Source organism: Eublepharis macularius, chromosome 9 (assembly GCF_028583425.1).
Source record: "Eublepharis macularius isolate TG4126 chromosome 9, MPM_Emac_v1.0, whole genome shotgun sequence".
Classification (NCBI taxonomy): domain Eukaryota; kingdom Metazoa; phylum Chordata; class Lepidosauria; order Squamata; family Eublepharidae; genus Eublepharis; species Eublepharis macularius.
This window is the reverse complement of record NC_072798.1, coordinates 13,677,651-14,831,083: the sequence shown is the minus strand read 5'-3', so window position 1 is coordinate 14,831,083 and position 1,153,433 is coordinate 13,677,651. Positions and strand designations below refer to the sequence as shown.

At 44.3% G+C, this 1,153,433-nt stretch overlaps 1 protein-coding gene and 1 non-coding gene across 3 annotated transcripts; one reads left to right on the top strand and one right to left on the bottom strand.

Moving 5' to 3' along the window:
* Nucleotides 1-236,658: 236,658 nt before the first annotated feature.
* TRNAV-UAC (transfer RNA valine (anticodon UAC)) lies at nucleotides 236,659-236,733 on the bottom strand. The gene has a single exon. It is a non-coding gene; the product is annotated as a tRNA-Val (tRNA).
* A 119,175-nt stretch (nucleotides 236,734-355,908) lies between these two features.
* Nucleotides 355,909-965,592, top strand: SOX5 (SRY-box transcription factor 5). Of its 2 annotated transcripts, none has more exons than XM_054988760.1 (15): nucleotides 355,909-356,025; nucleotides 522,259-522,490; nucleotides 575,285-575,495; nucleotides 681,668-681,754; nucleotides 713,466-713,638; nucleotides 716,273-716,341; nucleotides 777,366-777,486; nucleotides 795,578-795,663; nucleotides 844,252-844,398; nucleotides 889,442-889,619; nucleotides 899,193-899,365; nucleotides 942,708-942,816; nucleotides 947,654-947,827; nucleotides 954,663-954,879; nucleotides 961,676-965,592. In XM_054988760.1, the coding sequence occupies exons 2-15, from the start codon at nucleotides 522,260-522,262 to the stop codon at nucleotides 961,980-961,982; spliced, it is 2,283 nt and encodes a 760-aa protein (XP_054844735.1). In that variant the 5' UTR covers nucleotides 355,909-356,025; nucleotide 522,259; the 3' UTR covers nucleotides 961,983-965,592. The 2 variants fall into 2 exon arrangements, with proteins under 2 accessions (XP_054844735.1, XP_054844734.1); XM_054988759.1 differs by lacking the exon at nucleotides 355,909-356,025 and adding an exon at nucleotides 450,322-450,435.
* Nucleotides 965,593-1,153,433: the final 187,841 nt, after the last annotated feature.

Sequence of the window (1,153,433 nt, the reverse complement as noted above, 5' to 3'; positions counted from 1 at the left end):
AACTCTCGGTTCCTTTAGTTATTTATTTAATTTCAGAACAATTGGCCAGGGGTCATCTGGTGTAACACTCCAATGATTGTTCCACCACTTTTCCTAGCCATCCCACCACCGCCTCCAGGAGTTATATGCTAAAGTATATGCTCGTTTCAGGGTTGTTGCTGGATTGTACCTAGACAGATATTTTTTGTGTCTTGTGGTGTAGTTATAAGCTTGTGATCTTAGCTGGTGTTTGGTGGTTACTCTTAAAATGATAGGCAGGTTTCAGCTCAGGCCACAAAGAATCCCCTAATAGAATTTCCATTTCCTTGAATTCCACTGTGGGCTGAAAACTAGTAGGAGATTAAGCCATGGTCTCCTCCAGGTTAATGCAGCTGTCCCAAAGTGTTCTCTCTCTGTCACCAGCAGGAAAAAAATGCCATGCCATCAAATTATTACTGCGCATGTTTTTGTAGGGGTGTCCTTATTTGCACTTTTTCATTTCCTGTTGATCTTGGGTCTGTGGCTCAGTGGAAAAGCACCTGCTTTGCCCTCATAAGGTCTCAAGTTCAATCCCCAGTATGTCCAGTCAAAAGGATCAGATAGCGGGTAATGTCAGAGACCTTTATCTGAGACCTTGGTTTGCTGATCTTCTGCTTTTCCTCTGAGCCACAGTCACTGTCATTTTTCATGCACCAATCCAAAATGCTGCTCAGACTCTGGCAGTTTGATCTTTGCAACATTTGTGCATGTGCAGAGATTACAGGCAACATCTAGAGATTTTTTTAAAAAAACTCTACTAATCTTTTCCCTGCCTCACAATTTTAGATTTTCTGCTAATCTAGGGGTTCCTTAAATGATAGATGTGGCAGGATTTGTTGCACGGATTTGGCTGTGTGCATAAGGGTGCACATTAGAGGCAGCCCTTTGGAACTAGAGAGAATGCTCTTTATGAGAATGGACCAAGAAAGAGGGTGTGTGTGTTCAGTAAATGGTTTCTCGAGTGGCATTTAAGTTTTCCCACCTGTCTGTCTTCTGGATATATTGGGCCATAGTGCACATTTAGAACAACTGTGACTAACAACTGTTAACAATGGGAGCCAGAATAATAGCCACGAGCCAGAGGCTTGAAAGATCTTGAAAAGCATTATTCTTTGGTGTTGGGAAAGGTCAGGACGAAACTCAATAGAAAACCCATTCTGAAAAGCACGGGGAGAATTCTGCTTTTATGTTGCTGTCAAGATTGGGATTTGTTTTCTTTTCACTCTGCCCAGCGTTTGATTTGATTTTAATTTCAATTATTTCAATCAGGGCTGATGCGCTGTTTAACCCCACATGGCTACGAAGTAAACATCCCTTTCAGATTATGTACTCCTCCCCCGTCCGCATGCATAGTTAAAGAGAGATATTTTCTAAGATTTTAAAAAAATTCTTCAGGGTCCAAATGGCAGTACCCGTCGTAACAAGAATACAGTACTTTCCCAGATACGTTATAAAAATTCGCTTTAGACAGAAACTAGTAGTAACCACTGACTACAGCCAGGGCCTAGTTACACAATACTCTGTTCCCAGGTGCGGCCGAGGAGACATGTACTGGGAGCAGGGTTGCCAACCTCCAGCTTGGGCCTGGAGATTTCCCAGAATTTAAATGTTTTCCAGACTACAGAGGTCATTCCCCTGGAAAAAACGGCTGCTTTGGAAAGTAGACTCTACGGTATTATCCCCCACTGAAGGCCCTCCCCTATTTTTACTTCCAAACCTCCAGGAATTTTCCAGCTCAGAGTTGCACCCCTAGCTAGGCATTTTCAGTCTCAGGTGTGTGGAGACTGATTCCGATTGGACATGTTGCACATGGGGAAAAGAGGCTTAATCTGTATCCCCTCCCTATTGTTTCCCTGCCCAGAAATGGCTCTGATCTGTCACTGTATGCTTTGCTGGTGAAACGTCCATGGACTAATGGGCTATGTTTAAGCTCCAGTGGGGAAAATTGCAGCTTTCCATGGTCATTTCAGGTTGGGAATATGGAGTGGAGGTGGAAGAGGCTTCTACCCACTCTCCCCTTGTGCTCTGCTTCTGATAGAAATTGGCCCTCATGCAGCTAAGGGTCCCTGAATGCCATGTTTATCCCACTGTTTATCCAAGGAGTTGTGGATGGCATATGTGGCTCTTCCCATTTGATCCTTACCACCACCCTACGAGGTGCCTTAGGCAGAGGGCCAATCCAGATGAGATGGTAGAAGTTCTATGATCTGCCCCCCCCCATGTGCATGATAATTGCCTTTTTTAAAAAAGTTAGCATCTCCAGTCACAGAATTCTCCTCTCGCCTGTTTGGGCTCCAAGAGACAGAATAGCGTGGCCGAGCATATTTATGGCCGAGGGAGGATTTTGAACCCAAGTTTGCCCAGTTCTGTACCGATCCTTGAACTACAACACCATTCCTGTTTGTTGCTTTAAAGTGGCCAAAATGGTATTTCAAAACACCACAATGCTAAACTGTCTCCAATCTTATCCTTGTGGCAGGCTCATTTTTCGGTATGGTTCACTCTTTTGCAAAGTACTGCAATCTCTATCCACGCCGCATCAGGTGTTGATGGGGACTGCAGTGACATCCCCCTCCTGGGTCGATTTATCACTCCGACGACACTACAAGCTGTAATGCCTTGTTGGTGCAGGAGTTCACAAGACTGGGCAGGTAGGGGTGGGGGAGAAAAGCCCTCTTTTAATGTTTCCAACTTCTTGAACAATTCTGCTTCACTGTTTTATTCTGTTGCTGATTGCAAAGAAAAAAACCCATCAGCAACCTACAGCCTGTCTCTTGGGTATTTATGTGTGTTTTACTTCAAACTGCCAACAGCAGAAACATGCTGGGAACCAGTTCTTTTGCTTGAAACAAAATGATTATTCTTCTCTTTTCAAAGAGCTGGAAAAGGTGAGGGTCTGTTTTGTTCTGCCAAAGTTAGGAAATAACAAATGGAGCCTAGCTCCTTGTCATCTATGGGGGTTGCGCTTGTGTTGTCGAAGCCTCTGACTACCAATTGGCTGAATTTGTGGAGGAACTGTCCAACTGCGTGGGGATCAGAGTAGTTGGAATGCTTGCAGTCCAACTATTGAGAGAGATCAGAGAGTTGTCAGTTTGTCTGGGATCAAATGCCTCATGCATGCATGTGTGGGGGTAGGCAGATGGGAGAAGGCCACAGAATGGCAAGGAGACAAAAGGAAAAAGCACGGGTCTGGGAGATAAGAAATGGAGGCAGGAAGGGGTAATTGGGGATAAAGATACAAGAAGAGATGCAGAAGATTCTCAAACTCAGATTTGAGCTAAATCCAAAAAACATGCTTTTAAACATCCTACCAACCAATGTTAGAAAAGAACAAGGAGACCTTTCCCATTAAATGGTGACAGCATTAAGAGTATTATATGCAGTGGAATGGAAAACAGATATATGTCCTGATGTGTCAGAGTGGATAGATAAGATTTATGAATATGCATCAATGGCGAAATTAAGTATTTATCTACATAACAGACCAATAGCTGAATTTTGGGGAAAATGGAAGGATTTCTTTGACTAATAAATTAACATTAATTAAGGTAACTTAGTGTAAAGATAAGAAGATAAAACACAGGGAAATGATTAATCAAAAAAGTTGTTATTATAATTTATATAAGTATAAGTAACCAAGGAGGGGGAAGGAGAGCCATTATACAGTTACGTTTAGTTATGGCAAATTTTGAATGTATTTTTCTATTAGTTTAATGTAATTTTAAATGCAGTGTGTGTATACGTCTTAAATTAATTCCAAATGTACTGTTTATATCTCAATCCAATTTCAGATGTAATAATAATAATAATATGTTTATTGCTTTTCCGGCCGAAGCCATAAGCCATACAAACAGCAACAAAATATGAACTGTACACTTGAACATACCCAATTCACACAGGCATAACTCGTCATTATCACTTTAAACTATCTAAGCTCATGAAGATTTTGTTTCTTTATCACCGTGGCTAAAAAGGAAGCCACTATAGCAGAGGTTTGATTGTCAGGAAAGTTATCAGACAATAACACTGAGATTGCCCAAGGAAGGAAGGGAAGCTTTTCTTTTAACATAATAGGAATAATAAATCTCTCTCTTTCCTTACTCCACTTAGGGCAAAATACTATTATATGATCCAAGGTCTCTAACTTTCCTTGTCCACAGTCACAAACTCGTTCAGAATAAGGGAGTCCAGAGAAACGACCAGAAAGCACTTTAGAGGGGAAGGAGTTAAGTCTGGCCAATGTGAAGGCTCTGCGTTGAGCTGGAATCTTTAAAGAATAGCAATAAGATGGAATAGCCTCTGGAGGTGAAAGTCCCAGGGATAAGCTCGAACATGTACGTCTGGCTCTCTGGAGAGTACTGCTGTAATCGAGATCCTTTAGTTTTATTTTTATAACTCTTAGGGCCTCATTTGTCTGTAAAGATGTTATATCAATATCCAGAATTTTTAGTTTCTGGTTAATTAAATTAGTTCGGCTACTCTTATAGGTATCCTGCGAGATCAAATGTGCAAAACCTACTTTCCCTGAATTGTCCTTGTAAATTTCCTTGTTCAAGAACAACTTAAAGGCTGTAATCCATGCTCTCTTCTCAATTGAGGGTTGGGCGAATTCCACCCTAAGTGCAGTACCTGCTACGCATCTCGGGACTGCCGCTATCTCCCTCAAAAATGTGTGTAGAGGGGTGTCAAGGTTGTCGGATACACCTTCAATCCACACTCCACACCCATAAAGTATCTGTGGGATAACCTTAGCATTAAAAATCCTAATGGCTGCTGGTATATGTTTTGCTCCTTTGGAGTAAAAGAATTTTTTAATTGCCATTGATGAAATGTTTGCGGCCTTCAGAGCAGCCTGGATATGTGGTTTCCATGATAGATTGTAGTTAAAAGTGATACCAAGATAACTAAAGGAGGGGACTCTCTCCAAAGCCCCTCCCAGTACTCTTATCGATTTGGAGCCGTTATGGAAGGACCTGGAAAATCTCAGGACTTTCGATTATTTCAGATGTAGTGTTTCTATAACCTTTTATTATGCACTTTCTATTTTCATACCTTTTCTTTTAAATAAAATGTCTGTAAAATAAAAAAGGAAAAAAGAAGAAGAGGCAATTGGAGGGAGGATCTGAAGAAGTGTTATAGCATCTCTACAACGGGTTGTAAGTGGTGAACAGCCAAGAAGGGTAGGAGTCTGGCAGTGGTCAAGAAAGAGGGTGTAAAAGGAATACCACTTACTCAAAAAACTAAGGTTACCACAGGCAACGGAGAGCTAAAGAGCTAACTAGTAATAAAGCCTTGGGGCTCAGATAGAAACAGAAGAGAGTGTATTAGGGTTGACAGGTCCCCTTACCTCCCTGGTGCGGGAGGGGGACTGGACACTTCTCTCCAGTTTCTTTTTGCATGTGGATGAAAAGACGTGGGAATGAGCCTCCCAAGGAAGCTCTCCTGGCATGGTGTGATGATGTCACTTCTGGGAGTGCTCTCGGGCTTCACGTCAGGCTGATTTGGGACCCCAAATGGGCTGAATTGGCCTGGTGCAAAGCCTGGGAGTGTTCCTGGGGCCTGTGCAATGATGTCACTCCTGGGAGTAACGTTGTCATGCCATGCCGGGGGGGGGGGAAGAGTCCTGGGATGCCTGTTTCCATGCATTTTCCCAGGCTAGGCAGGTGAGTCGTGGTGGGGGAAGGAGGCTGGGAGCAGGGGATCCCCTGCCCCCACTGGGGGGTTGGCAACTCTCGAGTGTATCCTGTTCTTAGGAAGGAAATGAGCAAGCATGGTGTATTTGGAGAGCTAGTGATTGTGGCATACGCGAGTATTGCTAAACCTCAATATGGTGCCCGCTGCCTCCTTCAGTCTTGAAAATATCAGGGGAAAAACAGGGACCTTGGGGAAAGGGGGCTCCCTACCAACTGACTGACTAGCAAAGCATTGAGTTCATACCAGGCATATGTGTCACAACCGCACACCCTTCTCTTGGCCATGGACACAGACTCTTTTATGCTTCTTGATGTGGCTTCTCAAGCCTCCAAATCTGTCCCTTTCTTTGGAAACTGAAAGCAGCGAGCAGATCTTGTCTTTCTTCCACCTCTTGGCTTGGAACCCCTTGTCTTTTGGTGGACCCTCTCAACAATTTGTGATTGGCCTGGTTGTGAATGGCCTGGCAGCCATTTTGCAGTGATGCATGCTACTTTTTCTTAAAATTCCAAAATGCCCTCAGCCTCCACAAGAATGGGTACCCCTGGTCTAGAAACTAGCCCTGGAGGGATGGTTGCTGTTCCTTTCCAAATTGTATAGAAGAAAGATTCCAACAGAGATGACTTCTGCTGTGATTATGATCTAGCAACTCTAATTTGATGACAAAGAGCAGTGTGTGCAAATTTCATACAATGATTTACCAGCCATTTGGACAGCTGCAGGTGTGTAGTAACTCTCAAATACTTTAACAGATACTTTAGCAGTATGGTGAAAACAAAGTCTAGAATTGGTGCCACGACTTCCCTTGTCTTGTTATTCAGAAGCTTTTTGTAACTAGTCCAAGTAGGGTTACCAGGCCTGGCAACTAGTGAAAGGGTCCAGGGTGGTGACATGGTGGTGGGGCACTGAAAGGAGCATGATGATATCACTTCCAGGGAAAACCTGGAAGTGACAGGGGTAGCTCTAGGAAATGCTGGAAACTCTATGGTAAAATCACAGTGTTTCCACTAATTCCTAGAGCTACCACCATCGCTTCCAAGTTTCCCCCAGAAATGACATCATTGTGCTTTGGATGCTCATTAGTTAAAAAAATTATCCCCTTGCTGCTGCTTGGAGTGGCAGCAGGCAAAGGGAGCCTGGGGGGTCTGACATTCCCTGCCCTGGCCAGGGTCTTGGTAGCCCAGGGTCAAGCTTACGTTTTTGAGGGTCTGAATCAAGTGGCTGCATTTTGTTTTCACTCTGGAGCATCCAACTGTTTTGATCTGGAATAAATTCTCTGCCTGCTGTCCTCTGTCTGAAATTACTTTTAAAGTCCACCCACATACCCTTCTCGAGCTGAACAGATGTAACACTTGTGCTGCTGGGCTGGAAATGAGGCAGGGACTCCAGCAGCAGGGATGATCAAGCCACATCAGACACTCGCTCCTTCCCAAAAATAATGAGGTCTGTGCTCTGACAATAAATTAGCGCGCATGGCAATCAGAAATCAATCGGAGGGGAAGCATGAACCCTTGGGGTCTCTCGTGGGCTGCCGATCTAGCAGTTAGTAGGTATTTGCTCCAAAACCTGGAATACACATGTGCAGTAGTAATAATACTTCTGCTGATAGACCCCTGTCACTAGCTAAAGCATTTACAGACATTATTGATGCAACTTTTTCAATACCTCTGTGAGATAGGCTGGTCAGTACTATTATCCTTATATTGCAGATGGTGACTTGAGACAGAACATCTTTAGTTATTTATTCGGGAAATGTTTATGCTGTCTCTCCAGGAATGTGACTAAGATGGCTTACAGTTTTTTAAAGAAAAGATATGAATTAAAACCCAGTGTTAAAAACCCAGAACAACATTAAACAAAATAGACTAGAAAAACAGACCGCTGGCAGCTTAAAATAAGTTTTCAGATTGCTATTGGACTTGAACCTTGCTCACTTTCCAAACTACAATTCTTTTAAAAAAAAATCAACTCCTACCTAACAGAAATGTTTTGACCTGGGGCCTAAAAGGAGAACATTGTAGGTGCCAGAAAGCCTCAAAAGAAAAAGCATTCCGTAAGCGAGGTGCCTCTGTTGAAAAAGCCCTGTCTCTGTTTGCCATTCACCCCACCTCTGAAACGGCCACAGAGAGCAGGCCTTCTGAGGGCCAAGCTACACGTGACGAATGACACAGGTTGGACACTTGTCAGCTTCCCTCAAGTTTTGATGGGAAATGTAGGCATCCTAGTCTTGCAACTTGGCTCTCTAACTGCTATCCAATAAACCTTTTCAACTGTCACTTGTCCAACATTCCACCAAGCTGCCTACATTTCCCATCAAAACTTCAGGAAAACTGACAAGTATCCAACCTGTGTCATTCGTCACTTGTAGTTTGGCCCTGACACAGATCTTAACTGGCAGACTGGACAATATGGAAGGAGGCAGTCCTTCAAGTACCCTGGCTCCAAGCCTTTTAGGGCTTTAACGGTAGGGTTGCTAGGTCCATATACCCTCCATGTGGGATGTGGGGTGAGTGTCTTGGCCTTACCTTGTATCTTGTCTAGGCTTCTTTTCCAGGAAGTGATGTCACTTCTGGGAAGTTATCTCATCATGCCGACCATAGGTGTGCTCCTATGCTGTGAAAGCATGCCTGCAGCAGTGTGACAACGTCGCTTCAGGAGTGACTTTGATGTGCCCCCTTGTGAATGCATGTGCTCAGTGTATTCCCAAAGTGCCAGTCAGTGGCAGGTGTTCTTTGTGGGTGACCCAAAACCTCCTGCAGTAGGCTGTTGTTCAGATTTGTTGGTTCCAAACTGTATAGGGTTTTAAAGATCAACACCAGCCCCTTGATTTATGCCCAGAAACAAATTTGGAGCTGATATAGATGGGCCAGCACTGGATTCTGCACCAATTGAAGCTTCCAAACCCTTTTTGGGGAGCAACTGATTTAAAACCAATTTGCAAAACAAACAAGACAAAATAAATTTAATTTAATTTTGTATGGTATTCTAAAAATTAATGCATAGAATACATAACTTTATAAACTCTTAGACTGACTTACTTTTTGGTAGTAATTATGAATTTGATCCTTATGGAACACAGGTTGAGCATTGGTTTAATTAATCTATCTTAAATTTTTTGCACATTAAGTTTGGGATCGTCCCTGAGGATGTTTTAACAGATGTGATCTATTTTGAAATATTGTCAATATTGGATTTAACATTTTCCATTCTGTATTATAAAACTACTAGAATCATACTGCTGACCAGTGATGAAACTTTGGTTGCCGAAATGCTTCCCTTCTTCTGTCTGAAGTGATCTTTTATAAAGCACTTGTTTACAGCATTTTGGGTTACTTTTAGATTTATTTTTGTGTATACATTAAATTATATTTATTATGTCTAGACAGTTTGATGTATTTGTTTCAGATCCTTTCCTTATTATGTGTGTTGCCTCATTGCTCATATTCCAGTGTTTTTGCTGCCTAGCCAGGCAGTTTGTATTTAAAACACATGAGGAGAGGGGCTTATAATATTACATATTCATAAGCAAGGGTGTGTAATTCAGGTTTCTGATTCAGGGTAAATATCCGAATCAGAGCTGATTAGTAAAGATTCGAGATTTACGAATTAGGCCCAGCCCCAATTCGGAAATGCTGAATCAAAGCTTCCCAAAGCAATTTGGGTGGCTTCAGAAAGCGTTGAGGTGCTTTCAAAACCCGTAGCTGGCTTCAGCTGACCAGGGGTGAGCTCCCTCTTTCGCCAGTTAGCTGGAGCCAGCCTCGGGGTTTTAATTTAAAGCTCCTGAAAGGGGCTGAATCTTCATGGAGCATGCCGAAGTTGGTCGATAAGTGATTTCGGAAGCTGCTTCCGAAATTGCTTATTTCTGACTTTTTCCCACTCAGGAAATTCCAAAGTGGGAAAACTGAATCTTTCTGGCCTGCACACCCCTATTCATAAGTACCTCCAATATCATGAGAGCAGGTCTGACCACTAACATCCGACTGAGCTCTCCACTTTACTTAGCCATGGTATCACTGCTACAAATTGGCTGGGGAGAGTCTGGCCCCATCAGAAAATGTGGCAGCCCACCTGCCTCTAGTGAGGAAGGCTGTCTGTGGCTCTGTGTTGGGCATGTCTGTTTGTACCTGAAGTGACTGTGGAATCCACTTGAGAACTGGAATGGGGTGGAATGGAATCATTCCATACCGCACCAGTTTTCTAGAATGGAATCATTCTGTTCTTCTCACCGTTGCAAGCTGTATGTGTGAAAAAGGGTAAGGCCATAATGGATGGAATGCTAGGCCATGGAGAGATGGATTCCAGTTCCTTCTCAGCATTTGGACAGTTGTTATTACTATCTTATCAGCCTTGAAAACAAAGTTCTAAGGATAAACAGACATGATCTTTTGGAAATCTCCTTATCTTCTTGGATGAATTACTGCATACAGATGGGTTAGAGAAATTACAATTAATCAGATGTTGAATACTTTTACGGAAGAATGTTCAGAGTCTCTTAAAAAGCACCAGTTTAGCCCTTCTGCTTATCATGTTTCTATTTTTCTCCCCTGACACCCCCTGAGAGTGTTGCATCAGCTCATAATAAGTGTCAAAAAATGACAACAGAATTGACTAATGCAAGGAAACAGTGCCTGCCTTTTTAGGTGTTTGCTAAAACAGCCTTTTTGCGCCAAACTCTAAAATCCTCATGAAAATCCATGTTAATATCTGGCAGTGGCAATTTGGATTATGTGTCCCTTTTAATGATCTAGCTACTTGATAAACCTGAGTATGACATCTATGGTAGGTTTGTTTTTCAGTTAGGTCTGCCAGGTCTCTGGCTGTAGCCGGAGACCTCATGCTGACAGCCCTGAGCCCTTATTGCCACTCAGCAGGGCAGCAAATCACCGTTACTCTGACAACATGATGTCATCAGATGTCAACTTGGAAGTGACATCATTGTATTGAGACAGCCCTCCAGTGGTATCTTAGAGCATTGCCCTGACATGATGATGTCAGTTTTGGGTTTGTTGCAAAAGTGACATCATGTGCTTGGAGCAATGGTGATTTGCATCTTCTGCCCAACCAGTTGTCCGAGCTCGGCTGGCATCCCTACTTCCAATAACTAGCAAATTAATTATCTAATGGAAGAGGAACTGACTCCTGAAAGGCTTGAACTAGATGTTATGACCACTCTGTACCTGCTGGTGATGGTTCCTCCTCCACCATTGCCTCTGTCACGTGAAGCATTGTGTAATGTGTTTATTTTTATTTATATTTGATGTATATTCTGCCCTCCCCACATCAGTGGGCTCAGGGTGGATTACGTCATATACATTATAAAAAAAGTTAACATTTCAACCTTAAAACCAATAGACAATAATATATAATTTAAAATCTAAAATACAGAGTACAAAATGCAGCAGCACAGAAACAATTCCTATAATCCATCATCCAACCGCCCCTAAAAGAATATCACAAAGGGTTGGGTGGTAGCTATTTCCTAATAGGGAGGGATGATCCCCTCTATTCAACCAGTGGGGGGCACTGCCCAGCACCACCATATGCCTGGCGGAACGGCACAAGGTCCATCATGCTGTATATGTCCTTAACATTGATATCCATTGGAGGGAAGGGAAGAGACACATGTGACGAGATAACGTTATCTCCCATGTTTTGAATTGCTAAATGTTATGGAAGAGAGAGAAGGAAGACATGTATTGGCCATGATGGCCCTATACATGGCTGCCGCCCAAAACATCAACCCCTTGTGTCCTTCCCCCATGTAATGTTTTGAGATCCAAAACATATGACATGATATGGGGCTGGAGACATAGGGGGCATTGGCATTGTGTGTACCATGATATCACTTTTGGGAAAAAGCAGAAGTGATGTCACATTGCTCTAGGAATCACCAGAAACTCTGTGGTAAAACTATAGCGTTTTTCTGTCACTACTGCTCAGAGTGGCAGTGGGCAGCAAGAGTAGCTGGTGGAAGATCTTCTACCCCAGCAACCCTAGATCTGGCTGAAGTTAATTTCCTTTGCAAGGAAGTTATGTCATTGTTTGCATTATAGGTAGCTAGCTTTAAAGAAGACATCATGGAACGACTCACGAGGCTGGTCTGAATGATAGAGAAAGAATGTATAGTTTGATAATGGCTAATTTGATGCTGAGCCAATCACAGCATATTTATTAATCTTAGAGGGGTAACTAATCTGAATGAAATTTCCTCTGATTTTTTAGCCTGAACCAACTAGGGCACTTCTGGCTATTCTTTTGTGCTTGCTTTGATATCTGTGGCTGAACTCTGCTTTCGTTTACCCACGCTATCTTTAAATTTCCGTTTCCCTTTGGCTTTAGTGGGGAAGTAAGGGGAGTGACTCAGCAGGTACGTATCTGATATGGACCTCATCCAAACAGAACGTGTAGCCTCTGTTTGCACCAAACACCGTTGTCATTGACTGGCATTTCTTGGCTTAGTTTTCCCTCGATTGTATTGCAGGCTCGTAGGCTTTGGGAAGGCAATATGATGAGTGGGATCACTTGCCAGACTTATTCCAGCTATTTGGAGTTAGCCTGCATGATGGACAATTTCAAGTTCCAATTCCTTTTCTCTGAGGGCGATATCTCTCTCCAATTCTTTTTCTTTGAGAAACAGCTTTCATGTCCATTTCTTTTTCTCTAAGGGCAGCCTCCCTCTCCATTCTGGCCAATTCCAACTTAATTTTCCAGATTTCTATCTGACTTGTATCAACATTCTCTTCAGCCATAAATCCATCCTTTCTCTTTCTGCTCTTTCATCCACTTTCTCTATTGCTCTATCCTCCTTTGGAGGCATCCTGACAAACCTTCACAAACTATTTTATGTGATTCATCGAGGTATTTGCTTTAGTGGATACACAAAATAAAATTTCACTTCAGCTCTGACAGTGTTTCTGATCTAGATTCTAAATTGCCTACTCTGGAATAAGCTCTAATTTCAAACCAAATCCCACTGCTGCCATCAAACTATAAAATGATGTGATGACAGCCCGTCTCATGATCTAGAAACTAGGGGCTTAAATTTCACACTCTATAAACTTCTTTCCCCCCTCTATTCTATACTTTTATTTTTATAATCAGTGGTTGGGGGATCACACATCTTCTAATCCTCAGAAGGACGGTTCTTTGACTTAAGATGCCACCTGGCATTCATTTGCTCTGTTATAAGAGGGCTTGAAGGAACCACGCAATAGGCTTGAAAAAAGCAATTAAGAAACAGGTTGCCCTAAAGTTATTCTCTTTCATCTATGGGAAGACTCAAAAACCCAGCAATATGCAAAGAATTCATCTCTATTATGTTGGTAGCCGCTAAAGCTATCATTGCAAAATTCTGGAAAGCAAACGCAGGGCCGGATCTAGGGTTCCTGGCGCCCAGGACAACCCACGTCTGGCCGCCCTGCGTGTGCGCATGCTCCTGGCTCTGCGCCATGACATCACTTTGTGATGTTATCACGCAGGGTGGATGTGCTGCCAGTGGAGCAGCGACAGCGCAGGCAGCTGCAAGGCCGCCCGTGTCACTTGCCTGCCCCGCTGAGGGGAGTGGCCAGCTTGCTGCGCGCTCCCTGTCCTGCGGGGCAGGTGAATGGCGCGGGTGGCCTCCCAGCCCTCTGTGCCACTCGCTTGCTCAGCAGGACAGGGAGGTCATGGCAAGCTGGCCGCCCCCTCAGCTGGGCAGGCAAATAGCATGGAGGGCTGGGAGGCTGTCCGCCCAGCAGGACAGGGAGTGCATGGCAAGCTGGCTGCCCCCTCAGTGGGGCAGGCGAGTGGCATGGGCGGCCTCCCAGCTTTCCATGCCCTTCACCTGCCTGGCTGAGGGAACTGCCAGCTTGCCGCGCACTCCCTGTCCTGCAAGGCAGGTGAATGGTGCAGGCGGACACTCAGTTGCCCGCACTGCCACCGGCACGCTCCCAGCGGCTGGCAGCTGTGCCCAGTGCCCCCTCTTTGGCAGCGCCAAGGCAGATTACCCCCCTGCCCCCTTGATCCGGCCCTGAGCAAAAGCTCTACCTCCCATTCAGCACTGGTACAATAAGATATGGGAATATTTTATTATGGACAAAATAACAGATTGTATCTCTTCAGAAAACTGTGCTTTTCATTCAGAGTTATTTGAGAAATGGCTTCCCTTTCTGGAACATAATGATGGTGTATTAAGTTCAGTTCCTGATAATCTTAGAGTTATAGCAATATGTTAGTTACTAAATGTACTCGTACATTACTCCAAACTTTTGTGAACTTCGCACCTTTTTTTCTTAACTGTTAAAGTATTCTGCATTTAATCCTAACTGTTAAAGTTTACTGGGGGCTTTCTGTAAGTACTGAACTAGTTGTTACTGTTGTATTTGTTAAAAATCGTTAAAAATTAAAAAAATTAAAAAAGAAAAAAAAGAAACAGGTTTATTTCACTGGTATGTGTGGCTTAGCCATTTCTTTGTTTTAATTTTCTCCAGCCCTCTCAGAAGTACAATAAGAAACCTTCTAGGGAGCTGGGGCCTGAGAGCGTGTAACAGTTACAAAGCACGTTTCTTGCTTAACTGATTCAGACCCCATCAAGCGGAAGAGTTCTTAGAGTTGCCAGCTCCCAGCTCTTCTTTCCTGCTCAGGGTGGTGGTGAGAGATTTTTTTAAAAATGGCCATCACACCTTTTTAGGAATCACCAGAAACTCGATGGTAAAACTTTGCCATAGAGTTTTCTGCAATTCCTAGAGAGGTATGATGTCATTTCCGAGGTTTCCCTGGAATTAACATCATGCTATCACCAATGCTTACCCCATTTCCCACTGGTTGTCAGGCTTTGTTATTTTTTAGAAAAATAGAGCATACAGGTAAAAAGAGGTAAGGCCTGTACCCTTTTGAGCCATAGTTCAAGCATTTAATTTTCCTAAAGCAAGCCTGCCCACACCTTGATAGGGAGAGGAAAATAAATTAATGTAAGCTGGAGGCCAGGGTTAATTTGTGTTCACATGGTGTGGAACTCTGCCCCCCCCCTTTTAACGAATATCGGTTTACCCACATTCCTTGCCAACATCAGGAATCCCATGGTGGGAAAATAAAATCTTATTTCTATGCCTTTAAGTGTATGTTTTTCAAGGAGGAATGTTGATGGTGTATAAAATGGGGGTGCTTTCGGGAGTAATTCTAAGCAGGTTTACACAGAAGTTTTGATTTCTAATGAGGTTTACTCCTAGGAGAATGTATTTAAGATTTTAGCCATCTCCTTTTTTGTCAGGAAATGTCCCTTGGGAGAGGGATCCAATCGCTGTGAATACCAATTGGTTTGAAGACAAAAATATTATAGAGAGGGGACCTCTTGACTGCCGAGTCAAAGTTGATTATCAATCAAAAACGTTTTTTGTTGAGAGAAACAAACCTGCACCCAAATAGAAGTGTCTGTAGGCATCCCTACTGCAGAGTGTAATATTGCTTATCCTTACTTCTGAGCAGGCATACCTAGGCTTCAGCCATACGCTGACAAATCCATTATGCAGAATTAACATCTACTATGCACCTCAAATTACCCATATTCTGAAGTCCAGATAAATTGATTTCAACCAGAAATAGTTAGAGCCCTGGAATAGGGGCTCAGCGCAGAGGTCTTCTCTCTCTTTCTTAGAAAAATTGAATTTAGGAAAGATGCCACATTGATTGGGTCTCTCACCACTGATGTCTTGCAGTGGCGAAACAGCTAGAAAGGAGGATTTAGTAGCAGGGAGTTCAGTGCATTAACTCTGCAGTCCATTTCCTTGTCATAAAGTGTTTCATACTGAAAGGGTGAGTTGAAATGGGTGGGAGGGGAGGGAGGGGGATGGTAATCTGCAAACATCTCCACTTCCCTCAGTAAGAGATTTAGAGCGCTCGGTTGATGCTGAAAGGTCATTTTGGGCCTGAGGGTTCTGACATTGTTCCTTTAAGTTAGACCCTCAATGTAAACTATTTTCAACACTTGCCATGAAGAAGAAATGACCTTTAGTAGCTTGCCCAGAAGAGAAATGGTACATTAACACAATAAATATACTTTGTTGGTCGTGTGCCTTCTGTTTTAATTTGCAATTAGAATTTCTCTTTTCTGTATTTGCATACTTTGGTTTGCTGAAAGATTTTTTTTCAGGTCTTTGTCCTCTTTTAGGATTAGTAATATTCGCTGATAATTACGGAGTGTACAGTCGATTTCCTTGTGTTCAGGGACAATGTGTCTTGTTCTCCTCGGCTCAGAGTAGGCTGGATAAACTGTGGGAGAGAGGGAGAGAGTTAGGGTAATTGTTAAGGCACCACAATGCTGGTCTGCTCTCCACAAGCCACGCACGAGAGAACGCTATTCAAGCGTTAGTGGGTAAGTTGGTTTTCGTTTCCTAACCACGAGAGCAGCAGATTAAATAGTGGCAAGCAGAATAGGGATATTCTGTTTGTTTGTTTTTTAGTCTGTTTATGTCAGGCATTGATAAGAGCTTGTGTACATATGATTACTGAAAGTGGTAGTAGGGTTGCCAGCTCCAGGTTGGGAAATTCCTGGAGATTTGGGGGCTGGAGCTTGGAGAGGGCAGGGTTTAGGGAAGGAGAGACAGCATTAGGGTATAATCCCATAGAGTCCACCCTTCAAAGCAGCCATTTTCTCCAGGGGAACTGATCTCTATGGCCCGGAGATCAGTTGCAGTTCTGGGAGATCTCTACTTTTTCTCTTCATTGTTCCCATTCTTTGGATCATCTGATACCATATATCTATAGGATGACCTCCTTTTAATGATATTTGGTTGAATGGTTTTGAGGATGAGGCATATACCAGATAGCCCTTAAGTCCAGATGTTGGATTAATATTCACACCCACAGATTTTGTGCATCTCTTCATGCCCAGCTGTAGAATGGATAACTGGTGCCCAACTGGGTGGGCCCAGAAAGTAGAAGAAGTTTAGAAGTTCAAGAATATTGAGGGACTCAGAGGCTACATTATAAATCAATACAGGCAACATCTCAGTAGCTGACTTAGCTTTCTCTAAAATGAGATTTAATTAATTTTCACATGACTTTCCTATCTGCAGTTATTTTAACATATGGGGGGTATCACAGAATGTTGATAACTATGACTATATCAGTTACTGGGCAGCCATGTATTATACCTGATTTATCTTTGCAGTAACCAAAAGATTCCCAACTAGGTCTCTAGCTGGCCTTGTCCTCCCATTGCTCCAGAATAGTTGTCAAGTAAGTTGGTAATTCCCTCTGACCCGGATAGCCCAGGTGAACCTGACCTCGTCAGATCTCAGAAGTTAAGTTGGGTCGGCCTTGGTTAGTAATTGGATGGGAGACCTCTAGCAAAGACCAGGCTTACAGAGGCAGGCAATGGCCATGAAAACTCCACTGGGAGGTACCATAAGTCAGCTATGACTTGAGGGCACTCTTTACTACCAAGTTGGCAATTCAGCAGATGCAATTTCATGTAGTAGAAGCCATGAGAGAAGTGCCCAGAAGGCTTTATTTTGAGAGCATGCGCATCAAACATAGTGGAAATTTCCCGCTTCATTATATACCAGCAGAGAAAATTTTAATATGTGTATGCAGGTGGCAAGTGACTTGTGTAGGCATTTTCAATATTCACTAACCTAATAGTGCATTTCTTAAATAGGTTATAGATCAGTGGATAGATCATACGCTGTGCCTGCAGAAGGACCTGGGTTCAGTTTCTAGATTTAGGTCGGAGGATCATGGGTACAAAGGTTGGTTAATGCTGGTTGTTGTGGGTTTTCCAGGCTGTATTGCCGTGGTCTTGGCATTGTAGTTCCTGACGTTTCGCCAGCAGCTGTGGCTGGCATCTTCAGAGGTGTAGCACCAAAAGACAGGAACTACAATGCCAAGACCATGGCAATACAGCCTGGAAAACCCACAACAACCATCGTTCTCCGGCCGTGAAAGCCTTCAACAATACACCGTTGGTTAATGCCTTTGCTTGCTGAAGAGCCACCACCCATATTTGATCAGATGTATCAGAGTTCTGACTTGGTAGAAGCCATCTTCATATGTTTAATGTACACAGAGTGAGGGAAAGAGGGCAAATAAAATACCTTCTGTAACTTCTCATGAGGCCAGGGCTGGCTCATCCACTAGGTGCACACAGGCTGATTGCTTAGGTCACCAGAGGTGGAGAGGTGCCTTCCAGCTCTGCTGCTCACCTGCAGTGTCCAGGTCTGCCGTGACAAGTCTGGAAGGCACTCCCTGTTCTCATGGGTGTTTGTGAGAAGCCTGATCTTCCCCTCCTTCCCTCTGGCAGGAGGGGCAGGACAGGGATGAACTCTTCCTCCTGCCCTTGCCGCCTGGTTGAGAGGTGAACAGTGGCAGCTTCCTCTGTGATTGGTTGTGGTTTAGTGGCCAGGCCCAGATGGTGCAGGAGAGTGAGAAGGGCAGGAGCTCCATCATCACAGCTCCTAGATGCTGTGTCACCTTGCCTTCCCTAACTGTGATGTGGTGTGGGTGTGTGTGTAAGCAGGGTGGGTGCTGCCTCACCTTGCGTCGCCACAGGCCTTCTCACTTAAACGACTGTGCTACAGCAGCTCTCAAGCAATGGAGCCTTTATCTGATCTCTTCAGATCTTGGTAGCTAAGCAGGGTTGGCCATGGATGGGAAAGCACCAAACAAGTCCAAGTTCAGCAAGTACTATAATGGAAAGTGCTGTCAAGTCATAGCTGACTTATGGCAAACTCTGATAGGGTTTTCATGGCAAGAGACTAACAGGTGGTTTGCCATTGCCTGCCTCTGCAACTCTAGTCTTCGCTGGAGGTCTCCCATCCAATTACTAACCGAAGCTAACCCTGATTAGCTTCCAAGATCTGACAAGAGCAGGCTCACCCAGGCTATAGAGGTCAGGGCAAGTACTATAATGCATTACAAATAATAATGATGGTGTGCTTATATATCACTCTCCTAGATAGATTAGTGCTTCATTCAGAGCAGTGAACAAAATCAGTGTTACTCTTATCCCCACAATACAACTGGGGAGCTGTGGCTCAGAGGAGCTGTTGTTGAGCTCATGGCAGTAGTCGAATTCGATCCAGCAAAGTACTTATTTGCAGTCCAGCCACTTAACCATAATGCTACAGCAGCTCATCTTGCAAAGCATCATACTTATCAAGAACACAGATACATGGAACCACAGTAAAGTGCAAAAATGTTTAGGTCACCTGAATTTATCACTTTTTTTACCTGGACGGGCTCCTGTGCCTTTAATATATGACTGACCATCGAAAATTGTACCTGTCAGTCCTTGGCAGGTAGAATCCCCAAGTTCTCCTCAGCAAGCACGGAAGTGTATTGGTTGAAGTAACTTTATTAGAGATCCATCAGGATCAAGGTGCTCAGACAACTGAATTGGCAGAAGTGATGTGGATGGGGTCGGTAGTGTTAGTTATAGGGAAGGTTCCCGCCATCAGGATAGGGACCATTAAAGTTTGGGCGCAGAGGAGCCAGGGGGGTGCAGAAGAAAAGCTAGGTTTAGGCTAGACAGAACAAAGAATGAAATCAACTCAGTTCCCAAGAAGGATACATTTCCAGCTGGCTGCAGCCGGCCTTCAAGGACACTTGCTGGAGGCAGCGTGGAAAGAGAAAGTAAATACTTGCAAGATAATCTACTGCCTTAACATCAGTAAGAAACTTCTCATGCCCTCAGAGGACCAGTACAGAATACAGAATACATTCATGGAAGATATGCAGACAGGCATATATGACAGTACCGATGCACCTTTTAACCATCACCTTTTAACCATCAAAAGGTTAGAGTTCCTCCTGTTAACACCATTGTGTAACCCCTGGAGCTCAGTTTGGAGGAGGGAAGGTGGGAATCCTTAGGCCTTACACTGAGAGAAGCTAATGTTGTGTCATGGGTTAACAATTGAGGCCTGCAATGAACAGGAGCTTTCAGAAGCTGACTTAAGCATTGCGATGGCCGGGTTGGGTTCCCTCATCCAGTGTTTGACCGCAGCACAACTTGAGAATTCTTACTCATTTCCTTCGCTGCTTAAAATAAAACACACCCTGCTGCCCAGCATTTTCCCTGGTGAGACACGTCATCCCTGTTTTGCGAGTAAGAGGAATACAAATGACAGAAGGGGATTCCCCGCGACGTTAAGTTTTCTTTCTTTTTCTAAAAAAAATATTGCTGCTGCTACAGCAGCCGCTGCCTCTGAAACAGCTGCCATGGACTGCTGCTCCGATAGGAAGTGAGAAGCGACTAAGTAATGATAAAAAACAAGAATGAGCTCACACGCAGGCTTCTCTCTTGACTGGAAGCTTGTGAGTTTTCAGTAACGGAAAGGAAGAGGGGAAGAACATGCTGAGAGAATGATGTCTGAGTAGAAATGAGGAGGCTTACTGAACTGTGTGCTCGTGCTCTCAAAAAAAGGGAGAGAGCCAAGAGATGGTGATTTGTGAAGGAAGGTGGAATTGTGGTACACAGTTGTACAACAATCTGATATTTTAAAAAATGGTTAAGCAGCTGTGTGTGCCACTCTTTCAGGGCTTAGAGAACTCCCCTGTAGAGATGGGCACAAACCGAAATATGAACCAAAATTAAGCACGAACCAGGCCAGTTCGTGGTTCGTGAGCCAGCGGTTCGTCAGATCCCATTTCTGACGAACCGCTATGAACTTTTAGGCTGGTTCATTTGGTTTGTTTTTTGGTTTGTCACTGCAGACAGCCTGGTGCCAATCAATAAGTTTCCTAGGCAACAGGGGATGGAATTCCTGCAGACCTTCTGCTGACCTGGAAATGACCTTCTGCTGGCCCGGTTCGTGAACCAGGGGCAGGTTCTTGAAAGTTCGTAGTTTGTGAAATTTGATGAACCACGAACCACATGGTTCGGTTTTTTTCTGGTTTGTGTCCATTTCTACTCCCCTGTTCTCTGTTACGACAATAGGGTACATGGAAAGTAAACGTTTTCCATTCTCTATCCCAAAGGAATTCCTGAACTAGTGAGAGGTTTTACCCAGCTCCCTGAGATCTTTTTCGCTGGACCTTCCAGGGACTGATCCTGTGACCTTTTACATAGAATATGTGCTATATCAAAAATTCGTGTCCTCTTGCTTTTGAGGAAGAGAAGGGGAGCTGAAACTGCAACTTGAGGAAATTAGGAATTACCATGATTAAGCTGGTGCACCTCAACGGCAGGTATTTGGTAAATCTTGATATTTACCAATAACACTTTGATGCTTATTGAGTTTTTCGGAGGCCAGTGGCAAGTGTTGGGAAGTTCTGACATTCCCTGGTAAATTTCAGGACCAACCAAGTTCCTCTATAGAATCGTTTTTATTCTTTGCTGATAAAAGGACATTTACTACAGCAGATGGGTGAAGTATCCCAGAGCAGCCTTTGCTTGTGTATAATGGTTTAAGGCTTCACTTGCTTGTCTATGATGTTGACTCCTTTCCTCTTTCAGTGGGAGAAATGGAGATTCTGCGCTTACATAAGCCAGTTTGGCTTCTTGATAATAAGGAACAAAAGGCCAACTTCTGCTGTGTGGTTCATGGGCATGGCTGCCATTGACATCAGTGGGAGTTTTCTTAGGCACATCCAGGGCTGGAATTTCATCAGCACTTTTTATGTAAATCCCTTCAGTACAGACTCTTCCCCCACCCAAGATGCTAGCCAAAGGCTGTGTAGAACTCCTGGCAGCAGATGGCATGAGGCAAAGGAGGCCTTTTCTAGTTCTCTCTAGCAATGCTACCTTTTAAAGCCTTTGAGACAGCAGGGTATTCTTCATACACCTGTTGCCCAGTTTTGCAGTGGGTTACATGAAGCTGCCTTCAGCTGAAGCAGAGCCTTAGCCTATCAAGGTCCGTATTGACTACTCTGACTGGCAGCCGCTTTTGTGAATCTCAGGTTAGAGATCTTTAACATCAGTTATTATCTGTTCCTTTTTATTGGAGATGCTGAGGATTGAACCTGGGACCTTCTGTGTGCCGAGCAGATGCTCCACCGCTGAGCCACAGCTCCTTCCTCTTTGCATTCCTTTTCTGCTGCCACTCTAATGCAAAGGTTGACATAACTGTGGCAGATTGATTTATCTGACCCCATGATATAGAAAGGAAAAGGCATCATGGAATCTGATTGAAACTGCAAATGGAGTGCCTTGGTGAGGACTGCAGAATTCTTCCCCTGCCTATGGCTTCTCTCCCTGCAGTCTGTTTTACCAAGTACTACTTGGCCTGGCTTCGCTATCAGGATGAAGGTGGCTGGGAGACAAGCCCTTGGAGAGGAGGGCTAAGGGGAAGGAAGCTGCTGGCACAGCAGTTCTCACCTGGGCACCCTTTTTGCTGTCTGAATTAGACTCTTCCCCCACCCTTCATACATAAAAGGTAAAGGTAGTCCCCTGTGAAAGCACCAAGTCATTACTGACCCATGGGGGAGACGTCGCATCACGACGTTTTTTTGGCAGACTTTTTACGGAGTGGTTTGCCATTGCCTTCCCCAGTCATCTACACTTTACCCCCAGGAATACAACTTTTCACGGCATGTAATAGTCAACTATTGAGGCTAACAAAACACTCTATACCCGACAATAGCCCTGCAGAGAAGGTTAGTACATCAAGCACCAATCCATATGCAAAAGAACCTCCTCAGGATACAGTGAAGCCTCCCTCCATTAGCATTCCACACCCTGGAAAATTCTTACAGAATGACTCAGGTCAACCCCACCCCTCCTGAGTAGATATAAATGACCTGCCAACATCTTTTCCACACTGTGACACTGAGAGATCTCTGTCTTTTGGTGCCACACCTCTGAAGATGCCAGCCACAGCTGCTGGCAAAATGTCAGGGACTACAATGCCAAGACCACGGCTATACAGCCCGGAAAATCCACAACAACCAGTGTGTTTTAATGGTTGTTGTGGGTTTTCCGGGCTGTATTGCCGTGGTCTTGGCATTGTAGTTCCTGACGTTTCGCCAGCAGCTGTGGCTGGCATCTTCAGAGGTGTAGCACCAAAAGACAGAGATCTCTCAGTGTCACAGTGACACTCAGTGACACTGAGAGTTCTCTGTCTTTTGGTGCTACACCTCTGAAGATGCCAGCCACAGCTGCTGGCGAAACGTCAGGAACTACAATGCCAAGACCACGGCAATACAGCCCGGAAAACCCACAACAACCATCGTTCTCTGGCCGTGAAAGCCTTCGACAATACAGTGTGTTTTAAGTTGTGTCCGAAATGACTCTGTGGTGTAGCTTGGGTTGCCAGGTCTCTGCCTCTGAGGGTGGAGGAAGTGTCGTCATCACAGAAGGGTACAGAGACACGCCGATTTGCCTGGGCTGCCTGCCAGTGGTGGGCAATCACTGCTCCTCCTGCTGATTGCCAGGAATTTGCAGGCAGAGGGGCAAACTGCTTGGAGCTTGCCTGTCACTGGTAGGCACCCAGCAACCTAAGGTGTACCAGTAAAGGTGCCCATCAAATCTCTGCTGTGCCATGAAGCTTCCAGGGTGGCCATGAGTGAGTCATATTCTTAGCCTAAACTACCTCAAAGAGTTGTTTTGTGGATAAATGAGGAAGGAAGAACCATGTATCCTTGGAAGACGGACAGGATAAAAATGTACTTTGTAAACCAAATATTTCAATTATCCTGATTCTTTTGCCTGGTCAGTGCATACACTTGGCTAGGTATCATTTTAATGTTTGCAGTTGTATTACCATGAATTAAATGCATATCTCTGAGATTTTGGTGTCATGATTTTGCTATGATGACATGTTAAATTACATTCTGCCAGTCCGTTTCTCAGAGGTTGTACTTCTGTTGGTTGATTTTTGTGTTTACATACTCTGTACTGGTGGTTGTGGTTGTACCTCCGCTGGAACCTGTTTTTCTGTGATCCAGCCTTCCCTCTCATTTGCTCACTTTCCAACTCAGTAAAAGATAGCTTCATCTGCTTGCTTTCTAGCTCTGGCTGCATTAAATGTTTGGCTATCTAGGTTTTAGGACTGAAAGGATTTTTTTTGTGTATATTGGTGTGTGTGTGGGCGGGGTGGGGGAGAGATATGTATTCCCTAAATACCATCATCATACATTTTTCATTCTTCATTTGTTTAGTGCATCAGTGCATTGTTTTTTTAAAGAAACAGGGTTATCTTCTTGTTCCCGGAATTTTTCGTCAGGAATCATGAGGTGAGTGTGGTGATGTCATGACTCCACATAATCAGTAAGAGTTGGCTGTATGATGACTAGAGATGGGCACAAACAGCAGTACGAACAAAAAAAACCTACAAACAGCCCAATCTGCTGTTCGCTGTTCATGAGGCCCCATTCTAAACGAACAGGTGGTCGTTGCAAGCCTCGTTCATTGCTGTTCGTTGTTGTTCGTCAAGCCAGACAATCTGGCACCTGCAATCAATTCCCTTGGCAACTTAGGCAGGGGTTGTCTGAACTCTTTCTGAACTCCTGCTGTTGCCCTGGAAACCCCAATCTAAGCCCAATTTAGCTTGATAGACAGGTCTTCCTTTCAAGTGTAGAGCTCTAAATTTGTTACAACAAGGGAGCAAAGAGCAGGTTGGAGGGGGGCTCCCAGCTCTGACTTTGCAGACAGTGGAGAGAGAGTTGCTGTTGGCATTTTGATAGAGAGAGTGTATTGGAGCTTGAATTTTCTTTGTGTGTGTTGGGATAGGGATCTACCCCTTCAAGTTCCAGGGCTGCTGCCAGGCTCTGGGGCCAAGCTATTATTTATTATTGGTACCTTTTCTGGTGCCTGCTCAGGTCAGGTTTTTGGGCATGGTGCAGTAGGGATCTACCTCTTCAAGTTCCGGGGCTGCTGCCAGGTTCTGGGGCCAAGCTATTATTTATTATTGGTACCTTTCCTGGTGCCTGCTCAGGTCAGGTTTCTGGGAGTAGTGCAGTAGGGATCTTGACTTGGATGATGGCTGAAGGAGAGCCTGCTGGCCCCCATGAACAGCCAACCATGAGCATGTTCGTGAACAGGGCCATGTTCGTGGTTGTTCGTGAGTCCGTTCATGGATGGCAACGAACAACGAACATCATGTTTGTTTGTTTTTTTCTGTTTGTTCCCATCTCTAATGATGACATCACAAAGCCGGTTGAGAGTGAAAGCAAATTATTACAAATGTTTCCGGAATCAGTCTTGTCCTTACTTTGGGAAACGAAATGTGGCACATTCAGGAAAAAAAAGTATTTACCTATTCAGATAGTTTCCGGTGGTTAGCTGTGTTGGTCTGCAGCAGAAGAACGAGATCAGAGACCAGTAGCACCTTAAAGATCAACAAAATTTCCAGAGTAAAAGCTTTTGAGAGTCAAAGCTGTCTTTGTCAGACATCTTTGACTCTTGAAAGCATATACCCAGGAAATCTTGTTAGCATTTATGACTCTAATCTTGCTTACCTATTAAGAGTTGATTTAGGGAGCTGATCCTGAAGTGTTGTCCTCGTTTTGAATGGGTGAACCCTTCTGTCTCTTTTTTCAGGATACAATCCCCATAACAAATTGCCTAAGGGAGTGAGTGTTGTGGCCTTCTGAAGCTTTCGTTAAAAGCAACCGAGGTCAGCCTTTTATGCTTATCTGGAAGCTGAGGCAAGGTGGTATGCTGGTATTATGAAAAAATCTTTCCATTGACTGCTTTCTGCCTGTGCGGCACCGTCTTCTTAAGAAAGGTATCCCCCGCCTTTATAATGATTACAGATTACAAACAGTGAATAAGATAGATGGGTTAGTTAAGTATCTCCTTATATATTCTGGTCTGTGCTATTGATTTGCATATTATAGGTCATCATAGCTCAATAACGATTCATCTATACTTTTGATATGAAAATAGGCTGTTCCTCAGGACGCGAGGCAGTGCGCTAATTTATTTTTACTCCTGTATTTGAAGTCATATTATGCTGGCTTTGTTATCGAGATGCATTTATTCAAGCACAATCCAAAAGTATACAGTTCAGAAATATGTAGCTGTCTCTCCAGTTCCAGGCATGGTTATAAATTAGGCAAAAGGTATTGCTGTTACTATTGTAACTCAATAAAGAGTACCTTTGCTGAAATGCATAGCACAACCCCATTCCTCTGACCGACTTGAAGGAGACCTGAAACTTTCAGAAAATTGAATGCAAGGAATTGCTGTTTATCTCAAGCTACATTTATTTATCATCTCTCATAGCAGATGTGTCAAAGTCAGCGTTTGGATGAGCTGTATGTTGGCTGCACCTCAGAGGCTTAACAAATAATATATTGAGAGTTTTTTGAAAAGTTTTGCCTCCGCTCTTGTTAGTATCTATGCCCTGGACAAAAAGTCAACTGAAAGGGGCTTCTCGGGGAAGTGATATATAAAATCAAAATGCAGTTGACTGTTGTGTCTGTGTGTTCAGTTCCCTCTAGAGCAGAGCCCTGAGGTTAGCCGCTTCACTCGGACTTCCTTTCTTGAGTCAATCCATTTCATGTTAGGTCTTTCTCTTTTCTTACTTCCTTCCCCTTTCCTGAGCATTATTGTCTTTTCCAGAGAGTCTTCTCTGCTTGTGATGTGACCAAAGTACAATAGCCTCAGTTTAGTCATTTTTAGCTTCTCGGGAGAATTCAGGCTTGATTTGATCTAGTATCCACCTTTTTGTCTTTCTGGCTGTTCATGGTATCTGCAAAACTCTCCTCCAGCAGCACATTTCAAATGAATCAGTTTTCTTCCTGACAGCTTTCTTCACTGTCCAGATTTCACATACATACATAGTAATGGGGAATATCACAGTTTTGGATTACCTTGATGTTGGTTCCCAGAGATACATCTTTATTTTTAGGGATCTTCTCTAGCTCCCTCACAGCTGCTCTTCCAAGTCTCAATCTTCTTCTGATTTCTTCATTGTAGTCTCCCTGTTGGTTGATGATTGAGCCAAGGAATAGAAAATCTTGGACAATTTCAATTTCTTCATTCTCAACTTTAAAATTGTGTAATTCCTCAGTAGTCATTACTTTTGTCTTCTTGATATTCAGTTGTAATCCTGTTTTAACGCTTTCTCTGTTAACCTTCATCAGTCGTTGTTTCAAGTCTTCACTATTTTCTGCCAGTAACGTGTTGTCTTCTGCATATCTCAAACTGTTAATGTTCCTTCCACCAGTTTTCACTCCAGCTTTTTCTAGATCTAATCCAGCTTTCTTTATGATATGCTCTGCATAGAGGTTGAACAGGCAGGGAGATAATATGAATCCTTGTCTGACACCTTTGCCAACTGGAAGCCGTTCTATTTCTCCATGTTCTGTCCTGCCAGTAGCCTCTTGTCCAGAGTACAGGTTGTGCATCAAAACAATCAGATGTTATGGCACCCCAATTTCTTTTGACTATTACAAGCCGTGAAAAGTTGTATTCTGAGTCAGGCAGTTGTAGATTTTGGCTGCACCATCAACTTTGTTTTATTTGGATAATTAAAATGCTCTTTAGTTGTTGTGGGTTTTCTGGGGTGTATTGCCGTGGTCTTGGCATTTTCCGGGCAATACAGCCCGTAAAACCCACAACAACCATCGTTTTCCAGCCGTGAAAGCCTTCGACAATACATAAAATGCTCTTTAGTTAGCCTTCCTCCATGCTTCTTTGCCATGAGTCTATTTTTTGCTACATGCAGATATGGTTGTGCTTTTAGAGGTTTACACTGGTTGTATTTTCCTGTTTTTTGGCATTCCACGTTAAGATTGTTATATCTCTATTAAATGCAGTCATTCTCCTATTTACGTCTCCTCCATATTGAGCCCTTGCCATTTCACTTCATCTGAAAAATCAAACTAGATGTTTGAGAGATACATCATTAGAGACTCCAGCTGTCATAAGAAAGCTAAGGGCAAACATGGAGAGGCTCAGTTGCTGGAGAAGGAGAGATTAACTCTTACCCCTGTAATAGTCCCCAAATGGGTACTTGTGTGTTTTCCCCTGTGGAGCAAATAGTAGCTCTGTATTTGTTGTACGTGTGTGCGTAAAATATGCATCAAGGAAAATGTCATCTGCACCATCAATCCAAATCTTACCTTTTCATTAGCTGCTTTTAACCATTTCAAAAGCATGACGGATCTCTTCCCTCTTGACTTGCTAATTTCAGAAGGCCTTTGAGTGAACAGTGTTTTTACACTGATTTTTATAGCTGTTGATTTGGTTTTAGGCCCTGTTTTTCATGTGTCATTCCTGTTGTTACTATTTATGCAATTTGTATTGTAATGACTTATCACTTTACCTGTTTCATTGGTTGTTGTTGGTGTTTATGATTTTAAGCCACCTTTGGTACACTTTGAAAGCAGAAAAGCCAGATATAAATTATTCTCCAGGGCATATCTTGGCAGTCCTGTATTAGCAATATAAATTTGCAGGACTTTCTTGCAGCTGGAACGCGGTGGAATGGAGTTCTGGCACCTCTTGAAAATGGTCACATGACTGATGGCCCCACCCCGATCTCCAGACAGAGGGGAGTTTAGATTGCCCTCCGTGCCATGCGGTGCAGAAGGCAATCTAAAATCCCCTGTCTGGAGATCAGGGGGCAGGGCCACCAGCCATGTGACCATTTTTGCCGAGGGTGATTTAAACTTTAAAAAACTCCCCCTTTGTTCCAGCTGACCCAAAGTGATGTCATTGTGTGGTCAGTGGGAGCGTGCACTCACTTTGTGCATGTGCATGTTGTACCAAGGGCACTACTTCCCGCCAAGAGTTGCCCCCTGTGCTGGCAACTCACTGAGTTCCACCACCTCTTTTCCCGGAAAAAAAGCCCTTCAAATTTGTATCCAACCCTTATTCTAAGGAGTTGAGAGCAGTGTGCATTTCTTCTGCTCCTCCTTTATTCTCATAACAATTATCGGAGGTAAGTTAGGCTGAGAACAAGGGCTTCCATAGACAAAATTCTCAGGAGAGCGGGAAGCTCTATTCTTTTAATTGCAGATCACTTGATGCATATCAGTAAATTTAATGCCCTGAGGGTTCCCTATGTAGGCTCTGGTATGATCTTGAGTCTGATTAAGGAGTGAATGAAGAGAGTTTATTCAGGAACTACAACTTTGATAGAAAGCAGAGGAACAGAACAGATACTAACTACCTCTCTAAACAAGGAGAGAGGGACTTTGGGAAGAAGCTGGAAGTAGCTGAAGAATACCAATCTGGAGACATGCAAGAAGGACGGAAGAGAGGCAGAAAGAAGGATCTTATTTTGCTATCTAATTTTCAGATTTGCTGCCCCCTGCAGGTATTCTGTGTCGTCTGCCTTCTCTGTACACAAGACGTATTTCCAATAGCCTATATCCTGACCTGGGGCGATTTCACATAGTGCTGTACTGGTGCAACAAGGACATCTTCCTGGCGTGATTTCTGACATTATCGCACCTTGAGAGCTGCATCGAGGCGCGATGACGTCAGAAATTGCGCCAGGAAGATGCCCTCGTTGCGCGAGTATAGCATTATGCCAGGACATGCAGAATTTCCCCTGGATAGCCCAGGTGAGCCTGATCTCATCAGATCTCAGAAGCTAAGCATGGTCAGCCTTGGTTAGTAATTGGATGGGAGACTTCCAACCAAGACCAGGGTTGCAGAGGCAGGCAATGGCAAACTACCTCTGTTGGGGTTTTGCCGTGAAAAACCCACCAGGGGTCGCCATAAGTCAGCTGTGACTTGAGGGCACTCTCCACCACCACCAGGGTTCTCTTCACTGCTGAGGCATGCTGGGAGATTTGGTTGGTGGTGCCTGGGGAGGATGGAATTTGAGGAAGATGTGATGTCACTTCTGGGTAGGTTTGTCAAGTCCTCTCAAGTCAAAACTGGAGTAGTGGTGGGTGATATGGAGGGCAACAAGTACTTAACTGTGTGTCCCCTGGCGATTACATCATTTTTGGTGTGATAGATGGCACCAGAGGCTGATTGTTTAAAAATCGGCCCTGTTGCAACTTGTTGCTTCCAGGTTGCACTGAAAATGGTGTAATTGCTGTGGGACACGGGCACATGTGTGCCCGTTTCATCTGCATGCCTGCTAGCCTTCCCTCTTTCCTGACACCTCCCCCCCTGCCATCCAGGTGAACAGTGGGGGGCACAGCTGGATTGCAGGGGATTCTCTATCCCTAGTGGGAAGCTGGCAGTCCTGCTTCTGGGTGATGCTCGAGGAGTTTCCCCAATCACCATGGTAAACACCATAGAGACTAGAGGAAATTCCTAGATTTTCATTGCAGGGGGCATTTCCCCCCTACTTCTCAGTTTCTTAAGGGCGGGAGATTGGGGCTGGGTGTGAGAAATTCCCCACTGGTCCCAGGTAACTGGAAATAAAAAGAAATAAAAGAATTCACTCACCCCTATACTCTAACCATGATGATGGCTACTTTTCAGAATGAGGCCTTGAATGGGAATTGGAGCTCCTTCCCCTGACCCCATTCAGTCCCCTTTTCTTTTAGCTTCCCTCAAAAAAGTTACAGATATTTCGTACAAGCAGGAAAATTGCCTTGAATTTTGCCTGAGGCAGGGATCTGATGACGACTCTCTTTTATGGCTCTATCCAGAGTAAGATGTGATGCAGGATATTGCGGCTCCTTTCTTCGAGAATAAACAGGCCAAAGTTTGGGCAGGGCCCAGATGGAAGCCTTGAGTAAGCTACTCAGAGCTTACAGGATACACGTGTCTAAACAAATGTAAAACTTCTTGCTCTGTGGTTTTGCTACTGTGCCGTTTAAGAGCTAAATTCCACCTTTACAGATGGCTGTTGTGTTTAGCTTTTGGGGCTTCTGTACGAGACAGAGCAGGCGATTAAACATGTTCACAATTATGGTTAGTCATTTCCAGTTTCCTGTCTACCTTGTTCCACTTTCCAGTTGTTAGAGCACATCTGCTTACCTCCTTGCCGGAACAAAAATGTACTTGACTTGAATCCAGTGTGTCAAACAGACTCCAAAGTAAGATATAGGAATAAAAGCCTGGGGAATAGCATTGATTGTGCCTCCAACTGCTCAGCTCTTCCCCTTTACTTAGTATTTCTCTTTGACAAAAAGGGAATAGAATAGCAGGAAAGACACCAGGAAAAAACCACACACACTATTTCGCCCTTTATGCTCATTTCAGCTTCTGATTCAGTGCGATTTAGGGGTAAAAATGACCCCCGCACCGTCACAGCATATAATGAAACGGAGAAGAAATTACAAGTAGGGGCGCATGAAACACCATGGAGCAATTGATGTTGTTTTCATACTCTGCTTCTAGCCTCAGACCTGTTTTATAAGACTCAGTTTATGCTAGGTTTTAAATAGTTCATGAACAACTCCTATTGTTTTACGTTTTATTATGCTTTGCTTTGCAAATTGCCTGGAGAAGGTTCTCTGGAGAGGCAGCACCGAAATTTTCTAAACAAGTAAATTAAAGATGAGGAGTACCCAGAGTTTTGAGGTGAAGTTATATCCATTTTCTTTCCCTTTCCGAGGTCAGTTTGACCCAGTCTTCGGACAAGGGTTAATGAAAGACGAGCCCTGAAATCAGCATGGATGCCTTGGATATGAGGTAGAGCAGTATAGCCATGTTTTAAGCAAATAAGTAAATCCCAGTGCAATGTTACATTTTCTGTTTTAATGTTTAAAAAAACTTTTGACTTTCAGATAGCATAAAGCAGGTAGCATTTAAACTCATCTAAATGGATATTTGTAATGGTCAGCTCTTGAGTATCTAAAGCTCCTCATCTATGCTGTCTCTGGAACAGAAATCCACAACCTTTTTTGAGTCTGTGGGCACATTTTGAGCTCTAACACAGTGCGGTGGGTGCAGCAACGAAATGGCAGCCACAAAATGGCTGCCGCAGGAGGCAGAGCCAGCCACAAAATGGCTACCACAGTTTACCTCCAGTCACACAGTGAAGATCCTTCTGCTGTAGAAGCAGCTTCTGCCAAAGCAGTGTTTTTAAAAATCTGCAAAGCCAATAGAATCTCCAATAGTCAATAAGAAACTATGCTGGGGAAAAGCCCCATCTGGCCACACCCACGTTCTAAAAACACTTAGCGGGCATCAGGAAAGGTTTGGGCAAGCACAATGGTGCCCACAGGCACCATGTTGGGGACTCCTGCTCTAGCATATTGCCCGAGACCAAACCTTACTCAGCAAGTGGTTAACCCTGGCCCTGACTTTCAGACTGCCAACGGCTCATATGGCCATCCTGATGGCAAGAGGGACCGCACTGCCAAGCCAGGCTGCATGTGACTCCCATACAGCACTGAGTGGCTCCTTGAAGGAGCTCTCAGCAGCAGCTGCAGCTGGGCCAGACCAGCCAGACTGTTGGGGAACTGGTGTAGGAGTCAGGGATGGCTGTTGGGCATGTGCGTGGTTAATCCTGGTGCGTGGCCCATACAAAGCAACAAATAGCAGGCCATGGTGGAAGCTCTAGGTCTTCTCCAGGCTCCGGGCTTCTCAACCGGGATCTCAGCTGGAACCATGAAGGCAGATAGAGGACCAAGCAATCATGGACTGATAGTTGTTCCTCGGCATCTCTCAAAGATGTTTGAGAAAGATATTTCTCTGCTAGGGAGAAATTTCTGGGCATAGTAGATAGTACTGAGGCAGATGAACCCAAGGGTGTTTTTTGAGGTTCTGGGGGTCTGACCAAAAGTCCAGTATGGGGTCTCAGAATCACTGCCACCCACTGCTGCTCCCTCTGCCAGGGCCGAGTAAGGGGTGACCATCTCCCATGTGTGGTGGGTGGGAGCTGCTGCTTCCGTAGCCCCAGATGGGATGGGCACAAGCAGCCACTGTTGCAAGCATGCTGCCTGAGCCCTATATGGGGCAAGCCTGAGCGGTAACAGAAGCTTGCTCTTCTTCTTTCCCCCCTTCATAAGGGGTGGGGCCGTGGATGGTCACTCAGGGCTCCTCCCAGTACGAGGCATGGAGTAGCTGTTCCCGTTGCCCATTGGTGAAGACTACCCCTGGATGAACCCAGTCTAAAGGTGTTTCATACGATATTAGGCAGCATCTGCTGGGATTACAAGATTTGAGTCCAGTAGCACCGTAGAGACCAACAAGATTTCCAGGGGGTTAAGCTTTCAAGAGTCAAAGCTTCCTTCGTTAGATATCTGCTGGGGACTGTGCAGAGATGTGGCCAATCGGAGTAACCAGTGCTGGATAATTGGACCAGTCCAAGAGTCTGAGTTGAATCTATATCAGTTTCATACATTCATAGAGAATAATGGCTTGCCTAAGGTTCCCTAGAGAGGTTGTTGTGGGTTTTCCGGGCTGTATTGCTGTGGTCTTGGCAGATATCTGCCAGATATGCCAAGACCACGGCAATACAGCCCGGAAAACCCACAACAACCATCGTTCTCCGGCCATGAAAGCCTTCGACAGTACATCGTTCCCTAGAGAGTTTGTGGCTGGTGTCAAAGAATGAGGAGGTGGTAGAAAAGTGAAGTGGTAGAAAACTGGAATGCAACGTTTTGGACCATAGGTGACTGATTCCAGCTTGGAATGTTGTTTCACATACAGAATGCCGTGCAAATAGACTAGTAGCATGGCAAGGGAAAAAAATTCTGGGATCGTTGTGTTGTTTCATGGAATTTTAACTGCATGGGATCCATAACGTGATCCTGCATGATCCTTTGCCTGTAATCTGAAATGGTGCTGTTAATTCTATTATCTCCAGATTCTCCTGTTTGCTTCGCTCCATTCTCCAGAATGTTTAAATCGGGTCTCAAATGGCTTTAACAGGGGTCCAGGCACATTCGTGGAAGACAGGTCTATCAGAGGCTCATAAGAACTAAATCTTTATGAGCGTTGAGGGGCAAATGAGAGGGGAGGGCTTTCTTCTCTTTTCATGTCTGGCTTGTGGGCTTTCAGGGGGCATCTCCGGAGGGCTACTCATTCCCAGAAGCAAGATACTAGATCGGATATTCTCTTGGACTGGTCCGGCTGGGTTCATCATCTCATATTTTCACGAGGCTGAGACTGTTGGTTCCGTCGCTTTTCTCGCAGTCTGTCCTCGATCTCGAAAGTGCCTCAAACTTCATTTGGTCTCCTTTTGCACAGTTCTTGCCTATCAGCCCGAAAAGCCGTCTGTCTGATCTTATCTTTTGTGTGTGTGTGCACGCTTTCACTTTTAAGATCTTCCCTTTCTTATGTAAAAAAGGCAATTAGAATGGTATCTGTTTATTTTAAACAAAATGGCTGTTAATTAGCGTGATCAAAAACCCTGCCATTGTACACTACGGGTTTCACTTTGTAGTCACACTAAATTGCATACGGTTTGGTGTCGGCTGACATGATAGCAATGCTAAGTCTGGGCACCCCCTCCCCTTTTTCTCCCTTAATGAACAACCTGATTTATGGGGCTTTGTTATGCTCTGCTTCAGATCTATAGGTTCTCAATGCATCATTTAGGATCCTTGTTTACTTAATGACTTGTGTTGTTATTGTCTTATACTCCTCTAAGATTCCTGAAGAAGTTCTCCTTTAAAAAAAATTATTTCTCCCACCTGCCTGGTTTTCTTTTCTTGTTATTTATGGACAGTTTACATCAACTAAACAGTCCGCTTGGCAGTGGTTTGATCCAGGCGTCAGGCTGCCAACTTTCTGCCAGCCGCTATTCCTTGCTGTTTAGCAGCGGTGTGATGCACTGTTTACTTTTACTTCCAGGTTGCAGAAAGCTTCGGCTGCTGCATTCAGCTCATTGAACCCCAAATTAAAGTGAAAGGTGCTAGAACAGTGGGAGCCATTTCTTGATCAGTTGGCAACCTTATTCAGGATTCCGTTTTGGTCAAATGCCAGCCCTGATGTGGATATATAGATCGCCATACCAATGATTCCAAGAACAAGGATATTTATTGCTGCAGGATACAAACACATGGCTCATATACCCCCCCTCCCCCAGCTGCATTTCTAAGGCATCACAGGATTCTTTTGAAGCAGGGTGGCCAATTTTTGAACTAGTGCTTTAGCTGTGTCTAAAACAGCCTTTGATCTGCAATAATTAGCAGGTGATAATCTTTATATCCCCATACTGTGAAAAGCTTCACCTGCTAATTCCAGCTGCTGTTAAAAGCACCAGATTAAGCTGGGCTGCTGTGTTGCTTGCCTGGCAGCTCCCCTATCTTTCAAGGCTGATTTTAGCATCGGTGTAGAAAACCTGGGGAGCAGAGGTGGGGGGAAAAGGGTAAATAATTGGCTCCAGTTACAGAATTTTGGAGGGTAACGCTATGATGTGGGTAAGCCTTCCAACTGACCAGAAAATAAGTTTGCCTGCCCTGCCTTGGTGGCTTACAGCAACTCGGTGTGCAGAAAATCAAGAGGTGAAACTTATTGAGGAAGCAGGTAGATTATCACTTGCGAATGTCTTCAGGTCAACAGACAACTACAGGCACAGTACCAGCAGCTGGTTGAAAAGTTGGCAAGAGTTAAAGGCTGGAGAAAGTGGCAAGAGGAAGCTTTTTCTCCTTCTCCCAATAAAATTGTTGGGAAATAGGTTCAGGACCAACCATGGGAACTACTTCATAACTCAATGAATAATTAAACTCTGGAATTTGCTGCCGGTGGAGTTAGTGATGACCACAAGCATAGATAGCTTTAAAAGCAGGCCATACAGATTCATGGAGGGAGATGCCTATTAACGGCTGGTAGCCAGGTTGATAAAATACAACTTCTGTATACAGAGACAGAAAACCTCTGAGTACCAGTGGTAGGTGGCAGCATCAGTGGAGGGCCTCAGCCTTTCTGCCCTATTTGGTTGGCCCTCCAGGACAACCAGTCAGCCATTTTGTGAAACAGAAAGACAGACTAGATGGGCCACTGGTCTGATAGAGCAGGCTGTTCTTATGTTCTTAACCATAGGTAACTTTTTTAGTCATTTACTTCATTTCTAGTCTGCCTTTCTCTGTGGGAGTCTCTCTACACAAGAGAGAGGATGGTCAAGTGAAGAGAGACGCAATGTTAGCTGAGAAGCGTAGTTGCTCTGTCAGTTTCACCTCTCTAGAGCTGGCAGAAATTGCTCCTCAGAGGGTTTGTTTATTTCATCTTCTTCTCCCAGAAGGCTCAGTCAATTTCACCACTCCTTTGAGGAGGCAAAGATGAAACAAACCCTCAGAGGAGCAATCTATGCAAGGTTTAGAGAGGTGAAACTGACAGAGCAACGATGCTTCCCGGCTCACATTGCGTCTCCTTTCACTCGATTGTCCTTGTGTAAAAGGTCTTGTGTAGACTCAAGGAAAATTTCAAAAAATTCTTAAAAATGCAACAAAACATTACAATACATACAGCAATGCAGTTGACTAATAGTAAGATTAAGTTTAGGAAGAGACAGAGTGAGGTGCTTCTTCCTCCTCTGTCACATAAGGTAAAGGTAAAGCATAAGGTAAAGGTGCAAGCACCGAGTCATTACTGACCCATGGGGGGATGTCACATCATGACGTTTTCTTGGCAGACTTTTTATGGGTGGTTTGCCATTGCCTTCCCCCGTCATCTACACTTTACCCCCAGAAAACTAGGAAGGATGGAAGGCTGAGTCAACCTTGAGCCGGCTACCTGAACCTGGCTTCTGCCAGGATCAAACTCAGGTCATGAGCAGAGCTTGGGCTGCAGTACTTCAGCTTACCACTCTGCGCCATGGGGCTCTACCTCTGTCACATGTCTCCCTTGAAAATACATTTTTATTGATTGGAGTATAATATGTTCATTTCTCAGCAAAGCATCCCAGAGAACAATCTGCTTTCATGAGATCTCCAGTTTGGTAGATCTTGTTAAAATATTTGCATAAAATGTATTTTATGTGTTCATATGTATGCATCAGGTGCCATACCTATTAAATAAGGAGTCTTGTTATAAAAGTGGTGCAAGTACATTGAGAACGAAATGAACTCAAGAGTGTTCAGTAAGGCAAAGTTAGGCTGACTTTGCGATGGATAAAAGTGCCTGATTTGGAAGCCAGATATTCAGTCAATTCACATATCAACCATACAAACACTCTCCTCAAAAGCCTTCTCATATTAATACTGGCAAATGTTAGCTCTTCAAACAACATAATGATTTCTGTGGGGACATATTGAGACATCACTGTGCTTTTAACAGGCACACAATAGCAGATGAAGCAACACATCAGCAATTGAATTTTTGGCTGCTAGTGGTATCACATACAAGGTCCCCTGTGCAAGCACCAAGTCATTGCTGATCCATGGGGGGACGTCTCATCATGACGTTTTCTTGGCAGACTTTTTACGGGGTAGTTTGCCATTGCTTTCCCCAGTCATCTACACTTTACCTCCAAGAAACTGGGTACTCATTTTACCGACCTTAGAAGGATGGAAGGCTGAGTCAACCTTGAGCTGGCTACCTGAACCCGGCTTCCGCCAGGATCGAACTCAGGTCGTGAGCAGAGCTTGGACTGCAGTACTGCAGCTTACCACTCTGTGCCATGGGGCTCTCACATGTATGGAACCTCTTTCTGGAGGGATGTGGCAGATCAAGGCAGATTTAATGTTCTACCATGCATATATACATCCTGGTTTTTCCATGTCCTCCTAGTCGGTTTCACCTGAGCATCTTCCAAGTGCATCTTTCAGAGATCGCTCCTCAGAGGGTTTTTCATTTGGTATTTCTGAATGATATTATTGAGTTAGAGGAAGGTTGAAGGTCTCACGTTCAGTCCCTGGCACCCTTTATTAAAAGGATCATATGTCCAGGAAGGACTTCATTCCAAAACTTTGGAGAGCCAAAACTTGCTAGAGTGTCTACTATTAAAATGCCCTTGTATAGATCTATGGCGCTGTCAGAAAAGAATCCAGCAATCTTATACAGTAATATAGTGTCCCAACAGATTAATCTTATGCCATGGAGAGCTGGCATCATTGTCTAAAGCCTTGATACTAGGGATATGACACCAGCAACTGGCTTAGCCATTTCTGTACTAACTGAAGAACCAGTGTTGTGGTTAGAGTGTCTCACTAGAATCTGGGAGACCCAGGTTCGAATTTCCTCTCTGTCATGGAAGTTTGCTGAGTAAACTTGGGCCAGTCACACACACACACACCCAAACCTATCTCACAGGGTTCTTATGAGGATAAATGGAGGAGACAAGAACTATGCTGCTGCAGACTGTTGTCTGTAATGCAGGTCTGAGAATTTGTTTTCGTCTCCAAATTTGCAAAACATGTGCAAGTTTTATTGTCTCAGTAAATGTTCTCACTGTTCCATCCTTGGGGCGGGGGATAATGTCGAATAGATGAATGGATGTCCAGAATAATCTCTGTACAAATTGAGGTAACAGTATACTGTTTTAATACATATATTTCTATGAAAAATTTCTTCTAAGCTCAGAGAAGCACTCATACCACAGAAGAGACAAATTGGAAGGTTTTGGTGTGGTCATGTGGGTTTCACATAACTGAGCTTGAATAAGATAGCGACCCCTTAAATACCCCTGAATCTCTCAGACTTGGTTTGGTAAGAATAATAGAAATTGTATTTTATTGTTTAGATTTAAAATAGGTCGGATAAGAGATGACATGTATGCTTATCTATTTCTAATATCTTTGACATATGCAAGTGCTTTTTTGTACCATTGTGACTCTTGTGTATTTCATCATTTCAGGAGTGAGTCTATTGGTTTTAAATAAAAGACAATATCGAATGATTGTTGGCTGGGATAAAGGATTTTCGTTTGACACCTGAAATAAATACACTTCTGACTTCTCTGCTGTTAGCCCGATAAGAGAGAGACTGCGGAAGGGAACAGTCATTTCAATACAGCCCTGTGGTCTAGTGGTTAGAGTGTTGCTTTGTAATAGAGAGACTCTTTGTTTCCACTATTTTGAAAGGAAGGCTTCCCCCACGTGTAAGATAAAACACCATAGCAATGTAAGCTGTTTTGGTTGCCCAATAAGGAGAAAGTTACAGTATAAATGAACTGATTTAATAAAGTTGCAATGATTAGAGATGGGCAAAAAAATGGGGAAAAAACGAAATGAGAATTGTGCATTTTGTTGCATTCCATGAATCATGAAACATGAATTTCCATGAAATTGTCCCGTTTCGTGATACGATTCGTTAGTTTCGTGATTCTTCAGAACCCAGGGCACTTCAATGGCCCCCTTCATACCCAGAGAGACTGGGTTTGGGGGGAGGGCCCAAAACCACCACACAGACACCTGCCCAGGTAACAGAGATGCACAAAATAAAACCAAAGGAAACAACAAGAATGTGAGCCCTCAAAAGAGCAGAGAAAGAATTAAGAAGTAATAAAGGAAAGAAAAAATAAGAGAGGCCTCAGTCAAGCTAGGCCCCAGAGCCAGGCAAAGGCCTGAAACTAGGGTTGGGTGGGGTGGAGGAAAAAAGGCACCCTCACCCAAAGACCTTCCCAGCAAGGCCAAGAGCTAAAAATAAGAGGCTTTTCAGTCTCTTTTAAAGCAGCAGCAGCCAAAAGCTCAATTCCACTCTCTCTCATTCCAGTCCCAGCAACAGATCTTCCCTCTCCTTCTGTCTACTGGGACTGAAAAGCACGAGGCAAAGAACTCTGCCTTATATAACAAACGCTTGCATAGAACAGAACAGGAGGGCTGTGGTTGGCAGACAGACCTGCCTAACAGGGGCCGATTCCAGATGACTAACCTTAAGTCGCTTCATGCCGGCCTCTTCCGGATCGCGACGGGGAAAATGCGAAATATCGCGTTTCCTCGCGCGAGTTTTGCGCGACGACGCGCAAAACTCGCGCGAGGAAACGCGATATTTCGCATTTTCCCCGTCGCGATCCGGAAGAGGGCGGCATGAAGCGACTTAAGGTTAGTCATCTGGAATCGGCCAGGGTTTGGAGGGATGAGATTGGTGTTCCTATGGCTACAGAAGTTCCATCTCCTCAGTTGCCTAGGGGATTAACCCCCCTGCTTCTCGCTGTATGAGGAGAATGGAAACTCTCCAGTTGGCAAGGAGAGTTGCCTATCAAATTATGTGGGTTTCCAATCGAAACAAAAGGTCTGCAGACATTCCGGGCTTAATGGGAATCAACGGATCAGTGCCAGCCTGTCTGGCATCACGAATCGTTCATGAATTGAATGAATCAGGCCAAAAAGTTTGAATTTTGTGAAAACCGCGGCCCCACAAAACGTGCTTTCGCGAAACACGAAGCAGCCTGATTCATCACGAAATTTGATTTGTATTTCGATTCGTGCCCATGTGAAGCAATGATATGCAAAGTTACCCAAAAATAAATCCCAGTGAACATAAGAGGTCATATTTCTGAGTAATTACCCTTAAAGCTGGGCAAAGCGGATAAAGCCAATCTAATGTAGTGGTGAGGCTAGGATCTAAGAGATTGAGGCTATTCTGCCATGAAGGTTGCTGGATAACTGTGGGCCAATCTCTCTTCCATTTTGGTGTAGTGGTTAAGAGCGGTAGGACTCTAATCTGGAGAACCGGGTTTGATTCCCCACTTCTCTGCTTGAAGCCAGCTGGGTAACCTTGCATCAGTCACAGCTCTTGCGGAACTCTCTCATCCCCACTAATCTCACAGGGTGATTATTATGAGGATAATAATAACATTCTTTGTAAACTAATGTGATTGTGGCATTTTTGCCCTAAGGGGCGATATATAACTAGAACGTTGTTGTTATTGTTCCTCAACCTAACCTACCTCACAAGATTGTTGTGAGGATAAAACCAAAAGAGCTTGATCTCTTTGGAAGAAGGGTAGGATAAGAAGATAAACATGCACTTTCTTAACCATCATGACCTCAATCTGCACTAGCTCTTTGTAAATTTTTTTTAAAAAGTTGTAAGAACCATTAATGGATCTCCCAGCATGTTATCTGGTTTGGCCCCAAGTCTTTAAGGCTTAGGAGTAAATCACTGACTAATAGAGCAGAAGCCTCACCTGTTGGAGCCCTGTTTCGAGATGCACATGGTGTGTTACATTGTCATTCACATCAACCACATTGGATGTAGACAATCGGGTTATTTCAATCTAGATGTGTAGTGGCACCTTAAGCATATTTCCTTGGAAATAAGTCCTGTGGCGTTTCATGAAACAGACTTGGACTGCAGCCTCCAAAATCCAGCAGGAATTCATGCACATGCTCCCTAAGTACAGTTTGGGCATTTCGAGTATTTTGGGTTATTTTTTTTCTCAGCAGGGTTCACATTTTGGGTCTTGTAGGAGGAGCAGAGGAATACCTCTCTGTCCTTGACGGTACAAAAGTTAGTAGGCGGTGATGTCCTCTCCTCAAACTGTTGCAATTCTGGGGTTAATTCCCAGACCAGTTTGCATAGATCCTGATTCAATAAAGTCTGAGGCTGTTTCCTTTGCATCAAGGAAGCCGTCGAGAGGCCACGACAAGAGTCAGGAAAAAATCAATTTTCCATGCTCTTTTGGGGTCCTTGAGTGAAACCTGGGACATGCTTTATAATGAAATTGACCGTTAACTCTTTAAATACTGGTGCCTTCCCCATATTCAGGGCAAAGATGGCAAAAAGTTTTATGATGATTAAGAACATGGAATACTAGAATGCATAAATATGTGAACATCCATAAAGCATGCCATGCTTAAAAAAAACACCTTAATTTCTCCTGTCCCTGATTGTTTTGTCATATTTTCAATCAATGATTGATTGATTGATTGATTCGATTTTTAGCTCTCCCTCCCCGCAAGCAGGCTCAAGGCGGGTTACAATAATAAATAAGATACAATAGATAAAAGCAGTAAAATAACAACTCAGAGCAAACATGAATATCAGCATTCCAGATGGGGCACCCTTCCCCCTTCCCCTGCCCACCATACACATGGTAAGAAAAGGGTGGAGGTGTGGGTTGGTGAAACTCTAACTCCTCAGGCATGGGGGGGGGCAGATGAACCATATGCTCCCCCCTCACTGGCAGGAGACCGGCAGGGAGGCTAAATGAGATGGATCCAGTGCTGGTATATCCTTCAATTTCTGTAACTTTTCTGCTCCCTTCAGTCCAATAAATGACATTCATTATTGGTACTCCATACGTTGAGCATGATGTGCCACAAATAACACACATGAAGCTGCCTTATATGGAGTCCGACCATTGGTGCATCAAGGTCAGTATTTTCTACTCTGACTGGAGGTGGCTTTCTAGGGTCTTGGATGGAGGACTTTCACATTATCCATTATGAGATTCTTTCTTTTGGAGATGCCGGGGATTGAACCTGTGAACTGCATGCAAAGCAGCTGCTCTACTACTAAGCCGTGGCTGCCCCCTAAATGAAGCTGCTTTTTATTGAGTCAGACCAGTAGTCCATCTAGGTCAGTGTTGTTTACTCTGACTGGTAGCAGCTCTCCAGAGTCTCAGGGCCAAACTACAAGTGACAAATGTCCCAGGTTGGACACTTGTCGGCTTCCCTCAAGTTTTGATGGGAAATGTAGGCAGCTTGGCAGAATGTTGGACAAGTGACAGTTGAAAAGTCCATTGGACAGTAGTCAGAGAGCCAAGCTGCAAGACCAGGATGCCTACATTTCCCATCAGAACTTGAGGGAAGCTGACAAGTATCCAACCTGTGTCATTCATCACTTGTAGCTTGGACCTCAGGTAGAGGACATTCTCATCATCTTTTACTGGGTTGAATGTAGGATCCGTTCTGCTACTGACCCTTAGAAGACTAAGATGTTGTTGTTGTTACTATTATTATTATTACTATTATTTTATATTCTGACTTTCTCACTGAGACCCAAGGCTGATTACACACCACAATACAATATAATCAATAGCTAAGACTTTCTCGGAGCAAAAGACAATATTTAGGACATTCAATTCTTAATGTCCAACAGTTGGGACATTCAATGAAAAACAGATCCAACAGGGTATGATAGCAGTAAATTTAAAAATAGGTATAAAGCTGATGGGACCCCTGGCTTCAAATCCTCATTCTGCTGTGAAGTTCTCCGTTTGGTCCTCTGCAAGTTGCGCTACTTACTAACAGTTGACTAACCTACCACCACAGGGTTATTGTGAGGATAAAATAAGATGGAGATAGTTATGTACACTGCCTTCAGCTTCTTGGAGGATAGTGGGGGGGAAGTATGACATATTCACACCCAGGACTCTAACCATTGCACCACACTGTCTTTCCTGCAAGAATAGCCAAATTGTTCTTGACCCAATTACATGAATTTCAGAAGAACATTCTAGAAGCCTGGCAAATAAATGTTTCGGCATCCCAATCCTCTTTAATTCAGGTTATATCACTCCCCTGCCTGTATACAGTTTTTCTGGCACTGTATCGTAGAGCAGTATCAAAGAGCAGATGAATTTCACATAGCTTTATTTATTTTACATGTAATTTTCTATATAAAGAGGGTTTGGGGGGGATGGTGCGTGTGTGTGTATGTATATATATTTATACGTACACGCTTACATGTAAGCTTCAAAATATAGTGACAAAAAACCATCAGATTCAATTGGACACGCTTTCTGCAGATTTGTTAAGGATTTACGCAACACATTTGTAGCATTTAGTTGCCATGGCGATGACCTCCGTGGCAAGAGGGAACAGCCTTTAGGTTGGACCACAGATTTCCCTTTCATTTCCATTTAATTTGATTTGACTGCAAAATGTCACTTCCATTGCATTGATTAAGCTTCAGCTCTGCCACCAGCCCTGTTACAAAGGTTAAAGGGCAAATTGGAAGCTGTTGGTTTGTCTCCCTCCGCCTTTCAATTCTGACATCAATACAGATGAGTGTTACAGATGGAGAGGGAGGGGGGAAAGAGAATTCTTATCTGTATAGTTTTAATTTGAAAAAAGCAAATACCCTCGCCAGTGCTTTCCGCCTAGCCTAAAAAAGGGCACAGATCAATTGTTGCTAATATGTAATTCAAGGTGTATAAATCTTTATTATTGAAAGAAAGATGCTATGACTTGAAAAGTAAAGGATTGAAACCTACAGAACTTTTTTTCTGCCCGAACCAGACACCTCTGTTAGAAACAGAAATAGAAACATAGAACTGGAAGGGATACCCAAGCGTCATCTAGTACAGCCACCTGCACAGTGCAGGAAATTCACAGCTATCCCCCTCCATCTCCTCCAGTGGCTCCTGTCGTATGCCCAGAGGAATACTTTCAGGTAGGTAGCTGTGTTGGTCTGCAGTAGAACAACAGGATTTGAGTCCAGTGGCACCTTAGAGGCCAACAAGATTTTCAGGGTGTAAGCTTTTAAGAGTCAAAGCTCCCTTCTTCAGATCATTGAAGCTTTGACTTTTGAAATCTTACACATTGAAAATATGTTAGAATATTACCTAGGATCTCCCAGAAATATGGCAGATCTCCAGACTTCAGAAATCATTTTTCCTGGAGAAAATGGCTGCTTTGAAGGGTAGACTCCATGGTATTATACTCTGCTGAGGTCCAGACCATCTCCAAACTCCACCCTCTCCAAGATTCAACCCCAAATCTCCAGGAATTTCCCAAGACAGAGTTGGCAACCGTAATCCAATGGTGGTGGACTTTAACTGGCAAGTCCTGGTTTTACGTTCCTGCTCATGTATAAAGCACCCTAGGGTTTGGTTCAGGCATCATATAAAACTATTATTTACTTTACACTAATTATGGTGAATGTGATTGTTTGAATGTGGCCCCCTCCATTAATTATGGTTAATTAGGGTACCTCAAAGCAAAATCTGAAACCATGGTTTCAAGTTGTTTTATTAGCTATAGTTGCCTTGACCTGTATAGCTCAGGCAAGCCCAATTTCTTCAGTTCTTAGAAACTAAGGAGGGTCAGCCTTGGTTAATTATTTGGATGGGAGACCTCCAACGAAGACCAGGGTTGCAGAAGCAGGCAATGAAAAACCACCCCTGTTACTCACTTGCCACGAAAACCCCTCCAGGAGTCACTGAAAACCAGCCGTGACTTGATGTCACTTTCTGCTCCACCAGTATTAGTCTTAACTACAGTTCACACAATACACAGGAGGTTTTTTCTAGAGTTGCCCTTGCCACAGTGTAGGGTGGGATGCCAGCTGGGGCATGAAAGGGAAAGAGCAAAGGCAATGAAACCAGTATTTGTCGTAGCAAATCAGGAGACCAATACCGGTTTTGCAAACAAGAATAAACCATGGTTAGCTGGATAACAACTTTATCTTGGAAATTGGTGGAACTCCCTGTTGAAACAAGGGCCTGGCAGGATTTATTATCTTTCTGCCAGACTTGTAAGACGGAGATGTTCTGCCAGGCATGTGGCTGAGGTCGAGGTACTGGCGGGCTTCCATGCAGGTCTCCTATGGGGGGAGACCAGCATGGAAACCAGACCCCTTGCCCTGGTTTCCACTGAAAAATTAATATATTCTGCCTGTTCCCACTTCATGGAATGTTTTTGGATGGGAGTTAAGCAACTTGGGTTGCCACCCAAATGTATTGCTACTGTATTTTATGATTTTAATGCTGTTTTTATTGTAATTTATTCATGTTGTAAACTGCTCTGAGCCCGTTTATGGGGAGAGCTGATTTTAAAAATCCAATAAATAAATAAATAAATTTGGTGGAATAGAATTGATTGCTTTTCTAACTAGCTGGTATTCAAGCCATTGTTTTTCCATCACTACAGGCATTTGTATTCTGTATTACTTTTAAATACATTGCAGGAAGTGGAGTGAGTAGATGGGATAAAACATTTTACATGGATCGTGCCAAACAAATGAAGCTTATTTCATTTAGTAAATTAGTGGTTTTTTTCGGTATGGTGACCCGCAAGTCCAAATTTACTTCATACTTTGACCCATTCAGGGCTGGCCCAAGAAACTAAGGTGCAGGAAGGTGGAAGATGTTGACAAAGAGGCAGGTGGCAAGTGGCTCCGTGCAATACGTCTCCTACAGCAGGTAGAGGGTAGTGAAGCTCTACAGGGGGCTGGGCAAGATGTTAGGTGGCTAAAGAGCAGCGCCGAACAGAGCCTATGCTTGCACATGCCACTTTCTCTCCTCTTCTCACTTTCCCATATGCTGAACAGCTCCTGCCCACTCTCCAAACTGTCTTTCTCCTATTAGTTGCCAGACAGCTCCCCCCCCCTCATTATTATTGCAAAGGGGGAGGGCAGGGCAATAATGTGAGAAACTAGAAAGGAAAGCTAGGTGAGAAAGAGAAGAGTGCAAAGGGCAGGAGCTGCCATTAGCGATGGCTGGCCTGCGACCCACTTTCAGAGGCTTTGTGACCCACGTTTGGCTCCCGACCCACAGGTTGGGAAACGCTCTAGGAAATGATTCCTCCGATCCCCCTCCAGCAAAACGGTTTTGGTTTTGGAAACTCCACAGGCCCCAATCATGAAGGAGCTTACAATTTAAATCATGACAGTGAGGAAGACTATGGGGGGGTAGCTGGGTGGGAGACACGAGCCCTTTATGTGTGACCTCTCCATGTGTCGACTGAACATGCAGAGAGGGAGCATGGGTGTGCTGGCCTAATCTCCGCATGATTTCCAGCTTGTGAGCACAGGACTGATGTTCAGAGGTCCCTCCCTGTGATCGGGACCCTCCTTTCTGAACATTTCCGATCATGGGGAGGGACCGAATCTTCACACGGAGGCAGTTGGCTTTTGAGCCAGTGGTCAAGTGGACTCAGCACACTCACATCTGCTCTCCTTATCCAGCGGTTCACTCAGTGAGCAGAGGGGTCATGAGCTAATGTCAGAAAGAGATGAATGAAAGAAAACGGAGCTATACATACTAGGGGGCCCAAGTCCCCTTGGTGAATGGAGGAGGGACGTACAGAGTTTGGGGAGATCTTGCTGGCAATATCATTTACATGTATCAACAATGCTGGTGATGAACCCATGCCAGAGTGTCCCTGATGTCCCCCAGCAGTGCACTGATGTCACTTCTTCACGCCCCTAAAAATGATGTCAGCACATCACCAGGGGTGCCCTGGCATTTGGGCAAAGCTCTATGGTTTAACCATAGAGTTTTGCTCAAATGCTACAGTGTCCCCAGTGCTCCCTGGTGACATGCTGATGTCACTCCCAGGCCCACAGAGAGTGATGTCAGAACATGAGGACGCTGCTGGCATTCCTTGTTAGGAATAGAAATCAAGCTAAAATTTTCAAGGGAGAAATGGGTTTTGGGGCAGGGAGACTGTTCTAAGCGCCACGATGGACTGTTGGTATGGTGTAGTGGCTTGAATGTAGAATTACAATCCTGACATGTTCGAATGCCTAACCTGGCATGGAAGTTCGCTGGGTGATGTTGGGCCACGTTCTTTCAGCTTGACCTATCGCATAGGGTTGTTGTGAGGATAAAATGGAGACCTATGCCTACCATCCTGAGCTTCTTGCCGGAAGGATAGAATAAAAACAAGATAGATAGCATTCCTGCTGCGGTCCTGATTTTGTGTGAAGGGATGCCAGGTTGACTCCCCCCACGATTATCATCACTCCAAAAATGAGAAGAACAACAGAATTTATGCTTGAGCGTTGCTCATAGCTGGAATCCTTTTTAAAAAGAGTGTACGACCATCTTCTTATCAACGTCATCTTTATCCACAGGGAGCCTAATGGTTTGGCTGCCGACATTTGCCGAGACTGGCAATTAGTGCAAGCTTAGAGCTAAGCACTCCCTTTCTGGACTGACTGTTTTCTGCTTGTTTTGGCATTTGCTGTTTACACAACAGGAAATCAAATGGATACAGGATTTTAATTCATTGGGTGGGAGGAACCCAAAAATGAGAGCAAAGTCGGAACTGTAATCTGTTAAACTAACCAACAGTGTTCCTTGGGGGGTGGGGGGGAAGCCTAGCAATATTATATCCTATAGTCTGGCTTATTATTATTTATTATTGTTATTTTATGATAACAGTGCTGAAGGGTTCATATTTTTTTTGTCATAAAGATGTTTCCTTCTCCTAGTTTTTTTCTCCATCTTTTCCTCAAGGAGTGCTGTGAATGCTGTGAATGAGGAAGTTCCTAGTCCAACTCTTACCATAGTCATAAACAGGGCTTTTTTTCAGCTGGAACATGGTGGAACGGAGTTCCGGCACCTCTTGAAAATGGTCACATGGCTGGTGGCCCCGCCCCCTGATCTCCAGACAGAGAGGAGTTTAGATTGCCTTCTGCGCCGTGGCAGATATGCATGTGACCATTTTCGCCGAGGGCAATTTAATCTTTAAAAAACTCCCCCCTTGTTCCAGCTGACCCATTGCGTGGTCTTGAGTTCCACCACTGAGTTCCATCACCTCTTTTCCCAGAAAAAAAGCTCTGGTCATAAAGTAAGATACCTAGAGGATAATAGATACAGAGGAGTTAGCCGTGTTAGTCTGTAGTAGCAAAATCAAAAAGAGTCCAGTAGCACCTTTAAGACTAACCAACTTTATTGTAGCATAAGCTTTCGAGAATCACAGTTCTCTTCGTCAGATGCATGGAGAGCAAGAAGAAACTGGTCAGATATATAGGTGGAGAGGGGAGGGAGGTGTAGATGCAAACAGTAGCTTCTGATATGGAGATCAGTTTGCTTCTGTTAAGGAAGTCAGTTACTTCTGATAATGAGATAACCATTCATAGTCTCTATTCAATCCCAGCCCGACTGAGTCAAATTTACATATGAATTCCAATTCAGCAGCTTCCCGCTGGATTTTGTTTTTGAAAGGTTTCTCTTGAACTACAGTGACCTTTAAGTCCTTGATGGAATGTCCTGATAGATTGAAGTGTTATCCCACTGGTTTCTGGATGTTGCCATTTTTAATGTCAGATTTGTGTCCATTCTTTTGTGCAGAGGTTGGCTGGTTTGTCCAGTGTACAGAGCAGATGGACATTGTTGGTACATGAGGGCATATATCACATTGAAGGGTGAGCAGTTGTAAGAGCCAGAGACAGTGTAGTTGATGCCATTGGGTCCTGTAATTGTATTTCCTGGGTAGATATAAGGGCAGAGCTGGCATCTGGGTCTGTTGCAGGGCCTGGTACCTGTGCTGGTGACTCTGCTAGCCGATTCATGATTGTAAGTGAGAAGTTGTTTCAGGTTGGGGGGCTGTCTGTAGGCAAGGAGAGGTCTTCCACCCAGGGCTTCTGAGAGAGAGGCATCATTTTCCAGGATGGGTTTAGATCACTGATGATATGTTGGATGGGTTTGAGCTGGGAAGTATAGGTGACAACCAGTGGTGTTCTGTTGTTAGTTCCTTTAGGTTTGTCCTGGAGCAGGCTGTTTCTGGGTACTAGTCTGGCCCTGTCAATTTGTTTCCTCACTTCATTTGGTGGGTACTGTTGTCCCAAAAATGCTTGTTGTAAATCTCTTTAAGTGGGAGTCCCGATCAAGATCTTTATTTATATTCCACCTTTCTCATTGAAACTCAAGGCAAATGGCGTAGTGTAAATTAATGAAATTAATAGGACAAAATGTCTAATTAGCAATGTAAGCTTGATGTGAATCACTGATTTTTATGGGAGCACTAGGTCAAGGGTGATAAAGACCTCTTTTTCTTCTGAGCAAAAATAGCACAGATAGCATATTAGGTTTTCCACATGTCTGGACAGAGGTCTCACACCAGAAGGGGAGTCCATTTTGCTCCCAATTTCATGATTTGTTGACATGCTACAATTTGACCCCGGTCCCAAGTGAGACCGAAAGATTTCAGGATCTATTTCAGTTCGCAGTAAACTTAGATAAGCCTTCTCAAGAGTCTTCACCCAAATCTGAAGGGGAAAGCTTTATCATTATCCATTTCTGAATGCAGAAGCTGAGATATAAAAAGGGTTTCCAATGGACCAGTATTTTATTCATCTGTCTAAGAAAATAATGTTTTGTCAAGTAATCAGGAGGACTGAGATATTCTGGGAATCTAGAGAACACTAAACTCTGTTAGGCTGTAATCATGATCCAAATTCTGCTTTATGATCGCCAACTTCAGATTGGGAAATTCCTGGAGATTTTGGGGTGGAGCCTGAGGAGGGCAGAGTTTGTGGAGGGGAGGGACCTTAACTGGGTTAGTGCCATAGTCTTCACCCTCCAAAGTTGCCATATTCTTCAGGGGAACTGATCTCTGTAGTTTGGAGATTAGCTGTAATTCCAGTAGATCTCCAGGCTCCGTGTAGCAGTTGGCAACTGTCTGTAGGTTCTACTTATAATTTAACGTCTTCCAGCCTCCATCTACTCTGCTCCCTCCTCTGTGCTTGGCCCTGGCTGCACCATCTTGCCCTGCCCTGAAGGGGGCAGTGTTTTTAAATATCCTAGATATATGGGACGTTTTCTTGTTCCCATTATGTCTTATGGAGCTGTGGTATTCTGGAATTAGGGTGCTTGCTTAAAATAAAGGACCTTTGACAAGAATATGCTATATGTGTAGTCACACACACTCAGAAAAAAGCTACGTTTTGCACTTTTGTCAAACAAAGTGTTTCATTTGTGCTCTACTTAACCTTTTTAGTGCCCTATTTAATTTTCAGACAAGGTGTGGGTTTCATGCTCTACTTAATATCTTACGTTTGGGGAGGGGGGCGGGAACACAGGGTGATTAGACCAGAACAAGAATTTGTTGCCCCTGTTCATATTAGGAAAATACACCTGATTGCTTAGTACCATGCAGATGTTCAAAGGACATATTGATGACTCAGAGGAGTTAGCCGTGTTAGTCTGTAGCAGGGCTTTTTTCTGGGAAAAGAGGTGGTGAAACTCAGTGGGTTTCCCTCGGAGAAAATGGTCACATGGCTGGTGGTCCCGCCCCCTGATCTCCAGACAGAGGGGAGTTTTAATCAAAGCTCCCCTCTGTTTGGAGCTCAGGGGGCGGGGCCACCAGCCATGTGACCATTTTCAAGAGGTTCCAGAACTCTGTTCCACCGCATTCCAGCTGAAAAAAAGCCCTGGTCTGTAGTAGCAAAATAGTAGAGTCCAGTGGCACCTTTAAGACTAACCAACTTTATTGTAGCATAAACTTTCAGGAGCCACAGCATCTGATGAAGAGGGCTGTGGCTCTCGAAAGCTTACTCTACAGTAAAGTTGATTAGTCTTAAAGGTGTTACTGGACTCTTTACTGTATTGATGACTGCTACTTTAGATGACATTAAAGGGGTTTTAGAAATATTCATAGAAGATAGGTATGAGGGAGCCTCCATGTTCATAACCTGTAACTTTCTGAATACCATTGTGGGGAAGCAATAATAGAGGAAGGACCTGGCTTTCATGCCTTACCGGTGGGCCTGTTAGGGTAGGGTTGCTAGTTACCCCCTGGGGGCAAAAGATCTCTCACCACTGGCTCTCATTGCCTGCTGCTGCTCTGGTGGCCAGCAGGAGAGAACTAAATTTAAAAACTACTGCTGGGACAACAACGTTGCATCAGTTCCAGGGAACAGCCAGAAATGATGTGACACCACTTCAGGAATCAACAGAAATGTATCATAGAGTTCCTGGCTATTCCTAGAGCAGTGTGGCATCACTTCTTGGTTTCCCCGGAAGTGATGTAATATTGTTTTGCCAATGTCCCATATCCCTGCCCCCCCTTGATTCTGGCAGACTTATGTCAGGGACATGTTGTAAGCCATTGTGTGAAAGATGACATTGGACTCAATGGACTGCTGGTCTGCTGGTATAGTTTAATGGAATGGATGAAGGGGAAAAGCTCTTGCCACCTCTTGCAAGGTAGCAAGCCTGCCAAACTGATTGTGAGTGCCTGCCCTGCCCGCTGCGCTGGCCCCGCCCTCCGTCATGACGAGTTCCAGGGAAGGGCCCTCCCTCGGCCTCAGATATGGGGAGGGGAGGGGGTTGAGAGCACCCTTGCTCCCCCTTCTACCCTGCTGGGCTCTGGTCTCGGCTCTCTCTCTCTCTGTTCCTTGCATCAGTCGCCTCAGCCGTCTCCTTCCCGGCTTCCTTGGGAGGGCTCCTTTTATTCCCTTTTCCCCATCACCACAACCAATGCCTCCACCTTCTTTCCTCCGTTCCCTCCCTCACTGTTCCTGGAACCTTCTCTGAACTGTCTCTCCTCTCTGTCTGCCAATCCACTGTCTCTCCCATTCCCTCCAGCCCTCCCTCTGCCTGCCTCATCCCACCTATCGCCTGACTAGGCTCGGCCCGCCCCTTTCCAACAGGGCATGGATGCTCCTGGCCTGGCACAGCCCGGGCCTCTGCTGCCTGGTTTGGCATGTTCCCCGTCACCGGGCCAGGCGCTGGGGCCTGTGGCTTGGTGGCGAGCGTCAGTGGCCAGGCTTCTCCCTCTGGCATTGCTCACAGCCGTCGCCTTGGCTGCAGTGCTGCCCCTCAGCTCAGCTGGGCGGCGGAGGGCGGCATCCTTGGACCATCCCTTGACTACAGAAGCAGAGAAGCCTGGGAAGGCTAAAGGACTGTTGGCTGACTGAGGGAAGAGGGTTGCTGAAGGAAGCCGTGGTGAGGCCTCTCCTGTAACAGCCATCTTTGAATAAACTAAACTAAAGTAAACTTTTAGGCTGGCATTTGATTAGTTTGATCTGTTCAATTATTGGTAGCCTTGAAACTGTGACTTAAATTGTCCCCTATGTATTTGTTCTTGATTGTTGTGTTCTTTATATTGTAAGCTTCCTTATTTTATTTTATTTTATGCCATGTTACGTTTTTTTTTTATTATTTTACTTCATTTATATCCTGCTTTTCTCCCCAATGGCGACTCAAAGTGACTTCTCTTCTCTTCTCCTCCATTTTATCCCCATAATAACCCTGTGAGGTAGGTTAGGCTGAGAGAGTGTGACTGGCCCAAGGTCACCCAGCGAGCTTCCATGGCCGAGTGGAGATTTGAACCTGGAGTCTCCCAGATTCTAGTCTGTCATTCTGATCATGACACTACACTGGCTTCTCAAGTACTGTAAGGCAGAAAGGCAGCTAATGGATGGATGGATGGATGGATCGATGGATGGATGGATGGATGGATCGATCGATCGATCGATCGATCGATCGATCAACTGACCGATCAACCTTGGGAATTCTATGTTCAGATCACCCAAGCAGTTTTATTTTGTAAAAACCAGGCATGCAGGACACCAATTTCAAGTGTGATCATGATGTGAGAAGGGTTTTGTGTGTGTGTGTGTGTGTGTGGGTGGTTGTGGGTGTGGGTGTGCGCGCGTGCGCTTGGAGCTGCTATTTGTAAATCTGAGAAATGCTTGGAAGTTCCAACCATGGAATTCCCAGCATCTTCTCTAGTCTGTCCCTTTTACATCCTCCCAGCTGGGTAGTAATATTCTCACTTGGAGTATAGCTACAACCTTACCTGCTGTCAGAATATATTAAGTACCCTGTTAATGTGCTTATGAAGTGAAATTTCAGTGGTGCTATTAATAACCACCATGCAGATAAATAATGGGGAAGTTGCTATGTAGTCACTTTGGTTGCTGCCGATTCACAGAGAGCTTATCGAGTAAGCAAATGGCGTGCAAGGAAAATTAAATTTAAAATGCATTTAATCGGCAGATCCTATTTCTCAAACATATGATAACTATACAGTTCTCAGCCAGACATTGGGTGCTTTGCTTGTTTAATACACTAGATAGATGTACCAGAAAGTGCGCTGCTGGGGCAACATTAATTCCGCTGGAGAATAGGAACGAAAGTATTAGTCTGTCTTTCTGGCTACTTTCTCCATCCTCATATGGACTTTGCCTGGCCCACTGAATCCCCATCTCCCCCGACTTCCCATAAAACTGTCTTACAATTAAACCAGCTGATAGCGAGCCTGGGAGACATAACACAATGCCACGGTAAATAGATAAGATGTATCGTTCTATATATTGGGCCACAAGAGAAAGACAGCTTCATCACTTTTAGCAGAATGCTAATCGGGTTGGGAGAGAGGAATGGTTTCACTTTATTTTTCCCTTCTTTTCTCTTGTATTTTGCTATTTGTAGCGCTGTAATATCAGAGACATTTTTACCTTTGGGGCCCTGTGCAAAATGTTTACTCTCAAACGTGGTCTTGAGGAATGACAAATTTATCTTGATGTACTTTGGTTCCCACAGTCCCCAAGAAACAGGGAGGTATGAAAGCCAGAGAACAGGGGAAGACCCTACAAGAACCTTCCCAATTATTTTAAGGCTTTGCAAACTTGTCAATCAAGTAAGATATTCCTGAATTGTTATTTCGGATCCTGGCATAATAATGGCCCAGTTCTCAATACAAAGAAACAGAGACCTGCCTTAATTATATATCTCTCCTTCTCTGAGTAAGCTTATATGTACGATATTTTTATAAAGGTATGTCTTTCCTTCATTAAAAAAAATCTGTTCTGAGCATGGGTAGAGATATGACCAAGTGGAACATTATTCCCTATCCAAAGCAACTTCTCTTTTGCTAGCAGAGTTTGACTGGATCAGTTCATTTTCATTTCTTTTTGATTTTGCCTGTTGTTGTTATCACTGGCTTCAGTTTGCCTCAGTTTCATTGTTATTGTCAATTATTCTTTTCCCTCGTGTGCCATTTTTAATGTAATTTTTATGCAACTGAAGCATCAATGACATTGAAGTGATACAGTGAATTAGACAACAGAAATTCAGCTTGAGGAAAAAGAAACTGGTATGAAAATCAAGAGTTGCAGTGGTGTTACGAAGGAGAAACAAAATTGAAATGAAGATACTCAAATAGAACCAGCCAGCTTTCAAAAGGCAGTTTCATCTCTGTTTGATGTTGATCTGGCTGCTTGGATACTGCTTGCTGTGATGTCACGTCCAGTTTGTACCCAGAAGTGATGTCACAGTGCTCTAGGATTTTACACATGTCTATGGTAAAAACCACCAAGATGAGTGAATTTCTAGAAAAACATGATGTCATTTCTGGGTTCAAACCAGAAGTGATGTCATGTGTCATTGTGCAACATCGCTTGCCCAACAAAAAGGTTCCTGAGGGCTGTCCATGCTAGGCTGCCAACCCTAACCCAAAGTGATCATTTTAAAATTGAAGCCATGTCCTGGGAAATCACCTCCTTCTCTAAATTAACAGAGGGTATTTCACAGATATGTTCATGAAACAGGTATTGCTCTACTAAGAATCCAATAAGGTTCCTGTGATGGAACACAATTTAAAGAGAGGTTTCCACCGTGCAGCACTCAGAAGGCTGGAGAGGAAGGAGCTGATGGAGGCCTGAAATAAGAACTGGATTTGGTCGGCTTCCCCTTTCTCTGTTTGGCTGATTAGAACCCCACCTTCAGAATACAAGAGTTGCTGACAGGACTGGGTAGTTCAGTTGGGATTTGAAGAGAGGGTGTTTAAGTGTCTGATGGGGAAGGTCAGACCGGTACCCATCTGAAGTGAGGGAAAGGATGTCAGTTGCCCTACTGTAACAACTTTGTTTGAGGGAGAATAATTCCCAGTATAAAACCTATTTACACAGGAGCAATAGAACTGGGGGTGGGTTTTTGGCTCAGAGGGAATTGAGTGATAGTGGAGACTCCCATCCAAAGGAAAGGGTTATGTCTTCTCAAGAAAGGAAGAATAATTCCTGTCCTGTCTAGAAAAAGGGGGTTGGCTCTGTGGAGGACCCCAGGCCTGGTGTAAAAGGAAAACAGTGTTGAACTAAGATCCAGAGGAGTTAGCCGTGTTAGTCTGTAGTAGCAAAATCAAAAAGAGTCCAGTACCACCTTTAAGACTAACCAATTTTATTGCAGCATAAGCTTTCGAGAATCAAGTTCTCTTCGTCAGATGCATGATACAAACTGGTCAAATACAGAAGAGGAGGGGGGAGAGGGGAGAGAAGGAGAGGAGGGACAAGATGCAATTAGGGGGGAGGCAACCAAAACATTCCTTTGCTAGTAAATGTAAACATCTCCTTTTGGTGTGTAGTCAGTTTGCCGTGTTAGTTTGCAGCAGTAAAAGCATCCAATTTCTATGTAGTATAAGCCCTCGATAACCACAGTTCTCCCTGCCATATGCATCTGACAAAGAGAACTGTGGTCCCCGAAAGCCCACACCAGGCGTCACTGGGCTCCCCCAGACTACGCCGCTGTAAAGGAAATCTGTTACCTGTGATAATGTGATAACCATTCATAGTCTCTATTCAGTCCCAGCTTGACAGTGTCAAATTTGCATATGAATTCCAATTCAGCAGCCTCCTGTTGGATTTTGTTTTTGAAAGGTTGCTGTTGAACCACAGCGACCTTTAAGTCTTTGGTGGAATGTCCTGGTAGATTGAAGTGTTCTTCCACTGGTTTTTGGACGTTTCCATTTCTAATGTCAGATTTGTGTCCATTTATTCTTTTGCATAGAGGTTGGCTGGTTTGTCCAATGTACAGAGCAGAAGGACATTGTTGGCATATGAGGGCGTATATCAGATTGGAGGATGAGCAGCTGTAAGAGCCATAGACAGTGTAGTTGATGCCATTGGGTCCTGTAATTGTATTCCCTGGGTAGATATAGGGGCAGAGCTGGCATCTGGGTCTGTTGCAGGGCCTGGTACCTCTGCTGGTGACTCTGCTGGCCAATTCATGATTGTGTGTGAGAAGTCATTTAAGGTTGGGGGGCTGTCTGTAGGCAAGGAAAGGTCTTCCACCCAGGGCTTCTCAGAGAGAGGTATCATTTTCCAGGATGGGTTGTAGCTCACTGATGATACGTTGGATGGGTTTGAGCTGGGAGCTATAGGTGACAACCAGTGGTGTTCTGTTGTACTGTTACTGTAACTCAAGGCATAAACAAAAAACCATTCACTAATAAGATCTAAGAATATTGAAACTAAGGTGCAAGTAAACTGTTTTAGCTGTTGTGGGTTTTCCGGGCTGTATTGCCGTGGTCTTGGCATTGTAGTTCCTGACGTTTCGCCAGCAGCTGTGGCTGGCATCTTCAGAGGTGTAGCACCTCTGAAGATGCCAGCCACAGCTGCTGGCGAAACGTCAGGAACTACAATGCCAAGACCACGGCAATACAGCCCAGAAAACCTACAACAGCCATTGTTCTCCGGCCGTGAAAGCCTTCGACAATACATTAAACTGTTTTACCTTTTACTTTTAAAGGATTCTGTTCTACCAACAAGTTTTACCTCAGCTCTTTCATTCCCTGAATGCCTTTATGCCATCCCTGCCTGTTCAATAAAGTTTGTTTCTTTTGAATGTTATTCAGTCTCTAGTGCCATTTCATATACAGAAGGAAGAAGGCTCCTGCTCCCCGCCCCCCACATCAAGCCCTGGATTGGGGTAAAAAGCCTAAAATACCACTGCTTATCAGGGAGGGACAAAAAGAAATTTAAACTATAAACAGAGGCATGCTACTGCTCATCCACAGTGAGCAAACTTTAGTTTTGGCGGGAAAATCTGCCTCACAGTGAGAGAGTGGGGGGTGGGTTCCGTCATAGTTCCATACAAAACTGTCTCACAGTTAGCTCACAGTCGAGGAAATGAGGCGGGATTTGGGCTTTAAAAACTAGAATTGGCATTTTTTCCCTTTCTGTTCCCCCAAAGCCCTTACTCAACAAATACATAATCCTTCACCAGTAGAAGGCCCAGTGAAAATAGGACACCAATACATTAAAGTAGTAAAGATTCCAGTAGCACATTTAAGACTAACCAACTTTATTGTAGCATAAGGTTTTGAGAGCCACAGCTCTCTTTGTCAGATGCATGGGCCCATGCATCTGACAAAGAGAGCTGTGGCTCTCAAAAGCTTATGCTATATTAAAGTTGATTAGTCTTAAAGGTGCTACTGGACTCTTTACTATTTTGCAACTACAAACTAATACGGCTAGCTCCTCTGGATATAATACATTAAAGGATGCTGTTAAATTTCAAAATATTCAGAAAACTTCAAGAATGAGAAATTGATGAGAAGGCAAATCAGATTTTAAAAGTAGAAGAAATTAAATGTGCTTGTTATTAGTTTTGGTATACATGGCACTGTCAGTTTTGGGGAGTTTGAGATGTCTGACAGGTCAAATAGAATCCCTGTCTTAAAGAGCCTTCCCAAATGCCATCACTTATCACAAGGCAATAATGTTCAGTTCCTCAAACAAGGTGGGATTTAGAATGGGAAACCCCCATCTAGATGCTGACTTGAACTTGGCAGGATAATTCCTCCAGAATTCTGTTCTGTTCTGTTCCAGAACAGTAGTGAGTTTCTTAAATGTCTGCAAGTCTTGGCTCCTATGGAGCTTGGAGAAGCCCTGGAGCTTTGGAAGTGGAACTTTGTAGGTTTGGGGATGAGAGTGACCTCAATGGGGTATAATGCTATGAAGTTCACCCTAAGGTAGCTAGGCCATTCCTAGCAACTGGCAGGAGTCCAGAGGGTGGGGACATAGGGGTTGCCATCAGCGATGGCATGATGTCACTTCTGTGGAATACCCAGAAGTGATGTCACTCCTTTTCTAGGAATTGCCAGAAACTCTCTGGTAAAACTATGGAGATTCCAGCAATTCCTAGAGTGGACTGACATCACTGCACATTTTCCCTGCATGTGACATCATTCCAGCAGCATTTTTTTGCCAGTTGGATTAGCATTGGGAAGAAAGGTTTCCAGCAGAAGGTATCCTGCCATAGTGGAAGACCTGACAACTAGTTCACCCTCCAAAGCAGCCATTTTCTTTAGATGAACTGGTTTCTATAGTGTGGAGATGAGTTGTAATTCTGGGATAGTTCCAAAACTCACCTGGAGGTTGGCAACCATAGATGCCACCTTGGGTGGGGCAGAAACTGGTGAGAGTATCATGGTGGTGGGAGGTGCAGGTGCACCACCCAAACTGAGCTCAAGGTTACCATCAGTGGAATTGTTGTGGTTGTGGCAGGCTTGGGTGCTGCCTGAGCAGACCTAGCCTCTTTGAGATATGACAGCCAAATTTAGGAGTTCCTTCTGATGCAAAATGTCCAAGGAATCTAAGGACTTTAAGGAATGCAAGGTATTTCAAAAAGTGACATTTCGCATGAGGGTGTCTGTGTGTCTCCTCTCTACCCTGTTGATAGCAGAACATTGTGCATGGTCTTCTGTATGCTATTCCCATTGCGTGTGTGGTTTTTTTTAAAATAAAAATAATCACACTTTACTGAAGCAAATGTCAAACATTTAGGTGTTGGAGGGCTGAGAGCTCTCAGACACAATTCATGTTTTATTATTGAATGTGGTTATAATAATACCTTGCAGGCCCATAAAAATGCTTTTATGTTCAAATCACTTTACAAACATTATCTTATTAATAGCTAACAATTATATCTTTAGTGGTTTGAAACTGCGGCATGGAAAACTGCCAATTGAGAAACCTGATATTAGCATGAGACACTTTACAGTGATTAACATGATTCTCTGCAGACGATTACGTTGTCCTTTTTTCCAGTGGGAAAGTATTTTTTTCTCTCTCCCCAGCATTTGCAAGGATATGAATCTTTCCCCGCTCACTACCCCCACAATGAAAGGAAATGTTGGCAGATGTTCCAACACCTCTTGAGTTATTCTGGGAGAATGTACATATCCCCAAAGTTTCTTTTCATGTGCCAACTCAAAATGTATCCCTTCTTATTAAGGCCCCCTTTCCCCATAAGAGACTTATTAGTAGCATTAACATGAATAATAACAGTGTTACCCTATAGACAACTCAGTGCCACAAGTGAGAAAGGTATCTTTCAGTTAACATGGCCTATCTGTATCAGAAAACTAACAACTATAGCAAGCCGTATATATAGACATCATATTGGTATACTTTAGAGAAACATTGGCTGGAAGTAAATGACTGAGAGAATGCTTGTTGCAGAATTTGAATTCTGTCTGCGGGCAAGTAGAGTCTCAGGAGAAGGTGAATGGGGGAAGGCATGATATCCTATGTGCCACTATATCAGTTATGGGGAAAACCAGAAGTGAAGTAGGGTAGCTCTAGGAATTGCCAGAAACTCTATGGTAAACCCATAGAGTGTCCAGCAATCCCTAGAGATGTCCTATGCGACTTCTGGGTTTCCCCAGGAAGTGCTGTAGTGCTGTAGATGCTGAAGCTTTTCTCCAAGCTGCAGCAGGCACAGGATTGCCAGGTCCCCATAGCAACTGGCAGGACAGGAACGCAGAGGGCTCACCAGCTGCTGTACATGGTCCCTGGCAATATAATGGCATCACTTCTGGAAGTGATGTCATCACATAGCTGTCCCTCAGGAACTGTTCTGGTTTGGGAGCAAAATGTCTTTTCTGGTATCCCAAGTGGCCTCCCCTTGGGTTCCTGCGCTATAAAGTTGGCCTTGTCCTCATAAGACAAAATCAGACCAACATGCTTACTAAAGTTCCCATTTTATTTTCACTGAGCGAGTGACTTGTAATTCTGCAAGATACTGGTGCTTTGACCAAAACAGAAGGTGCTCAGTTGCAACCAAAAGCCAGCATCTTTTCTTACTGCCTCTCCACTAAATGCCTGCTTTTGATATAGCATCTAAGAGCTAAGCTGCTCTGAAGGTTTGTTTATTTCCTCTTTGCCTCTTAGAAGGGGAGGTGAAACTCAGGGAGGCTTCAGAAGGCAAGGAGGAAATTAACAAACCCTCTGAGCAGCAATCTCCCAGGCTCTGTAGAGAGGGGAAATTGACAAAGCCTTCTGATCTCTTTTAAAACTCAGCATCCGGGCTAACATTGTGACTCCCTTCACGTGCAAGTCCTCGTGTAATTCGTCTCTTGTAGCTTGGCTCTCAGTATTCACTGGCTGCTGCTATGGGGTGCCAGGGTTCTCAAACCTGGAATTCTTATACCAGCCTAAAGTACTTTCTGCACCCCTATAGAATCGCTGCAGTGATTTCTGCTGCTCTCTCGCACCAACAGATGGCCAAGTTTGGTAATATAGTTTCCATCACACCAGGAATCAGGAGACAGAAGGAACCAATAGGGCCCCTCCCAAGATGACTCTATAAAGTTGTTGATTCTGTGCTGGCTGTTTAGTCCGAGCTATTCTTCAATCAGATGCATGCCAAGATGGTTCACTGTTATGGCCGTGTCTGCCAGCTCACCTGTAGACTCGATCCCCTGCTCCACCATATTGAGAACCTGCTTTGAGAAGTTTTTCCTGGCAGGAAAACTCCAAACACAATGATGCCAATTCTTCATGTACTACACATTATCAGAAGAGAGAGGAGGAAGTTATGAGGAGTGGCTGTTTGGGAACCAGGTAGTGGTTAGAGTGGCGGAATATGGAAACCCAGGTTCAAATTCTACTCGGCCGTAAAGCTCACTGGCTAACCTTGTCTCTCTCTTTTCCTAAACTACCACACAAGGCTGTCATTAAGGCAACGTGAGCTCACTTTGGAGGAAAGATAAGACTTAGTTCTAAAGTAGAATCAGTGTGGTGTAGTGGTTAGGGTATTGGAATAGAACTGTGAAGACCCTGGTTGAAATCCCCACCATGCTATGAAGCGCACTAGGTAACCTCGGGATTTGCGTCCAGTGGCACCTTAGAGACCAACAAGATTTTCAGGGTGTAAGCTTCCAAGAGTCACAGCTCCCTTTTTCAGAGCTCTGATTCTCGAACGCTTACACCCTGAAAATCATCTTGGTCTCTGAGGTACCACTGGACACCAACATCGCTGCCTATCTGAAACTAGGTATCTTTGGGGCACTTTCTCTTTCTCATCCTAATGTACTTCATAGGGTTGTTGAGAGGGAAGAAAGGATAACTGTATACCCTGCCCTGACCTCCTTGCAGAAATGCCTGGATTCAGATGCGACAGACAGTAAGCAAACTACAACCACAAAATGCCCGTAGCATCAAGTTCTAGCGTTTGTTGACAGCAGGCCGCTGTGAAATTTGGGTTGTCCTCTGTGTTTGCCTACACAAGGCAAAATTCACAAGTAAGACCATGAGGAAGACAAGGTTAATTCTAGTCTTTCTCTTTATGGGAGCATGGCGTCTGCAAATACTAACACAGTCCTTCAGTGGTGTCATTTGGAGGTATAAATGAAGTATGACTTCTGTTTCGCTTTGGGTGCCCTGAAAATGGAATGTCAAACAGCATATAATCATCTTTCTCTGTACAAGGGACAAAGACCAAGCAAGAGTCCCAGTTTTCTGTTTGTGTCAATTTTGGGATGGCTTAATATTCCATCTTGTCTAATTTTCCCACAGAGCAATAATACGGTGCTTGTCAAATTAGAGGTTGCAGACTTCTCAACCCTGTGTCAGCAGAGAAAATAGCATATTGCTTGTTATTGCCGGAAGTGTGATCAGAAGGGGGAAAAAACATTTAGTTTCTAATACCGCTACGCTGGCTAGAAATATGCCTTACATGGATATTATTGAACTCATTATAAAACTGATTTGAAAATATGTGGCGGGTATGATGTCCACCACTCTGTCTGGCCTGTAAAACCAATTCCTTGAAAGATCAACTTGCCTTGGCACAATTGACACTGGTGAACAGGACTCTTGCAATTCCCGCTGATGGTCATAAGCAGGGCTCATTTGGAGGTGGAACACACCGGAACAGCGTTCCGGTAGATCTGAAAAGAGGTCATGTGGGTTTTGGCCCCGCCCACATGATTCCTTTTCCTCCGAGTGCAAGCTGAGCGGGGCTGGGCTCCAAAGGAACATAAGCTGCTTGGATTCATTCTGCTCTGCTGCTTTACTTTCATTTGTGACTCGTGAGAGAGGGGAGGGGAGAGAGAGAGAGAAAATGAGTGAATGAGTGCAAGCCGAGTGGGGCTGGGCTCCAAAGGAATGTAAGCTGCTTGGATTCATTCTGCTCTGCTGCTTTACTTTCATTTGTGACTCGTGAGGGGGGTGGAGAGAAAGTGAGTGAGTGAGTGCAGGCCGAGTGGGGCTGGGCTCCAAAGGAACATAAGCTGCTTGGAATTCATGCTGCTTTATTTTCATTTGTGACTTGTGAGAGAGAGTGAGAGTGTGGGTGCAAGCAGGGCTGGCTCTCCAGAGGATGGTAAGCTGCTTTGAATTCATTCTGCTTTAAGGAAATACCTGGAGATTTTTGCGGAAAGGGGCCTGAGGGGTGGATGTTGCCTTCTGACACACTTCCGGTGATGTCAGGGGGTGTGGCATATGCTAATGAGATATGCTAATGAGTTATGCCAATGAGTTCCTGCAGTTCTTTTTCTAGGAAATGACCCCTGGTCATAAGGCATGGGCACTGACAATGTGCTAAAACTTGTTGTCATGGCAAGAACTGACTGCAGAATAGGCAAAAGTAGATTGCAAGAATTAGATACTTGCTTATTTAAAAAGGCCTATAGTCTGGATGATCTAATGCGGAAGTCTTTGGTCCAGAGAGGATGGCTGTAGTCTAAGAACTGCTATTCAGGTGCAAATGATTTTAAGATCATTGTTGTAGCTCCCAAAGAACAAAGTGGAACAATTGCCCAGGGGCCCGTTTCCTGCTTTCTGGTAGCCTGACACACTGATGTTCTGCTATGTGCTTTGCTAAATACCTAACAGATATAAAGAGACTTGTGACTCTAAAACCTGCAGTGAGTGTGCGTCAGAGAGGCATAGCAAAAGTACGGCTGCCCAGCATGAGTTCTTTCATATTTATCATACAGACTGAGACTTGGAAGAGCAGCTGTGAGGGAACTAGAAAAGATCCTTAAAGAAAAAAATGTCTCTCTTGGGACCACGATCAAGATAATCCAAACTATGGTATTCCCCGTTACTATGTACGGATGTGAAAGTTGGACAGTTAAGAAAGCCGACAGGAAGAAAATTCATTATTTTGAAATGTGGTGCTGGAGGAGAGTTTTGTGGATACCAGGGACAGCCAGAAAGACAAATAAGTGGGTACTAGATCAAATCAAGCCTGAATTCTCTCTAGAAGTTAAAATGACAAAACTGCGGCTATCATACTTTGGTCGCACCAAGATTCTCTGGAAAAGTCAATAATGCTAGGAAAAGAGGAAGACCTAAAACAAGATGTCTTAACTCAATAAAAGAAGCCACATCCTCCAGTTTGCAGGATCTGAGCAAGTCTGTTAATGATAGGACATTTTGGAGGTCTTTCCTTCATAAAGTTGTCATAGGCCGGAGGTGACTTGACAGCACATAACACACACAAGCAGTGCCTTGCACTTATGCCATTTGATGAAGGGAGTTTATGATTTTTATTTCTATAAATTGCCCCTCAGTGGGAGGAGGGTCTAACTGCTAACAAACAGTGAAATCATAGAGAACTGGGAGATTGCTACAGTGTTGAGGGAATATTGCATCATCACTGGAAGTGATGTTGCAGCACCTCGTGTTGTGGGAATCACTGCAACATCACTGGAAGTGACGTTGTGGCATCTCATGCCTAGCCCTGTGCCCCAAAGCTCTCATCCTGTTTTCAAGCCCGCCTAAAAAAACTTTTTTTAAAAAACTTTAAAAATAAAGAGTTGCATCATTGGCATACGTCTCTGCAAATCAGTCTGTTGCTGCAATCTGTGTCAACACTGGCAGAGAATCTGACATGTATAAGGATTAGTGACGAGCTAAAATGACAAAACGGAGACTATCTTTGGGCGCATCATGAGAAGCAGGGCTCATTTGGAGGGGGAACATGCTGGAACTGTGTTCCTGTAGAGCTGAAAAGAGGTCACATGGGTTTTGGCCCCGCCCACATGATTCCTTTTCCTCTCCTCTGCCTCCCCTCCAGAGGAGGGTAAGCTGCTTCAGTTCATTCTGCTTTATTTTCAGGAAATACCTGGAGATTTTTGGGGAAAGGGGCCTGAAAGGTGGGTGTTGCCTTCTGACACACTTCCGGTGACGTCAGGGGGTGTGGCAAATGCTAATGGGATATGCTAATGTGTTATGCTAATGAGTTCCTGCAGTTCTTTTTCTACGAAATGACCCCTGGCGAGAAGGCAAGATTCTCTCTTGAAAAGTCAATAATGCTTGGAAAAGTGGAAGGCAGAGGAAGACTTAAAACAAGATGGCTTGACTCAATAAAAGAAGCCACATCCTCCAGTTTGCAGGATCTGAGCAAGTCTGTTAATGATAGGAAGTTTTGGAGGTCTTTCATTCAAAGGGTTGCCATTGGTCAGAGGCAATTTGAAGGCACGTAAGACACACACATGCTAATGGGCCACTGATTTTGCTCTAACTCAAGGCCATAGTCAGGATGGGACCAGTCCATGTACCGCCCCACCTGGAGCATTGATTTGCCCAAGCTGAGGCATTATTATTATGCTATAGTGATCATTCACAACTACAGTTCCCTGTGTGCCCAAGACAAACCTAGTTGCAAATAACTGCTGTGGCAAAACAATAGTGTGGACGTAACATAAAAACTTCAGAGACAGGCTTTCATGTTTGTAACACGGGAGCATCCCGTTAAAGAACGCAAGCTTTTTGTCCCCCCTGAACATGAATATTTCTGGTTAAAAAGAATCTGCCCTTGTTGGTGGCCTACAAAATGGTCAGTGTTCTAGTCCAGACCCGTTCTGTTGCCCATTGAAGATCTCCCTGATTCGAGGTGGATTGTTTAAGATCTCAATCACCATTATATGCCATTATACCTCATGGAAGTCCTTGCTTTCACGAAACCCTGCTTTCCCTAGACCCCATCTCCATGATTTCCCAAATTGGCCCACTGTGAAGTGTTGGAGTGCTCTCAGGGCAGAGTGATGCTGTCACTCCCGAGAAGTATCGTTGTCGTGTTGCCCCGGAAGCATTCCTGGGAGGCCCATAATTGCACCTCCCCCCCCAGCCAGATGAGTGGTGGCAGGAGGGTAGAGGGTGGAAATGGGGGATCCTTAGCCCAAGGCCCTCCAAAACCTGGAGTCTCCCCTGATGAGAGGGGTAACTGATGCAAGTTCTTATTTGTTGATTGGAAGTCTTAGAAATCAATGAAATCTGTTTTTTAAAAAAATTATTTTGTTCAGCTTTGCTGGTGCTAACCATTGGTAGACATTAGAATATCCATGGAACTTATCTACAGATTTATGAGTTCTTCTGTGGTTTAAGTGGCTTTTCTTCTTCAAATTCAGCTGCCAGGATTGCTTTATCAAGAGCAGGGTTTGTTGAGGGAAGCGGAGCTCAGCGGGGCATAATGTCATAGAGGTCACCCTCTTAAGCAGCCTTTTTCTCCAGGGTAATACACAGGCGTCATTTTGTAGAAAAAGAGCGGGAGGAACTCATTAGCATGACTCATTAGCATATGCCACACCCCTTGACATCATCAGAAATGTGTCATTAGCATAACTGATTTGTATATGTTACGTCCCCTGACATCACCTATCCTGGCTGCTTTGGACCCAATCCTGGCCATTCAGGGCCGAGATTGGGCCCAAAATGGCAAAAAGGGGCTGAAAATGGCCAAAAAGGGGCCCAAAATGGTCAGGATGCTGAATGGAAGAGTGATTTACCACCCGTTAGAGGCCTGATCCGGGCTGTTTCGGGCCCAATCCAGGATGAAACAGGCCCAAAATGGCCAAGAGTCAGGTGGGCAGGGCCACCTCACATGTAACCTCTTTGGGGAACTGCTGGAACTGTGTTCCGGCGTGTTCCCCCTTGAAATGAGCCCTGGTAATACATAAGCATCACAAAAATCCTGGCTGGGAGGGAAGTGGGTCTTGATTGAAGACAACAACTCCGCCCCTCCAGCATAAAGCTCTTATTTTTTAAAATTTGCAACTCATTCCTAAAATATTTTCTTACTTAGCTGGAGAAGGATTAGCTGCTGTCTCTGGGAAACATCACCTCGCCTTTCTCTTGCCTGCTTTCTCTCCGCATATTGTCTCTCTCAGCCACAATATTTCACACCTTGTTTAGACTTGCATGTTTACCATGAGTCCGGTGTTTTAAATTCCTGGGCTCTTTAAGACCACAAAGCCCCTTCAAGAAAGGATTTCCATGTATTATATTGTTCAGAAAACCTTATCTCATATGGACATATTTGCCCAATTTCTTTCTGCTTTGAAACTTAAACGCTTTCGCTGTGTCCATCTCAGAGTTCCAGAACCGTTGCGCACTCTCTTCTGGTGCCTGAGGCAAAATTGCATATTACGCAACATTTTTACCTCACAGAAGAACTAACAATGCATCACAAGCTGATGCTGTGTTTCAGCACCCGTAATTATTTCTCTGTCTTGATCCCCTTCCATTGTTTATTATCGTCTTGACACCCCTCCATATCGTTCCCCAGAATGCTTTGTGCTGGGTTTGCTTTGAAAATTCCTTTCCTCTGAACTTACCATGAACTTTTCTGAAGCACACAGCCAAAACAACACAACCAAAGAAGAACAAAAAGGGAGAAATGCTGTGGAGTTGGTCAATTATTACATTTGCCTGCACTTTTCCAGGGGAACAATATTCCCCACATTTCCAATAGCTTTTCAAAAAGAGAGGACATGATAGAGGTTTATAAAATTTTGCACGAGGTGGAGAAGATATAGAAAGAGAGCTTTTTCTCCCTCTACTATAATATCGGGACTTGGGGACACTCGATGAAGTGGAGGGGCAGTAAGTTCAAGTCACACAAAAGGAACTATTTTTTTACTCAATGTGTAAATAAACTGTGGAATTCGTTGCTAATGGACGTATTCAGGGCTTTTTTCAGGGGGATTGCAGGGGAACGGAGTTCCGGAACCTCTTGAAAATGGTCACATGGCTGGTGGCCCCGCCCCCAGATCTCCAGACAGAGGCGAGTTTAGATTGAGTTTAGATCTAAGCTCCCCTCTGTCTGGAGATCAGGGGGTGGAGCTACCAGCCATGTGACCATTTTCTCTGAGGACAATCCACTGAGTTCCACCACCTCTTTTCCCAGAAAAAAAGCCCTGGACATATTGATAGCTTAAATTGTTTTAAGAGGGAATTAAGCAGATCATGGAGCAGAGGTCGATCTATGGCTACTAGTCATGGTGACGAAAGGGAGCTTCCATATTCAGAGGCAGCAAATGTATGAATAGGAGGAAACATACCCTCAATGTCCTGTTGTTGGCCTTCTAGGGCAAATGGTTGGCCACTGTGTGAGACAGGATGCTGGACTAGATGAACAACTAGTCTGATCCAGCGGCGCTCTTATGTAGCAATTAATCCTGTCCTACACTGTTGGACCTAATTCTCCCCTAGGCCTGTATAGACCTCAGTCAGGGAACTGTACATGGGAGAGACAATATGAACACATGGAGGTACCTTATATTGAATCAGAGCCTTGGTCCATCAAGGCCAGTCTTGTCCTTTTGGACTTGTACAGCTCTCTAGGCTTTCACCCCCTACCTGCTCCTTTCAAGTAGAGGTGCTGGGGTTTGATTCAGGGACCTTCTGCTTGCAAAGGAAATTATCTACTACTGAGGCACGGTCTGTTCTCTAAATGTGGCTCTGTTTGCATCCCTATAGCTACTTAGAATTAGAGGTGGGCATGAACAGCAATACGAACAAAAAAAGCCACGAACAGCCTGATCAGCTGTTCATGAGCAAGCTGTTTGTGAGGCCCCATTCCCAATGAACATGTGTTCATTCCAAGCCCTGTTCCTGGTGTTCATCAGCTGTTCGTCAAGCCAGACAGTCTGGCGCCTTTCAATCAATTCCCTTGGTAACAGTAGACAGGACTTTCTGAACTCTGTCTGAACTCCTGTTGCCCTGGAAACCCCAATCTAAGCCCAGGGGCACTTCACCCCCGACTCTGCCGCTTGTCAGGGAAAACTCTGCCAAGGGCTGATTGCAGCCTGCCACTGCTGGGGTTTAAATTTCCCTCTCCCTGCTGCTGCACAGCGCAGGAAGAGGGACATTTAAATCCCCCACTCAGCTGCTTGTCAGGGAAACCCCTGACAAGCAGCTGAGTGCAGCCTGCTGAGGTGAAATGCCCTTTTCCCTGCTGCTGTGCTGCAGCAGGGAGAGGGGCACTTCACCCCCAACTCAGCCACTTGTCAGGGGTTTCCTGACAAAGTCTCCCCCCCTTCCTCCAGCCGGGAGGAGACTTTGGAGACTTTGAAGGGAAGGAGGTTCCCCACGCCGTTTGCAAATGGCATGGGGAACCTTCTTCCCTGCAGAGTCTCCCCTCCCTCCCTCCCATAAACAGCCAACCACGAACATGTTCGTGAACAGGTTCATCTTTGTGGTTGTTCGTGATTCCCTGTTCGTGGATGGCAACGAACAACAAACATCGTGTTCGTTTTGTTTTCCTCTTCGTGCCCACCTCTACTTACAATATGCAAGGCCTCCTTCATGCCAACAGATTACTGGCCTGTCCCATGATTAATTTTGGGAAGGGGGGAGTTAATAAAACTGTGATTAGGTTTAGTCTGAAAATGCTGTCATTTTGACACCCTTCTCTTTAACAACAACAACAACAACATTTGATTTATATACCACCCTTCAGGACAACTTAATGCTCACTCAGAGCAGTTTACAAAAGTGTGTTATTATTATCTTCACAACAATCACCCTGTGAGGTGGGTGAGGCTGAGAGAGCTCTGCAAGAGCTGTGACTGACCCAAGGTTACCCAGCTGGCTACAATTGGAGGAGTCGGGAATCAAACCCGGTTCTCCAGATTAGAGTCCTGCTGCTCTTACCCACTACACCAAACTGCCTTTTTGGTGTTAGGTAGTGAAGCACAGACCCATGGGATGTGCTTTTGTATTGACCTTGTGGGCTGTATTTTTTCTTCTTCAACAGATAAGTTTTTCATTCCCATCACAGAGTACTTTAGTTACTATATTTAGCATTATTTAATTATGTCCTAAGAGTCTTGGCACAGCGTGACATCCCAACCAAGAAGGGCACATTCTTATCCTTTAGTGAATGTGTGTTCTTGTCAACTTAATGTACATGTATTTTTTTCTGCATGAACTGTTCCCTCATCTCTTACTTACATGCACACATGCACTTTCTACTGATGCAGTTTCGTAAAAAGAGCATGTAAAATTGATAGTTTGTCATACAGGAAGGTTATTTCAGGAATTCTCCAGTTGATATTCTCTCTCTCTCTCTCTCTCTCTCTCATCATTAAAAAAAGTGTTTGGCTGCTTGCTTATAGGAATTTGCAGATAGTTAAGGTATATTCTCAGGGACTTAATGCCACTGAAACTTGTGTGGAGTTTCTTCAGAGTAAACATAATTTGGATCATTACAAAAATCTAAGAATGGGATTTGTGTACCATTCCCCCTCAAAAAGGGCCATGAAGTATATCCCAACTAGTTAAAGAACTTCAGTGGGAAAAGCTGAAATTGGTATTTACTTCTAACAGTAAACACTCAGTACGTAGAGTGCACATCATAAGAGAGAACAACACTGTAATGCAGAGCACATAAAACCATGCAGATGTATGTTCACAGACATTGCGGTTCAGAAACATGAATTGGCGTAGATGGAGGAGGAAACTGATTTATGTCATAGTTAGGAGAGCACATGCAGAAATCAACCAGAATTAATGATTAAATAGAGACAGTTGGGATGATTCATGGAGTTATTAAGAAAAATATTTGGTGTAGGAATTAGATTGAATGGGGTTCTAGGAGACCCAGGTTCTAGGGTTGCTATTGGCATGCTTCCAGCAGGCGATCCCCTGCCAGCACTCCTTGCCCCCCTGCTAGTGCTCAATGAGGCAGAGGGAGTAGATTGGGGTGGTGGCGGCGTATGAAATACTGTGTGAATGGCTAAGAAATCAGAAGTGATGTCATATGACACTCTAGGACTCTTCCCAATTGTTATGATTTTACCATAGAGATCGGGAGGATTCCTAGAATGTCATGCAACACAGTGATGTCACATCCATCTTTTTGGCCATAAATGATGTTGCATGATGCTATTCCTGCATGTCTCTGTCCCCAGTCCAAGGGCTGAAAAACCCTACCTTTGCCATGAAGCTCACTTGCTCTCTCTCAGCCTAATATACTGCACAAGGAAAACCATGTACGCTGGTTAGATTAAAATTACTGGGGCACTTGCCTACCAGCTGGACTGCTAACGTTTGGAACACACACAGTTTGTGAATAAGACACTTAACGATAGGATATGCTTCCTTGAAAATGAGGGAGATTAAGTTCACCATAAAACAATTACAGTGTTTTACAATAGCTGGACCACTGAATCCTCGTAATAGTTGTCCTCATAAAGGGGTAAACTAAGGTCCACTTCTTATTATTAAGCAGTAAAAAATGGGTTTGCAATGCAGTACACACTCAACAGGCAGCTGTAGCCAAGTCCTGATCTTGTTTTGAGGCCGCATAAAAATATCCTGAATGAATGAATCCTCAATGAGAGAATCAGTATAATGCATGTATACATACATAGTTTTTCATGCCCACTGGTGCAAGTGTGGTATAGTGGTTAAGGTCAGGCTAGAATCTGGTAGACCCAGGTTCAAATCCCCACTCTGTCATGAAAACTTGTTGAATGAAGTTAAGCCAGTCATTCTTTCCCTCAGCTTAACCTACCTCATAGGGCTGTTGTTAAGATAAATTGAAGGAGAGGAGGGTGTTGTAAGTCACTTTAGGTCCCTATTGAGGAGAATCATGTGGTATAAATATATGAATAATAATAAATAACAATAATTTTTTTAAATTTATTTTCGATTTTTATTCCACCCGCCCCTCATTTCCAGCAGGCTCAGGGCAGATTACAAAATACATAAAGGTTAAAATGTATACAACAGTTATTATAGTTAACAATTCTAAAAACACAAAAATAAGGTTGTGTGTTTATATATTTATGTTTTTATTGAATGATTTTATATCTTTTAAATGTTTTAATGTTCAAATTTTTCAAAGTTCAATTGTTTGCTGCCTTGGGGGGACCCTATTTGGGTAAGAAATGGCATTAAAATGTTTTAGATAAATAAAATTAATAAATTTTATTTATTAATAAATAAATAAAATTTCCTCTATAAACTGTAACATGTACGCTCTCCTCTATAAACCGTAACATGTACACAGGGCTTTTTTCTGGGAAAAGAGGTGGTGGATCTCAGTGGGTTGCCCGCAGAGAAAATGGTCACATGGCCACGTGGCGCGGAGGTCAATCTAAACTTCCCTCTGTCTGGAAATCAGGGGGCGGGGCCACCAGCCATGTGACCATTTTCAAGAGGTTCCGGAACTCCGTTCCCCCACGTTCACCCTGAAAAAAAGCCCTGCATGTACACAATTTAACACATCTGCTCAAGGCTTCTGTGTATTTGGAAACCTCTGAGATCTGGCCTCTTTAGGCTACATGTACACGCTTTTAATGTTACCTAAAGAGCGTTTAATATTTAAAACGCATCTTAGAAATATCCTGGATCGTCAGAGTTAATGTTCAGCTATAAAATATTCAGCTTTACCAAGACCTTTTAACGCACAAGCAGTTTTGCCTCCTTCCTTTCTTTTTAAATCATGTCAGAGGCACAATGAAGTTGTATTTGAAGAAACCATAAATACATTGCAGTGTCTGGCATTTCTTGTTGAAAAGCTGCTAAATGTTTCTTCTGGCCTGATGAAGTTGTCAGTCTTCAGCTAAATCCACACCGTTTTCCTCCCACTCGGCTTTCTTTCTTTCTTTCTTTCTTTCTTTCTTTCTTTCTTTCTTTCTTTCTTTCTTTCTTTCTTTCTTTCTTTCTTTCTTTCTTTCTTTCTTTCTTTCTTTCTTTCTTTCTTTCTTTCTTTCTTTCTTTCTTTCTTTCTTTCTTGATAGATAGATAGATAGATAGATAGATAGATAGATAGATAGATAGATAGATAGATAGATAGATGAGCTTTTTAGATAGGTATAGATGAGCTTTTTATTATTATTATTAAAACACGTTTGTTGCAATTGTTACCCAACATGCTTGTTTTCACGTGCCAGGATTTTGACTGCAATCCAAAGGACTCTTTCCTAGGAGAAAATGCCAGCGAATCACATGGCACTTGCTTCTGAGTAGGCTTGCTTAGGCATGCTTCTTTAGAGGCGGCCGTTTCAGGATGTGTTGCCAAGGTGGTACCCGTCACATCTCGCACCAAACTTGCTCACGATCTTTATTCAGGGCACAGCTCGAAAACAACAAGATCGCACAGCTGCTGCAGAAAATGGCAGCCCAGAGCAGGGCTGGTCCAAGGTTGTGGGGGAGCCCAGGCAGAGACAGGAATGGGATGCTGATGCTGGCCCTGGCCCATTGCCTTCTCCTCTCACCTCTCTCTGCTAATGTCTGGTAAAAGGCCGTGCGTGACAGCACCAGGTTATGTTTCTTCACCTCTTTGGTCTGGTTTGCACAACCGCCAGATAGGAGCACATGGGGCATGTGCTTTCTTCCCTTCTACCCCCAGTGAATACAGGCATACAATGAGATCGTCAATTAAAATGTTAAAGACGCCTCTTTTTTGTTCAGCAGGGGCTGCCTGTTGCCTCTCTCCATCATCCACATTTCAGCTTGCACACTTTCTGTTTAGGTCCAGGTCATGGAAGGCTTTAGCAGCTGATGTTCTGCTGGGTTTGCCAACCTTCAGGTGGGGCCAGGATTCCCCCCACAATCTCTAGACTATGAAGATCATGGAGGAAATGGCAGCTTTAGGGGGAAGACTCTATGACATCACATCCCTGCTAAGCTGACTCTCCTCCCCAAACTCTGCCCTTCCCAAGCACTGCCCCCAAATCTTCAGGAATTTCTCAAGCACGAGTTGGCAACCCTGTGTTTTGCATTTCTGACCCCATTTAAAGGGATAGGACCTGGCCAGACTGGATTTTGTCTTGGTCTCTCAAATCATTCATTGGTCTTTCAGTTCGATGGTTGTCGTGGATTTTCCGGGCTGTATTGCCGTGGTCTTGGCGTTGTAGTTCCTGATGTTTCACCAGCAGCTGTGACTGACATCTTCAGAGGTGTAGCAGTTCAGTCTTTCAGTTCATCACTCTTTCTTTCTTTCTTTCTTTCTTTCTTTCTTTCTTTCTTTCTTTCTTTCTTTCTTTCTTTCTTTCTTTCTTTCTTTCTTTCTTTCTTTCTTTCTTTCTCTCTCTCTCTCTCTCTCTCTCTCTCTCTCTCTCTCCCTCTCCCTCTCCCTCTCCCTCTCCCTCTCCCTCTCCCTCTCCCCCTCCCTCCCTCCCTCCCTCCCTAATGGGGACACAAAGTAGTTTACAATGAGCCAAGCTACAAGTGACGCCTGACACAGGTTGGACTCTTGTCAGCTTCCCTCAAGTTTTGATGGGAAATGTAGGCAGCTTGGCGGAATGTTGGACAAGTGACTGTTGAAAAGTCCATTGGACAGCAGTCAGAGAGCCAAGCTGCGAGACCAGGACGCCTACATTTCCCATCAAAACTTGAGGGAAGCTGACAAGTGTCCAACCTGTGTCAGGCATCACTTGTAGCTTGACTCAATATCATTCTCCTCCCCTCCATTTTATTCTCACAACAGCAACCCTGTGGGGTAGGTTAGGCTGGGTGTGTGTGACTGGCCCAGTGTCACCTGGTGAGCTTCCATGGCAGAGTCGGGATTTGAACCTGGGTCGCTCAGATCCTAGTCAGACACTAAGTACTACCCCAGTCTGGCTCTCTGCTCGGGGCTAAGGGGTGCTTTTCTCCTATTCTAGGCATCTTTATCTGGCTATTATAAAACCAACCGATTGTGTTAATTATTAATTTTAATATTGTAGCATTCTTAATTTTGCTTTACTTATTATGTTGAAGATAACCTTAGAAGTTAGTTCAAGATTGAGAGTCAATTTGACAGCATGTGGTTTAAACGTCATAATAAATGTTAAAAAAAGGAATATCTCAGTGATCAGATCCTTGAATCTCTCCCACATGGTGTCATCCAACTCTCCACCAACTTTCCAAGCAGGCTGCCTGTTGTGTCTCTGCATGCTTCCTCATTTACCTCTATCCAATCAGAGGGCAGGTCAGTGTCATGTAAGAATTGGTAATTCTTCTTCTGACTCATTCTATAAGTAACACTTTTTAAGGTGCCAGTATGAATAGTGCTTCCAAATTAAAAAAAAAAATACCCGGTGTTTCTCAACTGTTTGGGAGATTTGCTATAGAAAGTAGCAACTTTGCCGTTGTTCACACGATCATTTCCCCTCTAGAATGGCAGTCAGATGAACAAGGGACTTCAGCTTTGTTGGGGCAGTCAGTTTTCTAACTTATGCTAACCTCAGCACATAAGAAGAGTCCTGCCGCATCAGATCAGTGGATCATCTAATCCAGTTTTACCCAGTGGCCAACTAGTTGGTGAGCCAACGAACAAGGCATAGGGGCCGATGCCCTCTGCTGGGATTGCATCCTCCCTCTAGATCCAGAGGAATTAGACATGTTAGTCTGCAATAGCAGAATATCAAAGAGTTCAGTAGCACCTTTAAGACTAACCAAATTTATTGTAGCATAAGCTTTTGAGAGCCACAGCTTTCTTTGTCAGATGCATCTAATGAAGAGAGCTGTGGTTCTTGAAAGCTGATGATGCATCTGACGAGGAGAGCTGTGGTTCTCGAAAGCTCACGATGCATCTGATGAAGAGAGCTGTGGTTCTTGAAAGCTGATGATGCATCTGATGAAGAGAGCTGTGGTTCCCGAAAGCTGATGATGCATCTGATGAAGAGAGCTGTGGCTCTCGAGAGCTTATGCTACAATAAAGTTGCATCTGACGAAGAGAGCTCTCGAACGTTTATGCTACAATAAAGTTGCATCTGATGAAGAGAGCTGTGGCTCTCGAAAGTTTATGCTACAATAAAGTTGTATCTGACAAAGAGAGCTGTGGTTCTCGAAAGCTTATGCTACAATAAATTTGCATCTGACGAAGAGAGCTGTGGCTCTCGGAAACTTATGCTACAATAAAGTTGGTTAGTCTTAAAGGTGCTACTGGACTCTGCTATTTTGCATCCTGCCTCTGAATCTGCTGTACCCCTTTCAAGGTGTACACTTAAAGTGTGTGCAAGCAATGATCATAGACTCCTGAGATGGCAAAGTGGATCATGCCACTTGAGACTGCAGTTGGTGGGGATCACGTTTTGAATCCATTCCTCTCCCATCTGACAGCTCCTTGCAAATAAAAAACAATATTTCCCATCATGGAGAAAGGGAATAGCCCTTCATATGCTGTGCTGGTTTTCCACTTTCAGGGAATTAGGATTGTAGGGGAACTTTGAAAAATGACATACCTCCCCTGTGGTCTGAAGTGGAATGGTCCATTTTATGATTTCAGCACTCTGCTGCTTCATTACAACCTGATCGTGTTGCTTGTGTAAATCAGGCCTTGGTTTAGCATTGCCTGCTACGGTCTGGCAATCAGTAGGAGATGAGAGGGGCAAGGACATTAAGCAGGGCCACTGTCAGTAAGGTCACTTCTGGGGAAAATCCGGAAGTGATGTCAGTCTTCTCTAGGATCGCCAGAAATTCTATGGTAAAACTTTTCAGCCTTTCACACCAAGTTAGCTCTCAGACAATGACCTGAAGTTTTGAGGTCTCCAAGGGAAAAAGTAAAGTATTAGGGAGAGGGAACACAGTCAGGAAGGCTACTCCACTTAGATTTTGCCACTCACTTCTGTGCCACCTTGTCCACACCCCTGTGGTACTTGGCACATTCAGTTTTTTCCCCTGACCTGCCAGGGTACCATCCAACCAAACATCACTCTTGATTAGAGATGGGCACGAACCACAAAAAACCTGAACCATGAGGTTCGTGGTTCATGGGTTTTCACGAACCAGGACCACGAACTGGCACAAACTGGGGCAAGTTTACAAACCAGTTTGTGGTTCGTGGTTCATGGGGTTTAAATGCCCCTTTCTGGCCGCTTAGCAGTGGCAGGGAAAGGGGCATTTGACAGTTCAAAGGGCCCTTTCCTGCCTTGCAAGTGGCAGGCCCCTTTAAACTATCAGCTGGCAGGCGGATGGGGGGATCTCCCCCTTGCTGCCTGCCAGCTGATAGTTTAAAGGGACCTGCCGCTTGCAAGCGGCAGGGCCCTTTAAACTGCCCAACCTCCCACCCTCCCAGCCCCAGCCTCACACCTTGCCCTGCGGGCATCCTCCCTCTCCTCCCACAAGGTTCAGGAAGGCTGTTTTTGGCCTCTTCTGCCACTGCGTGGGCCTGCAGGGTGGCGGAGGAGGGCGAAAACGGCCTTCCCGCCCCTCAAATGGCTGCCACGATGGCCATTTGAGTGGCGGAAAGGCAGTTTTCGGCCTCCTCCACTGCCCACGCAGCAGTTTAAAGGGTCCTGCGGGGCAGTTTAAGGGGACCTGCCGCTTGCAAGCCACAGGAAAAGTTTATATGGCCATTTCCCCAGAGAATTAAATTTAAATTGCCCCTTTACGACCCAAACGAACCAGTAGACCAGTTCGTGGAAGTTCATAGAAACGAGCTTCCATAAACCATTGGTTCGTGAACCACAAACTGGCTTGGTTCATGCGTTTTTTTGGGTCGTAGTTCAATCCGTGCCCGTCTTTACTCTTGATCTAGCAGTCACCATACTTGTCAGGCACAGAGGCCCTCTAGTCTCTCTAATTTCAGAGATTGAGGTTAGGTCCAGATTCCAGTTCTCATTCTGCCATGAAGATCCATGTATTCCATCTTAAGTTCCTTGGAAGAAGGGTAGGACTAAAAGATGAATACCCAGACACTTGCAATCTGAACCTGGCAACACCATCTTTTCTGCTTGTTCCCCTTTGTTTGCCCTAACACCTGCTGAAAATTCAAGAACAGTGGATCTGCAAAGCATTTACTATTGCCTTTAGAATCAATTTCAACATTATGGCTCTTGCCACCATGATAAATTATATATCAATGCCTTCCATTTATGGACTGGACCATGTCATTGAACCATAAATTAGCCATCAGCTATCTGAATTCCTCAATATCTTAGGCATCAGAATGGTGCTGTGTATAAAGGGAAGTTATCACAGCTTATTTTAACCTATGTTCTCGGAGACTCAGATGGTGGAGCAGGCGGTCTCTTCTGTGAAATGCAAAGAAAGACCCCCCCACCCCCTGTCCAGGACCCAAAAGTGGGTTGAAAAAAATGCATGTAACCACAAGTATATTAAAGAAGGAAAAGCTAACAATTACAGGGAGATTTTCTCTTTTTTCCCATCCTTATTAAAGAAATGGCATTAAAGATGAATGAACATTTATTTGGGATAATTGTGTTTTAAGGTAGGTAAGATTAAAAGGTATTGAATGGAATATCGACAGTTCGGTAGGAATTGTAATAATGAGATTCCTGGCTCCTAATCTTACGATAATTGGGTTATTACTATGCAAATTAAGGTATTACCTTTTTTTTAAAAGGTGAAGCAGGTTCTAGAGACAGCTATTTATCTATCTAGCCTTAAAGCCATGTTACCACTCGTCTTTAGGCTGAAGATCCCTTTTAAAACCATTTGATGATGTATGTTTCATTAGGTTTTTTTTTCATCCTCATGTCCATTAGCTACTTCCCCCCATAGTCTCTCTAGGTAGCAAATCTTTAGTTGCTACTCTTACCCATTTCTTGCTTGAATCTTCTATGGATAATTGTAAAGAGTCCAGTAGCACCTTTAAGACTAACCAACTTTATTGTAGCATAAGCTTTCACGAACCACAGCTCTCTTCATCAGATGCAAGGATAATTGTGGATAGTTAGATCCTATAGGGTGGATCCAAGCACCTGCAAATGGAAATGTTTGCAGAAATGGATTTTTCCGCCTTCTCCAGTAGTCCTCTGTGCCCCATGCTTTTGTATAGTTGCCCCTGGGGGTAGAGAATCCTGATCATGTTGCATGAAAGGGGGACTGGACAGCCCCTTCTGTTGCATAAGCTCTCGTGCTGTTGATGGATCTTGCACAGCTTGTTTCCCCAAGCACCCTCTCTTTGCAGAAGGTTGGAATTGGATTCAACCTACTGTTCATTTATTTGTATTTAATTTAAGGTATTTGTACCTTGTTGTTTACAACCAAACAGATCTTCTGGAATGGTCCACAATATTATAAAATATGTAAAACCGATTAATAAAACACAGAATAATCCAACTAAAAGCCTGCCCAAAAGAAAAGCACACCGCAGTTGCTCAACCAAAAAGAAAAGTTAGCCAAACCCCACCGAAAGCCTACTGAAATACTATGATTCTATGAAATACTATGATTCTATGAAATAAACCAATCATCATTTGTTTCAAGAATGACGTTGGTAAATGGAACAACACCTTTCAGAAAGATAATATTTGTGTCTTGGGGTGGAGAGGGAACTGAAAAGAAGGGGGTGTATGCATGCATGTGTTTTGTGACTGTCTTAACTGAACTCTCAGGGCCAAGCTACACATGACGAATGACACTTGAACGGCAAGTGGATTGAGTGGAGGGCAAGTGAACAGGGAGAAATACACTTGCTGTTCAAGTGTCATTCGTCATGTGTAGCTTGGCCCTCAGAAATGCCTTTTGAGTATTTGAGTGTTCAATTTGGGATTGTTGTCTTTGTACTACATGTAATCTAAATGGCAAAATCATAGATCCAGAGGAGTCAGCCGCGTTAGTCTGTAGTAGCAAAACAGAAAAGAGTCCAGTAGCACCTTTAAGATTAACCAACTTTACTGTAGCATAAGCTTTTGAGAACCACAGTTCTCTTCGTCAGATGCATGGAGCCTCCGTGCATCTGACAAAGAGAACTGTAGTTCTCGAAAGCTTATGCTACAGTATAGTTGGTTAGTCTTAAAGGTGCTACTGGACTCTTTTCTGAAATGGCAAAGTGACTCCTTCTGGAGATCATAAATAAGTTTTCAATCGCTTATTGTGAATTTATTATGTGCAGTGGGATTAAATATTGCAGGAATGGCTAACCTCTGAACTCTTAACACATTGAGGGGACCAGTATGTGCAATTTTTGCCAATTCAGGAACCATAGGTGGATATCAGAGACACAGTAAATGTGTTTCCCTTCTAAAACTGATGGTTTCAGAAACATGTAACTGCTTAGGATTGAATTATTAAGGCACACGTTGTCCATTGTGTTTAATATGATTTGCATTCTAACCAACATTTTAGAGCAACTATTCATGCATAAAAGTGTTTTTTTTAAAAGCTGGACTGGGGCATATATATTGTGGTGGTGTGCCTATGAAAAGGCTTGACTTACTTCCTGTATACACAAACATCTACAAGGAAGGGAAGCAGCCATACAATAACCGATCCGCTTATTGTGATTTCATGTGCCACAATGCAACATGGGACTTTGAATGCTCGAAGTACTATGAGTGATCTCTAGTAATGTGTTTCCCTCTTCAGTTTCTGCAGTCCCCTTCTTTGATGGTAAGCAGTTACCTCTTTCCTCCTGCCCTCTGGCTTTTGGTCAAGTTGCTAGCAGGCAGATGGGCTGCGTAGCACATGACATTGATTGCTCTTCTGTCACTAGGCTGCTGGCATAGTGTTGGAGCAGAACAGCCGTTGAACTCTCTGCCTGAAAAATGTTAACGGGCCTGGCCTTCATTGGCACGAGGCTCAGGGACCCGGGTTAGTTGATGCCCCCATGCCTCTTCAGGGAAAGACTGCAATGTACTTGCTGAGCCATTAGGGTCAGCTGTTAAAAGCTGATTTTTAAGTCAATTCAAAACTCTGTCCATATGAAGATAACGTTTTAAGTGGGAGTAATTTGGACATTTAATCAAACACACACGCACAATTCATTGCAGCATAACAAGAGGAAGGTCTTATTATAAATTCACAGCACTGTGTTTTCGTGTGTATTCAAGGATAATAATACTGGGATACGTTTCAAAGGAAAAGAGATCTGCAAAGGTAGAGATTTGGAGGGATTTAAACCTGTGTAAATGAAACTCTGTTGTTTTAATTACCGAGGCTGGCTATGAATACAGTGGTGGGATGTGAAGCCTTCTTCTTTTGGCCTACTTACTTTGTTGCCTTTTAAAGGCACAGCTATACTTGCCCAAAATATAGATGCTTCCAGACATTCATGGTTTTTTATAGCAAGATAACCGGGCTTCCCTTTTTGATTTCTTTTATCATTTTTTGATGTCAGAAGTAGAGATGGGCATGAACCAAAATATGAACCAAAATCCAGCACGAACCAGGCCGGTTCGTGGTTCGTGAACCAGCGGTTGATCAGAGCCCATTTCTGACGAACCACCACGAATTTTAGGCTGTTTTGTTTGGTTTGTTTTTTGGTTCATCACTGCAGACAGCCTGGCACTGATCGATCAGTTTCCTAGGCAACAGGGGATGGACTTCCTGCAGACCTTCCGCTGGCCGGAAGTGGCCTTCTGCTGACCCAGAAATGGTGATTTGCTGGCCCGGAAGTCACATTTTCACAAACCAAAACCAACCAATTTGCTAACCGGGGCAGGTTCATGAAAGTTCGTGGTTCGTGAAATGTGATGAACCACGAACCGCACGGTTTGGGTTTTTTCCGGTTCGTGCCCATCTCTAGTCAGAAGCAGCCTGATGCTGTTGGAAAATGAGTGAACAAGCAAGAAAACGGGTGCTGGGAAGGTTAGAATCAGGCCGTCTGCAGGACTGCAGGTGCTTGCAACAAATGGTTCTGAGAGCTGCTATTATAGTCATCCAGTGTCTTCTGTATTGATTTATCGATTGATCTGAGAACCACACTTTGGTTTCTATGAGGTTTCAGTAAGGAGAGAATTATAGTATTTATAATACTGAGCTTTTATTGGCTTCTGAGGACTGATTTGGGTGCTATAGTGATATAGCATTGTAGCCCTGGAAGGTAACCCAAAATTGCTGGAAGTGTTTCAGTAAGGCATAGCAGCTCCTTCCCTTAATGTTATGGGAATAGGTCCTCTTCACTTGCTCACATGAATCTCTTTCCATTTTTGTGTTGCGTGGTTTCATGCTTGATGAGTTTTTCTATGAATTCAGAATATACACAGGTAAACACTCAAAGCAAAACTTTACTGAAGCCAGCCTGCTTTGCATATTTTCCACCTCCAGAGCATCAGTTGGCACAGTTAAAATTCAGCCCAGATGTATGTATACCAGAATGTCTGTAAACACTCTGAGATTTTTCTAGGCTTCTTTGATGGGCTATTCCCCCCATCTTAGTTTTTAAAGCCAAGATTTGAGATTGACTATAGAAGATTGACTTTGAGTAGGTGCCAAACCAATTTACAGCATTCTAGATAAGTCAAGAAGGATTCTACATGCACAGCTAGAGCACCTCACTTACAACAACAACAAAAAATCCCTAGACAATACCCCTGAGCAGTTGCAGAACATGTTTCTTTCACACTGACCTTTCTATGGTTTCTTATCTAAAAAACATTTCCACTCACTTGTGAATAACCAGGTGGCTTCTGTACATTTAAAATTTGGTATAAGTTTCTAGGCAAGACACCTTCTGTTTCTGGTCAGGGTTGCTTGAATGAGCATCTTTTCAAAAAAAGCTTTTTAAAAATATAATATTAAAGAGACCAGTAGCACCTTTAAGACTAACCAACTTTATTGTAGCATAAGCTTTCGAGAGCCACAGCTCTCTTTGTCAGATGCAACTTTATTGTAGCATAAGCTTTCGAGAACCACAGCTCTCTTCGTCAGATGCAATTTTACTGTAGCATAAGCTTTCGAGAACCACAGCTCTCTATGTCAGATGCAACTTTATTGTAGCATAAGCTTTCAAGAACCACAGCTCGCTTCGTCAGATGCAACTTTATTGTAGCATAAGCTTTTGAGAACCACAGCTCGCTTCGTCAGATGCAACTTTATTGTAGCATAAGCTTTCCAGAACCACAGCTCTCTATGTCATATGCAACTTTATTGTAGCATAAGCTTTCGAGAACCACAGCTCGCTTCGTCAGATGCAACTTTATTGTAGCATGAGCTTTTGAGAACCACAGCTCTCTTCATCAGATGCAGCTGGCGATGCATCTGACGAAGAGAGCTGTGGCTCTCGAAAGCTTACGCTACAATAAAGTTGGTTAGTCTTAAAGGTGCTACTGGACTCTACTGTTTTGCTACTACAGATTAACATGGCTAACTCCTCGATCTATTTACATGATATGTGGATGTTGTACACTGTATTCTGGTTATAGTAAGCAGACCATTCACATTAGGAATGGTCAAAACCCACTGTTTTTTCTGCCGTTAGAATCTTGGTCATAACGCAAATCTACCCAGAAACCCTCTTCTCCATTCCCTTCAATACACCCCCATCTACCTTAAAATTTTGGCAATGTGCAAGTTTAAATTGAATCCTTCACTTCAAGGCGCACAACAAAGCAATTGTAATTCTTGCGTTGATTGACACAGCCCCAGTCTCTGCACAAAGTCAGCAACCCACACAATAGTGTAATAGTGACAACCTTTGCTCCCCTCTGCTTTCCAGTTCTGCTTTTTCTGTTTTCAGACTGATAGCCAGCTCTGGGGGCAACCTCTGCAGGCCTCACCTGTTCCAGCCCGGAAGCGCCTGGCTTGAGCAGAGCGGCTGCAGAGGCGTTCCTTGGGCTGGGTTCCATGGAGATAATAATTCTTTTCTAATAACATTTGATTTATATACCACCGTTCAGGACAACTTAACACCCATTCAGAATGGTTTACAAAGTATGTCATTATTATCCCCGTAACAATCACCCTGTGAGGTGGGTGGGCTGAGAGAGCTGTGACTGACCCAAGGTCACTCAGGTGGCTTTAACTGGGGGAGTGGGGAATCAAACCTGGCTCTCCAGATTAGACTCCTGCCGCTCTTAACCACTACACCAAACTGGCTCTCAGCTGGCAGCTATACCCTGGAAGTTTGGGGCATGATGAAAGCTGGAGACATTCAGACACCTTGGTTGTTGTGGGTTTTCCGGGCTGTATTGCCGTGGTCTTGGCATTGTAATTCCTGACGTTTCGCCAGCAGCTGTGACTGGCATCTTCAGAGGTGTAGCACCAAAAGACAGATCTCTCAGTGTCCTGAAGATGCCAGCCACAGCTGCTGGCGAAACGTCAGGAACTACAATGCCAAGACCACGGCAATACAGCCCGGAAAACCCACAACAACCATCGTTCTCCGGCCGTGAAAGCCTTCGACAATTCAGACACCTTGTCTCTGATCTTGGTGGGTAAGAGTACTTTATGTGCTCACTTAGTTTCAGCAGATACAGCAGCCTCCCCCAATTCTTTGTGGGGTTACAGCAACCCCCCTCTCAGTTTAAAGTTTGTTGAGGGGTTCTACACAGAGAATGTCCACCTAAGGATATGTTCCCAAGAAGCCAATTTCTGTTAGAAGCAACTTTCAGGCCTTTGGCCTAGCTGCCAGCCCTAATCTCTACTGCCACAATTTGCTGGCATATTCACTTGGGCCTGTGTTGCTGTTTTTTTTAAAAGGAGGGGCAATTTTTCCAAATCCACAACTTTGGAAATCCTCTCAGGATGCAAGAAACTCCATCCTGTGTCCCCCCCCCCTTTTCCCAACCACCACATCCTTTGAAAAGAGTGTGAGGAAATAATAGCCTGCCAGGCTGTTGGAAAAATTACTGTGGCAATTTCCTGAATTACTGGACATACGCTTGAGAGCTAAACCTGGTACCTAGTAGGTTTGAGAGCCAGTTTGGTATAGTGGTTAAGAGCACGGGACTCTAATCTGGAGAGCCAGGTTTGATTCCCCACTCCTCCACTTGTAGCCAGCTGGGTGACCTTGGGTCAGTCACAGCTTCTAGGAGCTCTCTCAGCCTCACCCACCTCACAGGGTGTTTTGTTGTGGGGATAATAATGACATACTTTGTAAACCACTCTGAGTGGGCATTAAGTTGTCCTGAATGTTGTTGTTGTTGTTATTATTACCTTGCTACAATTACCAGTGTGGTGTGGTGGTTAAAGTGTTGGACTGGGAGACCTGGGTTCGAACCCCCACTCTGCCATGGAAGCTCACTGGGTGACCTTGGGCCAGTCACGCACTGTCAGCCCAACCTCCCTCACAGGGTTGTTGTGAGGATAAAATGGAGGAGTGGAGAAGGATGTCAGCCACTTCGGGTCCTCATTAGGGAGAAATGTGGGGTATACATGAAACAAATAAATAAATAAAATTACAAAGGGGTGTATGTGTGTTTATAGGGTGTATAATTAGCAGGCCTCCTCATGCAACTTGCTAAGGGAAACTTGAAGACAGAATCTCCTTTTGAGCTCAGTGACTAGCTAGAAGCAGCCGTAAGGGTTATCCTTATCCTTTGCCTTGTCATGTATTTAGTGAAATGCAGGGAAGAGGCTGTGGCTCAGTGGTAGAGCATCTGCTTGGCATGCAGGAGGTTCTAGGTTCAATCCCCGGCATCTCCAGTTAAAAAGACCAGGTAGTGAGTGATGTAAAGGATCTTCTATCTGAGCCCTGGAGAGCTGCTGCCTGTCTGAGTAGACCGCACGGACCTTGATGGACTGATATTCTGATTCAATATAAGGCAGCTTCATGTGTCTATCGGGCAAGTCAGCGCTGTTAGATAATGCTCACCTGCAGCAAAATCCGAAGGCGGCTGCCCAATTTTATAAAGGCTGCGATGAGAGAACTTGCCTCTGTAGCTATTCTGAAATTTTTCTCATGCAAAACGGCACCTGCCTCTGCTCAGTTTTTCTATATCCAACATATATTTTATTTGCTAAAGCCTCAATTATTCCACGAGCTGGGAGCATCAGTGTTTATGCCCCCCTCTTCCCCGTGTATCTTCATTTTCTTTTCTTTTGCACAGACTAATTCAGATTCCAGAAGGAAAGCCGGGTGACTGTTAAGGAATTCCTGACGTTTTCCTTTGCTGATAATTCAGCGGAGGAGGGTATTAAGAGGCCAAGCTGGAATGTCTAATCTGCGCCTCTTCAAAATTCAGGGGATTTTAGGTTGGCTGCCTTTGATCTGAACAGACTTTGAAGATTCTGACTCAGAACTGGGAGAAACCAATTTCTGTGTCTGCAGGGGTCGGTGGCCCAAGAAAATACGAATTGTCCGTCTAGCAATTTTCCTACGTGGGCCAGCACTGAGCAATTATTTCTTACTGCACTGGAGCCCTCGTTCTTTACCAAACATTTGCTAAAACTGGAAATACAGTTCAATTACAAGGAGGGAACTTTGAGTTACTTGTTGCTGCCTTTGATTGCTGTGCTGGTTTAGCAAGCAGATTCCTTGTTCTTGCTGGGGAGCTCGAGAAAGTCATTCACAGCTGGGTCTTGCTTTGATGGTTCGGGAGCAGGGAGAGAATCCTGATGGACTGAAAGTCCTACCAGTTACCACTCATTCATGCTCCTAAGCTGCTAATCACAACAGAACTGTGACGTAGGTAGCATATCATGTTCTAGTCAGGCTAAAAACCTCTAGAGCAGTGATGGTGAACCTTTTTGAGCCCGAGTGCCCAAACTGCAACACAAAACCAACTTACTTGTTTCAAAGTGCCAACACTTTGCATTCATTCACTCTCCCCCCGCTCACGAGTCACAAATGAAAACAAAGCGGCAGAGCAGAATGGATTAAATGCAGCTTACATTTCTTTGGAGCCCAGCCAGGAGGAAAAGGAATCATGTGGGTGGGGCCAAAACCCACGCCTCCAAATGAGCCCTGGCTCACGTGCCCACAGAGAGGGCTCTGCGTGCCGGCTGTGGCACGTGTGCCATAGGTTCGCCATCACTGCTCTAGAGCATTGAGCAAGGAAACTGACCTAGAATGGGATTTGTCTGAAGGCACGGAACAGGAATCAGTTAGTATCTGGGAGCGCTCCCAAAGGTGCACCCGGCATTGGCGGTCCATCTAGAATCAACTGCTGTTATCATTGAAGGATTGGAGGAGTTGGCTTTGCGACCATATTTTGAGCAGCAATTTTGGGTTTTACTAGGAGTAACCAAATGTACCTGTTCACTTCACATGTTACATCCATATGTTACACACAGAATTGAATCCGCACTAAGGTGCTGACCTTCAACAGTGTTGCACATTGTGGGGTAAGGAGTAGCCCTGGTTTGGATTGGGTTCGATTTCCCTTGAAAGAACTAGTTTGCTACTGGGGGAAGGTACTATTAGATCTCTCAGTGGAGGTACAGGTGTGCGCTGTGGCACATAGTACCTTTGCTCAACTTTAGTTGATGCGCCAACTGTTGCATTTCTTGAGAGGCGTGATCAGCCCATGAGTATTCATGTCATAGTCCCATCCAGGTAGATTAATGCACTGTCTGTGATGCTCCTATTGAAGCCATTTTGGATGTTTCAGCTGGTGAAAAATTCAACAGCTTGATTATAGACTGGCACACAGTATTGAGAACTTATCTTGCCAGGTTTAAAGGGTCCATATTGGCTATCTGTTCACCCTTAGACACAATTAGTATCTTCAATAAAAGCCCCTTTCTGGGTGCTCCAACTTTCAAAGATTATGTAGGTTGGTTACTGTTACCAAAGGGAAAGGGGAAAGTACACATTCATAGCCATTCACACATCATCCAACTCTGGGTCTTTATGAATGAATCTCACAGACTGCAGACTGAGGCTGGGTAAGGGCGGAGCAGCCAGTAACGGCTCAAGGCTCCGCCCCCCCCCAGCAAAGCCCCGGATGCCCGGGAAGGGAGACTGTCTCCTTTCCACCGGGCGGGGCTCCAAAGGACGGCTCCCAGCTTAAGCAGCGTTCTGCCGCGCTGGGAGAGCTGCATTCTCCATAAATGAAAGGTACCATTGTTGTACAAAGGTTCACTTTGATCAATTATAAATGGATACATTTCAAGGCAAGACAGAAAGGAAATGGTAAACAACGACAACATTCGTATACCGCCCTTCAGGACAAGTTAATGCCCACTCAGAGCAGTTTACAAAGTGTGTCATTAAAGGCAGTGGCAACCCGAATTCTTGGCAAGTATAGTACTTCAGATGACCCCACTGGCAAGTCCTAATCAAACAACTCGAAATTTTTTGATAATCAAGATGGCCGTGTCTCACTCATGGCTAGTCTCTGAAGAACATGGGAAGAGGACTGGGTGGGAGAGGGAAAGAGAGTCAAAGATAAAGAGTTAGCTTGAGGATTAGGGTTGCCAACTCCAAGTTGGGAAATTCCTGGAGATTTGGAGGGAGAAACCTGGGGTTTGGGGAGGGAAAGGACCTTGGCATAGCATAATTCAATAGAGTCCACCCCTCAAAGTAGCCATTTTCTCCTGGTGAACTGATCTCTGTGGCCTGGAGTCCAGTTGTAATTCCGGGAGATCTCCAGCCACTACCTGGAGGATGGCAACCCATTGAGGATCCGAGAGGGAGAGTTAGGCCAAAGGCATTGAAAATGGAGGTTCTAGGAGGAGAAGAGGTTCTAGGAGGAGCCAACGAACCTGGAGATGGGCTTTGGGAGAGACAAAGGGAGGTTTCGTGGCAGGAACCAGGAACTGTATCAGTGCAATGGAGAGGAACACTGTAGGAAACATTGCCCATAGTGAGAGAAAGAGGGAGAGATTCAGAAAAAGGGAGAAGTTAGCTCAGAGCCACCAGTCTTGAAATATTCATGTTCTCTCCTTAGTGGCGGAAGTAGGCTTAGATGGAAAAATGGGACCCACCTTTATGGGTAAATCACAGATCTTTTTCTAATTTCCTGCATTTGTGTGAGTGGGGGGAAGGGTTCCTGTGATGGTTCTGGGAACCAAATTACCTTATCTGCTAGTTTCAGGCTTCAGATAAACTTATTTCCTTTACTAGTATCTGTTTGGAGCCAAAGCTCACTGACAGGAGACAATTCAGACACAGTTGTTGGGTCTTGTTTATAGAGGTGTTGGGGCACCAATACAGGAGACGACTTTTGACATTATGATTAACTCAGGAAGGAGACTAGATTGCTCTCTTGAATGTGCTAGGTATTGTCCTAAAAATCCATTTAAGTCTTCTGTAATATTTGTCTTTCTCTGTTACAAACTCTGGCTGTTCTTTGTGTGGCTGGAATCAGAAATGGTCTTAGATAGTCGGGAAGTTTTCCTTCAGGATGGACCTTCTTGCAAAGGTACCTGAATAACTTACTCTGCATTCTGTCCATTTTGGTTAGTATTTTATTTCCTTGTCAGATTCTGGGTCTGATCAGGGCTAATTCTCCCCTGAGAGGTTCTCTACGCGAGACATCTAACATGTGAAGAACATGTGTCAGGAGATGCAATGTTAGCTGGGAAGGGTAGTTTAAAAAGACAGAGCCGGTGGCAGAGCAAAGGCTTTGATATACACTGGAGCTGTGGAACAGGGCTGTGAAATGCCAGAAGGGAAGCTTCAGCCCATTATAACCTCTCCAGGTTCAAGCCCAGCTCTGGAAGGCAGCTCCAGCCCATTTCCATTCCTCGCTGCCCTCTGGTTGTGATCCCACACAATTTTAGACTAGAGAGGTGAAATTGACAGAGCCTTCCAGGAGGCAAAGATGAAATTAACAAACCCTCTGAGGACCGATCTCTGCCAGCTCTGTCTTTTTAAACTACCCTTCCCAGCTAACATTGTGTCTCCCTACACTTGATGAACATAAGCTGCGGCGTCCCGAGAAGAGAGACTCTGAGCCTTTTGGTAGCTCTGGGTTTGAAAGTGAGGGGGGTATCTTTAAACATTTCTTTCCTAGGGTTACCAGGCAACTTGGCAGGAGGGATAGGGAGTGGGGACATGCGGGTGGGTGTGACATCACTAATATTGCTGATGTCGTTATGTCACTTCTGGGTACAACTAGGAAGTGACAAAGGGTAGCTTTAAGACTTACCAGAAACTCAATGGTATTCCTCCTTTGTCCAGGCTAAGACTGTCTCCAGAGCTTTACAATTCTGTTTTACAGCTTTTCTAGAAAGCCTTGAGCATAGGAGCTGTTTTAATTGGAAACTCTGCTGGTTTTTTTCATCATTTTTAAGACATTATTTTTAAGGTGTCTTGGAATCTTTACATTCAGACTATTCTGGGTATAATATTGTTTTAAAATAAAATCCGCCCCTCCATTCGCATGGGGAAATTTGGGAGCTGCTGGTGTGTCGCTCAGGCATACGGTGTGATCCTCTTTTTTCATTACATCGAAAAGGTCAAGCACGAATTTGGCACAGCGATCATACTTTAGGGTCTGTTTCCTCAGCCCTATTTTGGGAATATTTCCATTCCTTTTTTTTTGTTTTTTAGTTTCAGTCCTTTTGGCTTTAAATCCTGAGCAGAGGAATGTAATGTCAGAACCATCCCTTTGATGAACAAATAGAATCCAGAGGCTTAAACCTCAGACCGTTTTCAGTAATACATTGAAATCATTTTTTCCTTCATGTTGCTGGTTCGGTTATTGCGCTTGATCTCGTGTCTCCATGAAATGCGGTTTGACTGTAACATTCATCCTAGCAGGATTTTGTTGGAGCAAGTGGGGGAGATGGAGAGGCAAGGAAGCGACTACAGACACCAACGAGGGTTAACCAGCCCTGCCAGCTTGGAACAATGGAGACAAGGGCAGCTTTAAATGAAATGAACTGAATATTTCATTCGGCCACTCGGTTGCCTGCTCCAATTGCCTCCTTTGCTAGACTGAGTTCTTAATCTAAAGTGACAACAACATCAGTTTCTGTGTGCACCAGTCACACAGAACATGACTTCCTTAGCATAAACACTATTTACATGCAGTGTCTGGCTAGAGCCAGGAAGTCGGAGCGTGCCCAGCGAAGGCGCAAGGCTTACAATGAAGGACGGTGAACAGGCAGTAGAGAATTAACACGGGCAAATGAAAGCGTGATCCTTCGAGGGCACATCTCTGACACCGTGGATCACAGAGGAACTTTACACTGCTAACCTCAGTCTGGTTTAAAAAGGAAAAAAAGTACCTTTTCATTTTCAACACTTAACCAAATGCATTTATGCCTGACCTGCTTTCCTACTCTACGTGACATAAGAAAAAAAGATCTGTTTGGCAGTAATTGCGGAACAGCCTCGGACAACTATACCCGATAAGCTTCTCACTTCTGCTCTTGTTCTCCCATTGGTAACATCTTATGCCTCCCAGTTCCTTAGGGGGCAGAGAGCTTAGTGATGTTGCTGTTTTCCTTGCCAAGGATGGGGTCTGCTCAGCAGAAGATCATCAGGACAAGACTGGTGGAATTTTGTGTGAGATTTAAGATTTGACCTCAGAGTTCATAACCTAAAGAAGATTCAGTGGACCTCAAGTAGATTTTGTGTTCTTTATGAAGGGAGACCATATGCTAAAGGCAAATCATCATCATCATCATCATCATCATTATTATTAACAACAACAACAACAACAACAACAACAACAACAACAACATTTCTAACCCGCCCTTCCCGCAAGCGGGCTCAGGGCGAGGTACAGCAGTTATAAAAATGTAATACAAATATTAAAAACAATTCATAAAATGAATGAATAGCTGATGTAGCGCTACAAACAGGTCTCCCTCCCTGCTACGGACTTCAGTGGGTATTTCCGTTTCCCAATCTGCTGGTGTTGCATGTATAGGTCACTTATCTGTGGTACTTTCAATTCATATCCAAATCATTCGGGACATGCACATAGATATTTCCAGTCTGATAATATACCCATAAATAAATTATTGTATTTTTAGGGTATATCCTGGTCAATTAATTCCCAAAAGCACCTGGGAATATGTGGAAATATCTAGGACTGCCATTTTAAGGATTTTTTTTCTCCCATTTCTCAGGGTTCCCAGGGAATGGTACGGAGTGGGGAGGGATGCAGCTGTCCTAGGCAGTAAGATCAGACATTAATTACAGATTAACGCAGGACTCTAATCTGGAGAACCAGGTTTGATTCCCCACTCCTCCATTTGAAAGCCAGCTGGGTGACCTTGGGCTAGTCACAGTTCTCTGGAACTCTCTCAGCCCCACCCACCTCACAGGGTGTTTTGTTATGGGGATAATAATAACATACTTTGTAAACCGCTCAGAGTGGGCATTAAGTTGTCCTGAAGGGCGGTATATAAATCAAATGTTGTTGTTGTTGTTGTTACTTAATTTATACCCCACATTTCTCCCCAAGGTGGCTTACATCAATCACCTCATCTCTATTTTATCCTCACTACGACCCTGTGAGGTAGATTAAGCTTAGAATATCTGACTGGCCCAAGGTCACCCAGCAAGCTTCTGTGTCAGAGGGGGGATTTGAAACAGGTTATCCCAGATCCTAGTCCAACACTCTAGTGACTACACCCCGTTAGCTCTCTAGAAGGATATTAGAGGGAACACTTGAACTGAGCGCTCAATCGTGACAATTCTCGTATTCCTTTTGCAGGGGCAAAGAAGATAAAAGCAGCTTGACTCCATTTCAGAGCTAGATTTTTTGGAGAGTGCTGCTGCTTGCTGTTGCTAGTCTGGTCTGCTTTGCATTTTTACTGCCTGCTGCCTGCCTGGGATGACCTTCTTATCCTCTGGCTGCGGGATATCCTCAAGATTGGTAGAACTCGTTTCTCAATATTATGTCAAGGTTTTCAGCATGTGAATATAATCTGCCTTTCTTATCGCGATCCAAGGTGGATTACACAGTGCAAGTAAAATACAACAGAATCAACAGCTAAGACATTCACTGAGCAAAGTATAATCATAAACCACAGTTTGGACATTCAGTGAACAGATTCAATAGGGTGGTGGTGGTAGAGAGCACCCTCAAGTCGCAGTTGACTTATGGCGACCCCTGGTGGGGTTTTCATGGCAAGAGACTAACAGAAGTGGCCTATCATTGCCTGCCTCTGCACCCCTGGTTTTTGTTGAAGGTCTCCCATCCAATTACTAACCAAGGCTACCCCTGCTTAGCTTCTGAGATCTGATGAGATCAGGCTCTCCTGGGCTATCTAAGTCAGGGCATACAATACGTTATGGTAGCAGAAAATGTGAAAGCAAGCATAAGATCAAGCAGAGATGAAATCTTTCTGAAACAACACATGTTTAGCAACATGGAAACTCCCTAGCAGGCGCATATCTACGCCAGCAGAAAGAAGCCAATAGTGTAACATATAGTCACTGTCTCAACAAAAGTATCTCTCTGAGCTATTTCTTATGACACAGCCCTATAATCTGGGTAGAAGGCCCTCCTCAATAATTCAGTTTTGCATAATTTGTGGAAAGCCAGGAGAGTAGGAACTTCCCGGACCTCCTCAGGCAGGCCATTCCACAAGGTGGGACTACCACAGAGAAAGTGCGTGTATGGGAAACTGTTGATTTTGCCTAACTGAAGGGTGGTATCTGCAGAAAACCTTGTTCAGGTGAGTGAAGCTGCCGTGGCAGAATATAGGGGGGAAGGTGGTTGCACAGAGAGGAAAGGCCAAGGCCATGAAGGGCTTTAAATGTGGTGGTCACACAACCTTGATTTGAGCTGTGTGTGTGTTTATGTGTGTGTGTGTGTGGGGGCGTATGGTAAGGCGGGAGGCATTCTTTTTTTTCTTTCTGGTTCTTTAAAAATAGTTTTCATTGGTTTTGTTTTGTGCTAGTTTTCAAAGGTTTGCATTTGGCTTTATTCTCTCGGCTTGTTTTAGAATTCTTAATTGCTTTGCATTTTTTCTGTTTCTAAACACTTTTTAAATTTTAAGGAGTTTGTTTGTTCTTCGGTGTTGGGAGTGGATTTTCTGAGAAGTTAGCTTTTTGCATTCTTTTCGTTCTGGTTTTACAGTTGTTCTGTTGTAAAGATCTTCCTGTGTTGAATTATGGGGGGAGTGGTTTCATGGGGTTTTGGTTGATTTTTAATATTTTAATTGTTGCAGCAGGTTCAGAAGAAAATGTCTGGATAGGTTTGAATAATAATTAACTGTAGGTGAGGTTTAGGTATTTTTAAAAATAAAAGGGCCATTTCCACACAGCTTACCTTATTCTGCAAAATAGCGAAATCTCGTGCGAAATCTCGTGAGAAGACGCTGTTATCGTGTGAGAAGACGCTGTTATCGCATCTTCTCATGCAACAACAGCGTCTTCTCGCATGATAACAGCATCTTCTCGCGAGATTTCGCACGAGATTTCACTATTTTGCAGAATAAGGTAAGCCGTGTGGAAACGGCCATTGTTGTTCGGCTGGGATTCTTTGGTTCTGTGGGGCTTGCGACAGTGTCCCTAGCATCAGTTGGGATCTCTAGTTCAACACTGGTTGTGTTGAGCTTGCCATGTTGGCATCTGGCTCTTTTGGGATTGGTTCTGTTCGGATTCCTGCTTCTGTTTGCACTTGGAAGCTTTTGGCCAGTAATCCAGAGGAGTTTGCCATGTTAGTCTGTAGTTGCAAAATCATAAAGAGTCCAGTAGCACCTTTAAGACTAACCAACTTTATTGTAGCATAAGCTTTCGGCAGCCACAGCTCTCTTCTCTGGACTCCCCGATGCTACTGGACTCTACTGTTTTGGCCAGTGGTTGGTCTAGTGTGTTGGATGTTGGCTTCCTTGAATTTTTCCCTTGGAGACAAGTAGGGTGGCTGGGAGCACCTTGTTCAGGGGCCCACAGAATGGGACGCCTCAGTTCAGTTGGCTTGAAACCTGGGGGATCTATAGGGCAGCATTAGCTGTTTATTGTTTTAATGATTTATGATTTTATATAATTCCATTTTAAGTATATTGTGTACTGCCTTTGGGGATCACATATGGTTGTAAGGCAGTCTAGAAATATACTAAATAAATAGAAATATGTATTGCATATATGGACATAGCTTTTTAAATGAATTGATGGTCAGACCTTTTTGATGTTGGAGCACTTGTCTGTAATAGTGAGAAGCCCAGGATCCCTCATTCTTCATATTTCCATTGCTATATGTGTGAATTTTGGCTAAGTTTTTACCTAGCTATGAGGTAAGGATTCAAGGTTACAGTCAGGGCTGTTTTTCAGGGGGAACGCGGTAGAACGGAGTTCTGGCACATCTTGAAAATACTCAACAATAGTGCTTGAAAACAATATTATTTTAAAGAATTCCATGTGTTTCTTCCTCATTTCCCTCTTGAGAGTTCTGTCACCTCTTTTCCCAGAAAAAAACCCCTGGTTACAGTTATACATAACAATGAGACTGCCACCATTTAACCTGGAATTCCATCTCTTTGCTATCATGAGTTGGCTGTCAAACGGCTTCTTGCAACCACAACAGAATCAAAGTTATATTGTAATCTAATTGTGTGTGTGTAATGTGCCATCAAGTCGCCTCCAACTTGTGCCGACCCTATGGTTGATAAAGTCAAGACATGGCTTGCTTTTATGTGAAAAGCCTCTGGGGGAATCTTCAGGCTGCTGTGTTGCCTATTCCTCCTCTCTCCTCAGATGTGGGCACATAACTAGGTATCTTTGGATTCATGCCAAGCTATAATTCGCCATTATATCCGAGCCAGCAAATTATGGGTTATCTAAATCCAACCCCTATACAGTGATGTGCAGTGATTAGAGTTTCAGACTAGGATCTGGAAGACGCAGATATGAATCCGTACTCTGTCATGGAGGCTTGTTGAGTGACCTGGACCACGGTGTTGTTGTGAGGATAAAATGGAGGAATGATGTAAGTCACTTTGGATCACTATTTGGGAATATGTGTTATGTGCCATCCAGTCTCCTCCAACCTATGGCGACCCCATGAATGAAAAACCTCCAAAATGTCCTGTCATTAACAGACTTACTCCGATCCTGCAAACTGGAGAATGTGGCTTCTTTTATTGAGTCAAGCCATCTCATCTGGGGTCTTCCTCTTTTCCTACTGCCTTCCATTTGTTCCTAGCGTTAATGACTTTTCCGTGGAGTCCTGTCTTCATAATCTATTTACGTTTTTAATTTTTTAGTATAGAAAAAATTGAGATTTTTTAAATTACAAATAAGTCGGAAAACAAAAACAAATAACATTTGACCCAGGGGTTTGCCTCCTTGTCCGCTGATCCGCCAGTGATCAGCAGGAGGTGGCAAGCCCCCTAGAGGTCGCTCGCCACCGGCAGGCACCCTGGGAACATGCACGGTGCATGCGCTCCTGGGAGGGCGCAACAATGTCATTTACAGAAGGGACGTCATCACGCCAGCCATGCAAGTGCTCTCATGATTTGTTTGGGGCTGATTTTGGCCCCAAACCGGCCAAATCAGCCCTGCACAGAGCATGGAGCTGCACATGCACTGGAAGCATGCATGTGAAGAGGGAAGCATAAGCAGCATGAGGTAAGTGCCAGGTCCCCCCTCCTGCCAGGAGGGAATAGAGATCTGGCAACTCTAGTGCCAGCTTTAACCATTGGTTATGCCAGTAATCTTCAACAGGGTGTCTGTGGGTGGCATGGTGCCCACAGTGTGTTTTTTTGGCTCCCAATTGCACATGGTTTGAGAACTACTGACCCTAGAATGGATGAAGAAACTGGGCCTCTAAAGACTTTATGCCATAGTTTGTAATATTGTAAACCTTGCCAAGTGCACTTATTTAACATGTAATAATAATCGCACAATCATAATATAGGGGTTATTTTTTATGTTATACTGGCTCTCATACTTGAAATGATGACTGTCTATTACAAGTAGATTTATTGAGGATTAACTCCTAATAGAACAGTATCTATTTCATGATTGCTAATCCCCAATGAGTGTTTTTTAAATAATTAATTGGCACTTAACGAAGGGATTATGTTCATTGTGGTGGCACAGAGGAAGCAATAAAGGGTTCTGTGGATGATTGAATGCCAGGGGGAGTAGTCTCGGGATAAAACGGGGAAGATGATATGGAGAGAATATAGAGGTCTGAGAGCTTTCCTGTTACTAATAATGCAAGCAGGAGCAAAGTTTTTATTAGCTTGCTTTTTTTATTAGCTTACCTTAGACCACCCTCTGGCACTGTGACATAACCCCACTCTTGAAGCTGGCATATCCATTAGTGCCCCGTCTCCAAGCTTCATTGGACTAGGAAGTAAGAGGAAGGTATGGTTGGGAGATGGGATTACCTGTCATCAGGGCTTTTTTTTCTGGGAAAAGAGGTGGTGGAACTCAGTGGGTTGCCAGCACAGGGGATAACTCTTGGCGGGAGGTGGTGCCCCTGGTACCACATATGCGCGAGCAAAGTGCGTGCACGCTTCCAGGACCAATTATATCACTTTGGGTCAGCTGGAACAAGGGGAGTTTTTAAAAGTCCAAATTGCCCTAGGCGAAAATGGTCACATGGCTGGTGTCCCTGCCCCCTGATCTCCAGGCAGAAGAGAGTTTAGATTGCCCTTCACGCCGGCGCGAAGGGCAATCTAAGCTCCCCTCTGTCTGGAGATCAGGGGGCAGGGACACCAGCCATGTGACCATTTTCAAGAGGTGCCGGAACTCCGTTCCCCCGCGTTCCTGCTGAAAAAAGCCCTGCCTGTCATTCATTCGGTAGGACCATTGCTTTGAACCTGACAGATTATGGATGGAGAAATCCTGTCCCCAGCTGTTGTGTACCAGGGCCTAATTGGGCGGATGTGCCTTCCCTTGGCCTCAGACAGAGATGGGAAGGGGTTGAGTACCCTCCTAATCCATTTCCTCTCCCCTAGCTCTGACCCCTTCTGAACTAGGAGCCTGAACTGGTCTTCTTCCTTGGCCTTCTCCCTAGGGTTGCCAGCTCCAAGTTGGGAAATTTCTGGAGATTTGGTGGATAGAGCCTGGAAAGGGCAGGGTTAGAAGAAGGAAGGAACCTCAGCAGGGTATAATGCCACAGAGTCCAACCTCCAAAGCATTTGTTCTCTCCAGGGGAACTGATCTCTATGGCCTGGAGATCAGTTGTAATTCCAGGAGATCTCCATCTGCTAGCTGGAAGCTGGCAACCCTACTTCTCCCTCAGGCCTTCTGAAAGATCTAGCCAGTCCTTGGGCCTACCCAGTGTCTTCTTTCTACCCAGAAGCCTTATGGGATAGTGGTCCATTCTGTGAGCAATTTCTGCCTTCAAGATGGAGCTTCCCAATGGCTGATTGTCTGACAGCTGGTTGTCAAAAGGCCAGCTGTTGGTGGGCACCTGACTCTTAATGTGCCACCGGCCATTGATCAGCTGGCCGGTGTGCAGCTCTTTATAAGGTGCCTCTGTCACCCCACTGAGCATGGTGGCTGCTGGGCTTGAGAAGGAGGCTGAGAGGGAGTGGACTATAGGGGGCTGAGAGGGAGTGGACATGCTGTTGTCTCCAACGTCTCCCCCAACACTGGTCTTCATAAGAAAAAAAAATTATTAGCAAGATTCAAAGCTCAATAAAAAGGGCAAAGAAATAAAAGAAAAAAGTAAAGAAAAAAGAGTACCAAAAAGAAAGACAAAGATTAGAAATAACAAAGATCATTAATATGTTTCTGTTTCCATTTTTCTCTACAACACCTATCATATTTTAACAAACATTATACTTTTAGTTTTGATATCTCCAAAATTTACCTTTTCTAATACTGCTCCCCTTCTATTTATTTTTCCCAAATTTATCTTCTTAAAAATCAAATCTTAAAAATCATCTGTTCATTTTTCCTTGTCTCACGCAGAAAGTCAATAAAGGGTTTCCAGTTAAGCATAAAAATAGACAATGTTTTATCTCTGATCAAAGCTGTAAGTTTAGCCATCTCCACTAACTCTGACATTTTCATAATCCAGTCCTCAGTTGAAGGCAATACTGCACTTTTCCATTTTTGCGCATATAACAGCCTAGCGGCCGTGGTCATATATAGAAATAAAATAAAATACCGTGTTGGTTTTCCAACTGTTTATCCATTGATCTCAACCCAAAGCCCCAATACTGGTCTTCAGAGGAGCAAGCTTTCTGGGATGTCAGGGAAAGTGCTTGTTGCCACCAGAGTATAAACGAAGTTTCCATTTAGTCAGAATGTTGTAATTACTTTCATTATTCAAATATGGAGTCTGCTGAAGGGTTGCGGGGGAAGGCCACATGGTATGGTCAGATCTCTGAAGTTAATCAATGTTAACCCAGGATGGTACTTGAGTGCAGGGCTTTTTTCCAGCGGGAACGCAGTGGAATGGCGTTCCGGCACCTCTCGTGTCCGGTGGCCCCGCCCCCTTATCTCCAGACAGAGATCAGTTCCCGTGGAGGAAATGGCTGTTTTGTAAGGGGGCCCGTGTGTTTCTCCCTCATTTCTCTCTTGAGAGTTCCACCACCTCTGGAAGACGCAGATATGAATCCGTACTCTGTCATGGAAGCTTGTTGAGTGACCTGGACCACTGTGTTGTTATGAGGATAAAATGGAGGAGAGGAGAATGATGTAAGTTGCTTTGGGTCACCGTTGGGGAGTGTGTGTTATGTGCCGTCCAGTCACCTCCAACCTATGGCGACCCCATGAATGAAAAACCTCCAAAATGTCCTATCATTAACAGACTTGCTCGGATCCTGCAAACTGGAGGACATGGCTTCTTTTATTGAGTCCAGCCATCTCGTTTTGGGTCTTCCTCTTTTCCTACTACTTTTCCTTATGCTATTATTGTGTGGTCTATGACCGTAATAAAGATTGACTGACTACTACTTTTCCTAGCATTATTGACTTTTCCAGAGAGTCTTGTCTTCTCATGATGTGACCAAAGTACAATAGTCTTAGTTTTGTCATTTTAGCTTCTAGGAAGAATTCAGGCTTGATTTGATCCAGTACCCACTTATTTGTCTTTTTGGCTGTCCATGGTATCCTCAAAACTCTCCTCCAGCACCACATTTCAAATGAATAATAATAATATTATAATAAGATTCGATTTATATACCGCCCTTCAGGATGACTTAACACCCAGTCAGAGCGGTTTACAAGGTATGTCATTATTATCCCCACAACAAAACACCCTGTGAGGTGGGTGGGGCTGAGAGAGCTCCTAGAAGCTGTGACTGACCCAAGGTCACCCAGCTGGCTTCAAGCGGAGGAGTGGGGAATCAAACCTGGCTCTCCCGATTAGAGTCCTGCTGCTCTTAACCACTACACCAAACTGGCTTTCTCCCACTGGCTTCTCCCTTTCCAGGCTCTACTCCCAAAATCTCTAGGAATTTCCCAACCTGGAGCTGAGAGATGAGATGTTCAGCGACTCCACAAAAACTCTATGGTGAATTCAATTTGAATAGCTCTGCACCCTAAAACTCCCGGCAACCCTAGTCTTGGGTCTTTCACATCACTTCTGATCTGATCCTTTTAAGTGATGATCGTTTCAGGAGGGTAGCCATGTTGGTCTGTAGTAGAAGAGCAAGATCCAGGTTCCAGTCGCACCTTAAAGGCCCACGAGATTTCCAGGGTACGAGCTTTCGAGAGTCAGAGGTCCCTTTGGCAGATCTGAAAATCTTGGTCTTTAAGGTGCTACTGGACCCAGATAATTGCTCTTTTAAGTGATGATGCTGGGCACTGAACCTGGGATGATCTACGTGCAAAAGAAATGCTCTATCTCTGAGCTAGAGCTCTTCTCCAAAGCCAGTTCCCTTCGCTATTAGAACAGGGGAAGAAGGCTAAGAGTGAGATGCAGCATGTGAAGAAATTGTTGTTCACCCAACCTGTGTTTTGGAAGAAGGTTTACCTTTGTGTACCCTTTTTGTTATTCCCCACCAAATATATTTGCATGCAGTAAATAACCTCCAAAATCTCTCTGAATGTATGAAGAAGACTTCAGAGGTTTTTTACATTACAAACGTGTTTCCTTAAATCCATCAAGGTGTGAGTGGTGGTATGTTTTGACAGAAGTGCCTTTATGAAATTGCAGACTTTGCAAACGGAGTCCAAGTCAATCACAAGGGAACCGCTTCAGGAACCTGGTCACACCCCTCCTTAAGGATGCCGTTTGATTATCTGACATCCAAACTGGAGAATTTCATTGATAATCTTTGTTAAAGACTTAAAAAAAAGAAGCCGTTTGTTTCACAGATCTTTGCATGGTGGGGGAAGGCCATAAATGGGTGTCAGCACTGGGCCTTAGGCGATGGAACACCCACAAGGAGTGGAAGTGAGTGTGCCGGCAGGATGGGGGACTAGACCTGAATGGCCGTAGGGTTAGATCAGGCCAGGTGGAACCCGTTCAAGTGTGAATGCAGGAAGCTGAATTTTAATAGCTCTGTATGCACAGCCCTTGCACATGTTAACTGAACATGTGGAGAAGGAGAGCGGGTATGAACTTGCTGGCCCCTCCCCCTTCCACTGCATAATTTTATTTTATTTATTTATTTATATTTCAATTTGTATACCGCCCATCCCCAGTGGCTCTGGGCGGTGAACAGTTTAAAACCAATAAAAACAAGAAAACAACAATACTAAAATCAATATACAAAACAATAATGAAATAAATTAACCAAGTGCAATGGTGGGGAGAACCCCCCCCCCCGACGGTGGGAGGACGACATGGCACCGCCCCCTTCAACCACCGAACGCCTGGCGGAACTGCTCTGTCTTACAGGCCCAGTGGAACGATAATATGTCCCGCTGGGCCCGGGTCTCCGTTGACAGAGCGTTCCACCAGGCTGGGGCCAGGACTGAAAAGGCCCTGGCCCTGGTTGAAGCGAGGCGGGCTTCCTTAGGGCTGGAGACCACCAGTAAACATTTATCCGCTGATCGAAGCGGTCTCCGGGGAACGTACAAGGAGAGGCGGTCCCGAAGATATGCCATTCCCAACCTGCTCAGGACTTTCAAGGTAAGAACCAATACCTTGAACCTAATCACCATCTTGTCAGCATAGCGCTTATGTGCAAAGGAAGTATTACCTGATTAACAGGTCATAACAGCAACTTCATTGAAGACTGGAAGCACACAGACAGAATGCAGGCTCAACAGCAGCCAATTTATACATCAGAAAACCACACCCCTTTTTAGCAACAACCAATACAAAACAAGTAGCTAGAATCCTTCGTTTGCATAAACCATATACATAGTAACTTATTTCCAGTATGGTGATTGGTCTTTATTATACAGATCTGATTGGCTGCTGCCAGCATTAAACAACCAATAGTAACGAAGGCTTCAGGAGCCTTAGCTCAGCCAATACGTAACAGGAAGTGTCTGCGCTTAAGCTAGGGTTGCCAGCTCCTGGTTGGGAAATCCCTGGAGATTTGTGGAGTGGAGCCTGGAGAGGGTGGGGTTTGGGGAGGGGAGAGACCTCAGCAAGGTATAATGCTTTAGAGTCTACCCTCTGAAGCAGCCATTTTCTCCTGGGGAACTGATCTTTGTGGCCTGAAAACCAGTTGTAATTGTGGGAGATCTCCAGCCATCACCTGGAGGCTGGTAACTCTAGCTTAAGCAGTGTCTCTAAATATGTGGAAGGAGCCGGGCTCATTTCGAGGGGGAATGCGCAGGAATGCAGTTCCGGCAGTTCCCCAAAGAGGTCACATGTCAGGTGGCCCCGCCCACCTGACTCTCGGACATTTGGGGCTTGTTTCAGCCTGGATTGGGGCTGAAACGGCCTGGATCAGGCCTCTGACAGGTGGTGGATCACTCTTCCACTCAGCAGCGGCCCAATCCTGACCATTTTGGGCCCCTTTTTGGCCATTTTCAGCCCCTTTTTGCCATTTTGGGCCCCTTTTTGGCCATTTTCAGCCCCCTTTTGCCATTTTGGGCCCAATTTCAACCCTAAATGGCCAGAATTGGGTCCAAAACAGTCAGGATAGGTGATGTCAGGGGGTGCGGCATATGCAACTCAGTTATGCTAATGACCCACTTCCAGCGATTGCAAGGGGTGTGGCATATGCTAATGAGTTGTGCTAATGAGTTGTGCTAATGAGTTCCTCCAGCTCTTTTTCTACGAAATGACGCCTAGGAAGGAGTGTATGTGTGCGCATTTGCATTATGCGCATGACACAGCGATTGAGCAGAAGTAGAGGATGCCCCCCCCTGCACATTCAGTCAACACACAGGCTCGATAAGTGAACTGTGTAGAGGGTTACTGAATCAAACCTTTGTCCCATTAAAGTGAGTGTTGTCTATTCTGACTGCCAGCAGCCCTCTAGGGTTTCCTGTCACCTGCTACCCAATCCTTGTCAGGAGCGATGCACAGGGTTGGACCTGGGGCCTTCTGCATACGAAGCAGGTACTCTGCCTCTGAGCCGCAACCCCTTTTGCAAGCCAGAGATTGATATGAATCCTGTATCCACAAGTGGGGTTGGTATAAGGATGCACCTGGGCAAGTGGGTAGTTAAGAAAGCTGGGAGAGGCAGAGAGGGGAACTGTTAGGTAAAGATATCTTGATCATCCAAGCAAGTCCATTTTTTTTAAGTCCCTTCATGTAGAAACTCATGAGAGTGAGAAGGCTAGGTTAGAATGTTTTCCCTTGACATGCTAGCTTTTCACATGTAAGGTGTGTTCGAACTGGGAGAATGTTCAGTCATGCAACCCTCCTGCCTTCATTAGTATTTATTTTAATTTAGATTAATGTGTTTGCAAGGGTGTAAAAAGGGGTGTACCTGGAAGGTCCAGGTAGCCCAATTTGGCCAGATCTCAGAAACTAATCAGGGTCAGCCCTGGTTAGTATTTGAATAGGAGACCACCAAGGAAAGCCACAGTTTCTACAATGAGGCAGCCATGGCAAACTACCTCTGAACATCTCTTGCCTTAAAAATCCTGTGGGGTCCCCATAAGTTGCCTTCGTTTTGACATCTTAAACACACACACATCCACTCTTAGCTGGGCCTGGGACTTTAGAAAAAATGATGAAAGAGGGTGGACGTGGCCGAAGTTTATAAAGTTATGCATGGGGTAGAAGGAAGCAGGGAAAGGGGAGAGGAAATAGGGCCTGCCTGGCTGATGGAAAGAGAAAATAGTAGGGGTGGGGATACGGAGGAAATGAGATGGAAGTCATTTTGGGTCCCCCAAAGAGCCCCGTGGTGCAGAGTGGTAAGCTGCAGTACTGCAGCCCAAGCTCTGCTCACAACCTGAGTTTGATCCTGGTGGAAGCCGGGTTCAAGTAGCCGACTCGAGGTTAACTCAGCCCTTCCATTCTTCTGAGGTCGGTAAAATGAGGACCCAGTTTCCTGGGGGTAAAGTGTAGATGACTGGGGAAGGCAATGGCAAACCACCCTGTAAAAAGTCTGCCAAGAAAATGTCATGATGCAACGTCCCCCCATGGGTCAGTAATGACTCGGTGCTTGCACAGGGGACTACCTTTACCTTTTTTTACATGTACAATCTTCTTACCTGCCTCAGGATTGTACATCTCGTTCTGCCTCAAGTGTACACTGGCTGGGACTTAACCCAGCAACAGCCTCCCTAGTCCATTGAAAACTGCCTGTCGTCATGGGTGGATGTTTGTAGGTGTGGAAGGATCCTCTAAAAGCAATAGGGACAGGCTGGAACTGAGGGAGCACTCAGAGCAATAAGTAAAACACAGCTGCGCTCTGTTTATGCTTAGACTACGATAAAAAATAGCTATAAAATTTGAGATGTCAGAGCGCCACTTGGCTTTATTTATACTGTTTGCTCTGAGTTCTGTCACCCTACGCATTCATCTCCAGAGCTCCAGCGAGGGGGGCGGGTGGGGCTGGGGTGATTAAAATATCACAGCTGAAAATAGGAGCGGAGCGAAAGAAGATTCATCACAGTCCTATTAAAAAAATATGTAGATAGGATGATGAAGTTGGTTTACTATCCTACGGCTCTCCACTGCAATGGACCGGAGTATATTGGTTGGGGAGGAGGGAGTTTGAAGGTCTGGAATGAACGATGGATTATGCAAAGAGATTTCGTTGCAGATTTTGTGGGGGTTTTCCTTGTCCAGCAAAAAAATGCACTCGGTAAGTGTGTGCGGAGATCAAGTCGCTTTTGCACACTGTGTTTTAATACAGAGGCATTCTCAAAAGGGGCACCTGAGCAAGAGGTCCAGGAGCACCTATAAGGCTAACTAAATTTGTGGTGGGTTATGAGCTTTCATGAGTCACAGCTTACTTCTTCAGATACAGCTAGAATGTGAGTCCATCTGTCCTTATATCTTGGAGAGTGGAGTAATTTCAGAAGCTGAATGGCTATAGCAAGTAAATGACAATAGCCGGTGAATGACAATAGCAGGTGTGATTGGATAAGGTGGGATATACATAGGGGTGGTAGGTGTGGAGAAATCAACATTGGTAATGAGGCAGGAAGCCTAAATCTTGATTCATTCCAAGGGGATGCATTGTCTTGAGCTTCATTATCAGTTGTAATTCAGCAGTCTCTCTTTCTAATCTCTCTTTGAAATTCCTCTGCGGGATAGAGATTAGGAGAAACTCCTTGAGCGTCACTGACTCTGGCATCACTTCCAGGTTCCCATCTGGAAGTGACATCATAGCATCAGTGACACTCCCTGTTCCTAGCTGTGCTCCCAAACACACTCGGAAGGAGCCAGCAAAGGGCTTGCAATCCTATCTATTACTGAGCCACAGCCTCGCCCTGAAAAGCCATGAGAGATTGCACCATTATTCAAATTCGTGTCCCCCTGTGTTGCCCATGGCGTCGTGATGCCCACTGACACTTCCTTTGGTGCCCTCCTGGGGAGAATGCTGAGGCAGGAGTGCAAGCAGGGGAGGGAACTGGGGCAGGTTTCATGAAGGCACCCAAATAAACTGCCTGGCATTTCTCTCTATCTGCATCCACTGGAGCACAGCACAGAGAAAGCTAAGCGCTACTTCTCAAAACCAGGACAAGGAATGAAGTGAAGGCACTTGCTGTGTTTGGTTGGCTGCTAGGGAGAGAGAGAAATGTCCAGCGTCTCTCCCCACTTCTGTAGCCATCCAGGCATAGAACAAGCAAGTCACTCTTCACTTTATTCCCTGCCCTAGCTTCGAGGAGGAGTGCTTCGCTTCCTCATGCTGCACCCCAGTGGCTGCAGAAGGAGAGAGAGAGAAAAAGGAAGGAAACAAAAATGCTAGGCAGGGAGTAAAACACTGCAACCTGCCCCTATGGCTTGTGTGTGTCTTTTATTCCCTTGTTCCACCCCCTTTGGCTTCCTGTGCGTGAATATTTTATCTCAGGTGCTTCTCCCCTTGAGCTTCTTCTGGGATGTGTGCATTTTAGTTCCTTTCCCTTCCTCTGGAGTTGTTGTGTGTGGGTTTATATTCCCAAACCCTCCTTTGTCTTGTATGAGAGTGTTTGGACTTGGCTCCACCTCCATTTTGTACATGGTAATACCACGTGCAACGTCCTTCTCTCAAAATACCAAAGGTGCCTGCAGGTTCAGAAAGTTTGGGGATTCCTAACAGAATGTAGGAATTGGTATTTCCTACTTTGAAGTACATTCTTCACAGATAACAGCTAAACTAGTCACGTGTTTTCCTTACTGACTGACTGACTTAATTTATACCCTACCTTTCTCCCCAACGGGGACCCAAAGTGACTTATATTATTCTTCTTTCTTCCATTGTATCCTCACAACAACCCTGGTAGGTAGGTAGGCCTGAGAGCATGCGACTAGCCCAAGGTCACCCAGCTAGCTTCCATCTCAGAGTGGGGATTTGAACCTGTGTCTCCCAGATCTTAGCCTGACACTTTAACCACTACACTATGTAGAACATGTTGGGTATCCTATGATTTTTGAACCTGCAATTAGACAGTAGATTATTTATTTATTTATCATTTCATATTTATATCCCACCCTCCCTGTAAGCAGGCTCAGGGCGGCTAACAACATTTAAAAACAATTTAAAACATTACATCTGTATAAATATTAAATATTAAAACACCATTTAAACAGCGACATTTTGTGTTGTGCGGCAGCAGCATCCAGAAGACATAATATTTTGCATGCATACTGTGGTGGACAGTTTTTCACGGGGAGGGGAGGTAAATTTCCTTCCCCCCCCCCCCCCCGCGGCTGGTGGAGGCCCAACCTTAGCCATGAGCATGGCGGAACAACTTGCAGGCCAGGCGGAAAGACAATAAATCCAGCCAGGCCCTAGTCTCAGTAGACAGAGTGTTCCACCAGGTAGGAGCCAGGACCGAGAAAGCTCTGGATTTCGTCGTGGCCGAGTGGGCCTCCTTGGGACCAGGGACCACTAATAGCTGTTTTTCTCCCAATCGGAGAGTCCTCCGGGGAATATATGGGGAGTGACGGTCCCATAGATTAGCCTTTATAGGTATTCCGTCTCTCTCTCCTCAAAGCAGATTTTCAACAGCTGGGCTTCCTTAAATAATAAAAATAGAGGTAATCCGATAAATCCCCTGAGATTAATATTTATGCAAAAAACAAGGCCTGCTTTATCTGCTTTAACAGTCCTCTGCATCTGGCCAATACGAGATAATAAAAGCGGAGGAGAGCTTTGACTACCCCTTAAATTTTAACCAGAGGTCTTCCTCATGCCAGTTGGCTGACGTTGATGCTTCACTGCCTTAACAGCATTTGTTTGGATATATTTAGTAACAACATTTATGCCGTCTAGACTACATGTCAAAATGACTGCTAATGCTGTTCTGATCAATTTTCTTTAAAAGGACAGGCTGGGAAATAAAAGCTTGATTTATTTTTGTTTGCAATTAATCTTTTTTTACAGTATCAGCAATATGGAGGAACTATTTAAACTAGGTAAGATAAGCTGTGCAAGAGGCCAGCTGCACCTCACTCGATATGCATTAAAAGCATTTTGTTGTGAGTATCGGAGAGATAGGGATGAGCAATTTCTTTCTGGTTTTGAGTCTTTTTATATTTATATGTTTTTTTCTTTAAAGGTTTGGTTCTATTTTTTGCTGTTGGGTTTTAGAAATTCATTTGTATTAAATATATTTTGTTTCTTTTTTATATATTTATATGTACTTTTAATCTTGCATGAAAAGACTGCTTAAAATATTTTAAATAATAAGCATACATACACACACATTTAGTGTTTTTTTGCACAATTTCTATGTTATTTGTGCAGACAATTAATACATATATATCATACTGATTTATCAACATACAAATAATAATAATATCTGCGCTTATATACTGCTATTCTAGACAGATTAGTGCCTCACCCAGAGCGTTGAACAAGTTAGTGTTATTATTATCCCCACAATACAGCTGGGGAGCTGGGGCTGAGAGGAGTGGCTTACCCAAGGCCACCTACTGAGCTCATGGCAGTAGTGGGATTCGAACCAGCAGAGTGCTGATTCTTAGCCTAACCACTGTGCTACAGCAGCTCATATCACAACATAATAATGTCTGCATTTTACAGGAAAAATTCAGCACAAAGGAAATAAAAAGCCATGCGAATACAGAGGCATGGGTTCAAATCACGTAAAGGAGAATAAAATTGAAAGGGGGATTTTCTGGTCAAAACATCAAATGTGAAAGTTAAAATCAAACGTGTTGAGGAGGAAGCTTATTGATCATCAGTGTCTTTTCCATTTTATTTATTTCTTTACTGTATTATAGTCTGCTTTTCTCTCTGGGAATCAGGGGCCGTCGTCACACGGGCATCTCTTCCGTTAAATTGACAGCATATAGCGTCCTACCTGTTATCGGCACAGTAACGTTTCTTTGGGTCACCTAACGGCTCTTCGCGCCACCAGCTGTCCACACCGAAGCACTCTGTTCTGTTCTCTCTAACTGCACAGAAGAAGCTCCTCCCCCCTTTTTTTTATTATTCTGGCGTTTAATTCCGCTATAACGGAATAACAGCATATAAACATTCCGTTAGAGCAAAACACTACGACCCTTTTGTTTTCCCAACTTTGAAATTATATAAATAGCCCTTTGCCCGCAGAAAACTCCCTGTCTGACGTGATCCCCATCGCTGAAGACTCTGCCATGGCGATTGAGTCATTTTTACTTCAGCAGAAAGTTTGCATTGTGTTATGTCGTTATGGCGTTATAAGGACATAATAAAATAAAAAAAAGGGGAGTCGCAGGAAGAAATGGATTCTGGGATTGAAGGGAGGGCATAGGACATTGCGAGGCGAAATACATCGATGTGAGGCATTCACACTGAGGCACAAAATAGCGCGACTATCAAGCACCAAGCAGAAGAGAGAAAATCGCTACAGTGTTGGAATAAGGTGGGGAAATAGCGCCATTTTAGCGCTAAATAAAAGCCCGTGTGATGACGGCCAGGGTGGGTTACAGAATAAAAGCAATGTATTTATAGTCTATAAAACATCCAATGAACACTGCAGTAGGGCTAGGATTAGAGAATTAGAAGACAATGCAAAAACCAAACTGCCTAAGAAAAAGTATACTGTAAAACAACATAGTAACTGGTAGAAGAAAATGCAGTAAAAGTAGAAAAGTAGAAGAATACCTAAAATAATCATTGCTGTTGCCTACAATTCTATTCCATTATAAAGGTGCTCTCCCGGGCTGTTCATAAGAGCTTGTACATTCTATCCCCAGGTGGGAGGTGGGAGGCCTGGCACCTACCTGCTATCCTGTGGTCGGGTGCTCACAAAGCGTGTGTGTGCTCCCAGCCTACACAGTGATGTCACTTCTTGGAAGTGATATCGTGCGGGCAGCGGGCAACCCTAGGAGCACTCTTATGCTCCACAGGAGCCCGAATCAGACCGATCCGGGCTGAAATGGGCCTGGTCTGGCCCAAATTGGACCACTGTGGAGGGTGGGAACACTGCTGCGCTCTGCAGCAGCTTGATTTGGGCCTGGTCCGAGCTGATTCAGCACAGACTGGGCCACTGCGGAATGCAGGAGCACTGCTGCGGCCTGGATTGGGCCGCTGTAGTGCGTGGGAGCGCACCAGGGAGGCATATTCCCCCCCGCTAGCCAGGTAAGCGGGGGTGCGGGATGGGAGCAGGGAATGCCCAGGTCCCAGCAGGGGACTGGCAATCGTGTTGCCTACTGCCACACAGTGTCAGGAGAAAAATATTTTAAAACCCTCACAGCATTAAGTGCTTTGCCACTTTATGATTTCTGGCAATTCCTAGAGCTTCAGGGCTGTTCAAACCTCTCAATCCATTCTTGTGGACATTCATGGAAAGGCAGGATATATATTATTGCTATTATTGTTATTGTTTTACTTGGATTGCTTTACTGCAATTGTTGCTATCATTATTACGATTGTTATTTCTTACAAATAAAAAGTTGTGGTGCTAGCATGCTTTCCCTCAATGTTCAGATTGGCTCCAAGATGCCAACTAGAAGAGCCTGCTTTATATTTTCTTTATTTGACAGCCCTTTTCCTGGCACTCGAACAGAACAGAGAGCTGGCAACCATCACCCTATAAAGCAGGGTTTGGACAGCATCGTTGAAGTCCAGACCTTTGTAAACAGAGATTCAGAAACAGTAACATCCTTGGGGCTGCTGACCTGCTTTGTTTCCAAATAATTTCAAGGACATCCGTTTGAGTGTGCTGAAAGGTATTCTGTTTATAGAGTCTTGTCACAGACACCTGTAACCATTTAACGGCTTGCAGTTTTGCTCAGCGCATGGCGGGGCTCGGACAGGCCTTTTGATCTGAGCTGTCTTTGCCCTTAAAAGCTCTTTAAGCTAACATACCAAATCTAGCGGGGAGGTTATATTGTGCTCCCTGACGTTGTTTAATATGAAAGACGAGGGATTACTCCTTTTGTATACTCCACAGGCACTTCCGAAGTGTAGATTGTTCTTGAAGAAATGTGATATGTAAATGTTATTGTTAAAAATTTGGCACCTGACCACATTATGTATTTTCAAATCATGTAGCCAGTTGGGCTGGGGGCTTGTCCCTGTTTTTGCATCTAGGACCCTTTGGGATGGAAGACCTAGAAGGGATTCACATAGGTGCATTTACATGACTGTAATGAGGGTTTTGTTTGCATTTTAAATCATTGCACTCAGCTTGCTGAGACTCTTGCACTGCCAATAAGTTAAGTTCTTGATGTGGGCCCTTCCATACTCAGAAGGAATGGTATGAGCTTTCATGATCTGTGACTCACGAAAGCTCATACCCAACCTCAAATTTTGTTAGTCTTAGAGATGCTACTGGATTCTTGCTCTTTTCTACTGCTACAGACAGACTAACATGGCTACCTACATTGACCAGTACTGAATGATTTGTTTTGTCTCCCTGGACAGCTAGCTAGGGAAGAAGGAAGTGTTGTAGAGATCTTGGGTTGACTCAGGTTCAAATTCTTCCTCAGCCTGCAAAGTTAACCTGGGCAGCTTTGGGCAAATCACTCTCTCTTTGTATAACCCAGCTCACTATATTACCACCACATTTGGTATAGTGAGGGGGAAATAAGACGTAATACACATTCTGGTGGAAAATTCTGTTCCTTCTGACTGTTTGCTTGTTATTACTTCCCAGAGAAAGGTTAGAAGTAATACTGCCTATTCTTGAGTGTTTTCTGTCTTAGCTCCCACTGCAGTGGAACGGTCTTCCCGAGTATGTTAGCAAAACATGACGACTTTGTTAAATTTTTTGGGAATTGTGTAATACTGAGTGGTTAAGGACGGCTATGGTTATCAACCTCCATGTGGGGTCTGGAGATGTCCTGGGATTTCAAGTGATTTCCAGTTTAGAGAGATCAGTTCCCCTGGAGAAAATGGCAACTTTGGATGGTAGACTTTGTGGAAACATATCTCCATGGACCTCCTATCCTTCTCCAAACTCCACCCTCAACAGGTGAAACCCCCAAATCTCACAGAATTTCCCAAGCCAAAGTTGGCAACCATATTAATAGCTCAGTTGTTTTGTGGGCTTATTGGCAGCTGATTGTATGATTAGATGTGTAACTATGGCCCTTTGGTGTGTTTTATTTCATTGGCCTTTGTGGGGGAGGATAATGGTGTGTATCTACATAGCATTGTGCCTTTGGTCCATAACTGGAGAAAAGCAATGTCACGAGTCATGACTCACAACCCCCTTTCTGTCCTTAGTTAGATTTTACCTTTAACCCTCTTCTTCTTACACCCTGCGGGGAGATTGCTGCCACCAGGAATTATATTCCAAAATAGTTAACTTAAATTTCCCCTTTAATAATGTGCCCAAGCGTCAGGCTCCTTCATGGGACTATGTGGCCCTGAGGAAAGGAATATATAGGAATAACATGTACTCTAGGATGAACAAAAAAACCCCGACCCTTTTATTTTTACAAGAAGCATATTGATTTCATACTATTACTTAAACTTGATGGTTTCAAAGATAGTTATCGGTTCTTAAAGTTTCTTTACATAGGCTCAGTCACACAGATATACATAAACTTTCTCTCTGAGGTGCACACACTGTTTGCCTGCTTTAGGTAGAATGAATGTTTTCTCTGAGGGCCGAGCTACACATGACGAATGACACTTGAACGGCAAGTGGATTGAGTGGAGGGCAAGTGAACAGGGAGAAATACACTTGCTGTTCAAGTGTCATTCGTCATGTATAGCTTGGCCCCGCCCTTAGAGCACTGCTACTGTCCAATCAGATTTCATTCCAGTCACACTTCTCAACTCCACCCACACTCTGTCATCAACCAGTCATCTTACTCACTCTTTCGCCCCTGCTCTTCATCTGTATCACGCCAAGCATTTAAAGAAACACACACACACACACACACACACACAAAATCATTGAAGGCAGGTTAAAAATATTACAGACAAATAATAATTTTATCAGAAAGTCCTAGAATCCCCGTTGAATGGTGCTCTAGATGCTGGAGAAGAATAGAATGAGATTCTGATGACTGTCTACTTATGATCCACATATGTTTTAAAAAGTTATGTTGCCATCCTAAGCAGAGTTACCCTTTTCTAAGTCCATTTACTTCAGTGGACTACAGAAAGGGGTAACACTACTTAGCCAAGCAGTGGCAAATCACCTCTGTTCATCTCTTGCCTTGAAAACCCTATGGGGCTGCCACGAGTGGCCTGTGACTTGATGGCTCTTTCCATACTCCCAACTGTACTTTGGATCAAGCTGTTGGTTTTTCTTGTCAGTAACGTCCTGTGGCAATGCTGGGAGGGTTCCAGTTACAGCTCTTGAGTGCCACATAACAGAGAAGAAGAGTTGGTGCTTCGGGAGTCAGAGGCCAAGAAATTAAGGCTGTTTCAGTGACTCCAGGCAGGCACATAGCTATTTTCCAGATAGCAGTACCTGGTGTGGGTACTAATGATGAAATTATATGCCAGCACCAGAATCTTCTCCCACTCAGTAGCAGGGCACATCCACTGTGCTGCCCTACTGTCTCCATCATTGCCTCCTGGTGCTATGGTGGCAGTGAGGAGGGAATAAGCGGAGAAGAAAAGAGAGCAAGACAAGGGAGACTTCTGAGGTAAACTTCCTCTGGAATTATGGTTGACCAAATTACATACTCTGGCTTCTCCTTTTGTTTGTTTAAACCCCCCTCAGCTACCCACAATCAGTAAAAAGGGAAGACACACATTTTATCTGACTGGTTGGTAGTGTGTAAACTTTGTGTTCCCTAAAGGGTTCTTATTTGTGATATAGTATGTAATTGTGAGGTACATACGACCTCTTTTCACACAGGTATTTTGGCTTGACAGACAAGATGCAGATGGAACTGAACAACCAATATTTATTTACTGCATATAAGGTGTAAGACAGTAAAGGTTTAGGGTGGAATAATCAGTGTGGAATGAACAGCTGGCTCTCAACAGTTATATGTTTTCCTCACTGTGAGTGAACATATCGAACTGAGCCTTGGTTAACCAAACACAAACACTGAGGGAAGATTTGATTCCTTTTTCTCCAAACAGGATTCCTCGGCATTCCAGGCTCAACTCTTAAACTTTTTACCACAGCTTACAGACTGACATTCTGGTTCCAGGCAGCTATTTTACCTCACAGAGATTTTGTTCATAGAATCTGTATACAGAAAGTTAAATGTGACTGGCCTTGCACAGGGTGGTTGCTTAGTTCCTTAAAATGAATTGCCTTCCCTAGCCTGACCCCAATCCTAACGAAAAGCCCCCCCCCCCAAAACCCCAAAATCTGACTAAGCAGATGCCCTTATCCAGTGCTGAAATATCCCTGTCTGAGGGGGAAAGTGTCTCTTTTCCCTCCAAGGACACCAGCTTCCAGGTGAAACCTGGAGTTCTCCCAGCATTATAACTGATCTGCAGACTACAGAGATCCATTCCCTTGAAGAAAATGGCAGCTTGCAAGGGCAAATTCTATGATACACCCAGGAGAAATCCTTCCTCAAATTCCCCCCACACAAGCACTCCTCCAAATCTCCAAGAATTTCCTAGGATACAGTTGGCAACCTTATTTCCCTCCTTAAACTGAAGCTGGCTCACCCCCCTCCCATCCAGTGGAGTTCCTGGAACTTTTTGACTGGTAATCTCTTGGATTTGCATAAGAGCCCTGGAAGATAGGCAGGAGTCTAGGCTTGGTTGCCCCAGATGTCCTCTGATAAAGGTGGCAAATCCCCTTCCATGACACTTAGTATCAGCATAATTCTGGCAAATGATAACCTCATGCTGCCTTATATGGAATCAGACCATTGGTCCCGGCAGAATCTGGGTTAAAGTTGGGCATAAACTGAAATATGAACAAAAATTCATGACAAACCAGGCCGGTTCGTGGTTCGTGAACCAGCGGTTCATCAGATCCCATTTCTGACAAACCACCATGAACTTTAGGCTGGTTCATTTTTCAGTTCATCACTGCAGACAGCCTGGCCCTGATCAATCAGTTTCCTAGGCAACAGGGGATGGACTTTTGCAGACCTGCTGCTGACCTGGAAGTGACCTTCTGCTGACCCGGAAGTGGTGATTTGCTAGCCTGGAAGTGACATTTTCACAAACCAAAATGAACCAGTTCATGAACCAGGGCAGGTTTGTGAAAGTTCGTGGTTTGTGGTTCATGAAATGTGACGAACCACAAACCGAGTGGTTCTTTTTTTTTCTGGTTGGTGCCCATCTCTAGTTTGGGTCAGGGTTCTGGATTGAAGAACAGCTCCCAGAGATCAGTTTCCCTGAAGAAAATGGCAGCTTGCAAGGGCAAATTCTATGATATACCTGATTCAGGGTTCTGGATTGAAGAGCACTCCAACATCTTCCTCTGTAAATCCCTTAGCCTCAGAATGGAGAGGGGAAGGGATTGAATTTCACTGTAGTCCTCCTTCTCTTTCCTCAAGTCTCTCCACAGTCTGCTAGAGAGAGTCCAAGCATGTCCTCCTTGGCCTTGGGTTGAACCTCCTTTTAAAGGACTCACTGAAGTTCCACCCACACAGGAGGCACCAGGGAAGGCTGCTTAGTCCCGTGAGATTTCAGGTGGGTGAGTGGCTCAATCCTGGATGGGGAATTCCTTTGACTCACTGGCTAGCTGGCAAACAGGCTAGCTATTAGATGCGACTTTTAAAAGGGGCACGTGGACTTTGCTGGTATTTCTATCACTGCCATGGTTAGGCCACCTCTCACCAAGATGTGGTGGGGAGTTGAGCCACATGGATTAGTTTGGTGGCAGGTGCTTGCCACCTCCAGCCAATAACATCAGTAAGTGTGAGGGAAGATCCCTGCTCCCATACCATTCATCGCAATAAGAATCATCTACCCAGACTGGGAGCAGCTTTTCAGGGTCTCAAGGAGAGTTTTGTTGCGGGGATAATAATAACATACTTTGTAAACTGCTCTGAGTGGGTGTTAAGTCGTCCTGAAGGGCAGTATATAAATTGAATGCTGCTGCTGCTGTTGTTGTTATTCTGTGTGTTGGGAGGAGATGGTACAGACTCCATGTTGAACAGAGGAATGCATTGTTAAGTTTGAAGTGTTGGGTGCAAAGGTAGGCAGGAGATTAACCAAGATTGAAGAGGCAGGGTTAGGAAGCCAAAAGATCAGAGAGAGGCAATAAAACTATAGGGCATGATAGAAACTTGGTTAAGGTCAGTCCTGAAATCAGGAACTCCCGAGGCAACAGAACGAAGGTCAGTCAAGTTCGCATAGTTGTCCTGTAGATGAGCTCCTTAGATTAAAGGGTCCACCTCGGAGGCAGACACTTTGGCTAAATCTAACTGGGCACTTCAGTCAGCTGAACCCTGGAGCCCTTGTTGGGTCTTGGTGTGGCCTGCTTCTTTCGGGGTTCTTTTGAGAAGGGTACTGTTGATCAAGGAGATTCGGTAGTGTGCAAAATAGTGCAAAGGCATTTGATACGGTCAAATTGTTTTCACTCAGTAGGACCAACCAGAAGTACAGCAATCCCTACAGTCCCTAGGAGTGTAATCCTAAACAGAGTTATACCCTTTTAAGCCCATTGAAGTCATTGGGCTAAGAAAGGAGCAACTCTGCTTAGGGTTGCACTGTTAGAAAAGAGGCTGTCAACATTAGCAAAACAATGGTTACCCTGGAAAAAAAAACAGTGCAGCTGCAGAATTGGGTATGATTCAAATTGCTAGGTACAAGACCACAAGATATTCTCTCCTTCAGTGGATTCCCTGTTTTGGCTAAACTGGAGTTTCCTGCTTGAGTGAAGCATCCAAAGAAATCTGAGGAAAAAGAAGGTTTGATAAGGTTTGCAAAATTACTTAGAAGGGGGAGGAGGAGAGGTGTGTGTGTGAGTTTATGTCAGTGTGTAATCCCCTGCTTCAAGAATGAAGTGTTCACCTTACACGGATAAACTGTAACCCCTTTTTCTTATTGCCGCTAAATATATGCTAATAATGGCCATCTATATGTATTAAATCGAGAAATATGTGCTAAAGTTAATTCCGTCTTTGTAATCATCAGAGGATTAATGCACCCATTTTTGTACGCACACATTCTTATTAGTCTTTGGCGTCCTTAGACATTTATTTTCTCAGGCGTCTTACTCTGTTTGATGTTAACCTAATAAGGGGCTTGTTCATACAATAGAAGATGCAGAGGTTATCAACCCTGAGTTGTTATCCTGAGATTACAACCTCTTTCAGTGGAAACAAGAAACTCTGGCTTGTGCACTTCTTCTTTCTGTATCGGACTATTTTGGGTTGTCTGAAGGTGTGGCACAAAGCTACTATATATGCTGCATTCAGAACAAGATATTCTGTATATTGTTTTTTATAGCTAGAAGGTAACCCAGATCAGGGAGGAGGGCCAGACGGGATGAGCTGGGTGAGGCTCTTGTGGTCCCTTCATACATGCCCAGGATAATACCGACTGCCACTTTTGGGTCTGGGAGGAATTTTTGTCCTGGCCGGTTTGGCTGAGTATCCTGGATGTTTTTTTCCTTCCTCTGGGCATAGAGCAGGGGTCGCTTGGGGAGGTGAGTGGGGAGGAGATACTGTAAATTCCCTGCATTGTGCAAGGGGCTGGACTAGATAAGTCTTGGGTTCCTTCCAGCTCTATGTTTCTATGTTTCTATCAGTAAAATTGTAAAGAGTCCAGTAGCACCTTTAAGACTAACCAACTTTACTGTAGCGTAAGCTTTCGAGAACCGCAGTTGTCTTCGTTAGATGCAACTTTACTGTAGTGTAAGCTTCGAGAACCGCAGTTGTCTTTGTTACATGCAACTTTACTGTAGTGTAAGTTATCGATAACCGCAATTGTCTTCGTTAGATGCAACTTTACTGTAGCGTAAGCTTTCGAAAACTGCAATTGTCTTCGTCAGCTGCAACTTTACTGTAGCGTAAGCTTTCGAGAACCACAGTTGTCTTTGTTAGATGCAACTTTACTGTAGTGTAAGCTTTCGAGAACCTCAGTTGTCTTCGTTAGATGCAACTTTACTGTAGTGTAAGCTTTCAAGAACCTCAGTTGTCTTCGTCAGATGCAACTTTACTGTAGTGTAAGCTTTCGAGAACCGCAGTTGTCTTCGTTACATGCAACTTTACTGTAGCGTAAGCTTTCGAGAACCGCAGTTGTCTTCATTAGATGCAACTTTACTGTAGCGTAAGCTTCCAAGAACCGCAGTTGTCTTCGTTAGATGCAACTTTACTGTAGCATAAGCTTTCAAGAACCGCAGTTGTCTTCATTAGATGCAACTTTACTGTAGCATAAGCTTTCGAGAACCGCAGTTGTCTTCGTTACATGCAACTTTACTGTAGCGTAAGCTTTCGAGAACCGCAGTTGTCTTCGTTACATGCAACTTTACTGTAGTGTAAGCTTTCGAGAACCGCAGTTGTCTTCATTAGATGCAACTTTACTGTAGTGCAGGGTGGATTTGATTTAAATCAAACTGATTTAAATCACGATTTAAATCACGATTTAAATCACTACTCATTAAGGCTTGATTTAAATCATAGTTTTCTACATAAAGACTAATTCTTGCTGGTATAACTTTAATATGCAAGTAGATGCCTGCCTTACCAATTTTGCTGTGAAGAAGAGGCACGTGATCTCTGCTGAGCTGACACAAATTCAGTTTTGAGAACTGCAAAACCAAGCATCTGTGATAATATCTTGTAGGCAGAGAAACTGCCCAATAATCTTACGAAAACCTCTGGAAGAGCATGACATTGTGAATGGATTAATGGAATTTATTTACCAAAAAAATTAAACATATACAGCCTTATTCTACATAATTAAAAACTAATTTTTATTTCATGATGGAATAACCTTTGGATGGTAATATATTTTCCTCAAAAAGCATTTTATTTAAAAAAATCCGATTTAAATCAAAAAAATCCGATTTAAATAAAAAAATCCAATTTTTTTGATTTTTAAAAAAAAAATCATTGATTTTTATCCACCCTGCTGTAGTGTAAGCTTTCGAGAACCGCAGTTGTCTTGGTTAGATGCAACTTTACTGTAGTGTAAGCTTTCGAGAACCGCAGTTGTCTTCGTTAAATGCAACTTTACTGTAGTGTAAGCTTTCGGGAACCGCAGTTGTCTTCATTAGATGCAACTTTACTGTAGTGTAAGCTTTTGAGAACCGCAGTTGTCTTGGTTAGATGCAACTTTACTGTAGTGTAAGCTTTCGAGAACCGCAGTTGTCTTCATTAGATGCAACTTTACTGTAGTGTAAGCTTTTGAGAACCGCAGTTGTCTTCGTTAGATGCAACTTTACTGTAGTGTAAGCTTTGAGAACCGCTGTTGTCTTGGTTAGATGCAACTTTACTGTAGTGTAAGCTTTAGAGAACCGCAGTTGTCTTCGTTAGATGCAACTTTACTGTAGCGTAAGCTTTCCAGAACCGCAGTTGTCTTCGTTAGATGCATAGGCTTCAGTGGCCTTAAAAGAGAATAACTGTTCTTTGATGGCACTGTTAGCAGCAGGGCCTGATGGACTGATAGAATAGGCTGATGATCCAGGCTGATGATCCAGTTACTAAGAATCAAGCAGGTCTGCAAGGAGGGATTCAGCCCTCTCCCGGAAACATAACCTTTGTTGCTCTGTTTTGTGTATGATATGAAATGTATTGTTAAAGCACACTGTTACATTAGCACAGTTTGTAAAGTGTGATTTGTATGCAACAGATAAAATGTCAGGTACTATATGATCAAAAATGGGTACTAGAAAAGGAGTGTGAGGAAAAGGTGAAGCAGGAGATGGCCAAAAGGGAAGACAGGTTATGCATTTAAGTGTGGGCAACAGTGTATTTCAAGGGGGGAAGTTGCAGCAAGGGCCCAAGATCCCAAGATCCGTCACATGTGTAAGGAAATAATCTTCAGTTTAACTTAGGGCTCTCCACATACTTTTGACACGATAAAACATTTCTCTATCCACCGATCAAGAATATGGAAACAAGCAGGGCTCATTTCATAGAATCATAGAATCATAGAGTTGGAAGGGGCCATACAGACCATCTAGTACAACCCCCTGCCCAGTGCAGGATCAGCCTAAAGCATCTCTGACAAATATTCATCCATTTTGAGGGGGAACATGCAGGAACGCAGTTCTGGCAGTTCCCCAAAGAGGTCACATGTCAGGTGGCCCCGCCTCTCGGCCATTTTGGGCTCGTTTCAGCCTGGATTGGGGCTGAAACGGCCCGGATTGGGCCTCTGACGGGTGGTGGATCACTCTCCCACTCAGCAGTGGCCCGATCTTGACCATTTTGGGCCCCTTTTCAGCCATTTTCAGCCCCTTTTGCCATTTTAGGCCCAATTTCGGCCCTGAATGGCCAGGATTAGGTCCAAAACAGCCAGGATACGTGATGTCAGGGGGTGTGGCATATGCAAATCAATTATGCTAATGACACACTTCCGGTGATGTCAAGGGGTGTGGCATATGCTAATGAGTTATGCTAATGAGTCATGCTAATGAGTTCCTCCAGCTCTTTTTCTACGAAATGACCCCTGGAAACAAGTATAATATAAACAGCAACAAAAACATCTTATACTAGGGTTGCCAGGTTGGGGATTTCCTAGTGATTGGAGGTGGAGTCTGGCGAGTGTGGGGTTTGGGGAGGGAAGTGACCTCCACAGGGTATAATGCTGTAGAGTTCACCCTCCAAAGCAACCATTTGCTCCAGGGGAATGGATCTCTGTAGTCTGAAGATCCATTGTAATTCCTGGAGGTTCACAACCCTCCAGCAGACTTCAAGGCATGTTCTAGAGCTAACTAAGTTCATGTGATCTTGAGTCAAGTCTACCATTGATCAGTTCATTAAAATTGTCAGATATAAGGGGGTGTCTCTACATTCTAAATTCTGTTGCTACAGAACATTGTATGTATTTAGGAGGGAGATCAGAGGTCAGCCCTATGAAGTTCTAAGGAATCTGTCCTGACATGAAAGGGTGCACTTCCTTTAAACCCACTTCAGAGCTTTTTCTTTGAAAGGCCTCCAAATTGTATGGCATCACAAAGAACAACCAGTGTTAATGTAGATTTAAAATATTTAGCTAGCGCACACAAAACAGAAGACCTTTCCAAAATCTACTTCTGCATTTTGTGTGTCCGAGTCCTAAGTGAATGATAGGTTAGTAGATGGGAATCTGGACGAGGTGCATATTCCGGGAATAGTGCAACACCGTCAGAGCAATAACTAAATGAAATGATCAGTGAAAGCTGGCTGGAGTCGAGCACATTATATCTAGAAAGACCCAAACCATTTTTTTTGCAAAATCTAGTTAATAGTTTGCCCTTTTAATTATCCATAACATCAGAGGAAAGTCCAAGGTTCCATCTGATCGTCATTATTCCTTTCGTTCAAACACTTTATAAATGTACAAAGTCAGCTACTGTGGAAAAGGTTAGGATCTTTCCCCCCTGTTGAATTCTTGTTTCACTTCTGTTTTGGTTCTGCTTCTTGGTTGATGAACGTGCAGCCAAGGGATGTACAGGGGTTTTTTTTGCTTTAAAACGATCCAGTCTTGGTGAGTGACAAGGAGCCAGTATAGCATAAGGGAAAGAGTGGAGTATTTGGGCCAGAGAGAACACACGTTAATTTTTTTCCTGACCAATTGACAACTATAAACCCCATCCCCTTGGTATAAAGATAAACTATCATAAGTATTAAACACATGACACATTTGGACAGTGTTCAAAGGGCACATGCAAGCCTAAAATTTGCTTCCACGCCCCTCTATGTGTATAAGCCTACAGGGTGTTCCAAAGTGTAAATGAAGTCTTAGCCGTGTTTATTTTATTTATTTATTTTCAACATAACAGGGCCACCAAGGTGGCTGACAATAAACATTATAACCCCCCTAATAAAATCAGTTAAAACTACGAAAAGAACACTTATAACAATAAGCAATTAAAATGAAAGACAAAAAGGAGCAGCCAATAAAGGAACACCAAACTACACAAAAAAATCTTCACCCATCCGCTGATGGAAAGGAACAGATGAACATCCTGATCTAGGGAGTTCCACAGTTGTGGTGCCACAATTGAAAAGGCTCCGGTTGCCGCTCACCTAAATTCACAGCTGGTACCTGCTTACAGGGCCGGATTGATGGGAGGGGCAGGGGGGTAGTCTGCCCCCGGCACCACCAAAGAGGGGGCGCTGGGCGCAGCTGTCACCTCCGGGAGCATACGGGTGGTAGGACAGAGGGCACGCCGCACACCCCCTGTCTTGCGGGGTAGGCAGAAGGCAGCGCAGGTGGCTGGGAGACCACCCACGCCATTCACCTGCCCCGCAGGACGGGACACGTGGCAAGCGGGACACGTGGCAAGCTGGCCACCCCCTGTCCTGTGGGGCAGGAGAATGGTGCAGGCGGCCTCCCAGCCACTCGCACTGCCGCTGCCAGTTCCGTGGTGCACCGGGACAGCTGGCTTGCTGTGGGGCAGCACGCACCACCCTGTGTGTCATGGAAGTGATGTCATCAAGCAGCACTGGGAGCGCACGCACAAGTGGCCAGTCTTCGGTTGCCCTGAGCGCTGGCAACCGTAGATCCAGACCTGCCTGCTTATCTAAAGGAGGCCTGGATCCAGAAGTTTGGAAAACTATTAAAAGAATATGAAACTGAGCTATCAAAATCGCTATACTCTGACTGCCAGTGGCTTTCCAGAGATACATGGCAAAATGTTTAAGTGGAAATCATCTTAATCATTTAGTCCACTCTCCAAAACAGCCATTTTCTCCAAGGGAACTGATTTTTGTGTCCTGGAAATCAATTATTATTCTGGGAGATGTCCAGTCACCACCTGGAGGTTGAAGCTAATTTAGTGAGAAACCAGCCTGCCTCTGACACCAGAATTAGAGCTGTGATCAACATATTAGCTAAATCTCAGGTCAGGTTTTTTCACATCAACAACTGCCTGATCCTTTTCATTGGAGATGCTAGGAACTGAACTGGAGATCGTTTCCAGAGGTGGGGTATCCCCCGCTAGGGTTGCCAGCCTCCAGGGTAGTGACTGGAGATCTCCTGGAATTACAACTCATCTCCAGGTCACAGAGATCAGTTCACCTGGAGAAAATGGCTACTTTGGGGTGGTGGACTCTATGGAATTATGCCATGCTGAGATCCTTTCCCTCCCCAAACCCCACTTTCTCCAGGTTTCTCCAGGTTTCACCCCCCAGATCTCCAGGAATTTCCCAACTTGGAACTGGCAACCCTATCCCCCACTCCCACCTTCCACCCCCCATCCTTGCTTACCTGACCAGCAGGGGAGGGACAGGCCTCCCGAGGCATGCTCCTGGGCTGTGCAGCATGCTCCTGGAGGGTGTGGTGCACTCCCACAGGCCCAATCTGTGGGAACGGGCTGCCACAGGCCAAATTGGGCTAAATCTGGCCAAATTGGCCCAATAAAAACTCCCCCTCTCATGGAGCGCAGGTGTCAGTCTATGGAGGACAGGATACGTTGAAGGTGACTCCCCGACCCTTGCAGCAAGAAATCCAAGCTCTCTTGAGTAAATAGGTCTTTATTGAGATATCACAGGCTTCTCAGTACATATGTCCATAGGTTACACAGACGCAATTAAAGGCGTCTGGCTGTACACAGGTCTCTCGTTAAGAATGATGCATTGAGCACAGGATACATTATATCAACCCGTTCACATGTTCCCCTACCCCTCCGGTTCTCCCAGCCAAACACAATCAGTAGCAGGACGGAAGGAGCTGTCCCAAGGCTGCTGCGGCGAGCCATCTGAGATAAGGGCTCGCCCATCCAGGAATCTGGAAAGCAACAGGGAGCAGGTGCAAGAGGCTATTGCAACATATCCTAAGCTGAATAACAATATGGAGGGACAGTGGGCAACAGACCTGACAGCAGGAGTGCTTTCGAGGTGACCCAGCCTGCGTGATGATGTCACTTTCTGGAAGTGATGTCATTGCACGGGCCCAGGAGCATGCACGATGGACATCGAAGCAGGTAGGTGCTAGGGCCCCACCTCCCGCTGAGAGGACAGAGGGACCTGGCAACCCTACTAACTCTTCCCCCTGTTAACAGTTTGCTAAATTTCTAACTAGAGGGGGGTTATAAAACTGGCTGTCAGGCATTTGTATGTCCTCTGATCTGTTTGGGCCATCAGCTCACCCCAAATACCATTAGCCCGTGTTATTCTCGAGCTACATGAAAAAATGTGCAAGCGATATTTGGCCTAATCATTTAGTGTAAAATCAGTTTGCTCCCACCATCTTTTGTTCCAGCCAATGAGGGAAGCTGGAGCTATGATGACCCACACATCTTCCCGACAAGCTTTGCTGTTGTTTGAGAAGAAATCATGACTTGAGCAAGTGAAAAATAAAATGGCTCCTTGTTTTAGAGAGGTGCCTGAAGTAGAAAAATAAATGGGTAGGCAATATCTTAAGTAATGTATGTGATTCGCCTAAATAGCAAAACAATTGCATAGTATGCAGATTAGCCTACCCAGATTTGGGGAGTTGGAATATGGCAGTGCTGGAGAGAAACCCCTAACAATATACGTGCTCTTCCCTTTCACAGCCATTGCATAGAAGGAGTGCCTGTTCTTTATGCTCAACTGACTTTAGGTATTGTGATAGATTCTTGTATTATTAATACAACCTGCGTTCCAAGCTCATCATAGGCAAAGGGCAGAGCACAGCTATAATAAAATGTAGATCTGTTGTAGTTTATCCTGTGCAGATAAGTGAGGGGGAGTGAAAAAAAGACAAAGCAACAAGATGAAAGATAATTATTGCTTTCAAGGCTGGCTGTGGTGACTTCTTAATTGCTTCTATAAAGCAAATTTCCACACTGCAAAACTTATTAGAACAGTCCCGGCATTCATCTCCTGTGTTCGCCATTCATCTGGTAAGTTTGTTCACAGCAACACCCGCTGGAGGCAACAAGCAGTAACTGTCTTTGTGCAGCATCCCTGGGATGGGAGTTCTCCACAACACCAGCATGCTGGCATAGGGTTGTATGAAACCAGATTCAGTACGGCTGTCTACATCATTTGGATAACCTCTTGGATCCATCTCAAAATCCACCAAAATATCTCCTGAAATAATATAAACACACAAACACACACCCAAGTCAATCCAAAGTGAGTTGATTTTCTAACTGAAGGCCATTAAAACATAATCTGCCTTGATGATCCTTCTATGCTTTTAATTGTCTAGGGCACTGTCCGGCTCTCTGCTGGCCATTTTGAGAAGAGGAAAACTTGTGCAAGAGAACAGGGTGGTACTGGATTAAAAAAAATAGTTTTTTCTTGAGTCCCAGGAACACCTGGATAATAATTAGAGAGGGACACGAACTGATATACAGACCAAAATTAAGCACGAACCAGGCCGTTTGTGGTTCACGAACCACGGTTCATCAGATCCCATTTCTGATGAACCACCACAAACTTTTAGGCTGGTTCATTTGGTTCGTTTTTTGGTTCATCACTGCAGACAGCCTGGTGCCAATCAATCAGTTTTCTAGGCAATGGGATGGACTTCCTGCAGACCTTCTGCTGACCCGGAAGTGAACTTCTGCTGGCCCGGAAGTGGCTTTCTGCTGACCCAGAAGTGACAGTTTTCTGACCTGGATGTGACATTTTCACGAACCAAATAAACCGGTTCATGAACCAGGGGCAGGTTTGTGAAAGTTCGTGGTTCATGGTACGTGAAATTTGATGAACCATGAACCGCATGGTTGTTGGGGGTTTTCCGGGCTGTATTGCCGTGGTCTTGGCATTACAATGCCAAGACCACGGCAATACAGCCCGGAAAACCCCCAACAACCATCGTTCTCCGGCCGTGAAAGCCTTCGACAATACATGAACCACATGGTTCGTTTTTTTTCCAGATCGTGCCCATCCCATCTCATAATAATAATAATATAGCACCATCAATGTTTCCTGTGGAGATTGTTGAGCAAAAAGAGAGAGAAGTTGATACTCTGAATTTTGACAGTGGGTACAAAGTTTAGAGAAGTCAGGGGAGGAAGAGGGTTTCCCAGTGGGTAGAATGAGAACATGTTCAAGTGGCTGTTTCAGAGTCCATTTTGGGCACAACTTACCTAAATCTAGAGTTTGTTCTCCAAACTGGAGATTGCTGGCATTGTATGAATGTAATTTGTTCTGTATTCATTCCGCAGCTTTGTTGCACCCAATGTTCTGTTCTGTAACTTTCTATGAAGTTTACGTGGGCGTGCCTGCAGTGCCCATTTGGAAATATATTTTGGATGTGATAAATATTGCTGTCCATTAGTTCCATAATGATAATAGTATCCAAATGCATATTAAGCTCAACCCCAAACTCACACCAGTGGCAAAAAGCAAGATGGTTCCTGTAGTTACATATCTGTCTGTGCTGGAAAAAGATTCTGTGTGAGCAGCAAACACCTTGGGTGAGGCCAATTCAATGGCGAAGCCAAGCAAATGCACAGAAATGGATGTGGAATGTTTCATTAGCATTACCTTCAAGGCCCACACCAATGGCGGCTGAGGGGAGGTATGCACGTATTTCACTTGGGTTTACCTTGAACTAGCCTTCGTACTGAGTAGCTCCCAAGGCCAGAACTTTCACACACAAATCTTGGCCTTGGGCTGTTGGTCATGGATATTCTTTATTCCTGGGGACAGAATGACGGCACGCATCTTGGGTCATTTCTTTCTTGGGACTTCATTTTCTTTCTTTGAATTCTGAGCTCAAAAATGGACCGAAGTGTAAGGCCACATTTAGCTGCCGTTTTGTTTTAAAGCAATTATCCCCCTCCCCTCCCACCTCAAGATATGCAAACGGGCTATTAAAACAATCAGTCCAATGAAGCTTCCCTGAGAACCGGGCTCCGACGAGTGTCGAAAAGGGAAGACTGATCAGTTGAACGTCAAAGGCTCGAGCATTGTGTTGCGATGTGTGCTTGGGGTATAATTTTGCGAGCTGACAGGAGTGAAGCATCTCCTCAATATCTGTATTTGGCAGAAGAGATGAATGCATACATCAGGAAACAATGTTTAAGTGTTTTATTTCCTTATTTCATCCTGACAACCTGTCAGCGTAGTTAATGGCCACCAAGAGAGAGGGAGGGATGAGGGGGTGGAAGACAAAACAGAGGGAAACAAAGGTACTGATTCCTTTCTAAACCCCCCTCCCCCCAAAAAAGGAAAGGGAAGAACTTATTTGTAGAGCACTGAATCTTAATGGCCTCAGGCTGCTTTGATGACTCCGGACATCTTTAAACATGTCTTGCCTGTGGAGAAAGTCAGCGTGGTGACAATTGACTGGAAGGGATGAGACTCGAGCATGTTCATGCCATCCCCTTACTCTTTTGCTGTAAGTAGAATGTGCCATTAAACTGTCTCTCTCATCCGTATATGTACATAAAGCTCTGCCTGACCCTCATCTGTTCTCTCCTTTCAAACTGAGAAGTGGCTGGGACCATAATAATCTCACACAGCTCACATAATGATCTCAGATGAATCTGGCTCCTACTTACACAGATGGTTGGTCTAGCAAAGGTCAGCATTGTCTACTGAGACTGGCAGTGGTTCTCCAGGGTCTCTCAAATAGATGGCTTTCACGTCACTTATTTACCTGATCCTTGTAATTGGGGATTGAACCTGGGAGATTCGGCAAGCAAACCAGATGCTCTCCCACAGAACTTCAGCCCCAGCCTGAAGATGAGTGCTGTATACTCTAGTTTAATCAATTCTTTCTAGACATGCTGGTTGAGAGTACCATCTCCGAATCAGTAGAAGACTGTAATCTGGTAGCAGGCAGCCATGTTTTTGTAATTGCCCCATGATCAATTATGTTTCTGTTACAGAGGTACATACATGGATGGTTCTCTCTTGCATTTTATCATCATAGCAACTGAATGATGTAGGTTAGACTAAAGGAGAACATCTAGGGTCATCCAGCAAGTTTTATAAAGTTTTATAGCGGAGGAGTTCTTTCAAATCCAAATCTTGTAATCTAACTTCCTTCCTTCTCTCCCTCCCTGCATGTTTAATACTTGTGATTTTATTACTGTGCTGTATATTTACTAATTAACAACTGTACTTTAATAAGGTCTTGCTGTTTTCTTCCAGCAGTTGTACTTTGAGTTCATTGGTTATATCTGTGGTCTTTTTATTGTGAGCTTTTTCTCTGTGTTTCTTATTTTTTTGAATGTATGTAAATTGCTTTCAGTGCCCTGTTTGGAGGAAAGGTAGCGGAGGATTTTGTTGAGGTAATTTTCTTTTTTTAAAGATAGAATTCTTGATTTAATTCAAATGACAATTCTTGGTTGTTTGAGCAAAGATGAGGGCCTTAAGGAAAGCGGAACTCCCTTCATAGAGAAATTCACCATCTTTCATGTGCCTTCCAGACATGATATTTTATTATGCATTTTTTAAATCATTTTGGATATTGCTTTTACTAGTGGGTATTGCCCTGGTTTTATGACAAAATGTGGATTTGTTATTTCAGTCATGTAGGAACAGTGCCTCATCTATAGAGTCTCCTTTGTCATTGGGACTTTTATCACTCATTTTCTTCAAGGCCCTTAGACTACATTACATGTCCTCTCCATTTTATCCATCCAACAACCCTGTGAGGTAGGTTAGGCTGAGAAGGTGTAACTCACCTCTAGACCAACTGTCTAATAGCTGCACCCTGTTAGTTTTTATGCACCTCTGAATTCTTTGAAGTGCTGGCAAAGCATTAGCAAATTAACTTAGGATTTTAAAAATTCTGGTATATATCTGGGGTAGAGGAGCCGATAATTAGAGATGGGCACAAACAGCAATATGAACAAAAAAAGCCACGAACAGCCCAGTCTGCTGTTCGCGAACAAGCTGTTCGTGAGGCCCCATTCTAAACGAACAGGTGGTCATTGCAAGCCTCGTTTGTTGCTGTTCGTCAAGCCAGACAGTCTGTCACCTGCAATCACTTCCCTTGGCAAATTAGGCAGGGATTGTCTGAACTCTGTCTGAACTCCTGCTGTTGCCCTGGAAACCCCAATCTAAGCCCAGTCATCTTGATAGGCAGGTCTTCCTTTCAAGTGTGGAGCTCCAAATTTGTTACAAGAAGGCAAAGACCATGGGGGAGAGGAGGCTCCCAGCTCTGGTTAGTCTTTGCAGACAGTGGACAGAGAGAGGGACAGTTGCTTTTGGCATTTTGATAGAGAGACAGTGAGAGTGCATTGGAGCTTGAATTTTCGTTGTGTGTGGTGGGATAGGGATCTACCCCTTCAGGTTCCAGGTCTGCTGCCAGGCTCTGGGGCCAAGCTATTATTTATTATTGGAACCTTTCCTGGTGCCTGCTCAGATCAGTTTTCTGGGAGTGGTGCAGTAGGGATCTTGACTTGAATGATGGCTGGAGGAGAACCTGCTGGCCCCCATGACCAACCAACCATGAACAAGTTGGGAATTTGAACCCGGGCTTCTCAGGGCCTAATCTGACCCTCCAACCAAACTGTTTCTGTTTATTTTTTCAAGTTGTTTGGGCACCCCAGCTGGATTTACAATTTTAGTGTCTATGGTAAGAAAGTGTTTTGGACACTGAAGGGTGCTATAGATATGATAGAAAACAGTAAAATGAAAATAGAATTCCTACTTGGAAGAGCAGATGAGTGCCTTCTGAAGTTATCATTGGAAGCAGTTGTGTGAGTGTTCCATTCATAATTTTTAAGATGTAGACTACTTGTGATAAACTTCAGAAGGATTGGTCCAAAGTATGTAGATTCTGATCGTTGCCCATTTCAGTATTCATAGAAGTATTGCCAAAATTTTTCTTAGGCATAGAACAGTGAGAACATTTTAAAAACACACACATCAAAGGACATTTGTTTGGAGAACTATCCTAAGAGGATTTTATGTACAGTTGCATTTCTTATCAAAGACATTGTGTTTTCATGACTTTATCGAACACCTTGAGTATCAATGGTCTTCAAGTTCTTTTCTTGGATGAGGGACTTTGTTCAGACCCATTTATACAAAGCCAGTTAGAAGGGACGTCTAGACAACACACACAGTTTTCACTGCAAATGCTGAAAATCAGAGTAGGATATAGGAATCATTTCTCCTGTCTGGTAAGCAATCCCCTCCAGCATTTCATAGCTGAATTTAGGGGCATGTTGTTCTCTTAGGACAGATTACTCTCCCTCCAAATGTACATTTCTGAAGACTGTGCCATGGTTGTCTTTTCCTTAATTTGGCATTTGCCTGTTTGGTGCTGTTTTAAAAGCCAAGAAGGTGTTCGTTCTAGATATTCTAAAATAATAACACAATCGATTGTTCTATCATTTTTATCAAAGCTTCAAAATGTGCCTGACTGCATGAGAAATGCCAGACTGAGCACTATATGGTGGCTCAACATTCTTGTGTGGTGCAGGCTAAATTGGATGTGTTTAGAGAGTGCTAGTACAAAACAAGTTTTCAAGTTGCATGGAGTTGCTGGGACAAAGGAAAGGGGAGATTCTCCCTTGGTGATTATGAAAGGCAGAAGTTAGTTTAGTGTCTTATGAGACATGAAAGTCTCTTGTGAGGCAGAGAGCAAAAGATAAATATAGTTGTCCTTATATTTAAAAAGCTGAAATTAAGGTATTTGCACTAGGCAGAGAGCCAACGGAAGCCAAAGTAGGTGACATTACTAGGTAATACAGTATGATGGACCCCACTTCATTCCCCCACTCTGAGGTAGATTTTCCCCACCAAAATCCAAGTTTGCCTGCTTTGACTGAGCAGCCCCATATAGCGTGTCTCCTTTTGTGGTTTTAATGTTCTTTTGTTCCCACCCTGATAAGCAGTTATAATTATGTTTTTTTAGCCCAACCCAAAAACTTGATGGAGGAAAAGCAGGAGCCTTCCTCCTCTGTGTTGGAAATGGCACTGGAGACTGTATAACATTCAAAAGAAACAACTTTATTGAATAGGCAGGGATGAATAAGGGCAGTCAGGGAATGAAAGAGCTGAGGTAAAATTTGTTGGTGGAACAGAATACTAATAACATTCAATTTATATCCCACCCTGTAGTACAACTTAGTGTCCGCTCAGAACGGTTTACAAAGTATGTCATTATTATCCCCACAGCAATCACCCTGTGAGGTGGGCAGGGTTGAGAGAGCTCAGGAAAGCTGTGACTGATTCAAGGTCACCTAGCTAGCTTCATGTGGAGGAGTGGGAAATCAAACCCAGTTCTCCAGATTAGAGTCCCACCGCTCTTAACCACTACACCAAACTAGTTCTCTGTTTAAGTAACAGGCAAAATAGTTTCTTTTATGCTTAGTTTCTATGTTCTGTGTTCTTAATTCTTAACAATGAGAGGTGTTTTGCTTCTACTTTGGTTACAGCAACAATGTTTCTTCACAGAGTTCCCTTTTACAACCCAGGTTTCCTTACATTAGTTCAAAACATTTTTCCCCTTTACAACAGACCCGGGGTCCTCCTCAGAGCCAACCCCCCTTTAGACACTAGGCAGAAATTAATCTTCTTCACCTAAGAAGATATAGTCCTCCTTCACTTGCCTTGAATGGGAGCCTTCAATTACTACCCAATCACTCTTTGCCACACTCCCCCTTAGTTCTATTGTGGCTTTGTAAACAGGTCTCAGCTTGTGCTGGCTTTTATGCTTTGAATTCTTAAAAAGAATTGCTCTTCATGACAATGATGTTACAGTTAGGGCAAAAGATTTCTTTTTTCTCACTGCAGAGGGGAACCTGTGTGACTTTCAGATGCTTAAACTCACTCTCTCAAAAATCCTGTCAGCAACTCACTCATCCTGAAGGCAGGTTCTGACTGGCCAATCAGAGGGAAGTGAGAAGCCTGCCTATCAAGCTCCCACTCCAGGCCAGTGCTAACTCCTCCCTCTCCAACTCTGCAAATGCTGCACCTAGGAAACCTTATCTTTAAATTGCATTCGGTCTCACACAGCATTCCTCAGTGGCAAAGAAATAGGATAAAATGTCTAGAGTGAGTTACTGGGGTGTCCTCTAAATAGCCTTCCTCCATATTAAGTGGCTGGCCCTCCAACAGAAGGAGTGGCTCTTCCTCCAATATTTATTACTTGATTAAATTTAAATACATTTGCAGTATGGTGCCTTGGTGAGATTTCAGCAAAAGCATAACATTCCTTACAATTAAATTAACAAAAGCTATCACATGTTGATAGATTATATCAGCGTTACGAGATTGCTACCTTGTACATCATAATAAATATCTTTTGTTTCCAGTCAATGATGGGCTTATGACTGTTTGAGGTGGCTTGACTCATTGTCATGGCAGCAATAAAGGGGTTAAATCATTTCTGGCAGCTGGCTAGCCCACACAGAAAAGCAGAGCTGCTTCTGTAGAAGGAGACACGTGCAGGTAGGACATCAGACAGAGGATATGCTCTCCGCGGCTAATAAAAAATTGCCCACTTTTTCACAGATGTCAATTCTGGCAATTTTCCACGGAAAAATTTTGGACTGCATATCAACTATCCAAATTATTTTAGTGTCTGTAGAAGAGAGTGCTTGGCAAGCTTTCCAGCTGGAAAAATAGGAAGTGGATTTGAAAACATTAATACTATTTTAATACAACTGCTAGGGAGGATAGTTCCTTGGCAGAACTGAGTTAACATGTTCCATCAAGGGGAGCCTTGCGGAAACTCTGGTTGGAGGAAATGTAGAACTGAAGGTACTTGTGTTCCAAGATGAAAGAGATTTTAAATACAGAAGAGGATTTCCTTCTATTTGCTGCCTACCTTTCTCGTTTTACTTTATATATTTTTTTTTTAGAAAAATTTTTTATTGGGTTAGAGCATTATTATTTTTACATTACATTCAATTTTCCCCTAATTTTTCGTTTCTAACCCCCTCCCTTTCCCCCCCTTTTGTTGACTTCCAACAGCTTTCCCACCCTCTGTCCCTTTTCCCTTACTTCTATTAAATTCCTCTGTCTAAAACAAATATACATTCCCCATTATATTAAGCAGTACATCTTTAACTCCTTTACTTATTATACACCCAAACTGTACGTCTTTAGATAAACAATTTATCCCATTTTCCAGTTTTGAATATTTCTATATATCATAAACCTATATATCATAAACCATAAAAATTTCCCACATTTAAATCAAACAATTTGATTTGTTCTCTATATGTTACTCATTTCATCTTTTTATGGTAATTCTATATAACTCATCACATGATCAATCAATTTAACTCTTCTATGCATTCAGTTTGGTGTATATAAATCTTATCAAAGAAAGAAAATATTGTTAATTACTCAATCCTCATGTTTAAACCTTATCATTAATTATTCTCTATCAATATTCTATCAATTAATCTTTACATATCTATATATATCTCAATCAATTAATCTAACTGCTTATAAATTCACATTTCTCTTCCTCCCCCGGTAAAGTCACCCCTCTCTTTTATACTTTTGTTATACTTCAGTAGTTCTCAAACTGCCACAGTTTTCCTCCCACCTCCCATTTCTTCTCCAGATATTGTTTCAGCTTCTCCCAGTCTGTGTTAAACTGCCCTGAGTCCAGATCTCTCAGTTTTCTTGTCATCTTGTCCATTTCAGCCATGTACAGCAATTTGTAGATCCAATCTTCAATAGTTGGCACTTCTTGTACTTTCCATTTCTGCGCATACAAAAGTCTAGCTGCTGCAGTCATATAGAATATCAACGTCCTATGATGGGCTGGAATTCCCTCCATTCCCAAGTTTAGCAGCAGGAGTTCTGGGTTCTTATTTATTTGAAACTGTAAAATTTCACTCATTTCTCTTATTATTTCCCCCCAGAACTGCCTAGCTACCTCACACGACCACCACATGTGATAGAGGGAGCCCTCATGCTTCCTACATTTCCAGCATTTATTAGAAGTGTTCAAGTTCCCTAGCACAATCTTCTTTGGTGTCATGTACCAACGATAAATCATTTTGTAGATGTTCTCTTTAATATTAGTACATGTCGTCATCTTCATTGTAGTTTTCCACAAGTATTCCCATGCCTCCATTGTTATTTCTTTATTGAAATTTATAGCCCATTTCACCATCTGTGTTTTAACTATCTCATCCTCAGTATACCATTTCAACAGTACTTGGTATACCTTGGATATTCTTTTCTTGTCTTCTTTAAAAAGGGTCTGCTCTAGTTCCGAGTTCTCTGTTCGTATGCCCCCTTTTGCAGAGTCCGAGTTGTATAAGTCTCTAATCTGCCTATACTGGAACCAATCATAATTAGGTGATAGTTCCTCTTGCGTCTTTATTCTAGGTTTAGATACTTCAATTTTAGTTATATCTTTGTATGTTAAACATTGTTGTTCATTATCAACAGCTCTCGGGTCTATCACCTCATACGGAACCACCCACAAGGGAGTTCCTTCTTGTAGATAAGTTCTATACTTCTTCCAGATTGTATATAAACTTCTCCTTACAAAATGATGCAGGAACATCGAGTTGACCTTTACTTTGTCATGCCATAGGTATGCGTGCCATCCAAAAATTTTTTTATATCCCTCTAGGGCTAATAGTTTCTTATTCTTTAGTGTCATCCACTCTTTTAACCAAACTAGGCAGATTGCATCATGATAAAGTCTCAGGTTGGGCAGTTGCATTCCGCCTCTTTCCTTTGCATCTTGTAAAACTTTCACTTTCACTCGAGGCTTCTTGCCTGCCCAAACAAAATCTGATATTTTCCTCTGCCATTTTTCAAATTGTTTAGAGTCTCTGATGATTGGTATTGTCTGTAGCAAAAACATTACTCTTGGTAGCACATTCATCTTAACTGCTGCAATCCTACCCAACCATGACAAGTTCAATCTATTCCATTTGATCAAGTCTCTCTCTATCTGAGTCCATAATTTTTCATAATTATTCTTGAACAAATCTATATTTTTTGCAGTCAGCTCAACTCCCAAGTATTTCACCTTACTAGTTACTTCACAATCCGTTGTTTCCATTAACAATTGTTGTTTCTGCTTAGTCATGTTTTTGCATAATATCTTTGACTTCTTTTTGTTAATGAAAAAACCTGCCAAGTCTCCAAACTCCTTGATCTTGTCTATCACTTTTGGCATGTTCTCCAATGGATCTTCTACAATTAACATTATGTCATCTGCAAATGCTCTGACCTTGTATGAATAGTCCTTTATTTTTATTCCTCGTATTTCCTCATCTTGTCGTATTTGTATCATCAGAATCTCCAATACTAAAATGAACAACAATGGAGATAACGGGCAACCTTGTCTTGTTCCTTTACTAATCGTCAATTTCTTGGTCAGTTCATCATTCACTACAATTGCTGCAGTCTGGTCTCTGTAAATTTCTTTAATTGCTCTGATGAATCTTTCTCCCAGTTGTAGCTTTTCCATAGTGGCAAACATAAAGTCCCAGTTTAAATTGTCAAACGCTTTTTCAGCGTCCACAAAGAAGAAACCAACCTCTTTATCGCAACGCTTGTCATAGTATTCAATAGCATTGATCACTGTCCTTAAATTGTCTCTTATTTGTCTGTCTGGCAAAAAGCCTGCTTGTTCCTCCTCTATGACTTCCGAGAGCCACCCCTTCAGTCTCTCCGCCAATATCTTCGCAAAAATTTTATAATCGTTGTTGAGTAATGATATAGGTCTGTAATTTTTCACGTTAGTCAGATCTTGGCCCTCTTTTGGGATCAATGATATATTCGCTTCACTCCAAGTGTCTGGAATCCTTTGATCCCTAAAAACTCCATTCATCACCTCTTTTAGGAATGGTGCCAGTTCATTGGCCATTGTCTTATAAAATTTAGCCGTAAGTCCATCTGGCCCTGGCGCCTTTCCTAGATTTGCGGATTGTATTGCCTTACTTATTTCCTCATCAGTTACTTCACTGTTCAACTTATTTCTCCAAGCTTCCGAGATTTCTGGAAGTTTGGTTTTCTCCAAATATGATGCTATTGATTCTTTGTTTACTTCTTTTTTATTATACAGCTTAGCATAGAATTTATAAAAGGCTCTACTAATGGTAGTCTGCTCCAAGTACGTTTTATTTTCTTCACAGATTTTATTTATTATTTTCTTTTCCCTTTTCTTCTTCAATTGCCATGCCAAATATTTCCCAGGTTTATTAGCGCCCTCAAACGCTTTTTGATTCAGTCTTTTAAGGTTCCACTCCAATTCTTTATTACTCATTGCTGTTAGCTGTTCTTGAAGAATTTTGATTTCCTGGTATATTTTCTTTTTTCCTGGTCTCTTTTTTAACTGTGCTTCTTTGGCTTTTATTTTCTCCTCAATCTCTTGTCTTTTCTCCTCTTTCTTTTTCCTTGCTCTGCCATTTAAGTCCATTAGTATGCCCCTTACAACCGCCTTGTACGCGTCCCAAACTTTGCTGGTTGGTACTTCTTTATTCACGTTGTATTGTATGAAAAACTTTGTCTCTCTTCTCAATATTTCCAAATTCTCACTTTCCTGTAACAAGTCCTCATTTATTCTCCAGGCTTTCCTTTTTCTCCTTTTTCCAAATTTCCACATAATTGGGTTGTGATCTGAGCCTACCATCGGCATTATTTCTACCTCCTTAGTCCGTAACGCTAAGTCTTTTGAGGCCCAGATCATATCAATTCTTGATAATGTAAGATGCCTTGCAGAATAAAAAGTAAACTGTCTGGTTTTAGGATATTCTCTCCTCCATACGTCTTCGAGAGTTTCTTGTTGAATCAACTCAAAAAAAAGCTTTGGCAATAGTCCTCTTTTCTTTTGTGCTGTTGTAGTCTTTTTGTCTAGTTCCAAATCTGTCACTCCATTGAAGTCTCCAGCAAGAATTATCTGGTCATATACAAGATCGTCTAAGTGCTTCCTTAAATCCTCAAAGAAGCTTTCCTTTGCACCGTTAGGTGCATAAAGTCCGACTACCAACACTCTCTTTAAATTCCAATTGCATTCCACTGCTACAAATCTAGCTTCCACATCTCTCATAACAAATTTTGGCTGCAGCTCCTCTTTTATGTACAACACCACTCCTCTTTTTTTCTTGTTGGAGGCCGCTACAAATTCTTTGCCCAATTTTCCAGATTTTAAGTATTTTACGTCCTGTTTTCTGATATGGGTCTCCTGCAAACAAACAATATCACATTTTTGTTTTAGTAGCCAATGAAAAATATTTTTCCTCTTATTCGGTGAGTTTAGTCCATTTACATTCCAAGATAATACTTTACACTCCATATTCATGGTTTTGTTGGTAAGTCTTTTTCATTGTCCTTAATAAATTTCTCCATCTCCCGCTCAGATCTGATGCGTTTTTTTGCCCCTCCAAACTCAAAGGACACTCCTTCCGGTAACTCCCATCTGTACCTGATATTCATGTCCTTCAAAGTCTGAATTAGCACTTTATATTTTTTCCTGTCCAATAACACTGATCTGGGCAGTTCCTTCATTATGATAATCGTCTTGCCATCAATCTCCAATGGGTCTTGAAATTGTTTTGTCACAATCCTCTCTTTCATGTTTCTAGTTGTAAACTGCACAATCACATCCCTTGGTAATTTCCTCTGGGTTGCAATTCTCGAGTTCACACGGTACGCCACATCTAGGATAGCCACAATTTCCTCCTCCTCCTTCCCCAGGTATTCAGCCAACACCTCAGTCATCTGTTCTTGCGCTGACTTCCCTTCCACTTCTGGCAGACCACGAAAACGAAGCTGCTTCTCCATGTGTTTAGTTTCTGCAACTGACATCCTCCCCTTCACCAGTCTCATCTCTGTTTGTTGCGTGTCTATTAAATTCTCCATCGCGTCTTCTACTGTTTTGACCCTCTGCTGCGTTCCTTGTAATTCACTACTAATCGTTTCCACGCCTTTTTTCACTTCTGACAGCTCCGACTTTACTGTCTGTGTAACTTCTTTAACCTCCTTAATAAGCTCCAATTTCGTATCCTTAAGTTCTTTCATCATGTCTACAAGTTTTTTGTCCAGATTTTCTATTGCCGATTGCCACTCTTTTTTCGACATCGTGGGGCTTGCTTTAGCTCGCTCCCACGAATCTGCTCTCTTCCTTAGCTCCGTGGCGTATAATTAAACGTTTTCCTTTTTTTCAAATGTCCCAATCTTTGCCAAAATTAAATTTTTAAGTATCCAAAATGTCGGGCGTCTTTTCTCTATGGTTTCTCTATGTTGTTGTAATCCAAAATGGCCTACTTCCTCTTCTGCTGAAGCCGCGACCCTTCCCCTTTCAAAAATGGCGATTCCCTACTTCCTGTCCTTCGGCAAGGGCCGCTTCTCTCCAGCCACTCTATTGTTGTTACGCACTTCCTGTCTCCCGTCTTCCCACAGCAGGTCTCGCGATGGTGTCTTTTTCCCACAGCTCCAAAACCACAGGTATTCAAAACAATAGTCCGATTTTTGTAATAACTTCTTTAAACTTAGTCTCTTTTAAAATACAACTCCTGCCGAGTCTTCACCTCCTTTTCACTAGTCTGTTGCAGTTTAAAAATCTACTTTCTTTCCTCTCTGTTTTTGTCAATCTGTCCCGTTTCAAGAGATAGCGATCTTTACCTTCTCTTCAACTTTCTCGGGTTGTAATCGCTGTTTCGATCTTAAATTCTCCTCTCAACTTCCCTCCCCGATCGAAGCTTGGGTATGTAGGTCTTATGCCAGCCGAATTGGCCCCAAAACTGCCGCAGAGATTATAGCCGACCCGTCGCAAGGTGGGACCTCAAGGATCGGGGGGGAGACTCATTGGGTAGAGCCCCCCCTCGTCCGAGATCTAGCTCACCCTAGGGTCCTGAGCGTTCTTTGCCTGCTCCCCGCCTGAGAGCAGTCGGCCGCGGGTTATTTTCACCCCTCCGGCCGGTTAAAACGGCAGTCCGGTCAGCTCCGCAAATGGAGCTGCGTTAGACCTCCATAAATCCCAAACCGGAAGTCCTCTCGTTTTACTTTATATGACGTTCTGCTCGCTCATCTTCCAAAAGAATGTCCTATACAATCTTTGTGCCCGTTTGACTATCATTTCTTATTCAGGTATTTAAACCCCCCCCCCCACTTTTTCAATGGGGACCCAAAGTGGCTCACAAGGTTCTCCTCACTTTCCTTTCATCTTCACAACCCTGTGACAGGGCGGGCCTGCCTACTAGGCAAACCTAGGCAGTTGCCTTAGTGCCATTCTTCATTGCAGCTGAGAAGCACCAAGTCAGCCCTCTCTGTGCTGGCATGCTCATCTGTGGCAAGCAGCAACCTGAGCCAATATCACCATCTGGCATAGAAAGGAGGGTGTCTTATGGGGGCTGGCACCAGCATGCTGCTGCCACTGCCGTTGTACTCAGCCTGCCTGACTTGGGGTGGGGATAGGGTATGCCCAGCCAAGCCACTCAGTCAGCCAAGGTGCGTGCATCTGGCTGCCTTGCTCTACCGCTATCTCTCCCTCCCTCCTCTCTTACATTCCTCCATGCGTGGCCCAGCTTGAGCTCAGAAGGCTGGCTCAGTAGGCTTTCCGGCTTGCTTGGTCTCCCTCCTTCCTTTGGAGATGCATGCTGGGGAGGCAGGCAGGCTGGTTGGCGCTCCTTCTCTTCCGCCATCGGAGAGGTGGGGCTGGGGAAGGCCTGGGAGGCAGGGCTTTCCAGGCCTGTTTGTCCCGCCCAGTCTGTCCCAGAGGCCACACTTCTGCTGCTGCTTGTCTGCCTAACTTCCCTAGCTTAGCACCTGTCTGCAAGTGGGCACAGCGGCCCAAAGTGTCGCTACTACCCAGCAGAGAATGTGATGGATGTGACTTCCTTGCAGCTGGAGAGTTTGTGTGATGTCAGTCTAGGGCTGCCGGGGAAAATATTAAAAAGTCGACATTCTGTGCTTCCCTACATCACATCTGAGTAATGTGATATATGGTAGCACTAGGCGTCACTGGAAACTGTGAAAAACCAAGAGTTTCTGGTGATTTGTAGAGATACTCTGTGTTACTTCTAGAGTTTCCCCAGAGTCACCTAGTGAGCTTGTATGGTAGAGGGGGTTCAAAATATTGTCTTCCAGATCCTAGTTCTACACTTTAACCACTACACCCCACTATCTTGCCTCCTCCTATTCTGCTTTGTCAGCAAGAGCAGATTACAAAAACAAAGTGCCAGGGGAATGTAACAGATGGCATTTACTTGCAAGCTTTCAGCCTCTCCCCATAACCTCCCCAAATCTCTCTAAAAATTTGCACTGAATATTACCACTTGCAGGGCTTTTTTCAGTGGGAACGTGGTGGAACGGCGTTCTGGCACCTCTTAAAAATACTGGGCAATTGTGCATGAAAATAGTAATATTTCAAAGAATCCTGTGTGTTTCTTCTTCATTTCTCTCTTGAGAGTTTCGCCACCTCTTCCCCCCCCCAAAAAACCCTGACCACTTGCCCCTTCTTTAGGTGCCTTTGGGACATCAGCAGCCATCATATCACTCCTCCTCTTATCGTTTAGTAACTAGCTCTACTCATATTAAGGAAAGGGTCAAAGACTGCCATGCTTAACTGGTCTAAAAGAAAAATGTCGAGAATAAATGTGGCATACAGAGGCAAGCAACACTAAGCAAAGCTACTTCATGCCCAGTTCTATAATGTCGTGGGCAGTTTTCTCATAATTAAAGGCTATGACCATCTGACAAAAAAAGATGTAACTTAAAAACATGGGGTGGAAACTATGAAAAGGTAAATAATGGTATTCTTTTCTCACAATTATACCCCCATGGTTCCATCTTGGATCAATCTGTGCCAGTTTTGGTCATTTATTGTCACTCTACATGAGATGCCTCAGCACGTGGTCAGCAAGTATAGGGAGAAGCAATGTTAGCCAAGAAGCGTAGTTTAAAAAAGACAGAGCTGGCAGAGATCACTCCGCAGAGGGTTTGATAATTTCATCTCCTCCTCCCAGAAGGCTTGGCCAGTTTCACTTCTCCAGTCTAAAACTGAATGAGATTGCAACCAGAGGGCAGTGCGGGATGGAAATGGGCTGGAGCTGCCTTCTGGAGCCAGGCTTGGACCTGGAGAGGTTATAATGGGCAGAAGTTTCCCTTGCATTTCACAGCCCCTTCACACAGTTCCAGTGTTTAGCAAAGCCTTTGCCCTGCCACCAGCTCTGTCTTTTAAAACAATGCTTCCTGGCTCATATTGCGTCTCCTGACATGTGTTCTTCATGTGTCAGATGTCTCGTGTAGAGAAACTCTTAGATTTCACTGCTTTGCATCTATTATGTGGATATCAATCCCTGTACACACGGCACAGAAATAGCTAGGGCAGTGAGCACAGAAGGGGAATTATTGAATCTGCTCTGCCTTGTGGGTGTCACATGCTGTCGGCACCTTCTCTGTGTGCATCCGTTCAAATGTGGGGCATGCACAGCACCTATGCATGTACAAACTATATAGGTGTATGATCTGTTCCCAATATTCCCTCCACAGTCTCTGTGAGTTACCTTATCTGTGAATTTATTTATGAAAGAGGACTTAGCAACACTAGAATAAGGTAGTTATTACCTGCTTGGCCACTGCTTCTTCTCGTCCATTTATTTATACATATACAAAACATAAAAGCAACTGTTAAAATATTGGGCAGTGATTTGCTATCCCAACAGTTGCTAGCAGGAAATACATTCATTGTTGGAAGGGTGATGGTGACAAATAAACCACACAGTGTTTTTTCAGTGTGTGCAGTACACATGTTGATGCATATTTATGTCAATGCAACTAACTTAATGCAATATAGGCTGAATCCACACTTACCGGCACAACACCAAACAGACGGAGTGAGAGTGTCTTTCTGGCTCGTTTTATGACGTCATCGCCCCATGATGCCGCTCTCATGGCGCGATGACGTCAAAAAACGTGCCAGAAAGCCGCTCTCACTCATCCTGTTTAGTGCTGTGCCGGTGAGTGTGGATTCCACCATAATTAATTATTAATGTATATGTGTAGATCTTTCACTCTTCTAACATAACAGTACAAGACAAACAAGCATAAGTCACATGTGAACTGGGCTCTGTGTATCGGTATCAACAATCATCTCCTCCCCTTTTAAATTATAGTTACATTCTGTTACTAAGTTATTCGGAGTGGGGGCCTAGCTCAGTGATAGAGCTTGGGTTGCCGGGTCCGATGGGAGACCTGGAACTTACCTTTTCCGTAGTGCTCGCATGCGCGCTCCCAGGCTGCATGATGACATCACTTCCAGGAAGTGATGTCATTGCATGGGGCATCATGCCACCCTCAAGCGTTCCCACACTCCTCTGCGGGCCGATTTCTAGGTAGAGTGCTTTACCTGCAGAAAGTCTCAGGTTCAGTTCCTGGCATCTCTACTTGAAAGGGGTCAGGTAGGAGGGGTCATTCTGGGATCGTGGACAACTGCTACTAGTCAGGATAGATAACACTGATTTTGATAGAATTAGATTCTGATTCAGTATAAGGCAGGTTCATATGATGTTTAGCTTTCAGATTTCAAACATTATTCCTCCTTTAACCGTAGATTTCTATAAAACCAGCGAAATGTCCACCTCCAAATACCAAGCTCCTCTCGTAGCAGAATCCAATATGTCTCTGAATGCTCTAGGCACAGACTTATTAAATACCCTACCGTTGAAAGCCAGAAACCCAGAAAGCGGTAGACCATTTTGTACTCATAGGATTTAGAAATGGTTATAACTCTCATCATTATCAGTTTACAAAATGGAAACAGAAATTCTCTGAATGCTGAATTTTCGTGCCAGATCATACCCTAGAGCAGTGAGCCAACTGATGCTTACAACCCGCAAGATCCTGCCGTGGCCACAGCAGAAGACGTGATGCTGTAACGACAATGCATCCTACGCAGAAGCCCCTTAGCAGGTTCTTGTTACCAAAGTGTCAAAAAGAAAATGTTCGTGCAGCAGTTCAGCACACGGGCTACGCAAGGTGTCAGCTTGCTAAAACACCCGCTTAACTGTTTTACAATTTAACTAGATAAGTAATTTAGGTCAGAAAAAAAGACACTCCTGCTAGTCTATGTTTGTTTAGCTGCTGGGACAAACATTCCTCCAAGGGGAAGAAACACTCATTGGGGCTTATTCTCTAGGAATTCTGAAAAACTAAACTTTTACCACAGTCCCAAACAGGTCATTTCCAGACATTTAGATGTGACCGTGTGACCGTGGAGTGACCGTGATTATGAATTGCTCTGTTTCTTGGTTAATATCATGGTGCCATAGACCGCACACTGGGGAGGACTACTACATTAGAGAGAAGGGTTCAGAATTGTGTAATCGTGTGTTTGTGCAGGGAGGAAGATTAGGCATAAGCCTTGATGTTGGGGTGTTACAGATATATCAGATTTATCTCATTTTTTCTGTGAAATATTGTGAAATGTTGGAGGTATGAGCTTCTGTTGTTCGCCACTTTGGCTATTATAATAATAAGCATTTTGCTATTTTTAAAAACAAAAATCATAATTAATATTAATTAATATAAATTAATATAAATAATAATTAATAATAACTACAGCCGTGCCTTGCTCACATGCACCCTCCAGTACAGGGAAACATTTTTTACAGCCTTGTAACTGTATGGTTTACTTAATTTTACAGAAATCTATCTTTATAACAAGTTCTAGTCTGCTAAAGGGAGTCTGTAAAAAACAAAAGTACCCTCCTGAGGAAAAATAGAGCCAGTTTCTGCTTCTTTTTATACTTTTAATGAGCATTCCTGCATCCTACTTGTTTTTTAACTTGCTCTCCAGACTTCTCCTTTCTGAAAACTTGGAGTACTAGAGATCCACAGAAGATTGGATTTTTTTTTTACCAACTATCACCACCTGGGCAGCAATCCGATCAAATCCAGAAACCTATCAGAATCCAAAAACCTTGACAGGATTTGTTGGGATGATAAGACAAGCCAATCAGAATGACCCTGCGGAGCTAGCATTTGTACAGGTCCACACAATTCACAAGAGAACCTCGGAAACACTGGTGACAGACATTGGCTGGCCAATTTCTTCCCATGGAATGGCCAGCTGAGTTCAAAACCGGAGCTCAAACCAGAATGTGTACAAGACGAGACAGCAAGCAAGCCATCTGACTATTGCTGCTGACTGAGCCTGTGCTGGCCAGCCCCTGTGATACTGCCAGTGATGATGAAACTTGTCTTTTCTGGTGGCCTTCTAGAGTAGTATCCCACTGGAAATTTTACCAGTGAGGTAACAGAGCAGTCTTGATGGAATCAAGGTTTCTTAGGGAACTCAAATGTGAGATTGATGATCTATTAACTAGTATATATAACTTGTCACTAGAATCAGCTACTCTACCAGCTTTAGGGTTTCCAGGACTCCTTACCCTTCTGATGTGAGGGAGGAACCCGATGCTTACTTTCTTGTTGTTCCCAGCATTCCCCTTCCAGGAAATGACATCATTGTGCAAAGTGGGGACCACGCACACTTTGCAGCGGGCCCCAAATTGACCTGCTGTGAAACATGGGAGCACTCTCAGGGTGGTGCAATAACATCAATGACATTGTCATGCTGACCCTGGGAGTGCGCCTGGGAGACCCATTCCTCACCTTCCCCTTGCCCCCCACCAATCAGGTAAGTGGTGGTGGTGGTGGATGAAAGGTGGGAGTGGGGGATCCCCGACCCCTACAAGAGGAATGGGATCCATAACCAGAGGACCGGAGAGTAAATATTACATTAGTTTTTAGAAAGGGGTCCAGAGGGGAAACAGGAAATTACAAGGCCATTAGCCTGACATTTGTCCCAGGCAAATTAATAGAAACTGTAAGAAAAAATAGAATTGTAGGACCCAAAGAGAACAAAGACTGCTGGGGTAAAATCACCATGGCTTCTGCAAAAGGAAGTCCTGCCTTACCAATGTTTTGGAGTTCTTTGAGAAAGTGAACAAGCGTCTAGATCTGGGGTCCCCAACCCCTGGTCCGCGGACCAGTCCCGGTCCGTGACCTGTTAGCAACTGGGCCGCTCAAGAGGTGAGTGGCTGGATTAAAGTCAGGGTAGAATATCCTGAGATTGCCACAAAAGCACTGAAAATCCTGCTTCCATTTCCAACATCCTATCTTTGTGAAGCAGGGTTTTCTGCAGTGGCAGCAACCAAAACAAGATTACGGAGTAGACTGGACATAAGCAACACACTTCATGTGTCACTGGCTCCTATCACCCCCAGATGGGACTGTCTAGTTGCAGGAAAACGAGCTCAGGGCTCCCACTGATTCTGCACTGTGGTGAGTTGTATAATTATTTCATTATATATTACAATGTAATAATAAAAATACACAATTGTATCATCCTGAAACCACTCCCCCCCCCCCGAGTCCATGGAAAAATTGTCTTCCACGAAACCAGTCCGTGGTGCCAAAAAGGTTGGGGGCTGCTGGTCTAGAAAATGGTGACCTTGTAGAGATTATGTACTGGGACTTCCAAAAGACTATTTACAAGGTATCCCTCAAAACACTCCTAGGCAAGCTTAGCAGTCAAGGGATAAGAGGATGGGTCCTCATAGGGATTAAAAATTAGTTAAATTACAGGAAAGAAAGAGTAAGAATAAATGGATATTTCTCGCAATGGAGGGAAGTACACTGGACAATAATCTATAAATAGAGTAATTTCTACTAGCTTTGCCAGTAGTACTAGATTTTTTCAAAAAGAGCTGTAGTAAGAAAAGTAAGCAAAAATATGAATTGCATATTTTCAGTAAACTATATCTCACAGAAATGGAATTTGTGTGTGTGTGTGTGTGTGTGTTCATGTATAAGTGGAATTAGTCTTAACCTGCCAAGGAAAAGAAAAAAAAGGCAACACCTTTCAAAGATGCAAATTGACAATTAACAAAACAATGGAATCCTCCAGCCTTCCTTTACAGAGGTGCAAATTGATAATCAGGCAGCAATGAAAAGCTGGTGGCTTCTAGTTAAATTTGAGTTTGAGATAGATTCTCAAAGAAAGAAAGTGGGGAGGGGGGGTGGAAATCCAGTGCAGTCCTTTAGTGTAGTGGTTCTCTCAATCTTTTGCATCTTAAGCCCCTCCCATCACTCAATGAAAAGAACCTGGACTCCACTATGATAGAACTTTTCCCAAGAAGATATGCATGTATTTACAGGGATTTTGTTCTTACTACCAGGATGCCAAACGTTCAGCAATGCATTATTGGCAGCAGATAGGGTGAACAGGAGATGGCAAATTACAAGTGAGCACGAGGAATGAGGGGGAGAGCAAATTCTTAGTAATTGTTAAGAAAACTGACTTATATTGGTATATCAAGGTTGCTGTGTCCCCTTACCCTCTGGGCAGGAGATGGAACTATGTGATGTCACTTCCAGGAAGTGACATTACGCAGGCCTCGTGCCGCCCCCCCCCCCCGGGAGCACTCCCACTGCGGAAGCATTGCCAAGATGGCACGGTGGACCCTGAAGTGCTCCTGCACTTTGCAGCAGGCCGATTTCAGCCCCAAACAGGCCCAATTCAGCCCCTCTACAGAGAGCTGCCAGGAAGCCCCTGGGGAGCTCCTGTGCTTCACAGTGGGCCAATTTAGGCTCCAGACAGACCCAATTCAGCCCATTTGGGGCCCAAATCGGCCCACTGAGGAGCGCAGGAGTGCGCCACGCCACCCAGGAGCTTGCCCCAGGAGGCACATCCCCTCACCTTTTCCTCACTGTCCAGGTAAGCAGGGGCGGGGAATGGAGGTTGGGAGCAGCGGACTGGCAACTAGGGTTGCCAGCCTCCAGGTAGTGGCTGGAGATCTCCCAGAATTACAACTGGTCTCCAGGCCACAGAGATCAGTTCACCTGGAGGAAATTGCTACTTTGGGGGGTGGACTCTATGGAATTATGCCTTGCCAAGGTCCGTTCTCTCTCCAAACCCCACTTTCTCCAGGTTTCTCCAGGTTTCACTCCCCAGATCTCCAGGAATTTCCCAATTTGGAGCTGGCAACCCTACCATCTACTGAGACTGTCAGCGGTTTTCTAGACTCTCAAGTTGAGGGTCAACTGCTACCTGATCCTTTTTTCAAGAGGTGTCAGGTATTCAACCTGTGACCTTTTGCACACAAAGAATTCCATTAGAACCTGCCTGCCATGACAATGCTAATTCAGGGCATGGCTTGACTAGCATTTGCTCAATATTTCAAAACTGCTCCTTACAATTAGTTATTGTTTATGATAAGAATGAAAGCTTTTGACTTTTCTCTCATCATCTCATAGCATCACTTTGTATCATGGGAAAAAGTTCAGAGCTGTCCTCTTACTGGTTATTTTCATACTGCTGGGCTTATCTTAAAATTTGTTCCCTCTGCAACTGTGTTATAAGGATTCGAGTGCAGGCATTTGAACCCATTAATATTCTCCCTTCGGCCACCTATTGAATCTGTCTAGACTGAAAATTGAAGGTGAGTTCACACACCCTCGTCCAGCTTCTGTGAACTCTGATACTGAATATCTTTCAGATATTCTCCAAATACTTGGCCATTGGTCAGATATTCACTGATATCAATATTCGATATCTACTGATGTTTCAATTCTATATTTAATCAGTGGTATCTTATAGTACTTAGCATCTGATATAGTGGACACATAGAAAGTGAATTGCATTTGGCAATTCCAAGCATATGAGCTTTCTTATTTCTGCCAGAGCAACTCAGGGACATCAAAAAATATAAGACATTCACATTTTTGAGGTAAAATTGGCAATTTCAGCAAATTGCAAATATTTCATCTCTAATGACTGGGTTTCTTTATTTGCTTTTCCGACCTGGGCCATTTTCACACGCTCCTGTAACGCTCGGGAATATTGCGCAAAAATCGTGGCATGAAGCGTCTTCCTAGTGCGATGATGTCAGAAATAGTGCCATTAAACAGAAATCGCTCTAGGAAGATGCATCGTGCCATGAGTTTTGCTCGATTTTCCGGAGTTTACGGGCGTGTGAAAACACCCCTGCTGTGGCGAGGCCTGATGGATCTTTTTTTCTATGATCCCTTGAACTAAAGATATGATATGTCCTAACCTAGATATTCCAGGCTAGCCCAATCTCATCAGATCTTGGATGCTAAGCAGGGTCAGCCCTGGTTAGTAATTCAGTGAGAGACCACTAAGGAAATCTAGTGTTGCTATGCAGAGGCTAGCAATGGCAAACTACCTCTGAACATCTTTTGCCTTGAAAACCCCATGGGGTCACCATAAATCGTCTGTGACTTGGAGTGATTCCGCACACGTTGGATAATGCACTTCCAATCCTCTTTATACATCATTTGGAACGGATTTTTCTGTGTACGGAACAAAAAATCCACCTCAAACGATTGATAAAGTGCATTGAAAAACCATTATCCAACGTGTGCGGAATCAGCCAAGATTATGTCTGGATTAAGTATAAATAACCCACAGGTCTGGACTGCGACCCTGTCATAATAAACACAAGCCATCATATGATAGATCAAATAGAACTGGGGGAGCTATGGTGTCTTCCCTGATACCTGAGAGTTTGGATTTCCTTTGTCAAGTTTACTAGCTCTGGAATGCTTTTGATTGTGTGCTGTTCAGCTAGTTCATTTTCCTTCCTTCGTCTCCCCCCTCTGGTTTCCAATAAATCTCAGAGCACCCTCCAATCAAAATTTTTTCCAATCCGTTGGTAATCATATTTTTCTCCCTGTGGAATATATGTAGAATCAGCATTTTTATTTCCCCCCTCTGAGCTGCTGCTATCCTACGCTTTTGACAGGTAATGGCTTTAGATATGCCCTGTCGTAGAATGTTGACTCCTATATCTTGTTTATAGTTAATTTCTAGAGATTGGTTTCAGGGTTCAGCTAATTCTTTCCTTCAGGGTCCTGAGTTAAATATCCATTGGAAACTATCTTCTTATGCCTGGAATATTAAGTATTGCTGGGAAGCTCTCGTATACTGGCATGGCTAAGTTATTATTAGAATGGAAGCAATTTTGGGGGATGTTGAGCTAGCATTTCCCAATTGTTATATTTTATCTTTATTTTTTTTTTTGCAACAGTCCATTCTGTTGTTCTGCTATCAATGATTTCTAAATGGAACTTCCGAGCATATGCCTCTGAATTTTATTTGCTGGGGGCAGCATGTGCAGTTGTGCCGTGGCTTTCATCTCCTATTTGGGGTCCTTTGGGGAACATCTGGCTGATCAGTTTGAAATGGGGTTCTGGTCTCGGTAGATCTGAGAGTAAATCCTAGGCAGATTTTTTTAACCATTTTGTACATCATGTAGGCATTATCAAAATGAACACATATAGGTAGGGTGGGGTCAATGAGGTCAATCATGGGTGGAGAGTGGAGCCAGCATAGATCCCCCATACCCAATATGCACATTTCCTGGTATGCTCAAATGTTATGCTCAAATGTTCTCCATGCTAGGCATGGAGAACTTACACAATCTGCCTCCGCACACGTTGGATAATACACTTCCAATCCACTTTAGATATAATTTGGAACTGAATTTTTCGAGTGTGAAACAAAAAATCCACTTCCAAACGATAGCTAAAGTGCATTGAAAGTGCATTCTCCAACTTGTGCAGAATCAGCTACAGAGTCTGATTGAGATCTTTTAACTGGAAACATCAATGATCTAAACTAGCCATCATAGACCATGTCTGTCATTGGGTGATGGCTATTTCCTGTTTGCCAGTGCAGCACTGCAGCACTGAATATTATGTTTTGTGTATTGTTATTTATTTGTTGGACATTATTTGTTGGACATGTAACCCTCCCTTTCTCCAAAGGAGTTTGGGGCAGAGTACGTGGGTGGCCCAGGCTAGCCCAGTCATGTCAGATCTCCAATGCTATACAGGATTGGCCATAGTTAGTACTTGGATGGGAGACCACTGTGGAATTCCAGGGTTTCTGTGCAGAAGGAGGAGATAGCATTGCACCTCTGCATTTTTCTTGCCTTGAAAACCCTACAGGGTCACCATAAGTCAGCTACGACTTGATAGGATCTTCCACCATCTCATGAGTGTATTCAATGTTATACTTCCCAACAACCTTGTGAGGTAGCTTGAGTTTGAAGAGGCTGAGCAGCCCAAGTTCAATTAATGCATTTTGGGGGGAGGGGTGGAGCGTTGGCAGTGATTTGATGTGGAGTCGGTGCATCTGAAGGCAATAATAAGCTGTTTTCTGTGGATGCTGTGCCGAAAAGTTCTTGTTAACAACAACAACAACAACAACAACAACAACAACATTCGCTTTATATACTGCCCTTCAGGATGACTTAACACCAACTCAGAGTGGTTTACAAAGTATGTCATTATTATCCCCACAACAAAACACCCTGTGAGGTGGGTGGGGCTGAGAGAGTTCCAGAGAACTGTGACTGACCCAAGGTCACCCAGCTGGCTTCAAGTGGAGGAGTGGGGAATCAAACCCGGCTCTCCAGATTAGAGTCCTGCTGCTCTTAACCACTATACCAAACTGGCTATAATCAGTCTATATATAAAATGTCCAGGACACCTTTCTACCAAGTGTCAAACAAGGTATCTTACAGAATAAATATGAAATACTTGCATTACAGCATATAACTTGGAAATACTGTAAACTAAATAATTAAAAACTCTACTAAATCATTTTTAAAATGTCCTATTCATTTGGCTATCACTGATCCAAAAATCAGTGATGGGGTTATACACCAATCAGGCCTTCTCATGTGGAGAAATTTCATTTAAAAAAACCAAACCCATTAATAAAGTTTCAGTTTACTTTTAAATATATTGATTTCTCAAATCTATAGCCATGTCCTTTGAGATCAGGGGTGATCAGGGGTCTACTTATTAAGTGGATATTAATATTTAATTAATATTTCATGTTTGTATTATATTTGTAATAAATAATAATAATAATATGTGTAGTTAAGAAATGAGAGAGCTTCTGAAAATCAAAACTTTTACGGCTAGTGCCGAGTCAAATATACTCTGGGTTTAATTTCAGACCTCTGAGTTCCTACAAAAGCCCTGAATGCCTATTACATGGAAGTGTTTTATCGCTGCCATTTTTTCTACATACAGTTGTTTTATTCTCCCTGTTTGATCCCCGGAAATCAGAGATTGTGTAATGGATGTGACCACAATGTTATGTAACCATTTTTTGTTACGTGTTGATGTCACTGAGGACAAATGAAGTCTCTTTAAGCAAGGATATTGCTTCCTATAATAATCACATATGTGATCCTAAGTCAATCTGATTCTAAGAATACGACAACGTCAAGTCCTTTCGTAAGGACCGCCTCTTGCCATATGTTCCCTAGATACTGCTCCTTTCAGAAGATAAAGTGGTGGTCCCTGGCCCTAGGGAGGTTTACCTTGCCTCAACCGGGGCCAGGGCTTTCTCGGGGCTAGTCCCAATCTGGTGGGACTCTGTCTGTGGGAACCCAGGCTTTATTATCTTTCCACCGGGCCTGCAAGACAGAGATGTTCCACCAGGCATATGGAGGTTGAGGCAGGTGGGCCGAAAAACAGACCTCCTACCAGGGGGTGGGAGTATAGCCCCTCAGATTGTTGTCCTCTGGTAGCTGGCCATCCTGCCTCACAGATTGTTTTAATGCTTGGGTGATGTGACTGATGTTATTATCTAATTTGTTTTTATTGTATTTATTACTGCCTGTGACCCGCCCTGAGCCCGCTTGCGGGGAGAGCAGAATATAAATTGAATTAAATAAATAAATAAGGGCCCTGGAGAATAGCATGACCTTTTCCTACCCTATGAACCTTCTCTTATAAGAACCTTTTCTTATAAGTAGGAATGCTCAAACTTGCACCCATTAAGTCACATCCTGTTTGCCAGTTATGAACAGGAAGCTGATTTTTCAGTGAATAGTTCAGCAGTTCATGTACCCTACAGTTTGGCAAGTTCTTTCACCGTATTCCTTCTTTACAGTGAAGTACAGTGCAATTGGATTTTCCTTCAGCCATAGCTGCCATGTCAACAGAGGATTTTTAAGTACTTAAAAAAAGTAATTGCTATTTCAAAAATGTGCACTAACAGTCTAACAACCTGTTGCCAGGATTCTTGAATTCTCAGTTTTCATTCCCCCTCCCCCAAAATAAGACTCTAGCCCTTTTTCTTGCACAATTATAAAGGAAAGGTACAGTCTGATTTTCATATTTGAACATACTAAGTTCAAGTGCAACTTATTTATTTACTTCATTTATTCTTCACATTTCTCCCCCATGAGGACTCAGTATAGGTTATGGCATTTCACCCTTCTACCTCACAACAACTTTGTGAGGTGGGTTAGTTTGAGAATGTGTGACTGGCCCAAGGTGACCCAGCAAGCTTCTATGGTGGCAGTACCTCTGCTTCCAACTGGTCTTCTAGTTTGGCTCAGCATTATTTGTGACCCATTACTTAAAGTTGAGCTTGGCAGTATTACTATACCAAGGTTCTTGACATGGAGACACTTATTTTAGCAACATAAAACACTGATCCTGATTTAATACCTTTGGAATGACTCTGTACATTTAATGGAGTAGTTTAGCTTCACGCGGCCACATAAATAAAGTAGATGAGCATAATAACATGGAGGAATACGAGGCAGGGGATGATAAAACATATTTGCTACCTTGCTTTCTCATTTATAATCCAGGATGCTTGTTTACTGCTCGGGATGTTCGCTAAATCCAATTGTAATCCATGAAGATCCATTGATGCTTTTGTAGGCTAAGCCCCCCAAAAACCGTGCTTAACTGTAATAAGAACAAATAGGCCGACATTATGAGAATGGGACATTAAATCCTGATTTGGCTCAGTGTTTATTGAGTTACAAACTGAAAACAATATCACTCTATTCTAGTGTGTAGTTAGTTAAAACTTCCTATCCAAGCGTTTTACAGTGTTAGAGTAGGTGTGTGTCATTTATCTAGATGGCTTTTTTAATGTATAAAAGGGTTAGATAAAATCAGGGGTGAGGTCCAGCGATGGCTAGGAACTATTGTAGTAGGGTTACTAACTCTGTCTTGGTAAATTTCTGGAGATTTGGAGGTGGAACCTGGGCAGGGTGAAGTTAGGGGAGGAGAGGTTGTTCAGCAGAGACAATAGAGCAGGGGTGGGGAACCTTTTTTCCGCCAAGGGCCAAGTTTATTTTCTGTCTCGTGTGGGGAGCACCCTTTCTCCCAGAAATGACATCATCACGCAACGTGCACTTGTGTCTCCTTTCTCCCTGCCACCACTGCTGCAGCCCACTTGCTGCGGCAGTGGCAGCAGCTCTGTCGCCAGTGGCACCTGCTGTCGCCGCCGCCACTTACTCTCGCCGTGGCAGCACAGGCCACTTTCGCCAGTGGTGCGGGTTGCTCTTGGTGGCGGCAGCAGATGGCACTGGCAACAGCAGGCAGTGGCGGCAGCGGCAGCAAGCACATCTGTTCACCGCTGCCGCTACCTGTTCTCACAGTGCTGGAATGTGCCCCCGGGGAGGGTCACCCCAGGGAGCATGCCTCCTGCCAAGTGGGTAAGTGGGAGCGGGGAGGAAGGGTAGGATCAGGGGATCCACCTGCTGTGCTCTCCCCGGGCCAGTCTAAATGACTTTGCGGGCCAGACGTTCCCCACCCTTGCCATAGAGTGAGGGTTGCTAGCTTGAGCCTGGCAACCAGTGGGGGAGTTGGGGTGGGGACATGGGGGGCATGTGACATTGGTAGGGTTGCCAGCTCTGGGCTGGAAAATTCCTGGAGATTTGGTGGTAGGAGCCTGGAGAAGGTGGGATTTGGGGAAGGGAAGAGCTTCAACATGGTATAATGTCATAGAGTCCGCCCTCCAAAGCAGCCATTTTCTCCAGGCGAATTGATCTCTGTCAGCTGGAATTCAGTTGTAATTCTGGGAAATCTCCAGCCACCACCTGGAGACTGGCAACCCTAGATATTGGTGTTGTTGACAATGGCGCTACATCATTTCATTTAATTTTTCTAGTACACCCTTTCCACAAGCAGGCTCATCATGACAGCTTTGTTTATCTGAACAGGGCATTCTACAGATACCACCCTACAGTTAGGCAAAATCAACAGTTGCCCATACGTGAGCTTTTTTGTGGTAGCTCCCACCTTATGGAATGACCTGTCTAGGGAGACCAGGAAAGCCCCCACTCTCCCACTACCAATATCGGAAGAAATAGCTCAGAGGGATGCTTTGGTAGGAACAGGGACTACATGCTATGCTACTGGATACTGTTGCAGATATGTGCCACTAGGGTGTTGCTAAACATGCCATGTAAATTAGTTATGAGTAGTTTCAGAAGGATTTCACCTCTATGCTCAATTTTATGCTTATTTTCAAATTTTTTGCTACTGTACCTGATTGTATCTATTTCACTGAATGCCCTAACTGCTAAATAATATTGTATTTTGCTCACTTAATGTCTTAGTGGTTGACTATATTGTATTTCACTTGCACTATGTCTCAGTGAGAAAGGCAGAAAACAAACAAATATCACATGCAGTACCTCAGAACTGGGGCACAGGCTACTTACCAAGTAGTAACCAAATATGGCATGTATATAACCACTAGGGTTGCCAGGGACCTGGAGTCCCTTAACAGGAGATCCTCAGGTCCCTGTAGTCTTCCGGCGGGGGATTGGGAGCCAGTACTTACCCCGGCTTCCTTTTTCTACACACGGTCCCAGCTCGCATGATGACATCACTTCCGTGAGTGACATCATCTTGCGGGGTCAAAGAGCGCCCCGGGTCAAAGGGGGGCCTTGTTGCCACCACTGCCCGCTCTCACTACGACTGTGGCTGCTCACTCTCACTGTGACCACGGCCCACTGTCATTTGGTGCACAGGGGCCGCGCTGGTGAGAGGTGGCAGCGGTGAGAGGCGGCAGCAGTGGTAGAAGCAAGAGTGAGTGGCTGCGGTCGCAGCATCTTGCTGCTGCCACTGTCAGCTCTCATGGTGTAGGAGTGTGCCCCCTGTCTGGGGGCATGCTGCACCACCCGGGGAGGGGGCACCCCAGAGAGCACGCCCCCCAGCCAAGTAAGTGGGCACGGGAGGCAAGGGTGGAATCTGAGGATCCCCCACCCCCAGCAGGGGAATAGTAACCCTAGTAACCACATAGTAAAACTGGTAGACTAGGAGGTTAAAGGTGAAAATTTTACCACAAGTCATACCACATATATGCACTAGAGATGGACATGAAATGAAATATGAGCCAAAGTTAGGCCCTGCTGGTTTGTGGTTCGCGAACTGGCAGTTCGTCAGAGCCCATTTCTGATGAACCACCATGAACTTTAGGCTGGTTTATTTGGTTCATTTTTCTGTTCGTCACCGCAGACAGCCTGGCGCCAATAAATCAATATCCTAGGCAATGGTGGATGAGCTTTCTTCAGACCTGCTGACCCGGAAGTGGCCTTCTGCTGACCTGAAGTGACGTTTTCATGAACCAAATGAATCTGTTCACAAACCAGGGCAAGTTTGTGAAAGTTTGTGGTTTGTGAAACACGACAAACCACAAACCACATGGTTTGTTTTTTTCCTGGTTCGTGTCCCTCTAGTCTGCATCTTTGAGATATTCCTCCTTAAAAACTGACAGAGTTCTACCATACATGTGTCCTTGATGTATGGTAGATTTCCCCTTAATCAATGGCAGGATGATCCAGACAACCATACTGCTACAGTTCTACTATACATATTACCACACTTTTGTGCCTGATATGTAGTAGATTCCTCCATACTACCTGACAAGAAGTTGCAGACGATCATACCATCCGCCTTCTCCTCATTGCCTGCTGTGATGACACATGAGTATGAAAAAAAGCTGTGGGAGATGAACAATTTATGATCAAACCAAATTATAATTTAATTTTAAATTCATAAATTCCAAATTCATTACATTTTATTTATGTGAATGACATTCTCATTAAAACCAGTTCTCTCTTGCTTATTGCACAATGGTCTTCACCAGTGATAGACTATTTTCTTAGATTACTTTCATATATTTTATGAAATATGCTATGAAATAAATATATTATAAAATTTTATGAAATATATTATGAATATCTGCCCAAAAAAGAATGTTTGGGAATGTTGTTGATTGTATCTAGCCGCAGGTACACAACTGGTAGCATTCAGTGTGAGGAGAATTTGAAATTTCTCATCCTAGTTGTCTTGTCACCAAAATATTTCTTTATACCTTGCTTTCCTTCCCAGTGGAGTCCCAAAATGGCTTATCAAATTGTTTTCCCTTCTTCCATCCTGTCCTCACAACAATAATCCTTTAAGGTAGGATAGACTGGCAGCGCAATCCTAAACACTTATTTCAATCTAAGCCTATCGAAATCAATGGTCTTAGACTGGAATAACTCTGCTTAGGATTGCACTGTAAGAGTGTGTGACAAGCCCACGGTCAACTGGTGAACATCCACAGCAGATCAGGAACCTGAGCCCAGTTCTCTCATGTCCTAGTCCGACAATCTAACCACTATACCTCACAAGCTCACATCCACAAAATGTCACAACTGAGGGTGAGATGTGTTAGGGCAGCTAGGTTTATCAGGCAAAAATTTAGTCAAATCCATTGTGTTCAGATATTACTGGCTATATTTCAGAAATGGAATTTGCTCCTCCGCCTGTTCTGATTGAGGCTGACCAGCTAATTCGATCTGGGACACTTTCATCAGCAGTTGCTTGGAGGTGTTCACATTTGCTTATGAAATAGTCCCATATTGGCTAAGGAGATGGAAATGAGGCATTTAAAAGCTCTCACAGAAGGGTGGGGGGAGTGCTCTCCTTGGTTCCCTGCTCAGAACATAACATTTGATATTAATGTTAGGGACTGAGGCAAGAGTCATCAGATACAGAAAAAGGCAGAACTAGTAATTTTCTTAGGTTCTTTCCTCAGGATGCTATTTTGAAGTTTTTATAACAGCAGAGGAGGGGGGAAAATCATGCTTGCCTAATGAAACCAGGACTTCTGGAAGATTTCAACAATGCAAGTAATACTTATTGTTTATATAAACTTTGATAAGGTTTTGCTTGTACTTTTGCGGGGAGGGGATAGAACCCCTGACAAAATTTCAAAGAAGGTTTTCGTTCTCTGGAGACCATACCTTGACCATCAAATGGAATCAAGTGAGAACTCGAGGCCTGCTTTGTCCAAGGCCCTGTCTGAAAGGAGTGGGGAAATTCTGTCCTATTTGTCTTCCCCTAGACAGAGATAAAAAGACTCTTCTGGTATGGGAAACAGCATGACAGCATGAACGAAAAGGGGGAAGAGGGCTGAAGGAAGATAAAAAGAAATGAGAGACAGGTATATTCAGTCAAGTGGAGGTAATGTGGATCAGGTGCTAAAGGTTAAGATTACAAGACCAAGGATGATCAAGCAGCTTGACTAGACAGGAGTCTAGTCTGTCTCGGTGAGTTGCAGGCATGTCCTTGTCAGGAAGAAGTCAAGCAGAGAGCAGACAGGCTGCAGCCATTGTTTGGGGTTAATTCTAGCATTGGTTGTTGTGGGTTTTCCTGGCTGTATTGCCGTGGTCTTGGCATTGTAGTTCCTGATGTTTCGCCAGCAGCTGTGGCTGGCATCTCCAGAGGTGTAGCACCAAAAGACAGAGCTCTCTCAGTGTCACAGTGTGGAAAAGATGTTGGCAGGTCATTTATATCTACTCAGGAGGGGTGGGGTTGAGCTGAGTCATCCTGTAAGAGTTTCCCAGGGTGTGGAATGCTAATGGCGGGAGGCTTCACTGTATCCTGAGGAGGTTCTTTTGCATATGGATTGGTGCTTGATGTGCTAATCTTCTCTGCAGGGCTATTGTCGGGTATAGAGTGTTTTGTTAGCCTGCTGTTTTTCAGAACTGGAAACCATGCTCTGTTCATTCTTAAGGTTTCTTCTTTCCTGTTGAAGTTTTGCTTATGCTTGTGAATTTCAATGGCTTCCCTGTGCAGTCTGACAAAGTAGTTGGAAGTGTTGTCCAGTATTTTGGTGTCCTGGAATAAGATACTGTGCCTTGTTTAAGTTAGGTTATGTTCAGCCACTGCTAATTTTTCAGGTTGTCCAAGTCTGCAGTGTCTTTCATGTTCTTTTATTCTTGTCTGGATGCTACGCTTTGTGGTCCCGATGTAAACTTGTCCACAGCTGCAGGGTATACGGTATACTCCTGCAGAGGTGAGGGGGTCTCTACTGTCTTTTGCTGAACGTAGCATCTGTTGTATTTTTCGGGTGGGTCTGAATACTGCTTGAAGGTTATGCTTTTTCATAAGCTTTCCCATCTGATCAGTAATTCCTTTGATATATGGCAAAAAACACTTTTCCTGTAGAAGTGCTGTGGCTGGCATCTTCAAGCACCAATTCTAGCACATCAAACACATCTTCAAGCACATCTTCAAGCACATCAAGCACCAATTTTGGTGCTACACCTCTGAAGATGCCAGCCACAGCTGCTAGCGAAATGTCAGGAACTACAATGCCAAGCCCATGGCAATACAGCCCGGAAAACCCACAACAACCATCATTCTCCGGCCGTGAAAGCCTTCGACAATAATTCTAGCATTGCCAAACCCTGGGCTAGCAAATGCAGGAGCTTTTGAGGGCAGTGCCAGGGGAAGGTGGTGCTTCAGGGAATGGGATGTCGCATTTTCTGTGATGCTTTAAGAGTTTCCACCAATATTCATGGTGAAGAACAGAGTCTGAGAAAATTCCTAGAACATCAAAAATGATTTTGTCACTTCTAGGTAGAGGCTTGGATGATGGGACATCACTTCTGGGTATGGTTGCCAGTTCCCCGCTGGGGATGGGGGATTCCCTGCTCCCACCCTCTACCCCCCACCCCTGCTTACCTGGCTTGTGGAGGAAAAGGCAGGGGAACACACCTCCCACGTGCCACAGTGGGCCAATTTGGGCCCCGAATGGGCGAAATTGGGCCTGTTTGGAGCCTCAATTGGCCCAATGTGAAGCACAGGAACTCTTCAGGGCCCTCCTGGCAGTGCTCCCGTGCTTTGCAGTGGGCTGAATTGGGCTCATTTTGGGCAGAAATTGTCCTGCTACAAAGCGTGGGAGCACTCCAGAGCCCGTCACTCTGCCCCTGCAGTGTTCCCATTGTCCTACTGTGCTTCACAACTGACCAATTTAGTCCCCAAACAGGCCTGTTCTGACCCCAAACGGGCCAAAATGGCCTGCTACAGAGCGTGGGAGCACTCCCAGGGGCAGCCCAAGGCCCTGCGCGATGATGTCACTCCCAGAAGTAATGGCATCGTGCAGCCCAAGGAATGTATGTGTGCTTTGCGTGTGCACGAAGACATTAAACAAGGTGTATGCCAGATCTCCTGTCTACCTCCCAGAGAGTGAGGGGACCTGGCAATCCTACTTCTGGGTGATGTCGTAGGAATCCCTCCAGTCTTTATGATCTTTATGCCTGCTCTGGAGGATTGCTGAGGGCCACCCTGGGGCCCCACAGCAGCTACAGACCACAGCCTGCGCAGGCTGTGAGCCAGTACAGGATCCAAGACAAAGTATTGCTAGCTCTCCCATAACACCGACCCATCCTTAATCCAACCCATCCTAACTCCAAACTTTAATTGGCCTTTCTACCTTCAGTCTATTACATATATACCCACTTTTTTGCAAACTTTTTTAGTATACTCCCATGAGATAGCTTAGGGTAAGAGATCCACGTCCAAGATTACACATCCCTCGCCCTCTCCCTTGATGCATTTACGTGGCGAGCAGATGGACAGTGAATTTAACGTTGTACACCAGTGGAGATTTGCCAGATTTGTGGGGACCTCAGACTAGGTCCCTTGGACTTTTGTTCTCTGGCTTTCCCTTTTGTCAGCTTTTCGACACCAAACACAAGTTTACAGGATCATAGGGTATCTTTTGTGCCTGCTGTTGTGCCAGATTGTAAATGTATCTCACAGAAGTCTGTCCAGGTGCCTCCCAAAGGTGTCAAGTTCATCAAGAGTTTTCCAAGATGTGAATATTATTGACAACGGCACAGGGGGAATCCATTTGTTTCTGCTCTGAGAGCTAAACTTTGTGGCTCGGCATAGCTATCATGTGGAAGCCGTCCGGGAAAGATTCAATTGTCTCGAAAGTCAATCATGCAGATGTGCTAGCACCTGCTTTATCAATTATTTGTCAGAGGGTTTTCCTCCCCGTCTCCTTATGTATGGCATATAAAACTACCTAAATACTGTATTTAGACTATTTATCAATGACAGTTCTGTCAGTCTGCTGGAGGATTACTGTTTCAGATGATAATAGCTCTGGAGCTGGGATCAGGAAAGAAATAAGATACATTTATCTGGAAGTTTTAACTCTTAAGATGTCTTCTTTCTTTTTGAAAGTAAGAATAGGCAGGGCTTTTTTTCAGGGGGGACGCGGGGGAATGGAGTTCCGGTGCTCAGCGGCACGGAGGACAATCTAAACTCCCCTCTGTCTGGAGATCAGGGGGCAGGGCCACCAGCCATGTGACCATTTTCTCTGAGGGCAACCCACTGAGTTCCACCACCTCTTTTCCCAGAAAAAAAGCCCTGAGAATAGGGGAATAATAATTTTTAAAAGGAGTCAACCATGACATTTAAATGCCTCTCACTATGAAATGTAGAGTTGTTCAGCAATTTCTTTTTTATAAAAAAGACTTCTTTGAACAGTTTTGTGCAAATATGGCATGACATGGAAATTAGAAACCCAGAGACAAAGATAACAATGTAGATCATTGTGTTCTTATCTTGCCTCCTGATTTACCGTCAGCTTTGCCCCCAGATTGCTTCCATGCAAGTTTTTCAGTTTCAAAAAAAAAATCTTCTGTACACCATCACTTCAGATTTCAGCTCAAAGCCCACCCCCAGCGCCTGGACTGGTAACGTAATAAAAGAGATGTCCTGTAAGATCCAATTGCATATTGGGGAAGGATATGCTTGTAAATAAGAAACACTTTTCGTCATCTGTTCTTTGCACCAAAGTTGTGTATGAACGCGGTCTGTAGTGTCCAATCCATTTGCATCTTTTTGTTTAGATTCTGTACCACACTGTTTATCGTTCAGTCCTAACTGCCTTTCTGTTGCAGGGACTGCGACCATACTAATGGGATTTAGATCGGCTGTGGGAATGTTCGTGAGAATTCAGACATGCACACAATTTACCTAATCTTTTTTTAGTATACCTGTTTCAGACCTTTTTTGGTTCTGATTAACCTCAGGAGATCTTTATGCCTCCCACTAAGTTTTTTGATCAAAAACAGTATTAAATTTCACATATTTCATAATAAATTTCATATATTAACCTTCACAGAAATCCTATTTTAAGTAACGGACAACTGTTTTAGCGGGAGTATAGTTGGGCATCCTGGACTCATAATACTTATTAAAAAATAAAGATATAGAAGTGAGTGTTTGTTTTGAACTCATACTAGTCTATTGTATAATTTGCAATTATCCGTGAAATTTGCATACTCACTGTGCATGGTGCTGCATAGAGGAAGATTAGCAATGCCCTATAGAGCATGCCATTTGTGTTTAATTATTTTAAATTTATTCTGTTATTAGCCACTTTGGATTTTGAAATAAGAACAGAATACATGCTGTACTTATTTCCACTATTAGGAATGAAGCTTTCTTCTGAGGGTTTATCAAATATTCTACGGTTTTGGTTTTTGGAGCACAGTGTGTCAATTGAGAGGGAACAGAAAATTTGCTTTGATGGACCATTGGTCCATCTGAGAGCCAAGCTACACGTGATGAATTACACTTGCCTGGCAAGTGAACAGACTCACGTGTATTCCTCCCTGTTCACTTGCCATTCACTTGCTCTCCACTTGATTAAGTGGAGACTTGATTAAGTGGAGAGCAAGTGAATGGCAAGTGAACAGGGAGGAATACACGTGAGTCTGTTCACTTGCCAGGCAAGTGTTATTCGTCACGTGTAGCTTGGCTCTAAGTCACTATGGTTTGCTCTGATTGGCAGAGGGTCTCCAGGATCTCAAGCAGAAGAGAACTTTTCAACCTGAGATCTTCTAATTAGAAATGGTAAAGATAGTATCAAGGAGTTCCTGCAGTCAAAACAAGTGTTTTTGTCATGAGGACTCTATATAGCCAATCAGATTTGGCTATCTGCCGATGTCATCTGTAGGCAAACATGTGATCAAGACAGAAAGCAAATACTTCTCGGATAATTTGCATGAGCAATTCTAGCCAATCCAGAATCTCTCAGTGAGTGGGAAGATGTGTGGTTGCCAATCTGATATGGCTGTCTGATGACATCAGTAAGGGCAAGAGGAGTTAGTTCAGGGTGGCATCGAGAGAGAGCAATGTAAACGGATAGGCAAATGTTTCACAGGGAGTGCCTCCCAAAAGAAAACAAAACCAAAACAGGCAACTCATGGATGCATTTTTTTAATACAGATGAAAACTGATGTGAAAAGCTGTGGGTCGTTTTGACTTAACCCTACATTCTCCTCCCGTCTTTTGCTCCACCAGAAAACTGCCGCCACTGGAAAGAGCATATGTTAATGAAATCTCTTTCTTGAAAAGTTTTGGTACTGAAGCATGTGTGTTAGCTTGGAGTCTGTTGTTCAGTGGGCAAAATACTGGCACTGGCAAACCAGAAAGACAAGCTTGGTACTTGGGTGGCTTATTTAATTAGCAATGACATGATTTGTGGAGCCTCACTGAAGATGGATCTGAGCAGAACAGAAGCAAAGGCAGGCAATATTGCTTCAGTGTGGAAAAGAGAGGGAAACTGTGGAGAAATGGAATGGAGTTATGCTAAAGCATCTGCTTTGTGGGCTGAAAGTCCTAGGTTTTGCATCTCCTGTTAAAAGGATCAGATACTAAATCATATGAAAGACCTCTATGTGCGATCCTGGAGCTCCTTGGCCAGTTGGAGTAGGCGAGACAGATATTGATAGATCAGTGATGTGATTCAGAATAACGTAGCGTCATGTGTTTGTGCGATCAGGTTATGACTGTCTCCCGTTCAGAAAGGCAAAGGTATAGATTCGTTGGGAGTTGACTGAGAATGCTTTGCCAACTTTGCTATTTAGACTATTTAGAATTGGTGAAACTTGGAAGGGAAACTCTTATAATAACAATAACAACAGCCACAACAACAACATTCGAATTATATACCGCCCTTCAGGATGACTTAACACCCACTCAGAGCGGTTTACAAAGTATGTCATAATTATCCCCACAACAAAACACCCTGTGAGGTGGGTGGGGCTGAGAGAGCTCTGAGAGAGCTGTGATTGACCCAAGGTCACCCAGCTGGCTTCAAGTGGAGGAGTGGGGAATCAAACCTGGTTCTCCAGATTAGAGTCCTGCACTCTTAACCACTACACCAAACTGGCTTAATAACTCCAGTCTAAATTGGGAGGTGAATAGAAATTTTTATTTATTTATTTAATTTATTTATTTATTGGATTTTTAGCCCTCCCTCCCCGCAAGCAGGCTCAGGGTGGGTTACAATCATAAATTAAGTACAATAGGTAAAACCAATAAAAATAGCATCTCAGTGCAAACATGGATATCCACATTCCAGATGGGGCACCCTTCCCTATCTTGCCTTCCCCATCTTGCCTCCCCTTTTCTTGCCTCCCCTATCTCAGTGCTATTTGAAATGCTGTCCCTGGAAGACAGAGAACATTCTTAGCATAAGAAGTGATTCTGCAGTCAAAGAAGGGATTCAGCAAAAATTCCCTTGCTTCTATTAGTGGAAATCAATTACTGGATCCCTATCTGGATTCTACCTCAAATAAATAAAGATGGAATCCAGAGAAAACAACAGAATCCTAAAGCTTCTGAACAAATGTATTCCAGCAGAAGCTTTGGTGGGTGGTTACCTACAAAAGCATATGCCACACTACATTTTTTAGGAAAATAAAATCTTGTTGCTTTTTCCGCAAAATACTAATATTTTTGCTCCCAGCAAAGTTCAAAGGCATGTCGATGCTAACAGAACCCCCTGGATTCCAAAAGGGTAGACATATTAGTATTTTGAGCAGGAGGGGAAACAGCTAAGTAATTTGGGATCCTCCTAAACCAAATAGAACCCATATAGGGTTGCTGACTCCAGCTTCGGAAATTCATGGAGATTTGTGGATGGATTCTGGGGAGAGTGGGATTTGGGGAGGAGAGGGACCTCAGCAGGACGTAATGCCATAAAGTCCACCCTCCAAAGCAGCCATTTTCTTCAGGAGAAGTGACCTCTGTCATCTAGAGAGGAACTGTAATTCCAAGAGAACTCCAGCAGCCTCCACCTGTAGGTGGACAACCTTAGATGGATACCAGGAAGTCCTCTGAGATTCCTGCTTAGATATTCACCAAAATGTCAAGATGAAATTTTATGAAAGTAAGGAATTAATTTTACTTGAGATATCTGTCAGAGGTAGCTGCTGATGCCGTTAATCTTTGTTGTTATAATTGAACCCTTTTGGCATAAAATCAGACTTGTCTCAGAAAGCGAATCCAAACAAAGTCAGATAAAAATCGACAATATTTGCTGATGATATATACTGACACCACAGCACTGTTCATTATAATCTATCTGTCGTCTTGGTCATATATAACTGTTGTAGAATCTCAAAGAATCAGGTTTTTGTTTTAAAAAAAAATAACAAGGAACTTCTTAGAATCATCTGAAGGGAGACCGCATGTTGCTTCATACTTTGGATTAGTTTAAAACCAGATACTAGTGAGGTATTTGGGCTGTCAGTTTTTTTAAAATGATGTTTTAATGCTTAGTTAAAAATGTCTAGTGGAGGTATGAAAATTCCAAGAGGAATGAAATGGGAGATTTGAACTGTCTTTAGAAAGCTTGCTATATTCCCCAAATTTTGTTTTTTCTTAGACGTATGTGTGCGCACACATGTGTGTGTCCCTGTTTGACAGTTACTCAACTGGCAGGTATTTTGTTCTCTCTCCATCTGGTGTCTTGGTTTAACACTAGACTGGCAGTTGCCATTTCAAATGTAACATAGCCATTTCCATATATACACGTATAAAGTGAGGAGCCCGATATATACCATTTTTCGTCCTCTTTTTTTAAAAAATCGTTTTCTCCTTTCCTTTTTTGTTCCTCTTTTATTTTTGTTTGTTTCAGGGAAGTTTCTTGTCATTTACCTTTGCATTAACATTTTCTATTGATTGGCTTGGGAAAAAAAACACGCCGTTTTATTGTGCTCTTTTGTTTGGCTGTTCAAGAGCTAAAACAAAAGCCACCCAGCCCTACGAGGGACACATTTGCATGCGGTGAGCGTTGCCCGAGGAAAAAGTAATTGCTAATGCATATTTATGTGGCACAAATTTGCCATTTGTTTATGCATAAAATTATCAATAGTGCGGGGCGGCCCAGCCGTAGAAAATGGTGACCTTTTTAGCTTAATAAATAGAAATCAGCTGTTATTGTGAAGAGATCAGCCATTTATTCTGTGTTGTGGGATGCTGCTGGAAAAATGTAGATTGGGACTGGCAATATCATTAAATGGAAGGCCACTGACCCTTTTGGTATAGTCTATTATCCTTTTATCTAATAGGGGATAAATGACTCAGGTTGGAAAATAGATTGCGAAAAACCCTACAAAAACAACACCCCCCCTCTCCATTCCAGTCTCTTTCCCCCTTCACTTACACGTTACAAACTTATTACTAAACAGGCAGTGAAGAGAACAGTTCATTCAGACAATATATATGCACACACTTTATAGTGCACGATTCAGTCCCTTGTGAATGCTGTGTAAGGGACTCTAACTCTGTTTTTCTCTTCCTTCCCAAAGCTGCTGAATGGAATGAGATCTAGGTACTTCTCCCTTAACATCCCGTTCTTTCAGGCCTCCTTAACACCTGCGTACAAGTTCTGAGTAACTTATATGCAAGAGAGGAAAGACTGGATATAGAAGATGCACGTCCATCTTTATTCCCTGTTGTGCTCTGAAATGTTGCTGCAGATATGTCCAATAAAGGAAACAGTCCCATCAAACCGTATGGCAATCCCTCCAGGTACAGATGTCGTGCCTTTGATAGATCTGTACTGTCCATAACATTTATGCAAACACACACGCACGCACACGCATGCATGCGTGCATACACACACATTTTAACATTTTCTCTGGTTCACTAGGATTGCTCAGTTAAAATCCCATACGATAAACTTTGGCAGTAAAAACAATAAAATAAACTATCATAATATTGAATAAAAAATGGACTGGCCTCTGTGTACATGTCCGAAGCTGCTCAATGTACCCCGCCCCCCTAGCAGTACCCCGCCCCCTAGCGGTCCTTTGAAGCTCTTCCCCCATGAGAAAACAATGCTCTAGTCCTGTTCCCCTTTTATGATCAGGGAGAATTGCCTGGAGTGGCATGCAAGGAAAAGCTGGTTATTAGTCTGAGCTTTGGTTAGGTGTTTTCAGTGGGTTACATATTAATTTGCTAACAGAAAATCTGGGTTTATTTTTTAGTTCTTTTTATGCTGATGACGGCGTCACCCTGTTTTCAAGATTCCGGGGCCTGAGACGAACCATCATTCAGCCATACTGGGTAGGAAAATATAACCATAACCACTTACTGTGGAGAGTAAGCCCAGAGAGGCGGTAAATGAGAAAATGCAAAAGAGAAAGTAGAAAAAGTGATTCTGCTACAGTATTTATTTCCTATTTGTAACACTGCAATGTATTTGAATAGGGTCACGGGACACCCAGGCTGCATTCAGATGTTTCAGTAAACAACAGCTTCTGCAACAGAGTCTGGTTAATCTGACAGACATAACAAATCCCAATTTGCTTGTAAAGTCTGGTTTGTCTGTGTCTTGCCTGATTTCTGCCATGAGAGTAGGGTGACTACCTAAATTTGGTGGTGCACTAGAAAGCGTTCTGTTGTGTTGTGGCTGAAAACAATTAGACTATGTCATTCCATAGAAGGTGAAACCAGTGCCATCCCTATTGATGTGGCTTCCAGCAATGAGAGCTGACTTTGAATTCATGGTGGGGTTTGAATATTGAATGTGGGAATGAGCACAAGGATAGAAATACAGGAGTACCGCAGCTTCAGTTTCCAGTTTTATTAGGGAACTCCAGTGAGTTTAGCCTGATCAGCCTGCTAGGTGTAGTGGTTAAGAGTGGCAGGACTCTAATCTGGAGAGCCAGGTTTGATTTCCCACTCATCCTCTTGAAGCCAGCTGGGTGACCTTGGGTCAGTCACAGCTTCTCAGAGCTCTCTCAGCCCTGCCCAGCTCACAGGGTGATTGTCGTGAGGATAATAGTAACATGCTTTGTAAACTGCTCTGTGTCATTAAGTTGTCCTGAAGAGCGGTGTATAAATTGAATGTTTATGTTTATTATCCTGCCCCTACATTCTGAAATGGGGCAGGGCGCTCTACCATTTCTGAACATCTCTGTATCCGAGTGGTTAAGTAATTGGGCTACGAATCAGCACTCTGCTGGTTCGAATCCCACTACTGCCACCATGTGCTCAGTAGGTGGCCTTGGGTAAGCCACTCCCCTCAGCCCAGCTGTATTGTGGAGATAATGATAACACTGACTTTGTTCACTGTTTTGCATGGGGCACTCATCTGTCTAGAAGAGCAATATATAAGTGCAGCCATAGACATCGTCATCGTTGTCATCGTCATCATTGTAGCCTCATAGAGAAAATGCCAGTTTTGCTCTTACATAACCAGAAATGATGCTCGGACTGTGGTTTGAATGGCACTGTGCCTCCTTTTTATTTACAGTCCTAGCAGGCGAGTTTGCATCGGTATATATTTAAATATGTCGTCCAATATGAAAAGGTTTCTCTTTATCTGCGGCAGCTCTGTGATTTCACCTTTGACTCCCCGCTGCAATTTATCAGCCTTCACTTCTAAGTGAGTTTATCAAACAAGAAATCGCTTTCACCCATCACTGGGGTCAGGAATTGAGACAGCCAAATGTCTGCTTTATAGCAGGGATAAAAATCCTTCTATGAACTGCTGAACTATATCTGAATTATTAAGAGTCACGGCATAATGGGTGCGTTTTAGTTTAACTTTAAGGCCTTTGGCATGACAGAAGTTACTGATCTTTGGAGATGGACAAGTTCTCGCTTGTTCTTCACGTACTGACTGTCTGATCCAAACATTGTTAATTAGAACTCAGAGCTGCTGATATCATCCAATATAAATATATAGGTGTATCCTATGTGTAATATATATCTATGCATGTGCTTTGTCTATCAATCTGGGTAACTATGGCATAAGAATAATAACGTGCATTTCTTCTGACCTCTGGGAGGCATATGATTTTCAGCTGGCTTTAAGCTAGTTACATTGGTGAATATTGAGATTTACCAGCAATTGTTATTATTTCAGGAAACCTGAGCAAGAAATGCCAGACATGTTTGGTGTGTTTGGCTTGTTTTTACACCCAAGACACAAAAAACATCAGTTAACCATAAGAGATAAAAAGGAGTGTGACATTTCGATATGTATGTATTGAAGTATCCTTATCCCACCTTTCCTTTTCCACGACTAAAAGCTCCATCAGAACAATGTAACTATAAAAATAAATTAAAATAATGGCTGAAATGGGCAGTAAAGAAAGAATGCATAATTTAAAACTAACATTTATTGAAAGCATTCATTTGGTTCAGGCATTTACTGATAAATGTCAATGTTTTCCCCGTGCATCTGTAGTTCGAGGGTAGAGCATCTGCTTTGCATGCGGAAGGTCATAGGTTCAACCCCTGGAATCTTCACTTAAAAGGATCAGTTAGCTGGTCAAATTAAAGACTGTCTGAGACCCTGGAGAGTCACTACCAGTCAGAGTATATGAAGAGTATACATGATAGACCAATGGTTTTACTCAGGGGAAGGTAGTTTCATGGGGTCATCTTGGAGGTTGGTGTTTCTTAATGCAGTTTCAGGCAGCATGCCAGGACCCTGTGGCTAATGGTGATCTATGCATACTGCCCAGCCACTTTTCCCATGCTGATAGTTTCAGGTGGGTAGCCATGTTGGTCTATAGTAGAAGAGCAAGACTCGGGTCCAATAGCACCTTAAAGACCAACTAGATTTCCAGGGCACAAGCTTTCGAGATTCAGAGCTTTTGTGATCTGAATCTTGCTCTCCCATGCTGTACGAGTTAGTACATTTTAGAACAGCAGGATTTGGGTCCAGTAGCACCTTAAAAACCAACAAAAGCTTTTGAGAGTCAAAGATCCCGTCATCAGATTGAGTTTTAGAGTCTCCCTCAAGAGCTGAAACCTCAGATTGGGTGAATGTCAACATTGGCAAGTGGATGTCACTTAGACAAATCTGGTGAACGCAGGAAAATTGTGAGCAATACCATTGAATGTTGGGCTGCCCTTGGGCCTGACCCAGAAGTTACAGCTGGTCCAGAATGCAGCAGCACGCATCCTTACCGGAACGCCAATCTGAGTGCACATTCAGCCTGTGCTGTGCCAGCTGCATTGGCTCCCAGTGGAATTCCGGATCCGGTTCAAGGTGTTAACCTTGGTGTTTAAAGCCCTTCACGGACTGGGACCTGCATACCTGCGGGACCGCCTCTTCCATTACGTCCCCTGCAGGGTGTTGCGCTCTGCAGACAAGCAACTCCTGGTGGTCCCTGGCCTGAAGGACATCTGGCCTCAACCAGGACCAGGGCTTTTTCTGCCCTGGCCCCGGCCTGGTGGAACGCTCTTCCACTGGAGATCCGGGCCCTGCGAGACCTGTTACAATTTCACAGGGTCTGTAAAATGGAGATGTTCCACCGGGCCTTTGGCTGAGTGCCAGCGGGTGTCCTCCTTCTTCCATCTAAGACCACCACTTCTTCTGGGGCTGCCCTCAGCCATCTGCTATGCCCGTATACAGACTCCCAATATTTGTTTAAATAGCCTGCTCCTGGACTATTTTAATGACTTTTTAAAAATTCTTATTGATTTTATGTTTTTGTGACTTTTAATGTATTTTTTTAATGTTGTTAGCCGCCCTGAGCCCATCTGTGGGGAGGGCGGGGTACAAACAAACAAACAAACAAACAAACAAACAAACAAACAAACAAACAAACAAACAAACAAACAAACAAACAAACAAACAAACAAACAAATGGTGGCAGCAGCAATCTGGATTTGACATTGCATGTAGAAGAAGCCAGTACCATATTCAGTCTCCAGGATATTCAATTTCAAGGATGGGAAAGACTCTTGCCTGACACCTTCTAGAGCCACTTCCAGTCATAGTACGTAATACTGGACAAGATGAACCAAAAGCCCGACAGTAATAAGGCAGCTTAAGATGTAAGTCCACTATTCTATTAGAAATTTCAGCATTGCTGAATCAACAGTAAGCTAATGGGTGAATCTTGGGGAACAAAGCAGAATTTAGCTTCAGGCTTTCTGTGGAGTTATTTGTGGACAGGGCAGCAAAAGAGCCAAAACGATCATTGAAAAAATTATGAAAAATACTTTGATGGACCTTAGAGTCAGTTGGCTTAGCTTGGCTGAGAGCAACAGCCTGAATAGCAGAGCGTGGAATGCATTGACAGTTTAGGCATCGGTGTTTTTCACCCAGAGCAAAAAGAATACCCCAAAGAAATAAAAGACGAGAATGAGAAGTTTTTCTTCAGAGGACACAGAACACCAAGTGAATGGGGAAGTAGCTATTTTAGTTAATCTGATGGAATGGGATGGAAGATCCAAACTGTCGCAGCAGAACTTGCTGCATAATTAGATTGTAAATCTTCTCAGCTGAGCAACTTTTGCCTGGGGTCAAGATGTCTAAGTAATAATCCATTCTACATAAATTAAAAAAATTGAACTGCTGAACTGCATTGTTACCGTTCCCTTTGTTTTCTTTTAAATAATGTTCATTTTCATCTCATGGAGGAAAAAGATCCATATCTCGATCAGTAATTTGGGGGACCCTTATTTAAAGAGGAATAACCTGAAAGGGGAGGGGGGTCTTTGAAATTACTTTAAAAAATACTATTCAGCGTTCTATTCTACTCTTCCTCCATGGAGCTGAGGATGAGGTACATGGAGGAACCCTCCCCAAGGAGTCTCGGCACCCAACTATCTGTTCTGTTCACATTCCCAGGTATTCTTCAAGACAATATGGCAAACTACATATGCCCCGTAGAGCTTCTGGAACTCTTGTGAGAATTCAGGTATCCCCATTGGACATGTGAGGCTTGGAGCACCATCTGCAAAGATGGGAGGGAGGTGGAAATGGCGTTGAGTGCTCGTTCCAGGATACAGGTGGTACGATGCAAGAGGTGGTGGGTGGCTAGAAACAGTGGGCAGATTTTCTTGAAATATCCAATTAAAATCTCATGGATTGCTTTTAGTAATGGTGGTTTTGGTAGACTCCTGGCCTATGTGGGATGTATGGAAGCTGTATTGACGTGGTTTTTGGCATGTTGACATACCAGAATGCAGTGGCGTTTTCAGCCGATTCAGTGTGTGGAAAGATTCATTTGTTTTCAGTGAATTTTGGCAACTGGAACCGCTCTTGAGAATTCCCAGGTCAGTATTTAGGTCTTGGAAAACTTTCTGCGAATGAGTTAGGCTGATTTGGTAAATGACGACCTGGATTCCCAAGATTGGTTAAATAGTGACAACTTCCACTGGAAAGGCATGTTTGCTTCACTGGTTGAAGAAATGACTGTGTGAAGACTAGAACACACATTACACAAAACCATGGGAATGCCATCAAAGTGAATGATCCCTGCCTTTTAATGGCTGATCCCGCACACGTTGGATAATGCACTTTCAATGCACTTTATCAATCGTTTGAGGTGGATTTTTTGTTCCGCGCACAAAATAATCCATTCCAAATGATCTATAAAGAGGATTGGAAGTGCATTATCCAACGTGTGCGGAATCAGCCAATGTCTACAATTATATAGTGTCTGAATTTCCACCTCAGAAGTGGCAGAAGGAGACAAATAAAAAAGCATCGGCATCATGTGAGCCATGACATCACTTCCGGGGAAAATCCAGAAATGATGCTAGGGGTATCTAGAAATTGCTGGAAATTCTATGGTTTTGCCCAATGTCACTTCTGGGTTTTCCTGGAAGGTATGTCACGGTGCAAGCAATACCGCATAAACCTGCCCTCCAAACTCCCACTGGTTGCTAGATATGGCCTGGCATCAGAGTTGTTAGTCCCTTGCCACAGCCTGTTCAATAATAAACAGGAATGTGGTGTTTTTATGGAGTTAGAGTGTCTAGATTCTGCCTGCCTAAATGCTCTCCCACATGAGACCCCTCCCTGCCCATTGACATCTACAAACTTTGGTGGCTCTAAAAGGTGAATAGATACATTTGTGAAGGATAGGTCAATCAATGGCTATTGGAATGTTGGCTGAGTTAGAAACCTTCATGACGCAAAGATATAGCTCTGAATGTCACTTCCTGTGGGGTACCAGCAAGGGGAGGCTTTGCCGACCATGCTTCGGCTGAGGACCTTCCAGGGCATATTATAGAGCATTCCTAATCACAGCTATTCCCTTTGAGGTTCATTGACTTCCGTGTACTTAGAATGTTGTGTCTTTGCTTAGGAGTGCAATACTAGCTTACCTCTGTGGGAAACAGAAAATTGGATTAGGTGGACCATTGGTACAGTCCAGTGAGTCCACCCTTCCATTCTTACATATGAGAAAGATCTCATATAACAAAGCTGAGCTCAAGAAGACCAGTGTTTCCACAGTAGTAGGACTTAGGCTTATTCCTAGAAAGCTCATGATTTCATTGCACCCATGACTGTGCACCCTGATGACTGTGACACATTTTTAGCTCAAGATAAAAAGGTGAGATTAAAAAACCGAGGAAGATACATACATGCAACACTGCCTCCTACTGAGTCAGTGCTAAGCTACAAGAGACGAATTACATGAGGACGCGCACGTGAAGGGAGTTGCAGTGTTAGCCGGAAAGCTGAGTTTTAAAAGAGATCAGAAGGCTTTGTCAATTTCCACTCTCTACAGAGCCAGCAAAGATAGCTCCTCAGAGGGTGTGTTTATTTTATCTTCGCCTCCCAGAAGGGGAAGTGAAACTGTCAGAGCCGTTAGGAGGCAAAGAGGAAATTAGCAAACTCTCTGAGGAGCCATCTTTGCTGGCTCTGTAGAGGGGGTAAATTGACAGAGCCTTCCAATCTCTTTTAAAACTCAGCTTCCCAGCTTCCCAGCTAATATTGCGACTCCCTTCACATCATGTAATTCGTCTCTTATAGTTTATCTCTCGGTCCATCAGTCTATCAAGGTCAGTATTATCTACTCCGATTGGCAGCAGCTCTCCAGCGACTCACGTGAAGTTGTTTTATACTGAATCAGACCCTTAGTCTATCAAGGCCAGTCATGTCTACTCAGACTAGCAGCAGCTCTCTAGGGTCTCAGGTAGAGGTCTTTCACATCACTTACTACTTGATCCTTTTAATTGGAGAGACTAGGGATGGAACCTAGGCCCTACTTGTTGGTTTTTAGCAAGTGTCAACCCTTCTGTCCTGAAAGAGTTGAGATGACATTTGTGTTAAGCTAGTGATAGCCAATTAGCATAGGGCCAATGATGACCATTTCCGCACATCTTACCAGCCTCTGGAATGTTGCACAAAACACCCAGAAGATAGCGTCTCCTAGCCCGAAATTGCACCAGGAAGATGCTATCATCTGGGAGTTTTGCGTGACATCACGTCTTCCTGGTGCAATTTCGCACAAGAAGACACTATCTTCCAGGTGTTTTGCACAACATTCCGGAGACCGATAAGACATGTGGAAATGGCCTATGTGTAGAGTAGCTCCTTCCTGCCAGAAAGGGGGTGGTATTACTCTTAATGAGGTTACCCTAAGATTGACTATTGGGTGATCAGTTTATGGGGGAGCAATTAGCATTTCCTGCACAAATGCAAGGATCAGATAGAGATTCAGTTACACACACAGAGTTACAAAGGAACAAGATGGAGTTTCAATAGGCTATTTGTTATTTTCTGTCCGTGTACCCTTTTACTCTAATTTTGTAGTAAACTTTTTTTCCCCATTAGACGCTAAACACACACATATCTGCATTGCTTATTTTTGCTGTGTTTTTTAATTCACTCTGCTAAACTTTACCAACACTTCTGCATGCCGTGCGAATGCTCTTCCACTGAGCCATGGCTCCTTTCAGGCAGAGGTCTTTTACATCACCTACCATCTGAACCCTTTTAAGCAGAGGTGTTGGGGAGTGAACCTGGGCCCTTCAGCATACAGAGTTAGATGCTGAGCCACAGCTCCTCTAGCTTTGTGTGAGTGACAGACAAACTTTGTGTGAGAGACAGTGTAGTGGAAATGAGGCCATATTGTTCAAAAAACACCATGTTTTAAGCACTTGTCTCCATGTTTCTATTCGTTTATAACATTTCCTTCTGTCATTTTTTTCTCCTTATGAAAGAAGCGCAGGATGAAAGTGACAGTGAGATAATGTGCTATTTACACACTTACATGCATAAGCACACTTTAGTGTATTAGCGTGTCTGGAAAGAAACTGACAAAACTTGTCTGAGCGTGTGAGAAGGCAATGTGTTTAGTCGCACTGTTGAATTCCGTATTTCAAAGAGAAAGAGACAATATCCCTGATTCCTCAGTCGAAAGAGTCACTCTACCTTTGCAAAAAAATGTGGGAAAAGTTCGGATCGTTTAAGAGGATTTGAAGACATCAAGGCAGCCAGGAGTACTTAGATGCTATGAAGAATAGCATAAGGAAGGAGGGATGTGGCAGTCCAGAAAGAATAAAGTACCTTAAAGAATGAAAATTAGGATCCCCCCCCCCGGTTCAATCGAACATGCTGTTTTCATACTCTTACGGATACCCTCTCTTCTAGTCTGTGTTTGAGGTTCCTTTTACCTTTAAACCACTCTGTATTATTACAAGGATGTTGCCTTTTGTATAAGAACTCCAAAAATAATAACAAAAAGAAGTAAGACCTCAAGACTATTTGCGAGGCAGAAATAATCCAGCCATTATTTCTGGTGTAAAAGGTTTGTGAATAACATCATTTGCCTAGAAGCTCTTTTCCAACCTAATAACTCCCTGGAATAATGACCTAAAATGGTTTCTGAGAGAGAATTTTGGCCCATATTACTATCTGAAGGGCGGGGGGGTTCTCTAATTTCTGACTAGCTGTGGTGTGGCTGCTTAGTTAAGCTATAGCTACTTACTTAGTGGAATCAATTTTTTTTTTCTCTTAAGTGAAAAAATAACCAAGTAATCTTCTGGGGAGAGACTGTCTCAGTTAAATATATATACTTTTAAACACCCCCTTATTTCTGTAACAACTTCCATGATGGTCATTTAACTAGATTTTCAATCCTGTTGGGAAAAACTTTTTTTTTTAAGGAAAATCTTCTTTTTGAGCTTTCTTTGACCAAAAATCAGCCATACCAAGATAAACATTTTGTATAACAATTAATCACTGCTTAGGTTTAAATACCCTTCATCGGCCTTGGAAGAAACAATGATACTGATGATAAAATAGTAAAATATTGACTGCAGGATTGTGGCTGAAATCCCATGGAGAATTTCCATGGGCAGAAGGATATGTATTCACAGAACTCAGGATTTTGGGGTGGGAAATAGGATTTTGGGATGGGGCAAGACTTAAGGCTGCGGTGAAAGTAGGGGATGCTAGAAAACTATGTTCCCTAAGTGGATATTTTTCTGTGAGCAGAAATACTTTGATGGATCTAAACCCATATTTTTTTTAAAAAGCACACACTCTTAACCTCTGGATTCCAAACTTTTTATTCAGTAGCAAGTACACTGAGTTCAATATGTCTTACTTCCATCTAAGAATTCTAAACATCGGCTGAATCCACACACCCGCAGAGCGTCCCGACGTTGCGCTAAATGTTCGCTAAAGTGTGCTAGAAAGACGCTACACTTTCGGGTGTTTAGCGAACATTTAGCGCAACGCCGGGACACTCCACGGGTGTGTGGATTCAGCCCTGTGTGGATTCAGCCCTGCTCAGGAGTTCATTCGGTTAGATCACTCTGTTTCCTTTTTGATTGACTAGGCAAAGGGCTTTACAACAAACTTTCTGTTACAAAAAATATTTGATTACTTTGCTGTATCAGCCCTTCCATTTACCCTACAGCCAACCTCCTGAACTTTGAAGAGAGGGGCACTTGGAGGCAGGCCTAAAATGAGGAATTCAAATGAGGATGGATGGTTAGCAGTGAAGGAGAAGGTTGTCCTTCAAAATATTTAGAACTCTTACTCATTTTGCAAGTTTGTTTAAAAATGTTATTAGCTCAACATGGGTCTTCTGTCAAAATTATATAAAATATTTAGGGAACTAGACTTGCAAGACATCAGTTAAAATGGGAGGAGGATTTCTAAACTGGCAATATGGATAATCAATGAAAATGCATATGTAGAGGATCTAATAGCTATTTGATAGTCACAAATTTTAAGGAAAAAAAGTTAATGAATCGATCTTCTTATATTCCACTGAGGCTTAGCAACAGTGGTGAGTTTGTGATGGGTGGGTGTGGTGAGTAGACATGGGCACGCACAGAAAAAAAATGAACATGGTGTTCATTGTTCATTGCGATCCACGAACAACGAACAACAAACACCGACTAACATGATCCTGTCACGAACATGTTCGTTGTATGTGGGGGCCAGCAGGCTCTCTTCCAGCCATCAAGATTCCTACTACACCACTCCCAGAAACCCTACCTGAGCAGGCAGCAGGAAAGATACCAATAATAAATAATAGCTTGGCCCCAGAGCCTGGCAGCAGCCCTAGAACCTGAAAGGGTAGATCCCTATCCCACCACACGCAAAGAAAATTCAAGCTCCAATGCACTCACCCTGTCTCTCTAACAGCAGCTGTCTCTCCCTGAGAGCCAGAGCTGGGAGCCCCCCTCCCCCCTGGTCTTTTCCTCTTGTAACAAATTTGGAGCTCCAGTCCACACTTGGAAGGAAGGCCTGCCTATCAAGCTAAATTGGGCTTAGATTGGGGTTTCCAGGGCAACAGCAGGAGTTCAGACAATCTCTGCCTGAGTTGCTATGGGAATTGATTGCAGGTGCCAGACTTTCTGGCTTGACGAACAGCAACAAATGAGGCTTGCAACAACCACCTGTTGGTTTAGAATGGGGCCTCACGAACAGCTTGTTCGTGAACAGCAGATTGGGCTGTTCGTGGTTTTTTTTAGTTTGTATTGCTGTTCGTGCCCATCGCTAGTAGTGAGTGGGCTTGAGTCGCTGCCACTAGGTGCCATTGATGGGGATGCAGTGGCTATAACAAAGGGTCAGGATGTGGTGCCTGGGTCTGGGGAATGCGGCATCAGTGACTGCTATACCTCCATCACCATTCCCTCCATTTTACCATCTCCGAACTCTCCCACCTCATTCTCACTTTGTGCTTCAGTTAAGTGTAGACCTTAATCCAGCCATGGGCTGTTTAAACTCCCCACTGTTGCTCTTCAAAAGAGGAACCTTCGGAGCAGTCAACGGCTTGCCCCATGCACACCAGAAGAAAAGCTACAGAGCAGGCATCTTCCTTTCTTGCCTCTCTCAGAAAGGGTTACATCCGAGGTATCTCTATTGTATTCGTGATGGTTGTCTCTCCAACAAAGCCCACTGGGTTCTTTTCAGGGGCCTCTCCAAACAATGAATGCAGTGAGGCTGTTCTGTCTAATTACTCCAAGACAGGGATGCTAAAGAGGAATTAATGACAGTTGACAAGTGCAATTAATAATTATAGCAGAGCCGGGAGTCATGCAGCAGGCAGATGACAATAACAGGGTAACCGTACATGACAGCTTTTATCCATTCTTCAGCTGCCTCCCCCCCCCTCCTCTTTCCTTCCTTTTTTCTTTAATGTGAACTGAGGCCCACAAGAAATGCTGACAGCAGGAGGTGGGAGGGGTGGAGAAGACGTGAGCCAGTCGTTTAGGTAGGACGGATCTTACTCCTTCCTACGATCCCCAACCCCCTTCCTTCCTAAAGAAGGTGAGACCAACATCACAGTGCCGGAAAGTTACTTCTGGCCCAGGCTCTTACCATCAGGTGTTGACAAGTCTGCTTAAAATTCATCTGGGAAGGCTGGAAGGGGAAGGGGACAGCGGCAGAGCCAGAGTTGAAGTGGTATTTCCATATCAAAGGCCAGGCGGTTGGCTCGGAATGGTAATTAAAGTACCCAGATTTCATCTCCTTGGTCAGCTCATGAAAGAGGAGCCCGGCAGGGAGGGAGGAGGAGAGAAATTAGAGAGAAGGATTTTTTTCCATCCCTTTTAGACTCCAGTATAGCCAGCAGTGAATGAAATGAAAGTTGGGCTAAAAGGTAATCTAGCCCTTCAGTTTGGAGGTCTAATAGAATCTGTGACTTTAAAAAAAACATGTATTTATTTATTCATATGTTAATCTCAAATGAAGGAATATATAGCTTTTCCATTGTCTAGGCTGACCACGCCGTTCTTGAGTCACATAGTAATTTCTGTGATAGGGCAAGGAATATTTTCCTGGAGGTATCTTTGCTTCCTCCGGCCATGCATATTCACAGGGTCTGTAGAAGAGCTTATACAGAGTCTGTTTAGGGGAAATGGACAAACATTCATGCAGTCAGTTGAAGCTAACCTTGATTCTTTTGGATGATCTCAAGGACTACACTGCTTCCTTCTTCCCTGAGCTTGGAAAGTTCTCTGAGCTTAGCCCGGTAGGGGTACATAGGGGAATGTACAGCTCCCAGGAAACTTAACTTGGAGGGGAGATACTTTGAGCAGTGTTTTCTCTCCAAAGTGTGTATGAACACAGCTTCAACTGTTGTCAGATTGGCATTAACCCAAAATAGTTTCCACTGGGATAGGTACATTTTAACAACAGGGGAGGGGCTGTGGCTCAGAGCGGGACCACAAGTGACGCCTGACACAGGTTGGATACATGTCAGTTTTCCTGAAGTTTTGATGGGAAATGTAGGCAGCTTGGCGGAATGTTGGACAAGTGACAGTTGAAAAGTCCATTGGACAGCAGTCAGAGAGCGAAGCTGCAAGACCAGGATGCCTACATTTCCCATCAAAACTTGAGGGAAGCAGACAAGTGTCCAACCTATGCCTTTTGTCACTTGTGGTGCCACTCTCAGTGGAAGAGCTTTTGCTTTGCATGCAGAAGAGCCCACATGCAATCCCCAGCATCTTCTATTAAGCGGATGAGACAGTAGGTGATGTGAAAGCTCTCTACCTGAGACTCTGGAGAGCTGCTGCTAGCCTGAGTAGGCAATCCTGGCCATTTCCACACACGTTGAATAATGCACTTTCAATGCACTTTCGCAATCCTTTGGAAGTGGATTTTTTGTCCCCCACATGGAAAATCAGTTTCAAATGTTCACTAAAGAGTATTGAAAGTGGATTATCCAACGTGTGTGGAAGCAGCCCCTGACCTTGTTGGATGAATGGTCTGATTCAGGAAATAGCAGCTCCATGTGTGTCCATGTGTTCAACATGAAAACCGAAATTGGTGAAAATTCAGCCCAGATCAATCTTCTGTACCCCCAAGTGGGGATCATCTTCTTTCAACTTTTAATTACTTCAGAAGAACACATAGCACATTTTGCTTTATAAGCATCTTATACAAAGCGTATGTATCTTTGGGTCCATAGGCTGCAAAATCAAATGTAAGAACCATTTGAAACGAGTATAGCTCTTCAGCAAAATGCTTGCCAAAACAGATTTAGAGGTTTTTTTTGAAATTCACGTGCAATTTCAAATGTGGATAATTTGAATATTGAATTTTGATATTTTGAGAGAGAACCAGTGTAGTGCTGTAACAGCGGTTAGAGTGCTGTAACAAGGCTTGGGAGGCCCAGGTTTGAATCCCCACTCTGACATGGAAATTAGTTGGGTGACCTTGGGTTAGTTAAACACTGTCAGCCTAACCTACCTCACGGGTTGTTGTGAGGATGAAATGGAGGAAAGGAGAATGATGTAAGGTGGTTTGGGTTTCCACTGGGGAGAAAGACAAGATATAACTGAAGTAAGTAAGTAGGTAAGTAAATATTTCTACAGACCTTTGGCTGAGCAAAAGTGAGGCCTTACCTGACTATACCATAAATTACTCCTTTTGTAAAAAAATTTCCCGTAATGTTCCCGTAGTGTTCCCTTGAAAGGAATGAAGTTCACATAGCAAAATGTGCTTTGTGTTCTTCTGAAGTAATTGAAAGGAATGAAGTTCATTTCTGAATGAAATATTTCTGAACAAAATATGGGCCATTTCCAGATGGCTTACCTGCCTCCGGAACGTTGCGCCATGTTGCGGGGAAAACGCGAAATACCACGTTTTCTCGCGCGAGAAAACACGATATTTTGCGTTTTCCCTGCAACATGGCACGACGTTCCGGAGGCAGGTAAGCTATCTGGAAACGGCCATGGTAAACACATTCATACTTTCAGGTTTGAAGTTCAAATACCAGAGGCTGGATGTAGAGGAAATTTCCCTCGACTGAAAGGAGCAATTTTTGCTAAATTCCCCCTCACAGCAGACTTCTGACGTCCCCTTCATACTTCTTCCCAGAGGTCCCTTGACCCTCGCGGGAGCAGCATTTTAGGGGACATTTTGGTCTCCAGCAGAGAGTAGAGGTGGGGAAATCCTCCTCTGCTGATGGAAATTCCTTTCATTTTCCTTGGAATCAGGAAAATGATTTTATTTATTTTATTTATTTATGTCGTTTAGAGTTCACCTTTCTCACTAAGACTCAAGGTGGATTACATAGCATGAGATTAGTACAATCAGCATCAAGGACATTTCAATACAGTATCAATGACATTTCCATACAGTGTCAAGGACTTTTCCACAACAATGTTATAGGATTTTACAAAGATGCAGCATTAGCAAGGATCCAATACAGAGTTGAAGAATTGCTGAAATAGAACATAATCAATTCCAGGACTGACATTAGATAACAAGAAGTACATTTATATGCAAGGCAACATAGTGCTGAAATCTATGGTCTCTAACTCATTAGTGAAGCACTTGAGACCCCTCCCTACAATACTTACCTCCTATCTGATTAAAAAGCCTTTTTGAATAATTCGGTTTTGCATCATTTGTGGAAAGCTAGGAGAGTGGGGGCTCTCCTGACCTCCTCAGGCAGACTGTTCCATAGGGTAGGGGCCACCACAAAGAAAGCCCATGTGCGGGCTCCTGTTGATTTCGCCCATGTGCAGACTGGCACTTGGAAGAGACCCTGATCAGATGAGCGATGCTGCTGTGGAGGGACATAAGGAGTGAGGCGATCTCATAAGTATGCTGGGCCAAAGCCGTGAAGAGCTTTGTACGTAATAACCAATACCTTGAACTGAGCACAGTAACTGATAAGTAGCCAATGGAGTGACAGTAGGATGGAAGTGATGTTCATGCTCCTGCAAACAGTTGAGCCACAGCATTTTGCACCAATTGGAGCCCCTAGTTAACTTAGATGGGATACCAATGTATAGTGCATTACAATAGTCGAGTTTTGATGTTACCATAGCATGGATCCAGGTGGCTAGGTTAGCCATGTTGAGGTAAGAAGCCATCTTCCAGCCTAGAGTGATGTGATAGTAAGCATTTCTTTTGCGGTTAAACCTAATGATAATAATAACAATAATAGGTTAAGCCTACTGATCATCCTGCCTTGGTAAAATCTTCAAGATTTAGTTTATTGATCAACATTGACCATATGATGAGTCTTCGCAATAAGTTTCACCCTAAGCTGGATGGCTCAGGCTAGTGCAATTTCATCATATCTCAGAAGCTAAGCAGTGTTGGCCCTGGTAGCAGTTGGATGGGAAACCTCCAATGAAGACCGGGGTTGCAGAGACAAGCAATGACAAGCCATCTCTGTTAGTCTCTTACCATGAAAACCCCACCAGGGGTTGCCATAAGCCAACTCTGACTTGAGGGCACTCTCTACTACCACCAAAAGACCACCCAAGATGTGCAGAGTTGCTACACAGAAGCAGGCAATGGCAAACCACCTCTGAAAGTCTCTTGCCTTGAAACCCCTATGGGGTAATCATAAATCACCTACAACTTGATAGCGCTTTCTACCACCACCTCTACCAAGACTCAACTGATTCCACTACAATTATCTATAAATTGATCAAGTAGGATTTGGATCCAAAATAAAACTGAATTCTAATTTCCTAAAGAGTTTTGGTATCATTAACCACATAAAACAACTGCAACTTTTATCAATATTTTTAGTGCTTATACAAGGCATTTGATAACAGAGTGGCCTTTCAATTTGGAGGTTTTAAGAGCCTTCCAATTCAGTGACCATAGTAGTCTGACTTAAACTGAAAGTAATTAACAAAAGTCCAAATACAAAAAAAACTGTAGCCAAGAGTCAAACTCTGAATTTACTCCAGTTATGGAAGAGGAGGCCATGTGGCCAGGGCTGGCGCGCCCATTGAGGCCAGGTAGGCAGTGGCCTCAGGCGCGGGGTGCCAGAGGGAGTGCGGGGGGCGGGAGCGCATGCCACAGAGCAGCAGCCTCCTATCCCTCCTGCCCCGCGCAGCTGCTGCCGCCAGCACACGTCCCCGGCCAGGTGCAGCCACCGTGCCTCCTCCTCCTCCTCCACGCCTCCTCCTTTGTAGAGGGACCTGGTATACATTGGTGGAGAAGATCTCACAATTACCCTCACTCACTGCCTCTTCTTGCACACTAATTCCTCATACTCGCAAGGAGACCATCCACATTGGGTAACACAATGGTCTGACCCAGTATAATACAGGTCCATGTGTCCAAGGCAGATAGACAAGATGTAACTTGTAACCTTTGGTTTTAAGAGCTCTTCGAGGCAATAGTGAGAAAAGGATTAACAATACCAAATATTAAAATATATTACTTTGCAAACACAAGTCGATGGTTACAAGAATGGATAAAGTAATTCAGAGAAAATGAGGACTGTGAGTGAATAAGAGGATTTCACAGGATACGCTACGGATAAACTGGAGAATGAAATTCAAGCATGGGAAAGAAATATTATCATCCATTAAGAATTTTAAAAGCTAACAACATTGGCTAAATCTAGATAAATATATCTCCATGCATCTGATTTAGAATTCGGTCCCATTGGGGAAAAAAATTCATTTACAGAAGAAACAACTTTTTCACTGTTCTTATCCTTGCTAGTACTACATGGTTTAATGAACATGAAACAGCCTGAGGAGGGTGTGCGTGTGTGTGTGCGCATGTGTGCATGTGCATATGTGGTGTTGGTTTTAGTGGGGTGGTCACTAGAGGATACCTTTTCCATACCACCATCCCCAGTCTGGACCCTGCCTTGCACTGGGCGATTCCAAAAACGAACCCTATCTAAATTTCAGGGAAGATTCGCCTTAGGGATTGCTGAATTCGGGGACTTTCTTCCCAAAGCCTCCTTCTTACTTTCAGCACCATCATCAGTTTTACCCAAAGAGTAATAATTAGTGGATCCATTTCCGGTTGGAATGGAAGTGTCGTACCTCCAGCATCCCACAAAGTGATTAAAACGAGCCCTGGTGCAGCTCAATAACGTTATCAATTAAATGAATGAGGTAATCCATTAATAGTATTGATTGATGGGGCAAATCTGAGAGGGGCTTCCTGGGATACTGAGGCTAGAACGAAACCTCGACATCATTTGGATACATTGAGCCACTCGAAGGAATAAGATGCCATTTGATTGTGCTTTGCATTTAGACAGTGATTTGTTTATTCATTTATCTATATGGAACGTTTACATGCATGCTCGCTTTAAAGTATCGTCCAGGGGCCTTCTAGAATAAAAAACCATTCCCTGCATCCTTTAGAAGGCCTGGAGAAATGGTACCGGTGTGACTTCCTGAAGGAGGGAGTCCCGTAATGTGAGGACAGTAGTCAAAAAAGCCCTTCATCCAAAGGCTCCCATCAGCTTCACCACAAGGTTTCCTGCAAGGAAGTTCCATCCATTGTTGCAAAGGCTCGAAGAAGCTGGTATGGAAGCAAGCGCTTGGGATTCCAGCTGTTTAGAGAATGTCACATGCACTATTTTAACAATCTTTATCAAAACCTTGTAAGGTAGGCCAAGCTATAGCCCCCCTATTAGAGATGGTGGCTAAGAGTCTCTCTACACGAGACATCTTACATGGAGGACGCTCAAGGGTAGGGAGATGCAATGTTAGCCGGGAAGGGTAGTTTAAAACGACAGAGCCGGCGGAGATCGCTCTCAGAGGGTTTGTTAATTTCATCTTTGTTTCCTGCAAGGCGATGTTAATTTCACCGCCCCTTTGGGGAGGTGAAGATGAGGAGCGATCTCCTCCGTCTCTGTCTTTTAAGACTACATTTCCCAGCTAACATTATGTCTCCCTACGCTTGAGCATCCTCGGGAAAGATGTCTCATGCAGAGAGACTCTGAGTTACAGCAGCTTGCCTAAGGCCACCTAGCAAGATCACGGCAGCAATGCATTGCCCCATTGGTGGTCTTCTTGTGGAGGCCTTGCTGCTTGGGGTGTTATACTAGAGCAGGGGGAGTCAACATGCATGCTGAACAGTGGCCTGCCAGACCTTTTTGAGGGCCAGTTGGTTTGCTCAAATAACTAGACTAAGGCCCTAGTCTGCTGGACGTTACTGCTGGGGGTTGCAGTATGGGAGAAGGCAAGAGGCATGGGGTTTGCCCATCATTTCCTTCCAGATCTTTGTAGCTACTATTTTGGTTCAGGGTGAGCCCTGAGCCAATGGCAATGCCACTGAGGCTTAGTTTGCCCCCATTGTGTCTGGCAAAGTACAACCCTCATCTCAACCACCCTCCTTTGGTTGCTGGCGCCCCGTCCGTCCGTCCGTCCGTCCGTCCATCTGTCCGTCCGTCCGTCCGTCCATCCATCCATCCATCCATCCATCCATCCATCCATCGTCCGCGTTTCTCGCTGCAGCTCAAGGCAGATTTCACAATGTAAGTCAATATGATCAATGGCTGGGATATCCAATAAGCAATGTGGTAGTTTTCAGATTGCAGAACATTTGAAGACAAACAGAAATCTGATACCGAGTGGAACCACCGCTGAAGCAAAGCTTAAGCTTTTCCACGTGAGATGACAGTGCACAATAGTATAGTCTACAGTCTTTACTGTAGTCCCTTTACCAAAAGCATCTTTCTGAACCGTTCTGTTCCAGTACAGCCCTATAACAAGGGCTTTTTTCAGCTGGAACACGGTGGAACGGAGTTCTGGAACCTCTTGGAAATGGTCACATGGCTGGTGGCCCCGCCCCCTGATCTCCAGACGGAGGGGAGTTTAGATTGCCCTCCGTGCCACTGGCAGTGCGGAGGGCAATCTAAACTCCCCTCTGTCTGGAGATCAGGGGGCGGGGCCACCAGCCATGTGACCATTTTCTCCGAGGGCAACCCACTGAGTTCCATCACCTCTTTTCCCAGAAAAAAAGCCCTGCCTATAACCAGTGTTAAAAAGCCCTCCTGAATAATTCAGTTTTGCATAGTTTGCAGAAAGTCAAGAGAGTGGGGGCCTTCCAAAAGAGACTCAGAGTTTAGGATACAAGAACCAAAAAGGTTGCCTACCCTGTATTAAAACTTGGTACTCATCGTCAACCATCTTTAAAGCTACCACGAGAGTCGCAAACTTCTCCGGAGCCCCCTCACTTTCACTTTGTTAGTAGAAGGGACTTTATTTCTTTTTAATATTTTTATTAAACAGCAAAAAATAAAAGCATGTTTACTTAGATAGTTATACCCTGTTGTTCTGTCCAATGGGAACCCAAAGTGGCTACAACTTCATCTTCTCCTTTTTATCCTCCTAACAATGACCCTGTGAGATAGGTAAGACTGAGAGGCAGTGACTGGCCCGAGGTCACCCAGCAAGCTTCTGTGGCAGAGGGGAAATCTGAACCTGGGTTTCCTAGAATCTAGTCTGACACTCTAACCACTATCTCACACGTTCTGTATGCCGTGCTAAGTTCTGGTTCACTATATTGATATATAAGATTCATTAGTCTAATACTGTCTCTGGTTAATCAGCATTCTCCTTCACCCCAACTCATTTTAAACAGGTGAGATTTCAACCAGGGATTGTTCACAACAGGAACCTAAAGCTGGAAGGGTACACCAAAGGCCATCTAGTCCACCCACTGCACAATGCAGGAAATTCACAGCTACCTCCTGTCCCATTCTCCCATTGACCCCTGTTCTATGCCCAGAGGAAGGCAAAAAAACCTCCAGGATCCCTGTCCAATCTGGCCTGGAGGAAAATTCCTTCCTGACCCCAAAATGACAATCGACAATATCCTGGACATATAAGAAAGGGCCATGAGAGCCTATTACCGGCTTGTCCCTTCCTGCCTAACACAAGCATTGTGCTGTCTCAACAGTGTTCTCGACTTCTGGGTTTTATGTATCAGGAAGAAAAAGAAAAACAAACATGAGATCAAGAGATTTAACTTTTGGTGTGGCACACCTGCTGGTGACTTCAGGTTCATTGTAGATTCTATTCCAGTTCTCACTTTTTCCAGAGATGTGCAAAACCTTAATCATGTACATACATGGTGAGACACTAGCTGGAGTAAGCATATAAATTCGCCCACAATCTATGCTGTATGCATGCTTTCCATGGTTTTATTGGTGGGGTGTGTGGACTTTATGTTCTTAACTTGGGGATAATATCAATAAAAAAGAGTCCAGTAGCACCAACTTTAGTCTGTAGCTACAGTCTGACGAAGAGAACTGTCATTCTTGAAAACTTACACTACAGTAAAGTTGGTTAGTTTTAAAGGTGCTACTGGACTCTTTTCTATTTTGCTACTACAGACTAACACGGCTAACTTCTCTGGATCTAATATCAATAAAGAAAGCCATGGCTACATCTGAAGGGAAAGACGATGAAATCCACTGATTTCACCTGTATTAAAACATGTATATATTCTCTCGATCCTGTAGAACGTACTGTTTTTTAAAAAGCATTTGTTGACTGTTCAACTTCATTTTTACTTATTTTAAGCATTGTTGAAAAAGGAAAGCTTTTCTCAACGTTTCCTTCCATTTCCATTGCATTTAATTTGGAGATTAATTTCAATCAATATGTGTCATTAACCTCCCCTCCCCGGATCAAATATCGCAAGATTTGCAGACACGCTGCATCTGAAAACTGCTTCCTTTGAATTTTCCCGTCCTCCCCCCTCCCTTCTTGTTCCTTTTCCCCTCCTTTTCTTGTAAGCTCAAGTGCATCATTTTCTGCCTTTGTGTTTTCTTTTTTTCTCTCTCTTTTTAAATACTGTGCTGCGGGGACTCTGAAATGAATAAAAACGTAATCCTCATTGCGCGCATTGTGCTTTCCTCATTTGTTTTTGAGGTATCGATTTATCAGCGGAGAGAAATTACTCGCTGGAAGAGAAGATGCCAGTTGGAATGACATTTACTTCATCGTACATGGAGGCTCTCTGGCGTGTTTCCATGTAACCCAGATATTGGAGCTGTAAAAGGCCTTGTAACAAGGTTTAGAACTATGATTTGATCGTGTGGAGCACCTTGGCTTTATAATAACCGCCACTCAGCTGGAACCGAGGGCCTCGGGTTATGGTCAACCTCCCCCCTCAGCTTCTCTTCTTTTCCACCGACATAAAATTTAGTTCACTTCCCTGCTCATTTCTTTTTTCTTTCCTTGCCAACTTGGTATTCCTGGAACAAAAGCAGATTCACAGGTCTTAGAAACTCACACTCTGTTTTTTTTAAAAAATATATATGAGAGTTCAGGCTTTCATGTCGTCAAATTAATTTTTTTTAAAAGAAGCAAAACGCACACTTATTAATCTTTTGAGCTCCTTTGTACGCTCTTCTTTTTCTAGTGAAATAACTCTTAGGATTTTTAATCCACCACTGCAAATCTTCTCCACTAGTGATTGTAAGTTACATTTGCTTAAGGCTACAATTACCTGCAAAATGAAATGTATTCTTTTTTTTTTTTAAATAGAGGGCGGGTTTAAATAATTTTATACGTGCTACAAATAAAAATGTGATTGTTCAAATCGAGGGTTGAATCTGCAAACAGTTCCTGCTGCGGTGATCCTCAAATATGTAGGAGATGTCACTGTGTGTGGATCACACCCGTGGCCAAGAGGATGGTGTATTTTGGATCGTGGCCAATGTAAGATAGAAGAGAAAGAACTTTCCCTTTGCAAGAATGTGCAGTTGCCTCGTTGCTCAGGGTTTTCCTTTGATTCTAGTTCATTCATCATCTGCCTTTAACCAATGAATTGATTAAAATGAAATAAATGTTTATATTAAGAACCTCTTGGTATCAGCAGCACCCTTTGGGAACTATTGACAGAAAGGACGATACAGCCTATAATACTATATTGTAGGCCACCTTTTATTGAAAAACAAGTAATTAATCTATATATATATAAAGAGAAGTGTCCTGACTGACTCATCAACACCCAACCCAAACCCCTGGACCTAGAAACATGAAATTTGGGGAGAACATTCCTTTCATGATGTAAACACCCACTAAGAAGAGATTTTAAGACATCCATCCCTAAGGGAGTAAAAGGGAGTAAAAAGTGTTTTCCCAAAGGGATACAACTTCCCTGTATGGCAGGCAGGCTGCTGCCTACTTGTGCCCCCACCCACTGCCAGCTTGGCCACTCTTCCTTGATTGGGCCAGCCTTTCAAGGTCATTTGCATATGCGGGCTGATTGGGCTCACAACATTCCACACCTCATCCCCCCCCCAAGACAGTTGGAACACAGAGGTAATTTGCATATGCAGCCTGATTGGTCCTCACCCCCTCCATTCTAAACAGTATGCAGTTGCTATGGGGAGTCATTGAATGTGTCCTGAGGTAAAATGCACCTCCCAGTCTTTCCCTAAAAGTTTGCTAGGGTTGCCAATCTCCCTGTGGGATCTGGCTTTCCAGTGTGGCTGGCAGGCTCCTGCCTGCTTGCACCTCCTCTCTCTGATTGGTCAGCTGTGGAACTCTGTGTTCAGAGGTAAAAATCAGGTAAAGGAAGCTGCAGACATTTGAAGAAAGATGGTACAAGACTCCTGATTTTATATGAACCAAAAAATCTTACATACCCGTAAGTATCATGACTGAATTTAAAGTAGTTAAATACCATAGTGAAGCACAGATATCAAGCTACTGTATATATAACATTTAGTAATTAAACTCATGGTACAATCCTTAGAAGAGTTGCTCCAGTCAGTTAGTCAGTGACTGGAGTAACTCTTTTTAGGATTGCACTGTCAGTGTTGTAAACGGGTACACAGCAAAGGGGAGGGGGAGAGAATATGAAGATTCTGACGAGGAAGAGGTTTGTGTTCTGGAACCAACTGGTGGAATGGTACCCAGGGCACTTCCAGACACTCTGTGTTGAGGTATCTCTCTTCCCTTGGAATTTTCTGTCTTCTTTCTCGGCATCAGATTTTGAACCCACTCCCCCTGAATCAGTTGCAGTCTTGGCGGTCTTGCTTCAATGGTCACATCAAGACCCAAGAGTTCCAGAAGCATTCCAGCCATGCCAGAGCACTTACCTTTGTAACGTAGCATGGCATTTTTATTTATTAGCTGGCTCCTTTAGAGAAGTGGAACTTGAACATATAGACCCCCTCCCCAGACTGGACTACTTACTAGGCTTGCCTGCTCTGCCTTGGGGATTTCCAGGAGATTTGGAAGCAGGGTTTGGGGAGGAAGTTCAACAGGGTTGTGATGTCATGCTAGGACTTCTCTTTCTCCGTGTGATGCGTAGTACAGCGTGCACCCTCTAAAGCTGCTGTTTCCTCCAGGGGAACTCATCACAGTAGTCTGAAGATCAACTTGTAATTCCTGGAGAACTCCAGGCCCCACCTTGAGGATGGTGACCATACTTAAGTCTCTCAGCTTTCAGCCTTTGCTGCAACAACCTCCTATTCTTTCTGCTGCCCTTTATCCAGCTTAGAGCGGGACCACAAGTGACGCCTGACACAGGTTGGACACTAGTCAGCTTCCCTCAAGTTTTGGCGGGAAATGTCAGCATCCTGGTCTCGCAGCTTGGCTCTCTGACTGCTGTCCAATGGACTTCTCAACTGTCACTTGTCCAACATTCCGCCAAGCTGCCTACATTTCCCGCCAAAACTTGAGGGAAGCTGACAAGTGTCCAATCTGTGTCAGGCGTCACTTGTGGTCCCGCTCTTAAATACTCATGGCCACATGCCTGTCATTCTGTGGAGGCCTTGCTTGTCCACTTTGCGGGCCTTCATCTAGACTAGGACTTTCAGCTCCTGTGTAAAAGCAAAAGCCTTCGTTAATATTTTTCCTGCCACAGTAGTACACTAGACTTTGCTTTTTGTTTAGTGTCATTAGCACGCATTTATAAGATCAAGATAATCCAAACCTTGGCATTCCCCATTACTATGTATGGATGTGAAAGTGGGACAATGAAGAAAGCTGACTGGAAGAAAACGGATTCATTTGAAATGTGATGCTGGAGGAGAGTTTTGCAGATCACCTCAAGCGTGAATTCTCCCATGAAGCTAAAATGACAAAACCAAGTCTAACTTTGATCATATCATGAGAAGACAAGATTCTCTGGAAAAGTCAATAATGCAAGGAAAAGTGGGAGGCAGTAGGAAAAGAGGAAGACATTAAATGAGATGGCTGGACTCAATAAGAGAAGCCACATCCTCCAGTTTTCAGGATCTGAGCAAGTCTGTTAATGATAGGATGTTTTGGAGGTCTTTCATTCATAAGGGTTGCCATAGGTTGGAGGCGATTTGACAGCACATAATATGCACACATTTATTGATAAAGTTTATTTAGACTTCTCTTTTCCTAATGCAAACTCCCTCAAAGTATTAATGTTATTTTAAATGTGTATGTGTGTGTAATTCACACCAATGCAAATAACAACAAAAACACACACAAGCAAATCAGACATGGATGAAAATCAGTTATTCCACAAGATGGACATAAAGCAAAAATCAGCCAAGTGGTGGAGTCGACCAAAGACACAATTGACTAAAAAGGTTTTCGTTTGGTCCCTAAATGCTACTAATCAAGGAATCTGGCAAATTTGAGTAAGGAGGATGTTTGTAGTGCTGTTCCAACAGTACTTAAAAGAGTCCATGGTCCACCACAGAGGGTGTTGCAACCTAGCCAGAGGCAGCAGTCCAAATGAGGAACAGGCAGGCAAGTAGTCACAGCAAGCCAAGGGTCAGAGCCAAGGTGTCAGTCCAGCAGAGGAGCAGAAAGGTGCAAGTCCAACAGACAAGCCAGGGGTCAGAGCCAAGGTGTGAGACTAGCAGAGGGGCAGGCAGGGGTCAGACTCAAGGAGTCCATCAGATAGAGGAGCAGGCAGCAGGGAGAGTCTAGGAGGCAGGCCAAGGTCAGAGTCCGGGAAGTCATTCAGCAGGGCAAGGTACAAGGCGCTTCCAGGCACAGGACTCTAGTTGCAGGGAGTGGTGAACAAACTTGCTTCCACACTTGGCTTCTTCAGCTTCTCTCTCTTATATTGTCCTAATGAGGCGCAGGTGTTGTCTCTTTGCCTGATAGCCCCAGCCAGTGTTGAGCCTACAAATGAGCACTCCTTCTCCACTCCCACAGAGCTGCCTTTGCTTTATTCTTCCTCTTCTCTGCTGGCCCAGGGAGCTCAGGTTTCTCTTTTGCTCTGGGGGAGTCTTTGTTTCCACCAGCCTGCACAGAAGTTTCTGGCTGCTCCTGCTGAGTTTCCTCTGGAGCAGCAGCTGGCTCTGGCTCCAGAGTAGACCCTGCTGGCTCTTCCTGCTTGTCTTCTGAGGACGACTCTGGGGCAAGAGGTAAGGTGGGCCAGTCAAGGCTGAGGCTGACTCACGACAGAGGGACTTGGCGAAAGAATCTAATTGAATGGGCTGATTCATACGGAACACGCCATCCTTTGTGAAGCATGGACTCAGTTCATTTATTGTTCAAAACCAGACCTTCGAGTTGCACACAGAAACAAACAGGAAGCCGATGTAGATATTGCAAAACAGAGCAATATGTTCAGTGTGGCGTATCACTGTCAACACTTTCGCTGAAGCATTTTGGATGAGTTGAAGTTTCTGAGAGGTCTTCAAAGGCAGCCCCATGTGGAGCACATTAGGCAATCTAAGCTTGATGTGATCAGAGCATGGATAGCTCTGGCAAGGTAATTTCTTTGCCTACATCTTTCCTTACAGAGTAATGTCAGCAAAAGACTGGTACCTGCCCCCAAGGAACTTGTATTTTAAATGTAGGCTGTGGGCTGAAGATAATGTAGAAAGTCAAGGAAGGAGAAGCAAGAGTGACATGTAATAGAAATTCAAACAATAGAAATTTTTTATTTTTAAAAACATTATTTTCAATTTTCATTCTGCCCTCTCTGAACTGGCAGGCACAGGGCAGATTGCATTCTGTAAGAACAGCACACTAAAACACTTACATTTTATAGTTTTAAAACAACAATATAAAATCTAAGTTCTGTTCACAACCTGAGTTCGATCCCGGTGGAAGCTGGGTTCAGGTAGCCAGCTCAAGGTTGACTCAGCCTTCCATCCTTCTGAGGACAGTAAAATGAGTACCCAGCTTCCTGAGGATAAAGTGTAGATGACTGGGGAAGGCAATGGCAAACCACCCCATAAAAAGTCTGCCAAGAAAACGTCGTGATGCGACGTCCCCCCATGGGTCAGTAATGACTTGGTGCTTGCACAGGGGACTACCTTTACCTTTACCTAATAAAAGGTACTGCATGAGTTTGGTTTTCAGATTTTGTTTTGGACCAGTGCAGCTACCTGCAAACTCTTTCTGCTTTGAAAATATGCAGTGGAATAAACACACTGTTGGTGCTAAGCACCCCACATGTCACTTGCTTTTTGAGAGTTTACCTTTCAAACCCTAACCCCCCCCCCCGCATTTATTTTAGTGTTAGCAAAGAAGTGTGTAGATGTGACACCCCCCCCCCCCCAATCTTCCTGGTGCTGGTCAAGTCATAGCTGACTTATGGAGCCCCTGCTGAGGTTTTCAAAGCAAGAGATGAGCAGAGGTGATTTGCCATTGGTTGCTTCTGCATAGTGACACCCTTGGAGGTCTCCCATCCAATTAATAACCAAGGCTGACCCTCCTTAGCTTCTGAGATCTGATGAGATTGGCCTTGCCTGGGCTATCCAGGTCAGTGTACAATCTTTCCCTCTCTTACGTACATTGTGTTCTTCTTCCAGTGAGCTCAGGTTGTCGACTCCCCTCCTCTGTTTCATACTCTCAAGAGTCCTGTGAACTAGGTTAGCCTCAGAGACAGTGATTGGCTCCATCAAGTGGGGACTGAAACTTGGAGCTCTCTTGTCCAGCACTGCTCCGCATTGACTTTCTTCACTTCAGAGCCAGTTTGGTGCAGTGGTTAAGAATGGTAGGACTCTAATCTGGAGAAGTGGGTTTGATTCCCCACTCCTCTGCTTGAAACTGGGGGAGTAAAATTGGGTCAGTCACAACTCTCTCAGCTCCACCCACCTCATAGGGTGAGGATAATAACGCACTTTGTAAACCACTCTGAGTGGGCATTAAGATGTCCTGAAGGGTGGTATATAAATTAAATGTCTGTTGTTGTTATTATTGTTATTATTATTCATTTCCTTATAAGTGGACTTCAGCTTTGTTGAGCCTTTGAGCAATTTTGGAGTTTTGAGAATAGGTAGTAGGCTGTTATGGGAGCTACGGCCAATCAGGAAATGCTGGGAGGTTCCAAGCCTCATACCATCCTATGATGGAAGCATCTCCAAATAGGTGCTCACTGAAGGTACAAAAGTGATGTCTCCTGGGCTCTTCTCATGTACCTTCTACTCCAGTGAGATGGAAAAAATCCTCTGAATTGGCTCTTTGCTTTGGGGACAAATAAAATGGCCACCAGGAAACATTGACGGGCACTGTGCTACAGCACCACGTTGGGGATTACTGTGCTTCTACGTTAGACTTTCAATGGTCAAGGTTAGGTCAACAGAGTAGGCAGTTTGTCTCCAGAGCGCAACAGTATCATTTCCAGTCACTTACTTCCCTGCTATTCTTCAAGAGTCCCACCTTGTAGAAAAGGAATGGTAATGCAGTGTCCAAAGTATTTTATGCCTGGTCACTTTAAACTGGCCATTCCGAATATTCGGTCCCATCGACATGGACTCGGCATGTCTCTCCTGCATTCTCCATCAAAGGCAGCTTCAATTTGGTGTCCTCTTTTCAAAGAGAAAGTGTCGGTGTAGTTTTGGGCTTTAGGGGGGAATCGCAATACACATCATTTTTTTTTAAATTTCACGCATGCGTAGTAAGTAACGTAGCAACGTTACTACATCTGCTGTCCACCATTCCCTTCTCCTTCCAAGTGCTGACGTTTGTTAATTTGACAGTTCTGCACCCGCGAGGATAGGCGAGGATTGGCAGAGGACTTTTGGGCTGCGGAGGCTTCAGGCTTGGCAGCAGAGGTGGTTGTAGGCTTGGCACACACACACACCATCCTTGAGGGCTGCCAGCGATAACGCACTTTGGCGCTGTGCTGACTGGCTGGCTGGGACTAGTCTCACACACACCCACCCCTTTTGTCCATGATTTGCCTATCGGCCTGCCTGCAAATGGTGCTGAGTTAGTGGGCAGCGTGGCTGATGTACACTCGGGTAGCTTCATTGAAAACTTTTTGCCCCAGCTTCATTGAAAACTTTTTTCAACTTCTACATTGAAAAAAATAATGTTCAAAGATTGTAGTCACGAACACAACAAGCTCCCTTGAGTTGGGTCTGCTTAAGCATGTTAATCTGGTGATTAACAATGCAGCGTTACTGTGCTTTTGTTAAACAAAAAAAATGGTGAAAAAAGTTTCAGGAGCTGAGGAGGGTGGGTGTGGTTACCCTCGAATAGACCAATCAGCTTCCATGAAAAGAAGATGGGGGGAAGAGAAGCAGAACGGGAGTATTTGATTCTGCAGGGGATAGAATGCAAGCTAGCAGCGGCTGGGCAGCAGGTTTAAAAAAAATCATGGAATGTACGCAGGGGGGAAAAATGGGGAAAAGATGGACAAATCCCGTTTCTGTTTTCCGTGACTCCCTTGCAGGTGCAGAACTCAGGAGAACGGGGGACGCAGAATAGATTCTGAAACGCTGTGAAGTGACCATGCATAAAACACCCAGATCCCAATCCTACTTTTCCATGATGCAGACTGTTTTCTCCACGTTCTGAAAAAGCATAAACAATTAATTGTATGTTTACTTAGAAATCTTGTTATAATCAGAATTTTTAAAAAATCCTCCTTTATTATTGTTTTTTAAAGATCTGGAGAAATGCGGGAGTTTGAGATGGACACTGAATTGAGGAGCCATGCTTTGCGATGCCTGTTCTCCTCTTCTCTGACTTTTGCTTTACTTTACATGTGAGAACTAGCAGATAAGATACTTTCAAAGGCTCGATCACCGTGAGCTTTTGCAGGTGATTTCGGTTTAATGCAACCGGATAATTGTGGCTCTGGGGCTTGACTAGGTTGTAAAGATGCTAATCCAGACAATATTATCCGATCACATGTTGTATTTGTACAAGAGACTTCTGCTTTAATAGTCTCTCCCGATGCTTAGATTTGTTTCCCAGTTTCTGTTGTCCTATTAAATAAGCAGCGCACATTTTTTTCAGATGGCAAGTCTTACTCAGAAAAGAATTATCTGCTAAAGTTGAGGGGGTGGCTAATCCCAAACCAGGATATAAGTATGCTTTGGCACATCTCTATGCTGTAACATAGTGGTTAAATGGCTGGGCTGTGAATCAGCACTCTGTTAGTTCAACTCTGCAGGTGCCTTGGGTCATCCACTCCTCTCAGTCCCAGCTCCACAGCTATATTGTGGGGATAATAATAACACTAACTTTGTTCGTTGCTCTGAGTGTGCCACTAATCTGTCCAGAAGGGTAGTAAATAAGCACACTGTTGTTACTACTACCACTACTATGGGCCACATCATTTGTAATACACTAAGCGCCCAGGAGCATTGTGCAAGTGATGTATTTATGGTCACGGGACTGCAATTTTGGTTAGAAATGAAATTTTGTAGTTGCCTTTTTGGGTAGAAATGTAGGAAAGTCGCTGGGTGCTTTGGGGGTGTCAGATTTATAGTTTGGACAGTGGTCATGTTGGAGGGGGGCACATTGACGGCACCAGATTTGCTTCCTCCCTGGCACCTCACAGTCCTGGGCCTTGCACCCCAGTGGATGCACCCTTTACAGTCTGCTAGCCTATCGATCACTCCGCTGCCAAACATCTCTGACCTTCGGAAGGAAAAAGGGAGAGACGGGGTGGGGGGAGATTATGCAGGGGCTGCTATTATCCTCTTGTGGGCTTAGCTGTGCCTCCATGGGGCTTCTGGATGGAGGGGGCCACTGGGCACACCTTAGCCTTGGCGTGGCCCTTTTTTGAAGGCCTGAGGAAGGATGGCAAGGAGGGCACACTGGCTGTGGCTCTCAGCACAGAAGGGAGTAGAACTAGATGAAAGGAGGTGGAATAGGGTGGTGCTGCTGAACCCCGGTCCCCTTCCATTTAAGGCCAAGGGAGGACTCTTCATCCAAGGGGGAACCTAGTCCACAACACCTGGGACCCAGTGGGTCGCATGTTATTGTGTGAGGCCCATGTTGTTTGAAAGACCTGTGAAGATTTCAGTGTCTGTGTTCCGCCACTTGCTGCTCAAAGAAAGGTTACCACACCATCTATTCAGTAGATTTAGTGGAGTTGTTTCTTTGTTGTCTGGAAAAGTTCTTGTAGATAGCAATATAGACCATTGTAGGAACCCCTAGAAATGTTCAGCAACATCTGCTGGAGCTGGGGATATGCAAGAAAATTCACTCTTGCAATCTATCTCCCGTGAAAAAAGAGTTAGATAATGAAGATGACTATGGGGTGCATGCATAGGCTGCTGTAACATAGTGGTTAAGTGGTTTGGCTGTGAATCAGCACTCTTCCGGTTCGAATCCCACGTCTGCCATGAGCTCAGTAGGTAGCCTTGGGCAAGCCACTCCTCTCAGCCACAGCTCCCCAGCTGTATTGTGGGGATAATAATAACACTAACTTGTTCACCACTCTGGGTGAGGCAGTAATCTGTCTAGAAGAGCATTATATAAGTGTAGTTGTTGTTGTTGTTATTATTAGGCACCAGTTTGATTGGGAGTTCTGTATGTGGGGAGGGAGAGGTATGAACTCAAGACTTACAACCCCACTTGGATGGCCATGCCAAGTTGGCTGGTTGCCCTCATGGTGGGGCCAGATTTGATTTTCAGTCTAGAGTGGGGCAAGCGTACTTTATTACAGGCAAGGAAGCAATCTGGATGTGTGACACAACCATCAGATGACAACTTAGTGAGCAGCATATTAGATTGAGCGTGCAGCCGGGGCCCAATTCAAATTACTTGAGTAAATGGAAGCTACTCAATAAGACCAACTGTAGTATAGAGCAACAACGATTGGTGGGAGGGTGGTGTTTTAGCTTGCGTGTCTACTTCTATCTGAAATCCCATTTGCTCAAATGGGGGAAAATATGAATTTTCCAAAAAAGAAATTAATCCCAAGATGGGAAAAGTCGTTCCGACTGTTCAGTCTTTTCCTTCTGTTTCTTTCTTCTTCCATTTCTTTCTCCCCTTTCCAGCGATTTCCCCTCCTCCCGGTGCCCCCAGCAACTTTTGTTATTCAGCCTGGGAGTAAACAGTGGATGTTACATGGTATTAACACTGCGCTCCAAAGACAATGTTTTTGGGGCATGCTCTCTGTGCGGGTCCCTGGCAGCCATAAATTAATTAAAAGGAGACAGGAACCATGGGGGGGGGGGAGAGCAAGCTTCTTTCCCCCTCCCTCCCCGCCAATCCTTGTCCCCGCTTTTCTTTCTTTCTCTGTGGGTAAATAGCTAATTCCTTTGTTCCTTGCTGCACCATTTCATTTCTGCCATCATTGTCCTCATTGTTCTCGAAAACAGGAGGGGTCTGGGCCAGGAGCAGCCAAGGTCTTGGCTAATGACGGGAAGTCTTTAAAGTTTGAGCTGCATTTCATCTTCTCTGTGGGAGTTTTAGGACGCGTCCCGTGTTTGATCCCCACCGTGCAACTTTCCTTCTAGTTAATTAACAGATCCCCATTACACTCTCTCATCTGCAAGCGCATGGGAGGCCTATCAGGAGGTAATTCAAGGCCAGTCTGAGCGATGGCAGGAATTAGAGAAATCGCTTGTTTCGGAGGGTTAATGTTCAGGAAGAAAGCCTTCCCCCTTTGCCGAAGTCTAATTGAAATGTTGTATTCTGCGGTAGCCCATTTTTGGTGTGCTGTTGTTCCTCTCCCACTCCCTACTTTGGCACCACTCGGTGTGGCAACTGGAAGGGGAGGGGTCTGTCCTTGAACAATATGGATATGATTAGATTTGTATGTCTTTTAATTAATGTCTCCGTTTGGCAAGTCCTCCGCCGAGCTGGCGTTGAGCATGGGGCAACAATAGTGGTCTGGTTGATAATGGCATTGAGAGTGAAACTTACAATAGGCAAGATTCACAGGCGAGCCTGACTGGGCAGAAAGGTGGGATATAAAAGGTTGTAAATAAATATTAGTAATAAATAATAATAAACGTACTCTAATTCCTTTGACTTGAGGCTACCAATATTTTTGTTCTAACAGTCCCAGAGTTATACCCTTTTAAATCATTGGGCGCAGAAGGGTGTCTCTCTTTATAGGATAGCATTGCACAATTGCAGTTCACAGTGAAGCTACTTGGGAGTAAACTCAATTGAACTGAGTTGACATGCATAAGATTGCTCTGTGAGAACGAGTTCATGGAAGATGGAATTGTCCTGTCAACATTCCCATTTCTACCTTTTTGCATCCATTTTCCAAAAGATCACTTCTCCATTTATTATAACCCTTTCAGCATTCATGGAATCTTTTGCTTTAAGTGAACAGTTTTCATTATTGGATAGTTGTGACCTGTGGGGAAGGGGAGATTCTGCAGCTTAAAGTGTTTGATTGCGTTACAGTCGAGTATCTGGTAGCATCATTTTGTTAGTCAATATGGCCATCTCTTCCCCCTTTTCTTTGTGTTGTATAAAAGAGAAAGTGGGGCATGTTCCAAAGAGATTTTAACATCTCCCCTATAATTTCCCTTAGCTCTCCCATTCCCTTCTATGGAACAACTAATGTCCCCGTGTCAAAAATATGTGGCCACTTGCCCACCTGTGGAGCTTTTGTGGGTCAATATGGCACCTCACTGGAATGCAACCTTGTGCTGACTTTGAATCTCCTGTTCTTTTTCCACCCCCTTCTTTTCCCTTCCCCTCCTTCTCCCCCACCCCATGAGCAATGACCCCCTTTAACTAATGAATTAGGAACAGCTCCTGCAATTGCAATTCTCAGTTCGACACTTGGCATTGAGAAGCAAACCAGGGCTATTTAGCTCAGCGTTAAATGGTCCGCCGCATTAACCCCCTGGCACGCTAAGCTATTAGGTTGTTTTACTGTTGTTAAAGTTACATTTGTTAGGTGGAGTCGCTGCCCTTCTTAGAGATGTGGGAGAGCCGGCTGTGTGCTGTTGTGCACACCGTGTGCAGGTGAAGCACATGTGTGTGTCTGCTTCCTTGTGACCTCAGTGTCCAGCTTTCCAGTTTTTTTTTTTAATTTTGTTGTTCTGATGAACTGAATTAAGAGAATTATTGTGAAGTGAGGAAAGGTATCACAAAGGTGAAGTGGGGAAAGGTATCACAGCTCCTGAGCTGCACATCCCTGATAGAATCCTGACAGCCCAAGTTTTAAATTTGTCTTTTAAAGTATGTTACAAGACCTCATGCTACCAGCCACAAATTTGAACATGTAGAATGGAATCCCACCTAACATTTCCACTAAGGAGTGTGCACGTGATTTTCATCAACTCCCTCTCCTACCACAGATCTCCACCTTCACCCATATGCTGTTCTTGTCAGCTCCTCAACCCCCAAGTACCACATATTGGGGAAGCTGAGAAAGCTGAGCTCTGTTGATGGAAATCCTTCCATCAGTGGCAGGTTTGGGTGGGATCTAAGCCATGATGCTGAAGAGAGAGAGAGAGCCACTAGGTTAGAAAAAGTGAAAACATGGCCTGTTGTGTGGGGCTTTTAAAAATATTTAATATTTCAGGATCCATTTTGCCAGGACACATTCTATTCACATTTGGATACATATAGTTCACATTTTGGTGTTGATTGACATGTAACATTGTGTTATATGAGAGCCAGTTTTGTGTAGTGGTTAAGAGTGGCAGGACTCTAATCTGGAGAACCAGGTTGGATCCCCTACTCTTCTGCTTGAAGACAGCTGGGTGACCTTGAGTCAGTCACAGCTCTCTCAGAGCTCTCTCAGCCCTGCTCACCTCACAAGATGATTATTGTGAGGATAATAATAACACACTTTGTAAACCAATATGAGTAGGTGTTAAGTTGTCCTGAAGGGCAGTATATAAATTCAACGTTATTATTAGACAGGGTTGTTTTTTTAAAAAAGAAAACTGAGATTCTTGGCTGATGAATTATGTACCAAATAACAGGGGTTTTTCCTCCCATGCTTATGAGAATTTGCAGAATATTCTATTAATAACCCAATTGCTGGATTCTTTCTGTCAGGAAATGCCACACAAGTCAAACTTAAACACGTTGGCTATTCTGCTCCAAAATATTTATATAGAATAGATATTATTTAAATTTCATTCTCAGCAGGAAAAGAGTTATGAAATACACAACTTATGATTTTCATGATTGTTTCCCCCCCCTCCCATCACTCTGTGTCCAGTTTTTAAAATGTCAGCATATTGGCCTTTTGAAATTTCTTGCTTCGTAGTAACCCAAAGCTATCTGAACATACAGAAATACAGACTAATCGCCACTTGGCCAATTCAGCTGTGTTTTACCGGCGACAACAGAAGAAAAAGAGAATGCAATTTAGTTACAACTTCAAAGTCAGGTTTCCTTATCACTCAAGGCGAGACTCTTTTGTGTGCTTCCATCCCAATTTGGCTTTTAAAGTGAACCAGACCGGCTTGTTTACATTCCTGTGTATTCTCTGTCATCTGGCACGGGAGTTCCAAATAATAAATTGGTCAGTAGTGAAATAATTTGTCAAAAATGACTGAAAGTGCTTTCCACGGCTTTTGTCTAAGTCTCACAGGCCTCCTGAAAGAGTACGGCACAGACTACCAGCTGTCACCAAACTCACTTTTTCACTGACATTTTTTAACCTGTTTCCCTACCAAAGAGCTCGGGGTGGCTCTGTAAAGAAGAAGGAAGACAAACTGGAGACCCGATCTAGGTCCCTGAGAGCAGCTTTACCTGTCTCCAACATGTTGCGGTGTCAACAAGGTTTAGAAGAAGCCCTCTTCTTGAATACCTGTGATCTAACCCTTCCCTGCGATCCAATCCTGCATGGTGACAGTGTTGCTGATGCAACCACGTGGGCCTTTCCTACTCAGTCAATGCCATCCTTTTTGTTTGGATCCTGATTGAGTGAGAGAGTTCTGGACAATTTGTTCTGCTCACATTGGTCATGTAACGTTCCTCTCTTAAGAGTGCCCTTTTTACTCAGGCAATAGGCTGTGTAATAAGGAAATAATTCAGAGAAATGCTTTGGTAAAATGACTGTAGACTACACTACTGGCTACTGTTTGGTGATGTAAATAGGCTCCTACTGGGTAGTTTCCACATTGTTTAATTTGTCACATCAGATTACTTGTTTTCTGTTCAGCATTGTTTCACCTTTTGTATTTCAGTATTCAAATGTATGCTTCTTTTCAAATTTCTGCAATACATGCCTTATCACATTGTTTATTGAATTTCCCAGCTGTTGATCGTATTGTCTTACACCTTGAGTCTCACTGAGAAAGATGGACTGTAACTAAAATGAAATGAAATAAACAGTGGGGTGAGGAATGATCTCGAAGGGCTTTTTGTACTATGAGCGACCTTTTTGCATATATAAATCCCAAAACTCTCTGAGCAATTTAAATCAAATACCGATACATTAAAATAATAACAAATATTTGTTTATTAATTAAAATACATCTGCCTTTCTTGCTATCTACATTGGCTCAAAGTGGCTTAAAAATATGTTCTGGGTGGATTCTCAGACAAATCTGGGTCCATGTGTGATGGATGGATGCTTCTTCTTCCTCTGGTCTCACTGGCAAAGTTGGTAACTGGAAGACAGAGCTTCTCAGAGCAGAACCACAAGTGACAAAAGGCACAGATTGGACACTTGTCAGCTTCCCTCAAGTTTTGATGGGAAATGTAGGCAGCTTGGCGGAATGTTGGACAAGTGACAGTTGAAAAGTCCATTGGACAGCAGTCAGAGAGCCAAGCTGCACGACCAGGATGCCTACATTTCCCATCAAAACTTGAGGGAAGCTGACAAGTGTCCAATCTGTGCCTTTTGTCACTTGTGGTTCTGCAGTCACAGCTGCAATCAGGCATGTTGGAAGGCTCTTGGCTGCCACTTCTTCTCCCTTCTCAGTAATAACAGTAGGCAATTGGAGAGATCGATATATGTGATGGTGTACAAGAGTTGCCTTATGGAACCTGATGGGCACACAGATGGGTATAATATTTCAGATGACCATAAGAATGATGTTTAAAAATGCCAAGATTTTTATTTGGGGTGAACCTAAGGAGAATTAGATTGGGTGGTGGTGGGGGAATTCTTTGATCTCCTGTGAAAATCAAGGGGACAGGCGTGCCTTACTTTGGACTTTGCCCTAGGATTTGTTCAATGTTGGAAACTTTTTTAAAAAAGTATTTCTTAACTATTAAGACCTTTGGGCTTTTCCAGAAAAAGGTTCGTCATGAATTTTTCTTGTCTTGGAGAAGCAAGTGACCCTTTTTCTTGACCCAGCTTTAATTCCAACTTGAACTTTTAGATTGACACCTGTCTTCTTCCCTCTTCATTTCTCCGCCTTCTCCTTCCATGTCGTGACTGGTTGAAGACCAATGAACTCGTGGGTCTGTTCCTGGTCTTTTTTGCAACTCGACCCATCTCAGTGCTCTTAGATGAATTATTTTAAAAAGGCAAAAGTCGCATGGGGTAGGACAGATGCAATTCAGCTCTGCCTCCTTCTGAACAGAGGCTTAGCTCCAAGTAAACAAAATTGCTTCGGTTGCTCATGGAAGCATTAAAAGCCGTGTCCGCTAATTGAGAGAAGCAGCTCCGGCAAAGCTGTCTTGCCCTCTCGTTATGCAATCTTGGAAGTTCTATTTCTCATCATCCCTTGCTGGTCTTAATCTAATTGTACTGCTGGTGCAAATTAATAGTAATTTGTTATGACACACTGTGTCCTTCGAGTAGAGCAACAATATGGAACTAATACCGCTCCTCGCATAGACCCTCACCGTGTTCCTCCTTTACCCCTCCCGTAGCCCATCCACCCCTGAAAACCATCATTTTGACTTCGCCTTTGAGCTGCTCTCTCTTAAAAGGGGTGTCAGGATATGTTATAGCTTGACTGACAAAGAGTATCCAAGGCACTTCCGCCGAGCACTTCCACCGATACTTTCTAAAGGGATCCATGTCTCGTTAAGGGGCCAGTCTTTTCAAGTGCTGTGAAGCATGTTGGGTCCAACAACATGTGGCCATTCTTGGTTTGCTTTCATTTCTGACTCCAGGGCTGATATTTTCTTCTCCTCGTAGGGTCCTTTCAACGGATAGATTTTTGGAACACTCGCAGACTTGAAGATTCTTGGCTGCTATTTTGAATGGTAGATAAAAAAACCATTGTGGTGGATTCTGCTAGCAACAGTAGTTAAGAGACGTGATTGCACCCATTAATGGCCACCATTTGACACAGAGTTAAGCATTCTGCAGAGTTAATTCTCCTGCCTGTTGATATCAATGGACTTATATGGCTATAACTCTGTTTAGGATGAACACGTACAATTCTGTACTGGATTCTGGCTGTTGTTGTTGTTGTTGTTGTTGTTGTTGTTGTTGTTGTTGTTGTTGATGATGATGATGATGATGATGATGATGATAACAGTGATGATGGCTTTGCTTATCAAAGTAGTTATTGTCAAGAGGGCTGGAATAAAAAACTTGTGCTTCCAGAACAGAGTATTTTAAAATAGTTACATTTCTAGAAATGTCCTTAACTTCATATTTTGAATTTGTGGCAACCCAAAATTTGGCCAACCATGCTGTTCTCCTTGAATCTATGTGAGCAAGTCATTCACCGTGAATGCTACTAATCTGTCAGCCGTTGGCTGTATAAGTTGGTGCTTCATTTACCATTGAATGTCATATTGCCTTTGGTGAAAGGGATGTAGCCAGAGCTGCCATAGGGTTGCAATTCTGGGCCTGGTAACAGGTGGGAGGGGGTGGGGGTGGGGATGAGGAATGTGAGAATTACATCATCTACATCACTTCCAGGTAGGATAGCTTTAGCAACTTCAGAGAGTTTCTGGCGATTTCTAGAGCTACTCTGTTTTACTTCCAGGTTGTATAGCAACATCACTGTTTTTAAATGTTAGTTTCTCTCAATGCTCTGAGCAGCAGTGGTCAATGGAGCTTGCCAGGGGGAGGCCTGGCAAGCCTAGGCTGCCAGGAGGGGAGAACTAGGGGCCCATGGAGCTAGCCAAGCCATGTGGATTGACTTCCTGTCATGTCTGGGCTCATCTTGGATGGAATGGAAAGGCTGGAGACAGCCTTTGTTTGAGGACCCATGGTTTCTCTTGGCAGTCCTGGTTGTAGCTCAGTGGTAGGGCATCAGTTTTACATGCATAAGGTCCTGGTTCAATCCCTGACACCTCCAGTTTTATTTATTTATGAAAATGTTTATATCCCACTTTTCTTAGAGGCCGCGGGCAGCTTGCACATCACAGTTAAAACCCGGGCTCATTTTGAGGAGGAACGTGCCGGAACGCAGTTCCGGCAGTTCCCCAAAGAGGTCACATGACAGGTGGCCCCGTCCACCTGACTCTCAGCCATTTGGGGCCCATTTTGGCCTGGATTGGGGCCAAAATGGCCCGGACTGGGCCTCTGATGGGTAGTGGATCACTTTCTTGCTCAGCAGTGGCCCCATCCTGACCATTTTGGGCCCCTTTTTGGCAATTTTCAGCCCCTTTTGCCATGCTGCCAGTCAGAGTCGATGGGATTCGTTGGGATGATGGTCTGAGTTTGTGTAAAGCAACTTCCTGTGTTCCATTGCAGGCTCCTCAAGTCTTGCTCTGACCTGGTTCTGTTGAACCGTCGCTTGGTTGCCGGCCTCCTTTTTCTATCCTTGTGCTTCTGCTCCAGCTCTCTTTACACCAAGGCAGCCTGACTGATGAAGGTATCAGCAGTCTCTCCCGACACCTCTGTGATTATTCCGAAGCACCTGAACTTTCTTGAACTTGGGTAAACACATCTTTAATTTATATTGCATGCAATTATTGTTTTATTACAGCTGGAGTGTTAAGTGTAATCAGGTGGCTATTGTATAATTTAAACACCAGGTGATTTTTTTATTTAATAATAATCGCTTGCGTTCCTATAGTGCCTCGCATCCCCAAAGGGGATCTCCACACTACTTTGCCAACTTAACAATCAAAGGCACTGAAAGTAAAACACTGATTATAATTAACATAATCTAAATAAGCCAAGGCCTTTCCCCCCCGCTGCTTCTGTTTTTATTCAAAGGGACACCATTAAATTTAGTGATGGAATGATCAGCCCCGCCTCCGGGTGGGTCCCGTTCAAAGGTTGCCTGTACAATTTCCTGCAGCCTAACAATCTTCATTTGTTTATTTATTTAGTGTATTTTCATGTCGCTTTTCACCCCAGTGTGGAGTCAAAGTCAGTCACAAAAAATACAATACGTTGTGAGTAGTCTTGTGAAAAAATTCAAGCTTTTGGGGGGAAATCACAGAAACTATAGAGTCTATAATCGGTAACACTGGCCATTTCCACACGGCTTACTTTTTGCCGGAACACAGCGTCTTCCTGTGCGAAATCGCGCCAGGAAGACACTGTTACTGCACGATTTCGCGCGAGAACATGCTGTTATCACGAAATTCCGCACGAGAACACGCTGTCTTCTGCCGAAAGGTAAGCCGTGTGGAAACGGCCACCATTCCACATAAACCTGAAGTGATACTGTTAAATTTCTGGAATAATAACACAGTACCAATGATTAGAAAAGAACTGATAGCTATTAGATTATATATTATATATTATATATAATAGATAACTATTAGAAAAGAACTGATAGTACAAATTTTGTGGAGAAGTGGTTTCCATTTTTTGAGTATCTAGAAAGTAACAGTTCTCATCCAGGTCTAAAGTTCTTTCAGGTTTTAGAATATATTTAAAATCTTTGTAAATTTCTGTATTTCATCACTTTGCAAACTTTTTCATAGTTATGTACTAGTTATCAACTCTCTCCGAAATTTTGTAATTATGAAAGTCTGACAGTTTGAAATTTTTGGAATGTTGTAATTTTGAAACTGGGAATTTTAAACGTTTGGAATTTTGGAATGTGTTAGTTGTTAGTTGTATTTTACATTGTACAAATTGTATTTAATCATTGTATGGAGAATAAGTATTATCAATAAAAATTATATTTTAAAAAAGAAGAACTGATAGCACTCCTGTTGATGGCGGTTAAATTCTTGAGAGCACAAATGTGGAAATTAAACAAAGGACCAACCATCACACAGTGGAAGAACAAAAACTGGGACATGATGGTTATGGACAAAATATGAAGTTTCAGAGAGGGCAGAAGTTTCTTTTTAAATACTTTAAAGTTTCTTTTTAAATACTCTTCCCTATGTTTATTCTTAAATAAGGATGGCACGACACTTTTGAATGGGATTTTTTAAAATTGAAAATGGGATGTAGTGAAAGTTCATCTCACCCCTTCAGAAGTCTCAGAAAGTATGGCATTTACATCATCCAAAATTGCTTTCTTTCCGATCTTGCTTCTTTATGTCAAAACTTTAATCCCACGTAAATTGTGTGCAGTATCTCCTAGCAGTATTATTGCTTCTCTTCGATGCTGTGATATCAGTCGTTTATATGTCCTGCTAGGTGAATAAAAAGTCCTATGTACTAATGAGGTACTAAAATGACTCTATTTAACAGCCTATTAGTGCAACCCTATGCAGAATTCCACTCTTCTAATCCCATTGTCTCCAATGGATTTAGAAGGGTATAACTCTTCTTAAGAGTGCAATGTGAGTTATTAAAATCAAGTTCCCGTATTTGGAGTCTTTCTTTTAGATTTCATCGGTGATTTCTAAAACAACAGTTTCCGATCAGATGAACAGTGCATTCTAGGTCTAAAGGAGCCAGGCTCCATGCTTTACGATGTTTTGTTTGGATAATTGTACATTTCTTTGTGGCAAGTGAATAATTCCGGTCTCAAAAAGTAGAGATACTTCAGAGATGGGGTTGTGATTCAAGCCAGTCTCTAGAGGGCAGGCAAATATCAGATAGGCATATTTGATGGAGTTTTATCTTCCCGAGCAGCGTCAGAGCTCTTTAATAATGTTCCAAATGCTGTGAGCCTACAAGTTAATACGCCTGTTGCCTATCCCATTCTCGTATGGGAAGAGTGATATCATAACAAAGCTGAGGAAAGTAATAGATGTGACCTTCTACCTGGGAGAAAGCCCCTAGAACTTTAGTCAGGAAAAGAGCAAACTCTCAGTTCGACAGTTCGACATCCTTTTCCCGTCCTTCTTCGTAACATTTGAAAATGTTGAGTCCTTAACACTAACCTGTTTTCCACCGTGGATTTTGAACATTTTCCCCACTATACGGTGGGATTAGAAAATTCTCTTTCTCTCTCGCGCTTTTTGTGGTGTCTTATCTTTTTGTGCTTCAGGGAGCTGATTTAATACAAACTTACATTTTAAAAGGTAATGATTTAGTTGATGTGGAAAGAAAATAGGTTGGACAATTTGGAACATTCAGTGTACCTAGCTCAGTCTCCTTTTTTGCTGGTTTTGCAGTCTGCTTCTACCTAAAGGCAGTTTTACGAATATCACTGTAGGCTACTGGATGACATTGTAAGCTATTTTGATGCCCCTGAATTGTTTATTAAAGCTTGTTATTGATTGTTCTTATGAAGTTGCTTTTATGCTTTTGAAGAAGTAGCAAGCCGATTTTCTAAATGTCAGTGGACTGGGGAAATTGAGGGGATGTAAATTTGCATTGAAATGTTCACCTGATTGACCTGAATTCCGAAGTCTTTCCAAAACAGGTTAGGGGATAAGGAGGTACAAGGGGGGGGGGACCCCCAAGAACTCATTGGGGATAGAACTTCCAATTACTGGTGCCTTCACTTCATCCCCTCTTGCTTGCCCTTAAACGTGCTGTGTTTTCTCTTCCTGACTCTCCCTCATTGGTGATTTTTCTGCAGCCTGTAAAGCATATGCAAGACAGGGAGTGAATGTGCATCCCATGTGCTGTGGTATTCAAGCCACCACTGCCACAGCTGTGGGTCAGTTTATGAGGCTGGGTTGGAGGGGCAAGCACCTCCGACAAGGGTTGCTAGTTCCCCGTTGGGGGCAGGGGATCCCCCGCTCCCACACTCCACTCCCCCACCTCCACTTACATGGGGTGGAGCAGCCCAAACTGGGCCACTGTGGAGCACAGCAGCACTTCCCGCTCTGCAGTGGTCTGATTTTGGCTGGATTCAGGCCGAATTGGCTGCTTTGGAGAGCAGCAGCGCTCCTGCGCTCCACAGCTGCCAAATTCAGCCCCCTGTGGCATGTGGGAGTGCTTTCAGGGCAGCACAGGGCCCACATGATGATGTAACTTTCCAGAAGTGACATCATTGCACAGGCTGGGAGCTCGCACGACACAAACAGCAAAAGATAGGACCTTGCAACCCTACCTCAGACCCAAACTCTGTGGTGCAACAGGAGGCTTGCAGAGTGGGTGAGGAGAATATTGGAAAGCAGAAGAGGAGTGGAGGCAGTGAGCCTTTTCCCTCCCCAACTGTCCAGCTGCCAACTCCTACTTAGAGCTGCTGTTTCGCTCTCTCTCTCTGTATACACACATTGCCCCTCTCCCCCATTGCTAGGCCCTCTTGCTTCCTCTTCCTCTCCCCCATTCACTTCCCTTCTCTCTCGCCGGCATGGTCTCTTTCACTCTCTCTCCTTGCTCCCCTCCTCCCCTTCTCTCCTCTCTCTCAGGCTTCTCTTGAGCTGCCACCACCATACTGTATCATTGCTTCTTTTATTTTCAATTTAATGTCCCCTCAACCATTTGTTATCATTTTAATTTTTTCTGTAAATCGAGGGGTTTCCCTGAGTTTGTTGAAAATTTCCCAATTTCTTCAGTACTGAAGATGAGACAGTTAAAGTGCAGATGGTGAAGTGGGCTATAAACTTTAATAAAGAAATAACAATGGAGGCGTGGGAATACTTGTGGAAAAATACGTTGAAGATTACGACATGCTCTAACATTAAAGAGAATGTCTATAAAATGATTTATCGTTGGTATTTGACACCAAAGAAAATTGCGCTAGGGAACTTAAATATGTCTAACAAGTGCTGGAAATGTAAAAAACATGAGGGATCTTTGTATCACATGTGGTGGACTTGTGAGGTAGCTAGGCAGTACTGGGGGGAAATAATAAGAGTAATAAGTGAGATTTTACAATTTCAAGTTAATAAGAACCCAGAACTCCTGCTACTGAACTTGGGAATGGAGGATATTCCAGCACAATACAGGACATTGCTATTTTACATGATGGCAGCAGCTAGACTTTTGTACGCGCTGAAGTGGAAAGTACAAGAAGTGCCAACCATCGAGGACTGTTCAAAATAGGAGTCCAAAATAGGAGTGTGCACTAAAAAAAAAAGGTATTATTTGAGTTCAGGTATCCAGAATATCACTTATATATATTTTATTCCCAATATTCAGATCTAAAAGTACCAGTAGGATATTTGGATCTGGGTTTTATTCAGAATTCCAAATATATTGGGCTCAATTATTCCTTACTGAGAAATCTTTTCAGGGGGCTAGAAGGACCACTTTTCAAGCAAACTCAACCAAAATTTCAAGGAACCTAGTCTTTCCTGTCCACTGAAGACCCTTCTCCCCAAGTTTTAAGTGAATTTGACCAAAGGGTCCTATTCTATAGGCTCCTGAATGAGCTACGCAAATAGCTCTCCATTGTTTCTTATGTGGGGAAAATCCAAGGCTTTCTTCAAGACACATGAAGTCTTAGCTAAACATACACCATCAACCAATGACCTAGCAAGCCAGTAATACCAAGGCAGCACCCAGACCTGGCAATGGCATATGGCAAACAAACAACACTGACACAAGTGCTGCAATACTTAAAATGAGATTACCGGATATTCCCGAATATATCTGGATTATTCGGTGATTTAAAGACCAGTTTATTCAAATAAGCTGGATATATCCGGATGTATCTGAATAATACTGAATAGATATTTTGGGGGTATAAATTTGGCTCGGGAATACCAAATCGCACACTCATAGTCCACATTTTAGGTCCATGTTCAAATGTTTGGGGCATTGCATTTTTAAATGCTATTAGCATTTTGGTGTATTAGCATTTTATTTCACCCCTCCCACTTCCTGACTAGGATATAAAGGCTCAGGGATCTTCACTCCTCCTTGTACATGAAGAAGGGAGCCTTGACTCTTGAAAGCTTATACCCTGAAAATCTTGTTGGTCTCTAAGATGCCATTGGACTCTAATCCTGTTGTTTTAATGCAACACAGCTATCCATCTGAAGCATTTTTGAAGGTATCTTGGCTATTATGCGAAGGGCTTTTGTTCCCCTGATATTTGAAAGCTTGGCAGTGGGTCTGAAAAACTGGCAAAGTCGCAGAGATCCAGACAATCTCTCATGGTCATTTTTGATCATCTTTGGGCAGAGACATGTGAATTCAAGTGATGGGAACTGCTAAAAATGGGGCTGGACTCTCATCATGTATCCATTTTAAAAATTGGGGGCCCAGGGAATGGTTTGGGAATATTCCCTGCAATTGGACTCAGGGAATGGAGCAGGGTGCAAGATGTCAAGCAGCAGGCCTGTGACCTGCCTGCCATACTCAGTGATGTCTTTTACTGTGGGGGATGGGGGGGATAAATAGTTTGTGGTTCTGCTGGCCTATTGCTATTTTCTATGCTATTGCTATCCTGTACTCAGCTGTCTTATCTCGAGGCGCCTGGGAACCAGCCGAATAACCTTGGTGCTTGCATCTGTTTCCCCTTCCAGCTTTCTCGTGAGAAAACGTGCACCAAGTCTAACGGACTTCTACTCGAAAAAGGGGGAGGAGAGAGGAGGGTATAACTGGCCCACTGGCCCTTACTCTAGCATTCCTGGCAATTGCTTTGTACCGTGCTCTGATGGTGGTAATCTCTTAATCAGGGGTCATTTTGTAGAAAAAAAGCTGGAGGAACTCATTAGTATAACTCATTAACATATGCCACGCCCCTTGCCATCACCTATTCTGGCTGTTTTGGACCCAATCCTGGCCATTCATGGCTGAAATTGGGCCCAAAATGGCAAAAAGGGACTGAAAATGGCTGAAAAGGGCCCCCAAATGGTCAGGATTGGGCCGCTGATGAGTAGGAGAGTGATCCACCACCCGTCAGAGGCCCAATTTGGGCCGTTTCAGCCCCAATCCAGGCCAAAACGGGCCCAAAATGGCCAAGAGTCAGGTGGGCGGGGCCACCTGACATATGACCTCTTTGGGGAACTGCCGGAACTTTGTTCCTGTGCGTTCCCCCTCGAAATGAGCTCTGCTCTTAATAAAGACTTTTAACAAATCCAGCCTGGCCTGATGAAGTTGAAGTAGTCTAGGAGAATCCCCTGGCAGAGCCTGACACAAGACTGGTGTAACGTCTTTGGAAAACCTTATTTTTTCTAGGAAGTTACTACTGCTTTCTTTAATTTCTTTAGGCCAGCTTCTGAGATGGATATGACAGATTCATCAGGGCATGTAGGCTCTGGCATTAAACCTGGTCATAAGCTCATCAAGCCATTGGAAAATATGGTATTGCAAGAGCTCTCTTCCCCCCACCCCACTTTGACACCATCTAAAACTTTCAAAGGATTTTTTTTGTAAAGGAACATACAAAATGCATCATCCGACCAGTTTATTTTTTTTATTTGAATATGGTTTTTATTTTATTAAAAAGAAGTGAAAATGCGCACTGTAGAATGACAGCGGTGGGGACAACGCATGAGGGGAGAAATAAAGAGGATGTATCTCATCTTTGTTTACGAAAGCGTGAAACTGTTGAAAAGAAACTGCTACTTTCACACTGTCATCCGCAAAACTCATGATGTGCCTACAAGCGAAGTGTAAAGAAAGTCTCAATTGTTCATCGAAGAAAAAAAAAAGTGCAGCGTTTGTGGTATAAATAAATGGCTGTGGGTTTAACTCTTGGGTGGTTTTGTTCTCAGCCCCAATTCTCTATAGGTTGCTGCTGCAGAAAGGCCATTGGCAAAAGAGCAGGAGCCAGTTTTTACCAGTTCCCCCTTCCGCGTTGTCTTGCATGCTGTTTGCAATGTAGTTGGCAGCACGTGTTGTTGCTTTGTGCAGGTAGCACCCCAGTTTTTAAAAGATGCTGTTTGAGTGGTGTTACCGGCCCTCCCGCCTGAAAAGTGGGGTGTGGGTTGCCTGGGTTTGGGGGCCTGGTCCTTTTCTTCCCTGCACGTTCTCTGCAGATACCCAAGTGACATCATTTGCAATTTAAACCAGAAGCTACGGTGTCTCAGCAGACCCCAAACATAGTATTTTCTCTATGTTTTAGGCCAGTTATAAGAGAAGTGCCGCACTGCGATGCTGTAGCCTCCAGTTTAAACTGGAAGTGACATCATTGGGTCCTGTGGAGCTTGGGCACAGCATGCACCATCCAGCCACTGCTCATCTTTTCTTCCCCCCTCCCATCTGCTGTCAAGATGAGCACCAGCAGCGGGTGGAGGCCAGGGCAGGGGATTCCTTGCCATGGTGTGGGACCTGGCAGCCCTAGGTTTGAGTGCAAAGTCCCAGAGATGTATTCTGTTAAATCAGGCCTATCCTATTTTGCACATCCCTTTTGGCATAGGGTTGCCAGCACAAATCTGGCAACTGGCTGCGGGAGGGGACCAGTTCGTTAGTTACTTGGCTCCTCCCTCGGTTTAGATGCTATTTTTTATTCTGCCCATTCTCCAAGGAGGTCTGGGCAGCATACGTAGCTCTCCTCTGTTTTATCCCCAGAACAATCTTTTAAGTTTGGTTTGCCTGTGAGACAGCTTTGGGACTTGAATGTGAATGCAGGACTCCCTGGTCTGCTTCATTGCACTGGCACAGAGCATAACAAAGGAATGGTGCCTTAAGATGCACTGTAGTTAACCACAGGGGTCATTTTGTAGAAAAAGAGCTAGAGGAACTCATTAGCATAACTCATTAGCACAACTCATTAGCATATGCCAATCCCCTTGCCATCCCTGGAAATGTGTCATCAGCATAACTGATTTGCATATGCCACACCCCTGACATCACCTATCCTGGCTGTTTTGGACCCAATCCTGGTCATTCCGGGCTGAAATTGGGCCCAAAATGGCAAAAAGGGGCTGAAAATGGCCAAAAAGGGGCCCCGAATGGTCAGGATTGGGCCACTGCTGAGCGGGAGAGTGATCCACCACCTGTCAGAGGCCCAATCCGGGCTGTTTCAGCCCCAATCGAGGCCAAAGCAGGCCTCAAATGGCCGAGACTCAGGTGGGCAGGGCCACCTGACATGTGACCTCTTTGGGGAACTACCGGAACTGCGTTTCCTGCGTGTTCCCCCTCAAAATGAGCCCTGGTTATCCATGGTGTATGAATGCAGGCATATGACTTTGTTTCCCACTTCTATCCCATAAGATGGGATTCTTAACCAGGATTTAATTCTACTTTAAGATCAAACTTAGCAGAAAGGAAAAGTAGCTCTGTTTAAACAACGCGCCTGTTTAAACAGTGCACTTTCATTCAAGTGTCACAGAAAGTGGAAATTAATCTTAAAACACCCCTTCTTTATTGTGCACCATGCAAGATAGGAGGGTGTAAGAGGCCAGTATGCACAGGACCGCAGCACAAACCATGTTTAGGCACATTTTTATTTAACCATGATTAATTTGTTTCTGGGCACAATTCAAGGGACTAGTGCTGACATTCAAAGCCCTGTATGGTTTGGCACCAACATGCCTGAAGGACCGCCTTCTCTCTTATGAACCCACCCAACCTCTGAGGTCGTCTTTGGAGGCCCTGCTTCGAGTGCACCTATCTCCTGAGATTAGTCCGGTGGCAACCCAGGAGAAGGCCTTTTCAACAGTGGCACCAAGACTCTGGAACTTTCTCCCAGGAGAGATTAGCCACTCCCCTTCTGTTGTCATCTTCCGCCAGCGGGTGAAGACTTTTTTGGTTTGCTTGGAATTCCCTCAGCAATCCCTCCTCTCTCCCCAGTGTTTTAACTGTTGTTTTTATCTTCTGTTTTAAGCTCTGATTTTAAATTGTTTTAAAGATGTATTTATGTGCTGGTTTTAATAGTTTTTAAGATGAGGTTTTAATGTGTATGTTTTAATCTGTTAGCCTCCTCAATGGCCTGATGAGGGTGGATTGGCAGAGTAAAAATCTTTTAAATAAATACGTTGTGTATCTGAATTCAACTTTAATGCCTCAGCAGATTAGCTGTCCTTGGCCATTTCCATACGACTTACCATCCTCCAGAGCATTGCGCAAAACACACGGAAGATAGCGTCTTCTCGTGCGAAATTGCACAGGAAGATGCTATCATCCGGGAGTTTTGCACAACATCCTGTCTTCCTGGCGCGGTTTCACATGAGAAGATGCTATCTTCCACATGTTTTGGGCAATGCTCCGGAGGCTGATAAGTCGTGTGGAAACGGCCCTTTACTGGGTACCTTGCTGTTTGCATTCATTTATCTTTTGAGATCATTTTTCATGCGGCAAGTGGCAAGTCAACTCTAATACTCCTTTCTGTTTGTCTCCCACAGTATCCGAAGAAAAAGAGGATATAAAGAAGAGGAGCAGTGGAGCGGTTAAGAGAGAACAGTTAACCTGGGAAACTCCAACAGGTCAGGCTTTCCTAAAAAGAAGTGGTTTGCTGCTTTCTGAGATGTTCCTTTGGCTAAATCTGGACTTGCACCCAGTGGGAAAACCTGAACAAGGATGTCCTCTTTGCAAGATGGGGGAAATCCAACCATTGTAAATGTCATATGTAACAGAAACACTGTGAAAATTGCATATTGCACAGCAATGAAGATGAGCAAAAAAAAATGGCTAAGGAAGTAACAAACAAAAAAAGTCAATTTAATACTGGCTGAGTTACAGCTGACAAAGTGGTTTCAGATTGGCCAAGTGTGAACTGTGTGTCTCAGGGCTCCAGTCTGCTAGGTCTGAATATCAGGCCTTGTACAATGAAGTTGCAGGTTTTCTGGGTTTGTTTTCAACGGTGAGCATTGCTGAGATTTCACTGAGCTTGTTGATCATGTGAAGCTTTCTGAAAGTTGCGGATTTTTGTGTGTGACTGTCTTTCAAACACAAAACTTTACTGAAGTGTGAAAACTCTGATTTTGTCTTCAGTTGCTCGTGCGGCAGCTATTTGGGCTGAACCGATTCTCAGACATCTAGGCAAGTCTGCTTTGTTAAAGCATCACCTTGAGGTAGCTTTAATAGTCCATTCGGTGTGTGATTGTTCTTTCCAGCAGTGATGAAGTGACTGTGTTGCATAAGCTGAAAACAGTTTGCACATATGGCTTCTGTGAGGGGCCATGTCATAAAGCCATGGGATAAAATGTGTGGAGCCGCATGCGCAGCCTCCTTTATGGGAACTATAAGTGCAGCAGTGCATACACCCACTTATTCTTTGCTCACGGTTCTCTAGATGTGGGGTGCTTATGTTAAGCAAATAATTTCCCGTCCATCCATCAGGTCTGGTCTTTTGTTGAACTTAATGAAGATGTAGAGGCTAGAAGATTGTGTCTGCTTTAAGGTTAAGGACAGATCTTTCCCTCAGGTCTGTCTTGATTAGAGATGGGCACGAACCAGAAAAAAATCGAACCATGTGGTTTGTGGTTTGTCACGTTTTATGAACCATGAACTTTCACAAACCTGCCCCAGTTCACAAATTGGTTTGTTTTGGTTCATGAAAACGTCACTTCCGGGCCAGCAAATCACCACTTCCAGGTCAGTAGAAGGTCATTTCTGGGTTGGCAGAAGGTCTACAGGAAGTTCATCCCCTGTTGCCTAGGAAACTGATTGATCGGCGCCAGGCTGTCTGCAGTGATGAACTGAAAAACGAACCAAATGAATCAGCCTAAAGTTTGTGGCGGTTCGTCAGAAATGGGATCTGATGAACTGCTGGTTCGTGAACCACGAACCAGCCTGGTTCGTCACGGATTTTGGTTCGTATTTTGGTTCATGCCCATCTCTACTCCTGATTATCAGTCTGCAAGGTTGGTGAAATCATCTGAGAAACTACAGGAGTTGCAATGTCTTTCCAGTACTTGTTACATGGACTTAAGCTGTTCTGTGCATTGATAGCAAACGCTTGACAATCCATTCCTGCGGTAGAACTTTTCAAAGTGATCTGAAGAACATTTGGTGGGAGCTAGTGTCCAGTGATAATTTTTGAAGGTAAAGCTGTTTGAAAATCCCAAGATCTTAGTCACACCAGAATGATTTACTTATATATCCAGGTCTGTTTTCAGTCCTCGCTTTTGTTTGAGTGAAAAATGTGGAGATGAGAACTAGGAAATGTATATAATTTCCATATAATCATGTAATTTTTCAATTTAGTTTCTAATTTGTTTCTTTGTACCATTAAGCAGAAACAGTGGCTTATTTTTAATGACATAAAAAATAAGGCTTTCTCTACAGGGATTTTGACCTGTGTGGCAGAGAGATCTTGTGTTTCTTTTTCATCAACAAGACAAAGACTGAATTCTGCCTTTTTAAAAAAAGTTATTAAAGACAAGAATGTTTTAAAACGCTTTTTCCTAGAAAAGATACACATTGCCCCCCTTTCTTGTTGTCTTTCTTTCATCTGGTTGTAATTTTCAATCCCTACCGCTGCTCCATGCTTGAACATCATTGTAGGGGACCGTCTGTGCTTGTAAATGAAGACATGAGGTATCAACATCATGCACAAAATGTGTCATTCTCAAAAATGAGTCATCCTACCGGGTTTTCCAGATGAGGAATTCAAATAATGGACAAAATTTGAGCAGGAAAAAAAACACAGGTTGGTAGCCGGCTATCAGTTGTTGGTCAGTATCCTACCTTAGCCTGAAAGAACTTCTGGTAGTGGAATAGACACTTAATTTGGAATAAGGTTCTTTGCTTAGTGGATACCAACTTCTGATTGTTTATGACACATATGGTAATGTTACTCATGTTTGACAGCCTTACATGTTCTGTACATGATATCCCCCCTTCCTAGGCCACTAAATGTGGAGTTACTTGCTTTCACAGAAGTCAATTGGACAAACTGTATGGTGGCTCGGGCACCTATTTATTCATATAAGGACGCAAGTGTCCTAAGCATGGTCACATGAGGAAAAGATGGAGAGAACTCCAAAGTGAAGGATGAACAAAAGACGGGTGGAGCTGTTGTAAGTGAACTGTGCTTGAGATTTTTGTAAAGTCAATGCCAATTTGGGTGTAAAGTTGCCTATTATCACCATTCTAGTGGGAAGAATGGTCAGATCTCCAGACAGTAGCAAAATTCTCCCAAGTAACCATCAGCAGGATGCAAGCGAGGTCCAAACTGAGATTATAAGCTGAATCTGGTAGCTGCAAAAGGTGAAGGTAGTCCCCTGTGCGAGCACCGAGTCATTTACTGACCCATGGGGGGATGTCGCATCACGACGTTTTCTTGACAGACTTTTTACGGGGTGGTTTGCCATTGCCTTCCCCAGTCATCTACACTTTACTCCCAGGAAACTGGGTACTTATTTTACTGACCTCTGAAGGATGGAAGGCTGAGTCAACCTTGAGCTGGCTACCTGAACTTGGCTTCTGCCAGGATCGAACTCAGGTCGTGAGCAGAGCTTGGACTGCAGTACCGCAGCTTACCACTCTGTGCCACGGGGCTCCTTTACCGTTACCTTTTACCTGGTAGCTGCAGAGTTCTGGGATCTGCAGCAACAGCAGAATTTAGAAACTGAGAACTAAAACACATGCAACGAATTACACGAGGATGCTCATGTGAAGGGAGACGTAATGTTAGCTGGGAAGTCGAGTTCTAAAAGACGGGCTCTGTCAATTTCCCCTCTCTACAGAGCAAGGGAGATCAAAGGCTCTGTCCATTTCACCTCCCCTTCTGGGAGGCAAAGATGAAATAAACAAACCCTCTGAGGAGCGATCTTTGCTGGCTCCCTAGCTCTTCAGAATAACATGGAGTAGAAGCTCTTTGAAGAGCTAGAAGTCAGTAACGTTTAAAAAAAGACCAATATCGAGTACATTATTACCCCATCTTTCCTGTATGGAGCTCGAGGTGGAATACAGGGTTATCCCTTCCCCATTTTATTCTCAAAACCACCCTGTGGGATAGGCTGAGAAATAAGAACTGGAAAAAACGTCACTCGGTGGGCTTCATGGTTGAGTGAGGTTCTGAAACCGGGTCCTCTGATTCTAACATTCCACCATGCTGGCACTGTTGCAGGCCAGTTCGATGCACCAGGCTCCCTCCCACAATTGCGGCTTGTGAATTCGCAAGGCTTGCCTGTACCTTTTTAGAGGAGGATAAGTGTAAGAGCAAGGGGACCCCCCCCACACACACACACTTTTAGCTCTGTGTTTACTTGCTCTGTTTTGAATCCCGTGAGCCAAGGCTCTGCACTGGTGCCTTCTCCTTTTTGTACGGGGTTCTGTACTAAAAATCTGTAGTGGAGCTGGACCGATGCTTATTGCATCCCAAGTAGAAGATTACCACTGCTGAACACTCTGTGTCAAGATGCTGCTGTGAGGATTAGAAGCATCTGGTTTCTAGCGGATGATAGTTTTATCTACAGCTGCTTTAAGCCTTACCCAAGGATTTACCATATGGCTGGGTCCTGTGCTATAGCATACTTTGCATAACTGTTAATCCAGCCTTTTTTGAAAAAGGCTATGTTGCTCCTTGGTTTCTGCAGGAAGGAAACAAATACGTACCTTTTCTCCCCTTTTCTGATTCTAAAGTTCCCTTTCTCTTAGATTCGAATAGGGAAGAGGGTAGGGTACTGAACAGATGTTGGGGATTCATGGATTTATATTTTATGGGCCAAAATCACCCACACAGAGAAAAATAACAACTGTGGTTATATACCACTGTTCTAGACAGATTAGTGCCCCACTCAGAGTGATGAACATTATTATTCCCACAATACAGCTGGGGAGCTGGGGCTGGAAGGAGTGGCTTACCCAAGGCCGCCTGTTGAGTTCATGGCAGCAGTGAGATTCAAACTAGCAGATTGCTGATTTGAAACCCAACCACTTACTCAAGGCCACTTGCTGAGCTCATGGCAGTAGTGGGATTTGAACCAGCAGAGTGCTGATTCACAACCCAACCACTTAACCAGTATGCTACAGCAGCTCTGTCTGATGATTCATGACTATATACCATTATCTGGTGGTGATTTTCATGGAGACAGGGATACGTTTTCACCTCCCGTATTTGTGTGGGCTTCTTCCCATTGATGCGCGTGTTTCTCCCTACATGCAGGTGTAGTGATAAGCCAGTATGGATTTTGGCACATATAATTGATCCTAGAGGATGTTCTGTTTCCATCTCTGTATCCAGACGAAAGCAGGGCTGTTTCCACACGGCTTACCTTATTCTGCAAAATAGCGAAATCTCACGAGGAGACGCGAGATTTCACTATTTTGCAGCATAAGGTAAGCCGTGTGGAAACGGCCCAGGTCTTTCAACCAGTTAGAGTTTGCGGTTACTTGGTCATTCATACAGTGCTGCAAATGGACGTTGAAACCCTGTTTTGTACAACGAAGTCTGGTTAGCTTATCAGGCGTAAGTAGCAAATCCTAGTTCATATTTTCCTCCTGCCTTCATTTCTATGGTCTCTTGGGCTGTGCAGCAGTGACAGGCAAGTGGTTTGCTTTGACAGTTTCTGTCAAACAAGGCAGTGGGATTTCCAGTTTTTTTCCAAAAACAACCAAGAGTTGCAAAATTGAGCCATTCTTTACATTATACAGAAAGAGATGGTAGAATTCTAGTATCTTATACCATTTCCAAGTGTGGTGCAGGGATTCCCATGTCAGACTAGGATCTACGAGACTAGGATCTACGAGATCCAGGTTCGGATCCTCCCTTTGCAAACAAAGCTTGACGGGTGACTTTGGGTTACTGTAACCTACCTTATATGATTGTTGTGAGGATAAACTGAAGGCGAAGAGACTGTTTTAAGTTACTTTGGGTCCCGATATGGAGGAAAATGATATATAAATGATGCAAAAAACACATTTTTGTGGATGGAGCATTGTTTCCAGCCTCCCCATAATACATCCCTCGCATGGAGAAAACTGTTATATCAGGACTAGGCAATCTTTCCTGCCAGATTACACTTTATGTAGGGGAGGGGGATGCAATAAAATGTATGCCCCTCCTTGCCCCCAAATGGACCCTGCAGTCAAAGCTCCTGCCTGATGAAGAGAATATAGGCCTTCGTGGCATGCATCAAAATGGTTTAAAGATTTTTCTGCCAAGACCAAGGGAATAGTCCCATCGCCACTGGGTACGTTGGTGAAGAAGTTGCTCATCCTGGTCTCTTTTAGGCTATAATGAATGAAATTCTTCAGAATGTAAGAATGTAAGATGTACCCTACTGGATCAGTCCAGTGGTCCATCTTGACCAGCATCCTGTTTCACACAGTGGCCAGCCAGGCATAGAAGCCAAGGCCTTTTCCTGATGTTGCCCTCCAGCATTGGTGTTTAGAGGCTTAGTGCCTCTGGATGTGAAATTTGCCTTCATTCACCAGTTGCCTTGATAGACCCATTCTCCATGAATCTGCCCAGTGCCCTTTTAAAGCACTTGTGGCCATCACAGTGGCTGCCTCCACACACATTGGATAATCCACTTTCAATATACTTTAGTGAACATTTGGAACTGTTTTTCCATGTGTGGAACAAAAAATCCACTTCCAAAAGATTGCTAAAGTGCATTAAAAGTGCATTATTCAACGTGTGTGGAAATGGCCTATGTGATTCCACAATTTAGTTACTGGTTGAATGAAGATAGGCCGTTTTCACACTACTAACCTGCTTCTGCAATGTTGCGCAAAAAACGCGGAAGATAGCGTCTTCTTGTGAGAGTTTTGCGCAATGTCGTGCAAAACTCTCGCAAGAAGACGCTATCTTCCACGTTTTTTGCGCAACGTTGCACAACGTTACGGAAGCAGGTTAGTAGTGTGAAAACGGCCATAGTTTCAGCTAGGTAGCCGTGTCGGTCTGCAGTAGAACAGCACGATTTGTGCCCAGTGGCACCATAGAAACCAACATTTTTTTCAGAATGTAAGCTTTCAAGAGCCAAAGCTCCCTTGGTCATGTCTATGCCCCATCCATGCCACTACTTAATGCTGACCTGTTGTTCCTAAACCAATGCTGACCTGTTATTCCTGAAACAATGTTTCATGCTATAACTTCATGTCATATTGCCAATGCCATAACTGCTTCCTTTCACAGGCTTGTTGAAGCTGCAGGTGTCTTATCTAATGGACAGTAGAAACTTTCAGTGCTTCTGACCTTGTGAACTGCTCACTCCCATGCACTGCTGTGTCTCAACTTTGATCCCTTGCTTTCTCAGTGTCTTGACTTGATAGTACAAATATGTGAGACGTTCTCAGGACGAGTTCACGCCCAAAGTCCTGTTTTATTGTTGGGAGGGGGAAGAAGCAAAAGTGTGAGTTAAGAGGAGGGATTTTCCCACTGGTTACCAGTCCTGTCAACCTGTTCTTACTGCTTAGATGCTTACATTGCTTCTGAGTAATTCTATGGATATATCTGTGGAAATGATTTGATTTCTGAATAAATCCATTTAACCAAGAGACTTGATTTCTTGCTGTAGTGGTACAGGGATCTATCTGCCATAACCTGTCATCCATAACCTGACACCCTTCTTCAGTCCATAAGATTTCGACAGTCAGAGGTCCTTTCTTCAGTCCGTAAGCTTTTGAGAGTCTGAGGTCCCTTTTCAGTCCATAAGTTTTTGAGAGTCAGAGGTCCATTTTCAGTCCGTAAGCTTTTGAGAGTCAGTGCTTCCTACTTCAGTCCATAACCTTTTGAGTGTCAGTGCTTCCTACTTCAGTCTGTAAGCTTTCGAGAGTCAGAGCTCCCTTCTTCAGTCTGTAAGCTTTCGAGAGTCAGAGCTCCCTTCTTCAGTCCATAAGCTTTTGAGAGTCAGTGCTTCCTTCTTCAGTCTGCAAGTTTCAGGACAGGAGTCAGAGCTTCCTTCTATCCGTAAGCTTTCAAGAGCCAGAGCTCCTTCAGTCTCTAAGCTTTTGAGAGTCACTCTGAAAATCTTGTTGGTCTCTAAGGTACCACTGGACAAACCTTGTCACTGAATGAAGGACTTCATTTTCATTTGTACAACATGATTCACTGCACACAGAGAATTCTTTTTAGAGCCCACCTTGATGAACTCTGTTTTAAAGTTAATTCTGTAACTATCTATCTGTTTCTTTTTATCTTTCCCTCTCTCTAAGGAGCTCAGGGCAGCATACTTGGTTCTTCTGCCCTCCATTTTATACTTGAAGCCACAGCCCAGCAAGATAGGGCGAGAGTCAGAACGAGGACTGGCCAGGGTTACCCAGTGAGCTGGGCTTTCCAGTGGACAGCAATACTCCTACCCCTATGTGTAGCAGCGTGTGCTCGAAACTGGCTCATTAGAAGCTACTATAGGCTGCTCCTGCTCAGGTAGCCATGTGAATGGCGCCTTGTGCTGTCACCCCACTCTAGAGATGAAACATACATGGAGAGGACTGGATGGAATGCTGTCTCCCCCCACCAGTTTTTTTTAAAAACTTGGAATAACTTTTTCCTTCACTTGAATATTATAGCCCCATTGGTAATAATCTCACTTTCCATTCAAATGACTAGAGAGCTAATTTTTATATATAAGTTCCGCTGTTATTTCCTTTGAAGTTGAGGTCAGACCGTTCCTGTCCTTTTTGCCTCTGGCAAATCTTTGCCTGCTTAGTGGCTGATCCTTCATGCTTTTTAATAACTTCTGATTTTTTAAAAGTGTCTATCCAGTCAGCTCTAGAGATCAGCTTACTCTTTGGCTATTTAATTTTTTTTTTAAACTTGCACTACTTCCACTGTGTTTTTTCAAACGGGTATCCTCAGTGATCGGAGAATACTTTTTCTATCAAAATCCAGCTAATAACGTTCACGGATCTACATTATTCATTCTAACTTGTAAATTTGGGTAAAATGTCATTGAAAGTTGCTTGAGAGACGATCAATCCCTCTGCGGTCCAAACTAGATGTTATGTCCGACATGAGTTGGATCGGGTATTCGGTACATGTATATATTCACTCACTGGGGTAAATACTGCCCCAGGTTGATTCAGTTGTAGAAAACGACACAGGAAGGAAGAGACAAGCCATTCGTTATCCCACGCCATGGTCCCAAGCCTGGTCACAATTGGTTGCACAAAAATGAGAGTAATTGGTGGATCATTTCCCCTAACCCTACTTGTTTCACACATAACATCAGGTTTGGGGCTAAGACAAGGTTAGCAGGAGAGTTGGGGAAGCAGGGACAGCATGTGTGATGTCACCGATATCACTACATTTAGGGTTGCCAAGTCCCCTGAGGTCCAAACCGTGTGTCGGGGGTGTCTTGGGGAACTCGCTCAGGGGGTTACACATGCTTGGCCAATTTTAAGGAAAACACTTCAGGGCAGCCTGGGCTCGTTCTCCACATCTCCCCCCCCCCGCCGCGCTGGCTAGGTAAGAGGTGGGGGGCAGAGTCTGGGAGCAGGGGACTGGGGGACTGGAAACTCTAGCTACATCTCTTCTGGGAATAACCTGGAAGCGACAGTGGGTAGCTCTAGGATTTGCTGGCAAGTTTATGAAAACCTTATTCCTGTATTCCTAGAATTACATACCGGCACAGAGACTAGTAACTTGGTTAGCGGGAGATTTTTCTTTATTGATTGGTGGGAGATTGCCTGCCCAAAGTAGGCACATGATAATCCTAGCCTAAGAGGAAACTATGTATGTCAGATTTTGTTGAGGCCTGGAAAAGGGATTGAAAATAAAACAACCAATATCGTGATGGCCTTTCATAAATATGATGATGCGGCTACATTTGGGATACTGTATGCACACTTCTGCTCACCCCATCTCAAAAAGGATATGGTAGAACCATAAAGGATACCAAATGGAGAACCTAATATTGGAACATCTTTTCTGCAAGGATGGCCTAAAATAGGTGAGAGGAAAAAAGACCATTAAGGTGAGGGGGCATCATAAAGAGTTATAAAAAATATGCAAGATGTGGAAAAAGCGAATAAAGAAGAATTCGTCTCCCAATATTTGAGAGAGTACTGTTAGCCAGGGATGCTGATGGGACTTTCTACTATGAGGTATGTTGATGGCCTTTAAGAGGTGATACACCAAAGTCATAGAATGGAGGTCCATCAATGGTTATGAGCTGTAACGTCTGAATGAGGCCCCTGTATCTGGGCTCACTATACCTGTAAATGCCAGCTACTGGGGCAGGGAGAGGCAGTAAGGGGAGTGTCAGTTATACTAACTACAGAGGTATTTTTTAAACTAGACTTTCCTGGATATGCCCTGCATAAGGACCTGGGGTAACTAGGAATATACATTACTGACAAGAGAAGGGCAAATGTGAGACAAGGCTGAAGCCTTCAGTGGCAGCCTTGCGTTCTTTTGGGCCGGGAGGTACATCAATTGCCCCTCCTGGCTATGCCTTGCATCAGGACCTGGGATAAATTAAGCTAGACACTACAGAAGGAGAAAAGTGCACATGACGCAAGGCTGCAGTTTTCAGTGGCAGCCCTGCACTCCTTGTAATGTGTTGTAGTAGTGTAAAAGTCGGAAGGGGCACAATACTGTCGTTCTGTTACATTAATTTGCAATCCCCCCACTGTTCCTTGCTAACTTTGTCAAGAGATTGCATAGCTCCTGGCCATGGGGAAGTGAGGGAGAGAAAGTTTCAGCACAGAACAAGAGCTGACAGTATAATTCTTGAGTCATAAGGGTGAACGCGCGCACTCACAAGCAATTTTCAGTATTTTTTTTTTAAAAGGAAAACATCTATTGTGAACACAATTATAAGCTTTCCTGCTTACATCTGACCCATCAGAAAGAAATGCTGCCACCAGTATCATTAGCAAGTAAAGTGTTGATAACACCAGTCAAATGCACAGCAGACTTCTGGCTCTAGAGTGTCTGGACTCGCTCCCAATATTAGGAACAGGAGTCAAACTGCCGTCACGTCTCCCATTCTACCATACGCCCTACCATTAGCAGTCTGAAGGCAATTTTAATAAAATACATAGCCCTGCCGAGTTGGCCTCACAAGATAAATAAGCAATGCGGAAAAAAGAAGCTTTTGTTTAAAAGTAATTATTTAAACTATGCATTACAGGTAATTTCCCTCTACCAGTAAAGCAAATGCTATCAGAATTTCAATAATGGTTTTTGTGTTGCTTATCTAGATAACGTGATATTGTCATTTTGAGGAGCTTAAAATGGCTGTTTTATTTTCATTTATGTCAAATGTGAGGCTAAATAGGAGCTGAATACACATTTAAACATCGTTTGAGTGTTCAGCTCTTCTGTGGATGGGTCTGTTTCCTGATATTTTTATGGTAATGTAATGATGGTAGTTTCATAAACCTTAGAGTTGATTTATATCTCTAGCGGGTAACAGGGGCCAAAGAATATCTTTTGTATTTTTCATGTAGTGCATGCATAACACCTTTCAGGTTTCATAATAAAAAAAAACCCTTTAAATAATTTTCTTTTGTAGTAGAATCCAAGGCATGGATTTGAGGATGGAAGTTATATACAGGAAGACAGACCACATTTTCACTTTTTTTTTGTTTTCCCTATCTTTCCTAACAAGATTTTTTTCTCACAAGCTCACCCCCGCCCCACTTTACTGCCTTCTTTCTGGTGTCTAAGCATGTGAAATCCATGTGTTTTCCACTTGTTTGAACAGCATAAGTACAGGTGTGATCAAATGCAGAATTATTTGTCAGAACCAACTGAAATCTACTTCTTTCCCCCCATACCAGGCACATAAGCTTAAAAATATAAACAATGTTTCCCATGTTCGGTACATTAGCTAGAGCTACATGAAAAGTGGGCCTGCACTTTAAGTCTGTAGGACAATGCAGGTACAAATGAAAAAATTGTGACACACTGCTTGACTTCTCAAGAGGACAATTGTCTTCTGCAATTTCATGTCACTAAGGAGTATTTAGATGAACACAAAAGAGTAGAATTTTATTGAAACGCAGCATTTATTTAATACAGGTTTATATGATTTGTGAACAATCTGATTGTCTAAACTGTGGAGCAGTGACATAGCAAGGAGTGGGGGGCAGTAGAACTCGCTCTGGCTGTGTGAGAATTCACATGGGCAGAAAGTCAGTTGTGCAGAACTGCGTAGTTAGGAATACTGCAAAGGAATACAGTGTAACAACCTGTCAAACACTGATGAATAAAACAGACTGTTGAGAGATCAAGTTAATAACAATAACAATAACAACAACAACAACAACAACAACAACAACAACAACAACAACAATAACAATAACAATAACAATAACAATAACAATAACAATAACAATAACAATAACAATAACAACATTTGATTTATATCCTGCCCTTCAGGACAACTTAATGCCCACTCAGAGCGGTTTACAAAGTATGCTCCTATTATCCCCACAACAAAACACCCTGTGAGGTGGGTGGGGCTGAGAGAGCTCTGAGAGAGCTGTGACTGACCCAAGGTCACCCAGCTGGCTTCAAGTGGAGGAGTGGGGAATCAAACCCGGCTCTCCAGATTAGAGCCCCGCACCCTTAACCACTACACCAAACTGGCTCTCAGTTTCAATTTGCAACTGGCAAATAACATATGAGCCAAACCGGTGAGTGTTCAAGTATCCCTAATAAATGCCTGAATTTGGGACCAATATGGCGCAAGTTGTGCTCAGCTGCATAAACAACATTTCTTCTCTCCCCATCTCAGTGAAGTTTATTTGACTCTCGATATTGTGTACCGCGTGAGTCACTGGATGTCCAAGAACACCATGGAGGTTAAAGAATGAACTGTGCTGAGAAGACAGAATTGGCAGTAATTAAATCTGCCCCCTCCCCAAACACATGAGCAGAAGTAACTAGGACTAACAGAAAGTAAGTAAGTGTTAATAAAAAATAAAAATAAAAGAAAGTAAGTAAGTGTGAATGGAAAGGAAGGTTAGGGTTCAAGCCTTCTCTCTGCCCTCCATGGACAGAAGCTCAAGTGAGCCGCTGAGCTCCTTGGTGCACAGAGGAGCTTTGGCAGAAGAAGCTGAAGGTCAGACGGCTTGAGCGTGTGTGGCGGCGATCTTATAAGTCGCTTATGAAGTCCTATGACGTGGCAGTGAAATTTGCGAAGAGGAATTCTACGCAGCTTCCATTGCATCAGCTAGCTCACCCCCGGCTAAATTATTTAATGTGGTACGTTCCCTGCTCTCCTTATCGGCTGGAGACCGTCAAAATCCGAATTCGGCCTTTAGATGTGAGGCTTTTGTGAGCTTTTTTGCTGACAAAGTCCTGCCTCTCCACCGTGATTTGCCGGCCACAGTTGATACGGTATGTGAACTAGTTCCCCCTTGGCCGTCTTCGGGGTTAATATTCGATCACTTCAGCCCTCTCTTATTTATTTATTTTATTGCTGTTCGTGCCCATCTCTACCGCTGATTATCTAAATGAATGGGATTTTTTTTTCTTTCCAAAAACTGTCTTTTTAGACCAGAAAAATCCCTAGTATTTATACAAGTGTGTTGGAGAGTGCTGTCAAGTCGTAGCCGAATTATGGCGACCCCTGGTGGGGTTTTCATGGCAAGTGACTAACAAGTAGTTTGCCTTTGCCTGCCTCTAGAACCCTGATCTTCTTTGGAGGACTCCCATACAATTACTAACCAAGGCTGACCCTGCTTAGCTTCTGAGATCTGACGAGATCATGCTCACCTGGGCTATCCAGGTGTATTACTAATTGTTTTCTCTTGTAAAACAATAAAAAACATCATGTTTTTGTGTAGAATGTCCAAAAAGAAATTTTCCTGAGCTTCTCAGTTATACTAAACTCTTCTGAAAATTGTTTTGTCCAAGCTGGAGGCTCTGAATTTACCTAGAATTTCATCCTGAACAAATCTAGGAGAAATCTGAGGAGCTGGTGGCATTTTGTGCAAGGCAGCCGTGTGAAGCGGATCAATCAGAGCCAGTCTTCTAATTTTCAGACTGATTAAACATTATTTAGAAAAAAACCGAATGTTTTCAAGGAGGAATCAATTAATTGTATAATGATTGATTGAAAAGCTAATGATGAGGAGAAAGACCACAAAAGATTTGGAACCATTGTTGATGGCATGGCTCATATTTATAACAGGATTGACTGATTGAACCTGATATGAATTGATGTTTCTGAATCACGATTAGATGGTACTGGATGGCCATTAGTTGCATCAACTTGCCCAAATGCCAATATGGCAGGGGCCAGTTGTAGATTCTTCCCTTCCTTTATATCTCTTCTTTCTTCTAGCTCAATAACAGTGGCTTCATGCATGGAACAGAAATTTTTAAAAAATCATTAATTCAATTAAGACATTTTGATTGCAAGCTACCTGGGGCAGTGAACCTCTCTTTTATGTGAATGTAAGAGCCTAACTATACATCACACACCATTGCCTGTAACGGAATCTCGGTGTCCTTCGGGGGGGGGGGGAATAGTTCATGAGGATGAAGTTTGGAAAGGGAAAGTGACAGGAAGTTAGGGTCGCCAACCTCCAGGTGGTGGATGGAGATCTCCTGGAATGACAACTGATCTCTAGGTGACTGAGATCAGTTCCCTTGGAGAAAATGGCTGCCTTGGAAGGTGGATTGTGTGGCATTATAAGCAGCTGAGACCCCTCCCCAAACCCACCTTCCCCAAGATCCACCCCCCAAATCTCCTGGAATTTCCCTACTTGAAGCTGGCAACCCTACAAGAGGTGGTTTCCTCACACACTACTTATCTTCATCAAGGTTCCCACTGCATAATTGTTCATTAGCTCTGGCAACGTTTTATACTTACTGCATGAATCATAACCAGGCACGTCATTTCAGCACAGAATGGGAGGGGCTTGAAGCCTAAAGAGAGGGAAGGAGAAGCCACGCTGACACAGCTTTAACATTGGTTATCTGGTCTTTTTAGCATCTGGGAAGGGAGGAGTGGTAAGCAACTAGGTAATGTGCCTTATACATAAGGATCCCAGGGCCCCCAGTGGGATCGAGGGATTCCCAACTCCCACCCTCTGCTCCTGTCTTTCACTCACTTGGCTGGTGGGGTGGAAAGGCACAGGAACAAGCTTCCTGGGCACACTTCCTAGGTGGTATGACATCACTCCCAGGAATGACATCATTGTGCTGCTCTCATTATGGCCCACTGTGAAGCTCATGTGCTCCCACTCCTGCATGATGACATCACCCAGAAATGACATCATTGTGCAGGTGTGGGAGCATGTACACACTTTGTGAATGCACAAAGAGCAGGCAGAAGATAAGGATCGGGTCCCCCCTCCTTCCAGGAGGGTAGGGGGACCTGGCAACCCTACTTGGACAGTAAAGGCACGATCCTCGGCACACACAAGCAAAAAAAATCTGTATAGATGAATGTGGGTTGGCAAGGTCATCCTGTGTTCATAGTGGGCAGTTCTGGGAACTGGAGGGATGAACATATGGGTAATACCAGAAGCAGGGGTTGCACCTCCATCAAATTTTTCAAGTGATGCATCCTATGCTGGCACCAGGTTCATTATTCTTCAAATGAGCATGTGTGCTAGTCTACAGAAGCACAGTGGCCTGCCGTATTCCAATCCCCCTACTTTCAAGACCTGCCCTCTTCCTATAACTGCTTGTGAATTGATTAGGGAGGATTGATGTGTCTATCACATTATGTCGACTTGCAAAACCCTGAAGAATTGTGACTTGGCCTATTCCAGGTTCAGCCTACAATGAAGCAATGGACAGTAAATGCACAACCAAAGTATACCTCCCCGAATGCAAAAATAAGGGGGCCAAGCAAACCGAGCGTCCATCTTATTGGTATCCCGGAATTCTTTCTGCAGTATAAGCAGCTAGCTGTCCATCATTTCTCTAGCGTAAAGTCTTCCAAGGGGGAAGGGGGGGTCCCTGGAGATTTGGGGGCAGCATTGCCAGTGGGAATAAAACCTTCCTTTACCCTGAGAGCGGCTGGCTCTTTGGTACGCCAGGCTTGCCTTCTCTTTCTTATGCTTACACATCACCCATCATAATGGCGGGTGCGTTTGCCGTTAAATAATGATGTTCAATTGTTGTTTGTGTACCGATGGAGGAAAACTTTGCCTGCAGCCCTCAACATGCAACTTATTTTACATAATTTTTATTGTTCCTGTAACAAGACCAATGAATACAAATTTGACATATCCTTTTTTACGACGACGGTACTGAACACTCAATTACATAGCGCATATATACCCCGCTTAGAAGCCTCTTTGCAACTAATAACATAGCTGACCCTGTGGGAGATATTGCCAATACGCATTGTATTAAATTTAATACAATCCTGCCGCATACATTATGGTTTACACTGTTACTTAAATTTAATTTGTATTAGAATGATTCATGGTTGTAACAACACAGCGGAAGAATACAAATGGCAAGCTTTGCACGGCGGAGCACTGAGTGTTACTTAGAGAATAAATAAAAGGTGGCTTTTCTGACAAAATGCCCTCAGTGTAATCGGGGACGAGGAGAAGTGTGACCCCGAAGAGACAATGTGAAAAAGGGTTGTGTTTATCATCCCTTTCAAAGGTCACGTTCTCCGTCTCCACTCCAGACCACGTTAGCTTCAAGCACGTGTTTGGATGGAGCAGAAGCTCCTGGCATTTTGGGTGATGGTGGTGGTTGGGAAGGGGGGGCGGTTCTTATTTGCAACTCTGAATACGTTTAGCCGCGTGGGGCCGTCAATCAGCGATTGTTTCTGTAAGTGGCCAATTTCCACTTGACCCCCCCTCCCCTCCCCCATCACAATCAAGGGCAGCTGAAAGGTCGTGATTAAAACAGTGATTTGCCTTCGGTTTAACGTAACAGTTAGTCACTGTTTTTATGCCAAGATGTCAAAACTCTATATTTTGAATGTGAAAAGAGAGGAAAATTATAAGTTCTTGAAAAACGTTGGCAATTTTCCCAATGGCTGTGTTGAAATTTATTTTAATTATTGTACTTGTCTCAGTTCTTAGCAGGGGGGAAAGAAGGAGGGGGAGGGGAATAATTCGGTACAGTATTATGTAGCTAAGGATTAAACAATTAATGGTGAGACCCTGTGTCCTATTAATACATTTGGATTAATTGTTTCAGCCATTTGCTTTTTTACAGTGGGGACTGGGGATTGCCGTGACTTATTTTGTAGCAAAAGCAAAAGTGGTGACTTTGCTGCTATATAGGAAGTCACAGATGTGGGGAATGTATGAAGGAGGCTGATGAGGCACATGTCTGAGCCTCAATCCTGCAAGCGGGAAAGCCTTTGAACAGATAAAGCTGCCTTATACTGAATGAGCCTGTTGGTCTACCATGGTGAGTTCTGCATACTCCAGGAGTATTTCATGTCCAGGTCTCCAGGAGTATTTCATGTCCAGGTCTCCAGGAGTATTTCATATCACCTTTTAATATACTGAGGGAGGGAAGCATATACATGAGTGGCAGCTGCTACTGCTGCTGCACCATTCTTAGGAGTGGCCATTTCTCACTCACCCAAGCCAATTCGGGGCGAGGGGGCGGGAATTGTCCGATCCTGTCACAAAGAGAGTGGCTGGAGGTAGCCACTGCTGGAGGCAGACTGAACCTCCAACTTACAGGGATAGCACTGAGTGGGCCACAGCCTCAGAGCGCCACTGACAGCAAGAAACCAGCAGAGCCAATCCTCAATATCTCTGGCTAAACTATAGGGCCCACTCAGTGATGGCTGCCAGATATGTAGGCTTGTCAGGCCTCCTGACATGGTGGGAGGCTTCCCTCTGGGAAGCCCTTTTGTCTGCCACCACTCAGAGTGGTGATGGGAGAAAATTGTTTTGAAACTGTGATGTTGTCATCACCCGGAAGTGATGCAGGGTAGTTCTAGGAATATCTGGCAACTCTATGGATTTACCACAGAGTTTCCAGAGATTCTTAGAGCTACCCTTTGTCATTTCTAGGTTTTATCCTCAAGTCCCCGCCCCTAGCTTTCCTGCTGAGCCTGGCAACCCTACGGACCAATGCAGGAGGAAGCAATGGGTGAGCCAACATCTATTAGTGGTGCCAGTGGCCAGGTCTGAGCCTTTACAATGCTGGCTTGTAGCATCGCTGGGGCCACTCATTCTGGTTTCCCCTTAGAATATTACAACTTCCCAGACTGCACCTAGCTGCAGTTCCTGTGCTATAGTGGATCAGGGATTGGCAGTGGGCTGTCCTGAGGCTCTTGGTTATTAGCAGATGCCCACAAAGGATACATTTTTCAGTCCCCCCCTATGCTTGTTTTCCAAATGAATAGGAATTTGGTGGAGGAAAGACCTCAGTAATGTCCTTTTTTGGCCATTGTTAAGTGTCCGTAGTACAGAAGCCAAATGCAAATTTTCTCTGAATCGGGGTTTCGTAGAAGCACCATTCAACTCACTCCTGCAGAGAAGAGAAAGCATTCAGCCATGAGGCTTGCAAGTGCTTGGGAGTTCTTCGATCTTTGCTATAATTCTCTGAAAGCAAGCTAATAGAAGTTCCTATTGACTTGCACTTGTGTGTGCTTTAAGCATTTATTTATAGTCTACCATCAGCAGATTAAAAATCAATTAAGATCCACAGAAACAGCCCAACTTACATATTTCTTCTTTTTTTTTCCTGGTAAAGACTTTCCCCCCTAAAAGATTTTACATTAAATCTTGCTGCTAAGCATTATTGAGGATAATGAGGCAAATGCACTCAAACTCTATGTGTCTTTAATGCCACAGAAGCCCATTAACGTATTGAATAGGGATGCTTTCTTCAACGGAGTCCTAATGTTATCAACAGTCCCACTGAGTAAGGTTCTTCGTGGGGGAAGAAATGCTTACTTTCAATGAGTGCATTTATCTAAGGGACTGTCGCACACTGGACCTTCATTTCCAGTGACTCCACATGCATGGTTGCCACCCATTAGGTATTTTAGAATCCCTTTTTTTCGTGCTGCTGCAACGCTCGAAAAATCTAACTTCGCCTGCTTCGTGGTGCCTGTTTTCTCTCAGACCGTGCCTGAGTCGAGTACCCAATTTGTAGATTTGTTTGCAATTAAAATAAGCAGCCTTTCAAGTTTATTTACATCCACACACAGGGCAGAATCTCTCCTCAAGTAGGCAACCAGCTGCCAGCCGCTGTTAGAGCGTGGTCGGAATGTACAGGATTCCCGAGGCTGATGGGAACAGCGGTTTTCTTTCCTTAATTGAGGAGGCTGAGAAAAATGATGGTTCCCATCAACCCTGTAAGGAAGTTGTGCTGGGGAAGAGTGTGTGTGTGCAAAGTGCTGTCAAGTCACAGCCAGCTTTTCAAGGGAAGGGACAGAGGTGGTTTGCCATTGCCTGCCTCTATGTAACAACCCTGGACTCCCTTGGTGGTCTCCCATCCAAGTAGTAACGAAGGCTGACCGTGCTTAGCATCTGAGATCTGATGAGACTGGAGCTGATTCCGCACAGATTGGATAATGCGCTTTCTTTCTTTCTTTTTTTAAAAATTTTTTATTGGTGAGTTTAAATTTTTTAAATTGATACATACATTCCCTTCATATCTAATTAGTTCTGTTCCCCACCCTTTTCCTCCCCCCTCCCTATTGACTTCCAACAGCTTTCCAACCCTTACCCCCTTTTATTGCTTAATACTATTTCACTTATATTTTTCTTCTGCACATAGATCATAATATCTCTTAATCTAAGCATATTCTAATTCTTTTATACAAATACCCTGTCAAATATACTATCAATATAGTATTTGCTGTATACTATACCATACAATATAGCATAGCATGCGTTAAAATATAGCATAACATGTATTTATCTATAACACATAAATTATAATATCTCTTACTCTAAACATGTTCTGATTCTTTTATGCATGTTCTCTATCCAATATACTATCAATATAGTATTTGTTATATACTATTCCATGCAATATAACCTAGCATGCATTGTAATATAACATCCCAATATAGTATACAGTGCAATATACTAACACCAAACATCATAATGTATGTAATATATGGTATATATTTTCTAATATGTCCATTATACTTCAAATTTTCTTAATCATAATATTAGCTTAGATTGTCATAATTAAATTTCCCCCTTAATGGTAAAGTCACTTCTCTCCTCCATTTACAATGCACTTTCAATGCACTTTCAATGCACTTTAGCAATCATTTGGAAGTGGATTTTTTGTTTCACACACGAAAAATTCAGTTCCAAATGATCTCTAAAGAGGATTGGAAGTGCATTATCCAACGTGTGCGGAATCACATTCTGTTAGCCTGGGCCATCTGGGACAGAGGAGAAGAAGAATGGGAAGAGTTAAGTTACAGTAAAGGTAACTCCCAGGTTGTGTATGTGTGGTGGGTCTATTCTCTTTTTAAAGAGCCATTCCCCCAAACAGGTCCCTCCCTTCCTATTTTGAAAAGAGGAGGTTGTGGCTTGGTAGATAAAAGCATGTGGAGGGCAGGCATCTGTGTGATGGGTACATGTGCATTTGTTGAATAATCCAAGGATTTTGAGTTTGCTGATTTTTCTTCCATTTGCTCTGCCCTGGGACCCTTAATATGTCACAGAAGGCAGGATCTGTCCTCTGAACCTACAAAACCCATCAATCTCCTCTAGGGCTGCCAGATTTAGTGGGCACTTAGTGGGAGAATTTGGGAGGTGTGGACAATCTATGCATGATGCCTCCCTTCCAGTGCGAAACATATAGAGTTTGGGGTGAATCCTAGAGCATCATGCAGATATGATAGTGTCTCTTCTGGCTTCATGCTGGAAGTGACATTAAGCATTGGTGCAATGCAAGATCACCTCCCCCCCCCATTTCCCCCACTGCCCTATCAAGCAGTGGCACAGAGCAGGGGGGAAGGGGCAGGGCCCTTTCCAAAGCTGTTTTGGCCTTTGAAGGAGGACTTACTGGGCCCAGGTCCAGTAACAACCGCCATGTGACTTGCTACCACCTGACATCCATAACTCTCCAGACCTGTTCAACAGCAGTCTCCCCCCCACAAAAGCAACTGTGGTGTAGTGATTACAGTTCCAGACAAGGCTCTTAGAGACCCAAGATCAACCCCCCCAGTCTGCCATGGAGGCTCACAGGGTAACGTTGGGCCAGTCGCACCCATTCAGCCTAACCTACCTTATGGGATTGCTGTGAGGATAAACTGTGGGAGAGGAGAATGATGTAAGCTGCTTTGGGTCTCAAAGGTGTGATATAAATAAATAAAGCTGGAGATGGGGGGGCAGATAAAGGGTAGGTTTGGTGGGTGGAAAGGAGAGGATATGGGAGTTGCCAGGGGGAGGGAAAGAGGAGATGGTATGGTGAAGGGGATAGATGGGAAAACGAGATGCCCGATGCAAGTCCTTGCAGCTTCTCCACCATGCAACTGGGCCCGGCCAGAGTTTTCCCAGGGAGAGGATGCTGGGGTTGGGAAGGAGGGAAAGCTGAAGATGTTGGGGGGATCAGATAAGGGTAGGTTGGATGATGGGAGGGAAGGTAGGAGAGGAGAAGGCAGAGGAGGCACTATGGGGGCTTTCAGGGAAAAGGAAAAGTGTATAGTGGGGAAGGGCAAAATGAATCACCCATAAATCCTTGCAGGTCCCCCACTTGGAACTTTTAGTTTGCACGATTAATTCTTGTTCTGCTATTCATGTGTGTTACGTGCTGTCAAGTTGCCTCCAACCTAGGGTGACCCTATGAATGAAAGACCTCCAAAACATCCTATCATTAACAGACTTGCTCAGACCTTGCAAACTGGAGGATGTGGCTTCCTTTACTGAGTCCAGCCATCTCATTTTGGGTCTCCCTCTTTTCCTACTGCCTTCTATTTTTCCCAGCATTATTGACTTTTCCAGAGAATCTGTAATGTGACCAAAGTACGATAGCCTCTGTTTTGTCATTTTATCTTCTAGGGAGAATTCAGAGCAGTGTAGCTGCTCCCTAGAAGAATTCTCCCTCCTATTCATAGGGAAGGGCATTGAAGGCCCACCTTTAACTACTGGAGATATTATTCCCAAAGTATTGCTTACATACTTCTAAGCACAGCATTGCCTGTATGGGGGCTAGAAACTTTTTTTTTTAAGTAGTGGGATTTTATGCCTGTCATATTCTGAAACTGTGGAACTACAACATGTAAATGATCGTGGGATAGTCTGCTACCACCTCTTGTCTGTTTCTTCATCCATCTTTTCGGTGCTTCTGGTTTAGCACAATGAGCCCTAAAGAGGGGAACACAGGAAGTGCCTGTGATGAGATGGGCTTTGTCTTTGGTCATTTCCTTTCCCAGTTTTAATTTGGTGATTCAGATTCATGAGGCTCCACATGTGTTTCCTTTAATATTCAACATAAATCATGATTATGGAGAAACCCACTTGTGAAACAGAAAAAAAAACTTTCCATTTTCTTTTCTTTCTTTCTTTTCTTTCTATTTTGGCTACAGCCACCCAAAGAAATGATCATTTGGGCAACTAATATGCCTAAGTATCCTCCGAAAGGGCCCGTGATATATTGGAGCTGTTCAAATGTCTTCACAAATCATTTTGCTTTACAGCTTTGATCCTGAAATATGTGAAATGATGTCTGATTTATGCGGCTGATCCTTCTTTTAGATAGTTAAGTGTTCTTGCTTAATGTTATTAAATAAGTTCAAAGCTTCAAATAGGCCATCCCAGTCTGAGGCCATTTGAAAAATGGTCTTCCCGGCAAGCTACCCTCGGTGTACGTGTTTGAGACAATCTTTACCACACTGTCTCACTCACAGAGATTCTGGGACTTTTTTTCTTCTTCATGCTCTTTCTTTGTAGAGTTTCCTCATGGCTTCTATGGCGTAGAACATTTCTCAAACTCTCAAGATTCTCAAGGAACACAGAGAAAGATCAAATTACTAAACTAGACTTCAAAGGAGCTGCCAGGACTGGGAAAGATCTGTGGGTGGGGTCCAGACCTAATATGGGTATTTTGTTTTCAAGCCTCTTATTGCATTGGTTTGCTCCCAGAGTTGGTGAGGTAGGAGCGTACAGACGCAGCCATTACCCTAAGACTGCACATGATTTTAGGAGTTCTGTACTAGGAGCTTCTGAGTGTTTCCCCCGCACTTTTGTCTACCCATCTTCAAGATGCCACACAAAATCTTGATTAAACTAGGATTAAATAAGGGTTAAAAAAACTAGAGCCCTGTGGCGCAGAGTGGTAAGCTGCAGTACTGCAGCCCAAGCTCTGCTCGCAACCTGAGTTCAATCCCGGCGGAAGCTGGGTTCAGGTAGCCGGCTCAAGGTTGACTCAGCCTTCCATCCTTCCAAGGTCGATAAAACGAGTACCCGGTTTCCTGGAGGGTAAAGTGTAGATGACTGGGGAAGGCAATGGCAAACCACCCCATAAAAAAAGTCTGCCAAGAAAACGTCAGGATGTGATGTCCCCCCATGGGTCAGTAATGACTCGGTGTTTGCACAGGGAACTACCTTTATCTAAATAAGGGCTGACTTGCATACCAATAAAACCCTCTCACCTTTAGTGCAGCTTACCCTACCCGTTGAAGTGCTTGCATTTGTTTGTTTGCACATACATACCCAACTGTTCTCCCAAATAGCTGCTTGCAACCCCATTCCCCTCTTCTTCATTATATACGTCCAACAACAGTCACATGAAACTGCTTTATACTGAATCAGAACCATGGTCCATCAGAGTCACTATGGTCTACTCAGACTGGCAGTGGCTGTTCAGGATCTCAGGCAGAGGTCTTTCACGTCACCTACTGCCCGGTCCTTTTATCTGGAGATGCCAAGGATTGAACCTGGGACCTTCTGCGTGTAAAGCAGAGGCTCTTCCACTGAGCCACAGATCCTCCCCATAGGTAGTCCTCAGCAAGCTATTTTGAAAGATATCATTATCTAAATGTCTTGGATGGGGTATCCAAGTGGGTAGTTAATCAGCTGTTTAGATAGGTGGAAATGCTTTTTATAGAAGATAATGGCTCTGCTTACCTGAACTGAATATGACTCCTTTAGAGCCATTATCTTCTATAAACTGAGCTGCCTGTGGCCTGTAGTTTCCCCTTGGGAAACCTAATTGTTCTAAGTTACGCATCTGTCCAGCTGGCCTCCACCCAGGGCCAGGCAGTGTCTTGTGTTTATGACATATCACCTTGGGTGGAGGCCAGCTGGACAGAAGCATGGAAAACTACCAGAATGTGAATCATAGGTGGCTGACTGACTTACGGCCCTTCCACATTTCGGAGAGATGTGTAACTTAGAACAATTAGGTTTCTCAAGGGGAACTCAGTCAGGACTTATGTTGTCAACACCTGGCTTCACTTTGAATAAGCACCCCAAACCTGGGAGCTTTTCCGATCCAGTAATTTCTGGGTCACCAAGTACACCTAGAAGTCCACCCTAGATAAACTAGTTTAACCTCTCCCAACTTTTATGCTACCTCTGGACAAACTATTAAGTCATTGTCTTTGGAGGAAAGACATCAGTTTGCCCCTAGGGTACGTTTTGCCGTATAATTGGACTTCCTAGACACCCACCCTGTGTGCATGTTCTGGATCCACACACCTACCTTCACGTTCACTTGAGCCTTCACCTTCTCCCCGTGAAATGACAACTTTCCTCCCTGTTTTTCTCTAGTTAGCCTTATATGTGTGCTGTGTGTGATTTTCTGTATGTTTGCCTTTTATTTTTCTTTAATAAAAAACTTTCCTGTTGAACATCTGCCTGATTTGAATAATTCCCATAAACATTGGTGGAGATTCGTAGTTCCCCCCTCTCACTTGTCTCCTTTAACGCTAATTCTCCCAGCTAATTAAGGACGCCTCCTATTTGGGTAACAAAGCCTCTTGCTGAACAATTGACATTGTGTGTATGCACAGGGAATGCTTGAAATTCTTTCTTTGACATCCAAAGTCACTCAGTAGTTTTTCCAAAACTTTTTGACAGATCTAACTGCAATCCCCTGCTCCCAGAGCAGTTCCTTTAAATTCACGGTTTAAACTTTAAAGGGTAGCGTCAAATGCACCAAATAGAGGTTTTGAGACACGTAATAGAACTATTGCTCTTTTTATGATTTGATTTCTTTGGAAAGCATTGTTACTTGTAAAAAAAACTACCATGTTCCACCGTTGACTGCCCAGCCAAGCAACTGGTTTAGCAATGGAGGGCCTCCTCTGGGGGAAATTGGAGATTTTAGGATGACAGATTTTGTTACTCCCCTACTTCCATGTGAAGACAGCCTTGAAGATATATCTAAAGTAAACACGAGAGGGAATGAAAGTTTACCATGAAGTTTCCTAAAAGGCCTATTTTACATAAAAACAGCCTCCAAGGATGGAGTTTGGACCATGAAATTCAAGGATGACGTTTTCAGAGCAGAGTTTACGAATATTGTTTCTGATAAAACCTAGAGACCTCCAGCTGATAGCTGATACAATGCATCTCATCGTAGCTTCTGCGGTACATAACAAAATATACTTGTAATATTTTGTAAGTTATAACACCCTTCAAAGAAGAAGACCAAAGTTAATAGCCAACATAAAGGTTTAATAGCCTTTGTGTTGGATCCAAATTAAATAGGCAGTTGCCACTGATTCCCCCTTTCCAATGCTGACCCTACCCCATGTCGTCTGTTCCCCAAAGGCAGCCTTTAATGGAGATTGGGGGGCAATGGTGGGAGGCGGGAAGTTTCCATTCTGCAGATGGAATATTTAGTCTGGATTCAACCTCTCCTATCCATGCAACTCTTGGCACTGTGTATAATTTTTATATCATTTATATTTTCTATTTATTTATATCCTACTTTTCTCCCAGCCCGGGAACTCAGAATGGCTTAGAACACCGTTCCCTCCTCCTCCATTCTCCCACAACAGTGCCCCTGTGAGGTAGGCTGGGCTGAGAGTTTATGATGGGCCTGAGGTCACTCAGTGAGCTTTCATGGTAGAAACGGAGATTCAAACCCTAGTCTCTGGGCATCCAACTTGGCCACTCCGTTCCCTATGCTACTGCTAATTGAGGTAGTTTACAATTTAAAACAATGACGTAAACACTAATAGATACGATTAGGAGGAGAAGAGCAAGAAGTGTGAGAGGGGAATAAGCACATTTCAGATTTGTCCATATGTATGTACGTGCTGTCAAGTCACAACTGGCTTATGGCGACCCCAGCAAGGGGTTTCAAAGCAGAAGCAGTTTGCCATTGCCTTTCTCTGCCTTCTTTGGTGATATCTCATCCAAGTACTGACCCTACTTAGTTTCTGAGACCTGAAGAGTTCAGAATAAGCGATGCTACCTTCCCTCCCTTAAATTCAGGTGGGAAATGAAACCCTGCCCTCAAGAGATAGCTAACTTCTGGAGACCCCTGGTGGGGTTTCATGGCAAGAGGCTAACAGAGGTGATTTGCCATTGCCTGCCTCTGCAACCCTGATTTTTGTTGGAGGTCTCCCATCCAATTACTAACCAAGGCTGACCCTGCTTAGCTTCTGATATCTGACGAGATTGGTCTCTCCTGGTTACCATTTACATAATGGAGAGCCAGAGTGATGCAGTGGTCAGAGTCCGGGACTAGGAGCTGGGAGATCCAGGTTTGAATCTCCACGCTGCCACCATACACACTCATTAAGTGTTTGTTTTGAGGATAAAATGGAGGAGAGGAGAATGATGCACGCCATTGGGGAGAAATGCAGGCTATAGATTTCTCAATAAATCAAATGTTATCATTATAAATTAATAATGACTGTTTTGAGGTGTCATAATTTTTCACCTTATAAACCATATTTCAATTAAACTCCAGAATAGTGTGAAGTCTAAATGCACACTGCCCAACAATGCACGCAGGGTTTTTTGGGAACGGAGCTAAACCGGAATTCTAAACCACAGTTTGCACTGGCCTGTTAACTGTGGGTTCTACTAACGGTGGTTTGTTGTGTAGCTCTGCTTCTCACAGTGCAATCCTCAACAGACTCAAGTCCTTTTAAGCCCATTGACTTCAATTGATTTAGAAGGGTGTAATTTTGCTTAGGATTGCATTGTTTGCTTCCTGCATACAGAGAAGGAAGCAAAGATCAGCGGGGTTTGAGTCCAGCGGCACCTTAGGAACCAACAAGATTTTCAGAGTGTAAGAGCCAAAGCTCCCTTCTTCAGACCAGCTGATGTTTTTGCCCCTACAGCTGCATTCAGCTAGCCATATTGCTTATAAAGAAGACTCTGTCCTTTTCTTTATTTTCTCCCCATTCCCCCCTCGCCGGGGTACACTTATCAACTAGCAATATAAAGGATGTTTAAAAGGCAGCAAAATGGCAAGAGAGAAGAGTAGAAAGTATGAATGCCTCGTGGGTTTGTATCGGAGACCATTATTCCATTTCAGACATTCTAAGTGGCTAGAATGACCGCAGATGGGGGGGCAGCAGGATTGCAGAGGCAAAACCCATCTCCTGACCTGTGAACATTTATTGGAAAACACATATAAAGCCTATGTGCATACAAGTGCATGGCTGTAAAGCTGTCTTGTGCAGTTGGAAACCTTGTTAAAGCAATAGATCCAGAGGAGTTAGCCGTGTTAGTCTGTAGTAGCAAAATCAAAAAGAGTCCAGTAGCACTTTTAAGACTAACCAATTTTATTATAGCATAAGCTTTCGAGAATCAAGTTCTCTTCGTCAGATGCCTGTTTTGATCAGGCATCTGACGAAGAGAACTTGATTCTCGAAAGCTTATGCTATAATAAAATTGGTTAGTCTTAAAAGTGCTACTGGACTCTTTTTGATCTTGTTAAAGCAAGGTTCACATGGAGAGAGCCCAAGCCTATGTGCATAGAAGTGCATGGCCGTAAAGCTGTCTTGTGCAATTGGAAACCTTGTTAAACCATGGTTCCTGTTCACATTGAGAGAGCCATAGGCATGTGCATGCACCTATGGATAGGGGGCACAAGTTGTCACTGTGGTCCTCTCACCTATGTGCAGTCTTAGAAAGTCTGAAAAGAACTTTAGCCGATCACTATTGATTTTTTTGTAAGTTGGTCTTGTTTTGCAGGTTAGCCTTTTGCTGCATCTCACAGGGCTTGCCAAACTGAGAGCCAAGCTACAAGTGACGCCTTACACAGGTTGGACACTTGTCAGCTTCCCTCAAGTTTTGATGGGAAATATAGGCAGCTTGGCGGAATGTTGGACAAGTGACAGTTGAAAAGTCCATTGGATGGAAGTCAGAGAGCCAAGCTGCAAGACCAGGACACTTATATTTCCCATCCAAACTTGAGGGAAGCTGACAAGTGTCCAACCTGTGTCATTTGTCACTTGTAGCTTGGCTCTGAGGAGCCGTTGCTGCAGGAATTTGACACTGGCATTGCTGAAGGGTGCTAATTCAACTCTTTTGGGCCACTGCAGTAAAATGGGCTTGTGGAATAAAATGAGGACAGAAATCTCATAATGACAAATGGAATGGCAGATCAGTGTGTGCAGATGGTTTTTGTTGTTGTTGTTGGGGAGGTAAAGATCAGGAAAAACTCAGAGCCTGAGAAATGGGGTCCTGGTGCCCATAAGTATGCTGGCACTTAGGAATTCAGAATACATTTTTCTTGCGTTGTTTATAAGGAAGCTGCAAGTCTCTCTCTCAGACTGCCTTAATACTAAATGCTCGACCCTATTTCAGGAGACGAACTTAATGATTATGGGGAAAAGAGAACAGAGAGAGTGAGGGAAGACCTCGCTGTGTGGCTTTGTCTGTGCTGGAGCAGTCACATCAATCTAACCCGTTAAGTGATCTGAAGGGAAGAATGGCAGAGGAAACTGGGCCCCGATTTGTTCAGGGTCAGCAGGGATGGTATGAAACCATCTTGTTTGCGGACACGTCTTTCATGTTATCGAGTGTCAGTTCGCTGACTTGGTAAGATTTATAGCAGGAAGCTTGTTTTTGCAAGTGGAGTGGTGGTAGGGACTTGTGAAAAGGTATTTGGGGGGTGGGGAGGGAGAGAGAGAGGTGTAGTACTGGAATCCTTGGGATAGCAGTTTTTAAATCTAATCTCAGTCAGCAACATTAAGAAAATTACATTTAGGTCGTGAACAGTAGGATCCGAAGGATCTATATGATAATGTTCAACCATTTTGGAAAAGAAGGCAGAAGGCAGAACTTAAGAAGCCATTATAAAAATAAGGGGTTTCCAGCCTAGAACTGAGCGGGGCGGGAATTGCTCCCAGAAATTATCTTCAAAAATTTCCTCTGGTATGTTGAACATCCATCAGATACCCGCCAAGTATTCTCTATATGATAAGTATTTACTGTATATTTAGTACTGTTGTTTGACAGCCAGTTCTATTTGATTCTACCATTTGGCAGTGGTAATGTACTTGGCAGTATTTGAAAGCTAACATACAATAGTCCTTAGTATTTGATAGGTGTCCTGCAGTGATATTTGACAGTAATCAGAAGTGGACAAATTATGAGAGTTTGTATGTGGCACATCAAAAAACAAACTACCTGAGGAATGAACAACTTTAAAAGTATGCTAATTATAAACTGCAGAGTCAGATTTTATATTCAACATTGGTGGTGGTAGAAAGTGCCTTTAAGTCAGAGCTTATTTATGGTGACCCCTGACAGGGTTTTCATGGCAAGAGACTAACAGATGTGGCTTGCTATTGCCTGCCTCTGCAACTTTGGTCTTCGTTAGAGGTCTCCCATCCAAGTACTAACCAAGGCAGACCCTGCTTAGCTTCTGTGATCTGATGAGATCAGGCTCACCTGAGCTATCCAGGTCAGGGTATGTTCAGTGTTATGACTGTCAAAATTAAAAGATTTGTGAAATTCCATTTCCATTTTTAACTGGCTAGAGGGCCCACATATTACAGTTAACAGGGTTGCCTGCCTCTTAATCGTACCTTAAGGGGAGATCACATGCGCCATTCCCTACTTGCTCCTCTCTTGCTTATAAAGCCTTCCCTCATTGCCCTTAACAATCTTGTCTGCTGCAAGTGTCACCATTGTTACCATTAACTGGGGTACACTCATATCCCAAACACACTCTGATTAGCATTCAGCATAACCTGTGTAAAGGACAAGGGGCAATGGTATGTCCCATGACACACTTGGGATGGGCCAACCCAGCTGTGAGGAGGGCAGTGCAGGAAGATGGCATCTGACTAGAGTTGACAGGTCCCTCTACCCTCTCAGTGGGAGGATACAGGCCTGGAACTTACCCTTGCGTGCGCGCATGCTCTGGCGGCGGCATGATGATGTCACTTCCGGAAGCGGCATGATGATGTCACTTGCGGAAGCGATGTCACCATGCCAAGTGCATGGCAATGTCACTTCTGTAAGTGCCATCATCACGCCGCCCTTGGGAGCGCTCCCATGCTCCGATTTGTCCAGTTTGGGGCCAAATCGGAGAGCAGGGATGCTCCTGAGGCGCACGCTCCTGAGGTGCGTGTCAGTGGCAGGCACTCTCTGGGAGTTTGCCCCCTCCCACCGATCGCTCAGCGATCAGCAGATAAGGGGGCAAATCCCTGGAAGTTTGCCTGCCGCTGGTGGGCACCTGTTAACCCTACATCTGACTGAGCTGTACATGACACAGGCCAGGCAGTGCCTGGCCAAGCCACGTGCAGCTCAGCGCTGGCTGGGCAGGCAGGCTGGCTGGCTGGCTGGCTGGGTTTTTCTTTCCCCTCCTTTATAGGGTAGGGCTAGGGTGGGCCCTTTTTCCAGGCCCTTTTTTCTTCTCAGTTCACCCCCGGCCAATGTGAGTAGAGGGGGACTGGGAATGAGCATGCTGAACCTGACCTACCTGTGTGCATTTGCCTGAATATGACCACAGCATGTGCACAGAGTGTACATATGTTGCCTCTGGTCCTGTGGTCAGGAACATTAGATCAGGAACATTTCAGATCACAGGGAGGGAACCAATGTGCATATAACCTATGTACACATGTAAGTGTTTATATCTGGGCAAACATGTACAGAAGGAGATGAAACCAGCATGCTAATTCTCACCCATACTTCATGCACTGGCCATGTACACAGGTTAGTCATGTATAAGGAGCTGTAGCTACCACTGATGCAGAACATAGCAGTAAGCCAGAGTGGGGATGCACAGATGAGAAGGGAGAGACAGGGAGCAGGATAATAATCATAACATTCAGGGCTTTTTTTCAGCAGGAACGCGGTGGAATGAACTTCCGGAACCTCTTGAAAATGGTCACATGGCTGGTGGCCCCGCCCCCTGATCTCCAGACAGAGGGGAGCTTAGATTGCCCTCCGCGCCGGCAATCTAAGCTCCCCTCTGACTGGAGATCAGTGGGCGGGGCCACCAGCCACGTGACCATTTTCTCCGAGGGCAACCCACTGAGTTCCACCACCTCTTTTCTCAGAAAAAAGCCCTGATAACATTCAATTTATATCAAGAGCAATCAGTAACCTGTGCCCAGTCTATGAATCAAGGACAGTGGCTCAGTGATAGCAGTGGAAGATAGTGCTGTCAAGTCATAGCTGACTTATGGCACCCCCTGCTGGAGTTTTCAAGGCAAGGGACTAACTTTGGTCTTCCTTGGAGGTCTTTCATCCAATTACTAACCAGGGTCGACTCTGCTTTGCTTCCGAGATATGATGAGATTAGGCATGCCTGGGCTATCCAGGTTGGGGTGGCTCAGTGGTAGAACATCTGATTGATGTGCAGAAGTTCCTAGGTTCAATTACTGGCATCTCCAGTTGAAAGAATTTCCAGCTTCTCTGATGCTACCAGTCATATTGAGTCAGATGAATCCATGGCTTACCTTAGTATAAGACAGCTTCCTGGAACAGAATTTCTTACATCTCCTTTTTTCTTTCCAGCACTAAGATTCCATTAGTTAGGCTGGCCAACTAAAAAAAATATGAAATATTTGTAAAAGAAAGCAAAAAAAAAAAAAGTCCTTCTGTGTTTGATACATTTAAAAGAAACTTTTTAACCTTTTGGTGGGGGGCCTGGCAGATGGGACTGCTGAGCTAACGTTTGTTTAGTGGTGATAAATACTTTTTCGACTCGATTTCGGGTGACTTTTGAAAGCTGCCTTGTTCGTTGAAATGGCTGCTGGGCCGTTACTTCTCTTCCCTCTGTTTGAATGGGTTTTCAGCTGTTAGCTTTTCTCCAACTCATACTTAGGTGAAATTAAGAACCCTGACTGTTGGCTATTACCGTCTTAGACCTGCTCAAATAGCTCTTTCTGCTCGCATCCTTATGGTCTCATTAAGAAGATGCTCACAGCATGCCTGACACCGGTGAATATTTCCAGTGCTCATTTGCTTACATTAGAAGGGAGAAAAAAACCCTGAAAAATACTTCTCGAGCCATAGGAGGTCGAGGGCGGTGATTCCCATTATCTGGGTTAGTCAGTCCTTGGAGGAGGTAGCGACCAGTTCCCCACTTTCTAAGAAGCGAGTCCTGTTGAAGTTTGTGATCAAAGTGTCTGTCTTTAAGAAATTTAGTCCTGTTGGCAAGGTTTGAGTGGGTAATTCTGAAGCTAGAAGTCAATTAAACAAGAGTTTATGAGGGATACGCCGAAGGTAAGCGGTTGACGTAGAATGGTCTGAATGGTGCGTGAGGATTGGTGTACAGACAAAAATTATCACATTTCAGAGAGGGGCAAACAGCTTCCCTCAAATGGCACAGCTGGCTTAGTGGGGCACCCATCAAGGCCTACATCCCAGCAGGGGGCCCATTGCCAACCCAGGGAGCCCACAGGACTGCTACGTGAGTCTTTGTGATGTGGCTGCCTGCTAGCCTGCTCTTTGGGTGAGCGTGCATTCAGAGAAGAGAAGCTAAAGAGCTGTTGCTAGGGTTGCCAGCTTTGGATTGGGAAATTCCTGGAGATTTTAGGGGTAGAGCCTGGGGGGGCAGGGGTTGGGGAGGGGGGAGACTTCTGCAGAGCATAATGCCATAGAGTCCAGTCTCCAAAGCAGTCATTTCATCCAGGGGAACTGTTCTCTGTTGTCCAGAGATCAGTTGTAATTCCAGGAGATCTGCAGGCCTCACCTGGAGGTTGAGAACCCTAGCCATTACCACTGGTCCCCATTTCCCTTCTGGGTAGCAGTGCCAATTGGACTTCAGAGAAAAAGGGGCAACTGAGTCCGCTGTTGAAAGCAGAGCCAACACAAGGTTTTTTGGAGCCCTAGGGTAACTATGACTCCCCCCCCCCCGCATTCAGTAAAGTCCCTGACATAGAAAGCCCAGGCAAGCCCAATCTCATCGCATTTTTGGCACCCCTCAAACTCTGGCACCCTTGGTAATTGCCTGGGCTTCCTTAGTAGCTGGGCCAGCCCTGGTAGCAAGGTCCATTCACTGAGGGCATCTCTCCTAAGGAACTGGTGCTGGCAAAGAGCACAGCACACTCTGAGCCATGGCGGCCTTCTAAGAACCTGGAGTCGATCTCTTTGGAAAGACTGCCCAGTGTTTCACTGCTTCATTAACAGTGCTGCGGCTGCTGTGGCTTCCCTCCAGCCCCTTGCTTGCGGGCAGTGTCGAAGGCTGTAGTGCTACCAGCAAGCATCCCCGTAATGAGGAGGGATTGTACAGATTTCACTATGAACAGGTTCGACAGTCTAACATACCATGTTCAACTGTGGCAATCGGACAAGAGCCCGTCACTAGATCTGTTCAGTTTGGCTCTGGATGCCTGAGCACTGGATGCATTTGGGTTGTTGCAACAATGTGCGGACTGGAAAAGGCTGCTGATCCAAAGAGATTGATAACCGTTAATGCCGCTTAGATGAACACCAAGCAGACTGGCTTATATGGCTTGTGACTGATTTAATTATCTATTTAAACAATTGCCTGCTGAGCGGAACTGCAGCATAGCAAGGACAGTGGGAAGCAGAAGTCTGTCGGGCTGTGTGAGGACATGTGTATGTGAAGAGCCAGTTGAGCTATACACATGAACTCGCCTTATACCGAAACAGAGCTTTGGTCCAGCTAGGAGTGATTCTGCACACGTTGGATGCTGCACTTCCAATCCTCTTTATAGATCATTTGGAACAGATTTTTGTGTGTGCGGAACAAAAAATCCACCTCAAACGATTGATAAAGTGCATTGAAAGTGCATTATCCAATGTGTGAGGAATCAGCCTAGGTTAGTATTGTCTACTCAGATCTAGTTTCTGTTTCTCCTTTTAAACTAAATTATTTATATATATATAAAAGTATTGTCTACTCAGACTGGCAGTAGCTCTCCAAGGTCCCAGGCAGATATCTTTCACATCACATATTCCTCGATTGTTTTAACTGGAGTTGCCAAGGGTTGTACCTGAGACATTTTGCATGCAAAGCAGATGCTGTACCACTGAGCCAAAGTCCCTCCCCGGGCAGTAGTAGTGTACTGTTAGGAAGGAATATATTGAAGCAGCTTGCTGAACAGCCATGAACAGATTGATAGACTAACTAGTCTATCAAAAAACTGGCTGCCTGGTTACAGCTGATGAACAGCTGTGCCAGTAGGTGTTTGAATATTCTTGCCTCCCGTACTTCTTTGGTCACATGTCCGAGATGATGTTCCTGGTAGATATATTGTCAAAGGCTTTCACGGCTGGAGAACGATGGTTGTTGTGGATTTTCCGGGCTGTATCGCCATGGTCTTGGCATTATAGTTCCTGACGTTTCGCCAGCAGCTGTGGCTGGCATCTTCAGAGGTGTAGCACCGAAAGACAGGGATCTCTCAGTGTCAAACACTGCGAGATCACTGTTTGACACTGAGAGATCTCTGCCTTTCGGTGCTACACCTCTGAAGATGCCAGTCACAGCTGCTGGCAAAACGTCAGGAACTACAATGCCAAGACCATGGCGATACAGCCCAGAAAATCTACAACAACCTTCTTGGAAGATAATCTGCCACATTCCACAGAAAGAAAGAATAAAAAGGGTATGATAGCCGCCTTGAGGATTAGGGTTCCCATTGAAATAGAAGACCAGGCTCAGCACTCGCAAACTATCACATTTTTTTTTAAATGAGCAGATCTTTTCCTACTCCTTTCACAGCAGAAGCCAGCTGTGGACCGGTGGATTCCCCAGACAGGTTTGCAATTGTTTCCATTGCTTCTGAACTTCTCTCCTCCCATGCGACAGCGCATTGCGTGGACCGACCCAAGGCAGCCTCTGGCTGACCAGAGTCTTTTCATCTTGCGTCCCTGATGCCCAGGCAAAGCCAGCAGGAACAGGTGTTTGAATGATGATGTTGGAACGTGCCATGAGCCGCCCGCAGGGGGATTCTAATTGGTCTGTGAAAGGAGCATTTTGCTGTCTTCTCCCATTCTCCATCTCAACAGAAATGTGGCCTCGGCAATACACCCAGGCAAACCATGCCAACATCTCTCCCCCACCACCTTTTAAAAAAAATGTAAGAGGTAGCTAATTTCAAATGTTAAATAAAATCCAATGTAATTTACGTTGGCATTCAAATCCAGATACTGACAGATTTCTAGGCAGAATATTCTCCACTGGGAGGCAATTCCAGGTGAGTTAGTCTTTCATAGCAAAATAAAACAGGAATCCAGAGGAACCTTAAAGACTACCCAGATTTATTCCAGCATAAACCAGAATTGGGAGAGAGAGCTTGCAATAATGTATAATGAGCTAAATCCCAAAGAGTTCGTGCTGCACTTGATCTTGTTGGAATCTGGTTGTTGTGGGTTTTCCGGGCTGTATTGCCGTGGTCTTGGCATTGTAGTACCTGAGGTTTCGCCAGCAGCTGTGGCTGGCATCTTCAGAGGTGTAGCACCAAAAGACAGAGATCTCTCAGTGTCACACTTGTTGGAATCCTTTACAATGACTCTGCGAGGTAGGTCAGAACATTTATCCCCATATATTGGGGGTGGGGAGAGAGAATGGCCTGTTTAAGGCCACCTTGTGAATTCATAGCAGAGGCAGGAATCAAACTGGGGACTTCCTGAAACAGAGTTGAGTCTCTTCAGCTACCCTAGTACGGCCGGTGGAGCAAAAGTATAACTGGACAATACAAAATTATTCAAAAGAGGAGGGAAGTTCCTGAAATGGCATTGCGACCTTGTTGTGCAGTTAATGATCTCTGTGGACAACACCGGAACCCTATTTGGGGAGAAAGGCGGCCTACAAAAATAAATAAATAAATGAAGCTGCCTCAAACACATCAAAGCATCCACCCGCCTTATAGTGATCCATCAGAGTCAGCATTGTCTACTCAGAGTGGCACTGGCTCTCCAAAGTCACAGGTAGAGGTCTTTCGCATCACTGGCTACCTGATCTTCTTAACTGGAGGTGCCAGGAATTGAACCTGAAACGTCCTGCATACCAAGCAGACGTGCTGCTGCTGAGCCACAGCCCCACCAGAGCCATTCTGCTTTCTGCTGAGTCAACCTCTTGGCCTATCAAGCTCAGTATTGTCTCTTGTGACTGGCGGCAGCTCTCCAACAGCTCAGACTGAGGTCTTTCATACCATTTACTACTTGATCCTTTTAACTGTGGGACTGTCTCTTACCATATGTTCCCCGGAGGGTGCTCTGTTCAGCTGACAAACAGCTGCTGGTGGTGATCCCTGGTTGCAAGATGCTTGGTCAGCCTTGACCAGGGCCAGGGCCTTTTCGATCCTGGCACCAGCCTGGTGGAACTCTGCTGAAACAAGGGCCCTGCAAGATTTGCTATCTTTCTGCCAGGCCTGCAGGATGGAGATGTTCTACTAGGCATATGGTTGCAGCTGAGGTACAGGTGGGCTTCCTGGCTGGCTTCTGTTGTGTGTGTGTGTGTGTGGGGGGGGGGGAGGAATAAAAAAATCTTCACCCCAGATCTCCACTAATATATTAATATTGTCTTCCCTTTCCCACCTCGTGGAATATTTTTGGTTGGGGGTTGAGCAATATGAGTTGCCCCCCAAAAGTATTCTTATATTTTATTTTATGGTTTTAATGCTGTTTTTATATTTTATTTATGTTGTAATACGCTCTGAGCCCATCTGTGGAGAGAGCAGATAATAAATCCAATAAATAACAACAACAACAACAACAACAACAACTGTGGAGATGGCAGGAACTGAACTCGGGTTCTCCTTTGTGGTACCTCCAAGCCATGACCTCTCCCTAGACTTATAGTGCTGCCTCTAGTCTACATCTAGGTGTGCATGAAAGAGCAACAAGAAAATAAAGAGAGAGGAAGAAGGAAGAATGGAAGAAGGAGGATAGAACTTAACAGTGTAATCTGAAACAGTGTTACACCATTCTAAGCCCATTGACTTCAATGGATTTAGAAAGGTGTAACTCCGTTTAGGATGGCAGCTGTTAAATTGATTTTTTGAGTAATAAGAACATGCATCTCAGACCTTTAAGACTAACAAGGTTTCATTCTAGCGTAAGCTTTCAGGGGCTTGAAGCCACTTCAGATGCATGAGGCTACTGAAAAGAAACTGAGTACAATTGAAAGGCAATGCATTCGTGCGGGTCCGATGTAACCTCTTTAAACAAGTGTCGAAATGGACACTTGAATGTCATCTACCGGTGCAAGGGTTGCCATTCATTAAGGTAAGTCTCAAAAATGGGGAGAATGTATATTTCGTTTCAGAATGGTGGAATTAACCACATCTGCCACATTAGGTATTCCTTAGAACATACATACACAAAATATGGCATTCTGCCATGTTTGTGCCCTGTGGCTTTTTCCAGTGGAACGGCCAATAGCCACCCAACCAAGGTCCAGACTCATAATAAAAATCTGACGTTCAGTCTCAGATTTGCTGCAATATTGTTTGGCAGCCTCTGCCTAGCAAGATGTCTTAGCTTCTGGCTCACACATTCTTCTTTCTGTGCCAGCGCAAACAGGTGTTTTGTCCATGGAGGGTTCTGATAAGAAAGCCGGACACTGCAAAGCCTTCAGGTTTTGAAATGTTTGCTGTTTTATATTCAAGCAGTAAAAGCGTGGAGTTCACCCCCTAAATAAAATGCCAGCCAGTCACAAAGCTTCAAAAAGACAGTATAGAAGACAGTAGCGAAAGACAGTATTGAAGCCCCTGCCCCTTGATTGGTATGTGGCTTTTTGTTGATTTTATGACACACTTCTGTCTATTTTTGTAAGGTAATCACACGTCAGCATCATGAGGAATGTCTTTCTTAAAAACTGAGCCAAATTGCTTCCAGAACAGCTGAAGCTGTATTTGCTTCATTACACAGTGTTGTAATGAATTGCATGCATTGTACATGTGTGAATTGCATGACTGTGGTGAGAGAGTACAGTCCAAGATGGCGATTGGGTGGGTTGTGTGACTAGAGATGGGTACGAACAGCAATACGAACAAAAAAAAGCCACAAACAGCCCAGTCTGCTGTTCGCGAACAAGCTGTTTGTGAGGCCCCATTCTAAACGAACAGGTGGTCGTTGCAAGCCTCGTTCGTTGCTGTTCGTCAAGCCAGACAATCTGGCACCTGCAATCAATTCCCTTGGCAACTTAGGCAGGGATTGTCTGAAGTCTGTCTGAACTCCTGCTGTTGTCCTGGAAACTCCAATCTAACCCCAATTTAGCTTGATAGGCAGGCGTGGAACTGCAAATTTGTTACGAGGGAACAAAGAGCAGGTGGGAGGGGGGCTCCCAGCTCTGGCTTTGGAGAGGGAGAGACAGCTGCTGTTGGCATTTTGAGAGAGACACATGGAGAGTGCATTGGAACTTGAATTTTCTTTGTGTGTGGTGGGATAGGGATTTACCTCTTTAAGTTCCAGGGCTGCTGCCAGGCGCTGGACCAAGCTATTATTTATTATTGGTACCTTTCCTGCTGCCTACTCAAGTAAGGTTTCTGGGAGTGGTGCAGTAGGAGTCTACCCCTTCAAGTTCCAAGGCTGCTGTCAGGCTCTGGGCCAAGCTATTATTTATTATTGATATCTTTCCTGCTGCCTGCTCAGGTCAGGTTTCTGGGAGTGGTGCAGCAGGGATCTTGACTTGGATGATGGCTGGAGGAGAGCCTGCTGGCCCCCACGAACAGCCAACCATGGACATGTTCGTGAACAGGACCATGTTCGTGGTTGTTTGTGAGTCCCTGTTCGTGGATGGCGATGAACAACGGACATCATGTTCATTTTTCTGTTAGTGTCCATCTCTAGTTATGACATTAAATTTTATCTCCGTCACATACTTCCTGGGCTGACATAGTCAAGTCACTCTTCCTTGGCTCCAATCCCCCTGCAATGTGGGAATAACTCTCGTCTACCTTACAGGACTGTTGGTGATGCTGTATATGAAGCAGTTTGAATACTACAAGAACTGAATAAATATTGTTGCTCTGGATACCTGGGTTTTAGCTCCGTTTCAACTTTGCAGTTCTTACTTACATCATTCTTCAATATTTTTTCCCAAGGCAGAGGCTGTCATATGGCTCACGCTGGACTGTACTTAGCATAATGGTCAATCCAGCCCTTCTGAAAATTCTCAAAGAAGGTGACATCTGTACATAAAATATAGGTTGATGTTATGCAGCTACAGCCAAGCATTTCTGTTGAGAGTCACCAGATTTCTTGACTTGTGCTGCTTCGGAGCTTCTCTGAAAGGGCCCCTAATTTTCAGATGGAGGTTTTCTGGGATCTGAGAGACAGCAGCATGGATATAAGGCCCGGAGACAATTTGAGTGTGGATACACACACACAACACATACAATAGCTGGGGATTTCCAACAAGGAATTTCTAGGAATTAGGGAACCCCCTCCCCAAATTTCCACTTCTGTGATTCTGATACTCATCAGCTCTTAGCATTTGGTACCTCTTGGTGCATGCTCTGTCTTCCCCAGCTGTTTTGGATTTTTCTTCCTCTCTTTGGTTAATTCGTAAAGTTGCATATTTTGCACACATGGGGAGTCTCCCCAGGCTTCCAAGTTTGTAGAGTCCCTACCGTTCTCTGTAGATTGCTTGGTTTTGCCAGTTGATCGTTACACCTGGAAGACCAAAGTTCAGATGTCCACTCTGCCATGGGAACTCACTGACCATGGACCAGTTATTCTCTGTTAGCCTAACCTACCTCATAAGGTTGTTGTTATGAGGTTAAAGTGGAGGAGGGGAGAACAATGTTGTCAGCTGCTTTGGTTCCCCATTGGGTATAAGATATCAAAACAGGAGAACGCCAAAAGGTACGAGAAAGGCTAGAACTGAACTGTGTTCCAAAGATGATGTAGAAATAATAGTGGAAAAGGTAATATCTTCCATCTCACGGCAACTCCAGACTATTTACTGATCTGGTGCAGAAGACTGAGGCTGTGGAAGAAATCCAACAAGAGAACAAAAACATCTTGGCCTACTTACAGAAAACAGATCAGAAGATACAAGATAATCTCTCTGGATTCAGGGAAGATATACAAAATGTAAAGACTCAACTACCTACTGGACTGCAATTATGACCTGGGTCTCTGAGATCCTAGCCAGACCCTCTAGCCATTACACCATACTGGCTCTCTATGGCTTCTTCATGGTAGTTAATGAAAGAGATGCAAAACAATATGCAGATCAGGTGACCCAAATTTGAAGAAACTTAAGTATGGCGTTATGTTCTCATCTTCCACCTGGCAGTTTGGGAGATGATAGATGTTGGCTCCTAGACCGGCACTGTCACTGCAGCTTGACTTGGACTCAACCAACAGTGGCTTAGGAGAAGGCAGTGGGGACAACTTGCTTGAGCTTGTATCACCGAGCCTTTTAAAAGAAAGACCTCTAGAGGCCTTCGCCTGAGAATCTTGCCCTCTTGGTTTAGGAAAGCCAAAATTAAGATGGCTGCCCTGAACTGTGGCATTTGCTGCATAAAGCCTTGTGTTGTTGGAGTTCCAAATAACAGACACAGTACCCTGCTTGTATCTCAGGGGCCATGTTGGCTGCTTTGGAGCTTAAGATCCAAAGCCTGAAAGTGTATGCAAAGCCCTCCCGTTGTATCTCACAAGTGCTATATAAATGCTGAACAATCACAATTATGGTAACAGTAGAGGTGATGTTAAAAGGAAGCTTATTCTGGAGGTTTCTTGGTCATCCATCTTCTTTACAATTAGCATGAGTTAAATGCCACTGAGTTAAATGCGGGCTGAGCCATCAGTCTCTTAGTTCCTGCTGTGCTTTGGGCCACATGTTTATGTATCCATTTATAGGTCAATCGTTCTCCTTAGGAATTAAAAAGGGAAAGGTATTTTTAAGTGCAGAACTGCTCTAGGGATGGGGGCAGTCTTACAGTGAAATCCTAAGCAGAGATACTCCAGTCTAAGCCCATTGATTTCAATGGGCTTAGACTGGAGTAACTCTGCTTAGGATTTCATTGTTAGTGACGTAACAGGCATCGGTCAATCAGTGCTACCCACCATAGTCTTCATTGTGTTATTTTGGAATATTTCTTTTTCCAGAGTTTGACACTGGAGAGGAAAAAGAACCCACTCCACCAAGAGTGCTGCCCATCTGCCCCATTGCTTGAAAAACAGTTGCATCAGGTTTCAGCTTCTAAGTTGGACAGAATTGCCCTGAGAAATTAATGTAGATATTTATACCTCACTTTCCTCTCCAATGGGGACCCAAAGCAGCTTACAACATCATTCTTCCCTCTTCCATTTTGCCCTGTGAGATACATTAGGCAGAGGGGGAGTGACTGGTCCAAGGTCGTCCAGCAAGCTTCCATGGCAGAGCTGGGACTGAAATATAAGGATCCCAAATCCTTGTCCAACTCTTCTACCACTGCACACTGCCGGTTCTCAACTTTGACTGTCCTTATCAAAATTATATAACATAAGAAATGCCCTGTTAGAGCAGACCTGTGGTCCATCTAGTCCACTATCCTGTGTCACACAGCAGCCATTGAGTGACCTGGAGAGCCAACACAGTGAGTTGGATCCTACTACCCCACCATTCCACGCAGCAAAGTTTGATGCCCTCCTGTAGCCTAAGGAGATTTCCTCCAGCTTCAGTGGCTATTCTTTTGGAAGAAGAGCCACTTATGTTGGCGGAAAGCTCATTGGAGAATGGTTGGATCCTCCCCAGTGCATAGAAACCAGGACCTTCTCCTGATGTTGCCCTCAGCATTAGTATTCAGAGGGTTACTGTCTCTGGACATTCCATTTAGTTATCTTGATAGACTTATCCTCCATCAATCCCCTTAGTTTGTAATTAGGTTGCTTTCCAAGTTCCTACAGAAGTTTTATAAAAAACATTATCTTAGGTAAAAGCAGGGCTCATTTCGAGGGGGAATGTGCAGGAACGCAGTTCTGGCAGTTCCCCAAAGAGGTCACATGTCAGGTGGCCCCACCCACCTGACTAAGCCATTTTTGGCCTGTTTTGGCCTGGATTGGGGACAAAACAGCCCAGATCGGGCCTCTGATGGGTGGTGGTTCACTCTCCCGCTCATCAGCGGCCCGATCCTGACCATTTTGGGCCCCTTTTCGACCATTTTCAGCCACTTTTTGCCATTTCGGATCTAATTTCTGCCCTGAATGGCCAGGATTGGGTCCAAAACAGCCAGGATAGGTGATGTCAGGGTGTGTGGCATATGCAAATCAGTTATGTTAATGACACACTTCCGGTGATGTCAAGGGGCATGACATGTTAATGAGTTATGCTAATGAGTTATGCTAATGAGTTCCTCCAGCTATTTTTCTACGAAATGACCCCTGGTTAAAAAGTGGCAGCAGCTTAGATAGGTAGACACCCTCTCCACCACGAGAAATTAGCCTTCTTTAAATGTTGTTTGAAATCCTTCCACACACTTCACCTTTTCAGGATCCCCTTTTGCTTTGGGCAAAATCCACGGCAACTTGAATCCTAACACAAGCCACTGCTGTGATCCACAGTTGGACCAAAGCAAGTTAACAGCTGGCATAGAAATAAAATATGCTGAAAATGTGTAGAGAAAGCTAAGAAATAAATCAAGGGAGGAAAAAGTTTTAGATAATTTACCACCTTAACCTTTCTTTTTAAAATATGAACATATTCTCCAAAGCTTAGGAGACGTTGAATCAGCAGCAGGCAAAAGGAGGGGGGAGGGGAGATAGTGATGTAATCTTCAAGAAAACCATATTTGTAATAAGGTTAATTAAATTGTGCTGCGAGCTTCTGACAAGCAGGCTGTACGTTTGCCAGTAAATCTGGGCTTTTATTTTATCAAACTGAAGGGCAAAAAAAAAAAAGGAATAATAATAATAATAAGCAAAAAAAAAAAGAAAGAAAGATAAAACAACCCTTCCCCTCCTTCCCAACCAGTAATATGTCTTGCCGGAGGATACGCCGTCTGGCAACAATAGCTAATACTTTCGGAGCGACTGAGCAAGTTTAAATGAGATTTTGTCTCTGAACTCAGAGGCATATTGTTCGAAACGTCTTTTGTCTCCTTGTGATGCTGTTAAATTGAAAGCTCGATGGGAAGCTTCAATAGAAGCGACAAAGGTTGAAATGCCAGCCCGCTGTTTTGTAGCCAGCATCATGGACCGGCTGATAGACCCAGACATCTGGTAACAACAGCCACTCCTTGTCAGGTTTTCGCCCACACACTGGGTGCCCGAGAACTTTACACTGCTTAACGTATCCCTGAATTCTTGCACATACTGTGCTCTGTGTCAAAAATGTTTATGTAATAAAACACAGCTAATTAAAGATTTCAAAGGGAAACATTATTTTAACTCTAATTAGATATGATTACAGTTCTCCTTCCTTATGCCTGTGTGAAATTGCACTGGGGGAAAAAAAAAGATGCTTGATTGGTTTCTCGGCTGAAATTGTTTCGAAGAGGGTTTTTTTTTTTTTGCCTTCTCAGAGTTAATAATAGATCCCTTTAAAAACATGCCTTGTCCTGTAAATAAACTAAAAGGGGAGAGTCTTAATAAAATATCTGCTATATCTGAATCACAACTGTTCAGCCTTTCTCTCTGGGGAAAGAAGCAGAAGTTCTCTCACTTAGGTATGGCATAATGATAAATGCTCGGCTAGGAATAATAAAAGTGGCAGCTAAGAAATTGAACACTGCAAGCAAGTACTTTGATGAACTCATGGAGTTGCTTTCTACTGAGTCCGACCGTTACGGCTCAATCCTAAGCGTAGTTATTCCAGTTTAAACTCATTGATTTCACTGGGCTTAGACTAGAGTAACTCTGCTTAGGATTTCACTGTATGTCTATCAAGGTCAGTCTTCGCTACTCTGGCTGGCAACAGCTCTCCATGGTCTTGGATAGAGTCTTTCATATCCATCTATTACTTGCTCTTTTTAAAACTGGAAATGCCAAGAATTGAACCTGGGAACTTCTGAACGGAAAGCAGACACTCGGCCACTAAGCCATCATCACACTGAAACTTTTTAAACTCCATTGTGGCATTTCCCTGCATTTCGGCAATTTGCAGACTTGATACTAGAAAACATTAATTACAGTGTACTTTGGAGGAGCTGAAAGGTATCCTGATAAATTAAGTTACCAGGCTGGAGGTATCTACCACTCAGTGGCCTTGGAAATAGGGAGAACTCTTCATTTTTCAACCCTCACAACATAACAACGTTCGATTTCTCTAACGCCCTGCAGGACAACTTAATGACACATTCAGGGCGGCTGCCAAAGCGTGTTGTTATTATCCTCACGACACTCGCCCTGTGAGGTGGGTGGGGCTGTGAGAGCTCTGAGAGAGCTGTGACTGACCCAAGGTCAGCCAGCTGGCTTCAAGCAGAGGAGTGGGGAATCAATCCCAGCTCTCCAGATTAGAGTCCTGCTGCTCTTAACCACAACATCAAACTGGCTCTTCTGCCAACAAAGAGGCACTGATACCATCAATACAATGAACCAGGATTCCCTGATGTAGCTCATGCTATAGGCATGGGAGAATCATTGAAGCATCACCCCATATCCAGAAGCATTACCCCGTATCTTTACACTCTCTCTCTCTCTCTCTCTCTCTCTCTCTCTCTCTCTGTGTGTGTGTGTAAGTTAAACTGATGGGTTAATTTAACAGTTTCGTTAAATTAACTGGTTAAATTTCTCTTTGAACAATGAAACAAGGTGCCCCCCATGAATCAGGCAGCAGACTTCTAAAAAAAAGTTTTTAATGTAACTTCTTCCAAACTGTGGAAGACAGTCGCTGTTTCCTATGCCGAAATGGTGCCCATGATTGACTAAGATTTCTATATTTATAATGGATTTATGCACAAGTGAAGATAGTTTTACGTTGGTAGCCATGTTGGTTTGCAGTATAACAGCAGGATTTGAGTCCAGTAGCAGCACCGGAGAGACCAACAAGATTTTCGGAGTGTAAACTTTCGAGAGTTAGACGTTCTTGCTTTGTATCTGAAGAAGATATCTGAACAAGGGAGCTCAGATTCTTAAAAGCTTACACCCGGGAAATCTAATTGGTCTCTGAAGTGCCACTGGACTCAAACCCGGTTGTACAAGTGCTTGCTCTACAGTTTAGGGCCTCAGATTATGAAAGACCTCTAAATTTAAAAAAAGACTGAATCACTACTAATATTGTGGGGCCTCTTTAACTAGACATAGATTGGACAGATTGTCTTAGACACCATAGTTCTGTTTTAACCCAGTTATCATCCATGTAGTTTGGATATTCGCAGTCCCAGTCTGACCCTGTCATGGCTGCACCATACTGGCTCACAGTGTTACTAGCACAGTGCAGTGCATAGAGTGTCGAAACAGAATGATGTGGTGTCCCTGCTTAACCTGAAAAGGTTTTAGGTGCCCTTGGGCAAGACTCTCTCAGCTTAACCCACCACACAAGATGTCTGTGAGGATCAAGTAGGATCACCCATCCCCTCACCTCCCATACACTGGCATGCTACCCTGAACTTCTTGGATGAATGGAGGGATGTAAACAGGACCAATCAATGCAACGTATCATGTGTGTTTAATATCAGTCTGTCATCTGTACGGGATAAGCGATCTGGGTTTGTCATGAACTCATGGGAGAGAGGTGGAATGATGCAATTTAGTAGACTGATCTGTTGATTGATCTGGTTGGGGCATGCAGAGTAGGAAGAACTCCTGAAATCCCAGGGAAAGAAAAAGTTCTTATTCCAACTGCAGTTCTAATTTAAGCAGCTTTCTACGAGATGTTCCAAGTTGAGCTCAAGGGCATCTCTCTACTGGAGAGCATGTTGCGTTCAGGTGGTTGTTTGAGTAGTTTGTAAGAAGATGCTGTCTTTTTAAAATGACTGTTCGGATGCCTCGGGAGACTCTGCTTGTCACATCAAGGCTTTGTCTTCTTGTATGCTTTCAGTATTATAGATGTTACTGTTTCAAAATCATCAGGCAGCTGAAACTTTAACAACTCTCTGTCATGCCTTAGCATTTTTTGTTTGCAGTAAATGATTGTAGGGATGTGCTTTAACTAGGGTTGCCAGCAAGAGGCTTACCCGTGGGGAGGCAGCTTGCCAGTATCATCCTCATCATCATCCTCATCATCATCCTCATCATCATCCTCATCATCATCACAACAACAACAACATTTGACTTATATACTGCCCTTCAGGACGACTTAACACCCACTCAGAGCGGTTTACAAAGTATGTTGTGATTATCTCTACAACAAAACACCCTGTGAGGTGGGTGGGGCTGAGAGAGCTAGAAGCTGTGACTGACCCAAGGTCACCCAGCTGGCTTCAAGTGGAGGAGTGAGCACCATAGCACCACCACTGATGACAAGGTGACATTACTTCCAGCCCAACTGGGAAGTGATGTCATCACATCACTGGTAACGCTCTTAACATTCACCCAAAACTCTGTGGTTTAACATAGAGTTTGGGATGGATGCTAGAGCATTGCCTGACACAATCACATCACTTCTGGGTCACTCTGGCGATGATGTCATGGTGTCGGGTGATGACTTTCATTCCTCCATTTCCCCCAGACATTTTTCTTCTACCACCCAGATGAGTAGCAGTGGGAAGAATGGGAAGAGGATAGGAAGTCTCCAACTGAAGCAGAAAACCTGGTTTCCCTAGCCTTGGCCATGAAGACATCCATGCCCACATTGGATATCGCTTAAGTTAAAGGTAATGGCACAGAGTCATTACTGACCCATGGGGGGGACATCACATCACAACGTTTTCTCGGCAAACTTTTTTTGTTACGGAGTGGTTTGCCATTGCCTTCCCCAGTCATCTACACTTGACCCCCTGGAAACTGGGTACTCATTTTACTGACCTCAGAAGGATGGAAGGCTGAGTCAACCTTGAGAAGGCTACCTGAACCCAGCTTCCGCTGGGATCAAACTCAGGTCGTGAGCAGAGCTTGGGCTGCAGTACTGCAGCTTACCACTCTGCGCCACAGGGCTCCTATTGCTTAAGTTAGGGATAGACAAATTGGTGGCCCATGGCCCAGTCTGGCTCCCAAAGCAATTTTATTTGATCCCAAAAGTAAGGATAGTTTTCAAATTCTTATCATCCCAATTTCTTCCCAGACTATGGCCTTTCAACATACTTGGCCTTTTGTCCAAAATGGACTGTGTTAGGCTGCAAGGTATTTAGTATTATTTATTTAGAAGATGTATCTGCTGTCTCTCCAGACTTGCTGAAGTCAGGAATGGTTGGAGTGCGCAATAATGGAGTCCCCTTGCTGAAGCTTAGTGAGTCCACTTTCCAGTCAGTGGAAGAAAAGTGGATTTGAAATGTAATAAATAAAGCCAGCAATCTTCAGTTATTTCTGTTTTTCAGTTCCAGAATGCTTCCAGAGTACTGTGTGTATATGTGGCTAATCACATTTAGCATGGGAACAGTTGTGTCCAATCACTCCAATCGTCCGTTTATTCCACCATCCTGTTTCAGAGAGTGGCCAAAGAGATGCTCCTGGAAGGCCTATAAGCAGGGCTTTTTTTCCGGGAAAAGAGGTGGTGGAACTCAGTGGGTTGCCAGCACAGGGGGCAGCTCTTGGCAGGAGGTGATGCCCCTGGTACCACATGTGCACGTGCAAAGTGCGCACATGCTCCCAGGACCAATGATGTCATTTTGGGTCAGCTGGAACAAGGGGGAGTTTTTAAATCGCCCTAGGCAAAAATGGTCACATGGCTGGTGGCCCTGCCCCCTGATCTCCAGACAGAGGGGAGTTTAGATTGCCCTCCATGCTGCACCGTAGAGGGCAATCTAAACTCCCCTCTGTCTGGAGCTCAGGGGGCGGGGCCACCAGCCATGTGTCCATTTTCAAGAGGTGCCGGAACTCCGTTCCACCCCATTACAGCTGAAAAAAAGCCCTGCATATAAGCAAGGCATAGAGGTAGAGATGCCAGGTCCCCTTAACCTCCCAGTGGGAGGGGGGCCGTGGCACTTCTTGGGTGCTTCCAGGAAGTGGGGTCATTGCACAGGCACAGGAGTGCATGCATGCTTCTCAGCAGGCTGATCGTTGCCCCAAACAAGCCTAATTTGGCCCATTTGGGGCCAAAATTGGCCCGCTGAGAAGTGCGGGAGCACTCTTGGGGGTAGCATGGTGACATCACTCCCAAAGATGATGTTGTCGCACCCCTCCAGGAGAGCGCCTGGGAGTCCCACTCCCCTCCTTTCCCCCCTGCCGGCCAGGTGAGTGGAGGCGTGGGGCGGAGAATGGGAGCAGGGGATCCCCGTCTCTACTGGGGGAATGGCATACCTACTCAGAGACCTTCTCCTCATGTTGCCCCCCAACACTAGCATATAGATGTACATTGCCTCTTAACATAGGTGCTTCATTTAGTTATCATGACCATTAGCCAGTGATGGACCTGCTCTCCCAGAGTGTGTGACTCCGTTTTTAAAGCCAAATAACGAGTAGTCCAAAGGCCATTGGTCTTTCTTGCTCTACTTGGCCCTTTTCTGATTCTATATTGTACTGGAGCAAGTTTTGGATCCAGTAGCACTTTCACGACCAACTAGATTTCCAAGGTGCAAGCTTTTGAGAGTTAAAGCTCCCTTTGTCAGACCAATACTGACACCTGAAACTATATTGTACTGGGAGTCTTATCAATAGTGCACATATTGGACATACCTGTGATTCACCCGTTATGTGTAGTTGCCATATTGCATGAACAGGGCAATGTTAGGGTTGCCAACTCTGGATTGCAAAACCCCTGGAGATTTGGAGGCAGTGCCTGGGGAGGCCAGAGTTTGGGGAGGGGGAAGTTCAGTGTGGATATGATGCCATAGAGTCTACCATCCAGGGGAACTGATCTTTGCAGTCTGGAGATCAGCTGTAATTCTGGGAGAACTCCAGTTCTCATCTAGAGATTGGCAAGCCTAGGCAATGTGCATGTTGACCATGCGTGTACAGCCTCGGCATGCAAGAATACAAACGTTGAAAAATCCATTGATCAGTTCACACATACTGACATCCAGGGCTTTTTTTCTGGGAAAAGAGGTTGTGGAACTCAAGATCACACAATGACATCACTCTGGGTCAGCTGGAACAAGGGAGGAGTTTTTTAAAGTTTAAATTTCTCTCGGCGAAAATGGTCACATGGCTGGTGGCCCCGCCCCCTGATCTCCAGACGGAGGGGAAATCAAGCACAGTGCAGAGGACAATCTAAACTCCCCTCTGTCTGGAGATCAGGGGGTGGGGCCACCGGCCATGCGGCCATTTTTAAGAGATGCCGGAACTCTGTTCCATCGTGTTTCTGCTGAAAAAAAGCCCTTCTGACATTATATGCTAACAGTAAATATGCAACCCTATATCAAGAGCAGCCCATGACTGCTTTTTTAAAAGCACTTTATAGATGCACTTTATAGATGCACTTGTTTTAAAGCACTTTATAGCTGTGCATCAGCAACATAAAGGAGTTACTGATCTTGCGTAAGGAGATCTCCTAGTAACTCAGCCAGCTCCCCTTCTCAAGTGCTTCTCTTGCTGTGTGTAGTGAAAGATTTGGGCTCACGGTAACAGCTCTGCAGCAAATCCAAAGATGGTGAAGGTATCCTTCTCTGCTTCTGAGGCCAACCTTTTCCTTTTTTTTCTTCTTCTGCATCTTCTCATTCACTTTGCCAGCTTTCTTTTGCTGCTCGCTGACATCTTTAAAAAGCTACTGCCACACTTTGGCAAACTGTGCAAACTTCATCCCCCTACTCTAGCGAATTTCTTTGCATTAGAAAAGATTTCCAGGAGTTCTGTTTTACTTCTGTAACTTTTTGGAAGGGAGGGGGGAGGATACTGATGTCGTGTCATTATAAGCACCGTGGAGCACAAAAGGCAGGCTAAAAGTTGTAATTCCTTGCCAGGGAAGCCATGGTTATTGTCAGAAATGGCAGGGCTAATTTCCCAGCCTTGCCCTTCAGTCACATTTCAAGATGGAGTGGCAGTTCTAAAAATGGTAACAACTGCACGTTGTTAGATTAATGTACTGTGGGGGAGTACTGTGCACAAATCCACTAGCTATTTGTCCTGATTGCTAAATGCTGTCCTTTAAGGAACTGCAATAGAGTTGTCGCCTCCAGGTTGGGAAATTCCTGGAGATTTGGGAGCGGAGGCTGGAGAGGACAGGGTTTGGGGGAGGGACCTCAGCAGGGTATAATACCATAGAATCCACCCTCCAAAGCAGCCATTTTCTCCAGGGGAACTGATCTCTGTCATCTGGATACCAGTTGTAATTCCAGGAGATTTCCAGGCCCTGCCTGGAGGTTAGTATCCCTGAACTGCTAAGAGGTTAATCTTGAGAGCCAAGGTGACGCTGCACATAGATTTGTCCTTGGTCTATCCCAAATCAGACCTTTGATCTATTGAGGTCAGTCTTGTCTCCTTTGACTGAGTCAGGGTCTCTGGCAGAGGTCTTTCACATCAGCTACTACTTGGGCTGATCCTGCACACGTTGGATAATGCACTTTCAATGCACTTTATCAATCATTTGAGGTGGATTTTTTGTTCTGCACACAAAAAAATCCGTTTCAAATGATCTGTAAAGAGGATTGGAAGTGCATTATCCATCATGTGTGGAATCAGTGTTGGTCTTTTAACTGGAGATGTTGGGCATTGAACATAAGACCTGCATGCAAAGCAGATACTCAACCACAATCCCTTGGGATTTAAAGCTATGGTGAAGGACATCTGTTTCAACCCAACCTTCTCTGCTTTGTTGTGATCAGTCACATGATTTTTTCCCCCTCTCTCTCCACTTTTGGAGAGAAGAACCCCAAGAACCAGTTGATGGGCAGCAAGCAAGGCGGAGGCACTGCTGAAAAATGTCTGGAAGGGAACCCCATAATGCATGGCTTTAGCAGTCGTCAGAAATGATGCCACTTAGGGTTGCCAGGTTCTTGTACCCTCCAGGTATTCACCCAGATGATGGTCCGCAGGAAGTGATGTTGTGCCCCGCTGGGAGTGTGCTCACTGCGCCCTTGCTCGGGTTGCCCGCTGGTGGCAGGTGATTGCCGGGCAGCTTGCCACCTCCTGCTGATGGCCAGCAATCGGCAGGCAACAGAGCAAACCATCAGGAGATTGCCCACCACCAGTGGTCAACTGGGAACGTTATGCCCACTCCAGTTACCAAGAAGCTTCTCAACGCATTTACAGGCTTCAGTGTGATCTGGCTTTTTCATGTAGATCCAGAGCATATTTTCAACGCTTTGTGGCATAAGCCAATGTCGACATGGCTCTAGTCAACATTTGCCAACCAGATTCCTTTGCCAAGGATCTCTTTTGGGAGCCAATCAGCCATAATCAAACCTGTTTATTGTGGCATTCCTGAAATAGGAATGCCACAATAATCTGACCCGTTTAGTGTCCGAAATGGATATTGCCATGATATGGGCAAATATCTTAAACCCTCTTTATGACCAATTTGTCAAACTGAATATCTTACCTTTTTGACTGTTCCTAGATATTGAAAGGTTGTAAAGCAAGATGTAATGTCCTGCCATCAGCTATGCTGGAAGTCACATTTAGGCAAATTCCTTGATCTGAAATGGTATGTCTTTGTAGGAACAGCATGCTGGACATCTTTATTCTGGACTTCAGCCTAATTTGCTGGCTTCTTGGATTTCTGGTAGATCATTGAAATATCTGGCTTGTTTATTTATTTGCTTCGTTTATACACTCCCTTTCTCCCCAATGGTAAGAAAGTGGCTTACTTTGTTCGCTCTCCTCCTTTTTATCCTCACAACAACCCTGTGAGGTAGGGAAGGCTAATAGAATGGGACAGGCCCCAGATCAGAGTGGGGATTAGGACTTACCTCTACTGGATCCTAATCCACTATACCGTGCTGGCTTTCGTATTGACATTTTGCTATGTATATTTACTAAATTTATTTACTTTTACTAAATGCATTTATTTTTTTTAATAAAATGAAGACTGTCAGCATCCAAATTTCTGTCCTATAACAGGTAGGGTGTAATTAAAAAAGGTTAAGTCTGCATAAGATAAAGTATTTTCCAGATGTTCTAAGATGTATCATGTTTCATTTTTGCACTACGGTCATTGGTGGTGGGGGTGGAGAGTGCCCTCAAGTCATAGCTGACTTATGGCAATGCCTGATGGGGTTTTTATGGCAAGAGACTAATAGAGGAGGTTTGCTATTGCCTGCCTCTGCAACTCTGGCCTTCATTGGAGGTCTCCCATCCAATTACTAACCAAGGTCAACCCTGCTTAGCTTCCGAGATCTGACAAGATCAGACTTGCCTGGGCTATCCAGGTCATAGCACAGTCATTGGACTAAAATTGAAATAAACTTAACTGAACTTCAGTACTGATTCTATCCATCACTAGGGGTGGGTGGGAATCATCATGAGTGGCTGAATGCAAAACAACTCTTGCTCAGTGAAGATGGGATTAAAAAATGGGGACGCACGTTGAAATCCCACTGAAAGACAAGGGCAGCATTGCCATTTAGATGTATGTCTAGGTGCACGCCCCATTGAAAGTCATGCGCAGCATCCAATTTTGGGTTCCACTTTGGAGCATCCAATTTGTGCCCAAATTTTCTTTTACGAAAGGGAACGTCCAAGACGTTCTAAGTTCTTTCCGTGGCCATCCATGACCATGACCCCGAAAAGGGGGACAATCTATTGAAATAAAAGAACAGGTTTTACGTGCTGCAGCCCAAATCAGAGTTCTCACATGAAGCTGCCTTAAATTGAGCCGATCCATTAATCTACAGCCTTTTCCTATTAATTGGACGTTTCAGGATTTAAAGTGGGGTGGACGTGGTGCTCTTCCACTGAGCCATGGTCCCTCCTAGAGTTACCAGCCTCCAGATGGTGGCTGAATATCTCCTGGAATTACAACTGATCTCCAGGCGATAGAGATCAGTTCCCCTGGTTAAAATGGCTGCTTTGGAGGGTGGGCTCTATGGCATTATACCCTGCTGAGGACCCTCCCTAAACCCCCCTCCAGGCCCCACCCACCCCCAAATCTCCAGGAATTTCCCAACCTGGACTTGGCAACCCTGTAAAGGAATTTTCACATGACCATGAAGTTCTCTTATTAGAGTTGCCAGGTCCTCCTGTCCTCCAGTCGGGAGGCAGGGGACCCAGCAACTACTGTCTCTGTCTACAGTTGTGCACTTGATTCCAGGAAGTGACATCATCGCACAGCCCACGACAACCCAGGGAGTACTCCTGTGCTCTGCAGGGGGCCAAATCAGGCCCAATTCAGCCTGGAATGGACCACTTCAGAGAGTGGGAGCGCTCCCGTGTTCTGCAGCGGCCCAGATCGGCAGGTATAGGCTGCTGCTGAGCACAGGAATACTTGCATACTCTGTAGCACCCCAGTTCAGACCAATTTGGGCCTGATCCAGGCTGATTCAGGCGCAAATCGGGCTGGATATGGCCCATGGGAGCACATTGTGCCTCCCAGGAGTGCACTGCACAGCAGGGGAGCGTGCCCCCGGGAGGTCTGTGCCTCCCCTGCCAGCCACGTAAGCGGGCGCAGGGGATGGTGGGTGGGAGCAGGGGATCTCCCGCCCCTGGTTGGAGACTGACAACCCTATCTCTTATTGTGAGTTTGCCCATTGGTCTATCAAGGCCGGTATTGTCTACTCTGACTGGCAGCAGCCCTCCAGGGTCTCAGCTAAAAGTTTCCACCTGATTATTTTAATTGAGGCTGAGGGTTTGGACCTGGGACCTTCTGCATGGCAAGCAGGCACTCTGCCCTTGGGCCACGGCCTGTTTTCTAACCTTTCTCGACTCAGGCCGCGCCTGGAAGCTCTTCCGCTCTTCAAACGCCTTCCCGTTGGGCCTGCTTCTCCCAAGGCTCCGCGGCTTTCCTTGTGCTCCGGCCAATGCAAACCTGAGCTTCCAGCTCTCCTCTGTGTCTCCAACATCAAAACCTCCCTGAGCATAAAGCAGCGTATGGCTTTTCAACTGTGCGTTAACCAGAGAAGCAGGTTCCTAAATACATTAAAATATTTTATCCCATTATTTGTTTTGACCAATTGACCACGATATTAAAAATTCAATCATGGAGCAGCTGACAAGTGCGGTTGCCTAATTTTATTTAAGAGTTCTCTCCTTGCCCCCTCCCCCATCTTTGGTTTTTCCATTTTTCCATCCTGTTAACGCCGCTGCCTTTGCCCAGGCGGTAATGGGCTTCTCGTATGCCTACGACTGTTATGATCATGTAAATTTATTGGTGCTTAGAAGAAGCGAGCTATTAAAACATTACAACAGCCATTACAGCCGGGCTCGTGTTGGCTTTCGCTCCCAATGAACATATGCTTCCGAGTGAATGCCTAAACTCTTATTTATGGATTTAATTTAATATGCGGAAAGAATTCAAAATTAAATTTTGTGTCTGCCTCCAGAGAGTGTCAGTGTATAATAACATGGTAATTTTTACACATCTTTATGAGAAATGGGAAAATTAATTCTTTCTGACAAGTTGTAATTATTCGACTTGGAGCAGTCGCAGCTGAGCAGTTCGTACGCCTGTTGTCTTGTTGCTTGCGTGGTGGGGAAGAGGGCGAGGAGAGGGAGGGAAGGGGGAGAGTCGCCGAGATGGACATATATTGTGTCTCTGAGAGTTTCTAATCGCTTCTGACATTTTAGCCTTTCATATTATCAGGGTGTTCTTTAAAAGGATGGGGAAGCGGAAACGTCATCTGTTCTTCTCCTTGGAACATGCGACTTACAGTCGATAGGGGTTGCGCGGGAGAAGGGGATTATTTCCATCAGTATGAAGCTAGCAAGGAGATTCTCTTGATCGTTGTGCAAATTAATGGAAGTTGAAAGTAACATGACACCTTTTCCATAGGCTTTGATTTCACATTTCACATACACAGGGCTGTCACAGCTGGTGTATGGTGACAAAGCCATTTCTGAGCAGGCAGGCAGATACTGAGAGCAGCTTGGCCTTCTTTCAAGTGAGGAGCCACGTCAGACTGGGAGGTTTTATAGGGCTGAATGGAACCTCATTGGCCTCTTGGGTCACCTGACAACTGTTGAATGAGAAGCCGTCATCCCACCCTTCTGCGGCAGCAACTTGGGGGAAAGACACTCTGGAGGGGCAGAGACTGTAGTGCTTATTGGTGTCCCCTCAGTTTGAGAGCATTACTGTCTCAGTTCCTGTCATCAGGTATTCTGGTTTGAATTTCGTAGGTTCTACATGTGCTGTCTAATGCACAGATTCCATCTGAAGACAAACAGAGAACTCTTTTCGCTTCATCTTAGTGATACTTTGTGCCACAATTTCACACATGCATGTACAGCTAAGGTTGCCACTTCCCCTGTTCTCTTGGGGGTGGGGGACACCTGGCACTTACTGTTACTGAGCTTCTCATGCACAAAACATGCGCATACTCCTGGCAAGTGCAATAACATCCCTCTTGGAAATGATGTTATCGCACCTGCCAGGAGCATGCCCACTACATAGTAGCCAGGGGGGGTGGTTTTGCCTCCTGGGCCTGTTCCATGGGCCTTTCGCTCCTGCAGTGGCCAGGCGAGTGGCGGTGGGGGGCAGAGGCTGGGATAAGGGGACTACCAGCCCTATGTACAACTAGTGAACGCTTAACGCTGGACAACCCATAGCTGAATGTGTGAACTAGCTTTGTGGAAATCATTCTGTTTAAGTAGACGTTCGATGCGATGCCTGTGGCTGATTTGCACATACGCTATCATTTGATGTAACAAACAAAGAATAGAACCAGGGCTTTTTTTCAGCTGGAACGTGGTGGAACGGAGTTCCGGAACCTCTTGAAAATGGTCACATGGCTGGTGGCCCCGCCCCCTGATCTCCAGACAGAGGGGAGTTCAGATTACCCTCCGCGTCGCTCCAGCAGTGCGTAGGGCAATCTAAGCTCCCCTCTGTCTGGAGATCAGGGGGTGGGGCCACCAGCCATGTGACCATTTTCTCCGAGAGCAACCCACTGAGTTCCACCACATCTTTTCCCAGAAAAAAAGCCCTGAATAGAACATTCATTGATAAACCAACCCTACAGATGTTGAGTCAGATGATACAACCAGTCACTCCATGACAAAAGGCACCTTGCTTTCTTTGCCTCGCTTTCCCTCTGTGCTCACTTTTTCTGCTTAATTTTTTTTTTGCTTAAGCTCCCCTTCTAGATCTTTGTCTTTGAAGCCATGACCTCTTGAACAACACTATTTCAGTGAAATGCACCTTGTGGTTCACTTATGTGCAGGTTATGTTTGTTTCTTATATTTCTATCCCACTTATATTCTAAGGAGACCAGGGCACCATTCTATCCTCTACATCACACCATTTTGTGATGTGACGTAGTATACATGGGGTGAACAGTAGGGGTGTGTACTGAAAAAAATCCCATCCCAGTTTTGGATCCAGGGTTTCCAAAGGAACTTGGTACCATTATTGGGTTGCTTGGGATGGGGCATTGCCAGCTCGGATCAAATCCATTTGGTTTCTTTCATTTATCATGAATTTCCACACTGTGCTTTGCAGTGAGGGCGTCCAGAATCTTTGGGGCAGCTGTTTTTACACTTAACAACACCAAAATCCCACAGAACACAGTCCTCCTTCTAAACCACCGATCCACCAATTTTTTCCCCTTAGTTATGTTACAAACAGACACAACAATGGACCCTGAAGAAGGCATGTGTTGGTGAGGGCACACTATGGCGATAAGCTGGCTGACAAATGGGTAGCGGGGCAGTGGCAGCATTAAAAACAACTCTACTTTATGTTTATTACCTTTGCATCTTGTTGTTACCATATTTCCTTGTGCTTTGCTGCCTGTAGGCATAATCATGATTATTTGAACCCCCCTCATTTAAACAGACCTGTGCTTTTTCCAGGCAGGATTGTTTATGAAAGGGCAGAGTAGTTAGTGGCTTGCAGAATGGGGTGGGGGAAGCAATCCTAAACAGGTCTACTTAGATGTAAGTCTTTTGTTAATCTATATTGCTTTTTCCCAGGGAAGTGTCTTTAGAATTGCAGCCTGTGATTGAAGCCTGAACACCCCCCCCCCACACACACCCTTTTCAAATGTTTCCAAAGCTGATGGCAAGAAGGGATCTCCTCTTTGAGAACTTGAGTGGCAAGGAGACAATGTTGTTGCCCAGGTAGTTAGGGGCGGGGGTAGATGTACTCATGTACATTGTGTATATTTCCCCTGCCTGCCAATAGATTTACAGTGAAATTCTAAACAGGCTTACTCTAGTCTAAGCCCATTGGAATCAATGGGGTTAGACTGGAGTAACCCTGTTTAGGATTTCACTGTTAATTAATAAAGTAAGGGCTCCCCTTGGGATCCAATTGATGAATGCTATTAAGGAAAACAAAGATTCTGCCTTGCAGTCCAGGTGCCTGTCTGCTGCTGCTGCCTCTGCAAGGGAAGAACCGAAACGAAACACACAAACTTTTTGGTGGGAGAATGTCATTCTCATTTGGTTTCCCAGATTTGAGTCACCGTTCTGGAAGCTGCTTTAACAAAATGAAACAGCGATTTCCAGGTATATTTCTGGTTTGTTTGTTTTGTTTTGGGCCTTCTGAGCTCAATTCCCAGTTTGGGCTCAGGATAGAAAATGAGCAAGCAATGCCAATATAAAGTTGAGCAACATGCTTTTGAAGTCCTTCATAACCTCCAAATTGTTGGTTAAACATATAAGCCCACTGAGTTGGTTGGAAGAATGTCATAGATACCTTTAAATACCGTAATATTTACCTTTAAATACCATAATACCTTTAAAATGAGACTTGAAAATGGAGTCTAGATAAATAACCCACAAATGGGTGCTGTCATCTAGTCCACATTTTTCGTATCAGTATCTCCCTTTGACCCCCTAGGGACTTTGGTCCTTAGGCTTATGGTCTGCCTATCAGTATCTGCTGCAGAGTTTATATAAATGAAACTCAGCTTGAATGGCAGGATTCTTATTTTTGCAAGCACCACGAGTGATTTTCCGTGGCCACTTCCCAAAAGACAAAGGGCCGCGATCCAGATCTCCATTTGAACATGAGTCTTTCATTGCCAGTACAGCAGATGGAGTTCAATGAGCTCATGGTTCTCTTTCCGTTCCCATTTCTGGCAATGGGTAAGCCCCAGGTTGCGTGCACAAGGATTCCTCACTGGATCATGGCCATGGTTTAAAATTAGAAAACAGAAAGAAAAACTCCTGATTGCTATTCTGAGTTGTGTGGTTTGTTTTCTAAATTTACAACTCTCTTTTCATCTGTCATAGTACATTTTTATTATTATTTTTATTTACTTCCTTTATACCCCACCTTTCCGCTCAGTGGGGACCCAAGGTGACTTGCATAATTCTCCTCTCCTCCACTTTATCCTCACAATAACCCTTTGAGGTTGGTTAGGCTGAGAATATGTGATCGACCTAAAATCACCCAACAAATTTCCATGACAGAGTGGACATTCGAACCCTGTTCTCCCAGATTCTAGTCTAACATTCTAATCACTACAGCATGCTGGTTCTTTATGTAATAACTGGGCAAGAGCTAACTAAGCTGAATAATAGTTTGTGCTCTTCATGCTCCAAGATTGCATGTTGATGTGCAGTTGCTGTCCTCTCTGGCCTGTACTATTTCAGGTGGTAGATGGCAAATAGGCAATGCTGTCCCCCCAAAAAAGTTGTCAGGGGACTGTCACCTATGCATTAATACCCATTAAGGAAACATCAGCCAACCATTCTGAGGGTGAAATCTACACAAGACACCACTTTGGTGTAGTGGTTAAGAGCGGCAGGTCTCTAATCTGGAGAACCGGGTTTGATTCCCCACTCATCCTCTTGAAGCCAGCTGGGTGACCTTGGGTCAGTCACAGCTCTCTCAGAGCTCTCTCAGTCCCACTCACCTCATAGGGAGATTGTTGTGAGGATAATAATGACACACTTTGTAAACCGCTCTGAATGTGGCATTAATTTGTCCTGAAGGGCAATATTGATTAATTAATTGATTTGATTTGATTTATACCCCGCCCTTCCCACGAATGGGCTCAGGGCAGCTCACAACATCCATAAAATACAATAAATTAATCATAAAACAATAAAATCACTAGCAATCTTAAAACAGTCATTAAAATAGTCCAGGTGCCTTATACATAAGCTATTTAGATAAACAATTGGGAGTCTTCATATAGGCCATAACATATGGGCATAACACATGGCCAAGGGCAGTCACAGAAAAAGTGAGGATCTTAGGTGGAGGGGGGCACCCGCTGGTCCTCAGCCAGAGGCCCAGCAGAACATCTCCATTTTACAGGCCCTGCAGAACTGTAACAGGTCCCGCAGGGCCTGGATCTCCTGTGAGAGAGCGTTCCACCAGGCCGGGGCCAGGGCAGAAAATGAACCAAAAAACCCTACAAACCACCTGATCATCTGTTCGCGAACCAGCATTTCGTGAGGGTTCATAGCCAACAAACCAGTGTTATATTGTCGAAGGCTTTCACGGCCGGAGAACGATGGTTGTTGGGGGTTTTCCGGGCTGTCTTGCCGTGGTCTTGGCATTGTAGTTCCTGACGTTTCGCCAGCAGCTGTGGCTGGCATCTTCAGAGGTGTAGCACCAAAAGACTTTTGGTGCTACACCTCTGAAGATGCCAGCCACAGCTGCTGGCGAAACGTCAGGAACTACAATGCCAAGACCACGGCAAGACAGCCCGGAAAACCCCCAACAACCAAACCAGTGTTAGTTGGAAGCCTGGTTCGTTGCGTTCGCCCACGGTTCGTGAAGCCAGACAGTCAGGCACCATCAATCAATTCCCTTGGAAACGGAGCTGGGGGAATGCCTGAACTCTGTCTACACTCCTTCTGTTGCCCTGAAAACCCGAATCGAAGCCCAGCTTACCTTGATAGGCTGGTCTTCCTTCCAACCATGGAGCTGCAAATTGGTTACAATTGGTTACATGGGAGAAGACACCTGGGGGGAGGGAGGGGGAAGAGGGTGTTCTGTAGCCATGGGCACTCCAATCTCATCCCTGCAAACCCTGATAGGCAGTTCTGATGGCCAACTCCTTGTACACTGGGCCAGCATCAACTGGTGGCTCTCATTGTATCTAATGGGAGTTTCCTGGGGGCCTCAGATTGGAGAGGGTATAACTCCAAAATCCCTATTGCAATCTTGACCAAACTTGGGTGCTGGCTGGAGGAGAGCCTGCTAAACACTCCCAGGGAATATGGGCTCTCTAAGTCCAACGGGGGCCGTTCTGATGCCCACGAACCACGAACCTCAAACTGGTTCGTCCATGGGAAATGTTCATTTTGGTTCATTAGTTCGGGTTTGGCAGCGGCACCAAACCACGAACCACTGGTTCATTAAATTTTTTTGGTTCATGCCCATGTCTATTCTATTCTATTCTATTCTATTCTATTCTATTCTATTCTATTCTATTCTATTCTATTCTATTCTATTCTATTCTATTCTATTCTATTCTAGTCATGCATTTAATACATTTTATCCCACAATTCCACTAAGGAGCTCAGTATGATATACATCATTCTTCCTTCCTCTGTTTTATTCTCACAACATCCCTGTGAAGTAACCCGAGGCTTAGAGAATTTCTGGCCCAAGGTCATCCGTCAAATTTCATGACAGAATAGGGATTTTAATCTGAGTCTCTCAGATCCTAGTTTGATACCTATCAACTACACACAATGTGTTATTGATTTAGAAACTTAATGCAATGGGATGTGACAATTGCTTTAAAAGAGCTTAATACAAATTCATGGCAGAATATCCTTGAGTCCCAGTACTAGAGATCAACACCAGCAGGGAGACCTTGGCTTCCGTGTCCTGCTTTTAAGCCTTCCAGAGCATCTGTTTGACTTTTGTGGGAAATAGCATGCTGGACTAGATGGGCACTTGATCTCCTTCATCAGGGCTGTTCTTATCCCTGGAAGGGGCCAGCAGGGAGATGTTCCTTCTGGAACCTTGCCAACAGCTTTAGAGAAAATGGAGGCAGCTCCAGACCTCTGGTTCTCAAACTTCTCCACAGTGTTCATGGAATAACATTAATAACACCTAGGAGATTTATATGCCATCCTTCTGGACAACTTAACACCCATTCAGAGCGGTTTACAAAGTCTGTTGTTATTATCCCCACAACAATCACCCTGTGAATTGGGTGAGGCTGAGAGAGCTCTGAGAAGCTGTGACTGACCCAAGGTCACCCAGCTGGCTTCAAGTGGAGGAGTGGGGAATCAAACCTGATTCTCCAGATTAGAACCCTGCTGCTCCTTACCACTGTACCAAACTGGTGAAGTCACTCAAGGCAGTCTCTCTTTTGTAACTTCTCCACCTGGAGGAGAGTGTTGCTGTCTGTATTTCAGTATGTCTGACCTGACTTTTCCGAGGATAGCACAGTATAGGCAAGTGATTGGCTGGAGACCAGGGGAAGAGTGATAGACCAGCTGCCAACCACTGAGGCCTAGGGGAGACCAGAGTAGAATTCCTCCCTTCCCATTGTATTTCGTTGCCAAACTGCTCTTATACATAGGAATCTGTTACCCTATATGTTTAGGAAATCAAAAACAAATTCATAAATTTTTTGCAGTGGAAATCTTTGACCGCTTTTTCCTAGTCTCAACTGAGAGCATGAAAATGGCTCTCCTTTCCGACATTCTCTTACAAATTTGGAAACCCTCAATGTAAGCTTCTTTAGGTTGTAATCTCTTAGTATAGTAGCTTGGACATAAAAATCCCTGTACTTGGTGGGGTTTACTTCTGAGTGAACATCTTTAGGATCAGGATGCAAATCTTATTTCCCTCAAGCTGACCCGTTCACATCCTTGTAGCTTTCCTCTGAAGCCTTTACAATTTATTAATATTTTTCTCGACAGCAGTGCCCAGAATAGAAAACACCGAATGACATTTTACCAAAGCTGAAGAATTTTTAAAGTTGAAATAATCCACTTTTATCTCTTATTGGGAATGTGGAAATCAGAATGATGCATTAAGCTAGGAGAGCAAGATTGGAGTCTTCCTCTACTATAGACCAACATTGCTGCCCACCTGAAACTATTAAGGAAATAGTTTTCAGGTTTCCAGTCCTTAATAGTTTTCAGGTTTCCAGTCCTGAAAAACACCAGGCTAACAAAATACTCCTCTATACCCTACAATAGCCCTGCAGAGAAGATTAGCATATCAAGCACCAATCCATATTCAAAAGAACCTCCTCAGGATACAGTGAAGCCTCCCTCCATTAGCATTCCACACCCTGGGAAACTCGTACAGGATGACTCAGCCCAACTCCACCTTCCTGAGTAGATATAAATTACCTGCCCACATCTTTTCCACACTGTGACACTGAGAGATCTCTGTCTTTTGGTGCTACACCTCTGAAGATGCCAGCCACAGCTGCTGGCGAAATGTCAGGAACTACAATGCCAAGACCACAGCTATACAGCCCAGGAAATCCACAACAACCATCGTTCTCCGACCGTGAAAGCCTTCGACAATACAGTTTTCCAAGAGTTTCAGGGAATCCTGGCTTGTCAGGAGTTCCTCACTGTGACCATCATTGGTGCGGACAATGGTGTGATATAATAGTTAGACTTTTGGTGGACTTTTTCAGACTTTGGCTCTAGGATCTGAAGGCCCAGGTTCAATCATCTGATTAGCCCCAAAGCTCTTTGAGATACCTTGGGTGAGCTCTTCTCTCAGTCTGAATTATCTCACAGAGTTTATTTTATTTATTTAAAATGTTGTAAAACTACATTTTCACCCAAGTATAGTCCCTTTAGGTAGTTGAGGGGATACGAAGAAGGGCAGAGCCACCCTGAACTTCTTGGAGGAAGAGTAGAAGAAGCAGTGGGAAATCTTCCCAAGAATAGAATTGGTTAATCTCTACCAGTGGCAGCTAGTTCAGTGATTTTCTGCAACTGCAGTTACACTGCTATGTTGTATGCTCCATGGAATGTCCCATGCCCTTAATGGAAGTTATCAGGAGGCAGCTGTAGAAGCTTCCATGCTGTTACTCCGTGACTGTGTAGCAGTTCCTGGTATAAGCTGATAACACTGATGTGCAAGTAATCACTCCACAGCCATCTGTTTGCACAGTGCCAGAATAGCAGCACCATTGCCATCTCTGGATGCTGCCTGGGAAAAGTACTAGACCCCCCCCCACACACACAGTGGCATTCAGTGGCAGTAGCTGGTAGTCCTTCAGTAAACTGCAGCATGAGGACAGTGGAGTTTGGGGAGGATATGATGTCACTTGTGGGCAGGGCTTTTTTTTCTGGGAAAAGAGGTGGTGGAACTCAGTGGGTTGCCCTCGGAGAAAATGGTCACATGGCTGATGTCCCCGCCCCCTGATCTCCAGACAGAGAGGAGTTTAGATTGCCCTCTGTGTCACTTGGTGGCGCGGAGGGCAATCTAAACTCCCCTCTGTCTGGAGATTGCCCTTGGAGAAAATGGTCATATGGCTGGTGTCCCCGCCCCCTGATCTCCAGACAGAGAGGAGTTTAGATTGCCCTCCAAGTGGCACAGAGGGCAATCTAAACTCCTCTCTGTCTGGAGATCAGGGGGCGGGGACACCAGCCATGTGACCATTTTCAAGAGGTTCCGGAACTCTGTTCCACTGCGTTCCAGCTGAATAAAAGCCCTGCTTGTGGACAACACTCTAGGAATTTCCCCTAATCTCTATGGCAATGAATGGAGAGACATGGGAAATCTTGTAGAGCATCACTACAGAGGCCATTATATGCCCAGTTGGAGAACTCAAGCCAAGGGTGGTAGTTTAAGGCAGGCAAATGGAAAGCCTGGTAGACACCGTCTTGCGATCCAAACTTGAGTGTTTGAATTTTGCTGCGGCCTCCCTTTCATCCTGCTGTTCTTAGAACTCCATATCAAAAAAAGGTGTTTGTCATACTTACGTCCCTACCTGAAACTTGTTCTCTATTTCCTTTCTAATTAGGTTGTCAAACAATTTGTCTCCACTAAGTCTTTTTTTGTTTGTTTCAACCTTCCCCTCCTCCATGGGTCCAAGCCGTCTCTTCTCTCCAAGACCAGAGGAGGGGGCCCTGTTGTCTTGCTTTATTTACTTTGTGGCGAAGGTCATAGATATATATTTTTTAAAGGTTTTTTTTTTTGCTCTTGCTCTGTTGTGTTCTTTTGTGACCCTATCTTGCATTGTTTGGCTTCCCCCCTCCCAAGTGCTTTGAAGTGCCGCGCTCCAGGTGTTCCTGTTCTGAATTACACATGAAAGGAGCACATCCCCGGACTAATTAACTAGTAAACTGCACCCGCCTCCCATGGGTTTAATTGATGCCTTTCTTTAAAAGCGGGGGGGGAGGGAGAGATCGGCTCCTTATTCCTTCTCATTTGCCACCATAGCTGCCGCCTCCTTCCATGTATAGTGCCTCTGTGTGTGTGTGATGAACCCCTTGCTCGCAGGCTGTCCACCAGATAAGAGTCTCCCCCCGCCCTAGCAAAATGAATAAAACAATTATCCTTGGTGGAAATAGGCAAAAAAACCCTTCCAACCATATATCCAGCTTGCAACGCTTTTTAAAACAACAACAATATTATTTCATGATTTCCTTCTCTGCCTTGGGAGAGAAAGAAAGAGGGTGATCGGCTTCCTCTGAGCAGCAAGGCCCAGTGCCGGAGTGCTAATTACTTCACAGGATTGTCCTGACCCTACAAAAGCGTCTGTGCCATTGAGTGTGTTCCCTGGCGTTCCGTTCCTTTTCCTAGAGCAACACGTCCCGTGATTGCAATGAGATGAAAGTTCCAGTTTTGTCTCTTTCTTCTTTGGGCTGTTTGAAGATAAGGATGGCGACACAAGATTTTGTCAAGGGCTGAATTGGGGGTGGGTAGGTTGAGGAAGGGAATGCTGCTTGGGGTCTTCTGGATGGAAAATAACACACCCCTATGAATATCATACTTCCTTTATACTCAGGGCTTTTTTTCTGGGAAAAGAGGTGGTGGAACTCAGTGGGTTGCCCTCAGAGAAAATGGTCACATAGCCACGTGGCGCGGAGGTCAATCTAAACTCCCCTCTGTCTGGAGATCAGGGGGCGGGGCCACCAGCCATGTGACCATTTTCAAGAGGTTCCGGAACTCTGTTCCCCCACGTTCCTCCTGAAAAAAAGCCCTGCTTATACATAACATTTTAAAGAAGTAGGAACAAATTAATCCTTGGCTGTTGTGGGTTTTCCGGGCTGTATTGCCGTGGTCTTGGCATTGTAGTTCCTGACGTTTCGCCAGGAGCTGTGGCTGGCATCTTCAGAGGTGTAGCACCAAAAGACAGAGATCTCTCAGTGTCACAGTGTGGAAAGGATGTAGGTCATTTGTATCTACTCAGGAGGGGTGGGGTTGAGCTGAGTCATCCTGTCAGAGTTTCCCAGGGTGTGGAATGCTAATGGCGGGAGGCTTCACTGTATCCTGAGGAGGTTCTTTTGCATATGGATTGGTACTTGATGTGCTAATCTTCTCTGCAGGGCTATTGTAGGGTATAGAGTGTTTTGTTAGCCTGCTGTTTTTCAGAACTGGAAACCATGCTCTGTTCATTCTTAAGGTTTCTTCTTTCTTGTTGAAGTTTTGCTTATGCTTGTGAATTTCAATGGCTTCCCTGTGCAGTCTGACAAAGTAGTTGGAAGTGTTGTCCAGTATTTTGGTGTCCTGGAATAAGATACTGTGCCCTGTTTGAGTTAGGCTATGTTCAGCCACTGCTTTTTCAGGTTGTCCAAGTCTGCAGTGTCTTTCATGTTCTTTTATTCTTGTCTGGATGCTATGCTTTGTGGTCCCGATGTAAACTTGTCCACAGCTGCAGGGTATACGGTATACTCCTGCAGAGGTGAGGGGGTCTCTACTGTCTTTTGCTGATTGTTGTTGTATTTTTCTGTTGTATTTTTCGGGTGGGTCTGAATACTGCTTGAAGGTTATGCTTTTTCATAAGCTTTCCCATCTGATCAGTAATTCCTTTGATATATGGCAAAAACACTTTTCCTGTAGGAGACTGTTTTTCCTTGGTTGTTTGATTCATCCTGGGTTTGATTGCTCTTCGGATTTCATTTCTGGAGTAGCCATTTGCCTGAAGTGCGTGGTTTAGATGATTAATTTCCTCATTGAGAAAGTGCGGCTCACATATCCGTCTTGCATGATCCACTAATGTTTTCATTATGCCTCTTTTCTGCCGGGGGTGGTGATTGGAGTTTTTGTGTAAGTACCGATCAGTGTGAGTTGGTTTCCTGTAGACCTTGTGACCTAACTGAAAGTTTGCTTTGCGGATGACCAAGGTATCCAGGAATGGGAGTTTTCCCTCGATTTCTTTCTCCATTGTGAATTGTATGTTCAGGTGGATGTTGTTGAGATGATTCAAAAACCCCATCAATTCTTCCTCCCCATGGCTCCATATGATAAATGTATCATCCACAAATCGGAACCATACACTAGGTTTGTGGGGTGCTGATTCTAGAGCTGTTTTTTCAAAATGTTCCATGTAGAAGTTTGCTATAACTGGGCTGAGTGGGCTCCCCATGGCCACCCCATCCATCTGTTCATAGAATTCGTTGTCCCATTGGAAGTAACTGGTAACTGGCACTTTCTCAATGAGGAAATTAATCATCTAAACCACGCACTTCAGGCAAATGGCTACTCCAGAAATGAAATCCGAAGAGCAATCAAACCCAGGATGAATCAAACAACCAAGGAAAAACAGTCTCCTACAGGAAAAGTGTTTTTGCCATATATCAAAGGAATTACTGATCAGATGGGAAAGCTTATGAAAAAGCATAACCTTCAAGCAGTATTCAGACCCACCCGAAAAATACAACAGATGCTACAATCAGCAAAAGACAGTAGAGACCCCCTCACCTCTGCAGGAGTATACCGTATACCCTGCAGCTGTGGACAAGTTTACATCGGGACTACAAAGCGTAGCATCCAGACAAGAATAAAAGAACATGAAAGACACTGCAGACTTGGACAACCTGAAAAAGCAGTGGCTGAACATAGCCTAACTCAAACAGGGCACAGTATCTTATTCCAGGACACCAAAATACTGGACAACACTTCCAACTACTTTGTCAGACTGCACAGGGAAGCCATTGAAATTCACAAGCATAAGCAAAACTTCAACAGGAAAGAAGAAACCTTAAGAATGAACAGAGCATGTTTTCCAGTTCTGAAAAACACCAGGCTAACAAAACATTCTATCCCCGACAATAGCCCTGCAGAGAAGATTAGCACATCAAGTGCCAATCCATATGCAAAAGAACCTCCTCAGGATACAGTGAAGCCTCCCTCCATTAGCATTCCACACCCTGGGAAACTCTGACAGGATGACTCAGCTCAACCCCACCCCTCCTGAGTAGATACAAATGACCTACATCCTTTCCACACTGTGACACTGAGAGATCTCTGTCTTTTGGTGCTACACCTCTGAAGATGCCAGCCACAGCTCCTGGCGAAACGTCAGGAACTACAATGCCAAGACCACAGCAATACAGCCCGGAAAACCCACAACAGCCATCGTTCTCCGGCCGTGAAAGCCTTCGACAATACAAATTAATCCTTGTTCCCCTTCCAAAAGCTTCCCCAAAACAGGGATGAACGTAAATGGTCAAATGGACATGTGTTGTGTAATTTTTCAAGCAAGCGAGCTTTCTACTCAGATTATAGGACTGTGTCATAAGAAATAACTCAAAGAGATACCTTGGTAAGGAACAGGGAGTGTAAACTAGGCTATTGGGTCAGTTCGTGTAGTGGTTAAGAGCGGCGGGACTCTAATCTGGAGAACTGGGTTTGATTCTGCACTCCTCTGCTTGAAGCCAGCTGGGTGACCTTGGGTCACTCACAGCTCTCTCAGAGCTCTCTTAGTCCCACCCACCTCACAGAGTGATTGTCATGAGGATAATAAAAGCATACTCTGTAAACCTCTCTGAGTGGCCGTTAAGTTGTCCTGAAGAGCAGTATATAAATCGAATGTTATTATTTATTATGTTATTACTGTCTGCTGCTGTAGATATGCTCCTACTGGGTAGTTCAACATTGCTAAAGATGTCATGTTAATTACTTATGTTTTAATTTAGAAAAGTTTTGTCTATGTGTTCGGCTTTACACTAGTTTTCAAAGTTGTGGCACTGGCTACCATACCCTATTGTATCTGTTTTCATTGAATGCCCCAACTGTTGAACATATTGTATTTTTGCTGTGAATGTCCTAGCTATTGATTATATTGTATTCATCTGCAGTATGTAATCCACCTTGGATCTCAATGAGAAAGGTGGACTGTAAATAAATAACCATAATAAATGACCCATTACCACATTATAAGCTGCAAGAATGGTGCTGGTAGAAATGGAGATATAGATGAATACCTCATATCAAGTCAGATCGTTGGTCCATCTGGTTGAGCTTTGTCTATTCCAGTGTTTCCCAGCTACGGTTCTACAGAACCTCGGGGGTTATCAAGATATCATCAGGGTTCCACAAGGAATCATAGAATAAATAGAATGTGTTATTTGTATTTAAGGACATGCCATGGCGACTGAATTGTAGCTCAGGGTTCACAACAGGAGCCATTGATTTAATTGCAAAACATTCTTGCTTGACCACTTTATTCAGGAGACGAGTTCAGGTTTGGCTGCAGGAATCTGAAGCCACAGATCTTCACTACATCCCTGCCAGGGGCTGAGTGGAATGAAAGCAGAAGATACAGATGGTCCAAACTTCACATATCGATTTTAAAAAAAAAACTGGCTGAAGTTTCCACCATTTGTAACTATTTATTTATTGGAGGATTTCTAGGCTGCTTTTCTCCCTGAAGGGATCCATACAAGCTTTCAGAAAATTACAAAATAATTTAAACAAGTAAGATAGAACAAGGGAAACTGCAAGCCTCAGGTTATAAACTAGGAGCCAAGGGCTAAGAGCAATGATGCTCTAAAAGAGATCTGAGTTCTAAGGTACTATGAATAGGTGCCTAATCCAACAGGTCCAGCGTGACAGACATGGCAAAAAAAAATCCAGATATGTAGTCAGGTTAGTCTATGGTAGAAAACAACATCTTAGATTCTTGTGGCCTCTTGAGGTATTGGTGCTGCTGCTCTGCCCCTTAGTTGTTGGCCTGTGGGGTTCCCCAAGAGTCGATCTTATCCCCCATGCTATTTAATATCGATATGAACCCCCTGGGAAAAGTCATTAGGCAGTTTGGACCGCAGTGGCACCACTATGCGAACAGAAGCCAGCTTGACCTTCCTTTTCCATCTAATTCCAAGGATGCTGTTGATGTTTTGAACTGGTGCTCGGAGTCAGTTATGGGCTGGATGAATCCTGAGACAGAGGTTCTCCGGGTTACTACAGAAAGCTATACCAGGAACTTGAGATCTCTCCTGTCTTGGACAGGGTTGTGCTTCCATTGAAAAGCCAGGTTCATCACAGCTTGGAAGTACTAGGACACAGCAGTCACCTGTGGGGGTTTGGAGCGCTTTTGCCCAGATTTGGCTGATGCATTATCTGCTGCTGTTCCTGCCATAATCAGACCCATGCCTTAGTCACATCTCAGCTGGACTACTGCAATGAGCTCTACTTGGAGCTACCCTTGAAGAGTGCTTGGAAGTGGCAACTAGTACAGAATGCTGTGGCTAGACGGCTCTTGGGGCTGGCTATTGACAGCCTGCGACAGCCTGCGACCCAGATATCTCAGCAATGACACTGGGACTGCTTTTAATTAGCTTTGTTTCTTTGTTTACCGTCAGTCTTAAACTGTGCTTTTAAAACTCTGTTTTTATTCATTTTATGATTGTAATTTTATTTTTATTGTAAGCAGCCTTGAGTTCCTGCAAAAAAAATCTAACAAAATGGGCTCTGGTTAATAAAAGTGTGTGTGTGTAAGCACATACATACACGAACACATGCACACATCTATGTATATAAAAACAAGTGTCATGACTGACTTATCAATGCCCAGCACAAACCTGAAATTTGGGGTGGACATTCCTTTCATGATGAAAACACTCACTAAGAAGGGATTTTAAGAACTTTGCCCCCTAACAGAGTAAAAGGGGGTCAAATGTGTGTTCCCAAAGGTATACAGCTTCCCTGTGTGGCTGGCATGCTGCTGCCTGCTTGTGCCCCCACCCACTGCCAACTCAGCCACTCTTCCCTGATTGGGCCAGCCTTTCAAGGTCATTTGCATATGTGGGCTGATTGGGGTTCACAACATTCCACACCTCATCCTCCTCTCCCAGAGACAGTTGGAACACAAGACATTTGCGTATGCAGCCTGATTAGGCCTCACCCTCACATTCTAAACACATTCAAACAGTATGCAGCTGCTATTGGGAGTAATTGAATGTGTCCTGAGGTCAAATGCACCTCCCATCTTCCCCTAAAAATTCACTAGGGTTGCCAACTAAAACAAAAACAAAAACAAAAATATTTTACCCTTCCATAAGTAGTAGTATTCTTTATTACAGCACTTAGCCAGTACATTTACCATAAATTTTAAGGTTCCATAAGTATTATAACTGGATTTGAAGTAATTAAATACCATAGTGAAGCATGGTATCAAGCTAGTGTGTGTGTGTGTGTGTGTGTGTGTGTGTGTGTGTGTGTGTGTGTGTATGCAGGGCTTTTTTTCAGTGGGAACGCGGTGGAACCGAGTTCTGGCACCTCTTGAAAATGGTCACATGGCCAGTGGCCCTGCCCCCGATCTTCAGACAGAGGGGCGGGGATCAGGGAGATCCTGTCTGGAGACCAGCCATGTGACCATTTTTACAAAGGGCAATTTAAACTTTAAAAAACTCCCCCCTTGTTCCAGCTAACCCAAAGTGATGTTATTGTGCAGTCCTGAGTTCCACCACCTCTTTTCCCAGAAAAAAGCCCTGTATGTATGTATAATTTTTTGTTGACTAGAGCCCACTTTGTTAGAAATTTTTTAAGTCTGTCACTAAAGTTAATAACTACAAATTTCAGCACTTCTACAGTGATTGATTTCAATTGTCCTCCCTGACAAAATTGTCCCCTCCCAAAGACATCATCGGTCTCAATTCCTGGAAGGAGATTAACGCTTTCTACAAAAATAACCAGAAGACTAGTAGTTCTGTACACACAATGTATATGACAGCTAATGTGGTGTAGTATTTAAAATGTCAGACTAGGATTTTGGAGACCTGTGTTGAAAATCCCAGTCTACCACAAAGTTAGCCTTAGGCTAACTTACCTCACGGGGTTGTTTGGGAGGAAAACATGGAGGTATTTCAATAACGAATGTAGCTAGCCTTCCTTTTTTCTTCTAATAAGCTTATATTCTTTACTTTATATGCTTTCGCACGTGCACACATGCTATCTTTGTTAATTTTTAAAGACCACATGTGCTCACAATTACTTTTATCATCTTCTGACCATAAAACTCTGCTTTGAAAATGGGGCTTGCCTATTGTTTATAGAATATTTTAGGCCATTTTTTTTTTGTTTTCCGCAAGCGTACAATTTTGTCCTCACCTGTTGAGGCTTTGAGACCAGTTGTTTCTAAGCATCAGAGGTCATTTCGTAGAAAAAGAGCTGGAGGAACTCATTAGCATGGCTCATTAACATATGCCACGCCCCTTGCCATCACCAGAAGTGTGTTATTGGCATAACTGATTTGTATATGCCACACCCTTGACATCACCTATCCTGGCTGTTTTGGACCCAATCCTGGGTCCAAATTTGCGGTTGTTGGCATCTCTTGTCACACGCTCCCAGCGTGCAGGCTGACGTCACTTCCTGGGAACTTGTCGTGCTTTAGATTAAATCTCTTCTGGCACCAACAGTACTGGGTCTTTAAGTGGCTGTGGGGGATTTGATTGATGACTCTTTAAATCAGCTGTAACTACGGGGCTGAGCCCATTCGAAAACTATCTGTAAATATACAGTTTGACTTTTTCATATGTGATTGACAATTGTATTATTTCATCCCTTCACATGTAGTGATCTACTTTTTGTTTTGTGATTCGTTTAGTGAGGGTGCCTCTGCAAAATAGTTCTGGTCTGCAGTAAACAGCAGGATTTGAGTCCAGTGGCACCTTAGAGACCAACAAGATTTTCAGAGTTTAAGCCTTCAGGGGTCAGAGCTCCCTTCTTGAGAATCTCAAAAGCCTACACTCTGAAAATCTTGTTGATTTCTAAGGTGCCACTGGACTCAAATCCTACAGTTTAAAAAGAAGAGACCCTCCATGTGTCCCTGTTTCCAGGCATAGTCCTTATTTTCTGATTCTTTCCCCTTGTTTCTCCTATTTAATGCCTTTTGGGGACACCATTAGACTTTTGTTAATGTGAGTTTTTCAAGTTTTAATTCCTTCCTCAGGGTCTTTAGAAGTGAAATCTCTGAATAGGGAGACGAGGCATCTAGGAATGCGTACGCAGGAACGTGAATGCATCATACAGTATGCGCCGCTTGCTATTTCACTTGTTGCAGCTGCTGAGATATTCCTTGAACTACTGTACTGTGAACATAGCATGGAAGATAAAAAGTAGATTCTTGCTGCAAGAATAGGGGCATTACAAGTGTGAAATGTGTGTGAAATGTTGGCGATTGTGCAGAAGTCGTTCCTGTTTCCCCTCCAACTTCCTCCCATCCCTCTACTGTCCTTTTCTTTTCTCATTAGCCAGATAGCCTGTGAAGGCACAGGGTCTTTTGCAATCTTCTTGAAAATGAAGGGGTTAATCTAGCAAACGGTCTTCCTTCCTTTTGGAGAACCCCCTTTTCATGTGATCACTAGCAGAACGCAGGAGATTCTCTGCTCCAACTGGAAATGTAAAAAAAAAGACCTTAATTGATGATTTAATGGATCTTTAAGTGAAAACGTAAATTAAATATTATCTTAATCAGCAATAAAATGTACTCTCTCAATTACTTTTCTTTCCTTGTCTCTTATTAAAATAAGTAAATAGTTGCAGCGCGTATTGTTGTAATTGTTTCCTCCTTTGATTTTCATTTCCTTTCTTGTCATCATCTTTTGGCAGCGGCAGCAGCTGTAAAACAGATCTTTCAACAGCCTTGTTAATTGCATGGAAATTAATCTGATTTTAAAAACTGTCTTGATATACAGAAGCTCACGTGCCGGAATGTGTGCAAGGATATCCCTGCTCTCTGCCTGGAGAGAAACATGGTTCTCAACCTCTTTTCGGGGGATGCACAGGAAGAAGTCAGCCCACCTGGGTTCTTTCCAGAGGGTCAGACCTTGTGCAGGGCCAGTGCCAGAGTTTCTGGTGCCTGAGGCCGGGGGCAGCTTCAGGGCTGTTGCTTCTCCCACATGCGTGTGCATGCTCACACCCAGACTGCATGATGACGTGACTGCATGTGATGTCATCATGTAGCATGCTGCTGCGAGCTGGCCCCAATGGCACGGCAGCTGGGACGGTGCACAGGTGGCCTCCCAGCCCTCCCATTCAGTTGCCCCGTGCCGCCCCGGCCGCCTGCTGTGCCTGGCCCGCAGCTGCATGCAGGTGGTGGTGGCAGCTCAGGGCAACTGAGCAGAAGGGCTGGGAGGCTGCCTGCTCAGACTGCCTCCCACTGCCCCTGCCAGCACACGCTCCCGGGCGGGTGCAGCAGCTGCAGGCCAGGCGCGGCAGGCAGCCGGGGCAGCATGCGGGCAGCTTCCCAGCCTTTCCACTCAGCTGCCAGCGCTGCTGCCACCAGCTCTGCGGCGCACGCCCCCGCCCCCGTCGCCCCCTCTGGTGCCTCAGTGCCCAAGACAGCTGCTGGACCCACCTCCATGGACACGCCAGGCCTGACCTTGTGGCCGCATTCCCAAGGAGATGATCTAGCATCTCAAAGGAGACAGGGAAAAAATCACTTTGCAGGCCTTGTCTGTAATCACGTCTACTTACTGTGTACCAGTTTCCATAGCTGACTTCTTTCGAAAGCCCACAAAGAGTGAAAGTTAGCCTCTTTCATGTGATTATTATAATGAGCTTCCCCTTCCCCCCCTCTGCTTCTTTCCCGGTGAACAAACGTATGCCCTTTTAGGTCCTGTATCGTTGTGAGAGTTGATTTACTTTCCACTCTTCCTCTGTGGTTTTCAGGACCTTTGATAACTTTGCAGGTCATTTTAATTATTTTTATTTATACCCCAGTAGGGACCCAAAGCAGCTTGCATCTTTCTCCTCTCCTCCATTTATCCTCACAACAATCCTGTGAGGGAGGTTAGACTGAGGCAGCGTGACTGGCCCAGAGTCACCCAGCAAGCTTCCATGGCAGCCCAGGAATTCGAACCTGGATCTCCCAGATCCTAGTTCAACATTTTAATGACTGCATCATACTGGATCTCCAGTTATATTAGTTTATTGCTGTTTATGCTGTCAGTTTTCTACTTGTTGCTGCTTTGGCAGCATTTTTAAATTGCTGTTTATTTGTATACTTTTAAGCCCTTTTCCCTACTGAATGCAGAATCAAAGCAGCTTTATGACATTTAGAAAAAACACAACAATAAAATACCACAACTATTTAAAGGCAGGTTACTTAATAACAAATCTGCCTGCCGTCAACAAACTAATCTAAAAAGTGGGGAGAGGGACATGGAAACAGTCTCTTCCTAGAGGAGTTAGCCGTGTTAGTCTGTAGTAGCAAAATCAAAAAGAGTCCAGTAGCACCTTTAAGACTAACCAATTTTATTGTAGCATAAGCTTTCGAGAATCTGAAGAAGAGAACTTGATTCTCGAAAGCTTATGCTACAATAAAATTGGTTAGTCTTAAAGGTGCTACTGGACTCTTTTTGATTTTAGTCTCTCCCTAGCCACTTACTTCTTTCCAGGGAGCACTTACCTTGGGGGAGAGGAGGTGTGCGCGCGCGAAGTGTGCGTGCATGCGTGTCCCCCACAGGCATGATGATGTCGCTTCAGAAGTGACATCATCGCGCAGCCCCTGGAAGCACATCCAGGCTCCGCAGGGGCTCAAAATGGGCCCGATCTGCACTGAAACGAGCCCATTTTTGAGGCACTACTGCACGGAGGAGCACTCATGTGTTCTGCAGCGCCTCAAAACAGGCCCGATACGCAGCAGAACTGGCCCATTTGGGGGCTCTGTGGAGCACAGGAGCTCTCCTGCGCTCTGCAGCTCCCGAAAATGAGTCCGTTTTGCCGCAGATCGGGCCCATTTTCAGGTGTTGTGGTGCACTGGAGCACTCCAGTGCTCCGCAGTGGCCCCGATCCGGGCCCAAACGGGCCCGATCCTGGTGGCTGCTGAGCATGGGACCGCACAGCACCATGGGGGAGCCCGCAGGGAAGGTGTGCACCCCTGCCAGTTAGGTAAGTGGGGGTGGGGGGCGGGGCGGGGCGGGGGATCCCCCACCCCCTCCAGGGGTCTGGGATCCCTAAACAAGACTGGAGTGATATGGTCCCTAGAACCCACTCCTGTCAGCTGTCTGACCACAGCATTCTGTACCAATTGTAGCTTCTGGGCAGTCTCCAAGGGAAGCCCCATGCAGAGTGCATTACAGTAATCTAATCTAGATATTACTATGGCATACAACACAATGGCAAGATATTTCCTATCCAGGAATAGCCACAACTGGCTCACCTGGAGAAGCTAGATTAATTGTAATTCCAGGAGAACTCCAGGTTCCTCCTGGATGGCTCGGCAACCCTAATTTGCTACGTTGAGTCAGTCAGGACTCATATTTGACACAAACAAAGTTTTCCAAATCTCCTTCAAATTGAGTGTGTTTGGGTATGCATGTGTTCCCCAGTGATGGTTTTACCCTCTGCAGCATCCTCCTGTTGGCTGCTTATCCCCACCTAATGGATTTGACTGTCTGTCACCAGTTATACCTCACCCTTCGTTCCAGTCTCTCAATTAGGAATAATAGATTTAAAACCAATTTATACACAAAACAGCTCTTGCTGTATTGAAACAACCTTAAAATTTTATTTCCCCTTATCTGTGTTGCTATGGTTGGGTGCATGGTGACTCGTGAGTGAGTGTGTGTGTGTGTTTGTGTTTGTATATACATACACAATCCACTAATTGCTGTGTACTTGTGACGGGCTGTGCTTAAAACCTGAAACCTTCTCTTTGAACGAGAAGGAGAGAGAATTTATTAATACATTGGCTTTGATCTTGCCTTCCAGGTTGCATCTCAGCCAGCCTTTCATAAGATTAACCAAGTGCCCAAGAGGAGGTAGCCGTATCTTATTCATCCGTATTCCATTTGGAGTGTTCACATTAAATATGTCTCCATCTAGTGGTCCAGCTTCCCTGGGAAGTATGGCATGAGATAAATGATGACCATAAGGATATCTATACTATATTACACTTTTTTTTTTTGCAGTCTCAGAATTAGTTCTTGACAGAAGGGTATGTGTGTGCTACAGAAAACTGGGACTATTTTCCTGGCTCTAAGAAAGGAAGGCGAAAATGAGTTTGAGAGAAGCCCAGATAAGTATGGTCTCTCTCTTACTGTCTGCATCCATCACAGAAGAGCATCAAATACTCAAATGTCAGTAAAGCTGAGGACAAACACGTTCATGTTGCTACGATGATAGTCTGTCTAGGGAAGACTGCGTTGTAGCATCTAGCTGTTCCCAGCCAATCAAAGACTTTGCTCCACATCTAGTTGAACACGTGAAAACATGAAGCTGCTTTCAGACCATCCATCCATCAGAGTCAGTCTTGTCTACTCAGATTGGCAGCAACCCTCCAAAGTCTCAGGAAGAGGCCTGAGGCCTTTCACATCACCTACTGGGACATCAACCTGGGACCTTCTGCAAAAGTTCTCCCAGGCTGGAAGGATGTAGGAGCTGAACTTTGATGGAAAACCAGTTTCTGGGGTTACCTGGGGTTTCTGGCCAGTTACCCGAGGAGAGTGACTAGGGAAGCCACTATGGGTTTCAGAGAGGGAAGGAGTTTGTGGTTATACCTCATGGGAATGTACTACTCCTGGAGCCAATGACCTCTCAAGAAGTCCAGAAATAATCTCGCTTCTGAAATACGTGTTTGGCTGCACTGCAACTGGACACAGGGTGGCCATACCCACTTCAGATCTCAGTCCTTAGACATCAACCGTTGAGATGCCCTTTTCTTTGGTGGCGCCCACAATTTAGGAGATAAGTCAATGTTCATGTATCACTAACTTCAGTGAGACTGAAGTACATCTTTCTCTGGGTTAGGTCAATGAGTAGTGCAACTAGGTAACTTCCTCAGCTGTGACTGAACATCCTTCCCAAATCCAGAGCCCATCATTCCTTTCCTTCCAAGTTATTCTCTATTAACTGCTCCTGCTGTTTCATATTTATGTACCTGAATGACATGAACAGAAGGAAGAAGAAAGTGTGTTAAGGTTCCATCGCGTCTTTACAATCTGGGCAATAATAATGTAATAATTCATCCTGGAGGTCTGCTTGGTGCGTCATCTTTCTCACTTTAGGCACGAGGCTACCATTACCTTTTTACCAAGGCTTTTAATGGAGGTGGATGGATGTGTACGCACACAGGTACGCGCACGCGCGCATGCACACACACAAACATTCTTTTTGTTGTATTGTAGTTTATGTTTTATGATTGGGAACTGCCTCATAAATGAATACAGACAGAATGTGCAGAGCGTACACACACACACATACACACACACAGAGTAAAACTTTTGGAAATACAAGATCTCAAAGATGAAGGAATCAGAATTCAATTTTGGCCACTTTTGAATGGTGCTTTTAATTTAAAGTAAAATAAGAGTGTCCAGTTCAGTTGCTTTTCCTGTTGAAATTAACTTGAACCCAAATTACTTTTGCTTTAGTCCAGCATGGATGACATCCATTAGCAGAGACCTCTGTTGTACTGGGATGCCCACACACTTAATATGGACCCCTACCTATAGTGTGAGTATGTACTGTTGCCTCCTCCTAGACTATGAACCCGCACACAGTGCTGAAGAGACGGCCAGTCTTCTCAGCTTTGACCTTCTACTCACAACAGCCTGGGGCAGGGGTGGGGCTCCCATGGAGACCAGGTAGGCGGTGGCCTCAGGGCGCAGGGTTGTGGAGGGGGTGCCGGAGGAGGTGCGGGGGGCGGGAGCGCGCACCACGGAGCTGCAGCATCCCAGCCCTCCTGCCCCGTGTTGCCGCTGCCGCCAGCACACGCTCCCGGCCGGGCTCAGCAGCCATGGGCAGGCATCTGCGGCGGTGCAGGGCAACTGAGCGGGAGAGCTCGGAGGCCACCCGCGCGCCTTCCCAGCCGCCCATTGCAGTGATCGGGCTGGCGCGCGTGTGCACCCGTGATGACGTCACACGCAACGTCATCACGCGTGCCGGTGCGAGTGTGTGCACGTGCACACGGGGCACCTGGCTCGCCAGCCGCTGCGGGCGCTGAAAACCCTGCCGCCGCCACTGGCATGGGGGATAGTTTCCTGTCGGGCAATCAAGATGGGTGCAGCATATTTGCTTGTTTTTTGTTTAAAACATTTTCATGCCATCTTTCCACCCAAAGAGGGGGCCTTTCCACCCAAGGTAGTGAACATAAAGACATGAAAATGTCCGTACATTAAAAGGCCTTTGAAAATAATACATGTTATGCAATAAAACATATAAACACATAAACACGCAACACCAAAACCAGGGAAGGAGGGGCAATCACAGTAATTAGGGGTATGCCAAGTGAAACAAAAAGGCCTTCACCCACAGGTGGAAGACAACAATAGAGGGAGACAGACAAATGTCCCTGAGGGGGGGGGATCAAAGTGAGTACTGGAAGAGGCCCATCAGAAGGTGTCTTTCCCATCTGATCATCATCATCCTCTCTTGCGTGTGTATAAAGTACCGTCAAGTCACAACTTACTTATGGCGACCCCTACTGGAGCTTCCAAGGCAAGTGAAAGACAGAGGAGATTTGCCATTACCTTGTTCTGCAGAGTCTTCATTGGTAGACCCCCATCCAAGTACCTACCCTGCTTAGCTACCAAAATCTGATGAGATGGGGCCATACCATGCCACCTTCCCTCCCAATCCTCTCTTAGCAGTTCAATTAAGGGACTGACAAAGCCCATGTGACTGGCTCTACCCACGTGGACCCTCTATTTGTGCACATACTACATCTACATGGGATTTTACTGAGGGAAAGAAGCACTGGGGTAGGACTTAGGGTGACCAGACACTGAGGGTGCAGGGGCATGGGGAACAGCCATCGGCAACGATGTGATGTCACTTCCCCAAAACCCCAGAAGTGATGCTATGCCTCTCAGAATTGCCAGAAAGGAGAGTTCCTGGGAATTCCTAGAAAAGAGCGGCATCCCACACACACACACCCGGAAGTGACATCAGGCCAACCGGCCAATGGCCATTTTTTAATATTTCTCCTGCTGCTGCTTGGAGTGGTGACAGGAAACAAGAATCAGATGCAAGACTAGGGGGCTGGTGAGATTGGTAGGAAAGGATCTAGATAGCTTTCTTCCCCCTCACGCTTGATTTGCATCGCAACCTTTGTTTTGGGTGTGTGGATGCACACATCACATGGTTGTGCGTAGGTGTGAGAGACACAGTTTTGTTAAATTTAAACAGCCAGCAAACTTTTTGATGGAAAATTTGAGTCATTTTTTACAACAATAACTACATCAAAAATGGAGAGAAGTGATTATTTGGATACCCCCACAGTGTTACTTGTGCCTCCAACCTTGGGCATTCTATTCAAAACAGGACCTACTAAGAGCAAACTAAGTCAGCACAATCTGCTCCGTTGTAGCTACAAGTTCATGGAAAAAGCTGTTGAGAAGTATAAAATGGCCTTCGGCGAAGACCGAGGCTGCCAAATTGTATAAAATGAGTCAGAGGTCCGTTCCATAAAAGGCATACTAGGGGACCGTTGTTCTATTGGCCTCCGTCGGCCTCTGGTCTCCATTGGAGACTAATGGAATACTTCTTACTAAGAGAGTGTTCAAATGTAGCTGCTGCCCTCTCGTAAACGAAAAAGAGCCACTGTGGTAATTTAACCATTCAGCGCAGTAAAAGCGAAGAATAAATTAGTTATAAATATGTGTGGGATGGCTTTGTGATTTCCTGCGATGTGAAATGCATGAGGAACATTGTGAAGAGACGGATGACTCTCATTACATGCCAAATCTGAGTCGCAAAACCACTGTCTCTCTATTTTGAAGTTCTCTCTGTTGTGTTTGTATATCCCATTCATCTGCCAAAGGAGTTTAGGGTGGCATTTTAAACAACAACAAAAATCCTCATAATAACCATAGGAAATGTCAGGCCGAGACTTACCGAAGTTCCCCGTCCTCCAAGTATAATTCATAGCGAAACTGAGATTTAAATCTGGCCAATCTTTGCACCGTATCACAAATTGGGACTATTTTTAACATAGTATATTATTTCTGGATGGTCCTGCATGACTTGGTGTGAGCAACCAAGGTGAGGACCACAGCCCATCAACCATGTATTGTCACCTCTCATGTGCTTACAAACACCTCTCCTCAGTTTTACAGTCAGCAAGGCAGTTTAACAGAGTCCCTAGTGGGCAACCAATGCCACCATTTGTTCTTACTTGGCAATTTTTGGCATGTGAAAAGGAGTGATGTGTTCAACCCACAGGGTTGCCAGATCCCCCATGGCAACTGGCTGGGGTGTGGAGACATGTTGACATAGCTCCCCATGCACCTGCTCAGCTGACAGTGATGGGAAGTGCCTGCTGGTGGCCGGGAATCCCCCAACACCAGTGGGGGAGTGGCAAGCGTCAGCTCACATACTTGTAGTTGTGGTCACGCTGGGCACTGCCTTTGCTTTTTCAACCTTGATCCACTATAATCTTGCCCTGATAAACCACAATATTGTCAGGAAGGTTACAGTCTGAGGGTAGTGTTTTCAGCCCCCTGTCTTGCATATTTATGTCTCGAAAAAATTGGCAGCGCTCAGATGTGGTGGGCAACATGGTTGCTGCTGTCACCAGGGCCACAGAAAGGACAGCAAAAAGGCAAAATAGGTTAGTAGGGGCCCTCCCCAAAGCTCATGTTCTGTGTTGAAAAAAGTCCAGCTTTAATTTTGGCTTACCCTTACCTGGATAGCCCTGGCAAGTCTGATCACATCAGATCTCAGAAGCTAAGCAGGGTCAGCCTTAATTATTAATTGGATAGGAGACCTCCAACAAAGACCAGGGTTGCTGTTGGGCGGTTGCAATTGGGCATTGTTGCTATTTCAGACAGGCAATGAAAAACACCTCTGTTAGACTCTTGCCATGAAAACCCCAACAGGGGTCACTGTTAATTAGCTATGACTTGACTGCACTTTCTACCACCAAACTTTGGCTCCAGCCTATTAATTAACTTTTGTTTGGAATATCACTATGAAACCATTACTGTTGGCAGATATGTACATAAAATATGCACATTTCATACTTTTTGGCTTATTAGGGTGGGATTACTTGGGTGGCTTGGTAGCATATCTCTCATCGCTAAATGGATTCTCTGTCATCAGATTACTAGATTATCTTTGATTTGCAAATGGTGGAGATAGATGATGGGGAGTAACCTGTTACCTTCAGGTGTTGCTTGTAACCTTCAAGTGGTTTCTCAGTCAGCTGCAAATACACAGGTACAGTACACAACTGTACACAGGCAAACACACAACTGAGCTATAACCTGATTTTTTCACATTCAGTAATGTGCAAAAAGGGATAGCGGTGATAAGAGAGAGCCATAATCTGCTGAGTAGATTTGTTCATTTGCCAGAGAGGCTGTTCCATTGGAATTGTATGGACAGTCTGCATTCACCAGATCATGTTGCTGGCATGGAACATTCTGGGATATGTGTGTGTCATGTTTGTGTTATGTGCTGTCAAGTTGCTTCTGATTTATGGCGACCCTATGAATGAAAGACCTCCCAAACGTCCTATCATTAACAGACTTGCTCAGATCCTGCAAACTGCAGGATATGGCTTCTTTTATGTAGTCAAGCCATCTCATTTTAGGTCTGCCTCTTTTCCTACATATCTGGGATATGTAGTAAGCTACTATTTGCTTGTTAACATGCATTGCTTATTAACAGGTATTTCTTGTTAACAGGTTTTGTTAATTTGTTTTAGGCCGGTACTGGTTGCATTGTGACTACCATGGCGGGGAAAACGAAAATGAAAAAATAATTATTGAGGTACTGAAGCAAGGAGGGAGTGGGGAAAGAAATTAACAAAGTACTAGCACCTTTCGAAGGAGAGAATTCCCCTGATGATTATGCTGACAAGGCAAAAAAGGTATTTTGAGGGGAAGTAGGAAACAGGAGATGGCAGGAAATGCTGCAATTAACTGAAGGAATAAATAATGTGATTATTATTAGAATGCATAGAGAGATGGTTTAGGGGGGAAATGTTTGTGTGTGCACATGCGTACAGATCCAAGAGTACCAGCGATCAAAGGCAGCGGATACTTGCGAACAATGGGCATCTCTTGCAAACATAATTCCATCTTCCTTTGACATGACCTGTCTTTGATTCTAATCCTTAGATCTTCCTTTTTTGACCCTGATTAAAAATCACATTGATATCACAGGGCTAGTTGTCTACATGGCATGGTGGAAGGTCAGAAGGGACAACTGTGTCATGGGGACGCCATTTTCAGCAGCAGCACTTGGTTGGACGGAGCAAGCAGATCCATTTTGTCCGGAGGTCTGCTGGGAGCTGTGTGGCTCAGTGGAGAGCGAAACACAGACCTATCTGAGTCCAGGCCAAGCACTCTAACCAACCACATTGGCTTTGGTTATCTCATACACCGGGGCCATCAGAGACTTTATTGGTGTTTTTCCGGTCGTGGTTCCTAATGCAGAAAGACTTCCATCTCAAGCTTTCCTTGTTATTCAGTAAGATTTGGCATCCTTCTCTTGAACTTTTGCTAATTTTTTGCAGCTTCATTGTTTCTCATGAAGTAATGAGTGGGAAGCTGGTTCGTGTTTCTATAATATTTTAATGTTGCCATAGCAATGAATAGTGGACACTGCCTCCCCCCTTCCTTCAACGTAAAGAACGATGCTGAGAAGGTTGATCTTGCTGTGACCCCCTTTGAGCTGACATCAGCGCGCTAATTGTTTTCAATTCTTTTCTCTCTTCAGTAATCTTATCTTTGTCTTTCCATTCTTTCCTGGTTCATTGTCCATTAAAGAGGTAGCAACTCGTTTCAGTGATTCCATTTGTGGATTTCAAGATGACGCTGCTTCTCAGAACACCCACTGTTCTACTCTGCTATATATAACAGTAAATGGGCTGGCCCCTGTGTTAAGGTAGCCAATTTCCAGGTGGGGGCTGGAGATTTTCCAGAATTACAACTGGTTTCCAGATTAGAGACCAGTTCCCCTGGAGAAAACAGCTGTTTTGCAGGGTGGAGTCTATGGCACTATGCTCCGGGGAGGCCCCTCCCCTCCTTAAACCCTGCCCTCTGTAGGCTCTGCCCCCAAATATCCAGGAATTTCCCAACCCAGAAAATTGCATAATCAGGCCACCCAGAGAAAACTACTGAATAGTCTCTAACTGCTCAGGGGACTCATTAGGATGTCTTCAGTCCAGAGAATCTCCTGGAAAAGGACTGGGGAGACTTCCATTTGGTGGCTCTCTCTGCCTAGCGGGATGGATAATGCTATGCTAGAAGGCTGCATGATCTGACATGGTGTAAGGTAGATTCATCTGCTCAGGTTAGGTCTTAGGAATTCCTAAGTGTCTTCAACAGTGGTCAGTCATGCAATTGTGCTGTTTTGTTTTGTTCATTATTTCTGCAGAGTTGGAATGGGCCAGTAAAGGACTGGTTCACACATGCATGTTTGTTGATTGAGCCAGTTTGGTGTAGTGGTTAGGAGAGGCAGGACTCTAATCTGGAGAACCGGGTTTGATTCCCCACTCCTCCACTTGAAGCCAGCTGGATGACCTTGGGTAAGTCACTTAAGAGCAGCAGGACTCTAATCTGGAGAGCCAGGTTTGATTCCCCGCTCCTCCACTTGAAGCCTGCTGGGTGACCTTGGGTGAGTCACAACTTCTCAGAGCTCTCTCAGCCCCACCCACCTCACAGGGTGTTTTGTTGTGGGGATAATAATAACATACTTTGTAAACTGCTCTGAGTGGGCATTAAGTTGTCCTGAAGGGTGTTATAGAAATTGAATGTTGTTGTTATTGTAATTGTTATTGAACACTTGATTATTAGCAGTTACGCATGTGAAGTTCCTCCGCTGAAAACACTCGGCTTTGAGGTGCTACGGAAGTCATGTCTGCAGTGTTTAATCCATGGTGACTCATTCACACATATAAGTTGACACTCTGCACTGCGTTCATACATGATGAGTGGTCCCAAGTGGATATTGATTCCACATAATGACACATTTCAGAATGCCTTCTAAAATGTTTGGTTCTGTTATTCAAAATGCAATACTTTAATAGGTAAGATTTGCAAAGCCTGAGTAAACGAGGAAGGAAATAATTGGCATACCTGAGAAAATACGGATCTCTCATTTCCACCCCAGTTTTCTTATTCCTTTGGACAGCAGATTGTGAATTCCAGTTCAGAACTCCTAACTTGTGCATTACAGATAATCCTTTTTTAAAAAACTATTTTTACCAATCATAATTATAATAATGCGGTCAGGCTTTAATTGGATTAAATCTGTTAAAACAATAGAGCGTGTGACTTAATGTATGACATGAAGAAGCTCTCACGGTGAAATGCTGTGTGTTGTATTAAAGTAAGGATGGTAAAACCCAACTCGCAGTGCTCAAGATAGGTCTGAATGCGCGGGCTTAATCAGAGCTCATCCGAGCTAAGCCTCTTTGGAGGATACATATCTGTAAGGGCATGTCTCACGCACCATCGCCAGCAGTGGCTTTCCCAGCTGTTTGCTGGTTTGTTCTTTCTTTCTTTTTTTTTTTTTGGCTTGGCAAATAATTTAATCAAGCATATTTTACGTCATGCCGTGCTGGGGGATGTAATGAGAAGATGGAGTGAAGCTCAGTCCTAGGGCACTTCCATTAAGTCACCGAACTAATCTCTTCTAGTTCCTCAGCATCGGAATATGGTGGGAAGGTCATAGAGATACCACCAGGAACCTCCTTAACATGGGCAATGCTTGACCTTGACACATGTGCCATTTTCGGACATTACAGTCCACACATACTAGGAGACTGGCAATCACATGTAGAACTTCCTGCTATCTGCAGTTGCCATGTTATCACAAAGGGGGCTGTTTTCGGCTTTGGTATGCACAAACTAGAATTCTGAAATATCAGGGTTTCGTGTAGCATATACAGAGGCAATACATGCATGCAAAACCCACGTGTTGCCCCTTTCAGACAACATGGCAACCTTGTTGGGAGGATCACAGGTGCTGCATGTCCTTCATATGTGCAGTTGGCAGTTCTCCAGTTTGCACAATCGTAAAGGGCTTTGGTGCTCCTGATATTGACAATGATATCCAGTGATGGACATTGCAAGTATCTTAGTGCATCTCAGAAAATGGCTGTCTATTGTACCTGAAGGCTTGCGTCTCTCCAGTTTTCCCTTGTCAATTATAGTCCCAAGTGAAAACACGTATGTTCCCTCGAACTCTTCATTGAATTTTTTCGTTTTATTTTTCCCTTTTGTCTCTCTGCTCCTTTTAAAATACATATTATGCTGGTTTATTTTTTTTTAATCAGCTGATATTTTTAGAAATTTTGTTGGTTTTATCACTGTTTTGTTATTGTTATTATTTTATAGTTAACCCACTAAGCAAAATCACTTGTGTTATTTAAAAAAACAAAACATAACAACACAAACATATACAGCTTCAGTAGCATGGTCCATCACACAGTAATGTTGATTAGTATAATGCTTGAGGTGGGGGGGATTAAAAATACTAATGTCAAAGACCCATACCAAAGAGCCAGTTTGGTATAGTGGTTAAGAGCAGCAGGACTCTAATCTGAAGAGCCAGGTTTGATTCCCCACACCTCTGCTTGAAGCCAACTGGGTGACCTTGCGTCAGTCACAGCTCTTCCAGAGCTCTCTCAGCCCCACCCACCTCACTGGGTGATTGTCATGAGGATAAAAATAACACTCTTTCTCAGCCACTCTGAGTGTGGCACTAATCTGTCCTGAAGAGCGGTATATAAATCGAATGTTATTATGTTATTATCTAGCCCAATATTCTGTTGTCAGTGGTGGCCAACCAGTTATATCTATTCATCTAGTACAATTTTTATCCCACCTCTTCCCCCAATGAACTCCAGGAAATGGTTGTTCCTCTCCCATTTTATTCTCACAATAGCCCTGTAAAGTAAGTGATGCTTAAAGAGAGCGATTGGGCCCAAGACCACCCAGGCAGTTTGGTGGCAGAATGTGGTTTTGAACACAGGTTTTCCTAGGGTTGCCAACCTCCAGGTAGTGGCTGGAGATCTCCTGGAATTACAACTGCTTTCCAGGCCACAGAGATCAGTTCGCCTGGAGAAAATGGCTACTTTGGGGAGTGGACTCTATGGAATTATGCCATGCCAAGGTCCTTTCCCTCCTGAAACCCCACTTTCTCCAGGTTTCCCCTGGGTTCACCCCTCAGATTTCCAGTAATTTCCCAACTTGGAGCTGGCAACCCAAGGTGTTCCAGATCCTAGTCCGACACTACACCACACTTACTCTTCTAAGATGCCTGCAAGTTGGGAAGGAAGTCAGTTCTCCCTCAACTGAGTGAGAGAATATGCTCATCGTCCAAAGAAGGGCATCGCTTAACACATCATGGGTCCCTTTTACACTTGTCCTTGGTAGTGGAACAGCTAAACAAGGCCCCCGAAGCACCTTCTCAGTGCAGTCCATATTAGCTCGACAAAGTGGCTTGCTCTTATCACCCTTTCTGTGTTTTCAAGACACATTTGTCAGATATTTCATTTCATTACATCACAATCCACCCAGACAAGCTTGTCATTGCAATTTCCACACCCATGCAATTCCTTTGTTCTCTTTGAAGATGAAATCTTATCTCTGTAGTCACTCAGCTTAGGTTAATAGCCTGGAACAAACCTCATTTAAGATTCTTTACATAATGAAAAGGAAGGCGAGAAGTACAGGGAAAGAAAGAGAGCTGGTGGCAAGAGCCCTTGGCATAGGATCTCACAGATTTACATAGTCTTTGGAGCACCAGCAAGCAGGCAAGAGAGAGGTAGATGGCACTTTCAGCATCACTGTTTTGATTTGCTGCGACTAGATTGAAGGCTGATCTATGGAGCCTGAAGTGAGCATATATTCCAAGCGCCATTTCTCCATTTCAGCAGAACAACTTTTGTGATGAATTCCTGAATTGAAACCCATGTAGCTTGCCACAGTTCCATTCGTTCTCTTTATTTGGGACTCCTCCCAATACATATTTAACCAATGTACATACGCACATTGGTCAAACACTGCAAGAAAAAAAAGAAGAGAAATCTGGATATGATTGTGTGATTTCATGAAAATTCATTTGTGCAATGTTTTATAGGTCTATGCACCCACTCCTCTACGTTACTTAAACACCAGGCAAAAAGGTGTATATGCAACAGTATATATGCTTACATCAAGATTGTTTTTTGCAGTGTTTTATCTGTATGCATTCTTGATACATAGGAGAGAGACAAACACGAAGGAACTGTACAAAGCACACACATGCCAGAGATCTATTCAAAATTCTGATTTTGTTTTAAACGAAAGAATGGAGGATTCTTTTCTTAAAAAAATATTTTTATTGGTTTTCAAATAGATAGCAAATCGAGTAGAAAGAAGAGAGGAAATAGAAACAGAAATAGAGTATAGTTAGAAAAGTGAGAGAAAGAAAGAAAGGTAAATATATCCATAATATCCTGCTTACAGCAATGCTCAGTATATCATTAAACATTCTTAATAATAAAATATACTATTAATGATGAAACATTTGCGTCCTTTTACATTCTTGGCAAATTCAAGTCTTTATGTTTATTGGTAATCCAGTTATAAAATGGTATCCAGGGTCCAGCAAACTCTTCTTCCATTTTCCCTTTTAATATCAGCGTCAATTTATCCAAAGAATGGAGGATTCTTAATTGGTTGGTTCCACTTGGAAAACACAGCTAGGTGAATTGGGCCTCCAATATCCAAGGGGAAATGTGAAAGAAGACAAATTTGGAAGTCTTTGAAAATAAAGCAAAAGCGTGTCGTTACTTCTGTTGTAGGGTACAAAAGTTTGAATCCAGCTTATTATGGTTGTGTTCTCCAGTCCCCTGATCACATTTCTTGTCTGTGGTCAGTTGAAACAATGGCTCAGGAGAGTAAAATTGTACACATCTTTAGGACTGTTTAATAGAAGGAGGATTCTGCACTTCACTTAATTTGCAGTCAGAATGAATAAGTGCAGCAAAGTTTATGTATGTCAACTTCACCGGCGTTGAACAATCCTGTTCTGTCAGGCAAATGGCTACTCCAGAAATGAAATCCGAAGAGCAATCAAACCCAGGATGAATCAAACAACCAAGGAAAAACAGTCTCCTACAGGAAAAGTGTTTTTGCCATATATCAAAGGAATTACTGATCAGATGGGAAAGCTTATGAAAAAGCATAACCTTCAAGCAGTATTCAGACCCACCTGAAAAATACAACAAATGCTACGATCAGCAAAAGACAGTAGAGACCCCCTCACCTCTGCAGGAGTATACTGTATACCCTGCAGCTGTGGACAAGTGTACATCGGGACCACAAAGCGTAGCATCCAGACAAGAATAAAAGAACATGAAAGACACTGGAGACTTGGACAACCTGAAAAATCAGCAGTGGCTGAACATAGCCTAACACAAACAGGGCACAGTATCTTATTCCAGGACACCAAAATACTGGACAACACTTCCAACTACTTTGTCAGACTGCACAGGGAAGCCATTGAAATTCACAAGCATAAGCAAAACTTCAACAGGAAAGAAGAAACCTTAAGAATGAACAGAGCATGGTTTCCAGTTCTGAAAAACACCAGGCTAACAAAACACTCTACACCCGACAATAGCCCTGCAGAGAAGATAAGCACATCAAGCACCAATCCATATGCAAAAGAACCTCCTCAGGATACAGTGAAGCCTCCCGCCATTAGCATTCCACACCCTGGGAAACTCTTACAGGATGACTCAGCTCAACCCCACCCCTCCTGAGTAGATACAAATGACCTACATCTTTTCCACACTGTGACACTGAGAGATCTCTGTCTTTTGGTGCTACACCTCTGAAGATGCCAGCCACAGCTGCTGGCGAAATGTCAGGAACTACAATGCCAAGACCACGGCAATACAGCCCGGAAAACCCACAACAACCATAGATGCAGTGAATAGTTGAAAGGATGATGGAATTTCAATTGGTGCTGACATTCTTACCTCCGCAGTAAACCTACGCAAATTCTCTTTTATGTAGGGGACGATGAGTTAGATCCTATGGACCATGATCGCTTATGAATGTGGACATTTTAAGGATCACTCTCTGAGGCCCTAGAAAGCTATTGCTGTGGCTTATCAAACCGGCATTTATTTTATTTTATTTACTTCAATTTATATTCCGCCCCCCCCCACACACACACACCAGCAGGCTTACACTGCATAAACAGATTACACTGCATAAACATTTCAATAAAACACGACATTTCTAAGATTCTAAACCACAATAAATACAGTATAAATATTTAAAAAAATATAAAATTACAAGATTACAAAGTTTCAACAGCAGCACAGAAATCCATCTGTTTCTCACCTAACCGTCACTGAACTCTTTCTACAAGTGGTGGACGTTCCTGATTGGGAGGGCCACGCTGTTTCCAAATCGGCTGGCGAGGCCCAGCTCAGCCCTGCCCATATGCCTGGTGGAATAGCGCCATCTTACAGGCCCAGTGGAAAGATAACAAATTCTGCCGGGCCCTGGTCTCATTAGACAGAGCATTCCACTAGGTTGGAGCCAGGACTGAAAAGGCCCTGGCTCTGGTCAAGGCCAGGCAGGCCACCTGGGGGCCAGGGACCATTAATAGATTATCACTAGATCGGAACATCCTCTGGGGCACATATGACAAAATGCCATAGGGCACAGGGAGTCTGCAGTGTGGAGGGGGGAGCAGATGCATCAAATGCACCTCCATGTTCCACTAGCGGTACTTTCACCAGTACAAGAGCTAGCCATTTCACCCGACTCCGTCTCTTCACTGCAGCCTTCCTGTGCCCCCATGGCATTTTGCCTACGATAATCCCTTGACCTCCTGACATGTTTTTCGGGGTCCAAGTGGATGCTGTGGGAAAGGGACAGATCCAAGTACACCTTCTACTCATTTGTAGAATCTGATCCAGCATGTTGAAGAGACCTGGGTTCAAATCCCTGCTCAACATACAGAAATGCCTTTTATAATAAGGCTAAAGCTCCATAGATTATTAAATCCTTTTGTGTACAAAATGTTCCCGTTTTATTTCCCGGAATCGACAGGATCTCATATAACAGGGCTGGGAAAGAGCTCTATCTATGGCCCTGGGGAGCCACTGCAATTTCAAGTAGACAACCTGGTGCTAGAGTAGCCATTGGACTGGCTCCATACAAGGCAGGCTTTATATCATCGTGTGAGTTGGGCCATTGTTTCCTTGTGTACTCTGAATCACAGCAACAGCTCTCCTGGGGCTCTGGCTTGATAGACCAATTGCAAGCAGAGCCAAAATTCATTCGCTGGGTGGAGAGGGGAAGGAATCAGTTTCCATACACTCCTGGGCTAACATCTCTTAAAACAAAAGTCAAAACGCTTTGAATTGGCAGGTAGAACACCTCAGTAATTTTGCAGGAAGTCATTCAAACTTCATAGATGCAGAGAAGTTAGCCGTGTTAGTCTGTGGTAGCAAAATCAAAAAGAGTCCAGTAGCACCTTTAAGGACCTGGCGTGGGCTTTCGGGGACCACAGATCTCTTTGTCAGATGCATCTGGCAGGGAGAGCTGTGGTTATCGAAGGCCCATACTGCATTGGAATTGGATGGTCTAGCTGTTTGGCTTCTACAAACTAACAGGGCAAACTCCTTTGAAGCCAACTGATACACACACCAAAAGGAGATGTTTACATATACTAGCAAAGGAATGTTTTGATTGCTCCCTCCCCCTCCCCCCCTAATTGCCTCTTCCCTCTGCTCTTCTGTGTTTGTCCAGTCTCTGTATCAGGCATCTGACGAAGAGAACTTGATTCTCGAAAGCTTATGCTAAAATAAAATTGGTTAGTCTTAAAGGTGCTACTGGACTCTTTTTGATTCAAACTTCAATAAGCAAGGATGTTTCCCAGGAACGTTTTTAGGTGTCCTTATTCTGGACTAGGGTTGAGCAAGTGTTCCCTCTTTTGCTTCTTTTTTTCCTCCTCTGCAACAGCTTTTGTTTTCCACTGTCAGCTGTTAGTTTTGTAGATGCATTTATTTTATGTTATTTTACACAGCCTATGTGGGATGGAGGTTGAAAGTGCTGTCGCGTCATAGCTGATTTATGCACACAGGTAATGTAGCCATTTGTATCCTGGCATACTGATGAAACTATAATGTTGCAAAAGATCTGCATTATAAGAAGGGGGTAAATTTGAAGCTGACCTATACTGAATCGGACCTTCAATCCATCAAGATCAGAACTGTCTATTTAGACTGGCGATGGCACTCAGGAACATCTTTCACATCACCTACTACCTGGTCCTTTTTAACTGGAGTTGTTGGGTGTTGAACCTGGGACGTTCTGCGTACAAAGCAGAGGCTTTTCTGCTGAGCCACAGCCCCTCTCTGGGTCTATGCAAAGAAAAGGGAAAAGGTGTGATAACAAATGAAGGCTTGGGTTTGCCCAAGGGGTGAAGAGTGGAACTAGAATGAGGATTTTCAGGTTGAAACAGCAGGGATGAGAAATCCAAAATCTGGAGCCATTGCCTGTGGGACCAGTCCTGCCGCCTCTATATCTCTAAGAGGTGAGAGCTCCATGTCAGACTCCAAACTGGCATATCAAGAATCCCTCATTTAGTGAGGCCAGCACAGTTTTAGGTAGAGTTTTAGAACTACGGAAACTAAGACCAGTGGTTTGCTTATTCCCAGTGGAAACTTGGAAAAAGCCACGCTCTTTGGGATCTTTGAAGGCTAGAGTTAGACAGGCCAGCAGGTAAAGCTAGGAGCATTATCGATAACCAGGGTTTGATTTTTTTTTTTAACATGGCATGTTCCCGGCTCTAAAAACAAACTCTTCATTTTTCAACAGAATCAGTAATAGCACAAATTTTAAAACCTATATTTTTAAATGGTAAGGGACAAAGCACCTCCTAATACCACTCGGATAGAATTCTGTACATGGGCTGTTTTAGCAATGCATTATTCTGGCCAGTTTGTAATCTGGATTTTTCAACATTCTGTACATGGGCTGTTTTAGCAATGCATTATTCTGGCCAGTTTGTAATCGGGATTTCCCAACATTCTGTACATGGGCTGTTTTAGCAATGCATTATTCTGGCCAGTTTGTAATCGGGATTTCCCAACATTCTGTACATGGGCTGTTTTAGCAATGCATTATTCTGGCCAGTTTGTAATCGGGATTTCCCAACATTCTGTACATGGGCTGTTTTAGCAATGCATTATTCTGGCCAGTTTGTAATCGGGATTTCCCAACATTCTGTACATGGGCTGTTTTAGCAATGCATTATTCTGGCCAGTTTGTAATCGGGATTTCCCAACATTCTGTACATGGGCTGTTTTAGCAATGCATTATTCTGGCCAGTTTGTAATGGGGATTTCTCAACATTCTGTACATGGGCTGTTGGTATGTTTCAGTATGAAGTGGTCCCTGGTAGCTATTTACCTTTATAGGCCACAAGCTGATGACAGTCTGAGAGGTTTTGAGGATTGTAGAACATTTTATATGCATATGGTGCAATCCTGAGCATGTATACTTCGCAGTAGAACAGCAGGATTTGAGTCCAGTGGCACCTTAGAAATCAATGAGATTTCCAGGGTGTAAGCTTTCAAGAGTTTCTCTAACTCTTAAAAACTTACACCCTGAAAATCTTGTTGGTTTCTAAAGTGCCACTGGATTCAAATCCTGTTGTTCTACTGAAGACCGACATGGCCACTCACCAAAAACTATGAAAAATAAAATCCTACCTTCAAGTTATACTTGATTTATGGCGACCCCTGCTGGGGGTTTCATGGCAAGAGACTTAACAGAGGTGGTTTACCATTGCCTGTCTCTGTAACCCTGGTCTTCCTTGGAGGTTTCCCATCCAATTGCTAACCAAGGCTGACCCTGCTTTGCTTTTGAGATCTGATGAGATCAGGCTCATCAGGCTGATGAGATACTCAGCAGACAATCTTGTTGAGGTTGGTCAGTGGAAATTATTTTCTAGTTAGTGTTCTTAGAATTGTAGCCTGATGCTGGGGAGACGTTTCACACGTGTATGGCTGTCACTTGCTTTCTCATCACTTGTTTATCCAGCGTTTACAGTTGAATGTGTGAATCGATGTACTTGCCTTTAAAGTGATAACAATGTGATGAGATTGTTCTCTACATGGTGTTTGATCTGTAAAAGCTCGTTCACATATGTGAGTCAACATTTGATTCTGGAGCTGTCACGTGACAAACGTGGTCCTGGATCTCTCGGCTTTCCTGGCTTTTATGCATGTTTCTGGCCAGTTTTGTAGTCTGGATTTTTCAACATTGTGTCATTTATTCTCTTTCTAAATGTCAGTTTCCTAACATCTGATGATTTGCTATCAGAAATTATGCATAAAGCTAAATATCAGCTGTTCGAAAACTACATGGTAGCTCTGTCTGTCTGTCTATCTATTGCAAACGGTCTCTCCATGACTGGAAATGAGAAAATGGAACAGAAAGCCCTAAATTCTCCTCATAAAGTCCCTAAACCTTGCAATTTCATATGAGCTTATTTATATCCCATTTGCATTCACAAATGGGCTGTTTCTTGGATTTTCTCTAAGGGAGAATGACATAAATTTGTTCTGCTAAAAATGAAACCCTGGAGACATCGTTCTTGGAAACATAAGATGTTCTTCAAAAACTGCCCTGGTTGGTACTAAAATATGAAGACAAGCAAAACTGTTATCCCAATGGGCAACCCCTTCAGCGATGCTTACTGGTCGAGCAAGACAGAAGAATAGAGCACGGAGATTGTCTCCCTCTTTATTTCATCTGTTGTCTTCTTCAAGAAGAAATTTAAGGTCTGTGGTGCCCCATGGAAGTGGATAGGGCACAGTTAGAGGTGTTTGTCAAACTTGTTACTTCTGTGGCTTTCCCGGCAGAAAGCCCTATTAGAACAGTCACATACAATCTAAGTAGACTAACAACATATCTAGATATTGGGTTGAATGTAATAGCATTGACAATATTGAGCTATTCAGTAATGCATTATCATAACACACATCATAGAATCATAGGGTTGGAAGGGTCCTCTAGGGTCATCTAGTCCAACCCCCTGCTCAATGCAGGTAATCCACAAATACCCTCCCCCCCACTCACACCCAGCAATCCTTACTCCATGCCCAGAAGATGGCAAAACACCGTCAGGACCCCTAACCAAACTGGCCTGGGGTAATTGTGGACAAAATTAGTCACATTTAAACAATGAACATAGCTTTGAAAATACTGTATTTACTCAAATTCAGAACTAGGTTTTTCACCAAGTATGCCATAAAAAAAGGTCACAGTTGTGTCCAGTAATTTTTTTTGTAAGTTTATATCCTTTTTAGGGGGGGTCATCTATGGTTGACAGCTCTGGGTTGGGGAATTTCTGGATTTGGAGGTAGTGCCTGAGGAGGGCAGGATTTGGGGAAGAGAGGGACTTACGTCTGTCAGGCGGAGAGCTGGGGTAGAGACCCCAACGGGTGGAGCTTTACTTCATATTACCTCTGTCTCAACATCCTTTTAAGACCTTGCCTTCACAACAGTATGCACTGGATGCATGTTAGCCCATTGAGACGGCATTTCCAGTCAGAGCAACATACGATAGCAAGCACATCCCAGTGCTAATTGGTTTGCAGATCTTATTCTGCTTTAAAACGAGGCTACAGTTTCCCTGCAGTCCGAGGACCCACTTCAGATCCTTTTCTTCTCTCCCCTCACACTTTTCTCTTTGTCTAATTGTGTAGGAAGCCTGGTGTTCGGTTGGTGGGGGGAAACAAACCTTTTAAAAGAGCAGCACTGGCTAGCATAAATGTGTACTAAATTGATTTTCCTTTTTGTTGGTTGCTGACATTGTTCATGGCTTCCAAGCAAACCCAAAGCCGGCATCACGGTGAAGAGTTTTACGCATTAAGGTTCAAGGAAAACAATATGTTTTATAATGTCGCTAATGCCAGATGAGGTACAACACCCCCCTCCATTTTATTGTCTGGCTCTGTACCATACTAAGTCTACGGTTAGTCATGCACACATGACTTGTCATAAGGCACATACCGTCTTGCGTTCTGTATGTTTTCCTATGCCAAGGTTTTTTAGGTAACTAAGCAGAGGAACTCCATGCTCAAAGAGTGCTTTGTTGAAGTCCAAGCTACATTTCAACAACTGTAGTGGTGGGAAAATCTGTCCAGGGTTCATTCTTCTTCTTCTTTCCCTCTTTTTAAAAAAAACAGAGAATTGGCAAACCAAAAAGAATAGACTTTGTCATGTGCAAATATGGTGCCCATAAATGGTGCTAGAAGCTTTTTTCCATTGTCCTGTGACTTTGCCACAAGAGAAAAGCGAGAAGGGGGAAAGAAAGGCGCACTTGATAGAGTTGTGAAGAATGTTTGAATGGCTATTGGGTGTTGGTTATTGTCTTGGAGTGACCTCAATTCGGTACAGTAGAGACCCTTGAGAGGACTGTCTGAAGTCACAATACCACCATTCTCTTCCGTTTAGCAAAAGGGATTAGTTAAAAGGGTGACGTTTCGTGCAGAGAGTTCCAAGTATTTCGTGAAACAAAAGGACCCTGAAATGTTTTTGAAGTTATTTTTAATTGAGTTGAACTAATTTAATAAAGGGCCTAAGAAAGGGGGGGAGGGGGGAATAAAGGAATGTGATTGTTTTATGATTCCTCGCAGATGGAACGGACATTTATAGCGTACTCCTTTGGTCTCCCAGAGAACAGTAGCCCCATTTACAGCTACTGTTAGCAATTTAAGGCTGCTCCAAAATGAAGTCTTTTCAAGACGCTGACAGCTTATAAATAAATCTGTCTGATAAAATTGAGCATAAACTGCATCTGTAGTTAGTTTGCCAAAATTAATTCGACATTTAATTAGAAATAGCAGTCAAACATATTTAATAAAAGGGGGGGGGGAATGCCACTGAAAGTAAATCAAGTGAAGTCAGGTTTTTAACAGACATGCTGCTATTTTTTTTCTTAAAGGGAGAAGTGACGGCGCGGCTTAACCTCTGTGATCCTCAAGTCTATAGTGGCTGAGGCTGGAAGAGTTGGGGGAAAGCTGATGAGATTATTGGAGAGAAGTGGTTAATTAATTGGCTTGGAGTTCCCGGTGGAAACTATTGTGCGGTAATTTTTTGTTGATTCTGTAATTAGGGTTTTCAGCGGTGCCACTGAAAAATTGTTGTAAACACTGGCTTAAATCAATATGCTCTTTATTCAGAGTGCTGCCGAGTTCAGATCCAGACCTCAGTTTCTTGCACCTCTAAGATTTTTAACACTTTGATTTAAGCCCTCCCATGTCAGGATTGCAATAGAGGCATATGTTAACATTGCAGCATGAGAGAATCCTACTTGCACATCCTGCCCGTGGCCAATCATTAGGTTCCTCAACTTGCATTTTTAACAAGAGTACATGGAAAATGTACATTACAGGGGTCCCAGGGCCAGCATCACAGACTGACATGGTGGGGTATGTTTCAAGTCCGTGGCAGGACAGAGGCTCTGCCACTGAACTACACATGCCCTATCTGCTTCCATCAGGAACCAGAGCATTTCCTAGAGGACTCTGCATTCTCCCTTTTATTGCTGGGAGCGGTGGACAGGGCTTAATGGATCACAAAAGAGTTCTGTCCTGTGGCTCTGGGTGCACACAAAGGAACCACATGTTTAGCAGGCAAAACCTCAAGACTAGAACTTGGCCATAAAGGACTCAGAATGCAGGTCCACTATGGTAAAATATCCATAAGAATTTTCTGGAATGCCTTGGATCAAGAATTCAGTCTGTATACCAGCCCTAAGCAATGGCTGAAGGAAGGAAGGAAGGAAGGAAGGAAGGAAGGAAGGAAGGAAGGAAGGAAGGAAGGAAGGAAGGAAGGAAGGAAGGAAGGAAGGAAGGAAGGGCAGAGAAACCACCTACTTGCCAGCAATAGGCTGTTGGTAGTGTTGCCAGTTCCAGATGTGGGGGGGGGATTGAACCTGGGAGGGCGAGGTTTGGGGTGTGTCCTCAGCAGGGTATGATGTCACAAAGTCCACTCTTCAAAGCAGCCTTTGTCTCCAGGGGAACTAATGTCTGTAATCTTGATCTGTTGCAATGCTGGGAAATCTCCAGGTCCCACCTGGAGGCTGACAACCCTACTAGTCCAGTGGGTCATGTGACCTGTCCCCTGGGTTACCATTCTCCTGGTGGTGACTAGAGATATCCCGAAATTACAACTGATCTCCAAACCATAGAGATCAGTTCCCCTGGGGAAAATGGCTGCTTTGGAGGGTGGACTCTATGGCATTATACATTGTCAACGACTGTCTCCTCTCCCATACCCCCCCCTTTCCAGGCTCCACCCCAACTCTCCAGGAATTTCCTAATCTGGAGCTGGCAACCCTGCTGTGACCACTGAAAGTTTATTCAAGTCATGCTGGTTCCCCCCATGTGCCCATCCCTGAATTTAGGTCATCTGATAATTTTTTTTTTAGTGATTCCATCATACCATCAAGTTCTGCTATGCCTAGGATGTAGAGGGGGTTCAGTGTTGCACCATGACACTGCTTTTCAGACGCTTGTTTGGACTCTTCCCACCTTTCTGTCATTCCGTTGAGCTTGTACAGATGCTTTGCTTTCCCTGAAGGACATTTGGAGAGTAATCTGCTGTTTCCTTGTTGGGGTTAAGCTGTTGCTTAAAATATGGCGAGTTTTTAGTCCGTGACTTGTTTTTGTTCAAGGTATCTGAAGAAGTGAGCTGACTCACGAAAGCTCATGCCCTATCACTAATTTTGTTACTCTTATAGGTGCTACTGGACTCTTGCTCTTTTCTCTTGTTTTTGAAATCAGTCTTTATTTCCACAGTGTAAAGTAGAACCTGCTATTTTATTGTTAGTTGCTGTGAACAAATTTAGAAAAGTGGGACGTACATTTTTAAAATAAATAAATAAACCGTTGTTTTTTAAAAAAAAAAATCAATAAGGGCTGTTTTTAAACTTTAGACTGGTGGAGAAGGGTGGGAATGGGTCCCGTTGGACACAGCATCATTGCTTTCATCCTGCTCCACACCTTGAATTTTAACTCCTCCTGCGGGAGACCCCTAGAAGGAAGCTAAAACTAGAAACTTTGGGTCAGATCCTGAGAGCCATCAGGGCCTTTGGACTTCTGCATGCAACTGAGGATCTGTTCCACTGCACTTTGCCTTTCCCTGGCTGCTAGAAATTTGGGCATTGCTGTGATGTGGCCAAAACAAAGTGCCGTATTACCATGTGGCAAGGATGCAAAAAAAAACAAAAAACCTACAAATGACAGCAGATGGTATTATTACTGTGTACAGAACCCTGTTTGGATTTTGTGACAATTATCCGACTGGAATTTTTAAAAAATCATTAGGAGGAAAGATAATACCAAGTGTGAACATGAAAGCATTTTGTGTGTGCCAGAATCCTTTCCCCCCCAATGTGCTGCTCACAAAACAGCTTGTAGATAGTGAGGGAGATCAAGACTGCCTGCAGTTTTTGGGTAGTTACTTGTCATTGTTCTTCTTCACCATCAATGACTTTGGAATAATAGTTTTTCGCACACAAAAAAGCGGCCAGAAAACCAAAGGCTTCTTCTCCATGTTATATGGCTATGAATTATCACTAATGAGTTAGGGACTTCATTGCTATATTGCTGTCAGTCTATGGAAAACAGGATACGTTGAAGCTAACTCCCCCCTTGCAGCAAGAAATCCAAGCTCTCTTGAGTCAAGGTTTTTTATTGAGAAATCATAACTAAAGCGTATATATGTCCACAGGTTACACAGAAGCAATTAAAAGTCTCTGGCTGTACACAGAACTCTTGTTGAGAATGACATATGGAATGCTTGCTACAAAGTTCCAGTCCCTCCCTGTGAGCCCCCCACTCCCAGTGCCCAACCAGCTGGGCATAGTCAGTGGGAGAGTTGGACTGAACCATCCCAAGGCTACTGTGGTGAGCCATCCGAGATAAGAGTTCTGCCTTCCCAGGAGTCGCATAGGAGCTTATGTGAAAAGTTACACACACACACACACACACACACACAGGGGATGATTGCAAAGTGTTCGAAGATGGAGGGACTGTGGGCAACAGACCTGATAATTGCCTTATGTATTATCTGCTGCTTTAAATATGTACTCCTACGTACCACCAGCGCTCCATGTTGTCTAAAGTTAGTCCTAGAACTGATTATGTTCTGCTTCAGTATTTTTACTACTCTGTATTGGATTCTTGCTAATGCTATGTCTTTTTAAACTTGTATCTATTTACCCTATGGCACTGTCTATGGAAATGTCCTTGATACTGTATTGAAATGTACTGATACTGATTGTACTAATCTCATACTGTGTAATCCGCCTTGAGTCTCAGTGAGAAAGGCAGACTATAAATGAAATAATAATAATAATAATGATGATGATGATGATGATGATGATGATGATGATGATGATGATGATAATAAGTTATGCAGAAAGTACAAGATCTCTAAGTCCCTTAATCAACGTCAGAGCTGATGAGAAAGGCAGAGATTGCCTGGCTGGGCATTATGCTCCCATCTATGTATCGAAGGCATGTGAAGTTTTCCTACTGCTCCATCATTGCAGTTCCTTACAACTGGAAATATCACTCCTGGATACACAGGAACTACACAGAGGAATTGGTAGGCTGGACAAAGAGGTGCATTTGCCCCCTCATCAGCTCTTGGAAGCTAAGCAGGTTTGGCCCTGGCTAGTACTTGAATGAGAGACCACCAAAGAAGACCTGGGTTGCTATGCAGAGGCAAGCAATGGCAAACCACCTCCGTTAGTCTCTTGCCTTGAATACTCCAGCAAGGGTTGCTGTAAGTCAGCTGCGACTTGATGGCACTTTACCCCACTCCCTAGAGCTCACATGGGAGATAGGGAGGAGTGCAGTTGTTTCCCCACGTAGGTCACATGGCCACAGCACTGAGCCTTCCAGGTTTCAGAAAAATCCAAATCAATGGAGAGGAATACAGGAGTGAAGGGATAGTGCCCACCTTCCACACATGGTGGGGTGGGCTGTTGTCCACTGGTTACAGGCCTCCTGCAAGGACTTCTGGATCCTAACAAAATCTGTTAAATTGGAAAAGTCTGAGACATGTGCGGCTCCCTTAAAGACTAACTTTAGCATGAATGCACAGAGCAGATACCATGGAGCGTGAACTTTCATTGGCAAGGACTCAACTTCATCAGAAGTTATTTAAATGGCAGCCAACATATACCAGTGATATTTGTGCTTTCTCTCTCTCTCTCTCAAATGTGGAAGAAACAAAAAATCATCTGAAACTGAATTTTGTTTCAAAGTAACTGCTGGTTTTTAGCAGAAGAATACATTCTAAGTATCACATGGATGTGAGGGCAATCTGGCGGTGACATCTGTCACCTCATCGATCATCAGGGCTGTTTTGGCTGTTCTTGCTGGCTAGGTGGGTGTCCCCTTCCTCCCTCACTGCATCATATGCTTTTCTCCCAAAGCTGCATGGTTAGTGGGTAAGGACTAGAGATGGGCATGAACCGGAAAACCCCCGAAGCGTGCAGTTTGTGGTTCATCACATTTCACGAACCACGGACCATGAACTTTCATGAACCTGCCCTGGTTCACAAATTGGTTCATTTTTGTTCGTGAAAATGTGACTTCCAGGCCAGCAAACCACCACTTCTGCTGGAAGTCCATCCCCTGTTGTCTAGGAAATTGGTTGATCAGTGCCAGGCTGTCTGCAGTGACGAACCAAAAAAACCTACCAAACAAACCACCCTAAAGTTCGTGGTGGTTCGTCAGAAATGGGCTCTGACAAACTGCTGGTTCGCGAACCATGAACCGGCCTGGTTCGTGCTGAATTTTGGTTCGTATTGCAGTTTGTGCCCATCTACGACCACCCTAGATAGGAGTGTACTGTTGTTCAGTCAAGGGTATATGATAGCTGCACTCCCCTGCTAGGATCTCCAAACAAGCTCAAGTAACACATGAAGGCCACAGGTCTTTGCATAATGATATTCTGTGGCCACAGTGTATTGCCAGTCATTTTGGCTCTTGGCACAAAGGGCGTCTGCACCATTGACACTTCCCCCCTTGAGATGGTAGAATTATCATGGAAATGGCTCCACTAGCAAGCAGAAGTCTCCTAGCCTACTATTCTAACCACTACACTACATTGGTAACTAGTCCAGATGCTGTACAATGTAACTTTCGAAAAGAGGGAACTGCTCCTATACTGTCTGCTATTTTGAAGTGCTCCCAGTGCTGCAAGCCAAAAGGCATTACAGCAGCTACCAGTTCTCTGATGGTGAGGTGACACAAGAGGCCAAGGGAGTCCCCTCAGTGGCAGATTTATGAAGCCCATGAAATTCAGTGAAGCCTCAGACTTTGATAGGGTTGCCAGGTCCCTTTAGTCCCCCAGCAGGGGACTGGGAACCTGGCACTCACCCTCCACGGCGTTTGGCATCCTTTCTCATCATGCGGGTCAAAGGCCAGCCTGGCGAGCAGGCTGAATTGCCCCCCTGTGGGCCCGATTCAGCCTGAAATGAGCCTGTTCCATGGTGCGGGGGTGCCCCACAGTGGAGCACTTGCCAGGTAAGTGGGGTCGGGTGAGAGGAGGTGGCAATGGGATCCCCTGGCCCGGGCGGGGGATTGGCAGCCCTAGACTTTGACTTCGTTCTTAGCAGCCTGTAGCTTGAACGCACATCAAACTGTTCTCAAGTGATACCCAGTTGTCTACTTGCTTGCCTTTTGCTACTAAGATTGAACATCTGTGAATTATCGTTTCGAGTGAGCAGGAGAATGTAACAAACATGATTGATATTCTGACAGAGCGATGTTCATCTCACACAAGCATACCTCCACAACTCAAGGAAAGATCTATTTCAACGCATTGCTTACCTGGGCGTTTGCCCCATTCCTTTGCTTTCCCAGAATCTTTGGCTTGGCCTCCTATGATTTTTAAATAACCATCAGTATAGTGACAGGAGGAAGAATGTGCTGGGTTAAATTAAGACCAACTTGGTCCCTAAGAAAGTGTTGCTCACTCTTCCATAGATGAAAGATGACCTCTTTCCCTCTGTTTGTCCTCCAGGGAGATATTCCTGACATAACAACATGAAAACTTGGCAGGCTCCATGTGTTAAATGACATTGTAAATTGATGAAGAACATTTCCAGGATATCTCAGCAAGGGTAGAATTGGAGGGGGGGGGGGCAGTATCAAATGGGAAGGTAGAAACTCAGTTGCCTTGGTCCTCTGAATAGTTCACTCTGGTTCATAATGTTCCAGGGCCTAAATATTTAAAACAGGTCTCTAGAATGAAATATGGATTGGAGTCAATGATGGCAAGTGGAAGCTACCTATGATTACTGAAGCCAAACTTATACAAATTTTAAATTTGGCAAAATTTTGGAACTTCAATTTGACTCAGCATTTCAAACATTTTCACATTTCTCTGAAAAAAACAACTTTAGGGGAATAGTTTTTAATCTTGTCAATAGTTTTATTTCCTGCAATAATACTCACAGATGACTTGCCAACATTTAATTTTTATTTTTAAAAAATCCCCCCCTTTCTAAACCAGGCAAATCTAATAACATCCATAATTACAGTCAAGTTTATTTATTGCTGATAACTAAAGGCTTTTAACATGAGATATAGAAGATCTTTTAACATGATCTTTTAACATGAGATATAGAATTTAACAAACAGAAACGGAGTAAACATCAAAACAAAAGAATAATAAAAACTGAATTCGACTGCAAGAAGTTTGAACAATTCACTGCCTGGTCGTACCACAGCTTTAGCTCAAATTTTCTTAGCTCCCAATGCATAGAGAAACCATCGGATCTGCATAGTGGCCTGTATCAGATAATAAGTAAATGATTTTCTCCATTTTAATGCAACCTTAATTAGATGCATCAATGGGCACTCTGAAAGCAGAAGCATAGACATGTAAAGGTTTTTGAAAGTAAGTGGAGCCAGAAGAATCCCCCCCCTTCAAAATTGCTCCAGTTTGAATAACAATTTCTTCAACTTACAGGCACGAAGGTAGAGGAGAAATGCTGACCCAGTCAGGCATCTGTGGAGTTGCTTAGTGTAGGTCTGAGGAGGTTTGGTGTAATGCAGAAGCGGCAGCATTTCAAAGGGGATAGAGGAGTGCAAAAAAAAAAAAAAAGGATTCCACAGTCCATTGTTGGGCATGCCCCCTGAGGGCTCTTCTTTGCCCTTGTTCCTAGTCTGGAATCAGTCTATCTTGTGTGCTGTTTCTGAAATGGACCCCAAACACCCAATCTGTTTTCTAAAAATTTCTCCCCAAGTTGGAATTTATATTTCAGTTGGAGAATAACTGTGTGGGGTTTTTTTTCTCGGTATTTCTGAATTAATTATTATTTATTCCAAAGTTGTGCATCTCAGCTTTTCACCAGTTTGGTGTAGTGGTTAAGAGCGGCAGGACTCTAATCTGGAGAACCAGGTTTGATTCTCCACTCCTCCGCTTGGGTGACCTTGGGTCAGTCACAGCTCTCTCAGAGCTCTCTCAGCCTACCTCACAGGGTGACTGTCATGAGGATATTAATAATATACTTGGTAAACCACTCTGAGTGGGCGTTAAGTTATCCTGAAGGGCGGTATGTAAATCAAATGTTATTATTATCATTCAGTTAGGTCTTCAAGGTGCCTCACCACATCTGGAGGTCTACCTCTGAGGTAGGATCCTCACAGAGGGGGCTTCATGGAATTTCCTTCCTCCCACACTGATGGCAGTGGTGGTTTTGGCTGCCGCAGCGGCTGGTAATAGAGCAAAGATCAGTCCTCCGGAAAATATTCCCCTGTCTGAGAATGATGAGCAGAGAATAAAAACCTGGGGTCAAGGACTGGGCTGCTTCCCAAAGCTGGTTCTGAATGTCTGTTTCTCTGTCAGATTCTAGCATGACAGCTAAAGCCTGATGAATACAGAGAATGCTTCAAGCTGATTCTTTCATGTATGGATTTTTAAAAGTTTTCTTTTTCCAACACAGAAGTAGTGACACAAAGGAGTTCTCAGCAAAGGACTCTTGTCCTTTGCTAAAGTCGACGTATACTATAGACTTCCTGTATAGCACAGGTACATCCTTTAAAAACGATTCTATAGTTTATACTCAATATTGTTTGGTGTAGTGGCTAGAGTGTTGGACTAGGATCTGGGAGAACCAGGGGCATTTCCACACGACATTAACGTTGCGCAACATCGTGTAACACTCACAGAACGGTGGCGTATTCATGACATGATTTCTGACATCACCCCATCACAATTCTAATTTTGTGGCGCGATGACATCAGAAATGGCGCCATAAAGATGCTAGCGTTCTGTGAGTGTTGCATGACGTTAACAGTGTCTGGAAACGCCCCAGGTTTGAATCTTCATGACATCATGGAAGCTTGCAGGACGAGCTTGGGCCAGTCACACCTTCTTGGCCTAACCTACTTCACAGGGTTGTTGTGTGGATAAAGTGGAGGAAAGGAGAATGGTGTAAGCCACTTTGGGTTTCCATTGGGGAGAAAAGTGGTGTATGTATGTATATATGTATGTATGTATGCATGCATGCATGAATGAACAAATAAATAAATAAATGGTGATTTCACAAATAATAACAGGTGTACTTGGCACTGAAACAACAGGAGAGGAATATGAACTAGGTGTCCCCGGGCAGGTGGTATCTGTGAGAAATAACTATGTAAAGTAATAACTGAGAGGGTGTTATTCCTGCTTTCTCGAATGGTAAACAAGGTTGGTTCTTCTCCACCCAAATAACCCAGGGAGCTTCTTAAGGCATCCCAATGGGGAAGAGATGGCTACCTCATTGGGACTTAGCTTGTCCTTGCTATTGCCAGTGCATAGGAAATACTTCCCAGACCTGCTCCTGCATTGGCCGGTTCCAAGCTTTCGATACCTGCGACTGGGCTTCCTCTGTGGGAAAAGAGGTCATGGGCCTGCTTGGGTCAGGAAAATACCTTGAAATGGACCTGATGATAAAGGGAGAGGTTGGTGAAGAGGGAAGGGCTGAAGTTTTAACTTATGGTCGTAAAACCCAACCTCATGTAGTTGGATAAGAGTGAATAGATCCTTCCTTCCTTCCTTTTTGTAAAGACAAATTGTTTTCTCTCCATCTCTTTGTAGTACAGTCAGCTGGAGCATCTATATATCTGCAGCTAGCTGATTCACAGGGCAATCGTATGCAATGGGACACCAGGCTAAGCCTACTGTTCCAGGTTTTTTCTGTCTTGCTTTCCTTTCTTCCTGAATTCTAGTTTGACTGGAATAATTTCAAAAATTAATTCAGGAGCTACAGCATTTGCAGCCACTTTGCTACAGCTGCCTATACCCTTTAGCTTATTGGCATTTATTTCAATCTGTCCATTACTAAGGAATCTCAATGTAATCATACATGTAACCAGGGCTCATTTCAAGGGGGAATATGCAGGAAGGCAGTTCCGGCAGTTCCCCAAAGAGGTCACATGTCAGGTAGCCCCACCCACCTGACTCTCGGCCATTTTGGGCCCATTTCAGCCTGAATCGGGCCTCTGACGGGTGGTGGATCACTCTCCCACTCAGCAGCGGCCCAATCCTGACCATTTTGGGCCCCTTTTCAGCCATTTTCAGCCCCTTTTTGCCATTTTGGGCCCAATTTGGGCCCTGAATGGCCAAGATTGGGTCCAAAACAGCCAGGATAGGTGATGTCAGGGGGTGTGGGATATGCAAATCAGCTATGCCAATGACACACTTCTGGTGATGTGAAGGGGTGTGGCATATGCTAATGAGTTATGATAATGAATTATGCTAATGAGTTCCTCCAGCTCTTCTACGAAATGACCCCTGCATGTAACTCATGTCAAGATAGCTCTTTTTTAAAATGAGTTTTTATCAGTGCACACATACTCATTGGTAACTCCGAGGAAGGGTGTAAAATATATTCGATATTTAAACAATTGAACAACAAGGTTTAGATTAGTGTTCTACAAACATTTAAATGTTGAACACTCTCAGGAGGAGCGGATGGGCAAGACCTCCTTACATTTTATTTTATTTACTTTATTTATAGTCCACCTTTCAAGACTCAAGGTGGATTATAGAGTGTAATTCAGTACAATCAACAATTAGGATGTTCAATAAACACTACAATAGCTTGCAGAGGTTTGAAAACAAACTAAAGCCTCATACAGAGCTGAAATAATATTGAAACAAACATAAGCAATTTGACCTATATTGATGCAAGTGTGTGGATTGGAGTCTCCAACCTTTTTTTGACTCTGTGAGCACCTTTGGAATTCTAACACAGGGTGGTTGGTGCAGCCACAAAATGGCTACATAGGAGGTGGAATCAACCCCAAAATGGCTGCCTCAGGAAGTGGAGCCCCACACACAGAGGAAGTCCAAGTGCAGGGGGAAAGGAAGGTAATTTTAAAAATAATAATAAAGGGTAAGAGAGAATAAAACCAGCACTGAAACAATGGTCGTTTCCACACGGCTTACCTTGTTCCGGAAAACAGTGAAATCTCGCGAGAAGATGCTGTTATCGCGTCTTCTCGCGCAATAACAGCGTCTTCTTGAGTGATTTCGTGCGAGATTTCACTGTTTTCCGGAACAAGGTAAACCATGTGGAAACAGCCAATGTAATTTTAATCTGCCCAGCCAATCTGATATCCAGCGGCCAATCAGAAGCCCTGTTAGACAAGTGCCTGATGTGGCTCCACTCACTTTCTAAAAACGTTTGTTGGCTCCAGGAAAGGTGTTGGTGAGTGTCATGGCGGCCATGAACACCACATAGGGAACCTCTGATGAAGATGGAGGTGGCTGAGCAGAAGATAGTTCGCTTCCCAGCCACTTCACAACTTCTGTATGTCTGGAGAACTTACCAGCCCAGTAAGAATGTCAGTCACCCTAGGAAGAAGTGTGGCTTGAAGTAAGACATGAGGCTAGACTCTGAGGCTTCTAAAGAGAGGGAAATTAGAGCCCCTCATCCTCTTGTGTAGGATGGCCTTGTGCCCCAAACACATAGTCTTGAAGATGGACAACATTAAAAGGAGTAATCATAGAATCATAGGGTTGGAAGGTACCTTGAGGGTCATCTAGTCCAACCCCCTGCACTATGCAGGAAATTCACAACTACCCCCACAACTGATCCAGTGACCCCCCACCCCACCCCATGCTCAGAAAATGGCAAAACACCTCCAGGATCTCTATAACGAAACTAGCCTGTGGAAAATTGTTAAAGGATTTTTTAAAAAGTTAATAGTTTAAATGGAATGTACCACTCTAAAGAAGAGGAGGGAAACATCAACAGATTTAGGAAAGTGAAAGGTGTGGTGCAAAATTTATTAATAGAGAGGGAAAGAGCAATGGAGGTTTTCTAATGTGTCACATCTACTTCAGAAACAAGACCAGGAATTTTGGAACTTGAATATCCAGGAAGGAATTTCGATGGAAAGAAATAATCCTACAAGCATCCAACATATTAACTTCTTTGAGCTGTACCAGCTGAAGGGCTAGAAGAACAGCCGAAGTGTGTCAGTTGTGTGGGGCTGTGAAGGACATGAGAGTCAGAGGTGAAGTGAAAAGATTGTGTAAACTGAACAACATTTGGAATTGAATTTTGCACTAAAGTGATATCCACAAAGGCTGATAGAGAACAAGTTCCCCTAGCACTAGTTTTTAAAACTTGTCTTGTTCTGTAGATTCCTGGCTGGATTTGCCATTTTTAGCAGTTGTCTGCACCTGGGAGCACAGGAAATGTTAGGGTGGAATCTCCTGGCATGGAAAGGGGTTATCAGGGCCAATAAAATCCTAATTTGAAAAGAGATGGAATCCCATCAGAGACAATAAAAGAAAGATGTGATAAAGCGAGCTCTAACTTAGTGCTGGGGAAACATATCCCAATAAAACCCTTGTTTTAATTTAGCTTAATTTAGTGTCTGTAAGTACTTGATTTGGATGAAGTTTTCAGCTTTTTTTAAAAAAAAAACAGTAATAAAAAGTTGAAAATGCCACCCAAATCAGGCAATCTTGGTGATTTTTGATGTGCTGTTGAGAAATGAAGTCTCTTTGCCACTGAACTGCATTTTGCAAGCTCTCCTTTGGAATAAATAGCACTGTTTCTGATACAGAAACAGCTGGAAATCCGGAATTCATTTGTTTTGCTTGAGATGAAGCTTGCCCTGTGGGCTTATCTGGTGACACCATTTGTGTACTGCTTAAGATCACTAATGATGAACACACAGGTTTTTTGTTTGTTTGTTTTTTTGCGTAGGTTTCATACACCCACATAAAGATACTTCTTTAAAACTTTTCTGTAATAACGTGTCTGTTGAATGTACCTCTCAATGAATCATTTTTAAATTTTATATTCCTACCCATCTAGAATGCTTGGGATGGTTACAACAATTTTAAACCAAAACCCTGAAATCAAATGCTGAATGCTTTTTTTAAAATGCAGGTATGAGAGTCTTTCTGCACGAGATACCTGACACGTGAAGAACACATGTCGGGAGATGCAATGATAGCCAGGAAGTGTAGTTTTAACAGCCAGAACTGGCAGAGAGGTGAAATTGATGGAGCCTTTGGGGTGACGAAGATGAAATTAACTAACCTTCTGAGGAATGATCTCCACTGGCTCTGTCTTTTTAAACAGTTTTAGGCTGAAGAGGTGAAATTGACAGAGCCTTTGAGGAGTCGAAGATGAAATTAGCACACCCTCTGAGGAATGATCTTCACTGGCACTGTCTTTTTAAACTACGTTTCCCAGCTGACATTGCATCTCCCTACACTTGACGAACACACACTGAGGCATCTTGTATAGAGAGACTCTTAGAAGCACCCTAAAGACATCTTGCTTCTTGGCAGCTTTCCAGATGTGGCTGACTGTGACTTAAGATTACCAGCCTCAAGATGGGACCTGTCTAGGGTTGTCAACTAAAGGTGCCAGGACTCCTGCTGGCTGTTCCTGCCGTCGCTCAGTTGGATGTTGGGAGAAAAACAGGGAGGAATCACAGGCTGATTGGTGATGCCAGCAATGTGATGACATCACTTCTTGCATGACCGGAAGTGATGTCATTGCATTTCTGGCAACTCTCTAGCATCTGGCCCAAATTTTGTGGTTAAACTATGGTTACTACAGCACTGGCAAGGTCCCCTATCCGACTGGTGACTCTCTTGCCAGTTGCCAGCCTTGTGCTGCCAATTTCATTGCCATCCTCAGTGGTGATGGTGGGAAGTTGTCCCAGAATTACAACTGAACGACAGACAGTTCAGTACCCCCGGAGAAAATGGCAGCTTTGAATGGTGGGCTGTATGGTATCACATCCCCACTGAACTCCTTCCCCTCCCCAAACTCCACCATCCCCAGGCTCTGCTCCCTCTGGGAATTTCCTAAACCAGAGGTGGCAACAGTAGGCCTGGAGTTTCCCCAGAATCACAGCTGCTCTCCAGACCACAGTAATCAGATCCCAAGGAGGAAATGACAGTTTTGGCGAGTGGACACCATGGCATCACATTTCTGCCTCGCTCCCTCCCAGACACTGCCCCCAAATCTCAGGAATACAGAAACTGGTCAAATATAGAAGAGGAGGGGGGAGGAGGGGAGGAGAGAGAAGATGCAGTTAGGGGGGGAGAGGGAGGATGCAACCAAAACATCCCTTTGCTAGTAAATGTAAACATCTCCTTTTGGTGGGGGGATCAGTTGGCATTCAAAGGAGTGAAAACTGGCAACCTTACTGTGCCTCCATTCCCTGCACTGCATTTTGTGTGAACTTGGAAAACCGCCTTCGACTGAACAAGTACTTTTAAGAATGGGAAGAAAAACAAAGTCAGTAAGATGTTCTTCAGCAGCTGGTAGATCTTCCTGCCTTTCCACTCCATCCTGTGACAGCGAATTCCATAAATTGGTTATTCTTTTAGTAAACGAGTTCCTTTGGTCGGTTCTGAATGAATGGCTGGTGGCCTTGTATACAACTAATGCTCGGAATAAATGAAATATCTTGGTTGTCCAGTAAATATTTATTCCTGGTGGTTTGAGTGTGGATCTTACCATTGAATGGAATCCCAGGCAGCTTCTTCCATTCTCTTCACCGTGTTTATGGACAACACTTGGCAGGATTTTCAAGCAGTTTGAATTCTGCCGCTGTGCTTGGATTATGAAATCTTGACATGGGAAGTGGGTTGGGGGATCAGGGCCAAAGTGTGTGAGAGATGTGAGCTGTATCAAAGCTTTAGGACACTTCCTTCTTCCTGAGCCCTTACAAAGTTTTCAGTTTGCCAAATTAACATGTAACATGACGGGGGAACCCCTGCTGGGCAGTCTAAATCGGGGCTTTTCCCTCCGCGCACACGTTAATCTGCGACGGGATACTTGCTGCTGTCTCTGCTCGACGATGTTCCTTTCTATGCCAAGTCACAGCTTGCGATGCGATCAGAATACGTTCATCAGTAATTTGCACTTTGATGGAATTGTAATGGCACTTTGGGGGAGGGGGGGAGGGATGGGCCGAGGAAGTAGCAGGTCTTTGCAACTAACCTGGTACTGAACGACGTCACTAGCAGATCCGAGAAACTATTTAGAAGGTTAGGTTGTCATGTTGTGATTTTATCCAGTTGCGCACAAACTTGGAAGTGAAAAAGGAGGTAGGAAGAAAATCCCCCAATATTATTTTGAACTGAATGAAAGAGGTAGGGCAGTAAGTTCAGTGCATCTTAATTCATGGTGGGGTGTCTGTTGTAAATTTCAGAAGTGATGGTGGCTTCGTTTAGCAGAACAGATTAATTTAGTGTCTCAGGGCCAAGCTACACATGACGAATGACACTTGAATGGCAAGTGTATTTCTCCCTGTTCACTTGCCCTTCACTCAATCCACTTGCCGTTCAAGTGTCATTCGTCATGTGTAGTTTGGCCCTCAGAGTACAAAATTTCCGTGTGTGTGCTAATCAGTAACTAATAGTTAATAGATCAGTAGGTATGGTGACAAGAGCCCTTCTTTTCCTCATGTTCTGTATGATCTGAACACTCATGAATCTATGACAAAGAACTGTTTCCTTTGAGTTTGTGTTGGAGGGGGGGCAGATTCACTGTTCTCCATCTTCAGAGCCAACAGACCTCTGAATATCAGTGCTAGGAAGCAACATCAACCTCTGTGCCTTGTTTGTTGAAAATCCAGGTTTTACTGGCTGGCCACTGTGTGAAACAGGAACTTGAACTAGATGGACAAGTGGACAGGCCCACTTCTTATGTTCTAAAGCAATCCGACAGTAACTTTTGTGAAATATCAAGAACTCATTTTGGCATCATGCAGCCTCTCTCAAAATATGTGACAACCTCCACCCAGGGTATCAAGCTTTCATAAGAAGGAAATAATGGCACACCAGAGTTACTTGTCAATGCGCTACTATAGAACCGTATCCTGCATCCTGCCAGTACATCTGAGGGTCAAATGAGATCGGTCTGGTCACTTTACATGCTGTGAACTTTCTTTTTCATATATCTAGAGCTACTCTAAGTAGCTCTAGGAATTGACAGGAACTTTATGGTAAAAACATAGAGTTTCTGGCGATTCATAGAGCTACCCTATATCACTTCTAGGTTTTCCCCAGAACTAACATAACAATATAGCCAATGTTGCATTTCTCATGTCCCTGCTCCCGACCCTCCTACTGGTTGCCAGGCATGGAGTACAAGTGGGGGTGCAGGAGGTTGGGGAGCAGGGGACAGTGGGTTACTAACTTCCCATGCATGCACATAGCACATGCTGTCCCACACTCCCACTTTGCAGAGAAACGCCACTGTGCATTGAAACAAAGGTGAGTGAAAACCACCCATTTGGAGGCTGTTTTTTATCCATCTCATCTTCAGCACGTGCACACGCACCACTACGCTTTCCTTTGTCTCATTCCTCCTCTGTTGCGCTCATTTTCCAACATGAAGAATGTGTGATTAAAAGCACTGAGAAACAGTGTCTGGAAGTTCACCTTAAGGTATTGTCCTAACAGTGCAATCCTAAATGGAATTGCACCCGTCTAAGACCATTACCTTCAATGGACCTAGAAGGGCCTTTGCTTCGGATTGCACTGTTTAACCACTCCAATCTGGTTTCAGGCCGGTGCAACCATGGGAGATCAACCCTGTTAATGGTCCTGAACTTCAGTCATGGTATCCTTATGAAATACCTTTGAGGATTCGGACTGGAGAGACACTGTCCTGAAGTGGTTGCAGTTCTACTTTGAGAGTGCTCTGCCCATTGGCTTTTGGCCTACGCGGTGCCCTAAGGTTCCAGCCTCAAGGAGTCCCTCATACTTTTCAGCATCTACATCAAGCTGCTGGAGGAGGTCATCCAGAGATTTGGGCTGAATCACCACTAATATGTAGATGACATACTACCAGCAGATCCCAAGGAAGGTGTGGAACGGGTACTTGGTGGCAGTTTTGGAGTGGCTGAGGGCTAACAATCTGAAACATAATATGGACAATACAGAGGTGTTGTGGGGGGGAGTCTGGCCCAGGAAATGGAGTATTTCCTGATCTAGATGTGGTTTCACTCCCCCTAAAGGAGGTGGTTTGTAGTTTGGAGGTGCTACTGGACCCAAGCCTCTTGTTGGATAAACTGGAGGCAGCAGTCGCCTGGGTGCCTTTCACCTAGGGCTGCCAATCCCCCGCTCGGGGCAGGGGATCCCCTGTTCCCATCTCCAACCCCCCGACCCCACTTACCTGGCCAGCAGGGGGGTGCCCTGAGGTGCCTCTTGGCAGTGCAGTGCGCCCCCACATTCCGCAATGCGCCCATTTGGGCTGAATCGGGCCCACAGGGGGGCGATTCAGCCCTTCAGCAAGCGTGAGAGTGCATACGTGGGCTGCCCTTTGACCTGCATGATGGCATCACTTCCTGGAAGTGACATCATCATGCACGCCGGGACCATGTGCGCATAGTGCACAAGAGAGAAGGGAAACCAGATGCCGCAGAGGAGTGTGCCCCGGGTTCTCAGTCCCCCACCGGGGGACTAGAGGAACTTGGCAACCCTACTTTAACCAGCTTCAGCTAGTGAGCCAGCTGTGGCCATTCCTGGTTGGGAAAGATCTTGTCACTGTAGTACATAACCCTGGTAATATCTAGATTAGATTACTGCAATGAGCTCTCTATGGGGCTGCTTTTGGAGACTGTCCAGAAGCTACAGTTGGTCCAGAATGCTGTGGCCAGAATACTGACTGGAGTGGGTCATAGGGATCATATCACTCCAATCTTCCTCCATTTACACTGCTTCTCAGTTTGCTTCTGGACCCAATTGTTTGTATTGACCTTTAAAGCCCTATGTGGCCTAGGGCCAGTGTATCTTAAGAACTGCTTTCTCTCATATGAACCTACCCATCCTCTTTGGTTATCTTTGGAGGCCCTGCTTCATGTGCCCCTGCCATCTGAGGCTAGATGGGTGGCAACCTGAGACAGGGCCTTCTCCATTGTGGCACCAAAACTTTGGAACTCCTTCCCCAGGGAGATTTGTCTGTCCTCCTCTAATGTTTCCACTAATGGGTGAAGTTTTGTTTTGTTTTGTTTGGCATACCTACAATAACCATTGAAGGCCTTGTCCCCTGTTGTGGCGTTGTATGTTTGTTTGTGCATGTTTTTATTCAATTATTTTTATACTATTTTTAAATGTAGTTTTAAATTTAAATGAAAATGTTTAAAATGTTACTTTAATTTTTTTAAAGTTTTAATATTTGTCACCTTGGGAACTCAAAGAGAGTGGAAAGGCAGCATGCCAATACTTTAAATAAATAAAAGGGAAAGGGAAATCAGACTGTTGTTGGACCCCCAAGTTTTCTATTCAACCTGTTAGTGTTACCAGAAGAAGACTGGCAATCGGTGGGGGGAACCTGACATCATTGACATGCTGACATCAGTCTCCTTGTGCCTGGAAGTGATGCCAGTGCATCACTGGGGAACCTCTAGCATTTGGACAAAACTCTATGGCTTAACCATAGAGTTTTGCCCAAATGCTTGAGCATCCATGATGACACACTGATGTCATTTTCAGGCACATGGGGAGTGATGTCAGTGTGTTAGGTTGTTGCCTGCCACTCCATCTTCCTGCTTATTTTTCTCCTGCCACCCAGCTTGAGAAGTACCTGCTACTGGTAGAGGATTCTGTGCCGTAAGTGGGAACCTGGCAAGCCTGCAACCCATCATAGCCGTGCTGAATGCTGTCTTTTAAAGGGCTGGGCTTTCTTTTAGAAACAGGTTTGCCTGAGTTGTAACTAAGGAAGCTGAAGGCAGTCCACAAGCTCTGAATTATAGCATTACAGCTGCTTCATGCACACCATGGTACAAATTGTAATTCCAGGCAAGCAATTAAACCAGAGGGTTGATCATTCCTCCGACAGATGCTGTTGATGGACCGAATTTAGACTGGTGGTCCAGAACTCGTTGAGAACTGGTTTTTGGCAGGAAGTGGTCATCTACTGGCTCCACACCAGCCAGATTTTTTTTTAAAAGTAGCCTTTTCATTTATGAATGAATTTTTCTTCTTGTTGTCAGTATAATTTTTCCCCTGGAAAACTGTGCAAGTGCATGGGAAGATGAGACATATCAGTTTAGAGTTCTTCACCTTTTCAACCTGCTGCGGATTGTGAATCAGTTCATCTTAGTGCCTCTAGGGGTCAGTAATGTTTATTAGTCCTTCTTGGGATTCCACATGGATGTTTATTCACCCTGACAGGTACAGCCTAGATGTCTGAGTGGCATGTCTAGGGATGCTCTGCCTTGAGCCCCGCAATGGTGCTGTGATTTGAGAGTTGGGAACTAGGCTATCCCCCTTTCTCCCTAAGATCAACTATACACAGGAGGGGAAACTTAGTTGCTTCGCTTTTTTTCATCTCTCTCAGCTGGGTGCTCATGCAGTCTGGGTAGTTTTTGGTGCAAGCAAAATCTGCGCTTCAAAAGCAATTCTTGTTTAGGCCCAGTTTAACAGCCATGTCTGCTCCCAGAGGGATGCTGCAGAGTTTGTTTCTGGAATGAGTATCCTAAGAGATTTGAGAACTATTCTGTGCATTCCTGAAAATGTGGTAGAAGACTGTTTTAACGGTGCTGCTTTACACTGTAGGTGGGGGAAACATATTTTGAATGTTCCCCGCTAGAATGTTATGTTCCTCGCTTGTAGTTAACTAGCACATTAGGAAGTAGACAGTGCTGATGTGCTACTGAACTACTTGCAGGGAAATTTCAGAAACAGCTTATATTTCTTTGTGGACACCTATGGGCTTTTTAAAAATTTCTAGCCTGATCACAAGTTATAGTGAACGCAGTTGTATGTCTGCATGCACATCTGTTTGTAAGAAACAGCCAATATATGGTCACTTTGCAAATGAAACTGGGAAGCACTGCCTGGATAAATGTGGGGCTTGAATTAAAACACTGCGCCTGTTAGTAAGGGTGCAAAAGGTGAGAACCTCTACGGTTTTGTGAAACTTTTGTTTCCTCAAACTTTCCCATTTGAAGTCAAATAAAGTTTTCCAAACAACTGTAGGCTGCACGCTACTTACGAACTATTTCCAGACATGTGGCTTAATGGTTTGGATCTTCTTTTGGATGAAGGCTGAGAGATCTGTAACTTTAGAAATGTTTGCCTGCTGGTTATGAGCTTCTTCTTGGCTGTGACTGATTGTGGTAGATAGATAGATATATACATACATACATACATTCCAGCATACATATAGTGGATCAACTCAAGAGGTTGCTTCTATAAGGGATAGTTTTGTAGTTTATTGTACCCCTTTTTACTGCCATGCAATGTTTTCTACTTTTGTAACCCTCTCTTCACTATGGAATGTCTAGCTTTAGATAGTTTTGTTGCCTTAGATTCCCCCCCCCACCTTCTTTTTTCTGGTTTTCATTATTTTCAGTTCTATGATTCTAGTCCATCCTCCCCGGCATTGTTTGTTGGTTGGTTGGTTGGTTGGTTTGAGATCTTTACGGTTTGATTAAACTGTTTTTCATATTTTGAGATCCACCTTGAGTCTCAGTGAGAAAGTCAGACTACAAATGAAATAAATAAATACAGAAATGAAAATACATGGGATGAAAGTTGGGATGAAAACTGGGAAGAATGAAGGACTTTAGATCAAGCTTTGGGTCTGGATGTAAGGAGCCAGACTCAATGACCTGCTCATTCGAGGAGCTCAGTATATGGATTTGGGGAAATCACTCTCTTGCATAGCCTAGCCTGTCCCACTGGCAGTGCTGAAAATGAATGGTTACAGTCAGATAAGGAGCTCTAGCAGATGGTTTAGTGGTGGTTTGGGAGTGCTACTATGAGCGATAACTCCTTGAAAAGCCTATTAAAAAAGATTGGGCTGTGTTCTGTGAAGGTAGTGCTTGATTTCTAACCAGAGAGACTCCACCCTTCATACCTGTGTGAGAAGAACCCTGGCATGTGTTTCGAGAGGAAGCCCTACTACTTAATGCAAAACATTCAGAGATATCAAATGTGCAACTAGTAAGGGAAAGGCATTTTGCACATGCTCAGAGGTATTTATTATACATTTTTAGTTTAATATCAAGACCAGAGAGGAACAGTTCTAGAAGTGGGGGTTGCCAGGTCTCCAAGACTGGCTAAGGGACTACTCCTCTTCAACTGTCAGTTTCCACACAACATCCAAAATAATCGCTTGTTGGTCTGCTTGATTTTCCTCTATCAGTTCAAAGGGCCAATTGAGGTACCCTGGCTGTGGACTCCTCAAATCCTAGAGGCAGCACTGGAGAAGGTGTGTGACTAAAGGTGGGAACAGTGGTGCTGAATAGATGGGCACGGACAGAAAAAAATTAACATGGTGTTCGTTGTTCGTTACCATCCACGAACAACGAACATTGATGAACATGACCTGATCACAAACATGTTTGTTGTTCGTTGTTCGTGGGGGCCAGCAGGCTCTCCTCCAGCCATCAAGATCCTTACCGTACCACTCCCAGAACCCCTACCTGAGCAGGAAGCAGGAAATGTACCAATAATAAATAATAGCTTGGCCCCAGAGCATGGCAGCAGCCCTGGAACCTGAAGGGGTAGATCCCTACCGTACCACTCCCAGGAACCTTACCTGAGCAGGCAGCAGGGAAGGTACCAGTAATAAATAATAGCTTGGTCCAGAGCCTGGCAGCAGCCCTGGAAGAGGTAGATCCCTATCCCATCACACACAAAGAAAATCCAAGCTCCAATGCACTCTCCCTGTCTCTCAAAATGCCAACAGCAACTGTCTCTCCCTCACTGTCTGCTAAAAACCAGCGCTGGGAGCCCCTCCCCCCCCCGCTCTTTGCCCCCTTGTAACAAATTTGGAGCTCCACATTTGAAAGAAAGACCTGCCTATCAAGCTAAATTGGGCTTAGATTGGGGTTTCCAGGACAACAGCAGGAGTTCAGACCGAGTTCAGGCAGTCCCTGCCTCCAGTTGCTAAGGGAATTGCTTGCAGGTGCCAGATTGTCTGGCCTGACAAATAGCAACGAATGAGGCTTGCAATGACCTCACGAGCAGCTTGTTCGCAAACAGCTGATTGGACTGTTCGTGGCTTTTTTTAGTTTGTGTTGCTGTCCGTGCCCATCTCTAGTGCTGAACTGTTCTGATTAAAGGAGGAGGCTTATGGCCACAACACAGTCAAACATCCTTGCTAAAGAACCTTATTCCTTTCACCAGGAGCTCTCAATGCAGTGGAGCCTGTGGCCACTTTTGGAATGTTGAGTGGCACAACAAAGGGGAAGCCACAGGGATGATCTGAGAGAATCAAAATGTTATTTTAAGAGGTTCCGGACCAAATATCCTCTTATGATGGAGGAAGGTGTTTCTGAATGAATGCCTCCTGCAGATGCAAAGATGTTGCCTTCTGGGCTGTTCCGAAGCACCCCCTTTCCAATGAGGTGGTGGAAGCCTGGGATGGCTCCTGGCTTTGGGAAAGAGATGCCTTGCTACTTCTCACATAATTGTTCTGAGGATAGCCTAGGAGGGGCTGTGGTTCAGTGGAAGAGCCTCTGCTTGGCATACGGGAGGTCCCGGGTTCAATCCCCGGCATCTCCAGTTAAAAGGATCAGGTAGTAGGTGATGTGAAAGACAGTGGACAATACTGGCCTTGATGGACCAAGGCCTGATTCAGAATAAGGCAGCTTCACGTGTGTTTACAGATATGCACAGTCAAATTCCAATCATGGCTGTAACAGGCCGTTTGGTGTGGATAAAGCTTGTGCATTCCCTATGATTTGGACAATTTGAAGAGGTCTTTCTTTTCCAAGTGAGCACAGGCAGGCATCATATGCATCACTTTCCAGTGAATTGTTGTTTGGATGACTGTACATGTCGCTGTGTGCAGCTTGTCACGGAGCACCTCTCTTTGCCCGTGCAATCCAACACAAAGGCAGGGATATTGTCAAGCGGCCACGAAATTAAGAGGTAGGTCAGCTTGAATGGAAACATCTGTCATTAACCCTTTAACAGAGGCTGCCTGAAGGGAATCCTAGTGGATAAAAGCCGCCCTGTGTTCCATTACCTTGCTGTTGTAGAGTTGCCAGGGAATGGTTAGCATAATGCGCTTCCCCTGTTCAATGGGGTTTACTCTGGAGCACTTAAGGCTGTGGATCAAGGAGAAAAACACATGGTGGGTCCCCTCCTTCCCCTTCATGGTTTGTTGGTCTTTGCAAAAACAATCCTGAGAATGCAGATGGCTGAAAGAGTGCTTATTATAGTTTTTTATGTTCTCTGCAGCAGTCCTGCCGATGCTTAGTATTGTACCATGATATGGGTGTGACCATAGGAGGAAGAGAGAGATATATAGACACTAATGGCAATTCCAGAGCTGCTTTTCCATTTCCCAAGGCCTCCCCAGAATGCACAAGATGAATGGAGTTTGTGTGCCAGTAGCGTGTGGCTTTCCGACGTGGGGAAGGTGGAGCTTTTGCGTAGCATACACCGCAACATTTTCCTAGTTTGGAAAGAACACAGCTAAGAAGAAATTGAAGCAGCCTAGAAATTCTGACAATATGCCAAAGAAGCTGGGCAATGTTTTAAAAACATGGGTTGAAATGCTAGCGGCTATCAAACTTACCGGCAATGCCGATCTATTAGGGTAGATTGGGCGCAATGCTGGATAGTCCCAGTTGAATCTACTGAGAGCAAAACAAGTCATGCTAACAACATGAATTATTTATTTATATGGACTTCTCTCCCACCCTTTCATTAGAGCTCATTTGAATTGTAGGGAAGTTATGATGGTTTTTGAAAAAGAAACAAATCAGGAACGTCTTTTTGGAATAGAGAATGCTGGCTAGGATTTGGTTGGCTGATTTGAATCACTTTGTGAAGTTCAGCTCTGATTATTCACAGTGGCCTTTTCTACCTAGAACATGCAGTCTGTCCTTTTGTGGTCCTTTGCCTTTCCTCTCTTTATCCTTGCCATTCCACGCCTTCCGTGCTTTCTGCTCAAGCCTCGTAGAGCTGCAAATGACAGTCAACTAGAAATTCTCCCATTTTCCAGAACGAGGAGTCCCTGGCAGTGGTGGAGCCAGCAAGGAGCAACACACAGTCGGCTGCCTCCTCCAGATAGCACTTCCACCAGGAAACAGGTCATCACCCGAGCATGTTTCTGAGCTTTTGGGTCAGTCTCCCATTTCCTGATGGCAAAATTGCTGCGGGATCCTGAGTAGCTATGGTCTCACTACCACTAAGGAGTTTCCACCACAAAGATGGCAGAAAGATAACTGTCTTTTCCCCAAGCTCGTAATCTTTTGGCACTTGTGCATGTTTGCAGTGAGGCATGGGGTTTGTAAAGTGGGTATCGGCTAGCGATAGCATAATGTGCTTTTTTCCTTCCATATACACCTTGCCACCACTATACCACCGTGTCCCTGATTGGTTGCTGGAACATGGTCAGATCCCCTCACCTGACTGGTTGCTGGAACATGGTCCAGTCTTTTCACCTGACTGGTTGCTGGAACATGGTCAGATCCCCTCACCTGATTGGCTGCTGGAATGTGGTCAAATCCCCTCACCTGATTGGCTGCTGGAATGTGGTCAAATCCCCTCACCTGATCGGCTGCTGGAACATGGTCCAGTCTTTTCACCTGACTGGTTGCTGGAACATGATCAGATCGCCTCACCTGATTGGCTGCTGGAACATGGTCAAATCCTCTCACCTGACTGGTTGCTGGAACATGGTCAGATCCCCTCACCTGATTGGCTGCTGGAACATGGTCAAATCCTCTCACCTGACTAGTTGCTGGAACATGATCATATCCCCTTACCTGATTGGCTTTTAGGACACGGTCAAATCCCCTCACCTGATTGGTTGCTGGAACATGGTCCAATCCCCTTACCTGATTGTCTTTTGGAACACAGTCCAATCCCCTCACCTGATTGGTTGCTGGAACATGGTCCAATCCCCTCCAAGAGGCATGCCCTGTGCTTGAGATTCATGCAGTGCCCCCAGTCTTCAATGAAGATTAGAAAGCAGTCAGATCTGGGCCATTGTCATCTCAATTACCTTGCCATTTGGATACCCCGAGTGAGTTTCAGTGATAATTATGGAAGGATAAATTTTCAGAGAACGAGTAAGGGGTTAATGTCATCAAGTTTTGTGCCCGCCTCCATGGCAGCTACCGACCTGCATTGCCTGGTATGGTAAATGCTGACCATTCCATCACAAATGTGGAACACATGCATGAAATACCATCTCATTATGAAGCACACACTGAAAAGGAGCTTTGGTGTGATGTTGCTGGTCTTGTAATAAACATGAATATTAGCAGCAAAAAAAAAATGTATTAAAAGCTCCAAGTTGATAGCCATGTTAGTCTGTTGGAGAAAGAAAAAACCAAAACAGTTTTCCAGGGCATGGCCCAGGCTAGCCTGATCTCATCCGATCTCAGAAGCTAAACAGGGTCGGCCCTGGTTAGTCCTTGGATGGGAAACCACCAAGGAAGGCCAGGGTTGGTACACAGAAGCAGGCAATGATTTACCACCTCTGTTCCTCTCTTGCCTTGAAAACCCTATAGAGCCACCATAAGTTGGCTGCGACTTCTGCACACACTTAAACTTCCATGATTGAGAGCTTACAAGATCGGACAGAGTGAACTTTGACTCACAAAACCTTATACCCTGGAAAATTTTCATGGTCTTTAAGGTGCTCCTGGACTCAAATTTTGTGTTCAGAGCTCATGATTCGTGCATTTTGTAAGCATCACTAGTACTTGCCCGAAACATGTTAGGTACCTTTAAGTATTTTATCATCCTAGGTTGTAATTTTTCATGTACCCATGTTTCATTGTGGACAAAGCTCTCTCTCTCTCTCTCTCTCTCTCTCTCTCTCTCTCTCTCTCTCTCTCTCTCTCTCTCTCTCTGTGATATTTCCGAGTGACATTTAACAGTGTGGGAGCTCACATTTGGATCTTTCTATCTTGGCTCTGTGCTCATCCTTCCACTTAGATTTTTTTTTCTCTCCAAGAGCAATTTCATATTTTCTTCTGCGGGGTTTTAGTTGCCAAAATGGAGGAGAGCCATTGTTGGAAGTGGGGATACAGCCGAGCTGGCACTGAACAAGGCATTGGCAGAGTGAAGGGAAACCCTTCTGTGTCAAGAGGGCCTGGGCATGGCTTGATTCTGCAGCCTATTCCACTCTCTGCCTCCTGCCAACATTTTCTGTTTGCCCTTATGCCAAGGCTTGTTGGGGGAGAATGTGCGGTGTGTGTCATCTTCGTGGCTGTTTAATTAATAACCCAGCTGACAGTTTCCATAATAATTACCTTACCTAAAGTGAAGGGGGGGCCCAGATCAAAATCCCTGCGTGTCTATTCAAATGAGATGTGTTAACAGCATCCCCCCTCTTCACCCGCCCCCATTGTAATCATGTCCTAATTTCCCATATAACTGCAAGCAGCCTTTGGGGTGTACTTGGTTTTGCTTGTAGAACTGACAAGCCAATTTTCTTCCCAATGTGTATTCTTCACCTTCTTATAATAAAACTTTGACCAATGGGGAGCCACTGGAAAAGGAACTGGACGTAGGAAATGGTGACAATGTTTTCGAGGCTGTCGGGATCTTGGGGTTGTCTTTGGAAGATCCGGCTGCTCAAAGAAGGGAGCATGTTTATTCCACACAGCTCTAGAAAGCTCAGAAGGGAGATTATATTCATTCTGTGGAATACAGGAGTGTTCTGAATATATAAAAAAAACATTCCCGTAGGAGTTGATGAACAGTATGATGTAAGCCCAGAAGCTTCTGTCCGGTGGAAATATTATAAACGCTTCTGCCTAATCCTAGACTGAGGGCCAAGCTACAAGTGACAAATGACACTTGAATGGCAAGTGGATTGAGTGGAGGGCAAGTGAACAGGGAGAAATACACTTGCCGTTCAAGTGTCATTCGTCACTTGTAGCTTGGCCCTAAGTGACACACTTCTAAGGGTCAAGCTAGGTGTGCAGGTTTTTAAAGAGCTGGTTCCAACTCAGGTTCCTCACAGGCACCCAGTAGCTGTGGGGAATGGCTGTTAAAAAATAAAACAGCCTCCAAATGCCAGGCAGGGGTATGAGGGGCTCCCCCCTCTAGCTGTTTTCCAAAATAGTGTGTGTGGGGGGGTGTCTCTGTTTTTGCTGCTTCACGTGGAATAGTCTGTGCATATGCAGCAGATGAAACAGGGAAATACCTCCCACCCGGTGCTATTTTGATATGGGGAACTGGCATGAGGGGGGGAGGCAGGAGCCCTTTCTCCCCCCATGGAGGCATTCTGAGTCCATTTGGGCTCTCCTTTATTTTTTTTTTAACAGCCATTCCCCACAGGTGCTGTGTGGCTGCGGGGAACCCGACTTGCGTCTGGGCAACCCGGACCGAGCTCTTTACAAATCTGCACATCTCGCTTTACTCTAAGTATGTTGCTTTCAATGCATTTAGAAGATGTAATTCTGCTTAGGATTGTTCTGTTCGTAGAACTTTTAAAACTCTTCATTGAAATATGAGAGCTAGCTTGGTATAGTGGTTGAGGCCAGAGTGCCTGTCTTCTCCTGTACTGTCTAGCCCTCCAGTTGAGATCCACCTCTCAAGCCCAGCTTTCTATGCCTCTGCCTTCAGAGGTGAGGCAGGTGGTGACTAGAGATGACATATTCTCTGGTGGGAACTCACCTCTGGAATGTCTTCTCTTCTGAAGCTCACCTTGTGCCTTCTTCAGGTGGGTAGCCGTATCGGTCCGCAATAGATATGAGTCCAGTAGCACCTTAGAGTCCAACAAAATTTTCAAAGTATAACTTGGAAAGAGTCAGAGCTCACTTCTTTACTTTATTTTGGCAAAATGCATCTTTTTAATGATCTTCCTTTGTTTTATAGATAGGGTTTTTTAAAATGCTGTTTATGTCCAATGGCATTCCTCAGTGGCTCGTTTCTATATTGTTACACTATTTTAATTGTAAGCTAGCTTGAGCATAGAGTCGCCATCCTCTTGGTAGGGCTTAGAGATCCAGAATTAGAACTGATCTCCAGGCTACAGAGATCAGTTCCCCTGGAGGAAATGGCTGCTTTGGAGGATGGACTCTTCAGTATTAGACTCCACTGAGGTTCTTCTCCTCCCCAAGCTTCACCCCCAAATCTCCATGATTTTCCCAACTCAGAATTGGCAACTTGAGCAGGACCGTAAAGAGGTGGCACAGAAATATCCTAAATAATAAATAAACAAACATTAAAGTGTTGAACTAGGATCTGGGAAACCCAGGTTCAAATCTCCACTGCTACAAAGCTTGTTGGGCATCCTCAGGCCAGTTGCTCTTTGTCAGCCTCGCCTATCTCATAGGGTTTTTTATAAGGGTAAAATGAAGGAATGAAAATGGTTATATGGCACCCTGGGCTCCTTAGAAGATGGACGGGAGAAAAACGTATTAAATAAATAATATAACCATACACCCTTGTGGAATTCACGTTACTTTTCTCATAATAATTACGTTGGAGTAATTACCAAAGTGAATGTCATGACCGTTTCTACTTATTGTTAGAATAGATAGTTATCTTAACCAACACTGATTGGTACAGTGCCCCCCCCCACGATGTTATAACCAACACTGATTGGTACGGTGCCCCCCCACCCCCAAGGCCCAGAGAACTAGTGTGCTGTTCATCTGGGGAGCTCTGGTTCTTATCCCCGCTAGGCAGTGAAAGCTCAGTCTCTGCTTAACCTACTTTAGAGGGTTGTCATGAGATCAAATGAAAGGAAGCCCCAAAACAGGGTGCCCTGAACTCCTTGTTGAAAGGTTGAAATTCTAGTGTTCCATTGGTAAAATTTTTAGTATGCTCTGGGAATGTTATCAACTACATACTGTTAGAAACGGCAAACGCTAGAAACAGGGGAGACCAATTAACACCATTTTGTCCTGCTCTAGATCTTTTCAGCAGTAGATAGATCTTGACCTAATCCAACAAGCCGATTCTTAGGTTTTTACAAATCAGATGTGACCAAGGGTCACATTTTTCTGAGCATCTCAAGGAAACAGTCAGCATTGCTAATAAATCCAGCAAAATCTTAAGAAATGGCAAAGGTGCCAAGGAAAACTAACAAACAAACAAACAGCTGTTTACATATAGGGAGATTACTCTGATTTTGGCAGGGATAAGGGTGAAGACATGACCTTGCAACAGATAATGATGTGAAGAACTGGGAGAGGGGGATGTCAGGCAGAATTTTTTTTCCCAGTAAGACTTACTCTGTATTCTGCTGTGGAAGGAGCTGTTGTCCATTGCCCTTCAGCGCCACCACCACTGATGGCTAGCCAGAGTTACTGCAGCTCCTAGTTCAGCTCCTAGTTTAGCGCAGGGACGAGGGGGTCAATAGGGTTCTCTTCCATTTGATCCTACAAAGCTTCTGACTCTGATCTGGCTCTTCAGGACCAAATTATGCATTACTTTGGGGATTTGTGGTTCAATCTGCTGAAATGCTGTTTAGCCTGAACAATCAGCCTCAACCCCTCGTACCATTTCATAGCTTTGTTAGGAAAGAAGACAGGCAAAGAGGTGGTGCCAGTCTTTTTCTGATCCTTGGGCTGACACCTATCAATCATATTTTTTAAAAATCTGCTCTAATGTCGTTGTTAAAATGGTTGGGCTGTGAATCAGCACTCTGCTAGTTTGAATCCCTCTGCCATGAGCCTCGTAGATGGCCTTGGGTAAGCCACTCCTCTCAGCCCCAGCACCCCACCTGTATTGTGAGGATAATAATATCACTGACTTCCTCCAGATAACTCAGGTTGGCATGCCTAATTCTTCTTTCCCCCGTTTTATCCTCAAAACAACCCAGCGAGTTAAAAAACTGGCTGTATGTGATTGACCCATGGTCGTCCTTTGAGCTTCATAGGAAGGTAAGGATCAGTCTGACCACAATACCACACTGGCTTTCCGGTAACAAATGAGGGGATAGTTCGTGATCAGGGAAACACGGTTGGAGGAACAGAAAACTCTACCCTAGTGCAAACATAAATAACAACAACAACATTCGATTTACATACTGACCTTCAGGACGACTTAACACCCACTCAGAGTTGTTTACAAAGTATGTCATTGTTATCCCCACAACAAAACACCCTGTGAGGCCGGTGAGGCTGAGAGAGCTCTGAAAGAGCTGTGACTGACCCAAGGTCTCCCAGCTGGCTTCAAGTGGAGGAGTGGGGAATCAAATCCAGTTCTCCAGATTAGAGTCCTGCACTCTTAACCACTATACCAAACTGGCTGTCCAAACACCCTGGTTTGTATTGCCCTGTCTTCTGTGTCTGGCTTTAAAATGCTAAACTACAAGTCAGAGATCTGATCACGGATCCCTGATTGGCCATGCTGTTTGGCCATCAGCCTCCTGCAAGGTATTGCTCAAGCATGAGCTCCCTGCCTGTCTGTTCCAAGTTGCTAGACCTGCTGCAGATTAGGATATGACTGAAAGGTTCAGTCATTGCCTCAGACTAAGCAAGGAATGGGTAACTTTCTCTAGAATTAGTAAAAATATGTGGTATTGATCAGTTAGTCTATTGAAATGATGTCCATCCCCAGATGGCCTTCCCATTTTCTGTTTGAAAAAAAGTTGTCATCTAGCCAGGATTCCTTCCTTTCTTCTCCCCACTCCCCATTCCTCTCTTCAGTGATCTTTTCATGTTTCTTGCCTCAAGATGAACAGCATGCAAACCTCCGGACGTAAAAATAAGACTCTCAAACCCATAAACATACCTGACTACCATCTGGCAGCCATCTTCTCAGCCTGGTGATCTCTTTAACTGTCCAGCATGCAGTTTTTTAAAAAAAGAAAAGAAAAACAAGGATCCTATGCAGATTTTTATGTTGCCATATCTCTGCCAGATGGCACTTAGTAAAACATGGGCAAAAGGCGCTGGCGTTGCTTCCATCATGACGAAACGCAACAGAGACACCAGGATGCTGCCGTGTCGCTGTTTTTCTTCTCTGAGCTTGGAGGGAGGCAGCAAATCATACGTTGAGTAATTGCAGAATAAGCATGTATGTCGTTATTAAGTGTTGGGTGGAAATCTGAATCTTTAAATGGCGACCAACAAATTATGAAATGCCATTAGGAAATTCAGGAAGAAGGGCTAAAAAAAGATCGGGGGCAACACTGCAGATTATATTTGGGGTAGGGTGGGAACTCACGATACTCAGCAAACCATGCTTATGAGCCAGTGCTTGGGGAGGGGCTGTGGCTCAGTGCTTGGCATGGAGAAGGCCCCAGGTACAATCCTTGGCATTTCCAGTGGAAAGGAACAGGTAGCAGATGATACAAAATACCTGAGACCCAGAGAGCTGCTTTTCTTTGAAGACACAGGCTTCTTCTTGAAGTGATCCGAGCCAATGAGGAATCATAAAGCCAGCGGTAACGACAATATAGCCAGGCCTGATGATATCCTACAGCCAAACAAATGACTCCTGTGCCTACCTCTGTGGGGCTTATGGAGTAGCGTTGATCTTCCATATTCCTTGGCAAGTTGATAGAAGAGCAACTTTTCCCTGAAGCATAAGAGCTTACCTCAAGATAGTTGGGTATTCAGCACGGAGTGACTTCCACAAGGCTGCCCAGAGATGTGAGTTCGGGCTTAGCTGCGTTATTATCCCCACAGCAATCACCCTGTGAGGTGTCCTATAGTTTGCACTCGCAGCCAAAAAGATAAGATCTAAGGTGGTACTCAATGAGGCTGTTTTGTGATTCCTGGGATAGTTTGGCGTACTGTACTGTTTTAATTAATTTTAAGTAACCTATACAAACTGTGATAATGGATTTAATTGATAATTATTAGATCTTTGTATGCCATTAAAGGTATTTGAATTGAATTGAATTGAATTGAATTGAATTGAATTGAATTGAATTGAATTGAATTGTTTATTAGTCAATGTTTGGTAAATTGTGACGGCCTATGGCTATAGACAATAGACTCTTTGGACTTGGACTTGGGTTAGCAGCAGCATTTCCCACAGCTAAACCTAACATTTTGTGTATGTTATGTGCCATCAAGTCTCTTTTTACTTCTGGTGACCCTATGAATGAAAAATCTCCAAAACATCCTATCAGTAACATCCTTGTTCAGTTCTTGGGCCATGGTTTCCTTAGCTGAATCAAGCCATCTCATTTGGGGTCTCTTTCCTAGCAGTATTGACTTTTCCAGTGAGTTTTTTCTTCTCATTTTATGACCCAAGTACCATAGCCTCAGTTTCATCATTTGAGCTTCCAGGGAGAATTTAGGATTGATTTAGCATTGAACCCACGTATTTGTCATTTTGGCTGTTCATGGTAACCGTAAAACTCTCCTCCAATACCACATTTCAAATGAATCAATTTTCTTACTATCAGGTTTCTACACTGTCTGACTTTCACATCCATACATAGTAAAACGCTTTAGGTAAAAATAATACAGAGGTGGCTAAAGAGAAAACTAAAACCACTCACACAAAAGACAAAGAAAAAAGACCTCAGCAAGTGTTACGAAACTATTTTTTAAAATGAGTGTTGCATTTCCATAAATGGAACACACTGCATTTTGGGTGGAAAGCCATTCTCCAACTGGGCTCTTCTGTTTCTTCTGCAGAGTGGGATGTCTTGATTATCTTCCATACAAAGAATCTGATAAGCATTGGTTGTAGGTCTGCCAGGCTTCCCACTATGGTGGTCAGAATGAAGCCTTCTGCTGGTAGCCTTGTTTGCCTGCTGTTAAAAAACGTTGATATCGACTACATCATAACATCACTTCCAGAGGAAACCATAAAGAAAACCAGGTAAAACCATAGAGTTCCTGGCAATTCCTACAGCTGCCCTGTGTTGTCATCATCATTATCGTCATCATCATCATAACGTTCGATTTATATACTGCCCTTCAGGACAACTTAATGCCCACTCAGAGTGGTTTACAAGGTATGCTATTATTATCCCCACAACAATAATCACCCTGTGAGGTGGGTGGGGCTGAGAGAGCTCCTAGAAGCTGTGACTGACCCAAGGTCACCCAGCTGGCTTCAAGTGGAGGAGTGAGGAATCAAACCCGGCTTTCCAGATTAGAGTTTCACGCTCTTAACAACTACACCAAACTGGCTCATTTCCAAGTTTTGATGTTGCAATGTAGCTGATATTGTTCACCCTCAATTTTCCTCCTCCCTAATACCCACTGAATCCACACATCCCAGCATCACGGTAAACGTTCGCTAAACTTCTGGAAGTATAGCATCTTTCTAATGTGATTTCTGACTCATCGCGCGATGATTCAGAAATTGCGCTAGAAAGACGCTATACTTCCAGAAGTTTAGCGAATGTTTACCATGATGCCAGGATGCAGCGGGACATGTGGATTTGCCCCAGTTGTCTTTTCCTTTGAAGAGCAGTGTTTTGCATGTTGGGCTCAATTCATTAAATAATTTTCAAACACTTGTTAGAACGCCATCCACTCCCCTTTTCTTTTTTAAAGCCTAATACACTTAGGTTGCAGTCCCATGTAACCTTGCCTGGGAGTCAGGCCCACTGAACATATTGGCATTTAATTCTAAGTAATCATACAGAGGATATAACTTCATGTGCTTTCAAGTGGGGGTTAAACCGGATTGGCTTCAATAATTTGTATCCAGTTATGCATCAGCCAAAGGCATTTTCATTGTGTCCCCCTGTCTTGGCAAAATATTACAAATACTTAAAAAATCCACTTGGGTCACATGGACAAGCATTCGCATGAGCCAGGGCACTGCAATATGGAGGAGGGAAATTGCCCTCTTGTTCTTCCATTAGCACAGCTATACTTCTTCGCAGGGGTCATTTCATAGAAAAAGAGCTGGAGGAACTCATTAGCATAACTCATTAGCATAAGCCACGCCCCTTGCCATCACCAGAATTGTGTCATTAGCATAACTGATTTGCACATGCCACACCCCCTGACATCACCTATCCTGGCTGCTTTGGACCCAATCCTGGCCATTCAGAGCCGAAATTGGGCCCAAAATGGCAAAAGGTGCTGAAAATGGCCGAAAAGGGGCCCAAATGGTCAGGATTGGGCTACTGCTGAATAGGAGAGTAATCCACCACCCATCAGAGGCCCAATCCGGGCCGTTTCGGCCCTAATCCAAGATGAAACAGGCCCCAAATGGCCAAGAGTCAGGTGGGTGGGACCACCTGACATGTGACCTCTTTGGGGAACTGCCGGAACTGTGTTCCTGTGCATTCCCCCTCGAAATGAGCCCTGTTTCTTCCAAAGATCAAAAAGAACTGTCAGCGGGAAGGAAACGTGGCAAAAATCCATTGCCCTACCACAAGTGGGTTACTTGATCTAACCCACTATCTACAGATGTGCCATAAAGTTGCAGTCGATTCACGGCAACCCCAGCAACAAGCTTTCAAGGCAAGTGAAGAACAGAGGTGGTTTCCAGTGTTTTCCTCTGCCGAGTTTTCCTTGGTGGTCTCCCCTCCAAGTACTGACCCTGTTTAGCTTCTGAGAACTGATGAAATCCGATCATTCCATGTCACCTTCCCTCCCTGAACTAACTTACTGGGATGTACACACATGTTTATTTCACAAAAAAAGTATATATCCTACTTTATGGTCAATGTTGGTAAGAGCCAGTGTGCTTGACGTGGTTAGGGTGTCAGACTAGGATCTGGGAGATCTAGTTTCAAATCTACACTCTGCCATGGAAGCTTGCTGGATGACCTTAGGCCAGTCCCTTTTTCTTCACCTAATTTACCTCACAGGGTTGTTGTGCAAATGGAGGAGGGGAGAATGATGTATACTGCCTGCATACTCCATGAAGGAAGGGCAGACTAAACATATATCCAATAAACAAAAGAAAGTATCTAAACTATAACAAAAGAAAACCAATGCAAATGAATCCAGTCCAGTAATCAGAAGGTTAACAAATCATCAGACAAATTGCAAAATGGCAAATACATGAAAGAGCATTGATACAAAATATATAAAATATCAAATGTGTCAGAAGAACCGCTATACTGCATTGTCCCACACATTACAAACTTCCGCATGTGAGAGAAGAAGGCTGTTTAATCACATCATTGCAACTCTCCACCTTCTTCCCATTGCTTTCCCTTCTCTTACCTCCCACTGCTCTTAAATATGCCTATTATCCTCCGGCTTTGACCTTAGGCGGGCTGTGAGCACCGAGTCATGTTATTCAGAGTGAAGTAACACCAGTAGTCAGGAAGGAACAATGTAGTTCAGGCCAGATAAAATAAATCTCGCATTTCCTGTCAGGAGATGGGGCCAACAGCAATGATGAGACACAGGGAGCGAGCCGCACCACTCAGAAACAGAGAGAGACACATGGGATAGACATGACCGCAACCCGCACTTGAAAACACAAAACGAAAACAAACTTAGTGTAGTGACAGGGAAAGAGTCAGAAGGAGAAACCGAAAATTCGTAACACGAGGCATCTTGCCAGGTTAGAAAATCAGAGTACAACACGTGCTGGGTAATTTTGCTGGGTTCTTCCCACAGATGAGCGTTATCGTTCATAAGCATATCTAGAAAAAGAAGGAAAAGTGGAAAGGCTTGTGTGTGTGTGTGTGTGTGTGTGTGTGTGTGTAAATGTTACAAAGATGCTAAGAAAACCTTTTTGATTTGAAGGAAGGGATTGTCAAGCGGTGGATTGTAAGTCAGAAAAGGCTCCCAAGACAATGTCCTTTGGCCCCTAAGAACATAAGACGAGTTTTGCTGAATCAGACCTGGGGTTCCCGCTAGTCCTAGCGGGACTAGGACTCTACTGAAATTTAATCAAGGTGTTGTAAAAAGTGTGTCTAAAATGACGCTCACGAGGAAAAGAAAAATGTTCCAGATAATAAAGACCACAACAGTCCCTACTTTACATTACCTACCTTTGATTTTATATATAACTTGTATGTTATATGGAAATATATATACTTGAATGTAACACAACAACCAGGTATATGTGCTGTGACCCAATAGTAAATCGTGTGATTTGCATACAAGGAGTTCCAGGTGCAATATCTGACATGTCCAGTGAAAAGACCTAAGATAGTAATTGTGGGGGAAGGCCTTTCCCTGCGAAAGAGTAAAAAAAAAAGACCGTGCTGACCTTGCTCTACCAACAGCCTGACTCCCTGCAAGGCATCTTCATATTGCATACTTAGGGTTGCCAGCTCCAGGTTGAGAAAATCCTGGAGATTTAGGAGTAAAGTCAGCAGAGGACGGGAGAGGAGGGGAGAGACCTCAGCAGGGTATAATGCCATAGTGTCCAACCTCCAAAGCAGCCACATGACTCAGAGGAACTGATCTCTATGGCCTGGAGATCAGTTGTAATTCCAGGAGCTCTCCAGGCATGACCTGGAGGTTGGAAATAATCTGGGCTAGGATGTTCTGTTTCCCTTCAACTTTGGCACCACAGCTTTAGGGAGGCCAGCTCCGAGTTTGGAAATTCCTGGAGATTTGGGGTGGGGGCAAGCCTGGGGAGGGTGGGATTAAGGAAGGAGAGAGACCTCATCAGGTTTAATCCCATAGAGTTCATCCTCAGAAGCAGCCATTTTCTCCAGGGGAACTGATCTCTGTCATCTGGAGATCAGTTGTAATTGTGGGAGATCTCCTGGCCCCACCTGGAGACTGGCAAACCTAGGCAGCTTCCATAATCACCCTGAAGTCAGTGGCCAATTCTGAAACTCTTGGCTTTATTTTCTGATGAGTTGTGTCTGCTTTAGATGGACAGACAATGGATGGACAGATGCACAAACTCACACGTCCTTTTATTATTATAGATTCATTTAAGTGTAGAATGGTGATGGATTACTGGATGCAAAAGGCCTAATCCAGCCTCTAGAGAATTTTAATCTGAATCTCACCATAGTTCTTAAATTCGAGGATGCCCTGTAGTCTTTACCTGTTTTCTCCCAGTCAGCATAAAGGCAAAGGGCTCTTTTAAGCCAGTCCACCATTTTGAAAAGCCTCCGTTCTAATGTATTTCAGGCAGATAGAACTGAGAGTACGAGATGTATAAACGAAGTGGAGCTAGAGCTACAGTAGCATATCAGTTAAGTGGCTGGGCTGCGGATCAGCATCCCGCTGGTTCTAATCTCAGTACTGCCATGAGCTCAGGAGGTGGCCTGGGGTCAGCCACTCCTCTCAGCCCCAGCTCCCCAGCTGCATAGTGGGGGTATTAACAACACTGACTTTGTTCACCACCCTGAGTGGGCACTAATCTATCTAGAGGAGCAGTTGTTGCTAAGCTGTGGTTGCTATTTGTCCCGGCAGGATGATGTGGAAGAAATGAAGTTAAGGAGCCCTTTGCCCATGCATTGGTTTAGAAGTTGCAGGGTATAAAACCTCTGTTATTGTGTGCTTTGCAAAATGTAGAAGTTGTGTCTCAAAGTGAGAGGTGTAGTGCTATCCTGGGATTGTATCACTGCATAGTTCCAGTTCTTGTGAAGACACCAGTCATCTGGGAGGTGGGCTGACTGTGGACAAGAACACCATCTTGAGGCCATAGTGCCACATGCACGTGGTATTGAAATCATCGTAGATCTAAATCACTGTCGATCAATCCCTCCCTATGTTCCTCCACAGCAGCTTCACTCATCTGAACAGGGCCTCCTGCAGGTGCCACCCTGCACATGGGCAAAATCAACAGTAGCCCGTACAGGGGCTTTCTCTGTGGTGGCCCCTACCCTGTGGAATGGCCTGCCTGAGGAGGTCAGAAGCGCCCCCACTCTCCTAGCATTTCCGCAAACAATGCAAAACTGTATTATTCAAACAAGCTTTTGTATTGCAGGGAGGGGCTCTCAGATACTTCGCTAATGAGTTAAGGACTATGGACCACACCACTATGTTGCTTTACATACTGCCTGATGTCTTAAATATGTGCTCCTATGAGCTACTACTGCTTCATGTGGTCTAATGTCAGCCCTAAAATTGCTTATGTTCCATTTCAGCATTTCTTCAACTCAGTATTGGATTCTTGCTAATGCTATGTCTTTGTAAAATTGTGTTTATTTACTCTATGGTATTGTTTATGGAAATGTTTTGAAATTGACTGTACTAATCTCACACTGTGTAATCCGTCTTGAGTCTCAGTGAAAAAGGCGGACTGTAAACAAACAAACAAACAAGATACCATAACCATGGCTGGGTTCATTGTGGCCTGTATGACTTCTTTGATGGCTGAGGCCAAAGGAGTTTTGCAATATTTGGAAGATTGTGAGCCTGGTTGGGGGTGCTTGAATCTCTGCATCCTTGAACAAAGGAAAGATGCTTGCATGTGTCGCTTCCCAGTCAGAGAAAGAGTGATGGCAGTAGGAAGGAGGAAAATCAAAAGGGCCAAAAGAACATTTTCTACTTCCAAAAAAATAGAAGAGTCCAGTAGCACCTTTAAGACTAACCAACTTTACGGTAGCATAAGCTTTCAAGAACCACAGTTCTCTTCGTCAGATGCATCTGACGAAGAGAACTGTGGTTCTCAAAAGCTTATGCTACCATTAAGTTGGTTAGTCTTAAAGGTGCTATTGGACTCTTTTCTATTTTGCTACTACAGACTAACATGGCTAACTCCTCTGGATCTACTTCCAGAAAGAGACCTTATCTGGGTGGAGTTAACTATGGTGGTAGGGCAGTTGTTGTTGCCCACAGTTTATTAAGGATATTTGTTGCACAGTCAAGGAAGTGTGGAATCATGTCGGATGAAACCACTCTCCAAGCCAGTATATTGCAACAGATAAAACTTACTTTTACTGAAGCTAATTTGCATTCACTTGCATTCTTGTAGTAGCAGAAGAAACATAGATACCTAATCTCAATCATTCTTATGATTTATTATAAGTGGCCAGCTAATCTGGTGCACATGAGTGGGAGTATGAGATCATGGGTGTGCTTTTAGCATGGTTACACAAAGGAGCTCTGCAAAGAATGTCTTCTTTCTTGTAAGACCGCAAGAGAGAGAGCAGAAGGGACATAGAAAGAGAAGGGCTGTTTCCACACGGCTTACCTTGTTCCAGAAAACAGCGAAATCTCGCGCGAAATCTCGCGAGATTTCGCTGTTTTCCAGAACAAGGTAAGCCGTGTGGAAAAGGCCAAGGAGAAGGCAGATAGAAGCTTCTAGATCAGACGAAGAGAGGAATTGCAAAAATATACAGCCTCTTCCAAAGCAAAGGGAAAAATAGTGCCCCTCAATGTCCAGGCATGCGGACTGCTATCTATCCCAACTGATGCTCTCATCCCCCCATGACCAGGGGGTGCAAGTAGCGATAGCAAGTAGATTGAACAGGGATTAGGCATACAAATGAGGGAGTGGCAGGTAAGGGAGTGGCAAAGAGTGGGGCATGGAAAAACGGCACCAGCGGCTGTGGCAAGTCAAGGTGAGCACAGGAGGCAATGAGGGGGGGCACATGAGTGGCAGTAAGTAGGGAGAAGGGTCAAGTGGGTGATCAGTGATAATGAGCAGGTAGTAGGAGGTGGAAATGTGAGTGACAGTGAGGAAGATCTAAGGGTTCCCAGACACTTACTACCTGGGCTCCCAAAGCTGAATCAGACCTAATAGGTAGGGTCAAAGTGCCCCCTCTCACAAGTACATAAGTAGGGGATTCTGCTAAAGCCTCCATCGCTGTTCATTTTGGGACCTCAAGAGATCTTTGTCTGTAGCTTGGCACATGTGGCTGCCTGAATGACATAATTATGGGTAGTTTGTTCCAAAGCCTCTGCTGCTGCTCAGAGTGGACAGAAAAGAAGGATTCTGTGGTTTGCTTTTGGTCCTTCCTAAGAGTGAATGGGTGGGCAAATCCGGTACTAGCTCTTCAATATTTGCTCAGCTTGCAATATGGCCCCCGTGGCAAACATGCTCCCCGACGAGACTTTGAGGTGAGGAGTGATGCTTGTTTGCCAGCCTCTCCAAGCAGCTACCTGACAACTGAGAGATAATAATTGGGATTCCCTAGGACAGCTCCCATGTGAAGTGCCGTTGGATCTTGTTCAGTTTTCTGAGCAACAAATTGAAGATGACGCCCCGGGCATTACAATCATAAAACTCAACCACAGTAGTGCGTGTTATCTTCAAAGCGTTGAACAAACACCAGCTAATTAAGATTGTTTTTTCTTCTTCTTAGAAAGACTTAGCAGAATAGTTGAAGGAAGAGGAATTCTGGCTGTGATTTATTTAGATGTCGAAAATGCTTTGTGTGAAGTCTTTTTTGCAGGGAGGCTGTTTAGGAAACCTGCTAACCGGAGGGCATGAGGCAGTCGTGTTGTGATTTGAAAACTGGCCAAGGGACCACAATAGAGAGAGAAGAAAAATCACAAGAAAGGAACAAAAATGCAGGCGGAATTGTCAGGTCGATGGTGGTTGAGCCTCTAATTTGAAACATGCACAATTGAAAACATGGTCCATTATATACAGTTTGCAGAATCTAGTGGTAGAGGTTTTGCTGGACTGTACCATTTTAGCTTGTGGGAAGTATGGTGGTTCACAGGTTTGAATATTCGCTGTGCATAGATAGTTAACTTAATGACAAAGTATTCTAACCTGCATTCTCCCTGACATGTTCGTTTTCTACAATCCACGATGGTTCTGGAAGGGATTATTCAAACATGCAACACTCACCAGCAGCCTGAAGGGGTACAGTCTGGAAATGTTTTAGTTGAACTATCAGCCATAAAAACTTGAGCTGGGGAAAGAAACATTTTAGATAAGCACAGACAGATCCCCCAGCGGCTATGGTTCTATCTGCTGCTGCTGTTAAAATGCAGGTTTCAATATTATTTGCATATAGATTCTACTATTTATTTATAAAAAATATTTATATCCCACAATTCTACAACAACTGTGCTTATGTACCGCTCTTCTAGACATTTTAGTGCCCCACTCAGAGCAGTGAACAAGTCAGTGTTATTATTATCCCCGCAATACAGCTGGGGAGCTGGGGCTGAGAGGAACGGCTTACTCAAGACTACTTACTGAACTCAGGGCAGTAGTGGAATTCGAACCAGCAGAGTGCTAATTCTCAGCCCAACCACTTAACCATTATGCTGCAGCAGCTTTCTGTCCAAAGTAGTGTATAAACATATCCAGTGAAAAACTTAACAGAAACACACACATCAAGTTAAGAGTACACCAAGTCTTAAAAAGTTCTGACGTTGAATTGGGGAGAGGGGCAAATTCTGTTGTGAATTTTGATTTCCATATCCCCTGTGAATTGCTGAATATTTGATCAGTTGCTTTGGATATTTGCTCAACTGCTTTGGATGCATCTGACGAAGAGAACTGTGTGGTTCTCGAAAGCTTATGCTACAATAAAGTTGATTAGTCTTAAAGGTGCTACTAGACTCTGTACTATTTTGGATATTTGCTATTTGACACTGAATGATATTTGATTACAATATTTGATATCTGGCTTGATATTTTTCCATGTTTACACTTATGTTTAGCTTTTGACAGTGCTCATATCTGGTATACAATGCTCTGTCCTAACAGTTGTCAAATATTCTTCCTCGATGGAACAGTTTCTACATTGGCATCTGTCACGGAGCCTGTGCAGGTTTGCCATGGGTATTTTGGGGGGGTCATACAGGACAGTAGGAGGCCTCGCTATCATCTATTATGAACTGGGCATGTGTTGAATACTGGTGACATCTCTCTGTGATCAATAATGGTTGAAGAGTGAATGAACACATGAAGCTGCTTTCTACTGAATCAGACCCTTGGTCCATCAAGGTCAGTATTGTCTACTTTGACTGGCAGCAGCTCTCCAAGGTCTCAGGTCGAGGTCCAGCCTCTCTGGATAAAAGGAAGAACTTCCATGTCAGCTGGAATCCTAGGACCTTGGAAATGAAGCACTTGGGTTGTTGCCAAATGCTACGTACCATACAAATATTATGCTATCAATTTTTGATTAGTAATGTTATAAGTTTGGTTTTACTAGGCTGTGTGCTTGAAAGAGAGAAATATACCCACTTCTTCTGACTCACAGCATTTGTCAGAGGCTGCCATGTTCACCACTTGGACACTAATGACTCATGGAAGCAAGACACTCAGAATTTCCACAGAACAATGAATTTTCACCAGGATCTTCTGGCTTTTGTATTTGTTATTAGAAGCAACCTCACCAAAGTAAATATATGTGTAACCTTATAATGTGGTTTCTTGATCCTAAACAGAGTGCTCTTAAAGTAGTGAAATATAGAGATGGGCACAAACCAAAATACAAACCAAAATTAAGCACAAACCAGGCTAGTTCATGGTTTGCGAACCATGGTTCATCAGATCCCATTTCTGACGAACTGCCATGAACTTTAGACTGGTTCGTTTGGTTCATTTTTTGGTTCGTGACTGCAGACAGCCTGGTGCCAATCAGTCAGTTTCCTAAGCAACAGGGGATGGACTTCCTCCATACCTTTTGCTGACCTGGAAGTGACCTTCTTCTGACTTGGAAGTGACCTTCTGCTGACCCAGAAGTGATGATTTTCTGACCCCGATGTGCCGTTTTCATGAACCAAACGAACTGGTTCGCAAACCGGGGACAGGTTCGTGAAAATTCGTGGTTCGTGAAATTTGACAAACCACAAACCGCATGGTTTGGTTTTTTTCCCGGTTCGTGCCCATCTCTAGTGAAATATCAAGACAGTATTCTTTAAAGGGTGAAATCATACCAAAGCACTTTTAGAGTGTATTAACCCAGTGCAAATTGGAAACAAAGTGATCAGTTGTTTAAGCTGAGTAAAACTTTCGAGTCCCTGTTGTGAAGGGATCCTCTGAAATTGCACTCATATCTGCGATTGTCAGATTCCCCACCCCCCGCCCTTTCCTTGTTTTTTCATCTTGGTCAAAATCTTCTTAAACTGTTTCCACTGATGAACAAAAATGTCATGATGAAAATACCACTCGGGCTGCTAGAGCTGAAGAGATACAGATGCCAAACTCAAAACCGGAATCTAATTCTTCATGTTAGCTGTTATAAAAGCCTACAGAAAAATACCACACAATTGCAACTCCACCCCCCTCCAATATTTGCCATGATCTGACCAAATCAACAATTCTTCCCAGGTCAGATTTTTTTTTCTATTCAGTGGAAGCGGAACTCAGATCTCTCCATCAAATAGTTATTGGTTTGTTTCAGGTGGGTAGCTATCTTTGTCCGTAACAGAAGAGAAAGGTTCAAGTTCCGTATTATTTATTATTTTATTTATTTTTATTTATGTAATTTATAGTCCACCTTTCTCACTGTGTCAAAAGGCGGATTACACCATGTGAGATTAGTACAGTGAATATCAAAGACCTTTCCATTAACAATGCCATAGAATAAATACAAGTTTACAAAGACACAGCATTAAAACAAATCGAATAGAGTTGAAGAAACAGAACATAAACAATTCTAGGAGTGACATTAGACAGCATGAAACACAGGTAGCGCATAGAAGCACATATTTAAAGCAACCGATAGTACACTACCAAGATTTCCAGGGTATAAGCTTTCAAGACTCAAAGCTTTTGAGGGAGGGGCCTTGATTCTTAAAACCTTATACCCTGGAAATCTTGTTGCTCTTTAAGGTCTTTAAGGTGCTAAAGGCCTTGAATATAGTTATTTGTTTGGATCCAGCAACCACCTTCTACCAAGAGCCAAAACACACGTTAAGAAATACCTAGGTTCAGCACGTGTTCTCTTATCTCAAGGTTTGCCGGGATCTGTAGGTGTCCTGGAAGCTTAAAGTAGGCGTCCTGGAAGCTTAAAGATCTGTAGGCATCCTGGAAGCTTAAAGTCCTGGAAGCTTAAAGGATCTGTAGGCGTCCTGGAAGCTTAAAGGCGTCCTGGAAGCTTAAAGCTTAAAATACAGGCGCCTGTATTTCCCTTCCCCTTTTTGCTGCTCTGTAAATGCTAAACTTTAAGCTTCCAGGACGCCTACAGATCCCGGCAAACCTTGAGGTAAGAGAACACGTGCTGAACCTAGGTATTTCTTAACGTGTGTTTTGGCTCCAAGTGAGGAGCTTTATTCAAGTGCAAGAAGGTTTCCATTGGGGAAAGTTTCCCTACACTGAAGGGTGATTTCTTCCTTAGTCATTGAATCCAACCCATGGCCAACAATAGGGTGACTAGCAATTCAGTTTCTTGTTGTTCTGGCTAGTAAAAACATGTTCTGTCAGGTAGCTAGCATGAGTAAAGGCCTATTATGGCCACACAAGAGGGGGTGTAGCATAGGGGTTGTTGGGTTGTGAATCTGCATTCTGCTGATTCTACTGCCATAAGCTCAGCAGGTGGCCTTGAGTAAGCCACTCATCTCAGCCCTGCTCCTCAGCTGTATGGTTGGGATAATAATAATGATCACAGTTCTGTGTTGGGCACTAATCTGTTGGGAAGAGTGGAATATAAGCACAATTGCTGCTGCTGTTGTTGTTAAAAGCCAGAAAGCATGAATTTCTTCAAGGTTCCACCCGTGTCTTGCCAGCTTGTACCAGTCTTCGCTTGTACCAACCCCTCATCCACCCGATTTCTGCCCTGGTGCCACTCCTAGGAAAAGGCTAAGTTGCTCTTATATAACTAGATGACAAGTTGAGTGCAAAACCATGTCCGATTGCCTGCGGGCAGCTCTGCCCCCCCCTTCTTCTTTAAAAGTTGAAGCCTTTCACTCAAACCACTTACGTTCCTCAGCTCGTATGTGATGTTCAAGGTGAAAATTTAGTATACGATGTTCAAGGGAACATGAAAAGGGACCCTCAAAATGCATGTGAGGGGTTGTTGTGTTTCCTGTGTTCCTCCTGATACATGCTGTAGCCATTTTGTGTAAATGTGATAATTAGGGTTGCCAGCCCCACCCCCGAATTATAATGGATCTCCAGACAAGAGAGATCAGTATCCCTGGAGAGAATGGCTGCTTTGGAGGTTGGATTCTGTGGCATGATACCCGGCTGAGGGCTCTCCCCTCCCCAAACCCCAGGGTCCACCCCCCAAATCTCCAGGTATTTCTCAACTCTAATGATATTACAGGCAACTCTAATGATATTACATGTATTTTTCAGCTTCAGTACATTCAAAAGAAATCTGAGTTTCAGATAACACACCCCCAAACTGGAAAATAATGTGTTATCCTTTTCACACAAAATGGCAACTGCATGTATTGGGAGGATCTGGGATCGCACCATCTCCCCTTATGCACAGGGGCGGCGCCAGAATTTCTGGCACCTGCGGCTGCCCCTATGTGCGTGCGCACATAGTGCGCCAGCGTGCCCCCGGACTACATGATGATGTTACCGCAGCAAGCCAGGCCCATTGGCCGGCAGGTGGATGGAGCGGCGTGCGGAGGCTGCCCATGCTCTGCACGCTGCCCTGGATGCCTGCTGTGCCTGGCCCGTGGCTGCTGCGCCTGGCCGGGGGCATGTGGCAGTGGTGGCAGCGGTGGAGGTGGTGCAGGGCTGGCTGGCCGCAGCAGCTGCGGGCCAGGCATTCCAGCTCCATGGCACTCGCCTCCGCCCCAGTACCCCCTCCAGCGCCCCAGCGTCCGCAGCACCCGCCTCACTGCCTCAATGGTGGCACCAGCCCTGCTTATGCATGGTTTGAACACCAACTGAAAAGGGCTCATGTTGCTAGCAAATTGAATGCAAGGATGCTAAACAAGGTCTTTCGTAGATCACTATGGCACCATAACCTATGTCCTAGCTAGGTTGCCAGGTCACAATCCAGAGGTTTAAGATCCCCAGTGAAGAGGGAATCTGGGCGGCCACACTTCCTTCCCTGATCCTGTCACCTGTCTCTCTTGGCCTACCTAGGTGAACACATGACGCTGCCTTATACTGAAACAGACCATTGGTCTACCTAAGTCAGTATTGTCTGCTCAGACTGGCAGCAGCTCTCCAGGGTCTCAGGTGAAAGCCTTTCACACCATCTACTGCCTGGTACTTTTAGCTGGAGATGCTGAGGATTGAACTTGGATACTTCTGCATGCCAAGCAGATGCTCTACCGCTGAGCCACGGATCATCTGCGGCATATCTGGAGTCCTGCTTGCTCCAGCAGGTGGACAAGAGGGACAAATGAAGGACTGGAGAAAGAAGTGTCATGAGTTGCTGCGGCAGCCTTGTCTCCAGTTTCATCAGGGGTTTCAAATGTGTCATGCAAAACTCTGGGTTGTGATCTGGCAACTCCAAGCACAAGATACTTGTTCTCTCCACCCCAGCTGGGTCCTTGTACCCTTTCTTATGGGCCAAAAATCATAGATATATTCCAGCTTAAAATGCCACTATCTTTTTGAATTTCTTGTGGTTATTTCTTGCGTGGGTAAAGAAAAAAACAAAACAAAGAAGTGAGCTGTGACTCATGAAAGCTCTACTACAAATTTTGTTAGTCTTATTGGTGCTACTGGACTCTTGGTCAAAATAGCAGCAAAATAGTAAAGAGTCCAGTAGTACCTTTAAGACTAACCAACTTTACTGTAACATAAGCTGTCGAGAACCACAGCTGTCTTTGGAAGAGAACTGGACTCTTGCTCTTTTCTACTGCTAAAGAAAAAAGTTTAGCCTTTTTTTTTACTGCTATCTGTCAAAGCTGGCTAACTGGGATTTAAAAGTTAGGTGGGTTTCAGATAAAGGTAAATTCCCTTCGTCTAGGGAACCATGGAATGGGAAGCAATAAAGAAGACTCAGGGTAAGATTGTTTAGGACAACAATGTCTGTAGAAACCCTGGAAACACACACACACCCTTGGAGTTGCAAGGAGGCTGGAAACTGCTTACCTACCGAACACAAAGCCCACAGAGTACACTCTTACCAGTCAGGGCCCCAAATGTATTGTGCGTGCGTTATCTTGTTCTCTGGTTATGTAAACCTTGCTTGAAAAACACAAAGCAAAATTGGGGTTGAAGTCCCAATTGTGTCAATACGCTGCAATGATGTGGCAACATCGGGTTGCAAAATTTGATTTGTTACAGAAAAGAAAAGGACAGGCCCTGGGGTTAGCAGGGCCCTAGCTTGACAAGGGAAGCAGATATTGCCTGTCTGGGGAGAGATCGTACTGTGTGGGATTTCCGTCAATCTCGCTTGTTTTTTCCTGGGCTGCTCATGCCGTTGGTCTTGTCTCCTGTGACAGATCCCGAACAAAGAAGCAGAGTGGTGTTCCTCGCCAGGCATTCCGTCACTACGGGTAAAAAAAAATTAAAGAATATGTAGGTAATGTTGTGATTTTGTTAGATGGATGGATGTCTTAGGGGAGAGGCTGCTTTAGGATGGGGATGAAGTGATGGAGGAGAAAATCTCTCATTGCCATCACATAATCCCTGCAGCGTTGTTTCCCCCGACCAGAACCAAAACAAAGTGTTGCCATCTGCCCTAGAGATGACAGTGGGCCTGTGCTGCTCTGGAGCTGTGCCAGTGCCTGTTTACCAAATAGTAACTTGACAAGAGTCACCAAGGGGGAACTAGAGTTGCCAGTCTCCAGGTGGAGCCTGGCATCCTCCGAGAATTACAGCTGATCTCCTGATTAAAGAGAGCAGAATCCATGGAGGAAATGGCTGCTTTGGAGGGTGCACTGTAAGGAATTATATCCTGTGGAGGTCCCTCCCCTCCCCAAACCCAACCCTCCCCAGGCTCCACTCCCAAATCTCCAGACATCTGGAATCAGCAACACTAAGGGGGACCCTGGGGGTACAGATGACCATGTACCTGCCATGTGGTATATGGAAAAATGTTTCTTTGCCATGGATGAGGATAGTGTTGAGATGTTCCATGGAGTGTAGACTCCATGGAATCAATAGCCGATGCATGCACCTTTCTCTTGCTATTTCCAGGATTCCCAGTTGCTCAGAGAAGTGCATGCATACATACATGCATATGAATATACAAAAACTCTGTACAAGCTTTCTGTCAATGGCTGTAGGTTTAGGAGTGAAACTTAATGCTGTGATCCCACTCCCCACACACATACTCATGTTAGTGGTGGAGAGTGCCCTCAAGTCATAGCTGACTTATGGCAACCCCTGGTGGGGTTTAATGGCAAGAGATTAACAGAGGTGGATTGCCATTGCTTGCCTCTGCAATCCTGGTCTTCGCTGAAGGTCTCCTATCCAATTACTAACCAAGGCTGATCCTGCTTAGCTTCTGAGATCTGATGAAATCGGGCTCACCTGGGCTACCCAGCTCAGGGCATACTCATGTTACAGCCTTAGAATCCTGAAAAAAGTTTCTTTAGTGTTCTGTCAAATGGTAGAGAGCTTATTCTCACTTTCAGTCCATTCTCCCAGACTGCTCTCTGACCAGGAACAGAAGGTTCCTAAAAGGGGAAGCCATGTTAGTCTGTCGTAACAGATTAGAAGAAAAGTGGCACCTTAAAGACTAACAAAGCCTGTTTGTTTGCAGGTGAATGCTAAGTGGGGGAGGAGAGTGGGGAAGGGGCATAGCGACAAAAACACAGGGACACAGTGCTGGAGGTGAAGAGGCCACAACTTTATTGAGATTGCAGCTCAGGGAGCAAAGGTGAACATAGGGCACTGATCCAAGCATTGGCTGACCCGCCTGCCAAGCCGATGACCCACACACCCCCTCAGACCCCTGATGAGGGGGGGGGACTCATGGGATGACAGCCATTGGGATGCCACATGGGTATACACTGCTGTGTGAAATACTCCCTGCCACCTGGGAGTGAGGTGGACTGACAGCCTCTGACTGGGCATGCACTGGCCATTCCTCACTCCCCAGGCCCCTTATGGGGATCCCCATAATAGAGAAACTGAGCCTGAGGGCCCTGTTTCCCCCCCCCCCAAATGGATTAGTGTCCAATGCCCAATCCACTGTCTACTCACTCCAAAGTTGTGACAAAAGGGAGGGCTGAGCGGGATGCCACCACGAGCCAAGTGCTGAGGGGTGGGGGCCATCTTCCCAGACCAGGGGCCCACACTGGATGTGCATGGGCATGCTCCCCTGGCCCCTGGTCATTCCCCACCCCTCCACATTATGGCGGCCACCATGCCATCTCCCCACTTGCCTCCCCCACGTTGCCCGCAACATGGGCTCCCAGTTGAGTCTAGGAGCCATTGTTTCCTGGGGCTTTTGAGGTGGTGTGAATGGAAAGCAGCCTTTAAGGGGCTAGGGAGGGAGTGACTTGTTTGTTAGTTCTTTTATTTAGGTTTCAATTGGAAATATTTCCTTTAGCTATTGTTATAATCCACCTTGAAGCACATGGAAAGGCATAAATACAAACAAATAAATGAGATTTTGTGAGTCAGAGATCGATCACTTCTTCAGGTGCTATGGGATGGAAATTAGTCTGGAGATTTTTATAAGCCACCGTTCTGTGATTTCCTTATAAAAATATCATAAACGATTTCCTTGACCACCTAAAGAAGTGAGTTCTGATTAGGGTTGCCAGGGGCTTGCAGGCAAACTCCCAACAGTTTACCCTTCTGGGCATCTATTAAGGAAATAAACTGCCGGGTGATCACCCACCACTGGCAGGTGTCCCAGACAAATGGGTATGCACATCACTGTGCCCCACCACTATGACATCACTTCCAGAAGTGATATTGTTGCTTGAGGGACGGGAGCACATGTGCACATCAACTAAAATATAATGATTCTTAAGGAAGTGGCCCTAGTGCGCTCACACTCCTGCCCCCCCCCAAGATGTCACTTCATTGTGCGAGAGAGAGGGGATCCAAAGGCAAGACTGCACTCCCTTGCCCGCCTCTGCCCTCCTGATCTTCTAACAGTTGCCAAGGAGACGTGGCAACTCCAGCTCTGACTCATGAAAGCTCACACTGGAACAATTGTTAGATTTTAAGGTGCCACTGGACTTAGATTTTATTTCACAGGAGCAGGAATACAGTGAAAACATTCCTCATTGCCACTTGCTAAAGCTGGACAGTTTACCAAATGGACTACATTAAAAGTACATCTTCACTATATTCAACCTTGGCTGGTCCTCAACGTGCAATAAAAGCCAGAATGATGATGTATTTCTTTCCCAGTGATCTAGTACACTGTTAGAATCAGTTGTGATGGAGGAAATCCATGATCAAGGTCTCCTGTGTGTTGCAGAGCAGCCCCTGGAGGAAGGCACTGTATAGGTCAGGGAAGTCACACCATGGAGAAGGATAAAGTATATGGATACCAAAGATGGAGCTCATGTAAAGAGACAAGCCCACCCACTACACCATAGAGTACCAGGAATTAGCAAGCAACAGGCAAGTTTGAGGTAAGATTGTTCAGGATATGATAGGGAAGGTAACTGTGAGGAAACGTTTTTCCTTCTGCAGAGCAAATAGCAACTTGGGGTGGGGTGGGTGGGATTTAGAACAGGAAATGGGCACATGAGGAAAGGGTTGACATCAGCACCCCTATACTGCTTCCGTAACGCAGTTTCCTGCACCTCCACCCTGTGTCTCCTTTGAACTTTTGAGAAAACCCACGGCAGCCCTTGATTATAGAACTTCCACGTCATGTCTAGTTAAGCCTTCAGAGGAGTACTTAATAATATGCCACTAATTGCACTCAAAGATACTTTGCTTACCCTGAGGGCAGTTATAATGAGTTTATTATAATGAGCAAAAGAGCAATTTACCAGATCCAGGGGCCTTTTACACTGGCAACAGCAACCTGGCCCCCATAGAATCAGTGAGTAGGGGCTCAGCCTGACCAAACGGTGGCACTTGGATTCTAATGTCCAAATATGGATGGAGAGAACATGATATGGACACCTTGTTGTAGACAAGCAGATTAGGGGCTGGTCAGTGCCTGGAGGGGTCCTCCTGAGAACCCTATGTATGCCACCTTGAGTTCCATGCAGGGCTTTTTTTCTGGGAAAAGAGGTGGTGGAACTCAGTGGGTTGCCCTTGGAGAAAATGGTCACATGGCTGGTGGCCCCCGCCCCCTGATCTCCAGACAGAGGGGAGTTGAGATTGCCCTCCGCGCCGCTCAGCAGCGAGGAGGGCAATCTAAACTCCCCTCTGTCTGGAGATCAGGGGGCGGGGGCCACCAGCCATGTGACCATTTTCAAGAGGTTCAGGAACTCCGTTCCACTGTGTTCCAGCTGAAAAAAGCCCTGGTTCAATGAAGTATGAAGAAAGGGAGAGAGCCAGTATGTGTAACAGTTAGAGTGTCAGACTAGGATCTAGGAGGCCCAGGTTCGAATCCCCACTTGGCCATGGAATCTTGTTGGGTGACCTTGGAGCAGTCACACCCTGTCAGCTTAGCTTGCTTCACAGGGTTGTTGTGAGGATAAAATGGAGGAAGGGGAACTTTAGGTCCCCATTGAGGAGAAAAATGAGTATACATATCTAAACCAAAAGAAAGGTAGAATGTAAATGTCTGTCTGTCTGTCTCTGTCTTTCTTTCTGTCTGTCTGTCTGAACGTGGCCATTGGATTTCAGAACTGACATGATAACTCTGCTCTGATGAGCATTTTCAGAATTGGCAGTGAAGCACAGCGGTTCTTGGAGGGTAGTTTTAGATGGGTAGCTGTGCTGGTCTGCAGCAAAACACCAGGATTGGAGTCCAGTGGCACCTTAGAGACCAACAAGATTTTCAGAGTGTAAGCTTTCGAGAATCGGAGCTCTCTTCTTCAGGCACCAGTAGGAATGGAGATCCCCGAGCTCTGACTCTCGAAATTTTATACTCCAAAAATTCTGTTGTTCTCTAAGGTACCACTGGGCTTTAATCCTACTTGGAGGGTAGTGGCATGGATCATCTTAGCCTCTGAATGTTCGCAGGTTGTGCTGAAAGCTATAGTTGTGTTTGTGTGGTGTTGAAGGACAAAATAACATATGTAGGGATTGGGGTAGACATGGATTCATTTCACTGGAACTTGTTGCATTAGGCATATTTGTGCAAGCTTCCTTGGTGTAATGCTTCATTTTAAGGACCTGGCAAAAAGGAAAAAAAATGTTGGGAACTGGCTATTCTATCTTAATCATGACAACGATGGTTTAATTTTGATTCTCGGGATTTCGGTCTGGCTCTTTGGTTTTAATGTTGGCCTCCAGTTTCTGCATAGAGGATGATTTGCATAAAAAGAGATATTTCGAGAGGCTTTGGGTGGACATTGCCTGTTGTGATTACCAAGCCATTCTGTCGAACCTGTCAGGCGATAAGCTCGGAATGCGTGGAGAGGATTGCCTTTGACTGCTTTGACTGCAGGGACTGGGATAGTTCATCTGTTCGCCTTGTAAAAATTCCTTCTGTTCCCAATGAGAGAGGCGTGTGGCGTGTCAACATTTGAAATATGATCCAATAGACTGGAGCAGAAATGAGACACTCGGTCACTTTTTAAGGAACTTTGATTGCTGGCTTCTTGAAATTAAGAGGATTTATTTCTACCATTGCTGCCCCACCCCTTTTGGCATTGCTCTCCCAGCTAGGTGGCTCGTTCCTGCCTTTTGCAGCGCAGTCACAAAGTGGGCTAATTTAGAGCAATCCCGCCAATTCACAAAGAGGTCATTAGGCAGACGGAAGTCCCTAGCAGGTTATGAACCAGACAGTCTCGATGAAGGAAGGTCAAAGGGTGAACATACTGTTTACCAAATCTGTAAATGGTAATTGTCTGCCTCAGCATATGGCTATTATCCACTGTGAGACCCCCATTCTCGAAAGAGGCAGGATGTGGGTACCAAATATGAATCCATTCAGAACACCAGAAACACCCTGTTAGCAACATCTGTCTGCACTTTGAAAGAAATGTAAAAGACTGGAGAATGTTCCTACCGCAAGCATTTTCACAGACATCGAGCCCCTGTGCCGAATTGTGTCAACCATTATTCACACATTAACACCCAATCTTCTTTCAGAAGTTAAGTTGATCGCATTCATCATAAATAAAGGCAGCTTTGGGCAAAGTTTTTGCTTGACAGAGAAAATAAATGAAATTAAAACCTTGGCTGCTCTGAAATTTGTTAAGTAAAAAACGTGGGAGTGAGGGTAATTCGGGACATGCTAGCATACTTAATATCGCCCAGTAATGTGCACAAGAATTACTTTGAAAGCCACCCTTTTAGTGTTTGGGTGAATACAATCAAGCTTGCGCTTGTAAAAATAGCAGTGGCTTATTACAATCGTAGTTCATACAGTAGTAAATCCATTTTGATTTTATGCCATCTGCATAGCCAAACCAGTTTACTGACTGTTACACTGGCAGAAAAACAAACCAGGATCACCGTGTAAAAAGAACAAAGAACAAGTAGATAAACAATACAATAATAATAAGTTTCAGTAAGGAGGTAAATTTAAATAAGAAGCATTTGCTGTTTCATAATATTAAGATTCCATTCAGCTATGTGGTGTTCCTTGTGTTACAATGATTACAGTTAATTTTAGGGAGATAACTTCTGAGGAACATCTACTAAGAATAACTTCTGAGGAAGGTCAACCAAGAAATAGGATTACATCTTGATGCTCATCCTTACTACAACTTATTATAGAAACTGTTCTACAATATCCCAAGGATGGGACATCTTTAAATTTGTGATATAGGATCACATTATTTGTCATGATATTGTCCTGTCATTTATGTAATATGTAATGCCCATAAGGAATTTTATTAAAATATATCACTGTGTTGTTTGTCTGCTTGTCCTTACAGTGGCACAGTAGAGAGTACAAAAGTAAGGTTGCCAGGCCAAGTCTGGCAATTGGAGGGAGCTCCAGGAATGGGGACGTGGAGAAGTATGGTGTCCTGTGTGCCGTGATGCCACTTCCAGGGAAAACCCAAAAGTGACATCAGGTAACTCTAAGAATTGCCGGAAATCTAGCAATTCCTAGAGCTACCTGAGGTAATTTCCCTCACAAGTGACATTGAAGTGCACAGGACACCGACATTTCCCCCCCAAATTACTCCTGCCGTGGGCTGCCAGCAACGAATGCTCCCAAAGTGAAGTACTTAATGCTGAATAACTGCAACAGTAAACCACAGCAGTTATGCCAACAGAGCTGCAATTATACACTGTGTGAATGTCCCAATTTCCTGACTGTAATCTTGGAAGAGATTGCTTCTATAAAAAATGTATATGCTGCTTCTCCAGAGACCTACTGAAAGCAATTGGGGAAGTTTAAAAAAAATTACAATAAAATAATTAAAACAACCATAAAATGATCGATATTAAAACAAGCCATAAAGCAATGTTAATTACCCTAAAATAGCCATAAAGCACTATACAGGCAAGAAAACCATATTGTCTGATGTGTCATTAACGATATCTACACCTAGGTAGAGTGTAGAATACTGCTAACCTATAGAGACAATTCCGAAATTCTCACCTGAAATTTCTTCCTAGATTTTGATGCTCTACAATATCTGGCCTTCTTTCTAAAGCACAACCACTGCATTAGGGACCTCCAATGTGCCATCGTTTAAATTTTAAAGGAATCATAATTTCATACAGAACACTATGTGTGCACAGTTCGTATTCAGTTTGTTTCCACCTTCTCCCCCCGCCCCCATTATTAATGCACATTAATGTATCAGTAGGTAAAGGTAAAGGTAGTCCCCTGTGCAAGCACCGAGTCATTACTGACCCATGGGGGGACGTCGCATCACGATGTTTTCTTGGCAGACTTTTTACGGGGTGGTTTGCCATTGCCTTCCCCAGTCATCTACACTTTACCCCCAGGAAACTGGGTACTCATTTTACCGACCTCGGAAGGATGGAAGGCTGAGTCAACCTTGAGCCGGCTACCTGAACCTAGCTTCCGCCGGGATTGAACTCAGGTTGCGAGCAGAGCTTGGGCTGCAGTACTGCAGCTTACCACTCTGTGCCACGGGGCTCTCTAATGTATCAGAAAACAATTCCAGTAAGCTAGCCATGTTAGTTTGCATTGGTGCAGAAAGCCAACAGGTCACCACTGCGGGTGAACCTTTCATTCTACCAGGGAATGCTTCTTCCTCCCTAGCAGGGGTGGCCAAACGTGCTTAATGTAAGAGCCACATAGAATAAATGTCAGATGTTCGAGAGCCACAAGACATGATGCGTTGAAGCGACTTCAGAGGAAGAAGTGAGTTTGGGGGAGTGTCTTGAAAGTGGCATCACAGAAAGGGGTGGGGTTTTAGTGCAGTGTGCTGGAAGTGACATAATCGGAAGGGATGGAGCTTGGGAAGAGCCATCACCTGACCTTTGAAAAAGGTGATATCACATCCTTGATAGGCTTCACCCCTAAAGTCCCCAGGTATTTTCTGAGTCGGACCTGGCAACCCCAACATTTGTATTGAAAATATGAAAGACATGGAAAGAAAGATGGAAAGGGAGGGAGGGAAAGACATGGAAAGAAAGAAGGAAAGAAGGGAAGGGAGGGAAATAAACTAAACTAAAATAAACTGTACAGCTACGGCGATACTCAGAGACCTCCGGGAGCCGCACAATACGTCTAGAAGAGCCGCATGTGGCTCCTGACTCTGAGCCACAGTATGGCCACCCCTGCTTCCTAGGAAGACACCAGAGGGAAAGCAGTGGATCAGAATTCATCAATAAGTCTGAGTGCATCAGACAGGGCTGACACTTTCATTAGCCACTAAAGGACTTATATTGTTTAACATAACTAGGATGTTGAGTCCTTATCACAATTTACAGCCAGGGTGAATGATCACTGTACTCGTATCCTTTTATATTTTGCATTGGGTTTAGGGTTGCCAGTTCCAAGTTGGGAAAATTCCTGGAGATTGTGAGGGAGGGGTTAAGCCTAGAGGTTGGGTGAAGAGGGACTTCAGTACGGTATAATTCCAGAGTCCACCCTCCAGGGCAGCTATTTTCTCCAGGGTAACTAATCTCTGTGGGTCAGTTGTAATTCTTGGAGATAGCCACCGCCTAGAATTTTGCAACCCTAAAGGTTGGATTCTACAACTCCCTTTCACTGAGTAAAGAGGCTTGCTCTAGGAGGAAGAAGCCCTAGGATCTGTCCTGCTCTAGGCTGAGATCTTTGACATGATCCATCTTACTAGGCAGCACAGGGCTGAACGTAGTGAAGCTGAGCAAAGCAAAGTCTGAAATATCCAGAGATTGACAGAACTGTGGCAAGCTCACATGGGGTCAAAAGGCAAGCAGGAAACTTATGACTGCTGTTCTAGCAAAAGGTAGAGGCACTTTGCAGGGAGGTATCTCTACATTCAAATCTGTGCTTCCCTCTTGAAAAGACTGCTGGAAAAGTTGCTCTGCTAGTTTGGTGTAGTGGTTAACAGCAGCAGGACTCTAATCTGGAGAACTGGGTTTGATTCCCCACTCTTCCTCTTGAAGCCAGCTGAGTGACCTCAGGTCAATCACAGCTCTCTCAAAGCTCTCTCAGCTCCATAGGGTGATTATTGTGGGGATAATAACAACATACTTTGTAAACTGCTCTGAGTGGGTGTTAAGGTGTCCTGAAGGGTGGTATATAAATTGAGTGTTGTTGTTAGATCCTGGTGTTTTGATGATGTCCAGATTCTCTTTGGTGTCTTGAGACTCAGCCAAGGAGTGGCCTCAGGGGCTGCCGATGGTTTGGGGTATTGTTTTCAGAGGAGGACACAGTTACTGCACATGGTGAGAGAGATGTCTTCGTTTCTCAGAGACCTTGGGTATGGAGGGCTCTTGTGGTTCCCTGCCAGTCATCCTACTCCTCCCCTGAGTCCACATCAGTAAGTTCCAACCCACATCTGCATGTCAGTTCCCACCTCTCCCCTTTGCTTGTACTGTGTGTGTCTCTGTGTGACTGTTGGTTTTTTGCTGACTCCAATTTAGGCATCAGTGAAGTAGATTCCATCCTTCAAAATTTTGTTCTTAAATAATTTACTGTCCTTATGGTGCTACAAGAGTCTGTTTTGTTTGGGGGGGAGGGAAAACGGCCCTCTAAACTAGATGGGAATTGTGCATATGGTTGTGTTGACATCCGTTTTTGTATGGTATTTTATCAGTGCAGAGGAGGGCACCAGCAAAACACCACACAAAATTACCTTCATATAGTCATTATAAATAGTCACATCAAGGTTTGCTTTGGTGCAATGTTCTATCAATGTTCAAGTAGGGCTTCCAAGCCTCCCATTATGGCAGGAGGCTGCTTCCCTACAGCCTCTTTGGCCCCACTGCTCTGGGCAGCTATCAGATAACAACAACAACAACAACAACAACAAAGTGATATTGACTGTGTAGCTACGTCACTTTAGGGGGAAATCTAGAAGTGATGTCAGGTAGTTCCAGATTTTCCAAGAAGTAATGTAACATTGTAACTGACATCATGCACCCACCCATTTCCCTAGCCTCAACTAGAGATGGGCACGAACCGAAATACGAACCAAAATTCATCACAAACCTGGCCGGTTCATGGTTCACAAACCAGTGGTTCGTCAGTGGTTCGTCAGAGCCCATTTCTGATGAACTGCCACAAACTTTAGGCTGATTCATTTGGTTCATATTTTGGTTCGTCACTGCAGACAGCCTGGTGCCGATCAATCAGTTTCCTAGGCAACAGGGGATGGACTTTCTGTGGACCTTCTGCTGACCTGGAAGTGGCCTTCTGCTGGCCCAGAAGTGACGATTTGCTGATCTGGATGTGACATTTTCATGAATCAAACGAACTGGTTCGCGAAGCAAGGCAGGTTCGTGAAAAGTTCGTGGTTTATGGTCCGTGAAATGTGACGAACCACGAACTTTTTTTTTCTGGTTCGTGCCCATCTCTAGCCTCACCCCTCCCATTCATTGCCAATGGGAAGGAATAAGACACGAAAGAACAGTGGCAACATGCACATGTTCTAATTCCAGAAATAATATTAGAAACTGAATTTAAAATAAAGAGGAATGGAATTCAGCACTGAGAGATATTCCAGCCCAATAAACTCAAAGAATGGAGGAAATCCGCTCATCCCTAATGATAACTTGAACCGTGCAGAGCAGCATGAGCTGGGAGGGAAAGTGATTATTATACAACTCCTTAATCCCAGTTATTATTATTATTTTTCAAATGCCTTTTGTTACCCACACTCCATATTACTCTAGCCTGGCATAATCTCACAGAAATCATTTGGACAGATCTGTATGTGCGTATATAAAATCACAAGTCCTTTAAAGGGGAAAAACCCCCAGCTTTTGACAGGATGTTTTGGAACTCAAATCTTTTTTTTTAATTTCAGCGGGCTGTACACTCATCCTAGTAGAAAGGTCACGCCTATTTCTTTTAATATGAATAAGCCATAATTGTGCAAAACATGATGTATTAAGATATTATCGCTTCTCTGCTAATTATCCGGAGTATTTGTTTAGTGGAAACATGCTTTCTGGCGGGGGTTTGAGCTGGTAGCAGTCGCATTGTGGTATAACGAAGGAGAAGAAAAATATGTCAAGTCTCTTACTGTGAAAATTGAAGTTGAACTGAGAATATGTTCTAGGGGCAATATTATGAATTTTTAAGCTATGGAGGCCTGGTGATATCACAGGCAAATGGAAAACAGAATGTGAAGATGTGTGCTTAGATCTTCACAAGGGTTGTGTGTTTAGCTGTCTGTTTCATGGGGAGATCCAGCATTTTTTTTAAAAAAAAATCAAACGCAGGATCTGTTACATAGCTTAAGAGTTTCCTCTGGCACTGTTTCTGTGACCAACAAAGTATGCCTACTTGTTTGTCTGCATGGAATTATTCAAGTAAGCCAGGGAAGGGAAGGGTGGAAAGGGGTCAGTGGCAGAACACAGGGCTCTCAAATAGCATTGTGACTCAGCAGTACAGCACACGGTTTGTGCACAGAAGATCCCAAGTTCAGTCTCTGGTATCTGGAGTTAAAAGATGATAGGCGAAGACTTTGCTCTGCCTAAGACCTTGGAGAGCCTCTACCAGTCAGAGAAGATCACATACTGAATTAAAGAGCAAGATTTGGGTCCAGGAGCACCTTAAAGACCAACTAGATTTCCAGGGTTTGAGCATTTGAGAGACTTTTGAAAGCTCATACCTTGGAAATCTAGTTGGTCTTTAAGGTGCTCCTGGACCCGAATCTTGCAATTCTACTGCACAACACCATGGCAACCCACTTGATCACCTATTATAACGTTAGGCAGCATTCTATATTTGTTTGAGTGGGAGTGGAAAGTGTCTAGAGATGGCAGTGGAATGAGATCTCTGCCAAGCTTCTTCTCCAGCAATGGTGGCAGATATTGCGGCTGGGAACAGCCAGCGTCACAAGCCAAACAGAAAGAACTTTTAACCAGGGCTAGCATCTGCATACCATGTGGTGGGACATCTGCTAGGGCCTGGGGCTTCTGGTGAGGGCCACTGCTACCAAACTTCCACTGGAGCACCCTTCTCCCACCTTGTGAGTGCTCCACCACCTGTATTTCTGGCTGCATGTGCTGCCCCTAACAGCTATGGTGGAGGCACTTCTAGCTGTGCACACCATCTAGTGTTGCAGAGGAAAGAGCATGTGGGCTCTGCAGGTGACTGTGAATGTGGGTGGTGGGTGGGATCACAAGCAGGTGGGGAAAGGGCACACAGAGGGTGGGGGCATGTGGGTGGGTGGGCAGGAAAGAAGGGGTCAGTGGTGGGCAGAGGAGGACCCCAGAACGCTGTCTGCCCGGGGTCCCCCAAAACCTGGCCGCCCTGCCCATGGCTCACAGCCTGACACCCTAAGCAAAGTGAGTCAGAAGACTAGCCTAGGATGTGGTATGTTGAATTGTTTACTTTGCCATGCACTTTTCAAACAGTATTTGTGTAAGCCACTTTGGAGGCCCTGCTGGGGAGAAAAGCAGGGTAAGGAAAATCTTAAATATATGATGACAAATGCACATACGTAGATTGCACTGTGGCGAGGACCTAGAGAAAGGCGTTTAAGGAGCTGATTTCGAACTTTGAAATTCTTTTGTGGAAGCCTTGCAAGGCTGATGGGCATACTACAGCATCAGGTCTCCTTCCTTTACAAGCCCTCTGTAAGATCACGTTATTGGTGTAATGCGTTTCATTGAACGGGAGTGGTTTGGGTCTCGTTCCACTTGGAACAGCATGCTGTGCAGCCAATCTACACCCCCCCCCAATCTGATGCGTCTTTCCCACAAAGCTGCAGCAGGACTAAGTGATTTGCAGTGTCATTTTCAGGAGAGATTACCCCATGGTAACCCTCCCAGCCGCGGTTTCAGACCTCTGTCTAGGAGGAGAAAATTGGCAGCCAGGAAAGGGTTAATCCTGCTCTCCTTCACTCCTTCTTCCTTGCAATTCACCATCTCTGATGAGACTTTGCAATAAGAAGTAGCAGTCTGTGTATGGTGGTTTGTGTGTGTGTGTGTAATTGGGACCACATAGTTTTTGTCATAATGACTAAAGCTTTTTTGAGGGGGGGGAGGGCAGAATCAGTCCGGCCCAACCTGAGCATCATTTTTCTTAGTATTCATTTAACAAGGGAGATTTACTCAGCAATCCCAAGTACAGAGTCGAACGCTTCTAAGCACACTGAAATCAGGATTGCCCAGCCTTAAGTTTCCTGTTGCATAAATGGGACTTAAAATCCAGACTTTGGGCTATATTGAGCCTTCCAAATGCCTCATTTTTATTGTTTCAAAATATTTGTCACCCTCCCTACACAGACAAACACTTGAGCTGTGGAGAGGAGGCAAGAAGGAGGCAGGTTGCCCATTCAGATAAATAATGGAATAAAATGGCTGTTGTTGATAACTTCAAAGAGGCCCTGAAAGTCCCTTGATCTGAGGAGGACAGAAATGGCCAAAGGTAAATACAAATGTGTGGTCTTTGAGAAAGTCATAATTGTGTACAGTCTGCATTCTTTCTCTGTCCAGTGCATTCTGAGGAACCCCCTTCCCTCCCACACACACTTTCCACATTTTAGCACAAACACACACACACATATGATCTGTTAAAGTGGATGAAATTGTGAGTCCGATATTGTCAGCGAGGGGAGGTTGGGGTGGGAAGGAGAGGAATATGGACATCTGTTTAACAATTCCCTTTTGTTGAAAGGATCATAGAGACACTATTGCCTGCCTGTTGCACTCAATCAAAATGAATAAAACGGTGATTTTTTAAAAAAAAGAAAGAGGGGAGGGAGAAAATCAAGCGGAAGCGAGCCTTAAAGTATTTGCTTACAATTTTTTTTTTAATTTCAGCAGCGTGATGATTAGGGAGAATCCCTAGGGCTTGTGGCGTGTGGGGCGGGTGGAGGGGTTAGATGGGAGTTTTCAGTCACTGTGAAGGGAAGGTTTTGTTTTATTTCCTCGCTATGGCCCGGGAGAGCTCAACAGCAGTCGGAACTAATTGTAGCTCACTTAGGAAAGTCTTCATTAACGCCCGCCACACATGCTCACCAGATGTGCAGGCTGGGAGGGAGGGAGGGAGAGAGAAGGGGGGGGGCATGTGGAGAACAGCCTAACATACTTAAAACTAATAATCTGCCTTTTGTTTTCTGAGCTATTGTGTTGGGGGGGGGGCAGGAATAGAGGGGGAAAGCCTGGCTCCCTTTTTTGAAGCGCTCCGTCCCCTGTTGGCTGAATGGAATGCCTTGTCTTCTATTCCTTCCTAGGGAAGCACAAAAAAACAGTCCCAGTGAAAGGATATTTTTATAGCTATCAGTGAGCTATTCTTCTGCCGAACAAGGGCAAAATTATCTGAGGGACCGGGAAACTTAACAACGTGTTCACCCCTACTGGCTGCTTTAAGGTGGTGAGCTCCCTTTGCGGCAAACTTGTAGATTCTCAAAATATTGTTTTGGCTTGGATGCTGTCAGATCAGGTTAAAGAGAAAAAAACATTCTATGGTTTTGTGTAAGTCTGCTGAGAGGATGAAAGCATTTTTTAAAAACAAATCTTAATTTTTTCCCCTTTTAGTACACAAAATCCCACCTTTTTCTAGTGGAATGGGAAAGGGTTAAAGTCCTATAAAAATGTAAAGCCATAACACCTCTAACAAAATTGGTCATAGTCTTTCAAAAACACCTTTCATTCCCATTAAATTCCTTGGGTATCCCCACCCCCGCAGTGAAAATGAGCAATTTATTCAAAATTCATGACTCACAGGTCCATTACCACCTGCCTAAGAAATTGTGATTGCTTTATTGATATGGATATGGTTTTATCGATATGTACACACACACGTACATACGTACGCACGTACATAAAAATATATTGCACTCCTACACCTTCCAGGCTCAGGAGCCACTGTATTCCTTTGAAATTTCACAAGTCTATATATGCACTTGTCAATCTGTCCTAAACTTCCTTCAAAGCATTCAAAAAGGCTTACGGCGCAAGCCGAAGGAAAGTTACTCCAGTCTAAACCCATTGAAATCAAAGGGCTTAGAGTGGAGTAACTCTTCTTAGGATTGCACTGCCAGATGGTTCTCCCTTCATAACTTTATCCTCAGAACATCCCTGTTAGGTAGGTTAGGCTGAGGCTGAGTAATTGGCCCAGAATCAACCAGCAAGCTTCGTGGAGGAATGGAGAACTGAACTTTGCAGGGAAATCCTAAGCAAAAGTACATCCTTCTATTTACCCTTCCAAGGGGTAATACTGTTTAGGATTGCACTGCCAGTCTATCAGGTCCTAATCCAGAACTCTAACTACTAGTGTTCTAGGGGGTGACTAGTGTACTAGTTGTGACCAGACTTTGTCTGAAGCAAGATTCAAAATTAACTAAAGTTCTTCCTCAGAGACACCAAAAGTGTTTTGATAAGGTTAGTGACATATCTCATGGACGTCTAGCGCTTCTCTGTGTTGAATGGGATTGCCATGCTGAGCCTGGAAACCCATGGGAGGGCTGAGGGATAGAACAAGGACAACACTTCCAGGTACAACCAGGAAGTGACAAAAGGTAGCTCTAGGAATTACCAGAAAGTCTGTGGTAAAGCTCACTTTTTCCTGGAATGTCAGCAATGTCACTTTCTGATTTTTTGGGGTTTTTTTTTTGCTGTCACCATTCTAAACAATAGAGTTGGCTGGCAGGAGGCCTCCTGTAAGACCTGGGAAGCCTAGTTTCAAAGGTTTGCCATACTTGTTACCACACACAGAAGATCCGCTTTGTAGTAATCACCACATACAAGCCAACCATAGATTTTATCTTAACTTTTGATTTCATAAGCTCCTGCACATTGTACCACCCAAAAACCTTTGCACTGAAGCTCTTGAATCAAAGGAAACTAAATAGAAGGCAAAATCTTAGTGTTTCCATTGATTTGAAGCTCCCTGAATCCTTAAATGAGAGCATCCTTCTGTGGATTTGACCCTGGAGCTGGCAGCTAAGCTGAAACTGACTTAAAGAAAATGTGTCAGTCTAACAAAATCAATTTAATTTTTGCAATTTTCAAATATCAGGCTTATTTCCTTTTTAACGGCAAAGGAACATACGCTCGGCAGACAATGAAAGCTGTTTTAAATTTGCTAAACTCTATGAAATAGATGTGTACTGCTAATTAATGTATGTGTTGAATTGTAATTATGTCATCCTGAGGGATTTACAAAATAGAATCTAGTTAAAGTTTGATTCAATCTTCAATCACTCACAGGAGGCGCAGAAATTATCATTCATTTAGTGCTCTCTGATTTCAGTTCTAAAGGAACTTTTCCCCAGGAAAAGAGGAAAGTGATTTCCCCCCCTCTCTATTCTGTTTAAAGACGAAGATCCTCTAATTATGCTATTGTGTTACTGCAGCAACTTCTATCAAGTTTGGAGGGAATTAGAAATGGTGATGGGGCAATTATGGTATTTTCAACCCTGAGTTTGCCAGAGGCAAGGAGGGAGTTGCTGGTTAGAAGTTGTGATCATCTGGGGGTGCCTGATCCTTATTCTATACTACTGTTGTAACTAGAGATGGGCACGAACCAGGAAAATTCCAAACCATGCAGTTCGTGGATCATCGCATTTCACGAACCATGAATTTTCACGAACTTGCTTGAGTTCGTGAACCGGTTTGTTCGGTTCATGAAAACGTCACTTCCGGGTCAGCAGAAAGTCTGCAGAGGGCCCATCCCCCCATTGCCTTGGATCGGTGCCAAGCTGTCTGCAGTGACAAACTGAAATACAAACCAAACAAACCGGGCTAAAATTTGTCACAGTTCATGAGAAATGAGCTCCCATGAACCACCAGTTCACAAATTGTCCCGATTTGTGACAAACTTTGGTTCATATTTCGGTTCATCCCTGCCTCTAGTTGTAACCCCTCCATTTCACAGCTTTTCCACAAAATGTATGATTGATTTTGAAATTTGCTAGAAGAAGTGGTGATAGCCTGTCTCTTAGATGGACCAGACAGATTTAAGTATGGACCAGACAGATTCAGAGAGGATGAGATTTATTGGGTTATTTTTAACCATGATATTTAAATGGAACCTCCATGTTAAAAGGCAGAGAATCCCTACAGGACAACAAGCATGGGCGGCCTGTAGTCTTTATATCTGGTTTGTACACGCCATTGTTGGGAAGGAAGTCTTAGAGTTGGTGGGTTGACCTCACCAGCTTTCCTTGCTGTTTGAGGTTACTGTCGTTCACAGTACTCTGTCCCCAAGCCCTAGATTCTATGTATATTTTTGCAAAAGTGTTTTTAAGTCATAGCTAACATATGGTGATCCTTGCTGGGATTTTTAAGGCAAGAGACTAACAGAGGTGGTTTGCCATTGCCTGACTCAGCAACCCTGGTCTTCTTTGGAGGTGTCCTATCCAATTACTAATCAAGGCCAACCCTGTTTAACTCCAAGATCTGATCAGATCAGGCTTACCTGGGCTATCCTGGTCAGAGCATGTATATTTTTAGTGGCTAGAAATTATTGGAATCAAATGTATCACATTTTCAAAAAATGCAGAGCACATAAGCAAGGGGAACTAAATTCTGGCCCTTATATACTCTTATCTAACCAGGCTTGATGCTGTTGAAGCTATTGTCCTTCCAGCCTGCGTCCAATACAGACAGTGTCTGTTGCACATGCAAGCATGCACCTCCCCAGTACTTGCCACAATCTGGCTAGCTGCAAACTCTGCATACCATTGATTATGGCATTCTGTCCCTATCCTACCCACATGTATTCCAGCGTGAGCAAGCAAAACACCAGACAAAAAAGCCACTACTATAGAATCAAGTCCAAGCCCGCCGCCAAGCTACTGAGTCATAATGTGATTGGTTTAAACATAGTAGAAAGGCAGATCTATCAATACAGTGCCCTTTGATGGAAACATCTGTGTTTAATTCTGCTGATTGGAAAATGTCTCCATCAGTTAAATATCTGCTGAAACACTCACTCCTCATTCCTTCCTGTTCTTCTATTCTTCTTGTACTCTAAGCTGTAGACAGACAGCAGAATAATATAGGGCTCAAATTTTTTTGATCAAGCATTATTTTTTTATAGTGTGGTTATACTTACTGTATCTGGGGTTTTCATTTGTTGTTATTCAAATGCATGCCCATTATTATCTTCTGATTTCTGTGAAATTCTTAGCAAATTTACTGACCGCTGCAGTGGATTGGACATAGTACAAAGGCAAGAACCCTGCTAGAAAACAACAAATCCCTAATTTTCACCCTCAGACATTAATCTACATCTGCATAATATAGTGTAATATATTTTAATCTCTGGCAATTGCCCACTCAAACATAGTGGTCATGTTTTTGATTCCAGAGAACGGGGCTGACATCTGCCTTCGTCCTCCTGTAATGTCATAGTCCTGCACTACATGTTCATGTGCATGGGCACGCCAATATCGTTTTCCGTATTGCAACTTTGAACTTCTGAATTGGTCTAAGACATAATAAACATTCTTGGAGACTGATTGAAGAAAAATCTATTTCCCCACATACAGGGAGAGTGAAAGAGAGAGACAGAGATGGATGTTAGCAACAGATGCCAACTACATGTCGGGATGACCTTTCCAGGGGAGAGGTCCCCAGCAGGAAGTTGCACAGAAGCTGAAGAGGGGAATGTGAGCTTTAAGTAAGCCCAATACCTCTGCGTAGTTTCACCTCTGTCTGCTGCAGCCGCTGTATCATTAGTCCTGCAGCTGACATTTTGCTTATTGCAAAATGCAGAGCATATTTAAAGGCTCTTCATGTAAAACTTCTTCAGAATTTCAAATTTATGGATGACTAATGACATTTTCTTAGAGTGGTGATGGTGGCTTGACGGTGCTAAAGTTATTGCTAGGGATGCTTAAGCACCCGCCGGTTTGCCTCCCGTTCTGTTCACCAGCTGCAAGCAGAGAGACGATTTTTCGTCAATCATTCGGCAGTTTGCACATATTTGCTGGGTTATTTTCACCATATTTAAATAGCACAGTGCAGTCGACAGTGTTTCACACATGCACATTCTCACACAATGCAATGAGAGTTCTAGTTTCTCCACTCTCCTATAGACCTGTCTCACTGCATGTCACTTGGCAATCAGTTGTATACAAATCAATCAATCAGCCAGTGATGATAAAAAATCTTTTTAAAAAAGTCTTTTAGCATTTGGTGTTGTTTCAGTCTGTGTTATCCTGGTGCTTACCCATTTTTGCACAGCCTTTTGGGAAGTATAGTTATCCTCCCACATCATTTAATGACCTAATTCATAACCCTGGATTAGAATTGATTTTACCGACTGTGTAGATACAAAAGTGCCCACAAAGCTAGAAAGTGAATCTCCACCATTACAGCTACTCTGCAGCCACAAAGCTGTTTGACACAGACAGCAGAGGACTGAGCAGATCCAATGCTCATCTCACAGGTGACTGTAGGTTTTTTAAAGCTTTAAATAAACTTTATTAAAACAGAGAAAAATAGTACAATAACAGCTTAAAAACAACATACATCAGAAGTTAGAAATCAAAACAGTGAAAGATGCTAAATATTAAAATATATATAAGAATTACTAAGTAATTAAATAACAATGGGTCAACTAAATTTACAATCATGGATAGAATGACAACCGCTGCTGGCGCCAGGGTTTCTGGTGCCTGTGGCCACCCTCCTGTGTGTGTGCACGCGCATGCGCCCACAGACTGCGTGATGAGGTCATCACGTGATGAGGTCATCACGCAGTAAATCCGGGGCCATTGGCCGGCGGGTGGCTGGGGCAGGGCAAGGAGGCTGCCTGTGCTCCGCATGCCATCCCGGCTGCCTGCCGTCCCTGGCCCGTAGCTGCTGCACATGCCCGGGGGCATGTGGTGGTGGCAGTGGCAGTGGCATGGGGCTGGCCAGCGGCGGCGGCACAGGCCAGGCATGCCAGCTCCGTGGCACGCGCCTCCGCCCCCGGCACCCCCTCTGGCTCCACGGTCCCCGCAGCCCCTGCCTCACCGCCTCAATGGTGGTGCCGGGCCTGATGACAGCTAATGATATATCTACATCATAAAAGTGGGAACTGTTTGAGGTGGGTGAAATGTATTGTTGCCTCATTACTTGCTATAAAGTCAATTATAGGTTGCCATGTTTCAGCAAAATCAGAGATGTATTGGTCTGACTTGATCTGCTTTTGTTGATTTAGAATTCTCTCCATTACAAATATGTCCCATACCTTCTTGTACCAGTCAGATAACAAAGGGAGTTTACTGCTCTTCCAAGTTGTGGCAATGACTAAGCGGGCTCCAGCACATAAAATGCTATTCTATTAGGTTGAGTCTTAAATGGAATATATTTGTATTTTGAAAGAAATTCAACATTTCTTCCAGCTTAAAAGGAATTAGTGTTGTTGTAATTGTAAATATTTGAGTTTGAATTAGACACCAGAATGATTGGACATTATTACGAGACCAACAAATATGAAAATAGGAAACTTGGTCTCCACATTTTTTCCAGCAGGTTGATTACTGGTTGCAGTTCATATGATGAATTCTGCTAGAGAATAAGACTCAGGGCAAAACTTGGCTAGAGGATCTATAAGGATATCTATGTATTTATTGCAAAACTTGCTTGGGAATCCATCTCTGCCCAAGGATTTATTGTTTTTCAAGGATATGATAGTAGTTAGAAGTTCTTGAGCTGTGATGGGGACTTCCATTAGGAATTCTTTTATAAGTTTTTGGAACATCTGATTTGGAGATCAAATACTCTCCCATCTGATGCGAGTTTGGATTAGAAGATGCGTATAAATCCTTATAGTAATTAACAAATATTTTCAAAAATTTGAGAATATTTTGTTACATTTTTTTCTATTAGGGCCAATAATGTGGTTGATAAAACATGAGGATTTCTTTTGCCTGACTTTCCAGGCTAAAAAGTGCAAAGACCTGGAATGCCAATACTTCTGTTTTAGGAATAAAAGATCTTTCTGGATCTTAGAAGTTTCCAGTATTTCCAAGAGTTTCCGTGACTGTAGTTGTTGAACATGGTATGTTCCTCTGCCGAACCTGTTTGTAGTATACCTAGTTATAACAACAACAACAACAACAACATTCAATTTATATACCGCCCTTCAGGATGACTTAACACCCACTCAGAGTGGTTTACAAAGTATGCCATTATTATCCCCACAACAAAACACTCTGTGAAGTAGGTGGGGCTGAGAGAGCTCTGAGAGAGCTGTGACTAGCCGAAGGCCACCCAGCTGGCTTCAAGTGGAGGAGTGGGGAATTGAACCTGGTTCTCCAGATTAGAGTCCCGCGCTCTTAACCACTACACCAAACTGGCTTTCAAGGATTTTTAGTTTTATTAGTTTGGGGAAGGGGTTGGAGCTCACTGAAACAGCACATGCTTTGCATATAGATATTCTTAGGTCCTGTTCCTGACATCTCCAAGTAAAATGTAGAAGGTGTTCAAAAAGACTTTTCTTCACATGAATCAGTGAAGAGCTGCTACCAGTTAGGGTAGAGAGTGCTGAACTACGTGGACCAATGTTTCTGACTTGGTATAAAGGATCTTCAAACACTGACCGGCAACAAATTTCAATCATTACATCCAACAATATACAATTAAAGACAGAATTAATATTCTTAGATATTTGGAAAGATCAAGATCTTCCAGCTATTAGGCAACAGTTAATTTCATTGTTGCTGGCTGCAGCAAAAACCTCTATAGCTCTTACCTGGAAGTCTCATAAGTCTCCTAGCTTGAATACATGGTATTACAAAATGTGGGAGAAGCTAATTATGGGAAAAAATAACTGATAGATTACAACAAAGGGAAAAGCCACACTGCACAACACTGCACTGCACAACAAATTTCTATGCAAAATGGGAACCATTTCTGGACTTTCTGTCAAATAATGAATTACTATTAACAAAGCTTCCATATCAAATGATGATTAATTTGGACTTATAATTCTTCTTGGTCAAGACTTACTTAAATAATTCATAGGAACTTCTCTGAATACCTACTTTATGGACCTTAGTCTACCCTTTCTTGAGAAAACAATTATCAAATGTATGGTTGTTAATGACTTTTGCACATCATCCTAGTTGTTACTGTTCTTGTTCATGTTCTTGTTATTATCATGCTATGAATTTATTATTATATTAATAAAAGTTTATTAAAACCTCAAAAAAAAAACCCTAACCTGAAGTGAAATTTGCACGTTCTTCGAATGAAGAATTTTGAGGGAAGCCACAAGAGTTTCAGCAGAATTTCTCAGAGCTGTCGGCACAATCCCTACTCTGACCTTTTCCCCTGAAACTTGCCGGATATACTTCGGATAGAATCAAACATTTTCCATCTTTCATGTTTTGTGTGGATCAGAATAAATTTCAGTCATTGCCATCTTCTAAATTCCTTTTTCTTCTTATGGGTGTTTTCATCCTCTCTGCTCTACCTCCAGCCTTTCAGCCGCTCTTAAGATTCTATGCCTCCTGGAGCATATTTATTCTTTCCCCCCTTTTGATTAATTTACAAATTAAATTCTACATAGATGGGAAGCCTCCCCCCCCCACAAGTACGCAGAAGTCCTTACCTTATCTATGAAGAGCTTGCTTTTTCTTCATACATAAATGGCTTGGTTGGGAGGACAGCCCTTCCCTATTAGATATTGTGCGTATTCCATCCAGAATTGTCTGAACCAAACAGTTGCTCTTTCTTTGAATTTTTGGCAAAGAATTCGATTACGATGTTCTCCTTCACCAAAAATCTGGAGTACAAACCCAAAGCCAAAATTGCTTTTGACATTCATTTTTTTTTTAAAGAAATCCTCCGTTAATCTGAGATCTTTGAGATCTGATGAGGGGAGGACTTTGCAGCCTCCGGGATACTCTTTGAAACCCTCAAAAGCTGTTAGTTCTAGGGGGTCTGATTACATAAGGCGCTAAGTGCAACTCACATTTAACATGTGACTGCACTCACCTTCGAAATGTGTGTGGGGGAATGAACTTCCAAGCATGTGTATGGATCAGAAGAGCCTTCGCAGGTCCCCGCTTTCCCCGCAGTGCACTTTTGTGGATAGAACAGGGCCCTGGGGGCAGGCTATTCATCTTACTGCTCGAGACAGACTCCTGAGCAGACATGTGTCTTTGGTAGTAGGACAAACATCCCTTCCTCCATCACCCTTTTCTCTCTGGGACAGACAGAGCCTCAATTGCTCCTCACAAATGCTTGGGAGCCCATCCACCACCATCCCCCCCACACACCATTTTGAAGGTGAGTGTGGTCACATGTCAAATGCGAGTTGCGTTGGGCTTTCCCCCAACCCACCTTGTGTTTAAGTATCTTATGTAATCAGACCCCAGGATGCATCAAAGAAGGTGTAGTTACTGCATTCTCATGTCTGACAGTCGAAACACACGAGATGAAATACCTAGGTTCAACTTGTGTTCTCTTACCTAAAGGTTTGTCGGGAAGTGTAAGTGTCCTTGCAGCTTAAAGTTTAGCACTTACAGAGCAGCAGGGAGAAGTGCAGGTGTCCTTGCAGCTTAAAGTTTAGCATTTACAGAGCAGCAGAGAGGGATGTGCGGGGGTCCTTGCAGCTTAAAGTCTCCTGGTGCAGCCAGGCGTCGCTCTGCAGGGCCAGGCCAGGTGAGGGGAAGGGAAAATGCCGTGATGCACCTTGAGAGGGGGAGGAAAGGCGCCCCATGCCTGCACTTCCCTCCTCGCTGCTCTATAAATGCTAAACTTTAAGCTGCAAGGACGCCTGCACAGTGCTAAACTTTAAGCTGCAAGGACGCCTGCACTATAAATGCTAAACTTTAAGCTGCAAGGACACCTGCACTGTAAATGCTAAACTTTAAGCTGCAAGGATGCCTGCACTGTAAATGCTAAACTTTAAGCTGCAAGGACACCTGCACTGTAAATGCTAAACTTTAAGCTGCAAGGACGCCTACACTTCCCGGCAAAACTTTAGGTAAGAGAACATGAGTTGAATCTAGGTATTTTGTCTCATGTGTTTTGAGCCTGAGTTCCAGGGCTTCTGTGCTGTGATGCAGAATTGGCTCCATCTGGGAAAACTCCTTCCCGTTCCTGGATCTGAGACCTTCGGATGGGGATGGGGGATTAGCGCAATATTTGGTGGGTGCTGCTACCAATATACCTGAAGTTATTTAGCATTTTAAAGGTTTTAGAGGTTTGTATTTGGTACTGATTACTGTAAGATACTTTGAGAGTACAAGAAAAGAGGATTTGTAAAAATAAAATGGGCAAATAACAACAACAACAACAACAACAACATTAGATTTATATACCACCCATCAGGATGACAACATGTAGCTCTCCAAAGGATGATGCACATGACCCCAAACCCCTGACTCAGGTGAAAAAACACTTTCCCCTGTCTTCTTCTTTCCTTTATTGCTGGAATGGGTCCACCATCTGCATCAAAAACAGGCACGGCCTAATCCACATCAATCTCTTCTAGAAGCCATGGTTTTGCAAGGAATTTGATGTGTCAGCAAAACTCCACCTGATTTTCATGCTCCAAATTCAGTGATAGTACAGTTACAACCAGCAGCTTTCAGAACAACGCATGGGCTGTTTTCCCATGGCTAAAACCTCCGGGAAATTGCACAAAACTCACAGCCCAATGGCATCTTCATAGCGTGAGTTCCCATTTAATGGCACGATTTATGACATTGTACCATTAAACGGGAAATCATACTATAAAGAAGCCATCGTGCAGCGAGTTTTGCGTGATGTCCCGGAGGCGTTAACAGCCATGTGAAAATGGCCATGGTCTATTTCCTTGTGTTCTTAGTTCAGTATTCTTAATTCAAAGTGAAGTTTGGGGCTCTTCCTGCAGAGAAAATCTGAGGAATTTTGTGAGAAGCACCAAGAGACATTTTTCAAGGTGTGTGTCTGTAGGTTATCAATCTCAATAACATGGAAGATGGAGCATGTGTTGAGGTTCTATTACACGCAGACACATCTGAGAAACTGTGAAGAGAAAACAAAAAAAGGCTTTGCTAGGGCTTGTGACGGGATTGCCAGACTCCAGGTGGTACACAGAAAGGGTGAAAGACACACGAGCAGGAGAAGCAACAATAAACAATTATCACAAAAGAAAAAAGTAAGTCAATGTCTATTCAGTATAACAGAGCAAAATGCTCCTACAAATCAAAGAGTCATCATGTAATGAATGAGGTAATCACAAAGGGTCCTAATTAGGAAGGCATCCAACAGGTATTGCAAACGAAAGGTGCAACAAAATTTCATAAGGAAGATGTCCCATAGGTAAGCTTCCAAATGGATATAAGAGGTAAGTACAATGCAAGTCCTTGTATATTCATTTCTTTTTATATTTTAATACAAGTGGAGCCGATGAAGGTGTGGGGCACCAATAGCTGACTATGGCTACTGAAATAGCCGTTTCTTTTTTGGTAATTGGTTATCTTTGCTTCTTCTGCTCGTGTGTTTTTCAGCCTTTCTGTGTATTCATAGAGTGCGTACCTCCTACCTTTTGCTAAACTCCAGGTGGTGGCTGGAGAGCTCCTGGAATTAGAGCTGATCACCAGGCCATAGAAATCAATTCAACTGGAGAAAGTGGCTGCTTTGGAGAGTAGACTCTATGGTATGATTACAGTTTGCCAGTTTACATGCAGTTCATACAATATTCAAAATCCATTCACAATGCAAAGTTATATTAATACATACAGTCTTCGTGACAAGCCCCATAAAGTGCTCCGTGCTGGTATAGCAAATAGTCCATAACCACAGCTATATAGCTATTATGTGAATTTATGTATAATATGTATAAGCAGGGCTTTTTTTCAGCAGAAACGTGGTGGAACAGAGTTCCGGAACCTCTTGAAAATGGTCACATGGCTTGTGCCCCCCCCCCCCGATCTCCAGACAGAGGGGAGTTTAGATCGCCCTCCACACCGCTCAGCTCAGCGGTGCGGAGGGCAATCTAAACTCCCTTCTGTCTGGAGATCAGGGGGTGGGGCCACAAGCCATGTGACCATTTTCTCCGAGGGCAACCCACTGAGTTCCACCACCTCTTTTCCCAGAAAAAAAAGCCCTGTGTATAAGACTGTATATATTAATATAACTTTGCATTGTGAATGGATTTTGAATATTGTATGAACTGCATGTAAACTGGCAAATTGTAATTGTATTGAATATATGAGTGTTCACTTTTGAAGTGGGTGTCATTAGGTGGTCCTGAATTCTTCTGTTAGCAAACTCCAGGTGGTGGCTGGAGAGCTCCTGGAATTAAAGCTGATCACCAGGCCAGAGAAATCAGTTCAACTGGAGAAAATGGCTGCTCTGGAGAGTAGACTCTATGGTATGATACCTCTCTGATGTCCTTACCGTCTCCAAATCCCATCCTCTCCAGGCACCACCCCTAATATCTCCAGGAAATTCTCGACCTGGAGCTGGCAACCCTAGCTTGTGGAGATTCCTGATGAGGAGGTAATCAAGAAGAGGGGAGAAGCAAGCATAAGAAAAATAATTGTTTCAGTTATTTCTTTAAAACATTTGTTAGTCACCTTTCTACCTTACAACACCGAAGGAGGCTTACAACAAACATAAAAATACGTTAAAACCTCAATTTAAAACCACTATCTAAAATTATCAATAAATAATAAACTAATCAAATGTAGTTCTGAATAAAACTGTCTCCGGCTGCCTCCTGAAGACAGAAAGTGAGGGGCCTAGGCACACCTCCCCACCATGTCTTTTCCCATGCTTATTGTTTCAGGAGGTACCATAATGTCAGTTCAGGATACCTGATCAGATTGTGGTTGGAAGAAGACCCCACCCCACCCCCACACACACTGCAAGATAGTTTGGCTGTATCCAAAGCTGTTTCAGGATCCTGCTGAGATCAGCTGTGCTATGTTGGAAAGATAGAAGTCAATGTTGTGTGTTTGGGAGTGTTTGGGTCGCCAGGCCTTCCACTGCTATGCTTGCCACCTCTCTGAGTGGTGGTGTGGGTGGGGACTTGATGGTGGTGTGTGCAATGTTACATCACTTCTTGAAGTGATGATGGGTAGCTCTAGGAATCGTTGGAAACTCTATTGTTTCCCTGGCAGTTGTCAGGCTCAATTTGGCAACCCTATGTGTTTAAATTTATATGAATCATGCCTAGCCTTATCTCCATTAGCTCAGTCATTTAGAGCGGTTTTGTTCCCTCAGTTTCTTGCAAACCAAGTAATTCTCAGAAAAAAATCAACCCCCATACACACACCTTCTTCTATACCCTCTCATTGGAGGAAGGAATTCTCTTTGGCATTTTGGGCCCCTTCTAAGCCCTCCCAATGGCAAACTGAACCTTTCATTAGGAGTCAAGTGACACAGCTCCTCTGTTCAACCTGTCCTCCCTGCTTTGTGCCTCTACGGTACAATGCCCCCAGGACAATTGCGGGCAGCTGCACAATACCTCTGACCTGACAGCACTTGGCCTCTGCTGAGAAAGAAGCACCCCATCAAAATAAGGGGCTGTCCATGCAGCTGCAATAGGAGGGGGAAGGGTACTCGGAGACTTCCATGGATCAGCAGCCACAAAAAAACCACTTTCTCTTCTGCAGGGGTCTTATCTCTTATCCATTAGGCCATAATTAGGGTGGTTTTTTGTCTTTTTCAGATAAAAGAGGGGTGCAGGGGTTGGGAGAAAGGCAGAAGATGGGGGCTAGTTGGGATTATCACTGTTCAGTCTCCCAGGTCCAGTGACAATGAGGCTACAATGGGCAGCTTTGAGAACTGCATATGGTCCTCCTTCCGAGGGAGTTGATTAAGCAAGTCCGGATGAAATTGAAATCCTGTGATTTGACCTTTGTCTGGCCTGGGAGGGCTGCAATTCGCATAACAATTTCCTTTTGTTCTTTGTTTGGCGTTATTAATCCAACATGAGCCTCGAATTAATCAGGGGGTAGCGCGTTGTTACATTTCTCTCCCCCCCTTTCCTTTTCTTCCCCCTCCTAATTCACAGCTCCACTGCTTGTGTCTTTTTTAATTAAGGCCGAATGATAGCAGGCCGTAGCCCCCTGATTGCGACACTTACCCACCACACATTGAGGGATGAAGAGGCTAAATAAGCAGTGTGAGATTACTTCAAGGTTTTCGTTTAATTGTTTTTGTCTTCCTGTAAGTAAAAGAGTGTTGAATGCACATTGTGAATCCCAGGGCAAGGGGAGTATTTCCTTTATTACATGTGTTTGTCTTTGTCTGGGCTTAGGAGAGGAAGTGAGGACAGTGGATTTTGAGCCATAATGGCTCAAAGGTTTATAAAATTTAAGGCCTCAAGTCGCTGATTTAAACCATACCTCCTCTCTCACAGGAGAGTTGGGGTGGGGGAGCAGGATGTAAGAGGGAAGACAGCGAACGGTTGGGCATTGAAACTTTGTTCAGGAACATGGAGTTGTTGGTAGTGTTTGCACACTCATGCACGGGGACACACACACGTCCCCTGCTACATTTTATTTGTTTATTTAAAATATTTCTATGCTGCGTTTCCACCCAGATAGGGTCCCCAAGGTGACAAACATCAAAAACATTAAAACTATCAATACATAACACACATAGCAACAAAACCATTAAAAGTTTTTTGGGGGGCGGAGGTTACAGCAAAAAAAAAAGCACCTACTGGTAGAAGACAAAGAGAAGTAGACAAATTTCCATGGGGAGGGACTTCCCAAGTTTTGGCACCACAGCCAAGAAGGCCCCATCCCAGGTTGCCACCTGTCTATCGTCAGATGGTGGGGAACCAAAAGCTGGGTCTTCAGAGATGACTAGAGTAGATAGGTAGATTCAAATTGGAGAAGGTGTTCCTTAGGGTATGCTAGCCACAAGCTCTTTAGGGCTTTAAAGGTTGATACTAGCCTGGAAACAAATTGAGAGCCAGTGTAGATGGAAAAGACTGGATTTATATGGTTCCTACAATCTGTTGCAGTCAAAATTCTGTCTGCAGCATTCTGCACCAACTGTACCTTCCAGAGAATATTCATGTCGAATGCATTGCAGGAATCTAATCTAGATGCAATCAAGGCATGCACCATGGTGGCAAGATCTTTCCTGCCCAAGAAAGGCAGCAGATGGCTCACTAGCCAAAGCTAGTGAAAAACAACCCAAACTGGTGACAGGTACATTCCAAAGCTATGAACCTGTTCCTTAAGGGGGAGTACAACTCCATCCAGAACAGAAGATGTCCCATTTCTGGGTCAAAGTCTATTCACACTAGTAGCACCTGTTTAGTTAGGATTAAATTTATGATAGTTAGCCCCCATCCATTCCAAAACTGCATCTGCTTCCACAGCCTTCCTGGGATCCACTGGAAGCATGAGATAGAGCTGAGTGTCATCTGTGTATTGGTGGCAAATGAGCCCACATCTCTAAATGATGTCTCCCTGTGGCTTTATGTAGATGTTGAAAATCATTGGGTGGGGTGCAACCTTGTGGAAACCCATAGACTAGGTGCCTAGGGGTAGAGCAGCATTACCCCAGGAGCACACTCTGAAAACTCCTATTAAGGTAGGATCGAAACCACCACAGAACAGTACCTCCAAGTCCCAACCACGAAAGGTGGTCCAGAAGTTTCTTTTATTGCTGAATTGATAATGGTTTAAGTGCACAAGAATGCAAGACTAAATAGCAATATAAGTAAAATTTTAAATGATGTAGAGCCTAATCCCATGAGCATTTTGATGCATGATAGCCCAAGGAAGATGATGTATGTATCAATTTCCCATCCTCTGGCTGACTGGTATCATATTTGCACCACCAGATGCAACCATAGGGTTGCCATTTGTCCGCTGCCAGCAGGAAAACTCCTTGCTGATGCTCCCCCAGTTCCTGCTAGCATTCATTGGGGTGATGGTGGTAAATGGAGGTGGGTATGAAACAGTATTCCACAATGCCACAATGTCATTTCCAGCCACTTAAAATTTTGGGTGAATCCTAGAGCATTCCCCAGTGCTAGCAATGGCTGGTCACCATAAGCAGTCATTGGCACACTATTGCAAAAAAAGATACATGCTTAGATATATGATAAAGTGGTAAGTAACCAGAGGGTAAAGAAATATTAATAATCACTCTTGCTCAAGAATTCATGAATCTCTTATTAAGACTATAAGTCTAATATATACAACTCATACATATGACTCATACATCACTTATATTCTGATAACTTATATCACAAGAATAATACATGTATATCTGACTGACAGAGTCCCCGTCCGAGGACTCTGGCGTATACAGTCTTACCTGAGGGTAGCCTAGTTTGTTTTTGTTACCTAGATATATGATAAGCCATACCCTATGCATATTGCCATGCCCACGAGTTTAGAGATGATGTGTATGGGACTTTTAATTATCCTCTTTTCAGCTATCACATATTACATTCACAATGTATACTTAGTAGAGATGGGCACAAACCAGGGAAAAAACGAACCATGCAGTTCATAGATCGTCACATTTCATGAACCACGAACTTTCATTAACCTGCCCCAGTTCACGAATTGGTTCGTTTGGTTCATGAAAACATCACATCCAGGTCAGCAAATCATCACTTCTGGCTCAGCAGAAGGTCATTTCCGGGTCAGCAGAAGGTCTGCATGAAGTCCATCCCTTGTTGCCTAGGAAACTGATTGATTGTTGCCAAGCTGTCTGCAGTGACGAACCAAAAAATGAACCAAACGAACCAGCCTAAAGTTTGTGGTGGTTTGTCAGAAATGGGCTCTGGCGAACCACAAACCAGCCCGGTTCATCACGACCTTTGGTTTGTATTTCGGTTTGTGCCCATGTCTAATACTTAGCCAGAGTTTTTGGGGCAACTTTTCAGTTTCAACTTAAGTTGGGCCTGCCCCAGCCATGACCGAAGCTCAATGCAGGCTACCAGCCACTGCCAGGTTCTCAACAGCCACTCTTGAGTTTGCAGTTTCAAGAAGGCAGCAAAAGAGGGTGTGCCAAGCAGTTCATAGGATGCCATACATAGCAGGTGGGTATAGTACGCCACAAGCTGTGCAGGCCTGGCTCTAGTAAAAACAAACAAAAAACAAACAATCCCTTAGAAAAAGGTAGCATCACATCCCATGCAGTTTAAGCAAAGGTGATCTGTTTAATGCACACCCCGCCCCTTCTCTCTATAGCTCTAACAAATGAAGAAGCCTGCTGACCGGACCTGCTGTGGCCTGTTGGTACCAGAAGGATCCTTGGTTGGTTTTTCTACAGTTCTGTGCTTTGGCCAGCATTTGTAGGTGAGAGATAAGCTGAATCCCTGAAGTTCAAAACCTTTTGACACATTATTATTATTATTATTATTATTATTATTATTATTATTATTATTATTATTATTATTATTATTATTATTATTATTGAAGAGATAAATGATATAAAATCAAATAAATAAAATAATGCAGTGCCCTGGCAGTGCCCTCCATGCCTCAGAGCCTTGCCACCGTCCCTTGCATGGAGAATTGGCTAGGTCTGCAGAACAAAATTATCTGGCTTGCTGTTGTGATATACTCCTTTTGAGATTATATGAATGCAAGATAACATAAGAACATAAGAACATAAGCAAAGCCATGTTGGATCAGGCCAGTGGCCCATCCAGTCCAACATTCTGTCACACACAGTGGCTAGAAATCCAGTGCCATCTGAAGGACTGTCAGTGAGGCCAGGACACCAGAAGCCCTCCCACTGCCTTCCTTCCAGCACCAAGACAACAGAGCACCACCTCCCCACAAAGAGAATACCATCTATCTCCTGTGGCTAATAGCCACTGATGGACCTCTGCTCCATATATTTGTCCAGTCCCCTCTTGAAGCTGGCAATGCTTGTAGCTGCCACCACCTCCTGTGGCAACGAATTCCATGTGTTTATCACCCTTTGTGTAAAGTAGTATTTTCTTCTATCTGTTCTAACCCGACTGCTCAATAATTTCATAGAGTGCCCACGAGTTCTTGTATTGTGAGAAAGGGAGAAAAACACATCTTTCTCGACCTTCTCTAACCCGTGCATTATCTTGTAAACCTCTATCATGTCTCCCCTCAGTCGTCTTTTCTCCAGGCTAAAGAGCCCCAAGCGCCTCAATCTTTCCTCATAGGGAAAGTGTTCCAACCCTTTAATCATTTTAGTTGCCCTTCTCTGTACTTTTTCCAGTGCTAACCTGGTCTGTGAGGTCAGACCTGTGACCTGTGAGGTCAGACCAATGGTTTGTCTAGCTAGACCTTCTGCATGTAATGATCATTTAGATGCCATATGGAAGTTCACAAACTGGTTGTCAGCAATGTGTGTCCCTTACTGCGAGATATGAAGCTGCAGAATATCAACAGACTGGCATTATGTCTCTGTCACTGGACTGTACTACTTTGGATCATGGATGGATAGATTTCCCCATATATAAAACTTCTCCTACATAGAAAACTAGTATGTTAGGGAGAAAGATTCTGGACTCGCAGGACTTGCAAGGGGAGGGAAGGGTTATTATTTCTCGTAACAACAACATTATTTCATGATGCATCTCATCCAGTCTGGGTGACTTACAGAGCCAATAATAACAACAACATTCAATTTATATAACACCCTTCAGGACAACCTAACACCCACTCTGAGCAGTTTACAAATTATGTTATTATTATCCCCACAACAATCACCCTGTGAAGTGGGTGAGGCTGAGAGAGCTCTGGAAGAGCTGTGACTGACCCAAGGTGGGTCAAGTGGAGGAGTGTGGAATCAAATCCATTTCTCCAGATTAGAATCCTGCCACTCGTAACCATTACACCAAACTGGCTATACATAAATAGCAACAGTAACTTAAAATTGATGTGCCAGGAAGTACTTCTTCAGGGGGCATTTCCTGTTGCAAGTGTTACCCTTCAACTACAGTCAAACCTAGTGGTGATGCAGTGGTAAAAGGTATGGTGCTGATTACGGTTGCCGGGTCCCCTTACTAGAGATGGGCACGGTCCGTATTACGATTGAAAAAAACCCATGATAATGGTGATCGTGACCCTGCGGATTGTGATCGTCCACGGCCAATGATCCAGCGATCGGGAGGGGCCTGGATCGGGCCTATCGGGCTCAGATTGGGGATCCAGACACTCAAGCGCCAGCAATCTATTCCCCTGGCAATGGAGCCAGGGGAATGCCTGAGCTGTGTTTGCCCTCCTTCTGTCGCCCTGGAAACCCCAATGGAAGCCCAGCTTTCCTTGATCAGCAGGGCTTCCTTCCAGCCATGGAGCAGCAAAGCAGTCACCAGTTGGGAGAAGACACCCAGGGGAGGGAGGGGGAAGGGGGTGTTCTGTAGCCATGGGCACTCCAATCTCATCCCTGCAAACCCTGATAGGCAGCTCTGACGGCCAAACACAGATGGCCAAACACAAACACAGATGCCGCCGGCATCACCCACCATTCCTGTATCGCTGGGAACAGCGGGGCACCCCTCCGCTGTTGCCTCCATGATTCACGATCCACGGATTGGGAACGGGAGATGCTTGGTGCGGGTTGTTAAATCGGGATCATCGCCAGTGCTGATCCACAATCAGTTTGATCGTTCATTTTTTTTGGATCGTGCCCATCTCTACCCCTTACCCTCCCAGCAGGAAGTGGGAGACCTGGAACTTACCTCTTTGTTCCCCCTGCACATATACAAAGCACACTACGTCAACAACCTACTATTGTTAAAATATACATAGCTAAAAGAAAAAAAAATTGAAATGAGACTTACTACTTAAATGTTCTGTGTACCATCAGTATCGGTCTGCCAATGAACCTTACTAATCTTACAATCTGGTCTTGTTCTCCCTTGTCTCTGACTGCAAGTGTGAAAAGCACCTGTATCCAGTGCTGGCCATTTATAAGACAACTTTGCCTTCAACAAGTATGTCACTTTACTAATTTAACCATGTCCTTGGGGAATATGTGACTTTTCTCTAGTAATTGAGAACATTTAGTCCGATTTGTTGTTGCTTAATACCAATATCTGAGCTGGGCCAGTAGCACAAATGGCTGCTAAACAGGCCCAAAGTTGCTCAAGGCAGTGCTCAAGCCAGATAATGAAGAAAACCATTGAAGCCATTGAAGCTCTCCTCATGTGTAATCAAGGAAGTCTGATCAGTTGCCAATGCCTGGTGACTGTGTCCATGGCAAAGATCTCAGCATTCTTAGATGTGTTCTCTAATGGCTCCTGACCATGTGGGGAGATGTGTAGGCGGGACAATTTTGCACTTCTTGTCCCCATCCACTAGCCACACCTACTGTACCAGTGCCAATGAACATCCACCTGGGAACAGAATGTTCCAATAGGCCAAGGAAGCATTTGATTAAATACATGGAGGCCCAGATTGTACAAAAGAAACCTGAATTGCACCTTGGAGATTTACCATGAAATTGTGACATGCCCAGGTTGGCTGGACTTGCATATGCCTTGAACCTTAGGCCCTCATGTAGACATTTAGAGGATGCCAAGTGAACAGGGACAGAAGGCACAGATTCATTCCCTGATTCCCCCCACTGTGCATTGGGGAATGATTGGAGAATGAATAATCTAATCCTGCTGCATTTGGGGAAGAATCCAGTGATAGATGTTTTGCCATCTTCTGGGCATGGAGCAGGGGGTCACCAGGAGTGTGTGTGTGTGGGGGGGGTGTAGTTGTGAATTTTCTGCATTGTGCACGGGGTTGGACTAGATGACCCTGGAGGTACCTTCCAACCCTATGATTCTATGTATGTGTGCATGCGTGTGTGCATGTGTAAACTGGCCTTTAATCCCCATACACTTTCTCTCTCTATTCTTTATTTCTCCCAAGCTCCTCCCCTTCAATGATTCCGCCTACTCCCCCGCACCCCTGTTCCAAACTACCACCACCCCATTTCCCTCTATCCCACTCCACTTTGCTGAACAGCGATCTTTTTGATGTCGCACCGAAGAATCCGCTGTTGACTAACACTCTGGAAGGCTGGTTCACGGGAGCTCCACAGCACAGGACAACAAACACAATCCATCCTATTTCCTTCACTAGCTGCTCTCCTGTACAGCTGCCTCCCCCAATGTCCATGCGGCATCCTGAGAAGAATCACAAAGATATGTGTGATTAAGACCCGGTAATAATACTCCCCCCTTCCCCCCCTACCTTCACTGTGTTGCATTGTAAATAACCTTTCTGGGGCCTGCCTCTTTCTAAGCCCCACTGCCTTTGGCTTGCGTACATTTTTTTTTTTTGGTGACTACTCTGTATATACAGTGTATTAACGCAATGGAGATCATTATGTGGCCTGTATTTGAGTCATTTTTATTTAAGATGCCAAACAATACGCTGTTGATTGGGAGAACAAGAGGGGAACAATACTGTTCTGTGTCACATAATACACCACCATTTTCCAGCTTTGCTTTAGAAGGGCCCTCCTTATTGTTTTTTGTATAAAAATGGTTCTTAGGAGGAGGAATATTTTGCTGAGGTATGTCATTATTTTGCAAATTTCTATTATCTCATCATGTTGTCTTCATTGTAAATTGCAGCTAATTAGGAACCTAGTTAGAGCCCCAGCTTTGAGGCTGGCTTTTTGTGAAAAGAGAACCCACCGATTACTGCTCTACAAGAGAGGAAGGGAGAGAAAAAGGGAGATTAATCTGGTTACCTAGGCGACTCTCGCTTCCATCTGCGAGGAACAATACATTTTTGTTTCCTTGGCTCAGTTCAGATCTGTTTTGTTTAGGGGGAGAGGGGGAAAAAAGGGAGAGAGAGAGAGAGAGAAAGAGAGAGAGAACGTAGCCCCATAACAATGCCAAATTCTGTCTAGCCCCAGCTTACCGGCTTCGATTCCTCTGCAAGTTTGGGGTCTCAAGGGAGTGGAAAGATGAAAGAGATAAGCTCCAAAGTTGTCAAAGGTTGTGACCTCGCCACACAAAGCCAGCAGTTTTACTTCTAAATCCCCTTCTCCCGAAAAGCACTTAATGAAATAATATACTGTGCTCCTCAACACCCCGTAGTCTTTATTAAGCAGCAAGGCCCCCAGATAGTGAATGTAAAGAGTCATTTAAAACTTCTGACGTGAACATTCAGTGACTTCAAGCTTCCAAAGGGATTTTGTTTTTCTGCAACCATGGCTGGACCCCCTAACCGAAGAACAGTGAGAGTATCTTCTTTGGCTTTTAGAGTCTTCGCACATGCAAAAAGTCTGGCTTGGGCCATGCGCGCTAACCATGTTCGCTGCTTTCAGTAACAGATTTGATTGTGATTGGAAAAGCGTCGCTCATCCTCTCCTGCATCCAAGTTCAGGGCTTTTTCCAAACATGCATGGTTGAAAGCGCAACAGCCCTTCCGTGTTCCTTGCGGATGTCACTTGCAACGGAGAAAAGAGAGAGGGCCGGTAATCCAAGCTGACCAAGCCTGGCAAAAAGGCTCAGGAGGGCTTGTGACTTCACAAAAGGAATTGACTGGACCCGTGTTTCCCCCCTAGAAGCATAAATAGTTTCTCCAGGTGTTATGCCACTGTAGATAACAGCCTGCTGTGTGGGGCTGCTATGAATGATGACGTAAAGTCACAAAAATCTTGGGATTTCTAAGGTTTGCTTATCAGAGCTCTCCCAACAAGGAATGTGATGATCAAGTTGGAAGTCTCAAGTGAATGGCCTTTCCTGCCTTTTACTTTTGACAGTAATAAAGTATTAATCCTGTATCTTCTCCCTCTGCCCCCGTCCCCGCACACATAGACACCATACCAAAGTAGCAAGCTTTAAAGGGCTTCCTGTCTGTCAAAGAACGATTATCCGTGACAAAGGACAACAGTTGAGCCTCGCGGGACATGCAGAATGTCCCAGGCTTAGTCCTTGGCATTTCCAGGTAAAAGAGTCAGGTATAACAACAACAACAACAACAACAACAACAACAACAACAACAACAACAACAACAACAACAACAACAACAACAACAACAACAACAACAACAACATTTGTTATATGATATTCTGTACTGTTTTTGAACAGTGGAAAGAAGTAGTGTGGGGTTCCAGTTATGCTGCACCATTACCTGCTCTTCCCTGCAATCAGGAATCACAGCTAGAGTCACTACAATTCCCATGATGCAGGGCAACATAGTCCAGAACTACTTAAGGCCCACTCAGAGCAGTTTACAAAGTGTGTTATTATTATCCCCACAAACAGACGCCCTGTGAGGTGGATGTGGCTGAGACAGCACCAAGAAACTGTGTCTGACTCAAAGTCACCCAGCTGGCTTCAAGCGGAGGAGTGGAGAATCAAACCCGGCTCTCCAGATTAGAGTCCTGCCTAACCACTACACCAAACTGACTCTAGTAGGTGGACAACCTCTCCTACACAGCTTAGACAATACTAACTTCGATAGATCAAGTAGAAGGCAGCTTTGTGTGTGAATGGGTTTCCATATTTTTGGAGGTATATAATTAAGGAATTGGAAAGGAATTATCAAATTTTCTGCTAAACTTGACTTGTTTTCACATGCTGGTGTCCTTTGGAGGAAGATCCCACATAGCTTTGCCAATGTCCAAGAGAATCCCTTTAGACTGAACTGGAGATCATGCACCAAACAGAATGGAGCTCATGGAGGCTCTTAATAGTCCAGACAGGGACTGTGTTGCCCTGCATCATGGGAACTGTAGTAAATCTAGCTGTGATTTCGATTGTAGGGAAGAGCAGATACTGGTGCAGCATAACTGGAACCCCACACTGCTTCTTTTCCACTGTTCAAAAATGGTACAGAATATCATGCAACCCTGTATTTGGACTTCTCTTGTGCTGAAACCAATGGGGAAGTATCAAAGACACCTAAGAAAAGACCAGATCAAAGACACTTGACTTTGAAAAAAAAAGATCCAACAGACTTAAATTAGCATAATGTCAGTGTCACCATGTTGAAGACCTAGGTAGTAATTATTTTAATTTGGGCCAAATATTTTTAAAGGGATGCAATGAATGAACATGAGCTGTCCCTGCATGGAGACTTTTCTCAGTCTTCGGCTTCCAAAGTCTGGCATTTGGGGGGGAAATGTGGGTTGGCACATCCACGCTACATCCTTTAATTGTCTACTTCCCTGGCTTTCCACAACTTCTGTACATTCTTTCTCAAACCTGGTTGGTGCAGTCTTTCCAGGAACGTTAGCAAGATGTCTGGATAGGAAGGGCCTCTCTACACTGGTGTCATTTTGCTTCCATCAGCCCCTCGCAGTGGCCATTTCCCCCACTGTGCTACTGGAGGGCTTATAAAGGGGGTAGATCCAGAGGAGTTAGCCGTGTTAGTCTGTAGCAGCAAAAGAGCAGAGAGTCCATTAGCACCTTTAAGACTAACCGACTTTATTGTTGCATAAGCTTTCAAGAGCCCACAGCTCTCTTCGTCAGATGTATACCCTCCATACATCTGACGAAGAGAGCTGTGGCTCTCGAAAGCTTATGCTACAATAAAGTGGGTTCGTCTTAAAGGTGCTGCTGGACTCGCTACTATTTTTAAGGGTGTGTTTGTAATGGTGATTGCCACTGCTCTGACATGCAATAATGATCTGATACCTCTGCATTAGTAGTGGCAATAACAGGGAGACGGAGGATCCTCAACAGTTGGATGTAACCCCTACTGATCATTCTTGTTTCTTGGAGACAGAGCAGAAACGTGGTATTACAAGTTCAGTCCAGGGGTGTCCAGCTTGTGTATTTTTAAGCTCAGACTTTATGGGACAGCAGTGGACTGTCCCATAAAAGTGCTTTTTAAATGTTTACCACGATGGGAGAAAGGAAGACAAGCTAAAAATTACTTGCAAGGGAATAAATAAATATGACAGTGATTCCAGGGGTCATATCCACTCACTGGGGTGCTGGCTGTCCATCTCTGGTTCTTATGGACTTCCAAGCATAGGAGCTTCCTATGTTTTCAGTACTGTGTTTAAGTGCTACCAATGAATTGCGAAGCAGGACCAAAATGACAAAGTGAAATCACAGAGCCTGAAGGAACCAAATGGTTATCGGATACAACTCATTGACGTGAGGAAGAACCAGCTAGGGTTACCAGCACCGGGGTGGGAAATTCCTGGAGATTTGGGGCAGGGTGAAGTTTGGGGAGAGAAGGGAGCTCAGCAAGGATATTATACCATTGAGTCCAGTTCCCGAAACTGCAGTTTTCTCCAGGTGGACTGATCTTGGTCGCATGGAGATCAGTTGTAATTCCTGAACTCCAGGTCACACCTGGAATTTGAAAACAACAAAGGGAACCCCCTGGGAACACGAACAACTCAAAAGTTCAGCAACCAGCAAATATTTTACATTTTGTATAATATTTATTATTGATGGGTTAATTTTATTGTAGTCCATAGAGTCTAGCCCAGGAAGAAGAAAAACCGAAACGGGAACTGGTAACAGCGAGCTAAAGCCTGTTGGCTAGGTGTCTCTAGACACGTCCAATGTCCACCTTTGGACATACGGACTGTTTCCACATACAAGCGGAATGCTTTCTTTCCATTATTACGCACTTTCTTACCACCAGTTGAACTTTTTGTACTGAATTTATGTACTTACTTATTATCTGATAGACTACCTCATTAATGCTGATATATGCACTTTAAATTGTTCTTGTACACAATTGCACTTCTCCACTTCCCACCTGGAATTTGGCAACCTTAGAACCAGCCCTCCCCCATCTCTCACACTCATACACTCCAGACTACAGTGTGCCAAAGAAGACAGCAATTTGGTTCATACTTAAGGAAAACAATGGTTTTATTAAACAGTTATTAGTATGAGCGTCCAAACGTGGGCTCCTCCACTGATAGTGGTTGGTTAGGGGGCACCAGAATATGAAACCATTTTTGGAAGTTTATTCATCTTAATTATGCTTTCATGGTGATGGTGGATGTATGCAGACCTCCTGGCTTATTCTCTGGTTCTACCCCTTTCTGCAGTGGAGGCTGGGATAACAGCTGGATCTCTGCAGAGTAGGCTTCCCAACTTCAGCTTGGGAAATTCCTGGAGATTTGGTGGTGGTGTCTGTAGAAGGTGATATTTGCAGACAGGAGGGAGCTTAGCGGGAATATGATGCCTTTGGAAGCTGCTATTTCCTGCAGGGGAACTGATCCCTGTAATCTGGAGATCAGTTGCGTTTCTGGGAGAACTCCAAGCTCCACCTGGAGGTTGATAACTCCACTGCAGGAGAAACTGTGACGGTGATGGCAAAGCAGGGTGGGAATTGTCACCTGCAAGTTGAATCCTGGTTTGGTCAAGTGACCCTAGTTTAAATAAATCACAGTTTCGCATCACGTCTGAACTGAGCCTGCGACAATAATGCAGAAGATCAAGAGAAACCTTTTGTTTGCTCCCCTAGTACTAGAACTTGGGCCACCCTAGGAAATTGCATGGCAGCAGATTCAAGGCAGGCAAAAGCCAGTGCTACTTAATGCAATGGCTTGCTCAGCTGTGGAACTCCTCGCCACAAGATATGATGGGATTAAGTGGGTTTAAAAGAGGGTTGGTTAAATTTACAGAGAATAAGTCTATGGCTGTCTGTTAGCCATGACAGCTGAATGGGACCTCCATGTTCAGAGGCAGAAGGCATCTGTTTGTCATTTACTTGGGAGGAGGCGCAATCATCAACCGAGAGACATTGTCAGCCAGTCCTGCTCATGGGCTTCCCTGTGGCATTTGATTGGGCATAGCTAGAAGCAGGATGCTGGGCTGGATGGATCATTGGTCTGAGCTGGCATGGCCACTCTATTCTTCATATCTCTGACGTTTCCAGAGGGAATCAGGGCTCAGGCAGAAGACACGAGATTGAGCTACACTTGAGACTCTGGAGAACTGCTACCATTTGGAATAGCCAGATGGGCCATTGGTCTGTCTTACTTTGAGGCAATCTTTATGATAGTCATAAGCCGTATTCTACAGGGGAGGCCCAAAACATTGAGGGTTACTGTCAAGAAGGTAGCATGTGGTTCCTCTTTCCCGTGGCATGGATCGTTTGGGGGGTCTTTGAACCCAGAATGTTATAAGGTTGAGGAGGATCCAGAGTAGAATTAATGTGGACTCAGAAGAACCTTCTTTGTGCACAGAAGGATACGGGGATGTGTAACATCGATCCTTTTGTTCGGCAAGTTGTTTATGGCCAGGCTTGGAATGCATGCTATAATCCTGGCCTTTTCCCTTTGTCTTGACAATGCTGTGCTTTCATGCTCCCGTTCAAGTCCAGATTCTGTTTCTGGCTCCCATTCAAGTTCTCAAACTTCAGCAACTGGCCACAAGGACCTGAGATTATAGAGAACACTGGCTCCAGGTATGGGTGGATGTGGTTACCCACTCCTTTAGCCGAACTCTTACTCTCTGTGGCAACCATTTTAACCCCTGGTTCCCCAGGCTTCAGTTAGGGATGCCAGCAGGCCTGGAGAAAACTGTCCTGTCCCTTTAATAAAGGCTTAATGTGTGGAAATGACCAGTGGAAGTTTTGAGATAAATAACATCCCTTTACTCCTCTATTAAAGAGAAAGGGCATGTGGAGTTCAACATATTGTAAGTCCTCTGTAGCAACCATCCCAAGTTAAGGGGACTAGATGTCCTGAATGCTCGCATCTGAACTTGGGGTGGAGAGAGCCCACACTGGTGCATAAGCGTACTCCAGTTGTCAAAAGTTAACATGTGGGCCATTTGAGCACCACCTACCAGACACCATGTGCAAACAGCTGAGTGCTGTTAAGCCAGGTAAATGTTGAACATCTTTAATTTTATTCTAACTGTGCTGGAAGTGAAGAAGAGTTGTTAATACTGCGTTCTCTCCTCAACGCCACTCAAAAAGATTTCCCCCTTACGTGCTCACTAGCACACATGCACGCATGCACAAAGCCATCTGTTGTCAGCTTGCTAGCAAATGGAGAGAAAGACACCTGTGTGCCAAATACGCACCAGCTGTGTGTTCTAATCCCTCTCTGGACCAAAACACATGTCAGTGGATTGGCAAACGGAAAAGTCTAGTTAAAACTACAAAGCACAATCATTGTTTTCCCTGCCTCTTGTGTCTGCTGCATTTCTATCCATTGTTTTTCTCTCTCTCTCTCTCTTTCTTTCTTCAGACATGTTTCCCAATTTCCCTTTGATATTTGCATTCCTATGTGAGCGCTCAAATGTTTAACTCTGTGTTTTTAAATGCATACATTTGCAAGGAAGTCCTTGCAAGCTCTCAATTTTGTATATTTTTAGCCCATCCTTCCTCCAAGGGCAGCATATATTGTTCTGTGCACCTCCATTTTAGCCTTACAACAGCCTTGCAAGGTAGGTTACGCTGAGCAAGAGGGCCTAGCTTAAGGTAACCCAGCATGCTTTGTAGCAGAGTAGGGTTCTGAACCTGGGTCTCCAAGATCCTAACCTGATACTCTATCCAGTACATCATGCTGGTTCTAATTGAAGAACTCATTGAAGTTCTAATTCATGAGCTGGCCACCATTTTTCTTCCATCATGGGAATCAGCATCCTTGCTGTAAGTTTAATAGCAACAACTCCCAAATCTCAGCTCTGTGATAAAGCAGACAATTCTCGCCCACCTCCAAAGGAGCAGCTACGGAAATTCAATACATGGTAGCCCCAGTGAATTCTTGCTATCTGGGGATTAGGAAAGTCATAATGGGGATGCTGACCTCAGTGACCGAAACTCAAAGACCAAATCTATAACAACAACAACAACAACAACATTCGATACGTTACTGTGATAAATCAGCATCCAAGTCCATGCTCATTTGAATATTCAGTGATTTGCTACTAGGTAGTTGAGTTGCAGTTGACAATGTCTTCCAAGATCTGACAGACACATAAGATATGCAGAAGGATACCATGCTCTGCTGATCAGAAAGAATAGCATGGTTTAAAGATAAGCAAAAAAGACCCGGGCAACCCAGGTGAGCCTGATCATATCAGATCTCAGAAACTAAGCAGGGTCAGCCTTGTTTAGTAATTGGATGGGAGACCGCCAATGGAGAGCAGGGTTGCAGAAGTAGGCAATGGCAAATCACCTCTGTTAATCTCTTGCCTCGAAAACCCCAGCAGGGCTTGCCATAAATCAGCTATGACTTGATGGCACTTTCCACCACCACCACAAATAGGTAAGGACACAGTTCCTCAGAAAATTACCAATTCAGCAGGTTATGGGCAACAAATTGTTAAAAAAAAAAGCCCAGCCGTATTGCCTGAAAAAAAATGGCAGGGGGAAGATGTCCGAATCCTAACCTATTCAAAAGACTGTTGGTGCAAGCCAATTACATTATATTACAGTGAGATCTCTGTCACATTTCCCTACCACATCATTCTTTACTGGAATCACTGAAAAAGCTTCAGTTCATAGCATACTTTGATGTGCTCCTGCATGTACACAGTTTCGCTGCATCATGGGAACTATAGTACTGGAACATATAGGGCTTGAGGATAGGCTGAAACAGGTTGTTATTAGAGGGCCAACATATATAAATCCCGTGGTGTACATGGATCTTTCTCGTCCACGGATGTGACTGGAGAACACTTTGTATGTAGCTATTAACGGTTGCATTCAGACCTCAGAAGGCTTGCTCGTTGCCATGCTCATGTGCTCCTTCTCACTTCTCATTGAGCATAGAGAATGGCTGAAGTCATCCTGGTTTTGGAAGCCTTCTGTCAAATTTGTTGTGATGTATGAATTCAGACACCAGGCCTATGTGGAATATGTCCTCCCCTCCTGTACACAAACTGGAATTCTAGAGCAAGATTAAAATATCATGCACAATCCCAGTTTTGGGGTAAGAAACGAAGCTCAGGTGCCTGCATTCAGACTTCACAGTGAATGGGAGTTTGACTGATGGCTTCTAAAACTAGGAAGTTTTCAGACAAGCTCTGTACATGAGTGTAGGAAGGAGGGACAATAACTAGCCAGGTTTGTGCCTATCGTGAGCAGAATTTTGTTTAGCCCGGCATCGGCTTTCGTGAGTCAGGGGTGCTTGCTTCATCAGGTATATCAAGTGTATGTCCATTAGGGTGATGTGTTTCTAATAATGCACAGAATATGAATGTGTTGGCCTAATGGACGTGTGCTTCATGCGTCTGATGAAGTGAACTTTGACTCATGAAAGCTGGAGCTGGGATAAATTCTGTTCGTCCACTTGACTCCTGTTCTATTTTACTGCCACAGCCTATCTGGAAAAAAATATTTGTGATGTTTAAATGTGGGTTGTGCATCAGTATTCCTGGCAGCAAATCCCTGGGCCCATTGTGAGTTTTTTCTCACTTTGTCTATAAGTGTCTCTGTATATAAAAATCCAATTGTTTTGTTTTTTTTTAAATAGAAAGTGGGGGACTAGTAGGGGCTATAGGTCTTACAAGCTTGATAATGCATTGAATTATGTTCAGAAATAAATGAGGGCAAAGTAGAAGGATGCAGTTTCTTTTCTTTTTTTAAAAAAGAGATATGTAATATAAAATACAGTACAAGTTGCCCAAAGATTATGCTCTTGCATATTCGGTGATGTATACCTTGGCCCTGTAGGTCATTGTATCCACTGTCTCCACAACAAAGGAATGCTTTCTATTTTTGCCCCTCTCGTGTACTTTTCCCCTTAAAAACACACTTTCTGTGGAGAAAGAGCTTTGTACCATGTAAATGTTAGAACGGCCGGCCCCTGCCACTGAACAGCAAAGCCAACAGAATACCCTGTTTGGAGCTGGCGCTCGGGTTTTCCGCACTCGACTTGATGCATCCCAAATAAAAATTAAGTTTTTGAAAAGTTTGGAGGGCTTGACTCTAAGCATTGTTGATGGCTTCAAGAATTGTCAGGCAGACTGAAACAACACTCCTCTTGACGGTTCAGCTGCCAGCGTGGATCAGAGATGAGGAGCGGGAAGTAACGTGAAGCGACGTTTCTCCATGCGGGGACGTGTGCCACAAAACATGTGCTAATAATGAGTGTTTTGCAGCTAAAGCCCCCGTGCATTGCATGGCGAGGATTCAGAACCCCTTTAGAATTATAGTTGGAATTATAGTTAGATCAGATCTTCTTTGGACACGTAAGAGCAGCTGTGAGCGGCGGATCCGCCCTGTGTAATGATTGAAAATCAATTTAATTGTGATACAAAATGCCTTTTTAAAGGACACGTGAAAACAGTAGGCCCTGCAAACCAACCTCTGATCTCACTGTATTATTTACAGTTAGGGTTGCCAACATCCAGGTGGAGCCTGGAGAACTCCTGGAAAAACAGGGTTTCTCACCTGTAACTGTTGATCGTCGAGTCTCTTCTGTGCAGACACACATTGGGACTGCGCAGGCGCAGGCCAGCCGCGGAGAAGATTCTTTTAGCTTCTAGAAATGTGACGGGGACGTTCGGGCCCACCGCGCATGCGCGTCGGTGTTCCCGCCAATTTTGAAGTACAAGTACCCGAACGTCCCCGGCATTCCCTCAGTTCACCTGAGCCGCCGGAGAAACAATGGAGTAAACCAAGCACTCACAGCGGGGCAGGCGGGAGGGAATGTGTGTCTGCACAGAAGAGACTCGACGATCAACAGTTACAGGTGAGAAACCCTGTTTATCGTCGTCGTCCTTCTGTGCAGCCCCACATTGGGAGAATAGCTAGCATCTCACCAATGGGGGCGGGTGTGAGTGTCTATGTGAACAAAGAATGCAGAACAGCCGTGCCAACAGCGGATTCACGGCGTGCATTCACGTCTACAGAATAATGTTTAATGAAAGTGTCAGCGGTAGACCACGTTGCAGCTTGGCAGACGTCCTGGAGTGGCACTCCTCGCAGGAAGGCAGCAGAGGCAGCTTGTGCTCGAGTAGAATGAGCAGTAATCAACAACGGGCACCGGACTCCAGCTTGCTGATAACAAAGTTTAATTGCAGACACAATCCAGCGAGAGATGGACTGGGCAGAAGCTGGCGAGCCCTTGCGAGGGCCAGAGTAACACAAGAACAGGGCAGGAGACTTCCTGAAACACTTGGTGCGATGTAAATAAAACAATAAAGCACGTTTCACATCCAATGTGTGTAGAGTACGTTCCTCTGGGGAAGAGGGTGTAGGAAAAAAGGAAGGAAGGACCACCTTTTGACGCAGGTGAAATTTGGAAACCACCTTGGGCAGGAACTGCATACTAGTGTGGAGCATGACCGTACCGGGGAAGAACTGCAGGAAGGGGGGGTCACACCTTAGAGCAGACAACTCCCCAACCCGCCTGGAGGAAGTGACTGCAACCAAAAAGGCCACCTTCTGCGTGAGCAGAGGCAAGGGACAGGTAGACAGGGGCTCAAAAGGGGAGAGCATCAGACGGGAGAGCACCAGGGTCAGGCTCCACTGAGGAATAGGATGGGCCCTAGGAGGAAAGGACTTTAGTAGGCCCTTCAGGAACTGTTTGGACAGCCAATGTGCAAACACAGTCCTCCCATCAATCTGCTCATGGAGGGCAGAGATAGCAGCCATGTGCACCTTAACACTGGAGAACGCCAGGCCTTGGGAGCACAGGTCCAGGAGGTAGTCCAGAATGACAGGCAGCGGGCAAGTGAAAGGGGAAACCCCTTTGGGGGCTAACCACCTAGAGAAACGTGACCACTTCCTCTGGTAGGACAACCTGGTAGACGGTTTTCGGGCATTCAAGATCACGTTAAGCACCCTAGCAGAGAGGCCTAGTCTGGGGCGCAGAGGAGCCAGGCAGTCAGATTTAGCACTGCCACATCGTGATGCCACACCCCGTCCCTGAGTAGCAGGTCTGGGGCGTGTGGAAGCGGGAGACACCGCCCCTGTGACAGGGAGAGTAAAAGGGGGAACCAATCCTGGCGAGGCCACCGAGGGGCAATCAGGATACAATGGGTCCGGAAGGCTCTGATCCTGGACAGGACCTTGTGAAGGAGTGGGAAGGGCGGGAAGGCATAAAAGAGCCCTGGAGACCAGGGTATCTGGAAGGCATCCCCCAGTGAACGATGGCCAATCCCGGCCCGGGAGCAGAACAGGGGAACCTGTGTGTTGTGGGCTGTGGCGAAGAGGTCGATGAGCGGGGTGCCCCACATGCGGAAAACCACATGGAGGTAAGCCCTGTTGAGGGACCACTCGTGTTGGGGCAAAAACACTCTGCTCAGCGCGTCTGCTGCTGTGTTGCTCTCCCCCGCAATATGAACGGCCTTGGGCAGGACGTTGTTGGTAATAGCCCAGTTCCAGAGCGTAGTCGCTTCCCTGCAGAGCTTGAGCGAGACCGTTCCTCCCTGCTTGTTGAGATAGTAACAGGCTGTGGTATTGTCCGACAGGACCTGCACCCTCTTGTTCCGAATGACATCTGCAAAAGAAGCAAGGGAGTAACGGATCGCTCTAAGCTCTAAGAGGTTAATGTGCATGTTTACCTCAAGGGAGGACCAAACACCCTGAGCAGACAGGCGCCCACAACGCCCTCCCCAGCCTAGATTGGAAGCGTCCGTAAAGACGGTGACCTCCGGCAGGAAGGGACCAAAAGGACAACCCTTGGACAAATTCTCAGGGACAGTCCACCACACCAAGGACCGCTGTATCACCCTCGGGATGGAAAACCCACGGTGTTGACTCATAGCGAGAGGGTTGAAAACCCGAACAAACCAGTTTTGCAGAGGCCGCATGTGCAGGCGAGCAAAACACACCACCCCTGTGGAGGAGGCCATGAGGCCCAACAAGGTTTGAATCAGGAGGGCAGTTTGGAACCGGTTATGCACGAAGTGGCGGGCCAGGCAGGACAGCCTGCTCAAGCGGTCCGGGGGTAGATAAGCCCGGCCCAGCAGAGAGTCAAAGTGGACCCCGATGAACCTAATGCTCGTACCTGGGGACAACACAGACTTCCCCAAATTGACCACTAGCCCCAGGCCGTCTAGCACGGACAAGGTGAGGGCGATAGAGGCCCGGAGGGAATCAGAGGAGGGACCCACCAGGAGCCAATCATCCAAATATGGATAGACAAAACAGCCACTAGACCGTAAATGTGCCACCACGGTGGCCATACATTTAGTGAACACCCTGGGCGCCGAGGCCAGGCCAAAGGGCAAGGCTGTGTACTCATAGACAGCGCCTCCACAGGTAAAACGGAGATATTTTCTGTGGCCCTCAAAGATGGAAATGTGGAAGTAGGCGTCTTTGAGATCCAAAATGGCCATCCAGACGCCTGACTCCAAGAGTTCCAATACTCGTGACAGAGTAAGCATCCTAAACTTTTCCACCCTCAAGTAAGTATTAAGGGCCCGAAGGTCCAAAATGGGACGAGACCCCCCATCTTTCTTATCCACAAGAAAGTATCTTGAATAAAATCCCCAAGGGGAAGCAGAGACATCGACCACCCGGACAGCACCTTTGTTAACCAACTCCAAAACATTATTTTGTAACACAACATTACAACAAGAAGCACAACGAGGGGGGTGCGAAAGAGGGGGTGCAGTGGTAAACGATAACTTATAACCACGGGCCACAATAGAGAGGACCCAGCTATCAGTAGTAATGAGTCGCCAATGGGGCAAGAAAGGCCGTAGCCTGTCCAAGAACAAGATATTAACAGTGTCCTTGCAGGCCAACTGGGAAGCGTCCTGGTCTAGTCAAAAGACCGTGGGCTTTTGCGCCGAAGTCGAGGGCTTGGGCGAGGGAGGCTGCTGTCGTCCCTTGGACCGGCCGGAGCGTCTCGAAGAGTGGCGCTGCTGGCCAGAGTAGGAACGGTGGCCATAGGATTGACCGGAGGAGAACCTTCCTTGGCGCTGTTGGAACTGCTGGTAGGGTGACTGATAGGACCGGAACCTGCCGTACCGATATCTCGGACCCGTCTGCGGAACCGAAGGCGCAACCCCGAGGGACTTGGCCGTCTGCTGGTTCTTCTTCATGAGGGAAAGGGACTCATCCGTTTTCTCTGAGAAGAGCTGGGGACCCTCAAACGGGAAATCCTCGACCTTGGCCTTCTTCTCGGGGGGCAGGGCCGTAGATCGAAGCCAGGCGTGCCGACGCAAGAGCACGGAGGATGCCATCGCACGTGCAGCAGAGTCGGCGGCGTCCTTGCCAGCTGTCATCTGTTGCTTTGACAACCGGAAAGCCTCAGCCTGGAGAGCCTTGACCAAGGCACGGCGATCGTCGGGAAGGTCAGAGAGGTAGGAGGATAGTCGCTTCCACAAGAAGAGATTGTAGGAGCCCATTATCACTTGGAAATTGGCGATACGGAACCCCAGGGAAGCCGAAGAATACACCTTCCGACCGATGCCATCTAGCTTTCTGCCCTCCCGATCCGACGGAGCCGAAGAGGAACCGCGTCGGAACCGAGCTTGACCCTCCTCGGCCACGATGGAAGAGGGTTTCGGATGGGTGAAGAGGTAAGGGCAATCCTCCTGCTTGAGCCGATAATATTTCTCGACCTTCTTGGCCGTAGGCGGAACGGACGCAGGGGTCTGCCAGAGCGCGAGGGCATTGTCGACGAGATCCTCGACAGGGGGGAACGCCACCGAGGCAGGAGAGCCAGAGTACAGCGGCTCCAGCAGCTTGCTCTTGGGCTTTGAGGTGGAAGAGGCGACATCCAGCTCCAGTGCCGCGGCCATCCGGACCAGCTGCTCCGCGAACACTCTGTAGTCGTCATTAGGAGACGACGAACGGAGCTCCCCCACAGCATCATCAGGGGAAGGGTCGGAAGCCGCGTCCGAGGAGTACTCTGATGGAGACGCCAGGCCCTCTTCATCCTCGGAGTCGGAGAAAACCGCCGGGGTCTGCGTCGGAACCGAAGGGCGCTCCGTCGGAACCGAGGTACAAGGCTCGGGAGCCGAAAGATGGCGATGCGGCCGAGCAGCAGGCGGAGCAAGTGGCAGAGTCGACGGCGCCGGAACCGAGGTCAAGGGCGCCGATGGGCCAGGCAGGAAGGGGGCGGACTGCTGGATCCAAGCCACGAAATCTTGCCAGGAGGCCACGTTCCCAAAGCCCGGGACAGGCTGCCAAGGAGGTAGAGCAGCAGGCACTGGAACGGATCGGTGAAACGGCGCCGGAACCGACAAGACTGGCTGCGCCGGAACGGAGGCCTCCGACGGAACCGGAGCAGATGGCAGGGAGCGTTCAAACTCCTGGAACGGTTCCGAAAAACAAGGGAACGATTCATAGTCGTCCGGAACCACCGGAGGAGGCGTACGAGGAGGCGAAGGGGTGTGCAGGAGACTCCTGACGTCCTCAGCAGGAGGGGCTGATCTGGGAGGCGAACCAGCCAACGATGTCGGGGCCGGCGATAAAGCACGGCTCTTGGCTTTCGACTTGGCCTTTGCCTTTTTTGGCGGGGGCTCCGAAGAAGCCGCAGTGGCCAAAGGCTTGGAAGAAGGCTTCGACGAAGCGCGTTTCTTCGCCTTCCGACTGGACGGAACACTCACGGAACCGGAGGTAGTCGAGCCCTCCGGAACGGGCGGCCCCGTCGGATCCGAGGGGAGCGGTTCCGGCGACTTACGCGGAGCCGGCGAGGGAGCGACAGAGCTGGGCTTGCTCCCGGACGATCCAGACGGTTTGGGCGGCAGAAGGTTGGCGTCCCAAAGGAAGGCTCGGAGCCTGGCCTTGCGGTCGTTCCGCGCCTTCGGGGTGAAGGCCATGCAGAACTTACAGCGCTCCACGACGTGCCCCTCGCCCAAACAGATAAGGCACAGGTCATGACCGTCTGAGTGGGTCATTTTAGTGCCACATTGCTGGCATTTTTTAAATAGAGAGGAATGGGACATGGTGGAGGCGTGTCCCAGAAAATGAAGCGATAACTCACAAGCGACGAACAGTCCGAAGACACGAGCGACAGCTAAAGAACCTTTTCGAACGGCGGCGAAAAAGGAACTGAGGGAATGCCGGGGACGTTCGGGTACTTGTACTTCAAAATTGGCGGGAACACCGACGCGCATGCGCGGTGGGCCCGAACGTCCCCGTCACATTTCTAGAAGCTAAAAGAATCTTCTCCGCGGCTGGCCTGCGCCTGCGCAGTCCCAATGTGGGGCTGCACAGAAGGACGACGACGATCTACAACTAATCCCCATACTACAGAAATTAGTTCTTCTGGAGAAAATGGCTACTTAGGAAAACGGACTGTATGACATTATACCCTGCCGAGGTCCTTCTTCTCCCCAAACCCCCACCTTCCTCATCTCCAGGAATTTCCAAACCTTGAGTTGGCAACCCAACAGAGCATTGATGTATTACCTGTTCTACCAGCCTTTTCTGTCCAACATCTTATGCTGGAGTATTTTTCAGATCTACTAAAAATGGATGTGCCGGGGCTGCATGGAATTGTACACATGCTAAGCTTGCGCTGTTCAGACAATGCACTGTCCCATCTTCAAATGATGATGCAAAGGCAAGAAAAAATATATAGTTTAAATGTTTCATGTGTCCACTTTGTGTTTGAGGGCTTGAGCTTTAAACTCCATTTTCTGTCCAGCATCGTTCCATTTAGCCCCAAGAAACTCTCATATGGCTGTTCTCTCTTTTAGTGGCTCCTTCTCAGTGTATTAGCACCACACTCGTATTAAATTTTGCCTGCAGCCAGCTAATAGATTAATGGCATTCACAGTGCAATCCTAAACAGAGTTACCCCCTTCTAAGCCCGTTGACTTGAAGAGTACATTATTTCTGCTCAGTGTTCACTGGAATATAAAAAACGTGATTCTCCTCCGTAAACGTGGAGGGCCACATCTGCATCAGCTGGAGGGAGGCACGTATTTCATAGCAAAACACACAAAAAATATATCAAATCACTATTGCAATTGCCCACCCAGAGACTGATTCTTGAGAGCCAGTTTGGTGTAGAGAGCCAGTTTGGTGTAGTGGTTAAGAGCGTGGGACTCTAATCTGGAGAGCTGGGTTTGATTCCCCACTCAACCGCTTGAAGCCAGCTGGGTGACCTTGGGCCAGTCACTGCTCTCTGGAGCTCTCTCAGCCCCACCCACCTCACAGGGTGTTTTATTGTGGGGATAATAATGACAAATTTTGTAAACCACTCTGAATGGGCATTAAGTTGTCCTGAAGGGCGGTATATAAATCAAATGTTATTATTATTGACCTGTATATGGTTAATCTATGTATGAGTGTTGGTGTGTTGTTCTTTAAAGATATTATCAGTTTGCAATCCAGTTGTTCTAGATATTTTGTCCATCATACTAGAAGCCTATACACAGGGTGAAGACATACCAACATGCCCCTTTGGATCTCAAACAAACCAACCCGGATAGTATTTGATCATTCAAGCTTTTCCATATCCGTAGTCTTCAGAACGGTTTTGCTGTTTTTGTGGAACGAACTCAGGGGAGTTGTATAGTTTCGGAACTGGAAATGAGCCCGTGTGTCCATCCCCTCTTCATCTCACATGGCACTTCAAGTTACAGATGGCAGAGTTAAGAATATGCCTTCCATTTCTTCAAGCACCCACACTCCTGGGGTGGGCCAGTGAGTTAATGAAGGATGACTGTTGGAAGCTATGAGTTTAGCAAAAGCCCTGAAAGGCAGAAGCATGAGCCAGAGCATTTTGAAAAGAGCCTGAAGTTTGCAACAAATGATGGTCTTAGAGAGAGCATGAGACTTTCTATGGTGCTTCCTCTCGGGGATGACCCATTTCATCTGACAATTGATTGACAGCACCTTCTCTTTCACCCTCTGGAGAAGGGTTTCAAGTAAAGAAAAGGAACATGCTCCAAATTTACAAGGGCCAACATTAACAAGGACATTATGCCAGCCGTTGCCCAGAAATGGGGCTTGCACATGTTCCCCATTGAGCTTTCCCTCTCCAACCTAGAATACCACCTTGGAATTTACTCATGCTGTGTGGAGGGACTGTGGCTCAATGATAGAGCATCTGCCTTGGGACCAAAAGGTACCAAGTTCCATCCCCAGTTCCATCTCCAGAAGGTCCCAAGTTCCATCCCCAGTTCCATCCCTAGAAGCCCCCAAGTTGCATCCCCAGTTCCATCTCCACAAGGTCCCAAGTTCCATCCCCAGTATCTCCAGTGAAAAGGACCAGGGTGTACATGATGTGAAAGACCTCTGCCTGGACAGTTGCTGTCAGTTTGAGTAGACAGTACAGACCTTGATGGATGGATGGATTCGATATAAGGCAGATTCATGTGTTCATATATTCAAGCTCAAAATCCTGGCCAAGCCCTAATTTGGAAAAGCAGGGCTTCAATTGACCACTATTGGTTGTCAGAGAAGAGTGGGTTGTATGAGGAGTTTTTATGGGAGTCATGGTGGCCCTTCTGAATGCATGTTGTATTATGTTGAATTATGTGCTTACCCATCATGCATTTATTTGTTCTACCTAGTTTCATCCTGTAGGTGAGTTACCAAGAAATCTACACACCATTTAATTCACATTAACTCTCATCTTAGTGTCTCTATACACGAGGTCAAGTGTAGGGAGATGCAATGTTAGCTGAGAAGCGTAGTTTAAAAAGACAAAGCAAGTGGAGATCGCTCCTCAAAGGGTTTGCTAATTTCACCTTTGACTTCCAGAAGGCTCTGTCAATTTCACCTCTCCAGTCTAAAATTTCATGGGATCACAACCAGAGGACAGCGAGGAATGGAAATGGGCTGGAGCTGCCTTCCAGAGCCGGGCTTCGCCCTGGAGAGGTTATGATCGGCTGAAGTTTCCCTTCTGGCATTTCACAGCCCCTTCACACAGCTCCAGCATATAACAAAGCCTTTGCCCTGCCACTGGCTCTGTCTTTTTAAACTACCCTTCCCGGCTAACCTATCCCAACCCATGTTCTTCATGTGTCAGATGTCTCGTGTAGAGAGACTCATTGGCTGTTTACTTGTTGGGCTTTTCATCATGTCCTTAATAGAGGGTGATGTACTAGTCAACCCATCCCATCGTCTTTAGGTTGCTGCACCCCTCTCCCAAGTGGCAGAAATCCCTCCCTGTTCTCTCTTTGGAAAAATTGGCCAAGCAACGGTCACTAGGATAGAAAGGAAAACTCCAAAAACAATAATGTGTGGGTGTGTGCCACATGAGGGAGAAACTAAATCAAAATGAGGGGAGAGAGGCGGTGTGCCACGGTGGTACAGCATCTGCTTTACTTGTCCCCTAACTGTTAAAAGATTTTTCTTTCTTCTTCCTCTGTTCCCCCATGTCATCTTATCTCCTAACTCCCTTCCATATTTCCTTTTCTGTCTCTTCTTTTTCTCTGTGGGGGAAAAAAAAATTCTTTGCTTGTTTTTGTTTCTTCTCCATCCAGCAAGCAGAAGTAGTAGTTTAGTGCAGCAAAGTATGCTGTGGCTAGTGGAAGCTGGCAGGGTGATACGGAGAGAAAAAATCATTGAGTTCGGCCCTCAGAGGTACCAAGAAGAAATAGCGAGATGAAGCTGTCATGGTGGCAGTTTGGAACCTCTGTCTGATCTGACAGTCTTTACCTTCCTGGCAGCTTTGCTTGAGAAAAAGAACAAGAACTCTGCATCAAGGGAGCAAATCTACTACTTTTCGCTTGGGCCCAGTGCACTTAAAACAAATGGGTTATTTCCAGCATGGATATCGAAATGGTTGCTGCTGTCATAAAAGAAAACAAGTTCTTCACTGATTCCAGATCATTGCCTTTTGGGGGTTTCGAGCTCTGGCCACGCAGCAAATCACATCCACTTGGCGATGTCGGAAAACTGTTGACAATTTTATCCTGCGTCTGACTTATGCGCAAATCTGGGCAGCTGTTTTCTTCTCAAATTTTTCATTGTTAGTTGAGTCCTGTATGGCGGCAGGAGAGGGTGATCTGCTGTTAGAAAAGAGAGACGGTGATTGGGACCAAAAATAATGAAGGATAGGGTGGGACTCACTTTGACTGTATATTGCTTTGAGCTTCTCTGAAAACTTTAGTAAAGAGTCCAGTAGCACCTTTAAGACTAACCAACTTTACTGTAGCATAAGCTTTTGAGAACCACAGCTCTCTTCGTCACATGCAGAGAGCTGAAGTTCTCAAAAGCTTATGCTACAATAAAGTTGGTTAGTCTTTAAGGTGCTACTGGACTCTTTACTATTTTGCAACTAGTACAGACTAGCGTGGCTAACTCGTCCAGATCTGAAAACTTTCTTTCCTAATCCCTCTTTCTTTCTTGATGTCAAGTGCCATCAAGTTACAACTGACTGATGGTGACCCCAGAGGGTTTTCAAGGCAAGAGACAAACAGAGGTGGTTTACCGTTCCCTGCCTCTGGACTTCCTCAGTGGTATCCCATCCAAGTACAAACCAGGGTCAATGTGTCACTTGTCAAGAATGGAAGAATGAACATAGTGGATTCTACAGAAGTTGTATCATATATGCAAAATCCCAGGTGGTGGCCCTATGTGACTGTTTTGATTTACAGTGCCGTCCAAAGCAGTTACACCCTTCGAAGCCCATTGACTTCAAATACTGTAACTCGGCTTAGGTGATGCAGCAGCTAAGAAGGCGAATACAGTCTTGGGGTGTATCAACAAAGGCATAACATCAGGGCTCATTTTGAGGGGGAACGTGCAGGAATGCAGTTCCAGCAGTTCCCCAAAGAGGTCACATGTCAGCTGGCCCTGCCCACCTGACTCTTGGCCATTTTAGGCCCGTTTCGTCCTGGATTGGGGTTGAAACAGCCTGGATCGGGCCTCTGACAGGTGGTGGATCACGTTCCTGCTTAGCAGTGGCCCGATCCAGACCATTTTGGGCCCCTTTTCAGCCATTTTCAGCCCCTTTATGCCATTTTGGGCCCAATTTCGGCCCTGAATGGCCAGGATTGGGTCCAAAACCACCAGGATAGGTGATGCCAGGGGGTGTGGCATATGCAAATAAGTTATGCCAATGAAACATTTCTGGTGATGTCAAGGGGCATGGCATATGCTGATGAGTTATGCAGCACTTTTTCTACAAAATAACCCCTGCATAACATCCATATCACAGGATGTCACTGTCCCACTATATACTGCATTGGTCAGGCCCCACCAGGAGTACTGCACATCTAGAGGCTTCATTTCAAAAACGATGTGGGGAAATCGGAACGGGGGCAGAGGAGAGCAACCAGAATGATCAGGGGCCTGGAGACCGAGCCCTATGAGGAAAGACTGAGGGACTTGGGAATGTTCAGTTTGGAGAAGAGGCAGTTGAGGGGAGACATGATTGCTCTCTTTAATTATTCAAAAGGTTGTCACTTAGAGGAGGGAAGGGAGCTGTTCCTATTGGCAGCAGAGGCTGGGATTCAAAACAATGGATTTAAATTACGGGAGGGAAGGTACTGGCTGGACATTGCAAACACTTCTTCATGATAAGAGTAATTCGACAGTGGAATCAGCTGCCTAGGGATTTGGTGGGTTCTCCCTCATTGGGTGTCTTCAAGGAGCAACTGGACAAAAACTTGTCAGAGATGCTTTAGGCTATTCTTGCATTGGACAGGGCGTTGGACTAGATGGTCTGTAAGATCCCTTATAGCTCTTGGATTCTACAGTTCTATGATCACACTGCGTGCCTCTTGAAAACAAGGGAGTTGGCGTGCTTCTTTCACAAACCACCGCTGAAATTCATAGTAGATAGTCAATGTCATTAAAACATGGCAAATACTTTTAAATATACCTAAAATGACTTTTATATAAAGCAAATTCTATATGAAATCAGAGAGGTGTTATGGGTGATGAGTTTTTCAAAAATGAAATTTGGACCTTGCTGAGAATAAATTGTAGAGGTCAATGTGGGAAGAGGGAACTGGTGTAAGAAAAGAGAGTCTTTTCCGCAATCACAAGCTATAGAGTAGGGTTGCCTGGTCCCCTTACCCTCCAGGTGGAAGGTGGGAGACCCAGTACTCACCTCCACACTGGAGCTCTTGCATGCGCTTTGCGCTCCCAGGCTGCGTGATGACGTCTCTTTGGGGAAGTGACACAGGGACTCGCGCCGCTCCTGGGAGCACTCCCACGCTCGGCAGTTGGCCAAATCAAGCCTGTTTGGGGCTGAAATTGGGCTACTGTGGGGTGCGGGAGCACTTCTGGGATGGTGCGCAGGGCCCTGGAGTGCTCCCACGCTTTGCGGAGTGCCGATTTAGGTCCCAAATGGGCCTAATTTGGCCCTTTGGGGTCCATATTGGCCCACTGCACTGTGCAGAAGTGTGCCACGCCACCCGGGAGCATGCCCTGGGAGGCACATGCCCCTGCCTGCCAGGTAAGCTGTGACAGGGAGTGGGAGGTGGGAGCGAGGGATCCCCTGCCCCAAGTGGGGGACTGGTAACCCTACTGCAGAGGCTTTTTAAAAACACTTCATGAATGGTAAATCCTTTTTTCTGAGTTCCTTGGGATGGACTGTCAAGGCCAACTTAGAGCCAAGCTACAAGTGACGCCTGACACAGGTCGGACACTTGTCAGCTTCCCTCATGTTTTGATGGGAAATGTAGGCGCCCTGGTCTTTCAGCTGTAATGGAGAGCCAAGCTGTAAAACCAGGATGCCTACATTTCCCATCAAAACTTGAAGGAAGCTGACAAGTGTCCAACCTGTGTAAGGCGTCACTTGTAGCTTGGCTCTAAGGCAGAGCAGAATGCAGAAAAGCCAAGGCAAGGAAAACCAGAAGTATCCCAGATAGATGTATCTGTAACAAAATCTCATGGCCTGGACCACTGGCAAGCGGAAAGCTTAAGAAAGCTTTCAAATTTGAAAGCCTTTTGAGAGGCTTAAGTGCTCGTGCAGAAGAGGGGGCTTGCCTTTTGGGTGCCCTTGAAAATCTGGCAGTCTAGGCAATCACCGAGGTTTGCCTAGTGGCCAAGCCGGTCATGGGGGCCATATTGGATGTCTACCCCCAAGCATAAAGCAATGTTCATCCAAACCCAATCTGAAAAAAGGGATTTTCCTGTGATGATGTGCAGTACCCAAATACATGTGCGGGGAGGGGAACTGCAGAGTGTTTTATGGTGTTTTCATTTGCTTGCGCTTCCATGAAGAAGGGGGGGCGGGGAAGAATGCATAAATGAATGGAACAAACAGAAATCAGGCCAACTATGCATGAACTGATTCTTAATTAATTATAGAAATTCTCTGTGAACAATTGGGAGGCAGGTGAACTGGAACATTGCGCACGGCTAATCTGTAGAAGACTTACAGAATGGAAGGGTGGAAGTGTGCAGACTGAATTAATTGCAAATTGTGCTGTGGTTAGGGTTGCTAACTCCGGGTTGGGACGTTCCTGGAAATTTGGGCCTGAGGACTAGGAAGGTGCCCTAGTGCTCATGCCCGCACAGTGACAGTAGAGATGGTACATTTGTTCCCTACTTCAGCATTTAGCTTTTAAAGAGAGAGATGCACCCCATATAACACTTTAACAAAGCATCTCTAGAGGGCAGAAAGAGGAAAACCAGTGACCAATAGTTATATATTAAGGAGCAGGAATGTTCAATCATCTGCCAGTTGGACTCACGGGCTGCTCACGGTTGTGTTTGACAAATTTTCTGCCTGTTTTTGAACAGTTTGCCTACCTTTTGTCAACAGTCGGATCACAGTATATTCGAAGTCTATCATATTTGTGCTGAAAATAGATAAAATTGAGATGGTCCCTGATCAGTAGACATTCTTGGAGTATATGCTGTAGCACAGTGGTTAAGAGGTTGGGCTGCAAATTAGTGGTTTGCTGGTTTTGACTCCCGCTGCTGTCATGAGCTCAGTAGGTGGCCTTGGGTAAGTGTTTAGGTTGCGAATCAGCACTCTGCTGGTTCAACTCCACTACTACCATGACCTTAGTAGGTGGCTTTGTTTAAGTGTTACGACTGTGAATCAGCACTCTGCTGGTTTGATTCCTACTGTTGCCATGAGCTGAGTAGGTGGCCTTGGGTAAGTGTTTGGGCTGTGAATCAACACTCTGCTGGTCTTGTTATGCGCAAAACTTTGTGCCTCTGTGGTTCGTTCTCCCTTTTCTGACCAACCACAATAAAAATTAAAATAGAGATCCTGGGGTCCTTCTTGAATTGAAGCAAAACAGATGGTTTAATTAAACCGGTGGATGTGCCCTTTCTTTTACACAGAAGTAGACGGTCTCCTCGTGTGCAAAGCTCATCCCCAATTACAATACAAGTGCAAAGCAATTAATACCTTCAGGTAATTATAATAATATTACAATATTCTAATATTTGTTACCTTATTGGCTCGTAAGGTATCTAGGGTCAGTTCTGATTTGGGTCGGCCCCTCTACTTGGGGGAATTCCAATTCTTGCAGCTTCTTATCTTGTCCTCATTTTGGAAGGACACCTTCCAACCTTTTACCTACTTCCTTCTGGGCATAACACTTTCACCTTCAATGGTGCCAGGGAGTCTCAATCTGGCAGCCTTGGTGCCTTCAGATAACTGAAGTCCGTGGGCAGAAAGGGATGTTTCCCCCGTTTCTGCCCTTTCCCCCAGTTTTTCCTGCAGCCTTAAGGGAGATAATGCCACAGGTGGCCAAACCAGCTTGCTGCATCAAATCAGTTTTCTACAAAAGGTTCTCTAATACTGATTCCTATTGGAATCTTACAGAATAATGTAACATATGTGTAATATTCTTATAAGTGCAGCTCGACAAGCAATATATTTTTTAGTCCTCAGTTCTTACAGAGGTTCAGCATACATTCTTCTTGTTTCAAGTGTCATATTCTTACAGGTTGCATTACAAATACTACATTGGCTCCTGAGCATAGAAAAAGTGCAAGGCATGTAATACTGAAAAGGCACAGAAGTACTATATAAAAAGTATATAAAATCCCTTTTCTTCAAATCTATATCCATCAGTCTGAATCCCACTACTGACATGAGCTCATTGGGTGGCCTTGGGTGGTGGGGCTGTGAATCAGCACTCTGATGGTTCAACTCCCACTACTGCCATGAGCTCGGTAGGTCACCTTGGGTAAGCCTGTCCTCTCAGCCTCAGCTCCCCAGCTGTATTGTCTGGATAATAATAACAATGACTTTGTTCACCACTCTGAGTGGGGCACTAGTCTGTCTATAAGTGCATTTTATCATCATCATCATTATCGTTATTATTATCATCATCATTATCATCATCATCATCATTATTATTAAAACTTAGTGACCTTGGAGTTCTTGGTAAGCATGTTCATGAACCCCCACTTTGAGACAGACACTTAGGTCCTTCTCAATACAGCAAGTCAAGAAAAAAAATAACTTTCCACTGAGTCTGGATGAAATATCCCTTGGGGATTCATTCTGCAAAAAAAAAGCTAAGATAAGAAAAGGAAGCTGATCAGTTGCCCATTTTTACCCTTGCTTACACGTTCACCTTTTCCCTCTATAGCTGCTAGGAATACATTGGGAGCAGCACCTGCACAGTGGGTAAATCAATACCCGAAGCCTTGGCTGTTTGCGACTCCCATGTAATCATCCATTTTTAATAAGAATCCCGAGATTAGCAGCCTGCAACAAGAGCTTCATTTATGCTGTCACAAGAATTAGTGGCACTGTAAAATGGCTTGGCCTGCATTCACTCTGTAACTCTAGATGCCAATTGAACTGTGTGTCTTGCCTTGCCGCATGCAGAAAATCCGCCTTCCAGTATTAGATGTCTTGAGCATGTGAAACATGTTCTACACTTGTAGGGAAGGAGCGTTCACAATGGTTACCCACCGTGAGTGCAATTCAATCTTCTCTCCTCTTTTCAGTTCAATATCCTACTAATTGGCTTTCTTTGCTCTTCTGTTGTGTCTTGGAGACTCGGGTACTCGGCAAACATGTTAGACATCCTGAATGTATGTCATCAGATGTTTGTCCTGGTCTACAACCTCTTCAGACCCCGGGAGTTACCTCGGACCTTGGCTGCTAGGGCCCTGAAACCGGGGACTTTGGTAGCTTGGCTGAAACACTGTTGCTCGTTGAGTCATCGAGGCAACTTGCAAGCCAAGGAAACTGCTGGCCTGAATTCTGTGAAACTACAGCGCCACCAGTGCATCAGGTCAGAAGATGTACTGAAACTTGCAGCCCAGCAGAGATCCAGGTACCCAAGAGGCTGACAATGTTTCATCTGGCCTTTCTAAATCAATGGTGATGTTACCCTTGCTACGCAGTCTGAGGGCCAACCTAGATGTTGCATATCATCATTGCCTGATGTTTTTCAAAAGGTAGAATGGCCTTGTGAAGGTTGCACGGATGGATGAGAGTAGTGGATGAAAAGATAGCATGCCTAAATTTATTTTATCTCCCCCCACCCCCCAAAGTTAGGAGGAGGCAGCTATAGAATGGATTTGGAGGTGGAAAAAAATAGCGGGCAGAAAAGGCGTTGAGTACTCCGCAGCTTACTAATTGTCCAATTCCAGCAGGCAATCCCCTCTACTTTGCTTGCATTCCTGCCACTGCTGTTGTTCCTGGTGGAAGGAAAGGGGGGGGGGGTGACGTCTAACCTGGAACTGACTCACTTCGAGGCTACACTCTAGGAGTTCCTCCGATCTCTATGGTTGTTCCCATACAGATTTGGAGAGATCCCTAGAACATCACTGGGAAGTGATGCCCCTTCCAGGCCAGATGCTTCAGGAATCTCCCAGGCAAAGGACAGTCAATGCTACTCCCTTGCCACCCTTCAATTTCTGAATGCAGCATATCAAAGGTTGGGGTTTTTTCGTTTAAAAATAACAAGTAACTGTGTTTAACATGTAGTTTGACCTCTAAGGCTAAACATCCTTCAGACCTCTCCTAACTCTGCTTGAGCCTCAATTAAACTGTGCCATCCTTCACCCATCACCACCACTTCTTTTTTCATAGATCCATGAGAACTGTTCAGTAACCAGTTGCCTTCACTGGGACATTTATCCCCTGAGGCATAGCTAGCATTCTGTGCTGGAGGGGGCTACCGTATTACACTGACCTCTCTTTGCAACATCCCTCCTCCATCCCCCCCTCTGCATATAAAATCAGACACAATCGTTATATCCTTCATGTATCTCAAAAAGTGACTTCCGAGTCCCGACATACGAAATCTTGTGCTGAAATAAATGCTGTTAATCTGTGTAAGGTGCTAGTTGACTCCTGAGTAACGGCTACTAACACAGCTACTCTGATTCCACAGAACCAACAGAGACTTCTATTAACCTGTTGCAAAAAGCCCGAGTGTGTTTGTGATTTCTTTAATTTGTATGAATTTTTAGCATCCTGGATGTGTGAGTTGGATTTGAAACAGTTATTTTTTTAATCTTAGAAGCTTTTATGTTTTTCTTAAGTTACAGTTCTTGGTGCTGAAGGGGATTGTGTTTCAGGATCACTTAAGCATCGTAAGGGCGATAATGATCTTGAGAAATATTGAGCAATAGGGAATCTTGGGTGAACACAGCCAGGAACATCAGGTGGGTGGAGTATGGTAGGTTCCATTTTTTAAAGGGGAGTAGCTATCATATTTTTGTTAATGAGAAAATTTTGCGCTCTAAAACAAGCTCTCAGTTTACAGAGACTTTTTAAATAAATTAAAAAAAAAGATCTGTGTGTGTGTGTGTGTATGTGTACACATGCATGCGTGCGTGAAGCATCGCTCAAGGTGAGGTGGAGAATGCCCAGACTCCATCCGGGCTATGGGCCCAGTTGTCCCTTGCTGTAGATATGTAATTTGGGGTTCAAGAATCAAACTGAAAGAGTTTCCTTACATCTCCAATAATTATATGTTACTGTCTCAATAAGCTTAGTGAATGAAAGAGGCAAACCCACAAGGCTTGCGTGATAAGGAGACCTGATTAAGCAGTTAAAAAAAGCTTAAGATTACTTTCACTGATCTTTCTTGGAGTTATGCTGAGTTGGCTTGGGGACAGGTGTACCCTTGTACCATATTTGGGAATCAGACACTGTACCACTTGTTTAATCCTCTCCCAAGCGGCCAATTCACATGTTACGACTTCCTTGTGGCTACCCCAAGAACGTGGGATCAGACATTTGGCAGGGATTTTTGTGCTTCCCAGATGCAATGGACCCAGTTCTGCTCTTGACTTGCAGCATAGACATCAGCCTCCCCCTGTGCTGTTTCACATCCTGAAAACCCCCTATGGAACTGCTGTTTGTTCCATTATAAAAATTATATTTTGCATGGGAGCTAATCCAGGGGTGGGGTGGGTGGTTTATGATATGCAGGATTTTCAGCCCTTGCCTGGCATCTGGTTGTAGGATTGGGGGGTAGAAACACATGGGAATGGTGTCAATTACAGCCAAAAAACCAAAAGTGGCATCACCATGTTGCATGGTGCTCTAGGAACTCCCTCAATCTCTATGGCTTTTTATCATAGAAATCAGGAGGATTCCTAGTATGACATGTAATGCAGTGGCATCACTTCAGGGTTTTTTGTTGGGAAATCACATTGCTGCAAAATGTGACCCCTTTCCCCCATTACCTCCCCCCCCTATTGCCCCAATGATCATTGGTAGGGGGTTGGGGAGCTTTGGTGGGGGATCCCCAGTGGAAGTAGGCAAATTACAACCCTAAAGCTGCTGTAGCATAATGGTTAAGTGGCTAGGCTTCAAGACAGCACTTTACTGGTTCAACTCCCACTACTGCCATGAGCTCAGCAGGTGGACTTAGGTAAGCCACTCCTCTCAGCTCCAGTTCCCTAGCTGTATTGTGGGGATATTATTAACAATGACTTTGCTCACCACTCTCAGTGTGGCACTAATCTGTCTAGAAGATCAGAATATGAGTGTAGTTGTTCTTATAATTAATTATTGAGGGGGGTTGTAGCCTCTTCTCCACAAGAACACACAATCAGAATCCGACCCACATGGATCTGGGAGTCACAGAATTTCCATTGAACATTCGATATAAAGTCCTTATGGTGGTCATGAAAAGTTTGTGATGTGTGTTGGCCCTCATGTGCAGCCCATAGTTGCTATGTAGCACCTTGAACCCATGGCGTCTCCTTTGTCCTTTACCAATTCTTGTCGTTAAAGGGGCCCATATCACAATAAAACATACTGTCCTTATGTCATAAACATTCAAATCTGATCCACTTTAAAAGTAAGCAAACCACCCCATCAACAAATATATACTTATAAAATCACACAAAACAACCATCTGCAAATAGCTATAAATGGTTCAAACCTCCAACAGATTAACTGCATGCATAAATATATCAGAATGGCAAGCTCTGGATGAAAACAGATGGAACTAAGTATCACTAATGGTTAAAAATACCACTAGTTTGCAATCATCAAGGCATTACCAAACTAACACCCCATTCCCGCCCACGCATCAACGTTAAAATGGTGCTGCTCCACCACTCCCTATGGACTTTTGCAGGAGAGCCACGCCGGGGCCAGAGCTTGGAAGGCGAGGTGCAGCCGCTGCCAAGAGCACCCGCCCTCAGTTCCTCTGACAACTCCACCCACACCAGCCAATGGCCACATCGCTCCCCTGACAGGCGGGCAAGGGGTGAGCAGTGGCGCAGCCAATGGCGAGGCCATGATCCCTGATGCCCACCAACACCCCCCCCATCAGGGAGCAGGCATCCTTGCCGGGGGGGGGCAGAGGTGACCCTGAAGGTGTGGCTAGGGCGCTCACCCTCTCCCGTCCATTTCTGATAAGGGACAGGCTGGTGGCTGCAGCTCCATGTGCCTGCAAATCCCCCTGCCTGCCGCCGCCACTGAGAGAAACAGGCTCCCTCTCCCTGAAAAGTGGGACCAGAAAGGCAATAGGACCTGTTTGGCACCGGCACCCCCCAATGGTTGTGTCAAGAGCAGTTTTCTGGGTAACTGTGTCTGTGGCAGGCAGCAGTTGCTGCTGACCCTCCCACCAGCAAGCCTCACCTACCGAGGCTGGCATTTGGGAAGGTTCAGGTGAGGGGGGCAGCTGGCAGAAATCAGCGAGCCAGGGTAGCCACCACCCTACTTCCTTTTTACCTGTCAGTGCTCCATCGCCCCTTCCCGAGCTGGGACTCCAGAGTCACATAACCTGCAGGGGGGCTTGGGTGGTGGTTGTTAGTTAGACATTCTGAACTTTGCTTTTCTTCCCTTGAACGAGTGCAAAGTGCTCCCAATTTCTTGCTAAGTCCCCTGAGTGCACTCATGACCCACCACTGTGAGTACCTACTCACCCGCCTTGCGCACAAAGTCCCCGTGGCAGGAGGCTTTCGTGCAGAGCCTCCAACTGCCAACCACTTACCTGAGTGCATGAGCAGTGCAGCCGGAGGTTATGTAGAGTGTGTGGGCAGCTGATTGGGTGTGGGGAGGGGGATCCGCCCACCTCAGAAGTGCATGTGGATTGGTTCCCACAGTAGTTGCCATCCTATACCCTTTTCAGGCTGCATGGGTGGGGCTGGGTGCTGGGAGGAAGGTTTGAGTTTTCTTGTTCAATGGGCGCCTATGAGCTACGCCTCTTTTTTCCGTAGCATAACTTGCCATCACTGAAGAAAGGCCTGAGGAGGCTTTGGAAGCTGACTAACTCACGGCCCACCCACTCCTGCCCCCTCTGGTACTGCTGCAGAAATTTGTGCCACACTTCTGCCTCTGCCCAGCCACCAAGTGTGCCCTCCAGCGGCGACACATCTGCGGTAGTGGACCTCGGGCAGGTGCTGGTGGAGAGGGGGTTACATCCACATAAGTGCCATTTACACCCATGCAAACATTAGTTCCCTCCCTGTGCACTTTCCACACTCCCACTTAGGAGTGCACAGCAAATCATCATTGCTTAGGACAAACTTTATCCCAGGTTGTATTGCCGTTACTACATATGAAACAACAGGTATTTTAATTCTGCCCACCCTATATTTTGGCACACTTTTAATTTTAATAGTATTCATCTGAGTTTCCCAGGCATATTTACGGTCTTAACTCCCAAAATTTTCATGTGATGGGTAATTCAGTAAATATTTCTCCCCTTCCATAACATACGTCCAAAGACTCCAATCCTTGTGTGATGGAACGTGTGAAATTAGACCTGAGTCCTCTGCTATGAAGCTCACTGAATAGCTTTGGGTCATTTGGGAGCCAGTTTGGTGTAGTGGTTACGAGCGTGGGACTCTAATCTGGAGAGCCGGGTTTGATTCCCCACTCCTCCGCTTGAGGCCAGCTGGGTGACCTTGGGCTAGTCACAGCTCTCTGGAGCTCTCTCAGCCCCACCCACCTCACAGGGTGTTTTGTTGTGGGGATAATAATGACATACTTTGTAAACTGCTCTGAGTGGGCATTAAGTTGTCCTGAAGGGCGGTATATACATCAAATGTTATTATTATTTATTTATCATTATCGTTATATTGGTATCTCTCAGACCAACCTACCTCACAAGATTGTTGTGAAGATATTTAAAATTATAAATAACGTCTGGTTCTTTCATTCTTTATTTTGTACATTGTGTGTTCCCAAACTCTTGACTTTAGCATCTTTACAGATTTCCTCAAAATCCTCCTCAGTGTGTTTTTATCATTCTTAAAACAGATACAATAGAAAGAAAGTCTCAGGTGCTCACAACTGTGGTAGTATAGATTTTTTTAAAGGTTTATCTGCTTTCTGGGATAAGTAACTTCTTTCCTGCATAATGCCAGAGCTGCATCTATCATACTATAATCCAAACTTTTAAAAGAAGCTATTTGGATAGAAACTCCTGCAGTGGAGTCTATAGAAGAAACCATTTAGGGCTATTAATAGCAATGGTGTAAAATAACCTTTCTTCAGGAATCTTTTTATGAATCAATGGAGGGAAAAAGTTTTTTTTCCAAATATAATTATTGCACAAAATATCAGCCAAACAAACTGTGTAACTTAGTAACTCTTTTGCTGGAACTAGGAAAAACAGAAATGTCCTCAAAAAGTTCTGAAATAATGGACTCAGTCTATTACTCTCCCCTCAGCAGTTTTGAGACAAGTTCTTTTGCTCCTGTTCATAATTTCTCTTCTGCTCATCATTTAACCTGAGAATATTTCACAATTAAAATTACACAATGAAAAAATTAAAGTCATTACTACTTTTAAATTGCATAGAAATGCTGGTGCCTTCATGTTAATGGGAAAAGGGTTTCCCTCCGTAAAAAAAGAATAACACATACATATTCCCCATGGAAGCTGCAGTCATTTTATTAGTTTGTTTAAAAGACGTCTGTCCCACCTTTCAAAAAAAATAATCTTACAATGATAGTAGCATAAGCAACCAAGCAGCAAGATAAAATGGTAGATACTGTAGCGGCTATTAAATTCAGAATTAAATCAATTTTCAAAAAGGTATCAACATCAGCAGCACTGGAATTAGACTAAGCAAAATAATCTCTGTGCTGTGGTTTGCTTTATGCTTGTTTTTCACATTTCTGCTACCATACCCTATTGTCTCTCTCTCAATGAATACCCTACCTATTGTTCATTATTGAACTTTGCCTTGTGAATGTCCTAGCTGTTGATTATATTGTATTTTCACTCGTGCTGGGTAATCCACCTTGAATCTCAGTGAGAAAATCATCATCATCATCATCGTCATCATCATCATCATCATCATCATCCAATAAAGACCAGAGTTGCCGAGACAGGAGATGTTAGTCTCTTAACAGCAACAACAACATTTGATTTGTATATGCCCTTCAGGAAAACTTAACACCCACTCAGAGCAGTTTACAAAGTATGTTGTTATTATCCCCACAACAATCACCAGGTGAGGTGGGTGGGGCTGAGAGAGCGCTGGAAGAGCTGTGACTGACTGAAGTCACACCCAGCTGGCTTGAAGTGGAGGAGTGGGGAGTCAATCCTGGTTCTCCAGATCAGAGTCCTGCTGCTCTTAACCACTACACCAAACTGGCCCTTGCCTTGAAAACCCCAGTAGGGGTCGCCATAAGGCAGCTATGACTAGATGGCATTTTCCTCCACTGCCACCATAATAATGATAATAATAACATTAATAATAGTAATAGTAGTAGTAGTAGTAGTAGTAATAAGCAGAACATCAAGTTAACCAACAGTCATTTGATACATAAATATTTTTGCCCAGAGTCTGAAAGACAATAAAGATGTTGTTATTATTAGTTAGCCCCACAACAGCACTGATGTACTCCTTGAAAAGGTTTTAAAAGAAAATGGAGATATAAAGCTTAGGGTGCATGGTCTATTTTCATTATAAAAGAGACGGGGGGGGAGAGAACTGATAAAGAACTCTTGGTAAAAAGCAAGTATATTTCCCCCCAGGTTTATTCAGACACTGGTTGCAACTGAAGATGGGCACAAACAAGAAAAAAAAAACAACGAACATGATGTTCGTTGTTTGTTGCCATCCATGAACAAGGACTGACAAACAACCACGAATATTGCCGTGTTCACGAACATGTTCGTGGTTGGCTGTTCATGGAGGCCAGCAGGCTCACCTCCAGCCATCATCCAAGTCAAGATCCTTACTGCACCACTCCCAGAAACCTGACCTGAGCAGGCACCAGGAAAGGTACCACTAATAAATAATAGCTTGGCCCCAGAGCCTGGCAGCAGCCCTGGAACTTGAAAGGGTAGATCCCTATCCCATCACACACAAAGAAAATTCGAGCTCCAATGCACTCTCTCTATCAAAATGCCAAACAGCAACTGTCTCTCCCTCTCCACTGTCAGCAAAGTCAGAGCTGGGAGCCCCCCTCCCCCTGGTGTTTGCTCCCTTGTTGTAACAAATTTGGAGCTCCACCTGCCTGCCAAGCTAAATTGGGCTTAGATTGGGGTTTCCAGGACAACATCAGGAGTTCAGACAGAGTTCAGACAATCCCTGCCTAAATTGCCAAGGGAATTGATTGCAGACTGTCTGGCTTGATGAGCAGCAATGGATGAGGCTTGCAACGACTACCTGTTCGTTTAGAATGGTGCCTCACAAACAGCTTGTTCGCAAACAGCAGATTGGGCTGTTCGTGGCTTTTTTTGGTTTGTATTGCTGTTTGTGCCTAGTTGCATCCAGCAATCCATTTGCAATTTGAAACGAGGAGGGTTCATTACTGAAAGCAGCAGAAGGGCAACATCTTGTTATATATTTTGCGGTACTGGATGTTACCAGAGGAGAGCTGAGGGGAGGGGAGACGGGAGGCCCAGCTACATGTGGCTGGCACCCATTTGCCTCCCACTGAGTGATTCCGCACACGTTGGATAATGCACTTCCAATCCTCTTTATAGATCATTTGGAATGGATTTTTTTGTGTGCGGAACAAAAAATCCACCTCAAACAAATGATAAAGTGCATTGAAAGTGCATTAACCAACGTGTGCGGAATCAGCCACTGTGTCTAATTTCAACCTCAGTCTTGCATGTTTGGAGAGCTTTGGGGGACATCATGACACTGAACCTTACCTATCTCACCAGGTTGTTGTGAGGGTGGGAAAAAAGGGTACCTGAGCTCCTTGATAGAAAGGCAAGTCATGCATCTCTGCAATCTACTCTGACCTGGATAACCCAGGCAAGCCTGATCTCATCAGATCTCAGAAGCTGAGCAAGGTCAACCCCAGCTAGTATGTAGATGAGAGACCACCAGGGAAGTCCAGGGTCACTACACAGAGGCAGGCAATGGCAAATCACCTCTGAACGGCTCTTGCCATGAAAATTCTGTGGAGCAGTCACTGTGTGTTGGCTGTGACCTGATGTCACTTTCCACCACCATCCTGAGAAATTTGGCTAGTCCTATTTTTTTTTTGTTTGCTTCCTTGAAATGTTTCAAATATGTTGACTAAGACGGAACTTCCAGATTTGAATCTTGATTTAAGTGACATCCCATGACAACTCCATGGGGATGCGTGGAAGCCTTCTGGGAGATTTTGATAGTCTTGTTGCAACATTTTTGGTTTCTCTCCACATTCTTCATATGTTCCACTCACATTTGTTTTGGGTTTTGCTGCAGGCAAAATTCCAGGGGTAACTCTCAGTGTGATTTGCTAAGTAAATGAAGGGATAGAACCTCAGAGTGTTCGTTACTCGTGACACTGCTGTTACTTTTAGGGCTGGGACTCCCTAGTTCCAGAATATTTGGCAGCCAAGTTTCCTACCAGGTGGCCCAGAGACAATGGCGGCAGTCCCAAGTTGACTGGCAAATGACAAGGTTGTGATACCGAACGTGCTGTGCTCTGCTTGCGAGATTTGTTTTTGAATCTTGGGCGGGGCCCTTTGTATGCCGTTCGGTAGATTATTGACTGTGTTTCCAGTGAATCAAAAATAATTTGCTTGCTTAGAAGACTCAGCCTTCCTTTGGCACAATGTCACTAATGACTTTCACACAGCCCTGAAAATAACGACAAAAGGAAAATGCATCAACAAAGGGTGTGAATGAGAGAGAAACTAAACTTTGGAAAGCTTCAGAAATAGGCATAGTCTTTCATAGAGGAAGGGAAATGAAGAAAAGCACAGGGACAAAACAAAAAACACCATTCAGATTTTGGATTACGTACAATCTTCGTGTCAGGCAAACAGAATTTCAGAACAATGTACGAGGGTAAAATAATTTGGTTCTGAAGATTGGCGGTATTATAATTTTACTGCCAGTATGGTACAGCGCTTAGAGTGTTGGACTAGGATCTGAGAAACCTAAGTTTGAATCCTTGGTGAGCTTGGGCCAGTGTCTCTCAGCTTAACCTACTGTTCAGGGTTGTTGTTGTGAGGACAAAATAGAAGAGGAGAGAACAGTGTTGTAAGCTGTTTTGTGGCCATATTGGGTGGAAAGCAGGGCGTTTAGGTAAATAAAAATAAAATGCTTGGTCACATCACATGATTATACTATGGGAGCAAACACGGACTACTGGCTGGAGTAGAGTTACCACCCAAAACTGCTGAACATAAACTGCCATGGTGAATTTGGAGGTTCAAAATGTCCCAGGAAATATGAGGGAAGCACAGAAAAATTTTGATATGAAGTATTAGAAATAAGTAACCCACTATTTCATTTCCTCCCTTGTGAAGCATGTCCCTCACAACTCCGCTTCTTGGCTATGGAAAAACACAACCATTAGAGAAGACAGTGACAAGTTCCTTGGTAGCAGCAAAAGATGTGTGCTGTGGCAAACGGGGTGGGAGGAAAACGTTAGCTCAGCAAACACAACTCCTGTCAGTGTTGCAAGCCTGCCCTGTAAATCAGCCTCAGAGATGAAGATGTGCAGGGGTCATTTCGTAGAAAAAGAGCTGGAGGAACTCATTAGCATAGCTCATTAGCATAACTGATTTGCATATGCCATGCCCCTTGACGTCACCAGAAGTGTGTCATTAGCATAACTGATTTGCATGTGCCACACCCCCTGACATCACCTATCCTGGCTGTTTTGGACCCAATCCTGGCCATTCAGGACTGAAATTGAGCCCAAAATGGCAAAAAGGGGCTGAAAATGTCTGAAAAGGGGCCCAAAATGGTCCGGATCGGGCCACTGCTGAGTGGGAGAATGATCCACCACCCGTCAGAGGCCCAATCTGGGCCGTTTCGGCCCCAATCCAGGCTGAAACAGGCCCAAAATGGCCGACAGTCAGGTGGGCAGGGCCACCTGACATGTGACCTCTTTGGGGAACTGCCAGAACTGTGTTCCTGTGCATTCCCCCTCGAAATGCGCCCTGAGGATGTGTATCTGGTACAACAAGTTTGTCTTTCTGTTCAAGCTGCCCCAGCTAACTCCTCAATTAAGAAGAGTGTCCCTCTGCCCTGATGTTTCCAGCTAAACTTCTGCTCTAATTCCAAGTATGCCCAAGCTGTACAAAGAACAGTGGCTGTCCCTTGTGTTGAGTCATCTATCACATTTTTATTCTACCTTTTTTTACCAAGGAGCTCAAGGTGGTTTTTGTGAATCTCCCCTCTTCCAAGTTATCCTCGCAACAGTTAGGCTGAGAGAGAGTGACTGGCCCAAAGTACTAAAGTATCCCCCAGGATTTATTCAGGCCACACATACGTTTCCCCCAGAGGGCTAATAGTGGCTCTCTGGGGCCATTCAGCTTAGGAAAATAGACAGCTTAAAGCCCCTTTTCCTGCAACCCCAGTCTTCATCTGGTCCATATACGTCCCCATATCAGAACTTCCAGACCATGTCTGTCCATCACATGTGGGTTAGTAGACTCAAGGTGGGGCCTGGAGCGCTCCTGGAATTACAACGGATCTCCAAAATGCAGATATTAGTTCCCCTGGAGCAGGGCTTTTTTTCAGCAGGAACGCGGGGGAACGGAGTTCCGGAACCTCTTGAAAATGGTCACATGGTTGGTGGCCCCGCCCCCTGATCTCCAGACAGAGGGGAGTTTAGATTGCCCTCCGTGCTGCTCCATTTTCTCTGCGGGCAACCCACTGAGTTTCACCACCTCTTTTCCCAGAAAAAAAACCCTGCCCCAGGACTTGGCAGCTTCACAGAGTGGACTCTATGACATCACATTGTTGCTGAGCTCTCCAAACTCTACCCGCTCCAGCCCCAACTCAAAATGCTCAGGTATTTCTCAAGCCAGAGGTGGAATGTGGACTTTGTAACCTGGGACTTAGCCTATATGGGGAGTTAAATTCAAGATCCAGTCCTAAGCCAACACGCTAGGCACTAGACCTAGGGTTGCCAACTTCCAGGTGGTGGCTGAAGATCTCCTGGAATTACAACTGGTCTCCAGGTCATAGAGATCAGTTCCCTTGGAGAAAATGGCTGCTGTGGAAGTGACCCCTATGGCATTATACCCCTTTGAGTTTCCTCCGTCTCCTTCTCCAGGCTCCACTCCCTCAATCTTCAGAAATTTTTAAGTCTGGAGCTGACAACACTCTGCATGATCAAACAACCATTACTTTGCTTCAAAAAAGGGGCTACCTGTCCCATGTGAATAACATCACCATAACCAGGGCTTTTTTCTGGGAAAAGAAGTGGTGGAACTCAGGACTGCACAATGACATCACTTGGGGTCAGCTGGAACAAGGGGGGAGTTTTTAAAAGTTTAAATTGCCCTCGGCGAAAAAGGTCACATGGCCGGTGGCCCCGCCCCCTGATCTCCAGACAGAGGGGAGTTTAGATTGCCCTCCGCGCCGCTGGAGCAGCGCGGAGGGCAATCTAAACTCCCCTCTTTCTGAAGATTAGGGGGTGGGCCCACCGGCCATGTGACCATTTTCAAGAGGTGCCGGAACTCCGTTCCACCGCATTCCAGCTGAAAAAAAGCCCTGACCATAACTATTATAATTGTTTAAAAAGAGCATAGCTATGTTCTAAAGAGTATTGTCCTGGAAATATGGATGCTTTTTAACAAAGTGAAGGAACACTTGTTTGCAAACACAACTGTCCAAGGCACTTGTTTTAGCACTAACACTCTATTTTTTTTTAAGTGCTGAAATTTCATACTTATATATAAAGTAATAAGTGTGGACATGGAGGTAACAAAGAGCAGAACCACAAGTGACAAAAGGCACAGATTGGACACATGTCTGCTTCCCTCAAGTTTTGGCGGGAAATGTAGGCCTCCTGGTCTTGCAGCTTGGCTCTCCGACTGCTGTCCAATGGACTTTTCAACTGTCACTTGTCCAACATTCCACCAAGCTGCCTACATTTCCCATCAAAACTTGAGGGAAGCTGACAAGTGTCCAATCTGTGCCTTTTGTCACTTGTGGTTCTGCTCAAAGATTCACGTGCTTCCACTTAAGTTAATATTGGTACTTTATACACTTATGTACATCTTAATAAAGGTCACTTCAAAATACCAGAGTCTTTGAAGGCTTAATGGTGGTCTTTCCATTCTCTGACCAAGAATCTTAATTATTCAGCCAGGCTCATATTTTTCCAGACTCCGCCTCCTGAATGTTCGTTTTTTAAAGTATCTAAATAATGGCATTTTTGTTAAAATCTAAATAATCTCTAGCATCTTAATTGTCATTGCCTGTGTACACGGAATATAGCTAAATAGGTGAAAGTTTTTTGTATGCTGTCTATAAAATGAACAGCTACATTATTAAAAAAATATTTAAAAAGTAATTGTCATACATTTTTCCTATTTTGCAATGTAGTCTTATCTCAGCAGGCTTTTAAGCCAGGTTAGCCAGTTTACTCTTTCACTTCAAACTCATGTTGCTCTCCCTCATGGCAATCTAAACAGATGCCCGTTTACATCGTAGATCCTGAGAGGTTTATTTCCTTCTCCTTCCCAGATCCTCTAAAGGAGCAGAGGTGTCATGAAACGGTGGTCTTCATTTGACAACCGTCAAACATTCAGGAACCAGTTTTTACTTTGCGTTTTTAAAAATTTTTGCTTGCATTTCTCATACTCCAAGAATCCTCCTTGGAGGCAAAATACAGAATTTGGAATAAATATTCTCAGTGTAACTAAAAAAAGAGCCAGAAATATATCTGAAAAAGCCAAAATAGTAAGAGAAGTAGTTGTCAAAACTGAGGGAGTTTCTCCAGGTTTTCCATCTGCCCAAAGAATTGAAGTCTTAAAGGGTGCAATCAAAGGCATGAATTTACAATTCTGCAGTCCTTGATCCATTTACACCAAAGTAATCATACAGTGAAGATGGAGATCTTCAGCATCAATGACTTGCAAAATGCAACCCAATTCCATTATGACGACACAGTAGACTTTGGTCCTGCGGTTGCCATCTCCAGGTTGGGGCATTCCTGGAGAATTTGGGGGTGGAACCTGGAGAAGGCAGGGTTTGGGGAGGGGAGGGAGATTTGATCAGGAGCCCTTTTGTAGGGGCATCAACTGGAAAATTATCATTGCTGGGCTTATGTGTGAGCATCTCTGTACAGTGATGCAGAATTAAACTAGTTGTGATAACTGTTTGAAAGTGCATTATCCAACGTGTGTGGAATCAGCTCCTGTGTGTGTGTGTGGGGGGGTAGATTTGGATCAGGAACACACAGGGGAGGAATGGGAGCTGAACTCCTTTGCTCATGCCGTTTTTGCAATCTCAGTTTTTCCCTTCGGGCTGCTGTATATGAAAAATATATAGGTGCTTAAATGATACAAATATGGTTTTTCCCCATGAGGCAAATAGAAGCTGAGATTTAAAAAATGGCACAGTGGAAAGAGTTCAACTTCCCTTCCGCTCCTTACCTAGGGTTGCCAGGTCCCCTTACCCTCCTGTTTCCCCCCTTCCCACTTCCGGGAGTGATGTTGTCGTACCACACCGGGAGCACACCACGGTGGCCTTTTCCCCCTGCTGGCAGGGTGAGTGGGGTGGGCGTGGAGGATGGGAGCAGGAGATCCCCCACCCCCACTAGGGGACCTGATAACCCTATCCTCACCGTAGCTTTGATCTAAATAGAATCACTGACGGTTAAGGGATTCAAAAGATTGTTCTGTAGGTCTCTGCTTTTCAAACTGCTTTGACTCTCAGCATGCTCCCTGTAGGATTATAAAATTATGCATGGGGTAGAGAGAATGGACAGAGAGAACCAAGACAGTTAGGGGTGCCAGACCCCTTGTGGGGGCGGGGGATTGGGCCCATTTTGAGGTGCTCAGCAGCCCCTCAAAATGGGCCTGTTTGGGCCTGGATTGGGCCCATTTTGAGCCGCCGTGGAGCATGGGAGCACTCCTGCACGCCACAGCACCCCAAAACGGGCCCGATCTGTGCCAAAATGGCCATGGATCGGGCCAGTTTTGGCACGGATCGGGCCTGTTTTGGGATGCTGCAGCGCACAGGAGTGCTCCCGCGCACTACAGTGGCTCAAAATGTGCCCAATCTGGGCCAAAACGGGCCCATTTTGAGGTGCTGCGGAGCACTCTGAGCGCCTCAAAACGGGCCCAATCCACAGGCTCGTTTTGGCCCGCTGTGGAGTGCAGGAGCGCTCCTGCGCTCCACAGCAGCCCCCAATGCGAGCCCCCGTGGACCGTGGGTGCGCTGGGGGGTGGCATCAGCGTGATGATGTCACTTCCCGTCACTTCGTGTGCGTGCACCCCCCCATCAAAAAAGAGGTAAGAGCCAGCCCCAGATCCCCCGCTGGAAGATTGAGGGGGCCTGGCAACCCTAAAGACAGTGGACCTCAAGAGCAACCAATAAAGTTGATGGACAATAGATTCAGGACTGAAAAAAGGAGATATTTCTTTACACAATGAGCTGTTAAAATGTGGAATTCTCTGGTAGAGGATATGGTGAGACACACAGGCATAAAGAGGTTCAAAAGGGGATTAGAAAGATTCATGGAGTATAGAACTATTAGTGGCTATGGTGACCAAAGGGAAGCTCCACATTCAGAGGCAGTAAACCTCTAAAAAACAGCGCCAAGAGGCAACATCAGAGGAAGGCCTCAGTGTCCATACCTTGTTGGTCTGCTGGAGTAACTGGTTGACCACTGTGTGAGAGGGGATGCTGGACTAGATGGACCACTGATCTGGTCTAGCAGGGCTCTTCTTATGTTCTTAATATCTGCCATGATCAAATATAGTTCTAAGTGGATTAAGAGAGATTTTGATTTTTAAAAATCAATGGAATACAAAGAAATGGGGTAGGGAGGAGAAAGTTTAATTATGTTCCATTTACTTTGCAGGACATGTTTTGTTTGTATAGTAAGACGTGGGTGGGAAAAGAGACTGCAATGGTCATAATTCCGGTGGTTTCAATTTTACACAGAGGCATAATTTTGGCAAATGTATCATCTCCCTCAGCAGTGCTACAAAGTGATGATGTTCTGTTGAGATTCTTCCTTCTGGAGAAAAGTTATGGGTGTGTAAACTCTTCCATGAAAGAGATTTGACACCTTCAGATGGAAGATAGGCCTGCCCTGTGTCATTTCCAAGCTATTTATTGTGTTAGTATCATTGCATTCTTCAGAGGGGCTCAGGCATACATGCAGAGGAGGCTGATCAGTTAGTGTGAATGGGACCGCGCCCCACCAACACAAACTGCCCCCAGCCACCACTACCTCCTCCTGCCTGCTTCCTTACTGTCCTCACCAGATAATCTAGGGGATGGTCGAGTTTCAGCTAAGTCTTAAAATAATGGTTGCTGGCCTGATGGTGTGATGTCACTTCCAGGGAAAAACAGGAAGTGACATCAAGACTCTCTAGGAATTGCTGGAAGCTCTATGATTTTACCATTGAATTTCCAGCAATTCTTAGAGATACATGAAATCACTTCTAGGTTTTCTCCAGAAATAGGGTTCCTAGGTCCTCCGACCCCCGTGGCTGGGAGGTCTGAAGCCCGGCACCTACCTTTTTGAATTCCCCTCCTAGCTCTATACACTTCTGGGAAGTGATGTCATCGCACGGGTCATGTGCCTCCCTCAGAGCACTCAGCAAGGGGGCCTGAATTTGGGCCTGAATTGAGCCACTGCGGAAAATGGGAGTGCTTCTGTGCTCTGCAGTGGCCCAATTCAGGCCTGATTTGGCCAGAATCCAGCTGCTGTGGAGCACGGGATAGCTCCTGCACTCCATAGCGGCCCAATTCTGGTTGAATTGGGCCCAAATCTGGCTGAATCCTGCCTGATTCTGATCGAATCAGGCCTGATTCCAGCCAAATCCAGCCCAAACTGAACCAAAGTGGTGTGCAAGAGCGTGCTGCACTGCCCACAAGCACATCACACTGCCCAGGAGTACACCCCAGGAGGCACTTCCCCCCTGCCAGCCAGTTAAGTGAGGTCAGGGGGTGGAGGGTGGGAACAGGGGATTCCCTCCCCAATGGGGGGGACTGGCAACCCTATCTAGAAGTGATATCCCACCATCACCAACAGCACCCCGCATGTCCCAAGCCCCATGATCTCTTGCTGTAGCAGAAACAGGGAAGTCCAAGATCCCCCAGATCTCCCAGTTTTGCTTCTGAGCAAAGCAGGGATATGAACCCTGGTCTTCTTAGGTCAAGTCCAACGTTCTGTCTACTCAGACTCTCCTCATCATTGGGCCCAGAACCTTGAATTCTTTCCTGTCTACTGTTTATTTCACCTGTGTGGAAAAAAGAGTCTCTTGTTAGCAACAACAACACAGTCGCTTTTGGTTCAGTCTTTCCCCCTATTGTCTCATTATTCTAATTGTTAGTGAAAAATCTTGATATTTAACCTTCCGCTTTCTTCCTGCAATAAGATCCCATTACCGTCTGTCCTACCATCAGTCTCCATGGAGAACAATTGGTTTCTATCCTCATTTTATGAATGTAGGTGCAATGAATCAAATCTTTCCAAAGCAAGCATTCTCTTTCCGCTACACAATGCACAATTATGTGTTCACTCTGTGTACACTGGCTCCCATTTATCATACAATCAACATTTTAGTGCCATTTTAGATTTCATGGGGAGTGAGCAAAAATGCCAGTTAAACAATAATTCTAATTTCAGCAAGGCGATTGTTCTCCTCCTATACGTAACTTGCTATATGAACATTAGTCTTCCAGTTACTACCTTGTAGTAAGTTACTAAGGAAAAGATCCTTCGAGTTTAATAATATGTAAGTCATGAGCATCTGAATGGAAAATCTTCCTTCTCCTGAAATCTTTCCCAGTGAAATCAATGGAATTGTTTAAAAAAAACAAAAACCTTAACTTTGCATAGTTATACCACTAGGTATATGGACATGCTCATATCTTCAGAATATCATTCCCTGCTCTGATATTTAGAATCTGATCTCCGTTAAGTATTCTGATTAACTGGGGTGGGGTGGGGGAATAATAGTGATTTAATGGATAGAGTAGACTAGATTTAAAAAAAACATTGAGTATTTATTTTGTTTGGGATTGGTAACTGTATATTCACTGAATTAATCTCCTGTCTCTCCAGCAACCGCTTAAGGTAACTTACAACATAAAACAATTAATATTAAAACAGTCAACCCAAGTAAAATTAACCCCAGCCAACAATACAACTGTCTCAGTCCAGCAACTGTAAAATGACCTGTACATAAGCATAAGACAACATAAATCATATAAATCCCAGCATAAAATAGGTGGAATGCAGACCATAGAAGTCATAAATATTATTCTTTTTTTTTAATTTACAATTTATTTCATACATAGTTGCTGCTGCTATGGAACCATTTTATCTCCTGTCTCTAGATGCATTTGCTTATTTGAGTGCTTCTCCTAGTGGTCCAAAGTGGTTTAGAGTAAGTCAACAATAAAAAATTAAATATCAAAGAAATAATACATCAAAACTGTACAACCAACATGGTATAGTGGTTAGAGTGTAAGACGAGGATCTGGGAGAGCCAAGTTCAAATCCCTGCTCTGTGACGGAAGCTTGCTTGTTGGTCTGGGGCCAGTCACACACTCTCAGCCTAACCTACCTCCCAAGGTGGTTGTGAGAATAAAGTGGAGAAGGGGAGAATAATCTAAGCCACTTTGGGTCCCCATTGGGAAACATGTGAAGTCTAAGTGAAACAAACAATCAAACAAACAAACAAACAAATAAATAAATGGATGGTTAAATTATTACCAAAAATCTCAGGCAACTTTCCAGACAAGTGCATGCCACAAAAAATCACCCTTAAGCAAAAATAATACATGAAACTTTAGTAGAGATGGGCACGAATTGGGGGAAAAAACGAACCATGTGGTTCATGGTTCGTCAAATTTCACGAACCACGAACCACAAACTTTCACGAACCTGCCCCTAGTTCACGAACTGGTTTATTTGGTTCCTGAAAACGTCACATCCAGGTCAGAAAATCGTCATTTCTAGGCCAGCAGAAGGTGACTTCCAGGCCAGCAAAAGGTCACTTCCAGGTCAGCAGAAGGTCTGTAGGAAGTCCATCCCTTGTTGCCTAGGAAACTGATTGATCAGCACCAGGCTGTCTACAGTGACAAACCAAAAAATGAACCAAACAAACCAGCCTAAAGTTCATGGCAGTTTGTCAGAAATGGGATCTGATGAACCGTGGTTCACAAACCACGAACCAGCCTGGTTCATCATGAATTTTGGTTCGTATTTTGGTTCGTGCCCATCTCTAATCTTTAGCCCAATGTCCATTGAAACAGGGTGGTCTTGCATTTTTTTGCAGAAAGGGTACAGGGAGGAGGTAATCCAGATTTCTTCAGGAAGGCTGTCCCAGTCTGTAGGAGCTATCACAGTAAAAGATAGCACCCTAGCAGAAGCCAGTCATACTGAGCAAACAGATGGAAGAGTCAGAAAATATTTAACAGCTCTAAATTGGCATGCAGGTGAATACAGGTAAAGACAGGCCCTCGGATACATAGACCTTAAATTGTAAAGGCACATAGTTAATCCTAACCAATCAGGGAGCGTGTAATAGATGGGATGATACTGCAGTGTTTCCCCTTTTAGTCACATTTGGCTATGTGATGTTGCCATTGAGAGCAGTAATACTTTACCCAGTCTTTTAATGAGGGGTTTGATCTTTTTAATTGTTTTTACCATCTGCCTCTAGCCTACTGTGAGGATCAGTTGTGTTAAATGTTTTATGTTCTGGGTTTCTATGCTGTTTGTGCTCTGGTTTTTAATGGGTGGTTAATTGTAATGGTTTTATGTATTCTTGATATTACCTTGTTTTATATTGTGAGCCATCACAAGCAAGGATATGAAGAGGCTGGGTTGCCAGCTCCGGATCGGGAAATTCCTGGAGACTTGTGGGTTGAGCCCAGGGAGGGGTGGAGTGGAGTGGAGTGTTTATTTATTCTGTATATAACCAGCACAAGTCTCCGTATTAAACCCAGAGTAACAATATAAATAAACAAAATACACTAAAATCCAGACTATAAAAATACAGCAAGTCATATCAACAGTATTTATGTTAAAATCCCCCATCTTCTCTAGGATCATTGCAGTCAAAGTGCAGGAACTGCTCGCTCTCTTGAATCCGCAACCTCCCAATTGCATTCGGCTTTATCTTTGTGAATTTTGTGGGCTATAGCTAGAAATTTGGCAGAATTCAGTACATACTGAGGGTTAGGGTCAAAAAGTAGTTTTTAGCTTATTTTCTCGTCCGCAAACCCATGAAGCCTCTTTAATAAGGGGTGAATAAACTTTACTGTCCTCATAGAACCTACAATGTAATAATAATGTTCAATCAATTCTATATTCCCCGACTCACAAGGACAAAGCCGCTCTATCAATGGCACCTTTTTGTACCGGCCTTCGGTTACCGCTGATGGAAAGTTGTTACATCTGGCCATTGAATAGGCCCTACAATGTGTTGGAATCTCTAGAAGTGATAAGTACACTGCTGGGGAGGGGTGGAGTGGGTGGGGACCTCAGCAGGGCCAAAGATCTCAGCTGGGCCAAAGTCCACCCTCCAAAGCAATCCTAAGTGACATGTAGCTTTTCAAAGACAGACACATTCTTTATGTAAAATCATTGTTCTGGAGGACTTTTTTGTTAAGGTAACAGGGCTATCCAATGGATTGGTTCATGAGGGCCCTTGGGGGGAAGTGGACTGTAGACTCTGCTACCATTACCATATTTTATCTGTTTGCTGACCATTTTTCTGCATTATATCAGCACTCTGTATCATGTCCCAATCTGCCATCAGATTTCTGTAGCCCTAGTCCTAGTCTAGACTGTAAATGTAGTAAATAAACAAGCAAATGAACAAATAGGTGAACATTTTAGCAAGCGCGGCTGAAAAATCATCAAAAGAGGGCATTTTTAACACGGTCCAAAGCAGTTAAAAAAAAATCAGTGACTGGATTTGAGCTCAGTCCTAATGAGAATACACGTAGCAAATGAATTGCCTCTTTCAAATTGCTGGTTGCAGTGAAAGCTAGCATTTATTTATTTATTTAAATTATTGAGTCTGTTAAGAAAAAAATCAACACATCATGTAACACTTTTCTTTACCAGTTCTCTTATTGTTGCTTCTCTTGCAACTCAGTTTCCCCAGTACCACATAAACACTTTGCATTTATATATTTCAAAAAGCATAAATCAGTTGTATTACTAAAAAAAATAATAACATCTCAACTTGACATGCATACTAAATTCCTATTAATGAAAATGACAGCTCAGCATGCCATTTCCAGGAGACGCACACAAAAAGGGGTTCCTAAATATACCTTCAAAATTGTATTATAGCCAAATGCAGGCTTCCAAACCGAGACCCTCTTGTTCACAAGAATTCCTCAAGAGAAAATATGTCAAGTGTACTCTAAATTCTGTTTTCCTCTTTGTAAATGTAATGTTTTTTTATTTTTTGAGGCAGGGAGACAACCTATGTTAGGTTTAGCTGTAGAAAAGAAGGAAAACACATCTATATAGATTTCTGTTTTTCCAGCATTCCAAATCTTTCATTCCTTGCAACATTGCACTATTACAGGTTAGCAGAGGGAACAATAAGTCCTTTTTTACTCCTGCATTTATTTCAGTGCAAGATCTATCTGCTTACCAAAGTACTGAAATTCTATCAACCAGTCTTCCTAAGTGTAATTTTCTTTCTAGAGATGTGTAAAACATTTCTGGCAGTGTTGCCAACCTCCAGGTGGAGGCTGGAGTTTTCCATGGATTATTACATATTTCCAGACAAGAGAGATCAGCTCCCCTGGAGAAAAAGGCTGCCTTGGTGGGTTGACTTTATAGTTTTATACCCTTCTCAGCTCCTCCATTCCTCAAACTAGGGTTGCCTAGGTCCCCTGGGGCTCAAACTGGGGAATGGGGGACACTGGGGGGCACCAGAATGACATCATGCCTGGCATGATGCAGAAGTCACTCGAAGAGCATGGGAGTGCACTCCAGGGGGATTTCAACCCATTCCTGCACCTTCCCCCCCACAGCTAGGTGAATGGCGGCAGGGAGTGGTGGCTAGGAATGGGAGATTTCCCACCACCCCGGAGGAAAAGGATCCCTAACCCAAACTCAACCTGCCCCATGTGCCACACACATATCTCCCGGAATTTCCCAACTCAGTGTTGGCAACCATACTTATTTTTCTGAGGGGGGGGGGGTATTATTATAAAATCTCTTGCAACCTTTTCCTATCAAAATTATTTTAACTTTCAAGAGTACAAATATTTAGACTGAACCAAATCATCTTGGTTATAACGTTAGGTGAAATTAAGTGGCATCATTAGATACGGTCAAAAGTATTTGAGAGAGGTTATGTGTCTTGTAGAAATTCTTTAAAATTCCCTTGAACATTCCCTAGAATCTCATACTGAAACTCTTCAGTCTAAGGCCGTTTCCACACACGTTGAATAATGCACTTTCAATGCACTTTAATTATCCTTTAGAAGTGGATTTTTTGTTCCACACATGGAAAATCAGTTACAAATGTGCACTAAAGCGTATTGAAAGTGGATTATTCAATGTGTGTGGAAACGGCCTAACTCAAATTTTACTTTAGATGGAATGATGACGTTTCCTCTCTTCTTTTATTCATACAAGTGAATCCGTGCTCCCAATGTCATATGCAGTTTATGTTCTACATTTTGGGCCACTAGAGGACCTAGAGAAAAAAAATAGAGGTAACAATCAACAATCACATTGTGTTTTGAAATGCATTTGGATAGTTGTGCTTAGGGCTGATTCCGCACACGTTGGATAATGCACTTTCAATGCACTTTATCAATTGTTTGAGGTGGATTTTTTGTTCCGCACACAAAAAAATCCGTTCCAAATGTTCTATAAAGAGGATTGAAAGTGCATTATCCAACGTGTGCAGAATCAGCCTAGGTCTCATGAATTCAGTAGCATCAGTAGCAAGTTTGGCCTAGTGGAAGTTTAATGCAGTATACATTTTCATAGGTTTCACCCGATATTTTTAAATGCAAGCAAAAGTCCAAAAGCTGGCAGCCACCAATAGCGTGTATCAGAAGTCATGCAATCAAAGCAGAGTTGCACCTTTCTAAGCCCATTGATTTCCCTAGACTTAGAAAGGACTAATTCTGCATAGGCTTATTGCATTTGGGGATGTCCACAGGTCTGGGTAATAATAGCAAAACAAAACCTCAGCATGCTTAGTCTGAAGATGTTGGTTTGGATTTCTGCTGGTAAAAGGCTTGTGGGCCAGCAGAGTGGAACTTTTCTACCTTCCACTCTTCTGCTTCAACTAGGGTTGCCAACCTCCAGGTGGGGAGTGGAGACTAGCTCCCGGAATCAGAAGTGATCTCTGGACTGCAGAGATAAGTTCCTCTGGAGAAAACAGCTTCTTTGGAGGGTGGACTCTACAGCACTGGACCTTGCTGAAGTCCCTCCCCTTCTGAAACCCTGCCCTGCCCAGGTCCCATCCCTAAATCTCCAGGAATTTCCCAAACTGGAGTTGACAACCCTAGCTGTATCCCAGCAAATTCCCCAAACTGTTGCTCTTGGAGGACCAGGGGACCCTCAGGGATGGCATGGGGGGCACAGCAAGGGAGGAAGTCTTGGAAAAGATCTAGGCTGAGCTTCTCCCTCTATTCTAGGTATTTAAGCCAGGGCTTGGGCAGAGGAACAGGTTGTTTAGTGCAAGTCAAGGGGCAAGAGCCAAAGGGCTGTCAATTCTTGGCTTGCATCTTGTGGCCCTGAGTGAGCCAGACCAACCCAGGTTGTTTGTGTTGTGCTGGATGTGTTTTTCTGTTTAAATTGTATTTTTGTTGTGTTTCTTTGTAAGCTGCTTTGAGTTCAGGGCTGTGAAAGAAAAGAGAGAGGAGAGTGCCACGAGTGCGTTAATGAATAGATGAAGTGGAGGTGTGAAGTGGAGGAAGGGAGAATCAAAAATTACCCACCTATCCACTCGTGGAAAATGACCTTTGTATTCATCAGCACTTATTAAAATAATCATATGTATCAGCCATCAGTTTCCTGTTCATCCATGTGTTATTTGAATAATAAAACATGTATGATGTTGTAGAATTAGAGTTGTAAGCCTGACGCTGCCAACCAGCTGAAGAATTACCTTGAGTGTGTGCGTGGGGGTGTCTTTCGCCGGCAACATTGTGACAGTGCCGGCAACATATCGCTTGATCATAGAGTTTGGAGTGAATGGTAGAGGGTCACTTGTATTAATGATGTCATGTCTGGACTTTGCCGGATGCGACATCATGATGTTAGTGCAATGCCAATCGCCTTCATTTCCTCCGGTATTTCCCTCCGCCATTCTGCTGAGTGGAAGTGGGCAGAGATAGCAGAGGGGAGGGGAGGTCTCCCCACACAGAATCTTGAATGCCCATGACAAATGAGCCAACCAATAAGGAAAATTCCGTTGTGTCCAAACAGTTGGGACTTCCTAATGGGATATTTGTCTTGTTTTCAATGGATAACAGATTCCCCACAACCACCCATGAGAAATTCAAGAAACGCCTGCTGTTCAAGAAACATCAGCCCAAATTCTCCAGGGGTCATTGAACTAGTTTTGTAAAACTAGTTATTATCACTAAGGACTGATAACTGGATTTATGTGTGCTTGTTAAATCATGATTAGCCGCATTTATTTTTAATTTATAAATGTGTACATTTATTAATGTATTGCTTTGAAATATTGTTACTTTGGGAAATCAAGAAAGGTATTTTAACAAAATCTGTCTGCTGGGGGTTCCTCTAGTGAACAAATGCCATAATGTGTTTTTTGAGACGCTATTGGTCTGAAGCACAGTGGTGAATTGTGGGAGAATGTTCCACCCTCTACCACTGGTTGCCACTGAAGGGGGAGGGGAAGATGGCATCCTTACTGGTGGGCACTGAGAGGTGGCAATGGAGATAGAACGGACATAGTATTGCCACTGTGCAAGTGTGCAGCTTCTGAGATTTATTGCTACCTCCTATTGCCTGCTGGTAAGGATGCTGTCTTCCCCTCTCCCGTGACACAGCAAGGAAAGCTAGGACATTCTCTGTGCTCTGGGTTCTCAGATTCCTGGTGGGAGCAGGGGATTTCCAGCCATCAACTCTCATTTCCTGCCACTGTTCCGGTGGCCAATAGGAGAAAATAATTAAACCTTGCCATCAGTGTGATGGCATTACATAACTTCCAGGAAAGACCGGGAAGTGACATCGGCCCTCACTAGAAATCACTGGAAACTCTGTGGTCAAACCTAGAGTGGATTGACCTCTGGGTTTTCTCTGGGAAGTGATGTAACACTATTGTGCAGTGTGTGCCCACCCCATTTCCTTGCCTTCGAGACTTCTGCTGGTTTCCAATTGATGGCTGGCAACCCTACCTGTGGCCCCAGTAAGCTGTCACTGTGGTGGTGGAGAGTACTGCCAATTCATAGCTGACTTACGGTGACCCCTGCTGGGGTTTTCAAGGCAAGAGACTAACAGAGGTGGTTTGGCATTGTGTGCCTCTGCATAGCAACCCTGGTCTTCCTTGGAAATCTCCCATTCAAATACTAACCAAGGCTGACCCTGCTTAGCTTCCTAGATCTGACAAGATCGGGCTTGCTTGGCATTTATCTTCTAAAAGTGTTCCCCGTGCAATAGAACACAATTAGTATAACTATTCCCTCAGATGCAAAGATTACAACTCAAACAATAGTTTACCAACAGAAACGGATTCCTCAGCTCAGATGTAATTGTGCATAACCTACTTAAACAAAAGACAGTTGCACATATTAGTAATTCGATGGGGACGGCCCAGCCTCTATATTTGTGCTTTGTTGATTTTTTTTTTTAAATATCAAGGTTATCTGTTTGCATCCCTTGCAACCAGATCTAGGAAGGAACCCCATAGGTGCAATCATGTATCTACAGAGTCAGAGGATCACATGTGGAAATATCCCCCCTAGCTGAATCCAAGCGTGTGTTTAGCATTCCAAAAGAATATAAATAAGAGCCGCCGATTATCAAAGGCATAGCACCCTCACTTCTCTTAAAATATCATGGTAAGTCAATTTCGTCATGCTTGTCTTGATCCCCCGGGAAAACTATGCAAGCAGAAGCAGGTTTCCACTTGTGGGTGCAACCTGCCTGCCCCAAGCGCCGATCAGTGTGTGTAGGTGAATGGAGAAGCCAGCAGCTTAAAATGTCTGTAGAATGCTGCTGCTGCATATGGCCATTTGTTGACATACCATCGGCATTTCCGTGTCGGACCACATCACTTGTTCTCAGAGCGAAGGATGGGAGGGGGCACCTGGACCGACCGGGGTGCACTCCTCCTCCTAATTGGTTTTCAGTCCCATTAGAGGTATCAACAGGAATTATTGGCTTGGCGGAATGAAAGATTCAAGAACATGAACTTTTCACTGTGCTCAAACACTGGTGGATCTGGCCAGTTGACTGCCTATGATCTGATGATGTATCTCATCTATTCTGGATGACTTACAGAGCCAGTAACAACAACAACATTTGATTTATATACCACATTTCAGGACAACTTAACACCCACTCAGAGCAGTTTACAAAGTATGCCTTTATTATCCCCACAACAATCACCCTGTGAAGTGGGTGGGACTGAGAGAGCTCTGAGAGAGCTGTGACTGACCCAAGGTCGCCCAGCTGGCTTCAAGCAGAGGAGTAGAGAATCAAACCCGGCTCTCCAGATTAGAGTCCTGCCGCTCTTAACTATTACACCATATACTGTAATAAGCATTACTTAGTATAATTACTACTCATTATTAACATAGACTTCTTGTGAGTTATAAATCTTTGTATATTTAATTGTTACTTATTACTTGCTTTGACTTTATGCATGTTTTTAAATTTTGTGTGCTTATTGTTTAACAGTTTATAGTTGTGTTTTACAGTTTTAATAAAACTTTATTTTTATATATATATATATATATATATAAACTATTACACCAAACTGGCTCTCCCGCACATTCCGTTTTTCGCTATCGTTTGGACACAAAAACTTTTGCTAACGTTAAAAGGATGAGACTACATTTGTGATTACATAAAGATTCTTTTTGTGTCATATTTTATTGCTATGTACATGTGCTCCTGTATTCTTTTTTTTTGCTCTTTTTAAGTGTTATTGTAACAATGTGCAATTGTTACAATGTGCAAAGCATTGTTACAACAATGTAACAATTGTAACAAATTTTCCGATGCCTAATTAGTGCCCCAAAAGACTCATGATGCCATTGCGCGCATTGATTCATCTGAGACATAACATAAAAGCCTGGATTGTTTTCTCTACTATTGGTTTGTGAAACTAGAATTCAGCATACAGATGATCATTTAATTTAGATGAGTAGCCGTGTTGTTCTGCACTAGAACAGCAAGATTTTTGTCCAGTGGCACCTTAGAGACTGATGAGGTTTTCAGAGTATAAACTTCCAAGTCAGAGCTCCCTTCTTTAGATACAACCCAAGGCTCTGGGATCTCCACTCCTCCCCATATCTGAAGAAGGGAGCTCTGACTCTTGAATGTTTACACTCTGAAAACCTCTAAGGTGCCACTGGATGAAATTCCTGCTGTTGAGATGATCTTTGAGATCCTAGCTTGTCTCAACAAATGCCTGCTTTATTGCCTCTGAACCTCCACCTGCATTCTGACTGTTATCCACTTAACTGATACACTTCTAATATGGTGAAAATGTGAATCTAGGTTTCTTAATAAACATGTTGTAGGGGCTTTTTTGGAATGCAAAATTAATGTGAACGGGATAGAGTCGTCTGATATGGAAGGTGTGTCCTTTATGGCAAGCATAACTTAGGAACCCAGGACTTGTAACCTTTTGAGATTTCTCCTCTTTCTCTGCTGTCTAGTGGGTTGTACTTAGTTATAACACAATAGAAATGCACTTTGACTTTTCCAGTTGCAAGGCAGCAGAGTGAGTTTAGTCGTACTCACTCTACAGCTCACGAAGAACCACATTCATGAGTACCCTTAACCAAAAGAGCTACATGACTTCTGTATGCCGCCCCACCTCCCAAAATAAATCCCTGCCCTCGAGTCATAGTTGACTTATGGCGACCCCTGGCGGAGTTTTCATGGCAAGAGACTAACAAAGGTGGTCTGCCATTGTCTGGCTCTGCACAGCAATCCTGGTCTTCCTTGGAGGTCTCCCATCCAATTACTAACCAAGGCCGACCCTGCTTAGCTTCTGAGATCTGACGAGATCAGGCTTGCCTGGCATATCCAGGTCAGGGCGCTCCCCCCCACACCAAATACACAAAATATTTAAGTAAGTATATTCATTGCCTTTTTAATGACCAGAGTATCTCTGATCACGTAGAGCTGTCTCTCCCCTCTACTGTTAAACCTTAGCCAGCCCTTGTGTGTCTAAAGTGAGGGGGAGGGTTTTCTCCTCTGCTTTCCTGTTCTTTCTTCAGCACGAGGAAGAGCAGCTCAGGCAAGAGAGGGAGATGGCCAAGGTACCTGGAGGAGAGCAAACTGATTATGGGGGAAAGGGACTGAAATCACCACTGGCCCGCTGTGGCTGACTTCCAGAGTGGCTTATCATGGTGGTGGTGGTTGTATTCTTTTCTCTGCAACCAGCTTGTTCTCTTGCCGGCAGCCTCAAATGAGAGGCCGTCATAGGAAGCGGGCCCTTTTCTTCCATCCTTGTCATTCACTCACAGCTCAGGGTGTCCTGCAGCTTGCCTGTCTTCCAGTCCCTGTGGCAGTGGCTGCTTCAAGGGGAGAACCACCTGCCAACTACAAGCCTACTGGCCTCTTGCCTTGCTCACTTCCCTGAAACATGGACATTTGCCTCATTGGGCAACAGTAGCCGGAAGAGCCACAGGTGGAACCCCGGTGAGGTCACTGGGTTAGCCTTCCTACACTATGGCTGCCTCCACTCATCATTGGATGTTATGTTACAGCAGTCATTCATTTACAACTGGATTTTCCTGTGCGTTCAAGACAGTTAAATGGAGACCTGTTGCTACTGCACAATATTAGTGCTCTATCCTACAATGTGCGGATGCAACCATGTATCCTGCAGCATTAATCCCAAATGTTGATCTTGGGCTGCACCCACACGTTGTTAGATATGGCACTGTTGTTGTGCTACAGCATTCATTCACAACTCAGGAACATACGAAGCTGCCTTATGCTGAGTCAGACCATTAGTCAATATATTTTCTGCTCCCGATTGACAGCTGGTAGAGATCTACCAGCATTACTTTACTTACTGCCTGATCCTTTTTTTTTCCCTTTTCAACTTGAGATCCTGGGAATTGAACCTGGGACCTTCTACATGCAAGGTAGATGGTCTACCATGGCCCTTTCTTTGGATTTTCCAGTGTTGCCAAGATAATCCAGTTGTGAATGATAGCTACAGTGCAATATTTAAAGATCTGTGGTTGCAGCCTTGGAAATGCTGGCCATTTCCACACACTTAAAGGGATGGCTCATTCACTGAATGTTGGCGGCTTTCCCCCAGGAAGCTAGACATCTTCATTTGCAAAACGTTTGTGGGCTGTTTGGGCTCCATTTTTTCAGCGCCTTTTCTGGGAACGCATTTTCATCACAGAAAAGGCGCCGAAAAAACGGAAGCCAAATGACCCACAAACGTTTTGCAAACAAAGTCATTACCAGCATTCCGTGAGGGGCCGTCCCTTTAAGGGCACGTGGAAACAGCCACCGTTTGAATATTATTAGAGTACTTTTGTGCAGATACCAGTATACCATAATACTTAATGAAACTAGGTGGAAAAACCTGGGCTGAGATCTCTGCACTGCCATGAAGTTCCCCAGAATGATCCCTCACCTGTCTCACATATGATGTTCAGCAAAGAACATCTGATTGGCCTCACTCTGCTGTGGAAGTTCATTGAGTGATAGAGTTGCCAACCTCCTGGTGGGGCCTAGGGTTCCTCTGGAACTGCAGCTCATCTCCAGACCACAGAGACTAGTGATGCTGGAGGAAACAGCAGCTTTGGAGGCAGACTTTCTGGCATCACTTCCCTGCTGAGTTCTTCCCTGTCCCCAAATGTAACCTACCTCACAGGGTTGTTGTGAAGATAAATGGAGGAGAGGAGATTGATGTCAGCTGCTTTGGGCCCCCATTATGGAGAAAGGTAGGACATAAATTAAGCAGATGAAAAAATGAAAACCTACCCTCAAGTCATAGTTGACTTATGGCGACCCCTGGTGGGGTTTTCATGGCAAGAGACTAGCAGAGATGATTTCCCATTGCCTGCCTCTGCAACTGTGGTCTTTGTTGGAGGTCTCCCATCCAATCACTAACCAAGGCCGACCCTGTTTAGCTTCGAGACCTGATGAGATCTGGCTCTCCTGGGTTATGTAGGTGAGGGGCAAAATAAGTGTATAAATAAAGTAACTGAATAAGATGAATGTAGGATGGCCAGTTTTACAAGTAAAATGGGCCTCCTGTTTCTTGACTAGTAATGCAGGTGAACAGATGTTTAGCAGATGCAATTTCTCTCATCCTTGATTCTATACGAATACTCAAGGTCTAAGATTCCCAGCCTACTTTGTATCTTTTCCTTCTGAGCGAAGCTTATATAGTTTGGACCTACCGAGCCAAATGCAGTCAACAGATGATGTATGGCAGCTCCTAAGAAGCTATACCTGCCTTCCTGGGGCCATGGATGGCGTAACTACCGATGGACCCTATATGGCAATTCAAAGCTGTACCTGCCTACCTGGGACTGCCAATATATGCAGCGATGACTAAGGGCGAAGCTACAAGTGACGAATGACACTTGAACGGCAAGTGTATTTCTCCCTGTTCACTTGCGCTCCACTCAATCCACTTGCCGTTCAAGTGTCATTCATCACTTGTAGCTTGGCCCTAAGGCTGGCTTCAGTGAATAGGTCCATATTTGACTTAGTGGGCCAAAAGAGGGCACAGATTGACCATGCAGATACACCCCTAGTCAGGAGGTATTTCCTGCAACGTTCGAGTCAATTTTGCATTCCTTTATCCCTTTATTGTCCTGACCTGGATAGTCCAGGTTATACTGATAATCTTGTGGAGAGAACGTAAGTGGGTAATGGCTCTTGACATGCAGTGTTGGGGAATTGTGCTTACGTATACATGCATATACAACCTCTGAAGCTTGCCCCATAAGATGATGCAAAGAGGGCTCTCCATGGGCTGGGCAACAACTGTGAATCCTGCCCCAAGAAGCTCAGCTGTATAAGCCATGATCGGGCCTTTCAGCATCGATTTCACCGGAACACAGATAAGTCCGTTAGTCCAGTATAACTGGAACTGGCTAAGGAATCCTGGATGTGCCTAGGAGGATACACAGCCCAGGGGGAGAAAAAGAGGATGGGAGTGTCCAGCAGCCACCTACAAGCTGAATAAAACTTGGAGGTTATATGTGTGTGGTTGGTTAGATAGTTTTGATGTTTAGCTAATCTATGGCCGTTTCCACACGGCTTGCCTTCCCCCAGAACATCGCACAAAAAATGCGGAAGATCATGTTTTCTCATGCGAGATTTGCGCGACATCACGCAAATCTCACGTGAGAAAACGCAATCTTCTGCATTTTTTGCTCCATGTTCCAGGTCGTTCTGAGGGAAGGTAAGCCGTGTGGAAATGGCCTATGTCTGTCTGTCTGTCTGTCTGTCTGTCTGTGAGGGAAATATCAGTTTCCTTGTAAAATTTTAATGTATTTATTGCCTATTTAATCTTGTTACCCGCCCCAAGCCTGCTTGCTGGGAGAGCGGGCTACAAATTGACCAAATACAAATAATAAATATGATATAGCCCAGTCTTGTCAGATCTCGGAAGCTAAGCCGATTCAGTACTTGGATGTAAATCCACCAAGGAAATCTCTGCAGAGGATGGCAGTAGTAAGCCACCTCTGCTTCTTACTTACCCTGAAAGCCCATAGCTGCGGTTGCCAGAAATCGATTGTGACTTGATGGCACATCCATACACATATCTATCTATCTATCTATCTATCTATCTATCTATCTATCTATCTATCTATCTATCTATCTATCTATCTATCTATCTATCTATCTATCTATCTATCTATCTATCTATCTATCTATCTATCTTTTCCCATTCTCCCAATTGATAAAATTAACCCCCATGATGGAGTTTGGGAGTAAGGGACCTTTTTTTAGGAACTGGGGAGGGTGTGTGTGAGGATTATTTTTCCCCCTGTTGTTTGTGGTGTTGTTGTTGGTGCCAGGCCGCTTCGCAGCACTTTGTGGGCAACACAGTGAAACCGCAGTGAAACCGACAGAGTGAGTGACATGTTGTTTACAGGTTTCCTTGAAGGGGCCTCTGGTATATTTCAATCTGTCAAAGTTGCTTTTCTTTCCTCAGAACAATGCTTGATTGTTGTGTGGGTTTCTTTCCCCCCTGCTCAGAGTGAGAGAATTTTTTTTAAAAAAAAAATGAAGAGGTGAGGAGGGGAGGAAATAATGTGTGCCCCTTAAATAGATAGAAACATATATTAAAGAGAAACCATTGATAACTCTTGGGATACAAATGCCTTTGGAAACATTGTTTTTTAGGTGTGCGTCCCCTCTCCGCTGCTCGCAAACTCTGAATCAGTTGCTAAGTGCTTTCTGTTTTATTCAGGCAGTCCCTGTTTAAAGTTCCTCTGGCCCCTGATCTTATTCCATTGTGCTCCCCCCCCCAGCCTTTCACCTATACAAAGGGTAAAGTGATGGGTAGTGTATAGCTACTGTGTTAGATAATCCCTGTTAACAGAAACGGGTAGGGATTTTTGTTAAAACGCTGCACTCACAAGCCTACGTATATACTCCTAGGTGTGATACAGAATTACAGACATAGATATAGAAGCATATAAAATAAAAATATGCACTATTCGTATATTGATCCCTTCCTTTCCATCCGTATTGGTTGGTTATGGTGATTAGTAGAATTTGCTCAAAATCTTTTTAGTAAATGTCTTGGGTGACTGGGAGTTTGTGTAAACTCTCCCTGCCTTTGATGTTTAGACACACACATGCACACAAACACACACACAAACACACACACACACATCTTTCCCAGCTGATTTCTATCTGCCCCACAGATCCCAATTTCTCCCCCCTTCCCAGATTGATCCTGATTGGCAGAATTAGAGTGGGATGTTTAAACAGGCTGCCTGTGATACACATGCCAATAAATGTGTGTGTGTGAAATAAATATAGACTCAAAAGGGGGGGGGGAGAATGTGGAGACCACTGTGTTATCCATCCAGCAAACTGGGGGACGGAAAGAAGTTTAATCCTAAAATAGGAAAACCTGGTAGGATTCTTTTTTAAAAGCATGCATCTTTCTGTTTCCTTTGCTTTTGTTGCATAATAGAAAATGCACCCCATTTACCATACAGTGCCCCCTCATCCATGCCCATTGGGGAAACTGAGGCTGTTTTTTTTTGTTTTGGTTAGCAGAGTTTTGGGGTAGGGCTTTTCAAACCTTGGAGTGCTTGATCTTCAGATCTGTGTGTGTGTGTGTTCCAGTGATGGTGATGGTAGGGATGGCTGTGGGGAGGAGGAGGGGGGAGCCTGAAAGGAGCTGACTTTGGAAGGCTTCTTCTGGTGGTGACTCTGCTTCCAGGGCGGACAGGCACCCTGAGGTTGGCTGCTGCTGCTGCTGCCGCTTGGCAGACCACAGCCATGCGGCGCAGATGTGGGGGGAGCTTGCTCCACACTGTCTGCTCCAGCTAAAGTGTGCTAGCCCTTTAAGAGACTGGTCAAGGAGTCCTAGCTCAGAGAGGGAGAGCGAGCGAGAGGAGAGAGAAAGAGCTGGAGAGAAGGGGGAAAATCAATCGGTTTGGGAGGTTTGGATTCACTTGACAGGTTCAGTTGGAGGCGATCCTAGGTGGCTACTGTGACAAAGGGGGAAACAAAACCGGTGCGGTTTTCCAGCATGCTAACTGACCCTGATTTACCCCAGGAGTTTGAAAGGTGAGTGCAGGAGACCAGAGTATCTGCATGTCTTTCTCCTTCTGTTATGTGCACGGGCGCTCTCTTTGCATTGCATTAGTCTGATTTTTTTTTATCCCCTAAAAAAAGATCTTTCCATAGCCATGCCGGGTTAATAAAGTGCAACTTTCCTTCGATGCCTGTCTGTAGAATTCAATAAAAACAACTGCCGGCTTCTCTGATCCGGAGTGGGAAGCAAGGACTTTATCTCCTCTCTTCCCTCCCAGCGTGCTGTAATGTCAGATTGCAACTGATGGGTGCTTGCTTGTTTATTTCAATTCCCCCCCTCCTCTGAACTAGATTGAAAGGGATCACCCAAAGTCCTGTAACCTACTTCGACAGAGATGCCTTTCGGATTTTGTTGAGCTCCCTGCCAGAGGTTTGAATGAATATCGTCATGACTGAATCTCTTTCTCTTTTCCCCTCTTTCCTACTGATTTCTCTCCCCTCCCCTTTCTGTTTTTTCTCTCTCTCTAAATTAATCTGCTAGCTAATAAGAGCAACAATGTCTTAGGCAGATGTTGTGTATGTGTGTGTCTGTGTTTACCCCACTCCCTTATTTGAAAATCAGTGTTTCTCCTCTGTAAGAGAGTGCTGCCTGGGATGAATGGAAGAGCAGGCTGTGGCTTGAAACTTTCAATGTACGCCTCCCATGAAAGTTTGGGAGCACATGACCCCTCTTTATTTTTGTTGATCTAATAGGAGTGCTTATTTGGGAGCAAGTTAACATAACCCCTTGAGCGGGCAGAGGAGAGTTGGATGCAGGTAGGGGAGAAGGGGTCTAGGAAAGCAAAGCCTAACTTCCGTGGGATGTTACCCTCTCTGACCCAGTATCAAAAACTGATATTTTGATTTTCACTAATAAACCACTCCATCTTGGGCACCCATTTGCTCGAGTTAGGGCTCTTACAGCCCTAGATCTTCCCCTTGGATTTTAGCTTCTTCCCAAGTAATGTTTATTTCATGTAAATCCACCCTTTTCTGAAGATGTTTGAAGACTCCCCTTGGCCATTGTATACTGCATTTTCTTTTCGGCATTTTCCTCTTGTTTGGCATTTCTGGCTGGTTTCCTTTTAAAAATAAGTAAATAAATAAAAAGTCTTAATTGTCAGAAAGGATGCTTTTTACCTTCCCCTCCCCAAATTGCATGAAAACCACCTTCTGCATAAACATTTGGTTGCATCTGACTATGCAATGGGAGCTAGGTGATAGACCAGCTGGTTAAAAAATATGCTAAGCCAAGCTGTTCAGCCATCAGACTGCTGAATTTGATAGTAAAAGGCACCGGGAGGGGTGGGGGAGAAAAGCCTCAAACATCTTTAAGAAGGCAGAAGAGGTCCAGGCAGAGAGTGAATGAGTGCTCAGACTAGCAAAGAAAGATCAATCCGGCTAGGTGAGTGTCTATGAAATAAGTAAAGTAATGGAAACCAGCAATAGGAGATTTTTTTTTGTAAAGAACTCCTGCTTTATAGTCATAGATTCAGAGGAGTTAGCCGTGTTAATCTGTAGTAGCAAAATCAAAAAGAGTCCAGTAGCACCTTTAAGACTAACCAACTTTATTGTAGCATAAGCTTTCGAGAATCACAGTTCTGACGAAGAGAACTGTGATTCTCGAAAGCTTATGCTACCATAAAGTTGGTTAGTCTTAAAGGTGCTACTGGACTCTTTTTGATTCTGCTCTGTAGTGTAAGTTAAAACTCTACCTTGTCAGAAAACACCTTGGACTGAAACTTCTGAACTTCTTCCAAGGTTTTATTTGATTGAATTAATTTCCCTCCTTTGTTTAAAATCACTCCCACCCCCCACCCCACCGCACTTTTCATAATATTGTGATGTAGCCCTACCTGGGAGCATTTAACTGTTTATCTTAGTAGACCTTTTGTTATTTGGCAATAACTGGTAGCATTTAGGATACTTAGAAGTATTGTCTCCGGGAGAGACACACATACACACCCCCGCACACACAACAAAACCAAAACAAAAGTAAGCTTGAGGGTTATTCTTTTGGCCTTTCCCCCTCATGAACTGAAATAGTTGTGGGATTCAGGCACATAAACTACAGTCCCTAACTCCATGGAACCTTTCCTAAATGTCCTGTTTAGCACAACTCAGTTGCAACTCAGTTTCGTTTTCATTTTGAAGCCAACTTTTGGTAGATAAACGGTTTCCCCCTCAACTCTGCTTTCAGAGTTTTGCTCATTTAAAAAAGTTCCAGCTAATGATAATATGTTGCTAGCCTTTGTATCCATAGAGACATCAAGGTATATTGTTAGGAGTGCTTAAAACAATGGAGGGGGGGGGCGAATCCTGCAATACAATTCTTTTTATTTACCATTTTCCATCTGGGATTTTAACTAGTAATGCAAACCGATGTCTCTGTTAATCATTACCGTTTGTTTACATTTGGTGTGTTTGGCTGTAGTTACACACACATGGAACACTGTCCAGGTTGTGCTGTTATATTTACAACTGAACATGTACAGTTCACATGAAAATCCATGTTGCACGGAGAGGTTGCAATCTTTGTTTTCTTTAAATCACCTGGGGTGATTCCTGAGTGTCCACTGAAATTACAGTACTACCACCTGTCAGATACAAACTACAGTGTTATTAATACATACAAGGCCCAGCTAAGAACTGTACAGAGGGCTACAAGGAGCCATAGATTAATTCTTAGGAGTGTTTTTGGTGGCTTGGTTTTGCAGTTTACCGAGTTATGTACTGAAAAGAGATTTCTCCGTGTCACTTTGATTTGTTCTGAAACTTTTGGAAACTTGGAAACGGAACGGATCCTGCTTTTGTTTTGGCCTGTGGGTGCCTTCTCTCCCCCCTCTTTGCTTTTAACTGTGATAATAATGACTGGAATGAAAACTGTCCGCAGCAATCAGCGCAGAGGCAAATAATATGAACATCAGCTGGCTTCTGTGGATTAGCTTGTCTAGGACAGGGCTAGCATGTTCAGCAAAGTTATTCTGCCTCCTTATTTTGTCCTTTGTTTTTAAATTGTGACCGGGTTTGAATGGAAAGATACTCTGACCACTTAAATTTGGAGTGAAAAAGGTACTAAGAGATTCTAACTAGACTAGCCTCCCCATTTCTCTGGGGTTATTATTGATTGGCGAGTTATGAAGAGGTCCTTGTGATGGTTGGATTTCATTCTAGGTTACCTGTCAAAAATAAACCGGGAACAAAGTCTTGTTGTTGTTGTTGTTGTTGTTGTTGTTCAAAAGAGAGCGATCCCCTGCATGAGTGAGGTACAGAAAGCAAATTAAAGGTGAAGTTTGACTTCCACAAGAAATAGATTGAAAGGTCCTAAATGTTCACCAACTTCTCTGTGAGCTTTAAAATAATGACTGAAAGTGCAGATATACTCAGTATAAATACTGAGGGCGTCCCTAAAAATCTTGTAAATGAAAAGAAGAAATAGGTAAAGAGTTTGGGTAACTATGTTCTTGCCGCGAGGATGCTTTTCAAATCTAAAGTAGCTGGTGCATGTTGTGGTTTCTCTGTACGACACACACTGTGGACTTCAGAAAGAAGAATATATTTACCTGCATGTCTTCAAGACTGGATTGTTCTCTCTAAAAAAAGTACCAGAGAGTGAGGAGAAAAAAGGATGCATTATATGGAACAAAGTTAACACGTTGGTTGACTTGCTCTAAAAATTCTGGAGAATCTTAGATGAGCAGCTGACAGTTAAAATTGTGGAGAATCTTAGCTCAGCATTTGGCTGGAAAGGTTCAGGGCATTAAGACTTTTTTTTTAAAAAGGACAATAATATTCAGAGTTGCCCCACAGATGTCAACTAGGCCTCCCACTGAATTTATTTTGGGGTTCTTCCAACATCACTAAATGACAAAATCTTTCTTTCCTATATTGCAGTTTTGTATTAGTTAAAGTTTCCTAGGGAAAAAGAAAAAAAAAGTCCGCACCCCCTTTTGCTGTTTGTGGCTGTGGAATGATGTGGAAAAATTGACACATCCTCCTGTCATTGGGCTTGATCAGAGTGATATGCTACAATGCTCTTCTAAAATGGATGTACGGTAGCCCCCCTCCGCACCTTAAAAAGCTAAAGGAGGTAAGAGTCTTAACAGTTGGTATGTAGCTTCATTTAATCACCACACCACCAGGACTCCTGTAAGTTCCTGTTTCCTAGATGTGAGCACTGATTGTACGCAAGCACTCAGCAATAACTACAGCCACCCATTCTGGCCAAACATTTGGCCCGTTGTCTTCTGCCTGTACTTAAGGAGGAATAATGTTTTTTCAGTGTGTGCGTTTGGCACTATTTTGAAGTGAAGTTTGCATGCTTTGTGTTTTGGGGGATCTCTAGGAAATATTTTGAGTGCAACTTGCGTTCATAGTTTTTTAACCTCACCGCCTGTAGGTTTGGGCAGAGATTTTCATAAACGTCTCTCTCCCTAGAACTGTGAAATGGGGCTGAAGCGGTTCTGAGGAAGTGGATTCCTTTGAAGGCAGGAGTCTTGCGACCACTCCAACCAAGCACGGGATTTAATGCAAACGGATTCTGGGTGGTTTGTGTGCCGCTGGTGCTCAAAGGGTTAATTTTTGAAGTGACAAAAAGAGAGGTGGGGGGACCATGCCCACCCCTACTCAAGCCATGCGACTTAAAAATGTGAGTGCAATGTGTCTGCTAACTACCTAGCTGAGAGGACTTGTGTCTCTCCCCCCTCTTTTCCCTGTTGTCCAGAGACATTAAGTATAATGAATGCATGAGGTATTTACAGCTTCTTAGGGAGCTTTTAACTAGCAGCTATATCTGTGTCAGAGCCTTATTAAAAATGTGACAACCTGTCTTCTTATTTTAGCCATGGTGCATTTTGATAGGGATAGATTAAGTTTATGTTAGCTCCTTAGGAAATGTACATTTTGCTTTTGAGCAGGCTGTATTTACGGAGTTAGAAAATATGTGCCCATTGCGCCCCCCCCCCACATGCACCTAAATGTAGATATGAGACTGAAAATATGGCACGAGATGCTTTTTGCATGAATTATTTTAACTGTACCAAATATCTGTATTTTTGTGAAGCTGAATAAGTGGCACTGATAATTTCCCTGTTCTTCCATACCACACATTTCAGATTTCTCTGGTAATAATTTCATCATTATGATAAAGACATCTTAGATAAATATAAATCATACCAACTCCCTCAGTACCTTTTGGTGACCTGATAATTGCATAGAAGCCACAAATCTGTTGCTTGACAATATTCTGATCTCTTCATAAAATTTTGTTGGAGGAAATGTTGTATTAGGGGGAGCATGGTAGAACCCCCCCCCCCCCAATATTTTATTCAGCACTTTTGAAGCATATATCTACTTCTGATATTCAGAAAAAGGAGATATGCATTTTTAGATGACACTGAAAAGATAAATAAAAACTGCTTGGGGTACTTATTTGGTTAACTTGCTGGATTTACTTGATTTTTTTTTCTGTCTGAAAATAAGTCCTTTAGTTTGCTTGGCTAAATTAGCTACTTTTCTAGCACACTTTAGCCCTTAGAGGGACATATATCCAGTTGCAGGCATCTGATGAAGAGAACTTGATTCTCGAAAGCTTATGCTATAATAAAATTGGTTAGTCTTAAAGGTGCTACTGGACTCTTTTTGATTTTGCTACTACAGACTAACACGGCTAACTCCTCTGGATCCTTTTAACTTGTTAGATATTTTCAACGACTTGACTGAAAAACAAGAGAAGCTTTGGGAGCCGATTCCAATAATTTCAGATATTTGTTTCTTAAAGGCATGAAATTAGTTCTCAGTTTACCATTTTTTTAAAAAGACATGTTCCTCATCCGAATCTGTCTGTTCCAAAGCCTGTTTTGTATGTCTCACTTCTCTGGAGATCGAGAGATGCCTGATCTAAGCCAACCACTAGGGGGGTATTTGAGAGCGGAGGATACAGCATCTTCCTTTCCAGAGAATAACCATCTCACCTCAGCAAAACCCCAGTGCTGTCGGTTGCCAGTTTGAGAAGCCGTTGCCATTCAAAAGTTCCTTCCCAGGACCATAAATCTGTTTGCAGACAAATTGGTGGGGAGAACAAGATTTTTAGGGTAAAAGCTTTTAACTCACAAAAGCTTATTCCCGGGGGGGGGGGTGAGTCTTGGTCTTTAAAATGCTTCTGGACTCGAATTTTGTTCTGCTACGGCTACCCACCCGATAATATGATAGATTTCCAATGACGCCTTGCGTTATTATGAGTGGATTGTGGCATTGCAAGCATATTCCTTGTTTTAGCCCCTCAGTTAAGATGTGATGCTGCCAAAGGCATCGAAGCTAAATCTGTCAGAATTTGTTGGGAAACTTGTTGACAGTTTGAGTCCATTTGTATGTTTTCTAGTGGGCTTGACATTTCTGGCTATCATGTCCTTTGGCCGCCGTACTTATTAACTACTTCATTGGAGTGGGTATAATAATTACCAACATGAAAACCGTGGCACAAGTTCTTTGCATAAGCAGGGGCTAATTTTACACCTTGGAAATCCATGTTGCACCTGCTTGAAAGAGAGCGGTTATTGGCATCCGTATCTGATAGATGCATGTAGCTGTCACAGTGTGTGTATGGGGGGGGGGGAGTTATGCTGACATAGCAGCTGAGACAAGTCCATCTCTTTTGGTTGTCGACTGCAATCCCATTCTATTTTTAAATGTTTTTTCATTCATTATTATAGGGGAAGTCCAGACTCAAAACATAGCAGGTATATAAAAGAAAGCATTTTGTGAAAGCCAACACCAACAGTAGGATCTTACAAAATTAAGTACTGTTATGCCCCACTGATTTCATTAGGTAGTTAAAAGCAGCTTAAATCTTTTTTTTAAAAATTATTCCTGTTAAAATTAGGAAGACTTCAAAGAATATAACTTAGGCTGGAGTGAGCCCTCTGTGCTTTGATAGCTGAGAAATGATGTCTGTAAGGTTGAAACTATATTCAGAAAGATCGTATTGCCTTGTTAACCTGGGCTTTCTCTTGTGATAAATGGTTTTAGCTGATCTTTTGGATTCTGGTGTCTTCAATCTAAATGAGCATTGTTATATTCATTCTGTCTAACATTTTTTCAGCTCCTCTCTTCTCTAGTTAGAATCGTTTGCGATTTGCAGTATCTGAGAACAATCATATTTAAAATGGTACTTCCTGTTCTTTTTATTTTTACATTCATTTTACATTCATGCATGTATATTCCGAAGTAAGCCCCTTTTAGTTAAATGGGACGTATCCCTAGTAGGTATGTTTAGGATTGCACTTTAAAATTTTCATATAATTTAACAGAAAGATCAAGAGGCTTTAGATGTAGTCTCAAGCCAAAGATTTCCTCAATTGTGTTTTTAGTGTCACTATTGAGGTTCAAATGAAGAAATGAGAAAGTCTTGGACCCAGAATTTCCGCAGTTGCCTACCCCATCTACACCATGAATCAGCTTTTCACAAAATTTGTAATCCGCAGTTAAAAACCAGTTCCTTTTTGCCAATGCGTTAGCCCTAAGACCCAATTCTGCACTCGTGCAAAGTCCTGGTTGGGCACAGAACGACCATGTGATACCACAGAATGTGTGTTCCCAGTGCAGTGGTGGGCACACTTCTCTCATTTGATGGAACCATGGTTTGGAGGATCTGATTCATTGTCATAGATCCCTCTATCACGCATCAAGATTGCAAGTGTAAATATTAACGAATTATTCTTGCTCGGCTCGTTTTTCCTCAGCAGTCATCAAATGTATATTTTACAGATGGTGTCTTGCCTCTTAAAACTGTAACGGTATTTCTGGGTGGGTGTTCTTTAAAAAAATGAATTTCTGGGAAATATACACACAAATTCTGCCTGTAGATACTGGGTATCCTTATGTTCAAAAGATGTGATCTAACTCTTCTTATGGAACACTCCATTCCTCTGTACTATTTTGTTTTGTTTTGGGAAGCATATTACATTTGGATAACGAAATATTTTCGATTGCATTTTACACCACCTTTAATGAAAATCCTTTACTTTTGAAATCTTGAGAAATGTTTTCTCCATTCTCATCCCTGGCTCTCTGTGGGTATATTCCCCCCACTCTTGTTTTGTGTTTTTATCATGTGTTAACTTGCAGCTTGTGTATGAATTTACTTAGCAAGCAGTCTGATCTACACTCCCAGTAGGTGTACATAGCTGGTGTAGTTTAGGGGATAGTCTGTGTGGCGACTTAAGTAGTTCCTCCACGGTAGGATTCAGTCTGTGGCCTTGGCACTTAGAGTAAGTGGCGTACAATGTTTGCAGAATTCACTGCCACCAGATACAGTGACGGTCTCTAGCTCTGAAAAGGAATTACTTTAAAAAGAGATTAGACCAGTTGTTGAAGCATGTAGATCCGCCGATGGCTAGTAGTCTCAAGACACCTAAATAGAACCTCCCGATCCAGAGCAGTATACCTCTGAATACAAGCAGCTGGAAAAGACCACTGCCTTTACATCTTGCTTGCAAGCTCTTGTCTTTCCGATAGTAGAAAAAAGTTTCTAGGCTACCTGGCTCCCATCAGCTGATCTATCCAGCAGGCTTTTGTGGATGTTTTTAATGCCCAGCACTTTGCATGTTAATAGAACAGTATGAATTGCAAGATGATCTTACTGAGAGCTATCTGATATCTGCTACAAGCTGTTGGTTTTAACGGGACTGTATCCGGGTATTGGGGCATAGCTGGGCTTTTGTAGGAATTTTAAGGCTGCTTGAATCTGATTGTTGACCTGTTGTCCCTTTGGCTAAAAGTTGCTTTCCAGTATTAAGCAGAACATGGGAGATTTGGCAGGGGTAAGGGGAAAAAAAATCAGCTCTGATTGTGGATACAAGAGTCAGTTACTCACTATATACTGGAAGGGTAGTATGCCAGTGGGCCATCTAACAACTATGAGCAGTGGAAAGGGTTTCTTTACCATTACGGTCGTATGGCTGCCGGCAAATGGGGACTAATTGTCCTGGCCCCGTAGGAGGATTGTTGCTGCTGAAAAGTTTCGGGCTTTTAAATTAATGATAGGAAACGCAAGAAAAGGCTTGTGTGCTTTAAAAAAAGACATTCTGTGAGAGTCTGCAGCAGCATGTTAACTGTTTCAGGAGGATCTTTCCTTTCTGAGAAGTCAGAGCTTGCTATTGTTTGCAGTAGAGGGTGATAGAACTTAAAACAGATGCTGAAAGGTCACGAAAATCTCTCTCCGGATTCTGTGACATGCTCAGAGGCTCACTGTCTGTCGTCTTTGGGGATCAGGAAGATGTCTGTGATCTTACTACCCCTCCTTAGATTGCCTTGCCTAGATCTACTGTGGAGCAAATGTCACTCCTTCCAACCGTACTTGTTTTCTAGTCTTGCTGCTTTGAGTTTTCAATTCTGCATCCTTCCAAGGATCTACTGAGCATTTTGGCTGCATGTTCACACACTGCATGTTTTATACTTAAAGTCTTGCAGCCTGTACTTTCATAGGACTTCCGCAACGGTGATGCGTATTCCTCCCTCCCTCTCCCTCAATGGGGACAAAAAAGCCCCCCTCCCAATGGAAAACCAGCTGAAAGAGCATTCGTGCAGTTCAGTTCCATGCCAGAGATAACTCTGGTTGGAATGGCATGTTCTGCGGTGAGCTTCTATCAAAAATTTTGGAAGCGTCGCTCTCCCATTTTTGCGACTGTTTTATTTCTATTGAATTTCTGTTTGCAGTATACGGTTTGGCTCACTAGGCTGAGCCACCAGGGATGCTGTCAGTTGCCTTAGACTGAATCAGACTCTTGGACTATCGAAGTCAGTATTGTCTTTTCAAACTGGCAGCAGTTCACCAGGGTTTCAGGCAGAGGTCTTTCACATTGCTGGAGATGGTGGGGATTGAACCTAAGACCTTCTGCATGCTATGCTGACGCTCTGTCACTGAGCTGCAGCCCTTCCCCGCTGAGTCTTATTTGGATATTCTTGCACAGGGATCTAGGATGGGATTTAAGCTTGCCTTTCTTTCATTTTCTGCCCTGCCTCTTCTTCTAACTTCTCCACATCTGCTGGACTCCAGCTGTTAAAATGTTCTCAAGCAACGAAGCACTTCTGAAGGCTTACGGGCTCCGATTCTGAACGAGCATCCAGGAAATGTGCAAGCATCTCCGGAGCCTGCAGCAGCGCAAACATAACCTGGGTTCATAATTCGGAAGCGCTCGCACAAAGGCATTGTTGGTTAAAACTGGTGCCTTTGCTTAAGAGGCCACCGTAATTTTCTGCATTCACTGTGGCCTGTTTTTGAGCCACAACATTTCTCAGTATCTGAGGCAAGGAGCTCTGACTCTTGGAACATCATGCTCTGAAAATCTTGTTGGTCTCGAAGGTGCCACGGGACTCAACTCCTACTGTTCTACAGCAGACCAACATGGCTACCCACTTAAAAATTTCTCAGATTATTGTATTATATGCCCTTACGTAGCAGCGTAATCTGAAAAAGGTGCATGGATGCTTCCAGCCTATGAGGCTAGCAATGTCCCATGTTCCTCTGAAAACTTGGTAAAGGTCCACCTTTACATCCATACTAGGCATTAGGTGGGCTAGTGGAGATCTACAAGAGCTGACCACTAACGTAATCTCTGTATGTAGTATTGCTGCTTGCCCTGACCTGGATAACCCAGGGGAGCCTGTTCTCATCAGATCTCAGAAGCTAAGCAGGGCTGGCCTTGGATAATAATTGGATGGGAGACCTCCAGCAAAAACCAGGGTTGCAGAGCCAGGATTGTAAACAACCTCTCTTAGTCTCTTGCTCTGAAAACTCCTGCAGGGGTTGGCATAATTCAGCTATGACTTGAGGGCACTCTCCACCACCACTCTTGCTGCTTAAGTTGATGGCACAGCTTAGGATCACTGGGGCGGGGAGTTAAAACTTTGGGGGAGGGCGGCTGGTCGCGCATGGAGCTAGGTGAGTTGTGTGATTTGCATTTCTCAGGACCAAACTAGACGTTACTGACCCGAGGCTGGAGGAAAAATTGGCAACTTTAAAAAATGTCACAAAGGCCCGATTCTCGACACTAGAAAAGGTAGTGTGGGGGGGAGCAAGGTTAGAATTGGGCCCTGGCAGCATTTTTAAATGGTCATTTTTTTCTCTAAAATGGCATTGGCAGCCATGGGTCAAACTCGTGGCCTCTGTAACGTCAAGATGTTTAAGCTGGATCTAAGTAGTATAAGGAGAGGCCCTACATCATTGGCTGTGGGTCTTTGGAGGCTCTCATCAAGCCTGATATAGGCAACATGGCGTAGGTCATTTTAGGAGCTAGGACGAGGCATACAGATTAGCTCAAAATATCAGTGTTTCTGTCACCTTTTTAATGTTAATCAATATGCCATTCTGAGGATGTTTTTAGATTTCCAACTTATGCATCGTGAGCATTTTTGTTCCACTAGGTTTCTTTGGGAGTTCCCATCCTATCAATTGTTCCTACCACAACATTTTAAGGCATAAGTTCAAAATATTTTTTAAAAATGGTAATGTTAATTTTACATTTTAATCACATTATTTTGGTTGGGGAAAAAAGAAGACTCAGTGTCATCCTGAGTGTCAGTAAACCATGGCCGTTTTCACACTACTAACCTGCTTCTGTAACTTTGTGAAACATTGCACAAAAAATGCAGAAGATAGCATCTTCTCTCAAGAGTTTTGCATGACATCGTGAGAGTTTTACGCGACATCACGCAAAACTCTCGCAAGAAGACACTATCTTCCGCATTTTTTGTGCGATGTTTTGCAAAGTTACAGAAGCAGGTTAGTAGTGTGAAAACGGCCATGGTTTACTGACACTCAGGATGACACTGAGTCTTCTTTTTTCCCCAACCAAAATAATGTGATTACAATGTAAAATTAACATTACCATTTTTAAAAAATATTTTGAACTTATGCCTACGCCATGTTATGGAAGCAGGCTAGTAGTGTGAAAACGGCCCATTAAAGAAAAAACCCTCCAACTTTATTATTGAACCACCAGAGTAATCATGAAACTCAGTAACGTCCCTGGATAGTTTGGGTAAATCTCTGTAGGGTTAAAAAGCACGGTAGCCAGCATTGGGAGGGGGTAGGTTAAGAAATGGTCGCCAATTTCAGGACTCTTTTAGGTCTCAAAGCCTAATATGGTTGGGGAATTAACAGACTCTGAAGTTAACAATACTCTCTTGCTTCTGGATGTGGTAGCCTTTTCTTTCTTCCCGTCTTCACCATGGAAAGGGGGATTAGGTGGGAATTTAGCAAGAAAAATTCATTTGCAATAGTGTAACCTCATGTATTTCCCATCCAAAGGTATGGAAGGACTGGGTTCTCAAAACTGTGTTGAGCAAAAGTATCGAAACAATTTTTTTTTTAAGAAAAAGGAAACGTTTATTTTTGCCCGAAGTATCTTATTAGTAAAGTTCATCGTGCTTTGTGAGACAAATATAAAAAAGGACTAAGGAGCAGGCATAAGTAGGATTACTCTAGAGTAGGTGGCTAGAAGGCTGCAATTTATATGTCTTTTGGATGCAACTGTGAAAGGAACTAGAGTTTTGCTGCCTCCAGAATCTTTGCCCGTCTCAAACTGCTTCTGCTGTCGGGAGCGTTGATGGACGTTCCCTCCTTTTCCCTTAAGTATTTATACTTCGATGAGACATCATAAGGTCTTGCACATCATAAGGTTTTGTCTACTCAACAGTTCGAACTTGCATGCTGCTGTCTGTGGATTGTTTTTGCTCTCGCAAAGCATGGAAACAGAAAAACAATCAATAAGAGAGCGAAAAGGAAAACATATTCAACATAAATGCTATTTGTTTGATTTGTTTCCCATTCAGCTGATAGCCTGTTTTGCCATATGGGATGCTTTACATTTATTCCCATTTTTATATATATTCTTTTCTTGTAGTCTGAGCATTGAGGTGAACACTGAAGACAAACAAGCTCTTGTAATAATTATACCTATAACCTAGGCAATGCTTTCAAGAGTTCAAAGTGATTCTGATGCATTAGTTTGAATCCTTACAACAACCCTGTAAGGTATGGGAATATTATAGCCCCCCCCATTGGAGACAGAGATTTGAGAGAGCAAGATATCTTTAAGAGTATAGAAGAGATAAAACCTGAAACAAAGATTCACAGCTTAGTCACTACGTTATATTAATTTATATGTATGTAAATATACACACTATACTCTTCGCCCCACTCACATGCATTTTTGGTCAGAATTCTGGCAGTTTCACACTGTCCAAAGTCTGTTAATCCATTCTTCAAAGAACACATTCGGAAAGTGTATGCACCATCCCCAAAATGGGTCCCATTTTACTCAAGGTGTTTTGGCGTCTGTAAGCTTTCTCCTACTTGGATATTGTTATGCAATTGGAAGCAGATTATATAAGTGTGTTCAATATTGAAGTGTGTGTGGGCGTGAAATGCCCTGCACAGCAAAGAGGGCAAGGGATAGTTCATACGAATTTGTTGCAGTTCTTTCAGGCAATGTTTGGATTTGTTCGATCTTAGGAATGATAACAATTAAGGAGAAACGTCAGTGTTCTGGTCTCGGAATTATGTTTATGTGGGACATTCGAGGCATACATCCATAAGAGTTTAACGGAATATTTCTGACTGGTAAACTTTACTTTAAAAAAAGAAAGAGGTTACAAAATTAGAAACTGTTTTATCGACCAGTGTTTTACCAGCTGGCCAACCCAGAACATTTTAGAATCTCTCCGCTCGCTTTTTTTTTCTGCTGAGCAACAATTTTCACAGACTTTGAAGCTGGGAATAAAAATCGCATCTCTTGCCATCTTGTTCACTCTCTTTTTATCCTGTAGTCCGCCCTTTGCCATATTTCCCGTTTTAACTTTCTAGGAACTGCAAATTACAGATTTCTAGCAGTCCAATTACAATCTCTAAAGGTCTCGCTCTGGCAGGATGAAATATAATACTTAAATTACTTAAATATGTAAAGTAGGGGGCTTTGGAATATCATTAATAATGATAGGTTCAGGGATATTTACAGCTTCTGATACTCTGGGTTTTTTTTCCTCCGGCTGCCTTGATGGAGTAGAAAAATATAGCCTCTGCTCTTGTGAGTGATTTGAGCGTACGACAAGCGTATATGTACTTAGCAGCTTCTGAGCAGCTAGTTTTAAGCAGTACACCCCAAAAGTTATACTAAGGGTGTATGAAGAGTAGTGATTTTTCACTTGGTTTTGTTGTTGTTGTTGTTGTTGTTGTTGTATATTTAGGGTTGCAGAGGAGTGATCTAATAGAGCAACTTGTTTTTGTCAGGGGCAGAGTGTCCCCGCAATTTATTATGCAATTTTTAAAGGTATAGAAGTAAATCCGGTGAGATGAGAGGACAGCGGCTGTTTGGGTATTGGTGAAGTTGCTTCATCTTCCTGGCTGAAAGTGGATGGTAGAACACATGAAAGGCAGTGGGAGGTATATCTGTTGCTGAATATATTTGTAGGATTTCATTCCCTAATACAGTTGCCAACCTCAAGGTGGTGCCTAGAGATCTCCCAGAATTACATCGGATCTCCAGACAACAGATATCAGTTCCTCAGGATAAAATGGCTGTTTTGGAGGGTGGACGCTATCAGCCAAGCTACAAGTGACAAATGACGCAGGTCGGACACTTGTCAGCTTCCCTCAAGTTTTGATGGGAAATATAGGCATCCTGGTCTTGCAGCTTGGCTCTCAAACTGCTGTCCAATGGACTTTTCAACTGTCACTTGTCCAACATTCACCAAGCTGCCTACATTTCCCATCAAGGGAAGCTGACAAGTGTCCAACCTGTGTTATTCGTCACTTCTAGTTTGGCCCTATGACGTTAAATCCCGCTGAGGTCCCTTCTTTCCTGAAACCCTGTTTTTCCCAGGATTCACTCCCAAATCTCCAGAAATTTCCTAACCTAGATTTGGCAACTCTATTTCCAAAGCAGAAACAGTATTGGATGTATGTGTGTGGGAGAGAACTGCTGCAGGGCGTTTTTTAAAATAAATAAATAAATAAATATATTGGGAGCTTCGACTTCTATTCAGCATATAGAATGGCCTTATTTCGAGTTGGACCATTGGTTTGAATACCTCAGTAATATCTGTTCTGATTGGCTACAGCATTCCAAAGACTGAGGGCCAGCTACACATGACGAATGACACTTGAACGGCAAGTGTATTTCTCCCTGTTCACTTGCCCTCCACTCAATCCACTTGCCGTTCAAGTGTCATTTGTCATGTGTAGCTTGGCCCTCAGGCTCAGGAACATCTTTCCCAATGGCTGCTACCACAGCTTATTAGAGATGATGAGTATTTTATCTTGATGGAGTAGAAAAATATAGCCTCTGCTCTTGTGAGTGATTTGAGCGTACGACAAGTGTATATGTACTTGGCAGCTTTTGAGCAGGTAGTTTTAAGCAGTACACCCCAAAAGTTATACTAAGGGTGTGTGAATAGTAGTGATTTTTCACTTGGGGGGCGGGTTGTATATATTCATTTAAAATATTTGCAAGCAGCCTGTCACCCGACTTAGGGTCCCTGAGGCAGCAAACGATAACAACAAAATTAAAACAAGATTTTAAAACATATATCTTATATACTAATAGCCAAGTGGCCTGGATCTGTAGTTACTTAAATGCACAGATTGGGAACACCCGCCAACAAAAGTGCATGCTTCTGCAACCTTGGCAACCTCCCGCCACACACACACACTTGCCGAAAAATGTGAAAACCAGAAACAAACACACAAAAAATTAAAGGCTTTAAAAAACAGGTACACGCAAAACAATTGTCTCCTCCACAACTGGGAGACCCTGGGGTCAGGAAGGAAGCTGCTGCCACTGTGGCAAACTTGGAGGAAGCTTAGCTGGGGGGGACCTGCTTGGGGGGAATATGCCTGCCATTGCCCGTGTTGAGGTGAAGAACATGGAGTCCCAGTGTGGGAAACACTGCTGCCATAGCCAACATCCAGTCCGCTGGGTGGCAAAGCTATAGGCAGGTGGGAGGAGCCAGGCTGGGGGGGAGCTGGAGCTGCTGTGAAGCTAGAGGTGGGGGGGAACAGAGATGACATCACCGAGGTGGCAAAGCATCAGGCAGGTAGGGGGAGAACTGGAGCTGCTGCCACCTACTCGTAAAAACAGTAGTTTGCCAGGGAAGGGACAAAGAGGTGACAAAGCAGCAGCCAGCTGGGATGCAGGAATTGTCGCTGCCACCATAGTTGATAGCCCCCTTTTTGGCTTGAAGCCATTGTTGAGGTGGCAAGGATGCGAAGGGTAATTCTCATGGGGCTCTGCTTGTAAATACATATAAAAACATTTTTAAACAATCAACACAGGACACAAACACATGAATGGGAGGAAGAATCAATAAGAATCAGTGAAAGAAGACACAAAAGTCTTCAACTGCGGGCGGAATGCAGTGATAGAAGTGGACAGACAAATCTCCTTGGAGGGAGTTGCATAATATTTTAGATTCCCTAGGGAGGGAATTCCGTAAAACATATTGAAGCTGAGGCTGTTGCATCTAAGGAAGGGACTCTACCAGTGATCTCCCTAAAAGAGAGCTACCAAGTTCCCATCGGGCCATGGACCACTAGGCTGATATACAATGCATGCTGACCTAAGAGTGTGAAACATTTAATACAATAAGAGTTATTTCCAAGTAGGGCTGTGCAATTTGGGTTTTTGATTTGGGATAAATACTCAAATCGGACCCGGTTTGTAAAGATTCAGGATTTCTGTATCGGGCCCAACATACTGGCCTCGATGCAGAAATCTTGAATAAAAGTTTCCCAAAGTGATTCAAGTTGCTTCGGGAAGCTTCGTGGCACTTTCAAACCCCGCAGCTAGCTCCAGCTGACCAGCGGCGGAGGATCCCCCTGCTGGCCAGCTGAAGTTTAAAGGGCCCTTTTATTGCCACTTGCAAGCGGCATGGTCCCTTTCCCTGCCACTTGCAAGCATGGAAAGGGCTCTTTAAACTTCAGCTGGCCCGCAGGGGGATCCCCTCCATGAGCCAGCTGCAGCGTGGAAGGGATCCTTTCCTTGCCACTTGCAAGCAACACAGAAAGGGTCCTTTAAACTTCAGCTGGCCGATGGCTGGGATCCCGCCCCCCCCCCCCCCCGCTGGCCAGCTGAAACTGGGGAAGTTACGCCGCCACTTATTTCACCCAATGGGAAGGGGATGAGGGGACCCCCTCCCATTGGGTGAAATAAATGATGGGGCAAGAAGATGTATTGTCGATGGGGCAAGAAGTTTCAGTGTACTCTGAATCTACGGAGCATATCGAAGCAGGGCAGTAAGTGGTTTCCGAAGCAGCTTGCCACTTCAGAAGTTGATTCTTTCCGATTATTTTTCCTGCTTTGGAAATTCCAAAGCGGGAAAACTGAATCTTTCTGTCCACTATTTTCAAGTAAACACTCTTAAGAGTGATGTTAATATGAGTAAGGGTGGCAGTTCCAGGTTGGGAAATTTCTGGAAATTTGGGAGTGGAATTGGGTATAAAGCTATAGAGTCCCCCTTCCAAAGCAGTCGTTTTCTTCAGGGCCGATTCCAGACGACTAACCTGAAGGCGCTGCATGCCGCCATGTTCCGGATCACGACGGGTAAAACGCGAAATATCGCGTTTTCTCGTGCGAGTTTGGCGCGATGTCGCACCAAACTCGTGCTAGAAAACGTGATATTTCGCGTTTTACCCGTCGCGATCCGGAACATGGCAGCATGCAGCGCCTTCAGGTTAGTCGTCTGGAATCAACCCAGGGGGACTGATTGCTGTCATCTGAAGATCAGTTGTAATTCTGGGAGATCTCCCAGCTCCCCCTGGAGGTTGACAACACTATGTATGTGAGAGAAATTTTCCTGCAGCTACCGTACATGAATACTTTTTTCTGCAACTGAACTGCAAAATATTGAAAACATACGTTCTCTGTTTCTGATTTTTTTAAAATATAGCAATATTCCGGCTTTATTCCACTGTGGAATTCCCTACTCAGTGAGATCTGTCTGACCATTAATGTTTTCACGGAGAAGTGAATTCTGGTTTTGAGTGTGTTCTCTTGCTGTTGGAGGTGTATATAAATTTTTGATGTCACTTTTTAGTTCTTAGTTCAAGTAGATTTTATGTGCTTGCTATCTCCTTTTAATTGACATTTTATTAGATTTTATTGTTGAGTCGCAACTTGGAGGCTTTGTGCAGGAAGAAAAACAACTGATGAATGTGTACATAAATGAAACTGAATATATTTTCCACACTTAGTATGAAAATGTGTACAGCCAGCAGTGCTGTAGCTATCCTACACGTGTTTCCTATTGGAGCAAGATCTTTCATACCTGCTGTGAGTCAATTTAAAACAATCTGAGTGGAATTGTCTCCATGAGCAGAGAGCAAAGGGGCAGGGCAGCTCACTGTCAACTTCCAGCCAGGGCTTGGCTATCTTCCCGATCTCCAAACTATTGAGATCAGTTCCCTTGAAGAAAACGGCAGCTTTGGAGGGTGGACACCTTGTAGGGTTCCCAGATCCCCCTGTTGGGACAAAGTATCCCCCACTCCGAGCCCACACTGCCTCTTAGCTGGCTGTTGGGGGAGAGGTTTGGGGAACGGGAGCAAGTTTGGAGTGTGCTAAGTGCGCTTATTTGGCTAATTTTAAGCAAAAACAGCCCCACACAGGGTCTTCCCCTCCTTGTCACACTGGAAATGACATCACTCCTGGCATGACAATGAAGGCTCCATAGTGCACATATGCTTTGCTCGTGCACACAGTAGGTTTCCCCCATGTGCCCCCCCTATCCCCCATGCACACTTCCCTGTCCCCCAGTTTGGACTCCAAGGGAACCTGGCAATCCTGACTCCATGGCATTATATTCCACTGAGGTCCCTTCCCCAGGGATTTCCTAACCTGGAGCTGGTAGCCTTAACTGAACAAACCTCTTTCCCTCCAACATGTTGGATCACCAAATCTGGACTGGGAAATTCCTGAAGATTTTAAGGTGGAACCTGGGGAGGGATGCTTGAAAGGAGGGATGCTTGTTGAAAGGGGGGGGTGCCCTAGGGTCCACCCTCTGAAAAGGATTGGGTCCCTGAGGTCTGGAGATCAGCTGTAGTTCCCGGAGATCTCCAGGCCCAACCTGAAGGTTGGCAACCCTAGCCAGGAGCCATGCCATGTGCTGGAATCTGGAGAAGAATGTGTTTCAGTGTGTGCTTGTGGGAGGAGCTTCTCTTCAAAGTGGATGAGAGCCAAAGCAACATGGTTGCAGATGAAAGAGTTATACTGACCTCCAAGGAGTTTCCATGCAAACAACACATCCAACTGAGCACTTGGGCCAGGGGTTCTCAGCATTTTTGAAATGGGACCCTCTTGTAAACTTTTCCTACCTTGAGGTCCCAGCACTGCAGGCCACCGGTAATGGAGATTCAAATAGCAATGGATGCCGCTGATAGCTGGAGTGAGCTGACCCCCTTGGTCTGAAGGGGGCTGCAGAATAGCAGTCGAGGATGGAGTGTGGCAGCTTTACCATCTCTTCTCCTTTTCCTACCACTGAGGATTTGTGGGGGGCAGGGCCCCCCTCAGGAGTTTAAACCTCATGCCCCCACCCTCATGAAAGAGTTGCAACTAGGGTTGTCAGCCAAACATGGGTAATCCATGGGAGGTGGATGGGGGAAGGACAAAAAAATATGCTGCGTTCCAATGGCACTTTGGGTGTGAACCCAGAAGGGGCATTGCATTGGCACAATGCTCTAGGACTCTCACAGACTTTGATGCTGTTTATTTTCCCTTCCATTCCCCCCCCCCCCCACACACACACACAACTCTACTGAGAGGTGGTGAGCAAACCGGGGTGCTGGCAATAAGTCTCCCAGCGTAGCAAACCTAGCTGCAACCCACTTCGGGGTCATGGTGACTTATAGTTTGAAAATTGCTGCCCTAGACGATAGATGGGATCCAGCTAGCTTTTTTCATTGACTCTCACCTAAATCCCCTCCCTACTATAACCCCCGTCCAACATGGCTTTTGTGCATGCAGGTCTCATGAGATCTCTGACATAGTCTTTTGCATAGTAAAAAGGAATCCCTCTTTGCTTTTTCTACCAGCAGAAAAGCTGGTTGGATACAACCCAATATAATCTAGAGAAATAGTGAGACGTAATGATTTGTAACCCTTTGGATCGATCTGCTACGTACCTCCTTCTTCGCAGGTTTTTAAGCAAAGGCTAAATGGCCATCTGACAGCAATGCTGATTCTTGAACTTAGGCAGATCGGAGAAGGGAGGGCAGGAAGGGTTACATCAGTGCTTAGTTCTCCTGGCCTCTTCTTACATGCTCAGGGTAATGCCGATTGCCACTTTGGGGTCAAGAAGCAATTTTCCTCAGGCCAGTTCAGCTAGGGATCCTGGAGGGCTTTTTGCCATCTTCTGGGCATGGAGCAGAGATCACTGGCGCTGTGTGTGAAGGGGGGAAATAGTTGTGAATTTCCTGCATTGTGTGGGGGGGTTGGACTAGATGACCTGGATGTCCCAACTCTATGATTCTAAGGCAGAATTGTTGACCTGAGTAAACCCAATTTTGAGATTTAAATGCATTGCAAAAAGTCAATTAGATTTCTAAAAAAGTAAAAGCCCTTTTCATTGCTACTACCAATATATATATAGGAAATGGACAGTGTTTTCACACATTACAATTTTTAGGCGCAGATCTGAGGATTTTTTCAGTACACAGAGAAAAGAGCGAGTGTGACAGGTTTTTTTTTTTTTGAGAGCTGGGCTCAGCTTAATCTCTCAGTGACTAGCAAATCCAGTTATTTCTGTATAATGTGTGAATTGTGGCTTTCCTGAAGCACTGTTCACAATTTGTGATTGTCTTTTTCTTTTGCCTTAATTATACATCTGGGAGAGATTAGCGGAACGGGTTGAGGAGACCTGTGAATACCTTTGCCGTTTAGCTTCAAATGTTGCTAAGGATTCACGCCATGCCTCTGTTTTGAGGGCTAATATTTTAGGCGCCTTGTGTGAATACTAGAGGCTTGTTTGCAATGCGCGCGAGTGCGCGCACACACACTGTATACAAACGACATTCAATCCATTTTCTCGGGCTTTGCTTTAGCTGTTCATAGAAGCTGTATGCATATGAAAGAAAACTCTGTGAAAGTTTATGAATGGTATCACTTTTGTTGGTCTCCTTAGAGGAAAAAAAATAACATAGGTGTGTGTGTGTTTTAATAAAACCTTGGGTAGCCAATGATTTTTTCTTTAACTGAATTATGAAAATAACTACCAGGGCCAAACTTCTCTCTCCCTCCTTCGATGGCGGTCTTCCCTCCCCCTCCCTCCAGAAAGGATTTTTTCCCCTTTCTGCCATGAAGAAAAGTTTCTTAGTTCTCTCTCTCAAAATGGCCAAGTGTGTTAAGCTACTCCAGGCAAGTGGCCCTTACCACCCCAGATGGTTTATGGAAACAAAATGATGTTTGCTTAGGAATAGGTTGTATAGCTGCCTCTGTTGCCCAAGCACTACCAGGCGTGTTAAATCAGAATGGAGTTAATGGACCAAAGACATGCTGAGATTTAACACTTTCCCATTTGAGCTAAATATACTGCTTTATATCAGGACAGCCCTTTACTGGAAAGTGGAGGGGAACAAAAGAGCGAGGGCATACGTCTTAAAGCACCCATCTTTTTGACCCCCCTCTCTGCTTCAGCCTTTATATATGACAATCTTTATATACGACAATGTTTGCTTTGGCTATTTTGGCTTTCTGTGCTCTCAGGAAGTGAGACCCAGCATGGTGTAGCAGTCAGAGTATTGGACAAGGACTGGGGTGGGTGGGCAGATTCAAATCTTGCCTCAACTTGGAAGATTACTTAGGCCAGTCACACACTCTCAGCTCACCCTAATGCATAGGTTTGTTGTGAGGATAAAATGGAGGGCAAGAGAACCCGGAATGTCTCTAGGGTCGCCAGCAGCCCCCCAACTTTCAGTGCAGCTCAGTAGATGAGCAGGGTGGGGGAACAATGCAAAAATTGCTGTAGCATCAACAGAGTGAGTTCCTTCTTGGGGTGAACCCAGAAGTGATGGTATGCCACTCTAGGATTCAGTGGAAATAGTTTCCCATTCCGCTAATCAACTGAATTCTAGAGGGATGTGATGTCATTTCCAGATGTGCCTCAGAGCGGGCCCACAAGTGACGCCTGACACAGGTTGGACACTAGTCAGCTTCCCTCAAGTTTTGATGGGAAATGTAGGCAGCTCGGCGGAATGTTGGACAAGTGACAGTTGAAAGTCCATTGGACAGCAGTCAGAGAGTCAAGCTGCAAGACCAGGATGCCTACATTTCCCATCAAAACTTGAGGGAAGCTGACTAGTGTCCAACCTGTGTCAGGCGTCACTTGGGGTCCCGCTCTCAGAAATGACGTCACACTGTTTACACAATGGTGCCTCCTATGTCCTTTTCCTCCCCCTTATCCTGCAGAGTGCCAGCCACTAGTTGGCAACCCAAAATGCCACCTTGAGCTTCTTGGAGGAAGGATGGAAGGAACATGTATAGATGGGTTCCTAAACACTGAAATATGTATGTGGGGAAGCATTGGTTGAACAAAGCACCCCAAAGCACGTCCAATCTGTGGTGAAGGCCCTGCTCAGCAGCTGATTTTTAAATATTTATTTATTTAAAGTAAAGGTATGGAGCCCCGTGGTGCAGAGCGGTAAGCTGCAGTACTGCTCACAACCTGAGTTCGATCCTGGTGGAAGCCAGGTTCAAATAGCCGGCTCAAGGTTGACTCAGTCTTCCATCCTTCCAAGGTCGGAAAAATGACTACCCAGTTTCCTGGAAGTAAAGTGTAGATGACTGGGGAAGGCAATGGCAAACCACCCTGTAAAAAGTCTGCCAAGAAAACGTCATGATGTGACTTCCCCCTATGAGTCAGTAATGACTCAGTGCTTGCACCTTTACCTTTATTTGTTTGTTTGTTTATATTTCCAGCTTTCCTCCCCAATGATAACTCAAAGAAGTCTACAACACCACCACCCCTTTCCATTTTATCTTTACAACACAAAACTTGTGAGGTAGGTTAGACAGAGCAACCGGCCCACGGTTACCAAACAAGCTTCCATGGCTGACTGGGGACTCAAATCTGGGTCATGCAGAACCTGGGCTTATACCCTAACCATTATACAAGATGGATCTCATAGAAGTCGCTGTTTCTTGTGAAGTGAGTCAGAGGTTAAAGGCCATCAGTAACGGTCCAACTCGATAGTTGCCGTCCCTGCAAGCTGAGACGGAGGAAAAGAAAAAACTCCACGCCAGCTTATTGCTCACATTTTCCATATCTTAATATGCACAGGAGCGTGCTGCTGAGATACATATAAGGAGAAACCACACCAGACCCTGCATTTCTGTGCATACTGGCTATAGGAGAGGCAGGATAAGGACTCCTTTGCGGTTGCTGTCTCTTGTAGCCACCATAAAGGCGAGTTTCCTGGAAAATATGACAGGGATCATAGTTAGAGGTATGCTGTACAAAATGTACTAATCAAGATCTGATCCAAACGGTGAATAAGTCAATATGGAAAATTCTTTAAACGGAATTTTTCCTGACATAAAGGAGCAATCGGACATCCAATACCTTGTCCTCTGCTTTCTTTTCCCCAGAAAGTAGAAGAGTCAGCAATGGGGGGTACTCAGTCAGGAGATAAAATGCCTGATAAGGATATGTTCCATCCCCCAAGACTGCCTTTCCCCACCCAGTGGAATTATGCAGACTGGTGTTTCTATCCCCAATGGATCCAGTTCCTGCATCACCTCCCCGGTGCCGTGTGTGTGTTCTGATTCTATATGAGCATGAGCTTATATATGAACTGTTTTGTTCTCTAGGCCTGTACTTGTTAGACTGGGTCCAAGATTTTTCTTGGACAGGTGGTAAGATAGGGTCTTAACCCTTTGTCTTTATATCCCCCACCTACGCAGACTCAGGACAATATATAATTTTATTTTATTTATTTAACGCATTCTGTTAGCCACCTTTCCTCCAAAGGCGTGCAAGGTGGCTTATGGTATAAAATAGAAACAACATAATATGTTAAAGAACAACAGTTAAAAACGGAGTTAAAGCACAGTTAAAACACATTAAAAATATCAGTATGAACATGTAATATCAAGGTTAAGGAATCCTAGTCAAGTTTTTAAAATGACAAATGGATGTTTTCTCCAACTCACAGTTAATCTGTTCTAAGACACTAAGGGCCAAGCTACAAGTGATGAATGACACTTGAACGGCAAGTGGATTGAGTGGAGGGCAAGTGAACAGGGAGAGATACACTTGCCGTTCAAGTGTCATTTGTCACTTGTAGCTTGGCTCTAAGATGGGGATACAGATGGTTAATTCTGAATCACCTTGAAACCCCCAGAGTTTGGCCCTTTTCACACTGCTTACCTGCTGCCGGAATGTTGTGAAATATCGTGCAAAAAACGCAGAAGATAGTGTCTTCTCGCGAGAAGATGTTATCTTCCGCATTCTTTGCGCGATATTTCGCAACATTCCGGCAGCAGGTAAGCAGTGTGAAAAGGGCCTTTGTCAGTTAAAGCCTAGATGCTGGTGATATACAACCGTTTTGTGATCTGATGAAGTTTGTATTATCAGGCCTTGCTATATAGAGAACCTGTTTGGCATGGGTTGCAATGCCTTTTCTGAACCACTTCTTTACTTATCTCCCCAAGCTAGGATACACTAGCTTTCAGTTTGTTTCGTTTCCTCTGGGTTCACCACATCAAAAATAAACCAAAGATTATTGTGTGAATTGGCTCTCAATTAAAACAACATGTCTTCATTTAACTTCTAATAGATAATCTAAATTATAGCTTGTTGAAAGATCCCATAGTCTGTACGGGAAAAGTCTCCAACTTTATCGTTAGCAGGATTGGGGAAGGCTCGGGGTTGCCCAGTGTTCCACTATGGTAGGTGACCTCCAGTTCAGAGGAGCAGTGGGATAATTTTTTTTAAAAAATCACCATTGGGTTGATGGTGTGGTGTCATTTCCAGGGAAAACCTGGAAGAGATGTCACACCTCTTTAGGAATTGCCGTAAATGCTATGGTTTTACCGTAGAGTTTCCAGCGATTCTAGAGAAGTCTGGTATCACTTTTGGATTCCCCCCAGAGATAATGTCACTCCGCCAGCAACACCCATGCCCTCCCCAGACTCCTGCCAGTTGCCAGACGTCTGCTTAGGAGGTCTGACTCAGTAGAAAAGTCCTTGTTATGTCCTACATAAATGACAATGATCTTCGTATTTTAGTATATTAGATTGTTATTAGAACAGTAATGTTCTAATACAGTCTTCTTTTATGTGGTCTACATGCAATGCAGATGGTCAAGTGCGTATATTTTACAAAGCAAAAGAAAAATCACATCATTTCCCCCCTAGGGAATTCACAACTGGTCCATTTTCTACATTCCATGGACTTCTGTGTTCCCACAACTTTATTTTTCCTTTGGCAAATCATAGTGGTGGTGAATGGTGATCCACTGTGGATTTCAATCTCACAAACAAGTCAAAGTTTCCATTTTTCTGTTCCTCACCCTCTTCAGTGCAGGTTTCCAAAGGCTTTTTTCAGAATAGGACAAAGACTTCTGTGGGTGCAACTGGACTTTAACCTTGCTTGTCTGTATTTTAAGGCTCTATATCGGGGTGGGGGGATTTGCAGTGGGACCCTACTGCAGGCTGAGGAAGGCTTTGTCCCGTTCTTCCTTGTTCCCTTTTCTTGTTGGTAATTGGCCTGTCCTGTGGAGCTTGGCGCCCCAGGAGGAAAAACTTAAAGGGAAAGTATGCGTTCTGTACAGGAGCCAGTGGCACCACCTGGGACATGATTTACCTTGAGAAAGATTTGGTTAACAGAAGGGGGAGTTTAACTCCTCTCACAGGATGCCACCGTCCTTAGCCCATCTTCCTTCTCACCAATTCCCAACGTATTTAGAGAACTTGAATGTGAAGAGAGAACCAATTGCAACTGGGCTCTTGGTGAGCTCAGAAGCAGTGAATATGTATTTCTGTGGCAGAGTGAAGCGCTTGAAATCCTTTCTAGTCACAAAGCCATGACTAAAGCATGGGACAATCCAATGTCTCCTTATCCACAGTCACCCTAAACATTTGGAGCATGTCTTGCCCTTGTTGGCTTTGGGAAAAAAAATCTGCCAAATATCTTGCCCCAATCCAGCTGCAGGGGTGTGTATGCAGCACCATGTTAGAATACTGGCGATTGTGCCAATCTCAAAAGGTACAGGTGGAGAGGTGGATTTGGTTCCTTCCATTTGGTTGACCTCACTGAACACCTGATTGGCATGGTTGTGTTAGCAGTGTTCTAAGCATTGTGAATGATGAATATGCACTTAAATTGGGGCCTCTGTGTCTTTTATGTGCCCTTTCAGGTGTTCTGTTGTCACCTTGAAGCGATCTGGATGGCTGACACCAGCGCTGTATCTTAGTTGACTTCTGCAATATTTTCTGGACCTAGGGTTTCCAGGTCCAGGTTGGGAAATTCCTGGAGATTTTGGGGGTGGATCCTGAAGAGGGTGGGGTTTGGGGAGGGGAGGGGCCTCAGTGGGATATAATGCCATTGAGTTCACCCTTCAGAACAGCCATTTTCTCCAGGGGAACTGGTCTCTGTTGCCTGGAAATCAGTTGTAATTCCAGGAGATCTCCAGCTTTCACCTGGAGGCTGGCAAACCTATCTGGATCCTTTAATTTTGAATGCTGTCTTTAAATCCTTCTTCAGAGACTTGGGAGCTTTCAGTCAAAATCAAGTGAACTGCAGTACAGATTTGTTCATTTCAAAAGGAGGAGATGCTGGAAATATCAGGGGTTTTGACTCCGTGCCCCAATTTGGCTTCTCTTCTTTTCTTCCTTTCAAAGGGAGGGGCTCTTAGCCATCTCCCTTCCTGGAACTTACCCAATCTGCCTCCTCAGTTTCACCATCGCCATAGAATTAGATCTTGCCATACCAATCACAGGGACTCAGTTACATCCTTCAGTAAAGTAATCCTTTTCTACTGCGGTGTTTGTAGGGCCTCTCTCTTCCCACAAAAATCAAGGGAAATTAATTTCAGATTTCGTTGGAATTAGCCCGAGGCAGCAATATCAGATTTAGTGACCCGAATTACAAAAATTCTGATGCCAGGTAAATTGTGATCCTGCCGGAGAGAGGGGAGGGAAGGAGAGAGAGAAAATGCTAGTTTATTTCGTCCAATACATTACACGGCCGTCCCATAGCAACTGAGCTGATATTATTTAACCAGTTTATTGGCAGAACCATTCTTCATGTTCCATACGATGAACCAAGTTTCTTCACGAGCAGGAAATAACAGCTTATCTGCCTGCCAGTAAAATAAATGCATAGGAATCACCTGCCTTATCAAAGCTGGAATCCAGCATCTTCTTCCTTATCTCCTTCTTTTTTTAAGTCTAAATTAATGTTCCTATAATGTTCTTGGAAAAGTGACATTACTTGATCAGCGTCAACAATCCCCCCCCCCCAAACTTCTCTCTGTATATTCCCTTTTAGTGTTCATTATAAGAGACTATTAATTGCACACCCTCTTTGTAAAAGCCTCCAGGCTGCACCAGTTGGAGGGTGTTTTTCAAAAGGATGCACACAACAGGTTAAATTGGAGACGGCCTCTGGTGGCGTCAATGTGGGGTGGGGAGTGCTGGAATGAAGGGAAACGTGGACGTGTGGAGCGAGAGAGTTTATAGTTGAAACAACCTGCCAATTGTCCCTTCTCTCTCTCTCTCTCTCTCTCTCTCTTTTTTTTTTTTTTATTAAAGGCTTAAGGTTCTAGCCAGGACCTTGGGCTATTTGATTTGATTTATACTACTAAGTCTCAATTGCCTAACACCATTGATGAAGAGGAACAAACAGCCATCTCTCTCCCACTCCATATATACACACCCCACCACTGAATGTCTAAAGGCCTCACATGGTGAAACAGGCAACTACATTGTGTTGTCCAAACTCTGTTATAAGCTGGCTTTTGAGAGGCAAACTTAAAAAAAAAAAAAAGAACACTGGAGAGGTAAAAAGGGTGCATAGGAGAGGTTCCGGCACAGTGGGACTCTTTGGTGCAGTGATAAACCAAGGATCTATATAAGAAGTGTGGTAATTGAGATTATAATAGGATTGCCAGTCTCCAGGTGGTGGCTGGAGATTTCCCAGAATTGCAACTGATTTCCAGGCCACTGAGTAGGGATGCCAGCCAACCGCTGGGGGTGAGAGACCCCCCGTTCCCACCCTTCACACCCTGCCCCTGCTTACCTGGCCAGTGGGGGGGCACATCTCCTGGGGCGCTGGATTTGGCCTGAATCAGGCCTGAATTAGGCCTGATTCCACTGCATTTGGCCCAATTCGGACCCTCGAACCAGGGTAATGTTGGTTGGGAGATGACCTATAAGCAGAAGGAGCCACCTGACCCAGTGACATTTCTCTCTCACTCTCTTTTTTTGTTGTGTCACATAAGGGATGCTAACTTTGCACAGTTAAGGACCATAAGCAGACATAGCAGTAGTATTCCCATGTATTTGTTGACATGTCTGCCGAATGGACGGCAGTGGACATGACTCCAGACTCTCCTCCTCTTTGGTGCCGCATGGCACCAAACCCAGAATCCACCAGGCCCAGTGGGGTTGTAGACATACTCTGTCAAGATCTGCATGCCAGACAGCTGATCTGGAACAGTTGGTCCTTGAACAGTGAGTTAACTGATGAACAGCTGCCCAACAATTCTGACCTAAGGGTGTGAGACAGGGGAATGAGTGCTCTGAGGTCACTCACTACTAGAGATGGGCACGAACTGAAAAAAATGAACCATGCAGTTTGTGGTTCGGCATGTTTCATGAACCTGCCCCGGTTTGCGAACCGGTTCATTTGGTTCATGAATATGTCACTTCTGGGCCAGCAAATTGTCACTTCCAGGTCAGCAGAAGGTCACTTCCAGGTCAGCAGAAACTCTGCAGAAAGCCCATCCCCCATTGCCTAGGAAACTGATTGATCAGCGCCAAGCTGTCTGCAGTGACAAACTAAAAAACAAACCAAACGAACCAGCCTAAAGTTCATGACAGTTAATCAGAAATGGACTCTGACTAACCGCTGGTTTGTGAACCATGAACCGGCTCGGTTTGTGCTGAACTTTGGTTTGGTTCGTGCCTATCTCTACTCACTACTGATCCTTTGTGGGCTTAACCACATCCTCATAGGGCTTTTGAGTAGGAGGAGGCCTCTGTTCATGTCCCGAGCATTACTTAAAAGGTGTGAGGGAGGATGCTGAGGAGTTCACATCTACTGTGGCTTCCAGCACAGCTGATAGTGCCAGGGGAGTGGGAGGTGGAATACAATGATGCTCCTCTGAGGTCAAGGGCGGATTCTCCTGATTCATGGAGACCTAACACTGCCCATTCATGTGTAAAGAGGGCTGCCAGGTGCCAACTGAGAGTGGGGCAACTTCTGCTCCCATCCTCCATTGCCCACCTGTGCTGATGAGCAGTGAGAGAAGTGGGAGGAGGGGACACAGGAGGAGGAAATGGGAGGGGGGATGCAGCCCAAACTTCTATAGTTTTCACCTGCAGGTAACATCAAAGTGTCAGCGATGCTTTCCTCTCCCAGACCCTGCTCCCAAAAAGCTCCCTGGGAGTGTAGCTGTGGGCCTGGCAGCCCTATGTGTAAAGTATGGGATAAGGCCTACTGTTTCCTTAAAACAGGTGAGGGATCTAAACACTGCTTTTGTCCCTCCCCATTCTCATTTTATTCTTTTGGTGGAAAGTGCCCTGAAGTCATAACTGAGATATGGTGACCCCTGGTGGTGGGGAATTCATGGCAAGAGACTAACAGAGGTGGTTTGCCATTGCCTGCCTCTGCAACCCTGGCCTTCTTTGGCGGTCTCCCATCCAATTACTGACAAAGGCTGACCCTGCTTAGCTTCTGAGATCTGGCAAGATCAGGCTCACTTGGGCTATGCAAGTCAGGATCATTTTATTCTTAGCTTGTGCTTAACATTTGAAGCATTTTTCTCCAACATCCTAGCTTAGGTTCTAGATGTGCTCTGACCCTTCAGGAAAAAGGAGTACTTCAAAATAGCAAGATCAAACAGGGGGACTTTAGCTTCCTTGGCTGCCATAATTTGCCTTCTATTAAAAACAAATATAGACCTACAAGATTTACAGGTGAATCGGTGTCCCCGTCATATCTGCTTTGGCCCTAAGTCTTGAATAAATAAGACTGATTCTGACCCAAGGGACAGCTCCCTTGAAAACTCACAGTGCTGCATATTATGTATATTGAATCCATTAAAAAAATGGTACTGGATAATCCCATTCCTAGTCTTTCAGGGATAGAAGAATTGGTTTGCATTCTGCTTCACCAACTGTGCTTCTACGGATGACTTTTAATGTAATTCTGAGTGGGTCTACTCAGAAGTAGATTCCACTGAGTTTGATAGGATTTATTATCTATACGATTACTCTACCGGACTGCATTCTTGCTCAAGAATAGGACTGGGAGGGGGCTACTGCACTAGGATTGCTAATTCTGGACATTCCTGGAGATTTGGGGGCAGAGCCTGGCAAGAGTGGAGTTTGGGGAGGGAAGGGAGCTCTTCAGGAATGTAACACCATAGGGTCCACCCTCCAGAGCTACTATTTTTTCCAGGGGAAGTGAACTGTATCATCTGGAGATCAGCTGTAACTGAGAGTTCTCTAGACCCCACCTGGAGATTGCCAACTCTAGGCAGCACAGGGGCTAATGGGATACATGTTCATAGCATCCCCAGAGCCATTCAGGGTTGGTGAAATGGTTTGGGGGAATACTGAAGTTCCTTTTCCTTATGTGCCATGATCCCAGTCTGAACTGGGTCCCCATGCATCAGGGAAGCAAGTTCCCAGCAGGGTGGCATGGAACTGACTCAAAGTCAAGCCAGAGAATCCAGACCAGACTTGTCAAAAAATGTAACACATCCTTTGGCCCTCTTGTGTTGAAAGTGTCTGGCAGTAGACGCAGGCGCGGAGACCGTACTTAACACTGTACTCATTTAAAGTGTATTTCTCTGCTTTGACTCAGTGCACCTTTTCAGATGTCTCTTGGGAAGGAGGGCTGGGGCTCAGTGGCGGAGCATCAGCTTTGTGTGCTGAAGGTCCCAGAAAGTAGAGATGGGAAAGCTTATCTGGATCCTTAGAGGGCAATTCAGAGTAGACAATATTGACCTCGATAGACCCATGGTGTGAGTTCTCCCCACGTATCTACCCAGGCAGAGGTTGGGGACAGGCCTTCGGCTCACCCATCCCCTTCCCTTATCCTCCTCTCCTTCCCTCCTTGTTCTTTTCACAGTGGCTAAGAAGGTAAGAAGGGAATTTCTGGAAGTCTTATTCAAATCAGTGCCGACTGACCCAATAGCACCTCCTTCCATGGTGATATGAGGAAAAGAGACTGCCTGTCTGGGCCAACTGGCCTAAGAAAAGTGGCCCAGTGGCTGTTGCCAGCATACCACTCGGTGCCATTTTCACTGCTTCTTCTTTGTTCTATCTCATTCTCACCCCATTTTATATCTTTCACAAGGGTCGATTCCGCACGGCTTACCTGAAGCCGGGACGTTGCAGAACATGCTGGCAAAACCGCGAAAGAGCGCTTTTTCTCGTGTGAGTTTTGCCGGCATGTTCCGCAACATCCCGGCTTCAGGTAAGCCGTGCGGAATCGGCCATGGTGGGCCAGAGTCCCCTTTCCCCTTCTTTGCATAAGTACACATGGATGCAAATTGTATGCACACAAAAGAATGCTCCCCTCCAATAAGGAATAACTAGGGGGAATTAGCTGGAGCAGAATTTATGCCCCCCCCCCCATTAAAAATTCTAGTTGGTGCTCAAACCAGGGAGCATTGGGTCGCGTACATTATTTCCTTCTAATTTTTTTCCTGATGGTTTATAGAATACATAATTTTAAACTCCACATGCAGTCTTTATGGGTCATTTTTGCTGCTGAACGGCTGCTATTTCTCTCCCCTCCTTCTGCTTCTGATTTTTAAAGGTTTGGTGACAATTCTCAGTTTTTCATTTGTAACTGAGAGTTTTGAGCTTTGGAAAGTTGCAGGGTCTTTGAGTTAGGTTGGCTGTTAGGTTCAAGGCCAGCCTGGAACTGTGGGAGTGAGTGATAAAGTTGCAAGCACTGGCAAGCTTGCAGTTGTTAAAAAGTGATATTTTTAAAAAGCAGAAGTTATCCAAAGTAGACATATGGAGGACTCAAAGTGTGATCTTGTGAGACTTGATTATAATTTTTTTTTTTGTTTCCTTGAGAGCAACTTTAGTTGCAAAATGCCTGCGTTGTTCTTAGGGGTTTAGAATACAAAGTGCTAGTGGGCGAACCATAAAGTTTTAGGTGATTTGTAAAGAGGGACAGATGTGACTTCCAGATCTTCCCTGGAAATTATATCAAATTATCACCCCAATGTCCTTTATTTATTTATTTATTTATTTTTAAAAAACTACATTCACTGCTCCAAATGGTGGTGAGAAATGAGAGGCAGGGGTGGAGATCCACTGCCCCCTCCGAGCTACTGGCAACCAGTTTGATGTAGTGGGTAGGAGCGACAGGATTCTCATCTGGAGAACTGGGTTTGATTCCCCGCTCCTCCACTTGAAACCAGCTGGGTGACCTTGGGTCAGTCACAGCTCTCTCAGAGCTCTCTCAGCCCCACTCACCTCACAGGGTGATTGTCATGAGGATAATTACACACTTTGTAAACCGCTATGACTGTGGCATTAAGTTGTCCTGAAGGGTGGTATATAAATAAATATAAATATTAGCATTGGTTCCGCTTCAGAAACAGTAGTAGCTGGTTCAAATTTTCAAAATCTGGAGAGACCACATGAAGAAAATGTTGAAAATATCCATAAATGTTGACCAAGTAAACTTACAGTGCAATCCTAAGAAAAGTTACTCCAGTCTAAACTCATTGATTTCAGTGAGGTTAAACTGGAGTAGCTCTTCTTAGGATTGCACTGTTAATGACAGAGAAGAGATGTAGAACAAGAAGTTCCTCAATTCAGAGTCCTATTATCTTGTGCTCTGTAAAGCGCTGTGTGGATTAGGATTAGCAGGTCCAGGGTGGGAGATTTTAAAGGGTGGAGCTTGGAGACGGTGAGGTTTACGAAGGGGCGGGACCTCAGCAGGATATAATGCCATACAGTCAAACCTCTAACGCAGCAGTTTTTTCCGGGGGAGCTGATCTCGGTGGCCTGGGCATCAGTTGTAATTCCAGGAGATCTCCAGCCACCACCTGGAGATTCAACAAACCAAAGGTGGGAACGGTCACAATTGAAAACCAAGCTGAAGTGAAAAAGGACCGTGAAAGGACGCAAATTCATTTCCAAAGTTCTTTTACTGGTTCATCTCAGGCAACGTGTTGTACATCCAATTTAGTAGTAATCATACAGGGAGCAAACCCCCGTGTGTAGTTGGGGGTTTCTCCCGGCGGGAGAGTGGCAACGGGTGTGCCTGGCTAAGTATCCCGTTTCGCTATATACACGCTTCTTCAAAAGCCTCCATACATTTGCCTGGGAACACAAATTAAATGGATACAATTCAATGTATGTCCAAATACATGAATCTTAACAATTGCACTGGAGTTATAATGTAAAATGCAAAAGAGACCCACCGGTTCTATGTACTCACCAATGAAACCTATTTTTTTATATGAAGCAGGAGTCGTATAACATGTGGATTTCCTTATTTTAATCCTGGGCAAAACCTCTATCCTTTCTCGATCTCCTCTCCTGTACAGGTGTAATTCTGGGTGGAGTTTATAAGAGTATCGCCCCGATGAGGGTTGCTACTTGCTGTTAACTACTTAAAGTGCACACATACATTGAATTGTATCCATTTAATTTGTGTTCCCAGGCAAATGTATGGAGGCTTTTGAAGAAGCGTGTATATAGCGAAACGGGATACTTAGCCAGGCACACCCGTTGCCACTCTCCCGCCGGGAGAAACCCCCAACTACACGCGGGGGTTTGCTCCCTGTATGATTATTACTAAATTGGATGTACAACACGTTGCCTGAGATGAACCAGTAAAAGAACTTTGGAAACGAATTTGCGTCCTTTCACGGTCCTTTTTCACTTCAGCTTGGTTGCCACCTGGAGATTGGCAATCCAAATATGCATTGATATCATCGCCACCACCACAATAACAACAACAACAATAATGAATTTCCTGTGTTGAATCAGAGTGCTCTACACAGTTCAATGTTTGTTATCTCTAAGCTTGGGGCTTCTAAATTAGTATTATTTTGTGCCATTGGAAACCTGTTCAGGCCCTGGCTGTATTGTATTAGCATGGCTTCCCTCACCCATATTCGGTGTCATCATTGGAAGATGTTTATAGCCCCAAAGTGCTTTAAGTTTTGCTTCAACTCACAGACAAATTGACGTTCTCCCAAAAGAGCCAAAAGTGCTGCATGAAACAATTCTGCAAAGTGGAATAAAAAGCTGCTTGCAAAGCCTTGGTAGCTGACGTGATTCAAGTCAAGTTTCTTTAGCCAGGTGAATGTAGGGTCTTTCAAAACGGCAAAATTAGGGAAGTCCTAATTGATGCGTTCTTAAGAGGAGTGGCTGTGAAAGTTAGTAATGTTCCGTGTAATTCACTATTGAATTATGATGAAGGACAAAACAAACTTAAAGAACTGATTACATAGAAAGGAGATGAATTACATAGAAGGGAGATTGGTGGGTGGAGCTGTGTGGAACCCACACATATTTACATGTGCTGATTATATCTACTATCTCTTTGTATTATATTTAGAGATGGGCACGAACCACAAAAAAATCGAACCATAAGGTTAGTGGTTCGTGGGTTTTCATGAACCAGGAACCATGAACTGGCACAAACTGGGGCAAGTTTATGAACCAGTTTGTGGTTTGTGGTTTGGGGGTTTAAATGCCCCTTTCCAGCCGCTTAGCAGTGGCAGGGAAAGGGGCATTTGACAGTTTAAATGGCCCTTTCCTGCCTTGCAAGTGGCAGGTCCCTTTAAACTATCAGCTGGCAGGCGGCAGGGGGGGATCCCCCCTTGTTGCTTGCCAGCTGATAGTTTAAAGGGCCCTGCTGCTTGCAAGCGGCAGGGCCCTTTAAACTGCCCAAACTCCAGCCCCCAGCCCAATTACCTCACCCTGCGGGCCCATGGTGTCCTCCCCCTCCTCCCGTGAGGGGTGGGAGGGCCATTTTTGGCCTCTTCCACTGCTGTGTGGGCTCACAGGGTGGCAGAGGAGGCCATTCTCGGCCTCCTCCACTGCCGAAAATGGCCTCCCTGCCACCTGCCAGCTGATAGTTTAAAGGGACCTGTCCCTAGCAAGCCAGAGAAAAAGTTTATATGGCCATTTCCCTGGGGAAATGGCCATTTAAACTGCCCCTTTATGACCCAAACGAACCAGTAGATCAATTCGTGGAAGTTCATGGAAACGAGCTTCCACAAACCACAAATCGGCCTGGTTCATGCGTTTTTTTGGGTCGTAAGTAATTCAATTCATGCCCATCTCTAATTATATTACATGTTGCTGCCATAACCAGCTTTTTAAAATATAAAGTAGAGATTTGGGAGTGGCAGTTTGGAGAGGGGTGGGAGCTTCGCAGGGCTTTAATGCCATAGAGTCCCCACTCGGAAGCTGCCTTTATCTCCAGAGGATCAGATCTCTGCAGTCTGGGAATCAGTTGTAATTCCGGGAGAACAACAAGCCTCGCCTGAAGGTTGGCAAGCCTACCTGAGACCCTGGAGAAAAAACTGACCTTGATGGACAAAGGCAGCTTTGTGTGTTCGTGTGTCCTTGTGGTTGCTTCTCCCTTGGAGCAGTTGCTGGAATCACACTGGCCTTATTTATTGTTGATTTAGAAAATGTATATGCAGTCTTTCCAGAGTCCTGGTCTTTCCTCGGAGATGGTAGTGTTCCTGTGAGGGAAGGGGTACAAACACACAGCATTTATATTACTTTTATTAGCCCTTCCTTTCTACAAAGACAGTGTGGCAGTTCTCTATTTTCATCTTCACAGCCATTCTGCAAGGTGGACAAGCTCAGTGAGAGTGACTAGTTCTAGGACAGGGATGGCAAACCTTTTTGAGCCCGGGTGCCCAAACTGCAACACCAAACCAACTTATTTATTTCAAAGTGCCAGTACTGCAATTAAACCTGAATACTGAGGTTTTAGTTAAGAAAAAACAACTCATACAGTTGTCCCAACTAATTAACATCTCTCTCTCTCTCTCTCTCTCTCTCTCTCTCTCTCTCTCTCTCTCTCTCTCACACACACACACACACACTCACTCACTCACTCACTCACTCACTCACTCAGGAGCCACGACTGAAAGTAAAACAAGTTAAATCAAAGCAGTTTGCCCTTCTTTAGTCCAGCAGCTTGCAAGCACTCTCTCTCTCTCTCTCTCTCTCTTGCTTTCTCTCACTCAAGATCCACGACTGAAAGTAAAGCAAGTTAAATCAAAGCAGCTTACTCTTCTTTAGAAAGCCAGCCCCAGCAGCCTGGCTGCTGCCTCTGCTTCCTGCTGCTAAAGAGATGGGCAGCAGGGAGGCAGCCTTGAGGAAAAGGAATCACGTGGGCAGGGCCAAAACCCATGGGATCTCTGCTCAGAACACCGTTCCCCCTCCAAATGAGCCCTAGAACTAGCGATCCAGTGACTTGGCTTGTGTGCCCACAGAGAGGGCTCTGCATGCCAGCTTTGGCACGTGTGCCATAGGTTCGCCATTGCTGTTCTAGGTGATACTAATGGCTGAGCAAGGATTTGAACCTGGTTCTTCCCCAAACTAGTTCAAAACTTGTACCAGTCTGCAACATTTGGACTTCTGCATAATACTTCTTGGAGAAAATAAAAGTGGTAGGTGGCCATCTCCACCATATTGATGAACTCACTAAGGCCACTGGCCACTCGTTCCTGGAATCTTGATTGGATGGATTTTTTAGTCTGCTTCAGCCAGGCATTTCTTATGTTCTTAAAATGATATATACACCCAAATGCATAGCATCTCATTGGCAACATGACAGTAGTTCTTTCATTATTTCTTGACAAAGAATAATATTGAAATACCGCTGTTGAATCTTGATTGTGTGCCAACAGAGCTGTCCATGTTGTGAGCTGGGATAGGTACGGGATAATTTATGTTAGTTACTTTTTTTGATTTATAGCTTACCCTGCCTGCAAGGTCAGAGGAGCTCCCCTCTATAAATAGCTTCCTTTTTTATTTATAGAGGGAAAAGATGATAGGTAGAAAGATGCTTAAATATTCTACCTTTATCTAAATCCAGTGAATTTGTCAATATATCTGTTGTATCTTCTTCTCCTCTTCTGCTTAGCTTCATCACATCTTTGTAAGGTAGGCTAAGGTGAAAGGGAGGGGTAGAGAAAGAGAGAAAGAAAGAATATGATTGGCCTACTGACAAGGAAATCCTAAGCAGAGTTACTCCAGTCTAAGCCCACTGATGTCAATTGGCTTAGACTAGGGTAACTCTGTTTAGGATTGCACTGTTTCTTGGATGAGTAGGTGTTTGATCCCAGGTTTTCAGTTCTTGGTCAACACTTCCACTATGGCACCACGCTAGCTTTACTGTTAACAGAACACCTCTTCTAATGTTTTTACAGTTTGGAGGTTCTATTAATATTTGTTGTGTTTTTGTTTTTATTAATTTAAAACAGGTCCTCCAAAGCGGCAAACATTAAAACACTAGCGAACAGTTTAAAACGACTTAAATGTAAAACACTGAAAACAATTCGATTTAAAACACAAACACACAACACAAGAGGGAGGTGGGGTGTGCCAGAGGAGGACAGCAATGATATTGTTGGTAGACATGCCGAATGTGTGTGCTTCATTAATAAGTTGCAGACTCTTAATATTTCATTATTTTGTATTATAACTGCAAGACCGTAGACTGATAGCATTCAAGTGACTTCTTTCTTCCAGAGGAGAATGGTGCTGGAGGATACGTAGGCAGGCAGACAATGATTCTAAATGACTTCCCCACATGCTAGAAAGTTGCGATTTCGCAGGTTTCTAGATTGGGCAGAGGTATGAATGGGAGCAGTCTTAAAACTAGGATTTTAAATTGGAGCTGAGAAGGCATGGGGTGAGGATGAGCATCGATGAAACCGAATCTAGTTCTCTCTCTACACGAGACATCTCTGACATGTGAAGAACAAGTGTTGGGAAATGCAATGTTAGGCAGGAAGGGTAGTTTAAAAAGACAGATCCAGTGGCAGGGCAAAGGCTTTGTTATACAAACAAAGGGGCTGTGTGAAGGGGCTATGAAATGCCAGAAGGGAAACTTCAGCCCATTATAACCTCCCCAGGTCCAAGCCTGACTCTGGAAGGCAGCTCCAGGCTATTTCTATTCCAGATGAAATTAACAAACCCTCTGAGGAATGATCTCCTCCAGCTGTCTTTTTAAACTATGCTTCCCAGCTAACATTGCGTCTCCCTACACTTGATGAATATGCACCCAAGCATCTCATGAGACTTTGAGAAAAGAGGTTAAATTTTTCGGAAGTACCCTCTAGAATACCAAACATTAATAACTAAATTACTCTGTGCGTTTGCAACTGTGCAGTTCTTTCTTGGTGGAAAGGATGTATTCCACCACTCTGCTACAGCCCCTCCCAGAGAGTTTATTCCTTTCACAGATTAAGAATTGGAGTCCTAATGGCATTGCAGCTGACTGTCATCTTGGCAAGGCACGACATTTTCTCTTCATTTTCTTCATGCATCTGTCTCTGTCTAAAGATGGTGGAGACACCAGAGAATGAAGGTATCAAAACAGTTATTGATGCTTTTTATATAGGGTTAAACTGAAGAGAGACAGAGAGAAAGAGATGGGTTTTATACCTCATCATATTGTACAACTATGCAATGCTATTACTGGGTCTCTTAAACCAACATTGAACAGGGCTTCACCCACACATCATGAAAAAAGTTTATTGTTAGGGCTATTGTAATTACTGGCTTTTTACACACAGAGAGATTTTCTTGTCTGTAGATTTGAGTTCTTACGTTGTACATGATCAGCTACAAAATACGGGCAAATGTAGGGAAAAGAGGCTATGATATATAAACACAGAGCTGGTGCATTGTGGTAACTGTTTATTGGACACAGTGCATGTTTCATAGTCCTTGTACACCTGGAAAATGTGTGTACAGACTACACATGTAGAACAGGGAGTCGATTGTGCCTGCTAGCCCTGCCCCCTCCTTACCTGCATTCAGTCCCACATTGGCATAAAAAAAAATCTTGTGTACAAACACTATGCAGAACTGTGACTCAGTGCTAGAGTATCTGCTTTGCACTGGAGACTGCCCCAGGTTCAATTCCCAAGATCTCCATGGAGATAGGTCAAGATGGGTAGCCGTGTTTGAATGTAGCAGTAGAAAAGAGCAAGAGTCCAGTAGCACCTCTAAGACTAACAAAATTTGTGGTACAGTATGAGCTTTCGTGAGCCACAGCTCACTTCTTCAGATACTTGAAAATTTGTGGTAGGGTATGAGCTTTCGTGAGCCACAGCTCACTTCTTCAGATACTTATTCAAGTATCCATATTTGTGAAAGGTGATGGGAAACAGACTTGCTGCCAATCAGAGAAGATCAATGGATCAGAGGAACTGGTATTCAGCAGAACACTCGGAACATGGAAGTTCCGTTTAATCATCATTGCTAGTAGCCACTGGTGGAACTATTCTCCATGACTTTTAGTACATGATGGCTTCATGTGTTCATGTGCGTTGCCTCTCTCCATGTCACTGAGAATCTTGCAGTCTTCGCCACTATATGGATGGAGCCTATGAACAAGCCATGTGTCCAGGCTTAGATTTTATGTTGGGTGTGGAATGGTATGGTATAGACTGATCTCATTAGATCTCAGAAATGAAGCAGGGTTGGTCCTTGGATGGGGAACCACCAAGGAAGACTTTGCAGAGGAAAGCAATGGAAAACCACCTCTGCTTCTCTTTTGCCTTGAAAGCCCCTTGGTGGAGTCATCTTAAATTGTTTGTGAATTGACAGCACATACATACATAGGTTCTTTGTATATGTGGAGTGAGGTAGTGGAGGGGGCAATGCTAGCATGCATAATCCCTCTTTCCATCTTCCAAGTGTCTCCTGGACGGACTTGTGCTGTGAGAGCAGCAAGTCTTGAAAGAGCTGCTCCATTTATGACATTCTTGGAAAGTATCACACTGAACTAGAAGTCTACCCAAATAAATTACTGTTTTTGTTGTGACGTCTAGCATGCCTTATCTGTAAAACTTGGGACTGGGGAGTAGAGATGGGCACGAACCGCAATACGAACCAAAATTAAGCACGGACCAGGCTGGTTCGTGGTTCGCGAACCAGTGGTTCGTCAGATCCCATTTCTGATGAACCGCTACAAACTTTAGGCTGGTTTGTTTGGTTCATTTTTTGGTTCATCACTGCAGACAGCCTGGTGTCAATCAATCAGTTTCCTAGGCAACAAGGGATGGACTTCCTGCAGACCTTCTGCTGACCTTGAAGTGAACTTCTGCTGACCCAGAAGTGATGATTTTCTGGATGTGCCGTTTTCATGAACCAAATGAACTGGTTCGTGAACCAGGGGCAGGTTCATGAAAGTTCACGGTTCATGAAATTTGACGAACCATGAACCACATGGTTTGTTTTTTTTTCCTGGTTCATGCCCATCTGTACTGGGGAGTTGCCTTAGAATTGCAATGGGATTTTTGTCTAAAGCAAATTTCAAAACATACTTTGGCCTTCCCTCTCATGTGCCAAAGAAATGCCAAAAGAGTTCTGATATGGCTATCAACATTCCTCAGGGAGCTCGGTGGAGGTTCTACGCCACCTTGGAAAAATTGATAGGATGCATGATAAATGAAATTCCTAACATGAGACAGCCATTGGTCTCATTTCAGCTTGGGGCTATGAAGAGAGCCAAAGAGGCATATGTGTCCCCTATAAAAAAGCATTGGGGCAGACAGAAAGGAAGAGAAGCCCTTCTCTTGCTTGGGAAGTTAAGTATAGCAGCTTGGGAAGTCGACTCTGTAACCCCAGAATATGCATCACTGCCATTGATGTTGATTTACAATACACCATTGACAAGAGTTGACTTTGCACAGAATAAATCAAACTCGCATGGCTATCAATAACACTATCAAAGTCTTGTGGCACATCAGAGACCAACACATTTATTTTGACGGATGTGTTCTTTGGCCAGAGCCCGCTGCGTTAATTTTGTGTTCGCTAGGCCTTCCAGGGGCCACAAGAACAGTCGTTGCTGTAACAGACTAACACAGCTGAGATCTGTGGCAGCGGAAGTTTGGCAGCAACAGAAGACATGCTTTTAAACAGCGGAGAATGATCACCGGAAAAAAAAAATCTCTGTTGTTTCATTTAGAATTTCTTCGGGTGTTCTGGATGTGAAACGGCCTCCCTTAAGCTTTTAAAACCTGTGCTAACAAAAGACAATGGGTTTGTTGAAATCCCAGGTGGGCCTCTATCAAATTTATCTAATGTCGCCAACCTCCCGATGGGGCCCAGGGATCTCCTGGAGTTACAACTGATCTCCAAACTAAAAGGGATCAATTTGCCTGGAGAAAAGGGCTGTCTTGGAGAGGGAACTCTATGAAATTGTACCCTGCTGAGGTCCCTCCCTACCCCAACCCCCATCTGTCCTACGCTGCACCCTAAAATCTCAAGTAATTTCCCAATTTGAAGTTGGCAACCTTAAACTCGTGCTTACAGCTTTTTCAAACGCAACTGTTCGTGAGCGAAGAAGTACATTTTATTGAACTAGTTGGAGTTTGAGAAAGAACAAGGTAGGTCTGTAGACAGTTTCCACTGTCGGATTATACTGCTGTAGCATGAAATTTGGCTTGCTCTCCAGGGCACACAGACAGCCTCTCGGTAAAGCCTTGATCATTGGCTGGTTGAAAAAGACAAACTGATCCACAATTTTAAAAGCTTTGGGAAATTTTGTGTGTGTCACAGAGAAAGAGATGAAAGCATATGAGAAATTGTTGGGTAGTTGGTCTCTCCCTTTTCCCAAGGAGTTCAAGACAGCATAGATGGTAAACCTAGGCAGATCATGAGAGGGAGGGCAGGAAGGGTTACATCAGTGCTTAATTCTTGGGCCCCCTTCTTACATGCCCAGGGTAAGTCTGATTGCCAGGCTCTGTCCCCAAAATCTCCAGGAATTTCCTAGCCTGGAGCTGGCAGCCCTAGGAACTGGTTGGCTGCTGTGTGAGGCAGGATGCTGGAGTAGATGGAACACTGGACTTATCCAGCAGGGCTCTTTTTATCTTCTTCTGTACACTTTACTATGCTCTTTGACGTAACAGTGAGAACTGGAAAATGGGCTCCCAGATCCTAGTCTCATACTCCACTCTCTGCAACGCTTTGCTCAACTAGGCATTTTAAACTGAATTTATTTTCTACTTGAAAGATTCTGAAGGAGATTGACTTGCAACTCTCTTGGATGTTTAAAAAATAATCTGTAAGGGTTCTGCCCTGGATATTTTGGGTAATTGCATATCTGAACTATGGAAGTGGATTGGTCCAGAGTATGTGCTGCATCTCCCCCATTCTCCATCCCTCCATAGCGGCCATACACGGCAGCCACACAGCAGCTTTGGCCGTGGGGCCGAAGTTTGCCTCCTCGGAAGGAGGCGGAGACAGAAGCCTGTCCCGACCATCTGGGTCTTTTCCTTTGGGGGGGGGCAGAGACAGAGCCGGTAAAGGCATCTCCGCCCCTTGAGGCTCAGTTGCTCTCTGCGATCGGCCCACCCTCCTCTCCCTGTTTCAGTGCTGGATTAGCCGGTTGCTTTTTTAGAGCCAGGTAGGAATTTTTTCCTGTTTCCTGAATTGGCAAGGTGGGGGCCAGGTTTTTTGCCTATCTTGTACTGAAGCAGAGGTTTGAGGTGTTTTAGGTGTGGTGCTATCTAGGTTTCCCTTGGCAGGAGAAAGTCGGGGAATAAGGAGCAGGCGAGCACCCCTTTGGCAATTCCCCATCGGTGGGGAAATGGGGTCTCTCAGGAGGGATGGTATGCTTCATGGCTACCACCACCTGTGCAGACTGCCTCCAGGGAACCCCAGGTACAAATCCTTCCTTCATGCTGTACGGCTGAGGCTTTAGGAGCTTGAGGGGGGAACCTTTTGCCTGGCCAGCCGGGCCGAAGCCATTCCATGAATGGATCATGCTTGGGGCAGTGGGGCTCGCCCAGACAGGTCAAGGCGGAGGTCAGAGGTGACCCCGTGGCTTGACCTGTACCGCCTAGTTTGCCTTTGCTGTAGTTTAGTGTTGATGTTGTGTTTAATAAAGCAGCCCTTAATTCTAATGCCTTGTGTCTGTCTCATTCTTTTAAATGGGGGGGGGGCAATAGGTAAAACACCTCAGCCCGCCAGTGGTCATTCTTGAGTGGGTGTTTGGTTAGATCTAAGGGGGGCCCTCGGTTCATAGAAGACGTCCCATCTGTGCATAGATGACTCCTTCTATTAGTGGAAGTTTACCTTTGGTACCAATCCAACGTGTTTTCATCAATATCCTTTCCCAATTTCCCTCCTTAACAGGTTCAAGGCCATGGTGGTGTACTGATGAGGTCAAGGAAATGTCTGTGCTCAGATTTATGTCCATGCCTGAGAATGTCATGATAGATGTTGTCATTAAATCTGGGCAGGTTTTTTTTTAGTAGTACTAGAATCTACCTTAGCAGGATGAGGGAAATAATCCCATGTTGGGAATGGAAAGGTGTTGCAAGAGGAGCCTTTTAAATCGTTAGCTGGAGGGCTCAATTCCCATTCTAGAGCTTTGTTTTTCTTCAAAAGGAGGCCAAAAAAATGCCTCTTCCTGCCACTTTGTCCATCTGCACAACACATTTACTATTCAGAATTTTTTTTTTGAAGTCACAGGGAAGCAATATGGGAAATAATGTACATAACATGAAGCGGTCAAGGAAGGATAATTTTGTACCCAGGCCAAAATGTGTGGCAAGTTAGGTGAGAGGATTGCAGTAAACTCAGAGCATAGCAAAACAGCTTCCCAACTCTTCTCTTAACTCTCTCCAGACACGCACCTTCAAGATTTTTTTCCTCCTAACAATCTCTTTAATGGAAGGATTCCTATAATCTTGAAGCTGTCATCCTAAAGTGGTCTGCAGGGACCCCCCCCAGCTATAAATCTCCGTACTGCTGTCTGCCTCGCAGATAGATTTACACAACTGGAATCAAGCTGCAATGCTGAAAGCATTCCGCTGGGGAATCCTCCTAAATATTTAAGACTTCAGATTATGGTTATTTTTTTTTTAACAAAAAAATCCTTACACTTCAGGAATTCTTGTATTGTTACACTGGTGGGGGGCGGACAACGAAAAGCAAAGAAAAGTATGCTTACATACTTCGGAAGGTTCATATTTTTGAGAAGGAATGGTTGTGAACCTTGAGAGGTAATTTCAACAAAAATTACTTTATTCCCCCACCCCCCCCAAAACTAGAGGGCACGGTTTTAACAATCCACCCAAGTCATTGGTAACCAGGCTAAGTTTGAGATTTGTACATAATGGCCTTCTTTCACCCTGTCAGATTAATTTCTCAAAGAAAGGTTTGGCAGGGAGCGGTTTTCCTTTCCAACTTTCCGTCATTTTCTTTAATACCGCATTTCGCTGGCTCTGGCATTTCTCTAGCTGGTAGGTAAGGCTGTATGGTGTCCCGAACAAAGAGGGGATTTGAACCGAGGTACAACTGAAAGAAGAGGGTGGGCTTTTCCCCTCCCACTGCTGGCCTTCAACTTTTCTCCGTGTCACTCCCATTTTGTGAAAAGCATCATTTTAAAGCCCCAGACATACAGAGATCTGATCCAACCCCACCGTAAGAAATCACCATTGGCGGGCTGAGGCATTTTATCTGATAGAAGGGTTTGAGGTTGGAAGGGATCCAGAAGGCATTCTCAGCCAATCCACTTTCATAATTAGGTTATATGATACCGCAAATATCCATGTCAGAATCTGAACACACCTTTGTGTTCTTATTAAAAACCTCCAGGGAAGTTGACAGTTCAGGGTGATGAAGACAACCTCCTGTAGCATCTTTCGAGAAGAAATAATAATCCAGCATCGAGTATATTACCCACCATCAGCTTTGGGGAGGCAGTGTGGTATAGCAGTCAGAGTCTCAGACTAGGAATGGCGAGACCCAAGTTGAGATTGTGATACAGTCATGATGAGTGTGGGCCAGTCATGCTCTCTTATCCTAACTTTCCTCAGACAGTTGTCATAAGGCCAAAATGACAACAGAGAGACAGATAGACAGAAAGCAAGCTTGATAAAATGGTTAGCGCTTGACAAGGATCTTGGAGGCCCAGATTCAAATACACACTCCGTCATGGAAGCTTTTGGGGTGACCTTGAGCTGGCCACATGCTCTCAGCCTAACCTACCTCACAGGGTTGATAAGATGAAGGAGAAAAAGGGTTACCAGGTCCCCTTACCCTCCTGGCGCAGGGGCGCACCCACTGTGAAGCATGAGAGCGCTCTCGGGGCAGTGCGATGACATCACTCCCAGGAAGTGACATCATTGTGCTGCCTTGGGAGCACCCACAGGAGATGCATTCCCATACCTTCCCCCCACCAGCTAGGTGACTGGTGGAGGGGGCAGGAGGCGCGAGCTGAGGAGCCCTGGGGGATTGGTAACCCTAAGGAGAAAGTAGGGTATGAATATTGTAAATAAACAAATAAATAAAATAAAGGAGGTGGGATCTATCTATGCCGCCTGAAAAGGAGAGCTGGATAAAAATATGTCAGTTTGCTGTTTTATTTTTATTTGCAACTTTATTTACCTCTTTTCTGGACCATAAAGGATTCTCATTACCTACATAATACAATTGCAAGGCGCACTTAAATTCACTGCCCTCTATTCATTCACTGACAAGCCTTCCTACAGGACCTTTCATTTCTTTTTCAGTGACGTACTAACTGTAGCTTCCTGTATGAAATACACAGAACACTTATTCTGGTGCAGGCCTGGATTGGCATGTCAGCTGCCCATTATTTTACTGGTCTGACAACTAAACCGCAAAAGGTAACTTAGGTCTGTTTCTGAATGATGGTTGGAACTGAATCCTCTGTATTCAGGAAAAGAGTATGGAAAGCTTATAGTTCATTTCTTGGGGGTCTGATAACCGAGTGGCTATTACAGTTAATGTTTCTACCAGATTTGAGATCTACTTTTATTAGCAGTATAACACAAGAGCAGCAACTTCTTGTAAGAAGTTTAATGAACTCACACAATTAAACCTAGGGTTACAAACTTCAAGGTGGGACCTGGAATTCTCCTAGAATTATAGCTGATCTCTGATCTACAATTCCTCTGAAGGAATTCCTCAGAGGACAGACTCTATGGTATACCACAGAATCTAGGAGAAACAGAAGTCCTAGAGTGACATAACACCCCTGCTGATCTCTCTCCCCAGGGACTGCCTCCAAATCTCCAGGGATTTCCCAGGCCAAAGTTGGTAACTTGCACGAGCAGTTTTTACTGCACAAGTCAGTCTGGAATATCTTCAATTAGAAGATTAGTTTTCTCAGGATTGTTATTTTTTGAATGACAGCCAATTTATGAACTTCAGTTTCCAGATTGGATCTTCCCATCGTGTAAATGTTTGCTTAAGAAACATGGTTATCTGTGACTGTTCTTCATGTCATGAGAGGGCCAAAGTTTACCATAGTCAAGTTTTTAGGGTGGAAAGTTTGCTTGTGCTCTTATGGACTTTTTTGAGCATAATAAGATTTTCCTGACTCCAGGTTCAAATTCCCTCTCTACCATGGAAGCTTGCTGGGAAACCTAGGTCCATTCACATATTCTCACCCTAATCTACCTCCCAGGATTGCCGTGTGGATAAATTGGAGGAGGAGAGCTTTGGGTGCCCATTGAGGAGAAAGGCAATGTATAGCTGAGGTAAAATAATGTTATGTGACCTCCCAGAACCACTTTGAGAAATTTTGACCAGTCTTATCAAAGCAGTTTTGATTTCAGGAGCCTCATCAGAACTAAAAAACTGCTTTTCATTTTGCTTCAGGTGAAACTTAGGTAGATGCTTGTTGGCTTCAGGAAAACATCATAGAACATATGTCAGAGTAGTCAGGGAAAGGCGCGTCATTCATAAATGGCCAGGTTGACTTTAGTTCAGCTTGGTCAGTACAGAAAATGTATGTGTCAACAGGTGCTCAGTGACACATGACATTAGATTTCAACAGGCTTAGAACATGGATTTTGGGCTCTGTCTTGGCAGTCGAGATGTGTGTTTGCTTTAGAAAGAAAGAGAGGCACGCTGACATGCTTGCTTTTTGCATCCAGCACCAAATTTTGCGCTTGCTTGGTAAGTTCACACGTTTGTGGGAAATTGTGCAGACCCTTAATCCTGGCTCTCACCCTAGGGGGAACTGTCTAGGATTGTTGTCCATCTTCAGGCTGCCCTATGCCTGTTAGTGCTTGGTGTTGAAGGTGAAATAAGCCCACGTGATGATTTTGAAGCTCGTTTTATGTCTCAGCAAGTCACACTTCTATTACTGTAATTAGCAGCATTCCTACTGGACAGAATAGAATTTTTTAAAAAAATAAATATGCCAGATAACTGTCTTGCTGCATGTTTGGTTTTCAGCAACAAATGGGTGCCTAGTTTACCCCCTCTTCCTAAGGTTGCCATCCTTCAGGTGGGCCCTGGAGAGCCAGTTTGGTGTAGTGGTTAAGAGTGGCACGACTCTAATCTGGAGAACTGGGTTTGATTCCCCACTCCTCCGCTTGAAGCCAGCTGAGTGACCGTGGGTCAGTCACAGCTCTCTCAGAGCTCTCTCAGCCCCACCCATCTCACAGGGTGATTGTCGTTAGGATAATAATAACACACTTTGTAAACCACTCTGAGTGGGTGTTAAGTTGTCCTGAAGGGCAGTATATAAATCAAATGTTGTTGTTGTTATTATATCTGAGAATTACCATTGAATTCCAGATTACAGAGATTAGTTCCCCTGAAGAAAATGGCTGCTTTGGAGGGTGTTCTGTATAGTATTAAACCTCACTGTGGTCTCTTTCTCACCAGACCTGCCCTCCCCCCCCCCAAGAGATCTCCAGGAATTTCCTGATATGAAGTTGGCAACCCTACCTCTTCCTTATGTTTTCCAGATATGCTCTGGCATCATGTAGACCACATGTGGCTGAACATTAATAATGATTGTTTTCTTTACTAGTAATAGTTTATACTTCTTGTAATTTGGATAAGGTTGTTCAGTTGTAAAGTATTTCCCCGTTTATGCTTTACTTGTGTTTACCCGAGAACCCCATGAGAGAGTTCATGAATCATGATTATTCCCATTTTACAGAGAAGGATCAGAGGCTGGTGGGAAGGAAGGTGGGAGAGGGGGGCACAATGCTTTCCCCAAAGCCATCTCATGAATCCAGAGTTCAGCAGGGAACTGATTTCACTGAAATGCTGGTTCACGTGGACGTGCTTCCCATGGGATGACTGCAACAGCAATTGGCCAGTCTGCAAGTACAAATGGGCTCTTGCAGATATAGCACAATGTTACCACCTAGAGTTTTGTACCGTACAGGGTACCATACTCTGATAGGGTATGTGACTGATAGAGTAGGTGGTGCAGACACGCTATATCCTGTGACTTTTGAATGCAATCATTTTTCTGAGGCTAGGAATCTTTTCGTTCTTCCTTAGCTCCAAAAAATAGACCATATGGAGAGATTACCTCTTTTATTAGCAGGTAATAGTAGACCTATCGTTTGTGATCGATTTTTGCAGCTGGTTAAACGAGGTCTAGCTTTGTATATTTTAGAAGGCTACTGAAAACGAATAAGTTCAGAAGCCGTATGAGGTAGAGAGAGAAAGATAGCACCACAGTGTTCATTTTCCATTACGCAACGCTTTTCAAGAGCATCACATCTCAGGTTCAACTGCCAGTTGTGGGGTATCCAGTTATCAAATTAAGTGTTGTGCGTACATGTATGAACCAGACCTCCATGACTGCTGCTTTTTTTCTCTCTCTGTGAGGAAAACAGTGGTGGTCTGATTTGACCCCAAGATTCCCTATTTGTCTCCTCTCAGCTGCTTTAAAAAGGAAAGTGTTTTGGATTTCAAAGCAGTGGACAGTGTGATGCTGTGAAAGGTGCCAAGCGGTTATTTTAAGATGTGTTATGGATCTCTCTATAAAATTGCCAGTGTTAAGAAGGGGGGGGGGGGGAAGCCGCTTTTGAGATCACAAAAGTCTCTCAGTGGGGGGATGCTGATGAGAGGGAAGCAAAAAAAGGGGGGGGGGGCGAATTTCCAAGCTGTGGTAGAAGAGTTAAAATAAACAAACAGCAATGGGTGATTATTTCCTCCATCAAGGCTTCTTTATCCTAGTTAGCTCAGTCAGTGGTCAACATGTTAGACACCCCTCCCTGGTTTATCCATTCCTCCTTTGACGGTCTTGGTTTATACAGCTGGGGCTTTGTGGAACTTTATGGGAATTGCTGTAGAACAACAGACATGAAGGTAGACAAAGTACCTTTGCAGAGAGCACTGGCAGACTTCCTTCATGTTTTCCTGGAGTGAGAAATAGATGCGGTCACCTCACCCCTCCACCCTCTACCCCCCACCCCTTTCCTCTATGCCCAGTGATTTTTCGAGGGACTGAGTTTAGTTTACAATGAGGACTGCTTCACGTTTTTGTAGGAGAGAGAAAGAAATTCACTGAGAGCGTGAGGTAAGTAGCAAGGAGTGGGTCTCCACAGCCTTATAATTTAGGATGTGTGTGTCACTGCAGTCCTAAACAAGGTTGTAGCCTTCTAACTCTGTCGAAGGTTTGCTTTTTGTGTTTTCTATGAGATTTGTGTAATGGGAAATGAATATTCCTTCTTATCTCTTTAATTAAATTTGTAAGTTTCTCTTTCTTTCTTTCTTTCTTTCTTTCTTTCTTTCTTTCTTTCTTTCTTTCTTTCTTTCTTTCTTTCTTTCTTTCTTTCTTTCTTTCTCAGACTCATACTTGATAAGAAGGATTATTCTCATGGGGGGAGAAAACCCCCCAAGGAAGTCTGTTTCAATAGAATCTGATCGGGAAATTATAAAATGTTAACAAATATGTACGTAAACAAATGTTACAACAACAGATGTTTATCCAGTTCTTTATTGCAAAAAGAGCAGCATATAATGCTGTGTAAATTTAAAGAAAAACTTAACTGCCGCATAAAGACACTATTCACTGTAGCGATCAAATAAGCTCATATATAGCTTTTAGAATGCAGGAGAGGGCAGAACTGGAGTATATGAGACAGAGAAAAGCTACCATGTGCCTCTTACTTCAACATTTGACTCCCCCTCCACATAACCCCCACCTACACACAGCAGCAACAATAATTCCATCTTGCTATTTAATCTGATTGAAGAAGAAACTTCTTTTTTCAAAAAGTTCTGCCATGAACCAAAATGAAGCATCGTAAAAGTCCCACGACTTCCGTTGGGAGAATTAATGCAGTGCTCATGGGTCATGGGTTCCTCCAATTAAAATCCAGAGGCATAACATTTTCTGGATCATGCCCTTTGTTCCTGCATCTGTGGTAAAGTTTTGATGAGGTTGGGGAGGTGATGATAGAAGAAAATAAGTAGGCACTGTTTGCCTCAGCTTCAAAGCAAAAATTCTCAAAATGTGAACGTTCCCCAAGGATTGACAGTTTTGACGGGTAGAATTGACATTTTTGATCCATGAGTGTACAGATTCCAATGCAATTTTTATTATACCTTCATAGTTCACTTTGGTTTGTTTTTTTCTGAATGAATGGGTCAGAAGGGAGAGGACGTACCCAGTGCTCTGACTGCATAGGAGAGATAACAAAACGATTGACTTTTTAAGTATGTACAAGCAAGAAGCCTGTGTATATGTTCAGTTCCTGTCATTTAAGTGGAGCACATGAAAGCTGGAAGAAAACTCTCAGTTTTATGTTACTCCACCCCCAAGATACAAATAAGATAGCATGGTGTCTAGAGAGGTTCATGTCGCTCCAGCTCAAACACCATTCCTACAAATGCAGAGAAGTTAGCCGTGTTAGTCTGTGGTAGCAAAATCAAAAAGAGTCCAGTAGCACCTTTAAGACTAACCAATTTTATTTTAGCATAAGCTTTCGAGAATCAAGTTCTCTTCATCAGATGCCTGATACAGGCATCTGATGAAGAGAGCTGTGATTCTCGAAAGCTTATGCTAAAATAAAATTGGTTAGTCTTAAAGGTGCTACTGGACTCTTTTTGATTTTACATTCCTACAAAGTTCCAGAAAAACTAGGATGGAAATTTCTGCAAAAGATGCTATAGAACGTGTGCGTTAGCGGAGACAGGTCACAGAGCTGAGCCTCTGTTTTCCTTGTAGGTTGTGGCTGAGGAGGGCTGGAAGGTGACGGGAAGACCAGAGAGGAGGCGGACACGGTGTGGTCTAGAAATCAGAGAGCCCCACAGCTTGTGGCTTGGGATGTGGGAGAGGTGGAAGAAGAAAGAGGCGAAGGAGAGGAGAAGGCAATACTGGACAGGGAGCAATGGGTGGCTAAAAGGAGGAGCGTGAGCACTGGATGGAGACAGAGATAGAGACAAGAGGAGGCAAAGACATAATCTCGTCTTGAGCAGTGCTAACTCCATGCTCCAAAAACTGGCATTATAATAGCACTATGATATCCCTGAAACAGTTTCTTATGGTGTCTTGAGAATGCAGCAGATGGTTGTTTCCTGATTTGGAGATTTTGTTCCTGTGACAGGGGTCCCATTGGACTATCAGGAGTCTTTGCTGATAATTCAGTCTTACCACTGGGCCAAAGAGTAGCACAATGTCAAGATCTTCATCGGGTTTTCATAAGACTTGAATGGATTTTAGAGGGACAAGTTTTAAGTAAGCATGCATAGGATCAGATTGCCTGTGTCAGTGAGCTGTCATCTTGAACGCTGGTGTTTTGCTAGTTCAAAGAGTCCAAACTTCCATTTGCTGCTCAGCCCATGTTCGCCCAACCCTTAGCTGGTGCTTCTTTGTGAGAATCCAACTTCTGTCTGGCTCCTTTGACACATAGTACATCTTTTGTTAGAAAGCAGAGTGTGTCAATAACCTTAAACTCTCGGAAGACCAGTGGGGACTATTCTTCTTTTGCGTTCCAAACCATTTTTGTTAAAACAGTTGTCTTTTAAATTATTATTTATAGTTTATTGACATACCGATTCCTACGGTAAGGTCTTAAGCATATTTTCTCAGGCCAGATTCTCACTGGTTCTAGTTGGACTTACTTCTCAGTAAATGCCTGTTTCAATAAACTATAGATAGATAATTCAAATCAATACATAGCTAAGTCAAATTAAAAGGCTCTAAACACCCCGTAAGTCTTTGCCATGTGCCAATTGCTCTGACTCTTATAGAACAAGTCAAATATGAATATTACACCTAAAAACAAATGTGATTTACTTTGCCAAAATTCAGTAAAGGAAAAGCAAATTTTAATTAACAAATTCCTTCTTTGTTTGCCTTCTGTTACTTTAAGGTAGCAAGTTCTTATTTCCCAAATGACAGATTCATAAGATGGAGATTCTCAATTGAAAATTAAGGACATTGACAGAAATTACCATGTTAGATTCACTGTGTGTATACAATGCCACTTCTCGATACTGAATTGATACTCTCTTTGTATAGGTGAGTAAAGAAAAAAAAGCCACCAAAATGGATTTTATGCCAGTTTCATGTTGTGAATCCTTATCACTGTTATTCCCCGACTTCAGACTTAGGCCCAAAAGATATGAAAATGTCTGCATTTGAGTTTACTTGTTTTTAAGAATTTGCTTGTAGCTCTATGATATTTTCCTTTTTCCCCCATCTCTTGCTTTAAAGAATATGATTAACAGTAATTTCCATCATATTTTCTGTCTGGACTTCAAATCTGTCTCGATCCTAGTGGTACTTTGACCTGGTAGCAATAAATAATTCTGGCTTTTGGTTTTGTTTTAATGGCACTTTGACCTGTTGGCCTGTCTTCTTTTCTATAATGATGGTGGGTTAAATTTCCTTGTTTTTAATATCATAAGTGTTTGATTAGATCCATACTAACTCTTCACTGCCTTAAGCTCCCTAACTGCTTGGAAAAGTGGGATAAAAATGTTGATAAATCTACAAAATGATCCTGCAAGATAGGCCACATATCAGGGCGTTTTTTTCTGGGAAAAGAGGTGGTGGAACTCAGGGCCAAGCTACACATGACGAATGACACTTGAATGGCAAGTGTATTTCTCCCTGTTCACTTGCCCTCCACTCAATCCACTTGCTGTTCAAGTGTCATTCGTCATGTGTAGCCTGGCCCTGAGTGGGTTGCCCTAGGAGAAAATGGTCATGTGTAGCCTGGCCCTGAGTGGGTTGCCCTAGGAGAAAATGGTCACATGGCTGGTGGCCCCACCCCCTGATCTCCATACAGAGGGGAGTTTAGAGGGGGCAATCTAAACTCCCCTCTGTCTGGAGATCAGGGGGCGGGGCCACCAGCCATGTGACCATTTTCAAGAGGTTCCGGAACTCCGTTCCCCCACGTTCCCCCTGAAAAAGAGCCCTGGGCCGTATCCATTTTGCAGTTCCCAAATACATTTGAAATAATTTTAAAATGACAAGTGTTCAGCAAGCATATTGTGGCTAATGTACTAGCTTGTTGTGTGCTTTATGATTTTGTGGCTGAGGTAAAATTTGAACTGCAGGCCCCAGTTCAGCCTTTTAGGCACTTACACTCTACTAGTTGACTGAAAGAGAACAGCCAGACAAAAGAACAGTGATTGTTCCCAACAGTTAAAATAACAATTACAATTTGTGATGGTTTACCACATATTAATGATAGATAGTAATGGTATCTTTGTGTATGAATGAGCCACAAGAAAACATTCTCTCTTATGTATGAATATTGATACATTTTGGAGTTGATGTTTCACTGTGTGTATATTTAATGCTCCAAAATAGATGCATGTAAATGCATACACAAATGTTGTACTTAAGGCATATGTAGAGTTGTACAAATTACTAAAATATGCTCTCAAATATGTCACTCTGCTCTATTTCTCTAAAAAAAGCACATTGAAACCTTGAAAAGTGCCGAAATGTTAAAACAGTGTTGTGTAATCTAGAATAAGTTCTCGAGATAGAGTTTGTATATGTTTTTAAGATGTTTGTGTTGATAATTATACATGTATTGTATACATACACATTCAGTGGAAACATTTCTTCCCAACTTCAATACTGAGAAATTTCCTGTGTATATTATTCACGGTGGCCCAAACTTGAAAACTGCTTAGAATATTTAAATGTTCCATTTTTTTGACAAAAAAGGAAAATATTCTGCCTACGGAGAACCACTGGAAGAAAAGAAATGGCTTTCAAGAGAGAATAATACCGATTAAAAAATGTCCTGCTGTGAAAAAAAAGAAAGAAAGGGGGTGGATTCGAAGCCGAGGAGCTGTTTTTTGGTGAAAGTGATTGTATTAAGTGATGGATTTGTGTGTCTGAAAACACAGAGCGACAAGGGAGCTGCCCATTCTAGCAGGCTGGCATTCAGAGATGGAAAAACAAGTGGTTCATCATACCAAAATCAAAGCTTCTGTTTGGAAAGAACGGCTGTTGTTCAGTAACAAGGGTGGAAATCATGACTTTCCTTAATGCTGTGGGCTTGGTTGAAATAAATACAGAACGTCAGGATCCCCCCCCCCCCATGAATGCATGGTGAAAAGTTTCAGTTGTAATTTGATTAAAACTGAATTTGGCTGAAATTTCCAACCCTAAATATTTTACAAGTTGGAGCATTGGTATGCCGCAGCTGGGAAGCTAGCCTGGCAGGTGGGATGAATTGTTATTGTGTTTAGAAGTTAATTAATCCTCTCAAAAGACAATTCTCCTCAGAAGTATTTCCCCTCAAATCCCTGTTTTTTGTCTTCATAAGAAATGTACATGGTTATTCGGGATAACCCATAATGACTGTTAATTGCCCCTTTAGAACATGTTTGCCTGTTGAAATAAAAAAAAGAACAGGTTAACAGTGGAAGGAAAGCGGTGAAACGCATCTTATTTTTGCAGAGCAACAGCATACCGGCATCCCCCACTTGCCCATCTCCTCGTGTGCTATCAACACCATGCTGCAAAGTAATATTAGTCATGTGCAGAATTATCCTGATAACCTGTATTTTAAAGGATTGTCCCCTAATGCAAAACACAACAGCCTTTTAGGATGTAATGGCTGACATTGCTTGGGTTGTCCCGTGTTTTCAGAGATACTGCGGCTCTATAGTGAAGCTTCATTTGAGTGCTTCTTATGTTAGCCCTGTACTGTTGAAGGGATCAAGGAAGCAATCCCAAGCAGGTCTGCTCAGAATCCTTAAGTGTTCTTAGGATTTCAGTATAAACAGGGCTTTTTTCTGGGAAAAGAGCTGGTGGAACTCAGTGGGTTGCCCTCGGAGAAAATGGTCATGTGGCTGGAGGCCCCGCCCCCTGATCTCCAGACAGAGGGGAGTTTAGATTGCCCTCCGTGCCACTGCATGGAGGGCAATCTAAACTCCCCTCTGTCTGGAGATCAGGGGGCGGGGCCACCAGTCACGTGACTATTTTCAAGAGGTGCCAGAACTCCGTTCCACCGTGTTCCAGCTGAAAAAAAGCCCCGAGTATAAGAGTCATTTGTGACAATGTACATCTTAGATTCCTCTGGGGCTGTGCAAAAGTGATTAAGGCAAGTTTTTGCTTGTCATTCACAACATGAGTTCACCCAAACCTCTGAAAAATTGTGGTACCAGTTATCTAACTGGTGTCAGAGATCAGAGGGGTGGGTTGCATCAGTTACTCTGCTCTGATTGAAAATATTATAGCTGGTGGACTTTATAATAAAGCAGGAGGTTTGGGGTTATAGAATAGATACAAAATATGATGAATTACCATTGTTATGAATAAATAAACTGGTTCTTTCAAAGGTATTTATTTTATGTTAGTAGCAGCTAGTTTTGGGGGTTTTTTTGTAAATAGCAAAGGATCATCATTGAAAGAATGGTCAATAAAATTATGGGACTGGCATAAGTTATGCATGTTTTAAAGAAGGACATCAAAATTAACATAGTTGAAAAGAGTTGAAAAATACTTAAGTATTGAGATTGTAGCTACAGTGGTATTAAGGGGGAAATCCCCCTTTTATTACGGAAAGACTATTATAATCTTTTGCTTTTCCCTTTCTACATAGTAATAATATGGCTTTTAAAAAATCTGCTCATTTATGCCCCAGTTTTTCCCCAGTGGGGACCCAAAATGTCTTACATCATTCTCTTTTCTTCTATTTTGTCCTCACAACAATCCGTTAGGTAGGTTAGATTGGAGTAACTCTGCTTAGGATTGCGCTGTAAGAGTATTTGACTGTCCCAAGGTCTTCCAGCGCATTTATTGGATGAATTTGTTTTTATAATGCCAAATGGAGCTTTATAAAGAAGGGTAAAACAGGCTGTGGTTACTAGGTATCGCCGCTCTTTACATGCTGAACTGCACATTTTAAATTTTATATGTTTGTGTGGCTGTGTGTCCACAAACTTATTTACACACACTTCACGAAGGTGAAAACGGACATGGGGAGTTAAGCTATAGAGTAAGTTAAGTCCTTCATAAGGTCTCCAGAAGACCAAACCTGTGTTTTTTTTCCTTTCTGTTTCTTTTTTTAAAAGTTTGTTTGAGCGAGAAAATCTACTGAAATACATGTTTTGTTTTTTGTTTTGGTTCCCCTTTTGATAAAACCTAATAAAAATAATTAAAAGATTACCACAGAAAGACAGGGAATAATGGTTGTAGCTTTCTAGAAATCTCTGGAACTTCTTTTTCATGGAGGTTGTGCCCATAGTTTAGTTCACTTCATCCACATCTAATACATTCTCTGAATAATGTCATTAATTGTCATGGAACTGATGGGTCCTAAATTTATCACCCCTGCCCTGATTTCTTGAAACTTCTCTCCAGTTCCCTGTCTCTTTGGGCCAGTTCACATGTACATATGGGATGACTGTCCAATCAAGTAATAACTGGCATGTATAAACAAGAACCATTACAGATGAAACACCACGCATACAGCGATCTCATGTTGCTTCAAACGCAGCCCTTTCCAACAGAAGCGAGCTCACTCATTTAGCTCCGGTTCGTTGAGGGCTGAAGAATCAACAGCTCCAGCTCCCGCATTTTTATTCAGAAGTAAACCCCACCAAATTCAATGGGGCTTACTTCCAAGTAAGTGCACATCAGATTACAGTTCAAGTGATATGCGTACCTTCAAGGTGTGAAGCACATTAACTGTTCAGTATTTTGTATTTAAAAATGTAGCATTTCTGTACAACTCCAAAGATAAAAGTAAATTTAATTCATTACAAGGCCAGATTATTCTAAATAAGCACTGTTAATATTTGATGTCATTTTTGTGCAGATTTGCAATCCATTCCTTCTTTTACCTTCTTTTAAAGCTGAGGTGAAGGAGTCGGGGAAGAGAAAAGGGGTTCCAGTTGGCATAAGAGTTAATAAGCACAGAAACACCACAAAAATCTAAAAATATTAGGAAACATTATTTTAATAGTTTTTTTTAATAGAGGGAAGGTATCCCACTTATTTGCTTAGACTAATCATATTCCTGAAATTTTCAGCGTTGGGGACCCCATAATTGTTTACAACAGTCTCTGACAGCCCTATTCTTTGAAAAAAACAAATATATTCAGATATAAAATTTACACTCATAAACATACATTTGTAATCTGTTTACATGCAAAGTTGGTGTGAAATACTCAAAAAATGAGTATGCTGCTAAATGGAATTGCTCTAGCAGGGTAATGCCTAGAAAATGGAGAAGTGACTAAATTTAGAATTGTCAACATCCAGATGGGACCTGCAGATCTCCTGGAATTACAGCTGATCTCCAGACAACGGAGATCAGTTCCTCTAGAGGAAATGGCTACTTTGGAGGGTGGACTCCATGTCATTATAACCTGGGCCATTTTCACACTATTCACCTTCATCCGGAACACTGTGGAACATCACGAAAAAAAATGGAAGATAGTGTCTTCTCGCACAAGTTTTCTGCGACATCGCACAAAACTTGCACAAGAAGACGCTATCTTCCGCGGTTTTTTGTGACATTCCGGAGCGTTCCGGATGAAGGTGCGTAGTGTGGAAACGGCCCAGCTGAGGTCCCTCACCAACCCTGCTCTCCCCAGGTTTCACCCCCTAATCTCCAAGAATTTCCCAACTTGGCGTTGGCAACTAGCTAATTTAGAGGATTTTGTTTTAACCAGATGAATGAGCTTGCACATTTCATTCATGAAAGAAGTCACTCCAAGAGATGCCCCATTCTATTTGCTTTGAAATCCTTATGGTGGAAGGCTCCCTGGGATTGCAGCTTCTGTCGTTCATATTGGGTTTCGTAATGGACAGAAGCAGAAAGCGGCATGTTTTCAACTCTCTGGTCACATCGGAAATAGGTTATGACCTGCAGTCCCCTGCTCATCTGCAGCATCAAAATGCTTGTCCAAACAAGCATATCCAGTCTCAAATTTCAGCAAAGGAATATGCTAAACAATGCAAATCGGCCTGAGCACTGATGATTCTGGCCTGATCTGTGTATGCAAGAAAGTGGCGGTAAAACAATGAGGCAGTAGAATGGACTGTGTCATACGAGACCACACAAGGAGGTCTGCAATTTGGAATGTCCGCTTGGATGAAATCTCTGCAAAAGAAAACCAGTGCTGTAGACGAAGTAAGGAGTAAAAGCTGTCTTCCTGCTGGACTAGTTTTCTGTTTTCAGGGATTTCCTTATGTGGAAGAATATTCCAAATCAGAATCCACAACCTGACGTCTGTAACGGTTGCAGTGCAGTCTGGAACGTCAGCATTCTACCGCTTTACTGTTTTGCCTCTGTGTAAACCAGTCTTGTGTTATTGGCAACGGGGATGAAGCCAGGACGGAGTACTCCCCTTCTTTCCATTTAACTTGTCCTCCTTCATTTGACAGCATTCCTATGTTACATCTCTTTGAAGTTTTAACCTCAGCTAACACCTCTGTGATCTGTGTGGGTGTAGGGTTGCCCAATTGCACATTGTGACAAGAAACATCCCATACGGCAACCTCTGTTGCCCACTGCTGCTCCGAATGGTGGTTGGGGAATTTTTTTTCAAAAAACCTATCATTTTGCACAATGTGACATCACTTCCGGAGAAAACTTGGAAGTGACATCAGCATGTTGCTCTAGGAATTGTCAGAAACCTCTATACTTTTCTATAATGTTTCTGATGATTCTTAGAGCAACATGATGTCACATCCGTTTTTTCTCGGAAGTGATGTCATGTCGTGTGCAATGCTAGTGCCCCCATGTCCTCATTCTCAAAGCTTTGCACTGCAGTAATGTTTACCCACAATAACAATAATTTAAAAAAAACGATTCTGCTCCAGACTGCATAAGGTATTGATTCAGTCTGGGTTTGATACCTACCTAAGACTCAGTCTTTATATTACAAAGTGCTTGTGTTTGTTGGAGGACAGCAAGATGACTTTTGATCAGACTGAAGTGGGAATTGTGTGCCTCCCAGACACACACTGGCCCTTTTCTGCTCATGAATGTGGCAGCTTCAGCCTTCCCTTCATACTGTTTTTGTGTCCTGAAATTGCCCTGTTCAACTGCTACTCTAACCACTACACATCACTGTGGAAGACCCAGGTCCAACCCCCCTCTTGGCCGTTGAAACTCACGGAAGGACTTTGGCCTGGTTATTCTTTCTCACCCTAACTTACTTCACAGGGTTGTTGTGAAAGTGAAATGAGAAAGGAGAGCCATATATGCCTCTTTGAGCCTCCCAGAGGAACGACCGATTTAAAACATACTAGACGGGTTGTTTTTACATATTAATTCTAAGCTACTTTGGGTGAAAATTGAGGCAGAATATCAATTCTTTAAAATAAATAAATGCAATATGTAAGATACTGAAGAAATGAAAAACGGCAGTGTCCGCTCCCCCTTAGTTCACAGACTTTATTATTCACTTTTCGAAACAGTCGTACACACAGCCTCAGTCAATATGCCAAACCATCGCAAATATAATTTACTTTGATTTTCATTTCTGGAGACTTGAGTGCTAGGCACGTTTACCGTTCACTTGCAAGTATATCACGCAAGGGTAGGTATCTGTTGCTGGGGTGCTCCTTGGCTGTTTACTCACTTGAAAGGTATTAAGTATTCAGAATTTCATTGTTTCCCTTTCTCTGTTATATTTCCCCCACTTTTTAAAAAAGCATGCATGCATACAATAAAAGGTGAGTGATTGATGTGTTCCTAGAAACTAATAATTAACAGATTATTATGTCTTGGAATGATTGACGGCTGAGACTCAATTTTATTTATTTAGTCTCATTTTTTAAAATGATTAGCAAACAAGAATTAGCTTCTTTTTGGTTCCTTTTTTTACTAGAATAAACAGATTGTGGAAAATCTAAAGCTCTTTTCAACTATTGCATTTTTGGTGCTCCAGCCTGCTACCCTCCCAATAGGTAAAGTTACCATTTTGCATGTGTAGGGCAACACATCGGTTTTTCAGCTTTGATCTGGGCGATCATAAGAACATAAAAAGAGGACTGCTGGATCCATCTAGTCCAGCATGTTGTTTCACACAGCAACCCCCTGGTGCTAGGATTGCCAACTCCAGGTTGGGAAATTCCTGGAGATTTGGAGGACAGCAGGGTTTGGGGAGCGGAGGGACCTCAGCAGGTTATAATGCCATAGAGTCCAACCTCCAAAACAACCATTTTCTTCAGCTGCCCACAGATCAGCTGGGAGATCTCCAGTCACCCCATGGAGGTTGGCAACCCTACTGGAATGCCAACAAACAGGCCACAGGGACAATGGCTTCCCGTGGCATTGGTATTCAGAATCTGCTAACTCCATTTATGAGAGTTCCCTTTTATGACCATGGCTAGGGTCTGTTGATGGACCTGTCCTCCATCAATCTGTCTAATGCTGTCTTAAAGTCACTGTTGCTCATGGGCATCTTGATGCCCTCTGACAGTGAATTTCACAGTTTAATTGCCCATCAAGTAAAGAACAATTTCCTTTTCTCCATCCTAGAATCTATCGCACATCAACAGCATTGGGTTGCTCTCAACTATTCAGGTAGAGTTGAGAAAAACTCCCAACGCATTCTCCACCCCATGAATAATTGTATAAATCTCTTATCATGTGCCCCGTTAGCCATCTAAATGAAAAGTCTCGCACTGTCAGCCTTTGTTCATGGGAAAGGTGCCAGTACACATTTTTGAATACTGAACCTGGAAAATATGTATAATGCTCTAATCACATAAATTGGAGAACACGGGACAGGGAGGATTACGTGGAGTGTGCTCTCCCATTCCAAGAGGTTGGAATGCCGAAAACTAAATGACTGTAAAGGGCTATATAATAATAATAATAATAATAATAATAATAATAATAATAATAATAATAATAATAATAATAATAGATTTATATACCGCCCTTCAAGATGACTTAACACCCACTCAGAGCAGTTTACAAAGTATGTCATTATTATCCCCACAACAAAACACCCTGTTAGGTGGGTGGGGCTAAGAGACCTCCTAGAAGCTGTCACCTCCTAGAAGGTCACCCAGCTGGCTTCAAGCGGAGGAGTGGAGAATCAAACCTGCTTCTCCAGATTAGAGTCCTGCCGCTCTTAATCATGACACCAAACTGGCATTGAATGGAACATCTTACCTTAGGGTGGTAGAGTTGGATAAATAGCTGCTCTCTCTCTCGAGGTCTCTGTAATTCATTGGACTTTGGTGTTGGGATCCCAGCCAGGACTGGGTCAAAAGATTTTTGTTATCCCAAGCAGGTACTCCACTGGTTGTCTCCTCCCACAGGAGCTATCTAGCAGCACCTCGGGGATATTACAGGGGCCTGGGTGGCAGAGGTACTGGTCAGGTAGATACCATAGCTTTAGCCTACCCCCATCATTCCCTCCTGTTCTTACACTGGCTAGCATCAAGCTTAGCCTCGGCACTCTCCTTATAAACCCATCTGAAATAGTGGCTGTCGGTACATCATCTGTCAGTGAGTTCCATAGGTAAAATTACAAATTGTGTAAACAATTATTCTTCGGTCTGTCCTCGAATCTATTGCCTATTGATTTTTGTCAGGAATCAGAATCCTTCTTAAGTTGCCCACGCCCTGTTTCTTTTTGGTTGCTCAGAAATCTAACTTCTGGCCATTCTTGTCTGTGTCTCTTCTCTTGACTCACTGCTAAAACCATCGTGCATGGCTAGAAACCTTTTGCTTTAGACCATGGTAGCTTCTTTTGTGCTGATTTCCCTTCCTAACAATTGAATTACCCACCTGCAGTCTTTCAGCAATCATATTATCCTTGTCTTAAGTCCTTACAGTCGCTTATCTTAAGTCCTACCCCCCCCCACACACCCCCACATCGAAATGGGACTTCTTTGGTCCATCTAGTCCAGCAATCTGCTTCCTATGATCAGCAAACAGGAAAGGCAGTAAGAAGGAATATAGTTTCCCTCTTGCTGTTGCATCTCCCTGAACCTAGCATTCGGGGATATAATGTTCCTGAATATGAAGGTTCTGTATGGTTGCTGAGGCTAATATCTATGGACTCTTTTTGGTTTCATTGGGTGCTTTGGAGGTCTGTCATTATCAGAGAGGGAGAAAAGAAAAACTTTTCTCTCCACACTTCATCGCATGGACAAGTTCTGTGAATAAATTGGGCTGTGGATATTGATTTGTTAAAAAATAGTGTTAAACAGCTGGTAGAACTCCAAAGCTGATTGTTTTTCTCCCTGATCTCAAAACTAGTAGCTTGGCTGTAGTTATGCCATGAAACGTTGGTGAGAAACCAACAATTTGATGTTACAGGGAGGTATGCAAAAAAAAAGTGTTATACTTAAAAAAAAGACATACCATTTCTACCATCTTGTTACATCCACCTGTCTTGGAACTGTCAAAAAGGCAAAGCTTGTGTTTGAAAGAAAATGCTTTCTATTTCTGTTGGGATTTGTTCCCCCTCATAAGTGTACCAACTATAATTATATATAACTATGCAGGCCTGTTTTTAATGCTGTTTTATAATTACAGGTCTTAATGCTAGATTATACAAAATCATTTATAAATAGTCAGAAGGGAAGGACTCCCTGAGCTGCGAACCTGTGGACTGCTGTAAGGTTGATGGGATTTCAGCTGTATATACATATAGATGTGGTGTTAGCTTGGTAATGATTGATGAATCCCTTAATTCTCCAACAACTTATGATTTAGAGCCCCCTATCTTTTTTTTCTCCTGACAGATCGTGTTTGTCACTTTTAAAGACACCGGATAAGCCCGTATCTCCCCCCACCTCTTGCAAGTGTCTTTGTGGATTTCTTGAAATATTTCCGAAGGGTTTTTTTAAAACTGGATGTAACAAGATTAGAGTTTCATAATTTTATGGTATAAGCACTTGAGTTGGGATTGAAGTAGAGCTGTGTGCGAAATGACAACACCCTTCCGAACATAGGCTGCTGTGTGCAAAACTGAGGATGAGAAATTGCAGATCAAAACATCCCAGAGTGAAGGAACCAAGTCAAAAGCAGCAGGGGGCTCTCAGATGGCATTTTGTTTAGAGGCTCTGGGATTCACAAAGGATGCCATCCATCGGGAGACCCTGCTGTGTTATCCCTATCCACCCAAGTGAACGGGACCCGTTGCTTGCATTCATTTCAGTGAAGCTTTCTTGGTCAAAGGCATAGACAGATTCATGGAGGAGAGGTCCATCAATGGTGCCTAGCTTTGGTGACTAAAGTGAACCTCCCTATTCAGAGGCAGTCAACCTCTGAATACCAGTAATGGAGGTAACATTAGTGGGAGGTTTCAACTCTGGGCAAATCCACAAGTCTTGGTGTGTCCCGGCGTTGCGGTAAATATTTGCTAAACTTCCCGAAGTATAGCGTCTTTCTACTGCAATTTCTGACTCATGAGTCAGAAATCGCGCTAGAAAGATGCTATACTTCCGGAAGTTTAGCGAACGTTTACTGCAATGCCAGGACGTGTGGATTCAGCCTCTGTTTGTTTTGCCCTGCAAGGCAACTGGTTGTTTGCTGCATGAAACAAGATGCTAAAGTGAGTGGCCCATTGGTCTGATCCAACAGGAGTCTTCTCATTTTAACCACTCGACTGCATCCACACACAAAGCCTGTGACCTGTCAAACAAACACACAGACAAGCTGCCGTGTTTCGTGACCTGACATGCTTGATCAACTAGCCTTCCCCACTTTTTATACGAGGAGCAGAATCAAAATATCCTGTCTTGCTGGTGATCCTGTTACCAGAATTAGTCTACTTGAAAGTAAGAGAATTTGTGGGGGGAATTAGCAGTTATGTGACAGTTATACGAGAGGCCGGTAACCGCAGGGATCTGTCACCAACTTCTACGGGGTCCCCTCCCTTATAAAAAATGAGGCTGGTGCTTAACATCAAACAACAACTTTTGTTAAAAAAACAAACTTCATGTACATACACTCAGAATTATGGGGGTAAAATAATTACACACACATACAGAGTCCTAGGAAGCTTAGCCAGAAGGTGGGAACAGAGAGAGGGAGCAAATATATCTGTCTGTCCGATGAGCAAGGAAGTCTGTGGAGGGAGAGCTTCAAATGTCCAGCGTTCTCGGCCAAGGGAGCAAGAGGCTTAGGGTAAACCTCAAGGGAACACTTTGGATCCAGTGCATGAAGAGAGAGAGGCTTAGGGAAGTGACCCTAAGGGAGCATCCAGGAAGCATGCACAATTTGAATGAGGCCAGGGCTTTACCTTTATAGGTAAAATGTGCCCTGAGGTGGAAGAGCCCACCTAGCCGTTGGAACAAAGGCTCCAACGGTCAGTTCCTGGGATTGACAAAAGATTTGATCGCCTTGATCGGTAGCTACTGGGGTGTGTGAAAGCAAATGCAAAACATGTTCTAGCGCTGTACAAAAGAGAGAGTTTGTCAGTGAATTCCACCGGAGCTAAGTTGATGGATTTTAGGTGGGGACTGTATTTTCCCAGGAACAACTGTATAACGAATGTCATTTGATTAGCTCCTTAATCATGGACAGGAGATCTCCTCACGGAAGGAGGGAAACAAATGTGTTAAGTGGGGACAACTCTGCGAGACCTTTGTTGTATTGGATTCCTTTGGGGCCGGAGAGACTGCAAATCCAATCACCTCTTAATCTTCCTGTGTGACATTCCATGTATGCCATGTTCTCCTGGCTGGGATTCAGCAACTGTTGGAGGTCCTCTGGTGGCCATACAGCAGCCATTTTAAATCCAGAGGCCTGGTGATTCTTAATATCACAAGCAGCCATGTTATTAAAATGGCGGAGGCCGGGCTGACCGCTTAAAATCCTGTCTTGTTTGTGAAACTGCAGTTGCCTGGGTGGCTAAGGCAAGCCTGCCGCATATCATTGAAGAAGATTGTCTGACCGAAATATATTTTCTTTAAAGCTGGCTGGGAAAATTGGATTTCCAGTGTGTATTAGAGGTGCCAACCTCCAGGAGGGGCCTGGAATTGTCCTGGAATTACAGTTGATCTCCAAACGAGAGAGATTCCCCTGGAGGAAATGGCAGATTCCGAGAGGGGAATCACTGGCATTGCATTAGTGCCGAGCTCCCTCTCCTTCCCACCCACCACCCTCCCCAGGCTCCTCTCCCAAATCTCTACGAATTTTCCGACACAGATTTAGCAACCTTAGTGTTTATTTATTTCCTCCCTGAATAATGAGATATTTCTCATGTCAAACCAATGCTGTTTGCATGGATACATACAGCTGGCTAGTGATCACCCTGCATCATGAGTTGTGTGGTTTTTATGCATGCTTGCACTGGTTTGGCACGAACAGATCAAAATGCAAATAGCATGGCTCTATGCTTGCTTGTGGAAATGGAGATAGCATGGGCAACAGGTTAAAATGAAGACTGTCAACCAATTAAAGAATGATGTAGGAATGGCACTTCAGTAACCGGTCAAATATGCCATGAATCCAAGAACGCCACTGTGTAGGTGGAAGCTGAACTAAAAAAAAAGTTGCTATCGTATTCTTCTAGCCCTGCAGCTATCATGGCACACATAGGATCAACTGGACTAACTCATCTGGATGCATTATCCAACAGACACACATCTGGAGAAGTTCAGAGAAAATGGGGTGGGGGATCTTTGCCCATTCTCCTTTATTCTGTCCCCCATGACTTGTGCTCCTCTTCAGCATAAAATGTAAAGGCAGTCCCCTGTGCAAGCACTGAGTCATTACTAACCCATCGGGGGACGTCGCATCACAACGTTTTCGTGGCAGACTTTACGGGGTGGTTTGCCATTGCCTTCCCCAGTCATTTACACTTTGCCCCAAGGAAACTGGGTACTCATTTTACCAACTTTGGAAGGATGGAAGGCTGAGTCGACCTTAAGCCGGCTATCTGAACCCGGCTTCCGCCAGGATCGAACTCGGGTCGTGATGTGAGCAGAGCTTGGGCTGCAGTACTGCAGCTCACCACTCTGCGCCACGGGGCTCTTCCTCTCCAGCATACATCATTAAAAAAGGAATTTTCTTTAAATCCTTCTTCAAAACTCACCTTTACTATAACACTTTTACCTCCCCTATTTAGTTCTCATCCGCTGCCAGAAGAGTGTTTGTATGAGGGCTTGTGGTTCTGTATGGAACATTTATTTGACATGAAGAAGTTCTCAGGTTCAATCCCCAGCAAGTGGGAGGTGATGTTGAAGAACTCTGCCTGAGACGCTGGAAAGCCGCTGCCCATCAGAGTAGACAATACTGACCTTTATAGACCAATGATCCAATTCAGCTTTATGTGTAACAACAGTGTTTGTTCGTATTTTTCATTCTTATTTTTGTTTCTTCCCCTCTCCTTTTTGTCTCCTCAACTTTCAAATATTAAATCTTTGGGGCAAGGATTACTCTGTTTCAAAGGCAGCAGAAAAAAGATCAGTCACTTCTTAAACAGGCTGTCAATCAGCTATTTATTTACAAAGGAAACTATATGAAAGACCCGGGGCAAAATGTAGGCTTTATTTTACTTACTTTATTTGTACCCTGCCTTTTCTCTCCAATGGGGACCCAAACCAGCTTCCATCATTCTCCTCTCCTTCATTTTATCTTCACAACAACCTTGTGAGATAGCTTAGGGCCAAGCTACAAGTGACGAATGACACTTGCCAGGCAAGTGAACAGACTCACGCGTATTCCTCCCTGTTCACTTGCCATTCACTTGAGCTCTATGGGCCAAGCTACACATGACGAATGACACTTGAACGGCAAGTGGATTGAGTGGAGGGCAAGTGAACAGGGAGAAATACACTTGCTGTTCAAGTGTCATTCGTCATGTGTAGCTTGGCCCTACTTGATTAAGTGGAGAGCAAGTGAATGGCAAGTGAACAGGGAGGAATACGCGTGAGGGCCAAGCTACAAGTGACAAATGACACTTGAACGGCAAGTGGATTGAGTGGAGGGCAAGTGAACAGGGAGAAAGACACTTGCCGTTCAAGTGTCATTCATCACTTGTAGCTTGGCCTTGTGTCTGTTCACTTGCCAGGCAAATGTCATTCATCACTTGTAGCTTGGCCCTTAGTCTGATCGAGTGTGATTGGCCCAAGGTCACCCAGAAAGCTTCCATGGCAGAGCAGGGATTTGAAACTGCGTTTTCCAGATCCAAAGAAATAACAAAATATCTTATTTCCAGCCTTGGCTTTGGGCCTATGCACTCCTTAAGCCCTTGAAATGAAACAGCAGCTGGTTATGGACTGAAAAATAAGAAGCCACATCTCTTTTGCTGAATTACTCTCTTACCGAACCTTTGTGACGTTGCAGTTATCTGCAAAATTCCACCAGGCAGAAGAGGGACTTTTCTTAGTTATGTGACTTCTGCTCATTTTGTCCTTTCCAGTGATGGACATGAAATCTGCATGTGGGCAATCATAATTCATTATTACTATTTTTAGTCCTTTACCTGCCTCGTGTAATAACTCAGAGGCAGCGAGCCGCTCTAAATTAGATCACTGGAACAGACCATAAAAAAGGGTTGTTTCCAGGCACTGTTTGTTTCTGCGCCCAGTTGACTGCTATTTCATGCTCAATATGCCAAATTGCTCAGATATGCTTCAGGTCACAGCACCCCTCCCCCCCACTTCAAGAGGGAATGGTGGTTGTGGGAGACTAAGCTTTTTAAAAAAACTATGAAGCCAAAAATCAAACTTGTGAATGCCAGATTTCCTTTTAACTCTTTCCTTGATTGACTGATTGATTGGCACCAGGCTGTCTGTAGTCACGAACCAAAAAACGAACTAACTGAACCAGCCTAAAGTTTGTGGTAGCTTGTCAGAAATGGGATCTGACCAACTGCGGTTCGCGAATCATGAACCGGCCTGGTTGGTGCTTAATTTTGGTTCGTATTTCAGTTCATGCCCACCTCTACTGGTGATGCAGTGATATCACTTCCAGTGGGGCCCAGAAGTGACATCATAGAGTGTTGGTTGTAACATTCACCCCAAACACTTGGTGAAGTGTTGTTCTATTCTCGCCTTTTCCTGCCCTCCCTCCCAGCAACCTTGTTTACAGAGATCTTTGCCTTTGGGAGTAGCAACTTTTGTGGCTCTAAATTACCTCATTGGTGTTGAAAGAAGGGAGCTTTGACCCTCGAAAGCTTACACTCTGAAGATCTTGTTGGTCTCTAAGGTGCTGCTGGACTCAAAGCATGCTGCTCATTGGAGTTAGTTTACATAATGCAGCATAGGTGCTCAAGGATTGGCCTCTGTGGCTTTGTGGTTGGTGGGAACTCTGCTTTTCCTTCAGGAAGCATGGGGTGACAGTTTATGTCCCACATCTATGACGTTTTGCCAGTGGGTTGCTAGATCTGGGAAAGGAAATTTCTGGAGATTTGTGGGTAGAACCTCAAGATGACAGAATTTGGGAGAAGGGACAGTCTTCATTGAGGTATAATGAGAGTCCACCCTCCAAAGCAGCCGCGTTTTCCAGGGGAACAGATTGCTGTAGTCTGGCAATTAGTTGCAATCCAAGGATATCACTAGACCGCAGAGACTGGAGATTGGCCCCTACAGACAACCATGTTATCATTCATAATAGATAATAATAAATTAATTGGTGTATGTGGGGTTACGAAAAGTTATCCCATGTAAGCTCAATGGTGCCAGGTTCCCCCAACCTAAAAATAGGAGGGGGCAGGACATGTACACAAAGTATGCTTACACACCTGCATGCCAGTTCAATGACATCATTTCTGGCATGATCTGGAAAAAGTGGGTTGCACCAGGGATGATGCTATGCAAACCTAGGTTTTTGGGGGGAGTGACTTTTACTGACTTGTTGCTTCTAAGTAGCGCTGGAAATTATGCCATTGGAGCAGGACACAGGTGCTCTCATTCCCAGCCTTCTGCCCCAATTTCCCATCTTTTCCCCCACTGGCCAGGTTAGTGGTAGCTGAGAACGGGAGATCCGCCACCCCCAGTGGAGGACGAGTAACCGTATTTAGGCCTATTAAAGCTCAATATTTGTTTACTATTTATTTATTTACTTTATTTATACCCCACCTTTTCTCCGCAGTGGAGAATCATAGTGGCTTACAACATTATCCCCTTTCCCAACTTTATCTTCACAACAATCATATGAGGTAGGGTAGGCTAAGGATACGTGACTGGCCCAATGCCACCCAGCAAACTTCCATGGCCAAGTGGAGATTTGAAGCTGGCTCTCACAGATACTAGTCTAACACTTTAACTACAGTGGCTCACAATATAAGATTGCCAGCCCGAGAGTGGCAACTGGTGGGAGACTTCCCTGAGGGGGAAGGGCTAGCCTGCAAAGTTCTGATGTCACTGGCAATTAGAGATGGGCATGAAGAAGGTCTGCAAGAAGTCCATCCTCTGTTGCCTAGGAAACTGATTGATTGGCATCAGGCTATCTGCAGTCATGAACCAAAAAACAAACCAAACCAGCCTAAAGTTTGTGGCGGTTCGTCAGAAATGGGATCTGACAAACCGTGGTTTGCAAACCGGCCTGGTTCGTGCTTAATTTTGGTTTGTATTTCAGTTTGTGCCCACCTCTACTGGTGATGCAGTGATATTACTTCCAGTGGGACCCAGACGTGACATCATAGAGCGTCGGTTGTACCATTCACCCCAAACACTAATGGTTTAACCATAGAGCTTGGGCAAATGCTAGAGTGTTACCCAACATGATGACGTCACTTCCAGATCATGCTTAGAGTGACCTAATGGCATTACTGGCAATGCTAGTCATTCTCCCCTGATGCTCAACTGAGCAGTAGCCAAGCGAGCCAGTGAGGGCGGGATGTTCTTTCTGGTTTATCAAGTGTCCTTTTCAGACATTATTGCACTGACCTACAAGTGGTGGCCCTGATCTTCTGATCCTTGAAAAACGTGATCTGGCCACAGGGATCCATGCTCTGGTTACATCTAGGTTATATTACTGTAATGTGCTTTACGTGGGGCTGCCTTTGAAAATAGTTTGGAAACTTCAGCTCGTGCAAAATGCAGCAGCCAGGCTATTACTAGGGGCAGGATACAGGGAATGTATCACCCTAGTGCTTAAAAGACATGCGTTGGCTGCCCATTTGTTTCCAGGGACAACTGAAAGTGGTAGATCTTACTTTCTAAGCCCTAAATGGCTGGGGACCAGGGTACTTGAAGTACCGCCTCCTCCCGTAATGTCCAGCTTGCCAGTGAAGATCCACTTTGCAAGCCCTGCTCTCTTTGTCGCTGCTTTCAGAGGTGAGGTGGGTCACAAGTTGCAACCAGAAACAGGGCTTTTTCAGTAGTGGCACCTTCCCCTTGAGGTTTGCTTGGCACCAACAATGTTCTCTTTTAGGTAGCAGGCCAAAATGTTTCTGTTCGCCCAGGCTTTTAATTAAGAGGTTGATTTTGTACCACTACTTTAGCCTGGAAACTTGTTTTGAGCTGTCTGGGGTCTATTTTACTGATCCGTGTTTTTCTGCTGGGCTGGGACTTTTTAAAGGTTCTATTGGACCTTAGTCTTGCTCTTCTACTATAGACCAACACCCACCTGAAACCAACTATCAATGAAGGTGTACATATAAACGGGCCTTTCTGTTTCCATTGAATTCAGTAAGTTTTAAATAGAGGGTATATTTTCACAAAGGCTAACAGACGACGGTGCTTCTAACTTTCAGCCACAAAAAAGTTTAAGCTTTTCAGCTTTATGCTTTTCTGTCCCTTTTCTTTCATTTGATCACTGAAAATGTGCAGTTTTCTAAAGGGGGGAGAAAGGGGGCAAGTCAACAACAGCATACACTGGGTGGATGTTCGGTCCCATGCGAGCTGCTGCAAAGTATTCAAGAGATCCTACTATTTCCCCCCACCTCTAAAATAAAATAAAATGGAATTGCATTTCATTATGCCGTGCTCTTAGGTAATTTTTTTTTTTTTTTGCCATGAATGTGTTTAAGAACTCAGAATACAAGAGAGAGCTATATTAGCGTATTATTCTTACAACAAACAGGCACTGTTCTGTTGCTACCTGCTTGGCCATTGTTCATGATTGTGTATGCTTTGCAGTGGTATTTGGATGGTTTCCTGCTCTCCGCCAGCACAAAAAAGGCATTTCTGTTACAATGGCCCCTAACCACACAATGACGGCATTAAGGATTTATGTGGAGGTTTCATTATTTTCTCCTCTTTTGTTCCTTCCAGGATGTCTTCCAAGCGACCAGCCTCTCCGTATGGGGAAGCAGATGGAGAGGTAGCCATGGTGACAGGCAGACAGAAAGTGGAAGAAGAGGAGAGTGACAGGCTTCAAGCCTTTCACCTTCCTTTGCATGTGAGTTTTCCCAACAAGTCTCATACCGAGGAATTTCAGCCAGTTTCTCTGCTGACGCAAGAGACTTGCGGTCATAGGACTCCCACCTCTCAGCAAAACACATTGGTAAGTCTCTGCTCCAGGCTCTTTTGTGTTCTCTCTCTTTGCCTCCACAATAGCTTGGCTTCTAAAGACCTCTCCCTTTGTACAGTGCCCAGTATTGCCATCACACACACGGAACACATCCCAGGAATGGGAAAACTTTGACCTAACCGTACTGCTTTTCTTTTGACGCCCCTTCTTCCAGCAGTGAATTGTTCCCTCCTGGACCGCCCCTAAAATACCACTTTGTTAGGCCTATCTCTAGTTTTCAGTGTGAAGGTTTGTGTCTTTCCTAGATAGTGAGAATCATTTCCACTTCTGTGTGATGTCATGTGTGAATTGCTAAGCACCGGAGCCCATCTATGGACGTATCAAAACATATGAGTAGCACTGCTGGATCAGACTGGCGGACTAACCTGTCCAGTATCTGTTACCCACAGCAGCCAACTTGGCAGCCTATGAACAAAATATGGAGGATAAAGTATCTGCCTGTTGATGTCCTCCAGCAGTTGGTATTTGGAAGTATGCTGCCTCGGAACATGGAGGTTCCATTTAGCCATCCAGGCTCATAGCCATGAACAGACCTATCTTCTACTGATGGATCCACTCACAAACCTAAGCTATTGGCCATCACTACATCCTGTGGCAATGTGTTTTTCCAGTTTTACAAGGCATAGCGTCAATTTGGAGAGCCGGGTTTGATTCCCCACTCCTCCACTTGAAGCCAGCTGGGTGACCTTGGGCTAGTCACAGCTCTCTGGAGCTCTCTCAGCCCCACTCACCTCACAGGATGATTGTTGTTGTGGAGATAATAATAACATACTTTGTAAACCACTCTGTCCTGAAGGATGGTATATAAATATATTATTATTATTATTATTATTATTATTAAGTACTTTCTTTTATCTGCATCGACAGCACATTAACTTCATCAGGTACCCCTCAGTTTTACTATCATGAAGGAGAAGGAAAAATTCTCTGCTACCATTTTCCCTCACAACATGCATAATTTTACAAACCTCTTTCCCTATTCATCTATCTTTATCTAACTTGTAAAATCTCCAAACTCTATAGCATTCCCTCAAAAGGAAGGGGCTCCGGCCACTTATACCTCGGTGTTCCAATGATCCATGTCCTAAAATCAACATGGAACTACACTGATTTGACTGCCCTCCAAGCGATAGGAATTTGTATATTTTATCCTCGTAATGACCATTCTGTGAGGCAAGTTAGGCTGGGAGAATGGGTGACTGGCCCCTCAAGCTTCCATGGTAAAGTGGGGATTTGAGCCTGAGTCCTCTGGATCTCAGTCTAGCACTCTAACCACTACACAATACTGTCTCCTCTTGATTGGAAGGTCGGTCCCATCCAGGGTCTGCCAAGAAAAGCTTGTAGCCTGTAAAATCCCATATAAGCTGCCTTGGCAACTCCACCTTTGGTCCGTGGATCTGAGAACAGAGGTTGCCAACTAATCCCCTCAACCCCCCCACCCCCACCTAAACCTCTGACCTAGCTCGCTCCTGTGCCTTTAACAGTTTCATCTGCAGAAATCGACAGGCAAAGCTGCTTCGTGATAGGGAGATAATCCTTTTCTTTTCCCTCAAAAGGTAGGGCTCTTTCTATACCTAGGATTTGCAAAGCACAAGGAAAGCTTTCGGTCCCAAAGCCAACAATATAGAGCCGGAGGTGGCAAAATAATACAAGACGTCATTCATTGCAACCAGGCTCAGCAGTGGGCATGGTGAGAGACAAGTTATATTATCACCTGCTAATTCCAGCGGATCAAACCATTGTCGAATGTACAGCTGCAGGCGGTATAAAGGTAGCAAGGCTCGCCTCTGCCAAAAGTCTGCAGATTTGAATCCTCCGTGTTATCTCTTTTCATCCCACTCTTCTACCAAGTAAGTCAGGCAGTGTACATGGTTCTGTCCCCCATTTTATTTTCACAACAATCCTGTGAAGTAGTTTAGGGTTAGTGAAAGTGACTAGTACTACCCCAAGGTCGCCCAATGAGCTTGCATGGCAGAGGGGGAATTTTGGCTAGGCTACCCCAGTCCTACTTTTAACTGCTCAAGAGCTCCATGGCTTGCTATTAATTCCCCACCCCAGGCTGTTTTAAAGCTCTAGGCAAATGTTAAGCGTCTTTTTGTAGAGTAGACAGGCCCCAGCTACACACTAGTTTAACAGTCATTTTGTCTCCCCAGTGGAGCCTGGGAATTTAGTTTGCAGTGTCAGGGAGACAAATAAGGATCACGAAGAAGAAGGCCCCCTCAGAGCAACACCTTTGGGTTTTCAGGGAGCCTCCCTCTAGAAATTGCTATCCCAACATAGGAGGACACTCGGCTTAGAACCTCCTAATATTTTGTAACTGCCCATCATGCCAGCCATTTTGAGATTGGTCTAGGGTTGCCAGGTCTGGGCTGTTAAATAAGCGGCTGTAAAAATGCACCGCACAGGAAAAGCAGACATTTGTCTTGTTTGAACCCTCCTTCCATACCTTCCAGGCACAGATGCACATGCAGGGATTAAGATGTCATCTCAGCAGTGTGCAGTCACCCTGTGAATGTGTGAATGGGAGTACAACTGATGTTAAAGGTTGCCACTCCTATTTTTCATGACAAGCGCTTTTCTGTGCTGTCTAACAGGCAGAGTTTGAAAAAGTCCAAGCTTTTCCCCACTGGCGAAGCTACACCCAATGACTTTCTACCTGCTATGCATTAGTTTAACAACCTTGCAATGATCCCACTATGCCATGATCCATAGTCTCTCTGTAAGAGCATTTTTGACATGGAACGCTAAAAGCATTTCCAAGTCTCTGCTCTGCTATTTGAGCACATGTGTGAATGCTCTCATTTCTCAATACAGGATCAGAAAAAAGAGAGCTGGGCAGTTTTGTTTTCTAGCCAGTGTCAGTTAGCCATTTTCATTATAGCTTTGGTGATATTTCAACACCCACTTATGCCTCATATGCAAAATGTGTATCGACATGTTTCCTGTAACAGTTTTAAGAACTCTCCAGTTCCTAAATCAGGTGTTCTTTTTTTAAAAAAAAAAAGTATAACAAACTGTGTGGCTTATTTTATTTTTATTTTTTTTATGTGGGGGTTTGTGGACACTTATGACAGAAAAGGCTGTTGAGGCATTTTATAAGATAGAGCTTCCCTCTGTTCGGTGTATATGGAGTAACAGGTTGAACCATGTCGTTTTCCACTTCAGAGCAATATGTAGTGTCTATAATCTTCTTTCTTGGGTGAAGTACCTTTTGAGAAGAATAACCTGCCAGGTGGCTAAGGGAGTGTGAGAGAACGCATATGTGTGTTGATTTATCTTATAATGAAAAAGAATGCACAGAACCAATCTCCTCATATGTACATTACAGATAACTTTATCTTGCATTCTGTGAGCAGAATTGATTGCAGCAGCTTCTGGAAATCCTATCTAGAGATGGGCATGAACCGGGGGGGAAAACGAACCATGTGGTTTGTGGTTCGTCAACTTCCATGAACTTTCACGAACCTTCCCCCCCCCCCCGTTCATGAACTGGTTTGTTTGGTTTGTGAAAACGTCACATCCAGGTCAGAAAATCGTCACTCCCAAGCCAGCATTTGGTCACTTCCAGGCCAGCAGAAGGTCACTTCCAGGCCAGCAGAAGGTCTGCAGGAAGTCCATCCCCTGTTGCCTAGGAAATTGATTGATCAGCACCAGGCTGTCTGCAGTGACAAACCAAAAAATGAACCAAACGAACCAGCCTAGAGTTCATGGTGGTTCATCAGAAATGGGATTTGATTAACCACTGGTTCGCGAACCACGAACCAGCTTGATTCGTCATGAATTTTGTTTCGTATTTTGGTTCGTGCCCATCTCTAATCCTATGTAAGTCTAAGGCCAAGTTCATCTGTAAGAATGTGAGAGTAGCCCTACTTCATCAGAGCAGCAGTCCATTTTGTACAGCTTCCTGTGTTCCACAGGGGCCAACTAGAAGTCCTATCGCCTGGATGTCGAGTCCAAGTAGAGTCACCAGCTCTGGGTTAAGAGATTCCTGGAGATTTGTGGGTGGAGCCTGGGGGGTGGAGTTTGGGGAGGGGAGGGAGTTCATCAGGGATGTGATACTAAGTCCACCCTCTGAAGTTGCCATTTTCTCCAGGGGACCTGATCTCTGTAGGGGATAAGTTATAATTCCAGGAGAACTCCAGGTTGGTAACGTTAAGACCAAGGCCTACTTTTGCTGTAGCCTGACCCCTCCCCCTCAATGGCATTCAGAGTGTTACTGTGAAGGTGGAGGCTTCATATCCAGTGAGGGACCTATTCTCCATGAATTTGTCTAATCCTCATTTAAAGCCAGTTGAACTAATGGTCATCACTATATGTGTCAGTGACTTCCACAAATTAATTTGCCTGTCCTGAGAGCACTAGACACATTTGCCACATGCATAGCACCCAAGTTCATACAAACTCTATGCACCATGCCCCCATCCAATGGTCAAGAAAACTGGAAATGCAGCATTCTCAGTCATAGAGACAGAGACTACATATGTGCAGTATGTACACTTGTGAGCTCTGTGCCCTGAAAAATTTGGTTTTGCATCATTTGTGGAAAGCTAGGAGAGTGGGAGCTCTCCTGACCTCCTCAGGCAGGCCGTTTCAGAGGGTAGGGGCTACAACAGAGAAAACCCATGTACAGGCTGCTGTTGATTTCGCCCATGTGCAGGTTGGCACCTGCAAGAGACCCTGTTTAGATAAGCGAAGCTGCCATGGAGGGACATAGGGAGGGAAGCAGTCCTGTAGGTATCCTGGGCAAAGACAGTGAAGAGCTTTATATGTAATAACCAATACCTTGAACTGAGCACTGTAACTGATAGGTAGCCAATGGAGTGGCTGTAGAAAGGGGCTGATGTTCATGTTCCTGCTAACAGTCGAGCTGCAGCATTTTGCACCAGTTGGAGAAGAGTGTTGTATAAGTGCAGTTGTTGTGTGTATTGAACAGTAAGATGGATGATTTGATCACAAAAGCACCTAGACAAGTTTGGAGTTCCTGCATTTTTGGAGAGGTTTCCACAGGTATATGAAAAAAGATCAATATGTTAAATTTAAAATAAAAAGTCCTGTTCTCTCCTTTAAAAAAAAACCCAGCCCTGATCAAGACTGAGCTTGCTTATTGCCTTCAGAATGTTGAAAGTTAGGTAAAGGCAGGGCTTTTTTCAACAGGAACGCGGTGGAACGGAGTTTTGGAACTGCTTGAAAATGGTCACATGGCTGGTGGCCCCGCCGCCTGATCTCCAGACAGAGAGGAGTTTAGATTGCCCTCTGCACCGCAATCTAAACTCCCCTCTGTCTGGAGATCAGGGGGCGGGGCCACCAGCCATGTGACCATTTTCTCCGAAGGCAACCCACTGAGTTCCACCACCTCTTTTCCCAGAAAAAAAGCCCTGGGTAAAGGGAGTGGGAAAATACCAGAGGGCAATGGATAAATTATCTTGCTCAGTCCTCGCTCTACCTTGAAGCTCGCTGGTTGGTATTCTAACCACCTCACAGGCTTGTTGTGAAGATAAAATGGAGGCAGGAAATAAGAACCATATAAACCATCCTCAACTCATTGATGGAACAGTGACATGTAAATGAGAGAGATTCTCTTGTTGCCATCTTTACAACAATTCTTTGAGATAGGCTGGTGTTCTTGTCCCCAGATTTCTGATGGAGAGAAGTAGGGTGCCTTAAGCCACCAAGTCAGTTCTTGGCAGGGATAAATCTCAAACTGTGGACTTCTAGATTTATACCTCAGTCATTTAGCCTCTGTGCTATGCCAGCTTTGTGTGCATAATAGAGCTTTTTAATAGAGAGCAGTTGTGGGGGAGGAATGTAGATTTCCAGCGTACCTTTTGTGCATCTAGCTTAGGATAGTTTTTTTTTTTTAATTGCAATGGGACAATGCAAAGTGTTGTGAACACCAGCGTAGTTATTGTGCCAGCTCTAATAATGAGAATTTTCATTGTTTGGGGAGAGCCGTCTCCTATACTCTAGACAAAAGTGTAATTACTTTTGAACGAAGTGGAATGTGTGCCGTTTAAATAGCATGGCAAATAGATTTGCAAAGATTCAGATATAGCTTGCTTAGATGCCATATGTGCGGCATGGCAGTAAGGCATAGTTAGCACATTGCATAATTATGCACTCCTTCGCACACGCACACACACAGTTTCTCAGTGTAAGCGGTAAGCCATTGTTTACTGCAAGAAGTGGACAGGCTTTCCTGAACAAAACCAGTTCAGCTACAATAAAGGGTGACAAAAGTTTGCCGTTGCCTTGTTTCAATGCCTCCCTCCCCCTTTCCATGCTAAATTGATATTTATCTTATGATGGAATTATTTTGTTGGAAACATTGTGTGCTAAATGTCATCTCCCAGCATAGTGCTTCAAAGCTCTTTCCATAAATATAATTTCAGGTTTGTAAGTTGGAGCCGATATCCCTTCCCCCTGCTTCTTTCAGTCTACATACTTGCATTGTTTTACAAAATTACCCCCAAGGCCATCTGAATAAACAAGGCAATCCAGGTACAATCAAGAGAGTGCAGAAATTATACAGTACACTTTCACATTATTATTGAAAAGACGTGAAGCTGCCTTATACTCACAGTGCAATCCTAAGCAGCCTGAGCCCATAGAAATCAATGGGTTTAGACTGGAGTAACTCTGCTTAAGAATGCACTGCAAGTCACTCAGTTGACCTATGCAGCTCAGTACTAGGGTTGCCAGGTACCCCCTCACCTCCCATTGGGAGGGGGGAGTTCCTGGCACTTACCTTGTGGTGTGCACGAGGTCTTCTTTCGCGTGTGCATGAAGCATGCACGTGCTCTGGAGCTGGCGTGATGGCCTCACTTCCAGAAGGAATATCACCATGCTGGGCGTACGAGCACGGGGCCAATTCGGCCTGTTTGGGGCCTAAATTGGCCCCAAACAAAGCACAGGAACACTCCCGCAGGTGGCGTGATGACATCACTTCCGGAAGTGACATTACCGCGCCGGTTGGGAGTGCACATGCGGCACGCACTCCTGAGGTACCTGCTCCAGGAGCATGTCTCCTCTCGCCGATCGCTGGGCAATCGGCAGACAAGGGGGCAAATCTCCAGGAGTTTGCCCGCCATGGCGGGCACCTGAAAACCCTACTCAGCACCTTCTGTGCTAACTGGCAGCAGCTTGCTTGATAGCAGTGTTATCACCCATGAGCATATCAAACTGCTTTCTAGCAAGTCACACCACAGATCAATTTAACCCAGTACTGTCTCCTCAGTTTCAGGTGGATGCTCGGTTTGCTACCAGAGGACCCCCTCTTTTTATTGGATATACTAAAAGACTGCGCCAGGGCTTTTGTGTGTGCAAAGCATTTGTTGTGCTCTTGAGCTCTGGCCCTTCTTCCATTTCAGTTGTGACTAGAGTGGGGGAACTCAAAAATTGAACAAATGGATTGAATACTTTAGGGATGCTTCTGGAGGACCAGAAAATAATATTACTTCCACCTGTCAAGTTCCTAGGACTGTCATCATCTATGGCCTGTGTGCCATTCTCATCTCTCTTCCCCTCTGTGATCGTAATAATAATACATAGCAAGCTAGGGTATTCAAAGCACTTCAGCAAGGATCTCTGTGAGTCTTACAACAGCCGAGTAAGGTAGGCCAATGTCCACGCAGATTGGAAATGCTCTCCTATTTACTTCCACTTATTTTATCAGAAAATGTTTCTGTCTAAATACTTTTTTTTATTTAACAGTTCCAAAGTATTGCCGCTCTTTCCTGTTTACTTAGAAGCAATGTGTTACCTTCTGATGAAATGAAGGGCCTTTTTAGTAGAATCTCTCCTGAGAAACGTTTCTGTATTTATTGTAAAGATCAAGTTGACTCAATTGCCCATATTCTTTTTAGTTGCCTCCGTTATACTTTATTTTGTAACCAATATATTATTCCCTGGACTGACTGGTTACAGAACATTTCAGAACAACAGAAATTAAAAATCTTACTGTCGGGCAAGATTAAAAAGAGTGCGTGTGATTTAGCCATATTTACCTATGCAGTTATAAATTACTTATAAAATATTTTGACATATGGCTTGTAGGCTGTTCAGTGACAGGGAAAGAAAATTGTGAGAATATGTCGTAAGCTAGGGTATTCAAAACACTTCAGCAGGGAACTCCGTGAGTCTTATCACAGCCTGGTAAGGTAGGTCAATGTCCATGACAAGGATAGGTAGGGTCAGAGAGCGGCTTGTCAGTCAATTCAATTCAGTTACCTTTATTGGCATACAATAAAAGGGAAAGAAGAAAATGAATAGAGAAATAAATAAAAACAATAGGACAGAGAATAAGGGATCCCCACTAGTCAGACCCCACAGTAATATCACACTAAGTAAAAAGGGAAATGTACAATAAACACTAGGTATTATAAACTCGTGCTCTTTGCTTACATACATGTGCTAGGAACTCGGCAACAGATGCAGTGGTTTCGGGGGACTTGTCAGATAGCAAGAAATTAGTTTCATTAGCTATCGTGGGCCCTTTTCACACTGCTTACCTGCTCCTGGGACGTTGCTAAATATCGCGCAAAAAACGCGGAAGATATCGTCTTCTCGCGAGAGTTTTACGTGACATCATGCAAAACTCTCGCAAGAAGACGCTATCTTCCGCGTTTTTTACGTGATATTTTGCAACGTCCCGGGAGCAGGTAAGCAGTGTGAAAAGGGCCCTGGTCTTTGCAGAAAGCTGAAGGAGGCAGATCAGGTAGAAATCCAGAGAGGAGTACTGAGGACAGCGAAGGAGGATATGTTGTACAGAGTCAGGTTCATTGTAGGAGCAAGTACAAACTCTTTCTTTATAGGGAATACCTTTGTATCTACCTGTTGAGACAGGAGTGGCTTGTCTATTGCGACCTATAGTTCTTTGTTTTGAACCAGAAGTTTAATCCTAGTTCTCAGTTCAGAATCTTAACTAGTGTCTTGCCTTGTAGACCTTTCCATTAGCCCTGCAGCCAAACCAATTAGGACACTTTCCCCATATGTCACCGTATTGGCCCAGAACAAGTTCCGTCAACTATAGTCCAATGCTGGGCTAGCGTACCTGAATTAACAGGGCCGTCTGAAGCCGGGGTATGCTCTTCTAAAAGATTTCAGCACAAGGGTATAACTCCACTTAGGATTGCACTGTAAATAGCTGTCTATCCTCAAATTGGGTCTTTTATAAATATTGTGTGAAGTGCTCAGCGTGAGACCCTAAAATGTCCCAGGTTCCCCATAACTGGTTAAACCGCAAAGCTGTAGTAGGAACAGGACGACAAGGTAAAAGGCAGCTGCAGATCTCCCCCTACGTTTATTTCAAGCGTTTCTGTCCTGTCTCTCAGCATTAGGCTTTTGAGGTAGCTTCCGACGTAAAGTATAACAGAATGCCACAAAGCCTTAAAAAACCACTCATTGAAACAGCATGCCACCCACTATATTAGGACTCAAGCATCTTGGAAACCAGGAACCATGTCAAAACCAGAGCAACACCGGCCCCCTATGAACCTATACATGAGCTAGCAATAAAATTAAATAAGCGTTGTGAAGCACCAGTATTTCCAAGCATCATTAGAGAAGTTGGATTGTGTGGTAGGTAAAGGACTGCAGGGAAACCTCAGGGCCTGAGAGTCTTGTCTACATGAGACACCTTGGTGCATGTTGGTCAAGTGTAGGGAGACACAATGTTAGCCGGGAAGCGTAGTTTAAAAAAGCGGAGCCAGTGGAGATCGCTCCTCAGAGGGTTTGTGAATTTCATCTTCACCTCTGTCAGTTTCGCCTCTCCAGTCTAAAACTACATGGGATCGCAACCAGAGGGTAGCGAGGAATGGAAATGGGCTGGAGCTGCCTTCCAGAGCTGGGCTTGGACCTGGAGAGGTTATAATGGGCTGAAGATTCCCTTCTGGCATTTCACAGCCCCTTCACACAGCCCCAGAGTATAGCAAAGCCTTTGCCCTGATGCCGGCTCTGTCTTTTTAAACTACCCTTCCTGGCTAACATTGCATCTCCTGACACGTGTTCTTCATGTGTCAGATGTCTCATGTAGAGAGACTCTGAGACGGACACCTAATCTAGTGAAGTGGAGATGGACCTGGCGCCCCCTCTAGGACCCAAAGGTAATAATAATGTGCCACGTGTTCTTATCCGTCCCTGCGATTGGATTGCAGCATGACATTTTTGGATTGGATGTAAACCCTTGGAGACTAGCTTTGTGCCTTGATTTGATTGACAGAGCTATATTTTGCTTTCAGTTCTGGTTTCCAGCTCAACCCACTGATACCTCGAGTATGAGGCAGAGACCCTCCCAAACCTAGACTTAGGAACAGCTACCCATAGGGTTGCCAACTCTGTGACGGGAAATTCCTGAAGATTTGGGGGTAGAACCTGGGGTAGGTTGGGTTTGGAGAAGAGCAGGACCTCAGTGGGGTATGATGCCATAGAGTCCACACTCCAAAGCAATCATTTCTCCAGGAGGACTGATCTCTGACATCTGGAGATCAGTTGTAGTTCTGGGTGATCTCCTAGTTGGCAATCCTTATGACCCAAGTCACTGCTTGGATCATACCAACCACCAACTCCAGAGCCACCATCCTATTGCTAATTGTGACTTTATAATCTTTTTAAAGAGAGGCAGGAGGAGATTATGATGCAGTGTTTTTGACATCGGCTTTTGAAATTGTCTGCATAAATGCATTTTATAAAAATGATTACGGCCGAGCAACAATACAGCCAAGTGCCTCAGACTAGCCTTGGCAGGCCCCTGCAATGTGATGCTCGGGGTAACTGGAAAGTTCAGAGTCCACAAGGGCACCTGGTGAGTTTGGGTGGGGTCGGTTAGCTGCTTGTTGTTGAGAAACAACTCGGCATGAAGCACTGGGCTTCTTTTAAGAGAGTCATTTGAAATCAGTTAAGCAGAAAATAATCACCTGAAAAGCAAACACTTTGTTTTATAAATGAGCTGGGAACCGTACGTTTTCCATTGTTTTGAGCCATAGAGGCGCACACCTAGGCAGACAATCGAATGACTTCATACCAGAAAATATTTGCGCTTGAGCCTCTCGTGTCAATACTAGCAAACGCCCGGTTCACTTGGGCAGCTGAAACATTGTGTAGAAACCAACGAGCTGGAAACGTGCGCCTTGAAGTCCATCGGAGTATTTTAATTGCTAATTTTGTGGCAGATTTCTCCTTCCCTATCAATGAGAAACTTTCAGAATGGGCCAGAACGTGGAGATGCTTTGGCCTGCTCTAAGGAAATGGCTATAGGTCCAGGTGATGATATGAATCGTGGGGTCGAACTAGAGTGTCCTTATTGCAAAGGTCCTGCTGAAAACGGCAGTTATGTTTCGAGTTCTCCCCATTGCCCTGTAACATATACAGTACAATCTTAAGCTGATTGATCTCAATGGATTTAAACTGTAATAACTCTCCTGAAGATTTTATTGTGTCACTCTGATATGTGCCCTGCACTCCACTTCCTCTAGGGCAGGGCCTTTTTTCTGGGAAAAGAAGTGGTGGAACTCAGTGGGTTGCCCTCGGAGAAAATGGTCACATGGCTGGTGGCCCCGCCCCCTGATCTCCAGACAGAGGGGAGTTGGGATTGCCCTCCACACTGCTCCAGCGGCGCAGAGGGCAATCTAAACTCCCCTCTGCCTGGAGATCAGGGGGTGGGGCCACCAGCCATGTAACCATTTTCAAGAGGTTCCGGAACTCCCACCACATTCCTGCTGAAAAAAAGCCCTGCTCTAGGGTAAAAGTCAAAGTGTCTATTAATGTAATGGTATGGAGTGGTGCAAAAAACCCCATTTCATTCAAAGAACTATTTTCATTTGTTCAAGACACGGAGCTAAGCTACAAGTGATGCTGGACACATGTTTTTTAACGTGTTGAGGAAGAGCTTTTCAAAGACAGAGCTGCGCGAGATTGCTGGGGAGAGGAACTTTGCCATTGTTTTCTTGCAATCTCAATGGAGAGATGAACTACTAGCTCTTCCCCTTCCCTGCCTCCCTGCTCTAGGGACATAATGCTGTTTTCAACTACAGTTCCCAGGTAACATTGCATCCCCAATGTGTTAAAAAACACGTGTCTGGCATCACTTGTAGCTCAGCTCATAGTGTGAGGACCAGAATCTTGGTCTAATATATAAATAAATATTTAATGGCAAATCACTTCTGTTAACCTCTTGCCATGAAAATCCTGCCAGGGGGTCACCATATGTCAGCTTTGACTTGAGGGCACTCTCCACCATCACCATTTTTTTAAAGGACTAGTCACAGGGCTATTCTGCGCTGGTCAGTCTCACTGGGAAATTCCCTGTTCCCTAATGTGCTTATTTGTTTGATCAATGCCTACTGAGGCCAACAGGATGGTAGATCCCTGCCACCAAAAAACCCTGGATGTCTGTCTCACCTCATCTATTCCTACCACAAAAGGGAGCCCTGCACTGGTTCAAGGGCTTCTGGGGCAGCCTCCGACTTTCTGTAGGAGGGACTGCAGAGGCATCAGAGTATCTCTTTCATGTTCCATTTCACCCTGCAGGCTCTGGTGCATGGTAAAGGAATCTTCTATATATATATAAAGACAAGTGTCTGACTGACTCATCAACGCCCAGCCTAAAGCTCTGGATCTAGAAACATGTAATTTGGGGAGAACATCCCTTTCATGATGTAAATACCTACTAAGAAGGGATTTTAAGAAATTTGCCCCATAAGGGGGGAAAAGGGGGTTAAATGTGTTTTCCCAAAGGGATACAACTTCCCTGTGTAGCTGGCAGGCTGCTGCCTGCTTGTGCCCCTGCCCACTGCCAGCTCAGCCACTCTTCCCTGATTGGGTCAGCCTTTCAAGGTCATTTGCATATGCGGGCTGATTGGGTCTCACAACATTCCACACCTCATCCTCCCCCCTCCCCCCCCAGACAGTTGGTCCTATGCTATTATAGTACAAAACCAACTAAAAAAACACACACAAACTAAAATATATTACTTACCCATAAGTATTATAACTGGATTTAAAGAAGTTAAATACCATAGCGAAACACGGCTATCAAGCCAATGTAAAATAATGGCACTTACTTTCTTTCCAGTAGGAGGAATAGAGCATACACATGAGCTTCTGTTTGTTTGTGCAACAGAGAGGAGGTGGCATGTCTGGGGGAGCCACAGGAGAACATCTTGTCCAGGGCCACCAAACCCCGGAACTCATCATCCTTCCACGTGTGGCTTTTAAATAGTGTTTGTGATTGTGAGCATACACAGAGAAAGTTATTCCTTATTCATTCCTCTGGAGTAAAAGGGTGAGCTCTGATTTCAGCGTGTGGCTCTGCAGACCCCACCCTGAAACCTGCATTGTCTGTGTCCCTCTTGACATGCAATGAGCTGCCCCTGTGCTAACCAGAAGACCTTTGAAAACAAAATAGTAATAATAACTTGCTTCCTGCAGCCAATTTAAGAGGTTTTCAAAACTGTTCCCTTTCCTTTTTCCTTCACGCATCAACATTTGCCGCAAAGTTAAGTGTCGTGTACCACCTCGCCATTGAAGTGAGGCGTACATGTGAGGAGATGAAGCATCCCCTTGTGCTAAGTAAGGCCAACAACCTCTGTGAACCCTGGGAAGCTAACATCACAAGATAAAGCAATTGACTGGCATTTGTGTCTAAATTAACTGGGAATGACTTTGCCACAGATCCCTAAACAATGCTATCATTATCTGTGGGAGGAGGGTTTCGCTTCAGCCTCCTTTCCCTGCGCTTTGAAAACTCAAGCCAGCCCTAGGGGGAAAAGAGCTCTGGAAACAGGATTATCTGTTTGCAAGCTGCAGATAGGATATAGGCGCAAGTTGGAGTGAATGCTCGCTGATCATTTGGAACAAGGGCCAATTAAAAAAGCTTTGCATCCCATAATTGTTTCTATTACTCCTGCGACATGATATCCTTTTGATTATTCAACATTCTAATCCTGTTAATAATTAATCGTATCTTTTGAAATATAATGAAGGTGTATTGTGCGCAACGAGGATGAAAAGCCCCCCCCCTCCCCCCAAGCCTCTCTGCGACGCAGGTAAATAGACGTTCTTGGACTGAAGCCAGTTTTTCATACGGCAGCTACGGGATCAAATTCTGTACGGTTACGTGCATCCAGAGAAGGCGCGTCCCAGAAAAAGACACTTGTCTTCCCCCTGGAAAAAAATAGCCCATTTGCTAATATTTGTGAGTCTGCCATTCAGATTGTATAACACATGTTCCCATCAGCCTTGGACTGAAGTGTGTGGACTGTTGCCATTGGATGCACGGAAGAAACCTCTCCTGGCCTGAGCATCACGCGGATGCTTTCTTCAGTCTCATTGCCACCCACAGCCATGGAAATCAGGGGGGAATTCACCATGGGTTTCAGCGGTGTGTGAATTGCACACACTGATTGAGATAACCGGAGTTTGTGTACCGCTTCTTAGAGGATTCAAAGTGCTTGTCATACATTATCTCAGTAATCCTGACTTGTAAATTAGGCCAGCATTATTATACAGATGGGGCAGACCCCAAGGATTGATTAAGGCTACTTACTGTGCAGTGGGATGCCAAGCTAGTGAATACATGGCTGAGCGGCATTCGAACCAGGGACTTCCTGACTCGCACTCTTGACTGTTGTGAGCTTTGATCAGAACCAAGGGTGGCCTGCATTGCACATTATATGTTCCTATATCTGGACATGTATTTTATTTTTTAAAAAAAAACAGCTGTGGGGAAACCTCAGTTTGGGACACCGGAACCAGAACCAAGAGGGGCAGATTTAATTTTTTCCGCTGTGCATTTTCTTTATGAAAATCGGGTCCCCTGAGCTTATTAACCCTAGTTGGTGGTGGGGGAAGATAGGTCTTTGTTTTGTATTTAATCTCCACCACAATGGAACCAATAGCATCTTTGGGGGACAATTTCTTTTGGGGGATTGGCACTACACAAAGACACACTGGATCCATAACTGCTTTTTTTTTTTTTAATTGCGCATTGGGGACGTCTAGTTATGGATTCCCAGAGTAACATGTCATTTAATCCTGTGTGTCAAGTAGAAATTTTCTCCTACTTTTTCAGCAGAGGGGGATTAATTTTGGAATGTTGAATGAATGTATAATGTATCCTTTACTCAGAGCACACCGCACAGCACAGATGCACTGTTGAGGGCTAGGGAATCTTGTCCCCTGTATCAGTTTCATTTCTCCAGCGAGGCCTGGTTGTGCCGTGGTATCAGGAAAACATTCTTCATGCCTTATAGAAAATTTCACAAATGGGTTTTGCCATGCTGTGGTAGGCTCATATACTGGGAGGTAAATGCCTTTCCAATTAATTGGGCTGCAGGCTTTGTACTTCTTTGCTTTTGCAGTCTGCATCAGGACTTCCTGCCTCCATGTGTGTTTGTCTGCACATCCGTAGCCTTAATAGGCGGATCCAAAGTGTGGGCTCAGAATGAAGCCGTCATACGTAAATCATGTTGTTGGTGCTCTTGCTTTCAGTCCGGCTTACTTCCTGATCTGTGTTTAATCCAAAAAGGCAGGCTGTCTGTGTGCCCATCTAACTTTACATCTTGGCCCAGCGTGGCATTGCAAAAGTTGAACTTTTGGCATGTTTCTCTGTGTGCTTCATCATTGGTCGTGGGCGGTAGGGAGAAGATGCAACTCAGCGGAGATCAGCCATAAATTGAATGCTTTACAGAATATTATAACAATACCACCTTGTGCTGATACCCGGACCACCTGCTTTAAGAGGAGCAAAGTTTCCCAAGTAGCATTTCTGCCAGGTGTTTAGAGGAGGACTTTTGATCTGAGAGGTCAGTCCGGATATCCCAAGCCCCTATCTCTTGAGCTTCAGCACTCGTCTGCAATATGTGAGGCAACGATATAGACCTGTGATGTTATAAGGCCGGCGGGGTTGGACACGTGTTCATCGTGGCCTGTGATGTATTTATTGGAAATATTATATCACACTTTTGTTCTACTGGACAGAACTCATGCACTGATGATAAAAAAGAGTTATTTTTAGAAATCCTCCTAGTTAAATATATATTTTTAAAAAAGATGGAAGGGAACATCTGTAATATGGGGGGGGGGACTATAGAACAACGGGAGAAATCTACTCATCCCTTTTATAAATGCTATCCTGCATATAGTTAGTTGGGAGTCCTGTTGAGCGATGGGATTTTCTTCTGAGTAAACATGCTTAGGATTGTATGGTGTGTGTTGTGCACATGCACAGTGATTCGTGGCCCAGAAAAGATAGGATCAGTCTATTACATGCATTTTTATCCTGCTGTGCTTCTAAGGAGTGCAGACTGAGAGGCATGATTCTCACTTCCCCATTTTAGTCTCACAACAACCCTGTGAGGCAGGTTAGACTCACGTATTGGACCAATGAGTTTCGCTGAAAAAGGGGGAATTGAACTGGGTTTGCCTGGATCCTGGCTCGGTAATCCAACCACACCTACTGATGTGATTCTTCGGAATCCCTTAGGAATTAACAGATTTCCCCAGTTCCATTCTTCTGTTGTGAAAGTTCATTCTGTGTTCCATTCTTCTCCCTAACTAGGACAGTTTCTAACATTAAATCTGAAACTGGAGCCTGTGCAGTTTACCAGAATCTCCTTATTCCACTAGGATCTAGGAGACCCAGGTTCGAATCCCCACTCTGCCATGGACACTCACTGGATGACCTCGGGCCAGTCACACACTCTCAACATAGCCTACCTCATAAGGTTGCCGTGGGGCTAAAATGGAGGAGAGGAGAACAATATAAGCCACTTTGGCTTCCCATTGGGGAGAAAGGTGGGATATGGGGGGAAGGAAATGTTAGGTTTGTAAGTATGATTACAATGAGGCTCTTTTTTCTGGGGGATTTTCTTTGGCAATGCACAGGAGCGCATAGATGCATCAATAAACCCCCAATTTCACTAACACATTTGCCATTGATAAAAGATACAAATATAATTGTATTAAAATTAATTTCTGTAGTGTTTTTTTAATGCAAATCAATAATATGGAGTCAGGGAAAAGTTAATGAATGAAAAGCTGTGGCAAGGTGGACATGCAGTGCACTCTACAAAAGTTATACAGTGGAAGGTTCCTAAATGCATCAATTCCCCTGAAACAAGAGGAGGTGACGTTGAACTCCAAAATCAAGGGGAAAATGTGAATGAGGAAAATGTGGACGCATCCCTGCTTTGATAAAGAGTCTTTCCTGTCCTATGGTCTGTTGTGCCTAGTTCTATGATTCTGTGATTCTTTTATAGAGATAGAATCCCCCTCCCCTTCTTTTCTGAGTGGTTTTATTTTTTTATTTTTTTAATTCATGCTGGGTGGGGGGACCTACACAGCTGACAGTTTGGGGGGAAAAAACCCCATTCCGAATCCTATCCAGCTTTAAATGCTTATGTCTATAACCCTGAATATCTCTAAAACGTCTTTACCTAAAACACTTTACGGTTTTTATTACCAGGTTTATGCCAGTAATAATATTTGCATCAGCTTTCTTAGGGATAATCTTTCGACAGAACCCTCGCAAGAAAGGCTTCTGAAAACGTTCCCGGGAACGCAAATCTGGAAACATGAAACATCAGTCTAATCGCCCCTTCTGACAACTTAACATGACAGATTGAAAAAATACAAGCCGATATAGAAGCAGGATCAATGGATTATCAAAGTCCTAAACATCTTCTCTGGAGGGCGGGCGGGGCGGGAGGGGGGAGGTTGGGTGCGATGCCATGCCTAAGACATTAAGTTTGCAGGGCTTAGAGCGGCGGATCTGCTGCTGGCTGACTGGCAGGGAAGTTGAGAGAGAGAGAGAGAGAGAAAAGAGGGGAAAGGGAGAGCAAGAGGGATTTACATGAGAGAAACTCAAGGAGCTTTGTCACGGCAATTGTGTAAAGTGATATACAGTACAAATCGACTGGAGCATGTCCCTGGATAGCAGGCGGTTTACAGCCCCTTTCCAGCAGAGATTACTGCTTTATCTTGTCATACTAAATTAACATGGCAGCGCACTGTTAAACAGTGGTGACCTCTTCGTCTGTGGAAATTGCCGCCTAGAGGAAAGATAGTACTGAAGACTCTCTTTCTCCGTTTCTCTCCCCCCACCCAATTAAGATCCTAAGGGGATTTTTGGGTAGGGTTTGTTGTTGAGTTCTGTGGAGAACAAGAGGATGGATAAAGACGAAAGGGGGAAGAGGTTGCTTTTAACACAGAGGTGAAAAGAGCTAGGTGCTAATTGGCCCTTTGTGCAATTAATAAAGGCAGGATATTAAGATTTTGTTTGGACAGAAGAGGAAGGGCCCTGGGTGTCAGAAAACAAGACCTTCATTTTGGGTGGGATTCTCTTTCTCTTTTGCATTTTCTTTTCAATTTCTTTCCATTGCCTTATTTGGTACTGCTTATTCTGAAGTTGGTCAGTGTTTCACTCAACCACAGATATGCTTGAATCTCCTCCTCCCACACATCTTCATTTAAAAAAAAATATATCTACAGGGCAAAATTTAGCTTTGGGGGGAACTAAAATTGGGGGTAGATCAAGATGGGCAGCCGTGTTAGTCTGTCTGTAGCACTAGAAAAGAGCAAAAGTTCATATCCTACCACAAATTTTGTTAGTTTTATAGATGCTACCGGACTCTTGCTCTTTTCTAAAATTGGGGGTGGGGACAAAAGTTTAACTCCATCCTCACCTCTGCACCAGGGCCGCAATCCAACTCATGGTTGCTACTATCTTAGTTTTGTTTTTTAAATCAAAAAGTGAACTTATGGCTGCTTTGATCTTTAAAAAATGCATTATAGATCTCTTGCATTCTGGGTCTGATTGCCCAACCCATCCGGTAGACAGGCTCAATTGCTAATGCTGTGAGCTATCTCAATAAAGCTTGTTACGATGAGACTCAGTGCTTTATGATATCTTCATTGTGTGCATGAACAGACAGTTAAATATAAACTAGGGGGAACGGCAAAGAACTTGTGGGAAGAAGGCACCCCATTTGCCTGCTTTTGCATCCATCCTCACCTCTTCTTTCCCACTCAGTCTTTCTCTTTGTCTCTTTCTCCCTCCCCCCTGCCTTTCTCTCCCAGGCTTTCTCTTGGGGATTCACCTTAACACCTGCTCAGTCACTCTGCATGGCTTCTTGCACTGTGAAGGGCAAGGAGCAGCTTCTACCTTCACTCCCAGGCTGTTTTCCCTGGAGGAAATGGCAGTGGGAGGGAAAGCAGAACCAAAGCACCTCTTGACTTCCAGCAGCATTCCAAGTCTTGCTCAGCAACCAAGTGGTTTTTAAGATAAAGAACTCTCTCCTTTATACACCCCCCCACCCCAGGATCCAATGAGATTTTATTGTCTGCTCAAGTGCAGGCAACACTTTCCTATTTGGGGAGGGGGGTTTAACCCCTCTTTTATTTTAGTTTTTTTTTTTAATCCTCGGGGTTCCCCCAGTTTTGTAGAAAAATCTCCTTTCTTTCATTGTGGCCCTGATCTGCAGATTTAAGTATCCACAGGCAGGGCCACGTTGACTGTACATCATGTACATGACCCGGGATTCCATATGAGATGAGCATGGGTTTCAGTCCAGAATCTGTGCTTGCTTGAAGTCTTGCTGATGATTGATTATTAGCTTTTCACATGCTAAGGAACGGTCATCCTCACCTGTTTTGAAATGAACGAGGAATCTCTTGTGATTGGCAGTTCTCCTGAGTTGACACTTCCAAGCAGACAACATAAGTGGGAGCTAATAGACCTTCTTCAACCCTGCGCCCCCCGCCCCCCTCCATGCAAAGCCACTGTGATGTATTTGCCTTGAAGGACCATAGGTTGCATAGACGTGTGTGTGTGTGTGTGTGTGTGTGTGTGTGTGTGTTATGTGCTGTCAAGTTGCCTCTGACCTATGGCAACCCTATGAATGAAAGTCCTCCAAAACATCCTATCATTAACAGATTTGCTCAGATCTTGCCAACTGGAGGACGTGGCTTTTTTATAGAGTCAAACCCATAGGCTTGCTGCATCTAATTATGCTCCCCCTGCCCAAGCCAGCCATTGAAAGTTTGAATGGAATGGTTCTGCTTGGAACTACCTCTAAAAGGTATGCAAGCTTCTTGGAAGACAGAAAGCATGGCACAGCCAGGGCCAGAGGTGGGCTTAACAAAATGTGATCTTGTTTTATTTATTAATAAATATATTTATCCCTGGCAATTGGTCAACAGGCAATCGTGAGTTGTGACTGAGTATAGTATTGTTCTGGGTATAGGTGATGGAGTTCACAGCATTAAGGTCCATAACCAGGTGATATTTTAATGGTTTGACTAGTAAAATTGTGTTGTTTCAGGTAAACATTGAATAGATATGAAAAACCAAAGTAGCTTCAGTCTCCACCTCTAGCCAACCAGGCACCTTCCTGGCTACCGTCTGACTCCCTGCTGCTTTGACTCTCCAGATTTCACCTTGTTCCACCCTTAACTGGCGAGATTCTACCAGTCTCTTCCACTGACTCACCGGGGTCCTGCCCAGGCTGTGCTTATCCCGTCTTTCTCCTTGGATCCACCCCAGGAACCATTATTATTGAGATGAAAAATTAGTCACCATAATCTGGCTATGAATATGCTTTAGTCATCCCACTGGAAGTGCCTTGCTGGATCAGTCCGGTCCGGCATCATCCAGTGGCCAACCAGTTGCCCTAGAGGTTCATCAAAAAGGTCACAGGGGACAAGGCTTTCCCCTAGTGTGGAGCTCCTCTTTAGTAGCCATGGATGGACCTCTCCTCCACGAATCTGTCTAGTCATCCCTCTTTTAAAGCTATCTTTGCCATTGACCATCACTATGTTCAATAACAGCAAATCCCACCATTAGATTTACTTGTTGACAGGGCTTTTTTTCTGAGAAAAGAGGTGGTGGAACTCAGTGGGTTGCCCTCGGAGAAAATGGCCACATGGCTGGTGGCCCCGCCCCCTGATCTCCAGACAGGGGGGAGTTTAGATTGCCCTCTGCGCTGCTTGGCGGCACGGAGGGCAATCTAACCTCCCCTCTGTCTGGAGATCAGGGGGCGGGGCCACCACCCATGTGACCATCTTCAAGAGGTTCCGGAACTCCGTTCCACCGCGTCCCCGCTGGAAAAAAAGCCCTGCTTGTTGTGCGAAGGAGCAGTTTCTTTTCTTAGTCCTAAGTCTATTCACCATCAACTTTATTGGGTGCCTGCAATTTCTAGCGTTATGGGAGAAGGAGAAAAAATGTTCTCCCTATCCACTTTTTCCAACCCATGCATAATTTTATAAACTGCTACCCTGCTGCCTTGGTCATCTTTTTCTGGTAAAAAAGGTGCGCCAATCCTTCCATCATCTTGTTCGTCCTCTTCTGCACTTTTTTTTAGCTCTGCAATATCCTTTTTGAGATACGGCAACCAGAACTGTACACGGTCATCCAAATGAGGACACATCATAGTTCTAATACAAGTGCATTATGATACTGAGTATTTTGTTTTCGGCTCCTTTCCTAAAAATCCCCAATATGAGGTTTGCGTTTTTTACCACTGTCAAACACTGAGTCAATATTTCATTGAGCTGTCAGCTACAATCTCAGGATCTCATTTCTTCTCAGTCTCTGACTGTTCACAGCACATGAACATATATTTACAGGATTTGTTATTGTTATTGTTATTGTTATTGTTATTGTTATTGTTATTGTTATTGTTATTGTTATTGTTATTGTTATTGTTATTGTTAGATTTTTTTGCACCAGTGTACACCTTGTTGCACTTACTTGCTTGGGAAGGGGGTGGCTTCGATCAACAAGCCCTTCTGCCTGCCGCCACTCAGAGCAGCGCTGGGAGAAAATTAAAAAAGGTGATGTAGCTGACATTGCTATATCACATCCAGGTAAAGCTCAGAAGTGACATAAGTTACCTCTAGGAATTGCCAGAAACTATATGGTTTTGCCATAGAGTTTCTGGCAATTCCTAGAGCTACCCTTTGGATTTTACCCAGAAGTGACATAGGAATGTTGCCGACATTGCCATCATACCATGTCCCAACCCCAACACTTCTGCTGATTGCCAGGCTGGCAACCCTAGGGAGGAGCCATGGCTCAGTCTTTGCATACAAAGAGTCAATTTGTAAGAGAGACACTCCCAGTCAAAATAAACAATGGATAGAACAATGATATGAGGCAACTTCGTGTTGTATTTACACTGCTCTCTGATTGGCAGTGAATGTCCGGTCCCAATTGTGGTCATTCTCAGCCTTGTAACTGGACATTTAATAACCAGAGATGTCAGGGCTTGAATGTGGGATCTCAGTTGTATCCCTGTGCTAAGGCCTCCCTGTACATTTTCTTAGGTCCATCTGATACATGCCTAAATATTGAGCTGCAGTTAATCCTGTCTGCTCTGGTGAAGAGTTTTCTTCATTTAACAATGTTTATCTGCCATCTTTCCATGCATATATGCCCAAGGTGGTTCACAGCAATAAGAGAAATGCAAATGTTCTAAAAATTACTTACAGTAAATTTTTAGAACATTTAAAACAATTTTAGATGACAGTTAAAAACTTGAGTAACATTCTAATTAAAAAGCCTACTGAAACCATATTTAAGTTGATATGATGGTGTTTCCTAGAGAAGGGAGTTCCAAAGTCTAGGGGTAACCAAGATGAGAACTCTGTGCGGGACCCTGCTGAACATACTTTTTTCTCTGACTGGTGACTACTGTGAGAAGGGTGTCATGGGGGAGCCACCCTGTAAGTAGGAGCTACCCGGACAGCTGACTGGCAGTGTCCTTAACCAACCAGACTGAGCACAGAGGTAGGGCAAAGTTGAGGTGTGTGTGTGTGACCAAAATGGCTCCAGACCTCCCATGACAGCAGCAATCTTGGTGAGAGGTCCCTCCTCATTTTTGCCCCATCTGATTGGTTCAGGCCACTGCCAATCAGCTGTCAGAGTGGTGCCTTCTTATAGGTTGGCTCCCCCATGGCTTGTCACACTCTTGTCAAAAGGAGAAGGAAGATGGCTTGGGTTACCCTCTGCAAGAAGTGTAGGGAGGGAGTCAACGAGAGAAAGGTGTCTACCAATTCCCTCTCCTCTTGAGTTGAGGCCATTGGGAGAGGCAGTAAAACAACCAAGGGGGTGGGCCTTGGACAAGGGGCAGAGTTACAATGGTTCTATCATTTTGTGTTTGCACAACACAGCCTTCTTGGATGGCCTCAGAGCAAGGACAGGTTTAAATAGTATTTCAGGTATGTTGAACCCAAACCATTTACGTCTCTCACTTTGAATGTACCGACGTACATGCCGTCAATCACAACTGAATTATGGAGAGCCCGGCAAGGGCTTTCAAGGCAAGTGAGAAGCAGAAGTGGTTTGTCATTGCCTTCTTCTGCAGAGTCTTCCTTGGTTGCCCCCCCCCATCCAAATACCAACCCTGCTGAGATCTGATGAAAGTAAGCTACACCATGCCAGCTTCCCTCCCCCAGCACTTTGTACTGGGATCAAAAACCCAAGAGGTGCCAACGTGCAAAAATAAGGGCTGAGTAACATTCTGGCTGTTGCATTCTGCACCTCTTGAAGCTTCTGGACTCACTCCCATAGCCTTCCAAGAAGATAGTTTCAGGTGGGTGGCTGTGGACTTAGATCTTGCTTTTCTTCCAAAGCAGTCTTCAATGTTTGGCTGTCTGCATTTTCCTTTGCTCTACAAAATGACCTGGTAAAAGAAAAGTCCCTGAGAAATCTCTCTTACGTGCCATGCCTGGGCGGCTGTATTATGAAGCCACCTTTAGACAACAGGGTCAAGGCATAAAAACTGCAAGATATTGGTGGAAAATCAATTGTGTGCAATTACAGTAATGCTAATTGTTTGTGGCTTTCCCATTCCACCGGCATTGTTTCTTTAATGGCTTAGTTTTCTGTTCACTGGGTTTTAGTTTCATATGATGGAGGTTTTACTTATTCATAAACTTTGTTTATCAGAGATCTAGGACACAAAAACATCGTAGATTGATTCTTGTATGGCAAATTAAAGATAGGGTGCTTCTTTTGAGAAAGATAGGATTTTGTATGAAATAGGACTGTTTTGCAATAAGTAGGGAGGTGACTGAAATTTGGCTCAACTGCATTTCTCTGTGGAATGTGGAGTTCTGAATTGGTTGTGCTACTGCCTCTCCCAATGGCCTTGTGAGAGCTAGTGTTGTGTAGTGGTTAGAGTATCAAACTAGGATCTGGGAGACCCCAGTTTGAATCCACACTCTGCTGTAGAAGCTAGCTTGGTGACGTTGGGCAAGTCACATAAACTCAGCCTAATCTACCTCACAGGGTTGTTGTGCGGGGCAGCATTGATTGCATTTGTTCCATTCAGTAAGAAATCGCTAGAGGCTTTTGGTTTCCTTGGAATATGTGTGTTATTTCAAATGTACGTAGCTTCAGTCACTCCACAGCTGCCATTGCAACCACTAGTCCTAGCTCATAAAAGCAGAACATCTGTTTTCCCTAGTCTCCATGGTTTCTACTATAGAGCTTAAGGGAATTTCCTGGAGTGTCACCTTTACCTCCTCTGGGCACTGCCCCACAGCTCTGCCAGCATTTGTCAATGCAGGGCTGGGAACCCTATCAGTTCAATTTCTGGTATCTCTACTTAAAAGAGTTCAAGACTGAGTCTTTGCCTTAGATTCTCAGAAAGCGTCTGTCAGCTAGAGTGGGTAATACTCACCTAAATGGATTGATTTTTTGACCTGGTCTCGGGCAGTTTCATAGTTTTGCTCTGCCAATTTACCTAGAAGTTTATTTTCAAGGGTTGACCCTTATTGGCCAAGAATTAGTGTTCCTTTGTTGATGTTGGAGTTGGTTGTGTTACAAATTTGTCTTAGTGAATTGGACGTGGTGTTGGTTTTCTGTTGCGCATACTGAATTTTTTGTAATCCGCCTTGGGGGCTCATTTGTGTGCCACGGACAGGGATATAAAATTCAAAACAAATCTTGTTCTTGGAAGTGTATTAAATCTTTACATATAAGAGCCGAGATATGGCTAAGAAACTGCAGGAAGAATCATCCTGATATTTTAGCCGTTCCCAGTTTGGAGTGTGGCATTTCCTTCCCAAAGCTGTCAGGCACTGAATTTACTTTTTAATTGTCTTTTTTTTACAAATATATATGTATTTAAAAAGGAAACTGATATTTAAAATACCAAACCTTTGGCGGAGAAATTCCAGATGGTTTTTGAGGAGGTTTTGTTTGAAAGCCAACAAGGCTCTTTATTAAAAGGGGGAGGGGGGCCAAGAGGCAGGAGGAAATGGGTTTTTTAACTACCTCCTACAGAGTTGAGCTATCTTGCTTGGAAGGAAGCAGGAATTGCCGGGTGCCATGAAGCATCTCGTCAAAGGCAGCAAATATTAAAGCATTTTTTAAAAGTCTTAGTAGTAGTAGAGTATCTGTATACAAGACGTCTCGGTGCATGTTCATCAAGTGTAGGGAGATGCAATGCTAGCTGGGAAGCGTATTTTAAAAAGACAGAGCCGGCAGAGATCACTCCTCAAAGTGTTTGTATTTATTTAATCTTTGCCTCCCTGAAGGCTCTGTCAATTTTACCTCCCCTTTGGAGAGGCAAAGATGAAATCAATGAAGCCTCACAGGAGCAATCTTTGCTGTGTAGAGAGGTGAAGCTGACAGAGCCTTTGGCTGGATCTCCCACTGTGTGGGATTGCAACCAGAAGGCAGTGAAGAATGGAAATGGGCTGCCTCCCAGAGCCGGCCTTGGATCTGGAGAGGTTCCAATGGGCTGAAGTTTCCTTCTGGCATTCCACACCCCCTTCACACAGTTCCAGTGTATAGCAAAGCCTTTGCTCCACCACCGGCTCTGTCTTTTTAAACTACCCTTCCTGGCTAACATTGCATCTCCTGACACGTGTTTTTCACGTGTTAGATGTCTCATGTAGAGAGACTCATAGATTCCCAACTGCCTGATGTTGTTTTTGGTCTGGGCTAAATTGAAAGTGACCTGATCTGGGTGGTCCAGGCTAGACCAATCTTGTCAGGTCTCAGAAGCTAAGTAGGTTTGGTCCTGTTTAGAACTTGGATGGGAAACCACCAGGGAAGTCGAGGATTGTTATGCAGAGGCAGGCAATGGCAAACCACCTCTGCTCATCTGTTGCCTTGAAAACCCTACAGGGTCACAATAATTTGGCTGAGACTTGGCAGCACTTTCTACCACTGAGCTGAAAGCGTTCATTACAGCTTTGGTTTTGCATCATCCAAAGTTCTGTGGAAGGCCCCAGGTTCTGTCGCCGGCATCTCCATTGAAGAGGATCAGGCAGCAGGTGATACAAAAGACCTCTGTCTGAGACCTTGCAGAGCTGCTGCTAGTCTGAGAAGACAACACTGTCTTTGATGGAACGATGGTCTGATTGAGTATAAGGCAGTTTTATGTGTTCATGTGCATTGATCAGTTTCAGTCCCTGACTACTTTGGGGTTCACTCAGCAAATAAATGCACCACTTCCCTGTCCTGGCATTTTCTTCCAGCACCATACTCTGATGTCTTGCTGGGGAAGTGCACAGGTAGTTTTATTTATTTGTTATGTATAAGTTTAGAGTGTTAGGCTAAGATCTGGGAGGTCCAGGTTTGATTCCCCACTCTGCTGAAGAAGCTAGCTAGGTGACCTTGGGCCAGTCACACACACTCAGCCTAATCTACCTGTGAGGATAAACTGGAGAATGCTGTAAGCTGGGGAGTAGAAAAGAGCAAGAGTCCAGTAGGACCTGTAAGACTAACAAAATTTGTGGTAGGGTATCAGCTTTCATGAGTCACAGTATCTGAAGTGAGCTGTGATTCACAAAAGCTCATACCCTACCACAAATTTTGTTAGTCTTATAGGTGCTACTGGACTGTTGCTCTTTTCTACTGCTACAGACAGACTAACACGGCTACCCATCTTGATCTATCTTTGTTGGGGAGAAAAGTGTTGTATAACTGAACTAAATAATAAATTTAAAAATGTGTGTCCTGTAAATGTCAGTGTAATTTTTATAAAAGGGCTCCATAGGGGAACCAGGGAATTACCGGCCAGTTATCCTAAAGTGTGTCCCAGGCAAATTACTAGAAACTATCATCGAAGATAGACATATTAGGCACATCATAGAACAAAGCCTGCTGAGGAAAAATCAGTATGGCCTTTGCAAAAGGAAGTCCTGCCTCACCAACCTTTTAGAGTTCTTCATGAAGAAACATGTAGATAACTATGACCCTGGTAGACATTATATACTTGGACTTTCAAAAGGTTTTGACAAGGTGTATCACCAAAGGCCCTGAGTAAACTTAGTAGTCATAGGATAAGAGGATTAATATTTGGTTAAACTACAGTTAGAGAGTAGGAAAAGAATGGACAGCTCCCTCAACAGAGGGAAGTAAGCAGTGAGGTCCTAGAAGGATCAGTTTGGGGCTGGTGCTATTTAATTTATTCATAAATTATCTGAAGCTTGGAGGGTGCAGGGTGGTGGCCGAGTAGGCAGATGACACAAAAGGAGTGGGAACCAAGGGTTTCTGATGAATGAGGAATTTTAAGATTTGGGGAGGTGTGATGGAACATTGTCCTTCTAATGGGAATCCCTTTTTTTCTCATTACCATTAACCTCTTCCCTATTCTACCATTATCCATTCCTTCTTGGGAATCCATTTTATCTGTTTTGATAAATAATTGTAGTCATGAAGGTTAATGGAGTGTCATTCTCTTTATTTACTCTTTTTGTTGGCTGCACAGACCTCGTTCTTCGTGACCAATTGACCTCAACACTTAACAGGCAGTTATTGTCGGAACAATTCTGCCAAATATGCCATTATAGGGTCATATGCATAGGGTCAGACCAAATGCTGACATCAAAGAAATATCACCCTAACAAATGATTAATTGCCTGAATTTGCAAACTGAACCCAAGATTTGAAAATGAAGGCATGCCTCTCTCCTGCTTTAGATAAGCACCAGGAGTAAAAATATTTTGAGAGGCAAGAAATGATTACTGCTTGATAAACATCTCCAGGGGACACTAAAAAGTGGTTGATTTCTGTCGAGCATTTTGACACAAAACTCAGTGGCGTGTACCCAATCATCCACATGGACTTCATGAAATGAGACTTTCTCTAGGGATCCCATTCTCCCAGTGGGGGCGGGAGGTCCTCTGCTCTCATCCTCCACCTCCTGTCACCTTTCACTGGGCCAGTGGGGGGAAAGGCATGGGAACGGGTTGAACCCCAGACTCCGAGCATGCCCCCCTGCTCTCCAGATCGCTTCCGCATCACATCGGGAATGACATCATTCCCAGCATGACACAGAAGCAATCCAGAGTGTGTGTGCACTATGCATGCACTCAAGATAGGTTGTCCCAACACAGCCCCCCAGCGACCTCCCCAGGGGACCTGGCAACCTCTTCCCCCCTACTGCTGCAGCCCACTAACAGTGTACTCTTAAGTAGAATTACTTCAGCCTAAGCCCATGTTTACAGTTGCGATGTATATCCCCCTAATATGTTGTTCCTGGTGGCCAGCAGACTCTGGAACAAGACAGGGGTTCTGCAGAGAGAGAGGGGGGGGGAATATGGAAATAACCACTCATGATGGATGGAAATAACCGCCCCTGAAAATAACCGCCCCTGAAAATAACCGCCCCTGAAAATAACCGCCCCTGAAAATACCATTTGGATGGAGGAGCTGTGTGACTGGATACATACCACTAAAAACTGAAGCAACCCCTTCTAAATAGCTCCTCTTTTCTTCTGCATAGGTCCATGTGAGCTTTTGCTCCTTGGGTATTCAGGTGAGGCCTGGATATCTCCTGGAATTACAACTGACATCCAAGCTACAGAGATCAGTTCCCCTGCAGAAAATGGCGGCTTTGTAGGGTGGATTCTATGACATTAAACTCCACTGAGTTCTTCCCTCCCCAGTATATAAGAAGGCCTGACATCTGGCCAATCTGGTAATCTCAAGAATACATAAATATTTATATATTTAAAATATTTCTATTGCACCCTTGTTTCCTTTGTACTCAAGGAGGTTAACAGCACAACAAACTGTGAGGATACAAAACATAATAGTCCATTAACAAAATAATAATAATGCACAAATTATGAACATATAGATTAAAAACATGTGAAGTACTTGTTCTCCAAGGAGGACTTAAAACAGCTGGATTTGAAGCGGATTTACAGTTTGTCTATGTCCCTGGCTCTTGTCTGTGCAGAGACTTGGAGAGATCAGAATTTACATAAACTCAGAGACAGCATGAACAGAAATGGCACCAACTTCCCTGCATGACTCTTTTAAAGAGAGGGTCAATATGAGGTTATAATAACATAATAATAATATTTGATTTATATACTGCCCTTCAGGACAACAGAGCCCTGTGGCACAGAGTGGTAACCTGCAGTATTGCAGCCCAAGCTCTGCTCATGACCTGAGTTCGATCCCGGCAGAAGCTAGGTTCAGATATCTGGCTCAAGGTTGACTCAGCCTTCCATCCTTCCGAGGTTGGTAAAAGTAGTACCCAGTTTCCTGGGGGTAAAGTGTAGATGACTGGGGAAGGCAATGGCAAACTACCCTGTAAAAAGTCTGCCAAGAAAACATCGTGGTGCGACGTCCCCCCATGGGTCAGTAATGACTCGGTGCTTGCACAGGGGACTACCTTTACCTTCAGGACAACTTAACACCCACTCAGAGCAGTTTACAAAGTGTGTTATTATTATCCTAACGGAAATCACCCTGTGAGGTAGGTGGGGCCGAGAGAGCTCTGAGAGAGCTGTGACTAACCCAAGGTCGTCCATCTGGCTTCAAGTGGAGGAGCACGGAATCAAAGCTGGTTCTCCAGATTAGAGTTCTGCTACTCTTAACCACTACACCAAACTGGCTCACTACATTTATTGGGGCTACACTGGGCTATGCATGCATTCACATTTGCAGTGCTGTGCATTCTGTGCTTAAACATCACACACTTAACTCCAGTTAGGTGTACGTTGATCTTTTCAATCAGTGGGCCAGATGGATGAAATTCTAGCTAGGTCCATGCAGATTCAACCCAGTAATCCATCTTGTAAATAAATTAGCTTCTGTTATGTTCTTCGTTTATTTTTTCTTTTCTTTTTGGCAATGGCATTGCTGCTGAGTCACTGTTATTAAACAGGATAGCCATCTTCTGACATACAACTCTTATGAGGTTTTATTCTGTGCAAAGTGCTGCTATCTGATATAAAATCTGGAAGAATTTCATTTGCAAAGTGTGCTCCTTTAATCAGGTTCCATAAAATAAAGGAGTGGTAACGGCAAAAATGAATTGAATTGAATTGTGAGCTTAAAGAACCCATCGACATACACTTTGGAAGAAAGGCAGCTAATAAATGTTTTAAAATAAAGAAAGATAAATAAATAACGATACAAATAATTTGTTTGTGATGAGGGCCAGATCGAGGGGGGGCAAGGGGCTATTCTGCCCCCGGCGCCGCCTGGGAGGGGGCGCTGGGAGCAGCTGCCAGCTGCCGGGAGTGTGCGGGTGGCACCGTAGGCAGCCTCCCAGCCCCCCACACTGCCTTTCGCCTGCCCCGCAGCACGGGGGGCTGCGAGGCCGCCCGCACCATTCCCCTGTCCTACGGGGAGGCAAATGGCACGGGCGGCTTCCCAGCCTTGCATGCTGCCTCTGCCGGCACACTGCGTGGGCGGCACGCTCCACCCTGTCTGATGACGTCACAGATGCTGGCAACCCTAGATCTGGCCCTGTTTGTGATAGATTTGACTTATTAGTGTAACACCTCTAAGTTTCAAGGATGATTCAGGGAGGAGAGACCCATCAGCAGCTATCATGGCCAGTAAAGGGAAACTCCATTTTCAGAGGCAGCGAGCCTCTAAATACATGTGCTGGAAGGCAGAATCAGGCAAAGGCCTCTCTCTGCTCTCACACCTTGTTTGTTGGACTGCCAGAGGTGAAACAGAATGCCGGACTAGGTGGACCTCTGGTCTGATTCCAAAGAATGTATGACACAATATGTGTTATATGTAAGTCTCACAATGTGCCTTACTTCTGAACAACATGTTCTTATGATTCAGCTACGTGTATAATAATGTTCAGTGCATATGTGAACTACGCGTAAAAGCTCTGAACTGAAGAAAAGCAGTGTATAAATCAAATAAATAAGCAATTTTTTAAAAAAAATAAAGTTGAGATGTGTGTGGGAGAGTGAACAGACATACACTGATGGGCTACCAAGAACCCATTTTGGCTTAAGTGAGCACAGGTGGATTTTTGACTTCTTTTGCTGTGCCTATCTGTTCCCCAACATATGTGATACCATAAACTACGTTTGAAACAGAGTATATAGAGCTTTTTTAAAAAAAAAAATAGTTGCTCTATAGTACCTTGTTCTTCCTCTCAACTCTTTTCATTGGTGCCCTAGGAGACTAGTGCCTGGAACAGTCCCTCCCCACCCCACCCCTGTTGCAGATCAGAGAATCTCGTAATTTCTCCTGTGCTAAAGTGCAACATAATAGTTTGCCCCCCTTCACTGTCTTTGCTCTGCTTCATGGAGTAGACCATATTTTGATTGACTGAGAGCGGGACCACAAGTGATGAATGACACAGGTCGGACACTTGTCAGCTTCCCTCAAGTTTTGATGGGAAATGTAGGCGTCCTGGTCTTGCAGCTTGGCTCTCCGACTGCTGTCCAATGGACTTTTCAACTGTCACTTGTCCAACATTCCGCCGAGTGGCCTACATTTCCCGCCAAAACTTGAGGGAAGCTGACTAGTGTCCAACTTGTGTCAGGCATCACTTGTGGTCCCGCTCTGACTGATTGATTTCATTTATACTCTTCCTTTCTCCCCAAAGCGGCTTACATCATTCTCAGCTCCCTCATTTTATCCTTATAATAAAACTGGGAGAAAGATTAGGCTGAGAGTGTATAACTGCCCCAAGGTCACCCAGTGAGCTTCCACGGCAGAGTGTGGATTTGAATCTGGGTCTCCCAAATCTTAATCCTACACTCTAACCACTATACCACACTGGCTTTCTTTATTAAACCTCTCTTTATGTGACCCTCCCTAAGTTTTCCAATGATATTCTCTTCTTGGATAATATCCTCTTTGTGCAGCTTGGCAAGCCTGGTTATCGTGTCTTTTGCCTGTGACTTCTACAGAACTTATTCTGGCAATAGAGAAATGGTTATTTTTTTAAAAAGTCCACCTACTCCTACTTTTTACCTATCTTTGTATCAAGTATGTCAAGTGTATAGCCATTAAGATGAAAAATCGAAAGGGGGGAAGGAAATCCCCGACAGACCTCCAAATCAGACTGCCATTAAAAAAAAAAAAGAATTAAAAAGATGAAGCTTGACTCTTGTAAGCAAATGCTCTGCCTTTGTGTTCACTCCCTCTCTGTGTTCAAGGTCTCTAGGTGCTCAATAGGAACTTTTTAATTATTTTTCTCTGTTTGATGTTGCTAAGTATAATGAATGGATTGCCGAGGAGTTTTTGTAGAACTCTCGATGCGTATCAGTTCAGACCTGTTAGGCACAGCAGTACCTGGCCAGATCATACCCCGAGTTTTGCACTTAGAGATCTGAAGACCAGAAGTGCCAGATTGTTTAAAGCCAGGCTCTATTAGTCAAATGATACGTCCCTGTCACAAGTAGGAGCTTTTTCTTTCTTTCTCCGCAAGTGTCTGAAATTCTCTACTCTTTGCCGAGGCTTTTGCAACGTACATTCTCCCTGCCCCTCTTTTTTCTCGCCCAACCCTGTGGCAATCTGGCTGTGTTGATGCTCCTCCTGACCTGATTTTAAGCTGCTACTCAGTTTTAGATTGCCATCTTTCAAGTTTTAATGTTTTGGTGTATTAATAATTTGAAAGCTGCCTCGGATCATAGGCAAGGAGGAAAAGCTGCGTAGGGGCGGGGGGCATAATGTGGAGAACACATGAAACTGCTTTAATAGCAATTCAGACCGTTGGTCCATCAAGGTCACTTTGGTCTACCATTACCAGTAGCAGGTTTCCAGGGTCTAAGGTAGAGGCCTAGCCTATCACCTGCTATTTGATCTTTTAAATTGGAGGTACCAGGCATTTTCTGCATGCAAAGCAGATGCCCCCAAACCACAGTCCCTTTCCAAAAAAACTATACACAACTTTTGATTTGGATTGAATTTTGTCGTATACTCCTCTCCCCGCACCCCATCTTCAAGTTCCCAGCCCAAGGATTACGCCTGCTGGCCCTCCTAAGCACTCCTCTTTCTAGAAAAGCCAGTTTGCTGTAGTGGTTAAGAGCAACAGGGCTCTAATCTGGAGAGCCAGGTTTGATTCCCTGATCCTCCGCTTGAAGCCAGCTGGGTGACCTTGGGTCAGTCACAGCTCTCTCAGAGCTCTCTCAGCCCCACCACACCTCACAGGTGATTGTCATAACAACAACAACAAACTTTGTTGTTGTTGTTTTTGTTGTTGTTGTTGTTGTTGTTGTTGTTGTTTTGTTAGAAGGGGCAGGAATTAAGATGAAACAGGCAAGCCCAAGATTGGAGTAGATGTATCTGTGGATGGGATGTCCTGGAGTTGCCATTCTCCAGATGGGATTCTTTTGTTACCGGGTTGTCTCGTGATACTCTCGCATTTTGGGGGCCATAAAATCCAGCATCTAATTCTGGAACATTTGAATACTTCCCTTGGTAAAATGCTCCACGAGCAAACGTTGCAGGTTGTTTTCAAAGAATTCAAAACACATCGCAGGAGAGTCCTTTACACATGAGCAAGGGAAGCCAGCACAGGATAAAAGTTTTCTTTGAAGGTTTCTCTGTAGGGCCTCTTACTTCCAAGGAAGCTAAATAATGGCTTGGCTCTTCAGCAGTGGGGAAATCTTCAAAGAAAACTAAAGCTGCTTAGGATTGCCTTTACATGTAAGTAAATGACATCTTTGGGATGTGACTGTAGTCTTATTCTTCCATTTTTATTTAATAAGTTTTTTTTGAAGGGAGGCTGGATATCTTATAATAAGGAAATTTCACGAAGGTTATATGGACATAAGCATTCTTTTGGGTTTTTGCAAGGAATGATGTATTCATCAAGTGGCCATAATTTCTCTTCATTGATTCTCTAATGGGAAGAGTAAAATTGTCCATGAGGGGAGAGATGGCTTTTAAAATATATTGAATAGATACTCTGGCTATTGTAAGGGAAACTGCTTGCTTCCTTGGGGTGGGGGAATAAAAAGTATTAGTTACATTTTAAATTCCACACCAGTCAAAAGGAAGAAATAATAGTAAGAGAGGTTAAAAATACATTATCAGTGGCAATTATGAAATGAGGCAGTGCTTGCAAAATTACAGTTTAATACAGATAATCAAAAATGATGCAAAACACAGATAATCAAAGGGAAGGGAGGCACTTGGACAAGGAGTAATGGCGGGGAAAAAAGATTTAGGAGTGACAGAGCAAATTAGATTTGAGCTTCCTCTGTAGCATGGAAAGGAAAGAAGGTGGTAACAAGGAGGTAATTGTCCCGCTCTTCATAGCTTCTGGTCAGATTACATGTAAAATATTGTCTTCAATCTGAGTCACCTCAAAAGATGTCAACAAATTGGAGGGATTTCAGATGCGAGAGGCAGAAATGATGAAAGGGCTGGGAGAACTCATTTGTGGAGAAAAGATTGAAAGAGCTAAATATGTATACAGCAGGGCTAAATGCTGGCGGGAGAACGGCCTGAAAGGATGTCAAACCCACACAAACACAGGGGGTTGGGTGAAAAGGAACTCTAAGAAGAGGCAGAGCATCGAATTAAATGAAGGTTGGTTTGGGATGCCCAGGAGAAAGAAACACACACACTTTCCTCAGCACTCTATTTTGTACAGCTCTGGCCTTTCCGGGAGACCCTTCCTGAAAGACCCGGATGGTTTAGGGCTATTGCAGGCCTCTGAGTAAAGGGATGGTTCAAAACTTTATGTTTTGTCCTTTTCTGCTGCCTTTCTTTTCGAGGAGCAATCAGAGGAGATGATTTTGTGATATTGAGACTGAGCAGCCAATAGGTTTAGGAGAGTGAAAGAAAGGTGATTTAATGGGTGACAGTTTGGGCAGGGAAGGGGAGAGCTGTGCATTGGAGAGGGAGGCTGGAGGGGAGGGGAGGGGAGCAGAGGGAAGGGGAAAGGAGGAGAGGGGAGGGGAGGGGAGAAGAGGGGAGGGGAAGAGAGTGAAGGCGAGGGGAGGAGAGGGGAGAAGAGGGGAGAAGAGGGGAGGGGAGACAGGGAGGAGAGGAGAGGGAAGGCGAGGGAAGGAGAGGGGTTGAGAGGGGAGGGGAGGCGAGGGGAGGGGAGGAGAGAAGAGAAGAGGGAAGGGGAGGGGAGGCATGAACACACATGAAGCTGCCTTATACTGAATCGGATCATTGGCCTCTCAAGGTCAGCATTGTCTACTCACACTGGCAGCGCTCTCCAAAGTCTCAGGCTGAGGTCTTTCCCATCACCTACAGCCTAGTCCTTGTAGCTGGAGATGCCAAGGATTGCACCTGGGACCTTCTGCAGGCAAAACAGGTGGTTTTCCGCTGAGCCACAATCCCTCCCAAGGGCAGGGGTTGAGGGAAGGAGGCAGTTGACTTCCCTCAAGTGTTGGTGTTTCTTCCATGTTTACTTCAGGCAGTTCATATGTATATCACAATTCAGTGGGGGGATAAATAAGATTGCATACCCTCAACCCAACCCCCCCCCCCTTCAATGCTATATTCTTTCCTGGCCATTCTGAGCTGTAAAAGCTTTCTGTGGATTGGCTGTGCTGGTTGTTTCCCTTCACCTGCCTGTTGATGGTTCGTAGACAACTTCTGCAGTCCATTCCAGTTTCATTCATTTCTCTTATGTGAGTTTTCATTCCATTCATTCCTGACTTATTTCTTCCCCCGCCCCCTTCCTGGTAAGATGCTTATTCCCATCTGTGTTATCCTGCTTCTCTGGGTTCTGTTTAAAAGCTCTTGATTTCAGCTTAGGTACAAAGTCGGGCAAAGATGGTGTGTGTGTGTGTTGCTTGTATGTCATTGAAAGAGGTTCATTAAGCTCTCCTTACGCCTGGAGCAGGGTTTTTTTTCCCCCTGTGAAAGGACATGCAGGCACACCAGAGCTTGAATAGAGGAACCCATACATGCCCTATTAACAAACAATTGGGCAATCCTGAAACTGACTAGCTGCAGCCTACGCAAGCCTTTATTTCCAGTTAGCCCTGACTAGCTCATTATTGTCAGAGCTTGAAAGCTAAGCAGGGCTGGCCACTTTTAGTCCCATCCACCGATGAAGACTCGTGCTGCTGCGCAGAAGGGAATGGCAAATTGCCCCTGTTCATCTCTTGTCTTGAAATTGCATGGGCGTGGCGTCGCCATGAATTGGCTGCGACTTGACAGCACACAATTATTCTTATTAGGTAGGTAATAGAGAGCTTGCAGTTGACTAGCCTCAAACTCATTGGGAGATATAGTCCTTGATTCTTGTTTATCTGAGCCAGTGGTCACCTTTGGGTTGGAACCAACAAATGGGACACTGAAACTCAACTGCTGGGTCACAAGCCCTGATAGAGCGGCTATAATTTCAGTGCTGAGTGAGTTACAGAGATATCGGTTCCCCTTACAGGTACATAGAGCAACGATGTCTCCATGCCCTTTGCCTCTCTTTCCACATGCTCTGATCAGCAGGACAGTGAAATGAGGTTGCGTATCGGTACAGAAGATTCCTCCATGAATATGAATGTCTTACACTGGGATGCTCAAGTGTAGGGAAACACAATGTTAACCGGGAAGCGTAGTTTAAAAAGACAGAGCCAATTTCAAATGAAGGGGAGATGTTGACAGAGCCTTAGGGGAGGCAAAGAGGGGAGACATTAACAAACCCTCTGAGGAGTGATCTTCGCCAGCTCTGTCCTTTTAAACTACTGTCATGTAGAGAGATGAAACCGAGCTCTGTCTTTTTAAAACTATGCTTCCCAGCTAACATTGCATATTCCTAGGCTTAAACTCCCCCGTGTAAGATGTCGCATGTAGAGAGACTCTCCGACCTTTGGCTCGCTCCATATTACAGTAACTTCCTGGTGGAGAGCTTGTGTTTCTTGTGCCCAGCTCTCTTGGCCTGCTGCTCACAGTCTCCCCCCCTTCCTGTCACATGACTGGGATGCCCATATGGCTTTCTGTCCTATGCTTGGTGCTCATGGGATCTTGTAGTCTGGCACATCCCAGGTCTAGGATGAGGGTCTACCTTACAGGGCTGTGGTTAAGAGTGCAAAGAGCTAATATGTGTGAAGTACTTTGAACACTGCCAGCAGTCTGTAATTTTTACTTATTTATTGCGATGCTACGCTTAGACGTGCAACTGTTGTGCTATACTAAATTGTGGGTTTATACTTAGCCATGGTTCGGTCATTTAGCCAGGTCAACAATTTTTGCTCTTTTTGCACCAGAGACCCACCTTTACACTCAACTTGCAAAATAGAGTCTACTTTTAATTTATGCTTCTCTTAATGGACAGCTGATGGTATTTTCTAGAGAGACGCTCCTCTTCTCTAAATGCTTTCCCTGCCTTCTCTTTCTTCCCATCCTTTAAAAAAAATGTGATCAAAAATGAGGGGAGATGAAACGGGCACAGTCTGCTTAGAGTGTGATCCACATGTAGACTTCAATCAACCAGTGAGTAAGTCCAAGGAAGTCATTCTTTTCATTGCCTAGCTTTAATTGGCAGCATTCTCTACCAGCCGTACCCTGATGCTCAGCTCTGCACCAGAGCTGCACTCTGAGGGATTTTTTTTCCAACCATCCACCAGCTTAAAGCAAATTGGAGTTTGCATCTGGTGAGCACCTTACAGTACATACTGTAGAGATTCTCTTGCCCTGTGAATTTATGCAGCAGGATTTTGAGTAGCCATCAACACTGCCGTTTGGCTGTATGAACCCAGTGAACTAAACAATGGATAAAACAATTTCGGTTTGAAACAGAAAACAAATCATTAAATGCAACCTTGCCGGTCCTCATAACTGGAAAATCCATTAAAAGATTTTTTTTTTCCAGAGGAGACCTCCAAGACTGCATCCGCAAACCTGCCTATCCGTTCATTACTGTCCTGAGATGGGCAGTTACGTTCATAGCTTTCTGACCTGTAATTACCCAAATACAGGCAACTGCAGGAGCTCGGGTCAATGAAGGATTCTGGGCTCCGTCTGTTTGTGGGAAGGTGATGGGGGGACAGAAGGAGGAGGAGAAATAAAGCTTGTACTCAAATCAGCAGTGGCGCTCAAGTTGTAATTTGTGGTCTATAATGTGTTTGCCGGTGGTCCTTCGACAGGAAGTTAGCAACCTCCAATTCATTTATTCAGCTTACATGTAAAAAATGCTTAATGTTTGTAGGGCTTGGGTTTTAGAGTTTCCCTGCAACAACGTGCACATTTACAATGCAGTTTGGAGAAGTCATGAAAAAAGCAATAGCATGTGCTTAAATATGGATGCAGCTTGGCCATTAGCTCCCCCCAAGTTGAATGTATAATGATAGAGCCATTGTTGATTATACTCGATATTCAGCTTTGCATACCCAGCCCTGTGAACCTGCTCAGTGCATAAGAACAAAGAGGTTCTCCACTCGATCAGGCTGTTTAGTCCAGCATCTTATTGCACACAGTGGCCAGCAAGCTGCTGTAGAATATCAACAAAGGAGAGAGGCCATGACCCCTTCCCACATTGTTTCGTAACCGGGGCTTTTTTTCTGGGAAAAGAGGTGGTGGAACTCAGTGGGTTGCCCTTGGAGAAAATGGTCACATGGCTGGTGGCCCCGCCCCCTGATCTCCAGACAGAGGGGAGTTGGGATTGCCCTCTGCACCGCTCCAGCGGCACAGAGGGCAATCCCAACTCCCCTCTGTCTGGAGATCAGGGGGCGGGGCCACCAGCCATGTGACCATTTTCAAGAGGTTCCGGAACTCTGTTCCACCGCGTTCCTGCTGAAAAAAAAGCCCTGTTCATAACAGAGGTATTCAGATACTGCCTCTGTATGTGGAGGCTCTCATTTGCCATCATGGCTTCTAGTCCCTGATAGATCTCTCCTCCATGAATCAGTTTAATCCCCTTGAAAAGCCGCCCTGCTAGTGGTCACTTCTGCTTCCACTGGCAGTGAGTTCTGCAGTTTAATTACCTCTTGAATGAACAAGTACTTCCTGAATTTATTGTCCATCTATTTTAACGGGTGCCCCCAAGTTTTAGTATTATGGGTTGGGAAGAGAGAGGAAGTTCTCTCTATCCATTTTCTCTGTCTCATCCATAATCTGATGCTCCCCAATACATCCTTCTCTGAATTGAAAAGTACAAAAAAGTACCCTCCCCCATGCAACCTTAATGACTTAATGAATGCTGGTGTGGTACAGTGGTTAGTGTTTCATGCTAGGAACTGGGAGGTCTACCATGAAGCTCTCTGGATAACCTTATGACAATCTCAGACTCTCCTCTCCTACTTCAAAGGGTTGTTTTGTTGTGAGTGGAAAAGGGGAAACTATCTATGGTTCCCTGTGAGCTCTTTGGAGGTGTGTTGGGGTAAAAAATGTATTAAGAAGTTTACCCTGCCTCCTTTTCTGTTAACATTTAGCAGTTGGCATCCGGCCCCATGGACTGCTGTTATTTTGGGGTGTGATGCTACTTTTTAGAAATTGTATCGCTGTATTTGTTGATGTTTTTATCTGTTTTTAAAATGAGTATGTTTATATTATTTTATAGAAGTTATATTCCGCTCTAAGCCCATTCATGGGGAGAGCGGCTAGAAATCATTATCATTATCATTATTATTCGAATTATCTGAAACAGAATCAACAATAAGCAGAGGTCACATGTTATTATTGATTGGCCTTGCTAAGCTGATACAGGTTTCCACTGGAGACCTAAGTATCAACCAGATATCGGCGTAATATGTACGCTGTTCCAAGTATCATCATCATCATCAGTGGTAATGATAATGATAACAACAACAATAAGAATAATAAACCCTTCCATCCTTAGAATACAGCAAACCAAATTTTCAAAACACAGAGCAACTAAGGAGAAATTAAAACCACCCAAAGTCAAATCAATGGAAATAATTATAATTATAAATCACTTTCTCAGCAACAAAATTTCAGGTGGGTAGTAGAAGAGCAAAACAAAGGAAACTTTGACCCTCAAAAGCTCATGCTCTGGAAATCTAGTTGGACTTTAAGGTGCAACGGGACCCAATTCTTGCTCTTCAAACCACAAAGTCCATTTAAAAAGAAGACAATTTTCAGTTAATATTAAAGTGCTGGTAAATTTTCACTGATGCAACAGGTTTTGCAGGTTTTCAAAATGCTAAAAGGTCCTGGTATTGACCTTTAAAGCCCTGTATGGTCCAGCATACTTTGACCTGTTTCTCCCATATGAACCGACCCTTTCACTCTGGTCATCTTCACAAGCCCTACTTTAGGTGCCCCCATCTTCTGAGACTACGCAGTCTCAGGCAAACTGGCAAACTGAGACAGGGCCATCTTGGTCATGTCACCAAAACTTTGGAACTCCCTCCCCAGGGAGCGTCTTCTGTCTTCCTCTATTGCTGCCCCCCCACCCCCGCCGCCAGCTGGTGAAGAATTTTTGTTTAATTTGTCATGCTCCCAATAATTATTGTGTGTTTGTGTGTGTTTTATTGAATTATTTTAAAACTATTTTAAATATTTTAAAATGAATTTAGATAGTTTAAAATGTTTTTTAATTTTTTTAAAAAAAGTGTTAATGTTTGCTTCCTTGGGGACCCTATTTGGGTAGAAAGATGGCATACAAATGTTATAAACAAACAGACAAACAAATGAATAAATACTGTGTGGAGTCCGTTTAACTGGAGATAGAAAAAAAAACCAAGACCATACCACAGACTACTACTGTATTATCCTCTGACTGAAAAAAATTCCTATAATTTACCTCCATCAACAAGACAAAAATCACAACATGACTAAGTGCCAAATGTTATACGCTCTAATATTTTCCCCACAAATAAACCATTACTATGGTTGACATAAACTGGGAGGTGTGATGTGATCATAAATGGGAAAGGAAATGTCTATGAGACAATCTGTCTATTAAAGTCTACGATCCTTGGCATGGAAATATAAACACTAGAGGCATCACCTATTTTCAAGACCTGGACTGAGAGCCAAATTTGGTGTTGACGTAAAACTATGAAGCTGGGGAAGAGTCAAAAGAAATTCACCACAATACTGCTTTTGGTGTCTGGAGAATCCTAAGTGAAATACAAGGTCTTATCCTGTTTACTCTGTGCTGGATCCTGGAAATCTTGGATCTAGAATAAGCTTCTGTTTCTCATGGGGTTGCCAGCTACCGGGTGGGAAATTCCTGGAGATTTTGGGGGTAAAACCGGGGGAGGTCAGGGTTTGGGGAGGGGAAGGACCTCAGCAGGGTATAGTGCCATAGAGTCCACCCTCCATAGCAGCCATTTTGACCAAGGAAAGTCAGCATAAGGCAGATTTCCACTTGAAATGTGTGTTTCTAATGAAGTGGTTCAGTGACTCTAAATGGCTGGTTGGCCCACTGGAGCCCACAAATAGATGCTCCATCACTGATCATGAAAGAGCTGGTCTGTGTTTGAGAAAGTCCCAAAGGACCAAGGTTGCGGAAGCTCTCAGTCTTCAGTTTGAATGAAGACTGATCAAGGCTGATAGAATAGCGTAACAGAACACATAAACTTTTCAGTGGGGGCGGGGAGTTGGTACAGCTTACAGCTTCATTTCCTGGATTTGACTGACTGTTCCAGAAGCATTTTAATGAAACAAAACAGCAAATTCTGGATGCTTTCTTAGCTCGTTTGTTTCATTTTGCATACCCTTGTGGGATAAGACCAAGGTTGTGGATGGTTGTTGTGGATTTTCCGGGCTGTATAGCCATGGTCTTGGCATTGTAGTTCCTGACGTTTCGCCAGCAGCTGTGGCTGGCATCTTCAAAGGTGTAGCACCAAACGACAGAGATCTCTGTGCTACACCTCTGAAGATGCCAGTCACAGCTGCTGGCGAAACGTCAGGAACTACAATGCCAAGACCACGGCTATATAGCCCGGAAAATCCACAACAACCATCGTTCTATGGCCGTAAAAGCCTTCGACAATATAAGGTTGTGGATGTTCTCAGTGTTAGTCTAAATTAGGGTTGCCAGGTGCCTATACCCTCCTGGTGGGAGGGGGGACCTGGCACTTACCTCATGTCAGCAGCATGCTTCTCTTTGTGTGCATGCAAAGAATGCGTGCTCTCCGGCACCTGCACAATGATGTCACTCCTGGAAGTGATGTCATCGTGCTGGCCATGGGAGCGCTTCCATGTGCAGGGTCAATTTGGCCTGTTTGGGGCTCAGATCAGTCCCAAATGAAGCACAGGAGTGACAACATCACTTCCGGGAGTGATGTCGTTGCCCCCCTTGGGAGCCTGAGTGCTGTGTGTGCTTCTGGGGTGCCTGCCAGTGGCTGGCAACCTCCGGGGGGCTTGCCACCTCCCTCTGATCAGTGACGGATCAGCGGGCAAGGGTGCAAACCCCCGGGAGTACAAACTCCCGGGAGTTTGCCCGCCACCGGTGGGCACCTGGGAACCCTAATCTGAATAAAGGTTAGCCAAGGCTGATAGGATAGATTTTTATTCAAAATTCAAGGGGCCAGATGGACACATCTCTAGCCTCCACCAGGCTCTAAGCATCATTTCTCTGGGCCTCTAACAAATATGGAACATGTTGTCCCACACAAACCTATCCTGCATATGCAGTGGGCCTGTCACCTGGGCCAGACCCTTCAGGAACCCTGGGCCACAATAAAGTATACCCGTTTCTCTCCCTCCTGATATTTGGGCCCATTCTCAGCCTGCTAAACTCCTTGCCTAGTACTGTGACCCGAATCCTTTGCTGTAACCTGCCCTTTCCTTGGCTCCCTTGAGCTTCAGTCTCTCTTCAACAGCTTTATCCCACCATGTTCTAGCTGTAGAAACACATTTTATGTACACAGTGCAAACAGAAAAAAAAGACGTTTCTTATATTTCTTCAGCAGAAGTGCTTCTCTTGTGCAGCAGGATATAGGAAATTAAACTTGTTATCTTGGAGATCAATTTCCCTCTGCCCCTTGATATTGCATGGCCTTGACAAGTCCTGACTTTTGGGCCTAGGTTCTTCATCCATAAAACAGAACAAACAATAGTAAATAGCTCCCTAAGCTTGTTGTGAAAGTGACTCCAATACAGAGGATAAAATGCTCTACTAGTGTTATCTATATATGTAAAAATAACTTCCCGAAGAGGCGCCGTGTCTCAGTGGTAGAACATCTACTTTTTGTGCAGAAGCTTACAGTTGCCAACTCTGGGTTGGAAATACTTGGAGATTTGGGAGGTAGAGCTTGGTGAGGGGAGAATTTGGAGAAGGGAGGGGAGGAACTTCCGAGAAGTATAATTCCATGGAGCCCGTTTTCCAAAGCAACCACTTTCTGCAAGGGAACTGATCTTCGTAGTTTAAAAAGCAGTTGTCATTCTGGGAGCTCTCCAGGCACCACCGGGAGGTTGGCAACCCTAGTTCAGTCACTGGCAGATATAGTTAAACAAAATCAAGTAGTAAATAGATCTCCCGTTTACCCATCTTGGGCAAGGAATTACTTGACTCCAGCTCCAGGAAAAGCTGGAGAATAAATGGTCTGCATGTAGTGGTGTTCCAGGATTTCCCCCTAGAAACTAGGAGAGGCAACCTAGAGCATCACCAGGAAATGAATTACATCCCCCCCAAACTCTGCCCTTTCCAGGTACCACCAGTAGGATCTCCTGGCATTTGCCAAGGCAGTGTTGGGACCTTGACCTGAGCTCCTGGAGAGAGTTCCAGTTGGCCATGGTGGGAACATCTAGGGCTTGAATGCCACTTTATCCCAGTTGATAACAACGGCAGAGGGTTTTGTCCTTCTGTTGTGTCCCTCCAATGTCATTGTTCCTTTCTATAAGAGCAAATTGTTTCCAATTTTAATTCCACAGGCTTGTGTCTATGGTTTTTGGAGCTCTGGGCCGCGTTGTCCTGGTAGGACCAAGCAGGGTATCCTTTGCCTCCCATAACAGTGGCTGCCACCCTCAGCTCTTTAATTTTAAAGGCTTTTGCTTTTCTTCAGTTCTTTCCATCTGCCTCAGTTTACTTCTTGGCTTCTGCAAGGAGTCTCTGGGATGATTGTCAGAGTGAGTCAACCTAAATCTACAAAATTCCAGCTCAGACAATTCAAAAATACTATAGGAATCTTTCTGACTAATATCTAGCATGTGCTTCAGAAGTGGTATTTTAATATCGCTTCCGGAAACTGGGAGGGGAAAAAAAGACATCCAAACAAAAACATGCTAGACCTTTAAACACTTACAGAGAAAACAAGAATCGGAACAAATATCTTTCTTGTTTTGTTAGAGCCTTAAAAAATGGTTTTAGCGCTTCTGGAGAGAAACGGAGAGGCCCGCTGCCTAATCGTGCAAAAGAGAAACTGTTTGGGGCGAGGATAAAGTCCATTGTGTGGTGACATGACTTTACCTGTCAATCACAAAGGTGACAAGGGGGCTAGATTAAGCAAAGCTTCATCAAGATTAACAAAGGAAGATTATTGACCTCATCCTCAAAGGGCAGAAGCTTGCTTTATCATTAAACCTGGCGAGGGGGGTTGTTCCATCATTGGTGAAGGACCCGTTTGGCGGTTAGAATAACAACTTCCGCTGAGATTAGCTCCAGATGGACTCAGAACACTCCCTCGTTGGGTCAATCTCTTTTCTTCTTCGTGTGGGGGGCAGGAGGGAGAAGGAAGGCATTGTTCCTGCCTCGGTCAGATTCTCCGTAAACTCCCCACTGCCTTTACCAGCGATGAACTGAGGCATTGCATCAGGAATTGCGGTAAGTAGCATGCAAGTTCAGAGCAGAAAAGTAGCACCGGGGGTACATCTTTGTTAAAAAAAAATGTTTTGTGTTGCACGTAGTTGTAGCACCTGGTAGCATTAGTGTCAGATTCACAATGGAAGTTAACGACCTCAAGTCCCACGCGTGGGAACAGCTGCTAACCTCGTAAAACTGTTAGGAGGATTAACGCTGCCAGAGGCCGAAATGTAATCAAACTTGAACAGGTGAATGGATCCTCAGCAGAAAGAAAATATTCCTGGAAAGGGAGGTGAGGGGAAGGCTGTGCTGTATCCTGAGCAAGGGACTGGCTTTCCTGCAATCTCTTGTGCCATGAAAGTTGCTCAGCCCATTCATCCAATACATTCATTTTTGCTATTGTGCAAGTAACGGTTGCCTTTTGCGGTGATCCCCTAACCTCGGATGTGGTTTTCTTTTCATTTGTCTTTTTTCACATGCTCAGATTACTTGGGACTTTACCAAATACTTCCTAAAATCACCTGAGTGAATAGTGTTGGATTTAGGGGAGGCACGTATTTTAGGAGAGAAGGTGGCATGGTATAGCCCGATCTATTCAGATCTTGGAAGCTATGCCAGGGTGGTACTTGGGTAGGGGCCCACCAAGGCAGGCCCTGCAGAGAAAGGCAATGGCAAATCACCCCTGCTTCTCATTTGCCTCAAGGACTCCTTGCTAGGATCACTGTAAAACAGTTGAGACTTGACGGCATGTACACAGCCGTTTTGGAAGGAAGATTCAGTGAGGCAGATAAACAGTATCATTGATCTTTAAACGTGTCAGTCACAACAAGGGATTCTTAAAAGCCCAGCCAGTGCAGCTTGAATCCTGATCACCAGTCACAAAACGGGAGGTGATTTCTTGACAAACTGTTAATCTGTCAGTCAGCCCTCTCATGGCTATTTAGCAGGTTGCTCTGCCATATTCCTACTTCAGTAGAGTGTAACCAGCTTTTCATGCACACACCTTCTCAGACAGCCCAATTTTGAGTTCTGCCCCCACCTTTGCTGTTCTGCCGCTCTATTCATCAGGTGGTTGTTTTGATAGATAAATCAGTCAGAAATCATATCAATTAGTTACAAATAAACACTGTGTTTAGAAAAAGGCTTACCATTTGATGTTTGTCTAAGTAGATCTTAAGACCATTAATGGCTGCTTGACAGGAAGAGGAGGAACCGGAGTTGGGACCTCACCCTATAGGGAGAAGAGAACACTGGGGGACCAATAATAACATTAATAATAATCAGGGCTTTTTCTGGGAAAGGAGGTGGTGGAACTCAGTGGGTTGCCATTGGAGAAAATGGTCACATGGCTGGTGGCCCCACCCCCTGATCTCCAGACAGAGGGGAGTTCAGATTGCCCTCCGTGCTGCAGCACCGCGGAGGGCAATCTAAACTCCCCTCTGTCTGGAGATCAGGGGGCGGGGCCACCAGCCATGTGACCATTTTCAAGAGGTTCCGGAACACCATTCTATCACGTTCCAGCTGGAAAAAAAGCCCTGGTAATAATAATAATAATAACAACATTTGATTTGTATACCGCCCTTCAGGACAAGTTAATGCTTACTCAGAGTGGTTTAAAAAGTATGCCATTATTATTCCCCCAACAACAAACACCCTGTGAGGTGGGTGGGGCTGAGAGAGCTCCAGAGAGCTGTGACTAGCCCAAGGTCACCCAGTTGGCTTCAAGTGGAGGAGTGGGGAATCAAACCCGGCTCTCCAGATTAGGGTCCCGCACTGTTAACCACTACACCAAACTGGATCTCAAGTGGTTAGGACAGGAGGTGGCCAGCCCACATGAACTTTGTAAGGAGGCAAGTATCTGAACCTGCCTGTGCTAAAAGGAATCCTTTGCTGAGAGTAATCTGTGTCAATTGAAAAGTGGTGCAGTGGTATAAGTACTGTTTGAATCAGTATTCAGGTCCAGTAGCTCTTTAAGGTGCTACTGGACTCATATCTTGCTCTTCTACTGCCGACCAACATGGCTGCCCACCTGAAACCATGTTTGAATCAATGAAACTGCTTCCTTGCTTTTCATCCCTTCTTTTCTCCGGCAGCCAAAGGAAGACTCTCAAGTGTCTCAGTTTCAACAACGCAGTCTTGAGCCATGTGAAATTCTGGCTCGTGGGTGAACTCTGGGTTGCTTAGGCCAGTTCACGAATACATGGATACATGAAGCTGCCTTAAACTGAATCAAGGTCACTATTGTCTACTCAGATGGGCAGCAGCTATCCAGGATTCCTGTGGAGGTCTTTCCCGCCATCTCCTACCTGACCCTTCTAACTAGAGAAGCTGAGGATTGAGATTGGTGCTATCTGCATGCCAAGCAGATGCTTTATCTCTGAGCTACAACCCTTCCTTGACACTGGATGGATTGGAATCATCTTAAGTTGGATCTTACTCTTATCATCCCACTCCACTGAGCAAAGTTTGAAACTATCCCCCAGCCTAAGGAAAAGGCTTACCATTTGATGTTTGTCTAAGTAGGCCTTACGACCATTAATGGCTGCTTGACAGGAAGAGGAGGAACCAGAGTTGGGTTCTCACCCTATAGGGAGAGGACGAGCCACTTAAGTTGGACAAATGATCCTTAGAGGATGCTTGGGTTCACCTGTGATCCCATCATTCGTTCGTTCGTTCGTTTGTTTGTTCGTTCGTTTATTTGTTTTTATTCCGCCCTCCCCACATTTCCAGCAGGCTCGGGGTGGATTACAAAATACATAAAGGTTAAAAGATATAAAACAGTTATTATACTTAACAATTCTAAAAACATCCAATTTACACGCTGAAAATACAATTATAAATATCAACATAGCGGCACAGAATTCCACTGATCAAATTTAAAACAACTTCAGAGCACCTCTGCATTAAAGAGTTTTTTTTAAAAAAACGGGGGTATTGGTGGTGGTGTGTCATATTCTGTAGACTATAAACCACTTCAGAAGTTTAATATTCATTTGCAAGAATTTTGTGGACTAGTTTTTTGTGGTGCCTGTTTCACAGAATGATGAATGGAGGCTGAAAACTAGATCTGGACAGATTCCTCTAGGGCCATCCCAGTGGCCATCTGTTAACTCCTGATTTTTTGCTCCAATGATCTTTCATCATTTTTTTTATAGAAATTCAAGGAACAGAGAGAATGCTCCTCCCATTCCTTGGTGACCATAAATACCAGGGGATTGTCTTTAAAAATGCCATGAATTTATATGTCTACAGGCATGAGATCTGGGGATTTGGGGAAAGGCATATATTGTGTTATAGCATAGAAACAAAAATATGATGGAAATAAACACCCTCAAATCCCTTTGCAAATGGAAAGGCATGCTTGTTTGTTTATATGCCCTTCTTTCTCTCTGTTGGGGACCCAAAGCTCCATTTTATCCTCACAACAATCCTATGAGGTAGGTTAAGTTGTGTGTGTGTGGCTGACCCAAGGTCACCCAGTGAGCTTCCATGGCAGACCGGTTATTTGAATCTTAGAGTGGAACTACAAGTGACAAAAGGCACAGGTTGGACACTTGTCAGCTTCCCTCAAGTTTTGATGGGAAATGTAGGCAGCTTGGCAGAATGTTGGACAAGTGACAGTTGAAAAGTCCATTGGACAGCAGTCAGAGAGCCAAGCTGTGAGACCAGGATGCCTATATTTCCCATCAAAACTTGAGGGAAGCTGACAAGAGTCCAACCTGTGTCAGGCATCTTCTTGTAGCCTGGCCCTTAGTCTTTCAGATCCTATTCCGAGACTTTAACCACTACACTGCACTGGCTCACTGCATACGGGCAGAGGGGATAAAGTATTGGGGGGCATGAACTTTTTTGTTTGGTTTGGTGTTCCCTCAGTGAACCCTTCTTTTAATTTATTGGTTTCCTTGGTGGCTCTGATAAAGGCAGGAAGGTGGGATATAAATTTTGTAAAAGAAATAAGAGACAGTTTTGAAGAGATCTCTTTATTATTATTTTTGTTTTTATGATGCACAGGAGTGTAATTGCAAGGGAAAAACAGGAAAGACCTCAAACAATAACAATGTTTGATTTCTATACCACCCTTCAGGACAACTTAACACCCACTCAGAGTGGTTTACAAAGTGTGTTATTATTATCCTCACAACAATCACCCTGTGAGGTGGGTGGGGCTGAGAGAGCTCCAAGAAGCTGTGACTGACCTAAGGTCACCCTCCAAGTGTGTGAACCCTCAGACCAGTGATTTAAAGATTCATGAAAAGGTCATCCTACTGACACTAAAGTGCATGGGGAAATAATGTAGGTTTATGGAGGCAACCTATTGAATCCTCAACTAATCTTGCGTTTGAACATCAGGTTTTCAGATCTGGACTGGTTCACATATTTTTTTTTTCCCTAGACCAGGTGTGGCCAAACTTGCTTAATGTGAGAGCCACATAGAATAAATGTCAGATGTTTGAGAGCCGCAAGACATGATGCATTGAAGTGACTTCAGAGAAGGAGGTGGGTTTGGGGCAGTGTCCTGAAAGTGACATCACAGAAAGGGGTGGGGTTTGGTGCAGTATGCTGGAAGTGACATCATCGGAAGGGATGGAGCTTGAGAAGAGCCATCACCTGACCTTTGACTTGGAAGTGATGTCACAAACGTGACATCACATCCTTGCTAGGCATCACTCCCAAAGTTCCCAGATATTTGTCAGACCTGGCAACCCCAAAATTTTTATTGAAAATATGAAAGACATGGAAAGAAAGAAGGAAAGGGAGGGAAAGACATGGAAAGAAAGGAGGAAAGCGGAGGAGGAAAATAAACTAGATTAAAATAAAATGTACGGCCATGGCAATACTCAGAGATGTCTGGGAGCTGCACAATATGTCTACAAGAGCCACATATGGCTCCCGAGCTGCAGTTTGGCCACCCCTGCCCTAGACCTCCTTCTCTGCAAATTTGTAAATCCTGGACACCTGGCACCTAGGAATAAGAGCAGGATGTTTCTTGACATCTCTCCGATCTCTGCCTTTTGGGCTGCGTTGGCTTTTGATTTTAAGAACAGAAGGCTTCCCAAAGCTCGCACAATTATGATGGGGAAAAAATAGAGTTGTATGAAGTGACTGCAGTGAAGCAAAGACAGCTGCTGAGTTTTTAAAGATGAATTATGATGGTGTATGTATGTGGGGGAGGTAAGGCGGCATGGTACAGCCCGATCTCGTCAGATCTCAGAAGCTAAGCAGGGTCAGCTCTTGGATAGGTGACCACCACCAAGGAAGACTCTGCAGAGGTAGGCAACGGCAAACCTCCTCTGCTTCTCACTTGCCTTGAAAGCCTCTTGCTAGGGTTGCCATAAGTTTATTGTGACCAGCCCACATGTATGTGGAGAAACCTGGGCAGAGTAATGGAGAGTGAATTCTCTCAAACTAACAAGGCTTATAAGTATTACTCTCACTAAAGCTAATGTGACCAGTTCAACGTCTGTGTTACATGAAGCTGCCTTACACTGACTCAGGCAGTTGGTCTATCAAGGTTAGTATTGTCTACTCTGACTGGCAGCAGCTCTCCAGGGTCACAGGTGAAGCTGCCTTATACTGAATCAGACCCTCAGTCCATCAAGGTCAGTGTTGTCTACTCTGACCGGCAGCAGCTCTCCAGGGTTTCAGGTTGAGGTCTTTCACATCACCGACTACCTGGTCCTTTAAACTGGAGATGCCAGGAATTGAACCTGGGACTTTCTACATGCAAAGCAGATGCTCTACCACCAAACCCACCTTTTTTGGGGATAGCAAAAAGACGGAATGGGTCAGTCATTTATTAGTCATATTTTTATTTAACCTTTCTCCCCCAACAAGGACTCAAACTGGCTTACGGAAATCATAATACCATTTCAATAAATTGAAACGAAGCATGAGGTAAAAAAACAAGCCAAAAACGAAAGGTAAACAAAGTATTGTCGGCTTGGCTGGTATCTACTGGATTGATACCTTAAGCCATGAGCTGCGACTCAAGCACTTAATGCCTCTGGCCACACCCAGGCTTTAATTGCCTGCAACAGGCGAGAGACATGCCCAGAGACTATACTGAACCAGAATTTGCAGGTTTCAGTAAATCATGTTGGCTGCTTAAAGACACTGATCCATTTCAAAAGAAACCAAACTTTCAACTGGGAATCCGTCATACAAGGGCTTCAGTTGGTCAAACGAGATCTGTTGCTGGACACCTGTGATGGCAACCATCTATAGTTTGTGTTTTTAACTTCGAGAGACCCAGTGTGGTGTAGTGGTTAGAGTGTCAGACTATGACCTGGGAGGCCCAGGTTCAAATCCCCACTCTGCTGTGGAAGCTCCCTGGGTGACCTTGGGCCAGTCACACACACTCAGCCTAACCTACCTCACAGGGTTGTTGTGAGGATAAATTGGAGGAGTGATATAAGCCATTTTGAGTTCCCATTGGGGAGAAAGGTGGGGTTTAAATGGAGTAAATGTATAAACATATAAAAGGGGACCCTGAGGAATAGCCAGAGATCACCATTTTTAGGCCCTCCATATTCAGTGGCCGTACACCTCAGTATGCCAGATGTTGGGGGCAAATATCAGGGTAGATCTGTTGCCTGCATACCCTGTATGAGGACTTCCTTGCTGGCCTTTACTGCAAACCAGTGTTGAATTAGATGGACCTTTGAACTAATTCAGGGTCGTTCTTAAGCAGTGATTCCACCATACAGCAAGTGGAGAATGCACCAATCAGCCTTAGAATTCTCCAGGAAAGGATGCAGATAAAAGAGGAGACACCCTTATGTGCCTGCGTATAGCCCTCATGAAGTCTGAACTAAGAGTCCTGCAGCTCCTTAAAGTCTTCCCCAACACATCGTGGCATTAGGTTTTGTAGGCCTCATCCCACACCCTTAGATGTATGTGTCTTTCAGCCCAGCAACAGAAGAGATTGCTTTACATAAATGAACATTACGAAAACGAAAAGTAGTTTTGCCAAGGAAGGGGAGGGGGGGGGGGTAAAGCAGATGAAAGGTGAAGGAAGGGGGAAAATAAGTCTGAATTCTCAAAAGGTGTGAAGAAAGGCACTGCCATCCGTACAGACCAGACCGTGGCTATTGAGAGTCAAATCCATTAAGAGTGTTCTTGGTGACTTTAATGAGAGCCGGAGCTCACCTTTGTTGGAAGAAAACAAGCACCTCTGTCATTAGTCTTGCCACCTGCGAGCATCATTAGGACCACCTTTGTGTGAGAAGCCTCATCTTTGGAAGAGTCTTTAAAAAAAAAACAGGAGATGGAAAGGCATTAAAGGGAATAAATGAGAAATAACTAAACAATCCGATCTATAAAGTAAGGGTAGTCGTTTAACACGATTGATCCAGGGCAGTGTTAGAGTGACACACACGATCATCATCTTGTACAGAATGCATACTATCTCACAATTGTTGCATTTCATGAGCAAGTTGTTGTCCTGACCTTAGCCACATACAGGGAAAAAACAAAAAGGAGAAATGAATGATCCTTAGACAAAAGCAGGGAGGAATTCCCCAAAGGCCAAACACCCAAAAAAATGTAAAGGAATAAACATTTAAAGGTAATCCATACTGTTGTTAGTGGAAAATCTGTGAATGTTAATGGTCCTTCTTTAAAATGTGTGTGTGTGTATATATTTCTGTATATATAATTTCTCTCCTTAATCCTTTTTCACTCCAGCCTGTAATCTTAGTTTATCCTTGACAGAATGGCTTTGTTCTCCTTGTTTTTGAAGTTCTCTCTCTCTCTTCTTTCTCCTGCTTTTAAAGGTTTTGACAGAGGAGCAGACAATGATGAACTGCAAAGAACAAAAGATTGCTAGGTCTTCTTTTCTTTGTGGCCTGCGTGTCTGGGTTGCGTGTGTGCGTGTGTGCGTTTTAAAGAGGTATTTCATCTGGTCTCGCTTCTCTTTCAGGAAGTTGATGGCAATAAAGTGATGTCTTCATTCGCCCCGCACAACTCATCTACCTCACCCTCAAAGGCAGAAGAAGGTGGGCGTCAAAGCGGAGAATCCTTATCCAGCGCAGCTCTGGGAACCCCTGAAAGGCGCAAAGGCAGCCTAGCGGATGTTGTGGACACGCTGAAGCAGCGGAAAATGGAAGAGTTAATCAAGAATGAACCGGAAGGTAAGGGCTTAGAAAGAGGTTGCCGTTTTCTCTTCATCTAGCAACTTGCCAAGGTTCTCCAAGGATGAACTTGGAAGAGCCCCTTGAAATACTCACCCAAGGATTCCCCTCTCCTCATTTATGACTTGCTAGATCGTGTTTGAAATCCAGAAAGAAATGGTGGATTATACACTTGACCGGTCCATGTTTAACACGGGATCTTCCTTTCTTACCATACTAATATTAGTGATCTGTATGCATTGATTTAACTAACCATGTCAACTTGAGGAAAAATAAAACAGAGAGAGGAGAGACCGATTGCTTTAACACCTTAAGAAAGTTTTAGCCAAGTCATATTTCTGATGACAGTATTAGCTTTTACTGGGTTTTAGTGACTTTAGTTTTCATTTAACTATGTCAGATATTTTAATTCTGTATGCTGCTTGAATGCTTTTGGGCAAAGAGAGGAATCATTTATGCTATAAATAAATGAATATGTACAGTGGTGGCTCAAGGTGATTTGGCATCTGACGTGGTGGCGGTAGCCATAACCACTATAACTTGCTGCCCCCACAAGGAATCAATGAAGGAAAGCCTCCTTTCTTCTTTCCTTCCCCAACTCTCTAAAAACAACATGGCGTATTGTGCAGGTCCTTTCAGACTTCCATAACTTCCACCTTCCTCTCATGTGACTTCAGCCACCATTTTCGTTGCCTAGGTGACAACAGGAACAGTAGCTGAACTCTTATGAGAAGAAAGAATCTTAGAAGAGTTTGGGCATTGTCCACATTGCTTTTAAAGGACCCTGGGGGAGTGAGGAATTAAGATGGATTATTTCCTTTGGCTTGGGGTGGGATGGCAGACATTACTCAAAATCTGTCACCTGAGGTAGTTGTCTTAGGTTGCTTCATTGTGACGCAGGCTCAGAATATATATGTCAAATATCTCCCCCCCCCCATACTCATATCCATCACAGCCTCTTTTGAAACAAATTGAACCTGTGAAAAGACTGAGGGCAAAGCTACAAGTGACGAATGACACTTGAACGGCAAGTGTATTTCTCCCTGTTCACTTGCACTCCACTCAATCCACTTGCTGTTCAAGTGTCATTCGTCACTTGTAGCTTGGCCCTGAGACATGAAACCCAACTATCGTTTGTTCCCAGTGTTGTTTCCAACCTACAAGCAAGTTCGGAGAGAGTTCCAATCCTCTGCTCTATACCTTGCCCTGATACTGGCCTGCTTGTATCATCAAACCTGGAGTAATTTGATCATCAGAGGCAAGCAGGTCCGTACTAACAGTGAAACTGCTGCTATAGACTTTGGTGTGCTAAAGACCCTGGAGAACTGTTCCCACTTCGAGTAGATAATTCTGAGCCAAATGAACCCAAAGACTGGCATAATGATTACAGGAGAAAATATGTCAGGATTGGATCCATGTGTATTCCCGTAAAATACAAAGGAATACTGAGAGTTGTACAAGCCCTGCTAGTAAAATGGAAAACAGTCAAACGTGTTTGGTCAAAATTGACTGAAAAGAACATGAGAGAAATGGAGTCATGCTCCCCCTGTAGTAATAAGAGGTTTTGGATTTTAACACTTGCATTTCTCCAAGCGCCACCAAAAAAAAGTGAGTCCCTCACTTCACTTTTCCCTTCCCTATGATCTTAGAGGCCCGTCTCACTTGAAAACTGTTGAGAGTTTCCAGAGATGCTGTGAAACTCCTCCTAGTTTCCCTGTTGCACAATTGTTTATCGCAGACACAGTTAAGCACTTCATATTTTCCTACCATTAAAAATTCTTCAAATAACTCACCTTCTCACCCAGTCCTCTTCTGAAATTTATCTTGCTCTAATGCTTCACTTTTCCTCAGAATACTAAAATTGTTTAACCTTTTCATAGGTTGCCCTCTCAGCCTTGCTTAGCTGGATCCATTTTTTTTTAAAAAAAGAAACAAACAGCTGTTTCCAGTCCTGTGGTTTTCAGGAATATACGTGCTTTCTGCTTATCTTCTTTCTGGGCTTGCTTTCATAGAAAATCCTACAACCTCAAAGGAGAGACTTACTCCTTTTAGAGTCTTCAGTTGCCCCATATATATATATCTTCCTGGTCATTTTTAAAAATTTGAATCCAACTTTTCTTTAGCACCTGCTCCTGGTGCTATGTTATATTTGAGCAAAGTTCAGTTGGTTAAACCTGATACAGTCTTCACATACAACTGGTTTTATTTCAAATCCAAGAGAACTGCCTGCTGTAAAACAACCAAGTCTTATTGTCTGAGGCTAAAACTAATTTCTGTGCCGACTCAGGATGCCTTTTTGAAAAGGATATCTTACCTTCCTAACACTGGGTAAGCATCTGGAATAGAGGGCACCTTGGAACAGAGGGCACCCAGCTAGAAGCTACAGATCCCAAAGCTTGAGTCAGATCCCAAAGCTTTCCTATCCCTTTTGAGAGATACAACATACAACTTGTTCAAAAGAGATAGACAAGTAAGGAAGAGGGGAGGAGTAGCATTATATGTAAAGGATTGCATATACTTGTGAGGAAATTCATGTCTGAGCGTAAAAATTCAATTGAGAGTCTCTGGGCAAAAATAAAAGGAATAAGAAATAATAGTAATACTATGGTGGGGGTCTGCTATAGACCACCCAGCCAAGCAGAAGAATTGGATGAGAAATTCCTCGAACAAATTACAAAGATCACAAAGAGACAGGACACAGTGGTCATGGGAGATTTCAATTACCCGGATATCTGTTGGAAGTTTAACTCTGCTAAAAATGATAGATCAAATAAATCCCTGACTTGTCTTGCTGACAACTTCGTTTTTCAGAAAGGTGAGAGGGAAACAAAGGGTTCTGCTATCTTGGACTTGATACTCACCAACAGGGAAGAACTGGTTGACGAGGTGAAGTAGTGGGCATCCCGGGTAGGAGTGACCATGTAATTTTGGAATTAACAGTCTTGGAGAAGGGAAACGCTGTACATAGTCAGACATGTAGGTTGGACTTCAGGAAAACAAATTTTAACAAACTGAAAGCTATGCTGGGTAGAATCACATGGTCAGAAATACTTAAGGAGAAGGGAGTTCAAGAGGGATGGGAGTTTCTTAAAGGAGAAAGAGTGAAGGTACAATCACAAATGATTCCTATGAGAAAGTAAAACAGGAGGAGCTTAAAGAAGCCGTGGTGGCTTCACAAGCAGCTTTCTAAGGAATTGAGAAATAGAAAAGACTCATTTAGGAAATGGAAGGAGGGCCTTCTAACCAAGGAGGAATATCAACAAATAACCAATGCTTGTAGGGAGAGTGTCAGAAAAGTTAAAGCTCAGTATGAGCTTAGACTAGCAAGAGATGCTAAAAAACAACAAAAAAGGGTTCTTTGCTTATCTTCAAAGTAAGAAAAAGAACAAGGAAATGGTAGGCCCATTGCAGGGACAGGGAAGTGAAATTGTAACAGGTGATGAAGAGAAGGTAGAACTGCTCAATTCCTACTTTTCCTCAGTCTTCTCCTGTGAGGGAGATGGTGCTCAGTATGGCAATAACAGATGAGGGAAGGGAGTTACAGCCTAGGATCAGCATAGAGGTAGTACGTAAACACCTAGTTTACATCTCTGCCCTAAGCCCGCTCGGCGGGGAGGGTGGACTAAAAATCTAATCTAATCTAATAAATAAATAATAAGTAGTTTATTTAAATGGAACTAAGTCCTCAGGGCCAGGTGAATTGCACCCACGGTACTAAAAGAACTCGCAGATGTAATTTCTGAGCCTCTGTCCATTATTTTTGAGAATTTTTGGAGATCAGGCGAGATGCCAGAAGATTGGAGGTGGGCAAATGTTGTCCCCGTCTTCAAGAAGGGGAAAAAGGAGGATCCAAGTAACTACTGACCCATCAGCTTGATGGTTATACCTGGAAAGATCTTAGAACAAATCATCAAACAGTCAGTCCTTGAGCATTTAGAAGGATGGCTGTGATTAGTAAGAGCCAGCATGGGCTTGTCAAGAACAAGTCATGTCCGACTAACCTCTCTTTTTTTGAGAAAGTTACTACCTTGCTGGATCAGGGGAATGCTGTAAACATAGTTTATCTCAATTTCAGTAAGGCTTTTGATAAAGTTTCACATAATATCCTTGTTCACAAGTTCGTAAAATGTGGTTTGGATCCTATTACTATTAGGCAGATCTGTAACTGGTTGACATATCACAGCCAAAAGTGCTAGTTAATGGTTCCTCATCCTCTTGGAGAAGAGTGACAAGTGGAGTTCCTCAGGGATCAGTCCTGGGACCTGTTCTGTTTAACATTTTTATAAATGATTTGGGTGAAGGAATAGAGGGAATGTTTATTAAATTTACAGATGATACTAAATTGGGAGGGGTAGCAAATATGGTCGAAGACAGAGTAAGGATACAGGTTGATCTTGACAGGCTGGAAAACTGGGCTAAAACAAGTAAAATGAATTTCAATTGAGATAAATCCAAAGTTCTGCATTTAGGGAGGAAAAATCAAATGCATAATTATAGGATGGAGGAGACTTATCCTGGCAGCAGTATGTGCCAAAAATATCTAGGGATCTTAGTAGACTATATACTGAACATGAGTCAGCAGTGTGATATGGTTTGGGGGCTGTATAAATAGAAGCATAGTGTCCAGATCACGAAAAGTGATGGTATTGCTCTACTCTGTTCTGGTTAGACCTCACCTAGAGTATTTGGGCACTACAATTTAAGAAGTATATTGGGCAAGAAAGACGGTGAGGGTCTGGAGACCAAGTTCTATGAGGAAAGGTGGAAGGAGCTCAGAATATTTAGCCTGGAGAGGAGACGACTGAGAGGTGATATGATAACCATCTTTAAGTACTTGAAGGGCTATCATATGGAGGATGACGCAGAGTTGTTTTCTGCTGCCCCAGAAGGTCGGACCAGAACCAACAGCTTGAAATTAAATCAAAAGTGCTTTCAGCTAAACATTAGAAAGAACTTCCTGACAGTTAAGAGTGGTCCACAGTGGAACAGGCTTCCTCCAGAAGTGGTGGTCTCTCCTTCTTTGGAGGTTTTTAAGCGATGTTAGATGGCCATCTGACAGCAATGCTGATTCTGTGAACCTGGGCAGATCATGAGGGGAAGGACAGAAGGAGTTGCATCAGTGCTCAGTTCTAGTGGCCTTATTACATGCCCAGGGAAATGGCGATCTCCAGCTTGGGGTCAGGTAGCAATTTTCCACAAGTCAATTTGGCTAGGGATCCTGGAGGTGTTTTGCCATCTTGTGGACATGGTGCAAGGGTCACTGGGGCAGTCGGGGTGGGAGGTAGTTGTGAATTCCTTGCATTGTGCAGGGAGTTGGACTAGATGACCCTAGAGGTCCCTTCCAACCCTATGATTCTATGATAGGCTGATGGATAGACTCTGATACTGCAGTGGGCTCTCAGGGATAGCTCAGCCAAAGTACAAAGGTGACCTGAATTCTTAAGGGCCAGCTACTTCCATATGAACCTACCCAACCATTACAATCAGCTTCAGGAGCCCTGCTTTAGGTGCCCCTATTATCTGAGGCTAGATGGATGGCAACTGGAGAAAGGGCCTTCTTGGTTGTGGCACCAAAATATGGAATCTCCTCCCCGGGAAGATTTGTATATCTCCCTTGATTGTTGTTTGCCACCTGCAAGTGAAATCTTTCCTGTTTGCTCTGGTGTTCCCTTATTGACCCTCTTCTTTCTTTGTTTTTAATTGGGGGTTTTGTATATATGTACTGGTTTTACAGTTGATTTTTAGTATCAATTTAATTATGGTTCTCCACCATGAGGACCCTAATTGGATGGAATGGTGGGGTGCAAATGCTTTAAATAAATAAATATCCCGAAGTTGGACCTGATGACTGCAACAGCCTTTCCCCTCCAGTTAAGTCACAAGGAATTTTAAGAGCTTGGAGCTATGCCTTAAAGCATCAGTTGATGCCCTCAAACTTTTGTCTTTTGCCTTCTTCATCAAAAGTCTGAGAAGCATGGTAGTATTTTGGTTTCAGATGCCTCTGAACTGTACCTTCTATTTGGGGGCTCTGGTAACTTCACTGTCATTCTCTTCTTCTTCCAGGGAGTTTTATTCTCTGATGGATATAAGGGTGAAGAGACCTTCCGGGAAATAATCCTGGCTCAAAGTGACTCATAGAGAGAGGTCACAAACAGACTTTCAGTAATACTGTGTGGGTAGGTTTGTTTTGTTTTCCTTTGTGGAGGCTCACTGGGACCATTTGATAACATCTTCTTTTGAGTAGAGAGCTGCCTTTTGTCTTAGCTTTCTGGCCACAGACGCTTGGGAGAGAAAGCCAATGTTGTAAGAGGAACCCAAAACACACACCGGTTGTGTGAAAATATGTCTCGAGAAAAATGTAGTCCCATCACAATGGATGATGGATTGTGGATTAAACAAAAATAGACTCTGAAATACTTGAGAGTTTTTCACACCATTGTTAGCGCCAGTCCAGCTTCATCTCATGGAGGCTTTGGCTGAAATCCAACCGTATTTGTCAGCTGTTTGGACCATCTAAATTTGTTCGGAGAAAACGAATCACCATGGTGACTGGAGCAGTGGAGATTGTTTCCTTCCTACATCCTCTTGGGTTATTAACATTCTTGAAATGGAATGGGGGGGGGACCCAGTGGTAATAATGGAATGGGTTTAGAAGGGAGGGAAGGCCAAGACAGAATGGTAAACCAATCACTGTGAAAACATGGGGCGAACTACTGCCCCATGCACCCATTTGAGAGTATTTCACTCAAAATATTTTATGAAAAACTGAACCTCCGCTCATCTCGTGGGGCAAGGATGGACAATTTTAAGAATAGATACTGTCATCGCAGGACTGTGTTAGTATTTTATCATTTCTGCAGTGTTTTCTCTGCTACAAAATGTTTGCTTGCATAGTTTCCTCTCAGAAGTAACCATCTTTTACCTACAGGTTACTTCAAGGCAAGTGCAATATGGATTTTCTATACATAGTGCCAGGTCAACTCATCCTCAGCTTCCACATCCAGCTGTGAAATAGCATGGCCTAACTCTATGAGATTGTAGATAGGTTAAGGAAGGATACAGGGTTCTGGCTTACATTTTCAGGCTAAGAAACAGACATTTTCCAATACTTTTCTTGTTGCAACTTGCAGGCCCAAAGTAACAACTAGGGAACTGGCTTGAAATATCTTCTTAAAAATGTTTAATTACGAAAATATTCACCCTCTTTCAGTCCTCTTTGATGCCATTATTGTCCCTGTTTGTTGGCCAGAAATCTACCTGAAACTGAAACTAGGCAAACAGGTCCATAATATTTTGGTGCTCCCTGGATCATTTCTTAAATAATAGTGTAACATTGACTGCCTTCTTATCCTCAAGGGTAGAAGGCCAAGTTTAGTGTCCATACACATTTGGTAGATGATCAACTCCTTGGCCGATTCCAGACGACTAACCGGAAGGTGCTTCATGCCGCCATGTTCCGGATCGCGACAGGGAAAACGCGAAATATCACGTTCTCTCGCGCAAGTTTGGTGCGACATCGTGCCAAACTCACGTGAGAAAATGCGATATTTCGCGTTTTCCCCGTCGCAATCCGGAACATGGCGGCATGAAGCGCCTTCCGGTTAGTAGTCTGGAATCAGCCCTTCTCATTTCATTCTGTAAGGATTCCTGGATATATGTGAACCAATCCCAGTGACATTTTAATTTGTCATTTGCCAGCCCTATAACTTTATTCCTTGGTTTTGACTAAATTTTTCAGATGCCCTCCCAGCATTCCATGAGTGTATAACTATTAAGCTAAGGCTCAGAGATTTCCAGTGGTGCATGTCTTTTTCAGGGTGTTCACTTCAGGGCATGAATTAGTACCAGAAGTAAATTAATTCATATATATTCACACCCTGCTTTTCTCCCCAGTAACGGACCAAAGTGGTTTACAACATCATTCTCCTCTCCCCAAATAAACTGGCGCAGACATGGATATCTTTCCAACATCTTCCAAGATGAACAGCAGAGTTTCGGTGCAGTCTCTTGCTCCTATTTTGATGCAGTGTCCAGACTTTTCAAACTAGAAAGTTTTCAAACATTCGAGCAGTGTGCTCTATGCTTTCTTTTTAGGCTTCCCTTCTTACCAGCTTGCATTTGTTTTGCCCGAGTTGGTTCCTGTTTTATTTTCCTTCATTGGCCAATGCTTCTGCTTCACAAAGGAAACGGGCTTGCTTTTCGTAGGTAGAGTGTTGGTCCCAGGTAGGGTTTCCAGGTCCTCCTTGGCAATTGGCAGGTGTTGAGGGTTGGAGGGGGGGCCACTGGTAACTTTTTGATGTGTGCGTGCTCCACAGCACTGCACCATGGCACCACTTCAGGTGCGACCAAAAAGTGATGGCATTGCACCCAGGTTGATTCCCTAAATCTTGTCCTGAGGGACAGCAATTCAGGCTAAGCTGAGGGCACAGGCACCTTCATGCCCATTTCGCTGATCTTGCCCCTGGCCTTCCTCCTCTTGCCAGTCAGCTGGCAATTGGCGGGCAGAGGCACAAATTGTCTGGACTCTGCCTGCCGTCAGCGGCACCTGGCAATCCTAGTCTCAGTGTCTGGTGGTGCAGCGACATTAGTGAAGCTAGGCAGGTCTGTGTCTAGTTAGTGCATGGGTGGGACCCCATGGAAGCCACCTTGAGTTCCATGATGGGGAAAAAAAGATAAAAATAAAAGCCTAGATTTGGATTCCGCCAACACCCTCCTGCACTTATCTGTATACTCTGTAATATGCATGTTGTCTGATCTTCTATTTTCAGGATTCATCCCTTATAGCAGGCACCCCGGCATGACACCAAGGGGTGCCACAGTGCCCATCCATGTGTTTGCAAGTGCTTGTCCCCCCCTGCCCCCGTTCTGTTTTCCCTGCTCTATTTTGTTGGAGTAGGAAGTGCTTCAGAAGAGCCCAGGAGGCATCACCTTGGTGCCTGCACACATTTCTGTGTTTCCCATCTGGAAACCGCTGTCTCCATCATAAGAAGAGGCTCATCTTGGAAGCTCCTAATATTTCTTACAACTTCCCAATGTTTGATAAGCGATCCCAACCCCCATGGCAGCCACTCCTGCTCTTAGTACTCCAAAAGTCCCTGCAGGTTCAACATGGTTGGGGGTCCTAGCCACATAGGGATTTGTTCCCCAGTGTATTTCAGAAACACCACTCAATTTCACGTGAGAAATGCTGGCCTGTGTATCGAGAATGTTCTTCCAAGGAGCTCAGAGCAGTGCAGATGCTGGGTGAATCTATTTTATCCTCACAACAGCCCTGTGAAGAAAGTTGGAGCTGGGGACTGATGGCTCATCCAGTGAGCTTCATGGCCCGATGAGGATGGGAAGCCATATGTGCCTTGTTCAAGCCTCTTTGGCCACTGCTTGTTCACTGCTTGTTCAAGCCTCTTTGGCCACTGCAATACATTTGGAAACAATGACCCCCTTCTCCAAACAACATTTGGAGCAGGGGTCACTGGGGGGGGTGTGGGGGAGGCACTTGTGAATTTCCTGCATTGTGCAGGGGGGTGAACTAGATGATCCTGGAGGAACCTTCCACCTCTATGATTCTATGATTTGCTGTTGCCAGTGCCCTTCCTCCCAATGAGCTGGTGATATCAGCACCTCTGAATCAGTGTCTGATTTACAGCTTCTTTGGCAGTACAATAGACTTGTGCAATTGACTTACGCAGGTGAATTTGTGCAGAGCAGACAGCACAAGAAGAATAGTAGCTCATTTTGCAACCAGTTTATGGTCTGTAATCAGGTCCGGTGACAGGGTTTCTGGTGGGGGGGGGCAGCTTCAGGACTGCTCTTGGCCCTGCGTGCGCAGAGCGCACATGTGCACTTGGACTGCGGGATGGCAGGCGGCTGGGTGGGAGGGCTGGGAGGCTGCAGTAGCTGTGGGCCAGACATTGCAGGTGGCTGGGGCAATGCATGGGCAGCTTCCCATCCCTCCTGGTCAGCCGCCCACATGCTGCTGCTGCCAGCTTTGCGGTGTGCACCACTGACCCCGGCCCCGGATCCCCCTCCAGCACCTCAGCACTGGAGGTGGTCGCCGAGCTTGCCTCAATGGAGGCGCTGGCACTGTCTGTAATTTGGGCTGCCAAGCCCCTAGTGAGGGAGGGAAGAGTTGCCATGGCTGCTCCAAGCAGTGGCAGGGAAGAAATTTTTAAAATCCTGTGGCACTGCGAGCGTGGCAGTGTCACTTATGGGGAACACCCAAAATTGAGAGCAGGTAGCGCTAGGAATTGCCAGAAATTCTATAGTAAAACCATAGAGTTTCCAGCAATTTTAGAGCTACCTGCTGTCACTTCTGGGTTTTCCCCAGAACCGATGTTGTCGTGGTCACCCTACCCCCATGTCCCCATCCTCAACCGTCCTGCTGTCATCTTAAGGACTGAAAAAGCTCAATACACTAGGATATTTGCGTTGGCATTTTCTGATTTTCTCTGCTTGGACATGGCTTTTATTTATTTTAATTTTACATCATTTATATCCCTTTCTCTCCAGTGAGGATCCAAAACGGCTCACATGGTTCTCCTCTCCTCAAATTAATCCTCACCGCAATTCAGTGAGGTAGGTTAGGCTGAGCGTGTGCGACTGGCCCAAGGTCACCCAGCCAGCTTCCGTGGCAGAGCAGGGATTTGAACCTGGCTGTTCTAGATCCTAGTCTGACACTCTAACCACTATACCACGCTGTCTCTGCTTTGTTAAACTAGAAGCAGAAATTAGCCCAAGCCTGGGTACCTGATATGTGTCATTTTCTTGGGGTCTTGCTTTCTTTATAAGAGGAGAAGGAAGCTTTACATGCCAAGAAACTACTTGATAGGGACTCACGAACCCAGGCATGTCCATTCCCTTGTACCCGCACGCATGTGTGATGCGACTGTAAATTAGCCTGTTGCTATTGAAGAAGGCCCACAATAAGAGTCTGCTAGAAAACAACTGCTTTGTTTCACAGCCATTTATCCTCCTTTTCCTGACCCTTCTCTCTCACCCCTTTCCGTGCCCAATAAAGAGACATATTAAATAGATTGGAATGTTCTCGTTTGCATTTGCGTAGATATTATGGCCTCCACAACAGGACCCATTTCATGCTTTTGACTGGAAAGGACTTTCTAGGGATGAAGCCCATGTTATGTCTTTGGAGTCGATGATGGGAGGGCAGGGGGGGGGGGGGAAGAGATGGGGGCAGGTTGTGCAAATACCGCCTTGAGTGGGAGGCCATGCATGCTCCAGAGACTCCATTAAGCAAAGGTTACAGTTAGACACAAGAATGGTAACAGAGCTTATGCATTATCTCAGCTCTGCTAAAATGAAAATGTATAGCACAAACAAAAGACCTACAGCTTTGTGAAGAGATGAGGGAAGAGGTGGGGGGGACTATGGAACATTGGGGCTTTTAAACAAATGTATGCAACAGAAAAAAAAATCTTTTCTTCCCTCTAGCCATTGTTCTATTGTCTTTCAAAGGCCATTAAAATGAACAGCAGGTTGTGATGAAAATTTCATTAAGCTCTAGTTAAATCATTACGAGGGTGCTGTATTCATGCTTCAGCTCTTTCTCCATCGAGGAGACAAAAAAAAAATGAATAGAAAATGAGGTGGATTTTATACCACCTTCACATTTCGCCCCCCCCCCCCCGCAACCACCTTAATAAAATTAATAACAGAAGTTGGGAAGTTGGAAAGGGGAGTTGCTTCCTTGAGGAAGATCTTATTGGGGAATCTGCTCGGGGAGATGAAATTGACAAGTGGTGAAAAGTGACTTTTAGAAAGTGTCTGTTTTAAAAATTCCTCCTTGTGGGGGGGGGGATGAAAGGAGAAAACAATGGCTATTCTAGTTTTGACAGTGGCAGCTGCGGAAAAAGCCAGTGGCTTATGAAAATTGCTTGTTTACAATGTCCTTGAAGGTTTTACCTTTTCTAGAATTTGAAGAGATAATAAAAAAGCTTCCTCTTGTCTCAAATAATTGGTTGATCATGAGAAATTTCCAGATCTCTCATAAAACTGCAGTTATCCTCTGTTGTGCCTACCAGTTCCTATAAATGGAGAGTCCCTCCAGCATGCTATTAATGCATCTCAGAAGGATTTAACTTTAAATATAATTCCTGGAGTAAGTCGGAATCTAGTGGTTCAAATCTGTTGTAAATAGAGTTGCTTGGCCCATCCTGGCAATCAGCAGGAGACTGGGTGGAGACATGAAGGAATTGCCCGGATATGACATAAGTCTTCTCTAGGAATTGCTGAAAACTATGGCTTTACCAGAGAGTTTCCAGTGATTCCTAGAGAGGCATATCATCACTTCTGGATTTTCTCAGAAATGACATCACACCATCACTGAAGGCATTTTTAATTTTTTCTTTCTTTCTCTCACTGGCCACTGGAGTGCCAGTACTCAAGGCCCACTGGAAGCAGGAAATCTCTCATCCCCAGCAAGCTCGTGACAACACAAGAACTGACAACCTTAGTTGTAAGTTCTATGTCAGCCTTGGCAGCTGACAGCCAAGTGACAAGAGGGGAACCTATTGGTGGGAGAAAGAGAAAAACCATTGTATCTTTCCACACCACCAGCTGTAGTTCCCCCTCCTTGTTTCTGCTCACCGTTATCGCTGCCACTGCAGTTTCATCCTGTTCACAGCTTTGGTGGCCCCATTTGTTGGCCAATCTCTAGTGGTTTTTCTTTTCTTTTTGGCAACATAAGCACATACAAAGATATCGCTAATAATTTGAAAGACACACTTTTTTATTTATTTATTTTTTAAAATTTAAACTCTCAAGCCATTGAGAGCTGCTGTAGCACAGTGGTTAAGTGGTTCAGCTGTGAACAAGCACTCTACTGGTTTGAATCCCACTACTGCCATGAGCTCAGTAGGTGGCCTTGGGTAAGCCACTCCTCTCAGGGCCAAGCTACAAGTGACGGATGACACCTGAACGGCAAGTGAACAGACTCACGTGTATTCCTCCTTGTTCACTTGCGCTCTACTTGATCAAGTGGAGTGCAAGTGAACAGGGAGGAATACATGTGAGGGCGAAGCTACAAGTGGCGAATGACACTTGAACGGCAAGTGTATTTCTCCCTGTTCACTTGCACTCCACTCAATCCACTTGCCGTTCAAGTGTCATTCGTCACTTGTAGCTTGGCCCTGAGTCTGTTCACTTGCCGTTCAAGTGTCATTCGTCACTTGTAGCTTGGCTCTCAGCCCTAGCTCCCCAGCCATACTGTGGGGATAATAATAACACTAACTTGTTCACCACTCTGAGAGAGGCACTAATCTTTCAAAATCAAAAAGAGTCCAGTAGCACCTTTAAGACTAACCAATTTTATTTTAGCATAAGCTTTCGAGAATCAAGTTCTCTTCGTCAGATGCCTGATACAGAGACCTGACGAAGAGAACTTGATTCTCGAAAGCTTATGCTAAAATAAAATTGGTTAGTCTTAAAGGTGCTACTGGACTCTTTTTGATTTTGCTACCACAGACTAACACGGCTAACTTCTCTGCATCTATGACTAATCTTTCAAGAAGTGTGGTACATAAGCATTATACTACTAGTTGTTGTTAGTTTTAAAATACACATTTTTTTTTCTGCAAGAAGTTCCCCTGGGTTTGCAGAACCCTAAGTGGCAGTTGTGGCTGGCCCTGTGGTACTGATTTTAACATTTGCACAGAGGACAACCTTTTGCTATAGGATATAGAGATTACATTTTGATTTAAAGAGAACACAGGCAGATGCTCTAGTTGGCTTAAGAGGATACAGCTGAGATACTGGTCCAAATCACCATTGCAGTACCTGCTTAATCGTAGTCCCCATAGAGGCAACCAAAGTACTCTGGGCTGAGATTTCTTCCTTTGAGAGACCTTAGCAGTAGTTGTCTCCTGCCAAGCACTAAGGATGATTTTGCCAAGCAGCTGCTCATCTGCACCTACCATTGATAATAATCTTCTTCAACATCTTCCTTTCTCTGTTCAGAGAGCCTTTTGTCCCTTCGGAAGACTTCTTTTTTTACTGATCTACCTCGAGTTCCCTTTTTCCTTCTTTCTGTTTCTTTAAGACATGAGCTTTAGGTGCAATATAAAGCGGGGGGAATGGCACTGAAGTGTGTTGTTGATGCTTGTCTATTCACAAAGGACTTGCAGGTTGCTAACTTTCTGAAATGCGGCTTGGGAACAGAGAATGATCTGGTTTTCCTTGTTCTGTCCCATGTAGGATTCAATCCTTCTGTGCTCCTACAGATTCAGTCTATCAGTATTTAAAGGGCCGGTGTGTCCATTGAGGCCAGGCCAGCAGCTACCTCGAGGCTAAGGCGCCAGAGGGGGCGCTGAGGGCAAGGGCGGGGGCACGTGCCACGGAGCTCAATTGCCCCATGTTGCTGCCACTGCCGCCAGCACACAGCTGCAGGCCAAGCGCAGCAGGTGGCCAGGGTGGCATGCGGAGCAACTGAGCCGGAAGGCTGGGAGGATGCACGCATGCTGCCCCAGCTGCCTGCCGCCCCTGGCTCACAGCTGCTGCCCCTGGCCAGGAGTGCATGCTGGCAGTGGCAGTGTGGGGCAACTGAATGGGCAGCCTCTCAGCCCTCCCGCTCAGTTGCCCTGTGGTGCTGCTGCTGCTACCGCCGCCGCTGACACACAGCTGTGGGCCAGGCGCGGCGGTCGGCCGGGGCGGCACACGGAGCAACTGAGCTGGAGGGCTGGGAGGATATGTGCGCGCTGTCCCAGCAGCATGCCCTGCATGTGATGTCACATGCAGTGATGTCATCACACAGTCTGTGTGTGCGCAAACATGCAGCCCTGAAGCTGCCTCAGGTGCCAGAAATCCCAGCACCGGCCCTGAGTATTTAAGCAATGTTTGCAAACTCTGTGGTCTCCAAATGCCCTGTCCTACCTTTTATTCAGTCTCAGTTTCTGTGGTCTGCATGCACACCGTGGGGGGAAAGTGGGTTAAAACTAAAGCTGGTTGTGCTACTTGTCGGAAATCAAGGCAAGAGATGTTCAGAGATGATTTGCGATTCCCTGCCTTTGTATAGTGACTCTGGACATCCTTAGAATAAAGGCTTCGTTGTCCATATTTCCAACTTTCTAACCTTTCACTGGTGAAAATGGGGCATTCTTCTTTCTTTGAATACAACAGGAGATTAAGATAGCCTGGGCTATCCAGGTGAGGACAAAAATGTGATAGATGAATCTTTTTATAGCAATGTGTAATGGCGATGGAAAGTGCTATCAGGTTGTAGCTGACTTACGGTGACCCTGTAGGGTTTTCAAGGCAAGAGGCGATCAGAGGTGGTTTGCCATTGCCTGTCTCTGCATAGCAACCCTGGACTTCCCAGGGAGTCGCCCATCCAAGTACAAACTAGGGCCGACCCTACTTACCTTCCGAGATCTGATGCTATTGGGAAGCCTGGGCCATCCAGGTCAGGGTGAGCAGATGAAGCTGTGTGCCTGTAATGTGCAGCCAAGTTGCCTCCGACCTATGCCGACCCTATGAATGAAAAACTCCAAAATGTCCTATCATTAACAGACCTGCTCAGGTCTTGCAAATTGAAGGCCGGGGCTTCTTTTTTTGAGACAAGCCATCTCATGTCGGGTCTTTCTCTTTTCCTACTGCCTTCCACTTTTCCTAGCATTATTGACTTTTCCAGGAGGACTTAATGTGAAGGCATTATTTTCTGTTGCATGGTAAAGTAGATGCAAATGAATGCAAATCATTTATACAGAGTTTGGAGTTTAGTATGGGCTACTAAGAGTCTCTCTACATGAGGCACCTCGGCAATGTTCGTCAAGTGTAGGGAGATGCAATGTTAGCCGGAGAGCATAGTTTTAAAAGACAGAGCCTGGGAGATCGCTCATCAGAGGGTTTATTGATTTCATCTTCGCCTCCCCTAAGGCTCTGTCAATTTCACCTCTCCATTCTAACATTGTGTGCGATCTGGAGGGCTGCAAGGAATGGAAATGAGCTGGAGCTGCCTTCCAGAGGTGGGGTTGGACCTGGAGAGGTTCTAATGAGCTGAAGTTTCCCTTCTGGCATTTCACAGCCCCTTCACACAGCTCCAGTGTATAGCAAAGCCTTTGCCCTGTCGCTAGCTCTGTCTTTTTAAACTACCTTTCCCAGCTAACATTGCTTTTCCCGGCACGTGTTCTTCACGTGTCAGACGTCTCGTATAGAGAGACTCTGTATCACAGCAGTCTAGTGAATAGAATGTTTGACCAAGTCTGGGAGCAGAACCACAAGTGACAAAAGGCACAGATTGGACACTTGTCAGCTTCCCTCAAGTTTTGATGGGAAATGTAGGCCGCTTGGCGGAACGTTGGACAAGTGACAGTTGAAAAGTCCATTGGACAGCAGTCGGAGAGCCAAGCTGCGAGACCAGGACGCCTACATTTCCCATCAAAACTTGAGGGAAGCTGACTAGTGTCCAACCTGTGCCTTTTGTCACTTGTGGTTCTGCTCTGAGCCCCACTCTGTTCTAAAAGTTGCAGGATGACCTTGCTCCATTCAATCTCTTATTCTCGCCTACCTCATAGGATAAGTGAGGATAAAAGTAACCGGGGGGAGAGGAGACCATGCATGCTGCTTGAATTTCTTAGAGGAAGGGCAGGATGAAACATGATAGGTTAGGATGCAATTACTTGTGCCACTGCTAACGGGGCTGCTCCTGAAAATGGCAACCGTGTGCCTCGTTGTCCTTCCTTCTCCTAGTCTCGTTTTGTTAGAGAAACGTGTTGTGATGTCACTTTGCTGTGGTGTTTCCCTGCCTCTTCCATCAGAACCGGCAGGGTGGAAGGGGCAGAGAGCTGACCGTAATAATCTACATCTCACTTTGCCTTTACATGGGGAAGAAAGAGGAGCGCTAGAAACGGGCTCGCCATTTGGACCGACACTCCGCCACTTGCGTTGCACCTAGTCTGCCTGAAAATGTATTTCAGTTTGCCATCCACAAACTGCATATTTGTACATTTCTACTATAATTTTCACATCTTTCAAAGCTTGATATATGCCAGCAGAGTTGTATCCAATTAAGGAAGTGGTGTTTTAACGGTCAAAGAGGGTCTCTGGGAGCATATGCTCAGGTGTTAAGTACAAAGCAGCAAAGCAAACGCATAGTGAGAAAATCAGACCAAGTAGAGATTAGAATTTCAACTGATGCCTAACATTTAGACAGGGCGTCCTGCCACTGTTCAGCAATACAGACTTGGGAGTGTGCTAAAGCATGTCAGGATCTTACATCTCTAGTCTCCTTTAAGATGTTCTACTTTACAGAGAAGGTGTGAAGGCAATTACAACAAATTGTGCAAGGGACTTTGCAAGTTGCAATAAATGGTGGGTTCTCCTTCTTTGGAGGTTTTTAAGCAGAGGCTAGATGGCCATCTGACAGTAATGTTGATTCTGTGAACCTGGGCCGATCATGAGAGGGACGGCAGGTAGGGTTACATCAATGCTTGGTTCTCATGGTCCCTTCTTACATCCCCAAGATAATGCTGATCGTCACTTTGGGGGTCAGGAAGCAATTTTCCCCAGGCCAGTTTGATGGGGATCCTGCTGGAGTTTTGCCATCTTCTGGGCATAGAGCAGGGGTGTGGGGGTGCGGGGGGAGGAAGTTGTGAATTTCCTGCATTGACTAGATGACTTTGGAGGTACCATCCAACCCTATGATTCTATTCAGTGACTTTAACACTGGCAACAGAGTATGAACATTGCTGTGGTAATATGGATTTTAAGCCTTCACTGAAAGTCAAGATCATACAGTATAAATTAAACTTATGCTGGGGTGCAGGGTTGGGTTGCCAGCTCTGGGTGGTGAAATTCCTGAAAATTTGGGAGGGTGAAGCCTAGGGAGGGCAGGGTTTGGGAAGAGTAGAGACCTCAGTAAGGCATAATGCCATAGAGTCCGCCTTCCAAAGCTGCTGTTTTCTCCAGGGGAACTGATCTCTGTCGTCTGGAGATCAGTTGCAATTCCAGGAGATCTCCAGCCACCACCTGGAGGCTGGCAACCCTAATTGGGGAACCAGACCTCACCCAGAGTGTGGGCACATGCCTCACAGTTTTGAAGTTCACTGGATGACTTTAGGCTAGGTACTCACTCTCATCCTAACCTACCTCACAGGCGTGTTATGGTGCCCTATCCTGAGCTCCTTAGAGGAAAGGACAACAACAACAACAATAACGCTGTGCTTATATTCTGTTCTTTTGGACAGATTAGTGCCACTTTCAGAGCAGTGAACAAAGTCAGTGTTATTTTATTTTATGGGGAGCTGGGGCCGAGAGGAGTGGCATGTCCAAGGCCACCTGCAGACTGAGTTCATGTCAGTAGTGGGAGTCGAACCGGCAGAGTGCTGATTCCCATCCCTGCCTCTTAACCGCTGTGCTACAGGAGAAACAAATGTGATTGAATGGACTTTGGTACTCCCTTTTGTATATCCATTTTGTTTGGCGTCTGGTTGTCCTTCCTGTATAAAATAGCTTTCCTGGATTTACACATTTGAATGAGTGGAGACCAAGAGTCTCTGTAGATGAGACATCTTATTTGAGGATGCTCAAGAGTAGGGAGGAACAATGTTAGCTGGGAATTGTAGTTTAAAAAGACAGAGTCAAAGGCTCTGTCAGTTTCACCTCTCTACACAGAGTGGGCAAAGATCACTCCTGAGAGGGTTTGTTGATTTCATCTTTGCCTCTCCAAAGGGGAGGTGGAATTGACAGAGCCTTCAGGGAGGTGAAGGTGAAATCAACAAACCCTTTCAGGAGTGATCTTTGCCAGCTCTGTCTAGAGAGGTGAAATTAAACTAGGCTTCCCAGCAAACATTGTGTCTCCCTACACTTGAGCATCCTCGTATAAGGGGTCTCATGTAGAGAGACTCCAAGTCATGTTGGACTTCTTTAGCATAATTAGAACTGCCTATATATATGTGAAGCTGTCTTGTACTCACTGACATTGGCCCATCTAGCACAGAATTGCCTACTCTGACTTGCTCCCTGGAGCTTCTGGCGGAGAAAGGTCTTTCCTTCTCCTGCCAACTGGAGTTGCCAGGGTTTTAACCCAGGCCCTTCTATGTGCAAGCATATGCTCTATGAGTGGAACTACAAGTGACAAAAGGCACAGGTTGGACACTTGTCAGTTTCCCTCAAGTTTTGATGGGAAATGTAGGCATCCTAGTCTTGCAGCTTGACTCTCTGACTGCTGTCCAATGGACTTTTCAACTGTCACTTGTCCAACATTCCACCAAGCTGCCTACGTTTCCCATCAAAACTTGAGAGAAGCTGATACATGTCCAACCTGTGCCTTTTGTCACTTGTGGTTCCGCTGTGAGTCTGATCTTTGGCCCTACACCAGATCTTCAGTGACCTAGATCTCCCTTTGAATTTGTAAAGTTCTCCATTCTGTCATTTCATTATCACAGTCAATTTCATACAGATTTCAAAAGAATTAAAAAAATAAAATAAAACCCATCCTCCATTCTCCTGACTATTTCGTTATCTAGCCTAACTTCTAGGACTGCTACCCCTTCCCCTATTCCTCTTGCTGTTTGGCGAATCCCTCTTAACAAAGAAGAAGGTATGCATCTCAGCCATTTCAAACCACTATATTTGCAGATACAGAATCGGTAGAGTTCAATTTTGCGCTGATGCAAGGGACCTAGATGCTTGTTCTAGCATATGTCTCCCCCCTCCCCCCTGCATGAGTCTATGACTGAAGTTGCACGACTTCATTGCGTATGAAATATCCTCTCCCTTCTAACTTATATTTTAAAAGAAGAGTCAGTCCCCTTCTATTTCTGGTGTGCTGTACACTAATGAAGATAATAGAGTGGGTTTGGAGAAGCCTCATAGGCTGCGACGGACCTCTGCCTCTTACTCTGGGGGTTGCCTGTCATGCCCAGTATTACTCTCAGAGCTAAAATCATTAGCAGTCTGAGCTAGGGGCATGATTTCCCTCCTTATTTTCTTAAGATATCAGAGGACCCGTAAAGGATTTCTCTCCAGTCCTAAAAGGGGACTGGAAGTCTCTTTGAAGACACAACAAAAAGCCAAAAAAGAGACCCTTTTTCTTTTTCACCTTTTCTTTTTCCTTATACTATTAGTGTGCGATTGTAATGTGTGGCCCCTGATGTCTTACATGCATTCAGTAAGAATTCTTTAAATTCACGGTACAGTTATTGCAAAGCATAGAAGGGGAGGAAAACCTTTGTAAATGAAATCATATACTTTTTACTGTCCTGCTTCTCGCTGCGTAGAATTAAGGAGGTCTTTTTTGGAGGGGGGGGGGGGACTTCCAAAACATGATTTCTGTGCTTGGGATTTTTTTAAAAAATCTGTAATTACTGCTTCCTTTGGGCTACTGTTTAAAAGGGTATTCTTTCTCTCCAGGGTCAAAGGGACTTTGTGAAATGTTACTTATGCTTAGCATCAAAGGTCTGTTTCCAAGCAGCATTCACAAGATCACAATTTTGTTGCAGATTGGTTAATCTGTGTGTGCCTTCTGGACATGGAACGGGGTGGGGGGTCACTGGGGCAGTCGGAGGGGGAGTAGTTGTGAATTTCCTGCATTGTTCAGGGGGTTGAACTAGATGACCCTAGAGATCCCTTTCAGTCCTATGATTCTATGATTCTATATATATATATTTAAAACCTCTACAAGCATACACACACTGGTTTTGTGTAATCACCATCATATGTCCAGGCACAATTCAAGATGCTGGTGTTGACCATTGAAGCCTTATGTGCTTTGGGACCACCTTACCTAAAGGACTGTCTACTCCCATATGGACCTATCCAACCATTACAGTAATTGGGTACTCTTGTCTTCTGAGATTGGGCAGGTGGCAACTCAGGAGAGGGCCTTCTCCTGAGTTGCCACCATGGCACCAAAACTTTAAAACCCTCTTCCCAGGGAGAATTCATCCCTAGAGATTATTCATCTGCCCCCCTTCTGTTGTCATCTTCTACCTGCAGGGAGCCAGTTTGGTGTAGTGGTTAAGAATGCTAGGACTCTAATCTGGAGAGCCGGGTTTGATTCCTCACTCCTCTGCTTGAAGCCAGCTGGGTGACCTTGGGTCACTCACAGCTCTTTCAGAGCTCTCGCAGCCCCACCCACCTCACAGAATGATTGTTGTGATAATGATAACACACTTTGTAAACTGCTCTGAGTGGGCATTAAGTTGTTCTGAAGGGTGGTATATAAATTGAATGTTGTTGGTGGTGTTGTTTGTTTGTTTTGGTTGGTGTCCCCTCCATGATCCTTCCTTCCTTCCTAGTCTTTTGATTGTCATTTTTATATATTTGTTTGTATTTTAGCTCTGGCTTTAATCACTCTAGTGATGTGCTGCTGCTGTTGTCTTTTTTGGTTGCTTTTAATGGTTTTGAAATTTGATTTTATTCTGTTACGTTTTAATTTGTTTGGTGCCTTGATGACCCTTGTGAGGGGAGAAAGGCAGGACACACTTTTTGTAAAATACTTAAATAAACAAATGAGCTGCATCACATCTGCCTTTTCAGTATATTGCTACACAATCACATGACACCCCCCCCCCCGTTATTGAGATGTTTAGAGGTTTGTTCTCAAAAACGTGTGTGACTCTGAGCACGGCAGGCAGTGCCAACAGCAAATTCATGCATCCCCACAAACAGTATAAATTACCCTGAACATTGCTATTCTTTGGGGTGGGATGGGGGGAATGAGTTCATATCTGGCAAATGTAGTGATCAGTCGTGCTTGCATGGCTCGGTGTGAATGTCAGTGTAGCATCCAAGAAGATACACTCTGCCCCACTGCCAGTTCATTAACTCTTCCACCCAAAGGACTGCTTGGAATGCCCAACTGGCAGAAGGGCATTGTGGATGAGTTTGGTGTAGTGGTTAAGAGCAGCAGGACTCTAATCTGGAGAGCTGGGTTTGATTCCCCACTCCTCCACTTGAAGCCAGCTGGGTGACCTTGGGTCAGTCACAGCTTCTAGGAGCTCTCTCAGCCCCACCCACCTCACAGGGTGTTTTGTTGTGGGGATAATAATGGCATACTTTGTAAACCGCTCTGAGTGGGCATTAAGTTGTCCTGAAGGGCGGTATATAAATCAAATGTTGTTGTTGTTGAGTGGGCACATGCCTCCTTTTGTGTCACTGCAACCTCGAATCCGTCCTAGCTGGGCTGGCAGTGAAGGCGCGTCTGGTGCTATTCAGCTTGGACTCTCCTTGGAGGTGCACAAGAGGAAGTAGTTCTGTGGATGCAATGTGCAACAGATTTCCACAACTTTTTAAACAAAAAACCCTTCTGTTAATGTAATGGCTGTTATGCAAGTTGAAGTGGATTGCAAGTTTGACTATCACCGAATATCACAAGGCAGAGGGCTAGTGGTGCACAGAAGTGTGTATTTGTAATCATATGTAAGATCACACTTTGGTTATTTAGGTTGTTTGGGAAGGGGTTTGCCATGTTTTATTAATGCACATAAGTTCATCAGTGAATGTCCTAACTGTTGATTATATTGTATTTTCAATTGCACTGTGTAATCCGCCTTGGATCTCAGCGAGAAAGGCGGACTATAAATAACAACAACGTAAGACTAGCCCGGCTGAATCAGATCAATGTTCTACCTAATCCAACATCCTGGATCACTCAGCAGCAACCAGCTGCCCTAGAGGGACAGCAAACAGGACTGAGAGTTCAAGGCCATCCCTTGATGTTTCCTCTTAGCACTTGGATTCAGAGGTTTGCGGCCTCTGCATATGAAGGTTCCCTTTACTCACCATGGCTAGTAGCCTCTCTCCATGAATGTGCTAATCCCCCTTTAAAGCCCCCCTTGTTTGTGGCCATCACTACATCCCCTGGCAGTGAATCCCCCAATTTAATTACTCATTGGACAAAGAAAGCATTTCAGTTTTTCTGTCCTGGATCTCTTGCCCAACAGCTCCATTGGTTGCCCTTGAATGCCATTATTAAAATAGGAGTGGGAGAAAAAGTTATGCCTATGCACCTTCTCCACTCCATGTATTTTTTAAAATCCTCTATCGTGCCCCATCTCAGTCATCTTTTTTCTATACTGAGTAGTTCCAGACTCTTTAGCTTTTCCTATAGGCGGTAGGGCAAAAGGTACTAAAGAACAGAAGAAGATGAAATGAAAGAGAGAGAGCCAGAGTGGGGTAGTGGTTAGAGTGTTGGACTTGGATATGGGAGACCCAGGTTCAAATCCCTGATCTGCTCACTAGGTGACCTTAGACCAGGCACAGTTTCTCAGCCAAACCTACCTCACAGGTTTGTTGTAAGGATAAAATGGAGGCGAGGAGAATGATGGCAGTCACTGGGGGAAAAGGTGGGGTAAGAATGAAGTAAGTAAATGAACTGTGCATAGTCCAGTTCTGAAATTAGTTCTGGAAATCCTGCTACTGGCACCAGAAGTGCATGAAGAATGGAACATAGCAAAAAGAGAAGTTCTGCAACAGTAAAGGAACAAATGAGAGGAAGCTGCTCATCCCTATTCTCATGGGTGTAGTGAATGGCTGAAGTATCTCTCTTGTGGGGAGAGCGGACTACAAATCAAATCATAAAATTGGAGTCACAGATTTAGATCCCTGCCCTGTAAGGTGAGACACTTGTCTGAAGATGTAAATTTGAAGAGAATTCCTCTCTTAACTCTCACTCTTGTTAAACTTCTTGCCAACCTGAGGCAAAGATTAGAAGAATGGGGTTTGGTCCTACAGGCCATTCCATCAGTGCTGCAGCAGCTTTGCAGAGGGACGTGATCCCCCCCACCCTGCTGTGGGCACCCAATTTACTTCCTGCACCAAATTTGCCTCCCGTTGCCTTTTTGGGTCCACCTTCCTGAAGGAGCATGATTTTGGGAAGCCAAGAAGGCTCCTGCAAAAGGGGGGAGAGAGAAATTGCCTTTTTCAAGCGTAACTGCTCGTGCTCCTGAGGATTGAAGTCACGGCACAGAAATTATGCAGCTCTTTAAATAATCCCTTGAGTTGCTTTTGTGAAATCTGTGTACTTTATACTTAACTGTTATAGTGATCTGTGGATGTATAATTATTTTATGGAGAGGGGAAAAACTGTAATAATTAAGGAATCTGGGACAGCAAATTAGTCTTAATAAAGTCCAGTTGCAGCGTAGGTATATTTAATGTTTATTTTCACAGTATAAATTGGAACACAACTTCATTTGATTTCTTATATGTTGGGTGGGGGATCCCCTGCATAACTTTTTAAAAAATTGTTCTACTTCATTTAAATCCTGCTTTTCTCCCTAAGGGGGATGCAAACCAGCTTACACTATGCTGCCCTCTACCATTTTATCCTCACAACCACCCTGTGAAGTAGGTTAGGCTGAGAGTATGTGACTACCCAAAGGCCGCTCAGCAAGCTTGCTTAGTAGAATGGTGATTCGAACCCGGATCTCCCAGATCCTAGTCAGGTACTCTAACCACTGCACCATAATAGTGTCCAACACGGACACTCTTGGTTGAAATGTGAACTGTGTGTGTCCCCTAATGCTATCAAACTTTTAAATCGCCATCTTTTATTAGGGAATCAAGAGGCCCGCCTCTTCCATAAGCCATGAACGTTAGAAAGGCAATCATTAATGGACACAACAAGAGAAGACCCTTTGAAATAGAAAGCTCCTGGTTTTTTTTTTAAAGCACATCTGATGAGGTGGAGGAGAAGAAAAAGGGGGAGAAAGACATAAATCAGAACTTGAGGGAAAGCCTCAGGATACTCTAATTGGCTGAGGTTTGAATTTCATTTGGTTCCTCACCATCCTCTTTGACGGTCTCCACTAAAGAGGCTTTGTAATGTTTTTTTCTCCTGAAGGGCAAACAAGGGGACTTTGCAGCGGAGAGCTTTCAAGTTTGGTCCCCCCCCCCCCCGCGCCCCTGTCCCACTCTCCCAATACCGGAGAAGGATCTTGCCAGCACGCCTTGCTAATGTGCCCCTCTGTGCAGTACATCCCCAACAAATACTCCTTTGTAGAGCAAGCAGCATCTCACCTGTGAGCATCTTTTTTTCAAAAGCACCACCATATGGAGATACACAAACACCCGACTGAAGATTAAAAAGTAGGGTAAAGAAAAGGAAGAAAGCGATACATGAACCATGGCTGCGTAGAAGGAAGCCTTCAAGTGCTGCGCAGGCAGAAATCTTTTTTAGCCAAAGTTTTAACGTTATAAGAGCAGGAGACTGAAGCCTTGCCAGCTCATACTTTGCTTATTTTTCACCTTCAAGCCCCCACCCCTTTCCTAATAATTTAATATTGATGGTAAAAGTTGATTTCAGTGTTGCTTAGAATCTTTTCCAAATCGCTTGTGCTTTAGATCCTCAAAGGTTGGCTGTTTTTGTAGGTTTTGTTTTGGGTTGATAAAAGGCATCCAGGAATGCTGATACAGCTTCCGGAGAGCAAAAGAAACTAAAGTGGTCAAAAAGTGAGAGAGTTTTTAGTAAAACTTTGCTTTCAGTTGAAAGAATATGGTTTCCTTCCACCTCTCTGAGAGAGCAGGGAAGCGGTTTGGCTATTAATTGCAATATTGTAGTATTAAGTAGAGATGCTGCAGTAATCTGGCAGCTCTGATTTCGGATGTAGGTGGTGGTGTTCCGACAGATATCAGGAGTCCAACATGTGTTTGATTCTATCCAATTTACTGTCCATGAAGGGGAGGGGTGGGTGGGTAGAATCAGCACCTCGACATAAGCTAGCTGGGGTGGAAGGGGTTAAAACTGAGCTTGTTATGAAAGGCAACAGCCACATCTGAATGCTTATTGTGATATGGAATGTGTGTTCTTTTAAGAAAACAAGAATATCCAAGATGAGTAGATGAAACAATGGAAAACTCTGTAGAATTATAGGGGCAGGTTGTGTGCGATCCAGATAATGTAATACTAGTGTTCCGGTTCTGGGTTGGGAAATCCCTGGAGATGGGAGGGGGGATCCTGGGGAGGGAGGGGTTTGGGGGGGGAGGAATCAGCAGGGTAAAATGCCACAGAATTCACCCTCCAACCTAGCTGTTTTCTCCATGGGAATTGATCTCTGTAGCACAAAGATCAGGTGAAATTTTGGAAGAGTTCCAAGCCGTGCCTGGAGGCTGGCAACCATATTTCTTTTTCTGAAGGACCTCGTTCTCAGCAGGCATGATCCTTGTGTACCTGTAAGTGTTCATGTGGAAGATGTCATATCTGGTTAGGCTGCCAATCAGGAAATTCCTAGTGTGAATCTTGCCTCTGCCTTCAACCTTCTGTGTGCATTTGGGAAGTGGCTCGCTCTTTCTCTGCCTGAGGGAGTAAATTTAGACATCATGGAGTAAAGTAAGCTGGGTCTGGAGTCCCCACTCTGTGGAACAGTCAGACCCGAGCTGTGAGTAGACTTGGGCACGAACAGAAAAAAACAAACATGGTGTTCGTTGTTCGTTGCCATCCACGAACAACGAACATTGATGAACATGATCCTGTTCATGAACATGTTTGTTGTTTGTAGTCCATGGGGGTCAGCAGGCTCTCCTCCAGCCATCAAGATCCCTACTGCACCATGCCCAGAAACCTTACCTGAGCAGGCAGCAGGAAAGGTACCAATAATAAATAGCTTGGCCCCAGAGCCTGGCAGCAACCCTGGAACTTGAAGGGGTAGATCCCTATCCCACCACACACAAAGAAAATTCAAGCTCCAATGCACTCACCCTGTCAGCAGCTGTCTCTCCCTGAAAGCCAGAGCTGGGAGCCCCCCTCCCCCCTGGTCTTTTCTTCTTGTAACAAATTTGGAGCTCCAGTCCACACTTGGAAGGAAGACCTGCCTATCAAGCTAAATTGGGCTTAGATTGGGGTTTCCAGGGAAACAGCAGGAGTTCAGACAGAGTTCAAACAATCCCTGCCTGAGTTGCCATGGGAATTGATTGCAGGTACCAGACTGTCTGGCTTGACGAACAGCAATGAATGAGGCTTGCAACGACCACCTATTCGTTTAGAATGGGGCCTTACAAACAGCTTGTTCGCGAACAGCAGATTGGGCTGTTCGTGGGTTTTTTTCGTATAGCTGTTCGTGCCTATCTCTAGCTGTGAGTTGTCCTCAATTCTGTGCACATAGGAACTGATTTGGATCAAGACAGATGTGAATTTCCCCAGTGGGACATCGGGGGAAACACATCTTGACCATCCCAGGTCCAGAAAACAGATTGGCGAAGGCTGATTCACCTTATCTGTGTGTACCATAGTCCTGATCGGAAACAATCCCCCATCTGCAGAAAGAGGATAAGAACTCTTACCAACCTACAGGCTGTATTGTCGAAGGCTTTCACGGCCGGAGAACGATGGTTGTTGTGGGTTTTCCGGGCTGTATTGCCGTGGCCTTGGCATTGTAGTTCCTGACGTTTCGCCAGCAGCTGTGGCTGGCATCTTCAGAGGTGTAGCACCAAAAGTCTTTTGGTGCTACACCTCTGAAGATGCCAGCCACAGCTGCTGGCAAAACGTCAGGAACTACAATGCCAAGACCACGGCAATACAGCCCGGAAAACCCACAACAACCAACCTACAGGCTCTCTGTAAAGATTGTGATGGATGATGTGTATGACACAGAGCCCTTGCAAGTGTGATCTTATTCTGGCCTTGCAGATCCTATAAGGAATATCCAGTGGACATAATTTCCAGTGGACATGATTTCCTCCTAAACACCTATTTATTCCAATGTGATATCCAGACTAGACTATGGTAATGCACTCCACATAGCTCTCCCCTCAAAACCAACTCAGAGAATGTCACAGCTTGATTATTATCAGGAGCTAGGCAGAGCATGCATATCAGTCCCATTGGATACCCATCAATGGCTACATTCCACCGGCTACCCGTCAGATCCCGGCCTCAATTCAAGATTTTGGCTATCATATTAAAAATGCTTCATGGTCTTGGGCCTTCATATCTACGGGGCCACCTCTCTCTTTATATTCTGCCATGGCATCTTCACTCATCTGATCAGGGCCACCTTACCAACGGACAAAATTGACACCTGCTCATACATGTACATTCTCTGGGGTGTGCTCCACTTTATAGAAGGGCCTATCTGAAGAGGTCGAGAAAGATCTCACTCTCCTGGCTTTTCACAAACTATGCAAAACTGAACGAGTTGAGAGGGCTTTTTTACATAGGGCTGGGCTGTAAGGAAATGGCTTTGGTAAAGGGATGGGGACTGTAGACTGTACTACTGGGTACTGTCTGTTGCTGTAAGTATGCTCTTACTGGGTAGTTTCCACACTGTTTAATATGTCTTGTTAAACTGCTTGCATTGTGTTTCAGCATTGTTTCAGCTCTATATCACATTTCTGCTTGTTTCCACCCCCCGAATATCTGCAGTCCATACACCGTTGTATTGTTTATTGAATATTCCAGCCACTGTTTGTATTACATTGTGTAATCTGCCTTGAGTCTCAGTGAGAAAGGCAGACTATAAGTTAAGTATATAAATAAAAAAGAAGAAGAAGAAGCATCTTCCCCCAAGACCTCTTTAAGGCCTTGACCTGGTGGGGCTGCTTTGTCTTGCTTGAGTGCCTTTTGGCCGGAAGCCATTTGCTCTCTCCGTCTTGTTCCCTGGGTTGTCTTCTTCGGCAGTGCCTCTGACCCAGCATGTTAATAGACAAATATAAGCCGCAGATGGTACCAGCTCTTCCTCTCCCTGCCCCCTCTCTTAGAGGATGCCATTTATTCCGGAGCGAAGAGGTAGCCACCTGTTTCTCAGGCCTCTTGTCCTGCCTTTTAAAGGTCTGGGGCTCTCAGTGCATAACAACTCGCTAATCTGGACAGTGCTGAGCCTGCTTCTCAGTGAGCAGGAAGGATTCTGCGCCCCCCCCCCCCCCGCCCCCGCTCAACACACACACACACAGCCCCTTCTTTTACTCTCTTCCACCGGAGGCAATTGTCATGACTGTGCATATTAAAATTAATCAGACCTCCTAGGCCTGTGCGGCTGTGTGTTTTCAACATGGGGAAGTGGCTATCGAGCGCTTGCCCTAATTAAATAGGCCTGCTTCGCTGAGCTCTAGTGGGTGCTTGGGTCTTCTTTGCGCCTAATAGGAGATGCTTGTGGAGGAGGCACGGACGGCACTACACTTAGTGGAGGGCTCACTTGAAAGTTTCCTTTGCCACCTGTGCCCAGCTTGCTGCAGGCTGTGAAAGCTCCCTGGGCCCCTTTCCTAACTGCCCTGTTAGAAGGGGAACAAGTGGCGAGGAATTGCAGCCAAATGAAGAGAAGAGCGGCAGGCAGAGGCTAAGAGCTGGGATGAGGGTCTGGGCTGGCTGGTTTGCGGCTGATTAAGATGCCCCTTGTTCTCCTGTGCGGAGGGCTTTGTGGCCAAGTCTACTCCGCTGGGCTCCTCACCGGCCACTGGCTTCACTATAGAGGCACAGTGCAGGCAAACTAGGTATGAATTCTGATGCATCTGACGAAGAGAGCTGTGGTTCTCGACAGCTTATGCTACAATAAAGTTGGTTAGTCTTAAAGGTGTTACTGGACTCTTTACTGTTTCAGAATTCAAACGAAAACCCAAAGCAGTATGGGGCCAAAAGCAGCAAAAATTGCCTGTACGAAAAGGTCATGATCTCCCCTTCCCTTTATGCTGCTGTTTGTACCATGGAGGGAAAAAATATACCATATAGTATTGGTTTTCAACAATACAGCAGATATTAGCGGGGGGGGGATAATTGGAATGTTGAACGCGTCATGGATGGATGGGTTATTCTCCTTCCATTATGCAACTCCTACAGTCAGGATTCCTCCCCATCTCTCCCCATGTCTGGTTTTAGCATTATAAAAAAGATTGGAAGTTACCCGATCACAGATTGCTTGTTGTGTCATGCTATGCTCATCACCTGCTTGCTTTATGAATGTCAGGAATCTGGTCAAGCCTGCACAAACATTGCTTGGTTTCTCAAGAGCTGAATCTACTGAGCGTTTGGTGACTTGGGGATGAATTTTGCGACCCAGAAAGTGTTACCAGCTCGTTCACACCTGCTAGTGAAGTTTCAAGTGGGTAGCCATGTTGATCTGCTGTAGAAGAGCAAGATTTGAGTCCACGAGCACCCTGGAGCCCAACAAGATTTCCAGGGTATATGCTTTCAAAGTCAAAGCTCCCATAATCATCTACTGACGGGGATATAAGGACTTAGGGATCTCTATTCCTACTTGTATCTGACAAAGGAAGCTTTGACCCTTGGAAGCGTATCCCTTGGAAATCTTGTTCTTTCATGTTCCACTATACTCGAATCTTGCCAGTTTGGTGCAGTGGTTAAGAGCACGGGACTCTAATCTGGGGTTTGATTCCCCGCTTTTCTGCTTGAAGCCAGCTGGGTGACCTTGGGTCAATCACAGCTTCTCGGAGCTCTCTCTCAGCCCCACCCACCTCACAGGGTGTTTGCTGTTGTGGGGATAATAATGACATACTTTGCAACCCGCTCTGAGTGGGTGTTAAGTCATCCTGAAGGGCGGTATATAAATTGAATGTTGTTATGTTGTTCTACTTGCAAGTCAACGAAGTGATCAACATATACGTATGATAAATCAGATTGCCAATATACCCTCAACCATTGATTCCCAGAGAAGACAGGACAGTGTTCCAGTCCGCAAGACAAGCTCTTCTGTTTGCAGTGCCCTCTCTGCTCCTTTCAGTAAACTAGACGGCACTGTTAATTTACTGAACAATCTTTTGCATTCATGGAATTCTCCCTTCCATTGAAGTGGGCTTCATGTCCTACTCATGGTCCTCCAGCTGGTATCCTGCTGGTCATAGTGGGAGACACAATGTTGGGCTAGATGGACCTTTGATTTTATCCAGAAGATCCTTATGTCAGGTTCTGGATCCCTGGTTCATTATAGTAAGACACAGGTCCTTGGTTAAATGACTTTTATTCAGAAATCATGTCTTTTCCATATTCAGGTCCAAAAGGTCTACTTAGGAGTAAGGTAAGCAACTAAGTAGCTCTAGTAGAAGTTTGACAAGAATGGCAACATGGGAAAAACACATCTCTTTTCTACCCGACTTTCCTTCCCCCACCCAATGCCCAAACAATTCATTGTTGTTTTTTTCTGTGTGAGAACATTTTGCATATTTGTGCTATCAAGACACGAAGAGGGAAGACATGTCATAGTCCGGAGGAAAAGTCCAAAGTTGTAAACAGACAGCCACCTGTGAATGTTTGAGAATCCACTAGAATACTAGCACAGGAAATTGATTTACACCAGGCTTATGATTACAATAACTGGTAGTAGAACATAATTGAGTTACAACTGGCATTAACTGGTACCTAAGCATATAAGCATCAGAAACAATATTGACATGGATGAATGGGTACAGTCAAACATGATACTTTATTGATGGTTGTTGTGGGTTTTCCGGGCTGTATTGCCGTGGTCTTGGCATTGTAGTTCCTGACGTTTCGCCAGCAGCTGTGACTGGCATCTTCAGAGGTGTAGTACCAAAAGACAGAGATCTCTCAGTGTCACAGTGTGGAGAAGATGTTGGCAGGTAATTTATATCTACTAAGGAAGGTGGGTTTGGGCTGAGTCATCCTGTAAGAGTTTCCCAGGATGTGGAATGCTAATGGCGGGAGGCTTCACTGTATCCTGAGGAGGTTCAGGAACTACAACTTCAGGAACTACAATGCCAAGACCACGGCAATACAGCCCGGAAAACCCACAACAACCATCGTTCTCCGGCCGTGAAAGCCTTCGACAATGATACTTTATTATGTTTTTCTTGGTCACTCTATCCCAGTACTGACTACTCAGAACAGGAGTGGTTCTCCAGGAGTACCATATTGCCCCCTTTGACTGGAAATATCAGGGACTGATCCTGCAACCTTCTCTATGGAAGGCATCCCCTCTACCAATGAGTGCTGATCCCCTGTTTGTGTGACCAGATGGCATTTGGATCAGACAGCTGCTTCATGCCCGAAGTGAACGCATGTTATGATAAATGCCACTATTTTGGGGTGCAGGCTTGCATGCAGGGAGCTTCAGTGGACACTTACTGTTGCCACACTCTTGTCTGGAGTTGCGTGAATGTTTGCATGTTTTAACGGAACTTATAACTTGTGTATCAAAGGTCGCTTAATATGTATTTTAGTCCCTTCAAATAAACTCTTCACAATGTTGCTGAAGAGGGGAAAGGCATCCAGGCCTTCCCACTTGCAGGGTGAAATCTGTAGGCCGTCTTTGTGGGTAAGTGTCCGGAGCAAACAGCCAGACTGAAGATTTTACTATCAGCTCCGCAACAGATAGGAACCCTGAAGTACCAATAAGTCATTTTGGGATAAGAATATGCAGTTTTTAAATGCACACCAGTGATTTGTATCTATTTTGTGAAAACCGGTATCTCCTTTTTTTATATAAGTGCCTTGAATACATGATGCTAGTTATTTGAGAAAGATTTGTTCTACTTAACCATTAACCGTTTAGCTGGCAAATGCTAGACTCCCTCTGACTCTTTTCCGGCAACAGGCTAACTACTGTTCTGAAAGCAAATCACTCTTCCAGATTGAAATTTTCACTTCGAGGGGCTCTGCGTGTTTTGCATCACCTTCGACGTGTGCGTACAATACATGCTCAGCACAGATCAAAATAGGCAGGGACAAACTGGGGACGGGGGGAGAGAAGTAGAACATTGCGCAGAACGTCGTGCGTTTCCTTACCTTTTGTTACCTCCTTGTTTGGAAGCAGTACAAAAGGAGACGGAGGTAGACAAGTGGCAGTTGCCTTCATCTCATACTTCCAAGCATCCCAAAGATGACAACCAACTTCAACAACAACAACAACAACATTAGATTTATATACTGCCCTTCAGGACAACTTAATGCCCACTCAGAGCGGTTTATATTATTATTACCCCACAACAATCACCCTGTGAGGTGGGTGGGGCTGAGAGAGCTCTGAAAGAGCTGTGACTGACCCAAGGTCACCCCGGCTGGCTTCAAGTGGCGGAGTGGGGAATCAAACCCGGCTCTCCAGATTAGAGTCCCGCGCTGTTAACCATTTCACCAAACTGGCTCTCAAGTGGTTAGGACATCACGCAATGAGTCAGAAATCGTGCTAGAAAGACACTATACTTCCGGAAGTTTAGCAAAGGTTTACCATGACTCCGGGACGTGTGGATTCAGTCCATGTCTCCCCTTAGCTTTCTCTTCTCCAAACTGAACATTCCCAGGTCCCTCGGCCTCTCCTTGTGGGGCTTGGTCTCCAGGCTCCTGGTCATCCTGGTTGGTCTCCCCTGCACCCGTTCCATTTTGTCCACATCCTTTTTGAAATGAACCCTCCAGAACTGACCACAATACTCCAGGTGGAGCCTGATCAATGAGGTATATAGTGGGATAAGGACACCCTGTGATTTGGATGTTATGTCTTTGCTGAAGCACCCCAAGATTGCATTCGCCTTTTTGCTGCTACATCACACTGAGTGCTTATATTTAGCTTCCTTTCCACCTGTATCTCAAGACACGCTGCAACCCAGAAGTGTATCCCTCATCCAGTATGCATGCTTTGTATTTTTGTTACCCAGGTGGGGAACCTGGCACTTATCGATGTTAAATTGATCAGCTTGCTGGGTGATCTTTGGTTGGGCACACCCTATCAGCCTTACCTGCTTCAGAGATTGATAGTGAGGATAAAATGGATAAGGGAGAATTGTTGTAAACAACTTTGGGTCTCCATTGAGGAGGTAAGTGGGGTACAAATAAAATAAATTAAATGAATATATTTAGTCCGATCCAGCAAGGGTCTTCTTCTTATGTGGACCCCTGCATTCTTTATATATTCATCTTGGTTGGCACGTCAGGGAATCAGTTCCAGATAGACCTGCAGGAATTGGAGCAGCCTAAGATCTGCCCCGTGGCTCAGAGTGGGAAGCTGCAGTACTGCAGCCCAAGCTGTGCTCATGACCTGAGTTCGATCCTGGCAGAAGCCAAGTTCAGGTAGCTGGCTCAAGGTTGACTCAGCCTTCCATCCTTCTGAGGTCGGTAAAATGAGTACCCAGTTTCCTGGGGGTAAAGTGTAGATGACTGGGGAGGGCAATGGTAAACCACCCCGTAAAAAGTCTGCCAAGAAAACGTCGTCTGCCAAGAAAACGTCGTGATGCAACGTCCCCCCATGGGTCAGTAATGACTTGGTGCTTGCACAGGGGACTGCCTTTACCTTTTTTTTAAAGATCTGGGTAGAGGATAACCTATTTGGTAGTGCAGAACCAGCATTGCAGAGCTCCAACTGGTATTTCACCCCAGTTGCTGTTTGTTATTTTAATATCACACAACACAAAGTTTGCCGTACAGATCCCTGTGAAATGAAAAGAAAGGAGTAGATGGAAGGAGATAAAGGGAGAAATAGGGGGGGGGGGAACCACAGGGAATCCACACAGCTTTCATCGCAGCTATTGTTCTTCTTGTTTGCTAGGTGCTATGCAATATTCAGTTAAAACTGAAAAGACTTTGCATGTTTTGTAGAGGGCGAGGCACCTTTTCTTGATCCTCTCCTTTGGCTTTTGTCTTGGAACAAAAAAAAAAGAAAAAGAAAGTTTTCTGTTTGCCGTTTTCCCTCTGGTTGCTACCTGACTTCTTGCTGGAGATTCACCCCCCACTGCCTTCCCCCTCCCTCCCTCCCTCCCTCAATTATTATTTTTGTTCATTGAAGCTGATTTGACATGTGCACACATTTATGAAATGCTATTGACAAGTGTCCTTTTTTGTCAGATAAAACGCCATCCAGAGATCTAATAGGGAAGGTTAACTGTTCTCTGCTTCTAGAGTGACACTGCATCATTGCTGAGGTTTTGTTTCATTTTAGTCTATTTTCATACCAGCTTTTTGTCATCCCCCCCATTCCTTCTCTTTCCCCCACCCTAGCTTGTTTTATTTAATCAAAGAGGGAAAGCAGCGTCCGCTAGAACAGAAAACCCCCTCTGTGTCTCCTTCTAAATAATGTGCTGTTAGCACTTGTGCGACACCGTGCACGGCTTTCTGAAATGTTTAGCCTTGATTTAATTCGTATTTAAGGCCTCCCCTCCCAGCGCATTAATATAATGTCAGTGTAGAATGCATTGCGCGCCGTAATTACTGAAGAGAGCAGTAGTTGGGGGGAAACAGACGGTAATTGAACACATGGCTGTTTATTAGAAGAGGACAGTGCTCCTATGCCGGTATTTAGGGCATTAATAGGGAAGAATTGATTTGTTGTTTTAAGATGAATTCAATCACTGTTACTTAGGCCTTTGTTTGCCAAGGCCGAGTTATGTGTTGTTTGTATAATGTGCCCGAGAGGTTTTATCCACCATGGTGTGGCATTAGTCATGTGGAGGGCTGGAGAGCAAGAAGCTTTTCACTGGAACAAAAGAGATTTTTTCCCCCCTTGGGGAGATTCTATTTATCTTGCTTTCTAGCTATGTTCCCCTCTAATCTCACGTCTGCCCTCCTCCTCCTACTCCTTCTTTTTCTCTTGTTCATCCTTGCAATCTTTCTTCCTTTCTTTCCAACTTAAAAAAAAAACAGTGCAGCAGTTCTGTCTCTGCTCCCCTCCACCCCTCCTGTTTTGCCCTTCTGTCTTCTTAACTCAGGAATGGAACTTTGAGTGACGGGGGCAAGGTTGGGCATCACACTGTGTAAATAGGAGTGGCTGTGCCAAAGTCTGTATAAGATATGAGGGCTAGGGAAATGTATGATGGTGGTGGCGGGGAGGTATTTCTAAAGTTAACAAAGCTGATGTGGGGCTCCACCAATGTGTGTCTCGAGGCAGGACACACAACAGTGTTTGACATTCATTCTTAAGAATGCAAAAATAATCCTACAAGATCAAACCAAAGGGCAGTCTTTCCTCAATGATGACCAGATGCTTCTGGGAACATCACAAGTAAGGTGTGATGGAGGTGCCTATAGCTAGCCCTCACCTGAGGGGGGGGTTGCATTTTCTCTAGATGGGACAATGCCCACCCTAGACAATGTGCATGGAGGATGGTTTTGTGATTTCAGGCTAAGGTAGCAGAAGACATTAGCGGTTCCTGCTTTAAATACTTCTTCACCTCCTTTAAGCAACCTTTCTTGGATTACAGTCATAAGTCGCTAAAGGAAGACATTTTCAGTTGAGTTTTCTCCTCTGATGAAAGCTCCATTCATGAGATAGAAACCTCTGAACACAATTGTTCGATTGAGGGCCAAATTAGACGAGACAGCGGCTGCTTCCACACAGACTCCATAATGCACTTTCAATGCTCTTTAGTGATCATTTGGAGCTGGGCTTCCGTGTGTGAAACAAAAAATCCACTTCCAAAGGATTGCTGAAGTGCATTGAAAGTGCATTATCCAACATGTGTGGAAACAGCCAGTGTCCCCTGAGTTCACCCCAGGTTTGGAATACACTGCCATTTTGCAGAGCGAGTTCTCACCAAGGAACTCCTTTGTACAGCGCCATAGGGGCCTGGATACAGTCAGGACCACCACAGCATGGGGGAAGGAGAGCCTCCTCTTGCCAGGCCATTTTCCAACCTGAAATAGCACTGATGGGGCATTAATTGCTAACACGTCCACCCTAGTTCTATTTCGAGTTAGAGAAATGGGGCAAATGGTAGATAGGAGCACCTCCTCCCCTTGTGCCACAAGAGTCCCAATGAGAATTGGACCCCTGCAGTGCTATTAAAAGGAGCTTACCAGTAGGAACTCACTGTACAAAATCATGGCACATTCCTGGTGCAATCTTGGGGACACCATCTCGTCTACTTTGGCCTTTAGTTATCATGGACACAAGCTGTTATTCAGCCTACTGTCCATATTTTTGTGTTACTTGATCCTATCTTGTAGTGGTGGCGGTAAAACCTTGATACAAACAATGGCAGTAGTCTAGCATGAGGAAGAGAGACTGTCCCCCAGTGAGTGAAGAGAGAGAAGTGATGTAAAGAAATAGCCAAGATGAGATAGGAAGGAAGAGAGAATCTATGCAAAAGAGTGAGAGATGTTATATAGTATTTAGAGTCATATAGTACTTTGAGTGTTTGAGTAGGAGTTAGGCAATCAAACTTCACTCCTCGTTGGGTGACTTTGGGCCAGTCTTTCTCCTTCAAGAAAGCGATGACTGTTGTGATCTCTACCACTCTGATTCCTGCCAATTATTTGCTTCTTTGAAGACCGGGTTGTGCAACTAACAGTGAATTCATAAGCAAAGTTACATCTGTCTAAGTCCAAGTGTGTCATTAGCATACCTGATTTGTGTGTGCCACACCCCCTGGCATCACCTATCCTTGCTGTTTTGGACCCATTCCTGGCCATTCAGGGCTGAAATTGGGCCCAAAATGGCAAAAAGGGGCTGAAAATGGCCAAAAACGGGCCCAAAATGGTCAGGATCAGGCCACTGCTGATTGGGAGAGTGATCCACCACCAGTCAGAGGCCCAATCCAGGACATTTCAGCCCCAATCCAGGCCGAAACAGGCCCAAAATGGCTGAGAGTCAGGTGGGTGGGGCCACCTGACATGGGACCTCTTTGGGGAACTGCTGGAACTGCGTTCCTGCATGTTCCCCCTCGAAATGAGGCCTGATTATAATTATTAATTGTTCTTAACATAGAAACAACCACCTGCAAGGCGTTTTACAGAACACTATTCTTTAAAGCTTCAAAGAATTGGTGATCTAAGGATAAAATTTCTGCCCAACTAATACTGTTAAGTTAGAGGTTCAGTGGGAGGCACATCTGTAATCTCTGCTGAGTAGCTAATGATACCGATCTCCTGCTTCATATGCTCACAACTGTGCATTGTGATTATATGTGCCAGTCAAGAGGAGGGGATGTTGGCTTTCCACCTGTCGATGCCAGCATCTCTTAAATCACATTTGCAAACATTCTAGAATTGGTGCTTGGGTGATCTCTGAGATTCTTTCCTCTGACTGTCTCATCACAGAGATCCTTGGGGATCTCATCACAGAGATCTTTGGCGATCCATCTGTTTTGCTTCTGGTGCCAAAGCTATCCTTTCCATCGCTGAGACAAATCCTGATGCTCAAAAGGTTTTGGTCCACTCTGATGACCTCTTCTTACCAGGCTGTTCCCAGGATGTGACAATATTACCATTAAGGGTGGAACTGGAGAGCCAGTTTGGTGTAGTGGTTAAGAGCGCAGGACTCTAATCTGGAGAACCGGGTTTGATTCCCCAACTCCTCCTCTTGAAGCCAGCTGGGTGACGTTGGGACAGTCACAGCTTCTAGGAGCTCTCTCAGCCCCACCCATCTCACAGGGTGATTTGTTGTGGGGATAATAATGACATACTTTGTAAACCACTCTGAGTGGGTGTTAAGTCATCCTGAAGGGTGGTATTTAAATCGAATGTTATTATTATTATTACTATTACAATTTCTTCTTTTCAGAGTGTATGTCCAAGAATATACACTATGATGGGTACAGAAGGGTTGCCAGCCCCCCAACCCCCAGCTGCCCCCCTCACCTGGGGAGGCTGTGTGGGGAGGCTGACCACAGCATGCGGCAAAATAGCACACTCACTCCAAAGGGCTTCCAATGACATTTGAAACGGAAGTGACAGAACATTAAAAAGTCCAGTAGCACCTTTAAGACTAATCAACTTTATTGAGGCATAAGCTTTTGAGAACCACAGCTCTGTTCATCAGAGGAATGTAGTTCTTGAAAGCTTATGCTACAATAAAGTTGGTTAGTAGGGCTGATCCTTTAGGAATTCTTTAGGAGTTCCTAAAGGATCAGCCCTACTAACCAACTTTAGTTAGATCAGCCCACTGAGATCCCATAGCTTCTGGTTTGAACCCCTCACATGCCCACCCCACAGTTTGAAGATAGGGGACCTGATAACCCTGGGGTACAGTGCCATGCAAAGGTGTGGCCAGGGCTTTTTTTCTGCTGGAATGCGGTGGAACGGAGTTCCGGAACCTCTTGAAAATGGTCACATGGCTGGTGGCCCCGCCCCCTGATCTCCAGTCGGAGGGAAGTTTAGATTGTCTTCTGCGCTGCTTGGCGGCACGGAGGGCAATCTAAACTCCCCTCTGTCTGGAGATCAGGGGGCGGGGCCACCAGCCATGTGACCATTTTCTCCAAGGGCAACCCACTAAATTCCACCACCTCTTTTCCCAGAAAAAAAGCCCTGGGTGTGGCAGATTATCACCTTTGTCATTGAGAGGGCTTATTTATTTATATTTAAAACATCTCTATGCTGCCATCAAACAGAGACCATCAAACATTAAAACATTTCCGTGTTTAAAACATTTAAAATAAGTATATAATCAATATTTCATTAAAACGTACAAACGCACTTAATGCCAGAAAATGGGGAAGAGGCTGATAATAGTTATTGGAGAGTAGACCAAAAGGAACAAAACCATCTTCAGCCACTGGCAGAAGACAACAATGGAGGGAGACAAAAGATTCTTGGCTTTTTATTGCATCTAGCTGCATGCATTGGGATGCTGTGGGGGGAGGGGAGGATCAAATGGGACTAAATCCGCTCTAGGATCTTGTTGAAAGTGGCTCTGTTAATCCTAGTGAATGCCTGGATGAATTTATCGTGGTAGATGTGCTGAGGCTGTTCCCTGATTGTTCTTCTCTGGTTCAGGGAGGTCATGTCCCCTGATGATCTCTCAATTCTAAAGCCTTATTATGTCTCTGGGTACCCTTGATCAGTGGGTTGTTGAAAATGGCTTCAACTTCATCTCCTTCTGTCTTAGAGTTGCCAGGTCCAGGCTGGGAAATTCCTGGAGATTTGGGAGGTGGAGCCTGGAGAGGGTGGTGTTTGGGGAGGGGCCTCAGAATGGTATAATGCCATAGAGTCCACCCTCCAAAGCAGCCATTTTCCCCGGGTGAACTGATCTCTGTCACCTGGAGATCAGTTGTAATTCCAGGAGATCTCCAGCCACCACCTGTCTTCACTTCATCCTGTCTCCACCCTCACAAAAGTTTTGTATTCTTACTGAAATTAATTTTTTAAAAAGTTATGCCAGCTACCTGGCTCTGTGTATGAACATTAGCAGCTTGTCGTAATATTCACCTGGAGACTCAAATGCTCACTTAGAACTCAGATTGGAATCTGAGCCAGAGGAGAAACCTATCCTAGTCTCTCTTCTTGCAAAGGCAGCATCCCAGGCACCAAATACAATGGGAAATGTAGTTTTTTGAGAGTGGCTTAGTATGACCGGCTGGTGTCCTGAAAACTACATGTCCCAAGGCTCTTGTTTGTGGAGCCCTGGGACATTAGTTTGCAGTACAACTGGTCCCTCTTCTTAGGGATTCAGCAACTTTAGAGAAACTACATTTCCAAGGCACTTGGGATACTGCTTTTGCAATGTTCTGGTAAGCCCCAAGGAGGGATAGTAACCTCTACCGCTACCTCCCAGCTGAATTACTATTCAGGTCAGAAGGTGGCAATGGGGCAGGGTTTGGTGGTGCTTTAAGAGGAGTGGAAGAAAGGCAGTTGGGCTTTCTTGTACTCTCAGGGACATCTTTTAACAGTGTGAAGGGGTCCAAATTTGGAACTTGGGTCCAAAATAGCTGTAGCCCAGTTCTGAATCAAGCAGAGGGGAAGTTTGCCCATTGATGCTTTACCAGGGCCAGACCCTGACAGACACGGTATTTCATTGGTACACTCTCTATAGTATTGTAGTCAGCACTTCCAAATACCACGGCAGTATCCTGGGAAGTGAGTGCAGTTTGTACGTCTGATTGCCCTGAGACTTTGCACTCTAAAATAGAACCAGCCACCGCCACCCCGCAAATTTTATTTTTGAACAAGATCAGGCAACGAGTGTCTTCGAGTAATTCCAGGTAGATTTCCCTGCCAAGCTAGTTGTGTTCAATAAAGCTGCCAGTCCTCTAGCTTAATACCGAGTCTTAGTGAATTAATTCAAGGCTCACGGTGATCTAGCACATGACATATGCCAGAAGTAGGAACTAAAATTAGAGGCAGACTTTTGGCTGTGAGATCGGCTTCAGGCTATGCAGGGCAAGCAAGGGGGAGAAATTGGGATGTCAGTTACAGGCTCAAGGGTTGTGGGATGAACAGCTCAAGGAGGGCATTTTCAATGCCCAAGATGCACTTAAAATGATGAGCCTTCTTTTTATATCACATATACCATGCTAAAGCAGCAGGATTCGACTATTCCCATCTTTAAAGCAATCTTGTCAAAGCCGGATCGTTGCATCTTCCAACAAGTGGTTCACACATGACCTGGTTCCATATGTAAAGAGAAGTGTGCCACTCAAAACACACAATGATGTTTAATCAGTCTTGGCCAGGGCTTTTTTTCAGCTGGAACACGGTGGAACGGAGCTCCGGAACCTCTTGAAAATGGTCACATGGCTGGTGGCCCCGCCCCCTGATCTCCAGATAGAGGGGAGTTTAGATTGCCCTCTGTGCCACTGGAGCAGCACAGGGGGCAATCTAAACTCCCCTCTGTCTGGAGATCAGGGGGCGGGGCCACCAGCCATGTGACCATTTTCACAAAAAAACAGGAAAGCCTTCCTCTAACAAGTTACAGAACAAAAGGGAGCCAAAGGGCTCGAGGAAGTACACCAAAAAAGACACCAGGATATGAACCGTGCGAATTATATTTCCAATAAATAGACAAGTGCTGCATATATCATAACATGTGATTCCGAAAAGTTCGCACAAATAAGTTCAAGGACAGTTCCAACACAAGATTGCACTGCCAAATGGTTGCAAAACGCCAAGATGCTGGTGAATAGTAGTAGCAACGCCGTCAGCGGTTTCCAAGGTCAATAATTAGGCAACGAGCCGTGCCGGCCTCCTTTCTTCACCTGTTTCAGAGAATTCTCTTTCCTTAGGCCATTATGTAGTTGCTGCCCATTAAATTCAAACGCCCAATCCAAGTCTGTAGGGAAACGTCATCCAGTGCCTGGGAGGGGCATTTTCACCAAGGGCGATTTAACTCCCCCTTGTTCCAGCTGACTCAAAATGATGTCATTGGCCCTGGGAGCATGCATGCACTTTGCACACGCACATGTGGTACTGGGGCACCACCTCCCGCCAAGAGTTGTCCCCTGTGCTGGCAACCCACCGAATTCTACCACCTCTTTTCCCAGAAAAAAAGCCCTGGTCATGGCCCTGTCCCCAGCACATGTTCCCCTTCTGTCCTTGAGCATTTAGAGATATGCTTCTCCACTTGATGAGTTTGCCATAGGGGATACAGGACAAACACCAGTGTACCTGTGGCATTGCCTAAACTGTAACAGCATTTTCATCTCATTCTCCCTGCCCTTTCCCCCAAATCAAGAGAGGCTTAAAATGAATGGATCATAGTTGCTTCCATATCTATATCTATATAAAATATTGGTCTTGACTAGTATGGCCTAGGGGCAGGTAATAGTTTGGTAGTAGAACATGCATTTGGGCATAAATGAAAAATGTGTAGATTCAAGCCCCAGCATATATACACATAATTAAAATATTGACCTTGACTAGTTTGGCCTCAGGGCAGGCGAGTTGGCAGTAGAGCATGTATTTTGGCATCAATTGAAAATATCTAGGTTCAAGCCCCAGCATCACCTAAAAAGGATTTTAAGTGCCAATATTGACCCCTGCCCTAAGACCTAAGATCTCCCCAGCCTGTCAGAGTAACACTTGATGGACCAACATCAGATGCATTTGAAATGATCATAATCTAAATTACTCCCTAAATTTGGGGGCTCCAAATTACTTAAAATAGTTCATGAAATAATAATTCTTCCCCAATTTTTTTGTAAAAAGTATAGTGTATGGGGAGTCTGGAACAGCTGTACTTCATGCCAGGGCCAGGACATTTTCTGTCCTGGCCCCAACCTGGTGGAACTCACTGTTGGAAGACACTCGGGCTGGCCAAGATCTTGTATCTTTTCGGTGGGCCTGTAAGACAGAGATGTTCCACCAGGCATATGGCTGAGGCCAGCACTGGATCCATCTAATTAGCCTCCCTGCTGATCTCCTGTCAGTGGGGCGGGGAGCATATGGTCCATCTGCCTCCCCATGCTTGAGGAGTTAGAGGTTCACCAACCCACACCTCCACCCTTTTCTTCCCTTGTGTATGGTGGGCTGGGAAAGGGGGAAGGGTGCACCACCTGGAATGTTGAAATACATGTTGGTACTGAGTTGTATTTTACTGGTTTTGTTTGTTGTAATTTATCTATGATTGTAACCCGCCCTGAGCCTGCTTGCAGGGAGGGAGGGCTAAAAATCCAACCAACCAACCAACCAACCAACCAACCAACCAACCAACCAACCAACCAACCAACCAATCAATCAATCAAACCATCAATCAATCAAACAATCCATGCATGCCCCTCTATTAAAAAATAGCCTTGAGAAGATCATGCTTTAACCACAGAAGCTCAGGGTCTCATGTCCCATGAGTTCTCCAGCTATCAAGGGAAGAATAGAGAAGCAGCTTTGAATATATGGGAAATATGCATATGCTAAAGCCCAGTTATAACAAAAGAGTCAGGAGGAGGTGGAGAAGTGTGTGTTTCTAAAAATACAGCTGCATATATGCATGTTCCATTTTTACTTAGTGTTAGGCAGACTTAAAAAAAAAAGAGTGACAAACAAGACAATACCCGTTCAAATATTTTAACAATGGGGAATAGCAAGAACATGCAATCCCGATGTACTCATGATCATCACGGAGAGCAGGACAACAGGTAATAACTTAAATGCAGAAAAGTTACATAATGAAGCATGTTAGGTCCTGAGTGAAAGAGCTGGAGAGCTTTCATTTTTTTGAAGGTTACCAAAGACAGGGGTTATATAAATATCTCTGTGTTCATTTAAGTACGCCTACCTTCTTTCTTCATACCATGTTCTAGAAATCCTAAGTAGCTTCTGAATATGATTAAATGTGATCGCCTTGTCTCTAATTCCTTCCATTCCATTCATCCTTCCCACATTTTGACGAATCTACTGAACAATTTTTCCAGTTAGTTCATCATGGAAAAATGGCTTTGTGCACCATTATCTACGTTAATTGACAATGTCAGAGACCATCTGTGACTTGCTTGCTTTCAACGTGTCCCATGTATTCTGATCCTTACTTTGTCTGACTTATAGTAGAGAACTCAAAACATTTTTTTTTTGTTTTGGACAGTTCATTTTGAAAGATTTCTCTGCTTCCCATCCATCCATCCATCCATCCATCCATCCATCCATCCATCCATCCATCCATCCATCCATTTATAGTCCACCTTTCTCACTGAGACCGAAGGCAGATTACACAGTATACGTCCATAAGATCAACAGCCGGGACACAACACAACACAATAGGGTACAGGTTGTAGAAATGTGAAAAATGGCATAAATCTGGACACAGAGATGAAATATTACAGATAGTACCCAGTAGAATCGTCCACAGTCCCTGTCTCATTACCGAGACATCTCTCTGAGCCATTTCTTATTGCACAGCCCTATACCTGAGTAAAAAAGCTCCTGAATAATTCAGTTTTGCACAGTTTGCAGAAAGCCAGGGGAGTGGGGCCTTTCCTGACCTCCTCGGGCAGACCAATCCATAAGTTGGGGGTTATCACAGAGGAAGTGCATGTATGGGCAGTTGTAGATTTTGCCCAACTTCACACTGGTATCTGAAGAAGGTTCTGCAGAGCATAGGGAGAGAGGTAGTCCTGGAGATATGAAGTGCCAAGTCCATGAAGGGCTTTGTATGTGATAAACAAAACCTTGAATTGAGCCTGGTGACTTACGGATAGCCAGAGGACTGACTGCCAAATGGGAATAATATGTACGGTACAGTTTAGCTTCTGATAGTAAATGAGCTACTGTGTCCTGCACAAGTTGCGATTGTAAGTTGACTTTGAGGAGAGACCTATGTAGAGTGTGCTACAGTAGTCTAGCCTCAATGTTACCGTGGCGTGAATCTAAGTGGCTCAATTGGCTGTGTCGAGGTAGGATGCCATCTTCCAGGCTAGTTTGGGAGAAGGCCCCACTCTGTTATCACCAGTACAGAAGACCCAAGAAATACAGTCACTAATGCCATCAGTAATGGAGGAGAGGAGTCCCAAATGCCAGATCCTCTGGAGTCTAGGCTCAGTACTCACAGGTTTACCGTCAATAGGGTATGGCTGTTCCCTTGCACCCCCAAGTAGTCAGTGTCCATCACTAATAGTGTTTAGCTAATTGTTTTGCTGCAGAGAGCAAACCCCCCCCCCCAAGCAAGTTTGATAGATTTCTCAAGTCAAAGTGGAAACCCTAGGTGTGCATTATTTGTATCTGTACACTCGTTCCCATACTCTGTGTCCAAATTGCCCTAAACCTCAACACTATATCTCATTGGTGGTAGCTAAGTCAGTAGGTCTGGAAACCAGCAGCCCCTCCTAGGGAATGGCATGTCTCAGGCTCTTTGGTTTTTGTTGTTTGCTTGCCTGCCTTTGACCCTCGATGCAGCAGATTTTATTTTTTGCTGTGCCTCCAACTTAGAATCATAGAGTTGGAAGAGGCCTTACAGACCATCTAGCCCAACCCCATCCATTTAGTCCAAGAGTCATCTGATGTCCAAGCCAATCCTAATTAGCCCACTCTTCTAGCAGTATTGGATGTGGACTCTCCCAGTCCCTTTTTTCTAACGTGAGGTGGAACAGACTGCTGGAAGTGGTGCCTCTTTAGGGTTCCCATTCCCTTGGTGTGGCAGGGGATTCCCTCCCCCTGCTTTCCTTGCCCACCTCTGCTCTGAGTGGTGGCGAGAGAAATTAAAAAACAACAGTGCAGAATTGTGTGTGGTGGGCATGTTACTTCCAGTAAAAAAAAAAAAAAAGGAAATGACATATGGTGGCTCCAGGCATCTCCGTAAACTCTATGGCAAAATCATAGATTTTCCTGCAATTCCTAGAGCTACATATGTCGGGATTTTTTTTTTGCCAGAAGTAATGTGATGATATAACTGGTGTTGCACCCCCCACACCCCATATCCCCCCCCAAAGCTCTCCTGCCTGGCAACTGTACCTCCCTTAGACCTTGGTTGCTGCTCCAGACATCTGTAACAGAGTCCAGAAATGCTGAGAATTCTGGGAAATGTCAATTTCAGGGCTCCCCTGTTTCCCAGGATATTGCTGCACATTCAGCAGTAACCGAAGCCTAAAGGAAGCCATTCCAGCAAGCCAGAATCATTCCTTCCCACTCTGCCACCTAGCCATTTAAGGGAAGGGTGATGGTGGGATGGGCTCAGGTTGAGGTTCTAGGGGCCTGATCCCTGCCCATCATCAGCGTCTACCAAAATTTCACCTGAAATTAAATTTGAAACTGCTTGAGGTGGGGTGGGGGCCTCCACTCTAGCAAAACACCCGAGTAATTTTGAAGCCGTAAAAAGAAGAAAGAACTGCCGAGGAATTTCCAGGGAAGTTCAAATCATTTTGATGAGGTTGGCATTCCCCCCCTCTTTCAGAGGAGGTCTTGCAGATCCCGACTTCGGATGCACGCACGCGGTGTTAAACTTAATTCTTCTTTTTTCTCCTCTGGAAATATTTGTGCAAGTTATGGTGTAGCGAAGTGCCGATTTACATGAGCTAACTTACCGGTATGAAGATTTCTCTGTCTGGGAAAAGATAAAATTCTAAATCAGTCCCTGAACTGAAGCAAAGATTTTTGCCCTGCCTTGGGACATACGAAGGACTGTTGATATGTGATCTTAAGGCGAAATTCTTCTCTTATAACTGCTTGGTGACTCTAAACTCTGATTGCCTGTTCTCCTCTCTACACCGTGCTCCCTTTGATGACCATAGGAGTCCAGAGCTCACAGGAAGAGGAGAATATTGGAGTCAAGACTGCCAAGTGGAGAGAGGGTTTTTTTTTTTTGCCTTCAGTTTGCTAGCCTGAAGACTCATCAGAGAATAATTAACATTCAGGATGTCAGAGTTCTAGTTTCTAGTAAGCACTTCAAAAGTCAAGCCTATACTTGAACTGATCTAATAAAGGAAGACTGCAAGACTGTGCTTTTGTCTTTAAAAAGATGGCATTGCAAACCTGCTAACTTCTTGATGAGGATTCTGTAAAGAGCCGAGTGGAAAGAATCAAAGTCATTTGCAAAGTTGCCTTATTTTTTTTCCTCTCCTGGCAGGGCTCTTCTGTATATTTAACCGTAGTCCGATGCCAGAGGGATTAAGCGGATTGATTACTTTTATTGGAATGGGCACCAATAACTTCACCTGATGGATTCCTGTCTGTCAAACTGCAGTTAAAGTTACAGGAGTAGGGCCAGTTTTTTAAAAAAAGTGGATGGGGGAGAGATTTGTTACCGTGCAGTCTGGATACCAGACCCAGCCCTGTGCCTTCTGCATAACCATAAAGTTTAAAACACTGTGGTCTTTCCACCTAACGCCCTCCATCACCATGTCACAGCACATAAAGGAGGGGTGAATGGCAGAATGGACAACTACAAAGATGTGATTCTTAGAGACCTGAAACAAGATCATGGAGACCCAGATTTAAATCCCTGCTCCGCCATGAAGCTCTCTGAGTTCCTTTGGGCCAATCGTTCTCTCTCAGAGCTAAGCTACAAGAGACGAATTACACGAGGACGCACATGTGAAGGAAGTTGCAATGTTAGCTGGGAAGCTGAGTTTTAAAAGAGATAAGAAGGCTTTAACAATTTCCCCTCTCTACAGAGCCGGCAAAGATCACTCCTTAGAGGGTTTGCTAATTTCCATTTTGCCTCCCAAAGGCTCTGTCAGTTTCACCTCCCCTTCTAGGAGGTGAAGAGGAAATAAACAAACCCTCTGAGGAGTGATCTTTGCTGGCTCTGTAGAGAGGAGAAATTGACAGAGCCTTCTAATCTCTTTTAATACTCAGCTTCTTGGCTAACATTTGTGACTCCATTCACGTGAGCATCCTCATGTAATTCATCTCTTGTATTTTAGCTCTCAGCCTAACCTACCTCACGTGGTTGTTGGATTTAACAAATACTAACACTTTTATAAATGTAAATCCAATGGTGAATTTCAGTTGAGGATGAGCAAATCTTCCATATTGCATTTCTTTTTGCATTCGTTAAATATTTTAGTAAACATTTCCACATTCAGAGGTAGCAAACCTTTGAATATCAGTGCTAATAAGTATCAGCAAGGGAAGATCTTCACCTGTCCCATTCTTCATTGGCTCTTGAGAACATCTGGTTGGCCACAGTTTAAAAGAGGATGGACCACTTGTCTGATCCCACACACGGTTTTGTCTGCTTTTAATTTTTGGTTTTGTGGATTCGTGTGTATTTTGTGCACGCAATGCAAACGACATACAATACAAACATCAGCTAAACAGCTCATATACAATAGAACACACCATGCTGATTTATTGAAGCAGTAGCAGTGATGGAAAAGGCATATATATTATGGGGTATTTTTTGTGCATTGAAGCCAAAAAATGGTGCTAAATCAGAAGGTAGAAGTGGGATTGAAATGACTTGGGAATTGAAACAGTAAAGTGGGGAAATTCAAAATCATCCCTAACTTCACATCATCAAAACTTTATAACAGCTTCTGGGTGGTGAGATACTCCTTTGGGGAGGGGAAAGTGCATCTTTTTTGTTTAAGGTGCCATATGACCTTCCCCTTTGCAAGAGAGTCTAGGACCTCATTCAGAATCCCACTTAATATTTACCCAGCAATTATACTGTTGGATGTGGTGGTAGGAAGCCTTTCTCCCTAACCATCACCAGTATTTTTTAAGAAAGGGAGAGAGAAAGAGAACATATGAACGATGTTGTTCCGTATAATACATATATTTTTTAAAAAAAGAACATTGTCTTGAAATGACCGGAGGGAAGAATTAAAACGGATGACAAAAAGATAGCTGAAAGTCTCTTAAGAGTAAGATAGATTTAGACATGACCAGGTGCTAGCAGCTTTAAACACACAGTCGCACATGCAAAATATTCCTCCAGTGCCCACACTGGCTGTAGGGAAACTGGTTTTTAAGTACATACGAATTTATGTCAACGGCATCCAATTCCACCCTTGCTTGTCGCTAAGCGCTCCCAAGCTGAGACAGATGGCTGTTGGTGTCGTTGTGTGCGTGGGAGAGAGGAACTTCCACATGTGATTTTTTTTTTTTTTACCATTTGGTAGTAATTAGTTTGTTGTATAAATTAACATTAAGTGATCCATTCTTCAGGCATTGTTTGTAATTATCTTCTTTGAGGCTCCGAGCGGTGTAAAGATGTAAAAAAAGAAAAGAACAAAAAAACACACTGCCTCTTAGTTTATCCGAAAGGAAGAATCTATCATTAGGCAAAACAGAACCACAATTATTGTTGTGAGGTTGATTGATGGAGAACTTTGAAATAGCTGCTTTATTTTTATGTTATTTTTCCCTAAGGGAACTTTTCAAGAGAAGCAGTAGTTCAGAAATGCAGCAAACTTACATTTGGGTCATTAGAATGAAATACCGAGAGATCGGGAGAAATTTGATCCTGAAAGTCTTGCAATACTGGTAGCAAAATGTTGCAAGGGATGAATTTGCTGTAGAGAGTTGAGGGTTAAGGCCTAGTGGGACAGATTTGTATGGCCTTATACAGTGAAGTCGACCCTTTGACTCATTCAGTGATTTGTACACACAGAGTCAGTTCTGTAAATGCTGTGATGTATTGTACAGATCACGAGCAGATCATGTACAGATCATAAGCAACTGTGTCTGATTCAGTCCTAGACAGTTTTTAGGATATAGTGAATCAAAATTGGGTTATGGTTTGGATTATTCATAATTCACTGTTTCGGCGTGTAAGAGAGAGCCAGTTTGGTGAAGTGGTTAAGAGTGGCAGGACTCTAATCTGGAGAGCCGGGTTTGATTCCCCACTCCTCCACTTGAAGCCAGCTGGGTGACCTTGGGTCAGTCACAGCTCTCTGGAGCTCTCTCAGCCCCACCCACCTCACAGGGTGTTTGTTGTGGGGATAATAATAACATACTTTGTAAACCACTCTGAGTGGGCATTGAGTTGTCCTGAAAGGCGTTATATAAATTGAATGTTGTTGTTGTTGTTAATAAATCTCATCCTATGGATTCATTATCCTTCCCCCTTCTTATTTTTTACTGACTATTCTGACTTGCTGTACCCTTTCTTGAAGCATCCTCTCTGGCATCATTCGATTCACAGCTAAGTAGACATGCGCATAACGGCAAAGCTTTCTTTCTTGTTGGATGAGGTGGGAATTCTTCTCTCTCTGCCCTCAATCGCCCAAGCAAACGTCAAGTCTCCCGACTGGCTGTTGCCAATCCCAGCAGTAAAGTACACCCCAGCCCTACGCGAGGGGCAGACACTTTGCAAAAGTCTCTAAAGCTCTCTGCCCCGGGAGCTCGGGTGTGTACGTGCTGGAATCATTTAGTAGGTTGCTGCTGTCAGTGGGATATGTGCCCCCACAAAGTGTAGTTGCATTCCCTGGACTTGCTTAACAGCAGTAAGCTGCTGTCGATGAAACACTTCTTCACATGTGATCTGATGCATAGAATGAGGAATATGGAAACAGATTAGGAAAATGTGTTCAATTTCCTTACATTAGGGAGTTTCACTTTCTTCCTTGCCTGGTCTTCTTTCAGCACAGTCTTTTTGTCGAGTGAGCAAGGAGCATGTGGTCAGTATTTTCCCTCTCTCCTCCACAGCCTCCATGACATCAGGTAAGGTTGCCAGCCTCCAGGTAGCACCTGGAGATCTCCCAGAGTTACAGGCTACAGAAATCAATTCCCTTGGGAGAAAATGGCAACTTCAGAGGATGGGCTCTATGTCCAAAGTCCCCGAAGTCCCTCCCAAAGTCCCAAATTCCCTTCTTCTCTCCACCTCTCCAGGCTCCACCTGAAAATCTCCAGAATGTTCCCACCCCAGAGTTGGAAACCTTGATACTAGGTTAAAAAAAACTTGTGAATTGGCCTTTGTGGTCATCCTAGAAGGCCATTCCAGTTGTTAACGGATGCCTGTGGCAGGATGTGTGTTTGAAGCTACCCAGTTTTTGACGTTGGCTTTCCATTTGAATGGATGCAGTGTCAGAGAGCCTGGGATGAGTTGGGTGGAGTGCTGTGACATGGTTAGGGGGGGGGAGTTAGAGAGCATATGATACAGCAACCTTGTCGAAGTTAATAGGTCTGGGATGGGTCAGTGCCTGAATGGGAGACTTCCTAGAGATCCCCCGATGTACTCCAACATAAGTCCCATTGGAAGAAAGAGGAGATATCCATGCAATAAATAGTTCAATTCAAGTCTTATGAGCCATGAGGATTGCAAGAAGGCTTACAACAAGCCAATCGGAACACAACTTTTCCATCTCACAGGGAAACAAAGAACAATTCAGACTGCGTGCACCGAACACTGGCAGTATTTGAAATCTGGGAAAGGAGGAGATCGAGGAGGAGATCCTTTCCCGGATAGTCTGGCAGCAGGGAGGAAGTGCTACGGTGTATTTAAGGGAGAAGAGGCAACACTTTATTAAGCACTGAAATTTATAGGCTGCTCTTCCACCACAAGAGTCCTGAAAAGCCACTTACAATAAAATATACATATGCTATTGAATATTGTCAAAACCAAATCATGAAAAACAATTTATGCAATTTATGGACTGCTAATGGAAGGAGTATGCACGCAGACAGAATGGGAAGGGGGGAAATGTCTGCTTCTTGGTAAGAAAGAAAGAAAGATTTCTGCCTAATCAGAGACCAGACCAGCGTTTATTAATAGCATGTCCTCAAGCTATAGGATCATTACGCCTCCTTGCTATGTTTGCAACACAGAGGAAACATGCAATGCAATTAAGGGATAGTTCCTAACTACGTCTACCTAAAAGTAGCAGTAGTGTGTTATTGTATTTGCCTGCACAACAGGGTAAGCATTCTACTATATTGTCTTGAGATGCTCAGTTGCCACAATCATGAATATGCCTTATATTAAGCCCTTGTACCTCTTTCAACATAGCCTTGAGCTAAAATGGCCTGTTGGTTGTAGAAAATGTTGTCTGCCTGTAAAATGCCCTCCTCTTTGGGGTGACTGGACAGGACTGTGAAATGAAGCCAAAAAAAGAGTATGCCTATTCCGAAGGAGAGCATTTGTTCCTGTCCTTGTTCTTCCTTGGCTTTGTGATGTTGTAATGGAGCCAAATCTGATTGGCTACATGACGATGAAATGATCCTGGTTGGCTGTGAACATGTTAGGAACAAGATTTTGCTTGTTGGCTAAAACTCAGCTCTTCTAATCCCTGACTCTTACATGTTCCTACATATGGTAATAAGAGATATGTCCTGCAAGTCTTGGAGTTGCTAGCATTTAGAAATCATCCTATGACTTGGTTTCAGTATAGATCAAGATGGTTAGTGGTGTTTGTCTGTAGCAGTGGAAAAGAGCAGGAGTCCAGTAGCACCTATAAGACTAACAAAATTTGTGGTAGGGTGGGAGCCTTTTATGAGTTACAGCTCACTTCTTCAGATGCAAAAGTGAGCTGTGTGACTCACAAAAACTCATACCCTACCACAAATTTTGTTAGTTTTATAGGTGCCACTGGACTCTGGCTCTTTTCCACTTAGTTTCACTATGTAGAGGTCATTCCTATGTGCTTCTTGGAGTCAAGATGACATTATTTTTCTTGGTAAATCAAAATGGACGCTAGAAAAAGCTCAAAGTTAATAGACCTTAAAAGAACTTTGTCAGCGTGCTCAGGGGTTCTCCTCTTTCCTTCCTGTCTGCAAGAAATGTCCACTCTAGCCTTCGGCCTCCTGCAACTCTAAAGCTGAAGCGTAACCATGGCATTAGTGTGACTCTTGCTGCCCATTGTTTTTCTCTGCCCTTGGTCATCTCCCCTTCTGTGGTACTGGCTAGCTCTGAGGTGGCCCCTCCCAACCCTTTCCTCCACTTTCTTCCCGTTAGTCTAACGAAGAGTCCCTCATAGCAAGAGTCCCTCACAGTCATATCCTTTGAGGATGCAACCTCCGGAACCTCTTGAAAATGGTCACATGGCTGGTGGCCCCGCCCCCTGACCTCCAGACAGAGAGGTGTTTACATTGCCCTCCGGGGCCACAAGTCATGTGACCATTTTCCGAGGGCAACCCACTGAGTCCCACTACCTGTTTTCCCAGAAAAAAAAGCCCTGACTAACCCCAAGGTGAAAGAAATTTCACCACAGGTAGCAGGCAAAGTGCTGAGGGACCTGCTTGATGCCATGTCGGGCTGTGGAGAGGCTGACTGGGGGATGAACCCTGCTCATTCCCACACCATCCTCTTTGCTGCTCAGTGCTGTGATAGAGATTCTTTGGCCAAGGAAGGTCTGGGGAACTTCAATTCCTCATGGTCCACACAGCTGAAGGGAATCTCCCTGTCAGCTGTTTGCTTCCCTTCAGCTTAATGGCCATAAGACAGAATCCGGGCTTGTGTCTGAGCTCCATTGTCAAGCTGCCAAGATTCTCCGTGGCACTGTGCGGGCATAGTCCTGTGTTTTCCCCTTTTCATGTGTTTACTTTGAAACCCCACATTTTCCCATGTGCCTGATGTTTCCTCTGGATGTGCAGAAATCTCCCTCAAGGCTGTGGCTGGCATCATTGTCCTGCTTTCATTATCCAAACACAAACTGGCTGATTTGCCATCGGGAAAGAAATAAGCCCAAATCTTTTGACAGAATTTCATGGAATTCTAAGAGTCGTGTGTCAGTGGCCTTCAGCCCCATGAGTTAGGTCCTTTTGGTGCATCACAGAGATGGGTTGCACGGCTTTACAGAGCCAAATTTGTGCTGCTTTAAAAAAGAAACTGTTGCTTGTGCATAGAGAGCACCATACCATTCACCTCTGTTTGCACACTTGTTGAGAAATGCCTGGCAAGGTAGGGTTACAGAGCCAAGCTAAAAGTGATGCCTTACACAGGTTGGACACTTGTCAGCTTCCCTCAAGTTTTGATGGGAAACGTAGCCGTCCTTACAGCTTGGCTCTCCATTACAGCTGCAAGACCAGGATGCCTACATTTCCCATCAAAACTTGAGGGAAACTGACAAGTGTCCAACCTGTGTAAGGTGTCACTTGTAGCTTGGCTCTCAGTGATAGAGGATTCTGCCATTCTTCTGACCCTTGGCTTAAGCTTGGGTTTCCTGCCCCAACTCTCCTGGTCTGCTGCTCATGGTCACAGCATGGGCTTCTCCTCTTCCTGTCACATGACTTCCTGTCTTGTGCTTACAGCTGCGGCTCTTATGCTGCCCGCTGAAGGTTGAGGATAGCTCCTTCTGAGCCTGGAAAGGTGAAAATTACTGCTCTGTGGGGCACTGGAAACCGAAGTTTAATGAAACAGAAGTAAATTGGCACTTGAAAGACCAACAAAAACTATTCCAGCAAAAGTGTTTGTGAGTTGTAGCTCACTTTGTTAGATGTCTGAATTGTCCATCCGTAGCAGTTAGATATATAATTGAAGTTACAAGCAAGAGATAGGTGGAGACTGGTGAGATGTATCAAAGAAAGTGCAGTTTGGGGGAAAAAAAGTTTTGAAGTTTACTGGTGGATTGAGATCTGGACTGAATGGGAAGTCCGCAATTAATGCTCTGGCTGCAGTTAATATTGCTGCCCATTTCCCCCTTAGCTGTGATTGTGGCAGGAAAGGAGAACTCAGCCTCACAAAAGGATGAATTGAAGGGAAGGAAATACGTAACCCCACAGCCCGATCTCAATATTTGGTTGATTTGGCATTTGAGTTCATAAATCTTTTTTCTGCCACATGAGCCATCAGTCGCCATAAGAGAAATAGTCACTGAAAAGTATTGACATGAACTTCTGTAGAATTCCTGTGACTTGCTGAAACATCTCCACTCGCTTGCAATAATATGTGTCTTCGGCAAGGCTGCAGTCTTCTGTATGCTTACATGGGAGTAGACCCCATTGGACTTAACGCGCAGAGTGGTAAGCTGCAGTACTGCAGCCCAAGCTCTGCTCACAAGTCACAACCTGAGTTCGATCCTGGCAGAAGCCGGGTTCAGGTAGCCGGCTCAAGGTTGACTCAGTCTGCCATCCTTCCAAGGTCGGTAAAATAAGTACCCAGTTTCCTGGGGGTAAAGTGTAGATGACTGGGGAAGGCAATGGCAAACCACCCCATAAAAAGTCTGCCGGGAAAACGTCGTGATGCAGCGTCCCCCCATGGGTCAGTAATGACTCGGTGCTTGCACAGGGGACTACCTTCACCTTTTAGAAGTGCAGAACGTTACAGTGTAAGAGTCTATGTGCAGTCAGGAAATCACTCTGTTAAGCAGAGTGTCTTGCTTCACTTCAGGTTCTGTGGTTCTGGCATGAATGTGGTGATGCAAATGAGGTAAACTATATTCTTGGAGCTGCGTTAAAATATTGCAGATTGGTACTGACTTCATTCCGCTCTACAGTTCTTAAAAATATCTATAGAACTCCTACAGCATTTATATCTGAATATGCACTTGGCAAGATATCGATTCAGGACTGTCTTACTTTTCTGTGCTGTAAACCTAAATAATACAGCAAAGTAAAACGGAAATATTTCTCATTCTCAGCTTTCTCTTGAAGTATCCTAGAACAAAGATATAACAGCCAACGAAGTAGCCATATAGGTTGTGTTGAAGTGTGATCTGAGCTGCAATCATTTGTGCAATTAAATTGGCATGAAAACAATTTATATGTGCCATAAGAGCATGAACCTGCCAACGTTAAGCAATATGACACCCTATTCATTTTTTTTTATGGTCAAGTATTTTGACTCTCCTATTGAAATCCATGAGATGGCAGAGAGCTTTTTTACAGGCTGGATCGTCCCCGTGGTTTCTATTGAAAGCAAAATGTGAGGCCGGTCACTTCCTCCGTGTGCAAATTCTGAAAGTCACCCATTGTGCAGAATAGGAAATGGTTTTTCTAGCATACAGTAGCCATCTGTTCATGCCTTATAGGCAAGTTTTAAAAAAAATATCTGGACAGTGCATGCTAGAAAGAGAACTTGAATGCAGAAATTAATCACATTTCAGACACAATTAGATGGCTGTTGAAATTGAATGGGGTTTCTCTGTTCTCTTCGCTTCTCAGGTAATACGAGAAATTTGCCTTAAAAAAATGATCAAGTGAGCAGACTGTCACCGATGTCAATATCGGAATTTGATCTGTTCCTCCCTGCTTCTCGCTGCAGTCTAGGAATTTCATCATTGAGTTGTTCTGTATTGTTTTGATCCAATGGGAAGTCTTCCTTGGAGCATCGCTAGGAATTATTTGAAATACAGAATCTAGCTTATAAAACTATACACGCAGTTTATTCTTTCTACAGAAGGCTCACAACAGCTTGGGTAGAGTTCCTTGGGATGTTGGTTCAAGCCATGATATCTCTTGTGAAAAAATGTCTGGTAGAGGGACTGGAAAGATTCTCCTTGAACCCCAGGGGATTGGATGGATCAGTTGCCTGCGACTCAGTATGGTGGCTTCAGATTTTCCTTAGCAGCAGGATAGGATTCTTCAGCTATGGCTGTGCACGCGGCTGCTTTTATTGGGCATGTGGTGCGAGTTACTCACCTTATGGTTTTCTTCGAATGACCTGCATTGGCCTTTGACCTTTGATCTCCAGAGTAGACATGCCAGATGTTCGGGGTCAACCCAGATCGTTCAGTTCAGTTTTTCAGCCGCTCTCTCCTGCCCTCTCACCTTCAATATCTCCTCCAAATACTACTTCAGGATAAAAATCTCATGTTTGGCTTCAGTAGAGAAGCAGCAGCAAGATAAGAGCAGGGCTTTATTTTGTTGCATGTTAAGTACTGTTGATGTTTCTTGAACGTACCTTGGTATTTTCTTCATGGCCAATTCTTATTTTCTTCCAGTATTCCTGGAATGATGAATTCAGGACAATGAAACTAGAAGATGCTTTGTACTAAGGCATAAAGTTCGTCCTATTTGTCTTATTTGAATCCAGAGTACCTTGGATTCTACTATTTAGTTAATTTAGATAGTTATACCCAAAGCAGCAGCTTACAACATCATTCCCTCCTCTTACATTTTATCTTCACAAGGACAACCTGGCGAGGTAGGCCAGGCTGAGAAAAAAAGAGAGAGTGACCTGTGCAAGGACAGAAAATCTTCTGTTCAAGAGTAGGGATTTTAACTTGGGAATCCTGTATCCTAGCCCAACACTCTAACCACCACACCACACTGGAATTGAACTGGAGGCCTGTTTTTCAAGTGGAAACTCTTGTTCTCAAATACATGAAACACAAAGTTGAAACAGGCTCAACATATGCTGTAGTAAGACCAACAATATTGACCTAGATCCAGAGGAGTTCGCCGTGTTCGTCTGTAGTTGCAAAATAGTAAAGAATCCAGTAGTACATAACCAACTTCATTGTAGCATAAGCTTTCGAGAACCACAGCTCTCTTTGTCAGATGCATCTGATGAAGAGAGCTGTGGTTCTCAAAAACTAATGCTACAATAATATCGATGTAAGCATCTAGTACTGAGGGAAAAAAATCTAGCCATCACAAGTTTATCTATCCCCTTTCCTTTTAGCTCCCATAAAATCAGTGTGGTGTAGTCATAGTTAGAGTGTCAGGCTAGGATCTGGGAAATCCAACTCCCTTACACTGTTTTTAGTCTTTCAAGAGGGAAAAAAGTCACGCTGTCCCCCACATCTCTCGTGGACTATTGAAGTGCGGAAGCATGATTTAAAAAGACTCTGGGAAGATCCCGTATCATGATCTTATCTGTTTTGAGACAGGGGATAAGGCTCGGGATGCCTGGCTTGGGACGAGGAGGTTGAAACGACACCTCTTCTCAACAGCAGCCTTCCCCAAAGGAAAAACCACTACCAATCCCTAGGCATCCCCAGAATGCGGGCACGATTCCAGACAGATGCACGCAATCTACATTCACATACACTGCCCTGCAGTACATCGAAATTGTTGATTGGGTCCTTGGCTGTAGGCTATGCCCTTCTTCTCTCCAGGGCTGGAGCCCAAAGCAGACAATCTCAGGGGGGTGGGGGGAAGGGGCTGTGGACACAGAAGGACCCAGGTCCTACCTCCAGAATCTCCTGTTAAAAGGTTGCATAATGGGAAAGGCTGAGACCCTGAAGAGCTGCTCCGTTCGGAATAGATCAGTATCCCAATATGCATTCTCCGTCATGTATTCGCCTCCCAACACACCACCAGTCCTCTCTAATCAAAGCAAGGGCAGGGCAAGGAGACCATTTACGGAGAGTAGGAGGGGGGATCTTTTCCTCCTCCAGTCTGCATTTTGGATAACATGTTTCTGAAAAGTCTTTATCACTGGCCAGATCTCTAGTTCTACCCACTATTGGGCCTCTTTCTAGTTTCTGAAGGCATTATTATTCATTCTCTCTTTTTTTAAAGCAATTGACCTGTGTGGTTGACTCTGCCATGGCTATCATGAGTTAATAACAAACTGTGTTAGAATACAATGGTTCCCGCCCGCTCTGTTTAATCTTGATTATATCTAAGATTAGGCCTTTGATCTTAATTGTGAGTTAGAGAGAAATAAACGTCTCTTATTTGGTTTCTTTTCGTATCTATTCATATATTTTTTTCCCATCTGTTTTGGTTCTTTGCTTTTTCTGGTTGGTGGTGTCAATTTGATTGCATTGCTTACATGAGCTGAGCGCTTTATGCAATTTAAAATGCATCCATACGTACATAGATCCAGAGGAGGTAGCCATGGTAGTCTGTGGTCGCAAAATAGTAAGGAGTCCAGTAGCACCTTTAAGACTAACCAACTTTATTGTAGCATAAGCTTTCGAGAACCACAGCTCCCTTTGTCAAATGCCAAAGAGAACTGTGGTTCTCAAAAACATGCTACAATAAAGTTGGTTAGTTTTAAAAGTGCTACTGGACTCTTTACTATCCATAGGTACCATTTACCTATTTTATCTACCTGTTAGTTGGATACTGCAGATCTGTTTGGATAGCAATTTTTTTTTTCCCTAGCAGAAGGAGCCATCCCTGGGGGAAGGCAGCCCCCACTAGTATATCAATGCACAAATAATGATGAAAAGATTCACCCTGTGTTTTATGAGGACAATTTGGTGCAAGGAAACAGAAACAGGGTCCAAATATAAAGAATCAGGGGCCGTTTCCAACATGGCTTACCTTATTCTGCAAAATAGCGAAATCTCACACGAAATCTCGCACAATAACAGTGTCTTCTCATGAGATTTCGTGCGAGATTTCGCTATTTTGCAGAATAAGGTAAGCCGTGTGGAAACAGCCATCCCCCCCCCCAAGGAGGGAGCATGAATGAGAACTTCAGAACCATCCCTCCTTGAATTTTCAGGGGAATTGGAAATAGCACCCCTGAGACTGGATATTACTACAATGGATCCAAGGTTCCACTGGTGAAGCTTGATTGCTTCTCCCCATTTCCCATAATTGACAGAGACCAAAGACGCAAGTGCCCTGCTGCAGACAGCGGCTTGACTTGCCGTCATTTTTCAAGAGGCTATTAAGAATACTGTGGCATCATCAGTGACACACAAAGCCTGTCCTGAGAGAGAGTGTTGTGGCTGCATTACAGTTGTTCAGGTCTGGAAAATGCCGCCTTGTTGGTGTTTTCCACAAAGGAACAACCTGGCTATTTTACTTTGGTTTCTTTTGGCTTTGGGGAGATGGGGGAAGAAAAGAGGGAGAGCGTGGAAGAGAGGAAAACTCGAACAACTCCAAGCTCAAAGAGAATGCATTAATTAACCCAGGAGGATTGCTGCAGCACTAGAGCTCTGAGAGAGCCTGGCTTTGAAATGCATTGATCTCTAGCCATTCTTGGGTCAAAGACCTTGGACAAGGTGGAGGAGAAGGGCAGAATGGAAACCAGATGTTCAAAGCCGATGGAGGTAGGCGGCTTCGTTATTCAGCAACGTCGCCTCTCCTCCCCAGCCCTTTTCTCCCTTTCAGGAAGTAGGGCATTCTTTTCTGAAGTCCTTCTGTCCTTCGAAAATGTTGTGCACTTGCACACACTCACACGCACACACAGACAATATTCTGGCTTCTGTTACTTCTCCTCCACTCTCTCTGGCCTACCTTGCCGAATGGCCCTGGAAGACTAAACAGGTGTTATCTACTTTTGATTTCAGTGCATTTAAATTAATCCTGTCAGCTCAGCTGTTAAAACAACTGTCATCTCCAGCTGTTAGTAATTTTCGACTGGGCACTTTTACAGGTTGCCAAGTTTTCGGAGGCTGCATTGTGGATCTCTCTGTAAAAGCGAGCGTTGAGTGTGTGTATGTGTGTTTAAGGGGAAACATGCTTTCTGAATTCTATTGAAATTAATTTCCAGTTATCACATCTTTGAAATAATAAACCCAGGCCTCTTTACTCCAGACTTTCAAATGAAGGACTTGTACGCAGTGTCGTGATTTGTAACTGTTTTTATGCATTTGAATTTGAAAAACGGGGAGTGAAGTCGAGGAGATCTTTCGAGAAAGGAGAATGGTTTTAATTTGCTTAATGCCTGAAATAATCGTTGGGTATTCTAGGTATTCCCACTGCTCTAGTGAAGTAAGTGGATTAATACGGCAATCCTATTCACATTTACTTGGGAGTAAACAGCAACAATTCAGTAGAGCTGAATTCAGAGTGCATGTGCATAGGACTAGACCGTAGTGATATCTGATGATGTTAAGGAGAACCTTGTGTGACTTGTCTTCTGTCTTATGTAGGGTTGCCAACTACAGGTTGGGAAATTCCTGGAGATTTGAATGAGGAGCCTGGAGAGGGCAGAGTTTGGGGGAGGGACCTCAGCAGGGTATAATGCCATAGAGTCTACCTTTGAAAGTTGCCATTTTCTCCAGAGGAACTGATCCATGTAGTCTGGATATCAGTGGTAATTCCAGGAGATTTCCAGGCTGCACCTGAAATTTGGCAACCCTAGAGATCAGTTCAAACCCCCAGTTGTCCATGAGGCCATCTGGGTGATATTGGGCCTGTCATTCGGTTTCCACTTAAGCCATAGTGTCGACGGGGTCGTTCTGAGGGTAAAATGGAGGAGTCAGGGACCCTGGAGTCCTTGGAGGGAGGGTAAGATAGATGGGTTGTTTTGAATATCTGCACAGAGTTTGGTGGACTGTGAGGTAGGCTCTGAGGCAGAAACTATAAGGTAGCAGAATAGGAAAAAGTACTCCCCCCGCCCAATTGGAATACCTATAAGGCAGTGAGAACCTTTATTTGATTAATTTTGATAACTGTAAGGGAGAGATGGGAACAGTTTAGTTTCCACACACACTTTAAGGGAGTATGAAATCACCACAAACTATATTAGCCTGCTCTGGTTAATGAACGTGGCTATCCAATGGACTTAAAAAGCTGATGTGTGACTGCCAGAGATGAGGCCAGCAGACATAATTCACTCCCCTGTCCACATATGCACTGTGGAATTGAGGTCACCATGAATCCAATGTGGTTTAATGATTAGAGTGTTAGGCAACAGTGGGGGAGTTCTGGGTTCAAATCCCAACTCAGCTATGAAGCTCGCTGCTTGACTTTGAGACTGTCAAGAGTGGAGGCCTGCACTGAGGCCTCCAGTGAGAGAAGCATAAAATCCTGAGTCCAATTCCTGTCTCTCCAGTTAGCATTAGCCCCTTCATTACAAGTGGTTCCATCCAGAATCTCTCAAGTAAGCTTTCATAGGCTCGTAACTAAACTGGTAGGTAGAGACGGAATTTCTCTTTAAAATTGGTAATTCTGTCCCTGTTTCACTAAATCTGACTAGAAGGGCCTGTTAAATCTGATTAACTCTCACATGAAACTAGAGGTAGTGTTGCCAGGTGGCCTCCCCCCCAAAAAACGGATGGGGTCCTGGCATTCACCTTAATTTTTTTTGTCCATGCGCTTACTGCTCGTGTGATGATGCAGTGTGATGTCATTTTGGCCGTGATATCATTGCTGGCGCTGGTGTCCGGGCTGGCCAGCTGCTCCTGCAGGCATGTGCAGCCACAGGAGGCCAGCAGGAGCACCTCGGTGGTCCAGCCCAGGCGCCCGGGCTGGCTGAACACTCCTGCAGGTGTGGCGGTAGTACCATGGAGACTACTCCGGCTCCCTGCTGCTCCTTCAGGAACACACAGCCTCAGGAAGCCACCTGGGTGCCCAGGCTGGCACCACATAGCCACAGGAGGCTTGCAGGAGCACCACAGAGGCCACCCAGTCTGGCTACCCACTCCTGCTGTTGCTGTGCACAAGGCCCTCACCTGGACAATGAGGGGGGGGAGGAAGGGAGAGTTGTCTGATATTTAAGGAGCATTTTCTCTAAACAACCCCTCAAAATACTAGACTGTCCAGGTGAATACCAGACACCTGGCAACCTTACAAGCAGGAGATTGGGATGTGAGGATAAAGGGGGCAGAATCTACTGAGGAAGATTGAGAAGAACAGTTTATAGGAAAGACAGAGCCTTGTTCTCTGTTGAAAAAGCCATCTCCCTGTGGGTCATCATTGCCCTCCTCCAGAAAAAAATGTTTCAGGCTTGTAGCTTTGTTAGTCTGTAATAGTAGTACAAAAGTTGAGTCCAATACGGCCTTACAGACCAACAGGGTTTTTTCCCCAGGATATAAGTTTTTGTGAGTTAAAATTCACTTCATCAGATACAAAAAGCAGATTTCAAATAATTTTGTATCTGGCAAACTGAGCTTTGGGTCACAAAAGCTTATAACCTGGAAACGTTTGTTGATCTTTAAGGTGCTACCAGATTCAATTTGTGTTCTCTTTCAGAAAAGTAAGGCGTGTGGGTTGAGGAGGGTTAAGTGGCTGGGCTCTGAGCCAGCATTCTGTTGGTTCGACTCCCACTACCGCCGTGTAGGTCCTTAGGCAGGAGATTTTGGGGTGACTGAAAGCTAAGCTACAAGAGACGAATTACACAAGGACACGCATGTGAAGGGAGTCACAATGTTAGCTGGGAAGCTGAGTTTTAAAAGAGATGGGAAGGCTCTGTCAATTTCCACTCTCTACAGAGCCAGCAAAGATCACTCCTCAGAGGGTTTGCTAATTTCCTATTTGCCTCCCAAGGATCTTTCTGTTTCACCTCCCCTTCTAGGAGGCAAAGAGGAAATAAACAAACCCTCTGAGGAGTGATCTTTGCTGGCTCTGTAGAGAGGGGAAATTGACAGAGCCTTCCCATCTCTTTTAAAACTCAGCTTCCCGGCTAACATTGCAACTCCCTTCACGTGCTCCTCCATGTGTAATTTGTCTCTTGCAGTTTAGCTCATAGCTGAAAGCAATTTGAGTTGTAAACAGCATGAATTAATTGCAGCTTTCAAATAATTTTGGCTGAAATGAGTACTAGTTCAAAGGGTTTGGTAGACCATTGGTTTCTGCTAGGTTACACTTTGGGGTTTCCAAGTTTCCTTTTTATGTGGCTTCTTGCAAGCAAGATACGGACTATGCAACTACATCCTCCCACACGCGCTGTCCTGCCATGACTGCAGAGTAACTGCTGATATTGCTGGTTTTAAATATTGCTTTAATGGAAATTGTTTTCCTGTAAATTAGATCTGTATGTTTTACTGTTGTTGTAACTCACCCTGAGCCTGCTTGAGGGGAGGGAGGGATATAAGTATAGTAAATGAAATGAAATGAAATATTATTTTCTGTTTCTTATACACCACCGTCGCAGTGTGACACAGAAGCGGGAGCATTTAGAAGCTTAATGGGGCTGTCCCAAGCAGAGGCCGTTTCCACACGGCTTACCTTCCCTCGGAACGACCCGGAACATCGTGCAAAAAATGCGGAAGATCGCATTTTCTTAGGCGAGATTTGTGCAACGGCGCACAAATCTCACGCAAGAAAACGCAATCTTCCGCATTTTTTGCACCATGTTCCGGGTCGTTCCGAGGGAAGGTAAGCCGTGTGGAAATGGCGCCTCTCAAAGATAATTTACTTCAATGGGCTTTGAAGCGTGCAACTCTGTTTAGGATGGCCCTGTAAGTACACTAAGCTCTGTGTTGGGCTGTGGCTGTGCTGTGAATCAGCACTCTCCTGGTTCGACGCCCACTACAGCCATGATCTCTGCAAGTGACCTTGAGTAAGCCACTCCTCTCAGCCCCAGCTCTGCAGCTGTATTAGGGTTCCCAGGGCCCCTCTCCCACCCTCCACCCCCCTGCCCCCGCTTACCTGGCTGGCGGCGGAAATGGCGGAGGAATGCACCTCTTGGGCAGCGCTCCAGGGCAGTGTGGTGATCCCTCCCCACACCACAATAGGCCAATTTTGGCCTGATTCCAGCCTGATTCAGGTCAAATCAAACCTCTGTGGAGTGTAGGAGCACTCCAGGGCCCCATCGCTCCCGCTGGTTGGCATCCATAAGCACCTTGCGTGTCTAAGACTGGCCTAGGTATGAAAATGATCCTCCCGTTGGGAAGTAATTGCAGTTCAGCCCCAGACATATGAAAGTGCTTTCTGGGTCAATAGATCCTGTATGCAGGACTTGTTGTGAAAGGACTCATTCTGTAGAGCTGGAATGTCCCCATACCCCCTGTGTTTATGCAAGAGACTGAATGGCCGCTCACTGTGTTCAACAGCAAACACACGCTGCTTAAAAACGTCCAGAACAAGCCAGAATTCTTCTAGATAAGATCAGCCTTCATATTGACTTATGCCTGAAATACGGCTTGCTCATCTTTAACTCTACTTTCACTGGAACAGAAAATCAAGGCGCCCGTCAGCTGTTCAAAAAGAAAATTGAAACGAGACATCAACTGTCTTAATGAGATAGAAAGCCAGTGTGGAGTAGTGGGCTAGACTGTTGGACAGGTTCTGCGAGACCCCACTTCAGGTCTCCGCCCTGCCATGGAAGCCTGCTGGGTGAACTTGTGCCAGGCACACTCTCTCAGGCTAACTTACCTCACAGGAAGTTAGTTTCAGGTGTGGAGCCATGTTGGTCTGTAGTAGAAGAGCAAGATTCAGGTCCAGTAGCACCTTAAAGACCAACCAGATTTCCAGGGTAGGAGCTTTCGAGATTCAGAGCTCTGATGAAGGGAGCTATGACTCTTGAGAGCTCCTACCCTGGAAATCTAATTGGTCCTTAAGGTGCTACTGGACCGGAATCTTGCTCTTCTACCTCACAGGGTTGTTGTGAGGATAAAACAGAGGCGAGGAGAATGATGGATGCTGCTTTGGGTCTCCACTGGTGATAAAGGTGGAGTATAAAATCAATCAATCAATCAATCAATCAATCAATCAATCAATCAATCAATCAATCAATCAATCAATCAATCAAACAACCAATCAATCAAACAACCAACCAACCAACCAACCAACCAACCAACCAATCAATCAATCCAATATGATGGGTTTGCTTTCCTTCTTCTCTCTTTTTCTGAGAGCCAGTTTAGTATAGTGGATAAGAGCACAGGACTCTAATCTGGAGAACTGGGTTTGATTCCCTGCTCCTCTGCTTGAAGCCAGCTGGGTAACCTTGGGTCAGTCACAGCTCTCTCAGAGCTCTCTCAGCCCCAATCACCTCACAAGGTGTATGTTATGCATATAATAATAACATACTTTGTAAACCGCTCTGAGTGGATGTTAAGTCATCCTGAAGGGCGGTATATAAATTGAATGTTGTTGCTATTATTATCATTATTGCAACAGCAGTTTGTCCTCCAAGCCTCCATCCTATTCTGTGCTCACACTTTCCCTTAGTCTCACCCTTTGATAATGCCATACTCTTCCTTCTCTCCTCTTCTTGCCCTCTCTTTTGTTCCCCCTAGGTGTGGAGACCCCACTGTTAATTGTTTTACATGTTGTAGAAAAATAAAATGTTGAGAAAAAATATTTTGAAAAGGCTTTTCATGCGATTTCCCCCCATTGAGACAGAAGTCTCCATACTCACCCATTAGGCACTGGGGGTAAGTGTTAAGGAATGGCAGAGCCAAATAACATAGTCATTTGTGTATTGCAGGCAAGATTGCTCAAAAATGAGTGGCTGTTTTGGCCAGCATCCCATCCCCACGGGGAAGGGTCTGGAAGGGGATGTGGCTCAGTGGTACATCATCTGTTTCTAGGCCTGCTACCCCCTCCTCAGTTCGTGTTGAGGCCTGCCCCTACTCCAAGCAGTGGTGGGTGAATTAAAATCACATAACAATCATGATGTCCGGGGAAAACCTGGAAGTGATGGCTTATCTCTAGGACACACCAGAAACTCTATGGTAAGACCTTCCTCTCACCATGTACCTGCCTCCAACTGTCCTTATCCAACTGTCCAATCTTAATCTGCTTTGCATGCAGAAGGTCCCAAATTCAGTCCCTGGCAACTCACATTTTAAAAAAAGGCTGATGTGAAAAACCTTGGCCTGAGACCCTGGAGAGCAGCTGCCAGCCCGAGTAGACAATACTGACCTTGATGGAGCGATGGTTTGATTTAGTTCAAGGCACGTTCATGTGTTTATTTGATATGAGCTTCAGCCCCAGGAAGGAAGGCTTAGATAAGACGTTTCTGGCAAAGTATGGGTTCTGAAATCCGGTTTTGGCCTGCTTGCCACGAAATTGTAACTCTGCTTCCTAATAATTTACTCGACCTTACACAAATTTCTAGCACAAAACATTCCGCCCCCACCCCATCATTTTAAGGATATCTGGATCAGTGTTAGGACTTGGCATTCACAGACCCATTTCTAATTAAGTTCTAATGTGGCGCAGTGAGCTGTTGTGTGGGCGAATATTGTCACATGTATACTAAGGCCATCACTCAATGCGATACTAATTAACCAAGTTTTCATGAGAGGTGACAAAAGAGAGAGGAAAAAAAACACCTCCAACTATGTTCTGGTATTTTTATCTTCACTGAAATTATTATAAATAGGAAAAGTGAGAAATTTTGACATGCTTATTATTATTTAGAAAAAGCAAGTTCTCCCCACCCCAACTCTGCCCTACATTTTATTTTCCTTCCATATACATAGATGTGGGGGCCTGGGACAAAGTGAAAAAGCTGTGGCCATTTAGGGATGCGCAAAAAACTTCCCACAATGCTTTATGAAAGGGAAACCGTTTGCTCCGTCCCAGCAGAGCCCCACAAAAAATGGTGGGTGCAAGCGAGGAGCTCCCTACCGAAAGATCTCTGAACGCATGAAGATGCCTTGTACTGAATCAGTTCACTAGTCCATCAAGGTCAGTTCTATCTATTCAGCATCTCTCTGCATGAGACATCTTATACGAGGACACTCAAGGGAGACACAAAGTTAGCCGGAAAGTGTAGTTTAAAAAGACAGTACCGAAGGCTCTCAGTTTCACCTCTCTACACAGCCACAGAGATTGCTCCTCAGATGATTTGTTCATTTTATCTTTGCCTCCTGAAAGGGGAGATCAAATTGACAGAGCCTTTGGGGAGGCGAAGATGAAATTAACGAACCCTCTGAGGAGCAACCTCTGCTGGCTCTGTGTGTAGAGAGGTAAAATTGAAACTTAAACTATGCTTCCTGGCTAACATTGTGTCTCCCTAGACTTGAGCCCCTTCATGTAAGATGTCTCATGCAAAGAGACTTTCAGACTGACAACAGCTCTCAAAGGTCTCAGAGCAGAGGTCTTTCACATTATCTACTACCTGATCCTTTTAACTGGAGGTGCCGGGGATTGAACCTGGGACCTTCTGCATGCCAAGCAGATGCTCTCCCACTGAGCCACAGGCCTTCCCAATGGAGACTTTGTCTGGATCTCCATCCATGGACTTAACAGAAGATACTTTCACAGTACCAGTCACATAAAAGGGGAAGGGCCACTGGATTCAGCACGAGAGATGGGCACGAACCGGAAAAAAACCGAACCATGTGTTTATGGTTCATCAAATTTCATGAACCATGAACCACAAACTTTCACGAACCTGCCCCTGGTTCACGAACTGGTTCATTTGGTTCATGAAAATGTCACATCCAGGTCAGAAAATCATCACTTCTGGACCAGCAGAAGTTCACTTCTGGGTCAGCAGAAGGTCTGCAGGAAGTCCATCCCCTGTTGCCTAGGAAACTGATTGATTGGCATCAGGCTGTCTGCAGTGATGAACAAAAACTTGAACCAAACGAACCAGCCTAAAGTTCATGGCGGTTCGTCAGAAATGGGATCTGATGAACCGCTGGTTCACGAACCACAAACTGGCCTGGTTCGTGTTTAATTTTGGTTCATAGTTTGGTTCTTGCCCATCTCTATTCAGCACGCTGTTTCCCCAAACCCCTTACCATAGCATTCATTTATTTTATTTACTTCATTGTACCCCCGTGGAGACCCAGGGTGGCTTACAACATCCTTCCTTCTCCCTTTTATCCTCAAAAAACTAGAGTTGGCAGGTGCTCACTACTAGCATGCAAACTCCCAGTGATTTGCCTCCCTGCCCACCTGTGCACTCCCATGTGAGGTGCATTGATGTTGCTTCTGGAGTGACCAGTAGGGATGTCATTGCACCCTGTACAGGAGGACGTGTGTGAAAGTGTAAGTATCTGCGCCCCGCACACCCCCTATCCCAAACTCCTGCCATTGCCAGCAATCCTAAATTCCTGGCAGCCCTTCAGCAACCCTATGTCTGAGAGAGCTTGACTGACCCCAAGTCAACAAGCAAGGTTCCATGGCAGAGAAGGAAATCAGACCTGGGTCTCCCAGATTTTAGTCTGACACTTTAACCACTGTACCACACAGCCTCTAGGGCATGCAACCCTAGATGTAGGTTTACATAACAGCATGCAATGCAAATGTCAGCTATACAGAGAATCCATTCTGTGGCAGGATGGCAAGAGAAAATGCGAGATCTCTCTCTCTCAGCACTACTTCCTTGCACTCCTTCTGGGGTGTTGTGTGGGGACAAGGCCTACTGACACCTCTGCAGGCAATTGATACCTATCCCCAGGGGTCATTTCGTAGAAAAAGAGCTGCAGGAACTCATTAGCATAACTCATTAGCATATGTCACACCCCTTGACATCACTGAAAGTGTGTCATTAGCATAACTGATTTGCATATGTCACACCCCCTGACATCACCAATCCTGACTGTTTTGGACCCAATCCTGGCCATTCAAGGCCAAAAAGGGGCCCAAAATGGGCTGGATCCACCACCCATCAGAAGCCCAATCTGGGCCATTTCGGGACCAATCCTGGCTGTTTGGGGCCCAAAATGACTGAAAGTGGCCATTTTGGGCCTGTTTGGGCCTAGATTGGGACTGAAATGGCCAGGACCGGGTCAGCCTGGCACCAACCCGATCCGGGCCATTTCAGCCCCAATCCAGGCCGCAAGGGGGCTAAAATGGCTGAAAATCAGGTGGGCGGGGCCACCTGACATGTGACCTCTTTGGAGAACTACCGGAACTCTGTTCCTGCACGTTCCCCCTCAAAATGAGCCCTGCCTATCCATGGGAAAAAAAGATTTCTTCCCCTGTTTCCTTTGGAGCACAATGACCCGGCATGTTGTAGTGGTTAGAGTGTTAGGCTAGGATCCGGGAGACCCAGGTTCAAATTCCCACTCTGCCATGGAAGCTTGATGCGTGACCTTGGGCCAATGACATGCTTTCAAACTAACCTACCTCACTGGGTTGTTGTGAAGATAAAATTGAAGTCAGGTGAACTATGTAAGCTGCTTAGGTCCCTACTGGGGAGAAAGCCAGGGGATAAATGAAGTGAATACATATTATAAAACAATGAACAATCCTACTGGCCAAACCACAAAAGGGCATTGCTGTAATATTCCATGAGTTCCCCTTTCAGCCATAACTTGTTCCTTGAGCTTGATGGCTATAGAGGGCAATGCTTTATTCAGGCACATTTTTTTTTATTATTATTATCATCGCTCCAACCTCTGATAATACATTAGATGATTTTTATCTGGACTTGTATGCCTGTAGTCATCGTTCTTATTTTCATTCTCATACATATCTATGGGGCTGTTGGGATCCGAAAGCTTTGATTTGTTGGCTGCAGTGAAAGAAGTGGAGGGGGGGGGAAGCGATTTTGTGTTTTATTATATTTTTCTCCCTGTAATCTTCATGTAGACCTTGAAATTGAAGCTGGCATATTTGTAAATATGATTTTCCTCCTAGGGTTGTTGGAAAGTTGATGGCCTCTGTAGCTAAATTAACCTGTGATTTTCAACAGTGGGGAAAAAAAATCATAGTCGGGAATCAATGAAAGAATACTTCCGAGCTCTGAGTTAATCTTCATGCCATTGTATTCTTCCTTATGAATCTTTCCAGGTGCTAATTGTCCTTCACTGAGTGCAAGACACACTGATATAAAGACCTCTTGATAAATGGCCTGATGCTGAGCAAAAGACAGCCGCTTTCAAAACTGAGATGACCTCAGTGATAAGGAGTATGTTTCTTGATTTAGATTTCTAGCGCTGCTTCCCTAATCAGAATTGCATCATTCTAGGCCCACTGACTTACATAGACACAGGCCATTTCCACACAGCTTACCTTGTGGAAAATAGCAAAATCTCGCGCAAAACCACGCAAGAAGACGCTGTTATCACGTCTTCTTGTGCGATAACAGCGTCTTCTCGCATGATAACAGCGTCTTCTTGTGAGATTTCGCGCGAGATTTCACTATTTTCCACAACAAAGTAAACTGTGTGGAAACGGCCTTAGAAAGGTATAACTCTGCCTAGGATGGAGTTGTAAATCTCTTTGGCTGTTTCCACCCGGCTTACCTTGTTCCGGAAAACAGCGAAATCTCGCGCGAAATCTCACAAGAAGACGCTGTTATCGCGTCTTCTCGCGCGATAACAGCGTCTTCTCGCGCGATTTCGTGCGAGATTTCACTGTTTCCAGAACAAGGTAAGCCGTGTGGAAATGGCCTTTGTGTAAAATTTTGTATGAAAAACGGTGTGTTTATATGCATCCAAGGGAGGATTTACGTGGACCCCAGTGATAGCACACTTTTTTCTTTGTTCATAATATTTCTATCCCTTGTTTCCAAGATGGCTTGGGTAATTAAAATATAGAACTATATAAATTCTAAAACATACCACTATGATTATAAACAAGTTAACAGCAGCACAAAATCACGAAAGCTACAAGAAAAGCAGCCATATCAAAAAAAAAAATCATACATCACAGTGATTCTTTCTGCATGCATAGAACCATTAAATTAATTACTGTTAATAGCTTATTTGTGAAGGATGGAATTTGCTTGGCTTGTGAAGATCAAATAAGTTAGTGCCGATGAAAGCTTCCTGGGGAAGAAAGTTCTAGAGCTTGAGTATCATGATGGGAAGATCTTCTTTTCTACCTGCTTGTCTCAGAAGTCAGGTACTTGAAAAGAGACTTCATCAGAAGTTGTCAGTTCATAGGCAGGTTACTATTGGGAGGAGGTGGCTGTGGTCTCAGATCCTTTTCAGCATTTCATAGTTAATGATGATACTTAAAATTGTCCCTTGGAAAAACTGCTAATCTGTGAAGAACCTCAGATATTGGAGAGTTATCTCCACTGACCTGAACTCCAACTGACAATGTCCCCACCCTAGCTTAGACTAGCAGAAGTTTCAGAGCTGGGTTGCCAAGTCCTCCCGGCGACTTGCACTAGGTGGGGCGGGGTGAGAACTTACTGAGAGGACATACATGGTCATCACCCCCAGTTGATGACATTCCTTCCTGTGCAACTTGGAAGTGACATCATCACACCAGGACTGATTCTTTAGCACTCTGACAAAAACATAGCATTTTTTGCCCAAACCCCTATGTTTTTGGCCAAATGTTAAAGAATCAACCCTGGCATGATGCTGTCATTCCGGAAGTGATATCATCGACTGGGAGTGGCTAGCTTGACTACTCCAGCCAAACTGCTGGAGATCTGCAAGCAGAGGGAGGGATTGCTGGAAGATTGCCCACCAGAAGTGAGCATCTGGCAAACCTATTCTGGGCACGGGGGGGAGGGGGAGAAGTAAACCTCCTTTCCCCTGACACTATGATCCTGATCCAGATTGGGTCCCCATTCACCTGGGAACTGTGGAACTCCACATTTCTTGACCCAACACAGGAGGCAACCCTGGAAAATCGTAACTCGTAGAATAAAATATATTTTAATATATGCAAATATGGGGATGGAGGGGAGAAACACCTTGCAGTTTATATTTTTGATGTATATTCTGTTATCTATAATTATATCTGTTTTTAATGAACTGTCTATTGCTTTTTATGTACTGTCTATTTATATGCTCTGTCCATTACTATTCTGTTTTTTAAATAAAATTATCTATCTATCTATCTATCTATCTATCTATCTATCTATCTATCTATCTATCTATCTATCTATCTATCTATCTATCTATCTATCTATCTATCTATCTATCTATCTATCTATCTTAAAATAAAATAAATCATGGCAGGCTAGCCACCAGAGTTTAGTGCATCTTGCTGTGAATCACCATGCAAAAGATCCCTAACCACTTGGTGTTTTCTGATGCCGCTATTTTTATGTATGAATTGCTGGATCCAGCAAACTGATCCTCCTCATGAGATCAAAGCAATGGTCTTTAGAACCACAAATATCATAATATCCAACAGGTCAAGTTACTGCGGCTTTCTGAAAATCGAGAGAAAGCCAATGCGATGACAATTACAAGGCGTCTGAGTATTGAGAACAGCATTCCATTTTATGAATGACTTTAACCTGCCTTTGCTATTGTTTTAGTTTTCCCCGTGAGAGAAGCAGTGTTTCGCGTAATTATCTTGTTTTCAGGTAGCTATGCTTTGTCTCTTGATATTTTTTTTTAAAAAGGGTCACTGGATTGAATATAGGTCAATTGCTGCTTTCTTTCACAAGTGCAACTGTTGACGGTCCCCATTCATTCCTGATGTCTGATGTGGGAATGGCGTGTGGTCTTGGGTCTCTGTGTGATAATTTTACAGGGGAACTCTGTTATGGGGTTTTCAGGTTGCAGAACAACAATCGGAAGGAAAAACATGCCTTTTTGAAAGAGCTTTACTTTGTTCTGGTTATAATTGTTAGATACCACAGTAGCAAGGATTTGAAAAAAACCCTCTATTTGTTAGGATGATGACTATATGTGTGGATCATTTGTTTGTTGATGGCTGGGCCACCCAGTGGGAGGGTGGTGGATAAGTTTTTCCTATATTTCAGCGTTGTCTACAGTAATTTATTTTCCCCTTAGAAGAGAAGAGTAGTCTTTTACATATAGGAATGGAGCCAGCATGATGTAGTGGTTAGAGCATTGAATTAGGATTTGAGACACCCACATTCAAATGCCCCCTTTCTATGGAATTTTGCTGGGTGACCTTGTGCCAGTCACACACTGCCAGCCCAACCTCCATCACAGGGTTGTTGAGAGGATAAAATGGAAGAGAGGAGAATGATGTAAGCTACTTTGGGCCCCCACTGGAGAAAAAAGGAGGATATAAATATTTTTTAATCTCCCACTGAACTGGCTTTTGTCCTGCTTGTAGGTAGCAATCATCAAAACTGAATGTTCTACAAACTACGTATCTATGTGCAAGGAGCTAAAATGTGTTGAATTTTTGAAAGACGCATGCAGGATTACATATTGTTTTGCCACAGAGGCCTCCCCTCGCCCACTACGGAGTCTACCACTTTCTCTATCTCTAGCTGTTAAAAAGTGCATTTCTGAAATACAAAATAATAGTAACAACAATAACAACAACATTTAACCTACTGATATGAGACTTACTACTTAGATGTCTTTGTGTGCCCTATGGCAGCATCGCCGAGTGGCTACTGATGGCTGTCTAGCTGTTCGGATTCATGATTATAGCTGACTCTTAGTCAGTCCCACAATAACACACTTTGTAAACCACTCTGAGTGGGCGTTAAGTTGTCCTGAAGGGCAGTATATAAATCGAATGTTATTATTATCGTTATAAGGGAGTTGTGGTTTGTGAATCTTCCAGTCAGTTCTGTGTTCATGCCAATATGACTGATGCACCTTACTATGCAGGAACACAGAGGAGGCGAACTGTGAGTGATCAACAAGGTAGCCACTTCCTTAACTCCACCTTGACTCTGGGGACACATGCTGCCTTCTCCAGTGATAGTGTAGTTCTCAGATTGCACAAGCACAAAAGCAGCCAGCAAGCAGGAAGTCACAGGTTCAGTTCCTGACATCTGCACTTTATGGATCTCAAGTATCAAATCTTGGAAAAGATCTGTCTCTGCTACTGGCTATTGAGATCACTGATGCTGAGCAAAATAGTCAAATGGTCCTATTTGTTATATGACATAGAGTTGCCAAGCTCCCAGTGGGGTGGGGGATTCTCCACCCAGAGCTGGAGAAAAATATACAAAAAAGCACGATGACATGATGTCACTTCTGGGGGAAACCTGGAAGTGATGTCAATCCTCTCTAGAAATTGACATAAGCACTATGGTTTTACCATAGAGTTTCCAGAAATTCTTAGTGAGGACTAACATCTCTTCCAGGTCTTTTCCCGGAAGTGAAGTCACACCATTATCACTGGTGGTCCGTCCCATTTCCCTGCCCCCTTCCTTCTGGTTGCCAAATCATGCTTGTCAACCCTAACATGGCAGTTTCATGAAGTTCGTATCTCAATTAGTTATAAGGAGACCAGCACAGACAACAGACTTTGAGAAGGCAGACCAAGCATATAAACAGAAAAACGAAAAGCTGGCCACTGCTTCTCCCATTGTCTTCTCAGGTAAGAAGCTGGCTCCACCGCATCTGACAGCCAGACCTTTCCGAGTAAGCAGGTTGCCCTTCCTTCCATGTTATTTCACAGTTATCAGTTAGTAGCAGCAGTATTATTACACACAGATTAGAAGCCAAGAGGCTTTTAGGCTCCCTGACAGTTGGCCAGAGCAGAGATTAGAGATAAAAGTTAATCCCGTGAGGTAATAGCAAAAAAAAAAAAAGTACAAAGACAGGAGATGAGCCGATAATGGTTTGTTTAGGTATGACCGCTTCCGAAGGGTGACCAAACTCACTCTTTGTATGGGCTACCACCAGGTGACAGCTTCCCAAATCCTTTATAAGTTTTATAACATCTAGCTGTGTTAGGAGGAGAGAATGAGGGGACAATACATGGCAGCCAACAGTGATGGGAGCAGGGGCATTAATTCATTATAGCCATGGACAGAAGGCACTGGACAGTGGATGATGTGTTTGCTTGCCTAACCAAGCAGTTAACACCTTGAGTCATGGGAGATTAAAACAGTCTACCCAGCATGTACCAAAAACAGAGAGACAAGGAGGATGGAAGGAAAGAGAAAGTGTATTTGTCTGTTGCAAAAGAACAGGAATTGAGAAACAACAACAACAACAACAGCATTCAATTTATATACTGCCCTTCAGGATGACTTAACATCCACTCAGAGCAGTTTACAAAGTGTGTTATTATCCCCACAACACCCTGAGAGCCAGTTTGGTGTAGCGGTTAAGAGAGCCGGGTTTGATTCTCCACTCCTCCGCTTGAAGCCAGCTGGGTGACCTTGGGCTAGTCACAGCTTCCCAGAGCTTTCTCAGCCCCACCCACCTCACAGGGTGTTTTGTTGTGGGGATAATAGTAGCAAACTTTGTAAACCGCTCTGAATGGGCACCCTGTTGTTGTTGTTGTTGTTGTTGTTATGAGGTGGGTGGGGCTGAGAGAGCTAGGAGCTGTGACTGACCCAAGGTCACCCAGTTGGCTTCAAGTGGAGGAGTGGGGAATCAAACCCGGTTCTCCAGATTAGAGTCCTGCACTCTTAACCACTGTATCAAACTGGCTTTCTCAATCCAGATTGGTGCTTTTTTTTTAATGTGGATCAATGCAGCATATGCAATATGTCTACCTATCAAGACATTTCCCCCTTGTCTTTTGTGTAAGGAAGTTTCCTCCATTTTATCTTCACAACAACTCTGTGAGGTAGGTTTGGCTGAGTGGGAGTGCCAAGTCCAGTGTCAGCTGGTGAGCTTCATAAGTGAGGATATTTATTATGTCAAGATTTAGGAGCTGTATGGATCATGTGGTATACAGATCATCACGTCAAGATTTAGGTGCTGTATGATTTTTTACAGAGAGCCAGTGTGGAATGTAGCGACAAAGAGACCTGGGTTGAATTTTACAGTGGGTTGAGAAACTCACTGAGTTATCTTAAGCCAGTTACTGCCTTAGCCCAGCTTACCTTACGGGGTTGTTATGAAGATAAAACAGAACGCAGATGAGTGTACTCTACCCTATATCCTTGGGGAAAGGGTGACATAAAAATACAATTTTTAATGTTGGAAAAGAGCCCAGAGGGAAAGGATTAAGCAGTTTCCCCAAAATGCACACCCCGTACCAGTCTTCTCTTTCAATGAGCATTGAATTCTATTGCTCACCTGTTTTTGTGTGCTTGTTTTACCCTTGAAACTCCTCTATGGAATCTCCAGGAGGGGAATATAAAGATTTACAGTGATTTCAATAGACTTATAAGGTTGCAGCTCTGTTTAGGTTTGCACTGTTGCTGAAACATCTGCCCCACACCATTAAAATGCAGAATTTCCTATAGCTGCCCCCCCCTGCCATCCCAGGTATTTTTAGGAGGGCAACAATGACATTTCAGTGCCAAAGGCATAATGATGAGCAGTACTTTTATAGAGTGATGATAAGGATTTCTTCCATTCAGACACTTCTTTCTTTAATCTCACAATCCTTTTAAGCCCAAAGCAGCAGGGCAGAAATCTGTTCCAGGTGTTCACAGAACACCCAGCCTTGATCTTCTCTGCAGATGACTGGATGACTAGGGTGGCTGTTCCACAGGAAAGGTTGCAAAGATTAAACGGTACAATTTGGGGAACTGTCTAGCTGTTTTCAACTTTTAAACCTCTGGTTGATCGGAAGGTCCAATCCAATAAGCACATCACAGGTACAATGGTTACTCAATTGTTGCACAGAACCCAAACGTCTTTCCTCTAGCTATGGCATTTACTACTGGGGTACTTTCAAGGGTACTTATTCCAAACATCATCATCCTGTTTTTTTGGTATTTTAGCAGCTTCACTCATCCAAACAGGGTCTCCTGCAAGTGCTACCCTGCACATTGGTGATATCAACAGCACCCCGTACATACACTGGTTTTCTCTGTGGTGGCCCCTACTCTGTGGAATGGGCTATCTGAGGAGGTCAGGAGAGCCCCCACTGTCCTGGCTTTCTCCTAACATTGCAAAACCGAATTATTCAAAAAGGCTTTTTTACTCAAATAGGAGAGCTATATTGTAGGGAGGGGATCTCCTATGATCTGCTCACGAATTAGGATCCATAGACCTCGCCACTGTGTTGTATTGGATTCCTACTAATGCTATATCTTTGTGAACTTGTATCTATTTACCCTATGGCATTGTTTGTGGAAATGTGCTTGATATAGACTGTACTAATCTCACACTGTGTAATCCGCCTTGAGTCTCCGTGAGAAAGACAGACTATAAACGACATAAAATAAATAAATAAACTCCATATAATAAGATTGTGCAAACTGCCTTCCTGGATTCAGTCAAGAACCCATCCAATCCACCATCCTGTTTCTACACTGGCTAGCAAGATGCTTCAAGGGCGCTTACAAGCATGAGACGTGAAGGCGATGGACACCCTTTATGTCAGCGGCAGGCAACCCTTGGCGTGAGAGCCAAATAGTGACATCCAATGCTATTTGGCTCAGCAAGTGGTGTTACTTTCACACTCAGAGGGCCCAGATGAGCCCCCGACAGACCATGGGGCTCAGCTTTCCTCCACAGAGTCTGGCCGAGGGCAAACCTTCTCCCCCCACTAGGGTTGCTGGCCTCCAGATGGAGCCTGGAGATCTCCCAGAATTACAACTGATCTCCAGGCCACGGAGTGCAGCTCCCTGGAGAAAATGGCTGCTGCGGAGGGTGGACTCTATGGCCTTATACCCCACTGAGGTTCCTCCCCAGACCCCATTCTCTCCAAGATCCACTCCCAAATCTCCAGGATTTTCCCCACCATGCAGTTGGCAACCTTAACTCACACCCCATTTATTTGCCAGCACACCAATATCTTCACAGGTAGATGGTGCAGTATTTGTGACACTTAGGCCGAAAAGGGTTTCCTACCTATTTGCTCCCAGTAGCTCATTCTAAAATGTAATTCAGTTGCCACACATGAAAACTCCATTTAGCTAATGAAGCATGAATAACCTGCCTATCCCCAAAGGTCTCAAGGTGGCTAGCAGCAAAGGAAGAAATGATTACATTAAAAAATAAACCGAACAAACTTACTCGTGTAACTAACGTGAAAGGAAGACGAGTCCACCAATCCCTCAGTCTAAATACCCCCAAACAACAGTGCTGTAAATGTTAATATAGTTTTATAGCCATTGATAGGCCTTATCCTTCCTGACTTCATGTAATCCTTTTTTAAACAGCGAGATGATCCCTTTCCAACCACACGAACTTCCCTTATCTCCAGGCTGAAGGATCTCTGCTGAATTATATCCTCCTCCCGGATGGTTACGGGTCCTTCACCATTTTCTCCCCAGCTCCCTTCTATCCAGCCCCAGATTAATCCCAGTTAATTCATGCCCTGGCCCCTGTACCTGTCGTGTTTAGCTGTACTTTCGTGTATTTAGAACCCCCACGGGGGAAGAGTGACCGGCATGTCTGTGATTTGTCACAGAGAAGCAATGAGCTTATATCAATGCATTGCTGGATATTGTGCTGTTGTATTGTTGGATATTATTGCGCTACAGCAGTTGTTCACATCAGGATTGCTACGCTGCTACAGCACAACACACCCCAGTGTGTGGATGTACCACTCTCTGGGTTTTAAATTTAAAATATGTATATTCCACTTTTTGATTTATCTAAATCCAAATGGTGGCTAACAAAATAAATAAATAACAAATTGTGACACTTACAAAATAGAAAAAACACACACCCAAGGATGGCTAATAGAGTTGCCAACTCCAGGTTGGGAAATTCCTGGAGATTTGGAAGTGGAACCTGGGGAGCATGGAGTTGAGGGAGGTGAGGGGCCTCGGTGGGGTAAAATGCCATACAGTCCACCCTCCAAAGCAGCCTTTCTCCCCAGGGGAATTGATCTTCATTGTCTGGAGACCAGTTGTAATTCTGGGACATCTCTAGGTCCCACCTGGAAGTTGGCAACCCTATTGGCAATACAAAAGACTGGAAACCGGGGAACTAAAACAGTAAACAGTCAATAACAATTAATATATATATTTACATGTGCAAAGTGCTAAAGTGCAAGTGTATACAGAATCAATACAAAGTGCATAAATAGCTGACATTTATGGGGTAGTCAGTCAATGAATAAATAATCACAGCAATTCCATATATAGTCTCAACTGGTGGACAGAGAGTACGCAGAGGTGAAAGAAAAGCGTCCTGCTTGAGCTAGAAATCAGTCCATAAGTCCATTAGTCCACAGATGAAATAGGACGTGCCCAAAGGCACCTCTAGCCGACAGGCTTCCGCTCGCAATTTTCTGTTCCTGTTTCGGTGTTGCTTCTTCTTGGGCTAGTTTTAATGGAACTCCGCAAGTGTCTCTCCTCACACCACACTCAGTTGGAAGCACAATGAAGCTGACAGAAACCTATTGGCAAAGCATATTGACAAATGGTCATCAAGTAAGGTACAGACCAATGCAGAGAGAAAAAAATAACTGGTGTCTAACTGATTGGGTAGGCAAGTGCCACCAAGTTTCAGCCAACTTCTGGTGACCTCTGCTGGAGTTTTCAAGGCAAGAGAGGGACAGAGGTGGTTTGCCATTTCCTTCCTCTGCATAGAAACCCTGGACTTCCTTGGTCAGTCTCCCATCTAGTACTAATCAGGGCTAACCCTGCTTAGCTTTCAAGATCCGATGAAATTGGTTTAACCTGGGCCAGCTAGGTCAGGTCTAACTAGTATCTAACTTTCAAACCATAAGAAAAGAGAGTTCCACAGTCTCACATCTTTTAACACTGTTTTTTTATGAATATCCTGTTTTATGACTATTTTATGAATATCCTGTTAAAGCTTTTGTTCTATTGAAGTTTTTATAGCTTGGCATGTTTTTAATGGCTTTTTAAAATGGTTTGTTTATTTTTGATAAGTTTTATGCAGCATGTTTTTGTGGGTTTATTGCATTGTTTTATTTTGCGAACCACCTCAATCAGGTGGTCTATGGGGAAGTGGCATATCAAACTTTTCAATATGTAAAACATAAACTGGTCTGAAGCTCCTACTGTCTGGAGCCATTTCCTTTCCTGGGGATCCAACCCACCTCCTACCACAGAAATGGCAGACCAGATATGTTTGAGCTAGATAAACCTACGATTTAATGCAATATTTTGCCATTAACAGAGTTGTAGACTTAATACCCTGACTAGAGAGAGTGCTTGCTATTCCATTTCTTGGTTATTCTGAAGTGGGACTCAGTTCATTGGGGAGAGCATGGTGGGATACAGCCTCAGCTGTGTCACCATATCCGTTTTGGGGAAAACCTGGAAGTGAGGTAGGGTAGCTCTAGGAATTGTTGGAAACTCTATGGTTAAAACCAAAGTGGTTTTAATCATAGAGTGGGCCTGGCAGACCTACTCTCTCACAAGCCCAAGGATGTCGTTGCCCTGGAGACTGGTGTAGCCCCCTGATGTTGTGAATTCTCCAGGTCTTTACTATTGCCTTGCAAGCCACATGTCTAAATGTTGGACCTAGCTTTTTCTCTTTGCTCATTTGTCTTACTTGTGTGCAGAACTTACAAGCAGGTTAATGCTTGTAACGCGGCATCCTTCCTACTCCCTGGTGACCTCTGCATTCCCTTTTCTAACATCCACTATCTCATTAGGTGGGCTTCATTTGACCCCATTTTATTCTTGGGTAGCAGAACAGGTTCATCTAGGAAGAGACCTATAGGGGTTTTACTGACTTTTATGATAACACTGGGTGTCAAGTCCACACTCACATCGAGAAAGTGCTGTTGTTCTTTGTCTCAGCGATATTAGCAAAATTTGTCAGAATTACAGCTGTTAAAATTGGCGTCTTTGTTTTATATCGGTTGCATATAGGTGGTACAAAAGAATCAAATTAAAGGAGGGCATTTGCTAAAGGTAATAGGTGATTTTTTTTAAAAAAACCTGGTCTTCCATTTTCATCCTCTCACAAAAATGAAGGAGATGAAACAATATATGGTTGTACTCCTGTAACAGGCCCTTGGTTGTCTTCTCCAAAGTCAGCAGTATGAACTCCCTGAGTATCAATCTTGTCTCCCTGTCAGAGCACAAGAGGTAGCGCCAGGGAAGTGAGGTATATGGTTACCTCAACTGGCCCCACTCAGGGCCTTGTTGAGCCCACTCAGGGCCATCAGAAACTTATGGCACTGGTTTCCTGGTTTGGGGAACTAATGGCATAAAATGTCTCCTTATGGTTGTGTACTGTCTTGCCGAAGGGAAAAGCCCACATGTGCACATCCTCAATACGCTTCTTGTGGCATGGTCTTCTTCGCATGTCAGAGTGAGAATCCCAAATATTTCTCATGTTCTTTCGACTTTCTCCCCTCATTATTTTTCTGCTGTTCCCCTTTGTAGTCTGGATAGGGCATGACAGAAGGTAAATGGTAGTAGCCTGCTGCCTAAATTGTAACTGAAATGTCGGCTTCCTCGCATATTTCAGATACTCCATTAATCCCCTCTCCTAGCTTGAGAAGAAAGCCATGCAGTTTTTATCGGTGCATGTTTTGTTTGTGCCGAAAGAATGAAGGCGCTTAACGATCTGAGGAGGGATGAGAAATAATATGGGAATGTGGAGCTTTACATATCTGTCACATAAACATTCCCCCAGCAGATTGGGGAGAACAGTGGCAATGCTGAATTTGCAGACCAACACGTAGGCTGCGTTCCTTCAACCATTGCATGAGGTTGGGTACAAACGTTTTAAAAAGGGCTTTCTGTAACATGCAGTTGGCAATTTACCCCCGAGTTCCAGTTGTGCATTGGAAATCAGCATGGCTACAGGCAATTTTTGTCTCTTTCATTTGGTTTCCTGCAGTAGAAAAGAGCAAGAGCCCCGTAGCACCTATACGACTAACAAAATTTGTTAGAGGTACCTCATGGGTCATCTAGTCCAACCCCCAATTTCTTCAGATATCTGAAGAAGTGAGCTGTGGCTCATGAAAGCTCATGCCCCACCACAAATTTTGTTAGTCTTATAGGTGCTGGACTCTTGCTCTTTTCTACTATTTGGTTTCCTGTGGACCAAGGCAAACTTGGCAGCACTAAAAGCTGACTCCAGAGCCCCTGATTTAAGTGCTGTGTGATTTTCTTTCACTTACATGGATTCTAATCTCTCCCCAGACTCCACCCCCCAAATCTCCAGGAATTTCCCAACCTGAATCTGGCAACCCTAAGCTCACAAATGTCGGCTACAGCTTATTCATATAAATCAAACACAAATTGTAAGTGCATACAACAGGCTCTGCTGTGGGTTGTGTGTGTTTAATGAGGCTGGCATTGCCTTATAAACAGGGCTTTTTTTCAGCTGGAACGTGGTGGAACGGAGTTCCGGAACCTCTTGAAAATGGTCACATGGCTGGTGGCCCGGAGGGCAATCTCAACTCCCCTCTGTCTGGAGATCAGGGGGTGGGGCCACCAGCCATGTGACCATTTTCTCTGAGGGCAACCCACTGAGTTCCACCACCTCTTTTCCCAGAAAAAAAGCCCTGCTTACAAACGATGCTTACTCTTTTTGATTCTCTGTTCCAAATGTACTTGACATCCCTCAAGTGTCAGAAGAGAACCTCGGGGCTTTTGTGACCTGCCCCAGCTAGTGAAATGAAGCTCGAGTCAAGGAAGATCCTCAAAAAATGGCCTCCCTTAGCAAAGAGATTGTTCATCCATTACACTCTGCATAGACAATGAATGTGTGGAAAGGGGTAGAGAAACCTTCTGATTGGAACGTCTCTCCTGCTTTAGGACAGGAGGTTGATCAAGAATGCCCACTGGAGCTCATCGAGTCCCACAGACTGGTTGTGCCCGTTCTTTGCTTAGTGAGGGAATGTGAACATACCTGGGCCTCCACTGTGTGCATTATGTGTATGCATGATCTAAGAGAGATGGGCCATACACATGAATAACATCAGGGCTCTGTTGGAACGTCTGGTCCAACATCCTGTTTCACAGAGCAGCCAACCAGTAGCCAACAAACAGGGCTCAGAAGCCAATACCTTTCCCAGATGTTGCCTGCTGGCGCTGGGTTTCAGGGGTTTACTGGATGATCTTTTAACTCACCATGATTAGTAGCCATCGATGGACCCCTCCTCCACGAATCTGTTTGACCCCCTTTTAAAGCTATCTATGTTCAAGGTCCTCACTGCCTCCTCTGGCATTGAATCCCACAATTCGATCACTTGTTGAGTATAGAAGTGATTCCTTTAGTTTGTCCTGTACCTATTGCCCATCAGCTTCATTGGGTGCCCCCAACTTCCAGTATTATGGGAGAGGGAGAAAAAGCTTCATCTAGCCACTTTCTCTACCCCGTGCATAATTGTATAAACTTTTATCATATTCCCCTTTTTTGTTCTAAAGTAAGAATATGTGTGCACTTGATTTGCACATTCCTGCTCCTTCAGAAAAAAACAGAATAAATGGTATAGCCCACATCATATATAACATGGTACGTATGGTAGGAGCTCACCAGGGTTGCCAACCTCCAGGTGGTGGCTGGAGATCTCCTGGAAGTACAACTGATTTGCAGTACACAGATATCAGTTCCCCCTGTAGAAAATGGCTCCTTTGGAGGGTGCGCTGTATGGCTGCTCGCCTTCCAAACCCTGCCCTCTCCAGACTCCACCCCACCAAATCTCCAGGAATTTCCCAGCCTGTATCTGGCAACCCTAAGCTCACAAATGTTCATACCTCCCCTTCCAATCATTGTGGTGGGCCATTCCAGTCATTGCATAAGAATGTGTACATAGGAAGCAAATCAAATATAGGCAATCAGTTTTTCGAGGAAGGCCACCACATAGGATCCGATCCACTATTATTATAACTATTCCAGTAGGCTACAGGAGATTATATAATGTATATTGTTAGTGCATTGATTTATTTATCCATTGACTATTATGCAGGGATAGGCAAATATGCCCTTTTATCCCCCCCCCTCCGGGATATGTTATTATGAATAGTTTTCACTACTGGTGTTGAGGATTCTTTTGATTCTTTTCCACATATATTTATACAGTATTTATACCTATAATTTATGCCTATAAGATACAAACAGTGTAGAATGATGATTTATTAATGCACATATAATGCTTAAAAAACTGCATAGGTTTGTCAGAAAGAATTTGGCAAAAGCAAAATTTGGCAAAAGTGAGAGGAAGCTTGTGAGTTAGATGTGCACATGGGAGAAATAAAATCAACATGAAGATGATCAAACTGACTCAGATGTCTTGCAAAATTTGAAGTTGTCCTTCATCCTTAACTCCATGCTATTATTTAGCTTACGTATAAATATACTGTGTGTGATATGGTCCAGAGGCCTGTATCTGCACTGTCCAATGGCATTGGTTAAGCATCGGGGATTGTGAAATGAAGATCCTGTAATAAGGTATCCCATTTGCAGGCAGAGATCCAGAGGAGTTAGCCGTGTTAGTCTGTAGTCATAAAACAGTAAAGAGTCCAGTAGCACCTTTAAGACTAACCAACTTTATTGTAGCATAAGCTTTCGAGAACGGTATTTGCAGGCGGAGTCAATCTGCCTTGCAGCCATGGCTCTAAAATTGAGAAAACTATCTGCCTGTCCGTCCATCTGTCTGAATTTCCCTTTAGTATTAACATTATTGTCACTATATACTGGTCTGCCGAAACTGCAAATGGACCCACCTTAGAACTTTTAAACGTTTTGAATGTCAGAATATGGACTTTGCGGCCCGTTACTCTCGATGCGCGTTTGCAAATTTGAGCTGAGAATGTCTTTCCCTTCCAGATTCCCCTTTATATCTGGAGTTGTTCATAGAGTATCTTGCCTTCTTGCTAGCAACGTGTTTCAAGTTGCTCCAGGAAAGTCTGTGTGTGGATAAATAAGCGTTATGTGTGTACAAGAGACAGGGAAAGCGAGAGAGAGAGAGAGAGAGAGGTGCTTGTCCGACTTCCACCAACCAGGGGTACGGCAGCTGAATAGCATCATTTAGGCACTGACTGTGACATTGTATTAACCTTTTTTAATGGATGTATGTAATAAAATGACATGTAAATGGAGCACAAGGGGAGATATGACACTATATCTGGAAAAGGATAAAACAGCCAGTTGAATACTGGGCTATTATAGCAGTTTGCAAACCTTGGATAAACTCAGTCAGCGGTTGTATAATTGGTTATTCAATCCCGACCCTTGTTCACAGCTCAAAGCCAGGAACACTGAGACCTGTTGCCAATTTGAGTGAATGCAGTGACTGTGCTCGGCTGGGGCCTAACACTGGAGCCAGGCCTTTTCCTGTGGGCTGGTTTCCACCATGTCTGGGACTGGCGGAGTGACAGTAGCTCTTTTGTTGTGAAAGGCTGGCCGGTACTCCCCTCCTTTGCAAAATGTCTAACAGCTACACAAATATAAGAAAATAGGAGGGGGGAGAGGAGGGGGGGAGAGAAGAGGCTTAGTGTAGTTTTTCTCTTACACTGTGGAGGTATTGAAAAGGAGGTAGTGGTCCAAGGAGAAAGGAGAGCTGGGCGTGATATGAAAAAGTTACAGCTCACGATAAGGGGAAAGCGCCATGGTGTCCCAACGCACGGTGGAAGCAACGAGGGAAAGGCCGAGGGGCTCTCTTGAAAACATCGATTGTTCTCCCAGGCTGAAGCCATTGTTTTAATGCTTCCTCTTTTTCAAACCGCGATGCAGTGAAAGGATTCTATACTACCCGGCGATGAATGGCTTCTAATTCATGCTTCTGGTGGAGGTTGTCTCTCAGGGCTAACCCTGAAAATTCGTGTGATCACACCTACCTGATTTTTTTTTTTTACTGTCTTCAAAATTCTGTCAATCTGCTCTGAAATTGCTGCAGGTTTGATTATGAGGTTGGTTTTATCGGCTTGCAATGATTTTATCATTCAACTAAGTTGTGCCTTTTTATGTTGTATCCCTTCTTCGCTATCGTTGAGCAGATCATAAATATAAATGTATCCATTGAATGCCATAAATAAGTATTTTCCCTTTGTGGGACCTTCCAAATTGTGCTCTGTTTTGTTTCATATGACAGTTCTAGCTATGTGCAAAACCTCACCTCTGCACTTTTTCACTAATTTTATCTGCATTTTTTCAACCTCCCCTCAAAATTCCTGCAGATTATTCGTTTGAAGAAGACATTCGGAATTTGCTTGGAATTTTGTGGGATCTATCCAGGATATTCTACATACAAGCCACACAACCCCCCCCCCCAAAACCCTGTCACATGCCCTGAAGGCCGGTTGCACAATCATTCCCTGATTTTAGCTTGTACACCTAAGATTTTTGAAAGGTACGTTTTAGACTGTGAAAGTGACCAGCAGATATTTAGAAGTGTCAACTGGATTCAGATGTAACACAAGACCAAGGTTTATTTTATTAATGGTTACGTTGCAAAACCAGGATTTGGCTCACTGAAATCATTCCAATCCAAGTTTGCCTTGACACATTCTGGTTTCGTTGCTTTAGTTCTTTCCCCTGTCTCCTGCATAGTGACCTACCTGTCATTCTAGTCCCCATGACAAGAAAGGGACAAAAGCCTCGCGGAACCTCGCGGAACATCCCCCTGATGTGTCTGCATTGGCACATCAGGGGGAAACTCCAGGGCTAACAAACCACCTTTACACTATGGTTTCAGATCCTGGTTTGACAGACTTTATCTAACCATAATTAGTGGAGTGACCCACATTCAGATGAGCATGCTAACTGCCGTTTACTGAAACTGGGTCCGCAACCTTAACGAGCCTGTTGGCACATTTGGATCTTCGAGAACATTGGGGGGATATCCCCAATGACTGGCTGCATTTGAGGGTGCAACCAACCACAAATGGCTGCCGTGGGATCTGGGGGCAACACAAAATATTGGCAGGTTCCTAGACCAGATGGCTATTTCTCAATGGATTCTCCCTGCAGACACAAAAGTGATGCCTCCTGTATTGATGAGGTAGAGAAAAGGCAAGATTTTCTGTTTGCCTTTGGTGAAGAGATGCTTTGAAGATGAAGCAAGAATGCAACGGGAAACACATTGGTGAACACCATGGTAATCCATGTGTACCATGTTGGGGATCACTGAGTTAAGTCATGGTTTTGTGTAACATCTGAACTGGTCTAGAGTATCTTTCTGGAGAGACATTTGGCTGTCAAGCATTCACCTGGTAGCAAACCTTAATTTGTCACCGCACAACATGTGGCATCGCCAAAGCGCTTAAAGCTTAAACATCATGATTCTGAGCTAAGGCAGCAGCATGCTACTGAAGAAATTTGTTTGCTTTTCAGATCTTTGATGGGCTGATTTGTTGAATGGCAATACTCTCTGCAAGGCTGTTTTGCGCATGCAAGTAAATATTTGATGTGGTAATCATTGAACGAGGAACATACATGCACAAACTCTTACCTACCTGCTAACTAGAAGTAGGGATAGGACTAAAAAAAAGTCCCAATCAGTTGCTCAGCCTTTTAAAAATGTGATTCTTGCACCTAGTAATTAGAAATATTTATGCAGCCATTCTGTTCAGGAATGTCCTCAACCTTTGCAGCCCGAGCCGAAGGATTTCGTCCCTCATGTTGATTGCCTGTCAATGTACATTACGTAACTGATGGTCATATAGTGTGGTGCTTGTTTTTTGTTTCCCTCTCTTCTCTCGTGATCAGTGTCTCATTGGCTGATTCCGCACACGTTGGATAATGCACTTTCAATGCACTTTAGCTATCATTTGGAAGTGGATTTTTTGTTTCACACTCGAAAAATTCAGTTCCAAATGATCTCTAAAGACGATTGGAAGTGCATTATCCAACGTGTGCAGAATCAGCTATTTTGAGAGGACATCATTTCCAGTGAAGAGCCCCGTTTCTTTTACTGATATTTATGTGGGCATCACAATGGTCAAAGTCTTTGTTTATCTCTTTCCTCCCCCCTGCCCTCCTCCCACAACCTGCAAGTTTACTCCTTGGGAACACTGGCCACATGGGGAACATTCTAGCAAGATGCCCATCAAACAGTGGCAGCATTTGAATTCTGTCACCTGACGAAGCTTGCACTTGCGAGTTAGGAATTTTCAAAAAGGAAAGAGGGTGGAGCTGAAGGAAAGGATTGGACCACCTTGTAGCCATTCTTAGCAGCATGGGAGTCTTCATAACAGCACTGTACTTTGCAAGGTAAAACTCCAATCTGGGGCAACTGGATTGTACCTAAAGTTACTGTTTCACTTGCGGAAAGTATCTTCCATGCAGAAGATGGAAAGTGGATGCAGAAATATTGCATACATGAATTTAAATCCACGGGATCTTTGGACCGCGTGCAACAGTTTGCATAATTTCTTACACAAGTAGAAGCATGAGACCGGATACAATCTATCCTTGGTGACATAGTATTTATTTATTTTTATTTATGTCATTTATATTCCGCCTTTCTCACTGTGACTCGAGGCAGATTACACAGTATGAGATTAGTACAGTCAATATCAAGGACATGCCAGCCAGAACGTATATATGCATTTGTGTCTGCCTCTTTGTTTAAAGACATGCATTTATAACAATGCCATAAATAAGTACAAGTTTACAAAGATGTAGCATTAGCAGGAATCTGATACAGAGATAAAGAAATGCTGAAACAGAACATAAACAATTCTGGGACTGACATTAGACAACATGAAGCACAGGTAGCACATAGGGGCACATAATTAAAGTAAATGGGTAGTACGTAGGGCAACATAGTTGTGAGGTCTGTGGTCCCTAACTCATTTTAGACCCGCACATGTGGAGTACCATTAGCAGCTATTTTTCTTCCACTCAGTTTTTTGGGTTCAACCCACTGATTTTCGGTCTTGGTCAGAGCGTACATTATTTTTCAGCATTGGACTGTTTCCTTGTTGTTTACCAGTGATACATTTCTTCGTAGAGAACCAGTAGCAGTTTAGCTGAAAAGGGTGGCTGGCTGGACGGAAACCATCTTTTTGCCGCCCTGATGCAGAAAACATTGCCAAGCAGCTGATTAAATGAATGGCTGCAATCCAATTAAGATGTTGCATTGGGGGTCATATAATATAAATGGATATCACACCTTTTTCCTGAGTTACAGCCTGGATAATTCACTGCCGCTTTGTTGTTATTTACGAGGGTAGCTTCTCTAAGCAATCTGCATTGCTCCTGCTATAAAACATGTCATGAATGTTTCATTATGAGGTCACAGGCGAAAGAGTTTCTTTTATTTCCACCCCTCTCCCCTTATCCTTTACAACAATAAAATGAAATTGGAGGAGGGGGTGTTGGATATATCCATTGTTTTGGAATAGTACATGGGTTCTTTGGAAATGGACTGGTTATTGTGAAATCAAAATGGGAGGAAAATATAGAGCTTGCAACAAAGAATCCCATCAAAGATTTTTGATGTAAGATAAATTCTGTCAACTCTTTCTTCCTCAAGTTCTGCTGGCTGAAGTTCAATAGCATGCTCCTTAATGGGAATATTGTGCAGGGCAATAAGCCTTCTATGGGATCATAGCTTGCTTGATGTTCTTATGTTAAAAGTTACGGCACTTAGCAGCCAAGAGGTATGGGTAGATACCAAGATCTCGCCTATATTAATCTAGCAGGAAGAAAACATGCCAGCCAGAATGTATATATGCATTTGTGTCTGCCTCTTTGTTTAAAGACATGCATTTATAAAGATAAATGTATTCCGTCTTCCTTTCCACTGCCAATATTTTCTTTCTTGACATAAAAAGTACAGTATTGTATTCCAGAGTGATGTGTGCTGTTGTATCAGCTAGGCCATTTCCACATGGCTTACCTTGTTCCGGAAAACAGCGAAATCTCATGGGAAATCTCATGAGAAGACGCTGTTATTGCATCTTCTCGCGCGATAACAGCGTCTTCTCATGCGATTTCGTGCAATAACAGTGTCTTCTCGCATGCTTTTGTGCATGATTTCTCTGTTTTCCAGAACAAGGTACGCCATGTGGAAATGGCCCTGGTCAGAGTTTCTAATTGGGTGAATTGTGCATGTCCAGTTGTAAACAGTATAGGAGGCTGCTGAAAAATGAATGTTAAGATGCTTGATTAATTTAATATAGCTAAGCAGCCCGCAGAGCTTTACATGCCCATGGAGAGCTGTCTGAATGGGATTCGACTGGGTTGACCAAAACTCCTTCGACCCTTGTGTGTGTATGTGGTTTTCCCCCCTCTTCTGAGCTGTATAATCTCACTTCATTTTCAGGTCTTTAACATAGGTACCTTTTTATGCACAAAGAAACAAATAATAGAATACTTGAACACTGGGATTTTTTTCTGGGAAAAGAGGTGGCAGAGCTCAGTGGGTTGCCCTTGGAGAAAATGGTCACATGGCCGGTGGCCCCGCCCCCTTATCTCCAGACAGAGGGGAGTTTAGATTGCCCTCCAGGCTGCTCAGCAGCGGGGAGGGCAATCTAAACTCCCCTCTGTCTGGAGATCAGGGGACAGGGCCACCAGCCATGTGACCATTTTGAAGAGGTTCCGGAACTCTGTTCCCCCACGTTCCCCCTGAAAAAAAGCCCTGCTTGAACTGCATTATGATAAATATTTAAAATAGTTGAACTACAATGGCATAAATGTTAGCATTTCCTTCTATTTACTTAATTTCTTTTATCAGATTTCTAAACCAACCCATGTAGAAGACGTCAAGATAGGAAGCAAAATATGTGGAATTACCTGTTCTGGTTTCAGTTCTTCTATGAATACCTCGAACCCATGATTATTTATTTTTGAAGCACAAACCATTCTTTCGTTTCTTCATTCACACCAAAGTTCCCCTATAAAATGCATGCATTTTCCAACTTCATGTGTGCAGCAGTGAGTCATTATTATACATATATGTATGAATGACATTAATTGCATGTATAAATACCATATACAGTATACATAAAAATTGTACAGCATGTGTGCACAATATGAACAAGTCTACAAAACCAGCAGGGAAAAGCAGAGAGTTGAAAATATATATGAATGGGTGTGTGTGTAGCTTACAGGGAATGGGAAATATTTGGTCACCCGTAACAGTCTCCATAGGAGCAAAAATTAAGGGAAAGTTGTTGGAAAATGGTGAGGAGGGTGTTTGCTCTAAAGGGCATGGATGGGTGTGGGAGTGGCAAATTTTTGACACAGCTGGCATTGATGTCATGGGCAGTGTCCAGTCGGTGTTTGTGATACCATCACTTGAGCTGTGCCATAGGAAGTCATGCACAATAGCAGCTGTTGAAAAAGGCACCATTTGTCAGCCATTTTTACTCCATTTTGAATGCTATCAAGCAGCAATTGAAGTTCGTGTTGGGGGGAGGATGATATGGGTTTGGTGATGGCTACACAGTAGCATTGCCAGCCATTAGCTGGCAACCAGCGGGAGAAGTAGAGGGGCAGGGATGGGGGAATTACATTGCAGCAATAGCATGACATCATTTCCACAGAATAATCAGCTGTGATGGCACCGCACTGAACAGGGTGCTCTAGGATTTGTCAAAACTCTATGGTAAAGTCACAGAGCAATATATATATTAGCTATATGTATTGGTGCAATGCTGAATTTGGGGTATTTCCCCCCCTGCCACTCCACCAAGCGGCAACAGGGAGAGGAAGAGAAGGACATCTCCTGTGGAAGTGGCTGGCAGTCCTACTCCTCTTGATCTCCCAGTTTCTCTTTCCACTGTATACTATGCAGATCCATGCTTACGTTAAGATTGTGACTAAGGGCTGATAGAGATGTTGATCCAAGGAGATCACTGTATTTTTTAAAAAGTTGAAATAGACACGTTGAGCCCCAGTTCAGACAGGGACTACAATGTCAGAAGACAGGGTCTTGATTAGGGTTGCCGGCTCCAAGTTGAGAAATTTCTAAAGATTTGTGGTGTAGGGCCTGAGGAGGGACCTCAGATGGGTAAAATGCCATACAGTCCACGGTCCAAAGCAGCCATTTTATCCAGAGGAACTGCTCTCTGACATCTGGAGATCAGTTGTAATTCTGGGAGATTTCCAGCCACCACCTGGAGTCGGGCATCCCTAGAATTAACATTTCCCCCTACTCAGGTCCATCAATCAAAATCCACTCCCTCATCATGCTATTAGAAGCAGTGGAAGGGAAGAAAAGATGGATAAAGCTCATCTTTTTTCTCCCTTTCATGGCTGACAACAGCCCAGGCACATCAGTTTTAAGCAGGAAATCTGGATGGGGGGGGGGTGGAGGGGAGACTCTGTTCTCACCTTCTTACATCACAGTTCTGATTAGAGGTGCCAACCTTCAGGTGCAGCCTGGAATTACAGGCTGATTCCACACACGTTGGATAATGCACTTTCAATGCACTTTATCAATAGTTTGAGGTGGATTTTTTGTTCCGCACACAAAAAAATCCATTCCAAATGATCTCTAAAGAGGATTGGAAGTGCATTATCCAACATGTGCGGAATCAGCCACAACTGATCTCCAGACCACAGTTATTGATTCCCTCGAAGAAAATGGCTGCTTTGGAGTGTAGACTCTATGGCACTCTACCCTGCAGAATTCACTCCCCTTTCCAAATCCTGCCTTCCCCAAGCTATACCTTAAAATATCCAGGAATCTCCCAACTCAGAGTTGGCACCCCTAGGCCTGATTCAAATCAGGGCCTCTGCAAGGCTGGTGTCTCCATGTTAAAAATGCTATAAACTTTCATTTGTAGATCAGTTACATTGATTCTGAAATTTGTAGCCTTGTTCTAAAGATGAAAACTTGGAGCTCTCTTTTGTTGGAAGGATCCAGATAGGAGTTAGCCGTGTTAGTCTGTAGTAGCAAAATCGAAAAGAGTCCAGTAGCACATTTAAGACTAACCAACTTGCCTGTAGCATAAGCTTTCGAGAATCACTGTTCTCTTCGTCAGATGAGACGAAGATGTGTCCACGCATCTGACGAAGAGAACTGTGATTCTCAAAAGCTTATTCTACAGGCAAGTTGGTTAGTCTTAAAGGTGCTACTGGACTCTTTTTGATTTTGTTGGAAGGCTGTCCTATAAATATTTCAGTAAATATTTTTTAAAAGTCTGTGGTGCAGCCATTATGACATTGAGAGCTGTATCAAAATGGAGCTGTTTTGAAACTTTGCCTCAAGAAAAAAATTGTGAGAAATTTAGAGTCCCACCTCCCAAAAAATCTCTCTGAGAAATTCTAGAAAACACAAAAAGAATTTCTGTCATACGTTTTACGTAAAGTGAAATTTGGAGCAAATGTGTTTATGTGTATGTTTGTGTGGGCGGGAGGGGGGGGTCCATTTCAGCTCAAATATCTGAGGAATTGTCAATGGAACTTGAGGAAATTCAGTACAACTGGGCCACCAAAAGTCTTGAGGAAGATGTTACGGCTGTTCTAGGAAAGTGTAACCTATAAATCTGGCCTGTCTTCTCTCCCTTACCCTTTGTGGCCCAGATCTTAAGCGTATCATAGGATATGCCTAATGATTTCTGTTCATTTCCTTCAAGATCTCTTGTTATAAGTGTTCAGAGCCTGCCCTCCCCGTAAGCGTTGCTGCCTCCTCCTTAACTTCTCATGTTCTCTCTCTCAAAGGGAAATAGCCACTGTCTTTTCACTCCTTATCTACACCGGAAATAACACAAGCCAAAAAAAAAAAAGTATTAGAATATTCCATGAATGGCGACAAGCGCAAACGAACGGAGCGAGTTGCCAAAGCAGATGGAACGCTGTACTTTAGTGGAGAAGCTCACGAGCGAATCTTGCAAGTTTTTTTTTCTGCCTAAGCAAATTCAAATCTGACATTTGCTTTAATAATTTCTACTTAATTTGACATTATGCTTTCATGCAAATACCATCTACATTTTTTAAAAAAAAACTGATTTACTGTGAAACTACCTTGCTCTTCACTCGATCTGATTTATGGAAGATGTTTTTTTTTTTTAATTGTTCATCTCTTCCGGCATCTGGCACAATAAAGATTGTGATTTTGTTTTCACATATGTTATGCAAGAGGAGTTCAGGATGTGGAGTTGTTTAGCATCAGGCATGTGTGGTTTAATTCTCACTTCCAGTGGCAAAACATTCTGTCATATTTTCAAGAAGCCTCGGAAGAAGATTCCATCCTTGTACGTACTTCTCAAAGATGACTTTTGCTTTCTGCTCTTGGCTTTTAAAAGATATTTACATATTCAAAATCAGTTTTATTAACCCATCTGCACCCTACATTGTTTCAATAATGTGATGACTTTGCACTGCCAGTGGGCACTAGGGTTGCCAGCTCCAAGATGGGAAATTCCTGGAGATCTGGGGGGTGAAACCTGGAGAAAGTGGGGTTTGTGGAGGGAAAGGACCTTGGCGTGGCATAATTCCATTGAGTCCACCCCCAAAAGTAGCCATTTTCTCCAGGTGAACTGATCTCTGTGGCCTGGAGACCAGTTGAAATTCCAGGAGATCTCCAGCCATTACCTGGAGGCTGGCAACCCTAGTGGGCACAGCTATAATCAAGTACAGTGTGTAGCTTTCTGAGTTTCGTCGTGCGGAATTCTTTTGTCAAAGCAGGTCTCTTTAAGTTTGCATGGACCGGCTAGTTTTATGAGAATTTGAAGCATTCTTCCCCTTTCCTCACGTGCATCATATGAGCTCTTTTCTGCAGGCATTGAGCCATATGGAAACTGCTTCCTCACAGTCCTGTTATTCCATGCCTCTGTGGTATGTGTGCAATTTCTACCACTGCATGGACAAGGCTGAGAGCGCTGGGCTCCCCCCCCCTTGTCAGCCTCCTGTGGGGACAGAATCTGCTGGTCCGGTGGGGGAGGCCTCTGCAACCGGCCCTGCCCTTCGGCTTGCAACACTCAGTGCCTGTGCGTACTGCGGCCATTTGAGTTAGCCCTAGAGTGCAGCAGCTCCTAGGCTACTTTCAGTGCAATCCTCCTAAGCAGAGCTATTCAGAGTCCAGTGGGCTTAGACTGATGCAACTCTGCTTAGGATTGCACTGTTGATGTCCCAGGGAGGCCAAGAAAGCCCCAAACCTGTGATAAGAAACAATTACGCACATGAAACACATCGGGGTGCCTGCTCCTGGTTGGGATATTCTTGAGATTTGGGGGGCGGGGGGGGGGGGCGGGGGAGGGCAGGGTTTGAGGAGGGGAGAGACCTCAGCTGGGTCTAATGCCATAGAGTCCACCTTCCGAGGCAGGAGAGCCGATCTCTGTCGCTGTGAGATCTGTTGTAATTCCGGGAGATCTTCAGCCACCACCTGGAGGCTGTAAACCCTCTCTCTGCTTATTTTAGGTCTACTGTTCCTGGAATGTTTTATAGTTGTAATCAGGGTTTTTTTTCAGCTGGAACGCAGTGGAATGGAGTTCCGACACCTCTTGAAAATGGTCACATGGCCGGTAGCCCCGCCCCCTGATCTCCAGACAGAAGGGAGTTGAGATTGCCCTCCATGCCGCCAAGCGGCGTGGAGGGCAATCTAAACTCCCCTCTGTCTGGAGATCAGGGGGTGGGGCCACCGGTCATGTGACCATTTTCACCGAGGGCAATTTAAACGTTAAAAAACTCCCCCCTTGTTCCAGCTGACCCAAAGTGATGTCATTGTGTGGTCATGAGTTCCACCACCTCTTTTCCCAGAAAAAAAGCCCTGGTTGTAATAAAGAGTATGATCCTGCTAGAGTTTCTATGGCCCAGAACAATCCTCCAAATCCTGCCCTGGCTGCTGCGGAAGGTCTCCCTTAAGACAGATGGAATAACTTCTTTATCAAAACCTTGTATTATCTGATAAGAACGTTTTTCTTCTTCTCTCCCCCCCCTTTTCTCCTCCTTCCTCTGTTTTCTTTCTCTCCCTCCCTCCACCCCACTCTGTTCTGTTAATGCTCCCCGCACAAACTAATGGCTAGATTCTGATTCCACCCCCCCTCCCCACCTACTCTTTGCTGACATCATAAATTATCCAGATCTAAATGGACAACATTCATTAGCTGGGCACTTTACGGAAAGAGCTGGCTCAGGGGCTGTGTGCGCTCAGCGCCACTGTCCCCCTTTTTATTAAAAGTTAAAATGCTCCTGGCTGTCACGGAATGAAGGGAGGGGAGGCGGGTGAGGGAAGTCAGGTTGGTGGACAGTGCCGCAGAACTAATAAATAAAAATAATAGCGATTACCGTTGGCTGAGTGACCCAGGGAGAAGAGCAGTGCCGGGCCATTTGTTGTTTCCTTTTCACTTGTCAACAGCCAGTGGCTTAAAAGCCTTAGCCTTTGTTCAGGGCCTAATAACACCTGTTGGGATGATGGGGAGACAGCTGTCAGAGAGAGAGAAGGAGAAGGGGGGGATGACTGGGCCTGGAGGAAGCTGAGGAGGGAACAGGCTACTGATTAGTCCAAATAATGCATGCCTTGGTAGAGCCATAATTGGAGATTTCACATCTTAATGTAAAGACGGTGAAACTTCTTTTTTTTCCCCTTCAGATCCCCCCCCCACACACACACACACAAACACGCACATGAAAAGTACTGGAGAATGCTGACCAGTGCGTACTGCAATCAGGAACAGTTCTAGGCATGTTGGAATCACTGTGGTGCTGTGAGAGCTGGCTTGTTAAAGATTCCCCCTCCAACCCAGACCCCTGTGGGCCCCATAATGCCTGCTGATGGATTTCCCGGTGCCCGTTTGCTCCAGGCAAAGAGCCATTTCTGGCTCTTCCCACTGGCACAGGAGAAGCTAGCAACAACTGGCTTTGTAAGAGGATGTGCAGCTTGCGACAATTGGACATTTTGTTATAGGCCCCAGAGACCCATGGCAGTCCTTTTCTGATTGGCTCCAGCCCTCCATGGTGGTCATTTTGTGGTGCCATCCATTCCCTGTTCTCAAAAAAGTGCCCACAGGCTCAACAAGACTGGGGACCTTTGGACTAGGGTGTCACATGAGGGTTGGGGCTCTAATTCCCACTCAGCCATGAAGCTCTTGTTGCACTAAGCTTTTTACCATAGTGTTTCCAGCGATTCCTAGAGCAACGGAATATCACTTCCTGTTTTCCCTGGAAGCGACAACCCGAAGCATTAGCCCCATATCCTATCCCCATCTTCTTGGCGCCAATCATCAGCTGGCAACCGTAGCCTGGGTTTCTCCTGGAATTAAAACTGATCTTCAGACAACAGATATCACTTCTGTTGGAGAAAATGGCAGCTTCACTCTATGACATCATATCCCAACTCAGCTCCTGCCCCAAACTCTACCCTTCCCAGGCTCCTCCTCAGATCTTCAGGAATTTCCCAACTTGGAGCTGGCAACTGCCTGTTTAAAAGGAGGCGGGCATCTGAGAGCTCCATGCACAAAACTCAAATGGTCTCATCTGGTTTGGCCCTTGGAAAGGATAGGGCCACGTGGCTCTCTGGAGTGTTGCTGCTGCCCCTGAAAGTGCTCTGTCCGGTGTACTCAGATACCTCCCTCTGATGGCGGGGAAAGAAATTGGGACCCCTATAGATGATAAAAGTAATATGTAGATGATGAAACTGAGATCCCATGCAGAGCAGCGCAGTAGCAGAGTGTCAGACTAGGATCTGAGAGACCTGGGTGGAAAACCCCCTTCTGCCATGGAAGTTTGCTGGGTGACTTTGGGTCAGTCACACACTGTCAGCCTGACCTACCTGATAGGGTTCTTGTAAAATGGAGGAGATGAGATTGGTATAAGCCATTTGGGGTCCCCTTCTGGGCGAAAGACGGGGTTTAAATGGTGTAAGTAAACCATAGATTGGCATTGGAGGAGGAGGAGGAGGTCCTTGAGGTGGTTCAGAATGTTAATTTTCCTGGTTCTTCAGTGAATAATTTTGATTTGGACTGATTTCCTCAAGTAGCTTCATCCAACATTAGCTGCAGTTGCTTGTGAGATTGCCAACTCTGGGTTGGGAAATTCCTGGAAATTTGGGGGTGAGCCTGGAGAGGGCAGAGTTTGGGAAGGGTAGGGAGCTCAAGAGGGATATACTACCTTAGAGCCCACCCTTTAAAACTGCCATTTTCTATAGGAGAACTGATCACTGCAGTCTGGAGCTTTCCTGTAATTCCAGGGGATCGCCTGGCCCCACCTGAAGTCTGCCAACCTTCATTACTAGTTTGTGTTCAGGGTGCATCGGTTGTGAAGACAGTGCATTGCCCTAACCAGCATATCCGTTCAAAGGCAGCACCAAACTCCCAGCCTGTTCCCGTCCTGGAATTGAGCTACTGTAGCTTTAACTCTGCAAGTTACACAGAAGTCTTCTGTTCTTTACAAGCAGCACCAGGGTGAATATTTTGTCTAGCTGCAGGGGAAAAGCTTTGTCACGGACTTCACTAACAATAGACTTAGAAGTAAAATGGTCTGCTTTTGGTGCCTGGAGGTTCTGTAGCCTATTGTTAGTTCACAATGGATTTCTATTGCTGCATTCCTGCTTTGCAAAGGTTTGTTAGCTTTTAATGACTGACAGCCTTCTACCGCAAATACCATGGTATTCTAGCCTGTTTACTTACTACTCAAGGATTTTTTTAAAAAAGAAAAAGCAGCAAGGTTGGGGGGAAGAGAAAAAATGTTTATATGACCTATTCGAGTTTGTTGGTTTTTTCTTTTTCTTTTCTTTTTCTTTAAAAAAAAATCTTTCTAAAACTATTTACTAGGAAAATGCACAGCTCAGGTGTATTTGTAATAGTCAGTGAAGCAGATAGAAATCATCTTATTATGAACTCTTGATAACAACATTGTATTTCCATAACACAAGACGCTGGGAAATTTCCATTTTCATGTTGTTGTGTGTAATTTCTCAGCTTTGTATGTTAACAGGGACAAGAGAGACAGCCTAATAAGTCGAAGCACAGAGCCTCCTTTTTTATGTTGCTGTTATAATTACTGTAGTTAATGCTCTCAAAGTGTAAAGTATTTCACATTTCAGATTAAAGTCACTCAGAACACTCGTGCACACATAAATAGGTTTAGTGCCAGGACATTAACTTGTTAAAAATTTCACGTCCCGCCCTGCGGACTATTCCTTAGCACAAACACAATTAAACTATCATTAGCACAAACACAATTAAAATAGGGGTGGAAACCAGTGTATCCAAAAATTAATGTAATTGAAAAATGCCATACCCACAATATGAATTTCATACCGCGTATTGTACAAGCATAGAGAAGACCTAAAGTCTGCCGAAACAAGATAGTCTTTACTTACCTCTGCAAGATTGACAGCGGGAGAATTAGGAGCCTTTTTCAGGGAGGTGTTCCACAGCCTTGGTGCCATTACTGAAAGGGCCATGTCATTTATGGCTATGGTGGGAGAATACAAAGGAATGCCTCTGCATAGGGTTGCCAACCTCCAGGTGGAACCTGGTGATCTCTCAAAATTATAATTGATCTCCATACTACAGAGATCCATTCCATTGAAAAAAAAATGACTGTTTTGGAGGGTGAACTGTACGGCATTATACATTGCTGAGACCCCAAACTCTGGAGTCCTGAGGCTCCACCCCCAAATCTTTGGGAGTTTCCTAATCTGGAGTTGACAACCCTACCTCTTATCTGTACAAAGAGGTTAAAAGGGCTGTTACTGTGACATCTGCCCTCTTATCAGGTTAGATGGGCAGTTTGCCTAGTGAATTTCACAGTAAGAGACTTCAGTGTGGATCCTCTCACATCCATATTCAGTTTTCTGTCTAAGTCTCCATAATAGATACACACTTCCTTTTTGTCCAGAAGGTTTAAGTCATAAATATCAAAATGCATTTAACTAGATCTGTACCCATACTTCACCAAAAATATAAAGTCGAGTTTACTATTGTTGCTCTAAAACTTTTGAAGCTTGCTTCCAAAATTCTGACAACTGTAGCAAAATTCTCCTTACAGGCATCTAAAGCGTGTATGTGAAGTGCCATCAAGTCTCAGTCGATTTAGGACTACAGTAGGGTTGCCAAGTCCCCTTTCCTTCCCAGCAAAAAGGGAGGGACTCGGGAATCACCTTCCTTGTTGTCTTTGTCCACGTGTAAAGCTTGCATGTGCTCCCAGGGCAGTGCAACAGCATCACTTCTGGGAAGTGATGTCACCGTGCAGGGCTTGGGAGTGCTCCCACATTTTGTAGTGGGCTACTTTGGGCCCCAAATGGCCCCATTTGGACTCTAAATCAGCCTGCTGTGAAGCCTGGGAGTGCTTCTGGACTTCTTGTGTTGATGTCACTCCTGGGAGTGACGTCAGGCCGCCCTGGGAGTGTGTCCAGGAAGCCCAATCCCCCTGCTGGCCAGGTGAGTTGTGGCAGGGGAGAGGGCTGAAGCAGGGGATTCTCCACCCCTACCAGGGGATGTGGCAGCCCTAGACTACCTCATAGGATTTTCAAGGCAAGAGACATTCAGAGGTGGTTTGGCATTGCCTGCCTCTGTGTAGCAACCCTGGACTTCCTGATGGTGTCCCTTCCAAGTACTAACCACAGCTGATCCTGTTGGACTTCCAAGATGGGATGAGATCAGGCTAGCCTGGGACATTCAGGTCAGGGCAGCATCTAATATACTGCATAGCTGGTCTAGAACCAACCACGATGTTTGTTGCATTCATCTTGTTACATTAGTTAACATTATGTGGTCTTGAATTACCTGCACTCATAATATTTTAACTCTTTATGTCATCAAAAAAAACCCCACAGTATCGACTGTTGTGTCAATAGCCAGCTATGTTTTGAACTTCCCATTAAATGAAAATTCCAACTGTGAAATATGCATACACCAGAATGATGGGGTTGCTCAGGGGTCATTTCATAGAAAAAGAGCTGGAGGAACTCATTAGCATAACTCATTAGCATATACCATGCCTCTTGCCATCACAGGAAGTGTATCATTAGTATAACTGATTTGCATATGCCACACCACCTGACATCACCTATTCTGGCTGTTTTGGACCCAATCCTGGCCATTCAGGACCGAAATTGGGACCAAAATGGCAAAAAGGGGCTGAAAATGGCTGAAAAGGGGCCCAAAATGGTCAGGGTCGGGCCGCTGATGAATGGGAGAGCGATCCACCACCTGTCAGAAGCCTGATCCGGGCCCTTTCGGCCCCCATCCAGGCCAAAATGGGCCCATAATGGCCGAGAGTCGGGTGGGTGGGGCCACCTGACATGTGACCTCTTTGGGGAACTGCTGGAACTGCATTCCTGTGCGTTCCCCCTCAAAATGAACCCTGGGGTGGCTGCTCTTCATAACCAGCTACAAAGCCTATGATTGAACAGTTCGGATCCATTTTATACATATGTACTGTAACATGTGCTGAACCTGGAATTCAAACTTCTTCAGTGTTCTCTTTATTCCTGGCGACAATCTGAGCCCTGCAGAGTTTTGTCTTGTTCTAAAGGAGTGTTAAAAGCAGGAAGACAGAGAACAATTTAGTTCCTGTAGTCCCCAAGCACTGCAGCTCTCAGAAACCCTGGCCAAAAGTTTTGCAATATGAACGAATTATTTCAATAATCCAGGGGAAAAATAAATGATGGCTAGATTATCTCTTTTGTCTCTCTCTTTGGTCTCCATTGTCATCTGCCTTACAATGCCATTTTAGGAGAGTTGAGTTTCCTAGCCTTGAGAGCAAGTGGGGGGAAATGAAGGAGAAATCCAAGACTCATGAGTACTGAAAGGGGCACATGAACAAACAAAATAACAACAGCAGGTGGGGCCGTAGAACAGTGGAAGATCCCATGTATTCCGTGTAGGAAGTTCTAGGTTCAATCCGGAGTGTCTCCAGTTACCCGTATTCTCAGGTAGCAGGTGCTGTGTAAGGCCCTTCTGTGGCTGTTTCCACACTGCTTACCTTCCCTCGGAACGACCCGAAACACCGCACAAAAAACGCGGAAGATCACGTTTTCTTGCACGAGATTTGCACGACATTGCGCAAATCTCACGCGAGAAAATGCAATCTTCTGCATTTTTTTGCACGATGTTCCGGGTCATTCCGAGGGAAAGTAAGCAGTGTGGAAATGGCCGAAAGTTGCTGCTCATCAGAATAAATTATACTGGGTTCAGTGGAGCAACTGGCTTGATCTATGGCGACTTTGCATAGAAAAAACAGATCTGCAATGAGTTCTGATCTACATAAAACTGACACACTTTGCTGTTACGGCTGAGATTCATTACTCGTAATAAGTACTTTGCTACATCAGAAGATGACCCATTCAGATTAGTGGGACTGAGTTGGCATTGCTTCCATTGAAAGTGAGTGAGATTTCATCACCTAGTTTTCAAGCAGTGATTCTCAGTCAATCATCTGAAATGTTATGTTCTGTAAAGACAAGAAGATGATGGCCTTGTTCATATGATTCTTTGGCCTAGTTCTCAGATTCTATGAAGGAGGAGCAAGCATTCAGCCCTTCCTCCACACGTGTATTTTTTATCTACCTGAATTTTTTTTTGTTATTCGCAGGGTTTTATTGGCTGGGTTGGGACTAGAGCCAGTTTGGTGTAGTGGTTATGAACATGGGACTCTAATCTGGAGAGCGGGGTTTGATTCCCCACTTCTCCACCTGAAGCCTGCTGGGTGACCTTGGGTCACTCACAGCTCTCTCAGAGCTCTCTCAGCCCCACCCACCTCACAGGGTGTTTTGTTGTGGGGATAATGATAACATACTTTGTAAACCACTCTGAGTGGGCATTAAGTTGTCCTGAAGGGCGGTATATAAATCAAACGTTATTATATTATTATTATTAATAATATTTGTCTTTTTATTATGATTTTGTTGAATATTATATTTTTGTATTGTTTTTGACTTTTGTAATAGTTGTGAACCACTTTGAGATCTTAACTGAAGAGAAACGGTATAAAAATTGAATGAATGAATGAAATAGTTTGCATATAGAAATGGTAAGCTGTGGTTTATAAATCATTGTTTGATCAAACTCCAATCAGTTGTGATATCTGAATGCAGATGGTCCAACTACTAAGGGGCAAACTATATGTCCACTTTTAAAACAGTTGAGTGCATGTTCCCAGATCCAACTCAGGTCCCCCAGAACCATGTAGCAGCTGCGGGGAATGGCTATTAAAAAATAAAGCTGAGCTCATTTGGGCTCACAATGCAGCCAAGGGGCGGGGGGCAGCAGTCATTTTCTGTACCACAACAGTATTGGGAGGAGTTACTATTCCATATTTGCTGCTCCACATGTAATATTCTATGAGCATGAAGCAGCAAAACAGGGAAATTACACCCCCCCCCCCCCGTGTTGTTTTGGTATGGAATGGGAGCCCAACTCTTTTTAGAAAAGTGAATGTTTATTTTGGTTCTAAATCTTCCTGGTTGATACCAATATAAATTTCAAACTGGTTTTGTTTCTGGTTTGTTAAGTTTAGCTTGTACTAATAGTGGCATGTTGTTTATGTAGTACTGGCCCTTCCCTACTCCCTGGACACAGGTAACAGAACAGGAACAGTTTCTTCCCTACTGGGTGGTGGCAGAGTCCCCGGAAGCAGACCAACTTGGATTTATGCATATACTGGGATTTCTTACCTACACCTGGTAGACTAATCAGAGTTTGCACAAACAACAGTTTAAACACATCATGGTTTATCATGCTACTTGAATTCATGCTTCTTGAATTGAAGTAGAGATCCTAATGGTGACTGAATGTCACATACAAAAAAAGAGGGGAATTACTCCAACTGGACATATGTGTGTGTCAATGTACACATGGAGCATGTACCATGTGCATTGTTATGTGCATCCAGGGAAGAGCATGTGTGTACCCTTCCATCACAAAAAGTGCCTGGTTTAAAAGAAGCCAGCCCCTAGCCAAGTGATTAGGAGATCTACATGGAAAAAACTTGGACTGTCTAGGAATAAGGAGTTGGCTTACTGTGGGAACAGTTCTCCCACAGAAACAATTGCCAGGGTAATGCAGTTCATGTAAGTGGGGGTGAGAGCAGTAGCAGACCACATACTTTGCCTACAGAAGCCCCCAAATTCAGTCCCTAGCACAGTTATGTCCACTGTGGTGGTCATGGGCACTGTGGTGTCCACCAGTGAATTTCCTGGCACCCATGTCCTCCTCCTCCAACACATCTCTCCCCCAGAGCAAATAGCCAGTTCTGACTTTCCTCCACCTCAGTGAAGCAGGAGGTGCTTCAAAAGAACCCTAAAGCTTTGTGTTTGCAGGAAGAGTCCATACCGAAATAGGATATTCCATCCTCCATTGGAGAAGGATGCTTGGTTTGCAGCCTTCTGGTATTCACTATTCTCCAAATTCAACGAAACTGTGGTGTCCGTCTTAGAATCTACGGTTGAGGTTGCAGGGCAAGCAACAGCCTGTCAAGCTGCTTCCATTCAGAATAGACAGTATGGGCTAGTCTGACTCAGAGTTAAGCTACAAGAGATGAATTACATGATGACGTGCACATGAAAGGAATCGCAATGTTACCTGGGAAGCTGAGTTTTAAAAGAGATCGGAAGGCTTTGTCAATTTCTCCTCTCTACAGAGCCAGGGCGATGTTTGTTAATTTCCTCTTTGCCTCCCAAAGGCTTTGTCAGTTTCACCTCCCCTTCTAAGAGGCAAAGAGGAAATAAACAAACCCTCTGAGCAGGGATCCCCCTGGCTCTGTAGAGAGGGGAAATTGACAAAGCCTTCCGTTTTCTTTTAAAACTCAGCTTCCCGGCTAACATTGCGACTCCGTTCACATGCTCCTCCTCGTATAATACGTCTCTTGTAGCTTAGCTCTCAGTCATAGACTTCACAGGTTCGCTCTGTCACCTGACCATTTTAGGAACACCTGTTGTTGTAGGCAGTATAGGAAAGGAAACTCATCAGCTTCAGGGACCACATCTGCTCTACATCAAAGACTCATTGTGCCCCTGATTTCTGAGAGCACTTAACTGATGGGGGAGGGAGAACCACGTTAAAAACTCCTGCAAAATTAGCCAAGCACGATAATGAAGGTTCCTTGTAATGCCTTTTTATTTCAGTGGAGGAAATTAACCAGTTGCTCATAATTGTATGGTCTCTAGGCCAGACGGTCCCTTTGAAAAGTTAACATGTACTCTCTTTCAGTTCCTAGTAGGGGGTAAACAAATGCCAGCGCAAACACACAGCAGCCCAACTGCGGAGAATAGCAGTTGTATGTCTTAGATGGAGATAGTAAGTGTGGGCATTGTTATTTAGATGGAACACACTGGAGCACTTATCTTTTAGTACACTCCATTTTCGAACTGAATGCAGTGCTAATCGCGGGATTGAAAGCTATTGTAATTGCGCACCCTTCTCAATGTTTGCAACTGAGGTTAACGTTCTCTGGTGCTGTATTAACGTTTGTATTTACTTCTGCATTAAAAACTCTACCCAGCACATAAGAAAAACCAAGGTCAGAACGTAAGAGTTACAAATATTGAACCCCGTCCACGCCCTTGGTTCCCCCCTCCCCTGTAAATACTGAATGTATATATTTAAAGCTAGTGATATACATACGATCGATGGGTCCCATTGCATGTGCAATTCTCCAAGGCATCTAGCTGGCCCCTGCAGAGACGCATTTGTTGGATTGGTTGGCTATCCAATGTTGTTGTTTTTCTGTGTTTCAGTATGAGGTAGGGCTCCCCCGTCGTCCCAGTCTCTAGATTTCGTAATATTTGCAAACTGTTTTCCATCCTGAACTTTAATAATATTTTTTTTATTTTTTTTTGTTTCTGATGTGTGTGTTACTGGGGGGGGGGCTGGGGGGACTCACCCCAGCGTGCTCGCCACCAGACTATGTTTAAACACATTGTAAAGTGGATGTAATTGTAAACACACCGAGGGATATAATTACATGTAGCAGATTTAGGCGCTAATTCTTTGCCTTTTATTTTTTTTTTCTCCCACTCTGCATTTTTATCAACATAATTATATTTTTTTTGACTGCAGACTAACACCCTGAAATTGACAAGCTTCCATTATAAGCAGCAACTTGTTCTCTAAATTGAAAAACAATGAACGACAGGTTTCTATGTGCCCATTGTCACGGGGAATGGCTTTGTTCCGCAAGAGGAAAAAGCTAATGATTTTGAAACAGCAGGTGACAAAACAGATTCTTTTTCCCCCTCCCCTTGCTCCCCTCTTATCAGTTTGCTGATGAAGTCATTATGAACTAGGGTCCAGGATAGGGTAGGCCTTATTTTTAGCAGATAGACTTTTAATGAGTTCTATTGTTCAGTCAGTCATGTTGATTCACTTACCGTTTTTTTTCCCTTCTCTCTTTTCTCCTTCATTCAGAAACCCCTAGTATTGAAAAGCTACTATCAAAAGATTGGAAAGACAAGCTTCTTGCCATGGGATCAGGGAACTTTGGAGAAATAAAAGGTAACCTTGTTTCTTTCAATTGAAGGGATTTGGCAGCAAATGCAATATATATGATTTCAATTAGCACTAACGTAGTCTTCCTACTCTTTCCGATTTTGCAATTCTTTGCCAGACAACTGAATGATGGCTTTGGGGCCAGTCTTTCCTTTGAGAATGGGCTATGACTTGCAGGGAGGGGCTGCCAGCTGCATCCAGAGCCATCTTTATTTCACCATCAACGTCCATTGTTTGACCTTCTTCAAGGCCCTGGTCCCCAAGATATCTTCAGCGGATGTGGGAGAGAGTGGGATGCTAATAATGAAATGGACGAGAATGTTGGCAACATGTAGAAGTCACAGTCCACCATGTACAGAAGCCATTAGAGGCATCTTATAATTGGACCCCATAGTGGTCGCTCCATGCCTGCCCTTTATGAGAATGGGGTTACTGAGAAGATGTTCTCCATAGTTCCATGAGCAGCAAAGAAGATCCGGGGCAGGGACAGCTCTAGGAGCTTTCAGTTCCTCTGGATGGGGCAATAAGGAAGACTGGTGGTGGCGTTGTAACGTTTAGTTTATTAACAACTGTTCGAGTGGAACGTAACGAAGGCTCTTGTAAACAGCAGTGATGGGTGTGTCCTCCTGGGCTGAAATCAGAGCTGAGTTCTGGATGACCAAGTAATTTGTCCCTAAATAGGAAAATAGTTCAGCTTTTCTCACCTCAAAAACTCAGGAATGGGGAGTCTCTTTCTTCTTCCTCACTTTGTGGTAGCCGGCGCTGGACAGCATTTAGCAGTTGGCATTGACCGACAGTGCCGGGCAGCAAGCCAACCAGTAAACTCATGGGTTAGAAGAAGGTCTTTCTTTTCTTCCCAATTCCTCCATCACCACCTTTCTCCAGTTCCTTGAAGGTTGCCAGTTCAGGGTTCCAGAACAGGCATTCTATATAATCTAGAATCTCTCACCCTCTTTCTCCTGGATGACCTTGCCTGACCTTTTCCGGTGTCTTGGTCCGCAATATGTCCTTTCTACTGAAGCAAATGGGGAAGTTCCCCTTTGTAGGAGCTTCATGTGTACTTCTGAGCAGTCATGGATCTTAGTTCAGATCAGGGTTTAATTTTGAAATGAATTTAGCAATCACAGTTCTGAACATCAGCTTTTAAGAGGACTTTGGTTAGAAGTGTCCCATGTGATTAGTTATTACATGTGCAATTCTAAGCCGTTTTGAAATACTTTTTTTATCTGGGAATATATATATGAAACTCCTTTGATCCACGTCAAAGTGTTGGTTTGTCTACCTGGCGGTAGTCTCAGGTAGAGGAATGTCTTGCCCAGCCTCTGCTTACTGAGATCCTTACTGGCAGGGGTCATTTCATAGAAAAAGAGCTGGAAGAACTCATTAGCATAGCTCATTAGCATAACTCATTAGCATATACCACATCACTGGAAATGTGCCATTAGCAGAACTGATTTGCATATGCCACACCCCCTGACATCACCTGTCCTGACTGTTTTGGACCCAATCCTGGCCATTCAGGACCGAAATTGCGCCCAAAATGGTAAAAAGGGGCTGAAAATGGCCGAAAAGGGGCCCCAAATGGTCAGGATCAGGCCGCTGCTGAGTGGGAGAGTGATCTACCACCCGTCAGAGGCCCAATCCGAGTTGTTTTGGCCCCAATCCAGGACGAAACAGTCCCAAAATGGCCGACAGTCAGGTGGGCAGGGTCACCTGACATGTGACCTCTTTGGGGAACTGCCGGAACTGCATTCCTGTGCATTCCTCCTCAAAATGAGCCCTCCTTACTGGTTTCAGTCTTGGACCTACTTATATGATCCTTTGCAATGCATCTGACAAAGAGAGCTGTGGTTCTTGAAAGCTTATGCTACAGTAAAGTTGGTTAGTCTTAAAGGTGCTACTGGACTCTTTACTATTTTGCAACTACAGACTAACACGGCTAACTCCTCAGGGTCTTGTGTATTTAAGTGACTTTACAAATATCATGTTACCAGTTTTCGTTTTCATTTGTCTAGCTATTTGGTTTTTCGTTTTCCTAAATATGGCACCTTTGCTGAGACTAGAGTGTCGGTGGCTTCACTGATCACATCAAATGAGACCCAGTGTGTGTTATGCAAGATGCACATTTCAAGTGACACACTTGTTCTTTGAGTTCAGGTGCTGAGAGTGTTTTTTTTAAAAAAAAGAGAGAGAGCGGTGTGTGTGGAGGGGTGCTGGCTGTTGGTAAGCAGGTTGTATCTGTTGCTGTAGAGAAGGTTGTATCTGTTGCTGTGAGCTCATACCTTGGGAGGGCAATTTCTTTTCTCTTTTTCTGGTTTTTCGCCTTTTTAGAAGTAGAAGTGGAGGGTGGTGGCAGCTGTGAGCCGCTTCCACAAAAGAAAATCATCCCCCCTTTTGGCCTTGCCTGGGGGAGAACAGGAAAGGAAAAGCAGAGCCTCAAAGAAAGGAACCGCGACACAGCTTGGTTTCCTTTAAACTCTCGTTTTGAGTTTGAGACTCATCTTTTAAAATACAGTCACGAGTCCTTTGTGGAAAAAGAGGCCCAAATCTGTGGGAAAATTGGAGTTGAGTGGCATGGTGATGGGACATGTTTGAATCAGGTTCACTGGTAGCCTGGGGAAGCTTTTCTGACACCTCCTGCTTAAAACACAAAAAGTCAGAAGGAATGCGCGTCCCAACTTTCACAGCCTGTATTCATACTGAACATCAAGGCCAAGTGAGCTTATTTATGCGCTTCAAGTAATTTCTTTCCAAGGGACGTCTATGCCAGCTGAAGTTATTAGTTGTTGCAGGTGGCAAGAAGGAAAGGAAGAGACCAGTCGAATGTAGACTTCCAGATGGGGCTAAATGAATTGTGTTTCTATCTAGTATATTTTTTTCTTCCAGCCTTTCTTCCAAGAAGTCCTGAGAGAGACACACCCCTTTTCCCTTTATTGTTCTATTCTCGTATCAACCCTGTGTGATAAATTAGATTGAGAAAGAATGACTGAGGAAGGTCACCCAGCAATCTTCCAACTTAGGGATTTGAACCTGGGTTCTCCTGATCCTAGTCCAACACTCTAACCACTACACTACACTGTCTCCTAGTGTTTCTTTTAAGTTGTTCGCTGCTGAATATTCCTGGCCTTCCCATAGGGCAACGGTGCCAACCCCCGGCACAGGGGAGCAGCACACAAGATGTCAAGCCTTCGTTTGCAGCTGTATTTGTTGAAACAACACGAAAGGTGTGTGCCGTGATCACACACACTTGCACATGGACTGGAAAGAAATTGTGCTTCATTCCTTCTCCATGAATACGAGGTTGTTAAGAGCCTTCTAGCTCTAAAGTTTTAATTAATTCCTTTATGTATTTGTCTTGGCACCAGCAGCTTTGAAAAAATAGGCAGTGGACACCTTGGGCATTGCCGTGGCTTTGTGTTGGAACATGCGCATGCTAGAGTTCAAATGTCTTGCGTATGGATGGGTGTGTATGCATGTGCGTGTATGTATTTCCCCACAGACAATTCTTGTTCCCAATTCTCACACCTGCATCCTAACCTTCTTCCAAGAGAGCCAACGTGGTGTAGTGGTTAGTGTCAGGCTAGGCTCAGGGAGATCCAGGTTTGAATCCCCTCTCTTTCAGAGGGTGATCTAGGGCCAGTCTCACTTTCTCAGCCTAAGCTGAAGTTATGAGGATAAAATGGAGGTGAAGAGAATGAATTGAGCCATTTGGGGAGAAAGGTGGGGTAAATGAAGGAAGCAAATAAATAAAAACAGTATAGGGGGAGAGAGACGAACAGAGAAAAGAGGCTCGAGCTTGGGGTCTCCAGCTATCTAAGGCTTCACCCTTTCTCATCTCCTTGTAAGCCAAGAAGGGGCTCCACTCATTGCCCCTCTTCTTTTATTCTCCTTCTCCCACATATGTAGACAACCTTCCAACAGAAGAGGCTCCATAAGAACACACATCATGCAAGTCTTCCCTATGGTGGTAGGGCCAAGTACTGTGCATAGCAAGAAGTCTTGGGGAGGGGGTCTCTCAGCCCCCAGGGTCTTGTCAATGGAGGCTCAGTTGTGCTGAGAAAAGAAGTACATCTCTCTTCTGTGCTACATCCGATGCTGTTGCTGGGGAAAGAACAGGGTGGGAGAAGTCTCTCCACCACAGGGAATGCCTTCCCGTTCTTGTCCTTCAGCTGAGATCTCTTGTGTCTGGTCCTTTTTGTTGCATGTACATACCAGGCAAAGAAATGCAGGTGGACAGATGCAGAGAAAAGATGCCAGTCCCTGAATGTGGACACATCTGCAGACAGATGTGCCCAAGCCAACTTGCACTGTAAGCAATGCATTTCTGGATTTGCCAAAGAACTCCAGGGCCGTTTCCACACGGCTTACCTTGTTCCAGAAAACAGCGAAATCTCACACGAAATCTTGCGAGAAGATGCTGTTATTGCATCTTCTTGTGCGATTTCACACAATAACAGTGTCTTCTCACGTGATTTCGTGTGAGATTTCGCTGTTTTCTGGAACAAGGTAAGCCGTGTGGAAACGGCCCATGCTATGCTTGATGAAGCACTTCTAAAAATGTCTGTCCAAGTCCTAGAATCTGCCACACCAGCCGGTTTTTCTCCTCTGTTAGCTGAGGTGGATCCTACCCCATCCTACCACTCCACTGAGAAAAGGTTTGAAGTCTTCCTCAAACTTAACTGGGTCTTCCACTGGAGGAGATTCAAACTTTGCTCTGTAGAATTCAAAGGTGGGGTGGGATCCCCTGCCCACCGAGTCTTTCCCAGTCTCTGCTGGTTTTGCTCAGTGTCTAGATGTGCCTTTTCCACACAGGCATTCATGTCTGAGCATGTGTGTGGGTTGAAGTTGTAGCTCAATGGCAGAGGGGAAACGCCTGAAAATTAGCACCTCAGGAAAATCTCACCCAGAGCCAGCAACCCCACAGGGACAAATGTTGTGGGCCCAGGCTGTGTCGAGATGGGATAATGAATAATGATTTGACATTACTGGAACGAGCTTTGCAAGTTACAAGGCTCTTGCATTCCTCTTCTTCTTGTGTATGATTCCAATATTTAATGTGTTCACAGCTAACGATAGCTTTCTTTTTCATCCACATTGTTGCTATAAACCAGGGTCCCACGTGGTTTAATCTTGGTTTCTCAGACAAGAGGACAAGTTAGGGTTAGTTGGGATAGTTGGGAGGAGAGGGGGGGGAAACATTCCAGCTCAAGAATTTCCAAGGCTTGTCAGAGATGCTTTAGGCTGATCCTGCACTGGGCTGGGGGTTGGACTAAATGGTCTGTATGGCCCCTTCCAACTCTATGATTCGGTGATTCTAAGGCTTGTTCCCATTATGACAAATCATAGTGATTTGTTACTTATAAATACAGCCACACTCTTGGATAGGTTACTGCACTGAGTCCCAGCCTCAGACTATGAGATTTCTAGTTCAAGCCCCAGATAACAGGGTATTAAAGTATATATCTACAATATCAGGATGAGTTTATACAGGGCTTTTTTCTGGGAAAAGAGGTGGTGGAACTCAGTAGGTTGCCATCACAGGGGGCAACTCTTGGCAGGAGGTGGTGACCCGGCACCACATGTGTGTGCGCAAAGTGTGTGCACGCTCCCAGGACCTCACAATGACATCACTTTGGGTCAGCTGGAACAAGGGGGGAGTTTTTTAAAGTTTGAATCACCCTCAGTGAAAATGGTCACATGGCTGGTGGCCCCACCTCCTGATCTCTGGACGGAAGGGAGTTTAGATTGTCCTCTGTGCCGCTCCAGCGGCGCAGAGGGCAATCTAAACTCCCCTCTGTCTGGCGATCAGGGGGCGGGGCCACCAGCCATGTGACCATTTTCAAGAGGTTCCAGAACTCTGTTCCACTACGTTCCAGCTGAAAAAAAGTCCTGAGTTTATATAGCCATTTCCATATCTTTTTGGATTCTGTATGTTGCCTTTTGTCAGTGGATTCAGCCCACCTCATTTTTGTCACTGTTTTTTTTTTTTTATTCTTCTGCACTATTTTTACAGCACTAAATGACAAGGTTAAGGCTATCGCACTTTGGTCAAATCATGAGAAGACAAGATTCTTTGAAAAAATCAATAATGCTAGGAAAAATGGAAGGCAGTAGGAAAAGAGGAAGACCTAAAACGAGATGATTTGACTCAGTAAAAGAAGCCACACCCTCCAGTTTGCAGGATCTGAGCAAGTCTGTTAATGATAGGACATTTTGGAGGTCTTTCATTCATCGGGTTGCCATAGGTTGGTGGCGACTTGACAGCACATAACACACACACAATGTGCAATTGGTGCAAAAACATTAAAAATCTTACCTTTTATGCAGAAAAAATGACTGAAGGTAACAGAAAATGGTCCAAAAGGGGTGTGTTTTTCAAAGGGAAGAAGCAAAATGGAAACGGGGATATTGACATCCAACCAGTAAGCATGCTAATGGCTGTTCTCCTTCCTAAGACAAGTTGTATTGTTTCAAGTTTCCACCCTCTTGAGGAGTCTAGTGTGTTTTCTCATTTCTGTGATGATTCGTATGATGGGATTTCTGTAAAAATATGTTTTGAGGATGCTGCCAAAAATTGCTGGAAGAGAAAGTCTGAATTTGTTTCTATATGCCAATAACTGTGGCATATCGTACATTGCTTGGCACTGTTCCCATGATACATCTGTAAAGGAATACCATGGCGAGACCAGGGAAGATGTGTTGAGGGTATGGACTCTTACCTGCCTGCAGTCTTTAAATCTTTCCTTGGCTTTCCTGTATATTTTGTCTTTACAAATGAATTATGTTTTATGGCAAGTAAAAAAACACACACAGAGAGAAGAGTTCTGTTACTGAGTTTCCATTTTAGTTATGGATCAAGTTAACTCTTTTGCTTAATGCCACGCAACTTAATGTTATGCAGGTCCCTTTCAGCTGATACCTGTTCACTGTGACCTAAGGTTGCCAAACTCCAGGTGGTGGCTGGAGATCCCAGAATTGCCTCAGAATTGCCCGCCCCTATTCTTGTGTTGAAGTCTCCACATAGGATGATGTGTGCATTAAGGTATTCCACTGTGTGAATTTAACACAAATCAGTGGACCATAGGATTCTAATAATTGCAATACTACACAATACTGTCTCTGGACAGTGAATAGTAAGTAATAATTTCTCGTGATGAAAGCCGGTTCCCAACATTTTGTCTCGCACTTATATGACCAAGAAATGGAAGATGTGGCAGAGGTGGCTCTTCGTGTTGTATGGAGTAAGGGAAATTGGTTCCAAACTGGGACACAATTGAGACAAAATGGAATATTGAATATCTCCTCCTCCTGTTAAAAGTGATTGAAATGTAATTAGGAAATAAAAGGTGGGTGTTTTTTTTTTTAAAAAAAATCTATCTTTTTTCCTATTCTTTTTCAAAGTGCTTTGGGGAGAGGTGGTTCCATAGATATGCTGGACCAAGGCCGTGAAGAGCTTTGTACGTGGCCGCCTTCTTTGAACTGAGGCTGGTAACAGATAGGTAGTCAAGGGAGGGACTGCAGAATGGAAGTAATATTCATGTTCATCCAAGCTCCTTCTAATAACCATGCAGCAGCATTCTGCACCAGTTGGAGTCTCTGAGTTATCTTGGGAGGGGAGATCTATGTACACAGGGCCAGCGTGCCCATTGAGGCCAGGTAGGCAGTGGCCTCAGGGTGCGGGGTGTCAGAGGGGGCACCGGAGGAGGCATGGGGGGCGGGAGCGCATGCGCCATGGAGCTGCAGCCTCCTAGCCCTCCCGCCATGGGCAGGTGTCTGTGGCGGCACAGGGCAACCCATCGGGAGAGCTGGGAGGCCACCCACGTGCCATCCCAGCCACCCACTGCAGCAATTGGGCCGGCGGCACGCATGTGCCCGTGATAATGTCACAGGTGATGTCATCACGCAGGCCGGTGCGTGTGTGCATGCGCAGGCGCCCGGCCCACCGGCTGGCTGTGGACACCAAAAGCTCTGGTGCCACTGCTGTATGTTCAGTGCATTACAGTAGTCAAATCTTGATGTTTCCATGGCATGGATCCAGGTGGTTAAATCAGCCATGTTGAGAATGAGATAGGGGGCCATCTTCCAGGCTAGACTGAATTTGTAGAAAGCATTTTTTTTGCAGCTACCTTAGCTTGCTTTTCTAGCAATTGTACTGGATCCAAGTCTCCCCAGTCCCGTCTTCACACCATAACCACTATACTTCACACCATAACCACTATACTTCACACCATAACCACTACAATTTACTACGTGGTGTGATATGCATTCCTAAAGGAACCTTTGCTTCTACCGAGCAGCCAACTGGGACAAAAACCATGTCATCCAGTTCACTCTTTTATAATCTTTTTTTCTTTTCTCCATTTGGATAATGTCACTATCGTAATTCTGGCTTTCAAGGAATGCTAGTGAAAGCAGACATCGTAGGCCCTAACATGCCTAATCTTGGTTTATTAAATCCTCATCAGCTTGAAATAGATGTTTATTTGAAAGACGTGGCTCAGTATCATGAACCATAGAGAGCATCACTAACAGGTACTTATGGCAAACTGTGTCTGACACATGGCAGGGCTCTGTTTGATGAAACCGAAAGCCCGGCTTGCATGTGTCATGAAGATGGGGCATAGGGGTTCCGTTCGGAGAACGCTCTTATGACTGCCAATAATGGATTAAGAGAAATAATCCATTCAGTGATACTATAGCTCATCACAGCCCATGAATTAAAGACATATGTTATGGAGATTCAATGTATGGCTTAAAATGCATTAATCTGTTGGGTGACATACAGAATCTTGAGATAAGTGGGCTAGGCAGATACTGCGTGAGGATTGCAGCAGATAATTCCATTTAAGTAACGCTGGACAAGTTGGAGATGAGGGACATGTGGGGGGGGGGGGTTATGAATGGTAATCCACTGGGTGATACTTTGGATCTTGTAATCAGGAAAAGGGAGACAAGAACGCTAAATATCAGTGCATGTTTTGCTTTGGAGGAGGATGCAGTAGAAAGGAGATTGTTCCATAGGACCAGGGCTTTTTTTCATCTGGAATGCAGTGGAACGGAGTTCCGGCATCTCTTGAAAATGGTCACATGGCCGGTGGCCCCGCCCCCTGATCTTCAGACAGAAGGGAGTTTAGATTGCCCTCCGTGTCGCTGGCATCTAAACTCCCCTCCGGAGATCAGGGGGCGGGGCCACCGGCAATGTGATCATTTTTACCAAGGGCGATTTAAACTTTAAAAAACTCCCTCCTTGTTCCAGCTGACCCAAAGTGATGTCATTGTGCAGTCCTGATAGCGTGTGCACACTTTGCACGCGCACATGTGGTACTGGGGGCACCACCTTCCACCAGGAGTTGCCCCCTGTGCTGGCAACCCACTGAGTTCCACCACCTCTTTTCCCAGAAAAAAAGCCCTGCATAGGACCAATATTGATTTAAAACCTGTGGCTAGTAAAGATTCCCTAGGAGATGTTCAAAATCAGCATGTCCTCTTATTAGTTGTATATGTTTATTTGAATTGGGTTTTTTAATGCAGATTGTTTTTTAGCCAGATGTGGCAGAACTACTGGTTTTTCATTTAATGATAGTTTTGTTTTTTTTTTATTGGGGAGAGAGGAGGAGGGACAGTCAGAACCTTAAACAAAGGAGGTAAGATGCTTGTGACTATTTTTCACTCCTTATGATACTTTCAGTGTTTATTGCAACCCGTGCTGTTTCGTTTCTGTTGGCTTCTTCTTGATATATTTGGATGGGTGGTCATAACAGACATCTGCAGATGGACTTCGAAGAAGGTTTCTCGAGCGTCGGAAGGATTGAGGGTGACCGCTCCAACGGCATATGAGGGAACCTGCTTTTTAAGAAGGGGTTCTGCAAATATTGGAGAAGCCGGAAGTGAAGCGGAATGACATTTGGTACTTTTGGGGTGCGTAAAGATATCAGCTGGAGTTAATAGGGTGTCTTGAAAGCCACTGGGGTGTAGTAGTTAGAATGTACGACTTGGATCTGGGAGACCCAAGTTTGAATCCCTACTCATCCATGGAAGACCACTGGTCGTTTGGGTTGCCAGCTCCATGTTGTGAAATTCCAGGAGATTTTGGAGGAGGAGCCTGGGGAGGCCAGGGCGTGGGGAGGTCTTCCATATCTGTGGTAAAACATAACTGAAAGGGGCTGTTGTGCTGCAGCAGTCTGTTGCAACTGGGTTTTCCTGTGTAGACAATAAGGTTGCCACCTCCAGCTGGGGAAATTCCTGGAGACTTTGGGGGTGGAGCCTGGAGAGGGTGGAGTATGGGAGGGGAAGGACCTCAGCAGGGTGTAATGCTACAGAGACGACCCTCCAGAGCAGCCTTATTCTCCAGGGGAACTGATCTCTGTGGCCTGGAGAGCAGATGTAATTCCAGGAAATTACCTCTATGTTTGGGGTCAACTTGGCCCTGCTGAGACCCCGTAGCTTCCTGCTTTCAACCAGAAGTTCATCATTGGGGCCTCCAGAGTATGTGTGCACACGCCATTTTGTCTGTGCTCCAGTGGCCCTCAGCCTGTCTTCCCCCCCTTTTCCCCACTGCAGCTAGGCGAGGGTGAAAGGAGGGCGTGGGCTGGCATTCCTAGCTCCTGGTTTTGTTTGCATGGATGTTCAGAGTGTCAATAAGACAGTGGGGTAAGCCCTCAGTGGTAGCAAGCCATGGCTCTGACCTTTTGCTTGTTTATCACTACAGTACGCCCTCTCTTGCTTGGCTTATGTTTTCTATCCCAGATTGCCTCAGCCCTGGCCTTGACACTGTTTTGGTAACCAAACAGTTGAGAAGAGCAGATAATAAACCAGGGAGGGAGGATATACATTTAATAAATTGCTCTAGAAATACCATAAATTATACCTGGGCCGATTCCAGACGGCCCTCCCCATCGCGAAACATCGCACGTCATCGCGCGTCGTCGCGCAGAAAACGTGAAATAGCGCATTTTCTCGTGCGAGTTTTGCGCGACATCGCACAAAACTCGTGCGAGAAAACGCAATATTTCGCTTTTTTTTGCGCGACGACGCGCGACAACACGCGACGTTTCGCGATGGGGAGAGCCGTCTGGAATCGGCCCTGAAATATAATACATTAAAACATTCCTTTCATTCATTTCGTGTATTCTATTTTCTGTCTGGTCTCCCCATAGTGGGCTCAGAGCAAAGTAACAACCAGGTTAAAACACATTAAAACATACATAAAACAGTTCATACAATGATAAAACTCAGTTCATACAACAATAAAGCTCAGGTGGTGGTCCCCAAAATATGTCCTGCCTCATTAAATTTCAAGGGGTGGGAGGTAGAGCGAGCAATCAGTCTGATGGAAAGCTCGGAGGGGGTCACAATGCCCCCCCCCCCAGACAAGAGGCTGGCAGGGAGGCCTGTGAAGGTGGGTAGAAATGATAGTCTGTCTGTAGCAGTAGAAAAGTGCAAGAGACCAGTAGCTCCTATAACCAAATTTGTGGTACGGCATAAGCTTTCATGAGTCACAGCTCACTTCTTCAGATACTGTAAATACATGCATAGTTAACCATTCACAAAAAGACATTGGGGAGGTCATAAACGTGGCCCCTCCCTCTTTCTGTCACATGACTCTGAGGTCATTTGCATGCCGCTGATTGGCTGCCAGGTGTGGAATGGTTGAAGACAACTGCTATAAGCAGAGAAGCACATGAATTTTTTTTTTGCAGGGCATTTTTGCCCCCTTCTCCTGATGATTTGGCTGTGCCATGCGTGATACTTTCCAACGAAATATTGAAATTCGAAAATATTTGGCATGGACCTCGAACAGACCACTGCAGAGGAACTAGACAGAAATGAATCACGCAGCGCTTTTTACAAATGCGACTAGTTCAAGTTGTATTGAATATTTGAGTAAAGATACCTTGGAAAAGTTATTTAGGTTTTTTCTTTTTTTAAAAAAAACAACAAACAAGCTCTGAATGCACTTCTCTTTAAAAACACTATCTTTTATGTCATGACTGTAATACAATGTTAACGCGTCTGTCTCGGTTTATAATGACGCATTGTATTATCTGATGTTCCTCTGAAAGATAGACAATAACAATTCAAACGCCATTTAGTTCATTACTCTGACAGAGAAGTGACTCAGAGGCAGGTTGAATTGTTTCCCCCCACCCTTGTATATATACAAAGTAGCTGATTAATGTTATTTTTATGGAAGAACACAATCTAACCAATGTTAAGTGCTTGCTGCTGATGCTGTAATATTGCTGTATCTAAGAAAAGGTTGGCCTGATGTTTCCCTTGGATGAGAGGACAATGTGATGGGCAAGGGGGAAGTAACCGCAATAAGGGTACACATTTTTAAAATCCAGATGCAGTGGGAAAGGGATAAGAATCTGTGCCTGTTTGTTTTAAATTAATGGACTCAAGTTTTATGTCCTGCAACCTGTTGTCACATTGAGTGCAAGGAACTACAGCAGGATATAAACTCATATTGGCCCTTCTCCCTGGTTGTGCGTTTGTCTCTTTGTATGTCTGTGTTTTCTTATTGTATTTATATATGCACTTTAAATGTCATTTTCCTCTTTTAAAACGTTCTTTAATGTCTGATGTTTACCTTCCTCTTTGGGTGGAAAGATGGCATATAAATGTTTTAAATGAACAAGTAAATAAAAGGAAGGGAACATTATTTTAACACCAAGGCTGTCCATAGAAATAGTTCTTTTTGGAGAGGGGGTGTCTGTTATTGTAACTGTAGATTACCTGATGCAGAACATTGAAATTACGATTTGGGAGGGGGGCAAACATATCCTTGCCCTCCCTGTAAGCCATACTTAACACTCTTGCAGAAATCAAAAAGGCTTAGTATTTATTAACTTCGGTTATAGCCCAGCAAAGACCTCTGATGAACAGTGCAGTAGGACTAGGATGACAGATGGATGTGGGACGCTATGGTACGCTGTGTCAGATCACAAGCCCATCAAATTCAGAACTATCTCCTCTGACTGGCAGTGGCTTTCCAGGGTCTCAGGCCGAGAAGGGCCTTCCTTAATAGCTGGAATTTGAGATTGTTTATGTTACGTATCCCAGGTCTCCTGACGGTGTAGGGGATCCCCCACTCCTACCCCCCATCCCCTTCCACCATTTACCTGGTCGGGGGGGGGGGGGAATGTGCGGGATCAGGCCTCTTGGGTGGGCTCCTGAGGAAGCATGATGACATCACCCCTGGAAGTGATGTCACTGTGCTGCTCTGTGAGCGCTCCCACACTTCTCAGCAGGCAAATTTGGGTCCCAAACAGGCCGAAATCAGCCCACCGCAAAGCGTGAGAGCTCTCTGAGCCCCTCCCGTGCTCCACGGCAGGTTGGTTTGGGTCCCAAATGGGCTGAATCGGGCCTGTTTGGGGTCGAAATCAGCCTATTGCAGAGTACGGGAGCACTCCCGCCCTTTGTGATGATGTCACTTTCTGGAAGAGATGTCATTGCGTGGCCCCGGGAGAGCACAAGCGAAGATGTCCCCAAAGGTGACTGCCAGGTCTCCATTTCCACCGAGAGGGTAAAGGGACCTGGCAACGCTCCTTACAGTAGCAGTGGCAAGCTTGTTACTGGAATCTTCTGACTGCAGTGCGTGTGCCCAACGGGCCGAGTGTCAGACTAGGATTGTGGGTGGGGAACTCTCGTTCAAATCTCTGTTTCCTCAAGGCTGACCCCCATGCACACCCTGAGCTCTCTGAAGGAAGAGCTGGACAAAGAATCAGCGAATGTCCAAGGAAAGTGTTCTTACTGCTTAGCCACAGCCCCTCACCGTAAGGATTTAGCAGTCAAGTGCTTGATTTGGATGGGATTCTGCCCTGCCTGTTACATCGGGCAATGCCGAGATCCGACGGGAGAGTCCCACTCGGGTACTGTATGTTCAATCAATAAAACCATTGGAAGTTTACTTTCGTGTTTCCCTCAAACCCTGCAGCGACTCGCATAAATTGTCCCAAATGACAGAATGTTTTTGTTCATAATATTTTCTCTCTTAATTTTTTTGGCATGAGTTCACTTTAGGGATGATGGAATAGTCTGTCAGGCTCAGTTTCAGACATTGTTGTTTCACAGGAGTGGACAATTATCCCAAACCTTCCTGATGTCTCATTCTGTCCAGTTGACTTCTTCTTGGCGGGGGGGGGGGGACTGTCAGCAGCTTTATGGGCAAAGCCTTGCAAAACTAAGCAGACGGAGAGGGAAAACAGGAGCTTGGCTAGAGATCTGTATGGTTCATTTTTATCTGTCCTTCCTCCAAGAAGCACAAGGTACATGGTTTCCCTGTCCTCCACTTTATCCTGACAACAACCCTGTGAGGTAAGGAGGGCTGAGGAAGATTGACAGGCCCATTCTGCCACCTAATTCTGCCACGTGTACAGTCCTGGCTTCAGAATCTGGGAGGAAGCTCTCAAGTTTCTCTTTACATAATCCCTGGAAATAAAAAGAGGACATTCAGCTCCCACTTCTGAATAATAATATATAATAATAATAACATTCGATTTATATACCACTGTTCAGGATGACTTAACACCCACTCAGAGCGGTTTACAAAGTATGCCATTATTATCCCCACAACAAAACACCCGGTGAGGTGAGTGAGGCTGAGAGAACTCAGAGAGAGCTGTGACAGACCCAAAGTCACCCAGCTGGCTTCAAGCGGAGGAGTGAGGAATCAAACCCGGCTCTCCAGATTAGAGTCCTGCCACTCTTAACCACTACACCAAACTGGCAGGTAAAAGCCCCATTCACCCACAAGTGGAAATGGGATTAGAAATGTGATCCAGAAGCCAGTTATGCCAAGCACAACCCTGTTGAAGAGAGGTTCTAAAGCTCTGAACTCCACTGCAAGGAGGCAATTTCAGAGGAAACCCTCAGCCTCTGTGCCCTCCAGAGTAACTGGTTGTTTACTGTGCGAGACAGGATGCTGGACTAGATGAACCACTGATCTGATCTAGCATGGCTCTTCTTATGCTCTAATGAACGAGGACTTTGCTTCTGCTAAGTGAATTGTAGTGTGCTTATCGATGGATGGTATCGGTTTATTTATTTCACTTATAGTCCACCTTTCTCACTCAGGCTCAAGGCAGATTACACCATTAAAAACAATATAAAGAGTGTGGTCATGTTTAGAATTGTGTTTTTTTCTTATCCTCTATGGTATACAGTTTATAGTTTAAATAAAGAAAATTCAAACCCAGAATAAACAATACAAAGAGAACAATATAAAATATGCAACCAACAGTGAATTGTGTTACAAAAGTAGAAAACGACAGACTAAAGCGGTGTAATACATATAAATAGTGTAACAGAGCTTAATTGCACAGCTGGCAAACAATGCAATAAAAATAGCGTAATATCTGCAAGGAAGTTTCAAGTGGCTTGTGTTCGTCTGTAATGGTGGAATGAAATCTGAGCCCTGCAAGTCGTGACTTAAAGACCGACAGGTTCCCCGCCCCGCCCGCCCCCCCCGGACTTCGTCCATTCACTTCCTCGGATACAAAAAGCAGCTTTTGAATAATCTTGTCTCTGATGAAGTGAGCCTTGACTCACACATATACCAGGTCCCCGAGGAATAGGAAGTTCCGTGTGCCCCATGTGAGGTATGCAGGGGCTTTCTCTTGAAGCAAAATGCATAGCTGTATTGCTGTGTGATTGGTGGCTTGCCTTGCACGGGGCAAGAATAAAGAAGGTTATGGATAATGGTTGTTGGGGGTTTTCCGGGCTGTATTGCCGTGGTCTTGGCATTGTAGTTCCTGACGTTTCGCCAGCAGCTGTGGCTGGCATCTTCAGAGGTGTAGCACCAAAAGACAGAGATCTCTCAGTGTCACAGTGTGGAAAAGATGTAGGTCATTTGTATCTACTCAGGAGGGGTGGGGTTGAGCTGAGTCATCCTGTAAGAGTTTCCCCCGGTGTGGAATGCTAATGGCGGGAGGCTTCACTGTATCCCGAGGCGGTTCTTTTGCATATGGATTGGTACTTGATGTGCTAATCTTCTCTGCAGGGCTATTGTCGGGGATAGAATGTTTTGTTAGCCTGGTGTTTTTCTATCCCCGACAATAGCCCTGCAGAGAAGATTAGCACATTAGCCATTAGCATTCCACACCCTGGGAAACTCTTACAGGATGACTCAGCTCAACCCCACCCCTCCTGAGTAGATACAAATGACCTGCCAACATCTTTTCCACACTGTGACACTGAGAGAGCTCTGTCTTTTGGTGCTACGCCTCTGAAGATGCCAGCCACAGCTGCTGGCGAAACATCAGGAACTACAATGCCAAGACCACGGCAATACAGCCCGGAAAACTCACAACAACCATCATTCTCTGGCCGTGAAAGCCTTCGACAATACAAGGTTATGGATATATTATGTTATGTCACATTGTGCTAGGTTATGTTGTTAGGGTTGCCCAGCTGTACTCGGCATCTGGCAGGAGACTGCGGGGTGGGCACATGGGTGTATGTGGCATTACTTCTAGGGAAAACTTGGAAGGGAGGGGGTAGCTGTAGGAACCACTGAAAACTCTATGGTAACACCATAGGGTGCTTTTACAAACTCATCTATAGGGTGCTATTACAAACTCACGGCAGCTTGATTCTCTTAGTCTGCGAGATTTCTATGGCAGCTTAGAAATTTCGTGGAGATTTTGGGCAGTGCTTGGGGAGGGAGGAGTTGGGAAGGAGAGGAAGGTCAGCAGGGATGAGACGCCATAGAGTCCACCCCGTGAAGCTGCCATTTCTTCCAGGGGAAGTTTCTGCAGCCAACTCTGGGAGGACTCAAAGCCCCACCTGGAGGCTTTCAGCCCTATTCTATGAGGAGTCAGCTCTGTAAAGCTGATTTCTTTGCACATGGGGACAGGTGCTGCTGAAAAATTGGACTCTATATTAGCTCTACAGACTAGTAACATCATCTGATTCACAATTAAGGCTGCCGTCCAAGCCCAGTTATTTAGTAGCAGATTCTGTTGAAATAAATTGGACTTTTGTCCAAGTAAATATGTTTAGGTTAGGGGTGTTGTGCACTTTTAATTCAACAATATGGTTGGGGGAAGAGCGTATTGACTTTCCAGGGACTGTAAACCTAGCAACCATCTTTCTCTTGCAAACCCTTTTTTTATCCCCAAATAACAAAGTCTAAATGCAAAATAACATTGTTGGGATCTAGCAATAGGGGGCTGAATGAGCAGTGAATATATAAATATAGATGCATTTCGTTGTTTTTCCTTGTTTTATTCTTAGCCTCGATCCCTCCCTCCCACAAGATTTTACTAACAAGCAACAGTATCTGTGTACAGATCAGAGAGGCATGAAGGCCAACTGTTTGAGACCCAGCCAAATGTAAGACCTAAATATTAGGGCCTTTCTTTCTCATAAGCAGGTGATGTCAGATCTGATGCACCATGTACGGCAGCCCACCAGATTCTCAGTAATAATAACAACAACAACAACATTTGGTTTATATACTGCCCTTCAGAACAACTTAACATCCCCACCGAGTGGTTTACAAAGTGTGTTGTTATTATCCTCACGACAATCACCCTGTGAGGTGGATGGGGCTGAGAGAGCTTGACTAACCCAAGGTCACCCAGCTGGCTTCAAGTGGAGGAGTGGGGAATGAAACCCGGTTCTCCAGATTAGAGTCCTGGAGCTCTTGATGATGATGATGATGATGATGATGATGATGATGATAGATTTATATACTGCCCTTCAGGACAACTTCATGCCTGCTCAGAGCGGTTTACAAAGTGTGTTATTATTATCCTCACGACAATCACCCTGTGAGGCGGGTGGGGCTGAGAGAGCTGTGACTGATCCAAGGTCACCCAGCTGGCTTCAAGTGGAAGAGTTGGGAGTCAAACCCGGCTCTCCAGATTAGAGCCGTGCTGGTCCTAACCACTACACCAAACAGGCTCCTCTTAGTACAGAAGTGATGGACTGGTGAGTCCTAATTAAGCTAGCATGGAGATTATCACATCTTATGGTCATGAATTTCATAAGCTTGACTGCACATTGTGTGATCCTAACTGTCCATTAATTTATTTAGAAATTTATTCCACACACGCGCACCCTTTATCCCCAGTGGATACCCAATGCAGTTTACGACACATTCTTCCTTCCTCTGTTGTTATCCTTACAACAGACCTGTGGGGCTGAGAGAGTGTGACTGGCCCAAGGCCACCCAGACAACTTTCATGTCAGAATAGGGTTTTGAAGCTAGATCTTACACCAACACTTTAACCACAACACTCTGCTGGTTCTCTTCCTTTAGTCTTATGCCATATGTGAGAACACACATACAAAAGTGCTTTATACTGAATTAGGGCTGTAGAGCTCAGTATTGTCTCCTTTGACTGGGACTGGCTCTCTAGGGCCTCCATCAGAGAAAGGTCTTTCACAATACTTCCTGCCTAAGGTCTTTTAATTGGAGATGCCAAGGACTGAACCTGGGACCTTTGGCATGGAAAGTGGGGGTTTTGCCCTTGAGCCGTAGCATCAGCCCAACTGTGGTCATTTTTGAAGCTCTTGCTTTACTGGGTGACACTGAAGTCTAGATTTATATAAGGGCCATTTCCACACTACTCATCTTAATCCGGAACACTGCGGAATGTTGCGGAAAAAACACGGAAGATAGCATCTTCTCGCACGAGTTTTGTGCAATGTCGTGCAAAACTCACGCAAAAAGACTCTATCTTCCGTGTTTTTTCGTGACGTTCCACAGCGTTCCAGATGAAGGTGAGTAGTGTGGAAACGGCCAAGATGAAGAAATACAAATGTCCCGAATTCCACACCATGTATATTAATGCCCACATGAACACACATGAAGTTTCCTTATACTGAATCAAAGTCTCTTGATCCATCAAGGATCCATCAAAGATCTATTTTGATCCACCATCAGGGCTTTTTTTCTGGGAAAAGAGGTAGAACTCAGTGGTGGAACTCAGGACCACACAATGACGTCACTTTGGGTCAGCTGGAACAAGGGAAGAGTTTTATAAAATTTAAATTGGCCTGGGTGAAAATGGTCACATGGCTGGTGGCTCCACCCCCTGATCTCCAGACAGAGGGGAGTTTAGATTGCCCTCTGCGCTGCATGGCTCAGAGGGCAATCTAAACTTCCCTCTGTCTGGAGATCAAGGGGCGGGGCCACCGGCCATGTGACCATTTTCAAGAGGTGCCGGAACTCCGTTCCACCACATTCCAGCTGAAAAAAAGCCCTGTCCATCATTACCTACTCAGACTGGCAACTGCCTTCCAGGGCCTCAGGCAGAGGTCTTTCACATCATCTACTGCCTGGTCCTTTTAACAGGAGATGCCTAGGACCTTCTGCATGCAAAGCAAAGGTTCTTCCACTGAGCCGCTGCATAATTTTATAATCTTGTACCATACCAATGAAAAAGGTGCAGGGTTTTTTAAAAAAAACTTTTTTTCTCTCATACAAAAGGAGCTCTAATCCCTTAGTATTTTTGGCCACCCTTTTCTGTACTTTCCCCTAGATTTATGATGTTCTTTTTGAGATGGGGCAGCCAGAACCTCACATGGCCTTCCAAATATGGCTGGACTATAGAAATACATAATTCCGTCATGGGCGATACTGACGTACAACACTGGCTTGGCTGACCTTGGCTTGGACCATTCGGTAGCCAGGCTCACCTTGCAGTTCCTTTCCTCCATTAGAGACATGCCTTTGATCCAACATGCTTTAAAGTGAAGATCTGAAACCTACAAAACAATGAGAAATTCGATGGTTGTTGTGGGTTTTCCGGGCTGTATTGCCGTGGTCTTGGCATTGTAGTTCCTGACGTTTCGCCAGCAGCTGTGGCTGGCATCTTCAGAGGTGTAGCACCAAAAGACAGAGATCTCTCAGTGTCTATATCTCTGTCTTTTCGTGCTACGCCTCTGAAGATGCCAGCCACAGCTGCTGGCGAAACGTCAGGAACTACAATGCCAAGACCACGGCAATACAGCCCGGAAAACCCACAACAACCATCGTTCTCCGGCCGTGAAAGCCTTCGACAATACAATGAGAAATTCATTGGAACCAAGAGCTGTAAACCTGGCCTCCGAATCTACTGCTGCTTGGTTCCAATAGGGGTAGACCTGGGCTCTGGAGACCAAGCCCTATCTTCAGTGGTGGTAGACCTGGGCTCTGGACAATAGGAAACTCTCAGTACAGTAGGGAGACCTTGTAAAAACAGGAAAATGTTCTGTAAAGAAAAAAGAAAAATAATATTTATAGAGAGTGATGAGTGCAGAATGGGCCAATTTCTTTGTCTATATCAAGTGTTCATGGAGTGAACATTTTATCTGTTGAACGTCATTCGGGATCAAGTTCTCACCCAGTTTTAAAGCACATGTTTTGTGCTGATGTGGGTGTCACTCATCTCTGGCGTCTCCATTTACAGGGAACACATGTATGGGGAAACCAGGTTTCTAATTTGTTTTGTTCCAAGACTCGTTGAGTAGACCTGGTGATGTCACATTGAGTAGCAGTACTAACTGTAGTAATCCCACACAGTAGTAATCCCACACAGCTATGGGACAGCTATGAATTGTCTCATACAGTGTCTGTGTATGTGTGTAGTCACAATCCTATGCATTTGAAGAGATTGTGTACAACACTCACATGGGAAAAAAATTACAGGCACATAAAATATAGTTAGTAACATGTGATGCTTCTCATGTATAAGTTGCACATGTAGTAGTTACTACAAGCAAGTATAATTTAAAGTCTTAAAAGAAGCCATGGAGTGGGTGGGCTAGCTGACGGTCACAAGATTTCAATCTGGGAATAAGCCCTGAAGACTAAGGATTGTCAACGCTGCTCAAGTATCATGGGAAAAACTTCTGCCTGAGACCACTGGGAGCTGCTTTTAGAGGCAGCACACAATGCTGGTATAGATGGATCAGTGATCTGCCCTCCTCTCTATGGGCCAAGCTACAAGTGATGAATGTCACAGGTTGGACACTTGTCAGCTTCCCGCAAGTTTTGATGGGAAATGTAAGCGTCCTGGTCTCGCAGCTTGGCTCTCCGACTGCTGTCCAATGGACTTTTCAACTGTCACTTGTCCAACATTCCGCCAAGCTGCCTACATTTCCCACCAAAACTTGAGGGAAGCTGACAAGTGTCCAACCTGTGTCATTCGTCACTTGTAGTTTGGCCCAAGCAGGGTTGTTTTGTGGAACAGGCATGTTTTCAAACAGGACATATATTTTGTTGACTAGGATACCATGAGAGGTCTGAAGGAATTTATGAAGAGCCACTGCGGCCTCTATAATGATAATAAAAGATTTAGAATATGTGTAGCACATCCGATTGCTCCAGATATGTCATCCCCCCTCCAGTTTTCCTGCCTGTTTGGTAGGTCAGAATTCTTTTTCCACCTATGGGGGGGGGAGAAGAGTGGTTTGAGTCCAGTTACGTGGGCATTCATGGCAGAGGATATAGTCGAACCAACAGCTTCCCCCTCTCTGGAGATGTGTCCAGAGCATGCAAAGGAAGGAATGTATGGAGAAAAATCAGCATGGGGCAGGGATAATGAAGGATGCTGGGACAGCTTAAAAGCTTAGGTTCAAGCCAGGGACGCCCCTGTCAATTACAGTAACTTGAGGGGTATATTCAGTAGTATTATGTTTGAGCTCATCAAGGCTGTCTCTTGTCTCTTTATCCAGCCTTGAAACAGGAGGCAAGTAAAGCAGCAAACCTCAGTTTTCTTCTGTTGGCAACATGATCAGACAGAGGCATTTCCCATTGTGACAACCTGCCAATCATAAGGTTGGCTGCAAATACATTAAGCACTGGCGTTTCCTCTGTGTTTCAGTGAAAATTACAGTCTAATTTTGATAGTTATTCATGCTGGAGAGGGGTTCTTTTTTCAAATAATGCGGAGTTTTACCAGCTAGCTTGGGTAACACAAAGAATTCCCCAATTCCAAACCTAAATATATGACAGCGTATTAAAAGAAGTTGATAGGTTGCTCTCCTACACCCCACTCACACATTCAAAGCTGATATGCATCTCCACTATGTTTTGGTGTAGGGAGTGATCTTCATTTTTCTGGCATAGCCAAAAATGTGGGTATAAATGTGGGTATGTAAAAATAAATAAACCGATAAATAAGGCCAAGCAGATTTCCCTGCATGATGATGTCTCTTTGAAACAAGCCCTTTCCACATGGGTGTATTCACTTAGACCTGCTCTACACATTCAACCAAATGAGGAGTTAGAATTCTGAGGTGATGGAACGGGCTGGGCCATTTCAGATAGCAGTTGGGAGGAGCGTGTCACATTATTACTGAAATTCCTCATGTAAAAATACCCTATGATTTAAAAAAAATCATCAGGAAGAAAAGGTTCTATCTATTCACAAGCTAGTTTTCCAATTACAGGGAATAATTAATATTGGGGAATGTTGAAAGGGTTCATAAAATCCTAGAGTTGGAAGGGGTCCTTACAGACCATCTAGTCCACCCCTCTACCCAATGCAGGAGCAGCCTAAAGCATCCCCAACAAGTATTTGTGCAGCTGCTCCTTGAAGACTGCCAAGACGGGGAACCTACCACATCCCTAGGCAGCTGATACCATTGCTGGATTACTCTCAACATGAAGTTTTTTTCCTAATGTGCAGCTAGTACCCTATTCATCTAACCATCCTAGAGTCCAGTCCACAGCCCGCCAGTTTATCCATCAGAACATAACAACAACAACAACAACAACAACATTTGATTTAAATACTGCCCTTCAGGATGACTTAACACCCACTCAGAGCGGTTTACAAAGTAGGTCATTATTATCTCCACAACAAAACACCCTGTGAGGTTGGTGGAGCTGAGAGAGCTCTTGAAGAGCTGTGACTGACCCAAGGTCACCCAGCTGGCTTCAAGTGAAGGAGTGGGGAATCAATCCCGGTTCTCCAGATTAGAGTCCCACGCTCTTAACCACTACACCAAACCTTGGTTGGAACCTTGGCCAACGCTTTACTGAAATCCAGATAAACTACATCGACAGCATGCCCACAATCCAGTAAGCTTGGCACTCAATCACAGAAGGAAATCAGGTTGGTCTGACAGCTCCCGTTGGGGACAAGTCCATGTTGACTTCACCATATCACCATGTTGTCTGTCAGAGGTTTGCAGACTGACACCTTTACTATCTGCTCCAGTATTTTCCCTGGGACAGTGGTGAGGCTGACTGGCCTGTAGTTCCCAAGATCATCCTTTTCCCCTTTCTTGAAGATTGGGATGACATTTGCCGTCCTCCTCCAGTCATCCGGCACATCACCAGTCCTCCAGGGGGTCTTGAAGATCATCGACAAAGCGTCTGCAAGCTCTTTCGAAAATTCCTTAAGCACTCTCGGATGCACTCCATCCGGCCCACGGGATTTGTACATATCCAGTGCAGCAAGGTGCTTCTCCACAACTTCTGGAAGTGACATCACTGTGCCAGCCGCGCAAGTGCTCCCACACTCTGCACAGGGCCGATTTGGCCTGTTTGGGGCCCAAATAGTCCCCAAATGAAATGCAGGAATTTTCCCACAGCTGGCGAAATGACATCATTTCTGGGGAATGTCTGGGGAATGCCCACACACCTGTTGGGGAATGCCCACACAGCATGCATTCCTGAGGTGCCTGCCAGTGGCGGGCAACCTCCAGGAGCTTGCCCCCTCCCGCCAATTGCTGGGTGATTGGTGAACAAGGGGGCAAACCCCCGGGAGTTGCCCACCACTGGCGGGCACCTAGGAACCCTAGTTGTAACCAGTGCTGTAGAATGCAGCTAATACATCAGTTGAAGAGCTACCCTTTAGGACAATTCCAACTGTAACATTTGAAGGGAGGGGGGGAACATACTAATTTCTTTTGCATAACAATGCTTTGGTTGGAAAAACTTGATACAGACACTTCTGACTAATTGAAAGTCCAGGTGGTAAGAGAATTACTAGAAAAACTCCATGCTCTCCGATGGTGTTTGTGAAGTGGAAAATATAATTCAGAAAGTTTCCTCCCGTAACACTTAATATTTTACCATCAACATCAGTATTCTCACACATGAAGCAGAGCTGTGAAAGTGCTATCATTTTATTTCGTCTCTGAAATGTTGATCAAACATCACTGCGCTGAATTGCTGTTATTCACATGGGGTTTCATCAAAGCTCTGTTGCCGAAAGCATCCCCATTGTTTGACTTTGGTGTGTGGTTAAGGTTGCCACACACCAAAGAAATTACAACTGGTCTCCAAGACCCAGAGCTCAGTTCCAATGGAGAAAATAGCTGCTTTGGAGGGTGGACTCTATGGCACTATACCCCTCTGAGGCTCCTCCCCTCCCCAAACTCCGCCCTCCAAAGGTTCCGCCCCGAAACTGTCCAGGAATTTCCAAAGCTGGAGCTGGCAACTCTGTGTGCCGTGGGAATTCATGCAAGTTGGCAGCTTCCCAGCATATCAATGTGTGTGAGAGTTTATTTGTGGTGCAGGGCCATATGTCACATAGAGTGTGTAGGATAATTCCCTTTCTTTTTGCATGGAATTGCCTCGGGGTTTCCCTATAATCTTGCCGTTTGCCTTTTGCCTAGATTGGTATGCTCCTTGGACAAGGAAAAAATGGCTAACAATTCCTAATGTTTATCTCAGTTAAATTTGAAATTACTTGTTTTGTGTTGCAGAGTGTTGATATTATTTTGTTGCTCTTATGGATGGTATGGGCTGGAATATTGCTTTTCAGTTGCTATTGGTATGATGTCACATTTGATCCTTAGGTAGTCAGGTTCCCATATTGGGTGGGAGACCTCTTAACCCTGGCCGAGCCTTCACACTGCCACTCAGTTGGGTGGTAGGAAAAAAAACCAGGTGGGATAGGGGGGATTGCTGTTAGCCTGATGTGATGATGTCATTTTTGGCATGACTGGAAGTGACATCACTACATCACAGGTGATGCTGTAGCATTCAGTTAAACCTCTAGGCTTAAACCATAGAGTTTTGGCTAAATGCTACAGTGTCACTGGCAACACCATTGATGTCACTTCCAGTCACGATAAAATGATGTCATTGCATCACCGCCAACATCACCGCTGACACACAGTTGCCATTTTGTGTGACTTGGTCGGTGCGTGTATTGTCCTGCTCTGCTATTTGGTGTGTGTTTGTGTGGGTGCGTATGGATTTGTCCATATGGAAGCTGGGAAATCTGTGCACTGCCCTCTTCACACAAAATGGAGACTGCACTTATGGATAGGATCACAGGTAGTATGCTGTCCTAAACTGCAAGACAGAAGCTCCTAAATCATAATGAAAAGAGCAGATATTAGAAAAAAAACAGATGTGGCCTACAGGCATCAACAGAGGTATGAGCAGGTTGGCCATGCCTTGACTTGGCTTTCATACAGTGCCATCCTAAACACCCTTTTAAGTCCATTGAAGTCACTGAAGTTAGAAGGGTGTAACTGTTGACTGAAAAGTAATTGATTAAAACAAGTTTGGAGAGAGAAATTAGTGAAATACAACTAGGGATGAGTTAAGTGTATTTTCAGTGAGTGTTATAGCATTTTTATTATGTCAGACTTGGGGACCTGGATTTAGCCATAAAACTCCTTGGGAGACTTTGGGCCAATTTAGGGTTTCCTGCCTCCGCCCACTGGCACCACTCACCTGGCCGGAGTGTGGGGAGGAACTAGGGAACAGGCCAGTCAACGGTTTTAGATCTCTGCATTTTTGCTGTTGGTTTTGTAGATTGTTTTGTATCTTGTGCATTTTATCGTAAAATTTTATGTTATCTATACAACATCTATTCAATTTTCAACATGGTTAAATCTTAGGAGCAATGAATGGAGCAATGAACATATGAGACGGATCTTTCGACAAACCTGAAAAAAATCCCAGATTTACAAAAAAAAAAAGTCTTAAAAAAAGTGTTGAGGATTAACCCCCTCCTCCAAATAATGGAAGCTGCCTGTAGCTTTAAGAAATGAATGCCCTCAATGATTGTTGCTAGGCATCCACAGAGTAGTGCCAGCTGTTTCCGGCCTTGGTTTCTGTCAGTAAAAGGCATGGAGGACAAGGCTCTTTTCCAGGGTTGTTTTGACTTTTGAGGGGGGACTCATTGGGGCCAGGCTCACCAGCAACCACTGAGCAGCTTGTTGCTACTACTCAACTTGTATGTTTTACCTAGGACCACTCCATGAAAGCCAGTATTGTGTAGTGGTTAGAGTTTCACAATAGGATCTGGAGACACAGGTTTGATTCATCACTCTACCATGGAAAAGTCACTTGGTGACCTCGGGCCACTTACACGTTCTCAGTTTAACTTACCTCACAGGTAGACTTACCATTTGCCCACTTATGGCAAACTCCTTGGGGGTTCAGTCCATTGCCTGCCACTAATCTGAGTAGCAGTGGGAGAAAAATAAAGGGGAAAAAAGGCTCCACCCTAGTTGCCAATGCATCACTTCTGGGTACAACCAGGAAGTGGCAGTGGTAGCTCTAGGAATCACCATAGAATTTTTAACATAAATTACATTGATTGTTAGAAATACCATTGTCACTTCCAGGTTGTACCCAGAAGTGTCATAGTGGTGTTGGTAATGTCACATGTCCCCCCCCCCCCATATCCCTGCACCACAACCCTCCCGGCGGTTGCCAGGCCGATTCTGCACGGGGTTACCTGAAGCTGGAACGTTGCGGGACATTGCAGAACATGCCAGCAAAAACGCGAAAGATCGCGTTTTCTCATGCAAGTTTTGTGCGATGTCGCGCAATGTCGCACAAAACTCGTGCGAGAAACTTGTGCGATGTCGCGCAAAACTCGTGCGAGAAAACGCAATCTTCTGCGGTTTTGCTGGCATGTTCCACAACGTCTCGGCTTCAGGTAAGCCGTGCGGAATCAGCCCCATATAGGTGAAGTCCCAATTTGGCCCCAAATGGGCCAAAATCGGCCAGCTGCAGAACGCTGGAGCACTCCCAGGGGCGGCACAAGGCCCTGTGCAATGACATCACTTCCCAGAAGTGACATCATCACACAGTCTGGCAGTGTGCACGCAACAAAGGTGAGTGCCAGGTCTCTTGCTTCCTGCCCAGAGGGTGAGGAGACCTGGCAACCCTAGGAAAGAGTGAGGGAGGAGAGAATGACATGCTCCCCAACAAGCCCTTCTGGATTCTCCACTTGTAATTGTTTAAACATGACAAATAATTGCAAATTGAAATTGCACAAAGAAGAAGGAATACCAAACCTGAGATCTGGGGGATGAGAAATTTGAAATTGTCCCTAAAAACAACTAAGCCAAAGAACAGATGAACCATAAGACTTAAGAATTGCCTGTTAGACAGTGAAGAACGTGCTCCATGGATAGAAAGTGATGCCTCTCTGTGTGTGGCACTGAATTTTCCATCCTAGAAAAGCATTAGCAAATATATCACAGGGAATGCTCCTACCCTGGCAAGAGGGGATGATTAAAGGAGCTGTTATTACCCATAGATCTTTCCCATGCCTGACTAATAGTTAGCTATAAGCTGGTTCAGCTTGGTTGCCAGTTTTTTTCTTTTTCTTTTTACTTGGAAAAACCCATGGATGTTGGCCAAACTTTGCTGTTCTTATTGGAGAGGGGGCTTTAATTACTAGGCCTCTGCCCAAAAAGTCTCTCCTGAAGGGATTGTGACAGAAGAGTTATTCTTTCCCTCCAGTGTTTTGACTGAGAGTAAGGAAGGTCCAGGGTCCCATTTCTCTAGATTTTAGACTTACTGACTTTGGTAAACTGACTTTTGTGCCATTAAGAAAATTGTGTATTTGCAGGGTTTATTTTCAGCGGGAATGCAGTGGAACGGAGTTCCGGCATCTCTTGAAAATACTCAGCAATAGTGCATGAAAATAATATTATTTCAAAGAATCCCATGTGTTTCTTCCTAATTTCCCTCTTCAGAGTTCCGCCACCCCTTTCCCAGAAAAAAACTCCTTTGGTATTCCTTCTAGATACCAAAAGAAGTTTGTCTTATGTGATTTGGTGACTTGAAAAAAAGAAGTCTAAAGGTGTCTTAAGCTTGTTTTTTTTCATAGTTTTCTCAAGGTTGGTTAATACTTTTTGAGGTAATGAAGGAATTGTGTTAGTTTGAGCTGCGTTCTGCAGACATGGAGCGTGAACGTGGTCAAAGGAGTCTCAGAGCAGAACTACAAGTGACAAAAGGCACAGGTTGGACACTTGTCAGCTTCCCTCAAGTTTTGGTGGGAAATGTAGGCGTCCTGGTCTCGCAGCTTGGCTCTCCGACTGCTGTCCAATGGACTTTTCAACTGTCACTTGTCCAACATTCTGCCAAGCTGCCTACATTTCCCATCAAAACTTGAGGGAAGCTGACAAGTGTCCAACCTGTGCCTCTTGTCGCTTGTAGTTCCGCTCTCAGTTGAAGTGTAAGTTTTGTCATGGGTTCCAAAAGCAAACTTCTATGTTCCTCAGCTTCCAGTCAGTAACGTAGGCAAGAAACTACACTGACATACTTTTTACTCAGGGTTACTCAGATGGTGTGTGTGGATGAAGGATAATCAAATCTGCCTTCTGGGTGTTTCTTTTTTGGTTTTATCCATTACTGTTGTGACCTCTTGTGTTTTGCCGACTTTTGTTTGTTTCTTTTACACCAATTTTTCCCCATTCTGCATTCAATTGGGGCAAAAATAAAGTTGAAAATGTGTCACTTACCAATGGGGAAAAACTCAGTGCTAGAAAAACTGAAAATGGTACAAAAATAGTTCATTCCATTCATTTGTTTTTAAAAATGTGTTTCTTCAATTTCCAAAACGGAATACTCAGAGTAAGGATTTCAAGTCAAACCAGATGAACTGATCTAAGTAATCCTGGAAAACTGCTGCAGATTGTATTACTATTGTTGTTTACAGGTGGCTAGTCAAGAGCAAGATTTGAGTTCAGTAGCATCTTAAAAACCAACAAAATTGCCAGGGTATAATTTTTCAAGAGTCAAAGCTCCCTTTGTCAGACGCAAGGAGGAACAGAGATCCCTGAGCCCTTATATACAAATATCTGAAGAAGGGAACTTCAACTGTTGAAAACTTACACCCTGGAAATCTTGCTGATCTTTAAGGTGCTATTGGACTCCAATATTATTGTCATTGTTGTTCTGTTGTTGTTTTTATTGCTGTTAGCTTTCCTGACGAATTCTAATTATTAGCATTATTATTTATCTGAAACTGGGCAGCAATGTAGGATGTCAGTTATATAACTGCTATGTGTATTTCCAGCCTGCCGTTTATATACAATATCAGAGATCACTGATGTGTTGTATTTTTTTTTAATTTCATCTTGTAAAATAAACTAGACAAGTGTGAAATGATGGGATTATCAGGAGTCCTGCTATCCCTGCATATAAACCCCCTGCAATCAATTTGCTTTCCAAACTGCAAACGTTACATAAAAGAATCTCTTCCAAGGGGGGGGTCCTTTTGCAATGATTAGAGTAATTTGGTAGAACATTTCAAGTAACATTGGTGCTGCTTTCCTCCCCCTCCCAAACCCCATACTTCAAAAGCTTTCTGATTTGAATATTTATCATATTTATTAATAAGGATTTAAATACTGAAAACCTCTATGCAAAATCAGCACTATTAGAAACTGGGCCTCATTTCGTGGCTTATGAAATCAAGAATGAGGCCTAATGCAAAAGACCCTGGAAGCTTGAGTTAGTGTCTAGAGATCTTCCGCTTTGCAGATGGCTGCAATAAAGGAGGCCGTTGAAGAGTCCCAAGTTGTGGCTTCTTCTTTAGACAAAGACGCTTTTGGGAGAGGCTCAGTGGTACAGCATCTGCTCGGCATGGGGAAGGTCCCAGGTTCAATCCCCAGCACCTCAAGTTTCAAAGGGCCAGGTAGTAGGTAATGTGAAAGACCTTTGTGTGGAACCCTGCAGAGCTAAGTAGGCAATATTGACTTTGCTGGGCAAAGGGTCTGATCCGATATAAGGCATCTTCATGTGAAGTCTAAACGGCCGCTTTCAAAAGTGTGCTTTTGTCGGCTGTTCCATGCATCACATATAAAAGGCTTTTGCCATGCTTGCAGTGGTGGTAGCATCCTAGCATCCTTTGACCCGTCAGATCCACCACTGGGTGTGAGGCCGCTGCACATTTATAAATGTGATGCCAACTGCGTTCCATAGAAGGGGGACGGAATCCAGCTGTCCTTTGTGAACTCTGGGTGCATAATTCCTCTTTCTGCATATGTAGCTTAGAAGAAAAGGATTGGCTTATATCTGCTTCTTCCAGTCTGGAACTGGCAATTGGGCACTCACCTGAGGCTGGGTGGTGCTTTCCAAGACCGTTGAAAGCAGTATGAGAAAAGCATTGGTGTCAATGGTTATCTGCATGTTCTTTTTTCTTCTCCAAGTTTCATCTGTGGTCAAGCAAGGTTCTGCAGCTTTTTGGAACCATACTAGAACCTGCAACTTCTGTGTATTGAGGGGACAGTGGGATATGCGTAGCAACAGGGAGCAGAGGTGCCTTTATTGTATTTCCTTCAACACGCTGAAAGGGGAAGAACAAAAGCAACTCTCCGTCTTCCACGTCATTCTAGATCCGCATGGGATTTCATTGAGTGTACTTCAGTCAAAATCCACTGCATCATTCTTTTGTTCAAGTCCCACTGAAATGAGAGTTGGTCTATAGGTTAGACTTGCTATGAGGATCTCATCCTTTCATCCCGTGATTTTCCTGTCCTCCAGTCATGACAATACATTTCACTGTGTGATTTGAGGTCCTTTATCCATTTCAATGGTTTTGGTTTGGCAAGGCCGATACAATCACTATATTGTTCGGATTAATTTGCCACAGGGACATCAGTCCCCATATAGAATTTATTCACTTCATTTATACCCCACCTCTTTCCCGAGTTGGGACCCAAAGTAGTTTACAGCATTCTCTTCTCCTCCATTTTATCCTCTCAACAACCTTGTGAGGTAGGTTAGGTTGAACAGGTGTGAAACTAGCCAAGGTCCTGCAGCCAGTGCCTACGGCAGAATGATGATTCAAACCTGAGTCTCCCCATTCTAAGTCTGAAACTCTAACCATTGTACGACCCTCTCACCAGTAAAGAATGTAAGAAATGTCTCAGCTCTGAATGGGAAGTGTCCAAGAGTACGGATGAAGAAATAGTGCTCTGGTTCGCAGAGTAGGGTTGAAAGGGACATGATACACAATGCAATATAAGAACACTTTCCTGGGAGTCAGCCCAGTTGAAAAGACCTGTTTAGGATTGCACTAACAGCCAACTTGCTTAAACTTAAGCATATCTGGGTTTAGTCAATGTCAGGATAAGTGATCTGGGAAGTCAATCACCTTGAGTGCTGTGATGGAAGAAAAGAAGGCTATATACAAAGACATATAGATAACTAAATAGGTTTGGGCTTAGATTATTCCATCCCTCTCAAACTGGTGTTCAGCACTATCAGAGTTGATAGCCTTGACAAGCTGTTGACTGGCCTGGCATTGGCAGACAAACACGCTCGGCATCACTCTGGTAAACCCAGGGCTGCGCACATCTCTCTCTAGATCCAAGCCCTTGAACATCCAAATAAGGTGGGACAAAAATCTGTTAGCGAGTAAATAATCAAGTTGTTTTAGTGCGACGTGCCGCAATATGCATTTCCCACTTGGCTTTTATAGTAATGATTGGCTTGGAAATGGACCCGTTTCTCATCCTCTCTCTCTCTCTCTCTCTCTTTCTCTTGTCAACATATGATGCTCAGGGACTCCAGAAAGCCTCGCTGAGAAAGAGCGGCAGCTTATGGGCATGATCAATCAGCTGACCAGTTTGCGGGAGCAGCTGCTGGCGGCTCACGATGAGCAGAAGAAACTGGCTGCCTCTCAGATCGAGAAGCAACGCCAGCAAATGGAGCTGGCCAAGCAGCAGCAAGAACAGGTGAGTGATTATTAAGGGGACTTCTGATTTCACCTCCCTGTTTCTTTCGAGAGGGGGCAATTAACACTCTCTTAACTTTGTCATTGGGAGGGGCTTGTTAACACTCTATTAACTTATTTTTTAAAAAATATTAAACTGTGTGAATTATTTCAAGATCTGAATCCACCTCCACCACATTTTGGAGGGTTAGGAGGTGGTAGGGGAGAAAGTATTAAAAGTAAACCAAAACATATAGAAGTGTTGATTGTTTTTAGTAAGTATGTATATAAGAAGATGGGGATGCATGAGGAGTTGAAGGAAGGAAAGAATCATTTGAAAACCCTACCCTGCTCCCCTAAACCATTTCCGATTGAGTTTCCGACATCCAGGTAGGGGCTGGAATTCTCCCAGAATTACAACCGAAATCCAGACTACAAGGATCAGTTCCTCTGGAGAAAATAGATCCAGAGGAGTTAGCCGTGTCAGTCGGTAGTTGCAAAATAGTGAAGAATCCAGTAGCACGTTTAAGACTAACCAACTTTAGAGCATCAGCTCTCGAGAACCACAGCTCTCTTCGTCAGATGCATTTGATGAAGAAAGCTGTGGTTCTTGAAAGCTTATGCTACAATAAAGCTGGTTAGTCTTAAAGGTGCTACTGGACTCTTTACTATTCTGGAGAAAATGGCAGTTTCAGAGGGTGGAATCTATGACATCAGTTACGTTCTGACCTCCCTCCCCAAATTCAGCCCCCAAATCTCCATGAATTTTTCAACCTGGAGTTGGCAACCCTTCTTTCGCCTACAGGACTTTGTAAGCACTGGAGATCTTGATAGTTTCCCTTCCCTTGGTTCCCTCCTCCCCTTTAGATAACCCTCAGCTGTTCTCAATATTCTATAGTTCTGGAGCATATGCAATTCTCATCAGTTCATACCTTTGCTTTTCTTTGGGTTAATTTACCAAGTCAAATTATACTTAGGGTCAGTAGGATTTGAGTCCAGTGGCACCACAGAGACCAACAAGATTTCCAGAGTATAAGCTTTCAAGTGTCAAAGCTCCCTTCTGAAGAAAGCCATAGAGTTTCCAATGATTCCAAGAGCCGCCTGACATCACTTCCAGGTTTCCCCCAGAAGTGACATCACGATGCACATGATGTCAATTTTTTTTTAAATTGTTCCTGCTGCCACTTGGAGAAGAAGGTCTGTAGGCAGCCCTGTCTTAAGCCCCCTTCCTCAAGTGGGGCTTAAGCATCAGTCAAGGAGGATGGATAGAATTGCCAGGCTGTCAGCCTGGAGAACTGTTCTTCCCTTTACAGTTATGAGTGCAGCTGACAAGGTGTGAGGAGCCCCATATTTCCTATTATGAGACATATGATGACAGCCAAGAGGGCAGCCAAGACAGGATGTGGCCTTTCGGGCACTATGCTGGTCCTGATGACTAGCATCACTCTGCACTGACTGCTGTTTACCCTTTTCTAGATGCACACCAACATAGCACTTGGGAGAGCCACCCGCAGTCCTGGCTGCCATCTTGCCTCTTGCAGCTTAAGGCCTATGGATTACCTAGGCATCCTTTTCACCATTTTATTTTATTTTCACAGCAATCCTGTGAGGTTGGTTGGGCTAAGAGAGAAAGACTAGTTCAGATTCACCTGGTGAGCGTCAGGGCTGAGGGAGGATTCAAACCCAGGTCTCCCCTGCCCTAGTCCAAGGCCTTAACCACTATACCAAACCGGGGGGGGGGGGGCGGCGGATCCCAGCAATGATCTCCACTAATGAGAGGCACTTCCTGTAGTGGAACTGAATTCCCTTGCCTTCCACCAGACTCCACGGCCTACCAGTTTCTCTGATAGGCTGCTCCTGAGGGACAGGGGACCCTTCAGGAACAGCATGTCAGGTGAATCTAAGGTCTGCAATGGCAAAAATCGTACGCTTCCATTATTAGTCATTATTGCCAGGATCCAGCCCATGGGCTGTCAAGGAAATAAAATGGTTATAAAATTTCTAGCTTGTATAGAGCCAGACACCTGTCTCTTAGATCTATCTATCTATCTATCTATCTATCTATCTATCTATCTATCTATCTATCTATCTATCTATCTATCTATCTATCTATCTATCTATCTATCTATCTATCTATCTATCTATCTATCTATCTATCTATCTATCTATCTATCATCTAATCATCTGTTTTGTTTATACCCCACCTTTCTCCTCAGCGGGGACCCAAAGCAGCTTACATTGTTCTCTCCTCCAACGTTTCATCCTCACAGCAGCCCACTGAAGGGCTGTTAGGTTGAGTGTGTGTGACTGTCCCAAGGTGACCTGGCAAGCTTGCAGAGTTGGGATTCAGAGCGAGGATTCAAACCTGGGTCTCCCCGAGACTCTCCACCGGCAACTTGCACCCAAGAGATGCCAAGTGGGACTATTCACATGCCCACCTTGGATTACTTTCCATTTTCTTTGTGTACTTGAGGGAGAAAAAAATAATATTGCAAGTGGTTGCGTTCATTCATTCTCTTAACTCCTTCAGGAATTTTGAGAACTGCAGGCAAAAGTCTCAATGAAGTGTAAAGTATCTGTCTATTTGATTTCTGTGAGAATGATGGGGGGATTAGGACCCCTCCCAGTAAATTATATTGTATCTTGACCCCCACAGATTGCAAGACAGCAACAGCAACTTCTGCAACAGCAACACAAAATTAACCTTCTTCAGCAACAGATCCAGGTCAGAGATTGTGCCATTCATTTATTTTAATTCTCTCTCTTGTTCTCCATGTCTTTTCTGTCCCTGACAATTCAGTTATTTATTGCCATCCATATGCAGGCTGGTATCTGTAGGTATGTATGCTGTAGACTGGTGTTATTTTTGGATCTAAAAGCAATAAAGAGCACATTAGAGCCTTCAATAGGCTTAGGTGGGTAGCCACGCTGGTCTTTAGTCAAAGAGCAAGATTCAGGTCTGGGAGCACCGTGAAGACCAACTCGATTTCCAAGGTATGAACTTTCCAGAGTCAGAGCTCCCTATGGAGTGGTAAAAGGAAGGAGTCTTTATAATTCAGGCATAGGGTGTGAGGGGTATTGCAAATTAGAGTGTCAGGAAGCTAGCTAAAATACATGTTGTAGTTAGCTTGATATAGCACGGGTGCGAAGGGCAGAAAATTAGCATCTGTAATGTGAGGAAAATCTTATGTCCTCATCCAACCCTGGGGGATCCATTGTTCCAAATTTGCAGATAAACTCAATTTCAGCAATCTCATATTGTAATTTTGCATTGAAATTTCTCTGCTTGAGAACTGCCAGTCTTTAAGTCAGCAATGGAAGGTCCTGGATTATGAAGACTCCTTCCTTTTTTCACTCCTCGTATCGGACGAAGAGAGCTTTGACTGTCAAAAATTCATACTTTGAAAATCTAGTTGGTCTTTAAAGTGCTATTGGACCGAGATCTTGCTGTGCTTGCTTTCACAGTTGTTGTTTCTAGCCCTCATGAAACCAGAGGGGATGGGCGGCTTTGGCTTATATCCAGACATCTGTGCACTGAAGACGCACAGTATTTTCTCACCATCTTCATTCCTGCAGCCGCTTCTGATCCCCAGAAAGATTATTCTTTCTTCCCTTAAATAAGTATATCCTTTTTTTCTGTCCCCAATGGGAACCCAAAGCTACTTACGGATTCATTTTCTCCTTGTTTTATTTTTCCAACAACCCTGTGAGGTTAGTGAGGCTGAGAGAGAGTGGTTGGCCAAGGTCTTTGATTTGAATCTGGGACTCCCGGATCCTAGGTGTGGCCTGTAATCATTTCACACTGCAGCAGCTTTGCTGTCATTTCTGGCGTCCTGGGATCCTTACAGAGAAATGGACTCATAGGTCAGAGGTTGAAGGAAAGAGGGAAGATGGCAAGAAATCACCCCCTCCTCTCTGCAGAACTGTGCTTGGAGAGAAACACAGGGAAACAGCATGTTCTGTGTAGGGATGGTTGAACACAAGCCTTTGAATTTTAACTTAATAGTAGAGAGTCTAATCGCTCCTTTAAGACTAACCAACTTTATTGTAGCATAAGCTTTCAAGAACCACAGCTCTCTTCATCAGATGCATCCATGCATCTGATGAAGAGAGCTGTGGTTCTTGAAAGCTTATACTATAATAAAGTTGATTAGTCTTAAAGGTGCCACTGGACTCTCTACTATTTCGCAACTACAGACTAGCACTGCTAACTCCTCTGAATTTTAACTTCGTTTCTGTGTAATTCTCAAAAGATTAGATCAAATTTGTTCCTTTTTTCTTTCTTCTTTCTTCTTTTTTTTCTTTCTTTCTTCTTGAAGTTCTATTATTAGCTTCTGACTTTTTCACATAGTTAAAAAAAATAGGGATTGTTTTTTTATAAAATTCTCATGAAGAACTGAGAAATCCCGCAGTGGGAAGCGGAAAATGTGTTGTCTGTCAACGTGTGAATTGATTGTAAGAAACAACTTTTGAACAGGAGTAGGAGTTGATCTGCTTGAACAGAAGTTTGCTTGTAATGACGAAGTCTGTCTGCAGATTACGATGGCACAGTACTCCTGATTGATAGGTAGTCAGGCGGGTTCTGAATCTGATCCAATAACTGGGACTCTTCGTGCATCACTCCAATTAGGTGTTTAGCTGGGGGAGGGACTCATGCTTGTTCCTCCAACAAGATTAAGACAGGGCTTCTGACCTTTCATTCATAGTTGGCCGGAACAACTAAAGGGATCATCAGTTTTGCTTCCGTCTTAACATTTCTGGATCTTTTTTGTTTGTTTTGGAAAGTTCAACTTTTTTTAAAAAAACCCACTTTTATGGCTTATCAATTAGCAAATTTGTACCTACAGTAATTTTTTACACAGAGAAAATCTTTTCACGCTAGGGCCAATCTAGGGAACTAGAAAGTGTGAAAAAAACTGGCATATTTTCAACACTCCAGAACTTTGTGACCATTCTCACAACTTCCATATTAGCCTATAGATAAAACATTTGGAATATAAAGTGATCAGGAAATTGTGGTGACAAATAAATGGTGGTAAGATGCTGTTTGGATACATTTTTTTTAAATGTATCCAAATCGCACCAGGAAGACGCTGTCGTTCCGGGAGCTCGGCGCAATGTTCCGTGGCTGGTAAGCAGCGTGAAAACGGCCTTGGTAAATCTATCCATGGCGAATTATGACTTGTGGGTCAGAGTTATACCATTTTAAACCCACTGACTTCAGTGTACTTAGAAAGGTGCAGCGGCTTAGACGTGTTCCAGAATAGATCAACCAGAAATCTCAGTGTTTTTTTAAAAAATGTATCCAAACAGCATCCTACCTCCATTTATTTGTCACCACAACTTCCTGATCACTTTATATTCCAAATGTTTTATCTATAGGCTAATCTGGAAGTTGTGAGAATGGTCACAAAGTTTTGGAGTGTTAAAAATATACCATTTTTCCTCACTTTCTAGTTCCTTGTGATAAGTTTATCTAATGATATTGTGTTCCATATTACTTTTGATTTGTGAGTGAGCAAGAGAGAGAAAGAGAGAGCAAGTAATGACGACATTTGTTTCCGTACCTGTATTTGGTGAGGATGACTCATCCAGTTGTAGTTTTTACAGGCAGTGTTTTGAACTGGTTGATGCTACCGCCTGCCTCTATGCTGGACATAGCTAGCTACTTCAATACCACTTTCTACTAAATTAATGTCCTAAGTTATATTGGGAGGAAGAGGATGAAATTCCCAGAGTGTCATGATGTCACTTCCTCTTTTGAAAAAGGAGGTGACTTCCAAGTAATCTCTGCTCCTCCAGTATTGATGTCTTAATGTCTCTGAATATCAGTTTTTGGAGCATGACAACAGATGGGGAGACAGTCACTTCTAGGTTATGCTTGTAGGTAGAGATGGGCACAAACTGAAATACGAACCAAAATTAATCACAAACTAGGCCAGTTTGTGGTTCGCGAACCAGGGGTTTGTCAGATCCCATTTCTGATGAACCGCCACGAACTTTAGGTTGGCTTGTTTGGTTCATTTTTTGCTTCGTTGCTGCAGACAGCCTGGTGCCAGTTAATCAGTTTCCTAGGCAACAGGGGATGGACTTCCTGCAGACCTTCTGCTGACCCAGAAGTGAACTGCTGGCCCGGAAGTGACCTTCTGCTGACCCGGAAGTGATGGTTTTCTGACCTGGTGTGACGTTTTCATGAACAAAATGAACTGGTTCGCCAACCAGGGGCAAGTTTGTGAAAGTTCGTGGTTCGTGAAATTTGACGAACCATGAACCACATGGTTCAGTTTTTTTCTGGTTCGTGCACATCTCTACTTGTAGATCTTTGGGGACATGTGGTTGGCTATTGTGCAAAACGGGGTATTAGACATCAGTACAATCCTAAACAGATTTAGATCTTTCTAAGTCTACTGGACTAGATGGACCGCTCGTCTGATCCAACAAGCTCTTCTTGCATTGTTATAAAAGGGAGTTAGACAGAGCTGCTGTAGCATAGTGATTAAGTGATTGGGCTGTGAATCAGCACTCTGCTGGTTTGACTCCCACTATTGCCATGAGCTCAGCAGGTGACCTTGGGTAAGTGGTTGGGTTGTGAATCAGTGTTCTGCTAGTTTGATTCCCACTGCTGCTCTAAGCTCAGCAGGTGGTGCTGGGTAAGTGGTTGGGCTGTGACTCAGCACTCTCCCACTACTACCATAAGCTCAGCAAGTGGCCATGGGTAAGCCACTCCTTTCTGCCCCAGCTCCCCACCTGTATTGTGGGTTCAATAATACCACCGACTTTGCTCTGAATGGGGCAGTAATCTGTGTAGAGAGGCAGCATATAAACAAGTTGTTATTGTTCATATTTAGAGGCAGCAAGCCTCCTGATACCAGTTCTAGAAGGCAACATCAGGGAAAGGCCTTGACCTCTATGCCCTGTTCGATTGAGGCTCCAGAGCAACTGGTCGGCTATTGTGTGGAAGAGGACGCTGGACTTGGCGGACCACAAGTCTGACCAAACAGGCTCTCCCAGGGTTCTCATTGACCAGGATTGTACTGTAGATGAACTGTAGTCAGATTCTTCTTAGATCCTCCAGCCCAACATTTTAGCATTCTATCTTTGCTTTGGGCCCCATATTGCATAGGTTTTATTTGTGACTAGTGTCTTCCTTTGGGGAAAATGGATTAGACCAGATGGCTTTTTAAATTCCTGCCCATTACTCTATGAAAGCATTGCTTTTTTCCTTCTTGTCCCCTCCTACCCCGTTGGCAAAATAAACAATACAATTGGGGGGACAGAAACATGAGAAGAAGCGTCTCATGTTTTTGTAACACTGTGTGCAAGAAGGGTTTTTGAAGGCTGCCCTTGTACATATGGAAAAGCGCAGCATGAAGCAAAGGGTGCCAAAAGGAGAGACAGAAAAGCATTGCTGTCCATTGAACTGACCTACTAAGGAGAACATTAGTACGCCATATGATCACCGTCTCATCCATGTGGAGAATGTAGAGTCATGTGCACTTTTGTTTGGCAGCCAAAAAAGAGGCGGCTGCCGCTGCAGGGTTTTTTTTTTTTTTTAAAGAAAAGATTCAAGCGAGATAACAATAAATTTTTTTACTGCTGGCTGGTGGAGGTGTTTAGGATGTGTTTTCTTTATATCTCCGTCCGCCCCTAATTGACGATGCTTTAAAATTGAATGACTAGCAGTCAAAACGTGTTTGCTTCAAGCTGAGAAGAAAAATGCCGGTGTCTGTGCTTCCAAACTGATTGCGCTTTGTACACAACTGACAGCCGCAGTCACTTTGAGTGACTGATAAGTGGGAAGCTTTGCCACTTATCAAGGAATGTGCGCCGAAAAAGAAAAGGACTCTGAGCCATTCAGATGCGTTGGCATGTTCAAAATAACATCTCACATCAGTCAGGCTCGCAAGGCACTAGGAGACGTTTCAAAATAAACTTTGTATCTATCTATCTAGCTATCTGGAGGCAAAGATTCAATTTAACAGACAAATCGCCGTGCGGTATCGAGTCGTTTTCTGAAAAGGAGAACATCATTATAACGGCCAACCAAATGGCTGGGATTTCTTCAGCACCAGATAACCATTGTCAGCTCAACCTCCCCCCGCCACACTTCAGTTCTGAATATTCAATGCCTTTGATCATGGATAGCTTGTGCTGTGTCATGGGTACCACAACTGGTGCTGGTGGAAAGACTTTATGATATTTCTGGAGGAGGGTCTCCAGGCCTGAGAGTGGTACAGAATAGTGACAACAACAACAACATTCAATTTACATACCACCCTTCAGAAAAACTTAATGCCATAGTCAGAGCAGCATACAAAGTGTGTTATTATTTTCCTTACGACAATCACCCTGTGAGGTGGGTGGGGCTGAGAGAGCTCTGAGAGAGCTGTGACTGACCCAAGGTCACCCACCTAGCTTCAAGTGGAGGAGTCGGGAATCAAACTCGGTTCTCCAGGTTAGAGTCCTGCTGTTCTTAACCACTACACCAAACTGGCTCATGGCCAAATCCACTCATGGCCTTCCTCTCGTACTGCCCTGCTGCCTACACCTCTTGTCAGTGACTAGGGACAGCTCACCACAATGTAAGGTGAAACTACATATACACTTCAGGACATAACAGAGTGGCACCGTCTAAAAAGTGAGGACTGGATTTATGTCACATTTGTCAAATAGGTTGGCCACATCTGCCATAAACGCCTGAGGACGAGACTGTGTTTTGTTTTCCATTCTTTGCTTCAGAAACCGTAATGATGGAGTGTGAAGTATTTCACGTCCTTTGGCCAAATTCTTCAGATTGAGAGAACAGATTATTCCTTCCCGGGCCATTGGCTAAGATGATCCTAGTTGGGATGGATATATCAGACTGATGATGTGTTTTGCCATCTTCTGGGCATGGAGCAAGGGTCACTGGATGTGTGTGTGGGGAGGTAGTTGTGAATTTCCTGCATTGTGCAGGGGGTTAAACTAGATGACCTTGAAGGTTCTTTCCAATCCTATGATTCTATGTAAAAGCCTCTGGGCGTCCTCTTTTTAAGCAGCCAGGAGGGTGGTTTGTGGTTTGATTACACTCCCGTTATTGTGATGTCTGAATGGAGGCTGTTTGAAAAAAATGTGGTATGTTGGTGGGCACTAAATTGAGCCGTACATTGCACCTGGCTTGTTAAATGTGGTTTGTACTAGCTGTGGTTTGTTGTGTCACTTGAATGTAGAAATCCTAGTTTGTTCAGTACCATCACTGCCCCTTTTAGCCTCCTGCATACAGAGAGGGAAGCACAGGCCAACAGAAATGTTGCCATTCCAGCCGTAGTCAATGTTGATTGTACCTTGTAAAGATTTCTTTTCCTACTTCCCTCTCTCTAGCTCATTGATGACTCTTCAAGCAGAAATATAGTCAGAGATGTCACTGACCACTATGTATAGCAGATAGAATCCCAGAGAACAACATCTCTCTCTCAAACAGAATCACTTAAAAACACAGAATCAGCCCTCCCAAAGCTAGATGACTTCAGTGGGCTTAAACTAGTGTAATTCTGTTTAGAATTGCACTGTATGTGGTTATTGGTGGAAAGAGGAAATGGTGTGCAAGATTATCCTGTTTGGTGGGAAGGCAGAATAACTATTCTGGTTGGATGATCTCCCTGTCAGGCACATCTCCCTGCTCATTCATTTACCATCTGATTCAATCTGTACTCTTCACTACCCCTCCAACTTTCTGGAACTGGGAATACGAGTATATAAAACCAGGCAATGAAGTCCTAGAACAACAATCAGATCAGAAGGTTTCTGACTGCCCTGAATGTCAGAGTTAAAACTCTGTTCTGATTCTGTGCATTCATGTACAGAACAATAATTAAATGCCATCTAGTAGCAACCAGTTCATGATGACTCCTAATGCAGTTTTAAATGCAAGAAATGAGCAGAGGTGGTTTGCCATTGCCTTCCTCTGCAGAGTAACTCAGGTCTTCCTTGGTGGTCTCCCGTCCAAGTACTAAGCTGATCCTGCTTATTTGATTTATATAAAACGAGTTAGCTGCTTATCTACCTTACTCAAGGCAATGTACAACAGACATAAAAATACATTAAAAACTCAATTTAAAATTACAATACAAAACTATCCATCAGGTGCATCTTTATATACAATTGTTCTCATATGCCTCCTATAGCTCAAAAACGTTGGGGCTAAGTACACCTACCTGGGGAAGTTGTTCCATATTCAGTGGGGCTACCACTGAAAAGGCTGTCTCTCGGGTACCCACCAGAGTAGCTTCTTTGGTCAATGGAACAGTCAAAAGGGCCTCTCCCTGTGATTTTAACTCCCGGACAAGAACATATGGAAGAAGATGGTTGTTCAGATACCCTGGCTTAATCCACATTTACCGGCATAGCGCTAAACTGCCGGAATGCCAGCATCTTCCTGGCACAATTTCTGACGTCATCATGCCACAATGCCGCTCTCGTGGCGCAATGTCGTCAGAAATCGCTCCAGGAAGATGCTGGCATTCCCGCAGTTCAGCGCTATGCCAGTACGTGTATATATACAGGGCTTTTTTCCTGGGAAAAGAAGTGGTGGAACTCAGTGGGTTGCACCGGTGCAGAGGGCAATCTGAACTCCCCTCTGTCTGGAGATCAGGGGGCGGGGCCACCAGCCATGTGACCATTTTCAAGAGATTCTGGAACTCTGTTCCACCGCGTTCCTGCTGAAAAAAAGCCCTGTAAGTGTGTCATTAGCATACCTGATTTGCATATGCCACATCCCCTGACATCACCTATCCTGGCTGTTTTGGACCCAATCCTGGCCATTCAGGGCCAAAATTGGGCCCAAAATGGCAAAAAGGGGCTGAAAAATGGCTGAAAAGGGTCCAAAGTGGTCCGGATTGGGCCACTGCTGAGTGAGAGAGTGATCCACCAACCGTCAGAGGCCTGATCCAGGCCGTTTCGGCCCCAATCCAGGCTGAAAGAGGCCCAAAATGGCCGAAAGTCAGGTAGGTGGGGCCACCTGACGTGTGACCTCTTTGGGGAACTGCTGGAACTGCGTTCCTGTGCATTCCCCCTCGAAATGAGTCCTGCATATAAATAAACAATGCCTTACTTTTATAACTTGTAGTTATTGGCTTGAGAAATGCACATTTTGATATGATGCCTGAGCCAAAAACAAAACCTCAGTCAGTGGAAATGTAATAGTACCACCTACTGACTCATCACCGCTGTTGATTGCATCACTCTGGGTTCCCTTCCACAGCACCCCTCTAAAGATGAGCCCTGCCCATTGTTGCTCTCTTTATGAGACATAATCAGATTACCAGTTGAGGTTGTTCAGCTTGAGGTCCACATGGATGTTGATTACGATTAAGTGAAGTTTAGAGCTTCTTTTTCCTGTTAATGGTGTTGTTGGATTTTTATTATTCACTTGGTGGGTGCATTTGAGATCCTTTAAATCTTGCAGTGACCGTAAAAATAAAAAATTATATCGGTTTGGGTTCTATATTGCACTTGTAGACAGGAAGATCACAATTGGACAGGGTCTAGGCTGGGAGCCAGCCAGGGCTTGAGAAAATTTTTGAGGAATTAGAAAATATGAAAAATTCCACAGGGTTTGTGTGTGTTTTGCTTGTAGATCCGGTTGGATGGCAGTGTCTTCTACCCTTAGATTCAATATACCTGAATTTTGGAGTGTTAATATAAGCATAATGTTATGTCTAACATTTTCCCCGCAAATATTAAAATTCTTCATTTTCTCTCTTGTTTATTTCAGTAGGCATACTCCAGAGTAAGTTGATTGTGGATTGCACCTTAGGGAGAGCGAAAGCAACTGCCCTAGTCCCTATTGTTGGTTGTGGGTTTTTCTTCTCAACCCATTGTTTGCTGTTCTTTTTGTTGCGCATAGCAGGTGTTTCTTTCACTGCGGCAAAGCTGGCAGGACAAGGGTTTCCTTTGTGGTGGTTCCTTGGAGACTTTTGATTAAACTCTTCTTTGTGGTAATGGTGCCAACATTGCCAATTTGCGCATACACAAATGCCTTCAATTTCTTTGTTCATGCTCTTTACTCAACTCTTTCTTCTGCACGCTATCTGTCTCTCACTAGCTGATCTAAAAGTAGACAGTGTGGCTTTATGACCATTTTTTCCAGTGCAGTTTTTTTTACCAATTTAACTTTAAAAAAAAAAATTCCAGTGACCCAATCCCATGGGATTTTTTTTCAGAAGTAGGTCCCATTAACTCCAATGGAGATAGCTCCCTATCAGATGTGCAAGGGATTGCAGTCTAATCGTGAAATCCTAAAAAGAGTTAATCCAGTCTAAGCCCATTGATTTCAATCAGCTTAGATTGGTGTAACTCTGCTTAGGAATTCACTTTAAGTTTTGTAGTAGCAAACAAGATTTTCACAAGATGTTTTCAATGCCACTCCTAAAGTTTAAGGTATAAAACTTAAAAAAAGAAAAAAAATATGTATATGATAAGCCAGATTTTGCAAGAGTATTCAAAGGTACCCCCCCCCCCCCCTTTGCGTGATGTTTTCAAGATAGCTGTGAAGATGATGGAAAGCTTTCGTTTAGGCAGGAATCATTGTTTTGAATGTTTGTATTCATTGACAACATCAGCTCACTGTATCATTTCCCATGTGACCACACAAAGAATTATTGCCCCAGTCTCCTGTGTTAACTCTCAATGTGGTCAGTTTTTAGCTAAATCTGGTTGTCTGTTAGGGATCCCGTTCCCCTGGGGGGGGATCCCTTGCTTTCACTCCCCCCCATTCCTCGCCTCTACTTACCTGGCAGGGGAGGAAGAAATGGGAACGGGCCTCCCAGGTGAGCTCCCGGGACAGCTCACCAACGTCACTGATGTCATTTTACTGCCCCAAGAGCATTCCTGCACTTTGCCACAGACCCATTTGGACCCCAAACAGGTCAAATTGGGCTTGTTTGAGGCCCAAATCAGCCTGCTGAGAAGTGCCTGCATGGTAATGTCACTGGAGGTGATGTCATCGCGCAGTTGCGGGACCGTGCACATGTATACAACATTGAGAAGGGGAGAAGGAGGTAAGAGCGAGATCTTCCCCACTCCTGCCGGAATTGTAAGGGAATTTGGCAACCATATTGTCTGTGTAATGTGTGAAATCATCACATGAACATATAAATCTGTCTTATGTTGAATCAGACTACTGGTTGAGCAAGGTCAGTAATGTCTACTCAAACTGGCAGCTGTTCTCCAGGGTCTCAGTCCAAAGTCTTTCTCCTCCTACCTGACCCTTTTAACTGGAGATGCCAGATATTGAACTTGGGACCTTCTGCATGCCAAGCAGATATTTTCCTACTGAGCTATGCCTCCCCAGCCCCATCTCGGCATTACAATCACTGTGTCATCTCAGTGGAATCTCTCTAGGAAGGTGAAAAAGATCTTAATCAGAAAAAAATGTAATTGAAGCATTAGCAGATGGGAGACTGGTAGATAGTAGTGCTAGAAAAAAGAAATCAACATCTGCACATTTAAAGATTTTTTGGAAAACATTTTGTTCCAGAAAATCAAAACAAGTTAACATTTTAAAAAGCTCAGGAGAAAGTAGACAGAGACAAACTTAATTTCTTTTTTCCAGACAAGCTCAGAAGACTGAAGTGTGGCGCCACTGGTTTGTTTTGCAGGTAGCAATATGTGAAACCCAAATCATAAATTTTGGTTTTGAGGGTCCCACCGACCTATTTCCAGCCATGCCTTCCTGTCCTGGAGCCACATTTTTCAATGGATTTTCACCAAACCTCGTATTAGTGAAGTACACAGACATGCTGGGAACTGGATGATTTATTTCTAAAATGTAACATTCTGCCAAACCGACCCATAGGTTTCCAAAGCAATGTTTGAAAAAACCTCCAAATGCAAAGACCACGGAAAATAACTAAACAAATTCAAACAATGATGTAGCAAGCATAATTGGAATTAATAATATTAATAAGATCACTCCAGGTTAGGATCCACAGGCCCTTCTAAATCATCAAGAGGTTCGACCAATCTAAAATATAATATGGAAAAGATCCCCTGTGAGGAAGTTATTTAACAAAGGTGCAGCCACAAAGAAGGCCCTGTTCAGTGTCGCTGGTTAGATTCTTCCTGAGATTTTCTCCTTCTATGCCGTAATCAATGCCCTTGAAGTTACATTTTTAAATCATTTGCTATTTGCGGTTTTCAATACTTATGAATTGGTTTTCATGCGTCTGTGCATCTCAACACAACAGCTGGCATGATGGTGTTCACAAAGGACCATAAACAAAATCACTTTCAGTCACCGCAGCTAATCAGCTTAAAAGGCAGGTGCATAAATGAGGCCAAGATGAGTGAAAACCCAAGAAGAAAGGATATGGCACTGAGAATGAAGAGAAGAGCCAGGACAACAAAAGGTCTGTGAAGAACACAAAGACAATGCAGTTGTTCAGTGAGGACAGCCATTTCCCCCAGCCATTTGTTGGTCTGTGTTATGTATACTCATCCAACCGCTGTCCCCAGGGCTGAGCTACCAGTTCCCAGCAACAAACTGGAACATTTTCTATTTAGTAGTGTAAGGTGATTTGGAAGCTCTATGGCAGCGAGTGATGTTAGTATCTCCATAACCTCATACCCTTCAAAAGAGAGAGAAGCCAATGCCGTCCTCTTTCCCCTGAGAGGAAGCCATTTTTGCATTATCTGGGTGGGTGTGAAAGGGGCTTTCTTTCTGTCGTTACAAAGGACTTGAGGAGCTCCTGAGTGTCTTTGTGGATCCTTAGGGTCCCTGGTCCCAAGTTTTAGATACACTGCCCTGTAGGGAGGGATTGTGTGGAGAAAAAGAAAACAGGCGGTTTGAACACGTCAGCCAGTCCTCGGCATCTCTCTGACAGCAGCAGGAGATAAATTTTCACCAGTTAGGAATCCAGCGGATTTCTCATACCATTTAGATGCTCCCCCTTCTCCCTTCATGCTCTGCCTCTCCATTCGCATTATCAGCACCACATGTGGTGTCCGCATAAGCTTTCTTTGGAGAAGAGGAAGCTGCTGGTGTCGGAGACCCAGAAACGTATCACGGCTATACTTAGATTTGGCGAGACAGGGGAGCTGCGTGACTGACACCTGAAGCTACCTGCCCTGAAAATCAGCTCCAAGTCTGTGTGAGGCTTTGAGGAGGCCTCTCTCTCTCTCTCTCTTTTTTTTTTTTTGCATTTGAAAGGCCAATTTTCTTCATGTTGGGACCGTGTCTCAATGAAAATGTCAAATCTGAGGAAGGATAAATGCCTGGTTACAGTAAAATGAGAAAAGAAAAGGCTCTGAAATTATCTGACAGGCCGCATGTTTGCCGAGTTTTGCATTAGCGGAGGACAAAGTCACGGTGTGTTGTTGACACCTCCTAATATGCAGTGACATAATACCTGGGAAACGGTGGAGCACAAACTTATCTTGAGTTTTCACAGGAAAAAGAAGGGATTTACCTTAACTGGTTAAAATATGGATTTATATACTTTTCGGGGAGGGGGGGATAAAAGCAGTTGCCCAAGACTGATAGAGATAAAACCTACTCAGATCTAATTCTCTCCAGTCCTTGTGAAAAGTGGACCTTAAAACTCTGAGATTATTTGCCCCACCCCACCCCCCTTTTTTTATCCAGAAATACAGATTAGGATGGGAAGTTTGTGGTTGTTATCTCTAAGGTTCTTACAGCTTCAGAAGGAAAACTGAAATGCTTATGCGAAGGACACTTCCTTGAACTCCTGATTGGTCTTCACTTAGATTATTGAAGAAAAAGCTTCGGCAAGATGGATTTTCCCCCATGCTTCACTTGCTTCATTTTACATATCTCAGAGTACTTAATCTTTTTATTCCTCTAAACTGTCAATTAAGTTGTAGGGAACTCAAAAACCCTTATGCATATTATGACTCAGCTGTCAACTTAAATGTATGCTCGTTCTGTTGCCCTGCGCTATTATCTGACCCAGGTTCGGCAGCCTTGCCTTTTCATTGCCTGTAACCCTCGTATAAACTTTCACATCCTATAAAGTAAGTGTGGAACTGATGACAAAAAGGATAGTATTCAAAATTAATGGCATTTTGCTCTTGTTTGATTGGGGCTGGCCTTTGGGATGAAACCCCAGCATGACATTCCTTCTGAACTCTGGGCATCACATTGTCCAGTCTCCTCTGCCCTTGTTCAGCATAGTTTTGGCACCAGAGGGTATTGTGCTAAGCTGAAGGAAAACAAGAGGCAGAATTCCCTTTGGCCATTCGGACTTGTATCTCTGTGCGGCTCTCCAATCCCAGGAGTTTTCCTTGCTGATAAAAAAACCCCTCCATGGGGTTTAGCACACTAGCAGAGAGATGTTATGGCTTTCTCTGGCTACTATTTTTCTGCATGTATTAGGATCACCACCACCTCTGGCTGTCCCGCAGAACCTCCACTTATGCTGCTTCTGTAATATATGTTTGTTCCAACAGGGGATTCTCTCTTTCTCTTTCACACACATGCACAAAGTTTAAAGTCCTAATCCAGTTTTAGGCTTAAAATCAGTGGGCAGCTAATTTCACAAGTAACGAGTGTTCCCAGATTAGGGTTGCTAGCCTCCAGGTAGTGGCTGGAGATCTCCCGGAATTACAAACGATCTCCAGGCCACAGAGATCAGTCCAACTGGAGAAAATGGTGACTTTGGAGGGTGGACTCTATGGCATTATATCCCACTGAGGTCCCTTCCCTCCCTAAACCCTGCCCTTTCCAGGCTCCGCCCCACAAATCTCCAGGAATTTTCCAACTTGCTGGTAACCCTACCCTAGATAAAAAGCTCACCGAAATCCGCATCAAAGGGTATATACAGCCAACTCAGTTGGGCCCAGAAGTCTCTTCTGCTGCCAGTTTTGCCATCCTCACTAAGTTAAGGCTTGGCAAAGGCAGCCAAGTGAAGAGGATTGTGCCCAACAGAAACTTCAGGGAGCATTGACTGTCCTAACCAAGTCCCCCTCCAGCATTTCACTGATGGAAAACGGGGATGTGTGTGGGTGACACACTGCTTTTCACTCCCCCTTTTCCTCCTCAGAGGGGATTTAAAACGGCTTACCAAAACAAAGTGATGCAGCTTAAACAAACAGAAAGAACTCCAAACACACATGCTAGGCCTGTCCTAGATCCATTAGCCCATCTTATTTGGGGCTGCAGGTGATGGTCTAACAGCCAAAGGCGAAGAGCCCTTTGTCTCTTGGCATAGGTTTGTGCCTCTGGCAATGTCCAGGTTTTCATACCTGCAATGGGAAGAGGAACAGAAATGCAGCTTGGATGTTGTGCTGCTGGGAGAGATATTCCCGTGATTTCCCTCTCTGCTCCGTACGCTCACACCAAAGACCACTGTCCAAGCTGCGCACCATCCCCAACAAATAAAAATTGCCTGTTGCTAAAAGGGCACTGCTCCATTCTGCAGTAGCTTCCCCTTCACCTTTTTTTTTTTTAATATAATGAGAAGATGCTTACTCTTTTGGCTCAAGATGTGCTTGGAAAGATGCTTACTCTTTTGGCTAAAGATGTGCTTTATCTCACAAACTGAAACCAACAATATCAATATGAGCTCCACCAGAATGTGGAATATCAAGCAGCTAATTACAAAGTACCTTGACTTGGATAGCCTAGGAGAGCCTGCTCTCGTCAGATCTTGGAAGCTAAGCAGGGCTGTTTTGAGCTTTCAAAACTCCAGGAAGACTTTTTCATCCAATGGGAGGGGGGAAGAGGGAACTCTCTTCCCCCCTCCCATCGGACGAAAAAGCCTGCAGATAGTGCTGCTTTGATCTTTGGTATGCTCCGAATATTTACAGAGCATACCAAAGCAGCTTAAATACCCGAACCCGAAACGGCTTGCAGCTTCGAGTTTAGGGTTGAGTAAACCTGAAGCAAGAAACCCAATTTTTTTTTCAAGTGCACACCCCTACTGGAGAGTCAAGCAGTTCACAATGACAACCTTTCTTAAAAGTATTGTAAAAGGCAAAATTAAGGGCAAAACAGAGACTTATCTCTGGGTCAGGGATTATGAAATAGGGGTTATAAATTGGGGCACAGGTTTTAGAAGTGCTTTCCTTCAGACACGTGGATGTTATTTTATTGTGAATTGTATTCGGTATACATATGCTTTTAGTGGTCATCACTAATTCCTTTTCTTTTTGCTCTTATAAATGTGATTTACCATTGTTCAGAATTTTTATAACCGCGTTGGCGAGTCTTTGAGGATGAAAGCATGCACGGGTGTGATTGTATTTGTGCTATGAGATGCTTGCTTTTTTTGGCACAATGGGGTACATAACGCTTCAGGGAAGGCGAAACCAGGAAGTGACAATAAATTGTACATAGTTGGCATGGAATCTCATCAGTCTGTTGCCTGCCAACACTCATGATTTTATGATGTTCTCGCATGCAAATCTCACACTAATATGCTGTTATTCTTAAAATCTCCTGCTGCTGAAATAATAAAAATCACTTTCTGAAATAGAACTTTTTTTAGATCCCATTGTTGTGGTTTTAAAAAAAATACCATAAAAGATATTTCCTTAATATCTTGTGAAGGACTGGAAACCCAAATCTAAATTTAAAAATAAGTGATAGTTTCTTCATAATATTCAACTCAACTTCAGAAAATCTCTTTTTTTCCCCTGACTCATAGATAGTAAACACGAAAGGCTGGCAATACTGAGCAAGAGTGTTGGCATTATAATAATTTGCAGCCAGTGGAATTACATCACCGAATCATTTGGCTTAATCGGTGTGACGGGAACAGAAAGTAAACAGCCAACGAGAGGTGATTTTTTAAAAAAAGAGAAAGACAGAGAGAATGAATCCAAATCCTGTTGTTGATTAAAACACAATTATGGAAGAGAACTAACTGTGTTTTGCTGGTTTTGTTTTCCTTCTTCTTTTTGTGCTTTTTATGCTTTGTATGGTGCCTAAAACATATATTGTTTCCTTTCCATGTTCTGGGTTTCCTCCCTCTGTGTTTTATGTCTTTCTTTAGGGCATAATCCAGTAGGGCATAATCCCCTCTTGTGCATCTCCAGTGGGATTTCACAGGGCAACCTCCCACTGGACTTTAGTCTAGAATGTCAAGATTATATAATGCAGGGAATCATGCTATCTACAAAGGATATTGTAGCTCATTGAAATGCAGATGAGCCCATATTTGCTCTTTAGTATTTCCAGATCTAAAGCAACAAAGACCCCTCTCTGCTTGAGGTCCCAGGGAGCTGTTGTTAGGGTGGCTACTAACGTGGCAGTGATAGCTGTTCTCCCTCTTTCAGCTGCAGCCCTCCCACTGCTTCTCTCTGGGCCACTGGGAGGCAACTGGGAGGGGGACGACAACATTGCATGAGTGGCAGCACCACATTCGGAGAAAACCTGAGGGTTTAAGGGGCTCACCTGGTGGTTCTTGGATTATTGGTGTAACACACGAATCCAAAGGTACATTCCAGAAGTTTCTACAGCAATAGCAGGCAGCTTTTTCCAGCAGATGTGGCACAAATCAAGTCCAAAATATGGGACGATGCCTTTTTAGCTCACACTGTAGCACATCTGGATGCACAAGCTCCATACTTTTGTTTCTAATATACTATAGTCAGGTCTTTGGAGGCCCACATACCAATCTGAGTGTGCCACAAATTTCCTCTGTCGCAGAGATCAGTGCTAAACCCTATGCTTTGCATGCAGAAGAAGATGAACAGCTACAACTTTCAGACAGCCTTCTCCTTGTGGAGCCCGGTTTTACGAATTTTCATATAGAAACAAAATCAAAAAGAGTCCAGTAGCACCTTTAAGACTAACCAATTTTATTGTAGCATAAGCATATTGTAGCAATAAGCATATTGTAGCACAATTTTATTGTAGCATTTCGAGAATCAAGTTCTCTTCGTCAGATGCCTGATACAGAGACTGGTCAAATACAGAAGAGCAGGAGGGAGCAGAGGCAATTGAGGGGGAGTGGGAGGGAGCAATCAAAACATTCCTTTGCTAGTATATGTAAACATCTCCTTTTGGTGTGTGTATCAGTTGGCTTCAAAGGAGTTTGCCCTGTTAGTTTGTAGCAGCCAAACAGCTAGACCATCCAATTCCAATGCAGTATGGGCCTTCGATAACCACAGCTCTTCCTGCCAGATGCATCTGACAAAGAGATCTGTGGTTCCCGAAAGCCCACGCCAGGTGCCACTGAGCTCCCCCCAGACCCCACCTCTGTAAAGGAAATCTGTTACCTGTGGTAATGTGATAACCATTCATAGTCCCTATTCAGTCCCAGCTTGACAGAGTCAAATTTGCATATGAATTCCAGTTCAGCAGCCTCCCCTTGGATTTTGTTTTTGAAAGGTTTCTGTTGAACTACAGTGACCTTTAAGTCTTTGATGGAATGTCCTGGTAGATTGAAGTGTTCTCCCACTGGTTTCTGGACGTTTCCATTTCTAATGTCAGATTTGTGTCCATTTATTCTTTTGCGTAGAGGTTGGCTGGTTTGTCCAATGTACAGAGCAGAAGGACATATAGAAACAGTCATGTCACAGTGTGATTTTTCCCTTACTAATGGACTAATGGACTGTTGTGTTGTTTTTTGTTTTCTTGAAACTGAGATTGCTTTCTTAGCAGTCTTGAACTGAAGGAGTTAAGATGGGACATAAATATTTTCTCCTAGAATCTCCAGTTGAAAGGTCTTGGGACAGCAGGTCTGTGTAAAATTTCTACCTAAGATGGCGGAGAGCCACTGACAGACTAGTAGATAGTACTAACAACAACAGGATGTAGTTGGAGGGCACAGAAAGTCTGCTCAAGCTAATAAGCAGGTGAAGGCTTGGTCACTGCTGGGATGGGAGGCCTCTTGGGAACCCTATGTAAACCAGCTTCAAGATGGAGGAAAAAGTGGGATATAATAATTAATTCAAGCACATAACAAGATATAACCAGTTGTATCCAATGAGAACCATGAGCAGAGAGGAAAGTTTCAGACGGGTAGCTGTTAGGGTTGCCAGGCCTCCTCAATCTCCTGGCGGGGGATTGGGGCCTGACACTTACCTGCCGGGGTGGGGTTGCACTCCCGCAAACACAATAACATCACTTCCGGGAAGTGACATCATCACACAGCCCCTGGGAGTGTGCCCACACTCTGCAGGGGCCTGGATTGGGGATGCTGCAGAACGCAGAAGTGCTCCTGCCCTCCACAGCAGCCCAAAACACACCCATTTTGGCCCAGATCAGGCTCATTTTGGGCTCATTTTGGCATGGATTAGGACCGTTCTGAGTCTCCTGTGCTCTGCAGCGGCCAAAACTGGGCCCAATCCAGTCAAAAATGGGCCCGTTTCGGGCTGCTGCAGCACACAGGAGCACTCCCATGCTCTGCATCGGCTCAAAACAAGCCCGATCCGTGCCAAAACAGGCCCGAAACGAGCCTGATCTGGGCCAAAATGGGCACATTTGGGGCCATTGTCGAGGGCAGGAGCGCTCCTGCACTTTGCAGCGGCCCCAATCCAGGCCTGATCTGGGCCAAAATGGGCCCAATCCAGGCGGTTGCAGAGCATGTGAGCATGCCGCATCGCAAGGGAGCATGCATGGAAGGTGTGCTCCCCCCGCTGGCCAGGTAAGCGGGGGTGGGGTGTGGGGGGCAGTGGCGGGGATCTGGCATCCCTAGTAGCTGTGTTGATCTGTAGTAGAAGAGCAAGATTTGGGTCCAGTTTTAAGACCAACTAGATTTCCAGGGTCTGAGCTTTTGAGCATCAGAGCTCCCTTCCACAGAGAAGAGTTTGCAGAATGGGCCTAACCCATCTGCCTCTCTTAATGTAGCACACAGGAGCCCAGAAATGTTACCTCCCAAGATCAGAAGTGGAAACAATTAAGAGGATCTGCAGTGGGAGGGGCAATGGTTGAAAATTGGTCTTTTCTCTGCCGTCAGTGGAATTTTCCTCCCCCACAACAGAAAATAACCAAAAGGTACAACCCAAGCTATCAGAATTTATATTCCTATTAAAAGTCAGTCAACAACTAACAAATCAATAAAACAGAAAGTGGTGCAGAATAACAGCAATGCTAATGCTTAATATATTAACTGCTTAGACAAAACTTGACTGAATAAATGTTTTTACCAATCCGGCTTTTATCATGCAAACAAATTTAATCTCTGTAATTTAGAAGCATTTACTGTATTTACTCAAATGATTGACTAGGGTTTTTTCCAGGTATACCATCAAAGAAAAAGAAGGGGTCATCTTAAATTTGCATACAATTTACAGTAGTGTCCAGTAATGAAAATATTTGTGTAGGTGGGGTGTGTGTGTCTTACATTCAGGGCCATCTTCCTTTCAGATAAATATGTTTCTGGTGACTGATTAAGTCCAAAGCTTAGGTTAAGGGAGCTTTGACTCCTGAAGGCTCATACCCTGGAAATCTAGTTGATCTTTACCAGGGCTTTTTTTCAGCCGGAACATGGTGGGACGGAGTTCCGGAACCTCTTGAAAATGGTCACATGGCCTGGTGGCCCCGCCACGGCGCAGAGGGCAATCTCAACTCCCCTCTGTCTGGAGATCAGGGGGCGGGGCCACCAGCCATGTGACCATTTTCTCCGAGGGCAACCCACTGAGTTCCACCACCTCTTTTCCCAGAAAAAAAGCCCTGGTCTTTACGATACTTTAGGAATCGGATCTTGCTGTTACTTGGTTTACTAACAGTGCTTTGAAGCAAATTTTGTGAGTTTAGAATTTTGATAAAGTTTGCAAAATAATTTGGGATGGAGGGGTATCATTTATCTTCATTCCAGTTTCTCAAAAAAAAGTGCTTATGCGTCGGAGGTTTTATTTTTTCCTGAAAGACGAGTTTTCTTTCTCCAAAAAGAGGCGGCTTTCTTTCCCCCCTCCTTGTTATTTGGCTCACCACAGACGTCTCCTTCCTTTCCTCAGAGAAACGGCAGCGCTCATGGAGTGCCCTCTTTGATTCATTATCTCCCGCCCTCGGCTCACCTTGACCATTGTTCTGCTTTTATTCAGTGCTGGCTGTGTTAAGCCCTGCTAAATGTCAGCTGGAGACCGGCCCACATTGTTGATCCAGATTGATCTACTGCAACACTGAGAGCCTCCTTCACTGAGTCGCTTTCTATTACCTTCAGGAAACTGACTTACCTGCTTTCATGAAAAGGGAAAGGGGGGGGAGAGAAAGAAACTCAATACTCCACTTATGTAAGCCCAGCATGTCCTTAAAAAATATAAGCAGATGTGCCTCACACTCATCCATTCTTTCTGCTCCTGCTTTCTTCCTCCTCCCCCTTCCCTCATTCAGTGGTGTGATAATAAGGAAACAACACATGCACACCCCGGGTGCAGCCCCCAGCGGTGTTTTGTTTTCAGAAGGCAGAATCCATGTGCGATGGCTGGGATGGGTGCTTGGCACTTCAGGGTGTTTTTCAAGGCACGGGTCTTGCTTGCAGCTTCCTTCTAATGTCATAAACAGCACCGTTCCCAGCAGTAAGAGGAACTGTGCCATGCAAGCAAACCTGCACATGACGCCATGTGTCCGGAGCACCACAGATCTATATGGCAAGTCAGGAATGGCTGCCACAGCTTGCAGATAAGGCAGCCTCACATGTGGATGTGCATGCAGACCGACAGGGACAAAAAAAATTGTGCATCTTGATGTGCATTGTTCAGCGAAAGCTTTTAGTGTTTTAGACCTCACATCCCACTTCTAGCGTTAGCCTGCAACATGGGATTCACTTGTAATTTTTTACCTTCTATGCCTGTCTCAACCTCACTCTTTGTTTTTTGTCTGCTTTCTCCTCCTTTCTTTAGATTCTTCCTTCTTTCTCTCCTCTCTGTATTTCTTCTTCTCTTAAAACTAAATGAAACAAGAAAAAAGGATTGTGTTGCTGAAGATCTAACTTACTTTGTTCAGGGCATGTCTTCTGGGTAGAGGCCAATGGTTTAATCAGATGCATGGAGGCAGATGTTTCAGCCTGTGTCTCGATGCACATGCCGATATATTAGTTGAAGTCAATGGATCCAGCCATTCTCCATGGAGACTTTCTCCAACTTAAGTGGGTCTGCCACTGGAGAACGAACCCCTTAAGTTGGAGGAAGCCTCTTTACATTGGCAAAAGGCTCCTAACTTTGTTCAGTGGAGTTGCAGGATAGAGGCTGGATCCGCCCCACTCTGATATAGCTTTCCAAGTAGATGCATGCCTCAGGATTGAGAATATGGGCTGTTTTCACCGCTCTCATGCAAAATTGCACCAGGAAGACAGTGTCGTTCCAGGAGCTTGGCGTGATGTTCCATGGCTGGTAAGCAGTGTGAAAACAGTCATGGTCTTTACGTTGTTGGGACTTCATGCACAAATTAAATTTCAACTCCATAGAGACTCTTGTCTGAGTCTCTCTGCATGAGACATCTGTCATGTGAAGAACATGTGTTGGGAGATACGTTAGCAAGGAAGGGTTGTTTAAAAAGACAGAGCTGGCGGCAGGGCAAAGGCTTTGCTATACACTGGAGCTGTGTGAAGGGGCTGAGAAATGCCATAAGGGAAACTTCAGCCCATCATATCCTCTCCATGTCCAGGCTCTGGAAGGCAGCTCCAGCGCATTTCCATTCCTCGCTGCCCTTTGGTTGTGATCCCGCACAGTTTTAGGCTGGAGAGGTGAAACTAACAGAGACTTCTGGGAAGCAAATATGAAATTAACCAGCCCTCTGAGGGCTATCTCCCCTGGCTCTGTCTTTTTAAACTACACTCCCTGGCTAACTTTGTGTCTCCCTACGCTTGAGAAACACACACCAAGGCATTTAATGTAGAGAGACTCTACGTGTCTCTGATTTCTGGGACTATTTATGTGCCCCCCCACACACACATATTCTTTTGAAAGAGTTCCTTGGGGAATCTATTTTTCTCCATCCACAGTGTTGTAGGACATCCATACATGATTATTCTCTCTACTTTGCAATCAACAACTCACATATACACACGCAACACTCCACATTGGCAAGTGATGTTCAGCTACTTGTCTCCTTGCCTTTCTCCAGGCCAAAGACTGAAACTGCCACCATGAGTTAATTAAACACCTATCTTAAGATAAGCTGTTGAAAGGCAATAAAATAATGGCGGCAGCAGCAACCTTTATTGGCATTACATCCATGTTAACAAAAACATTTGACGCAACCAGAATGCAATAAAATAAAACATGTGTCATGTTTCCAGGAAATGGGAGGGACTACCTAACGATGAACCAGGGATTTCAGTTTTACTACGTGTTCACCCTCTCGCTACAATTTAGCATGGTTGAATTGCAGCATCATAAGAAGGGCCCTCCTAGACTGGACCAAAGCTTCATCTAGTCCAGGACTGTATTTCTTACAGTGACCAAATAGATGTCCCTGGAAAACCCACAAGCAGGGCAAGAAGGCTGTAGCCCTCTCCCACCCTTACCCCTCTTTGCACCTGGCATTCACTAGCACAGTGCCTCTGAGCATGTAGGTAACTTGCACGCATCCAACAAATTTCTGTCTGAGGGCCAAGCTACAAGCGACAAGAGGCACAGGTTGGACACTTGTCAGCTTCCCTCAAGTTTTGATGGGAAATGTAGGCAGCTTGGAAGAATGTTGGACAAGTGACAGTTGAAAAGTCCATTGGACAGCAGTCAGAGAGCTAAGCTGCAAGACCATGATGCCTACATTTCCCATCAAACTTGAGGGAAGCTGACAAGTGTCCAACCTGTGTCATTCATCACTTGTAGCTTGGCCCTGAGTCTCCCCTACCCTTCCCCACTGAATCATCCTAACATGAGATCAGTGTCAGAAGGCATTCTGATCATCCAGTCCTCCTTGGTAAAAGGTGTGTAGAAGGGGGGTGGATATCCTCATCTTACTCTAGATTGGGGCTATTTCTGTAGAAAAAGGAATGTGACGGACAGAGTCCACTAAGCATTTGCATAGTTGCTGGGGGTCGATAAGGAAATACCCAAGAGAAAAAGACATCATGCACTTCCCCCATGTTTCAAAAATTGAATATGGGGGTTACCGTTTTCTGAGCCTTTTGCTCTACAACATTTTCCAAACAAAACAAAACAGAACACAACAGAACAATGCAGAAAATTGAGGGGGCAGTCTTTATTGAAGATTGGCACTCGAAGTGAAGAGTGGTCTGGTTTCTTTGTTCAGAAATGCCGACAACCATACTCTTTCGTTTTAATTTTCTCTGTGTCTCAAGGTAGTATTTATATCTGGGGCCATCTTCGGACAGTCCCTCCAACCCCTCTGGATCCTTAATTTACTCAATGAGATTTAGATTTAAACCAAATGGGCTGAGATAACACTTTAGCCCTGTCCTTCCCATTAGGTGATCAAAGCAGATCTTCACAATATAAAAATTATAGGAGAGGGCTTATCTGGATCTTGACATGAAAACCCTCTCTCTTTTTTTGGAGCAGAGAGATGCCCTTGAGTGACAATTTGATGGCAGCTTCTTTGTAGAAGGTGGAAATATGGAGCTTTATATCGTAAACCTCTGACCTCCATCAATAAAAGAATGATCAGATAGTGGTGATTTGTGTGTCTTAATCTCTGGCTAGGATCACTCTTAATTGAAGGTGGCGGCTTCAGATGACCTCCTTATCTTGCCTACCAACCCCTCACCACACCCCACATTCTTGGTTACTATGGCAACTGCCTCAGGTAGCTTTGAAAGCCTGACAGTGTGTGCAACCATCTTGCCACCAAAAGCATAATTGTGTTTTCAGACATTTTGAAAATTGTTGTTGTTGTTGTTGTTGTTGTTATTCCACCTTTCTCACTGGAGATCCAAGGCAGAAAATTCATGGGATTTTCATGTGGTGGCACCACAGCTGGAGAACTTCTTCTCATAGTAGGATTTTTGAGCCAGGTCTTTGGCTGTCTTTTGAAGAAATAACTTCTGAAGAAATATCGTTTCTTTAAATAAAGCGTTGAGAATGTAATGATAACTTAAAAAAAAATCTGTATTGTGGTGATACCTTTAACGTAATGTCTTTTATTGTTTGGTTGTCTTAGTGAAGTTTTATGTATCCATTTATTTATTTATTTACGTTATTTATAGTCCACCTTTCTCACTGAGACTCAAGGCACATTACACAGCATGAGGTTAATACAATCAGTATCAAGTAAGTACATTTCAATACAATACTACAAGGTAAACATATACAAGTTTAAAAACATAGCATTAGCAAGGATCCAAGACATAGTAGTGATACTGAAGCACAACATAATCAGTTCTAGGACTAACATTAGCATGGAGCGATGGTTGTACATAGGAGCACATATTTAAAGCAGCAGATAATATATGAGGCAAAAATGGTGATGAAGTCCATGATCCCCAACTTGATAGTGAAGCACCTGAGACCTCATCCCTACAATGCAGCTCTCCCATTTGAGTAAAAAGCCTTTTTGAATAGTTTGGTTTTGCATCGTTTATGGAAAGCCAGGAGAGTGGGGGTTCTTCTGATTTCCTCAGACAGGTCATTCCACAGAATAGGGGCCACCACAGAGAAAGCCCCTGTATGGGCTGCTGCTGACTTCACATATGTGCAGCCTGGTACCTGTAGGAGACCCTGTTCAGATGAGTGAAGCTGCTGTGGAGGAACATAGGGAGGGAGGCAGTCCCATAGGTATGCCAGACTAAAGCCGTGAAGAACTTTGTATGTAATAACTAAGACTTTGAACTGAGCATGGTAAACGATAGATAGCCAGTGGAATGACTATAGGATGGGAGTGATGTTCATGATCTTAACCTCCTCCATGGTCCTGAGGGCTATATAGCTCCCCCCCCCCCCGCATATATATTTTCACAGCAATCCTGAGCAGCTGGTTAGGCTGAGAGGGAATGACTGATCCCAGGTAACCCAATGAGCTTCATAACTGAGTGGGGATTTTAACCCAGGTCTTATTCTCATAATCTAACCACCACATCATACTTGCTCTCAATCTGCCTTCTGTTCATAATATGAAGAAAGGAAGGGTAAAAAGATTAAAGAAGTGTCTAATAGATATTTCCAGAAAAATTTCTATAGGTTTCCCCAAAACCATTAGAACTGGAGGACACATAGGCCGTTTCCACACACTTCATCCAGAACGCTGCGGAACGTCATGAAAAAAACACGGAAGATAGTCTCTTCTCACATGAGTTTTGTGCGACATCACACAAAACTCGCACGAGAAAATGCTATCTTCTGCGTTTTTTTCATGACATTCCGCAGCATTCCGGATGAAGGTGAGTAGTGTGGAAACGGCCATTGCTTAGGGGTATGACAGGTATCTGGAATGCAGTAGTTCCTGGGTTCCATCTTGGGCTCAAAGAAGGAGCTGGGTAGTTTGGCCAAGATGAACCTCTGCTGAAGAGCTGTCTCCAGTCAAAGCAGTTGTAACTATTTGACAGAACATTGGTGTGCCTTCGTACAAGGCAGCTATGTATTAGGACAGGGATTCCCAACCTCTTTGAGCATGTGGGCACATTTGGAATTTTCACTTAGTGTGATGGGCGCAGCCACAAAATAGCTACCATAAAATGACTGCTGCAGGAGGCAGAGCCAGCCACAAAATGGCTGCCACAACTTACCTTCAGTCACACAGTGAAGATCTTTGTGCTGTGCAAGCAGCTTCTGCCGAAGCAATGTTTTTAAAAATCTACACAGCCAATGAAATCTCCAATGGCCTATCAGAAGCCATGCTGGGTGAAAGTCCCACCTGGCCACACCCACTTTCTAAAAATACTTGGCAGTCACCAGGAAAGGTGTTGGCAGGTACAATGGTGCTCACCGGCACCATGTTGAGGACCCCTGTTGTAGGAGTTACCACTGAATGAACAACTTTGCGTGTTTAGTTGAAGTACCCTATTTCCAATTTGATTCTCCCTTGTGCAAATCAAACCCATGAGACAATATTTTCACTCTGTTTTCTATCCTTGTCAGTATATTTTTCTGGAAAGTATTTTCTCCGTGGTCTTTTTGCCTCAACAGACCAGTGTTATATGTATATTACACATATTAATGGCTTACATTGTATTATGAAGTCCGATGAAATTGCATAACGGAACCATGCATAATTCATACAAACTGTGTAAAAGAAGCAGTCATCAGTGCCAGCAATAAAAATGAGTAGACTGAAACTGTTCCAACTAACAACTTACAGAAATGACCAGAAATGAAAATGGGCATGTTTTACTATTCCTGTTTGCTACATAGGAACAATTCATTAATTTGTTCTAAGCTTAGGTGTGTGATCAAATATCAACCAGGTCTGCACCCCCAAGGTTGTGCATATGTAGTTAGTCACAGAAACTCTTTCGATTGTGCAATATCCAAACATCTCAGCAGGCCTTACCCATTGTCATGAACGTATCAGCAGCAGCCAGGGAACTGGCCGACTTCCACTTATTTTCCCTTTCCCTTCCCCTCATTCACAGCCTGGGCTGTTCTTCCATATTCATTCATCTCTCTTGTTGCTACACTTAATATAACCATCAGTGTGGCCATTGCTGCCAACCTTGATTCTATATCTATCTCTGTGATAACTATCATGTTCATCATTGAATTGGTTACAAGGGGCTTCCTTTTCACCCATTAGTGAATATCTACCCTAGTCATGATACCTGCAAGGAGTAAGCCGAGCAATGAAGTTTGGAAGATAGTCAAAGGAGCATCCATTAGGTTGGCAGCTGGTCTCTTTTTTCTTAATATGATTGTCATTTGTTTACTGTTTTTCTTAAGTAGAATAGAATTTTCTGTGCTTGGTTGAGTCCACTAACAATCCAAGTGGTGTGTTGGTTGTATCTGCAACAGAGAGAACATTCTTAAGAGAGTGGATTAACAAAGGGCATTGTTAACCCTGACAAAATGATGTTTCACAGGGTTGAGATCAGCAATGTCTGTTGGTCTACCGAGTACACCCAAGCACTTCTGAAACCCATTTGCTGTATTGGGTTTACAGCATGGCTGGCTCTGCCAAAATGGGTTCCTCTGATTGGCTTCCCAAATTGTCAGTAATATTTAAAAGTGCCAATCAGATGAGTACTTCCTTTGCTGCACCTTCTCTGGGAAGCACCCAAATGTTTTTGGAGACCCAAATGATTCAGGTTTTTACATATTACCAATACAAAATAGAAGGCCATCCAAAAAAAAGAACTAGTTTTGCGACTTCAGCTGCGGCAGAGGAAATGTGTCAGTTGAAGTCTACAGTCCTGAAGATAAGAGGGATCAAAGGACATTGAATTCCTGCCCAGAATCAAAATCATCTATAGATCATTGTCTGCAATGCACACCTCTTTTCCCAAGCTGCCAGAGTAGGGGACTAGGGGTCCCCAATCTTCCTAAGCCTTCAGACACAGTTGGGATCCTAACACAGGGTAATGGGCACAACCACCAAATAGCCACCATAAAAGACCAAAATGGCCCTGCTCACTTTCTAAAAACACTTAGCAGGCACCAGAAAAGATCTTGGTGGGCATCACCCTTCAGTAGACTTTCAGCATGGGAGCAGGCCATAGGCAGACATTCCAATAGATGAAGCTGCTTCCTTCATCAGATTATTGGTCCATCTGGCTTCTTATGGTCTACTCTGATTGGCAGCAGCTCTCTCCAGGCAGAGGAAAGTATTCTCCAGCTATGCTGCCTGACATTCTCTCACAGACTATGGCAGGAATTGAACCTCAGAACCAAACTAGATGAGACGAATTACTTGAGCCTATGCAAGTGGTCAGATTCGTTATTTTTCCTTACCTTCCCATGTCTCTTTTACCCCCGGTGAACTTGTGTCCGTGGCTCTGCTCTGTGCATGTGTTGGCAAAAAAGCAGTTTACACGTAGTCACATTGGCGAGTGTCTTCAGTCAATATCATCGAGTTGCTGTTGCAGAGTGGTGATTCTGTTTTGCTTCCGCTTCCCTCTTTCCACACAGAAAGGCAATAGGGGACAGGGGATGGTTACAGGGGACTGTTTAAGCATGCGCAAACTGGTGGTGCATGGTGGGATACCATTTCTGCGTCTTGGAGGAGCGCAGAAGAAACCTGTGCCAGCACAGACACGGGATCAAGTGCAGTCTGGCCACGTTGGCGAGTGTACAAGAAAGCAATGGGGAGACACATGTAAGTCCATTCGTGTGTCGTTCATGTGCCATTCGTTTCATGAAGTTTGGCTCTCAGACCTTTTGTAGGCAAAACATGCTATTTTGAGTCACAGCACCTCCCCAACTGGTGATTAGCAATGGAATGGGCTTTAAATGCAAAGCAGCCCTGTGTGTCAGATAAATCTTAATTGAAATAGCACGAACGGCCCAAACCTATATTATTGATTTCCCTACAGTGTTAGAAAGCAAATATTGGCAAGAAGTGAAAAAAATGCACGGAAGTGATTCTTTCAACAGTTTATAAGAATGGTGTGTATGAGAGAGAGAGAGATACTGTCTGAAATGATCTATTCCCTTTGCTGGAAGCTCCTGTCATTTTCAATATGTTTGCAAGCATCAAAGGGAGATCCAAGGGTAGCAGTCAGCTTCTTTGTGAAGAGAAAAACTTCCAGGGAGAACTCCAAAAGTGGATAGCTTCTCATTGCTCCCCCTTGTGCAATTAAACAGAAAGCCATTCATAACCCCCCCCCCAACCACCACATGTGTCTCAGCCCCATGTTGATCACCTCTCTCTCTTTTTGTTTAAGCAAACGTACCACCAACTTCAATTTATGAATTGCAGGTTGCTTTTGCTGTCACCAAGGCTATTGATAAGGCATTTTGTCAAAGCCGGCACCCGAGTGTAAAGATGCCTGATAGGAAAATGACTCTTTTGTGCCGACAAAAGGGAGAAGCATCCTATCAGATCTGTTTTCTTCTTTGAGGTTCATGTATGGAAAGATTAATTGCAGCCAGGTTGACCAGGCAGCCTTCTCTCCCCTAACATTAGAAAAGATACAGAGAGGTGATTACTGTGCACAGAGACTACGATCAAACGAGAGCTGAGGATTTGTGGCAGGGAGGTTCAAATGCTTTCTGGATCACTGGAGCTGACAGGTAGATCACAAGCCTTAAGCAGATGTTTAGTGAGCAGATGAATAGCTGAGGTCGCAAACAGGTATGTGTTCCAGTGCCTGACTAATGCAACCTGTGAAGATCTTATATAAAAGAGTCCTTCAAAACAGCAACAACCCTACATTGTAAAACAAAAAAGCACTAACAAGGTGTTTTTTTTTAAGAAAAAGGATGTCTTAGTTTTTAAAGAATCAGTTCAAATATACGAATGCTTACATTTAAAGTTGCATGGGAGTTTTGGGGACTGTAGGCAACATGCCCAGGCCACAGTCCTCAGATCGATAGATGTTTCAGTTTTGTACAATGGACCACCTTGTCAATGGAGTAGAGCCCTGGTCCTTGCCTTGCAGTTGTGACCCACAAAGGAGTATGAACTTAAAGTCATGTCAGCAATACTATGATCTTCTTTTAGAAAGGGAATGAGAAAAAGGAAGGGAAAGAGAAAAAAATAGATGGATGGATCAAGAAAAACTGAAGAATGGGGAAAGAGCACATCAGATGTCAATCATTCATAGTAGATGACCCACCAAGCCAAAGACCGCTTACCAGCTGTGGACAGCAGCATAAAATTCTTGCTTTTGCTATCTGCTAGGGCTGCAAAAACAGGATTGGCAAGCTAGAATAGAAAGCAAGTTCATTGCTTTTTGCTTGGTGGGTCACATTTTAGACAGGCCTGATCTAGATAGCTCTAGAGATGGTCAAGAAAAAATAGAATATAATACAAAACAAACATTTTATGGCTACTTTGTCGCATGCTGAGGTTAGAGTCCTGGGTCTGGAATCCTCAGAAAAATGTCCTGCCCTCAGATCCACAAGACGGAGTAATGGACTGCCCTCCTCCCCACCATATGTGATTATTTGAAGTATAAGAAGTGTTTGAGAAGGTATTGGGTCTGTAACCTACTTAGGATCTCTGTGGTGGTTTGGGGTGCATGCAGTTTGTTTAGAGTGGTCCTCCTGTCTCTGAAGATTTGACATTCAACTACGGACAAGTTTCCTGGCTTCCAGAAATGGTTGGTTTCCTCAACCAGTAGCACTCCTGAATGGGTTTGCTGTCAAGCCGTCCATGGAAGTCCTGGATGTCTCTGCCCATGTGTTCATGTGGCATCACCCTCATAACGAAGTGCACCCACCTATGTTCCTTCAGTGTGTTGTTTGGAACAGACTAGATTGATGCAGGACTGGAAAAGGGCAAAGAATTGCACCATTAGGTTATTTTCAGGATAAATGCTCGTTTGCCTGAAATTACTACTTTTGCCTCAAATGTTAGAACTATCCATTTGAAAACAAACCCAACAATGTGAGGTTTTCATTTTCCTGATTTTCTAAAGAGAGTTTCAGGTGGGTAGCTGTGTTGGTCTGCAGTAGAAAAGCAAAATCTGAGTCCAGCAGCGCTGAAAGACCAAGAAGGTTTCCAGGGTATAAGCTTTCCAGAATCAAAGCTCCCTTTGTCAGATACCTGATGAAGGGATCTTGATTCTCAGAAGTTTATACCCTAGAAATCTTCTTAGGGCCAAGCTACACATGACGAATGACACTTGAACAGCAAGTGTATTTCTCCCTGTTCACTTGCCCTCCACTCAATCCACTTGCCGTTCAAGTGTCATTCGTCATGTGTAGCTTGGCCCTGAGTCTTTCAGGTGCTGCTGGACTCAAATCTTGCTGAATGTATAAAAGATTCAAATTCTTTATGATACCCGTTAAGAAATAGCCAACATCCTTTTTGGTACCCCAGTGCATGGTAATTGCAAAAAAGAAACTTACCGTGTGCTGCTGAACTTGGTCATCCGAATCTGATCTTAAGGAAGCTGCCATTTGATAGGACGGGATCAGGACTAGAGATGGGCATGAACAGCAATATGAACTAAAAAAAGCCACGAACAGCCCAATCAGCTGTTTGAGAACAAGCTGTTCGTGAGGCCCCATTCTAAACGAACACATGGTCGTTGCAAGCCTCGTTGGTTGCTGTTCATCAAGCCAGACAATCTGGCACCTGCAATCAATTTCCTTGGCAACCGGAGGCAGGGACTGCCTGAACTCTGTCTGAACTCCTGCTGTTGCCCTGGAAACCCCAATCTAAGCCCAATTTAGCTTGATAGGCAGGTCTTCTTTTCAAGTGTGGAACTCCAAATTTGTTACAAGGAAGCAAAGAGCAGGGGGGGAGGGGGGCTCCCAGCTCTGGTTTTGCAGACAGTGAGGGAGAGAGAGTTGCTGTTGGCATTTTGAGAGAGAGACAGGGAGAGTGCATTGGAGCTTGAATTTTCTTTGTGTGTGGTGGGATAGGGATCTACCTCTTCAAGTTTCAGGGCTGCTGCCAGGCTCTGGGCCAAGCTATTATTTATTACTGGTACCTTTCCTGCTGCCTGCTCATGGTAAGGTTTCTGGGAGTGGTGTGGTAGGGATCTTGATGGCTGGAGGAGAGCCTTCTGGCCCCCACGAACAATGAACAATGAACATGTTCATGAATTGGTCATGTTTGGCAATGTTCGTTGTTCGTGGATGGCAGCTAACAACGAACACCATATTCGGGTTTTTTTTTCTGTTCGTGCCCATGTCTAATCAGGACAAGAGCTGAGGGCAAAACTGCTTTCAGAGGACCACATTTTTTAACTTTGGTTGGCCTTAGCAATAGCTGTGTTTGGCTTCTAATTTCATTTGCATTCAGCTGCCACTTATGGAGGGAAGATTGGCCTTCCTGCTATCCACTTTAGCATTTACTGAAAGCACCAATTACTCCGTGCAATTAAAACTGCAAGTAAAAACAAAAATGTGGGTTTTAAATTGAATTTAAAGCCAAATCTGCAACTCTTAAAAGGTTGAAACGCTGTTGCAAAGAGAGGGGAGGAAAGAACAATGGAGATATTTTTGCTTAAGTCCTGTTTCCAATATTTTTAAAAATGGTCTTGACTTGTATAGGCAGGAGAAATGTTTATTTTCATTTAATGCCCTTCTTAGAACTTTCTTACCATATTTATTTTAGTTGGCTAACGAATCTTCTAATTGGTCAGATAAGGTTTATACCTGTATACTTTCTGCTATGTGTCTAGCTAACCCCGCAGCCTCACGTTTCTGTCCTCCAGTTTCTGCTCATGGTTTAAACAATCGATGCAACCCCCCCCCCCCGAACATGGGTGCATGTAAGCACCAAAGTGGTGCTGGCATTGCTAGCTAGTTTCCTGTGTTTCTCAGCAGAGGGGGGGAAATGCCACAAAAGACCTTGGGGTCCATAGATTCAGCACCCACCAACAATGCCATGCTACCCATATGTGGAGGCAGCCGCCAACTTGTGTCAAAGGTAGCTTGTTTCCCTGACCCCTAGAAAAAGAATGAGAGAAGGATCAAAGCACCCTTCACAGTATTGAGAATTGTGGCATTCTCAGTAGCATCATTGTGGTAGGTCTACTGCTGGTAGACCACCAGTTATGGTCAAACAACTGTCTGTTAAGCAGTTTGCAGTAGTGGTCCTGCCGGAACCAGAAGAAGAGAGTTGGTAACCACACTGCACAGCAGCTAGAGGAATTCTGACCCATACTACTACTGTTGGCCCTCTTGTGAGCAGGTACACTGCCTGGAAAGAATAGAAAGAGAAGACAAGGACAGTCAAGCGTCATGTTCGGCAATATTGACAAACAGCAGGTGGGCCTCAGTGCTTTCTAGATGGTGAAACAATGGATTTAGGAAAGCAGCACTACCACCATGGCTGTGAAAATGTGGTGAGAAGTGTGAGCAAGTGTGTGTGTGTGTGAGAGAGAGAGAGGGATTGTATGAGTGTTGTTGATTCTTATACCATTGTCTTATCCCGGGAAGTGTTTGAGCTGAAAATCAGACCCTAAAGGCTCCTTGTAGTAGGAAACAAGAAAGCACCTTTAAAGCATTAAAACACACACAACAGTCAAATGAAATATGAAAGCAGATGCATAAAAACAATTAAAACTAGCCAAATACTTCTGATGCCTACTCCCCTAGGGTTGCCAACTCTGGGTTGGGAAATTCTGTAAGATTTGGGGGTGCAGTCTGGGAACGTCGGGGTTTAGGGAAGGGAGGGTCCTCAGCAGGGTATAATGCTATACAGGCCATCCTCTAGAGCAGCCGTTTCCTCTGGGGGGACTGATCTTTGTAGAAATCAGTTGTAATTCTGGAAGATCTCCAGGTATCACCAGGAGGCTAGCGACCCTACCTTTGTTCATTTTCTGGTTCTGATGGGAAAAAAAACTCACCTTGTGGTGACATATTTGACTCACACATTCCAGATCATGAAAGAACCACCTGTTTGTGAGAGGTCTGACTTTGCTATCCATCAACAACTAGTAACAACAAATAGGGCTTCCCCCGGGTGGACCACAGTCAAGAATAGCAAAAAAAACGGAGGAGAAAAAGTATTTTTAACTCACTATTTGAAACAGAATATATATTAGTCATGCAAGGTAAGAACCTACTAATGGTATATTCAGTACGTATATCTTCTACATTTCACATTAATTACACATATACATTATGAATTCATAACACAAATTCATAAGAAGAAGAAAACTTATTCATATGAAGAAGAAAACAAATTCATAAGAGAAGAAAACAATTACATCAGAAGTCCTTGTATAACATCTTTAAGACTTACCTGTTTTGTTTCCATCTGCCTGTATACCCATGAATCCCCAGCTTGGGGACTCTGTTATGAATTTGTGTTATGAATTCATGATGTATATGTGTAATTAATGTGAAATGTAGATGATATACGTACTGAATATACCGTTAGTAGGTTCTTACCTTGCATGACTAATATATATTCTGTTTCAAATAGTGAGTTAAAAATATTTTTTCTCCTCCATTTTTTTTGCTATTCTTGACTGTGATCCATCAACAACTAAGCAGTTACAAAATCTAATGGAAGCCAGTTATGCATAACTTTTTGTCATTGAACGCGCAATTTACAGAAATATTCGATTCATTTCAACCTACTTGAATCAAATCATGTCTCAAATTTCTGATGTTTACCTTCTCCCTTCTTTTTATCTTGTGTCCTCTGCCTTGTTTGGTATGAATGGACGCCAAGTGTTCTAAAGTAAAAGTCTGGGAGGAGATCTATGTAGTTATAAAAGACAAGTTTTGCCAGATATAAAGGTAACTTTGATTGGCAATACTAGTGAATGATTGATACTAGAGGTGGGAACGAACCAAAATACGAACCAAAATTTGTCACAAACCAGGCCAGTTTGTGGTTTACGAACCAGCGGTTCATCAGAGCCCATTTCTGACGAACCACCATGAACTTTAGGCTGATTTATTTGGTTCGATTTTTGGTTCGTCACTGCAGACAGCCAGGCGTCAATCAATCACTTTCCTAGGCAACAGGGGGGATGGGCTTTCTGCTGCCCCAGAAGTGACCTTCTGCTGCCCCAGAAGTGATATTTTCATGAACCAAATGAAACACTTCGTGAACCAGAGCAAGTTCGTGAAAATTTGTGTTTCGTGGTTCATGAAATGCGATGAACCATGAACTACATGGTTTGGTATTTTCCTGGTTCATGCCCACCTCTAATTCATACCCTTCAAGTTAATCGGTGACACAAAAAAAGATGTTGGAATTCTGGACTGTGTAACGGATGGATCACACTTTTTCGGTGTTGGGGTGGATCAGACTTTTCAAGAAAATTAATGTACAGATGATAATAACAACAATAGCAATAATAACAACAACATTTGATTTATATACCGCCCTTCAGGACAACTTAATGCCCACTCAGAGTGGTTTACAAGTGTTATTATTATCCTCACAACAAAACACCCTGTGATGTGGGTGGGGCTGAGAGAGCTCCAAGACAGCTGTGACTGACCCAAGGTCGCCCAGCTGGTTTCAAGTGGAGGAGTGGGGAATCACACCTGGTTCTCCAGATTAGAGTCCTGCCGCTCTTCACTACACCAAACCGGCTCTTTTTCCATATGTTGTCATTGTGGACCTTTGTGTTAGGCTGTTTTGTTGTTTCTTATATATGCTTTTTATACCATTCTTGCCTTATATGCCATTTATAGACAACTGATGCAAAAGGGCTCTTAAAATGGTACGAATGCAACAAGGGGAAAGTCAGTACAAGGAAGTGCAAAACAGAGTGAAATAACTCATGGGTTCGGATCCATGTGAATGAGCACTGAAAACAAAATGGGAATTTTGAATCGAAACACAGAGTCTGCAAAATTGCATTGTATTTCCTTATTTTTTTAAAAAAAATTGTTTGGGACTTCTGATCACGTGTTATTTTGTGCCGCATCTAGCACTTTCTTAGTACTAAATTAATAACATCCATGCATGTGAAGAGTCGCAGCAACCATACTATAAAGTGAATCATTTTTTAAAAGGCAGCCCATAAAGTGCACATTTTCATAAGTGTTACCTCCCCACTCTTGCCAGAGTCTGGCTGCTCTGTATCGAAACGCAGAAGGAAAAGAGACAGGTATTTTGCACATTAAGTTTCAAATTATTTCTTGCCATGCAGGAGAGTTGAGCTGCCTGTTTGAATGTTTCCAAGAAAGTATTGTTCTTATGTGACAACAGGTCAGGAAGACTCTGCATTAATTACACTAACATATGGTTATTAACAGATTCTAGCTCGGGGAGCAATACTTTACAATGTTATCTTCCACATAGTCAGATGTTAGCCATATTGTCAGTGCTGGCAGCTATTGTTTCACTCATTTACTTCACAGAGCTAATTACTCCCTAATAATAACTTTACCTTGGAGTTTTTCACTTGCTTGTGCCAGCAAACCTGTTCACACTACATATGCTAATTATTGGCACTTATTCATTATGTTAAGATAGCTTTAAGTTCAAGCTGTGCAGCCTGGCTTTCGGTATGCAACCAGCTGGCTGCAAAGTTCCACCTTTTTTTTCCCCCTTCCTTTTTTTTTTTATAAACTAAAGTCATTAAAACTTTTACTACAGGCTCATCTTATTATCTTAACAAGATTTGGTTTGCAAGAAGCTGAATATGTGTGTTTGATTACCCCCTAAGCAAGGACATATCGGTACCAAAAAAAAAAGTCTGTATGTTACCATCACTTACTTTCTTAACCATTTCGATGACATTTTTATTGTGTTCTTTGATCCTTATCTTAGAGATGCTTCACTTCTGATAGAACCCTAGGATTGTCATTTGCCTGGGAGAACAGGAGAACTCCCAATTCACCCCCCATTGCCCACCCTTGTTTATATGAGTGGGAGGGCGGGGATACTGGGGCACATTTGACAATGTGATGAGATACTTCCAGCCATGTAATCAGAACGGACATTGCTGCATAGCCAAATGCTCTAGCATTCGCCTGAAGCTCCATGTTTTTATCATTGAGTTTCAAGTGAATGCTAGAGAGTCTAGTGACATGGTGATGTAATTTCTGGTTATGTTGCCATGGAGACTGCTCTGTGAATCTCCATCCCCAAAATTCTACCCTTCCCTGTCCCCTGCAAGATCTTCCATGGATGACCTCTGTGTACTTTTTTCTTGAGATATCTCTTCTTGATTGCTCTTCAAAGTCTTATGTTTTATCTAGCGCAGGATTGTCAAAAATTAAGTCATGCCCCATTTCAGTAGCAATGGAATAAATCATACTTTTATTGCCATGGCTAGATTCCTTGCATCGCTGCATACTGTTCCATTGTAAACATTCACATCGTCCTGGGTTTTATTTATTTGAAACACTTTATTTATTTGTTTGTTTATGTTTTTCCATTGCACCAGAGGGATTTGGCCTTGCCTTCCTTTGACTTTGATTCCTTGACACGGTGTACAAATGGTATCATCAAGAGGGTACTTACATCTGATCTTAGCATGTTGACTATAACCCACAAGGACTGGTGCACCTTCATTGCATCTTCATTGGTCATGTGCAGTGTTTGAGTTGCATTGCACGTTTCCAATTGGAACTTTAAGAATTTATTTGGAAATTATGCCTTTGCTAATTTTATGGGGGAGGTGAGGCTAATACAGTCTATAAACATATTAAATAAAATTAATAAAATTAAAAAGATTTGAGATAAGACTGATTCCCCTGAGCACGTACATATGTGATTTTTCATAGTAATGTTGTTCAGCCCCTGATCAATGGCAGGTTAATGGATTCCACCCGAAGCCCTTGTTGTATTTGAAGTAATGGGAAAGTTTTAGCATTTGATCTGTGATGACTCATTCATGTGTGCAAATCACCACTGGGTACTGTCGTCAATGATGACTATGCATGGGCATGGTTTTGCAGATCAAAGCTCTTCCCCCCTCCCCCCTGTGCCGCTGTTACCCTTTTATCTGTCTTTTGCCTGTTATTTTTATTTCAAGAGCTATAACTGTGCATGAGGCTCAGTCTTGGACAGCCCAGACAAGCCCAATCTCATCAAATCTCAGAAGCTAAGCAGGGTTGGCCTTGGTTAATAATTGGATGGGAGATGTCGAATGAAGACCAGGGCTGCTATGCAGAGGCCGGCAAAAGAAAACCATCTTTTTTTATTCTCTTGCCATGAATACCCCACCAGCAGTCGCCATAAGTCAGCTATGACTTGATGGTGCTTTCCTCCACCACCAACAGTGTAATTTACAAGATCATGGCAGGTTGAAAGTGTTAAACCATCACTTTCAGTACACCCTAATACAAATCAAGGCTATCTCTCACCATGATAGAGCCAGTTTGGTGTAGCAGTTAAGAGAGCAGGACTCTAATCTGGAGAACTGGGTTTGATTCCCCACTCCTCCACTTGAAGCCAGCTGGGTGACCATGGGCCAGTCACAGCTTCTAGCTCTCTCAGCCCCACCCATCTCACAGGGTGATTATTGTTGTGGGGATAACAATGGCATACTTTGTAAACCGCTCTGAGTGGGTGTCAAGTCATCCTGAAGGGCGGTATATAAATCAAATGTTTTGTTGTTGTGATGATGATGATATTTCTAGACAAAATGGAAGGGAAGACCCAGTCAGTTTCAAGCCTTGAACTAGATCTTTCTTACTGGGAGACAACAACCAGGTGCCTTGATGCACTAGAAACAAACCCTAAAGCCTTAAAAAAATCTTGGCCTTTTTCATAAAGAAAGAAAAAAGAGGAAGGTTCTAAAACAAACTTGAAATTGTAATCTTTTTTTCCCAAAAATGATGGCTCTCCGTGTACCTACTTTGCCATACATTGTTCATTTCAGTTATTATTACGGCATCCCGGGTTTTAGCCCTGACAAAAGACTTCTGCAGGCATGAAGTGGGAATATGCAGCCTCAGCGTAATTGTAGCCAACGGTTTCCACAAAAAGGACTTTTCTGTGTGTTGGGAATCCACCGTGTCCAGCTGTTCCTAGAAGGATTACCAGGGTTTAATGGAGAGCACAGATGGAACCACGACTATTGTCCAGAGAGTATTCTAGGGCAAAGGCTAAAATGTGAAGGATGATCAGCAGAGTGCTGATTGGGGATAGAAAAGAATGGAGGGAGAGAGAGAGAAATCCTCTATTTTTGTCTTCCCCCCTCTTCAGATGATACAATGAGGAGAAAAGAAAATCTCTCCAACAGACCAGGCAAAGGAAACAGTTCATGATCCATAGACCTTGTAGAGGTATCCTGTATTTTGCAGGGGGGCTTTTGGCTGTGTTAGAGCTTCTGTAGAAACTAGGGCCTAGTTCTTATTGAGGAGATAAATCTATCTTGGCCATAGTTTTCAGGGTGTAAGTTTTTCCAGAGTCAGAGTTCCCTTCTTCAGTAGAGATGGGCACGAACCAGAAAAAAAGAAACCATGCAGTTCGTGGTTTGTCACATTTCACAAACCAAGAGCTTCCATGGACCTGCCCCTATTCACGAACCAGTTCATTTTTGATTTGTGAAAATGTCATTTCAGGGCCAGCAAATAACCACTTCCGGGTCAGCAGAAGGTCACTTCTGGGTAGAGATGGGCATGATCCGCATTACAATTGAAAAAAACCCACGATAATGGTGATTGCGCAATCGCGACCCAGCGGATCGTTATCGTCCACGGCCAATGATCCAGCGATTGGGAGGGGCCTGGATCGGGGCGATCGGGCTCGGATCAGGGATCCAGACACTCAGGCACCGGCAATCTATTCCCCTGGCAACAGAGCCAGGGGGATGCCTGAGCTCTGTTTGCCCTCCTTCTGTCGCCCTGGAAACCCGAATGGAAGCCCAGCTTTCCTTGATCAGCAGGGCTTCCTTCCAACCACGGAGCAGCAAAGCAGTCACCAGTTTGGAGAAGACACCCAGGGGAGGGAGGGGGAAGGGGGTGTTCTGTAGCCATGGGCACTCCAATCTCATCCCTGCAAACCCTGATAGGCAGCTCTGATGGCCAAACACAGACGGCCAAACACAGACACAGATGCTGCCGGCATCACCCACCGTTCCTGTATCACTGGGAACAGCGGGGCGCCCCTCCATTTTTGCCTCCACGATCCACGGATCGGGAACGGGAGATGCTCAGTGTGGGTCGTTAAATCAGGATCGTCACTGGCGCTGATCCACAATCAGCTTGATTGTTAATTTTTTTTGGATCATGCCCATCTCTACTTCTGGGTCAGCATAAGGTCTGCAGAAAGCCTAACCCCCGTTGCCTAGGAAACTGATTGATTGGCACTGGGCTTTCTGCAGTGACGAACCAAAAAAACGAACCAAACAAACCACCATAAAAGTTCATGGCAGTTTGTCAGAAATGGGCTCTGACGAACCACTAATTTGTGAACCACGAACCGGCCTGGTTTGTGATGAACTTTGGTTCATATTTCGGTTCTTGCCCATCTCTGTTCTTCAGATACCTTCTTCAGATATCTGGAGAAGGAAGCTTTGACTCACGAAAGCTTAAGCTCATTCATCTAAGGTGCCAAATCTTAGACTCAAATCTTAGGGTTGCCAACTCTTTGTTGGGAAATACCTGGAGATTTGTGGGGTGGAGTCTGATGGGGTGGGATTTGGGAAGGTGCTGGACCTCAGCAGGTTATAATGCCATAGAGTCCACCCTCCAAGGTAGCCATTTTCTCCAGGGTAACTGATCTCTGTGGCCTGGAGAGCAGTACAGGAGATCTCCGGGCCCCACTTGGAGGCTGGCAAACTATCAAACATGGATTGGCTACTCACCTAAAACTATCCTAAAGGATAAGTGGGAAGCCTACTTTCTGATTTCTAGTTTTCCATATGCAGGGGTTTGCTTTTGTTTTAGGTATGGAAGGGCACGTGTTTATCGGAGCCCCCCAGGTACAGTCTGAATCATAAATTAAGCCTTTGTGTGACTCTGTTCTGTGAACTATGGGCATATCATATAGAACTCTTGGCTGCTTCTGAATACAGTCCTAGAGTAGATCTCCCCCCACCAGTAATGTCTTATTCAACTTGTCCTATCATAAGTGAACCCTCCTCCTCACACATCATCGCATGGAATCAATTGAGCTAGGAAAGGAAGGTGGGAGCTCAACGCAGGACTACTGTTTTCTCTGGCAGCACTGAGTCCTTTGTTACTGGGATGTGTATTTCTACTCATAGGTGGGGTTTCCAGGTGAGGACTAGAGTGATAGAATATGCTTTATTCACCAGAGGTAACAGAGGATAGAATTCTGCACTATATCAAATCACACTGCAACTGTGGGAAGGGTCATGTTTTTGAAAGTTCTGGCATCTCAAAGGCTCCCCACAGGTAGAGAGCATGCACATAGCTACAGTAAATCATGTACACACGATAGGGGATTTTTTGTGGGGTGCATTCAAAAGTATGGTCTTTCCCTCATTTTCAGTTTGAAATGCAGAATTCTGCCTTTTTGATAAAATGTGCATGATTACTATAGTTTATCGTGAAAATCTTCATAACAAGACAGAGCTTACTTTTGTGACAGTCTGGTACTGTGTATACATTTGTGCCTGCCTCTCTGTCTAGCTGGTAGCATGTTATGCTTAGTATTGTACACAAATGGCCCAAGAGCACCATGTTCCTCTGCAGTAGTTGAATGTGGTCATTCCCCTCTCAGTATGTTATTTGTTTGGGCAGGAGCCTGTTTGTGCATAGATACATGATGCAAAGGGAGCCTCTGCAATAAAAATGTCTTTTAGGTGGAAAGTGCAATTTTTAGGTATGTCAGGTGGCTCTCCCCTCCTTTCTCATTTTTGTATGGCCTGGTATTAGGTGGTGGACAATAGGGTCTTCCGTTAATGGCAAGTGGTTGCTCATGGGTATTCCAAGCCGCAGTAATTTGTGCCTGATGAGAGGCTGCAAATAGAAAGCTGTACCATTTCAATGTGAGTGGGAGAGAAAAAGGGACCCATGCAAGGTTGTACCACTTGCTTGCTTGTATGCATCCCACCTTCTCCACCTGTAGATTTGCAAACAGTGTGTTTGAAAAGCAGTGTAAGTTGGGAGTACTTTATTGTGCTGCTTGTATCTCTGCTTGCCTCTAGTGTGCTCAACCTGTACATTTGCAGTTTATTACAAAAGCATCAAAAGTTTCCAGTGCATTCTAGCATAGCCTGCACATATGCTTCCTGTCCGTTTGTTCAACATATACATTTGCAAGTGAAGAATTTATTACAAAATGCACCTTGAGAAAATCCCAGTGCATTCTGTTCACATTAACTCTATAAAAGGCTGCTGGGGAACTTCCTATTCCTCTGAAAGAACAGAACAGGAAATCTACCCTACGATAAAACAAAATCCATTGTTTTAAACATGTGAGACAACTTGGTTTGTGTATTTTTTTTTTAGAAAAACACCAGCGTCTCCCTCTAAACTCAAGATGTAATAAAGATTTTATTTTTTTTTTAAAAAAGGGAAAGACAAATACTTTGAATGGCTGAAGTCTTTTTAAAAATAGAAGTTCAAGGTATCAAGTAGTCCATGCTTGCGTACATAACAAGTCGTGCAGCTTCCGAGGAAGTCGGTCAATTAGGTAAACGCAGCTGCCTCCTCCCCACCCGGTCCCCAAGCCCAGCCGCTAAAGATCCCTTTAATTGTTTTAGCCAAAAATCGTGTGCCTGTCACACAGCTGGCTTTCATTAACTCTGGCCACACACAGACACGATTTGTGGCTAGGTAACATTGTTGTGAGTTTGCTTTCCTGTATTCTAGGAAAAAAGTGAGGGGGGGGGAGTCAGAAATATTACGAGGATTTGTAAAGCAGCTGCGTTGTGGCTTTTAATGAAGTCGTCTTCAGCAAAAATCTTACGCTGCACAATCTCATAAATGGTTAAAGTGGGGTGGATCACTTTTGACTGTGGCAGCTTGTGGTTTGTCAAGCCCCCATTTTTGTGGTTGGGGGTAGAAGTGGGACCAGGTGATGGCTAATTTCTGGCCTGCGGAGTCTTCTGGTGTGGTTTCCAGAGGATTGCTTTGCAATGTTCACTGCTTTGTTAATACTAATACTAATACTTAGAGGACACCCAGACCTGCTTCAGCAATGAGGACATCAGCTTTGTATCTATTTAAGCATTTCTACGCTGCTTTTCTCTAGCGCCACCAAGCTGAACCTGGCAAGCAGTGGGAGGTGGGGACAGGGACATAATTGGGGCAGGGGGTGGCATCACAAGGGTGATAACATCACTTCCTGGGAAAACCCAGAGGAGACTGTGATGGCTTTAAGAATCGCTGGAATTCTATGGTGAAACCATAGAGTTTCCGGTAATTCCTAGAGCTACCACTGTCGCTTCTGGGTTTTTCCAAGAATTCACATCATCTTTTTTACAGTGCCAGTGAGGGGAGTTTGCAGCCTTATTTTTCTCTGCACTGGGGACTGAAAGTGGATTACCAAGAAACACAAAAATATAACTTAAACAAACACGTGTACAATGCTATGTCAGCATCTTGGTGTGTTCCTGGATCCACTTGCCTGGCTCACTCAACCACAGGCTGAAAGGCATGGGCTATCAGCCAAGAGCCAAGACCCCCGTGGTTCCTATCCTTTGGCTCATGACAAAAGGATTGCACCTCTGGCCACACCCAGTTTCAAATAACATAAATAAATAAATACCTGTAATAAAGAAAGGAACAGAAATGCTGCAGAGATTTCTCACTCAGTGGGCAGAGATGTTCCATGGCTTCCTTCTCTGCTCCTACAGGATGCTTTAGAAGGAAGAGGTTAGTGGTAAGCACATGTTTACAGCAGCATAACCCCACATCACTATCCCTGAATTCTCATTGATACGTTCCAGATCGTACTAGCTGTCAGGACTCATGGTTTGTTTTTTAATGTATACTCTGCTTTTCTCCCCAAATGTGGACACAAAGCAGTGTACAGCATTCTTTTCTCTTCCAATTTTATCCTCACAAAAACCCTGAGAGGTAGGGTAGGCTGAGAGTATGTCACTAGCCCTGGGTCACTCAGCAAGCTCCCATGGCAGAGAGGGGATTCGAACCTGGATCACCCAGATTCTAAGCTGACACTCTAACCGCTCTATGTGCTATGCCAGACTGGAGCCCAGTGGTAGTTGAGCTGGGAGATAGGCAGACTGGGATAAGGCACATGGAGAAACGCCATTCTGTTTGTGGAGTTCACTTTCTATGGGCTGCAGAGGGGAGGGGCCTGTTCTGGAGTGGAATGTGATTGGAGGGAGAGCGAGTCAGTTGGTGGAGGGGAGTTGGAAGTGGACAGTTGGTGGCTGGAGAGCTGAGGGGGAGATGGCTCTGAGGGGAGAGGTAGATCTAATGTAACCCCAGGTATCAAAGGATTGGGCCTGCCCTACACAACATCTAATTAGGGCATGAGGGAGATAGAATAGGGGTTTCTATTTAGGTTTTATTATCCCTTCCGTTCACTGTATATTTGCCTGTGTATAGTTAGAAGTTAAATAAATGAGTTTGGGAATTTATGATTCCCAAATTTATGATTCCACATAGTCCCCCAACCGCTTGGGCCCACTAGCAGAGGAGGGAGGTTAGGAGGCTGTCCTGCCTAACCAGGACCCCATACAGGGACAGTGGTGGCAGCAACTACCCAGAGACAGGAAAGAGAGACAGCCCCTTCAGGTGCCTGGCCAGAGGCGGAAAAGGGAGGGGTAGGCAGAGCAGGGTGTACCAGTGGGAGGAAAGGCCCTGTTTCGCCACAGGGCATTAGAGAAGAGTTCAGTCTGAGCTTTAGAAAATCACCTGCTACCCTGTTGTGTCCATCTCTCATTTGACTCATATTCAGCTGGTAGCTCTGGTCATTTGCAGAGGTGGCACCAGAGTGCAATAAAGCTTCCTCCTCTATGAAGCTACCATGGGGACACAGAGAATAAGATGTTGCGATCCCTGCACAGAAACCCTTTATGTCGTATAGAATCAAAATGGCAAGGTATAGGGCAGTTATGGCAGCAGAGAAGGGACAGAAAGGAGAGGCAAAGTAAATTGAGGATTAGTAGGAAGTGAAGCAGTTACATAGTTCTTGTAGTCCCCATGTATTAAGACCCCATTCAACAATCAAGGTAACTATGATTCATCGAGAAATGAACTCTGCTGTGGATATATACTATGTACACACTTAAATTGTTTTATCTAAGCCTCGAGGCAAAAAATGCAAATCGCATGTAAATTATCCTTTACTAATTTAAATAAATATAATTCCCTCCATAGAGGGTTTTTTTGTTGTTGTTGCAAAAATACATATGAGGCTGTAGCCAAGAGAAGCATATCTTTATAACTGCTGAAGATTGCGCTGGATTTCCCAGGCAGGCATTCCACAGATTCCCTGCAAGCTGTTCAGCAGATGTGTCTGTGGGACGGGCATCTGCCTGATTCATAACTTGCAGAGGTATTCTTCTTCCTTAATGAGCAGAGGAGAAAGTAGCCTCAGTAAATTCCTTAATTTGTCTCCGATGCGGAGGAAAAAACTCACATCGGAAGACGACGAGCCCACCCAACCAACGTGAAGCTTAGTGCAATGAATGGCAAGTCAGAACTATGGTATGGAACCCAGTGTCACCTCTGAGATGCCTCCCATCCCCAGATTCTCGAGTTAAAGGATCCTGTGGCAGGTGCCTTGTAGCAGGTGTTGAGAGGAGACAATATGTAGCCAGGTGGGCCCATGATCTGCCTTGATGTAAGATGCCTTCATGTATTCATCTAATTCTAAGTAAACACTCTTAAGATCATGATGCAAGTCTTTGAGAGGAGTACCCAGCAGTAGCACTGAGCATTTCACAGGCAAGAAAAGCCCTATTCCTTACCTTGTGGAAAGCCATCGTTGCATTAAATGTTAAGTTTCCATGATTTACGATGAAACTCAAGGGTTAAATTAATGTTGGAAATGTTTTACTTGCTCCTCAAACATGTGCACCCAAAATCTTTCTCTGGGTAAGCAAGTGAGTAATTAAAAGTGTTCTGCCGATAGAGATGAATAAGCTAATAAAGCGAGCCCTGCAGTCATTCATTTTCATTAACCGAAGAGGACGTGGAAGTCCCCCTAAAGAGCGGAGTGACGCTGGAAGCTGGAGCAGATAAAATCAAGGGTAACGGCACCTTTGTGTAGGACAATAGATCTTGTGAATAAGCAGCTTCCTTTCCAGGCTGTGAGCTTGTACGGTTAACCAAAATTGTTGAGTAATTGTTCTGTGGTTGAGAACAAAATGCTGAATTAAACTGTTCCCAGCACAATAATTGTGTGATTACAGCATTTATGTTCCTGGCCAAAAGGAACAGTCATTAGGTTTGGAAGACTTACCAAAACCACAGGCACAAAAAAAAAATGCAAATTGCATGTAAATTATCCTCTAATACCTATAGCGGCTTAGAAATGGAGCTAGAAGTGCAATCGCTGTGTATTTAAAGACCGGTAATCAGAAGAAGAAGAAGAAGAAAAAACGGCCATACATTCCAAGAACTATTTTAGTTTCCGAAAGAAAATTTCAGTATCAAAAGAGTCTTAAACTTTCATTGTGGTGGATTTTCTCTGATTTTACCTAAACTGCCGCATGCTTTTCACTCATGCGTGTGTGTGTGTGTGTTGTATTTCTATTCCCCTCCCTGTTTTATTGCCCCCCTCCCACGGCATACCAATCAGATATTGTCTGAGAGTTCTAAAGCGGAATTCACTCCCACTCAGAGCTGGATTCCGGACAGAGCCAAATTCAAAGCTAACTCCTGGAGAAGGATTCAGATATTGCAAAAGGGTTGCCCAAATCCGGTGACAAAACAATAAAAAGATGTATGATAATACTCCCTCTCCTTTTTTATATATAAAAGAAGATAATATCCTCCACCAGCAGGCTAGTCCTACTTAGTGATGGAAACAAACTCTTTTCTCTGTTGTTTCCTTTGTGCTTCTGTATTCCCGGTACACCCAACAGGGAATGGAGGAGGAGGAGAGACATTGTGAATAATAGACCAAGTGGGGGTTTGAGGCAGCTCCTAATTTTTGGGCTTGCAATTAAAAGCAGTTACAAATAACAGCTTTTTAAAAAATGGCTAATAACCTGATTTGCATGGGGGGAGCGGGGGGAGCAGGTAGCCAGAGCTGTAAACCCCTTCATTCGCACTTGCAATTTCACTGCATCCAAAGTTGCCTGCCATTCTGAAGGTCCAAACTCTCGTGTAGGTCTGTTGGACAACTGGGGGAACAGTTGGCCATCATGATTTAGGACCATTGTATTTGTTTACTCCCGTGCTTGAAACTATTTATTTAGTCATTTTATCATCTCACCATTCTTTGGGGTGGCGTGCCAAGTTCTCCCCTTTTCTTCCCTCTCTCTTAGAGCCAGTTTGGTGTAGTGGTTAAGAGTGCGGGACTCTAATCTGGAGAACCGGGTTTGATCCCCCACGCCTCCGCTTGAAGCCAGCTGGGCGACCTCGGGTCAGTCACAGCTCTCTCGGAGCTCTCTCACCCCCACCCACCTCACAGGGTGTTTGTTGTTGTGGGGATAATAATGATATACTTTGTAAACTGCTCTGAGTAGGTGTTAAGTCATCCTGAAGGGTGATCTATAAACCGAATATTGTTGTTGTTGTTGTTATTTTCCTGACAATGACCTTGTGAAGTAGGTTAAGAGAGAATGACGTTCCCAAGGTCAACCAGTAATTTTCATTGCAAGTAGGAATTTGAGTGCAGCTCTCCTTCAGGCCTACTCTGTAGGATTGCCAAATCTGGGTTGGGAAACTCCTGGACCTTTGGGGTATATAGCTTGGGGAGGGCAGGGTTTGGGATGGAAGGGCCCTTAGCGGGATACAATACCATAGAGTCTGAACACCAAAGCAGCCATTTTCCCCAGGGTAATCTACAGGTGAGTTGTGATTCTGGGAGATTTTCAGGACCTACCTGGAGGTTGGCAACCATCACACTCTAGCATCCTGGGCTTTGCAGGCTCTCATTCAGCATGTGTCCAACACTTTCTTGAGTTCAGTGTGACCAGCAATGACGAACTGTTTTCTCTGAGCCAGTGCAAGCACATCTTACATGATGAGTTTATGCAGTAGAGAGCATCTCACAAGTAAATCTCTGATTTACTTTCAAAATGGAATTGTGAACAGCAAAATGGAACTGTAGAAACCAACAGCCATCCCACCCCTCCAACAAAGGTGGCAGTCAAATGCAAGCCTGAACAGCGGAGAAGAGCAAAATGCCATCCATTCCATGCAAGTCCCTGGGCAACAATTAGCAATTAGTGTTTATGTGTGTGTGTGCGCCTGTGTGTATGTCTGTGCATGTGTGTATGAGAGAGGTCCCTTTTACCACTCATTCCTTTGGGGTTCTATTTGTCCATATGTTTTAACTGTGGATTTCTTTCCCCCCTACCACCACCTTTTTTTTTTGATAGATTATACTGGTGCAATAATACTCAGTGTAAAATGATTACAAATTGTGTCATCTTGAAGAAAGGATGACATTAAACTGTTGTAGCAACCAAAGCTGTGAAAACTGATGTCATCGCCAGCCGACGAGACATTCAAGTCATTTCAGATTTGGTTACACAGATCTGTCACTGGGTTAAAGATGTCACAGTCCAGAGAGTTCTTTCTGAGCACTGAAGAGCACATCCAGTGAGACTTGCCACAGAATTTTGCTTGGCACAGCTCACCTCTGTGAGACAGTGGTCTGGAAACATCCCTCCATTTCAGAAGGGGCTTCCTGTGGGGTCTGAAAAATCCAGTCAGAATCATTTATGTACAGATTATTTCTGAAGGGATCAAATTGCACCCCAGTTATTTATTTATACATTTACTTCACCTGTACCCCGCTTCCCCCCCTCACTAGGGACACTAAGTGGCCTACAGCATTCCTCTTCCCTCTGTTTCAGGGATCCTAATTCTTTTTTGAGCATCTTTAGAATTCTGACTCAAGATGGCGGACACAATGACAAAATGGCCGTCGCAAGAGGCGAAGCCAAGCACAAAATGTGAGGGAGTGACGTCATGCATAATTCTCTTCTTTAGGCAGAAGTTCTGCTTAACAGGATAAATGAACACACTGTTTAAAAATATTTTCTTGTATACACAGAGCTTACCTTCAGTCACACGGTGAAGACCTTTGTGTTGTGGTGGCAGCAGCTGCTGAAGCAATTTTTAAAAATCTGCATAGCCCATCAGATCTCCAATGGCCAATCAGGAGCCTTTCAGTTCAAAAGTGTTGCCCACTTCCTAAAAACACTTGGCGGGCACCAGGAAAGGTGTCAGCAAGTGTCATGGCACCCATGGACACCACATTGGAGATCCCTGCTCTTTTTTATCCTGGCTCAAGGTCATTCAGCAAGCTTCCATGGCAGATTTGAACCTGGGTCTCCCAGATCCTAGTCTGGTATTATAACTACCATGGTACCACACCATCTCTCAAATAATCCTGATTAGCCCATCAAAGTGTTTCTTTCAATTCACACACTGGCCGTTTCCACACAGCTTACCTTCCTTCGGAACGACCCAGAACATTGCGGAAAAACATGGAAGATTGCATTTTCTCGCACGAGATTTGCGCAACGTCACAATGTGTACAGGAAGAGAGAAACACAACCAGAATGTGTACAGGAAGACAGAAACACAACCAGAAGCACAGGAGACAAAACTCCTTTCCTGTTACGAGTTCGGTTCGAGACAAAATTTTCTCAGTCATATCTTTGCTTCCTTTTGCATGTCTAGTTGCATCTGCCAGAATTCTTTCTTGTATTTTAAAATGTGGTGAATTTTTCCTCCTTTGCATCTGCCTAAAGAGAAAAGCCCGACATACATTTGTAGTGAAAAATTAAGGTGAGGTCTGTGTTGCAGGTTGGGATCCACGTATGTGTCCTAGTGCGGCATAGAGAAATGGCTTGTTTGCCACTGGAGACAGGGACCAACATCTGTGATTGGAAGGAACTGTTCTACAGGTGCACACTTTAGCCGCAATTTAAGTTCCTTAGTAACAGTGAGACTAGACTGTAGTGACTAAGGAGCCTCAAGCACCTGCAGATTTGGCTTATGTTCTGCACACCTGTCATGAACAGGGAGCTGGTTTTTCGTTGGGCCATTTGTCCACGAGCATTTTGAACCACTAGAAAGCAAAGCTTTTAAACATCCCCGCCCCCCAATAGACAACTAGACGGTATTCACCTGCAAATCAAGGCTGGAATCTCTGTGACTGGCATTTTTTACTCCTTTCCTTTAAACATCACATTGCGCGCCAATTACTTTTAAAATGCCTTGTCGCTTTCAAAAGCTGTGTGCCCTGTGACACTGAGATGCCCACCTTGCTTTTTGAGAAACACTCCAAAGCTCTCTTGGATCTGTGGGCCTCGCGTGGTTCTTTGAATCTCAGTCCAAACTGAGTTTGAATGTTTCCTATGAGATTAAATTCTCATCTGCCTTCCAAATCAACTTATCTTCCTTTTTTCTCCCTTGATAGATGGATGGATATCATTTAAAGTGAGTGATTTGCCGTCGACTTTTCTTTGTGTTCGTGCCAATACAGCATGCAGAAACAGTGTTAGCTTTGAATTGCTGCCCACTGCATACAACTTGATAACCTCTCATTCTTGCCCACCCGCCTACACATTAATTAAAGCAAACACTGCTATCTTAACGAGATAACTACTTGTCAAAAAAAAAAAAGATACTGAAAGAAAGAAAAACATATTTTCTCAAAAATTGTAAAAAAAACAGCAGAACGGCATTATTAGGATCTTTTCTGAAGCATCTAATATTATTATTGGTTAAGAATGAAGGGAGAATAATGGTGCTGTGCAAAGCAGAGTTACACTCAGCTAAGTCTTTGGAAGTCAATGGGCTTAGCAGGATATAACTCTGTTTAGGATTACACCATACGTCCTGTTGTTTCAACGGTAAATAAACTTAAAGCTAAATGGAAAGTACAGGCCTATAAACATGAACTAATAATTTGCAAGGTAAAGCATTCATAACTAAACAATCCTTAGCTTAGATGAAATCGGCACCCCTACTGGGACGAGGGGGCAGGGCAGTGAGGGGATGGGGGAGGAAACTGCCATGAAAATCTATTTCGTTTTCGGGCATTTATGTTATGGAAGGTTTCATTCCAAAGATGTGATCTCAATTAGAGCTGTCCCCACAAATGAATGGCCCTAACTATGTTTCTCCTCAACTTGGCACCCCAGTTTAGGGTCACTGTAGGTTTCTGTTGGTCACCACCATGGTGCATAGTGGTTAGAGAATACAGCAGGACCTTGGGAGTCCTGGATGGTTTCCACCCAGGTGATCTGCCCAGAGTTCAGTGCTTTTTGGAAGTGTGTACTTTCCTAATTCCACAAAGCATTGTAGTGCATTTGTGCACTGTCAGGGGTTTCCATGGCTTTTCTCCAATCTTGCTCAAATCTGCCTGTTCAGAAGTTTTGAGGGGATGACTGTTGTGTGTGTGGGAAAATTTGAATTTGTTGTCCATAGAGTTGCCTGGTCTGCTTATCCTCCTGGCAGGAGAGGGGACCCAGCATACACTTCTTTTGTCTTTTTGCGTGCACACTTTGCACGCATGCACCCCCTCCATGCAGTGCAAAATGACATCACATGCAGGAGTCACACTGTTACGCTGCCCTGGGAGTGTGCTCGAGAGGCCTGTTCCTCTGCCCTCCCCCCCCCTCCCATCAGCCAGGTGAGTGGTGACAGGGGGTGGAGGGTGGGAGTGGGCGATCCCCCACTGGGGGACCTGGCAGCCCTAATTGTCCCATGTGGCAGCCGTTTCCTTTCTCATTTCCTTTCTCTCCTAGAATGGGAGGTGAAACTGACGGAGCCTTCGGGAGGCAAAGAAGAAATTAACAAACCCTCTGAGTAGAGACCTCCCAGCTCCGTAGAGAGGGGAAATTGACAGAGCCTTCCGATCTCTTTTAAAACGGCTTCCGGGCTAACATTCCGACTCCCTTCATGTGTGCGTCCTCGTGTAATTTGTCTCTTGTAGCTTAGCTCTCAGTGAATGTAAAATCTGAAGTGTCCATGAATGTGCCTAGTGTGTTGTTCTTGCAGAGGTTGAACGTTCCTGAGTCTCAGGAGCCACTGGTATCATAAGGCCCTTTCTCACACCACTTCAACACGTGGGGGCTTCAGGAAGTAAATTGTTCAGTGTTGACCATCCACAACAGGTCGGCGTTATGAATCTCCCTTTTACAGTCTCCCCTTAAAGACAAGGGAAGCCATTCAGTTCTATGAGAAGAAATTGGGGTTGTGTGTTTTGTGCCATCAAATCACTTCTGTCTCACGGCAACCCTATGAATTAACAACCTCCAACAACCTTGCTCACAGCTTACAAACTGAAGTCCTTGGCTTCCTTTATTGAGTTGATCCATCTCATAGTGTGTCTTTTTCTTTTCCTACTGCCTTCGCCATTGCTTCTTGCTTTCTCGTGACGTGACCAAAGTACAATAGCCTCAGTTTAGTCATCTTAGTTTCTAGGAAGAATTCAGGCTTGATTTGATTTTGAACTCACATATTTGTCTTTTTTGTCGGTCTATGGTATCCATTAAACCCTCCTCCAATACCATATTTTGAATGAAATTTGAAGGAATGGGGAAAAAATTAAGGCACCTTTTTCATGCTGATGGGCATTTTGCAAGTACCTATTAGGGGATAGAATAGAAGGTAAAAAATATCATTTTATTCCCTCTTCCCCAATGAGGAAAGACGTCATGGATGCAGCAGTTATGTTTGCTTCATGTAAATATTTTATTGATTGCGTTCATGCCAAAGTCTTCTCGGCATCTTAGGAACTGAAAAAATGTTTTGCTGAGCAGCTGCTGGCCTCTGCAGCTTGAGAAATTATCCCACAAGTTATCTATTGAGGGGGGGGGGAAGGATCCACCATCATGCAATCTCACACCTGTTTTCTTTTCGCTGACAAATATTTCATCAGGTTGCCTGCCACTGTGGCACACCAGAAAGGGCCAGAGCTTATCAGCCGGTGAATTAAACAAGCATCTGGAAACTGAACACAGCCATTGTAGGCTGTAAGGAAAAGCCAGTTATTATTGACAAAGATCAGAGATAATTTTTTCTCCCCCTCCTCTTCTAGAGGAATGACATTGCACAGGGACTCAGGCTCGCCATGTTACCAGCTACAAGTTCCTCTTACCCATTTTGAGACAAGTATGCACAGGGATTTCACTGTTGTCCTGAAGTAATAACAGCCTTTGCATCTACAAGGATGGACTGATTTGTGTAATGTGAGGGTGATGTGGGGTCATTCTTTGGGGGAGTCTTATGGTGATTTACTTTCTGAAGCTTGATTTCAATGTGATGCTGGTGAAATTCTTCCCTGTGTATCTTATGTAGGCTCAGGATCTTGTTTCAACCATGCTGCAGGCCGTACATTAGCCACTGTAGCCGCAAAGGATATAAACGTCTGATAGACAAACTAAGCATGCACTAGTTAAATAAAAAGGTTTGTAGCACACTTTCAACAAGATCTGGAGCATATTCTGAGTCACATAGGATAGCTACGTTGTTTCACCCATGCCACATTTAAATCAGAACTTCAATTTGTCGTTACACATGAAGCTGCCTTCTACAGAATCAAACTATTGGGCCATCAAGGTCATTATTGTCCACTTAGACTGGTCACAGTTCTACCAGGTCTCAGGCCAAGGTCTTTATCATCACCCAGTGCCAGGTCTTTTTAACTTGAGATACTGGGGATTAAACCGGAAACCTTCTGTATGCCAAGCAGAGGTCCTTCCACTGAGCCACAGCCCCTCCCCTTCCTTCTGTCATGGATCTCAAGATGGACTACATGGGGGGTTCTCTGGAGGTCTCTCATCCAGGCATTGAGCAGATCTTGGCTTGATTAACTTCATTAAGGCTGCTGCTCCTTCACACCAGATTCTGAGGCTGATAGGGTTGATAATTTGCATGTCAATCCCTGCCCCTTGGCTTTTAATAGCAGCTCAGTTTGTAGAGAGATGGTCATGTTGCTGTGGAAAGCTTTACTTGCTGTACATCTAGCTACTGAACAGCAGTGAATTAAACCAAGTTGTTGTTGTTGTTGCTGCTGCTGCTGCTCATCATCATCATCTTCTTCTTCTTCTAGCCAAGTTTGGTCATTTAGCCAAATCCATTGTAAATGAGCAGAGCTGCCCCTAGGTCACCCTGAAAGAGAAATGTCACAGTGAGGTTCCAGCTTGGGAGAAACATCCAAGGAATGTTGAGTGAAACTGAAAGAGTTTTGAGATGATTCAGCAACATTTATTCCGCACTACCCAACATGGGAGTCACAGGAAAAGTTGCAACATAAAAATGTATTGGTGGGACTTTGGCAGCTTCATAGACCCAATTGCCTGGAAAGGTTGCCAGCTTTTTTTATCAGACTTACTTCTGTCCCTTGATCTGCCGTCACAGATCTGCCGTCTCTGTGTCATGAAAAGATTCACCTATTGATTAGAGATGGGCATGAACCAGGAAAAAAACAAACCATGCGGTTGGTGGTTCATCATGTTTCAGGAACCACAAACTTTCACAAACCTGCCCCGGTTCACGAATTGATTCATTTTGGTTCGTGAACATGTCATTTCTGGGACAGCAAATCACCACTTCCAGGTCAGCAGAAGGTCACTTCCAGGTCAGCAGATCACTTCTGGGTCAGCAGAAGGTCTGCAGGAAGTCCATCCCCTGTTGCCTAGAAAACTGATTGATCAGCGCCAGGCGAACTGAAAAACGAACCAAATGAACTAACCCTGTATAACATGTGTATAACATATAACCCTGTATATACATGTGTAGCAAGATATGGCAATGGTCACTTGTTTAGAAACTCTAAAGGGGAATTAAACAAATTCCTAGAGGTTAGGTCTAGTAAGGACTGTTAGCCATGAAGACTAAAAGGAACCTCCATGTTTTGAGGCAGTGTACCTGTTGAATACCAGTGGCTGGGAGACACCACAAGGGACAGCTGTTGCTTTCCTTCTCTGCTTGTGGGCGTCCCAGAACCATATGGACAAGATGTGCTCTGGTATACCTGTATGTGTGTGTATAAGCCAGTTCCTATCATTTTGTCACACTGTACTGTAACCAACAGATACCATCCAGGATGTAGTTAAATGAGGATTAAACCTGATCCTCATTTCAGATTCTTGATCAATGAGGACTGGGAGCAAGTATCACCTCATCCTCAATGTTGCCCCAGTGTGTACCTCCTGTATGGCATTGGAGAGAGGGGATCCTTCTCTACACAAGTGATCCACCAGTGTGGCCCCCACCACCTCCATGGCAATCACTCTTATCTGTCCAGCTGGGTCCCCAGAACATATATGGACAATATATCTTCACATCCTTGCTGCACTGGATGTATACAAATCCCCTGGGCCAGGTAGGGTCCACCTGGGAGTGTTTCAAGAGCTTCCGAAAGAGCTTGCAGACCCTTTGTCAATCATCTTCCAGGCTTCTTGGAGGACAGGTGAGATGCCAGAAGACTGGAGGAGGGCAAATGTCATCCCAATCTTCAAGAAAGGGGGAAAGGATGGTCCTGGGAACTACAGGCCAGTCAGCCTGACCTATGACCCAAGGAAGACACTGGAACAGATATTAAAGATCTGCAAACGTCTGATAGACAACATAGAGATACGGGGAAGTCAGCATGGATTAATCCCCAACAGGTCTGGCCAGACCAACCTCATCTCCTACGATTGAGTGGAAGGCTTACTGGATCGTGGAAATGCTCTCGATGTAGTTTATCTGGATTTCAGTAAAGCTTTTGACAAAGTGATGATCTGATGGGCAAACCGGTGACTGTGGACTGGACTCTAGGCTAGTTAGATGAGTAGAGAACTGACATCATGTCTGATTAGAGGGAGGTGTCCAGTGAAGTGCCACAAAGCTCAGTCCTGGGCCCAGTGCTTTTCCATATTTTTATAAATGATCTGGACAAGGGCGTGAAGGAATTATCCATTACATTTGCAGATGACAGCAAACTGAGAGGAGTAGCAAACACCCAAGATAAAAAATAGAATTCAATGAGATCTGAATACATTGGGGAAATGGGCAGATTTCAATAAGATGCAACTTAACATGAATAAGCATGCACACTGGATAAGGGATAAACTTCTGGGTAGCAGTGCGTGCGAATGGGGTGGATAGGAAGCTAAGTATGAGCACTCCGTGTGATGCAACTGCGAAAAAGGCGAACACAGTCATGGGGTGTATTAACAAAGGTATAACTTCCAAATCACAGGATGTCATTGCCCCGCTATATACCGTGTTGGTCAGGTGTCACTTGGAGCATTGTGTGCAGTTCTGGAGGCTTCACTTCAAAAAGGATGTGGACAAATTGGAACTGGTGCAGAGGAGAGCAACCAGGATGATCAGGGGCCTTGAGACCGAGACCGACGAGGAAAGACTGAGATACTTGGAATGTTCCATTTGAACAAGAGGAGGTTGAGGGGAGACTTGATCGCTCTTTTTAAGTATTTAAAAAGTTGTCACTTAGAGGTGAGAGGGGAGCTGTTCCTGTTGGCGACAGAACATAGGACTCAAAAGAATGGGTTTAAATTACAGGAGGGACCGTCTGGACATTAGGAAAAACTTCTGCATGTTAAGAGCGATTCAGCAGTGGAATCGGCTACCTAGGGATGTGGTGGGTTCCCCCTCATCAGTCTTCAAGGAGTGGCTGGACAAATACTTGTTGGGGACTCTTTTGGCTGTTCCTGCATTGGGCAGAGGGGTGGACTAGATGGTCTGTAAGGCCCCTTCAAACTCTAGGATTTTATGATTCTATGAATAGAAAACCTCAAATATACATATACTATTTTCATCTGTATATACATTGCTGGTTTTCTGATGGACAGACATCAGTGGAACATCTGGCAGGATCTAAAGTAGCCCTGATTAGAGGTCTTAAGCCGCCCTAAAAACTATAAATCTAGGATCAGCAAGTTACTAGCAGGAGGATATATTTGGAGTACAGGAAAAAGAGAGGAAAGCCATTGTCTGTCAATATCATTTGGTAGACATGGAGCTAGAAAAGGTTTCATCTTTGTTGGGAATCTGGAGGGGTCCGAGATTTTCCATCATTTTTCACATCTGTAACCTAGCAACAAGTCTAGGTAAACAAACCTTGTTGCATTTTTAAAAATAAAAATAAATAAATGCCGCATTTAGGGCAAAGACAGCAACAGCACGCATTCAGTTCACATTTCCTCCTCCTGTAATATTTTGATAACAATGAAATTACCTTAGCACTTATTTACTTTCGAGAGGAAATGGAGCGCAGGTACTAAAGCATTCCTTCTACCTACGTTCCAGCTTGGAATGAAAATTACATTGTTTTGACTGAGTTATTTCGGTCTCCATGTAAACCATCCTCACCTTTTCGGCTTTTCTTACCTCCATTACTTAGCTGAGTTTTGTCATCCGAAGCCAGAGGGGCTTTGAAAAAAAAAAAGCCTTCTTTGTATTCATATAGGAAGTGGGGAACTTGCATGCAAAAATGTGACAGTTTTTTTTAAAAAAATCTTGTTTTCCTAGTGGCTCCTTTCCCAAATGGAAGCACACACTAGTACAATACATTTTGTGAGAGTATGCAGAAATCACTTGAAATCAAGTGCAGGCTTGTGTGTTACCTTGTGGGCTTGGCAAAAGCTCTCTCTGTGTGTATGTGTGTGTGTTGCTTTAGTTTATATTAGCCCTGGGGGCAGAGTTAACACTTGAAATGGGACAAGAGTATTTGCAGTCATCAGAGAACTTTCCAGTCAGCTTCAATAACATCACTCTATTTTTTTTGTATAATTTTTTTTTTTTTTGGCAGCAAAACCTTCAGAAGAACCATCTGTCTCTCTATTAGTGTTTTTGAGTTCTGTTTTGAAGCTTCTTTGCTTGGCAAAGTCACTTTCATCCTTGGAACCCACAATTTTTTTTTAAAGTTCCGTGGCTTTCTGCCGAAGAATACGATGCAAAAATTCCACTCGGCTGTTCATTTTTGTTCTGAAAGGAGAATGGAGTTTCTTTGTCATTTTTAAAAAAAGAACATCAGATTGAGACAGAAATGGGATTATTCTAGGGTGGTTGTCAGGGTCTCACCAAATTGAGGGGGGGGCTCACAATTTTTTTTTCCTGAGAAACATACAGTGCAAACCTAAGCAGAGTTACTCCAGTTTCAGTGGGCTTAGATCAGACTAATTTTGCGTAGGATTGCTCTGGTGACCACCTATTTAGGAAAAAATATTCTGCTGTTCAAGTGGAGGAGAATAAATGTTACTCTTACTCTAATTTGGCTATATGCTTTGATCATGTAGTGAAATCTGATTGTTGAAATGATCTAACCAATCAGGGATCATAGAGCCAGTATGGTAATCCTGGATAGATTAAAGGTAAAGGTAAAGATAGTCCCCAGTGCAAGCACCGAGTCATTACTGACCCATGGGGGGATGTCGCATCCTGATGTTTTCTTGGCAGACTTTTTACGGGGTGGTTTGCCATTGCCTTCCCCAGTCATCTACACTTTACTCCCAGGAAACTGGGTACTTATTTTACCGACCTCGGAAGGATGGAAGGGCTGAGTCAACCTTGAGCCGGCTACCTGAACTTGGCTTCCGCCAGGATCGAACTCAGGTCGTGATCAGAGCTTGGACTGCAGTACTGCAGCTTACCACTCTGCACCTTGGGGCTCTTCCTGGATAGATTGCCATCACATAATCGTGCAAGCTATACGATCCCTGATTTCTTCATTCATCTGATCAGTACAAGGAAGAGCCTGTTGTTGTTGTTTTAATGGCACCAAATAAACTGGTCAAAGAGACAGCCAAGAAGAATGAAATTATGCAATATCTCTCCCTTCTTATTGAACATGTCACCTCACAAAATTTCTGTTCATACTTAGGATAAATGGAGAGCAAGCAGTAAAGTGTTGGATAATTGGATAAGAATAAATAGCAAGAACATATATGAAACACTGACCTGGATAGCCCAAGTGAGCCTAATTTTGTCAGCTCTCAAAAGCTAAGCAGGGTCAGTCTTGGTTAGTAATTGGATGGGAGACCTCCAACAAAGACCAGGGTTGCAGAAGCATGCAATGGCAAACCACCTCTGTTAGTCTCTTGCCATGAAAACTCCACCTGGGGTCGCCATTAGTCAGCTATGACTTGAGGGTACTCTCCACCACCACACATATATGAAACAGTGGAAATCAGTTGTGTTGAGAATTTGGAGCCAATCCTGCTTTCTTCTGCATGGGAAGCAGGGCATGGAATCACTCCACCGGATCACCTGCTGTTCCCCCAGGACCCTGTGTGCAAATCTAGACAGCATTGTTCTGCATGTGTGCCCCCCCCAAGCCCTTGCACACGATGGTCTGTCTGATTCTGTCAAGTGTAGCTTTGTGTGCCGAGATCTAGGGAAGAAGTGGCCACAGGAGCTTAGGGAAGAAGTAGTCACAGGATACTTCGCTGTAAGAGGACTTCTCTTTGGTGTAGTGGTTAAGAGCGGCAGGACTCTAATCTGGAGAGGCAGGTTTGATTCCCCACTCCTCCGCTTGAACCCAGCTGGGTGACCCTGGGTCAGTCACAGCTCTCTCAGAGCTCTCTCAGTCCCACCACCTCACAGTGTGATTGTTGTGGGGATAATAATAACATACTTTGTAAACCGATCTGAGCGGGCATTAAGTTCTCATGGAGGGTGGTATATAAATCAAACATTTTTATTATTATAGTTAATGCTGTAGTCATACGTGTTGCAGCAATTATTGGAAACCTCCAAAACTGGTTTCCAGTTTTTGGAGACGTCAGCAGCTGAGCAGAGGGAGGGAAGACTTCTACTGGCCTCTAATGGAACCATTCTGCTCATAGGACAAGCAGGATCCTGATCTCATTCATCTGAAAGTCTTTTATTTGGCTTTAATGAACTCACAGCTACTTGGTTTTATTTGGATGCCTGAGACCCCAGGTTGTGGACTCCTTTGGCTCAGCAGGTTTCTAGTCCTCAGGGGGGGGGGAAGCATCTTATGACTGCAATAATTCATAAAGGCTCATAATCTAACTAACAAGCATGTGTAGCTTTTTAAAAAGTTTTTAAAGTAAACATATTGGCTTTTTTTTTTTTGGTCTGCAAAGAGGGCTGCTTAATTTTCCTGTATAGGTTAATGAGATGTTAGTTTTATAGTTGTGATTCTTATTTGCTTTCTATTTTGTCAGATGTGTGTGCATATGAAAATGTGAAACATTGATCTGATTTGATTTATTCAGCTTTTATCCCGCCCTCCCTGCAAGCAGGCTCGGGGCGGGTTACAACTGCATAAATACAACTTTATAAATGATAAGAGTTGTGGTTGTTATGCACTGTGTTTAAGGTGGAATATATCTCTATCTGGGGATGGTTCTGTACAGTCTCTGAGTCCACGTAATCGTTTTGGTGGTGGAATATTCTCACGTAAAGTCGATTTTTGAGGGCAATTGAGATCAGTTTTCATGAGTGGCTTCTTAGCAAAGAAGCAACTCTGATTAATCATCCTACCTGATCTGACATACATACTCATAAAAAAGAGAGCCCCGTGGTGCAGAGTGGTAAGCTGCAGTACTGGAGCCCAAGCTCTGTTCACAACCTGGGTTCCATCATGGCAGAAGCCGGGTTTAAGTAGCCGGCTCAAAGTTGACTCAGCCTTCCATTTTTCCGAGGTCAGTAAAATAAATACCCAGTTTTCTGGGGGTAAAGTGTAGGTGACTGGGGAAGGCAATGGCAAACCACCCCGTAACAAAAAGTCTGCCAAGAAAACGTTGTGATGTGACGTCCCCCCATGGGTCAGTAATGACTCAGAGCTTCCACAGGGGACTACCTTTACCTTTACCTTTTACTCATAAAAAATGACTGTCCAGTGGGGCTACTTAAAGAGTCAGGGAATATCACAGCTTCTTGATGGAGAGAAGTAGAAAAAAAGAGAATCGTGATACTGTTTCTTGGGCTTGGACAACTTGTGACACACCAAGCTACATGCGGTCGGATCCATCTTTGACCACCTCCCTTTTGCGGTTCCCAGCAAGTGCGGGGGGGGGGGGAGAGATTCTTAAGCCCTTGTGGGCTACCTTGTGAGGCTAGCCAGCTGTGTTTGGCTTGGTGGTTTGCAAATTGTTCTGGATACGATCGTGGAAAATCGCATTCCAGCGCATTTCTGCATTCCTTTCCATACATGGATAATAATGTGAGTACAGAACTCCCCTTTACAATGAAATAAAGCCTGACTGTGCATGCTGAAGCTCCATGTATGTATTGGTACATGTAATGGGTTAAGTTGATGGAACAGCAGCCTGGAAATAGTTGCACTCTGATCTTTGCATCCACAGATTACCAGCACGCCGTTAAGGAGAAGCCATGATTTCTGGTTTGATTTTCCTTCTCCTGTTCAGCAGGTCCAAGGTCAGCTCCCGCCATTAATGATCCCAGTGTTCCCTCCAGACCAGCGAACTCTAGCCGCAGCTGCCCAGCAAGGATTCCTACTTCCTCCTGGCTTCAGCTACAAAGCGGGCTGTAGTAAGTCTCTTTGCCTTTTGTTTTCCCAGCTTAGATGGGAACGGAGGGGCCAGTGTTTCAGACTGAATTGGCAAGAGTTGATGTAGGCTGATTCTGCACACGTTGGGTAATGCACTTTCAATGCACTTTATCAATCGTTTGAGGTGGATTTTTCATTCTGCACACGAAAAAAATCCGTTCCAAATGATCTATAAAGAGGATTGGAAGTGCATTATCCAACGTGTGCGGAACCAGCCATTGATCTGAGAGCCAAATGGAGGTAAGAAATAGCTGGTTCAATGTTGTTTCAAAAACCAGTGCGGAAAAGAAAATGAATATAAATTTCATCTTAGCTATCAGCTCCCATAGAATCCTGAACACATATAGAAATGAAAGTGCGGAGGGGGGAAATTGGATGTTGCCGCTACCCCCGTTCATCTCCATGCATTCACAGGTTGCAAAGGATACACCGTACACAGGGGCAAGCTCTGCATAATGTATACTCTGATTTGCACACAATCATGCACTTCGAGCCTGCTCAAGTTGGATGAATTGATTTATTTTATTTATTTATTGCATTTCTAGACTGCCTTCCCCATCAGATGGGCTCAGGGTGGTGTGACAACATACAATTAATAACATACAGTTTAAAAACAATAAAAACATTATAAATAAACATTAAAACACTATTCCATATACAATAAAAAATTCTCAATTGGCGGATATGAATATAAAAATACAGCATTTTAGGCACAGGGCTCGGCTCTTACATCAAGCCCTGCGTCACACTAATGAGCTCCTGCATGGGTGGTGGATGGTCTTCAGTGGTATGGCCGGTGAGAGGACAGCCTAGCCCCCACCAAATGCCTGGCAGAACATCTCCGCCTTGCAGGCTCGGCAGAAAGATAACAAATCCCGCCGGTTTTCTCAGACAGACAGTTCCACCAGGTCGGAGCCAGGACCAAAAAGCCCCTGGCTCTTGTAGAGGCTGGACGGACCTCCCTGGAGCCAGGGACCATCAGCATAGAACAAATGGACTCTTGAGTGGATGCAGCTATGGGGCACAGTCAGGGGTTTTTTTCTGGGAAAAGAGGTGGTGGAACTCAAGACCGCACAATGACGTCACTTTGGGTCAGCTGGAACAAGGGGGGAGTTTTTTAAAGTTTAAATTACCCTTGGCGAAAATGGTCACATGGCTGGTGGCCCCGCCTCCTTATCTCCAGACAGAGGGGAGTTTAGATTACCCTCTGTGCCTCTCAGCTCTGTCTGGAGATCAGGGGGCGGGACCACCTGCCATGTGATCATTTTTAAGAGGTGCCAGAACTCCGTTCCATCAGGTGCCCGCTGAAAAAAAGCCCTGGGCCGATTCCAGATGGGCACAAATAGAGCGAGTGCTTTCGCTTTTTCAGCGACCTCACTCATAAAAACCCGCAATTTCCCGTCCCGGCTTACCTGCGGTCCATGGCGCTCAGTTGTACTCTATAAGCGGATGGTGTGAACGCGGTATTGTGGGTTTGCACACTTCTGGACGCTTCGTCACCGCGGAGAGGCCCTCCCCTTTCCCTCCTTCCGTTGCCGGCCAGGCGGCAACAATATTCCCTTAATTTTTTTAAAAAAAAATGGGCACCATTTGCGCAGTCGCACGTTTGCACACATTGAACTGCGCAAATGCGCACAAATGCACAAACGCACAAAATCGCACAAAAGTCAACGCTGCATATTCGCATACCTGCGTGTTTGCGCATTTGCGCAAAACACATAAAAAATTAAAAAAAAAAAACGAAATGCGAACCAATGAATGCCCCCGACATCAACTGTGACGGGGAGGAAACAACCAATCCCGGGTACCTCAGTTGGCCGTGAGAACATCCGGCACAGCACGCTGCGAGACAAAGCGGATGGAGACGAAAGCGATTATTTCCGCAGAAAAAACGCAATTTCTGGCCGTCTGGAATCGGCCCTGGGCACAGTTCTGATTAACTCCTCTTACAATTCAGTTCTACACACAATAAAATATCTGCATGGAACTTAGATGGCCTTCAGCAAGGGGTTGATTTCAGAGTCCTTCAATACTGTTTATTGATTTACTCCATTTATACCCAGCCTATCTCCCCAATGGGAACCCAAAGCAGCTGACATCATTCTCCTCACCTCCATTTTACCCTCACAACAACCCTGTGAGGTAGGTTTGGTTGAGAGTAGGTGACTGGCCCAAGGTTATCCAGCAAGTGTCCACGGCACAGTAGGGATTTGAACCGGGTCTCCCAGATCCTCGTCTGACATTCTAACCCCTATGCCACACCAGCTGTCAATATGTGTATCATGTTTTTTTAACACTTGGAATCAACTTTATAAATCATAAGAGTTGCTGTTGTTGTGCACCGTGTTTAAGAGCTGAGAATGCAAAGTATTTTTCTGGAGCAGTAGGAAAGAGCAAGAGTCCGGCAGCACCCATAAGAGTAACGAAATTTGTGGCAGGGTAGGAGTTTTCGTGAGTCACAGCTCACTTCTTTATTTTATTTTTATTTTTTTTAGCCTGAAGAGAATATTTTAAATTTATTTTTTTTAAACCAAACAAACAAACAAAAACAATGTACAGAAGTAAAATAGAACAACAACAAAGTCTTAGTGAACTATATACAATAAATGTCATGCCAATATAGTTAAAACAAAGACAACTAGCATTTTTTTTTCAATTATTTGATAGTCGTTGCTTCAAATCTGAGTAACAAAAAGTAAATGCTTAGGTGGAGAGTGATTTGTATTGGAAATGAATTCAATGAATGGTAACCATTTTGCAATAAAATCAGTTTCTTTCAAATAGTGTTCATTCTGGTATAATTCGTCATGTATTTTTTCTTGTATATAGTGGTCCCATATTTTTTCTAACCATTTTTCTGCTGTGGGAACTGTCTTTGATTTCCAATGTAAAGCTAGCAAGTTCTTAGCTACAACCAAAAGGTTGCTAATTAGGTCTTTTCTTATTTGTGGAATTTCAAAAGCTCACTTCTTTAGATACCGTATCTGGACTCCTGCTCTTTCCTACTGCTTCAAACAGACTAACACGGCTACCCATCTTGAGCTATTTTTCTGGAAGTTAGACAACCCGAACTGTAAAAGACAAACCTGCTGAGTCCAGTGGCCTGTTTGGTTACAAAATATGGGCATTTTCCTCCCTGTCTTCAGTGGCTGCGATTGTTCCTCAGTTGGAAAGGGTGCCCATGTGCACATTCATTTTTGCATGCAGATCTTCATCCCTCATCTTAATGGAGGAAGAAGTAAGAGCAGGAAAGAGGCATGCATACAGATTTCCGGATCAATGCAAAGTCCTACAAATATAATTTAAACCTAGTAAGTTTATCAGCTTCCATACCGGGGTTGTCGGAGCCTGGGGTGGGTAAGTCCTCCAGGTTGGCCCCTAAGGCAGCAAGATGACCTTTTGGCCGGTCTCTGAATGAAGTGAGGGGCGGGGGGTTACAGCACCCTTGTACCTTCTATCTCCCCTGGCTGTGGGCTACCACTTTATGCAGCTCTCCCTCTCTCTGGCTTCATGGGTGCCTCTCCTCAGCTGACTTCCTCCCTGACCTGCCTGGGCTCTCTCCCTTTATAGAGGCTTCCCTGGGTCTGGCCCACCCCACTCCCAGGCTTCGACCCATGCCTGCCCCCGCCCAAGTCTTGGCAGGTACCTGAGCCAATGCCAGGCTCAGCTATGGGATCCTCCCGGCCACCTGCCCATTCCTCCTCCAATGGGCCGAGCTCCACAGGGTGAGACTGGTGGACTGCAGCAGGATGCCGAGTCCACCGCACCTCTTCCCCACCATGCTCCCTGGTGCGGCAGGGGCCACCACCGCTGCCAGGAGCGCCCTGAGCCTTGCTGACGCTCCTGCAGGGGTCTCACCTGCTGATGCCGTGCCTGCTCCGTTGCAGCCCTTTCCCGACCCAGCGGGCACAGGTTGTTGGTGCACCAGGCCGTCTGAGGCATCCAGGGCTGCCCTGCAGCTGGAAGCATGTTCCTCTGTCTCTGTCTCCGCAGCCCCCGTGGCCGCTGGCGCCATCTTCTTGGAGCTTTTCCCAACTGCAGCCTGGGCAGTCCCATGGTTGGCAGCTTGTTCTCTGGCCTGCACCACCGCTGCCACCCACTCTTGTTGCCCAGGGCTTCCCCCAGTGTCAATGACCTCCTGGCTCTTGCCTTCTGCTGGGGGGGGGGGCATTGCTGGCTCTGGCCCCTGCTCAGTGGGGCTGCCCAGTGCCACTGCTGCTCCCAACTGTCCGGGAAGCCGTCGAGAAGGTAAATCCAGGGGGAGGGCGCTGCCACTGTCACCAACCTCCAGACAAAGTTGCTGAAATCATGCCAATGCAGAGTGTTGAGTGCCACTGAAATCATGAGTAAAGGAATTTCACAAATACTGGATAATTATCTGTACAGAGCTCTTCTAAAAATGGGACTGCATTATTAACCAAAAGTTGCAGATGAGGAGCTGAAGCAAGCTTTGAACCAGAGACATCCTGGTTATGCAATTTATGCTATGCTTGGCCTATATTCTCAGCCATCAACACTTGCCATTCTAAATAGCAATTAGATTAGGAATCAATTGCAAGATACTGCTGGATGTTTCCATTTCATATCCCACCTTTCTCTCAAATGGAGACCCAAATCAGCTTTCATGATTTTCCTGTCCTTCATTGTATCCTCACATCAATCCTGTGAGGTAGGTGAGGCTGGGAGTGTGTAATTAGCCCATGGACGCTCAGTGAGTTTTCATGGCAGAGTTGGGATTGGAACTTGGGTCTCCCAGATCCTAGTCTGACACTAACCGCTGTACCACACTGGCACTTGTTGATGAGGCCAAGCTATAATGCACAGTGTACCCCTCCTTTGGCAACTCTGTTGCTCATTTAAGCATCAGGCCAGACATGTCGAGAGGCCTGCCACTCCCCTTCCTTGGGACATCAACTGTTCCATTCCTCTCCGAGCACTGCGCGTGGAGATGATTATGGGGTCGGCAGCAACCACATGGAGCCTTGGGGAGAAGTAGGTCTCTGGATGTCCCAGCAGGAGGAGCAGAAATCTGCATACACCAGCCATAGTGGGTCTTGTCTGGGACACTGCTGTGTTTCCACCCAAAAGTGTCTTGTGCATGGTTGCTGCAAGCAAATTCTCTTCAGCTTCATCATAACACAAAAGGATGGGGAAGGGAGGATTGCCAATTCCAGGCTGAAAAATTCTGGGACATTTGGGGTGGCAGGGTTTGGGGAGGGAAGCAGGGTTCCCGGATCAGCCCTGGCAACTGGTGGGGGGAGATGGCAGGCACTGGGGGAGATTTACCCTTGTGTATGCATGTTTGCTGGAGGTGTGATGACGTCACTTCGGATAGTGATGTTATCATACTGCTGCCACACTGTAGCTGCTCCGGTATTTGGACAAAAACTCTATGGTTTTTGCCCAAATACTAGAGCTTCACCCAGTAACATGATGATATCACTTTTGGGCATACATGTCATATTGTTGGTGACATCATGACATTTCCTGGAAGGGCCACGTGGTGGCCAGTAAGTCCCACCATTTCTTCTCTGGCCAGCTGAGTGGCTGTGGGGTGGTGGTCTGGGGTGGGGTACTGGCAATGCTAGAGGAGAGGGACCTTAGCAGGGTACAATGCCATAAAGTCCACCATTCAAAGCTGCCATTTCCTCCAGGGGAACTGATCTCATTGGTCTGAAGATCAGTTGTAATTCAGGGAGGTCTCCATGCCCCACCTGGAGGTTGGCAACCCTGAGGGAAGGAGATATGCCTGTGTTTTGTTGTATTTTTTCATGCCCAGAAACATAATCTGAAAATGTTCTATTAAGGGTGTTTGAAGGCATAAACCCCCAAACAAATGGATTAGCTCCCTTTGAAATGGCATGCCTCGCTCGTTGCCTGAAGCAGACGTTGTTTGAAATGCCTCTCCCTTTTTTCCCTCCCCCTCTCCTAAAATCTTAACACTGTTACAGGGAAATAAGTCCCCCTCCCTCAAAAACAGGCTGTTCCTTATTTAATGAAGAGGCTTAATTTGCCCTTTTTTGCAAGTCACTTCCAAACAACATGCAAGTCCCATTAATCTCAATGGGAGTTCTGTGCAGAGATCAAGGGCAGCACATGCCACTCAATTTATGGGCTAAGAGAAAGCAGGGGAATCTTTATTACAGTTTAAGGTTGAAAACTGTAACAGATTAATCCTTGAAGACTTCACTTTCAAAGGGTTCCCCCTGTCTCTGCATGTGTATGTGTATGCGTGTGCGTCGGACAATTTTATTTAAACTTTATATAGAACCTTGTGTGTTCCTGTCACTGAAGGTTATTGGAAAATGTGGGTAGGGGTGGGAAGGAATCTTGAAATGTCTTCATTTCAACAAATAGATTTATCTTCATCCTGGATTTTATAAAACTTGTTTCATTCATTTCCGCTTATCTAACTCTTCTGACATCAGTTTCCTATCTTGCTATCTGAGGCCCTCTTGTTCTGTCTGTGGTTCTTCTGTTCGGCTTTATTATGTTCGCATCACTGTATCATTGACTCACTCATGAATTCGGTAATTGTTTTTGTGTGTGCGCGCGAAAGTGCTTCGTTCTCCAAAGGAGACATTGAATTCATTTCCAAGGCAAAACGGAGTAAGCTGGCGATAAGTCTATTCCAATGTGCTAATCTTCAAGGTTGAATATTTTCTTTTTGAACTCCATAAACGTCTTATAGAGAGAATCATAGGGTGCATCCGTTTGGTAAACAGGAAATGTGCAAAGATTACCTGGGGGTGGGGTACATATAGGGATAATACAAACTAGAGTTCCACTTTCCAGTTTGGATTTGAGGATAAAAACTACCATTTTCAATGGGTTAGTAATTTTTCCTCAAACAAATGAACAAAGTGTGAATATTCTACATTGGGCTGTTCTTTCCTTTGGCTGTTGCTGCATCAGTAATTTTTACCCCTCTTGACTTCCTTTTCTTCCTCCTTAACCACATGAGTGAGCTCAGCCAATCAGAGATTGCACAGTGAACAGAATGGTGCTGGCAGTGGCCATCATATCTGGCTACATGATAATGTCTTTGAGAGCAAGCGAAGGCAATGGCAAGTGAGGGCAATGGTATTCATTAAGTGAGTGTCTTTTCAAGGAATGCCTGAAAAGGAGTGCAGTTTTTCATCATTGCCAAAAAGACTACTGCTGATTCAGCCCAAAAAGGAAAATGTGATTTGGGGCTGTATCAACAGAAGTATAGTGTTCAGCTCACATGAAGTGATGGTGTTACTTAACTCTGCTCCGTTTAGACCTCACCTAGAGTATCGTGTTCAGTTTTGGGCACCGCAATTTAAGAAGGATACAGACAAGAGGGAACATGTCCAGAGGAGGGCAATGAAGATGATGAGGGGTCTGGAGATCAAGTCCTATGAGGAAAGGTTGATGGAGCTCAGAATGTTTAGCCTGGAGAGGAGACAACTGAGAGATGACGTGAATACCATCTTCAAGTACTTGAAGGACTGTCATATAAAAGATGCTGCAGAGTTGTTTTCTGTTGCCCCAAAAGGTTGGACCAAAACAAACAGGTTGAAATTAAGTCAAAAGAGTTTTCAGCTAAACATTAGGAAGAACTTCCTGACAGAGCGGTCCCTCAGTGGAACAGACTTCCTTGGGAGATGGTGGACTCTCCTTCTTTGGAGGTTTGTAAGCAGAGGCTAGATGGCCATCTGACAGCAATGCTGATTCTGTGAACCTGGGCAGATCTTGAGAGGGGAGGGCAGGAAGGGTTACATCAGTGCTTAGTTCTTGAGGCCTGTTCTCACATGCCCAGGGTAATGCCGCTCGTCACTTTGGGGTCAGGAAGCAATTTTCCCCAAGCCAGTTTGGCTAGTGATCCTGATGGTGGTTTGCCATCTTCTGGGCATGGAGCAGGGGTCACTGTGGGTATGGGGAGGGGAGGTAGCTGTAAATTCCCTGCATTGTGCAGGGGATTGGACTAGATAACTCCAAAGGTCCCTTCCAACCCTGTGATTCTATACGGCTTGAGACAATGAGATGTTTTATAAAGGGTACTCGCATTGCTTACAGACAGCAAAGACAGACTGCTGTTTACCTAGCCGTGACTTTCTATGACAAAGCAATCATTCATATTGACTCCCAAGTCCTGGTAGGTTTTTACCACACTTTCCTACTTGGCCCCAAATCTGAGGGAACCGGTGGCATGGTAAAATTTGCTAGCCCATCAACTGTTCCACTGGTGGCACGCACACCATGAATGGAGGCCTGTGTTCATCCACAGCCAAAGAAGTTGGGGTCAATTTGTCCTGAAGACTGCTGCGTAGCTTACTGTGGCTTATTTTTATAGGTGGTATGCAAGTGACCACACTGAACAGCTCTTCTTTTCCTTATCCTACTGCAGAATGGGGAAACTCTGGTTTTCTTCAACCTTGTACAGTAACTGCATCTCCATTGTGAAGATTTGTGATGGTGTATCCATTCCTTTCCTTCCTCAAACAAGGAACCCAGTGATTCACATCACACAACATGTAACTTAAAGGCATGTTGAATATCACTGCAGCTATATGTTCGCAGGCATGAGAAAAGGTCAAGAATAAATCCCATTAAACACATCGGGCAGACTCAGTTAATCACGTGTTTAACACAGTGTGTCACTGTGTGCTCATATGGGTTTTGTTTTTCAACTGTAAGTTGCTTTTCAGTGTCAGGGCAGCTGTGGATCACAAAACATCGCTAGGCTTCGCATGATGTCACCTATTTTTCTCACCTCAGACATGAGAAATCAGCTAGGTTTTCTAGTGTTATTGAGAGTGGCACATAGGGGAATACAACCATTTGGGGGAAACTGTCCCAGACATGGGGCAATCAGAAGGAGCTTCAGATTTTTGTTGCACGTATGGAGCTCCCTCCCAGGGCTTTTTTGCTGGGAAAAGAGGTGGTGGAACTCAGGACTGCACAATGACGTCACTTTGGGTCAGCTGGAACAAGGGGGGAGTTTTTTAAAGTTTAAATCTCCCTCGGCGAAAATGGTCACATGACCAGTGGCCCCGCCCCCTGATCTCTGGACAGAGGGGAGTTTAGATCGCCCTCACGGCATGGAGGGCAATCTAAACTCCCCTCTGTCTGGAGATCAGGGGGCGGGGCCACCGGCCATGTGACCATTTTCAAGAGGTGCTGGAACTCTGTTCCACCGCATTCCCGCTGAAAAAAAGCCCTGCTCATTCCACATCTTTGTGAATCCAGGCCTTGGTGTTTTATTTAGTAACAAGGGCTGGGATCCAAGAGTTATTTAGGTTTATGTTGTGTGTGTGCGTGTGTGTGTGCATGCGCGTGAGTGAAAGAGAGAGAGAAACGGTACCAGTGGAATTTTTTACTTTTCTTTTAGCAGAAACGGAATAAAAAAAATGTCCCTCCTTTTCAAAAGCAGTTTGACAGGATGTGGGCTGCTGTTTTGATTCTTTTAAAAAGCCTTTTGTCAAAAAGGATATACATTTCTGTATCAAGAAAGAGTTAAAAAGCATATAAGGTTGAGGCAGTAGACATTACATATTTAGACTTCCAAACAACAACAACAGAATCAGACCAGAACCAATGGATTGAAATTAAATTAAAAGCATTTTTCGCTAAACGTTAGGAAGAACTTCCTGACAGAGCGGTCCCTCAGTGGAACAGGTTTCCTCGGGAGGTGGTGAGCTCTCCTTCTTTGGAGGTTTTCAAGCAGAGGCTAGATGGCCATCTGACAGCAATGCTGATTCTGTGAACCAAGGCAGATCATGAGGGGGAGGGCAGGAAGGGTTATATCAGTGCTTAGTTCTTGTGGCCCCTTCTTACATGCCCAGAGTAATCCCGATCGCCATTTTGGGGTGAGGAAGCAATTTTCCCCACGCCAGTTTGACAAGCGATCCTGATGGTGTTTTGCCATCTTCTGGGCATGAAACAGGGGTCACTGGGAGTGTGTGTGGGGGGGGAAGGTAGTTGTGAATTTCCTGCATTGTGCAAGGGGTTGGACTAGATGACCCGGGAGGTCCCTTCCAACCCTATGATTCTATGATTCTAACATTGTGCTTATAAACCACTCATCTTGACAGATTAGTGCAGAGTGGTGAACAAAGTGTTATTATTATCCCCACAATACAGCTGAGGAGCTGGGGCTGAGAGGAGCGGCTTACCCAAGGCCACTTACGGAGGTTATGGCAGTAGTGGGAGTTGAACTAGCAGAGTGCTGATTCGCAACCCAGCCACTTAACCTCTGTGCTATAGCAGCTCTCAATCATGAGATAAGAGGATGGGTCCTGTGGTGGATTCATAACTTGTTAAATAACAGGGAGCTGAAGGGAGAAGTACACTGTCAGTTCTTGCAATGAAGGACCCTCTGGAAATATGCACTGGGATTGGTGCTATTTGATTTGGTAATAAATGACCTGGAATGGAGGGGGTGAGCAGTAAAAATAACAAGTTTGTAGATGATACCAAATTTTTCAGGATAGTAGATAACCACAGTATTGGGTGAGTGGGCAACAATATGGCAAATGAGGTTCATTGCAAATAAAGGTAAAGTGATGTCCATTGGGCAAAAAAAAAAATCCCTGTTCTTCATCTGATAGGTAGTTACTGGTAGTAATTAACCAGGCATGAGCTCTTGAGGTTGTATAGGACAGCTTAATGAAAATGTCAACAAATGTGGTGGTAGTAAAAAAGGTCAGATTCCATGATAGGGATGGTTAGGAAGAGACTGGAAATGAAACAGCCAGGATTGGACTTCCCTAGAATTTATCTGTGATATAGCTATGTTTGGGGGACAGTTTCCCCACCTCAAGAAGCATATTGGAGCTCTGAAAAAAGGACAACCAAAATGATTAAGGGGTGGGAACACCTTCCCTACCAGAAAATATAAAGAGTTTGGGGTAGCACTGCCAGGCCTCCTGCTATGACTGTAGAAGTGAAAAGAGACCACATCATGTAAACATGATGTCACTTCTGGGAAGAACCTGGAAATGATATCAGGTAGCTCTAGGAATTGCCAGAAACATTATGGTTTTTCAGCCACATCCCGTTTAGGAATAGGGGAAACACAAAATAGGTAAATTGTGTAGTTGTTACACATTCACTCATTGTGGATGGCAACATTTAAAAATTACCCAAAAGAAGCCAAACACTCTTATTGATGAAAGATCTAATTACTCTTTAAACTTGGCAGAAATAGGTCCGGGAGTGGACAAGCCAATGGTAATAAAATTAAAATATGCTGAATTTAGCATTCATCGGTTTTCTGAACAATATCGCCTCCGTCCAATAAAAGAAAATATGAAACTCTCAGTTAATTGGTTTCTCATGCAGGACAATAAAATTAATGTTTAGGATTTAAATATCATAAACTACCCCAGGCACATTTGCTGATCTATCTCTGTTTTTTAGTTCATCACATGTTTCATTGTTTAATGGGATATCATGTGGGCTGTGTTATAATGCTTCTTGCATACAAGGACCAGAGCTGTGGCTTCGCCTTCTAAGAAGTTTCTAGCTCATTTCTGGTTTAAACATAATCAGCTGACGGCCAGGCCATTAACAGTTGCCAAACCCAAGTAGGACAGGAAAATAAAATAAAACCGTACTTGCTGAAAATATCAAAGCTGATTGGAGCCGTGGTCCGCCTGGGCAGAGAGAGTTATCCGGATGCAGTCATAAGTGCACAAGTGTTTGTACTATGGAGTCTGAGAAGGTAAGTCTGAGGAAGAAGGGAGCTGAGGACCAGGGTACACATGAGAAGAAAAGGATTCAGGGTGGCGAGAAACAAGACAGACTGTGGGGATGTGCAGTGTGGTGGTTAGAGTGTTAAACTATTATCTGGGGAACCCAAATTCATATCCCATTCTGCTATGGAAGCTTACTGGGTGACTTTGGGCCAGTCACATGCTCCCATTATACTACTGTTCTAATCCATTTATGAAACTGCCCTCTTGGACGTTTATGTTTTACACATCCTCTCAAATGATAGAAGTGTGGGAGCCTTTCTCATCTCAAGAAGGCTGTTCCACTGGCTGGGAGTAAAAAATTACTGATCTTTACCCATTTGTAAGGTGGCACCCTCAGAAGACTTTTCTCAGATGAGGAAAGCTCATGTGGCAGGCTATAGTAGAAGATGTCCTCACTCACAACTTAATCACTAGAGCTGCAACTTTTGGTTGGTTCAATAATAGTAGTAGTAGTAGTAGTAGTAGTAGTAGTAGTAGTAGTAGTAGTAGTAGTAGTAATAATAATAAGCAAAACCAATAACAATAATAACAACAGCAACAACATTCAATTTATATACCGCCCTTCAGGACAACTTAATGCCCACTCAGAGCGGTTTACAAAGTATGTTATTATTATCCCCACGACAAAACATTCTGTGAGGTGGGTGGGGCTGAGAACCAAGTAAAGCTTTAGTTGACTAATCACTTTAACCAGCAAGGGTCAGCTGTAAGAAGAAGCAGCCTGAATAGCCCTAACTACTTAAATCTTGTCAAACATTGGAAAGCTAAGCAGGGTCAGATGCAGTTAGAGCTTGGATGGTGTACCACCAAGGAAGAACAGGGTTGCTAAGCAGAAGAAAGCAATGGCAAAACACCTCTGAACATCTCTTGCCTGGAAAACCCCTTGAAGGGTCGCCTTAAGTCGGTTATGACTTAATGGCACGCAATCATTATTGAATTAGGGGGCACACAAGGTGTTAAATCTCTGGGACTGGATCTCTTAATGTGCAATTTAATGACAAAATGTGGTCATAGAGGGCTCTGGATGAGGAGGAGCTTAGTTGGACTGTTATGGCATTGCAACAGTTTGTTTCTCTTTAAACTATTAGAACTGGTAAAGAAAAAAGACAGGTGCTCATCCTGTGCCTGCCATTTTCCCCTACGATGGCTGAAAGCAACTCAGTCAGGCAATTTCCAACAGGGAAATGTTTTGGAGAGAAAATATGAAATATAATTTGCGCTGGGGCAACAACCATGACTTGGGCTGCCAGGAGACATCCCAGCAACAGCCCCCAACCCCACCCACACACACACCACTCAGTAGGGTGATGGAGGGGAATAACCCAAAATCACTAATGTCATTTCCAGTGTGAACCTGGAAGTGATGTTATACCATTGGCATGATGCTCTAGCATTCAGCAGAAACTGTGAATGCTAGAGTGGTGGTGTGATGTCATGTCCAGGTTTGCCCTAGGAATGATGCAATACCATTGGTGTGACGGTGCCCCTCCCAGCTTATACTGGGTGCCAGCCATTGGCAATCCTAGGCCACCTGTAGCCATTTTTCCAACCTAAACTACATGGTGGGAAATCCAGTTTCAGATCCTGAACATTATATGTCACTTGGCCCATCGTTAATGGTACACTTCTTCTATTTAGAGGCCATTTTAGTTCTGGTGAGTTACCAAATGAGGAATTATAGATTACCTTCTAAAAGTAGCGGCTTTTTAAAGATTAAAATGTGAGATTCAAGTCCAGTAATGCCGTAAAGACCAAGATTTTCAGGGTATAAGCTTCCAGGAGTCAAAGCTCCCTTCTTCAGATACCTGAAGGGAATTTTGACTCTCAACAACCTATACCCTGAAAATCTTGTTGGGCTTTAAGGTGTCCGTGGACTTGAATCTTCGCTGTTCTACTGCAGACCAACATGGCTGCCCATCTGAAACTTTTCTCTTCTGTTTCTCCATTATTCATTTTTAGTGATTTGCAGCTGGGTAATGTGTACATTTATTTAAATTTCATCCATTTATTAGTTGGTTAAAAAGCAAATGCATAGTCTTTTTTTTAATCAATCAGCCGCACTGATATCTAACAACACACTGGGGTAGCAACAACAGCTGATTAAGCTGTAGGGCTCTTCCCCTGCCTAAGGTTGTTCCACACATCCGGATAGGCATGGCCCACCCACAGAACTCTGGTAGCTTTTCCTCAGGCTTCTTCATGTCTACATTTGCAAAACGTAGACATATTGTTTAGTTACCGTTTTTTCTGCGTCTTTTCGGGAACCGGACTTTCAGCAGTCTTTTCCTTTGCTGTGGGTTGACCGCGTGCTTCTTTTGCGTTCTTTGGCATCTGATTGGTTAAACCACTGAAGAATCCTCCCATCTCCATTCTATTCATTCCCTGAAGCTCTTTCCCTTTCAGTTCAGCTGCAGAAGACTCCTTGCAAAATGAGCTGCCTGCAGTTGGGCATGTTCCAAGTTTTTAAAAAAAATTGAAAGGGAGGGGAGCAATTTCAAGCTACGATGATGAAAATGCCTGAATTCCCAGGGCTTTCTTTTAGCTGGAACGCAGTGGAACGGAGTTCCGGCACCTCTTAAAAATGGTCATGTGGCCCACCCCCTGATCTCCAGACAGAGGGGAGTTTAGATTGCCCTCCACGCCATGCGGCGCAGTGAGCCATCTAAACTCCCCTCTGTCTGGAGATCAGGGGGCGGGGCCACCGGCCATGTGACCATTTTCACCGATGGCGATTTAAACTTTAAAAAACTCCCCCCTTGTTCTAGCTGACCCAAAGTAATGTCATTGTGCGGTCCTGAGTTCCACCTGTGAGTTCCACCACCTCTTTTCCCAGAAAAAAAGCCCAGCGAACTCCTCCTATCCAAAACCACTTTTGTTAGGGCCTGTTTGGAGGCTATCCTGTGACCTTACAGCTCAAGGTAAGCAGTTGTAGGGAGTTTATGTGGAGGATGAGTTGTTGGAGCGACTTAGCAAAACACACACCTAAAGTGGGAAAAGGGTGGGAACGACGAGCTGTGCGGAAACGGCCTAAGAAAAGTAAGGATTGAGCCTGTTATCTCCAAGACAAGAGTTCATCGAATTTTGATGACTAAGCAGCTGGAATTTTTGCAGGGCCTTCACTGAGAAATATAGAGTGCGAGGTGATAAGCATTTTGCACCTGTGATATTCTGTGTATGATGGTTCATTCGCGCATGCAGATCATGTGTCAATGGGTGATAAGTACATATTTGTGAACCCAGCTGTAACACAGAAGAAGTGCCGTATCGGTGGTTTTTACCCAAGCAGATCTTCAGACCCATTTAAAGTGGTGTTATCTACCTTCATCTTTTAGTGTGACTGCTTCACAAAGACCTTGCACTGATAAGTAGTTGTTGATGTGATGTGTATTATCAAGGAGAACTTTAAAAATGGGGCTTTCCCCCCATCGGCTAGGGAAAACAGCAGAATCCTGAAGGGAAGCATATTGTGCTCCCATTTGATCAAACGTACCGCGTTCCTGCATTCTGCCTTCCTAATGAGTATGCAGCATTCTAAGTCTTGTTTTCAAAATTGCTGCTAGGCTAATAATTTCTGTTAGCACATCATTGAGCCATGCGCAAATGCTCCAATGATCTTTATTAATGGAGTGGAAACTTTTTTTAAACATTGTTTTTGGTTGTTGGGAGAGCACAGGAGTCTATATAAGGCTCAGAACATCTCTATTAACTACAGTTTCAGTCTTTTAGCAATTTGTTTCATGATTTTCTGTAGGAAAATGGCAATGGAGATCAGAGGTGCCATGTCAGATTGGAGAGGATGGTGGCAGATTCGTCAAGACCTGTTTTTTTTGTTATGTTCAAGATGAAATAGTGAAAGGCCATGTATTTTCAGAGCATTTGTGCTTGTTTTCTTTTTTGATACCTCATAAAAACTCTAGCAGTGCTACCAACAAAGAGCAAATCAGTCAAATTGGGGTTGGTTCTAGGACGTATAAAGGCGTCATAACAGGAAATCTTTTTGGGAGCTCTCAGCAGTCCTGTTAAAGACTTGTGACAGAACACACTTCCACAGGTAACATCAAATTCCTCTGGGGAGAAAGCAAGATGTCGTGGGATGAAATCTAGCTTGCTGTATGGAGGAAATTCAAGCATGCAGGCTTTCTGACAGCGTAGCCCAATCATGGTTTGCCACCTCACTGCGAACTAGGCCTAAATCGACACACTTCCAACAGCAAGTTATCCTGTCTTTATGGTAAAATAGTCTCTGTTTAATGCCCTTATCTCAGACCCAACTAAACATTAGTTTAGGGAAATGTCTATCTACTTGTTTGGTCTGCACCTCAAATTATTATGCGTGCATACTGTGCTTCTGCAAACTTAGGATTCCTTCATTGAATCAGCCCCTTGAGTATAAACAGTCCACATAGGCGAGATTATCCATAGCAAAATCAGTGAAACCCACCTCCCCCCCAAAAAACACTGCCAGAACTACACTTCATATGCCAGCTGCCCTCTGAAATGAAACTGTCTTTGCCTGGCATCCAAAGGCCATCAAAGAAGGGTTAGAAACAAACGAACCTTGTAGAGGAAGTTCCATAATTTGGGTGTCGCTAGGGATGCCAGACCCCCGCTGGGGGCGGGAGATCCCTCACCCCCACCCACCCCGCCCCTGCTTACCTGGCCAGCGGGGGGGGGGGAGCGCGCCTTCCGTGCACGTTCCCCTGCGGAACTGCGTGCTCCTGTGCACTGCTGCTGCCCGGATTGGGCCCAGATCAGGCTCATTTCAGGCCCATTTTGGTGCTGATCAGGCCCGTTTTGAGCCACTGCAGAGTGTGCACACCCCCCCCCCAAACAGGTAAGTGTCAGGCCCCGATCCCCTGCCAGGGGGTTGAGGGGGCCTGGCAACCCTAGGTGTTGCTACCACAAAGGCCCCGACTGTCATACCAACCCATCATTCCTCAGACAGCAGTGAAATGCCATTCTTAAGATTTAAAACAAATGGTTAGGGCCACTTTGGTAACACCTGGGAATGTTCTCTTTTTCATTTCTTTTTTATATTTTTAAACTATTTTTGTTAGACGTATTCTCTAATTTTTGCAGTAAGTTTCGTAGATTCATTTGCTTTGCACGTGCATTTTGTACAATTTGTGTACAACATGTATAGATACGATATATATCATGCATAAGTGTAGTATACGTATAATAGAAAATGCTTATTTATTGCCTCATAATCTTGCTGAAAACCAGGTTAATTTTATGGGGAAGTGCAAGGAAACTGAAAGTGGCATGAAAATAAAGAACTGGAGATTACAATGGAGGGTTGGGGGTTGAAACAGCAGGGGGAGAAGTTCAAAATCATCCCTAACTGAGGCTGCAGTCCTAAGAAGACTATCCTCAGAGAGGGTTTCCAATTCTGGGTTGGGAAATTCATGGAGATTTTGGGGTTGGAGCTTGAAGTGGGTGGGGTTTGGGAGGGGAGGGGCCTCAGCAGGGTATAATGCCATAGAGTCCACCCTCAAAAGCAGCCATTTTCTCCAGGGCAACTCCTCTCTGTTGGCTGCACATTAGTTGTAATTCCAGGAGATCTCCAGCCACCACCTGGAGGCTGGCAACTCTATCCTGAGAGTAAGCTCCATTGAATAAAATGCGACCTGCTTCTGAGTAGACCAGCTTAGCAATGCTCTCTTTCCCACCTCCTTCAGAATCCAGCGTAGTACAGATCGTTTTCGATTAAATGACCCGTACAGTGGGCAGAAAAGAACCTTTGTGAATGGATAATGGATTGGACCTTGCGTAGGAAGAGCTGCATCACCTGGGGAAAGCACCAAGGGATCCAGCTGGAGGGGGGTGCTCAGGCAGTGATCTTAGATAGGAGAGTCGGTGAAGCGCCTGTGAAATGTTAGAAGGGTCAGTTCTCTCTGCCACTTGCTTTCCTAACAGCAAGTTCCGATGAGTTAAGTCCCAACTGTGGACCAGCCCGTCAACACATCCCCCCCCCCTTGGGACTCGGTGATCTTATCAAGGTTGTGCTTGTTTCCCTTGCTTCTCTTTCCCCCCTCCCTGTTGTTTTTTTGGAAGCTCAGCCCCCCCCTCTGATCAGTGTGCACTTCCATCCTCCCCCCCATTTCCCTAAATACATCATGAAAACGGATGAGGTTTCCGCCTTAATTGCTTGTGCCTTTTATACACATTCCTCTCGCAGCCAGAATTGTGAAGAGTGTTAGTAAAAGGCTTCACAATAGAGCTTTTCATTAGGCCTCAGCAAGGCACACAAAAGAAGGCATTTGGAAAGAGTGAATGCAGGAGTTTAATTTGCAGGTGGAGAGTAGATAAAAGGTGCTGACGCCTCTATTATTCTCTTACTTAGGTGACCCTTACCCCGTTCAGCTGATCCCGACAACCATGGCAGCTGCTGCCGCGGCAACCCCCGGCTTAGGCCCGCTCCAACTGCAGGTAAGTCTGGGTACAATGCCGCAAGAGGCAAGAGGTTAAATAAATATGGAAAACAGTTTTCTCTCCCATTCGAACCCAACCAAATTCACAATGTGATTTTTCTCTTCTTCTTTTTTTCCCTCTTGGAAGGAAAAAAATTGGCACGCACACACCCCTTTCATTTACAAATCTACATCTGGAGATATTTTTTTTTCACCTGGGAGAGGGAGGATTTTGAAAATGTTGTTCCCACACCACTGTTAATTGTGATGCATGCATCTTAGCAGGCAAGTAACAATAACTGTAGTAGTAGGATGAGCGTGTGTCCTCCTCTCTTTATCCCTCCCTCCCCAAATCTGGGAGTTTACTTCCAAGTAAAGTCTTATAGCAACTGTTATCATATCGGTGAGCAGGCAGAATAGCAAGAAATGATTGCCTCCCTCTCTAGATACTAGAATTCAGAGTCATCCAACCCAACTAATGGTCGATTGGCTAAGGAAGGATGGAAGACTGTGGGCCAAGCTACACATGACGAATGACACTTGAACGGCAAGTGGATTGAGTGGAGGGCAAGTGAACAGGGAGAAATACACTTGCTGTTCAAGTGTCATTCGTCATGTGTAACTTGGCCCTCAGTTTCCTTGCAGGACTCAAATGGAACCCATACTCTGGTTTCTCCTTAGATCGCAAGTGGAACCCTGTATGGTGATGGCCAGGGCTTTGGAAAGTACTGGACAAAGCTACAGAAGTCTGTTGCCTTGATTGCTGAGGAACAGGCCACAACGAATGTGTTTCTGATTTTTGTATATTGGATATAAATGTGAACTGATCTCCAGACTACAGAGACCAGTTCCCCTGGAAAAAGTGGATGCTTTGGAGGGTGGGCTCCCCTGTGGTCCCTCCCCAAACCCCACCCTCTCCAGGCTCCACCCATAAATCTCCAGGAATTTCCCAGCCAGGAGATGACAACCTGAAATAGAAATAACACTGTCCTCATCAGTTTGGACTGTGCCGGTTTGGATATTTTGGGAGAGCAATACTGAAAAGCTGTATTGGAGGACCAACATAAGCTGCTTCCTTCTACCATGTGGAGTGGCAGCCGTGCGATAGGCAAAAAGGTCCACGTTTGATCCAAAAGCCCTCACAAGTTTGTGCAAAAATCCCTGTTTGACACTTGAAAAAGTTCGACAGACATCTGGGAGTATGTATTGGGATGTTCACAATATGCAACACCGGCGCTTACCCCCTTATCTCCCGCAAGAAAACTACAATTCCCACCCATCCCACCTATCCAGTCATTTCTGGGCATGTAGTAGCTATAAGATTTCTGAGCATGCAGTCTGTCTATATGATGGTGAATTCCACCAACCGGTCCGATGCACATGTGCTAAAAAGAATTCTGAAAGTGAGAGAGAGAAGGGGGAGCAAGATTGCTACCGCTGATGCAGTCAAGTGAGCTGTGGGGCTTTGTTTCTGTGGTCAGTTGGTATGAAAACAAAGCTGCCTGTGCCAGTATCTGTCTGCTTTGTAAAGGCTGGCTGAGTAATGTAAAATCAAAACTATCACCACGGTCTGTGGAAATATGGCCATTTTGCAAAAGTAGTTGTTGGCTTTATGGAAAGTTGAGTTTTTAAAAGGGATGTTAACTACATACACTCTCTGTTGTTTGCCAGTGGAGTCCATGTTTTGTAAGGAGAAGGTCCCTGCTCAGTCCTTGGCTTCTCAAGTAGTAGAACTAGGAGCCAAGCTACAAGTGACACCTGACACGGATTGGACACTTGTCAGCTTCCCTCAGGTTTTGGTGGGAGATGTAGGCATCCTGGTCTTGCAGCTTGGCTCTCCATTTAATTGAGGTTTACAGAGTGACAGTCTATGGGAGGGAGAACATGCGGTCGGGAGGGGAATACAGGCGTCAGGCTCTCGCACGGGTGCCCCCCTTCCCCTCCACTGGGTGTGTGTGGGGAAGGGTTCTGTAAACTTCAATTAAATGGAGAGCCAAGCTGTAAGACCAGGGCACCTACATTTCCCATCAAAACTTGAGGGAAGCTGACAAGTGTCCAACCTGTGTCAGGCATCACTTGTAGCTTGGCTCTAGTAAAGGCCTTTTTTGCCTGAAGGCCTGGAGAACTGCTGCCAAATAGAGCTGACAATCTTGGGCAAGTTGGACCTCTGGTTGGATATCTGATATAAGGCCACTTGATGTGTATATTCTCAGTTCCCTGCCGGACAGCCAGCTATTACAACTATTTGGAATTATCACATGTAGATCTTTTGTGGGTAATTGGCATACGGTGAGGTGGTCATTTGAACATTTCCAAATCCCAGCTGGTCTTTGGAAAAAAACCTTCAGAAGGCCAGCTGAGTCTGGGGTGTGCTAAATCACCATTTCAGCACTTTGGAATCCTTACACGCCTGAACCATCTTGCAAAAAGCGGTTATCTGAACTGGTCTGTGGCTTGTTAGCATCTGTTAGCTTATTCTGGTATTTGGGGCAAAAGACTTGCCCATCTAAGAGGTGGGATGACCCTGTCACGGTGAGAAAGTTTAAGACTCCTGACATGGCTGCGAGCTGTGCATAACATAATATCAGCATAATAAGTCACTCCTAATGGGCAGGGGAGAGAGGACAGGAGACCATTAAGATGAAGCTCTTTAGCGGTTTAGTCTGCTGAGTGCGAGAGAAAGCGCTGTCACTGTGTAAGACGGCAGAGGTTAACATATTCGCCCCTATTGTGCTTTTATATGAAAAGCTACACTGTGGTTTAGCCTCTGATTGTATGGGATACAAATACCCTGGGCAGTATGAGAGTCATGGGAGCTATTAAAAAAACAAAGTGCTGTGTATATCTGTCTTTCTCCTGGAACGATTTCTGGGGGAATATCTTCAGTTCTTCTAAAGTAGTGCAAAGAGTCACACCCGAATGCAAAGCCTGAAGGGGAGAGAGAGAAAGGAGAGCATCTACCGGAGCAAGATTGCTACCGCTGATGCAGTCAAAGAGATTTGCAAGGCTCCGTTTCTATGGTCAGTGGGAATGAAAACAAAGCCACCTGTTCCAGTATCTGTCTCTTTTGGGGGGCGTGCTTGAGCAAGGTAAAATCCAAACTATCACCATGAAATGTGGGCATTTTGCAGATGTTGTTGGCTTTATGGAAAGTTGTGTTTTACAAACGGGTGACTTTGAACAATACACCCTCTTACATTTGACTGATGGGGCTCGAGTTGCTAGTTCTAGGTTGGGAAATTCCTGGAGTTTTGGGCGTGAGGACCTCAGCATGGTATATAATGTCATCAAGTCCACTCTCCAAAGCAGCCATTTTCTCCAGGGGGAGTGATCTCCGTTGTCTGTAATTCCAGGAGATCGCCAGTCCCCACCTGGAAGTTGGCAACGTTTTTAGGGAGACTTCTGGGGATGAGTAGATGGGTGGGCCGAAGTATGTGGTCCAGAGGTAGGTCTGAGGCATACACAAAAAAATAGCAGATGAGACCTGAAAAAGCTCAATCATTAATTGCTGTAATTGACAGTTTTTCATGGTAGAGAAAGAGTGTTACAGAGTAATTTGTCCACATCAATAGCAGAATCCTAAGTAGAGTCCCATCCTTCTCAACCTTCAGTGAACTTGGTGGGTGTAACTCTGTTTAGAATTGCCATGTAAGAGGTCCCAACAAAACAATCCGTGGGAGACCTCCCCCCCATCCCGGGCTCGGATTTCAAATGCACTACCCATTGCTGAATCGAATTTTGTGGGCAAGATTTGCAAAATTCTTGCAAAATGTGCAAGATTTGCAAAATTCTGCATGATGCCGGATGCAGTTTCTGTTGAACTGTTCTTTGTAAATGAAATTTGCATGCTGCTTAGGGCTTACAAGTTCCTTAAGGGCTGCCAGCCTCCCAGAATTACCACTGATCTCCAGGCTACAGAGATCACTTCCCCTGGAGAAAATGCCTGCGGTGGGATATGGGCTCTGTGGCATCACAGTCCCATGGAGCTCCCTCCTCAAATAAGTTTTTCCCTCACCTTGCTACTTTACATATTTCAGCTTTTGTTAAAAGTACTAGAACCATTTCCAGATGGATGTCTGCTACTATCTCTTCTAAATAACATAACAATGGCACTAAATGGGACTGAATATCCCAGCATATTATGGATTTCCTCATTCATAAGGACCCAAAATGTCTTGACTAATGGACAGCTCCGGAACATATGTATTAAGTCTGCTTTAGGTTTCCTAGACCTCCAACACCTGCCTATTATACGGTTATATACATTTAGAGAATGCTTATACAGTTTCACCCAGACAACCAGTGTGACGTAGCAGGCTAACCTATTGGACCAGGATCTGGGAGACCCAGGTTCGAATCCCCTCTCTCCCAGGGAAGCTTGCTGGGTGATCTTGGGCCAGTCACACACTCTTGGCCGAACCTACCTGATGCTGAGAGAATAAAAATGGAGGAGAACAGTGTAAACCATAGAACGTGTCCCCTGATAATACATATCCACTCTGTAGCATACCTGAGAAACAGAGATGGTGTTTCGGCTAGCTACAAATTGATTTCTCATAGGCAGCATTCAGTCAACTATAGGGAGGCTTACAACTCTTTGGTATCTACCTCTGTGTTGGAATGCAAAAAAGTAGACAATGGATCTAATCACTAAATCCAATCAGCTCATGCATTTGTGTCTCTTCTCTGTGGTCTCTTGGAACTGCCCCCTTTCCCTCTCTAATTCCTCTGCTTTAATCCTTTTCAAAGCTTTGTACACCAGCAACATTTTTTTGTGTGAGTGTGAGAAGGGGATGCAAAAAAGAAAGGACAAAGTGGTCTCTTCTGTGTGGAGGTTGACACATCTTCTCCCCGTTGAAAGACTGCCACCAGTGCCTCTTTGAGAGGACATGTGTTTTGAAGCCCTTCCTCTCCTCTTTCTCTCTGTGAATCCCCCACTGTGATGCCCTACCTGTCACAGGCAGTGCTAATTGGTTGCCCTCACTGGTGCTGCCTGCTGAGGGGCTAATGACTGGATGAGCAGAGGCAACCTTGGTTGTTGGGGGTTTTCCGGGCTGTCTTGCCGTGGTCTTGGCATTGTAGTTCCTGAACTACAATGTTCAGGAACTACAATGCCAAGACCACGGCAAGACAGCCCGGAAAACCCCCAACAACCATCGTTCTCCGGCCGTGAAAGCCTTCGACAATACATAGAGGCAACCTTCCCTGCTTGGAACAGTGCTTACTCTATGCCGGCTGTAACTTGCTGTGTTAGAGGGACTGGCATTCATAACAGCTATATGTCAACTTTTGATATGGCTCGAGGGCGGGGAGAGGCTCTGATGTCGTTCTGTGTGCCTCTGAAGCTAGTTCCATTCATTGTCCCAAGCTTCTGGGGAGATTTTCTTTTGCCCTGGCTCAGGCCAACCAGAAGGTGGTATGTTAAGTAGAGCAGCAGAAAATGTTGCCAAAAAGCTGAGGGTAGAGATTCCCACTCAGGCAAAGGAATTTTGAGAAAAGCAACAGGAGTTTTTGATGAACTAGCAAACATTTGTGTGTGTGTCGTAACAGGTACTTGAGAGCCACAAAACACATTAATGGAAGATGTCAGAGAAGCTCTAGAAAAGAGCAAGTAGCACCAGGGCTTCTTTTCAGCAGGAACGTGGGGGAATGGAGTTCCGGAACCTCTTGAAAATGGACACATGGCTGGTGGCCCCGCCCCCTGATCTCCAGACAGAGGGGAGTTTAGATTGACCTCCATGCTGCCAGAGGGCAATCTAAACTCCCCTTTGTCTGGAGATCAGGGGGCGTGGCCACCAGCCATGTGACCATTTTCTCCGAGGGCAACCCACTGAGTTCCACCGTCTTTTCCCAGAAAAAAAGCCCTGAGTAGCACCTATAAGACTTAACAAAATTTGTGGTAGGGTATGAGCTTTCGTGAGTCGTGGCTAATTTCTTCAGATACTTTTCGTGGGTCGCAGGTCATTTCTTCAGATGAAACTATATGTGGGTTTCTTCTGTCTCAGCTGTTGGAAGTTCAAGGCCAGTGGAAATTTCTCCACAACAAAAGTGAAGAGAAGATCTGAGATTAGTGTTTATCTAGTGAATTCCATCTAAAATCAAAAATTGGATGGATTGGAAGGTTCCTATTCAGATCAAACATTTAAGGAGTTCCGCGAGAGGAAACATTGTATTCTGTCCTTCCAGTCTCTTGGCTTGAAAAGTGACAACCTGGTCTCACTTGTGTCTCTCTCTGCTGGGCCAAAGATACTGGGATGATAGGAGGTTGCATTCTGGTTTTACCCAGACATGTCACTAAAACATGGTTTAATTAAACTAATTATGAATAGCGTGTTTGTCTGAATCAGTCTCACTCCACCAACTATGGTTCGTTAGGGTGCATTATGACAGGATCTGAAAATATGTTTTTAAGGTGGTTTACAATCTGCAGTTTGTTTTAGATATGGCTTTGTGTGACATATGGATGCAGGCATCCTGGTTGTTACGGCTTGTTTCCTAACAGCATCCGGCAACATAGTCGGGGATACCAGCTGTGTTTCTACAGGGGACATGGGGGGGGGGGGAACCACATGTGAGAAACCTAGTATTTCTTGAAGCAAGTCAATATTTGAGTGGTTTTAAATATACATATATACATATTTGAGAGGTAGACGGTGGACCAAGTTCTGGTTTCACAAACAAGCCATGGTTTTGCTAATAAACCATGGTTTTATGTCCCATCTGAATTGAGCCTATATAGGCGGTTCCTCATGCAAGAAACCATCGTTAGTCAAGTTTAAATTCAGTATCTACATTAGACCACAGTGCAGCCAAGAAATGGATGCATTTTCATGTAATGATATACAGTCGGATCTCATGATTTACTTTGAACATTAGTAAAGTTTCTGAAAGAAAGTTAAGGGTTTTTCCCCCCATGCTCTTTGTATGCTTATTTTTCACATTCATTAATTAGGAGACAACATTAAATACCAACTGAGCTTTGAATTTTACGCCACTGGGGCCCACAGATCTTTGGTTTGTTTAATGCTGCTTTACCTGCTCTCTTTAAATGTTTTAATTTGTGGAAGGATGTATCGTTAATGCACAGTTTAATTGCTATATTAGAAAACAACCATGGTCCACTTATATTTGAGGGGGGGGGAAACCCAAAGCAAATCTGGGTTTCAACTCTGAGAACAAACATCTGGGCAAAATAAACAGAAAATAGCGGCTAAGTACTCCTACTGCTGCGTTTCCAATTAGCATTGCCAAAAGGTGGCAGCCATCCACCCACCATTAGCTCACTAGATTCCTTTAATATTAATATGCACATTTCTTGATGGACATCACAAATGTCCGAGATGATAATGACGATGAGTTAATAAGGCAGCACAGGATGAATATTTCCCATTGGCTCTCTCTTCAAATTGGTCTCCATTGTATAATATTAACCTAGATTGGGCACGGCACTCCCTATTTATTTCTGATGCTATATTTAGGTGCGTTGGCTGCAAGAGACTCACCACCTGTTCTGCCCAAGGGGTAGCCAAAATGCCCATTTTGTAAGGGATTGGTGGAGATAAAGGGCCAGTTCCCCAGCTGTAGGGAATAGCTGTAGCTCCGTTGGGGCGAATGAATCAATGCCCATAAGCAGCAGCTGAGGATTTAGACTTATTCACGGTGAAACAATTTTACCAGCGCATTCCATTTTGGGGGGTGACAATGTTAAATAATGTACTGTTAATGTCAATTAATGCTTTCGCCTCTCACCACTGCACCTGCAACTGTGGGTTCCTGCTCTTCCAATGTCAAGGTATTCCCATCTGTTTATATGGAGGGATGCAGCCATATGCAGTGTTACACTCTCTTTGAGAGGGTTATCTGCATCATAGACTTCTGGTCATATTTCTGTTGGCATCTGATCATTGGCTGTCCATTATCAGAAGCATAAATACAAGTGGAAGAACTGGGAGGGACATGCTTTCCAATATTAGAAATAGTAAAAAGTCCAGTAGCACCTTTAAGACTAACCAACTTTATTGAGGCATAAGCTTTCGAAAACCACAGCTGTCTTCGTCAGAAGCATTTATGGATGATGTGCCTCATTTGTGGAGGCAGTAACTCTGAAGGATGGAGCTTTTGCCCAAGGGAACTTTTGTTCACTCAAGGGATTAACCCTTCCCTCCCCAATGATTAATCTAAACATTGCAAATCCAGTTCTTGCACACCAAATCTTGTATTTTAAAAACCTGGTGTGGCCCTTAGTGTGCAGACATGTAGAGTGCAATGTTTTTCTCTGGGCATGGAGCAAGGGTCCCTGGGGGTATGGGGGGGAGGTAGTTGTGAATTTCCTGCATTGTACAGGGGGGTGGACTAGATAACCCTGGAGGTCTCTTCCAACACTATGATTCTATGAGCAGAGTGCAGGATACCAGGGATCCCCTGATGGGCTGGCTTATGCAGCAATGCTTGAGTCACGATATGGTTCTCCACGACAACGTCACTTCCTGAAATGATTCCATGGTGCTGGCCACGGGCATGGTCCTGTGCTTCATTGGGGCCAATTTTGGCCCCCAAACGAGCCAGAATTAGCCCTGTGTGAAACACAGGAGCACACCGGTGGTCACCGTGATGACATCACTTCCAGAAGTCACGTCATCGCCAAGTCCAGGAGGAGGCCTCAAAGAGTAAGTCCCGGGTTTCCCACCTGCCACCAGGAGGGGGTAGGGACTTGGGAACCCTAGCCATTGTGGCTATTGGAACTCCTTTCAGTGGGCCATTGGCCTTCCCACTTTGGGCAGGGCAGCCCAGTGGCAAGAAGGGCCCACACAGGGAAGCAACAGCCAGCCCACCCACACAAGAAGTCACCTAGCCTGCCAGAGGCCCACATTGCTAGGGGAGGGTGTGCTGGCCTGCCCAAAGCTGACTTGGCCTGAGTGATGTGACACCCAAGGTGTACAACGGAGGCTCCAAGCCCGCCTGAGGTCTGTGCAGGGCTTGGAAAGAGGTGGCCAACTTGGCAGCCAGGCTGCCACTTCTCCCTCTTCCCCTTTCTGGGGGGACAGGAAAAAGGCCATGCTGGGAACTGCCCCCCTTTTGCTAGCTATTTTCCTCTCTCAGACCACCCCTGGGAGATAGGTTGATGTGTCACAGTTCCTTAGTGGCTTGTGTCTCTTTACCAGTCTCCTTGCTTACTGCAAGTCTGTGAACGCAGCTTCTCTTGAACCAAAACATGGCTGATTTTGTTTTATTCCAGGAGATGATTCTTCCATTATATTTTATACACTGATACAAACAAACAAAAGTCAGATCAAAATAACACAAGTGTGGAACAGCAACGTCATGAGGAAAATTTCAAAAACCTAGAAGTTGTGTCCTGAGAATGAAATTACTTTTCATATAATGGTATAATTTGAGGATACCCAATGAAATTGGCGTTGCCAAGGAATGGACCTGGCACCTTCTGCATGTGCTATAACACTAATCCACAACTCCTCCCCATACATTAATTTCACATTATGGGCATATGAAGCCCATATGGCAAGCCAGATCATAAATCCATCTAGTGTAGGGCTCTGCAAGCAACTGTTCAGGGTAGAAGAGGAAGTTCATTCCCATCACGTGGAGATGGCAGGCACGGAATCTGGGAGTTTCTCCGTGCAAAGCGAGGACTCTACCACAAAGCCTCTCCACTTTCTTATGCAATATGCAATTATGTATTTTTTTTCTTCACCCAGTTAACCTAAGTAATAAGTCAAAATGTTGTGATGGCCTTTAATGTAGATGGTTTTCCCTGGCAGATCTATCAACATGAAGAATGGATTTATCAACAGCCATGATAGCTTAATGGAACCTCCATATACAGAGATAATATACCTCTGAATATCAGGTCCAGGGTATAAACCATAGAAGAGGGCTATTGCCTTTGTGCCTTGATTGTAGGCGTTCTGGGGTGATCTGATTGGACTTAATTCGCCTGTGGTAAGCCCCAATAGCGCCTTCTCCTGTTTGCCATGTCTAAGGACTAGAGATGGGAACGATCCAAAAAATTTTAACGATCCAGCGGATTGTGGATCGGCACCGACGACAATCCCGAATTAACGACCTGCGCCGATCATCTCCCGTTCCCGAGCTGTGCATCGTGGATTATGGATCATGGAGGCCAAAGCGGGGCACGCTGGTATTATGTGGGAAGGTGTGTGGTGCCGGCGGCCACCGGGCCTGGCGGGCACAGGGAGGCGGTGACGAGGTCTGTGTTTGGCCGTCAGAACTGCCTATCAGGGTTTGCAGGGATGAGATTGGAGTGCCCATGGCAACAGAACACCCCCTTCCCCCTCCCTCCCCTGGGTGTCTTCTCCCAACTTGTGACTGCTTTGCTGCTCCATGGTTGGAAGAAAGCCCTGCTGATCAAGGAAAGCTGGGCTTCCATTTGGGTTTCCAGGGCGACAGAAGGAGGGCAAACAGAGCTCAGGCTTTCCCCTGGCTCCATTGCCAGGGGAATAGATTGCTGGCGCCTGAGTGTCTGGATCCCTGATCCAAGCCTGAACGCCCTGATCCAGGCCTCTCCCAATCACTGGATCATTGGCCGTGGCCGATCACGATCCGCCGGATTGCGATCGCGCAATTGCCATTATCGTGGGGTTTTTTCTATCATAATGCGGATTGTGCCCATCTCTACTAAGGACTCTACTGGGATCTGTGCCAGATTGCTCATGTGCAATTGTAATTTGCAATTCAGCAGTCTGCACCTGAGTGCAAACATAATGTATGAGCGGACAAGTTGGACTGAGTTCTCTTTCTGCACAACTCTGAAATGCCATCAACCTGTATTTGTAGCGGAGAACTGAGCGCCCCACCCTGCTGTGTCCCGGTCTTTGCCGTGGCCTGCAGTGTGCTGGCAGACCCCTCTCGGCACAAGCAAGCTCCCCTGTAGGTGAAAGAGCTTGTGTTTGCTTCTCTCTCCTCCTCCTTCTTCCCGACCCCCAGCCTACGGGGCAGACAGACAGAAGCACACATATGATTAATACAGCACAGCTGCAGTGTCGGCTTATTTGCATATGTATTAATAGAGGCAGAAACAACAATTCAATTACATCAAGAGACATTTGGAATACTAAAGAACATATGCAAATCGGCCCCAAACCATCTCACCAGCATTCTGTTTTCCTTCTGACTTTACCAAATCCTGGCAAATGGGCCTCTCTGAAGCTGGTCCTTTCTTCTCCCCCCAACAACAGCAACCCCCCTGCCTCTGAGCCTCTCTCAAATCCCCTTTTGGACAATCTTGTGAGATTCTGCTTACACAGCTTTTACCACCCCTAGGCTTCCCAGGAGCTGTTTGACATTTGGACAATAGGGAACGCCCCAGCAAAGCCTTTCTTCTTGCTATTTTCGTATTGGCCAAGCCTTCCTTTTTGTTCACAATGTCCTCTCGGTTAGTACTAAAATAGACTTAATATATTGCCCACCCCATACTTTGGTTTTGCAGGCCAACTCTTCTGTTGTTCCCCCCCCCCCCATTTGCCCCATTTCCTCTGGCTTGCCGAACCATTTTCTTCCAGTTTGTTTTCCCTGCCAAGCAGCCTAATAACAGGTAAACTTGCCAACTTTTGATATGTGGGTTGCTGGTACTTGGGCAGGGGTGAAACCTGAGACGGGCCAAGGGACAAGAACGTTGGTAGGACCAGAATTAAGTGTGAGGTCTTTTGGGTTTTTCGCATATAGCTGGTGATAGACTCAGAGAGAGAGAGAGAGAGAGAGAGAGTGCTCGAGCAAACTCAGCAGGCTGAACCCATTGGTTGAGTTTTTACTTGGGGAGAAGGAGCAGCAACAGAATTGGGGATCAGGGCAACTCCCCAAGTTGTTACGGGGCTCTGTAACCACCCACCAAACCTCTCTCGGCCTCCTGCAATCTGTGGAATGGTTTTCCGAACTCAACCATATGCGTATGTCTCAAGCATGCACACTAACAGGAAACAAAATTGCTTATGTGAACCTCCTCGATTTCTAGTTTTACATTTGAGCAACAATTTGAATATTCTGCCTTTCGCACCATCCCTATGTTAAAATGATCAGTTGTATGCAGGGCTTTTTGTCGGCAGGAATGTGGTGGAACGGAGTTCCGGAACCTCTTGAAAATGGTCTCATGGCTGGTGGCCCCAGCCCCTGATCTCCAGACAGAGGGGAGTTTAGATTGCCCTCTGAGCTGCCGAGTGCTGTGGAGGGCAATCTAAACTCCCCTCTGTCTGGAGATCAGGCGGCGGGGCCGCCAGCCATGTGACCATTTTCTCCAAGGGCAACCCACTGAGTTCCACCACCTCTTTTCCCAGAAAAAAAAGCCCTGGTTGTATGATTGCATTTGTTTGGGAAGGGCAGTATTTTATTAATGCACAGAAGAAAAACGCAGAGAAAAAAATGCATTCATTTCCCATCAAAATGGCTATTTGGGGGGGGCATGTTTATACACATGCATTGATAGTATAGAAGAAGGGGAAACACACTGATTTAAAGCTGCATCATTGTAGATTTTTAAAAGGCCTAAACAGTGGAGAATCCCTAAAGCTTTATTTCCACTTCAAAATCAATTGATTAATTTGGAACCAAAAATTCAAGGAGACGTTTGTAAGAGGGGAATTTGGGAACTACCCCTAGTAAGGTTGAAGCCATAAGGACAGGGAATTGTGGACTGGCTAGGGTTGTCTGTTGCCCTTCGGGTTCCAGTGCACGTCCCTAGTTCCCGAAAATGGGGGCCTGGGCTGGAAGGCTTCCATCCTGACTCTGCATTTGGATACAGCCAACCATGTTCCCGCTTTAGCTCGCCTCTGAGTCAGCACCCTTTTGGAACATCGCTGGAAGACAAGGAGGCCAAAAGTGGTTATGCAAGCAGGAGTATATAACTGCTTGGCAGGCATCCTCGAAGAGGTCAGGCCATCTTTAATTTCTTTTCTCTTGTAAGAAAGCAGAAGGGGGTGGAAACGTGTTACACTTTTTTTTCTCTTTGAGGTTAAGCAGACAGAGAGTAAAGCGGAGCACTCCTTGATTATTTATAAGGCATTAATTTTAGATGAATATTCCTTAAGTGGCCGACGTCGTAAGTAGTTATGGCAGCAAGCAGAAGACTCTATTTGTAGACTGGATTATGTCAGTCTTTACTTAGCGGAGACGGAGGAGATGCCTTCATAAACTGAGAAGAGCAGCTTGTGTATTAAAGCTTTTTGTTCTGTGTGGTGTGACAAATATCTCTATAATTGTGAGTGGCGAAGAGGATCATGTCAGATGACTAAGCAGATTCAGCTGAACCTCTATTTGGGAACATCAAAGGGCCAAACGAGACGTGACAGAGTCCTCGTGGCCACCCCAAGGATGCAGCCGCCATTTTAAAGCCCGCAGCGGGCTGAGGTGCTCTTGTTTCCTCACCACCATTGCACCCTATCAAGCACTGGAACAGCCCCTCCCCAAGCGTTTCAAGTATTTCTACTCTTGAAAAGCTATGGGGGAAGAGCACTGCACTATGGGCCTGATTTTTAAATGACTGTAAAATGGTAGTGGTGTCCTTGTGGCCATCACGTGTAGTTTGGGCCGAATTCTTCAAAGTTTCAGTACAATTTAAAACAGGGACTTTTAAAAACTTAGCCTAGTTTTGATAAAACTGGGCGTAAATACATTTCTTTTTCACATCTGCTTTGGAAGTCAGTTATAGCATCTATCCCTCCTGGAGTGAGGTGGGGGGGAGGAATCCCTAAAGGTGCCTTTTAATTTTTTGGAAAAGACAAAAAACCTGAATGTGTTGATCTGGAAGACTTTTTTGCTCACTGTATTCTTCCTTCCAGAATCCTAGAAAAACCAACGCAGGCTTTTTGTTGCCCTTTTCAAAGCTCCAAGTATGGTGTCTCCCCCCGTTGCTGCATACAGACACTTTATTCTGAATTAAAATGGGAGGTACATAGGGTTGCCAGGTCCTTCGACCTTAAAACCAGAGGGGCACCGGTCCTTCTTTTCTGTGAATGCAAAACACACATGAGTTCATGAGTTCAGCAGGGCTTCCAATGACATCACTTCCTGTTCATACTGGAAGTGATGCGGCCTCAGCATGGCTAATTCCTGGAATGAACCTGAAGTGTCATCATTAGAACCCACCCACCCCCACCCACCCACACACTTGTCCCCCACCGGCAGGTGAGTGGTGGTGCATGGTGGTTGGAGACAGCAGCTGCAGGTAGGGAATCCCACACCCTCCAGCAGGGGATTGGCAACCCTAGAGGCACACCACTTTGCCAGCCTAAAATTTTTGGTTTTAGACTGCACAAAGCTGATGACAGCTGATTCGGTTGCCCCTCTGCATGAGGAGTGTGTCTTGAATCGATCACATTTTTATCTCACAGTCCTATAGGGAACTTGGGGGTGGTATACATGGATCTTTCCTCCTCTTCCATTTTATCTTCACAATAACGCTGAAATGCAAGGTAAGATGAGAAAGAATGAATGGTAAGAAGGTCACTCCAGAGAGCTTCATCATTGAATGGATATTTGAACCCCGGTTTTTGAGTCCTAGGCCTCTTGCCCTCCTACTGGTTTGAATGACCCACTCACATATTTCAGAGAAGTAGTGGAACAATCCAGCCCCACTGGAGGCTGATTAAAAGGTGGCAAGGTCAGGGGACTGAATCATACAGAAAAGTAACAGATAGCAGCTTTAGGGGATACTTTGCTGTCTAAAAAATACCATGAGTACATTTACAATGAATTCATCAGTGCATGCTGGCGTGTCCCAGGACTCTGTTTAGATGTTATTTTCCTAGCAATCTCTTCCCCTTTTCTTCTTTTCCCCCTTCTCTCCCATAGTTTCCCCAAGTGTCAGATTTTAATTTGTAAAGCATTTGTGTTGGGACTTCTCTGACTTTAAGTTGTAAACCCTATCAAGTACCAGATACACTGATAGTGCCATATACATTACCATTAATGATATAAAATCTGATGAGTTACATCATCATAGTTTACTTTAAGCCTTTTTTAAAAAATAGTGTTACGTTTACGAGCTGTTCTATCATCCGTGGTTTGTATCCTTCCAGGTGCATTCTGTTCTTCCCTCTTCCTGCGAAATGTAATAATTATAATAATAAGCATATATAATTACCAGTCTAACTGTGATCTTTTTTTCCCTCCCCAATCAATGATGTATTTTCTAACTGAGAAAAAGTTAACATAGACACTGGGCAGATAGGTACAAGTTTTTCAGATTCCATTTTGAATTCCAGGACAGCTCCTAAGCTCTGCAGCTCTGATTAATGTACATCAATTTGCTGATAATATTCTAAGTCGGAGCCAAACTGCAAATTATATGGAACAACCATACATAGATTTCTTTACATTTGTCAATCTAACTCTTGAGGGTAGAGGGTACCTCCAGGTGGAGCCTGACGTTCTTCCAAAATTGCAGTTGATCTTCAGACTATGGGAGATTAGTTCCTCTGGAGAAAATGGCAGTGTCAGAGGTTAGCTACTATACCTTGCTGAGCTCCCTCCCCTTCTCAGGCTGTCTTACACAGGCTGATGACGTCCAGGGCAGGCGCGTCCATGGAGGCAGATCTGGCAGCTGCCTCAAGCGCTGAGGTGCCAGAGGGGGCACCGGGGGTGGAGGCGCACACTGCGGAGCTGGCGGTGGTAGTGCTGGTGGCTGAGCAGGAGGGCTGGGAAGCCACCCGTGTGCCACCCCAGCCACCTGCCATGCCTGGCCCGCAGCTGCTGCACCCTGCTGGGAGCACATGCTGGCAGCGGCAGCGCGGGGGCAGTCTGAGCGGGCAGCCTCCCAGCCCTCCAACTCAGTCCGGGTGCGCGCCAGCGTGCTTCATGTGTGGGGGCAGCCACAGCCCTGAAGCTGCCCCCGGCCTCATGCGCCAGAAACTCTGGCACCAGCCCTGATGACGTCAGGATTGGATACGCGCTTGTGTGGTATCACATTCCATTGAAATTAATGAGACAACTCATGCTTGAAAGTGAAAGTACAGCAGTGCTTCCCCCCTCCCTCCACACACACTCGGTTGTTGATGGCTCTGTGGCTTCACAGCAGAAGATGCAGCTGTGGGGAATTGTCTGCTTCTGAACAACGGATTCCCTTTTGAGAGGAAGAGGAGAGGAAGGGGGACCTATTTAGTACAGATCTGCATTGATTCTAAAGGCAAATCTACAAAGAATTTGGCTTTTGTATCAGTCTAAGTAATGTAGGGCCCTGACCTGGATAGCCCTGGTGAGCCTGATCATGTCAGATCTCAGAAGCTTGGCCTTGGTTAGTAATTGGATGGGAGACCTCCAACAAAGACCAGTGGTTGCAAAGACAGGCAATGGCAAACTGCCTCTGTTAGTCTCTTGCCATGAAAACCCCACCAGAGTGCCATAAGTCAACTCTGACTTGAGGGCATGCTACACACACACAAGTAATGTGGGAGAATGATGTACTTTGCCTTTCAGTACTTGAGTGTGGGATAAAAAATATACTCAATGAAATAACCCCTGGGAGTAATAATTTGATGAGGGTGCTAAATGCGTTGCGTCAGAGATCCCTAATCACTCTCATAGAACTACAGTTACTGAGGATGTCTATAGTGGAAAAAATCATTAAACCATTGAAATGTCCAGTCATATGGGAGGGATCCTGTTATGCACAAGCTTGTGCCTTAGGTGTCCCTCTCACCAATCACAATAAGAGACACACACACCACGGAGTCCTGTAGAATGAAGCAATATATGATTGTTTAATTTAAACAATGGAGGAGCCCATTTTCACAGGAGTAGGTGCTCTCCTTGTGTCCAGAGCTCATCAAAATTACAATAGAAACACAGGCAATTAATACTTTCAGATAATCATAACAATATTACAATATTCTAATATTTGATATCTTACTGGCTCGTAACATATCTAGGGTCAGTTCTGATTTGAAGATGCAGTTCTGGGCTGGCCCCTCTATTTGGGGGAATTCCAGTCTTCACAGTTTTTTTTCCTCTGCCCTCATTTTGGAAGGACACTGTCTAACCTTTTACCTACTTTCTTCTGGGCATAATACTTTCAAGGGCGCCCATGAGTCTCAATCTGGTGCCTTGATATCTTCTGATAACTGAAATCTGTGGATAGGAAGGGATGTTTTCCTATTCGTGCCCTTTCCCCCAGTTTCTTCTCAGCTTTAAGGAAGATAATACCACAGGTGGCCAAAACCAGCTTGCTGCATCAAATCAGTTTTCTACAAAAGGCTTTCTGGTACTGATTTCTATTGGAATCTATAGAATAATATAACATATAATATAAGTGCAGCCCTAAAAGCAGTATATCAGTTCTTACAGAGTTTCAAGTCTTCTTGTTTCAAGTGTCAAATTCTTACAGGTTACATTACAAGTACTACGTTGGCTCCTGAGCATAGAAAAAGTGCAAAGCATGTAATACTGAAAAAGCATAGGTTTAGTATATAAAAATAAGTATATAAAAAACCTCCAAATCTATATCCATCAATCCTATTCCCCTGGTCTAATCATTACATTCCCACACCCCCTGCTCCTATTGCCTGCCACTGCCCAGAGTGGCAACGGGAGAAAAATATTTAAAAACTGCAGTGTTTCATGGGGCATCATATCACTTTCAATAAAAAAAAACTAGAAGTAACATAGGTTGCTCTAGGACTTTCTGGAAACTCTATGGTTTTGCCACAGAATTTCGGGCAGTTCCTAGAGCTACCCATGTCACTTCTGTTTTTTTTTTCTTCACTGAAAGTGACATGACACCGCAGCCAGCATCACACTCCGTCCATATTCTTGCTCACAGCCCTCCTACCAGTTGCCAAGCATAGGGAGAAGGAACAAAGAATGAACGAGAATGTATCCCTGCATGCCATGAATTGACTGTTGCTTATTTCCGTAGACCTTTCTCTTTTCTTCTTAAGCACCAGTTTAGGATGCCTGGCTTTTATGCAAAGCTATGGAAACATGCTGAAATCCTCCATGAGGTGCAAAACACCATTTATAACACCAAGTCTTCCCCGCACCTTCACTCCAAGAGCTTAGAAACTCTGACTCTAACATTCCTCTGAAGCAGGTGCTTAGCAGTGAGGGGGGGGCTCTCCGTTCCACCCAAGCACACCTGCTCAGGGAGAGGAGCATCTGGCCCTGCGCATTCAAAGCGAGCACTTTCCAAGTTTTAATTTTAGCCACAGTTGAGGATAAAATAACCTTTTCACATCTGTCTTCTCTTTTCTCTCCTCTCCTTTTTGGCTTTAAAAAAAAATTCCCCTCCCTTTTTAAAACCTTGACGCTTTCCCTGCTGGGTGGGTGCTAGAAAACAGTTCGTTTTTTCACATGTTTGAAAGGATGGCTAATGAAAAAAGAGCAAACCCAGAGAAGGTGGCATTTGAAACAGATTGAGACAGAAAATCGTGGAATCATGTAAAAACGCAGGGCATGATCTAGCCAATGCTAAACTCTTTTAAATGAAAGTTATTGCAATGCATAGGATTTAGAACAGGGACAAATTGTTCTTTGTGGCCACATCTGGATCTCTGCTCATGTTTGAGGGCTCCGGGTTGGACACCAGCTGTTCTTTTTCCTGGGTCAGCTGCACCTGTTGCTTTCTCCCATTCTGCTGCTCTTAGCGGCCCTCAGTTCTTCAGCTGTTTAACAGTTTTGGGAATGAGCCGTGGCCTGATAACCGATGCTTAAATCCAGTGGGCTCACAATTCCAACAAACTGTTAATCATCTTGAGTGCCAGATGTGGCACCAAGCCACAATCTGCTCACCTCTAGTTTAGAATGCCCTTAAACCTCCCAATGAACTCAATGACTCCTACACATTTTAAAGCTTTTTTTAGGTAGCATCTATGCTCGGCTATTAAGCATACCATGTTCCTGCACGTGAACCTTTTGCATCAATGGTTCTTGCATAGAAACAATTTCTGGTGAATTGAAATCCATCTATTTGCATTTTTTGTTGGCTGCTTTGCAGAACCAAGGTCTTGTATCGAACTACCACAAAGCTGTGATGCTCGTTCATCTAAGTATTCAGCATCATTGAAAAGCATGAAATGCTCTACTGAGCTTCATAAGTCACAAAGACAGGTCTCTGCCCCAATGAGCTTACAGTCTAAATGTTGGTTGTTAGGAAGAACGCAGATGGAAGAGGTAGGAGGGAAGGGTGAGAAAAGGGGAGCGAGGTATGTTGGATTGTGATTGAATGGGAGGGGTCATATGTTCCAAGAAATACTCAATCAAATGGTAAAATATTGTCCAATCACAGATTAAATAATTGATAAAGAAACAGCAATAAAATACCGTTAATGAAATACATAGTAACACGTGAAATGGAACAAGAGGGAAAGCACAGTTAATACTTGAAAGCCATCCTTCAAATGGAAGAAAGGGGAGAAATCAAATTCAGACAGCACATACCAACAGAACTGACTGAATGCCTGGGCAAATAAAAAGACAATTTGGCTCCTGAAACTGAGGACATGAGGCACCAGGAAGATAAGCCGAAGAGGGGCATTTCTAGTAGCTACTTGCCCCACCTCTGGAGTCCCACCAAGAAGGGCCTAAGTTGTCAAACTGGCCCATATTAACTAAGGCCAATGCATAGATTTTGACTGTGTTGTTGATAAAGTAGAATGCGTTAAGTCAAAAACTTCACTGCAAAGGAGGAGGGATTTGAAGGAAACCACAGAGACGGCATCACACAGTGATGACGGAAGCTGTTCCCGGTAGGGTTTCCAGCCACCAAGTGGCGATCTCTTGGAATTAGAACTGATCTCCAGATGACAGAGATCAGTTCCTCTGGAGAAAATGGCTGCCTTGGATGATGGACTGTATGGCATTGTACCCTGCTGAGCTCCCTCCCCTCCTTGTACCCTGCGCTCCTTAGGTGCCATCCTCAAAAACTCCAGGAGCTTACCAACCCAGAGCTGACATTCCTAGTCCCAGGCCTCATTGGTAACAATACATCATTCAGCAACTGATTTACTTGATGATGATGGTTTTTTTAAAAAAGAAGAATAGTATTCTTTGCAAACCCAAGTTGGGGCTTCTGTTTCTTCCATCGCAACTTCTACCTCCATGTTTTAATCCAAACTGTTTTCAGTAGCATCTTATGATATAGAGGGAGGGTGGGGCAGCTGCTTGGTTTGATGTAGTGGTTAAGTGTGCGGGACTCTAATCTGGAGAACTGAGTTTGATTCCCCACTGCTCCACTTGAAGCCAGCTGGGTGACCTTGGGTCAGTCACAGCTCTCTCAGCCCCACCCACCTCACAGGGTGTTTTGTTGTGGAGATAATAATGATATACATTGTAAACCGCTCTGAGTGGGTGTTCTGAAGAGCGGTATATAAATTGAATGGTGGTTGTTATTATTATTGTTGTTGTTGTTGTTGTTGTTATAGAAAAACTGTTAAAAACATATCCTTTGGGATGCCCAAGGACGTCAGCGCTTCACAATTCTTTGGGACTCCCAACCAAAATACAGTCTTTGAACTAAGGGACTTTTAATAGAATAGAGAAACTCTCTCTATTTCTCTTTTATAGAATAAGAGTGAGAGACAATATACAATATTATATATATAACGTTTCTGGCAATATCAGATTCATCATTTCATTCATGGACTACGAGCAAGACCTAGTTCTAGCCCTTCAAATACTTCCACCCGCCTCTCCTTTTTATTGCTTGGAATCTTAAGGGCTTTATCATTTGAAGTCATAAAATGAAAATATACACCAAACCCTCAAAGGGCAAGTATGAAATTAAATTATATTTGGGCATCTGTAACCTTTTAAAACGATCAGATTCCAGTTAATGTATTTCTTCCTGTTCCGAGGGCTGCCATGGTGTTTGATGGTGGGAAGGAGTCCAAAGGGCATTGGGAGATAATAAATTCACTGCCAAGTTTTGCCCTGAGGCGGTCCTCAATACACCATGGTTCCCATTTAGTAAGGCTAACCAAAAATCTTGTCACATCCAAAGGTCACCAAGGTTGGGGTTGGTGTGTCCCATCGATCTTTCCCCAGGAGGACAGAGTGACAGCTGAGCTCATAAGCAGTCATCAGAATTTGGAAGAGAAGCTGACTTGGATGGATGGAGGAGGGTGAGCAGAGGAGGGGATAGTGCAACTGGCAAGGTCTCTGATATCCTGTAGACGAATGATAACAGATAATATCCTCTCAGGCTTATTTTAAAGACGGGACTGTGGGCTAAGCAGTAGGACTGATCATTACGGCTTCTCAGCTTATATTTGCAAAACTACTATTTGTTGACACTGTTATTTTAAGAAAAGGACCTCCGTTCAGCTAAACAGAAGTGGTTTCTGCTTCAGTCTGTCCCTCTGAAACCAGTGAGAAGGTTGGGCCCCAATCGGCTGAATCGGACCCTCATTGCTTTATCAGACTCCTGCAGATGGTGCTGCTAGGAGAATGAGCTGTGATCCCCCTGATTCTCAGTTCTGATTAGGGCTGCCAGACCCCCTGCCACCCCCGCCCCTCCCTCCCTGGCCAGCGGGGGCGCGCGCACCTTCCATGCGCGCCCCCTGTGGTGCTGCGCGCCCCCGCGCACAGCAACCGCCAGGATCAGGCCTGTTTTGGCCTGGATCGGGGCCCCTGTGGAACGTGGGAGCGTTCCTGCGCTCTACCGGGGCCCACAATGGGCCCAATCCGCGCCAAAATGGGCCCAATCCACACCGAAATGGGCGCAGATTGGGCCTGTTTTGGCACAGATTGGACCTGTTGTGGGCCCCTGTGGAGCGCAGGAACACTCCCGCGCTCCACAGGGGCCTAAAACGAGCCCAATCCATGCTGAAACGGACCCGATCTGTGCCAAAATGGGCATGGATCAGGCCCATTTGGGCGCGGATCAGGCCCGTTGTGGGCCCCTGCGGAGCGCAGGAATGCTCCTGTGCTCCACAGGGGCCCACTACGGGCCCAATCCGCACCCAAACAGGCTGCGTGGTGACGTCACTTCCCAGCAGTGACATCATCATGCTTGCAGGAGTGCGCGCATGCGCTCCGTACGCGTGCACCCCCCCAGGTAAGAGCCAGGTCTCAATCTCCCACTGGAAGATCGAGGGGGCCTGGCAACCCTAGTTCTGAACTTACCATAAACTAGGGTTGCTGGCCTCCTGGTGGGTCCTAGAGATATTCTGGAATTAAAATTGATCTCAAGGCTACAGACATCAATTCCCCTGAAGGAAATGGCTGCTTTAGAAGGGGGATTCTATGGCATCATACCCCAGTGAGCTCCCTCCCCAAGCTTCACCGGCAAAATCTCCTTCTAGACTTGACAACCAGTACCATGAACTGGACTTGGCAAGCCACTGTGTCTCAAGCCAACATCCCCCCATCTGCTGCACCGGAGGAATAATACTTCCCTACTTTACAAGATTGTACAAACAAAACAATATAGGTGAAGCATTTTGAACACTGGCATTCTATATAAATGCTAAGTTTCATTACACCAGATATGAACTCTGCTTCCGCACATTGAGCCTCCATCTGCGACCAATATCCTTCCATTGAAATGAATATCATTGCTTATGTAAAGTGTTTCTCAAATATTATTTTCGTCATGTTCTTGCTTAATTTTTGCAGTGTCTTATCAATCTGTATACGCTGAGAATGTCGGGGGGCATGGAAAGTTGAAAATGGTGTGAAGGAACTCAAGACAAAGCTAATAACATACGAGCCTGTTCTGGAATTAATTTTAGAAATTGTTTTAATTAAATAAGAATTCATCAGAAGGACAAGTGGAACAAGGTGCAGAGAGAAATTGGCTGTAGGACAACCATTGGGGTATAATAGATATAGCTTTGGCCTAGGGCAGGGGTCCCTGGCCTTTTTAAGCCTGCAAGTATCTTTGGAATTCTAACACAGGGTGGTGGGTACATCCACAAAATGGCTGCCTCAAGAGGCAGACCCAACCGCAACATGTTAGGGAGTGAGTTCATTCATAACTCCAATAGTAACTCTTCAACATTTCTGTCAGAAGCTGTATTTAAAAGGATACCTTTTTTCCTCCAGGGAACGGGGCCTTCTCTCCTCAGTGTTCTCAATCTCTTTTAATCATCACAGAGTAACTTTATTCTGTAGAAACAAAGAAAAGAGCACAAGGCCTAGCAGACCTTCAGAGGCCTAGCAGGCCTTCAGCCAGCTCACGTAGACATGAGTAAACCCTGCACTGGAGTGGAACTGCTCCAGTTTTCAGTATCCTGGGAGCAACATAAAACATGAAACGGACTTCACAGCGTTACAATTGCCTGTGCTGAGAGAGTTCTTGCTGTAATTGTGTTCATCCTATCGCTGGAATCTTTCCTGTATGACACCATTTTTAACAAGAGACAGTTTGGTGTTATGGCTGGAGTGCTGGGCTGGGCTGTAGGAGATCCAGATTCTCGTGCCATTCTCCTTGGGAGATCTGCCTGTGGCATTGGGCCTGTTGCATTCTCTAGGCCTGGCTTTTGTTTTGTATCAATGTGGCGCCATCATTGCAGGTATTGTTTTCATTGTGGGGGGGAGGGGAATATACGCTGCTTGCCTTCAGTCACATAGTAAAGATATATGTGCCATGGTGGCAGCTGCTGAAGCAAGTTTCGCAACATTTGCACAGCCAGTAAGATTTCCAATAGCCAATCAGAAGCCCTGCTGGGCAAAAGTCCTACCCACTTTTATAAAACACTTGGCAGGTGCCAAACCTTTGAGCCCATGGGTGCCACATTGGGGACTCTGGTCTTAGAATATAAAAGATCTGGGTGCAAATCCTCATACTGGTTGACCTTGGGCGAATAGCGTCTCCTCAGCCTAGCCTGCCTGACAGGGTTTTTGTAAGGATAAAATAGAGGACAGAATATCATGTCTGCAACCTCAAGCTCCCTGAAGGAAGGGCAGATAAAAATGATCTGGATAGATTAAAATTCTAGGATAATAAAATAATGGAATTTAATCCTCCAGTTTCATAATAACTTGCTTTCAGCTGAAAGAATTCCTTTAGATTTTTTTTAAAAAATAAGGAATGTTTTGACCAAAGCTTTGGGTCCTTTGGACCTGTGGTGTTATGTGAGAGTGGAGTCTCATAGGACTGAGTGCTACTTCATCAGGGGGGGGACTCTACCCTGCACCTAGAAGACTAACATGTCAGGACTAGACTCATACCTTTCCCCTTGAGATGCCAGTTCTTCAGAAAGAACTTTTGATGAGGAAGTGTATTTAATTAATCAGAGGAGCTTTGCATCTACACCAAACCCACCATGTTCTTGTCTGAGATAAATTTATTTGTTGTCTGAGGGTAGAGAACAATGAGAAACATAGGCTGTCTGGAAACAGCATATCAAGAGTCAGCTGAATAGATTGAACATCTGGGGAGTCAGATGTTTGAACATATTGCATGGGAATGCTGTAAGTGAAGAGAAGTGAAGATGGTGGATGGGGAACACGGCGGCCTCCCCTGAACAATACAAGATATCTGAGCCTTAAAGGTACCAACATCAAATACTGTTGAGACCTAAGATCCATCCACGTTGTGTGTATAGGGGGCAGAGGTGGCAAGTACAAAGGCTCCTTGTATAATGCAAATGTCACTCTGGGTCTGGCAAAGCCAACATGATTGTCTCATTAATAAAAATAGAGCTAGAATTTTTTAGAAAATGATATGAAGCCTTTTTAGAGACATTATAGAAACTCCTTGAATGTTTTGCTTGGGGGGAAGCTCCTAAACAAAATTTCTTGGCAACAAATAACTCAACATATTAAGGAGCGAACATTCTCTATCTGTATCTGTAATATAGAGCACAGGATTAGCCGAGTTTAATTAGAAGTTCATCAGCTGAAGACTATTTGATCAATTAAATGTGTCTCTGATTAATTGAGCAACAGATTTTTTAAAATGTTATTTTAATGTAGAAATTTATTTATTTATTTGCTACTTTTTCACCCGAATTGGGTCTCCAGAGCAGCAAATATCAGACATTAAAACACTGAAGTAACATTAGTTAACACTGTTAACCAGTAACACTGGTTAAGAGCGCGGGACTCTAATCTGGAGAGCTGGGTTTGATTCCCCACTCCTCCACTTGAAGCCAGCTGGGTAACCTTGGGCTAGTCACAGCTCTCTGGAGCTCTCTCAGCCCCACCCACCTCACAGGGTGTTTTGTTGTGGGGATAATGATAACATACTTTGTAAACTGCTCTGAGTGGGCATTAAGTTGTCCTGAAGGGTGGTATATAAATCGAACGTTGTTGTTGTTGTTATATAAACAACAGGGTGCTTTTATACCACTCTTCTGGACAGATTAGTGTCACACTCAGAGCAGTGAACAAGTTAGTGTTATTATTATCCCCATAATACAGCTGGGGAGCTGGGGCTGACAGGAGGAGCTTTCCCAAGGCCACCTGCTGAGCTTGTGGCAGTAGTGGGCTTCCAACTAGCAGAGTGCCGATACACAATCCAGCCACTCAACCACTATGCTATGGCTAGATACACAAACACTCACAACCAAAGAGGAGGGCCAATAAGAGTTTTCTTGGTTTACACCAAATGAAATGAAAAACCCTTCACAAATGGAATACAATTACAGAGGGACACAGCTTATGAAAGCTGTAGGGGGAAGGCATCATGTTAGAAGAGGCATTCCCCTTTCACAATCACACGGGAGAGAACCTCTTCCTAGCAATGATATAGGAATTTTTTTTTCATTCGTTGATACTGGTTTTTTTACTTTTTATTTTAAATTTTTATTAAAAAATTTAACATTAAACAATATCAAGAGTAAACAGAAACATAAACATAATTAAGGAAAGAACGTGAACTGTCACATATTATGATGACATCATTTAGTAACAGCCTAAGTCTGAATTGTGAATTTGTACTAAGAATTACAATAGCGTACTTCTTGTTTCTAAAATACTAAAGAGTATTACCAGGGCTTTTTTTTCTGGGAAAAGAGGTGGTGAAACTCAGTGGGTTGCCCTAGGAGAAAATGGTCACATGGCTGGTGGCCCCGCCCCCTGATCTCCAGACAGAGGGGAGTTTAGATTGCCCTCCGCGATCTGTTGAACTTAATATTGATATTGTTTTATACATATGCAAATATATGCAGATTGAATCAGTTAATCAATGTAAACTCTGATCAATTAACTTTATTTAGCTGAGTGGTAGCCTATGGAAAGGCTGTGATTCAGTGGGAAAGCACCTGCAGTATATGTAGAAGGTCTCGAGGATCTTGGTAGCAGATACTGAGAAACAACTTTCTCTGGCTGAGGTTCCGGAGAGCAACTGCCTGTCCGAGCAGATGATGCTAAGCTAGATGGACCAGTGGTTTGACTTAGAAGACTCTGGTCAGACCTGATTCAGATACAGGCATGGTGGCTTCCCTATATTACATCATTTAATACCTGGGAAGAGGTACACCTCAACAACGTTTTAGGTTTTTTGTGGGTCTAATACACAAGTAATACTATTCAACCATCTTTGCTTCCTTTTAATCTTTTATTAAAGAATAATTATTTTGCATCCTTAACACTAACTCAACAGAAAATTATAGCATCCATTATAGCTACATAGACAGTTTAAGGAGAACAATTACATGAGTCCATAAAAAATCTTCCAGCTGGCTGGAGGGAGGGGAGACTCTGAAGGGAAGAAGGTTCCCCATGCCATTTGCAAACGGCGTACCCCTGACAAACGGCTGAGTCAGAGGTGAAGTGCCCCTCCCCCTGCTGCTGTGCAGCAGCAGGGAGAAGGGCATTTCACCCCAGCAGGCTGCTGTTGTGGCCTCTGAGTCCTCAGAGGATGAAGACCTCGGGGAGGACGACAGGAGTGGGAGTATACCAAGCCCCTCCAGAGGCAGCTGCTTGGAAGACCAGCAGGGAATGGAGCAGCAGGAACCCTTGCCAGAGCTGGCTGAGGAATCCAGGGCAGACTCAGGGACAGAGGCTGTTCCCTTACCTGCACCAGCTCCTGAGACCAGGGCAGAATCTCCACCCAGCTCCCCTGAACCTGATAGGCAGCGCAGAGGGAGACAGCGTCTTGCTGCACAGGAAAGGAGGCGAAGTGCAAGGCTTCAGGCACTCAAACAACGACGTAACGACCTTGAGTTGTGACAGAGTGCAGCACTGCCCTGCAGGTGAGAGCTCTTAAGCCAGGACGCCCTTTCCCTCGTTGCAGAAGCACCTGCGCACAGACCCGCCTGGTTCTACTGCAACTCAGTTCTGCTCTTTGGCTCTGACCCTTGCATTCGGCTCCTTGAACTACGCTTCCTGCCTGCTCCCCTGTTGGCTTGGTTGAACTCCCGACGTTCAGAGAGGCTCGTGGCAGACTCCCCGCCTGCATTCCAGCACAGCTGTACTCAGCCGCTTGTCAGGGGTTTCCCTGACAAACAGCTGAGTGGAGGATTTAAATGTCCCTCTTCCTGTGCTGCACAGCAGCAGGGAGAGGGAAATTCAAACCCCGGCAGGCTGCAATCAGCCCTTGTCAGGGTTTTCTCTGACAAGTGGCTGAATCGGGGGTGAAGTGCCCCTGGGCTTAGATTGGGAAAATATATTTTTTTTTTTAGGAAAATAAATTTTTATTTTTTGCAAACCTTTCTACATAGTGGGCTTAGATTGGGGTTTTCAGGGCAACAGTAGTTCAGACAGAGTTCAGAAAGTCCGTGCCTACTGTTGCCGAGGGAATTATTTGAAAGGCACTAGATTGTCTGGCTTGATGAATGGCTGATGAACACCACGAACAGGGCTTGGAATGAACACATGTTCATCGGGAATGGGGCCTCCTGAACAGCTTGCTCGTGAATAGCTGATCAGACTGTTTGTGGCTTTTTTTAGTTCGTATTGCTGTTCGTGCCCACCTCTTATTTTAATCCCTCTCACCATTTTTTTTCTTTTCAGATTTTTCAGGAAATGTCTCAGCTTTATAGGAAAATCCCCCTTCTCTACTTTGGCCCCATTAGGTGGATTTTTTAATCCATATTCTGGGATCATATATCAGATATATAGGTGAAAGAGTCCCATGGCACCTGAAAGACAAAGTGCCATGTGTCAACATTCAAGGCTTCCAAGAGGATTCATGGGCCCTCAACCAAGCAAATGATGCCTCCCCAATTACATATATACATACCAGATCCTATTGGAAACCACTTGTTTGAGATTGCATTGTATCTATTTGGCAACAGAGAAATACACAGTCCATCCAGAAACAAGGGTTGTAGGCAGATAGGGTATTGGACTTGAAATCAAGGAGATCTCAGTTCTTTAGCAAAGGTAGGCTGCAATCCTAATAAAATGTGACTTACTACCAAGTAGACCTGCTTAGTATTGCCTCTAAACAGTACAATCCTAAGCAAAGTTACTCGAATGCAATCCTAAGAAAAGTTATTCCCATTGATTTCACTGGGCTTAAACTGGAATAACTCTGCTCGGGATTGCACTGGAAGACACGCATTTTGTGTTTGGTTCAAACCCTGTTTTATTTGAACAGTTGGATGGAAGGTAGATGAATGATCAGCTACAGTTATTTACCTGAATGACAGTCCCATACTTGGATGCCTTGGAAGTCTACTAAATTTGAACCCATTATAGTAATTTCCTTGGCGTTCTTTAACTTCCCCATTAACACCTCTCTTCCTCATCAACCAAACAGTTGATGGAAAAGACAGGAGGTTCATGGTAGTGTAACTGTAAATGAGTTTTTAAATTTTATCTACTGGAACATTTTCATCTTCCCTGTTACAAACACATACTCAACTAGAAGTTTGGGAGGGGGTATGTGTATTTTGGGTTTAAGAAATCTGTTTTTAGAGCTCCTTTTTTGTTACAAGAAGGATATGAAATGAAAAATTTGTTCTTATTGTATTGTAAAAAAAACCCTGCTTTCTCCCCTTCTGTTAGCTGCAAACACGCATGATTAATTTTTAACTTGTGGGTTGGGGTCTTTCTTAATTACTCCCATTGTTAGCAATTGGAAAACGCTCATAAATATGGACAGTAATTTCAGTTTATTACAATTCAGGGATAAGCCTCATCCACCTTGATGTTGTAATAACTAAGGAGATGCAAAACATTTCCTCCCTCTATTTAAAAAAACTACTCCAGTTGACTCCATAATGTCAGTGCGTAGCAGAGTATGTTGGCTGACAAATGTGCATATTTCACAGACCCTTGAGACCGTAACTTCTGGACCAATTTGCCATGTATTTTTATGTTCACAGAAATTCAAGCAAATCTTAATGCTGTGATTTAAGAATCACAGCTATGGCTTTACTTGGTTCCTGATGCTTCCTGGTTCCCATGTGGAAATTTAGGGAATGAGAACACTGCGGAGTTATGACATGCTGGAACTGATAGTCGGCATAATTTCAAGGCAAGAGATGAATAGAGGTGGTTTGCCATTGCCAGACTCTGGCCATTTCCACATGTCCTTAAAGGGACGGCCCATTCACCGAATGCTGGCACCCTTCCCCCTTCACTCTAGACGTCTCCATTTTCAAAAAGTTGCAGGCTTTTTTGACACCTTTTCTAGAAATGCACTTTCCCATGGTCCCCAAAAAGGTGCTGAAAAAAACAGAAGCCTGCAATTGTTTTGAAATCAGAGATGACTGGAGTGAAGGGGGAAAGCTTCCAGCTTTCAGTAAGTGGGCCATCCCTTTAAGGACATGTGGAAACAGCCTTTGTGTAGTGACCATGGACTCCTTTGATGGGTCTCCCATCCAAGTACTAACTATGGCCATCCCTGCTTAGCTTCCAAGTTCTGATGAGATCAAGCTAGGCTGGGCCATCCAGGTCAAGATGTAAATGGGATTTGATTCCAAGTCTCCCCCATCCTACATTGAGCTGCTGCACTAGCTCATTGAGGAACTCCTGAACATCTACTATGGAACTTCTGCATGGTGTAGAGAATTGCCTGTGTGCTAGAGCTCATATAGATGCACCAACCAAGCCTGCAGGATCCTACCAGCCTCCAATTAGACAAATTAATGGAGAAGAGATTTGTCAAAGCTTTTAGCCAACACAGTTAAACAGAAACTATGGCAGAAGCAGTATGAGGTTAAATACCTGTTGCAGGGACTGGGGAAAATGCAACAGCAATTGATGGCTGTTGCTTCTGAACCCTTCCTTGTGGCATCACAGTAGCCCATGGTTTCACCATAGAGTTTCTGGTGATTCCTAGAGCTACCCTACATCACTTCTGGGTTCTCTTGGAAAGGGATGTAGTGCTTCATATGGCACTGCAGTCCCCATGCCCCCATCTCCAGAGCTCCCACCAGTTGCCTGGCAGCCCTATGTATATCCCACCCCACCCCCACCCCTGGGACCCAAAGTGGCTTACAAGAATACAGAAATACACAATATATATAAAAAATGAACAAACAAAACAAACCTAATATCCCCAGTGGGGCAAATCCCCAGATCTGTTTCAGGTGGAAAATGGCATGAGAGGAATGTTTAAAATCCCTAAGCCTAACTTTCAAAACTAAACTCTCACAACACACCTGCTTGACAGGATCCATGAACAGGACAGAACCCATCAACATTAACATGAAATCCAGCTCTCAAATAATGAAGGAATATGTGTAAACTACAACCCTTCCCTTGTCTTTCTATCCTGTAGGAAAAGTGTAGCGGCCAAGGATAGCTTGGTTGATTTTACTTGGCCAAAGGATTTTGCCCTTTTCCTGTGGACCACTATAAACAATGATAGAGGTTTCTTAGAGTTATGGAGAACAGGTCCTCCTGATAACCGTAGTGGGACCCCATTGTGTTCAGCTTACCAAGTGGAGGAAGTCACAGTGGAGGGCCATTTAGTGTGGACTTCCTTTTTGGCAGCCATTTTATATGCATCAGACCTTGGTAGCAGTGGACAAGGTTAAATTGTGTTAATTGGGGCATTACAAAAATTGATTAAAAAAATCAAAGTTGCAAGATGCATCTGTCTCTTGCAGTGCAATCTAATGGAAGTTTATTCCAATTCCAGCCCATTATTGGGCTTCGACTGCATAGGATTGCACTGTCAGTCAACCAATTAAGGGACTGAATTTATTTGTTCACATTGCAACAAACCATCAACCAGTTGTACAAAGAACCACCTATGACAATGAAGAGGGCAGAAGCCCATCTACATTGTGGAACGGTCTCCCTGAGGTTATTACAAAGGCCCCTGAGCTTCTTTCATTTCACAAATTGCGCAAAATGAAATTACCGAGCTTCCACAGCAGAGTGGAGATTTGTATCCACGTCTCCCAGATGCTAACCTGAAACTCATAGTTTTCATCAACGCAATCATACCAATACAAATCTTGATTGTAGCCAGACAACAATCTAACTGGGATTATTGTCCTTTATCAAATCTGGGTGGAGGATTTGTATGACCGGAGGAAGTGTATATGTTGTCGCAGTGTGTGTCTATAGTTGCACTCTGGAGGAGAATCATGTAGAGGAGAGAGCGCCATGACCAAGGTCATGGAAATAGGGTTTCCATTAACATCGTTATCCCCAACTTCCTCCCACCTTCACCCATATCATCGAATCCCACACTGGAGGCAAGAGCCAGGTGCTAATTTTCTTGCAGAATCCTTTGCAATAGTTTTCTCTGCAGGAGGCCGTATCTTGTGCAGATATATCGCAGGGAGCACAAGGATTGGGAGGGGGTGGAATAAAACAAGAAAAATGCTTCTCTTGTAACAAATTCAGAAGTGGCAGAATTAAGCCCGTGAATTGTAGTCACAAATTGATATTACAATGCTAATTGCCAATGACATACAAGGAAGCTGGGTTTAGGGCTTTATATATATTTTTTAAATGTTTTTTCTTTATTATGAAAATCAATTCTGATCGTCAAGAAAGGCCCGTCGCCATCCTTTGCAGGTGGAAATAAACCTGTTTAGTGGTCAGCCGAGGACTCCCTGTCTTCTGCCTGACTGATTCAAAGAGCTTAATTTGTCTTGTAATCTTTACTCGATGATCGGTTCTCCCTTACTGTCAGTTAAGTAGCTGGCATCAAGCACCAGTGAAAGTGACAGACACCCAACTCCTTGGAGCGTGGCATTTGGCAGAAAACTTACCCTCTTCCAGTTCAGGTAGAGAGGAAAGAATTTGACCCATATTCCTTGTGGGTTAACCAGGAGTGCTCAAACATAGATACAAGGGAGGCTGAGAGAACAGACACACAAGAAGGGGATAAATGTGGAAGGAAAATATTAATATAGTGTTAATATCAGTAGGGACAGGAGAAGGCAGAGGACATTAGCGATATGGGAGAAGATATACCAGATCGATGGTTGTTGTGGATTTTCCGGGCTGTGTAGCCGTGGTCTTGGCATTGTAGTTCCTGACGTTTCACCAGCAGCTGTGACACTGAGAGATCTCTGTCTTTTGGTGCTACACCTCTGAAGATGCCAGTCACAGCTGCTGGCGAGACATCAGGAACTACAATGCCAAGACCACGGCTATACAGCCCGGAAAATCCACAACAACCATCGTTCTCCGGCCGTGAAAGCCTTCGACAATATATACCACATCGTCCCTCAAAGTTACTCCACTGGCTGTCTTGATTTTGAAGAATAGTTCTGAGGATCTAGTTGGCACCCTTTTTGTCTTTTTTGTGAAGCACTTAATGAAATGTTACATGGCCCAACCCTTTATTTTGTTTTTCTGTGTGTTATTTGGAAATGTGAAAAGCAACTATTGTTGTGATAGAGGATAGGAATAAACTAGTGCCCTGTGTTGAAGTCATTGTTCAACTTCTTCAGTATTCTGATTCAGCTTTGGAAAGCAGAGCCTGAAATCCAAATCCAACCTTTAGAACTTGAAGTCACAGTCCAGCCTTTTTAATCAGGGCCATTTCCACACTACTTACCTTCATCTGGAATGCCGTGGAATGTCACGAAAAAAACGCGGAAGATAGTATTATTCTTGCGTGAGTTTTGTGCGATGTCGCGCAAAACTCACACAAGAAGACGCTATCTTCCGCGTTTTTTTCGTGACGTTCTGCGGCGTTCCGGATTAAGGTAAGTAGTGTGGAAACGGCCCAGGTTGTAATTGATAGCAAGGAAAAAACCGGTTTGGTTGGAGATGCACCAGAAAGCTGCCTTCTGCTCAAAACCTAACCAAAACAAATAAAAAACATAGTTCCTCACAACAGGCTGCTAGGGTCCACACTTACTATTAAACATGGCCTCTGCTAATGATAGAAGGTTTTGAAACCTGGTGTGGGGTTTGGTTGCAGAGTGTGGGAATGAGACTAGAGATAGAAAGAACGGAGGAAGATGCGTCCCTTGGTTTCCTGTTTGATTTGGGAAATACCTTGAGCTCTGCCTCATCTGCCGCCTGCAATCACAATATGATTGCCACTGTATGGTTCTCTTTTGCTTGATGATTAAGGCTTACGTTGAAATGGCAATTGACCTATGCCCTGTGTTGAAGTCACTGTTCAACTTTTTCAGTGTTTTGATTCAGTTTTGCTAGTTAGAGTCTGAAATCCAGATCCAACCTTTCAGACATGAAATCACAGTCTAACCTTTTCAATCTGGTTGTAATCGATGGCAAGGAAGAGAATGGTTTTGGGAATGGCCACTAGAGTGATTTTGGGAATGGCCCACCTTGTAGTGCATTTTTTAAAGAGGCCTTCTCTGGTTTATATATAACACTGAACACTGATTTCATTGGTTCGCCCTTGACTTCTTGTAGTATGTGAAACAGCTGTTTGTGATACAGTCCCCTCCCCAAATGATTCATAATTACATCTGCCTTCCATTTTTTTATCCCTTTCCCCAGGGAAAGGCATGAGGGTTCAACTGTATTGTGATTTCAAGCCACCAGATAAGGCAACAGATAAATGGAGGGTAGATTTCTTTGTTCGTTTGGTGCAGCTTCATTGCTTATGTCGGACAACACGTTCATATGGAATGTATCAGCCAACAGTGTTTACCCAGATGACCCTATCAAGTTTCCTTTCTGGAGCGCTTTCAAGTCTTTTCACTCCATTTCAATTACTGTCACATAGCGTGAATATTGTTATGTACAAATATGTGACTTATTTGGGCAGCCTTCCAGTGAGCTATTCTTAATTTGCAAAGGGAGAGGCAATCTGGTTCACTAACTTCGTGGCACTGCATTATCACAGAAGCCGAGTAACAAATTTCTTAAACTGATGATAGGAAGTGCCCCTTGATAGGTTCCTTCATGTGAAGAGAATCCAAGGGGATCTTGCAGTTGGAGCAGAAGGACCTGGCTCTGAATTTCTTTCCGATACCACATTTGCCCCTGGTGCTGTCAAGTCAACGAAGAAACCAGAAAGAATGGATGGATAGAAGAAAAGTGTTTGATCACATTACAAGGGAAGTGTAATGTAAGGGAAGTGTTTTCCCTTACATCTCCCTACACCTCCTCCACAGTTAACACTTAGTTTGTCAGATCTTTGGAGTAGGAACTTTTTTCTTGGGATAAGAACTAAGTACAACATTTTTCTGTTTTGCTCACTTTACTCCATAAGGAGCTCTGTGGGGAACCCACAAACCAAATTTTAACTTTGGGAGTTGGAGAGGCAACAGAGGAGAATTGAAGAGAGGGTGAAGCAATATGGGTGGAAGGTGAGCAAATGTCTGCTTAGCCGGCTTTGTAGTTGGAGATGAAAATGAAGAGGTTAAACTTTTTAAAGGCTTCATGGAAAAGATGGGTTTTGAGGGAGATTTGAAGGTACAGAGGAAGGTGATGGTATATAAAAACACTGGAAAGGAGGCAGCATCTGGGGAACAAAACCACATGTTTTGCATTGTGGCTTCACCTTCATGGTTCTGTGTATATTCTTTCCTCCCTGGAAGAAAACATGGGGTTGGAACCAGTCTAAAATTTCCATCAGAGGAGCAGAACTTACTTGCCTCTCCCTTCTCACTGCAGCCCACTGATTTCCATGAAACACTGCCCCTGGGACTTGGAGAGCCCTCAGGAATGACATAGGGGAGGGTCCACAACAGGAAGGAGAAATCTGTGGAAACCATGAATTCATTTTGGATCTAGCCTGTAATCAGAACTTGCTCTAAGGCAGAAATGGGAATATCAAGCTGCCTCTGGAAAAGCACCTTTCCACCACATTATGTTGAGGAAGTAAATATCCATATTGTGATGTCATCACTAGAGATGGACACAAACCGGGAAAATTCCAAACTGTGCGGTTCGTTGTGTTTCACGAACCACAAACTTTCACAAACTTGCCCCGGTTCACAAACCGGTTCGTTCAGTTCATGAAAATGTCACTTCTGGGTCAGCAGAACTTTGGTTCGTATTTCAGTTCATGCCCACCCCTAGTCATCACACTTGCTTCATTGGCTGGTGCTTTTGGGATGGAGAGCAATGATTATATGATGTCACGCACCTTCGCTTATCAGGGGTATGAGGAACAGTGATGCCCAACTGTTTATTTAATGCCAATCATACACCTCTTGCCAACATCTAGTTCTTCCCTAAGAGGAGGGACTGTGTAGCTTGCTTCTTACCCTTCTAGTTTTGACTAAAATCTTCATTTATTTTGGAAAGTGAGCATTTCTGGCACTGCCATCTGCCCAGCAGGCTGGGTGTCAAAATCCTCCCAGTTCCACATTGGGTGAAGATTATATTGTCGCACTCAAAGTAGGGAAAGTCTGGTTGATAACGATTTCTGTTCATAATTATGTAAACAAATCAGGGTTATGCAGTGTGGCAATGCACACTGGTTAGTCAGAAGACCCAGTCGGGTATGCATTTTTAATTATGAGTGTGTGAATGATACAAAATATGAGTGTTGGTGCAATTCTTCATATGAGATCCTTAAATATTCTCCCTGTGCAGTGAGCCCCCTGCAACTCGTTGCTCTTTGTGCCCAGGATAAACTTTAGCCCATCAATTGACTTGGTTTCTGCTGCTCTTTACAATTTTAATTTAGTTTTATTTCTTTGTCCCCCAACTACAAATATGAATCCCATTGGCTATGAAAGTGATTTTAATAATATGGTTGAGGTATGAAACACATATCTCTGTTTAATGCTAAAATAGCTAATCTTATTTTTCCTCCAATAATTTAAAAATAGCTATTATGTCTCATTCTCATTTTCTTTATTAATAGAACAGGAATTCATTTTTTTAGTGTGGCCTCAAAGCTGTAATGAGCATTGTTAACATATAATAACAATGCCCCAGGGGAAAGATTTCAAAGGCAGTCTAACCTCACGGCTGAACTCCTGATGTACTGCGATGCCATCTAGCAAAGAGCTGTTACACAATCTTTTGAGAGAGTTTAACTGAATATTGCTATTTAATAAGCAGGTAAGGATTATAGATAGCTTAAGGTATTGGCTCAGGACTGAACGTGGTTTCTTAAGAATGCAAGATCAACATTCTGATAATGGTTCTAAATGTGCAACATGGAGATGCGCATTAAAGGCACCTGGTCCAAGTGTTCATACTGAGGGTGGGATTCTCAGATCCCAATATTCCCATCAGATTTGCACATATTATTTATTTATTTACGAAATTTATACTCCTCACTGCCACCAGAGCCACCATTTTCTTTGCACGATTGTTATTTGGCATAGTGGTTAAGAGCAGCAGGACTCTAATCAAACCGGGTTTGATTCCCCACTCCTCCACTTGAAGCCAGCTGGGTGACCTTGGGTCAGTCACAGCTCTTCCAGAGCTCTCTCATTCTCTCCCACCTCACAGGGTGATTGTTGTGGGGATAATCATAACATACTTTGTAAACCTCTCTGCGTGGTGGTTAAGTTGTCCTGAAGTTTAGTATATGAATCGAACATTATTATTATTAACTTACATTGGAATTTCTCCTTGTCAGTCTAACCATTTACCGTAACTCTCATTCACGTTTGGTCAGAGCCATCACAACAGTTAACACAATTAAAAACATACCTAATAAAAACACACCTTGAAAACTATTAAATCCTGACAAAGTACATCATTAAAACTATTAACACCAAGTGAAAGTATCCATACAAATAATAAAAATCAACAATTAAAACATAGGACAGCAAGGAGGGATCATCAAGGAAATGTCCGAGAAAATAGTAAAGTTTTCGCCTCCTGGCAGAAGGTTGCAATAGAAGGGGACAGGTGAGTCTGTCTGGGGAGAGAGGTCCAGAGTTTGGGTGCCATGACTAAGAAGGCTACCTTCCAGGTGTCACCTGCCTAAACTCAGAAAGTGAGGAAAGCAAAGGAGGACTTTGGAAGATGACCATAGTGGTTGTTCAGCAGTTGCTCTTTATGTGTGTAGAGTTGGGAAAGGTAAGACTGCACCAGAGCTGCCCGGAAGTTTAGCTTAGCCTTTTTCACACTACTTACTTGCTTCCGGAACATTGCGAAACGTAGTGTAAAAACCGCGGAAGAGAGCGTCTTTTCACGAGTTTTGCGCAACATCTCTACAGAGATGGCGGCTCAGAGGGTTTGTTAGTTTCCTCTTTGCCTCAAGAAGGCTCTGTCAGTTTCACCTCCCCTCCTAAGAGTTGAAGAGGAAATAAACAAACTACTTGAGCAGGGATCTCCCTGGCTCTGTCGAGAGAGGAAATTAACAAAGCCTTCCGATCTCTTTTAAAACTCAGCTTCCCAGCTAGCATTGCGACTCCCTTCACGTGCTCCTCATGTAAATCATCTCTTGTAGCTTAGCTCTCAGTGAGAAAGCTGGACTAATGATGATGATGATGATGTAAATAAATAAGTAAATAGATAGATAGATAGATAGATAGATAGATAGATAGATAGATAGATAGATAGATAGATAGATAGATAGATAGATAGATAGATAGATAGATAATCTTTGCAACAGCCCTGTAATGTAGGGTGGTAATAGTTTCCCTATATTGTGGTTGAGGAAGGGCTAAGGTAGGCTAACTTACCTTAGGCCATCTGGTAGATTCATGGCAGAAACAAGATTTGAACTGGGAGCCTGTTGGAACACAGGTCATTCACTTATAGCACGTTACGCACAGTTATTCAGTTATACTGAAGTAACTCAGCATAAGATTGAAATGGCAATCACTATTCTATAGTAACTCCTGTTGTGTTTGCTGCTGGGAAACCTTTGGTTGAAAAAAAAAGGACACAAATGTTGAAGGAAGCTAAATTATTACAATGACAAAGGGGTTTTGGATGTCTAGAGAGGTGGGCCTGTGGTAGAATACTGTACTTTGGATGCTTTGCTTTGCTTTCATGCATTCACCCAGCGTGATGCTTGTAATCTTGGGGCTTCAGCAATAGAAGAGTTGAGATTTAAAGTTGGAGAGGAAGTGATTCTGGCATCCTAAAGGGGGGTGGGAATGTCAAAGATGATACAATGGGTAGACAAAATATTGATTCAGATTTCCTGTCAGTTTGTCTCATTGCAAATCAACTGAATGGTATTTCAAAAGAAAAAGCAGCAGAGATCTCCTGTGTGCATAAATCTACAGCGAAAGGGAGAAAACTCTCCACGTTGTCTAGGACCATGAGCGTTGTTAGCCTTGGATAGTCTACGTTTTCCCCCACAAAAACATGGCCTACTGATGAGTAAAGTGAGAGTGCGTTTTCAGGATCTCCTGAGTCCTGACGTATCTATTCTGTTATCAACTGATCCTATGCGTATACTGCCGTTCAAGAACTTAAGAAGCACTTTGTTAGAATTGCCCAGCGTTTTCTCAAGAATGCAGAAAAGCCAGCAAGTGCCAAGATCATCCAGAAATTGTCCAGTGGCTTATTTATCACTGTTCAAAGCTATCTATGGCCTATCTTCTATGTTCTTCTGGAGCATCTCATGTTTTTAGCTTGTCCCAGAAAAACAACTACCTATGCCAGTGTTGCCTGTCATCAATAGGTTTATGAGTTATAATCTAGCTAAAGGTCCCATGCTTGTTTCGGCTGATGTGGTCTTAAACATCAAGGCATGATCATATGTAAATTCTCAGTCCATACTAGCAAATGGGCAGAAGATTTGCATCTTATCCAGAGTGATGAAGGAGGAGAAGCAAAGAAAGTCAGGATTTCAGGTAGCTGGTATTGAGAAAGACCTTTCTGTGTCTAAGACACCCTGGAGAGTCCCATCAGGCCATACTGAGTTTGATGGACCAAGTGTCCAACTCAGTATCAGCCAGCTTGTTGACATATTCAGCCATACCACTCGATTTAACACGTAAACCAGGTCTTCCGAGTACTGTAGTGACCATTAAAATGTTTGTGAGTACCTGGTTAGAAGATGACGCTTGGATTTGTTTTAGCAGATGGTTCTTGCAGCATCAGAAAATGAATCGGCTTCTCCCCCACCCCCCAGCCTGTTTTTAAATTAAACTAATGATGCAAATTAAATTGGCTCCAGGTCCACGTTATTTAGATACTAAAAGTTCTGCCTTTGCCACCATGAAAGGCTCCAAAGACATGGAGAATGTACATTTATGGGAAGATGGCAAAATACAGATTGTGTTTCGCTGTACCGTTGTGCCACAGAGGCTGTTGGCAGCTTCCCTAGAGCGTAAAATTAATCCAAATTTTGGAGCTCTCCATGATAGACCTTTGAGTAGACACGGTCCTTTGTTTGATTGCTTGAGGGTGCCATAACTTTTCATTCTCTAAATTGTTGTCAGTTAAGCATCTTGATTCACAGCATGCGTTCATTCCAGTGTCCTTTTCCTGGTCTTAAGCCAGACGTTATCCTGCCCCCTGAATGATTAAATCTGAGCAGACAGATTCAATAATGTCAAAGTTCAATCTTGTCTAAAAATATTAACATGCTGAGCCCCATCCTGCATATTGTACATTTCAGTCTGCGTTACAAGGCATGGCAGGGTCTGTAGGAAGAATGTCATTGACTAAACGAGGAGGAACCAAACATAGGCAATTCTCTCCAAGGACTGTCACATCGCGGAACTATTTCATTCAAGCGGGACCTAAGGCTTTGCAAGTTGGGTTGCCAACTGACCAGGAAGAAAACCTCAGCCTGTCCAGTTTCTTGACCTCTGGGCCAGCTGCCAGAATTTTGTACGTATGTGTTGTGGAAAAGCAAGAAATTTGGCTCGGTTTCTAGTTTTTGTTATAAGTAAGCGGAATCATTTTTATTTCATGCACATGGTTAAACTCTGTAGCAAATGCAGGCATACCGAGACACCAGCAAGTTCATTGCCACTGCATTATTTTACAAGCTCCTGCAGATTTGTGCCTGTGATTCCTCTGTGGCTTCCCCTTGAAGTTTCATTATTTATGCTGTTTTAAGTTGTATATATCTATGTATGTATTATTAAAGGTTTGTTTTAGTGGTTTTGATTGTTTGCTGTTTGGGGGGGGGGTCTCTAAGTTGGGTGAAGGTGGCAAAAATGATTTAAATAAATCAGTAAGTAAAATCAGAGTTATCTAATATTTTTTTCATGCCAGCTTTCTTCATAAGAGATCAGGGTAATGTATATAATTATCCTGCCTTCCATTTATCCATTCACCACCCTGTGAGTTAGGCTAAGCTGAGAGGAGGAAAGAGGCTCAGAATTATCCAGTTTGCTTCAAGTCTGAATAGAAATTCGAACCACAACTTAGTCCATCATTCTAATCATTATACCACTGTGCTGCCTCTATAAAGATGAGAGAAGAAGAGTGGGTAGACATGCCTCGTGCTATGGCATGATGTCTCCTACCCAGCAGCCTGTTCCGTGCCATCGCTTGTTAGGATATTGGGGGGGAAATCACTCTGATGTTGCGACATCACTTCTGGCACAAACCTGGAAGTGATGTCACGGTATCGGAGCGATGCTGGTTTTCGCATCCCTGCCCCCGCCCCCAAAAGCTGCTGCCAGTTGCCAAAACTGGGCTGGCAACATTAGCATTGACAGAGTAACTGGGTGGTGTGGTATTGGTGATGTCTGCTCTCACATCACATGCCTTAATCTATCTCAGGCTCTGCCTCTGGACGTCAGCCAGGTGTCAGATTGGCAACCATGCTTGCAAACTCTTATGGGTATGGAGTCTGTGTGTGGGGGGGGGGGTAAGGACCAGGAGGAGAATTTTCAGTAGATGTATCTTAGATATTAGAAAATTCAATTTGTCCAAAATGTGGTGGCCAAGCTATTGATGTGGCTGGTTACTGGCACCCTATCACCCTAGTTCTGAAACATTGCCATTAGCTGCCCATTTGTCTTCAGACACATTTCAAAGTACTGCTTCTAACCTTCAAGGCTCTGATTGGCTTGGGCAGGGTACTTGAAGAACCACCTTGTCTAGGGTTGCCATCCTCCAGGTGGTGGCTGGTGTTCTCCCGGAATTACAACTCATCTCCAGGTGACAGAGATCAGTTCTCCTGGAGAAAATGGCTGGACTCTCTGGCATTATAGCCAGTTGAAGTCCCTTCCCTTCCCAAATCCCACTCTGTCCAGACTCAACCCCCCAAATCTCCAGGAATTTCCCAGCCGGGAGCTGGCAACCCTGATCTCATCCCATACTGTCCAACCCACCAGATAAGGTCCTTTTATCGAGTCCTGCTCTCTGTGATTCCACTTCAGCTGCCGTTTGTTTTTGCCCAGACTTTTAACTGAAACGTTCCATTTTTAAAAGCTGTTTTATGAACTACTTCAAGCTGAGGGCTGTTCTAGAGATGTTGTTTTAGGTTGTGGGATGTTGCTTGATGTTGGCTTTATGACTTTTTAAAAACACTAAGCATTCTCCTGCTGTGTTGTCTTTAATTATTTGATTGCATTTGGGGTGTTGTTGTTTACTTTGTGAGCCATGCCAAGCAAGTCTCTGGATAAGCGGAATATAAACCTTCTTAAGTGCCTGAACTAGATGACCCAGGCTATCCGGATCTCACCGTATCTTTGAAGCTAAGCAGGGTCAGCTTTGGGTGGGAGACAGCCAAGGAAGTCCATAGGCAGAGACAGCCAATGGCAAACTACCTCTGAATATCTCTTGCCTTGAAAATCCTACAGGGTCACCATAAGCTGGCTACTGGCTACGACTTGGCTGCAAAATAAATAAATAAGAGCTGCTATTTAAAAAATGCATCCAAAAGTGAAACTGGAAGCCAATTTTATTGTGGTTCTGTCCCTCTCCCCTTAAGCGAAACATCTGAGGAATTTTTAGAAGAGCCACAAGGGAATTGAGAAGACTGGCAATGATTGCCCAAGTGCTTGGCACATCCCTCGTTTCGGGCTGCCTGAAGCTTAGTCACTATGCAGTGCTATCATATTGCAAGGGGAGAGAGACAGAAAGAAAGAGCCATCAGTAAGCAAGCGGGCTGTTGTCCCATGTTAATTAGCTGGGTACAGAATGGGAGACTACCCAGCCAAGATGGCTGCATCAGCTGAACGGGGCTGCCTGTTGGCTTGCCAAGAGGGACTTGGGACAGTTTAGCTGAATGCCAGGATGCTTGAGGCGATGCTATCATCTACAGGAGGGCCTACAAGGTATGCATATCGGCCAAGACAGTGCAGGCCGTTGCTCATAAACATTTTATGATCAGGCGCTTTACAGAAATAATGTTTCTGCTCCATCACATTCAATGACTTCAACATCTAATGGAAATAGGATTTGTCCCATAAGATTTCTGCATGGACACATCATAAAATACTAAAAACAGTGCTTGGGATGTTGATACCACTTGTTCGGTGACAATTGTAGTCAGTGAGGTCTCTCTCTCTGGAGAGAGCAGCAAAGCAGTACAGTAAATCAGTGGTTCTCTCGACCTTTTGTATTTTACAATCGCTCCGTCAAAGAACTTAAGTCTCAGCAGGATACATTTATATGTCTACAGGCATTCAGTTGTTACTACTAGTGTGCCCAGAGGTCACAGATGGATAATTGGTGGCAGGTAGGGGCCTCAGGAGACAGCACATCACACTTGCAGGTGGACGTGGAGATTGAGGGAGAGTGAAGTCTTAGTAATTGTTATGAAACCCCCAGCATCCCATCTAGATTACATGTGCATCCAACTGGTGGTTCCTGTGCCTCTGTTTGAGAACCACTGAAATACATCATGCACTACATGTGGTGTTAAGGAGTAGGGGATTGATAGCCTTACAGTTTAGAGAGTTTGCAGTGGTGAGATGGGGGGCATACCTTATGAGCTTGGTAAGCATGGTCTACCATCAAGTATTTCTGCTAAACTTCTCAGACACAGGCCATTTTCACATGTTGTTAACGTCACACAACACTGCGCAACACTCATGTGATTTCTGACGTCACCTTGTCATGATTCTGTTTTCATGGTGCGATGATGTCAGAAATCACACCATAAAGACACTAGTATTCCATGAGTGATGTGTGATGTTGTGCAATGTTAATGATGTGTGAGAACGGCCACTGAGGCCCTTTCCGCACAGCCTGTTATTCTTGCCATTTCCCTGCTTTAGATCTGTGTTTTGCTGAGTTGCCCCAACAACGTATCTTCCACAACTTATCTTCCACATGCTTCCACAAGCGCTTACTTTTGGTTGTGAGGTCACAGGAAAACCTCCAAATAGACCAAGAAGAAAAGTGGTTTAGAGGGGAGGTCGGGCACTTTCATCGTCATAGACTAAAAGCGCCCGTCCCCCTTTTAATTGTTTTTTTTCACTTTGCACGTGCCTGACTGCATGCGGCTACTGTTACAAGCAGGCTTCTGCAGCTGAACGGAAATGTGATGAAGGAAGGGAAAGAGCTTTGGGGGAACAATTGGGCAAAGATTGAGAGGAGTAGGAGGTTTCTTCCAAAATGCTTCAAATTCATATGCCAGAAAATGCAAAAAAAAAAAAAAAAAAGGCCAGAAACCCACAACAAAAGAAAACACCGGAGCAAGTTCTGTCCCAGTAAAGACACAGAACACCCGGCAACAAAACAATATGTGCGCACCTGGCAAATGATAACATGTGCACGCTTGGGGAAAAGCCGCCATAGTTCCAAAGGTGAGCCGTACCTCTAAGGACGTATGGAAATGGCTAGAGTTAGAATGCCACCATTTTCAGAAGTCAAACAAGAATAACCCATATGAGGATGAGACGGATCGGTTGTGCCTGTCTTTAGAAATTCAAACTCTGGATTGGAAATTCAAATCTCAGAGGATATTCTGCCAGTGTAGAGCCATTGTGGTGTAGAGGTTAAAGTGTTAGACTAGAATCTGGGAGACCCAGGTTTGAATCCCCACTTTGCCATGGAACTTTGCTGAGTGACTTTGGGCCAGACAAACACTCTCAAACTAACCTGCCTCATAGAGTTGTTGTGAGGATAAAATGGCAAAAGGAAGAATGATGTAAGTAATTTTGGGTCCCCACATGGGAGAAAGGTGGGGTATAAATGAAGTAAATAAATAAATAGATCCCATTGGGCTGTATGTCAAGTTATTTCTAACTGGGATATCAGGTAGGATATGAGAGACCCTTTCTTTTGGGCCAGAGAATGGTGTGAAAGCACATCATAACACAAATCCAGCACTGAATATGTCTGGTTCTAGTAGTTTCTTGGGAAAGGATACAGTCTCAGAAGCATCTGAAGGTTATGCTTTGCTCTTCCAAGGGAAAGCAAAGTATATGTGTGATAAACCAATGGAATTAAGCAAATGTTATATTTGCAGTGGAGATGCCACTCAAAATTATGTGCCCCACCATAATGTTTGGAATTGCTGGCCACATGCAGTGTGCATTGTCAGGGCTTGCAGCAGCCACCACTGGGCAGGGCACTGCACAGTCTGCTCCTGACACTCGCTGGCCTGCTTAACCTGTGCCACTCACCCTCTTTGGTCTCTGCCATCTCCTCCTCCTTCATCCACTCTCCTCCTAGCCTTCACTCTCACACCACTCTGCTTCCACTTCCACACCATCATTCCTTACTCACACCCACCACCACCCCAGAGCTCTTCCCAGCCAGCTTTTATAGGGCCTTCTCTCAGCACCCCGCCCTCCTTGCAGGTCCTGCCTGCCAGGCCACACCCCTCCTTGGCCTCCCAGCATTGGTCTGGGCTGTCTCAAGCTGCTGCAACTGGGGTAGCTGGCTGGGCTGCCTGGATCAGCAACAGCTGTGTTATGTTAGCTGGCTGCCAGGCCTCTCTGGCTGAGCTGATTACTGAAGGTAGGCCCAGCTGTGGCCCCTTGGCTGGCTGCCCAGCTCTTCCCACAGAATGCCTTCAGCAGCTCCACCTGGAGGGGCTTGGTTGTGAGCATCTCCTGAGCCAGGCTGCTGTCTTCAAGCTGAGGTGGAGGCTGGGGCGTGGCTCTGAGCTGCTGTGGCTGCTTCTCCTCCCTGCCAGGTAAGAGCTCTGTTTGGGCTGCTGCTGGGCCCCTATTCCCCCTGCCTTGGCCCTTTTCCTCTGGTCTGCTTAGCTCCCTCTTCTCCCCCTGGAGGGTGGGACTAGCTGGTCCCTCCCTGCTCGCTCCAGCCCTCTGAGGCTTTGGCCTTTCGCCCCTTCCCCCTGGAGTAGGCAGGTCCTGGATCTGGTTGCTGGCTGGGGCAGCAGGGCCGCTGCCTCCCGGTTGCCTCCCACTGTTCCCTCCTGGCAAGTCTGGGGGCTGGGACTCAGACCCCGGACATGCATCTCCATAATTTCCCCTGTACCACAGGAACTGAGCCAAGGGCAATGGGAGCGAAAGACATTGCTGGGTGGTGACAGCCTCGAAGTCATTGAATCAGCCACTGAGAGAGATGTACGTGTACACTGGCACACATAATATCCTCTTGTATTTTTCAAAATGATGGGGACTGTGTTGTCCTCTTACCGAGCTTTTCCCATCCTATCTGGTCACCTTGAAAAGCTGCTCCAGACTCATCCACAGAAATCCACGTACTTTATTTAGCATTCCGTTGTCTGGTGCCCTCCAACCTTGGTTGCTCTGATAATGTAAACAGTCAATGTGAAAAGAAGATCACCCAATAACAACAATGTATAATTGTAAAGATGGTCACATTATTGTTATAGTGTTTGTCCTTGCTCTTTTTTCTAATTGTGCCCAGCCTGGTTAAAATTACAATGGAAAGTATCTTCAGGAGAGGTGTTTAATTTTGTTCACCTTGTTGTCCTTGAAATAGAAGACTAATGTAACGTGCTGATACATACCCCCTTTTTGCTTTGCATTTATTATCAGCCGTTGTATATTACCTTGGCCTATGAGTGCTCCAGGCAGCAATGGCTTAGCTTGTGTGCTGCTGTGATGCATCTCTCTTCAACGCACACTGGAAGCAGCTTTGTTCAGTTGAGGTAGCCACTGTTAATTTTCAATCAGACTTTCTAACTCTTTACCAGACATGGGCACGAATGGAAAAAAACAACGAACACCCTGTTCATCGTTCATTGCCATCCACGAACAACGAACATGGATGAACATGAACTGTTCCCGGACATGTTCGTTGTTCATTGTTCGTGGGGGCTAGAACCACCCTCACCCCAAACCCCCCATTTAGCTCCCCCTCCCCTCAAACACACTTACCTGGCCCTTTAAAGATCCCTTTAAACTATCAGCTGGCAGGCGGCAGGGGGGATTACCCCCTTCCGCCTGCCAGCTCATAGTTTAAAGGGCCCTGTCCTGGCAAAAACAGCAGTGTCCGCTGGCAGTTAGTTTGAGGGGTTACAAACTGACCTTCCCAATGTCCATTACCCACCAAATTTGCAGGGGACATAGTCCTCACTGTCCTCTGAAGACCCCCCAAGTTTCAGAGAGATTGCACCCAGGGGAAGGCATGATCCACGGGTCTCCCCGTTGGCTGTTATTTTCTCTTCAGAGTGGCAAAAATGGGACTCTCTGCTGGAAGTACTTTGAAGGGTTGAAGCCAGAAGGAAAGCCAGAAGGAGTTCAGACAGAGTTCAGTCTCTGCCTCCAGTTGCCAAGGGGATTGATTGCAGCAGGTGCCAGACTGTCTGGCTTGATGAACGGCTGTCAAAGGCAAGGAAGGAGGCTTGCAAAGACCACCTATTCATTTAGTATGGGGCCTCATGAACAGCTTGTTTGCGAACAGCAGATTGGGCCGTTCGTGGGTTTTTTTCTGTCCGTAATGCTGTTCGTGCCAATGTCTACTCTTTACTCCTTAAGTTGTTGGCTCCCATTTCAAACAATGTTTGACCACCCTACCACTGTACAGTTTATTTTTTCTGAATGCTTGCATCCGTGGTTTGCTTTAGACTTTATAATTGTTAATTGCACCTATGCTTTCAAAAGCCTCTTTGAGCCTCTGTGTACAGGTAGAATAAGTAAATGTGCAGGGAAAGGTAGAATAAGTAAATAAAAATTAAATCTTTTTTCACGTACTCCTAAAAATGAAAGTTGTGAACATATAAGAACATAAGAAGAGTCCTGTTGGATCAGTCCAGTGATCGATCTTCTGGAAGTGATGTCACTGCGAAAGCTGGGCAAGCGCTCCTGCACTCCACACAGGGCCAATTTGGCCCATTTGGGGCCCAAATCAGCCCCAAACGAAGCACGGGAATGCTCCCATGGGCAGCGTGACAACATCACTTCTGGAAGTGACTTCGCCACACCTGTTGGGAGAGCGCACAGGGCGCATGTTCCTAAGGTGCCTGCTGGTGGCAGGCAACCTCTGGGAGCTTGCCCCCTCCCACTGATCACTGGGTGATCAGTGGATGAGGGGGCAAATCCCCGGGAGTTTGCCTGCCACAGGCAGGCACCTGGGACCCCTACGTTGCACTGGTATTGAAAGGTTTACTGCCTCTAAATGTGAAGCTACCCTTTAGACACTATGGCTACCTGTTATTGATAGAACACATGACAAAGAAATCTGAAAACAGCTTTATTGATCAGTAACACTCACCATGGACCTAGGATTGTATACTCAGTAGCAAATCTGGGTTTGTTCCTCTAAAAATGGGTGAAATTAACCTCTTATTTTGCTGTGGATTTATAAAATGGGGTTCTAAATTATAGCAGTCTCCTTACAAAAATTAAGATTAAAATTTCAGTTTTCTACTACTTTACCAAAGTAAGGGGTGTTTTGGAAATGTAACTATGCTCACAAAGAGAGGGGGTAATCAGAATTTGATTGCGATTCCTAGGATCAACAAATCTACTGCTTTTTTTAAAGTGTAAAGAACAGTTGTGGTGGATATATGAGGGGTTTTGTAATGTTTCCTCCACGCTATTAATGGATTCTTCAACGTATAAACTAGGGGCACCACAACTGATATTATAAATTAGAATTTGTAGAGGATCCATTCATGAATCTTCCAGCATCATATCTCGTTTGAGTCATAGTTTTTGAAATTAGATGTAGGGAGGACAAAGTGTGTGTGTCTTAAACAGATGAGTTGAAAAGGAAATAATTGTGTGTGTTTTCTTACCGTTTTACATAAGCTTCTCGAACCCAAATTCATTCTTCTACGAAGTCCTGAAAGAAACAGGAAACCATGGCTGTTTCCACACAGCTTACCTTATTCTGCAAAATAGCGAAATCTCACACGAAATCTCACGAGAAGACACTGTTATTGCGCGAGAAGACACGATAACAGTGACTTCGTGCAAGATTTCGCTAATTTGCAGAATAAGGCAAGCCGTGTGGAAATGGCCCACGTCTTCCTTTGTGCTTCTGAAATACTGTATTTGCCTTCATAAAACATTTCCCTCTTGGATAACATCCTGGGCAGAGATCGCAGTGGGGGAGGAGTTTCTTCCAACTAGCATTGGTTCTCATGCCAATAACTTTAATGTCCTTTCTTTCTACCTTTTGTTTCCTGTAGCAGTTGTACGCTGCCCAACTTGCTGCAATGCAAGTATCCCCAGGAGGAAAAATACCAGGAATCCCCCAAAGCAACATTGGTGCGGCAGTATCACCAACCAGCATCCATACAGACAAGAGCACAAACAGCCCTCCGCCCAAAAGCAAGGTAATGTACAATTTTACTGTCAAGCTTTCTCACTTTCAAGAGAGGACACCAGGGTGCTCACATGATGTCTGTGTAACTTATTGGCAGTGGATGTATAATGAAGGTGCTACTCTAAAGCTCTTTCTCTCTGCTGTGTCCTATTCACCAGCCAGTTCTCCCCCTGACCTGGCTATGATGATCCATGCTTCTACAATCTTGTGGTTAGGCTGCTGTAAAATGCTTCATGTGCATGGCCCATTTGGGGCCCAAATCAGCCCCAAACGAAGCACGGGAATGCTCCCATGGACAGTGTGACAACATCACTTCTGGAAGTGACTTCGCCACACCTGTTGGGAGAGCGCACAGGGCGCATGTGGGTCCAGTGGTTGCCCGGAGTCAGCCAGTAAGCACATACTACAGTTGAATTAAAGCCACTGGTTGTTTATTTCCATATTCGGTTCAAGGTGCCAGCTCTTACCTATCAAGTTCTTCATGAGCTGGAGCCGACATATCTGAAAGCCTATCACTTCCTATGTGAACCAGGAGGCTAGTTACATCCCTCTAGACTGTTCTTATTTGTCCCCAGGTCAGTATGATATCATTGGTTGTAGCCCCAAAGGAGAGCTCATTCAGTTCTGACCTTCTGGGAAAAGTGTAAAGCAATGCTATTTTGCAAGAGTTTCTCAAGCATGTTTTGGGTAGATTGCAGGTGAATTGTTTTGGGGTGGAGGTGCACAGTGGAATTTGGATTTGGGGGATACACATTAATAATAGTAATAATAGTAATAATTATACTAATAATAACAACAACGGTGTGCTTATATACTGCTCTTTTAGGCAGATTAGTGCTCCGCTCAGGGCCTTGAACAAAGTTAGTGTTGTTACTATCCCTGCAACGCCGCTGGGACTGAGACGAACGGCTGACCGAATGTCTCATGCTAAGATCCTAGAAGTATTAGGATTTGAACCAACAGAGTGCTGACTTCAACTAGTTAATCAATCCAACCAATTAACCACTATGCTACAGGGGTTGGCTTTTTTTCTTATATTCTGTTGTAAACTGCATCATGTTTTTAGGGAGAAAAGGGTGATACAAATGTTTTTGCTGAATACTTGTGCTTAATAATAGTGATCATAATGACTTGCAAGTGTTCCTGGCTTGGAAGATGCCGGTTCTGTGTCTGATAACATAAATGACCATTTCATTAATGAAGTATCTCTCTGCACAAAAGATCTTACATGGGGATGCTCAAGTGAAAGATCTTACACTTGTTCTATCATTGTGGATACATATGCACTGCTAGGGGAGACAGAGTACACTTGAATATAAGACCACACAGAAAGTAAGTCACTTGAGTGTCCTTATGTAAGATGTCTTGTGTAGAGAGTGCCTAGTGACCTAGCATTTGATGTGTATACAAACTTGTATATTTTCACAGATTTTTTGTTGCCTTAATTTTCTCTTCCAAATTGAGCAAATCTCAATTTTAAATCTTATCATTTGAATTTTATTGGTGGTGATGATGATAATAATAAATAATAGTAGCAATAGCTGTCATTGCCAAACATAAATAGTGTTGCAATGCTGTCACAGCTGTACTCTGTACACTGGCTCCTTTGCAGGCTTTGGTTCCCAACGTTCCATCTAGATGTGACATATTCTTTATATAAGCATTCTTTCATTGCATCATAAAAACGTTATTCTTGTGATGTTTTAGTATTTTATCCTTTTCATGCTAAACTTAGACGTTTCAATGGAATTTCCCCCAAGAAACTCTGCTGGAGCCAGTAACTTGTTCCTCCCATGAAAGTGTTGAAGCATTAACACAGCATTAAGACTATAATATCCATGATGCAGTGTCATGACAAGTCAAACACATACACCAGAGGCTATGAGCCCATTTGTTTATTTATTTAGCTTGTTTGCAGCCTGTCTTTCTCACTGAGTTTAAAGACTACAAAACCCATGATGAATTTAAATATCCAGTGTCTGTAAATGAAGAGGTTATGGCAGATGAAACAGAAGCAACTGCAACTTAAAAAGGCAGAGAGGGAAATCCATTCCTTGGAGTTGTGAAAACAGCTTTGAGGCAGACTTTCTTCTAATGGCAATCTACATACCTAACAACCCCTTTCTGGTAGAGTTTTATAGTGGAGAGCTGCTAACTTACTTTCTTATACAGGTTCCTATAGCTTTTCAAAAATTAAGTCAGAGATGTAGAATAGCAGAACTGGTCAATAAAGGCATCTCTCATGACTGAACCAAGCCTTTGTCTCAGCAGTGTCATCTCAGATAAAGTGTATTTGTTAAAAAAAAAGTTCAGAAGAAACTGTCTCTTTCCCAGCCAGAATGGCATCAAGGTTCACGGATTCATATTAGGAGACTGTGCTGACAGAGTCAGGATTTTCAGGTGTATTTTAACAAAATATGTAACCAAGGCTGATTCCTCATGCAGCCACATCTGTTTCGGTAGCTCTGGTCATGCAATTTTCCCCCTCTTTACACCCTCCATTCCTGCACAAATCCAGAATAACTTGTTCTTTCTGCAAAAATCTCCACTTAAAAAAAAAATCCCACTCCAAAAAAGCCCTGATCCATACCAGAACAAAGCAGATAAGTTTTAGGTGGGTAGCCGGGTTAGTCTGCAGTAGAACAGCAGGATTTGAGCCCAGTGGCTCCTTAAGGACCAACAAGATTTCCAGGGTGTAAGCTTTTGAAGGTCAAATCATGCTGAATTGTACCTTTATATCCTAACTCCTTTCTTTGCTTCTTCCCTCCCACCTCCTGACTGGGATATAAAGGCTCAGGGTTCTCCACTCTTCTCTGTATCAGAAGAAGGGAGCTTTGACTCTCAAAAGCTTCTACCCTGAAAATCTTGTTGGTCTCTAAGGTGCCACTAGACTCAAAGAAGATAAGGTGATACAAGATCAGAAGATTTGTGACTGGATCCCCTGCACATCTGGAGTGGGTAGGAGAGCAGCTGGATCAGGACTCTCATTAGTTTTATGACTTCACTTGGTTCCCTGGAGCTGCCATTTGCTCCATAATAATAATAACATTCGATTTATATACCGCCCTTCAGGACAACTTAATGCCCACTCAGAGCGGTTTACAAAGTGTTATTATTACCCCACAACAATCACCCTGTGAGGTGGGTGGGGCTAAGAGAGCTCAAGAGGACTGTGACTCGCCCAAGGTCACCCAGCTGGCTTTGTGGAGGAGTGGGGAATCAAACCCAGCTCTCCAGATTAGAGTCCCGTGCTCTTAACCACTACACCAAACTGGCTCTCAAGTGAGTGAAACATGTCAATAGTCTGTACGGTTCCTCTGTTTCCTCCAGCAGGCAGATATCAGCAGCAGGGAGTAGAGAGCTGAGGTTTGGACAATGCCAGAGGGGGCATGCTCACAATCTGAATAAGGGCCTCTTGTCACTGCTATTTATTTATTTGAAAAAAAAATATGCTGTCCGTCTAAGCACAGACCATCCATCGTCTTATCTGATTTGATCCTAAGCTGGAGAATTCAGAGAAAGCAAGAGAGGCCATGGCTCAGTGGAAGTGTATCTGTTTTGCAACGCAGAATGTCCCAGGTTCAGTACCTGGCATCTTCAGTTAAATGGACTAGGCAGAAGATGATGTGAAAGACCTCTGTGGCCCTGGAGAGCTGCTGCCAGTCAGAGTAGACAACAGTGACCCTGAAGGACCAATGGTCTAATTCAGTATAGGGCAGGGCTTAGCTCTGCCACCTCTTTTGAACACAGTACTTAAGATGAATGTACCGTTGAGCATAATCAGAATGGAGAACCATAGCTATCCTGCATCTCCAGGGCTGGCACGCCCATTGAGGCCAGATAGGCAGTGGCCTCAGGGTGCAGGGTGCCGGAGGGGGCGCCGGAGGGGGCGCAGGGGGCGGGAGCATGTGCCACGGAGCTGCAGCCTCCTAGCCCTCCCATCCCGCACCGCCGCCGCTGCCAGCACACGCCCCCAGCCACGCACAGCAGCCGCGGGCAGGCGTCTGCGGCAGTGCAGGGCATCCGAGCGGGAGAGCTGGGAGGCCGCCCATGCGCTGTCCCAGCCGCCCGCCGCAGCAATCGGGCCAGCTGAGCGTGCATGCTTGTGATGACATCACATGTGATGTCATCATGCAGGCCAGTGCATGTGTGTGCATGTGCGGGCACGGATGCCCAGCCCGCCAGCCGGCTGGGAGCGCCAAAAACCCTGGCGCCGCTGCTGTGCATATCTCAGATTAGAGGGCTTGCTTTCTAAGCTGGCTGGATTCCCAGAACCTCTTGCATTTGGTATTGCACAGGATCCACCTCTCCTTTGCTACAGCTGTACTCAGAAAGTCGTGTTCTCTTTCTAGGTGCCAAGAGTTGTTCCTAAACAGCTGTGTTTAGGGCCATCGTAAGGGGTGCTCTTGGTTAAGCAACACCAGAACGCTTGAAGAAAACACGATCTCTTCTTCCCTCCATTCAGTGTCCTCTCGTGTGTTGTCTGTGTTCTTTCATCGCATCACTGTGGATTCCTTGAGGTGACAGTGGCCTCTCATATTTTTAGCCGAACAGTAAAGAAGAGACCCAGATTAAAAATAGAGACGCAAATAAATAAGACCCACCGAATGTTCCATTACCTGTAGGATCCTGGGGACAGACGTGATGGAGGAGAGGACAGATGACGTTGTGATAACAGCATCATGTTTAAGAACTACAATGAAACGTATTCACAGGACCGTCCTTCCCCTGCCATGAGTCACCCTTTGTTCCGGGGGGAAAAATAATCAGATCCTCTGAGCTCATCTTAGCCTGTGATCAGAATGCCTGCTTAGGTGGCTGCCTTTTCTACACAGGGAATGGATGGGTGAGTCGCCTAGGAGCTTGCATCTCGTCCCCCTCCAGGATCCCCTTTGCATCTCACCTGTACGGGCTCCAGGCTTAATAACCTGCAAGGCACCCTTCCAAAAAAGCAGGGGGAAGAGAAGGTGCCATCATGGAGGCGTAATGTTCAGCGGGAATGGAGTCAGGTGAAGGTGCAGCTTTCAGAGGCACCCCCACCTATGCCCACTCTGTGGGCACAGCTAGACGTTGTGGCATTGCTGCCACTTTACAGCTGAACTTGGGCCCCGAGGGGGATTGCAGTGCAATGCAGCAGGCCTAAGTCCTCTAGTCCCCCCTCCCAGTGCACCCTTTTAAATTTCAGTGAATGAGAATCTGTGTGATTGTAGTTGTTGGAAGGGGTGGACTGGGATCCAGGAGTCCTGGCATCAGACCCCCACTGGGATCTGATGGGTGATCTTGGGCCAGCCGCTCTCCCTTGGCCTCACCCGTCTCACAAGGTTGTTGTAAAGCTGATGTAGGAAGGGGGAGGAAGAGCCTTGCATTCCACCCTAATCTCCTTGGAGGAAGGGTAGGATGAAAATAAGAGATTTCCCCTCTTTCTCATTTTCCTAAGAGTGAAACTGCTTGTCGTATGTTATTGTTCCAGGCTCCTAAACAAGAATGTTGTAGTTATTGTAAGAGAATGGAGGTACTTTCTGGGGCTCGGGGGGGGGGGTCCTCTGTTCCCCTCCTTTTATTTGCACTGTACACTCAATTAGTTTTTTTTAAAAAAACTGTCGTCGGATGTCCCTTTGAAGACATCTTCTACTTTGTTTGGCTCACCTTGCTCAGTAGTATCTGCTCTGAGTAGCTGTGTTTCTCTAGGTTATCAGAGAGGGAGAGATTTTTCCAGATACCTACAACCTGCAGCAAGGGGAGTAGCAGATTATGTCCCTAGAGGATTGCACCCTGCAGGTGTTGCAAAGAAATAACAACAACAACATTTGATTTATATTCTGCCCTTCAGGACAACTTAACACCCACTCAGAGAAGTTTACAAAGTATTACCCTCATGACAATCACCCTGTGAGGCGGGTGGGGCTGAGAGAGCTCTGAGAGAGCTATGACTGACCCAAGGTCACCCAGCTGGCTTCAAGCGGAGGAGTGGGGAATCAAACTCTGTTCTCCGGATTAGAGTCCTGCCGCTCTTAACCACTACACCAAACTGGCTCCTTTGGATTGGTTCTTAACAGCTATACTAATAAATAGGCTCTGAGTCTGACCTGGATAGCCCAAGCTAGCCCAGTCTCATCAGATCTCAGAAGCAAAGCAGGGTCCGCCTTGGTTTGTAATTGGATGAGAGACCTCCAAGGAAGACCAGGGTGGCTATGCAGAGGCGGGCAGTGGTGAACCACCTCTGTTAGTCTCCTGCCTCGAAAACTCCAGCAAGGGTCACCATAAGTTGGCTACGACTTGATGTCTCTATCCATCACTACCAAACAGAGATTCCTCCATCTCTGGTTCTGCTTGGTTAGTTAATATCTGATTATATTTCTGTAGTAAACTAAACAATGCAGGCTAGCAGGAAGACAGCGTAGGGTAGCGGTTATACTGATGTTCTTTGGGGCTTGAATCAGAGTCAGTGTGATGTGGTAGTGAGAGTGTTGGACTGCACCCAGGGACACCAAATTCGGATCTGTACGCTGCGATAAAGTCAGTCACTCTCTCGCCGTCTAACCTTATTTCACGGGGTTGTTGTAAAGAACAGATAATGAAAAGGGGCCATATGCACCATTTTGAGCTTCCAGGGAAGGGAATGATAATAAACATGAAACCATCACGTAAAATCTCCAGTCCCTGGATGACCTTGGACCCGTTGCTCTCCTTCAGCTAACCTACTTCATAAGATGGTTTCAAGAAAAATAAAAAGGGGCTAATCCCCTTTATGTATGCCACTAAGAGCCTCGGAGACAGAATAGAATGTAAATGTGGCATCAATAAGCAACTTTGTATATCCATTGGCATGCCCTTACCTGGTAGTAGGAAAGGTGATCGGGAAAACTTGCAATCCTCCCACCCCACCCCAATATTGTATAGTCTTCTTTCCTGAGTTCAGGAAGCAGCACCAAAGTTATGGATAACCATCCCGTAGCCTGCCCCACAACCAGTTATTTCACACAGCTAAACAAGCATTCTTTTTTCCTGTATACAATTTACAAGGAAACCCAGCAAGCTTTCAGTCGCTTATTAAAGGGGATTCCTGTGTCTGAAAACCCTGGAGCTGATTTTATAGTCCAGCTTGGCACTAGTGGAATACCTGTTGGGTCTCACAGTGTTTACTTGGTAGTGCTACTGGTAATTCAGAGGCCCACCTGTCAGTAAACCTGATCTACTGACAGCTATGACTAGAATCCTGCTCTACTCTACCTTCTGTCTTTACTTTTTTCAAAGCACTTTTTGTAGGTGGTTCAGTGCCTTTGGCTGACACTTCTGCAGAGGACACAATCAGAATTTATCGGTAAATTGAAAGCGGGGTGGCGAGTGGGGGGCAAAATGGTCCCAAGGATGTATGTGTGTGATATAAGGGGGGGGAGTCCAAAAAGCTGTAAAATTGTGCAGCGTGATACTTCTGAAGCCTGCTGTTTTCAATCTGCTGTGTGCCAGTTGGAGGCTCAGAGAGAGAGCAGGGAAGGGGCGGTGGTGGTGAAGGAAACGGATAATGCCGAGAAATGATAGAGTGGCTGTGACCTCCAAGCTCAAACTGGAAATCCAAGACATTGATTTCACTTAGCATTCCTGCTGAGAAATCCGGCAGAGTTCAGTTGTAATAAAAGAACAAGATTCTGTTCTAATGGTAATGGTGTATGACAGACATATCACTTTGTCTGTCCTCTGCAACACACAGAGAGAGGGGAGAAAGGGGGAGAGGCAGCCGGCGTGGAGAAAGGTCACCTGATCTGCCTGTGGAGTTGGGCGAAGGCTGTAGCCCTGCGTTTTGAACTGAAGCATGGCTGCACAGTGGTTTATAGCACAAGGTGTTCAAAAGGAACCTTTTGTGGGTTCTCTGGCAGTAATTAAAAGCCTTCGAAAAGGGCCCAGAAGAAAATGGTGGTAGCTCCAAGGATAAAATGGGGCCAGTTAAATCTGTGCATGCTTTAATGCACTGTTATGTCACTTCTAGGGAAAACCTGGAAGTGACAGAATGTAGCTCTAGGAAACATTAGTAACTTTATGGTAAAACCATGATGATTCCTAGAGCTACCCTCCATCACTTCCGGGTTTCCTCCAGAAGTGACAAAACTGGGCACACAACACTGCCAGTTCCCCCCCCCCCTTCTGCCATCACTTGGAGTGGCAGTGGGCAATTGGACTGGAGGATGGGGAACCCCCTACCTCAGCTAGGGAAATGGCAAGCCGAGTTCTTAGAGAAGGAAGAAAGGAGCCACAGAGTCCTCTTGGACACACCTATTCATGCCTTAACTCATGTTTGGGCCATGCTGTTCTGCACTCAGAAACTTCCTTGAGACATAAGACAGCCAGCATGGCTTAGTGGTTAGAAAGTTGGACTAGGATCTGGGAGAGTTAATTTCAAATCCCCACTCTGCCATGGAAACTCACAGGGTGTCCTTGGGCCAGGCACACGTCCTCTTAGCCTGACCTACCTTACAGGGTTGTTGTGAGGATAAAATAGAGGAGAGAATAATGTTGTGAACTGCTTTGGGTTCCCAAATGGGGATAAAGGCAGGGCAGTCAGTCATTCAGTAAGGAAATAAGTAACTAACAGTGTATGTGGACTTGAAGGGTTGAGGTTTGATCAATGAGACCCACATTCAAGGCTCTTTTGACTCGTGTAACATCTTAGATGACATTAAGCCAATTGCCCTCCCTTTCAGCCTATCCTACCTCACCGGGTCGTTGTAAGGGTAAAAACAGGAAGAGCCACATTTGAAGCCTAGGCCCACTGTTCTGGGTATTTGGCATCTGATAGTTTTGTGGAAAGAGATAGCCAGAACTGAGCCTTTTTTGAGTTTTGGGATAGTTTTGAGTTCATATGTGACACTTATTAATGTTGCCTTGAGCTTTCTGGAGGAAAGTGGGATAAAAATGCAATAGGCAGGTAAACTCTTACATATTTTTTTAAAAATCCCAGCACCTAGAAAAGCAGCAAATCAGGGAAGATGCTAGTTTAGAACTGCTCTCACTGCATGCTAGTTTTCTGTATGCAGGGGTTTGTTTTACATAAGGAGCATTCATTCTTATGAATTCCCGTCTGCTGTCTGAAGTTGCTGGACAGATGCAGGTGGGACAAAAGATTCCGTGTCAAGCAGAAGAACCAATGTTGGTAGCCTGCAACAGTCATCACAGAGGCGATTGTTCTCTTTGTCAGCCAGCTCTGAGACAAATGAAGGCAAGGGAGTTCAGGCACGCTTAATGTTGCCCAGCGACATGTCCCCCCACCCCTCAAGGTTTGATTTGGTCAGAGCCATAGAGAGGAAGCCCTGATCTGGATAGCCCAGGCAAGCCCAATCTTGTCAGATCTTGGAAAACAAGCAGGGTTGGCCTTGGTGAGTAATTGTATGGGAGCCCTCCAAGGAAGACTAAGGTTGCTATGCAAAGACAGGTAATGGCAAGTCACCTCTGTTAGCCTCTTGCCTTGAAAACCCCAGCAGGGGTCACTATAAGTCAGCTATGATTTGACGGCACTTTCCACCATACAGATGGTGCAAATCCAAGCTGTACCGTTTGTAAATGTGCCCCTTAAAGGAAGGCCTAAGAAAACTCCCTGCCTTCCAGGAAGGGTGAGCAAGACCTGGGATCAGTACTTGAAGGCTGGCCTTCGGTTCTTAGGCTGGTCCACAAAGCGGATTCTTCTGCTCACAGATAACAGCTGCCGACTTGAGCCACTTACCTTAGAAACCTGAAGCTGAAAAGATCTAGCTTGGAGTGTGACTGCTCAGGGCCTTACTTCTAGCCTTAATCATGACAAGGAAGTTCTCAGATCTCAGCAAGGGGACAGATTGACTTGAAATAAAATGAATGATATGCTTATTGTAATTTTTTTAAATAAAAAACCTACTAAAATCATAGCAAAACATGCATCTAATCATTTGAACGCAGTGGTTCCCCCCCCCCTTGAGCATGTAGATGCCAAATTTGCAGATCAACCTTGTACAATAATAATATGTATAAAATGCAATGTGTGTGTTTGGTTTCACAGAATCATAGTACTCCCTTTGGGTTTCGGTCAGAAGGTTGCTGGTTTATTTTGCTTATTTAATAGCAAAGACCAGTCTGGCGTTTTAACATCTTCTTCCTCTTTCACTTCTAATTTCCAGGAAAAAATCTTTGTGATCCCTTAGAGGTGGGGAGGACTTCATCAAATCACACTAAGACTAAACATACATCCTAGACCTGGGGCCTTTTCACACTGCTTACCTTCAGTCACAATGAGCCAGAACATCGTGCAAAAACCACGGAAGATCACGTTTTCTCGCGCGAGATTTGCGCGACATCGCAACGATCTTCTGAGTTTTTTGCGTGATGTTCTGGCTCATTCAAGAAGCTGTTGTTTTGCTCACTCCGTCTGCAGACCTGTGTGTATACTGGCTCCGGGTGGGAAAAATGCATGTAAGTCTTTCTAGAGAGGGAAGTGATTCCACCAGAAGCAAATGGCACTTGGAGGCAAGATGGGCTCTTAAAATGTTCTTTCCTCCTTGGAGGAGAACTTCCAAGAGTTTACTGCTCTTGCTGCTTTTTGGCCAGGGTTCTTCCAAGTCAGCCTCTGCAGCAGATGGAAGGATCGCTAGCCTCAGAAGTGCCGAGAAGTTGTTGGTGGGCAATTGCCAAGGATCGTCCTTTAAATCTACGTAAGATCCGAGCACATCCCTGGAGCCCATTAAAGACCACAGCAGCTGCCAACTTGGCAAACACTTTATCAGTTGTCCTCACCAGTTGTTTGGATGTTGGACTGGGCAGGATTGCTTGGCAGCTCCTGCTACTGCGGTTGTGCTTGTTTTTTGCTGCTGATATGAACCTCAGCGTATGGTTTCACTTTCTACTCAACTTCCACCACAGCTGTCAGGGTACCAGATGGCACAAAGAGGTGCCTCCTTTAGATTCTTGGGGAACCACTGCGATCCCCAAGACAGGTGGGCCCGGGCAGGCCCTAAGGGGCCAAACTACATGTTATGTTTCTTGACAATGGCAGTGTAATAAAGAGGGTAGACAGCTACGCCCATTGCTCTCATGAGATGTACAGACTGGGTCCCACAGTGTGAGTTTCTCAATGGCGGGGGGACACACACCAGGTAAAAAGGTAATGGTAAAGGTAGTCCCCTGCGCAAGCATCAAGTCATTACTGATCCATGGGGGGACATCGCATCATGACTTAGGGAGTATTCCACTTTTGGGGGGATGGCAGCATGGTATAGCCCAGTCTCATCAGATCTTGGAAACTTAGCAGGGGACCATCACGGAAGCCTGGGATTGCTCTGCAGAGGAAGGCAATGGTGAATAACATCTGATTCTCACTTGCCATGAAAGCCCCTTCCTGGAGTCGCCATAAGTTGATTGAGGCTTGACAACACATACATACTTACATCCCTTCATTTCGCCCCGACGTGGCTTACAACATCATTCATCCCTTCTTTGTTTTATCCTCACAACAACCTTGTGAGTTAGGCTAGGCTGAGAGAGAGAGAGAGGCTGGCCCCAGGTCACCCAGCAAACTTCCAAGGCAGAGTGGGGATTCGTCCAGATCCCAGTCTGACATTCTAACCACCACATGAATGTGAATTACACGGAACTGGGATTGGGAGGGGTTCATAGAGAAGGCAGTGAACATAATCCTCTTTTGCTCTGCTTCCTCCACCTGCTTCCCCTCCAGGGAAATAGTAGATCATCTCCAGATGGGGGATGGCGCTCTGCCAGTTATTCAAATGTGCCAACCCCTCATGACAGCACTAAAGACGCCCCCATGGTCACAGGACCTCCAGATGTGGGATTGTCTGGGGAGGAGGAGGACATAAAGATGAACGGATCCCCTTTGTTTCTTGGATATAGGGTTGCTGTTTTTTTTTAAAAAAACTATCCCCTACTTCTGATGTGTGACATGGAATCTTTGTACTTGCTGCAGCTCTCTACCATTTTGTAGCCCAGGAGTGTACATTTTTAGCCACGTGTGTGCAGGGCTTTTTTTCTGGGAAAAGAGATGGTGGAATTCAGTGGGTTGCCAGCACAGGGGGCAACTCCTAGCAGGAGGTGGTGCCCCTGGTAACACATGCATGCACGCAAAATGTGTGCACACTCCCAGGACTGCACAATGATGTCACTTTGGGTCAGCTGGAACAAGGGTTTTTTTTAAAAAAAAGTTTAAATCATCCTCGATGAAAATGGTCACATGGCTGGTAGCCCCACCCTCTGATCTCCAGACAGAGAGGAGTTTAGATTGCCCTCATGCGGCGCGGAGGGCAATCTAAACTCCCCTCTGTCTGGAGATCAGGGGGCGGGGCCACCAGCCGTGTGACCATTATCAAGAGGTGCCGGAACTCCGTTCCACCGCGTTCCCGCTGAAAAAAAGCCCTGTGTGTGTGGCCTCCTATTGGCCTCCAACTCATGCCTCTTAACAAAAAGCAAGAGAACAATGTCAGAGTTGTGTTCTCCTGCTCACCATGAAATCTTCCTTCCTGTTTGTTTTAACCTTAAGGCAGGTGGCCTGCCTGTTAACGTGCAGAGATGACGGCCATTAGCTGCCCTCTCAAGGGCTGCCTAGTCTCTGATGAGTTTGCTGCCGCAGCTCGCAAGGTTAGCTCAATGCCTCTTGGTGCTTCGCAAGGCACGATGCGTCTTTGAAGCCTTGGTGAAAACAAGTCCAATGCAGTGTGAAACGTAGCAAAAAACCCCTTCCAGTTCCCTCCTGCTTTCCTTTTAACCTTATTACGACCCTTTGCCCAAGTCACAGTTGTGCTCCCCCATCATCAATGGCTACAGCACACAAATTGTTCAAATCAGTTTGGGTGTGTGTTCTTTTCAACAACTCCTGGGAAAGGATGTTACTATTGGTTCAGCAGAAGCACCTAAAAATTGCCTGATGGACAATAAAATGTAATTCCAGGGAAGCCGCAAACAGCTATAAGCAGCTGGATGTATAGAGTTTGATTCTCTTTTGAGTCAGATAGCCTCTTAGACATTGGCTTGAATCCTAAAGGAAATAGGGTTCTTATTCTTGTGTTATTTCCATTTTCTCTCTGACCACCATCTGAGTAAATAATATTATTTTTTATTTATTACGCTATTTTTAGCCTATCCTTGTTCTAAGGAGTTCAGCATGGCTTCTTCTTATTCTTGTTGTTTCAGTCATGAATCTTCCAACATTACTCTGTTTTGGCATTCAGACCAGGAGTCATCATGAACACGCTATCAGAACTAGAGATTGGCATGAACAGCGATACAAAAAAAAAAGCTATGAACAGCCCAATTTTCTGTTCACAAACAAGTTGTTCATGAGGCCCCATTCTAAATGAATAGGTGGTCATTGCAAGCCTCGTTCGTTGCTGTTCGTCAAGCCAGACAGTCTGGCACCTGCAATCAATTCCCTTGGCAGCTTAGGCAGGGATTGTCTGAACTCTGTCTGAACTCCTGCTGTTGCCCTGGAAACCCCAATCTAAGCCCAATTTAGCTTGATAGGCAGGTCTTCCTTTCCAGTGTGCAGCTCCAAATTTGTTACAAGGGAGCAGGGGGACTCCCAACTCTGGCTTTGGAGAGGGAGAGACAGCTGCTGTTGGCATTTTAATAGAGTGCATTGGAGCTTGAATTTTCTTTGTGTGTGGTGCTGTAGGGATCTACCCCCTTCAAGTTCCAGGGCTGCTGCCAGGCTCTGGGGCCAAGCTATTATTTATTATTGGTTCCTTTCCTGCTGCCTGCTCAGGTAAGGTTTCTGAGAGTGGTGCAGTAGGGATCTACCCCTTCAAGTTCCAGGGCTACTGCCAGGGTCTGGGGCCAAGCTATTATTTATTATTGGTACCTTTCCTGGTGCCTGCTCAGGTCAGGTTTCTGGGAGTGGTGCAGTAGGGATCTTGACTTGGATGATGGCTGGAGGAGAGCCTGCTGGCAACCACGAACATGTTCGTGAACAGGGCCATGTTCGTGGTTGTTCGTGAATCTTGAGTCCCTGTTCGTGGATGACAACGAACAACGAACATCATGTTCATTGTTGGTTTTTTTCTGTTCATGCCCATCTCTAATCAGAACTCCAGGTCTAATAAGTTGAACTCCTTGTAGGAAAAGCAGGAGACCAGATTAACAAATTACTACTTTGTGGGTAACTGTAAGCATCTGATTCTAGGGCTGCCAGAACTTCTGCTATGATAGGTGGCCTCCCACTGAAAGCTGGCCTTGCCTGCCACCACTCCAAGCAGTGGCAGGAGAAGTCAGTGTCCTGTACATTTCTACATCACTTCCAGAGAAAACCCAGAAGTGATGTCAAGACACACAGGACGTTGCATGTCCCCATGTCCTTTCTTCCAAGCCTCCTGCCCGCTGCATGGTCTGGCAACTCTTTTTCGTTTGGCAAGGATGATCAATAAAACATGCTTATTTGTTCCAGCTTCTACACAGCTCCCAGATTTTAGAATTCTGGGATTAGTTTGGGGTACATCCTTACTTAAAAGAGAGAAAGAAAAATATTGGTCAAGAAAGTCCTGTTTTTGTTCATAAAGCAAGCAGAGGAAAAACTGACCATTTTATAGCATATCTACTGGACAACAAGCCAAACCCTCACAATTTTTTTTTATAGCCATTAGGATAGCAAAGAGTGTTGCTGAATCCAGCTGGCCAGAAATTCCTAACTGGGTCATAAAAATGTAACTGTAGGGCAGCATAAAAATGTGAAACAAAACCGATGGTCCTGTTGTTGTTTGTCCTTTGCCAGCAAGTTTAACACATTGCAGAGCTGACACAATTCCGGGATTAAAAAAATAAAACAAAACCTCCCAAGAAAATGTTCCCATCTCCAATTGTCAAGTGTTTAAATCTACATTATTGAATGGTTGAATCCATATACAGGGCGCAGTTGATTTTTCCTTATATGAGTGTTGAATAATTCTCAGGGTACATTCAATGCAGATACAGCTGGATTTTGAATGTTCTCCAGAATTCCCAACTAGGGACATTAGGAAAATGGAGAGGCTGTGGTTTGCTGGTAGAGAACGTGCTTTGCATAACCAATGGCTTGGGTTCAGTCCGTGGCATCTCCTCTTAAGAGGACTCTGGTAGCAGTTGCTGGGTATAAGTTTCTCTGCTTTGGATCCTCTGTTCTACCAGTAATCCACAGCTCCATATTTATCTCAGTCGACCAATGGTCTTATTTGATATATGGCAGCTACATACAGTGGTAGCATGTAATCAGTTCATCGGGAAGGACTTGGGTTGGTTGTAGAGCTAGGGGTGCCAACTCTGAGCTGAGAAATTCCTAGAGATTTGGAGGTGAAGCCTAGGGAGGGTGGAGTTTGGGGAGGGAAGGGAGCTCAGCAGAGATGTGATGCCACAGAGTTCATCCTCCAAAGCTGCCATTTTCTCCCGGGCAAGATTCAGGTCCAGTAGCATCTTAAAGACCAGCTAGATTTCCAGGGAATGAGCTTTTGAGCGTCAGAGCTCCCTTTGTCAGATACAAGGAGAGGAAAAAGGAAGAAGAAGGGAGCTCTGACTCTCAAAAGCTCATTCCCTGGAAATCTAGCTGGTCTTTAAGATGCTACTGGACCCTAATCTTCTACTATAGACCAGCATAGCTACCCACCTGAAACTATATTCTCCTGGACAACTGATCTCTGAAGCCTAAAGATCACTTGTAATCACACGAGAACTCTGGGCCTGGAGGTTGGCAAGTAGAGGTATAGCAGAGGAAGCCCTTGCTTTGCCTTGGTAAACAGGCGATAGAGCTTTCACACAAATGAGCATTCCATTAGCTTGAGATCTTCTGGTACTGTCCATCTTAAGATGTTCTGATGAATGCGCATCTGCCTTGTGTAAAATAAGGTTGGCAGCCATGTAGGGGAGAAATTTCTCAGCCATGGCCTCCTGGCTTTAATTCATTTATTAACATGTGTCATCATTTCAGCTGTTTAAATATACTCCCAAAGTCCATTTCCAGTTGTGGAATTTAGGTAGAAATGGTTGGAATTGAGGAAGACGGATACAAATGGGTAATTTTGTTCCAGCTGAGTCGCAATGAGAAAGGCGGATTATAAATGGAAATAGATTAATAAATAAATGTTCATATCAGAGTGAAAATGTTATTTCAGCTCAAACTTTTTTTGGATCTCCAGGTAGAGATGGCCCAAGTTATTTTGATGACTGAGCTTTAAAATCTAGGTGATGCTCCCTGAGTGGTAAAAATGCAATCATTAAAGAATGGAAAATGTGCTGGCTTTTAATGATGCCACAGAGTTGCCCTGTTTATAAGTTACACTGAACGCACATACAATCTGGATACATTGTACACTTGATTTTTCTTTATATGAGCATTTAATAATTCAGAAGGTATGTTTATTGCACATACAGATGAATGTGTGATTTAAACTGCACATGTGTCCAGGTACTGATCCCTGGTTTCCTTTGTAAAGCGAACACACATTGGCTGTTTCTTTCAAAGAGATGTATACACAGACTTGCAAAATGTATATGCCTTCATTGTAACATGTGAACAGTCTAATCTGCCACCTGCATTTGTTCCCCTGCTCCTTCTTGTATAAAATGGCTTTAAACCGAGTTAGCAATGTGCAGGGGACTAAAAATAACCTGGAAATAAAATATTTGATACCAAAACGTTTGAACAAGTAATAAATAAAAGTGGAATAAAATCTCTAAACTTTAATACAGCGTATCAAGAGCAACTGAGTCATTAAAACATGGATCTAAACAGCCATGGAGCAATATCAGCTTCAAATAGGATATTTGCAAGCTCGGTTTGATCCAATGAAGATTGCCAACACTTCGCTCTATATATCAGACATTACAGAGCAAATGTTGAAAACCCAACCATTCATTCGGAAATGCCATATATTGCATGAAAATGCTTGAGTCTATGAAAAGGAACTGGTCACATTTTTAAGCATCTGTTTATTGACACATTGGATCTCATTTATAGCTTCAGTTCTACATAAGTCAAATATAGGGGTTTTTTTCCTTTATGAAAAACAACTTTGGCCATGGAATTTCAGTTACCACAGTAAAGTGTCAACCATTTGAAAGACCTCAGTATGCCATAACCATGAGTTGGATCCAGCCAACTTTTCACTCAGTCTTGCTCAGTGTCCCTCATCTTTCCTTTATGGGTGGTCAGAGAGGACCCCTGCTTCCTTTTTTACCAGCAGAAAACCTGGTGGGATCCAGCCCCATATTATCCACACAGTTACACAAAATCTGCCTCTTGAATTGGGCTACTTTACCTACCTAATGCCTTGTGGTGGTGGTGGAAGTGCCCTCAAGTCTTAACTGGCTTATGGGGACCCTTGCTGGGGTTTTCAAGGCGAGAGTCTAACAGAGGTAGTTTGCCATTGTTTGCCTATGCGACCCTGATCTTCTTTGGAAGTCTCCCATCCAATGACTAACCAAGGCTGACTCTGCTTACTTTCGAGATTTGACAAGATCAGATTTGCCCAGACTATCCAAGTCAAGGCAAATTCCTTATCTACCTTATGAGAAGCTGCCTTAGTCTGTTGGTCCATCTAGAGGTCCGTGTGCCTTAGTCAGACTGTTGGTCCATCTAGAGGTCTTTTCCAGCCATTGGAGATTCCACAGTCTGAATCTGCTCCATAGATGAGCTATTGCTGTTTCCCTGTTTAGCTCACCTGAACTGACTTCTAATCCAGTAGGGAGAGGGCTAGAAAATTCTAGAACGAGCAACACTACTGAAGAATGATTCTTAGGTTACTCTTCCTATGTGGGAGCTAGAGTTGCCAGCTCTGGGTTGGGAAATTCCTGGAGATTTGGGAGTGAAGCCGTGGGGAAGATGGGATTTGGTGATGAGAGGGACCTCAGTAGGGGACAATGCCATGGAGTCAACCCTCCAAAGCAGCCATTTTCTCCAGGGGAAAACAGATATCTTTCGCCTGGAATTCAGTAGTAATTCCGGGAGAGTTCCAGGCCCAAGCTGGAGGTTGGCAACCCTAGTGGGAACTATGCATGTGGTCCCATACCATGATGCGTTGCTTTATTACCAAACATACACTGTAATGAGAAGATGGTTTAGCAAGCTACAGCATCAGCTGCCCATCCCATTTAGTATCAAGTTTGCAGACGTTAAAATGATGCAACGGTAAGTGGGAAGAAGAGAAAAGCAGAGCCAAAACTGTGCAATAAAAATATTTTTAATACGAAAATTCCTGTTTGCAGTTAAAAAAATGTCATTCAAATCCCTGACACGTTTTTTATAATCTTCCACTGGGAAATCAATAAAAATCTATCACATCAAGTAAAACATCCTTTAACATAAACATCAAAAAATATAACATAAAATATACTTATAAAACCCAAAAGAACAAGAAAGCTAATTCTATGCAATCAAACTTAGAACACTATATGTGTGTGTGTGTTTATGTATAGAACCACAAATTATAGCTCTAAAGCCAAACATATTAAAATACATTAGTATGAAAGAAACAATAGCAGCAATAACATGTGGTAAAATACTTCTTTAGAATATAAGAAGTGCCCTGATGGTTTAGGCCAGTGGTCTATTGAGTCCCACGGTGAAACAGGTACCTTGCATGGTCAGCGAATAAGGAAAAGAGGCTAAGACCTTCTTACTAAGATCTCCTGCTAGCGCGGGTATTCAGAGATTCAGAGTTTTTATACCTCTGAATACGGAGGTAATCTTGGCTCGAAGCTGATGAACTTTCCATCAATCTGTCTAATTGTTTTTTAACTCAGGGCCAAGCTACACATGACGAATGACACTTGAACGGCAAGTGGATTGAGTGGAGGGCAAGTGAACAGGGAGAAATACACTTGCCGTTCAAGTGTCATTCGTCATGTGTAGCTTGGCCCTCAGTCTATGCGCAAGGTCATCCCTATATCCACTAGTAGTGAGTTCCACAGTTTTCATTAGTAGTTAAGTGAAGAATTTTGGTGTAGTGGTTAAGAGTGGCAGGACTCTAATCTGGAGAGCCAGGTTTGATTCCCCACTCCTCTGCTTGAAGCCTGCTGGGTGACCTTGGGTCAGTCACAGCTCTCTCAGAGCTCTCTCAGCCCTACCCACCTCACAGGGTGATTGTCGTGAGGATAATAATAACATACTTTGTAAACTGCTCTGAGTGGGCGTCAGATTGTCCTGAAGGGCAGTATATAAATCAAATGTAGTTGTTGTTGCTGTTGCTGTTATTATTATTATTACGTTTTCTTTCCCATTCTGAATCTGTTGTTCATCAACTACATTGGATACAAGGTCTGCTGTTACTGGAGAGGGAGACGAGCCTTTCAAGTCATTCCAGGAGAGAAAGTATTTCATAGGAATCTTTTTCAGTGCTCACAAAAATTTCCAGTTTTTCTGTTGGAAAAACTGAAAAAAGCCAATGGAGGAAAATAAAACATTTTTTGAAGATTTTTTCATTGCCTTTCTATTTTTATGTACACACAAAGCAGTTTATAATAAAAAGTAGTGAAAAATAAGCCATTACACCTATCAACATTAAAACTAAAACCTGTGAAAACAGCAGAAAGCAACATTCTAAGAAATGCAGTAAAGCAGCAGAGTATTAAAACAATGAGAACAATAAAAAAAAAGTATCTTGAGGACCCCAGAGGCTGGATGGTTAAGAGAAATGGTGTTACCTGCAACCTAAAAGATGTGGGATTGAAGGGCAGGATAGCAGTGCGTACAAGCTCTGGGTTTGAGTTTCAAGCATGAGATTGAGATTGGTGGTGAAAATTAAAGAAGGGAAAGATACCAGTAGGGATATGCCTGCCTTTGAGAGCAGAGAACTAAGGCTTGTGGGAGTAGGGTTGCCAGCCCCCAGGTGGTGGCTGGAGATCTCCTGGAATTACAACTGATCTCCAGGTGACAGAGATCAGTTCACCTGGAGAAAACAGCTGCTTTGGACATTATGCCATTCTGAGGCCTCTCCTCTCCCAAACCCCACCTTCTTCAGACTCCACCCCCAAAATCTCCAGGAATTTCCCAGGCTGATCCTGGCAACCCTGTGTGGGAGTGACTGGAGAGATTATAAGGCATGTTTGCAGCATGCTTATTGTGGAGCGATCTGAGCAGTCGATGGGAGAGGTGGATGGCATCAGAGAGAGAGGTGAGGCAGGGAAGGAAGAGAGATGTGTAGTACATGAGTTTCCACAGCCTTCCGGCTGACATGCAACAAAATGACGAGCCACATCCAGCCTCTGTCAGCCTTTCTGCATTATGTGATTTTGTGCCAAGATGACACCAATGGAGCTGCAAGGAGAGATGAGACTCAACATGACAGATCCATGAAAAAACTGGCACACAAAGCTCCCTAAAGTATCTTTGAAGATGAGATGCCCCCCCTCCATGCGTATGCACTTCTTATAAAAAGTTTTACAGAGAGAGAGAAGAATGTATCAAAAAAGGGGGGGGTGCATGGACGTGACATCATACATTGGTTATAGAGGATGCAGAAAAGCAGTGGAATTTTTGAACTTTGACAGTAATATTCCAGTAAAACTTTGAATGTAATGTTCCTTTAAGCATATGCTTAGTCGTTTCATGTTTTGTTTGCTCCTCCCATTTCACAAAACAGGATGATCAGATGCTGGGTTAGAAATTATTAACTTTTAAATGCATCCCCTGGGTTCTAGGGCTGAACAAACGTCGCTCATCCCACTCTCTGTTTGTTCTGTTGTTTCGTTGGTTCCGGGGTTCCGTTCTGTATCTTTCCAATGATCCTTTGAGAATTTCTGTAGATCTTGGCTTGTGTGGCTGTGCAGATCTCCACTCTGCCATGGAACCTTGCTGGGTGACCTTGGGCCAGTCACATACTCTCAGCCTTATCTACTTCGCAGGGCTGTTGTGTGAGGATAAAATGAAGGAGAGGAGAAAGATGTAAGCTGCTTTGGGTCCTCATTATGAAGAAAGGTAGTGTATGAAAGAAAGAAAGGAAGAAAGGAAGAAAGGAAGAAAGGAAGAAAGGAAGAAAGAAAGAAAGAATATATTGCTGTTCATACTTCCATAGCAGTTTCATAATGTTAATATGTACCTATTTGCATATTTAATGAATACCTCTCTTTACCTAAAAAACAAATCCGGAACAATTTCTGTCCCGAGTCTCCCCCTCTGGCAAGTGGAGGAACGCTTGCCTCAATTGTTTATATTCCATTGATTATTGAAGGTGGAAGCAGATTTGGAGTCATGCATGCCTGACGAAGAGGAACATTTGTCTGGACAAAAGGTGCACCGGGCCTTGTCCAACACATTTTGCTTGCGCTATGGGGAAGCCCAAGTTTTGCTACTTAATAGCTGACCGGTTTATTACATTTTAACAATGTTGCCCGGCGAGAAATAATGAGGGAAGCGTGCTAAGCAAGATGCGTCTTGACAAGAAGCTGCAGCATCATAATTGGGATAATGAAATGTTGTGGTCTTCTAGAAGATGGCCGCACACTCCTCTTACTCCCTTTATTGAGGGAAATCAGAAATGACAAGGATTTGCATGTAACTGCACTGACAGTAAGTTAGTGCAGCAGGCTGGTTACAAGCATGCATTGGAAGGTCCCACAGCTTCAAACATGAGCTCATCCATGAATGTTCTAGGTGGCCTTAAGTGGCTACCTTGCAGCTTCAGCCCTGTCTGAAATATTATTGGTTCATCTACGCTTACTTCCCACTTTTCTTCCAAGAGAGAACTCAACGCAGTGTTCATAGGACCCAGCAACGATGCTGTTTCATGTCCTCTTTAACCCTACGCTGAGATTTTTCATATCTACCCATTGATCTTTGCTATAACTACATGGTAAAATTTTCAAATGCCCTGACCTGCATAGCCCAGGTGAGCCTGATCTTGTCAGTTCTCAGAAGCTAAACAGGACGGCCTTCGTTAATAATTGGATGGGATCTTCGTAATTGGATGGGAGATCCAACAAAGACCATGTTCGCAGAGGCAGGCAATGGCAAACCACCTCTGTTAGTCTCTTGCCATGAAAACTCCACCAGGGGGGGTCACCATAAGTCAGCTGTGACATGAAGGCACTCTCCACAACAATGTTCTCATATAAACTTACATGTTCTTTACAGTTTCAGAGGCCGTAATACATATGCCACTGCATTCAGAGTTTTGGTTGGTCGTGAATGGGAAAGTGCCTCTTCCCACTTATGAATGTCCTGCCCGGACACATACTCACTGTTTACTTTGTCTTGGAGGCACCAAGCTAAAACTGCTTTTGTTCTCCTGTGTGTTGACAGCTGATCGGGTTTTGCTGCTTTTTAAGCAATTCTAACTTATTAGCAAGTGGCCTTTAAACTAATGTTTTAGGTTTGGGCTTTGGCTATCACATTAGTTTTGATTTGGTTGGAGTGACGTTAACTGCCTTGGACTATTTTTTTAAAAAAGGAAAAAAGAAAAGCGGGATTAAAATATTTATCTATATCCCAGCTTCCTTCCATCAAGGAACTCAGCAGTTCACCTAGAGGCTCCTTGTGGGTCTCCCATAGATTTACCAGCTCCTCTTTGGAAAATTCCTGGAGATTTGGGGATGGAGCCTGGGGAGGGAGAGGTTTAGGGAGGGAGTAAGGTATATAATGCTATAACGTCCATTCTCCAAAACAGCCTTTTTCTCCAGGGGAAATGGCCTTCGTAGTCTGGAGATCAGTTGTAAGGCCAGTTCTCCAGGCCCCACATGGAAGCTGGCAACCCTCTACTGCATGGCGTTTCCCATGCTCTAATAGGATGTGGCCCAAAGACACAAGTACTATTCTTCTCTTAATATTCTAGAATTCAGATGTAATTTTTGTCTAATATTTTAAAAGATTTTTCTTCCAAAATGGTCTTTGAAAACCCTATAACACTCTTCTGGTCCATCTATTCTTTTGCAGAACTAAAAAGAATGTCGATTTAAGAACACTTCCAAATGCATTGCCATCACTCAGAGAGTACACAGTCATCTCCCAGAAGCTATAAATGCAAGATATGGAAAGCAAGAGGAAGAGCTTTAGGATGGGAGACCTTTAACCCCCCTCCTGGCTTGGCTGGAGGCCCCCCAATTCCAGCCCAGGCCTATTTCAAGAAGGCTGTCAACAGCTAGCTTTCAGCTATTCCTTGACGATTCATAACTGACATCTTCAGACCGCCTTTTATTTTAATGATAACCCCAATGCAAACATTAAGGCGGTCATTGTCTTGCTGGCAATATCCTCAGGGAAGTTAATGTCTTTTGGGAAAGAAAATCCATAAAATTGTCTGACTCTTGATCTAGTGTGCCATTTAAGGGCAGATTTTGTTTTTTGCCAGATAAGGTAGCTTAGATGTTGGGGAGAGGTAGCTTGTCTTTCCATACATGATCACTTCTTGACAGTGTGGTTTAAAAAAAAAACTTTCTGTGCATACTGCCACAGCTAGGACTCCCTGTGGATTGAATCGTCTCTGGCAATAGCAGCATGTTGATGGTGTCGTGTGGCTCAGACCTCCTTTTTGAAGAGTGTTCTGATTTGTCCTTGAACATCACATGTGAGCATGCTCAAAAAAGGAATGAGGCTGCAACGGCACATACCAGTTTAACGGCCCAGATGTGCGCCATTCATTTGACTGTTCTTTGGAATGCCATAGACGTTCCATCCATGCCATTGAAAAAGTGTAGCATTCTCTAGCACTAAAGAAGATTCTTGGTCTATTCAGGTCTTTCTTGTCTGTTCTTCTAACTGAAGGTGGCTCTCCTGGATCTCAGGTGAAGGTTTTTCACATCACCTCCTACTTGATCCTTTTTGTTGGAAATAACTGGAATTGAACTTAGGTTCTTCCGCATGCCAAGCAGATGTGTTATTGTTGAGCCAGAACCCTTAGCATGGAACATAATGCATGCCTGAAGTGGAGAATTTCCTAAGTGGGTTTTCAGCATAGTCAGTTGTGTTCCATACTGCTTTGGAAACCAGATTGTTGACTAGTTCGATAGGCTCCGGGTTCATTGAAGAGGTAGTATGTGATCAGGATTTATAGGAACAAAACCATTAATTCTGGACAGTGTATATTTTCAACTGTGGTCATGGACAATGCATGTTTACTTGTAACAATTAATGATAAGGGCTCGGAGGGTCAATATTAAAAACTGTGAGATGGAAACGCTACCAGAGCACTTAACAAGTGTCAAACAAGAGCACATTGCAAAAGAAGGCAGCCCTATACATAACTTACATAAATCAAACAAACCAGCCCTGAGATTTCACATGGAACCAAACTCGAGGCAAGTACGTGGGACAGTCACAACATTGCAAGTGAAGTCCAAAGTGTTCTGATAATGGGAAGGTCTGAACATCTCTCAGTTGTCACTGGCTATTGTCCACATTCAGAAAACACAAATCAACCTTGGTTTGTCCTTGTTTTACCTGGAGCTGGGAGCTCTGACTCTTGAAAGCTTACACCCTGAAAATCTTGTGGATCTCTAAGGTGGCACCGGACAGCTATCCACATGAAACTATGATGAGTGGGAGCAGGGAAACCCCCAAGCTCATGCCCTCCTTCTTCTCCCCTTCCTCTAACGCCCACCTGAGGTTGAAAACTTCCTGCTTTAAAATGAATTGTCATTCCTTGTGACATTCAAATCAGACCCTTGAACAAACGTAACTGTTCAATCCTGGTTGAAAACCCTGGTTTGTAAGCAGGAAGCAAGACCACCATTTGTCAAAGTATCTGATTTGAATATTGCAACGAATTGCAGTTCATTGCAAGCCAGGAAGTCTTGGGCACAAGTGGAGGAGGGAGTGGATAAAACCAGGGCTTCCAGGACTCATGTTCAGCAAACCATGACTTAGGAGGAGATGCGGCAGCCGGGCTTTTTTTCAGCTGGAACGCGGTGGAACAGAGTTCCGGAATCTCTTGAAAATAGTCACTGGCTGGTGCGGAGGGCAATCTCAACTCCCCTCTGTCTGGAGATCAGGGGGCGGGGCCACCAGCCATGTGACCATTTTCTCCGAGGGCAACCCACTGAGTTCCACCACCTCTTTTCCCAGAAAAAAGCCCTGTGTGGCAGTACATCTACTCCTAAATTAAAACTAAAAGGGCCTTTTGAGTTCCCTTCTCATAAAAATGTCTGAGAAATTTGAGTCGTAGCAAAGGAGCTTTCTAAAAGGCTAGCAAAATTTCTTAAAAGGCGTATCCTACCCCTAAAGCCAAATGACTTAGTTTTTATATTCTTCTTTGCTGCTGACAACAGCTTTATTTTGGATTTTTTGGTCATTATTTTTACTTCCAAAGAAGCATATATAATATCAGAACTTACTTTCCACTGTATTGTGACTCAAGCTGCTGCTCCAGCTACAGTTAGAATGCAAGTCCCACTTAATTCAATGGAGTTTATTCCTGAGTAAGCCTTGACCTGGATAGCCCAAGTGACCCTGATCTCGTCAGATCTCAGAAGCTAAGCAGGGCAGGCTTTGATTAGTAATTGGATGGGAGACCTCCAACAAAGACTGGAGTTGCAGAGGCAGGCAATGGCAAACCAGCTCTGTTAGTCACTTGCCATGAAAACCCCGTCAGGGCTCACCATAAGTCAGCTTTGACTTCAGGGCACTCTTCACCACCATGCCTAGGATCGAGCAGTAAATTGGCATACAACCTAGGATGTAGCAACCCTACTCCTCTGTCCATGACCTTAAAAAAAGCCTTGGCCCAGTGCTGTGACTTGTCACATGCCACGGTCTGCATGATATATATGTATTGATCCATCGGTCTCTGTAGCCAGCATGAGTGGGGAGAGACAAAATCTAAGAAGAAACATGGGTGGTTTTTGAAAAGGAATCCCTCTGTCCACCATAGGCTGTCCAAGTCGTTTGAATTTTTTGTTTCTTTCTAGCTCCTTTAACTTATCTCCAGCATGCTCTCTTTCCCCTCTCTTAAATTCTGGGCTTTACACGTCTTCCTTTCATTCTTTTCCCTTTCATGCGACCGCAGCAGGATGGTGGGGGGGTGGTTGTCTGTTGCTAATTTGTTTTGATATCAATACGCTTTGGTCTGCCTTCTTTTTGAAATTAATTCCTCTTTGTAGTAGTGGGGTTGAGGTGGTGGCGTGCTTCCAGCATAGGTGTCATCCGTAGCAAAGAAGAGATGGTAGACTTTGATCAGCAGGGCACCTGTTTTCTTGTTGTTCATTTAAAATGTAGCGGCATGTTGTGGCTTTGCAGGTTCTTCCTCAATTTCTTTCCAGGCTCTGTTGTTGTGTGGAGGATGCATTCGTTTCTCGTCTCTAGTCCACTGTCCTAAGTCAATATTAATGGGAAAAGAAGACTGTGTTGAGCTTAGTCTAGGAAGCTCTGTAACATGCAAAAGAAATGCCTAGAGCATCCCTTATGTGTGTTATTTATATAGCACTTTTTCTAAACGCTCACAGCACATCACTTGTACTCCTGCCATAGTCTTTGAACAACTATATTAGGTGTTTCTGTTTTATTGTTCTTGCATTATAGATGAGAGGAGGGTGGGAAAACCGAGGCTTGCCTAAGTGCCCTCCCCCCCCCCCGGCTTTTGAACCAGGGTCCTTTCAGCTCACTGATTTCTCCTTTAAGGAGGCATTATGCTAGCAGTCAGAAAATAATATTAGTTTGCATCCATATAGCCCTTTAGAATATTCAAAACACTCTGTACATGCAATCCTGTAATTCTCACTACAACCAAAAGAGGGTAAACGCAGGCAAAGCTTCCAACGTTAGCCTCTGTTTTGTTTCTGCTTGAACACAAGGTGATAAAGAGGTGTCCTGGCTAGGATTAGATTAATAATAAAAACCAACAGCAAAGCCTTTTGGGAGACAAATGATGCACAAATCCTCCTCCTTCCTCTCTCTCTTCCTTGACCACTCACTCCTTAGAACATGTCAATCTTCCACAAAGGGGAATTAGCCAACCTTACGCGCTGCAAACTTTGGCTTGCCTTCTGGGGAAGATGTTCCCAGTGACCTGTTCACAATCCCACTCTGTTTGGCTTCCCCAAATAGTCTACCTGCTGACTCTCCCAATGTCCTCTTGATAGTCTATGTGATTTCTTCATTTTTCAGTAACGAGAAAGTTGTTCCGGAATCTTGTTGCCACTGGGTCATCTGTATTTGCAAGGTGGAGAAAATGATGTTAGATTGAGGATTAATTAATGAGTGTTGATAAAGAGCATTGCCAATTACTGGTATTTAAGCTACATATTCAACTGGGAAGACATTGCGGAGCTCCTTTTGATAGGAAATCGCTTTCAAGCTTTACCATGATTTCTCTCTCATACACTCTCTCTCACCTCTCCTAAAATGTTGTGTATTGTTCTACGCAAAGTAAAAATCAGTTCCTGGCATCCCCTAGGGATTTGCAAATGCTCTGTTGATCCCTGTTGATCTGTCACTAAGACATTCATTTCCTGTTTAGCGGCTAGTCTGAACCTATTTATGGAGATGGGTGAAAGTGGGGGGGACGTTGACTAGCACTGAAACAAAGCAGCCGCAGTATGGGAAACCCAGTTAAACAATGCTCTAATTATTGGACATTAGATGTTATCTGGAGGGTCTGTATAACACGCCACAAAGCCAGCGGAGGAGAATTCCTAAAAGGAAAAGCGGCACTCATGTGCTGAGGGCCAATGAGTCAGTGTTTCCCAGAAAAGACTGACCACACAAAATAGGAGGATGTTATTTATTTACCTTGGTTCATGTTTGTGAACATCAAAAAGTGCTCAATTGTCAAACTGATTCTTGCCATTAGGAAATTTGTCCTAATGTTCAATAGAAACCATCCGTTCCATAAATTCGGCCTATTAGAAGTTTCTGTTGCCCTCTGCAGTGGAAGAGAAGCAAGTCCTTGCCTTTTCTGTGCGACACTCTTTCAGGTGGTTCACAATCATGTTTCCCTCCAGCCCGCTGCTTAATACAAGAAGTTCAGTGCTAGAGCATCCTGGACACATGGCTGTCTACTATGTGGCTGTTTCCACACGACTTACCTTCCTCTGGAACGTCGCGGAACGTCACGAAAAACACACAGAATATAGTGACAGGAAGATGTGATGTCATACAAAACTCCCGGATGATCACGTCTTCCTGGCGCGATTTTGCGCGAGAAGACACTATCTTCCGTGTGTTTTTCACAATGTTCCGCAACATTCCGGAGGAAGGTAAGTCATGTGGAAACAGCCTGTTTCTGGAGACCTCCATTTAGGGAGAGCCCTGCCTCCCAAGAAGTGGGTTGTGTTGGTGAACTCCCCTCCTGTAACTTGCCTGTTAGATCTAGTCTTGCCCTCTGGAATTAATTGCCCTCTTCCACGTGAGATATCTGAAGAGCACGATAATTGTTCTCTATAGTTTTCTCTTCTCCAGACAAAACAAGCCCAATTCCTTCAATCTCTCTGCATAGGACATTTAGACCCCTTTGCCATCTTCACTGCCCTCCTCTGACATCATTCCAAGCCATCATCTTCCTTAAAATATGGTGCCCAGAACTGGAGACAGTATTCCAGAGGAGATCCCATGGGTTCAAAACAGAGTGGAAGCATAACTTCTTGTGACTTGGATACCATCAGTGTAAAACCACAGTTGCCCTTTTTGCCAACGTGTCTTACTGCCGACTCACTTTCAGCTTGGGATCAACCAAGATCCTTTTCACACGTACTACAGCCAAGCCAGATATTTTCCATCATGGGCAATTTGATTCTTTTTTGCCTAAATGCAGAATTTTGTATTTGCTTAAATGCAGAATTTTGTATTTTTTCTATTTTTGTTAGTTTTAACCCAGCCTATCAAAGTGAAACAAGATTTTCATAGGCTGGGTTGAAACGAACACAAATGGGACAAATACAAAATTCTGCATTTAAACAAAAAAGAACCAAATTGCTTATGCTGTGAGATACCTTGCACACCTAGTCATTAAGGTGGAGTTCTCCCTAAATAACAACAACAACAATAACCCCATGATACAGGTAGAGAGCTGGGGCAGAGAGGAGTGTCTTACCCAAAGCCACCTAATGAGCTCATGGCAGTAGTGGAAGATGAACCAACAGAGTGATGATTCACAGCCCAACCACTTAACCTACAGCCGTCCATGTTGTTATTATCCCCACAATACAGCTGGGGAGCTGGGCTGAGAAGAGTACCTCACTTGCTAAGCTCATGGCATTAGTGAGATTTGAACCAGCGAAGTGCTGCTTTGCCAACCACTTCTGCAGAGCTGAGGTGACCCTGGACTCAGGAGTTAAAGTAAACAGATACGAGCCAGTTCTGAGAACCAGTAAGAAAATGACCGAAGTGATACCTTCTAGCAATTTTAGTATCTTTCCCCTGTGCCTGGACTCCACCCGGTGCAAACCCGCTGTAATAGTCAAGGAAGGCTTCTCTCTGTTCCCTCCACTCATTTGCTCTCATGACTAATTGTGTATAAAACACACAGAAACCATGGTGCCAAATACATTGGGGGAAATTGCATGCCACCTCGCTATCTCAGCAAAACAGCATATGGGGAACAGACAAGCATAAAAGCTGAGGTTTTCTGCACAGGCACACAGGTCATTATACTCCGATCCCATGTTTTCATTGAAGCAGCCAGGCCTCATGGTAAGGAAACAAAAGAGGATGAGAGGGGAGGGGAGCAGCGAAGGAGGAGGTGACCTGGAATGGAAAATTAAAAGTAGCAGATTTGTTGTTTGTCTGACAGCCAGCTGCAAACTATGAAGGAGGGATGGACTCTGTGCAGAAGCGGAATGATTAAGTCATATTTCTAGAGCTGGCATCATCGCAAACAGCTCAATATGCTTTGAAACTACAGCTCCCAGCCTCCCAGTGTGTGTAATGCAAAGTGATGGGTTATGGTGAGCCAGAGTGTTAGCGTGGTGAGATCATTGGTCTAGGGCTGCAGAAACCCAAGTGAAAATCATGAAATGCAATGGGTTACCTCTCTCAGTATAGCCTACTTTATGAGGTCATTGTGAAGATGACATGACTGCAGGGAGAACTACAGTTGCCTGTATGGGGCAAATAGAAGTAAAGCATTCTTACCCTGGAGTCCAGAATAGAGATGGGCATGAACAGAAATACGAACCAAAATTAAGCACGAACCAGGCCGGTTCGTGGTTCGTGAACCACGGTTCATCAGATCCCATTTCTGACGAACTGCCATGAACTTTTAGGCTTGTTCGTTTGGTTCGTTTTTTGGTTCATCACTGCAGACAGCCTGGTGCCAATCAATCAGTTTCCTAGCCAATAGAGGATGGACTTCCTGCAGACCTTCTGCTGACCTGGAAGTGAATTTCTGCTGGCCCGGAAGTGACCTTCTGCTGGCCCGGAAGTGACAATTTTCTGACCTGGATGTGATGTTTTCACGAACCAAACAAACCAGTTCATGAACCAGGGGCAGGTTCATGAAAGTTCGTGGTTCATGGTTCGTGAAATTTGACAAACGACGAACCACATGGTTCGGTTTTTTCCCGGTTCATGCCCATCTCTAGTCCAGAGCACTGGCCAAGTAACGGGGCTAGTGGCAGCATACTTGTTCCAATCAAGTATCTTTTGAAAGTGCGATGGACCCAGAGGGAATCTTTGGAAGCCCTTGTTGTCTTCCGTCAGCCTTGTCTTTCCCCAGAGTTTTCCGAATTTGGATCTTTGAGGATATGCTGTAGAATTCATAGTGCAAATGAAAAGGGCTATACAATGGATTAGGTTGGAGAAGAGGGTCTGAACATCTCAAGGCCTATTGATACGATACGGCAAACTGCATACAACAAATATGCAGTGCCGCACCCTCCATGTATTTGCCATAGTGTTCAAATGCTGTGTTCACTGGTATATTCTAGTTTGTGTAAGTCTGAGAGGTGCATATCCTCATCCCACAGGTAATCTTTCTGTCCATTACATTTTTTTCCTTGCTCTTCCTCAAAGGAACTCAGGTCAACATACAGTGCCTGCCTTCCGTTTAGAGGATAAAGATTCTGTCTTATCATGTGGTTGGCCTTACAGTGTAGATGTTATTGTAGCAAGGATCACACCCCTGCACTTTGGTTCTGCTCTCAAAAAGGGTATCACAAAGCACAAAAATCTGCAGAAAAGGGCAAACAAAAATGATCAAGAGGAAAGACCAAAGAGATTGAGCCTTTGGTCAGTTTTGGATTTTGGACAACTTACAAACTAGGGAGAGGTTTGTAAGACAACAAAGGGGGAAAAGAGAAATGTCGAAGTACAGAAACATCAGATGGCAGCCTGTCAATAGGTTCTGGTGGAGCCTATTACCTTCAGATTGAAGGAAATACATCGACATATAGTCCTAAATTTAATTATGGAATTCACCATCACAGGATAGCAAAGAGTCCAGTAGCAACCTTAAGACTAACCAACTTTACTGTAGCATAAGCTTTCAAGAACCACAGCTCTCTTTGTCAGATACCTCTCTTCGTCAGATGTGCGATCACGGGAGATGGTGATACGGCTGCAGGGGGGCTGCACAAGTTGGTAATGTTCTAGAAAATGTTCTCTTGTGTTGTGGGCTACAAGGAGAACATGTGGTTCCACAGAAGGAGGTTCTAGGGTGCATGCCTATTCATTTGGCTGCCACCAACGAGAGATAGCTTTGAGGTTTGTGGTGGAGTTTGCATGCAGAATGTGGGAACAAAGAAACAGATAGAAATATTAGACTCACACCCACCCACAAACACACACACACACTCCCCTCAGATTTTCAGTTCGATTTGAGAAATCCATTTATTTCTGCCTGATCTGCCCACTGCATGGGATGAGGTCAACTCTAAAAACAAAATTTTATGACATGGTGGGTAGGATTGGCCGTGATTCATGTATGTCTCACGGAGACTCAAGGTGGATTACACAGTGTAATTCAATACAATTAACAGCTGGGGCATTCAATAAACAATACCATAGGGTACATATTGCAGAAATTTGATACAGCCTGATCTTGTGGGGAAAACATTTATTTAGATACTTATACCCTGCTTTTCTCCCCGAAGCAGTTTTCAACATCCCACCCTCTTCCATTTTAACCTCAACACAACAACCCTGTGAGGTAGCTTAGGCTGAGAGAGACTGATGGCTCAAAGTTACCCAGAGAGCTTTCATGGAAGAGTAGGGATTTGAACTTGGGTCTCCCAGATCATAGGCCAACACTTTTGCCACTGCACCACACTGGCGGTTCATGTTGTAAACATGGCTGTGCAAGGACACTGCTGAGACTACGCGTATCTGTGGTGATGGTTCAGATTGCTTTTTAAAAGCATGAGGCAAATTTGCATGAGATAGTTCGATCAGCAGTCACCATGTTAGCTAAATAGAGCCTCTATGTTCAGGAGTAGTATAACTGTAGGCCAAGCTACAAATGACGAATGACACTTGAACAGCAAGTGTATTTCTCCCTGTTCACTTGCCCTCCACTCAATCCACTTGCCGTTCAAGTGTCATTTGTCACTTGTAGCTTGGCCCTGTGATTATTAGTATTAGAGGCGCACAGCCAATGGCTGTTACCATATCATTTTTAATGGGAGCCTCTAGAAGTATTTGGTTAGTCTAGGATATATCATCTTAGTTAGAGGCAGAAAGGCCTGTTCTTACTTTTTTAAATCTGTCATTGTCTGTAAGCCACTTTGCAGATATATTTCGGGGCACAACAACATCTAAAAGTGTTTTGCCTGTTAAAAATATTAGAGAAACAATAGTTTTTCAAGGACAGTTCCATATATTTCTTTGTCGTAGCTAAAATTTATGACTTAGATGTCTTTCTGTCCTTTTTTCCTGTGTGTCTCTGCAGATGCATAAATTTCTGTCTTGAGAGAAAGGGATACATTATTCTTAATCAGAACTTGAGAACAGAGAAGCGGAGAGGGGGAGGAGGGGTGTACCAGGTGGGGGGGGAGTGAAGCTGTGGAGGAGAATGATCTAATTTCACCATCCTGTCATGTGAACATCCTTGCTTAATTTAATACAATTATTTCATCAGGGAGGATAATATCAGCCGCATAATTCATTTACACAACATATTTCACAACTGCCTTTACTTCTTATTATCACTGCTAATAATTTCGTAGCTGTTGATGGGATAAGAGAAGAAGAGCTTAAGAGGGAAACTGAAAACACCGAGGGAAGATTTCAAATTTCTTATCCCTGCCGTGTCAACCACCAGCTCTTTGATATGGTTTTACTTCTTCCTTGTTTGAATCACTTGACTTTTCATACCATTTTCTGTTTGCTCACCCTGATTACATAAAACGTATACATAGTTCAGTGTTATTGATACATCAATAAACAGGCATTGCATATTAAATCAAGAAACAATATCCATGCTTTTTATTAGTGCCAACTGAAATGGTACAAAACATTACGCAAGTCTTCAAGCTCACCAGAACTCTTCATCAGGCTAGATTTTACAAACATTTTTTAAAACGGAGGAAGAAAAAGCATTTTCCAGGGCAAGATCTTAAACCCTGACTTTTCAGCCCATGGTCCATGAATACGGTTTACGACTAGAGGAGAGGAAAGGGGATTTGTATGAAATATCAGAGACATCACTACACTATGTCACTTCCAGGTACAACCCAGAACTGACAAAGAGTAGCTCTAGGAATCACTGGAAACCATATAGTAAAACAATAGAGCATCTAGGGTTTGCTAAAGCTACCCTTTCTCGCTTCCACGTTCCAGCTCATTTGCAGCCCATGGACCATGATCTATGGCTGAGCCTGGCAACTGGCAGGAGGGCTGGGGGCATCACTACCCTACATCACTTCCAGGTACAACCAAAAGTGACAAAGATTGGCTAGAGGACTTGCTGGAAACTCTGTGGTAGAACCATAGAGCTTCCAGTGATTGCTAGAGCTACTTTTCATCACTTCTGGGTTGTACCTAGAAATGACATACTGATGCCAGTTTTTTTGAACTTTTTATTTTATTTTTCTCGTGCCTCCACTCTGAGCAGTGGTGAACAACTAGGTTTGCTGGTGGGAACCCACAGCAGGAAGCTTGGCAAGCCTGTCCATGAATTACATACATGGTATATAGCAATGCCATAGAAGAACTATACAACACACACATGCTGAACAGCCCATTGGGGGTGGAAAGTTGAGGCTTAGCACCTCTTAGCATGTCTTGCATGCAAGCTAACAGAAACAAAGCTGGCAGTAGTGCTGGCCACGTTTGGAGCTGGGGTAGATTTGCCTCAAATTCTGCATAGGGTTGTTAACCTCCAGGTAGTGGCTGGAGTTCTCCTGGAATTACAGTGGATCTCCAAGTGACAGAGATCAGTCCCCCTGGAGAAAATGGCAGCCTTGGAAGGTGTACTCTATGGTAGACACGGGCACGAACTGCATTACAAACGCAAAAAACCCACGAACCGCCTGATTGTCCGTTCACGATCCGGCAGTTCGTGAGCATCCAAGTCCAATGAACCAGCGATCGTAAGAAGCCTGGTTCATTGCGTATGTCAGCGGTTTGTAAAGCCAGACAGTCAGGCACCATCAATCAAGTCCCTTGGAAACAGACCCAGGGGAATGCCTGAACTCTGTCTGCACTCCTTCTGTCGCCCTGGAGATCCAAATGGAAGGCAAGCTTACCTTGATCGGCAGGTCTTCCTTCCAACCATGGAGCTGCAAAGTGGTTACTTGGGAGAAGACACCCGGGGGAGGGAGGGGGTGTTCTGTAGCCATGGGCACTCCAATCTTATCCCTGCAAACCCTGATAGGCAGCTCTTACGGCCAACCACAGACCTCCTGTGTTGGTCTATCAAGTGGGAGTTTCCTGGGGGCCGCGGATTGTAGAGGGTATAACTCCAAGATCCCTATTGCAATCTTGACCAAACTTGGGTGCTGGCTGGAGGAGAGCCTGCTAAACACTCCCAGTGAACATGGGCTCTCTAAGTCCAACAGGAGCCGTTCTGAGCCCCATGAACCATGAACCTTGAACCAGTTCATCAGTGGGAAAAGTTCATTGTGGTTTGTTAGTTCGGGTTTGGTGGCGGCACCGAGCCAGGAACCATGGGTTCATTATTTTGGGGGGGTTCGTGCCCATGTCTACTCTATGGCATTATTCCACATTGAGGTCCCTCCCCTCCCTAAACCCTGCCCTCTCTAGGCTTCACCCCCCCCAAATCTCCAGGAATTTCCCAACCCAGAGTTGGCAACCCTAGGTAGGCTGCTTGCAGTCAGAAACTCATACCACAGTCCAAGTTTGGCCTGTTTATTAGAAAATTTAATTAATTAATTTTGAAAATGAATGATTTTTTAAAAAAACAACAACTCCATGTACATGCAGGATAAATGAATCTACAGATCCAACAATGGAAAATGGAAAATGTTGACCACAATATTAATAAATATTAAGAAGAACATTTGCTAGTCCCTAAAGGTCTGAGTGTGTGTGAAAGAGAGAGTGTGTGGACAACTGCAGCCTTTGGTTTATTTATCTGTGCCAGTTGCCAGTGAATGTCTATTATTGGTATATTTACTGGTCAGACATTTTTGGGATAAGCGAGTGACTGAGCTGATATGCCAGTGACTGGCAGTATTGTTCAGTGCATGACAATGGCACGATTGTCTGCGGCCCCAGATGTGCCAGCAAATGCACCGGATTGTGTATTGATGGTGAAATGAAGATCTCTATGAAAGAGGAAAGCTGGGAGGGGGAATAGTCCTGGGCTTTTGTCTCCAAAGCAGTTGGGGTTGCTTTCTCTCCCCCCTCCCAGAAGCACACCACCCTTTCTGGCTTCTCCTATCTCTCTGAGCTTGGCTGTAATTTCTTCTCCATCAAGGTCATTGAACTAAGCTGCAATGTGCAATGGACTGGTGTTCCCGGAGGTCACAAAAAGCCTCTTTGGTAGAACAGACTCTGCTGGTCTTGCGCCAGGCCATCCCGGTGTTGCTTCCAGCCAAATGATCTGTTGTTTTGCAATCCACTGCTTCAGTTGTAGATTTCACCTATGGTGTGTAGCTACCTATAAGGCTCTCTGTAGCTAAATTTGGCATGATGTAAATGTAAAAATGTTTTTAAAAACACATTAATACTCATGGAATTCAATACCCTTCCGCTGTGTGATCGGAGAAAATGGCATTTATTGACATGCACACTTAAAAGAGGACTTCTCAGAACTGCCCTAAACCAAAAGAGGTCTCAGGTTTTTTTCACAGGCATCTCCATGGCTTGATGTGTTACTTACATGAAAGCGCCACCTAATATACCAAATATAGTACTACTACCAGTCAGCCTCGCCTCAAAACACAATATGTTTGAGTCCGCACGTGCCTGAATTGCTCATCCAGTAATTACCTGTCACTTAATTATTCATGTCTCGATTCCTTGTAAACACATGAAGCGGCTTTAAACTGAGTCGGATCGCTAGCCCATCTGGCCCAGTGTTGTACTCCAACTGGTAGTAGCTTTTGAAGACTCCCTCACACACCCTTCCTGCGTGGAATCGTTCTTGAAACTGTTGCTGTCTCTATAGAGCCAGAGTGGTGTAGTGTTTGGGGGTATTGTACTAGGATCTGTGGGGAAGGGCCTATGGCTCTACGATATGCAAAAGGCCCCAGGTTCAATCCCCAGCATATCTAGTTAAGGGGATCTCAACTTTCCCTACATCCTTCTCTCCTTCAAACCCACTAAACAACTTACCTTTTATCTGCCCCTCATCTTCATCCACATTTATTAATTTACTCCATTTATATACTGCCTTTCTCTACAATTGAGGACCCAAAGCAGCTCACATAATTCTTCTTGCCTGCATATTATCCTCACAACAATCGTGAGAGGTAGGATAGGCTGAGAGTGTGTGACTGGATCAAAGTCACCCTGTGAGCTTCCACAGCAGAGGGGTGATTCGAACCTGGGTTCCCAGACCCTACTCTGAAACTCTAACCACTATACTACACAGGCTTTTGTGGAGAGGGGCTACTGATGAACAGTAGCAAGGAGCTGGACTTGGGTGAGTCAAGCAAGTCATGTGATATCAAGCCATCTGGCGGTTGCTTCTGGGCTTGCCCCCAATGAGTCCTCCCTCAAAGTCCCCAAAAGCCCTGTAAAGGGCCCTGTCCCATCTCCCTGCTTTTTCCTGGCAGAAACCAAGCCTGGAATACTGGCCTGTTACTTGTTTGCCTAAAAACAGCCACTAACAACAGTAGATAAATCTACAAAAACTCTTGTAATTATTTTGGGTTTGTTTTAACCCCCAATGTATTTTTTTTAAGATTTCAGATTTTTCGGCAAACCTGGGGCATTTTTCAAGCGTGTAGTTGGATCTGACTTGTCCATTCATGGCTCGAGTCTCCAGATTTAAGTATCCACAGATCAAGGGCACTTTACTATTAGTATATAAGATATCTAAATAATGACAATTATTTTGTTCCCAAACATTACAACAAGTGTGACATTATTAAAAGGCACTGACCTAATGGAACCACATCTCATCACGGAAACAACATGAGAGATACGTTCATTTTGAATCTGAAGTGTTGGAGCGAACTAGCAATATGAATGAATTGTGTGCAGGGAGTCAGAGAATCAAAGCTGCGTGAGGCCATTGGTCTGTCAGGGTCACTATTGCAATTCTGACTGGCAGCAACTCTTGGGGAATCCCAGGCAGAGTAAGTTTTCTAACTGCAGGATATTGCTACGTCCATGCATATAAACCATGATTTCCCCTATCTGAGGACTGAATTGGTACAGTCTAATCTAGTCCAGGATTCCTACCAAATTCTGCAACAGACACCCATCTATCTATGCATTTGAATCCCTCCTTTCCTCCAAGGAACCATACATGCCCCCACATTTTATTCTCAAAACAACACCATGTTGTTGGTCAGACTGAAAGAGAATGGTTGTTTCCGTCTGCAACCTTTATGGCAGAATGGGGTTTTCAACCAAACATTATAACCACTTCACCATACTAATTTCAGGTGTGTAGCTGTCTTCGTCTGCAGTGGAAGAACAAGATTTGGATCCAGTAGCAAATAGATTTCCAGGATATGACCTATCGAGAGCCACAGCTCCCTTCATCAGCAGCTCTGACTCTCGAAAGCTCATGCCTTGGAAATCGAGTTGGTCTTTAAGGTGCTACTGGACCCAAATCTTGCTCTTACACCACACTAGATAACTGCAACCCTTGAGAACTGCAATTGTACCTTAGAGGAGCTTGCACTGAGATTATTACTGTGGGCAAGACTAAAGCCTCAATTACTTCCCTAAACTCTAAGAATTCTGCCCTAGCAAGACCAATGTTTGCTTAAAAGGACTTGTTGGCAATCTTTCTGCTTAATGTCCAAATTATTTTGTATGTATGTGTGTGTAGAAGGGGTACTTTTTGTTAGCCAAATATGCCATTTTTTCAATGAAAACAGTTTGTAACCTTTTTCCATGATTACATTTTGTTTTTTAATCACATCTGTGTTTATATTATTTGGGGGGGGGGGGAATCCTGGTCTTAACGTCTTCTATTCTCAAAGCATTTATCTTGAAGCCTGCTAGAGAAATAAATGTTTGACTTAGCTGAAGACTCTCTGTTTTGTTGCTTGGATTCGGTTTAGATTGGACAGAGCTTATCATTGATCTGTCTTAGAAGAGAAGTTCTCAAGACTGCTGTAGACCAAGCATTGTTAACGCAGATAGCCTGAGTCAAGCTTCTCCATGATAAACGAAGGACCTCCCACCCAAGAAGGGGGGGGGGATAAAACAGACGGCACTACTACTACAGATAGATTTTAATCCTAATTTGGTTATGTGAAAGCCTGGGACCATGACAGCCAGTGTGGTGGTGTGGTTAGAGTGTCAGGCTATGATTTGGCAGACCCAGGTATAAATCCCTGCTGTTACCATGGAAGCTAAATCAAGATGGGTAGCCATGTTCATCTATAACAGTAGAAAAGAGAAAGAGATCAGTAGACTAACAAAATTTGTGGTAGGGTATGAGCTTTCATGAGCCTCAACTCACTTCTTCAAATACAGGTAGAATATGAGTCCACCTGTCCGTACATCTTGGTGAGTGGAGTGATTACAGAAGCTGAAGGTCATTTACCTGCTCTTGTCATTCGGCATCTGAAATCACTCCACTCTCCAAGATAGAAGGACAGGTGGACTCATATTCTAGCTGTATTTGAAGAAGTGAGCTGTAACTCACAAAAGCCCATACCATACCGTACCATACCATACCATAAATTTTGTTAATCTTATAGGTGCTACTGGTCTCTTGCTCTTTTCTACACAGAAGCTAAGTTTGCAAAAATTTCTGTGTTAGCCTTCTGTGCACTGCCTCTTCCCCCAGTTCATTTTAAATCTGTATTGGGAACCATAGTTGGGTATTAGATAGATGATGTTAAAATGTTCAGATGTGATAATTAGCCACCTCTTCCGGCTGTGGTCTTGTGAAAGCTCTAAGAATTGGAAAGGACAAATGGTTATACAAGTGAAATAATACCACATTGGTGTGGCTTGTTTGCTTACAGTTATCAGATGACGGCCAAGTGTGCGTGACCTGCCATTAATTTACCATTAGCTTTAAACACACAATGGCAGTGAATAAAGGAGCAAGTTCGAGGAGCAGCATTTGTCAAATCCAGAACGTTTGCTTTCACATGCCTTCAAAAAAGGCTATTTTTTGATCTGAAAAGTAATTAGACGTAACAACTGGAGAACTTTTTTTTAAAATAGTCACTGCCCTCCCAGGTTTCTGTTCAAGTAGGACCATATCCTAAGCCACTGCCAACAAAGTAACCTGCAAAGTGTTGTTCAACCAAAGACAACAGAACTTCAGAGGCATCAAAAGTGAATGTAGATGTTTCAAGACTGTGACACTGAGAGATCTCTGTCTTTTGGTGCTACACCTCTGAAGACGCCAGCCACAGCTGCTGGCGAAACGTCAGGAACTACAATGCCAAGACCACGGCAATACAGCCCGGAAAACCCACAACAACCATTGTTCTCCGGCCATGAAAGCCTTCGACAATACATTGAGTTTTATTTACTTATTTACAAACATTTACCCCACCTTTCTGCCCTCATAGGGCCAAAAAGTCAGCTCACAAATTAAAACATTGAATCTCATCTTTAAAAACCATTAAAACCAACCAAGAAACACATCATTAAAACAACTACAACCAGAGCTAAAATAAATGCAAGACATATAAGCAACAGTTAACACGTTGAGGAAGGAGGAAGGATCACTGAAGGAAGGCGGAACTAAACAAACAAGACTTCACCCACTGGTGGAGGATGGCAACAGCAGGAGACAGACCACTCTCCCATGGGAGAGAGTTCCAGAACTTTGGAGCCACTACCGAGAAGACCCTCTCTCAGGTTGCTACTGGTGGGGCGGAATCATTGAGGTGGAAAGTGGTTGTGGAAGTAGGAGGTGGTAGTTGTTGAAAATGAGTTCCAAGAGGCATTTTGATCTGCTGGTCTTAGAAGGAAGAGGCAGAGGCTGAAAGGCCTATTTTTTCTTGGTCTTGTTAGTCAGCCTTGTAAGGATCTGAAGGCTTCATATTTTTTTTCCTTGATAATTTCCCCATTTAGTATTGTGCACATATCATCCAGATTGAAGGGCAAACCACAGTTGGTATTGTATCTGGGCTGATGGGTTTGTCTCAGGTGTACTGCCCATCAGTCAAATAAATATTAGGGCTGCATTTGGACCTCATTGACTTTCATTCCATGCTCAACCTGCATATTTTCATTGGAGACCAATTACAGTGCTAAGTAAGGTCTCCTTAAAGTCAAAGGGACAGCTCTCAGGATCACTCTGGGAGAAGCTGTTTAAAGAATGCGGCTTTAATACTTTCATAGTACTATTACTATTTCCCCTGGTTTATAATTATTCTGCTTATGCACCAGCCGTGTCTCAGGAAGCTCAGTGATAATTTATTTAAAGTTGACTTTTGTGATCCAGCTTTTCCCCAGATCCCAATGTTTATTCAGTAATAATTTCTGATTTAACTGTGACAATTACAAAAGCTTAAAAAAGTAATCAAGTATATGCAGATATAATAAAAGTACCTGATTCAGAATCTCGCTCAAGATAATTGAAAGGAAGTAGAATAGTTTCAGTTTTGCCCGAGCTCTAAGCTGCTTGCTTGAAGAAGAAGCCAAGGTTTAAACAGTACAGCTTCATACATTTCAGAATGCTGTATGGGTGAAATACCTGCGAATCATCCTGTGTATTTGACGTTAAGGACAACTATAGGCCTGTATTTGTAGTCTGTTCTACTGTCATAAATCCAGAATGCAACTACTGGAGAATCATTATACCACCACACTAGCCCTGTTTGCATGGTACAGTGAAAGCGTATCCTGCCTGTATATGCATATATCTGTTTGTAAGGAAGAGCAAAAAAACATATTTACTGTATGAATGAAACCAAAGAAAGAAAGAAAGAAAGAAAGAAAGAAAGAAAGAAAGAAAGAAAGAAAGAAAGAAAGAAAGAAAGAAAGAAAGAAAGAAAGAAAGAAAGAAAGAAAGAACTGGACTCCCTCCAGTTGTGATTCTCCCCAGCTGTGAATTGCATAGAGTTGCTCTAATTGACTACCCCTCCCAGGGAAGCTTGAGGGACCCAACACGTGCTCTTCACACGTAATTCATCTTGTGTAGTTCAGCTGTGAGTCAGTCCATTGATCCACCTTGTCCACTATTGTGTACTCCAATGGGCAGTTGTTCTCCAGGATCTCAGAGGGGTCTTTAGTTCCTAAGACCCTTTAACTGGAAATACCAAGAACTGTAGTTGGACTTTCTGCATGCAGATATGAGCTCTGAGCAATGCTGCTCCCTAACTGCAACGTAAGTTCAGAGAAACAATCCATTTAATTAGTTCATTTTTAAAAAATACTGTATTGTTATCCGTGTGTTCGGGTTCATTGGTGGCACCGAACCATGATCTGTGGGTTCGTTATTTTGGCGGGGTTCATGCCCATGTCTAGTCAAGACTCACTGGAAAAGTCAATAATGCTACAAAATTTGAAGGCAGTAGGTAAAGAGGAAGACCCAACGTGAGATAGATTGACTCAATAACGGAATCCACAACCTTCAAGTCTGCAAGATATGAACAAGGTTGTCAATGATAGGATGTTTTGGAGGTTGTTCATTCATAGGGTCACCATATGTGGGAAGTGACTTGAGAGTGCATAACACACATGGAATTCCAGACCATATAAGTGGACAACTAGGAGGAGAGGAAAAGAAGATAAGGATCACTGGGGGCAGAGTTGTAAAACAGTGGGCCCTCCATGGACTACACCAGTTATTGGGTAGGGTCGGACCCCCCCCCCGAGTCAGTTCGGCCAAAGAGAATTCAACCCCCAGACTTGTCATTCCTTTTGTAAACTACTTCTTACTTTCTTGAAACACCATGACAGTTTCACAGATGCAGTTTTGATACTGCATTTTTTCTTACAAGAAATGTTTTTGTTCTAGAAACAGGCTCTTATGCCTTAAATAGAAGTTGTCACATCACAAATAAAAGCCTCTGTAGGAGCAGCAGAGTGTTTCGGATGGGGTGCTGCTCCTATTAGCTCTGTCCTGGCTCCAGCTCTAGCAGAATCTAAAGAAGAATATGCACATATTGAATTAGACACATCTCCTACAGTGCTAGGAGCTGAGGAGTATTCTTAAAATGGAGCAATGAGATGCAGGTTAGCAGGTTAGCATGACACCTCAAATGATAAATGCTCTCCTTCGGGAGAAAAGGAAGAAAAAGGTGTCTGTCTGTAGGTAACTAACGCTGACATCACAAAGCTTTTGTATTTTAAAGTAATTTTATTTGCGTTTCCACAGCTTGGCTATATATACCTTCATTGCCTAGTTAAGATTTTATTTCCCAATACAAGCAAAGATACAAATCAAAGAATGTGAAAGTTCAGCTCATACAGACATCTCAGATCTCGGATTTGTATTTAGAATCTTCTTGAAGTGCAAATTCCAGTCAGATTTGGGTTTGTTTTCTTTTGGCCAACAAGAGGGAAATATTGACGTTGCTGAGCTCTGGGGTTCCGCAACTGTTACACTTTCTGCTCCACTCTCTCTAAACCTCAGTAGTCATGGTGTGCCGTGGTGCAGTTGCCTATGTGCCTATGGTGTGCCGTGGTGCATTGGCTGTTTGTAGCTAGATGTACAAGCAACTTACTACTCTAGCTGTAATCCTGAGCAGTACAGCAAAGAGGTTAATATTTTTTCAGATATCCTTCCCCAGCCTCCTAGGGAGGGGTAGAGTGGTATGGGGTTGGGGTTTGTGGTACACATTCCCTGTCCTTGATGATGGTGATGATCAGGGCTTTTTTTCTGGGAAAAAAGGTGGTGGAACTCAGTGGGTTGCCCTCGGAGAAAATGGTCACATGGCTGGTGGCCCCGCCCCCTGATCTCCAGACAGAGGGGAGTTTAGATTGCCCTCTGCGCTGCTCCAGCGGCGCGTAGGGCAATCTAAATTCCCCTCTGTCTGGAGATCGGGGGCAGGGCCACCAGCCATGTGACCATTTTCAAGAGGTTCCGGAACTCCGTTCCACCACATTCCTGCTGGAAAAAATCCCTGGTGAATATGTCCCTTCAGGACAACTTAACACCCACTCAAAGTGGTCTGCAAAGTATGTTATTATTATCCCCACAACAATAATCATCCTGTGAGGTGAGTGGGGCTGAGAGAGCTCTGAGAGAGCTGTGACTGACCCAAGGTCACCCAGCTTGCTTCAAGTGGAGGAGTCGGGAATCAAACCCGGTTCTCTAGAGTCCCATGCTGTTATCCACTACACCAAACCCTCATTCAAACACACTGCAAAGTGTTAGGGGGGTTCTTAGGCCAATTACCCACCTTTTGATGCTTAACTTCCCCATAACATTCTGTGACTGTGTGGCTATCACCACACGTCGGCATTTGGCTGGCAATGTGATAGAAGTAGCCAGAACAGGGCCAATGGGAGCACTAATGTACCCTATTTCACCCTGCTGAATAATTTTTCAAAAGACAGCCTTGTACATTAACAAATGAGTGCTGGTTTACTGAATTTTGGGACATTTAAAGGGCCCTGCCATTTGCAAGCAGCAGGAAAGGGGCCCTTTAAACTTCAGCTGCCAGGCCAGGGGGATCCCCCCCACCTGCCAGATGGTTTAAAGGGACCTGCTGCTTGCAAGAGGCAGGGAAAGGGCCCTTTAAACTCAGACCCGGAAGCTACCCAAAGCAACCCGAATGCTTCAGGAAGATTTGATTCGGGATTTCCAAATCGGGGCCAGCATGCTGGCTCTGATTCGGAAATCCTGAATCATTACAGATTGGGTCCGATTTGGGTGTTTTACATGAATCGGAAACCCAAAGTGCATACCCCTAATAAAACTCTTTATAGTTTGTATCAGGTATATGTATCTTTAAATTAGGTATATGTATCTTTAAATTAGGTATATTTATCTTTAAATTAGGTATATGCAACTTTAACTGTAGAGGGTTTGTATATATTCGGAATGCTCTTTAGAGTTTATCAGATCTTTATAATATTTATATAAACATTGAGTCAGTTGAGCACACTGGTTTGCAGTTGTTTACATATAGTTACAATAGCTTTGATATTAATTACATTTCTTGATATTGTTGTTACATTCTTCCCTCGATTGTGGGTTTCCACCCCTTGTCTTGTTTCCTTTATAAGTAAGCAAAAAACTTTTCAGAATTTAAAAAAAATTCTGGCAAAGGGTTGCCAACCTCCAGATGGGACCTGGAGATATCCTGAAATTACCACTGCTCTCCAGACTTCAGAAGATTGGTTCTCCTGGTCAAAGTGGCTGTTTGGGCATTGTGTCTCTGCTGAGTTCCCTCCTCTCCCCTCCCCAAGCTCTCCCCACACTTCAGCCCCAGAACTCTAGGAATCTCCCAACTCCGGTTTGGCAACCCTATCTGGCACTAGCAATTCACAGACAGCAGAACACCGAGAGACCTTTATGATTTGACCACAGGTTTCTGAGGATTTCTGTTGGTTATGATGAATTCACTGGTTTTCCTTGAACCTCCCTCTCCACCTGAAAATATAGTTGCCTCGCCTGATACGAAAGGCTGTTTACAGCTTCAAAGGTAGCTCTGGCCCAATTGATCTCACCCACTTTGTCCTCTTATGCTCCTTTTAGGATGACATGGCCCAGCCGCTGAACCTCTCGGCAAAACCCAAGACATCAGACAGCAAGTCTCCCTCGTCGCCAACCTCTCCTCACATGCCGACTCTGAGAATAAACAGCGGGAATAGTTCCCTTAAATCTTCTGTGCCAGCAACGTTAGCTAGTCCTTCGGCCAGAGTCAACACAATAGGTAAGCTTTTTGTCTCTCATTGTTTTGGTAGAGGGGTCAAGGTTGCCACCCCAGAGATGGCCTGTGAGGGCTTGGCCTCCTCAGGATAAACCTCAGGTCCTTTCCTTGAATGGCTAGCTTGAAACAGACTTTCAGACAGCCTCCCACTCTCTTTTAATTTGCTAGATATGATCTTTCCTTTCCTACTTTGTGGTATGTCTCCTGCTTTTAGAATCCGCACAGTCTCCCCCCCCCCCTTTCAGTGAAATGTAGATTTTAAAAGACTGTACCTGTAATGAGAGATAATGTAATTGGATAAAAGCTGTGAGGATGGCTGGAGTTGTAAAGGTCACTCTTGTGAGGAGAATTAATGTGTTATACCATTAATAAGCCATGGGAACTGCGGACCAAAAGATAACATACTTAAGTTATTGTTAATGACATGGACTGCACGGCCGTATATCTTCATGCGACAGATATAGGAAAGGGACTTTTTGAGGTTATGGAATGGTATTGCTGTGCGTGCTGTGCTGTCTTGGATAGCGGAGACTAAGGAAACTTTTTCGGAGGGTGGGTTGCTGTTTGATCTACAGTCATGGGTGGGAGAAGTGCAATCCTATACAGAGTTACACCCTTTTAATCCCATTGATGTCAGTACACTCAGAAGGGTGTAACTCGGCTTATGACTGCAGTGTACTCATGCCGTCCCCTACTGACCACTTGTAACACCAACAACATGAGGTCATGGTGGCTTTCACTCGGCTATTCACTTTCTCATTCATCTGTGCTGAGCGTAGGGTTGCCAGGTTCCCCTAGGCAACTACCAGAAGGTTAAGAGGATGCAGGGGGCTGGGTCCTTACTCCACTCCTGTTTCGTGTGCACGTGCACGCATGCTCCCGTGCGGGGTGTGATGACATCACTTCTGGTTACTCTATCTGGGGCTGATTCTTGGAGTATTGGCCCTTGTACAATGTCACGGCTTCTGGTGAAAAATTATACCATTGCATGGTGCACCAGAAATGATGCCATTGCATGGTGCATGGGAGCATGAATGTGGCCATTTGTGGCCGACAGAAAGTGATCTCCGGGGGGCCTGCCTCCTCATGCAGATCTCCAGTGATTTGCAGGCAAGATGCAAATTCCTGGGTGTTTGTCCACCACTGGCTGGTACCTGGCAAGCCTAGGGGAGCAGCAGTTGCCCCTGGGTGAGTAGCTGAATAGCAAAATGTCTTATTGCCCCACCCTTCAATGACCAACCATCTTCTCACCACTCTTGGGGCCTCTTCCTGTCCTTTAGAGGTTCTACTACCAGGATGTTTTTGCCAGCTAGAGAAGAGAACAAAGAATTCTAACAGCTTTGCATGTGCTTTTTATATTTAAAGCAACACTTGGGTATACACTTGCTTAACACTGAACTTAGGAAGAGTTACTTCCAAATACTTAGGGACAGGATTTTATAGCACAGGCAGTAAATGATGAGTTCTTGGAGAAAAGGGCTGCTTTGGAGGGTGGAGCTTCTCACATTATACTCCACCAAAGTCCCGCCTAGGGTTGCTAGGTCCCCCTGACAACCATAGAGAGGGCAGAAGAGGGCACAGGTACGTACCATTAGCCATCCTCATACCCCACGTGATGACATCACTTCCAGAAGTGATGTCATCGCTCAGGACATAGGGGCATGCATGCGCTTCACACTAGGGCCAATTCTTAAAAAACCGTCCCTTGTGCAATGCTGATATCATCACGCGTGTTCACAGGAGCCTTTGTTCAGGCTGCCTGCTGATAGTGGGCAATATTCAGACGGCTTCCCACCTCCCACTGATGAACAGCAATCACTGGGCAGAGAGGCAAATCGCCAAGACTTTGTCCACCACTGGCAGGCAACTGGCAAGCCTAGCCCCTCCCCTCCCCAAGCTCCACCCTCAATTCTCCGGGAATTTCCCAAACCTGTCATCCACTGTCGTTAACCCGATGTTGAGGAAGGGAACATGAGAAAGCGTGCTGTTCCTAAGATCTTCCAGTGAGACTGGTTCTAGAGACAGAAGAATGTCAACCACCATATTAAAGATAAAAAGCTGCCCTGCAGGAGAAATAAAAGCGTTAGAAAGCACTAGCCAGCAGGCTATAGAATAATGCAAAATAAAAGCAACTGTCTATAAAAGTCCAAAGGGGAGGTGAAGGCCTGTGCCATACTCCAGAAGGGAAACATTTGTGGCCATCCAGTTTGGTCCTGGGTTTATTTTTCCCAACAGTACTGGCTCTGAAGCATCTTACCTACCTGTCCATCATTGTTAAAAGTAGAACTTCCTGTGTTTCTGCCGTCTGCCCCCTCCTGATAAGACTCTACTGCTGCCTTATCAAAGCATACCCAAGAGGGCCTTAAAAATATCAGCCAGGATAGGGGGTGAGGGCTTGAAACATGTCATCTCACCCCCATCTGAAATACAAGGATAATAATATTGGCCTACTTTGCAGGGCTGTCATAAAGACTACAATGAGATAATGTGTGAGTAACACTTGGAATACTTCAGGTAGGTAGCAGTGTTGGTCTGCAGTAGAACAGCAGGATCTGAGTCCAGTGGCACCTTAGAGACCAACCAGATTTTCAGGGTATAAGCTTTCGAGAGCCAAAGCTCCCTTCCAGTGCCAGATCTAGGCATGCGGGCACCTGGGGCAAACTTTGCCCGGGTGCTCCACACGCTTGCATAGTGCGCACTCCCAGAGCTGCGTGATGACGTCACGCAGGGGCAGGAGGCATGCCCGCTTGGGCGGCCAGCTGGCTGTTCCAGTGCCCAGTGAGCCGTGGAACTGGCAGCGGCGCGGGCGTGCGCTGGGGTGGCTGGCTGGCTTGCCGCACGCGCAGGACCTCCCAGCCCTGCACTCAGCCACCTGCACGGCAAGCCAGCTACCCCAGCGCACGCCCTCACTGCTGCCAGTTCCACGGCTCACCAGGTGCTGGGGTGGCCGGCTTGCCACGCAGCCGGCTGAGCACAGGGCTGGGAGGCCCTCCATGCGGTTCACGTGCCCCACTGCCCTGTGCCACCCGCGCAGCAAGCCGGCTGCCCCAGCACACAGTGAGCCACGAAGCTGGTGGTGGTGAGGGCATGTGCTGGGGCAGCTGGCTTGCCGCGCTGGTGGCTGAGCGCAGGTCTGGAAGGTCCTGCATGCGCAGCAAGCCAGCCGCCCCATCGGTGGGGCTGGCGAGGGTCTCCCAACCCTCTGCTCAGCCTCCCGGGTGGCTGGCAGCTGCGCCCGGTGCCCCCTCTTCGGCGGCACCAGGGGCAGGCTACCCCCCTGCCCCCCTCGATCTGGCCCTGCTCCCTTCAGATACTTGCAATGCTGAAAGCACTATACAAATGCTAATACCACTAAAATAAATCTCACTCTTTCCCAATACAGCTTGGCCCTCAGAATTCCTTAGCAAGCGCAGGCGTGCACCTACTGTGCTCGGCACCAAAAATAACTAACCCATCGCCTCTCATCCATCTCAGTTCTTTTAAATGCAGCTTGGCAGTCTCCATTGCTAAATGCATTTTGTGTAATACGGTTCCCTTTCCCTGTCAATGATTTCCACCAACCCTAACCAAAATAATAATAATAATAATTTACATTCAACTGGCATCTATATTAATCATTTCCCCCCCTCACTAGCATCTTGGCAGCTCCTGAAAAACATAAGGGTTGCTTGGGGTTTTGGGTGGTTTTTTTCACTGCCTGATGCCAAACATTCTCAAAGATACTAGTGCATAGAGAAAAAAAATCAAATAACATGGAGGAAGGCAAGGCTTCTGGTTTTTAAGCAAACTCTTCTAGAAAGAGAGGATAATGCAATTTATAAGCATCATACCTGCTGTAATCCAGGGCACCAGGATGTTTGCCAGCAACCGTTCGTCAGCTTTACAAATATCATAGTTCATTCACTATGGATGTCAACTTCTAAGTGTGCAGATTCATCCCCTCATGTCAAATCTATTATATTCCACCTATCGGTTAAAAACCTCCAAGGCGCTTTACAATCATCAGTCGAAACAGAACAATAAAATATGAAACAGAAAGCAATAGAGCAGAAGAATTTAAAATCGGCAAACACATTACTACAATGAGAGAGCCAAAGCAACAGCCAGCTGCCAAAAGAACCTGGAGCTTGAATTAAGAGTTGAGACCAAATTTCACAAACTGACTTGTTCAATTTGGAGATCTCCATTTCAAACTCATCGAGAAGTGAACCCCTTAACCTCTGCTTTGCACCACTTCCTCTTTCTTCTTCCCTATTTTTTCCAGTTAAAATGAATGCATTTTTCAGCATTATTTATGGTGTATGTAGAAATGATGAAAGGAACAGAATTCCCAGCAACCTCAGCAAAAATAAGGAGAACCAAAATCTAGTGATGGCAGCAAACACATACAAAATTTAAAAAGAACTTTAAATGGTCATATCAACTCATCCATAGCATGAGTAAGAATAAAGTGGGTGCAATACAAATGTTTGCGGGGAGGGTTTTTTTTAAAAAAAAAAATGGGGTGCCACCACAGAGAAGGCCCATCTCCATTCACAGTCCAGCTAATGCGTAAAATCAGGGATTCCAGGAAGGTGATGCTGCCTTGGGAGGAGAAGCCACAACCTGGATGGTCTTTGTGGTGTTATCGACAACGTGGGAAGGAATTCCTCTCAGAGGTAGAGATGGCCATGAAATGGGAAAAAACCAAAACAAGCATTTCATGTTTCATCACATTCCATGAATCACGAATCACAAACTTTCATGAAATTGTCCCATTTCACGAAATGATTCATTAGTTTCGTGATTCGTCAGAATCCAGGGCACTTCAATGGCCCCCTTCATACCCAGAGATGCCAAACTTGCAGGGAGACTTCAACAGGCTCTCCTCCACCCACCCTCACCCAACAAGCCAGCAAGAACAAATGCTCTAAATAAGAACATAAGAAAAGAATATTAAAGGAAAAAAAGGTATGCCTCAGTCAAGCTAGGCCCCGAAGCCAGGCAATGACCTGAGACCGGGGTTGGGTGGGGTGGAGGAAGGCCAAGCAAGGCCAAGAGCTGAAAATAAGAAAGAGGCTTTTCAGTCTCTTTTAAAGCAGCAGCAAATCCAATCGAAATCTCCCAATTCCACTCTCACTCCAAATCCCAGCAACAGGTCCTCCCTCTCTCTCTGTCTACTGGAACTGAAAAGCACGAGGCAGAGAGCTGTGTCTTGTATAAGAGATGCTCACATAGAGCAGAACAGAAGGTCTTTGGTTGGCAGACAGACCTACCTAACAGGGTTTGGAGGGAGGAGATTGGTGTTCCCATGGCTACAGAAGGCCCATCTTCTCAGTTGCCTAGGGGATTAACCCCCTGCTCCTTGCTGTATAGGGCAGAAAGGAAGCTCTCCAGTTGGCAGAGAGAGCTGCCTATCAAGGTTATGTGGGCTAAGATTGGGGTTTCCAAAGGCAACAAAAGGTCTGCAGACATTCCGGGCCTATGTTGCCTAGGGAATCAATGGATCTGCACCAGCCTGTCTGGCATCACGAATCATTCACAAATTGAACGAATGGGCCCCAAAAGTCATGAATTTCATGAAAACTGAAGCCCCACAAAACGCATTTTGTGGAACACGAATTGGCCTGATTCATCACGGAATTTGATTTGTATTTCCATTCATGCCCATGTCTCCTCAGAGGCTCCTGTACTATGAAAATCATAAGAACTGATACAAAGGTAGTAGACTGCAAATGTGGAGTCATATTTCTGAATCTTCTCCACATTTTAAAAAAAAATTCTAAGTAAGGTTTTGTGTAGCCAAATTTCTAATATGATAGAGTACAAGCAGGGAACTTGTTACACAGTAGGTTTGCCAAGTAGAGTTGCCAGACAACTGGCAAGAAGTCTGGGAGCAGAGACAAGGTGGCGTACCTGTGACACCAGCGATGTTGCCAATATCGCCACATCACTTCTGGGTACCAGGAAGTGACAATGTGTAGCTGTAGGAATCACTGTGAACATTGTGGTAAAATCATAGAGTTTCTGGCAGTTCCTAGAGATACCCTTTGTCACTTCGATATTGTACACAGGAGGAGGGAGAAAAAAAAGTGACGTCATTTCAGTGACATCACTTTTTTTCTCCCTCCTCCTCCTCCTCCTCTTGAAGTGGTGGCGGTCAATGGGACTTGCTATTGGGACGTAGGGTGGCTAACCTCCAGACCTACAGATCTCCCAATTACAATGGATCTTCAGACTACAGAAATCACTTCGTCTGGGGAATATGGCTACTTTGGAGGGTAGGCTCAGTGAAATTATACTCTCTCCTTCCCAAACCTTGCCCTCTTCCGGCTCCATCCCCGAAATCTCCAGGAATTTTCCAACCTAGAGTTGGCATCCCTAACAGGAGACCACCCCTGCCCCCATTGTGATGCCTGGCAAGGCTATTCCATAAGTAGGAGAAATGAAATATATGTATTTGCAGAGTCTACTTCATTCTTTGTGATGAAGCCCACTAATTGAGCCTCCCCTCTACCTAACTTGAATTGGTAATGACACAAAGAAGTTGGTTTTGATTTCCCAAGGAAGCGACAGGGGCCAACGCCAGCTCTTTCAAAGCCATTTAAAAAGCACCCACACCCGCCCCAGCAGCCCCAAACTTTGCTGTGGTTCAAGCCTGAAACGAATCTGCCATCGGCTTCTCTCCCCTGAAACACTGTCGTCAAACTGGAGTGCGAAGGAGACAGCGTTGTGCATTCTCTGGCAATCGGCTGATCAGATAGAAGGTGCGAGCGATACACCAAGAATGTGTAATCGGACATGATTAGACAAGGCTCTTTAGAAACAGCACATTCATAATTGAGACAAAAGAAAAGAGTATTAATAACACTTTCCTCACGCGGCAGTTAGCCATTTTATATTTCCTTTCTTTAATCTTAGTGTTTTTCAACAAATCATGGGATTTAATAGCATGTTTTGGCAGATTAGAGGATTTATGGCCCAGATGTTTTTTGTTCTAAAAATGGATTAGGGTGGTAAAGTTTGCTGGAATCCATGGAACATGTTGAGGCAAGCCGGTCATTCGGTGCCTGATTAGTGCCAGCCTTCTGTCTCTCAGCCCCTCCATCTGTTACAATTCACCGACAGATCTGGTTAGATTTAGCCTCATGTCACAAACAGAAGCCCCTTTTCCGGGCAATTTCATATTACAGTTTTGAGGCTCTTTTTTTTAAAAAAAAAAATTCCCATGTTGATGCCCAGGTTAAAAGATGCAGAAAAAGTGGCAGAAGCAATAGGAGAGGTGGGTAAGGAACTCATTTAGATATTAGCTTTCCCCTGCATCCAAACAGACCTGGGGTCTGGAGTCTTTCCTACCAGTTTAGCAAGCTGCAAAAAAACCAAAACCAAAAAAACCAGGCATATCATAATGAGTATAATCTACAGCCGGTTAGAGTGGGGGGGGAGGTGGAGAAAGGGGGGAAAACATTACATAGTGACACGTTTAAAATGAAAGCGCATTAGAGGATAATATTTGTAATGTTTTAACAGGAAATTGTTTCAGCGGCTACCACAGTTAAACCGTAGGCATGCATGTGCATGACCCTACACATGTCGCAGCCAAAGATCAATCATTTGACCCAGCATTGGCAGAGAGAGAATGAACATGGCTCTGGTCTGGAGTTCCTTATGCATTTCTGAATGACAGGTGGTGTGGGGAGGAATAGGGGTTGACGTTCAGTGGAGGAGATTTATCTGCTCAGCCCTCACATGGCAAAGCGGAGCATCACCACCTGTGGTTTATAAATGTATCTGGGAGGTTTAGCGGGGGAGGAGGGGATGTTTTAATTCCAGATTAATAAAACCTGGTCTTCTATCTGCTTTGGAAAAGGTAATTATCTTTTTGCAATCTACTCTGGAGCATTTTATACAGGACAGCACTGGTGGCAATGCCTATGTGACTGTGCTAGGTGCTGTACCTAGCCCATGGGTTTATTATCTGAGTTGCACAAAGAGTCTCTGTACATGAGACATCTGACACATGAAGAACACAAGTCGGGAGATGCAATGGTAGCTGGGAAGGGTAGTTTAAAAAAAAACAGAGTTGACAGCAGGGCAAAGGCTTTGCTATACACTGGAGCTGCGTGAATGGGCTGTGAAATGCCAGAAGGGAAATTTCAGCCCATTATAATAACCTCTCCAGGTCCAAGCTCAGCTCTGGAAACCATTCCTCACTGCCCTCTGGTTGCAATACCACACAGTTTTAGAATGGAGAGGTGAAATTGACAGAACCTTTGAGGAAGCAAGATGAAATTAACCAACCCTCTGAGGAGCGATCTCTGTCTTTTTAAACTACGCTTCCCGGCTAACATTGCGTCTCCCTACACTTGACGAACACGTGCTGAGGCATCTCGTGTAGACAGCCTCACAGAGGGCCAGGGTCAAAGGATAAAGGATTTGATAACGGAAAATGGGCTACTCCAGGAAGAACAGCCTTGCTGGTTTAGAATGAAGGATTTTCTGGTCTGTTTGTTTGTCTGTCCCCTGCCTCTCTCCCCCAAACAAGTAGCTTACAACATGGCTCTCCCTTCTTCCATGTTATCCTCACAACAACCACCCAATGAGGTTAGGTTAGGCTATGACAGGTGCCTGGCCCCAGGTCACCCAGCAACCTGCCATGGCAGAGTAGGGATTTGAACCTGTGTCTTGACACGCCAAGTACTGCACTACACTGGCAAAAAAGACTGATCAGATGTCCCTGGGTAGCTCACAAACCGTTCATCAACACAAGAAACCTCCTCTGCCTTTGATTTCTAGCATCAGGTATTCGGAGGTAGATGGCTCTCTGTATATGGAGGTTCTATTCAGCTGCTCTTGATTATACTCTTGAATTACTCTGTCCAATCCTCTGCCTTCTCCCCCCCCCCACAACTTCTCTTCCCTTCTCTTCCCTCTTCTCCTTCTAATAGTCATTACCACTTCTTGTGTCAGTGCAGTACTAACTGATTACTATCAGTTAGTTTGATTACACTCTTGGAAGCCAGGCAGTGCAAATATTGGACGAAGGTTTAGATAGTTTTGTGTTCTGCGGTGGTTTTCAATGCATAGAACAAGTGCAAGTGGACCAACGTCCGGAGCACTCAGCTTGCAAGCAGTGTCTTGGGTTCAAATCCTGCTACAGACTTAGAAGGAAATCACATCACCCTGACCCTCCAATCTCTATATGTAAAATAGCTTATAACATGTGGCTTATAACAAGAGACATTAAATGATTTGTGTGTGATGGGGGGGGATTTTTTTGCAAACAATACAAAATTTATTAGTATGATTCAATAAAAGAGGAGAAAAAAAGAATATTTTACATCCTCGAACTTTACATAGCCTCACAATAACTCTTGAAAAGCTAATATTTATTTTAGTCTTTTGAAGGAATGAATTAATTAAAAGAGAGACAGTTTATACTAAAAGTAACAGAATAATCCACCCCTAGTAATAAAGTGCACATAGCTAATAAGTGGATCTTGCATCCATTAGAGAGCACATCTGCGTTGTAGCTGGCGGCGTTTCCTGGTAACTTTGCTTCTGTTTGTTTCTCCTGCCCCTCTACCTTCTTTCTAGATATCCTTTCCTCTATCACGTCATCAGGTTACTTAAACGACCATGATGCTGTTACCAAGGCGATTCAGGAAGCCCGGCAGATGAAGGAGCAGCTACGGAGAGAGCAGCAGGTGCTTGACGGAAAGGTTGCCGTTGCGAACAACCTGGGTCTGAATAACTGCAGGACAGACAAGGTCAGTTCCCAAGACTCCCATCTGGGGGAGCCTGTTAGCAGACAGTGCAGCTCCAGCTACGATCTTACAGCATCTTTTCCCATTCTCCGTTTTCAGCTCTTCCTTTTTAAAAACCCTCCCAGTGTCCCTGGACTTCCAAATGTATAATTATAGCCCTCACTTCTCAGTGAGGAGACATGAGAAGCTTGAGTTGGGATGAGGAGTACAGTACTTAAAGCTGTGTGGACACTTTGGAGCAAACTGCAGCTTCTTTGACGTCTTCAGGTCTGCATTAACTATGATGCTAATACTCTGTGGTAGAGGCCTTAGCTGTAATTGGGCTTTATCCAGGCATTCTGGTCTGTCAGTTTCTTCTAGGCTGTTTCACACAGGATGGTGTAGCAAAGCTGGATTTGTTCCCTGGAGAAGTAGCCTCAGCCAATCCTGACTCTCTGAGAAGTATCCCCATGTATTTTGTTTGATTGCAAACACATGTTGATCACATCTACATATTGCAATTTTAGAGGTGCCCTTGAATCATCTTATTTATGTATTTACCTTATTTATATTCCACCTGTCTTGCTGGGACTCAAGGCGCATTACACAGTATAAGTTGATGCAATCAGCAGTAGGAGACATCCAAGAGAGAATGCAATAGGATTTGGCTTGTAGAAATCTGGAACCCACTAGATATCAGAAACAGCGGTGAAGCAAAGTTGAAATATTCATGTAACACACTAAATGATGTAAAAATTACACTGTAGGAACCTACTTACAGCAACAGATAGTATGAACTATACACAGTGAAATAGTCTACAGTCCTTAGCCCTTTATCCCAAACTTCTTTCGGAATCACTTTGTTACAGTATAGCCCTATTTTCTGTACAAAAAGCTCTCTTGAATAAATCTGTTTTGCATAGTTTCCAGAAAATCAAGCATCTGGGAGATTTCCTGACCTCAACAGGCAGGTCACTTCATAAACTGCAGGCCGCAACAGAGAATGTACACGTAGGGGCAGTTGTTGATTTTATCCAATTGCAGGGTGGCATCTGCAGAAGGCCCTGCTCAGATGAACAAAGTTGTCATGGTAGAGTTTGGAGAGATGCAGTCTCACAGATATGAGGGACCTGTGTGAAACAGGAAAATGCAAACGATTGCTAAAGTGCATTGAAAGCGAAAGCAACACCGTGTCCTCTCATCATCGCAGAAGTTGAACTATGGACAAGATCAACTCAAATATTCATCAGCATCCCTGAAGTCAAAACCAAAACAGAAGTCATCCAAAAGTAGAACAAAACAAATAGTTTAGCAGTAATATTCACAGCAATAGTCTCTGTAGTGGTAATTCCAGCACTGCGACTACTAATAATAACAATAACAACAACAACAGTGTGCTTATATACTACCCTTCTGGACAAATTAGTTCCACACTCAGAGTAGTGAATGAAGTCAGTGTTGTTGTTATCCCCATGATACAGCTGGGGAGCTGGGGCTGAGAGGAGGGGCTTACCCCAGGCCACCTGCTGAGCTCATGGCAGTAGTGGAAGTCGAACCAGCAGAGTGCTGATTTGTAGCCCAGCCACTTAACCAGTGTGCTATAGCAGCATAATTAGTAATTGCAACAGTAGCGATTCAGGATTAGCCATTCCCATCTGAGAGAAAAATGCGGAGAGAAAATATTCATTTTGGGCTAAATCAGGCAAACAGTGTAGAAAAGCCTGACGAAATGTATGCCTGTGTGGATGAGAGGAGTGTTTATTCTGTTAGCGAAGATCTGAGTGGGAAATGAGTCTTTGTGACTTGGTCTGTGCATATATCTTTAAGAAGACATAACTAGGAGGGGGAACCCATGAAAATCATGAGGGGCAAATCCTGCGAGCCACGGCAGGCTCCCAGACCTGGCCTCTGCCCCCCTCTTACCCACAAGGGGCCAATAAGCTTAGGGAAAAGAGGCATCATGTGTGAAGTGGGGGAAAGGAGGTGAAGGCCCCACAGGGTGGGCTTTTAGTGCGCTTCTTTAAAATCCACTATGCAGCCCAGACAGCAGTGGCTCCCCCCCCCTCCCCCAGCCTGGCTGCTTCCTAGCCACACAGCTTCCCTTTTTGGCTGACTGCCTTTCCCTGCATCACTGGTGCTTGCCTGCCTTGCTAATTCCTCCTGTGAGCTGCTGCCATTTGTCTTGCCTATGCGCAGGGCTTTTTTCAGCTGGAATGCAGTGGAACGGAGTTCCGGAACCTCTTGAAAATGGTCACATGGCTGGTGGCCCCACCCCCTGATCTCCAGACAGAGGGGAGTTTAGATTGCCAAGCAGCGCAGAGGGCAATCTAAACTCCCCACTGTCTGGAGATCAGGGGGCAGGGCCACCAGCCATGTGACCATTTTCTCCCAGGGCAACCCACTGAATTCCACCACCTCTTTACCCAGAAAAAAAGCCCTGCCTATGCTACTGTCACTGGGCTGCCCGAAGCCTGAGACAGTGGTGGGCTTGAGAGCCCCCCAGTTTTTGTCCGTGCTCCTCCACCACAGCCTATGCAGGTGTTTGGGTGGGGGAGGAATGGTGGAGGCTCCTACCCCTTCACTCAGTTGCAAGTCTTCTACTTCCTCACCCAACCCTGGCAGGGACTCTGCAAAAACATGTGGAGAAGGAAGCAGGTCATTGAGCTGCCTTCTTATTGGATTCTGGCACCTGACTGGCCCCCTGCTTAACCATCCCAGCACTTGGGAGGAAGCCGTGATGGTTCCTACTTCCTCCCACCACCACCACCTCTCAGAAGACGGGCAGCTGACAGAAGTACATTGTGTGCACAAGCGCATAGATCATCACCCTGGGAGATTCCAATCCCCCATCCCCATTTTTTAACTTTTAATATTTTTCTGCAGACCTGGGGAATCCTTACTTTATTCACCTGGGGAAAACTTACTTTAGTGTAAGTGGTCCCTATTCTCAGATATAAGTATCTGCATATCAGGGCCACTTGGCTATTAGTATATAAGATTTTTGAAACCATCAACTGTATGAACCTATTCTGAAACCAATACGCTTATCAGTACTCTGCAACCATCACACTTACATAGTGATGAATAAATTCTATTCTGGTTAAGCAAAAAAGGTTCCCTTTTCTACCTCTCAGCCTGACTGTTGTGTCATACTACCATCTATAACTAAGCCTTCTCATAATAGCAGTTGAACTGAAGAGGTCTAAGGTGAAAGCTTTTGGTAGCCGCAAAACCCTTTGGAGAACACTGGGGGAGTTAGGGAGGCAGCAATATATCGGTCACACAAACAAGGGATACTGTCACATGTTGTGTTATGGATGAGACTCAAAGGGGAAGTGTTATCAAAGTATAAGTTGTGAACACCTGAAGATCTGGGTGTGTGGAAATAAAAGGAGTGTTGGTTGTGACTAGGCCCTTCCTGAGGTAAAAGTAAGGAAGTGCTGTAATCAGGGCTTTTTTTCAGGGGGAACGTGGGGGAACGGAGTTCTGGAACCTCTTGAAAATGGTCACGTGGCTGGTGGCCCCGCCCCCTGATCTCCAGACAGAGGGGAGTTGAGAATGACCGCTTAGCAGCGCGGAGGTCATTCTCAACTCCCCTCTGTCTGGAGATCAGGGGGCGGGGCCACCAGCCATGTGACCATTTTCTCTGAGGGCAACCCACTGAGTTCCACTACCTCTTTTCCCAGAAAAAAGGCCCTGGTTGTAATAAAGGACCAAGGCAGGTTAAACAACAAACAGAAATGATACAGCATCCATTATTATAGCGGTGGGGGCATGTGGCTCTTTTGTGCGGAGGCACTAAAAGTGGAACTATTTAGAGGAGAATTTTTATTTTGTTGGTTACCGTAGGTGACAGATTATAGTATGGATTTGTAGTTCTTGTTTTAGGTGGAGAGCCATGTTGGTCTACAGCAAAAGAACAAGATTCAAGTCCACTGACACATTATACACCAACAAGATTTCCAGGATATACACTTTCTAAAGTCAAAACTCCCTTCATCAGGTACAGGAGCTTTGACTCTCAAAAGTTTGTACCTTGGAAATCTAGTAGGTCTTCAAGGTGCTACTGGACTGAAATCTTGTTATTACTGTTGTGATTTTTATCATCTTGTTTATCATGGTATTTAGTTAATTGTTGTGATTTTATTTGTGTTCTGGGCTTGGTTTTAAATTAAATTTATAACCTACTGTAAGACCTTCAAGGGAAAGGCAGGCTTAAAATAATGTTAAATAAATAAGTGAACCAACTTAAAAACTAGTTTGTTTTAACTACGGGTTAATTAACATAAGTATTTATCATTTATTTATGGGCTTCAGAGATAGACAGTTGCCTTAGACAAGCCACTGAACTTCCTTTCCGAGTCAGAATCTGAACCCAGATCCAAAGCAAATCCTAAATAAATCCCAAGCTCCTACAAGATTCTATTGATAGAAATACTGATTTTAATACAACATTGATTTCCTCTCTGTATTATGCCTACAAACTTCTGTCTTTTCATAGAATAGCAGCATGTGAGTGTGTGACTTCCTAGGGTTTCTCTCTCTCTCCCTTTTGAGCGTCCCCCCATGAATTTTCGCACTCCCGGTTTTCTTTCCCCCTTGCTGAGCGTGAGAATAGACTCACTGCTGCCTTTCTCCGCCACATTTATAACATTGGAAATAGAGGTTGTCAGTTTAACAACAAGCCCTTTTCAATCTGCTTTGCTCCAGGTTACCTGTGCCTCACTGGAACAACTGATTTAAATGATCAGTTACTTCTAAATAACTTGAACGCTCTTCAGATCCTCTCTGTGACGTGTTGTGGACCAAAACAGAGTTGTCCACGATGATTCTCATTTCCCTGCTTATTCCTTGGTGAAATTTGATCAACAGGGAAGAAAAAGGCTCTCTCCAAGATTCTGAATAGCAAGAGTCCCAAAACCTGTGACCTGAAATCCTACCAGAGAAGTTTTCCATCTCTCAGTTTTCTAACATCATGTGTTACTTTGTGCTCAGATGATATAGAAACAGCTTTGGCTTTGATCGGTCTTCACTTTCAAATCCCCCCCCCCCAAAATACACACATGCATACTCATACTGCTGCAAAGTGCTCCAAGACAGGCTGCAGTATGTGTGTGTATGTAGAACTAGTGATGGCGGCCAAAGTGGAAGTGTCTCCACCATTGTATCACATTGCCACCACTTAAGGCTACTTTCACACACTTGCAGTTGATTGCTAAAGTTCATTAACCAGCATGTGTGAAAGGAGCATCAGTTATGTTCCTATAAGTACTTATAGAAGAGGGGTCAGAGAGTTCAGCAGCAGAATTCATAAAGAAGATCCCAGGTTCAGTCCCTGGCTAAAGGACTAAATTGGGAGGAGTGGCAAACGCCCCAAAAAATAGAATTAAAATTCAACAAGACCTGAATACTCTGGAGAAGTGGGTGGTTGTGAACAGGGTGCAATTCAACATAGATAAGTGCAGTGTTACATCTGGGCCACAAAAATGTGAAACACAAATACAGGATGGGGGATACACTTCTGGGTAGTAGTGTATGCGAAAGAGATCTTGGAGTAAGAGTGGACTGTAAACTAAATATGAGCCAGTCAGTGTGATGCGGTGGCAAAAAAGGCAAACTCAGTCTTGGGTTGTATCAAAAGGGCCATTGTATCAAAATTGCAGAAGGTCATATAGTCCCTCTCTGTACTGCCCTGCTCAGGCCGCACCTGGAGTACTGTGTGCAGTTCTGGAGGCCTCACTTCAAAAAGGATGTGGACAAAATCGAGAAGGTGCAGAAGAGAGTGATGAGGATGATCAGGGGTCTGGAGACTGAGCCCTACCAGGAAAGGCTGAGGGCCTGGGGAATGTTTAGTTTGGAGAAGAGGAGGTTGAAGGGGGAGGGGACATGATTGCTCTCTTTAAATATTTGAAAGGCTGTCATTTGGAGGAGGGCAAGGAGCTGTTCCAGTTGGCAGCAGAGGATAGGGCTCGGGCTTAAATTACATGCAGAAAGGTACCGGCTGGATATTAGCAAAAACTTCTTCACGGTCAGAGTAGTTCAAAGGTGGAATAAGCTGCCTAGGGAGATGATGAGCTCCCCTTCACTGGCAGTTTTCAAGAAGAGGCTGGATGAATATTTGTCAGGGATGCTTTAGGCTCATCCTGCATTGGGCAGACGGTTGGACTTAGAAGGTCTGTATGGCCCCTTCCAACTCTGTGATTCTGTGAAGTATCCGGACAGGGTTAAGAGATATTCTCTTGATTCCCCTGTAACCAGTTTTATCCTGAAAAAACAAATTCTTTTTAAGAATTTGGAGTCTGTTTCTAATTAATTCCATTTCGATCAAAGGGAGAGTCAAAGAGAGGAAGGCAGGAAGGGGAGGGTCTGCAGAACTTCAGACTTTCACTTTGTAGATGCTCAGAGGCAAGCAACGTCTTCCCAGACCTTACTGTGCTCCTGCTATAGTGTCACCTTGGAGTGTGTAACATACAACATCTGCAAGAGCTGAAGTTTTGAAATGGTGCATTGATTTCTCTTCAATGAGAAATGAAAGAGAAATCCCTCTTTTAAGAGGGAAGAAAGAGAATAAGGGGAATCAGTGGCTAGATCTAAGAAAGTGAATTTCGGAAAAAGAAATCTCCATAACAGTAAAGGGAAAGCCCTGTGCCTGAGACTTTGTAGTGCTGCTGCCTATCAATTGGTGTATTAAATTTTCCTCCATGAATATCCTGCTCCTACTCCCATTTTATCCTCACAACAACCCTGCAATGTGGGTTGGTCTAGGAAATATCATCAGGTCACCAATGACTTTCATAGTTAAGCAGATCCGAACTGAGGTCTACCTGGAGTAAGTCCAGGTCTCAGTCCATTGTCGACAGTAATGGGCTTGGTGGGTCAATAGTTTGACTTGCTATCAGGCATTTTCATTATATATCCAGACGATCCATCCAGACTTAGCATGCTTTCTTCTTAACAGTATTTTTATACAGGCTTTTGGCCCTTTCAGTCAAAGTGGCTTACAGTTTAAAATAGTAAAATGAACTATAAATTGTACCCAGGAGGTGAAAAGAATGAAGCCATTTTCACAGGCCGTACCTTCAGGAGCTGCTTAGTCTAGGCTTCTCCTCTTCTGCCATCTCTTCACGGCTCTCAGGTCTTTTTGTAGACCTGACCACCAAGAGGGTGGTGATGATAAACTTATTTTCAGTGCTGGCGTTCATTCCTCCAAAGAGTGCCTTGGAGCTTGAGCAAAGTGCCTTCACTGTTCACTAGATGTTACACTAAATATGTGGCAGCTGCTAGAGATGCAGGATCGCTGTGTGTCATGATGTCACGGCAGTCTCTATTTCCATACTCCATTTAATTGGCTGCTGATGGTGGGAGAGAGCAAGGAATTGCAAAATGCTGTGGTGTCATAAGCATGAAGAAAGATGTACGAGATAATGCTGCCCTGCAGGTGTCATTATTAACAGGAGAAAAACATTTACAGTGAAATCAATGGGCATAGAGTGAAGTAACTCTGTTTAGGATATCGCTGCTAATATGGCATCTTGTTTGGTCCCAAATAATCCATAATCTCCACCCTCAAACACACTTTGTGTTAGGGGGAAGGGTTTCCAGGTAAGAACGTGCAATTCCTACACAAGATCAAGTCCTGGCATCTTTCACTGTTTTAAAAAAAAAGCAACGCATTGTGACTCATTTGGGAGAACTCAGTTTCATGTTGGGTTGCCAGCCTCCAGGTAGTGGCTGTAGATCTCCAAGAACTACAGCTTGTCTCCAGGCCACAGAGATCAATTCACCTGGAGAAAATGGCTACTTTTGGGGGTGGACTCTATGGAATTATGCTATGCCAAGGTCCTTTCTCTCCCTAAAACCTACTTTCTCCAGGTGTCTCCAGGTTTCATCCCCTAGATCTCCAGGAATTTCCCAACTTGGAGCTGGCAACCCTTGTTTCATGGGAGGTACAGTTCTGTATTATTGCTCCCTCCTGCTACACTCCAGATAAATTCACTGGATCACTCCCCCATCAAAGCAACCCATGGCGGAAAAAATCTTGCGAACAACCTCCAAGCATAAAATATGGAAAAATTGCCACAATTTCAAGCGTTTTCCAGAGAGAACCTTGAAGACAAAAAAAAAGTACTTGGCATAATAGGTGACTATCATGACATATGAATCTTTTCGAAAAAATATGGGCAGATTTGGGAAGGTGGGGGGAGCAAGGATAGGGAGCAGGGTGGGGAGGGAAGAGGGAATATTGATGGTGTTGCCAATAGAAGAGCCCCAGAAAGGCGTGGAGGGGGGGGGGAGGATGGTACCGCATGGAGAAAAAGTGGGATGTCAGGTACAAGACGAAGTGATCGCGAAGTGATCGCGAGCACAAAGGAATTTATATTCAAATATTTAAGCATTCTTGAAAGGATGCTTGGAGCAGAAATTCCTTTTCTCTGCTCCCCATGTAGAAATGACTTTAACACTCAGCCAGATGCTAATGCAAAGTGACTCCAGCGATTCCTTGCAAGCATAGCTAAATTGCTGTTATTTGTTAAGCGCATTGAATTCAGCTGTGGATACAGCAGCAGTCGGTTGCATTCCGAGAGCATCCGTACCTCTCTCTCTCTCTCCCTCCCCGTGCTCGTTTTTTTAATCCTCCAAAGCAGAGACAAGTCTACCTATCTCTCTCCTCCTCCTCCCTCCCCCTCCCCTGTGCTAGCTGGGAGTTGTCAAGTGACAACCGACCAAATCCTTTTGGACAGGAAGCCTTCATCCCGAGTTGGATATACTTGCAAAACAGGGCCTTGTGGTTGGGATCAGGGAGCCCATTAAAAGCACTTTGATGGTATGGAAATTCATCTTCATGAAGCAGGCCAGGCCCCTGAGCAGCCTGCTGTTTAGCTGTGGTTACAGATCAGTCATTCTCTTCGGAGGGCAGTAATTGTGCTGACGGCTTGTATGGCAAGGGAAGTACATAAAATAATCCAGGGCCCTCCGCCGTGGCACTGCGAGTTAATCTTCTTTAATACAAATCAGCTGTTGTTCTAACACATGACTTTGCGCCGGCCCCGGTGACTCCGCTGCAGCCTTTTTGATTAAGTAACGGGAGCTCCAAGCCATCATCTGGGTTCACTTTAGGCGGCGGCTTTTTCGACTGTCAACCTCCATCTCCCCCTTGTCTCCTCTGCTCATTTTGTTCCTTCATCTTGCAGAGGTGGGGGGAGGAAGAGAAGGGGGGAGAGATCCCCTTTCAGGGTTAGGCGTGGAGTGTATGGTACAGGCTTGCCACCGAATTCCCTCCCAAGTTAAAAAAAAAATCAAGGTGGAGCTGAAAACATCTGAGGAATTTGGAGGCCAAGCAACCATAGATTCAGTAGAGGGGTTTTGTTTGGGAGAAGGGCAGATATCCCAATGCAGAACCCTGAGAAAACAGGAATGTAAGTGGTTGGGTTGCTACTAGCACTTTCCTCTCTCCAGAAGCTGTTGTTCAGACTGCAGTTCTAAGAACACTTTCCTGGGAGTAAGCTGCATTGAATGAAGTGGGACTAAGTTAGGAGTGCTCCCAAAGAAATTCTCCTTGCTGTGGGTAAGGAGTAGGTGGTTACAAGCCGGTTCTACCCATTGATAATTAAAGCAAATTGTCCAATTTGGCGGTTTCTTTGCAGAAGTAGCCAGTCCCACAAATAATTCTTCTGTTTCTCCTCCTGGCAACCTCCATTTCCTCACTTTTCCATGCTCCCTTTTCTCCTTCCTACCCACCCACAAACCAACCTTCAGCTATATTAATTATTCACACCCCACCTTTCTCCACAATGGCCCCACCTGGAGGTTGGCAACCCTACTCAAACAAAACCCCGTACGAGGGGTGGTTTCAGAGAAAACACCTGAGGAATTCAAGAGGAGTGTCCGTGATTTAGGGGTAGAACATCTAATTTGGATGCAGGTTTAGTTTCTCCAGTTAAGCTCAGGTTGTAGTTTATGTGATTGTAGGGAAAATATAGCCGAGTTTGTGCAAACATTGTGCATTGGAAGTAACGAGAATAGACTCACACACACTCCAGTGTAGCTCTGTAAAATTACTTTACTAAAGGATAAAAATAGGATTACATTTGTAGAAAATAATAAATTGCTAAGCTGACTACATCTTGCTAAGAAAGGAACTGAGAGAAGACTAGAAGACAAATGAACAAAGAGCAATAAAACATCAGTATATAGGATCACTTAATTCCCCCCCCCATAAACAAGTTGCCCAATTGGAAATCCTAAATCTACTTCATTATGCTTAGTGACTCCCCTATCTACGGGCAGGGGCGGAGCAAGGGTTTGCGGTGCTTGCGGCCGGCCAGGTGTCCCCCCCTGCGTGCGCGCAAGTGCGTGTGCGCACACCAGCCTGCGTGATGACGTCACACGTGATGTCATCACGGGAGCGCACCGCCGGCGACCCGATCACTGCGGCGGGCAGCCCCCAAGCTCTCCTGCTCAGTTGCCTGCGCTACCGCAGATGCCTGCCCGCGGCGGCTGCGCCCAGCCGGGGGCTTGTGCTGGCAGCGTCAGCGGGGCAGGAGGGATAGGCAGCTGCTGCTTTGTGGCGCGCGCTCCCCCCTGCCGCGCCTCCTCCAGTGCTCCCTCTGGCACCCCACGCCTGAGGCCACCGCCTACCTGGCCTCAATGGGCGCGCTGGCCCTGTCTACAGGGGAATCTTACTCGAAGCCCTAATGGTTACTTTCAAAGCAAGTTTACTAATTAAGTAAGTCACACAAATAGTTTAACTCTTTCGTGACTGAAACGAAAACACTTGCTAAATCCCAACAGTGACGGACCTAAATTCGGGATCCGAGAGACCTGCTGCCAATCAGGATAAACAATATTGACCTTGATAGACCAATGGTGGGACTTACTGTAAGGCAGCTTCGTTTGCTATTGTGTGGATTTTAAGGGAAACAACAAGAGTTTCAATCAGACTGGTGAAATCGTGTGGCCTCTGGCCACTACCCTTTTGGAGACTTCTTAGATGCTAAACAGGTAATGAAATTTCCAGGCATTCCCTTGGCACCCCAGATACCTTGTAGCCAATTAAAGGGGCTGTAGAACAACCTGAGTGACCTCTACCGAGCAAAAGGCCCTCTTTCTTCTCTTCTGAAGAGTTCAAATATGTTCTGAGCCTTGGAAAGATTTTTAAAAAGGCCTACTGGGTTCCTCTGGCCCCTTCATACCATCTGGACTACATGCAAGGTTGGTGTTGTAACACAGTAGAGGATGTCACGTAGCTGCCAGTTTTCTTTTCTTCTCTTCTGGCGAGGTCAGTTGGGTTGCCTTGCTGCCCATACCACAATTGTTGGCATAACTGTACTATTTAAGGAAATGCCTAGGACAAAATATGGCCACGGGATTTTAATGCGCTTCTCGTTGTATGTGACCAGCTTTCTTTGCAGGGAAGAACAAGTAATTCAAATTTATCCTAAGTTTTCCCAAGCTCTGATCATTTGTGGGGGCAGTCTTTTCATTTTATATGTGTGCGCGCACATACAAACACATAATGAATGCAGCTTGGATAGAAACCTATTTTAATTGAAGAGGCAATAAAAAATATTTTTAAAATGTCTTTACTTTTCTTGGAAGAGTTTCAACCAGAGAGAGAAACATGTGCGTGGCGTGTGTTTTTCTGGTTTCTTGGAAACCTGGGGACACGGTTGTATTTATAATTGTCACCTCCAGTTAATTATAACTTGATACTTGCTGTATCTCAACAACAATAACTTTTTTTTTAAAGTGTCTTGTTCCAGCAGTGCAGATTAACATCCAGAGAGAACAATACTTGGACACCATTAGAAATATGTAACCTTGCCCTTTATAGAGTTGAGAATCACCTATTTTTCCATGCTACTTAGAAAGACTTCTAAGCAATTCAAAAGTTAGTATATAGTCAAGGCTACATATGCTCAGTGCAAAAAAAATAAGAATCGAACAAATGTGCATATATTTCCTTCATTTGCATGATTTATTTTGTTTCATCTAGCAATCGGGAGGGGAAATGAACCATGTCGTCTCTAGTAACACTGCTTCCTAATCATTAGAAATCCTATAGAGCACCTCTGCTTCCATCTTGGGTCAATGATTTCGAAGTCATTATTCAAGTGTTGTACTTATATAAGAGCTAGAAACTTGTTTTGCTTTCTTCAAAATACAAACTTCAATCGCTCAGGCTGTTGAAATCTTCGGGTTAAATTTTGTGGCTTCGTGTGCAGATGCACCTTAAAGACCAACTAGCTTTCCAAGGTACGAGCTTTCAAGAGTCAACGCTCCCTTTGTATCTGACGAAGAGAGATTTAACTCTTGAAAGTTCATACCTTGAAAATTTAGTTGGTCCATACATTGCTGTTGGACCCTGATCTTGCTTTTTAACTATGGACCAACACCACTATAAACTTGAATATATTTGCACATGTGGAATTCAAATGGGATCTCTCAGATCACTCTGTGCTTTCTTTCTGCCTTGAAGGGAGTACAACTTTAAGATCTGTGCCTAGTCTCAGGCAACACCTGGGCTGGCCATCTGTTTTACATTCTCATATGACGGTTCAAGGTGTTAACCTTGGTGTCTAAAGCCCTTCACGGACTGGGACCTGCATACCTGTGGGACCGCCTCTTCCATTACATCCCCTGGTGGAACGATCTCCCGCTGGAAATCCGGGCCCTGCAGGACCTGCTACAGTTTCGCAGGGCCTGTAAAACAGAGATGTTCCTCCGGGCCTTTGGCTGAGTGCCAGCGGGTGTCCCCCTTCTTCCATCTAAGACCACCACTTCTTCTGGGGCTGCCCTCGGCCATCTGTTATGCCCGTATACGGACTCCCAATATTTGTTTAAATACCCTGCTCCTGGACTATTTTAATGACTTTTTAAAGGTTATTATTGATTTTATGTTTTTGTGACTTTTAATGTATTTTTTTAATGTTGTTAGCCGCCCTGAGCCCATCTGTGGGGAGGGCGGGGTGTAAATCAAATCAAATCAAATCAAATCAATAAATAATAATAAATGCTTAGGTACATGATTCCGTGCAGGTCAGAACACATGTTCCTCTGAAAATGGCGTCTCCAGCTCAGGTTCTCCGTAACATGTAGGATCGTTTACTCCGGCTACGTATCAGACTTCCTATGTTCTCCATTTCCATCCCCATACGAGGAGCACCCAATGATGCGAAAGAGAATTGCACACAGAGATTCAGTTTTCATTGGCAGCCCTGCCTCCACCACAAAATGGATATGTACTGAACTGAACTGAAAGTTTCACAATCTGCCCCCCATCACTTCACCGTGATCAAACTCTGCCACCACCAAGTGTTGCCATTTGCTCCTCCTTTTTGTAACCCGAAGGCACCAAAGTGAGGGCCGAAAGCCCCATCTTCTTACCCATGCCACCACCAAGCGTTGCCATTTGCTCCTCCTTTTTGTAACCCGAAGGCACCAAAGTGAGGGCCGAAAGCCCCATCTTCTTACCCGCTTGTGTTCAAACAGTGTCACGAAACCAAGAGAGGTTGCGGATGATGCTTCCTCCCCTCGCTCTGATTTATTTTGTTTACATTATTTATAGTCTGCCTTTCTTAGTGAGACTCAAGGCAGATTACACAGTGTGAATCAATACAGTCGATATCAAAGATATTTCAGTAAACAAGTAGTGGGTACCTACATGCAAATTTGCAAAGATAGATTTTAAAAACCAGCAGAAATCCAATACAGAGCTGAAGAAATGTTGAAACGGAGCGTAAGCAATTCTACAGCGGACATATTAAACAACACAGGAACTACCTAGTAGGATCATAGTTATAGCAATAGTAGTGAAGTTTATCGTCCCTCAATATTTACAGCAATAGCAGTAAAACCTGTGGTCCCTCCTTATCCTTTTACTGATCACTTCACTGATGAATCTCTTGAGGCCACTTCCTTACAGTATAGCCCTCCTATCTGAGTAAAAAGTCCATTTGAATAATTCAGTTTTGCATAGTTTGCAGAAGGCCGGGAGAGTGGGAACTTTCCAAACCACCTCCGTAAAGTGGGGGCCATCACAGAGAATGAACATCTATGGGCAGCTGTTGATTTTGCCCATGTGCAAGGTAACATCTGCAGAAGGTCCTGTTCAGATGAGCGAAGCTGCCATGGTAGAATATAGGGGGAGAGGCGGTCCCATAGATACGATGGACCAAGGCTGTGCTTGAACTGGGCTCAGTAATGGATAGATAGCCAATAGAGTGACTTTGGAATATTCATATAATATTCATGCATGCTCCTCCTAGCTCACGATAATAGCCAAGCGGCAGCATTCTGCACCAACTAGAATCTACAAGTTAACTTAGAGGTTGGCTTATGTAAAGTACATTACTGTAGTCAAGTCTTGATAGCATGGATCCAGGTGGCCAGATCGGCCGTGTCGAGGCAGCAAGCCATCTTCCAGGATAGACTGAGTTTGTGGAATGCCTCTTTGGATATAAAGTAGAGAAAACTCTGCAAAGAATGTGAGTAACGTGGGTAAAGAGGGGCAGGTGACATCGTTGTCCTTTTTACTGTCCACACAGCAAGCCCTTCTTCATGAGTGGAGCATGCATTTTTTTCTTGGCCCTAGCTCCACCCTCCCAGAATGCAACCATAAAATGTGAATGTTCCCCCAAACTACCCGTTTTTTAAAAAATCCCAGCCCACTTTTCTATTTGCCTTTTTATTGCATCCATTCCCTAAAAGGATATGTGCCTCTGCTTGCATTTTTTTAGTTGCAACCGAGGCTCTGTTTGTGCTAACAGTTTACTGCAGCACGGAACCCTGGCTTTGTTTCTCGGAACCAAAGAAGAAATGTTTCAGACTGCTTTCGCTCCCCCCCCCCAACACACGCACACATCCTCCCTGGCCTGTTCCTTCTCCCGCTTTCCCCCTTTAATGCAGCACCAGACTCGAAATGACAGTGACCAATGTTGACTTAATGTGGATGTTTAATAATGAAAAAAAAGCGTGTCAGTTCCAACGCCAGTTACAAATGGCAGGAAGTGTATCGGGTGGCAGCCCTGTGATAATTTTACATCCATCATCCTCTCCTGATGGCTCTCTGGCTGCCTGATGGATGGAGGATGAGCTGCCTTAACTCTTAAGGTGCCTGAGTGCTGTCTCCAGAAAAACAGGCAATTTAGCCTGTGGGAAGTAAAGGGGAATATTAAGGCTGCTGGATGTATACAGTTTTCTCTTTTAAAGGCCTTTTCTCATGAGCCCCCTGCCCCATCTTGGCCATACTCTTCTCCATAATTAGTTGAACTATTACTATTACTATTACTAATTTGATGCTATCACAGTCTACCAGATGTTTGGGCTGGAAATTTTTGGTCCTTCACTGACTCAGATTTTATCCAAGAATCTACGAGTCAGTGAAGGTTTCACCTTAGTATGCATCATGCTCCAAGTAATGCGGTTATTTGCAGCTGTCCGATTGTAAGCCTGTCTATGCTGATATTGCGCCTAGATTTTAAAAATATCATCACCATCATCATCATCATCATCATTCGAATTATCCAAAACACAATCAACAATAAGCAGAGGTTACATGTTATTATTGATTGGCCTTGCTAAGCTGTTACAGGTTTCCGCTGGAGACCTAAGTATCAACCAGAAATCGGCGTAATATGTACACTGTTCCAAGTATCGCCGTCTTTTGCAGTTCTGTAGGTGTCATGTCAGAAAGCTGCAGTTTTCTGACAAACTTTGCAGTGAATTGCAAAGTTTTTCGAGCTGGTTCCAAGTGCCCCAATATTATTATTATTCTCAGTATCATCACTGTGCATAGCACTTGTGCTGTCTCAAGGAACCTGCATTCTAAAATTTGACACAGGAACCAGGGGAGAGGAGGGGAGTGTGTAATGCACAATATTCAGTCTTTCTTAGTGTGGGATTTGGGTAGTGCTGGGCCAGGATTTCCATTGCCATCTTACCATACTTCATCACTCTGTCCCCAGGATGTGGAATTGGTTGATCATTTTGGTGATTCAGGGAGGATTGCCAACTCAGAGCCAGGCTACAAGTGATGAATGACACTTGCCTGGCAAGTGAACAGACTCACGTGTATTCCTCCCTGTTCAGGGGGTAGTCTGCCCTCAGCGCCACCAAGGAGGGGGCACCGGGCACAGCTGCCAGCCACCAGGAGTGCGTGGACAGCCTCCCAGCCCCCCGTGGTGCCTTTTGCCTGCCCCGCAGGACAGGGGGCAGCTGGCTTGCTGTGCACCCCCTGTCCTATGGGGCAGGCAAAAGGCATCATGGGGGGCTAGGAGGCTGCCCGCGCCATTCGCCTGCCCCACAGGACAGGGGGTGGCCAGCTGCCTCCTGTCCTGTGGGGCAGGTGGATGGCGCCGGGCGGCTTTCAAGCCCAGCCCTGCGCTGCCTCCCCCAACTCGCGGCGTGCTGGGACACCCGGCTTGCCGCGTGGGAGGCACGCTCCACCCTGCATGATGATGTCAACGAGGGGCCGGACTTGGGTTGCCCTGGGTGCCAGCAACCCTAGATCCGGCCCCGGTGCCTCTATAACTAGTTGAACACATGGCAACCAAAAAGTAGAACGTGTGCCAAATTTTCCTGACAAACTTTGCATCCCCCACTCAATACTGCTGTTTTGACCTACAATGGTGCAGGGCTAGATTTTGGTTCCCTTGGCTCATATTTGGTTCCCTTGGCCCATATTTTTCAGTTCCTTTGGTACTCACAGCCCAGTCTACAAGGCTATCTATCACCTGCTTGACCATTTCACCAAGAGGAACCAACTGCTTTGCTTTTGTTCCTGCAAAATCTGCCGCTTATTCGTCTTTAGAAGCCCAGCATTATATTGAAGAATATGCCTCCAGTTGCTGAGAAGTGGGATTTGATGCCTGCCTCCTTCCTTTTGTAATCCATGTTAAGAGATTGCAACTATTTTGGTCTCACTAACGTTCTTTTATCAGCAGTGACTCCGTGCATGCAATTCTAGGGGCATTTTCTCTTATATTCATTGCAAAGGCTAAAATTATACACACACAGCACCTTAACGTTTATTTCAATATAAGTTTTCACAAGTCACGGCTCATATTGAAATAAATGTTATTTTTTAAAGCAACTCTGGATTTTTGTTTTATTTTACTACAACAGGATAACACAGCTACTACCCCTTTGCAATCATCATATAATTTCTATTTCCCTTCTCTTGCATAGTTTATCTCATATCAGAAAAAATAATCTATGGCCCAGACAATGTGAGAGTACTTCACTTGTGAAAATGCCTCTGCTGACATTTTATCAAGAAGTCTCTGGAGTGGCAGCATATAAATGTTCCAAATAAATAAATAATACCAATGTGGTAAGAATGTCAAGGAGGGGTGCCCCATTTCTGCCTCCTCCAATGAGTGGAGGAAGTTACATCTGATTCAGTCTGTGGCACATTTAACTGAACTTGTTAGTATCCCAGATATCTCCCCATTATTATTTACAGGAAAATCAGGGGGCAGGGAAATCTCTCATTCAAATAACCATAAACAGTGCCCATGTTGTGTAGTAGATAAGAGTGTCAGATGCAACTGGGAAGAGTTATGTTCAAATTCCTGTTTTGTCATGAAGCTTGCTGAATATCTTTGGGCCAGTCACCCTGTCATATATGCCCCTGCGTATCTGTAGGGATGTGCGTTTCGGCATTCAGAATGCCGAAAGAATGCCGAAATAAAAGTGTTTCGGCTTCTTTCGGGGAATGCCGAAACGTTTCGGGGAATGCCGAAACGTTTCGGGTAGCCGAAAGAAAAAAGCCGAAACGTTTCGGGATTCTTTCGGCTTTCTTTCGGCTTTTCAATGGGAAAATGCCTCCGTCTTCCCGGACGTCTGGGGGAGGCATTTTCCCACCGAATAAGCCCAAAATTGGTGGGGACCTTCCTCTAACCCTTCTCTAACAACCACCCAAGTTTCAGACAGATTGGACTTTGGGGGGCCATGTTATGGCCCCCCAAAGCAGGTCCCCCCATCCTCCCATAAGAAAGCGAAGGAGCAGCATATTGTTAGCATGCTGCTGCTAATCTTTCTTCATTATTTCCTATGGGGAAAAAATGAAGAAGCAGGCTTCCTTTGCCAGGGGTGGCATTTTGCATGCAAAATGCCCCCTCACTCTCAGGGGCCCTTCTCCCACCCCTCCTCCCACCCCCCACCAAGGCTCAGCCTGCTCCCACTTGGGGGGGCCATTTCATGGCCTCCCCAAGTAGGTGCTCTAATCTCTACCACTGACAGCTGGGGGAGGCTTGTGTTGCCAGGGGTGGCATTTTGCATGCAAAATGCCCCCAAGCCCTCAGGGGCCCTTCTCCCACCCTTCCCCCCACCCCCCACCCAGGCTCAGACTGCTCCCACTTGGGGGGGGGCATTTCATGGCCTCCCCAAGTAGGTGCTCTTTTCTCTACCACTGACAGCTGGGGAAGGCTTGTCTTGCCAGGGGTGGCATTTTGTATACAAAATGCCCCCCAGCCCTCTGGGGCCCTTCTCTCACCCTTCCTCCCACCCCCCACCAAGGCTCAGACTGCTCCTACTTGGGGGGGCATTTCATGGCCTCCCCAAGTAGGTCCTCTCAGCCCCTAAAGTCCACCCCTTACAGCCCCACACAAACCCAATTCCCCCCAGCTGCCACACACAGACCCAAATCCCCACATTAGCCCCTCACAGACCCAAATCCACCCCCACCTGCCCCACACCCATAACCCCAGGAACAGGCTGGCAAAGGCCAGCCCTCTCCCTTTGTTCCCTATGCTGGGAACTTCTAAACTCTCTTTCCCTGGGCAATTCTGCACAGCCCAGGGGTGCCACAATGGTGGGCACACTTCTGAGTGCCAGCTGGTCCCTGTGAAAGAGCACCTGAACCACAGACACCCTCCCTCAAATTCCCCCACCACCTACAGAGATGGCTGGCCAGCCAGCCCCATTGTTCCCTATGATGGGAACCAACTGCACAACAAAGAATAAAACAAGAACAACACAAAATAAAGTTTTAAATTTTTTTTCTCCCTTCCAAAGTACAAGTAGGCAAAGCATTATGACACATTACACCAGCAGTCCCCCACACAGAAAAATAACACAACTCACTTAACATCAGAGAATCACAAAGCATGATTCCTGTCAAAAACACTTTATTTCTTGAACAGCTTTAGGTTACACAGCAGGGGGGAACACCAAAGGGCATGGCAGCACTATCTTACACAAAAATAACACAACTCACTTAACATCAGAGAATCACAAAAACACAATTCCTGGCAAAAACACTTTATTTCTTGAACAGCTTTAGGTTACACAGTAGGAGGGCACAACAGGGCATGATAGCAATGTACTACAAAAAATGATACAACCCACTTCACTGTTTTTGACAGCAATTGTGTTTGTGTGATTCTCTGATGTGAAGTGAGTTGTGTTATTTTTGTGTAGTACACTGCTTTCCTGCTCTGTGGTGCCTTCCTACTGTGTAACCTAAAGCAGTTACAGAAATAAAGTGCTTTTGACAGCAATTTTTGGGGTGATTCTTTAATGTGAAGTGAGTTGTGTTATTTTTGTGTAAGATAGTGCTGCCATGCCCTTTGGTGTTCCCCCCCTGCTGTGTAGCCTAAAGCTGTTCAAGAAATAAAGTGTTTTTGACAGGAATTGTGCTTTTGTGATTCTCTGATGTTAAGTGAGTTTTGTTTTAATTTTTCTGTGTGGGGGACTGCTGGTGTAATGTATCATAATGCTTTGCCTACTTGTACTTTGGAAGGGAGAAAATAATTTTTTTAAAACTTTATTTTGTGTTGTTCTTGTTTTATTCTTTGTTGTGCAGTTGGTTCCCATCATAGGGAACAATGGGGCTGGCTGGCCAGCCATCTCTGTAGGTGGTGGGGGAATTTGAGGGAGGGTGTTTGTGGTTCAGGTGCTCTTTCACAGGGACCAGCTGGCACTCAGAAGTGTGCCTACCATTGTGGCACCCCTGGGCTGTGCAGAATTGCCCAGGGAAAGAGAGTTTAGAAGTTCCCAGCATAGGGAACAAAGGGAGAGGGCTGGCCTTTGCCAGCCTGTTCCTGTGGTTATGGGTGTGGGGCAGGTGGGGGTGGATTTGGGTCTGTGAGGGGCTAATGTGGGGATTTGGGTCTGTGTGTGGCAGCTGGGGGGGAATTGGGTTTGTGTGGGGCTGTAAGGGGTGGACTTTAGGGGCTGAGAGGACCTACTTGGGGAGGCCATGAAATGCCCCCCCAAGTGGGAGCAGTCTGAGCCTTGGTGGGGGGTGGGAGGAAGGGTGGGAGAAGGGCCCCAGAGGGCTGGGGGGCATTTTGCATGCAAAATGCCACCCCTGGCAAAGGAAGCCTGCCTCTTCATTTTTCCCCCATAGGAAATAATGAAGAAAGATTAGCAGCAGCATGCTAACAATATGCTGCTCCTTCGCTTTCTTATGGGAGGATGGGGGACCTGCTTTGGGGGGCCATAACATGGCCCCCCAAAGTTCAATCTGTCTGAAACTTGGGTGGTTGTTAGAGAAGGGTTAGAGGAAGGTCCCCACCAATTTTGGGCTTATTCGGTGGGAAAATGCCTCCTCCAGGTGTCCTGGAAGACGGAGGCATTTTCCCTTAGAAAAAAGCTGAAAGAATGCCGAAAGAATCCCGAAAGCCGAAAGCCGAAAGAGATTCTTGTTTCGGCTTTCGGCTTTAACGATAGAGAATCTTCTTTCGGCTTTCTACTTTCGGCTATAGCCGAAAATTTTTGGCTTGCACACCCCTAGTCATGAGTGTATATGGGCTCTGCCTCTGGTCTCTGAGAGTATGGGAAGTTCTTTATTGCTGCAATGCCAGTAGGTTATCTCGAAAATGTTTATTTTCTCTTTCTCGCTCCACTGAGTCTGTGTCCTTGACTGCCTGCTAAAATTGACTCAAATGTATCTTTCTTGAGAACCAAGATAAATTTCTATTTCTCACTGTCTACTCTAAAACAATGTCTCACTCCAACCTGCACCCCCCCCCCCATTAATGGTCCTGTTTCCCAAGGTGGGAAGATTCCCTATAACTAACTTTGCTAGCCCTACATACGTCACTTCTGCCAGTTCCACAGTCGATGCGCCTTGTACTGAATGGATCTCCAATAAAGTTACTTCAACTGGAACACCTGTGTGCTAACTGTGGAGAACTTGGGGACCTAACTGCCAGGGACTGACACACCCTATCTAAGCATAACCTACCTTACATGATTGTTGGAAGGATAAAATTAGGATGGGAGAATCTTTGAGAGGAGGCAGGATAAACTGTACCAGATATACAGCTCATCCTGCATTGGATATTACTTTTTTCAGAGTGGAGGAGGGGTGCCTAAGAGGCCAAGATGAGTAAAACCTGAGAAACCTTCCGACCATCATTAGAACACATTTTGGTTCCCTCTGCATTTCTCAGATGTTGTTCTTATGCATGAGCTTCTCAATATGCCTTGAATGTTGCTTCAAGTCAAAGCCAACGGCCTTATAAGAACACGTAGAAACCCTTTTGAGGTCCCCCCCCCCAAAAAAAACTCTCTTAGCTTCCCTCAAAACCCCTCAAATGTTTCCCATCAACGGAAACTTTAATATTTCCCTCAACATGTCACTCTTGGAAAAACTGGATATGCCCACTGCACCCTCCAAAGCAGCCATTTTCTCCAGGAAATGTGATCTCTGTTGCCTGGAGATCAGTTTTAAGTCGGCAGCCATTTTGATTTGCAGTAGAATAGCAGGTTTTGAATCCAGCAGCACCTTAGAGACCAACAAGATTTTCAAGGTGTAAGCTTTCGAGAGTCAGAGCTTCCTTCTTCAGACACCTGGAGATCCATTACAATTCCAGGAGATCTCCAAGCCCCAGTTGGAGATTGGCAACTCTAATTTCAAGGCTAAATTATTTGGTCGGCCAAAGCAGCAGCTTCCCCGGGATCCCTCATATCCAAGTAGATTATTTAAAGAGCTGCCGTATATATGGAGTTTTGTCTCCCCCCTCCTTCCTTGGACCACAGCCTCCTTCTTTAAGAAACAGCAACAAAAGAATAAGGAAAATAGCTGTCAAGTTGATACAGTACCAAGATTGGACTTGTTCCTCCCCCCCCCCCCCTTAAACGTTTTGATTTGTTTTGAGTTAAGAGCTTACTCTGAGGGTTGGTGGGGGATTTTGCCATTTGGTTCTTAGCATTTCTGCGTATTTATGGCCTCTGCATTTAATGGCCACATGCCTTGTTTTCACAGATGGTCAGCGAAAGATTCCCCCCCCCCTTTTCATTGTGGCTTGCTTTTCAGTTTTGCTATATTTGTCACACTGCCACGGCTTGCAGCTAGTGAGTGCCCACGCATGGTAGAGATTGATTATCAGAGGAATTTGGGTGTTCCTCCCTCCTCTCAATTTTCACATATATATCTTCTTTTTGACAAAAGATCTCCCCCCCCCCCCAACTTTTCTACAAAACTATGAATGTGTAAATTGAATATATAATGTGAGAATGTTCTTTTCTCCATCACATGAGAAAAGGTAAAGCAGAATTGCTATGATAAGGAGCCTAGATCCGAATTTATAATAAGAGTTTATTCAGTAGGGAAGTTGCTGAAATTTCCCTTCTGTGGATTTCTTCCGAGAATTTGGAGTTTGGAATTCCCTGGTCTTGTTTCTAAAAGACTACCCAAGACATCTTACACAGGGACACTCAAGTGTAGGGAGACACAATGTTAGCCAGGAAGCATAATTTAAAAAGACAGAACCAGTGGAGATCGCTCCTCAGATGGTTTGTTAATTTCATCTTCGGGGAGGTGAATTGACAGAGCCTTTGTGGAGGTGAAGATGAGTGAGAAAGGTGGACAATAAATAAATATTCCTATTGGTACTGCACACAGGAAAGTTGCTGCAGCTCTTAGTTCCATATTTATTTATTTAAAAGACTTGTAATCTGCTTTTCTCATAGCCAAATGGGACCCAAGGTGGCTTTTCATTAGGATAAGTAATCTGCCAGTGGAGCCTGGAACCTGGAGATCTCCTAGAATTACAATGGATTTTCCCCTGGAGAAAATGGCTGCTTTGGAGGGTGGGCTGTATGGCATTATACCTTCCCCAGACCCCACCCTCCCCAGACCCCACCCTCCACCCATAAATCTCCAGGAATTTCCCAACCTGGAGTTAGCAACCCTACATTCCGTCAAGTTTTACAGTCCTATGTAGGCTGTTAATTTGCATCCAAGAGCAATGTAAGGTACAGACGATAAAACCTTACGTGGTCTGGGACTAAAGTATTCAAAAGATTACTCTTGCTATGCGATATGCACACCTCACGGCTAAGGGATCCTGTTGCACGTCCCCCTTTTCTAAGATGTCCCCCTCTCTGCATTCCCCGAGTGTTTCCTGAAATAAAATGGGGTGGCATAAGGGAGGAACTGTTGGGGCTTTCTCTGCCATCTGCCTACACTGCAGAAACCCCTTCCCGTTAAAAATTTGCCTGGCATCATCTCTCTTGAGTTTTAGGTAATGGACAAAAGCATTTCTCTTTTCCAGACCTTTTGCAGATCATACACAGTCCTCTTCTCCCCCCATTCCCTCGCAGACTCACTCTCTGAAGTCGTTTTCGCCTACCCAGGGCTGCTTCCGAGAGCCAAGCCAGGCTACAGAGAAAGGGACTGTAGGGAAACTGTTTCAGGGAGATTAAACTGAGATCAAGGGGAGAGTTCCGCAGCCATCGCCCACAAAGCTTTCTTGGTTCAAAAAAAGATTGTATGCGCTCACACCGTCTCTATGGTGTCTCTGTGGTATTTAAACACGCTGATCTTCCAGCATTGCATCTAATTTTAGACGACAACATACATACTTGCCAGTCATTTTGTACTGAATGCCTTATTTACTTCTGTGCTTAAAGAAGGACCTATGCCACAACAGAATTCTGGGTAGCTTGCTCAGCTCTTTATTCATTTAGATATTTATACTCCGCTTTTGTCCCCAACAGGAAACCAAAGCGGCTTATGACATTCTCAACTATCCCATTTAATTCTTCCAGCCACTGATATGTGTGAGGTAGTCAGGTGGAAGAGAATGGCTTAAGGTGGCCCACTCAGCTTCCTCAGCAGAGTGGAGATTTGAACCTGGGTCTCCCAGAACTTTGTCCGACACTTGAACCACTGCGCCACAGTGGATCACAAGCCCCGACGGTTTCAGTCTCAGATTGCTTTGACAGACATGCTTTCTGCAGCCCAACTTTCTATCCCACTTACTACAGGTGTCAATTTTCCTCTATAATTTGGTAGTCATTAGAGGGCCAGAGAGAGATCAACCTAGAGGGGATTCCCCTAGAAAGAGCAAAACAACAACAACATAATAACAACAACAACAACAACATTCAATTTATATACCGCCCTTCAGGACAACTTAATTCCCACTCAGAGCGGTTTACCAAGTATGCTATTATTATCCCCACAATAAACACCCTGTGAGGTGGGTGGGGCTGAGAGAGCTCTGGAAGAGCTGTGACTGACTCAAGGTCGCCCAGCTGGCTTCAAGCGGAGAAGTGGGGAATCAAACCCAGTTCTCCAGATTAAAGTCCTGCTGCTCTTAACCACTACACCAAACTGGCTCTCAATCTAATATCTTAGACTAAGTTGTCCACCCTACAGCATTGCTCACAACACCATTCCTGGCCCGTAGCTAAACAATCATACAGATTCTGTGGACTCCAATCAAAATCTTTTAGTAGGCATAATCGAAATTTCGGCTGTCACAAAACTCGCTAGTTTTAATTTATACTATGCGAATACTTTAACCTGAAATGCATTTATAAGCAAATGTTTTTCTCGGCCCCCATCTAAGCAAGTCCAGCAAGCCACTGTGCATTATGGACTATTTTGCTGTGAATAAAATGTTGTTACTGTTGGTTCAGATTTTTATTATTGTACAGATGGTTCTTGCTCAGGTTGTCTCTAGATTTTGCTTCCTATTGTACGGAGCGGGGTTAGGGGGTGCTAAAATTTAAGTAGTGCATGGCCTGTGTCCCCACCCCCACCCCCACCCCCACTCCAATCATGTTGCTGTGCCATTCAGGCCAATGGATTTGAAACCGATACAAATGGCAGCGAGAGGAGAGTTAGGCTTCCCCTGCTTCTCAAGCTGCCAGTCTGACACCTTCTGCCGTCAGTCGGATGGCGTTGAATGGCAGGCGACATCCAACATCCGTGGAAGAAAACCTGCCAGGCCTCGGAATGCGATCACACCCTTCCCTTTATTTCCACAGATCTTTCTGCCTTCCTGCAGTCTAGCATCGCATTTTTGGGACTCATCCACAAAAAAACCTGGATCTGTAGTATTTGCAACATTGATTGTATATGTGTTGCTTAATTGCGCATCATGTTCCCTATTCGAAAGCTCATTTGTTTCTCTTTCACTCTTGTCTGTCTGTCTGTCTGTCTGTCTGTCTGTCTGTCTGTCTGTCTGTCTGTCTGTCTGTCTGTCTGTCTGTCTGTCGCACAATGCTGTCCTGAATTGTGTTGTTTGGATCCAGATTAAATTAATAATTTCTGCTGATTTCCCCCTTCCCACATATGGCTCTTTGATATGCCAACCAAGGCTCTTTAGAGCACCGTTCCCCAATGTGACACCTTCTCCATGTTTGAGGGAAGTAGGAAAGGCCATTGACTGGCGGGACTTGGGCTTGACAGCTGGTTCTCACCTTGAAACAGCCACCAAAGGAAAGGATAATCTGTGAGCCTCCCTGAGGTGCAGACTTTGTGCCAAGTTTGGAATTAAATGTGCCCCTTTGGGTTGATGGTAATTGTGAATGTAGATTTTCATGAGCCGCAGAGTGAGAGTACCACTAGATTAGACAAACGAATGGAGGAATCGAAATCTATCAATGGCTGATTCCTCACACGTTGGATAATGCACTTTCAATGCACTTTATCAATCGTTTGAGGTGGATTTTTCGTTCCGCACACAAAAAAATCTGTTCCAAATGATCTATAAAGAGGATTGGAAGTGCATTATCCAACGTGTGTGGAATCATTCAATGTCTATTAGTCATGGGAGCTAAATGGAGCTAAATGGAGCACCACGTTCAGAGAGAGTATACCTCTTAATGACGGGTGCTGAGGACGAAAGGGGATGGCCATCCTTTCCCCTGCCATGCCTCGTTGCTCAACTCCTGGAAGAATATGGCGGACCACAGTTGGAAACTACGGTTGGTCAGAGGGACTCCCCCAGCCAGCTGATTCTTATGCACGGTGTCATTATCTGTGTCCAAGATTGCTTTGGAACCAAGCATGCCAAAATTAAGTGCCCTGTTTAATTACTGGGCCTGGATCTGAAGCCACAGGACCTTCTGAACTGTGGAAATATCAGTGCAAAGTCCTGGTAGTATTTTGTAGCATCTTTAATCAGTTCTCAGGGAGATTGTGGCTCAGTGAATGGAGGATAATCAAGCTTTTTTAAAAAAGAAAAAAAAGCGTATATAGCACCGCTAAGTAGCTGAGTCACCCTATTGTTTAGTAAACAATTACCAGCATAGCTCAGCCTGTGTCCCAGCTATCTGTTTACTTGAAAGCAGTTACTCCCTATCCTGTGTGGCCTGCGATTTTCATCTCCCTTGTTTTGGTGCTGGCCAGCTCTTTTCTCAGAAAGTTAACCCCTTCTTGCAGGGATTTCTATGCATGTTCTTGCCTGTTAGGAAGAAAGTTGGGGTTGTCAGGTGGAAACAACATACAATTTAAGTTGCATCGGAAAGAAATGGCAGTGATACAGAACAGAGTGAACAGGGTGTGTTGCGATATCCTACACTCAAAATTCCCTGTTATCTGACAGGAGAGAAGACGTTCATAAATCTTTGACCCCAAGTAAATATCAGAGCAGGACTCCCACACCCACTGCAGTGAAAAATAATCACTGAAATGTTGCTTCGGATGGTCAGGGGATTCCTCCCCCCAGGAGGGTCTGCAATTAGAGGGGAGATCAGTGAAAAACCATCTCCTTCTATTACCGAGAATTTTCTGTGCAATCCAGCCCTTATTGTATAACCAATAATTGTATAGCATGGCGTGCTATACCATCTTGGAAATGAAGATGTGCACAAAAAGACACATTGTGCACACACACTTTGGGACCCTTGTTGGTGGGCGAACATGTATCAGTGCTGAATGACAGTTTTAACCCTCACAAAATGACGTCCCCAATCGCAGTCCTTTCCCATCTGTAAAATGGGGATACTAATGACCTCGAAGGAGATCCTGCCAAATTTCTCTAATGTGTAGCTCAGAATTGAGCTCTCCCGCAGTCATTGGACTCAGAAATACCACAATATCACAAGAGTTGACGCTTACCCAGGAGATATTCTGCTCAGAACTTTAATGTGACGGTTTTGCCTGTCTGTTTTTATGTGTGAGCTGCATGTGGTGGAGATCAAAGTTTACCTTTCTAGCCAGAATCTCTTGACTTGCCTAGCCAGAGAGATTCTCTAAGAAAAACTGCAATTGAGTGGCTGTACACTTACCTGAATGTAAGCCTCACTGAACACAGTGGGGCTTTCTCTGAAAGTATGGAGTTGGACAGAAGGAAAGAGTGGAGGAAATGGAAGAAAAGCAGAAATTCCAAGCAGCCTGAGTACTAGAGATCACCACAATATATTAGGTATTTATCAAAAGAACTCAATTTTTCAAAATTTGTCCAAAGAGAACTGTAGTGAACTTGTCCAATTTTAGGCCAAACACACACTAAAGACGTTGAAGCATGAATAAGAATACAGTTCAATGTATTGTGTGGGCTATGCTTGGGAGCCCTAACCCAGATACCCCAGGTTAGCTTGATCTTGTCATATCTCAGAAGCTAAACAGGGTCAGCCCTATTTAGTACTTGGATGGGAGACTGGCCATCAAAGAAGTCCAGAGTCGCTACGCAGAGGCAGGCAATGGCAAACCACCTCTGAACATCTATTGCCTTGAAAACCCTATGGGGCCACCATAAGTTGGCTGCAATTTGACAGCAGAAAAGGAAAATATTTGGAAGGCACTAGAAAGATGAAAAAATCAGATGACCCTGGCTGGATCAGACCCATGGTCCATTTAGTTCTTTTCGCAGAGAGTCTCTCTACACAAGACACCTGTCACATGAAGAAAATGTGTTGAGAGAGGCAGTGTTAGCCAGGAAGAATAGCTTTAAAAGACAGAGGCGGTGGCAGGGCAAAGGCTTTGCTCTACACTGGAGCTGTGTGAAGGGGCTGTGAAAGGCCAGAAGGGAAACTTCAGCCCATTATAACCTCTCCAGGTCCAAGCCCGGCTCTGGAAGGCAGCTCCAGCCCATTTCCATTCCTCACTGCCCTCTGGTTGCCATCCCACCCAGGAGAGGTGAAATTGACAGAGCCTTCAGGAAGGCGAAGATGAAATTAACAAACCCTCTGAGAAGCGATCTCCGTCTGCTCTGCCTTTTTAAACTACCCTTCCCCCGGCTAACATTCCATCTCCTTACACGTGAACATGTGCCAAGGCGTCTCGTGTACAGGGACTCACAGTAGCCAACTAGTTGCCCTGAGAAATGGCCCTCAGTAGGATCTTGATTTTGAACTCGTGCTCTCAAATAACCCAGTCCCAAGTAGAGATTTGATAATAGTTTAAAACTAAACTACAGTAGAGTTGCACTTCTGAAAGAGTCCTGAAAATGCCTCCCACTGTTCCCCATCATTTTCTTAATTCTACTTTGAGCTTCTATAGAGTGGCTTATTTTTGTATATCTGTCTTGGATAAGCAAGAGTGAATTTGAGGGGGGGGGTGGAGAAGGCATTGTTTCTTCGTTTTGAACTTCAATACAAACAAGAAAAGCAGAAAAATCCCTTAGCTGATAAATCTTAGTTACATTATAAATAATCTTTTGTCTACTTTGGTGGTCCGGGGAGTTTATGTAATTGGAAGGTTAAAGCCCTTCTTTGTTGCCGTTTTCCCTCTTCATTACTACAGTAGAAGACAATAAAACAGAGCAGCCAAAAAGGGGTTTAACAATAACCAAGTTGACATTTGAAAAGCTTGTTCCGTTTTTATCATTTCACGCATGAGGTTTATAGCTCCGTAAACTATCTTTAAGCACCACACAGCCTGGCACAACTGTTGATGCCATTTCTCTTTTATGGCATTTTCCCCCTGGTAACGTTCATCGCCAGGACAAAAGTCCAAAGAGGAGAGATGGCGTGGGACCTCCATTAATGACAAAGTCCACAAGATTCTGCACACCCAAAATGTGCAAATTTCCAGGACTAGCTGAGTTAGCAAAATTAAACGGAAGTCCAGGGGCACCTTAAAAAATAATGTTTCTTCCAGAATCAGTTTTTTGTGAACTGGAGTTCAGTTGATGCTGGAATACATTTTGCTAGTCTTTCAGGTGCCACTGTACTCTTGTTTAATTTTGGATTTGTAAGCTCCATCTCCCAGTTCACATGCATAAACACATGGAGCTGCCTTATACTGAATCAGATTATCAGTCCATCAATTTCAGTAGTGTCTGTTCAGACTGACAGCAGCTCTCCAAGGTCTCAGACGGAGATCTTTCATATCGCCCAGTACCTGATCCTTTAACTGGAGATGTCAAGGATTGATCCTGGAACCTTCTGCATGCCAAGCAGTTGATCTACCACTGCGCTGCACCCCTTCCCTGAGCCACAGGTCCTCCTCTTGAATACTGGGCTGAAATTGAAGCATTTCTGATTCAAAACAAACTGCAACAAGTTGTGATGTCTGAATGGGGTGCCTTGACACATGGCAGTTTGCTTCTCGCCTGCAAATCAAGATTCTAAATCACAACGAAACGTTAGTGAGAGTGGCTCAGTTTTAGACATCATGGGAAACCGTGGTTTAATAAATATAACCACAGTTAGTGTGATCATCAGAACATGAGCTGCTCCACTAACTATGGTTAATTAACATATGTCAATCCAGGGTCTGAAACCATTGTTTGAATTTAATTCATTAACGACAGTTAGACTTCATTATAGTTTTGTATGATGTGCAAATTTGGACGTCCCAGCTTGTTCTCCAGTGCTTCCTTCACAGTGAAGGTCAGAAGGCCAGCCAGGTCTCTGCCAGGAAAAGAGCAAATTAAACCATTAGTTGAGGTGAACCAGGGTTTGAATTAGAGAGCTGAATGCTAGTTTCTCAAACTGACTCTAGACTGCGCTTTCACGTTATGTCTGAACGGAGCTGTTCAAATTCCCCTAGACATACTTTAGGCTACAAATCACAGACACAATGATATCAGTTCTCAGGTTATAAGGAGCCAGAGATCTCAGATCCCCTGACTTTTGTGAGTGCCTCTGTTTTTTAAAAAAGACTTCAAGAAAACTATATTTTGCCACCTAGGTCTGCTCAAGGGCTTCCTCTCTTCCCCTGGCCTTCCCCTGTTATAAAAGTAAAGTTTCTTTCATCAAATACCTTTCTGCTCTTCCCCCCGCCCAATGGAATGTGTTTTTTACCACCATGGAAGAATGTGCAGGTGATACAAGCCGTGCGCCTGATGGTCACAGAAGCAGCACACCCAGGTGCATGCCAGTGCTGTTGAGGAAAGTGTGTGCACTGTGAGTGTGGGTGGGAAGGGAGACACGAGCAGGGGTCCTGGTGGTGGGCAAAGGAGGGGAGAGGGAGCCCTGGATACTTTCTGCCCAGAGCTCCTCAAAGTCCGGAACCAGCCTTGTTGGCTTTGGTCTCCAGGACAAAAGTGTCAACCAAATTAGGAGACAATACCTTTGAAGTCTATACCAGGCTACATTAGGAGGAATTACCTTTAGTAACCTGTTGTATGTTAATTCCAAATGGCTGTGTAAAGTAGAGTCCGAAAGAAAATTGTATGGTCCTCCGACAGGTTCCTTATGTGACCCGTTTCATATAATCTTTATCAAAGAGTACGCAGTCAGTGAATCCCTCATAGATCTTTTTCATAAGTGCTTATTCACAAATCCAGTGATTATTAGAGATTATGCTGGGTTGTTACTATGCATTTGCACTTTATGGATTGTATGTGCAATTGTATAGCATTTTTGTTGCACAGCACTTTATCATCTTATGGTATTTTTTTTTTAGCAATTGTGTTAATTGTTTTCCCTGTGTGAGGTGAAGAATTATATGTAGAAGTCGGTTTTTTACTGTGTGCTTTGTGTATAAATGAATGTGTAAATAAATGAACTATTGGAGTTGTTAGTTAGGTATATATGTGATTGTTGTTGCTATATACATTTAGAAAACAGAGCTCAGCCTTTGGTCAAGAGCTAGGCAGGTTAAGCACTTCTGCTTACAGACCTTCTTTGGGAAGGAACCGCAGTGTATGTGGCCAAATGTATATGTAACTTGCCCTGACGGGCATGTAATTACATAGCAAGCTGGCGATTTGTATCATCCTACTGCGCCTTGTGTTGAATCATGCCATATCACTTGAAATTTAAAGAACAGGAGAAAGATAAGCTTCGCCTTAGCACTTAAAGGCTAGCATCTAATCTAGATAGTCTAGATGATGTAGGCATCCCCGGGGGCATTTCTCTTTTCACCTGGCATGTTGGCTTGTAAGACTTAGCACTTACATTTACTACCTAAGGAATCTAACTCTACAGTTCTGTGATGGTTACTTGTGATCTTTTTGTCCCGTGACAATTAGAAATATTTGCCTTATACTCTCGGGGAAATTTAGGATCAGCTGGCCATACAGTTCTGATTCCAAACAGTCTTTAAAAATGAGAATTAGCTATATCTTGCCTTCCAGTGTGGCAAGAACTGGTTAATAATAGATCCACCTTGAGTCTCTATGAGAAAGGTGGGCTGTAAATGACACAAATAAATATTTGTTTATGGGGCTCCTTTCAAAGCATTAATTTCTACAACTTCCTTTAGGCATCTTGCAGTGACTTATCCCACAAGTTTTTCAGAGCTGTGAGGAAAGTTGGTTTAAAAAAACCCCTTTTTGTACCACATTATATTTGCAAAAATCAGACATGTGACGAGTATATTAGAAATCACCTCACAAGTGTGGGAATGTAGTAAATTGTTTTGCTTAGACCAAGCCTCAGAACCATGTTATGGTGGCCACAGGTCCAACTTGTGGCTGCCGATGCCGTTTCTGAGGAGAATTTGTTCATATAAAAATTGACACAAGTGCCCAATCATGAATGGGCCCCACAGGTCAGTGGCACCATGCAGTCGTGTTCCAGCCCCCCCCCCCCACTCCACCTTTTCAAATGCCAAAATAGTCAAGAAAAACCTTTCTGTGCCTGAGAGAAGAGTTGTTGCTGGTCAGGGCTTTTTTTCTGGGAAAAGAGGTGGTGGAATTCAGTGGTTGCCCTTGGAGAAAATGGTCACATGGCTGGTGGCCCCACCCCCTGATCTCCAGACAGAGGGGAGTTTAGATTGCTGTCCATGCTGCTGAGAAGCACGGACAGTGATCTAAACTCCCCTCTGTCTGGAGATCAGGGGGCGGGGCCACCAGCCATGTGACCATTTTCAAGAGGTTCCGGAACTCCGTTCCACTGCGTTCCCGCTGAAAAAAAGCCCTGCTGCTGGTACTGAGACAAAATTGAGCTAGGAAATCAATGATCTGATTCGCTATAAAGTGATGATCTGTATCCTCCGAGTGGTAAGTTACCCCTGCAAATGATTGCCTGTATTCACCCCTTCCCAGCCAATGAGGCAAGAACACAGAGGCAAGACCAGCATAACACAGACTGATTTTCATGTGCTTGGAGTTTATATGCCAGGCCTAGAGGATTCTCCAACACACACACACACCCCACACACACACTTCTGAGCTTGGTCTCTCACTGCATTTGGCACAAGGCAGAACAGAACATGAGGTTGGGGAGCTGTGCTGAAGCCTGTGCTTCTTGGCACTCGGGGCTGGCTTGTGTCCCCATGAGTGTGTGAAGAAAAAAAAACTACTCCATGAGCAAAACAAATGTGAATGAAATGTATTCCCGTCTGGGAGGGGATAGAGAGCACTCTGTATTGAGGGTGGAAAGCTAAAATGAAATTTTAACCTTGAATTATGCAGTTGGAGAAGAGCTTTTTTGGCAAAGCCAGCCCAAACGGAGTTCACAGCTCTCTCGGATTTTGCTAAGGACACCGGCCAAGTGGATGGCTCAACAGGAGGAATGCCACTGTCGGCCTGGTAGACACTTGGCCCAATTCCATTGCCGAGTATTGCAAGAAAAGAGGAGGAGGGACCCTCCGTGCACTTAAAGCTTGTTCAATCACTTAGTTAGGCTCAAGTATTCATGTGTACCTCCGGCGAATTCCACTGAAAACGAGAGGCAGATTCAAATGTTACGGCCTCTGTGTAGAGGCTGCCAAGAATGGTGGCTTTGTGGCATTACTCTGCATGGCAGACATGCTGTTTGGAGGACATTTTCCATATGGTTGGATCTAATAGAAATGGTACCTCAACTCCAACGTCAGTGGCCTCCAAGCATTTTGCAATGTTTGGGTTGCCAACTCTGGGTTGGAAAATTCTTGGGGATTTGGGAGTGGAGCTCCAGGATGTTGGAACTTGAGGAGAGGAGGGACCTCAGCAGGATATAATGCCATAGAGTCTACCCCACGAAACTGACATTTTCTCCAGGTGAACTGACCTCTCTAGTCTGGAGATCAGTTGTAATTCCAGGAGATCTGCAGATCCCACCTGGAGGATGGCAACTAGAGATGGGCATGAATCGGGAAAATTTCGAACCGTGCGGTTTGTGGTTCGTCATGTTTCACAAACCATGAACTTTCACAAACTTGCCCTGGTTCGCAAACTGGTTTGTTCAGTTTTTGAAAACGTCACTTTCGGGTCAGCAGAAGGTCTACAGAGAGCCCATCCCTTCCTGTTGCCTAGGAAACTGATTGATTAGTGCCAGGCTCTCTGCAGTGACAAACCAAAATATGAACCCAATGAGCCAGGCTAAAATTCGTCACAGTTTGTGAGAAATGAGCTCCTACCAACTGCTGGTTCGTGAACCATGAACTAGCCTGGTTCATGACGAACTTCAGTTCGTATTTCAGTTTGTGCCTACCTCTAATGGCAACCCTAGTAATGCTGATGTTTCTGGTTAGGTCAGTCCATGTGATTGGTGACAGTTGAGCCTCACATACCTTAAGTGGAATCCTACCACACAGGAACCATTTTTGTGACCTCCAGGTAGGAAATCTGGGGCACAGAGACATGCTTATCCAACAGGAAATGTGTTAATGCAGCACAATCTCTCTTCTATTGGCTACTGTGAAAACAAGCCAGGAGTGCAGAATTGGTTGATTCCCCCCACCCCCCCCCACCCCAGTTTTTTGGTAGAGGAAGAATAATCACTGTATTCAGACTGCAACAGTTTTCCTCTGCAATATTAGAGGATTTCTGCCTTCAGGAGGGCTTGTGCACACGAGAAGGAATCCTGTAATGAAAAGAAATAGTTCAGAAAGATGCTTTAGTAAAGGAATTGGGACAGTGGCGGCCTATACTACTATATACTGTGTGTTCCTGTAAGTATGCCCCTACTGGATAACTTCGGCATTGTTTAACATGTCATGTTAAATTGCTTATGCTTTGTATCATCATTGTTCTAGCTCTATATCAGATTTCGGTATGTGTTCAAGTTTTTGAAATCCATACACAATTGCATTCTTTATTGAATGTCCCAGCTGTTGATTGCATTGACTGACACTGTAATCCACCTTGAGTCTCAGTGAGAAAGCCAGACTATAAATTAGGCAGGCAGGCAGAGAGAGAGAGAGAGAGATGTGGAAGATGGGATCCACCATTTGACTGTCCCATCAATGCAACATTTGTAGATTTCTGGAATCTATTTTGAGGGAATTACTCAAAAATGGTCCCAAACCTGCAGAGATTGGAATGGCCGTGGGTAAATAGTCATCGATACTCTTGTTTGCTGGGAACTGATATAGCATAGTGGCTAAGAGAAAAAGCTGTGATTGTGGCAGTTCCTTGTTTAAATGTGGCCCCTGCCATTTATATTTTTACTTCATTTATGCCCCGCCTTTTGCCCCAATGGGACCCAAAGTGGCTCACATTATCCTGTCTCCCATCTTTCCTCCTAACAACCCTGTGAGGCAAGTTAGGCTGAGAGTGTATGACTGGCTCAAGGTCACACGGTGAACTTCAGTGGCAGAGCAGGGAACTGAACCTGGGTCACCCAGATCCCAATCTGTCGCTCTAGCCACTGCACCACACTGTCTCTCACTGCCATGATGTGCTTACCAGGTAGACTTCAGCAAACCTTGCCCTCAGCCTCTGTCACCATTTGGAGTATGGGGTTAATAATTGTAGCCTTCCTAGGATTGCAAAAAGATTGTACATGAATAAGTGTATATAAATGCAACATATGGCGTTATGGTGGCCATGGTATACTGGCAAAGCATTACTAATCAGAATGGTGGTGGCCATGGCTGTTTCCACACAGCTTACCTTTTTCCAGAACACAGTGTATTCTCGCGCGATAACAGCGTGTTCTCGCACAAAATCGCGCAATATTAGCATGTTCTCGCATGAAATCGCGCGACAACAGCGTCTTCCTGGTGCAGTTTTGCACGTGAAGATGCTGTGCTCTGGCAAAAGTTGAGCAGTGCGGAAACGCCCCATAAAAACAGATAATTGATTTTTATGCTATTTTGTCTGCTCTGCTTTAATCTGCAACCAAACAGGGAAGGCAGAATTCTCTTCTGGAATTTGGCAGTTTGACATAACATGAAACCATGGTTTATTTTGACTATGTTTCGTTCTAAAAGCCAGATTCAACTCACAGCTGATCATTCAAATACGAGATTCCTCAACAAATCTGAGTCAGATCCAGAATAATTTTTTTGCTAACAGAAAGGGTGGGGAAATTTCCACTGATTCCCTCTTCCTGCTACAGACCCCTGATTTGCCTTCCATGCTCTTTCTTGAGGGCCTCCTATCCCCAGAAGCAGAATTTTGGAAAGTTTAGTTGGCTGCTATGTAGGGGGAGGGATGCTTTGTTTCACCAACAGATCAAAAACTTTATTTTGGATCCAACCTGTTGGTTTCACCACCTTCTCTTTGGCCAGCCATCAATGGTAGTCAAAGAGTGTGTGAGGGCAGCACCTGCAAATACGCCGATATTAAGCTATGATGTTTCTGGGTCATACTTGATACAAAACCCTACTTAAGACCATGGCTAATAAACCAACGGCCTACCATGGTTTCAGAACTTGGTCTGGTGGACCGTAACTAGCCGTCGTTAATGGAGTGGCCCACATTCAGACTATCACACTACATGTATTGTCGAAGGCTTTCACGGCTGGAGAATGATGGTTGTTGTGGGTTTTCCGGGCTGTATTGCCGTGGTCTTGGCATTGTAGTTCCTGACATCAGGAACTACAATGCCAAGACCACGGCAATACAGCCCGGAAAACCCACAACAACAATCACACTACATGTCACTGGTTTTAATTAAACCATGGAGTTGTGTGATGTCTGAGCCGAACCACTGGCTTCTTGAATTTTGGCAAATTCTTCTTTTAGCTCAGTGGTTGAAGCCAAATGAAATGTACTATAGTCACTGAATTCCGTCTCCAGTGAACTTGCAAGGTGAATTTGTATAGGAGGAATATTTGGCAACTTCCAAAGGAAACAACAAAAAATATTCAGTACATCTAGAGATGGGGGTTCAGTACATTGCTGTCAGGTCCATTGCCCACAGTCCTTCCATACTGTTACACAATTTTAAATAGTATGTTGCAATAGCCTCGTGCACCTGTTCCCTTGTGCTTTCCAGAGTCCAGGACGGCAGAGCCCTTATCTCGAATGGCTCACCGCAGCGGCCTTGGGACAGCTCCATCTGTCCCACTACTGATTATGTTCTGCTGGATGGGCTAAGAGGATACGGGGACATGTAGAGGGGTAGTTATAATGCATCATGTACTCAATATGTCGTTCTTAACAAGGATCCGGTGTACAGCCAGTCGCCTTTAATTGCTTCTGTGTATCCTATGGACATATGTAGGGCGAAACCAAGATATCTCAATAAAACCCATTTACTCAAGAGCCTGGATTTCTTGCTGCAAGGGTGGGGATTCAGCTTCAACGTATCCTGTCTTCCATAGACTGACAATTGCTTTCTATGTTGGAACAAATCCATCCATGGATAGCTACATTGGTGGCACCTTTGGCTGGGGAGTCTCACAAAATTCTCTGCCACCAAACGTCTGCACCAAATTTGATCTGTCCACTCGCTGGCAGAACACATCACAAATTAAACCTGATTGCGGGTTTGCTTGTTTTTCATTCTGCTCATTTGACCGCCTACAAAATGATCATTTACTATGTATTTATACAATGGGCTTTGACTCTCTCACCAGAAGCAGTGCCAGAATGCATGGAAGCACAGGTTGTGCAAGCAGGGCAGCAGCCTGCCAGTGTGCCGTGCCTTTCATCTCCTCCATACAAGCTCAGACAATCTCAGAGAGCAGTGGATGACTGCCAGGTTCATTCAACTAAATGCATATGAAATGTCATATTGGATAGCAAAGTAAAACAGCATTCCAACAAAATACATATTTTTGGATAAAATCCACCTCTCTCCCAAAAGCTCTGACCTGGGTAGTCCAGGTAGCCTGATCTCATCAGATCTCGGAAGCTAAGCCAGGCTGGCCCTGGTCAGTATTTGGATGGGAGACCACCATGGAAGGCCAAGGTTGCTATGCAGAGGCAGGCAATGGCAAACCACCTCTGAACATCTTTTGCCTTGAAAACCGTATGGGGGGGGTCACTGTACATTGGCTGTGACTTGATGGCACACACATCCACCCCAAAAAACCCAAGACTTTTTCAAGAGATGAACAAAAGGTCAGAGGAGCAATTCTGGAACTTAGCCAGAGGAAACTCCCTCATCCATACCCTTAAATAGACCTTGCACTGTTCCACAGGTTGATTTCAGAAGATCTCTGGATCTAGTGGATTTCTCCACAAACTTCAGGGCAGTGCATACATGATGCTTCATTCCATCCTCACAAACCCTGTGAGGCAGGTACTGCTGAAAGAGAATGATGGTTCAAAGGTCACCCAGAAAATGGTGTCCCAGAGTGGGGTTTTGAAACTGGGGTATCCCAGATCCTAGTCCAAAACTCTAACTGCTACATCACACTGGTGATGATGCATACTGAACACGAAGCTGAACCCAAACTGTCTTCCGTTGGCAATCATCAAGGTCTGTGCTACATCCTGGGAAGTTATAGAGCATTAATGTGTTTGATAACTGGCTGCTCTCCATGCATTGAGGCATGATTAATGGATGCATTTTGATGCGCGAACTTGAAACCATTGTGCCTTCCAATTTGGAACCGCTAAATAGATTTTTGCAGGAGGAAGGTGGGTTGTCCCTATATCAGTGTGTTTCAGTTAATTTGTGAGTAGGCAGGTACGGGAAAGAGTATCCTTTGCTTTGTTGGCTGCGTGATACCACAAACGTTTTATCTCACAGTTCCAATCCCCCTCTTAAAAAGCGCATAGTCCTGGGAATGGGATCTTGCCACCCACCTCTTTTTTATTTTTCCTCCTTGAAAAAGCTAAGTTGTAGGTTTTCTGATTCATTCTGCATCGATGCTGCTATAAGCCCTTTTGAAGCACTTGGTCCTGGGATCACTGAAATCCTTAGATAGCATATCTGGTGCCACCAGTATAGAATTGCTAAGCTCAGAGTGGGAAGAGATGGGGAAGGATCCCCACCCACCCAGGAAGCCTTTCTGCTTCGTAAACGCCTCTACGAAGGGCTGAGTTCACATTCAGGAAAACTATTTTTTTTTACATAATGAGATTCTTATTTAGATATTTTAAAATGTGCCCAGAGGAGCGTGGGCATGCAATTAAAGCCTGCCTGGTAAATAATGAATACAGAAAAAGGCATTCAAGAGAAGAGTATAATTCGGCACCAGGATGAGAGCACCATATGAGCATTCTGAAAAGATTAGGTGTCTTGCTTCCCCACCCCGCCCGCCAAGTCAGATAAACAGGAAAAGGAAAAGTTGCAAAGCCTTATCAATGTGGGCTCCTGAAAGGAAAACCCTTTGGCATCTCCTTGAGAATGAAATGTTTGGAGTTTCGGGAAAAATGTGCCAGCTGATTTTAATGACTGCAAAAGCTTCTAAGCAGAACAGGCAACTTCTAGAATAGCCATCAGGTTCCACAAAGTACGTATGCCCTGATCCACCAACCTGTTTCAGACATGGGAACTCCAATGCATACATGGTGCTCTCCTGCCCGTAATGATTTTCCGTCAGCAGATTTAGCCAGGGTATCTTCTGTCTGTTGAAAGGAACAGGGAGGCCACCGAGACGAGAGTGCTGTTGTGTACTCAAGAGCTCATGGCGGAATCCGGGGACTGTATCTGTCTTTAGGCCTATTTTTGGAAGTGAAACTGTTTTGGTCCCATAGTTGGAACAAACCATAATTTTGTGTCACATCTCAACTGAGCCGTTTTGTCCTTGTGAATAGGTATGCATTTGTGTGCGTTACTCCATGAGTAATTAAACTGTGGTTCACTGCCAGTGGATGTAGAGATGGCTACGAGCATAGATAGGGGTTTGACAGAGAACCAGTTTGGTGTAGTGGTTAAGAGCGCAGGACTCTAATCTAGAGAACCGGGTTTGATTCCTCACTTCTCCACTTGAAGCCAGCTGGGAGACCTTGGGTCAGTCACAGCTTCTAGCTCTCTCAGCCCCACCCATCTCACAGGGTGTTTTGTTGTGGGGATAATAACGACATACTTGGTAAACTGCTCTGAGTGGGTGTTAAGCCATCCTGAAGGGCGGTATATAAATCGAATGTTGTTGTTGTTGTTCATGGAGGAGAGGTCCATCAATAGCTACTATACGTGGTGACTAAAAAGAATCTCCCCATTCTCTGAATACCAATGGCAAGTCGGATTGCCCATACCTGGCAACCAATGGGAGGGTCACAAGACGTTCTTACCAGCAGTGTCAACATGCAGCTCAAGGAATTTTTCTGGGAATTCCTAGAGGTATTCCAAAAGTGAAAAAAGGGATTTCTAGAACTATCCTTCGTCACTCCAGTAACTTTTGAAAAATACACAAAGCTGAATTTATAAAAAAATCTCTCACTACCGCCCTGAGCCACAGCAGGCAATGGGACCTGGGGCCAGGGAATTATTCGCCCCCATGAGGGGTTTGGCTGCCCTGGGGCCAGGAGGCAACATCAACCTGTTTCACCACTTTGGTGAAACTGAGAGCCAGTTTGGTGTAGTGGTTAAGAGTGGCAGGACCCTAGAGAACCAGGTTTGATTCCCAACTCTTCTGCTTGAAGCCAGCTGGGTGACCTTGGGTCAGTCACAGCTCTTATAGAGCTTTCTAAGGGCCAAGCTACACATGACGAATGACACTTGAACAGCAAGTGTATTTCTCCCTGTTCACTTGCCCTCCACTCAATCCACTTGCCGTTCAAGTGTCATTCGTCATGTGTAGCTTGGCCCTCAGTCCCACACACGTCACAGGGTGATTTTCGTGAAGATAATTATAACACACTTTGTAAACCATTCTGAGTGGGCGTTAAGTTGTCCTGAAGGGCAGTATATAAATCGAATGTTGTTGTGGTTGTGGTTGTTGTTATTATTATTAAGGAAAGGCCTCAGGCTCTGGGTCCTGTTGTTGGCCTTCCAGGGCAACTGATTGGATGTTGTATGACCCAATATGGACTAGATGGACCACTGGACTAGACCAGCGAGGTCTACTTATGTTCTTATGTACGACGTACATTAGACTGCATTTGTTGGAAATAAAGGTTGGTTTTTAACATAATTAAGGAAAGGGCAAACTTACGCATTGCATTCCAGCAATTCTCTGATGATCCTCAGCTTGAGACACAGGCCACGGGAGCCAAAACCTCAGTCATTAATCATGACTCTTGAAAACTTTCTGTTTCATCCCCTCTAACCTCCCACCACCACTGCGCGCACACATACTTTCTCCTAGTAGAGGTTTTGCTTGAATAATCATCCCCTTTCTTGATTTGCTTTATTTAATTTATGGATTATTGTGTCCTTTGTTTGAGTTAAATAACCTCTCTTGCTCTCCTGGGTGTTCTTGTTTCACTTTTGTTGTTTCCTTTAACCATCTCATTTTGTTCCTTGCTTCGGCAGTAGCAGTTAGTTAAGTGTAACGCCTGGGCCGCTTCGGCCTGGCTGGCTGCTCCGTTGTTTTATAATTAAAGCTTTTTGCAACTCTTTTTTCACCTCCCCGGCCTCACTGCTGGCTCCCACATGCCCGTCCTCTCCCGTTCTTCCATGCCGAGATTGACTGAGGGTTCACTTAAGTCAGGGCTCAGAGGGGCACAACAAAAACGCAGCTGACTGTTTTGACTTCACTCTGTTTTGGAGTGACATCCTCTGAGAATTATCTCAACTTTCCCTTTTATAGCGACTAATTGAATTATTTTATTATACCGCATGTTTTAGTAGCGGGAGGTTAGGGGTCACCTTGTCACCAAAACAGAGTTTGAGTTTTTCCTTCCCTTATCGCATCTGTATTCTGTAGAGAGAGGCAGTCGAGAGCCGCAAAAGTTGCATCGTGCAACTGTGAGCGAGCAATGCTCTTTTCCTTTCCAGGTTATGATTTGGCAGCACAGGAGTGATCCCATGTCTGAAAATACTTGGCAGTAATGAGGGTGACAGGATTTATCCAATTCCAGTTCTGAAGTTTTACTGTGGAATTTCACTTCCGCTGGAAGTTTGATTCTAGAACGAGAGAATGCACAGTTGAATGCAACGAGAGAATGCACAGTTGAATGCAACGAGAGAATGCACAGTTGAATGCAAGTCCTTTCACTCCCCCCCCCCTTCCCATATTATGAATGAGCACATGTGAATGGATCAAACACCAATCTTATATGGGTAGCCGTGTTGGTTTGCAGTAGAACAGCAAGACTCGAGTCCAGTAACACCTTAAAACTAACTAGATTTCCAGGGTATGAACTTTTGAGAGTCTGAAACAGGGCGAGCTGGCTCTCGAAAACTCATACTCTGGAAATCTAGTTGGTCTTTAAGGTGTTACTGAACCCAAATCTTACCGTCTTGGGTGGAATTGTACACACGTTTGCATCAAGATTCCCTTTTTGCAATGTTACACATGTTTGCATCAAGATTGCTTTTTTGTAGTGTTTCATGAATGCACAGAAGAGCACTTGAACCAAAACCTGCACCGAAAGAATCTTGATGCGTTCATTCATATGATCGCTTCAAGACAGCTTTTCAAAATAGTATTTTATCATGCATGTATACATGATCAGTGTACAGATCGTGGGGAGGGGGGAATGTGAAGAAACTATCAGCCATGGCGAGCTTAGCGTGCCATAATCTCCACCTGAGAAGCACAGAATTCCCAGCACACTAGTGATTCAAGTTCCTTGTGACAGCCATGAGGACTTTGTAATGTGTGAATTGCCTCCTAGAAATCCGTCACCTGCTCTCCCAAAAGAGAACAAGAAAGGTGTGCCTCTAGGGGGAACAAGCAACCACAGTGAAGAACCTCTGTTGGGTAGTAGTAAGAGTGTTGGCTTGGATCTGGAAGAACCAGGTTCAAATCCCCAGTCTGCTATGGAAGCTCACTGGATGGTCTTGGACCAGTTAAACACTCTCAACCTACCTCAGAGGGTTGTTGTGAGGACAGTATGGAGAAGAGGAGAATGATATAAGCTGCTTTGGGTTCCCGTTGGGGAGAAAGTCTAGGTATAAATGCGGTAAATAAAATAAAAATAAATTAAATGGAGCCACCACTGAGAAGGCCCTGTTCCTGGTGCATGCCAGTCTTGCATCCTTGAGATGGCATTCCGATCAGGGCCTCATTGGCTGCTCTTAGAAGATAAGGAGGGATTATATGAGAGTACTGGTTTCTTAGCCAAGAGAAGGGAGAAATGTCAGGAATGGCTTGGCTTGTGCTTTCTGCGTTATCTTTCGCAAGCTTTTCAAGCCCAGGCAAAATCCGTGTCTGAAACGGTTTTGCGGCTTGACCAGTAAAGGACACAGCTAAATTCCCCTGCAAGATAAAACTATGGGAACCGACAGTGAAGCAGGCTAGCCGGGTGCTCCAGTGGGTGGGAGTCAGACCCGTCTGAATTTCACACGCTTTTGAAGTTTGCTCATCATCAGCTCATAAGTTGTGTTTTCAAATGGAAGGTGGTGAACGTTCAAGCCATAATTCTTCCCGCTCGTAACACCTCCCAAAAAATAATCGTGCGTATATGTGCGTTTTTCCGCTTTCAATTTATTTTTCCAAGCCCAACAGCCTCCTTTGCTATTTGCTAATCCTTCTTCTCTAGGGAACCTTGCAAATTACCTACGGACTCTGTTGTTCCATTGCATGTTCATAAAACGGCTGCTTTGTGCCCTCTTTTCTTTCCCCACCCAGGACAAAACGACACTGGAGAACTTGACTCAACAATTGGCAGTGAAACAGAACGAAGACGGGAAGTTTAGCCATGCTATGATGGATTTCAACATGAGTGGAGACTCTGACGGTTAGTAGCAGAGGGCTTTGCCTCATTGCCAGCTGGGTCCATACATCCAACCACCAGCAGAGAAAAAATATTGGTATCTTTGAGACATAAACATGGGGGGGGCACCCACTAAATCAGGCTGGCAGGGCTGAAATGGGTTCAGAGGAGGGAAGCGGAAACAGTTGGCAATCTCAACGATGAGTCCGCTGAGGAAGGCTGAAGGAACTGGGCACGTTTCGCCTGGAAAAAGAAGACTGAGGAGAGGCGTGCTCATATTCTTCAGATAACTGAAGGACTCTCACATGGAAAAGTCTTGGGCTTTAGTTACCGTTGAACTTTAAAACTTAATGCTGAGAACAGCAGGATTGGAGTCTTAGAGAACAACAAGATTTTCAGGGTGTAAGCTTTCGAGAGTCACAGCTCCCTTCTTCAGACACCTTTTCTAAGGTGCCACTGGACTCCAATCCTGCTGTTCTACTGCAGACCAACCAAATTGCCTACCTGAAACTAGCTGAAAGCTGAAAGCAGTTCAGAAATGGAACTAGTCACCGGGACAGCTTTTAGCAGAAGCAGGATAACCGTCTGTTTGGGATGCTCTAGTTCTGTTTCTCCTGCATTACGTGTAGAGCTGAGGATTGTTAGACCTCTTCAAACTTTATGATTCTAAGTTACACGTTCAGTGTTGCCGTAGATTTTAAGGGGAATTTCTCTTTTCTCGGCAACACAGGATGGGTCAAGAACTGCTCTTTGAAGCAATAAAGATGAGAAGAAAGCATCAAGCTAAACTAACTAGCTTTAATCAGATGCAAAAGTGAAACAGAGCTGATTTGCCATGGCTGAGGCATGTACTGGTTTTGCAGGAGCTTGGTCGGATTGTATGAAACGTTTATGCAATTTTGTGTCTACGCCATCACAAGGGTGTGAGAGCAAGAAGGTGCAGGTGGGATGAGATGCAGCTGGGACCGTGTTTGGTCCAATGTGCATGTTTTTAATTATGCACTTAAGATTAAGGGTGCCCTTGAAATGCATGAATAACATTAAGGAAAAAAAACTGCATTTGCAAACATGCATGCCTTGCTCACAGACTACTTAAGGAGCCAGGATTGCCCTGTAGCTCCTTCTCAGGTCCACTTTCAGTAGCGATGTGTGAGCTCTTAAGGAAGGAAACTTCTGTCCGGAAAATTGGGTAGAAAAACCCTAAAGCACTCTTCAAATGATGTAGGTCATGTCCAGGGCTATTTTTCTGGGGAAAGAGGTAGAGGAACTCAGTGGTGGAACTCAAGACTGTACAATGACATCACTTTGGGTCAGCTGGAACAAGGGGGGAGTTTTTTAAAGTTTAAATTGCCCTCAGCGAAAATGGTCACATGGCCGGTGGCCCCGCCCCCTGATCTCCAGACAGAGGGGAGTTGAGATTGCCCTCCATGCCATTCAGTGGCGCAGAAGGCAATCTAAACTCCCCTCTATCTGGAGATCGGGGGCGGGGCCACCAGCCATGTGACCATTTTTAAGAGGTGTCAGAACTCTGTTCCACCACATTCCCACTGAAAAAAAGCCCTGGTCATGTCCATTTAAAAATTAATATCTCAGATACTTGCAACAGATGAAATGTTGCTCGTTGACTCTTTACTAGGGATGAATAGATGTTAAACATAGAAACATAAAAACGTAGAGCTGGAAGGTACCCCATGGGTCATCTAGTCCAGCCACCTGCACAGAGGAAGGCAAAAAAACCCTCCAGGGACCTTGACCAATCTGGCCTGGAAGAAAATTCCTTCCTGACCCCAAAGTGGTGATTGGCATTACCCTGGGCCTATAAGAAAGGGCCACAAGAGCCAAGCACCGGCTCAGCCCTTCATAATCTCCTTCTCCTGATCCCCGTACATTCATATTAAGTCAGAGAATCATCATAGCTGTCAGATGACCATCTAGCCTCTTCTTCAATACCTCCAAGGAAGGAGAGCCCACCACCTCCGAAGGAAGTCTGTTCCACTAAGGAACCACTCTGTCAGAAAGTTCTTCCTAATGTTTAGCTGAAAACTCTTTTGCTTTAATTGTAATCCACTCTTTCCAGTCCAACCCTCTGAGGCAACAGAAAATAACTTCACTCCACCCTCTATGTGACAGCCCTTCAAATACTTGAAAAGGGTTATCATACCATGTCTCAGTCGTCTCCTCTCCAGGCTAAACATACCCAGCTCCTTCAACCTTTCCTCATAGGACTTGGTCTCCAGACCCCTCACCATCTTTGTTGCCCTTCGTTGGACATATTCCAGCTTGTCAGATTCATGTTTGTCAACAGATGTTCTCTTTCTTGGGTGTGCATTTACATTTTTGTCCGTGGTTTCAGTTCTCTACTTTTTGCTATCGGTTACATAGATTTGTTTGTATTGTGTAAGCAGGTTGTATTGTTTTGGGACGCAATTCACATAGTCTACACATACCATGCGTCATTGAGGCATGTAACATTAATATAATGTACAGGGCTGATGTATGAGTGCCTAGCTGAAAAATGGATAGATTTTTAGTGGGGGAAAATGGGTGTGAAGAAGCAGGAAACAGCATGTAAATAAAGAATCACAGTTCCCTTTACACAAGGCAGAAATAAAATCAAAGCAAGTATTTGAGGTTCTAACTGGATGAGAAATTCAAAATCGTTGTTATTTTCCATGATCTTGTGCCTTCCATTGCTATCTAAAGTGCAGAGTTAGAAAGGATCCAATCCATCCAACAACCTTTCACCCTGCCGTATGAGACCTAAAGCATTCCAAGCAGATGCTTGTGTAACATTTTCTTTACGCTTGCGGTGAAAATGATTTTTCCTAAATAGCTTGTTCCAATGACAGACCTCTCAAATTGGATAGATTTTGCAGTTAAAATCTTCTGCCTGCTATTGGCTACAGAATTTTCAGCCACAGTCCGTCCAAGCTGGGAGTCTATATGTCTTCTCAATCCAGAGAAAAAAGCCTATAGAGATCAGCATAGGCTGATGATATCATAAGAACTACAACACCCATGAAGCAGTGCAACTCCCCTGTGCAAGCTTCCCACAGGCTTCAGCCCTCATGGCACTGATTAGGTATTGCTTTCTCCCTCAAACGTGTCAAATGGCTCTTCAGCAGTGGGTAACAGGCAACTTTCACCTGTGTACAAGGCCTCTAGGAGCTGTTGTGGAGCAGTCACTTCAACACAAATGTAGATGCAATATCACCTTTTTATACCACCCTTCTTCCAAGGAGTTCAGATCATTTAGTCACTTAATCCTCACAGCAACCCTGTGAGCTAGGTTAGGCTGAAAGAGAATGATTGGACTCAGGTGAGTATCCAGCCAGCATCCCTTAATTTTAATACCATCTCTTGGAATATTGCTGGCTGGAAGAATAGGTCTACTGATCCCTCCCTTAAAAACTTCCTTACAAGGTTTGATGTGATTTTACTCCAAGAAACCTGGGCCTGTGATGAAATTTCCTTGGAGGGATTTAGGGTTCACTCTTTATGTGCTTTTAAAACTAAGAGATTTGGCCGTCCCCAAGCAGGTCTGGCTATACTTTGGTCTAATGACCTAAATTGGGAGTTCTGCCCCCTTGGGGATTGTGGCCACCTAGCTCAGGCTGGTATGTTGAAGAGTGCAGGGAAAGCCTTAATAGTAATCAGGGCTTTTTTCCTGGGAAAAGAGGTGGTGGAACTCAGTGGGTTGCTTTTGGAGAAAATGGTCACATGGCTGGTGGCCCCGCCCCTTATCTCCAGACAGAGGGGAGCTTAGATTGCCCTCCGCGCCGCTGAGTGGCGCAGAGGGCAATCTAAACTCCCCTCTGTCTGGAGATCAGGGGGCGGGGCCACCAGCCATGTGATCATTTTCAAGAGGTTCCGGAACTCCGTTCCATCGCGTTCCAGCTAAAAAAAAGCCCTAATAGTAATTAACATTTATCTGCCTTCTTGGGCAGATAGGGATGCCTTGTCCTCTCATTGGAAGACCCTCTTTAAGTACTTAGAGGAAGTGGAGCAGAGTTGCCCAGGGGCAGATTTATTGATTGCCGGTGATTTCAATGCTAGGGTGGGTCAGAACAATGCAGAGATGGCTGGGAAGCTGGGGCTGGATCTTGAGACCGATATACTCACCCGCTTCTTTGAACCGAGACTCTCTAAAGATTGGACTCAGGTGACCTCCCTGTCGGAGTGGGGATTGCTATGTTCCCCCCTTCACACACCTGAGATAGAAACATGTATTGCTAATGCCCACAGCCATAAAGCTTATAGGGGAACCCGTGACCAGTTTCAGCCTTACTGCCTCACGGGACTGTTGTAAGGATAAAACTAATGAGAGAGAAACATGCATGCCACCCTGAACTACTGGGAGGAAAGTTAGGATAACAATGCAATAGCTGGAGAGTGGATGAACTGGTTCCCCAGCTTTCAAAAATAATGGGACATGAAGTCCTGATTCGACTCTCAGAGCTGCAAAGAGAGACAATCCTGAATATAATGCAAAGTCCATTTGAAAAAAAAAAGTCTTCTAATTGGTTGTTGTGGATTTTCCGGGCTGTATCGCCGTGGTCTTGGCATTGTTGTTCCTGACGTTTTGCCAGCAGCTGTGACTGGCATCTTCAGAGGTGTGGCACCAAAAGTCTTTTGGTGCTACACCTCTGAAGATGCCAGTCACAGCTGCTGACAAAACGTCAGGAACTACAATGCCAAGACCACGGCGATACAGCCTGGAAAATCCACAACAACCATCGTTCTCCAGCCGTGAAAGCCTTCGACAATATGTCTTCTAATTGCTGAGAAGGCCAATCTCCATCCCAAAACTGATTATTTCCTCTCCCTTTCCCTTCTTCTCTTTCTATCCACAACTGTTTAGGAAGTGCAGGGGTCTCAGAATCTCGAATCTACAGGGAATCCAGAGGACGTGGGAGCAATGAGCCCCATATCAAGCGCCCGATGAACGCCTTCATGGTGTGGGCTAAAGACGAACGACGAAAGATCCTGCAGGCCTTCCCTGACATGCACAACTCCAACATCAGCAAAATATTGGGTAAGAAAAAGAGAATGGGATGTACAGGACTCTTTGGCCATGAATGGCGATTTTTGGACCAAGTACCAGTTCTGATCCAAGGCTCCATCTCTGTGCAGAAGTTAATATGAGTCACTGGGAGGTTCAAGATGGCTTCTCAACCAAGTGTCCTGAGCTAGCCTATCTGCAGCTAGTTGTTGAGACCCAAACACAGCTGGGCTGCCCAGATGCCTTCTTTTCCCCTGCCAGATTGACCTGACTGGGAATTTGATTCCAGAAGAATGGAGGGGAACAGGATGGGGGCGAGAACAAGAAGGTGGTTCCTGGACTTTCTTGTTCCAGGAATCCAGTGATGACTTTTTCTCATTATCCGAGATTCGCTTGCTGGTCACATCCCATCCAGGCAATATTATGAAGTAGTTTTTGCCTGTGGATTGTCAGGCTCCTCTGCCTGGTATGCAAAAATTGAGTAGGGTAAAGCTTTTTTATTATTGCTACCCTGTTCTGTGCCAAGGAAAAAAATTCACCTGGTTGATTTCTGCATATCGGGCTACATAAAGGCTCCCTTCCCTTCTGTTTGCCATCTGCATTGTTCCTGACTCTCCTCCACCCTAAGAAGCATCCAGAACGATATGCAATGGACTGAATCAATAATGGTCACCAGCTGAAATTGCTTTAGAGAGGGAATCGATAAATTCAGAGCAGATAGGTCCATCGGTGGCTGTTACTCATAATGACTAAGTGGAGCCTCCATGTTCAGAGGCAGCGTACCTCTGAACATCAGTTGCTGGAGGTCAACAGAGCAGCTGTGGTCTCTGTGCTCAGTTTGCTGTGCTGGGCCATCTGGGTGGCCACTGTGGGAAACTGGAGATTGGACTGCCTTTGGTCTGATCAGGGATAGCTCCTCTTCAGCACAAGATCTTAGGTGTGCGAAAGTCTTCAGTTTAATGATTTTCAGTGCATCCATGATACCAATGGCAATGGCAAACCACCCCGTAACAAAAAGTCTGCCAAGAAAACATTGTGATGCGACATCCCCCCATGGGTCAGTAATGACTCGGTGCTTGCACCTTTACCTTTTAACATGAACAGCAAATAGCACACTGAAAAGAGGAATAAACCCAAACTTTCTCTCTGGCAAATAATCTGCTGTCTGCAAGGTGGGAGGGGTGAGCCAGCATCCAAAGGTAAGACCCCCCTCCCGCAGTCTGACATGATCTCATTCTGCTTATTTTGCATTATGGGTGGGATGCCTTAGTGGGATATTTTCTAAGGCGCTTTTGAGCCATTCGGTCTGCTTTTGCAGGCCGCATTCCAAATAGGTGTTACCAATGGCTAGGTCTGGGCCTTACGGTACCACAGGGTGTCATTGTGAGCTTGTTGTCGCTCACAAAGGCAAGAGGAGTGTACCATGGTCAGACTATATCGGTTGAAAGTTTCCCAGTACTGCAGAATTTGACCACCTACCTCTGCCCTCCCATTCTGGGTAACGTGCAGAAAAGTTCAGCCTGACCTGTGAAATTCGGCTCCTGCCAAGTTGCCTTTAAGGGCAAGATTTGTGCCTGCGATTGATTTCCCATTTTACCGAGACACAGCCCTTCGTATTACCTGTATAGGCAGGTAGGATGGCTTGAACAGGGCCCCTGGATTGATTAGATTAGCTAGAATAAAGTGCGATAAAGAGTCTGCATTTGTTCCAGTGATGATAAAACTTGCCTGGAAGGATTTAAGGCAGGTTATGTCTGTGAGATTAGGCCTACGAGGCAAGAAGTTTGGCTCAGTCGTTGGATTTAAGAGTGGTCCTCCTGATTAAACTTGCCTTTAAGTAATCATCTTCAGAAACTGGTCCAATCACTGCAAAAGTCCCCCCCCCGACACACACACACACCTGACTCCTCTTCATACAGAAAGTACAAAGGATGCGCCATGTTTCCTCCCATCGCCACTGATTGTTTTGGATAACAACTCTCCGACAGCACAGCACACTGCTAATTCATTCCGCTTAAAATAGGCGCTTGAGCCGGGCTGACATTTCACTTGGTCTCTGGGGGATCTGCGTTGACATTTTAAAGGGCTTCTAAGCATTTTATAATACCCTCCAAATCTGGTTTTAATAAGCCATTTCGGCTGAAATTTTTAACATAAGGGATCGCCTTTTACTGTTTAGCACTAGATGGGGCCAGTGCCGGGGGAGGGCATATCGGGGCATCTTTTTCTGATTAAATATACAGTAGGTGGAGTGCAATGTGCAAATCCGTTCCAGATTCTCACCGAGATGACTGTCTGACTTTGTTCCTAAATGCCTTGCGCTACAGTAGTGGTGAAATTCGAAAGTGAGCAAGAAATTTTTTTTCTTTGAAACATCAGAGAAATTGGGGAGGAGGGAGATATTCCCCTCCTCTGCAGTAAAAAGGGGTTAGACACTTGCCTTCTTCCTGACAGAAACACGGCAGAGGTCCCTTCTGAGTTCTCAAAGGCCGGTTTTTTAACTTAGCAGGGAGCCCTCTGCTAACTAGGCAAAGGAGAATGAGTAGACACTTACATAGTGACCAGGTATTTTGGTCTCCTTGCAAGGCAAGACGATTGCCCACATTTTCCTTCCTTCCTTCCTTCCATTACATTACATGTCAGATATCTGAAATATCACGGACAGTGGGTTAAATGAGGTTGTTCTTCAAGTGGTGCGTGTGTGCGCCAGACATTTGGGTTAGTCAGTTCAGAAGAGTATCCTTTCTGGTATTGCTGGCTCTCTAGAGATTAGATTTTTTGATGGTTTTTTTTCTAAAACCATTTTTTAGAAAGTACCAATGCATGGATTTGTTAGCAAAGTCATCTGCGCACACGTTTATCATCCATCTGTTCATTGCTATGTAAACTCGTGCTGCTGGATTTATTTATTTTTTTCCAAAAAGGAAAAAAGAAAGACAGACTTGCGAAGAAGCCGTGGGTTATTTCTCCCTTCCCCCCCACCCCAGAGCGCTTGAATATCTCCATTTGTTTTCCCTCTTAAGCGGAAAGATTTTCTTTGCATAACTTACAGCTAATTAAAGAAATGGATTTTCCATATTCAGAGATTTTAGTAAGGGCAAAGGAAATGTATGAGAAAGGGGACTTGGGCCATGGTTCTGTGGCAGAGCATCCGCTTAGCATGCAGGTCCCAGGTTCAATCCCCAGTATATCCAGGTAAATGGACCTGGCAGGAGGTAATGGGAAAGACCTCTGCCTGAGACCCTGGAGAACCGACCACCGTACTGAACCACAGTACTGAGTTTGATGGACCAAGGGTCTGATTCACTATAAAGCACGCTCATGTGTTCATGCAGGTCTGTGGCTGGAAGTTGCACCCCCTGTAGGATTTGTTGTTGATTTAATCCAAAGAACTGTGAGCAGCCAATGGCAAAGGTGCATTCATGCTATTCTACAAATATTTGCATGGCGGCTGCACATTCATTCATGCATTGCAATTATGGGCTACGGTTGAATCCAACCCATGGTAGAAAAGGGAGGAGGGGTTCTCCATGATCACCCAAAAGGTAATTCTGGGACAGGCATGGACAAAAGCCATGGGGGACAGGGTCCGTAGTATTGGGCATGTGAGTGGGACAGCGGGCTGGATCCAATCCTAATTCTGTAGCTGCCTTCATGCTTCCATTTGCAGAATATGTTGTGCCTGTGGAAGAGCATCAGGGATTTGTTTCGCTTGTTAATACAGCGCTTCTAGTGCAAGGCGTCGAACAATCCTTCCATGAGCATAACATGCTTTCTGTGTGCAGAAGGGCACCTTTGGGATCCAACCCATTATCATAATTAGTTAACCTTGATTCTCTAGCCCCGTCAGTGTACCTGGTCACTGCCCCAAGGCACTTGCAGCTTACACAGACTAACACAGATGATTTGCCGTCGCCTGCCTCTGCATAGCATCCCTGGTCTTCATTGGAGGTCTCCCATCCAATTGCTAACCAAGGCTGACCCTGCTTAGCTTCTGAGATCTGATGAGAGTGGGCTACATCATGCCACCTTCCCTCCAGCTGTACCTAAAAGGAAAAGACAGTGGGTTGGATCCAGTCTAAAATCTCTGTACAAGGAATCATGTCTTCCTCACCTCCTCCCTCCTACTACAGCCAAAAACGTCCCATGAAATGCTGCTCCTAGGGGGAGCAGCAAAATTCACCCCCTCCCCATATGTGCAGGTCTTTCTGGTGGGATCCAAGGCAGCGTGTTCACATGTGCCCGTATATTGCTTTCTCCTTGTGGTCCTCTGCTAGGTTTCTAATGTAAGAAAGGGCACATCGCATCACCAACATAAGATGACCAAATAAATATAGTAATGATAGATAATTGCTTTTTAGTGTGCTTAGGAGGGAGGAGGGAAGGGAAATGTTTAGGAAAGATGTAAGCTGTTTGTGTATTAATGGCTGTCTAGGGGGTATGATGATCTAGCCATGTTACGTGTGACAGAATAAGCTAATAGCAGCATGGAAGAAAGAAAACACCGTCTCCCCAACTATGACTAGATCAGCCCCCACAATGTCCTTGTGACATTTTCCCAACTGGATAACAGGAATACTTTCCATCCAACTTCGGTGCTTTTTTTTAAAAAAGTCAATCTCTTCTCCGTTTCCCCACATGGACTGAGCACTCTGTGGCTCAACTGAGTAATAGCCCATTGGGTCATTTCTTTTCTTTCCACTCTCCCCCCTCCCCAGTTTTCCAACCCAAATTTATGAGTGTCATGGGCATTTTTAAAGAACAAAATCTCCCCACCCAGTTCCGCTAGGGAAAGCAATCTAGGAAGCAAATGGACATTGTCCTTTCTGTTGTAATTTTTTTTTTTCGGAAGTATTAGCAAACCTTCGCTTGGGTCTTTCTTGCTTACACTGCAAAGGCGAGTCATTCCCTCAAGAGCCATAATTTTAACCACTTCTGTCTTCTGTGCATTCAGATGAAGGCAAGAGACCAGTTGAAGCAAATGTATATTTTAATAAAACGCAGGATTACAAATAGTGTTTCATGTAGGTTAGGAGGACCCAAGGTGATAGTACTGTATGTGTGGTTGGATTTGGTGGCAGAGCATCTGCTTTTTATGCAGAAGGGACCCAGTGCGGTCCTTGGCTTCTCCAGTTAGAAAGATTAACTACTGGATGATGGAAAAGACCTTTGCGAGAGACGGCTGGTTAGAATAGACAAGACAGTGCAACTCTAAGCAGAGCGAGTCCAGTCAAAGCCCATTTATTTCAATTGACTTAGACTGGAGTAACTCCATTTAGGATTGCAGTGTCACTTGAATAGGATAAGGTCGTGTCATGTGATGCTGTACCAAAACAGATCACACATCCATCTGTTTTCTCTTCTGATGACCAAAACTTTCCAGTATCTCGGACAAAGATCTTTCCCAGTGCCTGCTTTCTGAGACTCCTTTTAGGTAGAGGTACCAGGATTGAACCTGGGATTTTCTGCATGCAGAACAAGCGTTCCACCATTAAGCTCCAGCATCTCCCCAAAGGCTTCCTCAGCTTGGCATCCAACCTGGTTCCTATTGGTTGACAGCACTGCATGCTGATCCCTGGCGAGAAGTGAACTGTTACTAAATGATGTGGCTGAAGAGGTTGACTAGTTGATTAGGGGTCATCGGTGCATGTTAAGCAAAAGAAGGGTCCTGGCCAAGGAGCTCACAGGCTGAATCAATGAGGGAGGGGCAGAAGAAAGGGGTGTTAACAGTGGCGAATAAGATCGAGAGAAGAGAGAAAAGCAAGGGTACCAAAATGTGCATGCTGAGACACTATCTGTACCTATTTTGATTTACACGGTTGCTCCTGTAGCAGTCAGGATTGGTATTATGTCTTCTCAGCATGTGATCCTTCTAATGCGGTTAAGATGGCTGGCATAACACACAAGTGACTTACATTCTATTTGATTTTGTAGAGGAAGGGGGGGTCAGGAAGTCCTTAGGCCTATCTCTTCATCATACAAAAGGATCATCGTTCTACAACCCCTCCCCCTCAAAGATCAACTCTCAAAGCCCAGCATCTCCACTGGGTACAAAGCAGACAGTCGGTGTCCTGAAAAAGGGATTGAGCAATAAAGCAGAGGATTCCACCTGGGGTTCCAGGGGGGGGGGGTTGCACTTGACATGAAAAGCATCAGTTGGCGGTGCTGTCAATGACTCCTTTAGCACCATCAAGGACCACAACGCATTCCCCTTTTGGCATATTATGATTAAAATCTTGGCAGGGCCATCCAGATAGTGGCCAAACCCCTGGTGCAGGAGGGGGACTCCCCCACCCCAAACGCTCCTGGCCCGCCACCGCTCCAAACAGTGGTGAGAGAAAATGGCAGTGGTGCTGGCATGACAACATCACGTCCATGGAAAACACAGAAGTGCCTGTGGACAGCTCTAAGAACGGCTGGCGATTCCTAGAGCTACCCACAATCACTTTCAGGTTTTCTCAGGAAGTGACGCCATCACTCTGGCAGCTTCCACCATGCCCCCCTCCTGGGCCGTTTGCACACTTCTCACCTTCATCTAGAATGCTGTGCAACATCACGAAAAAAACATGGAAGATAGCACAAAACTCGTGTGAGAAGACGCTATCTTCTGTGTTTTTTTTCACGACATTGCACAGCGTTCCGGATGAAGGTGAGTAGTGTGCAAACGGCCCTGGTGGTTGTCACACTCTGCCTGGCAACCCGAGCCATCTGGGACCTGAATTATGTCGGCAGGCCACCCCTCGGCCACCCGTGAAGCTGCTCTGGGATCAGCAAGTTGTTATGGCAGTGGTTTTGGCGACTCTCTGCCTTCCCAAAAAGAAGATCACGTCTCACTCTTTCTCTCACTTTTCACTCTTTCTCGTGACAGGCTCTCGTTGGAAAGCTATGACGAACCTTGAGAAGCAGCCGTACTACGAAGAGCAAGCCCGCCTCAGCAAGCAGCACCTGGAGAAGTACCCAGACTACAAGTACAAGCCCAGGCCGAAGCGCACCTGCTTAGTGGACGGGAAGAAGTTACGGATCGGGGAATACAAGGCAATCATGCGCAACAGGCGTCAGGAGATGAGGCAGTATTTCAATGTCGGGTATAGGCCCTATTGTATTTTTGTGATAGATGAGCTGGATTATTACGGTTGCTGTTTTTGTTATTATTTTACTTCCTTTTTTCTCTATTTTTCTCCCAGTTGGGACCCATAGCTGCTTACATCATTCTCCCTTTCTCCATTTTATAACAACAACAACAAAATTTCAGTCAAAATGGCTTATTAAAACCAGATTTGGAAGGTATTATAAACATTTGATTTATATATCTCCCTTCAGGGCAACTTAACGCCCACTCAGAGCAGTTTACAAAGTGTGTTGTTATTATCCTCACAACAATAATCACCCTGTGAGGTGAGTGGGGCTGAGAGAGCTCCGGAGAGCTGTGATTGACCCTAGGTCACCCAGTTGGCTTCAAGCAGAAGTGTGGGGAATCAAACCCAGTTTTCCAGATTACAGTCCTGCCTGAGGTAAGATGATGCTGGGTCATGGAGCAACTTGCCTAGGCGGAAACTCTAAAGAGTCTGGGGCTCTTCAGTTAGGAAAAAAGGCAACTATGGAGGAGGGCATGACAGAGGTTTATGGGATGATGCATGAGGCAAAAATAACACACACACACCCTCTTCTATAACAGTAGAACTCAGGGGTACCCGACGAAGTTGATGGGCATTAGATTCAGAATGCACAAAAGGAAATTCTTCATTCAGTGAGTAAATAAATTCTGGAACTTGATGCCATTGGATAGCCACTAGCGTACATGGCTTTGAAAGAGGATTAGACAGATTCGTGGAGGATGTGTCTGTCAAATAACTATTAGCCATGGTAACTAAAGGGAATCTCTACTTCTCGAAGCCAGTGCTAGAAGGCAGCGTCAGAGGAAGCCCTCTTTATTGGCCCTTCAGAGACTGGTTAGCCTCTGTGAGAAACATGATGCCCAGCTAGATGAACCACTGCTGTGATCCAACAGGGCTCTTCTTATATTGATATAAATTGATAGAACCCTGTGTTACAACGGTTACCGTTTTGCCATTTGAGAAAATAAAACTGACCCAAATGATCTTAACGCTTCTTCCAAAGGCAAGAGGTTTGTTTTTCCTAAGCTGGTAGCTGAACAAAATATTTATTAGAAAATACATATAGCCCCACTCTTCTGAATAAAGCTGCTCCCGTCAGAATAAAATGGTTAAAAATCACTAACACATTTTAAACGAAGCGAGTAATCAGTAAAATATTTGGGGGAGATTTTTAAATAAGCAAGTCCCAGAACACAATCAGCAAACGATCCTATTAACCAAGGCCCAGAGGATCTTACAACCGAGAGCAGAGTGAAATATAAAATCCTTACCCAGATCCAAAATACTAACAATAACGGTGCTGGGTAGATACTTGAAGAAAAAATGTTCCGGCGATGGCAAAACTGCCTTTGAAAGGCCTTATCCCTGTTCCCCTCTCGCTTCACCTCTGTTGCCAGGGTTACCCAGAGATGCTTCTGAAGAGGTTCTCTGTGAAGTTCATTCAGAAAAAAAATACCCTTCAGATAGCTCTGAATATTTAGAGCTTTCTCAGTTGAGAAATCGGATGAAAAATTAGTGCATATACATTGTTTCTGTTTTCAAAGTATTAACTTGTAGACCTTAACAGCAGCCTTCTAAGGCCTAAGGCCAATCTATCCCCATGCCTGTGTGGTGCAGAGGTGAGAGTGTCAGAACAGAATCTGAGAGATCCAGGTTTGAATCCCCACTCTACCATGGAACCTTGCTGGGTGACCTTGGGCCATTCTCACCCACTCTCAGGCTAACCTACCTCACCGGGTTGTTGTGAAGATAAAACTGAGGAGAGGAGAATTACATGAGCTGCTTTGGGTCCCCATTGGGGTATAATTGAAACAAACAAACAAACAAATAACAACAATATTTGATTTATATACTGCCCTTCAAGACTACTTAATGCCCACTCAGAGCAGTTTACAAAGTATGTCATTATTATCCCCACAACAATAACCCTGTGAGGAGAGTGGGGCTGAGAGAGCTCTGAGAGAGCTGTGACTGATCCAAGGTCACCCAGGTGGCTTCAAGCAGAGGACTGGCTCTCTTTCATCTCTTCACTTACATCTCTTTCCAAATTTATGATACACCAGCTCCCTAATTCAAATGCGTGACCTGACTCAGTTGAAGTCCTTCTGAAGTCCCCTAGTTTGCAACGTGAGATTTAAATGCAGGTCTAAATCTCTCTCCTGGTGAAAATGAGGAGGCTTAAACAGGCTTCCCTTCAGCTGGACAAAGACCAACATTTTTGGAACGACTGGCGGCTGTCTTGAGTCTGGTTAATGGACGTCAGTAATGCTGAACAGAGATGCATCTGTCCAGCTACTGCTGAGTGTCATCGGGCCTTTCTCTTTTCAAAGAAGGAAGAAAGAAAACCCGCGACTGTGTGTATTGTAATATTAAGCCGCTCAGGCCCAGAAATCTGAGCCGCTTAACCCTGTGGTGTTGGCAAGTCCAGCGATCCCACTGGTGAACGCTGAAACAAACACAGGGAAGTCAGCCAGCAGTTGGCATCAAGAGATTAAAAAGAGAAGGAGGAGGACCTTTTGGAGGAAGAATAGGGCAGCGTCAAAGCCTCCCAAATTCCACTTATCTCGCCAACACCGATGCTTGACAATGTGCATGAAGAAGAAAAAAATTAACCTTGCCGGATTGGAAATGTTATTCAGCTTTCTTAATCAGGTGGCCAGATTCTCTCTTAGGGAAGGGGGGGGAAGGGGGGAAGGTGAGGCATTTTTGTCCATGGGTTGTAAAACGGTATCGCACATGAAGAGGCTGGGCTTGGGTTCACGAAACAAAGGGCAGAATATTTGTCCAGATGTAACAGTAAGCAGATCGAAACCCTTCTAAATCCACCCAAATCAGTACGCTTAGAAGGGCAAAACTGTTTAGGATTGCAATGGGATGATGTGAGCCTATGCAGAATGAGAGGCTCTCTATTTAGGTCCCAGCGTGATCCCATCTGCCCTCCAAGTTTCTCAGGATAGCATGCAGCGCGTAGCTCCTGCTTCTATCTGGCTTCAAGACAAGTGCCTGCGTCGTGCTTTGAGTTTTGATAAGCTACAGTTAGTCTGAATATTCTTGGCCATGTTATCTCCCCTTTTTTAGGTTGACAACCATCCTTAGAGGTAGATTATGCTGAGAGTAATATGCCCAAAGTCTTGCCGTGAACTTTGTGGCAGCAGCAGGATTTGAACGCAGTTCTGTTGTAACACCACTGCATCATACTGATCCTGGACTGATTTCAGTGGGCGCACTTCTTACATTCAGTCAGCCTGCACTCTTAATCAAGGAGAATCAATGGGACTTCTGAATACCCTTGGTGAGGGAGGGAGTAGGGGGTGATGCATAGATGCCTTTGCACATTGCTATCCAATTTTTCAGGCTAGCACTGGGCTAGACTTTCCTGAGTGAGGGGCTGCCAGGTGGAGGGAATAAGGTTGCCAGCCAGTGGACCAGGGAGGCAGCAACCTGGTAAGGCGCTATTGTGTCGACAGCATGATATTTTACCATAGATTTTCCACTGAATCCTAGAGCAGCGTGACATCCCTTCTGGGTTCCCTCCCAGAAAGGATGTCATGCTGATGATACAACTGCAATATTTTCTGCATTTCTCCCCCTGCTGGCCCACTGAGCAACAACAGGGGCTGGGGGGTTGCTGGTTGGAGGTCTTCCGCTATTGCAAGAGACCTAACAAACCTAGGAGGGAAAGGAAGCTGGAGATGGTGACAAATGGAAATTAGGTTGCCTGGTGGGTGGGTAGAAGAGAAGGAAGAAGGAAAGGGGGAGATGCTATGGAGGCTTTCACAAAAGAAAAAGAGGAATCAGTAGGGGAAAGGAAAATGAGATTATCTCCCACAAGTCTTGGGGGGGGTCCTCCCTTGTACATATATAAAATAATGCAGGGCCATTATCCCAATGAGAATTACACCCTTCTAAGCCCACTTACTTCAGTGGATTTAGAAGGGAGTAACTCTGCTTTAGGATTAACCTATAGGATTTTTCCTCCATGGTGAGAACAATCTTTTTCCCTCTCTCATAATCTCTGTATAGCTGTCAAAGTGCCAGTGATGGATCAGGGCTAGAGGAAAGAGGGAGTCATTCCAAGCTCAAAGGGATAATAATCTATACACATCCAAAGCTGGCAATCTTCTGAGATCTGAGATGGCCCCAGTTCATCAGTCCTCACACATACTGGTTTGAATCCCACCACTGCCGTGAGCTCGCAGGTGCCCTTGGGCAAGCCACTCCTCTCAGCCCCAGCTCTCCAGCTGTATTGTGAGGATAATAATAACACTGGTATTGTTCACTGCTCTGAGTGAGCGCTAATCTATCTAGAAGAGCAGTATATAAGCACACTGTTGTTGTTGTTGTTGTTGCATGTGATGCCCTTTGTGTCAATGGCTGGGTAATGTTCTGTTTCTCTACTGGGGAGTGCAGAAGAAGATAAATTCTACCGATCCCACACACACACCGAATGAGACAATTTGTCTTGTTACATAGGTTTGAACAGCTACTTGTTCTTGATTACAAAAAGAGCGACTTAAAAATGTGGCGAGAGTCGGAAAGCCAATGTTGCCTTTAAACCTTAAAGGATGGATTGTGAAAAACCAGAGCAGGCTCAGAATTAAGCATGCTCTTCTCCAGGGATTCTCCTCCTGTCTCCTGTGGCGAGGCTTTGAGGGGCAGATGGACACACCTCTGATGCCATTACAATATGAAGCATGTTGTGCACAATATTATCGCAATCGTATTATTCCATGCTGCAAGACGACAAAAGGCGCATCAGCACTAAACCTCTAGGCTTGCAGGGACCCCAGAGCGTCTTGGGGAGATAAACACAGCTAGTGTTCCAAGATTTGGGGGAAGGAATTTGAAAGGCCTAAAATAACTCAGATCTTTAATACATTGGCCTGATGTTTCCAAGCCTTCCATATCCATAGAACGCTGTTGTTGTTGTTTTGAATGAATGAATGCTTAGAGTGGAACATTTTTCCCACGTAAACTGGCAACAGAACGTTACAATACATGGCGGTTTCTGAATTTATCATCATCCCAAGTTCTTCCAGAATTCTGAACTTCTTGTTTCCAAAATGAAACTGATTAATTACAGAATTCTCCATAGTTCCATTAAAAAAAAAATTCCAAATGTGGTATAGAGCACTATTCATGTAGAATTTACCACGACTCTCAGTTCCTTTCCGTCCTTTCCCCTTCTGTGTTGCCAACGTGCCTGTGTGCACTCATTTAACATTACAAAAGGGCAATTGTGATGCATGCGGTTGTATTAAGACTCTCATTAGGATGTCGTCTAACCGTGTGTCAGGCTACCTGTTCACAACAATGACATCTAAAAAATAAAAATCTTGATACACTGATATTTTGGCAATATTTTATCAGTGCAACGTGCATCAGTGACATAAAGAAGAAAAAAAGGTGCCAATGAATCAAAGAAATCTAACTCTGCAGTAAATTGCAAACCCAGATTTAAATTTAAAAATACTGTTTAAATTAAGGCAGCGTGGATCTTAGTGCAGAGTGAAATTTCAGAATAGTGATGCAACTCCCCTCATCAATGTTACCAAAAAGAATTGATCCATGTCTCTTTGATATTCAGAGACCAAGCAAAGTATTGGGTTAGATCCCACAGAGGTGTTCCACTGGGTTTGGTCCTTGCTTCTGACACAAGAGCCTAATATAAGAAGCTCATTTAGATCCCAGCTGGGCTGGTTTCAGGTCACCACGATGTGTGACCCTACCCACACCTCCCTTGCCCCACCTCCGTGTATACTTCTCCCATGTGTTTGTGATCTACCATCCCCCGCACTTCCAGCAACCTGCACAACCCACATGTCCTTTCTTCCACAACACAAGATGGTGTGCAGTTGGGAATGCCTCTTCCATGGCTTTTAGAAGTGCAAATATTGTGCACTGGGAAGCAGATGCAGCCAAGCACATGAGCAGTGGAGCACTCACGAATGAGCATGCAGGAGAAGGGTGCACCAGTGGGAGATAAGCAGCAGTGGGCCCCACTAGAAGCTCTGGGCCCTGGCAGCTGCCACCACCTCAGATTATGCTGATGTTGAAATTTGTAAACATACAAATTTTAATTGTGGCCAGGGCTCATTTCGAGGGGGAACGCGCAGGAACATAGTTCCGGCAGTTCCCCAAAGAGGTCACATGTCAGGTGGCCCCACCCACCTGACTCTCAGCCATTTTAGGCCCGTTTCATCCTGGATTGGGGCCGAAATGGCCCAGATCGGGCCTCTGACGGGTGGTGGATCACTCTCCTGCTCAGCAGTGGCCTGATACAGACCATTTTGGGCCCCTTTTCAGCCATTTTCAGCCCCTTTTTGCCATTTTGGGCCCAATTTCGGCCCTGAATGGCCAGGATTGGGTCCAAAACAGCCAGGATAGGTGATGTCAGAGGGTGTGGCACATGCAAATCAGTTATGCCAATGAAACATTTCTGGCGATGTCAAGGGGCGTGGCATATGCTGATGAGTTATGCTAATGAGTTATGCTAATGAGTTCCTCCAGCTCTTTTTCTACAAAATGACCCGTGATTGTGGGTATAAAATTATTGTTGGGGGAAAATGCAGTGGGAGATGGGGTTGAAATACTATAGAACAATCAACATTTATTACAGGTGAGTATACGGAGTATGAATTAGCAAGTGTCATGGGAAGAAGTTGTACATATTTTTATGCTCCGTTTGGATAGGAGGGCCTCAAGAGGACACACGCCTTTCCCGTTGGCTAACCCATTCCTGTATTGTTGCATTTCCCACCAACAGACAGCAAGCACAGATCCCTATTGCGACAGCTGGCGTCGTCTACCCAGGAGCCATTGCCATGGCAGGAATGCCCTCGCCACATCTGCCCTCGGAGCACTCGAGTGTGTCAAGCAGCCCGGAGCCGGGGATGCCGGTTATCCAGAGCACTTACGGCATCAAAAGTGAGGAGCCGTCCCATGTCAAAGAGGAGATGCAGACCGATGACATCAACGGGGAAATGTACGATGAATACGACGAAGAGGAGGACGACCCCGATGTGGACTACGGCAGTGACAGTGAAAACCACATTGCGGGGCAAGCCAACTGATAAGGGGTCCTGAGCCTCAAAGTTGACCTTGGAGGACTTCATTGGAAAGCCCCAGCTGGTTTCTCCCCCAGTGGCCAAGCACACAAACTTCAATCCTTGTATGCTGACTGTTACTTAAAACTTTTAGTCTTAACTAGTTTGGGGACATCAGCTGATGAACAGACAATGGCCCGCATTGAAAACTTTTAAAAAGCAAAGAATTTTTTTTAAAAAAGAGAGACAACGGCTCAGAGGAAGAAACCATGACAAAGAAGACGACAATGACAAAAAAAAGAGGACGAAATAAGCTATGGGTAACATAATGCCAGTAATTCAGCTGCTATACCCAAGCACTGAAGTCTTACCCGTTCAACCTTTTATTATTATTTTTTTTTCAAATAAACTTTATGGCTGTTTGTTCTACAATGTTCTAGAAAATTCTCACTCAGGTACACAGTGCCAACAAGTGGCTTGTGAATGTGTTCTGTTGTTTTGTGCTACAGTTTAAAGGAAAAAAAATAAGATTTTTTTTGAGGGGGCGGGAGGGGGGTAATGCACCTGACAGAGAAAAACAAAAGAGATGATAAAAGTTCCTTATACTTCCCCCTCCAAACTTTCCCCTTTCTTTTCATTTTTTTTTCTTTCCCAAATTAGGATTCAAGGCCCTTGTACATCTGGTTGGGACGTGGGGGCAGAATCAGTTTTGTTCCGTGTGGCATTCTCATTCCTCAGTGGTACTGCTCGGTGGCAAGCAGGAGGTTTAAGTGTATAACAGTGATCCAGTTATGTGGCAGACCACAATAAACCTCTGCCCAGTTTTACAGTATCATGGCCCACACATTGCAAACATAGGATGCTGTCTTATACGAAACCGGGAGACTGGTCCCCCTAACCCCTACCTGCACACTTGCGCATCAGCTCCCCAGGGTCTCAGGCAGAAGTCTTCTCTGCCTTTCCCAACTTGAGGTCCTTTCAAGTACTGGAGATGCCATGGATTGTATCTCAGACATTCTACATGCGAGGCATGTGCTGTGCCCAAAAGGTAGTCACGTGTCTTTACACACACCCTCTCTTCCGTATTAGTCTCAATTCATTCTTCATTACTTGCCACTAGAGATGGGCACGAACCAGGCCGGTTCATGGTTCGCGAACCACGGTTCGTCAGATCCCATTTCTGACTAACCGCCACAAACTTTTCGGCTGGTGCGTTTGGTTCATTTTTTGATTCGTCAATGCAGACAGCCTGGTGCCAATCAATCAGTTTCCTAGGCAACAGGGGATGGACTTCCTACAGACCTTCTGCTGAGCCGGAAGTTAACTTCTGCTGGCCCGGAAGTGATGATTTTCTGACCTGGATGTGACATTTTCACAAACCAAATGAACTGGTTCGCAAACCAGGGGCAGGTTCACGAAAGTTCATGGTTTGTGAAATTTGACAAACCACGAACCACATGGTTCGGTTTTTTCCCAGTTCGTGCCCATCTCTACTTGCCACTGGGCAGGAGCAGCGAGGAGACTCACAGGCCATCCTTTCCATGACGAAGAGTAAGAATCGTAGCATGAACTGCCACATGGGCCTCGACTGGGTGTAATGTTTTGTTACCCGCCACACCTCCCAACAATCAGACCCATCCTTCCTAAATAGGATCTCTTTTCATCAATTGCACACCAGATGTAGTCTTTGAGCAAGTGCCAAATTTGTACTAATGTGCGGAACTACTTCCATTTCATGTGTGTCTGCGTCCCCCGGTCGGTTGCCTTTTCTTGATTTGTTTCATCTTCAGTCTTACATTAGGGCAGTGATGTTGTCTTAGACAATCCCTTGAAACACCTGACTACCAGCAGCTGGTGAGATTATTAATTTTTTTTTTAACTTTAAAGGAAACTGTAGATGCTGTTCTCAGGTGACAGAGAGAGAGAGAAGAAATTTAGTTTAAAAATTATTTTATGATCTTGGAGTTGTGTGTGTATGTGCGCGGGTGAGCATGAATGTGTGTTTATGGTACTAATAAGAATTAATATTGGATCATTGGAAAGGAAAAAAGTATTGCATTGGATAATAATCTTACCGTATATTTTCAGACCAGTGCGTTAGCCTCACTAAAACCAATGGATCTATATCAGTTTAAATCAAAACATTTTGGCATAAGGAGTCCGTAGTTCAGGCTGCCAGATGGCAGTCCACAGCTGATTGCAGAGTTGATTGTGACTCTTTCAGAATAAGTGGCTCTTGGATTGCAGCCTGATGTTCCTCCTAACCCGAAAAACTGGATTGGAGCAACAGTGGGGCAGGCTAATGTACTTGCAGTAAGCTCCTAGGTGATGCTTGTGAGAGAGCTTTGTTCTGCTGTTCTGTGCACTAGTATTAATCCCATTGGAAGCGTTTAAGATGGCAGGTCAATTGCATAGACGTAGACGAAGCTGCGTGTGATTCCGCTAAAATGGAGAATGTAGCATTGGGTGCACAGATCAGTGTCATGAGAATCCCAGCTTTCACTCGTTCTTTCCGTCCTTACAGTTTCAAAGATAGGCCAGTATAATTGCATGGGCAATGCCTGGCACAGCCATAGGAACATAGACGGTTTGCTAAATAATATGTTCAGCTGTCCAGAGGGGATCATTCTAGATGGGTAACCACATTAGTCTACAACAGCAGAATTGAACAGGAGACAAACATTTATTCCAGCTTAAGCTTTCATGTGTTAGAACTCGCTTCCTTGGATGGATTGGTGTGTAATACCAGATGAGATGTACACTTCGTGCATTTGATGAAGTGATCTCCGCGTCTCAAAAACCTGCCAGAATAAATGGTGTTAATCTTTGTCAATCTGCTCCTGTATCAGTCTAGAGATGAGGCTGTCTACCCTATGACCAGAAGAAGCGAATGTGTCAGTAAACACATGCGGGTAAATGATATAAAGTAAGAGAAACTACAGAAATGTTCATACTTTGCATTGCTTCTGCAACTGGCAGGATTTGGGTTACTCTGGTGCAGAATTTTTTAGTTTCTTGCCGACTACATGTAGCCAGGCATGCCACCTCCCCTGCTGGCAGCCAGTGGGTGCTTCCCACTGCCCGTCAGCTGGCCAGCAGGAGAAAAATGGTGGGGAATTTCAGCAGGCTTCCTAAATGCTGACATCATTCCGCATGCATCCAGAAGCATTATCAGCGCATCGCTGAATGATGCTGAGGATGTTCTGGTATGGCCCAAATACCAGAGCTACCAGTAGCACCCGGCAACATGCTGACATCACTTCTGGGCACATGGAGAAGTGACATCACTGTGTTTCCGATGATGTAATGATGTCAACCGCAAGCCCCTGACCAATAAGTCCCCACGTCCCACCAGTCGCCAGGGCAAACCTGGCAACCCTAAATTAGCCCCATAGACACAAGTGAAGGGGACATACTCAGTACTGAAGAATTCCAGAATTCAAAACTCATCTACTTTGGAAAGCCTCTGTTATAATCAGGGTTCCCAGATCCTCCCAACCTTCAGCAAGGGTGAGGAGTGCAGGGGCCGGGTGGTGACTGGTGCTTACTTGTGCACATGCGCCCACGTCCCCAAACAATGACATCATCCAGGGCTTTTTTTCAGCTGGAACGTGGTGGAATGGAGTTCCAGAACCTCTTGAAAATTGTCACATGGCTGGTGGCCCCACCCCCTGATCTCCAGACAGAGGGGAGTTTAGATTGCCCTCTGTGCCGCCGAGCGGCGTGGAGGGCAATCTAAACTCCCCTCTGTCTGGAGATCAGGGGGCGGGGCCACCTGCCATGTGACCATTTTCTCCAAGGGCAACCCACTGAGTTCCACCACCTCTTTTCCCAGAAAAAAAGCCCTGACATCATCTCCGGCACAACCCGGAAGTGAAGAGTCATGCCTGGGCCAATTCAGTAAAATTCAATCAAAAATTCAGGTTTGGGGGCCATTTTTTAACTGAATTATCTCTGGTGCAATCTGTCACTTCTGAGTCATACCGGTAAAGCCATCATCAGGCCCATACCTTTCTGAATTTGAGCCCAGGCGATAATCAGTTACTTCTGGAAAGCCTTCCCTGTTGATCCCCTCTTCCTCCTTCAGTGGAGAGAAGAAAATTGACAACAATTAATTCTTATTACAGAGGTAGACATTATACTTCTCTGACCTATTTAGATCATTTTTTCCCATTGGACTGTATGAAATTTGTAGTTTCCTCCAGATTAAACTTGGGAGGAGAGGAAACCACACATCCCATGGTTCCCAGCTTGAAAGGAAGATATTGGCATTTCAAGGTAAAGAGGAGTTAGACCTAGCATGCCCTCCCTGTTACGTGTTAGTCATTAGATGCTGCCTAAGTATACGTGACTGGGTTTGCTGAACTTGGAGATTCATCTCAGCTCTCTAAGTACCAGTCAAAATGCAATGAAGACATCACATGCTTTTATTCCTGATCATGTGATTGCACCAGGGCTTTTTTTCAGCGGGAACGTGGTGGAACAGAGTTCCGGAACCTCTTGAAAATGGTCACATGGCTGGTGGCCCCACCCCCTGATCTCCAGACAGAGGGGTGGAGCAGTGCGGAGGGTCATCTAAACTCCCCTCTGTCTGGAGATCAGGGGGCGGGGCCACCAGCCAAGTGACCATTTTCTACGAGGGCAACCCACTGAGTTCCACCACCTCTTTTCTCAGAAAAAAAGCCCTGGATTGCACAATGCTTCTTGACTCTCTTCTCGGTGTGTGAACTTCTTTGACAAGCATTGTGTAGAGTATTAACGAGATAGGTGGTGTTGGAGCAGAATGGTCTCTACAGTCCTGAAAATAATTGGTCATAATCAGTGGTTTACAATGTAAGTGCCTGATCATGTCCAAGATGGTGGCAGCAAACTAGGTGTGACAATAGCACATCCAAGTCAGAAGTGAACATTGTCCTCTAGATACGCTTTTTTATGTATGGCCGTTTTCATGAGGTTGGTATTGTTGTCAGAAATCATAACCTCTGCCTTGGGTAATATTGGATATATGGATAATATGCCAATTGTACTTTCCTAGAACATTACAATATGGTGGTATCTATGAAACTTCAGACATTGGGAATGGTGGGGAACATTTTCTTGAAACCTTCAGAGTGCAGTTAGTCAGAGAAAGATCTTGGAGAATTTAGAGGACTCACAGTCACAACAAAGTGACAACTCTTTTCAGAAACCATTGGCCAAGCTCCATCGATCCTTATGAACTGTTATGCTCTCACTGCGCAGGACAAAATGCTCTTTTGAACATAAGGTTCTTTCTACAGGCCTATGGCAAAGCAAATAACACACCCATGTCACTGAAGAGTTTTGAGAACACTTCCGTGTACAATTGCGATAGGATTATGTGGTGTACTAAAATATACCATTGCCCTCTTTTTATCTCATGATTTTCACCTCAGATTCAACAATCTCTCTCTCTCTCTCAACTTGCTCTGAGTTTATGTTCGGAGCAGCTTGTCACATCCTCCATGTCAGATATGTCTCATTTTTGTACTGGATGTATTTGATGACTGTATTTTTTCCCCAGTTGAACTGCCTCTTCATGCTAGTGTTGTAATGGTACTTATAATAATTAACGATAAGAATAATAATGGTCAGTTGTTCCCAGAGAGTAAATTATGCATAATTTATTTTCCTGCTCTTTTTTTCTACATTATTTTATTATTTCTGATTTGGCAGTTTCGATGAAAGACAGACCAGCCTTTAAACTATTTTAAAAATGTGTCCTTCCTTCCTACCTTTTGATATATACATAGGAAAACAAATGCAATTTGCCTATTCTTTTTTTATTATCCTTTTAAAAATTAATTTGGGGGCACTGCCCTGTGAAGTTTGGACATTTATTATAATGGAGTGAATTACTGAGAGTGTTTTGTTCTATCTTAATTGACTTTTCTCTCCTTGCTCAGTTTGGGTTATTTAATGAAACTCTAGAGCCATTCAAAGCACTCTGGTTAAAAAGAATACAGATATATATAAATATATATATATATATATATATAAAAATACACAATGTGAAAACTGAACATTTTGCTCTCTTTTTCTAAAAGAAAAAAATTCGATTGTTCCCTGTCTTTGTGAACAAAATATTTCTTACTCTTGTGGGTTTAAACTCACATCTGCTGGGCGCTTAATTTCCGCCATCTTCTAAAGACGGTCTGGGTAAATTATTTGACTTTGGACAACATGAATACTTTGTTTTAGCTCCAGGCTGAGTTCCACCGAGGTAGGCATGACTGGAGCACATCATATGCACGCTACTTTTATGAGCATGCTTACTTTGAGAGGGGTCCCTGTGAGGCAAGCACTTACAAAGGTGCCATAGAATTGGGGTCTGCAGTCTCAATTGAGGATGGCTTCCATTGGCCTGTGCTTGCAAGTATTTGCTGGAATGAGCCCAAAGCACTTGGACATTCTTACATGTATGAAGACCACATCTCTGACTAACTGGAATAGAACTGATTCCTCTTCCAAGTGAGAGTTGATGGGATGGTGTTTCCTTGGCTTTTTTTTTATTGGGAGGCGGGACAAACATGGTATATACATGAAATAGAGTTGACATTAATCTCATATGTTCAGCCTTCCTTATTTCCAAAGATCATCTTGAATTCTACCAAACACCGCCATTCTATATCAAGTAGCAGATAATCCATATTTACAACCCTGAAGGGTAGAGTCATACAAACATTTCCCATCCTCAGGTTTTGTGTGGACAGGATCACTTTGGAACGAGCTTGGCTGAATCAGAAAGCAATAAATGCAGCAAGTAATGAGTTTTTCTGCTGGCTCAGCAAATTTTGGGCAACAGGTTGGCGCTGATGTCCATACAAGTCACGCTTGTCGCAATCAAGCCACCGTTCAGCATGTTATTTTCAGTGGGAGTGTTAAGCTTATCTTGAAGTGCACGGTTTGTTGGGACTGAAACGTTGGGCTCTTTGCAATTCTATACACACTTACTCAGGGGTACATTCAATTGGATTCAATGGGACTTATTTTTGAGTAAACATGGATAGGCTAACCTGCATGTCGCATGGAGCAGGATTTTTTGTAACTAATAATTCCCATTGCTTGTTGATGGACTTTGTCGACTCATGACTAACTTCAGCTGGACTGAGTCCCTTTGACTTGAAATGAAGTATTGTTCCTCTCCGTGAGGTTGTATGAACATTGCAGGATAAGAGGAAAAATAGTGCAGTACTAACGTAATATTATAGAGTATGTTCTCCTGTGCCCCTTCTCCCCCGGCAATTTGTTCATGCTTTATATTGGCCAAATAGGATTGCTAAATGCTTTTAACATCTTTATTTAACTGTTCTGCTGTATTAATCCCAAAAGAGGCTCTAATTATTATTACCGTAATTAATTAATTGAGTGGCCAAATCCTCTTCATAATGAAAGGATGCCGGGGTGGAATTCTTTTTCTTTTCTTCTTTTTTGGTGACAATGTTTCTGAGATTGAGTTTTGGCAGCAGAGTTCCCTTCAGTTAATTATTTCCTAACAAAAGACATTGTCTTTAACTGTCTTACGACCCATTTTCAGAGCTGCTTTTTTGAGGGAACATAATCCAAATAAGATGAACACTTATTGTCCCCGAAGAAGTCTCTGACATCGTATTTCTTCGGAGGTTGGAAATAATTATTCTCAGCTTGCCTTAGCAAAAACTTATCCCGCTAGAATTAATAGTAGCTAGACAATTAGATCTCTACAAAGGCACAGGGGTGAAATATTTGGTTTCTGCTTCTGGACTGAGTCAATTCAGTTTGGATTCACTTGTATTCTCCATTCCTACAGCAAAAGATGGTTGTAATGTGAGCCTAAAAGTAACTCTTTGAACAGTGCTATCCTAAACAAAGTTACTCCGGTCTAAACCCATTGAACACCACTTAGGATTGCACTGAAAGTCCATTAATGTCAATGAGCTTAGAAGATGCTAACTCTATCCAGGACTCTACTGTAAATTATATATGTGGCCATTGCTGATTTATGTTTTGTAACTTTCTCTCTTCCATGTGCTCCCATAAATCATACCTCCCCGCAAACTGTCATGTAACCCATTACAATTTTTGTCCAAATCTGAAACAATTTAGTTACACTTAAGTCCCATTGAATTCATGACTGACAAGTCCCATTGGATTGAATGGTACTTAAGCATGCTTCTCTGAACTGAGCCCTTGATGTTTTTTCAAATGAAAACATGTGAGTTGACTCAGTCCTTGTTGGTGATAAATAAACCTGTTAACTTGTATCTCACTGCTTCTGAAGATCATGAGAGAACTGGTTCACGGGTCTTTTCTCAGTGGTAAGATGTGGTTTGTGTGAAATGTGTTTGGAACTCCCAGAACCAGATTTTATGAACAGTTGCAACTTTAGTGAGATTGGACTGAGCAGAAGATAAGGTGTTTGTGACATTTTGCAAGATTGTGTACCTTAGGCAAAATTTCAGAGCTCAAATCTGAATCTTTGAATGCTGACCTTTTTTGCAAGCTCAGGATTTTGTGTGGGATATTTTTAAAAACAGCAGACACAATGCAGCCCCAAGTGAGCATTTTTTAAAATTCCATTGATTACTGTGGGAGAGTATTAACCATGTGCTTAATGTCCCCCCTTTGAAATTAATGGATGTTAGAAGTGATTCACTTCGGATTGTTTCTTTTGAATGTTCTTGATGACTTATCATGAATTATCTTGCTAAATTCAATAGATTTCTAAAACTATTTATTCCCCCAATGATCCTACAATTATTTATTTACTTCATTTATCGCCCACTTTTCTCACTGAAAGGTGGGTGGTCTCCATACCTAAAAACATAGGGAGAAAATCAGAAGATTCTATCTTTGAAACTTGCCACTACCAAAATTACTTGCTTTTTAAATTCCATTGGTTGCAATGGGTAAGTTAAGAATGGGTTGATATATCTCCAGTTAACAGTGTTGATTCTTAAAAGCAGTCCATTTGGGCTGAGTCATGTCTTTAAAATTATACGGGCAAATCTGAACGAGAAAACTTTTCATGCAAGTCTGTCTTCCCCCTCAAAAAATTAAATGTAGCTTTAAAACAACTGTCATGCTTGTGAAACTGTGGTATTTTCACACAAAAAGTTCCCCCAACCATTCCTCGCAAAGGTTAGAAAGGAACTCATATCACATTCACACAGACTTCTATTCCAACCTTGAAGATGATCATTCAGTTCCGCCTTCTGATAAGCTTATGAAAAAAGCAATCCCCTTTACTTCCTATGTGGATTGGCACTTCTTTGTCCCTACTAGAGATGGGCACGAACAAGAAAAAAACTGAACCATATGGTTCATGGTTCGTCAAATTTCACGAACCACAAACCACGAACTTTCACAAACCTGCCCCTGGTTCGCAAACCAGTTTATTTGGTTTGTGAAAACGTCACATCCAGGTCAGAAATAATCACTTCCGTGTCAGCAGAAGGTCACTTCCGGGCCAGCAGAAGTTCACTTCTGAGTCAGCAGAAGGTCTACAGGAAGTCCATTCCCTGTTGCCTAGGAAACTGATTGATTAGCACCAGGCTGTCTGCAGTGATGGACCAAAAAACGGACCAAACGGACCAGCCTAAAGTTCATGGCGGTTCGTCTTAAATGGGATCTGATGAACCACTGGTTCGTGCTTGATTTTGGTTTGTATTTCGGTTCGTGCCCATCTCTGGTCCCTACTAGTAATCCTGACTTTGGGTATGGACAGAGGACCATATTTGGGTGAATCAGCCAATTAGGCAACTCATACTCAGGGCTGGAAGCAATTCCCAAATAAGTCAGTACTTTTACTCAGCTCCTGTGATCCCAGACATTGCTGCCAGACATATCCACAATCCTCTGCTTCATACAATATTGTGGAGTATGCTGGGAATGGTTGGGACCAGTCACATACATGCTGTGAGAATCAGCCCTTGGTTGTTTTGCAGCTCACGCTAAGCAAGTGGTTCAGTGCCTACTCTGGAAAACACTGCCTAGTCCCCTTGTAATTTGATGAAGAAACAACCACCATTTGAAATTTTGGGTAATTTTAAAGTAGATGATTGGGAGGAAGATGGGTAAGCATGCTCTCCCATCCCCCAAAGGCCTTCGGGGAGATTCATGCTGCCATAGACACTCCCCACTAGCTGTCCGTATGCAACATAATGGGTAATCCTGCCGTGAGAGTGGTATGTCTAAGGGCCAAGCTACAAGTGACGAATGACACTTGAACGGCAAGTGTATTTGTCCCTGTTCACTTGCCCTCCACTCAATCCACTTGCCGTTCAAGTGTCATTCATCCCTTCTAGCTTGGCCCTGAGTGTCCATCTGTGTATGCATCTTCACCTATTCATGTATCTTAATTTCATTCTTTGCTTAATTTTCAATACTGAGTTTTGCTTTTTCTTCCCCGATTGGTTGCTCACCGCACTCCTTTTTCATCGGTCGGTTGGTTTTCAAACACTGCTGATATAGGGACCAATCCATCAGGCACAGAAAGTTCCATACTTTTCATTGTGAGATGCCGAGGCATCTCACAAACCCCAGGCCATCGGCAGACCCAGTAGAAGTCAGTGTACCCACAGCTCAATTCGCAAATCACACTAGCACAATCTTTTTCTTGCAATTGCCAACCTAGATTGTGTGTTCTGTTAGAGAGGATCACCTTCGCCCACAGAACCCAGAGCGCACAAGGCTATTGTGGCGCTTCCCTTCTTCTGATAGTCGGATAATCATATTTGTTAACTGACAGTACTGATAAGAACATAAGAAGAACCCTGCTGGATTGGACCACTGTTCCATCTAGTCTGGCCTCCCATCTCACACAGTGGCCAATCAGTCACTATGGAGGGCCAACAACAGGGCATAGAGTCCAAGGCTTTCCCCTGAAGTTGCCTCCTGGTGCTGGTATTCAGAGGTTGACTGCCTCTGAATGTGGAGGTTCTCTTTAGTCACCATGGCCAGTAGCCACAGCTGGTCCAGTCTTCCATGAATCTGTCTAATCCCTTTTTAAAACTATATGTGCTTGTGATCACCAATTAGGCAGTGAGCAGAGGGTAGGAAGAGAAACTTCTGATCTGTATTGGGCAGTCCTTCCACAGATTTAACCATTAATCATTTGTTAGTCCGTGTGTATTTGGTACAGTAGCAGAAAATGGGCACTCTTTTACACTGGCGGTAGAGGAGATCTGTAAGTGAATGATCCTGCTTTTACTAATCTACAGAGCTTCTTGGATTGGGGTGAATGTATTTCTGTAGCTCGGTTGGTTCTAGAGCCCTTATTTGTTCCAAACTTTTTTTTTAATCATTATTTTATACGCGGAAAAAGAAAAAAAAATGCAGAAAACAAGAGAGACAATCAAACGCTTGGAGCTTAAAACAAAGTATGCGTGCAACCTACCATCTCACTTGAAATTTAATAAAAAGAAATAATTATGTAAATATAACATAGAGTTATAGATTTATATTTTGTTCATAACACATAGTGTAATATAAGTTGTATATTTTCATGTTTTGGTTTTATGTTACCATTCACGCCACAATAAATAATAATAAAGAATTAGGAGTTGATGTACTCTTAAAAAAAAATTAAGATGTGGGTTGCCAGAATCCTGGTTTGGGGAGAATTTTTTTTTGTTCTTTTTTTTTCATTGCCCTTTTTCAGTATTATTTGCCCTGCAAGGCACCAATAAAAACAGAAAATGTGTTCTTTACCTAGCCTGTGTTTTTTTTTCCAAGTTATTAATGTTGTAATGCTAACTTTCAGTTATCTCAAGATCAAAAGTGATGATCTTGAGGATTTGGAGAGGTTTTAATTGTATCCTGCTTTGGCAACTAGAATTTTTAAAAGCAGTGTATAAATGTAATAAAGGATTGGGGACAAAGAGGCCAATGATGGTTAAATGAATCCTCCATGTTCAGCAGCAGTGTACTTCTAAATGCCAGTAGCTGGTAGGGGCAACAACAGGGGCCAATTTCAGCCTCTCTGCTCTGCTCATAGGCTTTCGGGAGACATCTGGTTGGTCACAGTATGGAAAAGAATGCTGGTCTAAATAGACCATAAGTCTCATCCGGTAGGGCTCTTCTTATACCCTTATGTTCAATGATGGCCTGTATGCTCAGATCTTCAGGAGTCGTAGAAATGCTATAATACTGTGGGTTAAAAAAGAAAAACAACAAACAACAAAAAGAACCCCCCTAACAATTAGGAGGAAATTGGGAAAGGGAGAGGAGTCCTGGTGCCCAGAATTAATGACATCAACAACACAGATTCTCATGACACTTGGGCATGTGAATTCCATGCAGGAAGCACAATTAGGGACACTCAAACACGCACCTTTTGGGATCACCAGTTGTTTGCCAGTCCCAAACAGGTTGCAGATTGTTCAGCAGCGATCAGTTTGTAGTTCATGAACAGTTTGAGCCTGTTTATCACATTATTTTTCACGTATTCAACACTGCAGTTCAATTGTTGGTACTCCACGCATGCACATACTTACAAAGCTTGATAACAGCCTGGCTTCCCGCTCTCTCCTATTGACCTGTTGCTATTGCTTGGTGTTCAACAACCAATGCTATAAATAAACAGCAAGTAAACCAGTTAGCCAGGAATTACAAACTTTTTTTAAAAAAAAGTCTAACCAGTTGGTGCTTATTTAAGTCCATGTTAACAATGATATTTGCACATGTGTATTTTCGCTTAACCTTATGGGAAGCATAGTTTCCCCCACCAAGACATTGAATGACCTGACCCAACCATCTATGACCACACACAGAATTGCTGTCAGTTTTTGTACAAATACGTTCCCCCCCACAACAAAGCAAGGAAATGAAACTACACCACTGCAAAGAAACAAAGCACTATCAGAGCTACTGCATACTTGCAAAGTTGTTCAATATCTAGGGATGCCAGGCACAGCCTATCAACTGCTCAAATTCCAGGAGGGCATGGAAGGGTACAGCTGGGCAACAGAGGAGACCTGGAAGTCACATCAGGCCTCTGTAGGAATCGCTAGAAACTCTATGATTAATCTGACAATTCCTAGAGCGGACCAGTGTCACTTCCTATTTTTCTCATCACCCAATGGTGTGTTTGTTTGTTTTTTAAGATCATTTTTCTCTCACTGGTTGCAAGGGCAGTGGTGGGAAACAAGAGCTGGGACTGGGGATGACAACCTTGTGCAAAGCCATTCAAGGTGTGATGTGGTGGCAAAAAAGGCTAATTCAATCTTGGGTTGTATCAAAGGGGCCATAGCATCGAAATCACAGGAGGTCATAGCCCCTCTCTATACTGCCTTGGTCAGGCCGCATCTGGAGTATTGTGTGCAGTTCTGGAGGCCTCACTTCAAAAAGGATGTGGACAAAATCGAGAGGGTGCAGCAGAGGAGGGCGACAAGGATGATCAGGGGTCTGGAGACTGAGCCCTACAAGGAAAGGCTGAGGGCCTTGGGAATGTTTAGTTTGGAGAAGAGGAGATTGAGGGGGGACATGATTGCTCTCTTTAAGTATTTGAAAGGCTGTCATTTGGAGGAGGGCAGGGAGCTGTTCCAGTTGGCAGCAGAGGGTAGGACCTGAAACAATGGGCTTAAATTACATGCACAAAGGTACCGGCTGGATATTAGGAAGAACTTTTTCACAGTCAGAGTAGTTCAAAAGTGGAATCAGCTGCCTAGGGAGGTGGTGAGCTCCCCCTCACTGGCAGTTTTCAAGAAGAGGCTGGATGAATATTTGTCAGAGATGCTTTAGGCTGATCCTGCACTGGGCAGGGGGTTGGACTAGATGGTCTGTATGGCCCCTTCCAACTCTATGATTCTATGATAAGGTGGTCAACAGACAGGTGGACAGGTTGTTCAGCTCTGGGGATCACCGCTGATGAACAAAGCATGTTCAATTATCAAATGTGTTTTGTATGAAATTCTCAGAAGTTCTAGTCACAACAGCCAAGAGTGCACACTCTTGAAGAGATAATTGCATGTTCCCTGATAAGTGCTCAGAAAATGCAGCATGCCTCCACTGCAAACTGCACTACCCTGAAAAATAGTGTGCGGTTTGTGTACACGAAGGTCATGCAGAAAATTCCTGACACTCCTCCTCTTGCTATAGATCTGCAGAAAGTTAACTAACTCTGGTGGATCCTAGCTGGCTTAACTAGTGGTTTATTACTGGCCTGCCTATGCTTGCTGAACAGAAAAATAGTGAGCCTTGTAAAGAGCTATTCTTACTTTGTATGTGTCCGCAGAGTGGTTCTCTCTAGTCTCTCTAGCGAAAGGGATCTCAGCTGGGCTGGGAAAGGCCCTTCTCTACCAGAGACCTGGAGACCCTGCTACTACTCTAAGTAGGAAGTGCTGAGCTAGATGGACCAATGATCCGATTCAGTACAAAATGCCTTCATCCTCTGGGGCTTTGGGGGCCAATCACAACCAAAGGTGACCAGTTGGAGTTGGCTGTCGAATGTGGCAAAATGGACCCACTACCATCTGCAAAGTATCTATGTCCAGGGCTCATTTCGAGGGGTAATGTGCTGGAACCGAGTTCCGGCAGTTCCCCAAAGAGGTCACATGTCAGGTAGCCCCTCCCACCTGACTCTCAGCCATTTGGGGCCCATTTCAGCCTGGATTGGTGCTGAAACGGCCCAGATCGGAACTCTGATGGGTGGTGGATCACTCTCCCACTCAGCAGCGGCCCAATCCTGACCATTTTGGGCCTCTTTTGGGCCATTTTCAGCCCCTTTTGCCATTTTGGGCCCAATTTCAGCCCTGAATGGCTAGGATTGAAATTACCCACCTGAAATTATAAAACAGAAAATTCTAAAATGATATAACTGAAACAGCCCGCTGGTTAGGAACAGACCATAAAACAGTTTGAAAAGACAGACCCCTTAGTTAAAAGTCTGGGGAAGAGAGAAATGTTTGGGCCTGGCACTAGGCAAGCCTTAAAGGGGAGGGCATCCCAAACGTGAGGTACCACCCCCCAAAATCCCTGTCTTTGGCTGCCATCCATCTCATTTCTGCAGGTGGGGACACAAATAGCAGGACTTCTAAAGAAGATCTTAACTGGCTAGCTGGACGGACAATATGGGAGATGATGTCCTACAAGAGGAGGCATCTTTGCATGTACACGTATACATCATTTTGTACATCCCCCTCCTCAAACTCTGCCTTCCCCAAGCCCCTCCCTCAAATCTCCAGGATCTTCCCAGCCTTGGAGCTGGTAACTCTTATTTATTAGATGGTTGATGAATAAGGAAATTGAATATTACGGAGTGGGTGTAAATTAGGAATACAGATACATTTTGTTAGATCAATATAAACTGATAGTTGTTGCTGCGCACTTGTCTGCTCAGCTGTTTGGGTTGGCAAAGGTCGAGGAACAGAGAGAAGAGCAACCTGTTCTGTCTTTTTTCTCGAGAAATTATTATTTCCTATTTATGACCGACCCGCCCGCCCCCCCCATTCTGAATTCCAAATCCAAAGGGAAACCCCGAATCTGAATTCCGAATCTGGATTTTGGCCCTAGTGCGCCTCTCTATCTCTCATTTTAAATTGCAAGAACATTATTAATACAAACATATGAACTATTCGCCTTGGGAGAAGACAAGCATCATAACAGGAAAAAAATGATTTTTTTGGATTGCAGACCCTCCACACACACACACACTTAGCAATAAACATCCATCTGATTTGCTGCACGCTCCCTATGCAGAAACTCTTGCTTGCTCCTAAGTGTTTCTTCTATTAATCCTGACTTTAAAATCATGTTATGAAGCTTAATCAATTAATATCTGTAAAGTTTTCAAGATCCTTGGATTAAAGGCAGTACAGCTGTGCTAAGCGTTTCCCAGTATTTGAACTCAAAACCCTGAGGTTAAATGTTCCTGCAGATCGAGGCAAGTCTGGGGAAGTTTAGAATTTATTTATTTGGCAGTTAACAAACAAAAATTGCAATCTCTGGTAATCTATAGAAGAAAAAGGGAAGACCTCTTGTATGCATTTATATTTTAGCTATACTATAGCTATCCCTACTAGAGATGAGCATGAACAACAATATGAACTTTAAAAAGCCACGAACTGCCCAATCAGCTGTTCACGAACAAGCTGTTCATGAGGCCCCATTCTGAATGAACAGGTGGTCATTGCAAGCCTCATTCTTTGCTGTCTGTTGCTGTTTGTCAAGCCAGACAGTCTGGCACCTGCAATCAATTCCCTTGGCAACCACAGGCAGGGACTGCCAGAACTCTGTCTGAACTCCTGCTGTTGCCCTGGAAACCCCAATCTAAGGGCCAAGCTACAAGTGACGAATGACACTTGAACGGCAAGTGGATTGAGTGGAGGGCAAGTGAACAGGGAGAAATACACTTGCCGTTCAAGTGTCATTCATCACTTGTAGCTTCACCCTAAGTCCAATGTAGCTGGATAGGCAGGTCTTTCTTTCAAGTGTGGAGCTCCAAATTTGTTACAAGGAAGCAAAGAGCAGGAGGGAGGTGGACTCCCAGCTCTGGTTTTGCAGACAGTGTGGGAGACACAGTTGCTGTTTGCCTTTTGAGAGAGAGAGTGCATTGGAGCTTGAATTTTCTTTGTGTGTGGTGGGATAGGGATCTACTTCTTCAAGTTCCAGGGCTGCTGCCAGGCTCTGGGCCAAGCTATTATTTATTATTGGTACCTTTCCTGCTGCTTGCTCAGGTAAGGTTTCTGGGAGTGGTGTGGTAGGGATCTTGATGGCTGGAGGAGAGCTTGATGGCCCCCACAAACAACGAACAATGAACATGTTCGTGTACAGGTCATGTTCGTCAATGTTCGTTGTTCATTGTTCATGGACGGCAACAAACAGTGAACACCATGTTCAGGTTTTTTTCTGTTTGTGCCCATGTCTAATCCCTACATTGTAGATGAGTTACTTTCGTCCTTCACATCTTACTTGAAGGTGAATTTCTGCCTCCTGTCCACTGCATTCATTTACTCTGCAATGATCTGTCCCATTATGGCTTCTAAAGCAGGAAGTAAAGGAAGTAGCCATTAGCAATAGTAGCTGGTAGGGTTGCCAGCTCCAGGCTGAGAAATTCCTGGAGATTGGGGGGGGGATCCTGGACAGGGTGGTTTTAGGGAGGGGGGTGGACCTCAACAGAGTACAATACCATACAATCCACCCTCCAAAGCAGTCATTTTCTCCAGGGAAACTGTCCTCTGTGGCCTGAAGATCCAGCCACCACCTGCAGGTTGACAACCCTAGACAGGGAAGATGGTTTGCTTGGAAATTTCCAGCTATTTATTATTTTTGCTAGTCATTTCTACTCTGCCCGTCCACCAAAAACTGGTTCCTGGACCAGCTAACAAGTTAATTAAAACCAATTAAAATCATACTGCTAGAAAAAACTGTTCATTTTAAAAAAAACACCAAGCAAGAATAAAATGCAAACAGCAGGAGAACCTTCAACCCAACAAAACAGCAGCAGTGATTAAAAACAGAGGAAAATCTAACATGTGATACAGAGGGGGAGAAGGAAAACCAAATGACGTAAAAGCCTGGACATACTAATAAGTCTTTACTGGTGCCAAAAGGACAACAAACCTTCTTCCTGGTGATCATCCAAGGGGAAGGCGTTCCAAAGATGGGGAGCCAAAACTGCAAAGGCCATGCTCACGGCTGGCCTGTCCACTCAGTGGACCTTGGAGATTGCCTAATTCAGCAGTCTTCACCACAGTTATAGGACCACCACGTCTGCCCTCCCTGCATCAGACTAGGCCGTGGCCCACCAGCAAACAGCAACCCCCCTGGCAGCACTACTGCACAGCAGAGAAAGGAAGGCACCTGTTGGAGGCCACCACCATCCTGCTGCCACTGCCACTGATGTACCCAGCCTGTCTGCCTAATCGGAGGGAAGGGTACTCAGCCATTCCACATGTGTACTAATGGAATAAGCTAAAAGGAAGCTACCAGACAGGACTGAGTTGCTTGCAAACAGCCAAACCTCTTGACAAAGAATTGGTTCTCTGCTTGCAAGATCCTTCCATGGGAATGAATAACTAACAGTGCAATCCTAAAAATAGTTATTCTAGTCTAATCTCACTGAAATCAATAGGCTTAGATTGGAGTAACTGTTGAAGATTGTACTGTAACTTTGAGAGGGCTGTACCGTAAGGCAGTGGGAAGCTGGAAAAGTTGTAGACAGACATCCACGGATCCAAGCAAAATCCAAACACAAGTCTCCAATTCATGCAGTTTTTTCAGGATCAACCCAATTGACACAAAACACGGTGCAAGCTTTCGAGTTCTTCACCAGGCTGGAGGTTACAAAAAAAGATACAGCAACAAGAAGCAGCTTTTTCAGGCCATGCTTAATCAATCCTTACCTAAACCAACATCCTATTTTAAAACAAGCTCTGACCTGGGTGGCCCTGGCTAAGCCAGTCCCATCAGATCTCAGAAGCTAAGCAGGGTTAGCCCTAGTTAGTGCTTGGATGGGAGACCGACAAGGAAGTCCAAGGTCACAGAAAGCAATGGCAAACCACCTCTGAACATCTCTTGGCTTGAAAACCCCGTGCGAGGGTCACCGTAAATTGGCTATAACTTGATGACACCTTCCACCACTAACCATACGCTTCCATGATGCTCACAAGCAGACTATGGAGGCAACAATAGAGTGGAATAACAGGCAACAGTGCTGATGTTCTCCTACACAACCATATGAAGGACAGGAGAGAGCACAGCAATGCATTTACACAGGGGCTGTACATCTCCATAAGGCTCATGCAGGAGAATGTCTTGGTGTTTTAAGTGGTAAGAGCAGGGACTGTTTGGTTTGTCCACTGTAGGCAGGCACCAAAAAGGCCTGTGCCGTCCTCACCCCCAAACTTGACTCCACTGAAAAGCATTGAGGTCAATGGGATATGAAAGATCTCAACCTACCTGTAGCAGTTGCTTTGTGATGGTTCCCCGCTTGAGGTTGCCCTTTTCAGATGATGGCCACGCCTGTCTGAACCATCCTTTATCATCCCTTGCAAAAAGAGAAGCAAATAAAGGGCAGCTACCCATTTACTCAATGGCCGAGGACTGAAATCTGCCACACACTTGCTTGGGAGTCACTTCTTGTGAAGTGAAGGGGGCTCACTTCTGAGTAAACAGAATTGGGGCATCCTGTGTGGGAAATACTTCTTTTCTGCAAAAGGTTTGTTAACCTCTTGCAAACCAAGTGTATTCATGGGGGCTGGGGAGAGAAACAACAGGTTGAAACCTGCAAATATGTATCCGTTAATGGTGAAGAGTCCAGTAGCACCTTTAAGACTAACCAACTTTACTGTAGCATAAGCTTTCGAGAACCATAGTTCTCTTCATCAGATATGAAGAGAACTGTGGTTCTCGAAAGCTTATGCTACAGCAAAGTTGGTTAGTCTTAAAGGTGCTACTAGACCTTTATTATTAATGGCGAATGCTCTCCTCTGATTCTCTCTTTCTGATGGTTTACCAGTAGATGAGCTCTTGCCCAACTCAAAGCCTCCTTTAGCTGGAGGACCATGCCAAAACCATAGAATTTATCATAGAGTTTCCGGAGATTCATAGAGCTACCCATTGTCACTTCCAGGTTGTATCCCAGATGTGATGTAATGATGTCAGTGATGCCACCCCCCATGTCCCTGCCCCCTAATCTCCCTGCCGCTTGCAAGGCTCAGCCTAGCACCCCTAAAATGGGACCTGGAGATCTCCCAGAATTACAAAAGATCTCCATATTACAAAGATCAGTTCTCCTGGCTGCTTTGGAGGGTGTGCTCTATAGCATTATTCCCTGCTAAAGACTGCCTCCCCAAACCCTGCCCTCCACAGGGTCTGCCCCCAAACTTCCAGGAATTTCCCAGCCCAGAATTGGCAACCTCAGGATCTACAAGATCCCTTATTTCTACAGCCAGAGATAATAACTTCTTTTCTTGTGAAGTTTCTAACTACTGGAGGAAGCTGTGCTTTATCTAGTTTTTGAGTTTCCGTGAAGAGCGACGGGCTGAAGTGTGAAGAGCTGCATTCTCACTGACGCTTTGTTTCTCGCCTGTTAAGATGAGACATTCTCCGTAGGAGGTGGGTTGAATGCAGGTGACCTCCATTCTTTTACATGAATACGAGGGGGCAATCTATATTATCATATCAGGGAGGAGCAAATTATACAGGCAACTCCCTGGCAGACAAGAAAGAGAATCCTGACAGCTGGATCAAAACAGATGTCAAACTTCTCTTTTCCTTACAGGCATATCAGTGTTTAACTGACGGCTGAATGAGTTTCTTGATGGACTTTGTTCATTGTTCTGCAGGTGATACTTTGGGGGTGGTGGAGGGGGTCCCATAAATGTTACCTGTATTCAATTTGATCAAATAACACATCAGTTTGTCAATAAGACAGCTGAAGCAATTTCTTTCCAGTGCTTTGCTTTCTTAAGAAGATTCAGAGAATACAATACAGAAAAAAACACTACAATTCCTTAACACTTGTTTCAAGAGAAGTCTTCCTCTTTTTTAAAAAAAATGTAATGCCGTAACTTGGTTTTATGGCTTCAGAAGAAAAAAAAGAGACCTGTGGAGTCAAAAACCGTAGCCTTTCTAGTCCAGTATCCTATCAACAACCAAATGTCCTCAGAAGGCCTACAAACAAAGCCTTCCCCTGTTACGCTGTTTCTGTACATGGAAGTTCCAGTTTGCAGTCATGGCGGAGAGCCATTTATAAGGATATCCTTTGTGCTCCCTACGTTTGTGGCTTTGTGTTGGAAGCCATTTGAGATATTTCTGTTGCAGCTGGAAGGAGATGAGTCTCCACAGCCAAGTTTCAGTGTCGGGGTCATCAGTAAGGTTTCCAACGTCCAAGTGGGGCCTGGAGATCACCAGGAATTACAACTGGTCTCAACACCATAGAGATCAGTTCCCCTGGAGAAAACGGCTGATTTGGTGGGCAGACTCTTTGTTATTATACCCCATTGAGGTATCTTTCCTCCCCACACTCCATCCTCCCAAGAATTTCCCAACTCCAAAGGGAGGGGCTGTATCTCAGTAGCAGGGAACCAGCATTACATATAGAAAGTCCCAGGTTCAATTATTGGCCGCTCGGGAGGATGTACTATTGGGAAAGAGCTTTCTGAAAGACCTTTATGAGCAGACCTAAATGGGCTAACTATGTCGGATTTAGGCTCCCAGTCTCTGCCCCCAGTGCACTACTGCACAATTTGGATCGCTTTCATGTCGTGCTGGGAATGACATCACACCCAGAACGATACAAAAGCAATCTGGAGTGCATGCACTCAGCATGCCCCCCTCACCGACCCCCCAGCCCTCGGTTTGAGCCCAGGGGGACCTGGCACCCTAGTAAGATTCTTCATATATTCACTGTCATTAAAAGCTAGCCTGTAAGCTTGAGAACTGGCCAAGAGTCAATGCAGTGTGCAGTTGTCAGAGACTAAGCCTCGCTGAACCCAGTGAGACTGAATTCTGAGTAAATATACATAGGATTGGGTTATAAAGTTAGTGTTGTATACTGCCTCTTTAAGAGACTAACACAAGAGGCCTCAGTCTAAGCAGAAGAGTAGGGAGGACATAGTTTCATAGTTGCTAGGAACCTGCAGAAGTGCAGGGTCTACACTAGAGCAGCCAGCCTCCAGGTGGTGGCTGGAGAGCTCCTAGAATTACAAAGGATCTCCAGGTAGGGTTACCAGATCCCCTTACCCTCCCAGCAGGAGAGGAGGGGACCCGGCACTTACCTTCTCAATCTTCTTGCGTGAGCACAAAGCACTTGCGTGTTCCCGGCGTGATAATGTCACTTCCAGGAGTGACATCATTGTGCAGGTCCCGCGCTTCATATGGGGCCAATTTGGGCCCCAAACAGACCAATTCTTTAACAATTGGTCCGGTGTGAAGCAGGTGGGCCTCCCAGGGCCTGCTTGATGATGCCACCGCTGGGAGTGACGACGTCACACTGCGCTGGGAGTGCTCCATGAGGCCTGTTCACCCGCCTTTTCCTCCGCTAGCCGAGTGAGTGATGGCATGGGGCGGAGGCTGGGAGCAGGGAATTCCCCACCCCCACTAGGGGACCAGCAACCTTATCTCCAGGCCCTAAGATCAGTTCCCCTGGAGAAAATGGCCATTTTCACACTGCTTACCGGCCACAGAACATCTCACTGAGCTCCTGGAACAACAGCGTCTTCCTGGCGCAATTTCACATGAGAATGGCAGTTCTCGCACGAAATTGCGCTGGGAAGACGCTGTCATTCCGGGAGCTCAGCGCAACGTTCCATGGCTGGTAAGCAGTGTAAAAACGACCAATGGCTGGTTTGAAGGGAAGACTCATTATGCCCTAATGAGGTCCCTCCTCTGCCCAAACCCCGCCATCTCCAGGCTCCACCTCCCCAATCTCCCCCAATTTTCCAACCTGAAGTTAGCAAACCTAACCTACACAAATTGCTTCTCGTCACATGGGAGTGTGAAGCTCCCTGAGCTGTGCCAGGAATGATGTCATTCCTGGTGTGATGTGGAAGTAATTGGTCACGCAGGGGGCAATTGAGTGAAAATCAGACACAAACACTAAGTTGGGGGCTGATTTTCATTCAGTACCCCCCCCCCCGGTGCGAACCATTCCTTGCATGTCGTGCCAGAAATGACGTCATGCAAAGTTGCTCCAGAGCACGTGGGAGCACATTCCCCTTGCCAGCCAACTGAGAGGCAGTGGGGGATGGAGGCTAGGGGTGGGGGATCGCCCACCCCACCGGGGGACTGGCAAGCCTATGCAAAGTACATGCTTGCACTCTATGTGCTCCTGATGATGTCACTTCCTAAAAAATCAGCCCCCTGGGACCTCATCGCTTCTGGTTTGAACTGGAAATGATGCCATTGGGAGCTTGCAGAGTGCACGCACTATTTTGCGCTGTGCTCCAGGTAACCTCTCTACACCTACTCCCCCCCCCCCCCACACACACACCTGCTGATGGAGGGAAGGTGGCAGCTCTGATGTCCAATCATTAGTAAGGAATGAAGCCAGAGAAATGTGCAATTTTGCTGTTTCCTAGCCAGGCAGCTTCCAGATGGCGTGAAGGAAGATCTTGCCTCCTCATTCCCCGAAGTTGTTTAGGGCTAGAGCTGCCAGTTCTGGGTTGGGAAATTCCTGGGGATTTGGGGGGGGGGGTGGAGCCTGGAGAGGGCAGTGTTTGGAAAGGGGTGGGACCTCAGTAGTTTATAATGCCATAAAGTCCACCCTCCAGCGTGGCCATTTGCTCAAGAGGAACTGATCTCTGTGGCCTGGAGTCCATTGTAACTCTGGGAGATCTCCATCCACCACCTGGAGGCTGGCAACCCTATTTTGGGCAGGTTTCACATTTGCAAATGAAGCAGACCTGTGCAAGTGTGGGGGGCCTGAGCCCAGGCCACCCCATGAAGTCCACTGACCACTTCCAGATCCAGTGTGCCGTAGTGGTTAGAATGTTGGACTAGGACCTGGGAGATCCAGGTTCGAATCCCCATACTACCACGGAAGCACACTGATTCTCAAATTTCAACCTGCTGCCTGGAAATGAGAAACTCAAGGTCCAAGCCCAGGGAACCAGCATCCTATTCCTGGCCCGATATATTCCTTTGGTAGCTGTGCTATATCCATTGTTGCTTCCAGGGTGTGATTGGGGGGGGGGGCGTGTTTCGTGATATCTGACTTGGCAAGAATTAGAAATGGCAAAAATGGGGTCTATGAAAAACCGCCGACCCCTTTCTCAGAAACCACTGGGAAGCATTTGTGCCGTGGCCTGAGCCCTCGCTGTGTCGACGTGAGTGCTCTTTTAGTTGCAAATGGAGAAGAGAGGCTGAACATTTGGCCATTCCTCCGAACCTTTCCATTCAATGTCAGGAATGTTTAACTGCCCACTGCAGTCCGACAACCCTTCAAGCGCAAGATGGCTGGCAACCCCCTTGGATTCTAAAGACTCTGGCAGGCGTCTGTGTTGTTACTAACCAGTCACCCCTAGCGATCGCTCTTTACGGGATAGAAATATGTGCAAAATCTCATCATTCAACCTAATTGTACGATCTGTCAGTCAGATTTAGAGCGGCCTCGGCTAGCTGGTGATAGCCTCATCTCCCTTGATTGAATCACTTCGAATTAGCATTGATGCTGGCAGTTCTCTGGCAAGGGTTCCATTTCAGACCATCTGAGCAATGCAATCGCCATCTTTGGAAGAGGCTGTGGTTTCCTAGGGTTTCACTCTGCTCTTGGGGACAAAGTGAGCCAATCCGTCTGGCAAAACTTTCAGCAGTGTATACTTTGCCGTTTTTTTTAAAACAGCTTGCTTTTAAGACCAAAAGAAAACCCAAGAATAAAAGGGAATAGAGCCCCAAAAGAGCAAGTATTGCAAACATATCTGAGTCCCGTTAAGTGCCTATTCTTATGATCATGAAAATGAGGGGGGAGAGAGGTTTTTACCCACAGAGTTTTCAGAGGTTGTGGGTTACATTTTGTGTACTGTATGCGCTGTAGGAAATGAGTCCCGGTTCACACATGCTTACACCTCACTCAGTAACTCATAACATGGAAGCCCCATACACATAACATCTCTTTGTGCAGGACAAACTCATGTGGACATGGAGCAGAAGGATTCAGGCTAGTCTTGTCCTTGCTCACAACTCAGTGTGCTGGCCTCGCCCCTGCCTATGCATCTTTGCAAAAATGTCAACACAGCCTGCACCTACAAGATGTATCCGCACTGCATCAGTTTGGTGTCGTGGTTAAGAGTAGCAGGACTCTAATCTGGAGAACCAGGTTTGGTTCCCTGCTCCTCCTCTTGAAGCCAGCTGGGTTAGCTTGGGTCAGTCACAGCTCTCTCAGAGCTCTCTCAGCCCCACCCACCTCACAGGGTGTTTGTTGTGGGGATAATAATAACATACTTTGTAAACTGCTCTGAGTGGGTGTTAAGTCATCCTGAAGGGTGATATATAAATTGAATGTTGTTTTTGTTGTTGTTATGTCTACCCTCATAGAGCCCCGTGGTGCAGAGTGGTAAGCTGCAGTACTGTTAGTCCAAGCTCTGTTCACGACCTGAGTTCGATCCCAGCGGAAGCTGGGTTCAGCTAGCCGGCTCAAGGTTGACTATGCCTTCCATCCTCCTGAGGTTGGTAAAATGAGTACCCAATTTCCTGGGGGTAAAGTGTAGATGACTGGGGAAGGCAATGGCAAACCACCCTGTAAAAAGTCTGCCAAGAAAACGTCGTGATGTGACGTCCCCCATGGGTCAGTAATGACTCGGTGCTCGCACAGGGGACTACCTTTACCTACCTTTAGGTCTACCCTCATGATTAAAACCATTCATTCCTGTGCATTTCTGATTATAAGGATCAACTTATGGGCCTACATTCAAGCAAACTTTCGCAGAAGAGGTCAAGGTTAGTTCTTTGAGAGTCTCTCTACACGAGACCTCTTACATGAGAATGCTCAAGTGTAGAGAGACGCAATGCTAGCCAGGAAGTGTAGTTTCAAAAGGCAGAGCTGAAGGCTCTGTCAATTTCACCTCTCTACACAGAGCAGGCAAAGATCACTCCTCCAAGAGTTTGTTAATTTCCTCTTCGCCTCCCTCAAGTGGAGGTGAAATTGACAGAGCCTTTGGGGAGGCAAAGAGGAAATTAACAAACCCTCTGAGGAATGATCTTTGCTGGCTCTGTGTAGAGAGGTGAAATTGACACAGCCTTTGGCTCTGTCTTCTTAAACTACACTAGCATTGCATCTCTCTACACATGAGAGTTCTGGTGTAAGAGGCTCTTAGAGTGGAACTACAAGTGACAAAACGCACAGGATGGACACTTGTCAGCTTCCCTCAAGTTTTGATGAGAAATGTAGGCATCCTGGTCTTGCAGCTTGACTCTCTGACTGCTGTCCAATGGACTTTTCAACTGTCACTTGTCCAACATTCCACCAAGCTGCCTACATTTCCCATCAAAACTTGAGGGAAGCTGACAAGTGTCCAACCTGTGCCTTTTGTCACTTGTGGTTCTGCTCTTAGTTGCTAGCAGGGAACAAGACCAGCTCACCCATTTCCTCTCCCTACCTTCGCACATTGGTCCTTTACACAGATACAGTTTGTGTCACCATCTGAATATGGGAACTAACACCACTGAAAAGCACGGTGGGTTGGATCCAGTCCTTGTTCCTAAGGCAAATGGAGAATGTTCACAGAAGGGTGTGTGTTTTTTTGGTTACCTTTACCATATCACTTTCATTCTTTGCATCCCCTGAAAACCTGCTCCTAGACGGTCACTCTAAATGTTACTTCCTTCACGGGTTTTCCACAGAGCGAACCCAGACTTGCGCAAACACGCAGCAGCTTGGGGAATGGCTTGCATACAAAAAGGAGAGCCTAAATAGGATCAGGAAGCTGCCATTGGGGGAGGGAGAGGGCCTGCCTTTCTGCCAAGATTCCCCACCCACCCACCCACCCCCATGCAAAAAGAGGGAGGGGAAAAGTTTCCCATTTCTTCTGTTCAATGTGGAGGTATTTTGTGCAAGTGAGGCAAGAGAAATGGTAAAACTATCCCCCCTCCCTCTTTTTGCAAGTGAGAAAAAAGCTTGGGAGAAAGGCAGAAGTTCTCCTTCCCCGATGGTAGCTTTCCAAGCCCTTTCGGGCCCTCCTTTATTTATGCAAGCCAAAGCTGCTGCATTTCTGCCTTGGTTCGCTTCATGGAAGACTCGTGATGGAAGTAAGGTTTAGAGTGACCCAGGGTTTAGCATACACCCAGGAATGGTGTGGGATGCATTGTGTGGTCACAGGGAGAAATGGGAGTTGGTAGCGATCCTCTCCCTCCTGCTAAAACCAACACCACCATGTCCCATTCTGTTCTGGAAGGTCCCTTAACCCTCAAGTACAGCTTTGGGCCATTGCAGGAAGCCAAGCTGGGAAGACAGCAAAAATTTCTTCCCCAAAGTCACTCAGTTTGTGGAAAGATTCAATCCAACCCTACAGCTGAGGCACACATGTCTGTTGTTACTGGAGAGAAGGAGGAAAAAGAATTGGGAGGCATTGCTGTTTGGGCTGTGGAGGAGAGCAGTGGTTTCAGGTGTATACCTATATCTCTGATAAAGTGCTCTGTGTACACAAGCATCACAGTTCTCTTCATCAGATGCATCTGACGAAGAGAACTGTGATTCTCGAAAGCTTATGCTACAGTAAAGTTGGTTAGTCTTAAAGGTGCTACTGGACTCTTTTTGATTTTGCTACTGCAGACTAACACGGCTAACTCCTCTGGATCTGTGTACACAAGGTGCACCAGTCCTGCTTGCACAAACGTCTTCAGTCTTAGTGATGTAGAGTAACACTCCCCTGTGTTGTGGAGCCTGTAGCCATTTTGGGAACATGTAATTGGTGTCACCACAAAACAGCTGTTATGGAGAATGGAAACAGTCACAAAATGGCTGCCCTGGGGGATGGGCCCAAATAAAAATACTGGAAGGTTCCACAAAATGTTGGGTGGGGGGGTCCTGAGGGAAGTCCCTTCCTACAGTGGAGTTATCTGGTTCTAAATTAGGGCCCTGTGGAGACACAAAAGTGCCTCCCAGAAACACCTCTTGCTCTAATGAAGTGGCAGTGGGAAGCTAAGATTGGCCCTTTGTTCTGGGTTAGAAACAAGTGGGCACTAGATAGCAACTTGGCGGGCACCATGTTGAGGAAATCTGACATAGAGTTTAGCAGCATACTCACACATCCACACACTTAGAGTGTACAAACCTAGTAACCTTTCCACTGAATTAAAATGTAGAAGACCTTGTGAATGGAGCAGACCAACCATATTCTGGCAACCACACTATACCAGGGTGCTTTTTGGATGTAAAGACAGAGCCCTTGTGAGTCTGTCAATGGGTGTCCCATTACTCCATCCAACTTACTTTCATAATTACAGGCATATGATGTCATTCTTTGCTTCATTTATGTCATTTATAACCTCGGCCGGCGTGCAGGCAAAACTCCGTTATGTCATTAAATGCAGTAAATATGTCATCGTAATTTATCTTTCCACCTCGTAAATAGTTTATTAGATGACATTATTACACCTCCAGATCTCTCTCTCTCTTTCTTCCATACGAATGGCAATTACTTCAAGTATTTACTGTAATTATGTCACTTGATGAAATTACAGTAATTACATCGAAAAATGATAGCCCGTGACTAATGAATTAAAATAGCATGGAAATTCACATAAAAATGACATTAAAAAATGTTAAGGATCTCAGGCAAACTCACAAAAGCAAGGAAATTTATAATTAAGAATTTAATCTCCAATAACATTGCAGGGTGCCACTTTTTTTTTTTAGATTAAATTACAGATGTAGGAGGACTGCTAAGGGGTGGGGGAAGGAAAGCAAAGCAAATGAAGGATGGGAAAGGAATACAACCTGCCAGATGTGAAGAGTTTTGTCAGCTACTTTCATACCTCTGTGTTTGGACACAATGTGCTAGTGAATGCCGGTTCTCGTAGAGGAGTAGAATCAGAGGGAGACCTTGTTTGCGGGGCATTGATTGGCAACGATGGCAAACAGATTTGGACTAGATTGGTCTGATCTAGGTGTCTTCAGCCTCTGGGACCCATCCCCAGGTGGCTGCATGAGACACCCAGAGCTGTATGCAAGTGGCAGGAAATCACATGACAGGAAGAGGGGGAGCGAGAGACATGACCTCACTTCTTTCAAGGCCAGGACATGGATGAAAGACCGAAAGAGTGAGAGACAAGAAATGTAAACTGAGTACCAAGGGTTATGTAGCGATGAAGAAGACAATGGTCACACAGCCATGGAGGAATTTTCTCCACTTCTGAGTGACTTCACCCAACTGTCCTACTGCTCCTCTCAGCATACACACAGAATGGCAGGTGGTCTCTGCAGACATGATACGAGGCTGATAGGTGATGCCAGGTATAACTTACACCTGTTATCTCCTCCCGCATCATTGATGGCTGGCAAGAAAGTTGAGCCTGTGGCCCCCTCAAAAGATGCAAAGGAAATGGTTGTTGTAGAACCTCTATATGCATGCTGCTGTGTATAACATTTAGAAATGGAGAATTCAGGGTGAGTTCTTGGCTGACTCCTGGGGTGACTTCTTTGACTAACAGTGCCTTCTATCAGCTGCTTCTGCTTTGACAGCCTTTTTCCTTTCTTTGACTCATCCGATGTGGCCATGTTGATCCATGCTTCTGTAATCTCATGGGTCAAAACGTGGCGGCCCATGTATTGTCAGGGCCTAGCCAATGGGAACATATCTCACACATCTTAAAACAGCTATATTGGCTGCCAGTTTGTTTCGGAGTACTATCCAAGGGGATAGTTATGACTAGAGATGAGCATGAACCAGAAAAATGGCAGTTCATTGTGATTCGTTGTTCGTCACATATCACGAACCATGAACAACGAACCATGAACTGACATGAAATTGCCGATTTGAAAATTGGTTCATTTGGTTCGTGAATGCATCACTTCTGGGGCAGCAGAAGGTCTGCAGAAAGCCCACCACCATTGTCTAGGAAACTTATTGATCAGCGCCAGGCTGCCTGCAGTGACAAACTGAAAAATAAACCAAACGAACTGGCTTAAAAATCATCACGGTTCATTACAGTTCGTCAGAAATGCCCTCTGACGAACCATCGGTTCATGAACCAAAAAACAGCCCAGTTCATGACAAACTTCGGTTTGTATTTCGGTTCATGCCCACCTCTAGTTATAACCTTTAAAGCCCTTTACAGCCTAGGACCCACATATCTAAATGGCCACCACTTCCCATATGTCCCTCTGCAACAACTGTGGCTCTCAGGCTGCCATCCACTGGCTGGTCTCACACACAAGGAAGCTAGCCTAGCATCAACCACAACCTTTCCCTTTTCCACTATACTTCCCACTTTGTGGAACTGGCCCCATGAAAGGGGAGGGGAGGGCAGTCTTTAGAAATCTTCAGGGGGCTCTGCAAGGTCATTTTATGTGCCAGGAATTTTAATGGATCCTCTACTCCCAAACTCCACTCCCTGCCACCACTCACCTAGCCAGCAGGGAGGAAAGGCATGGAAACGGGCCTCCCAGGCACGCTCCAGGGTTAGTGACGATGCCACTTTCTGGGAGGGACATCATTGCGCCACCCCGAGACTGCTCCTGAACTTTGCAGCAAGCCAATTTGGCCCCGCTGAATTGGCATGCATTCCTGCACCTGGCAACTCTAATACTGCCATAGAGTCCACCCTTCAAAGCAGCCATTTGTCCAGGAGAGCCAGTTTGGTGTAGTGGTTAAGAGAGTGACGAGACTCTAATCTGGACAACCGGGTTTGGTTCCCACTTCTCTGCTTGAAGCCATATGGGTAACCTTGGGCAGTCACAGCTCTCTCAGAGCTCTCACAGCTCCACCCACCTCACAGGGTGATTGTTGTGAGGATAATAATAACACACTTTGTAAACCACTCTTGAGTATGACATTAACTTGTCTTGAAGGGTGGTATATATTATTATTATTTTCTGTAGCAATTGTAATTCTAGGAGGTCTCCAGGCCCCACTTGGAGGTTGGCAACTTTATTTCTTATGCAAAATAAGTCGCGGAAGCCACTAGCCATGGTGATTAGAGGTAAGTTCCACATGCAGAGGCAGTAAACATCTGAATACTGGTACCGGGAGTCACCATTAAGGGAAGGCCTCGGCCTTCATGCCCTGTTGTCGGCCCTCATAAGAGGCTGGCCACTGTGAGATAGGATTAGGTTTGCCAGCCTCCAGGTAGTGGCTGGAGATCTCCCAGAATTACAACTGGTCTGCAGGCCACAGAGATCAGTTCACCTGGAGAAAATGGCTACTTTGGGGGGTGGACTCTGTGGAATTATGCCATGTCAAGGTCCTTTCCCTCCCCAAACCCCCTTTTCTCCAGGTTTCTCCAGGTTTCACCCCTAGATCTCTAGAAATTTCTCAACTTGGAGCTGGCAACCCTAGACAGGATACTGGATTACATGGATCACTGGTCTGATCCAACTGGGCTCTCCTTATGCTCTTAACTCATGATGGTCACAACAAAACACCAGAGAAAATATTTCTTCTGGCCACTGGGCATGAATTTAAAGATCCTCCAGGATCCAAGGGAGGCACCGCAGCAGGACATAATGCCTTAGAGTCCACCTTCCAAAGGAGTCATTTTCTCCTCCAGGGAACATGATTTCTGTCATCTGGAGATCCATTGTAATTCCAGGATAGTATTGCATGAAAGTAGGGGAGAGGAATTCATGGGGGGCACAACACTAGATTGGGGGATGATTTTGACCAAATCAGCCCCATGCATGACCCATTGCACCAGGAATGATGTTTCCCAGTGTAATGCGGAAGTGCTCCAGAGCATGCGGAAGGGGGGTGGAGGCTGGGAGCAGTAGGGAAGAGGCTGGGAGCAGGGGATCCTCCATCTCTACCAGGAGGCTGGTAACTCTCTTCTGGAAGCACTTCAGCCCCCACCTGGAGGATGACAACTCTATGCTTTACCCAGTATCCTTTGCAATATTGTACGGAATCCAAGGTTGCTCGCATGATAGGGAGAAGCCATTAGGCGTGGCCACATACCTTGGTTCAGCCCTGCCTAATTCTAAAACCAAGAATCCCGTTTCAAGTATCTTTTCGACAACCTTTCTCCTTGTGCTGAGCGACACAGAGAGACAAACTCTGTTTCCAGTTAGGCTACCCAGGAATTATTTAATTTCTGCTACCATTTTAGAAAATGTGCCATTCATATTGATTGGGGGAAAAACCCTTAATAGACGCAGCTGCATCCTCTAGCAAATTATTACAAGGCCCAGTATGAAATGCATTAAGAGGAAATGCTTAACAGATGATGGTGTGACAAGCTGTTGCGAGGCATGTTTCGAAGGCTCCGATATGATTAAATTGATAGGCTTGCTTAGCACGTGAGTATAAATCATCTTTTCAGGCTTGCCGCAAATTGCTCGGCTTTATTAATAATGAAGTATTTATAAATGGGACCTTATTGGGAAGCCTGATTATACTCTGCTAGGCCGCAGCAGCGACGGCCCTGTCATGTTGTCTCGCTACAAAGCAGATGGGAGGGAACTACCGGTTCTGTGGTATATAAATCACCTCAGTGTTGGCTCGAGCAAGCTAGGCCAAAAGCATTTAGTGAAGGGCCTGCTTTCCAAACAAATGGCAGCAGGCGCTGGCACCAAACCATACTGATCAAGTTACGTTGACAGAGAGAAGGAGGGAGGAAAAGCGAGAGAGCAGGCATAACGGGCATCACTGCATGACCAATGTATCTTGGCTTTATGTAATTTAACAGTCACTGCTTGCCCCAAAGGATCATGGGAATTGTAGTTTAATGAGTAGGGTTGCCAGGTTTCCACTGCTGGTGGAAGACCTCCCACCCACTGCTAAGCCTTCCCACCACTGTTCACCTGGGTGGGGGCAGAAAAATGGGGTGGAATGAAAGGGGAGATCGCTGGCATCCTGATGCAATGATGTGACTTCCGGCAAAATTAGCAGTGACATCATCACAGTGACACTCTAGCGCTCAGTCAAAATTCTATGGATAACTACAGGGTTTTGACTGAATACTAGATCATCAATGGAGACGTAATGAAGTCATTTCCAGTTTCGTTGGAAGTGATGCCATCGCAACACCAGGGACGTTGCTGGCCAGGGGACACCCACGCACAGGTGAGCCACCTTCCAGTTGCCAGTCTTATGCTGGTAACCATATTAATGAGGGGCCTAGTTATTCTTCATTTGACATCCCATCCCTCCTCCACAGAACTACAGTTCTTAGAGGAGGGGGAATAACTCTTGAACTGGTTTAAAGCAGTAGTGTGGATCTCAGGGTCTGGTACAGAGTGTAACCAAGGTCCAGTCCATAGTTGGATCCAAGGCAGAAATCTAAATAATTGCCTTTTGTTTGTCATTTAGGTCATTTTTATCCAAACTATCCTCCAAGGAGCTCATAGCTTTGTTCATCATTTCCTCACAACAACCAACCTGTGTGACAGGTTAGACTGCAAGAAAGGGACGGTTCTCTAGTTAACCAGCAAGCTTCTACAGCAGAATGTTTCTCCCAGATCTTAGTCAGAGCCAAGCTACATTCCAGTTTTTCTCCAGCTCAGGAGCAGGGGAAGGGCATGTTAGAGCAGCAGCAGATTCTTCGGCTGTCACTGTGGCTGGAGCTTCACTGACGCAACGGCTTTCTCCAGAGCAGCTCCCCAGGAGCAGGACGCCCAGGGAGAAAGCAGCAGCTGCCTGCCCCCAAACGATCATTGAAAGCAGGCTTGTGACTGGAGGAACGATTTGCAAAAGCTGCTGCTGCCACCAGCTTTCTCTGGCTCTTCAGGCAGCGATTCTAACAAAGAGGGGAAGGACACTCGGACTTCACTTCCCAGGAAAACTTGTGAGAATGATCAAGTGTTCTCCACGTGAAAAAAGTCACTTGTAGCTTGGCTCTCAGACTTCATAACAATTACTCCACAGTGAAGGTTTGAGGTACAAAGTGTTGATAATGCTACGGCTCTGCATGTCAATCCCTCTCCTGGTGAGAGATCACACATGCAAACCAAGAGCTCGGTGCCCCAACCTGATCCAGTAGCCTGATCCAGTAGCCGAGGTTAAGAACTCGTGGGCCTATCAGAGAATTTGCAACAGTGCTCAGAAGGGAAGGCAGAGAACTGGAGCCTATTCTATCCATTCTTACCTTTCCCTAGTGAACATGTGAGCTGCATAATTGCTGCTTATCTAATAGGTTTCAGATTGAGGGACATATTTGGGGCTGAAAATCAAGTGCTAACATAAAAGTTCGCTTTGTATCTCACCCCCACCCACCCCGTACCTGGTCACACACAAAATCTATTTTATAGCAACCAAAAATGGAGCAAGGGGGATTAGCCTGCCCTGTGTTCCTTGAAGGAAAGGCAGAATAAAATTGCAAGGTATATATGTGTGAGTGTGCATGAGTGCAAGCGCGTGTGTAGGAATTTTTATCAATTTTTAAATACATTTTACATTCTGCCTTTCCAATGCTGTATTTTTAGACTAGTCTGGAAGCCTCCTTGTTGTTCCGACTGTAGGCTAAAATATTTTAAAACATAAATTAGGGATGGATGGAAAACTAATTCAAAAATCACATTTCCATATCCAAATCTTAGGGCCATCAGCCAATGAAAGTCAATAAATTGTTTGTTCTTTAAGTGATTGATCAATTTGTATCTACATATGATTGAGGGTAAGATAAAGCAACTATTCTGGATGGAAGTGGGGGAGATGTTTGGGGCATACATGTAATTTGAGGGAGCAACTTAGAAGAAGCATTCCCTAAAGTCCAGGAGAAGAGAGAGCCAGTTTGGTATAGTGGTTAAAAATGGCAGGACTGTAATGTGGAGAGGCAGGTTTGATTCCCACTCCTCCGCTTGAAGCCAGCTGGGTGACCTTGGGTTAGCCACAGCTCTTCCAGAGCTCTTTCAGCTCCACCCACCTCACAGGGTGATTGTCATGGGGTATATAAATTGAATGTTGTTTTTGAGAATGGCTGGTTAAAGCCCATCACTTATTGGCTGTAAGGCCAGAGAAGCGTTGGGAGGGAGCTTTCTTGGTTCTGGGAAGCATTCAATTGAACTATAGCTGCTGTATGGCATGGAGAATGTCAGTGGGGCTGAGCACCTCTCAGCATAATTCTGTGCAGAAAATAAATAAGGTACCAAAAATTGGTTCTTGCCTGCCCAATTAGCTAAAATAGTAATAAACAATAAAAGGAATAGCAAAGATTGTTCTCCGTTAATATTTTTTTGTTTGCTGTATGTCCACATACATAGAATTCTAAATCTCAGAAAAAAATAAAGAAGGAAGGGGGAAAAAACAGCAAAAATACTGAGATTTGACCTAGATGGTTCAGGCAAAACCGATTTCGTCAGATCTCGAAAGCTAAGCAGGGTCAGCCTTGGTTAGTCATTGGATGGGAGACCTCTGAAGAAGACAAGGGTTGCTACGCAGAAGGAGGCAATGGCATATCACCTCTATTCATCTCTTGCCTTGAAAGCCCCATTAGGGGGTTGCCATAAGTCAGCTTTGAATTGATGGCACTTTCTGCCACCACAGCTAGACTAAACAAGGCTTTTTCAAGTGTCCCCCCCTCCCCCGCCCCAAGAACTGCAGAATTCCCTACTCTGAAGGTCTGACAGAGCCCCTCCCTTTTGGTTTTCCTGAAACTTGTGGGAATGGTTTTATTTTAAAGAACACTTAAATTTTCTATCCTTACAAGCTGTTTCCTTTTAAAGCTTCCATTACTGATAGCTGAGTTTTGTAGACTGCTGCTTTTGAAATCTCTACTGCTTTTTTTAAAAAAAGATGTTTTTGCTGATTTTTTTGTTGCATTCATTGTGATGGTATCTATTGATTTCACCCTTCTGCTTTATACTTTTCTAATATGATCTTGCAAGCCATCGTATCTGTCATTTCTATGACAGGGAGGCAGGATGCAAATCTCCCAATTAAAGAAATACCTCATTTCTTGCATCCAAATCCAAACTCTGAGAAACTGAATGCAGATTTGCCAAATCCCACAAATTGTGCAGTGGATTTGTTTTCATCTTGGAGACTCTAGAAGAAAAGACAGAATTTCTTTCCTGGAGCAAGCAGACTGTTAATTTTCCTCCCTGATCCTTATTTGGAATTATTACTTATGTCTCAGAAAGACCCAATCTGCCTGGCTTCCCTATGGTGCTAAAATGCTTGCCCAGACCAGCAGAGGAAAAGACAGTACTTTGCCTCAGAGAACTAAAAGCTGAATTAACAAAAAGACACAACAAGTGAGTGAAAGGAACAATGGAGGAGGAGGGGAAATGAATATGTTTCTCATCAGATAATGTAGTTTCATGTTTAAAAGAGGCAGGGCTTCTGGCTGTAAGAATATGCTTCTGACTTGATTTCAACGTCTGCTATTTCCTGCTTTTAATAATTCACTGGGCGTTTCTGTCCTTCTTATATATAAACTTCTCCCAGATTTCCAATATTTTTTTTTAAAGTCTACTGAAGGCCACATGAAGCAGAAGGTAAATCTTATAAAACCAATTCTGTCAGTCAATTCTCATCATTTTCACGGACTTTGAAGGAGGAACTTGAAGCTGGGGTGGGGGGAGCACTGAGTCTCAGGATCTGGCCTGAACATTTGTTTGCCAATCGGGAGGTCTTAACATCATCTTAGGATAAAAGCTGAAAGTATTTTGTTTTTCATAAGCTCAAGTGTCTGATGGCTCAGACTCAGCAAGCCCAGTATCCTGTTTCCAGTAGCAACAACGTTAGATTTATATACCGCCCTTCAGGAGAACTTAACGCCCGTTCAGAGCGGTTTACAAAGTGTGTTATTATTATCCTGTTTAGGATTGTAGAGTTTTTTTGTGTGTGTTGTCAAATCACAATTGACTTACGGTGACCCCGGCAAGGGTCGTTCCAGGTAAGTGAGGGCCAAGCTACAAGTGATGAATGACACTTGAACGGCAAGTGGATTGAGTGGAGGGCAAGTGAACAGGGAGGAATGCACTTGCCGTTCAAGTGTCATTTGTCACTTGTAGGTTGGCCCTGAGAAGCAAGATGTGGTTTGTCAGTGTCTTCTTCTGCAGTCTTCCTTGGTGGTCACCCATCCAAGTACTGACCCTGCATAGCTTCTGAGATCTGTTGAGATCGGGCTATACCATGCTGTTCCATCACCCATCATCATCATCATCATCATCATCATCATCATCATCATCAATAGCATTTGATTTATATATACCACCCTTCAGGATAACTTAATGCCCTCTCAGAGAAGATTCCAAAGTGTGTTATTATTGTCCTCACAACAAACACCCTGTGAAGTGGGTGGGGCTGAGAGAGCTCTGAGAGAGCGGTGACTGACCCAAGGTCACCCAGCTGGCTTCACGTGGAGGAGTGGGGAATCAAACAGATTAGAGTCCTGCCACTTTTAACCACTATACCAAACTGGCAGTTGGATGCATACGTGGGCAGGATCTCTGGGGGATACTTGGGCCATTTCCCCACATCTTAAAAACAGCACTCCACTCACATAGCACCTTGAAAACGTAATCATAACTGCTTGCCTCCATTTTGGAAACACTGATGTCAGAAATCGCTTGAAAGGAGCTGCCAGCATTCCGTGAGTGAGGCACTATTTTTAAGACGTGGGGAAACGGCCTTGGTAAAGATCTCCCCATCGTCTGCTACTCAGATTGATACTGCCACTGAATTTGAAAGTTCCATTTTGCTAACAGCCATTTGAAGAAAACATCCATCATAACAATATAAACTGATAATTGTATACCTACCAGAACAATATAAATGGAGAAACGTATTAATAATCAGAAACTGAGAATTTTCCCATCCTCTACAATTCCAGAGTGCAGTTAGGCATGCAATAACAAACGCCAGGAAGAAGAAATAAGTATCCCCCCATTCCCATCTTCTAGCTTTCCACATGTTTTGAGTTTCCCTCTTTTTGTGTAGCGTGAAACGGAACTGCATTTACATTTTCCCCCCAGCCTTCCGAGTTGCACAGCCCATGTTTGTTTGTATTGTGTTTTTACTTTTCCCGCCTGTTTCACAGATTTTTATTAAAATATTGCCATAAAACAGGTTGCTACCCAAAATAAATGAGCAGATACGCATTAATACATAAAAACAGACGAATAGTAGGGAATATTTACAAACAATGGGAGGGGATTCCAGGCTTCCGATAAACACAGCAGAAAATAAACACGTACAATGTATACAAGCGCAACAAGGAAGATGATTCACAATTAACTCGGTTTACGTTACAGAAGCTGGCAGAGAGAACAGTTGTTGTTCGGATAGAGTACCACCTGGTAGAACCTTTTAATACATCCGTTCCCAATCATTTTGCCTACCCAGGAGCAGCTGGCGCGACTGTTGCACAGTGGCTAAAGACAGATCTACGAATCAGGGAAAACCCACTCCGGACAGTAGAGGATCTGGAAACCTAGCAAGTACATTTTTCATCGTTCTTTTCTCCAAAAAGCTCAGGGCTTCTCTTCCTCTAAGAGAGGGGCTGCTGCTCAGTTGCAAAACATTTGCCTGGCACGCAGAAGGTCCCAGGTTCAATCCCCAGCAACTCCAGTTTAAAAAGATCAAGTAGGAGGTGACGTGAAAGACCTGAAATACTGGAGACTTGCTGTTAATAATAATAATAATAATAACCGATTTATATACCGCCCTTCAGGACAACTTAATGCCCACTCAGTATGTTATCATTATCCCCACAACAAAACACCCTGTGAGGTGGGTGGGGCTGAGAGAGGTCCAGAGAGCTGTGACTAGCCCAAGGTCACCCAGCTGGCTTCAAGTGGAGGAGCGGGGAATCAAACCTGGCTCTCCAGATTAGAGTCCCACACTCTTAACCACTACACCAAACTGGTGAGAGAAGACAATACTGATCTGGGACCAATAACAGCCTCACGTGTCCCCCATCCCCTTTTTTAAGGTTAGGTTTAAAGTGCACAACAGGCTCAAGATTTCCCAGGAAGGTGGGGGTTTGAAGGCAAGTCTTACGCACCCTGGTCTAATGCTGTACCAGGCTGGAGATGGAACTCTAGCACATTTTTGCATGGTAAATAACAGCTGTGCCACCCTCCTGGTTGGATCAAGGCCACAGTGCGGGAGTGTGTTAATACTCTCTTGCTATGCTATCACCCTTTAAAAACCTCCAGGGAATTACTACATGCCTCATTGAGGGGAACATAGACGCAGGGGATCAACAAGCAATTCTCAAGGGGGCTCTTGAAGTCAGAACAACAACTCCCCCCCCCATCTGCAGCATGGCCCATGTCTAAATTGCACCCCCCCCCCCAGTGGCTGTTAACTAAGAGCCAAACTACAAGTGACGACTTACACAGGTTGGACACTTGTCAGCTTCTCTCAAGTTTTGATGGGAAATGTAGGCGCCCTGGTTTTACAGCTTGGCTCTCCATTACAGCTGCAAGACCAGGATGCCTACATTTCCCATCAAAACTTGAGGGAAGCCGACTAGTGTCCAACCTGTGTAAGACGTCACTTGTAGTTTGGCTCTTAGAAAATAGACACCCGAGAGCTGTCACATTTTCCAGCGTCTCACTTAGTTGACCGTCAGATTCTGAAACTCACATCAGCTTCGACTTTGCTCTATGGTCATAACGCAAGCTTCTCTCACACCATTATCTTTCTGCAAAACGGGAAGGTAAAATGGGCTTACCTCACAATGCTATTTTGTTATAAGGGTTACAGCGAGATCATGTACGAAAAAACTCTTTAGGATGCTCAACCTATCGTGTATATATTATTTATACATTAAGTATTTGATTCTACTCCTCCTCCTCTGTTTTACAAGGGACCTCTTTTCCACTTAATGCTGGAGACAAATCTAAATTACCGCTGGCTTCTCTGTTTTCAAAGGGAGAGGAGCCGTTTCTTTCATCCTCGTCCCAGTACCTCTTGACATCGTTTTTGTGCCATGAACTCTATAATCCAATTTAATTTACAGTGTAATCATGAATGAAGTCATACCTTTTTAAGCCCATGGATTTAGAAGGGTATTGCTCTGCTAAGGACTCAACTGTAAGTCAGCATATAATAAAGCCTCAGACTGTTGCAAACTGCAGGCTTTGGGGCTCTAAAGGAACTATTCCTCCTTCTTTCCCACTCCAGATTTGGCAGCGCCCCAAGCCAGAAGAGGAGCTCTGGGCATATCCAAATCGTTCTCAATGCTTTGGGATATTTGGGTTTGTCACAATGAAAGATATTCTGCTACTACTGTTTCCTATTGTATCTGCAATGAAGTTATTTGGGGAACGGACCCTTCATCTTCCTGACCTCCAACTGAGAGTCTCTCTACACAAGACATCATACACGAGGAAGCTCAAGTGCAGGGAGACGCAATGTTAGCCAGGAAGCGCAGTTTTAAAAGACGGAGCTGAAGGCTCTGTCAATTTCACCTCTCTACACCAGGGTAGTTTGAAAAGCCAGAGACAGCGGAGATCGCTCTTCAAAGGATTTGTTAATTTCATCTCACACACACCTCAAGGGAAGGTGAAATTGACAGATCCTTTGAGGAGACAAAGATGAAATTAACAAACCCTCTGAAGTGCGATCTCCGCTGGCTCTATCTTTTAAAACTGTCCTCAGATAGAGATGTGAGATTGACAGAGCCTTCAGCTCTGTCTTTTAAAACTATGCTTCCTGGCTAACAGTGCATCTTCCTACACTTGAGACACTTGAGAGTCTTTGTGTAAGATGTCTCGTGTAGAGACACTCAGTATGTGGAGATGTCGGTGATCTGGAAGGGAAATAAAGTACTGCCACTCTTCCTACAGGGAGGGGGCATCGTTTAGTGGTAAAGCACATGTTTCATATGAAATTGGTCCCAGGTTCAGTTCATGATATTTTCAGCTGCTAAAAGTATCCCAGTTTCCCCCACCTCCCACATCCATTCATTGAAATGCAGATCTCGACACTTTCTCACACCTTAAAGAAATGCAAATGGAGCCTACAGAACTTTTTCTCACAGCAAAAAACAGAGCAGAATTGGCGCTTTGCCCTCCGGAATCACTTTCAGATGCAGTCACACAAAGCGAGCTCCCGTGAATTCGGCACTGAGCAAGAACAGCCTGCACATGAATTGAGGACTAGACATGCAATCCTGCAGTTTAGCATCCCTAGCTACTTAGGGCCAAGCTACAAGTGACGAATGACACTTGAACGGCAAGTGAACAGACTCACGGGTATTCCTCCCTGTTCACTTGTGCTCCACTTGCACTCCACTTGATCACTGTGATCAAGTGGAGTGCAAGTGAACAGGGAGGAATACCCATGAGTCTGTTCACTTGCCATTCAACTGTCATTCATCACTTGTAGCTTGGCTCTAAGTAATGTGTAGAGAGACTCTGAGTTATCTTGGGAAGATATTGCATGGGTCTGCGATGTCCCCTTTTACTTGCAAATCAAGAGCAGGGGAATTCACCCAAGTTCCTGCTATGGAGAGAGATCAATGTGGGTAGCCGTGTTAGTCTGTCTGTAGCAGTAGAAAAGAGCAAGAGTCCAGCAGCACCTATAAGACTAACAAAATTAGAATTAGGGTATGAGCTTTTGTGAGTCATGAAAGCTCATACCCTGCTCTCTTTTACCGCTCAAGTTCCTGCCGTTAGGTTAAGAATATAAGAAGAGTCAGATCAGATCAGTGGTTTATCCAGTTCAGCGTCTCACACCATGGCCAGCCAGTCACTCAGAAGGGTCAACAACACGGCAGAGAGGCCAAGGCTTTCTCCTGAGGTTGCCGTGTGACAGTCGTGTTCAGAGGTATACTGCCCCTGAGTGTAGAGGTTCCCTCTGATGAAGGCGGCTTGATTCTTGAAAGCTTATACCCTAGAAATTCTGTTGGTCTTTAAGCAGCTATTGGACTTGAAGCTTGCCCTTCTACTGCAGATCAATACGGCTGCCCACTTGAAACTATCAGAACATCTCATGTCACTCTAAGGCGGTGCAACCTACATCTTGCTGGACGTCCAGGAAAAGCTGTACCGCTTTCTCTCATCGAATGCACGTGCTGACCTGTCGTTAAGGTTGGATTGTGCCCCCCCCCCCAAGTGCAAATCCCTGAACCTGTTATACAAACTAGATCCAACGTTTATACCCGCCTCTTGGTTTCCCCAGCTCTTAAACACATCACCCACTTAGGGCCAAGCTACAAGTGACGAATGACACTTGAACGGCAAGTGTATTTCTCCCTGTTCACTTGCCCTCCACTCAGTCCACTTGCCGTTCAAGTGTCATTCGTCACTTGTAGCTTGGCCCTCAGACAACATGGTGATTTCAAGTATTGGCAGCATAGCAGGTAGCGTGCATTCCTGTTATGCATGGTTGCCTCGCGGGCATAGCTTCTGAAATGGGCTTAAGTGACTAACCAATCTATTTTATATGGAATTGTGTGAATACATACCATTTGAATGCCACTATTATGTGAGAGAGCTCCTCAGCTTCGCCCCGCAGTATCTGTGCCCTCGCTGGATCCTCTGCTATGCTGCTGCTACTGCTGCCTCTCTCTTGGGACCCAGAATGTGATTCTTGGGGCCATTAAATTTACCCACAACCCCCCTACTGATCTTCTCAGACTCCCTCTCCGTCCTCCAGAAAGAATTCCCACCAGCCCTTTCCTATCACAGGAAGCACCCCTTTCGTTTTGTTTCTTTTCGTTTCGTTTGACCTGCCTCATATGGACTTGATTCCAAGGCAGCTTTCCCCTCTGTGGTGCAAAGCAAGCTCGATGTAACGGTAGCTAACTGAAGGTTCCCTTTGCCTCCTGACCTGCCTTCCTGCACCTGATCAATCCGCTATCCCTGATTTTTCTGCTCCGCTCCCGTCTCCGTTTGCCATTCCCTGCTTCTGAAAGCCCAGCTATTGATTTAAACTTCAAAACTGGCAGACCCCGTCCCCCAGTTGTCCTGTTTTTTAGCACAGCAGTGTCCTAATGTAATCTGTCCTAGAACTCTTGAAATTGGGGTCAGTTATAGAACTAAATGATTAACTACTGTATTTTCCTGAAAGGAAGACCCGCCCCTCCCCAATGTTCTATACAAAAGGTTTTTTATTACTTCTTCATAACAGTAACTTGTACGTGAATTTAAGATGACTCTGTTTTTTCGATGGCATTCCTGTGGTGGGGTGGTGAACTAGCCATCTTTTCAGATAAATAAAACATGGATTGGAAAGAAAATTTCTTTTGAGACATAGTCAAGGGGAAGAGAAGAGGTCATACAGCAGAATGATAAGCACTTTTAAAAAATTTGTTGAATTATCAGCTAATCCGTTTGGCTCCTCTATTAATGAACTACTACAACATAAGCCACAAAGGTCTTAATAATACTGTTGTTATAGCAACTAGGTTCTTTTTATCTGCTTATTTTCAACGTAAAGAATGTTTTTCCCATGCATGTCTAGCTAGGATGCCCGTCTGGCAAAGTCAAAGAGCCATTCCTCCTTTTAAACCTGGCGATGTGGCAGATCAAGTTGGTGAATATAGGGTTGCTAGCCAAGGATTGGCAACCCTTGGTGACTGTGGGGATTGGGGATTACTGAAATGATGGCTGTCAACACCACCATGTTATTTTTATTGCTTGATTTATTTATTACAACATTTTACCCTGCCGTTCCTCATGGTTCAAGCCAGCTTACAATAATAGATTAAAAACAGTTAAAATAGTTAACTGTTAATAATTAAATGAATTAAAAACAGTTAAACAAAATAATAAAATTCCATCTGCCTAATCAGAAGTGACATCTCTGTGTTGTGGGACACTCGTTGGAAACTATAGGGCATTGAGTGAATCCTAGAGCTCCCAATAATGAAGTGATGTCACTTCCTGTTAGGTAGGTGGAAGGAATATCATAGTGTCAACAGATGCCTTTTTGCCCCTTCCCATTTCCTCTCCAATGCCCCATTAAACTGGAGGGCTAGTGTTTTATTGCTGACAGCAGGCATATGGCAAGCCTAGTTGAGTGGGATGCAGAACATGGTTACCATCTTGAAAATGCAACTCAAAAGAAAGGAGTTCCTTGCAATTCCTAGATGGGAAGTTCTGCTGAGGGCTGCTGAATAGCTGTCTCAGCCCTCTGCAAATCCATGGAGAAGAAAGCACCTAGTCCATGACAAACCAACTAAGAAGACTTCTGTCCGATAAAGCATGGATGAAAACATGCATTGAAAACAGTCTTGTTGGTTCTTACTGGTATTGAAAAATATTGTAGGGTCACACCTTAAAGATGCAAATAATGCCCATACCAGTACTCTTTTTGTTGGCAACCCCAAGGCAATTACTATACATTCAATTATTAGGAAACAGAAACGGAAAGTCACAAACTATATAACATGCTCAGATATTTATTTATTTATTTATTTATTTATTTATTTATTTATTATATTAGATTTTTAGTCCGCCCTCCATGCCAGGCGGGCTCAGGGCAGAATACAACATTTCAATTTACATAAATAATAGTTAAAAACAGATAAAATGTTATACAAATGACATTAAAACAACTTTATACAATACAGCTTTTCTTCAGATGGCAATGATAAAATACTGCTTTTCAAGCCCTGGCTCAAATGTAGGGTGGTGGACAGATCTTTAGTGAGACCAGTGGGGGTCCAACCTAGCCTCCACCATATGCCTGGTGGAACACCTCTGTCTTACAGGCCTGGTGGAAAAATAACAAATCCCGCCGGGCCCTGGTTTACTCAGACAGAGAGTTCCAACAGGTCGGTGCCAGGGCTGAAAAGGCCCTGGCTCTGGTCAAGGCCAGGTGGGCCTCCCTTGGGCCAGGGACCACCAACAGTTGTTTATTTGTTGAACGAAGCATCCTCTGGGGTACATATAGGTAGATTACTCAAACTACAATAAAGTGCCAAGTGCCAAAATACATTATAGAATCATCTTTACATTTAGCATATCAGGAATAGTAAAAGTGACCAGTGCTTATTCATGTAAAGTGACAGGGCCTCATATTGAGTTACAAACACATAAATTTTCAAAATATCATATATATGCCGACAACATCCAATTCATTGAGATCAATGTCCGATATATCCGGGAAGGGGGGGCTGGATACTGCTTCAATTTGTTCTGTTCCATAACTGCTACAGGTGTGCTAGCGTCCACGCCCCGTTTCTAGTATCCTTCTTCCTGGCAGTTACAAAAACCTTAAGATACAATGTTACAAAAGTAAAATCCCCAGCATTTTTCAACCACTCTCTCCAGGCACCTGGAGAGAGTGGTTGGAAAATGCCGGCAATATTACTTTTGTTGTATTTGTTTTATTATTACTTTATCCTCCTAAGATTTGGAATCCCATAAGACTTGAAGGAATATGATTATTTTTGGCCTTAATGGGAGTAAGAGTGAGGGTTGGGAGGAGGAACATGGAGGTCTGCGACACTGGCAATGTCACTGATAATGCTATGTCACCTCTGGGTAAAACCCAGAAGTTACAAAGGGTAGTTCTAGGAATTTCCAAAAACTCTACTGTTACCTGGAAGTGATGTAGCAATGTCAGCTGGGAATGTTCTAGGTCAGAAATATTTAAATTAAAAAAAATAAATTAAAAGATAGGGTTAGGCTACATGTCCAATGATGAAACAGGAAAAGGGACCCATGATGAACTGAGGGCAGGGACTTGGCAGATTTCAAGAAGTGAAGAGAAGAAGAGCTGGAAGGGTAGAAGAAGAATATATTTATTTAGGAACTTTGTATACTGCCTCTCCAGACCTGCTTGCAGCAGCTCACAAGAACACTGGGAAAAGCCAGTTCAAGAACGAGAGAACCATGTATGGCACCTTGAGCTCCGTAGAAGGTGGGCAAAATAAAAAATGTGACGGGATGAATGGACTTATGGATGTACGGGACGTGTATAAGGTCAGGTTTCACTTTGTCATTTAAGGTTCTAAGAGCAGAACCACAAGTGACGCCTGACACAAGTTGGACACTAGTCAGCTTCCCTCAAGTTTTGGCGGGAAATGTAGGCCGCTCGGCGGAATGTTGGACAAGTGACAGTTGAAAAGTCCATTGGACAGCAGTCGGAGAGCCAAGCTGCAAGACCAGGATGCCTACATTTCCCGCCAAAACTTGAGGGAAGCAGACAAGTGTCCAATCTGTGCCTTTTGTCACTTGTGGTTCTGCTCTACGTCTTCTCGTAATGGAAGAACTTGCAAGTGGTGGGATGGGATCCAATTCAAAGTTCCGACTTATGACAAAGGTTGCAGATGCTGTCACCCATGACAGGTCCAGTTTTGCAAAGCAAATTCTGCAAAGTAATTAAAATTGCCTTGGAACGTGAATAAAGGGAGATATAAATGTGTTCTTGTTTCTCAACGTGTACTTTGTTGACATTTTAAAAATCCTGATCCTTACTGTGCACAATCGGCTGCTCATTTGGACCCAGTGCACATAAACAGCAGTCTGAAACTGAAGGCAATTAATTTTGGTTGTTGACTTAAACTTCTGATGAGAGGTGCTTCATTCTCCGATTCTCCCTCCTATAAATAGATTAAAGGTTAGGTGAAAGTCAAGCTCCGCTCATTTGTCCTCCATTTGGATGGATTTCCCATGACTGCTTATCTATCAGCTCCCCCCTTAATACAATTTGCTTCTCAAATTAATTTAGTTCTTCCTGTTTCATTGGTCAAAAAGCCAAAAGTGAAATTTGTGGGGTTTTATTTTTGTTAAAAAAGGAAACCTCATAAAAATTCATAATTTCTGTAAACAAATATATTTTGAACTGAAATTGAAAATACAAAGGCTACAAATATGTCTTTTTTTTATAAAGTTTTTTTTATTTTTTCAATATCTAACATAAAAAACTACAGAAAACTACAAAAGTATAAAGGGGAAGGGGAGAAAAAAAGGGGAAGGGAAAACTGGGAAAAGGACAAATCAACATACAAACAACAGACACTACTCTACATGTCTTGTATTCCCTTCATACTGCAATTTTTCTTAAGAGTTAACTTTCTAATATGCTATCAGATTGGTAGGTCTTATACAATACAAATTATAATCAGGATCAGCACCTCTTCCCCCCCCTTTGCGTCTCGGTCTCAATTCTCTCTGCGCAGCTGGAGCAGCTGCGCCCGCTCTCTCTTCCCCCCCACTTTCCCCTTCAGACTTCGAACTTTCTTCCTGCTGAAACTCCTGATGGTTAAACAAAAACTCTGTCAGCTGCACGTCCGATGTAATCTTGTAGGTTTGATCTTTATATCTGAACCAGACGCCTTCTGGAAACAGCCATTTATATTTTATATCACATTTCCTCAAGGAAGCCGCAAGTCCCTTGTACTTGAATCTCCTCTTACGAGCCAAAAATGGAACGTCCTTCAATATTTTAACCTTATTGCCCAAATAGTCCAAGTCCACATTATACGAATTATATAAGATGGTGTCCCGAGTCTTCTTAGATGAAAAATCAATAATAATCTCGCGAGGCAGCTGCCGCTTCATTGCATACTTTGAAGATGTCCGCCGGACTTCCAAAATATCACTTTTTAACTCTTCTTTAGTTGCCTTTGCAAATGGCGCCAAAAGTCCAGACACCAAATCTTTTAAATTTTCACTTTGCTCTTCTTTTACATTTTGAAGACGCAATACCGTTTGGGCACGGTCCACTTGTAATCCTATTATTTGGTTCTCCAAAAGCTTCACTTCCTTACTTGTTGCTTTCATGAGTACTGCGTTCTCGTGTGCAGACTGCTCTGCTCCGGTCGCTGTTTCTTTAATGGCTTTCACCTTGCTCTCCACAGAATCAACCTTTTGCCCCATTTCATTCAGTTTCGCTACAAAAGGCTGCACAGCATCGAAAACTGCTCGTCTCACCAGCTCTTCCAGCGTTTCCCCCTTCCCTTGTAGCGTTGCCGTCACCGATTTACTCATTGCTGGGCTCTGCTTTCTCGTCGCCATCTTAGGGGAGGGGGAGGGGGCGCCAACTTAGTTCCGAAACTCGGTGCAGGGGAAGAAGTCTGCGCCTTTTAGCTTCAATTCCCACCGATCCTTCGCATACGCTCAAAAATCAGAAGGGATTCGCTTACTTACAGGTCTTCACCTTAAATCTGCTTATTGCCATTCTCCATGGCCCGGCCGCACACGCGGTGCTGCGCAAGACTGCCGGCCTCCGTTGGGGCAAATGGGCAATTTGCCCCCTGCATTGCTTCCAGGGGGTTCTTCCCGCAGCGCCCCGGATCCAGGCTCCCTCCCTGGGAGCCCCGGAGGTTAACCCTCGCGGGTCAACCGCCCAGTCAGCCTGCTCAGACAGTTCCCCCCGAGCCTGCGGAGAGGAACGTCCAACATGGCCGGGAAAACGAAACCGACGCTACAAATATGTCTTTTGAAGGTAAAAGTCCTTTCAAAGTAGTTTAATGCCTAGAAAGTGTTATGATGACATCTCGTTCACGTCATAACCCCTGATTGGAGGGGATTGTCCATGTGACCATGTAAACCGAGGAAACGTACACCTCTTGGCAGTTTAGGGATCAACAGTGAAGAGCAGAGACACTCAAGATGCTGCAATTAAAGCCATTCAGCCCAGTCTTAAGAATATTTACTTTGAACTAAATAGCACTCTGTTCAGTGTTTAGGTTTACAGCCAAACTTTATCGATCTGTTGATTAAATCTATTAAGATTTGCAACCCTACAATATATGAAACATTGTAGTGGTTGTAGTTGTTTATTCTGGGAATGAAAAATCCTGTGAGAGGGGGCAGTGCTTGTGGTATATTTATTGCATACATTATAATGGAATAATTTGTTTCCCCCCGCCCCTCTGATATTTGTGCACTTTATAGTGAAATCCTAGGCAGAGTGACTCCAGTCTAAGCCCATTGAAATCAATAGGCTTAGACTAGAGTAATTCTGCTTAGGATTTTACTGTTAGTCTCCTGGGTGGAGTCCCTGTACATTAGTTCTGTTTAGCCCAGTTCAAAGTTTACAGTGAATGCATATACCATCCATTTACCGTGTACACTTGCTTGTTCATTGTACATGCATTCTCATATTACAGCTGAAGGCATGGTACAAATCCCACTGGTACTGGTCCCCAGTTTCATTCATAAAGTGATTGTAATATGTGATCAGGGCATTTGCTGGAATTGTAAACTGCATGAGCAACCTTGTGCTGAAACCAGTTGTTCCCATCCGTTGTTTTGAACACACCCATCTATGCTTTGTAAGCCTAAGAGCAGGAACCTGAGTGAGTACTCTGTTTTGGAATAGCAAGCATAAGGAGAAAATCACAGTGCTCTTTTTCTTTTCATAAAATCTAGTCTGCAGTCTGTAAAAAAGGGAGATTGGAGCCCGGGCAAGACATGATCTATGAGTTTCTCCAGTTGCTGTCAGTTTTTCTCCACAATAGGAAAAAAATGGAGTGGCTGGGGGCACTGTCTTTGAGGGGCCATAAAATGGCTCCCCAAGGTCCAATCTCCCTGAAACGTGGGGGATCTTTAGAGGACAGTTAGCAGCAGGTCCTCTGAAAATTTTGTAGATTTATTTTACAAAATGCCACCCCCATCTCCCTGGATAGCCCCCACAGTTTTCCCCATAGATATTAATGGAGATTAGAGGTGGCTGGGGACAAACAGGCAAGAAAGAGTTGATTCTGGCTGACAGCAGGAAATCTGCCATGGCTCCCAAAGTGGGGATTGCCTACTCCCCCTTTGCATAGATGACCCCCTCCCTGGCGGACTGATCTGCAAGATCTCAGTAGAGCTGTGGAACCCCCGTTTTTAGCAAACCCCCCTCCGGTGGGTTTTTCCCCCTGATATGTCCAATTAATTAAATGAGTCTCCCTCTCAGAAAAACTGCAGGGGAAGGTTTGAGCATGCGCAAAGAGAAGGTGTGTCATGGGATACCATCTCTCATCTGGGAGGAATGGGGAAGAAACATGTGCCAGTCTGAGCACAGAACTGAGTGCAGATCGAATGCAGTGTGGCTGCAGTGTGCGAGTGAGCAGGAAAGCAATGGGGAAATATGTGTAAGTGCTTTCACGTGTGGTACACATGTAATTCGTCTCATGAAGTTTGGTTCTCAATCCTACTGCTTTATGTTGCCATTTTTAACATTCACATCATTTTCATTTCTGGTGAAGAATCTTATTCCTAACTGATCTGTTATGAGGAGATTATGACTCTATATTACTTCATGGCTACTGGCAAATTTAATATATGATGTGACGTTTCACAGGTGCCCTCTCCTCTGGTTGACTTTTCTCACAAAGGTAGTTTGTGTATCCATCACATCTTATTACATCAGTCTTCCAAGGAAGGTAGGGCAACATGATATGAGTACCACACTTGCTTTAGAACAACCCTGAGAGGCTCCAAACCACTTGCTTAATGAGTTTCATACTCTGACCTGGATAGCCCAGGTGAGCCTGATCTCATCAGATCTCAGAAGCAACGCAGGGTCAGCCTTGATTGGTAATTGGATGGGAGACCTCCAGTGAAGACCAGGGCTGCAGAGGCAGGCAATGGCAAACCACCTCGGTTAGCCTCTTGCCATGAAAACCCCACCAGGGGTTGCAATAAGTTAGCTATGACTTGGGGGCACTCTCCACCACCAATGAGTTTCATGGCTGGGTGGCCATTTGGACAAGGTCTCCCCATTCCCCACCCTGTCTTTCAAATGGTAATAATTCAGCTTAACTGGTTGACTTCTTCTAGGTAGGTGGCTGCTAGGTGTTCAACAGTGTCAAATAGCTGCACAACTTTGGCCAGGCAACTTATTTGGTGTGACACTTTTCACCATCTCTTTCAAAGGGTGAAGGCACTTGCTTTATAAGATAGTGCCAGATTTGCTTACAGACCTCCCCTCCCCAAATGCTGTTGATTTTTCAGCAGTTGACTAGTGAGGAGCAACCAAATGTTTGGCTGTTTCTATGTATTGCATGATCTCTTTTGCTCTTGCTCTCAACTGATTTCACTTGTCCACAGTGACACAATCACATTGCCAAATCTTATTGGCCATATAGCACCATGGCCATCTTCACATAAAATGGTGACCACACATACTAGAGAGATCAGAGTAACATGTTTTCAAACATGTGTGGTTGGAGGACGTACAGTACATGTGACTGCAATGTCTGAAAAGGGCTCTTCTGAGAACAAAATCCATGGCACTTTAATTTTCATGCCATTTTATTGTTTCTTCACACCAAATTCTCCCGCTCCTATGCAAGTCAACATGTTGTGTGCGTGTTAATAATTAAACATTCATTATACATATAAATGATTGGCATTGCATGTAAAAACTGCATGTAAAATTACATGATATATGCACAGAATATATGCACAGTACAAAGAAATGTGTGAAAGCAACATAAAAAAGCAGTGAGTGCCAAAAACATTGATAAAAATACAAGCAATCAAAAAAGCAAAATAAGGATGCTTGTATATGTAAAAATTAAATTTAAAAAAAACCCTCATCTTGTCTGCAAAACTTCTTGGGTCTTCACTTAGTACACAGAATTAAAATGTCTTTATTCGTTTATTGAAGCTATCGCTTTCAAAGTATGGGCTGAGCTTAAATGTAGTTAAAAGCATGATTCAATTATACCCAGCAACCCATTTCATTAAAAATATCCCTTTTGCATTTTCCCCTTTCCAGTTAAATTCTAGCTTTTATAGCTTTCCCCTACTCTAATAGAGTAGCAAATCTTCCTATTTTTCGATGCATATTCTAACTCAACATTAGACAGCACGGGCTGTAAAAATATACAGTATCATTAATATACTATAATGCAATACCCATTAGTCCAATCAGAAGTAACATTCTGTGACTTTATTAGCTCATATTAGTAAACACAGTTTGCATTAAAAGCCAGTCCAGTTCTCCTTCCAGCATTTTTAATATAGGAAAGGATGGTCCAGAGTTGTTGTTTTTTAATCTTCTATGTATATTCTGGCATGTACTAGTAGATAGTTCTAACTTCATTCTAAAGTCTGATCTTTCCATTATGGGGTCAGTTTCTTGGGCAACTTCTGAGCCCCACACATCCCGCTGGTCATAGGGATTAGCCATTCCTGGTGCATAGGGCAGAACAATGGATTTTGACTGGGGACATCTAGATTCAAATTCCCAATCAACTAAAAAAATGTTTTTTTTCCAAATGGTGGATGAGGTTGTACTCCAGAATATGAGTTATACACAGGGATTGCTGCAGATATTTGTTGGCCCTCAGAGCTAAGCTACACAAGACGAATTAAATGAGGATGCTCAAGTGAAGGGAGACACAATGTTAGCTGGGAAGAGTAGTTTGAATTTCACCTCTCTCTACAGAGCTGGAAAAGATCAATCCTCATTTCCTCTTTGCCTCCCTGAAGGATCTGTCAATTATTAACAAACCCCCTGAGGAGTGATCTTTGCCAGCTCTGTAGAGAGAGGTAAAATTCAAACCACTCTTCCGTGCTAACTTTGCATCTCCTTTCACTTGAGCATCCTTGTGAAATTCGCCTCGTGTAGTTTAGCTTTCAGACACAGGATGCTCATGAATAGACATGGGCACGAACGGGGGAAAAAACAAACAAGCTGTTGTTTGTTGCCATCCACGGACAACGAACAACGAACAGTAACGAATATGACCCTGTTCACAAACATGTTTGTTGCTCGTTGTTCGTGGCCCCTTAAAGATTTCCCTGCCACCTGCCAGCTGATAATTTAAAGGGCCCTTTCCTGCCACGTGGAAAGGGCAGGGCCCTTTAAACACAAACTGACCTTCCCAATGTCGAATACCCACCAAATTTGCAGGGGACATAGTCCTCACTGTCCTCTGAAGACCACCCAAGTTTCAGAGAGATTGCACCCCAGGAAAGGCATGATCGATGGGTCCTTCCCTTTGTTGTTATTTTTTGTTCTCAGTGGCAAAAATGGGACTCTCTGGTGGAAACTACTTTGAGGGGTTACAAACTGACCTTCCCAATGTCCAATACCCACCAAATTTGCAGCGGACATAGTCCTCACTGTACTCCAAAAATCTCCTCAAGTTTCAGAGAGATTGCAGCCGGGAAAGGCATGATCCATGTGTCCCGCTCCTTTGCTGTCATTTTCAGTTCACAGTGGCAAAAACGGAACTGCCTGTTGGAAGGCAGCTACTTTGAGGGGTTACAAACTGACCTTCCCAATGTCCAATAGTGTTGGGTAATAATTTATGATAATGGTTAGCAGAGGAGAGCTTTGCACAGCAGATAAAGAGTCACAGAGACTTGTGTTCAGCTTCTAAAATAATGTTTACTACATAAAGGATAAAATAATAAGGGTTACATTGGTGATAAAATAAAGAAGAGCTAACTAGCTTCTACGTCCTTACATGCTGGAGGTAACTGTGCAACTGACTAGTGGGCAATGGTGTCCTGGACAAAGGAAAGAATGTTAATTGCCCCCATAAACCTGGTCAGCCAATAATCGATCCTAGATTAGTTCATTAGGCATGCAACTCCCCTTTGCCCTGGCGAGAACAGTTACTTGACATTTAACTGGCCTCATGCTAATTAATTATGTCTAGCTAAGACAGAAACAGATTAACCCTTTCATGACAGAAGTGAATAACACTTGCAAATCCCAACAAATACCCACCAAATTTACAGGGGACATAGTCCTCACTGTCCTCCAAAGACTCCCCAAGTTTCAGAGAGATTGCAGCCCGGGAAAGGCATGATCTATGGGTCATTCCCTTTGTTGTCATTTTATCCTCACAGTGGCAAAAACGGGACTCTCTGCTGGAAGTACTTTGAAGGGTTAAAGCCAGAAGGAAAGCCAGAAGGAATTCAGACAGAGTTCAGTCCCTGCCATTGCCAGGGGAATTGATTGAAAGGCCCCAGACTGTCTGCTTTGATGAACGACTGACGAAGGCAATGAACAAGGCTTGCAATGACCACTTGTTCGTTTAGAATGGAGCCTCACAAATGGCTTGTTTGCGAACAGACGAACGGGCTGTTCGTGGGTTTTTACCGTTCGTAATACTGTTCGTGCCCTTGTCTACTCGTGACCATCACTAGATCCACTAGAAGTGAATTCCACCATTTAATTATTGATTGAGTGAGAAATGGGAGAATGACCCCAAAGGTCTCTGTGAAGTCAAAGGAATCTCTGGGACAGTCTCCCACTTCCTGAGTTGCTGAAGGAGGCAGCATTATACTATTCTTTTGTTCTCTCGTTGGTCCTCTTCCTCCAACACTTCTCATTGGGAGATGATGTAGTCCATCAACAAATGGAATCTCATGAGACTGTTAGTGGCACAAACATGGGTGTGGTATCAATTTGTTCTTTAGATCATGCAGACTGCAAATTTTGATACAGACTGACTCACATCCTTGGCAGAATGGAGTTACTCAAAGAAACAAAAAGGTACCTGGTGATTCAGTGAAATGTCATGTTTGCTGTTGCTAAAGCTGCACCAATTACAGGTCTTACAGTATACAGTGAAAGGCACCTATGCAAGTGAGAACACAAAAATGACGCAACCTGCGTTAAATGTGAAGATATCCACCTTTGTATAGAGGAAATGACTAACTGAACAGTGGTGCGTCATTTACCAATTTCAGTCTTCTGGACTTTGTATTTTACCATTAACAGACAATAATCACAACAAATAAATTGCAATCTGCAAGATGGGATGAAGAAAAGTGAGAGGCAGGGAAGAAATGTGAGAGATAGGGAAGGATCTGTATTCACCTTTGTGCTTCTTGTAATCACAAGTATTATAACTTTAAAATGAATTGAGCAAACATTTTGCTTTTTTGTAGAACTAACTAACTGAGAATAGAACTTAGCCTGTCAGCAGTTGAAGGGAAAACACGCCTTGAGGGAAAGTGCAGTCTCAGAAAAGGCGCCAAAAAAATGGAAGCCAAACAGCCTGCAACCATTTTGAAAATGGACACATCTGGAGTCAAGGGGGAAAGCCGCCAGCATTCGGTGAGTGGGCCGTCCCTTTAAAGACATGTGGAAACAGCCCTAGTTACATATGTGTAATGGTCATAATAGAAATGCTTTGGACTCTGTAGAACTGATTTTTGACATTTTCCCACCAAAAGCAATTCCTTACACAATATTATGTCTTGTAGCAACGGTACCTTTCATTTGATACCATACATGACTAAAAGAAGACATGCCATGGGGCTGACTCACTGGGTGTCATTTTGTTTTTCAAGTGACTCAGCGATGTCAAAGATGCAAGAGGCGGAACACTGGAAATCACAGCCTGCGTGCTCCATCAAACAAATTGATGTCAGTCCCAAATTTGTATCACTAATAGGACATCCTTTTTTTCTACAGTTGCTGACAGACTGATGAATTGGACAGGCGATGAGTCAGCCAGGCTATGGGCTTTGGCTGGTGCCCGACTATGCTATGTTATATCTATGGCCCTTACACTGACTCTTCAAATTTAAGAACAGGGGCTTACATGATTGAATGCATCCCAAAAAGTTAATATGCACAGAACAAACTAGAATTATGGGGGGAAGTTCTAGTCTAGCTGTCTCCCTAAGATGCTTATTTTCCATATGCAGGAAAATTCTTTCATGTGCCTGCAAAATGCCACCTCAAGCCACCTAGAGAAAAGGCCTTTGTTTTTTCCCCTTAGGGAATAGAGGAGTGGGGGAGGATAGGGGCACCATCTTTGGGAGGCCATAACATGCCCTCCCAAAGTGCAATCTCCCTGAAACTTGGGGGAGGGTGGGAGGAGAGGTAGGAGAGGGTCCCCTGTAAATGTGGTGCATTTTGCTTGCAAAATGCCACCCCAAGCCACCTAGAAAGTTCACTTGTTTTTCCCCATAGGGAATAATGGAGAGTGGAGGAGGATGGGAGTCCAAATTTTCTGAAACTGGAGGGGTCATTAGAGGAGAGTTAGAAGAAGTTCCCCACCAAGTTAGGTTTGCTTCCTAAAGAAAATGCCCCCCCAGGCTCCCAGAAAGCTGGGATCATTTTCCCCATAGACAGTAACGGCCAAATCTTTAAGAAGCAAACCGGAATCTTTCCGAACCGGACATTCTGAAGCGGCTTGCCACTTCAGAATTCCCTTTATTCAGGATTTTTTTTTCTGATTCGGGAATTCCGAATCAGGAAACCCGAATCACTCTGTCCCTGCACACCCCTGATATGAAAGACTTTTCTCTGCCTGAGACCCCAGAAAGCTGCAGCTGGTTGAGGTAGGCAGCTCTGTGCTTGATAGACCAACACCTCTCCGCTTTGTATACTGCAGGAGAATTTTTTATCGTCCGTTCCATTCTGAATAGGTGAGTTCTATCCTATTAGTCCCTGTCTCTGTCCCTTTCTGTCTCTCTGGTTTTTAAAAATGTGTTTGGGGTGACAAAGGGAATCTTCTTCCAGTAAGGTTGCCTAACGCAGGTTTGGAAATTCCTGGAGATTTAGGGGTGGAGCCTGGGGAGGACAGAGTTTTGTGAGAGGACATAGTACCATAGAGTCCACCCTCCAAAGCTGCCATTTTTTCCAGGAGAACTGATCTTTGTAGTCTAGAAATCAGTTGTAATTTCAAGAGATCTCCAACCCCCCACCTGGGTTCTTGCAACCCTGGGCCTTTTCACACTTCTGGTTTAATTGTGGGCCAAGCTACTAGTGATGAATGACACTTGAACGGCAAGTGGATTGAGTGGAGGGCAAGTGAACAGGGAGAAATACACTTGCTGTTCAAGTGTCATTTGTCACTTGTAGCTTGGCCCTGAGAGAGGTGATGTGAGCAGATACATTTTTCACTTTGTGCACTGCATATACACATCTTTGGCATATCACTGCATCGATGTAAACGTATTTCGACAACCACAGCAGTTATCCAGTCTGTAGGATCGAGCTGTGCTCATGTTTAAGATAATACGCTATCATGACCTCTATTCAAACCCCGGAGATTCTTAACTCAAAAGTCACTTCCATTTTGATTAGTTTACAGCATGCTATTTTGGCCCGCCATTTGTGTACTTAACGTACTTCTTCCCTTGGTAACAACAACAGCCTGCTTTGTGCTAGTCGCCCTGGTTCAATGCAAGGCTCGTTGGATGCATTGCACAAAATGTTCCTTTTCTGCCAGCCAAAATGGAGGCAAGGGGCCAAACCCATTTTTTTTAAAAAAAGGATAATGGAGAGAGATATTTTGGTTTGGATATTTTTTTATTCTAATGATCCAATTGCTTTCCTATTCATTGTTTATCTGTTTTTGAATTCTATCAAATAGCTCTGCTGATAGCGATCCAATTGCTTTATTTATGCCGAACTGGCACACAGGAACACAAATAAATGATGCCACTTTTATGACACCCGGGTTTTAAAAACTGCCGGCAATGAGAAGAACAGAATGGCCAGGAATCCTTGATATATATTACTCATATCCGGCCTTTGCTCTGCATATCAGTTCCAGAGCTTTCAAAATTTAACACAGTATTAAATATCTCCCCTCTCCACAATGTTAAAATGTTATAGGTTCAATATGGCTTCCGTTCAAACTGGCACATGGCATCTGCCACTCTTGTATCCTCTGCCTCAACCTATTAACAAGCCTGTTCCGCTTTCATAGCTTTCCCTTTCTTTCCAGCCTCATACATTATGCCACCCTCTCTCCACATGTCCCTGCACCTTCCAGAATGTTCTTCAGGGTTTTATAAGAATTGCCACTGAGTCTTGCCTGAGGTGAAATTCACAGCAAATATGGAAGTTTCCATAATGTGCCGGAATTTTGATGGGAATTAAATAATTAGGATTAAATGAGAAAAGAATTTTCACAGCAAATTGCATCCAGCTCTCAATATTAGAGAGATTAGCCTAAAGTGACATCTGAGGTAAATTTCAAAGTCTGGTAGGGATTTTGAGAGAAGAAGTTGGAGGACGCAGGATGAGTTCTCAATGTATTTACCTTAAAGCTATTCACAGCCTTGACTCACATTACCTTTCAGTTAGGAATGTAGGAATAAACCCTTTTCAGTTTCTTTATTGCATTCATATTGTTAGCTTTATCCCCATTTCTGTTGCTATATTCTTTTCTTTCCCACCATTTTATGCTATTTTATGCCACTGCTATATTATACATCATTATGCAAAAATAACTTTGAAAATGAGAGATAGTGCCCAGGTTGTGATAGAATAAGGGTAATCCCCAAATTGACTCTCCAAACATCTTCATGAAACAGCTGGTTCTGAAAGGCAAATATAACATTTGATTTTAAAAGGAGAAGCTAAAAAACAGAATTTCCCTGGCACTCCAAAGAGAACTAAGGGCCAAGCTACACATGACGAATGACACTTGAACGGCAAGTGGATTGAGTGGAGGGCAAGTGAACAGGGAGAAATACACTTGCTGTTCAAGTGTCATTCGTCACGTGTAGCTTGGCCCTAAGTCTCTATAGCAGACTGGAGGACGCCCTGGTCTCAGTAACTGGCCAGAGGTATAAGGGTGGGTTGCAGGCTGGGTCAGTGAAAGGTATTTTCCGCACGGGGCTTTTTCATTGGTTCTGGCCCCATATTGCATTGATTTTTCTTCAGAGTTCTGCACTCATGGTCAAAATACCCCAATTCAGTCTCCAAATTGCTTTTTTCCAAGACTTTTTTGTGTTCTGTACAGAGAAAGGTTGCATCTACTGCAGAATCAATCTTTCCCTGGCTTTTCTGCAGCTTTTCTTCCTGCGCACATAACCCGATGTTGTTGTTTTTTCCCCAGCAAAGACCTTGGACCACTCACACACTCTCAGCCTAACCTACCTCACCAGGCTGTTGTAAGGATTAAGTAAATAGAAGAGAGAAGAATGATGTAACATTCTTTGGGTATCCATGGGGAGAAAGTTGGGGTATAAGTGGAATGAATGAAGGAAGGAAGGAAGGAAGGAAGGAAGGGAGGGAGGGAGGGAGGGAGGGATATCCTGTCAGCAGTGTTAGAACTCTGATGGTACATTCACATGTGTATGCCACTGCTTTATGCAACTGTGATTTCTATTGCCTTCATACCCTGCATGTGGTGGGATTCCTGGAAACATTTGCAAAATAGTAAAGAGTCGAGTAGCGCCTTTAAGTCTAACCTACTTATTTGTTGCATAAGCTTTTGAGAACTACAGCTCTCTTCATCAGATGCAAGGATAATTATGGCAAAATGGGAGCAAACTCAGTTAGCCGGAAGTAACAACTGATTCTTACTGCCGAAATAGTAAAAAATTCAGTAGCACCTTTAAGACTAACCAACTTTATTGTAGCATAAGCTTTCGAGAATCACAGCTCTCTTCATCAAATGCATCTGATGAAGAGAGCTGTGGTTCTTGAAAGCTTATGCTACAAATAAGTTGGTTAGTCTTAAAGGTGCTACTGGACTCTTTCATATTTTGCAAGTATAGACTAACATGGCTGACTCCTCTGGAAACATTTGGTAGGCCATTGTGAAGTTGTTGGTCTAAAGAGCACTGTGGTCTGCCCCAACATGGCCATTCTTATGTTCCTGTTGATCAGGTGATGAAACATCCATATACAAATCGTAATATTTGTGTGTCAAATACCTAGTTCCAAAGGAATATAGCACCCTAACAAACCAGGATCCTAAACTAGAGTTAATTCATTATGTATTTTTAAAAAATGGAGGAAAGTCAAGGGAATAGGATCATGAGATGACAAGAGTCCCAACTAGACGGGAACACAGACATGATGTGAAGGGCCTGCCTTTGTAGCTAGCAGCATCCCAAAATATGATTTCTACTGCCTTGAAATCTGTTGAAGTGAAGACCTGTCAAGCAGAAAAGATATTCCATCCCTCAGGTAGAGAAACTGATGTCAGCATAAGCCACCTCAGATAAAGAGACGTCAGTTGTGTCACATCCTCTTTCTTGTCACTGTCACAAACACGTTCATGTCACAAGAAGTGCTGGAGACAATCCTTTAGAACTTAGCCTTCCGGTGACAATAAACACAAAATGACAGACGAGAGGTCCAGCAGCACAGTTGCACGAACTTTACTTCGTATGGGCATACAGGCTGCGCGGCATGAGAGCTGACACACTGTCTGAGAAGGAAACAGTCTAGCGGATTGGCTGCAGAGATTGTTGGGTTTGAGCAGAAATGCATTTCGGAGTATCCCAGTTGGGAATTAATAATGGTAGTCTTTGCCATTGGCCATTGGCCATTCTGTGATTCTTGGATGGGAGATGGAAGAAAAGAGAAGTTCAAAATGTTCCCTATATATATCTAGATTAACCTCGATTGTGGGATTTGCTTAATGGGATTTTATGACTCGAATATGGAAATCTGTTTTGGTAACCACAAGTGCCCCACCCGGCTGCAAGAGAACAAGGGGAAAGTGTTACAAAACAGGGGTGGGTAGACATTTGGCATCTTTTACCTAATTTGCCAATCAGTTCTGCACTGCGAGCCTGAGAGATATGACTCAAATTCGTATGATATGGAGCAAAGTTCTTAGGAAACACTGAAGTGGAAAAGAAATAGCCCCGGTAAAATAATCATGGTAAACAATGTTAATTCAGCAGAAATATACCAATCTGTTGTTTATGTGTGTGTTTTAACACAGATACCAGATTATTATTTTTTTGCACAGGAGGGGATCTCTCATATATAAAATATTCATTTTATTAAAGGTCTAACAGAAAAGAACAACTTTGAAGCCAGTACAAGTGGTAGCATCACAAGATATCCTAGGATGCGGTTCCAGGTGTAAGCAGAACATGGTGTAACAATCACAGTTGTAAGGGGCACTAAAGGAGAAAGGGTGGAGTTATCTGAAGGCACGGGAGACATTTAGAGAGCTGGGGCAGGGGATACCTGTAGCAAAGTTCACAGGCAACAATGTATTTAGATATGAGAGTGGGAAGATGGAGGAAAGGATGAGTACATGGAATACATGAAGGTACGTGAGTTTTGGAGGTAAGGATCTAGAAATGGAGAGGAAGACAGCATTTCACCAAGGGCAGGACTTGTCTAGAGAGGCAAAGATGTAGTTTAGGGGCCAAGCTACAAGTGATGAATGACACTTGAATGGCAAGTGAACAGACTCACATGTATTCCTCCCTGTTCACTTGCTCTCCACTTGCGCTCCACTACATGATCGAGTGGAGGACAAGTGGAGTGTAAGTGAACAGGGAGGAATACACTTGCTGTTCAAGTGTCATTCGTCACGTGTAGCTTGGCCCTGAGTCTGTTCACTTGCCATTCAAGTGTCATTCATCACTTGTAGCTTGGCCGTAGAACAAATACCCCAGTAGTCCAATAGACAACTGGGCCCTGCTAATTCAGCACTGTCCTGGGAGTACTAAATGTATACAACAAAGGAATAATACAGAGACCAACCGGAGAGCCACAGTGATTAGGCTGCTAGTTTAGCATCTGTCTCACACACACACACACACACAGACACAGACAGAGAGAGAGAGAGAGAGAGAGAATAGTTGTTGTTTTTGGCAAGTTAAGTGGTATCTGTCAAGATCTAGCTATTGCTTTAACCAAATATTACTGGCAGTTGTTTTCTTTTTCTCTGCGATGTGCACATCCAGTGAGTAATAGGAAACACTGACAAACTTTCCAGTCAAAGAATAATTTACTTTGCTTCCAATTTTTCCCCCTGTGTTCCTTTTCATCTCTCCCTTTTTTATGATTGGTATTGACAAAACACCTGGTACAGTCCAGGGACCTGCTTTGTAATGCTTGAAATCTAGGGCTTATGTCAAGGAAGCACTTATGGATTGAACTAAATCATACGCTTTTAAAAAAAAAACTGGGTGTTTTATCAGCTGCTAAATGGAATGTTAACCACTGAGGTTTTTATTGTTTTAATGTTGTTTACCGCTGTTGGATTTATGAGTTTTATTGACTGTGATATGTTTATTAGGTGCTTTTCTGTCTTAGCGCATTTTTTTCCCTGACCTTTCCACCAAGGATCTCTGAGCAGCTTCAACCATTCTTAATTTGGCTTGGCACCAATTCTAGGTGAGAACTTTGTCCCAAGACTAAAAATGGCTGTTTATGGCACTGCCATCCAGAAAAAGACTTTCACTTGGGAAGTCTCCAAACCCACTTCCATGCTCGAGGAGTGTGAATTAATATCATCATTAGAAAAGTTGTGTTCCGAGATAAAATGCAGCCCTACATTCAGTAGGAGAATGGGTACTGTGCCGTTAATGCTGTTCCCTTGAAATAAGGGTCCCCTGGCAATCCTATTTAATGACCTACCCATAATATAGAGGCCACTGGGGGGCGCTTTTCCACAGGAGCAGCCTTTGGAACCCAGAGGTGTCGTGATTCTCTTGGCTATCTCTCAAGAGAAAATTGGCTCGCAGCCATGAAAAATGATTGCAATAAAAGCACTAGCCAGAGCTAGCTTGGATCTGCATATCTTTATTAGTCAAAGAATAACTCCTCTTTCTCCTCCCTCAGCTTTGCCCTGCTCCCTATTCCCTAGTTTGGTTGTGGCTCCCATCTGTCTACCTAATTATCCAACAGGCAGCTATTGATGTATCCTCCATTACAAATCCCAGACAGCAAGGTACCACCTGGATGTACACTCTTGGCCCTTCTTTACCACTTTTCTGAACATCTTTTATTTTTCACTTTGGGATTTTTTGAAACGGAAATATATTTTCATACAGTCCTAGGGCAGGGAAGTTCCTATTGCCATTCATCTTGAAGGCAATAGGTAGGCAATGCTTTGGGCAAATCCAAACTTATGTTCTTCTTCTAAGCATGGTGGAACTGTATCTTGTGAGCAATACTGTATGCCACTCCAAGCAACCACCTTTGGTGAGTTGTCCCCATCCTTCATAACACATGAGCAGGTTGTTGGGTGGCTGTTATGTTGCATTTTCTCCAGCAGTGGGTGATATGAGGGCATTATGAACATACTTTATAACAGGGCTTTTTTTCAGCTGGAATGTGGTGGAACGGAGTTCCAGAACCTCTTGAAAATGGTCACATGGCTGGTGGCCCCGCCCCCTGATCTCCAGACAGAGAGGAGTTTAGATTGCCCTCCGTGCCACTGGTGGTGTGGAGGGCAATCTAAACTCCCCTCTGTCTGGAGATCAGGGGTGGGGCCACCAGCCATGTGACCATTTTTGCCGAGGGCGATTTAAACTTTTAAAAACTCCCCCCTTATTCCAGCTTGCCTAAAGTGGGAGCATGCACAGGGAGCATTGGCCCTGGGAGCATGTGTTCACTTTGTGCGCGCACATGTGGTACCAGGGGCACCACCTCCCACCAAGAGTTGCCCCTGTGCAGGCAACCCACTGAGTTCCACCACCTCTTTTCCCAGAAAAAAGCCCTGCTTTATAGTGAGTCAAACCACTCACCTATCTGGCTCAGTGTAGTCTACTTTGGTTGGCAGTGGCTCAGGCACAGAAGCACCTATCCCAGCACCTTAAAAACCTTTGAACTGGCAATGCCAGAGATTGAACCTGGGATCTTGCAAAGCAGGTGCTCCACAAGATACTCCAGTGTATTCATTGTAAATGTTATTAGGGAGAGTGGGAAGAACTCAATGTGGAAATACTATTTGTAGCAGTGTCCCTTTGTTAACACGCACATAAAAGATCTTCCCTGGGAAGTCAGCAGCGTCTAGGAATGAAAATTTGTCCCATCCTGTCCATTATTGTTGAAGGTGATCTGAGGGTGAGGGAATTATCTGCCCAAGTTTAAACATTCAGGGATACAAAGACTCTGCAACAGTGAGAGATCTGTTAAAATGATCTGCCTCCAAAGCCAGACGACTTGTGATGGCTCTTGAGAGATTTTCCTGTTGATATGGTTGGTGCTCATGTCAACGCCCTTTGGAGGTGAGCACCCCGACCCAGAATCAGGGAAATCTGGATCCAGGTTTCAGGGATCCTGAAAAAAAATCAAGGATTCACGAAATCCGGGAAAGAGTCTCTGATCCGGTTAAGACAGATCAGAGAATCCTGGATTTATTCGGCCCTTGTTTCCGATGGGGAAAATTATCTGGGGGCTATCCAGGAGGCTGGGGTGGCATTTTTAAACAAACTCCACCAAGTTTGCAGGGGACTGACTCCTGATTGTCTTCTAAAGACCACCCAGGTTTCAAGAAGATTGGAGCCCAGGGTCTAATTCTACGGGCCCTGAAGAAGATGCCCCAGTCACTCTCCACTGCTTCCTAAGCGAGAAACATTTCCAAGTAGGCTCTCAGGCAGAAACACACTGCGGAAAGACTGCCAGTGGCCAGAGGCAAACTCCCGAATGTGCCCTCAAACCAGAGAAAGCTCAACAGAATCAAACTGAAGTCCTCCCAAAATCCAAATGCCCCCTGGACAAGTTGCCCAGACCGTCTCCGTTGTTTCCTAGGGAGGAAATATTTCCAAGCTTTCCTGGATGAGACAAATTGTTTAGATCCTTCCCAATCTAGTTTTAGGCCTGGTTCTGGGACTGAAACCGCCTTGGTTGCCCTGGTGGATGGCCAACGCCAGAATGCGGCTGTTGATTCTCCTGGACCTCTCAGCAGCTTTCGATACTATCGATCATGGTATTCTTCTGGGCAGCCCTTTCTGGGCAACCCTTTTAGGGAGCTCGGGGCTGTAAAAAATTGGTGGGGTGGGAGCGACTCATCCCATTCCAAGCAACTCACAATCCATCGCCGCTGAGATGAGTTCAGCCTCGTTTAGGCTGGAACTGTGGCTGAAAAATCCAAGTATTTTGGTGGCTTAAACTATCTGGCCTATCTTTTTCCTTACTAATGATGACAAGAAAGGAGAAAATAGCTGGGGATTTATCCTGAAGTTTGCCCCCTCGGAGTGCTTTTACATGACGTGTTCTAAATCAGGAATGCCTAGAATGTCCCAATTTTTCTCTGAACCCATAAACTGAAAATAAGGACTTCTACGAGCGCATCCAAATATTTAGTTAAAGAAGAGGTTTTATAGCAAAAGGTTTCTTAAACCTTCTGTGAATTATTAGAGATACTACTTAAAACAGTTAAACTGTCAATTTAGGGTTTGTTGTAACAGCTTCATTAAGTGGCTTTCAAGACCTGGTTGTAGGTGCATCTGTAAGTTAAAATTTCCTCATCTCCCCGCCGCCCCATGCTTTATACATCCTGTAAAATGCACCAAGAACTTTATGAGGAGATGTTACATTAAATTGTGTTATTATAAAGATGATTTAAATAGCGGGAATATTACAAAATGATTATTGTCCTATAAGGCAGCCTGTATAAAACGGACCGTACGAGAGCATGTGCTTGGGACTCCACTCCACAATGTGATGAATTGTATGACAGCACCTGCCTGCTATTCATCTCTGTTCCTTCTCGGACTCCAGAGACGCTCGATATGCAATTCTCTAACAAGGTGATCATAAATTGCTGAACAAGGAACAGCCCTCGAGATTTTTAGATAGTACGTGGATAACGTGTAATCCGTCTTAAGAAACTTGATTTAGTGCCTCTGAGGAACATCCTTGACAATACTCCACATTGTTTTTAAACTGCTGTTAAATCAATTACGGTATTTGGGGGACAAACCACTGCTTTGTGTTCTCTACTGTGTGATTCTAGTTTGCAGGAGTTTACAGGACTGCATGGCTGAGGGCAATGAAGCCGTTGAAATGCAAAGAACAAAGGATAGCCCCAGAGAAATTACAGTGTCATATCTATAAAGATACTCCAGACTGGATTCACTCACTTCCTGAAAGGGGTAATAGAAAATAGCAAGAGTCCAGTAGCATCTATAAGACTCGCAAAATTTGTGGTAGGGTATGAGCTTTTGCGAGCCACAGTTCGCTTCTTCAGATACTTGAAGAAGCGGTATCTGAAGAAGTGAGCCGCTCTTTTCTACTGCTATAGACAGACTAACACACCTACTGATCTTGATCTATCTGAAAGGGGTAGATTGTTAAGGTACTGCCTCGACAGTTAAAAACTTGTACAAACAATCTTAGTCTCTAGGCTTGCCAAACTTGGGTTGGGAAATTCTTGGCAATTTGAGGGTGGAGCTTGGGGAGGACAGGATTCGGGGAAGGGAGGGATCTCAGTGGGGTAAGAGGCCTTAAAGTCCACCTTACAAAGCACCCATTTTTTTCCAGGGGAACTGATCTCTTTAGTGAGGACTTTTACACTATGTTGATGCCCCCCATGGGCAACCACACAAGACTGAAGTGCTGTGGGGCAACAGAGCTGTAGAGTCAACTTGTCCTAGAGGAGGCTGAATTCCTCCCGAAGGAGTAGGATTGTGACTGGGGGGCACTAGTGGAGACTGTCCTATGGCTGGAGGTTCAGATCTCAACCATGTAGTACCTTTTATCAGTTTCATCTGATGCCTCAGCTATGGCTGTTCCTCAAAATGTCAGATTTGGCCAGGATGATCCATAATCTGATCACCTCCATGTTCAGTGGAGCATGGGCCTAAATTTGAAAACTCTTTGGAGCTTCAGCTGATCCAAAATGTAGCGACCGGGTTATTGACAGGGGCTTGGTACAGTGACCGTCATATCACCCCTGTGCTGAAAGCCCTGCATTGGCTACTCCTTTGTTTCTGGGCACAATTCAAAGAGCTGGTCCCTTACCTTTAAACCTGTAAATCGTCCGGGTCCTTGAAGGATCACCTGATCCCATAATGACCAGCCCACCAGTTCTCATCCCAAGCCCCGTTCTCTGGGCTCGAGGTTCTGCTGATTGAATGAAAACCAAAAACGGAGCTTCTATGTATGAGAAGATATTCACATTTTTGCACAACTTTTTTCTTTTACCTTGTCACTTTTAGTTACGTTATACACGAGCATATTTATGTTATGATGTAACTCCTTTTCATTTGTATAAGTTGTCAAAGAATTGGCTGCTTTAAGTGTAGATTCAGCCATAAGTAATCACTACAGTATGGATGGCGTTTCTCGTGGGGGGCGTCAATATGGTTTGAAATGCCTTGGGGACCGCTTCAGACGTTTCTTCGCTCTGATGTCTGGGTATGACTCATGAGTGTGGGCTTTTATAACAATAAAAATTTGGCCAAATAAATGCATTATTTTGTATTAAAATTAGGCCGGTCCAAATAGTCTGCATTTTCAATATTTGGACAAACATGGTGATGGAAGATATAGAAAAGTTACATGCACACACACCCAAAAAAGAAAACTTTGGGTAAATATTCATCTTTTTTCAATCTGGTACAAGACCATTGTTTTCCATAGCTTCAGTTGTCATTTCCTCGCTAGTTACTGCCAGCCATGCTAAACTTCATGGTGAATATGTTTGCCAGGGGAACATACTTTGTTTGAACTTCTCTGTTACAGGTGAGGCAAGATCCTGATCAGGTTGCACCTTACCAAGCAACTCTGCACCTGCCTAGTAAACATTTGGTTATTACAGCTTGCAGCTCTTTTTATCAAATCCAATCCAATAAATAAATCAACTTGTTTACTGGACAAGAGATAGTATCACCCAGGGTCATGATAGTTCAGGTCATTAAACTGAGCAGCTTGTACAAAGAAAAGAATATTTTGTAGCTAACCCCTTCTTTGCACCTGCACAGTTGAATGCATAAGCAACAATGGATAGATTGCATTGCCAGCCTTTTGCACATTTGAAGTCAGTGGTGACCATTCACAAACTGTCTGCAAGAACTGATCACAACACAAGTTGGGTTTATGGGCAGACACCAAAGGCACCCACCAACACATAAGTAGTAAGTCTTATCTCAAAAATCTCAATCTTTTTTTACTTTTAAAATTGGGGGTAATAGAAGCAGACAAGTAGGGTGGCTGTGAGAAAGTCACCTAATCACACCTGAAAGTGGTATAATTGTGCAGACGAACATATCTGTTTCCTTGAGCATATCCAGTTGATCAGCTTCGTGCTCACAACTGGTGAGCAGAATGAGCTGAAGAGTTGGGTGTTTAAGAATACTTAGTTACTGCTTCTTGTTTTTTCTTAAATTGGTAACATGGTTGATACAACCAGCTAGGGATCCTGTAGTGAGCAGGATGATGAATGATGAATTTATTTGTGGTCAGAGACCATAGTGAGCAGGATGAAATTATAAAGCTATATAGCCAAATCAGTTTTGCTGTGTGATAACATTGTGTGTGTGTGTGTCCCATCAAGTTGCAACCAATTTACGGTGATCTCAGCAAGGGTTTTTTAAAGCAAGTGAGAAGCAGAGGTGATTTGTCATTGTCTTCCTCTACAGAGCCTTCCTTGGTAGTCCCCCATCCAAGTACTAACCCTGCTTAACTTCTGAGATATGATGAGATTGGGCTATACCGTGCCGCCTTCCCTCCCACCATGATAGCATTGCAAAGGGCAGATTAAGGCCACTGAGATTGAGGGCAATGCCTCCTAGAATAGTCAAGTAGATGATCCAAACCAACCAGGGATCACACAACTATTAATATGATGACACTGTACTACATAAGCAATTAGACTGGCTGCACAATGAGTCAATGTTTCTGAAGGTAAGTTAAAGTGCAACGTAAATGAAAAGGTGGATCTTTCAGAAGTGACATCAAATATTGTCAGAAAAGAAGGGATGTGACAGCTAAAACTGTTGCCCAAAAATGAAGGGTGGTTTGGCAGCTCAGCCTAATTAGACAGAGGCCTTAAAAGAAGATTCGGCTTTATGTTAATGAGTCGAGCCATGTTAGAAAGTGTGGTATATCATTTCAGAAGCAAATCCTTTGAGCACTGTGGGAATTACTTCCTTGTAAGTATGCTTAGGACTGAAGCCTTCTTCTCCTCTAGTAAATTTCAGTTCAGTAGACCAACATTGCCATCTGAAGCAGTTACACCCTTCTAAGCTTATTAACTCAAATGGATTTAGAAGGGTATAAGGCCGATGAAAATGGCCCTGTATCATAGCCCATAACCACATGTGAAATATACATCATATTTACCAAGATTTTTTGTTCTTATCCATTTATTGTTTTTACAAAGAGCTCATTTCCTATTTCCTATGGTTTTCTAAGAATTTGTGCAATTTACTATTTACTTAGAACTATTACTTCTGTGGTAATATCACACAAATCTCCTCTGTTTATGTGATATTACCACAGAAATAATAGTACCAGTCAATTCCAATTGCAAGGTTTCCCAACATTTCCAACTGAGGTATGCATTCTTTGGAATTCAGATTAGAAGTTGCACTTCATTTTTATTAGAATGTGAAAAAATGAGTCACAGAGCAGCACAAGCTATTGCTTGGGTGTGCCTGCCAACTGGAAGAAGGGTGGCCTAGAGTCATGGGTCATGCAGAAGTACAACAGGCAAGCTCCTCTTACATCGAGTAATGCTGTTACATCTTTGACTCAGAAGGGACTGAATGTTCAGATCATGACTGAGGCAGAGATATGGCAGAATGTGTTTGCACACAGTAGAGGTGGATCGGGAGGAGAGGAGGCCAATGAAATGAATCATTCAAAAACATGGCTTACTTTTAGCTGGGCAGTAGTTTCAGAATGGACAAAAGCAGGGCTTTTTTTCAGCTGGAATGCGCCAGAACGGAGTTCCAGTACCTCTTGAAAATGGTCACATGGCCAATGGCCCCGCCCCCTGATCTCCAGACAAAGGGGAGTGTAGATTGCCCTCCATGCCACTCCACGGAGGGCAATCTACACTCCCCTCTGTCTGGAAATCAGGGGGCGGGGCCACCACCCATGTGACCATTTTCCCCGAGGGCGATTTAAACTTTAAAAAACTCCTCCCTTGTTCCAGCTGACCCAAAGTGATGTCATTGTGTGGTCCTGATTCCACCACTGAGTTCCACCACCTCTTTTCCCAGAAAAAAAGCCCTGGACAAAAGGAAATACTTCTTACACAATGAGTGATTAAATGTGGAATTCTCTGCCAGAGGTGTTAGTGACAGCCAAAGGTAAAGACCATTTTAAAAGACAGATTCATAAAGGATGGGCTTTATCAGTGGCTGATGGCCATGGTGACTAATGGGAAACTCCACATTCAGAGGCAGTCGACCTCTGAATACCAGCGCCAGCAGGCAACCTCAGGGGAAAGTCTTGGCCTCTATTCCCGTTGGGCGCTGCATCAGATAGGATGCCAGAACAGAGGGAACACTGGTCTGATCCAGCAGGGTTCTTCTTATATTTTTATTATGCATAGGGTAGAGAGAGTGAACAGAGAGAGCATTTTCTTCCTCTCCCCAAATCCTAGCACTCAAGGGCATCCCAATGAAGTTGATGGACCAAGGGGAATTTCTCAAGGCACACCAGCAATTCTCTAATAATATAACAATAATAATAATAACATTCGATTAATATACTGCCCTTCAGGACAATTTAGCACCCACACAGAGTGGTTTATAAAATGTGTTGGTATTATTTTCCTCATGACAATCACACTGTGAAGTGGGTGGGGCTGAGAGAGCTTTGAGAGAGCTGTGACTGACCCAAGGTCACCCAGCTGGCTTCAAGCGGAAGAGTGGGGAATCAAACCTGGCTCTCCAGATTAGAGTCCTGCCACTCTTAACCACCACGCCAAACTGGCTCTAGTGCTTTGTAGTCTACTTTCTGTGCTCAAAAGTAGATACTTGTATATAGTTCATGCAAACGAAGGATTCTAGGTGCTTACATTGTTTTGGTTGTTGTAAAAGTGGGTGTGGTTTCTACAAGTATAAATTGGTTACTGTTGAGCCTGAGAGCCAAACCACACGATGCGAATTACACGCGAATGACACGAAAACTTACTTACACATGTTCCAACGTTGTTTTCAACTACACACGCTGGGACTGCAGGACCTCCATCGAACCCGTGTTCACAGGGGCATGGGTTTTCTCTGCGTACCTCCAAGATATCCCATCATGCATCTCCACTTTGCACAGATAGGAAGCAGAAGATATAGGAAATAAGGACGCTCTGCATTGCCGACTTACTGATCATGACCGCGTACACGCGCCATCGCGGCTACACTGGAGCAGAAAATTTTGAATGCATGCCTGGACCAGGACATGCGCTCATCAATAGAATGCTGGACAGAGGCATTTGGGGTAAGACAGGACTCCTGACACTCGCTCGGTCTCATGTAATTCATATCGTGTGGTTCGACTCTGAGTCTTCAGTCTGTCTGCTTCCAGTCTCCAATAAAGATGTTTATTAGAATAAAGAGCTGTTAATCTCAATATACAATACTACTGCAGACCAAATCAATTATCTACCTGAAACAATCCAATTAATAGGATGAGAAAGTAGATGATGCCATAGATCCTAGAGATCCAGGCTAAGTAGCAGACAATACTGACCTTGGCAGACTTACAGTGCCATCCTAAGCAAAGTGACACCCTCCTAAGCCCATTGATTTTGATGGAGTTAGAAGTATATAACTCTGCTTAGGATGGCACTATAAGTTGGGATCCATAAAAGGTAGCTTCATGGGAATGGCCCCAAGTCAGTGGTAGAGTATCTGTCTGATGTGCAGAAGATCCCAAGTTCAATTCCAGAAGTTCCAGTTCATAAATGATCAGGTAGCTTAGGGGGTTGGCTGTGTTGGTCTGCAGTAGAACAGCAGGACTGGAGTCTGGTGGCACTTTAGAGACCAACAAGATTTTTCGGAGCGTAAGCTTTCAAGAGTCAAAGTTCCCTTCTTCAGACCTCTGTCTGAAAAAGGGAGCTCTGACTCTCGAAAGCTTACACTCCGAAAATCTTGTTGGTCTTTAAGGTGACATTGGACTCAAATCCTGCGGTATTTCTCATTATCTATAGCCTGCACATGTACTTGTCGCAAGTGCTTTCATCCCAACTCTTTTCTATGCTGTTTTTCCTTATTTCATTCATTCTATGGTATTTTCTACACCATTTTTACCTCACAATTACACTATGGGCCATCGTTGGAGCTTGAATGCACCCAAACAGGCATCATTCTTAATATGATTTTTACTATTGAATACTGTTATTTTGTTGGAGAAAAAAGCAGATTGGCTCCAATTTCATCCTAGATGCTGAGAAACCATAGAAGAAGCACCACATTTATAACCAAAACAACAGCAGTCACAATATTCAGAAATAGCCATGGTCTGGCTTTATGACAGACCTCTGGGCAACTGCTCATTTATCTTGCGGTCATTATAATTTTTTTTAAATGCACATCACGTTTCTCCATTTATTTATCTGACTGCGATTCTCAATTTGAGAACCAACAAACACGTGTTCTAGATCTATCATTCCCCTTCCAGAAGATACTTTTTTACAACGTGATACAAACATACTCCTGCTAAGAGTAGTGCCATCCTTTCAAAGGAGCTGTTAATGATTCAGAAGCACTTTTTGTGGCGAAATGACAACTTGACTTCGGAGCAACACACCAGACCTCTCTCTAGTAGACTGGGATGTGGATTTTGGAGCTCTCAACTTCACTTGGTGCTGAAAGTAGCAGGCCGTGTTCCAACTTCTCTTTTCTTTGAAATGTTACATTCCCAGAAAGGAGAGGAGAATGATTTCTAAAAATGTGCTTTACGTGCCTGCCTTTCCAAGGCCTTCAAAAACACCCAAGTCCGTCATTGTTGAAAGATACTTTTCATTTATTGCGTCCCTGTTTTTGAAAAGCAGACATTATTTTCCTTTTGTATATTAGCCACCACTTGATTTATTTTTCAAGAAGTTCTCCTGCCTGTGAATGTACTCTTTCAAATCTTGCTTGAAATTTCTTTCTCCTCCTTCTATCTCGCCATCAGACCGCATCTATCCATTCCCTTTGTTAACTTTGTCTTCTGGCTGTCACTCCCCAGTTGGGAGACACGATTGGCAAAGCAGAAGGGGTGGGGGAGCCTTTTTTTTGTTGCTGATGGATTCTATCACTTACTGACAATTTCTACCTATGAGAAACAGCAGCAACAGTCTGAAAACACTCCCACTCAGAAACAATTCCATAAGAATACAATACCAAAAGAGCACTGCTGGTTCAAACTAGAGGTCCTTCTAGTCTAGCTTCCTGTTTCACAAAGCGGACAATCAGTTGCCACGAAGAGTCAACAAGTAGGGCATGGAGGTCAAGGCTTTCCCTTGATGGTGCCAGCTGGCACTGGTATTGAGATTAAGGTTGTCAACTCCAGATTGGGACATTTCTGGACCTTTGGGGGTGGTATATATGGGTGGGGTTTGAGAAGGGGTGGGAACTCAGTAAGGATATGATACCATAGAGTCCACCCTCCAAAGCTGCCATTTCCTCCAGATGCAGAGGAGTTAGCTGTGTTAGTCTGTAGCAGCAAAATCAAAAAGAGTCCAGTAGCACCTTTAAGACTAACCAACTTTATTGTAGCATAAGCTTTCGAGAATCACAGTTCTCTTTGTCAGGTGCATGGAGGGCAAGAAGAAACTGGTCAGATATATAGGTGGAGAGGGGAGGGAGGAGTAGATGCAAACAGTAGCTTCTGATATGTAGATCAGTTTTCTTCTGTTAAGGAAGTCAGTTACTTCTGATAATGAGATAACCATTCATAGTCTCTAGCAGTCTTTATGAGTCTCTATGAAGATCTCCAAGTATTTCCTGAAAATAAAGCAGAATGAACTCAAAGCAGTTTACCCCCCTCTGCAGAGCCAGCCCCAGCAGCCCTACTTGCACGGACGCACTCACTCACTAGTCAGGAATGAAAATAAAGCAGCAGAATGAATTTAAGCAGCATACCCTCCTTTCGAGGGGAGGCAGAGGGGAGGAAAAGGAATCACATGGGTGGGGGCAAAACCCACGTGACCACTTTTCAGCTCTACCGGAACGCCATTCCGGCACGTTCTCCCTCCAAATGAGCCCTGGACATCTTCATGGAGCTAAGCTATTTATAATGCTGAGCATCGCCCCTTCAGGGCAAATGAGAAAAGGATGGCAAGATTCCACCTGCGCTAGATGAGAGTACGAGTTGAGGTAGTTCAAACTTTTAAGACCTCTCTTACATTAACCTAACACTGTCACACCCTCCGTACCATTCAAACTATGTATGCACATCCACATGGCATTGCCTTATATTGAATCAAACCATTGGTCTTTCAAGCTTAGTACTGTCTTCTCTCCAGGATCTCAGGTAGAGATCTTTCACATCTCCTTCCACCTGATTCTTTTAACTGGAGATGCAGCGTGTTGAACCGGGACGCCTCTACATGCAAAGCAGATGCTCTGTCACTGAATATGGCCTTTCCCCAAAGGTTTCCATCAGAAGCCTCAGAAAATTAAAGAATGTGCAGAAGAGGGCTCCTTCTGACACCAGTGTTGACCGAGCGGCTGTTTTATTGAGTTCACATGGGTCAAGGGTACCTTGAAGTATGGTAACTTTTGGCATACATTCCTGTTGACCGATGGCCAAAGAACATAAGAGAACATAAGAACATAAGAGAAGCCATGTTGGATCAGGCCAATCCCATCCAGTCCAACAATGTGTCACACAGTGGCCAAAAAAACCAGGTGTCATCAGGAGGTCTGCCAGAGGGGAAGGGACACTAGAAGCCCTCCCACTGATTGCTCCCCCCCCCAAACACCAAGAATATAGAGCATCACTGCCCTAGACAGAGAGTTCCAGCTATACATTGTGGCTAATAGCCACTGAGGGACCTCTGCTCCATATGTTTATCCAATCCCCTCTTGAAGCTGTCTATGCTTGAAGCTGCCACCACCTCCTGTGGCAGTTAATTCATGTGTTAATCACTCTTTGGGAGAAGAGGTACTTCCTTTTATCCATTCTAACCCAACTGCTCAGCAATTTCATTGAGTGCCCACGAGTTCTTGTATTGTGAGAAAGGGAGAAAAATACTTCTTTCTCTACCTTCTCTATCCCATGCATAATCTTGTAAACTTCTATCATGTCACCCCTCAGTTGTCGTTTCTCCATGCTAAAGAGCCCCAAGCGCTTTAACTTTTCTTCATTGGGGAAGTGTTCCATCCCCTTAATCATTCTAGTTGCCCTTTTCTGCACTTTTTCCAGTGCAGAAGATGCAGCCAAGATGCCTATTGGGTGATGGAAGATTTTTTTCAGTAGGATGAGAACAATTTATATTTTAGGTCTCTGATCTGATTTATAAAGCAACGATTGGTGGTGACTGTACAACCCCCCTATTAGAGGCTGATTGAAATTCACTTTCCCCATCTCTTGGCCTGTGTAATGTAACTCATAATTTCTCGGTCTAGGTCTGGGTAGAGGAAAGAGAAAACACTGTTGGATCAGCTTGGGTCTGCAACAAAAGCAATTCTGAATTGCAGATAACACATAATACGTGAAAAGCACTAGTTTACCAGAGATGAAAGGCATACAATAACAACAAGAAAAAAATGTTAGATGTATGAAGAGCAAGACAAAGCAATCAGATCTTTGAGGGCAGCTTGATGTAAATAGAGATTCATCTTTTTCTGAAAGGACCACAAAAACAATTGTTAGTGGTTGGTCTTCACCCTCAGCTTGTGTTTTGATCTTTGTATCATCATACATTTACACTGTTTAGAGCTGTTTGTGCTCGACTCTCAGATCATTCTTGGAATAAATCCATAATTTCATCTTTTTGGGTCTGTTCCTCCATTTCTGTATGCAAGACGTGCAGGGAAAGAAGGAAAGGAAGGGGTGCACTTTTATTCTTTTTGAGAGATTTCATGTAAGTACAGGGTGTGTATTTATTCATTAAAATATTTTATCCTCATTTGTAACACGTGCTCCCGAAGTGCCTTACTGTAGCACAAAAAACATTAAAATAAACTATAATTTAAAGCAAAGGTTAAAATACCATATCATATACTAACAACACAACCAAATAAACCACCCTGAAAGCCTACCTACATGGAAAAAATTGAACTGATGAAATTTGTTGCGGAGATAATAATAACATACTTTGTAAACCTCACCGAGTGGGTGTTAAGTTGTCCTGAAGGGCAGTATATAAACTGAATATTGTTGTTGTTATTTTGCGTTGTACTTTTGCATCCTGACTCCCTTACTTACAACACCCACCGCCAATCTTCTGACTGGATTCCTACTTGTATCTGACAAAGGGAGCTTGATCCTCAAAAGCCTATACCAGGGGTCTCCAACATAGTGCCCGTGGGCACCATTGTATCCACTGACACCTTTCCTAGTGCCCGCCAGGGGCCAGGTATGGCTTTTGCTAAGCATGGCTTCTAATTGTCCGTTGGAGATTTGATTGGTTGTGCAGATTTTTAAAAACATTGCTTTGACAGAAACAGCCATTTTGTGGCAGCCATTTTGTAGCGGTGTCTGCTGCAACTGTGTCAGAATTCACAATGTGCTTGCAGGCTCAAAAACGTTGGGGACCCCTGGCTTATACTCTGGATATCTTGTTGGTCTCTAAGGTGTGACTAGACTAAAATCCTGCTGTTCTACTGTGGACCAACAGAGCTACTCACCTAAAACTATCCTGGAAATCTTGTTGGCCTTTAAGACGTTAGTGGACTTGAATCTTGCTCTTCTACTGCAGATCAGCATGGTGACCCACCTGAAACTATCTCAGTGAAAGACTTTCTCTGGTCTCCTAAACAACATTAGGAAAAGGATGAGCTACGTTTTATGGCTCAAGGCATTCTTCAACCTGAAAAACTTGGACAACCTGAAAAATCAGCAGTGGCTGAACATAGCCTAACTCAAACAGGGCACAGTATCTTATTCCAGGACACCAAAATACTGGACAACACTTCCAACTACTTTGTCAGACTGCACAGGGAAGCCATTGAAATTCACAAGCATAAGCAAAACTTCAACAGGAAAGAAGAAACCTTAAGAATGAACCGAGCATGGTTGCCAGTTCTGAAAAACACCAGGCTAACAAAACATTCTATCCCTGACAATAGCTCTGCAGAGAAGATTAGCACATCAAGTACCAATCCATATGCAAAAGAACCTCCTCAGGATACAGTGAAGCCTCCCGCCATTAGCATTCCACACCCTGGGAAACTCTTACAGGATGACTCAGCTCAACCCCACCCCTCCTGAGTAGATACAAATGACCTACATCTCTTCTCTTTTCCACACTGTGACACTGAGAGATCTCTGTCTTTTGGTGCTACACCTCTGAAGATGCCAGCCACAGCTGCTGGCGAAACGTCAGGAACTACAATGTCAAGACCACGGCAATACAGCCCGGAAAACCCACAACAACCAACGTTCTCCGGCCGTGAAAGCCTTCGACAATACTTCGACAATGCATTCTTCAATCTTGGAGCCTTCTACCTTGAATGTAGGTAGAATTTGGAGTTGTTTGTATCAGTTTTCACACTGATGTTAGCTGCATTTTGCTCCTTTGACCAGCATCTAAAGGGATGCTTGTAAGGAAGACACTTGCCAAAGCTGATGTAGTGAAGATACTTGTTGAAGAGGATGTGTTAAATGATGGCTTGATAAAGCGTAACAACATGAAATGGGTTGTTACAACTGCTGCTGCTCCCGTTGCCAACTGCGCAGGAGACCTATATTCATCCTGTCTCCTGTGGGGATTTTCTTGTCGTCCTCCATTGATGGCTTTTGCCTACAGAAGAAGAAACAACAGATTTCATATTGGACATTGCATCATATGAATTCAGTACTCTTGTTGCCTATCATCATTTAGGAATTGGAACTGTTATATTGGACTATTGAGCATTGGGTCTGAATACCTATGCATGGAGTAGATTATAAGTTATTGGGAAAAAATTTCACTTTGCACTAGCACTTTGAAGAATAAAATTCTATATTGTTAGTGTGGTCTTCTGGGACCTGCGGCCCCCTTGTATTTTCAGATTGTTGATACCAGTCCTTTTGATTGTTTTGTTGTACTTTACACACAGAGCCAAACTACATGAGATGAGTTACTAGAGTTCTACACGTGTCTGCTTACCACAAGGTTTGATGGGAAGTGTAGGAAGTGTAGGCGTCCTTGCAGTTTTAAGTTTAACATTTACAGAGCAGTAGGGAGGGGAGTGAAGGTGTCGGGCTCTTGCCAGGCATCCCCCTTCCCCTCTACTGGGTGTGTCTGTGGGGGGGTTTCGGGCCCCTCTCCTGCCCCCCCTTTCCCGGACAGCAGATAGGGCGCCTGGCCGCTGCTAGCTGCTAGCGCGGCTTTGGGCAGGGACCAGGTGAAGAGGTCAGCAGACAGGGTGCCCGGAGTGTCGCTGCATCTCCCCCCCACTCGCACAGCCCCCACCTGAAGCTGTGCCATGTGGCCCAAAGCCTTGTGGCACTCTGCAGGGGCCGAGCAAGTGGGGGGGGGGAGAGATGAAGTGACGTAGCATGTGCATTGAGGCCGGCGCAGTGTTGGGCTGTAGCATCATTGCCTTTTCCCCCGCTCACCCCCCCCCGCCCAAAGCCGTGCCATATGGCCCAGAGCTGCATAGCCCAGCAGTGCTCTGTGGGGGCCAGGTGAGCAGGGGGGGAGATGCAGCGATGCTCCGGGCACCCTGTCTGCTGACCTCTTCACCTGGCCCCCGCCTGAAGCCATGCTAGCAGCTAGCAGCGGCCAGGCGCCCTATCTGCTGTGTGTGGAAGGGGGGGCAGGAGAGGGGCCCCAAAAACCCACACACCCAGCGGAGGGGAAGGGGGTGCCCGGCAAGAACCCAACACCTGCAGTCCCCTCCCTGTCACTCTGTAAATGTTAAACTTAAAGCTGCAAGGACACCTACACTTCCTACACTTCCCATCAAACCTTGAGGTAAGCAGACATGTGTAGAACTCTAGTAACTCGTCTCGTGTAGTTCTACTCTCACATTGCTGTAACAGTACTTCATTTGTATCTTTTTGTTGTTTCCTCCTTAACATAACCTGTTCACTGCCAATCAAGTCACCTCTGGATGCATTTAATTCCCCCAAAGTCATCACAGCCATTCAAGGACAGACTGCTCAGTGCTGTTCCTGCTGACCTTCTGTATTAGTGTAATATACAGAACCATTCAAATGTCTTTTTAATCTCCATAATCCGAGCAGATGATGCCCGCAACTTTGCTTTTGTCTCCTCGTTGCATTATCTCTTTTTCGCAAATGCCTACCCACTTTCTCACCCGACATATGTCCATTATGAAATGACTTTTTTTAAACCAAGCTCCCTCCCAGCTCTCAAGCTTTTAACTGTTTCAGCACCACATCCAATTAAAACAACTAAATGCATTTGTTTTTCTTTCTTGCAACGGGCGGGGGGGGGGGACCACCTGTTCAGTGCCTCAGGCCATGCTGGAAATATATCATGAGTGGGAGGACTGGATTTGCATATTTTAGACACATGCAAATTATTAATATGATGCAAAAGTTTGTAAACGAGGAAGATGGTTCAGAATGGCAAACTCAACAATCCGCCCCCTACACACTTACCCATTTCTGAATAGTGAGACAAGATATGTTGGAACTCCAAGTCCAGTTCAGTAGAGCTTGATTTGGAGCCACCAAACCCATCACTCAGAACTCCTTGTCAGCTACCATTTGCCAACTTACTGTGGGTAGAGGGAAAGACTGTCAGAATTGGGGACCTCATATTTGAGGTTTTAGCATTCTTGTAAGCGCATGCAGAAGATTGGTTTAAACATGACATTGGGAGAGGCCAAAACACTCCCCTGTGAGACTGCTTGTGTTCAAACGGCTTCTCGCTTCAACTGTTTTGCATGGGTAACAGCTCAGTTTACATGACACTCCACGCTAGTGAAAAATCCCACAGGTAACAGCTTTTTTTTGCCTCAGACAGCATCGTGTTTAAATCAGGCCTCTGTCCTCACTCTAAATGTTTGTATTCCCACTCTGTTCATACCTGAGGGGATTATAACATCAGCAGAAAAGGCCACATGACGAAATAGTTTTTGCCTATGTTTCAAACTTTGTAGCACATAATTTTGATGTAGATATTTTTACAGCCAACTACAGAATGAGTGTACACACTACTTCTTTAAATAGAAAGGTATTAGATAATGGGGAGATAAAGAAGAGAAAAAATAGCATCAAAATGCCTAAGAAAAACACTGATATTTAAATAAGGCAGTAGCAGAAATTATTATTATCTTTCCCTTCCTCTTTGTGCACCTGGCTGAAACCCTCTCATCCTCACAACAGCCCTGTAAAGCAGACTCAGCTGAGAAAGAGGTCACCCAATGTGATGCAAGGCCATGGAAGGATTTGAAACCACTTGCCCCGACCTTAGTAATACAGTCTTTTTCAGTTGTAACATTTTACTGTGCATATGGGTAGAATGTGTTACACGTAAGGAAAATCACAATACATGTGTTTGCCATTTTGTCTGAAAGGGGTAACCAGTATATTTTGGGTCTCAGTATATGCAAATCAAAATCTTGAGAAATCAGGATTCTGGTATACATGACATGTACTGAAGTGGGAAATACATGTTACCCCTTTCAGAAGAACTAGTGGTAGCATATATTGGGATGGTGAAGTGTAGCATGGAGAGCCAGTTTGGTGTAGTGGTTAAGAGGGGCAGAACTCTCATCTGGAGAACCGGGTTTGATTCCCCACCCCTCTGCTTGAAGCCAGCTGGGTGACCTTGGGTCAGTCACAGCTTCTCAGAGCTCTTTCAACCTCACCCTTCCCTATAACCTGTGAACCTTATACAAGTTTAAGTTGGGCTAATTTGCATGAGCTTTTTTTGTGTGGTTCTTTTTGTTTTTTATAATTGATTCTGCTGTTTGGGAGAAAGGGGAAGGTGCTGAAGATCTGTCTATTGTCCCCTAGCACCTTTAAGACCAACCAACTTTATTGTAGCATAAGCTTTCAAGAATCACAGTTCCCTTCTTCAGAAGAAGAAGAGAACTGTGATTCTTGAAAACTTATGCTACAGTAAAATTGGTTAGTCTTAAAGGTGCTACTGGACTCTTTTCTATTTTTGCTACTACAGACTAACATGGCTAACTCCTCTGGCTCTATTGTCCCCTGAATATGAACACATGAATATATGAAACTGCTTTATACTAAATCAAACCCTCAGTCCATTGTCTACTCAAACTGGCAGTGACTTTTCAAGATCTCAGGTCGAGGACTGTCACATTACCTAGGAGTCTATGGCGGGGTGGCTGTGTGACATCACTTCCAGGGAAAACTGAGAAGTGATGTCTGTCAGCTTTAAGAATCAGTGGAAAGTCCAGTTCCACTTCATTCCTATTTATAGCCCCAGCTCTACACCTGGTCTTTGTGCTAAGCTCCACCCTCCTCTTCTCTGTTCCCTGATCTTTAGCTAGCTCCTCCTCTCCATAGCCATGTCCCACCTTAAACCCTGAGATCCCAGAGAGCCATCGCCCCTTTGCCCAGACTCACCCACTGCCTCCGCACCCTTGGAGCTTCGCTGTAGCTGACTGCCAATTCTGCCCTGTTCCTAAGGCTACCTTGGCCTCTATGTTCTATATGTTGGCTCTCTAAAGCATTTTGTTGGCCACCGTGAGAAAGAAGACACTGGACTAGAAGCACCACCTGTCTGTTCTTTTACATTTTTAACATTACATTTATTCTCACTGCAATTGTGTTTTACATGCATAATTATTTGTTAGCTGCCTTGAGCTCTTTATAAGTAGAAATGTAGGGTACGGATCTTCTAAATTAAAAACCAGGTGTTGATCACATGCTTCAAAATATATCATCAGGGCTAGAAACTTTTTTTTTTTAATCAATGATGCTGAATTTTGCAGCTGATTTCACGTTTCTGTTCTGCGGAACTGGGGCTTATATACAGCCCCAACAATAGCTTTGAGGAGAATAGACGACTTGAGCACACAGCTATGCATTCAGTTCAACAATATCTAAATGCCATTTCAATTGCCTATTATACTACAATCCCCAATGAAGATGTCTGATCTTCAAGGTGTTGCAAAAGGAAGAGAATGAGAGAGTCAAGAGGAGGTATTTCTGCTTGCCAGATTAAAGAAACTAATTAGTCCATGTGATTTCTGAGTGCTTAAAAAACAGAAGAAGCGCATGTTCTCTCCAAGTCAGGTTGTGAAACATGGGTAGGCTGACCCTCGTTTAATTCTTCTTCTTCCACTTCCCAAGCTCCTGTATCAAGAAGGGGTTTCTGTCTTTCACGGGGACAATGGAGCACTCCAAAGACAAAAGATAAAATCCACGATTTTGCTGCATGGTGTTCTCTTTTGTCTCTGACAAAAGATGTCATTAGTTTGAGAAGCTTTGCAAAAATAAAAGAATCTCGGCAGCAATACGGAACGTGATCAGTCAGCATGGCTAAATACGATGACTATCGTGAGGGTGTCCTGCTGGGAGTAAGACCCTCGCCTTCATGGCTGTCCTTAAATTTCACTTTTTGCCTCTTCTTACACAAAATGGCAAGGACAGATCCTTCAGCTAGCAGCCCCGAAAACAGCTTACAAGGGAACTGTTTAGGCCTTATGGCATCTTTCAGCAGTAGCAACTTGCTGCCAATGATACGGAGTTCAACCAGTTTTGCAATGCTTGGATACGTTGTTGTCAGGCAATAGCTGGAGAATCGTTCATCATCTCAAAGATAAAGGAGCAAGCTAAACCTGATGGAAAGCTGGTTGTTAGTTGTTTTGATTGCTTACAGTTCTGCCCTACATCTTCCAGGGAGCATTGTAATAAATAAAAAAATCTAAGTTATGCACATGACTGTCTCGGATTGATTTTGCTGTTCCCACAACACTTTAGAAACTGCCAACGTTTATTTGAACATCTGGAGCTCTCTTGTCTACTACAATTTTACATCTGGCTGTTGGAAACAGAAAGTGGTGGTCTCACCCCCAACTCTTCTGAGATGAGAGAGTGGAGCTTTCAGTAGAAGATCAGTCTTGATTTTCATTTAAAAGGAGATAAGGATTCTTTTTTTTCTTTTTTTAAAGTATTTTATTAGGTGAGAATATTAATACATACAACTTTCAAATATCATCTCAATATCATTTTCCCCCTCCCTTTCCCTCCCCCCCTTTTTCAGGACTTCCAACAGCTTTCCAAGCCTATATCTTAATCTTTTCCTAATCTATCCCCTTTTTCTGTAACTCATTATATCATATTTACATTCTGCTTTGTTAAACTAAGCCCTATCTGTTAGCTTCGAATCTATTATTATTAACTTAAAATCTATTATCTACTACTATCTGTTAACTTCAAATATATTTAAATTTAAGCTAACAATTAAATAAAATATCTACTTTATTAATTTTACCAATATCTATTAACTCCAAGTCCACTTAAATTTAGGCTCACAATTAGCTAATACTTCACTTCATATGGTAAAGATTCTGTCTCTTCCAATAAAAAAAAAACATTCTAATAATTTTCAAATTGCCATAATAAAGGAGAGAAGGATTGTTGGGCTAGGATTATTTTTAGCAGAGTAGAGTATTGCACAGCAGATAAAGAATCACAGAGACGCGTGTGTTCAGCTTCTAAAATAATGTTTACTACATAAAGGGTAAAATAATAAAGGTTACATTGGAGATAAAATAAAGAAGAGCTAACTTAGTTCCTACATCCTTACATCCTGGAGATAACAGTCTAACTAACTGGAGAGCAATGGCGTCCTGAGTAAAGGAAAGAATGTTAATTGCCCCCCAATAAACCTGGTCAGCCAATAATCAATCCTAGATTTGTTCATTAAGCATGCAACTCCCCTTTGCCCGGGTGGGAAGAGTAACTCAACATCTAACTGGCCTCAAGCTAACTAATTGTGCCTAGCTAAACACAAACAGATTAACCCTTTCATGACAGAAGAGAATGATGCTTGTAAATTCCCAAGAAGGATTAATCTGAGTTGCAAGTTGAGATTCACTGGGCTCCCTAGCAGACATGAGTCTACAGAGGCAGTCTCATTCAGTGGCTAGAGGGTAAGCTTAGATAGATAGATTCTTTATTACAGCACTTAGCCAATACATTTATCATAAAAAGTAAAATACATATTTTACGATCATTAAAACATGGAACATATGAATATGTACGATTTAAAACCTATCTTTCAAAATTTATAAAAACCAGAAATTCAGCATAGTTCTAGACAAGGGTAAGCTTAGATCCCAGGAGACCAGGGCCGTTTCCACATGTCCTTATAGGGATGACCCATTTACAGAACACTAGTGGCTTTTCCCCAGGATTCCAGATGTCCAGATGCAAGACGGTTGCAGGCAGTTCGGTTTCCATTTTTCGGTGCTTTTTCTGGGACTGTGCAGTCCCCAAAAAAACACTGAAAAAAGCACTGAAAGAACAGAAACCAAACTGCCTGCAACCATTTTGCAAATGGAGACATCTGGAATCCTGGGGGGAAGCCACCAGCATTCCATGAGTGGGTCGTCTCTATAAGGACGTGCGGAAATGGCCCAGATTCAAATCCCTCCACACAGTTCAAGACTAGAGATGGGCACGAACAGAAAAAAAAACCCGAACATGATGTTCGTTGTTTGTTGCCATCCACGAACAGGGACTCACGAACAACCATGGACATGGCCCTGTTCACAAACATGTTCGTGGTTGGCTGTTCATGGGGGCCAGCAGGCTCTCCTCCAGCCATCATCCAAGTCAAGATCCCTACTGCACCACTCCCAGAAACCTTACCTGAGCAGGCAGCAGGAAAGGTACCAATAATAAATAATAGCTTGGCCCAGAGCCTGGCAGCAGCCCTGGAACTTGAAGCGGTAGATCCCTATCCCACCACACACAAAGAACATTCAAGCTCCAATACACTCTTTCTATAAAAATGCCAACAGCAACTCTCTCCCTCTCCACTGTCTGCAAACTAAGCTAGAGTTGGGAGTCCCCCTCCCCTCTGGTCTTTGCTTCCTTGTAACAAATTTGGAGCTCCACACTTGAAAGGAAGACCTGCCTATCAAGCTAAATTGGGCTTAGATTGGGGTTTCCAGGGCAACAGCAGGAGTTCAGACAGAGTTCAGACAATCCCTGCCTACATTGCCAAGGGAATTGATTGCAGGTGCCAGACTTTCTGGCTTGATGAACAGCAACGAACGAGGCTTGCAATGACCACCTGTTCATTTAGAATGGGGCCTCATGAACCGCTTGTTCACGAACAGCAGATTGGGCTGTTTGTGGCTCTTTTTTTGTTCATATTGCTGTTTGTGCCCATTTCTACTCAAGACTCACCGGATAACCTGGGGCCAGACTCTGCATTCTCTCACCCTGATTCATAGGATTGTTGTGTGGATAAAATGGGGAGGAAGAGCCATATATGCCATTCTGAGCTTCTCGGGGGAAGAGCAGGATGAAAATGTATACATTCAGTTTGATAGAGTATTTACTTAGCATCTTCTCAATGGAGTTTATACATGAATGATTGCAGCACCATGTGATAGTATGCATTTGGGAATTCAGCATCACAGATTTAATGCAACAGTTCGATTACACAATATCTGATGCTGTTAAATGAAGTCAATTTACACAGCCGATAGCAAGGGATCATGGCTCACAATGTGCAAACTGTTCTCAGCTTAGTTCAGAATCAGCTCATGAGCATTCTGATCAAGCTTTGAGAAAAAAGCTCATCATATTTCTGACTCTTGAAAGCTGGAAATCAAGTTGTTCTTTCAGGTACTACTGGAACTGAATCTTGTCCCAAGCCAGTCTCCAGGGGATTGCTGGCTAAGGAATGGTGATCCTGCTGGGGGGAAGGGGGTAATTTGCAGGAAGAAGCAGTCCATACTGCAGGAGGTAGGTTTCCATCCTATCTACTGACACACCCTTATAAATGCCCTCCATCGATCTAGCTTAATTATCTCAATAAACACCCGTTTGGGAATTATACATTTGCCAGGACTGCATGTCATTCCTCCGGACCCAAATCTTACTCTTTCACAAAGTCACTTGTCACTTCAACATAACCAGTGCTATTTTTGTGCCAAACCCACTGGGACAAAACCGGGAGAATTACATTTGTCTGAAAACTAGGGCATCTGGGCAGAATCCTGGAACCATCAGCAAATACAACTCTGGTTTTAGGCTTCAGCAGCTTCCGCATCACACATCTATGGCCGATCAACCTTTGAGATGGAGATGGAGCTACGTTATCTCCCAGATCTTCGCTTTTGTGTCATTTTAGAAAAACATATGAGGGTGTCAGGGCGTCTCATTGTTCTTCTGATGATTTGTCGTGTCTTTGAGGATTTTCTACCCCCACCATGAAAGGCAAATTGAGTCTCATCCTTCTCTGGCTGCCTATATAGAGGTTAAAAGTACATATAGATACGTATTTAATTCTTGGTACCTTTCAAAAAAGAAGCCGCAGAAGCAGCTTTGATTGATATCTAGGGAAAGGATAGCTTTTTTTTTTTTGCTGATTATAATTTATAACTGACATACATTTACCATTGGGGAAGGAACCCTTTTATTGACTATGCAGGACCAGTTCTACAATCTGGAAATGCAAACCGGGGATCTGAATTAATGATAACAATGGTAATAAAAGGACTCAAATCCTGGTTAATCAAAGGTGAAACACTTTCCTTTTTTTTTTGGTATTGGCTCTCTTGGGCTGTCTCAAAGCAAAAGACGGGCAGCGGCATCTTGGCCGGTTTGTACCAGAACTCCATACCTGCATGTACCGGCTTACTTTTACCCCGGGGCCTCCATTTTTATTTCATTCCTCCCTTGAAAGACAAGAGCTCTTCTTAATTTTTGCACTGGATTCTCCTTCCTTGTGCAGAAGTTTTCCCACTAGAACAAAGTCAATTTTCAACACTAGTTTGGCATGTAAACGGCATAAAGGAAACAATACAAACGGTGAATTGTCACAGGCAACGAAAACAGGACGGAACAATGCTAACAGTTAGGAAATAAGAAATGGAAGTAGATATTTTTATTCCGATCCTCTGATGCAGCTCATACTAGCACTTGCAGGCAAAGGAGGGTGTTTTACGGCCACCGCCGTTGTCCAGAAAGTTCGGTCCCAACCCTGAGGCCAAGGGATAAATCTGTATTTCTTATTTTATTCCTGTTTTATGTGTTTGTGTATATTTGTGTCAACAGTTTTGGTTCTCTACTTTTCACAGCTGCTTTTTTAAAAAAATGTGTGTATTATGCTCTCATGTTATATGTCTTTTACGTGCTATTAATACCCGCAGTGTTTGCGACTATATAAAATGCTGATTTCTCGAAAAATTCAGTGTGAAGAAACAGAAAGGAATGCAAAGTAAAGACTCCTGGGTTCGATGCATGGACAAGAAGTGGGGAGGGGGATCAAAACTGGGGTTTTTCAGGTTGAAACAGCAGGGGCATGGAATTCCTACCCCTGACTTACATATAGGGTTGCCAAGTCCCCTTCCCCTGCTGGAGGGGGTGGGGTGGCGCTTACCTTTTTGCCTCTCCCTTTGTGCTGTTTGAATGCACACTTCATAGTGGGCCAATTTGGGCCCCAAACAGAAGTGCGGAAGCGCTCTTGGGGTGGCACTCCTGGGAAGTCCCGTCATCATGCTACCCTGGGAGTGTGCCCAGGAGGCCTGTTCCTGCACCCCCCCCCCCCGTAAGTGGTGACAAGAGGCAGAGCATGGAAGTGGGGCATGCCCTGCCCCCACCAGGGAAATGGGATCCAGGGAAATGGGACATAGCAAAGGTAATATTAATCAAACTGCCTTTCAGTTGCATGGGTGATATAATAACTGCAGCAATAACAACAACAACAACAACAACAACCTACAGAATTGCAAAAGACGGCATTACTTGGAACAAAGTACATATTGCACCGATACCTGGCTGATACTTAGGTCTCTGGCGGAAACTTGTATCAGCTCAGCAAGGCCAATCAATGATAACGTGATCTTTTTTATTATTGATTGTATTGTCTGTAATTGGAATAATAATAATAACTTATTTATATACCATCCTTTGGGACAAATTAACACCCACTCAGAGCAGTTTACAAAGTAAGTTATTAATATCTCCACAACAATCACCCAGTGAGGTAGCGGGATTTGAACCAGCAGAGTGCTGATTTGCAGCCCAACCACTTCCCAAGGCCACTTGCTGAGCTCATGGCAGGAGTGGAATTTGAACCAGCAGTGAGCTGATTTGCAGCCCAACCACTTAACCACTGTGTTCCAGCAGCTCTGCCACTGATTCCAACTCTGCTACACAATGAAGATAAGAAGCAAGTTTTCTCCTGCTTTTGAGACCCTGTTTCCCACTATAAATGGACTACTGCCTAGGCCACACAGATGCCATTTAGAATTCTCCATTCAATCCAGAATGGGTTTCCTCCAACTACATAAGCACCCAGATCCAACTCATTCAAAGTTTCCCAGCTTTTCCACTTTGATTTCTGAAGGGCAAAAGGAAATTTGGAACCACATTGAGCAATATGCTTGTTTATTTTGGGCTCGACATCCACACAAATGGGAGACCCTTAATCCCGAGGAAGCTGAAACGGTGAGAAAGAAAAAGCCTGGCTGACCTCCTCGGAGAACAAGCAGCAAGTCCTGCTGAGAAACAGCAGTGGCAAAATGGAGCACATCGCCACCGAGTTTTATTGTCTTGGAGAATGACAACTGCCTGAAAAAATGTAACGGCCAAGAAGGAAGAACGGTCCTACACACCCGCCCGCTTCCATCTGTGTTAAGCACATAACAAATGAGGAATTGAAACCACCACCGATAATAGTGTCAATGAGGGATCAGGATTATACATGATACTTCCGAAATTTGTTATGCCTCATTAGCGTCGTGGCTTATTACATAGTTCCCAGGCATTCCCTTACGGCCCAGTCTGATGGATAATGGAAATAAAGAAAGGGAAGGCACGGGTGACACCGTACTCCCACTACATTTATCAGGGGCATCATTAGCTGCGTTAGGTGTGCATCGTGCTTTCTATCACAGTCGCACATCGATCAGAATGAAAAGCTGCGCACATTTCCAGATGTGCAGGGAGGGCTGGAATGCAGATGACTAATACACCAGCTTCTTCGACACAGCGGTGGAAATAGGGTTGCCAACATCCAGGTGGGGCCTGGTGATCACCCAGAGTTCTCCAGGCAATGGAGATCAGTTCCCTTGGAGGAAATGGGTGCTTAGGAGGATGGCCTGTACAGCGTTATACTCTAACAAGGTCCCTCCCCTTCCCAAATGCCATCTTCCTCAAGCTCCAGCCCCAAATCTCCAGGAATGTTCCAACCCACAACCTTATGCAGAACTGATGGAACAAAAACAAGGGCAATGAATACTGATAGCCTTTTACACCATTTGCTAAGTAGTGACAGTGTGACCTACAAAATCCGAGGGAGTCCATAGCACTGGATGCCTTGGGGATCTGATACATGGCTTTCGGTGGCAGTCACCTTCCCCCCACTCCATCTGCCCAAATCACCCAATTGAAAAAAGTGTTAACTTTATCAATTGAAAATATCAAAAGAGGAGCTTTCCTTGGTTGTCTTGCTGAAATGGTAGCAGAGAAGATGCATAGCTTTACTATGCCAGCCTTCACCTTACGCTTGCATAGCTCCCCAAAACCAAGTGGGTCCGTTAAGTGTTCTAAATTGGATCGCAAAAGCTTTGCACGTCCTCACATTTCTGCTTGGAAACTGAAGTTTGAAGCAGTTACGTTTTGAGCACGCGCCAGCTTGATGACTCCTGGTGACAGTCCAACCACCAAGCATACATTTAAACGTTACTGATTTTCCGGGATGCTCAATCCATTCATGACAACTCGAGGCATGGGTAATCCAATCATACCAGCACATTTTCAGCATGCTCCAAGAGTGGCTACTTATCCAGCCGCAGTGCTGAATGCCAGATTGAAATTCTACTCATTCTTAAACTGTGATTGCATCAGCAGACCGGGTACCTGATTTGTGATTGTATGGGCATCACGATCAGGGTAAAATCAATTTCTGAGTATGTTTTTGCAAAGATTGCAACATAACGAGTTGGATCGGTTCATGGACAGGTCTCTTCATGTAAAAAGCTTTTCACTTGCCCGCCGAACAATCCAAATAGTTTGTCAGGCAGCTCTCCCCGGAAAGTAGGCATGTCATTCCCATGCCCGGGATGGGGTAACCCCAGCCCCCCTGCTGCCCCCTAGTCCTGCTCATCTGGCTGGCAGGGGGGAGACATGGGAATGGGGAGAAATAATGCTAGGTTAGTACGCAGCTGTCTCCTGCCCCTGGCACCAATACTTGAGCCCCTGGAGCCCCTAGCAATCATATTGGAAAGGGAATTCCAGAGAGTAGGAACCACCATATTGAAAGCTCTGTTTGGTCCCACCTGAGTAAACTGGGGAATACAGTGGGTGGGTGTGCGTGTGTGTGCGTGCACATGCATGCACATGTGTGTGTGTGTTATGTGTCATCAAGTCACCTCTGACCTATGGTGACTCTATGAATGAAAGACCTCCAAAATGTCCAATCATTAAGAGACTTGCTCAGATCTTGCAGACTGGAGGACGTGGCTTCCTTTATTGAGAAAAGCCATCTCATTTTAGGTCTTCCTCCTTTCCTACTGCCTTCTACTTTTCCTAGCATTATTGACTTTCCCAGAGAATCTTGTCTTCTCATAATGAGACCAAAGTACAATAGCTTTAGTATTGTCATTTTAGCATCTAGGGAGAATTCAGGCTTAATTTGATCTAGAACCCACTTATTTGTCTTTTTGGCCGTCCATGGTATCCACAAAACTCTCCTCCAACACCACTTTTGAATTGAATCAATTTTCTTCCTGTCTGCTTTCTTCACTGTCCAACTGTCACATCCATACATCCTAATGGGGAATACCATAGTTTGGATTGTCTTGATCTTGGTCCCCAGAGAGACTTTTTTATCCTTAAGGATCTTCTCTAGCTCCCTCACAGCTTCTCTTCTGAGTCTCAATCATCTTCTGATTTCCTCATTGCAGTCTCCCTGTTGGTTGATGATTGAGCCAAAGAATAGAAAATCTTGGACAATTTCAATTTCCTCATTGTCAACTTTAAAATTGTGTAACTCCTCAGTAGTCATTACTTTTGTCTTTTTGATGTTCAGTTCAGCTTCATTAGTTCATCTCACAGAATGGGTAGAAACTTAAGAGACAAGGTATTCCTTTATCACTCCAGGAGGAGATCCTAATAAATGTCAATACATTACACAGCTCTCCTCCAAAGGCCCTAGCCACAATACTTTACTGGCAACATCACTGCATGCCACTTGGTATACCATCACTGTGACTTGTTGACTTAGGCCTTGGGTGTTGGTTTTGTTCCTTGGCCATATTGGCTACACAGACTATGAACACATTACTGGGGGTGGGAGTGAAAGAGGGATGAAGAACGGGGGAGTCGTTCTACGTGTTGTCATTTCCTTCCTAGGTTTCTATGGTAGACCTCATAATTTATTAACAAAAATGCGAAAGGAAAATTGAAATGCTAGCTAATATGTTTTGTTTTGTAAAGTTATGTGGCTGACTAACTTTTGGGTCATGGTTTTTATTACTAACACCCTGGGGTGATAAATTACCCAATTCCCCCTCGCATGACTAACGGTGCCATTTACTGCTTTATTTCACTGTTTGGTTTGGCCCAATAATGGCTGCTTATTGTATATTCAGCTTGCCACAGCAATTAAAGTTTGAGAATGCTCCAGTGTTGTGGAACAGTATATAATGAGTATATTTCTCACCTCTTTACATTAATATTACTATTGTCCAACATCATGGTTTCCAAAATAGTTTGTTAAGGAGGCCTGCCCAGAAGTGAGGCCTTCTCTCATCCCACAGACCTTCGTGCCTTTGAATTTTTTCAGTGTTGTGTTGGAGGGAACAGCAGCCACAATCTACAGCACTAACAGGGACCTATTTGAACATATGCAGCTGCCTTATATCAAGTCACTATTTGTCAATTGTGACTGAAAGCAACTCTGCAGGACCTCCAACAGTAAAAGGTCTCTCCTACCACCTGCTGCCTGAAATCTTTTCAACAGGAGATGCCCAAGTTTGAAGAAGGGACCTACTGAATCTGAAGCATGAGATCTATCATGGAACTGTGATTTCCCACCAAATAGTTAGTTACAAGTAGAGATGGGCATGAACCGGAAAAAAAATAACCATGTGGTTCGTGGTTCGTTAAATTTCATGAACCATGAACTTTCACGAACCTCCTCCTGGTTCACAAACCAGTTAGTTTAGTTCGTGAAAACATCACATCCAGATCAGAAAATCGTCACTTCTGGGTCAGCAGATGGTCACTTCCGAGCCAGCAGAAGGTCACTTCCAGGTCAGCAGAAGATCTACAGGAAGTCCATCCCCTGTTGTCTAGGAAACTGATTGATCGGCATCAGGCTGTCTGCAGTGATGAACCAAAAAATGAGCCAAACGAACCAGCCTAAAGTTTGTGGTGGTTCATCAGAAATAGGATCTGATGAATTGCTGGTTCGCTAACTATGAACCAGCCTGGTTTGTCATGAATTTTGGTTCATATTTTGGTTTGTGCCCATCTCTAGTTACAAGAGTTCACTGTAAGACCCAGGGCAAAAATTATAGCGATGCAATCAAAAGCAAAACACAGTAGTCTAGTTTGTCTTTGGAATCCAGCTACTCCTATGTCCTTTAGAGGGGGTGGGGGGAATCCCACTATAATAGCTGGCTACTGCCTGAATATACATGTATGAATCACCGTGCTGCCACAACTGCCGTAAAACTGCCACAAAATATTCTGTTGAAAAATATTCTGCTTGGATCCTATATAGATAAGGTTGAAAGGCCGAGCCTGGTAACCAGTGGGAGGGGTGGGGACAAGGGGACATATAATGTTGGCAGTGTTGCTGATGTCCCTATGTTACTTCCAAGGACAACTGAGAAGTGAAAAGAGGCAGCTCTAGGAATCACTGGAAACTCGATGGTAAAACCGTCGAGTTTCTGGCGATCCCTAGAGCTATCCCTTTTCACTTCAAGGTCATATCTGGAAGTAATGTAGCAACATCAGCAACATTGCTATTTTTTATTTTATTTTTCTTCTACTACTAAAAGTGGCAGTGCTCAATGGGGCTTGCCAGCAAGAGGCCTCTCACCATAGCAGGAGGCCTGGCAAGCCTATATATAGAGTGAGCTGTGTTGCTCTAGATTTCCTGCTCTCTTCTCCCACTGCAGCCTTTCATGCCTCCAGAAGATTGCTCTTCCGGGTCTTTGAATATCCCAGAACAGTGGAAGTGAAGAAATCTGTATACAGTGGGAGAGGGAAATTGAGGGAAATCATCATTCTCTTCCCAAGCAACAGAAAAACCATTCCTCCAGCAGAACTGCTATTATACCTATGGAGTGGCAACTTACAACCATTAAGACACAATACACCTGCACTGGGTTGTATCCATCTGTTGTTCTGCTGATGGAACAGATAGGAGGGGCATTTTCACCCAGTTCTCTCCCTCACTGCAGCTTCTCAACCCTCTGTGCCTGTTTATCGATATTGGTGCAACTTTTTGCATGTCCCAAGAGCATGCTAAAGGGGGTTGGAATATTCCATTTCCACTGGAGGTAACCTGTCAAGACCCACCCACTATGCTTATGTTTTTTAAAATGTACGCTTAAACATGTGACTTGAAGAAACGTGTGTTTGTAAAAATACACTCTTCTCTGAGAGCTTCCATTGGTTGTCATATACTGAGTCTTCACAGAATAGCTACTGTCTGTGAAAAGGCCTTCTGACACCTCTTTTAGCAGCCTATTTTGGCCCCTGGGTGGGTTTAGCTAAAAGTGACAGCAATAAGAAGCCGGGCTTCGGATTTTCATCTGCACTCGTTTCCTGATCTATATGGAAATGTTGCAGAAGATGAACAGAGAGAGGTTAATGATTTAATAAGCGTGCTTCCTTTTCTCCAACACCCTAATTAGAGCTAAAAGGAATCTGAGAGAAGAAAAACTTAGGATGTTGAAATTTGCATCTCAAAAGTTACATTTCAAAGTCAGAAACATTTCCAGTCTTCTAACTTGGAGCTAAAAGAGCCATTTATAGAGTGATGACCCTGAGATGATGAAAATAATAAGGGCTGCCAGCCTCTCGCCCCAGCCCTGAGCTGCCGTTTCCAACTGCTGCTCATCTGGTTGGTGGGGTGAAAAAGAGGGGGAAATGGAGGACATACAGACTGCAGGGTACGCTTGCTAGCAATGTAATGACATCACCAGCGGTGCGCTGATGTCACCGCCCTTGCACCTAGATGTCTCCCATCCAATTATTATCCAAGACTGGCCCGGCTTAGCTTCTGAAATGTTAGGAGATCAAGCTCGCCTGGGTTATCCAGTCAAGGCCACCATCTAATTCATTTTCTCTAAATGCCTGATGCAAGACACCTCAGAGCATCCCAAAGAATAATGGTTGCGAAGTCTATTCCATTTGTTCTGGGATTTATTCTGGGCATACACTCATTTATTCATAAGCTATTTTTGTCAAGGCTGAAAACTGTGAATTAGCAAAGACAGTAGGGCAGGAGGAATGCATGTATACAAATTTATACAAGAACCTAAAAGCAAACTCTCAAGCATGCTATATGAAAACCTAAACAGTGATTTAAACTTAAAAGCTGCAACAGGCGGGGGGGATGTTTTAAATAAATAAACTCTTGAGGTAGGCTAGGCAAAGAAAGAATGGCCGATCCAAGGTTACCCAAAGAACTTCAATTGCAAAGTGGGGATTCGAACCTGGATTCTTGTCTGGCACTGCACTCACTGTACCATACTGGCTCCAAGATCAAATCTTTGGATACATTCTTTAACATTACAGGACAAGCTTGTGGAGCTTGAAGTCTGTAGCACTGGAAGATTTATCCTCACACATAATTTGGGTAATTTCTGTTGGTCCAAAAGGAATGTGAATTCGCTCTGGTATGGAAAAAAAGAGAGGTTCAATACAAGCACTTGTAATAGCAACTCGGGGGCGGGGGGATTTCAAATGGAGAAATAGTGCGGAGAAAGATAAATGCTTCTTTGCCCCAGCAGTATGGTCACAATCAACCTCCCATGGCTGCTATTTAATCCCTATTAGGTTTGCTGCCTAACAGGGATAAGAGTTGAGCCAGAGACATTCCACACCACAGCCATTTTCCTAGCCACTATATTTCACTATCACATCATAGTATGGGCAAATGAAGTCAAATTGAGGATGGGGACAGTGAGAACTTTGATGTGAATATGATTGGCAGCCGAATTGACCCTGACCGAACCCTTCGTTTACACACATGTTGAATCTCCCTTGCTGAATAATCTTGCTGCTGTTGGCTTGACTGTTGCGCCAAGCAGCTTGGTGTCTGCGCCATAGTTATTTGTGCTACAAGAACAATAAGCTACCTTTGTACCTGACACATTGCAGCTTACAATTGTTTTCTCACCTGTGCAGGAAGTGAACTAACAGTGCAATCCAAAATAGATTGGATTGCACTCTGTTTAGGATTGCATTGTAAATCTTCTCAATCCGCAAAGAAGAAGGCACATATCCTACAGGGTTGCAGTCCAATAATGAAAGTGACCTACTTTGTTAAGCACAGAATCTCATTCTGTTCAGCCCCTCTTCACACCTCCACAGTCAAATAAACAACTAGGACTGGATACATTGCCATGAATTATCCCTGACTGGCACAGTCGATCTCCTTTTCCTTTTAGCTGTCAATGTGAGTTCCATATACCAAAACAGGAACACGGCACCACCAGTAAAACAAATTCCTATGAGGCCATACAAGAATATGCATGCATGAACTGATTTGTGGTTGGGCAATCAGCACTCTGCTGGTTTGAATCCCACTACTGCCATGAACTCAGCAGATGGCCTTGGGTAAGCCACTCAGTCCCAGCTCCCTAGCTGTATTGTGGGGGTAATGATAATGCTGACCTTGACCATTTTCACATGTCGTGAATGTCATACAACGTCGCACAACACTCACAAAATGCTAGTGTCTTTATGGCACGATTTCTGATGTCATTGGTCCACGAAAACGGAATCATGATGGGGTGACATCAGAAATCGCACCGTGCAGACACCACTGTTCCGTGAGCGTTGAACGATGTTGCATGACGTTAACAACATGTGAAAATGACCCTTGTTCACTGCTCCGAGTGGGGCAGCAATCTGTCTAGAAGAGTGGTGTATCAATGCAGTTATTATTAAAACAAATGCCAAGGATTTCAATTCCCATACAAGAGGCCATACAAGAATGTGTATCTGTATCTGTATCAGACACTGAGCTACACTGTCATAAGGCCCAGAGAGACTCCAAAGTAGTAAATTTCGGTATCAAACATTCTTTTTTTCTTTTAGCAGTGTATCTTTAAGTTGGATTTAGTGATGGTGGCATACATGGTGCTGGTGAATGCAGGAGCTGTGATATGTAATTGAACATGTGCGTTCATCTTTCGGGGGCAGTCAGACACATGTAAGCATTTTGGATACCAATGAACCATATCAAAATTTTGGGTTCAATGATTGCTACTTGCAACAGGCCACAAGCTGAATCCATAGGAGAACGTGAAAGCAATGAACACAGAATAAATAAACGTTTTTTGCAGTTATCGCCAAAAAAACGGTTGAAAAAGAAAGCCTTTTCGGACCCCGCCATCAACGTTTGTGAAAAATGGTAAGAAATTTTGGCTCAGCCTTCTTTTCTTTCCTTCTATTGCAAACCATGATGATGCTTTTTTGAAAATAATAGGAAGGTCACAGATGCAGCAGGCCAGATGGGGAAACCCACAAGGAAAAATCATATCTATATGAGCCCTTTCGGTGACTCGTTTATACCATTTTGAATAGATTGTTTGCCAGGGGTGTCATACATTCATTTCTTTTCTTCTGGGAGACAAAGGCAGATTTTCAGGGCGTTGGGTAAGGAGGTGTTGGTCATACTGCTCCTATTAACTTTAATGAACGATGTGGGTGTAACTTTGCATGCATCACCCAGAATATCTTTCCCTTAAGTGGTTAGTGCCTGTGTGTGTGTTTTTAATATTCTAAACATGTTTCTGTGGTCTTCATTTTAAAGAAATGTGTGCCCTCAGCAGCCAGCTTTAGTTACCTTAAAGAAAATAGAGCAAATGTCTTTAAAAGGACTGGACGAAATTTTCGCAATGTTCGGTTTTCACCTTGAAATATGCATTTTGTATCAGCAATTGTCCAGCCAGTCATTCCAAAAGTTAATGTTATTGAAACTGATTTACACCATTTTCCCAACCCCATTTCTGCAGCATTCAACAACAATTACTTTCATTCTATAAGATTAGGTGGGTCTAGGGCTGCCAAGCTCCTTGGTGGAGGTGAGGGATCCCCTGCCCCCAGCTCTTGTGGTCTGCATCCACTCTAAGAAGAAGCCAGAATTTTTTTTTTTAAAGGGCTATCACCAGCAAAACAACATCGCTTCCAGGGAAAACCCAGCAATGACAGCAGGTAGCTCTAGGAATCTCCAGAAACTCTATTATAAAACCACAGTGTTTCTGGCACTTCCCAGAGCAACCCACCATTGCTTCTAGGTTTTTCCCAGAAGTGACATTGTCATGCTGGTGATGGCATCCCCCCACCATGTCCCCCCACCAGCCCTTCCACTGGGTGGGTTACACTAGAAGAAGGCTCCCTAGCTATAGTGCCAAGTAAAATATGGTCAATATGTTCAAGAGTAACAACAAAATAGCAGCAAAGGAAGAAAGGCATTTTAAAAGAACTCTAAGCAAAAAATTATATTGCAAAATGTAATTTTGGATCAGATTTAGCCTCCGGCAGAAACAAAGGACCGCTTTGGCTCACTGAGCATAGTAACTTGGATATGAACTAGGTTTAAATGTTGGGTAGTAGACTCTCCCACCAGCAGTGGAAAGAACTGAGCAAAGCAAAATATTTTTTAGCTGGTGGATGGCATATTTTTTATGATGCTGGCACTGGATCTGGATCTCAGTTCCGTATTTGTTCTGAGAACTGCGTTTAAGAGAACGCAAATGGCACAGACTTGTGTTTTAAAAGGGATATTATGCTATTGCATCTTGGGATTTTTTTGCAGTGTGTTATTCCACCAAAGTCATTTAAGAAGGAAAAGGAGGGCATTTTACAAGCCCTGTCATGTCAGACTCTCTTGGGAATGATGCCCACCAGTCTTGGCAAAGCTCATTTGGAAAAACTGGAACTGGCGGAAGGAAAATCAGCAAGTGTGATCAATGGATATTATTTTCAAATGCAAGTAGAACCCGGATCAACTCTACGGTGAGGAAAGCAACAAGAAGTCTTGTAGCACTGGAAAGAGTTTGTTGTGGAGTAATATGTTGCATAAAATCTAGAAAGCTGGTAGGTATGGGCAACTGAAGGCCTGGGGGCTCAGATTAAGTCAGCTTCACATCTGACCCCCCTCTCAAGTGTCCCATCCTTGCCATGGATCTTAGTCAATTTCTCCCACACAAACTAAGATGTAGGCAATTCAAACCCTTATTCCTCCTGCACGAATAGCAGAAGAATTTTCAGCTAGGTTATCCCTTAACACCATTCAAAACTCAAGCAGGAGAAAGGGGAATGGGAACGCTGAGTCATGGAGCTGGTTAAGGAAAGATGGAGAAACATTGCACAGTTATCTGGCAGGCAGGCAGGAATTCCTTAGAAACTCTTCCAAGTCCCTCAAAAGTGAGTGAGCATAACTTTAGTAACAGGAGGCAACAGTGGAGAAATGCAAAGCTTCTGTTTTTGAGTTACAGAAAATGATCTACAAACAGCCCACCTGAGAAAAGGCTTTTGGCCTTAGAGATGTGGTGTCAGTCAACCAATTTGGTCAAACTTAGAAAATGAATCAAATTAGAGTTGGAAATGAATTAGGTTGTCTGAATAAGGGTTGCTACAATGATATGCTTCCTACCACCAGCCCTTGTAGCTCAAGCAGTGGCAGGAGAAAAAATTGTTGGTTGCACCACTATGTCACTTCCAGGGAAAACCCAGAAGTGACATAGGGTAGCTCTAGGAATTGTTGGAAACTCTATGGTTTTGGTTATACCGTTGAGTTTCTGGTGATTCCTAAAGATACATCACTTTTGGAGTTCCCCCAGAAGTGATGTAGTGGCACACATGATGCCACACACATCATGTCCCCCTCCCTGAAGGTCCTGCTGGATGCAACATCTCTTTACAGCACAGACACCAATACTATGGGCGGGGGGTGAGGAGCACAACTAGTAAACTGGGCTGGTGAAATCTTGGACCAGTCTGGTTTTGTGTGTTCTGCTGCTATCCCTTTGTTTCCTATATTGCAATTCTTAGGGACATCTTTTTTTGGCTGCTTCCTTCTGTCTCTGTCTCGGCCGCTGTCTCTGGATCTCACCACACGAGACAAAATACATTCAAATTACACGGGTAATTCAAGTGTATTTTGTAATTCGAGTGTATTTGAGTGTAATTCGAGTGTAATTCAAGTGTATTTTGTCTCGTGTGGTTTGACACTCTGTCTCTGTCTCTGTCTCTGTGTGTTTCCTCATCTTTTCTCCTTTAAACTACTCAATGCTGAGCAGGGGAGCTGGCTTTAAGCATCAAAACAGAGTGGAAGTTGAAGGGTTAAATCTCTCATTTCTTTGTCATGTGGCCCAGAGATGAATTCAGTGGGCATGAGCTTTCTATTTGTATTTTATAAACAGAGATGCGTGATCTCTGTTACAGCAGTTAGAGGCACTTCTTTCTAGATGCTGAGTTTTGTTTTGCTTCCTTGATTCTATTGGCCACAGCGCCATGACAGAACATAGGAACTTCGATGGGAGCAGGTGACAGACCACTCCCTCTCCCACCGGAATCTACTTTACTTTGTCTTCTGTTGAAATAGCCAATAATTTATATCTTAATAATAATAATAACATTCGATTTATATACCACCCTTCAGGACAACTTAATACCCACTCAGAGTGGTTTACAAAGTATGTTATTATTATTCCCACAACAATCACCCTGTGAGGTAGGTGGAACTGAAAAAACTCCAAGAAACTGTGACTGACCCTTGATCACCCAGCTGGCTTCAAGCAAAGGAGTGGAGAATCAAACCTGGTTCTCCAGATTAAAGTCTCATCGTTCTTAATCGCTACACCAAACTGGCTCTTATTTATTTGTGTACTTCTATGCCACCTCATCAGAGTCCCATTCAAGATAGCTCACAGTTAAAATAACAAAATAATATGTTAACAATGGTTAAGTTAACAATTAGAGATGGGCACGAACTGGAAAAAAATGAACCGTGCAGTTTGTGGTTCATCGAATTTCACGAACCCTGAACCATGAACTTTCATGAACCTGCCCCGGTTCACAAACTCGTTCGTTTGGTTCATGAAAACGGCACATCCAGGTCAGCAAATCTGCACTTCTGGGTCAGCAGAAGGCCACTTCCGGGCCAGCAGAAGGCTACTTCTGGGTCAGCAGAAGGTCTGCAGAAAGTTCATCCCCAGTTACCTAGGAAACCAATTGATCAGCGCCAGGCTGTCTGCAGTGATGAACCAAAAAACAAACCAAATGAACCAGCCTAAAGTTCATGGAGGTTCGTCAGAAATGGACTCTGATGAACTGAAAGAGGTTTGCAAACCATGAACTGGCCTGGTTCGTCACGAACTTTGGTTTATATTTCGGTTTGTGTCCATCTCTATTAACAATATAAAAACAACAATCCATTTAAACAAGCCATCATTTGGGGCACCATGCAAGACTAACCTGTTGAGGTGAGATGAATGTTAGTCATTGGTATCCTTTGCTAATATAGGTACATTTTGCACTTGGTTTTTAGAGCGCGTTTGTACCTGTTCCACATCCCATGTTTGCAAGGTTTTCACAGTTAAAAGCAGTCATGGGATGCAGTCCCGCTTTTTGTCCGCTGTATCCCCGATTTTTCCCCCTGCGGACATTCCCCGATGTTTTTTTAAGTTCGCTGCCGACTGGCAGCTGGCCCGCATTTTGCTAATGTGAACACTTTTGCCCCCTTTTTGCTTCTCTCCCCCCGTCTCCGTTTCCCTGGGAGCTGATTGGTTTGTGCAGAATTAACCACTCCCACCCTCCTCAGCTCTCCTTGTCCACCATTTTTTTTAGTAAAGGGAGCTGAGGTTCATAAGGCTGCTTCTTCTTTGGTTTCCTCCCTCCCGGTATGCATGCTCTTTTATTTTTTTTCAAAAGCCAGGAATGATTCCTAAGCTTGCTGCTAATTCCCTGCTAGCTTTAAAAGCAAGGAAAGTGTTAAATAGCTGCTTTCTCCTTCCTCCCTTAGGGTATGCACACACATTCTTTTTTTTTTTTTAAAGACAAGAATGGGTTGCAATGTTGTAATGTTCCTGCACTTTCTTCCCGGCCTTTAAAATCAAGGAAAGTGTTAAATAGCTGCTTTCTCCTTCCTCCCTTAGGGTATGCACACACATTCTTTTTTTTTAAAGACAAGAATGGGTTGCAACGTTGTAATGTTCCTGCACTTTCTTCCTGGCTTTAAAAGCCAGGAAAGGATTAAACGGCTGCTTTTCCCTCCCTCCCAGGCATGTTTCAGACTTTGCCAAAGAGGGGGGAAAAAACCAAGCATTTTGCACAGCCCTTTGGAAACAAGCCTCTGCTTCCTGGGAGGAGATGAATCGGCAGCATTTTAACCCTTTCCTGGCTTGATTTAAAAAAATTAGAGTGGTACATGTTTTCCCCCAGAACTCTGCCACCAATTGCCTCTCTGGTGGGCAGGGGACAGCCCAATCAGCAAAAAGGGGGGAAGGGTTCCAACATTGCAACGTTACTACGCATGCTCAATTTTTTTTAAAAAAGTGTGACGTGAATTGCAAGGCCCCAAAAGCCCAAAATTGCACCGAGGTTTTGAAATGAAGCACAGACACCAAATCGAAATTGCAGTGGACAGTGTGAAATGAACAGGTGCAATGCCGAAGCCACTGCGATCGGGGCGAATGCTCATAAATGGCGGTTTAAACCGTAAGTGCGAAAAGGGCCATAGTCAGAGACTCTTCAGTTGTCTGAATGGCTCCTTCCCAAGAGTACAAGGCTATCCACATGGAAAGGGAAGACATTAATGAAAATTATATGGCTTTTTTCAGAGGGTACACCCTGGTACCTGGCTAGCCCAGTTGAGCCTGATTTCATCGGATCTCAGAAGATAAGCAGGGTTGGCCTTGGTTAGTAATTGGATGGGAGACCTCCAATGAAGACCAGGGTTGCAGAAGCAGGCAATGGCAAACCACTTCTGTTAGTCTCTTGCCATGAAAACCCCACCAGGGGTCGCCATAAGTCAGCTAGGACTTGAGGACACTCTCCGTCACCACTATACCTTGGTACAGAGTACTAGCACCTCTTGGGCATTTGGGACTTGAGCTGAGAGGGGAGAACATCAAGATTTCCAGCTCCTCTCCCATGCTCTTTTTTTTAAAGAACAAAAGCACTGAATGTGTGGTCTAGAAAAGCAGACCCGATGGAGACCTTTAGAATATAAGTGAAAGAAGCTCTTGCTAATGCATTTTGTCTTTTTTTAAAAAATGGCCATTCTCTTACCAGGGGAATATTGTACAACAAATCCGAATAGATAACTAAGGCTGTAGTTAAATGGCTTTTGTCAGAATCAAATTTAGCGCCACAGACATTTGAGGTTTCATTGTCTGTACAACGTTCCCCATTAATATGCACTTGCATTAACATAAGCAATTATTGAGCAATTTAAAGAGGAGAAAACAGTGGCTCAGCAATAATGAAACTAATGACTAATGCCGTCAAATTAATATTTATAATATGCCACAACATTAACAGCAGAATTATCCCATTTTATGTGTCTATCAGCTCTTGGGCTGTTTGAGAAATGAGTGGTGATATTTTGCATAATGCCAATGCCAAGTCTATTATTTTCAAAATTATCTCTACACTTAAGTAAAAGGCTGTTTTGGAAACCATTATAGTAACCCCCCAGAAATTATCTGGTAGGCATCTAGTCCTTTAGAGTAGAGCATTTTTATTGGGAACAGAGCCTCTTTCTTTTCTGAAAGTCTAAGGCTCTCTTTAACATAGCTCAAGCAACCCAGACCTTGACAGATCTCAGAAGCTAAGCAGGGTTGGATATGGTTAGTAATTGGATGGGTGACCTCCAATAGAGGTCGCCATGAGTCAGCTATGTCTTGATGGCACATTCCACAACCAAGGGTGGTTTTCTGCAAGAGAAAGAAAATCTGCCAGAGAGAAGAGTGGTGGTGGGGATTACTTTCTCTGTGTGTCAAAAAGCCGCCCTGGACTTCCTACCCCCTGTTATGCCCCCCCAGCTCCTGGAGGAAAACCAGAGGCAAGGCTTTTTGCAAAAGACAGAGAGATAATCCTTCCCATCGTTCCCCTGTGGAGAATCGCTTCTAGCGGCTCTTGTTTTTTGTAAGACTACACTACCCATGGAACCTTGTGAGACTTGCATGTCTCGTGTAGTTTGGCTCTAAGTTGACATACCATATAAGTAACACACAATCAACAAAGGTGTTGCCGCAACATTCAGTAGATGTCATGTACTTTTGAGAAATGTGGGTAGAAGTTGGAATAATGTGGAAGCAACCGGAACTGCCAGCAACTACACAGCACCAGATACATAAAAATTTAGAACAATACTGTACTAGATGGACCCCTGGCATGATTCTGACTGGGGAAACACCAAAACACTAAACGTATTTGTGCATGCTATTCCCCATCCAACTAAGTGGGCAGAAGCCATAACCACACCACAAGTTGATAACAATACCCACATTAATCATGTCACCCAAGAAGTCTCTGTAAAATGAAGTTGTACAAATAGAATGAATGGATATTTGCATGTTGCAATATAATGCATGCAAAACAATTCACTGATTAAAATATGATCTATTCAAAATATTGGCAAAGGCATATGGTTTGATTGTTCATTATTCACAAACTGACATAAATATTTTTTTAAAGTGCTTTCTGTAAACATCTACATATATGTATATGTTGGACCGAGCACAGTCGAATTGCTATTATTTATTTATTGCTGCTATTTATTTATACATTTGGGCACTGTCCATAGATTCTTGTGTGCAGCAGCTGGCTTTAGATGCACGTGTGTATGCGTGCGCATGCACACACACACTAATGGTTACTGCTGTCAGATAATGCCCATTACTTGGTTAGAAGAGGGAGATGAGAAGGAGGGACTGAATAATATACAAGGATACTCAGTCACTCGTTGGTTCAGTTTGTAGCCTTTCCACAAATTGCAAGCAGAACCATCAAATGAAGACACCTATTTGCTTATATTGAAAGATTTTTTTTATATTTAATCGTGCAACAAAAAAAACCCCATGCTGATTCTGAATGCACATGCCCATACTTATTTCTTTTGGTCCCCCCTCCCCCTTTCTATATGTCACGTTCTTTACTTTCACAAAGCATTAACATTTCACAGCCAGTAAGTTACAGTTGTTAAATATCTCCCACTGCCTCTTACAATTTGTTGTTTGTTCATGTCTGGATTGGGAACATTCTGTGCATATGTGGTCTCGCACTGCCTTATGGACTTTGTAGTTATTTTTCAGGGGAAGACCTAATGTTCCCTAGATGACTGTATGACTTTCATCCTGCATCATGATGGAAAGCTCTCCAGATTCACTGCAACACATGTCATAAATGTTGTTTTATTTACCAAGGCATTCAGGAAGGCTGTAGAAGTGGCTACATGGACAGCTGCCGAGGTGAACGCTGCAAACTGCACAGGCATAAGGTGATAAAAATGGTATTCAATTTGAACTTTGAACAATATAGAAAGGCAAGGGGACTTGAGTGTAAACAAGCAGATTGCTGATGGTAAGTTTATCTTTTGATCACATGCCTTGTAAACTTCACAGTACCCATCAAAATGTCCCAGAGGAAGGTAGAAGGCACATGATGCAAAAACCTTGCTGAACTTAAGCAGGTCCTACCTTGATTGGTGCAAAAGACCTCCTGGGAATCCTAGGTAAGCTTCCTTGAATTCTGTGGAGTGGAAGCTGGGGCTGATGGGGTGGAAGACAGGTGGGGTGGAAGACAGGGCAGTAGGGGTGTGCAAGCCAAAAATTTTCGGCTATAGCCGAAAGTAGAAAGCCGAAAGAAGATTCTCTATCGTTAAAGCCGAAAGCCGAAACAAGAATCTCTTTCGGCTTTCGACTTTCGGGATTCTTTCGGCATTATTTCGGCATTCTTTCGGCTTTTTTCTATGGGAAAATGCCTCCGTCTTCCAGGACGCCTGGAGGAGGCATTTTCCCACCGAATAAGCCCAAAATTGGTGGGGACCTTCCTCTAACCCTTCTCTAACAACCACCCAAGTTTCAGACAGATTGGACTTTGGGGGGCCATGTTATGGCCCCCCAAAGCAGGTCCCCCCATCCTCCCATAAGAAAGCGAAGGAGCAGCATATTGTTAGCATGCTGCTGCTGATCTTTCTTCATTATTTCCTATGGGGAAAAAATGAAGAAGCAGGCTTCCTTTGCCAGGGGTGGCATTTTGCATACAAAATGCCCCCTCACCCTCAGGGGCCCTTCTCCCACCCCTCCTCCCACCCCCCACCAAGGCTCAGCCTGCTCCCACTTGGGGGGGCCATTTCATGGCCTCCCCAAGTAGGTGCTCTAATCTCTACCACTGACAGCTGGGGGAGGCTTGTGTTGCCAGGGGTGGCATTTTGCATGCAAAATGCCCCCAAGCCCTCAGGGGCCCTTCTCCCACCCCTCCTCCCACCCCCCACCAAGGCTCAGCCTGCTCCCACTTGGGGGGGGGCATTTCATGGCCTCCCCAAGTAGGTGCTCTAATCTCTACCACTGACAGCTGGGGGAGGCTTGTGTTGCCAGGGGTGGCATTTTGCATGCAAAATGCCCCCCAACCCTCTGGGGCCCTTCTCCCACCCCTCCTCCCACCCCCCACCAAGGCTCAGCCTGCTCCCACTTGGGGGGGGGCATTTCATGGCCTCCCCAAGTAGGTGCTCTGCTCTCATCTCTACCACTGACAGCTGGGGGAGGCTTGTGTTGCCAGGGGTGGCATTTTGCATGCAAAATGCCCCCCAGCCCTCTGGGGCCCTTCTCCCACCCTTCCTCCCACCCCCCACCAAGGCTCAGACTGCTCCCACTTGGGGGGGCCATTTCATGGCATCCCCAAGTAGGTCCTCTCAGCCCCTAAAGTCCACCCCTTACAGCCCCACACAAACCCAATTCCCCCCCCCAGCTGCCACACACAGACCCAAATCCCCACATTAGCCCCTCACAGACCCAAATCCACCCCCACCTGCCCTACACCCATAACCCCAGGAACAGGCTGGCAAAGGCCAGCCCTCTCCCTTTGTTCCCTATGCTGGGAACTTCTAAACTCTCTTTCCCTGGGCAATTCTGCACAGCCCAGGGGTGCCACAATGGTGGGCACACTTCTGAGTGCCAGCTGGTCCCTGTGAAAGAGCACCTGAACCACAGACACCCTCCCTCAAATTCCCCCACCACCTACAGAGATGGCTGGCCAGCCAGCCCCATTGTTCCCTATGATGGGAACCAACTGCACAACAAAGAATAAAACAAGAACAACACAAAATAAAGTTTTAAAAAAATTATTTTCTCCCTTCCAAAGTACAAGTAGGCAAAGCATTATGACACATTACACCAGCAGTCCCCCACACAGAAAAATTAAAACAAAACTCACTTAACATCAGAGAATCACAAAGCATGATTCCTGTCAAAAACACTTTATTTCTTGAACAGCTTTAGGTTACACAGCAGGGGGGAACACCAAAGGGCATGGCAGCACTATCTTACACAAAAATAACACAACTCACTTAACATCAGAGAATCACAAAGCATGATTCCTGTCAAAAACACTTTATTTCTTGAACAGCTTTAGGTTACACAGCAGGGGGGAACACCAAAAGGCATGGCAGCACTATCTTACACAAAAATAACACAACTCACTTAACATCAGAGAATCACAAAACACAATTCCTGTCAAAAACACTTTATTTCTTGAACAGCTTTAGGTTACACAGCAGGGGGGAACACCAAAGGGCATGGCAGCACTATCTTACACAAAAATAACACAACTCACTTAACATCAGAGAATCACAAAAACACAATTCCTGGCAAAAACACTTTATTTCTTGAACAGCTTTAGGTTACACAGTAGGAGGGCACAACAGGGCATGATAGCAATGTACTACAAAAAATAATACAACCCACTTCACCGTTTTTGACAGCAATTGTGTTTGTGTGATTCTCTGATGTGAAGTGAGTTGTGTTATTTTTGCGTAGTACACTGCTTTCCTGCTCTGCGGTGCCTTCCTACTGTGTAACCTAAAGCAGTTACAGAAATAAAGTGCTTTTGACAGCTATTTTTTGGGGTGATTCTTTAATGTGAAGTGAGTTGTGTTATTTTTGTGTAAGATACTGCTTCCATGCCCTTTGGTGTCCCCCCCCTGCTGTGTAGCCTAAAGCTGTTCAAGAAATAAAGTGTTTTTGACAGGAATTGTGCTTTTGTGATTCTCTGATGTTAAGTGAGTTGTGTTATTTTTGTGTAAGATAGTGCTGCCATGCCCTTTGGTGTTCCCCCCTGCTGTGTAACCTAAAGCTGTTCAAGAAATAAAGTGTTTTTGCCAGGAATTGTGTTTTTGTGATTCTCTGATGTTAAGTGAGTTGTGTTATTTTTGTGTAAGATAGTGCTGCCATGCCCTTTGGTGTTCCCCCCTGCTGTGTAACCTAAAGCTGTTCAAGAAATAAAGTGTTTTTGACAGGAATTGTGCTTTGTGATTCTCTGATGTTAAGTGAGTTGTGTTATTTTTGTGTAAGATAGTGCTGCCATGCCCTTTGGTGTTCCCCCCTGCTGTGTAACCTAAAGCTGTTCAAGAAATAAAGTGTTTTTGACAGGTATCTTGCTTTGTGATTCTCTGATGTTAAGTGAGTTGTGTTATTTTTCTGTGTGGGGGACTGCTGGTGTAATGTGTCATAATGCTTTGCCTACTTGTACTTTGGAAGGGAGAAAAAAAAATTTAAAACTTTATTTTGTGTTGTTCTTGTTTTATTCTTTGTTGTGCAGTTGGTTCCCATCATAGGGAACAATGGGGCTGGCTGGCCAGCCATCTCTGTAGGTGGTGGGGGAATTTGAGGGAGGGTGTCTGTGGTTCAGGTGCTCTTTCACAGGGACCAGCTGGCACTCAGAAGTGTGCCCACCATTGTGGCACCCCTGGGCTATGCAGAATTGCCTAGGGAAAGAGAGTTTAGAAGTTCCCAGCATAGGGAACAAAGGGAGAGGGCTGGCCTTTGCCAGCCTGTTCCTGTGGTTATGGGTGTGGGGCAGGTGGGGGTGGATTTGGGTCTGTGAGGGGCTAATGTGGGGATTTGGGTCTGTGTGTGGCAGCTGGGGGGGAATTGGGTTTGTGTGGGGCTGTAAGGGGTGGACTTTAGGGGCTGAGAGGACCTACTTGGGGATGCCATGAAATGGCCCCCCCAAGTGGGAGCAGTCTGAGCCTTGGTGGGGGGTGGGAGGAAGGGTGGGAGAAGGGCCCCAGAGGGCTGGGGGGCATTTTGCATGCAAAATGCCACCCCTGGCAACACAAGCCTCCCCCAGCTGTCAGTGGTAGAGATGAGAGCAGAGCACCTACTTGGGGAGGCCATGAAATGCCCCCCCAAGTGGGAGCAGGCTGAGCCTTGGTGGGGGGTGGGAGGAGGGGTGGGAGAAGGGCCCCAGAGGGTTGGGGGGCATTTTGCATGCAAAATGCCACCCCTGGCAACACAAGCCTCCCCCAGCTGTCAGTGGTAGAGATTAGAGCACCTACTTGGGGAGGCCATGAAATGGCCCCCCCAAGTGGGAGCAGGCTTAGCCTTGGTGGGGGGTGGGAGGAGGGGTGGGAGAAGGGCCCCTGAGGGCTGGGGGGCATTTTGCATGCAAAATGCCACCCCTGGCAAAGGAAGCCTGCCTCTTCATTTTTTCCCCATAGGAAATAATGAAGAAAGATCAGCAGCAGCATGCTAACAATATGCTGCTCCTTCGCTTTCTTATGGGAGGATGGGGGGACCTGCTTTGGGGGGCCATAACATGGCCCCCCAAAGTCCAATCTGTCTGAAACTTGGGTGGTTGTTAGAGAAGGGTTAGAGGAAGGTCCCCACCAATTTTGGGCTTATTCGGTGGGAAAATGCCTCCTCCAGGCGTCCTGGAAGACGGAGGCATTTTCCCATAGGAAAGCCGAAAGAATCCCGAAACGTTTCGGCTTTTTTCTTTCGGCTACCCGAAACGTTTCGGCATTCCCCGAAACGTTTCGGCATTCCCCGAAAGAAGCCGAAACACTTTTGTTTCGGCATTCTTTCGGCATTCTGAATGCCGAAACGCACATCCCTACAGGGCAGTCAATGGTAGATGGACTCAGAGCCGACTAATTGGGATGTGCATGGGAAAAAATGATCTATCCTAATCTAAGAAAAGGAAGGTATACATTTTTAAGAATTCTTGCAAATATTGTTGCATTGTGATGACTTGTTGGGTTCCACTTCTATTTTCATTAAGATTAGATTGGATGTAATCACATTGTTTTTCCATGCAAGGAAATCGTCAAATTTGCCTTAACATTTTTTCCCCACCTAATTGTACCAAAATACCAGGGAAGCTAGCCCACCCGCTCATCTAAAGGCTACCCAAGTTTCAAGTGAATTAGACACATGGGTCTGATTTTACAGCCCCTTGAATAAGGTTCTCCCAGCTATCATCTCCACATAGCGGGAAAAGGTGCAAAAATGGCTGCCATTTTTCTGGCGCAGCATTCTTTTTTAACCAAGCTTAGTAACTGTGAGAAAAGGAGCACACTGTTTTACTGAGTTGCTGTTAATTTAATTTACTGTAACGTAATGTCAATGCTATTACAGTATTAGTTGATTAAGCTTTCTTTCCACTTTAAAATTTGGTATTTGAAAATATCAAGAGCCCCCAAATGGTAACATCTAGGAAAAGAAAAGCCTATCTGTACAAAGATAGCAAAGAAAAATGCAGCATTACCCCAAAGCACTAATCTACAAAAAGTGGAAAACAGATAAAACAATAACTAAGGGCAACCAGAAAAACCAACAAACCAAGAAAAATGAGCCACAATAAAAAGCAATAAACAAGCTGCTCAGAAGCACAGAAAAGGAAAGGCAAAAGAACACATTAAGTCATAGATTAATCTACACAGAACCTGCAACAGCAACAGAAGTCATACCTCTCCCAAACTATCCCACCCCAGTGACCAATGTAACCCCCCTACTATCAATGGAAAGGACCAAGTGGAAAGAAATAGCAATAATAGCAATATACGCTTGATCTTAGCCAAATAATAAAATGAATCAAATGAGTCTGTCAAGTCTCCAGTGTAGTTCAGGCAGGAACCATATAGCCAAGCAAAATGGTCTTTCTCAGGACACAAGGAACAGCACAACACTCACAGAGAGCAAAATGGCACACATAACGGATGGTTGCCATTTGAAATTTCCCTCCCTCCAAGAAAAAAATGTGCGATTGGCCAAAGCAAGTCACCCGAATCGTCCAAGGTTAATAGTTAATTCATAACATTAACAGATGTGGGAGTTGTTCCGCAAAGCCTTTGACCACCTTGATATAGCCTACACAACCCAATGTTGGGCAAGTCAGACGACTTTTGGGGTTGTCAATATCCAAATGCACGCCCCTACCTACTAATTCTGGTTGTGTTCCCATTGTCCTCCTTTGCAATAATACCCAAAAGTTTAAGCAGTGCTTTAGAGCTCCTTAACACTTAGCTGGTCCTTGTGTACGTCTCAGCCGAATGCAACCTCTCTTTTTGCTATCGTGTTGGCGATAACAGTAGAAATAACTAAAGCAAGAAAGAAAGCCTGCCACATCCCCCTCCTTTCTTCAAATGCATTTATCTTTATATACTAAAACCCTGGTGGGGTTTTCATGAGACTAACAGAAGTGCTTTACCATTGCCTGCCTCTGAAACTCTGATCTTTTGGGGAGGTCTCCCATCCAATTACTAACCAGGACTGACCCTGTTTAGCTTCTGAGATCTGATAAGATCAGGCACACCTGGACTATCCAGGTCAGAGCATAACAAAAGTTGGAGTGGAGAGTGTCCTCAAGTCATAGCTGAATTATGGTGACCTCTCCCACCCCAGTGGGGTTTTCATGGCAAGAGACTAACAGAGGTGGTTTGCCCTTGTCTGCCTCTGTAACCATGGGCTTCGTTGAAGATGTCCCATCCAATTACTAACCAAGGCCGACCCTGCTTAGCTTCTGAGATCTGACCGACAAATAAGCAGGATGTACATGTGTTCTCTGTAACATGTGAAGAGGGCTACCGAATGCAAGCATTTAGAACCAGTTCTGAAAGTGTCAAGATTGCCTGTCTGAGCCTAGAAAGTGTGCTTTGAGACCCTCCGAAGCAATCTTTGCATTTACAGAATAATATTTTTTAGGCATTTGATGCTATAAAATGGCATAACCCCCCCCCCCGCCGCCCCCCAACAATCCTCAACATGAATATGAGGTAGAGAAACACATGACAAAATAAAATAAGTATATCCGCTCATCCCAAGATGCTTATCTTGATTACCTGTGCATGAGAATCAATCTTGATAGATTGCAGGAGATGGCTTTTTCAGAAAACTTGATGCTTGGGGAGCATGGGTTTGATATGAGTGATATTTACAACTAAGCTGTGGACACAATGTGCACTGCCGAGTGGTGGGAGGCGGGGGGGGGGCGGCATCTGAGTCTTTATTCCTTTACTCAAGAAAAACTGATCGAGAGTTTTGGTAGCATTAATTTGTCTTACCGCTTTGCACAGAGGAGACCAAAAACTTAGCAGAGGAAGGCATTGTGTGAACTCGGCTAGCTTCCTCTGGAAGTTACTGTCCTGTTTGACCCGGGCCAATTATATTGAACATGACCAACACCCCCCATATTAAATGAATGCATTGATTTTGTTTGGGAGCTCTTCTATACAATGTCACGGTCTGAGGAATATTTATCTCGCCTCTGCAATTTCCCGCTGCCGAAACATCTGTTTCTTTTTTCTTCAATCAATGTGAAACCTGAAGGGGGTCAAGTTCAAAAGCAATGATGTTTTATGGCATTGATGTGTGTTAACAACAAGACAAATTTAACTCATAGGAATATTTGATCCTCAGCCCCATTTTATGTGGAACCCGTTTTTAGACATCCAAAGGGAAGCAGCTTGTGTGAATTGATAAAAGTTGTTGACTGATCTATAGAGACTCGAGCCTTCATTCCCCCGGGAGGCTCGGGGCTTTGTGAAGCCAACACTCAAGGTTCTCGTTCCCACATGCAGTCTGTGGTATGGTGCCGTTTCCCTTCAATTAAGGAGATTGTCAGACACAATCTCATAAAATCTTCCTTTAGTACTCACATGGCAGGAGTTCCCTCTAAAGTCCCTCTAAACATCAATCTAGGGGGCGTCTTTTTTAAAAAATTGTGGGGGGGAGAAGGGAATGGGATTTCCCCCCCATGAAAAACAACTTTTTAATTTGAGAAGTGAAATATTTTCATAGAAAAAGACCTGTAGAGATGAAAGCTTTGTTCCCCATTGTTTGTGTATAATACTGATGTGGGTTTTTTTAACCCGCTGTGTCCCTGACTCACTTCGCTCGCATTGCCACGAAGACAGTGTTAGCACAGGGAGTCCTCATACAGCATAGATCCAGAGGAGTCAACCGTGCTAGTCTGTGCAGTTGCAAAATAGTAAAAAGCCCAGAAGCACCTTTAAGACTAACCAACTTTATTGAGGCATAAGCTTTCGAGAACCACAGCTCTCTTCGTCAGATCTGACGAAGAGAGCTGTGGTTCTCGAAAGCTTATGCCTCAATAAGTTGGTTAGTCTTAAAGGTGCTCATACAGCATATGAGGGCTATCCATATGGAGGGCATACCCATACTTAGGGCTATCCCTAAGGCTATCCATGCTTAGCAATGAAGCAACGCCACAGGCTTCAAATATGTGTCTGCGCTTCTAGACATTAAAAGGTGGACAAAACAAATCCCTTCCATTTGTTTTCCAAAGAAGAAATCGGTGCTATGGTCAACACACAGGGAAGAAGGAGATGTTTGCACAGAAGATGACACAGGACTTCAGAAACAAATGGCTTGGGTGAAACTTGTGGTCGAAGATGACCTGGTCTGCAGCATTTCCTCAAATATATTGCTAGACAGGTTTTAGGTCCAAGTGAAGGAATAGCAACATTCTGGGCTGAATCCTACATGCATGTTGATCACTTGGATAAGTCATCACAAATCACAAAACTTTTATATCATGGTATATCACTTCCCTTCCACTATTTTTATATTTTATTTTACTTTAATTTGCGCTGGACCTTTCTTTCCAATGGGGCACCAAAGTGGCTTACACGATGGCTGATTCCACACACGTTGGATAATGCACTTCCAATCCTCTTTAGAGATCATTTGGAACTGAATTTTTCATGTGTGAAACAAAAAATCCACTTCCAAACGATTGCTAAAGTGCATTGAAAGTGCATTATCCAGCGTGTGCGGAATCTGCCAATATGTGTCACTTTCATTTTATCTTCACAACAACCCTGTAAGGTAGGTTAGGCCAAGAGTGTGTGACTGACCCAAGGTCACCCAGCAATTCTCTATGGCAGAGTAGGGATTCGAACCTGGCTCTTCCAGATCCTACTCTGATACTCTAACCACTACACCATACTACGGTTTCCTCTAATGGAACAAGTCTCTTTCAGCAAAAGCAAGGCTCTTTGTTCAACAGAAGAGATCTATTGGATCTAAGCCAAAGTTTTTCAAAACAGGTGGTCCACATGTTCAACTAAGGGGCATAATATAAACTAAATAGTATACCCATGGATTTGTGAAGCACCAAATGAGTTCTTGTCCCACTTCATTTCATTTTGCCCTACACTGTAGATCTGCTTACCATTTGTATGTACTTTCTCTTCCTGTGACATAACAATTTGCCCTCTACAAACTGGTGATAATCACACAGTTTTCAAACCAAGTCAAGCAGAAATAACTTTACCCAGGGATGCTTGAAAAGCCTCTGGTTCTGCTCATAAACAGCCCATCACTCGTGATCAGAGTCATTCATTTACTAAATTGTACAAACCAGTTTAAATGAATTTAGATGTGTCTGTTTGCGCAATTACAGACTATCTTATCACAGCTGCCGTCTCCATCCACCTGCTGCCACCACCTCCAAATGTGAAAAGGCACACAAAAAACCCAACAACCCTTATTTGAAATTTTTGAGTTGAGAGTTACTACTTAGGTATCTCTATGTGCCTTGTGTCTGCCCATGTTCTTTTGATCGGTTCTTATGATCACTTCGCAACAGATGCAGGTGCGTACATCCTCTGTAGGGTTATTTAAAAGAGGCACTGACTGTACAGGCACAAAGAGGGGGTGTATTGTGAGTAATTCTGCTCTGTAATGACCCAGTCATGAACCATAGGGAGACATGCCCCTTCTCTGGTAAATGAAAAGATTTAGTATGTGGGGTGTACAAGTGCCAAAGCACCTGCAAGTGATTTGTTACAGGTGCAACCTGGCCCTGTAGCGTGAGTGGTTCCTTAACCGTGCATGTGCAAAGCTGCTCCATACAATGCTTAGATCAAATTCTGATAGAGCATATCAAGGTGATCCAATCAAGAGCTCCACTTCCACATAAGCAAGGGAGTTGGATAGAGTTATATTTGCTTAGCATTCATGTTTATGTCAAAGTTCTCAGCATCTCTGTTTTCATCAGCCAAACAGGATTTCTAAATGTATATGCAGGGGGCATCAGAAGTCAGCAACCATTGAAAGGATGTTGGATCCCATGTCTTAGCATGACTTGGAACACCTCCTCCACCCTTGCCGTTGCTACCTTTCCAACATCTTCTCCATGGGACAGGAATGGTCAGAACCAGGAGAAGCCACCACCTGCCTATTCACCTGCTTCCCCCCTCTGAACACACATGAAAACACATGAAGTTGCATTGTATTGAATCAGACCCTTGGTCCATCAAGGTCAGTATTGCCTACTCTGACTGGCAGCAGCTCTCCAGGGTCACACGTGAGGCTGCCTTATACTGAAGCAGACCCTGGGTCCATCAAGGTCAGTATTGCCTACTCTGACTGGCAGCAGCTCTCCAGGGTCACACATGAAGCTGCCTTATACTGACTCAGACACTCGGTCCATCAAGGTCAGTATTGTCTACTCAGGCTGGCAGCAGCTCTCCAGGGTCACACATGAAGCTGCCTTATACTGACTCAGACCCTTGGTCCATCAAGGTCAGTATTGTCTACTCAGGCTGGCAGCAGCTCTCCAGGGTCACACATGAGGCTGCCTTATACTGAAGCAGACCCTGGGTCCATCAAGGTCAGTATTGCCTACTCTGACTGGCAGCAGCTCTCCAGGGTCACACATGAAGCTGCCTTATACTGACTCAGACCCTGGGTCCATCAAGGTCAGTATTGCCTACTCTGACTGGCAGCAGCTCTCCAGGGTCACACATGAAGCTGCCTCATACTGAATCAGACCCTGGGTCCATCAAGGTCAGTATTGCCTACTCTGACTGGCAGCAGCTCGCCAGGGTCACACATGAAGCTGCCTTATACTGAATCAGACCCTGGGTCCATCAAGGTCAGTATTGTCTACTCTGACTGGCAGCAGCTCTCCAGGGTCACACATGAAGCTGCCTTATACTGAATCAGACCCTGGGTCCATCAAGGTCAGTATTGCCTACTCAGGCTGGCAGCAGCTCTCCAGGGTCACACATGAAGCTACCTTATACTGAATCAGACCCTCGGTCCATCAAGGTCAGTATTGTCTACTCTGACTGGCAGCAGCTCTCCAGGGTCACACATGAAGCTGCCTTATACTGAATCAGACCCTGGGTCCATCAAGGTCAGTATTGCCTACTCTGACTGGCAGCAGCTCTCCAGGGTCACACATGAAGCTGCCTTATACTGAATCAGACCCTGGGTCCATCAAGGTCAGTATTGCCTACTCTGACTGGCAGCAGCTCTCCAGGGTCACACATGAAGCTGCCTTATACTGAATCAGACCCTCAGTCCATCAAGGTCAGTATTGTCTACTCTGACTGGCAGCAGCTCTCCAGGGTCTCAGGTAGAGAGGTATTTCACATCACATCCTTCCTTGTCCTTTTAATTGGAGATGCTGGGGTTTGAAACTCGGACTTTCACCATGCAAAGCAGACGATGATAATGATTACTGGGCTCAGCTTCGAGAGGTGAAGTATGTAGGCGGCATCTGTAGCATAGGTGTGCAAACTGGAGGCCCCTTGGCTGCCTTCTGAGATTATATTAGACCATTTCAGTCCACTTTCTGGGGATGAGATTGACAGGACCCTGCGAGCAGTTAGGCCTACCACATGCTCCTTGGACCCGTGCCCTTCGTGGCTGGTGAAGGCCAGTGTAGATGGGTTACGGGATGCCCTGGAGGCCATTGTCAACATGTCTCTGAGCTCCAGGATCTCTCCAGAGGCGTTGAAGGAAGCTGTGGTTAGGCCTCTCCTGAAAAAACCATCTTTGGACCCTACCGACCCAGTCAGTTACCACCCAGTTTCGAACCTCCCGTTCCTGAGTAAGGTGATTGAGCGGGCAGTGGTAGAGCAGCTGCAGGTCTTCCTGAATGATTCCTCATCCCTAGATCCTTTCCAGTCTGGCTTCCGTCCGGGACATGGGAAGGAGACATTGCTGGTCGCCCTGATGGACGATCTCCGTAGACAGCTGGATCAAGGCGGGTGGGGGCTGCTGATATTGTTAGATCTATAAGCAGCATTTGACACAGTCGATCGTGACCTGTTGGTCCACCGCCTTGCCAATGTGGGGATTCAAGGGACAGCTCTGCAGTGGTTTGTCTCTTTTCTCCACGGTCGGGGACAGAGGGTGGCACTAGGGGAGAAGTTGTCATCCCGCCATCCATTGATGTGCGGTGTCCTTCAAGGGGCAATACTCTCCCCCCTGCTATTTAATGTATATATGCGCCCCCTTGCCCAGCTGGTATGGAGTTTCGGACTTGGGTGCCATCAATATGCAGATGACCCAATTGTATCTGACGATGGACGGCCAGCCTGGCTCTGCCCCAGATGTCCTGGAACGTGCCTTCGGAGCTGTGACTGGATGGTTGAAGCATAGTCAGCTGAGACTGAATCCCTTGAAGACGGAGGTCCTGCATGTGGGTTTAGGGTCCATAGGTGCGGAACTCCAGCTCCCTGCTCTCAATGGAGCGCCACTTATACAGGTGTTGAGAGTGAGGAGCCTGGGGGTGGTCCTGGATGCTTCCTTGTCTATGGAGGCACAGGTTGCAGCGGTTGTTTGATCCTCTTTCTTCTATCTAAGACAGGCTCGACAACTTGTCCCCTACTTATTGACCCATGACCTTACGACACTGATCCAGGCAACGGTCACCTCCAGATTAGACTACTACGACTCGCTCTACACAGGGCTTCCCTTGGGCTTGATCCGGAAACTGTAGCTGGTTCAGAATGCAGCTGCATGGGTGGTTGCCGGAGCACCAATCATGGCTCATATAACACCTATCCTCTATCAGCTGCACTGGTTACCGGTTGAGTACCGGGTCCAGTTCAAGGTTTTGGTGTTGACCTATAAAGCCCTATGCGGACTGGGCCCAGCGTACTTTCGGAACCGCCTCTCCCTATATGTTCCCCAGAGGTCACTTCAATCAGCCACTAAGAACTTGCTGATGGTCCCTGGCCCCAGGGAGGTCCGCCTGGCCTCTACCAGAGCCAGGGCCTTTTCAGTCCTGGCTCCGACCTGGTGGAACTCTCTGTCTGAGGAAACTAGGGCCCAGCAGGATTTGTTATCTTTCCGCTGGGCCTGCAAGACGGAGATGTTCCACCAGGCATTTGGTGCGGGCTAGGCTGTCCTCTCGCCGGCCATACCACTGAAGACTTTCCACCACCCATGCAGGAAAATGCTGTATTTTAATATTTTATACCCGCCAATTTTAATTGTTTTGATATAATGTTTTAATGTTTTTATAATGTTTTTACTGTTTTAGACTGTTGTTAAACCGCCCTGAGCCCATCTGACGGGGAGGGCGGTCTAGAAATGTGATAAAATAAATAAATAAAAAGAGTCTCCCCGGAGGCACCTTGAGGGCCACCCAAAACCTGAAAATGGTGATATAAATGTACACATACATTTATTTTTATTTTAGTTATATTATTTATATTATTTTATTTGTTGGGTTTATATCTCACCCTTCCCGCAAGCGAGCTCAGGACAGGTCACAACATCATAAAACCACAGTTTAAAATACAATAAATAACAGTTAAAATCATAAAACAGTAAAATCAACAGATCTCATTGGACAGTGGCGTGGAACAAAACAAGACAGTTTTAAGAGAAAGGCCCTGATAATTATGGATTACATGAAAAGAGGACTATGTGGACGTTTATTTACAATATTTGGGTTTGGGGGGTTATTGTTTGTGAAACAACGAATGCCACCTCTTGGATACTATGGTTTTCAACTTTTTATATTGTGGTTGTTTCTATTTTATCCTTATTTATTGTGCATTTTTATGCTTTTCTCTTTTATTGTACTATTGTTGATGTTGTAACTCACCCTGAGCCTGCATGTGGGGAGGGTGGACAATAAGTTCAATAAATTAAATTAAATTAAATTGCAGGGGGGTGGGGGAGAGAGAGAAATGCAGTTGCTTTGAAAGCTGGCATTCTTCATCAGTTCTTCCGGAACCTGGGCCAATATTTATTTTGATTTGGAGTCCTAATTTGCAAAACAAAAGAAACAAAAGATACTGATCTTAACCAACCAAGCTGGGATTTTCAAGTGTCAAGAAAAAGTCCTGTTTGTCGCTGTGGGGAAGCTAAAACCAGCTTGCGGAACAGAAAGCACCCCCTGGCAAATTCATATTTCTTTGCTGTTTGCTGACCCTCAATTTTGAATTTTAAAATCAGTCCAGGACTCCAACTCTGGTGTTAGAGGCTGAGTTTCCATCTGGTGTAGTCCGTGTTGAGATTTCCTGTTGACATTTTGCCTGGAGTAACAAAGGGCCGCTTTTGCCAGATTGGCACATATGGCAACCCCATTTGATGTATGTTGTATTGCCGAATCGGCACCTGTAGTTCAGTGGTTAATAGAAGCAGCTTCAAATTCTACCACCATCTGATGAATCTTGAGTGACTTTTTTAAAAAAAGACTTAATTGCTTCTCTGAGTTCAGTGACTATTGTCTGCATCGCAGTCAGCATTAGAGCCAACTGTCATTCTTGATGGTAGCCCTGCTCAAAAGAATAACGACGAACGCATATGGAGATTGGTCTCCTTGGATAGGGAGATGGCGGGCTTCCACATCAATGGTTAGGAACTTTGGTAGGGCACCATGGGGAAGCTGGCACCTTTCTAAATAGCAAGAGCATGCCCACCATTGGGGGCTACCTTGTGCCAACAGTTTTAACCAGTTGTTCTGATTTGTTCCTGGATGGGATCTTAACAGTCAAATTCAAGAGACCTAAACCAGCTTAAAACCAAATACAGCTGGAGGCAAGGGGAGGGGGGTATTATTTAGCCATCATTCCACAGCTCTTATTTTGATGAAACAAAGAATTGGGTCTAGTAGCACCTTAAAGATGAACTGGCTTTCCAGGGTGTGCGCTTTCGAGTGTCAGAGCTCCCTTTGTCAAATCTGATGAAGGGTGTTCTTCTGACTCGCGAAAGCTCATACTAGTTGGTCTTTAAGGTGCTATTGGACAAAAATTTTACTTATCTACTATAGACCAATACGGCTACCCACATGAAACACAAACAGCAGGTAATGATGGCACAATGGGTTGGTTTCAGCAGAAAGTTCTGGGAAAGAGGTGGTGGAGCAGATATCATTCAACCTGCCCAATCCTCAAGTAGCTGTTCGCCTTGGAAATCTGTTTGCAAGGCACTCCCAAGCTGCTAAAAGGATTTTCAGAGCAAGCCATTGGGCAAAGGGGAAGTCAGTGAAAGATCTGTTCAACTATATCTCCATGACTATTTCTACTGGATCTGACCCAATATTCTTCTTCACTGTCTTTCTTCCTTACTACCACTGCATCCCAGAATATCGTGATGAACAAGCGGTAGTCACCATAGAATCATAGAATCATAAGGTTGGAAGGGACCTCCAGAGTCATCTAGTCCAACCCCCTGCACAATGCAGGAAATTCATATAACTACCTCCCTCTCTCTCACCCCCAGTGACCCCTGCTCCCTGCCCAGAAGATGGCAAAACACTGTCAGAATCCCTAGCCAAACTGGCCTGGGGAAAATTGCTTCCTGTCCCCAAAGTGGTGATCAGCATTACCCAGGTTACATAAGAAGGGGCCATGAGAACTAAGCACTGATGTAACCTTTCCTGCCCTCCCTCTCATGATCTGCCTAGGTTCACAGAATCTGCATTGCATCTTGGGAGTTCATTGTGGACATACACTAGCAGGTCAACAAACACTGCCAATTTAACTCCCTTTAAACTGCCCAAACCCCAGCCCTCCTACCCCCAGCCCCAGCCCCAGCCCCACACTTACCTTATCCTGCAGCACAGTCCTTCCTCTCCTCCCAGGAGGGGCGGGAAGGCTGTTTTCTGCCTCTTCTGCCGCCCTGAGGGCCTGCAGGGTGACAGAAGAGGCTGAAAACGGCTTTCCTGCCATTCAAACAGCTGCTGCAGTGGCCATTTGAGGGGCAGAGAAGCCAAAAATGGCCATTGGAGGGTCAGGGTGGCCGTTTGAGGGGCAGGGAAGCCAAAAAGCCATTTGAGGGGCAGGGAAGCCAAAACTGGATCCGCCCTGCCACCTGCCAGCTGATAGTTTAAAGGGACCTGCTGCGGCAGGGCCCTTAAAGGGGCAGTTTAAATGGCCATTTCCCTGCTGAAATGGCCATTTAAACTACCCCTGTAAATATGACCCAATGAACCATCATGGAAAGGAGCTTCCACGAACCTTGGTTCGCGAACTCTGAACCAGCCTGGTTCGTGGGGTTTTTTGGGTTGTATTTAGGTTCGTGCCCATCTCTAGTGTAGATCAGGCCAAGGTTCAGAAATCTTAATGAGCAGACCAAACTGCAAGGGCCAGACGTGAGGAACATAATCCAAGACAGGTAGGATTAAGATCAAGATCAAGTAAGGCAGGCTGATTTAAGCAAGGGAAGGGAGCAGAAGAGCTAAGCTCATTCTTGGACAGGTCCATTGAGGCTGACAAGTCATCTAGACTGAGGAGACAGTGCCTACACCCAGGCTTTATAGGGCCAGAAGCTTTGTGATTGGTTCCTTGGATCATGTGCTAGAAAGCCTTGAACCCAGTCACGTGATCTCAGACCAGGAAGAACACCGCAGTCAGGAGGGGCTGATTTTAGAACCAGGCAGCTGTAACATCTGAAGTGAATGCTATTGCTAGGCCTGTACAAGTAGGAACCCTAGTTCAAATTCCCACTTGGTACGGTACAGAAACTTTTCCTAAATCCTGGAACCTATTTTGATGGGATACCTCCACAGTTTGCCCTGGCCCCGTTATGTTGGCCCATCATATCAAAAAGGGGTTGAGAAACCTAATAAGAACCACCACACAGTATGTCTCCAGCCATTGTCTGAATGACTACAATTACCGCTGGTTTAAATTTTATCTCCGCTAACCTCTACATGAAGCAACTGCGAGAGGTCATCCACAAGTTCAAAAGGAGAGATCATCAATACATTGGTGACCCTTAATTCTGCTTCTCTTCCTTTGATCTGTCCTGGAACATCTTGAATCAGTTTCTGGCAGCCATGGTTCAATGGAGGAGGATTAACAAACTGGAACTCAATCGCAACAAGATTTATTGATAGATTCATTTAGTAAGAATTATATCCTGGCAGTGGGGGTGGGGGTTGATTTTTTTATTTTTGCTTTAAAACATCCACCAGTAAATGCAAGTCAGTGAAACCAAATAGAAAATCACTGAAACACAACATTAAAAACTCAAGACAGCAATTCATGCCCGGTTGGATCAGCTCAAGGCATCATTAGTCCGGCACACGGCTTCCAATAGAGGCCAGCCAGATGCCAGCAAACAGGGCTTGAAGGCAACAGCCCTCTCTCATTGCTTCTTCCTCCCAGCATCTGATATTCAAAGGTACAGTACCTCTGAATAGGGAGGTTCCACTGTAGTTAATACAAATCCTTCATGAATTTGCCAAATCCCTTTTTAAAGCCAGCTCAACCGGCAGCCATTGCCATATCTTGTGGCAGTGAATGCAAAAAGTCATCATGTCGTCTCCTTAATGTGCAGCCCGTCAACTTCATCAAGTCATCCAGAGTTTGGGGACAGGGAGAAAAATGCTCCTCAAGCCACATCCTTCACACCATATATAAACTTGATACCATACACACTATACGTAATCTTATTGATAGAGGTTTACAAGATTATGCACGGGAAGGTAGAGAAAGAAGTATTTTTCTCCCTTTCTCACAATACAAGAACTCGTGGACACTCAATGAAATTGCTGAGCAGTCGGGTTAGAATGGATACAAGGAAGTACTTCTTCTCCCAAAGGGTGATTAACACATGGAACTCACTGCCTCAGGAGGTGGTGGCAGCTTCAAGCCTAGGCAGCTTCAAGAGGGGATTGGATAAACATATGGAGCAGAGGTCCATCAGTGGCTATTAGCCACAAGGTATAGATGGAACTCTCTGTCTAGGGCAGTGATGCTCTATATTCTTGGTGTTTGGGGGGGGGCAATCAGTGGGAGGGCTTCTACTGTCCCTTCCCCACTGGCAGACCTCCTGATAGCACCTGGGTTTTTTGGCCACTGTGACACAGTGTTGGACTGGATGGGTCGTTGGCCTGATCCAACATGGCTTCTCTTATGTTCTTATGTTCTTACTCCTGTAAACCTTTATAATGGAATAAGTCATGGAACAAGTGACATTTAAAACAAGAGACATCAGGCATCTCTAGATCTCATTTGAACTGTTCCCACATTAAAGTTAATAGCTGTGATCCAGTAGTTCTGATATGCTCCATATGAGCAGAAGCTTTTCATTCTTTCCTGTGCGGGGGGTACAAAGAGAACTCTTGGTTTGTGCTTTCTTCTCCGGTTAGAGGAAACTTCTGTGTAGTGTAATGAACAGTGTGGATTCAGATCTCCACTAAACTCATAGGGTTACCTTAAGGTTGGATGTTAACTTTCATCCTAACCTACCAACCAGGAATGTTGTAAGAATAAAATAGGATCACCCCATCTCTGCCATCATGATCCTGTCGAAAGAAAGCTGGGGAAGGAATAGAAAAATGAATACATGTAGAATAAACAAAGAAACTCTTGCACATATGGAGCTCCGTGAGTTGAACAAAGAATTCATATGACCCTGCCTAGAGGCATATGGTACACAGCAGTGGACCCCAAATTTTGTAGACAGCATGGAGTCTTTGGACTGGATAGGCCTGCTATAGGTATTAACAGCAGGGCTTTTTTTCTGGGAAAAGAGGTGGTGGAACTCAGTGGTGGAACTCATGACCGCACAATGACATCACAATTTGGAACAAGGAGGAAGTTTTTTAAAGTTTAAATTGCCCTGGGTGAAAATAGTCACACGGCCAGTGGCCCCACCCCCTGATCTCCAGACAGAGGGGAGTTTCGATTGCCCTGCTGCTCTCCGCGCCTGGTGCGGAGAGCAATCTAAACTCCCCTCTTTCTGGAGATCAAGAGATGGGACCACCGGCCATGTGATCATTTTCAAGTGATGCCGGAACTCCGTTTCACTGCGTTCCAGCTGAAAAAAAGCCCTGATTAACAGCAAGGCCGATACAGCAGTATACCAGCTCAAGCTAGCGGTCTCATGGATCCTATTTGGAGAATACACCACATTCCATGTCACATTTCTTTTATTTTGCTCTTCCTCCAAGTAGCTCAACCTTGACCTGGATAGCTTGTCAGATCACAGAAGCTAAGCAGGGTAGACCTGGGTTAGTAATTGGATGGGAGACCTCCAACAAAGACCAGGGTTGCGGAGGCAGGCAATGGCAAGCCACTTCAGTTAGTCTCTTGCCATGAAAATCCCACCAGCGGTTGCCATAAGTCAACTTTGTCTTGAGGGCACTCTTTACCACCACCACCACCACCACTAAGGAGCTCAGGGCCATATAAATGAATTTCCCTTTCCTCATGACACCGTTGAGAGGTAGGTCAGCCTAAGAGAGCGGATTACCCATCATCTCCCTGCACACTTCATGGCCAAGTAGAGATTCCTAACCAAGTCTCCCCTGTCTGGCACTAACCACTAGACTAGACTACCCTCGGACTCTAACACCTCCTTCTGGGCTTGGAAGTAGTATTTTCCAAGCCCTTTGAACAATGCAGCCTGATGGCAGTCGACAAAACAGCTCTGGAGTAAACAATATGAGGATTTCCACATAAGACTCTCAGCGGCTACCAAGTTTTAAATCAAAAACATGCAAGATTAACTGGATACAGCTGCCAACGTTAAAAAAAATTAGCATGTATTTGGATAGCTTTCCCTTTTATAACTTTTAAACATCTCTGTCCTAACTGGATTTTCAAAACATTATTTTTTTAAAAGGACTTACAATGTTCTTTTCTCTTTTTTGCAGGTCATGGTGCATGTTAATTTGGCCCGCTAAAATGCACCAGGGACTGCTTTGTCCTTCCCTTGCAGAGAGGACAGCTCGATTCGCTTGCATCCATGTAAGTCCCAGGAAGACAGCCCGTTCCTTTGCACTTAATAATAGTTTCTTTCCTTTTGGCTGCAAACTCTCATAACTAGCCTCATGCCAAACATTCAAAGATTGGATTATGGCCTGTCGTACTTGATTATTTTTGTCAGCAGGCTGACCCTGGGTGCCCTTTTCTTGTGTTGTTCCTTCTGTTTCCATTTTTCATGTCATCCAGCTTTTCATCTTGTCAATCAGCCTTTGACTTCCTGATTAAAGTGTCTGTCACAGGAGCAGCCCGGTCTCCAGTCACTTGTTTAATTTGTTCCTCATGGCATCCAATTGAGTTATTCATCAGGGCCAGCTGTTCCCAAGTGCTTCCAGCATCACTTTTTTTCCATGTGTTTTGGGTTTAACCTCTATATCTATCTACAACAGTGTGAACTGCTCCATTCATGCTCGTGGCTGCTACTCGTCGCTCAATGCCTTCGCGTGGCTACATGGGGCTTCCACCGCACGACGCAGCTTACTAACCAAGAGAAAAGTTTGTATTTCAGCTTGGTGTTATGGTAACAAGCTTAACTAAGCCGGATGGTTTTCAAGAATTTAGAACAGCCCAGAATTTTCACTGTAGGGACGGTCAAGTGGAAAAAACAAAGCCGGGGGAAATTTCAGAATCCATCCAAAAATACTGTTGGTGATACATGTATGTCAAAATGCCAGTCGTTGGATAATTGGTGTTCTTCAGCTCAGACATGGATGGTGATGGTGATGGTGATGGTGATGGTGAAAAAGGAGGAGGAGGAGAAGGAGAAGGAGAAGGAGAAGGAGAAGGAGAAGGAGAAGGAGAAGGAGAAGGAGAAGGAAAAAGAGAAGAAATTACAGCTGGGTCATCCAAATCCAATGGGCTAGCCCACTCTAGAAAATACAATTGATCTCCTAATTTGAGAACCGTGGGACAACAGAAAGTGTTGGTTTTAGCTACTTTTCTAGTATGGTGTTCATTGTGCCTTAATAAACCATTAAATTCATATCAGTTAAACATTTGAGTTTGTGTCTTCCCACTGGCAGCTATCTTCTTTACCCACTGATACAGTTGTCCACCTGTGGCTGGACTTCCTATGACCTGGACTTCTTCCAGGATTACAACTGATCTCAAGACTACAGAGATCAGTTCCCCAAGTGGTAAAAGAAGTTTAGGAGGTCAGATTCTATGGCATCACATCCCCACTGATATCCCTCCTCAGTCCTCCCCAAGCCCCTCCTTCCCATGAAACTGCTCCCAAATCTCCAGGAATTTCCTAAATTGGAGTTTGGCAACCGTGGGGTGGTAAAGTCCAACGGTAACAGGCAGTGGCAGTTCAAGAGGTTTTACCTTGACCTCTATGCAGGGCTGGATCTAGGGTTGCTGGCGCCCAGGGCAACCTGAGTCCGGCCCCTTGCATGAGTGCGCTGTCTGCGCGCTCCCGGCACTGCGTGATGACGTCACTTCTGTGACATTATCACGCAGGGCAGAGTGTGCTGCCCGCGCAACAAGCTGGGTGCCGTGGCGCGCCACGGAGTTGGTGGAGGCAGCGTGGGGGAATGGGAAGCCGCCCATGCCATTTGCCTGCCCCGCAGGACGGGGGGTGGCCGGCTGCCCCCTGTCCTGCAGGGCAGGCGAATGGTGCGGGCGGCCTCCCACCCCCACCTCTGTGCTGCCTTTTGCCTGCCCCGCAGGACTGGGGGCGTGTGGCAAGCCGGCTGCCCCCTGTCCTGTAGGGCAGGCAAAAGGCAGCACGAGGGGGGGGGGGCTGGAAGGCCGCCCACGCTGCCGCCTGCATGCTCCGGGTGGCTGGCAGCTGCACCCAATGGATCATTGGTAGAAGCATAATTTCCAACCCCAAAAAGCATTCAACATCGTTTGAAGACAGAAAAACTAAGGTCTGACAAGTGATTTAGAACATAATGCATGGATGTAAATGGGTACATTTGTTCAATCACTTAAAAAAAATAAAACCAGGGGCCAGTACCTTAATAAATGAAGGCTTTAAATTGTGTTCCACTGGATACCTGTTGAATGTAACGTAAAAATTACTCAATGGGTGTACAAAGCACAACTATGAGTGCGTGTGTTCTCAAGTATTCAGTGATGAAAGATCATGTGTGAAGCAGCTACAATACGGGACGGTAAGTGCGAAATGATGCGCCCCCCAGGTACCTTCCTTGTGGGTGTATGTTGCCATGTTACATGCTTCTCCAGCAGAGAGCACATCTGAATTTCTGGTGTTCCCCCCAACTGGGTCATATAAGACCATTTTGTTCTTAAAACTCAGGTTTGTTATACAAATATTTTCAGATGCAGAAATGAACAGCCTGTGTCCCATTCTCGTGTTGTCTAATATCAAGTATTTAGTGCCAGACTGAACAGTTGATAATCAAAACCTTCCCCGCAGCTTGTCCACTCCTCCCCACATCTGATAGGTGTATGGGCACCATGAAGGAATGTGCGTGCACACGCACATACACACAAAACTTTAGTAGTTTTATCAGAACACTTCTGGCTTCCTTAAAAGTAGCACAGATGTTGCACCTTGAGGGGAATGCTCCAAATTCACTTAGTCTTTTGCTTCAGGAAAAAGCCTATGACTGCCTAGGGACGCGTAGGCCCTCCTTGATAAATGGGCTTGGGTTATCAAAGCTTCTTTGGCTTCCCTCCAAATTCCACAGATGTCTTACCTGAGGATGAACCCCAAGTTTCCTCATTAGGGGGCATTTCTAGTGCAAGTCCAAGGTCAGATTTTATTTCTGGATGTTCCCTTCACTCTTGCATACTTCCCCAAATATTAAGGCTTCCCCATCTGGCACCGTCTCTGTAGAGGGCTGATTCAAACAACCATTTTTAGCACAGAAAGGCAGTGTGATTTTTCTTCCTTTCCCTGATTTTCATGTGAGGAAAGGCCCTTTTAAAAGTGTAACGCATACTGAAAATAGCTGAGAGCAGGTTCACAAGATCAATGACCAGACAGGATGGCACATCTTGACAGAATTCCTTGATTCAGGAGTGAATATGCAGGAAATGGGAGTGGAAGGGAGAGGGTTGGAACTCCATAATAAGTTGCTAGTGTCCATTCCTGCTTTGTTGCCCACGTGAAAAATGTGGGCCACATGGAAAATGAGAATTATCACATTACCATCCTTTTTCCACCTCAGAAAATTGGAAAGTGAATTCGTTCTGTTGATGCAGCTTACACAAGACCCCAGAAGATGGGCTGAGCACCCACCTGAGGTACTAGAACAGACTTTGATGGCATTCACATCACCCTCAGTATTCCTTGATGTGAATTGACATGTATGGGCTCTGGGCTTGCCATTTGCCTGCCCACAGCAGGTAAACCCCCACCCTTATCCCCAATTCCCACCTTTGAGAAACTGAGGAACAGGAGAAAAAATGGCCTAAAAATGGCTTACATAGTGCTGCTCTAGGAATTTGCCCATGTCTCTTTGGTCTGTACCATACAGATTGCAGAAATTCCTAGAGCGTCACCCAAAATGACATCATATCCTCCCCAAACTCCACCCTTCCTTGCACCACCGGACTTGCTTTTCCGTGACACATTATTGTATGCTCCATATTTATCAGCATGGTTTCCCTTTTTACTACCTACCAGCTCAACATTCATGCTTCCTCCACTTTATTCTCACAACAACCTAGCAAGGTAGGTTAGGCTGAGAGAGAATTATTGGCCAAAGGTCACCCAGTGAGCTTTATGGCACAGTAGAGATTTGAACACAACCTCACAATGGATATGCTAGTCTCCATGCCACGGAGACTCTCAACAACTGCATTTTCAAATAGTTCAAGTTCATTTCAGCCTTCAGGACGGTCCCATCAAGAAGTATAAATCACTTTGGAGCATGCCTGAAGCCGCTGGCCTGGATAAGAGCTGGCAGCCGGTGGGAAGTTCAGGCAGCCACAGACAGGCAGAAATAGCACAATGCAATGCCACAACATCATTTCCAGAAGAAAAACCTGACGTGATGTCACTATATTGCACGATGCTCTGGGAATCCCCCCTCCATCTGTATGGATTTTACCATGGAAATCAGAGAGATTCCTAAAGCGTTGCACAATGCAGTGACATCACTCCTAGTTTTTCAGCTGGAAATGATGTCGTAGCACTACACAACACTCCCCTCACCCCTCATTTGTTCCTGCTGCTCACTGGATCGGCAGCAGGGTGCAGTGGTGAAATGCAAGAGATTACCTGCTAAAGGAGGCCAGCAAGCTGGCAGGGCAACCCTCAGCTTGGGCTGCCTCATCTGGTGCAGGCCAAAAACACAGGCACTGAAGTTCAAACTGCATCTTGTATCCACTAGGGTTGCCACCAGCCTCCAGGTGATAGCTGGAGATCTCCTGGAATTACAGCTGATCCAGGCAACAGAGACCAGTTCTCCTGGAGAAAAGGGCTGCTCTGAAGGGTGAACTCTATGACATTATACCCCACTGAAGCCCCTCCCAAATCTTGACCTCTCTAGGTTCTTATCCCCCCCCCCCCCCAATCTTCAGGAATTTCCCAACCTGGACCTAGCAATACTATGTAACATTCAACTATGTCTGAATCCTTCCTCCAGTCGAAGGAGTTTTACTCCAGTTTAACAGTTACTCCAGTCTAAGCCTATTGAAATAAATGGGCTTAAACTGGAGTGACTCTGCATAGGTTTTCGCTGTATTTTCCCCCTGTAGTAGAAGAGCCCTTAAGTTGCAAGGTGGCTTTTTAGGCTGGAGAAACAGTGCAATCCTAAGCAGAGTTACTCCAGTCTAAGCTCATTGACTTCAACAGCCTTAGACCAGAGTAACTCTTCTTAGGATTGCACTGAAAGTCTCCAAACCGTGCTGAGATTACTGGTAGGATGCAGGGATCTCCCTTTTAAAACAGCAAATGAGGTAATGATTGCAAAATGAAATAAATGCAAAATAAAAAATGAGGATTCGGAGAAGGGGAAATGTATACTGCAAGGCCATAATTTTGAAAAACTGCAGTGTCCGTAACACCCCCCTCTTTTTGCTCTTTTCAGCAATAACAAAGCTACATCTAAAGGGTTAATGCACAGAGGAAAACAACCCAACTTCCCTATCGTAAGGCAAGCCTCAGGTAAATTCAAGAGTTCAAAAGACCCAGATCCTAGAGAAGAAGAGATAAGCTTCGGGAAACACTAAAATATGTAATATACCATCCAGCTAGAAAGAATATATATATATTTAACTAATGCATTTTAACATGCAGTGCAGCCTGGCTCTGGTTTTGCTCTAGTAATAACTCCTGCAATTAAATAACGCTGGTAGCTAATTAGCTTGCTCCTCTTGATGCTGAAACGGGTAGCGGTAGACAGATACATAACCCCTAAAATACCTCTGGGCACCCAGCTTGTCTAAGATCAGGGAAGCTGCCAATGTTAGCTCTTCAAATGTAGTTTTACTTCTTTTACTGCTTCACATCAGGAGATTTCAAAATAAAACATTACTGCTCTGTGTGTGTGTTCACGTGCGTGTGTGTAAGTAAGTAAACAAAAAAAAACATGGAAATATGTTGCTTATACTACAGAAGCATCTTTCTGGACTACATGCTTCTTGCTGTTTTTGAACAGCCTAGAGCAGTAACTTCTTGCCTGCAGTTAATTTAAAATATGTGAAGTATGATAGATCATGGGTGCATAGAAGATAGACTACCAAATCACCCCTGCAACCTGCAAGGCCTATTCCATAGTCCCAAATGTCTTGCAATGAGTCTCTAGAGGAATTCAACCATCTACTCTTTCACGTTTTACGTGTACCAGGATGGCATCAGAAGCATATGCCAGAGTGGAATCCTGGCATAAGAGGAAATTTCACGGGCTAACGACACCTTATACTACTTCCTGTCAAACCAGACATGTACTGAGATTTCCATGATTTTCTTCTCCGGTGTACGTGCGGCCAGAGTTGCTAGGTTCCTATACCCGCCCAGCAGGAGGGGGGAACCTGGCACTTACCTTGTGCTGGTGGTGTGCGTCTCTTTGCACATGTGCAAAGCATGCATGTGCCCCGGCGCCTGCATGATGACATCACTCCCAGAAGTGATGTCATCGTGCTGGCCAGGGGAGCACTCCCATGTTCCATGCGGGACCGATTTGGCCCGTTTGGGGCCAAAATCGCCCCAAACAAAATGCGGGAGCACTCCTATGGCCGGCACGATGATTTCACTTCCGGGAGTGACATCATCACACCGCGCATGCTGCTGGGGTGTCTGCCGGTGGTGGGTGACCTCCGGGGAGCTTGCTACCTTCTGCCAATTGCTGGCAGATTAACAAGCAAGGGTGCAAACCCCAGGGAGTTTGCCCACCAGTGGCGGAGACCTGGGAACCCTACATGGGGTCTCAATTTGCCTTGGGACTATAGCACACAGGGAGAGACAACTTAAAATTTTTCCCCTATGGGAAAAACCTAGGAAGACCTTGAGATAGTGTAACAAGTAGGTATGCCCACAGTCATTCTACTTAAATCTTGATGTGTAGATATACCAACGTCAATCAAAACCACTCTGTATATACTCCGAGGCTTTCCCCGTCATATTATAACAACGAGTGATATATCCACCAACTGGTAGGATGCAGCTATAAGGAGAAGTAGTAGGTAGCAAAGCACTTGCTTGCTAAGGATATTGCAAAATTCTTAAACATGCTGCTTCGATTTGAAACTTACAATTTTTGCGGTGATTTCTCCGTGCTTGATATGAAACTGCCACCCTCCTTTTCCTGACTGTACTAACAACATTCAGTAGAAATATTGGCAATAAAATTGAGGCTGGTTTTTGCATCATTGCAAAAAATGATTTAAAAATAGCAAGTAATATATAAGTGATATTCAAAAGGTGTTTAAAGCAACACAATGATTCAGGATTGGAACATCAGCAACACAAATAGTCAAAAGAGAAACATACACACATATCAAGAACAGAATTGCTTGTTCTTCCCCTCTTTGCACCGGTACAGTTAGAAGCAGCATGGCCAGTGTTGTAGATAAATTACAATGCCTGGTTTTTGTGCCTGTGTAGCTAGCAGTATCAATTTGTTATTGCAATTAGCAAGGTTCGTGGGCAGCCACTGATGTCACCAAGAGACGTCTAAGTAGTAAGTCTGATCAACGTACATGGATTTCTTTTCCCCATTTTATCTTCACAACAACCCTGTGAGGTAGGCTAAACTCAGTGAGTATGACGGGATCACTCAATAAGGTTCATAATTGAGTGGAGAGTTAAATTTGGATTCCCCGGCCCTACTCTGACACACTAACCACTACACCACAGTGGCTAAACCCTGTCCTCTCCTGCCCCTTTCCTTTCTATAGTCCAGTACTTGTACCATTTCCTTCTCAAACTAGCTGAGCCAGAGCTGGGAGGGGAAAGTTGGAAGAAATTAAATAAATTGTTAGATGGGTCAAGGTTTAGCACCTTCACTCATTTATCTAAAATAAACAGTTCACCCAACTTTCTTTTCATGTAAACAAGAGGTTACCTGTCTTTTCCCCTCTGCCATGCAAGGGAACACAGGATGGGGGGACAGTTTACCCCCGTCCAACAAATTTCCCAGTTGCTTGCTTTTAAGAAACACTAAAAAGGTTGCAAGAAATCTCAGATTTATCCTCATCATTTTTTTTACGACTTGTCTGACCTTTGTCTTTTTTCTTTCTTGGGCACAAATATCAAGACAGAACATTACAAAAATGCTGCCTGTCTGTATACCTGTATGTGCAACCAAAATATTTGCCTAACCAATGCCATTTGACTGAAATAGCCACTTACTAGGCATCACCGCACCTAAATATCATCAAAACAAAGCCATGCTCTCAAGACAAAGCCATGAGAGCCAGTTTGGTGTAGTGGTTAAGAACACGGGACTCTAATCTGGAGTACTGGGTTTGATTCCCCACTCCTCCACTTGAAGCCATCTGGGTGACCTCGGGTCAGTCACAGCTTCTAGGAGCTCTCTCAGCTCCACCCATCTCACAGAGTGTTTGTTGTTGTAGGGATAATAATACTTTGTAAACTGCTCTGAGTGGGTGTTAAGTCATCCTGAAGGGCAGTATATAAAAAGAATGTTGTTGTTGCTGTTGTTTAGACAAAAGCCAGCAATGTGATTGGGCAAATAGTACCTTGGCAACCTATCCATGCAAACCTCTCTTGGTGCAATATCTTTGCTTAGTGGTAAGCATCTCTGAGACTTAGGTATTTACTGAAAGGTGTTCTCTTCCTTCCACTGTTTCCTCTGACTTTCTTGAATGTTAAGCCAGACAAGCAGGCACCATAGTAACTGCCAAATCTGCATGTTTCCAAATATTAAATCCGAGCATTGGTTACTGTCATGTCAGATTTAGAAGACATTATTTCTATGGTACCAAATATTTATTATTTCTTTTTCTATGGCCAACCTTCATAACATACCAAAATACCTAGCTGGATCAATATAATGCAGGAGGATCCTTTTTTCAACTCCAGCCAGCTAGATGCCTTTGGGAAGCCCACAGGTAGGGGGTTGTAAAAGGCTTTTCTCCACTCTGTTTCTCACAGGAGTTGCTATTCAGTGGTAGACTGCCTCTAACTATGGAGGTTATGTTTAGTTGTTGTGGCAGACAGCCATTGATAATGCTATCCTCCATGAATTTGTTTAATCTCCCATTAAAGTCAGCTAGGTAAATGGCCACCACTATGTCTTGTGGCACCAAATGCCACAACTTAATTACATGTTCTGTGAAGGCAGTTCCTTATTTTGTCTGGCCTGTCTACATTCCTGGGAAAAGAGCACCTCCTGCAGGCACAATTCCCCTGGCAACAAAAAAAATAAAGTTTAATCAACAAAGCCTTGCTCTCCTTTGGGCCCCTGCGCAGTCGGACATTATCATAATTGTGCATTTGCTTTACATTTTTAAAAGAAACTTAGGAATCTCCTCACTCCCATGAAATGAATTTTCATACCTTGTATTTGCTTACCGAAACCACTCACCCGTGTTTCTCTTTTCCATCCTACAGCCGCTTAACAAAGCTGCGATGGTTATCGCCAAACTGGATGGTCTTTAATAGACTCCAATTCCCACTTAAAATTCAGCTGGAGACGTGCGAAATACCCGTCCTTTTTTTTTCGTGAATAGAGTCCACAGTGCTCAGGTTTATATAAATGGTGTTTTTTTTGGCTAGGCGTCAAGTGCTTAACAGAAGTTGTACTATAGCCTTCTCACAGGAGAAAACCAAATAGTTTTTCACCGAGGTATTTGGAAACAGGTGTGCTGAACAATGACAGAGTATTTTAGCTCCTGGAGGCACCTTTCCAAGAAAATGGGGTTTTAAAAAGGAATGCATTGCCCATCCAGGCCAGGCATAATGAAGCTGAAAAAAAAGCTCTTGCGGAATAAGAGACCTTTGGTGGCCACTGGGGATGTCACAGGATTTCATAACTCTGCCCCATTGCCATCTCTCGTCTTCCAGGAGCAAAACAAGCTCTCGCATCTTAATTCACACCGATTATTCTCCCCCACCCCATGACAGTCATGAAATATTAACCTGTGTATCAATTGTATATAAATAAAGAAATGAAAAAATGGTATATTGATACATCCCTACTGGCCACAGGCAAGCCAGAGTTCTTTTATCCAAAGCCCCTTATGCACAACATTTACGGATAAAAACATTGACCTACTTTATACCATGATTCTAAGGATTACTGAAATACTACATGGGTTGGGTCCAAAGGTTCCTTACATAAAGGCCCATCTATTCAGGCAAAGGGACCACGTCTATATGACTCCCATACATTTCCCACCCAAGCCATACCGCTCCCCACTCCATTTCACAGCGCCTCCAAGTGTCTCCTGACCCTTAGAAGCAGATTCGGGGGGGGGGGGGGCTGAAGAAAGCAGGGGAACTTCAGGAAATTTTTTCCATCAATAAAGCTCTGCTTTCCAGATCATGAGGCCCAAAATCAAAGGCAATGTTATGAGCTCTTTAAAAGGGCTATAAAACGGAGTTTGGGCAGGGAGACAAATAATTTCATTCCACTTTTAGGAAAAAAATCCCTTGTGGGTTACAGAAGCCGAAAACAACTCCACGAACCGCTTGCCCCCAATTAAGAAAATGATCTGTGATTGGCCTACCTAGACACACTAAGCGACGGCCAGCATCGCAAGGGGACTGCAACATTCATTTCTTTGCAGAAAAGATGAAAGCTCAAGCAGGGGTAGGCATTTGGGTCCGAGGGTGATGAAGTTGGTATGTTGGCAAACCAAAAGGTAGGGGAGGAGACAAGGGTTGTACTTGGTGCAGTGGTTAAGAGTGGCAGGACTTGAATCTGGAGAACCTGGTTTGAATCCCCACTCTTCTGCTTGAAGCCAGTTGGGTGACCTTGGATCAGTCACAGCTTCTCGGCGCTTTCTCAGCCTCATCCACCTCACAGGGTGATTGTTGTTGGAAATAATAACGTATTTTGTAAACCACTCTGAGTGGGTGATAAGTTGTCCTGAAGGGTGGTATATAAATTGAACATTGTTGTTATTGTTAATACTACTTGGCCAGACATGTTCAGAGTAAGCCAAGCCTCAATGGTGGTGATGCCATCATCTCCAGGATTCATCTCAAACTCTTCTGGTTGCTCTGGGAAGGCAATGATGGGCATGAGCCATTCTTGCACCAGTGGCCTAGCAGTGCTGTCAGTGCCTTGCTTGCTTCGGTGAAAACCAGAAGTGAAGTCATGAAGTTCGGGACAATACTCCAAGATTTGCCCCAAACTCTATGGTTAGTCCTAAAGCATCACCTTCAAGATAATAATGACACTTCCAGTTTTTGCTGGAGGTGACATCACATGCCAGTGTGACACCAGCCCACCAATCCCCATGTCCCTATTAGACATGGGCACAAACAGCATTACGAACGGAAAAAACCCACGAACAGCCTGTTCATCTGTTCACGAACAAGCCATTCATGAGGCCCCATTCTAAATGAACAAGTGGTCATTGCAAGCCTTGTTTGTTGCCTTTGTCAGCCATTTGTCAAGCCAGACAGTCTGGCACCTGCAATCAATTCCCTTGGCAACCGGAGGCAGGGACTGAACTCTGTCTGAACTCCTTCTGGCTTTCCTTCTGGCTTTAACCCTTCAAAGTACTTCCAGCAGAGAGTCCCATTTTTGCCACGGTAAAGAGAAAATGACAACAAAGGGAAGTACCCATGGATCATGCCTTTCCCGGAGTGCTGTCTCTCTGAAACTTGGGGGGGGGGTGTTTTCAGAGGACAGTGAGGACTATGTCCCCTGCAAATTTGGTGGGTATTGGACATTGGGAAGATCAGTTTGTAACCCCTCAAAGTAGCTGCCAGCAGAGAGTCCCATTCATGATTTGCGAACCAAGTCGGTTCATGGTTTGCAAACCAGGCCAGTTTATGGGAACTCATTTCTCACAAACCGTGATGAATTTTAGCCTGGTTCATTTGGTTCATATTTCGCTTTGTCACTGCAGACAGCTTGACACCAATAATCACTTTCCTAGGCAACAGGGGGGGATGGGCTCTCTGCAGACCATCTGCTGACCTGGAAGTGATGTTTTCATGAACTGGTTCATGAACCAGGGCAAGTTCGTGACATTTCGTGGTTCGTGAAACACGATGAACCACAAACCATATGGTTCAGAATTTTCCCGGTTTGTGCCCATCTCTAATGTGAATCAGACTGTCAATTCTGTAGCAATATGGTGAAAAACATGGTTGTGTCATAGTTCCTGGGGAGAGCCAGGAATTGGGCAAGAGTACCACCCACGTTGTTTCTCTTCAGTTGAGCCTAGGCAGAGTGAGAGAAGGCCCCTGGCTGAGAGACCTCTGTAAATAAGTTATTCAAATAAAATTGTGTTCAAAGAGATTGTTTTTCTCTGAAGAAAGGTAGTCCTGTAGTCACTGTCCATTGTCAGTTTATTATACCAAGACAAACACTAGTTAATTAGGATTACCTCCCTCTAGCTTTTAGCTGTGCCATTATTAGTACTTAAGCAACTGGATCTCCAAATGTAATTAATGGTTATCAAATTATTCTTTTATTTTTTAAAAAAGGCTTACTGTAGCATTTGAAGCTGTGACTTCTCATTTGACTCTCTGACCTCTTGTGGAAGCAGATTCCTGAGACAATTCACTCTTTTTGTCAAGGCTGCAAGGGAATTTGTAATGCTGCAAGATGAAAATACATTATCCTGTCTTTGAAGTTAGCAGAGGAGAGAGACCTTGAGGCCCCCTTTTTTCATGTATTATACAGTGAAATGCATTTATATAACCCTGCATGGCTTATTCAAGGTCAGATCTGCTTGGCATCTTTGTCCACTGCAAGTATCACTTCCATCTGCTTTGCTTCAACTCTTTATTGGATGGTGAAGATCAGCCGAAATCCAGTGGCTGGATACACATAAGCAAGCCTGTCGACAGCCTTTGTGGGTCTTCGGACAAAGATGCCCTTGGAGTCTCACCACCTGTACATCATATGGAAACAAGTCTCATGACCTGCAATTAGCAACTGATTCTCTAGATTTTCTAGATGCGCACCCGTGCATTCTTCCCCCGTTCCTTACATATTCCTCCATCTCTCCTCTAAGGAACTGTGGGCAGTGTACATCAGTCTCCTCTTTTATTCTTACAATAACCCTGTGACTACAATATCTGGGATGGTATTCCGGATCCCACATAAAACTAATATGCAGTACCAACCCATCCTATCCCTGGTGATGTTAATGTCAAGGGCAGTATTCCCAACATAGTGCCCACTGATGTGTTTCCTGGTGCATGCTCACTTCTGCCCCAAAGTGCCTCTTTCCCACAGCAAAGCTTTCTTCCACCTTATTGGAGTAGGAGCTAAGCTACAAGAGACGAATTACACGACATGCACATGAAGGGAGTCGCACTGTTAGCCAGGAAGCTGAGATCGGACGGCTCTGTCAATTTCGCCTCTCTACAGAGCCAGCAAAGATCGCTCCTCAAAGGGTTTGTTAATTTCCTCTTCGTCTCCGGAAGGCTCTGACAGTTTCACCTTTCCTTCTGCAAGGCAAAGAGGAAATAAACAAACCCTCTGAGGAGCAATCTTTGCTGGCTCTGTAGAGAGGCGAAATTGACAGAGCCTTCCGATCTCTTTTATAGCTCAGCTTCCTGGCTAACATTGAGACTCCCTTCATGTGAGCATCCTCGTGTAATTCGTCGCTTGTAGTTTAGCTCTAGGAAGTACTTCTGAAGACCCAGGCAAGCTTGATCTTCGGTTCTGCAGGAAATGTCCATTAGGAAATAGCTGCCCCCATCATAGATGGATGCTTGACCTGAAACCTCCAAAGCAGCCATTTTATGACTGGTCCTACCTCCCACGGCAGCCATTTTGTGGTGGCAATCAGTCAAAGAACCACAGTTACAAATACACATAATGTGGCAAATGTTCTCTGAGATAAGAAAGAATGGAGTTCCCTGGAAACAGAATTCTAACACTTTGGGGCCACTGCTGAAAGCCTCTGTGCTATAACAACAACAAAAAGATTTGATTTATATACCACCTGTCTGGACAACTTAACATCCACTCAAAATGGTTTATAAATTATGTTATTATTATCCACACAACACTTGCCCTGTGAGGTGGGTGGGGCTGAGAGAGGTCCAAGAAGCGAGGACTGACCCAAGGTTACCCAGCTGGCTTCTAGCAGATGAGTGGGGAATCAAACCCAGTTCTCCAGAGTAGAGTCCTGCTGCTCTTAACCACTATGCTAAATGGTGACTTGATGTGCTAAATCCAGCTCTTTTATTTACCAGTTGCTAATTGATTATTTGTTTATTTAGATAATTTAAATGTCTTTTTGTTCAAGGCTTACCATGATCTAAAACACAACAAAGCTATCCAAGTATTTACATCAAGACAAGAGCCAATGCAAATGCACAATAAATCAACACCAATTTTAAAAAATTGATTCAATGATCAAAGCACATTGCCAAAGAACATCCGATCAGCCAATTGCAACAAATAGCAGCCAAATGCAAGAAAGTATCATAGCAACAATAAAATCCACAAAAATCAATGCAACCAATAAAAAGAGAACAGCGGAGCAATAACAGCAATAAATCAGCACAGTTTGCACAATATATATAGCTCACCATAAAAGCCTGAAACAAGCAGTTCCATTGGAAGGCCAGTAGTAAAGAGACCAGAAATGAACCATTGCTGTAAGTGGGTTCCATATGTGGGAAATGCGTCCAAAAAGGATAGTCCTGAGAGCCATAAAGCATGTTCAGGGGGCAGTGGACCACAGTAGACACCAAATTCTGGGCAGCATCATATGAGAGGAGGAGGTCCTTTGGGGTTCCAAACCATTTAGAACTCTAAAGGTCAACACTTGCACTTTGAAAGTGACCTAGAAACAAATTGGAAGTCAGTGAAGTTGCTATAACACTGTCTGGATATGCTGTTTGGTGCAAGTCCCCGTTAGGCACCATCCTTGGTTTCACAACCCAAGTAGACAGTATAAATGGGTCTTTTGAGCTCCGGTGGATCATGTCATACATGGCCATTGGGCTACATTCCATTTTCTAGGTCACAAGTTATACAGGTGCCTTAGCTTATCTTTTAGAATATCTTAACTCTTCTCGAATGACCTTTCTTGTACAAAATTCTTGTTACAGTTCCTGCGCACATCCTGAACAATTGTGCCCACTTCACCTCCAGCACCCCTAGACCTCCAAAGCTGTCTAATGAAGCAGTGGGGACAAAATGGGGGGAGGCCTTGCTCAACACTGCCACATCACTTCTGGCGCAAACTGGAAGCAGCAGCAACGCAGCAGCATGGCACTCTAGAATTCACCCAAAACTGTATGGTTAAACCATAATGGTTTTTGTGAATCCTGCAGCATCTTTCCAACATGATGATGCAATTCCAGTGCATGCTGGAACTGACATCATGATGTTGCCATGATGCCAATCAGGCAGGTCCCTGCCTCTACAATCTCCCTACAGGTGCCATCACTGGGCTAGCAATCCTACCTCTGTGTATGTTGACTGCAACTTACATGTTAGACTACCTTGTGAAATCAACCAGTTTTCTCCGTGCCATCATAGCCCATTTTGCAAGTGTGGAATCATAATGCCCACATAAGAAGCAACTAGAGCCCTCAAATGGCTCATGCGAAGACAAGAGGGTCACAAAACACAGAGGAAAACATTGAAGAGCAAAAAAGTAATAGGCCTGAAGCATGAATTAAGCTACAAAGGTAAGATACTTCAAAGAGTTTCGTGAACAACAAAGAAGTGTGTGCTGCTTGTGTCTGCATCTGTGTTCATGTGTGTATAAGTGAGCGGATGATTGAATCAGAAACCATATTGTAGAGCAGTCTATTAACATCTTGCAGTTCAAAAGAACACCTTGGATGACTGCACGGCTGCAGCACAAAGCAAGCCTGTGAAGGAACAACTTCTTTCCCCCCATCTTTAACATAAGTATTTCAAAGTTTGCATTAGTGACTAAAACCAAACACACAGCCACCCATGCTGAGATGCTAAAGTAAATCAATGCTGAGGAATTCTAACAGCTACAGTAGTCAGCAATTACACTGCAGAAGATTTTAAAAATGGCAAAGGGCATGAAGGGAAGAAGCCCAGAGATATAAAGGCACCATAGAGGAACAAAGGGCAGCCATGAAGGAGGAAAACGGGAGGTGTCTGAATATGTATGTGTATGTGTGCAAAGTAGAATATCACCTCGTGACAAAATAGTCCCTCAAAAGGAGATATGATTTGATTTGTATATCTATATTGGTATCACAAACAAAATCTCCCACCCAAAATACAAGTATAGGAAATGGTTACAGGAAGGTTATGTATTTATAAGTGCATAGAATATTCGAAGTGTTCAGTGCATATAATAAATATCATTAAATACATTAATAACAACCTAATAAATACAATAAATATATAATTCCGTATAGACATGGGCACGAAATGGGAAAAAAATGAAATGAGACTTTCGTGTTTCGTCATAATCCATGAATTGTGAATTATGAAATTTCACAAAATGGATGTGTTTGCTGAAACAATTCATTAGTTTCATGATTCATCAGAACCCAGGGCATTTCAATGGCCCCCTTCATACCTGGAGATGGCAAACTTGCAGAGAGACTTCAGCAGGCTCTCCTCCACCCACCCTCCCAGTTTGCAATACGTTGATTGGGAAGGTCAACGGGAAGGGTGGGAAGTGCTGACAGAGGCCTCAGAGTCAAGCTAGGCCCCACAGCCAGGCAAATGCCTGAGAAAGGGGGAGTGGAGGAAAAAAGGCCAAAAGACCTTCCCAGCAAGCTCCCAAATCCACTCTCTCTTCCCAAAAAGCTCCCAAATGCTTCCCAAAAGATCTCCACTCTCTCTTTCCAAAATCTCCCAATTTAATTCCCTCACTCCCAGATTCCAGCAACTACAGATCCTCCCTCTCCTCTGTCTGCGCTGAAACTGAAAGCACGAGGCAGAGCTGTGCCTTAAATAAGAAATGCTCACATAGAGCAGAACAGTAGCTCTCTCATTGGCAGACAGACCTGCCCATCAGGGTTTGGAGGGAAGAGATTGGTGTTCCCATGGCTACAGAAGGCCCATCTCCTCAGTAGCCATCCCCTGCCCCTTGCTGTATAGGGCAAAATGGGAGCTCTCTCTAGTTGGCAGAGAGAGCTGTCTATCAGGATTTTGAGGGCTAAGATTGGGCAATGAAAGATCTGCAGACTTTCCTGCCCTCCATTGCCTAGGAAATCAATAGATTGGCACCGGCCTGTCTGGCATTACAAATCAATCATGAAACACACAAAACAGCCCAAAAGGTCGTAGATTTTGTGAAACCTCGGCCCCCCGTGAAACGCATTTCTCGAAGCACAAGAGGGCCAGTTTCGTCACAATATTTGTTTTGTATTTCGATTCATGCCCATGTCTAGTTCGGTGGCAAACTACTAGAATGTATAAATATCTGTCAACAGTTTATTCCTGAACAGTTCATAGTACATTCCATGTCAATTACACTCCTTCAATAAGCTCAATCCAATTCGTGAATATCTTAACCTGAATGAAGTCACCGTCTACAAAACATCCGTTGTTACCTCGATCTCACGTGTCTCAATCTGTATTGCAAGATGTATGAAGGCATTGAAATGTATAAGCACCACTTTATGTTATTTTCAGCATCACTCCTTCTCCTAGAAGCCACAGATGAAGGCTCCGCCCAACAAACTGCTAGCTGCATTTGTTTCACTCATGGAGCTTTTACAAGGGCAACAATAAACACATAGGAGTTCTTTTACACACCGGATGTACTTCTTTCAATTGAGCGCTTTGAATATTCTACGCACTTATAAATACATAACATTCTTGTAACCATTTCCTATAGTATTTTGGGTGGGAGATTTTGTTTTTGAGCTTCTTTCCATATCTCCCATGGGGGCCTCTTTTTGGTAGGACGATATCTGTATTGGCATGCCAGAGGCTCTCTATAAGTGCCCCTTTTTCAGATGGAAAGAAAGAAAGAAAGAAAGAAAGAAAGAAAGAAAGAAAGAAAGAAAGAAAGAAAGAAAGAAAGAAAGAAAGAAAGAAAGAAAGAAAGAAAGAAAGACTGACTAACTAACTAACTAACTAACTTTCAGGAGGGTCACCATATCATAGCCAATCTAGTACGATACAACATGGATTTTCTCGTAGAATTGCAGCCCCATCTTATTGGTTGGGCTTTTCAATAACAAAGGATTGCTTATGAAATTCTCACCTGAGTTTCTCTTTAGATGTTGAATCACTTAGCTTTGCTTCCAATGGATGAACACACACACACACATATATGAGGAAATTCATACAGAAGAACCACTACAGAAATAATAAGAAAAAGTGAAGAGCTCAACCACGGATGTATCACTTAGGATGTATCATATAAAAACTGGAGCCCACTACTTGAAATCCTGTGAGCTACTGTTAGCTCTCATAGCCAAGCTACAAGTGACGCCTTACACAGGTTGGACACTTGTCTGCTTCCCTCAAGTTTTGATGGGAAATGTAGGCATCCTGGTCTTGCAGCTGTAATGGAGAGCCAAGCTGTAAAACCAGGACGCCTACATTTCCCATCAAAACTTGAGGGGAGCTGACAAGTGTCCAACCTGTGTAAGGCGTCACTTGTAGCTTGGCTCTCAGTGGCATATAACTACAGCCTTTAGAGAAATGGGAAGACTACCTGGATTAAGGATAAGTGGCAACTTTTTAGAAATATATTTACAAAAATAAAATGGCAACACCTGAAGAACATAAGTAGAGCACTACTTGATCACACCAGTGGTCCGTCTAGTCCAGCATCGCGTCTCACATGGTAGCCAACCAGTTACTCTGGAGGATCAACAATAGGACATAGAGGCTGAGACCTTCCCCTGATGTTTACTCTTGGAGTCAGGATTCAGAGGTTGACTGCCTCTGAATGTGGATGTTTCCTTTAATCACAATGGCCAGTAGCCACCGATAGACCTGTCCTCCATGAATACGTGTAATCCCATTTAAAGCCTTCTATGCCTGTGTCCAGCACTTTATCCTTTGGCAGCAAAAGGAACGACTCTGAACCAACTCTGTTTCGCTACGGGAGCATTTTTTTTAAAGAGGCTTCTACCAACAGGAAAAAAGAAAGCACGGAATTACAAGAAAAACAACTATAAAGACACCGTAAATCAAACAGCATTGAGTTTAGAACTTCAAAAAACACAGAAATTTTCATCTATTATTAATTATGATAAAAAATTCTATCTCAGAATATTTGACACCACAGCTGTTGCTGAGGAGGGGGGGGACTTCAGCTTCGTGAACTGAGGAAACTACAGAATCAGACCAAATCTTAGACCCTCCAGTCAGAGATAGCAGAAATTGAATAAAGCATTTCTGTGACTTTCATGCTTTTTCTCAGTTGAGGGAAGCTGTGCAATGGAAATTTTGTAACACTGTTTTAATTATGTGGAATTAACAGGGCTCTTCTGAAGTCAGCTTATCTCTACACATGAGAGTTTAAAATATTTATTTTTTAAAAAATGAATTTCTCAGTTCTCTGTCCTCAGTTTCCCATTTTTTCTACAAAGTAACTAACATAATTCTTAACACTAACACTTTATATTCTTTAGTCTTATAATACTTGAGAACTGGAAAAGAAATAAAAAGAGGCTAAATGCTACGGTCCTCCTATCAAATCTAACATATTTTAACCAAAACACTTCAAAATATAACTACTGGTAAGAAACTGAGGTAAGTTTTTCAAGAAACTCCTGACTTATCAAGGCCAGATCTCAATTCCCTGCACCCACTTACCCTAGTCAAGGTATTCAGCAAACCTGGTAGTTTTTCCCATCTGGCGCTTAATGGTCAAGCACTTTTTCACTTATAGTCCACCCCAGATAGATCCCAACAAACCTCTTTCAACTTATTGCCCAGGCTCCAGACAACCCTTTCAATTACTGTTTTGGGGGTGAAGAAGTCAGCTTGCCTCAGGGAGCATTTCTCTGTGGACTCCTATCTTCGAAACTGGTAACTACCATCCTCCCAAAACTGCTTTCTCCCCCTTTTCTCTCTGATTTTCTTAGTTAACCTGATATGCGTGCTGTGTATGATTTCTGTACGATTGCTCTTTTATTTCTTGTTTTTTAAAAAACCCTTTCCAGTTGAACATCTGCCTGGCTTATTTGAGAGTTCTCTAAAGGAATAATCCCCGTAAACATAGGTGGAGGATCCCAGTTACCCCCTCTCGCTTGTCTCCTTTGAAGCTATTTCCCCCAACGAATTATGAGACTATCTATTTGGGTAACACTTGCCTGGTGCAACGCATGATCCTCCTGCCAGGCACTGTCTACATTTCCTCGCCTCCCCAACAGGCCCTAAACTCTGCAAAAGGCAAGGAAGGGAGGCTCGTTCATTATCACTGCTTCTGACTCCTCATACCTGGAAATCAGAAGAACTCCTTCACTCCCAACACCCTGGCAAGACCACCAGTTGCCCTCTTCCAGGTTCCAAGGGTGGGATACTAAGTAAAACAACTGACTTAAGGAAATAAGTACTTTATTAAACAAGTTAATCAAATAGTCAGTTAAAATCCATTCCAGAGCAAGTCTCAGCAGTTCTGAAGCACTAAAACAACAAAACTATCTGAGCTAGATCTTGTTGTAACTGTTACCTGAAGCTGAGTTGTTGTTTAGCTCCTCTGCACAGCCGGGCAATACATAAGTGAGGCACCAAAATTCATCTGTCACTGCTGCCTTATCACCTTCTGTTATGCTCTGTTCCTAGTTAGTCAGATCTTAGGGTAGTTATAGACTTCGGGCTTGTATTGACCAATCAGGGGACTAGTTCTCGGTAACTTTCCATATCACTGATGTAAGCGCTCTTTACTTCCCCTTTTTTCCAGAACTCCCCTACTCTGGAACAAAGTTCAGGAGAAGTCTGCCCGAGTAATCCATTGACTTTGGATTATCATAGAAAAATAATGATGAGAAAGAGAGAGAGAACATTTCAACAGAATCATTCTACTCCTGGTTGAAGAAGAGAAACTCTTCCCTGAGCCAAGAGGATTGTATTGGAATCTTGTTGGTAATTTAAGTTATAGTTGTCAATAACACACAGCTGACTATATTCACAGGAGGTGGAAGTGATGATATTGTAATAATACCCTCGGCCACCTGTATTGGATTTTCTTTAAGCTAGCAATTACTATTGAGTTTCATCCAACTGCTTCAGTGAATGATACCAAGTTGCCTCTACTAGGTGCTGTTTAGTAGTTGTATAAAACATTCAGTGCGCCAACACAAACACAGTGCAGGTAGAATATGTCATCACAGGGCCTGATCTTATGAGCCAAGTTGCTGAAATGGACTTTTGAGATCCTGATGACCTGACTAGCATCTATTTTTATTGGCGTGTCATATTTCGTGTTTTCCCCGGCACGATCCGAAACGTGGCATGACATCCCGGGTGCAGGTCAGCCGTCTGGAAACGGCCATAGTGAAGATGAATGGGTAGAGATGAACAAAGCCCCCATTTCATGTTTCAATGGACAGTTGCAGAATCTTATGGGCATAGAAGTCATTATTTCCATGGACTTGTGGCTTGACCAGGATGAGGCCTAGAGATCACAACACCTGCTGCTTCAATGAGTATGTATTATCCGTGGCTTCTCAGCCATTGGCCATGCTGAAAACCACCCACTGTACAGACACAAGATGATATGAAGTGCTGCATATTTTGAAAGGCAAGCAAAATTGGGAAATCATCTGAGATGCCCGATTCAAAATGAACAAGAATAGCAGGCAAGTTTCAGGTGGGTAACTGTGTTGTCTGCAGTAGAACAGCAGGATTTGAATCCTGTGGCACCTTGGAGACCAACAAGATTTTCAAGGTATGAGCTTTCAAGAGGCAAAGCTGGTATCTGAAAAGGGAGCTTTGACTCACAAAAGCTTATATCCTGAAAATCTTGTCGGTCTCTTAAGTGCCACTGGGACTCATATCAAGCAAGTTTCAAACATCTTTTGGGCCCACATCAAATCTTCCCTTATCTGTTTGTATAGTCTGCTGCATCCAGATTAGTTGTGTGTGATGCTTAAACAGCGTGCCAGAGCAGTAGTGGTATTATAACGCTATACCAAAAGAATCTAGAGTATCTCTGGAAACTGCAGCACTGGAAGCAAACTCAATAGATCTTGGCATGGATGCTCCTCTAACATTCTGTTGACCTGTGGTGAAGTAACAGGGTGATAACTTTTGAAACATCTGCATGTGTTGAATCAGTACCAAGTCAGAACATTGGAAGAGGAGGATCCAGCGCTGTCCCTCTTCTCAGGTTTCAGAGGGGGACAAACCAAAGAGTTAGAAAGATAGAGAGGTCAGGGCACTCTCTTTACTGTTTACTGTTGTTTACTGCTCTGACAGTCCTTTAATATGCAGGTTGCTATTCTCAGGATTTCCTCCTCCTGACTTCCTCCCTCTCACTCCTTTTCCTGGCTTTGTTCCTCACTCCTTCTTTTCCTGGCTTCTCCTCCCTCCATCTTGGAAGCATGGATGCAGGCCTTGCCCTGCCATCCATGTCCATCCTTAGACTAGATAGATAGTTAGGATCTGTCTCTCCTCTTTTCCTATCAGAGTATGGAGTTCCTGCAATAAAGAACTCTTATTTCTTTTCTAAATATAAACCAAGTGTATGCTTTTGTTATTTTCACTCCTGCACACACACCAGCCAGCAGAATGAGCTCACAACCACCTATAATCGCGCTTCCTATGCCGCACGATAGACTCTGCTAATGGCCCAAACATGGAATCTTTTAATTAGGTTTCTCGGAACTACATAATGATTTATTTATCATGGTGAACGAAGTACTGCCTGCTCTGACTGGCAGCAGCTGCCAAGGGTGTTGGGAAAATATGCCTTTTCAAGGTCTGCTCTCCAAGATCTCTTAAGTAGGACCTTTTGCCTATGAAGCAGATGCTCCACCAAGCCATAACCCCTTACCTAAGAAGCTGCCTTATTGGTTTGTGTGTGTGTGTGTGTGTTATGTGCCATCAAGTTGCCTCTGATGTATGGCAACCCTATGAATGAGAGACCTCCAAAACATCCTATCGTTAACAGCCTTGCTCAGATCCTGCAAACTGGAGGATGTGGCTTCTTTTATTGAGTCAAGCCATCTCATTTTAGGTCTTCCTCTTTTCCTACTACCTTCCACTTTTCCTAGCATTCTTGACTTTTTCAGAGAATCTTGTCTTCTCATGATGTGACCAAAGTACGATAGCCTCAGTTTTGTCATTTTAGCTTTGAGGGAGAATTCAGGCTTGATTTGATCTAGTACCCACTTACTTGTCTTTTTGGCGGTCCACGGTATCTGCAAAACTCTCCTTCAGCACCACATTTCAAATGAATCCATTTTCTTCCTGTCATCTCTCTTCATTATCCAACATTCACATGCATAACATAGTAATGGGGAATACCATAGTTTGGATTATCTTGATCTTGGTTGCCAGAGGGACATCTTTATCTTTAAAGATCTTTTCTAGCTCCCTCACAGCTTCTCTTCCAAGTCTCAGTCTTCTTCTGATTTCTTCATTGCAGTCTCCCTTTTGGTTGATGATTGAGCCAAGGAATAAAAAATCTTAAACTATTTCAATTTCCTCATTGTCAGTTTATTGGTTAATCAGCCTTATTGGTCCAGAGTTTTCTGGAGCGCTCTCAGCCCCACCCACCTCACAGGGTGTTTTGTTGTGGGGATAATAATGACATACTTTGTAAACCGCTCTGAGTGGGCATTAAGTTGTCCTGAAGGGCAGTATATAAATCGAATGTTGTTGTTGTTGTTGTTGTTGTTGTTGTTGTTAATCTGTCATGTCTGACTGTGCCCATTCATCCATGCCAGTATTAAGCTCGTGGTCTTGAGTCACCTCAGTCTCATGTTGTAACTGATAAGTCCATCCCTTAGCTTTCAATAACCGCTTTCGTTTTCTCACTCTCACAGCATAGCCGGCAGCTCATACAGCTGTGGACATGCTTTTCCGTTGATATTGTTTAATCTGACCTTGAGTGTCTGAAGTGTTGCATTGCTCAGTGTCTTGCCTGTCTAGTGTGTGAACTCTGGAAATGTTTCCCAAGCTGCTTCTGTACTTGTGGTTTAGGTGGGGAGAAGGTTGATTGAGTATATTGTCCTGTAACAGCCTGAAGCCTTATTCCTTTCATTGAGAAGTTACCAGGCTCATCTGCCTTTTACTTCATGTACTCCTATGGACCTGTGTGTATGTAACAACATTGAATTCCTGAATAAATGTCATTTTGCCAAGGACATGTGTCTTGCTGAAATGACATGCCATAACCTGTCATCCATAGTCTGACACAGGGCTTTTTTCTGGGAAAAGAGGTGGTGGAACTCAGTGGGTTGCCCTCAGAGAAAATGGTCACATGGCTAGTGGCCCCGCCCCCTGATCTCCAGACAGAGGAGAGTTTAGATTGCCTTTGTGTGGAGGGCAATCTAAACTCTCCTCTGTCTGGAGATCAGGGGGTGGAGCCACCAGCCATGTGACCATTTTCAAGAGGTTCCAGAACTCCCTTCCACCACATTCCAGCTGAAAAAAAGCCCTGGTCTGATATAATCAGATTGAATCATAATCTTAGTATTCTGACTGGTGGCAGCTCTTCTGGTTTTCCTGCTATTTGTGAACCTTAACTGAAGATGCCAGAGACTAACCTAAATCAACCCATATGTTCAACCACTAAGCCATGCCCCCTCCTTTTGACTGTGTTCATAATGCCTTTCACCTTACAGACATCGACAGAACGAGAAGCCATTGAGTAGAGGGGAAATGGCATCTATTTCTGAGTGGCATAAGACCTCTTCTTCTCAAGATTTGTCACATTTTTAGCAGCCGCTCCCAATCTCATTCAGAATATCTGTGCTTTTACTGCTTAAGGACAACTGCAGGTAGAATGCCAATTTTCACCTCAAGTGTACAATTAATAACTTCATTGGCTCGATGTCCAATAATCAATTTGCACCTTTAAAGACGTGAGAGTTTTGTCACTTACGTTGTTCAGCTTCTGGGCATTTTAGTAAAATCCGCGTACATTGTTGGGTATTCTAAAACATGCCATAGGAACACAGTCATGCCAATGTGGAGATTTTCCCTCCACCCATATGCAACTTCTTCATTTGAAAAATCGCCCTTTCTATAAAGTACTTCTGGCAAAAGTAGTGGAAAATTAGAGCTTATAACTATGAGGTAAATTAGAATGGACATGCCTTTTCATTTTCTCTTTTAGAGTTATTGATGAAAAAAGAAAAATCAGCAACTATTGTCCACCACATTGAGGTCTCCTCTAAAAGAAAAAAAGGACCACAGCTTGGATTGCTCTAAAAGACATCTGCTTTAGCAAGCTGAATGAAACCCACCATTCAAGTATGCCTTCCTCAGATTGCAAAACCAAAGAAAGTGGTCTGGCCAAATAGCAAGGGAAACCCACTGAAGAGAGAAAGCTATATATTGGTGTTCAAAAGTAGTGAAACTGCCTGACACATTTCAGTAAAAATCTTCCTCTGGGGCTCATGCACCTCAGGACCAAACAACTTATCATGTAGAACATCTATGACTAGACAAATTCTTTAATGTTAAAAATTAGCTGAAAGAGGTCTGATTTCAATCTGAGGCACAGAGAAGAGTGGTGAAGTAACCTCCTCCCCCCCCACCCCAAGAAAAAATATATGTGTCTGGCCATTTCCACACACCCTTAAAGGGACAGGCCACTCACAAAACACTTGAGGCTTTCCCACAGGAATCTAGATGTCTCCATTTGCAAAATGGTTGTGAGCTTCAATTTTTGGTGCCTTTTCTGGGAACGCACTTTCTGCATTCACAGAAAAGGCACCAAAAAATGGTATCCAAATGACCCGCAAACATTTTGCAAATGGAGATTTTGCCAGTATTCCGTGAGTGGGCCACACCTTTAAGGGCGTGTGGAAACAGCCTCTATCATTTTTGCTTACTAAGTCTTACAAGCGGGTAGGGAGGGGGGAGTATCCTGCCAGTATGGTGGCCTGGTTCAAATCCTAATGCCCACTCAATTGCTTTTAACATTAACAAGAATTTGGGGAGACGAAATGATGGCTCTTCCATGTAATATATAGTTCAGACCTTATGCAGGTATACCCGGATTGTTTCTACAAGGCTGGTATGATTTCTCTGTTGCTGCTATAGCTGCCAATACAGTGCGGCATCAACATGGCTTCCCATGGCAGCTTTCCCCACACTTTCCTTGCCCCAGTCGCTTGGCAGTGGCCGTCGTCTCTCACTTAAACCACTGCGTGCTTTTTCGGTTTGTTTTTTCTTAATCAGCAATTGAATATATATCAGTCACAGAGAGAGACAGAGATTATTTGTTCTTCATTGCTGATGGCAGCTGACTGCAACAGAGTCTACAATAATATCATAAATCAAAGCGGCCATACAGGATTAGCATGAAGGACCACTTAAATGCTGCAACAGACATACAGCAATCAGATGCAATTTATCTCAGTCCACTCCCCAAAACCTTATATACAAAGCTGCCTGGCATTTTTTTCCCTGAAGGACCCATCTCTTTGGTGCAGTCTAGAACCTTCTCAACAGTGGCCATCATTACTCTGGAATGGCCCTCTCAAGGAGGTCCATAAAGCCCCATCTTACTGTCCTCCTTTTAACAAATAATCTGTGTATGTGACAAAGAAAGTGTCAATGTTCCAGGGTTATCGTAGAGATGGCCGTTTTAAAGATTTACGTCCTTGGCCATTTCCACCTGTCCTTATAGGGACGTCCCACTCACAGAATGCTGGCTGTGCCTCCATTTGCAACAAAGTTGCAGGCTGTTTGGTTTCTGTTTTTCGGCTCCTTTTCTGGGACTGCGGGAAAGTGCAGTCTCAGAAAAGGTGCCATAAAATGGAACCCAAACAATCAGCAACGGTTTCACAAACGGAAACTTCTGGATTCACGGGGAGAAGCCGCCAGTGTTCCGTGAGTCGGACATCCCCGTAAGGACATGTGGGAATGGCTTTTGTTCCAAAAGACAGGGCCAGGTATCTCCATTCGACTAGGGTGCCTCCATTTGATGACGCCAGATATATTTTTAGGTTCTTTGCCTTGATCGAGGTGTTACTCCCTGAGCATCACCAGTTTAAAAAGATGTTAAGTTTGCAGGCTGGGAAATTCTTCCTGAAACATTGGAAAACCAATTCTAGTGAGGGCAGATGGTATTGTGCTAAATGGGGCAGTGGTTGGACTCAGTAGAAGGCAAACATCATAGGTTCATCATTGTAACATTTCAATGAATTCTGGTGATGTTCCCGTGTTACAAGCCAACAACACTAACAGTGCAATCCTAAACAGAGTTACTCCAGTCTAAGCCCATTGAAATAAATGGGCTTAGACTGGAGTAACTCTGCTTAGGATTGTACTGTAAGTGTACTTCCATAGCATTCCTTAGGGAGTGCCTTGGCTCTGTGATCACACTCTTCTTCCACTGTCCATATGCAGACACCCACGTTCTCATCCGTCTCTGTTTACTTGGACTAATCGCGGTCTTCGTAAAACACATGCAGTGTTGTTTTCCCAAAATGACTAATTGCAAAGGGTCATCCACAGGGATTCAGGCGCTGGAAGCAAGTAGAAAACTCCCTGCCTTTTCTGTTTGAACTGTTTGCTGTCCTCCAGTCTAGGATGGATGTGAACATCGCACTGTATGGCTCCCTATATATGACCATCCAACAATGTGGGAAATGTTTAGCATAGTGCAATCTCCTATAGTAAGGAGGACGTATGCTGAAGTTCAGTCATCCCAGTGGGTGACACATACAATCATCCCCTTGCACCCAAAAAACATGGAGTCACACCACCTGCATATGAATATTATTTATTTTATTTCATTTATGCCCTGCCTTTCTCCCCAGTGCCCTCACCTGGACAAGCCAGGCTAGCCTGATTTCATCAGATCTCAGATGCTAATCGGGGTTGGTGCTTGAATGGGAGATCACCAAGGAAATCCAGGGTTGCTATGCAGAGGCAGCCAATGGCAAACCACCTCTGTTTGTCTCTTGCCTTGATAACCCATCTTGATTGCCATAAGTTGGCTGTGAGTTGACGGAGCTTTCTATCTATGAGTGATAGTGCACACATTGGATAATGCACTTCCAATCCTCTTTATAGATCATTTGGAATGGATTTTTTTGTGCGCGGAACAAAAAATCCACCTCAAACGATAGATAAAGTGCATTGAAAGTGCATTATCCAACGTGTGCGGAATCAGCCTATGTCTCCCCAACAGGCAGGATTTGTTATCTTTCCGCCAGGTGTGTGGTTTGCTAAAGTGATCTTTGAGATCTTCATGAGGGCTGAGAACCAAAAGCTACAACAAAAACGGGTTTTTTTTCCTAGCTGAACTTGTGTATCATGAGCAAAATTCAGGTCTGGTAGCACCTTAAAGACCAACTAGATTTCCAGGGTATGAGTTTTCAAGAGTCAAAGCTATGCCAACAATTAATAAGTGGAATTATTTCTTTCCTCAGGCAACTATGGAAAATCACTTTTCTTGATAACTTATGGAATGTTTTTATTAAAATATTTAAGTTCAGTATTTTTAAAAAATATATTTTTATCCCGTCCAAATGAACTTCAAGACAGTTTACATGCAAGATCCAGAATCTACCTCACAGGATTATTGTGAGAATAAAATGTGGACTATGATGCCAGGTGCCCCGGTGGGGGTGGGGGATCCCCTGCTCTCCCCCTCCTCCCCCTGCCACCACTCACCGGGCCAACAGGGGGAAAGGCGGGGGAACAGGCCTCCTGGGTGCACTCCTGGGGCAGTGCAATGACATCACTCCCAGGAATGATGTCATCATGCTGCCCCAGGAATGTTCCCGTGTTTTGCCGAAGGCTGATTTGGGCCCCAAATGGACTGGATTGGGCTTGTTTGCAGTCCAAATCAGTCCGCTGAGAAGTGCGCACCGGGAAGTGACATCTTCACACAGGTCCTGGAGCAAGTGCGCCCTTTGTGCATGCACAGGGAGCAATGAAAAGGCGAGTGCTGTCCCCTTCCCTTCCTTCCAGGAGGGTAGGGGGACCTGGCAACCCTAGTGTGGAAAGAGAACCATGCCTGCCCTCCATCCTTCATGGAAAAGATAAAAGGAGACAGATAGATATTCAGACAAATGAATAGATATCCATACGTTTATCTACTGCTGCAATTGCCGGAACATTATTTAACTTGTCTTTCACTGACAGAACATCTGTCAGCTTCCAGTATCTGGTTAAAGCAATTTTTACTGTAATAGTTCAGTAATCATGCTAAGTTTCAGCCTGTATCTTGTTATTCTCCAGTCAATCCCGTTACCTGTAATTTTTTGATCTCTTGATGTTCCCACCAGAGATGATGAAAAGTGGCACAGCTGCTGTAATGAATGCTATATTGTGTGACAGAAAGAAGGGGAGGGACAGAAATCTACCCATCTCCCTAAAAATCACCCTCTTCAGGATTTTATAAGAGTCTCTCTACACGAGACAGCTCGGCACGTGTTCATCAAGTGTAAGGGAGACACAATGTTAGCCGGGAAGCATAGTTTTAAAAGATAGAGCCAGCGGAGTTCGCTCCTCAGAGGGTTTGTTAATTTCATCTTCAACTTCCTGAAAGCTCTGTCAATTTCACCTCTCCAGTCTAAAACTGTGTGAGATGGCAACCAGAGGGCAGCGAGGAATGGAAATGGGCTGGAGCTGCCTTTCAGAGCCAGGTTTGGACCTGGAGAGGTTATAATGGGCTGAAGTTTCCCTTCTGGCCTTTCACAGCCCCTTCACACAGCTCCATTGTATAGCAAAGCCTTTGCCCTGCCGCCGGCTCTATCTTTTTAAACTACCCTTCCCAGCTAACATTGCTTTTCCCAACATGTGTTCTTCATGTGTCAGATGCCTCTCAGTTTTCAGTGGATTGAGCACTCTGATTTCCCATCACTCTGTGCACTGTTCCCCTTGAAATGCCTCTCAGCTGCTTTCAACACTCCACAGTTCCTAGAGCATGCTCAATCTTCATCAGCACAATTTAAGCCCCCCCCTCCCCTTAAGTTAGTTTATTAAGTCATTTGTTTCCACGCTGTCTTTGGGTGGCTTGTTTTAGCTGCTTTCCTAATTGGCATTAGCCACTTACTCTACTGTGAGATACAGACATGTTACGGTAGTACATCGTCACTGTATGGGGGGAAGTCATTTAAAGGTGCCAAATGGAGTTGAAGCCAAATGGAGCACTCTGCTGAGAAAGGGTCAAGCAGCAGTTGAATTTTGGTAATTGAAGGAGGGGAGGGTAGAAAAAGAGGGGGCTGGAGATAGACCAGACATTTTGGTTACCTCATATAAACAACCGGCATTTTCCCTCCCCCATTCAGAATAAAGAGAGAGACACAAGGCTTGGGTATAAATCTTGGCCATTTATTGACCAACATTAAACTTAATAACGGCAAGGGCACAGCAAGGGCATCACTAGCAGTAGAGGTCAGGACCAAGGGATCACCTCGGACCTCATCTCCAACCAGTCTGGGCAAGTCACCCACTGCCCCAGGTGCGAGCCATCCATGTGCATGGCTGTAACCCAGCCAGCCAGGCGAATGGTTCCCCCCTTAAAGCTCCAAGCACCCCAAGCCATGGAGCCTGAGGGAAGGACTTGTACAGGGGGTCCCACAGGTAGTCTGCCCACTCAGCTGGCAACCGTAAAGCCCACCATCTGATCCCTGACAAACCCCAGTTCCCCACCAATGGGGAAGTGCCACCGGGTGCTCACCGGCCCGCTCTGTCTACCCAAATCTAGCCTGCCAAAGTCCCACCACTCCAAATATCACTCCTACAGGACAGCTTTCAAAGCTAATTGAGCCCTACATAGGTGGAGCCACCCTTTATAGGGCCAGCCCCCACCTCCCAAAGACCCGGACACCCAGGAATGCAGGGCTGCCTCTCCCTCCGTGCAGTGAGGAAAAAGCAGCTCCCGGCCCAAGCGTGTTTCACGCATGGCTGAGTGACCTGTCTTAATTAACTACAATTTTGTCTCACACTTCCTACAAGGAAGTCAGGCCAAAATACATGCTTCTCCTTTCCTCCTTTCTCTCTTCAGAACATCCCCACCAGTTAGATTAGGCTGAGAGCAAAGGTGCCGTAGGCTGTTTCAAGTCAAGCAGACCTGGGCCATTTCCACACGGCTTACCTTCTTCCGAAAACTCTTGAAAAACAGTGTCTTTGCGCGCGAAATCATGCCAGGAAGACACTGTTATTGCGCAAAATCACACAAGAAGACGCTGTTATCGTGGAAGACAGCGTCTTCTCGTGCAATTTCACGTGATAACAGCGTGAGAAGACGCTGGTTTTTGGAAGTTTTCAGAAGAAGGTAAGCCATGTGGAAACGGCCCTGTTCCGATGCTCCAAACACTACCCCACGCTGGCTGTCGCAAGCAACTGGTCTCATCTGAGGAATGATCATGTACCCCCTATGAGGTAATTGGTTTAGCCCAGTAGGGCGGAGTCAGTAGCTAGAGCCAGGCGGCTGAGGAGGAGGTCGTTGGGGAGCTTAATAATAATTTATATTCTCTTATCACCTTGAATAAGGTAATCATCAATATTGTATGGGAACAATATGACTTAAAGTGGTGTTTGTGTATTGTGTTTGGTTGGTGTTACTGGAATTGTATTATTTTTGCAGGGCTGTGATTCCCTAAGGAGAAGACAGAAGCCTGGGCTACAGTTGCTTTGAACTGAAAGGACAGTGAAAAAGGACTCTATCACTTGTTTGATTCCGCTAAGTTGAACTGTTTACCTTTTCAAAGATATTGTTGGTTTAAAGTTCCTGTATGGTTGTACTTATGAGTTTAGTTACAGGGGGAAAAGCAGTTGTATTGTATTAATTGTTAAAAGGTTGTTAAAAGGTTTTTTTCTTAAGTTTGTGTGAAAGTTTGCTTCCTAAGCCCCATAGAACCCATACAAGGAGAAGTTACAATCACTCTAAGGTAAATTAGCATTGTGTTTAAATCTTATTTTAACTGCATGCCCTTTGTTAATTTAAAGACAAACATCACATTTATCAAGTAAGGTTCGGACTGGTGTGGCTGGTTTGTCAGGAGAGCTGTCACTACTGCACCTACACAACTGGAGCTGAAGAGCAGTGAGATGGAAAGTCTCCACTGTATACAGGGGTCGTTTTGTAGAAAAAGAGCTGGAGGAACTCATTAGTATAACTCATTAGCATATGCCACACCCCTTGCCATCACTGGAAGTGCGTCATTAGCATAACTGATTTGCGTATGCCACACCCCCTGACCGCACCTATCCTGGCTGTTTTGGACCCAATCCTGGCCATTCAGGGCCGAAATTGGGCCCAAAATGACAAAAAGGGGCTGAAAATGGCCAAAAAGGGGCCCAAAATGGTCAGGAAGCTGAATGGAAGAGTGATCCACCACCCATCAGAGGCCTGATCCTGGCCATTTTGGGCCGAATCCAGGCCAAAACGGCCAAAAATCAGGTGGGCAGGGCCACCTGACATGTGACGTCTTCAGAGAACTACTGGAACTGCGTTTCTGTGCGTTCCCCCCTCAAAATGAGCCGTTACTGTATATCACCTCATTTTAAACATCTTAATATAAAGATTGCAGGCTGTGAAAACCTCAAAGCGCTGAGCTGGAGTAAAATATGTTTGTCGGCACCATATACATAGAATCACTGGTGTGAAGGTTTTCTGACATTCAGTCAATCTTGAACGTTTCAGAAACCACCCTCAAAATGGTGGAATAGCATGCAACACGTGTGGGGTAACACAACTTGAGGTGGACCAGGGCATAGAACCACACCCTTCTGAACTGAAAAGCCGCACAAAACCAGCATGCTCAAGCCATTACATAAAGCCAGACGAGAAACCTGCCTCGCCCTTCCTGGCTGGCAGAACGCACGCACGCCCTGTCACAGGATAACTTTCTGTGAACAAAGTGAGGGAAAATTAATTTTACATCTGAACTCAGCCTAGGAGATTACAATAGGCTGATATTTTTAGCAGGAATGCATCCAGCAATGGCTGATTCGAATCGCCCGGAGGGAATGCAGTTTTAAAATGTTCTAAGAGTTGGCAGGCTCAGCTCATGAAAACTCTACAAATTTTGCCCACCCTTTCCCTAAAGAGAAACCAAAGAACAGTGGCTTCATCAAACTCTTTCTTCTGCCGTGTGCTTATAGGCAATACTTTTTTGCCACATTTATATCTTTTAAACAGTGTGTCAGAAGCGGGGAGAAAATGGGCAAGACGCATGCCCTTGGAAGTCTGACACAGTCTTATAGCCAAAGCTCCTTGAAGCTGGCCTGAAGTCCCACCATTTTAACTCAACAAGCCCTCTTTGGATTTGGTTTCTCCTTTCTTTGAACTTGTGACTCTTTATTTAACTACCATTTTTCTGTTTCCTCATGTTGAATTTCCCCCCATTAAAACGAATGCATTTTTTCAATGTTATTTCCACCTTGTTTTGATTCATAAATGGTTTACAACTAGTGTTGTTATGGGGAGGGGAAATTCTTTTTTCTAAAATGTACTTTTTTAGATATAGACATAGATTCCTCTTATTCTCTTTTTTCTTTTTTGAAAGAGGTGATTCTTTTTTATTTCTCATTTCTTTTTGATGAGAAATCAATGCCCTTTTGTAACTTCAGACCTAGCAGCTCTTTAACATTATACTCCACAGGGTGATGCTCTAATAGGTAGGGCTTTTTTTCAGGGGGAACACGGGGGAACAGAGTTCCGGAACCTCTTGAAAATGGTCACATGGCTGGTGGCCCCGCCCCCTGATCTCCAGACAGAGGGGAGTTGAGATTGCCCTCCGCGCCATGGCGCGGAGGGCAATCTAAACTTCCCTCTGTCTGGAGATCAGGGGGCGGGGCCACCAGCCATGTGACCATTTTCTCCGAGGGCAACCCACTGAGTTCCACCACCTCTTTTCCCAGAAAAAAAGCCCTGCTAATAGGAGAGGAAAACATTGCCTTCCTCTGAGCATCTACAGAGTAAAATTCTGAAGAACCTCCCTTTCTGCCCCTCCTCTCTCCAAATTTCTCTTTGATTAAATTCGAATTGATTAGAAACCGACTCCAAATTCCAAAAAAGAAGAAAAGAAATGGTTTGATTTCAGGGAGAAACTGGGTGAAGAGGAATTAAGAGAATTTCTCTTAACCCTACGGATGACATAGAAATGGCATAAAATAATATTAAAAAGTGTGGCATAAGAGGAACAAAAGAATAGAGTATACCATCTATGAAAAAGGGTGAAACAAAAACACAACATATGAAACAAAAAACAAGGAAAGAGAAGCGTATTCATAGAGTCCTAGTTGTTATGAAAGATAATGAAGTATGGTGAAGAGTGAAAAGATGCAGCTGTGGAGACTATTTAGTTATATATTGATTATTTAAAATTCTTATTTCCACCACACATGGCCTTTAACTGAGAACCAGTTTGGTGTAGTGGTGAAGAGTGGCAGGACTCTAATCTGGTGAGCCAGGTTTGATTCCATACTCCTCCACTTAAAGCCAGCTGGGTGACCATGGGTCAGTCACAGCTCTTCCAGAGCTCTCTCAGCTCCACCCACCACACAGGGTGATTGTCATGTGGATAATAATAACACACTGTGTAAACCACTCTATGTGGCATTAAGTTGTCCTGAAGGGCAGTATATAAATCAAATGTTCTTGTTGTTAAGGTACTTTACAAAATCCACCAATATGGAAAAGGTAGCAACATACACACAAAGTTAGTGGACTGATGGAAAGTCAGCGTGATCATGTAATGGTCAGAATCTGGACTAAGCAGTGGAAAATGCAGGTTCAGATCTGATGAAAGGACATTTGACTCTCAAAAGCTTATACGCTGGAAATCTTGTTGGTCTCTAAGGTCCTACCAGGCTCAGAACTTTTGCTGCAGACCAATATGGCTACCACGTTGAAGCTCGGTTTAAATCCCTGTTCACCATGGAAGTGGCAGGGTCTCTCTACACGAGACATCTTACCCGAGGATGCTCAAGTGAATGGAGACGCAATGTTATCCGGGAAGCGTCATTTTAAAAGACAGATCCGAAAGCTCTGTCAATTTCACCTCTCTACATGAGGGTAGTTTTAAAAGACAGAGCTGGCAGAGATTGCTCCTCAGAGGATGTGTTCATTTAATCAGTCTTCTGGGAGGCAAAAACAAAATTAACAAACCCTCTGAGGAGCAATCTCTGCGGGCTCTGTCTTTTAAACTATGCTTCCCGACCAACATTGAGTCTCCCTTCACTTGAGCATCCGTGTGCAAAATGTCTCGTGTAGAGAGACTCTCACCATGAGCATGTCATTCTCTCACACACTAACCTACCTCACAGGGTTATTGTGAGAATAAAACGGAGGATGGGGAGAATTACGTATGGTGCCCTGAGTTCCTTCGAGGCAGACTGGGATGTCAAATAAAATTTAAAAATCAGCATCTTGCTCCTCAAGAGCTTCCTGGTTTTGTGTGCTTGTTTCTTTCTAATATTAAATATGATCTGTGTGAATCCTTACTCTTTTTTTAAAAAAGCCATTAAGAGAAATGCCACTACCAAACAAGAAAGTTGTCAATATACTTTATATCGAGCCTTGCATTGGAGTTCTTTTCAAACAGTAGGGAATGCGGACAATTCAGTACAGAGGCACATGCGCGATCAATGGGTTCCATTAGCGTGTGAGACTTTTTATTGCCCTTTATGGCAAATGATCACAAGGAACGTCACTTAAGCTAAACCCCTTTACTTACGCAGCTACAACAGAAAGAGAGAGGGGGAATAAAACAAATTAGTTTTTCAAGGCTAAGACTTAAGAAATGCCAAGGGCCCTATTAACAGCTGCGTGCTTAGTCGTCCTTTGCATGTGCGCGCATATTTGTCAGAGCACACACAGAAACGTCTGTATATTTCCCCTTTCTTCCTTACAAGTTCATACACTGAATACTGATTTCAGTGGAGGAAAAAAAGAAATGCATAACTCGTGCTGCATCAACAGACTGCCCCTTCCATATTTGAGTCGGGAAGGGGGGGACACTTAAAGTTGTAAGTGACCTACATATGAGAAAGCGTAAGGCCAAGGTATGGATTTGATTAACACAGCTGGTGGATTGACTGGCACTGATTGGTTAAAGCAGTAAAGGGGAAAACACACCTATCCAGAATCATTACCCAACTGGAATAAACCAGATCTTTTTTCAGACAGGAGCTGATTCCGCACATGTTGGATAATGCACTTTCAATGCACTTTAACAATCGTTTGAGGTAGATTTTTTGTTCCACACACAAAAAAACCTGTTCCAAATGATCTATAAAGAGGATTGGAAGTGCATTATCCAACGTGTGCGGAATCAGCCCCTGTCTGTCTACACAAGAAGCTGGGGCGTGTGTCCATCAAGCGTCAGTAGACACAATGTTAGCCGGGAAGTGTAGTTTTGAAAGACAGAGCCAGCGGAGATCACTCCGGAGGGGACAGATTCTCTCACAGCCCTCTGGGGTGCCGGACTATCTCCTCTTTCAGATCCTTTGCCCTGCCAAGGCTTGGTTAATTCAAAGTGCCAGCCTGTCTCCCCTTCCGGAGCTTTCGCCCTGGCACCCTCGCTGCTTAAAAAAGGTGCGAAACAGGTTTTCAAAATATACCAAAGGATACTGAGACAGGTGAGCAACATAGCTACCTACTCTCCATCTAAAATGAACCTGTGGGCTGCATGTCAGAGAAATCAATTCATGGGATCTTTTGTTAGGTGGGTAGCTGTGTCGGTCTATAGTAGAACATCAGGATTTGAGTCCAGCGGCACCTTAGAGGCCAACAATATTTTCAGAGTGTAAGCTTTCAGAGTCAGAGCTCCCTTCTTCAGACACCAGACTCAAGTCCTGCTGGAATGTTTTGCACTCAGATCTGTACTCCATGGGGTTGCCAGGGCTCCCATTACAGGGGGGAGAGCTCCTGCTGACAACCTGTGCTGCCCACCATCACTCTGGGCCAAGCTACAAGAGACGAATGACACTTGAACAGCAAGTGAACAGACTCATGTGTACTCCTCCCTGTTCACTTGCGCTCCACTGATCAAGTGGAGTGCAAGTGAACAGGGAGGAATACAAGTGAGTCTGTTCACTTGCCGTTCAAGTGTCATTCATCACTTTAACCTTGGCTCTAAGTCAACCGATGGGAGAAAAATTAACTTAAAAACCAGCATCAGCACAATGATGTTACATCACTTCTAGGGAAAACCCATGAGGGACATCACACTACCCTAGGAATCATCAGAAACTCTATGGCCTACCATAGATTTTGCACCAATTCCTAGAGTGGCATGATCATAGAGTTTCCGGTGATTCCTACAGCAACACAACGTCACTTCCAGGTTTTCCAGGTAACACCACCATGCCAACAGTGACTCCCCCACCATGCCCCTGCCCCTCAGACTCCTATCACTGTCTGGCATCCCTTGTGCTACACTTCAGAAAATCTCAGGGCACAACATTAGAAGTGATTCATTTTTATAATATGAGAAGAAACCAGCCCCTGTCAAATTTTTGAATAAAATTTGAATAAATACGCTCTTTAGCCAATTCTAAGTTCCATGGACACTGCCATTCTTTCAGTGTTGCTGAAAGCCAATATGTTCTTTCAAAGTCTCCCTCTGAAACCCCACTCACATCAAATGAAACCCAAAATTAAAAAGGGAAAGAAAGGAATGTACAGTTGGATTGCAGTGGGATTAACTTCTTTACTCCCTCTCCACCTGACACATCTGAGAGAGGGAGAGAGAGAATAAGAGAAGAAAAGGCCTCTCTATGGATCCTGCTTCACTCACTTTAACCCTTCAGGGAACTAGGAATAAACAAGGACAATCTTTTTGCAGGAGAACACCTACTATGATTTCATAGCAAGGTTAAAATGTATTATTTTGTATTCCTAGAGAGGCTTCTAGCTGCCGATCGAAGCCCTGAGATTTAAGCTATTAGCCCAGACAGAATGGCATCATGCCCAGCGGCTCCCTTGTTCTCGCATGTCAGCAAAATCAGGCCTCCGAAGCAGCACGGACCTCAGAACATTTGTACCCCAGCTTCCACCCCCTTGTCTTGGCAGCCCTGCCTATTCTTGAGTAAAGAATCGTAATCGATTACACCAAGCAATATTTCAGAAAACGCTACCAGACTTCTAGGATGTCTGCAATCTGTTCACAGAGGCACCATTTTAGTACTTTACATCAAATGCCAATAAATTGAGGGTTGCCGTTAATGCTTTTGTCAATACAACGAATCGTCTTTCTTTTCAATATCCTAAATAAGTCAAGCAAGCATACCATTCCTGCCACCACCCCACTTTTGGAAGAAAATGTTCACTTCCTAATTATTTAACATGAGAAATGTGGCAAAGGGGGGGGGGAAATAACCCCTCCCCACATTATAGCGATACACTTGACAATTGTTTTCTCACTTTGGCAGCCAAGCAAGCAGGCTCCGTGATGTAATCATTTTAACAGGGTGTCTACGATTTCATGTTCAGCAGAAGGAACGTACAGTACTTTTACTAGCACTGAAGCCGCAAAATAAAGCCAGGGAGGTTGTTAAAATAATGAACAGTTGAAGAACAAATTTAATTCCCTTGCAAAAGCACCGGCTGCCAAAGTCGTAGACACAACTACAGAGGTCTTGTGGGTATGGCCAGCTGGGAACAGGAAGGGAGTATGACTTCCACACACACCCCCACCAATGAAATTTGGTGACTGTTACACCCATTACGAAATCCAGTGGTGAACTCAACCATATAAATAGATCAGGGAAGTCCCGACTTTCTCCTAGTATGCATGCATCTGTGTCTTGTTAACTCAGCACCCCACTTGGATAATGATTTCATGAGAAAAGCCTGTTTTGTGTTTGACGGATAGAAAGGCCAACTGCCTAGGAACAAATGATGCTCCCTCATTCTGAGCGAGACCCTTAGTCTATCTAGTCTACTCTCCAAAAAGCTCTCCAAAATCTCTCGAAGAGCTTTGCCAGCATTACTGCCTGAGATCTTTTTAGCTTAAGGTCGCCACGTCACCCTCCTGATAGGAGGGGGGCCCACCTGGCACTTATCTTGTCCTCGCTCCTTATGAATGCGTGATGATGTCATTTCTGGGGAGCATGTGAGTGTTTCGCAGTGGGCCAATTTGGGCCACAAACAGGCCCTGTTCAGCCCATTTGGGGCCCAGATCAGCCCACTACAACACCTGGGAGTAATCTTGGGACAGCGTCAGGATGTCACTCCTGGAAAGTGATGTCATTGCTCCAACCTGAGCGTGCACCTGGGAGGCCCGTTCCCATGCCTCCCCCACCCCCGCCAGCTAGTTGAGTGGTGGTGGGGAGTGGAGGGTGGGAGCAGGGAATCCCCCACCTCCCCCGGGGGACTTGGGATCTCTATTTTAACAGAGGCCAAATTCAGAATCTTACAATAGCAAAATAAGTCCTGTACTGCTGTGTGCTAGGCCCTGCACATACAAGACTGTGGCTTTAAATTCAAAGGCGAGACCTTAGGGAGATGGCAAGAGAAAAGGCAATAGAAATGTTCTTGACCAGGGACAAATTTTGAGTCTAGAGTTGCCAACCTCCAGGTGGGGCCCAGAAATCTCTTGGAGATCAGTTCTCCTGGAGATGATGGCTACTTCAGAGGATGGACTCTATGACATCACATCCCTGCTGAGGACCCTCCTCTACCCCAACCCCGCCCTCCCCATCATCCATTCCCAAATCTCCAGGAATTTCCCAACCCAGAGCTGGCAAACCTACTTGAATCCCTAGACAGTGGTATGCAAGTCACGAAGCTGAGTAGTCTAATTTAATTTCCTCATTCTGTGAACAGCTGGAAAAGTCCAACAAGCTGTTATGCTTTATGGACTATTTTTATTGACAGATAGGGTCACATGGTATATTTGTCCCATTCCAATGTGGCTGCAGAATTGGTGTGCAGTGGTTGCAGAATCTGGAATTCTGTTTGCAAGTTCAGTTTCCTAACCTGCTGCTTGTCAAAGCTGGTTTCTCAAGACCATTTTCAGCTGATTTTTAACATATTAGTAAAGGAAATCTGAATGAACATTCCTAATATATCTAATGAATAAAGTTGTTCCCATATATATCAAAAGAATGGGATGTAATAATAACAACAACAACATTCGATTTATATATTGCCCTTCAGGAACACCCACTCAGGGCGGTTTACAAAGTATGTTATTATTATCCCCACAACAAACACCCTGTGAGGTAGGTGGGGCTGAGAGAGCTCCTAGAAGCTGTGACTGACCCAAAGTTGCACAGCTGGCTTCAAGTGGAGGAGTGGAGAATCAAACCCGGTTCTCCAGATTAGAGTCCCATGCCCTTAACCATGACACCAAACTGGCTCTCTTATAAATGTAAGTAATGAAACAATGAATGTCTTCTATTAAAAAGAATCTGTTAGATGGCTTGGAATACTCATATAAAATAAAACATATCATTTCCTCTTTGCATATTAACAGGACATTTAGACATGCCTAAAGCTTTGGCTGTTCAATCAAAATCAATATTTACTGACCTGTTAACAAGTCCTTGATAGAGGGTAATTGTTTCTTAATTTGCTTGAGAATTCATATTTTGAAAACTGTGTTTTAAAAACAATTTTCATAGAACATGAATGAGCATAGTTTTATATTTGGATTAACTTTCTCCATGTAGCACATGGTTGTCACACTGAGCTTTGGTGATGCAAAATTTGCATTCTGAGACGCGAAACTTGGATTCCTGCTTGTGGAATCATTGTGAGACCTTTGACAGGTTACATCATTGTCATTATTATTTTTACAAGTAATGAACAATTGAGATGTTAGAAGATGCAAAGAGAGTAAGGAACTTGGTACACGCAGGGCTTTTTTTCAGGGGGAATGCGGGGGAACGGAGTTCTGGAACCTCTTGAAAATGGTCACATGGCTGGTGGCCCCACCCCCTGATCTCCAGACAGAGGGAAGTTCATATTGCCCTCCGCACCGCGGAGCAGCAATCTAAGCTCCCCTCTGTGTGGAGATCAGGGGGCGGGGCCACCAGCCATGTGACCATTTTCTCCAAGGGCAACCCACTGAGTTCCACCACCTCTTTTCCCAGAAAAAAAGCCCTGGGTACACACATTTGTAGACACACATCTACTTTTCTGGCACATCCTTGAATATGCATGTTCATATGTTTACCTGAACATACATACTCCATTTGCACATGCAACCGTTTCGCAGGTGTACATTTATATCTTCTTTGTTACACTGAGAGGGAAAGAGATTCTTGGAGTCATAGTGGATAGCTCAATGAAAAAGTTCTACCCAGTTTGTCGCAGCAATGAAAAAGGCAAACTCTGTGCTGGAGATTGTTAGGAAAGGGATTGAAAATAAAACAACCAATATTATAATTCCCATTTATAGATTTATGACGCGGCTTCATTTGGAATACAGTGTGCAGTTCTGATCATCGTTTCTCAAAAAGGACATTGCAGAGCTGGAAAAAGTACAGAAGAAGTCAACCAAAATTATTAAGGGATTGGAACACCTTTCCTGTGAGGAAAGGTTAAAGAGTCTGGGACTTTTCAATTTAGAAAAGAGACATCTAAGGAGGGGACTTGATAGAGGTTTATCAAATTATTTGTGAGGAAGAGAGGGTAGACAGAGACTTTTCCTCCCCCTCTCAAAATGCTACAACTCGAAGGCATCCAATAAAGTTGACGGCAACAGATTCAGATTCAGGAAAATACTTCTTTACTCAACGAGTAGTTAAGATGTGGAATTTGCTGCCAGAGGACGTGGTGATGGCCACAGGCGTAGACAACTTTAAAAGTGATTAAGATTCATGGATCTATGGTTGACAGGTTTAAGTGGCTACTAGCCATGGTGAATAAAGGGAACCTCCACATTCAGGGGCAGTATACCTCTGAAGCCCTGGCCTGGGCAGCCCAGGCAAGTCCAGTTTCTTCAGATCTCTGAAACTAAGCGGAGTCAGCCTTGGTTACTAATTAGACAGGAGACCTCCAAAGAAGATCAAAGTTGCTATGGAGAAGCAGGCAATGGCAAGCCACCTCTGTTACTCTTTTGCCTTGAAAACCCCAGCAGGGGTCTCCATAAGTCTGCTATGACTTGACACTTTCCGTCATCAAACCTCTGAAACCCAGTGCTGGGAGGAGAGCCAGTTTGGTGTAGTGGTTAAGAGCGCAGGACTCTAATCTGGAGAACTGGGTTTGATTCCCCACTCCTCCACTTGAAGCCAGCTGGGTGATCTTGGGTCAGTCACAGCTTCTAGGAGCTCTCTCAGCCCCACCTACCTCACAGGGTGTTTTGTTGTGGGGATAATAATAATATACTTCGTAAACCACTCTGAGTGGGTGCTAAGTCATCCTGAAGGGCGGTATATAAATCAAATGTTGTTGTTGTTGTTGTTGTTATAACTTCAGGGGAAGGCGTTAGCCTCTCTGCCATTGTTGGCCCTCCATAGTAACTGATTGGCCACTGTGTGAGATGAGATTGGGGCTGCCAGGTCCCCTTACCCTCCTGAAGGAATCTGAAGCTGCCTAGTCTTCACACATTTAAAATGGCCTTTTCCTTTTTCACACATGCATACCAGCAGCAAGAGAGGGACTTAAGTGGCACACCTGAATGCAGTCTTTTTTATCTTACTTACAGAAGTAAATGTTGCTGCTGCTGCTGTTGTTGTTGTTGTTTGATGTCTCGGAAGACTCTATTCCCCACTCTCTAAATGAGGGGCAGTCGTCACCCGATGCCAGATAGGGAAGGAGGCATGTAGCCTTGCCAAGCCCTGCACGGCAAATGAGATGCCCGGCCAAGCTATGCTTGGCATGGGGCTGGCAGCGCAAGCTCATTTTCCCTCCCTTCATCCTTTGAGGTGGAACTAGGGCAGGTCCTAGACCGTTCTCCTCCTAATATGCCCCTACCTGAACAGTTTGGACAAGGGGTTGCCAGCTCCAGGATGGAAAATTCCTGGAGATTTGGGGGGTGGGGCCTGGGGAGTGTGGGGCTCTGGGAGGGGAGGGGCCTTAGTGCGGTATAATACCATAGAGTCCACCCCCTAAAGCAGCCATTTTCTCCAGAGGAACTGATTTATGTGACCTGGAGACCCTGAGAGTTGCAAGCCTCCCGGTAGTGGCTGGAGATCTCCCAGAATTACAACTGATCTCCGGGTCACAGAGATCAGTTCCCCTGGAGAAAACGGCTGCCTTGGAATGCAGACTGTATGGCATTATAGCCAGCTGAGGCCCCTCCCCTTCCCCAAACCCACCCTCTCCAGGCTCCACCCCCCAAATCTCCAGGAATTTCCCAACCAGGAGCTGGCAACCGTAGCAACCCTAGTTTGTCTTATTACATTGCTGGACAAGTTGCTCAAATGATTCTTGGTTGCTGACTGGAGACCTTTCCTCTCCGTCACTTTCACTCTTGTCGCTCTCCCGCCTTTGCATGAACTCGACCTGCTGTTCACACCAATGCCAGCGCAAAAGTCCTCTAATACATTGCATTTAAAATAAATGGGGAAAAAATCCAGTGAGAATGTTCGTGAGCTTCCCTTTCATTTTGGTTTCCCCATATTGTAATGTTACCTATTCCAAACAAAAACTGCCAAACCGAGTTTATTTATTCATCCATTGAAAGGTATATATCCTGTTTTTTCCTTACCATCTGTGGTTGCATGAAGTGCCTTACACATCTGGATGTAATCCAACATTATACAAGCATGTTAAAATATTATTAACAATATAAACATCCCAATATACAGCTTCATCTCAAGCTCTCAGTGGCACAGACCCATGCGCATTGCTATTCAGTACAGGAGAGCTTGCTATGCTCACACGTCTGATGCCGCACCAAACTGGCCTTCAGATACTTAAATTTAAAAAATACAACAACATCAAAGCGCCCCGTTGCAATGGAAGAACTTCAGATGTTGCAAACTGGAGGGGGGGCTTTTCTTTTTATCATTTCAATGAAACATTGCAACTCAGGGACGGAGCAAGAGACCTCAAATATATATGTTTTTTTAATCCAATAAAACTGTGTTGTCTATCTTGCCGAACAGTGGAAGAGGAGGGGCTCGTTCTGTCCTTAGTGGTAGGCATCAGAACAAGGAGGTAATGTATGTGGTTTTTAAGCTCTTATTATACAATTTTTTAATGTAAAGTTTAAAAAAAAGAATAAGGAGGCAGCATATTTTCAAACAGGAGCACAGTTTAATAAGGCCATTCTCACACTGCTTACCGGTCACGGAACATCGCGCTGAGCTCCCAGAACAACAGCATCTCCCTGGCACAATTTCGCATGAGAACGGCAGTTCTCACACAAAAGAATGGCAGTTCTTGCACGAAATCGCCCCAGGAAGACACTGTTGTTCTGGGAGCTTGTCACAATGTCCCGTGGCTGGCAAGCAGTGTGAAAACAGCCTACGTCAATTTATTTTAGGGTTGCATCTAGAGATGAGCATGAACAGAAAAAAAATTAACAAGATATTCATTGTTCATTGCCATCCATGAACAGGGACTCACAAACAACCACGAACATGGCCCTGTTTGCGAACATGTTCATGGTTGGCTGTTCGTGGGGGGCAGCAGGCTCTCATTCAGCCATCATCCAAGTCAAGATCCCTACTGCACCACTCCCAGAAACCATACCTGAGCAGGCAGCAGGAAAGGTACCAATAATAAATAATAGCTTAGTCCAGAGCCTGGCAGCAGCCATGGAACTTGAAGGGGTAGCTCCATATCCCACCACACACAAAGAAAATTCAAGCTCCAATGCACTCTCTCTATCAAAATGCCAACAGCAGCTGTCTCTCCCTCTCCACTGTCCTGCTTTTTGTTCCTTTATAACAAATTTGGAGCTCCACACTTGAAAGGAAGGCCTGCCTATCAAGCTAAATTGGGCTTAGATTGGGGTTTCCAGGGCAATGGCAGGAATTCAGACAGAGTTCAGACAATCCCTGCCTAAGTTGCCAAGGGAATTGATTACAGGTACCAGACTGTCTGGCTTGATGAACAGCAACAAACGAGGCTTGCAATGACCACCTGTTCATTTAGAATGGGGCCTCACGAACAGCTTGTTCTCGAACAGCAGTTTGGGCTGTTCGTGGCTTTTTTTTTGTTTGTATTGCTGTTCGTGTCCATGTCTAGTTGCATCAGGTTATTTTAGGGTTTTAGGGGGAGCGGGGGGAGGGGGGTACTTTCATCCCTGCTCCCGCAACACATCAGAAAATGACATTTTTTCCCCCAGCACGATGGAGATGCTGCGGGGTACAATAAAGCCCATTTGAGTAAAAACCGCCTCCAAGTGGGCAATTTTTACTGAACGGGGCTTCAGCGCAACCTGCAGCTCTCCCATTGCACTGAGAAATGGTATCATTTTCTGGCTTTATGTGGAGCTTCAGTGCTCCCCACAGCTCCTCTGTTGCTAGTGCACAGGAAAGTTTGCATGTGCTTCTCTACCCCCCCCCCATACCTCCCCCCATAGATTGGCACATGAGCGGAGGCAGAAGGCTGCAGGTGCAGGCAGGGAGAGGGCAAGCCTAGTTTCTTTCTATGTGCAGTGAAAACGTTTTCCCTTCTCCTTGTTCCTGCCCATGTTAAGTCCTGGAATGGGCTACGACAGTCTCAAATACTGGTCCAGATTAAAGGAACAGAGCCGTCAAAAATATCACAGGGCTGTAAATGCTGAAAGAGGAAATGGGGCGGTAGATTCTTTTAATTCATCTTTTCAAATTGATTCACCTTTTCTGCTTTGCAGAAAAGCCCCCAGAGCATCTGGCGTGTAATCAGGCCTTTATTTTAATTCTCATCAAGTGAGGGGAGGGGTGGAGAATGAAAACAATGAAACAGGCATGTGCAAAGAGAAGGAGAAAGTCGCTGAGCAATTAATGGGACTCCAGCCCCCAATTTCAGCTGCCTGCTGACTCTGGTGATTGAATTAAGAGCATCATAAGTCTAAAACAAAAACTCGTCCTTGTCCCGATCATCTATGCTGTTTATTTAATTATCGGTCCAACTGACTCTCAAATAAATTGGAAACAGATGCCAGGTTGTTGGGTTGTTTTTTTTTAATTCAGTAGCTCCATTAGCTACCCCCCTGCTGCCACCAGCACTCAAAACCATGTCATAATTCAAATTATGCACAAAAACCCAAACAAACTGACAAACCCATAATAGGTCATTGTGTTGTGACTACGTGATTCATTGAGGGAAATGTTCAGAGTTTTGCCTAGAACGTACATGGAAGAAAGTTGCAGAGAACTGAGGGGCGACAAAAGGGATTTTCCTTCTGTGTTCTGGTGAGGGTGTGAGGGACATTCTTACAGCCATGATAAGATATGTTGACAAAATGATAGGATCTTCCCTGGGAAAAGAGCAGCAGGAAAGCTTATATGTGTTCTTTTAACATGTTTATTGGACATTTTATAACTAAACCAGTGCTGAGCTGAGACTAGAGCAGCTTACAAAGGGGATAGATACAGTTCGGTCTCTGTTCCTTTTTTTATTTTGCCCTTCTTCCGAGGATAGGGTGGCCTGGTCCCTCTCACCTCCTGCCGGGAGGTAGGGAGAGCTGGCACTTACCTCGTGCAGCTCACGAGGACCCTATCCACTCACGAGGATCCCAGGACCCCGGGGCTGACATGATGTCACTTCCAGAAGTGATGCCATCACGCCGGCTGCGCAAGCGCTTCTGTGCTCCGCACGGGGCCAATTCAGCCCATTTGGGGCACAAGTCAGCCCCAAACAAAGTGCAGGAATGCTCTCACAGCCAGCGTGATGATGTCACTTCCAGAAGTGACATCACCACGCCGGTTGGGAGCATGCATACAGTGCACATTCCTGAAGTGCCTGCCAGAGGCGGGCAACCTCCAGGAGCTTGCCGCCTCCTGCCAATCGCTGGGCTATTGGCAGATGAAGGGGCAAATCCCCACGTGGAAACCCTGTCTGAGGAGCTGAGGGTAACACGTGACATTTGTTCCTCCGCCATGTGTTAGGGAGTTGCCCCTTTGTCTCTCCTCAGTCCTGAGTCAGCAACTGGCTGCTCAGACTCCTGGAGGCGCAGGGGGGCTCCACTTACTAAGGCTTTTCAGCCTGAAAGAGAGAGTGAGTTCACCCAGGTGACACAATATGCGGTGCTGAGAGACAGTGAATCGCAAAACAGGCAAGATAAAGGGGTATTTTTTCACTAGAGCTAATTTAAGGCTAACTTAACTAAGTCACTTGGACTGGCTGGCTAATAACTTTTCCGCTAAGCCTCACCAATAAAGTCCACAAGACGGTAAGCTGATCTTGCAGTGCTGGGAGAGAGAAAAGCAGACGTCGTTGAAAGAGCCTCGTGATGTTCAAAACAGAATGGTGGTCCAGCAGCAACAGGAGAGAGAGTCACCCCCCTGGCTGAAAACAGTCGTGTCTTAAAGCGAATCCAATCAAGCAGGGCATAACACCACTTAACAACTGCTACCGCAAGAAACTTATGAGAAGAAATAAGACATACTAGCACACACACCTTGCCAACGTCACACAGGTGTGGGCAACTTACCTGCTGAAACCCTTCTCAAGCATGTGAGACTGATTTTACTCATGAGTCAGTTCTTAAAGTTAACCTGTCATAACAACATGCAGGGCCGGTGCCAGGGTTTCTGGCGCCTGAGGTGAGATACCTACTTCCGCCCATGCTTCCGGCCCTGTGTGATGATGTCACAAGTGACATCATCACACAGGAGTGTTCCCTTCACCTGAGGCAGGTGGCAGCTGCGAAGGGGCAGAGAGGCGGCCCGCTTCCCCGCTCGCTGCCATGCCGCCTGGGCACCCGGCTCGCCAGGAGCTAAGCCGAGGCAGGTGGCAGTGGCATAGGCGTGGAGAGGCAAGCGGGGACGGGGGTCAGGGGGGTTGTCAGGAGCCGGCCCGGCGCATCCTTCAGAGTTCAGCACTCGAGTCAGCTGCCGTCACCACCTCCATGGACGCGCCGGGCCTGACAACACGTTTCTCAGGCTCAGTTTCCCATCCTGACACCATGCTTTGACCACTACATCGCACTGTCTCACTCAAAGTCTCCCAATGTTTTCCACAGCACAGCAAGGACTTGAACACAAGTTTCCCCCACCCCTAGCCTAACATTCTAACTATTGGCCCTCACTGTGCTGGTGCAGCATTGACATGGCTCTCTGTTAAACAGGGAGGCCTTTCCCTCCTGGCATCTCAGGGAGGAATCGGAGCTGACGGCTGCTTTCACACACAGAGTTTAATTCACTTCAGCGATCGTTTGCATGCGGATTTTCCTGTTTCATACTAAAGATCATTGGAAGTGCATTGAGATGGCTACAGTCTTGTGCTGTGGAAACTTCACCCTTTCCGAATCTCAAGGACTGTACCCCTGACCCAATGTACCCTCCTTGATGGGAAAGTGTCCCCCGTGGCAGCTATAATTCTCTCTTACAGAGTGAGAACAGGGAATCATGAGTAAGCCTTTTCCTCCTTTCCCGGGATATTCAAACAGCAAGTGGGTATTTAAAAAAAAATGAAAGCAGAGTTTTTGGCAGGAAAGGACTGGTCTTTGAAAGCCTCGCATGCTATCTTAACAACTGAACAGCATAAGAGTATCTGTGCTGTATCGTACCAATGGCACATCTGGTCTAGCATTCTCTTTCCAACAATGGTCACTCAGATGTCACAGGTAAGCCCACAGCGAGGATCCATGCACAACAGCCCTCGTCTGATGATCAGATATTCTGCTTCTGATCTAGGCAGCCCCTGTTGCCTGGAACCTCTCCTGCCCCCCAGAACCTGGACATGAGCTTTACATGAGCTGTACACCACTTGGCCCTGAGGCCTATGCATAGAAGCGGAACTTCGTGGCACTGGCAGGGCACCCCCTAGCCAGTGCTCACACGTATCCCTCCCTGGACCATTCTGGAGTAGCCTCTCAGCACCCAGATCAACGTGCCTGCTTGCCAAGATGCCAGCCACTGCTGAGATCCTTACCGGAACCGGGACCAGTAGTGGGCCAAGGAGGAGCCATGTTCCAGAGACTGTTTAGAGAGGACAACTATTTTCCGGTGGAAGCCATGACATGCCAGCGCTCCTGCCATGCACCACTTTCCAGGTGTGCCTCCTGGAATGCAGATGTCATTGTCCAGCCAAAGACAATGACTTGAAGCAAGACACCTTTGGACTCTGTTCATTGCCCATCAAGATAATCGCTTCCACCCATCAAGTCATGGACTATCAGGCAATCCAATCATTCCTCGCCCGTCTTTCCTCCCTGCCCCTTTTGTCCCTTCTGAGGTGTCACAAAGACAAATATTTGATTCCAAAGTGTCCACCCCAGATTTCTTATGTCCCACTAAAACGGCACATGAATTACTTTTGTTAGATTTCCTGAGAACCATTAAAAGGGCATGAAAGCCACCACAGGTCTTGCCCCAGAATAGAAATTAGCTATTTAAGGTGACCCTTTCTGGTGACAGATCAGATGCTCAAGATCTCACTCCCACTCTGCCCAACCTCGTGTAGTGCTGGTCACTCCACGAGGCATTGTGCCCCTCACTGCTGAATCTCTGTTTCTCGATGGACAGGTGCATATCGCCCACCAACCATCTTTACTGCTAACGCAACTGTCTCTATACCCTTTCCACCCTTTGATTTCCTAGAGCTGTACTGAATGTGTGTGTGATTCCTAAACTCTGTAAACTTAACGGTTCTTAAGTAAAATCCATGATTCGTTTTAAAATACTAAGTCTCCTTCTTCATTGTGCGCTCTGGAAACTCTGACCCTGGTATACACAGGTTATGATCCCATAATATATGCCTATTGCCTATTAATTCGCCATTCGGCAATTCGGCTAACACCCCATTCAACTATAATTTTATTTGTGTTATTTATAGTCCACCTTTCTCACTGAGACTCCAGGCAGATTACACATTGGAAGTCAATATGATCAATGGCTGGGACATTCAATAAACAATATGTGCAATAAACAATACAATAGAAATTTGAGAACAAGCAGCAAACTGATGCAGAGCTGAAGCAAAACATGAGCAACTATCCAATAGGAGGGTTATTACAGCAACAATCAGTGCACAGCAGTATAGCCTACAGTTCCTATTGCTTTACCAACACATCTCTATGAACCATTTCTTTATAGCACAGTCCTATAACCTGTATACAAATCCCTTCTGAATAATTCAGTTTTGCATAGTTTGCAAACAGCCAGGAGAGTGGGAGCTTTCCTGACTTCTTCGAGCAGGCCATTCCCTAGGGTGGAGGCCACCACAGAGCATGTACAGGCAGCTGTTGATTTTGCCCATTTGTAGGGTAGCCTTATCCTCCATAAATTTTGCCCCTCCTTACCACTGAAATCCTTTAAAACCAATGGCCATCACCACATCTTGTGCCTCAAGTTCCACAACTCAGCTCCTCATTGGGCAAAGTAGCATTTCCTTTCTCTGTCTTGAATCTACTGCCAATCAATTTCATAGGGTGACTCTGACTTCTAGTGTTGTGGGAGAGGGAGAGAGATTTCTCTCTACCCAACTGATGGTGACCCCAGCAAGGAGCTTTCAAGGCAAGTGATAAACAGAGGTGGTTTGCCAGTGCCTACCTCTGCAGAGTCTTCCTTGGTGGTTGCTCATCCAAGTACCAAACCTGCTTAGCTTCTGACATCTGACTAGATTGGGCTGTACCATGCCACCTTCCCTCCCCACCCGCTTTCTCTACCCAGTGCATATTTTTGTAGACCTTTGTTATTGTTGTGTTCCAACGCTCATTTTATTCCCAGCCCAGATAATGCTCCCTTTCTCCCTTGCTGCTTCTGGTCCCTTGAATTTCTTTCCAGCATGGGTACCACCCAGTACAACCACTTCCTTAAAATCCCTCCTCAAGTCCCACTTTTCCCATGAAACGCTTACTAAACCATCCATCGCCCCCCTCTGGATCTCTTCCCAACCTCTGTAGCCTCCCCAAACATGTAGCTTCCTTTGTTAACAACCAGATCTTCTCTCCCGTATTTCCCTCTATTCTCCCTCCTTCATCTGTCTTTAAAATGTGAACTCCATGGGGCAGGAAACTGTCCTATGTTTCCACTTGTTATCAAGCACCGTGCACCACGATGTCACTGCATAACAGCCATCTCTCCTATGGGATGTTGCCAGAGTGCTTCCAATGAAGTGCTAATTGTTTGCAATAATTAACAGAAGGAAGCATTAATGCAAAAGAAACTCCTGGCTGAAGGGGGCCATTTCCATAAGCCTCTGCTAGATCTTGCCATTTCAGAATAAAGTCAGGGAAAGACTCTGTAACGTTTTAGAATTGCCGCACTCCATTGTTTAATGTAGTAATTAAAGTGATGATACAAGTTAAATTGTTAGCATTTTGCCGCGCTGCTCGGGTATTCAATGTTTGCTAAAAATCCATTGCAGAGAAAGCCCAGGTTCACGAGCATGCCAAGTGAAATGTTTAAAAATGATTATCATAAGGAAACATTTGCTTTATTCTCTTTCTATCAATAGAAATAGATTCGCTATTATTTATACATAATACGAGTCTATATTTAGGAATGAATGCAAAGGCAATATGCAGTAGGTTCAGTTTCATAATGGCCTTTTTTCCGCATTTAATCGACCTTCCTGTTTGAAAACATGTAATTTGTGCAAGAGATTCCAGAGTGCCGCAAACCAAGGCTGCAATCCACAATGGGACTACTCAAAGAGAAATTATCATTTTGGGTCCCAGCAATCTCCCACTCAGATAACAATACATCTGCAAAATGGTAGTGCAAAGAATAAAGTCAGACAGAACAATCACAGTACTTAGCATTTATTAGCTGACAAAAGGTGCAATGCAGACCCATTAAACGCAATAGGAGTTGTGTCACTGGCTTCAATGGGAGGTAGATTGCATCTTCAAACCCCAGGTTGTAAAGGTGATGCAGATCGTGAGATTATCCAGATTATTTTCAGACCAGAAATCCACTAAAGCAATTGCAATAGAAGCCGCGCCAACAGATATTATTAGTGTGATAATCAACGTACATTATAAAAATGACTGTGGTTTGCATATGACGCTATGTATTGAGAGCTAACTGGTCAGGTGCCAAACCGCAGATAGAAATTCAGTTCTGCTATCCTGTCCCCAGGTGGTAGATTTGCATGGGGAAAAAATCCATCTACCTGTTCACATTTTATCTAATTCCATTGATACTGTCATGCCTTCGCACTTGCTGATGTTTTTGCACAGTTGTTTCATTTACAGACACGCTGTGCTATGTATTCTGAAGTTTAAAGGCTGTGGACACAGTTTGGGAGTTTGGTATGACCCTCCATCTGTGTTCCAATCATAAGGATGAATTTTTTAGGTGTGCATAGATTATACTGTTAAAATATTACTCTGGGTTTTTGTTTCGCTCATAGTTACACTGCAGCATGGACTTTGTAGGCTTACAGGTGCATGATGAGTTTGGACTAGATGGGAGTTGGACTAGATGGTCTGTAAGGCCCCTTCTAACTCTATGATTCTATGATTTCTTACGCATGCTCTTCTCTTACTGGAATGAATGTAGTTGGGGTGAAAGTGTTGACATTTCATGAGAATGTTGATAGTTTATAAAATTGTGCATTATCCAGTTATCTGGCACTCATTAGGATGAAAGAGCTTGGTGTTGAGGCAGGATTAGGGCCAGCAGTTGCTAAGACTCCTTGGTCGGTAGCTAACGTTTGGTACTTCATCATTCTCCCACACCCGCTCATGCTTATACCTAGACAGATCCATTGATGAATGCACTCTGGCTTTCCAGGACGGTCTCTGCTTTGTACTTTCTGGCTCCCATGGGAAACTCCTGCTCCAATCCAACCCAGATGGCAGCCTACAACTCCCTTGCATAAATGGCAGTGCTGGTCAGTTTGGAAACAGAATTGAGAGAACTCTTTCTCCCTTCCCCATGACACCGCAATTCACATGCACCCAATAAAGTTGATAGGCAGTAGAGTCAGAACAAACAAAAGAAAGTATTTCTCTACTCAAAGAGAATTTGAATAAACAACTTGGTGGGATTCACTGCAGCCCTCACGTAGCTGGTGTCAAAAGAGGGTTAGACTCATACGTGGAGAACAGATCCATCAATCACTATATTTGCTACGATGGCTAAACGAAACATTCATGTTCAGAGGCAATAATCTACTTGAAGGTCTTCTGGAAACATCTGATTGGCCATGACAGGAAATGTGATTCTGGACTAGATTATTCTGGTCTGATCCAGCAAAGCTGCTTTTGTGTTCTTACGACGGTGGAATTATATCATGATTAAAGAATATTCTTTCCAGTAAGCCTAAATCATAAGCAGATTCACCAGAAGGATAACAGACATGGGCACTGTGAACAGAATTGTCAAATTCAGAAATATTAGATTCGATCTACGTATACAAACTGTACACTGATTTTTTTAAAAAAAATTACTAGAACAACAAAAATGTTTCACACACTGTGGCCATTGGCAAATTCAACTACTTTTGCATCCAGAAAAAAATGATCTTATATAGTGTTTATAATGGAATGTTTATCATTCTATCTAGCCTTCTTCAAAGGCTCATCAGTAACATCCTAAAACAATTAATGCTAAGCACTAAAATGTATTTTAAACGATTGCCCCAAATGTGACTGGTAGATCAGTCACTGATCTATCTTTGACTCTGCAGCATTTCTAATTTGCAAAGTGATGTATGCAAATCGACGGCCAAAATGCAAATGGGATGGCTTGGAGTGCTTTTGATTTTTTTTTAAAAAGAATTAAATAGAGGGTGTCCCTCTTCACCCCCTCCTCTACCATGGAAAAAAAAATAACTTTGCTTTCTCTAGTAACTCGCTTTTTGAAAGCCCAGAGCAAGATCATAAAATTCCATTATTTAAGTGGTGCGTACGGTACCAGCTAGGTATAGCCTATGAAACCTGGCAGTAACTTACTCGGTTTGCGGTTTTCCATTTTGTTAGACTCTGCGGAGCCATGAATCTATCTTGTCCTTAAAACCCTGAAGGGGGGGAAGAATGGGCTGTCGTGGGGCAAGCAGTGGGGAGAGGCTTGAAAAAGAATATAATGCTGAATTTATGTGCCACAGGAGTAACATATCAGGCCTCCAAGCTGATTAGAGCCAGATGTTGGTAACAATGTTGGTATTACAGTCCAATTGCAGGTAAGGGACTAAGCCCCCTTCCAAGGGGACTTTCAGCAATCAGTCCAGTGGTTTCTTCTGGCGCTTGGCTCAGACATTTCAGTGAGTGCTACAATAGCATTGTTGTTCTCGAACATTAGATCATGTGTCATGTAAATGAAGTTAAGTATATCGTTTAACTTGACAAGGTGATTAAGGCCAAGGATACATATGTTCAGCATTATAAACCAGCCAAGGTTAAACAATAATCATATTAATAATGGCGGCGGGGGCAGGAAGGGAGAGAAAGAATGGCCCCAACTTTGCTATATATTCATGTGGTTGTTTTATTCTTTGGGCTTATCGAGAGATTTTCACATTTTTTCATTACCGCGTGGGATAAACTCAGTGTGGCACCACGGCCGTGACCAGAGGCAGACCCTACTCTTTGCCCATGTACAGATGCAGGAAGTGTTTATAAATTCTCAGCCAGATGGTTTTATGCACGGCAAACTGATGAGTCCAATGGCTTATTCGCGTTGCGCTCGTTTGGCTTGCCTGGTTTACATTTGTCTCCCTTCCCTTTTCCTCATTAGTGGAAAATGATCGGTGCATTTGCCTCAACTTTCAGTGGAGAAGAAAGAGCAACCCACTTTCCGGCAATGAATCGACCCTCGTTGGTGCCAAGAAATGCCTTCCTACCTCCTTTGGGCTTTGTGATATTTAGAACATTGGGTTGTCTCACTAAAACATATTATGGGCTCCATTAACTAAAGGACGAGAGTCTCTTTCCCCCCCCCCCCCGCCCCCACTTCCATGCCCTCCTAACGCTCATTAGTGTCAAGGGAGGGTTATGGTTGACTAAGAACACAACTAGGATTCCAATATTTTTTGTATATGTTCAATTTCTGTGGGATTTCTTCCGGGCTGGAATTGTGGGGACACTTTTCGTCTGGGAAGAGTAATGCAGAATAAAATATGAAACAATGAAGAATTTAATGAGGAGGTCATATACTGGGATCCCAGCATGGCTGACTGAAATCTTTCTTTCAAAATGGGTAGGTTGGACTTTTTAAGGGGGAAATAGTGCTGCACAGGTACAAGTGGTAAATATTTTATAAATGGTGGAAATTCTTCAGTAAAAAAGGTAACCCCAGACTGGTTCAAAATGGGACTATACTTGGTTTGTCTATCCAAGATTTGCCTAACATGACCCACAAGTACAAACAAACTCTAGTGGTAGAAACGGCTGTCAAGTCATAGCTGACTTATGGCAACTCCTGCTGGGGTTTTTAAGGGAAGAGACTAAGAGCGAAGCTACAAGTGACTTTCTTCATGTGGAGAACACTAGATTTTTCTCACAAGGTTACCTGGGAAGTGAAGTCCGAGTGTCCTTCCCCTCTCTGTTAGAATCGCTGCCTGAAGAGCCACAAGAGGGCTTCGTTTGTGGGCAGGCAGCTGATACTTTCTCCCAGGGCATCCTGCGGACTGCCTGCTCCTGGAGAGCTGCTCTGGAGAAAGCAGCCGCGTCGGAGAAGCTTCAGCCACAGTGACAGTGGAAGGATCTGCTACAACTCCTTCTACGATCCTTCCACTGTCGCTGCGGCTGAAGCTTCACCAACATGGCCGCTTTCTCCAGAGCAGCTCCCCAGGAGCAGGCAGCCCACAGGACACCTTTGGAGAAAGTAGAAGCTCTTCAGGCAGCGATTATAACAGAGAGGGGAAGGTCACTCGGGCTTCACTTCCCAGGTAACCTTGCGAGAAAGATCTAGTGTTCTCCACGTGAAGAAAGTCACTTGTAGCTTCACTTTAAGAGAGGTGGTTTGCCATTGCCTGCCTCTGCAACCTTGGTCTTCGTTGGAGGTCTCCCATCCAATTACTAACCAAAGCTGACCCTACTTAGCTTCTGAAATCTGATAAGATCAGGGTTGCTTGGGTTGTCCAGGTCAGGACAAACATACTCTATCAACTATGTAGTGCAATCCCATGGATACTTGAAAACCTCTCTTTTCTCATCCTCAATCAGGCAGCATAAAAGGAACTTTATTGAGGCCTTCTTGGATCCACCATACATGACTGAACTCATGCGTTTGATTTGCTGAGCTGTAAAGTAGGGTTGCCAACTCCAGTGTAATGTTTTATATGATAGTCCAGGAGAGCCTGATCTCGTCAGATCTCAGAAGCCAAGCAGGGTCAGCCTTGGTTAGTAATTGGATGGGAGACCTCCAACGAAGACCAGGGTTGCAGAGGCAGGCAATGGCAAGCCACCTCTGTTAGTCTCTTGCCATGTAAACCCCACCAGGGGTCGCCATAAGTCAATTATGACTTGAGGGCATGATTTAATTTCATTTCTGTGTTTTATTTCTGTCTATTAATGTGGGAGGAGGGTTGAATATTGGTTACTGTAGATTTAAATGGAGGCCTCTGGAGTAAGAAGGAAGGGTGGATGGAGTGTGCTGTAATTAAATGGTAGCAGAGTAGGGCAGAGCGAACTGCAGGTTTTAATCAGAGTATTAAGAGAAAATATTCATTTTTGGCTGAATCAGGTAAATGTTGTGGGAAAGCCTGAGGGAATCTATTCCTGTGGGATGAGAGGAGTGTTTATTCTGTTAGTGAAGATCTGTGTGGAAAATCAGTCTTTCTTTGCGACTGGATCTGTAAATATACCTTAAAGAATATGTAGTGATTTTTGAAAACACTAGTTTATAGTGTTTATGAAACTATTCTGAAACCAATATGCTTATCAACATTCTGCCACCATCTCATTTATGAACTTATAAATACATTTTACTTTTGGCTAAGCAAAAAAGAATGCCTTTTTTACCTCACGGCTACCCCATGCCTTCCTATAATAGCAGTTAAACAGAAAATAGATGAGCCTTTGGTGGCAATGAAAACCTTTGAGGAGGCAACAATGTAGAGATCATACAAAAGAGGCAAAACACCAGAGGTGGTGTTAGTAGTGGGATTCAAGACCCCAAACAGAAAGTGTTCTTGTGGTAAAAACCCTGGATAAAGTAGAGAAACACCTAAAGCGCTGTGTGTGTGGAGAAAAAAGGAGGGTTAGTTGCGACCAGGGCTCTCCTGAGGTAAAGAAGGAACTGAGGAGTTGTAATAAAGGTCCATGGGTAAACAAAAATGTTAAATCTTGGTTGGGAAATTCCTAGAGATTTGTGGGTAGAGTTCGGGGAGGGCAGAGTTTGGGGAAGAGAGGGAGGTCAGCTGAGTATGACTCCACTCCTCAAAGCAGCCATTTTCTCCAGGGGAACTGATCTCTGTCATCTGGAGAGCACTTGTAATTCCAGGAGATCTCGACGCCCCACATTGGATTTAGCGTCCTGTGTGTGTGTGAAATGCCATCAAATTGCAGTTGACTTATGGTGACCCCAGAGGGTTTTCAAAGCAAGAGATGAACAAAGGAGTTTCGCCATCGCCTGCCTCTGCATAATAGTGCCCCTGGACTTCCTTGATGGTCTCCCATCCTGAGGGCCTTAGGATAAGAACGCTCTCCGGATGGATCATACCAGTGGCCACCTAGTCCAACATCCCTTTTCATGTCATGACCAACCATTTACCCTGGAGGGCCAATGCACACAACACCAAAGCCTTCCCTTGATATTGCCTCTTAGCACTGGTGTTCAGAATTTTAGTGCCGATGGATATGGAGGACCTCTAGAGTCACCATGATTCATAGTCATTGAGAGACCTATCTTCCATGATGGGGAGGGAATGGGGCAAAATATAAATGAAAGGGAACCCTATGGTCACCTTGGCTAGTAGCCATTGAGAGATCTGTCCTCCATGATGGGGAGGGAATGGGGCAAAACATAAGAGGAATGAAATAATAGGTATCTATGTTATTTTCCAACATAGAGATTATTATTACCAAGACAGAAATAAGCCACGTGTGATTGCGAGACAGCCCTAAAGTAAAGAGAAGGACTTGAAAAGCAAGGAGTCTTAGCATTTGCTTTCCACAAAATAGACATCTAGTGAAGCAGGCCACAAAGATGAAAAGGTCATTTGTCTTGTTACAACAAACACCCTCAGCTGACAGGTGGGACCTAATGAAAAGCATAAGGTTGCCGCTTGCACTGTGGGCCTTTCTTTTAAGTGCAGACAAAATACCGTTCAGAAGGCATGCAAGAATTCAGACATAAGCCACCGACTAACACAGCGAAGACTGTAAACTATACCCACACCGGTTGGGCTTTAATGAGTCATATCAAAGAAAACAGGAATGCCCACCTTAAACAGACCCCTCAGTATATAATCACAAAGCACACTAGCTCGGCTGTTTACATTAAGGGCCTTTCGTCAGGCAAGCCCAAGGAGTGAACAATAGGATTATTATACTGAAAACTTGAGTAAATCTACCCCACCTTTCATCAATACCTTTTATGAAGCAGCGATTCCGTAGGGGATGAATAGCATTATTCTACAAAGCATTGTGGAAAGGGGGGGGAGGGAATAGGAGCCATTGTTAGTCACACAATGGCTTACTGATAACCAAACAGAGGCGAAAGCGTACAGGCGTATTTCATTATTGCGAAAAGAAAAGGAAAGAGTTCTGTAAACAAGGCAACAGGAAAGAATATGCTTTTAGGAGGCCTCTTGTCTGGTTAAAATGTAACTAACTTGCATGTATCTTGCTAAATATAGGACATCAGTAGTGTATTGTTGCTTTGCTGTGTACCTTTGGAATTATTTCGTGCTGACCATTTTTTTTAAAAAAAGCACTTTGGAACATTTTCTTTTTCAAAGAGAGAAGAAAAGTCTCATGTGTGACCCGCACAGTTTTCTTTTGGACTGAGCCTCATCAAATGTACATGGTTATAAACGATGCATATACATTTAGAGAATTAGGATAGCGTCTAGTGTTTGTAGGTTACCTTCCCCTTTTCTCCACCCCCCCTCCCTTTTTCTTTTTTTTCTCCCTTCTTTCCCTTCCCTTGTGCTATTGTAGTCTTTTGTAGTTACTGTTATTGTAGTTATTAAATATATATATATATATATATATATATATATATATATATATATATATATATATATATATATATATATATATATATATATATATATATATATATATATATAAAAGAGAATTAGGATAGCGGGGAGGCTAAGCAACAGAATTCAGAGCAAAGATGTAAGGATGCTGCAGGCTTCGGCCTGAATGCAACTGACATTTAGACTTACCACAAAGTGTTTGTTTACATGCAGGCCGAACCTGTTTTTGCACAAAGTATGGATCCAACGCCATGCCGAGCATCCAGGCCACTGCAGCCGCACAGCCATAGACGGGTAATAAACAAGATACATTTGTAACATAGATGTGGTAGCTTGCGGCAGCTTTTGTGCCTGTGCAGCTGGTATGTAGAATCTTCTCAATCACAGGTAAAAGAACAAAATCAAAAAGAGTCCAGTAGCACCTTTAAGACTAACCAATTTTATTGTAGCATAAGCTTTCGAGAATCACAGTTCTATGGTTGTTGTGGGTTTTCTGGGCCGTATTGCCGTGGTCTTGGCATTGTAGTTCCTGACGTTTCGCCAGCAGCTGTGGCTGGCATCTTCAGAGGTGTAGCACCAAAAGACAGAGATCTCTCAGAATCACAGTTCTCTTCGTCAGATTCATGGAGGGCAGAAAGAAACTGGTCAAATATAGAGGAGGAGAGAGGAGGGGAGGAGGAGAGGAGATCTCTGAACTAGACTCTTCCATGAAAAACAATCCCTCTGCACAGACCAGGAACTGGCAGATGTTTACCAAAACCAGAGAAACTATTTATTGCACTGTATTTACTGAATTACAGAACAAGAAGGAGAAGAAATTCTCAAAACTCCTGCATGCAACAGGGAACAAGAGCACTTTGGATCCACCTAGCAACATCATCAATCTCTCCAGCCACAAACTGAGCCCAGCAGAGGAATCTGTCCTCTCACGTGGACTATCTTTTTGCCCAACCAGACCCACACAAACCATACAACTTTGTGGAGACCTGGAGGCCTATTTTAGACGCCTAAGACTGAAAGAATTCTTCAACTACTCTGCTGAACAAAATGATGAACAAAGCACTGAACAGACACCATCACAGTAGCAATCACCCCCCCAACCCAGCAATACACAATCATCGTTACAAAACTCCAGAAAAAAGAATTCCACATGGACACCCCCTGAGGGCTGGAACTCCTCATTGGACTTTTACATTGAATGCTTCCGTCGACGTACCCAGGCTGAAATAATTGACAAACAACAACACCTAAAGCAGAACCTCAGCCATGCAGAAAGAGATGCCATAAACAGCCTCCAAAATAATTCTGGCATCGTAATCAAGGAAGCTGACAAAGGCGGAGCAGTTATCATCATGGACAAACATAACTACCTACAAGAAGCAGAAAGACAACTCTCCAATACAACATTCTATAAAATACTACCTTCTGACCCTATGGAGCAATACAAAAGAGAACTCAATAAAATATTAAAGACTCTCCCCGTGGACATCAAAGAATGCATCCATACGGACACACCCCAAGAACCACGACCAGGAAAATTCTACCTACTACCCAAAATCCATAAACCAGGTAACCCAGGATGCCCCATTGTTTCAGGAATTGGCACTATCACAGTAGGAGTCTCAGGATACATGGACTCTATCCTCAGGCCCTATGCCACCAGCACACCCAGCTATTTATGGGACACCACTGACTTCCTCAGGAAAATACAGTCCATTGACAACCTACCAGATGACACCATCCTAGCAACCATGGATGTGGAGGCCCTGTACACCAATATCCCACATGCAGATGGACTGCAAGCCATCAGGAATATTATCCTGGACAAAACCACAGCACACCTCGCCACTGAACTTTGCCACTTCGTACTCACTCACAATTACTTTGAATTTGGTGACAGCTTATATCTACAGGTTAATGGCACAGCCATGGGCACACGCATGGCACCACAATATGCTAGCATATTCATGGCGGACTTGGAGCAACGCTTCCTCAGCTCCCATCCACTGGAACCACTACTATACTTAAGATTCCTGGATGACATCTTCATCATTTGGACCCATGGGAAGGAAGCCCTTGAGAGATTTCATCAGGACTTCAACAACTTTCACCCTATTATCAACCTAAGCCTGGACCACTCTACACAACAGGTACACTTCCTGGACACCACTGTACAACTACATAATGGATGGATAAATACCACCTTATACAGGAAACCAACAGACTGATACTCATATCTACATACCTCCAGCTACCACCCTAAACATACCACTCGGTCTATTGTCTACAGCCAAGCATTACATTACAACCGTATCTGCTCCAATGCTCTTGATCGAGATTCCCACTTAAGAGATTTACAACAAGCATTTTTGGGGCTACAGTCCCCACCAAATGAAGTGAGGAAACAAATCAACAGGGCCAGACTAGTACCCAGAAACAGTCTGCTCCAGGACAAACCTAAAGGAACTAACAACAGAACACCACTGGTTGTCACCTATAGCTCCCAGCTCAAACCCATCCAACGTATCATCAGTGAGCTACAACCCATCCTGGAAAATGATACCTCTCTCTCAGAAGCCCTGGGTGGAAGACATTTCCTTGCCTACAGACAGCCCCCCAACCTTAAACAACTTCTCACTTACAATCATGAATCGGCCAGCAGAGTCACCAGCACAGGTACCAGGCCCTGCAACAGACCCAGATGCCAGCTCCGCCCCGATATCTACCCAGGGAATACAATTACAGGACCCAATGGCATCAACCCAGGGAATACAATTATAGGACCCAATGGCATCAACTACACTGTCTCTGGCTCTTACAGCCGCTCATCCTCCAATCTGATATGTGCCCTCATGTGCCAACAATGTCCTTCTGCTCTGTACATTGGACAAACCAGCCAACCTCTACGCAAAAGAATAAATGGACACAAATCTGACATTAGAAATGGCAACGTCCAGAAACCAGTGGGAGAACCCTTCAATCTACCAGGACATTCCATCAAAGACTTAAAGGTCGCTGTAGTTCAACAGAAACCTTTCAAAAACAAAATCCAACGGGAAGCTGCTGAATTGGAATTCATATGTAAATTTGACTCTGTCGAGCTGGGACTGAATAGGGACTATGAATGGTTATCTCATTATCACAGGTAACTGATTTCATTTACATAGGCGGGGTCAGGGAGAGTCCAGTGGCACCTGACGTGGGCTTTCGAGGACCACAGTTCTCTTTGTCAGATGCATCTGGTGGGGAGGGCTGTGGTTATCGAAGGCTTGTGCTGCAGTGGAATTGTATGGTCTTGGTGGTGGTGCTGGACTCTTTTTGATTTTGCTACTACAGACTAACACGGCAAACTCCTTTGAACCTTTACACAAGCAAACTGATCCCCACATCAAAAGGAGCTGTTTGCATCTCCATATCAAAGGAGTTGTTTACATCCCTCCTCTCCTCCTCCCCCCTCCCTTCCCCTCTCCTCCTCTATATTTGACCAGTTTCTTTCTGCCCTCCATGCATCTGACGAAAAGAACTGTGATTCTCGAAAGCTTATGCTACAATAAAATTGGTTAGTCTTAAAGGTGCTACTGGACTCTTTTTGATTTTGCTACTACAGACTAACACGGCTAACTCCTCTGGGTAAAAGAACAGATCCCATTGAAACAGGGCCAGGCCAGTCAAGGCCAGTTTTAGATTTGGGGAGGGGGGCTGGGTGGAGAGTTCCTGGGGTCCTCATCTGCTAGGATTGCCAGTCCCCCGCTGAGGGCAGGGGATCCCCCGCTCCCAGCCCCAGCTTACCTGGCAGGTGGGGTTTTGGGGGACCTGCTCCCAGGGCATACTCTTCGGCAGAATGGCTCACTCTCAAGCGCTGCAGCAGCCCAATTCAGGCCTGAGTCAATCTGAATCAAGCTACTGAAGAGCATGGGAGTGCTCCTGAGCTCTGCAGTGGCCAGATTTGAGATGATTCAGGCCTGGTTTGGGCTGATTCTGGGGCAAATCAGGCCCGATTCAGCCCCCTGCAGAGCACAGGAGTGCTCCTAGGGATGCACGTGACCCACACAATGATGACACTTTCTGGAATGATGTCATCATGCAGGCCGGGAACACACACACAGAGCACACACATGAAGGGAAAGCAAAAAGTTGGGTGCCAGCCTCAGACCTTTTGCCCAGGGGGTGAGGGAACATGGCAACCCTATTATCTGCTCACTGCCAGTTCCCCCTCCCACCTGCGTGCCCCCAAACTGCCTGTGCCTCCTTCTCCCACTCACAAGCCTTCCCATTTCCCATGCTCCGTTGCCTGTAGCACAGTCATACACTTTCCCTGACAGCACTAGCCAGTGCAGGCAGCAGGTGCTGCTGCTGCCGTGGCTAGCAGGAGTGCCCCACAGTGCACCGTCCATATGACCTTCTCCAGTGATACCAGGCAGCTGAGAGCATGGCTGTTGGAGTACTTCGAGCAAACAGAAGGTGAAGGGCATGCTGACCGATGGTACAGAAGATGCGTGGGTAGAAGTCAATGGCAATGGACCCCACCAGAAGCCCTGGCAACTACCCCACCTCAGGTTCTGCTAACACTAGCCCTGATTTAATTAACCTAATTTTTGAGCACAGCTGTTAACTCACTCTATGTGTCCGCAGAGTCAGGATGTATCATGTAAATGACCTACTTTGTATGAGCCATGGAAGTTTAAAAAAAGCAACAGTTCCCATGAGGCTATGTGAGATCACGTGTTCACCAGTCATTTCGATCTGGACAGGTTGGCTGCCTTTGCTACTGGTCAACACAGAGCCCGTTGGTCAGTGTGGAGAAACGCCATTCTGTTGGTGAATTTAACTTTCTAGGTGCTGCAGGAGGGAGGGGCCAGTTCTGGAGTGGAATTTGATTGGAGGGAGAGCGAGTCAGTTGGTAGAGGGGGGGGTTGGAAGTTGACAGTTTGTGGCTGAAGAGAGAGAGGGATGGCTCTGAGGGTTGTTGTAGGTTTAAGTTAAACCCCAGGTAACAAAGTATTGTGCCTGCCCTATACAACATCCAGATAGGGCATGAGTATAGAGAAGGAGGGAGGGAGATTAGAGGTTTTGTTTTTTCCTTATGTTACGTATTGTCTTCCGTTCACTGCATACTTGTCTGGGTGGAGTTATAATCTTAAATAAATTTTGATGATTAATGAAGGAATGAAGACCCTCTGTTCCACATAAATCCCCAACCACTTGGGTCTGCTAGGAGGGGAGAGAGAGGTCAAGGAATACAAAGGGACATAACCAGAGGGAGGTTAGGAGTCTGTCCCGCCTAACCGGAACCCCATACAGGGACAGAGGAGGCAGCAACTACCTGGAGACAGGAAAGGGAGTCCGCCCCTTCAGGTGCCTGGCTAGGCAAAAAGGGAGGGGAAGACAGAGTGGGGTCTATCAGTGGGAGGAAAGGCCCCGATTTGCCACAGTCAATGCACCCTGAAAGGGAAACATCACTAATTGTATAATGTTAATCTTTTGTGTATTTAAAGAATGAGGCAAAGAGCAGGAGGAAGTCAGTAGTGGAGATGGTGGGAGGAACCCACAAAAGAGCAGTATGATCATAGCACAACCACCTTTTTTACATAAACAAATAGGAACTGTTAACCTATAGGCAAAAACTTTATCGAAACAGTCATCTCTAGAATTCAGACTTGTGGACAGATCGTGAGTCAAATTGGTGGGTATTCAAGCTATTTTTGGTGGGACATTTGCTACCCCAAGTCACATTGAAATCTGGATTGGGGTACAAAAGTACCCCAGGGTACAATCTATGATTTATTTATTTTTTAGCACATTGACAATGTTATCTAAAGACAACTAAACTCATAGGCAACAGAGTAGAGATACCACTTCTCTTTGGGGGTAATTTGTGATTTATTTATGAACCCCCTGTATGAAAGCTTACATAGTTTCTCACCTGGTCACTGGTGAGTGCTAAACAAAAGCTCTGCTTCTGGACTTAAGAATTTTGTTTTGTATTATATTTCCAATGAAATCTCTTTGGCCATCTTTGTACCACAGGAGCATAAAGCAATTTAATTGGCTTGAGATTTAAGAACTCACTGTAACTTATAAAAGTGTGTGGGGCTTTTGAGAGGTGTACAGTGATTTCTTTCTGTGCCCTGGGACCTTTTTTAAAAATCTTTAAGTACCGCACGGAACCCTATTTTAAAGCCTGGTTTAGATATTAAAAGCATTGTTCCATGTTGCTCACTTCCTCAAATGCTAGGATGTTCCAGGCATAGTTTTACAGAATCAATTTCATGATGAATAGAGAACACTGAAGACTTACTGTGTATTGTAAATAAAAAGTGAAGGTTGATCCATTAGAAAAGCATCCAAAGCAAGCTACCGTGCGTTACCTTGATTAGAATTGGCTAAAGGCTAAAATAGATGAGATGGAAATCAAGGATGTCTGTCCATCAGTAAAATATAAATTGTATAAGCATGCAGTCCCAGTTGGAACGGGAGCCATGCAGAGAGGAAATGTAACTCTCTAACCCCTGCACAGTTTTGCTGAGCAAAACTGGGCTCCCCATGCTGTTATTATTAACATGCCCTTTAAAGACCAATCTATTTTTGTAATTACTGGGGAAGGCAATGGCAAACCACCCCATAAAAAGTCTGCCAAGAAAACGCCGTGATGCGACGTCCCCCCACGGGTCAGTAATGACTCAGTGCTTGCGATAAAGCACTGTGGCACAGAGTGGGAAGCTGCAGTACTGCAGCCCAAACTCTGTTCGTGACCTGAGTTCAATCCTGGCGGAAGCCAGGTTCAGCTAGCCAGCTCAAGGTTGAATCAGCCTTCCATCCTTCCAAGGTCGGTAAAATGAGTACTCAATTTCCTGGGAGTAAAGTGTAGATGATTGGGGAAGGCAATGGCAAACCACCCCGTAAAAAGTCTGCCAAGAAAACGTCGGGATGTGACGTCCCCCCCCATGGGTCAGTAATAACTCGGTGCTTGCACAGTTACCTTTACCTACCTAAAAAAGAATAGAGGTTCCAACATTTGGTTCACAAAATTAAGTGAGAACGGAAGAGACATATCCCCTCTTCCTTTCCCACATAACCGCAATTCAAATTGCAGCTGCACATGTGTGCAATTTCTTGTTACAGACAGATACAGATTCATTATCTGTATTATATCTGCTTTGGTCCTAAGAAGACGTAAGGTGAACAAGATTTGAAGTTCATCATAACTCTTCAGCAGGCTAGATGTTTAGGGTGAAAAATAAAAGGAGGTGGGTGCCCCATAACATTCTTTCTGCTACCCCCTCCAGAGTGAATTTTCCCATGACTCTATGGTCTTTACCACAGAGATTAGGGAGAATTCCTAGAATTTGGTCTAGATGCACCATCGCATCCTCCCCAAACTGCAGCCTCCACAGACACCGCCCTCAAAATCTCCCGGTATTTGATAAGGCAGTGGTGGCAACTCTAACTGTGACAGACATTCCAGTGTCCTGAAGTGGTTGCCATATCTACCAAGAAACATCACAAAAGGCCAAATCTGTCAAGAGCCACCAAGAAATATTCCCTCTCCAACCCACATATTTAAAGAAGAGGGGGAAGGCAAGAAGAAAGAGAGAAAGTGAGAGAGCCAATCCTTAATGGAAATGAGGAAGGAAAGCATCTCTAACAATCCATAAATCCAGTTTTAACCCTTGCCTTGCCTTGAAACCAGATCACTTGCTAGTCAAGTAAAGAATTAAAACAAGTAATTATGGGTTCCTGGAGAGTCTTCTTGTTGTTGTGGAAGTCCAAGATTGTCCGGGGTCCACAGCCCAGCCCCCAGATGTACCTGGAGGAAAGGACAGGAGACCCCCAGGAGACAACCATCCAGCTGCCTCAACAGACAGTTGTGCAGGGTGGAACAGTCACAGCACACCAGCAATAGAGCCAGGGGGCCCAGAGGCTCCAGGGAAGGCAACACAGCCAGCAGCAAGTGCAGGAGAGGAAGAGCCAGAGGGGGAAGCCAGCCAGGGAAGGACAGCCATGCCCAGCATCAAGGGACAGGCAGCCCAGATGCTGGCACCTCAGGAGCAAGGCCAGGGAAGCACAGCCACGCCCAGCCCCAGTAGACAGGCAGGCCAGATGCTGGCTGGGGTGGCACCTCATGAGCAAAGGCAGAGACGGCCAAGGTGCATCACCTGGAAAGGCCCTGCCAGCCCGGTCCTGCAGGAAAGGCGGAAGGAAAGGAGGCACACCTGGAGGAAGCCTCAGCTGGGTCACATTCGCATTCAGCCCCACCCTGCTAGAGAGGCAAGGAAGGCCAGGGGGAATTAGTGGAAGGGCAGGAACACCTGAGAGCGTACACAGCTGGTCAGCATCAGGAGAGGCAAGGAGTTCGGAAGGAAGGGCAGGGGCAGCTAGAGGGAACCCTATAAAAGCTGGCTCCAAAGCGTGCTCCTGGTGGGTTGTGTAGGAGTGATGGAGTGGAGTGTGAGAGGAGGCGAGTTGATGAAGGAGGAGAGGGTGGAGATCAAGGGGGATGACAGGAGCAGGTTGAGCAGGCCAGCGAGTGGGCTGAGAGGGAGTCTGGGTGAGGTATACCGCCTCTCCTTCCACAGAGCAGTATCCCTGCCACCCCTTTGATGTCAGGGCTGGGCATACTGGTGCCCTGCCCAGCGGCATACGTGGCAATCCCTGACAAAGATTACAGACAGATGCCTCACATGGAAACAAAATGGGGCAGGAGGACTGCCTGAATTCTTGCCCCCTCATTTTATAGCACTTTTCCCTCCCTCATCAGCAGCCCCAGTA

Excerpts from the sequence above, each read along its gene's own strand:
- SOX5 (XM_054988759.1), top strand. The coding sequence starts at position 450,398 with ATGCTAACTGACCCTGATTTACCCCAGGAGTTTGAAAG. Across the intron at positions 522,491-575,284 it reads CCTCTCAGCAAAACACATTG|GAAGTTGATGGCAATAAAGT; the intron begins GTAAGTCTCTGC and ends CTTCTCTTTCAG. Across the intron at positions 795,664-844,251 it reads TAGGCCCGCTCCAACTGCAG|CAGTTGTACGCTGCCCAACT; the intron begins GTAAGTCTGGGT and ends TGTTTCCTGTAG.